At 40.3% G+C, this 961,217-nt stretch overlaps 4 protein-coding genes, 4 long non-coding RNA genes, 1 other non-coding gene and 5 pseudogenes across 26 annotated transcripts; 6 read left to right on the forward strand and 8 right to left on the reverse strand.

Moving 5' to 3' along the window:
• Positions 1-30,706: 30,706 nt before the first annotated feature.
• Positions 30,707-36,680, reverse strand: CDKN2C (cyclin dependent kinase inhibitor 2C). The gene is made up of 3 exons (XM_055255134.2): positions 35,451-36,680; positions 34,853-34,992; positions 30,707-31,451 (listed from the first exon to the last, which is right to left on the reverse strand). Exons 2-3 carry the CDS (start codon positions 34,979-34,981, stop codon positions 31,074-31,076), a joined length of 507 nt encoding a protein of 168 aa, XP_055111109.1. The 5' UTR covers positions 34,982-34,992; positions 35,451-36,680; the 3' UTR covers positions 30,707-31,073.
• An 8,405-nt stretch (positions 36,681-45,085) lies between these two features.
• On the forward strand, positions 45,086-547,881 carry FAF1 (Fas associated factor 1). Of its 2 annotated transcripts, none has more exons than XM_055255394.2 (19): positions 45,086-45,584; positions 123,801-123,869; positions 189,839-189,885; positions 201,221-201,426; positions 243,914-244,005; positions 249,624-249,715; positions 283,546-283,651; positions 332,378-332,464; positions 392,309-392,404; positions 403,758-403,884; positions 404,854-404,917; positions 405,870-405,951; positions 421,401-421,555; positions 447,335-447,471; positions 451,599-451,687; positions 496,824-496,904; positions 497,963-498,040; positions 513,261-513,476; positions 547,623-547,881. In XM_055255394.2, the coding sequence occupies exons 1-19, from the start codon at positions 45,540-45,542 to the stop codon at positions 547,704-547,706; spliced, it is 1,953 nt and encodes a 650-aa protein (XP_055111369.1). In that variant the 5' UTR covers positions 45,086-45,539; the 3' UTR covers positions 547,707-547,881. The 2 variants fall into 2 exon arrangements, with proteins under 2 accessions (XP_055111369.1, XP_063483553.1); XM_063627483.1 differs by having other exon boundaries at positions 45,092-45,584; positions 404,779-404,917.
• On the reverse strand, positions 208,345-217,438 carry LOC129468795 (prohibitin 1-like; annotated as a pseudogene).
• On the reverse strand, positions 238,362-238,419 carry LOC129469292 (uncharacterized; annotated as a pseudogene).
• On the reverse strand, positions 406,058-406,164 carry LOC129469281 (U6 spliceosomal RNA). Its single transcript, XR_008652975.1, has one exon. It is a non-coding gene; the product is annotated as a U6 spliceosomal RNA (small nuclear RNA).
• On the reverse strand, positions 517,811-565,444 carry LOC129469133 (uncharacterized). 3 transcript variants are annotated; one of them, XR_008652918.2, is made up of 6 exons: positions 565,280-565,444; positions 564,433-564,596; positions 525,186-525,494; positions 519,676-519,782; positions 518,331-518,486; positions 517,811-518,159 (listed from the first exon to the last, which is right to left on the reverse strand). It is a non-coding gene; the product is annotated as an uncharacterized lncRNA (long non-coding RNA). The 3 variants fall into 3 exon arrangements; XR_010117665.1 differs by lacking the exon at positions 525,186-525,494 and adding an exon at positions 548,017-548,138; XR_010117666.1 differs by lacking the exon at positions 525,186-525,494.
• Positions 565,445-565,585: 141 nt separating this feature from the next.
• Positions 565,586-571,487, forward strand: DMRTA2 (DMRT like family A2). The gene is made up of 3 exons (XM_055254757.2): positions 565,586-565,924; positions 567,491-568,057; positions 569,307-571,487. Exons 2-3 carry the CDS (start codon positions 567,499-567,501, stop codon positions 570,368-570,370), a joined length of 1,623 nt encoding a protein of 540 aa, XP_055110732.1. The 5' UTR covers positions 565,586-565,924; positions 567,491-567,498; the 3' UTR covers positions 570,371-571,487.
• A 1,617-nt stretch (positions 571,488-573,104) lies between these two features.
• LOC134734570 (uncharacterized) lies at positions 573,105-821,014 on the forward strand. Its single transcript, XR_010117671.1, has 6 exons — positions 573,105-573,305; positions 709,436-709,585; positions 731,465-731,555; positions 757,612-757,675; positions 816,920-819,775; positions 820,484-821,014. It is a non-coding gene; the product is annotated as an uncharacterized lncRNA (long non-coding RNA).
• Positions 583,062-583,619, forward strand: LOC129469102 (rRNA-processing protein FCF1 homolog; annotated as a pseudogene).
• LOC129469012 (high mobility group protein B1-like) lies at positions 589,284-590,198 on the forward strand (annotated as a pseudogene).
• Positions 651,293-652,175, reverse strand: LOC129468879 (small ribosomal subunit protein uS5-like; annotated as a pseudogene).
• On the forward strand, positions 663,377-672,056 carry LOC129468880 (uncharacterized). The gene is made up of 4 exons (XR_008652855.1): positions 663,377-663,472; positions 664,041-664,198; positions 670,982-671,111; positions 671,732-672,056. It is a non-coding gene; the product is annotated as an uncharacterized lncRNA (long non-coding RNA).
• On the reverse strand, positions 790,845-948,010 carry ELAVL4 (ELAV like RNA binding protein 4). 15 transcript variants are annotated; one of them, XM_055254792.2, is made up of 8 exons: positions 947,882-947,922; positions 853,530-853,616; positions 850,208-850,448; positions 818,029-818,132; positions 800,668-800,821; positions 798,810-799,035; positions 797,129-797,167; positions 790,845-793,826 (listed from the first exon to the last, which is right to left on the reverse strand). In XM_055254792.2, exons 2-8 carry the CDS (start codon positions 853,533-853,535, stop codon positions 793,457-793,459), a joined length of 1,140 nt encoding a protein of 379 aa, XP_055110767.1. In that variant the 5' UTR covers positions 853,536-853,616; positions 947,882-947,922; the 3' UTR covers positions 790,845-793,456. The 15 variants fall into 15 exon arrangements, with proteins under 15 accessions (XP_055110767.1, XP_055110765.1, XP_055110766.1 ...); XM_055254790.2 differs by lacking the exon at positions 947,882-947,922 and adding an exon at positions 886,487-886,729; XM_055254791.2 differs by lacking the exon at positions 947,882-947,922 and adding an exon at positions 885,721-885,857.
• LOC134734572 (uncharacterized) lies at positions 826,180-833,190 on the reverse strand. Its single transcript, XR_010117673.1, has 2 exons — positions 833,092-833,190; positions 826,180-826,968 (listed from the first exon to the last, which is right to left on the reverse strand). It is a non-coding gene; the product is annotated as an uncharacterized lncRNA (long non-coding RNA).
• Positions 948,011-961,217: the final 13,207 nt, after the last annotated feature.

Below are 961,217 nucleotides of genomic sequence, written 5' to 3' on the forward strand. Positions count from 1 at the left end.
GGCGACGCCCCACCCTGCTTTGGCTTGCCCTCTGTGGGCTGCACCCACTGTCTAACCAGTCCCAATGAAATAAGCCAGGTACCTCAGTTGGAAATGCAGAAATCACCCTCCTTCTGTGTTGATCTCGCTGGGAGCTGCAGACTGGAGCTGTTCCTATTTGGCCATCTTACCAGCCACCTCCACATGGTGTTTCTTTATAACCTGCCCAAAGATGTCCTGCATGGGTGTTTCTGGTTATGTAACTTTGAGAAGTAATGGCCAGTTTAGTAATGAGCCACATTAAATTTATTCCCAATTTTTTCCTGTCTCAATTCCCTTTTTCCCTCACTCTTACATAAACAATTCAGCTTTGCCTCAGGATTTGTTTTCTAGGAAACCCAAACCTACAAATCTTGTAAGTTAGTAGTCTTTCCTTCTCTCCTTTAAATTCTATCCACTCTCCCAATCCATTTCTCTCCTCTGAAGTAAACAATGTTATTTTCAGGTCCTGCTCAAATAGTGCTTTTTCCAGTTTACTTCTTAGATTCTTTTTTTCATTCAACCCTGCTAGAACTTTTCCTCTTCTTTTCCTATGACACTTACCATTTTTCTCCTTATAATTGTAGCCTTTTCATTGAACAAGCTGGACCTGGTACAGTACTAGCACAAAGTAATTTTGTTATTTCTCACTGATTTCTTCAAGCCTACTCTCTCAACTTTTGTATCTCCATCCCTGGATGACATCTCAGGCAAGCTCCACAGCTTTGTTGGTCACTTTTAGTAATTAAAAAACAAAAAAAACAAAAACAAAAAACCTACCAGTTAATCAAATGAAGTCTCTTTTTTAAAATAAGAAAAGTCCAGTCCAAACTCTGCTACTTCAAACTCTCATACAATTTAAACTTATCCTGTACACAGTTTGGCCTGCTTTCGATGTAACAGCCTTAGTTGGGGAGAGTGACATAATTGACTTCTTTTTTACTTCACCACTTTGTGCTTCCACTCCTACTCCCCCATTCACAAGACTATATTTTGGATTAGAACAAGGGAGAGGGAGGAGGTAAGGGGCAGACAAATCTCACTTGACTGATGCAGTTATAATCTGCCTCCAGGGTGCTCTTTGTGGCAGTTGCACAATCAGTGGCTCTAACTTTAATAGAGCACTTTTGTGGGCTTTTTTGTAGACCCCCTCTTTTAAGTCCCCCCGGTATTTCTCTGTTCTCAATGCCTATTCCAGCATATTAATTACAACTCCACCCAACATTATTTAAAAAAAAATCTTCCTTAGTTAAAAAATAAAAAATAAAAATCCAGCCTTAGTTTCTGGCAGTCCACCCATCTGCCTTGTCCCTCTCAAGACCCAATCTGGCTCTCTGGCACCTTTCTAGGACAGGGATAGAAATTGAAGCCAGACCTCAATAAGTTGACACAAGATTTTCTTATACTTATTCTGAGTATAGCACCTTAGCATTCAATAAATGCTAAGTTTTGTTATACCTCAGTGCCTCCATTAGAAGTCAAGGGGTGGCCCAAAACTCTCAGCTTAGCAAGACTGTCTCTTGCACTAATTACTACTTTACTATCAAAATCTTCTTTGGGACCTTCAGAAGTAATCTTGTCATGCCATTTATCTCTGTTATATCAATCACTACAAAAAGTCAGTTCACAGGTCACCCCTCTTACCCCAGATATAACCTCCATTAGGCTATGCATATTTCATTACCTGACCCCTTTTCCCACCTACCTCTGCTACTCACTACCATATTAACACCCTAGATCTTGTCTTACCTATAAACTATAACCTTTCTCTAATTTCCCTAATCAATTTCATGCATGTCAGTCTCTAACCATCATCTCCTGTCTTTCCACTCACTCCCTTTAAGCTCCTGACTTTAATAATTCTCAAAGTCACCTGAGACTTAGACCCTATTGCTCCTATGACCTTTTACTTGTCCATCCTACTTATGACCTCACACCATTCTTACCTACTTTAAACTCTATGGTTAATGATTATAATTGTGTGGAGGGCCACACAACCTGCCTTGCTTTCCTCTCACTTTGGCAAGACTAGTTAAATTACACTCTCTACCATTATTCTCATATAGCTAAATGTGACTGGAGAGGAACATAACAATACGGCCACTCTCACTTTAAATTTATCACCACTAGTCTCAAGTGGGCCATTAATGCTTTTCAGAAATTGTACTATATTACTCTACCACTCTCACAGAGAACTATTCATACCGTCTGTCACCTCAGATCTCTAACTTTTCTCCCTCCCCTCTCTTCCCCTCACTCTGGACTGTGCTTGCCAAATGGGCTGAGCATGCTTCCATGATGTCTGGAGAGGGCCCTAAGGCAGAATGCAGGCTCACTGGAGGAGGAAATGGCAATGTGAGGTGAACTGGAATGGACTAACACAGATGTGGCTGAAATCAAGAGATGGCCTGTGAATATATAACGTGAGTGACAGAGACATCTGCTACAGAGGGAGACATGTCATTGTTATAATAATTATTCTCAATTAAGAATGAAGTTGCCTAGGCCATGAGTGGTGGCTCATGCCTGTAATCTCAGCACCCTGGGAGGCCGAGGCGGGAGAATCACTTGAGGCCGGAGTTCAAGACGATGGTGAAACCCCGTCACTACCAAAAATACAAAAATTAGCCAGGCGTGGTTGTGCACGCCTGTAGTCCTGGCTATTTGTGAGGCTGAGGGAGGAGAATCGCTTGAGCCAGGGAGGTGGAGCTTGCAGTGAGCCGAGATCATGCCACCGCACTCCAGCCTGGGAGACAGGGCAAAACACTGTCTCAAAAAAAAAAAAAAAAAAAAAAAAAGAATGAAGTTGCCTTGGTACAAGAGCAGCTAAATTTGAAATCAATATATTTCAGCGGTTAGCCTTTTTCTTTCTCAAAATCAACTTTAGTTTTTGGTTAAGATGCAGTGGGAATATTTATTACATTTTTATTTATTTATTTTCTATTACATGAACTGACCTTGAGGAATTTACAATGTATTTGGGACAGAAAAGATAATTCTTATTTGTAAGATACAAAAATTGGTGAATGATTCAGATGAAATATAAAAAATAAGTTCCATGAATTCAGATATAGATTGTTCAGGAAATAAGAACACCTTAAATGTCTTTGTAAAAATATTAAATTGTTATTACTATAACTAGTGATATACATAGTATGTTTGACACCAGGATTGGATAATTTTGTTAACACATTTCTCCTCTACGTGACAAGATTATCTATAATAAAAATCAGAAAATGAAATGAATAATCATAATGGCCAGAAAATAAACAGAAACAGTGAAAATCTTCTTTTGTTCAAAAGAGAAAAATAAGTATTAAAGTATGAAATAATGAAAAAATAACAAATTAATACTTTTTAATTAATTTAGTTTTTAAATGGGAAAGAAAGGCTGGGTGCGGTGGCTCATGCCTGTAATCTGAGCACTTTGGAAGGCTGAGGCAGGCGGATCCCTTGAGCCCAGAAGTTGGAGACCATCCTTGGCAACATGGAGGAACCCTGCCTCTACAAAAAATACAAAAATTAGCCAGGCATAATGGCACACACCTGTAGTCCCAGTTACTCCGGAGGGTGAAGTGGGAGAATTCCTTAAGCCTGGGACGTCAAGGTTGCAGTTAGCCAAAATCATGCCACTTGCACTCCAGCAACTGCAACAGAGTGAGACCTTGTGTCAAAAAAAAAAAAAAAAAGTAAGTGGGGAAGAAACTTATACTTACGTAACTTACATATTGGTGTGTTGCAGTAACAAATGACATTTTGTTTTTGAGCCTTAATTTCTATATATTTGTCAAGGACTTCATCAAAGTTAATCTTCACATACTCATATTCAATAGACAGTATAGCCAGATTTGTCCATCTGTTTTCACTTACTGTTGATTGAAGAACTTTTTATTAATTTTAATTTTGAAAAGTTTTCTTCAAATGAAGCATCCTATCTACAAATAGGACGTCTTAAACAAAAAGAACGTTTGTGGCAGAGATTCATAGCAATCCCCTTTCACAATAAGGTTTAAAAATTATATGTCTGTTTCTTCAGGATTGATTTGAGTGGCTTTCAAATGTTTCTGTGTTTTAAATTTTAGCTGTTAAACACAGATAACTCCATGTAGTCATGTAAAATGACAGAAATAAAGTAACTCATGTTGTTTCTTCATCTTCACAATCTAGTATCATTATTTATACCAAGTTTACTGTTTAAATGCAGGGGTTAGAGACAAGAACAGCATCTGCAGTGAGCTCAAGCAATTCTGAACCATTATGAACTTACTCAAAACAAATGTGCAGCTGAGTCTGATTGTGTCATAGGCTGACTCTGAATAAACTTCCATGTAGAATACGTTGTTTAAGTAATTTAAAATGTGCTAATTGGAAACATGTATATATTGTTAAAACTCATAGTGTAACTGCACAATTGTCTAGAACTTAGACCAACAAAACATTTTGAGGAGAGGGTATTTTATCACTGACATAGTTTAAAATTGCTGGTGCATGGTGATGGTAAAAAGTAGATCTATCTTTAGTCAGTTTTATTATTACTTTCAAATTCTCTACACTTAACTTACCTCCTTAATGCATTCATTCAGAGCAGACTACTCCCACCACCCAATCCTTGGCACACCACTGACTCTAGGTAGGTTTCTAGTTTTAGTCTAAGCTATATCCCTATTTCTGGTATTTAGACTTAAAAGACCAGTGTATTAGGCCAACTAGGAATTTGCATGAATTGATTTGCATGAAGTTTGGAGAGGAGGAAGAGGTCATAAATATAGCAGGGTGACACCAGGTGCTGTGGTTGCATGCCTATAACCCCAGCTACTTGGGAGGCTGAGGCAGGATGATCACTTGAGCCAGGAGTTTGAGTCTAGCATGGGCAACATAGCAAGACCCTGTTTTAAAAAATTGTTTTTAAGTGAATGTAACAATTGGGAAGGTAGCATGGGAGTCCTAAAGAATGGGCCCCCCTAATAAACTTAAGTTTGAGCCCGTTAGGGACCAGTACTCCAATCTAGAAACCGAATAGGCTATTTTTATTTTTTAACTTTTAATTTTTAATTTTTATGGGTACACAGTAGGTGTGTATATTTGCAAAGTACATGAGATGTTTTGATACAGGCATGCAATGCATAATAACCACATCATGGAAGATGGGTTATCCATCTCCTCAAGCATTTATCCTTTGTGTTACAAGCAATCCAATCATATTATTTTGGTTATTTTTAAATGTACAATAAAATTATTATTGACTATAGTCACCCTGTCGTGCTATCAAATACTAGGTCTTATTTATTCTTTCTATTTTTTTGTACCCATTAACCATCCCCACTTCCCTCCAACCCACACTATCCTTCCCGGCCTCTGGTAACCATGCTTCTACTCTCTGTCTCCATGAGTTCAATTGTTTTGATTTTTAGATCTTACCTGTAAATGAGAACACGTGATGTTTATCTTTCTGTGCCTGGCTTATTTCACTTAACATAATGACTTTCGGTTCCATCCATGTTGTTGTTGCAAATGACAGGATCTCATTCTTTTTTATGGCTGAATAGTACTCCATTATGTATAAGTACCACATTTTCTTTATCCATTCATCTGTCGATGGACACTTAGGTTGCTTCCAAATCTGGATCATGTCATAGTTCTATTTTTAGCTTTTTGAAGAACCTCCAAACTGTTCTCTATTTTCGTTTCACTAATATACATTCTCACCAACAATGTACAAGGATTCCCTTTTCTCCACATCATCACCAGCATTTGTTATTGCCTGTCTTTTAGATATAAGCCATTTTAACTGAGGTGAGATGATATCTCGTTACAGTTTTGCTTTGCATTTCTCTGATGATCAGGGATGTTGAGCATCTATGCCTGTTTGTATGTCTTTATTTTTTTTTTTAAGACGGAGTCTCGCTCTCTCGCCCAGGCTGGAGTGCAATGGCATGATCTCAGCTCACTGCAACCTCCGCCTCCCATATTCAAGGGATTCTCCTGCCTCAGCCTCCAGAGTAGCTGGGATTACAGGTGCGCACCACCACGCCTGGCTAATTTTTTTTTTTTGGTAGAGATGGGGTTTCTCCATTTTGGCCAGGCTGGTCTCGAACTCCTGACATGAGGCGATCCACTCGCCTCAGCCTCCCAAAGTGCTGGGATTACAGGCATGAGCCACCATGCCTGGCCTGTATGTCTTCTCTTGAGAAATGTCTATTCAACTTTTTTTTTTTTTTTTTTGAGATGGAGTTTCACTCTGTCACCAAGGCTGGAGTGCAGTGGCGGAATCTTGGCTCACTGCATCCTCCCTTCCTGGGTTTAAGCAATTCTCTGCCTCAGCCTCCTGAGTAGCTGGGATTACAGGCACCCACCACTATGCCTGGCTAAATTTTTTTGTATTTTTAGTAGAGACAGGGTTTCACTATCTTGGCCAGGCTGATCTTGAACTCCTGACCTCGTGATCCACCCGCCTCAGGCCTCCCAACTGCTGGGATTACAGTTGTGAGCCACCTCGCGCCTGGCTATTCAACTATTTTGTCCATTTTTAATTGGATCATTAAATTTTTTTCCTATAGAGTTGTTTGAGCTCCTTATATATTCCAGTTATTAATCCCCTTGTCAGATGGATAGTTTGCAAATATTTTCTCCTATTCTTTGGGTTGTCTCTTCACTTTGTTGATTGTTCCCTTTGGTGTGCAGAAGCTTTTTCATGTGATGTGGTCCCATTTGTCCATTTTTGCTTTGGTTGCCTGTGCTTTTTGGGTATTACTCAAGAAATACTTTGCTTAGACCAATGTCTTGTAGAGTTTCCCCAAGTTTTCTTTTAGTAGTTTCATAGTTTGAGGTCTTAGATTTAAGTATTTAATTCATTTTCATTTGAGTTTTGTATATCGTGAGAGATAGGGGTCTAGTTTTATTCTTCTGCAGATAGAAGTCCAATTTTCCCAGCACCATTTATTTAAGAGATTGTCCTTTCACCTATGTATGTTCTTGGCACCTTTGTCAAAAATGAGTTCACTATAGGTGTGTGAATTTATTTCTGGGTTCTCTATTCTGTTCCATTGGTCTATTGTGTCTGTTTTTCTGCCAGTACTGTGTTGTTTTGATTACTATAGCTCTGTGGTATAATTTTAAGTCAGGTAATGTGATTCCTCCAGTTTTGTTCTTTTTGCTTTATCCTAAGATTTGCTATTCTGGGTCTTTGTTGTTCTATATAAATTTTAGGATTTTTTTTCCATTTCTGTGAAGAATGTTATTGGTATTTAGACAGGGATTGCATTGAATCTGTAGCTTGCTTTGGGTAGTATAGACATTTTAACATTGATTCTTCCACTCCATTAACATTTTTTGATGTCCTCTTCAATTTCTCTCATCAGTGATTTATAGTTTTCTTCATAGAGATCTTTTCCTTGTTTAAGTTAATTTCTAGGTATTTAATTTTATTTGTGGCTATTGTAAATGGGATAACTTTTTTTTTTTTTTTGAGACAGAGTCTTGCACTGTCACCCAGGCTGGAATGCAGTGGCACGATCTTGGCTCACTGCAACCTCCACCTTCCAGTTTCAAGCGATTCTCCTGCCTCAGCCTCCCAAGTAGCTGGGATTACAGGCACCCACCACCACGCCCGGCTAATTTTTTGTATTTTTAGTAGAGACAAGGTTTCACTGTGTTGGCCAGGCTGGTCTTGAATGCCTGACCTCATGATCCACCCGCCTCGGCCTCCCAAAGTGCTGGGATTACAGGTGTGAGCCACCACGTCTGGCCTGTAAATGGGATTACTTTTTAATTTCTTTTTTAGATTGTTCACTGTTAGCATATAAAAATGCTACCGATTTTTGTATGTTGATTTTGTATCCTACAACTTTTCTGAATTTGTTTATCAGTTCTAATCATTTCTTGTGGAGTCTTCGGATTTTTCCAAATATCAGATAATATCATCTACAAACAATGATAATTTGACTTCTTCTTTTCCAATTTGGATGCCCTTTAATTTGTTCTCTTGTCTGATTGCCCCAAACAGCTATTTTTAGAAATTACTCTGGGAGACCATAAGTCACAATTGGCTTTGCTTGGTTCCCAGGTACATAAAGTGAAGGAGAAGGGCATTCTCACCTCTTCTGCCCCAAATATTGCCCACTGAGAAATTGAAGAAGTTTACACTATTTTGGCACCTAAAGGATTTCTATCAGCTTTGGGAGCATCAGGGGATAATGCCTTTAGAATGAACATCAGAATACTCAAGATGATAGGCATCAGGGCCAGTGGCAGTGCAGAGGCATCATTAAATAACACTACAGGCGGTGGGAAGTCAGGAGATTTCACTGAAGGGAGTCTAGCAGAAGAGTACTACATGACAGATGGTAGAAGAGGGACTATTCATGATTTCACATGAAATATGCTCAGACTTTCAGACATAGCTGGGTGAGATTTTGGAGGTGGGAGATTGGAGATCCAATAATAATAATAATAGTAATAATAATACCTAAAAAAAAGTCTTTAAGTACCCAGCTGTACACTAGATTTTTTACTTTTCACAGGATCATTCTACTCCTACAAACACACTCCAGTATCTTATATTTAGAAACCTACCCTTGACACTAAATTCACCTTCAACTATCACCTCATTTCTTTGCTCCTTTTCACAGCAAAATTCTCATGCTCTTCTGCACTCACTGTCCATTCTTCCTCATCTCCCATTTACTCTTCAACCCACTTCATTTTGGCTTCTGCTCTTATTACTTCATATGTAACTGAGACTACTCTTGCCAGTGTCACCAACAACCTTAGTATTACCAAATCCAATCTTTCCTCATTCTACTTGACCTCTTTGCAGTCTTCAACACTTTTCTTCTTGAACTTTTCTTTCTTATGTCTATGACATCATTGTCTCCTGATTTTTCTCCTCACCTCTCTGGTTCCTTTTCTTCAGCCATTTATTTATTTTTTCCTGATTCTTCTGAGCTCTAATTGTTGGCATGCTCCCCAGGTTAACTTACCCAGTTCCAAAACTGTAAAGCTAAATTTCATCTCCAGGTTTAACCTCTTCTCAGTGTTCAAGACACTTATATATAACCATTTATTTGACTTTATCACTTGGAGATCTAATAAGCATCTCAAATTCAACAGGTCTAAAACTGAACTCCTACTATTTTCTGTCTTCCCTCCATCAAAAAAAAAAAAGCCCTTTTCTTTCTTGGTTCTCTTCACAGTCGGCACTCAATAAAAATGAATAGAATGAATGAAAGAATGTTTACCTTACTACATGTCATTCTATCAATAACCTTATACAGTCATTGTAGGTGCTATTTTTATCCCCATCCTTAAAATGAAGGAATTAGAGAGGTAAAGTACAACTTGCCTAAGGTCACAAAGCTTGTAAAGATTCAGGGCCAGGCTTTTAATCTGTGTGCTTTTTTTTTTTTTTTTTTTTTTGAGACGGAGTCTCGCTCTGTCGCCCAGGCTGGAGTGCAGTGGCACAATCTCGGCTCACTGCAAGCTCCGCCTCCCGGGTTCACGCCATTCTCCTGCCTCAGCCTCTCCGAGTAGCTGGGACTACAGGCGCCCGCCACCACGCCCGGCTAATTTTTTGTATTTTTAGTAGAGACGGGGTTTCACCGTGGTCTCGATCTCCTGACCTCGTGATCCGCCCGCCTCGGCCTCCCAAAGTGCTAGGATTACAAGCGTGAGCCACCGCGCCCGGCCATCTGTGTGCTTTTCTCTAAAGCTCACATGCTTCTTCTCTATGCCACAGTGGCTTCCATTGAAACAAGGATGATTATTATAAGTTAAGATTATATTTATGACCATAAACTAGTACAAATTAGAAAAACATAGATTATATTATTAATAATGATAATGATGATAACAATGATTATCAGCTTTCACATACAAGGCATCATGAGAGGCTTTTAAAAAATCAAGTTTATTATTTGGGACAGTTTTAGATTTACAGAAAAATTGAGCAGATAGTACAGAGAGTTCCCTTATACCCCCGACCCGATCCATACAGCTTCCCCTATTATTAACATCTTCCATTATAGTATGGTACATTATTATAATTAATAAACCAAAAGATGCATTATTATTAACTGAAGTCCACAGTTTATTCATGTTTTCTTAAGCTTTACCGAATGTCCTTTTTCTGTTCCATAATCCCATCCAGGATCCCACATTACATCTAGTTCTGTTGTCTCCGTAGGCCCCTGTTGGCCGTGACATTTTCTCAGACTTTGTTTTTGATGACCTTGGCAGTTTTGAGGAATACTATTATATACTACTATATATTGTATAGTAGGTTATATCGTAGGATGTCTCTCTATTAGAATTTGTCTAATGTTTTTCTCATGATTAGACTGGGGTTATAAATTTTTTAAAGGAAGATCACAAATGTAAAGTGCCATTTTTATCACATAGCAGGATTATACACCACCAACACGGTTTAGGACAGTTGATGTTGACCTTCATCATCCAACTAAAGTAGTGTTTGTCAGGCTTTTCCACTGTAAAATGTCTCTTTTTTTCTGCCTTTCCATACTGTACTCTTTGGTAGAAAAGTCACTATATGCAGCCCACACTTCAGGAGTGGAGAGGCTCCCCTTCTTTAGGGTGGAGTATCTGCATAATATATTTGGAATTCTTTGGTATGAGAGATTTATCTATTTGCTTCAACTTATCAATTTATTCAATCATTTATTTATATTAGTATGGACTCCTAGATATTTATTTTATGCTTTGGGTATAATCCAATGCTACTTTATTTTGTTGCTCAAATTGTTTCACTTTTGGTCGTTATGGGTTCTTTCAATGGGCTTTTGTGCCCCCTTGACATATCCCATCGGTGTGGGTGTGTGTGTGTGTGTGTGTGTGTGTGTGGGTGGGTGGGTGAGGGTGTGTTTTGAAAAATTCCTTACTTACAAGATGATCCAGGTTCATCTTGTGTATTTGCTGCCCCAGTCCCTAGAATCAGCTATTTCTCCAAGAAGCCCTGGATCCTTTTCATAGAGAATAGTAATAGAAACCAAGATCTGGGCACTAAGTCTGCTCATTGCTAATGGGGTATCATTTCTTCTAGGCCTTCTCAGCTGATAGATCAAAGAAATATATGTGCATATACTAATCCATGTGCATAGACATATCTGTAAATATTTATAAATGTAACCATTTGTATCTATATTAAGTTAAACATGAGTTCTTACTGATGTCTCCAACTCTAGTCCACTACCACATGGATTATTCTAGGCTGTTCCCCTGGCTTGTCTGTAATCTCCCACTCATGAGAGAAATTTTATGTATACGAACTTACCTAATCCTGTGAGGTAGCTATTATTACCTCATTTTATAGTTGAAGAAACTGAGGCTATTGAAGTTGAAGAAACTGATGATAAATTTTTTCAAATACATAGCGATAAGGAGGTGTAACTAAACTGGACATGGTGGCTGATGCCTATAATCCCAGAACTTTGGAAGGCCGAGACAAGGGGATCACTTGAGCCCATGAGTTTGAGACCAGCCTGGGCAACACAGTGAGACCACCATCTAAAAAAAAAATTTAAAAAGAAAAAGAGGTGTAACTAGGACCTCTTCTGGGGGAAAAAGAACACACAAGTTGTGGAATTGAGAAGGTGTATGGTTTGTGCAGTAGTACATACTGATGAGTCACTAAAATAGATTAAAGTTATGCTGGTATGATCCTGAATTGAACACTGATGATTTTGAAATTATACCAACTGTTTAAATGTCATGCACATCTCTTGAGGAGCAAATTATTATACTAAAGATCTATTATTAATTATACATCACCCTATGAGTCAACTGCAAAACTGTTTAAATTTCTTTTGTATCTTTTTTTTTTTTTTGAGACAGATCTTGCTCTGTCGCCCAGGCTGGAGTGCAGTTGCGTGATTTCTGCTCACTGCAACCTGTGCCTCCCAGGTTCAAGCAATTCTCCTGACTCAGCCTCCCGAGTAGCTGGGATTACAGGTGCCCACCACCATGCCCAGCTAATTTTTGTATTTTTAATAGAGATGAGGTTTCATCACGTTGGCCAGGCTGGTCTCGAACTCTTGACCTCAAGTGATCCACCCACCTCGGCCTCCCTCTTTTGTATCTTTTAAAAGAGTCATCACTGGTTCCTAAATTCATAAAGATTATAGGGTATTGTATAATTTTAATCAATTAAAGGATAACAAATGAGAATGGACTTGACAGGCAATTTGTACCTCTAGTCAAATTTTTCCTGACCCAAAAAATCCAAAACAACAACCATTCTCCTACCTTCCATAAAAAAAAGTTATGACCTACCTTGATTTTTTTGTTTTTTTGAGTCAGAGTCTCACCATGTAACACAATCATAGCTCACTGTAACCTTGAACTCCTGGACTGAAGCAATCCTCCCACTTTGGCCTCCCAAAATGCTGGGATTACATGCATGAGCCACAACGCCAGGCTTGAAGTCTTAATCTTTGCTCATTGAAAAGAGGGCTTTGTGATTTAAAAGTTTGGAAAACACTGCATATATATCAACCCTTCTTGGAAATTCTACTGTGCCTATTAAGTAACAGACAAAAATCAACAAAAAATTAACTTTCAAGTAAATATTTCCCAAATATATTTGTTCACAGAATGCCTTGTTTTAATGTAAGGGCAATTAATATCACACAGACCTATATTTGGAATGCAATGTTTTATTCATTTCATAAGAGAAGGAACTTGGGCCATGTTTTCCTGTTTCCAGAACCTAAAACGGCCTGGCACATAGTAGGTGCTCAATTAATAATTGTTTGTTAAATAAGTGGACAAGCAAATATGTATTATCTACTATATGGCAGTCACAAGGAATAAAATGGTGAAAAAATAAACATGGTCCCTGTCCTCATGTAACTTACAGTCTACTGGAGAAGATTATAAAAAAGCAAGTAAAAAGTTAAATCTTAGATAACAGTTATTAATACAAAACTCTTTAGATAAAAGTTATGGAAACAAACAATGTTGAGATGAAGAATAAAGGAGGTGGAGGGAGCGTTACTTTCAAAAATAAGCAGCTAGCTTTTCAATGCATTTACTCAGACAAATCTATAGCTAACCAGAATCTGAGTATTTCAAACATCAACCTTCATTCAGATCACATATTCACAAAGATTGTATTAATCAAGGTCCTTGCATAAAACGGATGGCATACTCAAAAGGATTTAAATTAAGAGAGTTTTATAGAACTATTTATGGGCTGGGCGCAGTGGCTCACGCCTGTAATCCCAGCACTTTGGGAGGCCCACGTGGGCGGATCGCTTGAGGTCAGGAGTTTGAGACCAGCCTGGCCAACATGGTGAAACACCGTCTCTACTAAAAATACAAAAATTAGCCGGGTCTGGTGGCACACGCCTATAATCCCAGCTACTTGGGAGGCTGAGGCAGGAGAATCGCTTGAACCCGGGAGGCAGACATTGCAGTGAGCTGAGATTGTGCCACTGCACTCCAGCCTGGGCAACACAGCAAGACTCCGTCTCAAAAAAAAAGAAAAAAAAAGAAAAAACTATTTACAGAGGTGTGGGCAATATCAAGGGAAAAAAACAAGGGAAGAGGCTAGGTGCGGTGGCTCACGCCTGTAATCCCAGCACTTTGGAAGGCTGAGGCAGGCAGATCACGAGGTCAGGAGTTTGAGACCAGCCTGACCAACATGGTGAAACCCCGTCTTTACTAAAAATACAAAAAAATTAGCTGCGTGCGGTGGCGCACACCTGTAATCACAGCTACTCAAGAGGCTGAGGCAGAATAGCCTGAAACCAGGAGGCAGAGATTGCAGTGAGCTGAGATTGTGCCACTGCACTCCAGCCTGGGCGACAGAGCAAGATTTTGTCTCAAAACAAACAAACAAACAAAAAACAGGAAGAAAAACATCTTAAGAACCAAAGATAGCCAGAAGCCATTAGCAACACCCTTGGACCTGAAGGACAAGGGAGTCAACGGGAACAAGGCATTAGGTGTCAGCTGAAAATAAATTATATTTATATCAATATAAATATAATAAATATAATAAATTATGTTTAAGCATAGGTCATATGGAGGCACAACAAACCACTTCTATATAAATAGTCCTAAATTATAATTCCATGTAGGCAAAAATTAAGTTTTTGTACCCCAGCACCTATTACAGTCCTCACATATAGTGGTACTGTTGGATGTAATTTATACATGTGTATTGAATGTACAAATTGCATCCGACAGACATAACTTTCTTGAATAGCAATAATCATATGAGATTAAATGTAAAGAACTTATTTCTTTTAAAGAGTTATAATTCTTCTAAAATTTTGCAGTTAAAGCAGTTACTACAGTTACATAGGGTAACTTTTATAAGACTGTGTTTCAAGTTTAGAACTATGCCCTAATTGGCAATTATATATTTCAAATGAAGAAAACTGTTCTCTTGGGGGTCTAATGAAGAAACCAGATAAATCAGCAATAGACTGAGCAGAGGTTTTAAAGGATACTTGAACAAAAATGTAAAGCAGGTCTACTTTTATGTTTAAGTGTGTGAGCACTGAATTAAAGAGCCCCTTAGAAAAAACTATTTTTGGCCGGGCATGGTGGCTCATGCCTTTAATCCCAGCACTTTGAGAGGCTGAGGTGGGTGGATCACGAGGTCAGGAGATTGAGACCATCCTGGCTAACACAGTAAAACCCCGTCTCTACTAAAAATAAAAAAAAAATTAGCTGGCGTGGTGGCACATGCCTGTAGTCCCAGCTACTCGGGAGGCTAAGGCAGGAGAATCACTTGAACCCAGGAGGCAGAGGTTGCAGTGAGCCGAGACCGCGCCACTGCACTCCAGCCTGGGCGACAGAGCGAGACTCCATCTAAAGAAAAAATAAATTAATAAAAAGAAAGAAAGAAAACAAACAAAGAAAACAGTATTTTTAGGCTGGGTGTGGTGGCTCACTCCTGTAATCCCAGCACTCTGGGGGGTTGAGGCAGGTGGCTTGCTTGAGGTCAGGAGTTCCAAAACAGCCTGGCCAACATGGTGAAACTCGGTCTCTACTAAAAATACAAAAATTAGTCGGGCGTGGTGGCGGGCACCTGTAATCCCAGCTACTCAGGAGGCTGAGGCAGGAGAATCGCATGAACCGGGAGGTGGAGGTTGTAGTGAGCTGAGATCGCACCACTGCACTCCAGCCTGGGTGACATAGCAAGACTCTGTCTCACAAAACAGAAAGCATTTTTGTCATGTAAAGGAATTTATCATGATTGTATTAACATCAAATTGTTCCATTCTATGTCAAAAAGGATTTATTATTAATATGGCTTTTTAAAAGAATAAACTGGCTCTAGATAATTTAAAATATGCTAAAAAAAGATTTATTTAGGTTGCATAAATTAATTCACATTTGAAAACAAGCATGTTTTCTTATGTTTACACATAAGAATATTTTATAGCACACCATAAACACTAAATGCTGTTTTTCTTTCCATTTTTCCTAGTCTACCACATATGTATAGAATTGTAATGTTTATAACACAGAACATAAGCAATTAAACAGTCATCTCGCAGCATTTTAGCCAAAATTTATCTTTTTGCCAGTATCCATTCATCCAGGTGCTTTGGGGAGAAATCACTCAATGCCCCAGAGATGGGCATGACTCAAGGTTGGCCAAAGCCATAGTGATTACATCAGAGATTGGTATACCAGCTAATTAGAGCCAGTAAGGCACGATGATGAAGAAGGTAAAAAGTCATCAGATTCATAATACATATACATATAAGTATATATAAAACATAAATATATTTTGGTGATGCAGTTGACAGAATTTGCTAATAATTTAGATAACAGACAGGAAGAATCAAGATTGATTGTCCTTAGCATTTGGGTGATTGTAGGCCATTCACTGAGAGGAAACATGGTTTCCTGGAATGAAAGTTAAAAGTTTTATGGAATAAAGTTAAAAGAATAAAAGTTAAAAGTTTAGTTTGGGACATCATAAATTTGAGATGCCTACTAGACACACAATAAGAGATGTCAAGTAAACAGTTGTACAAATGAGTTTAAGGGAAATTTATAATTCCTTAGGGTAGATTCCTAGTAGTAGAGTTGCTGGATCAAAGGTTATGTGCATTTTTAGTGTTGTGCTGGAGCCAACATAGTTGGTTTAGTGTTGGCTAAGATAGCGTTGACTAAGATGGCCAGTGCAACATTGAATAAAAGTAGAGTGTGCATCCTCACCTTGTTTCTATCTGAAAGAGAAACCTCAATTACATACGAGGTTAGCTGGCTGGGCACAGTGGCTCACACTTGTGATCCCAGCACTTTGGGAGGCCGAGGCGGGCGGATCACGAAGTCAAGAGTTCGAGACTAGACTGGCAAACATGGTGAAAACCCATCTCTGCTAAGAATACAAAAACTAGCCGGGTGTGGTGGCATGTGCCTGTAATCCCAGCTACTCAGGAGGTTGAGGCAGGAGAATCGCTTGAACCTGGGAGGTGGAGGTTGCAGTGAGCCGAGATAGCGCCACTGCACTCCAGCCTGGGTGACAGAGCGAGACTCTATCTCGGGGGAAAAAAAATGAGGTTAGCTGTAAGTTTTGCCTAAATGCCCTTTAGAGAATAAAGAAGTTCTATTTTCTTACTATTTTTGAGAGTTTATTTTTCAATCATGAATTGGTGTTGAGTTTTGCAAATGCTTTTTCTACATCAGTTGAGATGACCATATGGTTTTTCTCCTATATTTTGTGAATGTAGTGAATTAAATTGATTGACCTTTGAATGTTAAAACAACCTTGGACTTCGGCACTAAACTTCACTTGCTCAAACTATATTATATATTACTGAATTCTATTTGCTAATATTTTGTTAAGAATTTTTGTATCTGTTGCCAGATGCAGTGGTTCATGCCACTAAAAAAAAATAAAAAAAATTAGCTGGGCATGGTGGCGCATGCCTGTACTCCCAGCTGCTCAAGAGGCTGAGGCAGGAGAATCACTTGAATCTTGGAGGCGGAGGTTGCAGTGAGCTGAGACCGTGCCACTGCATCCCAGCCTGGGTGACAGAGTGAGACTCTGTCTCAAAAATAAATAAATAAATAAAATGAAAAAAGGAATTTTGTATCTATGTTCATGAGGGATAATCTTTTATTTTCTTGTAATGCCTGTTTCAATATCAGGTTATGCTGACATCATAAAATGAATCAAAAATTATTTCTCCCTTCTCTATTTTCTGAGTCTGTGTAGTATTGTTTCTTAAAAGTTTGGTAAAATTAACCAGTAAAGTCATTTGTGCCTGGAGTTTCTTTTACAGGAGTGTTTTAAATTAAGAATTCAATTTCTTTCTTTCTTCTTCTCTCTTTTTGGCATAAATTTGTTCACAGTATTTTCCTTTATCCTTTAAATATCTGTAGTAATAAATTTTGTTTTCTGTATTTCTTGATCAATCTAGCTAAAGGTGTATCAGTATTATTAACCTTTTCAAAATATCAACTCTTGGTATTTTCTAAGAACAAGGATATTCTCCTACATAATCATAATGGCATTATCTCACCCAAGAAATTTAAAACTGATATGATAATCTTGTCCAATCTTCAGTCCATATTCACATTTCCCTAATTGTCCACAAATGTCCTTTGAAGTTGTCTTTATTCAGTTGAGAATCCAAGCAAAGACCATGCATTGTTGCTGCATGTATTATCTTTTTAGTCACTTTTAATCTATAAAAGTTCCCCTTCCTTTTTTTCCCTTAGATAATATTGACTCATAAAAATATGGCCAGGCGGGCTGGCGCGGTGGCTCATGCCTGTAATCCCAACACTTTGGGAGGCCGAGGCGGGCAGATCACCTGAGGTCAGGAGTTCGAGACCAGCCTGACCAACATGCAGAAACCCCATCTCTACTAAAAATTCAAAATTAGCCAGGCATGGTGGCAAACACCTGTAGTCCCAGCTACTCAGGAGGCTGAGGCAGGAGAATCGCTTGAACCTGGGAGGTGGAGGTTGCGGTGAGCCGAGATCGCGCCATTGCACTCCAGCCTGGGGAACAAGAGTGAAACTCCATCTCAAAAAAAAAAAAAAAAAAGGCCAGGCGTGGTGGTGGTTCACGCCTGTAATCCCAGCACTTTGGGAGGCCGAGGTGGGTGGATCACCTGAGGTCAAGAGTTTGGGACCAGCCTGGCCAACTAACATGGTGAAAACCCATCTCTACTAAAAATACAAAAATTAGCTGGGCGTGGTGGCACGTGCCTGTAATCTAAGGTACTCGGGAGGCTGAGGCAGGAGAATCACTCGGACCCGGGAGGTGGAGGTTGCAGTGAGCCGAGATGGTGCCACCATATTCCAGCCTGGACGAGAGAGTGAGACTCCTTCTCAAAAATAAAAAAATAAAAAAAAATAGTCTAGCCAATTGTGTCACAGAATGTCTCACAATCTGTTTTTAAGTATTGCTTTTCAAAAATTAGGTTAAACATTCTTGGCAAGAATACTTCATAGCTCATATTGTGTACTTCCCACTGTATCACATCAGGAGGCAACTGTGAGTTCATTCTGTTATGGTCATGCTAAGTTTGATCACTTGATTAAAGTGGTGTCCAAAAGATCTCTCCATTGGATACTTTGAGATTATGTAAATATCCTGTTCCCCAGCAAAGTTTCATACAATAATTTCTAATTGAATATTACATTGGTGGGAATAAAATAGGATTTCTTAATTCTATCACTCATTGTACTTTTTAAATTCAACATATATTTACTGGGTGCCTACCATGTTCTAGTTACCATGCTAGTGAATTAGATAGTGAAGTGAGCAAAATAAACGCTTTTCTTCATTGTCTATAGTGGGAAAGAAATAAGGAAACAAACTCTTTTCAGTACTCCAAGAAGCTACATAAATTAAAAATCTAAAGAACAAGTTATATTTGTAGTCATCATTATCTTTGTATTAAGTAAACGGCAGTAGATATACATCTTTAAAAAAATTTTTCTGTTTCTTCTTTTTAAAAAACTGATACATAATTACATCTCATAAAATTCAGCCTTTTAATAAAGTTTACAATTTAGTGGTTTTTAGTATATTCATAAAGTTGTTCAGCAATCACCACAATCCAGTTCACCAACATTTTCATCACCCTGAAAGGAACTTTGTACCCATTAGCAGTCATTCCTAGTCTCCCCCTTTCACAGCCCCTGACAACCATTAATCTACTCCTGTCTGTATAAATGTGCCTATTCTGGATATTTAATATAAGTCGAATTATACAATATGTGGTCTTTTTGTTGGCTTTTTGCACTTAGCATAATGTTTTCAAGGTTAATCCACGTTGTAGCATTTATCAACACTTCTTATGACTAAAAATATTTCTTCGTATAGATATAATATTTTGTTCATCTATTCATCACTCCATATCAGTTTATACAGCGCTTCCTAACTTCATTAAATTATAAACTTCTTTTCGAAAGACACAAGCTGGGCATGGTGGCACACATCTGTAATCCCTGCTACTTGGGAGGCTGAGGTGGGAGGCTCACTTGAGCCCAGGAGTTGAGCCCAGCTGGGCAACACAGTGGGACCTTGTCTTGGGGGAAAAAAAAAAAAGACACAAGAAAAATGACAAAACAAGCCACAGACTAGGAGACAATATCTACAAAACACACAGTTGATAAAAGACTTATATCTAGAATGTACAAAGGACTCTCAAAACTCAGTAATAAGATAATAAAACAGAAACATAAAGATGAGCAAAAATTTCGAATAAACACTTAATTTAACTTTTCCCTAGGTGTACTACCCTTTGGGATACTAGCTTTATAAAGGGACCTTCTATCAGTCTTCTCACTTTGCAGTTTCCCTAAGCTTTGGCTTTTATCCCTCTCTGAGTCCCTTTAAAATGAAATTTGTAGTTTACCAGGTGTTAGGAGTTGAACTGTGTCACTCCAGAAGATGCTGAAGTCCTAACCTCCAGTACCTGTGAATGTGACCTTATTTGGAAATAGGATCTTTGCAGATGATCGAATTAAGATGAAGTCATTAGGGTGGGCCCTAATTCAATATGACTGATGTCTTTATGAAAAGTGAAGACACTGAAGGAAAGCCATCTACAAGCCTGGAATGCCTGAGGCTATCAGAACCCAGGAGAAAGGAATGAAACAATTCCCCTCACTGCCCTCAGAAAGAACCAATTCTATAAACACCTTGATTTCAGACTTCCAGGCACCAGAACTGTGAGACAATAAATTTTGGTTGTTTAAGACACTGAGTTTGTGGTACATTTTTACAGCAGCCCCACGAAACTAATACACCAGGGATCAGTAGCTGCCCCCAGAGCAGCTGGCATCAGGACTTGGCTTTCTCTCATTTTTGGTCTCTGTAGATTTTTCTTACTTTTTTACTAATGCAACTCTGCATTCCAAAATATGTTTTCAAAAATTTATTTGTTGTGTGCTGGGAAGATTTTTTAGGATATTTAATTTTCATTTTGTTGGAAATGGAAGTCTACTTGATTCTTCTGAAAATGGGGTTTGGTTTCTCTCAGGTACTTATTACTTTACAAGTGAAATTTGTTATTTATTTTACATCTCAATTATGCCTAATATTCTACTGTATTCTGTACATGGCATTTTGTTTCTCACAAAATTGCTAGTTTCTTGAGAGTTGAGATGGTGTCTTACTTACCATTGAATACAAGCATATAGAACAATACCTCACATATAATAGGTATTTCCTAAATTACCTATTGGTTATTAAACTGAATGTACTTGTATATTGAGCAGATGCATAGGTATGTAAAGTTGCTTGGAGTGATAACTTTAAGTCTTAATTTGAAGTTTTTATTAATTCACAAATGTCTGTGTTACTCAGGGTCATGGTCACCTAGGATGGGTTTTCTTTTCTTTCTGATTAATATAATTAAATCTAGGTCTCAGGAAACCTATAGGTTTACGGCCTTTCAAGTTTCCTATATTAGAGTTTGAAGTGACTTTATTAATAAATATTATTTGTAAATATTACAACTCTGTAAACATTATTATACCCATTTTTCAAATACAGAAAGTAAAGGTCAGAAAGATTAAATGCCTGTTCCAAGGTGTGATACATAATAAGTACCAGAGTTAGAAATAAGTTTATTTTGCCCTAAAGCCATTCACTATTCTATACTACTTATTATGGATCCCATTTTGTAATGATTATGAAACTCCTTGCTGTTTTTCTATTCCTATTTGTATCAGAGTATCATCATATTTACTTATTCCAAAATAATGAAAGGTATCTTTCAAAATACCTGCTTATGTATGATTTTTATATTTTCTGTCCATGTAGTCACTTTCCACTGTTCACCTGATATATTTGTTAGACATAAACACCCTCAGAGGTTACATGCTAGAAAAACAAACATTTTGAGGTTGCTTTTCCTTTTTCTTCTCAGTAAGGAAAGGTTCCCACTGTAGGACATTCAAATCCATATCATTAGCCTCCTATAAGATTTTCCATAATAAGGCTGCTTTTGGGTGCAATCTGCACCATACACTGCTATGCACTTGCTTATACCCTGCTTACTTTCCAGTTGCTTTAGTATGCCATATGTAAACTTCATTTACCCAAATCGTTTTTAAGTTCCTTGAGGTCAAGCATGGATTTTCTATTACTGTGTATTCCTGTAATAGCTGTCATCTATTAAAGGCTTACTGAGTACCAGGAACTTTGCACACATTTCATTTATTATTTACAATAACATGGCAAATTAGGTATTATTACCCCCATTTCACAGATGTGGAAAGCCTCAGATATAATTAGTCCCAAGACTGTAAACCTATTAAGTGACCATAATGATGGGTCCTTAATATGTGATTGTTGAGTTGATGGATTTGTGGTAATTTTCCTGAAAGATCTTTCCATCTGGCCATAGTGCAGTAGAAAAAGACACCAGTTTGTATCGTTATGCTATAAATTACTAGCCTGTGACTGTGGACGAGTTACTTAGCGTCATCAAATCTGAGTTCCTGATTTGTAAAATGGGATAATAAAACCCAATCCATGAAGAAGTCTTAAATATTAAACTAGGTCATACACATGCAAAATAAATATTGATTTATTAACTTGCTTGCTTATGTGTTTCTTTTCTCTCACTGAAATATACACTGAATGAATAAGTGAATAAATTAAGAAGTACCAAGAAAAGACATTTATCAAAGTATCTTTTTTGTATAAATATGATTTAATAGCCTACAAATTATGACAAAATTCAACATAATTCAATATTTTTTAGCATTCTTCTATGCTAACATATTCACAACTACATTAAAACATCTTCAGATCATCCTCTCAGATCAATTACCATCACACTTGTAAATGGAGACCTTGTTTTTAGCATGTTCAGATCCTTTTCCTAAATATCTAGGATTTTATTTCCTCCTACAATATTGGATAGGAGACAGTAATCTTTTAATCTAATGGAAAGATATTTAAATGCTTTTTTCACCACTCCTTTTCCCCAAATTAGTAGATGATTTTTGTGTGAGGTGATTTTTCTATCAGGTAATTTAGTATCATTGTTGTTCCATAGCTTGAATTTTATGTGTTTCTTTTCTATCCGCTTTCTCTTCAGCATGTTCTGTTGCTGAGTAGAGAAACCTCACAATGGCTATAGACTGTTCTATTGTTTAAATTCTATGTATTTAAACTCAAAACAATGATATAAAACATGACTTTACTGTAGAAATGATAAATTAATTGTACACTGATTTTAAAGATAATATCTTTGTTTGTGGAAAACAAAAAAGTGCTACTAAAAATTCCCAGATCTCCATCCTGGTGATTCAAAACAGAATATTTTCCTTAGAAGGCACTAATCTTTAAAATTCTTTTATGTTGGTAAGCCAAAACCTCTACTTGCTGATCTTAGGGCATGGTGCAAGATCTTTCAATAAGGTTTGATGAACCAACAAGTATTCTGGAATACTTCTTGAGGAAATTTTAAAAATTAGAATATTAATGAGTTAATATGTATTGTTTATAGATAGTAGTCATATATTTGAAGAACTGTGCATTTTGAACCTTTAAAATATGATAAATAAGCCTTTTTAAAAGAAAATGAAAGCAATCACTGATCTTCAGCTGATGTTGTTATGTACAATTCTCTATTATATTGCCAAATTAATATTTTCTCTATGACATCTGTGATGTCCCTCTGGACTAAAAAGACATATATATATTCTTTCTGTTAACTGTCTTTATACAGTTATTTGCTTTTCCATTAGGTGCATGGTATATTTAAACAACTGCAGGCAATTTATACTAGCTCAGAGTCATTTTGATCAGTCTTGAGCAAATTAACCAGCCTTCAGTCAGTTCAGTGCTCTCTCCTATGTGGCTCTACTCCGGCTTCACATTGAATAGTCCCTCAGTCTAGTCCAGATGTCCAACTGTATCCACTCACCCTTTCAGAATGATGTTGTGCTTGCTATTTTTAGATGGAATATGTGTCTGCTGTATGTTAGTAAAACATGTAAATGATGTATGTAATTTATACATGATACATATCAAGTAATGTGTTTTTCTACTATGTGTTTCAAAAGCATTATCCAAATGAAATGATAAAAAACTTCCCACAAAACTGGAAAATGTTTCATACCAAGAAAGTTAATTTGTTTATATTTACCATTGTGATATAATGAAGGAAATTTTTTGGTCTTGTTTGCCCTGCTTTTGGATTCTTGGACAAATGTCTTTTACTGGTCTTTTTTTGTCCTTGCTTTTGGATTCTTTAGCAAGTTGTCCACCATGTAATTAATATTAAATTAACTTATAGGCATTGCTATATAAAACATTTAAAATATTCATTATTCCTCTTGTCACTATCATACTTTCTTTTCTAATGCTTGAAATTTCTAAATTGCAGATAAGTGGCTTTTTAATATATCTGCCTCATGACAAGCTTTTGAAACATTAACTTAGGTAGAATGAGGACCTGCATTGGTGTTTTCAGTTCTAAGATTTTAATTTCTATCTTTCCCAGGATCATTAATTAAAATGATTTAACCTATATCTAAAAAATTATCAGCTTATATTTCTTTAGTAGATCATAATTTGTCATCTTAAAATAGTAATGTGAAGTGAATTGATAGTATTTGTGCCACATCCATTTGCTCAGTACTGAACTTTAGTAAGAAATATCTCAGCATATCCACATATACATAAGGATACTCATATAGGACAGGACCAACAACATTATTTTGATTAACTGGTTAGTACCAACTATATACTTATGGATAAACATAGCAAGCTTTGGTCCACATACGAAGTGCAAAATGTAACTATAAAATAACAACAATACAATTAAAATACGTAATTTACCAGTAGGAGTAATTTATTTTTAAAAAATTGCTTTGGATTTCATACCATAGTCTTTTCCTCATATTTTTCTGTAAGTATTAACAATCTAACATGTTCTTAAAATGATTAGTCTTATCAATATGACAAATTAAAATATGTTATTTTCTGAAGATCACAAATTAAGATTTTCTAGATCTTAATTCTATGCTGAAAATCTTAGCATGTGTTGAAATGTTAAATATTATAAAACATTTCAACTAATTTATATGCCAAACATAAATACACAATTGCTGTAACCTAATGTACACTTTTTTTCACTTAACTTTATTTTAAATACAATATAGGCTGAATGCTTTTTCACTCATAGGCCTATGATAAATTTGAATTAATGGGGATAATAACTACTTTTAGCATCATTAAATATGACTTTAAAAGTTGAAGTAATGTTTGTGAACAGGCAAATAGGTGGCTGAAGAATCAGGAATAAAGAAGTATTGGAAACCTCTATCTACATGCTATTTTTGTTCATCACCTAAAATGTGGAGACAAAAAAAATATACAGAGAAATTTTTTTAAAAAGTGGGGTGGACAGCCAAAACTATAGGTGGTAGTATAGTGAAATATTTTGTAAACCATTGTTTTTAATTATGTTTTGAAAAAGAGACTCTGGAGTGATCAATTACTTTTATATCTCACGATGATTATTAAATGTTATCTTTCATAGTTAAAAAGCACACCACAGTATACAGTATTGTTTATGTGAATACTGAAACAGGAATATTATCCTGTTAATCATCACGTGCTGATTAATTTAACAATTTCATCCTATTTATTCTTCTAATATATGAGTTTTTATTTCATCTTGAATCATCACCACACTATAACATTATTGCTGATTTGCAAATTAATTACTCTAGGCCTTTCAATTGTTAGTGTTTATTCACAGCTGTCCCAAAGTTTGACAAAAATAAGAATACATGTTCATTTTTAAATGGCCTGTATAGGTTTGGTGTGAAGTGCCTAAATTAGCAGAATCGGTATCAGAATGCTGATATATCACTGAGGACAGTTACTTTTTAATAAAATTATCAGAAGGAGAAAACTATGGAACAAGAATTCCCAAAAAAGTTCCAAAATGTAAGACAGGATATACTGTTACATTAGTTGTGCACGGAATAGCCAAATTATAGAATAATTATTCCTAAAAATCAGTAAGTTGTTTTTTTATTTTAGAAAATAATGTTTCCAAAGCATAAATTTTAAGCTCAGGACAAACTTCTTTACCAGCCAGTTGTGCAGACTGTCCACTGAGAAGGAACAGGGAGTGGATTGTATTTTAATAGAGTTGTGATAATTTAGTTGCATTTCTAAATTAAAAATTCAACATTAAAAGATGTTGGCAGTTTCCTTTTTATGTGATCTTTCACTATTCATACAACTAATCTGAAAATCTAAGACATATAATGAAAATAAAATTCGCATGATACTGCTTTATATGGTCAAGATAAAGTATCAGCTTTTTCTAAGTAACTACTCTTAGTTACTTAGAAAATTTAAAGAGCAGAAGCTTCTGTCTCCAAAAATGTCCAGGAAGATTTTTGAGTTTTTCATGCATCAGTTTCAGAAACTGTCCCATTATTTTCATGTTAAAAGACAATATCACTTTAATTATACCAAATTAAATGCGTATGAAGTCCTGATAAATTATTTCTTTCATAGCATTGGTTTTATGTAGCATTTCTTCTTAGTGCTCGAAAGAAATGACGTGTAGTTGGATAAGGATTGGTGGTTTTTTACTTCCTCCCCCAAAGAGCTGATGCTTTTGGCTGGTTGTTTTTTGTTTTTGTTTTTATTTGGTGGTGGGGGGAGACATGAAAGAAAAGAAAAAGGCTGTATTTAGAATTATTGAACAGGCCTACACTAAAATTCTTCCTTGTCCGATGAGGATGAGGGCTGGGGGAGAAAGGTGAGGTGGAACAACTGAAGTGTAATAGTATCTGTGTAGTTTTTTTAAATGTACAATCTCTCCCCCGGTCTCCGGTCCCCCTGCTCCTATGTGCTGGTACCTCTGGACGGTTCAGAAGCCATTTTAGAACTCAGGAAGCAAAATATGTGAGTTCCACTATGCTTCTGCAGGTGCTGTGGTGGCAAGGATGACCTTTGTTCGCTTGCCGGGGGGTGTAACCATGCTGTTATTTAATGTCTTTGAGGATTAAAGACACCACAGAAAATTCCAAACCCACATCCTAACACCTGAAGCTCGCACAATGTTTCTGGAGCAAATGACAAAACATTTCACTGCAACCTTAATTTAGCAAGTCTGTGTCCAGATCTGGGGATTTTTTTAAAATTGTTTTGAGGCGTCGCTGATGATCCCTACAGTACTCGATTTTCAAAACTATTCCGGGTTGAAAAAAGACCCCTTTCTAGGTGTTTTGCGCACCCGAGCCCTGCAGTTCACGGGGTTTCGGGAGGAGGGTCTTTCGGAATTGAACGTGCATTTTCAGTCCTGGGCGTCTAGTAATTTGTGGGGTTGGGGGGGGACCGACAAAACCACAGGGCAACTTCCCGAATAGTCTGAGGGGCTAAGAAGCCAGAGAGGCATTTGCCTCCTCGCAACTGGACGCGAGGCTCAGAACCCGGCTGTCCTCAGCTGTCATGGGGGGAGGGGAAGGGAGTGCTGGCATCGAGGTCGGGCGCCGTTTGCTCAGCCTCCCCGCTGCGTCCCGCCGCCAGCTCACCTCCGCGAAGAGCTAGGCACTCACCGGCCCGCTGGCCCTTGCTCCCTGGCCGCCCTCCGGCCCCGGTCCTCAGGCACAGGTCGCCAGAACCGTCCAGTGGGATGGCTGCCACCTCCTCGGGGACCGCTGCCTGAGGGCCAGGACCGGGGTCGCCTGGCCGCCCGGGGAACCCGCAGCTCCCGGGGCGCTGCGCCGGCAGCCGGGAGGCGCCGGCGCCCGCTCCCCCTCCCCGCCCCCCGCTCCCGCCTCCTGCCCGCGGCGCGGTGCTGCTGCTCGCCCCGGCCGGCCGCGCGGTCGCGCACACACTCACTCCGAGGGCGCCTCCAAGGTTACCCGCGGGTGGGGGCTGGGGCAGACTCCGGCCACCGGCCTCCTTCGCTGCTTTCCTATCGCCGCGGCCCTTCTGCCGCTCCAGGGCCACCGGGATCCAAATCCTAACGCAGAAGACACTCCAAAGTCCGGGGAGGGAAGTCAAGCTGAGAGGCAGGCCGGCATCTGGGCAGGGGGCGGCCTTAGTTGGCTCCGGGTGCCCGGACGGCCGGGTCAGGCGAGGTCGCGGCAGGAGGGGGCTGTGACTCCGGCGGGCGCGCTCCGTACAGCGCAAGCTGGGCTGGGGGCAGCGCGCGGGGGCTGCAGGCAGCACCGAGGCGCCCGAGGCGCCCCGGGCCCGTAGGGGGGCAGAGACAAGCGGGCGGCCAAACCTGCCGAGGAAACTAACTAAATAAAAGGAGACTGTTATTTAAGGCGCGGAAATTTGAAATATTTGGACAGGAAGAGAAAAGAAAAGAAACCTTAGCGAGGGAGGGGGAAAAAACGCGAGCTAACGGTTTTGAAGCTCCCCCACCCCCACCCCGGGCTTTTCTGCGCGCCCTGAGGGAGCTCTGGGCTCCAGCTTCCTATCACTAGGGCCCCGGGAGTTGGAGCTGGAGTCTGGAGAAGGAGTTTCAGAGGGACAGAAAAGATGTCTTCGCAGCCCCTCCGTGGAAGGCTTGGGTTGGCTATGGGCAGAGCTTTACCCGGGGTCTCAGGTGGGAAGTTTGTTTCCTGCCTCTCACTAGGTTCCTGCGTGGATCTGTTTTCATGGGACTGCCATATAAAAGCAGAACAGTCTCCAGAGACCAAGACAGGGACTTTCCCCCGTAGCCTTTTGATGAAGGTTGCTTAGGGCAGCCAGGAAGGCTGTGAGCACGACCTTTTCTTGCTCCAGCACTGTGATTGCCCGGCGCCTATGGACTATTTACTTCTACCCCCGGCAAAAGCCGAAAGCACCTTTTTGGGAACTGAGATTTCGAAACCAGTCCTGGGCCACGGACTCCATCCACGACGTTCTTTTGATCAATACGATAAGGGAAATACATCATATTGCTTTCTCGGGACAGAATACTTAATCTACTTATTGATCAGTCACCCATTGTGGTGTGTGTGTACATGAACTCATCACACCGTTGCAAGATGCATAATGTTTATCAGAAAACTTAATTCACTACCAAAATGTGATAAAAGACACTTTGTTTAGCAGTTCGGGGACCAGAACTTGAACCGAGGTCATGTTAGTGCCCTCCACCCCAGGTGTAAGCCTGGCTTCAGCTTAGTGGGCAAAGGCTGAGCCCAAGTTTCCCGATGTGGATGCGGACGCAGCGGTGAAGAACTGAATTTGAGAGCGCATCCTCTGCTTTGTATCCTCCATCCTTACAACAGCGTCGTCCCCTGGAGCTCTGGACACTCCATTAGTTAGCACTTGCATCCCCACTCTCTGCATCTGAATAAGTTCAGACCCCTCCCTCCCCACCTCAGGTCGCTGAAAAATAGGTCCCCAGCAGCAACGTTTTATCCATCCTATACATTTCGGCATGTTCAAGAGGCTTACAGAATATTGTTGAGGTTTTTGAGATTGAATAATGGCTTTTCATATTTCCTAGAGGGGACCACATAACTCATTTCTAAAATACTTAGATTAGCAAAGCTACTTCCCGCACAGAGCTAGAGTAATATGGCGATGTTTTAATGCCTAACAACATTTAGACTGATGAAAAGATAGAGCGTCCTCTCCCTCTATTGTGCTCTGACCACCCGAGAACAAAGCAACTGCAGAAGTAACTCCTCTTTTGCTTTATGAACGTCCTATGCTTTTATATTTGAAATCTCTAAAGGGAAATTTTATTCTATTAAATAAAGTAAATGCCGAGACATGTTGGATGCTGTGAAGTCCATTAAACTGGATTTTAAAATCATGACCGTCCATCTTTACAGTTGTAACTTGTAAGAGGGTTTTTTTTTTAAATTACTTTCAGTTAGTGTTTTGTTCAAAACTAGTCGTCTTATTAAAGTAGTATATTTTGTATATTGACTCCATTTTAAAATCCAAAATATGACACTTTTACTTCAAAACCACCTCAATCTCTGTTTTTCTTAAGTAAGTGTTTTAAGTTTAATTTTGTTGCCATCAAAAATAAATTTATTTAGTAATTTGTGGTTAAAGTTGTCAGAGGATGAGGTCTTTTTGCACTTAGGGAATGTAAATTTTACTGCAAAATTAAAAGGATTAATCTTTTCTTTCTATATTCTTTTATACTATCATGGAAAATAAATTATTGAAAACCACTTGCCTGCCACCCAGCCATTCCAATCCTTGTTAGGTCAGGCATCAGAACCATGTCCTTCAATAAACCTTGAGGCATTTTGTTCTTTTTGGAGTGAGGGCAGAGAGCTTATGAAGTAGGAGGGAACATTCACATAAAACATCTTTGATCATGTGGGAGATGATGAATAAAGTATGTTTGAATTTGTAAATGATAACTGTATTGAAATCTGTTGTTAAAAAGTGTAAATTAAAATGACCAAGTAGTAGATGCTGGAAAATTGTCTTGGAAATTTAATATTTCTACTTCCTTAAAAAAATATTTTAAAAAAATTTTTATGTAAATGTGCTCCTAAAAAGATTGTATACTCTTTTACTAAAAAGTTTTGTGGAAATTAAGTACCATTTGTGAGAGTGGCTCATTTATTATTTTAAAAGTTTCTACATTTATTATTCTGCAGATCCTAAAATAGTTATGACCTTTATATGTAATTTATACATTTGTCTCGCTGTTTTTCATTCCCTAAAAACTGATATTTGCACTTTAATACTTAAACATTTTATAATTTTACATTTCTTACACTCAGGGAGAAAAAGTCCACATTACACTTAGTGTATTTATGATATAATTTTGGGAAATGTATTATTTAACCATTTGCTTCATTTTGTGATTAAAAATCCATTAGTGGTAAGCATTTTTAAGGTGGCATTTTCTTTTAAAACTTTAGAGCTAAAATATGTTTTCAGATTGCTACTTCTGAACTTTGTCCTTCAACTATTTGACTTAATGTCGAGAAAAAGGGAAGATTGGACATTAAGGGAAATTCACACTGAAATTTCAGGCTTAATCTTCAAAAAAAAATTGTCCTTATTTTGTTTTAAAGCGGAAATACTAGGCACCAAGGTGGACAGGACATGGGTAAAGGATGAAAACAACTGAATCATCAAGAGAGTATGTCTAGTTTTCCAGTCGGTCTACCTCTTCTAGTGTAAAGACTGAAGACATCAATAACTTTTAGTACAGTTCTCCTTAGCAAGTGATAAGTTGTGTATGGGTTCTAAAGGAAGGAAAATCACAGAAAAATGTTGTCCTATTTTGAAAGTATTTTAATTAGACAAAAGAAGCATCAGGACAAACCATTTTAAAAACAAAGTCTTCAAGTTGGGTGTTGAGATTGGCAAAAGGGGAAGCAAGGGAAAAGCCAAGGAAAGATAAAATATTCAGAAGAAAGTCAAAGCTATTTGCAATTACATGTTAGAACAGATTTTGCAGGTGAAAAAGATGTTGCTTAAATATATTCATAAACCTGTTGTAAGATTTTCACTTATGCAGTTTCAGAAAATTTCGCTGCTTAACATGTGACAGAACTGTATTTTAACAAATGACATTAAGGGTCAGGAGAGCTACCCAGTTAATTGATAAAGTAGAGGCAACGTGGGGGAGCCCTCCCCACATTTATTGAAGATTTGTGGCTCCCCCAGCCCCGTTTGCCTGCATTAGGCTAACAACCTCGTTCTTCCCATAGAGCCTGGCCAAATCACAGGCGGTGTCCCCCTTATGGTTCCGATGCCCCACATTGCTGGCCGTGTGCTTCACCAGGAACTCCACCACCCGGAGGTGGCCTTCTTTGGCAGCCAAGTGCAAGGGCAGGTTCCCTTCATTATCCTCGATGTTAACATCAGCTTGAAACTCCAGCAAAGTCTGTAAAGTGTCCAGGAAACCTGCTCTGGCCGCATCATGAATGACAGCGAAACCAGTTCGGTCTTTCAAATTGGGATTAGCACCTCTAAGTAGCAGTCTCCTGGCAATCTCGGGATTTCCAAGTTTCATAACCTGGAAAAGAAGTAGAAATGGTAGAATACTTCAAGTGCTCATGCTACAGAAATATTTTAAAATATCTGCCTGTCCTTCCATTTATGTAACTATTTATTTTTGATGGAGCTCTTGCGGAAGACCCATAGGATGAGGCTTGAAGGAGTCAAATGCCGAAAAGTGCTAGTAGGTGAAAGTAGAAGACAACTTCTAAAAATTGAGCTTCTGTGATGGAACGTCTTAAATGGGCCCAAAAGTCTAACGTCTTAAATTGATCAATAAGATAGAATTTGTGCAACATGTATAGCATTTGCTAACAACTCAGTTCTCTATGTTCCATGAAGAGTTGTGTAATTTCACGAATTTATTAAAATAACAGAAATGGAATTTGGGATTTAAATAAGAGTCTCCTTCTGTTTGATTGTTCATGATCATAAAAATGTGCCTGTGGTATTAATTCTAGAAAATCATATGTGGTTAAACTTTATTTTCTAAATAGCTACTGCAAACAAATAAGGATGTTGAGTTTCTCTAAACCAACTCCATCAGCGAGTGTAAAAATGACGTCTTAAAAATCCAGGCCTGATATTTTCTTAAATGATCAATTTTTACAAGTTCCCTCCAAATAGATATGGCTCCAAATTTCCAAGCATTTCTTAAAAATATTTTTTATTTGCAAGTTATTTAATATTGGCTACTAGGTGTATTCAATGTTTAGAATCCTTCATTTTAAGTTACAAAACATTACTGATTATTAAGGTGTTAAATAAGCCACAGTGTTCTAAATTGCTTATGATATTAATTTATATAAAACTAAATTCCTGATATGCCTTGTATCACAGTAGGAAATTATTGTATGACAACTATTCTTGAAAATAATGAAATAGTCACTCTATTACATTATATACTGTTTCTCAAAGTTCTGACAAGCCTCCTGATTTTCAAATGAGCAAAAGAAGAAAAAATAAGATATTTAATGGGTGTTTTGGGACACGGACAGCCTTGTCTTGTGGTTTGAGCTCATTTAATAATCAACTGGTGATCCTGTGTTAGTTCCTTTTTCAGTTATTATCAAGCATTTAAGGAATAGCTATTTGTAAACTGCCAACATTTTAAAAGTCAGAATGTGGTATTAACACTTGCTATCAACATACAAATAATTCACATAACAAAGATTATCTACTATTGTTTGAATATATTTCACTCTATCAGTGGTCTCTTATAAAATATCTTGTAGAACAGCATGCAAATATAAAATGCATAAAATTTAGTTGTGAAAAAATATTACTTTCATTAACATGCCACACATTTTCAGCATTTACACTGGTTTATTTATATTTAGGTATATCCATAATAATCTAAATTTATAATAAATATCTTGTGTAATAGACACTCAATGTTTATGAAATTAAATGCTAATGGAAAATACAAAGTCATTCTATCTTTTTTAAATGTTTGTTAAAAAAATCTAATCACACATTAAATAACATAATAAAATATATTTAGAATGAGTAATATTTTGTAAATGCAAACTACATAGATGGACAAGATATTAAGCTCCCCTGTTGATAAAACTGTTGATTTTTAGCTCTTCCTTTGGAGCAGTGGTAAACAGTGATACATAATTTATATTTCAAGAACTTCAATGAAACATACTTTTTGGTTATTAAAAATTGATACGACCACAACTGTCTCTAAAGATTTAATAATATTTAAGGACCTGGAATAAGAAAAATAAGAGACAGATACCTTGGATCTTTGTAAAGCAAACATACGATTAAGGCCTTTGATATTAACCTGATAGAAAAATGTACACTAGGAAGGTGGAAAAGGCTTTTGAAATTGAGTAAATAAACATAATTGTAGAAGAAAATTCACCTTTTTTCACAGAAGATAATAGCAATATTGGAAATGGTTTTGAAGAAAGTTATTTCTTGACTTATGACACAACTTCAGAGTCAGGATTATACATATTGAAAATAAGCCTTGAAACTCCAGTTTCTGTGTGTGTGTTTCGTTATATGTACAAGGACTAAGCCACAATAAGTGGGTGTTAGTATCTTGATAAGTATGTTTAATATAAACAAGATTGTAAAGTTGTATTAAAAATGTTTGTCAAAACTTTTTAAAAGAATATTATTAATTTCCCAGTCTTCCTGTTCATCAAAAATCCTGTAAAATCTTATTATGAACATGGGCTAAGTAGCTCATTCTTTGTGAAGTTTATATAATCTTTTGAGTTTTCAAAAGGAAACTTTTCAACATATTAAATTTGTTACTTTGCTATCATCACTAAACCTGTTCAAAACTACTAGGTAGAAAAAGAAAAAAAATCATTACTTAATGTAGCAGCAATACGAGATAAATAATTTAGTATCTGTGCATAAACTTCCTTAATACTGAAATTTTTGCAAGGCCATTGTATTCTGATTGAAAATGTACAGACTGTATGGACTTTGTTTGTTAGTAGTATATCTCTTGGCACTTAAATTTTTAATTCTTGTAACCGAAACAAAGCCCTCTAAAAACCCTCTCCCCACTGGGTTTTCAAAAACAGCTTCAAGTGTTGCATTTCCAAATAAGAATAGCTCATAAGAATATCATCAGACTCTGATAAAGCAACTATTTTAAACTATTTTGTCATTTTTCTGTTTCTAAGCCTTTCACCTAAGTTACATGATAACATTCCGAAGAGGAAAAAAATTATCAGGTACAATACTTGGCAGCCGGACATGTGTCAATTGTTGCCTGTAAATCTAATTACTGAAAATTAGAGCACACCACGGCATGACCGTAGAGACAAAGACACTGCGGCTGAGCTCTGATTAGAAAATTCAACTTTTTATTCCTCCCGACTCCTGAATGAGGGGATGGTAGTACATTAACTGTAAAATGTACATCCTGTCCCGGTGCCCAGGCCACCCATTCCAAACGAGGAAAGGTCGTTTGTCAAAACTTGAAGCATTTGAAGGAAAAACACCCTCACCAGTAGTCAAGAAAATTAACGTTAAAGTCTATTATTGGGGGCAAAGTACGTAAAACCACTAATAGCAGTGTATTTACTTCAAATAATAATCATAATAATGTGTTTACAGAGCTGTCTTTAAAAACAAAACAAAACAAACAAACCTCGGCCCTACAATGACTACTTTAAAATCCCCACCGTCACAAAAACATTCCAAAAACTAAGACCAAATCTGGACCCCACTTGATATCAAGGATGTTATTGGATTTGAGGAGTTTGTTCAAAGTACGTCATTTTGAGAAGTTGCATCCACTTAAAGATATAAAATATGGCAACCAACTAGGTTTAAAAACAGTGAAATTTTATGTCCCTGAAAGCTTAAAAGCTGTAAATCTAGAAACCCGGGTCACGTAGGCAACATTATTGACTTGTTTTCCCCACCTCTCTGAATACCAACCTGCAGCGCAGTCCTTCCAAATCCATTTTGTGCATTGACGTTTACATTATTTTGCAACAAACTAGTAAGTTGCTCTAGGTCCCCCCTGGCAGCTGCGGACGCCAACTCGTTCCCCCAAGGCTCGGCCATTCTCTAGGGTCCTGACGATCAGGAAAAGATGAATTAGTCGTTTTTCTTTTTCCCCTTTCCTTTGCTCCTAACCAGGCTGCATGATGGCATCGGAGACTGACAGAAGGACTGGGATGGTTAATCTGGAGTAGAGCTTGGTAGTAAATACTAGTAAGATCTGCCTGCCAAAAGCCCGCCCCTCGATTCACACGTGATTATTCAGCAAAACTGAGCCATTGGAGAGGGGCACCTCGCCTCGCTTTTTTAGCTTAACCCCTATGAAGAATTCTGACGACTCCACAGAGAGACACACAGACACACATACATTCCTGGTTAATGACTCCGGACGTCAGATGTAGGCAGAGCTGTCACGTACCTACGCTACAGATCTCTGTGAGGAGTGTGTGTGGAGACTCAAGGGACTATAGATCGGGGCAGAAAATGCCGCGGAAGGAAAGACATTCAGGGGGAAGAAAAGGCATTCACCCACCCTTGTTCACGGTGGTGACTTGAGCCGTGTGAGGCAGAACTGCAGGGGCAGGTCCTCCAGGGGGCTCGGTTTCCATCCGTCTCGCCGAAGGGATAGTCCTGGGTCCTCCGCTGCTGGGAGAGCGCCGCGGTGGCTGGATGCTGACGTGCTCCGCGGGGTTAAAAGATGATCGCCAAAGGCGAACGGGAGTAGCAGTTCCGTGGCCCTCAAGTTACAGGTCGTAACGACTGCCCAGTGCTCTGGGCTTCTCCAGAAGAGCCTTTAGTCGCGTTCGGGCCAAGCCGTGGGCTAATGCCGCTCAGGAAAGCTCCGGAGCCCGCCCGCCAGGCAGCCGCAGCCCCGCCGAGCCTCAGAGGCCGTGGGAGCCGGGCTCGGCGCGCGTCTCCGGAGGCTGCCGGGCGTGCAGCGGGCCCCCGAGAAGCCCGTCATGCCGGCCCCGCCAGGTCCCGGGACTCCCGGCAGCCTGAAGAAGGAGAGCGATGCGGGAAGCGTCTACGGGGCCCGGAGTGCTGGGGCAGCTCGCGGCAGCATTGCGGCTGCACTGGGCAGCCCCCCGGGAACTTCCCGCCTACGACCGCGCTCGTTCAGGCTTTCTGCCGTAGGCACTCATTGAGCTGCTGCCGCCGCTGTCCTTTCCTTCCTTTCCCCGTTTTGTGGGGGTCTCCGGAGATGGGGAGAGTCCTGGGAAACGTAGGCCAAGTTCAGAGTAGGGAGAGTCGCCGCAGTTCCAGGGCGCAGCCAGTCCCGTCGCCGTCTCGGCGAGCGCTCAGCAGCTTCGGCGCCCGGTGCCACTTCGCCACCTCTCGCGGACCCCGGCCTGTGCCCCTTTGCTGCGGACAGGGCAGCCGCCAGCCAGCTGTGCCCTGGAGCCGAGCCTGGCAGCACTGCTTCCTCCCTGGCCGCACCGCTCCCAGTGACAGTTTCTTTTGTAGCTGATCCCCCCCTAGATCGCCGGTCCCTGCTCCTTTCACCCCTACAGGCACTTGCGTGTCGCCCCCTTTTTTGCTTTTTTCCTTCACTCCCTCCGTTGCTGCTTTTTTCGCTGAAACAATTGCTGCTTCTGTTGCCTCTCAAAGAGGGTGCCGGTTTCTTCTCCCTTTTTTCCGATCTCATCAGCTTTTTTTGAAAAGAAAAAAATTGAGCGCTTTTTGAGTTGAAAAACCCGCCCCCATTTTAACGGCAGAGTTTTAAGGAGGCTCGGCAGAGTTGCAGCGCCGCGGGAGCGGGAAGGCCGGGCACCGCCCACGCCCCGCCCTCCGCCCTGCTGGCGCTCGCGCTCGCAGTCTCGCTCGCTCCGCCCGCCCGGTCCCGCGCCCTCATTCCCGCCTCCCGCTCTCCACCTCCTCCCGTCAAGTCTCTCGCGCCGGCTCCCTCCCGCCGGCTAGGCGGCCCGTCCCCAGCTGGAGCGGGGTTCGGCCCCGCGAAGCCCGGCCTGCCCTTCTCCTGCTGGCGGGCTTGAGTCTGTGACGCGAACCCCCAGCTGCCCCAATTCCTACGGGGGCGAGGACAGGGGTTTGTTATTTAAGACGGTTGTGGAGGGCCGCAGGGTCTTTGAGGCTCCGCAGCGTAGGCTGCGGGAAGGCGGACAGCGAGCTGGCATAAAGGGAGTCGTTCTTTCAGCGCTAGCGGGGCAGGTCGGCCCGCCTCTGTGCTCCCCCGCCAGGCTCGCAAAGTTCGGGCGGCCAGGCCTGCGGCTGCTGCTGCCTCCTCTAGGGCGCGCGCGCTCTGTAAACTCGGCCTCCTTCGCTGAGCCCTGGGCCTCGGCCTCGCACCTGCCAGATCCACGCCCGACGGTGCGGTGGGCAGGGGTGGCCGCGGGGGTGGAGGGGAAAATCTGGACTGCCACTAAGCACAGTGCTCACAAAAAGCAAGTCTTGTATAGACTGAATTTTATGAAAACTTAAGACATGGCATATGTAAGAACGAACTCTGAAGCCTTAATTAATCAAGGACTAGAAACTGCGAAATAGTCCTATTATTAGAGAAAAAGGCGAAAAGCAATTAAATTTAAAGCAAAGTTTAAAATAAGTCGTGTGAAGTGTTTTCTAACAAAGCCATTTCTTGGTTGCCGAAGTTCTCTCACTGCTTAGAAGCGGCTTGGTTTTTTGGCGATGTAGGGTTGGGGAGGGTGTCTAGATGTAAAGGAATGGTCTCTCTCCTAATCCTTTAATCATCCGACACCAATTTCCAGTACTTTTAACTTCCTCTTTTAGCTATGTGAGATTAATTAACTATTGCTTTCTGTATTTTTATACTCTTAAAAATATCCAACACAGTTGCATGATGCACCCAGTGGTCAAAATGAAACCAAGCAAAAAATGACATGTCTAATGAGAACCGGCCTTTGGCAAGCGGATCCTCAAGCAATACCTGTACCCTTCTTGAAGTACATTGGGAGTATTAACAAAACACACCAGAAACCTCTGGATACTCATCCAGCAAGAGATTGGCTGGTAGGTAGAGGGAAAGTTGAAACTGGGAAGAATCCGGCAGTGTTTTCTTTAACGTAATTGTTGAGAGAAAAACTAGAGTTCTTTTCTTAGGTAACTAAACTTGAATTGTGAATCAAATGAGAACTACAAAACAAGAAATTAACTCTCTTTTTCTTAACATATATGTAGACGTTTCAAATAGAAACATTTAAGATTCCATTTATACCAGTAAGAAATAAATAATAATTTACTTTTGATTATTCTGGGAACTCTGTAATCTTTTCATACAGCAAGAGGGTGTGAGGACATATTAGCACTGTTGGCTGATAAGAGAGAACTGGTATTAGTCCAATTTATGAGGATTGCCTTCTAGCATTTATTATGGTTTCCTGCTTAGAGATAAATTGTAAAGAGGAAGAATCTTAAAGTGTATGATTACATAAAGTACGGGTAAACGTACTATAATTTTCATGAAATAAAATGCTTATTGCTGAATAACTAAGTAAAACTTATGATAATTTAAGATGTACACAGAGTTGTATTAAGATTTTTGGAGGCCCTAAGCACCAAAAAGATTTTGATGTTCTACCACATCTTCCTCATATAGAAATAAAAAGAAAAATAACAGAACCCCAAAATAAGAGTAAAAAAGTCCAACAAAGTTCTGATTTTTTTCCCATGATGGCTACTTCAGTGGTTTTGCTGAGATATTAAATTATTTGGCAAAGTTTTTTTTTTTTTTTTTAACATTCTGATTTTGCTGGTGCCCTGAAGCATGTGCTTCATATGCCTGTTGGGTAAACCAGAATTGGCAGTGCAGAGGTTAGGGTCTTAGTTCAGAAGGCATACGTAAGTATTACACAGTAACTCCAGTGAAAATCTAGTATTTATTGAGGGTTGGTTCACTAAAGCAGATTCAAGGGTATCTCTACCCTCAATAAGCTTATATTCTAACATGGCTTAAAAGAAAAATTCATAGTTAAGTTTCTACTATATTGAGAGTGGTGCTTTCCCTTTTAACATCAAAATGATAAGTACATCAAATACTGAAATATAGCCTTTATAGTTAGATATTAAATATTAACAGTCATGGAAACCTTTTGCTCCAGCAGTTCATAATCATTTAAGGAGACATAGAAATGGCCGGACGCGGTGGCTCACGCCTATAATCCCAGCGTTTTGGGAGGCCAAGGTGGGCAGATCACCTGAGGTCAGGAGTTTGAGACCAGCCTGGCCAACATGGTTAAACCCCAACTCCACTAAAAATACAAAAAAAGATTAGCTGGGTGTGGTGGCTGGCGCCTGTAATCCCAGCTGTTCAGGAGGCTGAGGCAGGAGAATTGCTTGAACCTGGGAGGCAGTGGTGGCAGTGAGCCGAGATAGCGTCACTGTACTCCAGCAGTCTCCAAAAAAAAAAAAAAAAAAAAAAAGAGAGAGACATAGAATAGAAATGTGATTTAGTCAAATTATTCTGTGCTTTTCCCTCATTGACTCAAATAGGTACAGTTTCTGAATGATTAACTTTTGGAAATGTGTATGTGGTATTTACTATTTCTTTAACTGGTCTCAAAGTCTTCCTTTTTGTTGTTATTTATAGATCAACACAGGTGGAAAACAGACTGGGCACCCCCAGGCAGCCTTTTTTTGTCACTTTATAATTGTGGCTTCAGCATTTTATTTCTGAGATTCAGTGATTTTTTTTCATATAGGTACTTATGAAAATTTTTTATTATTTTTATTTTATTTTTGAGACAGGTTCTCACTCTGTTGCCCAGGCTAGAGTGCGGTGGCTTGGTCATGGTCATGGCTCACTGAAGCCTTGACTTTCCAGGCCCAAGTGACCCTCCTACCTCAGCCTCCGGAGTAGCTGGGACCACAGGCATGCTCCACCATGCCTGGATAATTTTTCTAATTTTGTGGAGATGGGGTCTTCCTATATTGGCCAGGCTGAAAGTTTTTTTTTTTTTTGAGATGGAGTCTCGCTCTGTCATCAGGCTGGAGTGCAGTGGCGCGATCCCGGCTCACTGCAATCTCCACCTCTGGGTTCAAGCCATTCTCCTGCCTCAGCCTCCTGAGTAGCTGGGATTACAGGCGCCCACCACCACACCCAGCTAATTTTTGTATTTTTAGTAGAGATGGGGTTTCACCACGTTGGCCAGGATGGTCTCCATCTCCTGACCTCATGATCTGACCGACTCAGCCTCCCACAGTGCTGGGATTACAGGTGTGAGCTACCGCATCAGGCCTGAAAGTTCTTTTTTAAAGTAAGAAGAAAAAAAAGCCCAGTAAGCAACCCAAAAGCTGAAAAATAATAGCAACAATTAATATTTGTATAGTGTTTCATGGTTATAAAATATGATGCATATCTCTCTCTCTCTCTCTCTCTCTCTATATATATATATATATATATTTTTTTTTTTTTTTTGAGACTGAATCTTGCTCTGTCACCCAGGCAGAGTGCAGTGGCACAATCTCAGCTCACTCCAACCTCTGCTTCCTAGGTTCAAGCGATTCTTCTGCCTCAGCCTCCTGAGTAGCTGGGATTACAGGGGCACACCACCATGCCCGCTAATTTTTGTATCTTTAGTAGAGACAGGGTTTCACCATGTTGGTCAGGCTGGTCTTGAACTCCTGACCTCATGATCCGCCCACCTTGGCCTCCCAAAGTGCTGGGATTACAGGCGTGGGCCACCACACACAGCCAATGCATATATTAATCTTTACAACAATTCTGTGAAGTGACTATGATAATAATCCCCATATTTCAGGTGAGGGAATTGAGGCTGGCAGAAATTGTGATTTAAAGTCAGTAAATAGTAGACATAGGATTTGAATTCAGTTCTCGGGGCTCCAAACCTTATACTTTTTCCATTAGTCCAGGGTCAGCCACTAGTATCCTAAACAACATTAAATCACTAGATGAAATACCTATGTGTAGTAGCATTAGTCTTCTCATGAATTACATTATGAGCAAGAAGTATTATTTAAGAAACTGGTTATCTCAACCAAAGAATCAAGGTTATCACCACCAGTAATAACTCAAGTTGATAACACATGGCCTTGATATGATGTAACAAGGACATATCACCTCTGCGGTATTTTCCCCCAAATGCGTAAACTCAGTGTAATTCTGGGAATACATTAGGCAATCCCAGATTGAGGGAGATTTTATAAAGTTCCTGACTCTTCAGAAGTGTCCACTGAGAAACTGTCATAGATTGGAAGAGGCTACTGAGACATGACAACTAAATGTAATGTGGTATTATTGGACCATGGAACAAGAAAAGGACATTAGTGTAAAAATCCAAATAGAGCCTCTAGAATTTAACTAGTAGTATTTAGCAGTGTTAATTTCCTAGTTTTGATAGATGTACCATGTTAAATAAGATGGTAACATTAGAGAAAAATGGGCTAAAAGCATACAGGAACATTCTGTACTGTCTTTGGAACTATTCTAAAATAATTTCAAATAAAAATTTAGTAAAATATAAATAATATTTATTATTTATATTGGAAATAAAGATGATATAAAAGTTTCTTTTAAAAGAACATGGAGATTCTAGAAAAAGATCTGTATTTAACTTAGGCTGAGCTCCATGAACTCCTACTATGGGCCAACTATGAGAACAGATAAATTAAAATTACTTTTCTTTGCTCATGCATACACCAAATTTCTTTACATTTCCTTCTTTTGGTTTATGACACTTAACTGAAATTGTTTCTCTTAAGTATGGAATTCTGGAGAAATGAAAAATGATTTTTTTTCTCCTAATTCAGTATTTATTTTTCTTCCCTTCTCTTATCTGTAGTAGATAATTACTCTGGATGCTAGGTATCCAACCATGAAGAGTTAGGCCATAGGGAAGAAACAGTGTCTTTGGGAACGGTGTAAACTAAGCAGCATGGAAGGGAAATTGTACAGCGGCAACATGGTAAGTGGAAAGAGCACTAATTTGACCTAGCCTTGAGTCCTAGGTTTGTCACTTTGTAGCATGACTTTGAGCAAATTCTTAACTTGTCAGAGCAGCTTTATATTCTGTAAAGTAGTAGTTGTAAACATTAAATGAGATAAAGTTTGTAATGTATCTGTACATAGTAGACTCCCAATAAAAATTAATAAATTCAAAAGCATTTACTATCTGTTATGTTCACAAGACTTTGCTATGTTTGCACTATGGTGAATATAAAAACACATGGCATAAAGCGGTTTATAATCTCAAGAAACTTTCAACCTTTGGGAGGAGATTAAACACACATATATGAAAACAATTAGAGAAAAAAATTGCAGAATTTACTGGAGCACTAAGTTGTGTTGTAAAGATAGTAAAAGCAGTGATTAGAAAGGAGAAAGATCCTTACTGGCTTAAACTTTATGAAAGGGGTGGTCCTGAGAAAAGCATTTAGGAATTGGTATACAGAGTAATAACTAATATGTTTGGAGCATTTTAAGGTTTATGAGGAATTTTCACAAGAATTTTATCATTCAACATTCAAAATCACAAGTTTTATTAGCCCAATTTTAGAGATAAAGAAATAGAACCAGAGAGCCTTTGTTAAAGAGCAGAGTTAGAACTCAAACCACAATTATTGACTATTAAATTTATGTTAGTGTGATACCAATATTTTATATTTTCCATGCATTTGCATATTGTTTTTTCATTTATCAGAGGAAATAGTCCTGTGAGAAGCTGAAGTCAGAGAGATTAAGTGACTCATCCAAGTTCCCTCAGCTAATTATTTGGAAAAGCAGTACTAATATATGCCTGAATGTCTAGTGTGTTCATTCCATTGTTCTACATACCACATTGTTTTAATTTCCAGATGGAGAGAAAGGAAAGAAAAAGGGAGCAACATGGGATTTGAATGGGTTCTGAGGTACACATGCATCATCACAGAGAAAAACCCTCAACTTTTTAGGACTGCATTAATCCTTGGCCATATAACTAGAAACAATTATTCACCTGCCTTATACTGAGGGTGGCCTATATGAATGGGGCAACTGAATTGCCACATTTATATTAACGGTGCTGTGTTTTGCCTCATGATTCACATTTGTGCTGACTTTTGAAATTACTTTCTTTTTTAAAAAATATTTATTTTGAAACAGAGTTTCACTCTGTCACCCAGGCTGGGGTGCAGTGGTGTGATCTTGGTTCACACTGCGACCTCCACCTCCCGGGTTTAGGTGATTCTCCTCCCTCAGCCTCCCGAGTAGCTGGGACCACAGGCACATGCCACCATGCCCAGCTAATTTTTGTATTATTTTTAGCAGAGATGGGATTTCACTATGTTGGCCAGGCTGGTCTTGAACTCCTGACCTCAAGTGATCTGCCTGCCTCGGCCTCCCAAAGTGTTGGGATTACAGGCATGAGCCACTGCCCTGGCCATGGAATTATTTTCTTACAGATAAAAATTAAGACATTTTGATTCATGTGACTGTGGAGGGTTCTATTATCTAGCTAATTCTGGTCTAAACACAGATCATTACTTAAGAGTTGTAGGCCAGCCTATTTTCATTTAAGAAAACACACAGAATAAACTCAGATCATAATATAGTGCACTTCTTTATATTCAGTGAAACTGAACAATTAAGTCATATTTCTGATTTCTCATGAATATATTCCCAGTTTATGGAGCCTAGGCCTTGCTGGGTGTGGTGGTATGGCTCACACCTGTAATCCCCACTCTCAGGAGGCTGAGGTGGGAGGATGGCTTGAGCACAGGAGTTGGAAGCCAGCCTGGGCAACACAGTGAGGCCCTGTCTCTAAAAAAGTAAATAAATAATACAAGTTTAAAAAGTTCTTAAGGGAAGCCTAGGCCTTCATGCTACATGATGATTTCACTAGTTTTTATTTTAGCTCTACAGGATAAAATCAGCAATCTTACTTCACATTTTCAAGCTTTTACATATTATCCAAAGCAAGTAAATGCCCCATGTTAATCCAGAAGCTGATATTTTCCCAAATCAAGGATGAACAACTTCCACTGTCACACTTTCTCTAACCTGGACGACAATTACAAACTGTCACACTTCACTGTACATAGTCTTTGGCTGTTTTAGTTACAGAGGCTGTCAATTTCTGACCATGGGTTGAAACTTTCAATAATTGGTGAATATTCCAAAATAGTTTCTTATGAAAATGAATAGGCCGGGTGCGGTGGCTCATGTCTGTAATCCCAGCACTTTGGGAGGCCGAGGAGGGCGGATCACGAGGACAGGAGTTCGAGATCAGCCTGGGCAACATAGTGAAACCCCGTCTCTACTAAAAATAAAACAAAAACTTAGCCAGGCATGGTGGCGGGCGCCTGTAATCCCAGCTACTCTGGAGGCTGAGGCAGGACAATCGCTTGAACCCAGAAAGAGGAGGTTGCAGTGAGCCGAGATCGCGCCACTGCACTCCAGCCCGGGCCACAGTGCGAGACTCCGTCTCAAAATAAAGAAAGAAATAAAGAAATAAATAAAAATAGACTGACTATATTCAAAGCTGGATTCAAGTTTTACCCCATTTGTAAGATGTCTCAGCTTAAAAAAAACAAATATAACTGCAGCAGTAGAAAGGTTTTCCCTTTTTTCCCCCTTTGGAGCAACCCTATTAACTGGAGGTTATTTCTCCTAACTACCTTATCAATTAAAAAAAATGCTCCTCCTCTTCTCTGGGACGAGATTTTTACTTTTCTCAGGTTCCTCGTCTCTCCCATGTCTACCATGGCAGTCTGGTTACTTCTGTGTTACGGAGTCTAAGGATGCAGACGTCAGGGAGCTTGGGACTGGGTGTGACAGTGAGGATTCGGTTTTGACAGGTTGAGCGTGAGAGACTATATGAAGTTGTATTTTGGTGAAACACTGTAGAGAAAACGTATATTTCTGAAATGCTGTTAGACGAGTTGTAACAGTGTGTTCAGTTGGTTTGTGAGGCTGGTGTGTATTTGTGTGACTAACCACGTGAGGTGCACAATCTGGTCCCCACCTCAGCTAGGGGGAGGCGCTATCCCGAGGCCTTTGCTTAAATCCAAACTGGAATAACCTGTTGCGAGACTTGAAGCTTCCGCAGCTGCAGGTTGCCGTCTCTGCCGCCAGCGAACAGCTCCTGGCCGGGTAGTCGCGCGCCCTGCGCTTGACAGGAGGGTGGTCACGTGGAAGCCGCAAAGCGGCGCTTTGCGACCTCGATGACAGGCAAAATGTGCGACAGCCGTGGCGCTGGCCAACCAGGGGCGGAGGCGGCGGCCAGGGAGGAAGCGGAGGAGGCGGAGGCGGCCGCGGCGTTCGCCCGCCCGCTCGCTCGCTCGGTTTCCCCGCCCCCGCCGGGCTTAACGCCGCTGAAGGTAGCCGGGTGCGCGCTGTCGCAACCTGCCCTCATCCTGGCCCGCGACTGTGAGACCGGACCCACATCCAGACCAATCTCCCTGTCCGGGCTGCTGCGACGCGGGCTCCGCAGGTTGCAGGCGGGCGGCCGGGGCGCCTGAAGGTTACCGAGTGCATGAGCGCCTAGCGCCTCCCGCGCTGCCCCGCCCGCTGGCCCGCCGGCCCGCCCGCCGGCTCGCCCGCCAGCCCCTCGGCGCCCGGCGGCGGCGGCGGCGGCGGCGACGGTCGCAGGAGGTGCCGTCTGCTTCCCAGGTGCGCGCTTCGCTCCCGGAGCCGCGGAACTCGGCGGCCGCCATGGCGTCCAACATGGACCGGGAGATGATCCTGGCGGATTTTCAGGTGAAGTATCTGGCCCTCTTCCCCTCCCACTTCCAACCTCGTGGGTTTCCGGTGCCACAAGGGAGTCTTCTTCCCAGCGTTTGAACGCTGCAGTGGTGTGTCGTTTAGGCTTTTATACGGTGCGTGGCGTGTGTGTGTGTGTGTAGCGAGTTATGGAGAAGAGTATAATTTATATGCTATCATGAGTGTGTAGAATGTGTTAAGTACGGGTTGAATTGGGTTGGAGGTATTAATGACTTTTGGGTTATTATGTGTGTGGAATGTGTAGTGTTTCATGTATTATATGGGGGGACGTGTAGAGTTTTTGTTTTAGTTGGTGTTGGACCATTAAGTATGGGATGTTTTGGGTTGTTCTATGGGGAGAGATGTATGGAGTGTCAGCGTGGAGCGTGTGGTGTTATGGGCGTGGTGTATTTATATTGTATTAAGGGAAGAGTAAAAAAGCAGAATGATGAGATGGCGAGGGCAATGGCAATGGGGTACTGAGGTCCTTTTCAAAGAGGAGTAAACATCTGAGACTTTGCCTAATTGGAATCTTTGGAGGGTAAGAAGATAACGAAGAGACAGATAAGACTATATATTCCAGAGTATCTCTGCAATGAATTCACAAGCTTAATAAATTACCTATTCATATTTGCGGATTCCCCTCCCCTACAGAGTTGAATTGCTTGGTTGGTGTCCTTTCTCCAGGAATACTTTAAAGGATAAGTAAAGGCTGTTCTCTTAATAAACCCAGCTGTAGTGCCACTGACATGTAAGTATCTTAGGGAGGCCCTTTGAAAGTAGAACTGTATGCATTGTGAAAGACTTGGAGCTTGCACTAATATCCTGTGAGCGCTACCTTTGCCTTTTGATGTTTGGTGAAGGAATTATTTTAGTGAGATATTTTTAGCCATTTTGACATCAACTTAGAAGCTACTGTGAAGTATAGGCAGACTTTTCCCTCTTTTTTAACACTCATCATTGCACAGGTTCTAACACTAGCTTAGTAGGCAGTATTTTTCCTTACTGAAATTTTGTTGGGCTTTTCTCTCTCTGTTCTATTAAGTTCCTTATTTTTTTTAAAATTAATTAATTAATTTTTTTTGAGACAGAGTCTTGCTCTGTTGCCCAGGCTGGAGTGCTGGAGTGCAGTGGCGCGATCTCGGCTCACTGCAAGCTCCGCCTCCCGGGTTTACGCCATTCTCCTGCCTCAGCCTCCCGAGTAGCTGGGACTACAGGCGCCGGCCACCACACCTGGCTAATTTTTTTGTATTTTTAGTAAAGACAGGCTTTCACCATGTTAGACAGGATGGTCTCGATCTCCTGACCTTGTGATCCGCCCTCCTCGGCCTCCCAAAGTGCTGGGATTACAGGCATGAGCCACTGCTCCTGGCCCTTATTTTTACAAATTAACGTTCAAATAACCATTTTCAGAGTTTGCTGTTTTGGTTACCTAGTAGAATCTGATATACAGGTATTAGGAATATGCGTATATCTACACTTTGATTAAACCATAACCTCCAAACTAATAAAGGAGTGTCGTTATAATAAAAGTTGACCATAAGATTTTGATGTTTTGTAGGTTTAGGATTGGCCTGAGGCTTTTTGCCTGCCTACATTTTAAAACATTTTTCAATTAATTAATTAATTAATTAAATTTTTTAGAGATGGGCCTCGCCATGTTGCCCAGGCTGGTCTTGAACTCTGGGGCTCAAGTGATCTACCCGCCTCAGGCTCCGAAAGTGTTGGGAATACAGGTGTAAGCTCCCACACCCAGCCTGCCTAAGTTTTTCATCATTGTCTTTTTGTTTTGTTTTTGTTCTCCAGTTCAATTTTTTATCTAACGTGGAATGCACTGTTTGAAAAAGGACTCTATATTTCTAGGTGTAGTTTTGCCATGTTACAAAATTGTCTTCTGATTTCCCTCATTAAAAACTTTATAAGGTAATTATAACTTTGTTTTGATTTTACCTTTTTATCTCTAATAACTTGCATCTGCTTTCTATTTTTTGTGTGTGACAATTATTATGCTTAACTGTTAACCTTATATTGGCTAAAGGACAGGAAATTTAGGCTTCTCGTACTCAGGCAAAGCAAGATTATCCAGGGATTTTGGTTTGGAAATGAAAATGAAAATTTCGATCACATTAAGAAGATGGGAATAAGTTTTTCTCTTCAGACCAATGGTAATGCTATACACAATTGTTTAAAAATGGGAAAAATAGAATGGCATCTGCAGTGAACAGTTGTTTGCCTAATAATGTTAATTTTATATTGTCAAATAGATAAAATAATGTTATTGATAGAAGAAAAAATTATTTGGAAAACTACATACCTTAAACACGTTAGCCATTTGTGTGTTTAGGAACCTGGAGTTTTCTTACAAATGATGGTCTTAGTAAAAAGTGATTATTCTTCCTGTTTTTTATATTATCTCAATTTTTATAGGATTAACTTAAAAGTAAGCATTTATTCAGTTATAAGAAAACCAGGTAATTTATTTATTTACTTATTTATTTTTTCTGAGATGGAGTTTCACTCTTGTTGCCCAGGCTGGAGTGCAATGGCACGATCTTGCCTCACCGCAACCTCCGCCTCTCGGGTTCAAGTGATTCTCCTGCCTCAGCCTCCTGAGTAGCTGGGATTACAGGCATGCACCACCATGTCCAGCTAATTTTGTATTTTTAGTAGGGACGGGGTTTCTCCATGTTGGTTAGGCTGGTCTCGAACTCCCGACCTCAGGTGATCCACCCGCCTCGGCCTCTGAAAGTGCTGGGATTACAGGCATGAGCCACCGCACCCGGCCTCAAGTCATTTAATTTAAGGATTGCAGCTTAAGACTTGGCATATGGTTACTTGGATGACACTGGTTTCTTCTGTAACTGGGCAAATTAGTTTCCTCACCAAAAGTGAATATGGTAAAATTACATGTTTATATCATATGATTGTGAGACTCAATATTAGTTTGAGAGCTTAGTATTGTCTTTGTAGAAAAGACATAATTTCTAAATTTGATCAGAATTTGAAAATAAATCACATTTTGATCATTGCTAGATACTGTGTCTAAATGTGGAAAAACCTTTGAGAAGGATTTTTGTATTTTTTTTTGACTATTTCAAGTCAATAGAGAAAAGAATTCTGTTGAAATCAGTGAAGTGGTGATAAATAGTGGGTGGAAGATTACAGCTGAGACTTAATGGGATAGATCTGGAATATTATAGATGGGTGAATTTATTACAAAGCAAATATTACCCCAAATTGTCCTCTAAGAAAATCCTCCCCCAATCTGTTAATGAAAAAAAAAATTGTGGTACAATCCTTATAAAATTTACCATTTTAGCCATTTTAAAGTCTTAATGCCAGTTCAGCGGCATTAAGTACATTCATTTTGCTTTGCTACTATCATCGCCATCCATCTCCAGAAAGCTTTTCATCTTGCAAATCTGTTACCGTCCTTATTTAACAATAAGTCCTTGTATCCCTCTCTCCTCAGCCCCTGGCAACCACCATCCTACTTTCTATCTCTGAATTCGACTCTTCTATTAATAGGTACCTCATATAAGTGGAACATACAGTATTTGCCCTTTTTTGTGACTGGCTTATTTCACTTAGTGTCATGTGCCCAAGATTCATACATGTTAGCATGTGTCAGGATTTTATATCTTTTAAAGTCTAAATAATGTTCCATTGTATGTATATACCATATTTTGTTTATTCTTTCACCTTCCATGGACATTTAGGTTGTTTCTACCTTGTAGCTATTGTGAACCATGCTGCTATAAACATTGGTGTTCAAATATATGTTCCAGCTTCTGCTTTCAATTCTTTTGCATACATACCCAGAAGTTAAATTGCTGGATCACATAGTCATTCTATTTTTAATTTTTTTGAGGAACTGTCATATTGTTTTCTATAGTGGCTACACCACCAAAATTTTGAATGGAGAGAATGTCAGCATCCTGACATTTTTAAATAATTTTAAAATAAATTATTTTAAAAATCAGATCTGAGCAAATGAATTTACAATTTGGAATATTTGACCAAAAATCAGTTTTACATGTACATAGTGTTAACATAGTATGTTACCGATAAAGGAATGACTAGAGTAGTACACCTACAGTTCTTGCTGGCTAGAGCCAGGAGGGGGTGTAAAGGAATTTCCTGGGTTTAAAAAAGCAGGCAGCATTGATGAATCATGAAGTTCCCCCTACCTCCCTTAGTGGTTTTGTAACAAAGAGATGCATTCAGGTGAAAGTTTCAAGTCTTTTTGTAACTATAGAATAACTGTTCTTTTTGTAATTGTAGAATTCTTTAACTTTTTTTTAGGTTGAAGTAGAGAACATGAATCATTTGGTCTCAAACTTTTGAGGCCCTATTTGGTTTGCTTACATATGTGAAAATAGTTATCCAAATAATTGTGATTGCTATCAAATAATTTCAATAATATCAGTTACTTCTTTTGGTCTAGAGTCTTCTCCTCCTTAACCTCTTTCTTTTTGGCGAGACAGGGTCTCACTCTGTTACCCAGGCTGGAGTGCAATGGAGTGATCACTGCCCCTTTGAACTTCTGGGCTCAAGTGATCCTCTCACCTCAGCTTCCTGAGTAGGTGGGACTACAGATGTGTGCCACCAAGCCTGGCTAATTAAAAACAAATGTTTAAGCCAGGCATGGTGGCTCACACCTGTAATTTCATCACCTTGGAAGGCCGAGGCAGGCGGATCACTTGAGGTCAGGAGTTCAAGACCAGCCTGGCCAAGATGGTGGAACCCCATCTCTACTAAAAACACACACACAAATTAGCCGGGCATGGTGGCTGGTGTCTGTAAACCCAGCTATGGGAGGCTGAGGCAGGATAATCACTTGAACCTGGGAGGTGGAGGTTTCAGTGAGCCAAGATCATTTCACCTCACTCCAGCCTGGGTGACAGAGTTAAGACTCTCTCACTCTCTTTTTTTTTTTTTTTTTTTTTTTTTTTTTTTTTTTAAGAAACAGGGTCTTGTTATGTTTTCCAGGCTGGTGTTGAACTCCTGGCCTTAAGTGATCCTTCTACCTCGGCCTCCAGAGTGCTGAGATTATAGGCATGAGCCACCACACCTGGCCTAGTGTTACCTGTTTTTCTATTTATGTTTCTCTGGTGCTGTTAATACAGAGGCAGACATCATAGCTGTACTCAAGTGAAGAAAGAAAAAGAACAACTATCACTAGTAGTAATACTTTGTTTTAGACTTTCTGAGAAGCCCTTATCTGCCTTGCTAAAAAAGTATTCTTGGCCTGGCGCGGTGGCCTTTGGGAGGCTGAGGCAGGTGGGTCATGAGGTCAGGAGATCGAGACCCTCCTGGCTAACATGGTGAAGCCCTATCTCTACTAAAAAACAAAAAATTAGCTGGGCATGGTGGTGGGCACCTGGAGTCCCAGCTACTTGGGAGGCTGAGGCAGGAGAATGGCGTAAACCCGAGAGGCGGAGCTTGCAGTGAGCCGAGATCGTGCCACTGCACTCCAGCCTGGGCGACAGAGCGAGACTCCGTTTCAAAAAAAAAAAAAAAAGTATTCTTTCTGAATTTAGTTCCATTGGTCATAGATTAAGAGTCCCTTATTTCTTCTCTAATTTGGCATTGATTTGATGTTATTTTCAGTTATGTTTTCTGTAACACACAAATGTGCTTTTGTTTTTCACCCCTAGTCTTTCCAGCTAGTAATACTTTTTGCTGCCTAAATTGCTTGATGAATTTTCTTTCTTTTTTTTTTTTTTTTGAGACAGAGTTTCGCTTTTGTTGCCCAGGCTGGAGTGCAGTGGCGTGATCTGCAACCTCCGCCTCCTGGGTTCAAGCGATTCTCCTCCCTCAGCCTCCCAAGTAGATGGGATTACAGATGAGAACCAACTACGCCCGGCTAATTTTTGTACTTTTAATAGAGATGGGGTTTCGCCATCTTGGCCAGGCTGGTCCCAAACTCCTGACCTCAGGTGATCCATCCACCGTGGCTTCCCAAAGTGCTGGGATTACAGGCACTGTGAGCCACCGCGTCCGGCCAAATTTTCTTATATTGGGTTATCACCATGGGTCTTTGAAACTTTCCTTTGCATATGAGCTCCTCTTTGAAGTATGGACTTTTCTGTTGCATACTGATAAGTCACTTATGTTGAGTGACACATACGTAGTTTCTGTACGTTTATAACATTTTCTCTTTCTAAATGGAGTTGTGAATCCCACTTCTTTCTTTTTTAGTTTGACACAAAGAAATATCGTCTACAAAAGACAATGCCAGACTGTGTGAGCAGAAATGGTATTGATCCAAACAGATATCTTTTGTGATGTTGCGGATTAGGGACCAAACTAAGTATCCATGGAACATCATATTTCATTCCTGGGAGCAAGTAATCTTGTTACCTGTCCTTTCTTTCCTTTCTCCTCTGTCCTCTTTATTTATTAGAGAGACAAATCATGTTGTTTTAGTATTTGGGTTGTAGGTCATTGGGAAAATAAGGTTTTTGCATGTAGGATAAAGTTTAATGGTTGGTGGTTAAGGACGTGGACTTTGGATTCAGACCACTTGTGTTTAAATCACAGCCCTACCACTGACTCTTCTGGTGATCTTTGACCAATCACTTCACACCCCTCGGCCTCAGTTTCCCCATATGAAAAATATGTTAGCACATGTAAAGTGATTAGAAAAGGTGTCTGACATAGAAAGTGTTCAATAAATTTTAGCTGTTATTTTTGACAGTTTTAAGGTAAGTACTTGTTCTCTGTTGGGAACTTCAGAGATCATCTGTTTGAAGCTTACCAGTTTTCCCTTTGTGGAAATTGAGACCCAGAAAAGAGAAGTGGCTTGTATAAAGTCATAGGTTGGTTTGAAACAATTTTTGTTTGTTTGTGTGAGACGGGGTCTCATTCGGCCACCCAGGCTGGAGTGCAGTGGCGTAATCTTGGCTCAGTGCAACCTCCATCTCCCAGGTTCAAGCAGTTTTCCTGCCTTAGCCTCCTGAGTAGCTGGGATTACAGGCGTGTGCCACCACACCCAGCTAACTTTTTAAATATTTTTAGTAGAGATGGGGTTTCACCATGTTGGCCAGGCTGGTCTCGAACTCCTGACCTCAAGTGATCCGCCCGCCTCGGCCTCCCAAAGTGCTGGGATTTCAGGCATGAGCCACTTTGCCTGGCTGAAACAAATATTTTATCCAGGTGCATATAAGAGTGTTCATTTTCTAGCTGATTTGTCAGCTTGGAGTTCTTGAAGAAAACAAAACCTGCTCTTTAGAAATTTCTCCAAATGAGGAAACTTACATATAAAATAAATTAACAGTGCCTGGCTATCATGTAGTGGACCTTCAGGAAGGAAGGAAGGAAGGAAGGAAGAGAAAGGTGGCACTTTGTCTATTCCTTGTTTACCATTTAGTGCCATGCTTCTGTATTCACAGGTGTTCAAAAGCCTTGGAATGCACATAGTGTCTCTAGATTAGCTGAGCATGATAGAATTGATGCCTGTTGTTTGCCTGACTGGTTTTATGGACCTTGTAGATCAGGGGTCAGCAAACTATATCTTGCAGGCCAGCTGCCTGTTTTTATAAATAAGGATTTATTGCAACACAGCAATACCTGTTCATTTACCTTTATCTGTGGTGGTTTTCTTGCTAGAGTGACAGAGATGAGTAGTTGAGACAGAGATTTTAATGGCCTTACAAGCCTAAAATATTTACTGTCTGGGCATTTAAGGTAAAGTTATTTCTCCCCTCCCCCCACGAAATCAGTACTTTTCTAGGTTTTAGTAAATTCAGAGGACTGGAGTGTTTGAATGCCTGCTAGGTGGCAATATGTGTTTACACCTCCATATGGGGCAGTTGTTAGAGCATTGTACTTAGGTAGACTGGCTGTAGCTGTTGTTTTTTTGTTTTGTTTTAGGTTTTCTTAGCTGTGGTTCTTTGAGAAAGTCATTTGCCCTTTATGGGCTTCATTTATTCGGTCTATAAAATGGTGATCTGGGACAGGTGTGGTGGCTCCCACCTGTATTCCCAGCACTTTGAGAAGAAGAGGCAGGGGGATCACTTGAGGCCAGGAGTTTGAGATCAGCTTGGGCAACATAACAAGATATTGTCTCTACCAAAAAAAAAAAATTTTTTTTTAAATTAGCTGGGTGTGGTAGCATGTGCCTGTAGTCCTAGCTACTCAGGAGGCTGAGGTAGGAGGATATGATTGCACCACTGCACACCAGCCTGGGTGGGTGACAGAGAGACCCTGTCTCTAAAAAAAAAAGGAATGGTGATCTGTGTAGAGCCATATGTACTTGTAAGCAGAAGACTGGATTAGGTCAGGCCAAATAGAATCCAGAGAATCACTTGGCAGCCATGGGACTGAGGACAATCAATTGTAATTCAGATAACTGACCTAGATTAGGGGTCAGAAGATTACAGCCTGAGGGCCAAACCACCACCTTTTTTTGTAGATAAAGTCTTACTGGAATATAGTCGTGCACGTATGTTTACATGTTGTCTCTGGTTATTTTTGTCCTTAATAGCAGAGTTGAGTTGTTGACTGCATGTCCTGCAAAGCCTAAAATATTTACCCTGCTCCTTTTAGGAGAGTTTGCTGATCCTTGATCTAGATCAGTGGTTTTCAACCAAGGGTGATTTCTGTCCCCCAGGGGACATTGGGCAATGTCTGGAAACACTTTGGTTGTCACAGCTTTGGGCTGCTACTGGCATTTAGTGCACAGAAGCAAAGGATGCTGCTACACATTCTGTAATGCACAGGCATCCCCCGATAGTAAAGAATTTTCTGGCTCAAAATATTGACAGTATTGGAGAATCCTGATTTAAACCAATGGTTCTGAAACTTTAGTTTGCATCAGAATAATTTGGAGGGCTTGTTAAATCACAGGTTGCTGGACCCCCACCTCAGAGTTTCTGACTCAGTGGGTCTGGTGTAGGGTCTGCAAATTTGCATTTTTTACCAGGTTTCCTGGTTATGCCGATGCTTCTGATCCAAGGACTACACTTGAGAATTGCTGAGCTAGGTGACTTTTGAAATTCCATCCATTCCTGTGATTCTTTGATTTTGTGATCTTAAGTACTGTTCCATTTCTGTGACTTAGCAAAACGGTTTTATGATATGGTTTGGATGTTTGTCCCTTCCAAATCTTATATTGAAATGTGACCTCCAAAGTTGGAGGTGGGTCCTAGAGGTAGGTATTGGATCATGGGGGTGGATCCCTCATAAATGGCTTAGCACCATCCCCTTGGTGATGAGTGAATTCTTGCTCAGTTAGTTCACGTGAGATCTGATTGTTGAAGAGTCTGGAGCCGAGTGTGGTGTCTCACACCTGTAATCTCAGCACTTCGGGAGGCCAAGGCTGGTGGATCACTTGAGGTCAGGAGTTTGAGACCAGCCTGGCAAACATGGCGAAACCCCATCTCTACTAAAAATACAGCTGGGCATGGTGGTGTGCACCTGTAGTCCCAGCTACTTGGGAGGCTGAGGCATGAGAATCGCTTGAACGTGGGAGGCAGAGGTTGCAGTGAGCTGAAATTGCGCCACTGCACTCCAGCCTGGGCGACAGAGCAAGATTCTGCCTCAAAAAAAAAAAAAAAAAAAAGAAAAAGAAATAAGAGTCTGAGATCTTTACCATTTTCTCTCTGTCTGGCTCCCTCTCTCGCCATATGATAGTCCGGGTTGACTGTGAGAGGCCGTCTCCCACTTTGCCTTACACCATGATTGTAAGCTCCTTGAGGCCCTCACGAGAAGCTAGTGGATGCTGGCACCATGCTTTATGTATAGCTTGAGAACCATGAGCCAACAAACCTCTTTTCTGTATAAATTACCCAGCCTCCAATTTTTTTTATAGCAACACAAGAATGGACTAAGAGTATATTTCAGTATACTGATGCTTGATGCTTAGGCTGTTTCATGACTCCACGTTTTTGGATCCTTACTTTTCATATTCCCTTGGAAAGTTTCTATTTCTCCTTCAAAAACCACCTCCTACCTTTTGCTTGTAACATTCATACCTTGTACCCAGTTAGGGTTAATAGTTTCTTTTGTATTTTGTACATCTCTCTTCCTTTGAGTCTTATGTTAGATTGTCAGTGATCAATTTACATGTTTCTTTCTCCTACTATCAGCTCTGTGGGGGAACAACTGTCTGGATCTTAACCATCTGTTCCTGCAGTATCTAGTAAAAGGTGCTCAGTGACTATTTACTGAAGGAATATTCTTAGTTTAGGCTGTTATGGTACAAATGGAATAGAATTGTAATTTTTTATGTATTTTTGATATCATTGACATGATTTTGAATAATAAAATCTGTCATTGGGAAAATAAAGATTTGACTAAATTGAGGGTTATAACTTTAAAGTGACACATATATAGAGAAGTACAAAACACTTCTGCTCTTGTTTAGCTTTTATTGAGGGGCTCAATGAGATGTGATAAAATATACATCTTGAGGCCAAGAACTTTGTAAAATTTGAATGCTGCTGCTGAATTTACTGTTTTATTCACTCTTCCTGATTATAATTTCACTCTCAATTGGTTTTTAAGGCATACATTTTATTTTCAAGTCAAAATTGTTCACCATGTTAAATCACTAGTCATTGACTTTAAGGTGAGTTTGAGATAATTTCAAAAAGCAGTCTGGTAAAATTAACAGAATAATTACACCTGGCTTTATATTTACTTGTGGTTATGGGGGAATAATAGAGATAGGAAGAATGAGATGTCAGGTTGTGGTAAAAGAAGAAGGAAGAGTTTTCAGGTTATGTGCACCTTAATGGCCTTCAGGTGGGGTTTGAGTCACCTAGTTTTTCTCTTTGCAGTTCATCCTGGCTCCCTGGATTCTTTAATGATTGAGCTATAATAGAAGAGTGTTAGTGAGAGGAAAGCTTCTTCTCTTTTGCCCTCCCCATCCTCTTTTTCCCTAAGGAAAAGTAGTGGTTGAATTTGTTTTTTAAAATCAATTTTAGATGTATCTTTTCTTTAATAGGGAAAGAGTAATAACGGTAACTTCTAGCTTTTGGTTACTTTGTATATGTCAGGTACTATGCTAGGCTCTTAACATCTAATCTTTACAGTGATCTTTTATTGGGATATAGTGATATGGTTCTCCATGCATGGTTTCTGTATATCTTCTCAACAGAGGCACTGAATGCCTTTGTTTCTATCTTTCCAAAGATTTTTGTATTCTGAACAGCCTTGAAAGATAGAGATAATGTCTCCCTCTTGGGTGAAGGGAGGTAGGCATACTTTCCACTCTAAAAGATTTGAGTTCTTTAGGCTGTGAGTTCCTCTTCTGTATTGCATTCCACTGCATGTGCAGGTATCACTTGGTCTATTTTGTGTTGCCCTATAGGAAATGGGACTGGAGAACCAGCACAGGAACATGCTGATACTTTGACTACTAATATTGCTGTGAATCATAAAGTTCACTGTCTCTGACCTGGGAGTCAATGTCTTCTGCCAGCATCCACGAAACTGGCAGGCTAAGTTGTTAGCTTGCTAGCAGGATAAAACTCAGATCCTTTAGTTTTTAAGTTTTGGCAGCGAGGATGGATGTTGACAGACACATGACATTCTGGAAGAAGAAAGATGAGAGTGTCTTCATAGGTTGATTAACAGAATTTGAGGGAAGTCCTTGGTAGAAACATGTTGCCCAAATTAAGTGGTTCTCTACTTTATTGCCTGTTAATGATGAGATATTGGGGAAGTAGTTACAGACTGAGTTCCAGGACGTAGGTTCGAAGACAGCTGCCTGAACATTCCTGTGGTTGTTGCCAACTCTCCTTTGGGTGGGGAGGATATTTTTCACCAATCTGGAGGTCACCCTCAAATCCTCCCCAGTGTAACAACTAGGGAGATTTGTCCTGATTGGGCAAAAGCTTCTGTTCCCTTTCAGACAAGAGTTACCGATGTATGTGTACCTACACTGAGTGTGAAGGGAGGCAAATTTGTAAGTTACGTGGGCAGAAAAGAAAGTTGTTAGAATTTTGCTTTGCCTAAGAGATGGAGTGCATAATGTCTTGTGGCTCAGCCCCTCTTCGGGAGGAAACTTTAGTTCCCACTTTACTGTCTGAAGCAAAGCCGTCGGCTCAGTAGGGTCATTAATTCATAGAGGTTTCACCCTAAACCTGGTCCTGGTTTGCTGATGGTTTAGTCAAGCTGCAAGCTTACTGTGTCTGCTTGACTTCCAGGGCTGTTCAACCTCTGTACTAGCTATGCAGACTGATAATGGATGTGATTGCTCTGTTCTCTGGACAGAACTCAAGGCTTTTCTTATAGCTCTGATTGGTACTCTTCTCGATGAAACTTGTTATATTTCTACTGACCTTTGCTTGTTGCTAATGGCCTAGCTCTTTGGTCTGCCACTTGGAAAGCTATAGACTGGCAAGTTAAAGATAGCGCTTGTTAAAGCTGTGAACTATGAAAACAAATTATACTTGCTGATCAAACCATCTGGATCACTCATCTAGATGCCCTTAGTAAGGGCCTCTCTTCTGATGAAGCCCACTGGAATCAAGCTTCTGATTGAGTGTACACTGCCCAGAGCCATATTCATTATATTGGATATGATGAATATCAACTATCATAAACTGGACACAAAGGACTGTGACACAGAGGGTACCATTACATGCCAGACTTGCGCCTCCTGCTAAAAGTTTAACCGTTTGTCACATGATGAGAGAAGCCAGTGGCATGGGATGTGGCTCCTGCTTGCCCCTGGCAGATTGAATACATTGGACCTTTGACCTCCCTATTACAGCCAACTTCCTATCAGTGGTGCCTCACTCCTGTTGCCATTTTTTTTATGGTTTTGATGTTGCTGTTCTAGTCCAATCAGCTGGCTCTGGCCACACCATTGTGACCCTAGAAACCAATCTGTGTTATGCTTTTGGCTTTCTGGACTGTTTGCAGTCTAACAGTAGTGTACCTTTTATCGTACAAGCCACTCAGCAATGAACTGATTGTCAAGGTATTTGATGCTTCCATGCTCCCTGCCGTTCATAGGCATCTGGTATGTGGATAAACATTGAATATTGGAACAGCTTCTTTAAAAATTGACTCAACGATTTCTGATTCTACATCCTTCACCTCCTCTTGATCCACACACCTTACTTAGAAAGCCAGTTTTGCCACTGATGGTAGCTGTCCCCAGAAAAGGATTATCTCATCTTGATCACTCCTGAGTAATGATCAGAATGGAAGGGGTGGGAGGCTATATAGCCCTATTTTGAGAATTCAGGATTCCACCCTGACCAATTTTAGGCATGAAGTTTCTTTTTACCCGCTAGTAACAACCCAAGGCCAGCCTGGTTGGTATCTATCTTCTATGTGGCAGCTAGGCCAAAAGATGGCTTGAGGAATTCAGACTTAATTCTTGTTCAGTTACCTGGATTCTCTTGTTGAATTGATATTATTCTAGGTCATCAGGTTAGTGACTATTTGGTTGAGTATACTGCTTGCTGAGTTTCTGTATGGTAGACAGTGGGGACCATAATGGGTTTCTGTAGGTTTTATGCAAATTCCCTTGACCCTCTTGCACCTGACATTTCCAGATGAAAGGTCTGGGTGTTGTGAGTAAAAGATGATTGGGAAAAAGGTGAAGTTATAGCTGCTGGAATGGGACATACTGATTTTGTAGCAATGGACAGAGAGCGGCAATCCTGACACTTGGTGGAGGGACCACCTTAGACCCCAGGAGGTTTAGAGAAGGGAAAGACATTAATGTTCATTTTCTTTCAGAATCACCCTTGAAGCCTTCCTCATAAAGAAAACACTCTGGTGTAGCTCCTTCAAATTGTTGTTATCACATTAAGTTTAGCTGACTGCTGGGTCTGCCATCCCCCATGACTCTGATCATGATTTGTCATTCCCTGTAAACTTACTGGGAGGTCTGCTGGAAACAGCAGTGGTTGGCTCCAGGTCATGTACCTTCCATGCAAAACACCTGTGAACACTTCTTTACTCCCATCTCATCAACTTCACTCAGATTCTGTGGGGTAGATTTTGGCCACCTGGCTTATGGCCTGGACAAATGGGATAGATTGGACTGATTGCCGTCATTCAGTCCTTTCAAAAACAAGGACTAGACTCACTGTTTTGAACTGAACTGGGTGGGAACCTTGTGCTGGAACACAATTTGACAATGCCTCCTTGACTGATGTAGGTCCTCCTTGGAAAGACCTAGTGATTCTAAACAACTCACTCTTTTCCGATGTACCATGTGTGTCCTTGGGACTGTACTTCTTTTGTGTAACCCAGGTATTAGCACATCTCCCTTCTAGAAACATGGACCTTCCTCCACCTTTGAATGTTTAAGGAAACACCATTAAATCTTGTTGCCTTTAGATAACTGTGTAGATCTCTCTAAAATGAGGCCATCCTTGCTTGCTTGGGGAAACTTCCTGGAATGATAACTGATTTGTTATTTAGGCACACCCAATGAACAATTATCTTTATAAGGGGAGTCATTCAATTAGACTAGGCAGTGCAAAATTCATTCCTGACTTTTTAACTGAAGTAACCAATGACAACACCTTGGCCCTGGAAGGCATTAAGGTCAGCCTCAATTCACTGACCAGAGTTATTATGGATGATAAAATTGCCCTGGACTTTTTTCTTGTGAGCCAAGGCAGAGTCTGTACAATCACTAATATATCTTATTGTTCCTAGATTAATGCCTTAGGCCAAAAGGAAAGGTCAATACAGAAAGCTACTTGGCTTTCTGAGGTAGGCCCTGATGGCTTATGGGATTTCATTATCTTATTTGGGTGTGGGATTCTAAGAAACATGGTTGAAATCAGTTCTGAAAATTGACCTCATCCTGCTGCTTGGAGTCTTGTTGATAGTAGCTTTAATTAAATGATGTATGATACGCATTGATCAGATTTAGTTCAAGCCTCTGTCAGTTGGATTAATCAGAGTACCTGATAGTGGCATACTTGTGAGAAAATTTATCAGCTGCCAAGATGGTTAGAAATGAGGAGTGGATGTTGTTGGGGCACAATTCTCTATGTCTCATATGTTTCTGCACATCTTATGAATAGGGTACTGATTGTTCTAGATTTTCTTCTCAAGGGTGTTGTATTGCTACCAGACTAGATAGTGTTTCCCCAAAGGGTTGGTTGCTTACACCTTGAAGGTAAAGATACTTTCTCCCTCCACAGCAAAGGTCAGGTATGCTTACAGTCCATTATAAAAGAGTCACATTCCCTAAGCTCAGGGTTCCTCTCCTGTAATGCAATCCACGGTGTATGGCCCACTCTCTGTCACCCTATGGGAAATTGGCCTTGGGAATTGGTGTAAAAATTGCCGATACTCTGTAAAAAAAAAAAAAAGCTAAAACTCTGGCTGCTGTTATTGTTGTGAGGAGTAAATTGCTTTGTCCTTGTCTTAGGAGTCCTGTATCTTCCTCCAATATCCATGAAATTGTAACAGGCCAGGTTGTTAGCTTGCCAGTAAGTAGGGTGGATTCTTAGCTTTTTTGTAGTTGTTACCACCCTGCAAGGTAGGTAATCCCTCATTTTGCATATTGATCTTAGAGACAGTAATTATAATAACTACAACTAACATTTACTGAACATTTAATTCCCTTCCCTTTCGTCTCCTCTCCCTTTCCCTCCCCTCCCCTTCCTTAAAATACAGTGTGGTTTACAACAAAGTTCACATGTGATGTGGTGCAGTGGCACCATCATGGCTTACTACACCTGGCTAATTTGTGTGTACATATATATACACTTTTTATAGAGATGGGGTTTCACTATGTTGCCCGGGCTGGTCTCAAACTCCCGGGCTCAAGTGATCTGCCCACTTCGGCCTCCCAAAGTATTGGCATTACAGGCATGAGCCACTGCATCTGGCCTGAACGTTTTCTTTCTGTTGGGCTCTGTGATAACTGTTTCATTTGCATTATCTCATCTAATTGTTATATGCCATCTAATTTGTAATAGCCATTGTTATTATTTCCATATAAAGATGGAGAATATGGAGGGGTAAAGAGGTTAAGTAATTATCTAATGACAGTAACAAGGGTGGGATTGAGATTTACTTTGTTCGACTACAAAGTAAAACGTATGTATGATCTTATATATCCACATTTTCTCAAATGGGTATGCTAGGTAGTACTCAGCAGCAATTTACTGGCATAATAAAAAAAAAAACATGGTTTTAAAAAATATTAAAAATCATTTTCACAAAGTATATATAAAATTTACATGAATTTTAAATAGAAAATTAGATTTCAAAGACATTGTAAGGAGGTAGCTTGCTTCTCTTTGGGCCCAGTGGGGGAACATGTTTCCGTCCAATGAGGGAACATATTTCCCTTCTATTGTTATGCTCACAGTTGTGGAAAAATTTAATAAGTACTGCACTTTACCACTTTGTCTTTTATAAAGCAAATTCAAATGCATCCAAACTGGGCTCAGTGGGTCATGCCTATAATCCCAGCACTTTGGAGGCCAAGGTGGGAGGATCGATTGAGCCCAGGAATTCAGTATTGCCTGGGCAATATGGTGGGGTCTTGTCTCTACAAAAAACTTGAAAAATTAGCTGAGGCCTGGCACGGTGGCTCATGCCTGTAAACTCAACAGTTTGAGAGGCTGAGGTGGGTGGATCACTTGAGATCAGGAGTCCCAGACCAGCCTGGCCAACATGGTAAAACCCCATCTCTACCAAAAAAAGAAAATACAAAAATTAGCTGGGCGTGGTGGCTGGCACCTGTAGTCTCAGCTACTCGGGAGGCTGAGACACAAGAATCACTTGAACCCAGGAGGTGGAGGTTGCAGTCAGCTGAGATCACACCACTGCACTCCAGCCTGGGCGACAGAGTGAGCCCCTGTCTCCAAAAAAAAAAAAAAGTTGAGCGTGGCAGCGCGCACCTGTAAGTCCCAGCTACTGAGGAAGCTGAGGTGGGAGGATTGCTTGAGGCTGGGAGGTGGAGGTTGCAGTGAGTCAAGATTGTGCCACTGCACTCTAGCCTGAGTGACAGAGTGAGACTCTGTCTTAAAAACAAGAAACAAACAAAAAACCCCAAACTGCATCCAAGTATTTTTTGATTCCTTCTTTATCTTTATTCTTTAAAGATAATTTTTAAAATTTATTGTAGCTTTATGGTATGCAAAAAGAGAGGACAGTGTAGTTTTTCTGGTGTCCCTGGATTGACCAAGGCTAATAGAGATGGAGAAAAAAAATCTTCCCAAAAAACGAGAGCTTATTGACTGCTTATCTTGAAGTTGTGTGTGACAATGGTTGCTACTGAGATTACATAGTTACTAGTATTTTTACGTCACTTTTACGTGCATCAGTGCCTGTACATTACTTTCATTTTTAAAATTCTTTCTTGAAAGTACTGAAAGTGCCTGTAAATAATTATGTTAGTATAAATCTATGTCAATGCAAAGTAATTTGCTTAATTTTTCTGGGAGTACTGTCAGTTTTGGGTATATTCCCAATGTCCTAGTAGTAGAACTTGAAACAAAAATAATGGTGTAGACCGGGCATGTTGGCTCATGCCTATAATCCTAGCACTTTGGGAGGCAGAGGCAGAATTGCTTGAGACCAGGTGTTTGATAACAGCTTAGACGACATACTGAGACCCCATCTCTACAAAACAAATGAACAACAGAAACATAATGGTATAGTGGCAAAAGTTGATACATGGGAACTTTGTTGTAAACTACATTGTATTTTAGAAGAGTAAAATAATGCTTACTGATTACTTTGGAATAATGTAGTAAAAATACTCTGCCAATGCTGGACTGGATAGATATTTGATGATATGAAATATATATATTTTTTAAATCTGGTAATGTACTTACTGGGTTTTAAGAAAAGGAGTCCTGTGGCTGGGCATGGTGGCTCCACGCCTGTAATCCCAGCATTTTGGGATGCCGAAGTGGGCGGATTGCTTGAGCTCAGGAGTTTGAGACCAGCCTAGGCAACATGGTGAAACTCCATCTCTACAAAAAAATACAAAAATTAACCAGGTGTGGTGGTGCGTGCCTGTAGTCCCAGCTACTCGGGAGGCCGAGGCACGAGAATCACTTGAACCCATGAGGCAGTGGTTGCAGTGAGCTGAGATCATGCCACTGCACTCCAGCCTGGGTGACAGAGTGAGACCTTGTCTTAAAGAAAAAAACAAGAAAATAAAAAAGTACTTTTATTGACATACTGTAATACTTATGGGTGAAATGCTATATCTAGAATTTACTTCAAAATGACCTTCAATAAATGTGATTCACCACATAAACAGAATTAAAAGCAAAAACCATATGATCATCTCAATAGATGCAGAAAAAGCTTTCAATAAAACCTAACATCGTTTCATGATAAAAACCCTCCACAGACTAGGCATGGAAGGAACATACCTTGAAGTAATAAGAGCCGTCTATGACGAACCCACAGCTAACATCATACTTAATGGGCAAAAGCTGGGACCATTCCCCTTGAGAACTGGGACAAGATGAAGATGCCTACTCTCACCACTCCTATTCATCATAGTACTGGTCATAGTACATAGTCCTAGTCAGAGCAGGCATTCAAATGAAATGTCAATGAAATTTGTCAAATTTCACTGAATGAAAAAGTCAAACTATACCTAGAAAACCCTAAGGACTCTGCCAAAAGCTACTAGAACTGCTAAACAGTTTTAGCAAGGTTTCAGGATATAAAATCAATGTACAAAAATCCAGTAGCATTCCTATACACAAGTAATGCCCAGGCTTAGAGTCAAATCAAGAGCACAATCTCATTTGCAATAGCCACAAAGAATATGAAATACCTAGGAATACAGTTAACCAAGGACGTGAAAATCTCTACAAGGAGAACTACAAAACGCTGTTGAAAGAAATCAGAGTTGAAACAAACGAATGAAAAAACATTTTATGCTTATGCATTGGAAGAATGAATAGCATTAAAATGGCCACACTCTCCAGAGCAATTTATACATTCATTGCTATTCCTATCAAGCTACCAAGATTATTTTTAACAAAACTACAAAAAATTATTCTAAAATTCACATGGAAGCAAAAAGAGCCCAAATAGCCAAAGCATTCCTAAGCAAAAAGAACAAAGTGGGAGGCATTATACCACCCAACTTCAAAGTATACTATAAGGCTGTAGAGACCAAAACAGCATGGTACTGGTACAAAAACAGACACACAGACCAATGGAACAGAATAGAAAACTCAGAAATAAAGTTGCACTTCAACTGATATTTGACAAGGCTGACAAAAACAATGAGGAGAGGACCCCTTATTCAATAAATGGTGCTAGGATAACTAGCTGTATGCAGAAGGATGAAACTAGACCCTTACCTTTCACCATATATGAGAATTAACTCAAGATGGATTAAAGATTTAAATGAAAGACCTCAAACTAGGAAAATCCTAGTAGAAGAAAACCTAGGAAATATCCTTGATATTGGCCTTGGCAAAGAATTTTTGGTTAAGTCTCCAAAAGTAATTGCAGCCAAAACAAAAATTGACAAGTGGGACATCATTAAACTAAAGGGCTTCTGCACAGCAAAAGAAACTATCAACAGTGTAAACAGACAACCTACAGAATGGGAGAAAATATTTGCAAATCTATGCAGATTGTGTATGTTTATAGCAGAGCCATAGCATTTCCAGGGGATGGATCCTGGGGGTACCCTGAGTTAATAATGGATACAGAGCCATCTTTTGATAAAAGGGTACTGGTGACATACATAGCTGGTCCTAGGACTCAGTTTCATATACATTCCTACTGAGTTTTTAGGAGACCTTTATGAAGGTAGTGGCAAGGAGCTCCCTCCTGGCCAGGGAACATCTGTCTTACAGTTGCTATTTGTTACCCATGGGAAATGCGTGAAACTGTAGAGTCCTGGCTCTTAGTTATTTTCCACAATTGCTATAGTAATGTCAGATAGGATGTTCTGAGCTTGCCTAACCAGGCATTTACTTAAAATATTCTTAGTGGTATGGTTGGCATTGCGGTCAGAGAAGAGAGATGGGTATATCATGGAGTTTTGTCAGTATAAGCGATTGTGCCTAATAAAAAAACAGTGTCTTTAATTCTTACTGCTTTAAATCAGTATGTACTGAGGGTATACCAGACATTAATTTATTCAACAGATATTTAAATGACCTCACATGTCTTGTGATGCAAGGATGTGAGAAATACATATTACCCGACCTGGTTTTTATTCGTATTTTCACTCACTTGACAAAGATTTATCGATTATCTGCTCTATGGCAGGCATTATACTAGGTACAGGTGAATAGGGATTAGGAAGAGGAGGAAGAGATACATAAATTAAGATAGGGGCATTTTTCTTAAAATCCTTGTAAATAATTATAGTGCAGAATAACAATAAAGGAATATAGAACTTGGCTCCAGTGGTTAAAATGGGTATACTCATGTAGTACTTTAAACCAATAATATTAGATATGTCATAGGGCAAAATATAACTATCTATCAGATGGTTGGTAAAACCATGAGAATCATATGGTACAAAGTCCCAGGGCTGAAATCCCTTCTGTATCTTTCCTCATGTCCATCTTTTGCTTGAAAATTTTGGTAATTAGGGGATCACTACTTTGTAAGGCAGCTAATAAAATTTTACCTCTTTGTAACTTACTGATTTACTCTGGACCTATACAGAATCTGCGCCCCACCCCACCCCCCCATATGAAGGCAACTATGTTAGCATTAACTCTTACCTGAGTCCTAATTTTTCAGTTCTTTCCACCACTCTTACTTAGCTGCCCTCTGGATGTGCTTGTCTGTCAATGAAACACTTCAAAAGAAGAGATCAAGAGTCAATACAATATTCCAAAAGAGATCTGGAATACAGTAGAATGGACTTTCCCCTAGTTGTGCACATTGTATTACTATTAATGCACAATTAATAGTAATACCTTACAATTTTGACACATATTGAGTGGGTGGTAACATAAAGATCCCACCTGAGTAAGGCATACCTCTCTCATCCTAAGTTCAATCATTTGAATTTCTCCAGCTCAATGAAGAACTTTGTCAGCTTGAATCTTTCTACCTGCTCTTAAATCATCTCTGTAGGAATTTGCTCCATTGGTTTTCTCCTACATTTCCTTTGGCTTCTGCATCTCTGCTTCGTCTGACTCCCTCTTCTCAACCTATTTCAGGTTTAAAAATTTGCCAAGTTTCTCCCAGTGTAAAAATACCTTTCATTGATCCTGTTTTATTCTAGATGATTCCATATTTCTCTCTCCTTCCCCTCATATTTCTCTTCAGCGTTAATGTACATTAAGAGTCTGTCCTGTCCCCTTTTCCTTTCCACTCTACTGCATCTCATATGGTTTCCAAATAGTCATCCTTTCTTTGGTTTTTACTATCCATTAAATATATGCTGCTAAGTCCAAAAGCAGCAGCCTCATTTCTGTCCTCCTTTGAATTCCATATTAAATTGCTTACATAGAATGAAGGTCGAGTTCACTGGCAGGCTAACAAAGCTCCTTGTAATTTGGCCTTATATGCCCTATGTCTTGTGCTGGTAGTAATACTTTGATGCTTGTAATTTTCTTGAACTTACGTCATTTTGTGTCTCTGCTTTTGTCAGTTCTCCTGACTCTTAGTTTTGCCTGACTCTGTCTTCATAGACTTGTGTGTAGGCATTATTATCTCCTGTGAAGTCTTCTCTGACAGTTAACTTACTCCCTCCTCTGTGTTTCTCATTCTTCTTCTTTTTTAAAAAAATAGATCTGCAATACCTATATGTAGTTCTCATTCCTATGTATCCATCTGTCATTGTAGCTGTCACATTACTTTGTAAATATCTGTTTGTCTTTCTTACTAATTTGTGAGTTCTTTACAGCCAGGAAGTATATCTTTTTGTTTTGCTATTTCTGGTACCTAGCATGCTTCCTGGCACATAGTACATTCTCACTGAATATTAAATTGAACTGAACTAGTTAATTTTGAGCTTGTGGAAATAAGAAGGAAAAGATATGTTTGGGTCTTTGGATATTTATTTTGTCATCAGAATGTAGCTGTTTTAGCTTTCTGTCATTTGCATATGTAAATGAACATTAGTTTGTTAGTTAACACCGTCTGAGTGCCTTGAGATTTGGGACTGTGTCAAGTTCATCTCTGTATTACTAGTACCTAATACATTGCCTAGCAAATGTCAAGATGTGAGTACTTATTAAAATGGGGCAAATGAAGTTGAAATCAGATGAAAACATTGATGCTGCAAATATACCATATCACTAGTAGCGTTCATAATTACTTCTGTATGTTAGCTTTAAGAATAAATCAGGCTGGACGTAGTAACTCATGCCTGTAATCCCAGCACTTTGGGAGGCCGAGGCGGGTGGATCACGAGGTCAGGAGATCGAGACCACAGTGAAACCCCGTCTCTACTAAAAATACAAAAAATTAGCCGGGCGTGGTGGCGGGCGCCTGTAGTCCCAGCTACTCGGAGAGGCTGAGGCAGGAGAATGGCGTGAACCCGGGAGGCGGAGCTTGCAGTGAGCCGAGACTGCGCCACTGCACTCCAGCCTGGGTGACAGAGCGAGACTCCGTCCCAAAAAAAAAAAAAAAAAAAGAAGAGTAAATCAGGCCAGGAGTGGTGACTCATGCCTGTAATCCCAGCACTTTGGGAGGCTGAGGCAGGAGTTTGAGACCAGCCTGGGGAAATATATGTTATATTCTTGACATGCTAGTCAAGTTATCTATCAAAAAAATATTTTGGCATGAATTATTCATAATGAATTCATGGTGATTTGTAATGATCATCCTTCCTAGAAAAATATGTATAGGCCAGCATCTTTATTAATTATAAAATTTTGGCATTAATTGATGGCAGCATACAAAGTTTGTAGTTATCTTAATTTTTGTTTTTCTCTCCTTTTGAAATTCTACCATTTCTCCTATTTAAAACAATTCTCAAAGATTTCTTGTTGGTTATATGGATCTTATTGCCACATTTTTCAATACCTTTGCAGTTAGTTGATATGAGACATAAATGTACAGATCGAAGAAGCTTAGTGAATACCAAGTAGGTTTAATACAAGGAAAATCACATGTAGGCACATCATAATCAAATTGCTAAAAACCAAAGATAAAGAGAAAAATCTTTAAAACATCCAGAGGAGGGGGAAAAACATTCATGAATAGAACAATGACAAGAGTGATAGCTAACGTCTAATCAGAAACAGTGGAATCCAGAGGATAATGGAATAATATCTTTAAAGTGTTGAAAGAAAAAAATATCAACTAGAATTTTATATTCAGCAAAATTATCCTTCAAAACCAAAAGTGAAGACTTTAAAATTTTTTTCCGTTACTTATTTATTATTATTTTTGAAACTCACTGTGTCACCCAGGCTGGAGTGCAGTGGTGTGAACATGGCTTATTGCAGCCTTGATTTCCTGGGCTCATGTGATCCTTCTGTCTCAGCCTCTTGTGTAGCTGAGACCACAGGTGTGCACCACCATGCTTGACTAATTTTTTAATTTTTTTGTAGAGACAGGGTCTCACTTTGTTGCCCAGGCTGGTCTCGAACTTCTGGGCTCAAGTGATCCTCCTGCCTTGGCCTCCCAAAGTGCTGGAATTATAGGCATGAGCCACCATACCTGTCCACGACAGTGTTATATGATCAAATATGAGAAGATCTGTTGCCCACAGACCTGCATGTTATAAGAAATTATAAAGAAATTTCTTTAGGTTGTAGAGGAATGGTATCAGATGGAAATATGGATCTATGGAAGACATGAAGAACACTGAAAATTTCATATATATGGGTAAGTATTTAAAAAATTACATTATGTAGAAGTAAAATATGTGACAACAGTAGCAGAAAGGAAAGAAGTATTGTAGGGGTCTTACATTATATGGGGTGCGGTAATATTAACTCAAGGTAAACTGATAAGTTCTGGAGGGATATTGTAATTCTGAGAACAACCACTAATAAATAGGAGAAATATAGTTAAAAAGCTAATAGAAGAGATAAAATAGATTACTAAAAATATGCTGATATGGTTTGGCTGTGTCCCTACCCAACTCTCAACTTGAATTGTATCTCCCAGAATTCCCACGTGTTGTGGGAGGGACCCAGGGGGAGATAAATGAATCATGGGGCCTGGTCTTTCCCTTGCTATTCTCGTGATGGTGAATAAGTCTCACGAGATCTGATGGGTTTATCAGGGGTTTCTGCTTTTGCTTCCTTCTCATTTTTCTCTTGCCGCTGCCATGTAAGACTTCTGTCATGATTCTCAATGATTCTGAGGTCTCCCCAGCCATGTGGAACTGTAAATCGAATTAAACCTCTTTTTGTTCCCAGTGTTGGGTGTGTCTGTATCAGCAGCATGAAAACAAACTAATACAGTAAATTGGTATCAGTACAGTGGGGCATTACCGAAAAGATACTGGAAAATTTGGATGCGACGTTGGAACTGGGTAACAGGCAGAGGTTGAAACAGTTTGATGGGCTCAGAAGAAGACAGGAAAATATGGGAGAGTTTGGAACCTCCTAGAGACTTGTCAAATGGCTTTGACAAAAATACTATTAGTGATATGAACAATAAGGTCCAGGCTGAGGTGGTCTCAGATGGAGATGAGGAACTTGTTGGGAACTGGAGCAAAGGTGACTCTTGTTATGTTTTAAGCAAAGAGACTGGCGGCATTTTGCCCCTGCCCTAAAGATTTGTGGAACTTTGCACTTGAGGGAGATGATTTAGGGTATCTGGCGGAAAACATTTCTAAGCAGCAGGGCATTCAAAAGGTGACTTGGGTACTGTTAAAAGCACTCCATTTTAAAAGGAAAAAAGAGCATAAAAGTTCAGAAAATTTGCAGCCTGACGCAGTAGAAAAGACCCATTTTTTGAGGAGAAATTCAAGTTGGCTGCAGAAATTTGCATAAGTAGCAAGGAGCCTAATGTTACCTAGGGAAAATGTCTCCAGGTCATGTCAGAGACTTTCACGGCAGCCCCTCTCATCACAGACCTGGAGGCCCAGGAGGAAAAGTGGTTTCGTGGGCTGGACCCAGGAGTACTGTGTGCAGCCTAGGAACTTGGTGCCCTGTGTCCCAGCCACTCCAGCCGTGGCTGAAATGGGCCAACATAGAGCTTGGGCTGTGGCTTGAGAGGGTAGAAACCTCAAGCCTTGGCAGCTTCCACATGGTGTTGAGCCTCCGGGTGCACAGAAGTCAAGAATTGAGGTTTGAGAGCCTCTGCCTAGATTTCAGAAGATATATGGAAATGCCTGGATGCCCTGGCAAAAGTTTGCTGCAGGGGTGGGACTCTCGTGGAGAACCTTTGCTAGGGCAATGGGGAAGGGAAATGTGGGGTCAGAGCCTCCACACACAGTCCCTGCTAGGGCATTGCCTAGTGGAGCTGTGAGAAGAGGGCCACCATCCTCCAGATCCCAGAATGCCAGATCCACCAACAGCTTCACCCTGTGCCTGGAAAAGCTGCAGACACTCAGTGCCAGCCTGTGAAAGCACCTAGAAGGGAGGCTGTACCCTGCAAAGCCACAGGCTTGGGAAGACCATGGGAACCCACCTTTTGCATCAGTGTGACCTGAACGTGAGACCTGGAGTCAAAGGAGATTTTGGCGCTTTAAAATTTAACTGCCCCGCTGGATTTCAGACTTGAATGGGCCCTGTAACCCCTTTGTTTTGGCCAATTTCTCCCATGTGGAATGTCTGTATTTACCCAATACCTGTACTCTCATTTTATCTAGGAAGTAACTAGCTTGCTTTTGATTTTAGAGGCTCATAGGTGGAAGGGACTTGCCTTGTCTCAGATGAGACTTTGGACTTTTGGGTTAATGCTGAAATGAGTTACGGCTTTGGGGGACTGTTGGGAAGGCATGATTGGTTTTGAAATGAGGACATGAGATTTGGAGGGGCCATGGGCGGAATGATATGATTGGCTGTGTCCCCATCCAAATCTCAACTTGAATTTTCATCTCCCAGAATTGCCACGTGTTGTGGGAGGGACCCGGGGGGAGGTAATTGAATCATGGGGGTCAGTCTTTCACGTGCCATTATTATTATTATTATTTTATTTTTATTTATTTATTTATTTTTGAGACAGAGTCTTGCTCTGTCACCCAGGCTGGAGTGCAGTGGCGCGATCTCGGCTTACTGCAAGCTCTGCCTCCCTGGTTCACACCATTCTGCTTCAGCCTCCCGAGTAGCTGGGACTACAGGCGCCTGCCTCTATGCCTGGCTAATTTTTTTAAATTTTTTTAATTTTTAGTAGAGATGGGGTTTCACCGTGTTAGCCAGGATGGTCTCAACCTCCTGATCTCGTGATCCACCTGCCTCAGCCTCCTAAAGTGCTGGGATTACAGGCGTGAGCCACCGCGCCCAGCCACATGCTATTCTTGTGATAGTGAATAAGTCTCATGAGATCTGATAGGTTTATCAGGGGTTTCCGCTTTTGCTTCTTCCTCATTTTTCTCTCACTGCCACCATGTAAGAAGTGCCTTTTGCCTCCTGTCATGATTCTGAGGCTTCCCCAGCTATGTGGAACTGTAAGTCCAATTAAACCTCTTTTTGTTTCCAGTTTTGGGTGTGTCTTTATCAGCAGCGTGAAAACAAACTAATACATGTGCTCAACCCTAAAGAATGCAGATAAGAAAGTATAACTGAAGAAAAACAATTGGGACAGATTGAAAACAAAATAAAAGAACCAAGATAGTAAACTAAGAACCAAGATAGTAAACTTACAGTAAACTACTGCCATATCAGTAATTACATTAAATGTTAATAGGGTAAATAGTAATCAAAAGGTAGAGACCGTCAGGTTGGATGAAAATTAAATATTGATCTATATTGTGTATAAGAGAAGCATCTGGAATATAAAGATGCTTCTCTAGGTTGTAAATAAAAGGATGGACAAACAATATATCATGTAGACACTAATCATAACAAAGCTGCTGTAATTAATTAATAATGTTAAACTAAGACTTCAAGTTAAGGAGTATTACTAAAAATAAAGAAGTTCTGGCCCACAGTTTTTCTGCTTTCTAACCCTGGTTAAGTTATGTTGCCTTCTTTAGTTTTCTTATTGTAAAATTGGGCTATTTGGTGCTTTACCTACATTTTTTTTTTTTTTTTTTTTTAAGACGGAGTCTCGCTGTCTCCCAGGCTGGAGTGCAGTGGCGCGATCTCGGCTCATTGCAAGCTCTGCCTCCCGAGTAGCTGGGACTGCAGGTGCCCGCCACCATGTCCGGCTAATTTTTTGTATTTTTAGTAGAGATGGGGTTTCACCGTGTTAGCCAGGATGGTCTCGATCTCCTGACCTCGTGATCCACTCGCCTTGGCCTCCCAAAGTGCTGGGATTACAGGTTTGAACCACTGTGCCCGGCCACCTGCATTATTATTAATCCTTACAGCAGCTTTGCAAGACTGTTGTTATTACCATTGTATGAGTGAGAACACTGAGACTCAGATAGGTTAATAACTAAAGTCACAGGGCTAGTTAAGTGGTAAAACTGCATTTGAAGCTAGTTGTGCTTTGAGTCAGAGTTTTTTTTCCACTACACATTGTTTCCTGCCAATATACCTTCCTGAATAGTACTGTACCCTAAGCTTTGCTTCTGTATAAACACACCTACTTGGAAGAACTCTCCTGAGGTTACCTGCTTAGCTCATTATGCCCTTTTGGAATCCAGTCTTCTTTAAAACAAAAGAACCAAGATGTATTAAAATGTCATTAATAGGCTATAATTGAGAATTTCCCGTTTTAGCATTATGATTTTACTACTTATCAGTACATTTCAAAGATATCCCTCTCTTGAAATGCTTTGTTAACTACACCCCCAGATTACCCTAAATAAATGTTAATTTGCTAACATTTTGGTTAAGCTAAATGAAAAAAATGAGTGGCATAGATCACTGGAGTCTACTTGGAAAAAAGAAGGTATTTGCATCTTGGTACTTTATGCGATAAATTGCCTAATATATGTTACTTGCTTTTTAAGAGTTGTAGACTGTAAATTACTGATAATTTGTATAGCGTTACATTATATTTATAGCTTCTGGTAAGACAGAATACTTACAAGTTATAGTTTATAATAATTATAAAAAAGCTAAGTATGGTTTGTGTTCATTTAAAGAATCTTATAAATCTTTAGATGTACTTTGTTACCTGAATAATTGTGAATCGTGAGGGCAGAAGCCAAATCTTCTACTCACTATATTTCCAGACCCTAGCTGTATGCCTGGCACATGATAGATATTCAATGAATATTTTTGGCAGTTTTATTATTTCCTGAAAGTTTTGTGTGAAAACTAGCGTGTAATGAAATTCCCAAGATGTGTTAAATGTTTGCTCCCTCTTGTGGATAGAAAAGATAATGTAGGCTCTTAGAATGAATCTGTTCTCTAGTTTTTTGTTACCAAAAGATATAGTATAAACAGTGTGTAAAATTTACTGAAATTTTTATCTTTTTGAAGGGATCTGAATACAATTTTATCAACCAAAGATCTTTTAATTCACATATATTCATAAAACATGCATAATTCTTGCTCAAGTATCATTTTTTAAAACTATCCAGGGTAAAATTTATATACTAGTACTCAATTTAGAACTTAAATAGCACTGTTTTTGGAGCCCACTCCTTCTGCTTTCCAACGTATAAATTGTATGAATAATGAAAGAACTTTCTGTTTTAATTCTGTTAATAAAACTCTATTAAATATTGTGGGATATCCTTTGAGAGTATTATTAAACACATCATTTCCTAATAATTCAAAACATTTTTTATTTTGATTAAAAAAAGAATCATTTTGCTAGCCTTCCCAGTTTTTTTTTTTTTTTTTTTTTTGGGACAGGGTCTCTCTGTGTCACCCAAGCTGGGGTACAGTGGTGCAATCTCTGCTCACTGCAACTTGTGCCTCCTGTGCTCAAGCAATCCTCCCACCTCTGCCTCCCATGCAGCTGGGACCACAGATGCATGCCACCATGCCTGGGTATTTCTTTGTATGTTTAATAGAGATGGGGTTTCACTATGCTGGCCAGGCTGGTCTCGATCCCCTGAGCTCGGCTTGGCCTTCCAAAGTGCTGGGATTACAGGCATGCGCCACTGTGCCTGGCCAGCCTTCCCTAGTTTTTTTTTTTTTTTTTTTTTTTTGAGATGGAGTCTCGCACTGTTGCCTGGGCTGGAGTCCAATGGCGCGATTTCGGTTCACTGCAAAGAAGTGAAAACTTTTCTTTTCTGCGCCTCCCGGGTTCAAGCGATTCTCCTGCCTCAGCCTCCTGAGTGGTTGGGATTACAGGCGCCCGCCATCATGCTCAGCTAATTTTTTGTATTTTTAGTAGGGATGGGGTTTCACTATGTTGGCCAGGCTGGTCTCGAACTCTTGACCTTGTGATCCGCCTGCCTTGATCTCCCAAAGTGCTGGGATTACAGGCGTGAGCCATCGCGCCTGGTCGCCTTCCTCAGTTTTAGATACAGAACACCTATTTTCTTTTAAGTGTGATACTTTTATTCTAAAGAATTAACGCCACTGAAACTAAAAGCAGCTGGGCTTTGGAAATGCTTTGACATGTATAATAAATCTTTTAAACAAAGGTATAGATTCTTGGCATTCTTTTCTCCATATACTCAAGAGACTTTCATATTACTTTCTTAGACTTTCCTTTTCTATTCTATTATTTATAGTAGAAGTTGACTTTCATTTTGGGCCACTTTTGAAATAGAACCAATATTTTTGCCATTTCAGAAAAATTGTCATCTGTGTGCCAAAGACAGAGAGCATGCAGTGAAAGTGCACTATAGCATGGATGTTGGACTCTTAAGCAGGGCTCACTTGCTAGGCAGGTGACTTGTTCCTGAAAACCAGTCTGGCTATGAACATCATCCAGATCCTCACCTCAGCAAAATCACAGTCTGTCATTAACTAAAGCAAATGAAAACTCTAAACTTTATGAGGGCATAATACTCAGCAAAGAACACAAATCGTAAGAGTATAGTTTGAATTTGCACAACATGAACACATCCATATAAACAACTCTTTGGTTAAAAGAACTGAATATGTAACAAGAGTATAAAAAAGAAAAAGAGGAGATTAGGGCACATAGAGACACAGGGAAGAACAATGTGAAGACAAAGGGAGGAGACAGCCATCAACAAGCCAAGAAGAGAGGCCTCAGAAGACACCCAAACTGCTGACACCTTGATATTGGATTTATAGTCTCAGAATTGTGAGAAAAAAAGTTTATGTTTAAACAAACAAAAAGAAAAAAAAGAAGCAGAATATAATCAGAATTCCAGAAGCCTCCTTCTTCCGTTCAATTACCCCTCACCCTTTAGGATAACTTAGTACATTGACTTCTGACATTACATATATGTTAGTTTTGCCAGTTTTAAAACTTTATGAAACCACACAGTAAGTTATTTTGTTTTATTTTTTTGGAGACAGGGTCTCACTCTGCCACCCAGGCAGAGTGCCATCTTGGCTCACTGCAACCTCAGCCTCCCAAGTAGCTGGGACTACAGGCACGTGCCACCATGCCCGGCTCATTTTTTGTCATTTTAGTAGAAACGGGGTTTCAACATGTTGGCTAGGCTGGTCTCGAACTCCTGACCTCAAGTGATCCACCCGCCTCGGCCTCCCAAAGTGCTGGGATTACAGGTGTGAGCCACCGTGCTTGGTCCCCATGCAGTAAGCTTTAAGAAAAAAAATCTGGTAAAACATACATAACATAAAATTTACCCTTTTTGCCATTTTAAACATACAGTTCAGTGGTATTAAGTATCCTCACATTGTTATGTAGCATCACCACCACTCATCTCTAGAACGTTTTCATCTTCCCAAACTCTATTGATTAAACATTAACTCCCCATTCCCTTTTCTGCTTCTAAACATTAATTCCCCATTCCCCCTTCTGCTTCTGTGAGTTTGAGTACTTACAGACGTGGAATTATTTAGTGTTTGTTCTTTTATGTCTGGCTTGTTTCACTTAACATAGTATTTTTAAGGTACATCTATTTTAGAGCGTATGTCAGAATTTCTTGCCTTTTTAAGGAGCAACAATACTCTGTTGCATGAACATATTACATTTTCTTCATTTATGGATGGACATTTGAGTTATTTATACATTTTGGATATTGTCAACAATGGTACTGTGAACATGGGTGGATAAATATGTTTTGAGTCCTTGCTTCCTTAAAAGTCTTTTGGGTACATAACCACAAGTGCAGTTACTGGATCATACGGTAATTTTTTCCCTCGTATTTTTAGTTTACATGTAATAATTGTATATACTTATGGGATACAAGTGATCTTTTCATAAGAATATGCAATGTGTAGTGATCAAATCAGGGTAATTAGCATATCCTTCACCTTAAACTTTTTTTTTCTTTTTGCTGGGAACATTTAAAGTCTGCTTTTTTATCTTTTTGAAAATATACAATAAATTATAGTTAACCATGTCACCCCACAGCACTGTAGAACACCAGAACTCATTCCTCCTATCTAGCTGTAATTTTATATCTGTTAACCAGGTTCTCCCCATTCTCCCCTTCTCACTGCCCTTCCCAGTCTCTAATATCTACAGTTCTGTACTCTAATCCCATGAGCTTGGAATTCTTTTTAGCTCCTACATATGACTGAGAGCATGTATTTATCTTTCTGTGCCTTATTTAGTTTAACATAGTATCCTCCAGGCTTATCCATGTTGCTGCAAGTGATAGGATTTCATTCTTTTTCTTTGTAGTTTTTTTGTTTGTTTGTTTTTTATGTTTAGAGACAGGATCTTTCTGTTGCCCAGGCTGGAGTGCAGTAGTATGATCATATGTCTCAGTAATGTTAAACTCTGGGGCTTAAGCGATCCTCCCCCCTCAGTCTCCCGAGTAACTGGGATTACAAGCATGTGTCACCACATCTGGCTAACTTGTTTTACTTTTTGTAGAGGTAGGGTATTGCTATGTTACCCAGCCTGGTCTTCAACTTCTGGCCTTAAGCGACCCTCCTGCCTCAGCCTCCCAAATCACTGGGATTACATGCATGAGGCACACTACATCTGGCCCAATTCCATTCTTTTTCATGGAGGAATAGTATTCCGTTGTGTATATAAACCACATTTTTCATTATCCATTTGCCTGTTGGTGGACATTTAGGCTGACTCCATATCTGGGCTATTATGAATAGTGCTTCAATAAACATGGGGGTGTAGATATCCTTTTGATGTTGATTTCCTTTCATTTGAATAAATATCCAGTAATGTGATTGCTGCATCATATAGTAGTTCTATTTTTAGTTTTTTGAGAAAGCACGACACTGTTTTTTATAGTGACTATACGAATTTATATTCACTATACCAATTTATATATATAGATATACCAACAGTGTATGAGTTCCCGTTTCTCTGCATCCTTGCCAGCATTTGTTATTTTTTGTCTTTGATAATAGCCATTCTAACTGGGGTGAGATAATATTTGTTGGCCATTTCTATGTCTTCATTTGAGAAATGTCTGTTCAGATCCTTCACCCACTTTGTAGTAGTGGGATTTTTTTTTTTTTTGGTGCTAAGTTGTTTGAATTCTTTGTATGTTCTGGTTGTTAGTTCTCTGTTAGTCAAACGATTTGTTAAGTATTTTCCTATCTACAGGCTCTTAACTGTGTTGATTGTTTCTTTTGCCATGGAGAAGCCTTTTAGTTTAGTACAGTCCCATTTGTCTGTTCTTGTTGTCTGTGTTTTTGTCCTGACATATTTTCACCCAGCAGTTTTATAGTTTTGAGTCTTACGTTTAAGTCTTTAATCCATTTTGAGTTAATTTTTGTATGTAGTGATAGATAGGGGTCTAGTTTCATTCCTCTGCATATGACTATCCATTTTTCTCAGCACCACTTATTGAAGAGACTGTTGTTTTCCCAATGTGTATTCTTAGCACTTTTGCTGAATATTGTTGGCTAAAAATATGTGGATTTATTAATATTTTTAATTTCAGGGTTCTCTATTCTGTTGGTCTATGTATCTGTTTTGTTTGTTTTGTTTTGTTTTGTTTTTTGAGATGGAGTTTCATTCTTGTCACCCACGCTGGAGTGCAATGGCATGATCTCAGCTCACTGCAACCTCCGCCTCCTGGTTTCAAGTAATTCACCTGCCTCAGCCTCCCGAGTAGCTGAGATTACAGGCGCCCACCACCACACCCAGCTAATTTTTGTATTTTTTGGAGAGACAGGGTTTCATCATGTTGGCCAGGCTGGTCTTGAATTCTTGAACTCAGGTGATCCACCCACCTCAGCCTCCCAAAGTGCTGGGATTACAGGTGTGAGTCACTGTGCCTGGCCTATGTATCTTTTATTATACCAATACTATGCTGTTTTGGTTACTATAGCTCTGCTGTATATTTTGAAGTCAGCTTTGTTCTTTTTTTCTGATTATTGCTTTGGCTATTCAGGGTCTATTGTGCTTCTATATGAACTTTAGGATTGCTTTTTCTATTTCTGTAAAGAATGTCCTTGGTATTTTATAGAGATTATGCTGTATCTGTAGATTGCTTTGGGTAGTATGGTCATTTTAACAATATTAATTCTTCTAATCAGAGTATGGGATGCCTTTGTTTGTGTTCTCTTCCATCTCTTTCATTAGAGTTTTGTAATTTTCATTGTAGAGGTCTTTTACCTTCTTGGTTAAATTGATTCCTAAGTTGTTGTTGTTGTTAATAGCTATTGTAAATGGGATTGGTTTCTTTTTTTTTTTTTTTTTCAAATTGTTCATTTTTGGTGTGTAGAAGTACTGACGATTTTTGTTTATTTTGTGTCTTGCAACTTCACTGAGTTTATCAGTTCTAAGAGTTTTTTGGTGAAGTCTTGTTTGCAGATCATGTCGTCTGCAAACAAGAATGATTTGACTTCTTCCTTTGCAATTTGGATGCCTTTTACTTCTTCCTCTTGTCTGGTTGCTATAGCTAAGACTTCTAGTACTATGTTGAATAACAGTGGTGAAAGTGGGCATCTTCGTCATGTTCCAGATATTAAAGTGTTTCAGTTTCTCCCCATTCAGTATGATGCTAGCTGTGGGTATGTCGTATATGGCTTTTGTTACATTGAGATATGTTTCTTCTATACTCAGTTGGGAGTTTTTATCAGAAATGGATGTTGAATTTTATTGAATGCTGTTTCAATGTCTATTTAAACGAAAATATGATTCTGGTTCTTGATTCTGTTATTGTGATGTACTGTATTTATTGATTTGTGCATGTTGAGTCATCTTTGCATTCCTGGCATAAATCCCGCTTATGGTGAGTGATCTTTTTAATGTGCCATTGATTTCAGTTTGCTGGTATTTTGTTGAGGATTTTCAAATCTATGTTCATCAGGGATATTGACCTGTAGTTTTCTTTTTTGTTGTGTTCTTGCCTGGTTTTGATATCAGGGTAATGCTGTCTCATAGAAGGAATGAGGAAGAATTCCCTTCTTTTTAATTTTTTGAATATTTGAGAAGTGTTGGTGCTAGTTTTTCTTAAGAGTTTTGTAGAATTCAGCAGTGAAGCCGTCTGGTCCTGGGCTTCTCTTTCTTGGAAGTTTTTTTTTTTTAAAGACACAGGGTCTTACCCTGTCACCCAGGCTGGAATACAGTGGTATGATCATAGCTCACTGCAGCCTCAAACTCCTAGAGTCAAGGGATCCTCCTGCCTCAGGCTCCCAAGTCGATAGGACTACAGGTATTGCACCCCTTTGCCTGGCTAAATTTTTTTTGGAATATTTTTTGTAGTGATGGGTTTTTCTATGTTGCCCAGGCTGGTCACGAACTCCTGGGCTCAAGCAATCCTTCCACCTCAGCCTCTCAAAGCATTGAGATTATAGGTGTGAGTTATTGCACTTAGCCTTAGGAGACTTTATTGCTGATTCGATCTTGTTGCTCATTGTGGCTCTGTTCAGGTTTTCTATTTCTTCATTGTTCAATCTTGGTAGTTATCTGTATCTAGAAATTTATCCATTTACTCTAGGTTTTCCAATTTGTTGGTATACAGCTGTTCATAATAACCTGCAATGATCTTTTGTGTTTCTTTGGTATCAGTTAGGATGACTTCATTTTCATTTCTGAATTTCTTTTGTTAGTCTCATGAGCAGTTTATTGATCTTTTTTATCTTTTCAAAAAACCGACTTTTGTTGATCTTTTGTCTTTTTTTTTTTTTTTTTTTTTTTTTTGTGGCGGATTCTCGCACTGTTACCTGGGCTGGAGTGCAGTGGCATGATCTCAGCTCACTGCAACCTCCATCTCCTGGGTTCAAATGATTCTCCTGCCTCAGCCCCCACAAGTAGCTGGGATTATAGGTATGCACCAACACACCCGGATAATTTTGTATTTTTAGTAGAGATGGGGTTTCACCATGTTGGTCAGGCTAGTCTCAAACTCCTGACCTCAGGTGATCCACCCACCTTGGCCTCCCAAAGTGCTGGGATTACAGGTGTGAGCCATCATGTCTGGCCATTTGGTAGTTTTCTGTAGTGGTTACGTTTGAGTCCTTTTCTCTTTCTCATTTGTGTGTTTGCTCTCTACCAATGAATTTTATACTTTAATTTTTTTTTTTTTTGAAACAAGATCTTCGCTCTGTTTCCCAGGCTGGAGTGCAGTGGTGTGATCTGGGCTCACTGCATCCCTCTGCCTCCTGGCTCAGGTGATCCTCCCACCTCAGCCTCCCTAGTAGCTAGGACTACTCTGTGTACTCAGCCTCCCTAGTAGCTAGGCACCACCATGCCTGACTAACTGTTGTATTTTTAGTAGAGACAGGATTTCACCATGTTACCCAGGCTGGTCTCGAACTCCTGGGCTCAAATGATCTGCCTTCGTTGACTTCACAAAGTGCTGGGATTACAGGTGTGAGCCACCATGTGCCTGGCCGCTTTAATGTGTTTTCATGATGATAGATATTATTCTTTCACTTCCAGGTGTAGGACCTCCTTAAACGTTTCTTGTAGAGCTGGTCTTGTTGTTATGAATTCCCTCAGTGGTGACAGGTGGGTGGTGTCAAGCTGATTCTCAGGCTCTTGGATGTTGCATGCAGCCACTGACAGTGGGTTGCAGAGTTGGGCAGGCCAGTCCACAGGCTCTAGGATGGCATCTGGGGGTGTTGGCTACTGCAGGTGGGGTAGGTCGGTCCCTAGGCCTTGTGATGGCTCACCCATGCTCTGGCGGTTGTGGGCAGGGTGGGCCAACCTAATGCGCATGGACAGTGTGTACCTCATATGGTAATTGTATGTTTGATTTTTTGGGGGACACAGTGGGCTTTTGTCATAGATGTATTTTGTTACTGTTTACATTTACTTATTTCTTCTAGAGGTTTTTAATGTAAAGAATGCAGAGTTTTCTACATATAATCATTTGTCCGTGATAAAAGATAGCCGTAATTCTTTCCAATTTTTATGACTTTTTCTTTCTTTTTCTTTATTGCATGTGATAAGATCTCTAGTACAATAGAGGTTGAATAAAAGTGGTGACAGCAAACATTCTTAACATTCTTGCCTTTTTCCTAATCTTAGGGATAAATATTCAGTCTTTCACTATTAAGTATGGTGTTAGCTATAGGTTTTTCATAGATGTCCTTCTGCTGATTAAGGAAATTGCCTTCTATTCTTAGTTTGCTAAGAGTTTTTATTATGAATGTTTATTAATTTTTTTTGAATATTCTAGTGAGATGGTGATATAGATTTTCTCGTTTGTTCTGTTAATATGGTAAATTATACTGATTTCTGAATGTTAAACCAACCTTGCATTGCTGGGAGCAACCTTAGTTGGTCATGATTTGTTATCCTTTTACATAATCCTGGATTTGATTTGCTAATATTTTGTTAAGGATTTTTGCATCTATGTTCATAGGAAAATTGGCCTGGATTTAGAGGAATCTTGGGCGCATCTGCCATGTATAAGTGACATGAACCAGTCAATCAGGGACAATGTCTGTCATCTGCAGTAGTACTTGGGGCTGTACCTATACTTTTTGGGGGCAGTAATGCCTGCTGTTTTTCTTCCACCTTCCAAAGCGTATTTTCTTTCTTTACTTTTTTTTTTTTTTTTTGAGACGGAGTCTTGCTCTTTCACCCAGGCGGGAGTGTGGTGGCGCGATCTTGGCTCACTGCAACCCTCTGCTCCCCAGGCTCAAGCGATTCTCCTGCCTCAGCCTCCCGAGTAGCTGGGACTACAGGCGAGTGCCACCACACCCAGCTAACTTTTTGTATTTTTAGTAGAGACAGGGTTTCACCATGTTGGCCAGGCTGGTCCTGAACTCCTGACCTCAGGTGGTCCACCTGATTTGGCCTCCCAAAGTGTTGGGATTACAGGTGTGAGCCACTGCCTGGCCTGCACATGTTTTCTTGTGGCCATTCCTGACCTCAGACCACTCCGGGAAGGAATTTTCAGGAATTTAGTTTCAGTTTAGGTGAGTTGATACAGTATGAAACCAGCAGATCTCATCTTTGCTATACTTCTTACATTTCTTTTTTCCCACCCTTGTTCTAGAGATTACAACATACATGGTTTACTTACCACAGTCTCTCTTAATTGCTTTATACTACTTCACGTATAAGAACTTTATAAGAATATTCTTCGGCTGGGTGCGGTGGCTCACGCCTGTAATCCCAGCACTTTGGGAGGCTGAGGCTGGTGGATCACGAGGTCAGGAGTTTGAGACCATCCTGGCCAACATGGTGAAACCCTGTCTCTACTAAAAATAAAAAAAGTTAGCCAGGTATGGTGTCAGGTGCCTGTAATCCCAGCTACTCGGGAGGCTGAGGCAGGAGAATCGGTTGAACCGGGGAGGCAGAGGTTGCAGTGAGCCGAGACTGTGCCACTGCACTTCAGTCTGGACAACAGAGCGAGACTCTGTCTCAAAAAAAAAAAAAAAAAATTCTTCTATTTACCCCCTTACAGCCTTTATTTTATTCTTTTCATATATTTTACTTATACATGTTATATAGCTCAAAATTCATTCTGTGATTTTTGCTTAGAGTTGTCTTTTAAAGAGTATAAGAAATAATAAAAAAAAGTCTTATATTTACTATTTCTGATGCTCTTTGTGTAGATTAGCGGTTCCATCTAGTATCGTTTCCCTCCAGCATGAAAACCTTTACTGTTTTTTATATGCAGATCTGTTGGTGAGAAATTCTCTCAGCTTTTGTCTGGAGATTTCTTTGTTTTGATTTTTCATTATTTGCATGTTTTTCATTTAGGAGTTAGAGTTAGTGGTAAACCTATCTGTTGGGTATTTAAAAACATTTTGGTAAAGAGTATAAAACAAAATTATTAAGGAAATAACATTCCTGACACTTCGTAATTTTATTATTCTGTCTTTATTGATAAGTAAAAGTTCATTTATTTTGTTCCTTATAATTAAAAAGTTTTGGTTTATGTGAAATTTACATTCAATGAAATGTACTCTTTGTAAGTGGACAATTTGATGAGTTTTAATAATTATATAGGCAGGGTGTGGTGGCCCACTTCTGTAATCCTAGCACTTTGGGAGGACGAGGTGGGCAGATCACTTGAGGCCAGAAAGGTTTCTTCATGGTCTCAATCCTTCTCCATGTCCTATGTGAAACCATAGGTCTGATTTCTATTATTGTAGATTACTTTTGCCTGTTATTGGACTTCATGTAAATGAAGTCATACAGCATGCAGTGTTTTGAGTATGGCTTTTTTCTCTCAGCTTAATGCCTTTGAGGTTCATCAGATAAATGTATCGCGAACATTTTCTCCCAGTGTGTGACTTATCTTTTTATTTCACCTTAGATTCTGGTGTTTAGTCTGAGGTCTTAACCCTGGCTGGTCCTGATGTGTAATTTTGTTTTGTAAAACTGCCAAAAACTATGTTGGTTTTCTTTCTTTTCTTTTCCTTTCCTTTCCTTTCGTTTCCTTTCCTTTTCTTTCCTTTCCTCCTTCCTTTTTTCCTTTCCCCTTTCCTTTCCTTTTTCCTTTCCTCCTTCCTTTTTTCCTTTCCCTTTTCCTTTCCTTTTTCCTTTCCTTGGCTTCTAACTAAACTAAGCTTTTTAGTTCTCTGACTCAGTGAATACATTAATACATTGAATTTAGCAAATATTGCTTGGCAAAAAATCTGGCATTATGTTTGAGGCCCTCTGATTGCTGCAAAAATCTCTGCTGGTTTCTGTTTTTATTTGTTGGTTCTGTTGATGCAAAGCCTGTATTTTCAACTTCTTGCTCGGAATTAAAAAGTCCCTAGCAGAAGTCAGCTTACCTCTTTTAAATTCTCTCGATTTCAGGATCTTATGCCATCTTGTTCTTGTTGCCTCTGTGAAGAAGCTTTTCTGAGCCTGCAAATAGATTATTGCAGTATGTCTTTCAGCTTTTCAATTTGTTCTCAGCAAGAGTTAGTCTTCTAGCCCATCTGGAAGCAAAACCTTTTGAATGCATTGATGAGAATACTTTTTAAAAACAGTTTGGATTTTAAGTTTTGCTGTTTACCCAAGCATAAGCCATCATCTTTCACTGTTCTTTCTTCCTCCTTTCCTTGTCTTTTTTGATAGCTGATTCTCTTAGGATGATAGATTTGGGACATTGTAGTTATCACATGATTCATCTGGCAGAAACTTTCTCTCATTGCCAGTTACCTAGGACTTGGCTAATTAAAAATTAAAACTAGGGCTTCGTTCATTTCTCCATATCTTTAATTTCCTTTGGTCTATCTGCTTTTTATTTCTGTCTTTTGCTTCTAATCCATGAATGGATAGGATAGATACTGTCTTTACTTACTTATTGACATTAATTCTGTCCTTTGCTAATAATTGCCATTCTTAGCAGCATTTGATTATTAAAACTTCATTTCTATGTTTCCCTAAGTCTTCTAGGAGAAGTAATATGAAGGCTTCCAATCTATGATTTGTTAGTGCTCCTCTCCTTTCATTTGTCAAGACCTTTGCAACCTGTCAGGGAGTATGTCATATGGGAAATTATTATGCTCTGAACAGTTTGAAGATCTTTGTTTCTACGTTTAGAGAGGTTCATTTTACATTGAGGCTCCTGAGGAAGTGGGGCTCTAGAACTCTGAGAAAGCACCTTTCAACTTGTCCATTAGGAGGAGGGTAGTGCTACAAGAAAGAGGCATCATTATTATGAAATTGAGGTGTTTGTATGTGAAGATAAGTCCTAAAGGGAATGGTAATGCTTATGGTTAAAAGCCCAGGTATTGGGGTCAGGTAGCCTTGGATTCCTTTCCTGTCTTTACCACAAAATTAGCTGTGTGACTGAATAATTTACTTAACCCTGTGTCATTTCCTCATATAGAAGATGGTGGGAATAATAAGTTACAGAATGTTATCAAGACTGAATAATGTCAACAGTAAATAGTAAGTATAAGAATTAGCATGGTGCCTGTCCTGCATTCTACCCTTCCTCCTCCCACCCCCTTTTGTTTGTTTTTGTCTGTCTTTCATGTGCTAGGCTTTCCTCAAATGTCTGGTGCTTTTGTTATCTATTCACATTTAAGAGTATGTACTGAAAAATTACTTAGAAGCTCAGAGGATATGGGCTGGAATTATCAAACAGAGGGCTGTATTATCTCTTAAGGTTATTGTTTGATTTGCTTTTTGGGAACATCCAAGCGTCAGTGTATGAAGTTATTTTCAGCTTTAGGGAAAAAAAAAAAAGGATTTTTAAAGGTTCCTGCTTATCCACTAGTGTTCTAGAGTTGGATGGGAATAGGGACTGTGGATCTCACCTTTCAGAATGCTGACTTAGCCTTATTTTCAGTCTAACAGTTCACTCTTATCCTCCTATGGGACTGATTTCCATGAGCCTGAAATATTTATTTCAACATCTCTATAATACATACCTCTTTTCTCGTAAGAAGGTCAAGAGGAAGGTTAGTTGCTTCACTGTGTGAAGATGGAGTTTGGGAACTAGGAGGTTCCTTGTGGATTAAAAAAAAAATCTCCTATTTTCAGCCCCCTGCCTTACCTCTGCCTCCTGAGGTACCTGATACATACCATTCCTGAGCCTTTCTTCAGGGCAAATCAGCTTATTTACCAGACATCATCTCTGTAAACAGTTAGGTTTTATCTTCTACTCTTCTAAGTAGTTGACTATTTTTAACTGCATCCTAACATAGTTCAGGCATATTGATATCTTCTATTGAATGAAAGATGGAGTTTGTTTTTCAGTGACTTGTTCTTTTTTTTTTTTTTTTTTTTTTGAGATGTAGTTTCGCTCTTGTTGCCAGGGCTGGAGTGCAATGGCGTGATCTTGGCTCACTGCGACCTCCGCCTCCTGGGTTCAAGCAATTCTCCTGCCTCAGCCTCCCAAGTAGCTGGGATTACAGGCATGTACCACCATGGCCAGCTGATTTTGTATTTTTAATAGAGACAGGATTTCTCCATGTTGATCAAGCTGGTCTCAAACTCCTGACTTCAGGTGATCTGCCCACCTCAGCCTTCCAAAGTGCTAGGATTACAGGTGTGAGCCACCACGCCCGGCTGTTCTTGTTTTTAAGTGATGAAAAAGAAGAGTAGAAGAGGACAGAAGCATCTTCCTCTGTGAGTCTAAAACCAGAAGTTCAGATATGTTTTAAAAACTTTGCAATGTGGAGAGCTGATTTGGGAGTTCATAATTTAGGAAGACCAGTTAGGAAACTATTGCAGAAATCCAAGGATAGAGAGAAACATGTTTGGTCTAGGCTGGTGAAAACAAGGATATGAAAAAGGTGGATGCATATATTGATAGTGATTTGTTTGGATCTAGGGAATGAGATGAAAGGGGAGGTCTAGGATGACCATTTGGACATTACTTTGATAGCGAGATAGAAGGGATGTGTTAAGTATAGCACATTGTCCCTTCTATTGCTTTTTCAGTTATGTGGGAGGGATCAGAAATTGACAAGAAAGAAGTTAAATAACATTATAAGGCAAATAGTAGAGACACAGTATAATTAAATGTGCAGTGATTGATACATTTACTCAGAAGATAACAGAATAGGCATAACTGTTTTTCAGTAGCCTAAGCATAAAGGCATAAAGTCTGTCATCTTTTGCCTGTTTTATCTGTCACATTCTCAAAATGAAATGTGCTAAGTAAATCAGCGTTTTTGTTTTGATGCACTAACTAGAATAGTTTTGGAAAAGCAGTTTGCCAGTGGGTAAGCTTGAAGAAGAATTAAGAATTGATGGTAGACAATTAGAGAGTAGCATCGATTTTATTCTAGCTTATATTAAAAATGCTTCTTACTGGCCTATATAGTTTTGTATACTTATTTCCATGCCTTTGGTATCATAAACCAAATTTCCTCTTTGGTGTATTTGATGAACGGAGAAGAAGATCTAACTTTAAAACACTGCTAAAATTAAATCATAGCTGTTAATACCAGGTTTTGATATTTCTGTGAAATGTGGCTGAAAAAATAAGAGTTTGGCTGAGTCATCAGGAATCCATGGTCTCGTCCTTTGCTTTGCAGACTTAAATATTTGATTTTTTTCTGTTATTCATCACTGTTAATGTTCTGGTAAATAGATTCAGAGTAACAGATATACAGGAGATTGATCTGTTATGTGGAATATTAATTTACAAAGAGATAGACATTTTTACATTGACCACGACACTTGTAATCATTATTCAGAGCATCTTCTTCCTGGTAGGATACCTGAAAAACCAATTTGGTCATCAAAACATGGATCGGTGAGCATGGAAACAGAACAAATTACCTGCATTGGTTTGGGGGATGGTTTACTCAGGCCATAGTAAGTCTGGGAAGTTCTTTCTGCTCTATTTCTACTGTTTGGATATTCATCCATCAGTTCCATCAGTACTATTTTTTAGTATCTTTACAGTATCTTTAGTCTTTTGGAAAGTAATAGACAAATTCTTTCTTTCTCATTTTTTCCCCCAATATAATGTGTACAGACTACTTCCATTAGAAACTCATTAAGACATGTATTATTGTCGTTATTTTGATTGATAATTATCTGCTGTTGCTGACAGTTTACTCTTGATGAAATTTGAGAACCATTCAAGTCTTTGTAAGACTGTGATACAGATTTCTCTTCCTTTTTTGATGTTAACATCTTGAAGAAATCTGCAAGGTCTCTAATGGATAGATTCAGCCCTTTGGTGCTGTGGCTGTAGATTCAGATTCTGGTTCTGCCACCAAGTAGCTGAGTAAGTTGCACATGCCACTTGATCTCATTAAGCTTGTATTTTGTTATTGGTGTACCTTCTCTTGTATGGATGATGAGGCAATTATGAATTAATGTGTTTAAAATATCTGAGCAGTGCAAAAGAAATGTATTTGTATAAAATCGATCCATCCATTCATCCTTTTAACAAGTATTAATTGAACAATCTACTGTGTCCCAGGCAGTTTGCTATGTATTGGGTTATAACACTGACCATGATAGTCATAATCCCTACACTCATGCCATGTATAGTACAGTGGGGAAGAGAGGCACATAAACAGGCAATTATAAAACTGTGTGGTAAGCGCTATAATAAGTGACAGAGCATTTTTATAAGTGTTTTTAGAGGTGCTGTAAAAAATGCAGCACGAAAATGTTTAAGGCTTTTTAAGGCTTGAATGCCCCAGTTCACTAACTGGCTGGTTCATTTCTGTTAATTGAGTTGAATGTATGCGTAACTTGTTATATGAAGGAAATGTTGTATGAAACATAGTTTATCAGAATTCAGTTTTGGTGTGGCTTCTACAGTTCACTTTTTTTTTTAATTTAAGTTTTAACAAAAACTTTTAAAGAAAAGTTATTTAAGAAACTGAAATGGGTAAGCGATTAATATTTTCAAATACTAAACCGCTGTTTGACAAAATTTGCATGCACCTACACTGTGGCACTGGCATTTATAAGCATTTACAAACATGTGAGTAGATTGCATAGTGTAGAGTCATGTGGCAACTTCTTTTGGGAAACAGTAGAGAGACATGATTTTTCTGAGTACACACTGCCGATTCAAGCATCTGTGTAGGTTGTGATAACCAGAGTAATGATGTTAAAAAGAACAACACACTAAGCTTAGTAAGATTTAGTATAATTCAATCGTCTTTTTAACAACACCAAAACTTTTGCACTGAGTTAAAGTGGTTTTCTAAGAATACCACCTAGATGGGGCAGGTGGTGGGCAAGGCTCTTTTTCCATTATACTCGTGCTTCTCAAACTTTAATCAATGTAAGAATCACCCAAGATACTCTGTAAAATGTAGATTCTAGAATCCTACTTCTAGAAAGTCTGATTCAGTAGTCTGAGACAGAGTCTAAAAACCTGTATTTTAAACAAGCATCTCAGGTAAATCTGATGTAGGAAGGATGAGGACAACACTGTAAACACTTTAATACACCATTCCTGTCTCCTATGCTTTCTGTAATAGTGACTTGTCTAGCGGCAGCTCAAGCCTTTCTCTCTCCATAATTTTGAAGTTGGTGGTATTTTTGAAATAATGATGTCACCATTGAAGCACTGACAATAATAGTGTACTCTGTTGTGCCTCAGGTCCTCCAAATACTCTGCCTTTTTTTTTTTTTTGAGATAGTGTCTTACCCTGCCACCTAGGCTAGAGTGCAGTGGTGAGATCTTGGCTCACTGTAACCTTGACCTCCCAGGCCCAAGCGTTTCTCCCACCTCAGACTCCTGAGTAGCTGGGACTACAGGGGCATGCCACCATGCCTGACTGATTTTTCTGTATGTTTTTGGTAGACGTGGGGTTTTGTCATGCCACCCAGGCTGGTCTTGAACTCTTAGCTCAAGTGATCCACCCACCTTGGCCTCCCAAAGTGCTGGGATTACAGGCGTGAGGCACCATGCCTGACCCAAGTATAAATTTTATGGCTGTTTTACCCATTCATGGGAGAAGTGTTTTTTTTGGAGACAGAGTCTCAATCTGTTGCCCAGGCTGGAGTGCAGTGGCAACATCTTGGCTCACTGCAACCTCTGCCTCCTGGGGTCAAGCCATTCTCATGACTCACCCTCCCGAGTAGCTGAGACTATAGGCAGGTGTCACCATGATTGGTTAATTTTTGTGTTTTTTGGTAGAGATGGGGTTTCACCATGTTGGCCAGACTGGTCTCAAACTCCTGACCTCAAGTGATCCGCCTGCCTTGGCCTCCCAGAGTGCTGGGATTACAAGTGTGAGCCACTGTACCCAGCCAGGAAGAAGTTTTTCTCAAGAAAACAAGATAATAATAAAGGCAGCCGGGTATGGTGGCTCACACCTGTAATTCCAGTACTTTGGGAGGCCGAGGCAGGCAGATCACTTGAGGTCAGGAGTTCCAGAACAGCCTGGCCAACATGGTGAAACCCTATCTCTACTAAAAATACAAAAATTAGCTGGGCATGGTGGCGTGGCCTGTAATCCCAGCTACTTGGGAGGCTGAGGCGGCAGAATTGCTTGAAATGGGGAGGCGGAGGTTGCAGTGAGCCGAGATCACACCACTGCACTCCAGCCTGAGTGACAGTGAGACTCTGTCTCCAAAAATAAATAAATAAAGCAAAATTCAGGATAGTGGTTACCTTAGGAGAAAAAGGAAGGTGAAAGGAGGTTCCAAGATGGCCAAATAGGAACAGCTCCAGTCTATAGCTCTGAGTGTGAGTGACCCAGAAGACGGGTGATTTCTGCATTTCCAACAGAGATACCAGGTTCATCTCACTGGGGCTTGTCGGACAGTGGGTGCAGCCCACGGAGTGTGAGCCAAAGCATGGCAGGACATTGCCTCACCCAGGAAGCACAAGGGGTTGGGGAATTTCCTTTCCTAGCCAAGGGAAGCCGTGACAGACGTACCTGGTAAATCGGGACACTCCCACCCTAATACTGTGCTTTTCCAGTGGTCTTAGCAAACAGCACACCAGGAGATTAATCCCGAGCCTGGCTTGGAGGGTCCCACGCCCACGGAGTCTTGCTGACTGCTAGCACAGCAGTCTGAGATCTAACTGCAAGGCTGCAGCATGGCTGGGGGAGGGGCATCTGCCATTGCTGAGGCTTGAGTAGGTAAACAAAGCAGCGGGGAAGCTCGAACTGGGTGGAGCCCATTGCAGCTCAAGGAGGCCTGCCTGCTTCTGTAGACTCCACCTGTGGGGGCAGGGCATAGTTGAACAAAAGGCAGCAGAAACTTCTGCAGACTTAAACTTCCCTGTCTAACAGCTTTGAAGAGAGTAGTGGTTCTCCCAGCATGGAGTTTGAGATCTGAGAATGGATGACAGACTGCCTCTTCAAGTGGGTCCCTGACCCCTGAGTAGGGTGTGAGCCTAACTGGGAGACACTTCCTAGTAGGGGCTGATTGACACCTCATTCAGCCAGGTGCCCCTCTGAGACGAAGCTTCCAGAGGAAGGATCAGGCAGCAAAATTTGCCGTTCTGCAATATTTGCTTTTCTACTGCCTCCACTATTGATACCCAGGCAAACAGGGTCTGGAGTGGGCCACCAGCAAACTCCAACAGACCTGCAACTGAGGGTCCTGACTGTTAGAAGGAAAACTAACAAACAGGACATCCACACCAAAACCCCATCTGTACATCACCATCATCAAAGACCAAAGGTAGATAAAAACACAAAGATGGGGAGAAACCAGAGCAGAAAAGCTGAAAATTCTAAAGATCAGAGCGCCTCTTCTCCTTCAGAGGAATGCAGCTCCTTGCCAGCAATGGAACAAAGCTGGACGGAGAATAACTTTGACGAGTTGAGACAAGAAAGCTTCAGACAATCGGTAATAACAAACTTCTCCGAGCTAAAGGAGGATGTTCGAACCCATCGCAAAGAAGCTAAAAACCTTGAAAAAAGATTAGACGAATGGCTAACCAGAATAAACAGCATAGAGAAGACCTTAAATGACCTGATGAAGCTGAAAACCGTGGCATTAGAACTACGTGACGCATGCACAAGCTTCAATAGCTGATTCGATCAAGTGGAAGAAAGGGTATCAGTGACTGAAGCTCAAATGAATGAAATGAAGCAAGAAGAGAAGTTTAGAGAAAAAAGAGTAAAAAGAAACGAACAAAGCCTCCAAGAAATATGGGACTATGTGAAAAGATCAAATCTGCATCTGATTGGTGTACCTGAAAGTGACAGGAAGACTGGAACCAAGTTGGAAAACACTCTGCAGGATATTATCCAGGAGAACTTCCCCAACCTAGCAAGGCAGGCCAACATTCAAATTCAGGAAATACAGAGAACACCACGAAGATACACCTCGAGAAGAGCAACTCCAAGAACATAATTGTCAGATTCACCAAAGTTGAAATGAAGGAAAAAATGTTAAAGGTAGCCAGAGAGAAAGGTCGAGTTACCCACAAACGGAAGTCCATCAGACCAACAGTGGATCTCTGGGCAGAAACTCTACCAGCCAGAAGAGAGTGGGGTCCAATATTCAACATTCTTAAAGAAAAGAATTTTCAACCCAGAATTTCATATCCAGCCAAACTAAGCTTTGGGAGTGAAGGAGAAATAAAATCCTTTACAGACAAGCAAATGCTGAGAGATTTTGTCACCACCAGGCCTGCCTTATAAGAGCTCCTGAGGGAAGCACTAAACATGGAAAGGAACAACTGGTACCAGCCACTGCAAAAACATGGCAAATTGTAAAGACCATCGATGCTAGGAAGAAACTGCATCAACTAATGAGGAAAGTAACCAGCTAACATCATCATGACAGGATCAAATTCACACATAACAATATTAACCTTAAATGTAAATGGGCTAAATGCTGCAATTAAAAGACACAGACTGGCAAATTGGATAAAGAGTCAAGACCCATCAGTGTGCTGTATTCAGGAGACCCGTCTCACATGCAGAGACACACATAGGCTCAAAATAAAGGGATGGAGGGATATTTAGAAAGCAAATGGAAAGCAAAAAAAAGCAGGGGTTGCAAGCCTAGTCTCTGATAAAACAGACTTTAAACCAACAAAGATCAAAAGAGACAAAGAAGGCCATTACATAATGGTAAAGGGATCAATTCAGTAAGAAGAGCTAACTATCCTAAATATATATGCACCCAATACGGGAGCACCCAGATTCATAAAGCAGATCCTTAGAGACCTACAAAGAGACTTAGACTCCCAAACAATAATAATGGGAGACTTTAATACCCCACTGTCAACATTAGACAGATCAACGAGATAGAAAGCTAACAAGAATATCCAGGAATTGAACTCAGCTCTGCACCAAGCAGATCTAATAGACATCTACAGAACTCTCCACCCCAGGTCAGCAGAATATACATTCTTCTCAGCACCACATTGCACTTATTCCAAAATTGGAATTCCAACTTCCATAGTTGGAAGTAAAGCACTCCTCAGCAAATGTAAAAGAACAGAAAATATAACAAACTGTCTCTCAGACCACAGTGCAATCAAACTAGAACTCAGGATTAAGAAACTCACTCAAAGCCACTCAACTATATGGAAACTGAACAACCTGCTCCTGAATGACTACTGGGTGCATAACGAAATGAAGGTGGAAATAAAGATGTTCTTTGAAACCAATGAGAACAAAGACACAACATACCAGAACCTCTAGGACACTTTTAAAGCTGTGCATAGAGGGAAATTTATAGCACTAAATGCCCACAAGAGAAAACAGGAAAGATCTAAAATTGATAACATCACAATTAAAAGAACTAGAGAAGCAAGAGCAAACACATTCAAAAGCTAGCAGAAGGCAAGAAATAACTAAGATCAGAGCAGAAATGAAGGAGATAGAGACAGAAAAAACCATTCAAAAAATCAATGAATTCAGGAGCTGGTTTTTTGGAAAGATCAGCAAAATTGATAGACCACTAGGAAGACTAATAAAGACGAAAAGAGAGAAGAATCAAATATATGCAATAAGAAATGATAAAGGGGATATCACCACCAATCCCACAGAAATACAAACTACCATCAGAGAATACTATAAACACCTCTACACAAATAAACTAGAAAATCTAGAAGAAATGGATAAATTGCTGGACACATACACCCTCCCAAGACTAAAGCAGGAAGAAGTTGAATCTCTGAATAGACCAATAACAGGCTCTGAAATTGAGGCAATAATTAATAGCTTACCAAGCAAAAAAAGTCCAGGACCAGATGGATTCACAGCTGAATTCTACCAGAGGTACAAGGAGGAGCTGGTACCATTCCTTCTGAAACCATTCCAATTAATAGAAAAAGAGGGAATCCTCCCTAACTCAATTGATGAGACCAACATCATCCTGATACCAAAGCCTGGCAGAGACACAACAAAAAAAGAGAATTTTAGACCAATATCCCTGATGAACATCAATGCAAAAATCCTTAGTAAAATACTGGCAGACCAAATCCAGCAGCATATCAAAAAGCTTATCCACCATGATCAAGTGGGCTTCATCCCTGGGATGCAAGGCTGGTTCAACATACGCAAATCAGTAAACGTAATCCAGCATCTAAACAGAACCAAAGGCAAAAACCACATGATTATCTCAATAGATGCAGAAAAGGCCTTTGACAAAATTCTACAGCCCTTCATGCTAAAAAGTCTCAATAAATTAGGTATTGATGGGACGTATCTCAAAATAATAAGAGCTGTTTATGACAAACCCACAGCCAATATCATACTGAATGGGCAGTAACTGGAAGCATTCCCTTTGAAAACTGGCACAAGACAGGGATGCCCTCTCTCACCACTCCTTTTCAGCATAGTGTTGGAAGTTCTGGCCAGGGCAATCAGGCAGGAGAAAGAAAGAAAGGGGATTCAATTAAGAACAGAGGAAGTCAAGTTGTCCCTGTTTGCAGATGACATGATTGTATATTTAGAAAACCCCATTGTCTCAGCCCAAAATCTCTTTAAGCTGATAAGCAACTTCAGCAAAGTCTCAGGATACAAAATCAGTGTGCAAAAATCACAAGCATTCTTATACACCAATAACAGACAAACAGAGAGCCAAATCATGAGTGAACTCCCATTCACAATTGCTTCAAAGAGAATAAAATACCTAGGAATCCAACTTACAAGGGACGTGAAGGACCTCTTCAAGGAGAACTACAAACCACTGCTCAATGAAATAAAAGAGGATACAAAGAAATGGAAGAACATTCCATGCTCATGGATAGGAAGAATCAATATAGTGAAAATGGCCATACTGCCCAAGGTAATTTATAGATTCAATGCCATCCCCATCAAGCTACCAATGACTTTCTTCACAGAATTGGAAAAAAGTACTTTAAAGTTCATATGGAACCAAAAAAGAGCCTGCGTTGCCAAGACAATCCTAAGCCAAAAGAACAAAGCTGGAGGCATCATGCTACCTGACTTCAAACTATACTGCAAAGCTACAGTAACCAAAACAGCATGGTACTGGTACCAAAACAGAGATATAGACCAATGGAACAGAACAGAGCCCTCAGAAGTAATGCCACACATCTACAACAATCTGATCTTTGACAAACCTGACAAAAACAAGCAATGGGGAAAGGATTCCCTGTCTAATAAATGGTGCTGGGAAAACTGGCTAGCCATATGTAGAAAGCTGAAACTGGATCCCTTCCTTATACCTGATACAAAAATTAATTCAAGATGGATTAAAGACTTAAATGTTAGACCTAAAACCATAAAAACCCTAGAAGAAAATGTAGGCAATACCATTCAGGACATAGGCATGGGCAAGGACTTCATGTCTAAACACCAAAAGCAATGGCAACAAAAGCCAAAATTGACAAATGGGATCTAATTAAACTAAAGAGCTTCTGCACAGCAAAAGAAACTACCATCAGAGTGAACAGGCAACCTATAGAATGGGAGAAAATTTTTGCAATCTACTCATCTGACAAAGGGCTAATATCCAGAATCTACGAAGAACTCAAACAAATTTACGAGAAAAAAACAACCCCATCAACAAGTGGGCAAAGGATATGAACAGAAACTTTTCAAATGAAGACATTTATGCAGCCAACAGACACATGAAAAAAATGTTCAAACCACAATCAGATACCATCTCACACCAGTTAGAATGGTGATCATTAAAACGTCAGGAAACTGCAGTTGCTGGAGAGGATGTGGAGAAATAGGAACACTTTTACACTGTTGTTGGGACTGTAAAGTAGTTCAACCATTGTGGAAGACAGTGTGGCGATTCCTCAAGGATCTAGAACTAGAAATACCATTTGACCCAGCCATCCCATTACTGGGTATATACCCAAAGCATTATAAGTCATGCTGCTATAAGGACACATGCAGACGTATGTTTATTGAAGCACTATTCACAATAGCAAAGACTTGGAACCAACCCAAATGTCCATCAATGATAGACTGGATTAAGAAAGTGTGGCACATATGCACCATGGAATACTATGCAGCCGTAAAAAATGATGAGTTCATGTCCCTTGTAGGAACATGGATGAAGCTGGAAACCATCATTCTCAGCGAACTGTTGCAAAGAGAACAAACGAAACACAGCATGTTCTCACTCGTAGGTGGGAATTGATCAGTGAGAACACGTGGACACAGGAAGGGGAACATCACACTCCAGGGACTGTTGGGTGGGGGGATGGGGGAGGGATAGCATTAGGAGATATATCTAACGTTAAATGACGAGTTAATGGGTGCAGCACACCAACATGGCACATGGATACATATGTAACAAACCTGCACATTGTGCACATGCACCCTAATACTTAAAGTGTAATAATAAAATTAAAAAAAAAAGATAAAAAAAAAGAAAGAAAAAACCGAACACCGCATGTTCTCACTCATAGGTGGGAATTGATCAATGAGAACACATGGACACAGGAAGGGGAAAATCACACATTGGGGCCTGTTGTGGGGTGAGGGGATGGGGGAGGGATAGCATTAGGAGATATAGCTAATGTAAATGACGAGTTAATGGGTGCAGCACACCAACATGGCACGTGTATACATATGTAAGAAACCTGCACGTTGTGCACGTGTACCCTAGAACTTAAAGTATAATAATTAAAAAAAAATAGCTGAAGGAAAAAAACTTTGACCCTAGAATAATATAAAATATTCAGTGAAAATATCCTTCAAACTTGAGGAGAAATAGTTTGCCAAGGAAAAGCTGACGGATTTCATCAACACCAGACCTATCCTACAAGAAGTGTTAAAGGGAGTACTTCAATCCGAAAGGAAAGGATGATAATGAGCAATAAGATGTCACCTGAGGGTAAAAAAAACCTCACTGGCAACAGTAAATACACAGAAAAACACAGAATAATATAATACTATAACTTTGCTGTGTAAACCATTCTCAAATAGAAGGACTAAAATATGAACTGATCAAAAATAACTACAACAACTTTTCAAAACAGTACAGGAAGATATAAATAGAAACAAAAAGTTAAAAAGAGGGGGGCTGATGTTAGGATGTAGAGTGTTTCTTTTTGCTTCTTTTTTTTGTTTATGTAAACAGTTTCAAGTTGTTATCCGCTTAAGATAATGGGTTATAAGATAGTATTTGGAAGCCTCGTGGTAACCTCAAATATGAAAACATACAGAACATACACAAAAAAGAAAGAGCAAGAAATTAACTCATACTACCAGAGAAAGTCACCTTCTGTAAAAGGAAGAAAGGAAGGCAACAAGGAAGGAAAAGAAGACCACAAAACAACTGGAAAACCAGTAAGAAAATGGCAGGAGTAAATCTTTACTTATTCATGGTAACAGTGAATGTAAATGGACTAAACTCTTCAGTGGAAAGACAGTGGCTGAATGGATACAAAAACAAGACCCAAATGATCTGTTGCCTACAAGAAACACACTTCACCTAATAAAGACACACATAGACTGAAAATAAAGGAATGGAAAGAGATATTCCATGTATTGGTAACCAAAAAAGTGTATGCATAACTATCGTTATATCAGACAAAATAAAGTTCAAGACAACTATAAGAAAAGACAAAGGTTACTGTATAATGATAAAGGGCTCAGTTCAGCAAGGCCATAACAATTGTGAATATATATGCATCTAACACTGGGGCACCTAGATATGTAAAGCAAATATTAGAGAGAGAGAGAGAGAGAGAGTGTGTGCATGTGTGTGTGTGTGTGAGAGAGAGAGAGAGAGAGAGAGACACGGAGAGAATGGGAAACCTTAATACAATAATAGCTAGAGGCTTCAACATACAAAAGATCAATGAAAGGCAAAGCTGGTTTTTTTGAAAAGGTAAACAATATTGACAAATCTTTAGCCAGACTAAGAAAAGACAGAAGAACCAAATAAATAAAATCAGAGATGAAAAACGACACATTACGTCTGATACTGTAGAAATTCAAAGGTTCATTAGTGACTACTCAGAGCAACTATATGCCAATAAATTGACAAATCTAAAGGAAGTAATTTTCTAGACAAATAAAACCTACCAAGATTCAACCATAAAGAAATCTAAAACCCAAAGAGACCAATAATGAGCAGCAACATGATCGGAGGTGTAACGAAAATTCTGCCAGCAAAGAAAAGCCTGGGACTCAATGGTCTCAACTGCTAAATTCTACTATATACATAAAGAAGAACGAATACCAATTTTACTCAACCTAATCTGAAAAATAGAGGAAGGAATACTTACAAACTCATTCTACAAGGCCAGTATTACCCTGATGCCAAAATCAGAAAAAAGCACATCAAAACAAAAAACAAACAAACAAAAACTACAGTTCAGTATCCCCAACTAATACCGACACAGAAATCCTCAACAAAATACTAGCAAACAAAATTCAACAGCACATTAAAAAAGTTATTAATCATGACCAAGGGGGATGTATCTGAGAGATCCAAGGATGGTTCAACATACGCAAGTAAATCTGCTTGTATTTAAGAAAAAAAGTTTGTTTTTTTCTTGAGACAGTCTCGCTCTGTGGCCCAGACTGGAGTGCATGATCTCAGTTTATTGCAACCTCCACCTACCAGGTTCAAGCGATTCTCCTGCCTCAGCATCCTGAGTAGCTGGGACTACAGGTGCATATCACCATGCCTGGCTAATTTTGTGTTTTTTTTTTTTTTTTTTTTTTAGTAGAGGCAGGGTTTCGCCTGTTGGCCAGGCTAGTCTTGAACCTCTGGCCTCAAGTGATCCGTCCGCCTCCGCCTCCCAAAGTGCTGGGATTACAGGCATGAGTCACCGTGCCTAGCCTATATTTAAGAATTTTTAACATGTCATGTGTTTTATTTCTATGTATACATACATGTTGCTTTGTTGTTTGAAAGTAACTTGTAGACATCATTATACTTCATTGTTAATTACTTCTTCGCTCCGTTGCCCAGGCTGGAGTGCAGTGGTGCAGTCTTGGCTCACTGCAACTTCCGCCTCCTGGATTCAAGTGATTCTCCTGCCTCAGCCTCCCGAGTAGCTGGGATTAGAGGTGTGCGCCACCATGCCTGGCTAATTTTTGTATTTTTAGTAGAGACAGGGTTTCTCCATGTTGGTCAGGCTGGTCTGGAATTCCTCACCTCAGGTGATCCGCCTGCCTCAGCCTCCCAAACTGCTGGGATTATAGGTATGAGCCACTGTGCCTGGCCTCATTTCCCATATACTCAATACTGTACGTCTCAGTAAATTAATAATTCCATAATATCTTCTGAAATCCAAGCAACACTGAAAATTTCCCAGTTATGCCGAAAAAAATTTTTTTACAGCTTTTCCTGTCAGTATCTAATTTACAGTTGTATATTACATTTGATGGTTGTATCTTTAGTCTCTTTTAGTGTGGAAGAGGTCTCCTAACTCTTTGTGGAAGGAGGGGAGGGAATAACATTAACTTGTGAGGGGGTCCAGGATAGTCTTGTGAAATGTGCATTTTAGAGTTGTTCAGTTGTTCCTTCATGGTGACATTTGACTTGTCTTCTTCTTCCTTTAAGTCTAGAGGCTCGATAAGACATTGGTGAAAGACTTTGCTTCATGAGTGATACTGTCAACTTTATTATCTTATAACAGAAGGCTTATAACCTGACGTTGTCTTAGTATTTGTGATGCTTAGTTTGGTCATTTAGTTTAGGTGGTAACTGGCAAATTAGCAAGTAATCTGGGGGTGATACTTTAGCATTTTGCAAATAAAAATCCATTTTTAAAAGAATCAACATGGATTTTTATTTATTCAGTGTATTATAATTCAGTATAGGCATTTTTATTTATTTTTCTTTTTATTTCAGACATTTTTATTTTTGATGTTCAGATTGTCCCATACATCTGTTAGTTGCCCAGTGTTGTTTTGGACACTTAGGCATTTGAATTGCATCCTAGATGGGTAAATAGGGGTTTCCAGGTGGGGCAAACAGTGACCTCCTAGTTATCAAATCTGTTGGGCATTTATGAGTCCTGATTTTAGATCTCTAAGCTGCATTTCAAAATCAATGCATTAACCTAGTTCTTTTTTTTGGAGACAAGAGTCTCACTCTGTTGCCCAGGCTAGAGTGCAGTGGCATAATCTTGGCTCACTACAACCCGCCTCCCATGTTCAAGTGATTCTCCTGCTTCAGCCTTCCGAGTGTCTAGGATGACAGGTTCCCGCCACCACGCCCAGCTAATTTTTGTATTTTTAGCAGAGACAGGGTTTCACCTTGTTGGCCACACTGGTCTTGAACTCCTGACCTCAGGTGATCTGCCCACGTTGGCCTCCCAAAGTGCTGGGATTACAGGTGTGAGCCACCGCACCCAGCCATTGACCTAGTATTTTTAGTTTGTGTGTGTTTACACATACATACATATACATATACATATATTTATTTATTTATTTATTTGAGACAGAGTCTTGCTCTGTTGTCCAGGCTGGACTGCAGTGATGTGATCTTGGCTGACTGCAACCTCTGCCTCCTGGGCTCAAGCCATTCTTCTGCCTCAGCCCCCTGAGTAGCTGGGATTACAGGCACGTGTCACCATGCCTGGCTAATTTTTTAATTTTTGTATTTTTGGTGGAGACAGGGTTTTACCATGTTGGCCAGGCTGATCTCAAACTCCTGACCTCAAGTGATCCACCCGCCTTGGCCTCCCAAAGTGCTGGGATTACAGGTGTGAGCCACTGTGCCCGGCCTACATATGTATATTTAATGCAGCAACTCATCTTTCATTTTAGATCTTACAATGTACATTTACCATTCTTGTTTTGTTAGCCAGAGTTTTTTCTTCCAAGGTGTTTTCTTTTGGGGCTTAATTTAGGGCTTAGGCTTAAGTAATATGGAACTTGGTTTCTTTTCAACTATGTGTTTTTATATGTATTATATATTTTATGTATTTGTATTTTGGTGCAATAATCTTTGTTCAGAGTAATGACTTGACATTTTAGATGCTTACTGTTTTTTAAAGCATTGTTATTCTTCATGGGTATTGAAACAATGCCTTTTGTGTGAAGTCACCATTAAAATACATAGATAATCTCCAAATACATCAACTGAAGAGCAAAAATCTTACAATTTTCAGGGTTTCCAGCTTAGAAATTTATGCTTTACCTGTATATGTTTTCAATGCACATATTAATATTGCCTTCTCATAAATGCGCTTTTTCTGCAGCTATTAAGGAATTTCTTAGTTCAACATTAAAATTATATATAGGCATTTAATACAGTCCTCTGTGGTAGATGAAATAAGATTCAAATGTTTTAGAAACCACTCATGTAATGGGAGAGATAACAGTGATAAGCTTGTTTTTTTTGCTATATGGAAAACAACGTCAGCTCTGCAAAAGTACCTGCAGGTGTTGCCAAGGGTTTTGCCGTTTGATACTTTCGACTTACTGACATGTATGGAAGTATTTACTCAAATCCCCAGTGCTCTGTATCATAATATGTGGAAGATTTAATTGTAGCCTGGATGTTCCTTCTTTTGGTAGTGTGAGGGAGTGTGATAGGTAGATTTTTGGAATAATTAACTCAGTCATATAAATAATCAGTTACCATGAAACTCAAGTTGAGACAGTATTTAAGTTTTCAGTCTTTCAGGATGAGTTCACCAGGAGGACAACTTTGAAAGTAGCCTTCCAGACCAAGGAAGCAGCATGTGCACAAGAACAATACCAAAAATATTTTTGTGCCGGAGAAGTTCAGTAGATTGTATAAGGGGGGCCACCTACATCACAACCACCTAGTGAATTTTCTAAAATACAGATTCTTGGGCCTCATCAAAAACTAATCAAAAAAGAGTCTCTGGGAATGGGGCCTAGGAATTTTTATTTTTCTTTCACTTTTAAGTTTTAGCAAAATAATTCTTGTATGTTGTCTGGATCAATTATTCTCATACTAGCTACACTCATTAGAATCACCTGGGGAGCTTTTTAAACAGTACTAATGTTTGAACCCCACTCATACTAATTACGATCAGAATCTCTGAGTTTGTAAGCTAGTGATGTTGACATTTAAAAAATATATATCCAGGCAATTCTTTTATATAGCAAGCATTGAGAACCACTGGTCCAGAAGGTGATTCCAAAGCTGAAAACCAATAAATATCATTGAAATTGCAGAGCCAAATGGTGTGCTAGAGTTTAGTTTTTTTCCTTTCTATGATGGTGACTCTACGACTGAACTACTCATGAAATTTATAATATTGTTAGTCAAACTTATTCTCTTTTTGTTCCGCCCTACATTAATTGCTCTTGTTATGCCACATTTTACTCAGGTGGCCATAACAATACCGTATACTGTGTGCTTTAAACAACAGAAACAAATTTTCTCACAGTTCTGGAGGCTACACGTCCACGATCAATGTTTCACGTGATTTCATTTCTAGCGAAGGCTCCTCCTGGCTTGCAGATGGCTGCCTTCTCACTATGTCCTCATATGACTTTTCTTTGGTGTGTACATGTGGAGATAGTGCACGAGTTCTCTAGTATCTCTATCTATAAGGATGGTAATCCTGTTGGATCAGTGCCCCGTCCTTGTGACCTCATTTAACCTTAATTATTTCCTTACTCCGAGTACAGCACATTGGGAGTTAGGGCTCTAACATGAATTGAGGAGGGGCATAAACATGCAGTTCCTAATACTTTATATTTTGGAGCATGATATTCTTACAAAATCCTTTCCTCTCACTCTACCCCCACTTTTTTTCTGATAGCCCTTTTTCCCTCTTTTTAATTAACAGAAATCTTATTTCTTAATCATGACATGAATATCAGCTCCTTGGCTGGTCTGTTTATTGCTTGACATCAGTTTAATTCTTCATGAAAGCATGCTCCTTAGACACTACTGGATAGAAACCAGTAACATTCCTTAATATTAGCAGGCTAGAAAGGAGTCAGTGGATTGGAATTGTGTCCTGGCCAAAATAGAAGTTTTAACCGAGGCTATCTTGTGTTTGCTTTAGCATGAATAATAGAGAAGATTAAATGGTGTGTGTTTTTCTCTACTTTGTCAAGACTTATGCTTTTTGTTGTTGTTGGTTCAGTGTTTCTAGAAATTTGAATTGGAGTTCTCTTAGGCAGATTCCCATAGTCCCTTCCACATCTTATCATCCTACTTCTTCTGACTACCTTAGCCAATTAAGGCAGTGGTTCTTTAGCTTGCATCAGAATCATCTGGAGGAATTGTTAAAACACAGATTACTGGGCTCCAACCCGAGATTGTGATTTAGGAGTATGGGGTCAGGCCTGAGAATTTACATTTCTAACATGTTCTCAGGTGATGCTGATGCTGCTGGTCTAGGAACAACACTTTGAGAACCACAAATTTAAGGTACCTACCTAGCCTCAAAAGACATTTACATTTGTAAATTTGATGTATTTTCCCATTTTCAGTTGTTGAAATCCTAGTTCTCTTTCATGATCTAGCTTAAATGTTTTCTGCCCCTGAATCTTTCCCATCTACCTAATTGGAATTAATTTTTTATTTTCTCTTTCATCAGATACAGTTTTTAACATCTATTATAGCAATTATTTTCATTCTGGTTCATAAAGCTAATTGTTTGTACATATACTGGTTGTGAATTTCTGAGTATAGGGAATATATGGTCATCTTTGTATTCGCCCTCCCACCAGAGAACAGTTACCAAATTCCATTTGGTTTCTAATGAATTGAGGTAACCAGTCATAGATGAATCACATTAATCTGATTCATTCATTCATTCATTCATTTATTTGTTTATTTTTTGAAACAGGGTCTCGCTCTGTGGCCCAGACTGGAGTGCAGTGGCGTGATCTTGTCTCACTGTAGCCTCCGCCTCCTGGGTTCAAGTGATTATCATACCTCAGCCTCCCCAGCAGCTGGGATTACAGGTGCCCACCATGACACCCGGCTAATTTTTGTATTTTTAGTAGAGACGGGGTTTCACCATATTGGTCAGGCTTGTTTTGAACTCCTGACCTCAAGTGATCTGCCCGCCTTGGCCTCCCAAAATGGTGGGATTATAGGCGTGAGCCACCGTGCCTGCCCTAATCTGATTCATTTATGCTTTCATTTAGTAATACTTAACAAGAGAGACAGTGCTATGGGGGAAAGTGTTCTGGGATTGTAATTCTAATATTTGCTAACACTGTGATTCTGGGCTCATTGCTTAACCTCATTGTTAAAATGGACATAATGGTATCTACGTCATAGGGTTAGTGAGATGATTAAATGAGATACACTAAGTTGCCTGGTCCACAATAACTTGTTGCTAGTTAGCTTTTAATGTGTGAGGGTTTTAATGGGCATAATAATATCTATCTTGTGGTATCATTGAGAGGATTAAAAGGTACTGTAAATTGCTTGGCTCATCATAAATAACTTCTTAGTTTGCTGCTAATGTGTAAGAGTTTTATATCTTAGCTCTAGGTCTTAGGGTGAAATGAGAAGAAACCACCCACAGCAGATGTTTCTGTGTCTGTTTCAAAAGGTTGTGAGTTACCTGACTAGAATCCTAGCCTCTTATTGGTTTCTTTGGCTTTTGAGTAATAGCTGAATTTAGTTCTCTGAGGACTGCTTAGGAAAATAGATAGCTTTGACTACCAGTGGACAACACTGTAACTCATCAAAAACAACTTTCATGCTTACTAAGTTCATTTTGTTTCAAAGCTCACAGTGTTGAAGTCAGTAAAATATGGAGACAAATTTCTAAATTTAGCCTTACATTTTGGGAAGCAAGAATTGCAGTTTCGGGCATACACACAGACTGGGTGGTCTTTGGTATGTCTGAAGAACAAAGAAAAGGTTAGTTTTATTAAAAAGAGAAATGTTATATATTGTTTTGAAGGAAAGCTAACTGGTACTACAGAAGCTTTTGGGAGCTGGCAAGCTCAGATTGGCGAGAGATAGTGGTAGGTAAAACCAGTCTTAGAGCCACAACAGGTTGTTTCAGCAGCTGCTAGGTGAAGCTGTTCTTAGGGTTATAGAAGGCCATTTCAGCAACTGGGCTTGTGGAAAGTAATTCTTGGAGCAAGTGCTATGTGCTCTGAGAGCTTTTTCCCTCTGGCCCCTTGTCTCCGATTTAGTTGGGTATCACAAGAATTTATATAATTAACTTTCACAACAGCCATTTCTGTTAGTCAGCAGTAAACTGAAGGGAGAAAACACTAATTAGAATGAGGAAGCATTTCTTCCTGGCCAGGAGGGTACTTAGAAAACAAAGAACTGTTACATGTTGGTATAAAAAAGGAATAATGTAACTAGTGGAACATACATATATTACATATGTAATATAAATATTTATTGTAAACATCACGTATTTATACCTATATTAGGGTTAGGTGTAGGTAGCTCTAACCCTAATATATATTTACATGTATTTTTAATACATAATATATGATATTTTTACCTAATGTTCTTTTATTCCAGGATGCCATCTAAGATACCACATTAGATTTAGTTACTATACTTCCTTAGGCTCCTCCTTCTGTGTTAGTTTCACAGCCATTCCTTGTTTTTGATGGCTGACAGTTTTCAAGAGTACTGTTCAAGTATTTTGTAAAATGTACCTCAGTAGGGATTTGTCTAATCTTTTTCTCATGATTAAACTGGAACTATGGGACTTGGGAAGGAAGACCACAGAGGTAAAGTACCATTTTCATCACATTATATTTTAACATGACTTAGCATTGTTGATATTGATCTTGATCACCTGGCTGAGTGTTATTAGGTTTCTCCACTGTAAAGGTACTCTTTCTCCCCACTACCTGTGCTGTCGCCCTTGGGAAGGAAATTACTATGTGCATCCCATACTTTAGGAATAGGAAATTATACTCAACCTCCTTGAGGGTGGGGTAGCTACATAAATGATTTGAAATTCTTTTACATAAGGAATTTGTCTCTTCCCTATTTATTTATTTATTAAATCATTTATTTATATCTATCTGGACTCATGGATACTTATTTTATAATTTAGGTTGTAATTCAATACTACTTCATTTTGTTGAAATGTTTTAGCTTTTGGCTGGGTGCGGTGGCTCATGCCTGTAATCCCAGCACTTTGGGAGGCCGAGGTGGGCGGCCCACCTGAGGTCAGGAGTTCAAGACCAGCCTGGCCAACATGGCAAAACCCCATCTCTACCAAAAATACAAACATTAGCCAGGTGTGGTGGTGCTCCTGTAATCCCAGCTACTCAGGAGGCCGAGGCAGGAGAATCACTTGAACCTGGGAGGCGGAGGTTGCTGTGAGCTGAGATTGCGCCACTGCACTCCAGCCTGAGTGACAGAGTGAGACTCCATCTCCAAAAAAAAAAAAAGAAAAAAAAAAGGAAAAGAAATGTTTTAGCTTTGGCCATTGGGAGTTCAGTTAGCTTTATATCCCATTGACGTATTCCTTTGTCATATCCCCATCATTAGTGTACATGTGTATGTATGTGTGGTGTGTTTACGTTTGAACACTTAACTTGCATTCTGGCACTACAAGGTGTTCCAGGTTCATCTTGTATATTGCCTTCCTAATATCAGTCCTAGAATTAGCCATTTCTACAAGGAACACTGGTTCCTTTTATTGAACAGTGATATTAGAAAATAAGATCTGGGTACTAGGTATTCTTGATTTGACCTACTTTTACTTTCCAGAACGTACCTTAATTTTATGCATCTATGTCTTTGGCCATGATGTTTTCTCTGTGTGGAATGTTCTCCACCTTTTATTTGCCTGACGTACTCCATTTCATCTTGAGAAGCACAAAGCCTGCTCAAGTACTGTGTCCTCTGGAATGCGTACCTTTATTTTCTGTAGGTCATTTACTGTCTCTTTTTAGTCCTTTTGCACATTTTACATACTATTATAGCACATATCCTACTATAGTATTGTTTACATGTTTCTGTCTTAGACAGTGAGCTGCTTCAGGGCAATAGTTGGGGCATTCTTATTTGTTAAAACACAAAAACACACATACGAAATTAAACCAGTTGTCTTTTTAAGGAAAAGGATGGTAGTGATAATTAAAGGAGGATTTGAATGACTGGTTTTATCAAAACTAGAGTCTGGGGAGTTGGGGAGGTGTTGGTCAAAGGATACAAAATTTCAGTTAGGGGGGTAAGTTCATGAGCTGTATTGTATAACATGATGACAGTACTTAATAAGAATGTATGTATTAGAGGCTGGGTGCAGTGGCCCACACCTGTAATCCCAGCACTTTGGAAGGCCGAGGGGGGCGGATCACAAGATCAGGAGTTCGAGAACAGCCTGACCAACATGGTGAAACCCCGTCTCTACTAAAAATACAAAAATTAGTTGGGCGTGGTGGCGAGTGCCTGTAATCTCAGCTGCTTGGGAGGCTGAGGCAGGAGAATTGCCTGAACCTGGGAGAGGGAGGTCGCAGTGACCTGAGATTGTGCCATTGCACTCCAGCCTGGGCAACAGAGTGAGACCCTGTCTCAAAAAAAAAAAAAGATAAAGAGAATATTGTATTTTTGAAAGTTGGGTAGAGAGTTGATTGTAGGTGTTCTCACCAAAAAAATGCTAAAATATGTAAGGTAATACATATGTTAGCCCCATTTAGCCATTCCACAACGTATACATATTTCAAAACATTATATTGTACATGATAAATATATTCAATTTTTGTTAATTAAAATATAGAAATCAACAAACCCCCAAAATCTACAGTCTGAAAGACTATAGATACATAAATAAAATAAATAAGAAATAAATGAGTATAGTGACAGCTGGAAACCATTACTTATGTAACAAAACAATAGTTTCAGATTGGTATGATTCATAGAATACTTTGAAAAACAAAAAAAATTCAGTATTCTTTAATACGAATTCATATATAATGTAAAAATATAAAAACATGTTGGTATAACTTTCTCACACTTTTGGGAAGGGAAGAAGGAAAAGAAATGAGATACCAACTTGGGCAACATGGCAAAACCCTGTCTCTACAAAAACAAAAAACGAAGAACAAAAATTAGCTGGGCATGGTGGTCCATGCCTGTAGTCTCAGCTACATTACAGGTTGAGACAGGAGAACTGCTTGAGCCCAGGAGGTTGAGGCTGCAGTGACCTGTGACTGCACCACTGCACTCCAGCCCAGATGACAGAGCGAGACCCTGTCTCCAAAAAAAAAAAAAAAAAAAGAAAATAAGATGGAGAAGGGTTGGAGACTTTAATAATCTATAAACATTTCTGACTTTTTTAGAAAGTGGGTTTGAAATATATAGGGCAGTTGGCTGTGCATGGTGGCTAATGCCAGTAATCCTTGTGCATTGGGAGACTGAGGCAGGTGGATTGTGTGAGGCCAGTAGCTCAAGACCAGCCTAGGTAATAGTGAGACTCCATTTCTACGAAAAGTAAAAAAATTAGCTGGTTTGGTGGTGCTCACCTGTAGTCCTAGCTACTTGGGAGCTGAGATGGCAGGATCACTTGAGTTCAGGAGTTCAGTATTATAGTGAGCTGTGATCACACTACTATACTCTAGGCTAGGTGACAGGGTGAGACTCTGTCTCAAAACAAACAACAAATTAAAAACATATAGCAAATATTAAAATTATGAAGTGTTGGTGGAGGGTATACCAGGATATGGGATGGTTTTATTTTTATGTTTAAGAAATTAGTTTTAAGACAGAATGAAGAAAATAATAAACAATAGACTTTCAAATGGTCTGGTAGACTGAAGACCCTCTTTAATACTAAATAAAATCAGCCAGTAGAATAAAGTAGTAACAACAACAAAAATACTAAATATGGTCAAACTAGAAAGCAAAAATAGACAGTTGTCATGTACTAGAACCAAAAAGGGAAATCAGTGTCATTGCAATGGTTTTATCAGAACCGCCCAGACTAAGCCCCAAATTTTGGGTCTCACATACCCTGCATCATTTCTACAGTTGCTTTCAGCAACTGGCCCTCTCAACTGGATATAGATACTAGGGGCTGAAGACTGGTCTTACAACTGGAGATGAGATATAAGACCTCTGTTCTCTAGGAATGATGCAGGGTATGCAAGACCCAAAATTTGGGGCTTAGCCTGGGAGGTTTCTTGGCTTTGCACAGAAAAGAATTCAAGAATGAGTCAGCAGTGAAACACAGCAACTTTATTAAACTCGCACTACCCCTTGTGGAGCAGGGCTAACCTATAGGCAGTGTGCCGAGAGCCCTTGTGGGCTGTTGGCTAATAATTTACACCCACTTTTAATTACATGGAAATTAAGGCACAGGTTTTTCAGAAATCCCTAGAAAAGGAGTGGTAACTAATGAGTTGTGCTATTTGTAAAGTATCATGGCGTTGGTGGGAGTATCTTATGCTAATGAACAATGAGTGTCACTAGAGGTTGCTTTTGGCGCCATCTGCAGGTTCTGGCCATTTTCTTCAGTTTGTCTTGCCCAGATGGGGAAGTAAGTCCCGCTAGTCTCTTGTCATACAAGGAAGGAGCTATAAAATCCTGGCGTGTACATTTCAAATAATGTCTAGTAAAATTTTACCTGAAGATTCAGGGAAGCAATAAAAAAGGTGACCATTTACCCAGGGCCATAGGGGAAAAAGGCATCGTTAGCCTCAAAAAGTGAGAACTACAGGCATACCTCAGCGATGTTTTAGGCGCAGTTCCTGACCAATGCAATAAAGTAGATATCTGAATAAAGTGAGTCACTAATTTTTTGGTTTCCCAGTGCATATAAGTTATGTTTACACTATTATGTAGCCGATTAAGTGTGCAGTAGCATTATGTCTTTAAAAAAAAGCATGTACCTTAATTTTAAAATACTTTATTGTTAAAAAAAATGCTAATTATCACCTGAGCCTTCAGCAAGTATTAATCTTTTTGCTGGTGAAGGGTCTTGCCTCAACGTTGATAGCTGCTGACTGATCAGAATAGTGGTTGCTGAAAGTTGGGGTGGCTCTGGCAATTTCTTAAAATAAGACAACAATTACATTTGCTGCATTGGTTGGCCCTTCTTTCACGAGAGGTTTCTCTGTAGCATGCAGTGCTGTTTGATAGCAATATTTTTTTTTTTTTTTTTTTTTTTTTGAGACGGAGTTTCGCTCTTGTCGCCCAGGCTGGAGTGCAGTGGTGCAATCTCGGCTCACTGCAACTCCGCCTCCTGGGTTCAAGCAATTCTCCTGCCTCAGCCTCCTGAGTAGCTGGGATTACAGGCGCCCACGACCGCGCCCGGCTACTTTTTTTTGTATTTTTAGTAGAAATAGGGTTTCACCATGTTGGGCAGGCAGGTCTCGAACTCCTGACCTCAGGTGATCTGCCTGCCTTGGCCTCCCAAAGTACTGGGATTATAGACATGAGCCACCACGCCTAGCCTGTTTGATAGCATTTTACACAAACTAGAGCTTCTTTCAAAACTGGAGTCAATCCTCTCAAACCCTACTGCTGCTTTATCAGTTAAGGTTATGTCATAGTCTAAATCCTTTGTTTACATTTCAACAGTGTTCACAGCATCTACATCAGGAATAGATTTTCATCTCAAGAAACCACTTTTTTTGCTCATCCATAAGAAGCAACTTTCGTATGTATTCAGGTTTTATCATAAGATTGCAGCAATTCATGCATATCTTCACGCTCCACTTCTAATTGTAGTTATCTTGCTGTCTTCACCATATCTGCAGTTCCTCTGCTGAAGTCTTGAATCCCTCAAAATTATCCATAAGGGTTAGAATCAACTTCTCCCAAACTCTTATTGATGTTGATATTTTGACCTCTTCCCATAAATTATGAATGGCATCTAGAATGGTGAATCCTTTCCAGAGGGTTTTCAGTGTACTTTGCCCAGATCCATAAGAGGAGTCACTATCTACAGCAGCTATTATAGCTTTATGAAATGTATTTTCTAAATAATAAAACTTGAAATTCAGAAATAATCCTTGACCCATGAGCTACAGAATGGATGTTGTGTTAGCAGCCAGAAAAACAACTTTGATCTCTTTGTACATCTCCATCTGAGCTCTTGAGTAACCAAGTGTATTGTCAATGAATAGTAATAGTTTGAAAGGAATCTGTTTTTCTAAGCAGTAGGTCCCAGAAGCTGGGTTAAAATATTCAGTAACCCATATTGTAAAGAGATGTGCTGTCACTCAGGCTTTGTTGTTCCATTTAGAGAGCACAGGCAGAATAGATTTAGCACAATTCTGAAGAGACCTAGGATTTTCAGAATGGTCAATAAGCATTGGCTTCAGTTGAAAGTCACCAACTGCATTAGCCCCTAATGAGAGAGTCAGCCTGCCCTTTGAAGCTTTGAAGCCAGGCATTGACTTCTCTTTTGCTGTGATGATGTCTTCTTCCAATAGAAGGCTGTTTTATCCACATAGACTGTTACTACTGCTGTTTAGTGTAAGCATCTTCATCAATTAGGTCCTGAATAAAACTTACTACAGCTTCTACATCAGCACTTGCTGCTTCACCTTGTATTTTCATGTTGTGGAGATGACTTCCTTCCTTGAACTTCGTGAGCCAACCTCTGCAAGCTTCAAACTTTTCTTCTGCGTGTCCTCACCTGTGTCACAGAATGTAAGCAAGTTAGGTCCTTGCTCTGCATTAGGTTTTGGCTTAAGCAAAAGTTTCGACTGGTTTAATCTTCTATTCAGACCACTAAAACATTCTCTATATTAGTAGTAAGGCTGTTTTGCTTTCTTATTATTTGTATATTCACTAGAGTAACACTTAATTTTCCTCAAGGACTTTTCCTTTGCATTCACAATTTGGCTATTTGGTGCAAAAAAACCTTGCTTTAAGCTTATCTCAACTTTCAACATTTCTTTCTCATTAAGCTTAATCATTTTAAGCTTTTGATTTAAAATGAGAAACATGACTTGAACACTTAGAGGCTATTGTTGGGTTATTAATTGGCCTCATTTCAATATTGTGTCTAAGAGAATAGGGATTCCCAAGGAGGAGAGAGATGGGGAAACTGGCAGGTCAGCAGAGCAGTCAGGACACATACAACATTTATTGATGAAGTTCATTGTCTTGTGGGCATGGTTTATGGCGCCTCAGAACGATTACAATAGTAACATCAAAGATTGTAGATTACCATAATATATATTATAATAGTGAAAAAGTGTGAAACATTGCAAGAATTACCAAAATGTGACACAGAAACATGCAATTAGCATGTACTATTGGAAAAATGGTTCTGATAGACTTGCTCGATGCAGGGATGCCATAAACCTCTAATTTTTTCTTTCTTTTTTATTTTTGAGATGGAGTCTTGCCCTATTGCTGAGGCTGGAGTGCAGTGGCGCAATCTTGGCTCTCTGCAACTTGCGCCTCCTGGGTTCAAGTGATTCTCCTGCCTCAGCCTTCCGAGTAGCTGGGACTACAGGCACATGCTACCACGCTCAGCTAACTTTTTGTATTTTAGTAGAGACGGGGTTTCACTGTGTTGCCCAGGCTGGTCTCGAACTCCTGAGCTCAGGCAGTCAGTCCTCCTTGGCCTCCCAAAGTGCTAGGATTATAGGCGTGAGCCAATGTGCCCGGCCCCCTTCAATTTTTTAAAAATGCAATATCTTCACAGTGCTGTAGAGTGTAATAAAATGAGTTTGCTTATACAAAATTCTGTCAAATGATTAAGATTGAATTCATGCAAATTAAAACTGGTCTAGAACTAATGAAGTCCATAAAGTTCCAGCCAATGCATATACAGGAAACACTTTATAAGGATACCATCATAATGCATGGTATGAAAATAAATCTTTCTGAAGATGAACCTAGTTGTTAGATGTTATATACCACAGGAGAAGCCACAATCACATTCAGCAGATGCCAAAATCATAGAACTAACAACTTGAGAACTGGTAACAAAGAGACTTTAAGGTAGATATGTTCAAAATATATAAAACTGTAGAGAATAGAACTTATAAGCCAGAAATAGTGAAAAAATAGAATAGATTGGATTTTATAAAGAATCTAAAAGTACATCTTCAAAGAAAAAACTCTATAATAGGTAGGTAAATTGGAAAACTATAGGTTTAAAAAATGGTATTGAAGATAAAGTGAATCATCACTATACAAATTTGTATAGAAAATTTAAAAGATGACATGGAGGCTAGAATGTGATGCACCTCCATGGCAAGTAGGAGCTCTGAAAGAGCAGAATTGATTATGTAGGAGGTATAATATTCAAATGAATAAAAGTTGAGAATGTCTTAGATTTATTAAAATATGCAACAAACACCATGTCATATACTTAACTCATAATAGCAAAATAAAAAATAAGCACAAAAAGCCACCAGAGAATGGGATGATTAGAAAACAAGTAGGAGCGTGGCAGACTCAAGCTCAACCATAATAATTACACGAAATATAAGTACTTTAAATACTTTAATACAGAGACAGATGTTGTTGTAGTGGATAAAAAGCAAGACCTGACTATAGTCTGTCTAAAAGAAATGTACTATATGAGTAAAGCCACAGTTAAAAAATATGGAAAATTATATACTATGAAACTATTATTGAAAAGCTAGATGACAATATTAATACCAGACTAAGTAGACTTGAGTACAAGGCATATTACCAAAGATAAAAGAAACATAATCGCAAGAGAATCAATTTTTCAAGAAGGTAACACTTCAAATTTGTATACACTCATTATCAAGCAAAAATTGGCAAAACTGAAGGCAGATATAGACAAATCCACAAGTACAAATGGAGATTTTCACAGTTTTCTCTCAGTAATTAATAGAACAAGTAGAATCAGTAAAGATACAGATAATTTGAACAGTACTATCAATAACTAGACTTAATTGACATTTATACAGTTAAATGGCAATTTCACACACTAACAGATAGAATACACATTTATGTGCATATGAAACAATTAGCAATACAGATTATTGGGCTATTAAGTCTTCATAAATTTCCAAGGACGGAAATCATACAGATAAAGTTCTCCATCCACAATGGAATTAAATTAGAAATCAACATCAAAAAGATGTTTGGAAAACTGTATATGTTTAGGAATTAAGTAACATTCTTCCAAATACAACACATGGGCCAAAAAACAGATCATGAGGAAAACTTTAGAAAAAACTTTGAACTGAATGATAATGAAAATACATATAAAAATTTGTGAGATGTAGCTACAGCAGTGCCTAGAGGTAAATTTACAGCTGTAAATGCTTACATTAGAAGGGAAGAAGGGATTAAAATCATTGCTCTATACTTCCACCATAAGAAGCTGGAAGAGCAACTTAAGCCAAATAAGTGGAAAGAAGGAAATAATAAAGATGAATCCAGAAATGAGTGAAATAAAAAATAGAGAAAATAATGAAAGCAAATACTAGTACTTTTCTTTTTTTACATTTTTTATCTTTTTTTAAAATTTCAGGCCGGGCGCGGTGGCTCATGCCTGTAATCCCAGCACTTTGGGAGGCCGAGGCAGGCGGATCACGAGGTCAGGAGATCGAGACCATCCTGGCTAACACGGTGAAACCCCGTCTCCACTAAAAATACAAAAAATTAGCCGGGCGAGGTGGCGGGCGCCTGTAGTCCCAGCTACGCGGGAGGTTGAGGCAGGAGAATGGCGTGAACCCGGGGGGCGGAGCCTGCAGTGAGCCGAGATCGCGCCACTGCACTCTAGCCTGGGTGAAAGAGCGAGAATCCGTCTCAAAAAAAAAAAAAAAATTTTCGATAGTTTTTGGGGAACAGGTGGTGTTTGATTACAATGATAAGTTCTTTAGTGGTGATTTCTGAGATTTTGGTGCTCCCATCACCCAGGCACTGTACACTGTACCCAATGTGTAGTCTTTTATCCCTCACCCGACTCCCACCCTTCCCCTCAAGTCCCCAAAGTCCCTTGTATCATTCTTATGCCTTTGCATCCTCATAGCTTAGCTCCCACTTACAAGTGAGAACATACAATGTTCGGTTTTCCCTTCGTGAGTTACTTCACTTAGAATGATGGTCTTCAACTCCTTCTAGGTTGCTGTGAATGCCATTATTTTGTTTCTTTTTATGGCTGAGTAGTATTCCATGGAATATATATACCACACTTTCTTTATTCACTCATTGATGGGAAGTTAGGCTGTTTCCATATTTTTGTAATTGCGAACTGTGCTGCTATAAACGTGTGTACAAGAGTCTTTTTCATATAATGACTTCTTTTCCTCTGGGTAGGTACCCAGGAATGGGATTGCTGGATAAAATGATGGATCTACTTTTAGTTCTTTAAGGAATCTCCATACTGTTTTTCATAGTGGTGTACTAGTTTACATTCCCACCAGCAGTGTAAAAGTGTTCTATTTTCACCACACCCACACCAACATCTATAATTTTTTGAGATTTTGATTAAGGCCATTCTTGCAAGAGTAAGGTGGTATCGCATTGTGGTTTTGATTTGCATTTGCCTGATCATTAGTGATGTCGAGCATTTTTTCATTTTTTTTTGCCGTTTGTATATCTTCATTTGAGAATTGTCTATTCATGTCCCTAGCCCAGTTTTTAATAGGATTGTTTGTTTTTTTCTTGCTGATTTGAGTTCCTTATAGATTCAAGATGTTAGTTCTTTGTTGGATGCATAATTTGCCAAGATTTTCTCCCACTCTGTGGGTTGTCTGTTTACGCTGCTGACTGTTTCTTTTCCTTTGCAGAAGCTTTTGAGTTTAGTTAAGTTTCATCTATTTATCTTGGATTTTGTTGCATTTGCTTTTGTGTTCTTGGTCATGAAGTCTTTGCCTAAGCCAATGTCAAGAATAGTTTTTCCAATGTTATCTTCTTGAATTGTACGGTTTCAGGTTTTAGATTTAAGTCTTTGATCCATGTTGTGTTGAGTTTTTATAAGGTGAGAGATGAGGATCCAGTTTCATTCTTCTGCATGTGGCTAGCCAGTTATCCCAGGATCATTTGTTGAATAGGGTGTTCTTTCCCCACTTTATGTTTTTGTTTGTTTTGTTGAAGATCGGTTGGCTATAAGTATTTGGCTTTATTTCTCTTCTGTATTCTGTTGCATTGGTCTATATGCCTATTTTTATACCAGTACCATGATGTTTTGGTGACCATAGCCTTGTAGTATAATTTGAAGTTGGGTAATGTGATGCCTCCAGATTTGTTCTTTTTGTTTAGTCTTATTTTGGCTATATGGTCACTTTTTCGGTTTCATATGAATTTTAGGATTGTTTTCTCTAGTTCTGTGAAGAATGATGATGATATTTTGATGGCAATTGCATTGAAGTTGCAGATTGCTTTTGGCAGTATGGTCATCTTCCCAGTATTGATTCTACCCATCCATGATCATGGGATGTGTCCATTTGTGTCATCTATGATTTCTTTCAGCAGTGTTTTGTAGTTTCTCTTCTGGAGATCTTTCATCTCCTTGGTTAAGTATATTCCTAAGGTTTTTTGTTTTTTGTTTTGCAGCTATTTTAAAAGGGGTTGAGTTCTCGGTTTGATTCTCAGCTTGATCGCTGTTGGTGTATAGCAGTGCTACTGATTTGTATATTTGATTTTGTATCCTGAAACTAACACTGAATTCATTTATCATATCTAGGAGCCTTTTGGATGAGTCTTTAGTGTTTCCTAGGTATACGATTATATCATCAGCAAACATCAACAGTTTGACTTCCTCTTTACTGATTTGGATGTGCTTTATTTCTTTCTCTTGTCTGATTGCTCTGGCTAGGACTTCCAGTACTATGTTGAATAGAAGTGTTGAAAGTGGGCATCCTTATCTTGTTCCAGTTCTCAGGGGGAATACTTTCAGCTTTTCCTGGAACTTCAGTATAGTGTCGGCTGTGGGTTTGTCGTAAGTGGCTTTTATTACCTTAAGGTATGTCCTTTCTATGCTGATTTTGCTGAGGATTTTAATCACAGAGGGATGCTGGATTTTGTCAACTGCTTTTCCTGCATCTATTGAGATTATCGTGTGATTTTTGTTTTTAATTTTGTTTATGTGGTGTATCCCATTTATTGACTTGTGTATATTAAACCATCCTGCATCCCTGGTATGAAACTCACTTGATCATGGTGGATTCTCATTTTGATATGCAGTTGGATTTGGTTAGTATCAGTTGTAATATCTCCCCTTTCATTTGTAATTGAGCTTAGTTGGATCTTTTCTTTTGGTTAATCTCGGTAATGGTCTGTCAATTTTGTTCATCTTTCCAAAGAACCAGCTTTTTGTTTCATTTATCTTTTGTATTTTTGTTTCAATTTCATTTAATTCTGCTCTGATCTTGGTTGTTTCTTTTTTTCTGCTGGGTTTGGGTTTGTTTTCTTCTTTCTCTAGTTTCTTGAGGTATGACCTTAGATTGTCTATTTGTGCTCTTTGAGACTTTTTGATCTAGGCATTTAATGGTATGAACTTTCCTCTTAGTACCACTTTTGCTGTATTCCAGAGGTTTTGGTAGGTTGTGTCATTATTATTGTTAAGTTCAAAGAATTTTTTAGTTTCCATTTTGATTTCATTGTTGACCCAAAGATCATTCAGGAGCGGATTATTTAATTTCCGTGTATTTGCATGGTTTCGAGGATTTCTTTTGGAGTCGATTTCCAATTTTATTCCACTGTGGTCTGACAGAATACTTGATATAATTTTGATTTTCTTAAATTGATTGGAACTCATTTTGTGACCTACCATATGGTCTATCTTGGACAATGTTCCATGTACTGATGAATAGAATGTATATTGTGCAGTTGTTGGGTAGAATGTTCTGTAAATGTCTGTTAAGTCCATTTGTTCTAGAGTATAGTTTAAGTCCATTGTTTCTTTGTTGACTTTCTGTCTAGTGCTGTCAGTGGAATATTGAAGTCTCCCACTGTTACTGTGTTGCCATCCATCTCATTTCCTAGAGCTTTTATAAATGGGAGCTCCAGTGTTTAGTGTATACATATTTAGCATTGTAATATTTTCCTGTTGTACTAGTCCCTTTATCATTATATAATGTTCCTTTTTGTCTTTTTTAACTGTTGTTGCTTTAAAGTTTGTTTTTTTTCCTCATATAAGAATAGCTACTCTTGCTTGCTTTTGGTGTCCATTTGCCTGGAATATCTTTCCCCTTTACCTTAAGTTTATGTGAGTCTTTATGTGTTAGGTGAGTCTCTTGAAGACAGCAGGTATTTGGTTGGTGAATTCTTATCCATTCTGCCATTCTGTATCTTTTAAGTGGAGCATTTAGGCCATTTACATTCGATGTCAGTATTGAGATGTGAGGTGCAGTTACTCTATTGTGCTAACAAATACTAGATCTTATTCCTCTATCTGACTGTGTTTTTGTACCCATTAACTATCCCATCTTTATTCTCCTCTGCCCACTGCCCTTGCCAGTGCTCATTACCATCATTCTACTCTCTATCCAGCATTCTCTATTTTTGACACTTTATTCCTCTGATTTCTTTTAGCTTTTTGTTCATGATATTTTAGCTCTATAAGTATGTTTAAGATGATGATTGATAGACTTTGTCTGCTGAGTCGGATGTCTGTTTTTCCTCTGTACAGCTTCTGTTAATTTCTCTCTTGAATGGGCCACATACTTTGTTGCTTCTCTGCATACTTTACATATATTTAAATGGACATTTAAAACATACAGTATGATATCTCTGGAAGTTAGATTGGTCCTCATTCTCATGTTTTTTTTTTTCGTTGCTTTCTGTGGGTTGCAGTTGTTTGTTTAATGACTTCTAAACTATTTTTGTAACTTTGTTTTCTTTGTCACAAGTGGTTCCACTCTATTTGTCCATCATAACAAAATACAATAGTCTAGTTGGCTTCAACAAAAGACATTTATAGGCCGGGCGCGGTGGCTCATGCTTGTAATCCCAGCACTTTGGGAGGCCGAGGCGGGCGGATCACGAGGTCAGGAGATCGAGACCATGGTGAAACCCTGTCTCTACTAAATGTATAAAAAAAAAATAAGCCGGGCGCGGTGGCGGGCGCCTGTAGTCCCAGCTACTTGGAGAGGCTGAGGCAGGAGAATGGCGTGAACCCGGGAGGCGGAGCTTGCAGTGAGCCGAGACTGCGCCACTGCACTCCAGCCTGGGCGACAGAGCAAGACTCCGTCTCAAAAAAAAAAAAAAAAAAAAAAAAAACAAAAGACATTTATCTTCTTGTAGTTCCGAAAGCTGATTGTGTGTCATCAGGGTACCAGAGTGGTCAGTTTCTGGTGTGGGCTGTCTTTCTGACTTGCAGATGGCTGCTGTCTTCCTGTGTTCTCACCTGATGGGGTGATGAGGGAGACAGAATTTTTTTTTTTAATTATTTAGTTTTCCTTTCTAGTCTTTCAAGCTTGAAACAAGTTCTTTGGTATCTCTTCTTACAAGGGCATTAATATTTTTTATTAAATAACTTTTTATGGACTTAGGAGTACAAGTGCAGTTATGTTACATGGATGTATTGTGTAGTGGTAAAGTTTGGGCTTTTAGTGTACCTATCACCTGAATAGTGTGCATTGTACCCAATAAGTAGCATTTTTGCCCCTTACTGCCTCCTACCCTGCCACATTTTGGAGTCTCCAGTGTCTGTCATTCTACTCTGTATGTTTCTGTGTATCCATTGTTTAACTCTCTCACAAGTAAGAACATACGGTTTTTGACTTTCTGTTTTGGGGTCATTTCATTAAGGATAATGGCCTCCAGATTCATCCATTTAAGGGCACTAATCCTATCATGAAGGTTCTACCTTCATAACCTCATCTAATCCTAGTTACCTCTCAAAGACCTCATCTCCAAATACCATCATAGTGGATTTTAGGATGTCACCATAGGAGGATACAGATATTCAATCCATAGCAGTCTCTTGTTTTTAATCTGTGGTCTACTAGTGTTTTGTTTTTCAACTTTTGTTTTAGATTCAGGGAGTACAGATACAAGTTTATTACCTAGATATATTGTGTGATGCTTGACGTATGAAATGATCTTGTCACTCAGGTACTCAACGTAGTACCGAATAGTCAACCCTTGCCTCTCTCCGCATTCTTGTAGTGCAGTTTTATTGTTGTCATCTTTCTGTCCATGAGTACCCAATGTTTAGCTCTCACTTATAAGTGAGAAAATGTGATGTGTTGTTTTTTCTTTCTGCATTAATTCGCTTAGGATTATGGCTTCCAGCTTAATCCATGTTGCTGCAAAGGACATGATGTAGTTCTCTTGATGGCTGCATAGTATTCCACAGTGTATACATGCCACATTTTGTTTATCCAGTGCACTGTTGATGGGCACATGGGTTGATTCCATGTCTCTGCTATTGTGAACAGTGCTGCGATTAACGTGTGAGTGCATTTGTCTTTTTGGTACAATGATTTTTTTTTTTAATATATACACAGAGATTGCTGAGTTAAATGCTGTTTTAAGTTGAGAAATCTACAAACTGCTTTTGTAGTAGCTGAACTAAGTTGTATTCCCACCAACAGTGTATACATATTCCCGTTATATCTGCGGCCTCACTAGCATCTTTTTTTTTTTTAATATATTTTAATAATAGTCACTTTGGTGTGAGATGGTATGTTATTGTAGTTTTGATTTGCATTTCTCTGTGATTGGTGATGTGGAACATTTTTTCATGTTTGTTGGCCATGTGTACGTCTTCTTTTGAGAAGTGTGTGTTCATGTCCTTTGCCCATTTTTTAATGGGGTTACTTGTCTTTTGCTTGTTGATTTAAGTTGCTTATAGATTCTGGATATTAGATCTTGTCAGATGTGTAGTTTGTGAATATTTTCTCCCATTCTGTAGATTGTCTGTTTACCCTGTTGATAGTTTCTTTTGCTGTGCAGAAGCTCTTTAGTTTAATTAGGTCTAACTTGTCAATTTTGGTTTTGGTTGCAGTTGATTTTGAGAACTTAGTAGTAAATTCTTTGTGAAGATTGATGTCCAGAATGGCAGTTCTTAGGTTTTCTTCTAGATTCTTATAGTTTGAGGTCTTATATTTAAATCTTTAATCCATCCTGAGTTAATTTTTGTATATGGTGAAAAGTAGGGGTTTAGTGTCATTCTTCTGTACATGGGTAGCCAGCTATCCCAGCACTGTTTGTTTATTCAATAGGCAGTCCTTTCCCCATTGCTTATTTTTGTAGGCTTTGTTGAAGATCAAATGGCTGTAGGTGTGCAAGCAGCTTTATTTCTGGGTTCTCTATTCTGTTCCATGAGTGTTTATTTCTGTTTTTGTATCGATTCCATGCTGTTTTGATTATTGTATCCTTACAGTATAGTTTAAAGTTGGATAATGTGATGCCTCCAGCTTTGTTCTTTTTGCTTAGGATTACTTTGGCTATTTGGGCTCTTTTTTGATTCCATATGAATTTTAGAATAGTCTTTTCTAGTTTTGTGACAAATAACATTGGTAGTTTGATAGGAATAGCATTGAATCTCTGGATTGTATCAGGCAGTGTGGCCATTTTAATGATACTGATTCTTCCAACCTGTGAGCATGGGATGTTTTTTATTTGTGTTGTCTCTGATTTCTTTCAGCAGTGTTTTGTAGTTCTCCTTGTAGAGATCTTTCATCTCCTTGGTTAACCATATTCCTAGGTATTTCGTTTTCTTTGTGGCTATTGTAAATGGGATTATATTCGTGATTTGGCTTTCAGCTGGAGTGTTATTGGTGTGTAGAAATGCTACTGATTTTTGTACATCGATTTTTGTGTCTTGAAACTTTACTGAAGTTGTTTATCGGTTCCAGGATCCTTTTTGCAGTCTTTATGGTTTTCTAGAGACAGAATCTTATTATTTGTGAAGTGAGATAGTTTGACTTCTTCTTTTCCTATTTAGATGCCTTTTATTTCTTTCTCTTGGTTGATTGCTCTGGCCAACACTTCCAGTACTACGTTGAATATAAGTGGTGAGAGTGGACATCCTTGCCTTGTTTCAGTTCTCAAGAGGAATGCTTCCAGTTTTTGTCCATTCAGTATGTTAGGTGTGAGTTAGGCTCTTATTATTTTGTGATATGTTCCTTTGATGCCTACTTTCTTGAGGGCTTTCATTGTAAAGGGATGTTGGGTTTTATTGAAAGCTTTTTCTGCGTCTATTGAGATGATTGTATGGTTTTTGCTTTTAATTCTGTTTATGTGGTGAATCATATGTCAAACCAACCTTATATCCCAAGAATGAAATATACTTAATTGTGGTTAATTAACTTTTTGATGTGCTGTTGGATTTGGTTTGGTGGCCTGAGAATAAAATGCCTACACTGCTACGAGCTGGGTCACCAGAGAATGGCTGACTTTATTAATGTGCCCAGCTTAAAAATGGCATCCTGCTAGTTAATATTTGCTTAGTCTGGTCACAAGTATGTCCTCATATATTTTTTTCAAGAACAGCACCAGAAATATAATTTCATATATGTAGTTAATTTTTTCTTAGCATTTATGTTAAAAGGGTAAAAAGAAACGTGCGAAATTAATTTTAACATTATGTTTTATTTAAGCCAGTATGTAAAAAATTTCCATTTCAACATGTATTCAGAGGAAAAATTACTAATGAGATAGTTTACATTTTTAATTTTGGTGCTAAGTCTTACCTGGTGTGTATTTCGTACTTAAAGCACATCTTAACTCAGTTGAGCCACATTTCAAGGACTCACTAGCCACATGTGTCTAGCAGCTACCAGAGAGCGGCTGGTAGTGGCTATCAGACAACACAGATCTAGAAGTTTTATAGTTTTAGATTTTAGTTTAGGTCTAGGTCTGTTATATATTTTGAGTTAGTTTTTATATAAAGTGCAAGGTATGGATTGAAGTTCATTTGTTTTACATGTGGTTGTCCATCAGAATCTTTGACTAAAAGTTGTTCTTGGTAATTAGAGATCATCCTGGGTATCAAAGCTCAAAATTTAAATACACTTTCTTTTGCTGCTTTATTGTCTTTTTTTCAGAGCAATGTAAATTTACTTTGTAATTAACAATGTTCACACCATATTTGTAAAATGCTTAGAACTGTTAAACTTTTAGTGTTTTGGCTTTATTCATATGCCTATTTGAATTTAAATTACATATTATGCTATTTACATTTTTAAGTCTGATTTACCTCCCTATTTCTAAAATTTTCAGTAGCATCATGGAACTTTATGTGATGTCCTCTATATGTAAAATGCTTATTTACTTTCTTTCCAGGCATGTACTGGCATTGAAAACATTGATGAAGCTATTACATTGCTTGAACAAAATAATTGGGACTTAGTGGTAAGTACTTTTTTCTTTCTCTGACGAGTAATCAAATTTTATGAATTCTTGAATGTCTTTAATTATTTTTTATAGATGGGTTCAGCATACCGTAGCTCATCTATAACTAAGCTGAGTTAATAAAGTCTAAATGCCATATCTTTAATATGAAGTTTATATTTAGCTCAGTATTAAGTTATTATGAATACTTAGATAATTTAAATGACTTTTAAAGTTGTTCTCTTATTTTACTGTGTGTTGTGGTTCACCTTCCATGTAGTATTTTGGTGGAGATGCTTGGAAGGAGAGAAGAGTCAGAGTTGTCTGTCTGAATAACATATTTGATGTTTCCCCCTCACTTCTGGGACCTTCACTGATAATTAATCTTTTCTAAAGCTGTTAAAATAGTTGCATTCTGCTATGGTTTTCCTTAGAAACTTCGGGCAGTATATTATAGAGGTGGCTTAGTTTTTTCTTTTTTGGCAATAATCAAAAGGCAAGGCACAGCATAGCACTAAACATTCACCTATTACAAAGCAAACCAAAAATGGATTGTATAATGGCATTGGAGCAGTATTGGTTGTGTCAGGATGACACAGATGTTTCTTAATGCCTTAGAAATGCTAAAAAAAGTTTAAATTGTAATTTTGAAGAAGCGCTAATTTTCAAAAGTCAAAACTTAACATGTGTACTTATAGAAATGAGTTTAGATATGTAGGTATATGCACACATATGTGGACTTACATAATTAACTCTTGGTGTCTGTGTGCTTTGTGTGGACTTACTACTTTTTTAAACTCAAAATATGAAAAGCTTTTCTTTTCAGATTAAAAGTAGTGATGCTTAATGTAATGAAATGAGATGAAAAATTTACAAAGAAAATATTAATTACCTTTAATCCCATCACTCAGATAATAATTGTTTCACATTTTTAAGGTATATTATTCCAGATTATCTTCTATAATTATGTGATTAAATTTAAAAAATATACAAGTGAGATTGTTTTATACCTTCTGTTCTGCAATCTGCATTTTTCACTTAATTGTGGCTGTTCAGCATTCTTTTTAATGTTTGCGTAGTATTTCATAGTGTCACTGTAACATAATTAACCAACTAGTCCTATGCTGTTGGTTATTTAAGATTTTTGCGGCATTTTGCTATTATGAACATTACTGTAGAGAACATTCCTGCATATGCATGTTACATATTTAACCTATTTTTTCAGAAGAAATTGGATAAATTCAATTCATAATTGAATTTCTGAGTCAAATTACATGCATATTTTTGGTGTTTTGAATACTTTAACCAAATGGACTTCCAGATTGGTTTTGCTAATTTAAAATTCTACCAACTATGTATATTTTTGATATTTCCATTTCATTAAACCAATGCTTCCTTATCTTTTTTGTGTTTTGGTACTTGTCAAAATTTAGAAATATTTGTATAGTTGACTCTAAATTCATGCTTTTAACCGTTGTTGCTATACTCCAACAAAGCATGATATAGGTGACAGCTCCATGATTGCCATGTAGAGGTAGGGAGAAAGGGCAGTGGCTTAATTGAAATGATGCTCCCAAGTTTCTTGTCTTGAGTCTTCTTTTGCAATAACAAGTGCTTTGCTTTATTTAGTTGTATATTTTGGGAGTGTCTATTAGAGAGGCTGATAGAAATTATTGGGGTGGTTAAAAATTCCTCCAACCCCTCTTGCATGGTATTTGTAAGAGGGATATGGAATAGAGGAAAGGGTGATGGTGGGCTGGGAGTACAAGTCGTTAGTGGAGGAATTACTAGTTTTGGGGATGGATGTATATTCTTTCCTTATCTGCTTCTTATTGGTTCGTGTCCATTAATTTTGAAGGTTAAAACACTTACTGGTAGTGAATATTTTATTAGTACAGCCTATGCAGAATATTGTAAAAGGAGAATTTTCCCAGATAATGTTGAATAATTGAATGGTAAGGTACTCTTCCACTATTTCTGAGTTATTTTATTTTGGAAAATATTCTAACAACACTTGGGTTTAAAACACTGGTGTTATATTTGTGCAGAAACGCAATCATACACTGTATCAGGCCCAAGCAAAAACATCAGGCTATCTTTCAGAACGTTAAATTTTGGCTTTCTTTTGAGATACAGCTATCTCCTAGCTGGCTTTTCTTCACAAATAATTCACTTTTATTCACAGTAAAGATTTATTGTGCTTTGTAACTATCTTGCTGCTTACATTTTATCATTTATCCTGTTTTCATGCAGCATTCACTTTGTTGTTTTTTAAAAATGAAACAACTATTTTGAATAATCCATCACTAGTTTAAACTTTTCAGTAGCATCATGGAACTTTATGTGATGTCCTCTATATTTTGCCTATGCGTTATATTTTGTGTTTCTAAATTATGACTATCACTGATCTGCATTTTCTAGGGTTTATAGAACAGTTTGCATTAATTGAGTTTTAACCTCGGACATGTCTGTATTTTATATTTCCTGCACATATCACTTGGACCTCTCCTCCAATGTTTTTGTGCACATTTTTGCTAGGGAAATGTAAAGAAATCTGAGTTAGGCACTACAATCTGGAATTGTGGTGAACTTAAAAAAAATCTAATAAAAAAACACATTCAGTGAGCATTGAGTGTTTACAGTGCATCCAGATTTTTGCTAGATACAGTGGGGGCTTAAAAAAATATAACCAGGTGTAGTCTCTAACTTTGAGAATTGTGCTGAAAAATCAATAAGACACATGGTCTCTGATCCATGTGTATTACACACGTTGAGTATTCCTTATCCGAAATGCTTGGGACCAAAAGAATGTCCAGATTTTGGATTTTTTCAGATTTTGGTGTATTTACATTATACTGTTGAATATTAGTATCGCTATTCCAAAAATCTAAAATCCAAAATGTTCCATCGAGCATTTCCTTTCAAACGTCATCGAAAATGTTCCATCGAGCATTTCCTTTTGAACATCATGTTGGCACTCAAAAGATTTAGGATTTTGGAGCACTTTGGATTTTGGATTTTTGGATTAGGGATGCTCAAAGTAACTTCCTAAAAAAATGGTGATTGCAAATATTTTAGCTATTTTGTAGATCTAAACACACTGATAACAGCTATTCTATATGAAAATAGAGCCCAGTCCTAGGAGTTCTGATTATTAGTCACTTTCCCAGACCTGGCACATTATTTTTGTTATGTGGGCTGCTGTCTGCAAAAGAGGTATTCCAAACTCTATGTTTTAAGTACTCTACAGTTGGCTCTACTTATTTTGGGGTAACTGCAGGTTAGATTATATATATCAAAATTCTGAAAACAAAGTAACATGTACTAATACTTTTAGGAAATGTCTCAGCCTACTGTTTTACTTGACAGGAACCCTGTAGGTCTCTCCTAAAGTTATCTCCCTCTGACTTTTACGATTTTTCACATTGTCCTGTGCTTAGAGTTAAGAGAAGATGAATGTCATTACAGCTGAGATTCCTCCCTTGAGATGAGTATTTTCCATTTATATCCAGAAAAGTAAGTACATAAGGAGGAACTAGTGACAATGAGTTAGAATCTTCTACCAAAGGGCTGTCTTTTTCCGTGGAAGTGTGCTACATCAACATTATCAATCTAATCTGGGCCCCAGAATTGACCCATGTCTCACTTTCTGTTTTCATTATGGAAGAATTTGGGCCAGGGGAGAATAAAAATCTATATGGCTTATGTAATTTTGACTAATCAAAATGTTAGCTATAGTGGTAAACATACTGCATTAATTGAATGAAGAGCCCTGGCTTTTCAGACCTCTTAGTAATTTATTGAGTATGGCCTTGGCTAAGTTACTTCTGTCTAACTTCTGAATTCCTCATATAAAATAAAGGGTTTGTACCCTAGATTATACTCAAGCTTCCATGATATATGAAGTATTTCTGAAGGATCTATTATGTCCTAATTTTTTGTTAAAATTTAGTGAATAGCAGTCAATTATAAATAGTAGTACAGATTTTTAATAGATCTTCATAAATTTGAAACATTTGTATACCTCCTATTAAAAATTATTTTGACAACTTTATAATGTAGATGATGGCAGGAGAAGATGCTCTGCCAGTTATTTTACACATGGTCTCTAGATATGAAACTCCTTCAATAAATTAAAATTTCCAATAATCTCTAGCAGATCCAGGGAAAGATATCTGACATATAATTGATAACCCAATGTTAAGTGAAATAAAGTGAAAGTAAACATTAACCTAGCCATACTACATTTTAAGTACTTGATACTCTTAGGAAATGATTTTTGAACTTTGCACTCAATTTCTGCTGTAGTTTGCAGCCTGTGCTGACATTGCTGTTTTGCTGAAGAAAGACTCTATTCAGAGTGCTTATATTTGTCTTTAACTGCATGTTTCAACCTACAAGAGTGAAACAAATCCGCATATGTATTTCTATATTGTCATTGAATTTTTAGTCTTCGAAGATAATTTTGTACTAATAGAAGCTTATAGTACAGTCATATACACTGAAGAGTCAAAACTAAGGAGAATTGTACTGCACATAATCTGCCTCATTTTAAGATCCATTGAGGTACTTTGAGAAATTTCCTCCAATTTTCACTTTTGAAGAAGCATATCTTAATGATTGCCCTAAAATTTCACGTAACAGTTTCTTCCACTACTCTGCTCAGGATGTGGCTGTAGAGGTCCTCAAATGTGCACTGCTTTTCTACTTTATACAGTGTTATGGTGTTATGAACACCTGCAGTTTTATGAATGAATAGACTAACCGTTGATAATAGAGTCTCTGTCCTCATCTGAAAGCAGCCAAGCATTGAGCACTACCCTTCATCAGTGGCCATCAGACACTGGTTTATATTTGCACAGATGCTTGCTATAACAAAAGATAAGTTACTGTGAAAGAATAGCTCATCATATCAATTTCTGCTGCTTTGCTACAGCCCATTATTTACAAAATTTTTCAATTTCTGTGTTTTTAACCTGACAACCATTCCATCTTCTATTGTCTCTTCTTTAATTGAGGGTTTATTTTGTGTTAGGCATCATGTCCAGTGATACACTTACATTATTTCACTTAATCCTCACAGCAGTCCCCAAAAATAAATAGGTAAATGTTAGTTTTATTGTATAGATGAGAAACTGAGGGCTAACGAAGTTAAGTAAACTGTCCAAGCCCACATAGCTGTTAAGGGGTAAAGTTTTGAACCCAGGCCTGTCAGTTCATGAGGAACTGTCATAGCAGTAAACCACATTTTAAGATTGCTTATCACATTTTCCCTACCTAGTATGCTTTTCTTCTCTGTACTAGCTTTTTTCTTCCTATCACTTATAAATAATGTCATATTGAGCTTTGGCTGTAATCACATAGTGGTGCTTTACTCTAAATACGTTTCTGCTTTGTTTTCAAATAGATTCTCAGTTCTAGAGGAAGGGAATTGTGTTTCTTATTAATTTTGTCTGTGACATATAGCAATTGCCTAATGAATACTTGACTGATTGAGTTATTAGCAAGCTTATTTTTAGGTCTGTTCTTTCTCTATTGTTTGGATATTTGAACGTCTTTGCTGTTAAGACTTCTGACTCTTGCTGATATTACTTTTCCTTGTCTGGCAAACATAAGGTTTGAGGAAAGAGCGGGATAACCCAGACAGCCAAGGAATAAGAAAGGGCTAATTTTGATATCTAACTAGTAAAATTACATGATTTCTACCTATTGTGGCTTTTTTGAGAAATACTTTTCATGAATCTTTTCTTTGCATTTTTTTTCTAAGCAGGTCATACAAATCTTTTTTTCTTTCCTGTTTATATTTGGTTGTGCCATTCTACTATAAGGAAAGCTCATTATATAGCCTAACCTATTTGAAAGTTTTTATCAGTTCTGATTCTCAGGAGAAAACTGGGGGTGATAAAACACTGCTAAACTATAATTAAATAGGTATGAAAGAATTTTTTTACCTTTCCGAGGAAAATCTCAGTTTTTAGAAACATGAAATTTTCAGTTCACTAAACTCACATTGGTTTACCTGATCAAATTGAAACCTTTTGAGGTTCACAATTTTTCTTGATGGCAATTTTACCTTCTGCTTATTTTTACATTGGATCTTGCTCTGCCTGTTGTATCACTTTTCCTATAAATCTAGTTCTAGAATTACTTTATTCCATGAAAGAAACATCTGTTTTATAAAATCTATGGTAGACAACAGTTCAGAGGCTTTAGGACCCACTAAAAATGTGTTGTGTTAATCATCTAGCAGAACATGCTGGTGCCCATGGTTGAATGCAATTTGGAAATGTGGCTGATATGTACTGTTTTTTGATATCTGGTACTACTTATGTAAATTGACAGTATAAATATATGTTTTAGAAAATAAACTAAATGAAATAGAGATTCAGCTCACAGCAGGAAAACCAATTTAGAGGCTTTATGCTAATTCTGAAAGAAGTAGCATATGCTACTTACGACTTGGATATTTAAAAGAAAATAAAAATTTAGACTCGGTCCAGTGGCTCACGCCTGTAGGCCCAGCACTTTGGGAAGCCAATGCGAGTGGGTCACTTAGTTTGAGACCAGCCTGGTCAACGTGGCAAAACCTCGTCTCTACCAAAAAATACAAAAATTAGCCCAGCTTGGTGGCGCATGCCTGTGGTCCCAGCTACTCAGGAGGCTGAGATAGGAGGATCACTTGAACCTGGAAAGCAGAAGTTGTAGTGAGCTGAGATCGCACCATTGCATGACAGACTGGGTGACAGAGTGAGACTGTCTCAAAAAAAAAAAAAAAAAAAAGAAAAATGTAAATTGCTCCATTTTTAGGATTGCTCATATCAATCAGATGCACTGTGTACTTGATATTTTTTAAAGCTTACTAACCTACAAGTTAGCTTGATTTAATTTATTTCTGTTACTGTAAGTTTAAACAAAATATCATTGTAGCAAAGTCAGTGGTTTAGCACACCTGTAAATATGATGCCTTGGCAGTTCTTCCTGCTAGTTTCAAAAATCAGCTGACATAAATCAGTGTGTACTTGGAAAAGAAAAAATAATATGACAGTTAAAATTCCTGTTCATACTGTCAGTTTTTTAAAAAATTGCTATTTAATGGTAATATAATTTCTTAAAATTTCTAGTTACAGTTCTATATCTTTAAGTAAAATATTAATTAAAGTGTTCATGTACAGAATTTCTATTTCCTACTTATACCTGCCAGGTACTCATTTTTTATCTGTTAATAAGATATTTTTGGATTTGATTTAATTTGATGCTTTAGTTATGTTTTAATATTTTATATTTTTATATTATGCTCACCTAAATACTTCTTTATCTCTTGTGCATGTACTCAGTTTCTCTCAAACACATACTTGCTCTATAACTTAAAAAGCCAAGTTTAAAATTTATCTATATGATAAATATAATTCTTCAGATTCCAAGGTATTCTAAGATTAATCTTTGTGTACATACATCTGCTTTAGTTACAGGAAACTGAATAATGGAATTGTTCTTTAAAGGCCTCTGTTACTGAATTTGGGCTTTCCTCTTTAGCTTGATGTTGAAAGTTGTAGCATTTAACCCCTCCTCTTCATCATGAATGAGTTTCCATAACTCCTGGAGTATGTATAGCTTCGTAATCCAGCTAGTTAGCCTATATTCTCAGACATACCATATGTATTTCTACCTCTAAGTTTTTTGCTATTATAGATCTCCCTTGGATGTTTTCCTCTGTTTCTTGTTGACCATTCAATTTTTTTTTTCATAGCTCCTAACCCTTCAGGAACTATCCAAATTTCATCTTTCCTTTAAAGCTGACCTGAAGTTTCATCCCTTTTATTCCTTAACAGACTATTCTTTCAGTGGGGACACCTGACGCTATTTTGTTGCTTCTTTCCCTCACACACACAATTCTGCATTTAAAGAGAATGTGTATCATTGAAAGGATTTAAATGATTTCCAGCTAGGGTGTGTAAGGAAGAGCTGTATTGATAAATGTACACTTTGATTCATAGATATAGCAGGGGAAATGCATTATGTGATACCTTTAATAAAGCCATGACTAGCGGCTGTGTAGATGTCTTTGAAGATATTTAAGTAGCTCTAATGTAATGCTATGTTGTTACCAACATGTTGGCATTTTGACTCTTTTTTTTTTTTTTACAAGGATATTTATTATGTTTTACTTATGCCAAAACTGACGTATAGTTCTAGAGGTTAGTAGTCTATATAGTCTAGAGGTTAGTAGTCTATATAGTCAGTCATTCTATATAGTAGACTATCGTCTATATAGTCTGTATAGACTAAAATATAGTCTATATTTTAGGAGTATGGCAAGTCCAACAGCACTCTCACAAATTCTATCCTTGAGTTTTTGGACTTAGTTTTTTCTTAGTAATTGATTTACTGTACAGAGGATTAATATTTTAAAATGTATAATGAGTGATAGCGGTGTGTTTAGAATGCAAGGATATCTAAAAATGTAAAGGAACTACAGAAAAATTGCAAAATAGTGTAGAGCTTTCAATACCCTTTTTCAAACTTCTGCTAATGTTAACATCTTATGAATACAGTACACAACAATTGGCATAGTGCTATTGGTAATTTTTCTTTTCTTTTTTTTTTTTTTTTTTTTTTGAGATGGAGTCTCACTCTGTTGCCCAGGCTGTAGTGCAGTGGTGTGATCTTGGCTCACTGCAACCTCCACTTCCTGGGTTCAAGTGATTCTCCTGCCTCAGCCTCCTGAGTAGCTGGGATTACAGGCGTGTGCCACCACTCCTGGCTAATTTTTTTTTTTTTGTATTTTTAGTAGAGGCGGGGTTTCACCATATTGGCCAGGCTTGTCTCGAACTCCTGACCTCGTGATCCACCCACCCTGGCCTCCCAAAGTTCTGGGATTACAGGCATGAGCCACCGTGCCTGGCCTAGTACAATATTATTAACTAAACTACTGACTTTATTTGACTATTACTAGATTTTCTACTAATGTGCTTTTTCTGGTTCAAAATCACATTTAATGCCCACAATGCATTTAGTTTTCACATCTCTGTAGCCTCTTCCAACCTGTGCTAATTCTTCAGCCATTCCTTGTTCCATGACCTTGACACTTTGAGAGATTACTGATCAGGTATTTTGGAGCATGTTCCTCAGTTTGGGTTTGTCTGATGTTTTTTCATGAGAGAGTGAGTTTATGCATTCTTGGAAAGAATATCACAGGTGTGATTTTGTATTTTTCTCAGTGTAACCGGAGGTACATGATGTCAATATGTGTTATTACTGGTGCTGTTAACTTTGACATGTGGTTAAGATAGCGTCTCCCAGTTTTCTGCAATGGAGAGTTACCATGCTTCCCTTTGTAATTAGTAAGTATCTTGTGGGAAATATTTTGAGACTATGCAAATATCCTGTTTCTTATTAAACTTTTGCCAATGAATTTTTTATTCTCCATCGACATAATTATACCTCTTAAAATTATTTTTAGTAGTTATCCTAGGTTTTACAATATAATCAGACAGAATCTACAGTTAGGTAATAATACAGCTTCATTTAACAGCCCTATATGGCATTGTATTTCCAATTCTTCTCGCACTTGTTTTGTATTATTTTTGTCATGCAATTTACTTTTGCATATGCCAGGAACATAATATTTTGCTACTGTTTTTACTTCTGGTAGTCGGTTATCTGTTCGAGCAATTAAATGTGGGGAGAAAGTTAATTTAATTTAATTTTATTATCATTTGTTTTATTTCCAATGTTTTTTTAAAATTATTTTTTGGTAAAAGTTTAAGTTTTTGTCTGGCATAATATTCTTTCTGGGTGAACTACTTTAGCATTTCTTGTAGAGTACATTTGTTGGCAATAAATTCTCAGTTTTTTGTTTGGGGAAGTTGTTATTCATTTTTGAAAGATGCTTTCACTGGATATGGAATTCTATGTTGACAGCCTTTTTTAAGATGTTTCTTTGTGTTTGTTTTTCATAGTTTGAATATGATATGCCTAGAAGGGTGTGTGTGTGTGTGTGTGTGTGTGTGTTTGTGTGTGTGTTTAAAGCCTTACAGCCTTGGGTACTATTGGTGCTCTTGGATCTGTGATTTTGAAATATTTTTCTTTTTTATTGAGGAGAAATTTATATTATACACAGTTAACCATTTTAAAACATACAATTCAGCGATATTTAGTGTATTCACAATGTTGTGAGCCCACCAGCTCCCTCTGGTTGGTTTTGAAAATTCTTGATTATTTTTTTCTTTTCTTTCTCTCTCCTCTTTCTAAGATTCTGACTATGCATATATTAAATAGTTTGTTTTTTGTTCTGCACCTTTTGTTTGTTCTTTTCAGTGTGTTTCAGTTTGAGTAATTTCTGTAGCTCTAGTAATTTCTATAGATCTATCTTCAGTTTCACTTGTTCTTTCCTTGACTGTGTTAGTTCTACTGATGAGCCTGTTGTGGACATTTATCATCTCTGTTACTGTATTTTTTTTTTTAATTTCAGGCATAGTTTATCTTTCTTTGCTGTAATTACCCATCTGGTCTTAGGTATTGTCTGTTTTTTCTATTTGAGCCTTTAGCATATTAATCATTGTCATCTAAAATTTCCTGTTCTAACATCTGTGTCCTATCTCAGTCTGTTTTTTTAATTTCTAAAATCATGTTTTAGAACAAGTGCTCCATCATGCTTTCAACAGTTGTGGTTGGTGCATAAAAATCCACCAGGAAATACCCGCCTCTGTTGTGCCACTGATTGTGGGTGGAGATCTTACAAGGAAGCGCTCGCTCACCCAGGTTTTCCAAGTTCCTCACTATTGCTCTTTTTCCATCAGAACCTCTATCGTATGTTTCAAAGCAGCAGCAGTCTGTGGCCGCGGCATGCCTTTCAGGATTAAAGCCAGCTCATAGCGGGGCATGCCTGGAGAGTCTCAATGTTTGTGGCTCGGAAGCGAGCTGTTTCCCAGGACGCGAAGGGGCAGGATGGCAGGGATAGCGGGGACCTGGAGGTGGCCGGGCCTGACGTCTCCTGGGCGGCAAAAGCACGCTCCGGCTGCACGAGCCTGGGCCTCCTCAGTCTGTTTCTGATGACAGCTTGTCACTTGCAAATGTACTTTTTCTGTTTTTTTTTTTTTTGTATGCATTGTAATTTTTATTGAAAGCTGTACATCGTATGTAGCATAGTATAGACAAAGGCAAATAGATTTTATGCCTGGAAACGAGTCTCCCTTTCTTTCCTTTTTCCTTTCTTTTCCTTTCTCACTTTTGTTCTTGTTGCCCAGGCTGGAATGCAGTAGTGGCACAATCTTGGCTCACTGCAACCTCCGTCTCCTGGGTTCAAGTGATTCTCCCACCTCAGCCTCCTGAGTAGCTGGGATTACAGGTGTGCCCCACCACGCACAGCTAATTTTTTGTATTTTTAGTAGAGACGGGGTTTCACCATGTTGGCCAGGTTGTTCTTGAACTCCTGACCTCAGGTGATCCACCTGCCTTGACCTCCCGAAGTGCAGGGATTACAGGCGTGAGCCACCGCACCTGGCCTCGAGTCTCCCTTTATTTATGCTAAGAGTTTGAGTATAATTTTGAGTTAGGTTTCGTTTGAGATTTATTTCTCCCAGGAAATTTCTCTCAAGAAATTGTCCCAAGGAAGGGCAAGCTTAGAAGGGATTCACATGTTGTTGAAGATGTAGTTCAGCCTACTGAACAGAAAAGATGTTCACTGGTTTGGCTACACCAGGCTAGGGCTGGTTCGTAGTCACTGGACAAGCAGTTAGCATCTTCTGTGCAGGTGGGGGAGCAAATCAGCAAGCAGAAGAGTGGGTACACAGTGGGCTTGCAAAGAGTGTGGGGTCCCTCTGTGCATGGACAGACTGCACATGGTGGTGGGCAATTTTCAGGAGCAGCAGCCTGGTGCTAACCCTCTAACCACAGGCAGGCTGTGTACAGGGTTTTACAGAGGAAGTCAGAGTCCTAGTGGGTGGACAGGAGCCCTTTGAACACTCGTTTGCATGTTGAGAAGGCCATGGAAAGGTTATTGGTAGGCTAAGACTGCAAGTTTGCAGAAAGAGAGTGTTCTGGAACCATGGCTGAGAATACTGGGTATCCTCACGCTCATACTGCCGGCTCCCAAATTGCAGCCAGAAACTGCAGGCGAACATCTTCCTTCTGCAGTGTCCTTCCAGTGTCTTTTTCAGAGGAAGGTTAATATCATGCTTACTTTAAAGGAGAGAGATACCTAAAGAGATTTCTCTTTTCTTTTTTTTCTTAAATCACAGAACATAATTGAAGGATGCTTTTGGATCTGAGAGTCAATAAATTGATAACTGAGACAGATGGAGATATTGGATGACAGATAGTAAGCAGTCACTGTTGACTTAAGTTAGCTGGAAGTCCCACTACATTTTACGTTTCTGTACCTTTTATTTTATTAAACCTTTATTTTTCTTTTATTAAACCTTTATTTGGAATCGCTGTTCCTTGGTACTTAAAACCTTTTCTTCCACACAGCCTTTCAAACATTTATCTTGCTCAGGGCACCCTCTGTTATAATCTTGACCATAACTTTATCATTACCAATCATTGCCACCCCCTTTATAATCTTATTTTCAGGTACCCCTCTTTTCTCACACCATCTCATACCCATAAAGTGACTTGGAAAATACTTGAAGCACAGTAGCATCTCTAATTTATTGATACTGCTACCTTCACATTATCTTCCAGATTCTTTGTATTCATTTTTCCTGAATCAGTTTCTTGGCTCCATCATTATGTTAACACTGCTGTGGGACGAAAACTCGAAGCCCAGGTCTTCAGACTCTAGATTCAGATTCCAGTATACTAGAGATGACAAACAGTTTTAACACTTAAGCCAATTCTGTTCAGTTATATTTTGCTGTGTGCAAAGGCCATTGATAGTGTCTGCCTCAAGCAATATATTAAGGTTTATGGAATTATGTACAGGTTTAACAGGAAAAAGTGAATATCTAAGTATCTGCCACATACACATATTTCTCCCTGTAGCCATGTTTGTTTCAAAGCATCTTAAAAATCAGTTGTGATTGACAGCCTGTAGAATGGGAGAAAATATCTGCAAACTATTCACCTGACAGGGGATTAAAAACCAGACTATATAAGGAATTCAACTCAACTGCAGAAAAACAAATACTATGATTAAAAAAATGGGCAAATGATCTGAATAGACATTTCTCAAAAGATGACATACAGATGGTCAACAGGTATGTGAAAAAATGCTAAGCACCACTAATCATCAGGGAAATGCTAACCAAAACCATAATGAGATATCATCTCACTCTGGTTCAAATGGATACTATAAAAAAGACAGAAAATGACAAATGCTGGTGGATGCAGAGAAAGGGGAACCCTTATACCCTGTTGGTGGGAACGTAAATTAGTACAGCCATTATGGAAAACAGTATGGAGGTTCCTCAAAAAACAAAAAGAGCTGCCATATACCCAGCAATTCTCACAGCTGGGTATATATTCAAAATATGGGAAATCAGTATTTTGAAGTGATATCTGCACCCCTATGCTTATTGCAGTACTGTTCACAGTAGCCAAGGTATGGAATCAACCTAAGTGTTCATCAAAGGATGAATGAATTAAAGAAAATGCAATACACACACACACACACACAATGGAATATCATTCAGCCATAAAAAGAATGAAATCCTGTTATTTACAGCAACATGGATAGAACTGGAGGACATTATGTTAAATAAAACGTCAGGCACAGAAAGACAAATATTGCATGTTCTTATATGTGAGAGCTTAAAAAGGTTGATCTCATTGAGGTAGTGAACAGAATGGTGGTAACCCGAGGCTGGAAGGGTGGTAGGGAGCGGGGGATGAAGAGAGGTTGGTTTATGTGTACAAAAATAGATAGAAGGAATAAATTCTGATGTTCTGTAGCACAATAGACTAACTATAATTAACAATAATTTATTGTATATTTTTAAATAGCTAGATTTGGAGTGTCACCAACACAAATAAATGATAAATGTTTGAGGTGATGGTCATCCCAATTACCCAGATTTTATCACTGTACATTGTATGCTTGTATCAAAATATCACATGTACTCCATAAATATATACAGCTATTGTATATCCATAAAATGAAGACAAAGAATTAGGTCAGAAACCATAGGCAAACCCTCTTATCGCATATGTGACACACAGCCCTCAATATTAAAAAAAAATCAGTTGTGATCACTAGTAGAATGTTGAAGTAGCAAATTTAGGTTTTGGTTTTAGACAAAGGTAGTTGGCATTAGATAACATCTCTATTTCCATCACCTACCATGATATTTTATAAAGCTAGTAAATAATTCCAAAATGAATTTATCTCATTCTCTTATTATGAATGAATTCAAATATTATGTTGAGTCCCTTACTATGTGCAAGCACTGTTTTAGGCACAGGGGTTGTAGCAGTGAACAAGACAAAGAAAGTCCACTGTCTTATTGGATTTTATATTCTTGAGTAGATGGGAGTCAGATAATCTGCAAAAGTAAATTTATAAATATACAGTGTAATTTTACAATATGATAAATACCACGAAGAAAATCAAATAGAATAATAGAATAGCATGACTAAAGGTATAGAGGGGGTTATTTTATATTGTAGAGTCAGGTAGGGTTATTTATGGGGTAGCATTTTAGCTGAAATGTGAGAACGAGGAGCCAGCCAGGTGAAAACAGAAGGAAAAGCAAACACAAAGGCCCTGAGGTGAGAGCAAATGTCTTGGAAAAAGAGATAGAAATCTAATGTGGCTAGAATACGGTGAGCAAAGGAGTGTGCTTAGAGGAGAAGACCAAGCAGAGGTAGGGGTCTGGTTTTATAGGACTTTGTAGACAAGAATTTTGTGTGTGGCAAGAATATTTTAGTTTGATAATTCATAATCCAAAAATGATTTTTTCAGTAATGCATGTAATATTAAAATACATGCTTAAGAATGATCTAAAATTATACTGATTTGGATTACAAAATGGTTTTCTCTTAATGCAGACCTCAAATGGAAAGCTAAAAGCTAATTATTGTTTCAAGGAAATAATTACCCAGACCCTTGACTCTTTTTCTTGTTATCTACCTACCTCCCTTCCAGCATTTGGGCTGCATCAACCTAGGAACTCAAAATCTAGAGTTTTTACATGAGAATGAAAGTATTGGTTTTAGTTAGTCAATGTGAAAGGGTTAGTACTCCTAGTTAGTGAGGATCCAACACTCCTGCTTAGGGTAATGACTCTTTTTTTTTTTTTGAGACAGAATCTTGCTGTGTCGCCCAGGCTGGAGTGCAGTGGCGCAATTTCGGTTCACTGCAAGCTCCGCCTCCCGGGTTCACGCCATTCTCCTGCCTCAGCCTCTCCGAGTAGCTGGGACTGCAGGCGTCAGCCACCACGCCCGGCTAATTTTTTGTGTTTTTAGTAGAGACGGGGTTTCACCGTGGTCTCGATCTCCCGACCTCGTGATCCACCCGCCTCGGCCTCCCAAAGTGCTGGGATTACAAGCGTGAGCCACCGCGCACGGCCGGGTAATGACTCTTAATATACTTACAATGAAACAGAGCCTTAAGTTTTTGGTCAGTAAGGAGAAATAAAGTTCAGAATTCTAAGTAAGTTAGAAAGTATAATGAGGCCCTTGCATTCCTGGTCAGTCAGGAAGTGTAACAGAGTCCAAAACTCTTAGTTTGGAAATGTAATGATCCAGCATTCTTAGTCAGGAAGTATAACAGTCCAGCACTTAGGCAGCTATTGCTTAGCAACTGGTATGAATGTTGATGGAAAGGAAACAAATTGATGGTTAAGGTGAAGTTTTGGAATCATTAATTTATTCAGGCCATACTTTTAATTGATCTCCTTAAAGTTTTATGCCTCATATGTGGGTTTTTCTTTTTACCTTAATAACTTTAAAAAAATTTTACTATCTGGCTTTTTATTTTTTACAATTATCTTCATTTCTTGCCATGTTAACAGATTGGCTACTTCAAAATGTTGTTTTTCAGATAACTTCATATCTTTCTTTTCTTTGCTAGTCAAAGGCCTAGGCCTTTATCTTCCTTTTTACTACAACCCTAAAGGCAAAGAAAGAAAGGGGGAAAAAAAAGCTTGGTTTATCCTATATTTCTTCTGAGTTTACTGATATTAATTATTTTTTAAATATATTTTGTTTTAATGCATGAATATACATGGATATTATTGAAAAATTTAAAACTATATGGAAACACAAAGGAGAAAGTCATTATCTTACACTACAACTTTTGGCACTTTGGTATGTTTCCTTCTAGTTTTTTTTTCTTCCTGTGATCTATATATAAGCATGTGTACATACATAACAATTTTTCTTAAACTTTTTTGGGTCACAAATATCTTAAAAATTTTGAAGCCTATAGATGAGAGAAAATACGTAAATGTTGAAGACAAAATTTTATATATATATGTCAAGGGGATTTAGGAATGAGTCATCAGCAAGGATCTTTTTCATTCACTATCATGTGCTGTTGTTGAAACTTCTTTTAAATCTTTTTCTTACTGCTGTAGTGGAGCCATTGTTGTGCCAGATCTTTGGCTATAGTAGTGCTATAGTTGGGATGTAAGGTTACTGTTACCACTCTTACAGTTTGTGTTCACTATTAACTCTTTTTATCAAATAATAGCATTCATGTGTGAAGTGGCTGGGTCCTGATGGACTTCCAGACTCAGTAGTATGTGGCATCAGTACCAGTCTTAACTTCAGTAACCCATATGATCATTTTTTTCTTGACTGAGTGGTATTTCATTATAGGATACAATTTATTTAATTAATCATCTATTAATATAAGTTTAGGCTCTGTAATTTTTCTCTACCATAAGTAAAACAATGATGTAATAAATACCCTTATATTTACTTGTCTGACAATTTTCTTGGGATAAATTCCTAAAAGTGAAATTGCTTAGTCAAATTTGATGTCAATTGCCTGATTGGGCCTGAGAAGTATACCAATTTATAGATAACATTGTGGTCTTTGCTAACACTAGTCATTATGGAATACTTTTATTAGTTATAGTGTTTATAAAGTGAAATACATAAATCTAAAATATATAGTTAGATGTATTTTGACAGTTCTATATGTCTGTGTATTTAATACCTTTAGCAGTATATAGAACATTTCCATTGTCACAGAAAGATTCCTTATAAATCTTCCTGTGTTCTTACTGGCCATCTATTTTTTTTTCTTTTGGTGAAGTATCTATTGAAGTCTTTTTTGCATTATATTTGGATTTTCTTCTTATTATTGAGTTATAGAAGTTCTTTATATATTGTGGGTACTAGTCTTTTGTCATGTATTTATAGAATAAACACATTTTTGGTATGTGGCTGGCCATTTGATTTTCTTAGTGGGGTCTTTTGACAGTCAAAGGTTTTAATTTGAATAAAATTCAATTTATGAATTATTTTATTGTTTATGCTTTCATGTCCTCTGTGGGAAATTGTTTCCTTAACCAAGGCCATAAAGATTTTTTCCTATGTTTTCTTCTAGAAATTTTACAGTTTTTAGCTTTTATGTTAAGGTATATGATACATTTTGAGGTCATTTTTGTGTATGGTGTGAGTGTAGGTTTGAAGTTTTTTTATTTTATTTTTTTTTGCCAAATGGATACTCACTTGTTTTAGCACCAGTTTTGAAAAGATTATTCCTTCCTTATTAAATTGCCTTGTCCCTTATTGAACATCAGTTAGGTTTACAGAGATACTATGCTATGGCTTTGAGGAATGGGTTTGTTCATAGTATTGAAGTATAAGGAGTCAGGATCTAGGCTTTGTATGTTTGGAAGTTGATTAAATTTGAAAAGCCTTAGCTTTTTGAAATTCTTTGTCTTTTATTCTTGTTCAAGTATCTTGGGATGGCTGTAGTAGAATGTGATTTGTAATGTATTCGTTTTCAGCGTGGCATGTCCAGATATTTTTCTTTCTTCTTTTTCAATTACTAGTTTTTGTCAAACCATTTTCTGGTATTGAAGATTAAACAGGTTCGTAGCCATCTTGAAATAGGTATTATAAGGACCTGACAGGTCATAAGTCTCCTTGTGTAGAACACCTCACTCTTGCTTCCTGTGAAAGCATAAAATGTTGGAATTAGCAAAATCTGATCAACAGTATTTAGGCCCTTTGTTCATTACTTTTACTTACTGACATCTTTTTCTCTTGTCAGGCTATTATTAGCGATCATGGCCTTATGAAATTCTGGTTGAATAAAGTACCTGGAGAAATAGTAATTTATAAATATGAAATGCGACTAAAGTCTATTAATACCAGACTTCTTTGCATATCAAACAAATGTTGTGAATTTTTAGCGGGAGTATGTGAACTTGGAGTGCACGACCATTTTATAGTAGTCATTTGCTTGGTGTTGGTGTCATCATTATAAACTAATGCAAGCAAATGCATCTTATAAGTAGGCAGTAGCTTGATTTTTTTCTTGTTTTTAAAAATAATAGTCGAAATGAAATGAACTCCTATTTTTTCTGCTTTTCTTGCACAGTTGCCAACAAAATATGCAGTCATTAAGCAGCAGGGTAATAAATATAATAAATACTTATTTCTTTTTATGAAGAAAACTTCTCTGCTGCTTGCAGTAGAATTCTTTGTGCTCTGATCACATCAAAAAAAGCAGTACCTGAGGTCATAGGTGTGCCTGGTAACACAGTTAAGTTGGATATTTTCCCCCTTGTGTTTTTGTCACAAACATTGATCTTAGGGGTTTATAATTTGGTAGTGAATACTGGAAACATATATTCAGCTTCCAGTGTTAGTGTATGAAGAACACCATCTGATGGATTGGTCAGAGTTGAATTTGAGTCTGATTTGGATACTTTTATTGTTACAATTTTGAAAGAGTTATTACTAAATCTAATAGTAATAGTGATGTATTCTTTATAGTTATCACATTTAAGGAGTTTTCAAAATAAAATCCTCTGCATGTTATTTCTCTGAGAGAAAATTACATTATTTAGAATGTTTATATTTGCAAAACCCAGTAACATCTGTGGGAGCAGCTGGTTGTCACAGATATTTTCTAGAGAAATTGCAGAATAATGTGTATTTATAATTTAATTTTTATAATTATATAAAATATGTATATTGTTAATTTATAATTCTACATGTAAAATTATGTTAATGTAAAATTATGTATAACAAAACATAGCTTATATTTATATATAATTATATATTTGTAATTTACAATTTTACATTAACATGTAAAATTATATTTACATTAACATGTAAAATTAAAAGTAATGTAAATTTTTACATTAACGTACAATTATAAGTTAATGTAATATGTGTTAATCCTATAGTTTACATGAGTTTCATAGGATAAAATTTTTTGTTAAACAATTCAGAGCTTTGAAAATATCAGTTGTTGAATATCCTCAAGTATAGATTCTTCATTTTATTTTATTTTTTAAAGAAACATCCACCATCTGATGGTATCTGCAGGCTTCACCCCAGATGGTTCAGCCCATAAAACCATCCTGTTGTGATTTACCGAAATATGTTTAAAAAGCTGTGCATGCCTTTATGATTTGATTTTTTTTTTTAAGGGATGATAGAGGTGCTTTATGTTTTTAAGGGACACATTGTATAAAGGAGCATCTGGCCGGGTGTGGTGGCTCACGCCTGTAATCCCAGCACTTTGGGAGGCCGAGATAGGTGGATCACAAGGTCAGGAGATGGAGACCATCCTGGTTAACATGGTGAAACCCTGTCTCTACTAAAAATACAAAAAATTAGCTGGGCGTGGTGGCAAACGCCTGTAGTCCCAGCTACTCGGGAGGCTGAGGCAGGAGAATCACTTGAACTCGGGAGGCAGAGGTTGCAGTGAGCTGAGGTCGCGCCACTGCACTCCAGCCTGGGTGACAGAGTGAGACTATGTCTCAAAAAAAAAAAAAAAAAAAAAAGCTTCCCGTTTCCCAACCCTATTTTTTACTGTTTTCATAAAGTTGAGGTCTGAATTTAGTTTCCAGATTGGGCATGTGTTTGGTACAAACTTTATAGGTCAATGTGGTCAATGTTAGATCCAGTAATTATCCTTCAATTGTTGTCTTTGAGTTTATACAATAGAAGTTACTTGCCTAGCGTTTTACTCTTTTTGTAGAAAACATATAATCCATATTCAAATCAACATGTTAAAATATTTGTAAAGAAATCCCTTATGTAGTATTCTTGCCAGAAATGTTTAACTGAATCTAATCATGAGGAAGCAACCAGGCACATCGAAATTGGAGGTTATTCTATAGTTAGTTTAAAATAGTTAATGGCATGTAAAGCAAACAAAAAGGTGGAGAAGTTGTTACAGATTCAAGAAGACCAAGAGAAAAGACAACTAAATACAACAATGCGTGATCCCTAAGTGGATCTAGATCCAGAACAAGAACAAGAAACATAACATACGGCCGGGCGTGGTGGCTCACGCCTGTAATCCCAGCACTTTGGGAGGCTGAGATGGGCGGATCACGAGGTCAGGAGATCAAGACCATCCTGGCTAACACGGTGAAACCCATCTTTACTAAAAATGCAAAAAATTAGCTGGCTATGGTGGCAGGTGCCTGTAGTCCCAGCTACTCAGGAGGCTGAGGTAGGAGAATGGCGTGAACCTGTGAGGCAGAGCTTGCAGTGAGCCGAGATCACGCCACTGCTCTCCAGCCTGGGCAACAGAGCAAGACTCCATCTCAAAAAAAAAAGAAACATAACATACACTTATAAGAGACAATTGGAAGAGTTGGAAGAATTCAAATATGTACTATTTTGTAGTTGCAATATAGAGTCAATATTAATTTTTTGACTTTGATAATGATACTGTGTTTATAAAGACAGTATCCTTATTCTTAAGATTAAATGCTGGGACAGTATCATAATACTTGCAATTTACCTTCTTTTAAAATTGTTTTATTTTTAATTGACACATAATAATTGTGTATGTTTATAAGTTTGCAATTTACCTTCAAATGTGAAAGAAATGGTATATGTATTTGGCCAGAAAGAATGAAAGTAAACTTGTCAGAGTATTAACAATTATTGAATCCATGTGAAAGGTACATTGATGTTCATTGTACTTTTCTTTCAAGTTTTCTCTAGAAGGGAATTTTTTTAAAAAGCTGGGGACAAAATCTCCACAAAGAATAAACTGTAACATTAGGACAGTGCAACTTACTATTTTGGTCCAATTTTTGTCTCTAACATTATCCTTTGTAAGAGATTATTGAATATATGTTCAATACTTATTTATTATTTTGTTTCCTACAGTTTAATAATGCTACTCCATGATTTTAGAATGTCTTACAGTTTACAAAACATGGCTGGGTGTGGTGACTTATGCTATAACCCCAGCACTTTGGGAGGCTGAGGTGGGAGGATCGCCTGAACCCAGGAGTTCAAAGTTAAAGTGAGCTATGATCACAACACTGCACTCCAGCCTGGACAACAGAATGAGACCCTGTCTCAAAAAAAAAAAAAAACCAGAAACAAAAAACAAAAACACACACACAAAAATCCCCCCAAAAACTACATACAGAGAGAGTATTTATGTACATCCTATTTCTGTTTTGTGAAATAGACGAGATAGGTGATATTTTCCTCACTTTACAAAGGAACAGTGTGTTTTAGAGAAATATTCCCAAGATCATAGCCAGCTACTTTTGTGCCCAGACTTTCCTCCTAAGCCTTACAGTCTTCCCTGTCAACCTTGATGTCCCACAGATTATTTTAAATGCAGTGTACCACAAACTTGTTCCTTTTTTCCTCTTTAGATTATTCCTTGGTATTGGTGCCTTGATATACCGAAATAGACCAGTCGCATATCTGGAAGGCATCCTACAATTACTATACCCTTACCTAATTGGCTCTAGGGGGAGAAGAAATGGGGAAGAGAGCTAATATTTTTCAAGTACATATTTAATATCTGGTTCTATGTGTTCGATGATTTTCATGAATCTTATTAAATTCTTTCAGCAGCTACTGTGTTTAGACGATGTCTCCAATTTTACAGTTTCATAATAGAGATTTGGAAATAGGCTTAACAAGGTTAAGTGATTTTTTTTTTTTTTTTTTTTTTTTTGAGGTAGAGTCTCGCTTTGTCACCCAGGCTGGAGTGCAGTGGCGCAATGTCGGCTCACTGCAACCCCCATCTCCTGGGTTCAAGCAATTCTCCTGCCTCAGCCTCCTGTTAAATGATTTGTTCTGAGTTGCAAAGCTCATAGACAGTGACTGTGGGATTTGAATTTAGGTCTTAAACTTTCTAAAGTCTGCATTCTTTCCAATGTACATAAGCAAATTTCTCTTAAATCTTTCTCTTCACTTTTTGTAACACCACCATTGCTTAAGTCTCAGTTTGGATTACTGGAAGAGCCTACCTACTCAATTTTTCAGTATTCAACCTTATTTCCTTTAGTTAAGCTTCTGTGCTGTTGACAGAGTGATCTTTCTAAAATCCCACTCTGGTCATAGTGCTTCTTTTCATTGATAGAATGAAAATGGCAAATAAAGCACTTCATATAATCTAGTTCTTGCCTTCTTTTCTCATCTTCACATACTTCCTCACATCTGTGCTACTCTTCAGCCACACTGAAAAGTGGAATTAAAGCTTTAGTCTGTCATAACTGCTTGCCCTTATAATTGTTACTACCCTAGTCTTTCATTCTTTGCTGTGTTATCTGTTGCATTCATTATTCAAGACTCCAAAGAGTAAGTTCCTATAGGAAGTCTTTATAATGCCTTCACTAGCTGTATTAGATATTTTTTCTTTGCTGTGTGCATACATCTGTTATAGAACTACGTTATAACTATTTGTTTTCATTCCTTTTGCTGTAATACTGTGAATTCCTTGAAAGGCACACCTCACAGATATTCAGTGTTCAGTAAATGTTTATTACTGAATGGAGATTAGTGAACCTCCTTCTAATCCCCACACTATGAATATACTTTTCTTTAGGGAGGCTAACGTATATCAGTTTTTCCACAGAGGTTGTTGTGACTTTTATATTTATTTGTTTTGTTCATCCTGAGTATTGGAATAGTAATTAGGGGACCTGATTTCTAGTTTCGGCTCTGCCACTTATTCGCCATACTTTCTTAGGCAATTTACTGTCATTTGGCCTTGGTCTCTTGGCCTCAATTATCTCATCCATTTAATAGCAGGTCGAATTAAGTGTTTCCTGACCTCTTACCTGTCTTTCCCAATGACTCTGATTTTCTTGGGAAGGGTTTTGAGCAGAGATATGACATGTTGGTAGTGGTCTTATGAGTTTCACTTTGACAGAATGTGTAGGATGGGTTGGAAGGGTGTATTAGTCCATTCTTGCATTGCTATAAAGAACTACCTGAGACGGGGTAATTTATAAAGAAAAGAAGTTTAATTGGCTCACAGTTCTGCAGGCCGTACAGGAAACATGGCTGGGGAAGCCTCAGGAAACTTACAGTCATGGTGGAAGGAAAGCAAAGGGGAAGCAGGCACGTCCTACATGGCTGGTGCCAGGAGGAAGATGGTGAAGGGAGGGGTGGTACACTCTTTTAAACAACGAGATCTCCTGAGAACTCACTATCATGAGAACAGCAAGGGGGAAATCCACCCCATGATCCAGTCGCCTCCCACCAGGCCCTTCCTCTAACATTGCAGATTACAATTTGACATGAGATTTGGGTGAGGACATAAATCCAAACCATATCAAAGGGGATAAACCAGATGAATGCAGAGAGACCAGTTAAGAGAGTAATGTGGTTTCATGAGCACCTGGAATGTGATCAATATTTGGAAAAGGAGAAATAATTGTGAAAGAAACTTTACAATTTGAGATGGTAAGGGCAGATGTGGTATCACAGAAAGATATCTGGTCTTTGTCCCTGATTTTTGGCACAGAGATCTTAAAACCCTTGGAATTTCCTGAGCCATAAGGGTAATAAAAGTGTCTTTTGTTCTAATGAGGCTACTCTTGGTGGTTCTCTAGATAGCTTCAGGATGGGGGCTAGTTGCCAGGAAGAAGAAGCCTTGATTAGAAGCTTGGAACTTTCAGCATGACCTCCCTAACCTCTGGGGAGAGGACAGGGGATGGAGATTAAGTTGATCACCAGTGGCTAATGATAATTGTGCCTATGTAATGAAACCTCCATAAAACCCCTAAACAACAGGATTTGGAGAGCTTTCAGATTGGTGAATGCAGTGAGGTGCTGAGATGTGTTGGCATACCTGGAGAGTGCATAGAAGCACTGTCTCCCACACACCTACCCCACACACCTTACCACCCTGTGTGTCTTTTCCATTTGTTCCTGAGTTCTTTTTTTTTTTTTTTTTTTTTTTATGATAAGCCTGTAATGGTAAGGAAAAAGCATTTTCCTGAGTTCTGTGAGTACTAGCCAAATATCAAACCTCAGGAGGGGGTTGTGGAAACTTCAGATTTGTAGCCAAGATGGACTGCATTGTGGGTAACCAGGGGACCTAATACTTGCAATTGGCATTTGAAGTGAGGGCAATCTTGTGGACTCTTAAGCCCACGGAGTCTGACACTAACTCTGGGTAGTTAGTGTCAGAATAGAACTGAATTGTTGGAGACCCAGTTGATGTTCAGAGGATTGGAGGATTGTAAAGTTGATATCAGAACTGGTTGGTGTAAGGGGAAAAAAAAGGCCATAACAGCATAGTAGAGTGATTGTCTTCTCTGCAGATCCTGTCTTCGCTGCAAAAAAGGACTCCAAGATTTGAAGCCTGTATTGGCTTAAACAGAGAACTAGGTATTCTATTTTGAGAGAAGTAAATAGCTTAATTTTTTTTTCTTATTTCTGCCTTAGCTTCAAAAGAGGATGCAAAGAAATGGAACTTCATAACTAGAGACATAGTTATTTTCAGATTTTTTTTTTGTTTTGTTTAGAGTAGATTTATTCATTATTAAAGATGAAAAAGTAAGACTTGGAAAAATTTAATAAACTAGAAATGGAGTAAAATCAACCAAAATTGATTAGTAAAAGAAAACTAATACATATTTTTAAAATGAGTAAAATGCAAAACAAAAAAAATTAATAAACAATAAATAAATGTAAGAATTAGGTTTTTGCAAGACATAAACAAAATCTTAAGTTTCATCAATTAAAAAGAAAGCTGGCAATAAAAAATAGCACAAGCTTAAGAAGAAAGTAAAATAATTTTTAGAACCATATTGTAGCACTATGACAGTAAATATGAAACCTAGGGGAACTCGATTAAACTATAACATATGAAAACTAAAAAACAAGTTGAATAAAATAAATAACCACAAAAGAGATTGCAAAGGTGATAGAGGCTGTTTAATTTAACTGCTAAAAGCAGCCTCTCCCATCAGAATACCTATGTTCAAATTTATTCTACCAAGTAAGAGGTATTTGAGCATAAGCAAGTCACATAAGCTTTATCTGCATTGATTTTCCTGTTTGTAAAAAGCAGATAACAATATTTCTTAATTCATTAGGTGATTAAAAAGATCAAATGAATTAATAAATATAAAACTTTAAGTTTTCCTGACAGAAAATTTTGTGCACCTGTTTGCTACCATTACCATTGCCATTTAGTAGCAGGCTCTTTGAAGAAAAAAAAATCAATTACTTAAATATCACAGATCATAAAAATCATAGGATTGTTTTCTATTATGATATTAGTACTCAAGCATATTAGTAAAATGGTAAAGATAATAGTTCTTTTTTTTTTTTAAGTTTTTTTTTTTTATTATACTTCAGGGTTTTAGGGTACATGTGCACAACGTGCAGGTTTGTTACATATGTATCCATGTGCCATGTTGATTTCCTGCACCCATTAACTCGTCATTTAGCATTAGGTGTATCTCCTAATGCTGTCCCTCCCCCCTCCCCCAACCCCACAACAGTCCCCGGAGTGTGATGTTCCCCTTCCTGTGTCCATGAGTTCTCATTGTTCAATTCCCACCTATGAGTGAGAACATGCGGTGTTTGGTTTTTTGTTCTTGCGATAGTTTACTGAGAATGATGTTTTCCAGTTTCATCCATGTCCCTACAAAGGACACGAACTCATCATTTTTTATGGCTGCATAGTATTCCATGGTGTATATGTGCCACATTTTCTTAATCCAGTCTATCGTTGTTGGACATTTGGGTTGGTTCCAACTCTTTGCTATTGTGAATAGTGCCGCAATAAACATACGTGTGCATGTGTCTTTATAGCAGCATGATTTATAGTCCTTTGGGTATATACCCAGTAATGGGATGGCTGGGTCAAATGGTATTTCTAGTTCGAGATCCCTGAGGAATCGCCACACTGACTTCCACAATGGTTGAACTAGTTTACAGTCCCACCAACAGTGTAAAAGTGTTCCTATTTCTCCACAGCCTCTCCAGCACCTGTTGTTTCCTGATTTTTTAATGATGGCCATTCTAACTGGTGTGAGATGGTATCTCACTGTGGTTTTGATTTGCATTTCTCTGATGGCCAGTGATGATGAGCATTTCTTCATGTGTTTTTTGGCTGCATAAATGTCTTCTTTTGAGAAGTGTCTGTTCATGTCCTTTGCCCACTTTTTGATGGGGTTGTTTGTTTTTTTCTTGTAAATTTGTTTGAGTTCATTGTAGCTTCTGGATATTAGCCCTTTGTCAGATGAGTAGGTTGCAGAAATTTTCTCCCATTCTGTAGGTTGCCTGTTCACTCTGATGGTAGTTTCTTTTGCTGTGCAGAAGCTCTTTAGTTTAATGAGATCCCATTTGTCAATTTTGGCTTTTGTTGCCATTGCTTTTGGTGTTTTAGACATGAAGTCCTGGCCCACGCCTATGTCCTGAATGGTATTGCCTAGGTTTTCTTGTAGGATTTTAATGGTTTTAGGTCTAACATATAAGTCTTTAATCCATCTTGAATTAATTTTTGTATAAGGTGTAAGGAAGGGATCCAGTTTCAGCTTTCTACATATGGCTAGCCAGTTTTCCCAGCACCGTTTATTAAATAGGGAATCCTTTCCCCATTTCTTGTTTTTGTCAGGTTCGTCAAAGATCAGATAGTTGCAGATATGTGGCATCATTTCTGAGGGCTCTGTTCTGTTCCATTGATCTATGTCTCTGTTGTGGTACCAGTACCATGCTGTTTCGGTTACTGTAGCCTTGTAGTATAGTTTAAAGTCAGGTAGTGTGATGCCTCCAGCTTTGTTCTTTTGGCTTAGGATTGACTTGGCGATGCGGGCACTTTTTTGGTTCCATATGAACTTTAAAGTAGTTTTTTCCAATTCTGTGAAGAAAGTCATTGGTAGCTTGATGGGGATGGCATTGAATCTATAAATTACCTTGGGCAGTATGGCCATTTTCACCATATTGATTCTTCCAACCCATGAGCATGGAATGTTCTTCCATTTGTTTGTATCCTCTTTTATTTCATTGAGCAGTGGTTTGTAGTTCTCCTTGAAGAGGTCCTTCACATCCCTTGTAAGTTGGATTCCTAGGTATTTTATTCTCTTTGAAGCAATTGTGAATGGGAGTTCACTCATGATTTGGCTCTCTGTTTGTCTGTTATTGGTGTACAAGAATGCTTGTGATTTTTGTACATTAATTTTGTATCCTGAGACTTTGCTGAAGTTGCTAATCAGCTTAAGGAGGTTTTGGGCTGAGACAATGGGGTTTTCTAGATATACAATCATGTCATCTGCAAAGAGGGACAATTTGACTTCCTCTTTTCCTAATTGAATACCCTTTATTTCCTTCTCCTGCCTGATTGCTCTGGCCAGAACTTCCAGCACTATGTTGAATAGGAGCGGTGAGAGAGGGCATCCCTGTCTTGTGCCAGTTTTCAGAGGGAATGCTTCCAGTTTTTGCCCATTCAGTATGATATTGGCTGTGGGTTTGTCGTAGATAGCTCTTATTATATTGAGATACGTCCCATCAATACCTAATTTATTGAGAGTTTTTAGCATGAGGGGTTGTTGAATTTTGTCAAAGGCCTTTTCTGCATCTATTGAGATAATCATGTGGTTTTTGTCTTTGGTTCTGTTTATATGCTGGATTACATTTATTGATTTGCGTATGTTGAACCAGCCTTGCATCCCAGGGATGAAGCCCGCTTGATTATGGTGGATAAGCTTTTTGATGTGCTGCTGGATTCGGTTTGCCAGTATTTTATTGAGGATTTTTGCATCAATGTTCATCAAGGATATTGGTCTAAAATTCTCTTTTTTTGTTGTGTCTCTGCCAGGCTTTGGTATCAGGATGATGCTGGCTTCGTAAAATGTGTTAGGGAGGATTCCCTCTTTTTCTATCGATTGGAATAGTTTCAGAAGGAATGGTACCAGTTCTTCCTTCTACCTCTGGTAGAATTCAGCTGTGAATCCATCAGGTCCTGGACTCTTTTTGGTTGGTAAGCTACTGATTGTTGCCACAATTTCAGAACCTGTTATTGGTCTATTCAGAGATTCAACTTCTTCCTGGTTTAGTCTTGGGAGGGTGTATTTGTTGAGGAATTTATCCATTTCTTGTAGATTTTCTAGTTTATTTGCATAGAGGTGTTTGTAGTATTCTCTGATGGTAGATTGTATTTCTGTGGGATCGGTGGTGATATCCCCTTTTTCGTTTTTTATTGCATCTATTTGATTCTTCTCTCTTTTCTTCTTTATTAGTCTTGCTAGCGGTCCATCAATTTTGTTGATCTTTTCAAAAAACCGGCTCCTGGATTCATTAATTTTTTGAAGGGTTTTTTGTGTCTCTATCTCCTTCAGTTCTGCTCTGATTTTAGTTATTTCTAGCCTTCTGCTAGCTTTTGAATGTGTTTGCTCTTGCTTTTCTAGTTCTTTTAATTGTGATGTTAGGGTGTCAATTTTGGATCTTTCCTGCTTTCTCCTGTGGGCATTTAGTGCTATAAATTTCCCTCTACACACTGCTTTGAACGTGTCCCAGAGATTCTGGTATGTTGTGTCTTTGTTCTCGTTGGTTTCAAAGAACATCTTTATTTCTGCCTTCATTTCATTATGTACCCAATAGTCATTCAGGAGCAGGTTGTTGAGTTTCCATGTAGTTGAGCGGTTTTGAGTGAGTTTCTTAATCCTGAGTTCTAGTTTGATTGCACCGTGGTCTGAGAGACAGTTTGTTATAATTTCTGTTCTTTTACATTTGCTGAGGAGAGCTTTACTTCCAACTATGTGGTCAATTTTGGAATAGGTGTGGTGTGGTGCTGAAAAAAATGTATATTCTGTTGATTTGGGGTGGAGAGTTCTGTAGATGTCTATTAGGTCCACTTTATGTAGAGCTGAGTTCAATTCCTGGATATCCTTGTTAACTTTCTGTCTCGTTGATCTGTCTAATGTTGACAGTGGGGTGTTAAAATCTCCCATTATTATTGTGTGGGAGTTTAAGTCCCTTTGTAGGTCACTGAGGACTTGCTTTATGAATCTGGGTGCTCCTGTGTTGGGTGCATATATATTTAGGATAGTTAGCTCTTCTTGTTGAATTGATCCCTTTACCATTATGTAATGGCCTTCTTTGTCTCTTTTGATCTTTGTTGGTTTAAAGTCTATTTTATCAGAGACTAGGATTGCAACCCCTGCCTTTTTTTGTTTTCCAGTTGCTTGATAGATCTTCCTCCATCCCTTTATTTTGAGTCTATGTGTGTCTCTGCACATGAGATGGGTTTCCTGAATACAGCACACTGATGGGTCCTGACTCCTTATCCAGTTTGCCAGTCTGTGTCTTTTGATTGGAGCATTTAGCCCATTTACATTTAACGTTAATATTGTTATGTGTGAATCTGATCCTGTTATTATGATGTTAGTTGGTTATTTTGCTCGTTAGTTGCTATAGTTTCTTCCTAGCCTCGATAGTCTTTACAATTTGGCGTGTTTTTGCAGTGGCTGGTACCGGTTGTTCCTTTCCATGTTTAGTGCTTCCTTCAGGAGCTCTTTTAGGGCAGGCCTGGTGGTGACAAAATCACTCAGCGTTTGCTTGTCTGTAAAGTATTTTATTTCTCCTTCACTTATGAAGCTTAGTTTGGCGGGATAGGAAATTCTGGGTTGAAAATTCTTTTCTTTAAGAATGTTGAATATCGGCCCCCACTCTCTTCTGGTTGTAGAGTTTCTGCTGAGAGATCAGCTGTTAGTCTGGTGGGCTTCCCTTTGTGGGTAACCCGACCTTTCTCTCTGGCTGCCCTTAACATTTTTTCCTTCATTTCAACTTTGGTGAATCTGACAATTATGTGTCTTGGAGTTGCTCTTCTCGAGGAGTATCTTTGTGGCGTTCTCTGTATTTCCTGAATCTGAATGCTGGCCTGCTTTGCTAGATTGGGGAAGTTCTCCTGGATAATATCTTGCAGAGTGTTTTCCAACTTGGTTCCATTCTCCCCATCATTTTCAGGTACACCAATCAGACGTAGGTTTGGTCTTTTCACATAGTCCCAAATTTCTTGGAGGCTTTGTTCATTTCTTTTTATTCTTTTTTCTCTAAACTTCCCTTCTCTCTTCATTTCATTCATTTCATCTTCCATCAGCGATACCCTTTCTTCCAGTTGATCGCATCTGCTACTGAGGCTTCTGCAATTTTCGCGTAGTTCTCGAAACTTGGCTTTCAGCTCCATCAGCTCCTTTAAGCCCTTCTCTCCATTGGTTATTCTAGTTATCCATTCTTCTAATTTTTTTTCAAGGTTTTTAACTTCTTTGCTATTGTTTTGAATTTCCTCCTGTAGCTCAGAGTAGTTTGATCGTCTGAAGCCTTCTTCTCTCAACTCGTCAAAGTCATCCTCCATCCAGCTTTGTTCCGTTGCTGGTGAGGAACTGCGTTCCTTTGGAGGAGGAGAGGTGCTCTGTTTTTTAGAGTTTCCAGTTTTTTTGCTCTGTTTTTTCCCCATCTTTGTGGTTTTATCTACTTTTTGTCTTTGATGATGGTGATGTACAGATAGGTTTTTGGTGTGGATGTCCTTTCTGCTTGTTAGTTTTCCTTCTACCAGACAGGACCCTCTGCTGCAGGTCTGTTGGAGTTTACTAGAGGTCCACTCCAGACCCTGTTTGGCTCGGTGTCAGCAGCGGTGGCTGCAGAACAGCGGATTTTCATGAGACCACAAATTCAGCTGTCTGATAGTTCCTCTGAAAGTTTTGTCTCAGAGGAGTACCCGGCTGAATGAGGTGTCAGTCTGTCCCTACTGGGGGGGTGCCTCCCAGTTAGGCTGCTCAGGGGTGAGGGACCCACTTTAGGAGGCAGTCTGTCCGTTCTCAGATCTCCAGCTGCGTGCTGGGAGAACCACTACTCTCTTGAAAGCTGTCAGTCAGACAGGGACATTTAAGTCTGTGGAGGTTCTTGCTGAGTTTTTGTTTGTCTGTGCCCTGCCCCCAGAGGTGGAGCCTACAGAGGCAGGCAGGCCTCCTTGAGCTGTGGTGGGCTCCACCCAGTTCGAGCTTCCTGGCTGCTTTGTTTACCTAAGCAAGCCTGGGCAATGGCGGGCGCCCCTCGCCCAGCCTCGCTGCCGCCTTGCAGCTTGATCTCAGACTGCTGTGCTAGCAATCAGAGAGACTCCGTGGGCATAGGACCCTCCGAGCCAGGTGTGGGACACAATCTCCTAGTGTGCCGTTTTCCAGGCCCGTTGGAAAAGCGCAGTATTAGGATGGGACTGACCCGATATTCCAGGTGCCGTCTGTTTTCCCTTTCTTTGACTAGGAAAGGGAACTCCCTGACCCCTCGCGCTTCCCGAGGGAGGCAATGCCTCGCCCTGCTTCGGCTCGCGCACAGTGCGCTTCACCGACTGTCCTGCACCCACTGTTAGGCAATCCCTAGTGAGATGAAACCGGTACCTCAAGCAGAAATGCAGAAATCACCTGTCTTCTGTGTTGCTGGGGCTGGGAGCTGGAGACCGGAGCTGTTCCTATTCGGCCATCTTGGCTCCACCCCAGTTATTTTCAGATTTACACAGAAAATGTTATTTTCCCACATGGGGAAACAGCTCCCTAAAACACACAGAAAGAGGATTATCAGTCAGAAACAGCATAAAGACAGGGATAAGAGATTGGGAACCTTCAGTAAAAACAAATAACTATCTGCACTTGCTCATCATTTTCCAAGGTTGTGAAGTTTTGGTTTTGAGGATTTTCCTTCACTTGGACTTGCACTGTGAGGAAGGTGGTCTTCTTAATATTATTGAAATTGCACGCTTTAAATTTAGTGTTTGTCAAACTCTCATATTTGTTAAACAGGGAGCTTTAGAAAACATCTTTACTGTACTCTGAGGGTGCTGTACTAGCCCAGGCAATCAAGAGAGGTAGAAATCTTTCTTTACCAAAGTTGATACTAAGTCTGGGAAGTGCTGAGTGACCAATTTGTTCCTGTTGCTACTGTTGGATTCTGTACCAGTACTGGACAGTGGTAACAACTGTTGAGGCTGCTGGTGCTAACGTCTTTTCTGCTAGTAGTCATCTAAATCAGCAGTCCCCAACCTTTTTAGCATCTGGGACTGGTTTTGTAGACATTTTTTCTGCGGACTGGAGTAGAGGATGGTTTTGGGATGATTCAAGCTCATTACATTTATTCTCCACTTTATTTCTGTTATTGCATTGTAATGTGTAATGAAATAATTATACAACTCACCATGTTATAGAATCAATGGGAACCCTGAACTTACTTTCCTGCAACTAGATGGTCCCATTTGGGGGTGATAGGAGACAGTGACAGATCATCAGGCATTAGATTCTCATAAGGAGCACACAGCCTAGATCCCTCACATGCACAGTTCATAATAGGGTTCATGCTCCTGTGAAACTCTACTGTTTCTGCACATCTGATGAGAGGCAGAGCTCAGGTGGTAATATGAGTGATGGGGAGTGGCTCACATTACCACCCTTCACAGGGCCTTCTCTGTGTCTCAGTCCCTTTTTTTTTTTTTTTGTCTCTGATAAGGATACTCTTATGGGTTCTAGGATCTACCATAATGCAACATTATGTAATCCCAATCCTTACTTTAATTCCATCTACAAAGATCCCGTTTCCAAGTAAGGCTCACATTTTTAGAAAAAGACATGAATTCTTTAGACACACTATTCAACCCACTATAGGAAGCTACTAGCAATTAGAAAAAATTCTTATTAGTAGGGGTCTTGTTTTCTCTTGGTCATATTCATTCATTTATTCAACAAACATTTAAAGAACCCCAACACTGTACAAGGGGAAGGTGTAGAGAAAGACGGCAGATATATTCTTTGCTCTTAAGGAGCTCCCAGTGTCACTGGAAGGCAGATGTAGACACCCGTATCTGCAGTACAATATGACAGGCTGGGCATGGTGCTGTAGGAACACAGAAGACAGATTCTATATTTGTTCTGGAGGGGCCTAAAGGTAGACATTTAAATCTTGAAGAAAGACAAGGAATTTGTTGAAAAAGCTAATATCAGGTGTAAAGACACTGGGTCAAAAGAGAGTAGCTTAGGAAGTCATAGGTTCTTAAGTGCTACTGGATCATGGAGTGCACTTAAAGAGTGCATTAAAGATCTATTACTGTGTAAATAGTGATTTAAATTCTCAGCTAATTATTTGTTAATTAGAAACTTTAAAAAAAAATAATCCCTGCTTTGTCTACTGACTCAAGTCACCTTTAGCATATGTTGAATTTTTCTATATACTATCGTTTCTTTGGGGCTATTCCTTTGTTGTTTTTGTGATTTTAAAAATCTACTTTTGAACTAGATTCAAATGGTTTTCCTTAATGTAGCTTTATAATGTTTACTTACAAATGATGGGTCAAGTATATTTTCATTATACTCTTTTACAAAAATGTTTTGGTTGTTTTCAACTTTTTTTCCTCCAAATGGGTTTAGGTTACAAAAAAGATTCTGTTGATATTACTTCTAGAATTTCTTTATTCTTATAAGTTAGTTCATTTGGGATCAATTGGCATCATTTCAGTAGTCTTTGCAGTCAGGAATAACTTCTCATTTTTTCAACATTCCTTTTTATGTTCTTCAGTAAAGTTTTAAATGTGTTTATTTTTTGTTTTAAAATGAGATGGGAAGCCATTGGAGTTGGTAAAAAAAAAAAAAAAATTGAGCCCTGGAGGAAGCCACAATATACACTGACTAATCTATTTGATAAACTAATAACAAATTCTATTCAGATTACAAAATATAGGTTGGTAAAACTTGGAAATGTTTATAGAAGATATATTAGTTGCTGAGATGGTCAGTCTGTATTGATCTAATGGTCAATTTGAATTAACTCTAATAACTATTATAGAAAGTTTATAAGAACAACCTTTTTCCCAGTGTCTCTGTGTCTTAAATGATACCCTGAGGTGCTGGGCGCAATGGCTCATGCCTGTAATCCCAGCACTTTGGGAGGCTGAGGCAGGCAGATCACTTGAGGTCAGGAGTTTGAGACCAGCCCGGCCAACATGGTGAAACTCCGTCTCTACTAAAAATACAAAAATTAGTTGGGCATGGTGGCACGTGCCTGTAGTCCCAGCTACTCTGGAGGCTGAGGCAGCAGAATCGCTTGAATCCAGGAGGTGGAGGTTGCAGTGAGCCAAGATCATGCCACTGCACTCCACCTTGGGCAACACAGCAATACTCCGTCTCAAAAAAACCAAAAAACCCAAAAAAACAAAAACAAAAAGAAACAAGAATGATACCCTGGGGATCATGAAGAGAGAGTTAGACATACTGTGTTAATCTAGATGTCTCTGATGTAGATGCAGTTCTTTTCCATCAGCCCACCTGAACCTAAAAGGGACATAGCAAGACACCAAGGTTTAGGTGGTACCTGCATGCCAGATTCTAATTACCAAACCATTATTTATTTTATAACCTCACAATTTCTTTCAAACTAGTAGTGCTTTTTGATTTACAATGATATTTTTCTTATTCTTCTCACTTGCAAAAGCAGTTTGGCTCATGAGGTTTAAACAACTGGAATGCTGGCTCTTGGTTTGTCAATAACTGGCAGCTCAGTAACAGGATATAATGTCAGCTGTCCAGATTTAGAAGAAACAAGTGGAATAGGAAAAAAGAGAAGAGTGTGTAGGTAGTTTCTTGGTTTCCTGATGTTTCCACTAAGTACAGAATGCTCTGAAAGAGAAATGGACTTTTGGGAAGGGGTGTTACCTTTGACTGCCTTTAATCCTGAGTTGCAGTCTCAGCTTCCTACTTTGGCACACATGCCTGTTTTCCTTTTGTGGAATGTGTTAAGGAAGGCAGCAGATGGTTGTCAACACTGTTGAGGTTAAACTCTAATGAGAGGTCGCTTTGTTGGTGGTGAATTGATTTATAGTTTACAGTACATTTTGTATTCATAGTAGGTGTTACTGTGAAAGCAAAACTGTGAGATCTCATTAAAAAAGAAATTGAAGGATAATGCCTTTTTTGTTTATTTTACCCCACCACACAACAGACCTTTCAATTTGGCCTGGTACCATCATCTGCTTTGACTTTAAAATACAGCTCCTCACAGGAATGCCTCTCCCTTACCCACCCCTCACCACACTATGATTATATCACATTACTGCTTTCATGAAAGTGGTTGTCAGTACAACCTATCTCCTACTCTCTACTGGCAGAGTTTGAGAGTTCCAGTTGCTCTACATTCTTGCCACTCACTACCTATCAGCCTTTTTAGTTTTTAATCCATTATTTGGAGCTTAGAGGCATTTCACTGTGGTTTTAAATTATACTTCCCAGATTATTAATAGCCATTTGGGGATGCTGTCTTGTGAGTGCCTATTCGAATCTTTTTCTTACTTTTCTGTTGAACTGTGTGTCTTTTTCCTGTTGATTTACAAGAGTTTTTTTTTATTTTCTGGATAGAAGCTTTTTGTTGTGTGTTGCAGAGATCGTCTTCTATTCTGTGGCTTGTGTTTTTGCCCTTTTAATGAGTCTTTAATGAGCAAGAATAACTAATTTTAGTGTAGTTCAGTTTATTCTTTCCTTTATTGATTTTGTTTTTTTTTGGATCCTGTTTTCAAAGAAATCTGTCCACCTTCAGCTCATGAAGATGTTTTCCTGCGTTTCTTTTAGAAGCATTGTTTTTACCTTTTACATTTAGTGTTGTAATTTATCGAAAGTTAATTTTTGTGTTGGTATAAGAGAGGCTGAAGTTTTGTTTTGTTTTTCTCATGGGGTATCCATTTAACCATCATTTATTGAAAAGACCCTTCTTGGCCGGGCGTGGTGGCTCACGCCTGTAATCTCAGCACTTTGGGAGGCCAAGGTGGGTGGATCATGAGGTCAGGAGATCGAAACCATCCTGGCTAACACGGTGAAACCGCGTCTCTACTAAAAAATACAAAAAATTAGCCGGACGTGGTGGCGGGCACGTGTAGTCCCAAATACTCTGGAGGCTGAAGCAGGAGAATGGCGCGAACCCGGGAGGCGGAGCTTGCAGTGAGCCGAGATTGTGCCACTGTACTCCAGCCTGGGTGACAGACTGAGACTCCGTCTCAAAAAAAGAAAGAAAAAAAAAAAAGATAAGACCCTTCTTTCCCTACTTCTCTGCAGTGCCATCTTTGTCATAAATCAAGTATTCCTACCTGTATGGGACTGTTTCTGAATTCTCTAGTCTTTTATATTTATTTGTCTATACTTGCTTCATTCAATACTACCCTGTTTTATTTATTAAAAGTCTTGATAACCTGGTAGTGTACGTCCTTGAACTTTTTCTTTACTAAGATGGTCTTGGATATTCTTGGGTCTTTGTATCTTCACATATATTTACAGTCAGGTTATCAATTTCCTCAAAAAATATTCCAGGATTGTAATTGAGATCATATCAGATTTGAAGATGAATCTGGGAAGAATTAACGTATTTATAGTATAAAGTAAATATACTTTATATATTCAAATCTATGAACATAGAATATCCCTATAGTTCAAATCTATGAACATAGAATATCCTTCCATTTATTGAACTTGTCTTTGATTATCTCTTAGTACTCTTTTAGGCTCTCTTGTCGTAATTATGTACATTTTTCTTTTGATATTGGTTTAGGTATTTTAAAGATATTTGTTAGATATTTTTTATTCAGATATTTTATTTAGGTATTTAGGTATTCTTTAAATAATCTTTAGGTATGTTTGGTGGAATTCATTAGTGAAGCTGTGTCTGGAATTTTTTGTGAGAAGGTTTTTAATTAAAGATTTGGTATCTTTAGTAGATATAAGACTAAACTGATTTTTCTATTTTTTCTTGTGTCTTCACAGGTTGTATTTTGCCGAGAATTTGTCTATCTAAATTTTCATGTTTATTGACATAAAGTTCTTAATATTCTTTTATGATCTTTTAAATATTTGTAGGATTTGTACAGACTTTCCTCTTTTATTTCTAATACCGAACATGTGGATCCACTGTCTCTTTTTCTTGACTATGGCCAAGGGTGTATTAATTTTAGTAGTCTTAATAAAGATCCATTTTTTTTTTTTGAGATGGAGTCTCACGCTCTCCCAGGTGGCTCCAGTTCAGTGGCATGATCTTGGCTCACTGCAATCTCTGCCTCCCGGGTGCAAGTGATTTTCCTGCCTCGGCCTCCTGAGTAGCTGGGATTACAGGTGTGTGCCACTGCGCCCAGCTAATTTTTGTATTTTAGTAGAGACGGGGTTTCACCATGTTGGCTAAGCTGGTCTTGAACTCCATATCTCAAGTGATCCACCTGCGTCAGCCTCCAAAAGTGCTGGGATTACAGGCATGAGCCACTGTGCCCAGCTTAAAAGATCCAGTTTTCACTGGATTCTTTTTTATGGACTTTTGAGAATATTGGTGGCTTTCTCCACACAAGAAAGAGTATTTGTTTACTCTTTTTAAAATTTTTCATATTTATCTTTACATTTAAATTCTTCTTTCTTTGGTTTTAATTTGCTTTCGTTTTTGTAATTTATTTATATGAGTGCTTAGATCATTTCTTAAAGTCTTCATACTTAATATGTATCATTAAGGCTATACATTTCCACTCAAACATGGCTTTAGATGCATATCATATGTTTTGCCATCATGTATTTTCATTATTAAACATTAATTTAAATATGTAATTTGTTTTAATTTCTTTTTTGACCCCGAGAGTTACTTCGAGGTATACTGCTTGATTTTCATAGAAGCATTCTCTATTTAACTTTTTAGTACTGTTTTCTAGCTTAACTACACTTTGTTTAGAGAATATGCTATGTGATTTCAGTCCTTTGAAATTCATTGAGATTTGCTTTATTGGTCAATACATACTGAAATTTTGGTAAATGTTTTTTGTACACATGAAAAGAATGCCTAGTCTGGATTTGTTAGATCCAGGTATCTTTGTTATTATGTCAGATTTTTTTGTGTTCAGGTCTTCTATATTCTTACTAATTTTGTTTTTTTCCCCCTTCTCTATAAATTACTGGTAGATACATGTTAAAATCTCCTCTATGATTATGGAGTTTTCTATTTATTTTTTTAATTCTGTTTTGATCATGTGCTCTTTAGGTATCTACAGATTTAGAGATGATACATATTCCGGGTAGACTGACCCTTTTATCATTATGAAAAAGACCTCCCTCTTGCCTTAAAGTCCTATGTCTTGTATTACATAGGACTTTGTAATATTTGTTACATAGTTAGTAGATACAAAACTTCTGTTAGTATTTTCATGGTATTTATTTTTCTAGTTTTACAAACTTCATTTTAACATTTTTAAGTTTTTATATTTAAGGTTTGTCTCAGAAATATTTTTGGGCTTTTCTTCCCCAATTAAAAAAATTGACACATAATTGTACATATTTATGGGTTGCATGTCATATTTTGATATATGTGTACAGTATGTAATGATACAATCAGTAATTAGGATATCCATCACCTCAAACACTTACCATTTCTTTGTGTTGGGAGCATTCCAAATCTTCACTTCTAGCTATTTTGAAATACACACTAAATTATTGTTAACTATAGTCACTCTGTTGTGTTACTGAATACTAGAAATTTCTGCTTCTAACTGTATTTTTATACTAATTAACTAAACTCTCTTATCTCCCCTTTCTCCTACCCTTCCCAACCTTCCCTATCCCTCCCATCATTCTACTCTCTACTTTCATGATATAAAATTTTTTTTGGCTCTAACATATGAATGAGAACATGTAATTTGTCTCCTTGTACCTGGCTTATTTCACTTAATATAATGTTCTTCATTTCGATCCATGTTGCTGCAAATGACATGATTTCATTCTCTTTTATGGCTGAATAATATTCCATTGTGTATATATACCATATGTTTTTAAATCTGTTCATCCATTGATGGGCATTTAGGTTGATTTCATATCTTGGCTATTGTGAATAGTGCTGCAATGAACATAGGAGTGCAACTATCTCTTCTTTGGATGTATACCCTGCAGTGGAATTGCTACATCATACAGTAAATCTATCTTTAGTTTTTTGAGGAACCTCTATATTGTTTTCCATAGTAGTTGTACTAATTTATATTCCCACCCACAATGTACAAGTGTTCCCTTTTTTTTTTCGCATTAATCAGTCAACTTTAAGTGCTATGGTTGATGCAAAGAAGAAATATAGAGGAGAAAAAGGATTAAATTATTATAAGACAGACTATAGTATGTGCTAAATGAATGATCATTATAATAAGTATCTTCAAATAGGTTTTGGCAGTAAAACTTGAGAGAGGATGAGAATGTTTGAGAACGCTCACATAATGGAGGAGAGACTTGAATTGGGCTTGGTGCCTACTGGAATGGATAAGCCTAGATGCTTTTAAAATAAATATAAGGATTTATTATATGTATCTGAATATGAGGTTTATTCAGGATTTATTATATGTATCTGAATATGTATCTGAAAATGAAAAATCTGAATATGATTCTCATTTTTCTAATAACATGATAGTGAAAATGTTTTGATTAACTTGAATGTATAAACTTTTAAGCTAGTAGAAGAAATAGTTATTGTATTTAGCTTGTTAAAATAGTCATACATGCATATTTAGAAGTATATATTACTTTAGAAAATTTTTTATACTTGTTTTATGAAATAACATTATTTACACTCTTCATATGCATTTTAAAATTAGTCTTTCTCTTTACCAGATTTAGCCTCTTTTATAATATTCCAGAACACATTATTTTAATTTTTACTTACATGGTTTTAAATAAAGCATTTTTTAAAAATCTAAGTATGATACTTTTCCTGGGAATTTTTATCTCCTGTCACAAGTAATCATTTGCTATTCATGAGCTTTACAATGAAACCCTTTCAATTGATCATTAATGGGCCTATTTATATTGGGATCTAAAAGTTTTAATTGTGAGTCTGTACCCCCCAAATAATTATGAAATCTGTTTTTAATTTCTTTGCCATTCTTTTTAACTGTTTTCGCTGGGTAACCTCTTTTCAGTGTCCCAAACCGATATTCCTTGAAGTTGTTTTTCAGGATGTATGTCTTTTCCAAACAGTTTTTTTTTAATTGTTTTCAAAAATAAAGTAAGTAGAACAACTCATTGGTAAGGTAATTTTCTCTTTTCTTTGGGACATTTTTGGGAAAAGAACTTTACCTTATGTTCACTGTTACCATCTAAATGATGATAATGAGATGAAGAGGGAGTCAAGGATAACTGAGATTTTTGACCTGGCCAGATGGAAGAATGGAATTGCCATTTAATGAGGTATAGACACTTGCTGTATTCTGCTTAATATTGTAGACATTTTATGTGCTTATGTTATTCCTTCTGTGCTTATCTTATTCCTCCTTCTAGTTCCCCAAGGTTTGGGGCTGTGTTGTCCATGTATTATTCACAATACTCAGCACAGTTCTTTGTACAGAGTAACTGCCACCTACTTTCCTGAATTAAATTGATTTTAAATGTACATCAACCTCAAAATGTAGGCAGCTATGTTCAGGGTTGCTATTAACAAGGAAGAGTGTTTTCCTTCTGCTGCTGCTTGTAATATAAAGCAGATACAGCTTGTTGGCTTTGTTCAACCATCCGATCCAAAAATCTTCCCTTGCATACTGCGGGATGTCTAACTCATAAACCCTTAAAACTGCTAGCCTTGGCCGGGCGCGGTGGCTCACGCCTGCAATCCCAGCACTTTGGGAGGCCGAGGCGGGCAGATCACCTGGGGTCGGGAGTTCGAGACCAGCCTCACCAACGTGGAGAAACCCTGTCTTTACTAAAAATACAAAATTAGCTGGGTGTCGTGGTGCATGCCTGTAACTCCAACTTCTCAGGAGGCTGAGGTAGGAGAATCGCTTGAACCCAAGAGGCAGAGGTTGCAGTGAGCTGAGATCGTGCCATTGCATTCCAGCCTGGGCAACAAGAGTGAAACTGCGTCTCAAAAAAAAAAAAAAAAAAAAAAAGAAAAGAAAAAAAACACCAAAAAAACTACTAGCCTTTAGACATTTCTGTTGCTTTTAGGTTTTAGCTTGCAAATTCAAGCTGGGGAAGGACTATTAGTTGACAATCTTCCTTTCCTCTCCACATTTCATTGAATAGACAAGGCAGTTATACAGTGAGCAGAAGGGAGAGAGGTGAGTGGGTGTTTATGTGAGGCTGACTAATCACTGTATTACCCAGAGTGGGGCAAAGACCTGTGAAGGAGAAGTAGGTGACTGTCACACAAAACACCTTTCTTATATTTTGGTTTCAGTAAATGAAATGTCGGTTGTCAAATCCTTTTGTTCGTAGCCCTGTAGTTTTTCCAGTCTGCTATTTGGTTTTCACTCATAGATGTTAATTTGACAAGAGGTGAATTGTTTAAGGTACCATTAGTTTTAGGATCTGCCTCATATTCCCTTGTGTTTAATTTCGTTTAGACCAGTCTTGATACTGCCTGTTAGGCTATTTTGATAGTGATATCTACTTGGAAGAGTTCGGTGAACATTCTTTGCATTTGACTAAAAACAGATTGTGGAATGGTTACATTTCTTACATTGTTCTGCATTCTGGTTTCTTTTTTTTCTGCTGGAAAAAAAATCAAATTAGAACTCATTAAAACAAAATATTTGGCTGTTAGGAACTGTTCTAGGATTGCCGGTTGGAATTCTTTTCTACTGCAAAAATATACAGCAGGCTCTCTGTTTGTCTCTTATTGGTGTATAAGAATGCTTGTGATTTTTGTACATTGATTTTGTATACTGAGACTTTGCTGAAGTTGCTTATCAGCTTAAAGAGATTTTGGGCTGAGACAGTGGGGTTTTCTAGATATATAATCATGTCATCTGCAAACAGGGACAATTTGACTTCCTCTTTTCCTGATTGAATACCCTTTATTTCCTTCTCCTGCCTAATTGCCCTGGCCAGAACTTCCAACACTATGTTGAATAGGAGTGGTGAGAGAGGGCATCCCTGTCTTGTGCCAGTTTTCAAAGGGAATGCTTCCAGTTTTTGCCCATTCAGTATGATATTGGCTGTGGGTTTGTCATAGATAGCTCTTATTATTTTGAGATACATCTCATCAATACCTAATTTATTTAGAGTTTTTAGCATGAAGTGTTGTTGAATTTTGTCAAAGGCCTTTTCTGCGTCTATTGAGATAATCATGTGGTTTTTGTCTTTGGTTCTGTTTATATGCTGGATTACATTTATTGATTTTCATATGTTGAACCAGCCTTGCATCCCAGGGATGAAGCCCACTTGATCATGGTGGATAAGCTTTTTGATGTGCTGCTGGATTCGGTTTGCCAGTATTTTATTGAGGATTTTTGCATCAATGTTCATCAAGGATATTGGTCTAAAATTCTCTTTTTTTGTTGTGTCTCTGCCAGGCTTTGGTATCAGGATGATGCTGGCCTCATAAAATGAGTTAGGGAGGATTTCCTCTTTTCCTATTGATTGGAATAGTTTCAGAAGGAATGGTACCAGCTCCTCCTTGCTTCAAAGAGAATAAAATACCTAGGAATCCAACTTACAAGGAACGTGAAGGGCCTCTTCAAGGAGAACTACAAACCACTGCTCAAGGAAATAAAAGAGGATAAAAACAAATGGAAGAACATTCCATGCTCGTGGGTTGGAAGAATCAATATTGTGAAAATGGCCATACTGCCCAAGGTAATTTATAGATTCAATGCCATCCCCATCAAGCTACCAATGACTTTCTTCACAGAATTGGAAAAAACTACTTTAAAGTTCATATGGAACCGAAAAAGAGCCCGCATCGCCAAGTCAATCCTAAGCCAAAAGAAGAAAGCTGGAGGCATCATACTACCTGACTTCAAACTATACTACAAGGTTACAGTAACCAAAACACATGGTGCTGGTACCAAAACAGAGATATAGATCAATGGAACAGAACATAGCCCTCAGAAATAATGCCGCATATCTACAACTATCTGATCTTTGACAAACCTGACAAAAACAAACAATGGGGAAAGGATTCCCTATTTAATAAATGGTGCTGGGAAAACTGGCTAGCCATATGTAGAAAGCTGAAACTGGATCCCTTCCTTAGACCTTATACAAAAATTAATTCAAGATAGATTAAAGACTTAAATGTTAGACCTAAAACCATAAAAACCCTAGAAGAAAACCTAGGCATTACCATTCAGGACATAGGCGTGGGCAAGGACTTCATGTCTAAAACACCAAAAGCAATGGCAACAAAAGCCAAAATTGACAAATGGGATCTAATTAAACTAAAGAGCTTCTGCACAGCAAAAGAAACTACCATCAGAGTGAACAGGCCACCTACAAAATGAGAGAAAATTTTCAAACCTACTCATCTGACAAAGGGCTAATATCCAGAATCTACAATGAACTCAAACAAATTTACAAGAAAAAAACAAACAACCCCATCAAAAAGTGGGCAAAGGACACGAACAGACACTTCTCAAAAGAAGACATTTATGCAGCCAAAATACATGCAAAAATACTCATCATCACTGGCCATCAGAGAAATGCAAATCAAAACCACAATGAGATACCATCTCACACCAATTAGAATGGTAATCATTAAAAAGTCAGGAAACAACAGGTGCTGGAGAGGTTGTGGAGAAATAGGAACACTTTTACATTGTTGGTGGGACTGTAAACTAGTTCAACCATTGTGGAAGTCAGTGTGGCGATTCCTCAGGGATCTAGAACTAGAAATACCATTTGACCTAGCCATCCCATTACTGGGTATGTACCCAAAGGACTATAAATCATGCTGCTATAAAGACACATGCATGCGTATGTTTATTGTGGCACTATTCACAATAGCAAAGACTTGGAACCAACCCAAATGTCCAACAACGATAGACTGGATTAAGAAAATGTGGCACATATACACCATGGAATACTATGCAGCCACAAAAAAGGATGAGTTCATGTCATTTGTAGGGCCATGGATGAAACTGGAAATCATCATTCTCAGTAAACTATTGCAAGGACAAAAAACCAAACACCGCATGTTCTCACTCATAGGTGGGAATTGAACAATGAGAACACATGGACACAGGAAGGGGAACATCATACACCGGGAACTGTTGTGGGGTGGGGGGATGGGGGAGAGATAGCATTAGGAGATATACCTTATGCTAAATGACGAGTTAATGGGTGCAGCACACCAACATGGCACATGGATACATATGTAACAAACCTGCACATTGTGCACATGTACCCTAAAACTTAAAGTATAATAATAATAAAATAAAATAAAAATATACAGCAGGGTTAATAAAAAGAAATTTAAATTTTAAGTTGTAGGGCTGTTAACCTACCCAGTTTTTTTCTGCTTTGGTCTCCTCATCTTATCTGTAATCAATAGAGCATTTCGATGATCGTAGGCCGTTTAACAAGTGAAGAGGAAACATCTGAGAAATAAGTTGTCTGCAATCTACTTCTTTATAGTGCTCATTCTTTGCCTTCAAAAATTTTGGTTAAAAACCATTTGTGATTTTAAAAAAGGGTATCAATATGACAATAATTACTGTAAAAGCAGTTCATCTTTATTGAGTACTTTTCTGTGTATCAAGCATTACTTAAGCACTTTTGATGTATTAGCAAGTTTCATAAAAACCTGATAAATAGGTATTGTTATCCTCTTCTGTTTTACCAGGAGAAAAATGAAGCAGAGAGAAACTAAGTAACTTTCTCAAAATTATGCTCCTAGTAAGTACTGGAGCTGGTATACAATAGCGTTCTGGCTCCAGAGCCTGAGTACTTTGAGCATATTTAATAATATATGAGTTCTATGAAAGCTCTATGCCTTTAGACATTAACTTCTGAAATAATAAAGGGCCCATGGGAAATAAGAATGGTATGGCATAGTAAAAGTTTTTTTATGTGCCTTTAATATGTATGCTAAAACCTATCTGAATTTTTCTCAAACTTGGCTGTGCCTCAGAATCATTTGAGGAGCTTGTAAAAAAATATGATTTCTGGCACTCATTCCATACTACCTCACTGGAAGCAGGAGTTTGATATATCTGAATTTCTAGCCCAGTGTGAGGCAGTTATTTATGCACCACTGGCATATAACACACAACAAAATAGATTTTTTTTAAAGTTACATATTGATGTTAGCTAATTATGGCAGCTAACACAGAGTACTTTATCTGTATTATTTCATTTAATTCTTAGAACAACCTTGTGGTGTCAGGCAGCATTATTTCCTCCATTTTATAGATGAAGAAACTATTAGGTTGGTGCAGAAATAATTGCGGTTCTTGCCATTGAAAGTAATGGCAAAAACCGCAATTACTTTTGCACCAACCACAAATCTTAGAGTAGTAACATGACCAAGCCCTGTGCTCACTGCAACATTATTCACATTAGCTAACATATGGAAACAACCTAAATGTTCATCAATGAATGAATGCATAAAGAAAATCTGGTATGTGTAAACACACACACACACACACACACACACACACAATTATTCAGCCATTAAAAGAGGGAAATCCTGCCAAATACAAAATGGAAGAAGCTGGAAGACATTATGCTAAGTGAAATAAACCAGACACAAAAAGACCAACATCTTTGTGACCTCACTTACATGTAGAACCTAAAAGTGTCAAACTCATAGCAACAGAGAGGTTAGAATGGTGGTTACCAGGGGCTGGGAAATGGGGAGATGTTGGCCAAAGGGTACAAACTTTCAGTTGTAACATGAATAAATTCTGAGGATCTAATGTACAGCATAGTGACCACAGCTAATAATACTACATTGTTTACTTCTTGAAATTTGCTAAGAGAGCAGATCTTAAGTGTCCTTGTCACACATGCACACCCACACATATGCACACAAAAGGTAACTAAGTGTAGTTATGGATGTGTTGCTTAATTTGATTATGGTAATCATTACACAGTATATACATATATCAAATCATCACATTGTACACCTTGAATATACACAACTTTTATTTGTCAGTTATACCCCATTAAGCCTGGGGAGAAAAACATCACGAACATCACATGGGTAATAAATACATGCTAGAACCAGGATCTGAAAACAGGTCTATCAGAATACGAATACTTAACATTAACTATATTCACATTGTTGTGAAAAAAATCCCCAGAACTTTTTCATCTTGCAAAACTAAAACTCTATATTCATGAAGCAACAATTCCCCCTTTCCTACCCTCTCCACCCCATCCCTAGTAACCATCGTTGTGCTTTCTGTATCTGTGAATTCAACTACTTTAAGTACCTCGTATAAAAAGGCGTGGGGAGGAGAAAGGATACTGGGCACGTACAAATGACATGTGGATTGCTATACTAGCTAATGGGGCAACACATGCATCTGAGATTGCATTTTTCTAGCATTCCATGAAATTGTCAATTAAAGTGGAAAAATTATTTAAATTTAATAAATATATATAAATATGTAAATATATTTACATATATAAATAAATAAATTTCCTAGTAAGTGCTGGAGCTAGTATACAATAGCTGGTATACAATACTATATACATATATATATATATATATAGAGAGAGAGAGTGTGTGTGTGTGTGTGTGTGTGTGTGTGTGTCAGTCAGTCTTGCTCTGTTGACCAGGCTGGAGTATGGTGGTGTGATTATAGCTACTGCAGCCTCGAACTCCTGGGCTCAAGTGATCCTTCTGCCTCAGCCTTTCAAGTAGTTGGGATTACAGGTGTGTACCACCATGCCTAGCTAATTTTTTTTTTAATTTTAAAATTTTCTATAGACAGAGTCTCGCTGTATTGCATAGGCTGGTCTCAAACCCCTAGGCTTACTCAATCTCCCTTCCTCAGTCTCCGAAAGTGCTGGGATTACAGGCATGCACCACTGCAATTTACGTATAGTAAAACATACGGATTTTAAATGTAGATAGCCCTATGAATTTTGGCACACATATATATCATGTGTCCAATCTCCCCTCCCTCAGTCAAGATTTCTATCATGTCAGAAAATTTTTTTTGGTTAGTAACCCCCAACTCTACTCTAGGCAAGCACGGATCTAATTTTTATTACCACATATTGGTAGTCTTGTCTATTCTAGAACTCTATACAGGTTGAGCATCCCCAGTCTGGATATCTGAAATCCAAAATGCTCCACAATCTGAAACTTTTTGAATGCCAACATGATGCCACAAGTAGAAAATTTTACCCTTGACCTTATGTGATGGGTCACAGTCTAAATGAAGCCAAAAATTTGTTTCATGCAAAAAATTATTTAAAATATTGTATGAAATCAACTTTAGACTATGTGTATAAGAGATATATGAAGCATAAATGAATTTGTGTTTACACTGGGGTCCCATCTCCAAGATTTCTTTTTTTTTTTTGGGGGGGTGGGGTACGGAGTCCCACTCTGTCGCCCAGGCTGGAGTGCAGTGGCGCGATCTCGGCTCACTGCAAGCTCCACCTCCCGGCCCGCGCCTGGCCTCCAAGATTACTTATTGTGGGTCTGCGCATATTCCAAAATCTGAAAAAATCCAAAATGATTCTGGTCCCAAGCATTTTAGATAAGGGATACTCAAGTTGTATGAAGGAAATCATACAGTGTGCACTCTTATACCTGGCATTATTCACTCAACATAATGTCTGAGAGATTCATCCATATTGTTGCATGTATAAGAAATTCATTTTGATTATTGAATGGCATTCTTTTGTGTGAATATTCTTCAATCTGCTTATTCATTGGTTGATAGACATTTTGGTTGTATCTGGTATGTATATTTGTATACTGGCCTTTGGTAGACATTTTTTCTTTTGGGTAAATTCTTAAGAGTGGAATTGTGGGAATATAGCTTAACTTTGTACAAAAGTTTTATTTAGCTTTATATGAAACTGCCAAGCTGTTTCCAAAGTAGCTGCACCATTTTACAGTCCCACCAGCAATGTATGAGAGTTCCACTTGCTCCAAATCCTTGCCATTATTTGGTGTTGATAGTCTTTTTAATTTCACCCACTTTAGTGTGTTTGAGATGGAATTTTTTGTGGTTCTTCTTTAAAAATTAACTTTCTTGAGGTATGGTTTATGTATAAACTCATTTCCACTGTAAAATTTGATAAGTTTTGACAGATACGTGCACCTGTGTAACTAACACCATAGTTATCCTTAAATTTTCTTGTTATCCATTCTCTGCCCACCTCAAGCAATTTTTGATCTGTTTTCTTTAACTATAGATTAGATTTTTGTTTTCTAGAGTTTTCATATATGTGGAATCATATAGTATTTACCTTTTTTGAGCCCTTCATTATTGCAGAATATGTACTGTTGAAAATATTTTGTGAATTAAAGATAAAATATCATTATTCTTTGTTTACAGCTTTATTGAGATATAATTCACACATCATAGAATTCACCTATTTAAAGAGTACAATTCATTGTTTTTAAATATATTCACAGGGTTATGCAACCAACACTGTAATCTAATTTTAGGACATTTCATCGCCAGCAAAAGAAACCCTGTGCCTGTTGGTAGTGAATCTCTATTTCTGTTTAAATTTTTTTAAATCATTTTTTATTGTGATAAAATACACATAACATGAAACTTACCATCTTAACCAATTTTAAGTTTGCAGTTCGGTGTCATTAAATATATTCATAATTTTATGCAATCATCACTACTACCCATCTCTCTAACTCTTTTCATCTTTTAAAACTGAAACCCTGTACCCATTAAACAGTAACTCCCCATTAACTTGTATAGCCAGCCTCTGGCAACCAACATTTTGCTGTCTGTCTCTATAATTTTGACCACTCATTACCTCATGTAAATGGAATCATAGACTATTTGTCTTTTTGTGACAGGCTTATTTCACTTAGTATAATATCTTCAGGGGTCATCCATATTGTAGCATGTCAGAATTTCCTTCCTTTTTAAGGCTGAATAATATTCCATTGTATATGGATATATTTTGCTTATCCGTCTGTTGATGGACACTTGGGTGGCTTCCATGTTTTATCTATCGTAAATAATGCTCCTATGAACATACAAACATGGGTGTACAATTATCTCTTTTATGAATAGCCAAAGCCATCCTGAGCAAAAAGAACAAAGTTGGAGGCATCACATTACCCGACTTCAAAATATACTGTAAGACTAAAGTAACCATAACACCATGATGCTAGTACAAAAACAGACACATAGACCTATGGAGCAGAGTGAAGAACCCAGAAATAATGCTGCACACCTACAGTCATCTAATCTTCAACAAGTTAACAAAAATAAGCAACGAAGAAAGGACTGCTTATTCAATAAATGGTGCTAGGATAGCTGGTTTGCCATATTCAGAAAAAATGAAAGACCCCTACCATTCACCATACACAAAAACTAAATTAGGATGGATGAAAGATTTAAATGTAAGACCCCAAACTATAAGAATCTAGAAGAAAACCTAGGAAATGCCATTCTAAACGTCGGTCTTGGCAAAGAATTATGACTAAGTCCTCAAAAGCATTTGCAACCGAAACAAAAATTGACAGGTGAAACCTAATTAAACTAAAGAGCTTCTGCAGAACAAAAGAAGCTATCAATATAGTAAACAAACAACCTACAGAATGGGAGAAAATATTTGCAACATATGCACCTGACAAAGACCTAATATCCAGAATTCACAAAAGGACTTAAAAATTTGAACAAGCTAAAAAACAAATAGCCCCATTAAAAAAAGTGAGCAAAAGCCAGGTGTGGTGGCTCACGCCTGTAATCACAGCACTTTGGGAGGCTGAGGTGGGCGGATCACGAGGTCAGGAGATCGAAACCATCCTCGCTAACACAGTGAAACCCCATCTCTACTAAAAATACGAAAAATTAGCCGGGCGTTGTGGCGGGCGCCTGTAGTCCCAGCTACTCGAGAGGCTGAGGCAGGAGAATGGCGTGAACACGGGAGGTGGAGCTTGCAGTGAGCCGAGATTGCGCCCCTGCACTCCAGCCTGGGCGACAGAGCAAGACTCCGTCTCAAAAAAAGTGGGCAAAAGACGTGAATGACCGCCTCTCAAAATAAGACATATAGTGGCCAACAACATGAAAAAAAATCACTAATCACAGAAATGCAAATCAAAACTAGGAGATTCCATCTCACACCAGTAAGAATGGCTTTTTTTTTTTCATTTTTTCATTTTTTTATTTTTATTTTTATTTTTAAGACGGAGTCTCACTCTGTCGCCCAGGCTGGAGTGCTGTAGCTTGATCTCAGCTCACTGCAACCTCCGCCTCCCAGGTTCAAGCGATTCTCCTGCCTCAGCCCCAAGAGTAGCTGGGTCTACAGGCATGCACCACCATGCCTGGCTAACTTTTTTTGTATTTTTAGTAGAGACAGGGTTTCAGCATGTTGACCAGGCTGGTCTCGAACTCCTAACCTCAAGTGCTCCGCCCGTCTTGGCCTCCCAAAGTGCTGGGATTACAGGCATGAGCCACCATGCCCAGCCAGAATGGCTATTACTAAAAGTAAAAAAATAACAGATGCTGATGAAGCTATAGGGAAAAGGAAACACTTATACCCTGTTGGTAGAAATGTAAAATAGTTTATCCACTGTGGAAAGCAGTTTAGAAATTTCTCAAAGAACTTAAAAAGAACTGCCATTCTACCCAGCAATGCCATTACTAGGTATATATCCTGAGGAAAATACATCTTTCTACCAAAATGTGTTCATCACAGCAGTATTCACCATAGCAAAGACATGGAATCAATCTAGGTGCCCATCAACAGAGTGGATAATGAAAATATGGTACATATACACCATGGGATATTATGCAGCCATAAAAAAGAATGAAATTATGTCCTTTACAGTAACATGGATGCAGCTGGAGGCCATAATCCTAAGAGAATTAACTGAAGACCAAAGCACATTCTCACATAAGCAGGAGCTAAACACTGGGTACTCAGGGACATAAAGATGGCAACAGTAGACACAGGAGATTACTAGAGGGGAGAGAGGGGAGGTGGACAGGGGTTGAAAAAGTACCTATTAGGTACTCTGCTCACGACCTGGGATCAGTCATACACCAAACCTCAGCATCATGCAATATAGCCATGTAACAAATCGGCAGATGTACCCCCGGAATCTAAAATAATTATTGAAATTATTAAAAATAATTTTAAAATATCTTTTTAAGAGACTGCTTTTAATTCTTTTCGTTGTGTACCCAGAAGTGGAATTGCTGCACCATATGATAATTCTCTTTTTAACTTTTTGAGGAAATGTCATATTGTTTTCGACAGCAGCGATACCATTTTACATTCCCATCAGCAGTACAAAAGGGTTTTAATTTCTCCACATCTTGCGAACACTTATTTTCTGTGTGTGTGTGTGTGTGTGTGTGTGTGTGTGTGTGTGTGTGATAGTAGCCATCCTAATGGGTGTGAGGTGGTATCTCATTGTAGTTTTGATTTGCATTTCTCTAATGATTTGTGGAGCTCGGCATCTTTAATGATTGGTGATGTTGGGCATCTTTTCATGTACTTATTGGCCATTTGTATGTCTTTGGAGAAATGTCTATTCAAGTCCTTTGCCCATTTTTTAAATAAGGTTGTTGGTTTTTGTTTGTTTGGAGTTAGTATTTACTCTTACGTATCTAACTATTCGCTTAGCATAATGCTTTTGAGACACATACATGTAGTTGAATATATCTATAATTGGCTTGTTTTTTGAATATCTATAATGTTTTTGAGATATATCCACGTAGATGAATGTATCTGTAGTCGGTTTTTTTGAATTTATCTACAGTCGGTTTGTTTTTTATTTTATTGTACCCATACAATATGGTATATCCAAAACAACATTTGTCTGTAGTTGGGCATCTGGTTTGCTTCTAATATTGGGTATAAGTAATATGATGCCTAATGTTATTTTGCAATATAGCATACACTAATATGCATAGTTACTATGTATACTGTACACATAATATGCAGCTATGAGGCTAATATTATGCCTAGTATTACTTTCCTTAGGCATATTATGCCTAATATGCAGCTATGCATGTTAGTATAGAGTTGTCTTCTCTTATTAGTGGTTTCAATTACCTGCAGTATATATAGTACAGTGAGATATTTAGGGAGGGAAAGACCACATTCACATAACTTTTATTACAATATATTGTTACAGTTGTTCTATATTATTATTGCTGTTAATATCTTACTGTACCTAATTTATAAATTAAACTTTATCATAACTGTATGTATAGGTAAAAAACATAGTATATATATATATATGGTGTGGTAATATCTGTAGTTTCAGATATCCTCTGGGTGTCTTGTAATGTATTCCCTGAAGACAAGGAGGAACTATAGTATGAATATTTGGAGCGTATGTTTTCATTTTCTCAGGATAAATACTTAAGAGTGGAATTGCTAGGTCATTTTTTTTTAAATGAAGCTGTGGATTTATTCTGAGTGGTATAGAGAGATGCCGACAATACAGTGTTAAATGAAAAGCATAAAGCATCCAGCAATTTGGGAGGCCAAGGTGAGAGAATCACTTGAGCCTAGGAACTTGAGACAAGCCTCAGCAACATGGTGAAACTCTGTCTCTACAAAAAAATTTTTAAAATTAGTTGGGCATGGTGGTGCTTGCCTGTAGTCTGAGCTACTCAGGAGGCTGAGGTGGGAGGATTGCTTCAGCCATGGAGGTTGAGGCTGTAGTGAGCTATGATTGTGTCACTGCACTGCAACATGGGCAACAGAGGGAGACCTTGTCTCAAAAAAAAAATTTTTTTTTAAAGGAAAGCATAAAATAGCACATATAGTAAGATCTCATTTTTGGAAAAATGTGTATGCAGGAGGAAAAAAGACTGGAAGGATATACACTAAAATATTAGCAATGGTTTTCCTCTCAGTGAAATTTTCTTCTTTATACTTTTCTCTATTTTCTGATTTCTTTTGCAATAAGTATGTATAAGTTTAATAATTTAAAAAAAAGTTTTTTTTTCAATTTTTCCCCTGTGCTTTTCTTTTTTTAAAATTTTATTTTACATTCAGGAGTACATGTGCAAGTTTCTTATATAGGAAAATTTTGTGTCACAGAGGTGTGGAGTACAGATTAATTCATCACTAATAAGCATAGTACCTGATAGGTAGTTTTCTGTCCTCACTTTCCTCCCACCCTCCACTCTCAAGGAGGCCCCAGTGTCTGTTGTTCCCTTCTTTGTGTCTATGTATACTGAGTATTTACCTCCTACTTATAAGTGAGAACACACTATGTTTGGTTTTCTGTACCTGCGTTAGTTTGGGATAGTGGCCTCCAGCACCATCCGTGTTGCTGCAAAGGACATATTGTTGCTCATTTTTATGGCTGGGTAGTTATTCTGTGGTCTAAATGTACCATATTTTCTTTTCCAGTCCACCCTTGATGAGCATTTAGGTTGATTCCATGTCTTTGTTATGGTGAATAGTGCTGTGATGAACAGATACATGCATGTATCTTTAAGGTAGAACAATTTATATTCCTTTGGGTATATACCCAGTAATGATTGTGGGGTCGAATGGTAATTCTTTCTTAAGTTCTTTGAGAAATCGCCGAACTGGTTTCCAGAATGGCTGAACTAATTTACATTCCCACCAACAGCATGTAAGCACTCCCTTTTCTCTGCTACCTCACCAGCACCTTTTATTTTTAGAGATTTAAATAATAGCCATTCTGACTGATATGAGATGGTTTCTCATTGTGGTTTTGATTTGCATTTCTCTAATGATTATTGATATTGAGCATTTTTTCGTGTGCTTTCTGGCTGCATGTATGTCTTCTTTTGAAAAGTGTTTGATCATGTCCTTTGCCCACTTTTTAATGAGGTTGTTTGTTTTTTGCTCATTAAGTTGTTTAAGTTTCTTATAGATTCTGGATATTAGACCTTTTTCGGATTCATATATCTTCTCCCATTCTGTAGGTTGCAAATATTTTCTCCCATTCCATTAGTTGTGCGATTACTCTGTTGATGGTTTCTTTTGCTGGGCAGAAGCTCTTTAGTTTAATTATGTCTCATTTGTCATTTTTTGTTTTTGTTGCAGTTGCTTTTGGCGTGTTTGTCATGAAATCTTTGCCAGGACTTAGGTCCAGAATGGTATCTCCTAGGTTATCTTCGAGGTTTTAGGTTTACATTTGAGTCTTTAATTCATCTTGAGTTGATTTTTGTATATGCTGTATGGAAGGGGTCCAGTTTCAGTCTTCTGCGTATGACTAACCAGCTACCCCAACACCATTTATTGAATAGGGAGTCCTTTCCCCATTGCTTGTTTTTGTTACCTTTGTCAAAGATCTGGTGGTTGTTCGAGTGTGGCATTGTTTCTGGGCTCTCTATTCTGTTCCATGAGTCTACGTGTTTTTGTACCAGTACCATGCTGTAATGGTTACTGCAGCTTTATAGTATAGTTTGAAGTCAGTTAATGTGGTGCCTCCAGTTTTTTGCTTAGGCTCTTTTTGCTTAGGATTGTCTTGGCTATTCAGGCTCCTTTTTGGTTCCATATGAATTTTAAAGTAGTCTTTTGTAATTGTGTGAAGAATGTCCTCGGTAGTTTGATACGAATAGCATTGAATCTGTAAATTGCTTTACTCAGTGTGGCCATTTTCACAATATTGATTCTTCCTATTGATGAGCATGAAATGTTTTTTCCTTTCTTTGTGTCATGTGTGATACCTTTGAGCAATCTTTTGTAATTCTCATTACAGAGATCTTTCACCTCCCCTAGTTAGCTGTATTCCTAGGGTATTTCATTTTCTTTGTGGCTATTGTAAGTGGAATTGCATTCTTGTATTGACTCTCAGCTTGGACATTGTAGGTGTATAGAAATGCTACTAATTTTTGTATATTGGTTTTGTTGTTGTTGTTGTTGCTGTTGTTATTGTTGTTGTTGTTTGACCCCTCTGTTACTCAAGCTGGAGTGCAGTAATTCGATCTTGGCTCACTGCAACCTCTGCCTCCTGGGCCCAAGTGATCTTCCCACCTGAATCTCCTGAGTAGTTGGGACTACAGATGCACGCTCCCTTGCCTGGCTAATTATTTTTGTATTTTTTATAGAGACGGGGTTATGCCATGTTGCTCACACTGGGCTTGAACTCCTGAGCTCAAGCGATTCTCTTGCCTCAGCCTCCCAAAGTACTGGAATTACAGCCATGAGCCACCATGCCTGGTCTGTTTTTTTTTGAGACAGAGTCTCACTCTGTCACCCAGGCTGGAACAGTGGCACAATCTCACCTCTCTGCAACCTCTGCCATCCAGGCTCAAGCGATTCTCCTGCCTCAGCCTCATGAATAGCTGGGACCACAGGTGCCACCATGCCCGGCTAATTTTTGTGTTTTCAGTAGAGACGGGGTCTCACCATGTTGGCCACGCTGGCCTCAAACTCCTGGACTCAAGTGATACACCCACCTCGGCCTCCCAGAGTGCTGGGATTACAGGTGTGAGTCACCGTGCCTGGCCTGACCATTTTTGTACCTTAATTTTATATTCTGAAATAATCCTGGAGTTGTTTATCAGAGTTAGTAGCTTTTGGACAGAAACTATGAGGTGTTCTAGGTTTGCAATCATATCATCTGCAAACAGAGATAGTTTGACTTCCTCTCTTTCTATTTGGATGCCTTTTATTTCTTTCTCTTGCCTGATTGCTCTGGCTAGGACTTCCAGTGCCATGTTGAATAGAGTGGTGAGAGAGGGCATCCTTTTCTTGTTCAGGTTTTCAAGGGGAATGCTTCCATCTTTTGCCCATTCAGTGTGATGTTGGCTATGGATTTGTCATAGATGGGTTCTTATTATTTTGAATTGTGCTCCTTCAGTGCCTCATTTGTTGAGGGTTTTTTAACATGAAGGATGGTGAATTTTATTGAAAGCCTTTTCTGTATCTGTTGAGATGATCATGTTGTTTTGTTTTTAGTTCTGATTATGTGGTAAATCACATTAATTGATTTGTGTATTTTTTTTTTATTTTTTTATTTGCGAGACAGAGTCTAGCTCTTGTTGCCCAGGCTGGAGTGCAATGGTGCAATCTTGGCTCACTGCAACCTCTGTCTCCCAGGTTCAAGCAGTTCTCCTGCATCAGCCTCCCAAGTAGTTGGGATTACAGGCGTGCACCACCACTTCTGGCTAATTATGTATTTTCAGTAGAGATGTGGTTTCACCATGCTGGTCAGGCTGGTCTCGAACTGCTGACCTCATGTGATCCATGGGCCACAGCCTCCCAAAGTGCTGGGATTACAGGCATGAGTCGCTGTGCCAAGCCAATTGATTTGTATATATTAAACCAACCTTGTATTCCAGGCTCACTTGATCATAAAGCAATAGCTTTTGGATGTGCTGCTGACTTTGGTTTGCTAGTATTTTGTCAAGGATTTTTGCATCTGTGTTCATCAATGATATTGGCCTGAAGCTTTCATTTTTTGCTGTCTCTCCCAGGTTTTGGTGTCAGGATGATGCTGGCCTCAAACAGTGAGTTAGGGAGGAGTCTCTCTTAAATATTTGGAATAGTTTCACTAAGAATGGTATCAGATCTTCTATATACATCTGGTAGAATTTGGCTGTGAATGACTGTGTCTGGTCCTGGCCTTTTTTTCATTGGTAGGCTTATTATTACTCATTCAATTTTATAATTTATTATTGGTCTGTTCAGAGATTCAGTTTCTTCGTGACCCAATCTTGGGAGGTTGTATGTTTCCAGAGATTTATTCATTTTTTCTACTTTTTCTAGCCTTTGTGCATAGAGAGATGTTCATAGTAGTCTCTGAGTATTCTTTGTATTTCTCTGGATTTGGTGGTAATGTCCCCTTTGTTATTTTTTATTGTGTTCATTTGGAGCATGTATCTTTTTTTTCTTCATTAGTCTAGCTAGTTATTATGTCAGTTTTATTTATTCTTTCAAGGAACTAACTATTGACCTTATTGATCTTTTATATGCTGTTTTCCTGCCTCAGTTTCCTTCAGTTCAGCTTTGATTTTGGTTATTTCTTCTGCTAGCTTTTTGGTTGGTTTTCTCTTGTTTCTTTAATTCAAGTTGTGATGCTAGGTTGTTAATTTGAGGTCTTTCTTTTTGCTGTGGGTGTTCAGCGCTGTAAACTTTTCTCCTAACACTGCTTTAGCTATGTCCCAGAGTTTCTGATATATTGTATCTTTGATGATCTGTCTAATAATGTCAGTAGAGTGTTGAAGTCTCCTATTATTATTGTGTGGTTACTAAGTCTCTTCATTGATCTCTAAGTATTTGCTGTTTGAATCTGGGTACTTCTGTGTTTGGTGCATATATATTTAGGATATTTAGGTCTTCTTGTTGAATTAAACCCTTCAGCATTATGTAATGCCCTTACTGGATGTGCTGCTGGATTTGTTTTGCTAGTATTTTGAATGATCCAAAAATCACTCAAAAACATACAATTTAATGGAAGTTAACCTGCTCCTGAATGACTTTGGGTAAACAATAAAATAGAGGCAGAATTCAAGAAATTCTTTGAAACTAATGAGATCAAAGATACAATATACCAGAAACTCAGGGACATAGCTAAAGCAGTGTTAGGGAGAAAAGTTTTTTTTTTTTTTTTTAATCTTTATTGATTTAAAGTGTGTTTTATCTGAAATTAGAATAGCAACCCCTGCTTTGTTGAGTTTTTGTTTGCTTGGTAGATTTTTCTCTGTTTACTTTGAGCCTGTGGGTGTGATGGGTCTCTTGCATTTATGTGTGATGGGTCTCTTGATGACAGCATACAGTTAGGTCTTAACTTCCTTATCCAACTTGCCAGTCTGTGCCTTTTAATTGGGGCATTAACCCATTTACATACAAGGTTAATATTGATAGGTGAGGATTTATCCTGTCATCTTGTTGTTACCTGGTTGTTACACATCTTAATTGTGCGGTTGCTTTATATTATCAGTGATCTATGTACTTAAGTGTGTTTTTGTGATGGCCTGTTTTGGTGTTTCTTTTCCATATTTAGCACTTCCTTAAGGAGTTCTGGTAAGTCAGGTCTAGTGGTAACAAATTCCCTTAGCATTTGCTTGTCTGAAAAGGATCTTATTTATCCTTTTCTTATGAAGCTTATCTTAGTTTGGCTGTATATGGAATTCTTGGTTGGAATTCTTTTTCTTTAAGAATACTGAATATAATCTCTCAATCTCTTCTGGCTTGTGGGGTTTCTGTTGAAAGTTCCACTGTTAACCTGAAGAAGTTTCTTTTGTTGGTGACCTCCTTCTTCCTAGCTGCCTTTAACATTTTATCTTTCACTTTGATCTTAGAGAATCTGATTACTCTGTCTTGGGCAAGGTCGTCTTTTATAGTACCTTGCAGGGGTTCTCTGCATTTCCTGAATTTGATGTTGGCATATTTAGCAAGGTTGGAAAAAATTTTATCAATGACACTCTAAAACATGTTTTCCATGTTTCTTGCTTTCTCTTTTAGGGATGCCAATGAGATGTAGATTTGGTCTCTTTAGATAATCCCATATTTCTTGGAGGCTTTGTTTATTCTTGAATCTCTTTTCTTTATTTTTGTCTGAATGAATTATTTTGGAGAACTGGCCTTCAGACTCTGAGATTCTTTCTTCTCCTTGGTTGATTTCCTGCTGTTAATATTTGTTAATATTGTTTGCCTCTGTGTCCCCACCCAAATCCCATGTTGAATTGTAATTCCCAATGTTGGGGGAGGGACCTGGTGGGAGGTGATTGGACCATGGGGGTGGATTTACCCCCAGTGTTCTCATGATAGTGAGTTCTCATGAGATCTGATAGTTTAAAAGTGTGTGGCACTTCCCCCTTGAGTCTCTCTGTCTCTCTTGCTGCCATGTGAAGATGTGCTTGCTTCCCCTTCGCCCTACTGGCATTATTGTAAGTTTCCTGAGGACTTCCCAGCCATGCCTTCTGTACAGCCTGTGGAACTGAGTCAATTAAACCTCTTTTCTTTATAAATTACACAGTCTGAAGTAATGCTTTATATCAGTGTGAGAATGAACTAATACACCTGTGACTGTGTTTTAAAATTGTTGGAGTCTTTCAGCTCTATCAGATTCTTTCTTATAATTGCCATTTGTCTTTTATCTCCTGTATTATTTTATTGTATTCCTTAGAATCCTTTTATTGGGTTTCAACTTTCTCTTGAATCCAGATGATTTTTGTTTCTATTTATACTTTCAATTCTGTTTCTTTCGTTTCAGCCATTCAGTCTGGTTAAGACCCAGTACTGGGGAATTAGTGTGGTTGTTTTTAGGTGAGAAGACACTGTGCCTTTTTGAGTTGCCAGAGTTCTTGCTGCACTGTTTCCTTCTCATCAGTGTGGGTGATATTCCTTCAATCTTTGAAAATGCTAATCCTTTGAATGTGTTTGTTTGTTTGTTTGTTTTGCTTTTGTCTTCTTTGATGCATTTGGAGGTTTAATTGTAGTATAAGGTGAGTTCAGTGAAGTCACTTCCTTTGTGAAAGATTTTAGGGAGCTAAGGCTAAGCTCATCCCTCCTAGGCTTCATGCTCTCACTTTAGGGGCCTGACACCAGGCCCCCAGCATTCTTGTCTGGACTCTTGAGGTAGGAACATGCTGTACTGGAGCTTCTGAGATGTTCCCAATCCTCTGGCCATGACACTTCCATGGGTGGTGCTAGCCAATGCCCTTTGTCTTGGCGGCGTTAGCGGGCTCTGTGTTCATTTGTGTATTTCAGCAGCTGTGGTAGTGTGGCAGGGTGCACATACGTAAAATGGAGTGGGGTACTGGTGGAAGCAGGTTTGTGGTATGTGCTTCCACTGGTGGTGGCTGCCTCCGTCACATATTTACCTACATATCAAACTACCACACAATTTTGAAAGTTGTTTGTACAGTGTATGAGATGTTCTGTTGCTTGATATTATTGCTAATACTTGTATTATCTGATTTAATTTAACCATTGGGTGTGTAGTGGTATCTTATTGTGGTTTTAGCTTGTGTTTGTTTGATGACTAATTTGAACATCTTTTTATGTGCTTTTCATCATTCACATATCTTTTGAGAAGTATCTGTTCAGATCTTTCCCCCATTTTCTTATTGACTTGTCTTAAGTCTCCAGAATGCTTTATAAATTTTTAATATAAATCTGTCTCAGATACATGTATTATAAATACTTTTTCCTAGTCTGCAGCTTGTCTTTTTATTTTCTTAATGGTATCTTTCAAAGGGCAAACACTTTGAATTTTGATGTCCAATTTAGCAATTCTTTATTTTTCATCATTTGCCTACCCATTGTTGTGACAGTTTTCTTCTTTGTTTTCTTGGTGTCCTTCTCTGTAAAATTGAGGTAATGTGAGAGTTAAATGAATTGATATATGTAATGTACTTTGAAAATGCCTCACATTTAATAAAAATAGTATAGTGTTAGCTGCCATTATTGTTACCACAACTCCTTTACTCATAAGTTATTTTTGAGGCTTTTGGATGCTGTCTCTACATCCCTGTCTCATCTCCATTCCTCTTAAAAATTTGTCATTGCCTTCCTTACACCTTATACAAAAATTAATTCAAGATGGATTAAAGACTTAAATGTTAGACCTAAAACCATTAAAATCCTACAAGAAAACCTAGGCAATACCATTCAGGCCATAGGCGTGGGCAAGGACTTCATGTCTAAAACACCAAAAGCAATGGCAACAAAAGCCAAAATTGACAAATGGGATCTCATTAAACTAAAGAGCTTCTGCACAGCAAAAGAAACTACCATCAGAGTGAACAGGCAACCTACAGAATGGAAGAAAATTTTTGCAACCTACTCATCTGACAAAGGGCTAATATCCAGAAGCTACAATGAACTCAAACAAATTTACAAGAAAAAAACAACCCCATCAAAAAGTGGGCAAAGGACATGAACAGACACTTCTCAAAAGAAGACATTTATGCAGCCAAAAAACACATGAAGAAATGCTCATCATCACTGGCCATCAGAGAAATGCAAATCAAAACCACAGTGAGATACCATCTCACACCAGTTAGAATGGCCATCATTAAAAAAGCAGGAAACAACAGGTGCTGGAGAGGATGTGGAGAAATAGGAACACTTTTACACTGTTGGTGGGACTGTAAACTAGTTCCACCATTGTGGAAGTCAGTGTGGCGATTCCTCAGGGATCTAGAACTAGAAATACCATTTGACCCAGCCATCCCATTACTGGGTGTATACCCAAAGGACTATAAATCATGCTGCTATAAAGACACATGCACACGTATGTTTATTGCGGCACTATTCACAATAGCAAAGAGTTGGAACCAACCCAAATGTCCAACAACGATAGACTGGATTAAGAAAATGTGGCACATATACACCATGGAACACTATGCAGCCATAAAAAATGATGAGTTCATGTCCTTTGTAGGGACATGGATGAAACTGGAAAACATCATTCTCAGTAAACTATTGCAAGGACAAAAAACCAAACACCGCATGTTCTCACTCATAGGTGGGAATTGAACAGTGAGAACTCATGGACACAGGAAGGGGAACATCACATTCCGGGGACTGTTGTGGGGTGGGGGGAGGGGGGAGGGACAGCATTAGGAGATATACCTAATGCTAAATGACGAGTTAATGGGTGCAGGAAATCAACATGGCACATGGATACATATGTAACAAACCTGCACATTGTGCACATGTACCCTAAAACCTAAAGTATAAAAAAAAAAAAAAAAAAATTTGTCATTGCCATTTTCTTTAAGGGTCTTTTGTTTACAAAAAGGGACTAAAGTTAAGATTTTCTATATATTAGGGAAAGGATATCCTAGCATTCCATGTAGGGTATGATTTATATTACATGCCACTGTTTTGTAATCTACCAATTTACCAGTGACTTGGTTTCCTTTCATATGTAATGTTACAATGAGATTTATGGAAATTTTTTCCATTTCCTTTCCCCAAAAGGTCTAAAGCCCACCATGAATGTCATGATTTTCCCCTTTTGTTAAGGCTCCTTTGGCCATCTCTGACATTGGCTTCCACTGTATTTTATGCATACCTTACATGCCTTTTAGTGTACTATGGAAAATGGCATTTTAGAGGGTGTTGTTTTCGTTGTCAGTTTTGCTAAACAGAATTTAGGGGCTGGATTTTGATTGAGGTACATTAATTGGATTAAAAATATCATGAACATAATTAGCATGAAGGCAGTAATAGTTATACCAAAATGGAGTTTCAAATGAGTATAAACTAGGTCAAGGCAAGACGTTCTTCTTAAAATACATTACAGTATGATAATGATCCACCATAGTTGTTTGAGTCAGTCTCAGAAATGGAGATATTGTCCTGATTCTGTTCTCTATTATTTTGACCAAATATTTAATCAGTCTATCATTTTCCTATTATAGAGTGAGAGATATAATATCTTGCTAGCAAAATTAATATTAAGCAATGAGATAGTTAGTATTTCGCAAGTGATATAGTTCTTGTAATAAACTCAGTATAATTTTTAGTCTACAGTTCAGATCTTATTGATCTCTTTTCTGAAAGTATCCCCTCCATCTGAGCCCCTCTCCTGAGCCCTAGATCAGGTACTGGGCCATCCGCAAAGTCTTACATAGTGCTTGGCAATGAATAGGCAATTGGTAAGAGTGTTGTATTTAACCAAACTTTCAATTTTATCCCTGTTTCTTGTGCCTTTTTTTGTCCCTTTTTCCTGTGGATTCTATAAACTCAAGGAATCAATATTCGTATGGAGGAAAAAAAAGCAGACAAAAACTTACCGCAGCTGTTCTTCTTACAGTTTCTGTCTTCATGCTTTTCACACAAATGTTTTAAGAGAGTCAATTATTCTTAGTTTCCCATTTATCTTTTTAGCTTTTATAATTTAGTTATTGTTAAACTGTTTTAAAATATGTCTAATAACTTTAGGCTTCATAATTTTAGTGTATTTTCACATTTTCTAGCTTTTGTATAATATCTCCTTATAGTTTCTTCTTTGCCTCATCTGTAACACTTTCCCAGTCTTTTTCCTCCTATCTGTCCTTTACGTTTTTATTTTTATTTGTTTTGTTTTTAATGAATTACTCCAGATTTTATCTTCGTCTCCTTTTTCTTCAACAAAGAAGATAGCTGAGTGAGGGAGTGAATTAAAATATTTCTAGGGCTTCATTTATTTCCCTTTAAACAGATGTTGCTTTTCTGAATGTAGCTGTGATTTTTCAGTTACTTTTTGGACATCTCCATTTTGGTATTAGCTGAATTTTTCATAGTAAAACTAATTGTTGAATATACTTGGTCCCTTGTAGAAGGCAAGCTGTGTTATGTTCATCACTATATCTTAATTGTCTAGCATCGTGCTTGGTACATAGTTGGCAATTAATACACGTTTATTATATGAACAATTGATATTCTCCTGTCACCTGAAAGTTAACATGTTCAAAATTGAACATGTTGGAATCTGGAATTTTCCTTTGCTTCTGTACCTTCCCATTGTTTGAAGCATAGATCAAATGTCCCCTCTTCCCTAAAGTTTTCCTTAATCATCACAGTCAAAAATCTGTTTCCCTATTCTCTATTCCTTTACCAAATTATACTTTTATTGTACCTTTATTCTGGATTACATTTTATTTATTTATGTACAGAGTTTGCTGTACATAAGATTGAGGTCAGGGGCTAACTTCTCCAAGATAAATTAACTATTTAAAATAATCTAAGGTTTTGGGAAAGGAAAGGGTTGAAAAGTGGATTTGTATCACTGTTCCTTCTGTATAGAATCCCCTCCCCATCTTGCTACTTTTCACTCATTCTTCAGCCTCAGGTGAGGCGTTATTTTATCCAGGTTTTTCTGAGCCTGCTTTAAAGTCTTGAATAGGTGACTTTTCTTTGTATTCCTCTATTATTAATTCATTTAATAATTATTGAGTGCCTTTATTGTGCAGACACTGTGACAGACAGGCCTTTGAGAAACAAAAAGGTAGGACTTTTGTGGCTGAGTATGTAATATTTAGCTCATTATACAATTACGTATTACACAGATAAGGAAACTGAGGCTCAGATAAGTTCAGTGAATATACTAAGGTTACCAAATTAATAAATGGGAGAGCCTGGTTTCAGACTTTGGACTTTGTGAGTCCTTAGTGTTCTTTCCATTATACTTTGGCATTCCTCAGTGAAAATGTTTTTTGAAAGATTTGAACCAAATCTTTCTAAGCTCTGGTATTTTGTTTCTTTTCCAGCACCACAGAGCATTCTCTTAACCATTTACTGTTACTTAGCAAAGGAGATACGTGTACATGGAACCAATGCTATTGACCCAAAGAGGATAGTTAACCTGGTACTGGGCAGAAATACTTCCACTGAACTTGTGTCTTTGAAAACTGATTTTAGCATTTGCTTTACTCAAAGGATTTACAAACCTCCAGGGTCATCAGGGTTCTGTGGTATCTATTGTCTGTATTAATCTATGGATTTCTTTGTTTTATTTTTCCACTGGAACATTACAGCTCTCAAAATTCATAGCAAACACCCTACACTCTATTTATTTCCATTCAACAGTACGATGGTGTGAATTTGGCAAACCTCTGGCAAATACTTAAGTTAATATTTCACAAAATACCCAAACTCCTTTTGGCAGTTGATTTCCAGGCAGCTGATAAAACATTGAATTGGTAGGTGTTTTTTGTTTTTGTGGGTTATTCATTTTGATGTGGATACGGAAGGGTAGGGAAGGAGAAGTTGTTATGGTATAAAGACAGAGTTGGAAAAATTGGGCTTATGTTGTTATTTGTTTGTTTTTGTTTGGTTTTCCTGAGAATATTCTCTGTTACCCTGCAGTAAGCTGTCTACATTCCAGGATTTGACAGCCTGCTTGCTTAATAGCCTTCAAAAACATCCATGTCCTGTCATACCTGTGCTATGTTCTGACTACTCGGTAACTTGTTAGCTTAGAGATTAATTTTAGGGATGTTTTAATGTAAGGAAACCTCTCCTCTAATGCTACCTACCTCCTTTTGTTACCTGTTAATAGTCATGGTTTTAGGTTTATTGAAGGACTTTTGCCCTATATTCTTTTCTTCTCAATGTTCTTTTCGTTAGGAATATAATGGCCGGGCGCGGTGGCTCATGCCTGTAATCCCAGCACTTTGGGAGGCCGAGGCGGGCGGATCATCTGAGGTCAGGAGTTTGAGACCAGCCTGACCAACATGGAGAAACCCCGTCTCTACTAAAAATACAAAATTAGCTGGGCGTAGTGGTGCATGCCTGTAATCCTAGCTATTCAGGAGGCTGAGGCAGGAGAATTGCTTGAACCTGGGAGGCAGAGGTTGCGGTGAGTTGAGATTGCGCCATTGCACTCCAGCCTGGGCAACAAGAGTGAAACTCCGTCTCAAAAAAAAAAAAGAATAATAATCATAACATGAAATAATACATTCATTTGTGATTTTATATCTTGCTCTTCTCAGTTTGACAAAGGAAATAATGTTTATAAGATTAAGTTACTGATTTTTCCTGTTTTGGCATTCTTAAACTTTGGGTTCTGTGAGTGTTTTGCCTGAATTAGAACCACAGAAGTAGACTTTATGACTCAAGGTTTGGGGATATTACATGTCAAACGCATGTTTTTAAATTTTCTAAAATACAATTTTATAACAGAAATATAGAAACATTTATTTAATAGACAACATTTTGCATCACTAAAAAAATTAGTATTATGTTTAAATAAATTTTTAAAAATATACTTATTTCCTTTTAAAGTGTTCTCCACACTTGGGCATTTATCTGTTTCTTTAAATGGCCTTCTCTGTTTCTTGTTTGCAGGCAGCTATCAATGGTGTAATACCCCAGGAAAATGGCATTCTACAAAGGTATGTTATAAAGTGCTTACCAGTTAAGATGACTTAGCAGAACAAAAAACAGAGCTAGCTGTAATTTTTTTTATTTTTTAATAGAGCATTGATTTGTGGTATATAAGTTCATTAACATTGTTCTTTCAGATATTTCTATGTATTATATTAATTCCCCAAAGTCTCCAACTTTTAACTGTATAAAATTATTGCATATTTGGTAACACCATCTTTTAAGGTGGTTTTAATTTTTAAGAAAGCTTTTCAAGCTTATCCTTTGATTTATAAGATGAAAGGAAGTGAATTTTTTAAACTATTAGCGCTGGCTATTGGTTTAATAACCCCAGAATATGGTTATCGAACTTAACTATACAAGCTTTATCTCCAGGCCTACTACAGACTTTTTCTCCTTCCCTTTTGGGTTCTAAATCAAGTATATGATAAGTTGCAACAATTTGAGGCAGTTCTTAATAATGCAACTCTTCAGAGTGCTGAACTATTTTACTTGAAGCGTCCAGTGTTAAGTGGAATGGTTTTAGAGGTTTTGTGTTATGGCCAGAAGGTAAAACTGGAAGATGTGGCCAAGAGAATTATAATAGTTACAATGTAATTCCTTAAGTTAAAAATAAATTCATAACTTCTGTCTCCTTAAAATTGGAGACTCTGGTTCTGGATTAAAGAACACTCTATAAAGTCTTAGGAGGTAAAACCATTCTCCGTTCCAAGTGTAGTTTAATTACTTGATTTTCCCCCCTTTCCTCTCAATTCAAACATTGGCTTGAATTTTGGTGGCTGGGATTTCTAAGTCACTGAAGCATGATCAGCTAAGTGCAGATGAGGCAAACAGAAACAGCAGATTAGGAATGAGGTCGTTTTGGAGAGCAAGAAAAGTACTCTTGCAGAAACATCAGGAAGTTCACCATGAACTGCAAGACGTGCTGTTCTTGATAAGAAACCATATATTTAAGATGGAAGCAAAATTTATTTGATACCTGTACCACCTTTAATGATTAATGGTTTCTAGATGAAAGCAATGATAAAACAGACCTATACCCCCGTTCCTCTCTTCTAAACTGTCAGAAAGATTTTCATCCAGAGTAAATGTGGCAGATTTCCAGAGTTTCTACCAACTTCTATTTGTTTAATCTTTAGTTTGTTGTTGTTTGTTCCAGAGCATTCAATTCTATCGAAGCCCTTGTCTAGAAAGCAAACCAGATGAACTTCCTTTATGGTCATTTTTTTCTTAGTTTAGAAAGTTTTACACTGCTAAATATCACTCCAGTTTTATTTTTGAGTAAATGTTATTGCCACTTTCTGTGCCAAAATTTTTGCTATGCAAAATCTTTTTGGGTTCAGCTACTGGATTCTGAGTACATATTGGATATATCATCCAATTAATAGCATTTGCCATAGGTGAACTATAGAAACTTCTCCTCCCCTGGAAACATTCCATCTTTCCTGTCACAGATTATACTTTTTATTTAATATATTTTATGACTAGAAATTCAGTATTAAACTGATTTCTCATAAAGTTACTATAATATTTGGGGTTGAACTGTGATCAGAGTAGGATTTTGTTGGCTTTGTTTGCTTTTTTTGAAGGAATGAATCATATGTCTACATGAGAAAATCAGTTGTATCTAGTAATGTTCTTCAACTATTTCCTTCCTAACCTTGTTCTTTAGCTTTGAAATCATTGCGGATTTAACATAACTGAAAATTCCTCTTGTATGTCTGCTGACCAGAGGAAAACAAAAGAGGGCTCTTTGTGTACTTTCTTATAAGCTTAACACTGAAGGTAGAAGGCACGATGCTAGAAATGGTATATGCAGGCAGTTAAAAGGATCTTTGTTTTGTATGTTTGGTTTTTATAATAAAGTCGAATATATACAGTCTGTGTATACAACTGACTGTTAAATTGTTAGTCCATCCCTTAACAAAGAAAGGAGGTATCAAATACTATAAAGAAATTACTATATAAAGCAATATTCTCATGAGATAATGAACTTTTGGTAGGAGATAAATACCCACCTCATTGATACATGTGTTGATACTAAATTCCTTTGACCGGAGATTATTCAAAACAAAAAATTGCACTAATTATCTGCAATCTAAAAAAGTTTTTTTTTTTTTTTTTTTAAAGAGAAAGAAGAGCCAGTGTGTGCCGTATAGCTTTTCTTGAAATCAGGTTTTTGTGTGAATCCAAGAGGGTATATGATTTGTAATGTAACCATAAACTCCAAGGGAAAGAAACTTTTTTTTGAATGCTTAAGGCAGTGTGCTAGGCAATTGACATATTTTTCTTCATTTAATACTCACTACAACCTGTAAGAGATAAATGTTTACATTTTACATATGAGGAAATTCAAAGTTAGAGAGTTTACATAGACTTGCCCAAGTTCACAAGCATAGAAGTAGGTAGTGAAGTCTGGATTGTCTTATTTTAAAAGCCATGCTCTGTCGTCTCTATTACTGTCTTCTTCAAGATCAGTCAATGAGATATTTCCAGACTTGTAAGATTTTTCCTTTGAGAGCTGGGCATGGTAGCTCAGGCCTATAATTCCAGCACTTTGGGAGGCCGAGGCTGGCAGATCACTCGCGGTCAGGAGTTCAAGACCAGCCTGGCCAACATGGTAAAACCCTGTCTCTACTAAAAATAGAACTTGAACCCGGGAGGCCAAGGTTGCAGTGAGCCAAGATTGCACCACTGCACTCCAGCCTAGGTGACAGAGTGAGACTCCATCTTAAAAAAAAAAAACACAAACAGAAAAAGATTTTTATTTTGGGTAAAGAAGTTGAAATCCAATACATGTACATAATGTCTTTCTTCCACAGCTTGGTTTTTTATAGTTATTATTTTAGTTGTAAGCTATTAAAGGCAGATACTATTATTCCTCATTTTACAGGTAGATAGGATAAGTCATAAAGTGACTTGGCCCAGATGATACAGCCTGATGTTGGTGGAGTCAGGAATATAAGCAAGTCTTCTGACTCTTTCTCCAAGGTTTATTTCACGAGACAGTATATTGCTAACACAGCATACTGTGTGTAACTTATGCAGTCATAAATGTAAACTATTCAGTCATAAACAAGACATTGAGTATGTGTATTTACATGGTTCAGTATATTATTTATTTAACATGTTGTCCAAAGCCTCTTTAAAAATTATTTTTGGAGATATTTTTAGGAAGAAATGTTAGTGAATTACTTGTATAATTGGAGAGCTGATGCTATGTTTTCTAAAAGTAAACTTTATAAATAGCATAATTTTAGCCACTCACTAAGTGGATGGTATTTATTAACTCATATTTGTTTTATTACCCAGACAGGTGTACAATATGTTCATTTGTCCATTGTTTAATTCATTGAGAACACCTAGATAAGACGTTTATTTTCAAACCTTGACCATTAGGCTTTCAGAATGCCCAGGTTTCGTAACTTAGAAAACAGCCATTATAGCCAGTTAGTTTCTATGTATTGCTTTGTCTAATTTCCATTTAAAAAATCTGATTTGATTCACAAGTTTATCTCTAAAATAAATGTGGAGTTTTTTTTTTTTTTTTTTTTAAGGAGGTACCTAAAGATTTTGCCATGGCATGGACTTTAAAAAATTGAAATAATAAACAAGTACAGAGTTCCTGTTTACTTTTCTTTCTGTTCATTGCCTTCCAAGAGCCTGAGTTGTTTGTAGAGGAAAGTTGAGTAAGGATAAAAACACTTATTTGGTTGAAGTTTTAGAACTAAAATAGATTTCTACATAGAGCTTCCAAATCGGTGTCATTTTTATATCTATTTATTTTTAAGGTACAGGGGTCTTGCTATGCTGCTTAGGCTGGACTTGAACTCCTCCTGAGCTCAAGCAATCTTTCTGCCTCAGCCTCCTGAGTAACTGGGTCTACAGGCAGGTGACACCTTGCCCAGTTTCCCATTAGTATCTTTTTTTGTTGTTGTTGATGGTTTTTTTTTTTTTTTTTTTTTTTTTTTTTGGAGACAGGGTCTTGCTCTGTAGCCCAGGCACAATCACAGCCTCCTGCAGCCTCGACTTCCTGGGCTGAAGTGATCCTCCCACCTCAGCCCCCTGAGCAGCTGGGACTGTAGGCGCTCGCCACCACACCTCGCTAATTTTTGTATTCTTTGTAGAGATAGGGTCTCATGATGTTGCCCAGGAGTTCTAGACTCCTGAGTTCAAGCCATCCTCCCACCATGGCCTCACAAAATGCTAGGATTACAGGCATGAGCCGCTATACCTGGCCTTCAATCAATATCTTTTTTTAAAAAAGGTATTTATAGATTAGTAAATCTATAATGATTACGTGGTTAGATGATTAAATAGAAAAGAATAGCAAGGTCAGATTATAAGATGGTGGTTTTCACATCTGGGAGATTTAAAAAATACATTTACTCTTTTTTGATTCAATAATTTTGGATGCTTTCGTAGTCTTTGGATCTCATTAAATGTTAGTGAAAACTGATGGGATCATTCATTGACTGGTAATATCTCTCTCTTCTCTCATTTGTTGGATTGCCTTTTTTTTTTGAGATGAGGTCTTACTCTGTCACCCAGGCTGGAGTGCAGTGGCATGATCTCAGCTCACTGCAACCTCTACCTCCCAGACTCAATTGATCCTCCCACATCAGCCTCCTGAGTAGCTGGGACTACAGGCATGTGCCACCAAGCCCGGCTAATTTTTGTATTTTTTGTAGAGATGGGGTTACGCCCCACCCATGTTGCTCAGGTTAGTCTTGAACTCCTGAGCACAAGTGATCCTCCTGCCTCAGCCTCCCAAAGTGTTGGGATTACAGGTGTGAGCCACCGCACCTGGTCTACCCAAGAAATTTTACCAGAGGGAATTTTATATAGGGAGTCAGTTACACAGATGTGGAGAAGGTTGAAAGATCAGAAAAGGGATACTGAGACAACCTAGATAGAGTGACTGCAGGAGGCAGCTGGACCACCAAGCCCAGATATGGGTGGTTCCTTCTGCTTGGCGAGAAAAGGAGCCCAGGGCAAGAGCAGACTCATAGCTTCAGTGAGAAGGGTAGGGATGTGGAGGTCATGATTCCCATTCCAGGCCAAGAAGCAGCAGCTAGAACACATCTACCAGGGAGAGCCCCCTGCCGACCACCAGTGGGCACAAAGGAAAGTGATAGAGGAACAAAGGAAAGAGGCTGATGGAGATTGAGGTTAACAGAACTTTATTTGTGGCTCAGCGGAAGAGCCCTAGGAACTTGGCGCCAGACATATGAGAAGGAAGTCCTGTTCAGCTGATACTGGTAGCTTTGGCAGGATGGGGAGAGACTTACGGAAAAGGTGCCGAAAAAAAAAAAAAGCTAGAAGCTAACATCAGTGGTTGATGCTAAAACAAAATGAGTGCCACCGTTGGGGTGATACGTCACTGCTAGAGTGATGTTGATAGGATCAGTGTGCAAACTGCAAGAAGATAGGGGTGTGTGTGTGTGTGTGTTTGTGTGTTTGCTGCCAAAGTTTTTGTCTCTGTTACTGGTCATAAGGCCATAGTCGATGCTGTGAGTTTCTTCTTTCACCATTTATTCTGTATTCCCTGTTTTCAGCCAGCACCTCAAATGGTCAGGGCTTTTTTGTTGTTGTTGTTGTTGTTGTTGTTGTTTTTTACCTGGCGAAGCATCTTACACCTTCATTTTTGAAGAGTCAGAATCCCTCAGGTTACCTGCTTTTTTGTTAGTTGTAATTTTCCATTCTTACTAGATATGCCCCAGAAAATCTCCTGGGCTCCAGTCATAGTCCATTGTGTAGCAGCAGCCCAATTTTTTTCTTGGTAATCAGGACCAGTCACTCTATCCTGTACTCCTTCCCTAGGTGGTAATTCAGTGCCATGAGGAGTACAAAATGGCCAAGCAACATTCTCAAGTTCCAATTCAATGGAAGTGTTGTAGAAATGTTACATCTTTGGGAACCATGATTTCTGAACCATCAGTACCCAAAGTTGTAGGAGGCAAAAGTTTAGTAAGCTGTTAGACATGTAAGAGGAATCACTGTGAACACTTAATTCCCATACGTGTGTTTTCTGGCAGTATGAAAAATAGTGTGGTGTTTTGGACACTGATATAAAGCATTTATACCACATACTTTAAGGAGGAGCCCCAAGCTCTGAGGTTATCTCCTAACCAGTGTCATAACTGAATCTTTAGTAAGTCATTTTATTGTTCTGTCAAGCTAGCTGCTGCTAGATAATGGCATACACGATGATCCCAGTGCTGCACTTCTTTTGCTGTGAAACAAGTTCCTTAGTTAGAACCAATGTTGTGTGGGAAGCCATCAATATGGTATTTCCGAAGTCCTTGAATGGTGGTCCTGACAGATGCATTGCTGTCAGGTAAGTCAAGTTCCTATTTAGAAAAGTGTCTTTTTCAGAGAAGATAGATCACTGCCCCCTCCATGATGGAAATATTTTATTCCGGGTCCCTGGGAAATGGCACCTTATTGGGGACTCAATATTAGTCTGTGTCTTTTGCAGTTTAGGCACTCCATAGTTTCTCTAGCTAGATGCAGCCTTGGTGAGGGGCAGTCCATGTTGTGGTGTCCATGCCTAACCTCCATCTCTGTTGACGTGGCCACATTGTACGTTAATGCATCAAGCAGCCTCAGCAGCAAGGGAAAAAAAGCTGACTGAACAATGTCTTCTTATTCATGTTATTAAGATCCTTTTTTAAATTGCTTAGCCTTTAGAGAATATTCACTTAAGAAACAAATATATTTAGCCAGGTGCGGTGGCTCACGCCTGTAATCCTAGCACTTTGGGAGGCCAAGGCGGGTGGATTGCCTGAGGTCAGGAGTTTGCGACCAGCCTGGCCAACATAGTGAAACCCTGTCTCTACTCAAAATACAAAAAAAAAAAAAAAAAAAAAAAATTGGCTGGGTGAGGTGGCGGGCACCTGTAATCCCAGCTACTTGGGTGGCTGAGGCAAGAGAATCGCTTGAACCCAGGGGGCAGAGGTTGCAGTGAGGCAAGATTGCGCCATTTCACTCCAGCCTGGGCAACAAGAGTGAAACTCTGTCTCCAAACAAACAAACAAAAGCAAATATATTTATATTCTATGTACATTCTAAAGGATCTGTTTTCATATCTCTTCTCCAGACTTTCTTGTCACCCAGTTTTCCAATTTTACTCTTTTCAGGACCTGAACAGCTGGCCAACCCACCATCTATTGCCTATGATTCAACGTAGATTTATACCTCAGGCTATCTCTCCTTACAGATGAAGTGGTGAACGTAGTACAACATGAAGTTCTCCCCAGTGAGGGGCTTTTCGTTCACTGCTGTCTTTCAGGGTTATCATTGATTGCGGTCGTAGTACTATAGCAGTGTAATTTTGGCTGGTCCCAGCATATTGTACATAATCATTTTTTCTCTTCCCAGGCCAAATTTTTTTTCCCTCATTTAACTTAGTTATTTCTTATTTATTGTTGGGAAATACAAAGTACAGCTTTCACCCTCATGTGCTTTCAACCACTGCATTCTAGAAACTTTACCAAGGTGGCAGCCCTTGTATTTTTGTGGTGTGTGTCTGCTAATCCCTAACATGCATGCGTCCTACCAAAGTATCAAAGTATGGGTTTAGTTTTCCTTATTTGAAGTGCATAGGACCAGAAGTATTTCACATTTCAGTTTTTTTCAGATTTGAGAATATTTGCATTATACGTACTGGTTGGTTGAGCATCCCTAATCCAAAAATCTGAAATCTGAAATGTTCCAGTAAACATTTCCTTTGAGTGTTATCTCAGCGCTCAAAAAGTTTCAGATTTTGGAACATTTCAGATTTCAGACTTATGGATTAGGGAGACTTAACCTATACTTGCTGCTTATGCACTTCAGGACCAATCTATGTTGTCATCAGTGTAGTATCGTTCTTTGGAATGTCAAGTTAATCAAGATCTCTATAGACTATTATTATGACAAAGAGCAGGAGAGTTGATGTAATCTTTAGGAAAAGACAATGAAGATATTAGTGTACCCTGCTGCGTGAAAGCAAAATGCACGTCCCAGTGCTTACAAATTAGTATAGAAAATAAAACACATATGCAAGATCATTTGTTTCCAGTGGTCCCTTCTTACGTTACAGTCCTAACTCCATGGATCAGAAAACCAATATGGAATATCTACCAGTTACTGAGTGTGTTTTTTTCTATTATACCTCCAGGGCCTAGGGAAATAACTGCAGGGTAGATTGACTGTCTGATCAAATTTACTGTGAGTTGATTTGGGCCAAAACTTCACTTCCAATTCTAATTTTTCACTTTTGTAAATTCCCCAGTAATTAGCATCATTTTAGAGTTAGCATCTAGTAATCTCCTAAAAATCTGGGTATTTTCTTTTTATTGGCACACAGATACTCTAGTAAACAGCTGCAAGTGTCTTAATGGAAATCTTAGAGGAAAATTTACAATAAATACTTGTGGCACTGTTGTGTTTTAGGGGACCATGCCTCATTTAATCCAGGGGCTTTATGTCTGTGAACCAACTTGTGTTCACAGTTGGAGTATGATTTTACAATGAGAAATACTTGGAGTCCCAAACACACATATATAACTATGTAACAGAATAAAAAGTTTTATGGAACAATAGTTGGTCTTACTAAGTGACGCAATACTGATAATTTCTATTCTAATCTTTAAAAGACTGATCACAACTCACCAAGTCGACTATGTAATTTATAGTTTGATGAACACTGTTCAAAGCAATAGTATGAAGAAAGGAAATTAAATATAAATATAAATATTTTTCTGCTTAATTATATGAACAATTGAACATTGTTTTTTCTTAAATTCAGGTTGAGAAGAAAGATGTTTTAGAGCTAGTCTTGAGTTCTAGTGGTCGTGGAAGATACATACAATACTGATATTGCAACTGAAACACTCCTATGGTTCCCTCTCTCCCCACCACCTTCTCAGAGAATAAAAAAAAGAAGTGGCAATACATAAGATAAATTAAGTCAGAGAAAAGTCAAATTTTAAAATAATTATTCCTCTACTTGTTAGTTTGGCAAGTATTTGAGTACCTCCTGTGTGTAAAATCTTAAGCTCAGGGCAGAGGATACAGCCATTAAAAACACAAATAAAGCCGGGTGCGGTGGCTCATGCCTGTAATCCCTGCACTTTGGGAGGCCGAGGCAGGAGGATCATGAGGTCAGGAGTTCGAGACCAGCCTGGCCAATATAGTGAAAGCCCATTTCTACTAAAAATACAAGAATTAGCCAGGCGTGGTGGTGCACGCCTGTAGTCCCAGCTACTCAGGAGGCTGAGGCAGGAGAATTGCTTGAACCCAGGAGGTGGAGGCTGCAGTGAGCCAAGATCACCCCACTGCACTCCAGCCCAGGCGACAGTGTCTCAAAAAAAACAAACAAAAAACAAAACATACAAATAAGAGCTTTATTCTTGTGGTACTTATATTCCAGTGGAGACATAGATGTCAAATCATTAATTATGCTACTAACTTTATAATTATGGTTAGTAGTGTGGAATTAGACCTAGTGCCCTGAGTTGAAAAACATTCAATCTGAGATACAAAAGGTTGAGTATAATTTGTTAAAAGAAAGATAGAAGTGGATGAGTAATGGAGGAAAGGATATTCTTAGAGGGAATAGCCTGTGTTCCTCTGTGAAATGGGAATGATTAAGGTGAGAGAAGAAATGAAAGACCATGTGCCTGTTAGCATAGAGGGCTGGAGATAGTGTAGCACAAGAAGATGGAAAGCTAGGTAGGATTCAGACCATACAGGGCCTCATACGCCACTTTAAGTATCTGAAGAGTAAAGGAGAGTAATTGTAGGGTTGAGAAAGCGAATGATATGAAGACATTTGTGTCTTTAATTTCACTCTAGGGGCATGATGGAATGGAATTCAGTGTTGCAGGAGTACATATAAAGGGATTAGTTAGGTGGCAATTGCATTAGTTCATACAAGAGGTAATTGTGGCTTGGACTAGAGTGGCGGCATCAGAGGGTAAAGGTGGATGACTTATACAAAACATACTTAGGAGATATAATTTAAAGGACTGATTAGATATGTGGGATGAAAGAGAAGAAGGGATCAAGGATAACACCACAGGTTTCTGGATTGAGTTGATACTAGGAGTAATGGAAGAGGGTCAGACTTGAGGAAATACTAATGAACTAAGCTGTGGACATACTGAGTTGGGGGTCTGGGATCTTACTAAGTACCAGATGTTGTGCAAATATAATTATTGTTCCCATTTTACAAACGGGACAGCTATTAAGTGGGTAGAGCCAGGATTTCATTTTTACTTTTTAAGAAGGGAGAGATTTGAACGTTTTTAAATGTTACTCAAAAGAATCCAGAAAAAAAAAGAGATGTCAAAGATACTGGATATAAAAGGGATAATACCTAGTGTAGAGCTAATGAGGAGATTGTTTTAGCCTGGGTACAGTGGCTCATGCCTGTAATCCCAGCAGTTTGGGAGTCAGAGGTGAGAGGATCACTTGAGTTGAAGACTAGCCTGGGCAACATAAACAAGACTCCATTTCTACAAAAAAATACAAAAATGAGCTGGGGCTTGGTGGCATGCATGTGTAGTCCCAGCTACTTGGGAGGCTGGGGTGGATTGATTGCTGGAGTCCAGGAGTTTGAGGCTGCAATGAGCCAAGATTGTGCCACTGCTGTCCAGCTTGGATAACAGAGAGAGACCCCATCTCAAACAAACAAACAAACAAAAATTGTTTTAGATTTTGAACAGATTAAAAAAATGATATCCCCTCTATTTTATAGGAAGTGAGAAAGAGAGAGTGCATATGTGGGCTTGTTTGTGGATTTGATGTTAAGAAGATAAGGGAAATTTCTCTTGATGGCTTTTGTTTTCTTGACAAAATGGAAAAAGGTACCTTTTAACACTGAGATGTGAGATAGGGAGAATTGGGGAGAATTGAGGTTTAAGGACTGTAAAAATTGAGGTTTAAGGACTGTAAAAGTTTCAAAATAATCTGTGGAAAGCAGAGCTAATGAGTCAAATAATGATCCAGTGAGTAAATAAGAGTGAGTGAAGAAGACACTGTTCTTAATTTACCGAGTTAAAAATGATGTTTTACCAATATTATAACAACACAAGGTAAAAATCTGATTAAATGCTAAATGATGTGATACTACTAATAAACATAGAAAGGCAAGGATGGGAAGGAGAGTAATGTGGCCTTCAGTCAATGGGAAAGATTTTATGGAGGAAGTAGAACTCAAGTTTGGCCTTGACACACATGTAGGCAAACTTACTTGATAGGAAGAACAACACAAGCCAAGTATGGAGAGGGTCCCTAGTAGTATTCTGTAATGATTTAATTGACAATAATCCTTCTTTTATGTCAACATTTTAGTGAATATGGAGGTGAGACCATACCAGGACCTGCATTTAATCCAGCAAGTCATCCAGCTTCAGCTCCTACTTCCTCTTCTTCTTCAGCGTTTCGACCTGTAATGCCATCCAGGCAGATTGTAGAAAGGCAACCTCGGATGCTGGACTTCAGGGTTGAATACAGAGACAGAAATGTTGATGTGGTACTTGAAGACAGCTGTACTGTTGGTAAGGTTTTTCCTGCCATAAAGCCTTCACAAATAAATAATTAGGTAAACATTCAGTTTATATTTTTTTATTTCAAGTTGACTACCAGTGCAAGAAGGGAAAAAAAGCAAGTTGAAACTGGTAACTTTCCAATACTGATTATTGTGCTTTATTTTTAAATACTGTGTTGAGGTTGAGGTAAGTTTGAGAATAATTTTTTTGTTCCATGCAAGTAGAATGGTATATGATGCTATTTTAGGGCTGATGCAAATCAAACATCTAAGAGCTTCAAAAAAATACCCTAATCAAGTACATTGCATATCACACTTTACAACTGAGACTTATTTTTCATAGGATATATCTTGATCCTTTTTGTGCTGCTATAACAATACCTGAGACTGGGTAATTTATAAGGAACAGAAATTTATTTTCTCACATTTCTGGAGGCTAAGAAGTCTAAGATCAAGGCTTAGAAGGTTTGGTGTCTGGAGAGGGCTGCTCACTGTTTACAATATGGCACCTTGATGCTGCATCCGCCTAAGTGGGGAATATTGTGTCCTCAAATGGCAGAAACCAGAAGGGCAAAAGGGACAGACTCCCTTCATCAAACTCTTTTTATAAGGGCACCTAATCCCATTAACGAAGCTCTCATTGCCTAATCACCTTTTAAAGGACCTGCGTCTTAATACTACCACATAGACAATACCTGAATTTTGGTGGGGATACATTCAAACCATCACACTATGTTTAATAAGAAACCAGACATGAGACGTGTTTCCATCACTTTTCTCTCTGCCAGTTGAAAAAATGCTGTTTTTCAAAAGGAGGTGAAAGTATATGCCGGCCACAGACTTTACCAAGTTACTATAGTTTAACTATGTTGAACTTATATTTGATTCAGATTATCTGATTCATTTTCATTGTAGAACCACATATTAATTTTCTCTTAATATGGTTTACCTTAAATCTGAATTCTAAATGTTTCTGGAAATTTCCCTTTATTCCTTTTAGGGGAGATCCTTTTCTAATTTTATTTCATTAATTGAGTCTTGGAAAGCAAGGCTGTTAAACTTTTTTTTTTTTTTTTTTTTTTGAGAAGGAGTCTCGCTCTTTCGCCCAGGCCAGAGTGCAGCGGCGCTATCTTGGCTCACTGCAAGCTCCGCCTCCTGGATTCATGCCATTCTCCTGCCTCAGCCTCCTGAGTAGCTGGGACTACAGGTGCCTGCAACCACGCCCGGCTAATTTTTTGTATTTTTAGTAGAGACGGGGTTTCACCGTGTTAGCCAGGATGGTCTCGATCTCTTGACCTCGTGATCTGCCCGCCTCGGCCTCCCAAAGTGCTGGGATTACAGGCGTGAGCCACCGTGCCCAGCCAAGGCTGTTAAACTCTTAACAGTTCATTCCCAAACACTACTCAGATTGTGTCATTCCTTTTCTTAAAGCCATTCAAACGCTTTCCATTGATTTTAGGATATAATTCAAATCTTTAACATGGCCTGTAAGTCCCTGTTTGATCAAGCCCCTACCTGCATTTCTAGTTTCATCTATTACCACTCTCCTAGTTCACTATGCCTATGCCGTAATGGACTTATTTCAGTTTACCAAATAGGTCTGTGCCTTTGTACTTGTTTCTTCTTCTATGTAGATGATTATTCTAGATAAACCCCTTCACCCTGTACCCATTTCCATGCCCCCAAATATTCTCTTGTACATTGTTTTTTATTTTAAAAAAATTTTGGTAAAAAACACGTAATATGAAATTTAGCCTGTCAATATATTTCTAAGTGTACAGCACAAGATTGTTTATGCACTTTTTCATCTTACATAACTGAAACTCTGTACCCATTGGATATCAACTTTCCATTTTCCGCTCCCTCAAGCTCCTGGCAACTGCCATTCTATCTTCTGTTTCTATAAATACCTCATAGAAGTGGAATAATGCAGTATTTGCCCGCTGTGATGGCTTATTTCACTTAGCATAATGTCCTCAATGCTTATATACATTGTAGCGTATATCAGGATTTTCTTCTTTTTAAAAACTGAATAATATTCCATTGTGTGTATATATCACATTTTTTTTATTCATTAACATCATAAATGGACATTTAGGTTGTTTCTACCTTTTGGCTGTTGTGAATAACGCTGCAGTGAACATGAGAATGTGATTTTTTTTTTTTTTTTTTTGAGGGTCTCACGCTGTCACCCAGGCTGGAGTGCAATGGTGTGATCATGGCTCACTGTAGCCTCAAACTCTGGGCTCAAGCAGTCCCCCTGCCTTGGCCTCCTGAGTAGCAGGACTATAGGCACGTGCCGTCATGACTGGCTAATTTTTTTTTTTTTTCTTTGTAGAGAAGGGATCTCACTTTCTTGCCCAGGCTGGTCTTGAACTCTTGGGCTCAAGTGATCCTCCTGCCTCAGACTCCCAAAGTGCTGGGATTACAGGCGTGAGTCACTATGCCCAGCCATGGGAGTGTCGATATTTCATAGAAATCCTGTTTTCAATTCTGTTGGCAGTATGTTCAAAAGTGGGATTGCTGGATTAGATGGTAGTTTAATTTATAATTTTTTGAGGAACTTCCATACTGTTTTCTATAGCAGCTACACCATTTTACATTCCAACCCCAACTTTGTTAACGGCTTATTATTTTCTCTTTCTTTTCTCTTTTCTTTCCCTTTTCTTTTTTTTTTTTATAGTAGCCATCTTAAAAGATGTGAAGTGATAGCTCATTGTGGGTTTGATTTATATTTGTCTGATTAGTGATGTTGAGTATCTTTTCATATACCTGTTGGCCATTTGTATGTCTTTTTTGGAAAAATGTCTATTCAAGTCCTTTGTCCATTTTTTAAAATGGGTTATTTGATATTTTATCGTTGAGTTATAGAAGTTTTTCTATATTTTGTATTTTAACCCCTTATTAGATACATGGTTCGCACATACTTCCTCTCATTCTGTAGGTTGCCTTTTTACTCTGTTGTTTACTTTTCTGTGCAGAAGCTTTTTAATTTGATAAAGTCTCACTTGTCTATTTTTTCTTTCATTGCCTCTGCTTTTGGAGTCATTTCCAAAAAACCACTGCCAAGATCAGTGTTATAAAGCATTTCCTCTCTGCTTTCTTCTACTAGTTTTATAGTTCAAGTCTTTTTTTTTTTTTTTTTTTGAGACAGGGTCTTGCTCTGTCACCCAGGCTGGAGGACAGTGGCAAGGTCTTTGCTTGTATAGTTTCAAGTCTTATGTTTATGTCTTTAATTCACACAATACCGTGAGATGATGTTTGTATATGTTTTGAGGTTCCAAGTTCTTTTGCATGTGGATATCCAGTTTTTCCAGTACCATTTGTTGAAGAAACTATCCTTTCCACATTGTGGGGTCTTGGCACTCTAGTCAAAGATCATTTGACTGTATACGTGTGGGTTTATTTTTGGGATTTCTGTTTTGTTCCATTAGTTGGTGTGTCTGTCTTTATGCCACTACCAAACTGATCTAATTACTCTAGCTTTATAATATGTTTTGGAGTTAGGAAGTAGGAGGCCTCCAGCTTTGTTCTTCTTTCTCACAATTGTGTTTGGAGTTCCTTGTGGTTACTTATGATATTTAGGATTATTTCCTTATTTCTGCAAAAAATACCGTTGGCCTTTTGATAGGGATTGCATTGAGTCTGCAGATCACTTTGGATAGTATGGACATTTTAACAATGTTAAGTTTTTCAGTCCATGACCATGGGAAGCTTTTCCAGTGTCTTCTTTAATTTCTTTCAGCAGTGTTTTGTAGTTTTTAGTGGACAAGTCTTTTGTCTCTGGATAAATTTATTCATAAACATTTTATTCTTTTTGAAGCTACTGTAAATGGGACTGTTTTCTTAATTTCCTTTTCCGATTGTTCAGTGTTAGTATATAGAAATGCAGCTAGTTTTTATGTGTTGATTTTGCATCTTATAAAAGATTGATGAATTTTGTGCTATTTATTAGTTCTAACAGTTTTTTTTTCTTTGGTAGAATCCTTAGTGTTTTCTACATATAATATCATGTTGTCTGTAAACAAAGATAGTTGTATTTCTTCCTTTCCAATTTGGATGCCTTTTGTTTTTCTTGCTTAATTGTTCTAGCTAGGCTTTCCAGTACTACGTTGAATAGAAGTGGTGAGAAGGTATCCTAGCTTGTTCCTGATGTTAGAAGAAAACCTTTTAGTTCTTAACCTTTGAATATGATGTTAGCTGTAGGACTTTCATATATGGCTTTTATTATGTAGAGGTTATTTCCTTTTATTTCTAGTTCAGTATTATGAAAATATGTTGACTTTTGTCAAAAGCTTTTTGTTTACTGAGATGATTGTGTGACATTTATCCTTCTTGCTTTTAATGTGGTATATCACATTGATTGATTTTCATATATTGTTGTTGTTGTTTTTGAGATGGAGTCTCGCTCTGTCACCCAGGCTGGAGTGCAGTGGTGTGATGTTGACTCACTGCAACCTCCGCCTCCCAGGTTCAAGTGATTCTCATGCCTCACCCTCCTCAGTAGCTGTGGTTACAGGCACGCAGCCACCATGCCTGGCTAATTTTTGTATTTTTAGTAGAGGTGGGGTTTCGTCATGTTGGCCAGGCTGTTCTCAAACTCCTGATCTCAAGTGATCCACCCACCTCAGCCTCCCAGAGTGCTGGGATTACAGGCGTGAACCACCGCGCCTGGCCGATTTTTATATGTTAAAGAATTCTTTCATCCCAGGGATAAATCTCACTTTGCCATGGTGTGTAATCCTTTTAATGTGCTGTTGAATTTAGTTTCGCTAATATTTTGTTGAGGATCTTTGCATCTGTATTTATCAGGGATATTGGACTGTAGTTTTCTTTTCATCTGATAGCTTCTTTGGCTTTGGTATTGATGTAATGCTGGCCTCATAAAGAAGTTAGGAAGTATTCCCTCCTTTGGTTTTTCGAAAGAGTGTGAGAAGGCTTGGCAGTAATTCTTTAAATGTTCGATAACATACCCTAATGTTACCATCTGCATGTTTCTTTGTTGGGAGGTTTTTGATTACTGATTCACTCTCTATAACAGACTAGTTGTATATCTGTTCAGATTTTCTGTTTCTTCACGATTCAGTCTTGGTAGGTTGTATGTTTCTAGGAATTTATCCATTTCTTCTATGTTATCTAATTTGTTGGCATATGATTTTTCATAGTAGTCTCTTATAATTATTTTTTATTTAATTTTTCTGTTTTTTTCTTACTCTAGATAAAGGTTGATGAACTTGGTTGATCTTTAAAAAAATTCTTAATATTGATTTTTTTCCTATTATTTCTGTATATTAAAATATGGTATAAAAAGTAACACTTTAATAGGATGCTTACTATGAATGGAGTGTGCAGTACTGGAAGTTGCTCTCAATGAGTGAGCAGTGAGTGAATGTGAAGACTTAGGACATTACTGTACACTGATGCAGACTTTATAAGCACTGTACTCCTAGGCTACACTAAATTTATTAAAAAATATATTTCTTTAATAACGAATTAACCTTAGCTTACTGTAACTTTTTTACTTTATAAATTTTAAAACTTTTAAAACTTTTTGAGGATGGGCACAGTAGCTCATGCCAGTAATCCCAGCACTTTGGGAGGCCTAGGTGGGAGGATTGCTGGAGCCCAGGAATTTGAGACCAGCCTGGGTAACATAACGAGACCTTGTCTCTACTTTAAAAATAAAAATAAAAAACTTTTTGACATTTTTATAACACCTTGCTGAAAACACACATTGTACAGTTGTACAAATGTTTTTTTCTTTATATCCTTTTTCTGTAAGCTTTTTTGTTTTGAAAATTTTTAATTATTATTTTTTAACTTTTAAAACTTTTTTGTTAAAAACTAAGACACAAACACACACATTACCTAGGCCTACACAGGGTCAGGATCATCAGTATCACTGTTTTCCACTTCCACATCTTGTCTCACTGGAAGGTTTTCAGAGGCAGTAACAGACATAGAGGTGTCATCTGCTATGGGTAATAATACCTTTAGAATACTTCCTGAAGGACTAGCCTGAGCCTGTTTTACCGTTAACTTAAAAAAAAAAAAAAAGAAAGTGTATACTTTAAAATAACAATAAAAAGTATAGTATAGTGAATACATAAACCAGTAACATAGTTGTTTATTATCATTATCAAGTATTATGTACTATATACGATTCTATGTGCTATACTTTTATATTACTGGCAGTGCAGTAGGTTTGTTTATACCAGCATCACCAAAAATTTGTGAATAATGTGCTACAACGTTACAGTGGCTAAGATGTCACTAGATGATAGGAGTTATTCAGCTCAGGACCACCTTGGTGTAATATATGTGGTCATTGTTGATGGAAACATTGTTATGAGGAACATGACTGTATCTGTGACTTTTCCAGTTTTCCTTCTGTTATTGTTTAGTTTTTGCTTTATTTTGGTTGGGAAGGATACTTAATATGATTTCAGTCATCTTAAGTTTAAGACTTTTTTATGGCGTAATATGTGCTATATCATAGAATATTCTCTGCACTTGAGAAGAATGTGTATTCTGCTGTGGTAGAATGGATGTTCAGTATATGTCTGTTAGATCTATTTGGTTGATAGCATTGTTCAAGTCTTCAGTCTCCATATTGATCATCTGGTCTGGATATTTCTATTCGTTATTGAAAATGGGGTGTTGAAATCTCCCACTATAATTATGTTGGTATCTGTTTTTCCCTTTAGTTTTGTCAATGTTTTCTTCATATATTTGGGTACTTTAGTATTGGATGCATATATATTTGTGGATATCTTCCTGGTGAATTGACCATTTTATCATTATATAATGTCTTTATCTCCTGTGACAGTTTTTTACTTAAACTCTATTTCGTTTGATATAAATATGGCACCCCCTACTTTCTTTTTATTACCATTCCCATGGAGTATCTTTTTTTTTCTTTTTCTTTTTGAAGTGATTTTACTTTTATTTCCTTCACTTTAAGCCAATCATGAAATTTCACAGTGATTTCTGGGGTGGAGGCAGAAAGAAGGTGGTGGTAAGAATCACTGAGGCTCTGGCCTAGTTGGCCAAAGAGGTACAGGCAGGGTAGACCCTCACCGGGGCACCTGGAGGAGTATTGACTACCCTGGCAGCAGGTAAATGATGTTCTGAGAGTGTGAGAGCTGGTACTCAATGTCCTCTGTGACTCCCAGCTTGCACAGTTCAATCAGGCTGTCAACCACAGTGGCCAATGAGTTGGCAATCAGCTAAGCTGCCTTGGAGTCACCCTCGGCAGAGATGATGACCTCCTGTTCCTGCTGCTCAGCCTTTTCCACCACAATTCTGGCCCTCTCTGCTTCCTGCTGAGCCATGTGTTTGGCTTCCACCACTTCTGTGACTCCTCCTGAAGGTAAGATGCATCAAGGACACGTTATCCAGGATAAACCCAAAGGTGGCTGCTCACTCTGTAAGTCCATCACTCACCTGTGTGGAGACCAGCTCTCTCGGGGTGATTTGTTCTCCAGCATCACAGCAAGTCACCACTGACTTGAGGATTTCTGTGATGATAGGTGGCAGCATATGCTCATCATAATGCTCTCTGATGCTGATGAAGATGTGAGGAAGCTGGCTAGAGACAGGCTGAAAGAGGATGTGCAGTATGACACTGACATTCTGTAAATTTTTGCCACCAGTGATGATTGGCATGTTGTGTGGTCAAGAGTGACAGTCAAAGATCATTGGTTTCCATACCCAGGGGATGAGAAGGTGAGTCCCTGTCTCTACCAGTGTTGTGTGCTCCATGGGATCGGTCAAAGATGATAGCTCTGTACCCAGCATCCACATTATATGAGGCAGAGTTCACCATACTTTCTGCTATGGCTAAGGCCAGGTCAAACTTGCTGATGGGCTAAAACCCTTTGGCAGCTATGTTTCCTTCTGCTGGACCCTCTCACACCTGCGTCCACTCTGACCTCCACATGAATTCCCCAGCTATACATTGGGGTATCTTTTTCTATCTTTTCATTTTCAGACTTTGCATGTCCATAAATCTAAAGTGAGTCTATTGTAATCAGCATATAATTAGATCTTGTTTTTTTTAATTAATTTTTTTTGCACACAAAACAATAAACATTTTCTAAAAATACATACAAACAAAAAGATGCGTATCAAACATATTAGGAAGGTTGCACATGGGAAGACGGGGAATAGAAATGGGGAATGGGAATTAAAGAAAATGAATGAGAGAGGGACTTTGTGTGGATCAATGATAATAACTCAATCCTCTATTTGACAAAGAAGAAGGAGAAGGAAGAGGAAGAAAAAGAAAGTGGGATAAAGGATCAGAAAGGGAGGAAAATATTAGAGTATGACTCCAGGGTAGACCTGTTTTGTTGTCGCTAGGTTGGTTGGTTGGTTTGTCTGTTGTATTTTTCGTATGTTTCGCCATGTTGGCCAGGCTGATCTCGAACTCCTAGCCTGAAATGATCAACCCGCCTCGGCCTCCCAGAGCGCCAGGACTACAGGCGTGAGCCACCACGTCCAGCCCCCACATTGCTTCTGGCCTCCGTGGTAGACCTCCCAGACGGGGCAGTCAGGCAGAGGCGCTCCCCACATCCCAGACGGGGCAGCCGGGCAGAGGCGCTCCTCACTTCCCAGACGGGGCAGCCGGGCAGAGGCGCTCCTCACTTCCCAGACGGGGCGGCCGGGCAGAGGCGCTCCTCACTTCTTCCCAGACGGGGCGGCCGGGCAGAGGCGCTCCTCACTTCTTCCCAGACGGGGCGGCCAGGCAGAGGCGCTCCTCACTTCCCAGACGGGGCGGCCGGGCAGAGACGCTCCTCACTTCCTAGACGGGGTGGCGGCCGGTCAGAGGCGCACCTCACTTCCCAGACGATGGGTGGCCGGGCAGAGGCGCTCCTCACTTCCCAGACGGGGCGCCCGGGCAGAGGCGCTCCTCACTTCCCAGACGGGGCGGCCGGGCAGAGGCGCTCCTCACTTCCCAGACGGGGCGGCCAGGCAGAGGCGCTCCTCACTTCTTCCCAGACGGGGCGGCCGGGCAGAGGCGCTCCTCACTTCCCAGACGGGGCGGCCGGGCAGAGGCGCTCCTCACTTCTTCCCAGACGGGGCGGCCGGGCAGAGGCGCTCCTCACTTCCCAGACGGGGCGGCCGGGCAGAGGCGCTCCTCACTTCCCAGACGATGGGTGGCCGGGCAGAGGCGCTCCTCACTTCCCAGACGATAGGTGGCTGGGCAGGGGCTGCAATCCCAGCACCCTGGGAGGCCAAGGCAGGCTGCTGGGAGACGGAGGCTGCAGCAAGCCAAGACCACGCCACCGCACTCCAGCCCGGGCAACACCGAGCACCGAGTGAGCGAGACTCCGTCTGCAGTCCCAGCACCTCGGGAGGCCGAGGAGAGCACTCGGGGTCAGGAGCTGCAGACCAGCCTGGCCAACATGGCGAAACCGCGCCTCCAGCCAAAGGAGAAAAAGCAGGCAGCGGTGGTGGCGCTCGCCGGCAATCCCAGGTAGCCCGCAGGCCGAGGCAGGACAATCACGGGAGCCAGAGGCAGGGGGTATGCAGTGAGCCGACTAGATTCCAGCCTGGGCCACAGAGGGAAAAGAAAGAAAGAGAGAGAGAGAGAGAGAGGGAGGGAGGGAGGACGGAAGGAAGGAAGGAAGGAAGGAATTAGATCTTGTTTTTATATCCATTCATCTACTTTGTCTTTTGGTTGGGAAGTTTAATCCATTTAAATTTAAAGCAATTACTGATAGGAAAGGACTTACTGTGAACATTTTCTTATGTGTTTTCTTTCTTGTAGATCCCGCTACACTTCCTCTTTTATGTCCTCTGTGTATGTGTGTGTGTGTGTGTGTGTCTGTGCATGCATGCTTGTAGTGATATGCTTTGATTCCTTTTTTTTCTTTTTCTTTTTTTAAGAGACAGGCTCTCACTAAGTGGCCCAGGCTGGTCTTGAATTCCCTGGTTCAAGTGATCCTTCTGCCTCAGCCTCCTGAATAGCTGGGATGACAGGTGTGCACCACTGCACCCAGCTCTTTTCTAATTTTTAAAAAATGTATCATCTGCGATTTCCGTGAGACATCTTATAGTTATATGAATCTGTTTTAAGCTGATAACAATCTAACTTCAATCACATACAAATACTCTTTTACTTCCCTCCACCTCCAAGCTTTTTTTTATTATTGGTGTCACAAATTATATTTTTTAAAATTTTGTATTCATTTACATATTTTATAGAGTATTTTGTATATAATTTTATATATTTATCTCATATCTAAATATATATTTAGATATCAATATATACAGGGAGCTTGATATTGTCTTCCTGCCTGCTAACACAGTATCAGTTCTGCAGCCCATAGATCATGGAATAATTTCAAATTTCAAGTCTTGTTATTCAAGAAATACATTTCATAAGGCTATAGCTGCCATATGTAGTGATTCTTCTGATGGATTTTGGCAAAGTACATTGAAAACCATCTAGAAGGGACTCACCATTCTAAGATGCCATGAAGAACACTCATGATTCATGGGAGGAGGTCAACATTAATAGGAGTTTGGAAGAAGCTGATTTCAACCTTCATGGATGACTTTGAGGAGTTCAGGACTTTAGTGGAGGAAGTAACTGCGGATGTGGTAGAAATAGCAAAAGAATTAGAAGAGGAGCCTGAAGTCGTGACTGAATTGCTGCAGTCTCATAAAACTTGGATGGAAGAGCAAACAAAGTGGTTTCTTGAGATGTAATCTATTGCTGATGAAGATGCTATGCATAAACATGGTTGAAATGACAAAAAAAGGATTTAGAATGTGACATAAACTTAATTGATAAAACAGTGGCAGGGTTTGAGAGAATTGACTCCAACTGTAAAAGAAGTTCTAGTGTGGGTAATACTATCAGACAGCATCATATGTTACAGCAAAACTTTTCATGAAAGGAAGTTAATCGATGTGGCAAGCTGTATTGTGTGTGTGTGTGTGTGTGTGTTGTTTTGCTTTTTTAAGGGATGGTCTTGCTCTGTCACTCAGGCTGAAGTGCAGTGGCACACTCTTAGTTTACTGTGGCCTTGAACTCCTGGGCACAAGTAAATTTTCTACTGTCTCTGCGAGCCCTGAGATAGCAAGACCAACCCCTCCCCTTCCTCCTTCTCTTCAGTCTGTTCAACATGAAGACAGTGAGAAAGATGATCCACTTTCACTTAATGAATAGTAAATATATTTTGGATTTCTTAATAACATTTTCTTTTCTCTAGTTTATTGTGGGTAATGTATATATAATGCACATAATGTACAAAAGATTTGTTAATCAATGGTTTATGTTATCAGTAAGATTTCTGGTCAACAGTAGGCCATTAGTAAGTTTTTGGAGAGTCAAAAGCTACACCTAGATTTTTGACTGTGTGGAAGGGTTGGTACCCTAACCTCCCCACCCCCATTATTCAAGGGTCAATTATATGTAAATATTAAGTTTGTACCCTTGGAACCACCACCACCCAGATCCAGATAGAAAATATTTCTTGCACCTCAGAAGCCTCTCTCATTCCCCCTATAGCTATTTAATCTCCCCTCTGAAACCACTGTTTTGACGTTTGTCACCTTGGATTGCATTTGTGTATTTTGACCTTCGTATAATTGAAATCATACATTGTATACTGTGTTTAGCTTCTTTCACTCAATATTATGTCTTTGAGATTCAGTAATTCATTCATTCTAATTGCTGTGTAGAATTCTATTATATGAAAATACCGTAAATTACCCATTCTACTGGTGATAGATATTTGGATTCTTTCTAGTGTTATCAAGCTGCTGTGAACATTCTTGTACATGTTTTTGGCGTACATAAACATTCTTCTGCTGACCTTCAAGTGGAGCTACTGAATCATAGCATAAGGATATATGTTTGTTTAGAGTTAGCAGGTGTAGCAAAACATTTTTATAAAATCGTTGAACCAATTCACTTTCCACCAGTAGAACAGGGTTCCAGTTACTCCCTTTCCTTGCCATCACTTAATCTGGTTAATCTTTAAAATTTTAGCCATATTCTTGATCCTTTCTGAATTTCCTTTTTTTTTTTTTTTTCTTAAAATGAATTCAGGTTCCAAAGTTCATTTCGAATTTAGGCCTCATAACAGGCTGGAAATCTTTTTTCTAATTTGGTAGCCATCTGCATTCTTATTTCAGGTTGATTGTCCAAACTTATGAAATTTTCTTAGCTGCATTGAGGATACCTCTGGTATAGTTTACCATATCTGTGTTTTTTCATTTTTTTCCAATTTAAGGTCTCTTTGAAAAAATATTTTTATAGTGTTGACTTAGGAAATATATAATAATGAAATGCAGTTACAAATTCACTATGGCATTTTTTAATTCATGTGACTTAAAATGATTTTTTTCTCTTAAATGACAGAGTCTTGCTGTGTCACCCAGGTTGGAATGTAGTGATACAACCATAGTTCACTGTTAAGCTTGAACTCCTAGGCTCAAGTGATCCTCCCACCCACCTCAGCTTCCTGAGTGCTGAGACTACAGGTGCACACCACCACGTTTGGCTAATTTTTTTTTTTTTCACTTTTTGAAGAAATGGGGTCTCATTTTGTTGCCCAGGCTGTTCTTGAACTCCTGGCCTCATGTGATTCTCCTTCCTTGGCCTCCTAAAGCACTGGGATTACAGGTGTGAGCCAACTTGACAGCCTATATTATTTAATTTTTTATTATTGTCATTTTTATAGATGGGGTCTCACTATGTTGCCCAGGCTGGTCTTAAACTCTTGGGCTCAAGCAGTCCTCCCGCCTCAGTCTCCCAAAGTGCTGGGATTACAGGTATGAGCTACTTACACTGGCTGATTCTGTATTTTTTTTTTTAAATCACCAAACCTCCTCTGTTGACATTTTAAAAGTAATGTTATTTATCTTTACAATATTAATTGGTCAGAATTGATGATGCTTCTTGTTCTATGGATTTTTAGTAGTATTGCTAAGGCATCTCGGGTTTATTAGTCGGGAACCACTGAAAGGGATATGATTTAGCCTTTACTTTCTTAGTTTAATGACAAATATTTTTATTATCCAAGGGGGGCAAATTTAGTTTCACATCACACTTTTTCTTTTAAATCTTAAAATTACCTCAGATTTTTTTTTTGTTTTAAGAAAACTGGAATGCAATTATATATTAAATAAATTTTAACTGCCATCTTGTTTCATGTGTCTGATTCATGTGAGTGAATAGTGTATCACCTCAAAAAACCCTGGTTCTTTTTTTTGATGGACTATTTTGTGTATGGTGGAACTTCATGGATATTTTGATCACATTAAGTATTTTTTCAACTAAGAAAAAAATCCTCTGCTTATTTCAAGTGTGGTGATCAGAAATGGCTGGCTTCTCTGGATTATATATGTTAATGTTACACTTTAAGTATATCAGAGAGAAAGTATATAACATGATTCTCTGCCTGCCATATGATTCATAATAAGGTAAAACTATAATCCAGAACAAATAAAACTGGAAGAGCTAGAAGCAGGAGTAGATACATATTGGCTTAAAATTCATTTTGAGTCCAGTTGTATTTATAATGTGTCTGTAGCTGTCTTAATTGTATTTGTTTTCAAACCGAATGACAGCTTGACTGTTCCTACTCTATCATACTTGAGCATAAGTTAGCTTTTACAGTGGATGATAAAGCCAAAAGTTTACGAAAAGTGATTCCTGGAAGTTCTTTCATATACTTCTATGATAAAGCTTTAAAATATTTCCAGTCATATTCTTCATAGTTATGGACATACTATAAAGACAGTTTGACTCAAAATGAATTTTAAATCAGATATTGTTATTATATGATATGTACTTGCTCCTGCTTCTTCTAGCTGTTCCAGTTTTATTTGTTCTGGATTATAGTTATTGCCTTATTATGAGTATTATGGCAGGCAGAGAATCATGTTATATACTTTCTCTGTTTTCCCTGTTGGCATGTTTGTATGTGTAACTATGGAAGGCATACTTAAGGATAATACTTAGACTTGATAGAATTTTTTTCTGACTTCACTGCATTTAGTCAATAAAGTTTTGTGAATTCTATCACATTATGACTGAATCTGTCCTTTATTTTTCATCCCCCTTTGTTACAGTTCAAGAATTTCTTTCATGAATTAAAATAATTCCCCTGATTTCCATATGTTCGTTTCTTTCTTCCTTTAGTCCATCTTTTCTATATAGTTGCCCTGTAGTGATTTTTCTAAAACACACATCTCCACATGTGCCTTTCAGTGGCTCTGTATTTCCCCTATTCTGTTTGATAGACCTTTTCTTGCTTTAGCTTTCTAGAAAACTCCTACACAGCTTCCAAGATCCCATGTAAATATTTCCTCTTCTATGAAGCCTTTCCTAACCTTTCTGGACATACAGTTAAGTTGAATCATCCCCTATGATCCCATAAAATTTTGTATATGCTTTAAACATGGATTTAACACATCTTACCCTTTGTGGTTCAGATTTTCCTTGTGAATGTTAACTCCTCACACTTAGAGAGCAGGTCTTATTCCTCTCTAGATTCTTTATTCTAGCACAGTGTTTGGCACAGGGTAGTGCTTGTTGAGGAAACAAATGGCCCAATAAATGAGTATATGAATATATGTGTATATATTCATCCATCATAGGAAATTTTAAAAATGTACACTCATTGAAGTTTATGTGACCAGCAATAGAATTATTATAGATATAACTCATTTCAGTGTTACTGGAATTATATAAATAATATTTTTTCTGTAGCTGTATACATATAAATAATACAATGCAAAGAGATGCTCAATCAGATTACGCACCTTTTCCACGTTATTACCAGGAAGATGCAACAAGGTTTGAAAGCGAGCCCAAAGGCAGCTAAGAACTTTGGATCACAGTGACATCTAGTGGTAATTTCACTGGGTTGTTAATGTTTTTAGGGTCCTTATTGCAGTTTCATTTCAATACCCAAAACCTGAATTCTGTTTTCTTATCTTGAATAAATTTAAAGAATTATTTTCAAGCATTTGTCCTCCTATAAAATGATGTCTGATGTGAAGTATTGTAATCTCTTTGAGGGTAGGGATTATTGTATATTGTTAGGTCTCTAAGATCTAGCAATAGATTGAATCTAACATGCAGCTGTTTGTTTAATAAAGTTTGTTAAGTCAGTGCTGTTAACAAACCTAATTTACTGGAGCCTAGTAGGCATAGCTTTAATTTTATTTTTGAGATATAGGAGAAAAATAGGTCTGTTATTATTTGAACCATTTATCTTATTTTTTCTCTTTTTGACCTTTCTTAAAGCTACTTTTGTTATATTGGATACTATTTTAGTTTTTAAGAAATCAGGTTGAATATGGAAAGATTTAAAACATTTAGCAAGTGCATTTTCAGTCTGAAAAAGTAGTTCAGGTTATTTCAAACCAGGTTTTGTCCTGAATCTATAAATTTAGATTCTGATCTTGACTCTGTGACTCTTACTAGCTGTAGTGTTTGGCAAATGCCTTATCCCTCCCCCACATGCCTCAGCCATGCTTTATGAATAATAAATACCAGTTAAATGTTCTTCTGTTATTAGTACATGTGAAAAGAAGGAAAGAGTGACAATTTTGTGTGTCTTGAAAGATGCTATGAGCATGAAATGACAATGCAATTGATTATAGCTTGTATTTTGGGGGAAGAAAGACAGCAAATGTTGTGTGTTAGTAGTATTGCTTAGTCCACCTGCAAAGTGATGTCTGTTGCCTCCGTGCCATCAATTGTGTACTCCCCAAATAATTTATTATTGGGTCATTTTAAAACCTGAATCTCAAACTGTGGTCTCAATGTGCATAGTTTATTTTTATTTGTGCATTAGAAATATTCTTTAATTCAGCTTTAGATTTTTAAATTGATGTTTAATAAGTGTATATGTTTATGAGGTACAATGTGATGTTTCAATACATGCGTACATTGTAGAATGAGCAAATTCATATCTATCATCTCATATACTTACCATTTCTTTGTGGTGAGACTTAAAATCCACCCTTTTAGCAATTTTGAGTGATAACATTATTTCTTAACTGTATTCACCTTACTGTGCGTTAGATCACCAGAATATTTTCCTTCTATCTAACTGATCAAAGAGACCCTCTGATTGATATTTCCCCTTTATCCACGGAGCTCACCCTATATCCGTTCATCTATTGACGGGCACATAGATTGTTCTTATCTCTTGGCTATCGTGAATAATCCTGCAACGAACACGGAAGTGCAGACATCTCTTCAACACATTTTAATTACTTTGGCTATAGACTCAGAAGTGGGATGGCTGAATCTGATGTCACATTTTTAAATGTTGTACTTAAAGTAAAAACAGAGTCTCACTCTGTCGCCTAGGCTAGAATGCAGTGATGCATTCTACCTCTACCATTCTAACCTCTACTTCATATGTGGATTCAGATGTTTAGATTCCGTATGTAAGTGAGAGCATGCGATATTTGTCTTTCTGTGCTTGGCTTATTTCACGTAGCAGAATGTTCTCTAGACTCATTCATGTTGTTGCAAATGACAGAATTTTGTTCTTTTTTTAAGGCTGAATAGTATTCCATTGTGTATATATCACATTTTTGTATCCGTTCATCTATTGACAGGCACATAGATTGTTCTTATCTCTTGGCTATCGTGAATAATCCTGCAACGAGCACGGAAGTGCAGACATCTCTTCAACACATTTTAATTACTTTGGCTATAGACTCAGAAGTGGGATGGCTGGATCTGATGTCACATTTTTAAATGTTGTACTTAAAGTAAAAACAGAGTCTCACTCTGTCGCCTAGGCTAGAATGCAGTGATGCAGTCATGCCCCACTGAAGCCTCAAACTCCTAGGCTCAAACAATTTTCCCCAGCTGAGCTTCCTGGAATCCTTTGTCCAGAACCTCAAAATACTCACATATTTATAATTCTTTTTTAATTGTAGGTGTTATGTTAAAGCATTTTAAATGTAAACTTATGTCTATAAGTAGCAAGATATACAGGAGTTACATCTTTCAGTTAGTGATGTCAGAATAGTACATAGGGAAAGCCAGTGGGCATTGTCTTGTAGTCTTTGCTATTAAATCATTTCTTGTTCTTGAGTAGCCTTATCCCAGAGTGCTTTTGTTTTTTATTTTAAAAATTTTATTAATTAGATGTTAATGAGTGTTTGCCCTAATGATTATTTATTTTATTTATTTTAAAGTTTATTTTAGGTTCAGGGGTACATGAGCAGGTTTGTTATATAGGTAAGTTGTGTGTCACTGGGGTATGGTGTGCAGATTATTTCATCACCCAGGTAATAAGCATAGTACCTGATAGATAGTTTTTTTGATCTTCACCCTCCTCCCACTCTCCACTCTCAAGTAGTCCCCAGTGTCTGTTGTCCTTTTCTTTGTGTCCATGTGTGCTCAGTGTTTAGCTCCCACTTGTAAGTGAAAACATGCAATATTTGGTTTTCTGTTCCTGTGTTAGTTCATTTAGAATAATGCCCTCCAGCTCCATCCATGTTGCTGCAGAGGACATGATCTCATTCTTTTTTTATGGCTGTGGTGTATTCCATGGTGTAAATGTATGACATTTTCTTCATCCAGTCTACCATTGATGAGTATTTAGGTTAATTCCATGTCTTAGCTATTGTGAATAGTGTTGCAATGAACATATGAGTACATGTGTCTTTTATAGTGTGATGATTAATATTCCTTTGTGTATATACCCAGTAATAGGATTGTGTGGTAGGATGGTAATTCTTTCTTAAGTTCTTTGAGAGATTGCCAAACTGCTTTCCACAAAGGCTGAACTAATTTACATTCCCACCAACAGTGTATAAGCATTCCCTTTTCTTAGCAACCTTGCCAGCATCTATTATTTATTTATTTATTTATTTATTTGTTTATTTTTCAGAATATTGGTTTTACTAAGGACTTTTATGGTATTATACATTAAAAGACAGTGATCAACTTGAGAAAAAATGTTACTTGCAGTTGAGCAACATCCACAGTTTTTCACTATTATACTTACCTACATGTAATCTTTTTCTGTATTTCCCTACAACTTGTCCATAATCTGCTTTTTCCCAAGAGCTCTACTTCTGTCAATTTTTTTTTGCGTTTAGAAGAGAAATTTCAAAATTAAACATAATTGGCATTTTGTTTGTTTGTTTGTTTTTTGGAGATGGAGTTTCACTCTTATCACCCAGGCTAGAGTGCAATGGCATGATCTCGGCTCACTGCAACCTCCGCCTCCCAGGTTCAAGTGATTCCCCTGCCTCAGCCTCTTGAGTAGCTGGGATTACATGCGCCCACCACCACTCCCAGCTAATTTTTGTATTTTTAGTAGAGATGGGGTTTCACCATGTTGGCCAGGCTGGTCCTGAACTCCTGACCTCAGGTGTTCCGCCTGCCTCAGCCTCCCAAAGTGCTGGGATTACAGGCATGAGCCACTGTGCTGGGCCCATTATTTTTCGTTTTTAATAACAGCCATTCTGACTGGTATAATATGGTATCTCATTGTGGTTTTGACTTGCATTTCTCTGATAATTAGTGATACTGAGCATTTTGTGTATGCTTTTTTGGCCATATATATGGCTTCTTTCAAAAAGTATCTGATTGTGTCCTTTGCCCACTTTTTAATGGGGTTGTTTGTTTTTTGCTCATTAATTTAAGTTTCTTATAGATTCTGGATATTAGACCTTTATTGGATGCAAGTATCTCCTCCCATTCTGTAGGTTGCAGATATTTTCTCCCATTCTGTAGGTTGTGTGATTACTCTGTTGATGGTTTCTTTTGCTGTGCAGAAGCTCTTTAGTTTAATTAGGTCTCATTTGTCAATTTTTGTTTTTGTTGGAATTGCTTTTGACGTCTTTGTTATGAAATCTTTGTCAGGGCCTATGTCCAGAATGGTATCTTCTAGGTTGTCTTCTAGGGTTTTTATAGTTTTATGTTTTACATTTGAGTCTTTAATCCATCTTAAGTTGATTTTTGTATATGCTGTAAGGAAGGGGTCCAGTTTCAGTCTTCTGCATATGACTAACTAGCTACCCCAACACCATTTATAGAATAGGGAGCCTTTCCTCATTTGTTTTTGTCAACTTTGTCGAAGATCAGATGGTTGTAGATGTGCAGCATTATTTCGGGGCTCTCCATTCCATGAGTCTGTGTGTCTGTTTTTATACCAGTAACGTGCTGTTACGGTTACTGCAGCCTTGTAGTATAGTTTGAAGTTGGGTAACGTGGTGCCTCCAGCTTTCTGCTTAGGTTTTTTTGCTTAGGATTATCTTAGCTATTCAGGCTCCTTTTTAGTTCCATATGAATTTTAAAATAGTCTTTTCTAATTGTGTGAAGAATGTCCTTGGTAGTTTGGTAGAAATAGCATTGAATCTGTAAATTGCTCTGCGCAGTATGGCCATTTTCATAATATTCATGCTTCCTATTGAGCATGAAATGTTTTTTAATTTCTTTGTGTCATATCTGATATCTTCATGCAGTCTTTTGTAATTCTCATTGTAGAGATCTTTCACCTCCCTAGTTAGCTGTATTACTAGGTATTGCATTTCCTTGTGGCTACTGTAAATAAGATTGTGTTCTTGGATTGACTCTCAGCTTGGACATTGTAGGTATATAGAAATGGTACTGATTTTCGTACATTGATTTTGTATCCTGAAACATTGCTGGAGTTGTTTATCAGAGTTAGTAGCTTTTGGACAGATACTGTGGGGTTTCCTAGGTATACTATCATATCATCTGCAAACAGAGATAGTTTGACTTCCTCTCTTCCTATTTGGATGCCTTTTATTTCTTTCTCTTGCCTGATTGCTCTGGCTAGGACTTCCAGTGCTGTGTATGTTGAATAGAGTGGTGAGAGAGGGCATCCTTTTCTTGTTCTGGTTTCAAGGGGAATGCTTCTAACTTTTGCTCATTCAGTATGATGTTGGCTGTGGGTTTTTCATAGATGGTTCTTAATATTTTGAAGTATGTTTCTTCAGTGCCTAGTTTGTTGAAGGTTTTTTGTTTTTTTTTTTTTTTTAATACAGAGTCTCACTGTGTTACTCAGGCTGGAGTGCAGTGGCGTGATCTCGGCTCACTGCAACCTCCGCCTCCCGGGTTCAAGTGATTCTCTTGCCTTAGCCTCCCAAGTAGCTGGGACTATAGGCATGGGCCACCACGCCCAGCTAATTTTTGTATTTTTAGTAGAGATGGAGTTTCACTATATTGGCCAGGCTGGTCTCAAACTCCTGACCTCAAGTGATCCACCTGCTTTGGCTTCCCAAAGTGCTGGGATCATAGGCGTGAGCCACCACACCCGGCCTGTTGAGGGTTTTTAACGTGAAGCATGTTGAATTTTATTGAAAGCCTTTTCTGTATCTGTTGAAATGATCATGTGGTTTTTGCTTATAGTTCTGTTTATGTGGTAAATCAATTAATTGATTTGCATATATTAAACCAACCTTGCACCCCAGGGATAAAGTCCACTTGATCATGAAGGATTAGCTTCTGGATATGTTGCTGGATTTGGTTTGCTAGTATTTTGTTAAGGATTTTTGTATCCATGTTCATCAGTGATACTGGCCTGAAGCTTTCATTTTTTGTTGTGTCTCTGCCAGGTTTTGGTGTCAGGATGATGCTGACCTCATAAAATGAGTTTGGGAGGAGCTTCCTCAAGTATTTGGAATAGTTTTAGTAGGAACAATACCAGTTCCACTCTATGCATCTGGTAGAATTCAGCTGTGAGCTCATCTGGTCCTGGGCATTGTCTGGTTGGTAGGCTTTTTATTATTCATTCAATTTCACTTTACTGTTGGTCTATCCAGATTGGACCTTCCTGGTCTAATCTTGGGAGGTTGTATGTTTCCAGGAATTTATTCATTTCTTCTATGTTTTCTAGTTTGTGCATAGAGGTGTTCATAGTAGTCTCTGAGGGTTTTTTGTATTTCTGTGGGTTTGGTGGTAATGTCCTCTTTGTCATTTTTGACTGTGTTTATTTGGAGCTCTCTCTCTCTCTCTCTCTCTCCTGTTTTTTTTTTTTTTTTAAGTCTACTTAGCAGTCTGTCAGTCATATTCTTTCAAGGAACTAATTCCTGGACTCAATCTTTTGTATATTTTTTTATGTCTCAGTTTCCTTCAGCTTTGATTTTGGTTATTTCTTGTCTTCTCCTAGCTTTGTAATTGGTTTCCTCTTGTTTCTCTAGTTCCTCTAGGTGGGATGTGTGATGTTAGATTGTTAATTTGAGGTCTTTCCAACTTTTTTGCTGTGGACATTTAGTGTTATAAACTTTTCTCTTAACACTGCTTAAGCTGTGTCCCAGAGTTTCTGTTACATTGCATCTTTGATCTCATTAGTTTCAAAGAATTGCCTTAATTCTGCCTTTATTTGATTATTTACCCCATAGTCATTCAGGATAGTTGTTTAATTTCCATTAAATTATATGCTTTTGAGTGATTTTCTTACTATCAATTTCTATTTTTATTGCACTGGTTCAGTAATGTAATTGCTATTGTTTTGATTTTTTTTTTAATTTGCTAAGGATTGTTTTATGGCCAATTATGTGATGGAATTTAGAGTATGTGCCATGTACAGATGAGAAGAATATATATTTTGTTGTTTTTGGGTGTAGAGTTCTGTAGATATCTATCAGGTTCATTTGGTCTAATATCGAGTTCCGATCTTATCTTTGTTAGTCTTCTGCCTCAGTGATCTAATTCTATCAGTGGGGTGTTGAAGTCTTCTACTGTTATTGTGTGGTTATCTTAAGTCTCTTTGTAGATCTCTAAGAACTTGCTATATAAATCTGGGTGCTTTTACGTTTGGTGCATATATTTAGGATAGTTAGGTCTTCTTGTCAAATTGAACCCTTTAGCATTATGTAATGCCCTTCTTTATCTTTTTTTAATCTTTTTGGTTTAAAGTGTGTTTTGTCTGAAGTTAGAATAGCAACCCCTGCTTTGTTACGTTTTCTGTTGACTTGGTAGATTTTTCTCTGTCCCTTTACTTTTAGCCAGTGGGTGTCATTGCACATGTGATGGTTCTCTTTTTGGCAGCATACAGTTGGTTCTTGCTTCTGTATCCACCTTGCCACTCTGCGCCTTTTAATTGGGGCTTTTAGCCCATTTACATTCAAAGTTTATATTGATAGGTGTGGATTTGATCCAGTCATTGGGTTGTTACCTGGTTATTATGCAGACTTGATTGTGTAATTGTTTGTAGGGCTAATGGTCTATGTATTTAAGTGAGTTTTTGTGGTGTCTAGTAATGGTCTTTCCTTTCCATATTTAGCACACCCTTAAGGAGTGTCTATAAGACAGGTCTCATGGTGACAAATTCCTAGCATTTGCTCATCTGAAAAGGATCTTATGTCTCCTTCATTTATGAAGCTTAATCTGGCAGGATATGAAGCTCTTGATTGGAATTTCTTTTCCTTAAGAATGCTGAATATAAACCCCCAATCTCTTCTGGCTTGTAGGTTTTCTGCCAAAAGGTACACTGTTAGTCTGTGGGTTTCCCTTTGTAGGTTACCTGTCCCTTTTCTCCAGCTGTCTTTTATTTTGTCTTTTATTTCGACCTTTAAGAATCTGATGACTATGTGTCTTGGGCATAGTTGTCTTGTATGGTATCTCAGAGGCATTCTCTGCATTTCTTAAATTTGAATGTTGGCATGTCTAGTGAGGTTGGGGAAATTTTCGCGAATTATATCCTAAAATATTCCACGTTGCTTGCTTTCTCTCCCTCTTTTTCAGGGACACCAATGAGATGTAGATGTGGTCTCTTAATGTAATGCCAAATTTTTTAGAGGTTTTTTTTGTTCTTTTTTGAGTCTTTTTAATTTTAGTCTGAGTTATTTTGGGGAACCAGTGTTTGAGCTTTGGGTTTCTTTTTTCCAGTTGGCTAATTCTAATGTTAATACTTGGATTGTGTTCTGAAATTCTTAAAGTGAGTTTCTCAGTCTGTCAGATCACTTTGGTTCTTTCTTACAATGGCTATTTCATTTTTCATCTCCCAAATCATCTTATTATATTCCTTAGAATCCTTTATTGGGTTTCAACTTTCTCCTGAACCTTGATGATCTTCATTCTTATCCATATTCTGAATTCTGTTTCTGTCATTTTAGTCATTTCAGCCTGGTTAAGACCTATTGCTCTGGAACTAGTGTGATTGTTTGGAGGTGAGAAGACACTGTGGCTTTTTAAATTGTCAGAGTTCTTACACTGGTTCTTTCTCATCTGTATGAGCTGAGCATTCAGTCTTTGAAGTTGCTGTCTTTTGGATGTGTGGTTTTTTTTTTTTTGCTTGCTTGCTTGCTTGTTTGTTTGTTTTTATCTTCTTTGATGCCCTTGGGGGTTTGATTGTGGTATAAGGTGAGTTTAGTCAACTGACTTCGTTTCCCTTCCTTTGGAGTTGTTGGGGGCCAAGAATGAATCCCTGTGCATGGTAGCCCTGTGCCGGATCCCCAGCTTCCTACCCCTTTGGTCCAGCATCTTCGTCTTCCCTTCATCCACTCTGAATGCCTTCCCTCCAAAGATCTGCTTAGAATGCCCCAGTCTTCCTAATGTCCCAGTCTCTTGGTGGCAGCAGATGTTCATCCTGGCTGCAGCTAGTTGGCCATCTTCAGCACTTCCCCAGAGTGGTTTTAAACATCTTCTTGGATGGGTCCTTTCCAGCCATAAGAGTCTGAATTGTCTCTTCCCATATAGAATCTTAATTTGATTTTGCTCAAAGCAATAACTTTCATAGTTTATAAACAATAAGTATTCTAGGGGGTAATGGCTTATAATGTTTAAAAGAAAGAAATGAATGGAGGCAGTAAATGATTTCTCACATTATAAAACGTTAATAGAACAAAGAGAGAAGAAATTCGCTTTTGATAACTGTGCTTGAGAAAAATCCAAATGATGTAATATTATTGCGTGTTTTGTTGCTTCTGGGTAACAGGTCTGAGTTTTTTATTGTTTCTACTCTGAGATGGGCTAGGTCTCATTTTACTTTTTTTTTTGAGACAGAGTTTCGTTCTTGTCACCCAGGCTGGAGTGCAATGGTGCGATCTCGGCTCACTGCACCCTGCGCCTCCCGGGTTCAAGCGATTCTCCTGCCTCAGCCTCCCGAGTAGCTGGGATTACAGGCACCCGCTACCACGCCCAGCTAATTTTTTGTATTTTTAGTAGAGACGGGGTTTCACCATGTTGGCTAGGCTGGTCTTGAACTCCTGACCTCAGGTCATCCACCCGCCTCAGCCTTCCAAAGTGCTGGGATTACAGGTGTGAGTCACCATGCCCGGCCCTATTTTACTCTTTTTAATGTTGATATTTTAAATTTTACGAAGTGGTAACGGGCAGTATTAATATGAAATGTGTTTAGTAGTTTTTTCTTTTTTAAATAATGTGGAATTTGAGGTCCAGAGGCCCATAGAGGGCCTGTAATTTGGCTCAGTAATAGTCATTTAGTCATATAGTAGGGATTATGCTTTTCATCTTAGTTATTGTAAGATTGCAATAATGTGCTACATTCTGATTAGAAATGGTTAGTAGAGCTACAGTATCCAACTTTCACTACATTTTTTTTCTCTGAATGGAAATAACTGGACTATATTAATAGCCACTTGTTTTATAGGAGCAGAGTCCTCTATCCTCAATGTTTAGTTGCCTTCTAGAAATTATGAAGGTTTAATACTATAAATTTAAGGAATAAATTCCTTCCAAATGACCTTGAAAAAAGGTAGTAAATTCTGTAGATAATGTATTGGTTAAAATTTGAGACTCTGAAGAAAAATAAAAGCACTATTCCAAATGATCTATTTTTCAGGCAGATAGAGTGCGTGTAAAGTGTTTTCAGTTTATTGGAGTGTAGCCAACTAAACTGAATGACCTTTTGCTAATTATCTCTCTCCTGGGCAGGCAAATATCCACTTGGAATTATTGCTTACTTAGGTTTGAGGTAGACCTTTTTTCTTTTTGTAGCCTTCTTGTCACTATGCCCTGGAAAATTCTAGAGAAAGATTGCTGTTAAAAACATAAAGCAAAGAATTGTACTCAGAGCAACATTTGCAATATCCATATTAATCTATAAGATAAATTGTTAGGTGAAATGATTCATAGTAATAACTTGGTTTGTGTTAACATAGAGCCACATGAATGTGAACCACCCTAGTTTCCAATGTAAAGATAGACATTTTCATGTAAAATTGAATTAATGTGTCCAAAATATGGAGGAATAAGCTCTTGTAAATTACATCTCTGACAGATTAGTGTATCTGAAACTCTAAATCTGAGAAAACATTGAAATTTTTCTTGGCAGTAATGAACCGTAGAAAATTAACAGAATTTCTACTTTTGACCTTGAAGGAATAACTGATATAGTACTTGTCTTCCTGCTGTACGCACCTGGAAAGCTGGACAAAATATATGAAACAACTGCTTGCAGGCATTGGGCATTAGGCAGCATAGGCCTATGATTCATGAGAAATGGGAAACAAGCAAGGTCAGCCCTGTAGATGCCCCTGATTTCTGCATGGAGAAAATTTCTATACAACAGTCCATGAAAAAGGGAATGTAAGCAGAGCCCAACAGTCCTGCAGAGTTAAAGAGCTAGGAGATTCCCTGAGACTGAGATTGGAATGTATAGGGCCCAGTACTAGGAGAAAGATTGCTGCATACAGAAACATGCAGGTATCTGAATGATGCTTTCTGCAAATCTTTGGCTGAATAGTAATCTGTACACGATTGAGTACACTGAACAATTCCTTCACCTTATACATAGGACTAGAATACTATTGAATTCCTTCCCACCAGAGGAAAAAGACTTTGTTGCACACAGGGTACAGTTAGTACTGAGACCCCAGAATAAATATTTTCCATATTAGTAATTAAAACTGAGTAAGTTAAAAATATTTCTTAATTAATAATAGTAATGAACTCATTACATATTAACATAAATAAGACTCAATGAAAAATAATTTTTCAGAACAAAAAAAGTAATGAGAAAGTGGTATTCTCTTAGGTGCATTGCAAGCTCTTCAATATCTGTCCATATAAAAGCCGGATTCTTATATCTCCTTCTCTATTTATTCTGTTGCAGTATGTTACTTCTGTTGAAGTATATAAAGAAAATGCCACCAAACAGCTATATAGTTGGTGAAGGGAGGGATATTTTAATAGCCAGATAATTATGGACATTCTTAATTGATAGTACACTGAAACTTGGCAAATGGTGGTTTCTTAAAAGTTTATTGCAATGTAAAACCTGAAACCACTTCAAGGAAATTTTAATGTTCTGTTATATTAAAATCCATTGGTCATTTGGAAAATATTGGTTCACTTTGCTATGATATTAACAAAATGTCGATACATTACATGATATCGATAATTTACTCTGATGGATTTAACAGTTTAACTGTTGAAAAGGTCAGTGAATATGAAGACATAGCAATAAAAACAATGCAAACTGAAGCACACACAGCAAAAACACTGGGAGCTAGGGGCTGGAGAGGGAAGGATGTTGTCTGAATGACTTCTAGGCAAATATAAAATGGTACAATGTATGTCTGATTAGAGCCCCTAAAATAGAGGAGAGAGTGGAAAGGGGGAAATTTTAACGAAAGAATAACTCAATGCTAGCCAAATTTGGTGAGAACTATAAACTCACAAATGTGAGAAGTTTCATAACAACAAGAAGGAGTAACTCGAAACAGCATCAAGGCACATAATCAAATTGTTAAAAATCAGTACTAGAAAAGTCTTGAAAGCAGCCAGAGCCCGAGAAACAAAGATACATTTTATATTTTATTTTATTTTATATTTTATGTATTTATTTTTTTGAGATGGAGCCTAAATCTGTCACCCAGGTTGGAGTACAGTGGCGTGATCTCGGCTCACAGCAACCACTACCTCCTGAGTTGAAGCGATTCTCCTGCCTCAGCCACTGGAGTAGCTGGGAGTACAGATGCATGCCACCATGCCCCAGCTAATTTTTTTGTATTTTTAGTAGAGACAGGGTTTCAGTATGTTGGCTAGGCTGGTCTTGAACTCCTGACCTCAGGTGATCACCCGGCTCGGCCTCCCAAATTGCTGGGATTATAGGTATGAGCCAACACACCTGGCCTACATTCTATATTTTAAAAGAGAGATTTAAAAATAATAAATACACAGCACTTTGGGAGGCTGAGGCGGGCGGATCACGAGGTCAGGAGATCGAGACCATCCTGGATAACACAGTGAAACCCTGTCTCTACTAAAAACACAAAAAAATAGCTGGACATGCTGGCGGGTGCCTGTAGTCCCAGCTACTCGGGAGGCTGAGGCAGGAGAATGGTGTGAACCCAGGAGGCGGAGCTTGCAGCGAGCTGAGATTGCACCACTGCACTCTAGCCTGGGCAACAGAGCAAGACTCCATCTCAAAATAATAATAATAATAATAATAATAATAATAATAATGATAATAAATACAGACTTCTTATCAGAAGCAACGCACACCAGGAAGCAATGCAGTAAGTGTTGAAGAAATAAAATGTTCACCTAGAATGCTATATTGAACAAAATAATCTTTCAGAAATGAAGACTACAGATATTTTCCAGATAAACAAAAGCTATAAGAGATGTTAAAGTAAGTACCCAGGCAGGCTGAAAGAAAACGATAACAGATGGAAGATTAAGTTAATACAGAGAAATGAAGAGCACTAGAAATTGTAAATATTTGGATACACATTTTTTAAAAGCCTTTTCTGTATTTTTAAATTATTTAAATGAGAATTGAAATTTAAAAGTAGAAATTATAGCAATGTATTATAGCATTTGTAAAATGTGTACAAGTACAGGTATGACAACAATAACATGAAGAATAGGAAAGGAAACTAGAAGTATACTGTTGTAAAACAGATTCCTGTCTAATTTGAAGGTAGTCTTTGTTGAGTTAAAAATGTATGTTTTGCTGGGCACGGTGGCTTATGCCTTTAATCCCAGCATTTTGGGAGGCTGAGGCAGGTGGATCACTTGAGGTCAGGAGTTTGAGACCATCCTTGCCAACATGGTGAAACCCTGTCTCTACTAAAAATACAAAAATTAGGCCAGGCATGGTAGCTCACTCCTCTAATCCCAGCAGTTTGGGAGGCCAAGGTGGGTAGATCACTTGAGGTCAGGAGTTTGAGACCAGCCTGGCCAACATAGCAAAACCCCGTCTCTACTAAAAATACAAAAATTAGCTGGATGTGGTAGCATGTGCCTGTAATTTCAGCTACTCGGGAGGCTGAGGCACGAGAATCAGTTGAATGTCAGAGGCAGAGGTTGCAGTGAACTGAGCTCATGCCACTGCACTCCAGCCTGGGTGTCAGAGTGAGACTACATTAAAAAAAATTATGTTATAAACTTTAGAGCAATCACTGAAACCATGAATACAGATAATGGTCATTAAGCTCAGTGTTGAGATGAAATAGAGTACTTAAAAAATACTCAAAAATCCCCAATGAAGACAAAAAGATGATAAATGAAATAGATAAGACCAACAGAAAAGAAATAAGACCACATAATTATAATACATATAAATGATCTCATGTTATAATTAAAAGGTAGAGATTGTTACACTGAATAAAAAAGGGAAACCCATTTGTATGATACATACAGGAAACCTTTATAAAGTATAGAAATTGAATAAAAACTAAAAATGAAAAGAACTGGAAAATATATATGAAAATTGTAATCATAACCTGAAGCATCTATGTTAATATGGGATGAGCTAGACTCTGGACAAATAATATTATGAAGGACAGATGGGGACATTTCATAATAATGAAACTGTAAATTCATCAAGAAGACATAAGTATCCTAACTGTACATATCTAATAACAGAGTTTGAAATATTTAAAAGCAAAAACTGGTAGAACTGAAGTAAGAAATAGACAAATCCAAACTGACAGAACTGAAGTAAGGAATGGACAAATTCAGAATTGGAGATTATAACACTCCTGTCTCATAATAATGTTCAGAACAACAGACAAAAAATCTGAACAGCATAGAAACCAATTTGACTTACTTAAAACGTATATAATACTCCTCATTATAACAGCAAAACACATGTTCTTTTCTTGGGCAATTGATCATTCATTAAGGTAGAACATATGCTCAGTCACAAAACAAATTTAAAATTTTTTAAATTATGTGACAAGTGTTCTGACAACAATGGAATTAAGTTAGAAATCACAAGAATTTGGAGTATCCCTGTATATTTGGAAATTAAACACATATTCCTAAATAAACCATAGGTCAAAGAAGAAATCACAAGGGAAAGTAAAAAATATTTTGAACTGAATTGTGATGAAAACATGATGATATGGTCTGGCTGTGTCCCTTCCAAATCTCATCTTGAATTCCCACAGGGATGGACCTGATGGGAGGTAATTGAGTTATGGGGGCAGGTCTTTCCCATGCTGTTCTCGTGATAGTGAATAAGTCTCATGAGATCTGATGATTTTATAAGGAGGAGTTTCCCTGCACAAGCTCTCTCTTTGCCTGCTGCCATCCATGTAAGATGTGACTTGCTCCACTTTGCCTTCCAGCATGATTGTGAGGCCTCCCCAACCATGTGGAACTATAAGTCCATTAAACCCTTTCTTCTGTATAAATTACCCAGTCTCAGGTATGTCTTTATCAGCAGCGTGTAAATGGACTAATACAGTAAATTGGTACTGAGAGTGGGGCACTGCTGAAAAGATAGCTGAAAATGTTGAAGCGACTTTGGAACTGGGTAACAGGCAGAGGTTGGAACAGTTTGGAGGGCTCAGAAGAAGACAGAAAAATGTAGGAAAGTTTGGAACCTCCTGGAGACTTGTTGAATGGCTTTGTCCAAAATGCTGATAGCGATATGGACAATAAAGTTCAGGCTTAGGTGGTCTTAGACAGAGATGAAGAACTTGTTGGGAAATGGAGCAGAGGTGACTCTTGTTGTGTTTTATCAAAGATACTGGCAGCATTTTGCCTCTGCCCTAGAGATTTGTAGAACTTTGAACTTGAGGAGATGATTTAGGGTATTTGGCAGAAGAAATTTCTAAGCAGCAAAGTGTTCAAGAGGTGCCTTGGGTGCCGTTAAAGGCATTCAGTTTTATGAGGGAAGCAGAGCATAAAAGTTCAGAAAATTTGCAGCCTGACAATGTGATAGAAAAGAAAATCCCATTTTCTGAGGCGAATTTAAGCCAGCTGCAGAAATTTGCATAAGTAATGAGGAGCCAAATGTTAATCCCCAAGACAATGGGGAAAATGTCTCCAGGGCATGTCAGAGGTCTCCACAGCAGGCCCTCCCATGACAGACCCAGAGGCCTAGAAAGAAAATGTGGTTTCATGGGCTGGACCCAGGGTCCTGGTGCTATGTGCAGCCTAGGGACTTGGTGCCTTGCATCCCAGCTGCTCCAGCTGTGGCTGAGAGGAGTCAATGCAGAGCTCGGTCCGTGGCTTCAGAGGGTACAAGCTCCAATCCTTGGCAGCTTCCATGTGGTGTTGAGCCTGCAAGTGCACAGAAGTCAAGAATTGAGGTTTGGGAACCTCTGCCTGTATTTCAGAAGATGTGTGGAAGTGACTGGATGCCCAGGCAGAAGCTTGCTGTCAGAGTGGGGCACTTCTGGAGGGCCTCTGCTAGGGCAGCGCGAAAGGGAAATGTGGGGTCAGAGCCCCCACACAGAGTGCCTACTGGGCACCACCTAGTGGAGATGTGAGAAGACAGCCACTGTTCTCCAGACCCCAGAATGGTAGATCCACGGACAGCTTGCACCGTGAACCTGGAAAAGCCACAGACACTCAGTGCCAGCCCTTGAAAGCAGCCAGGAGGTAGGCCATACCCTGCAAAGCCACAAGGGCGGAGCGGCCCAAAGCCATGGGAGGCCGCCTCTTGCATCAGTGTGACCTAGATATGAGACATGGAGTCAAAGGAGATCATTTTGGAGCTTTAAGATTTGACTGCCCTGCTGGATTTTGGACTTTCATGGAGGCTTTAGCCCTTCATTTTGGCCAGTTTCTTCCATTTGGAATGGATGTATTTATCCAATGCCTGTATCCCCATTGTATCTAGGAAGTAACTAACTTGCTTTTGATTTTACAGGCTCGTAGGTCAAAGGGACTTGCCTTGTCTCAGATGAAGCTTTGGACTGTGGACTTTTGAGTTAATGGTGAAATGAGTTAAGACTTTGGGGGACTGTTGGGAAGGCATGATTGGTTTGGAAATGTGAGGACATGAGATTTTGGAGGGGCCAGGGGCAGAATGATATGGTTTGGCTGTGTCCCCACCCAAATCTCATCTTGAATTCCCATGTGTTGTGGGAGGGACCTTGTGGGGGGTAATTGAGTCGTGGGGGTGGGTCTTTCCTGTGCTGTTCTCATGATAGTGAGTAAGTCTTATCAGATCTGATGATTTTGTGAGGAGGAGTTTCCCTACACAACCTCTCTGCTTGCTGCCATTCATGTAAGATGTGACTTGCTGCCCCTTGCCTTCCACCATGATTATAGGGCCTCCCCAACCATTTGGAACTGTAAGTCCATTAAACCTCTTTCTTTTGTAAATTGCCCAATCTCAGGTATATCTTTACCAGCAGTGTGAAAATGGACTAATACACATGGCATGTCAGCATTTGTTTGATACTGAGAAATTGGTATTGAAAGGGAAACTTACGGTTCAAATGCTTAATTACAAATAAGGAAAGTTGTAAAAGCAAGGACTAAAGCTTCCATCTAAGAAGTAAGAAAAGTCCTCACTTTGATTTCCAGCCAGTATAGAATAACAGGAATCAGATTTACTGTCATTCCTATTACAACTAAAAACCACCCAAAAGGCTTAGTGGGAACAAGATTGGGAATAGTGTCTGTTCCTACCAGCTAGTTTGGAAAACCTCATAATTCATGTGGCTTTGGTTGCACTACTCAGAAGGATCTTTCCTCAGTGGTGGAGAGTACTAGTACAAGATTAAATACTGCTTGGGCGATGCTGACTAACAAATCTTAAAAGCAAAACACAAAAGGATTAAATTGTGTCTAAGTAACATAACTGCATCCCAAAATTAAGCTCGGGAATATTTATAGGAATACAGAAATATCCAGCACTTAACAAGATAAAATTTACGATGTCAGGCATCCAATAAAAAATTACCAGGCATGCAAAGATATAGGAAAACCTGGCCCATAATGAGGAGAGAAATTGATCAATCATAACCAACCCAGGTCTAACCTAGATGTTAGAATGAGCAGATAGGCTGGACACGGTGGTTCACGTCTGTAATCCCAGCAGTTTGGGAGGCCAAGATGGGCATATCACGAGGTCAGGAGATCGAGACCAGCCTGGCCAACATGTTGAAACCCCGTCTCTACCAAAAATACAAAAATTAGCTGAGCATGGTGGTGTACCCCTGTAATCCCAGCTACTCAGGAGACTGAGGCAGGAGAATTGCTTGAATCCCGGAGGCAGAGGTTGCAGTGAGCCGAGATCATGCCACTACACTCCAGCCTGGGCTACTAAGTGAGACTATGTCTCAAAAAAAAAAAAAAGAGCAGATAATGATATTAGAACAGTTATTATAACTGTATTACCTGTGTTCAAAAAGAGAGAGGGAAGATTTAAAATAAGGCATTGGAAATGTGAAAATGACCCAATTGAACAACTAGAGATGAAGACTATGATGTCTGAAGTGAAAAGCTACCAGATGAGATTAACAGCAGATCTGCCATTGAAGAAAATATTGGTGAACTTAAAGACATTGCAATGGAAGCCACTTTGTAAAACACTTTGGTAGTTTCTACATAGGTTCTCAAGAGAAATGGAGGCATATGTCCACCAAAGACATGTACATTATTGTTTATAGCAACTTTCTTTGTAATAGCACCAAACAGGAAACAACCCCAAATGTGCATAAACCAAATTGCTGTATATGCATACAGTGGTATGCTTATTAATAAAAGGAGTGGGCTATTGTTACCTGCAATAATATGGAAAAATCTCAGACAGTTTATTTTGAGTGAAAGAAGCCAGAATACATTCTGCAATTCCATTATGTAAAATTCTAGAAAATTCAAACTAAGTCACAGTCATAGAAATCAAATTAGTGGTTCTCTAGGGAAGAGGTTGGGGATGGTATGGTGGAATTACCAAGGGGCACATGGAAACCATTGAGGGTTCTGGATAAATTCATAACATTGATTATGGTGGTGATTTCATTGTTGGATTCAATTGTTTAAACTTATTAAATTTAGATTTTAAATATGTGCAGTTTATTTTACGTTAAATATATCTTAATGAAGCTGTTAAGACCTTTTGAAGAGGATGATGGCTGGGTGCAGCCGCTCACACCTGTAATCCCTGCACTTTGGGAGGCTGAGGCAGGTGGAACACTTCAGGTCAGGAGTTCGAGATCAGCCTGGCCAACATGGTGAAACCCCATCTCTACTGAAAAATACAAAAATTAGCCAGGTGTGGCGGTGTGCACCTGTAGTCCCAGCTACACTGGAGGCTGAGGCAGGAGAATCACTTGAACCCGGGAGGTGGAGGCTGCAGTGAGTTGAGATCAACCCACTGCACTCCAGCCTGGGTGACAAAATGAGACTGTGTCTCAAAAAAACAAAACAAAACAAAACCAAACAAGAAAAGATGAGCAAATCAATCCCAAAGTAAGTACAGAAGCATAATAATATGTATAAGAGCAGAAAACAGTAAGTGGAAAATGGATAAGTAGTAGAGAAAATGAACAAAACCTAAAGCTGTTTTTTAAAAAGATTAATAAAACTGATAATTATTTTGCTAGTGTGAAAAACAAGAACAGAAGAGAAAACACAAGTTATTCATATTGGGAATGAAAGAAGTGCCTACGTACATTACATGGACTATAAGGTGATATTAAGAACAAACTGACACTGGTAAATTTACACGAAACTCTAAAAGGTTAGAAAAATTATTTTAAAGGTACAAGTTACCACATTCACAGAAGCAAAAAATTTGAATAGCTGTACATCAAATATGTAAATTGAATTGTCAATCAAAACCTTCCCACAAAAAGAGCCTGGCATGGTGGCTCACGCCTGTAATCCTAGCACTTTGGGAGGCCAAGGTGGGCAGATCACCTGAGGTCAGGAGTTCGAGACCAGCCTGGCCAACAGGACGAGACCCCATCTCTACTAAAAATGCAAAAGTTAGCCTGGCGTGGTGGCACGCGCCTGTAGTCCCAACTACTCAAGAGGCTGAGGCAAGAGAATCGCTTGAACCTGGGAGGCGGGGGTTGCAGTGAGCCAAGATAGTGCCACTGCACTCCAACCTAGGCAATAGAGGGAGACTCTGTCTCAAAAAACAAAAACAAAAACAAAACCTTCCCACAAAGAAAACCTGAAACGCTAGATGGCTTTACTGGTGAATTCTATCTAATATTTAAGGAAGAACTGTTACCAGTCCTTCGCAAAAAAGAGAGAGATGAAACATTGCCTCATTTATTTTATGAGGCTATCATTACCCTAATACCAAAATTAGATAGAGATTTTTACAGGAAAATATTTCGTATAACTATGGAGGGAAAAATCCTTTACAAAATAGTTGCAAACTGAATTCAATAGAATGTAATAAAATATATAAATATATTTATAATATACATCATAGCCAAGTAGGCCATGTGGGCCTGTTTAACAGCCTATAATCCATCACTCTACGTCCCCATATTAGTATAGTAAATGAGAAAAAGCATTTGAAAATATTCACCCATTTCATGTTAAAAAAAAAAAAAAAGTAAACTTGGAGCAAAGTAGGAATATAAGGGAGCTTTGTAAACTTGATAGAGGACATTGCTGAAGAACCTACAATAGTTGATAATGAAATACTAAATACTAAGTATTTCCCTCCTACAATCAAGAGCAGTGCTAGGGCCACTCAACACTATTCGGCATTTCTATTTCTTTCTTTTTCTTTTTTTTTTTTTTTGAGATGGAGTCTCACTCTGTGGCCCAGGCTGGAGTGCAGTGGCATGATCACGGCTTACTGCAACCTCCGCCTCCCGGGTTCAAGCAATTCTCCTGCCTCAGCCTCCCGTGTAGCTAGGACTACAGGTACATGCCACCACGCCTGGCAAATTTTTGTATTTTTAGTAGAAACAGGGTTTCACCACGTTGGCCAGGCTGGGCTCGAACTCCTGACCTCATGATCCACCCACCTTGGCCTCCCAAAGTGCTGGGATTACAGGTGTGAGCCACTGCACCCAGCCTACTATTCACATTTCATAGAAGATATGCAAATAGTCAAAAAGCACATGAAAAGATGCTCAACGACATTGGTTACTATTAATCATTAGGGAATTTAAATTGAAACCACAGTGAGAAACCACTATCTGTTAGAATGGCTGAAATTAAAAAGACTTAAAATTTCAATTGTCATCAGGGATACACTGGAATATTGGTGGGATGCAAGTTGGAACAATCATCTTGGAAAACACTTTGGCAGTTTTTACAGTTATTTACTTGAGAAATAAACATGTTCACAAAAAGTTCACACAATAAAGTTCATAGCAGCTTTATTTATAATAGGGAAAAACAGAAATATCCCATGTGTTCATCAACTGGTGAATGGATAAACAAATTTTGCTGTATTCATATGTATTGGTTATTTGTTGCTGTGCAATAAATTGCCCAAAATTTAGTGTCTTAAAAAAAAACAACCAGCTGGCACGGTGGCTTACACCTGTAATCCCAGCACTTTGGGAGGCTGCAGCGGGCAGATCATGAGGCCAGGAGTTCGAGACTATCCTGGCCAACATGATGAAACCCCATCTCTACTAAAAATACCAAAAATTAGCCAGGCGTGGTGGTGGGCCCCTGTAATCCCAACTACTGGGGAGGCTGAGGCAGGAGAATCGCTTGAACCTGGGAGGCAGAGATTGCAGTGAGCCAAGATTGCACCACCGCACTCCAGCCCCGGGCGACAGTGCGAGAATCCATCTCAAAAACAAAAAAAAAAACAAAAACAAAAAAAAACACAAACCGTTGTTATCTCACAGTTCATATAGGTCAGGAAAGGGGCACAAATGGTATTTTATAGATTGAAATCATTATGTCATCTCAAGGCTTGACTAATGAAGGATCTACCTTTGAGATCACTGGTGGTTGCTGGCAGGATTTCTTTCATGTGAGCTGTTGAATTGGGGGCCTCAGAGCAAGATGGAAGTCTCAGTCTTATGTAACCTAACTCATAAGTGACATCCCATAACCTTTACTGTATTTTATTCTTTAAAGGCAAATATCTAGGTACAGATATTTGGGAGGGGATTATGAAGGGCATTAATACCAGGACGTAGGGATCATTAGAAGCCATTTCAGAAGCATCCTATCACACCATATAATAGAATAGTACTCAGCAACAAAACAGAGCTATTTGTTTGTACACATATAAACATGGATAAATCTGGCCAGGTGCAGTGGCTCATGCCTGTAATCCCAGCATTTTGAGAGGCCAAGGCGGGCAGATCACTTGAGGTCAGGAGTTCGAGACCAGCCTGGCCTGCATGGTTAACCCCCGTCTCTATTAAAAATACAAAAATTAGCTGGGTGTGGTGGGATGCGCCTGTAGTCCAGCTACTCGGGAGGCAGAGGCAGGAGAATCACTTGAACCCAGGAGGCGGAGGTTGCAATGGGCCAAGATTGCGCTACTGCAGTCCAGCCTGGGCAACAGAGAGATACTGTTTCAAATGAAAAAAAAAAAAAAAAAAAAAAAAAAGAAAGGAAAGAAAAAGGATAAATCTCTAAAACATTACTCCAAACAAAGGAACCCAGACAAAACTAATCTTTAGGGTGAGAAGGAGGATCAGTGGGGTAGGGGCAGGCTTTTAAGAATGTATGAGGAAAGTTTTTGTGCTATGGGAACTGTTCTTATCTGGATTGTATGGTGGTTATAACACTATATATTTGTCAAAACTCATGAGTGAATTTTATTACATATAAATCATAATCCAATTAAGTTAATGTTTTAAATTCTTATTTTTCATGCTAATCTTCTCTGTATTGTTCCAATTTTAGTATATATGCTGCCAAAGCAAGCACTTAAGTTAATTTTTTAAATACAAAAGTATGCTGTTGGATTCAGTGATTTGTTCTTGATGACATCTGCATGTCCTCACAGTTTTTCAAGGAACGTGGCCTGGGGTGGGATACTGCAGTGGCAGTGCCATCTTGTGGTAAGATCTTTGGAGTTAGGCAGACACAAATATGAATTCTGGCTCTGAAACTTGCTACATTCCAGTACTTTGTTCCCCTGAATTATTTTGGATATCCTAAAAACAATAACTACTGTGTTTTGAGAACCTATACTGCCCAGGTACTATGCTAGGCACTTATGTGTATGTTATCTCATTAATTGTAATAATAATAATACAACTCAAAATAACATTTTTTTGAGTTCCTTAGTATGTATTAGGCACTCTGCAAAACATTTTTCATGAATTATATCACTTAATACAGCAACCCAATGAAGTGTTGGTTCTACAGGTATCATTTCCACTTTACAGAAGAAGAGATTGAGGCCGAGAATCGTTTTTTTTTTTTTCTCTCTGAGACAGGTTCTCACTCTGTCATCCAGGATAGAGTGCAGTGGCAACGATCATGGCTCACTGCAGCCTCCATCTCCTGGTCTCAAGCAGTACTCCTGCCTCGGTCTCCTGAATAGCTGGGACTACATGCATGTACCACCATGCCTAGCTAATTATTAAAAATTTTTTGTAGTGGTGGTGTCTTGCTATGTTGCTCAAGTTGGTCTCAAACTTCTGAGCTCAAGCTGTCCTTCTACCTTGGCCTCCGAAAGTGCTGGGATTATAGGCGTGAGCCACCTTGCAATAGAGAATAATTTTTAAAATATGAGGAACTCAAGTTGCTGTCATGATTCCAGCTTTGTTTTCTATTCGTCCTCTCTTTCTGTGGAACAAAAGGCTATTTGTCTTATGTGTTACCTAGGCTTTCTGCAAGAGTAACTGGGACTTTAAGTTAAAATCCCTTCTTGTTTTTCCTTTAAGAAACTTCTTTTAAGTCATGAGGGCTCAGAGTGTTTTCAAGAGTGTAAGAAGGTGGTGTCAGATCTTGGAGATTGGTTTCTGAGCACTGGACAGACTTGCAAATGCATAAGCTCAGTTCCAGACAGGTACAGCTCTAGAAATATCAACCTCAGCCACAAGCAAAAAGGCAATGTTTATATGTGTTTGGTATAAAAACTGTGACTTATTTTTCTACTCTTTGCATAAACAGAATGATCCTTTGTCAGCAGTGACATTTTTGAAGGCCCAGATTAAAGTTTTTGCTTCCACAACTATAGTGTTGAACCAGAATTATTTTTATGATAGTTAATCACTATGCAAAGTGCGCAGATAGGGATCTTTTTAAGGAAAGTTAAAAAGTGTCATTGAGACCATGAATAATTGCATTGTAGCATCGCTTACTTAGGTAGTTGTGTTCCCATAGAACTTGTGTATCGTAAGTTCTCCCCCCACTCTTCTTTTTATTCGTCATCATGGAATTATTTTTCTTCTTTTAATATGTAATATAATCAGTCTTTTTGGTATTCACGTACTTACTATAAATGGAATTGAATTATATTTTAATCTGAAACTGTAGACTAGCAGCAACCTCACATAAGCAGATATATGAAAGATAAGTACATTCTGATTCACTGATCTTTAAAATAGCGTAGTACCAGAAATCAGCTGATTAATGTATAAGTAGATTTGATTCTTGAAAAATAATTGTGGGGCACAGAGAAAATTGTGATTTCTCACTGTTTCTCATTAGCATCATGTCTATTTTTGCTTTTTTAGCTTTCAGTCATTTTTCTTTTTTTCTTTTTTTTTGAAACAGAGTTTCACTCTTGTCATCTAGGTGCAATGGTGCAATCTTGGCTCACTGCAGCCTCTGCCTCCCATGTTCAAGTGATTCTCCTGCCTCAGCCTCCTGAGTAGCTGGGATTACAGACATGTGCCACCACGCCTGGCTAATTTTTTGTATTTTTAGTAGAAACAGGGTTTCACCATGTTGGGCAGGCTGGTCTCGAACTCCTGACCTCAGGTGATCCACCTGCCTTGGCCTCCCAAAGTGCTGGGATTACAGGCATGAGCCACCACGCCTGGTGTTTTTCTTTACTGTATAGAGTATCCTTCCTTATTTTGGTTTGTCTGTCCTTCACAGACCAACTATACTTCAAGTTTGATTTAAGTCTCATTTCTCTCACAAAGCTTTCTCTGACTATCTGATACAACCCATTTGTATTAGTCTGTTCTGGCAGTGCTATAAAAAAATACCTGAGACTGGGTAATTTATAAAGAAAAAAGGTTTAATTGGTTCACAGTTCTGCAGGCTGTACAGGAAGCATGGCAGCATCTACTTCTGGTGAGGCTTCAGGGAGCTTTTACTCATGGCGGAAGGCAAAGCCAGAGCAGACATTGTCACATTGCCAGAGCAGGAGGAAGAGAGAGAGGGGAGGTGGCACACACTTTTAAACATCCAGATCTCATGAGAACTGTATCACAAGAACAGCACCAGAGGGGGAAATCTGTCACACATGATTCAGTCACCTCCTACCAGACCCCACTGCCAACACTTGGGATTATAATTTAACATGAGTGGGGATGCAAATCCAAACCATATTATTTCACCCGTGTCCCCTCCCAAATCTCATGTCCTTCTCACATTGCAAAATACAATCATCCCTTCTCAGCAGTCCTCCAAACTCTTAACTCATTCTGGCATTAAAAGTCCAAAATGTCATCTGAGACAAGGCTGGTCCCTTTTACCTGTGAGCCTGTAAAATCAAAAGCAGGTTACTTACTGCCAAGATACAATGGGGGTATAGGCATTAAGTAAATACTCCCATTCCAAAAGAGAGAAAATGGCCAAAAGAATGGTGCTGTAGGCCTTGTGTAAGTTCAAAACCCAGCAGGATAGTCATTAAATCTTAATGTTCCAAATAATCTCCTTTGACTCCATGTCTCATATCCAGGGTACAATGATGCAAGGGGTGGGCTCCCAAGGCCTTGGGCAGCTACACCTCTGTGGCTTAGAAGGGTTCAGCATCCATGGCTGCTCTCAAGGGCTGGTGTTGAGTGCCTCCAGCTTGTCCAGGTGCAGGGTATTTAGTGGATCGATCATTCCAGGGTCTGGATGATGGTGGCCGCCTTCTGACAGCTCCACCAAACAGTGCCCCAATGGAGACTCTGTGTGTGTGTGGGTCCAACCTCACATTTCTTCTCTGCACCGTCCTAGTAGAGATTCTCCATGAGGGCTCTGCCCCTGCAGCAGGCTTCTGCCTGGACATCCAGGCTTTTCCATATAGCATCTGAAATCTATGTGGGGGCCTCCATGCCTCAACTCTTGCATTCTGTGCACCTGCAGGCTTAACACCACATGGAAGCAGTGGCCCAAACAGTACCCAGGTTCCTTTGAGCCATGGCTGGATATAGAGCACCAGGATGCAGGGAGCAGTGTCCTGAGTCTATGCAGGGTGGTGAGGCCCTGGGTCTCCCCCATCTCCTAGGCCTCTGGGCCTGTGATGGCAGGGGCTGCTGTGAAGGTCTCTGAAATGCCTTTGAGGCCTTTTCTTCATTGTTTTAGCTATCAGCACTTGGCTCCTCTTTACTTATGTAAACTTCTGCAGCCTGCTTGAATTTCTCCCCTAAAAATGGGCTTTTCTTTTCTGCCACATAACTGGGCTACAAATTTTTCAAACTTTTACACTCTGCTTCCCTTTAAAATATAAATTCATTGGCTGGGCTCAGTGGCTCATGCCTGTAATCCCAGCACTTTGGGAGGCCAAGGCAGATGGATCACCTGAGGTTGGGAGTTTGAGACCAGCCTGACCAACATGAGAAACCCCATCTCTACTAAAAATACAAAATTAGCCGGGTGTGGTGGTGCATGCCTGTAATCCCAGCTACTCAGGAGGCTGAGGCAGGAGAATTGCTTGAACCCAGGAGGCGGAGGTTGTGGTGAGCCGAGATGACGCCATTGCACTCCAGCCTGGGCAACAAGAGCGAAACTCCATCTCAAAAAAAAAAAAAAATTAAAAGAATATATATGTATATGTTTGTTTCAGGTCATTTCTTTGCTCACACATATGAGCATAGGATACTAGAAGCAGCCAGGCAACATCTTGAATGCTTTGTTCCTTAGAAATTTCTTCCTCCAGATATCCTAAGTCATCATTCTCAACTTCAAAGTTCCACAGATCTCTAGGCAGGGGCACAATGCCACCAGGTTGTTTGCTAACACATAACAAAAGTGACCTTTGCTCCAGTTCCCAATAAGTTCCTTATTTCCATCTGAGATCTCCTCAGCCTGGACTTCATTGTCCATATCACTGTCAGCATTTTGTTAACAACAATTTGATAAGTCTCTAGGAAGTTCCTAATTTTCCCCTATCTTGTCTTCTGAGCTCTCCACACTCTTCCAGCCTCTGCCTATTACCCAGTTCCAGAGACGCTTCCACATTTTCAGGTGTCTTTATAGCAATGTCCCACTTTTCAGTAGCAATTCTGTTAGTTTGTTTTCACACTGCTATAAAAAATACCTGAGACTGGATAATTTGTAAAGAAAAAGGGTTTGTCTCACTGTTTTGTGGGCTTTATAGGAAGCATGGCAGCATCTGCTTCTAAGGAGACCCAGGGAGCTTTTACTCATGGCAGAAGGCAAAGTGGGAGCAGGCCAGAGCAGGAGGAAGAGAGAGAGAGGAAAGGTAGCACACACTTTTAAACAACCAGATCTCCTGAGAACCCTACCACAAGAACAGCATCAAAGAGGGAAATCAGCCCCCTGTGATCCAATCACCTCCCATCAGGCCTCACCTCCAACACTGGGAATTACAATTTGACATGAGATTTGAGCAGGGCCACAAATTCAAACCATATCAACATTTTTTTCTTTTCTGAAATTCTTGTTGCTCTTCTCTTTAACACAATTTAAATTGTCTCCTATATATTATTATCTATATATTATCTATATATTAGCTTTATTATTTTTTGTTTTTAATTTTTTGAGATGGGGTTTTTCTCTTGTCACCCAGGCTAGAGTGCAGTGGCACGATCTCGGCTCACTGCAACCTCTGCCTCCTGGGTTCAAGTGATTCTCCTGCCTCAGCCTCTTGAGTAGCTGGGATTACAGGTGTGCGCCACCACGCTTGGCTAATTTTTTTGTATTTTTAGTAGAGACAGGGTTTCAACAGAGTTTCACCATGTTGGTCAGACTGGTCTTGAACTCCTGACCACAGGTGATCTGCCCACCTTGGCCTCTCAAAGTGCTGGGATTACAGGCATGAGCAACCACACCCAGCCTAGCTTTATTTTTTAGTTTCATTAATGTATGCTATCTTTTGTCATCCTCAGATCCTAGGGCAAGATAAGATAAATAATATTATTTCCCATTTTATAGATACAGAAATATTCATCAGACAAATGTCATTGACTGTACACTGTATGCCACATATTAGTGTTAGCTCTGGATATGGACAAATGTTAACTGTGTTATTTTGTTAGTAATATTTGATCTCTTCTTATTTATACAGGAGAGATTAAACAGATTCTAGAAAATGAACTTCAGATACCTGTGTCCAAAATGCTGTTAAAAGGCTGGAAGACGGGAGATGTGGAAGACAGTGTGAGTTTCTTAATTGCATAGAAATAAAAGAAAATTAAGTTATGCCATTGATTAAATGATACGTAAAAATTGGTTTTAACTAATGTTGTTACATATGGCAGAAGTAGATTTGGCAATAGTAATTTAGTTTAAGGAATCAGCAAGTAGTGTTTTCTAAGCTAAAATATTTCATGATAAACCAATAACAATTGTAAATGAGTAGATTTGTAAATGAAAACAGTATATGGCATGTTTTTCCTATTTCTAACTTTTAAAGGAGTTTGGCCCTTTTTCTGAGAGGCTTTACCTTTTTCTCAAACCTCCTAGAGTATCAGTGAATGCCCTGGAATAATAATTTTCTGAGCAATTACATATTGGTCCGAAAGAAGTCACATGCAGTGTATACATTTATGTGAAGTATTGATTATGGAACAAAGATAATAGGAAATTTTTTAAACTTGGAGAATTTAAATAAGAATGTTGTTTTCCTTGTTGACTTGGATAGTGGCAGGTGCATGGAATGAATTATATTTTAAGAATTTGCAGAGAGTATTGCAATTTTAAGGAAATAGTTGCTATTCTTAGGGATCCAGTAGCAACCTCAGATACAACATTTTTTTACCCATTTTTTTTTTTTTTTTTTGAGACAGTCTCGCTCTGTTGCCCATGCTGGAGTGTAGTGGCATGATCTTGCCTCACTGCAAACTCTGCCTCCTGGATTCAAGCAGTTTTCCTGCTTCAGCCTCCCAAGTAGCTGGGACTACAGGCGTGTGCCACCACGCGCAGCTAATTTTTGCATTTTTAGTAGAGATGAGGTTTCACCATGTTAGCCAGGCTGGTCTCAAACTCCTGACCTTGTGATCCGCCTGCCACGGCCTTCCAAAGTGCTGGGATTATAGGTGTGAGCCGCCGCGCCCGGCCTTACACACTTTTTTTCTTCCAGAGAGAGTGGAGAAAGAGGGAAAAAAAAGTGAGTTAGTTCTAGAGTTTTAGATGTTTGAGATGGAAATAATTATTGAATGTTTTCACATTAGTTACTGGGTCATTTTAATGGCCAGGCATAAACTTAGAATTTTCAACTTTTGGCTGGGCGCGGTGGCTCACGCCTATAATCCTATCACTTTGGGAGGCCAAGGCAAGTGAATCACCTGAGGTCAAGGGTTCGAGACCAGCCTGGCCAACATGGTAAAACCCCATCTCCACTAAAAATGCAAAGATTAGCTGGGCGTGGTGGTGCGCCCCTGTAATCCAAGCTACTTGGGAGGCTGAGGTGGGAGAACTGCTTGAACCCACGAGGTGGAGGCTGCCATGAGCCGAGATCGTGCCACTGCACTCTAGCCTGGGTGACAGAGTGAGACCCTGTCTCAAAAAAAAGATAAATAAAAATAAAAAAACTTCAATCTTTGGTTCAGTTCTTCTTCGTGAATGGCTTCTTGCAGTCATTGTGCTTATAAGTACTTACATGTGAGTTCATTTGAAATTTGGAGATGTTCTGAGTATTTCAGTGAGATATTTACAAGAAGTTTGGGTTGGCAAGATACAGGTAAGTTTAGATGTGCTGTATTAGGTGTCAGCAAACTTTTTCTGTACAGAGTCAGATAGTAAATATTTTAGGCTTTGTGTGCCATACAGCTACTTAATCCCTGCTCTCTTAGTGGGAAAGCAGCCATAGACAATATGTGAAGCATCGAGCATAATTATGTTTCAGTATGTTTATGGACGCAGACATTTGAATTTTATGTAATTTCACATGCCATAAAATATTCTTTTGATTTATTTTCCAACCCTTAAAAAAAGTGAAAACCATTCTTAACTCACAGGCCATGCAAAAACAGGCAGCAGGCTGGATTTGACCCACAGGCCATAGTTTGCTGTCCCCCGCTGCTGTTGATGCATGGATTAAAACTTTTTAAAAGTGCTGACTGAGTAAATCAACAACCTTGACAGAAAGAAAACAACAAAATGAGTTCGTTTTTGTAGTTATTTATTCATTCATTCATTGAGAAACCTGTGGGTATGAATCAGTCAGCTGGGTGGAGTGGCTCACACTTGTAATCCCAACACTTTGGGAGGCTGAGTCAGGCAGATCACTTGAGGCCAGGAGTCTGAGATCAGCCTGGACAACATGACAAAACCCTGTCTCTACTAAAAATATAAAAATTAGCTGGGCGTGGTGGTGCACACCTGTAGTCCCAGCTGCTTGGGAGGCTGAGGCACAAGAATCACTTGAACCTGGGAGGTGGAGGTTGCAGTGAGCTGAGATTGTGCCACTACACTCCATCCTGGGAGACAGAGCAAGTCTTTCTCCCTTGCTGCCCCCGCCCCCCCCAAAATTTGAACACAGCCTTGGTTACAAATACTTTAATTTACTTCTTTCTTCTTCTTTTTTCTTTTTATGAGATGGGTTCTCACCCTGTTGCTTAGGCTGGAGTGCAGTGGCACAATCATGGCTCATTGCTGCCTTGACCTCCTAGACTCAAGTGATCCTTCTACCTCAGCCTTCTAAGTAGCCAGGACTATAGACGTGCACCATGCCTGGCTAATTTTTTTTTTTTTTTTTTAATTTTTGTAGAGGGTCTTGCTATGTTTCCCAGACTGATCTTGAATTCCTGGGCTCATGCAGTCCTCCTGCCTTGGCCTCCCAAAGTGCTGAGATTACAGGCATGAGCCATGGCACCCAGCCTCAGTTACTTATTTCTGTGTACTCTTCACTAGGTGATTTCTGCTATTCCCATGCCATTAATTTTCTGATTGCCTCCAAATTTATATTTTCAGCTCATACTTTTTTGAATTCACATATCCAAACTGGTAATTGACTTTTGTACTTGTATATCTTATTGTTGTCTCAAACTTAACGTGTTTAAAATGGAACTCTTGATTTTCCCTCCTATGCCATATCTCTACCAATCTTCCCCCAAGAAGTAGCAGAATGATTATAGCCACTGCTGAATCCAAAACTGTGGCCATCAGTCTTTTCTCATTTCTTACAGCACCTAATCCTTTGGTAAATTCTATAGATTCGATCTTTAAAATGTATCCCAACCATGGCCACTTTTTAGTATTTCAGTTGCAACTGCTTAATTCAGGCCATGAGCATCTCTTGTCTGGTGCAATATGATAACTTCATTATTGTTGTCTCAGCGTCCTTTCAGTGTTTCTTCCAGTGCATTCTCCACACAGCAGTCAAAGTGATCTTTTAAAAACATAAATTGAATTATATCACTCCCATTAAAACACAGCTTTTTTATTACATTTCAAATAAAATTCAGACTACTCACAGTAGTTTAAAAGGTATTGTATTACCCCATTCTCACCTCTACAACATCATCTTGAGCCTTTCTTACTCTCATTTTCCATGCTCCAGCCACAGAAACCTTTTTTGAAATCTTTTAATAGGCTCAAGCTCTTTACATCTTTGTTTGACAGATGCTATTCAACTGCCTGGAATGCTTTACCTCCTCTTCTTCACATGGGTGTCTCTTTTTCATCCTTCAAGTCTCAGCTTAAGGTTACCTTCTCCAACAGGCTTCTGTATCTGATTTGGTCCCACCCCAGCATTCTCCATCACACCAGTATTAATAGAGGGACCATATCTGTTTCTTTCATCATCGTATATTTAAAGCCTGGTGTAACAGACCTGAAATAAATGTTTATGGGATGAATGCATGAGTAACTGACTTAAGGAAAGTATCCATTTTATTTAATCTTTCCATATGTGGTTTGATGGGAAAATTTAATAGAAAATCTTTGGATAGTGGCATGGAAAAAGAACAATAATGACTTGATCAAATGGCAAGCATTTACCAATAATTCATAAAGTAAAACAATGAAAGATAAAAAGAGAAAAATAATTTGTGTGTATGTGTGTGTTGTTTGTTTGCATGTTAACTCTATAGAGATAACTCATCAATTTCAAAAGGATATCACATATTTGACATAAAGTTTCAGGATGTCCATGTCTCCTGGTAAATTGTAAAGTTATAGGTAATTGCCAAATGCAGTGTTTTTTTCAAACCATGGACCATAAACCATTAGTGGATTCAGAAGTTAATTGAGTGGGTTATAGTCAGCAGCATTAAACAAAAACAAAAAAAAAAACATAAGAAGAAAGAAATGAAAAAAGAGAAATAGAATACAATAGGAAACACCAGACTGTATTTCAAATAATAAGGGTAATTATGTATTTCTCTTCATTTAACACATAACTAATATGAGTCAAGAGTAAGTCTCAATACCCTTGGATTAAGACTACACACTTAATAAGCTGAGTCCTCTCATGGAGGGGTTAAGAATAAGTTCCTTATGTTCCATGCTTGTGTAAGATTGCCCCTCCCCAGGAAGGAATATATTCTTTCTCTATATATTCTCATAGTTTGCCTCCTTCACCTTTTAAGTTTTTGCTCAAATGTCACATTCTCCAAGTGAGACCCACCTTGATCACCCTGTTTAAAATTGCCAAGCTCCCCAACCCCACATTCTTTATCCCCCCTTCCCTGCTTTATTTTTAGTCAAAAAATTGTCACCTTCAACATTCAGCTATATAGGGTTACTTATTTTAATTATTCCTACTCAAATGTAAGCTCCCTAAGATCAGAGAATTTTATTTTAGGCTATTCTGTTCAATGCTGTATTCTCAGTGGCTAGAGTAGTCCTAGTACAGAGTAGGCGGCTCAATAAATATCTGTCGAGTAAGTGCATTTCCTGGCTTATGATGTAAAGGTGTACAATGTATGTCTTAATGTGTATTGGTGTCAAGAAACGTTTGAAGTACTTCAGCAAGTTTTTACCTTCAGGTTAGGAGTTTGAAATGTATGTGAGTTTTCTGGCAAAGAAATTTAGTGAATGAAATTTTCTATGCTTACCAAGATAGTAGGTCATATGTAGTCCAATAGTAATTTATTCATTCCAAAGAGTGAGAACTTTAACAAAAAAGATATCTGGAGTAAAAGATATATAGGTAACATTGGAGACCTCATCCAAGTTACTTAACCTCTCAGGCTATATAGCTTCCTATCTATAAAATCATTGGCTTGAGGTGCTGTCAGTAATCTTTTCAAGGTCGAATGATCTCTGAAAACCTATATTGCCAATTTTTGCCATGATGACCCTGAAACAAAGTATATATTAGTTGCAAGGATGTACTTCTTCGGTGAAAAAGTAATTGAGTCCCAACTGTGTTCTTATCTGTTCGTATTGCTTCATGAGCTAAAGAGTTTATATATTAACATTCAGGTTTATGCTAGTTTATTTTGTATGTGTGTGTCTGTGTATATATACACATACACATATATAAACACACATATACATATGTATCTGTGTGTATATAAACACATATGTAGACACACATATGTGTATACATATACATATATAAAATAAACTAGCATAAACCTGAATGTTGTATACATATAATATATATAGGTATATAACCATATTTTCCATATATATGTATATATTATATATATGGACAGTAAGGTTACTTGGATTCAGTAGTTCTTTTGCATTACCCTATTTAGGAAATTATCAAAAGATGAAAAAATCAAACTACAAAATTAACAATTTTTCAAGAATTACAGGAAAAATCAATAATGAATAATCAACATAATCAACATTCATTTTTTGCTGTATTTTTTCTTTTTCAGACGGTCCTAAAATCGCTACACTTGCCAAAAAACAACAGTCTTTATGTCCTTACACCAGATTTGCCACCGCCTTCATCATCTAGTCATGCTGGGTAAGTTGTTTATATTTCCTGGGAACCTGAAATGAAAAGCTCAGTTGTTAAAATTGCTGTAAGTTGTATATAAACATCAAAATTAAATCAAATACAAGTCTTGTTGAAACTTGACCTTACCAGCTACTATGAAGTATATCAAGTTTGAAACAATTTGGTCTGGATAGTTTGTTTTAATGGTATAATCCTCTTATACCACTTTAAAATCTTTAGCAGAACTCCAGTATAATTTTTAAAAATTGTCAGAATGGTACTTCTCTGACTGAAGGGAAAGGATTCAAGTTGGAAGGAAGAGAAAGTATAAATGGAGTTCCAATCTCTCTCATTGCTAAAGAAGACATACCTTTGAGGAAAATTCATTGAACTCTGCAGAGTAAAGCTTGAAAAACACTGATACAATTTTTTTTTTTATTTTTTTTTTTAGACGGAGTTTCACTCTTGTTGCCCAGACTGAGGTGCAATGGTGCGATCTTGGCTCACCGCAACCTCTGCCTCCCGGATTCAAGCAATTCCCCTCCCTCAGCCTCCTGAATAGCTGGGATTATTGGCATATGCCACCACGCCTAGCTAATTTTGCATTTTTAGTAGAGATGGGGTTTCTCCATGTTGGTCGGGCTGGTCTTGACGTCCCGACCTCAGGTGATCCGCCCACCTTGGCCTCCCAAAGTGCTGGGATTACAGGCATGAGCCACTGTGCCTGGCGATATAAATTTTTTATTAAGATTTTCTCTCTGGAATAGAGGGTCTCATTGTTTTTTCAGTTTTCACAGTGGAACTCAATACATTTATACAATGATCACATGATTTTAATTTTTAATTATACATTACGTTTTTTATTGTTTAATGAAGCAAACTGACCTATAGTGGATGATTATGCTAGTGATAAGATAATAATTTTTATGAGGAATCTTTTCATACAGTATTATTCCAGAACTATGTTTAAGTTATTTTTAGATTTTCTGTTGTTGATACAAATTTTTCTCTTTTAAATACAACAACTTGGCCGGGCACGGTGGCTCACGCTTGTAATCCCAGCACTTTGGGACGCCGAGGCAGGCGGATCACGAGGTCAGGAGATCGAGACCACAGTGAAACCCCGTCTCTACTAAAAATACAAAAAAATTAGCCGGACATGGTAGCGGGCGCCTGTAGTCCCAGCTACTCGGAGAGGCTGAGGCAGGAGAATGGCGTGAACCCGGGAGGCGGAGCTTGCAGTGAGCTGAGATTGCGCCACCGCACTCCAGCCTGGGCAACAGAGCAAGACTCTGTCTCAAAAAAAAAAAAAAAAAAAATACAACAACTTGGTGATTTTTTTGTGGTAGGGAGACTTGTGTCCCTAAATTTTGAATATTGTCAAGCTTTCCCCCCACCACTTACCAAATATCTTGATTTTTAGGTAGATAGTAGCAAAAATAAAATTAAATTTGGCTTCACTGAAGTAGAAATCACTGAACTGAAAAGTTAAATCTTGTGTAGTTGTATTTGATGGTCTGTTAATAGTTTGTTTTGGGTTAAGAATTTAAAGAGTTCTTGGATTGCTCTTTATTTTCTATGATTAGACCGTATGTTAATGGGAAGTGGAATTTGCACACAGTTACAAAATTACAATCTAGAAACTTATGGTCCATGTGTTTATAATAATGTTGATGTAAACCTCAGATGAGATTAATAAAGAGTTATAGGTATGGTTCTGTATCTAGTCGGGTAGAACATTATTTTGTAGGTTAGTTAACAAAGTGTAATCACTGTCATAAAATATTTAATCCACATAATTAAAAGCAGACAGGAGATATCATTGTTTATAATCTGTTGCTTTCCAGTAGCATGATTAAATGGATTTATCAAAATGTCTTCCTGGGCTGATGGAAATGTTCTTCATTGCCATGTAGCTGACCTTAGTTTGATTGCCAGTCACTCACTCCCTAGGCAAGCAGGAGTCTACAGTGCTGCTGAAATGCAGTGTTTATTGGAGAATGAGTACTTTATCTAGCATTAAAATATACTTCTCTAGTTGGCTTTGTGGATTTTTACCAAGTTATAATGATTCTTTTTTTGTATTGGAAGAATAAGAGAGAAAAATTCAAAGGTGAACAAAAAACATAGTGGGAAGAGGGACAAATGGAGACTCCTGCTAATGTAAAAGTCATGTTAATGTACTTTTTATTAACACATAACTTAAAAGCCAGGGTTTACTTCTTGTAGTATGTTTATTCAATATATCTTTCTATAAAACCAGAGATTTTTAAAATAGCATATATATTGAAAGCTGATTTTGTGGGAGACAATTTAAAAAACAAAACAAAATCCATGCAGAACCTTAAAAGCTGATGGTAATAATTATTTTTAAGTTGTGAGTTTTATTTTGTGACTCATCAAATAAAAATATTTTGACATCTTTTTTTTCTTTCTTTCTTTTTTTGGAGACGGAGTTTCGCTCTTGTTGCCCAGGCTGGAGTACAATGGCATGATCTCAGCTCACTGCAACCTTCGCCTCCTGGGTTCAAGCGATTCTCCTGTCTCAGCCTCCTGAGTAGCTGGGATTACAGGCGCCCACCACTACGCCTGGCTAATTTTTGGTATTTTTAGTAGAGATGGGGTTTCACCATGTTGGACAGGCTGGTCTCAAACCCCTAAACTCGGGTGATCCTCCCACCTCGGCCTCCCAGAGTGCTGGGATTACAGGCATGAGCCACTGTGCCCGGTCACTTGACATCTTAACTATATAATAGAATCAAACAAACAATATCCTAGTAAGTTGTATAGCATATCATATTATCAAAAATGGTAGACAGATAAACTTGCTTTGTACCAGACTTCATAATGAATCAAACTGATTTGCTTTTGCAGAATTTTGTTATAATTGATAGATTCTTAGAAATCTTATTTGTAATTTGTAACTTAATTTATAATCTAAAAAGGAGAAAAAAGATAATTATGATTCTAAGTGTTATATTTGGGAATTGGCAAATGAATATAACAACTCTGTAAATGGTAGAGTAAAATGGGAAGGTTTATGTATATATTCTTGCATTTGCATATATTACCTCACTTACAATTCTTAAGAATTTGCATGAAATTTCAGTGTGTGAATTCACTGTTAGTTACAGTATATTATTAATCACTTAATATAATGTAGATATAAAATAACATGTTGGCTGGGCACATTAGCTCATGCCTGTTATATAGCCTCCCAGCACTTTGGGAGGCTGAGGTGGGAGGATCACTTGACAGTAGGAGTTTGAGACCAGCCTGGAGAACATAGCGAGACTGTATCTCTACAAACAATTTTTATGAAATAGCCGAGTGTTGTGGCACGCACCTGTAGTCCTAGTTGCTCAGGAGGCTGAGGCAGGAGAATTGCTCGAGCCCAAGAGTTCGAGGTTACAGTGAGCTGTGATCATGCCACTGTACTTTAGCCTGAGCAGCAGAGCAAGACCCTGTCTCTAAATACAATAAATAAAATAAAATAGTTATTAAATTGTTCACTGACAAACCATCCCACTCTTAAGTTTTGTTAAAGAAGTATACATACAGAAAACTGTATCTCAAACCATGCCCTATTAAAAAACAAAAAACAAAAAAACTTCTTAACTTGATTTTACTGCCACTAGGGGGTGCCTGGTAATTGAGTCTTTGTATTAATGTATAATTTCTTTCTAGGGGAAGAAATGGTATAAACCAAGAGCAGCAAAATTACCATATAAGTGCCTATAATTGTAAACTGAATGTTTTTAAAGTAAATTATGTGTTTCAGAAAACAGAATTTCAAGCTTTTGGAGAATTGAAGAGCAAACTCTTAATCATAATCTTTATAACAGTTGAAAAGCATTTTAAGCCCTTTTAAAAAAGAAATCAGATTTCACTAATTAATTGAAAGGGTGAAGCAGTACTCCAGTGGCCTCTATGATACAACTATAAATTCTATTATAAATCACAGTAAAATTAGGAAGGAGAAAACAAACTGTTAATTATACTGTTTCATATTATTATAGGAAAGATTTAGTTCATCAATGACTTATTGATTACTTAATAAAAACAAGCTGTGTCCTCAGGTAGCCTGTAACCTATTTATTAAGATGATTAGGCCTTTTCTTAAGTTATTCCTGTATAGAAAATATTCTTAGATACCAAGTCATTCCTGGTGTTCTTTCTGATTGCTTCACCCAGATTCCTTCCTAAACTCTTCGTTTCTTCACCTGCTCTAAATGTTGGTATTCTGGAGAGTTCTCTTCTTAACAGTCTTTCTTATTGTACCTTCTCCCTGATATCTACTCTCAACTCTTCAATTTCTAAATATGTATAGATAACTTACAGATCTCTATTTAGCAACTCACATGTCCCAGTTGCCTGTGGAGTTTTTCATTTGTGTGTGTCCTATCTGTAATTCAAAGTCATATGTCTCTGTACTACTACATGTGTTTTTTGTTTCAAATGTCCAACAGTATAAACTACTGAAGTGTATTCTAACCAAAATGTTGATTATTAAAAAAGCCATTGGGTTGGGAATATAAGTAATTAATGACTTTGTTAAAATCATTTTTGGTAGAATGGTGAGAATGTGAACCCGATTATAGTAGATTTTCATGGATAAACAAGAAATGAAGAAATGATTACTGTTGTTTTCAGAAAACTTGATGGTGAAGGGAAGGAGAAGTTGAGGGAGAAGTTAAGGTAAGATACTAGAGAAGTATTGGAAGCACAAGGAGTAAGAGACAGCAAGTAGGAAAAATGTAAACAAGTGAAACCAAAATAGAAAATGTGGCCAAAGACTGAGTGCGGTGGCTCATGCCTGTATTCCCAACACATTGAGAGGCCGAGGTGAGTGGATTGCTTGAGGTCAAGAGTTTGAGACCAGGCTGGCCAATGTGGTGAAACCACATCTCTACTAAAAATACAGAAATTAGCTGGGTGTGGTGGTGCGCGCCTGTAACCCCAGCTACTCGGGAGGCTGAGGCAGGAGAATTGCTTGAACCCTGGAGGTGGAAGTTGCAGTGAGTTGAGATTGCAACACTGCACTCCAGCCTGGGCTGCAGAGCGGGTATGGAACTGTTTTAGTTTGCTAGGGCGGCTATAATGAAGTACCATAGACTGGGTAGCTTAAACAACAGGCATTTATTTCTCCTTGTTCTTCAGTTTGAAAATCTCCAAGATGAAGGTTCCAGTAGAGTCATTTCCTGTTGAAAGCCCCCTTCCTGGTTTACAAACCCAACATCCTGCCGTGTCCTCATATGGCAGAGAGAGAGAGGAGAGAGAGAGAACTCTGGTTTCCTTCCATCTTTTTATAAGGACATCAATCCCATCAGATTAGGACCCAGCCCTTATGACCTCCTTTAACTTGAATTATATCCTGAAGACGCCATCTCCAAATACAGTCACAGTGGGTGTTAGAGAGTCAACATATAAATTCTAGGGGGACACACTTCAGTTCACAGCAGAGAGATATGGGTGGAGCCCAGGGATTAAGTGTTGAAATGACATTAGGTAACAGGTTTAGAGACAGTAGGAAAGGTGTAATAATAGAAGATTGGAGACAGATGGAGAACATTTCTGGGATCTAGATTTCAGTACTGTTACAGTAATGGTTGATGACAAATTCCAAATTATAGATAACATCAAAATAGAACATAGGTAATAGTTATGAGAATAAGGATGTTAAGGAAGTATGAAGCTAAACTGTTTGATAAGTGACAGTGACACAGTAATTAACATTTATGAAGCCAGTTTTTTTGGCAAGCCTGTTATATACATTATCTTACTAAGTCATCATAGTAAATCACAAGTAGATACGATTACCTGTTTTGCAGATAGAGAAATTGAATTAGGGGTAGAGGTGAGGTGATGACACAGAGATAGTGGTTATTGGGAACTACAGTTGAAGAAGGCAAGAAATACTGATTAACTTTAGTCTGTATTTTAAAAACAGAAATCTAAATATAAGTGTTATAAATAAAGGGAATAAACACTAAAAAAAAAAAAAGAAGTAAATAACCTGCATATGTCTAGAAGAAAAAAAGGAATGAGGAACTCAGTCAATACATCAGCAAACAGGAATTTGAAACTGAAACAGAAACACAGGAAAACAAGGATAATAGAAAACAGAAAATATGATGGCAAAAAGAAAAATCAAATTTATCAGAATTCTCCATAAACAAGAAAGTACTAAACTCTCCTATTAAAGACAGAAACTCTCAAATAGAATTTGCAAAAATAGCCATACGTTGTTTACCAAAGAGACATCTTTTAAAGAAATGACAGAGAAAATAAAGGAAAAGAAAGTGACCCCAGGCAAATATTAACTGTAAGAATATACTATAGTAATAATATTTATATCACATAAAATTGAATTTAAGGCAAATAGCATTGAAAGACAGTTTGCCAAGAAGATATGACAATTGCGGGCTTGTATGCACAAGTCTACAAAATTGGACAGAATTACAAGGAAATATAGACCAACCCCACATTGAACACAAAATCTTTCAGAAAATAATGTATTTAAGGCCAGGTGTGGTGGCTCATGCCTAGAATCCCAGCACTTTGGGGGGCCTAGGTGGGCGGATCACGAGGTCAGGAGATTGAGACCATCCTGGCTAACACGGTGAAACCCCGTCTCTACTAAAAAATATAAAAAATTAGCCGGGCGTGGTGGCGGGCGCCTGTAGTCCCAGCTACTCGGGAGGCTGAGGCGGGAGAATGGCGTGAACCCAGGAGGCGGAGGTTGCAGTGAGCTGAGATCGGGCCACTGTACTCCAGCCTGGGTGACAGAGCCAGACTCTGTTTCCAAAAAAAAAAAAAAAAAAAAAAATAATGTATTTAGCAATACATCTTTGTCAGCTATAGAAGATTTTAATAACCCCATAAAGCACTCATGGAATACTTAGAAAACTGACCATGTAGTAGAACACAAAGCCAGTATCAAAGAATCACTATCATATTTACTGCATTGTCTGGTCATTATGCAATAAAATTAGAAGTAAAGTAATAATAAAAAGATATATCCTAAATCCCCCATGCATTTGGATCCTACAGATAATTTACTTCAAAACAATTTATGGGTAAAAATGAAGTCATAATAGCAAACACCAGATACTTAGAAGTGAACATAAATGAGATTGCTAGGTACTAAAACTGTGGATACAGCCAAAATGATACTTAGAAATTTGTAGTCTTAAGTCCACCAGTTAGAAGACAAGTGTTTCGAGGCCGGGCGTGGTGGCTCATGCCTGTAATCCCAGCACTTTGGGAGGCCAAGGCGGGCGGATCACAAGGTCAGATCGAGACCATCCTGGGTAACACAGTGAAACCCCGTCTCTACTAAAAATACAAAAATTAGCTGGATGTGGTGGCGGGCGCCTGTAGTCCCAGCTACTTGGGAGCTTGAGGCAGGAGAATGGCGTGAACCCAGGAGGCGGAGCTTGCAGTGAGCCAAGATTGCACCACTGCACTCCAGCCTGGGGGACAGAGCGAAACTCCATCTCAAATAAAAAAAAAAAAAAAAAAGGAAGACAAGTGTTTTGACAGCCCCCAGCTAAATTGGAGTTCTAGTACCTCAGCAGTTAGCTTACCTTACCTTACCTTACCAGGAAATCAAGGGGAACTGGACAGGAGTGTTTATAGTGTGCCTTTCATGGGATGCTTCTTTCACATGGTGGACAGCCTAAAGCCTAGTTGTCCAACCTGTGACTAGAGGGTCCCTCACACAGGAAACTTGTTTCTACTGGTAGATGCCTTTGTGGCTCTTGTCTAGCTCGTGTCCAGTTTTTGCCTGCGTGACCATCACTCTGGCTCTAGGAGCCTGACCTTTTGTTCTCTCCAGTATCTCTGGGAAAGCCCAGCTTGGGGCAGTTCCTAGCTCTTCAGATGGAAGGTGCAAATTCAATATAACACAATAGGAAACAAGTTCAGAGATATTTTTACTTTCAGTTCCTAGGCAAGAAGGACATGAGTTGGGAGGGTAGCCTCTGTCCCTGTGTCATGTGAAGCAGGAATGAAGAGTTGGGCAGAGAGAGAGAGAAAAGCATGTAGCAACTAGCAATATATATAAGGGAAGTTCAAGAGCAAATACCTGAATGGTCCTGATAAAGGAAGCTGCAAGAAAATGTGGAGCCTAGTCTGTTAGGCAGGAGACATGCGTCTAAGTTCTTATTTCTGACCACTGGCCTGAGCCATTTGAGTATAGTATAGAACTGGAAACTGTCAAGAGTAGTGGAGCCCTGCTTCTGGCATGAGAAAATTAAATGTTCAAAATGAATGTGGAAGCAACATAAAATTAAAGAATTCACTACAATAAGAAAGATAGAAAATAATTGAATTGTGTGTTTAACTTAAGAAAATAGAAGAATAACTGCAGAGTAAGTGCACTGAAAATAGAAAGAAAGATTAAAGAGCAGAAGTTAATGACAGAGGCAAGCAACAAGAATAACAACTATTTACTTGAAAAGTCAAGCCAGGAAAAAATGAGAGTAAGTATAAATAAAAATACTAGGTGTGAAAAAAGGGACTTAAAACTACAGATTAAGAAGAGATTTTTAAAGTAATAAGATAATTAGTAAATAATACTAAGCAAATAATAAATTAATAAATTATTTCAAAATAAACAATGAAATATCCGTGTCTTTATGTTAATAAAATCCAAAATTTAGATGAAATGGAAAATTTTATATAAAATATGAAGTACTAAAATGAGTACAAAAAGAGATGACCTGAAAAAATGATAATTATTAAATAAACTGAATTAGTTGTCAAAAATTCCACATGCTGCTCCAACCCCCTTCACCCTCCAGAGGATTTTTCATAAATTTTCATGGAACAGATTATCACAATCTGTTTTTTTTATTTTGGAGAAGCTGTCTCTCTCTATTACCAGGCTGGAGTACAGTGGCTCAATCTGGGCTCACTGCAACCTCTGCCTCCTGTGTTCAAGCAACTCTCCTGCGTCAGCCTCCTGAGTAGCTGAGACTACAGGTACGTGCCACCACGCCTAGCTAATTTTTGTATTTTTAGTAGAGATGGGGTTTCACCATGTTGGCCAGGATGGTCTCAATCTCTTGACTTCGTGATCCACCTGCCTCAGCCTCCCAAAGTGCTGGGATTACAGGTGTGAGCCACCACACCTGGCCTATCCCAATCTTACATAAACAATTCTGTGAGACAGCCTCAGTGCAGTGGCTCACACCTGTAATCCTAGCACTTTGGGAGGCCAAGGCAGGTGGATCCCCTGAGGTTGGGAGTTTGAGACCAGCCTGGCCAACATGGTGAAACCCTGTCTCTACCAAAAATACAGTAATTAGCCGGGCATGGTGGCACATGCCTGTAATCCCAGCTACTCAGGAGGCTGAGGCATGAGACTTGCTTGAACCTGGGAGGTGGAGGTTGCACTGAGCTGGGATTGCTGCTTATTTTATGATGTTCATATAATCTTGATACCAAAATCAGAGAAAGAAAATACAAGAAAAAATACGGGTGTATTTCACTTGTGACCATAGATAATAAAAATGAGTAGATAGGCCAGGCGTGGTGGCTCACACCTGTAATCGCAACACTTTGGGAGGCCGAGGTGGGTGGATCACCTGAGGTCGGGAGTTTGAGACCAACCTGGCCAAAATGGAGAAACCCCATCTCTACTAAAAATACAAAATAAGCCGGGTATGGTGGCGCATGCCTGTTATCCCAGCTATTTGGGAGGCTGAGGCAGGAGAATCACTTGAACCTGGGAGGCGCAGGGTGCAGTGAGCTGAGATTGTGCCATTGCACTTCAGCCTGGGCAACAAGAGCGAAACTCTGCCTCAAAAAAAAAAAAAAAAAAAAAAAGTAAGTAAACTTTTCTTTGGCTTCTCTCAGTCTTACTATTTAATGACGACTTTTTTTCCATTGTATCTATTCTACTATTTTCAAACAGCATCTTCCCCCAAGTTCAGATTGTCTCACTAAGATGTAAATGAACTAGTCATCTCCATAAAACTACAACTTGATTGTAGCTACCCTGCTCAAAACTCTCCACTAGCTTTCTCTCTTTTTTTTTTTTTTTTTTTTTTTTTTTGAGACAGAGTCTGGCTCTGTCGCCCAGGCTGGAGTGCAGTGGCGCAATCTCGGCTCACTCCAACCTCCGCTTCCTGGGTTCAAGTGATTTTCCTGCCTCAGCCTCCCGAGTAGCTGGGATTACAGGTATGTGCCACCATGCCAGGCTATTTTTTGTATTTTTAGTAGAGACAGGGTTTCACTACGTTGGCTAGACTGGTCTCAAACTTCTGACCTCAGGTGATCCACCTGCCTCAGCCTCCCAAAGTGCTGGAATTGCAGGCATGAGCCACTGTGCCTGGCCTTCTCCACTAGCTTTCTATTACACTTCTAATAAAAATCCAAGTTCCTTACTGTGACCTATAAAAGACTTACGTAATCTTATCCCTGACTTTCTCTCTAACTTCATCTTTTATCACTGTCCCTCTGGCTCATAGCTCACCAGCCATACTGGCTTCCTTGTTCCTCTTTAAACCTTCTAAGTGTGCTTAAACCTTAGAGCATTTATACTTTGCTATTCTCCTGCCAGTAATGATACTACCAGGTAACAACTTGGCTCATTTCTTCACTTTATTTAGGCCTCTACTCAAATATCACACCCTCAGAGAGGCTTTTCTTGATGCCCCTATCTAAAACAGGCCCTCTGTTATACCGTCTCTCTATCTTGCTTTATCCCTACCGTGCATTGTATTAGTGATATTAGTAATTGTATTAGTCAGGGTTCTGTAGGGGAACAGAACTAATAGGATATATGTATATATGCAAGGGAGTTTATTAAGGAGAATTAACTCACACAATCACAAGGTAAAGTCCCATGATAGGCCGTCTGCAAGTTGAGAAGCAAGGAAGCAGTGGGGGGGATCAGTCCGAGTCCCAAAACCTTAAAAGTAGGGAAACTGACAGTGCAGCCTTCAGTCTGTGGCCAAAGGTCTGAGAGCCCCTGGCAAACCACTAGTGTAAGTCCAGGAGTCCAAAAGCTGAAGAACTTGGAGTCTGAACTTGGAGCTGAAGAACTTGGAGTTGGCCTGCTTTATTCTAGCTGCACTGGCAGGTGATTAGACAATACCCACCCAGATTCAGGGTGGGTCTGCCTCTCCCAGTCCACTGACTCAAATGTTAATCTCCTTTGGCAACACCCTCACAGACACTTTCAGTCAAGGAAGCAATACTTTCAATCAAGTTGACCCAATATTAACCATCACAGTAATTTATTTGTATTCATATTTGTTGTCTGTTTCTCTCACCACAATGTAAACCTACAGAAAATCAGGGATTTTTTTGTTGTTCACTGTTGTATCCCTACCACCCAAAAAAGTGTTGGAAACATAGTAGATACTTGGAAGTGTTTGTGGAACGAATATTGTAAAGTGACACATTTCTAAAGACATTTGCCTTAGCTTTGATTTCTTTTGATTGACCAGATATATATTGAGTATCGTCTTACAATGTGTTAAGTCTTTGTTCTAGGTGCTAGGGATATAATGAGCAAGACAGATAAGGTCCTGCTTTCATAGAGTTTACAATATAATATGTATAGAGGTGTATCTGGTTTATAATAAAACAATGGACAAGATAAGAAGAAAAAATATCAGATGATAGTGAGTACTTTCCAGAAAGCTAAAATATGGTGACATGACAGTGAATAATTGAATGACTAGTGTGGGTTGTAAGGTCAATAAAGGCCTCACTGAAGATGGACCATTTAAGCTGAGACATTAAAAATGGAGGGGCCATCTAAGTGAAGGGCAGAGTGAAGAATATGGGGATATGGCTAGTGCTAAAGCCCTAAGGCCATGTATAAATATAATTGGAGAAGGTTTGACATTTCCGGGCTTTGTATTGCTGATGATCACCTTGCTAGAAAAGCACTGAAGAAATGTCTTAATAATAAAAGACAGTCTTTGCAACTTGCTTTAGTCACCGTCTAGTAAGTGATGAAAATGTCTAGTTCCATTTTAATTATGTATATTTTCTTTTCTTTCTTTCTTTTTTTTTTTTTTGAGACGGAGTTTCGCTCTGTCACCCAGGTTGGAGTGCAGTGGTGTGATCTCAGCTCACTACAAGTTCCACCTCCTGGATTCACGCCATTCTCCTGCCTCAGCCTCCAGAGTAGCTGGGACTACAGGTGCCCGCCACCACGCCCAGCTAATTTTTTGTATTTTTAGTAGAGACTGGGTTTCACCGTATTAGCCAGGATGGTCTCAATCTCCTGAGCTTGTGATCCGCCCACCTCGGCCTCCCAAAGTGCTGGGATTACAGGCATAAGCCACTGTGCCCAGCCATTTTTTATATTTTTAATAGAGACGAGGTTTCACCTTGTTAGCCAGGATGGTCTTGATCTCCTGACCTCGTGATCTGCCCGCCTCGGCCACCCAAAGTGCTGGGATTACAGGCGTGAGCCACCGCGCCCAGCCTATTTTCTTCATTTTTATATAATAGCAAGGTGTGACAGAAAATATGGTATCCATTGTTTGTAGTTGTCCCTTTTACAAGTAGTATTGAGTCTTGCTATTGGACTTTGATCTTTTTGTGCTGGACTTACGGTTCCAGTTATATATATATATTTTTTTTTGAGATGGAGTCTTGCTCTGTCGCCCAGGCTAGAGTACAGTGGCGCAATCTCGGCTCTCTGCAACCTCTGCCTCCTGAGTTCAAGTGATTCTCCTGCCTCAGCCTCCCAAGTAGCTGGGATTACAGGCGCCCGCCACTGCGCCTGGCTAACTTTTTTTGTATTTTTAGTAGAGACAGGGTTTCACCATCTTGGCCAGGCTGGTCTCAAACTCTTGACCTCATGATGCACCCTCCTTGGCCTCCCAAAGTGCTGGGATTACAGGCATGAGGCACTGTGCCTGGCCCCAGTTAATATTTTAATGGCTTCATATGAGGGTATTATTGAGCTCTGGTCCTGCAGTCAAGCATATCACTCTTCTGTGGCCTCTGGGTTGTGAAGTTGCATTTAACTATGGCTTTGAATTAGTGCTGTTTGTTCAAGCAGGAGTAAATTCAGGGTACTAAATGGGACTCCTGTGATAGTTGAGTAAACCAGTGGTGTTAAAATATATGGCTTTTTAGCCAGGTGTGGTGGCTAACGCCTATAATCCCAGCACTTCAGGAGGCCAAGGAGGGTGGATCACTTGAGGTCAGGAGTTCAAGACCAGCCTGGACAACATGGTGAAACCCCTTCTTTACTAAAAATACAAAAATTAGCTGGGCATGGTGGCATGCACCTGCAATCCCAGCTACTCGCATAGCTGAGGCACGAGAATTGCTTGAACCTGGGAGGCGGAGGTTGCAGTGAGCCGAGATCGCGCCACTGTACTCCCTTCTGGGCAGCAGAGCGAGACTGTCTCAAAAAAAAAAAATTTTTTTTTTTAATGTCTTTTTGTTTTTGTCCTTGGAAAACCATTGATGGGAAAGCAGATTACGTAGCCATGAATTAAGCGAGAATAGAGTTCTTATATTTCCCAGTGGGTGCTATGGAAGGAATTGAGGAGTAAGTCAAGATAACTGAGTTTTAGGTCCAGCTTGGCTTCAGAATCACTGTATGACTTAGGGAAGTCTGCACTGGGCCTCAGATCCTACCAGAAAATAGAGGCTCTTCTAGAGTTTTAGGTGTTCGTAATGCCACTCATCCTTCCTTTCTTCTAAGGTTCTTAGCAGTAGATTAGACACATAGAAATCAGTAGCCAAATTGGAAAACAAAACTGCTTTAATGGCCAGGCAAGCACCTGATGGAGAGGATGTGGCCTAGACCTGACTCCTAAATGGTGTCTTTTACCTCTTGCTCTAGATCTAAATCTAAATTTAAATCTTGCTCTAGATCTAAATCTTAGAACCTTTATGCTCATGTGGTCTGTAGGAGTTAAGATTGAGTCTTCAGAGCCTGATGGACTGATGCAGTAGACCTGCCTTACTAACCTAGTCACACTTGGAAAGACAGCTTAGAGATCTCATGGTAAGCTTTGTCCAGAGTGCACCTACCACAATGGTTAAAAAAAAAATGGTAGAGAACTTAGTGAACTAGGGCACAGGAAGTGAAAGAGGAAACTGCTGGTCTTGTCCCTGCCTTCTGTGAAATCTAACGTGGTATGTATGACCTTGTAAGTAATTCTAATTGGCTCTATTTTTCCACTAAGAGAAACAAATCTAGAATGGAGGAAGGGGGAGTGGGAAAGCTACGTATTTTCTCATTTAAACTCTACCCTTGTGGGGAGAATCATCATGGGCAGAAATTTTATCTTCCCTGTGAACAGAGGCAGAAGCCTGAGAAAAAACAAAAGAAACTTACACCTTCTCCCTGAAGTCTTTTCAGACTCTCTCTGTTTATTATGCACTCCACTATGCCCATTAAGTTTGGTATAATCAAAAAATTCTGAAATACTACTTTATCTCTGCTTTTTATAACCATCCAGCAGCAGTAGTAATAGGTATCTACCTGTGCTCCTAGCCCTCGTCCTAGCAAAGGGGTGCATGCATCCACTGAGCAGGGTGTGTGTGTGTGTGTGTGTGTGTGTGTGTGTGTGTGTATGTGTATGTGTGTATATGTGTATATATATATGGTTTTTGTTTTTTTTTTTTAAAGATGGTCTTGCTCTGTCACACAGGCTGCAGCACGGTGGCATTGTCATAGCTCACTGTAACCTTGAACCGCCCTGGGCTCAAGCAGTCGTCCTCCTGCTTTAGCCTCCCAAGTGGCTGGGACTAACTACAGGCGTGTGCCATCATGCTTGGCTAATTTTTAAATTTTCTGTAGAGATGGGGTTTTGTGCCAGGTGTGGCTCACGCCTGTAATCCCAGCACTTTGGGAGGCCAAGGCGGGTGGATCACCTGAGGTCAGGAGTTCGAGACCAGTCTGCCCAACACGGTAAAACCCCATCTCTACTAAAAATACAAAAATTACCCAGGCGTGGTGGCAGGCGCCTGTAATCCCAGCTACTCAGGAGGCTGAGGCAGGAGAATAGCTTGAACCTGGGAGGTGGCGGTTACACTGAGCCGAGATCACAACATTACACTCCAGCTTGGGCAACCTGAGTGAAACTCTGTCTTAGAAAAAAGAGGAAAGGCCGGGCACGGTGGCTCAAGCCTGTAATCCCAGCACTTTGGGAGGCCGAGGCGGGCGGATCACGAGGTCAGGAGATCGAGACCACGGTGAAACCCTGTCTCTACTAAAAATACAAAAAATTAGCCGGGCGTGTTGGCGGGCACCTGTAGTCCCAGCTACTCAGGAGGCTGAGGCAGGAGAATGGCGTGAATCCGGGAGGCGGAGCTTGCAGTGAGCCGAGATCGCGCCACTGCACTCCAGCCTGGGGGACAGAGCGAGACTCCGTCTCAAAAAAAAAAAAAAAAAAAAAAAAAAAAAGAGGAAAAAAAGAGATGGGGTTTTGCTGTGTTGCCCAGGCTGGTCTTGAACTTCTGGCCTCAAGTGATCCTCCCATGTCAACCTCCCAAAGCACTGGGATTATAAGTGTGAGCCACTGCATCTGGTCGGAATGTGTATTGATATTCATACAATGTGGCTTTTTCTTTTGGTAATTTCTGTCTGTCATCCTGTATCGAGGCCATTCTAGCCACTCTACTCTCCTCTCTCCCCATTATCCCAACCATGAAAGATAACTGAGAAGCGTCATAGAACTGTTGTGAGACTTAGTTATTAGAAGGACATGCTGAGGCTGCTTTCAAATAGTTCTCATCCTACTTCTTTTTTTTTTTGAGACAGTCTCGCTCTGTTGCACAGGCTGGAGTGCAGTGGCACAGTCTCCGCTCACTGCAACCTCTGCCTCCGTGTTCAAGCAATTCTCCTGCATCAGCCTCCTGAGTAACTGGGACTGCAGGAGCATGTCACCACACCTGGCTCATTTTTGTATTTGTAGTAGAGATGGGATTTTGCCGTGTTGGCCAGGCTGGTCTCAAACTTCTGAAGTCAGGTGGTCCACCCATCTTGGCCTCCCAAAGTGCTAGGATTACAAGCGTGAGCCACCACACCCAGCCCTCATCCTATTTCTGTTTCTCCACCACCTCATAATCTCTGCACGAATATTAATCCTTACATTTTTCTCTCGTCTATTTCTTACTATTTCAGTCTTTGGTGTCCTTCCTTAATACGAGATAAGTCACATCCATGAGAGCTCTGACTTAGAATTGAGAGGAAAGCTCTAGGATACCATCTTTGGAAGGAGCTAAATCAATCAGCCAATTCAGTCCTATTTTTGACTAGGAGAGGTACTGAAAGAGGAAGTAAAATGGTCGATTTAGGCCTTAGCTTCTTCACTCAGAATGATCAGGATGATTTCTGCCTTATAGGATTTTAGAGAGGTCTGTATGTGATAAAATAAGATAGCATATATGAGCAGCGGGCCTTGCACAGTGCATGTGCTCAGTAACTTCTCTTTGCCAAGTCACAGAGCTAGTTAATGGATGAGCCAGGACTTAGATTTTATAGGGCTTTTTTTTTTTTTTTTTTTTTTTCTGTTGCCCAGGCTGGAGTGCAGTGGCGTGATCTCAGCTCACTGCAAGCTGTGCCTCCCAGGTTCATGCCATTCTCCTGCCTCAGCCTCCCGAGTAGCTGGGACTACAGGCGCCCGCCACCACACCTGGCTAATTTTTTTGTATTTTTAGTAGAGACCGGGTTTCACCGTGTTAGCCAGGATGGTCTCTATCTCCTGACCTCATGATCCACCCACCTCGACCTCCCAAAGTGCTGGGATTACAGGCGTAAGCCACCGCACCCGGCCTTATAGGGCTCTTAATTCCAAGTTATTCATGTCTTTGAGCATTCTAGAGGTGAGTTTTTAACCAACTCGCAGGTTGCTCAAAAGGTCAGAATCAATGTGGTCCTCAACATAAAGTCTCATTTCAACCTAGTTCATTTATGAAGTAAACTAGAAACAGTGCTTTTTGGCCCTTGTAGATGCTCAGTAAGTTGTTTAAGTGAACGGATGAAGCGATGATGCTCTTTCAGGCACAGATGAGCAATTGCCAGTGGGGGACTCCTGTGGCTAAGTATTTTTGTTTTCAAAGTAGAAAAAACAGTAGGTTTTTAACTTTTTAATATCTCCAAATAATTTACTACAATTTCTTTTGAAATGATTTTTCCATGAGTGTGACTTCTTCATGCCGGCTTTTTAGTGATCAGTATTTGTGAGGTTTTAGCAGTGCAGCAGAAAAGGAGACCTGGCCAGGCACAGTGGCTTCCTCCTGTAATCTCAACACTTTGGGAGGCTGAGGTGGAAGGATTGCTTGAACCGAGGTGTTTGAGACCAGGCTGGGCAACATAGTGGAACCTCATCTCTACAAAAAAGTAAAAAATCAGTCAGGCATAGTGGCACATGCCTGTAGTCCTAGCTACTTGGGAGGCTGAGATGGAAGGATTGCTTAAGGCCAGAAAGTTGATGTTATAATGAGCTGAGATTGTACCACACTCCAGCGTGGATGACAGAGTGAGACCCTGTCTCAAAAACAAACAAACAAAAAATGATTTAATAAAAAGAAAACAAGACCTTAAAGTGGCCTATAAATAAGTTTTTTGAAAACTTTATATGTGTAAGTAAATGTCTGAATGATTCAGTTGTAATTTTTTTTTCCGGCTGGGCACGGTGGCTCACACCTGTAATCCCAGCACTTTGGGAGGCCGAGGCAGGCGGATCCTGAGGTCAAGAAATGGAGACCATCCTGGCCAATATGGTGAAACCCCGTCTCTACTAAAAATACAAAAATTAGCTGGGCGTAGTGGTGCGTGCCTGTAGTCCCAGCTACTCTGGAGGCTGAGGCAGGAGAATTGCTTGAACCTGGGAGGCGGAGGTTGCAGTGAGCGGAGATCGCACCGCTGCTCTCCAGCCTGGTGATAAGAGTGAGACTCGTCTCAAAAAAAAAAAAAAAAAAAAAATTCCCAAAGTGCTTTACGAAACAACTTTTTGTTGTTTTCATGAAGGATATTGTAGGGAAGCAATAAATGTTTTCCCTCCACCCTCTGGGATCTTGGCTGGGGTACAAATTGTATTTACATAAAACAGATTAACAAGAGAAAAACATAATTATATATGTACACATAGAAGCCCCAGAAAATATGAGACTTGAAGAATGATCAAATGATTGAAACTTACATAGCATCCTGAGCTACAGAAAGGAATAGGAGCATGGGGCTTCTGGTGGACAGTGGTGATACAAGTTATGAGAGGGTAAGGAGAGGAAATGTATGGTGAATAAAGGTTGTCTTATACAAGTAAAAGTCTCTCAGGTAATAAAAATGGTCTCAGAGCAGCCCTCAGAAGAAGAGGTGATCATCTGTCTGGGTATGGTTTCAGCCTTCAGTCTCCTTTTCTGTGACATGAGTTAATTTTCCCTGGTTGATAAGATTCCTAGGGTGGGGGTTCAAGACAGTTGAGTTCCTTTTGGAGGATCTGTCTTTAGGCAGATAAGGAGAGCTCATAGAAAGCCTGTGTTTGTGTCAGCTGTTCCCCAAGTGCCCTCAGTTCAAAGTAAGCGGCATACCAAAGTATCATATTGTGGGGTTGGCATTTCCTGAACTCTGTCAATATTTATCTGTAAAAGTATTTTAAGTTACCAGTATTGTAATTAGAACAATGCATGATTTGATATATTATTCTTACAGTAATTTCATTTCTCAAGAATAAATTGATATAATCAATATTTCAAGTACATTGTGATTACTGTTCCACTTAAATTTAATTGTAGTGAGCATCATTGTTAGATTTTGTAAAAGTGAAATTTGAAAGTACTGGGCTGGTAAATGTTTTTTAATAAGGGGCCACTTAAAAGTGGCTCATTTTTTGGGAGGCCGAGGCAGGCGGATCACCTGTCAGGAGTTCGAGACTAGCCTGGCCAACATGGCAAACCCCCATCTCTACTAAAAATACAAAAATTAGCCGGGTGTAGTGGTGCATGCCTGTAATCCCAGCTACTCGGGAGGCTGAGATAAGACAATCACTTCAATTCAGGAAGTGGAGATTGCAGTGAGCCAAGATTGCACCATTGCACTCCAGCCTGGGTGGCAGAACAAGACTCCTTCTCAAAAAAAAAGGTGTTTAATTTTAAGAAGAGGACATTTCCCAAAAGTTAAGCACTCTGGATGAAAGAAGAAACTTGTCCTCAATTAAAGCACTGATGGAAATCACAACACATCTAATTGGAGTAAGGTACCAAACCCATTTATACAGTTTACTGCCTATTGATAGTTCAGTGACTACTGAGATTAGCTTGTTAGCATCACACTTTGAAAAAGAACTGCAGGTATTCTCTATGGTTAATGGACAGTCAGAAACTTGGTCACTACTCTAGGAAACAAAAATTGATGTATCTATAAATATTTCTTTGCTTTTTTTGTATTTTGTCTAGATGGTTAGAATTGTGTTTTGACAGTTTTGCCATGTACTACTTGATGCATCACAATATATCACTATCATCAGTAATTACCACATTTTGATTAATTTTACATACTTTGGTTAATACATTTTGCTGTATCCAATATATCACTATATTGATTAAACAGTAATTATAGACATAAGGCCACCTGAACTTTGAAATCATCATGAAAAATGTTATTAGAAATTATGTGAAACCAAATGTTTATTTATCTAGACATGTTTAATTGCCAGCAAAGAAAGCAATTAAAAGTAGCTGTAGAGTAAGAGGCCAACCTTCGTTAAACATGGTTTTAAGATTGTTACAGAACTTGTGGTGATGATAACATGGTGTCTTGGAGGATGTTAACAACTGTAGCAGAGTGTTAATTAAGAACGATGTAATCTGCAGCTCAGAATTATATGTTAGTTTAGCTGGACAGGAGCAAAACCTAGTTTCAGTTGTGATGAGAGCTCAAATCATATTTATAGTGGAAAGATTAACATTTTATTTTTATGCTGTTCCTGAGACAATTTAAAAATCCTGAATGAAATACAATCTAATGTAAACATCAAGGCCCTAGCTCATTTACATATGTGCCAGATTTTCAAACTGATTGCTATTTGAACCTAATCTGTCATTGCTAGCTGCATTAGCTACAACAAACATTACATTTACATATTGATTTCTTATTTTGTTTTAGTGTAAATAATCCATAATTATGGCAAATTTGGTCTTTTGTTGACAAGAGCTCATATGACTCTGTAAGTTTAGAATGGAAATTTAAATTGCCATGTGTCACGCTTTTTAATTTAAAATCTTGATGTATCTAAAGAGATAAAAATAATACTGTAGATCACAAAATATTCCTAAAGAGACAAAAGAGAGAAAAAATGTTAGGGTGTTTGGAAAGATATAAATGATAAAGTATTAATGAAAAATTCAATACCACATTTTACAATTATTACATTTTTATAATTAAAAAATCACGGTAATCTCAAATAAAGTCTTTGTTTTTGCTTCACTATCAGGCCATATTTAAAAAATAAAATCTAGTGAAGATGAACCTTACAAGCCAATTTTAAATCATTATTTTTGTTTAAAATATACAGTGCAAGAAAAGAAATAACATATGCACATAACAGGAATGAAGTGAGATTTCAGTCACTGTATTGATGTTAGTACTTTATTCGTCTTAACTGCACACACAGCACTGATTTGAGAAGTATGATTTCACTGCTGACAGCTCGTATGTGTCAGTGGACATAAAATGTTATTTGCTATACTTGATGCAGCAAGTCCATGGTTCCCATTTACCCTGATTAAAAGTGGATTGTGGCCGGGCACGGTGCCTCATGCCTGTAATCCCAACACTTTGGGAGGCTGAGGCAGGTGGATCACGAGGTCAGGAGTTCGAGTCCAGCCTGGTCAACATGTTGAAACTCTGTCTCTACTAAAAATACAAAAATTAGCTGAGCGTGGTAATCCCAGCTACTCGGGCACCTGTAATCCTAGCTACTCAGGAGGTTGAGGCAGGAGAATCGCTTGAACTCAGGAGGCAGAGGTTGCAGTGAGCCGAGACGACGCCATTGCACTCCAGCCTGGGCAACAGCGAGACTCCGTCTCAAAAATAAAAATAAATAATAAATAAATAAATAAATAGATAAAGGATTGTACTTTTGAAGTCAAAAATATAGGGCCCATGTAACTGCAAAAGTAGTCACTATTCGATTATTCAGGCATTTTTTTATGGTTAATGTTTTTATGGAGTTATAATTCATATACAATAAACATACAATTGTTTTAAAAATTGTTTTATAGAGATGAGGTCTTGCTATGTTGCGCAGGCTGGTTTTGAACTCCTGGCCTCAAGTCATCCTCCCACCTCAGCCTCAAAAAGTGCTGGGATTACAGGCATGAGCCACCACTCCCAGCCAGGTCTTGAGTGTCTCTGAGTTATACGAGTTTTGACAAAAGTATATTGCTTTCTGTGATACCCTATGAAAAGGGATTTTAGTGAGTGAGATTTCAATTTGGATTTGTACATTAGAAGCCTGTGCTGAACTCATGGCAGCTGTTTACTTGAGTACTATGAATACAGAGGCCCTAAAAGCCTTTATATTAGTCCCCTTGGGCTGCCATAACAAAATACCATTTATTGGGTAGCTTAAACAATAGCCCTTTATTTGTGAATGTCAAAAGTCCAAGACCATGTTGCTGACAAAATCAGTCCCTCATCCTGGCTTTGTCACCTTCTCATTGTGTCCTCCCAAGGCAGAAAGAGAGAGAAAGCTCTTATCTGTCTTTCTCTTCTTATAAGAACACTAATTCCATCATCAAGACCCCACTCTCATGACCTCACCTAAACCTGATTACCTCCCAAAGACCCCATATCCAAATATCATCACATTGGGAGTTAGGGCTTCAGTGTATGAATTTTGGAAAGTATACAAACATTCAGTTCATAGCAGCCCTGAAGTCCAGGTATTGTGTCCAGAATTGGTTCCTTCCAGTGGGTTCTTGGTCTTGATGACTTGAAGAATGAAGCCGTGGACCTTCATGGTGAGTGTTACGGCTCTTAAAGATGGTGTGTCCGGAGTTTGTTCCTTCAGATGTGTCCGGAGTTTCTTCCTTCTGGTGGGTTTGTGGTCTCGCTGACTTCAAGAATGAAGCTGCGGACCTTTGCAGCGAGTGTTACAGCTCTTAAAGGTGGTGCAGACCCAAAGAGTGAGCAGCAACAAGATTTATTGTGAAGAGCAAAAGAACAAAGCTTCCACGGCGTGGAAGGGGACCCGAGTGGGTTGCCAGTGCTGGCTGGGATGGCCAGCTTTTAGTCCCTTATTTGTCTCTGCCCACATCCTGCTGATTGGTCCATTTTACAGAGTGCCGATTGGTGCATTTACAATCCTTTAGCTAGACCCAGAGCGCTGATTGGTGTGTTTTTACAGAGTGCTGATTGTTGCATTTACAATCCTTTAGCTAGACACGGAGCACTGATTGGTGCGTTTTTACAGAGTACTGATTGGTGCATTTACAGTCCTTTAGCTAGACACAGAGCTCTGATTGGTGTGGTTTTACAGAGAGCTGATTGGTGTATTTACAATCGTCTAGCTAGACACAGTGCTGATTGGTGCATTTTACAATCCTCTAGCTAGACAGAAAAGTTCTCCAAGTCCCCACTCGACCCAGGAAGTCCAGCTGGCTTCACCTCTCAGTATGAATTTATCTTTCCTAGTCTAGTTGTTTAATTTTGATGTATACTTTATAATAGTGAGTGCTTCCGCTAGTACTGCTAATGTATTAATAGGTGGGCTATGGGTTAGTTTAGCCAATTCTTCTGTCTACTGAAGACTTTAAGAGGGAGTTCTGGATTCAAGGAATTCCTAGAGAGGAAATCCTTAAATTACTGTGATTATTATTGGTTCAAGACAGTTTGCCTACTACTGTTTTACCTTGTGAAATGGGCCTGCTGCTAGTTGGCAGGAGGGAAGTCATTCCTCTTCTTCATCAGGAATTAATAAAGTGGATTGTTTTACTAACATAATGCAACCTTAAGTTCACCTTGAAAAATTATTATGTGTATTAAAATAACTCTGTGCTTTCTCGTAAGTGGGTTGCAGAAGTACTCTCTGAATGAGATATAAACTCAGTCAAGACAATAGTGTTATATTTATTTTCTTTGTGTTGTTGATGATTTTATCAATACTTGACATATGTAAGCTAATAATATATGGCTTTGTATGTTCATATATATAAAAATACCTGTGCTAGAGCTTCAAATTTATTAGGGCCTATGTTTTAAAATTTGCTATACCTAATTTCCCCCTTTTTAAAAAATGTGGAGGGGTATGTAAAATGTATAAAATAAGCCGGTGACTTAAAATTACATTGGTACTCATTAGAAGGCTGGTATTTTACAGGTAACCTCTCTGTTCCTGATAAATATTCATCGTTAAGTTGGAATGGGATCTCCCCAGGCATAGCTAGATGGACATTCTGCTAATGAAAGAGCACTGGAAGCCTAAGACTTGTGGACAAAGAAGAGAGTAGAGAAAAGAAGCTTTACTAAAAAGATTTCTAGAACTATTAATGGCATAGATATTAATGCTTAGTAATAGTACTGAGAATTTTAAAGTGGTTATCTGTATTTTTATAGTATCTTCTGTTACATGCCAGATTTATTTATTTATTTATTTATTTATTTATTTATCTGTTTGTTTATTTTGAGACAGGGCCTTTCTATGTTGCCCAGGCTGGTCTTAAACTCCTGAGCTCAAGCAGTTCTCCTGTCTCAGCCTCCTATGTAGCTGGGATTATAGGCACACAGCACTGTGCCTGGCTCCCACCCTGCCACCTTCAATTTTAAAATTAAGAAACAGTACAGAAAAATTATAATGTGATATATGTGAAAATGTCTAGCATTTTGCATACTAGGTGCTTAATAATGTTAACTTTCATTTTATTTTGTTGCAAATAGCACTGGAGCCCCAGGGACAAAGTCTATGATTCTGATTATATTTTGAACATTAACTTCAGTCTATATCTGAGGGTAGATGAAGAACTGTTAGTTTTAATAGTCTTTTTCTGTTTATAGAAACCAAATTGTGTCCTTGTTGATAATGCAAATATATATATATATATATATTTTTTTTTTTTAGAACTTTGCAACAGGTTTTTTTTTTTTTTGCTTTATATCTGTTACAGTGTTTGAAACCTAAAGAAACATATTTTCTCTTCAAATTTGGATGTGTATATAAATATCATTTGTCTGGACTCAGGACACTCAATGCTATGGTTTCTTGGCCTACGTCTGCTCTGAAATCAAGCTGTGTCTGTCTGCCCAGGGGCTCTGAGAACTTGGAAAACAGACAGAGCTTAGAGTTATTAGAAAAATAAAATGAATTTGCAAATGAATTTGCAAAGAAAAACCAGTGAGGAGAAGGATTTGATTCATCTTCCAAGGGTCCATAGCTGTTAACCCAAGCCATTCTTGGGGGATATCCAGTCTCTTGAGTGGCTGGGGCTCCATACCCCCTTTCCTTCTTTAATAGGTCAGTCAAAGGCAGTTCCCACAAAAGCTGGCTAAAAAACTGATACCCAGCTCCAGCGTCTGAGGGTTCATGAAGATGTGGAGGTTTTTTTGTTTGTTTGTTTTGTTTCTTTGTTTGTTTTTGAGACAAAGTCTCACCTTGCCGTCCACGCTGGAGTGCAGTGGCACAATCTTGGCGTACTGCAATCTCTGCCTTCCAGGTTCAAGAGATTCTCCTGCCTCAGCCTCCTGCGTAGCTGGGATTACAGGCGGCCGCCACCGCACCTAGCTAATTTTTTTTTTTTTTTTTTTTTAATTTTTAGTAGAGACGGGGTTTCACTATGTTGGCCAGGCTGGTTTTGAACTTCTGACCTCAAGTAATCCACCCGCCTCAGCCTCCCAAAGTGCTAGGATTACAGGCGTGAGCCACGACACCCAGGCGAAGATAATGCAAATATTTCAATTGAAAAAAAAAAATCATAATGGAGAAAAAATTATTTAAACCAGTGAGGAGAGAATGAATATATGGTCTGTCAAAACCATTTCTTGAATTGAGTTAAAATTCAAACTGCCTTTAAAAAGTTTCTATATCGGGCCGGGTGTGGTGGCTCATGCCTGTAATCCCAGCATTTTGGGAGGCAGAGGCGGATGGATCACGAGGTTAGGAGCTCCAGACCAGCCTGGCCAAGATGGTGAAACCCCGTCTCTACTAAAAATACAAGAAAATTAGCTGGGCACAGTGGTGGGTGCCTGTAAACCCAGCTACGTGGGAGACTGAGGCAGGAGAATTGCTTGAACCCAGAAGGCAGAGGTTGCAGTGAGCCGAGATCATGCCACTGCATTCTAGCCTGGGCGACAGAGCAAGACTCCATCTCAAAAAAAAAAAATTTTCTACATTTGCCAGGCGCAGTGGCTTACGGTTGTAATCTCAACTACTCAGGAGGCTGCAGCAGGAGGATTGCTTGAAGCCAGGAGAAGACTAGCCTGGTCAATATAGCAAAACCTTGTTTTGTTTTTTTTAAAAGGTTCTATGTTTGCTTATATCTTTTCTTCTCTCTCTAATTGAAAAGAAAACATCGTTTTTTTGGCCAGACGCGATGGCTCATGCCTATAATCCCAGCACTGTGGGAGGCCAAGGCAGGCAGATCACCTGAGATCAGGAGTTCGAGACCAGCCTGGCCAACATAGTGAAACCCCGTCTCTCCTAAAAATACAAAAATTAGCCAGGTGTGGTGGCACATGCCTGTGGTCCCAGCTACTAGGGAGGCTGAGGCAGGAGAATCGCTTGAACCTGGGAGGCAGAGGTTGCAGTGAGTCAAGATCGCGCCACTGCACTCCAGCCTGGGCGACAGAGTGAGACTGTGTCTCAAAACAAAAGAAAAAGAAAACGTGCCTTTTTTTTAAACTGTTTCCTTATTTCTTACTGTTTCATTATTTCTTTGGTTAACACTCATCCTTTTGACCCTGAAGATCAAAAGTTGAAGCAGCACGAACTTTTTTTTTTTTTTTTTGAGAAAGGGTCTGGCTCTGTCACTCAGGCTGGTGTGTAGTGGTGTGATCTCAGCTCACTACAACCTCCCCCTTCCATCCTCAAGAGGTCCTCCCACCTCAGCGTCCTGTAGCTGGGACTACAGGTGCGTGCCACCATGCTGGGCTAATTTTTGTATTTTTTGTAGAGTCTGGGTTTTACCTTGTTGCCCAGGCTAGTCTAGAACTCCTGGGTTCAAGCGACCCACCCACCTCGGCCTCCCAAAGTGTTCAGATTACAGGTGTGAGCCACAGCGCCCCCCCAACTTGAAGGTAAAAGACTGCTCCAAGGTGGCTTAACCATGGCTATCATAACCAACCTAAATTAGGGGGTACTGTGTGAGAGAAAATTGCTCCTGGATGCTGCAGCTGAGGACTCAACTCATAGCTTTAGAAGCTAGGATCAGTTTGCCTAGATAACATTTTAGCAAAAATGTCTTTGCAAATTACACAGACTACCATGGCATTTTTAAATTTTTCTTTTACAACAGATTCTCTCTCTGTTGCCCAGGCTGGAGTGCAGTGGTGCAATTTCGGCTCACTGCAACCTCTGCTTCCCAGATTCAAGCAATTCTCATGCCTCAGCCTCCTGAGTAGCTGGGATTAGAAGTGTGTGCCACCACGCCTGGCTCATTTTTGTATTTTTAGTAGCGACAGAGTTTCGCCATGTTGGCCAGGCTGGTCTCAAATTCCTGGCCTCAAGGGATCCACCCACCTCTGCCTCCCAAAGTGCTAGGAATACAGGCGTGAGCTACCAAGCCCAGCAAACACGGTGTATTTCTTACAGCCTTGCCCACTAACCCCTCTCCTCAGAGTCATCACAAAACAAACCTTAAGCAGTTCACACGCCAGTTTCTATGGAAAGCATCACTGGTCTAATTTAGTTGTTATTCTGTGTTTCCATAGCACCTTAGGAAAATCGGTATTACAGAAGCACAGGGGTACTATATGTGAATTGCAAGTTTGCTTCTTTGCCCATCCCTCAGTAGACTCAACAAAGGCAGAAATGTGATCTTACTGTGTTCACTTCCTTGGTACCTGGAGGTCCAATCGTAAGAGTGTTATCTCTGAAGTTAGACCTAGGTCATTGCTACCTTTTTTGTATGACAGTAATTAAGCAAGTAACTTAACATCAGTTTCCTCATCTGTAAAATGGAAATTATGATAATAACTTCATAATGATATGAATCTCTTAATGCCTGGTATGTGGTAGCACTTGTTAAGTGTTAGTCATTATTATTAATGGCTAAGTGAATGGAGCAGGCTAGAGTCTAAGTTTAAAGATAATACACTTACCTGACTTCTCCAAACAAACTCTACTCATAAGGAGGATGAATGTGGTAGAATCAGCCTCAAACAAGACCTCTGTGAAAAAGAACAGGCCGGGTGTGATGGCTTATGCCTATAATCCCAGCACTTTGGGAGGCTGAGGCAGGCAGATCACGAGGTCAGGAGTTCAAGACCAGCCTGACCAATAATAGTGAAACCTTGTCTCTACTAAAAATACAAAAATTAACCAGGCATGGTGGTATGCGCCTGTAGCAGCTACTCGGGAGGCTGAGGCAGGAGAATCGCTTGAACCTGGGAGGTGGAGGTTGCAGTGAGCCAAGATCGTGCCATTGCACTCCAGCCTGGGCGACAGAGTGAGATTCCATCTCAAAAAAAAAAAAAAAAAAGTCAGTCTGGATAATATTAGGCACAATATACAGTTATGTTTGGTGATCAAAACAAGGTTTTATTCTGTATGAACTGCCAGGGGATAGAATTAAAACATGAAAAGTAACTGCTACAAAAGCACTGTAGATCCTTTTGCTGATGTTTCACTATCACTGTAAGATTTTAAAGTATGAGTACCCTTCAAAAGTGTTGTTTTCAGTAAGTTGTAATAGGTCACCTTATAACTTAGGTGCAATAAAAATTCCCACTTGGCCGGGTGCGATGGCTCACGGCTGTAATCCCAGCACTTTGGGAGGCTGAGGCGGGCTGATCACGAGGTCAGGAGTTCGAGACCAGCCTGACTACCATGGTGAAACCCCGTCTCTACTAAAAATACCAAAATTAACTGGATGTGGTGGTGCGTGCCTGTAATCCCAGCTACTCAGGAGGCTCATGCAGGAGAACTGCTTGAACCTGGGAGGTGGAGATTGCAGTGAGCTGAGATTGCGCCACTGCACTCCAGCCTGGATGACAGTGCAAGACTCCATCTCAAAAAAAAAAAAAAAAGTCACTTGGCCAGGCTCGGTGGCTCATGCCTATAATCCCAGCACTTTGGGAGGCTGAGATGGGCGGATCACGAGGTCAGGAAATCGAGACCATCCTGGCTAACATGGTGAAACCCCGTCTGTACTAAAAATACAAAAAATTAGCCGGGCATGGTGGCACACACCTGTAGTCCCAGTTACTCAGGAGGCTGGGGCAGGAGAATTACTTGAACCCGGGAGGCAGAGATTTCAGTGAGCCGAGGTTGTGCCACTGCACTCCAGCCTGGGTGACAAAGCGAGACTCCATCTCGAAAAAAAAAAGGGTTTTTAAATGTAATACTCATAGTTCTATGAGTGAAGGATTATCTTCCTCTTCTAAGAATCTGCAGTGTAGTTAAGTGCCTGAAATAGGATCTTTTACATATTAGACCCTCAATAAATATGGTTGAAAGAATGAAAGGGGAAAAAAAATGAATGACTTGTCGAGATCAAAGAACTAGCAAGTAGTGAAACAGGGATTCAGATCTGGCTTTATGACTCCAAAGCAGTTTAAAGCCATAAATATTATGCTTGCCAACTTACCCTCTTCCACAGCTATCCAGGAATTGTAGAACTAGACAAAATTGGTGTTCTAAAGTAGTCTGACAGTCAAACTGGTCCTGGCAAACCTGTTTGCAAAGTTATTATACAAGTCTGCCAGTCAAGATCAAGAAACATATCTAAGGAACTGCATAAAGGCAAGCACTAAAAATATTAAATATATGCGTAGATTCATATGTAAAGGTAAAGGCAGATCTATATAATAATCAAGACTTCTGGAACTCTGAGCTCCTTAGCCTAGCATTTGAAGCCCTCCATAATGGAGGTCTTTAACATTGTTAAGGTTTTCTCTATCACAAACCTTTCTTCACATCACTTATTACACTTACACTTCTTCCTCATTGCTTTCTAACATGTTTCTTAATATTCCCCCATCTTCATTTCTGAACTGTTCTATGTCTGAAATCATCCTCCATATCTACTTATCAAATTATTGTCCATTTTTCTTCATAGTACTTTAAAGTATTCTCCCTTCTCCACAATCTTAACATCTTTTTGAACCTCTCTGAGGTCAGTTATTTCTATCTTTTATTCCTGCATTATTACAGATAATAGGAATCAAATAATTATAGAGTGAATGAATGAGCAGTAAACTTCCAGCAGGCAGGAGTCTTGTTCACCTTGTATCACCCAAGCAGCTTAGCCTTTTAGGAGATAGGATATTCAGGTTTGAAGAACATAGAATCAAATACAGGTTAGGGGCTGGGTTCTACCTCTTTGTAGCTTGATGACCAGGGACAATTAGTCCCACCTCTTTGTAGCTTGATGACCAGGGGCAATTAACCTTTCAGAAGTATAATTTTGTGAGTAAAATGAAACCTCAGGCTAAGAAAAAGATAATCAGTAGTTCTTTTTTTTTTTTCTTTTTTTTTGAGATGGAGTCTCGCTCTGTCGCCCAGGCTGGAGTGCAGTGGCGTGATCTAGGCTCACTGCAAACTCCGCCTCCCGGGTTCACGCCATTCTCCTGCCTCAGCCTCCCAAGTAGCTGTGACTACAGGCACCTGCTACTGCACTTGGCTAATTTTTTGTAATTTTAGTAGAGACAGGGTTTCACCATGTTAGCCAGGATGGTCTCCATCTCCTGACCTCGTGATCCGCCCGCCTCGGCCTCCCAAAGTGCTGAGATTACAGGCGTGAGCCACCGCGCCCGGCCTAATCAGTAGTTCTTTGTATGCAGTTCAGAACATGCGGAAGTATTTCTTGAATCTTTATACAGTTGAATTGAATCACCTTCTAGTGTGCTGCTTTCCAAGGGATATACTGATAAGTAATCAGTTATTATAAAAACATATAGTCTAGAATTCAGGGTATCCACACATGAAACAAAGCAAACTGTACAAGACAATAAAGTATGTGATACAGGAATTCAGAGGAGAAGAGAAGGTCATTAGTAAACCCAAGTAGAGGCCTGAAAGGTGATCTGAAAGCTGTGCAGTATTTGGAAGGGAGCAGAGGAAAGGAGGATGAGAACAATATGAACAAAGATTGTAGTGAGCATGTTTTTGACAAGGGGATGTCAGACAAGCTCTAGAGAAAAAGCCACATTTTGGAGAATAGTTGTACAATAGATCTACCTTTGAAAGGCCTTCAAACCTCAAGATGTCTTTCCATTACTCGCCACTTCCGTCCTCATATTCATTCAACATATATATATTGATCATTGACCCCATCTATTGTTTGAGCCTCATTTCCCAGTAGACTTCTCCCACACAGCCTTCACCGCAGTCATATTGAGCTTTTTGCTGCTTCCTGAATGTGGTCATCTTTCTTCCCTTCCCACCTTTAATGCCTCAGTAGCATTTGGCGTAACTGATCCCACCCTCCTATTTGAAACAGTTATTTCTTTTGGCTCCCTTATACTAGACTTTCTTGATTTTTCTCTTCTCTCACTGATGATTTATCAATCCCCTTTAAACTGACTCATTCTCCTCTGCTTGATTTCAAATGACTGAAATGCCCTAGGGTTCCATCTTGGCCTCTCTTTTGTCTGTGTCACTTATTTTTCTAGGTGATTTGTTTTGGCCACAAAGCCTAAAAACTGACTATATGCTACTGACTCTCCTGCTCTGGGCTCTCTTACTTGACCTTTGAGCCTTATATTGAGCTCTACATGACATTTTTTTTTTTTTTTTAACTGTCTAATAGACATCTCAAAACATCTCAATGGACATCTCAAACTTTGAACGAAAACTTCACTCTCAATTTCTCCACCTCACCTGCCACTACTCCACTTTTTCTTGTTAAATGTAATTCCATTCTCCTATTTACTTAGGCCAGAGACCTTGGGGTTATGTTTTTCTCTCACACTCCATCAGTAAGTGGTCTGACTTCCACCTCTAAAATATATTCTGAACTTGACAGCTTTTCATCTGTGCCTCTACCACCTTAGTCCAAGCTACTATCACTTCTTTCCTGAACCAGCCTCCTGTCTGCTCTCCCTACCCCCAGTCTTTGCTCACTGTGGCCAGAGCAGCCAGAAGAATCTTTATAAATGTAAATGTAAGTCATATCTTTTTTTTTTTGAGACGGAGTCTCGCTCTGTGGCCCAGGCTGGAGTGCAGTGGCGTGATCTCGGCTCACTGCAACTTCTGCCTCCCAGGTTCAAGTGATTCTCCTGCCTCAGCCTCCCGAGTAGCTGGGACTACAGGCGCCCGCCACCACGCCTGGCTAATTTTTTGTATTTTTAGTAGAGACGGGGTTTCACCGTGGTCTCGATCTCCTGACCTCGTGATCCACCTGCCTCGGCCTCCCAAAGTGCTGGGATTACAATCATGAGCCACCGTGCCCGGCTGTAAGTCATATCTTACTAGTTCCCTTTATAAAATGTTCCAGGGGTGGGCCGGGTGCTGTGGCTCACACCTGTAATCCCAGCACTTTGTGAGGCTGAGGTGGGCGGATCACAGGGTCAGGAGTTCAAGACCAGTCTGACCAACATAGTGAAACCTCATGTCTACTAAAAATACAAAAATTAGCTGGGCGTAGTGGCGCACGCAGCTCCTTAGCACCTGGAACAATGCAAGTCATCAAGTTAATGTTGATAAATAAATGAATAAAATCAAAGTTTTAACTCCCATGGTAGTTTTCCAGAAGGCAACATTTCTGTGTGAGATACAAAGATGAATAAGACTCTTGCCTTCTAGAAATTCACAATTCATTCATTATTCAATAAATATCTGTAGTGTGCCACACATTATGCTTAATTTCTTTTCTTTCTTTTCCTTTTTTTCTTTTTTCTTTTCTTTTTTCTTTCTTTTTTTTGAGACAGCGTCTCCCTCTGTCGCCCAGGCTGGAGTGCAATGGTGCCATCTCAGCTCACTGCAACCTCCACCTTCTGGGTTCAAGTGATTCTCCTGCCTCAGCCTCCCGAGTAGTTGGGACTGCAGGAGCCCGGCACGACGCCCAGCTAATTTTTTTTGTATTTCAGTAGAGACGAGGTTTCACCGTGTTACGCAGGGTGGTCTCGAACTCCTGAGTCCAGGCAATCCACCCGCCTCGGCCTCCCAAAGTGCTGGGATTACAGGCATGCACCAGTTTACCCAGCCCATTATGCTTAATTTCTAAGGATATAATGACAAAGGTCCTTGCTTCAAGAAATTCTATTTTAGTTGGGTGTGATTTCCTTTTATTTTGATTAGTAATATTTCATGATACATATATTGGTGCTTGCTAGGTATAGTCTATAATTAACCTGTGAACGCTATGGAAGACAATAGGGCAGACAGATTATCTGCGTAATTCTTTTTTTTTTTTTTTTTTTTTGACACAGAGTCTCGCTCTGTCGCCCAGGCTGGAGTGCAGTGGCATAATCTTGGCTCACTGCAACCTCCGCCTCCCGGGTTCATGCCATTCCTCTGCCTCAGCCTCTCAAGTAGCTGGGACTACAGGTGCCCGCCACCACACCTGGCTAATGTTTTGCATTTTTAGTAGAGACGGGGTTTCACCATGTTAGCCAGGATGGTCTTGATCTCCTGACCTCGTGATCCACCGGCCTCGGCCTCCCAAAGTGCTAGGATTACAGGCGTGAGCCACCGCGCCCGGCCTGTCTGTCTAATTCTAATCTTTATGTTGTGTGTGTATTTGTCACATAGTTACAGATGGGCAAAGGAGGAAAGTTGAAGGCTAAAACCACGGAGCACACCCGAAATATTTTCCTGGTACCATAGGCATGGCAAAATTACACTTGAGACAGGCAGTAGAAATTATTCAGGCATACTAGTGATAAGTCTTTATTTTCAATACTGATGAAAATAATATTTCTAATATTAGTTTAATACTCATTTAATATTAGTTTAATACTTCTGTTATTCCATAACAGCTATTTCACTTGTAATTGAACCAGAGTCTCTGAGTATACATTTTAGTAGCATATTTGGAATTTGATATAATTGACAGTTCCAGGAGGAGATAAAAATAGAACCATGACTTATGTTTCTTAATTTTTTGTCACTAATTTCACATACTCTTCATGGTTCTGATAAATTTCTAAATTTTGGAACTTTGTTATAGGCTTTACAAAATGTTGCTATGATTTCTCCAGTTTCTAAATTCTGTGTGTTACTGAGTCCTAAGTGAAAGCACAATTATTTTGAATGAATTTTTACATAGCAATTAAAGTTCTGTAGATTTCAATATCTTCTGAATTTTGACTGAAATCAGATTCTATTATACCACATTCATGAATATAAATAATAGTTTCATACTTCTGTTATTCTAGAACAACTATTTCACTTGGAATTGAACCAGAGTCTTTGAATATACACTTTAGTAGCATATTTGGAGTTGATATAATTGACAGTTTTGTTGGAGGACATACATATGCAGATATTATGTATTAGCATATGACTTGTAGAAAATTCTTAAGTATACAAAGCATTTAGACTTGAAATTTAAAAACACCTTGGTCGAGAAAGAGTTAACAGGTTAGCTCCCCTTGGTTTTTCTCAGTGTGTTCTCTTGCCTTTAGGAGCTGAAAATATGATAACATTGGGCCCGGACATGCCTGTGTGGAGGTTAGGGTACTCCTGGGGTTTTTGCAGCTAGCTGTAAAGCAAGCTAGAACTTGTTCATCTCTAAGTTCCCTGTTTTTCTTTCAACCCTTTCAGTGCCCTGCAGGAGTCATTAAATCAAAACTTCATGCTGATCATCACCCACCGAGAAGTCCAGCGGGAGTACAACCTGAACTTCTCAGGAAGCAGTACTATTCAAGAGGTGAGTTATGTCTCACAGCTAAGAAATAAAGGTAGCTCATTATAGCTAATGTTGACCCTGTTAAAGAGGGCTTATCTGTTCTGGTTGGAAATTCTCTTTATGTTTCATTATTGGGTTCTTAAATTTTAATTAACTGGAGCATCAATGATTACTGTAGATATAGTAAATGACTTGACCTAGAAAGATGTAAATGGGAACTCTTGATAGTTTTTAAACTAGTCAACTTGAAATGCTGCTTAAAAATAACTGATTATTATGTAATATATTTCACGGTTTTATAGTCCTTATTCAAAATACTACTTTGGAAATTGTTGACAACATTCATTTTGGAGGATGCTTTTATTTGAAAGGTTGCTCTCAAATAATTATTTATATTGTGTACTCTGCCTGTTTCTGAAAGGAATTTGAGGGGACTTTTCTTAAGCAGCTCCATCCTGCTCTTGGGCAGTATGCCTAAGATGCTGTTGGAGACTATCTTTTAGCTTAGAATATGTGAAGAGTCTATTTATAGTGTCAGTATTTTCTTCAACACGACCAACCAGGGCCACTGTTTCAAAAGAGAACCTCCCCCAAGAGAGAAGAGGTACCTTCTTCGTGTGCCTTGGGCCCCACCCACCTAAAAGCTAGTAATTCTATCTCCATGGAGGGTGGGGGAAACATTTAAGGCTATGACAGGACTTGTGTTTAGAAACATTGAAATGATGACTATGTTGCATTACATGTTATAAGTTAGGAAAGCAACAGTCATTTGTCTACTAATTTTTCTAAAGAGAATTAATCATGCTTAATCTTGGATTATTTTATAATTTTTTTCTTAGACTACATTGCTTAAAATAATCACTTAATGTCATTTTGAAAGAACCAGTTTTCACCCTAGTGTTTTCTTTCAGAAATATATGAACTGTTTCTGTAGACTATTAATGGTTTCCTTTTTTATATTGTGTTAATGAATTTCAGCTTCTGAATTTGACATGAATAACTCATTGCTTTAAGTTTATTTTCTTCATTGATTACTTGAATAGTTTGTTGACTCTAGAAACTAAACTGTTTAAAATTTTTTTCTGATCTGATTCCTAAACTGAATCGTAGGTTTGCGTTATTTAATTTTTTTTCAGGATTTTAAATATGTATAAATTGTAATTTCATTTTCAGCCTCCATAGTGAGTATTTTATTCTCTAAATTAAAAAACTTAATTCCTTGAAGAATCATTTATGTTTTTCTGGTAGAAATAATGTTTTGCTGTGGCTCCATCTCCGAGTTATTATAGCATCTGAAATTTTACAGGACAGTAAAATCTAAATTGTGTTTGTGAATATAATGAAACAAGGAAATTTAGATTTAAAATAACTTGTTTAACCAACATAACAAAGATAAGAGGTAAATTCATTTTATTGCTGACTTGAAAATTGAAGAATAATATAATGCTTGATGAATAAATATAGTTTGCCTTTTTTTCCTTTGGGGTAGAATTTTCTAGCCATAATTTTGCTGCCACCCTCTCAACCCCCACCCCTAGTTTCTGTTATTTGAGTGTGTTTTCAGCTTTCTCCCACAAGAGGGCAGAAAGGACTATTCAGCAGATAGCCTAAAAATGCCATTCAGTGTTTTCAAATTAGCTTCTCTTATATTAACAAAAAGGAGCATAATGGCCAAGTTATTGTTTGATTTACAGATAATTGGCATATTGCAGGGAGGAGACTTAATTTCACCCTTTTAAATTAAACAGGGAGATTTAAAAAGACATAAAATATTCATTAATGTTCGGTGATTATAAAGTAGTGGCATATATTTATTTTGCCTTTATTACTGTTTCGATGGGAAAATACTGCAAATATTTCCGAAATCGAGTTGGCCATACTGACAAGTTGAAATGTTTAAGCAGCGTTAATGCAATCTGCTCACACCTGATATCCTATGCAGAATGATTCAAAATGACTACATCAATTATTAAAAGAAATATTTAAAATTCTGTAAATGTGCCATTGTGTGCCACGGTTGGCTGAAACTGTTCTCCGTGGCCTGCTATTTAGATTATCAAATATATCTTAAGCTTCAAGGACTTAAAAACAGTAAATCTTTTTTATACCATTTTCTAAATGTCATTTTAAAAATGTTCCAGAAATACTTTTGCAAAGACAGATATTCTTATGTATTTCTTGTCAAGAATTTGGTTTCTTTTCCTTTTTCCTTTTTTTCCCTTTAAGTTAATTTAAAATAATATTTTTAAATGCTAGTTTGCCAGGAACAAATAAATCCAGTTGCTACTTATGTCACTTGCTTTTCTGTGAGTAGACAGGTACACATAGGCTGTTTTATTCTGTACAACTTAGATAAAGGATGTGGGACCTCTCTGGGCCTAGTTCTGTGACTTTTCTGCTTCAACTTGTGGAACACCTGTGATGGAGGGGGTAGTTTCAGGTGAAGGACAAGGTGCTCTTATCTACAGGTATTCAATCCACAATGACACTTAAGTATGTACATTTTTTCCTGTTGCATGATTGGAAAGTTAGTTTGATTGCATCAGGATAAAAATATAATTGTGAAACTATTTTGTAGTTTTATTTTATAGTGCTAGTATTTGTTTTTTATTAATGTGAAAGCTTAATGATACCATATGTGCTAAATTGTAAATTAATCTGTCTCACCAGTTTCAGGAATTTCTTTTCAGTATTAATAGGTCCAAGAATAAATCCTGACTAATATAATTGAGGGAAAGGAAAAAATGTTCAAAACACAAAAGTTCCTGGTCATTTTTTTAGTGTATTTTATATATATATATATATATATTTTTTTTTAATTTTTGAAAGCCTTGCATTTTTAAAAGAAAACTTTGCACTATCTTTCACCCAGAGGGAGATTTCTATTAAATGAAATAGGATTGAAAAAGGCACTATGATTTCAAGTTTTAATTAGAACAAAGTACATTTTTAAAAAATACTGAGTTAGAAAATAGAACTAAAATGCAGTTTGAATTTCAAATAAACTATTCAATGACCATATGGTCATTGCAAGTTAATGGTGATAAACCAAGAGTTGTACAAGTGTTTGTTCAATTCTGGCTTTGTGGTCTGCTGCCTCACAATGCGTGACTTGTGTCCTTTAGGTGCTCTAGATTTTAATTTAAGCCAGTTAGTTATTGAGGGTTTTCATTTTGATTTTGTTTTTTTAAAACTCTGTACAAATCCTTTCACTTACATTATCCTCCTAGTTGAGGAGAAAGCAGTGACAGTATAAAAAGGTCAGAATGGAGAGAGTTGCAAGTAGTCTGAAAGACGAAAAATCTTTTCTCTTTTCCATTATGACCAAACAGCTTGTAAAAAATATCAAAGAATGTGACAGTAACTCTGTGATAGTCTGTCTTTTCAACCTTTTTGGGTCCTAAATTAACTATTTGTCACACTTTAAAATTGTGAGTTTCCTTAAGTTTAAACAGGCTTACCTTATTTTAATGATTTTTTTTATGCTGAGAATTCAGATTTGTCAACAGTTTATTGTGCAGATTCTAGTAATTCTCACTAATACTATTAAAGATCTGTGGTTACAAATGCACTTGGGGTGGGTTAAATTAAGGGGAAAAAATGATTGATTTGCTTTCAGCAAATCCAAAACCCAGGTGTGGAAAAGGATATGAAGTCTCTGAAATCAAGCCAACTTTTCTTGGAAACTGATTCTTTGTTATCAGCCTTACTACTGCAGAAGCTTCTGTTAGGCAAAATATTGTTTTCTTTGTAGATGTCATATAAATTTAAGGAATATACAGATGACCCAGAATAACAATAAGAAACCTAAGTATTTTTAGTGCAGAATCATGGAGTATTACTTATCTGTTACAGCAAGAAGCATGATGAATAGCTATTGGAATTATTTAAATCCTCTTCCAAGTTTCACTTTACCCCAGAATTCTCACTGTTCTTATTAATGTTGATTTAGTTCTTAATGGCATGAAAGGGGAAAATTGGCAACCTATAAAGATATATCTTGCAGGGAGTAGTAAAACATTTCAATACTATTACGGCGTTGTACAAACTAGTGATTAAGTGGGAAGCCAATAGAGTTGAATTAGTCTCAGGAACTGAACTAAATACATAGATAATACCAATCCTTAAAAATAATCTTGGCTAAATAATCATAAGGCTAACTCTGATTCTGAACATTTGGACCTAACGTCGGATTTTGTGTGTTGTGTCTATTTTTCTACTTGCTACTTTCTTAACTTGCTTGACTAGCGTATATTTTGGACTATTCTCCTTTAATGCTGGTGGCCAGTAACAGTAATTAAAATATGTAGTCTTTCACAGATTGTGCTAATTATTGATGTTCTAGTAGTGGGTTGACTATAACTCCTTAGCTAACATGGCCTTTCTGTAAATGTTTTAAAGTATTGGGTGTTTTTTTGGTTTGTTTGTTTTGTTTTCCAGTATAGGGAGGGTTGGGGTTGCTGGCACAGAACTGAAGTAAGAGTAGGGTAACTGAGAATGTGCATATGCAAGAGGGTAAATTAAGTTGTGTGCTTATTTAATTAAAAGTGTAAGTGGTTTGTTTTTACTGCAAGATAAATGGCATATATTGGATCAATTAGAATGAACCAATTTAATTAACATATTATAGTTTGATTTTTTAAAATTTGAAATCACGAATGACATTTTAGCAAGAAAGAAAGAGATAATTTCTTCTGCAACTGGGCAGTGAATTCAAGCCTTTATTCAGCTTTCGGAAAAGACGATTATGCATCTTTTAAATATGCATATATATTATTAGTTTCAAGTTGCATTTGAAAACAGATCTGTTGAAATCATACCACTTCAAATGTATAAATCAGTAGGGATCATTTTATAAATATTGAGGTTTCCTGTGATTCTTAATAAATTATCCCCTGAAGTAATAAATTTAATATTTATAATGCAGCTCTTTGGAACTGACAAGTCTTTTCCCCTTTCTGGAAGTATTTTAGAATAATCTGGATTGGATATCTTTTTTGGCCCATATAAGTATTTGTCTACCTGCATTTCAAGAAGATAGAAGCAATGACATTTTAAGAATTAAGAACAATCTTTAGCCTTTTGTTACTTAAGATATGTTTATCAAACATGATAGCTGACCACATTTCATAATCTGTGATTTATGTGTTGGTAGTTTTGAAATGCCTGGGTTAAGAGAAATTACGTTCAGTTATCAGAAACTAATAAACGTAAGATTTTTTTATATGCAAGAAAAGGCAGAGAGTAAATAATTGCACTGGTGACCAATACTGTAATAATCCTGTTTTACAATATGCACTTGACAGGTTGTAATAGTGCTAATTGAAGAGACTAATTCACACTTGCTTCATTCTATTCAAAGGCAAAATCAGCAGCTTGTTTTGCTTTTGACCAGATGGTCCTCATGAACACCTACTGTGCACTTTAAGTGCTTTACTAGAATTACAAAGGCCGGGGGCTGCGTTCGACTCCAAATGATTTGAGAAGAGAGGGAGAGAGGGGGGAAAAGAACCTCTGTGCTCAATGGATTTGGTGCAAGTAAATTAATTCTAGTGGACCCATTACACACTGAGCCCCCTTTTCAAAGCTCTGAGCCTCCTCGCTTGCTCTGTAGCAATGAGAAAGAGAAAGGCAGATTACTGCAAACAGAAATAAAAAAAAAAAGGGGGGGTATGAAAGGGAGAAAAGAGGCCTTGAAGCCTTTCATATCATTTGAGTTTTTCAAGTGCGTTATTTTTGGGGAGGGTGGATGTATGAAAAGCCAATTGGAGTTTTTTTTGTTTTAAAGTGCGCTATTTAAGCACCATGAATATAGGCGCAAGAGCAACAGTTGACTGAGTTTACTGTGGTGAAGCTTTGTGTCCGAGGATGAATCAAATTCATTATATTCAACTCTTTGTGTTTTAACATGAATGTAGGGTTAGTTTCACAAGACTGTGTCTGTTTAGGATAATTATAATTTAATATTTTCCTTTCATAAAGTTATCACTGTAGATGTCTAAAATTTTAATCAAAGCAGATTTTGTACATTGACTTTGAAGCACCCTGACAGTTTAAAATTCAAAGGAAAGCTTTTTTAGTTTTCAAAAGAAAAGAAAGGCTCATTCTAATGGCATTGAAGCAGAGATTATTATAACTAATTAGAAGTCACACATCTGTTAGCTTTTGGTTTGTGACTTACTTATGTATTTTTTGAGTAAAATATATACTTTAAAAATATATTGCTGTTATTGTGTGAACCTAAAGGGATAAAATGCAGTTAAAAGAGAACCATTTATTTGAGCCAACCATTTTTTGCAAATCTCTAGATGGTCCTATAAAAATATGTAATGTAATAAAGTACATTAAGTGTGAATTGCAGTTGTATAATTAATAATCTTAATTTGGAATATGCTTTCAAACAATATTTTCACATAGTTCTGTTATCATACTTCTGATTATTAACCAAAGTTATGAGATAAAAAAACCTGTCCAGTTTGTACAAATTTATAGTTATTCCTTATCCTTAAAGCTGTTCATGTATAGTACTGTAATTTGGAATACTAACACTGTGAAGTAATTAGTTCTTACTGTAAACTATGTGGGTTAGGATACAAGGAATCAAATTTAGGAATATACATCACCTGCTTTTTATGTTTTTGTAGTTCTAAATTTAATTCTTGTGGTATATTTTAGTGGCATTGTTTACTTTTGTTTGATGGCATATATTACCGCCACCATGTTCCAGTTCATTTTAATTATAGCTATTATCAAAGAATACAACAAAATCATACCAATAGTGCATCGTGATGATTGTAAATGTTTCATAGTCTTGTTAAAGTTTGGATCATCTCTTCAAATTAATGTCTAGAATTTATGTTTTAAAAGGCATATTGCATCAGTAAGCTTTTTATGTCAATAAGTTTTAATTACATTTTTAGAAAATAAAACACAGAAATGCACAAGCAACCACAAAAATCTTTTTCTCAAAGACTTCATTTAAGAGGGTAGCATGCCTTTTATATATTTAAAATAAAATTTGATTCATATTAATGTACTCATACTTTGGGAGTGCTCATTCAAATGTAAGTTATTGGGTGAGGAGGGATATAAGGAGAATTCCCAAACCTTCCACCAGCAAAATATACAATGAAATTTGTAAGTAATGAGGCATTAATTAATTGATATCCTTGGGGAGAAAAACATTTCAAGAAAAAATATGAAAGATTAAGAAAAACTCACTGCAAAACATTTTTTGCAGCAGACCATTTAAAATAAAGGTAAAGGTACTAGATTTCTTTCTTGTAGGTACAATAGAAAACTATCTTTAAAGCCAGAACCTCAGTTAGCAGAAGTGGATTGATCATGACCATGTAGTCACTTACTTAGATGGGGCTGATTCTTTGGTTTCACAGAGACAGTGCTCCTCATGCATGAAGAAGAGGTTTTTCTTTTTCAGTATTAAAATATTAACTCCTAGATTCCTGAATGCCAGAGACAAGGTTATTTTCCTAGAGTATGTGTTGGGAAAGGCTATAATTTCTTCATAGATGTGGTAAGTACCACATTACTTAAGCTGAGAAGTATTTTAATGTTTAACTATCTTCTAGTCCTAAGATAAGAAATAGTAACCAACCTCTTCGTTCCTCCCCAACCCTCTGTAAAACACACACACACACACACACACACACACACGCACACACACACACAAGAAATTAAACCAAAGGATGGGTAAGTGAATATAAAGTGCTCATAAATATAAGCTGGACCAAGACTTGGCATATTAAGATAAGGCCTGCATGTAGAAAATTATTTACATGTTTATCTTTATACGCCAAAGGTTATTTGGTTACAACCTCTTAAAACATCTGTTTATGGTAATTTTTCTTTTGTCTGATGTGTCTTGTGTATGACTCAGTGTTATACAGTTAAGGAGTTTTTCTCTTTCAAACATACTTTTTGTGATAAATGTTCTTTTAAAAAATCTTACTGCTCAATATAGGGCCATAGTATAGTACCTTATTACCCTCAATGTATTCTTCTTATTATTTTGAAAAACTTTTTTTTTTTTTTTTTTTTGAGAAAAAAGATTTTAAAAGCTTGTAGTAAACATTTTATATAAATGACAAAATGTATTCCTTGCTTTGTGGTCATTGCGTGACCAGACAGTAGAGTACTGGATTGTTCTAGGGTTTTACAGCTGCAAGGCAAAAAGCATCTGCTCATTGCAAAGCCGGCATTGTTTAATTTTGACACTGACTTTTCCATGAGTCTTGTACCAAGCACTGGATTAGATGCCACTAAGATGAAATTTGTTTTAAGTTGCTCCCAAAGTGCAGCTGTTCCTATATACGGCCTTGTAGCTTAACCAAAACAGACAGACATAGGATCAATCAGAATCTTTGTACAGGGTCACCTCAGTAGGCTAGGGGGGCCCAGAGAGAGAATGTTAATGATATTATTTATCATGAATAACTGCAAAATTAGTTTCGGGGCTTATTTAATGTCTGTAGTACAGCCCCCCCCCCTTTTAAAAGCAATAGAACTGTTATTAAATATTTAGCTTTTTAAACTGGGTTATCATGGCTAAGTATTACAGTGCCCCTGTATGCATTAGGCACTATTCTTCCACAATCAATTGCAAGAAAAATGATTAGTTTATTGGTCACTAAAGTAGTGATTGGCTGAAAATAAGACCTATTCTAAAATTGTTTGCTAAAATCTTGAAAAGTGGACATTTTTATAGAATGATAATTTTTCTTTAATGTTTCAAGTGAATGAAAAATGAAAGAGCACCTCACTTCCCAGGTTTCCTGGGATTGTGTGAATTTCTACCCAGCTGGTCCAAATTGATTGATACAGGGCCAAATATTTGTCTGCCTACATTTCAAAGTCTATAATTTGCTAATGAATTGTGGTAATAATCTTTCATCCTACATGAAAGATTTAGCCAAACAATTTGCTAAGTATATATTTTGATCATAAAATTTTTGGACTTACACCAAGCTTTACATCTACTTTACAGCTAATGCATGGGGGTGGAGGGAGGGCAGTAGGAAAAATAATACTGAACATGGACACTTGATGGAAAAGAATGAAGGAAGCATGAGGAAAGAAGGTACTTTGGAAAAGAATAATATTGGGAAAGTCCCATGAGTGACAGAGGGAAACCAATTCTGTTTGTACTTAAAGTTCAAAATAGAATTTAAAAAAAATGCCAGTACAGTTTTAGTCCGCAGTATCCAGAGATATATGGTATCCATTTAGATGAAGGCTAGGAAGGAATCTTTTTCTGTTTTGGCTACAGCTATTCCACACATTAATTATGATTAAATTTCCTAAAAACTTGATGCTGCAAAGTCAAATGCCCACAAAGTTTAAGTAATTGAGGCATAACAATCAAAGGCAAATGTTTGTTGGGGTTGATTAAAAAGAATCTAATGAAGAAATAAATGTGATTTGACTAATTCCAGAAGAAGCTGAGACAGTAACCTAGTAAAGCTTTTGACATGACTGTAGGCACCCAAGAGAACATTTTCTTCCTCCAAAACAAGAAAAGACCGTATAAAGGAAAATTAGGCTTGTTTCTGGGAGGATATGTAGCATTAAGTTACCTTTGCTTGGGAAAGTGTAAACCTCATTTTTTATGTGTTTTGGGAGAGGAGTGTAAGATATACTCCAGAGGAAATCCAGGATTACACTATGGAATGAGAGAGCTAGGCAATGTTCAAAATAAGATTCTATCTTACACATGTAATACCTCTTCCATTGTTAGAAATCAAGGTGCCATGATTTCCTATTTGACTTATATAATTTGAATTGTTTTCTTTTTTTTCTTCTTGAGACGGAGTCTTGCCCTGTCGCCCAGGCTGGAGTGCAGTGGCGTGATCTCGGCTCACTGCAATCTCCGCCTCCTGGGTTCATGCCACTCTCCTGCCTCAGCCTCCCGAGTAGCTGGGACTACAGGCGCCTGCCACCAAGCCTGGCTAATTTTTTGTATTTTTAGTAGAGACAGGGTTTCACCGTGTTAGCCAGGATGGTCTCGATCTCCTGACCTTGTGGTCTGCCTGCCTCAGCCTCCCAAAGTGTTGGGATTACAGGCGTGAGCCACTGCGCCCGGCCTGAATTGTTTTCAAGTTGTCCATGTGGAGAATCTTAAATAATATTGATAGAATTTCTCTTGCCTAGCCATTTAATACCAAGTAGTTAAAAAAAAAAAAAAAAAAAATAGGCCGAGCACGGTGACTCATGCCTGTAATCCCAGTACTTTGGGAGGACTAGGTGAATGGATCACCTGAGGTCAGGAGTTCGAGACCAGCCTGGCCAACATGGCAAAACCCTGTCTCTACTAAAAGTACAAAAATTAGCCAGGCATGGTGGCAGGTTCCTGTAATCCCAGCTACTCAGGAGGCTGAGACAGGAGAATCACTTGAACCCAAGAGGCAGAGGTTGCAAGTGAGCCAAGATCGCACCACTGCACTCCAGCCTGGGTGACAAGAGCGAGACTCTGTCTCAGGGAAAAAAAAAACAAAAGCAAAAAAACTTTGTTTTATAGAGAGAAATCATATATATTATAAAAGAGATGGACCCTCCATTTTATAGATTTTAAAGATAAGCAACTCTAGAATTTTTATATACCTGTGGGACCTCTTAAATGTATAGTTAAATGGCACATTTCCAGAGGATTAATTTGTATTCATTTATATAATTCCCTTTTTGTTCTCTGCTGGAAATAAGCCTCCTTTAGATGTTAGTACAGTGGATGTCTATCCAAGGTGGCACCACTGGACGGTTTTTGTGTGTGTGTGTGTGTGCAGTGGTGCAATCTCTGCTCGCTACAACCTCTACCTCCCAGGTTCAAGCGATACTCCTGCCTCAGCCTCCTGAGTAGCTGGGATTACAGGTGCATGCAACCATGCCTGGCTAATTTTTGTATTTTTGGTAGAGGGGGGGTTTCACCATGTTGGTCAGGTTGGTCTCGAACTCCTGACCTCTGGTGATCCACCTGCCTTGGCCTCCCAAAGTGCTGGGATTACAGGCTTGAGCCACTGCGCCCAACCAACAATCTTCAAAGTATTTAGGAAAGTTAAGAATCTATGTGTAACTAGAGCTTCATTCAGATGAATAGAAAATTTTGTTTTACACATTGACTTTTTCAGCCTCTTTCCTTCTATTTTGCTGACAGTTAAAATCTATCAATTTAATACATGCCATAATTTTTTTGTGAGACCGTCTCACTCTGTCACTGAAGCTAGAGTCCAGTGGCACTGTCTCGGCTCCCTGCAACCTCCACCTCTTGGGTTCAAGCAGTTCTCCACCTCAGCCTCCCAAGTAGCTGGGATACAGGTGCCCACCACTACACCTGGCCAATTTATTTTTTTTTTTTTGTATTTTTTAGTAGAGATGGGGTTTCACCATGTTGGCCAGGCTGGTCTCGAACTCCTGACCTCAGGTGATCCGCCCGCCTCGGCCTCCCGAAGTGCTGAGATTGCAGGCGTGAGCCACCAAGCCTGGCCTACATGCCATAACTTTTTGTAGGTATATTGTTATCACGTTATGGTAGTTACCATAGTAAATACTTAATAAAGTTTTGGTTTGGAGACCTTTGTGGGTTTTTTTTTTCCTGCCTATAGTGTTATAGAAGAGATCCATAATCATTACTATGAAGGAAAACTTATAAAGAAAATCACATTTAAATAAAATTAATTATAAGTGAGATAATTAGTAAGATTCCTGATTTTTTTAATGAAAACTCAATTTCAAAAGCAAATATTACAGTTATAGGTTATGTAGTTGAAATTCAAAATATGCTGTTAGCATTTGCTTCTAGTCCTTTTGGTGTTCTGTTATCAAAGGCACATTATATTTACATGCCTGCCTTTGCCTAATGAAAATGTGAAATAATTCCTCCTAAGAGGTATGTTTATAATGTCCTGTAATTGTCATCATCATCATAAGAAAAGCATATTATTTAAATATCAGTTCATTGCTGTTGAATTGGAGATGTTTCCCTTATTCTTCATATCCTAAACAAGGAAATCTTAATAAGGCATTTTTAAAGGCTGCTATTTTTTTGCTGGTCAGTTTTTTTTATAATGACATATATACATATAGATCACTTTGCTTGAAATTTGAAATATCAGAAATATAGTAAATATCTTAAGAGTCTTGATTTCTGTTGATAATTCTTATTTCAAATATTGATTCTAAAATTTGGTCATGATGTGGGAATTTAGAAATCTCATGTGCTTCAATTGAACCACTTATGTGGGTGTGTGAGAGAGAGAGAGGGTGTGTGCTGGTCTATAGGCAGTGACTGTATAAGTAAATGTGTAAATATGTTGCTATGAAATGTAAGTAATCTTTTAATCTTTAAGGTATTACTTAAAGGGCTCAGGGTTGAAATAGCGTTTTCTGTTGCCATGGTGTTGGAATTTCTATAAATCAGTTTTTTTAATGAATAATAAGGAATTTTATTTTTTATCTTAAAGTAGACTTTTACTTTATATGCATATGCTACAATAAGATTGTAAAAGTAAATTATATATATATAACAAGGCTTTCTAATACATAAGATTTTATAATATTGAGAGATAATAAATGTAAATGGTACTAATTTGATATCATTAGCTTTACTTGTGGTAAGTGAATTAAAATTCCATGTGGGTATTAAGACTGTGGAACCAGCATAAGGACAGACAGATCAGTGCACTAGAATTCAGAACCTAGAAAGAAACCCTTACATTTATGGTCAATTAATTTTCAGCAAGATTACCAAGAAAATTCAACATATGGTGCTGGGACAACTGGATATCTACATGCACAAGAATGAAATTGGACTGTTCCCTCACACCAGACAGAAAGAAAAATTAACTTAAGTCACAGATCCAAATCTAAGACTTAAAACTATAAACCTCATAGAAGAAAACAGGAAAAATTTTTCATGGTTTTTGGGTTAGGCCATGGTTTCTCAGATAGGACACTAAAACTACAAACAAGGAAAAATAGGTTATTTGAACTTCATCAAAATTAAAAACTTTAGTGCCTCAGAGGGCATCATCAGTAAAATGACATGACAATTTAAAGAATGGAAAAAAATATTTCCAAATTGTATATTGATAAGAGACTTGTATCTAGGATATATAAAGAACTCTTACAACTCAATAATAAAAAGACAAATAATCTAATTGAAAATTGGCAAAGATCTGAATAGACATTTCTCAGGAGAAGATACGCAAACAGCCAATAAGCAAATGAAAAGTTGCCCAACATCTTTAGTCATTAGGGAAATGCAAATAAAAAATCCAAAGAAATTGAAATCAGTGTGTTAAAGAGATACCTGCATTCCAGTGTTCATCGAAGCATTGTTCACAATAAGCAAGATATGGAAGCAATGTAAGTGTTCATCAATGAATACATGGATAGAGATCATGTGGTATATATTAATATACAGAATACTATTCAGCCTTTAAAAAGAAGAAAATTCTGTCATTTGGAACAACATGGGAAGACCTGGAGGACAGTATGCTAAGTGAATAAACATGATCTCACTTAAATATGGATTCTAGAAAAGTCGACCTCATAGAAGTAGAGAGGAGAACGGTGATTACCAGAGGCTGGTGGTGGGGTGTGGACAAGTAGGAATGAGGAAAGGGGAGATGTTGGTCGAAGGGTACAGAGTTTCAGTTTGACGGGAGGAATAAATTTTAATGGTCTTTCGTACAGCAGGGTGACTATATTTAGTAATGTGTTATATATTTCAAAATTGCTAAAAGATTAGAATTTAAATGTTCCCACCACACACACACACACACACACACACACACACACACACACACACACACACTAAATACTTCAAGTGCTGGATATGTGGGGGTTGTTGTTGTTGTTTTCTTACCCAGGCTGCAGTGCAGTGGCACAATCAAGGCTCACTGCAGGCTCGAACTCCCGGGTTCCATTGATCCTCCCATCTCAGCCACCTGAGTAGATGGGACTACAGGTACGTGCCACAATGCCCAGCTAATTTTTGTATTTTTTGTAGAGATGAGGTTTCACCATGTTGCCCAGGCTGGTTTGATACACCTGGGCTCAAGTGATCTGCCCGCCTGGGCCTCCCAAAGGATTACAGGTGTCAGCCACACCACACCCGGCCTGCTGGATATGTTAATTAGCTTGATTTAATCATTTCACAATGTATACATATATCAAAACACCACTTTGTACCCCATAAATATACACAATTATTATTTGTCAATTAAAAGAAAAATGGCCAGACATGATGGCTCACGCCTATAATCCCAGCACTTTGGGAGGCCGAGGCGGGCGGATCACCTGAGGTCGGTAGTTTGAGACCAGCCTGACTAACATGGAGAAACCCCGTCTCTACTAAAAATACAAAATTAGCTGGGCGTGATGGTGCATGCCTGTAATCCCAGCTACTCGGGAGGCTGAGGCAGGAGAATCACTTGAACCCGGGAGGTGTAGGTTGCGGTAAGCCGAGATCGCGCCATTGCACTCCAGCCTGGGCAACAAGAGAGAAATTCTGTCTCAAAAAAAGAAAAAAGCAAAATGAACTACCTCTTCACACCACTAGGATGGCTAGAATTTTAAAAGGTGGGCTGTATGCAGTGGTTCATGCCGGTAATCCCAGCACTTTGGGAGGCCAAGGCCAGCGGATCACCTGAGGTCAGGAGTTTGAGACCAGCCTGGGCAACATGGTGAAACCCATCTCTACTAATAACACAAAAGTGAAGTGGACATTGTGGTGCATGCCTGCAATCTCAGGTACTGGGGAGGCTGAGGTATGAAAATCACTTGAACCCGGGAGATGGAGGCTGCAGTGAGCTGAGATTGCTCCACTGCACTCCAGCCTGGGTGACAGAGTGAAACTGTCTGGAAAAAAAAAAAAAGGTGACAGTGACAAGTGTTGTACTGGCAAGGATGTTGAGAAATGAGAACTATTACACATTGCTGGTGGAATTATGACATAATGTAGTAGCTGTGGAAAAAGTTTGATAGTTCCTCAACACGTTAAACATGGTTACCGTCTATCTGACCCAGCAATTCTACTCTTCGATACGTAACAAGAGAATTGAAAACATACATCCACACACAAATGTGTATGTGAACGTTTATAGTAGATGGTTCATAATAGCCAAAATGTAGAAGTCCATTAATGAATGAATGGATAAACAAAATGTGGTATATCCATACAATGGAATATTTTCAGTCATAAAAAAATGGAATGAAATACAGATACGTATGACAGTGTTAATGAACCTTAAAAACATGCTAAATGAAAGAAACTAGACACAAAAAGCCACATATTATATAATTACGTTTATATCAAATGCCCAGAGTAGGCAAGTCTCTGGGGCATCTGGCTGGAGGGAAGGGAAAATAGGTAATGGTTGCTATTGGGTTTGAATTTTTGTTGTTTTTGTTTTTACATTTCATTAATAATCAAGTTATGTAGCACAATGCATTTTAAATATTAAACTTCAAATAATTATTTTCTTTGTATGCAACAGTTTTTTTGTTGTTGTTTGTTTGTTTGTTTGTTTTTGAGACAGAGTCTTACTCTGTCACCCAGGCTGGAGTGCAGCAGCACGATCTCAGCTTACTGCAACCTCTGCTTCCCAGGTTCAAGCGATTCTCCTACCTCAGCCTCCCGAGTAGCTGGGATTACAGACGTGCGCCACCACACCTAGCTAATTGTTTTATTTTTAGTAGAGAGGGTTTCACCATGTTGGCCAGGCTGGTCTTGAACTCCTGACCTTGTGATTGCCCACCTTGGCCTCCCAAAGTACTGGAATTACAGGCGTGAGCCAGCACGCCTGGCCAGTGTGCAACAATTTTATATAAGAAATACAATGTAATTTGCTGGGCGCGGTGGCTCACGCCATTAATCCCAACACTTTGGGAGGCTGAGGCAGGTGGATCATCTGAGGTCAGGAGTTCGAGACCCGCCTGGCTAACGTTGAAACCCAGTTTCTACTTGAAATTAGCCGGGCATGGTGACACGTGCCTGTAATCCCAGCTACTCAGGAGGCTGAGGCAGGAGAATTGCTTGAACCCAGGAGGCAGAGGTTGCAGTGAGCCAAGATCGCACCACTGCACTCCAGCCTGGGTGACAGAGCAAGACTCCATCTCAAAAAAAAACAAAAAAAAAAGAAATATAATGAAATTTAAACACAGCACAATGATCTTTCTATGTATACTGTAGAGTGTTTAATAAACGTGGAGAGTCTGTTTAAATCTTAATGTTTAATGGGTACAAATTTGTTTTTTTGTATTACCTCTCCCTACATAGGCTAATTTCAGAATTCTAAAATAAAGTAACAGAAAATAGAATGGCGTGTTTTTAAGGTTCATCCGTGTTGCCACATGTAATCCGTATTTTATTCCTTTTTTAAGACTGAATGATATTCCATTGTGTGGACATACCACATTTTTGTTCATTCATTAATGGATACTTGGGTTACTTCCACCTTTTGGCTATTATGAATAATGCTACTGTGAACATTCATGTGCATGTTTTTGTTTGGACATATTTTTTTGTTGTTATTTTGAGATGGAGTCTTGCTCTGTCACTCAGGCTGGAGTGCAGTGGCGCAATCTCGGCTCACTGCAAGCTCTGCCTCCTGGGTCTACAGCATTCTCTTGCTTCAGCCTCCTGAGCAGCCCGGACCACAGGTGCCGCCACCATGCCTGGCCAATTTTTTGTATGTTTAGTAGAGACGGGGTTTCACTGTGTTAGCCAGGATGGTCTCTATCTCCTGACCTTGTGATCCACCCGCCTTGGCCTCCCAAAGTGCTGGGATTACAGGCGTGAGCCACCGCGCCTGGCCTGGACGTATGTTTTCAGTTCTCTTGTTACATATCTAGGAGTAGAATTGCTGTGTCAGATGGTAACTTTATCATATATATGATTTTTTCTGTGTTTTTCTAATTGTAGTAAAATATACATAACAAAATTTAGCATTTTAACCATTTTTACATGTTTAGTTCAGTTATATCAAGTAACATTCACATTCTCTTGCAACCATCACTTTAACCCATTTTCAAAACCTTTTTTGTCTTTACAAACTAAAACTCTGTACCCATTAAACAGTAACTCCCTATTCCCCTTTGCCTCTAGCTCCTAGCCAACCACGACTCTACTTTCTGTCAAATTCTTAATCTGACCACCCTAGGTACTTAATAAAGTGGAATCATACAGTGTGTGGCCTTTTGTATTTGGCTTATTTCACTTAGCTTACTGTTTTCAAGGTTCATTCATGTTGTAGCACATGATAGAGTTTTATTTTATTTTATTTTTTATTTTTATTTTATTTTATTTTATTTTATTTTATTTTATTTTATTTTATTTTATTTTATTTTATTTTATGAGATAGAGTTTCGCTGTTGTTGCCCAGGCTGGAGTGCAATGGTGCGATCTCAGCTCACCGCAACCTCTGCCTCCCAGGTTCAAGTGATTCTCCTGCCTCAGCCTCCTGAGTAGCTGGGATTACAGGCATGCGCCACCACGCCCGGCTAATTTTGTATTTTTAGTAGAGACAGGGTTTCTCCATGTTGGTCAGGCTGGTCTCGAACTTCCGACCTCAGGTGATCCTCCGACCTCAGGTGATCCACCCGCCTTGGCCTCCCAAAGTGCTATGATTACAGGTGTGAGCCACCGTGCCTGGCTGGGATTTTATTATTTTTTTAAGGCTGAATAATATTCCATCATACGTCCAAGTACCACATTTTGTTTATCCATTCATTGGATATCCATCACTGATAGACCGTTGGGTTGTTTCCACCTTTTTTTTTTTTTTTTGAGATGGAGTCTCGCTCTGTCATCCAGGCTGGAGTGCAGTGGCGCAATCTCGGCTCACTGCAAGCTCCGCCTCCCGGGTTCACGCCATTCTCCTGCCTCAGCCTCTCCGAGTAGCTGGGACTACAGGCACCCGCCACCACGCCCGGCTAATTTTTTTTTGTATTTTTAGTAGAGATGGGGTTTCACCGTGGTCTCGATCTCCTGACCTTGTGATCCGCGCGCCTCGGCCTCCCAAAGTGCTGGGATTACAAGCGTGAGCTACCACGCCCGGCCTCCACCTTTTGAGTATGGTGAATAATGCTGCTATAAACATAGGTGTACAAATACATCTTTGAGGTCCTGCTTTCATTTGTATTACGTATATACCCAAGAAATGGGATTGCTGAATCATATGGTAATTCTGTGTTTAAGTTTTTGAGGAACAGATTTCCGCAGTGAATATACCATTTTACATTTCCTCCAGCAATGCAGAACAGTTTCCATTTCTCCATGTACTAACCAATACTTGTTATTTTCTGTTTTGTTTTATTTTATTTTTATTTATTTATTTATTTTTTTGAGATAGAGTCTCACTCTGTTGCCCAGGCTGGAGTGCAGTGGGTGCAATCTTGGCTCACTGCAAGCTCCAGCTGCCCAGTTCACGCTGTTCTCCTGCCTCAGCCTCCCGAGTAGCTGGGACTACAGGTACCTGCCACCATGCCCAGCTAACTTTTTGTAGTTTTAGTAGAGACAATATTTCACTGTGTTAGCCAAGATGGTCTCGAACTCCTGACCTTGTGATCCGCCCGCCTCGGCCTCACAAAGTGCTGGGATTACAGGCGTGAGCCACCGCACATTTTATTTTTTAGAATAGCCATTCTAATGGAGGTAAAGTGGTATCTCATCGTGGTTCTGGTTTGCATTTTCGTAATGGCTAGTGATTTTGAGCATCATTTCCTTTTTTTTTTTTTTTTCTTTGAGTGAGTGCTCTGTCCCCCAGGCTGGAGTGCGACCTTGGCTCACTGCAACCTCTGCCTCCCAGGTTCAAGCAGTTCTCCTGCCTCAGCCTCCCAAGTAGCTGGGATTACAGGTGCGTGCCCCATGCCTGGCTAATTTTTGTATTTTTAGTAGAGACGAGGTTTCACCTTGTTGGCCAGGCTGGTCTCGAACTCCTGACCTCAGGTGATCTACCTGCCTCAGCCTCCCAAAGTGCTGGAATTAACAGGCATGAGCCACCGCGCCCCGCCAATTTTGAGCATCATTTAATGTGTTTATTGACCATTTATAGATCTTCTTTGGAGGAATGTCTAGGCAAATCCTTTGCCCATTTTTCAGGTTGGGTTTTTTTTTTTGTATTGATAAAACGTTCTGGAATTGGTTAAGATGGTTGTATGACTTTGTGAATATATTGAAAACCACTGAGTTGTACATTGAAATATAAAAAGGAAACTAAATATGAAATGGAGAACTGAAAGCTTAAAAGACAGCTACACATACAAAATAAAAAATTGTTCTGAAAAGGAAAACTAGAGAATCGGGAATTATGCCACTTGGATAAAATATAAAAATACCAAGTTTCAGGTCGGGCACGATGGCTTATGCCTGTAATCCCAGCACTTTGGGAGGCCGAGGTGGACGGATCACCTGAGGTCAGGAGTTCGAGTACAGCCTGGGCAACATGGCAAAACCCCGTCTCTGCTAAAAATGCAAAAATTAGCTGGGCGTGGTGGCACGCGCCTGTAATCCTGGCTACTCAGGAAGCTGAGGCATGAGAATCGCTTGAACCCGGGAGGCAGAGGTTGCAGTGAGCCAAGATCGCGCCACTGCACTCCAGCGTGGGCGACAGAATGTGGTGCTGTGTAAAAAAAAACCCAAAAACACACAAACAAGTTTCAATATACCAATGTTTTCCAAGAGTTTAAAGAACTCTTTCTGTCATATTGCGTAGGTGTTTTTCCTCTCTATTGAAGTTAAACCAAGAAAAAATAGACTTTGTAATGTTGGATACAGTTTTCTTGAGTTTGATATTAAGCACTGGATAGTTTTATGGAACCATAGTTCATACATGTTCCTCCCCTCCCCTCCCCTCCCCTCCCCTCCTCTTTTTTGAGACAGAATTTTGCTCTTGTTGCCCAGCCTGGAGTGCAATGGTGCGATCTTGGCTCACTGCAACTTCCGCCTCCCAGGTTCAAGTGATTCTCCTGCCTCAGCCTCCCGAGTAGCTGGGATTACAGGCATTCGCCACCACGCCCAGCTAATTCTGTATTTTTGGTAGGGATGGGGTTTCTCTATGTTGGTCAGGCTGGTCTCGATCTCCTGGCCTCAGGTGATCTACCTGCCTCGGCCTCCCGAAGTGCTGGGATTACAGGTATGAGCCACCGGGCCCAGCCTCTGTTACAGTTTTTAAAGGGGACATATTTCTACTCTGTTTCTGACTATTAGATGGCAGTTATGTTGCGCTACTAGAATAACATTTCAAGTGGATTAATACCAACTTTTCTAGGCTATAACATAGACAGTGGTACTATTGTTGGGTACTGTTTACATTATCATACAGAGTTTCTGTGACTAACCTTGCATAGTGCTTCCATCGGTATTTTTCTGTTACTATAATGTAGTGAAAGTGTATTTGAGCAGGGGTTGAATACTTCAGGGAATAAAGATATTAATTAGCCTGTTAGGAAAACATATTCTCAGTGGGGAAATTATCATATATCATTTATATTTCTAGTTGAGATCCATTAGAAAGGAGAATGGTTTTTACTTCATAGTAATTTGAGTGTATTTCTGGGGAAAATCTGCTAGTCTGTGATATTCTAGTTGCTGACCTTGAAAGTTCATGCCAACTTCATTGAGGGGAAAGAGGAGGAAGCTTCATGTTGAGTTAATGTTTTATGCTTTTCAAGTCATTTCCCCAGCCTTAGTTCATTTGATTCTTAAAGCATCTACTAGTGTCAGTAGCTGTACACTTGTACACATATAGCTGAACAAGATGAAAATGGCATCTCCTGGCTGTGCAACACAGTGGTCCTGGTGAGGGTGTGAATATAGGACTTGATAGTCAACTCTTCTTGCTATATAAACAGAGGTCCTGATGCAGAAGATAGGTAAGTAGTACTTAAGAGTTCACAAGAAGGTCATTGCTTTTCCCCATTTTATGATTTGTAGTGCTTTCTCTGATTCCATTTCCTAAATCTTTCATCCATTAACTATACTATACTATATACCATAGCAGTAGTTTACCTCACCCTCCTTCTATCTCGCTACATGGACTCTTTCTTTATCAGTAAAGTTAGCATAACAGTAGGATCACTTCCCTGACACATGTTGTTTGTGAAGATGAAAGTGAGACAATGTAGGTGAATACAACTTTATTAACTCTAGAATACTTTTTATAGAAGTTATTTGTCTTTCCATGTACCTCAGATTTTACCAACTGATATTTACTTACCTGCCTCTGAACACATAAATTTTTTAAAAGGATGTGATTTCTTGCTCATGTAGTTCCCTCAGCTCTTCTCCCTCAGCCTTACCCCTTCTCCTCATGCCATTCAAAGATCCGTATGTGTTTCAAGAAGACTACACTCAGCTGACACATCCTTCAGGAAATCTTCTATAATTCTGTGTCCTATATGAAGATAACCTCTCCTTATCTCCTGAGTTAGCCTTGAAATACCACACAGTGATATTGTGCCTCATACAACATTCATTTGTATAATTGGCTTAGTCCATCTTATAGCCTATATACTCTTCGAGGAGGGGTACTATATCTTACTGATGTTTATATTCTCTATAGGATAGAATTTTTAAAGAAGAGTCAAAGAACAAATAGAATGTTGAAATTAATTCAATTTCATTAAACTAAACTATAGCACTTTCTATTATATCTATATTGTAGCACTTATTGGTGTTAACTTGCAAACATTCCATTGAAGTTATTAGTTGAATGCTCAAGCTTAGTGCAAGAAAGCTGATTATTAAATATTCGGGAATTTTGTGAATCTGACAAAGTGTTGGTACCTTGAAATTGGCTTCAGTGGGATTGTTTATCTCATGGAGATTGGCAAACTCTTAAAAGCACTGCTTTTTGTTTTTGGAGAGCCATTTACCAGTATATCATTGGTTGTATGTCTGTAACCCCCACTAGAGTATGAGCTTCTTCAAGTTCATCTCTGCCTGAATGCCTCGACTGTGATAGGAACATTCTGTGCTGAATTAATGAATAAATAAGTGACTGAGTATATCAGCTGCTTTATTCCTCTGCTGCCTGACCCCTGCTGGCAGAGACCGAATTTCAGAATCTAGTTAATTTTTTGAGACTGAGTTTTAAAATGGCCCATTGTCATAGGCTGTAGTTTCTTTCTGCTTCAGAGTTTGAACCAAAAAAAAAAAAAAAAAAGTTTGTTGGAAATCAAGGCTATTAAACACACACGTTTCAATAGCACAGTAAGGATGGCATTTCTGTCTATTATCACCTTGTTAAGCTACTCCTGCTATGACTTTGCTACCTACTAAGTTTTTGGCATCTATTGCTTAACTAACTCACCTTTCAGTTTCCAAGTTGTAAACCAATAGTGTGAACGATCTCAAATTAGCTGAAAGATTTCCTTTCACATTATAAGAGGTAACCGATTAACTTTTCCTAGTCATAGATGCTATAATACCAACAAATAAAAAATATAATGTCTTGAGGCCTTAAAATATTACTTTTTTTTTTTTTTGATGGAGTGTTGCTCTTGTCACCCAGGCTGAAGTACAATGGTGCAATCTTGGCTCACCACAACCTCCGCCTCCTAGGTTCAAGCAATTTTCCTGCCTCAGCCTCCCGAGTAGCTGGAATTACAGGCATGTGCCCGGCTAATTTTGTATTTTTAGTAGAGACGGGGTTTCTCCATGTTGGTCAGGCTGGTCTCGAACTCCCTACCTCAGGTGATCCGCCCGCCTTGGCCTCCCAAAGCTCTGGGATTATGGGTATGAGCCACTGCACCCGGCCAAAAACATTTACAAAATTACTATATTAAAACAACGTGTATTTTCTATTAAGGTTCCTATCAGTTTTATCAAAAGTAACATTTATATAAAATCGAAATTGGGATACAATTTTTTTTTTTTTATATGAGACAGGGTCTCACTCTGTCACCCAGGCTGGAGTGCAGTGGCGCGATCTCGGCTCACTGCAACCTCTGCCTCCCGGGTTCAAGGGATTCTCCCACCTCAACCTCCCGAGTAGCTGGAAGTACAGGTGCATGCCACTACGCCCAACTAATTTTTGTATTTTTAGTAGAAACAAGGCTTCACCATGTTGGCCAGTCTGGTCTCAAACTCCAGGCCTCAAGTGATCCACCTGCCTCGACCTCCCAAAGTGCTGGGATTACAGGCGTGAGCCACCACACCTGGCCGAGGTATAGTGTTAAGAGTGATTAGGATTTTGTATTTTCTCTAAAATATCCTCCATAACCATGATGTATGTATGTTTTTTTTAAAATACTGTTTTTCTAACCATCCTATGTAACATCTATTGTCATCTAAACCTGAAACTATTTTTCTTGATAAATTTTGGATAAGAGAAGTGCACTATATTCAGATTTTTTTTTTCTTTTTTTTGAGACGGAGTCTTGGTCTGTCACCAGGCTGGAGTGCAGTGGTGTGATCTCGGCTCACTGCAGCCTGCACCTCCCAGGTTCAAGCAGCTAATTTTTTGTATTTTAGTGGAGACAGGGTTTCACCATTTGGCCAGTATGGTCTCGATCAACTGACCTCATGATCCGCCCTCCTCAGCCTCCCAAAGTGCTGGCATTACAGGCTTGAGCCACCACACCCGGCCATATTCAGATCTTAACACTAAATATTAAAAGACTAAAAATACAGCTTCTCCCTGAAGTTCTCAGTTTTATGTTTGGTATACCATATTTACTGTTGGTTATAGTACCTGAAGTTACTTTCAAAATGGCTGAGATATACCAGTATATATAATACTAAATATATAACAGATTTACTTTTGTAAACAAGGAGGTAAGTAGGCTAATCAGTTACCAACATAATTTTTGTTTTGGAGTTCTGCTTTCATTTTAAATAATAGGTTTAATATTTTGTTGGTAAAATCAAAACAGAAAGTGACATAAGACGACATGCATATTTGTTGGTTTTATTGAAAGATGCAAAAACCTTCACAGTTCCACAGCTCTCTGCAACCTCAATCTCCCCGCTCAATCAATCGATTCTCCCACCTCAGCCTCCCAAGTAGCTGTGACTGCAGGTGTGTGCCACCACAACCAGCTGATATTTTATTTTTTTAAATAGAGACAGGGTCTCCCTATGTTGCCCAGGCTTGTCTGGAACTCCTGGGCTCAAGCGATGGGCCCACCTTGGCCTCCCAAAGTGCAGAGATTACTGATGTGAGGACCGTGCCCAGCCTCACAGTTTTAATTAGGTACAAGTACCCTCTATCTCTAGAGGTACATCCTTTGGCATCAGTTACTCAGTTACACATTGAAATACTGCCAAGTGTGGTGACTCATACCTGTAATCCCTTCACTTTGGGAGGCCAAAGTGGGTGGGTTGCTTGAACCCAGGAGTTCATGACCAGCCTTAGCAACATAGTGAGACCCTGACTCTACAAAAAAATAACAAAAATTAGCCAGGCATGGTGGTGTGTGCTTGTGGTCCCAGCTACCCAGGAGGCTGAGGTGGGAGGATTGCTTGGGCCTGGGAGGTAGAAGTTGCAATGAGCCCAGATTGCACTACTGCACTCCAGCCTGGGGACAGAGCAAGACCCTGTCTCAAAAAGAGGAAAAAAAAAAAAAAAAAAAAAAGAGGCCAGGCACAGTGGCTCATGCTTATAATGCCAGCACTTTGGGAGGCCAGGGCAGGTGGATCACCTGGGGTCAGGAGTTGGAGACCAGCCTGTCCAACATGGTGAAACCCCTGTCTCTACTAAAAATACAAAAAAAAAAAAAAAATAGCTGGGCATACTGGCACATGCCTGTAATCCCAGCTACTTGGGAGGCTGAGGCAGGAGAATCGCTTGAACTCGGGAGGCAGAGGTTTCAGTGAGACGAGATTGCGCCTTTGCACTCGAGCATGGGCAACAAGAGTGAAACTCTGTCTCAAAAAAAAAAAGAAAGAAAGATTGTGCTGTATGGAATTTGTATACCACAGCTATTGAAGATATTTAAAAATAACTACTCCAATATGTATTCTAGATGTAAAAAATAAAGAATAATGGAGTGATGAAATTTTAATAAAACCATGCCTGTTCTCTGGAAAAGTTAAGTGATAGGAGTTAATTAGGCCAGGCACAGTGACTCATGCCTGTAATCCCAGCACTTTGGGAGGTTGAGGGAGGCGTATCACTTGAGGTCAGGAGTTCAAGACCAGCTTGGCCAACATGGTGAAACCCTGTCTCTACTAAAAATACAAAAATTAGCTGGGCGTGGTGGCAGGCACCTGTAATACTAGCTACTTGGGAGGCTGAGACAGGAGAATCGCTTGAACCTGGGAGGCGGAGGTTGCAGTGAGCTGAGATCATGCCACTGCACTCCAGCCTGAGTGACAGAGCGAGACTCCGTCTCAAATCATCATCATCATCATCATCATCATTATTATTATAATTCTGAATGTAGTGTTTGTAATCTATAATATATGGCTAGTTTGTATATGTAAACGCCTCTGTTAAGGTAACCATATAGATTTCTGTTGACTCTACTTTTAATTGGTTTGCTTAAATTCTATGCTTCAGTGTTCTAACTCCACAAACAAGAAAATCAGAGGTGTTTAAGTTGATCTGAGCATTGTGGAAACAGATGAAAACTCACAATTCTGACCATTTGTCAGAAGTTGATGTTATGGGGGCTACCACATTGAGTGTTTTGACTAGACGATCCCTTAGGTCACTTTTGACTCAGAAGTTCTTAGAATCTGTGATGGATTTTCTTTCTTTCTTTCTTTCTTTTTTTTTTTCTTTTTGAGACAGAGTTTTCACTCATTGCCCAGACTGGAGTGCAATGGCACAATCTCAGCTCACTGCAACCTCTGCCTTTCGGGTTCAAGTGATTCTCCTGCCTCAGCCTCCTGAGTAGCTGGGATTACAGGCACCCACCACCACACCCACCTAATTTTTGTATTTTTTAGTAGAGACGAGGTTTCCCCAATTTGGCCAGGCTGGTCTCAAACTCCTGACCTCAGGTGATCTGCCTGCCTCGGCCTCCCAAAGTGCTGGGATTACAGACGTGAACCACCGGCCCTGTGATGGAGTTTTAAGTGTTTTCTTAATAATATGGGAGAATATTATATTTCTAAGTGTTTTCTTAATAATATGAGAGAATATTATAACTTCTGTGTGAAGGCATTCTTTCTATAAAATGTACCTTATTTAAATAAAGTATAGCAGGGAACAAATTGAAAAACAAGTTGTAATATTTAGTGATAAAACTAAGTGTCAATAACACTCAAACCCTAGTTTCACGAAACATTAATTCAATATGTCTATTATCAATTTGTTATACACTATCAGAGATTAATGTTTCTTCAACTTGGAAAACATCATTTTAATATTTTAAGATTCCCTAATTCTGAATTATAATTAATTCAACATGAAACAAAAGTAATTTCTTAAGCATTTACTGTATTACTAGATCTATCACAGTGAAAGTGATTTTTCTATTTTAGCTAGATTTTAACTTAAGACAAACTATTACCAGGCTCTAGAACTTATTCCTGTTTAAGTCATTTACCAGAAATTGAATATATTGTGAATTTATGTAGTATTGTTATTAGATGTCTTAGTTGCCGAGATGTGCGGTTCAGACTGTACTAAAGTAAATGCATGTACAGAAGTGATTTATGTTTTAGTATTTGCATTTAGAATGTCTGTGACATGCAAATACCTGTGGAAATAAATAGCAGTTACCAATATTTTCATTTTACATTTACTACTATGTGCTTTACATTTTAACTACATAATGTTATACTTTTATTCATCAGTAAAAATGTGGCTAGTGAGATTCAGGGGAATGAAAGATGATTTCTAAATATTTGACTTGAGTAACTGAGTTCATGGTAGTGCCATTTATTGGTTGGAGAGGACCAGGTAGGAGGATAGTTTAGTTTTGGCTATATTACCTTTTTATTGTCTGTTAAATGTCTGAGTAGAGAGGCAGGATCATCTGTTGGGCAAATCCTTAGGTGTCTTTTTTTTTTTTTTTTCATCTGTGAAGTGGAAATAATGCCATCTATTTAATAGGGTTACTAAGGAGTGTGTTAATGTGTAAAGCACATGGCTTGTAATGCTTGAATGAATGAATGAAATTGCTATTCTTTTTTTTTTGTACTTTTTCTTTTTTTTTTTTTTTAAGAAAGTAAAGGAATAAAGAATGGTTACTCCATAGGCAGAGCAGCTGAAATTGATATTCAAAGCCTGTAACTACAGCTTTAAAAAATTGGAACTGGCTTGCTTTCCATCAGTAATTTTGTTGCCACATGTAGCAGTTACAAAACAATGTACTGTGTGTTAATTGTCATGTTTGGTAGATAAAAGATCTGGCGTAGAAAAATGTTTTTTTTTTTTTTTTTTTTTTTTTTTGAGACGGAGTCTCCGAGTCTCGCTCTGTCGCCCAGGCTGGAGTGCAGTGGCGCAATCTCGGCTCACTGCAACCTCCGCCTCCTGGGTTCACGCCATTCTCCTGCCTCAGCCTCCTGAGTAGCTGGGATTACAGGCACGTGCTGCCATGCCCAGCTAATTTTTGTATTTTTAGTAGAGACGGGGTTTCACCATGTTGGCCAGGATGGTCTCTATCTCCTGACCTTGTGATCCACTACCTTGGCCTCCCAAAGTGCTGGGATTATAGGTGTGAGCCACCACACCTGACCGAAAAATGTATTTTTTAAAAAGCAACTAGTGGCCAGGCACAGAAGAAGGATCTGGAGAAGAAAATCTGGCCAAATGTGTAAATTACAAAGGGAAAGTACTAATTTGTATGTTTTCGATAACTTAAGACAATCTGATATAACCACTTTTCATTCAAAACTAACTCTAGACTTTAGGCCCTTACCTGCTCCACCCAACTTTAACTACTCCCACCCTCCTTGAACTATCCCATAATATAGAATCTAAAAACTGCATAGGAATTTCTCCAATCTTTCATAAGTTCAAACATCATCAGCCTCATAGGCAAGTGTATAGAGACTGGGTAACCAGGCAACTGTACTCTATTGAAACCACAATGTCAGTTATTAACTCATGGGTCAGGCAATGTCAAACATATATTAATGGGGCAAGTTCATTAGTGTCAATGCCAAGCATATATGGAAGGGTAAGTTCATTGACTAGGGTACTGTAGAGAATCTGTTTTGCCTCTAGCCTACATATCTCACAAAACTCACCGTTTTTATACATAGAATACAAGGAAGACGGCAAGAACTGCACAATTCGATAAAAACTAGATGCTCTTTTTTTTTTTTTCTTTTTGAGGCAGAGTTTTGTTCTTGTTACGCAGACTGGAGTGCAACGGCGTAATCTCGGCTCACCACAACCTCTGCCTCCGGGGTTCAAGCGATTCTCCTGCCTCAGCCTCCTGAGTAGCTGGGATTACAGGCATGTGCCCACCATGCCCAGCTAATTTTGTATTTTTAGTAGAGACAGGGTTTCTCCATATTGGTCAGGCTGGTCTCAAACTCCTGACATCAGGCGACCCACCCACCTTGGCCTCCCAAAGTGCTGGGATTACAGGCATCAGCCACCATGTCCAGCCCCAATTCATATTTTTAAAACTTAGTAATGTAATAAGAACTAAAATGAAATTATCTCATTTATTCAGATTGACATTCAGAAGTATAACAATTTTCCATCACAGTGTTTACTTTTTAATTACTAAAGAAATACATGAGTCATTTTTATTATAAATGACTCAGGAATTCAGAAATGTAAAACATAAGAGCTCATCTTTATGAATTGCATGAATTTCTCCAAGATCAGTTCTTAGAAATGAAATGGCAGGGTTGAAGGGTACATTAATTTTATTTTGATATTGCCAAATTGCTCCTCAGAAAAGCGTTACCTACTTCTTCACCTAGCTGGAGTATGTGAGCAGGCATGTTAGAATGTACACAAGTATATTCTTACCAACAACAGATATAACAGTATTTTTAGTTTTTGCCCAATTGAAAGGTAAGAATGATATCTTGTTTTAATTTGCATTTCCTTAATTACTAAGTGAAGTTACCCATTTTTCTTTGTGTATGGGTTTATCTTAATAATGTTATTCTTTCTGAACCAAGTTACTTTAGTATTTATTCAATTATAAAGTGACTAATGTGCATATAGCAATGGTTTATAACAATACTGAAGCACCCAATTCACATTGTTAAGTTTACTACTAAGTGTTTGTTGCTGTGTGTATTTTATTGCCCTTTTTCATGTATATCACAGTTGGAATAGAATGGAGAGAGGCAGCGTAGCATATTGGTTAAAAGTATGTACTCCTATATCTCAAGTGTTAATGTTTTAAAATTACATCTTGAAAAAAATACATACATACATATATATATATATATATATATTTATATATTTATATTTAGATGGAGTCTCTCTCTTTTGCCCAGGCTAGAGTGCAGTGGCATGATCTTGGCTCACTGCAACCTCCTCCTCCTGGTTTCAAGTGATTCTCCTGCCTCAGCCTCCCGAATAGCTAAGGTCACAGGCATCTGCCACCATGCCCAGCTAATTTTTGTATTTTTAGTAGAGACAGGGTTTCACCACGTTGGCCAGGGCTGGTCTTGAACTGCTGACCTTAGGTGATCTGCTGACCTCGGTCTCCCAAAGTGCTGGGATTACAGGCATGAGCCATTGTGTCCAGCCTTGAATATATTTTTATATTATATTCCAGGGTGATTGTTACATTGAAAATAATATCTAAACTTTTCTTTTTTTGCTGAAATAAGTGACAAATAAATTAGTTTCATTTTCTTTCTTTTTTTTTTTTTTCAGACAGAGTTTCACTCTTGTTGCCCAGGCTGGAGTGCAGTGGCGTGGTCTTGGCTCACTGCAACCTCCACCTCCTGGGTTCAAGCGATTCTCCTGCCTCAGCCTCCTGAGTAGCTGGGATTACAGCTGCCTGCCACCACACCTGGCTAATTTTTTCTATCTTTAGCAGAGACAAGGTTTCACCAGGTTGGCCAAGCTGGACTTGAACTCCTGACCTGAGGTGATCTGCTGGCCCTGGCCTCCTGAAGTGCTGGGATTACAGGCATGAGCCACTGTGCCTGGCCCTAGTTTCATTTTCAAATGTTCATATGATTGATTTTCAAACACTAAGACTTGGTTGGAGGAATGGCTGGCAGTGTGAAATGTTAGGAAAAAGACCCACTGATTTTTGAAGTCACAAAGAATAGCGGTTCAAATTCACATTCAGCTCTACCACATAATAAAGCAATTTCTATACCCATAGAATTGATGTGAGCATGAAATAGAGTAACATGCACAGTACCTGGACCAGTGCCTCTGGTACTCAGTAAATGGTAGTTTCAGCTACTATAATGGCCTCTTATACCTTATTGATATCTTTATCATTATAACTATCACATTGTATCATAAACATTTGTTTCTGGATATGACCTTTGGAGGACTGTGTTCCTTTCAGGCAAGACTATTGTGTCTTTATCTATCTTTTTATTTCTCCTGCAGAGGTTGCAAACTGGCAACCGCAAGATTATTTTATTTGCAACCAGTTTGGGTCCCAGCATGTTTTAAATGTGCACTGGTTGCCAACATTTAAAAGTTAGGAGGTTTCACATTTAAAATAAAATGAAACAGGATTCCTGACTTCTGGCTTCTTGCAAAGAATCAGAAAATCCTGGTAATGCTGAACCCTACATTTTCTATAACAGCAATCAGCTAGTCTGGAGCAGCATCTGCCTCTTTGGATAGGACATGCTCTCTAATTTGCCATCGTCCCTAACATTCCAATATTGTATCCTCGAAACAAAGGCTGAATGCCATTTGCCCATCACATTTCATTCATTTGTGTTACTTACTGGGCTGCTCTAGAAATTTGCATTTTCAACTGCTGCTCTAGTGACTGCCAGAGAGTCTGGAACTCAAGGAAGCACTCAATAAATGTTTGTTGAATGGAAGAAAGAAGAACCATTAATATATACACACAGAAAATTTACCAGATTTACTTGAAAATGTGCAAGGTCTGGCTGGGCGCTGTGGCTCATGCCTGTAATCCCAGCGCTTTGGGAGGCCAAGCAGGCAGATCACCTGAGGTCAGGAGTTTGAGACCAGCCTGGCCAACATGGCGAAACCGTGTCTCTACTAAAAATACAAAAATTAGCCAGGTATGGTGGTGGGCACTTGTAATCCCAGCTACTTGGGAGGCTGAGACAGGAGAATCAGTTGAACCCAGGAGGCAGAGGTTGCAGTGAGCCAAGATCGCGCCACTGCACTCCAGCCTGGGCAACAAAGAGTGAAACTGCATCTAAAATAAAATAAAATAAAATAAATGAAATAAAATAAAAAATAGTACAAGGTGACAGGGAGTTTAGCATTGCTCTAGCAATAGCTATTCTCATCTTTTCTTTTTCAATATAGAGTATGAAGCATGAGTGATAATGTTGGGGAATTGAGAGAATGATGCTCTGAAATAAGTGACTTTCATTGGCTGTGATTGCCAGGCTGTGACAATTTTCAAGGATAGACAATCTCAAATTTACTTATTACTGGCATAATGCAGCAAAACATGCCAAAAAATAAAATATGATCAAATGCAGTTGCCATTTATTTTGGACTGCATGACAATATCTATTCACTTGCACAAAACCATATAAACAACACCCACCTGTGTTTGAAGGCAAGGTATCTTTGATCAGAATCTCTGAAATATCCCTTTGAGTTAGCTATCACTATAGCAAACTTTATTAATTTGTACCTGACAGTAATTTAGGATTTATGATTATTTAGTTGAACTAAAGCATCTCCCAAATATATGAAGGAAGAGTTAGCCAAGTAAGTGAATAGTGTGAGTAACAATTTCTTTGGCAAGGAGTGAGGGGAGAGGGGATGATCTACAGAAAAAGAACAGAGTTTTCCAGTTTTAGTTTTTGGGGACGTGTCATGGTACAATAAAAAAAAAAAAATTGCCTTGGGGCCTGGAGCAGTGGCTCACGCCTGTAATCCCAGCACTTTGGGAGGCCAAGGCAGGTGGATCAGGAGGTCAGGAGTTCGAGACCAACCTGACCAACATGGTGAAACCCTGTCTCTACTAAAAATACAAAAAATTTAGCTGGCTGTGGTGGTGGACGCCTGTAACCCCAGCTACTTGGGAGGCTGAGGCAGGAGAATCACTTGCACCTGACTGGCAGAGGTTGCAGTGAGCCGAGATCATGCCACTGCACTCCAGCCTGGGCGACAGAGCAAGACTCCATGTCAAAAAAAAAAAAAAAAAAGCCTCAGAGTCACATAGATTTCCTTTTGAATCCTGCTTCTGCTACTTACTTTGGAGAGTTTTGGACCCTCAGTTTATTTTTTAAAGAGAATAAAAGCTGCACTGAACTTGATGATGGTATTAGAGAATATATATGTAATGTATATATGTTACTTGACATTAAGTTTTAGAGAATATATATGTAGTGTATGTGTGTAATGGATATATGAATATACCTAACAGAGCCTTTGCATTTTATGTTTTCTCTATCTGGAACACCCTTGGAACTTGTACCTTCTTCTTCAGATTTCAACCCATCTAAAATAAAGAATGACTGGCAAGAGTCTGTTATCACCCATCACAGCACGTATCTAACTCTGAAATTTATGAATTTATACATTCACTTAGTTCTTTTTGTTTCCTTCTGCCCTCACTCTCCCTTACCACCATGAGCATACTATAGAGTGAATATAAGTTCCATGAACACAGAGGCTTTGTCTATTTTAGTCACTACTACAAAATAATACCTTCCTCCTATTAGGTACTCGGTATGTATTTATTGCCTGCTGCACAACGGAATGAATGCTCATGAATTATTAGCACTCAGTGTACTTGTTAAACTTAGAATAGGTGTATCAGTTGCTTATACATCCATTGGGAAATTATTCTAGTCCTTTATTGGCAATACATTATGCATTTTCTTTTTTCTTTTTCTTTTCTTTTTTTTTTTTTTTTTTTGAGACAGAGTCTCGCTCTGTCCCCAGGCTGGAGTGCAGTGGCACGATCTTGGCCCACTGCAACCTCTGCCTCCCAGGTTCAAGCAATTCTCCTGCCTCAGCCTCCTGAGTAGCTGGGATTACAGGTGTGAACCACAACACCTGACTAATTTTTGTATTTTTAGTAGATACGGTGTTTCACCATGTTGGTCAGGCTGGTGTCGAACTCTGGACCTCAGGTAATCCACCTGCCTCAGCCTCCCAAAGTGCTGGGATTATAGGCACGAGCCACTGTGCACGGTCATTCTAAAATTTTTGTATTTTGCAGAGACAGGGTTTTGCCATGTTGCCCAGGCTGGTCTGGAACTCCTAAACTCAAGTGATCCACCCACCTCAGCCCCCAGAGTGCTGAGATTACAGACATGAACCACTGCACCCTGCCTCAGACTACTTTAAAATAACATTATTAAAAACAATAAAAGTCTAATTTTGAAGAATTAATTTAACTGCAGTATTTCTACCTTTATAGTTCAAGGACTATAATGAAATAAGAATGAAGTGAAGCATGTATAAGTATCTAGTTTTTCAATAGTCTGTTTTTATGTTGCTCTATATTTTCTACTTTCTTAAGTAATATCAATATATTGTCCAATAGGGTCACTACTAGCTGTGAGTGGCAATTTAAACTTAAATTGCTGGCCAGGCGCTGTGGCTCATGCCTATAATCCCAGGCCTTTGGGAGGTCGAGGTAGGCAGATTGTTTGAATCCAGGAGTTCGAGACCAGCCTGCACAACATGGCGAAATCCCATCACTACAAAAAAACAAACAAAATACAAAAATCAGCCGAGTGATACCCTGTCCCTCCCCTATCTCACCCCCGGCTGCTCCAAATATAAATAAAACATTTTTTTAAAGTTTAATTTTTTTTTTTTTTTGGAGACGTAGTTTTGCTCTTGTTGCCCAGGCTGGAGTGCAATGGCGCAATCTCAGCTCACTGCAACCTCCACCTCCCCTGTTCAAGTGATTCTCTTCCCTCAGCCTCCCAAGTAGCTGGAATTACAGGCATGCGCCACCACGCCTGGCTTATTTCGTGTTTTTAGTAGAGACGAGGTTTCTGCATGTTGGTCTTGCTGGTCTCGAACTCCCAACCTCAAGTGATCCGCCCGCCTCGGCCTCCCAAAGTGCTGGGATTACAGGCGTGAGCCACTGCGCCCGGCCTAAAGTTTAAAATTTTATCCCTCAGTCAGACTAGCTACATTTCAAGTGCTCAGTAGCCATATGTGGTTAGTGGCCACTATATTGGACAGCACAAAGAACATTTTTATCTTCATAGAAAATTCTGTTTGCTCTTATAGATTATTACATACACAATTACTTATCCTTTATTTTGCTACATTATCATTAGAGTTTTTGTTTGTAACTTGATAATGCAGTTTCATATGTCCTAGAAATACTAACTTTTGCTTTCTTGAAATCTTATTTTCCCCCAATTTTTTTTATCAACTATATGCTTAAATCAACATTTTTTTCATTTGTTGTTCCATTAAGATAGTCAACATCTGACAATTTTTACCTCAAAACTTTTAAGTTCTGTGATCAATACAGTCAAAGTAATGCCTCTAGGTATTATTCACTTTTAAGACAACACAGTCTATGACAGTGTCTGTCCATGTGCCTTTTTAACCATGTACAGTGAAAAACTACTTATTAAATGGTGATTTTCCCCCTTTTATCTTATTAAGTAAATTATATGGTCTTTTTTTTATGGAAGCCTCCATAGTTAGAGATGTAAAACAGCAATTTCTTGGTTCTATAGCATGACATAGTTCAGAGCTGAGATTAGAGAAACCCCGTAGAGTTGTTAATACTTGAGGGCATCCCCAACTAGAAAAGTATGTGAATTTAGGCATGGGAGGAAGGAAGGATCTGCTTTAAATTTAGTGTAGGGTCACTGAGTCTTAATGATAGATTAAACAAGGGAGGTAGAATAATGAATAGGGGTATACTGTGTGTAGCACTAATACCAGAAGTCCATGGTTTGTGGCGGTTTTTTAATGTCCTTTCCCATATGGTTTTGAATAGAGCAGGTTATGGCAGGGATGAGCTAAGGAATAGCTTTGTTAATGGATAAATAGGAGTAATTTTTTAACAGGAGGCTTCAGGCAGTTTATTCAGAATGCCTCCTTATTTAATGAATCATGTGGTTAAATTTTCTTCCTGATCTTAATAATACATTAAGTGGGATTGCTAAGGTATTTGTGGTATTTTCTTTCTAAAATAGCTATATCTACATTTCAGAGCCAGCCGTAACAGTGAATCCTTGGGTTGGGTTTTACTTTCTTAATTAAAGGCCAGTTGTATAGAGCTTTTGAGCATTGGCAGCATCAGTCCTTAGGGTTTGGTGTGCAGTATTAGACTTTCTTTCGTAGTGTCAATTCATTTGATACGATTTAATTAAATTGTCATTTGGAGCCAGTTTCCAACTCTACTGTATTCACCTAAACTTAACTAGGTGTGCAATTTTGGTGACTTTACTCTTACAACTTTGCTCATGGCCAAGGCAGCTACTTTTCTTAAGATAGGCTTTCTGCCCTCCCACCTACAAATCTCTGAGAGTAATGCTGAAAGCTGATCTTGCAAAGTAGCAAGTTAGACTCAGATAACCTGATCAGACACACTTTTAAGTATCTCTCAGGGCTGTTCTTTGGAGGAGCTTACTTAATATTTCCTAAAGGAGCGGTTAAGTAGGTTGTCTGGTGCGTTAGTTATGCAGAGAGAAGGGAAATGTAACTCTCCTGACTCCAGGGCCCCAAATGCAAACACTGGCCTAGTTGTTCCCAAACTTTCTTCTTGATGTGGATGACTTGAATGGTTTATTTTCACTTGATGAGCCACACCCCCAGGCCACTTTAGTATTCATGGCAGACCCCAACACTAAGTCCCTTTGTTGTCTTTGTTTTTTGCATTTTTTTGTTAACTAGAAAAGATAAAATTATGAGAGACGTGATTATAGACTGAGGTTCTGTTGCTGATGGTTCCCACCACTTTTTTCACATCTCAGAGAAAGGCAAAGGCCTGGATGGGCAACAGAAAACAGCAAAGCAAACATAAACATCACATCACGTCTGAGCATCAATGTGGTGCTACCAGAGTGGGAAGGGGTATAGTCATTATCAAAATATAAAGATGGTTCTTTGCCAAAAGCATTAACATTGTCAGCATTTAAAAAAGTTTGAAGCTTGCTGTAGAAGCAATGGTCTTTTCTTTAAGGAAAAAAAATGTTTTCTTGAAGAAAAGGAAAATGGATTAAGAATTTTAAAAATCCACATTATTGTTCTGACCTAGACATTAACTAAGTGAATGACATTTAGGCAAGTAGCTTAATTTGTCTGTGTTTGCGCATTTGTGCACTTGTGTTTTTTAAATCACATGAAATAAAAAGGAAGTGCAATTCTATAAAAAACAAGTGGGCAGAGTAGATTAATGGCACTGTTCTACATTGTCTTCCTTCTAGATGCAGTTTTAGTTTAGAACTTACAGAGGTTACAAATAAGACACAGCTGTTTCTGATAAGAGTTTCACTTGTCCAGATCAAAAGCATAGAAGAGAAGTTGGCAAGAGTGCCCAACTGTGGAGAGAAAGAAAACTAGAATAACAGGATAGGGCATGATTGATTTACTGTCCATTGGCCAAGTAGAAGTAGCAGGCCCGTAGTGTGAATATCTTCATATTCTTTTATTCCAGCCAAAATCCTTACTAATGTAAGGGGTGAAGGAGACTCAGAAGGCATTGGCCAAAAGTGTATAAGAGGAAGAGCCTTGGTAACTCTCATGATAAAGTTTAACTATTTTAATATGCTCTTCTCCTTTATCCTTGATTTATTTTCCTTGGAAATTTTTTATCTTGCCATCTTTCCCAGATGTGTGTGACACCAGGAACTCTGCCCCCTTTCTGTGAAGCATTCAGTTGTTGAAACAATAACAAGTTGCTATTCGTTCTGGCAGTTGTTCTTCCTCTACAGCACTTAAAAGTACAAAGTGGACAGACTGTAACTGCATTATCCATTGCAGCACAGCAGCTGTGAAAAGGCTCATTTGCTCTCATAACAGGGGCTTTGCCCATAGTTGGTCACATGTTACTAGTTTTTGTTGTTGTTGTTGTTTTGAGATGGAGTCTCGCTCTGTCACCCAGACTGGAGTGCAGTGGTGTGGCCTCGGCTCACTACAACCTCTGCCTCCTGGGTTCAAGCGATTCTCCTGCCTCAGCCTCCCAAGTAGCTGGGATTACAGATGTGTGCCACCATGCCTGGCTAATTTTAGTATTTTTAGTAGAGATGGAGTTTCACCATGTTGGCCAGGCTGGTCTCAAACTTCTTACCTCAGGTGATCCGCCCGCCTCGGCCTCCCAAAGTGTTGGGATTACAGGTGTGAGCCACTGCATCCCACCCACTTGTTACTACTTAATGACCACTGTTTAGAATTAAGTACAAATGGTTTCATAGAAGATTCATACACATTACAATTATAAAAGTGTCCGGTGGCCAGGCACAGTGGCTTACAACCTGTAATCCCAGCACTTTGACAGGGCTGAGGTGGGAGGATTGCTTGAGTCCAGGGGTTTGAGACCAGCCTGGGCAAAATAATGATACTTCCTCTCTACAAAAAGTTGAAAAATTACCCAGGTGTGGTGGTATGCATCTGTAGTCACTCAGAAGGCTGAGTTGGGAAGATCTTATCAGCCCAGGAGATCCAGGCTGCAGTGAGCTGTGATGGCCCCACTCCACTCCAACTGGGTGACAGAGTAAGACACTGTCTCAACACAAAAAAGTGTCCAGTGGACAGCCAGGCGCGGTTGCTCATGCCTGTAATCCCAGCAGTTTGGGAGGCCAAGGCGGGCAGATCACCTGGTCTTTTATTTTTTTTTGAGATGGAGACTCGCTGTGTTACCCAGGCTGGAATGCAGTGGTGCGATCTGGGCTCACTGCAACCTCTGCCTCCCAGGTTCAAGCAATTCTTGTGTCTCACCTCCTGAGTAGCTGGGATTACAGGATGCACAACCACGCCTAGCTAATTTTTGTATTTTTAGTAGAGACAGGGTTTCACCATGTTAGCCAGCCTGGTGTCGAACTCCTGACCTCAAGTGATCCGCCCACCTTGACCTCCCAAAATGCTGGGATTAAGGGCGTGAGCCTCTGCACCTGGCCTGGTCTTTTTTCTATGCATACATATGGTATGCATACATATGTACCTATGTTTATACACACATAACTTAAACAGAGATGCATTTTATTTTGTAACCTGGTTTTTAAAAAGATCATGTAACAACTTTTTATATAACCAAGTATTCTTCCACATTAGGGGTCAGCAAATTTTTTTCTGGGAAGAGACAGATAATTCTTATTCTGGGCTTTTTAGGCCATGCAGTCTCTGTTGCATCTACTCAACTCTGCTATCTTGGTAGTGTAAAAACAGCCAGAGAAAATATGTAAACAAATGGATGTGGCTGTGTTCCAGTGAAACTTTATGGACAGAAACCGACAGTAGACTGAATTTGACCTCTGGGCTGTGCTTTGCTGATGCTGGTTCATCACTTTAATAACTGCACAGTATTTTATTTATTTAACTGTTCCATTATTGGATATTATGCCAATTTTGTGTTTTGATATGATTTTGTGTGATGATAAACAAGGCTGCAGTGAATATCCTTGTAGAAATATTTGGTTACAGGTATGATTATGTCTTTAAGATTAACTAGTATATTGCTTCTGACGTTGTATCAGATTGTCTACTAAAATTCAGATTTAAAAATCAAAACATTTCAGGTCCACAGTATTTCTTGATTTATGTGTCTAATCTTTAAAGTATTATATAAAATTGAATTTCACAAAATGGTGTTAGGTTAAAGTAAAATTCCTAAAAATGTTTCTATAATTGTTCCAGTTATTTCTAAAATTGACTTTGGGCTTTTAATTGGTGTTTTCCTTCCTGGAAAGAATTATAAATTGATTAATTTACTTGATTTTTAAATGAGATGTTAAGAGCTTTTATTGAGTGATTGTTATTTTATTTATTGCAGGCTGTAAGAAACATTTTTTTCATATTATTTACTAAGCCATTAAATAATTGGAAAAGTATTGTTCCCTCACTGTTTCCATAAAGTGTACAGAGGAAATATTGCCCTTCGTGACAAGGTCTTGTCTGACTGTTAGGAAACTAACCTATTTCTTTTGGGCCTTGTTTCAGCTAGCCTATGAAAGGAAAACATAACCTGTTTGTTTGTTTATTTGAGACAGAGTCTCACTCTGTCGCCCAGTCTGGAGCGCAGTAGCGCGATCTCGACTCACTGCAAGCTCCGCCTCCTGGGTTCACGCTATTCTCCTGCCTCAGCCTCCTGAGTAGCTGGGACTACAGGCACCTGCCACCACTCCTGGCTAATTTTGTTTTCGTATTTTTAGTAGAGACAGGGTTTCACCATGTTAGCCAGGATGGTCTCGATCTCCTGACCTCGTGATCTGCCTGCCTTGGCCTCCCAAAGTGCAGGGATTACAGGCATGAGCCACGACACCCAGCCTACTGTTTAGTTGTTTTATATGGCTCAAACATAGTTCTCTAGTGGTTAGGGACATTTCTTCAGTTTATCTGACATATATAGATATCTTCCAAGTTTATTTAGGTCATTTATTGTGAGTTTGCAGGTTTACTGCAAGTTCCAAATATGTATTATGACCAGGAAGCAGTCACACTTAAGCTTGAGACAGAAAAACTAAAGATTGGCCGGGCGCAGTGGCTCACGCCTGTAATCCCAGCACTTTGGGAAGCTGAGGCAGGCAGATCACGAGGTCAAGAGATCGAGAGCATCCTGGCCAACATGGTGAAACCTCGTCTCTACTAAAAACACAAAAATTAGGCCGGGCGCGGTGGCTCACGCTTGTAATCCCAGCATTTTGGGAGGCCGAGGCGGGCGGATCACGAGGTCAGGGGATCGAGACCACAGTGAAACCCCTCCTCTACTAAAAATACAAAAAAATTAGCCGGGCGTGGTGGCGGGCGCCTGTAGTCCCAGCTACTCGGAGAGGCTGAGGCAGGAGAATGGCGTGAACCCGGGGGGTGGAGCTTGCAGTGAGCCGAGATTGTGCCACTGCACTCCAGCCTGGGCGACAGAGCCAGGCTCCGACTCAAAAAAAAAAAAAAACACACACACAAAAATTAGCTGGGCATGGTGGCACATGCCTGTAATCCCAGCTACTCGGGAGTCTGAGGCAGGAGAATTGCTTGAACCCCAGAGGCAGTAGTTGCAGTGAGCCAAGATCGCGTCACTGCACTCCAGCCTGGTGACAGAGCAAGACTCTGTCTAAAAAAAGAAAAAAAAAAGATTAACAGATTTTCAATTAGCAGAAATTTAGATTAAACTAAGAATGCAATGAAGTCTGTAGTAAAGAGGTAGTATCTTCTCTCATTAATTTCTTAGGCTAATAAAATCACATCATCCAAATGAAATTGCAACATTTTTAGAATTTCTGTAAAAAATCATTATTAATTATATTTATTCTCAAAAGTGACTGGCCACCTTAGGCAGAGTTCAAAGAATTTTAGTATCAGTAAACTCGAGAGTCATAGCTGTCTAGAAGAGTCTATATATTATTTGCACATTCTAAAGCGGTGCTTCTGGCCAGGCGTGGTGGCTCACACCAGTAATCCTAGCACTTTAGGAGGCCAGGGTGGGTGGATCACAAGGTCAGGAGTTCGAGACCAGCCTGGCCAATACGGCGAAACCCTGTCTCTATTAAAAAAATAGAAAAATTAGCCGGGTGTGGTGGCATGCGCCTGTAGTCCCAGGTACTCGGGAGGCTGAGGCAGAAGAATCGCTTGAACCTGGGAGGCGGAGGTTGCAGTGAGCTGAGATTGTGCCACTGCACTCCAGCCTGGGCGACAGAGAGAGACTCTGTCTCAAAAAAAAAAAAAAATTGAAATTAAAATTTTTTTAAAAAGCAGTGCTTCTTAAAATTTATCTTGGTAAGAGTTATCTAAAGAGCTTGTTAAAACACAGATTGCTGGGCACCCAGAGTGTTCTATACACTAGGTCTGTGGTGGGGCCCATGAATTTGCATTTCTGATAGTTTCCAGGTGATACTAATACCTGGTCCAGCCACCCTCTTTAAGAACCACTGTTGTAGAAAAATAACCTTTTTTTTTTTTTTCAGTTATAATTTTAATCCCTGCAACTTCACAGTTTCTATAAACTTTTGTTTTTCAGAAAGCTTCTAAAATTTAGCTTCTTTTTAATTTGTGAAATATGTTTATCTTTTCTCATCTATAAACATTTTCTTAGCACTTTAGGAATTGTCTTTTATCTTAAAATCCAGGTTTGACCTTTTTACTAAAGATACAAATTCATGGCTGGGCAGTGGCTCACACCTGTAATCCCAGCACTTTGGGAGGCCAAGGCAGGCGGATCACGAGGTCAGGAGATGGAGACCATCCTGTGAATGGTGAAACCCCATCTCTACTAAAAATACAAAAAATTAGCCGGGCGTGGTGGTGGGTGCCTGTAGTCCCAGCTACTCGGGAGGCTGAGGCAGGAGAATGACGTGAACCTGGGAGGCGGCGCTTGCAGCAGTGAGCCAAGATCGCGCCGCTGCACTCCAGCCTGGCGACAGAGCGAGACTCCGTCTCAAAAAAAAAAAAAAAGATACAAATTCATTTTAATAAATGTGTGATTATTAGTTGTTACTTTAAATAATATCTAACTGCAATTGTCAAGTTGCTTTCACTCACATCCCTTTTAGTATGGGAAATTACAAACATAACCATGTTACCTATGGAAGTGTTAAATCTTATGCTGGGTAGTGTTTCAGGATGGCCAAAATCCATCTCCAACTTAATATATTTAAATTAGTTTCCATATTTGATTAACTTTACTATCATCATCCTAGTAATCTCTTAGAAAGGCAATTGTCAAATTTCTTTATAGCCAAGTAAGAGTTGAAATAAGTTTTTAAAGTATGGTACAAAGCAAAACTAAGTTACAGTTATTAGAATGAAGAATTCATTTAGAGGCAAAAGATTTTTTAAAACTGCAGAATACAGTCAGTTCAAAGCCTGATTGAAAGCAACTTCAATTTTATAGATTTCTTGAAACAGATCTTCACTGTTTTCTGGAAAGATAGTATTTGAGAAAAAGAAATGTCTCCAGTTACTGTTTTTATGAGAAGAGAATAGCTTGGTCTTTTTAATGGTTAATGAGAAGAAGTAATAGTTAAACACTTAGAGCATTGATTTCTGATTTGAATTCTCCAACACAGGCCAGCCCTGGGGGAAGGGGGAAGAAAAAAAAGCTTGCTAATTAACATTTGATTACTGATGCCACCTTCTCATTCCCCTTGCACCATCCGGTTTCAAGCGTTTTTTGTTCAGAAAGGATTTTAAGGAGGGTTTTAACTTGCATCTTAGTAAAACAAATCCATGTACAACTGCAACGTGTATACAATACTTTTAAAAACAAGAGAAAAAGAAGGCCTTAGGTATGAAGTATGTGTTCAGAACGCACTCTGAATCACTTCTGATTCAGAAGTGATTGCTTTCTTAACTATAAGCCTTTCAGAGTGCCAGTGATTGCTAGGATACTGGAATTAAGCCTAGTTTGTATGCCTTATTTTGATTTAAACACACACACATACAAATACTTATTTGCTCAATGCAGTTATTTAACAAACTCTTAACCAGAACATCTGATAATGTGATGCACTGGGAGCTTAAGTTTGATATATTTAAAATTCGGTCTAAGCTCAGGTTTTCATATGACCAGAGTCCTTTTTCTTCTAAGAATGATAAAAGAATGAGATGGATGGCTGTAGTTTCAGGGTACTTTTTTGTAAGGGCTGTACTATAATGTGCGATAGTATCTTAATTCAGAAAATCTAGAAACTAAAGCACTGATTACTGAACATTTTGTTTTCATATTTTGCCATAACAAAATGTTTGATATGTGAAGAACCGTGGGCCAGATTTCAAAAAATTTTAAATGTTGAGATAAATTAATAAAACTTGAAAACTATATCACTTAGTAGCATTCTGGCAAAATCATATAACCACTCTGATGACATTAGATTGATAAAATAGTTTTCTGGGAAACCAGTGTGACAGACTTTATTTTTAAATGAGATCTCATAAGGGGAAAATATTAATTAGTGTTTTTTTAAAAAGTGTAATAAAAGTAAATACTAAGATTCATGCAAAAGAAATACTAAAATGCTTATTATCTTTATTTCTCATGTGAAATTATTTGCCATTTTTCTTTTTGATGTCTGTTATATTTTTTCTATTGTTTCTCCATTTTGTAGCATTAATAGTTTTAAATTTTCTCTCATTACTTCCTTGTCTTGTATATATTTAGCACCTCTTTTCCTGTACCTAGGATTAACTCCAGTATTTTCATGAAATAGTAACATTTTGGAGCTTTGAAAATCGGAAATGATCATGTTTTATTCTCTTCTAAGGTGGAGTACATGAGGTCTCAGAATGGCTCCACCAATTTTCCCACAGTAACAGTTGAGCAGAACTAGGATTAGAAATCTAGTTCTCTGGCTGGGTAAGGTAGCTCGCCTGTAATTCCAGCACTTTGGGAGGTTAAGGTGGGCAGATCACAAGGTCAGGAGCTCGAGACTAGCCTGGCCAACATGGTGAAACCCCGTCTCTACTAAAAATACAAAAATTAGCCGGGTGTGGTGGCACATGCCTGTAATCCTAACTACTCAGGAGGCTGAGGCAGGAGAATCGCTTGAACCCAGGAGGTGGAGGTTGCAGTGAGCCAAGAACCTACTGCACTCTGGCCTGGGCGACAGAGCAAGACTGTCTTGGAAAAAAAAAAAAAGAAATCTAGTTCTCTGCCTCGAGGTATGCCGCAACACCTTAAACTTTGTGACTTTTTTATTAGTTTGCTTTCACGAGAATAATACCTGAATGACATTTAAAATTCCCTAAAAGTTTTTCAATAGTTTGATCGATATTTAGCTCACAAGGAATGGTTTTATTATAACTGAGAATGTTATCTACTGAATTTTGTATTTTTCAATTTAAAAATAGTTTAGAACAACTCATTTGAGGCTAATCTGAGCTTCATGGTTTAGCCTTTAGCAGAGCAACTTTTCCTAAGAATTACTTTCCTAAGAAATTCTGATGACATTTAACTAAAAAATAAAACTGTTTGAAAATTTAAATGAATCAAAAGAAAAGTTTGTGGGAGATGAATATGTTATGAAGGTACTTTATAATTTTATATTGAGTAGGTTATAATGAAATGATCTTTTCCCCAGTGCTGTGTTTAGGGTTGAAATTCCCACAGACATTGAGGAGGTATGAAGTTTGAAGTAGAGATTATTACTTAGTTTTTCACATTAATTATAGTATATAAACAGGTGTTTATTAACAATGACAAATTATAAGGAAACAAATCAGTACCATGTTAATTCTATACTATTAAAAGTTAATCTGATTTATATATTTTCTCAGTTGCAAACGATTGTCTTATCTGAAACAATATGGAAGAAATTAAACTATACCTTTAGAAAATCTTGAATGCAAATTAGAAAATCTGTTGTCAATCTAGAACTCTAGATCCAAATGCAGTATAGTTTGTAATGTAAGTTTAATGTTCAGCTGGTAATCAAAGCATTTATTAAATTCCTTCTGAAATAATTGAAACATTTGCACGTAAAGCAAGAATTAAAAAGATTATGAAGGTTCAGCATGATCTTGAGCCAATGCTGATCAAAAAAAAAATGTGTAAGACAAAAAGGCCCTTAGGAAATGTTACCCTGTGAAGTGCCACTTGTCTTTAACTGGAGTTTAACACACTGTAAAGATGAAACTCCGTCAGAAGCAGCACAATATTGGCAGCTGAGCATGCCAGCCACTGCAACCCAGCCTGTGCGTGTGTTCTTTTTACTTCTCTAAAGTGCTCTCAAATCCCAAGTCAATCAGTGTCCTTCCCTCTCTTTCTCACTTCTCTCTCCTCTTTCTTTCCCTATCTATTTCTCCCTGTCTCTTTACCCTCCATTTTCCTCTCTTCTCTTTCTTCCTTTTCCCTTTTCCCCTTCTTCTCCCTCTCTCTTCCCCCTCCCTCTTTCTTCCTCTTATTTCTTCATCTTCCCTCCTTCTCTGAAAGAACTGTGTCCTTCATCTGATCCATGATGACTTTAAATTCATCTGTATCATTTTATACAAAGCTGTATTTTATCGTTTAGGTTTCCTAGAATACTAACTTTTTTCAGAATCGTTTTCATGTTTTTTTGTGTGTGTACATTTTGGATTTTTTTTCTTCCCTGCAGGATTATGATTTCAATTTTTTATTAAATATAACCATCAATAAAGAAAATGGAATTGTAATATATTAGTAAAATCCCCACTCTTTTGATGCTTTTGCTATCTTATCACTTGTGCTTCGTCCATATACTGGTAACATCTACATATGGTAACAGCATTGGTATGCATGGAATTATTTTTGAAAAACACTAAATTGTTTAGTGATTGTGGTTCAACATAAGATTCTTTTAGTTTAAACTCAGAATACTCTGTGAATTTAGCCTTTGCATTGGAACAATCAAACATTAGCCTAATATGTTTTACATGGGACTCTCTCAGCCAAGTTCTGTCTGCATTAGCCAGTTTATTCTATGACAAGTTGCTTAACAGATGTCATTCTGGGGAGAACAATGAAGCCAAATACTTGTGCAATGGCTAACATTACTCTAACTTTGATCACTTTTGTTCAGCACATCAGTCTGGCGTTGTGCTTTATACCAACATAACACTATAGCCAGGACATGCTTTTCAGGCTTAGAATAGCAAAGGAATGTTATTCAATTCAGTGCAGTTACAGATGAGTTAATGAAAGAAGAAAATACTGTTTATTTCATAATACCCTATTGTTGTATTTTGGAATTAAGGTGGAATTTAAAGAATCCCACTCCAGAGTTATTTGTTTGTATACTTATAGTATTTGTGTATACTTTACAATGCTAGGGTAGCTTTGCCGCCTTTCCAAAAGGATGTAAATATTTGTCCTGCTTTTTTCAAAAATAGCTGATAAGGTTGGTTATATCTAGATAACATAATCAAAAATAATTTCAAGAAATTATTTTAAAGTAATAATTTCTTAATTATTTTAAGAAATAGTCTTAAGAAATTATTTTGTCTTGAAGCCTAAAGACTCCTCATACTCCCTCTTCTATCCTTCATCTTTCATTAGTGTAACACTCTAGGTTTGTGGAACACCTTTCTCGTTAAGAATACTAATGTTTAAAAATGACAAAATAATAACAGCTAGTGAAAGTGGTTAGAGGTTAACCCAATTGCATTTGGTTAAATTTTTGGGTTGATAATGACTGATAAAAATTTCAAAATGATGTGACTGACTATAAACAAAATGTTGCATGGTAGACTAGCCATTTGCTAAGAACCTCTAAAGAAAACCTGTTTGAATTGAGTACAGATCAAGCCATTCCTCAAGCTCCTCAGATCTCATTTACTAAGTCATTTTTCCACAGGTGTGAATTAGAGATAAAAATAGAGTGAGTTCTGTGTTTTTGTTTTATTTTTTGTTTCTCCTTTCCGTAGTGAACTTGTATCTCTATTTCACTGGAATGGTAACTTAGATAAGATTTTGTATAAGAAAGGGTAATGTGAAAACAAAATGCTATAATTGGACAACATGATACTTTAGGCTTCTGCATTTTTAAAACATAAATGCATGATGCTTGTTGAAGTATGAAGAAGCCTATTGAAGTCTTTGGGTTTTGTTATGTTTTTTGAGACAGGGTCTCACTGTGTCACCCCGAGTTCAGTGGCACAGTCATGGCTCATTGCTGCCTCTGTCTGCTGGGCTCAACTGATCTTCCCAGCTTGGCCTCCCAAAGGGTTGGGATTACAGGCATGAGACACCATGCCTGGCCTCAAGTCTTAACACAGAACATATGATGGGGAGCATTTCAATCCTAACTTCATTTGATACAGTAGGATAATAATGCCATAATTAACTTGAAGAATTAGTTAAAATGGATAATCTCTCCATTATTATGATTCATTAATTTATTTGTGAATAAAAACTAAAATAGAAAAAAAACCTGAAGAGAGACATACTACTTTTTTTTTTTTTTTGAGACAGGGTCTCACTCTGTCTGCCAGGTGGGAGTGCAGTGGCGTGATCATGGCTCACTGTATCCTCAACTTCCTGGACTCAAGGAATCCTCCCTCCTCAGCTTCCTGTGTAGTGGGGACTATAGGCATGAGCCACCACGCCTAGCTAATTTTGTTACTTTTTAGTAGAAATGGGGTCTCACTATGTTGCCCAGGCTCATCTTGAACTCCTGAGCTCAAGTGATCCTCATACCTTGACCTCCTAAAATGCTGGGATTACAGGTGTGAACCACCACGCCTAGTAACACTTCTTTTATTTTATTTTTATTTTTATTATTTTATTTTGAGACAGAGTCTCACACTGTTGCCCAGGCTGGAGTGCAGTGGTATGATCTCAGCTCACTGCAACCTCCGCCTCCTGGGTTCAAGCCATTCTCCTGCCTCAGCTTCCTGAGTAGCTGGGATTACAAGCACGTGCCACCACACCTGGCTATTTTTTGTATTTTTCATAGAGACAAGGTTTCGCCATGTTGTCCAGGCTGGTCTTGAAATCCTGACCTCAAGTGATCTGCCCACCTGGGCTTCCCAAAGTGCTAGGATTACAGGCTTGAGCCACCATGCCTAGCCAACACTTCTTAATTACTGGCCGACGTAGGGTTTAACCTTCCAACACTTTATTCTGATAAGTTTACCTCCTTTCCTTTCAAAGTAAAAGATATAATGTTACACGTTGGGAAAAATAGTTTCTCATCTTTAACGCATTTTTTGTATTTAATTTTCAGGAAGGGCCTATAGCTCTGATGTTAGTAAATATTACACGAAATGTTTTTAATTTGGATTGATTTCAAAAAAATAACGCGTGCTACTTTTTTTTTTTTTTTTTGGTCGGTGGTAGGGAGATGGAGTCTCACTCTGTTGCCCAGGCTGGAGTGCAGTGGCGTGATCTCAGCTCGCCGCCACCTCCGCCTCCCGGATGCAAACGATTCTCCTGCCTCAGCCTCCCAAGTAGCTGGGATTATAGGCACTGCCACCATGCCTGGCTAATTTTTTGTATTTTTAGTAAAGATGGGGTTTCACCATGTTGGCCAGACTGGTCTCGAACTCCTGACCTCAGGTGATTCACCTGCCTTGGCCTCCCAAAGTCCTGGGATTACAGGTGTGAGCCACCATCCCCGGCCCTGTGCTACTTTAATAATAAGTTTCTGTATCTTTGAAACTTACATAAAAAATATAAAGACAATTTTAGGTTTTTCCTCCCCTGTCCCCCTTGCCCTGCAATAAAACCCCACTACCCTTCACTATTCCACATAGAAACTTGAAATGTATGTTTTTGGTTTTGAATCATTGTGCATTTTAATGATTAAATAAATTATAAAAATGTATAATTGTACTTTGCCCTTAGTGAACTGGGTGCCTGAAGTTTCTTGACTGAAAAGAAATGAAGTCAGCCAGGAGTTGAAAACAAGAGAGGAAGGATGTTTCTTAACTCCTATTTCATCTAGTCTTCATTGAGAATCTGCTTTTAAATTTGGTTTTGTTCTTTTTTACAAAATTTTTTGACTTGGGTTTTCATAGTTTCAAATTCTTGTTTTGAATCTAGAAGAAAACAGGAAATACACTGTCTGTCTCATAAATTGATTGGAAACTATAAGTCATGTGAAAATTCTGTTTTAATTGTCCTGTTTCTTTCTTTTCATAGGTAAAGAGAAATGTGTATGACCTTACAAGTATCCCCGTTCGCCACCAATTATGGGAGGGCTGGCCAACTTCTGCTACAGACGACTCAGTAAGTGACAGTCAAATTTTCAGTTTTATATCCTCCTTTCTCTTTTGCCACTTTCAGTCTAATTGGCTTTGATAATAAGCACAATCAAATGCTTTGAGTCTTCCATTGAAAGAATTATCTAGCCAGGCACAGTGGCTCACTCCTGTAATCCCAGCACTTTGGGAGGCTGAGGCGAGTGGATCACCTGAGGTCAGGAGTTTGAGACCAACCTGGCCAACATGGTGAAACCCTATCTCTATTGAAAACACAAAAATTAGCTGGGCATCATGGTGGGTGCCTCTAATCCCACTACTCAGGAGGTTGAGGTAAGAGAATCACTTGAACCTGGGAGGTGAAGGTTGCAGTGAGCTGAGATTGCGCCATTGCACTCCAGCCTGGGCGACAAAAGCGAAACTCCATCCCCCCCCCAAAAAAGAAATAATTATCTAGACCAAGCAATGTGAAAGTAAGAGAAGTTGTAATAATCTGAGTTCACTTTTAGAACAGATATCACAAGCCAAGCAGGTCAGCATTCTGTTGGTAATGTTGCAGTATCAATGCAAGAATTTGATGCTGCTGGATTGACTTTGACTTAGTTTTTTTTCTTGATGGGAAGAATATATTACTGCTAATGAAATATTCAAGGCAAAAACATTTTCTTTCCTAAATTACAGGTAATTCAAAATCAAGCTAATCATTATATTTAATTTTAAAAGTACCTTTTTCATAGTAGACTGATATTTAAAAAGTTAATTTTTATAGTTAACATTAATAGCTCTTTAATCTCAAACATACCCATAAATTTTGCTACCATAAGAAGCTGTAAGAAAATAGTCTGTCATTTTTACCCTTATTATATATTTTATAATGATTTCCCTATTGTAAATGTGTGAAGCCTTTCCTATCTCTGTCATTTCCACTCATTGTTGTTTTCTGTGAGAGTATATTTCATTATATAAGGAGGCCATCTGAAATTCAGTTTTGGCCACTTTTCCCCATAAACTTGCTTGTTCTAACCAGATACCTAAGTTTTTTTAAAAAGTAAAAGTAAAAATGAGAATGTTTCTGGAAATCTCAAGTTACATCTAATTTTTAAAATAAACCGGGCTAAAAAGAAATTGGGACTTTGTAAACATGTTGTAATGATCAATACTGAAATAATGATTATGCCTAGGAATTGAATTATCTTTTAATATTTTCTAGTAAATATTATGTTTCTGCCTGGATAATAACTACAGTTCACTCCTCTTCCAGCATCACCACTATATGTTTTAATATAAAAGAATTCTTTGTGGAAGACAGAAAAGTTGTAAGACAATTTAGGTAGATGCTACTTGAATCTAATTACAATGTAAACACTATGCCTTTGGAACATGCTTTGTGGATTATGAAATTTTAAAAATCAGGGGCCGGGCGCGGTGGCTCACGCCTGTAATCCCAGCACTTTGGGAGGCCGAGGCGGGCGGATCACAAGGTCAGGAGATCGAGACTATCCTGGCTAACACGGTGAAACCCCGTCTCTACTAAAAATACAAAAAATTAGCCGGGCGAGGTGGCAGGCGCCTGTAGTCCCAGCTACAAGGGAGGCTGAGGCAGGAGAATGGCGTGAACCCCGGGGGGCGGAGCTTGCAGTGAGCCGAGATCGCGCCACTGCACTCCAGCCTGGGTGAAAGAGCGAGACTCCGTCTCAAAAAAAAAAAAAAAAAAAAAAAAAAAAAAAGAAATTTTAAAAATCAGAAACTTTAATAATCAGAAAATAGCAAAACCTGCCGGGCGCGGTGGCTCACGCTTGTAATCCCAGCACTTTGGGAGGCCGAGGCGGGCGGATCACGAGGTCAGGAGATCGAGACCACGGTGAAACCCCGTCTCTACTAAAAATACAAAAAATTAGCCGGGCGCGGTGGCGGGCGCCTGTAGTCCCAGCTACTCGGAGAGGCTGAGGCAGGAGAATGGCGTGAACCCGGGAGGCGGAGCTTGCAGTGAGCCGAGATTGCGCCACTGCACTCCAGCCTGGGCGACAGAGCGAGACTCCGTCTCAAAAAAAAAAAATAGCAAAACCTTTATTTTTGGTCAGGCACGGTGGCTCACATCTGTAATCCCAGCACTTTGGGAGGCTGACACCGGTGGATCGCCTGAGGTCAGGAGTTTCTTTGTTTATTTATTTATTTTTGAGATGGAATCTTGCTCTATTGCCCAGTCTGGAGTACAATGACACAATCTTGGCTCATTGCAACCTCCACCTCCTGGGTTCAAGCGATTCTTCAGCCTCAGCCTCCCAAGTAGCTGGGATTATAGGTGCCTGCCGCCACACCCGCGTAATTTTTGTATGTTTAATAAGGACAAAGTTTCACCAAGTAGGCCAGGCTGGTCTTGAACTCCTGACCTCAGGTGACCTGCCTGCCTCAGCCTCCCGAAGTGCTGAGATTACAGGCATGAGCCACCATGCCTGGCCGAGGTCAGGAGTTTGAAACCAGCCTGGCCAACAAGATGAAACCCTGTCTCTACTAAAAATACAAAATTAGCTGGGCGTGGTGGCTTATGACTTTAATCCCAGCTACTTGGGGGGCTAAATAAAGCAGGAGGATCACTTGAACCTGGGAAGGGGAGGTTGCAGTGAGCCAAGATTGCGCCATTGCACTCCACTGGGCAATAAGAGCAAAACTCCATCTGAAAAACAAAAACAAAAGCCCCTTTATTTTTAATAAACACTTCCAGAAAAAAAAAAATCTTTAGGTGCTTAAATTTGTTTCTGAAAAACTGATTTTAGCATTGATGTTATGGTATATAATTAGAATTATTGGCTGGTCATCTATGGCTAAGGATAAGGATGTGTTTGTGGTTTTCTTGTGTTTTTTTTTTTTTGTTGTTGTTTTTCTTGCTTGAGTGAGAAATTTGATAGAAAATGTGCTACCTTTTTTTTTACAAAAATAAAAGAATAATGTTCATACATGATGGTCTACTGTTTACCTGAGGAGGCATGAAGAAAACAGAAATGTTCTTAATATTGTCTAAGAACTTGTTACAAGAAATAGTAATATTAATAGAAGAAAATAATTAAGACCTGAGCATATCATTAAATTCTCTGAGCTTTAATTTTCTCACTAATTTGCAGAACTATTATGAGGATAAGTGATAATATAAATACAGTACCTGGCGCATAGTAGACACTCAGTAAATGAGTCGACATTATAATTAAGATAACTGCAAAAAAAGTTATTATAATTACAGATTACAATTACAGGCAAGAATTGGCTGGTTTAAAGAAATGATGTCTGAGACTTGCTTCAGAATAACCTACGCGTGGCAGAGTGAGTGAGGATAGAGCTGATTTAGATTAGGCATCTATCAATCATTGTTGAATCTGGGTGATACGTATATTGGGTTTATTATACTGTTCTCTCAACTTTTGTATATGTTTGAACATTTTCATAATAAGTTTAAAGCAAAAATAATTGTTTAAGAGCAGGGACATAAGATAATAGAGAAACTCTGGAAACGTGGGGCTTCACAGTGTTGGAAAAGCCAACTGCTTTTGCACCCCACCCTTGTAGAAACCAGACTGAAATTGGCTTATCAGGTACAAGTTCCAAGAATGATAGGCAAAGTCGATGAAATATGATCAGTTCTTCTGCCTGCAAAATAGTGCCGTATACATTTTAGGTGCTAATTCATTGAATTGAGTTGGCATAGTCTTTTATGAGACCCATGTTTTAATGGTTTTTATAACATTTAATTTTTTGCCAAAGAGTTGTCATGCAGTCTAATTACTATAGGAAAATATGGAAAGCAGCTAAAACTGTTTCCAAGACTGTAATACTACTTGGTGCTCTTAAGTCACAGCAAATACAAGAGGAAATCCCTATTAAGAGGCTTGATTCTTTTAGCCTCATTATTCCCATTTGCACCTTGTCCCAGAACCTGTGAAGTGGTGCCTGCCCACACCTCCCCAGAGCAAATGTTGCCGCATTGGCAGGATGTTGCCTTGAGCTTGCATGATTTGATACAACAAAGATGTTCAGGGCCAGGCTGCTTTTAACTGATGCCACAGCAGATTCACTAGCTCCAGTGCTTGAATTTAGCCCAAAATGGCTTATAACCAGTATTCTGAGGAGATCCTAGCCAAATAATGTCATAAAACCTTTTTCATTAGGAGTATAAAAACTCATAAAACTGGTACTTGTAGTTTATATTTGTTGCAGGCAGTGGTGTTTTTATACTTACTTAAATCATTCAAGTGGAGGCATCTGCTACAAAACAAAATAGTCCTCACAGCTTAGGGCATGAATTGGGTACAGCTGAGAAATGTCAGCTGTGTAAACAGCCTGAAATGTGTTACCAACAAAAATATAATTAATTTCTTTCCAAGACAGTGTGCCATAACTTAATACTTAGAATGGTTTAACTTTCAGAGAAAGCACCTGAACATTTGCTTCCTCGTGCCAGAGTAGAGGATTGGTTATAAAGGTCATTAAAAGTGAGGTCATTTTGTACTTTTATTGCTCAGTTGAAGAAATTTGTGTCGCTTTAAATATACAGTAGCCTTACATATCATTGGATTCTATGAATTTATGAAAATACCATAGATCAAGAAATTAATGGATTTGGAGTGATGAAAGTGTTCTAAAAATTAGATTGTGGAAAAGGTTGCACATCTCTAAAGTTTTAAAAAATAATTGAACTTTTTTTTTTTTTTGAGACGGAGTCTCGCTGTCGCCCAGGCTGGAGTGCAGTGGCGCGATCTCGGCTCCCTGCAAGCTCCGCCTCCCGGGTTCACGCCATTCTCCTGCCTCAGCCTCCCGAGTAGCTGGGACTACAGGCGCCCGCCACCGCGCCCAGCTAGTTTTTTCTATTTTTAGTAGAGACGGGGTTTCACCGTGGTCTGGATCTCCTGACCTCGTGATCCACCCGCCTCGGCCTCCCAAAGTGCTGGGATTACAGGCGTGAGCCACTGCGCCCGGCAATTGAACATTTAAAATGAGTGAATTTTATGGCATATAAATTATGCCTCAGTGAAGCTATTTTTTTAAAAAAGAAGTTAATTAACTAGATTAAAATACTTTTTCGCTTACATTTTTATCCTGCATGAGAAATACTTTGCAGTAACACAAGAGATGTTTTGTTCAGTATACTTCTCATTAACCTTTGACTCACCCAACAGGACAAAGAAATAGACCTCTTGTAATCAATTCTTTTATAATCACGAGTCTCTTATGAACCTAATAGACTTCAGTCTTGGGCATTTTCAGGCCACTCAGTGAAGTCAATAATCATTTACAACATTGTTGCCCATCTCCCTTCAGAGTTAATGTATTTTCTTTGCTTGTGGTCGTACTGGAATAGGGTGTGGGATACTGTATGAATTGTCAGTAACTCCGTTCCTTTTATACTCTTTGATCAGGGAAATAGGTATCTAAAGCTTCACCAGTAGGAAAATGTTTTCATGCTGTGACAGTTCAGCTTTGAGAACAAGGAGTTACAAGCAGGCAAAATCTCATTTTATACTTTAACAAGGAAGCTCTTGGTTTCTAGATAGGAGAAATAATTTTAACACTGTGAATTATGTTTAGACACCTTATTACAATGCAGACAATATGAATACATGTAGTTCTTTTTAAATTCCTGGATTTAATAATGCTTATACAAAGAAAACCCTTTCAGTTTTTTGTTTGTTTTTACTTTTATTTATATATTTTTTTGAGACAGAGTCTTGCTCTGTCACCAAGGGTGGAGTGCGGTGGCGAGATCTCAGCTGACTGCAACCTCTGCCTCCCAGGTTCAAGTGATTCTTATGCCTCAGCATCCCGAGTAGTTGGGATTACAGGCATGTACCACCATGCCCAGCTAATTTTTGTGTTTTTAATAGAGACAGGGTTTCGCCGTGTTGGCCAGGCTGGTCTTGAACTCTTGGCCTCAAGTGATCCACTCGCCTCGGCCTCCCAAAGCACTGGGATTACAAGCATAAGCCACTGTGCCCTGCCAACTCTTTCAGTTTTATTACTTTTTTTTTTTTTTTTTTTTTTTTTTTTGAGACAGAGTTTCGCTCTTGTTGCACAGGCTGGAGTGCAATGGTGTGATCTCGGCTCACTGCAACCTCTGCCTTCCGGATTCAAACGATTCTCCTGCCTCAGCCTCCCGAGTAGCTGGGATTGTAGGCATGCACCACCGTGCTTGGCTAATTTTGTATTTTTAGTAGAGACGGGGTTTCTCCATGTTGGTCAGGCTGGTCTCGAACTCCCGACCTCAGGTGATCCGTCCACCTCAGCCTCCTAAAGTGCTGGGATTACAGGCATGAGCCACCGTGCCCAGCTTAATACTTTATTATTGTGCTTTTCTCTCTCTCTCTCTCTTTCTTTCTTTCTTTTTTTTTTTTTTTGATGGAGTCTCACTCTGTCACCCCCAGGCTAGAATGCAATGGCATGGTCTTGGCTCACTGCAACACCTCCACCTCCTGGATTCAAGCGATTGTCCCTCCTCAGCCTCCCAAGTAGCTAGGACTACAGGCGCATGTCATCATACCCAGCTATTTTTTTTTTTTTTTTTTTTTTGTAGTTTTAGTAGAGACGCGGTTTCATAAGTTGGCCAGGCTGGTCTTGAACTCCTGACCTTGTGATCCACCTGCCTCGGCCTGCCAAAGTGCTGGGATTACAGGCATGAGGCACCATGCCCAGACTTTTCTTTTGTGATTACTGATGGTCTTCTATATTTCTGTCATTGGCCACAAAATATTCACTCAGAATTGAGAAACTAGGCATTTTAGAATCAAAGCTCTTTGGGCATGTGTTAGGATTCAGAAAGCTAGTTATTAAATATTTTCACATTGAGAATGTGAGATAACTTACAAGTAAAACCATTACACAGTGGCTTTTATATAAAATAAAAAGAGCCGGGCACAATGGCTCACACCTGTAATCCAGCACTTTGGGAGGCCAAGATGGGTGGATCACCGGAGGTCAGGAGTTCAAGACCATCCTGACCAACATGGAGAAACCCTGTCTCTACTGAAAATACAAAATTAGCCAGGTGTGTGGCGCATGCCTGTAATCCCAGCTACTTGTGAGGCTGAGGCAAGAGAATTGCTTGAACCCGGGAGGCGGAGATTGCAGTGAGAGATTGTGCTATTGCACTCCAGCCTGGGCAACGAGCAAAACTCTGTCTAAAAAAAAGAAAAATTAAAATGAATAAATACATAAAATAAAAACTGCACACTGCCCTCTCCCCACCCCACTCTTAAATAGAAATGAATCTGAAGGCTGGGCACAGTGGCTCACACCTGTAATCCCAGCACTTTGGGAGGCCAAGGCAGACAGATCACGAGGTCAGGAGTTCGAGACCAGCCTGGCTAACATGTTGAAACCCTGTCTCTACTAAAGATACAAACAATTAGGGCCAGGCCCCCTAACTTTTGAGATGGAGTTTCACTCTTGTTACCCAGGCTGGAGTGCAATGGCACGATCTCGGCTCACCGCAACCTCCGCCTCCCGGGTTCAAGCTATTCTCCAGCCTCAGCTTCCCGAGTAGCTGGGATTACAGGCATGCACTACCACACCCAGCTGATTTTATATTTTTAGTAGAGCCGGGTCTTCTCCATGTTGGTCAGGCTGGTCTTGAACTCCCGACCTCAGGTGATCTGCCTGCCTCGGCTTCCCAAAGTGCCGGGATTACAGGCATGAGCCACCGCGCCCAGCCGAAGTTAATATTTCTAAATAGAAGTACAACATGAATCACATTCAGCCTTGCTTACTTATTTTCAATGGCTCGTTTATGTACAGATTTTTATGCTGGCATTCAAAACCCTTCATTCTTTAGTCTGAAACTTCCCTTCCAGGTTTATTTTCCCATACAGGCTCTGAGTAAATACTTGATAAATATTTGTTGAATGAATGATTGAATATTACACCATATGTGTCTCAGCTTTAGCTAAATACTTACTATTTTTCGAATATACTTGGTACACTCCCACCCTGTCATTTAATCATACTCTTCCTTCCACCTAGAATACCTACAACAATTATCTCCTTCCTTGAAGACCTTTTTGTTTTGTTTTGTTTTGTTTTGAGATGGAGTTTCACTCTTGTCACTCAGGCTGGAGTGCAATGGCGCGATCTCAGCTCACTGCAACGTCTGTCTCCTGGGTTCGAGCAATTCTTCTGCCTCAGCCTCCCGATAGCTGGGATTACAGGCGTGTGCCACCATGCCCAGCTAATTTTTGTATTATTAGTAGAGACAGGGTTTCACTATGTCGGCCAGGCTGGTCTCTAACTCCTGACCTCAGGTTATCCACCTGCCTCGGCCTCCCAAAGTGCCAGGATTAGAGGCGTGAGCCACCGTGCCCAGCCAAGACCTTTCTTTAAGAAACCCTGCCTATGCCCTTCTTCCCGTGCTGCCTTCTCCAAGCCTTTTAGAAATTCACTTATAGTTCTCTTCTTCTACTTAAGTTTTTTTCACTTTTTTCTTATTTTGTTATTTGTTTCCTTCATTTCTCCCTTCCTTCCTCCTCTCTGGCTTCATCTGGTCACCACAAGCAACTACTATGGATCTCAGTCTCTGTAACTGTCGAACAATAACTCATAGAGTTATTGTGAAGAGTAAAGAGTCAGTAGTTACAAGAACAGTTACTGCTAGGTTTATTTTGAAGATTGAAGTAGTATGTACTAGAAAGAATGCCTTAACATGGTTGACTTTGGGCTATTATTGTGTTTTATTTTTGTTTTAATCTATCTATTCATTCACTTGACATTTGTGGAACAACTCTGTTAAAAGAAAACTTCAGACAAATTAAATTTAATGGAGTTTAATTGAACAAGAAAAAAAAATGATTCGCAAATTGGCAGCCGCCAGAATCATAGCAGATTCAGAGAGACTCCAGGAATGCCTCGTGGTTAGAACAAATTTATAGACAAAAAAAGGAAAGTGATGTACAGAAAGAAGCAAGGTACAGAAACAGCTGTATTGGTTACAGGTTGGCATTTGCCTTATTTGGAAACAGAACATTCAGCAGTATATCAGTGGTTGAAGAATGGCTGCTGAGATTGGCCAAGACTCAACTATTATTATAGGCATATACTCATAAGTTTGGTTTTCAGTCTTGTCTACCTATTAAGTTAGGTTAAGCTTCCTCCATCAGGACCCAAACGTGGAAGTACGCAGCCCTAGGCTGGGCATGGTGGCTCATGCCTGTACTCTGAGCGGTTTGGGAGGCCAAGGCAGGTGGATTGCTTGAGACCAGGAGTTTGGGACCAGCCTGGCCAACATGGCGAAACCCTGTCTCTACTAAAAATACAAAAAAATTAGCCGGGCGTGGTGGCTTACACATGTGATCCCAGATACTCAGGAGGCTGAGACACAGGAATTGCTTGAACCTGGGAGGCGGAGGTTGCAGTGAGCTAAGAGTGTGCCACTGCACTCCAGCCTGGGTGGCAGAGCGAGACAATGTCTCAAAAGAAAGAAGAAATACAGAGTCCTTCTCAGATCATATTTAGTTCGCTTTAACAACTCTTACAGGCCAGTAACTGTGCTGGCCCTTAACGTTGCAGTGATAAGATCTTGCTTCTCAGAGATTGATGAGTTTAGTGGGAGACATATATAAACAGTGACAACTGAAGTATATAAATGCAATGGGATCATAGAAGAGGGAACAACCAATTTTGCTAACAGTGAGTGGTAGTGAAAAAATGACTTCTCAAAGAAAGGGACATTTGATTACGTTTTAATTTGTATACTTATATTCCTCCTTTTGTAAATTATAAGCATTGGAAGTAAGAAATGTCTTCACATTTATATCAAACAGAATGTTTTATGCATTTATTTAAATTGCATTCATTTATTTAAATTGTTCAGTGCTCCACAAAGTTGACATCTATGGCAATAAACAACTAAAGGATCGATTTGTGTGAGTATAGTAACTGGATAAACATTTTGAGAATCATTTATTTCTAATAAAAATTAAATTATCAAAACTAAGCATTTTATAGCAGCAAGTAGAATAACAGATTTAGGAGTGTGCAGAGCTACATTGTGAGCCGATTTTTACCAATGTATGGGTGCATATATATGTATGGGTGGGAGGCAGAGGAAATGGAGGTGGGGGAGAATGCAAGTGAGCAGAACAGTCCAAGTTTGTTGAATCCTAACATTACTATTATTTAGATGTTACTTAATGTTTGAGCTTCAGTTTCTTTATCTACAAAATGGAGATGATATTAACACACTTGAAAACCTATTGTGAAGCTTACACGAGTTAACATATTATTAGGTGGGACCATATGAAGTTGCCATTTTTTAGGGACAAAAATGGTTGCAGATTAGAAGTTTCATATGATTATATCTAATATGTAAAGCACATAATATAATGCAGGGGTTGACAGTTATGACTGTGAGCCCAAATCTCACTCAGCATCTGTTTTTGTCAATAATATTTTCTTGGGACACATTCACACCGATTTCGTTTTTTTTTTTCCTTTTTTTAGATGGAGTCTCACTCTGTCCCCCAGGCTGGAGTGCAGTGGTGCGATCTCAGCTCACCGCAACCTCCGCCTCCTGGGTTCAAGAGATTCTCCTGCCTCAGCCTCCTGAGTAGAGTAGCTGGGACTACAAGCAGGTGCCACCACGCCCGGCTAATTTTTGTATTTTTAGTAGAGACGGGGTTTCGCCATGTTGGCCTGGCTGGTCTCAAATTTCCTGACCTCAGGTTCTCCCCGCCTTCAGCCTCCCAAAATGCTGGGATTTTAGGCATGAGCTATAGCACCTGGCCACACTGATTTCTTAATGTACTGTGCCACAGCTGCTGTCACACTATAAGCAGGGATGTATAGTTGCAGACAAAGACCATATGGCCCACAAAACCTGAAATATCTACTGTCTGGCCCTTTGCGGAGAAAGTTTGCCAACCCCTGGTGTAATGTCTGGCATTTAGTAGGCATTCAACAAACATTAACTCTCTTTCCCTTGAGTAAGCACCTTCTTTATATTGCATACACATGCAGAATCAGAAGCATTCTTTGAATAGCTTCAGGGTCATCTTATGCTATTTAAATTACTTTGTTAGCCTGTCCTAGGGCAGACAGATTCAGGCAATCTTTGGACATTTTCACTGACTTTTTCTTTATTTGGGAAGGTCATGGATAATGTTGCTTCTGATAGTGGTGAGACTCAGTAGCTTCAGAGGGTTCATTGCCCTTGTCAACATATAGAGTCTTTAGCAAATAACACAGGCAAAGACTAAACAGATGAAAAGAACAGCTTTGAAAGCAGTAGAAGAAAGTTTGGGTTTAAAAGAAAAGAAAAGTTGTGAAATGAATTCTATTCTGAACAAGAGTGAGAAGTTTGGGAGTGTGGATGAAGCACTCAAGGGAAATGTTTGCTCAGTAAATATGAGGAAGAACACATGGAAGCAAGACAGCCCCCAATTGGAAACTTACAAGCACTAAGACCTGATGCTGTGGGTCTTGATTTCAGTTTATTAAAATCCCAAACCTGTAGACTGCTGCTTCTGCCCATGAAGGGATAACTGCTTTGGGTTTTTCCCCCTCTGTGTAAACAACTACAAGACAGGATAAAATACATGAAACAACTGTTTTCAGATATTAGCCAACAGGACTCTGAAGAAGGAAACAAGAGTCCTGTGAGAGTCTTAAATTCTGCCTGGAGGCAACTTCTGGATCCCATAGCAGGAAAGGGAAAGTAAAACAGAACTTGGTAATTTTGCTGAGTTGAAGGGACAGAGATTGGAGTTTTGGGAGGCTCCAGCAGCTAGATTTTGCAAAGCAGACTTCCAGCAGAGAAAAATCTCCAGAAATCTGCATAGGATTCCCCAAGTCTTTAGCTGAATACCAGTCTTTGTGCATGCATAGGCTGAAAATCCAGGAGGCTAAGCAAAGAGAAATTGTTAGGAAAAAGAACAGTTAACTGGAGCTGTAAGGTAAACAATCCCCAGAGTTTACACAAAACTAAAACTGCTTCAAGTTTCTTCCAACTACACATTGTAGAGACACCTCAGTGAATACACAGGGCATTCAGTAGCTATCTTCAGAAGAGTTAACACCTTAGTGGAGTGGATAAATTGGCCGTAGAATGAAGGCTACTCTAGGACTTTTTAAAAGCTTAAAAACAAGCCTCAATAAGGAATAAGCTGATTAATAGGTAACTGCCTCTAAAAACAAAGTCCAGCATCCAATTAAAAGTTACTGCACATACGAACAAGCAGGAAAATCTGACCCATAACCAGAAAAGAAGTCAGTCAAAAGAAACAGACATGGAAGTTACTTAGATAATGAAATTGGCAGACATGGACTTTAAAGTAGCTTTCATAAATGCTATGAAAGTGCTCAAGGACTTAAGTGAAAACATAACAGGAAATAATAAAATGTATAAAAGAGAACAAAGTATCATGGCAGGGTGGGAGTGGGGACAGTGATGGCTCTTGCCTGTAATCCCAGCACTTTGGGAAGCTGAGGCGGGAGGATCACTTGAGCTCTGGAGTTTGAGACCAGCCTGGCCAACATGGCAAAACCCCAGCTCTACTAAAACTACAAAAATTAGCCAGGCATAGTGGTGCATGCTTGTAATCCCAACTACTCAGGACACTGAGGCAGGAGAATCGCTTGAATCTGGGAGGCGGAGGTTGCTGTGAGCTGAGATCGTGTCACTGCACTCTAGCCTGGGCGACAGAGTGAGACTGTGCCTCAAATAAAAGAAAAAAATTTTTTAAAAGAACAAAGTAACACTTCTAGAGATAAGTAATATAGTATCTATCTGAAGTACAAATTTTACTGGATGGGATAAATAACAGCTTAGACAATGCCCAAGAAAAGATCAGTGAACTTAAAGATACAGCAATAGAAACTGTTCCCATTAAAAGATAAATTTTAGGAAAAAAATTAATAAGCAATATGGAATTTTTAACATAATGTAGGATTAAAATGTTTAACAACAGTAGCATAAAAAAAACAATTGAAGTGTACCATTAGTGATCCTACATTATAAATGAAGTTGTGTACTGTTAATCAAAGGTAATCTGTTAGGTTAATAATGCATGTTATAAACCTTAGAGCAGCCACTAAAGAAAGAAAGAAAAAGAAATATAGTTAAAAATCCATTAAAAGAAATAAAACGCAATACTGAAAAAAGTACAAATAAAACAGAAAAAAGGCCAGGCGTGGTGGCTCATGCTTGTAATCCCAGTACTTTGGGAGGCCGAGGCGGGTGGATCACCTGAGGTCAGGAGTTCAAGACCAGCCTGGCCAACATGGCGAAACCCCGTCTCTACAAAAATTAGCCAGGCATGATGGCAGGTGCCTGTAATCTCAGCTACTTGGGAGGCTGAGGCAGGAAAATCACTTGAACCTGGGAGGCAGAGGTTGCAGGGAGTCAAGATCGTGCCGTTGAACTCTAACCTGGGCGACAGAATGAGACTCTGTCTCAAACAACAACAACAAAAAAGAAAACAGAAAAAAAGGGAACAGAGAACAGATGGGATAAATACAAACAGCAATATGGTTTAAATCCAACCATATTGATAATTACAGTACGTACAAATTACTTACGTTAAAAGGAAAAGATTATTAAAAATGAACTTAAAAAACAAGATTCAACTGACTACAAGAATTTTATTTTATTTTATTTTATTATTTTTTTAGATGGAGTCTCACTCTGTCGCCCAGGCTGGAGTGCAGTGGCGTGATCTCGGCTCACTGCAACCTCTGCTTCCCGGGTTCAAGTGACTCTTCTGCCTCAGCCTCCCGAGTAGCTGGGATTACAGGCATATGCCCCTATGCCTGGCTAATTTTTGTATTTTTAGTAGAGACGGGGTTTCACCATATTGGCCAAGCTGGTCTCAAACTCCTGACTTTGTGATCCCCCCACCTCGACCTCCCAAAGTGCTGGGATTACAGGTGTGAGCCACCGTACCTGGCCCAAGAATTTATTTTAAATGAGAACGATAGGTTGATCTACTTTTAACATTCTTCCACTAAACAAGCATAAAAATATTTGCCATCCAAACACTAAACATAAGAAATTTGGGATGACTATGTGACATCAGAAAAGATACAGAACAAGGAATTTTTTTCTTTTTTTTTTTTTTTGAGACAAAGTGTCACTTCGTTGCCCAGGCTGGAGTGCAGTGGCACAATCTTGGCTCACTGCAACCTCCACCTCCAGGGTTCAAGCAATTCTCGTGCCTCAGCCTCGTGAGTAGCTGGGATTACAGGCACCCGCCACCACGCCTGGTTGATTTTTTGTATTTCAGTAGAGATGGGGTTTCACCATGTTGCCCAGGCTGGTGTTGAACTCCTGATCTCAGGCTATCCACCTGTCTTGGCCTCCCAAAATGCTAGGATTACAAGCATGAGCCCCAGCGCCTGGCCAGAACAAGGAATATTATCAAGACTAAAGAGAGATTTTGTAATAATTAAAAGGTCATTTCATCAAGAAGACAGAATGATCCTGAATGTGTATGTGCCTGGTAACAGTTTCAAAATACGCAAAGCCAAAGCTGACACACAGATAGAGATTTCATTTTCCTTTCTCAGTGGTTTACAGAAAAATGATAGGTAAGAATGTAGATTTGGCCAACATGATTAATCAACTTTGCCTAATTTAAATTTGTAGACACTTCACCCAATAATAGCAGGATACGTATTCCTTTCAAGTATGCATGATGCATTTACAAAAATAGACTATAACCTGGGCCATAAATATTTATTTATTGTCTCGATACATATTAGATGATTGTAATTAATATTATCACTAACCAAACATAATTAAATTACGTATTAATAACACAGTGGTATCTGAAGCTCTTCAAATATTTGAAATAAAAAACATACTTTTTTTTAAATTCATGAGTCGAAGAAATCAGAAAAGATTGGTAACATTTTAAACTAAATGAAAATGAAAACATAGCATATTAACTTTGTGGGATTCAGTTAAACATTGCTTAGAGGATAATTCATAGTTTAAATGCTTATATTAAAAAGGAGGTCCAATATCAATGAAATAATCATCTACCTGAAGAAGATAGAAAAAGAAGAGCAAATTAAATCCAAGTAGATTAAATGATATAGTAAAGATAAGAAAAAAAATCAATGAAATAAAAGACAAATTAGGAAAAATTATTGAAACCAAATGCTGACTCCTTGAAAAGATCAATTAGGCCAGGTGCGATGGCTCACACCTGTAATCCCAGCACTTTAGGAGGCTGAAGTGGGTGGATCAAGAGATCGAGACCATCCTGGCCAACATTGTGAAACTCCGTCTCTACTAAAAATACAAAAATTAGCTGGGCATGGTGGTGCGCACCTGTAGTCCCAGCTACTCAGGAGGCTGAGGCAGGAGAATTGCTTGAACCCCAGAGGCAGAGGTTGCAGTGAGCCGAGATGGTGCCACTGTACTCCAGCCTGGCGACAGAGTGAGACCCAGTCTCAAAAAAAAAAAAAAATCAGCTGATAAACTCCTAGCTAGACTGATCAAGAGAAAAAGAGACTAGATACGAATTAACAATGCCAGTAATTGATGAGAGGACATCACTACAAATCATACAGACAGTTAAAAGATGAAAATGAAATGTGAATGACTTTGGGCCAATAAATTCTGCAACACTAGGCTGAAATGGACAAGTTGCTTGAAAGGTTAAAATTACCAAATTGATCCAAGAGAAACAGAAAACTAGAATAGCCCAAATATAATTTTAAAAATTGAACTTGCAATTAAAAATCTTGCCACAACAGGGGTGGATCACAAGGTCAGGAGATCGAGACTATCCTGGCTAACATGGTAAACCTTGTCTCTACTAAAAATATAAAAAAAATTAGCCAGGCATGGTGGCGGGCGCCTGTAGTCCCAGCTACTTGGGAGGCTGGGGCAGGAGAATGGCGTGAACCCAGGAGGTGGAGCTTGCAGTGAGCCGAGATCGCACGACTGCATTCCAGCCTGGGTGACAGATCGAGACTCTGTCTCAAAAAAAAAAAAAAAAAAAAAAAAAAAAAGCTTGCCACAACAAAAACTTCAGGACCAGCTTATTACATTGCCAAACACTACCAGATATTTAAGGTAAACTAATTCTAATCCTCTTCATATTCTTTTCCAACTCATTTTACTAGGCTGCTGTTACATTTATACCAAAATTGATCTGAGACATAGGGGAAAAAAACCCCAAAAAGCTACTACAGACCAATATCCTTTATGAAATACATGTTAAAAATTTTAACACATTTTACCAAATTGAATTTCACAATAAGTAAAAAGAATAGTACATGAATAATACATTTTAAAAGGGTGAATTTTATGTTATATGGTATGGTACCATATAACAACAAAGCTGTTACTTTTTTGTTTGTTTGTTTTTTGAGCCCGAGTCTTGCTCTGTCACCCAGGCTGGAGTGCAGTGGCATCATCTCGGCTCACTGCAACCTCCTCCTCCCGGGTTCCAGTGATTCTTCTGACTCAGCCTCCCAAGTAGCTAATTTTTGTATTTTTAGTAGAGACAGGGTTTCACCATGTTGGTCAGGCTGGTCTTGAACTCCTGACCTTGTGACCCACCCGCCTCGGCCTCCCAAAGTTCTGGGATTACAGGCGTTAGCCACCGTGCCCAGCCAAAGCTGTTACTTAAAAAAGAAAGAAGAGGGAAGGATGGGAAAAAGAAGACAAAAAAAGAACAAAAAGGGTTATGCATCATCACTGGGATTTATCTCAGGAGTACATGGATGGTGCAACATTGGAACATCAACCAGTGTAACTAATTTCATTAACAAAACTAAGAAAACATACACAATCAGGTGAATAGGTCCTGGAAAAGCATTTAATAAAATTTAGCATACATTCATGATAAAAATCTATCAGCAAGGTAGGAAGGCAAAGTAGTGTAGCCACTCTGGAAAACAGTGGCAGCTGCTTAGAAAATTAAGTAGACCCTTAACATACAATCTCAACTCTTACATATTTGCCAAAGGGGAATGAAAACATGTTCTCACAAAGATTTGTACTTGAATTTTTATTGGAGCTTTATTTATAGTAGACAAAACCCAGATGCAACCCAAATGTCCATCATCTAGTGAATGATAAGCAAATTGTGATATATCTATACAATGGAATGCTACTCCAAATGAAAAGCAGCAAACTACTCATAGATACAACACTTAAGTTAATGATGACAGGCATAAAGACTACATCACTGTGTGATTCCACATTTATGAAATGTGGAAAAACCAGAGCTATAACTTACAGAAATCCAGTCAGTGGGTTGCTGAGTAATGGAGAAGACTGACTCCAATAGGGACACAAATAAACTTTTGGGAGTCATAGAAATGTGTGTATTAGAATTGTGTTTGTGCTTATTGGAATATTGTGCAACTGGAATATTGGTGAATTTTATATATGTAAATGAGTCATAAAAATAAATTTTTTTCAAAGCAAAAGCAAACTAACTTAGCAAACTGGGAATAGAGAAGAATTTCTCCAGCCTGATAGAAGGACTCTATGAAAAAGCAATAGCGGCCGGGCGCGGTGGCTCACGCTTGTAATCCCAGCACTGTGGGAGGCCGAGGCGGGCGGATCACGAGGTCAGGACATCGAGACCACAGTGAAACCCCGTCTCTACTAAAAATACAAAAAAAAATTAGCCAGGCGTGGTGGCGGGCACCTGTAGTCCCAGCTACTCGGAGAGGCTGAGGCAGGAGAATGGCGTGAACCCAGGAGGCGGAGCTTGCAGTGAGCCGAGATTGCGCCACTGCACTCAGCCTGGGCGACAGAGCGAGACTCCGTCTCAAAAAAAAAAAAAAAAAAAAAGAAAAGAAAAAGCAATAGCTAGGCTGGGCGGGTGGATCACAAGGTCAGGAGTTCAAGACCAACCTGGCCAAGATGGTGAAACCCTGTCTCTACTAAAAATACAAAAAAATTAGCCGGACATGGTGGCGGGCGTCTGTAATCTCAGCTACTCAGGAGGCTGAGGCAGAGAATTGCTTTGAGGTTGCAGTGAGCAGAGATTGCGCCACTGCACTCCAGCCTGAGCAACAGAGTGTGACTCCATCTCAAAAAAAAAAAAAAGAAAAAGAAAAAGCAATACTTAACGTATTTAATGGGGGAATACTTTCACTCTAAGATTGGAAATGATGTAAGGATGTTCACTTTCGCAAGTTCTATTCAGTGTTATACTGTAGCTAGTCTTAGTACAGTAAAGTTAGGAGGAAAGAAAACACATGCAGATTAGAAAGCAGGAAATAAAACTTTTTTTGTTTTACAAAATATTTAGTAGTTTGTTTCTTGGTAGATCCAACATAATCCACCAAAAAGCTAATAGAAGTGACAAGTGAAATTAGCAAGGCCATGGGCCATGAAATCAATATACAAAAATCAATTGTGTTACAATGTAATAGCAAAGAACATTTTGAAATGGGTTTTAAAAATTTTATATGACTCACAATTCTATCCAAAAACATAAAATATTTTAGGATACATTAATAAAATATTTATAAGATCTGTACATTGAAAATGGCAAATAGTTGGAGAGAAATTAACAAAATTAAGACATGGAATGAGCTACCATGATCATGTGTTGGTGTATATATATATATATATATATGTATACACACACACAAATTTATCTTAGAACAGAGATGACTTAAATGTAAAAGCTACAACTATTAAACTTGTTGGAGAAAATATAGGAGAAAATCTTGGGATAGGAAAAAATTTCTGAGAGAGACACTAAAAGCTCCTAAGAGGAAAAAAAATGGATAAATTGGACTTCATTACAATTTGCAACTTTTGCTTTTCAAAAGACAGGATTAGAAATAAAAACAAGGCCAGGCGTGGTGGCTCACGCCTGTAATCCCAGCACTTTGGGAGGCCAAGGCAGGCGGATCACCTGAGGTCAGTAGTTCAAGACTAGCCTGGCCAACATGGTGAAATCCCCTCTCTACTAAAAATATAGTAGTTCTAGCTACTCAGGAGGCTGAGGCAGGAGAATCGCTTGAGCCCGGGAGGTGTAGATTGCAGTGAGCTGAGATCGCACCACTACACTCAAGCCTGGATGACAGACAGAGGAGACTCTGTCTCAAAAAAAAAAAAAAAAAAAGGACAAGCTCCAAACTAAGAGAAAATACAAATTTCATGGTGTTTGCCTTGGATCAGGTATAGTAGTTGACTAGAAAGCATAAGGAAATTTTGAGAAGTGATGGAAATTTTCTATAATTTGAAAATTATACTAGTGGTTACAAGATTGTATAGATCTATAAAAACTGTTCTAAATATGCTTTAAAATGGGTGCATTTTACTGTAGATAACTAGACCTCAATCAGTTTTATTTTTAGTTAGTGGATTTAGGATGAATATGTTGATCTGAGACCTTAACTGAGAAGATAAAGTACAGAACCAGGATTCAACATCAAATCTGTCTCTCCTCCCTTTTGCTTTCTCTTGTACCATGCCATTTCTTATATGTCTTTGCTTCTCAGAACAGTTCCAGTTTTAAGATATCCAGTCCAATTTATCCTATAATTGCACTCACACTGGCCAAACCATATGCCTTTATTGAGGTTTGGGAATTATAATACCAAGAGGCATGGATGGATTTCCAAAGTATTTAGCTATTCCCCTAATAGCCGACCTAAATTTCTGTTTATCAGTTGAGCAATTATCTTTACCGCTGCACTAGTCTAAGAAACCAATGGCAAAGGCCAGGCATGACATCAAGGAGTCAGTAAGGCCAGATGAGTGAGCTAAATGGCATCTATACAATTGAATTTTCAGTCAGGGTGGGTGGTTTGCTTGAGCTTAGCAGTTTGAGACCAGCCTGAGCTCAGCAGTTCGAGACAAGCCTGGGCAACATGGTGAAACTCCATCTCTATAAAAAATACAAAAATTATTTGGGTATAGTGGCATGCACCCGTGGTCCCAGCTACTCAGGAGGCTGAGGTGGGAGGATTGCTGGAGCCTGGGAAGTCAAGGCTTCAGTGAGCCGTGGTCACGACACCGCACTCCAGCCTGGGTGACAGAGTGAGACATGGTCTCAAAAAACAAAACAACAACCAGATTACTCTGGAGTAGGACAGTGTGCTGAAAATAATTTAGATTCTTTGCATTTCAAGTTGTACAGGGAAAGTAGAGAAATTAGGCTGAGCTTTTCTTTGTCTTCATGTGATTAAACTGAATGTGGAGGTTTACAATTATTCAGTGAAAGGTAGAAACAAGCAAAAATGTGCCTTTATTTTCCTTTATTAGGTAGGCACTATGTCTTTGAATATAAGTGAACTTCAAATTTTCATCATGGTACTTTGGTTTGTATGTCTGTGTGTTCTTGAATGGTAGCCATATTATTAATGTGTCAGGAAATAGCAGTAGTACTCTATTTTGGTACTCACAGTTACTTAAAGTGTAGGTGAGTATATTAAGAGACATGTATATAGTGATTTGTAGTTTACAAAGCGTATTTCTTGTACATGATCTTATTTGAGCCAAGTAGTAGATTATAAGTGACTAATTTTTGATGGAAATTATATACAGTAGAATATAGTTACTATCTGTTATCCTAAATTTTCCTTAGGGTTGCTTGAAACCACCCTTTTCCGCCTAGTGCTTGTAATCATTTTCCTTCTATGAGACTATGAACTCCTTGAGGGCAGGAAACAGATCTTAGTCATCTTTGTGTCTAAAGTGCCCGAATGCCTCTGGCGTAAAATGAATAGTAAAAGTTTCTTGCATTATATTAAGCATGGCACTGAAAAGTCAGGGATTGGCTCTAAATTGCATTTAATAACTGCTAGCCCAGTATTCTAATACATATTACTGCTTTCTCCAGAGACACCCCTGCTCTTTAAAACAAACAAAAACCACAAACACGTTCTTTTTTGTTACAGAGAAAGGTCTTGTTGGCAGCCTTGTGCCCAACCCTATTTTATAACTGAAAAATGGAAAGTTGTTTATAATACATATGTGCACTACTTAATCTCTGGCATTTGTGTTTGCAAGCTAACATGCTGTCTATTGCATTTGAACAGCTGTAACATATGTGATACGATTTCTTAATAAGTCATTTTCTTGAGCAATGGAAATATTGCTGAAGTAGTAGTCCAGCTTATTAAGATGTACTTTTAGACCCTTGGGTTTTAAACATAATCAATTACCTATAATTCTGTATTTGAGAAAGATTGTGAAGCTAGCATTATAACCTGTTTTGGAGGTAACACAAATTCTTTTTTTTTTTTTTTTTGATGTGCAAAAATAGAGGGGTGCTTACAACTGTGTCTAATTGGCTATAAAGTCTTACAAATTTTCTCACCCAAAAGGAAGGCTGAAAATGAACATTTATGCATGGTAAGTAGCCTTTTGAACCCAAGGTGACTTAATCAACAGTCAAATCAATTGTTGTTTCGCATCATGACATTGTTTAATATTCTACATGTAGAACATATATAGTTTTTAAAAAATAAATATCCACAGGAGATTGCTGGTACTGATTGTTCCCAGAGCCAATGAAAGTCTTTTTGTTCTTTTATTGTATGTTTGTTGACAGTTGTGATCAACATGGAATGAACTGCTTTACAGTTTATTACTTTCAAAGTACAAATTTGAATGCTGTGGATTCAGATGTATAAAAGAGATAAAATTACAGACAGCTTTGAGTGGCAGTTACATATCAAACCTCACGGGGGTTTGACAGGCAACGAATATCGTTATTAGATGCTTTTTCCATAATTGCTGACATTTATCCAGTGTTTCACAGTATTTGCTAATGTATTAATGCAGTCAATCTCTGAGAGGCTGCACATGCCTTTTTAGCCCTGGCTTTTATGGGATTCTGAAATTCATAGACCCACAGATACTTATTCCCTGCTGGTTGCCGTAGTGACAGAGCTCAGAGATAAGCCAAGACAGAGCCCTTTTGTGATTGCTTTTCAGGTGACATTCAGCGGCAGCTTGAGTAGAGTGTCCTTTTATAGTTCCTGTAATTCAGAAAATGATAACAGCTTTTTGCTGCTTAGAAGAGAAGTCTGTGGACTGCTCCCCGTGGGATTTTGTTTTGCTGTGCCACTTCATACCAACACCAGCCTGATAAAGTTCTTATTATTGTGGAGATTTCAAAGTGCAAGGAGACAGAATTAATTATGACAGGTTAGAAGATACAGGACTGATTTTACGAATAAAACTTTAAAGAATCAATACATGTTCGCCAACCATGTGTAACAAGTTAATTTGGACATTTTAAGCTATTAGTGGCAATATAGTTAGCCACTTGTTCCATAAGTAAATGCACCCAACTTCTGAATTGCTTGTGAACCCTGCTGGCTGTTCCACCTAAAGTGCAGAAATTATCTTTCAATTCTGTTACCATTTTCTCATTTGAAACTATTGCTTCAACATTTTGTTGTTTAGAGGTAAGTAGCTTTATTTTAACATTTTCTTGGCTGGGGTATTTATAATTTCACTATTCTCAGCATTGCAATAGTTAAAAATAGATAATTTAAAAATAGCACCTTATCTGAATTGCTCAAATTCAGAAGAAAACACCTGTGATGATGGAGAAGAATGCTGAGAAGGAAAGCAGTTCAAGAAATAACTAGAGAAAATAGAATTCTACCTGGAAAGATCATAGAGGAGGTCGTAAGAAGCCAATACTTTCGCCTAGACTGTTAAAGCTAGGAGAGTTAATAATCTTAATTCTGGAAGAAGAAGAATACCACAAACAATGCACAAGTGTGGGACACCTTGAGAGCTGGAAACCACTGTCTAGGTAGTTGATGTTATTGAGAAAGAGGCAAAAGACCAAAAACAAAATAAAACAAAAAATGTCAAGAAGAATCGGAGACACTACCCCAAATTGAACTATGCGAATCTGCTGGGAGATAGGAAGCATTTAGATATCTTACCCCTAAAATGTAAATGTAATTCACAGTTAAACTGGAAGCAAGTAGAATGAACTAAATAGAGAAGTAACTTGAGAATCTGAAGAGATTAAAAAGAATAGATGTGTTCCCAATTTCTAATAGATGTGTTCCTGATTTATTGATGAACAAGCATATGGATTGCACATGAATGAGGGTTCAGAAGAGCAATTTGGCTTAACAAAAGCCAATCAGTTATCCTGAATTAGATGTTCAGTTGAAAACTGGAGATCTGATTTGTGTTACTCGTTTCTAACCTTTCAGTCTTATTTAGAATAGATGTAAGCTAAACTCTCATAAAATTCAAATATTTGTAATTCAGACTATAAAAGGTAACCTTCAGACTAGTGACAAATACGACATTTTCAAATGATATTTAGTAGACCTTTATTAACACTCTGTTACCCTGTAGTGTTCATCATATCCCTTACTTCTTATTGTTAACTTAATTATCAGTCATTTGCTTTGATATACAGTAGTCCGCCTTATCCTCAGGTGATAGATTTAAAGAGTGTAGTGAATGCCTGAAACTACTGATAATACCAACCTCTGTATATACTATGTTTTTTCATATACATGTACATCTGTAGTAAAGTTTAATTTGTAAATTAGGCACAATAAGAAATTTACAATAATAGTAAAACAGGACAATCATTTTAATAATAAAATCAAACACTTATTTCAGAAGATCCCTTGCTGAAATCTTCATATAGGTACAATGTTTTCTGGTGCCACACATGACCGTTCATTGGAAAATATTTTCTGTTTATGTTTTTCACCCACAAATTTAATGCCTTGTTCATCTTAACTAAGCACTTATCACAGACATCGTGGTTGTAACTTTTGCACTTTGGGGTGCAGCAGCAAAACTAGCAGATGTTTCTTTTTCCTTCAAATGCAATTTTACTGATAGAAAATAAGTTCTTTTTGGAGATCTTAGCAACCTTAGCATGATTTTTTTTTTTTCTTATTAAGTCAAGAACTTTCTCCTTTTCACTTAAAGGAAGCACTTTATGGCTTCTCTTTGTCATATCTGAATTGCCAACATCACTACTCTTGAGCTTTGGGGCCATTGTTAAGTAAAATGAGGGTAATTTAAACACAAGCACTGTGATACCTTGACAGTCAATCTGATAAATCTGATAAGATCTACTAAATGACTAATAGGCAGGTTGAGTATACAGCATGGATACATTGGACAAAGGGATGATTTATGTGCTGATGGGGACAGATCTGGCTGGTGCAAGATTTCATCATGCTACTTAGGATGGCATGCAATTTAAAACATGAATAAATATTAAATTGGAAATAATGAAAATAAACATTTTTGGACCACAGTTGATTGCAGGTAACTAAAACTGTGTATAAGGAGGGACTACTGGAGTTCCATTTCATAACAATGGAACAGGATAGCTAGGAAAAAAATGCGTTTAGGCAGTAGAGATAACTGCAGTGTGGCAGAGGAATGGTAGGAGAATGAAAATAGAGGACGGGCACGGTGGCTCACGCCTATAATCCCAGCACTTTGGGAGGCCAAGGTGGGTAGATTACGAGGTCAGGAGCCTGGCCAAGATGGTAAAACCCCATCTCTACTAAAAATACAAAAATTAGCCGGGCATGGTGGCGGGTGTCCGTAATCCCAGCTACTCAGGATGCTGGGGCAGAGAATTGCTTGAACTGGGGTCGCGCCACTGCACTCCAGCCTGGGTGACAGAGACTCTTGTCTCAAAAAAAAAAAAAAAACAGATATGATACACTAGATAGTGAAACCACAGATAAGGGGAGACTACGATATTAAACAAAAGAGAGAAAAGAGATTTGTAAGACTTGTATTATTATATGATATACTTTTCAATACTGTGGTTATCCATTTAAAGAGTCTTTCTCAGTATTTTGTCATCCACTGAGAAGGTCTTTCTCACTGGATGTCATTCCCTCGGTGTTTTAGAATACTTAAGTATCAGTTTATAATTGCTACTAAAAACAAAATAAGAAAGCAAACAAAATTATGCAACCTATAGAATAGGGGGAAAGAGCATATAGTCTCAAAAAATGTGGAGAGACTGCATGTTAAAAAACGGTTATTATATTCAGGGAATTGGCTCTTTTTACTAACATGGCAACTTATCCCTGAATCCAGAAGTTCAAAAATGCTATCATAGTTCTTACCTATGATATTTATCTATTTTCAGATGTTTGTAAAGTCAAAAATAATGAAAATTAGCCTTTTACAGTATGACATCACAAGTTTTGAAGTGAGCACTAAAATCGCTTTTTGAATTTTAGTTTAATGCAAAATATGTCTTACAACTAAACATGGAGTATTTTTGTGACTTGACTCCAGGGAACCAAAATAAATTTTTACATGAACTGTAACCATTCTCTTGACCTGTGTATTATTTTTGCTTTGTTAATAAATGATTAGTAACAGGAACAGTATTTATGTATCTTACTTTGTTCTAGGCATTTTGCTGAACGTCGATATGTTTTTTTGTTGTTTTTTTTGTTTGTTTGTTTTTTTGAGACAGAGGCACACTCTGTCACCAGGCTGGAGTGCAGTGGCGCGATCTCGGCTCACTGCAACCTCCGCCTCCCAGGTTCAAGCGATTCTCCTGCCTCAGCCTCCTGAGTAGCTAGGATTACAGGCATGTGCCACTATGCCTGGCTAATTTTGCATTTTTAGTAGAGACGGGGTTTCTCCATGTTGGTCAGGCTGGTCTTGAACTCTTGACCTCAGGTGATCTGCCTGTCTCGGTCTCCCAAAGTTCTGGGATTACAGGCGTGAGCCACTGCACCTGGCCTTATATGTTATATCTTTAATCTTCACATTAATCAATCCCGAAGGGTAGATGTTATTATCCCCACATTTACACATTAAGGAACTGAGGCTTAGGGTGGTTTAATAACTTGTCGAATAACACAGAAAGAAGGGGTATTGAAAAGGGATCTTGACCCATGTTTGACTAAAGGCTATTTCCCTATGAATCTTAAATCCCAAGTTCTTATCCTTTCTTCCCTAGCATAGTTCCCCAGTTTTACCTATTATGCACAGTCAGAGATTTTCCTTAAACAGTCTTATCTGGAGGCCGGGCACGGTGGCTCACACCTGTAATCCCAGCACTTCAGGAGGCTGAGGCAGGCGGATCACCTGAGGTCAGGAGACTGAGGCAGGCGGATCACCTGAGGTCAGGAGTTCGAGACCAGCCTGACCAATATGATGAAACTCTGAAACTCTGTCTCTATTAAAATACAAAACTTAGCTGGGCGTGGTGCCATGCGCCTATAATTTCAGCTACTTGGGAGGCTGAGACAGGAGAATCACTTGAATGTGGGAGGTGGAGGTTGCAGTGAGCCGAGATCACACCATTGCACTCCAGCCTGGGAAACAAGAAAGAGTGAAACTCCGTCTCAAAAAAAAAAAAAAAAATCTATCTGGATCTATAAGATTAAACTTTTTGCCTTAGCTCATGCCTCTCTGGGAATAACAATAATAGATATCACTTAAAAATATTTATTAGCCGGGCGCGGTGGCTCACGCTTGTAATCCCAGCACTTTGGGAGGCCGAGGTGGGCGGATCACGAGGTTAGGAGATCGAGACCACAGTGAAACCCCGTCTCTACTAAAAATACAAAAAACAAAATTAGCCGGGCGCGGTGGCGGGCGCCTGTAGTCCCAGCTACTCGGAGAGGCTGAGGCAGGAGAATGGCGTGAACCTGGGAGGCGGAGCTTGCAGTGAGCCGAGACTGCGCCACTGCACTCCAGCCTGGGCGACAGAGCAAGACTCCGTCTCAAAAAAAAAAAAAAAAAAAAAAAATTTATTATATACAAGGTGTTAGTCTAATGCACATATAATAACTCATTTAACTTTCCCAGCAACCCTATGAGCTGAAGGCTATTATTCACCCCATTTTACGGTTGAGCAAACTGAATTATATTGATATGACCACATAAATAATAAGTAGCAGTGAGATTTGAACCCCCAAAGAATGGCCTTACCACACTATTTGCCTCTCTTAGTAGTAGAGGAAGATCAGTGCCAGGATGTCTGTGAAAACCTGTCATCTGTGTTCTTTAGGTGAATAATGTTCACTGTGTAGCAACTCATGATGAGCATGCTACACATTGTGGCCATAGTTCCATTTTTATGGAATGTGAGATGAAAACGGTAACTAGGTCTTTCTGTAATTTACTGTGAGGTGTGACTACTGTGTGCACCTGTTTGACAATTCTTTTAGTTGCATTGGTCTAGAGACAGTTGACAAGTTTAATCACTTTTAAACTTTTGACATCCAAGAAGGAGAAGGTATTGTCCTTCTAGCCTTTTTCATCTCTAAAACTGTTAGCCAAGGGTTTACTAATTGATCCATAAAACTTCAGAAATGATATTAAATATCCCTATTTAAACATGAAGATAAAAGGCTAGGTACTTTAAAATTTGTCCAAGGCCACAGAGACAAGATTAAAACTTGGGACCTCCTTATACTGAACATTAGAGTATTGCCACTGACCAAAATCCCACAGTTTCAAATCAGATAGCTGTGTGTAGAAAAAGAGCAATGAATATGGGGACAGAAAATGTTGTTTCTAGTTGAAGCTGAGTAAAATAAGTTTCTTCACCTGTGTTCTGTACCCCATCACCTTCTATTTTCTCAGGAACTATATGTTATCAATAGTATCTAATATATTTTTCTTTGATCTCATTGTACTAGATATTCTGTTCACATTTAAACATGGCAAGTCTCTCATCTTAACAGAAACACACACGCATACACACACACAGAAACATAAACATACCATTAAAGCAAAACCAAGAAATCCTCCCTGACTTTAGCTACTACTTCCTCTTCTCTTTACAGCCAAAATTCAGAGTTACCTGCAGTTACTATCTCAATTTTTTTCCTTCTACTTATTCCTCAACTCATGCTATTCTGGCTTTCAATTTGTTTCTCCACCAGAATAGCTTTTCTTTAGGTATGAATGACTGCCATGTTACTAAATCAGGTAGACTTTCAGTCTTCATTGTTCTTGACTTCTTAGCAGCGTTTTAAAAAAAAGTTTTGTTGAAAACAATTGTTCAGGAAAATATACAAATCATGAATGTACAATTTGATGAATTTTTGAAAGTAAATACTGCCATGTAGCCAGCATCCAGATTAAGAAAGAAAACATTTTAAAGTATCCCAGAAGCCCCCCTCACATTCCCTTTATCCAAAAGATAAGACCATAAATTAGTTTTGCCTGGTTTTGAACATTATATATTATGAATCATGCAGTATGTACTATTTGTCTCTTTCACTCCTTCCTTTCCTCCTTTCCTTCCTTCTTTGTCCAACCTTACGTTTATGAGATGGATCCATATTTTTCTATGTAGTTATAGCTCATTCATTCTCAGTGCTTTATTATATTCCATTGTGTGGATATTTCACCCCTTTATCTGTTCTACTATTGATGAGGCAGGCATTTAGATAGTTTTCACTTCTGGGCTATTTAAAATACTTTCTAGGAGCATTTGAACCTGTTGAAAACTCCTTCCTGAGACACTTTGTCGTTTGGCTCCTGGTTTCTCCTTTTCTATCTCCTTTGCAAGCTCATCCTTCTTTACCCTGTCACTAAATATAGGAGTTCTTTAAGACTCAGTTCCATGTACTCATGTCTTCTCACTTAGTATCTTCTTCCTAGGTATTCTTTATCATATCTACAATTTAAATTATTACTCATGTGAGATTGTTAACAAATTTATATTTCTAGCCTCATCTTCTCATGTTAGCTCGAGAAGAGCCTTCTTATCATCTTCACTTAGAGGTCCCAAAGGAACTTAAATTCACCATATCCAAAATTGAATTCATATTATTCCCTGCCCATGCCTGATCTTCTTAAGTATTCTAATTCCATGAATGGCATCACAATCCATCCAGTTCCACAAGCCAGATAAGAGTTATTCTTAATTTCTGTCTGTCTTGCTGACTTTATGTAAATCATCATTAATTCTTGTCCATTTTAGCTCCTACATATCTCCCATTCATTCACTTCTATTTCCACTGCCACTACCCCAATATAAGATACCAACTTTTCATTGTGGACTGTTTATTGCAGAAGTTTCCAAATTGGGCTTCTATATTTACTCTCACTTCCCCTCAATCAGCTCTCTGTACTATATCAGAATAGCACTTTTTAAAAGAGATACAAATCTACTCAAGTAATTTCCCTGCTTAAATCTTCCCATATAAAGACCAGACCCCTTAATATGACTAACCAGGCACTGCATAGTCTGATTCTTGCTTACTTCTGCAAAGTAGTCTTACTTCTTGCTTGCTTCTTTAGTGTTATCTTATATTTTACTGCCTCTTGTTCTCTGTTCACTAGCTAAACTGGTCTGAGAGTTCTTCTGAGGTACCATCATTGGGGCTTTTTATCCTATTCCCTGATATATCCTGTATAATTCCTATTCTTTCAACTCAAACATTTCTTCATGGAAGCTGTCCTTTTATTGCATTTACAGTTGTGATTTTATATTTTACTTAGAGATTATTTCCTATTTTATACCGTATGTTCCACAAGGGCATATATCTGTTTTTGTTCATTATTGCATACCTGATCCCTTTGGATAGTAGGTGCTCAATAAAGATTGTTTGAATGAATAAACCTCTCTAAAACTCAGTTTCCAATTCTTAACAACTGTGACATTGTTGTCAGTTCAAATAAGATGACATATTTGGAAACACATGTGAAAATATAACACAATAACAAAATATAAGGAATTGGGATCATTATACCCACGCAGATAGATTCTTGCTACTGAAGATTATAATTACTTAATTTCACTTTGATCTTGGAATATGCGAAAACATGACAAGTATGGTTTCAGCTCTTTTGATCTATTGATCTGTCTCTCTTGTAGTTCTACCATTCTTACCATAGTTTAGACTCTCATAACTTTCTCCTGATTTCCCTGTTTCAGATCTTTCTGTCTTGCTTTCCTCACTCCATTCTCCAGAACTTGAGGAGTGTGAGTTATCTTATTAAATGCATTTGCATCTTATTACTTGCTTGCTTCAAATCCCTCAGTGGTTTCCCATTGCCTACAAGATAATGTTTAAACTCCTTAATGGAACATATTTGACTCTTCATAATCTGACCAATGCCTCCCTTCCTACCTGTGTTCCTCACCATTTTGTGCCTTACCTGGCCTCCAACCCCTCTAAACTACTTGTTTCTTAGATGTCTTACCTTTTTTCTTGCCATTGTGTATATCATTTCCTTCTCTTCTAAGGTGCTTACACTCCACCTGCCCTACTCTTTAATTAAATCATCCTTTAAGACTCAGCTGACACTCCTTTGTGACATTTCCCTTGAAGTCTTCAGGTGAAGTTAGACATTATCTCTTCTTGTACTACCAAAGCATTGATTGTGGGACTTAACCACATTGGTAAAATTAGTTACACTTCTTGTGTGTAAGTTTATTCACTACTGTTTGTGAACCCCTCAAAGGCAAGAATACCATTCTTTTTCTCTCTCTATCCTTAGGTACATAGTAGATACTTAATATTTGTTGACAGGATGATTAGAGAAGAATGCCCAGAAGAAATGAGGAATGGCCGGATTTTAAGGTGTGAGAAGTTGTATCAGAACAAATTTATGCTGCAGTAGTGGATTCCCTGTATTGTTGTTAAGAGTGTAGGATTCTCTGCCGGGCGCGGTGGCTCACGCCTGTAATCCCAGCACTTTGGGAAGCTGAGGTGGGCGGATGATCTAAGGTCAGGAGTTCCAGACCAGCCTGACCAACATGGTGAAACCCCGTCTTTATTAAAATACAAAATTAGCTGGGCCTGGTGGCGCATGCCTGTAATCCCAGCTCCTTGGGAGGCTGAGGCAGGAGAATCACTTGAACCTGGGAGGCGGAGGGTTCAGTGAGCCGAGATCACACCATTGCACTCCAGCCTGGGCAACAAGAGCAAAACTGCTTCTCAAAAAAAAAAAAAAAAAAAAGTGTGGGATTCTGGTGCTGTATAAAAGGGAGAGTTAAACCTGATTTCACTTTGGGTGGAGAAGGTTAGCAGTCACATGTTTTTATTGCACATCTACTTATGACACTTGGATTTTACTTTGGGGTCTTGTAAGTCACACAAAGTGAATATATGTGAAAATTTAGAGATATGGTAATGCTGTTCTTATTTAGAGCATAGGATAAGCCTAGTTAGAAAATGTTGGAGAAATAGGCCGGGCGCAGTGGCTCAAGCCTGTAATCCTAGCACTTTGGGAGGCCAAGGTGGGCGGATCACGAGGTGAGGAGTTCGAGACCATCCTGGCCAACATGGTGAAACCCTGTCTCTACTAAAAATACAAAAAATTTAGCAGGGCGTGGTGGTGGGCACCTGTAGTCCCAGCTACTTGGGAGGCAGAGGCAGGAGAATGGTGTGAACTGGGAGGCGGAGCTTGCAGTGAGCCGAGATGTTGCCACTACACTCCAGCCTGGGGGACAGAGCCAGACTCTGTCTCAAAAAAAAAAAAAAAAAAAAAAAAATGTTGGAGAAATAAAATCAATTATCTATTTTTCCTTTTTTGTTTTCCTTTTCATATGTTGAAGCCCTCTCTGTTTTTCAGTTTTAAAATCCTTTGATATAGATTAACTCATTTTTTTCATATCTGCTTAATCAGGCAAAGGAGTTACTGTTTTTGTTTGTTTTGTTTACAAATAAGGAAACTGAGATTCAGAGAGATAAATTACTTTTGCAAGAACACTAGAAAGTTTGGAAGTTGGCTGGGCACGGTGGCTCATGCATGTAATCCCAGCACTTTGGGAGGCCGAGGCGGGCAGATCACAAGGTGAGGAGTTCGAAACCAGCCTGGCCAACACAGTGAAAGCCTGTCTCTACTAAAAAATACAAAAAATTAGCTGGGCATGGTGGTGGGCACCCATAATCCCAGCTACTTGGGAGGCTAAGGCAGGAGAATCACTTGAACCCAGGAGGTGAAGGTTGCAGTGAGCTGAGATCACGCCACTCCACCCCAGCCTGGGCGACAGAGCTAGACTCCGTCTCAAAAAAAAAGTTCGAAAGTTGTGTCTGGACTAGGACTAGTCATTTCTACTTGACTGCCTGCCACAGAACTACGTGGTCTTTCTAGTAGCAACACTAGCAAACAGTGCCATTTGTATTTGTGGTTCTTCTTCTTCTTCTTTCTTCTTCCTTCTTCCTTCTTCTTCTTTCTTCTTCTTTCTCTTCTTCCTCTTCTTCTTTCTTCTTCGTTATTTTTTGAGACAGGGTCTCACTCTGTCACCCAAGCTGGAGTGCAGTGGTGCAATCACAACTCACTGCAGCCTTGCCCTCCTGGTTCCTGGGCTCTCACTTCAGCTTCTTGGGTAGCTGGGACTACAGGCTCATACCACCATGCCTCCCTAATTTTTTGTATTTTTTGTAGAGACAGGGTTTTGCCAAGTTGCCCAGCCTGGTCTTGAACACCTGGGCTCAAGTGATCCTCCCACCTTGGCCTCTCAAAGTGCTGGGATTACAGGCATGAGCTACCACACCTGGCATCATTTGTGCTCTGGTTGATGAGGAATTTCTTTGTATTTTAGTAGAGACGGGGTTTCGCCGTGTTGCCCAGGCTGGTTTCGAACTCCTGAGCTCAGGCAGTCCACCCGCCTTGACCTCCCAAAGTGCTAGGATTACAGGTGTGAGCCACCGCGCCCATCCTAACCTGAGCCAAAATTTCTAAAAATTCCCAAACTACACTCAAAATGGAAGATCATCTCCCAAATGCCACAGTTTTAATGAATGAATATAATCTAGCAGTGTCCTCAAATGCTCTTTACTTCATATGGGCTGATTTGAACTCGATGCACTTATTGAGCTTATTGATACTTGAGCATCTGAGGAAATGAAGCAATACAGGTAAAGTTCAGTAAAGTTGGGAACCAGTGAGAACAGGGTCATGGTGTAGGAGAAGATGATATTAATGAGCCCTAGGGAGCAGAAACTAGGGTACAGTATGGGATTACCACCAAGCCCAAGATAATGAGGGATAGAATCAGGTCCTAGAGGAGGATTTGAGGAATAAGGGTAGAATCTAAAAGAAACTTCAAGCTACCTCTCATTTATGACCAATTGTGTCTACCACTGCTCCCTGATGTGCACAGGTATACCATCAGACGTTCTCCAGAGAAGCCAGATTCCCCTACACTTCACCGTATTTTCAGGGATATCCCACTTTAGTAAAGAGGAGGTCATAGTAGGTGTCCAATAAATACTGGAATCCTCTCTGTTCCTCTTTACCATCCTCCCCACCCCCAAGTCCAAGATTTCCTTTAACTCTGAAATTTTATGATTCTGTAAAATTCTAATACATGTCCTTCAGCAAATGAAATGGATCAATTAAAAATAGGTAAATTTCAAGTAATATTAAACTCCTGGTTGACAATTGTACTAATATCCTTTAAAAATAATGCTCAAGAGACTGGACGAGATAGCTAACTAAATGCAGGCTGGAAGTGCCACTTCTACCGAGAGAGACCAAATCATCAAGTCAGCATAATTTGGGCAACTCTTAGGAGAGAAAATGCCAAGAGTGGTTGGTGAGGAGATGCTGAAGCCAAGGCTGAAGAGGGAGGAAACCTCGCGTGGAGTATCTGAATGCTGGTGCTAGTTCTTGGCCCTGAATAGCTTTTGGGAAAGGGGTATATGAAAGAAATGAGGGATAGCTCACTCTTGCCACAGACCAACCTAGCTATGGGGGACCCTTTATCCTCCATGGACATGTGAGCTGGCAGGGTAATCTTTTTTTTTTTTTTTTTTAAACGGAGTCTCACTTTGTTGCCCAGGCTGGAGTGCAGTGGTGCAATCTCGGCTCACTGCAACCTCCACCTCCCGAATTCAAGTGATTTCCTGCCTCAGCTTCCTGAGTGGCTGGGATTACAGGCACCTGCCACCATGCCCAGCTAATTTTTGTTTTTTTAGTAGAGACTGGGTTTCACCATACTGGCCAGGCTGGTCTCGAACTTCTGACCTCAGGCCATCCGCCTGCCTTGGCCTCCCATAGTGCTGGGATTACAGGCGTGAGCCACTGCACCTGGCCAGCAGGGGAATCTTTCTAGGGAGCAAGACAGACAGGAGTGTGGTTGGCACGGAGCCCAGGAGCTTTTGTGTGCTGGTCAGCTCTGGCAGAGATTAGCCATAGACACCCACCCTCCAGGGCTCCTCATCTTCCTCTAGGAGGTGCTGGCCCCAGGTAACCTCCAACCTAAGAAAGATCGGGGCTGGGCCAGGTGCAGTGCCTCACTTCTGTAATCTCAGCACTTTGAGAGGCCGAGGCAGGTGGATCACCTGAGCTCAGGAGTTCGAGACCACCCAGGGCAACATGGTGAAACCCCATCTCTATTAAAAATACAAAAAAATTAACTGTGTGGTGGTGCGCCCCTGTAGTCCCAGGTATTTGGGAGGCTGAGGCAGGAAAACCACTTGAGCCCCAGAGGTGAAGGTTGCAGTGAGCTGAGATTGCACCACTACACTCCAGCTTGGGCTACAGAGTGAGACTCCATCTCAAAAAAAGAAGAGAAAAAAAGAAAGTATGGGGCTAACTTCCCCGTCAGACTGGGGCATATCTTTTCTGAAAGCCCTCCTGCTCACTGGCTCCTGCGAAAGGCCCCTTCCTAGCTGCCTTGCAGGAGCGTGTACACAGCACCCCCTCTGCAGCCCAGCCAGAGTGCATTGTTCCACCTGAGTACTTTCCCAGTGACCCAGGAGCACATCAGAAACCCCAGCACAGCCATAACCCCACCCTGAGCTGTGGGACTTCCTGGTACTTCCAGGGCTGTGGCATGTAGCTTAGGAGTATGGAGCCAAGATCTAAGGCCAACACTTGAGCGGGGAGGAGCCCCCACCCTCAGAGGACTGAGAACAGTGAGAAGTGCAGGTTCCTGGGCTAGGGTAGGAGCAGGGTGTGCCTCCCTCCACAGGGCTGGTCTGGAAAGTGTGCGGCATATCTCCCTGCTCCAGCCTCTGCCTGAGGGGGCCCCATGGCCCGGAACACCTAAAGAAAGAAAATGCGGGCACAGTGCCAGTGATTGGAGGGGGCACCCCCAAGGCTCAGAAGCAGACCTGGTGAGGGAGCCATCTCCTCCCCTCCCACACCACAGAGCACACCTGAGAATGCAAGAAAGTACAAAAGATCTAGATGGCTGGATAGTTGCCTAGCTACTGGCCATTACTCTTAAGCACCATCTACTGGATCGCAGCTCAAACTACAACAACAACAATTATCCTGCTAATATATACACCTGTGAAACCAAGTGCAAGAATTCACCTACACATAAAGAATCAACATGAGAACTCTGGCAGTTGAAAAAGCCAGTGTCCCCTTACCTCCAGACAAGTCCACTAGTTTCCCAACAATGGTTCTTAACCATTCCAAAATGACTTCAATGACAGACACAGAATTGAGAATCTGGATGTCAAGGAAGTGCATTGAGATTCAGGAGAAAATTGAAACCCAATCCAAGGAATCTAGCAAAATGATCCAAGAGCTGAAAGATGAAATAGCCATTTTAAGAAAGAACCAAACTGAATTTCTAGAGCTGCAAAGTTTACTACAAGAATTTCGTAATACAATCCAAGTATGAACAACAGAATAGACCAAGAGGAGGAAAGGCTCTCAGAGCTCAAAGACTGGTTCTTCAAATCAACTCATTCAGACAAAAATAAAGAAAAAAATTAAAACAATGAACAAAACCTCCAAGAAATGTGGGATTATGTTAAGAGACCAAATCTAGGCTGGACATGGTGGCTCATGCCTGTAATCCCAGCACTTTGGGAGGTTGAGGTGGGCAGATCACGAGGTCAGGAGTTCGAGGCCAACCTGGCCAACATAGTGAAACCCTGTCTTTACTAAAAATACAAAAATTAGCCCGGCGTGGTGGTGGGCACCTGTTCTCCCAGCTATTTGGGAAGTTGAGGCAAGAGAATCACTTGAACCTGGAAGGCAGAGGTTGCAGTGAGCCGAGATTGTGCCATTGCACTCCAGCCTGGGCGACAGAGCAAGACTCTATCTCAAAAAAAAAAAAAAAAAAGAGCGAGACCAAATCTATTCATTGGCATTTTTAGGAGAGAAGGAGAGAGAATAAGCAACTTGGAAAATATATTTGAGGATATAGTCCATGAAAATTTCCCTAATCTCACTACAAAAATTGATATGCAAATCCAGGAAATACAGAGAATCCTGGTTAGGTATTATATGAGACGACCATCTCCAAGGTATGTACTCATCAGATTCACCAAGGTCAATGTAAAAGAAAAAATCTTAAAGGCAGCTAGAGAGAATGGTCAAGTCATATACAGAGGGAACCCAGGCTAGACAACCCCATTAGCAGCAGGCCTGTGAGCACAAACCCTACAAGCTAAAAGAGATTTGGGGCCTATTTTCAGCATCCTTAAATAAATTTCAACCAAGAATTTCATATCCCAGCCAACTAAGCTTTATAAGTGAAGGAGAAACAAAATCCTTCTCAGACAAGCAAATGCTGAGGGAATGTGTTTCAAATAGACCAGCCTTATAAGAGGTCCTTCTGGGAGTACTAAACTTGGAATCAAAAGAATAATACCACTACAACAAACACACACTTGAGCACATAGCCCACAGACACTGAAAAGCAATTATACAATCAGGTCTACATAGCAACCAGCTAACACCACAATGACAGGATCAAAATCACATATATCAGTACTAACTTTGAATATAAATGGGCTAAACGCCTTCCTTAAAAGACACAGAATGACAAGCTGAATAAAAAGATAAGACCCAACCATCTGTTGTGTTCAAGAGACACATCTCACACATAATGACACCCACAGTCTCAAAGTAAAGGGATGGAGAAAGATCTACCACGCAGAAAGAAAACGTAATAGAGCAAGGGGCCAGGTGTGTTGGCTAACACCTGTAATTCTAGCACTTTGGGAGTCCAAGGCTGGTGAATCATATGAGGTCAGGAGTTCAAGACCAGCCTGGCTAACATGGTGAAACCATGTCTCTACTAAAAATACAAAAATCAGCTGGGCATGGTGGTATGGTGGTGTATGCCTGTAATCCCACCTCCCCAGGAGGCTGAGGCAGGAGAATCGCTGGAACCCAGGAGGCAGATGCTGCAGTGAGCTGAGAGTGTGCCACTGCACTCCAGTCTGGGCGGCAGAGTGAGACTCTGTCTCAAAAAAAAAAAAAAAAAAAAAAAAAAAAAAAAAAAAAAGCAAGCTTTGCTATTCTTACATTCGATAAAACAAACGTTAGTAAAAATTAAGGACAATAAAGGGCCTTATGTAATGATAAAGGGTACAACACAACAGGAAGACTTAACTATCCTAAATATATGCACACCCAGCATTGGAGCACCCAGATTCATAAAACAAGTTTTTGGCATTAAAAAAGATTTAGGTGGCTGGGCGCAGTGGCTCACGCCTGTAATCCCAGCACTTTGGGAGGCCGAGGCAGCCAGATCACCTGAGGGCAGGAGTTCGAGACCAGCCTGGCCAACATGGTAAAACCCCATCTCTACTGAAAATACAAAAAAAAAAAAAAAAAAAAAAAACCTCTAAAAACTACACCAACCAGATGGAAATTAAAAAACTTGCTCCAGAATAACTCCTGAGTGAACACCAGTATTAGAGAAAATTACCATAATCTCTGGGATGCAGCTAAAGCAGTGTTAAGAGGAAAGTTTATTTTTGTTTTTGTTTTTTTTTTGAGACAGAGTCTCACTCTGTCACCCAGGCTGGAGTGCAGTGACACGATCTCGGCTCACTGCAAGCTCCGCCTCCCGGGTTCACACCATTCTCCTGCCTCAGCCTCTCCGAGTAGCTGGGACTACAGGTGCCCGCCACCACGCCTGGCTAATTTTTTGTATTTTTAGTAGAGACGGGGTTTCACCATGGTCTCGATCTCCTGACCTCGTGATCCGCCTGCCTCGGCCTCCCAAAGTGCTGGGATTACAAGCATGAGCCACCGCGCCCGGCCAAGAGGAAAGTTTATAGCTCTAAACACCCTCATGAATTAGTTAGAAAGCTCTAAAATTAACAATTTAACATTAAACCTAAAAAAACTAAAAGAACAAATAAACCCCAAAGCTAGCAGAAGAAAAGAACCAAAATTGGAGAAACGCATAATGAAATTGAGATGCAAACATCCGTACAAAAGATGAAAACAAGAGTTGGCTCTTTGAAAAAATAAGTAAGATTGATAGACCACTAGCTAGATTAACAAAAGAAAAAAGAGAAGATCCAAATAAATACAATCAGAAATGACAAAGATGACATTACAACTGATTCCACAGAAATACAAAAGATATTCATAGTACTGTGAACAACTCTATGCACACAAATTAGAAAATCTGGAGGAAATAGAGAAATTCCTGGAAACACACAATCTCCCAAGGTTGAATCAGGAAGAAGTTGAATCCCTGAATAGACCAGTATCAAGCTTTGAAATTGAATCGATAATAAAAAACTTGCCAACCAAAAAAAGCCCCGGACCAGATGGATTCACAGCTGAATTCTGCCGGACACCTAAAGAAGAACTGGTATCAGTGCTACTGAAATTATTAAAACAAAACAAAACAAAACAAAAAAACCGAAGAGGAGGGACTCCTTCCCTAGCTCATGCTGTGAGGCCAGCGTCACCCTAATGCTAAAATCTGGCAGAGACCATAAAGAAAGAGAAGTAAGGCCAATATCTCTGATGAACAAAGAAGCAAAACTCCTCAATAAAATACTAGCAAACTGAATCCGGAAGCACCTGAAAAACTTAATTCACCATAGTTAAGTAGGCTTTATCCCTGGGATGCAAAGTTGGTTTACAACTTTGTGTTGTATTGATTTGTGTATAAAAATCAATAAATGTGATTCACCATATAAAAAGAATTAAAAGCAAAAACCATATGATCATCTCAATAGATGCAGTAAAAGCTTTTGATAAAATCTGAACATCACTTCTTGATAAAAACCCTCAACAGACGAGGCATGGAAGGAACATACCTCAAAATAATAAGAGCCATCTATCATTAACCACAAACCCACAGCTGACATTATATTGAATGGACAAAAGCTGGGACTATTTCCCTTGAGAACTGGAACAATACAAGGATGCCTACTCTCACCACTCCTGTTTAACATAGTACTGAAAGTCCCAGCCACAGCAATCAGGCAAGAAAAAGAAATGAAAGGCATCCAAATGGAAAAAGAAGTCAAACTGTATCTCTTTGCTGATGATATGATTCTATACCTAGAAAACCCGAAGGACTCTGCCAGAAGCTCCTAGAACTGATAGACAATTTAGCAAGGTTTCTGGATATAAAATCAGTGTACAGCATGAGTGCGGTAGTTCATGCCTGTAATCCTAGCACTTTGGGAGGCAGAGGTGGGCAGATCACTTGAGGTCAGGAGTTTGAGACCAGCGTGGCCAACATGGCGAAACCCTGACTCTACTAAAAATACAAAAATTAGCTAGGCATGGTGGTGCATGCTTGTAATCCCAGCTACTCAGGAGACTGAGGCACAAGAATCACTTGAACCCAGGAGGTGGAGGTTACAGTGAGCCAAGATCGTGCCACTATACTTTAGCCTGGGGAACAGTGTGAGACTCTGTCTCAAAAAACAAAAAATCAGTATACAAAAATCAGTAGCATTTCTATACACCAATAACACCCAGGCTGAGAGTCAAACTAAGAACATAGTCCCATTTACGTTAGCCACAAAGAAAATGAAATACCTAGGAATACAACTAACCAAGGAGGTGGAAGATCTCTAAAGTGAGAACTATAAAACACTGCTGCAAGAAATCAGAGATGACAAATAAATGGAAAAGCATTTCATGCTCATGCATTGGAAGAATCAGTATCATTAAAATGGCCACAGTGACAAAGGCAACGTACAGCTTCTGTGTTATTCCGATCAAACTACCAATGTTACTTTTCACTAAACTGGAAAAAAAAATTCTAAAAGTAATGTGGAACCAAAAAAGAGCCTGAATACCTAAAGCAATACTAAGCTAAAAGAACAAAATGGGAGGCATCATACTGTCTGACTTCAAACTAAAGTGTAAGGCTACAGTAACCAAAATAGCATGGTATTGATACAAAAACAGACACATAGACCAATGGAACAGAATAGAAGACTCAGAAATAAAGTCACATACCTACAACCATCTGATTTTTGACAAGGCCAACAAAACAAGCAATGTGGAAAAGACTCCCTTTTCAATAAATGTGCTGGGATAACTGGCTAGCCATATGCAAAAGAATGGAACTAGGCACCTTAAATTTTATAATATACAAAAATTATCTCAAGATGGATTAAAGATTTAAATGTAAAACCTCAAACTATAAAAATCCCAAAAGAAAACGTGGGAAATACCCTTCTCAATAAGGGCCTTGGCAAAGATTTTTTTGGCCAAAAACAGTTGCAACAAAAACAAAAATTGACAAGTAGGACCTAATTAAACTAAAGAGCATCTGCACAGAAAAATAAACTATTGACGGAGTAAATGACATACAGAATGGGAGAAAATACTTTCAAACTGTACATCCAGCAAAAATTCTATATCCAGAAATCTATAAGGAACTGAAACAAGCAGAAAACAAGCCCATTAAAAAATGGACGAAGGATATAAACAGACATTTCTCAAAAAAAGACATATAAGCAGCCAACAAACATGAAAAAATGCTAATCATCAGAGAAATGCAAATTAAAACCACAATGAGACACCATCTCACACCAGACAAAATGACTATTAAAAAGTCAAAAAACAGTAGATGCTGGCAAGATTGCATAGGAAAGGGAGCACTTATATATTGTTAGTGGGAATGTAAATTAGTTCAGTCACTATGGAAAGCAGTTTGGAGATTTCTCAAAGAACTTAAATCAGAGCTACCATTCAACCCAACAGTTCCATTACAGGTATATACAGCCCCTCCCCCGCAAATAGATTATCGTACCAAAATGACACTTGCAGTGCTATTCACGACAGCAAAGACATGGAATCAACCTAGGTGGACATCAATGGTGGATTGGATAAAGAAAATGTGGTACATATACACCATGGAATACTATGCTGCCTGGAAAAAGAATGAAAGCATATCTTTTGCAGCAACCTGGATGGAGCTGGAGGCCATAACCCTAAGCTAAGTAATGCACGAACAGACAACCAAACACTGTGTGTTCTCACTTACAAGTGGGAGCTAAACACTGAGCACACATGGGCATAAACATGGGAACAGTAGACACTGTGGACTACTAGAGCAGGGAGGGAGGGTGTGGGTTGTAAAACTACCTATTGGGTAGTATGCTCACTACCTGGGTGCAATATACCCATGTAACAATCCTGCACATGTACTCCGTGTGTCTAAAATAAAAGTTGAAATTTAAAAAATAAAAATAAAAAAATCATGCTCACATTCTCACATCATTTTTTTCTCATTTTGCTGGGAAATGTCTTTTTTTTTTTTTGAGACGGAGTTTCGCTGTTGCGGTCCAGGCTGGAGTGCGATGACACAATCTCGGCTCATTGCAACCTCTGCCTCCCAGGTTTAAGTGATTCTCCTGCCTCAGCCTCCCAAGTAGCTTGGATTACAGGCATACACCATGACGCCCAGCTAATTTTGTATTTTTAGATGGGGTTTCTCCATGTTGGTCAGACTGGTCTCGAACCCTTGACCTTAGGTAATCCGCCCGCCTTGGCCTCCCAAAGTGCTGAGATTACAGGTCTGAGCCACCGCGCCTGGCCCATTTTGTTTTGTTTTTAAAGGAAGATTTCTAATATTATTACTATGTGTTGATCAAAATAATTTATAAAATGATTTATTCCCAGTCTCTAGAAAATATTTTTCAGTTTTTAGTTTTTTTACACTCACATAAACATTCTTTTTTTCCCCCTTAACTCTAATATTTCAATACATTTATTCAGCTTGAAGTTACAGGTAAACTAGTTTTTTGAATAATCGGATTAGTAGTACACAACAATAGTTTCTTCCTGGTTTGAAGAGTTAACACTTCACAGCTTTCGGATTTGTGGCATTGATGTAAATAAGTGCTGCAGGTATGAGTCTGCCCAAAGAATACATGGCTTGTCTTGGGAATGGATCATTCTTTTACCATGTGCCAAAATATTTTTGAAAAGAGTTTTGGATCTGAGGGTTTTCTCATTTTTGTCTCTTGGTTTTTGTTTTTTTTTGTTTTGTTTTGTTTTTTTAGATAGAGTCTCGCTCTATCGCCAGGCTGGAATCCCGACTCACTGCAACCTCCGCCTCCTGGGTTCAAGCAGTTCTCCTGCCTCAGCCTCCCAAGTAGCTGAGATTACAGGCACGTGCCACCACGCCCAAATAATTTTTGTATTTTTAGTATAGAAGGGGTTTCACCATGTTGGCCAGGATGGTCTTGATCTCTTGAGCTTGTGGTCCGCCCGCCTCGGCCTCCCAAAGTGCTGGGATTACAAGCGTGAGCCACCATGCCCTGCCTGGTTTTTTTTTTTTTTTTTTAATATAAAAGATTTTTCTTGCAATGCATGTGTATATATAAGAACCAGTAAATAAACACATGTATGTTGAGTGATTACTTACTGTTTCTTGTATTTATTTGAGTGGGAGTCCTAAAAAGTATAATTCCTTGTGTATTATTCTTATGTGAGACATTTAAAGTCTGTTGGATTTTTTTTAATGTTTAATATACATTATAAATTTGAAAATGTTTTTATTAGCTACATTATTCATCCCCATAAATTTAAGAACAATCACATCTTACAAAGTAGAGCTGAATGACATTTGGATTACTGAATGACATTTGGACCCATGAAGTCCACAGAGATGAAATACATTAGAATGCAAAGCTAATTATACAGAAGCATTAAGTATGAAATAAAAACAGTATGTCTTTGTCAAAAAATGAAGATGCATAAGTTCAAATTATGTTGAAGGTAAATTTGGTCTTTATTTTGCATATTTTGATGAGTAGTTTTAAGTCTTTGTGACTACTAAATTAAATTTAATATGCCATATCATGTCAGAATGCTTTTGAACCTTATACTTTTCACTGAGGCCCAGATGTCAATCAGATAGTTATTTAAACTCTAATGATAGTTTTTAGTGTTTATCTCACTTTGGAGTGGTTTCCAGGCCTTGGATTATAGGACCAGGTAGGTATATATTTCTTTAGAAAATTACAAGTCTTTCATATTTTATCTTGGCAAGGGAAGTAGGAAAAGTACCCATATAAATTAGAGCATTAGACATTTATTGCGTGGCATATACAAAGCAACCTACTAAGAGCCCTGTGACAACTAAAAATGAGAATATAAGATCCAGGCTGTGTCTTCAAGGACCTTAGAGTCACCTAAACACAGATACAATGAAAGTTGTAGTTCTTTTAAATCACAAAACACAAATTCTAGAGCTTCACAATAAGGGTTGTAAGAGTTGAGCAGAAGGAAAAAAATTACTTGGCTAGGCTGAGCCAGCAAGGATTAACTGGCAAGGTGAAATTACTTTTTCTTGTTTCTAGATAGTACCCATTTATGCTGGTGTGCCTAACATGGTATAGTTAATTCAGACTCTTTTTTCCTAGGAGGAAAAGCCAGCACAAGATGCCCAGCAGCAGCATGTCCATGTCCCGAGACCAAAGTTGTTAGCATAACTGCCTGGGCTTTGCCAAGGAATTAGATGCTGCTGGAAAAATATCCAGAGCTCTTATATTTGCTATCCAAAGAGTTCCACAGTGTTGAGGGGTAAATGGCATCTCACTATTGACTAGACATGTGCCAAGTGGCTGGTTGGTACCCTTCATGCATACAAAGCAGGCTTGAGATGTATCCTTGCATATTTGAAGGTTCTGTGGTTATGATGAGCTGAAATGACCACTGATTAATACAGTAGCTCTCTAAAATAATGAGGTTTCTCCACTAACAGAACCTCTTTATTTATCAAACTTATAATAAAATGAGGAATCTGCTTGAGGTAAAATAACCTTTTCATTATAACTGAAGATTTCGTCTTGATTCTCCGTGAATTTGTTGTGATTGTAGAATAAGGCAAAGGGCTTGTTTTGATAAGATCCTAGACTGTTATAATCAATATTTCACGTGTTGACTTTATATGCTTTTATTAATGTGACTTTCTAAATGTTAGGAAAATGAAGAAAAATATCTTCAGAAAATGTTACATTTCTAATAATGCACTTTTCCTGTGTATGATAGTTTTTAAATTTTTCAAACTATTAAGATACTGAAATTATGTGGCCATACCAAGATTACCATCGAACTGTTTTCGTTCACCAATATGTGTGATTTTCTGCAAACAAGCAATTTCTTCTGGTGAATTTCCTGCTCAGCGTCATTATTTTGCCCTTTGCTTTTCATGAGTGTTTAACACTTTCTCTTTCAAAGCCAGTCTCCATGAGCTCTGCTTTGTGTCCTCCAGCCTGTGCGTGTGTATATACGTGTGTCGGTATGTGGGGAGGTTGGTGGGGGGTGAGAAATGACAGTTAATTCCTGTTAACTCTGACCAAGTAATGTACACTGGGTATTTGTCAATCAAATTGTGTGCATTGTGAAAAATATGTATCTGTCCACTCTTGTTTTCCTAGTGAACATTAGCATTGATTATGATGTGGACATATTTCTCAGACTTTCTGGGTCTTCATCTAAATAGCAGCAGCAAATAATGAAGTATTCAGAGCTTAACCATCATCATCTCGTGTTTCCTTGAGTTTAAATTGAAGTAAAAATGGAGTAAAAGACCATCTTATTTATTTTTAAAATCTGCTATCAGCAGAAAGTAATTAACTCAAGATCCACAATTAGCCTCACAGCAGTCCATATTAACTACCTCCAACTATCTAGGTCTTTCAGAGGTAGCATAATTTTGAGATTATTTTGCACTTGAAACAGAGAGGCTTATAATAACTAGCTTAAAGCACAAGGGTGTGAGGTTTTTCCTTTTTCTTTTTGTGTTAATATCTACCTTATCTAATGGTAATTTTCTGGTTTGTAAGTGGAAAAAAGCAAATATTAGAAGAAAATTCTTTCTCCCTAGTATAAAGCTAAGTCTTTCATAAGTCTAAAAGTAGCTGCTTTGCTTTAACTGGAAATTTCATTATTGAATTAGTAACTTGACACAAAAGAATTAACAAAGTGAATCAAATACTCCAGCACAATGAAGTAAATTTAAAGAGGCCAACTCATCACCATTGCTGGCTGGTAAAGTGTAATTGCTGGCGCTGCCTTGTTTACCTTTTTGGTTTGATTTTGTTTTAAAGGAAATCTTCACTTGTGTAGCATTCCTGCATAATTCAGATGCTGTACAAAGCTCGACCCTGGGAACCTATTTTGTAGCTCTCTGAATGTTTTTTATGCAACCTGCTTTTACAGGTTTAAATTACATTTTGTGACACTGTTTTTGTGGTTGAATTAGAAACTTTTTTTTTCTTTAGTTAAACCTGTGATAAGTAATTGTCACAGTTAGTGCCTTGGTACAATGCTAATTTGAAGTGACATGTCCATACTGGCCCTCTGTAACATGAAGAAGCCTAACAGGTGTGAGGGGTGTGGCTTCCCATGGGCTCTCTTGAACTTCTAACCAAGAAAAACAGCAGAAAAAGTGAAATGAACCTTGAATAAAGCTGTCAGCAGTAATTATCTCAGCAACACTTTGTGGGGAGATAAAGTAAGCACTGATGCTTTTATAACCTGAGCACACTGCATCCAAGATAGATTTTTCACCCATTTAGTATAAACTTCTAAATACCTTTCAAGAGATATTTTCATACAGCCTAATTAAACAATAACAACAATAACAATTAACATGAAATATAAATTGTTGAAAAACATGCATTTGTTTTTATTTTAACATGGTTTCTTTTTGATATTTAAGTAGTTTTAATAACAGAAAACTTTTTCCCTGTTTCTTTTTTTGGTAAGCCATTATGGTGTGAAATCTCAAGTAATGTGTAGAAAATTGTGTTCTCTTTTGGGAAAGGATACTTCCACAATTAGAAAAATGCTTGAAAGTTTGGTTTTCAGTTTCTTTGAGAGGTATTCAGTGTATTGAACATATCATCATATGGATCGTTTATGAAACAGATAATACATATATGTGAATGAGCTGAATGACCTGCAAGTCATCATAAGAACACCACTGTATTGGAGTACAGTAAGAACACGGAAGATTTGATCAATGTCTTTCAATCTGTTCTCCAAACACAATCCATTGTCTTTTTCTTTGACAGCTGTCTTTTAAAAGTATACTTTAATTTATTTAGCAAAATAATTCAAATCACTAATGACTATGTTTGCCTGACCCGAGTAGAGTATAGAAAAGTCAAAGTGAGATTTTTGTTTCTAAATTTCCTGGCTATAGAAGCTAACTGTGGGGGAGGAAACAGGTGAAACATGTGGTTTTGCAACATAAGTTGTTCTCTTTATTCTTTTCATGGTCTTAAAATATAGTTCTATTTTGGGCAATCTAATGACTTAACTTTTTTTTCCCCATAATTCAGCTTTACCATGTTCCTGCATCCCCAAAATTAAAAGCTTGACAAGTCAGCCTGGTTGGTTTACGTTTCAGGTGGAGATGATGTCATTTTTAAAAGCTGGGAACCTTCAGGCGCAGTAGCTCACACCTGTAATCCCAGCACTTTGGGAAGCTAAGGTAGGAGGATTGCTTGAGCCCAGGAGTTCGAGACCAGTGTGGGCAACATAGCAAGACTCTACTAAAAATTAAAAAAAAGTTGGCCAGTTGTGGTGGCATGTGCCTGTAGTCTCAGCTGCTCAGGAGGCTGATGTGGAAAAATTGTTGGAGCCTGGGAGGTCAAGGCTGTAATGAGCTGTGATCAAGCCACTGCACTCCACCCTGGGTGACAGAGTGAGACCTTGCCTCAAATAAATACTAGAGATTAAGTTAGTTCTGACTCTGTTTTGCTGTCTGTTAGCTCTGTGATCGACCCTGGGTGAAAATATGAGCCTCATTTTTCTTGTCTGTGAAATGGCAATGTGGCAAGCTATGCCAGGTTCATTCTCACTAAGAGGGAATAACAAGGATTAGGCAGAATAGCATAAAATAGAACTAGCATGATCTATACTTTATTCACAAACCTAAAGCCTGAAAAATTATTGGCTTTATCAAAGCAGAAACTGTTCACCATTGTCTGTATCTCTAGCACTCAGCTTAGGTCTTGACACACTGTGGTTCTTCAGTAACTATTAGTTAAGTGAGTGGATAATGGTATTTTGCACTCTACTTATAGTACTGTCTGTCTGTTCCCCTAGAGTGATTTAGCAAAATTCATACAATCAAGCATAGATAGATACATTGGTTGATAGACAGACTTAGATACACATACTCTTGAATCTTCACAACAGTCTTGTAACTTATAAGACTTTACAGAGGTGGAAATTAAGGCACTGAGAAGGTGAGAGAGTTGTCCAGAGTCATACAAGCTCTTAACCAGCAGAGCCAGGCTTTCAAACCCTAGAAGAATGGCTTTGGAGTCCAAGTTCGTAATTTCTCTGCTTTTATAGCTCTCCAACGAAGTATAGTGACATCTACCTACCAAAGAAATTACCTTACAATGACACATTTTTCCAGACACTTCGTTGTCAATAATACAAATGATTTCAGAGATATGGGGAGACATTTTGGGGTAAGATTTCTCCTTCTTCAGTAAGATACTACTTCTTCCCCTCCCCTCCTAGGACAGCAGGTCCCCTCATCCGTTGCACTCATTGAAGCAATGTTGCAGCCTCTCTTAGGACTACCATTTCCCTAGTGAACAGAAATGTCATACATGGTTATGGCCTGGGCAGACTTCCACAGATGTAGGATGACAGAGTTTTGATCTCTAGGAATTTGGCTTTCCCCTCCTTTGGGTCCAGTTCCTGACCCACTCTTGTAAAACCTTTGCCTATTGAGGTGCAAGGCGGGACTGAACTCCAGAGGCAGGGCTCAGGCACCTGACCAAATTGATGACTAGCTAAAATAGGGACAGGGCAAAAGCAGCTTTCCATAAGACATGTCCACCATTGTGCCATGTCTGTTTACCATTACCATGGCAACACCCAGAAGTTACTGCCCCTTTCCATGTCAACAACTAAACAACCCAGAAGTTACCCCCCTTTTCCTTGAAGTTTCTGCATAATCACCCCTTAATTTGCATGTAATTAAAAGCAAGTATAAATATGACTGCAGAACAGCCTTTGAGCTGCTACTCTGAGCACACTGCCTATGGGGGAGCCCTGCTCCGCAAGGAGTGGTAGCTTTGCTACTGTTGTACACTGCCACTTCAATAAAAGTTGCTGTCTTAACACCTCCAGCCCATCCTTGAATTCTTTTCTGGGCAAAGCCAAGAACCCTCCTGTGCTAAGCCCCAGTTTTGAGACTCGCCTGCGCTGCATCACTGTGACATCCACATTGCCTCTGTCTACTCAGTTCCCACCTGGGATTCTGGGTCTCCCCTTAGGAACTAGCTGAATAAATGAGGTTTATCTGGAAGGTTTGTCCAAGTGTCACTGGATACGATTGACTACCAAAAGATACCAAGTGTTTTGGCGACAGAGAAAAATGTGAAATTGGGGAGGTCATATAGAAGGCTTTCAGAAAGTGATTGAGCTGAGTTTTGAAGAAGTTTTGTCACTTAAATTTTTCTCATATTATCTTCACATACCTAAGAAATAGACAGATGGAAAAGAATGGTGAGGGAAACCCAGGCAAGAGTAATGGAATGAGCAGAAGCCTAAGAGTAGGCACATGCAAGGCACATTTTTGGATCATTGAGCAAACAAACCTGTATACAAAAATAGTGGGAGGTAATGGCTGGAAAGGTGGGCAGGGTTATGACCTTGAACATCAGACTGAGAAAGTTTTCAGGGTGAGAGAAAACATGAGAATCATCTAGTCCAATTTTTTCATCATACAGGTGATAAAACTTAGAGAAGAGAGTTGATCAAGGTCACAGAATGAATAAGAGGCAGATTTAGAGTTTTAACCCAGGTCCTTTGCTTTATGTATAGTGTTCTTCCCAAGTATTTACACACATGGAATCATACCACAGGCTGACTTATGGCAGAAAGGAGTCATACAAGGGCACCATGAAGCCTAAAGACATAAAAGAACAATTCTTGCTTTGCTTTAATGGTGGCAACAGGAAAAAAAAAAAAAGTGGCTTACAGGCTAGTTAAATGTTTTTAAGCTAAATGTTCTCAGGAGGCTTAACTGGTCCCCCAAAGTCATTGCAGCAGACAGAGATACCCTTTTTAGTTTTTCGTTTGTTTGTTTTTGTTCTTGTTATTTTTGCCTCCAATAGCCTGTTGTTCTTTCTCTCAATTTTGGTTTAGTTCCTCTCGCAGGAATTGAATGGGAAACCTGAAGCAAGTTCCACTTTTGGACATGGCTATGTAATGTATCCTTTCGAAATTCTCAGTCGTAAGCAGGTAATGAGTGATGTAAGATATGGGCCCTTAGAAACTCTCACAGCTACAATATATCTAAACAAAAATGCTCTCCACAGGTTGGCACTCACAAGAATGTTATGTGGGAAATGATAAGAAACCCTTCTCTCTTAATAATTTAAATTCGTTCACTTAGGAAGAAATTTTTCTTTAATATTGGTCAGCATCATTTGGATATCTTTGGTATGGAAAAGACTGAATAGTATATTTGGTTGTATGTTTTAGAACATATACTAATACAGTTAAATTTAATTGACATAAGTTGATATAAAATACTTAAATGATACCAATTCTGTCATCTAGGCTTAGATTCTTAAAAATAATTGGGCATTGCAACTGAAAACACCTATATGATAATCCTTCTGGCAAGGAGACAAAGATGAGGTGGTGTGTGATTTTTATTTTTTTTAAAGTTGAAAATCTAGTCCACTATGCTACATATTTTTTCACTTATCTCTTTATTGCTGTCAACAAAGATATTATTCCCACTTCTCAGACAAGGAAACTGAGAGGTTTTGAGATAAGCAGCTTTCCTGAGAAATGACATTAGATATCAAAGCCAGGATCCAAGACCAGGTTATTTGGATCCAAGTGCCTGACATATAATAACTTAACATTTATTGAATAAGTTATCAACTCTGAGTAACTATATGGTTAGTATAACATTCAACAAATAGTTCTAAATTATCAAATAATATGAGGAAGAAAAGCAGAGTCAAGAGAAATCTGCACATATTCCAGATCTCTCTTTCCCCCGCACCCTTCTTACTGGTTATAGGCAGTATGTTTCATATGTTCTTTTCCCTCTTCTGCCCTCCACCAGAGGGTGCTCATAAGCAACTACATGGCATAAAGCTGTAGTGATAGGAACTGAGAAAGAAGGGCTATTTTAATTCACAGTGTGCATTATTGGCCTCTGTGAAAAAAAAAAGTTGACTTTGAAACAGAGTTCTTGATTGAGCTGAAATAACTTTGGTTTAAAGTTGCCTTACAAATAACATCTTCAGCACTTACTTACCTGAGGATAGTACTTTTTTATATAGGTAAAGTTGACCATTCTCTCTAAATAGGTATGAGGGACTATGCCATTAGACAGTGTTAGGCTGGTCTGGGCTGTATTTCTTATTGTGTAACTTAATGCTCTTCAGAAGTTTTTTTTTTTTTTTGAGACAGAGTCTTGCTCTGTCGCCCAGGCTGGAGTGCAGTGGTGTGATCTTGGCTCACTGCAAGCTCCAACTCTTGGGTTCACGCCATTCTCCTGCCTCAGCCTCCCATGTAGCTGGGACTACAGGTGCCCACCAGCACGCCTGGCTAATTTTTTCCGTTTTTAGTAGAGATGGGGTTTCACCGTGTTAGCCAGGATGGTCTCAATCTCCTGACCTTGTGATCTGCCCTCCTCGGCCTCCTAAATTGCTGGGATTACAGGTGTGAGCCACTGCGCCCGGACTTCAGAAGTACTTTAATGATGTAAAATACTTCAGAACCTCTTCTAGTGTACTCACTAAAATCAATAAGTAATGAAGTACAAGAATATTGATGTCTGTGTTTAGTTATAAAAGCATATCCATTTAGAAATTGTGCTAATTCTGTTACAGTGAGCAGCTCTTTATCTCCCTATGACATAATCTGGTTTTAGGGGATGAAATGCCCTAGAAGATTAAAAAAAAACAACCTTTTATATTGAGCAACCTCTCTTTGATAGCCAAAATCTCAAGATAATGTTGGGACAGTATAAGGAAGCATAAAAGTAGGTAATTATAATGTGGAAAAATAGCATCAGGTGATTCTCCTTGATTTTGAGAGTCCCACCAGATTAAATGAAAGAAACCAAAAAAGTAAGTCAGGAGCATTTAAAATTACTATATATATTTCCAAAGGCTTTTAAAAAGAAACTATAAGATAATTAAATCAAGATATTTGTTAGTATTTTACAATTAACTGTAACATCTTTAAAAAACACATAGTTGGCTGGGTGTGGTGGCTCACACCTATAATCCCAGCACTTTGAGAGAGGCCAAAATGGGGAGCCCAGGAGTTCAAGACCAGCCTGGGCAACATGATGAGACTCCATCTCTACAAAAAATAAGGAGACCCTCATTTCTACAAAAAATTTAAGAATTAGCTGGGCATGGTGGCATGCACCTGCAGACTCAGCCACACAGGAGGCTGAGGTGGGAGGATTGCTTGATGCTGAGAGATCGAGGTGGCAGTCGGCCGTGATTGTACCACTGCACTCCAGTCTGGGTAACAAAGCAAGACTGCCTCAAAAAACAAAAAAAGAAGAAAAAAACCGAGATTAGGAGTCAAGAAGAGAACATGCTTGTGCTATCATTAAGCAGATGTGAGACTTGGGACAAACACTTTACCTCTCTATACCTCAGTTTCTTTTCCTGTTAAGTGAGAGGATTAGACCCTTATCTTGTGAGGAGAAACTGCCTTTCATTTGGAATCTGTTGGGGATGGTGGGATCACTGATAGAAGTTTAAGAGAAGGCTGCTGATACCTTCTCTCTGGAAATTCTCATTACTAGCTTGGAATGGGACAAGGGAGATGCTGGGTGGGGGAAGGTATGGCAGCAGCACTTGACTCGGCTAAGGCTTCGAGATCTCCTGGTTGGGATACAAGCAACTGATGAATTCTGAGGACTCTTCCAAATCTAGTATCTTGTGTGTAAAATGAAGCCATGTATGGCAGCCATCCTTGTTTCTTCCAACTCTGGTTGCTTACATGGTAGCATTTGTGTTTATGTACATAGCAAAAAGCCTGAGAACTTGTAACTGTTGGTGTTTATTTCATTAAACTTACCAACTTGCCAAATCAATTGAGGACAATAACACAGCAAGGCCAGGCAGAGAACAGTTTTTTGAGCTATTTACACAAGAGTTTTGTTGATAATTGATCTTGACCTGCACATGTCTTTTAATATTCTGTTGGTTCCAGAATATTATTAGTCACTTCCTTTTTAACAGTGTGCCTTTTTATGAGGTGACTAAACTGCTGTTTAACCCTGCTACAAGAATGTGGCAGTGGGCTAGTCCAGACAAGTGCACGTATACTTGGTAACTAGCATTCTTGATAAGCTTGCTTCAACCTGCCACAAATTAAAGCTCTGTGTGACTTTTCTAGCACGTAAGTGACAAAAAAATGGCTGGGGGAAGGGCAGAAGAAACCTCGGATTGCGAATAAAAATAAATAAGTTTTTTGATTTGCGCTTTGGTTGGCAGTAAATGAAATTTTAGCCTCATGACTCAGTTTGGTTTAAAACTACCTCAGTAATCTATTTAGCTGAACAGTAAGCATCTGAAAATTTAAAAGGGGTATTCCAGAAGTCATCTTCAGGACTCCGTACTATAAAAAGCCTTATTTACATTGGAAATGTGATGTAATAGAAAACTCCATGGCTTTGGGAGTTAAATCTGGTTTGCCATCTGGTACCCGATTTATCTCGGACAAGTTACTCCACCACTCTAAGGTTATTTTATGATTTGTACAATCATGATAGTCTTCAATTTACAGAGTTGTCATGTATGGTAGACATATGTTAAGCACTTACTATGTAGTTTCTGACTAATTGATGGTCTCTAGGAGTAGCTGTTTTAATTAAGCCAAAGAAAGTAATTATTGGTTATCAGATAGTAAGACAAGATATCTTAGAGCCTTAATAGTTGTTTGATTGGATACTTTTTAAATGGTTGTGAGATAAAGTGCCTGAGTTTTAATTTTGGTTCACCAGTCAGTATCTGTTTGATTCTGGGCAACCTTCTTATTCTGTGTGAGATTTAGTAACCTCGTCTCTAAAATGGGGATTATAATCCTTACCTGGCAGAGTTATTGTGAGAATTAAGTGAGGTAGTGCGTATAAAGCACTTTGTGTAATAACAATACATATTGAGCTCTTAATAATAGCAGTTATTATACAACTGTTTTTAAAATACTGAATGGTTTCCTGGGTGTATGTATATATATATATATATATATATGTCAAAAAGCAATACTTTAGGCTGGGTGAGGTGGCTCCTATCTATAATCCCAGCATTTTGGGAAGCTGAGGCGGGCAGATCACTTGAGATCAGGAGTTCAAGATCAGCCTGGGCAACATGATGAAATCCCATCTCTACAAAAATACAAAAATTAGCTGGACTTGGTGGCATGCACCTGTAGTCCCAGCTACTCAGGAGGCTGAGGCAGGAGAATCGTTTGAACCTGAGAGATGGAGGTTGCAGTGAGCTGAGATCACACCACTGCACTCCAGCCTGGGTGGCAGGGTGAGACTCTGTCTAAAAAAGAAAAAAAAAAGCAATACTTTATACGAGGATATAAATGCATGTATTAATAGCACTGAATACTGCCTTATTGAAGTATAATTGACCTGTAATAAACCCTACATTTTTTAAGTGTACAGTTGGATACATCTTGACATACAAATACACAGATTAAAAAGATCATCAGTGCAGTGTAGTCAATGCTAATATCCAGTAGCATTCCCAAATCTGGATGAAATTACGTCAGTGCCTTGTTAGGATGATGACAAGCTTGAGATATGGTTTTAAAAAAATGTCTCATATTAATTGTTCTTCTTAAAACACAAGAGAATTGTATTTTACAAACTGAGTGAATAAAAGATACAAATAGTAAAGCTGTAGTTTGAATCTCGTTCAGTTGTGTTACTGGGTGTGTCACATGCAGAGCAAGGAGTCTGCAGGTGACATAACCAAATCTCCTTAGTGATGTATGAAGATCATAGCCCATTAGGGCTAGAAGGGATCTGAGAGGCCATTTAGTTGGTCGTACCTATATTTTACAAAAGGAGATGTTAAGACTCTTGGTTACTGACCCAAGGTCCCATAACAGGTTTTATAGCTTCCAATACTCTTAAAATGTCTTAGTCTTTGTCATTTATAATTAGAAAAAAAAGACAGACTGCAAACATGTATTTGGGAGAGGGTTAAAATTTGGCTATAAAATAAAAAATACTTTGAAGATCTAATTCATATGTATATGAATATATGTATATATATGAATATATATGTGTATATATGAATGTATATGTGTATATGAATATATAGTATGTATATATATACATATGAATATATATAGTATATATATATACACACATATGTGCATATATATATACACATATGAATGTATATATATTTTTTGAGACTGAGTCTCACCCATGCTGGAGTGCAGTGGCTCAATCTCAGCTCACTGCAACCTTTGCCTCCCAGGTTCAAACAGTTCTCCTGCCTCAGCCTTCCGAGTGCCTGGGAGTACAGGCGCCCACCACCATGCCCAGCTAATTTTTGTATTTTTAGTAGAGACGGGGTTTCACCACGTTGGTCAGGCTGGTCTTGAACTCCTGACCTCAAGTGATCTGCCCGCCTTGGCCTCCCAAAATGCTGGAGTTACAGGTGTGAGCCACCACGCCCAGCCTACTAATTCATATTTTTAAAGAAAGAAGTATTAAGAATGGCCTTAAATGCTCTGAGGACAAGCTTAACATGATAATACTGTGTTTTACTAACAACTTGTTAGACATAGCCAGTAATCAGTCATGATGGTTTACAGGAGTTTCCCTTTGCATATTGTCCTAGTATTTTATTTTCATATGAAGAATAACATAAAGAATAATACAAAGAAAATACTATATGCTTTGTTTATTGTGTAAAGAAGAAACATCGAAAAGATTCTAAGATTTCACGAAAGAGCTTTTTTGTCTTCTCAGTTGTTTCAAATAATAGTTGTCATTATTCATGAAAATTAGTTGCACATGTACACATTGCATAGTTCAGCAGTTCACAGCTTTTTGGTCTCAGGATCCTTTTGCGCTTGCAAAGAAATCATCAAAGACCCCAGAGAGCTTTTGTTTATGTGGATTATATTCATTGACATTTACCATTCTAAAAATTAATATTGAAGAAAATAATATTTAAGATAACAAGTGAATACATGTTAATATAAATAGCATTTTTATACAAAGTAATTATATTTTCTAAAAATTCAGTAAGTAAAGTGACACTGTTTTTATATTTTTACAAACCTCTTTAATGTCTGTCTTAATAGAAGACAACTGGATTTTCTTGTCTTCCTTCTTCTGCATTTAACCTGTTGTAATGAATTTTTTTGATTGAAAATATGAAGAAAATCTGACCTCCTACAGATCTATAGTTGGAAAAAGGAGGAGTATTTTAATAGTCTTTTCAAATAATTATAGATATTATTATTTGATACTACACTAGAACTCAAGAAGTGGTAGTTTCCTAAAGGTTAGTTTTATTTTTTTATTTTAATTTTTTTTTGTGTGTATATGTGGCAAGGAGCTTTCTCGGGTAAAGCTAAATGTTACTTTCAATATCGAATCTGAAGCCCTATCAGTATACATTTTGTATTAATACTTTGTCGTAGTAAGATACACTGGTCTGCCTCACAGTTTGAATTAAACTTTTATCCATACATAATTTTATAACATCATGCAATCACTGTTCATTTGGAGAATATTGGTCTTGTGAATTATGCAGATTTTCTAAATGTTGACACATTTCATTACATGATATAAAAAGTCACATCTATTATATTAATATAACCACTGAACTCATCACAAAGGCTTTAAGCATTGAGAAGCTGTCAAGCTCATGATGGCTGATAGTTTTTAAAACTCTTAATTTTTACGTGAAAACTCAAATTTTGTCATTGGCAATTAATACTGTCAGATCTGTTCCTTGAAGTAGTAGTCTCACTTCATTCATTTTGGAGAAAATGTTCAGCAATTAGGGATACTCAATCACAGGTTGAGTATCCGTAATCTGAAAATCTGAAACTTTTTAAGCAGCAACATGATGTTGAAAGAAAATGCTCGTTGGAGCATTTCAGATTTTGGATTTTTAGATGCGGAATGCTCAACTATTAGGTATATATGATGCAAATATTCCAAAATCCAAAACAGTTCTAAGTCTGAAACACCTCTGGTCCCAAGCATTTTGAGTAAGGGATACTTGTCTGAATACCAAATCCAAATAACCACAGTTTGTCTGCCCATCATTTGTTTAAGTAGTAATGGTGTTTCATGAAAAAAAGTGGCTGATTCAGCATATAACTCAAACACAAATGCTTTTTCTTCAACCCATCCATTATACTTTGGTATGCTGTAGAAGTCCTTTATACGTACTTCACATTTGTCACATAGAATATTAAAAGACATGTATTAAGAGTCAAAATTTAATTAAAAATAATAATTGTTACTGATTTAACAGGGACGTTCTTAAATGAAACTGCCATTTTTACAGTGAGTACATGGAACTGGAGATTTTTAACAGTTTGGTGTTACTACCTTAATTTGTGCTGAAGTACCAGCAGATTTGCCCACTATTGCTTTTTTTTAACATCAGTATAAAAACACTGTGGCCAGGCGTGGTGGCTCAGGCCTGTAATCCCAGCACTTTGGGAGGCTGAGGTGGGCAGATCACCTGATGTCAGGAGTTCAAGACCAGCCTGGCCAACATGTTAAAACCCCATCTCTACAAAGATACAAAAATTAGCCAGGCATGGTGGCACACACCTGTAATCCCAGCTGCTTCGGAGGCTGAAGTAGGAGAATCACTTGAACCTGGGATGTGGAGGTTGCAGTGAGCTAAGATCGTACCACCGCACTCCAGCCTGGGTGACAGAGCGAGATTCCCTCTCAAGAAAATAAATAAATAAATAAAACACAGTGAAAAAGTCTAATGCCACTTCAGTATTATTATGAAATAATTTTGACCTTATGGAACTCCTAAAAGAATCTCAAGAACCCTGTGCCTATAGTACATACTTTGAAAATCACATGGTATGTTCTTTTTTTTTGAGACGGAGTTTCACTCGTCCAGATTGGAGTGCAATGGCGCAATCTCGGCTCACTGCAACCTCCACCTCCCAGGTTCAAGCAATTCTCCTGCCTCAGCCTCCCAAGTAGCTGGGATTACAGACATGAACCACCATGCTCGGCTAATTTTTTGTATTTAGTAGAAATGGGATTTCACCATGTTGGTCAGTCTGGTCTCGAATTCTTGACCTCAGGTGATCCACCCGCCTCAGCCTCCCAAAGGGCTGAGATTACAGGCGTGAGCCACCGTGCCCAGCACGGTATGTTCTTAACACTAAATACTGTTTGTAAGAAGAAAAGAAAAAACTTGAAATGGACTTTGAGTACTCACTCACAGATGGAATATCTACTAGGTAGCAAGTGTATTCTCATTTAAGCCATCCTCACAGAAAGCCTGTTAGGAAAGGTCATGTTAATTTTATAGAACAGAAAACTTAGCCTTTTTTTTTTTTTTTTAAGACAGGTTCTTGCTCTATCACCCAGGCTAGAATGCAGTGGCATGATCCCAGCTCTCTGCAGCCTTGACTTCCTGGGCTCAAGCAATCCTCCCATCTCAGCCTCCCTAGTAGCTGAACTATGGGTGTGTTCCACCATGCCCAGCGAATTGGTTTTTCTTTTTTTGGAGACAGGGTCTCACTTTATCACCCAAGCTGGAGTACAGTGGCATGATCACAGCTCACTGCAGCCTTAACCACCTGGGCTCAAGTGGTCCTCCCGCCTCAGCAACCCAAGTAGCAGGGACTACAGGCGTGTACCCCCATACTCAGCTAATCTTTTGTTTATGTTTTTAGAGACAAGATCTCACTATGTTGCCCAAGCTGGTCTTGAACTCCTGAGCTCAGGCTATCCTCCTGACTCAGCCTTGCAAAGTGCTGGAATTACAGGCATGAGCCACCACGCCCAGCCAGGAAACTTAGTTTCGAGATGGAAAATATTGATTCGAGTGAATAGTAGAAGACACTCTGAGTTTAAAGTCCATTCTACACTTAGCCATCTCCTGTTATTAAATAGGAAAAGTTCCTTTAGGGATCAAAAAGAATTTGTTAAGTGCCTGCCTTTTCCATGGATTACTTTTTAACAGAACAAATTTACTTAATTTTGTTCATTTTTCTTCATGTCTTGTCAGAAAATGATTTACCATCCTTATATTTTAATCATTGACAGCTGACAAGAACAATTAAATTCTTTCCAACTGTAGCTACTTTTTCCTTAAGATGTGGCCTTAAAAATATAAATGCTGTAAAATAATTATTATTTTTGTGAAAAAGGGTTTTCTTTGGATAATTTAAATGCATAAACCTTTTGTGTTGATGTAGTATAATTGTCAAATTATTTAATTGGACACATATACCTAAAATAATGTTAATATTATGTAATGTTAATTTACAAATACTGCTTTTGTGGCTACCCTCATATTTCATGATATTTATTCAAATTCTATAGGCATTTTTTATATATAAGCATCATCATCACCACTAGGGTCACTTTTTTTTTTCTTTTTGGTTGACATCATAAAAACTAAATAATTGAATTGAATAAGATGACTACTGTTGTGTTAATTAAGGAACAGGCTAACTTAGAAAGACCCCAGAATATAAGGTGACAGTGGGCTTAACAGTCTAGGTGAGGAAGGTGTTTCTGCTAAAGTCATGTTTTCTAGAGTCCATCCTTCTCGCTGGACATTTTATCTCAAGCCACAGGTATTCTTCACAGACTAGTAAAAAGTAATGTTTGTTGAGCCACTGCTGTGTGCTAGGCATTTTCTCATTGCTTTACCCATAAACTCAACCTTATTATCCCTACACTGTGGAGAAAGTAATAATCAAATACTATATCTAGGTGTCATTAAGGACAGTTGTAATTTTTTCATTTGCTTATTTTTTGTTTTGTTTTGGTTTCATTTGTCCTATGTGTGTATATTCATCATCTTCCCAAGACATTTTTCAAAGTGTCTTTTAAAGACAGGTTTATAAGGACTTTTAATACTTGCAATTGTGAGATTATACAGAGCTCTAGGAATAATCATGTCTTATCATTGTCTTCTTTATTAGCCAGTTTTGACAAGTAAACTCTGGGAGAACCTGAAGCATCATTGACTCAGGTTATTTGAGGCTAATCTGTCCAAACAGCGTATTGAAAATGAAGTATTTGAGGAAGCACCCTGTAATAGGAGAACTTTTGTAACTACTCAAATACAAGGCAGCTTCCTTTAGGGTAAAACCTAAACTTAGGTTTTTGTATATTTTTGATATATGTATCTTATGGAAATTTTAAATTTTGTATCTCACCTACAATTTTATATTTCTATCCCTATTGCCCTCGGAGTTAGGAAAATGAGGTATTATTCTGCTAATCAGAAAAGTAGCAGATGCACATTGAGGCAGTGGGGGATTGGGGGCAAATATGTCTGATTTGCCTTATTTTGGGCTCATTACAGTTTCCTAGAACCTCAGTCTATCATCTAATGAAAATTAGCCTTGGCTACCATAACATCCCATGTGTGGAAAAATTTCAAATTTTCAAAGCCTTCCTGGTAATGTAATACCCAGGATACTAGAGTTAGCTTTCTAATCTAGCTTCAGCAATAATAGAAAATACCTGAAAAGTAAAATCCTTTTGTGAAACATGGCCATATTTTGTTTACAAATGATGGATTCTACTTTTTGCAGATGTGTCTTGCTGAATCAGGGCTCTCCTATCCCTGCCATCGACTTTCAGTGGGAAGAAGATCTTCACCTGCACAGACCCGGGAACAGTCGGAAGAAGTAAGCCTGTTTTCCAGCTTTTCATTGAACAGAAGGCTCATCCCCCACCTACCTGCCCACTTCCCTTTCTTTTTTATCTGCCAGAGCAATGAACAGATAGAGTTAATGTAGCATTAATTAAATCTCGGTAAATTCTTGAAGGCAGAAACTGTCCATGCAAGGTTACTACTAATGTGCTCCTTCCCACTCTGTTAGTTGCATGTTTCAACAGACAGAATTCAGATGGATTGGTTGAAATGATTTTTACTTAGAACCATCGGGCTAACAAAGAACTTTCTAGGCTGGGCACAGTCACTCACGCCTGTCATCCCAGCACTTTGGATGGCCGAGGCAGGCAGAGCACATGAGGCCAGGAGTTCAAGACCAGCCTGGCCAACACAGTAAAACCCCGTCTCTACTAAAAATACAAAAATTAGCCAGGTATGGTGGCAGACACCTGTAATTCCAGCTACTTGGGAGGCTGAGGCATGAGAATTGCTTGAACCCAGGGGGCAGAGGTTGCAGTGAGCGGAGATCACACCACTGCACTCCAGCCTAAGCAACAGCATGAGAATGCATCTCAAAAAAAGAGAAAAGAAACTTTCTTTGCTATTGACTCTGTAGTTGAGTAGATTCATTAGGATTGACCCTGGAAGTCCTTTAACTCATTGGGTTGGAGCACTTACCATGAGGCAGACACTGTGCTTGATATCTTTAGATAACAAAGATGAATAACACTGTACCTATACCAAAATGCTCAGAGTCAAAGGTGATAGATAAAATAACAGTGGCCGGGCGCAGTGACTCACACCTGTAATCCCAGCACTTTGAGAGGCCAAGGTGGGTGGATCACCTGAGGTCAAGAGTTCGAGACCAGCCTGACCAACATGGAGAAACACCGTCTCTACTAAAAATACAAAATTAGCTGGGCGTGGTGGCGCATGCCTTTAATCCCAGCTACGCAGGAGGCTGAGGCAGGAGAATCACTTGAACCCAAGAGGTGGAGGTTGTCGTGAGCCGAGATTGTGCCATTGCACTCCAGCCTGGGCAACAAGAGTGAAATTCCATCTCAAAAATAAAAATAAAAAGATAATAATAATAATGATGGCATAATATAAAAAATACAGTGATAGTGTTGCACACAAGGGTCCTAAAGAAACAAAGAGAAGGGGCAGGTAAGATTGAACACATTTGTGTGTGTGTTGTGCCTATTTGGGTCTATGTGAGCCTGAAGAATATATATATATAAAATTTTTTGTTTTTGAGATGGGATTTCACTCTTGTTGCCCAGGTTGGAGTGCAATGGAGCGATCTCGGCTCGCTGCAACCTCCACCTCCCAGGTTCAAGCGATTCTCCTGCCTCAGCCTCCCAAGTAGCTGGGACTACAGGTGCCCACCACCATGCTTGGCTAATTTTTGTATTTTTAATAGAGACGGGGTTTCACTATATTGGCCAGGCTGGTCTCGAGCTCCTGACCTCGTGATCCACCCACCTCGGCCTCCCAAAGTGCTGGGATTACAGGCATGAGCCACCATGCCCAGCCCAAGCCTAAAGAATATTATAAGGAAATATCTAAATTCTATTCCATGGCTACAAACAGCACTTTCATGCTCAACTCTGACCGTGGTTATAAGGAAATGGGAAAGAGAGCATGGATGTTTTAACTTATTTAAGAAATATTTATTGAGCTCTTACTATGTGCTGGGAAAAGTCATCACCAAGACTTTAAAAGTGTATACAATGGAGGTCATAACTAAATAGCACAGATGAACTTTATTTAAACTATAATTTTGTTGTTTTTTTTTTTTTTTTTTTGGAGACAGGGTCTCACTCTGTCACCCAGGCTGGAGTGCAATGATGCAATCTCAGCTCACTACAACCTCTGCATCCTGGATTCAAGTGATTCTCGTGCCTCAGGCTCCCAAGTAGCTGGGATTACGGGCACGCACCACCACACCCAGCTCATTTTTTTCTATTTTTAATAGAGACGGGGTTTCACCATGTTGGCCAGGCTGGTCTTGAACTCCTGATCTCAAATGATCCACCCTCCTCAGCCCTCCAAAGTTCTGGGATTACAGGTGTGAGCCACTGCGCCTGGCCTTAAACTAGAATTTTTTAAGACAGAGCACGATTCAAGTATTTAAAAGCTTAGGCTAGTATGATAAAAAAATTTTTCCGTTTACATTCTATACAAAATTTGGTTGCTCATTTTTATTTAAACTGCCTATATATTTTGGACACCTGTTATGGAAGCTACGACAGGACTTCTCCAGCCATCCTTTGAATACGTATTTATATCACTTAAACATGTGAAAGAGAAATGGAGCTACTACGTAATTGAAGTTGTAGTCTCTAATCATCCTGTGAAAATTATAATTTGCCACTCTGGTTTTTAACATTTTTTAGAAAACCACAGAGAAGGAAGCGTTTTCCCCTGCTAATAATACGACCGTGCTGTATTATACTGTACTGTACTTGGTCTCCAAAAATGTTTATTCCTTTTCAAGAGACCAAACCATTTTTTTTTTAAAAGCACTTTATCTCACTAGCCCTTGTGAAAGAAAGATAATATTGAGTTTCACTGCTTGGCAGAAATTGCCGGACATAATTTAATGAGATATTTCTTTAAAGTGCTTGAGTCTGTTTTTAACGGCTAGAGTAGGTCATACTTCCACTCTTTAATGGATAAATCCACTAACATTAAAAGGTGGCCAACTAGCCCCAACCAAAATTTTTAATTATTCTGTGTCCTATCTGAGAGGTGACAGGTAACTGTTTCACTTCATTTATTTTCTTCTCTCACCCTCACCATTATATGTGTTATTTGGGTGGTCCCATCAGCAGAGAGAAGTCAGTTCCATATAGTGAAGAGCAGTGTTTGTGAGGCTAGCACACTATTTAGGTTATTTTGAGAAAATGGTAGTGTGGCATTGGGAGGCTTTGCCAAACTAAAACAGTCACAGCCTCGGTAATATCTTATTACTGAATAATAATATCCTATTATTAGGAGTTCTGCCCTCCTATAATAACCAGTTTCATTTTTGAGAAGCTTTTTCTGTTGTCTTCCTTATATTAAGTTGAAATATGTGTAATTGTACCTTCTACCCAGTGATTCTACTGCTGTCTTCCAGTTCTACTCCTACATGACTTTGTGTGTTTTAAGACAATCATCTTTCTTTTTTTTTTTTTTTTTTTTTTGAAACAGAGTCTTGCTCTGTTGCCCAGGCTGAAGTGCAGTGGCATGATCTTATCTCACTGCAGCCTTCTCCCCACGGGTTCAAGCAATTCTCGTGCCTCAGCCTCCCAAGTAGCTGGGACTACAGGCATGTGCCACCATGCCCAGCTAATTTTTGCATTTTGAGTAGAGACGGGGTTTTGCCATGTTGGCCAAACTGGTTTTAAGCTCTTTACCTCAAGTGATCTGCCCTTCTTGGCCTCCCAAAGTGCTAGGGTTACAGGTGTGAGTCACCGCGCCCAGCCAACAATAATCATTTTGCTATTGACTTTCTTAAACTTTGAGTTAGGAAGGAAATATTTGAGACCAGCAGTGAAATTCAAGTTTTAGATTTTATGGATTGTAGTTATATGTCCTTTAGCTGGGAGAATTTTGATTCTTACATCATCTCTCGGGCCCTACAGACACAGTTTCTTTATGATCATTTAATAATTTTTTTCTCATCCTCCCCTTGTTCCTGAGCCCCCGTGTAATGATTTTCCCATATTTCTGGATACCTAGCTAGGTAACAATTTATCCTCAGTTGCTTGGGTGAGACAGTGTAGGGGCCTTGTTGACCCTGGCTCCTTGGGAATTGTTCAGTTCTCAGTTGACAGTGAAGAAGGAGAAGCAATCCAAAAACTTAACAACAAAAAAAAGTTTTAATGTAATGTTAAAAGCATTAGTTTATAACTATGGTTAAAGAAACATTTATTGAATGCTCACTATGTACTAGTCAGATGAATATAAATTGATAATTTTATATTATATGATTAATGAGAAAATTGAGGCAAGCATGAGATGCTAGGGGAGCATAGATATGGGAGTGGGTTGTAACTTTCAAGAAGGTTTGCAGGCAAGAACTTTGTTTGCCTTTCTCCCCTCTGTAGCCCTAACACCTAGCATAGTGCCTGGCATGTAACAGACACAGAATAGTTATTTGTAAATGAATATTTTTTAAATAAAGAAAATAAAAGAAAAAAAGACTAGAGGAGGTGACATCCAAATTGGATTATAAAGAATGAGTCACAGCCAAATAAAGAATCAAAGGAATCATATTCCATTCATTCCATTGAGAGAAAAAAGCATGATTTGATGTAGCAAATGAGAAGAGATAAGTATAGGTTGCTGTTAGTACAGAAGAAAGTCGGGGGAAAAGGAAGATAAGAGATGAGGTGAAAGTGAGTAAGTCTTGTATGACACATTGAGAATTTGGAACTGTAGAAAGCAGTAAAAGCCCTTTTTTTTTTTTTTCTGAGATGGAGTCTCGCTCTGTTGCCCAGGCTGGAGTGCAGTGGTGCGATCTCGGCTCACTGCAACCTCCACCTCTCGGGTGCAAGCTATTCTCGTGCCTCAGCCTCCTGAGTAACTGGGATTATAGGCACCTACCAACATGCCCGGTGAAATTTTTGTATTTTTAGTTGGACAGGGTTTCGCCATGTTGGCCAGGCTGGTAACTCCTGACCTCAAGTGATCCACCTGCCACGGCCTTCCAAAGTGCCGGGATTGCAGGCATGAGCCCCTGCACTTGGCCAGCGGTAAAAGACTGTTAAGTGGGGAGTGATATCTCCCCACAAATACACAGTTTAGTGAAGAGCACTCTGCTGTACACAGGCTAGATTTAAGGGAAACAAGACAGAAGACAGAGAAATCAGGTATGAATCTGTTGTACTAGTGCAAGCAAGAGATAATGGAATCCTCAATGTAATACAGCACATTTACAGAATGAAGGAAAAAACACGTCATCGTCTGCATTTGACAACATTCAACACCCTTTCATGGTAAAACTAGAAATAGAAGAAAACGACTTCAGCATAATGAAAGACATATATGAAAAACTCACAGCAAGCATCATACTGAAGGGTGAAAGACTGAAAACTTTTTCTCTAAAATCAGGAACAAGATAAGAGTGACCCCTTTCCTTTTTTTTTTTTTTTTTTTTTTTTGGGAGACAGAATCTCGCTCTGTTGCCCAGGCTGGAGTGCAGTGGCACAATCTTGGCTCACTGCAACCTCCCCCTTCTGGGTTCAAGTGATTCTCCTGCCTCAGCCTCCCGAGTAGCTGGGACTACAGGAGTACAACACCACACCCAGCTGATTTTTGTAATTTTAGTAGAGACAGGGTTTCACCATATTGGTCAGGCTGGTCTCAAACTTCTGACCTCAGGTGATCCATCCACCTCAGCCTCCCAAAGTGCTGGGATTACAGGTGTGAACCACCGCACCTGGCCAAGAATGACCCCTTTCACCATTTCTATTTGACATAGTACTGGAAGTTCTGGCCAGGACAATTAGGCAAGAAAAAGAAAAAGAAATAAAAGGAAGAATTAAAATAATCTCTGTTCACTGATGATGATTTTATATGTAGACAGCTCCAAAGATTACATTTTTAAAAAACTATTGGAACTAAAAAATGAATTCAGCAAAATACCAAGATACAAAGTCAACACACAAAAATCACTTGCATTTCTATAAACCAACAGTCAACAAGCTGAACAGAAAATTAGAAAAACAATTCCAATGACAAAGCATCAAACAGAATAATACTTAGGAATTAACTAATAAAAGAAGCAGAAGACTTGTACTATGAAAGCTACCAAACATTGCTGAAAAATTAAAGAAGATATAAATGAAACACATTTCATGTACATGGGTTGGAAGGTTAATATTGTTCCAATGTCCATAGTGCCGAAAGCAGTCTACAGAAATCCCTATCAAAATTCCAATGGTGGTTTTTTGCAGAAATAGAAAAACTTACCCAAAATTCATATGGAATTTCAAGGGACCTTGAATAGCCAAAAACAATCCTGAAAAAGAACAAAGCTGGAGGACTCACTCTTCCTGATTTCAATGTTTAGTAAAAAGATACAGTAATCTAAGCAGTGCAGTGCTAGTATAAAGACTAACATATAGACCAATGGAATATAACAGAGAGCCCCAGCATGCCAGCATATTATGATAAAATGGTTTTTGACAAGGGCACTAATCCCATTCAATGGAGAAAGGGGAGTTTTTTCATCAAATGGTACTGGGAAAACTGGGTATCTACATGCGAAAGAATGAAGTTGGACCCTTACCTAATATCATATGCAAAAATAAACTCAAAATATATGAAAGACCTAACTGTAAGATCTAAAACAATACAACTGTTAAAAGAAAACATAGGGCAAAAGTTTTATGACATTGGATTTGGCAATGATGTCTTGGTGTGACACTAATGGTACAGGTAACAAAAGAAAAAATAGAAAAATTGGACTTTGTGAAAATTAAAAAGTTTTGTGCATCAAAAAACACTAGCAATGGAGGTAAAAAGGCAACCCACAGAATGGGAGAAAATATTTGCAAATCATACATCTGATATGGGATCAATGTCTATAAAATATAGAGAACTCCTAAAACTAAGTAATATAACAACCCAGTTAAAAAATGGGCAAAGACCGAGCTGCAAGACTGCTACTGCTGTAGTTGTTCTGGCCTGGGACCACAGCCCAGCAGCCTTGACAGTCTCTGGGTGTGTGACCTACCACTCCTCTCCCTCCCCCCTACCTGGAGTCACCTGAGCTGCTCCTGCTTGGGTCTAGAATCCCTCCTCAGCAGACTTCGTATTTTTCAGGTGCATAAGCACCTGAAATTCCTCCTCCCCAGAGCCACTCCAGCTGCTGCCTCCATGGGTTCTTTGGCCCAGGGACACAAACACAGCTACTGCATGTGTGCCTGAAAACAGCTCTGTGACCATTCATCACAGGCTTCAAACCCACCACTACATGTACCTGAGGCTTACCCCAGCAGCTAGGCTACTGCATGCTGCCCGCCCTGGCTGCCACAGTTTTATGTGTATAAGTAGGTGATCTTGCCCCTTGGCTCCTGCCCCTACCACTGTCCTTGCAATCACAGATGGCCCTGCAGCTGTCCACATATACACAGATAGCCCACATATACACAGATAGTCTAATTCCTGTCACCTAACCCTAGCTGGTGCCTGCAATTGAGCATAAGCAAGCTTCCAGCCCTGACCATCCCACATGTGCTCTTACAGTCTTGCCCATCTCCTGTTTCTGTCTCCAGCACTTAGCCCAGTGCATGAGGCTACATCTGGATCTGCTGCCAAAGGCATGTCTGCAGCCAGCCTTTACACCAGAGGATGTGCATTTCACTGGCTCTGGCCTTCATTGTTGCTAGCCATGGCCCTTTGTTGCTGGACACAGGCACAGCAGAGGACTCCAGTAGCCCTTGCAGCCTCTACAGACCTCCCACAACTTTTGCCATCAAGGATCACACAGGTGCCAATGTCACAGACTCTTAACTGTCTAAGCAGACAAGAGTCAGTGTCCCCCCAGACCTCAAGTCACCACACACACGCACCACTTGGCATCTTGTGCCCTTAGACCCAGTGCCACAGCATGCCCCAGAGTGCCTCTCTCCTTCCCTACCCTCTCTCCACACCCACAGGTGAAGGTCTCTCCTTACTAATGGCAGCCCATAAAGTCTGGAAGAGGTAACTTTTTCATCAAATGCACAGACACCTTTGCAAGAATACAAGGATCATAAGGAATTTGGGAAAGATGATACCACCAAAGGAACACAATAAACTCTAGTAACTGACCCTAAAGAATTAGAGATACACGAATTGCCTGACAAATAGTTTAAAATAAGTTCACGTTCAGCCTGGGCAAATAGTGAGACCCTGTCTATACAAAATGTATAAAAATTAGCTGGATGTAGTGGCACGTACTGCAACTTCCATCTCCCACGTTCAAGCGATTCTCCTGCCTCAGCCTTCCAAGTAGCTGGGATTACAGGAGTCTGCCACCGCACCAGGCTAATTTTTGTGTTTTTAGTAGAGATGGGGTTTCATCATGTTGGCCAGGCTGGTCTCGAACTCCTGAGCTTAAGTGATCCGCCTGCCTCGGCCTCTGAAAGTGCTGGGATTACACGCATGAGCCACCATGCCTGGCTGACATACCTAGTTTTTAACATAGTGCCTTGATATAATAGGTAGTTGGTGAATGTTGCTGAAAGGAACATCTATGTCAATTACAAGCTTGCTTTAATGCCAGTTATGAGTTCTAAATGTTTGCCTTAAATGGTTTAGTTATCATCTCCTCCAGGAAGTTTTTCCTGATTCCTACCCTCTATGATTTAGGTCCTCTCTTCTGAATTTACATGTCATAGCACTAATCGCTCTGTGTATAATATATGGTGCTCCTTAAGAGAGGATATATTGTATCTTTCACACAGGTCCAAACAGCGTAGCGCTTAACAGTGATTTGTAAATGTTTGTTAAATGTTAAAGGTAAATGAATGCAATAAACAGCCCAAAATATAATCACTAATTTTTTAGCTGTTTTTAAAATTATGAATAAATACCTTTTCTGGATTTAAAGAATTTTAGGGCAGCCATGACAGATACCAAGAGATTATCTATTCTCATCAGCAAACGTTAATGGAAAAAAAGTTTGTTTATCTTATTTTTTAGAAAGCTTTTTCTAACCTGTTAGATGGCTGATAAGAAAATATGAAGAGACTGGGAGTTCCTTATACATAATTAAGTAGTTCATTCTTGCAGATATTTCAATAATTCATATTTGAAATATACTTTTTTCAACAAAATTGGCTTTTTAGATACCTCCCTTTGAAGATGTTGTGGTTATAGGATTTTGTTTTCTGGGATTTTAAGAGGTTTGGGGATTCTCTACTTTGTGAAGGGAAAATGAATAATGGAGACATATGGAGAATATTAAAATCACTATCTTATTATGAAGTAAGGTCCTGTTGTTATAAAAGGAGCTAATTTATTGAACGGGATTTGGAGAAAGAGGATAGATGTGGGACAGTAAAGTAAAAGGGGTAAGTATAGAAAGAAGTATATATAGAACATTCCCTTTTTTCTCCCCTGTGTCTCCCACCCCTTGTTCTTAACCTGATGCCTCAACGGAGGGGGTGAGTACTAGGCAAGATTAAGCAAAGACTGAGATGATAGCTTACCTGATAGAGGATGTGAGAAGATTTGTCATACTCGTCCTTTGTTTCTTTTCATTTGCCTGTGAACCTGGCTAGGCACTGTAAAAGAACATGTGGTATATCTTGTAAATCCTGAGCCTTTACCTGTTTAAGACTAAGCCTCAAATTTAAAGGGAACTTCATGCTCCAGATATTTGACTACCTGAAACGCAGCGGGAACTCAAGCACTGTTGTCCTAGTAAATGTGTTGTTTTGTGGAGGAGGCTCTTTCACTGCTCTAAAATGAGAAGGCATTGTGGATTTTTAAGCTGTTGACTAGCTTAAACCTGGAGGAGATCTTAGATCTACGAACAGACTATTAAGGGAGGAGAACCAGTGTTTCTGTGAGAAATAGTTAAGATAGGAGGTAAATGCTTAAGGGAAGGACCATTTATTTATTCATCCAACAAATGTGTCTTCATTGTCTTGTCTATTCAAAGCATTAGAAAGATTGTCTTAAAGTTGAGAGGGAAAATATTATGATTATGATTCTCTGCATTAATGCTTGGGTATGCCTGAGGAGGAAATGCTGACATTTGACACTAAGTCAAATGAGAAATATCTTGACTTCCTCATTTGGAACTCTTAGAATCATTAGATCAGCAGTTTTAAAAAGTGTTTCACAGCGTCCTGAGATCCTCTGGCTATACGCCAGGTGTCAACAGATGGAAGGAAGAAAAGGCCAACTCCAAGAGCATTAAGCTCCCCATTGACCTCTCCCTGTATCAACCAGAGTAGTCCTACTTTTCTATATTGGAAGATTTTGTTTGGGCGTAGGAGAGGGAGGTAACCCTATGAAAATAAGTTAGAAAACCGCCGATGACAGCTTTTTAAGATCCTTCCAGCTTTAAAATCTATGATTCAACAACTGTCTGACCTCTGACATTCCCTCTAGCTAAATTTTTATGAGTCTTTTTTTTTTGGAGCCAGGGTCTCACTCTGTCACTCAGGCTAGAGTGCAGTGGTGCAAACAAGGCTCACTGCAGCCTTGACCTCGTGGGCTCAAGTGATCCTCCTGCCTCAGCCTCCCAAGTAGCTAGGACCAGCGGCACACCATCATGCCAGACTTTCTTCTTTTTTTTTTTTTTATGTAGAGATGACATCTGGCCATGTTGCCCAGGCTAATTATGAGTCTTATATTTTGTTTCTATTAATGCTTTTCTGGCAAAATATTTATGTTAGGTTATTCTACATAGACTGAGGAATCAATTAGTTTCCCCATTTTATAACTTAAGTACATAGTGCCACATTTTAAAAGATAGAAATTTTATTTACTAAGTAATATTTATAGACTTTATTTATTGAACATAGGACAGACAAGCATGTAGCCAGATATCTTGCTTGGACCGTCTTCTTACCTAAGGCATGAATATTCAGCAGTACTTACAGCCCAGTCCAAAAGTTTTACATCTCAGTATTTCAGAATCACATTCTAACCTAGAGAATAACAGCCTAGTTCTTTGAAGCAGATGTTTTTAATACCTTTTCAATTGATGTTGCTGAAAACAAAATAAACAGAGCATATTCCTCAGTGCTCAGCAGGTAGTAAATTCTCAGTAATTTTTACTGAATTAAAACATTATTATTACAGCTCATATGTAAAAACATTATTATTACATCTCATCTTCAGTTTACAAAGAGCTTTCATATATAGTGTATTTCATGTTATTCATAACAATGTGAGGATAGTGTACCATATTTCACGAGGAGAAACCTAAGAACCACTGCAGTAAGGAGGTGGAAAGTTTGAAAATGCTGCCATTGCTTCTACCTGCCAAATAGAAATTAGTGTGAGCTTTTTGAGAGTCTCATAGCTTACTTTGTCTCTGACTTCTCCAGTTGTACCCATTTTCTCATTTGTTTTGCACTTACTTGTATACTATATGCTGGGGAAAAAACAGACAAAAATCCCTGTCTTTATTTAGTTTGTAAGCATTCTTCATTTCCCAAAGGTTGGAGACCTTTGGTCTACAGGTATCACAGAAAGTTTAGAAAGTATGTAAGCCTTAAAAGGAAAAAATAGTAAGCTTTACTCTAGCAAATGAGTTTATTTGATAAAAATTTTATAACGCTTATGTCCTGTTGTTATTATTGTAACTTATTCTTAGAATTTGATAGGCCAAAATCAATATGAAACTAATCAGGACTTTCCTTAAATAGCAAAGCACCGATGTTCATATGGTTAGTGATAGCGATGGAGATGACTTTGAAGATGCTACAGAATTTGGGGTGGATGATGGAGAAGTATTTGGCATGGCGTCATCTGCCTTGAGAAAATCTCCAATGAGTGAGTATTAATAGCTCTTTGGGTCCAGCAATAGAATTCTTTCTTCTAGTACACAAACTTATGAAGAACATTAAACTTAAACATCTCTTACTGACCTCCAGGTTTGAGGAGATAAGATAATAGAGAGTAGGCATTCTTCATTAGAACCAGAGCCTTTTGAATTTAGATTTTATTAAACTCAAAAATTCTCAGTGCATTAGGAAAATTCATTAAAAATGCAAGGTAGTGTAACTTTTGTTTTACATGTATAATTAATTATGACTGTCTCTCTTTAAACCTAGAGGCTGATTAACAAGCAGGTGTACTTTCTGTGACTGATACTTGTTTCCCCACATCTTATTAGAGATATCAGTTTTAAGAGTAATAATGTTACTTTTCTATTCAACGGTACCCATCTTTGGAAGGAAAAAAGTAAACTAAATGTACCATCTCTTTCACTTCCACTTACAAGACGCGTACTATAGAATAACAAGACATGCTACGTGCAAAATGACCACTAAAATAATAATGGCCTATTTACTTTGTGAAATTAGAGAACTCCTGTGGGCAGAAATAGATGTGATGTTTACATAAAATTGGTTATTTTCCCAATTAATGAAGTCCTTAAAATAATATCAGACCCATTTAATATAATTTAGTCACAAGATGTCTATTTCAAGAAAACATTGAAATCCTAAATGACAACTGGGCACATATTTTAAATGCTTAGCAGATTGTGTCCGTTGGTTTTTCAAAATTTATGAGCTTGGACTATTTTAAGATTCTTTTTGATTCTGGTTTGATGAGATCTAATATATGTTGAGTTAAACTATCCCCTCAGATATATCACAGAAGCTAAAATTTAATTTTATTTCCTCTTTATTGATTAAATATATTTCTTATATGTGGGATTAGATGTTATGTGGTTTGTTTTTTGTGTCTATTTGTTTTGTTTTTTTGTTTTTGTTTTTTCTTTTGTTTGTTTTTTAGTGCCAGAAAACGCAGAAAATGAAGGAGATGCCTTATTACAATTTACAGCAGAGTTTTCTTCAAGGTAGGGTTAGGATATTAACTATATAAAATTGATGCTGTTTTATGCTACTGTGATTTTTCTTGGGCAATTTTAATTATAGATTATTTAAAATTTCTCCTTAAAGTATTCAAAGGATATACTTGTTAATTTATGTAGTCCTAATAGTGAAACACATAAATAACTAGTAAACCATTTATGCCACTTCAGAGATAGATTCAACTTATTTCTGTATCTTTATGGACGTTCAATAAATGGATCCTAATTTAATATTTTTATTATATTCCCAAAGGACTAGGACATAGGATAATAATTTTTAGTGTATCTTAGGACAGTCAAATGGAAAATCCTTTAAAATAATATTAAATTTAAAAATACTTTAAACATTTTAAATCCAAGTGAATTTTTTCCTTTAATTTTTTCTTTTGGAATTGTTTTACATTTCTTCCTTAAGTGTCAAATATAAAATGTTTTATATGCATTTGAGAGTCTGCTGAGGTGTTCAAATATTAAGAGAATTAATGTTTAATCCCCAATTTGGTGTAAATGATATTGTTTTAGTGATATTTTCTGTTGAAATATAATATGGAAACTTTTAAAAGAAACAGTTTTTTCCCTCTATTGGAATTCTGGAATAAATGAACTAAAGTGGGAAAATAACGCTAATGTAACTAGGAAAATCATATGAAAGTGAGTAACCAGGAATTTCTTCTTATAAATGGCATGGTTTTATAGCACTTATTAAATTCATTTGCTAAGTGTACTTAAAATTCCAGTATTTTAGTATATCAGTATAGGCCAAGAAGAATTCTAAAAACCAATAAAGCTCATTGCCAAGCTTTTAAAGAAATGTTTTTATGTTTAGTATGCGCTAGACGTTAGCCCCAACATTTACTTAAAAGTCATTGATTAGACTTGTGAAATTTGAAGTGAATTTGAAATGTATTCTAATTAATAGAGTCAATTTTTCCTATAGATATGGTGATTGCCATCCTGTATTTTTTATTGGCTCATTAGAAGCTGCTTTTCAAGAGGCCTTCTATGTGAAAGCCCGAGATGTAAGTACAGTTTGACCTTTTCTGATTAAAAAGTGCATCCCACAGGTTTACCACTAGGGCTGAGGCAATGCTTAAATGTTTTCTGTTTTTGTTTTTGTTTTTTTCCAAAAACATGGAACTCTTTACGAATTTGTATGTCATCATTGTGCATGGGCCATGCTAATCATCTCTGTATAAGTCCAATTTTAGTATACATGCTGCTGAAGCAAGCACCGTTTTCTGTTTTCATTTTGAGATTGGAGACTTCATTTGTTTCTGGTTCATCTGCTAACCTAGTCTTCACCAAGATACCCATTTCACAAGGGACATTAATGTGATAGGGGTACTGCTGGCTCTTGCAGAAGGCCTTGTGAAGCACTGAAATAGGGTTTTTTTTTTTAATGGGAAAAAAGGTGGATGTGCTTAGAAGGGACCAGGCTACGTATTTGTATTCTTTTCAGTTATGCAAATGACTAGTTCTTGATAGATTTGTTCTTTAGTCTTTTCCCAAAATGATTATTCTATGTAGTGATATATATCTAACAACTGCAGTATTTTTCCCCAAAAGTCACTTTGGGCCCCTGCCCACCCCCCCAAAAAAAAGGTTTTAAACATAGAAATGGACTTTGTGATCTTGAAGTCTATAATAAGAAGCCCATAACAAGAATTTAGAAGATAAATTTTGAATCACTATTTGTATGTTGTCGTAGCAGTCAAGACATCAGTAATCTGGCTCCTGCCTATCTATGTAGCTTCAGCTCTTCCCATTCCCTGCCTCACACTTAATAAATCTGGCAATAGTGTACCATTTGTATTTCCCCATAATCTTACTCTTTCTTCATGCTTCCCCACTGCTAGAAATGCCTTTCATTCTGCTCTTTACCTGGATGACTCCTCCTCCTCCTCTGAAACTTACCTTTTCCAGCTCCTCCCCTTCTCTCACATTGGCAGCACCTACCCCTTTAGCACTTCCCAGTGAAAAACCCTCTGCTTATCTCTTATTGTTACACTTAACACAGTCTTTATAATTATCCATTCTACATATGTCTTCCTAGGAGTTTTGATTTTCTTTTGGCAGGGACTATCCTTTATGTCCCTGTACTTAGTAAAAATTCAGTAAATGTTTAATAAATCAAGGAATAAAGAAAGGGAAGAAGGAAGGAATAGTGTGTACATGGAGTAGAGGGGAAAGCTATTGGAATTAAAGAGGGCAAGGAGTTTGAGAACAGAGTGCAAGGATGCCTCTGAGATTTCTATTTTCCAGATTATGTTAAATTCTGATACAAAGAAAAATTCATTTAAAAATAAATTTTAAAAATCAAATTCCAAGATGATTAATCAAATTAGAGCTATAATTGACAGTCTAATGAATTTAGAGTAAGAAACTTCTTTACCCTAAGAACAGCAGAATAGCCCTTTTAAAAGCTGTTTTAAGCAAATATCTTTCAACTGTTAAATCTATATAAAAATGGCTATTTTTAAAGAAATGCATGTTTATGGCAATATATGTTTATGGTGTTCATAAATATAGGTTTGTGGAAAATACTGGGCTGGACATGATGGCTCATGCCTGTAATCCAGCACTTTGGGAAGCCACAGCAAGTGGACCACTTGAGCTCAGGAGTTCAAGATCAGCCTGAGCAACCTGGTGAAACTCCATTAGCCAGGCATGGTGACGCATGCCTCTAGTCCCAGCTACTTGGGGGGCTGAAGCAGGAGGATTGCTTGAGCCCAGGAGGTGGAGGTTGCAGTGAGCCAAGATCATGCCACTGCACTCCAGCCTGGATAATAGGTGATATTCTTTCTCAGAAGGAAAAAAGAAAATACTGAAAAGCAAAGAGAAAGTATTCTAACACAGATTAACTGTTAACTTTGTTATGCTCTTTGCATATTATTGTATGTTTAGGTGAGCATATATATGGATTTTTAGTATAAAATTTAGTCATGTTATAATCCTGTAATAACAGCTTTTTTTACCTTTTAATATTATATGATCATTTTCTTAATTATAACTTTTATAGTATTTTAACTTTTTATTATAAAAAATTATTTAAATTTTAATACAGAAAAAGTACTATAGTACAATAAATAGCCAAATCCCCTATACCTACATTTAATAATTAGGAAAATTTTGCCATATTTGTATCTTCCATATATAGGCATCTCAAAATCTTAATGGAGTTTTAAGGCTTAATGACTTAAAAGGATTAATGCTACAGATTGACAAAAGAGCAGCATTTGAAATTTACTTATATTTTTATACTTATTTGGATTTGTGATTTTGATGAATAAATTTTTATGATAAATTTTTCAGTTCCTCTCTGATTAAAAATGACAAATGTTGACTGGAACAGAAAATAAATTAAAAATTTATTCAAAATTCACAAAAACAAACAAGTATAAAATAAATATAAATAATTAAAACTTCAAATAATTTTTTAATAGCTTATAGCAGTTAAGCTTTTGGAGTTATTGAAACTTAAACTGCACAGAAACATTTAGGGTATCCTGTATATTTATTATTTTTTGCTAAGCCATTTCAAAATAAATTATAGATGTCATACTTTACCCCTAAAAGCTTCAGCATGCATTTTCCAAAAATAATGATATTCTCCTACGTAATCACAATACCATTTTCACATATAACAAAATTAACAATAATTCCCTAATATTATCTACTATCTAGTGCATATGCAAACTTCACCAGTCATCCCCAGAATTTCTTTTTAGCTGTTTTTTTGGAACCACAATCCACTCAAGGATCACAAGTTATATTTGAGTATTAGATATCTTAAATACCTTTTAAGCAAGCACCATCTCTCCCCATTTTTTCCCCCTGGCATTTGCTTTGTGAAGAAATCAGACTGGATGACTTGTAGATGGTTCCAAATTCTGGATTTGTGTGATTGTTTCCTTGTTATATTATTTTTCTGATTTCCTGAAAAATGGGTATTAGGTCTAAAAGCTTTGTTAGATTTAGGTGAAATGCTTTGTAAAAGAATGCTGAATATTTTATTTTAAAAGGATTTTTAATGGTTATGGAGTCTTTCATTGTATGGCCATGTTAGACATAAATATGTTTGAAAGAATATCTAATTATAGTTTTAAAATAATGTATTTTTCAACTTATTCTTTGACAATAGTGCATTTAAGATATATCTTTCTCTGCTTACCAGTAGTCGAAGTAACCAGAAAATGTCACAGCCTTTTGTAACTTAAATTGTAGCTCCCAAAATAGGTATAGATATTTTTAAAAACCCATTTCCAAAGCTTCTGTAAGATATACTATGTATACCTCACACATTTTAGCTTTAAATGCAGATAACTTACACTTAAAAATACAGTATATCATAGACAAAAGAACTTTTACTAAGTGTCTTGTACAGTAAATTGGCATTTGGATTTATTCAGACTGATAATCCTCTGAGGAATATAAGCTCTTGTTTATTAACTCCTGGATATTTCTAATGAAACAATTGATTGTTTGCTTTTCTTAGTGTCTAGGTGTTTTAGCAGATGAAAAATTATTGGTTCATGTAATTAAATATTTTGCTTCATATTAGATTTGTAACCAAAATCCACTGACCTCTCTGGACTGATAAAAATGTCTTTATCTTTATTCCTTTGTCCAGGGCTTTTTTTTTTTCCTCATTTCTCTTTTCCAAGTTACGGATCAACAGTTTATGTACAGTTTATTACATTTCTATAAACTTAAGTAAAGTTTAACTCCATGAGAGATGAATTATTCAAAATTAAATCTAAACAGGTTCATTTATTGAAGTCATCAAGCAGATTGTATACATCTTCTTTTAATTGTGTAAGTATAGTAATTGTAATGTTACTTCAGAATTCTATGATGCTCTGTGGTTTATAAAACATGTTCCTCTACATATCTCATTTGAACTCCACAACCAAACAGTGAAATAGGGATATATAATCCTCATATTCCCATTTTAGAGATGAGAAAGTCCAGAAAAGCTACATGACTTGCCTACAACACACTGATAGTAAGTAGTAGGGACCAAGTAAGAGCTCACATGTTTCATGACAGGTAAATATGGTTTACACTACCCCATCACACTTGAGTTTTCATTGCTAACTGCTGTACTGCAGGATTTAATGATCAAACTTCATCTCTCCTTTTCATATTTCACACTTGAGAGTTAAAACAGATTTTGCTCAAGATTATTTTTTAAAACTTTTGAATGAATCATTTTTCAGAAAACAGTTTGTCATGTTCAAACATTTTAAGGCAAATGTGACGGATACTGTGGCACTCTTACTAAATTTTCTTCATCTTAAATATCACATGTTTAATTTAAACTGTGGGAGGCACATTAATTTTACCAGGGCAACAGATGAGCCTCAAACACCAGCATTCTTCACTTGAAGTGAGAAATTGAGTTCCAAGAGTAAATAAAAACAAGATTGAAGGTTTAAATCCTCTGCTAGGCTTTTTGAACTTATATACTCATTAAATGTTTATTGGAGTGGTGGGATTACAAAGGATTTGGGGAGCTTCATCAACTGGTATATAGTTAATCACTAAGTAAAACACTACATTTGATAAAGTGTTTCTCACGATGCCATGTTCAATCCATCTTAATGAAAACTGCTTCAAACTGATTTCATTTGAGAGCACTTGGTGGTGAGAGTACTCATAGTTCTCTTTGCCTTTTTTCTTGAGGAATTTACAGTACTGTACGAAGCAGAGCTTCCAACTTTCATAAAGTAGTTATTCTAAGTTTTCATGTTTCTTTTAAGTATATCGTGACAAAGTATTGACTTCTGATAATGTGCTGATCAGTTTTATGACTTCCTTCCTTGCCCTTAACTATGAAGGACACTCATCCAGTTGAGGGCTATAAATGTTTATCACATGCTCTCTAAGGATCTGAGAAATACAGGTTTCCTGCTTTTGCTCAGTCTAATGAGGTAAATAAAACAATATAAACAGATCCATATAGTATAGTATACCATAGAAGCAAAGAGAAGAGGTACCTTCAACTACCTTAGAAGTTCAGGGGGAAGATTTCTTTTCTTTTCTCTTTTCTTTTTCTTTTCCTTTTCTTTTCTTTTCTTTTCTTTTCTTTTCTTTTCTTTTCTTTTCTTTTCTTTTCTTTCCTTTCCTTTCCTTTCCTTTCCTTTCCTTTCCTTTCTTTTTTCTTTTCTTTTCCAGATGGAGTCTCACTCTGTCACCCAGTTTGGAGTGCAGTGGCGCCATCTCGGCTCACTGCAAACTGCACCTCCTGAGTTCAAGCGATTCTCCTGCCTCAGCCTCCTGAGTAGCTGGGACTACAGGTGTGTGCCACCACACCCTGCTAATTTTTGTGTTTTTAGTAGAGATGGGGTTTCACCATGTTGGCCAGGCTGGTCTTGGAACTCCTGACCTCAGGTGATCCACCCACCTCAGCCTCCCAGAGTGCTGGGATTACAGGCATGAGCTACTGCGCCCGGCCTAGGGGGAAGATTTCTGACCTGAATCTTAAATGATGAGAAAAACTTAGGCAAATAACAGAATTCTAAACAGAAGGAAGAACAAAAGTAAAGGCAATGGAAGATTAAAGTGAGGAAACGACAACCAGTTTGGTATTACTGGAGCAAAAAAATGCAGGACAGAGTTGCATTGCTAGGCATGATGCTGATAAAATCAGTGGGGGCCAAGGCATGAAGGGGCCTGTGATGCCCTGGCATTAGCTGACATTTAAAATCTGTTTTTAGGCTGGGCATGGTGACTTACACCTGTAATCCCAACACTTTGAGGGGCCAAGGTGAGAGGATCGTTTAATCCCAGGAGTTCTAGAACAGACTGGGCAACATGGTGAGATCACCATCTCTACAAAAAAAAAAAAGAAAAACGAACAAACAAAAACAATTAACCAGGTGCGGTGGCATGTGCCTGTGGTCCCAGTTACTCAAGAGGCTGAATCAGGAGCATCACTTGAGCCCAGAAGTTCCAGCCTGTAGTGAGCCATGTTCGTGCCACTGCACTCTAGCCTGGGCAACAGAACAAGACCCTATCTTGGTGCAGGGGCTGGGGGGAGGGGGGCGGTGCAGAGATGAGTCTTTTTTTTCCTTGGAGCCTCCCCACCTCTCATGCCTACTGTCCCTGAATTCTCTTCTTCTACACCACCAAAAGTACCCTAGAGAATCATTAGACATTTATAGTAACTAAAAATCAACAGTAATAAAAATCTCAATGGCAGGGCTTATCTCCCATGTGAAGGATTGCTCCTTTCCCAAGCATCCCTTTGGGAGTCTGAGCTTTGATATTAGTAATTTCATTACAGCTCCAAAGATCTGACTTCACACTAGTGCTTTTTCCAAATATTATACATAAATTAAGGGAATCACTACTCAATTGCTGATTTCCCACTTAGTAGCTCTGTGGCCCTAAATGAGTAATGAGCCTGTGTCTAATATGGAAGAAACATGATGATGATGATAGTATTTACTTTATACAGATTGTTTTGAGACTTAAGTGGGATGCTACCCATAAGTGCACCCAGCACTGTGGATAAGATAGATAGTGCCATTAAGCAGTTTTGGACAAATTTGAGAAATGTTTGTAAAATAAGAAAACTGATTTTCTCATTCAATTATGAACTAGTTCTAGGAACAGTTTCAGAAAGGAATTTTGAGAACCCCATGAGCATTTCTACCACTAAAATTAGTAGTTCACGTTTAACAGTGCTCTTAGTTATCAAATTTTATTATATTTATTTTTTTAAATCAGCCCATTTTAAAGTCATGCTGTTTCTACTGCTTCATGTTGAAAGAAATCTAAATGCCATCATTGATCATTGTCTTTTAAGAAAAATAAGTTCTATACAAATTTGAGGCCACAGCTGTAGTTGGTAAGTTTCTAGCTCACCACACAATATCCAGAAAGCCAGGCAAACAAACTTCTTTGTGCTCTGGAAAACATGCCCAGTCTGCTTATCTTGTCTGTGTTGTTTTTTCCATTTAAATTCCTCAAAGTCAGAACAATGTCTTTTATAGTAATTTTGTATGACAGCTGGGACAGCATCCTGCACATGTGTGAAATAAGACTTAGAAAGCTAATATTTTTTTTAGAAAAATATATTTGAATTATACAAATACTGTATTTGCTGTAAGAGAATGAAAATACAGATGCATTTTAAGTAGAAAATGACACCACATAATTCCAAACCTGAAAATAACCACTATTTGTTAAATGCTTTTACTGTCTAAATGTGATTTTTAAAAAAATCTATAAACATGTGTATCAGTCAAAAAGCTGATATAGTTTATATAAATACAACCATACCAAACCTGCTGTTCTGTAATTGGATGTTTCTACTAAATAGTATATTTGTTAGTACCATTTAGAATTTGCCTTTAATTCCCCAATTATCAGATCTGCCTAATTAAAATTGCAATAATCTTTAGTGCCCATATTAAAATTATTTCTTAAATTAGTTCAAAACTTACTAGTTTAGAAATACACTGCCATTTGGCCGGGCGCAGTGGCTCACGCCTGTAATCCCAGCACTTTGGGAGGCCGAGGCGGGTGGATCACCAGGTCAAGAGATCAAGATCATCCTGGCTAACATGGTGAAAACCTGTCTCTATTGAAAATATAAAAAATTAGCCGGGCGTGGTGGCGAGTGCCTATAGTCCCAGCTACTCAGGAGGCTGAGACAGGAGAATGGTGTGAACCCGGGAGGCGGAGCTTGCAGTGAGCCGAGATCATGCCACTGCACTCCAGCCTGGGTGACAGAGCGAGACCCATCTCAAAAAAAAAAAAAGAAAAAGAAAAAGAAAAAAGAGTTAATACAACTCTATATGCTCAAACACAGCTTGTTTTTATAATATGTAATATTCTACTTAGAAATCTGTTTGTTAGACAATATTTGATGGTATTAAAAAGGTACTGAACATGTATACCCATAAATCATTGTAATTCTTATGATTTTCAGTAAGAATGCATTATTAATATATTTTTAATGAAAAATTATTAATTTATCTTCAAGTCTTTACTGCTACAGTCTGTCACCTTTTGGAATGTGGAAGTAGATATAAGTAGGCTATGGGTTCTTGTTGTCTTCTTCAGTGTCCTAAAAGTGGGGGAGAGGAGTACACTTGACATTCGCACTCCTGTTGTCATGCTTGTTTAACAGGCCTATTGCTGACTAGGAGTAGTGTTATCCGTCCCCATAGAGAATAGTAAAGGGTTAGAAAAATCCTTCCTGCACTTTTAAGAGACTACTATACCAAAGTCCTTAGTACTGTGTCTAAATGTTTACCTGGAAAACCAATGAGAGTTGGCCTGACACTGTGTACTTCCTTGCCTACCCCGTCCCTCTTCCAGCCTCCCCAAAGAGTATGCCTGCTTCTCTATAATTTGCTGTAAGGGCCAATCATTTCAGCTTCTCGTGTCCTTAGTCATAAAAACTTTAGCCACATGGTGGCCTTCCTCAAATATATTATATTACCTGAGTATTACAGTCTAAGCAATGAAAACTGGTAATTTCTATACCCAGTGAACATCTGTCAGCTTATTTGGAGAGTTTGATTTTACTTTAGGCTTTTCCTTTTTTAGACAGTCTCGCCCCGTCGCCCAGGATGGAGTGTAATGGCACAATTTCAGCTCACTGCAACCTCTGCCTCCCAGTTTCAAGCAATTCTACCTCAGCCTCCCAAGTAGCTGGGATTACAGGCGCACCCCACCACACCCAGCTAATTTTTTGTATTCTTAGTAGAGATGGGGTTTCGCCACGTTGGCCAGGCTGGTCTTGAACTCCTGACCTCAGGTGATCCAGCTGCCTCGGCCTCCCAAAGTGCTGAGATTACAGGCGTGAGCCACTGCACCTAGGGAAGGCTTTGTTTTTTTGTTTTGTTTTGTTTTTTGTTTTTTTTTTAACCCTCTGACTTCCATGTGACAGTGCTCCCTATACAAGATTCAGATATCTGTGTCATCAAGATTTCGGAATGCTATCCCAACATCTGCTTCAAAAAGTGAGGGGACAAAGACACCATCCTGGCATCTCCTCATCTTCAGTAGCTGACTGTTCCTTTTTGGAACCTCTCCAATTTGGTTGATGCCTGTTGGTCTCTGAAATCATATTCAGGAGCTAAACAGGGCTAAGTTTTGTGATTCTTTTCACAATACAACCTGCACTCTGGTGTTTTACTCTTTAAAGATAACTAGCTTGGAGTTCTTTGAACAGATGGGGCCATTGACATTGCTGGGCCTTTCCCAAACTTTTCCTTTGTTTTTTATCCTTTTTACTCTTCTTTTTCTCACTGTCACATATATTTAAAATTCTGCTTCAGGCCAGGCACAGTGGCTCACGCCTGTAATCTCAGCACTTTGGGAGGCCAAAGCGGGCAGATCACCTGAGGTCAGGGGTTCAAGACCAGCCTGGCCAACATGGTGAAACCCCATCTCTACTAAAAACACAAAAGTAGCCGGGCATGGTGGCAGGTGCCTGCAATCTCAGCTACTCAGGAGGCTGAGGCAGGAGAATAGCTTGAACCGGGGAGGCAGAGTTTGCAGTGAGCTGAGATGACACCAACAGCCTGGGCAACACAGCAAGACTCTGTCTCAAAAAAAAAAAAAAAAAGAAAAGAAAAATTCAGCTTCAGTCACAGAGAAGTCACTCTCTCCTGCTTTTACTGTGGTTTGTTTCTACTTATAGCATTGATGTCCTACTTTTAAAATTCAGCTCAAGTATCACCTTCGCAGGCCGGGTGTGTAATCCCAGCACTTTGGGAGGCCAGGTCAGGAGGATCACTTGAGCCCAGGAGTTTGAGACCAGCTTGGGCAACATAGTGAGACCCCATCTCTATTAAAAACAATTTTTTTAAAGTATCATCTTCATAAAAAAGCAGCCAATCTGATGTTCATGCCTAGACCCCAGGACTTCCTCTATTACTACTCATTACTACTAATTTGCCAGCCTTACTTCCTCACTACTCCCATCTAGAAAAGAGTTTTAACAGACTTCTAACCTTTAGAACTGTATGCCACCCAAGCACAAAAAAATGTAGTGACTTTCCCAAGGTCACATAGCTGGGCAATGGCAAAGCAGGAATTTGAACCCAGATAGTGTGGCTTCCTACTCTCCTGCTTCTGTTCTCACATTGCACTTATCTTGAGTCGTGATTGTATGCTGTGCGGTACCTGTGAACATCCATATACAAGAATAGCATTGTAGAAGTTGGCAAGTACTGGAATGATCCAAATTAGATGCTGGATTTAAAACAATAAATAAAACGGCTACAAAGGACATGTGGGAGTACTTGGGGGAAATTTGAATATGGACTGTATATTAGATGATATTGTAACAATATTAAATGTCTTAGGTGTGATATAAATATGATGATTATGTAAGGGAATGTATTATTCTCAAGACAGATTTCTTTAGGGTAGAAGTGTCATGGTGTCTGCAAACATTCAGATGTTTCAGGGAAGTATTAAAAGAATGATAAAGCAAATACGGCAAAATGCTAATGATTGGTAAATCTAGGTGAAGAATAAATAGGTGTTTATTGTATCATTGTATCCATTGTTTATATCAATGAGCCATCTCCAAACTTAAAAACAAAAAGTGATAGTGATAATGATGCTGATTACTATGGTGGTGATAATGATGAGGGAAAAGGAGAACAGAAATGGGAAGGAGAGGAAGCAAGTCAGGTCCAATTTACACAAAGGAAATTATTTTATACTATAATTTTAAACACTGAAAAAAACTATGAACTACATTGTACCATTCCCAGAAATTGTCATATCAACTTTAAAAGCGTTGAACATGCAGATTATGGATATTCTGGTACTCAAAATGCAACCCTTTCTTTTTAGTTCATCAGCAAATATTTCCTTAGTATCTGCTCTCTGCCTGGCTTATTTTGAGACACAGCGCATTTCTTCCAGCTCTAATATTCTATGGTTCTGTGACACTAAGAGTCTAAATACAATAGCTACTGTAGCTCAAGGCCAAGTCACATTGGTTGCTGTCAGCTGGGCATTTCTTAAGCATCAACTTAGTACCTTAGCTCCTGGATTTGAATGTGAAGATTAGTGAGGCACCGAACTCAGAGACACAATAAGCATCCCAGACACTATTGCCAGTAGGAAAAATGAAGGAGCTGCTTAATCTTTAATACATTTTCATGGCCATTATTTCTCTTGAAATTGCTTTCAAACCCCTTTATTTTGCATGGATAGTTCAGGAATCTTCGTCCTAACAGCTACCTTTCATTGAGCACCTACTATGGGCCAGGCCTTGTAAATAGGTATTTAACCTACATTATCTGCGGTGCTTACAACAACCCATTTGCCCCATGGTCACACAGCTGCTAAATGGCAGAACTGGATTTAGAACAGAGCTCTCTGTTACTTTAAAGCTTGGAGACTTCCTTTTGCACTGTGTTACTAAAACTTAGATTACAGAGAGGGAATCAGAAGAATGTAGCTTGGTTGTTTGCCTTTGTGGTCCGCCAGACTTAGACCCTCTCTGCCAAATTAGAAAGGACAAATAAAATATATTCTTTTTAATTCCCCAATATTATCATTTGTTACATGGTACTACAATTAAACGTTTGCCTCTGCACATTCTTGCCCACAACTTTTTGAGGGTAAGGAAACTGTTTCATTCATCTTTATTATAGTCTCAATCCCTAATACATAGGTACTCTTTAAATGTTATTGAACTAAATTATTAATGGGCCAAAGGAAAAACTGGTTATAGTAATAGAAATCAAAACATTTTCTTACTCGTTTTCTGTGGTACTGCTTTTCTTCACGAAAGCAGTTTTCTGATTAGTTTGCCATTTCAACTCTTCCAGATTGGTTGATATGCTTAACCCAGTTCTCACTTTTTTGGCCTGTGCTTAATTGAGCTCAGTAAGATAATCAGAAATCTGAGTCTGGAGTCCATTTATCTGTGACTGTAATTTAATCAGATTTATATAGCCTAAATTTACTAGCACTTCCATACTATTGAGTCTTTATATTTTGCTTATTTATTGTTACAAAGCAGCAGAAAATTTTTTGTCGGAGAAAAGATTATTTTAAAATTATTAGTTTTCCTTTTGAAAGCTACTTTGGGGTACCCACAGCCTGAAGATCCTCTTGTTATACTCTTTTTATCATCTCCTTTCTCACATTCAGTCTAGAGCTTAAAGTGGGAATTTTTTTTTTTTAAGTGTGTTTTCCTGGCATCTCATGTTTAACAGTGTCAGGGGTTTGTGTCCCTGGAACGAAAACTGTTTCTCCAGAGTCTTTTTTCTCTCAGCTTCCAGTGAAAAGAGGGGCGAGGCGAGCCAGTCGCTTACCACAAAGCAGTGCCACCACAAAGGAAAGATTAAGGGTTTAGAGAGAGGTCAATGTGGGTTTTTCTCTAACTAAACACTTTCCTAAAGTTTCCTTGTGGAAAAATAATGAAGTCATCTCAGAGTTTTTAAAGAATTTTTATTTCTTTTTCACCGTCTGCATTCGCTTGTCTTCTCAGCATGGATGTTTAATCTTCCTAGGCTTTGTGAATTGGCCCAAATGAATAAGTGGTGAGCTGTCTCTCTAGGAGCTAGAGGCTTATTCTAAGGGCCTAATCACTGAGTAAACACATCTTTGCCCTCCCTCTCACAACTGCGATATAATAGTCGAGATTCTAGCACAGTAACCTGGATATTGCAGGGACCAATGCTTTGAAATGCAGAATGGTTGATCCTCCAAAACAGACAGTGCCTGATCTTCGCCTGCCTCTTTCTTCTATTTTAAATTAAATATTGCCAAAGAGATGCTGTTTTATTGCTTGATATTGTGCATTAGTGCCCTGGATTTCCAAGTTTAGTTTCAGTCAACACTGTCGGCTGCACTTATAGGGAACTCTGCATGTTGGGTTTCTTAGTAGCCTCTTCGGCACATGTGTGTTTGGTTTGGAAGAGCATTTAAATTAAATCAGTGAGATAGCAATGTAAATCACTAATCTCTTTCCCAAAGTCTAAATGTTCCATTGCAGTGTTCTTGAGAGAAATAGGCATTTTAAAGATTTAGCCATTGCCATTGTTTGGTTAGAAATATGCTGATTTAAAAGTGGACAGCTCTCTTGTTCCCAGTGTCTCATTAAATGTAGTTGCTGAGATACAATCAAGCTGAATTAGAGGTTGACATCCCTCTGTCTATTCAGTTAGAGAGCTCCTAAGAAGAAGAGCTCTGAATTTGTTAATGGTACCAGGTTCACGTTACTTTCCCTAAAGCATCAGAATTCTTGATTCATTTACTAAAACTGATTTTGCATTGCCACTGCTATTGGGTATCTTTTTTGCCAAGGGGCTGTGGCTTGTATCAGTGTTCTTGTTTCTTTCATCAAACAGGCTGGGACCCATGCTAGTTTAAAGATGCAAAGAAGACTGAAAGAGACCTCATTCTGTCTCTTGAGAAATTTAGTCTAGAGGGGAAACTGGTAAACAGTTACAATACTAATGGAAAGAGATAGAGGCCCAGGAAAGCAAGCTCTTAACTCTGCCTGAGGGAATCACGAAAGGTTTCATAGAGGCATTTGTTTTGAGCCTTATAGAATGAGTAGGAATTTACTAGATAAGTATCTCTCTAACAATGTATCTGATTACAAACTTCCTAGAAGCCTGATACTGTTCTCTGCAGACATCAACATAGATGAAGAAACCTTGAGTCTTTCTTGTTCACCATTTTATTGCCACTGCTTCCTGCTGAGCCTGACACAAAGAGTATTTCAACAAATGCTTGTTGAATGAATGAATAAATGAATTAACACATAGAAGCAGGGTGGGATCAGCTGAGCTACTTATACCCAGGAGTCCTGCCCTTATTCCCATTACAAGCTGTCTCTGAGTCTCAGTCCAAAGCAGTCTGGCATCTTCATGTTATATGAGTGCTTCCATAAGCCTTGACTACAGTGTGGTTGATTTCCCTGCTACCACTGTAGTATCGAGAAAAAAACACTTACTTGGACTTGGAGTTAGACAATCTGGGAGCCAATCCTCATTGTATTACTTACTAACTAGCTGGGACATTTGGGACAAGTCTGCTTTCTAAACCTCAGTTTCCTCATATGCTAATGGGGTTAAGGATGCTATTTTAAAGATTTATTCTGGAAATTAAAGTAGATAATGGTTGTGAAAGTAACAGTGTCTCCTATTCATAGTAGATGCTTTTAGAATCTTAATCTACCTAACTGTGGCTACCCTCATCTATTACGAAATTTACCTTTGAAGAAAATAATTTTAATGATGATTACTATTACTATTATTTGGATTCTTTATCTAGATAATTCCTAACATCAGATTTCATTAGCCTTTCATCAGCATGAGCCTTATATTTTTCTGTAAGTTTCCTTCTTTTGTTCGGAATCCCACACAGCAAATTTTTATTTGCTGTCATCACATTCTTACTTAACATGAAGGGAAAGATACTAAGCTTCCTTGAAATTTTCCTTTGACAGAATTTCAAAGATTGGTTTGTATGTTGTCTTTACCATAAAATTTTATCTTTCCTTTCCCTGGTAATTGTGAGTATTGTTAAACTCAGCTCTTCTTTGAGGTAGTACCAAGAAGTTAGTCAACAATTTAAGCTCTTTAATCATTATATAGTCATAGTTGGTGAAGCTAACATGTTGCAAACCATCAGTGGCTACTTATACCCATTGTTTTTATTATATTTATTACCTTGTTCAATTTCAGTTTTTAGTTTTAATTATTGCACTGAGTAACTATGACAGAAGACACATTTAAGAGACCAAATGTCATTTATTGAAAGCAACTTTTATTATGGCAAAAGGAAAAGAATTAATTTTCTATATGAAAAGCCACAGTGGACATTTTCTGAAATATAAACTAGAAAGAATGCATGTGAACTGAATATTTTTCTGTCTCTTCAAATGGCGATTATATGTTACATGCTGATAAATAAGGGCTTAATATGAGAATATATTAAGGACTTTAAAATTATCTATAGAACAAAAAGAAAACTTCATTTCAGACCTTTTCCTTTCAAATGGAGGAGACTATCCATTGTTCCGATTAAAACCATAAAAAATATGTAAGAGGAATTTTATCATTCTGTTTTAAAGAATATTTTTTCTCTGTATTGTTGAACAGTTCAAAGTTAATATTTCTCTTTACATATATCTATTAAATGAAAAGAATAGTAAATCCATTTCCTTTAAGCAAAATACAATTCTTTTGCAACTTCATTTGAGATAGGCTTGCACATGTCGACAGAAATCTGCAATAGCAGTCTGCAAAATTAGATATAATCATCCCAGCCTTTTTAAAGTGTAAGGAAGTAAAATTTTTTGATATTTTAGATGCTTTAGGAACTCCAAAATGTACAGTACTCTTTTAGGGAGTAGCATTTAATTTTTGTCTTTGCTGTTCATATAGACTAATTATGCCTCTCTAAAATTTAAGAAATCTTACATTAGTGGATATTTTAATTGATCAGATTTTTCTCCCCTTTTCAGAGAAAGCTTCTTGCTATCTACCTCCACCATGATGAAAGTGTGTTAACCAACGTGTTCTGCTCACAAATGCTTTGTGCTGAATCCATTGTTTCTTATCTGAGTCAAAATTTTATAACCTGGGCTTGGGATCTAACAAAGGACTCCAACAGAGCAAGGTAATACTGTTGTTCACAAGCTGTAAGTTGGGCTTCTATTAAAAAAAAAATCATTGTGTTTGTCATCATCATAAACATTTCTCGTCCTCAGCATTAAACTCTCTACCATTGCATTTCATTAGACAAAAGCTGCTCGTTGCAGCTAATGCATGCAGTTATTTGCAATTGTGAAAATATGCCTTAACTTATAAAAACTTTTTAAATTCAAGAATAACCTGAAAACAAAAATGCATTTCTCATCTTATTTTTGCAGTGCAACAGACATTTCTAATGTTTTTGAACTTTTAGAGAAACCTGATGTTTTTAATGATGTTCAGAAAAGGCAAAACAAGTCTAATATATAATCCTAGTAGTAAGTTTATTTTTTAATAACTTCAGTGAAGAAGGCAGGACTTTCTGCACAAGTCCAGTGGAGTTGGTAATAGCTTAACTCTAGCATATGCTAATTGATGTAATCGCTTTATTGCACACATTCTTTTGCACACAGCCAACAATACATTCATATTCTCAATAGGGAAAAAAAATTCCTTTCCTAGTTGTCAGGATGAGTTTACTTAGTTTGTTAATCATAGTATCTGCAAGTGATTAACAATTCTTCATATTTTGCCTATTTCAGTTTCCCACCTGAAATATATTTCATCATGTTTAGTTACACATGTGGCCGTAACATCCCATGATGCTACTTTGGGTGTGTTAACACAATCATAATCGCAGGCTGCTGGTTTATGAACAGGGAGATTAAATTAATTCATTTCAAGGCAAGCATATTTTAGTTACCTAATTTAAACGATTATAGAACAATTAGAAACCATCTGATTTGTCTTTTTGTTATTTTATGGCTCACTGAATTTTTGATCATCATTCAAACTTTGTTTTATTTAATCTGAATCAGAAAAGAACATGATTCTTTCCTTAAATGTGAGGCAAAATAATGTTGAAGCTATTTCATAATCTAATACTTCATTTCTTTAAGCAAATGGTTAGGAAATTTCATGAGATGACTTCGTTTTGCCTTGGAAATGTTCCCTGTTATACATAAATAAAGAATCTTTAGCACCTGTATTTGTTTAAATTAAATCAGGTTATTATTCACACTCAGTTAAAGGTGATGAAAAGCAGTGCCAAAAACAGATAAAAATGCCACATCGAAGGTCTTTCATGAGGCAAAATACAGAGACTGGAGACCTGGCTAAATCTTTTGCCATTCACTGGCAGTGAGGAATCTCCTCCTTTCCTTTTATCCACAACTTGATGGAGAAGGAAACACTATTTCTAAACCATCTGTAGTGGCTAAGTTCAGTGGGCTACCTGCTGTTATTTTGTTCTATCCTCCATTTAATTCCTTAGTTCCTTTTATTTTACAATGACAAAAAATTGCAGTGTAGTTTCTTTTGAAAAACAGTGTTTGAGGGTTTTTTTTTTATGACTGGCAATCAACAGCCATGTAATTGCTTTGTTATGTTTTACTAAAGAAGTCTGTTAAGTAGCACAACTTTGATACACTAGTAATAAGAGTTTGCAGGTTACAGAGACACCTGTGGTGACCAAAGCGACAGAAGCTGCTTATTAGAAAGAGCCAGTACAGCTGTGTCCTATTAACTCCTTATGACACTTTTTTAAAAACACTAAATAAAGGTGTTGTTTAAGGCTTTAGAGCTATTTCTCAGTGAACTGCAGGACTGACTGTTAAGTATGATAGGATATTTCAGTCTACATTTTGAATTAAGTAACTGTCATGAAAATTTGTAAAAGGTAATATTAAAGACTGAAAATAGGAACATCTAGGAATTCAATTTAATAAACATTTATAGGAACCACAAATGGGGCAGTAGGGGAATGGAATGATTTCTATAATTTAAGATACTTGGCATCCTTATTCAAAATCTATTAATAGTTCTTCTATATTACAAATTTAAAAGATATTATATTTCTCTATATTAAAGTAACAAAAGATAATTACTGGGTACTGAGTTTAATACCTGGTTGATGAAATAATCTGTAAAACAAACACCCATGACACCAATTTACCTGTGTAACAAACCTTCACATGTACCCTCCAAACGTAAAAGTTTTTTTTAAATGTCAAAAAATTAAAAAGCAAGTAATAAAAAAAAGTAACAAAATTACATAGCTACTTTTGATCCATCGTTATTACTGTTAAGGCAAATGGGAAAATACACATTTTATAAACACAAGGTGAAAATTCATTAGAATGACATATTCCCAAAAAAGGGATTGACTTTGACATATGAAACTGTAAGATAATTAATTAGGCTGGTTTATTGCTCAAAAAAAGGGTTTAACTTAACCACAATTTTCTTGCCACCTATCATATCACAGATTCATCTAAATAAAATTGTCTAATTGGGTTTCCTACTGTATTATCTTTCTTGGATTTTTACACCACATTTATCCAGAGGTGTTTATCATGAAAACTGATTGCATCACTCATTAGATGCTTTTAACTTTGAGTAACAAAACCTGAAGCTTTCACTCTCAATTCAGTAGATGACTGCTTGCACTAATATTTATTGATCCATGGGGTACATGTCAAAAGGTGTTATGACATCATTTGCATATTGTTAGCAAGCTGAAATGGAGATATATTAATATATGGAAATACAGAAGAGATTTCTAGGCATCACAAGTAAGATTGTTGTTGTGGGCTTCCTTTTAACTGTTACTTCTTTATGATAGATGTACGTTTGGAAACAAAGTCCAGGTTAATAGCTTTCCTGGTCTCATATCTGGTTAACCTAGTTCAGACAGGCCATAAAAATTTAGAAAGTCCTGGACCTGTAAGCTATTTGGATGTTTTCTTAGTGGTTTCCTAGGACTACCATCTGATATTATAGCTGAGGATGTTGATATCCAAGATGGGAAGAGACTTGCCAAGCAGATATACTTTTGCTTAAGGATTACTCTGATTAAGCCTATAGAGGCATTAGTTCTTCAATCACAGTTTACTATGGATCTCTCATGTATATAGGAGGTAAGTGAAGGATATTAAACTAAGTGAATGCTTTGATGAAGTCACCAGAATATGAGTATCACTTGCTATTATAAATTAAATTTCCTAATTTCTCTAACAAATTGGAATAAAAAAAGAAACATTTTTGTAGAATGTCATAACCCCTGTGATGTTGATGATTTGGGTTTTTACACCTCTTAAATAATTCTAATAACCTTCTTTCTTAGTTGAATACTTAGATTTTCCAGCCCACTGTGTATAAAATATGTTGGAATAATTCTTAGGTTGATCTTAGAACATTCCAAATATGAACTGAGACATGAAACTTTAGCTGTAATGATTAATGTCTGTCATCTCCCCTACTCAATTGTGATCTCCTGGAAGGGCTTATTCATTTTGTTGGTTTCAGTAAACAAGGCACTTTTTTAAATTCTAGGAAAAAGAAACCCAGAAAGCATTTAGCAAATAAATGTATGCATTTATTTCCATCTAAGAATGTTGCTTATAATTTCAATATTGCATATCTAAATAGAAGGTTTTTTCCTTGGAAAATATTGTACAATCTTTTGGGCCACCATGTCTAGTTGGATTTCAGAGCCATTCTTAAAACAGTGACAGGAAGCCCTTGGTAGTCTTGAGAAGTGCTAAAGGTATAATTTCTTTTTTTTTTTTTTAAGAGACAAGGTCTCGTTATGTTGCCCTGGCTGGAGTGTATAATCATAGTGCACTGCAGCCTGAAACTCCTGGCCTCAAGCAATCCTCCTGTCTCAGCCTTCCGAGTAGCTAGGACTACAGGTGTGGGACACCATGCCCTGTTCTAATTTCTTAAATATTGGTTTGACCAGTGATTCTGATGGAAATAGTCGGATGTACCTGTAAAAGAAAAAGCTAAAAACAGATAGGTAATAGTAAACAAGAAGATCCTGCAAATCACTTTGTAGTTATGCAGGATCGGTTCCAGGACCTCCTGCAGATACCAAAATCCACAGATACTCAAGTCCCTGATAGAAAATGGCATAGTATTTACGTATAACCCATGCACATCCTCCCATCTACTTTAAGTCGTCTCTAGATTACTTATAATACCTAATACAGTGTAAGTGCTGTGTAAATAGTTGTTATACTGTATTGTTTAGGTAAAATGACAAGAAAAAAGTGTACATGTTCAGTATAGACACAATTTTTTTCTGAATATTTTTGATACTTGGCTAGTTGAATCAACAGATGCAGAGCCAACAGATGCACAAGACCAACTGTGTTTCTTATGTTTGTTCATTGAGTAAACACTGAATATTTAATATGAACCAGGAATGGTGCTGTCATCTGAGAATGAAAGGTGGAACAAGACACAATCCTAACCCTCAAAACACTCATAGTCTAGTAGGCAAAACAGACATAGAGCTAATATATAATATGAGGTATGCACAAAGTACTTTAGGAGTATAGATGAACTTTATACTGAGTTGCTGTACCCAAGGGGGTCAAAGAGGGACTTGAAAGAGATGATACACAGAAAGATGAAGTTAGAACTTTACTCTTTCTATTTAGAGATTTTTATATTACCGTAGTAGCATTCCTAGTCTTTTGGGTGGCAGATTTTGCTGTTCTTTACTAAAGGGCATTGGTGTTTAAAACCTCATAATTACATATGGGGAACAAAGGGTCAGTGGTTGAAATAATTGAGGACAGAAGGAATAGAGGGAGCCGGCCAGCTAATATAATCCTCTATAATCTGAACCAGATTGAGAATTAAAGTCAACCAGCCAACATGGACAAATCCAAAGAAGATGTTTTGTTAATGATTCATCCAGCATTGACATATGTCTACAGGCAGACAGTGAAGCAGGGATAAGATTTTTTTTTGATATGTAACATGTAGAAAACCATCATAGATTTAACTAATACAATAAAAATATTGCTAGTACAATGTGTTCTTAATGAATGAGTGCTTAGCTATGAAAGAATAATTTCTTAAAATTCAGGACAAGTATCACTTCCGGGAAGTCTTGCCTCGCCCCATCCTTCTCTTGCCTCAGTCAGGGTTAAAATGCATATTCTGTATGCTCCCATAGTATATCTATACTAACTTGTACTAATAGCACTCATTACATTGTATGGTCATTTTCTATCTCCCTGCTAGGTTGTCAGCTCCCTGAGGGAGCTATGTCTGTAATCCCATTGCTTTACACAACTTCCTTCCTTCCTTCCTTCCGTCCGTCTGTCTGTCCGTCCTAGATTTCATCTTGCTCTGTTACCCAGGCTGGAGTGCGGTGGCGTGATCTCGGCTCACTGCAACCTCCACTTCCCAGGTTCAAGCTATTCTTCTGCCTCACCCTCCCGAGTAGCTGGAACTACAGGTGCGTGCCACCACGCCCAGCTAATTTTTGTATTTTTAGTAGAGATGGGGTTTCACCATACTGGCCAGGCTGGTCTAAAACTCCTGACCTCATGATCCACCCGCCTCGGCCTCCCAAAGTTCTGGGATTACAGGCATGAGCCCCTGCGCCCGGCCACAACTACCTTTTAAAGAGTAAGTACTATATTGATAATAAACAAATAATCTCTAATAGGCTTATTGAAAAATAACAAGAGAGTACCAGTTTGGGTAATGGCAAGAATATTGGAAATACAGCTACATTCCTCTAATTGTGTGATCTTCCCCTGTAGCCACTAATGGTACTAATATATGGTACTAAAGCCTTCATTCTCCTTACAGAATGAACTAAAAATGTTCAGATTGGATACTTGGTCTTCTGCTGGCATTGTAGGGTCCCAGAATGTCATGGTGTATGCTCATGTGCCTCAGGTGCTCCCAGGCCACCTGGAAAGTGGCTTGAATTCCAACCCAGATGAGTTCATCCTGGTTCTAGAGTTTCTTCCCCAGACTTCACCAAACCTGTGTGATACCCCAGAAGTAATTGGCCTCCCGAATTGGGCCATTCTGGGATGGTACTGAACCTTCTACAATGGTGGGAGAACTGATTCAACATGTCCCTAGGCCTGGAGTGCTAGAGTGGCTACATGGTGGAAGAGACCAAGCATTCAGGCATGTTCTATTAGAACACCATCAGAATTAACCATAAATAGTACTATGTAAAGCACCAGCATAGTAAGTATTAATCTGTTTCCCTCTATAAAGGCTGTGCCCTCCAGGCTGAGCTGTGGATTCTTGGCTGAAGTTGCTTCATCAAGGAAAGCCACATCACGTATGTGACACAATGAACCACCAGTATTAACCAGTAATAAGTGGGTTAGTGGGTGTCTCTTATTCTGAATAGGAGGGTCCACAAAGCAAATATAGGTGCTGGTTTAGATTATCTAATTCTAGAACACTTAGAATCAAACATTGAATTTGACTGGAATAGTGCCAACTGGGTAATCAGCTGGCTATGAGTGCTGGAAAATGAATTGCTTATGTAAGTACCTGAGATTAAAATGTTTTGCACATCAGTGTACATGCTACTAAGTGTTAAATCAGGTATTGCACACTATTTCTAAGCAGTGTTCAGAGTAGCTGTAAACAGTTCCCCAGGAGTTGCCAGTACTGCTTGGGTTACACAGGTTGCTTGTGACATACACATAGCATTGTATTAAATTTTGTACACACATTTAATACCAATATTCACAGACAGAATTCTGTGCCTGTCAGTATTAGCTTTTGAACTTAATGCCCTTGGGTGTGGTATTTCGGGTCACTGCAAACTTCCGGTGCTGTGCTGACAGGTACTTGTTAGGCTTAATATTCAAGTGATAGTTTTCCACATTACTTAATCTTTGGCAAGAGTTAATTGACTTAAAGCACTTATTATCAGTAAGCTGTCTTCACATGTACTTTCCATCTCAGTAATTAGCCATATTCACAGTGGCTTACCCTTAATTCCAGACTACTCAGTGGTTCATGCCTGGCTGAAGCCTTGCTGACCATGTTACTCTAACCCTACACTTCCATTTGATCCGGCAAATATAGCCCAGGTGTGGAGTCTGCATGGGAGACACAGGAGTATTAATTTCCAGCTGCTACCCTAGGTACAAATATGGATTCTGCAGAGGTAGCTGATAAAACAGATGAACATGTTGTGGTCAGGGTACTAAGACTTCAGGAGAGCCTTCATGCCAGATTTCCATATAATTTTCCCCGAACTTCTTTATTCCCATTGTGCAACATTTTCCTTCCAGTACTTTTAAAGGAAGTGTATTGCCATCCTAAACATCCCAGGTCAAGGGCTTAATTAATGCTTTAAAATGAAGGTTCCAAAACACCAGGAGAGTTTGTCACTTTCTCCCTGGTTTGTTTTGTGAAGAGGGAGGAGAGAAGGTGAGGAGGAACCCCTCCTGTTCCATGATTACATCCTACCCACTCATTTTCTCCTTTTCTCTTCTGCTTTTGATTTTTAGTGGCGGTCTTAACAGAATGTCAAGATCAATTTGCAGCATGGTTTAACTCAAGGTTTGCGTTCTGCCAGCAGCAATTGTCCCTGCAAACAATGCCATGTGTTCTTGTAACTTCAGAAGCTTTTAGAGGGATCATGGCAAGGGCAGCATCTAATGACTTTATTAGTGTAGGGTTTCAAAATGGGCTCAGTAATTGTTCATATCTCTTTGTCAGCAAGTCATAATTACTGCTCAGCATTGTCCAAGGGTACACTTGTGAATAGTTTCCTAATAGTACTGAAAGGAAAGGAAAGGGGGAATGGATAAAAGTGATGGCCACTTACAATTGAGAATAAGCCAGTCTCTGTATAGTTGATGGCTAAACTGTTTATAGTACATTCAACATTCTTAAAACAGATTATCCTTTTTTTTTTTTTTTTTGAGCCGGAGTCTCGCTCTGTTGCCTAGGCTGGAGTGCACTGGCGTGATCTTGGCTCACTACAAACCCCACCTCCTGGGTTCAAGCAATTCTCCTGTCTCAGCCTCCCAAGTAGCTGGGGCTACAGGCACTTGCCACCATGCCTGGCTAATTTTTGTATTTTTAGTAGAGATGGGGTTTCACCTTGTTGGTCAGGCTGATCTCGAACCCCTGACCTCAGGTGATCCACCTGCATTGGCCTCTCAAAGTGCTGGGATTACAGGCATGAGCCACCTTGTCCGGCCAAAATAGATTATCCTTTTAAAAATGTTCTTTGAGATAATTTAAAATTACCAATTTACGAGCCTTTTTTACTCTGATTTGGATACTTCCCACACTCCTACCTAGTACTACAGTTATAACTGCCTGGTTGCACATGCATTGTATTTGAATCAAAGCATTTGTTTTTAAAAACGAGACCATTTTCCTCTGCACTAATCTAATTAATGCTATTCAGGAAATATGCATTTAACTCAGATACAGTTGTCAATAAACAGCCTATGAAAACTGTTGTTAGAAGCTGAGATACAAAGGTGATATTATTGGCAAGTCATTCCAAAAGAATAACATTTTAAGTTTCTATCAAATTCTATTTTTATCACGCACTAGATCTTTCTTCAAGTCTGTTGGTGTTCTCCTTGGTCATCTCCCAATTACTCTGTGTTTTGAATATTTTTTGAATATTCTAGGTATCTTGATTATGAGAGTCACAGAATTAAAAGAATCATCACTGTCTCAAGATGAAGTTGAGGTTAATTCCAAACCTTTCCCTGTTTGTGATGTGTTGCTGAATCCTTCCCCATTCTGTAACCCGTCCCCCCACCCCACCAGTGTACTCATGTATAGTTATATGCAAATAGTTACTCTCAGTAGCTGGTTATGCTTGTATTATAGAACATACAGTTTTTATATTGATATAAAACATGAGTAATCTAATGAAACAAATTCCAAAAATAAGATAAATGTCTTCTTCTAAAAATAAGATAAATATCTTCTTCTAAAAATAAGATAAATATCTTCTTCTAAAAATAAGATATTTGGGCTGGGTGTGGCAGCTCACACCTGTAATCCCAGTGCTTTGGGAGGCTGAGGCAGGTGGATCATTTAAGGCAAGGAGTTCAAGACCAGCCTGGCCAACATAGTGAAACCCTGTCTGTACTAAAAATACAAAAACTAGCCTGGCATGGTGGCACATGCCTATAGTCCCAGATACTTGGGAGGCTGCTTGAGCCCAGGAGGCAGAGGTTGCAGTGAGCCGAGATTGCACCACTGCACTCCAGCCTGGGCAACAGAGCAAGACCCTGTATCTAAATAAATAAATAAATAAATAAATAAGATATTTATAAAGTGAAATATCTTAAATATGTATATGCCATCATGTATTTTGCTTTTCTTCTTGCCTGAAATTAAAAAGGTCTGAAAAGATTTGTTTCCTTAACTGCTCTCATTAATAATTTTTATATTGATGATATTTCAGCAGACTTTTTACTAAATCATATCACCTATGCCATTGAAATTGGTAGCACATTTCTCCTCTTCTATAAATACTGATAGTAAAATAGTCAGAGAAATTATAAAAGAAACATGTTAGTTCAGTGATATGAAACCACATAAGTAATTTGGTTCCTCTGACATATTTTACAGTGTTTGTCAGTCTACATAGATGCTAAAAGATATTTTAAAGCCCAACAATCTTAGTGTTCTAATCTGTAAATATACCACCAAAAAAAGGAAAGTTTCTGTTAGTCTGGAATTGGAGAGTAAGGTGGAATCCTGTTTCTGATGTGTTCAGGTAATTATTAAAGAATAGATTGGGTGTCCTTTCCTCAAGCATATGTTTGTGTCTCTCTACTTAATAGCATTAGGGTAATAGAGGAGTGACAGATAGTTTTATATTATTCAAAACAGAGTTAACTATAAAGACTTTTTAAAAGCCGTTTGACAGTTTATCTACTGTTGGCTGACTCAGTCTGTAGCTACAGCAACAATTTAAGAATCCTAAATAGATTGCTTTCATGTGCTTTTTTCCCCCTCGATACATGATCAGCACCAAGAAAGTCCTTTTCAGCAAATACTTTTCTACACACCTCAGCTAAGGAAAGAATGAGGCAAGGTTATGTGAAAAATTAAAAAGCCTTGATTGCCGTACCTCAAATCTGAGAAGTTACATAGCCCAGTCCCAGTAATAAATGAACTACTGGATTCTCTGAGCAGCTCTCAAATAATTTACTGTCTCAGCAACAAATTTTATTATGTGGCTATTAGGAAAGCTATGTATTAACTTGTTAATTCTTGAAGCAGACTTGTATACATTAAAATGTGTCAGTTGCTGTTCTTTGTTTTTCTTTTTTTTTGAAATTTTATTATTATTATACTTTAAGTTTTAGGGTACATGTGCACAATGTGTGGGTTTGTTACATATGTATACATGTGCCATGTTGGTGTGCTGCACCCATTAACTCGTCATTTAGCATTAGGTATATCTCCTAATGCTCTCCCTCCCCCCTCCCCCCACCCCACAACAGTCCCCGGAGTGTGATGTTCCCCTTCCTGTATCCATGAGTTCTCATTGTTCAATTCCCACCTATGAGTGAGAACATGCGGTGTTTGGTTTTTTGTCCTTGCAATAGTTTACTGAGAATGATGGTTTCCAGTTTCATCCATGTCCCTACAAAGGATGTGAACTCATCATTTTTTATGGCTGCATGGTATTCCATGGTGTATATGTGCCACATTTTCTTAATCCAGTCTATCGTTGTTGGACATTTGGGTTGTTTCCAAGTCTTTGCTATTGTGAATAGTGCCGCAATAAACATACGTGTGCATGTGTCTTTATAGCAGCATGATTTATAGTCCTTCTGGACTATATCCCAGTTATGGGATAGCTGGGTCAAATGGTATTTCTAGTTCGAGATCCCTGAGGAATCGCCACACTGACTTCCACAATTATTGAACTAGTTTACAGTCCCACCAACAGTGTAAAAGTGTTCCTATTTCTCCACATCCTCTCCAGCACCTGTTGTTTCCTGACTTTTTAATGATGGCCATTCTAACTGGTGTGAAATGGTATCTCATTGTGGTTTTGATTTGCATTTCTCTGATGGCCAGTGATGATGAGCATTTTTTCATGTGTTTTTTGGCTGCATAAATGTCTTCTTTTGAGAAGTGTCTGTTCATGTCCTTTGCCCACTTTTTGGTGGGGTTGTTTGTTTTTTTCTTGTAAATGTGTTTGAGTTCATTGTAGATTCTGGATATTAGCCCTTTGTCAGATGAGTAGGTTGTGAAAATTTTCTCCCATTTTGTAGGTTGCCTGTTCACTCTGATGGTAGTTTCTTTTGCTATGCAGAAGCTCTTTAGTTTAATTAGATCCCATTTGTCAATTTTGGCTTTTGTTGCCATTGCTTTTGGTGTTTTAGACATGAAGCCCTTGCCCATGCCTATGTCCTGAATGGTATTGTCTAGGTTTTCTTCCAGTTGCTGTTCTTAAAGAAAACTGATTTTCTATGTTATGTTATGTTATGTTATGTTATGTTATGTTATGTTATGTTATGTTATATCATGTCATGTTTGAGACAGGGGTCTTGCTCTGGTGCCCAGGCTGAAATGCAGTGGCACAGTCTCAACTTACTGCAGCCTCAACCTGCTAGGCTCAAGCAGTCCTCCCACCTCAGCCTCCCAAGTAGCTGGGACTACAGGTGTGCACCACCACATCCAGCTAATTTTTGTATCTTTTTGTAGAGATGGGGTCTCACCATGTCGCCAAGGCTGGTCTCAAATTCCTGAGCTCATGCAATCTGTCCACCTCAGCCTCCCAAAGTGCTGGGATTACAGGCATAAGCCACTCTGCCTGGCCAATTTTCTTTTTAAATTTCAATAGATTTAGGGGTACAAGTGGTTTTTAGTTACATGGATGAATTGTATAGTGGTGAAATCTGGGTTTTTAGTATACCCGTCTTTCAAATAGTGTACATTGTACCCAATAGGTAATTTTTCATTCCTTACCTCCTTCCTACTTTCCCCCTTCTGAGTCTTCAGTGTCCCTTATACCTCTCTATAGGCCCCTGCATAACCATAGTTAGCTTCCACTTGTGAGAACATGATGACCTCCAGTTTCATCCAAGTTGTTGCAGAAGACCTTATTCTTTTTTTTTTGAGACAGAGTCTTGCTCTTTCACCCAGGCTGGAGTGCAGTGGTGCGATCTTGGCTCACTGCAAGCTCCACCTCCTGGGTTCACGCCAGTCTCCTGCCTCAGCCTCCCTAGTAGCTGGGACTACAGGCGCCCGCCACCAAGCCCGGCTAATTTTTTGTGTATTTTTAGTAGGACAGGGTTTCACTGAAGACCTTACTCTTTTTTGTAGCTGAGTTGTATTCCATTACATATACACACTATATATATATATATATATATATATATATACCATATATATAATATATACACATACCATATATACACATACCATATATATACACCATGTATATATACACACACCTAATTTATATATGTATATATGTATACATACTACATTTTCTTTATCCACTCATTGGTTAATGGGTACTTAGGTTGATTCCCTATCTTTGCCATTGTGAATTGTGCTGCAATAAACATATGCATGCAGGTATCTTTTTGATATAATGACTTTTTTCCTTTGGGTACTCAGTAGTGGGATTGCTGAATCAAATGGTAGATCTACTTTTAGTTCTTAGAGGAATCTGAATACTGTTTTTCATAGAGGTTGTACTAATTTACATTCCCACCAACAGTGTGTAAGAGTTCCTTTTTACTGCATCTGTGTCAACATCTATTATTTTTTGACTTCTTAATAATGGCTGTTCTGATTGGTGTAAGGTGGTATCTCGTGGTTTTAATTTGCATTTCCCTGATGGTTAGTGATATTGAGCATTATTTCATGTTTGTTGGCCATTTGTATATCTTCTTTTGAAAAATGTCTGTTCATGTTGTTTCCCTAGTGTTTAATGTGATTATTTGTTTTTTTCTGGCTGATTTGTTTGAGTTCCTTGTAGATTCTTGATAGTAATCCTTTGTCGGATGTATTTTCTCCCATTCTTTTGCTATGCAGAAGCTTTTTAGAAGGGTTTTATTTTGTGTGTGTGTGTGTGTGTGTGTCAGGGTCCCTGTGTGTGTGTATGTGTGTGTGTGTCTCGCTCTGTCACCTGGGCTGGAATGCAGTGGCACGATCTCAACTCACTGCAGCCTCGACCACCTGGGCTCGAGTGATCCTCTCACTTCAGCCTCCTGACTGAAGTAGCTGGGACTACAGGCTTATGCCACCATGCCCAGCTATTATTTTTTTTTTTTTGTAGAGACAGGTGTTTCACCATGTTGCTCAGGCTGGTCTTCTGGGCTCATAGAAACTATGATTTTTCAGTACAACTGTTTTCTCATTGTTTATGCAGACGGACAGATGTCAGTCATCATAGAATGTAGAGCAATTGAGAAGTAAGACTCAGTCAGGCTGGAAATACGAAAAACAAGATGATATTAGACAAGTAGTATAACATTTCTAGATCTTTCTTTTTCATCTATGAAAGAGAGTGACTCACCTATTTGACCTGAGACCTTTGTAATATTCTGACTTGGATACAATTGTTTTCAGTAGAAAAATGTGAGATAAGCAAGGGTTCATTTTTAAAATAAATTTTGGTGAAGTTTGATATATCAGATTATAACATAAGCATGCTACCCTTAACAATTTGTGATAATCTGATCAGAGTGATTTTAGTGGGGTGTAGTGAAGAAGACGACAGTAATTTTCTTCTTCTTTCATTTTGTAACAAGGAATATCTGTTAAAAGTATATTAGTAGCTAAGAGCAAGACTATAGTACTGCTTTTTAAAAAGCCAAACTACGTAATGACAACTGCAACCATTAATTAAGTACCTACTTAATTAATTATAGTGCCAGACACTATATAAATGTGCTAATTTAATTCTCTCTCTGTATGTATATATAGATATATATGTATATATATATTTTTTTACCTCATTTAATCTTTTCCACAATTCTGCAGGGTAAATAGCAAGATCCCATTTCACATGTGAGGAAATTATTCGTGGCTCAGAGAGGTTCTGTGAGGTCATTGCAATGGCTATACCAGCTATAAATCCCAAATGCTACCTGTGCTTTTCTACCACATAATGCTTTTTTTCCCCATGATCTTGCCATGCTGAATGATTCAGCAACAGAAATGTACTAGATAATTATCTAGTGTGCAAAGTCCTGCAGGAGGTATAAGGGAAGTCCATGGACCTTTTGTTCAAGGAACAAATAAACATGAAATTCACCCAATCTTAGAGTTAGGGATTAGACGTGTCCTTAGCAGTACAACTTGCAGCCACTCAGGCCTTTTTTTCTATAGCATGCTTAGCTGATGTTGCGCCAGCCTGTGCTTGAATATTGCCAAGACAGGGAAATGAAAGCTTCAAAAGATAGCTTTTTTTTTTAGCTGCTCTGAAAACTGGAAATGTCTTTACTACAATGCTTCTTCTATAGAGAGGTTCCGCGACTTTATCCTTTTTGGTTCTGGTTTTGCAGTTACCTGATATAAGCCTAACTTCTCTATAGCATTATAGCCTTTTATCAGTGTAACTCTAGCTCTCATTTGTCCTATTTTCCCTGCCTCTTCCTACCAAATATAATTAGTTCTTTTCACTGTTCTTCATATGATAGTGTGTCTAGACCCAGCCCCTTCTAAAGGTGCTGGGATCGAGCATAGTGCTCTAGAGGAGGTTTGTCTGGTGCTATGCACAGTTCTATCTGAAATTTTATTGTGGGCTTCTGTTGAACTCAGGGAATCATCTAAAACCCCATTGTTGCTTTCCAACTTGAGTTGATGCTAAACCAGATTTCTGCCATTCTTTACTAATGCAGTTGATTGGCAAGATTATTTGGGGTTCAGATTCTGTCTATTGACCTTCACAAGTTTTATCACCCACAAATGAGTCTTAAGTCCTTATCATCTCTACTCCTGTCATCATTCTTGATAATCCTCTCGGTTCTTAGACATGTTCTCCAGAAAATTTTTCTTCTTCCCTGTATTTACCACATTTAGATGGTCACTAACAGAAACTATATCACCACGTATATTTTGATTTCAAACATCTGGCTCTGATCACCACTTCCTGCCACTCCTATTTATTTGTTCAAGTATCACTGGTCCTAAAGATTTTTTTATCTCCTCATGCCTTCCAATCTATTGACCTTTCTCCTGTGGGTGAGATTGCAACTGAAGCACTCCCACGTTTTGTTTTGTTTTTTTTTTGTTTTTTTTTTTTTAAGACGGAGTCTCACTCTGTCACCCCAGGCTGGAGTGCAGGGGCACGATCTTGATTCACTGCAAGCTCCACCTCCTGGGTTCATGCTGTTCTCCTGCCTCAGCCTCCCGAGTAGCTGGGACTACGGGTGCCTGCCACCACGCCCGGCTAATTTTTTTGTATTTTTAGTAGAGACGGGGTTTCACCGTGTTAGCCAGGATGGTCTTGATCTCCTGACCTCGTGATCCGCCCGCCTTGGCCTCCCAAAGTGCTGGGATTACAGGCGTGAGCCACTGCGCCCAGCCATGCACGCCCACATTTTTATATCCATTAGGGTGATAGTTGTTTTCAAATACATAAGGACATTATATGTAAATGTCAAGGTTCCAAGAGAAACCAACCAACCCTGAAATAAATGATGCTGAAACATTTTATATAATGACAAAAATCACAAAGTGTCCAAATTTGGCTCTGCACAGTGGCTCATGCCTGTAATCCCAGTTACTTAGAAGGATCGATTGAGCCCAGGAGTTTGTGATCAGCCTGGGCAATATAGCAAGTCTGTGTCTCTTAATTTTTTTGTTGTTGTTTTTGTTTTTGTTTTTGTTTTTTGAGATGGGGTCTCTCTCTGTCACCTAGGCTGAAGTGCAGTGGTGGGATCTCAGCTCACTGCAACCCCCACCTCCCTCCCTGGTTCAAGCAGTTCTCCTGTCTCAGCCTCCCGCGTAGCTGGGATTACAGGTGCCCACCACCACGCCCCGGCTACTTTTTGTATTTTTAGTAGAGATGGGGTTTCACCTTGTTGGCCAGGCTGGTCTTGAACTGACGTCGTGATCTGCCCACCTCAGCCTCCCAAAGTGCTGGGATTACAGTTGTGAGCTACCATGCCCAGCCTTAAATTTTGTTTTTTTAAAACTTAGCTGGGCATGGTGGTGCATGCCTGTAGTCCCAGCTACTTGGGAGGCTGAGGCAGAAGGATCGCTTGAGCCCAGGAGTTCAAGCCTTCCATGAGCTATGATCATGCGACTGCACTCCAGCCTGGGCAACAGAGTGAGACCCCATCCCTTTAAAAAAAATCCAAAACAAAAAACAAAGTCTCTAAATTTGGCAGCTAGAAAAAATTAGGGAACATGACAATGTTAAATATATAGCTAGATTTAAAGTAGAGATACATATACTTTAAATCTCTGCTCTGAGTGGGACGTTATCTTACAATGATGTTGGTGCATATTCTAGAAGTTATGCAGCAATATAATACAGTGGCAAGCATGGTGTAAAGAATAACTTCCTATTTAGTGATCTGAGTCTGAGATTGGTGCTATAACTTATTTTAGGAAACATTTCACCATACCTTTAATTTGGAGAGATGGGGGTGGAAAAACCAATTTTGACTCTGAAGCACACAAAAAGAAAGAAAAAGAAGTAGTATTTATTAATCCACAGACCAATTCCAAAAGTAGGTATCATTATCTTCATTTTATAGATTAGAAAGCTGAGGCCCTTAAGTTATCCAAAGAAACAGCTAATTTACAAAATCAGGTTTGTTTGACTCCATAGTCTTTGTTCTTCCCACAATACTATGCTGCTTGTAGCAATTCCTGATTTCTCTAATATGTTAATATTTGGATATTTTACACCTTTTCTAAGTCACATTTTCAGTCAGTGGGTGGTGACAGGATGAAATTATATAAAAAGTGCAGTTTGCTAAAAATCAGACAGTAAGTTTAGAATCATAAACTTGTGGACCAACACCTGCTTATTTTGAGGGTTCAAGTGGCCTGTGGAGGTGGAAACACAGTGAAAAGGGCCCTGAAGACTGTAATTATTCACACTGACTGTCTTTGAATTAAACTGATTTCAAAAGTAGTTGGAAGAGAAAAAGGAAGATTGTATGGTCAACATTGTCATAGTGAAGATAAAGGTTATTGAAGCATGAGTTGGCCCATTCATGCAACAAATATAGTAGGTGCTAGGAATACAGAGGTGAGTAAGCGATGGTTCTTCTTCTACTAGCTGTTATAGGAGTTGCACCTTACAACATCAAGTTCTGCCTGACTTCTAAGCACCCGTTCCTTTCTCTGATTTTCCCCAGCACTTCATCTGAACCACTAAATCTAGGCCCCAGTAATATACTAGATTACATTTGCTGTTTGGGGGCCTTGATTTATCAAAGGCAAAATATTCTTACTATGCTAAAGACAAAAGCCATGTCTTATCTCATCATATATTTGGTGGGCCCTCATAAATATTTATTGATTGGTAAAAGGCAAAAACACAGAAGAAATGTTATATGACATTAAACATAAATTGGCTCTCTTATTCAGGCCCTGGAAAGTGAATCTTTTCTTTACATTGCTAGAGAAGGAATTTCTGCATTTGATAAGAGATTGAATTAGATGTTCTCTATTATCCCTCCTAAGAGTCTATGATCAACACTTGAGAAAAAGTAAACACCCTTTTTATGAAGAAATTTTCAAGTACTTAAATGTTTATGTTCTTACTTAGTGGTAAGAAAAACCAATTATTATGATTATTGTTCCTCAAAAAAAGTAGGATAAATTGTCTCCTATAGTTTAGCTATACCTTTGTTATTAAACTTTCAGTGCCTCAAAGCCTTTTGCATTTGAGTTATTTCTAGATGGCAACAAGGAGAAAGATTAAGAAATTACATGGCTTTTGCCGGGCGTGGTGGCTCATGCCTGTAATCCCAGCACTTTGGGAGGCCAAGGCAGGTGGATCACCTGAGGTCAGGAGTTCAAGACCAGCCTGACCAACATGGAGAAGCCCTGTCTCTACTAAAAATACAAAATTAGCCGGGCGTGGTGGCACATGCCTGTAATCCCAGCTACTGGGGAGGTTGAGGTAGGAGAATCACTTAAACCTGGAAGGTGGAGGTTGAGGTGAGCCGAGATAACGCCGTTGCACTATAGCCTGGGCAACAAGAACAAAACTCCATCTCAAAAAAAAAAAAAAAATTATGGCTTTTTAAATCTCTGACTACTAATCTATTGAGATAATTTAACAGTTCACTGTTACTGGAAGCCTCAGGCAGATGAGATATGCTTTTTTAGGTTAAATTCTCCCAAAATCTCATCCTGTGTTTTCTTAAAATTACCTTTGGTTTGGGTTCTCCAACATGCATACAATATGTGCATTTGCATGGTGAGGCATTATACTGTCCATTTAGAAAAAAATCTGAGGTCTGGGTATGGTGGCACATGCCTGTAATCCCAGCAGTTTGGGAGGCTGAGGCCAGTGGATTGCTTGAGCCCATGAGTTCAAGACCAGCCTGGGCAATGCAGTGAAACCCATCTCTACAAAAAAAATATGAAAATTATCCAGGCCTGGTGGCGCTTACCTGTAGTCCCTGCTACTCCAAAGGCTGAGGTAGGAGGATCACTGGAGCCCGTGAGGCGGAGGTTGCAGTGAGCCAATATCACACCACTGCAAAAAAGATGGATTTGAACAGAAGACTCATGTAAAATAGAAAAATGTGATTAACACTGTTAAAGGTTTGGGATTATATGCAGTTTTTCTTCATGTAAGGGACTTGCTCTTTTACCAGTTTTATGGTTGGCTAACACATTCACATTAATCAAAATTCAAAGGCATAAAAAGGTATGTAATAAAAAGTCTCCTTCTTAAACTCATATCTGTGTGACCCTCCCCAGAGGCAACATTCTTATTTATCCATCCAGAGGTTATTTTGTATATAAACAAATTAATCGCTGGGTGCGGTGTCTCACGCCTGTGATCTCAGCACTTTGGGAGGCTGAGGCAGGCGGATCACAAGGTCAGGAGTTCGAGACCAACCTGACCAACATGGTGAAACCCCATCTCTACTAAAAATACAAAAATTAGCCAGGCGTGGTGGCGCGTGCCTGTAATCCCAGCTACTCAGCTGAGGCAGGAGAATCGCTTGAACCCCGGAGGCAAAGGTTGCAGTGAGCTGAGATAGCACCACTGCATTCCAGCCTGGGCGACAGAGCGAGACTCTGTCTCACAAAAAAAAAAAAAAAAAAAAGAAACCAAATTAATATGTATTTATTTTTCCCCAGTTTTACACAAATGGTAAATATAATTTAATACCTTCCTTTTATCACTAACATTACTTCATAAAGATATTCCATATCAGTTAATAAAGAAATCTATTTAATGGCTACATAGTATCTCTAAATTCCATAATATACTGTAATTTTATTTAACCAAGATTGATTGATTTAGACACAGGGTCTCACTCTGTTGCCCAGGCTGGAGTGCAGTGGCATGATCATGGCTCACTGTAACCTCAAACACCTGGCCTCAAGCAATCCTTCTGGCCCAGCTTCCCAAGTAGCTGGGACTATAGGCATATGCCACCATGCCAGCTAATTTTTTTATTTTTTGTAGAGGCAGGTCTCGCTTTGTTATCCAGGTTGGTCTTCAACTCCTGGGCTTAAGCAATTTCCTCCCCCTACCTTGTCCTCCCAAAGTGCTGGGATTACTGGTGTGAGCTACTGCATCCAGTAATTGATGGGTTACACCCAGTATTCTGCTGTTACAAACATCCAGTAATTCACTGTTTGTACATAGGTGATTTCCACATGAAAATATATCTATAGACTAAATGCTTGGTTAAGAGTATGTATGCATTTATAATTTTTATTGGCAAATTGCCCATGAAGGAATCGTATCCGTTTCACTTATAGTAACAGTGTATAGTAGTGACTTTTTCCTGGTTTTCCTGTAACCTTGCCAAAGCCAGTTTTCTTTTTCTTTACTAATCTGACAGGTGAAAAATGTTTTTTTTTTCTTTTTTCTTTTTTCTTTTTTTAATATAGCTTTAGGCAGGCATGGTGGCTCACACCTGTATAATCCCAGCACTTTGGGAGGCCAAGGCAGGTGGATCACTTGAGATCAGGAGTTCAAGACCAGCCTGGCCAACATAGTGAAACCCCGTCTCTACTAAAAATACAAAAATTAGCCAGGCATGGTGGCACATACCTATAATCTCAGCTACTTGGGAGGCTGAGGCAGGAGAATCACTCGGGAGGCAGAGGTTGCAGTAAGCCAAGATGGCGTCACTGCACTCCAGCCTGGGTGACAGAATAAGACTCCATCTCGAATATATATATGTAGCTTTAATTAGGAGCAAATTCAGTATGTGTAATTTTACATATCTTTTTAACATGCTTATGTGCTATTACTATTTCCATTTCTAGAAACTTTATTTTTTGTTGATCTTTTACTTACTAGTTTGTAAGAATTCTATATATAATGAGTAAATTGGCCTCTTTTTTGTGGTTCGGAATTCAGAAAATTTCCCCGTTTATTATTTATCTTTTGGCCTAGTTATGGTGTTTTTGTTTTTGTTTTTTTCTGTGGGGTGTGTGTGTGTGTGTGTGTGTGTGTGTGTGTGTATGTGTGTGTTTTACCATGTAAGTGTAATAAAACTCATCAATTTTTGTCTTTTATGCTTCACTCTGCTCCAACTATAGTAACCTCCTTGTTACCTTTCAAATATGCCAGATAGTTTCCAACTTCAATGTCTTTTATTTGCCGTTCTCTACACCTGAAATTCTCTTCCCTGAGATAAATATTTCATTTCCTCGTTCACCTCTTTTGAGTCTTTGATCAAATGTCAGCATTTCATTGAGACTTTCCCTGACCACTCTATTTTATATTACAACTTCCCCTTCCCTGCTTTGTTTTCCCTCCATCACATGGAGCTCACAGACTTTTGAGGTATTTATTAGTATTTTTTCAGATCAGATTGGAGTCTATCCATACAAATGAAGCAAGTGGGAATTAATATTTTTAAAGTGGTTGCCTCAGGAGACTAGACACTTGGTCCAGTGAAGCTGTCATTGCCCAAAACATTTTTATGATGACTTCTTTTAAGAACTGCCTTCAGAGACAGATTAAAGTCTTACAAAGAGAGTCCTGTGTCCAGAAAGCAATGTGTCTCAAAGTGTGGCCATTAATCACTTGCATCAAAATTATCTGGGGTGGGGTTGGAGACATATTAAAAAGGCTGTTTCCTGAACCTCACCCCAAATCTTTTGAATCACCTTCTCTGGGGGAATGGGGCTGAGGAACTTGCCTTTTAAATAAGTTCCCTAGGTGATTTATAGGCCACTAAAGGTTTAGGATCACTGCCTTTACCTTTAGTTTCCCCTAGCTTAGTCATACGCTCTGTTTTCCTAACTTAGTTTAGTTTAAACCAAAGATTTAGGATTATGCTATGGTTTGAGCATCCCCACCGAAACTCATATGGGAACCTTAATTCCTAGTGTGGAAATGTTGGGAGGTGCAACCTTTAAGAGGTGGAGCCTAATGGGAGATGTCTGGGTCATGGACCCACCATGTCCTTGACTATTCTCATGGTAGGGGGGTCTCCCTCTTGTTCTCATTAAGCTAGTTTAGTAATCCCAGGAATGGATGTCTTCCCAGGAGAGCAAGTTGTTATAAAGAGAGGATGCCCTTTCCACATGGATCCACTTCCCCCTTGACCTTTCGCCATGTTATGATTAAATATAAATGTATTTAAAAGAAAATAGTGATTTTAGTTTTGTATCCAGTTGTAAATGTTTAAAATTTTGTGGTATTGTACAAATGCAGCATCTATAATGTCTTGCCTTATTTTCTAAATATTGATACCTGCCCATTCATTTTCTGAATGAAAAAAAAAAACAGTGACAGTGTTGGTTTAGTCAACAAATCTTTGCTAATGTATCTTCCTGTGCAAAATAAAGTCTCTTAGAGCTGGCCTGTAGCTATAAACTATCATTTTTAATCCTAAAAGAAATGATGATAAAAGTGTTAAATGTTATTATGCATTTAATAATAGTAAAATAGCGACCAATTTTAAGAGCCTACCATATTTGAGGCACAAGTCCAAGTGTTTTCTGTATCTTAACTTATTTCATCCTTACAAGAAGACAAGTGTTTTAAAGGTAAGTGTTATTCCCACTCTATACCTGAGGCTCTTTTAAACTCATGGGAATCACGCTGAAATATGTAGTAATCAGGAACCCTTAAATAGAGTAGTTGACAGTTTTGTGCCCTCTATTTTTTATCAAATATTCTTCCTTTTACAGTACCTGGTATACGGTAGGTAGGCAGTGAGCATTTGTGGAATTTCATCTCCCTTCCCCTAAATTGCTAGGTTCCATTTAATATATATTTTATGTGAGAGTACAGCTTGGTGAAAAACAGTGACTTAGGTAATTATGACTTAAGTTGAAAGAAATTAAACAATATCCTGTTTTGAATTTAAACAAGATTACTTTTTGCCATATCTGATTTATTAGTAATCCTGGTTTCCATTAACAAGATAGAAATGTCTATGCTTCAGCAATGAAAAATTTTATGTGATTAATATATGCTAACCATCAGATATTCTGTTTATATTTCTCTCCAAACTTTAGATTAAAACCATTTCATCTTATCTTACCAGTTTTCTAATAGCAAGAACTGGAAAATATAAAAGTATATCTGACTTATGATTAACTATTTCGTTGCACTCATTGCCTCAACCCTTCCTTCATCCTTCTCTCCCTTCTTCCCTTGTATCATTCCTTTAGTGAGGGCATTTATTCTTTGTCTTTTCAAATTTGTAATTTTAACATTTGGCCTTGGGTTGATTTGGCAACTTGTTAGTCCCCTCCTCAAATGTTCTATGATGGGTAGGCTGTTTGATTTATTCAGAAATTGTATTATTTAAAAACAGAGCCATTTCCCTTTGTTATAGTGGTTTGCCCTTGCTTCCCCACTTTGGGTTTGAGATTGCAAGAATTTACTTATGGAAACCATTTATCCCTTCACGACACCTAACTCTGATGAATGCCATGTGCAGTTGGGTTGACAACTCTGGCCCTGCCACTGGGTGTACTGGTACACTTTTATCTCTTCAAAAGGAAGAAAATACCACAATTATGAGAACCATGCATTTTATCTTAAAATGACTGGTTTTTCCCCATCTATTTTCCTTCTAATGTTTTTAACTGAATTTTTTGCTGCTGGTAGTGTTATGAATGGTAGCCCTGTGCATGAATGATCTTGGCAGCAAGAAGCAGAGTCTCCTAGCCATGAGAAAGATTTGACATCTGTACCATGAAGTACCACCTTCTTATTAATTATAATGGAATGAACTGACAAGTAGGAATTTTTACAATTTCATACTGTCCATCGGCCCTACAGGCTCTTGATGATTGCAATTTGAAAATCTCAAACATAATTCATATTTTAGGAAGATTGATCAGATTAATTAAAATTTTAAGTCTCTCTTTGATTAGAACAAATTGTTGGTTAAGGCTACCATAAAGTGTCAGCTGGTTGTGTGATCCCTGTGTATCTCCCAACTACTTCCAAAAAATTAGAGTGATCTTCCAATAACTAGCAGAAAATTGATCACTTTGTTGTTGTTTTTTTATAATTTATTGAATGGCTGTGTGCTTTGCGATCTGCACCTCAAATGTGCTTTGTATAGTGGTGAAAGTTTTGTTATATAATATTTTATGCCCAATAAGATACTTACATTTTCATAATTATTTTATCTTCTTGCCCATTTTCACAAAAAGAATATGGGAAGTACACAATTTCCAGGCAAAATTATCTTGAGATGGAATTCTTAAAACCACTAAACTTCCCTGCTTTTCCTTTTTTTTTTATTTCTCTTCTCTCTCTTTCTTTCCTTTATTTCTTTGTTCTTTCTTTTTTTGGTAGGTATCCTGTTTAGCTAGTACTTAATAGCACTTATGGGCAGGTAATTTGTTATATCTGCTTAATTAATCCATTGGTGCGAAAGCAACAAGGACTTACTCCCTTTTGTAGGAAATGACATTCCAACTATTTTTTTGACATCTTTTTATTTTAGAGGTTACCAATGATCAGGCCAGAGTCAAGACTGACTCAAAATATTTTAGAAAAAAGCACAAAAAGATCCTAATTTTCTAGTCTCACAATCTATACATCCCCATCGATGAGTTAAGCTGTATAGGTGTGAAATTTGGCATAGAAGGTTAGGCTGCTCGAGCACCTTTTATCCCATCATAGTTGTGGAATGTGAGAATTTGAATTTTCATGGTGGCACGGATATGAAATTGCCATGAGGTCTGGTTATTGCTCTTCAATCTACCTTCCAATGAACTTATTGCAATGGTGCTAACTTAACACTCTTGCCAACGGTTCTAGTGGCCCTTAACAGCACCTACTTTCTGTAGTCATAGCACAGATTTTATGGAGGATTCAGTCTAAATTTCTGAGATGAATTTCTATAGGCAAAATGTATTGGCTTTAAAAATTAAGAGGTTTGATTCTGTTTTGAATTTGGATATCAAATGAATCTGAATACATGACATTTTAATGCCGTTTGTCTTTTCAAATAGATTTACCTTCTAATGCATGTGATGACAGGACTTTGCTCATCAGCTAGAACATACATTTCAGAGGGGTTGTTACCTAAAATATTATCATAAGGCATAAGAAAACACACGATTTAAGTTGCCTTTCATGAACATAATTAAGAATTAATAAGCCAGTACCAGTGGCTAGTCCCCAGAATTTCCACTGTTTTGCCTTTTGTGACCTGTGTTATTAAAAGTCCATTATTTTTACAGACTTTATTAAATTGGATCTTATTAAAGCATTCTATATTTGCATTTGGTCTTTCATAATTCATTATTATTATGACATTTACTTTTTACCATCAGATCTGAAAACATATCATAAGCTACCCTTTTCTCTTGAAAGAAATGCTAATTTCAAACAGTCCTCTAATAGAAGAGAAAAGCTTTATCAGTTTTTTCATTTATTCCAGATCGTGTTAAGAATACTAATGCTAGACTTCAGTATGCTAGTATCTCAGAGCTTTTTTTGGTTAAAAGCTTAGAATTATTATTTTTATCTCATGCTAAGTATGAAACTAAAAGACCTACTACTACTGGAGAAAACATAATTGTAAAGTACAGTTCTTGATTCTGAAGACTTGTGAAAATATTGCTAAATTCTGTTTTTTAGGATGATGCTAGTCAATTTATCTTTGTATAACACTATATTATTCTATTTAAGAAATTTTATCCTCTTGAAATTAATTTAGTTTGTTTTTCTCATAGTTTAAAGGTAGTGTTGTAGTGTTTAAGGCTAAGAATCCTGCCGGGCGCAGTGGTTCATGCCTCTAATCCCAGCACTTTGGGAGGCCGAGGCAGGTGGATCACAAGGTCAGGAGTTCAAGACCATACTGGCCAAGATGGTGAAACCCCGTCTCTACTAAAAATACAAAAAAAAATTAGCCAGCTGTGGTGGCGGGAGCTTGTAATCACAGCTACTCAGGAGGCTGAGGCAGAAAATTGCTTGAACCCGGGAGGCGGGGGTTTCAGTGAGCCGAGATCACAACACTGTACTCCAGCCTGGGTGACAGAGAGAGACTCTGCTCAAAAAATAAACAAATAAATAAAAAAGACTAAGAATCCTATGCTGTCAGCCCCAGACAGCGTTTAGGGTATGCTTCCTGCTTTTCTATATGATAATCACTTCTGTATTATGTCAGATATGTTTGAAAACTCAATATAGCAAGATTTTACACATTGATATCAGGCAGGCTGTCTAATTTAACATAACTAATAACACAATGAGTTCTTTGTTGAAGTACTAGTAAATCTATTAAACTACAAAGCAAAACTTACTTTGTATTTTGTCTCCTTTTAGATTTCTCACTATGTGCAATAGACACTTTGGCAGTGTTGTGGCACAAACCATTCGGACTCAAAAAACAGATCAGTTTCCACTTTTCCTGATTATTATGGGAAAGCGATCATCTAATGAAGTGTTGAATGTGATACAAGGTAAAGTACATGTCACAAGGAGAGTAAAGCCTTGGTATGTGATAACTTTATAGTTTTTCTGCCGAAGCTGACAATATTTCTATTAGTAAATATGTTTGCATTTGAAAATATAGAACATCCTGAAAAATGTCTTCAAAAAGTATAGGTGCTGTAAAAAATAATATGCTGCATGAAAATCTAAAAGAAATGTCTTAATAAAATTGCACAACCCTTGGGGCACAGGATGTTCAAGTTAAATGTTCAGAATTGCTAAATTATATAATTAGCAATTAGGACATAATCAGTTGTCAAGTGTGACATTTCTGTTTATATTGATTTGTTGTTGTAATGTTGATTAATTGGAAGAAGTACTTATCTTTAGTTATATAGAAAATCCAGTCACTGTATATTGAAGATTGAATTTTTCACAATGACAGTTGTTTCTTCTTATTTGTATGATTCCATGTTTAGGGTGCAACCCTGAAGCATGAAGCTGTCGGATGCCTGTGAATTTAACCACAGTGCACATTCTTTACCAAAAAAGAAGTGAATGATTTTGTTTTGTTTACTGTTCCTAATGCACTCCAAGGGTTGGTGTAAAATATTACCTTGTTCATTACAAAGCTTAGGTTGAACAGTGTATCTTCTCTATGCCACTGGGGAAAAGGTTTTTCAAGTGCCTCAAGCTAAAACTGTATCTGTGATGCTAATTTCTGCCTCCATTTAAGTCTGATTGGGAGGAGGGGATATGTGTAAATTGCAGTGCCTTTAAAACCCAAATAAAACCAGACCTCTAGCATTTTATGTTTTCTCTATAGCTAGAGCATTTGATTTCATAAACAGTGTTTAAAAAGACCTCCAGGGGAACTGATTTGCATAGGGTAAATGGATAATGAAGATAACACTTCATTCCTGCTTTCCCTGTCAGAGGCAATGTTGCAAGAACTAATGGTTCTCAAGGTGTGGTTTGTAGACATCAGACTAGACCCTTTTAGGATATCTGTAAGGTCAAAATTATTTTCCTAACTGTAATAAGACTTTCTCTTTTTTTTTTTTTTTGCCTTCTTTACTGTGTTGACATTTGCACTAGTAGCTCAAAAGGAATAGTTTATAAAAAACTCCTGGCACCTTAGCACGAATCAAAGCCATAACACAAAATTGCAATAGTAGTCCTATTCTTCATTGCCGTGTATTTAGTTAGAAAAGAAAAAGCCTTAAGAATGTCTTTGATGAAGCAGTAAAAATTATTACTTTTATTAAATTTTAACCCTTTTAATAGTTTGTGTGGCACAATGGGAGGTATGGGTAAAGCACTTCTGCTGCATACTAAAGTATACTGGTGGTCTCAAAGAAAAGCACTGGTGTGGTTGCTTACACTGAAATACTTGCTTTTTATTTCTTACAGAAATTATTTTTACTTGAAAATATTACTGACAGGCAAGCTATGCTTATGTAGTCTGGGTAGTTGCCAAGATGTTTTCTGTGATTTTTTTTTTTAATATCCTATAATGAAGTGTGTCAGCATTCAGCAGAGAAATGCATAACTCAGTGAACCAATATTTTACAAATGACCAATGTATATTATAAAATCATGTATAGATAAAAGATCCTTTCAAAAGGCAATAGATTTTAATGTAACAGAGTACCCAGATTTCATTGATATGGTTTCAAATTCCATGTGCATCTAATTTGAAGAAAACTTACACTTGTCAGTTTAAGTGTATTATCAAAGAATATCCACGTTTATGAAAATACTTCTCCCTTTTCCAACTACATATCTTTGTGTGACCAGATTTTCTTCGTAAATTTCAACCAGTACAATATATTGTAACTGGTTAGTGTAGATGTAGGTACGAGAATACAGAATACGGTTGTTTTCTATTAAGCACACACATTACAGAGATTTGCAAAAATGTTTCAATGCTGCTCTCCTCACTAAACTTTTTCTTTTGGAAAATAGTCATGTTTCATAAAAATGTAATATTTATATTAGCATGTAATGGGTTTATTATTGTTACTTTTAAATGGATTGATAAATTTATTTTAAATATTTCTATTTTAATTTCTAACACAGTAAATGTTAATAGCCATAATCCACATAAACAAAAGTTCTTTGGGGATCTCAGTAATTTTTAACAGTGTAAAGGGGTCCTGAGACCAAAAAGTTTGAGAACTGCTGCAATCAACTATAAAGAGTAAGTTTGCCCTGAACTGCATTAACTGGTATACTTTTTCTCTGTCTTTGATCAATAAGGGCTTAAGTATGAAGTACCTACAAGTCCAGTTTGGCAATGGATCCTTCCAGTTAGGGCTAAAACATAGCTGATAAGCAGTGACTTAAGCCTAAAAATTAATGGCCAGTGTGTAGTCAACCTATATACAACTGTAGTATTTTCCCACTGATGATTCCAGTATACTCCATATAGTACCCATTTCCCATGCTCTGAGTCTTAGCCACTACAGTTTTTAAATAAAACATAGAAACCCAGAGACTTATCCAATAATAAAATCTACATTGGCTAGGTGTGGTGGCACATACCTATAATCCCAGCTACTTGGGAGGCTGAGGTGGGAGGATCACTTGAGACCTGGGCAACAAAGCGAGACCCTGTCTCAAAAGAATAAAAAATCTACATCGAAGGTGCTCCTAAATTTCTTTTGTCATCTGTCGTATCTATTAATATTAACTACCAACGATTTGTGTATACTTTACATTATCTCCACTCCTTCTAAGAATATTACATAGTGTTATCTCTGTTTTGAGAAAAGGAAATTGATCCTTAGAGAGCTACAGTCCATTTATTCACTTATTCATTTATTTGTTTATTGAATAAATATTCATTAAAGCCTTTGTCATGTGCCAATTTCCAGGTACTAGATTATATAGCTTATAAGTAATGGAATTAGAGTTAGAACTCTGACTATAAAACCAGTTCTGTTTTCTTAGTGCCAAGATAACATTTGTCCTGTAGCTCATTTACTGAGTAGTACTGATGTGAACAAATTCGATCATTTCTTTTGCCAAGGACCATAGATGTTCCCTAAACCCATGCTGCCAGTGGTCATAAGGATAATTAGGGAAAGGACCACTGAAAGATCATGTTAGTCAAGCCTTCTGGGAAAATGCCAGCAAGAATGCTTGGTCTTTATTGTCCTGTTGGTGGCCATTGCATTAATGAGGAAGAAGATCCCTTCTCAAGCCTTGGAGAAAACCTAACTCTTTCTGCCTGTAGGTTTGAGAGAAGAGAATTGTCATATCTTTATATATCCTCATGAATTTTTCTCTTGTAGGTACATCCCAAGCAAATAACAATGACTTAAATGTGTTCAGGAAATGGCACATATGTGCTATATGTTTGTTGTGGACTTGGTTGGAATAAAATGACATTAAGGAAAATCAAACATTAAAAATACCTTCTCTATAAAGATCATAAGAGTCATTTAAAAGCAGCTGAAAGGGAGAAATATCAATTGGGCAAAAAAAAAAGAAATCACTTTTTTCAGAAATTGAATTACTATTTCTTTCACTGGAGGATTTTTGGTGACAGAAGATAATTCTAAGTAAAGGTAATAGACTGAGGTGGACGGCAAAGAGGACAGGCTTTGAGTCAGCTTCTTCTGGTTTCAGATTCTGGCCTCACCACTTAACCAGCTTGGCCTTAGTCAGACAGGTTTTTTTGAGCTAAGACTCACTTTTCTTCTCTTTAAAACCAAATCATAATGAATCCTTCATAGATTTGTTGTACAGATTAAATGAGATGGTATAAAAGTGCTTAGCCTAATCAGTGATATGTAAACAATTGGTAGTTGTTGCTAGTGTTATTAACTAGATATGTTTTCATAATTTGACAGAACTTTTGAACTTCATGATTTGGACATTCTTCTATGTGGTGCTAAAAGTCCTTCTCATTAAGAAACTGCTCCCTCAAATATAACTGTTCCGAAATTTCAACTGCCAGTATACTACTCTTTCTTACTGAACATATGAAACATTTCAATAAAACCACAAAAGTATTTTAACTGTAATATTTTTAGACTGATTATTCCTTTCTGGTTAATTCTAGAATGACTTTCCAGTTTCTAATACTTTAATAATTTGAAGTTATATATAAAAAGCTTAAAGTTTGGCAATCTCTATATGTTTTTAGGGAACACAACAGTAGATGAGTTAATGATGAGACTCATGGCTGCAATGGAGATCTTCACAGCCCAACAACAGGAAGATATAAAGGACGAGGTAAGGTTATGCAGATTTTTTGTTTTGTTTTGTTTATTATTATACTTTAGGTTTTAGGGTACATGTGCACAATGTGCAGGTTTGTTACATATGTATCCATGTGCCATGTTGTTTTGCTGCACCCATTAACTCGTCATTTAGCATTAGGTATATCTCCTAATGCTGTCCCTCCCACCTCCCCCCACCCCACAACAGTCCCCGGAGTGTGATGTTCCCCTTCCTGTGTCCATGTGTTCTCATTGTTCAGTTCCCACCTATGAGTGAGAACATGCGGTGTTTGGTTTTTTGTCCTTGCGATAGTTAGTGAGAATGATGATTTCCAGTTTCATCCATGTCCCTACAAAGGACATGAACTCATCATTTTTTATGGCTGTGTTATGCAGATCTTTAACAGGATTTTGATGAGGTAATTTGTCAAATGATGGTACATGCCTATGATATGATCGATAAATAAGGATGATGAAGATGCATTTACAAATTTACCAAGGGTTTTCATGCTATGGAGTTTACCTTTCAGTCCATTCTTTTTATGACCCCAAGACCCAATAATTTGTTTTAATTTATGGACTGTTTACACTTTGCTAGATTTGGGGTGGTTATAGGAAGTCGATTTGCAAGAAATTAGTTCAGAAGCATGTTTATAGAAGAAACTGTAGTCCAGGAAATTATGTCTACTATATGGATTTTATCAAACTCACTTTTACGGTCCTCTTACTCTTTTTAAATATTGAGCTTAATTAGCAATAAACCCATTTTACATTTGAATATATTTTTGAAGTACTGTGAGAATTAGCAAAAGATCTCCAGCATTCTGAATTTCTCAACTTCCTAAACATATTCAGGTGTTTTCTCAACCTCCTAAACATATTCAGGTGTTATAGATAACATGAACATAGAACCTCAAATAAAATAATAATAAAAGCATTATTGATGACAATAGTGTTCAATACTTACCTAGTATTTATTATGTGCTAGGCACTGTGCTAAGCACTAATCATCATCTCATATGATCCTCAAAATAACCCATGAAGTTGTATATCAGTCAGTGTTCTGGCAGTAAATAGACACTTTTAAACTAGGTTATTTAAGAAGAGTTTAATAAGGTGACCATTTTTAAAAATGTGGGCAGGGTTTTCAAAAATCAACAGAAGAGGCTGGGCGCAGGGGCTCACACCTGTAGTCCCAGCACTTTGGGAGGCTGAGGTAGGTCGATCACTGAGTTCAAGACTAGCTTGGCCAACATGGTGAAACCCCGTCTCTACTAAAAATACAAAAATTAGCTGGGCATGGTGGCATGTGCCTGTAATCCCAGCTACTCGGGAGGCTGAGGCAGGATAATCGCTTGAACCTGGGAGGTGGAGGTTGCAGTGAGCCAAGATCATGCCACTGCACTCCAGCCTGAGTGACAGAATGAGAATCTGTCTCAAAAAAATAATCAACAGAAGATCATATAGACCCCAAGGCTAAAGGGAACCATTATCATCTCTAGGCCTGAAAGCCTAGGAGAGGGTGCTATATGGAGAGGACTGCATCTGACAGAGGGATATAGCCAACCTTGGTGGCCTAACAGAGAGGAAACTAGGGAATAGCTTCACCTTCCTTCTCTAATCTTCTGCTAGTATCCCTATTAATTTAGCCTAATTAGAAGCTGGAAGGTAGGAGAGCCTCCATGGGCAAAAAGCTGTGTAGAGAACATGGATCCTGAGTGGGTAAATGGCAGATAATCTAGCACGGATTGGTAAGATTATCTATCCTTTTCAGATGAAAATACTGAGAGTCAAAGTTAAGTAAATTTGCCCATGTCCATATAGCTGGTAGGAGCTATAAATAATTATCTCAAGAAGTCATTATTACTTGGATCATTCAAGAAATTTCTGGATTTAGAAAATAGCCTTAAAATATGAAACAAATATTAGCATTTGTTAATGTGAGATGTTATGTTCACAGATATTGGTAAGATTATCATTTTTAATTTATCTTTTTTAAATTTCTTTTTAAAAGATTTCCCTAGAACAAGTAAGGGAGAGTTTTATTTCTGAAGAATGATGAAAAGTTTCTAAGGATAGTTTTAATAGACTATCCTTTAGGTATTGCAAATGTGAAACACAGAGACAATTTTAATATAACCCTGAACTGTTGTATTTTACTTTATTTATCCCTGTATTACATTAAACTGTGAGTTCGTTAAGGGCAAGAGTCATACCATATTCATGTTTGTAAGTCTGTCCCCTAACAGTGTACCTAGGACAAAGTCAGCACTTAGTAAATGTTTGTTAAGCGATTGAATAAATGAACATTTGAATTTACATAAAATAAAGTAACTTGAAAAAAATATATTTGATTACAATGATATAAAACCTGGCCAGGGCCAGGGGGTGGCTCACACCTGTAATCCCAACACTTTGGGAGGCCAAGGTGGGTGGATCACTTGAGCTGAGGATTTAAGAGACCAGTCTGGGCAGCATGGTGAAACCCCATCTCTACAAAAAATACAAAAATTAGCCAGGGGTGGTGTTGCGTGCCTGTAGTCCCAGCTACTTGAAGAGCTGAGGCTACAGGGAGCCATGTTCATGCCATTATATTCCAGCCTGGGCAACAACGTGGGACCCTGTAACAAGTGTAGCCTGGCACAGTGGCTCACACCTATAATCTCAGCAGTTTGGGAGGCCAAGACAGGAAGATGGCTTAAGGCCAGGAGTTTGAGATCAGCCTGGGCAACATAGCAAGGCCCCATCTCTACAAAAAAATTTTAAAAACAATAGCTGGGCATGGTGGTGCATGCCTGTAGTCCTAGCTACTCAGAAGGCTCAGGTGGGAGAATCACTTGAGCCCACAAGTTGAAGGCTGCAGTGAGCTATGCTTGCACCACTATACTCCAGTCTGGGTGACAGAGTGAGACCCTGTCTCTTAAAAACAAACCAAACAGATAAATTTTAAAATATTTTTAAAAAATGAAACCCAATATATCCACATTAACAAATATGAAAATTTGGAGCACTGTAATTAGTTTATAGAGTTTTAATGCTCACTAGGTATCTTCTATTGCTATAAAAATATTGTTTATTCTTTTTCTTAATAGTCAGTGTTTCATTTACTCTGAAGGAAAGGCATTCAGATATATAGTGGAAAGATGTTTATCTGTTACTCTATAAATTGACAGTGACATTTTGAAATAATGAAGTACTGTACTTAGTTAGGAATTTGTAATAATAGGTGTTTTGCCTTTCAAGATTACATTTATCCTGGAACAGAGGCATTGATTGACAATAATTCACTAAAAACATTCTTCAGCCATTTAAATCTTGAGTCTCATTAGTACCAGATTTACAGATTATGCTGTATAAGAATATGAATACACAATATTTGCATGCTTATTCCCAGCTCATTTTTCCATCTTAATTTGTGTTCCCCATAATGCACTGGTAAAGAAATTGACTTTAATTCCTTTAATACTGAGCACAAAATTTAATATGAGGGTTACAGGAAAAATCCAGTGCTCCGTATAATTGAAATTCTTATTGAAATTTAATTGCAAGAGGTAAGGATTTCTCTTTGTTTTTAGAGTGTCTTCATGAAAGTTATAGCTCAAGTTATAATAGAGTTCCTAAGAAAAGCATTTCTAACTTTAAAGACTTCTTTTGGACTATACATAGACCATAATGATTTGGTAGCTGCTGAATATGTGACAAGAAACACTGTCCCTTGTAATTGTGAATTTGCCTTTATTTTTAAAAAATTAGGAATAAGACTTTATTTAAGTTTGAAATTAAAATTAAATCAGTGAACAGGTTTGGAGGCTGGCTTCCTAGGCCTGAATTTATTTAAATTTAACTTTAAATGACATTCATCACTTTGATGATTCCATAGCACAACCGGAGATACCTATGTTTAAAATTTTGTTAAATAAACCCAAGCCTGAACCATATTTATACACTGAATCACTCTTCAGTGGCCCAGAAAGGACTAACCTTTATATCACTGATTGCTCTATTTTTAACCAGGGTATATACATTACATGGATCTCTGTTTTTGACAGAACTGCCTGTAGCTTTTTCTCTTAGACATTTTCATTAGTAGTATTAGTTTGGTTTTGTAAAGGTTTACAAAGTACCTACCAAGTACATATCACTGGACTAGGTCCTTGGGACAAAGAAATCTTTTGCTTTAATGAGGGGCTATTGGCAAAGAGTGGGTGAGGAGGAAAACAAGTATTACTGCATTACAGTAGGGATATTTTAGAATCTATTTTTGCCTAAAGCCTAATTTCAAATAATAGATGCTTTCTAACATGTAAATGGATTGATTTTTTTATATGCACTATTTTTTAAGCTACCTAGAAACCTCTGATAATCAAGAGTTTGTGATACTTAGTTCGTGATCTATTTATTGTTTCATTTGTTGATTCATTCAACACAAGTTTGTTTATAATCCTCTATCCTGCTTGCAAGGATTACTCACTTCCATGCTTACCTCTGTGATTAACTTGTATCTGAACAATAGCTCGGTAATGATCACAATCCAGATGCTGGAGATCAGGGCAGATTTCAAGGGCAGTTACATCATTCTCATCTCTAGGAATTCTAAGCATACATTAGTGGAACATGGGCAAAATATACCAGAGGGGCATTCTAGGCTTATTTTAAAGGCTTCTAATTTAGGATTTAAAAACTGCATTGCCACACTGTGGGGAAGATATGTTTATTACCTCACAGCAGCCTTTTTGTTGCCAAAGGAAATTGTTGGCTTTGTTGTTTGCTACAAGTGTGTAACTTATTTCCCCTAAGCTTCGTCATAGTCTGTTTTCAGCAGTGCCTTCCTTTTCCTTTCCTCTGTTTAAAATCTCACCACCATCATACCCATTCTGTTTGCAAAGCTAACAATGACAAACAGAATACTGAGTCTGGCTTCTGTTGCAGTTTGTTTTTTGTTGTTGTTGTTGTTTGTTTGTTTCATTTTTTGGGTACACAGTAGGTGTATATATATGGAGTACATGAAATGTTTTGATACAGGCATGCAATGCGAAATAAGCACATCATGGAGAATGGGGTATCCATCTCCTCAAGCATTTATTCTTTGAGTTACAAACAATCCAATTACATTCTTTAAGTTATTTTAAAATATACAATTAAGTTATCATTGACCGTAGTCATCCTGTTGTGCTATCAAATAGTAGGCTTTATTCATTCTTTCTATTTTTTTGGTACCCATTAAACATCTCCACCTCCCCCCACCACCCTTCCCAACCTCTGGTAACATCCTTCTACTCTCTATGACCACGAGTTATTGCTGTTTTCTTTAAAGCAGGAATAAATCATCTCAAGACACAGAGAACAAAAACAATCTCTTGGTACAAAAATTAAAGCAAAACTTACTAAACAGACCTTTAAAAGGAGATTTCACTCTTATTCTTTGAAAAATACACACATACACACAGTCATACATATATACATATATACACACACACACACACACACACACACACCACTTCTTAAAGCTAGCAGAACTACTCACTGCTCAGTAGTTCTGTTAAGAGAGTTTTCCCTGAGATAGCTTTATATAAATTTATATGTGAGATTAAAAATCCAAAAAATATGGTATTTTTAAGCATTAGAATTCCACTGAAAATGCTAAAGTTATAAAAGTTCTAATATTTAAAAGTAACTTCAAGGAGAAAGGGCTGTGTTAACTGTTGATGATTAGGTTACTAAATGGTTAGCCAACCACACCATAGGTGCCTTTCTGAAGGTAGCTACATTCTGCTTAGAAAAATAGTTATTTATCCAGTGATTTTTCTCCTTTCTTAGGCCCATATCACAGAAAATTAATTTCTCTCACTTTGATTTATATATTCATTTCAGAAATATTTATTGAGCTTTTACTGTATAGCAGACACTGTGTAGGGCCTAAGAACGCAGCTGTGAGCAAGATAAACAAGGTCCTTAGGCTTACAACCCAGAAATTCCAATAAAGTCTATCAACTAATCAGGTGGATGAAGCCCAGGGAGCATCTAGCCAGGGTGAGCCAGACATGTTTTCAAGCTACAAGGCAGGTAGAACAGGTAAGAATGTAGATAATAACAGCTATTCTTCGACTTCCTGCTACATGCTAGGTTTCTGGTTTCTGGGGCAATGTTTCTCAGTGTGATTCCTGAACTACTGGAGTACCTATCTACTAAGATTCCCAAGCAGTTAGGTATGAATAAGCAACAGGTTGATTTTTGTTCACATTTATTTCACATTTTGAATGTAAGATAAATTATATTCTTCCAAATCCCATTTAATTTGTCATATCTGTTACAACGTATTAGACTGTTAATAGATAATAAGGATTGATTGCATTGATTGTTTTGTCTTGGCAAGCATTCATTTAACAGAGGTGTTTGACTCTGACATCTGAACTTCATTTCATTCATATGTTATTGTTAGATTTACATTCATTCTTCCTTGCTTAATTATATTCTTAGCTTCCCAAAATGGATCATGGCTCAACAATGGTTCATTGAAGCATAAAAGTAATGATGAATATAGTATAATAAATACTGCAAACCAGTACAAACTAGTGTAGTTCAAACTACAGTTAACTCTTAAACAACGTGGAGGTTAGGGTGTCAACTCTTGACACAGTCAAATGCAGGTATAACTTTTGACTCCCCTAAAACTTAACTACTAACAGCCTACTGATAACCAGAAGTCTTACCAATAACATAATCGATTAACACATATTTTGTATGTTATATGTATTATATAGCACATTAATAAAGTGAACTAGAGAAATAAAATGTTATTAAGAAAATCCTAAGGAAGAAGAAATATATTGCCTCTTCATTAAGTGGAAGTGGATTATCATAAAGGTCTTTGTTCTTGTCACCTTCACGTAGAGCAGGCTGAGGAGAGAGGCGGAGGAGAGGTTGGTCTTGCTGTCTTAGAGGAAGCAGAGCCAAAAGAGGTGGAGGAGATGAAAGAGGAGGCAGAAGAGGCAGGCACACTCAGTGTAACTTCTATTGAAAAAACTCTCCACATAAGTGGACTTAGACAGTTCAGGCCCATGTTGTTTAAGGGTCAACTGTAGTTCAACATTAGTATAGAAATAATTCAAAGAACTCCAGTACCAGTATAGAAGATGCCAAGGCAGCTGAATCTGAGTGTGATTATTTTCATACTAGTTTCCATAAAAGAAAATTTGATTAGGAGGTGAACATATAAAAATTGATCATATAAGAGAAGGAATCCATTTACCCCTAGTGTCAGTGTTTCTCTCTTAGAACATTTTTTGATAAAAGCATGAGCCCTTCAAAGTTTTTGCTTCGTTATTAAGTAAAGCCTAATGATCTACTTCTCTGTTAAATCAATAGAATTTTTTTCAGAACAGAAGAAAAATAATATCACTAAAGTAAAAAATCTATTGCTAAAAGCAGAGAAGATGCAAAATCCCAGAGGAGAAATTGTTTACAAGTACACTCGAGATAAAAATGGATGCAAACCCTACTATTGCCAAGAAACTTGTAAAGCCAGCTGCAAAATTGGCCATAAGATGCTAATGCTCAAAAGAGACAGCAGGCTGGGTGCAGTGGCTCACGCCTATAATCCCAGCACTTTGGGATTCTGAGGTAGGAGGATCACTTGAGCCCAGGAGTTTGAGACCAGCCTGGGCAACATGTGGAAACCCCATCTCTACAAAAAATAGGGAAAAAAAATTAGCCAAATATGGTGGTGCATGTCTGTAGTCCCAGCTACTTGGGAGGCTGAGGTGGGAGAATTGCTTAAGCTCAAGAGGTCAAGGCTGCAGTGAACTGTGATTGCATCACTGCACTCCAGCCTGGGCAAGAGTAAGACCCTCTCTCAGAGAGAGAGAGACAGCAGAATGAGTTCTTGGGTTAAATACTTCATCAAATGGCACTGTTGGATGGCATATGCAATGGTAATGGGGTGGTCGATGGAAGATTGATAACTATATTGTGGACACTACTTGAGAGATACTTTACAGTTGGATGAAACTACTAATGTGTGCAAAGTAAGAATCAGTTCTTGTCATATGTGCTGTATGTATGTTGAAGAGCTGGAAGTAGTCATCACTCTTTATTATCAATGAGAAATATATATTACAAGAGAAGTTTTTCACTTAGTGATTATTTTGCAAGCTGAGTTAAATTTTAAAAGATGAGGCAGAATCAGTGCTGTTGACTAACTACTTCAAAGGACACCACCAAGAAAGTGAAAGTACAACCCACAGATTGGGAGACAATTACTGTAAATCATTAATCTAATAATAAGGGACTTATATCTGGAATATATAAAGAACTCTTACAACTCAATAACAAAAAGACAAATTATCCCAGCAACAACTGGCAAAGGGTTTGAAAAGACATTTCTCCAAGGACGATATACAAGTGGCCAATAGCACATGAAAAGAAGCTCAACATTATTACTCACCAGGTGAATGGAAATCAAAGCCCTCATGAGGTACCACTTCATACCTGCTACAATTTGTAGAATCAAAAAAGTCATCAGGGGCCCGGCACAGTGGCTCACTCCTGTAATCCCAGCACTTTGGTAGGCGGAGGTGGGCAGATACTTGAGGCTGGGAGTTTGAGACCAGCTTGGCCAACATAGCAAAACCCTATCTCTACTTAAAATATAAAAATCTTTGCTGGGCATGGTGGCACGCACATGTAGTCCCAACTACTTAGGAGGCTGAAGCAGGAGAATCATTTGAACCTGAGAGGCAGATGTTGCAGTGAGCCGAGATCACGCCACTACACTCCAGCTGGGCAACAGAGCAAGACCCTGTCTCAAAAAAAAAAAGTCATCAGGTAACAACAAATGTTAGCAAGGATGTGGAGAAATCTGAACCCTCATTGGCTGGTAGTGGGAATGTAAAATGGTGCAACAGCTTTGGAAAACAGTCTGGCAGCTCTTCAATTGATTAAATGTAGTTACCATGTAATCCAGCAGTTCCACTCCTAGTTATATACTCAAGAGAAATGAAAACCAGTGTCCATGTAAACATTTGTACATGACTGTTTATAGTAGCATTATTCATAATAGCCAAAAGGTAGAGGCTGGGCACAGTGGCTCATGCCTGTAATCCCAGCCCTTTGGGAGGCAGAGGCACGAGGATTGCATGCAGTCAGGAGTTTAAGACCAGCATGGGCAACACAGAAAAACTCCCATCTCTATGAAAAAATTTTTAAATTATTTAAAAATAATAAACTTATTACTATTTTTTTTAATAGAGATGGGGTCTCGCTATTTTGTGCAGGCTGGTCTTGAACTCCTGGGCCCAGGAGATCCTCCCACCTCAGCCTTCCAAAGTGCTGAGATTACAGGTGTGAGCCACCACGCCCAGCCTAGAAATAATAAATAATTTTAAAATTGTTTTGGCCAGGCACGGTGGCTCATGCCACCATGAGCAGGCCAAGGTGGGCAAATTGCTTGAGCCCAGGATATCAAGACCAGCCTAGGCAACATGGCAAAACCCTATCTCTACAAAAAATGGGATATGAAAGCTAACCTACAGGTCAAAACAGGAGTCATTAAACTGGATATAAATAACCTTTGTGAACTATCACAAACAATATCAATTACTTCTACTGTTTAGAAACTATCATTAGTATTATTTAAATATTATGTTTCATTTTTATTATCTAAAAGTTATGATCTTAAAAATTTTCCTAAAATTTGTGGTTTGCATCTGGGTGAGTATCATGTACTCAGTATTAAAGGAATTAATGTCAGCTTCTTTACCAATGAATTATAGGGAACACAAATTAAGATGAAAGAGTGGACTGGAAATATGCATGCAGGTATTTTGCATTCACATTATTATGCAACATAATCTGTAACTCTGATACTAACAAGACTCAACTGATGCAGAAAAAAACATTGGCCAAAATCCACACCCTTTCATGATAAAAACACACAATTAACTAGGAAAAAAAGGCAACTTCCTCAGCGTAATAAAGCCCGCATATGAAAAACCCACAGCCAACATCGTACTCAATAGTGAACTACTCAAAGCTTTTCTTCCAAGATCAGGAAAAAAGCAAGGATTCCAACTTCCCTGCTGCCTTTTGACGTAGTACTGTAACTTCTAGCTAGGGTAGGAAAAAGAAATGCATACAGATTGGAAAGGAAGAAGTAAAATGATCTCTATTTGCAGATGGCATGATCTTATATGAGAAAACCCTAGAGATTCCACACCAAAAAAAAAACTGAGCTTAAAACAAAGTCAGCAAACTTGCAGGATATGAAATTAACCCATACAAATCTATTGTATCTCTGTATACTAGCTGTAAAGAATCTGAAAGATACAAACAAATGGAAAAACATTTCATGCTCAAAGGTAAGAAGAATCAATATTGTTAAAATGGCGATACTGCCCAAAGCAATTTATAGATTCAGTGTTATTCCTATTAAACTACCTTTGAGATTCTTCAAAGAACTAGAAAAAAACTTTTAAAATACATATGGGGGCCAGGCACAGTGGCTCACGCCTGTAATCCCAGCACTTTGGGAGGCCGAGGCGGGTGGATCACCTGAGGCCAGGAGTTTGAGACCAGCCTGACCAACATGGTGAAACCCTGCTTCTATTAAAAATACAAAAATTAGCCAGGCATGGTAGCAGGTGCCTGTAATCCCAGCTACTTGGGAGGCTGAGGTAGAAGAATCACTTGAACCTGAGAAGCAGAGGTTACAGTGAGCCAAGATCTCACCACTGCACTATACCCTGGGCAACAGAGCAAAACTCTGTCTCAAAAAAAAAAAAAAATTCATATGGGACCAAAAAAAAGAGCCTGAATAGCCAAAGCAATCCTAAGCAAAAATAGCAAAGATGGAGGGATTATGCTACTTGACTTCAAACTATACTACAGGGCTGCAGTACCCAAAGTAACATGGTACTGGTACAAAAACAGACACATAGATCAATGGAACAGAATAGAAAACTCAGAAATAAGACCGCACACCTACAACCATCTGATGTTTGACAAAGCTGACAAAAACAAGCAATGGGTTAAGGACTCCCTATTCAATAAATGGTGCTGGGATAACTGGCTCGCCATATGCAGAAGATTGAAACTGGACTCTTTCCTTACACCATATACAAAAATTAACTCAAGACAGATTGAAGACTTCAATGGAAAACCCAAAACTATAAAAACCCTACAAGACAACCTAGGCAATACCATTCAGGACATAGGCATGGGCAAAGACTTCATGACAAAAATACCAAAAGCAATAGCAACAAAAGCAAAAACTGACAAATGGGATCTAATTAAACTAAATACCTTCTGCAGAGCAAAACACACATCAGCAGAGTAAACAGACAACCTACAGAATGGGAGAAAATTTTTGCAAACTGTGCATCTGACAGAGGTCTAATATCTAGCATTTATAAGGAACTTAAATTTACAAATAACAAACAACCCCATTAAAAAGTGGGCAAAGGGCATGAACAGACACTTTTCAAAAGAAGACATACATGCGGCCAACAATTATATGAATAAAAATCTCAGCATCACAGGTCATTAGAGACATACTTATCAAAACCACAATGAGATACCTTCTCACACCAGTCAGAATGGCTATTATTAAAAAGTCAAAAAAAAAAAAAAAGATGCTGGCGAGGTTGCAGAGAGAAAAATGAGTGCTTACACACTGTTAGTGGGAGTGTAATTTAGTTCAACCATTGTGGAAGACAGTGTGGCAATTCCTCAGAGACCTACAGGCAGAAATGCCATTCGACTCAGCAATCCCATTACTGGGTATTTACCCAAAGGAATATAAATTGTACTGTTATAAAGACACTTGCATGCCTATGTTCATTGCAACACTGTTCACAATAGCAAAGACATGGAATCAACCTAAATGCCCATCAGTGGGAGACTAGATAAAGAAAATGTGGTACATATACACCATGGAATACTATACATCCATAAAAAAGAATGAGATAACCCACAGAATGGAAGAAAATATTTGCAAATCATACATCTGATAAGGGTTTAATATCCAGAATATATTAAATATATTAATTCCTACAACTCAACAACAGAAAATTAAACAATTCAATTTAAAAATCGGCAAAAGACTTGAATAGACATTTCTTCAAAGATATACAAATGACCAACAAGCTCATGGAAAGATGCTCAATGTCAGTAGTCATTGGGGAAATAAAAATCTAAGCCACAAATAAGATGCCACTTCATACCTGGAAGGATGGCTATAATTTTAAAAATGGAACATAAGAATTTATGAGGATGTAGACACAAATTTAGAACCCTTGTACATTACTGATTGGGATGTAAAATGGCAGCTGCTATGGAAAACAGTTTGTTGATTACTCAAAAAGTTAAATATAGAGTAACCATTTGAACCAGGTATTCCACTCCTGGCCATATACCCAAAAGAACTGAAAACAGGGACTCAAATAGATATTTGTGCCTGAAAGTTCATTGCATCATTATTCATAATAGCCAAAAAGTGGAAATAATCCAAATATCTATCAACAGATTAATGGATAAAAATATGGTATATCCATACAATGGAATATTATTTAGCCTTAATAAAGGATTGAAGTACTGATAAATGCTGCAACATAAATGAATCTTGAAAATATGCTAAGTAAAATAAGCCAGACACAGAAGGACAAATGTATGATTCATCAATAGGCAAATTTTTGAAAACAATCAAATAGGCAAATTTATGGGGACAGAAAGTAGACTTGAGTTTGCCAGGAACTAAAGATGTAGGGTAAATTGGGAAGTTATTGCTTAATGGGTACAGAGTTTCTTTTTGAGTAATGAAAATGTTAGGAAATAGATGGTGGTGACAGTTTCACAACATTATGATTGTACTTAATGCCACTAAATTGTATACTTAAAATACTATATTGTATGTTATGTATATTTTACAGTAATAATAAAGAGCTCAAATAATACACATAGTTTTCAATTCTTGAGTGCAGAGAAGTGACAGGTTACTATGGGCTGGAAATTGGAAAAGTTATTGATTCTTGGGCTCAGTACTTACGGGGTACTACTGGGAACTGACATAGAGTGTAAAGGATTCAAGCTCTGCCTTCATGAACTTTAATCCTGAGCAGTCTGTTACTCTATTAAATTCCAAACTGTTATTTCATAGGGAAGTAAGGAGTCAGGTGAAGTATCTTAAAGAAGGGACTAAGCTTGTGCTGTGAATTGCTAGGGCCAAGCACTTTGTTAGATACTTCCTTTAAATCATCTCTTCTAGTTTTTATGATAATCTTAAGAGATAGTAATTGCCCCCATTTACTGAGGAGAGAGGAAACTGAGGCTTATAGAGGTTAAGCAATTTGCCCAAGGTAATACAACTGTGTAAAGGCCAGAATACACACTTACGTGCTTTTGATACATCATGATCCCTTGTAAAACTGAGGTACAATTATATTAAAGATTTATGGGATAAACTGAATCAGTGCTCTTACCAAGATTAGGTAGGATCTGAGTGGGATGATCTGAAGAGCAGATCAGACATTCCCCTATTCACAAATATTATATTCACTAGATTAGAATAAGAAAGTTTCTCTTAACTGCGTACTTCTACTTTTGTGCATGGAATAATGCTCAAAAGATGTATCCATACCCTCCTTGTTTACATTTGTTGTTCTTAAAGTGCCTGCTGATAGATCAGTTTATCCATGTCTGACACCTCACAGTAGAAGTTAATAATTGTCATATATGAAACTGATGTAAAGAGATTTGTGACTCAACATTGGCATTACAATTCAGCACACCTGTTCAGAGCCAGCCCTCCACATTTTTCCCTTTTGCCTGAGGTGAAGATTTCTTCATGGATTACAGTAACACTTTTTGACAAGCTTAGACTGGGTGGAGTTGCCATGTAATGACAGAACACAATTGATGATATCTCAGTAATGCATTCTTTTTTGATTTGGGCTGTCACCATTTATTACTGTAAAAGCATTCATTGTTAAATAGCTGGCCCAACCTGTCCACTTTTTGTTTTCAGTAATGGCAAGGCCTAAGAAAGTATGTTTAATTTTCTAGTTATGAAATATTAGCTGACTTTGGGGTTAATATATCCAGTTATATTTTCTTTTATGTAACATTTAAAAAGTAGCCATCTCAGTATTTTCCAAATAAAAATTAAAACCTTCTAAAGCCTTCTCCAGAGGCTACTGACACCTTCCCAATGTCATAAACCTGACAGGCACCTAGAAACATTTTTTTCTTCTTATACAGATTCTTTTAAAAAGAATCGGAAGAAACTGTTCTTGTCTTAAATATAACACTAACTTAAATTCCTATGTTTGGAGACAGTCATATTCCTCATGAATTTTTATTTCCCACAGGGCCTTATATGGCCATGTTTCTGAGAATTTGGGAGCTGAAAGTACACTTTCATGTATACTGTACCTTTACCTTGTTTGCTACCAAACTGAGGGACTACCACTTGTTGTTTCTGGGGACATTAAAAAAACAGTGTGAGTTCTCACCATAAAAAGCAATAAGTATGTGAGGTTATGCATATGTTATTTAGCTCAATATAGCCATTCTACAATGTATATATAGTTCAGAACATCAGATTATACATGATATATACAATTTTTGTCAATTAAAAATAAATGAATTAATATATAAAAAACAGTATGAGTGCCAGTCCTGTTCTTTAAGGAATTTGTCATCTAATGTTGGAGAGCCAAAGCATATCCTTACAAAAAGTATCCCTAGCAAAGATTTGTTATATGATCTAGAAGAATTCAGAAGGAACAATCTTTATACTCAGAAAGGACTTTTCTAAAGAGGTAAAGTTTTTTGGTTTTTTGAGACAGGGTGTCACTCTGTTGCCCATGCTGGAGTACAGTGGCACAGTCAGGGCTCACTGCAGCCTCGACCTCCCAGGCTCAAGCAATCCTCCTGCCTCCCTCCCAGTTGCTGGGACTGCAGGCATGCACCACCACACCCGGCTAATTTTTGTATTTTTAGTAGAGATGGGGTTTCATCATGTTGCCCAGTCTGGTCTTGAACTCCTGGACTCAAGTGATCCACCTGTGTCAGCCTCCCAAAGTGCTGGGATTACAGGAGTGAGCCACTGTGCACGGCCTAAGAGGTAAGATTTGATCTGGTTCTGGAAAGCACAGTACAGTTTGCATGTGCAGAGGTAAAAGGAGAGATCATTGCAAGGTTGGGAAAACATGAGCAAAGGAATAGTGTAAAGAAGTTGAATTCATGTTGGTCCAGTTTGAAGAAAGTAGACAATTTGTATAGAAAAAATAGCAGAGAGAAAGGTATTCAGTTGCCTTCCATTAGTATTTTTGACAAGTCACTTTTACCTCTCCAAATTACTTTATCCTGATTTTCATGCCTCTCATGGGGGATACTGAGAATTATCTGGCATTTTTCTTCCAGTTACAGATTTGCCTTGACCCTGGTTATTCTTTCCAATTACCTATCATCCCAGGAAACAGGTACTTGCAATATGGTGTGAAAAACAGCAGTGGCAATAAGTATGATACAGAAATGACACAAACAAGACTTCTTAAGGAGTAAACATTTGAGTCTTAAAGGATGATATGTAGACATTTAGTAGGTAAACTACCATTAATTTGTTTTGACCATTAAATCTACACATTTTTTAGGGACTTGCTATATATCCGCATTGTGCTCAACGCCAGGAGATATATGGATGATGCATTCCTTTGGATGATGCATTCCTTTATATGATCGGTGACATGCAAACAAAGGATTGCATGTATTATGACATAAATTCCATAATGGAGATACATGTAGGGTGTTAGAGCTGTCTAGGAGAGTTAGGCCACACCAGGGAGAATTTTTTAAAGCTGACACAAAAAATTAGCAGCATTGTGACAGGTAGACTTGTGGAGAAGTATCTTCTAGAAGAAAGAAGGGTACTTTCTAATTGATGGTTAGATTGGAGGAATACACTATCAGCCAATAACACACATCATGATTAAGTTAGGGGTACTTGGTTAGGCAGAAAGATTCTAATTTCAGATTAGATATTTCACTTTAACAATAGCCATACATACTTCTCATTTCCTATTATACTCATCTTTGCAGAGTATTTTTAGCATAAACCACACCAAAATGTGTTAGAGGTTTTTGGTTTTACACCTGGACATACATAGGCAAAACGCCCCTATCAAAAATTGTAGCGGACTAGTGAAAACTATTTTCTTTCTTTCCTTCCTTCCGTCCTTCCTTCCTTCCTACCCTCCCTCCCTCCCTCCCTCCCTCCTTCACTCCCTCCCTCCTTCCTTCATACCCTCCCTCCCTCCTTCACTCCCTCCCTCCTTCCTTCCTACCCTCCCTCCTTCCTTCCTTCCTTCCTTCCTTCCTTCCTTCCTTCCTTCCTTCCTTCCTTCCTTCCTTCCTTCCTTCCTTCCTTTCGAGACGGAGTCTCACTCTGTCACCCAGGCTGGAGTGCAATGGCGTGGTCTCGACTCACTGCAACCTCCGCCTCCTGGTTCAAGCGATTCTCCTGCCTCAGCCCCCCGAGTAGCTGGGATTTCAGGTGCCCACCACTACGCCTGGCTAATTTTTGTATTTTTAGTAGAGACAGGGTTTCACCATGCTGGCCAGGCTGGTGTTAAACACCTGACCTCGTGATTCTCCCACCTCGGCCTCCCAAAGTGCTAGAATTGCAGGCGTGAGCCACCGCGCCTGGCTGTGAAAACTATTTTAATAGATTTGCTTTTGGAATTTTCAACTGCCCACTGTTGTTTCATTGAAGAAATTCACTGCTTGTATGCTAAAATACACATCATGGCTTTGCACAGCTTTGGGAATTTCAGTGGATGGAGAACAACCAAAACTATTATTCATTGCTGTCAAGAATACAAAGTGGTTCAGCCACTCTGATGAACAGTTTCATGACAGTTTCTTAGAAAGTTAAACATACATTTAACTTATGATACAGCAACCTACTGCTCGGTATTACTCTAGAAAAATGAAAACTTAGGTTCACACAAAAACTTGTGGCCGGGCGCAGTGGCTCATGCCTGTAATCCCAGCACTTTGGGAGGCCAAGGCAGGCGGATCACAAGGTCAGGAGATCGAGACTATCCTGGCTAACACGGTGAAACCCCATCTGTACTAAAAATACAGAAAATTAGCTGGGCATGGTAGCAGGCGCCTGTAGTCCCAGCTACTCTGGAGGCTGAGGCAGGAGAATGGCGTGAACCCGGGAGGCGGAGCTTGCAGTGAGCCGAGATGGCACCACTGCACTCCAGCCTGGGCGACAGAGTGAGACTCCGTCTAAAAAAAAAAAAAAAAAAAAAACTTGTGCATGAGTGTTTATAGAAGCTGAAGCTGTGTTCATAATTGCCAAAACTAAAAACAACCCAAATGTCCTTTAGTATCCTTTATTGACCTTCGGTGCGTAAACGAATAAGCATACTGCTCAGAAATAAATAGGAGCGAACTTTTGATGCATACAGCAGCTTGAATGTATCACAAAGGCATTATTCTTTGTAAAATATATCAGTCTCTAAAAGTTATGTACTGTACAGTTCTATTATATGATGTTTTTGAAAAGGCAAAACTGTAGGGACAGAGAACTGGTCAGCAGTTGCTAGAGAGTATTCAGGAAAGTGTGTGACTGCAAGGGATACCACAAAGGATATTTTTTGTGTGATGAAACTGTTTCGTATCCTGATTGTGGTGGTGGTTACATGAATCTATACATATGTTAGAATTCATAGAATGGTCATTAAAAACAATCCATTTTACTGTATGTTCATTTGAAAATAAAATTAAGGAAAAGTAACAGTTTATGGAATGGACTTTAAAATGGGTTGTAACAAAATTTTATTGTTCTTTCATTTGTGTTAATAACTTTTTGGATGCCTTTGATAATGGTGACCATTATAGGCATAAGACTAGGCCATTTGCAAAATCTGTAAGACAGGTTTTATTATACCCGTTTTATAGAAAAGGAAACTGTAACACAGAGTATTTAATGACTTTCCCAAGTCATATGCTAATTGGATAAATGTCTTATTTGACAGACAACAGTTGAGATTGCACAATCTTTCCCAATATAGACTGCAGCCATTGGTGTGGGAGTTCCCAAAATATAGTACAGTGACTACTAGCATCACAATCACCTGGGGAGCTTGTTTAAAATACATTCCTGGGCCTCTGATCTATTGCCAGTTTCCAATTTCCTCTTAAATAAAATAGGGATAATGATAGTACCTACCTGCTAGTAACATGCACTGGTACCTAGTATGTAATAAGTACTATGTAAATTAAAGTATCTATTATTGCTGTTATTTTTAATCTAGGCTCATCTGAAAGGAACTTTAGAATTTACTTAATCTTACTTCATTATTCTACAGTTTAGGAAACTGAGACCTATATGAGTTATTTGCCCAAGATCACTTACAGAGTCAGGCCTTTTGTGTTGTTATTTTTTCTCCTTTTAGTGTTATTTTATCTTAATTCAAATTAAATAGTTATCTTATAATGGAGGCATCCAGTAGGTAAGGGCAGGAGCTGGGGAAAAAGATTTGCAAATGATTTTGAATTCTAGCATTTTGTTTTTAAATAGCATTTTTCTTTTAAAAAATTTGTACATGCACTTTTATTAGAAAAATACTGCCTTAAATTCTCTTTTTCATAACGCTCTTACATGCACATGAATGTATTTGATTATGCCATTTTTTGCGGTTGTAAAATATTTACCCTAAGGAAAAGATATACTAGAATAATGATATGTAAATACAAAGAATACAACCTATGGAATCTGTTCACTGCAAATATTCCAGGTGTAACTGAGACAAAGAACATACACTTTGTAATCCTGAACTAGTTTATTCATGCTGCAAAGCAGTAGATAGATTCAACTTTGCAACCAATCCAAAGTGTTTGTGAAAATCTCTTATCTGGAAAGGGAGTGAAACCTTCTATGCAGCTTTTTAATCCAAAGATAAATTTGAATGTATAGCTGTAGATATCTAATTACTGTTTACTGGAAGATTGAACTACAGGATTTCACTTTGAAAGTCAGGACCAGCCAACCATGGAGAACAAACCTACATATGCTTGAGAGCCTTTTTGCATTTGCTTCTCAGTCTTTTGTCAAGAAAGGAGCTGTCTAACATATACCTGCCTACTCACTCCCTCTTCACTTTGGAGGGACTCTACCTATTCATGTGCTATCTCTTTAACTACTGAATATAGTTTAGTTGGTAAAATGCATGCTCGGTATTTCGGTCCAAGAAAAATTCATTCAGTGTCTGCCATGTGACAAGTCCAAGCCAAGATACACAGCGTAATATGGTTTCTACCTTTAGGGTACTTGCCACTTATCTCTAAAAATGAAACCTCAGTACCTGAAGCAGTTAGAGACCAGATTGGTTCAAAACGGAGGGATATAGTCCACAAACAAGTGGAATGGAAGGAAGTTCAGAAGAATAAGAGATGAGGATAGGCTAGGTGAATCTAAGAGAGAGGGTTTGAATTAGGCCCTGGGTAAATGGAAGAGTCCATGACTCATGAGAGATAGCTGTAAGTTAGTGGTTAAGAGTTTGCAGTGCTGTATTGCCTGAATTCAAATCCTAGCTCTTCCACCTAGCAGCTGTATAATCTTGAGAAAAATCACTTAATCTTTCTGTGCCTCACGTACTTCAGTTAGTAGCCACTTGATAAGATTGTTGTGAAGATTAAATCAGTTGATACATGTAAAGTGCTTAGACGGGTGCCTAACATCTAGTAAATAATCAGGAAATATTATCTGCAGTAATACTAATAATATAAACTAAGTTTGGAAGAATGAGTAGGAAGAATCATTTGGATTAAGAAAGAAGAACATAAAAATTTGGGTGTGTGATACAGCTTGGAAGTGTCGAATGGCTTGGGATATGTGGGAAAGAAGTAATTCAGTAAGGCAAGAAGGAGTTGTTCATAGACAGAAGTGAGCAGGGAGAAGGCTGAAAATGTGCATTAGGGCACATTTTTTGTGAAGGTATGTCTGTGTTCTGCTATAAAGCTTGAACTTTAAACTGTGGACGGTAAGTATTCATTGCTTCTCTTAAGCAGGAAATTAGCAAGATTAGATTTGCAATTTAGGAAACTAATTTAATAGGTATGACATTTGCTTACTCACTTTGTTCCTATCTTTATGATAATACCATTTTGTTACAATTTCTGTTATTTTGTTTGCTTTCTGAACTACAGTGCTTTTCAAACTGTGGTCTTTGAGCATACCTTTGGCTTCCAAGCTAGACCTACTGAATCAGAATCTCTGCAGGTGGGCCAGAGAGTCTGTGTTTTCACAAATTTCCTGTATAACAAGTGATTTCTATGTATCTTAAAATTTAAGAACCACTGGTTTAGTGGAAAGAACATAGGCTTTAGAAACAGACCTACATACAAAATCTGATTCAGTTCCTTATGAGATATACACCATGGGCAAGTTACATAGCCAATTCAAGTCTTAGTTTCCCCGTCTGTCAAGTAGAAGTAATACCCCATTGTGGTATTGTGGGAATGAAAAGAAATAGCATATGTAAAATGACTAACCCATAATAGGCCCTCCTATATATTGACTTCCTTTCTAAGCTTTTATATGTATCTCATACAACTAATGAGAGAAGGAAACTGTCTTACTCATCTTATCTCCAGTTTCTAACACAGGGCCTACATCTTGTAGGTGTGCAGTAAATATTTATAAATGTGTAAGTGGATGAACAAATTTTATGGGGAAAAACGGGAAGTTAGGAGACTTATTAACAGGCTAATGCCATAATCTGTGAGTTAGTGATGACAGGATCTCAACTGAGGCATCATTCTTGGAAAATGTGCAGGTTCCATCCTAGGTTACCAGGCAGATGTGTACATCGTCTCTGGATTGGTTTAGCCTTAACATAAACTCTCACTAGTTAGCCAGTTTCATCTAAAGCAGACACTAAGATGGCAATCCATAGTTTGAAATTCTGCCACTAAAGAAATTAGTAAGCCAGTCCTAAATCTGGCTTTTTAGCTGACTCCCACATACCACTTCTATCCAGATGAAAAAGAATCTTTTCTAAACATCTCCATCAGAAATTCCAGAGACTTACATTCTAGCAAAGCAGGACAATCTCAGTTAGGACTCGGAAGTTACTTGCTACTTGTGAATTCATCCCTGTTTTTATAGTCCTACACGGACTATTTTGAAATTTCTCTGTTTAAACTGTGGATTACTGGAGTTTAAAAAAATAATCAGTTAGTCTAACATTATATGAAAGGCTCAATCTTTGATATAATAAGTAGTAACCTGAAAGAATGTCATGTCAGATTTGCCATAATCCTTATTTCACTGTTTTTGAGCACCAGCAGATAATGATTTTACAGACAAATCCATTTAGCAGATATGAACTTATAATGCAGATGTATGTGGAATGAAATGCTCATTTGGTGTTCATTTTTTAAAAATCTGCCAAGCACCAAGCACTGCTTGGGGGTCAGAATAAAGAGATAAATATGACAAAGTCTCTTCAATTTGCTTAAGGTCTGAAAAGAGAAATAGACATATAAATAAATGGTGACAACTCTGCAGAATAATATAAGGCTGGAGGTAAATATCATTCCTTAGCATCTTGCTCTTTTCTAAGGAGAATCCATTGAGAATTAAATGAACTAAACCCATATTTGTTTTTCCTATACAATTCATTCAGCAAGTTGAAACAGATTATTCCTTACACACCCAGGAAAGTCATTCTGTAACAGTCTGCTACCCTAATTGAAGGATTGTATTTGCACTGTTTGGAAGGAAGAAAATGTAGAGGTGGAGAAATACAATAAGCATGTAGGTTGAAGATAAATTAAATAACAGAAAGAGCTGTATATTAGGTATCGGGAGGTCTGCATTCTAACAAGCTGTGTGACTCTGGGAAAATCACTTACGCTTTCTGAGTCTCAGTTTCCTCATCTCTGAATAGGGATAAAAGTCCCTTCCTGGCCAGCCTAATTGTTGTGAGTATCACATGTAAAAGTGCTTTGTAAACTTTGAAATATAAGACTTCAAAGGATTTAAAGTCTTAGATAAAAATATAGGTAGGAGGATATTCATTAGTACTTAGTACATTTTCCTTTGCAAATACTTAGTTAATGGTAGATTTGGTGAGATTAAACAAGGAAACGAGAACTTTTTGCAGAATGGAAACCAAATGAGAACTTTTTGCAGAATGGAAACCACAGTGATAAGTTAGGCCTAGGGCCAGGGAATTCTTTTTTTTTGAGACAGAGTCTCACTCTGGTCACCCAGACTGTAGTGCAATGGCGCGATCTCGTCTCACTGCAACCTCCGCCTCCCAGGCTCAAACAATTCTCCTGCCTTAGCCTCTCAAGTATTAATTGCTGGGACTGCAGGCATGCACCACCATGCCTGGTTAATTTTTGTATTTTTTTTTGGTAGAGACAGGGTTTCTCCATGTTGTCCAGGCTGGTCTTGAACTCCTGGGCTGAAGCAATCCGCCCACCTTGGCCTCCCAAAGTGCTGGGATTACAGGCATGAACCACCACACCTAGCCAGTGAGAATTCATTTTTATCACATAGATAAGGCCTTCTAAGTCATTGCTGATTTTTCCTTCCAGCCCGGAGTTGCTTAGTACATTTCAGAGCAGAGTCCCACCATCTGTTTTTCCCTCTGATCCTCACAGTCTGGACTACCCTAATGTAGAGCAAACCTAGAGGCTTGCTGTGGGCCCTCATACAAAAAAAGTACCTTCCTCCTCTATCTGTCCCCACTTTCTGCACTTAGAGTGTGATTACCTAAAGGCAGACTAAGCACTTATGGACACCAACAGAGCAGATTTACCAAATCAATAGATAGACAGTGAAAATAAAAAGAGAAACCTTGCTCATGAATACAAAGAATCAATATCATGAAAATGGCCATACTGCCTAAAGTAATTTATAGATTCAATGCTATCCCCATCTAGCTACCATTGACTCTCTTCACAGAATTAGAAAAAACTACTTTAAATATCATATGGAACCAAAAAAGAGCTCTTATAGCCAAGACAATCCTAAGCAAAAAGAACAAAGCTGGAGGCATTATACTACCTGACTTCAAACTATACTACAAGGCTACAGTAACCAAAACAGCATGATACTGGTACCAAAACAGGTATATAGACCAATGGAACAGAACAGTGGCCTCAGAAATAGCACCACACATCTACAACCATCTAATCTTTGAAAACCTGACAAAAACAAGCAATGGGGAAAGGATTCTTAATAAATAGTGTTGGGAAAACTGGCTAGCCATATGCAGAAAACTGAAACTGGACCCCTTCCTTCCACCTTATGCAAAAATTAGCTCAAGGTGGATTAAAGACTTAAATGTAAAACTTAAAACCATAAAAACCCTAGAAGAAAACCTAGGCGATACCATTCAGGACATAGGCATGGGCAAAGACTTCATGACTAAAACACCAAAAGCTATGGCAATAAAAGCCAAAATTGACAAATGGGATCTAATTAAACTGAAGAGTTTCTTGCACAGCAAAAGAACCTATCATCAGAATGAACAGGCAACCTACAGAATGGGAGAAAATTTTTGCAATCTGTCCATCTGACAAAGGGTTAATATCCAGAATCTACAAAGAACTTAAACAAATTAACAAGAAAAAAAAAACAACCCCATCAAAAAGTGGGTGAGGGATATGAACAGACACTTCTCAAAAGAAGACTTTTATGTGGCCAACAAACATGAAAAAAAGCTCATCATCACTGGTCATTAGAGAAATGCAAATCAACACCACAATGAGATACCATCTCACGTCAGTTAGAATGGCGATCATTAAAAAGTCAGGAAACAATAGATGCTACAGAGGATGTGGAGAAATGGGAATGCTTTTACACTGTTGGTGGGAGTGTAAATTAGTTCAACCGTTGTGGAAGACAGTGTGGTGATTCCTCAAGGATCTAGAACCAGAAATACCATTTGACCCAGCAATCCCATTACTGGGTATATACCCAAAGGATTATAAATCATTCTATAAAGACACATGCACACATATGTTTATTGCAGCACTGTCCACAGTAGCAAAGACTTGGAACCAACCCAGATGCCCATCGGTGATAGACTGGATAAAGAAAATATGGCACATATACACCATGGGATATTATGCAGCCATAAAAAAGGATGAGTTCATGTCCTTTTCAGGGGCATGGATGAAGCTGGAAACCATCATTCTCAGCAAACTAACACAGGAACAGAAAATCAAACACCACATGTTCTCACTCATAAGTGGGAGTTGAACAATGAGAACACATGGACACAGGGAGGGGAATATCTCACACTGGGGCCTGTTGGGGTGGGTGGGGGGTTAGGGGAGGGATAGCATTAGGAGAAATACCTAATGTAGATGATGGGTTGATGGGTGCAGCAACCCACAATGGCATGTGTATACCTGTGTTACAAACCTGCACATTCTACACAGATCTTAAAGTATAATAATGAAATCCCAGAACTTAAAGTATAAAAATAATTAAAAGTAATTAAAAAAAAAAGAAAGATGACACTTGGGTCACCAGTCTCCTGGCTCACTTTACTAATCTGCCTCAACTGCCATCACTAATTAGGGTGAAGAGATTACTACTACCATGGCTGTTACTGCTTTTGCTGTATTTAAATGCATTTGGAGAGCCTTACATAATTTTTCCCATTTGATGAGCTTATTACTCAATGTATAATCTAGGAAGACAAGAAATTAACTTTCTAGAATTTGGGGACTTTTTAATAGCTAAAATACGTCTTCCATATAAAAGAATGTATATAATATGTAGGCAGAGTTCAAAATAAAATAAACACCTATGTACTCAACACTGAGTTAAAAAATGGACTAATAACAATATTTTGGAAACTGCTTTAGTAACCCTCTCAAATATCTTTTGCCTCTACATGTAATCTCTATTCTGACTAGTGTATTAAAATTACTCGTTTATGTATGTCCTTAAAAAAAGAGAAAACTTTTTGAAATTTGGTATTTCAGAAGTCAAAGTAATCATTGTGAGAAAAATAAGAATGTTGTCAGACTTCCGAAATGTATTTACAGTTTAAGTATTTTCTTCTGAATTCCATCTGGTGCATAATCCATGGTTAAGACCTCTAATGTTCTTATTTTTGGCCCTGGGACACTTATCAGAGCCCTGGCACATAGGGACTGACTTGGGTGGTGGGATGTAACAGTCGGTTAGGGACTAATGGAAGGACGCTTCAGAGACCTGAGGCTCATGTTCATGTAATTATTCTTGCATCATCCCTTGCTTCCCCCCCTCTACTATTTCCATTTTTCCTATAGAAAAATGATGCTATTAGTGACAGCTGATTTGCCCCAGGTCCTCCCTAAACAGTCCTTAGGGAAAATTCAACTATTTTCCCTAAAGTCACACATCTAGTTATTAGAAGGATGAAGATTAATATTATTGGAATTATTATTAGGTTAATATTCATCAATTACATACCATAGTCCCAGATGCTATGTGATATATTGATTTCATTTCATCCTTCTGTTAATCTAGTTACTGGAGTTTTAAATTTAAAAAAAAAAAAATTTTTTTTTTTTTTTGAGACGGAGTCTCGTTCTGTCTCCCAGGCTAGACTGCAGTGGTGCCATCTCAGCTCACTGCCACCCCCGCCTCCCAGGTTCAAGCAATTCTCCTGCCTCAGCCTCCAGAGCAGCTGGGACTACAGGTGCACGCCGCCACACCCGGCTAATTTTTTTGTATTTTAGTAGAGACAGGGTTTCACCATGTTGCCCAGGCTGGTTGCGAACTCCTGAGCTCAGGCAATCCACCCACCTCGGCCTCCCAAAGTGCTGGGATTACAGGCATGAGCCACTGCGCCCGGCCATTTTTTTTTTTTTTTTTTTTTTTTTTTTTTTTTTTTTTTGAGAGGAGTCTCGCTCTGTCGCCCAGGCTGGAGTGCAGTGGCGCGATCTCGGCTCACTGCAAGCTCCGCCTCCCGGGTTCAGCCATTCTCCTGCCTCAGCCTCTCCGAGTAGCTGGGACCACAGGCGCCCGCTACCATGCCCAGCTAATTTTTTATATTTTTAGTAAAGACGGGGTTTCACCGTGGTCTCGATCTCCTGACCTCGTGATCCGCCTCCCTCGGCTTCCCAAAGTGCTGGGATTACAAGCTTGAGCCACCGCGCCCAGCCCCGACCATTTTTTTTTAAATTTAGAGGTAAAATTGATCAGTGTTGGAAGCGGTCAAGGAATTTGCCCAAGGGCACAGAAATTAAGTGGCAGACCTGGAATTCAAACCAAGGCTATCTGTATTTGAAGCCCGTGACCTTTTCCCTGTACTGTTCGGCCACCAAGGTGAAAGGAGGACTGGAATCCAAGTCGTTTGGCTGGAAGATGAATGTCCTGGTCCTAGTACTCCAGGAAGCCCATACTACCAGGCACTTCTTTTGCTTTTTTGATACTTATTTTATTTATTGACATTCTCACTCCATTGCCCAATCTGGAATGCAGTGGTACAGTCACAGCTCACTGCAGCCTCAACTTCACAGACTCAAACAATCCTCCCACCTCAGCCACCCAAGTAGCTGGGACCACAGGTTTGTGCCACCACACCCAGCTAATTTTTAAATTTTTTGTAGAGATAGGGTCTCACTCTGTTGCCTAGGCTGTTCTGGAAGTCCTGGGCTCCAACAATCCTCCTGCCTCAACCTCCCAAAGGGCTGGGATTCTAGACATGAGACACTGTGCCTGGCCTGCACTTCTTTTGAGTGCCAATTTAACATTTTTTTTAAGTATTGCCCTCATCATTTATACTTTAAATGTGGAAAGATTAAAATATTTCTCTCTTTTTCACTACAGACAGCTTTGTTGTTTAGCCATAAAGTATCAGCACTTCATTCTTTTTATGGTTGAATAATATTCCATTGTATGGATAATACCACATTTTGTTGTTTAGCCATTGGCTTGGTAGCCATCAAGACAGCAGCTCGTATGGCCTCCCTCTGTAATTTTGAGAATTTTTTTAGGTGAAATTCACGTAACAGAAAATTAACTATTTTAAAGTATACAATTCAGGCCAGGCATGGTGGCTCACGCCTGTAATCCCAGCACTTTGGGAGGCTGAGGTGGGTGGATAACCTGAGGTCGGGAGTTCGAGACCAGCTTGGCCAACATGGTGAAACCCCGTCAATACTAAAAATGCAAAAAAAAAAAAATTAGCAGGGTGTGGTGGCTCATGCCTATAATCCCAGCTACTCAGGAGCTGAGGCAGGAGAATCACTTGAACCTGAGAGGTGGAGGTTGCAGTGAGCTGAGATTGCACCATTGCACTCCAGCCTGGGTGACAGAATGAGACTCCATCTCAAATAAATAAAATAGAATCAAAAAGTATACAATTCAGGGGTATTTTGTACATTCACAATGTTGTACAGCCATCACATCTGTCTAGTTCCAAAACATTTTTGTCACCCCATACCCATCAGGCAGTCACTCTCCATCCCCACACACTTACACATAGCCCCTGACAACATTCATTTTCTTTCTGTCTTGAGGGATTTGCATGTTCTAGATATTTCTTATAAATGGAATCATACAATATATGACTTTTTTCTCTGGCTTCTTGCACTTAATGTCTTCAAGGTTCATCCATGTTGTAGCATGTGTCAGTAATTCATTCTTTTTGTTGTTAAATAATATTTTGTTTATTCATCTGTAGGTGGACATTCGGGTTGTTTCCACATTTTGGCTATTGTGAATAATGATGCAGTGAACATTCATGTGTTAACAATCTCTTTGAGTTTTTGTTTTCAGATCTTTGGGGCATATTCCTAGAAGTACAGTTGTTGGGTCATATGGTAATTCTATGTTTAACTTTTTAAGGAACCAAAAAGGAAGCTTCTAGAGAGGCTGCACCATTTTACATTCCAACCAGCAATGTACAAGGGTTCCAATTTCTGTATATCTTCACCAGTGCTTATTTTCCTTTTAAAAAACAAAAGTCATCCTGGTATAAAGGTGGTATCTTGTTTGTGGTTTTGATTTGCATTTCCTTAATGACTAATGTAGAACATACTTTTGTGTCCTTAGCCATTAATATATCTTCTTTGTAGAAATATCTAATTCTGACACTTTGAAAATATCTGGTAGTATGTAGATATCTTGTTTCATAAGCAAGATTATCAGAATGTCTTATGACCTGAGAAATTTTCAAAAATAAGATCTGAAATATCTGAATTTTAATTCTATCCTGATTAGACCATAACCTGGGGAAAATTTTTTAAAAACCTTTCACCGCTCAAACACTAAAGAAGAAATTGAGACAAATTCTTACCTTTTTCCTTTTTTAAGACAGGGTTTCATGCTATTGCCCAGGCTAGAAGGCAGTGACGTGATGGTAGCTCACTGTAACCTCGAACTCCTGGGCTCAAACAGCCTCCCACCTCAGCTTCCTGAGTAGCTAGGACTACAAGCTAATTTTTTTATTATTTTTTGCAGAGACAGGGTCTTGCCATGTTATCCAGGCTGATCTGGAACTCCTGGTCTCAAGGAATCCTCCAGCTTTGGCCCCCAAAAAACGCTGGGATTACAGGCATGAGCCACTGTACCCGGCAGATTCTTAACATCTTCCTAGTGCCTACCTAGTCCCCGTAAAAATGCTTTCATTACTGAAATCTCTGCTTCCTCTGTTCTCACACCAGCCAGGTACTAACTTAGAAAATGTAATTATCAATTTAGCTTTGGGGGCAGATTTTGAAAACTTGACTTCAAATTATCAAATATTTGAGTTACTTTACTTTTATTCTTTTTGACATCACTGTGTCTACAAATTTGGCAGGGGCTTGCTTGTCTGTTTTAGTGACTCAGGAGGTCAGTTAGTTTTCCTTGCAGTTTAATTCAGTGCACATCTGTTGAATACCTACTAAGTGCCCTGCCCTGTGTCCAGTATGAAAAGAAATATGTCATGCATGTAGATTATGTTACAAAGGGTAGTAGTCCTGGAATAACCTGGCACTCCACACAAAAGGATAATTTTCCTCAGTAGAGCTATTTTCCCATTCCCATTCCTCCCTATTATCATTTCCTCCAGCCATCTTTTAAATCTCAGAACTTAAGATAGAGGTAATGGCAGTAAAGGCAGGAAGAAGAAGGTAAAGCAAGAACATTTAGCTTGCAAACGCTATTGACACTTTTGAGATCCATGAGTTTCTACAGCAGGTACCTTAGCTTTTTTTCCTTTTTTCTCTTGTTGTGTATATGGTCACTTCTTTTCTTTCCTCTTTTCTGTCATCTGTCCCTCAACATATGTGAGGATTAAATAAGATAATAATGTGTAAAATAATTAGAAGGGTATGTATAGTAAGCATTCACTACCAAACATCAACCATATGTTAACTTATGCTGAAAATTCAGAAGTTAATAAAAGTGTCCCGGCTAAGTACTCACAGTCTAGTGAGAGACAAATATGTAAATATATAATTATAATAATACAGTGTGAATAGAGCACAGAAGTGAAGCCACTCAATCCAGGATTTGGGGAGGAGGGAGTACCTGTGATTGCTTAGAGCTGACACTTAGGTTGGGCCTGAAAGATGAATGTGATTTTGCCTGAAGGAGAAGGGGTGGAGAGTATTCCAGGCCAAGGATAAAGGATGGACAAAGGCAGAGAGTCACCAAAAGTCTAGTCTGTTCAGAGAATTGTGAGAGGGCTTGTTTGGGTCAAGCGTAGAGTATATGGAAGAGAAAAGCAGACAGTGACGCTGATAAAAGTGTCTAAGGCCAGCTCTGTTAAGATTAGGTGTTCATCACTTCTACACTGTTGGCGGGACTGTAAACTAGTTCAACCATTGTGGAAGTCAGTGTGGCAATTCCTCGGGGATCTAGAACTAGAAATACCATTTGACCCAGCCATCCCATTACTGGGTATATACCCAAAGGACCATAAATCATGCTGCTATAAAGACACATGCACACGTATGTTTATTGTGGCACTATTCACAATAGCAAAGACTTGGAAACAACCCAAATGTCCAACAACGATAGACTGGATTAAGAAAATGTGGCACATATACACCATGGAATACTATGCGGCCATAAAAAATGATGAGTTCATGTCCTTTGTAGGGACATGGATGAAGCTGGAAACCATCATTCTCAGTAAACTATCGCAAGGACAAAAAAACCAAACACCACATGTTCTCACTCATAGGTGGGAATTGAACAATGAGAACACATGGACACAGGAAGGGGAACATCACACTCCGGGGACTGTTGTGGGGTGGGGGGGAGGGGGGAGGGATAGCATTAGGAGATATACCTAATGCTAAATGACGAGTTAATAGGTGCAGCACACCAACATGGCACATGTATACATATGTAACAAACCTGCACATTGTGCATATGTACCCTAAAACTTAAAGTACAATTAAAAAAAAAAAAAAAACTATGGGAAGAAAAAAAAAGATTAGGTGTTCATTAGAGTCATTACCTGAAACAAAGCTGAAATACCAAGTGGTTCAGAATAAAAAGTTCTATATATAAGCCTCTGAGACAGGTGGGTTTTTTGTGTCTATAGTTAGAAATTATTCCTCCACTTTTCCTAGATACCTAGAAACCTGTCCATTCTTCCCTTGCCCTCATATGCTTAATCAAATCATTTTTATCTGTGGTTCAAAATCCCTTTCAAGACTTTCTACTATTGGCACATGTAAAGGCTGCTGTGAGACCTTTGTCTTTAAATCTTTCACGCTAGTGTCAGAACTAAATTATAGCTTCTGATTTTTTTGTAATGAACAGATTAGTTACTCTTTCCATCTGACCTTTCCTTTTCCTGAAGCTCTCCCTAGATTTTCTAAACTTTAAATCCCATTAGGATTTTATTCCCTACTTATTGAAAGTTGAAAGTTTAAAAGGCTGAAACCAACATTTATATTGATTTTAAAGGTCAGCAAAGTTTTTCTATAAAGGGCTAGATAGTAAATATTTTTGGCTTTGGGGACCACATACTTTCTGTCACAGCTACTCAACTCTGTCATAGTAGCACAAAAGCAGCCATAAACAATATGCAAATGAATGAATATAACCATGTTTCAATAAAGTTTTATTGATAAAAACAGGCCACAAGTCAGCTTTGGCCCAATGACCATACATAGTTTACTAACCTGTGATTGAAAGTAAGCATTTTTCTATTGTCTTATCTGTCTCCTTTCAGGAAGGAATCCTGACTGGAGAAGTATCCACAGAACATAGTATTCAGCTTTTATCAGTGACCATTATATCATCTCTTTGTTACACTCACATACACACACCCCCAAAATTCTCTAGACCATTTAGCTGGATATAGCACATAAGGCTGCCATTTTGGAGAGGAATAGGTGTTTGGCTGTCTCTTTCTATTGCCTTTCTCAGAATGTATGCTCTCAGTGAACATGTTCCTAGGTAAGGAATTTCCATATCCATTTGGGAACCTATTGTGAGGTGTCTGTTCAAAAGCACAGGTCTTGTCTTCCAAACTCCTGACTGGCTGCTAAAGGATTAGGTCCCAGTTCCGGTATTTAACCATTCTTCTCCTCCAGTGTGGATTAACTTCCCCCATTTATGTCTTTCCTGAAAGCAAAAATAACATCCCAACCACTCTTCACTTAAGCAGTGTTAGATATATTACTTTAATCAAAATATTCTTGCTTTCTATAAGATCAGTAAGATCTCCCACTCAGAAGACTTCTACAGTCTTATAAGCAGTGCTTTTCAAAATTTAATCTGCGTATGATAGGAGTCACCTGGAGGTCTTATTAAAGTTCATATTTCTGATGCAGTTATTCTGAAGTATGCGGCCCAAGATTCTCCTTTTGTGACAAGCTCCAAATTGATTTCAATACTGCTTGTCCTTGGACCATACTTTGGTTAACAAGCTTCTAAGTACTATTTCTATTACTACAACCTAGTCATCCAGGGTCTTATCATTGGATCAGCAGCATTAAGAATCAGGGCTGGTATTCTATAGGTGAGGTGGCTTCAGTGATCTAGTCCTTGACTATGATGAGAACAACCAATTTATTTGTTTATTCAGTTTAGGAGTTTCATTAAAACTGGGGGTTACCATTTGAAATTGATGTTGGGTACTTGTCTTTCATCTATACTAGAAAATTCAAAAACATGATCTCTTTAGGTATGGTTCATCCACTGTATTCTCTTCTAGACTTCCTGGTAGATGCATATTAGATACTCTTGACTGTGTCTTCCATGTCTCTTAACTTCTCTTTCATATTTTATTTCTCTGTATCTCTGTGTTGCAATTTAGATAATTTCTTGAGATTACTCACATTTCATTAATTTTCCCTTTACCTATGTCCAAGCTACTGTTTCATCGAAATTGATGTTGGGTACTTGTCTTTCATCTATACTAGAAAATTCAAAAACATGATCTCTTTAGGTATTGCTTAATCCACTGTATTCTCTTCTTTTAGGCTTCCTAGTGGATGCATATTAGATACTCTTGACTGTATCTTCCATGTCTCTTAACTTCTCTGTCATATTTTATTTCTCTGTATCTTTCTGTGTTGCAATTTAGATAACTTCTTGAGATTACTCACATTTCATTAATTCTCCCTTTACCTATGTCCAAGCTACTGTTTCATCTATGTATTAATTTTTTGCAGTATTCATTATTTTCTAAATCTGTATTGAGGTACAATTGATATACAATAAACCACACCTATATAAAGTATATAATTTGACAAGTTTTGACATATGTATACACCCATGAAATCCTTACCACAATCAAAATAGTGAACTGTCACTCTCAAGGGCTTCCTCTTGTACCTTTGTCATCCCTCTCTGCTGTCTCTGTCTGTCAGGCCAAGTCCCACATATCCACTGACCTTTCTGTCAGCATAGATTTGCTTGCATTTTCTAGAATTTTATTAAAAATTAAACCATATGGTATATACTCATTAGTCTGGCTACTTTCATTCAATGTAATTATTTTGAGATTCTCCACATTGTTGCATATTATCAATAATTCATTCCTTTTACTTGCTGAATAGTATTCTACCACGTGGATATGCCATTATGTTACTTTTTTTTGTTTTGGTTTTAGCATTTTTTTTTTAAAAGAGACAGGGAATCACTCTGTTGCCCAGGCTGGAATGCAGTGGTGCAGTCATACCTCACTGCAGCCTCAAACTCCTGGGCCCAAGTGAGTCTTCTCAGGTTCCTATAGCTGGGACTACAGAAACACACTACTACACCCAGCTAATTGTTTTAAATTTTTTGTGGAGTCAGGGGTCTTGCTGTGTTGCCTAGGCTGATCTCAAACTCTTAGCCTCAAGCAATTCTTCTACCTTTGCCTCCCGAAGTGCTGGGATTACAGATGTGAGCCGCTGCACCTGGCCCATTAACAATATATATACATTTTTTTATGGAAGTGGAATTTACATAAGATACAGTTAACCACTGTAGTGTATACAATTCAGTGGCATTTACTGTATTCGCAATATTGTACAACTACCATTTAGCAATTATTAACAGTGTTAATAGGATAATTTAACATTTGTATTTTAAAATTTTGAATAAATGCCTTTTTAAAAATAAGAGCAAGGTGCAGTGGCTCGTACCTGTAATCCCAGCTACTCAGGAGGCTAAAGCAGGAGGACTGCTTGAGGCCGGGAGTTTGAGACCAGCCTGAACAACACAGTGAGACCCCATCTCTAAAAACATTTTTAATATAATAATTAGAATAATTAGCCTGACATGGTGGTGCTCACCTGTAATCTGAGCTCCTCAGAGGTTCCGGCAGGAAAAAAAAAACCACTTGAGCCCAGGAGTTTAAAACTGCAGTGAGCTATGGTCATGCCACTGCACTGCAGCCTGGGTGACAGAGTGAGACCCTGTTTCTTTAAAAAAAAAAAAAAAAAAAAAAAGTTTAAAAACACAGCAAAATAGCTCAAATACAATATATTGTATTTTTCTTTCGGAGTAGCCCATCATGCACACATACACCCAAGAAAGCTTGAATATTCATCTATACTAAAATATAGTATTCCAACAGACCCTAATATTTTATTATTAGCTAACCTGGATCTTAAAACAGGCTGCTGACATATAGGGCAAGTCCAGCCTCCAGCAGCCACTGAGCATTATGATACGGTTATACAATTTATACTTGTGAGTCAACTGCCTGACCTTAGTTCCTGTCAAACAGTCAATGAAACCAATACTATACTTTTACCTAATTCACTCAGAATACTGATGTGCCCCGTCTCCAGTGAAAAGATTGTCAGTCTTTGATACAACCCTGTATGTGACCATCATTATTTTTGCTAATAAAATCAAGTGGGCTAAGCTATGAATGGGTAGTTTCAGTTCTCACTAAATTGTTTCTTCTCTCCATATCCTGTTTTAGGAATGAGGCTGAGCAGTCTCATCTTGCATTTCTGTGCTGTCTTCTTGGGTTTTAAGAGTCTGCCTTGTGTTGCTGACCCTAAGTCACTCAGTTCTAAGCACACTCTTCCTTTGAGTCTCTAACAGAGAGTTGGTCTTTATTAGAGAACTCAGTTCTCCAAACCCAGTTACGATTGGCTTAAAGTTGATGTGAAAGCCACTGATAAAGGGCTTATTATGCCTATTTTTTGAAATCTTATGATGATAAACAGTTACATTACAACAGAGGTTACCATACCTGTCTGCTCTGTCCAATAAAAGCCACTACTGCTGCTTTCAATAGTGTTTATATTTTTCACAGTTTTTTGAATGTTCACCTGTTGATGGATATTTGGATTATTTCCTAGTTTTTGGCTATTACAAATAAAGCTGCTATGAACATTTGTGTACACATTTTGTATAGGCATATGGTAATATGGTCATTTGTCTTGGGTAACTACTTAAGACTGGAATGACTGGATCATACAGTAGTTAGATGCATAACTTTCTAACAAACTGCTGAAGTGTTTTCCAAAGTAGTTTTACCATTTTACATTCCCAACAGCAGTGTATAAGAGAGTTCCAGTGCCTCCACATCCTTATCAACACTTTGTATGGTTAGCCTTTTCTTCTTTTTTTTTTTTTTTTTTTGAGACGGAGTCTCGCTCTGTCGCCCAGGCTGGAGTGCAGTGGTACGATCTCGGCTCACTGCAATCTCCACCTCCTGGATTCACACCATTCTTCTGCCTCAGCGTCCCAAGTAGCTGGGACTACGGGTGCCTGCCACCACACCTGGCTAATTTTTTGTATTTTTAGTAGAAACAGGGTTTCATCATGTTAGCCAGGATGGTCTCGACCTGACCTCATAATCCGCCTGCCTTGGCCTCCCAAAGTGCTGAGATTACAGGTGTGAGCCACCACGCCTGGCCTGGTTAGTCTTTTAAACTGAGACATTCTAATAGGTGTGTAGTGGTGTCTCACTGTGGTTTTAGTTTGCATTTTCTTGACGATTAATGAGACAGCATTTATTTTTTGGCATGCTTATTTGCTGTCCATGTGTCTCTTGATGAAGTGTCTGCAAATCTTTTGTCCATTTTAAAATTGGGGTCCTTTTATTTTTGTATTTTGAGAGTTCTTTATGTGTTTTAGATACAAGTCTTTTACTTGAAATGTGATTTGCAAAGATTTTTCTCTCAGTCTATGGTTTTGTCACTATTACTTTCTTTTTCATAAATACCAATTTATTTCAATGTATTCTGCAGTGAATATTTTGCATTTAGTAGTAGAATTATAGTTTTATTGAGGGAACATAATATACAGAGATTTATTTTATTGTTGCTTACCATCCAAAAATATTCCTTACTATGTCATGATAATTCACTAGAATAAATATTAGCATTTCCCTGGTCAAGAAATGTTTTATAACTCTTAATTCTACTGTTAGATGAACAGCTTATAATTGTAGTAATATTTGTCTTCTACATACCTCACATTTAATTTTTAACTTTGATTTTTAATTTTTTTATTTTTACTTTTATGGATACATAATAGTTGTACATATTTATAGAGTACACGTGATATTTTAACATAGGCACACTCAATATCATTTTCAATTGTCTTTAGGAGAAAATAAATTTAAAATTTTGATGAAGTCCAATTTAAATATTTTTTCTTTTATGTATCATGCTTTTGGGTCATATTTGCCTAACCTAAGGTCACTATTTTCTCCTATGTTTCTTTTATAAGTATTATAGCTTTAGACTTCACATTTGGTCTATGATCCACTTTAGTTAAATTTTGTATATAGTGTGATGTATGTATTGAAGTTATTTTTTTCAGAGTCAGGAAGAGATGCATATCCAGTAGTTCTAGTGCTATTTGTTTAAAAGGTTTTCCTTTTTCCACTGCATTGCCTTTGCACCTTTGTCAAACGTATGTGTTGATCATATATGCATAGGTCTATATCTGGACTTTATTTTTTTTCCATTTGTTTTTTTCTATCTTTACAACAGTACCATACAGAATTACTGTTACTTCAGCTTTGTAATAAATCTTGAAATCAAGTAGTGTAAGTCCTCTAATTTAGTTTTTTTTTTCCATAATTCTTTTGGCTATTCTAGGTCCTGTGCATTTCCACATGAATTTTACAATCAGCTTACCAAAAAAGTTTTTGGTGGTATTTTGATGGGAATTACGTTGAATCGATAGATAATTTGGAGAGAATTGACATAAAAATATTGATTCATCTATTCCACGAGAATGACTTATTTATCTCTCCATTTATTTATGTCTTTAATTTCTCTCAGCAGTGTTTTGTGATGTTCAACATACAGATTGTTTGCATCTTTTGTCAAATCTATCCCCAAGTATTTCATATATTTTATGCTATTATAAATAATAGTTTTAAACTGTAAGTTCTGAGTATTTGTTGCCAGTATGTAGAAATATAGGCTGGTCCAAATGCAGTGGTGTTTACAGCTAATTGGCCACAACCAGTAACAAATTTCTTTGTTCTTTCTCCACTCCCACTGCGTCACTTGACTAGCAAAAAGAGAGAAAGAAAGAAGGGAGGAAGGGGAGGGAAGGGGAGGGGGTTGCTTGTTATTTATTTTATATTCTGCAACCTTACTAAACTCACTAATTATAATAGGTTTTTGGTAGAATCCATAGAATTTTCCACATTTCTAATCATTTTATCTCTGGATAAAGAGAGTTCTACTTCCTTTTCATTGTAGATGCCTTTTATTAATTTTTCTTGCCTTATCAGATTTGAAAATCAATCAGTGTAATTTATGATATAATCATCTCAGTGCATGCAGAGACAGCATCAGACAAAAGCTAATCTATTCCTGATAAGAATTTTCAGTAAAATAGGAATCGAGTAAAATGTCCTTAACCTGATAAAGAGGGCATCTATTTAAAAAAAAAACAAAAAAAAAAAAACACCCCACAGCTAACATCTTACCTACTGGGGAAAGATCAAATGTTTTCCTGCTAAGATCAGGAAAAAGGGAGGGATATCTGTTCATATCACTTCTATTCACCATTGAATTGGCAGTTCTAGCCAGTCTAATAAGCAGTAACTCCCCATTCTCCTTCCCCTCAGACTCTGGCAACCTCTAATCTACTTTCCGTCTCTATGACTTTGCCTGTTCTAGGTACCTCATGTAAGTGGAAACACAATGTTGATCCTTTCACATTTGAAGCACAATGTCCTTAAGGTCCATCTATGTTATAGTATACATAAGAATTAAAATTCTTTTTATAGCTAAATAATATTCCACTGTAGGTATATACCATATTTTGTGTATCCATTCATCTGTTGAACAGTTGGATTATTTCCACCTTTTGGCTATTGTAAATAATGCCACTATGAACATGTGTGTACTGGCCATTTATACATCTTCTTTGGAAAATGTCTATTCAAGTCCTTTGACTTTTTTTTTTTTTTTTTTTTTTTGAGACAGAGGCTCGCTCTGTCACCCAGGCTGGAGTGTAGTGGCATGATCTCGGTTCACTGCAACCTCCACCTCCCAAGTTCAAGCAATTCTTCTGCCTCAGCCTCCTAAATAGCTGGGATTATAGGCATGCGCCCCCATACCCAGCTAATTTTTGTATTTTTAGTAGAGATGGGGTTTCACCATATTGGTCAGGCTGGTCTCAAACTCCTGACCTCAGGTGATCCACCCACCTCGGCCTCCCAAAGTGCTGGGATCACAGTTGTCCCAGCCCTTGACCATTTTTTAATTAGCTTGTTTAGTTTCTTTGTTGTTTAGTTGTTGGAGTTTATTATATATTCTGGATAGTAATCCTTTATCAGACATCATGTGCAAATATTTTCTTCCATTCTGTGGATTATCTTTCCACTCTCTTGAGTGAAAAAGGTTTAATTTTGATGAAGTGTAATTTTTCTGTTTTTTTCTTTTTATGCTTTCAATGACGTACTAAAGAAATAATTGCCTAATCCATAGTCATGAAGATTTTCACCTATGTTTTTATCTAAGAATGATATGGTTTTAGCTCTTAAATTTGGGTCTTTGATTCATTTTAAGCTTTTTTTTTTAATATGAGGTATGATGAGGGTCCAGCTTTATTCTTTTGCATGTGGCTATCCAGCTTTCCTAACATTTGTTGAGGAGACTGTTCTTTCCTCATTGAATGGTCTTGCCACCCTTGTTGAAGATCAATCCAACATGTATGTGAGGATTTCTTTCTGGGCTTTCTATTCTATTTCGTTGTTCTATATGTCTATCATTATGCCAGTACCACAGTTTCAATTACTGTAGCTTTATAGTAAGTTTTGAAATCAGGAAAGGTGAGTCTTTCAACTTTGTTACTTTTCAAGACTGTTTTGATTATTAGTGGTCCCTTGAGATTCTGTATGAAATTTTTTTTTTTTTTTTTTTGAGACGGAGTCTTGCTCTGTCGCCCAGGCTGGAGTGCAGTGGCGCAATCTCAGCTCACTGCAAGCTCCGCTTCCCGGGTTCACACCATTCTCCTGCCTCAGCCTCTCCGAGTAGCTGGGACTACAGGCACCCGCCACCACGCCTAGCTAATTTTTTATATTTTTAGTAGAGACGGGGTTTCACCGTGGTCTCTATCTCCTGACCTCGTGATCCGCCCGCCTCGGCCTCCCAAAGTGCTGGGATTATAAGCGTGAGCCACTGCGCCCGGCCCTGTATGAATTTTATGATGAATTTTATGATGGATTTTTCTGTTTCTGTAAAAAATGGCATTGAGATACAGTAATTGTTTCTTAAAGAGTTTTGAGGCTGGACGCGGTGGCACACGCCCGTAATCCCAGCACTTTGGGAGGCTGAGGCAGGTGGATCACGAGGCCAGGAGTTCAAGACCTGCCTGGCCAAGATGGTGAAACCCCATCTCTACTAAAAATACAAAAAATTAGCCAAGCATGCTGGCACGCACCTGTAATCCCAGCTACTCCAGAGGCTGAGGCAGAGAATTGCCTAAACCTGGAGGGGCGGAGGTTGCAATGAGCCGAGATCATGCCACTGCACTCCAGCTTGGGCGACCGAGCGAGACTCCGTCTCAAAAAAAAAAAAAAAAGAGTTTTGAATAATAAAGTCTATTAATTTACCTATGAAGCTCTCATTTCTAGTTTTGTTTATTCCCTTGTCTAGACACAAAGCCATTCCTTTATGGTATCCTTTTCCTTTTACCTGAAAGACTTCCTTTAACTTTTACTGTAATACATATACTATTGATGAATTTTTTCAGGTTTTATATGTTTGAAAAGTCTTTATTTTACCTTCAGTTTTGAAAAATATTTTCACTGGGTATAGAATTCTGAGGTTGATGGTTGTTTTTGTTTTTTGTTTTTTTTCTTTCAATACTTTAGAGATGTTGCCCAACCGTCTTCTCAGTTGCACTGTTTCTGATGAAAAGTCAGCTGTCATTGTTTCCTGTACATATTATGTCTTTTCTTTTTTCCTGCTGCTTCTCAGATTTTTTTTATTATTAACTTTAAGTAATTTGGCTATGATGTACCTTGATGTAGTTTCTTCATGTTTCTTTTGCTTAATGTTTGTTAAGATTCTTGAATCAGTGGCTTTCTCATTTTCATCAAATTTGAAAAAATTTCAACCATTATTGCTTAAAGTAACTTTTCCCAGACTCCAACTTCACTTACATTAGGCTGCAAAAGTTATTATTATTATGTTTTTGAGATGGAGTTTGACTCTTGTTGCCCAGGCTGGAGTACAATGGTGCAATCTCGGCTCATTGCAACCTCTGCCTCCCAGGTTCAAGCAATTATCCTGCCTCAGCCTCCCAAGGAGCTGGGATTACAGGCATGTGCCACCATGCCCGGCTAATTTTTTGTATTTAATAGACATGTTTCACCATGTTGGTCAGGCTGGTCTCAAACTCCTGACTTCAGGTGATCTGCCCGCCTTGGCCTCCCAGGTGCTGGGATTACAGGTGTGAGCCACTGCGCCTGGTCCCCAGAGATAACTTTTACACCTCCTCACCTTGCTTAAGTCCAAAATGAGATCTCTGATCACAGTGGGGCTTCTAGGTTATCAAGATGGATAACCTACCTTGTCAGGTTCTGAATTACTTCATCATTTACATCTCTCACTTTCAGTTTCCTGTTTATTTCTGGTACCTAGAAACTTCTCTTTCTTTGTTTCTTTCTTTCTGACATGCTTAGTAATGCTTTTGAACATATTTGTTATGTTTTACCTACTATCTCTAAGTATTTATATTGAGAGAACTTCAGGTTATCTTGATCTGTATCTCTAGAGATAGATAGCAGGGCCATGTCTCTGATGACAAGGACCTATTGGTAGAGCAAGGAGCAGCGCATGCATTCTAACCTGGGGATTCAGAAAAACCAATAAGTGTTCTATGTGTGTATGCATTTGGTAAGTATTTGAAAAAAGTCTATAGCCACTTCAGTTTAATAATTTGGAACTTTGAATTAGTCTTTTAGGAGTTAACTGTTGATTACTAATCTTTAACACTACTGAGGGTGTCATAAATTACATCTAAATTTCTTTTTTTGTTGTTAAATTCTTACTGTAGGAACCATTTGGCAACTCATAAAATATTTTATTTTTAATAGACATCATTTTCAGTGAATTGTAATAAAATTCAATGGCTATTGTCTCGGAGATAGAGGACTATGCTGAACTACCTAGTGTGCCACAGTGGGGAAAAAACAGGCTTTGTGGTGAGAATGACTATGTTTAAATTCTAATTCTGATACAGATCAGAACTATAGTAAGATATCATCTCACCTCAGTTAAAACGGCTTTTATCCCAAAGACAGGGAATAACAAATGCTGGAGAGGATGTGGAGAAAAGGGAACCCTTGTACACTGTTAGTGGGAATGTAAATTAGTACAACCACCATGGAGAACAGTATAGAGGTTCCTTTAAAAACTAAAAATAGAGCTACCGTATGATCCAGCAATCCCACTGCTGGGTATATACCCAAAAGGAGGGAAATCAGTATATCAAAGAGATATCTGTACTAACATTTTTGTTGCAGCATTGTTCACAGTAGCCAGATTTGGAAGCAACCTAAATGTCCATCAATAAGCAAATGGATAAAGAAAACATGGTACATGTACACAAGAGTACTATTCAGCTACAAAAAAAAAATTAGATCCTGTGATTTGCAACAACATGGATGGAACTGGAGGCCATTATGTTAAGTGAAATAAGTCAGGCACAGAACTACAAACGTCACATGTTCTCACTTATTTGTAGAATGTAAAAATCAAAACAATTAAACACATGGAGATAGAGAGTAGAAGGATGATTACCAGAGGCTAGGAAGGGCAGTGGGGTGTGGGGGAAGGTGGAGTGGTTAATGGGTACAAAAAATATGGAAAGAGTGAATAATACTGGCCTTTGATAGCACAACAGGGTGACTATAGTCAAAATCATTGTACATTTAAAAATAACACAAAGATTATAACTGGATTGTTTGTAACACAAAGGATAAATGCTTGAGGGGACGGACACCCCATTTTCCATGATGTGATTAATACCCATTACATGCCTGTATCAAAATATCTCCCATATCCCATAAATACGTAGACCTACTATGTACTCAAAAATTTTTTTTAAATAAAAATAAGTAAATTATAATTCTGACACTTCTTAACAACTCATTATAATACTCAGGATAGAAAATATATTTACATAAAAGTTACTTGACTGAAGAATACCTAGAGGCTCCTGAATTTCTGGTATGTAACTGTTGAGCACTGATAATTCCATTTATTCATCCAACAAATATATACTTTAGATGCTTGTCATATGTAAGATAGTACGCTAGATGCTATAGGAAATACGAAGACATATGAAATAGAGTCTTTTACCCCTGGGAGTGTACAGCTCAGGTAGGGACCAGTTAGACAAATACACAAATGAGTGTAGCACAGCGCAGTATGAGAGCAGTGACAAGTATGTTACAAAGAAAGTTACCTACTGGGGCTATTACTTACTTCTGAGCAATCCAGCTTCTCACTTTGGTGTGACAAGGAGTGTTTGAATAACAAGTAGCCCAAGCCATAGCCTAGGCAACACGTAAGATCTGTTTCTGAATCTCATAATCTGGCCGTTCTACCTCCACCCAATCAATGTGTAAAAATTTCTAGTTACTTTGATGTGTCCCCTCTTAGATTTAGCAAAGGGAACCTCTACAAGGACAGTATTTGTAGGACACAAGAGAAGTTCCAGAGGCACATCTACAGGTTATGGCAACAAATTTATACATGAAGTATTAACCACAATACCTGGGATTTTCTAAAAAATCTGATAATATAGAATAATTTGGGGGAAACACATAAGCAGTTTTCTCTTTCTCAAGATTGGAGATGACTCTGAAGAGGACAGTTGGAGAGGCAAGTATAAAATCTGAGGAGCAGATAAGAAGAAATGATAACCATTCACCAACAACTACCAAACATACAAGAAGCTATGACCATGATAAATTTAGGAAAATTAATCCTGAGCCACATGCCCAAGCCAGCCCATCTGTCAGGATGGTCAGGGAGAGCTATGAGCAAGGGAAAGAACACACAACAGGTGCCACATTTTGTGGCAGAGATCCCTGTATTTGATGACCTTTCGTATCTGCTACAGTCTGTTTTACAACAGAGCTGTTTACCCTCTTTTATTATAAACTGTATTTGTGATCAAAGGACTTCCAGCTGTGATTGCTTTTAGAAGGTCCGTTTTTTATATGTACATAGTGGCATAACAAGTCATTCCTGTCCAGCCAGTCAATTTCAGGCTCAGATTGGGCCAGCCATTTTGTGGATGAGCTATATCTTTTTCTTTAATTTTTGCTGTAGACAATAAGTATTTCATGCCTGGAAAGATAATTTATTTATTTAACATATGCTTATTAAACACCTCCCAAAGACTAGGCAGTATGTGGAATACAGAGACATATAATATAGACAAGTTCCCTGTCTTTGTGGAGCTTACAGTGTCATGGGGTAGTTTCGCATTAAATAAATAATTATGTCATAATTAATTACAATTATGGTAACTGCTCTAAAGGGAAAGTACAGAATGTTGTGAGAAACTTTAATTTGGAAGGGTGAAGTCAGGAAAGTAAGGTCAAATTAAAATTTTAAACATCTTGTACGTTTCCCCCATTTAAAATATAGAAAGGTAAGATTACTCTCATAGTTGGTTGATTACATTCAAGAGATATCTAAATTTGAAAAGATAGACTTGTCTGCAGAGGCATAGGATCCTTAGGAGTTTAATCCTTGGCTAGGCGTGGTGGCTCATGCCTGTAATCCTAGCACTCTGGAAGGCCAAGGCAGGCAGATCACTTGAGTTCAGGAGTTCGAGACCAGCCTGGCTAATATGGTGAAACCCCATCTCTACTAAAAATACAAAAATTAGCTGGGCGTGGTATCGGGTGCGTGTAATCCCAGCTACTCGGGAGGCTGAGGCAGGAGAATCACTTGAACCCAGGAGGCTGAAGTTGCAGTGAGTGGAGATCATACCACTGCCCTCCAGCCTAGGTGACAGAGCAAGACTCCCCCTCAAAAAAAATTTAAAAAAGTTTAATCCTTTAATCGATGACTGAAAGAGTAGACATTATCAGGTTTCACATGGTTTTTCATGTTTTGTTATTTGAAAGATTAGGAAGCAATGAAATGTTCCTATTCATACCAGAGCTTTTAGGAATTAGTTGAATTATTGGAACTAGAAGATGTATTAGGCTTCAGGAATAAGGCCAGTCTCAATTAGGTATCTCAACTAAGAGAATGCTGAGCATATATTCAGCCTTGAGTACGCATATGTTGGGGAGACAAAAAGTGAGAAATTAACTATATGAAATTTCCAGTTTTATAGGTCACAAATATTGGTAGCTTTATATGGTTCTGCTTAATAAATAAATAACCAAAAAGGGAACCTACACTCTAGTGTAGACAGGTATGGGTATTTATTATTAAAGTTAAGTATATGTATATTGGCTATACTTCTGAATATAACAAATGGGAAATTCTGTTCATGAATTAACTTTTAATTTTAAATGAATTTGTGATTTAAATATGGGCATATGGTATAATCATTTCAGAAGCTAAAAATATTCTAAGAGATTTTCAACTTAGATAACTTTTGTTATTCACGCTTCATGAGTGTGAATGTAATGGGGAAATACTTAATTGGTAACCAGAGCTTTAGTGGTGTGGTGTGGTGTGGTATGGAATGAGGTTAACCAGAGTATTTTGCTTTTGGCCTCTTTCTACACTGACCCAGGGATTACTTCCTAGTCTTTGTTCTCCCTCCCAGTCCTTAGTTCCAATACTGACAGTCTCCAAGTTTATCTCAGAAAAATCAGGAGAAAGGGAGAAGAGAACTAATAATGAAAATGAACTAAGTGTCAGGTCCTTTGCTAGATAGTTTGCATATTATTGTACTTAATTCTCACAGTGACCCTATAAGACAAATATTATTTCTGTTTTGCAATTGAGGAAACTGAGACCTGGAGAAGTTAAATAACTTATACAAGGTCACACAGTTTGTAGAGTTAGGATTCAAACATTCTTATTTCCACTGTGTACCATGCTGCTCATCTTATTGTTTGTTTGCTTATTTATGTCCTATACACTTTAAAAGTCTCTTATTTAATTATAAGTTCATATAGGAATTTAAAAAAGGGGATTACCATTAGTTTTTTTTCTCTTTTCTTCAAAAAAAAAAGTAATATGTCAACAAATATTTGAATCTTTTTAAGGATGAACGTGAAGCCAGAGAAAATGTGAAGAGAGAGCAAGATGAAGCCTATCGCCTTTCACTTGAGGCTGACAGAGCAAAGGTAGGCTTGGTCAAGTACTTCTGGGATAAAGAACTCAATTGTTCATTATTTAAATGCCAGCCCTTTATCACTTTGATCCCTAAAAATATTGGGTTTGCAATAGAGAAAGCTAGATTTAGTTAACAGAAAGAATATAATCCTATCCATGGTTATTAAAGCATGATTCATTTTGACAAAGTTTGTTTCATGAAAAATGAGAACAAAGATGAACCTAGTATCTATCTCATTTGTTTCTTAGTTGGTCTATGATAGAAACCAGCAATTTTTAGAAAGCTCTTTAGGTGATTCTCATGTGCAGTCAGCGTTGGGAACTATTGATTTATTGAATACTTCTTAAGCACCTGCTTCTCTGTTGAGCTTTGAAGGAGAGAGAGATGAATAGGCCACAATTTCTGCTCTCAAAGGAAGTTTCACAATGTGGTAGAGTTGATTAAGTAAAGAATACAAGTAGCTGTAACATAAGCCAAGAATCCTAAATGTCCTAAGGGAAGCACTGAGTTCTGTGAGAGTTCAGTGAGTAGGAGTTTCAGTGGAAATTTTTTTCCAGGTTTTTTTTTGGAGAGCCAGGGAGTGGGACTGTACTGGGAATGTTTCAAAGAAGAGATAATATATGTGAACTGGACAGAGAAAGAGCAGTAGGAGGGAAGAGGAAGCAGTATAAGCTAGCATCAAGGGTCCAGAATGCATGGAGAATGGATAGAGGCTGATTAAATAGCTTTAGATTTCAGTGCAGGGTAGATAGAAAAGGTCAGAAAGGAAGACCAAAGGATGTCCTAAAGGATCTTGAATGGCACTTTACCCAGAGCTATCAAAGGTATTTGAATAGGAACCTAACATTATCAGAGACCTATGCTTTGTTTTTGCTTTCATTTCCATTCTTGTTCTAGAAAGAAACATTTCCATTACCACAATATACCTCTGAGTCATGTTGACAATGAGCCTTTGAATGTCACGTACTCTTTCTTTCTTTCCTCTTTTCTTTTTTCTCTTTACTTATTTCTCTTTCTTTGTAAACAAGTATGTGTTAAGTGCTTGTTCTTTTTCTGTTTTATCAACAGAGGGAAGCTCACGAGAGAGAGATGGCAGAACAGTTTCGTTTGGAGCAGATTCGCAAAGAACAAGAAGAGGAACGTGAGGTGGGGCATAATTTTAAGAAAAGTTATTCAAAAGCTGGGTTGTATTTCCACTGTATTTGATACTGAAGCTGTTAATATTTCTTTCTTTTTTTTTTTTGAAATGGAGTCTTCGCTCTGTCACCCAGGCTGGAGTGCAGTGGCACCATCTGGGCTCACTGTAGCACCATCTCGGCTCATTGTAGCCTCCACCTCCCAGGTTCAAGTGATTCTCCTGCCTCAGCCTCCCAAGTAGCTGGGTTGACAGGCGCACACCACCATGCCTGGCTAATTTTTGTATTTTTAGTAGAGACAGGGTTTCACCATGTTGGCCAGGCTGGTCTCGAACTCCTGACCTGAAGTGATCCACCAGCCTTGGCCTTCCAAAGTGCTGGCATTACAGGCGTGAGCCACCACACCCAGCTGCAAAACTGTTAATATTTCTTACAACTTATTTCTCTCTACTTTTCCTAGACTCATTTTAGTATGGAAGACCTAATGTTTTCTTAATTATTCCTGATCTCTTGTATGGAACTCTTAGAACTAAAACTTGATCTTGTACTAGATTCATGGTTTTCTATAATCTTTCCGTTTTGTTGCCAACAAATATTTGTTGGTGAATATTTCTCATCGTTCCTGGATATTGTTTCACCTTAAGAATAGAAAGATTGTATCTCTTCTCCCTTCCACAGGCTTCATTTTACCCACCAAAAGATACTGTGAGTTACTTTTGTAACAGCTTGCATTGAGCCCCCAAATATGGGAAATTCATGTAGCTTCATAGATTTTTTTCCCTGAGTTCATGTCATGTCCATAGCAATATAGAGGATTTTTCATTCACTCATTTTACAAACATTTTTGGGATATGTACTATGTGCCCCAAATCTGTTAGGGAACAGTGATGCAGACATGATCCTGCCCTCCAGGAGTTCCTACTCTTACAAAAATAGAATTATAATACTATATGTAAACGTTATTTTTTTTTCTTTTTTTCTTTTCTTTTTATTATTATACTTTAAGTTTTAGGGTACATGTGCACAATGTGCAGGTTTGTTACATATGTATCCATGTGCCATGTTGTTGTGCTGCACCCATTAACTCGTCATTTAGCATTAGGTATATCTCCTAATGCTGTCCCTCCCCCGTACCCCCACCAAACGTTATTATAGAGGTATGCCTAAGGTGCAGTAGGCACAAACAGAATGGGGGTCAAATGACTTCCTAGGCTGGCTTCATAGAAAAGAACATTCAGAACTTTTTTTCAGATGTAGGATTAATGGCAAGATTCACTTATAAAAAGAGGAAACCATCAACAAGCAATGGAAAGGCCTGAAGGGCCCTAACTGGGGTTGAGGAAAACTCTGTTAGTTATTACTCTCAGTCAAAGTATGCCACCACTTTCACTTGTTTAACAAATGTTTTTTGAAGAAGACCTGTGCTGAGCACTGCAAGGGAAACAAAGGATAATAAAATGTTTTCTGCCTATAAGAAGATGTTATATCTTAGAGGGAAGATACAGCCTGTCTAGGAGTAACAGCAAATCAAGAAAAAATGTGCTAAATGACATAGAAATAAAAGCAAATACTTAAGAGAGTTCAAGGCCAAAGGAAAAATCTTTTACAGCTGAGATAATCAGACAATGTACAGATGAAGTAATATTTGAGTCAGGTCTTAAAAGATATGTGAAACTTAACTGTTTGGAAATCAGTTTATTCATGTCAAAACTCTTATGAGTATCTATCACATATATACAAGATAGTATGCATAACAAACCCTAGTCTCTGCACTCTGAGGACTGTCAATAATGGAAGGTAGAAAATATCTTGTTGAATGTCTTCTGTGTATTAAACAGTCTGCTAGCTGCTTTACATATCCTTATCAATTAACCATTAAAACAAGCTACAAGGTTAGAGATTTATCTTTATAAGTGAAAAAACTGAAGTTCACTGAGGAGTTACACATACAAAAATGAGAACAGCTGAGATTCTCATCCAGGACTTTATGACTATAAAGCTCTTTCTTATACTCCATTCCAGTACAAAGCCCTATATCATTGTGTCCACAGGACTCATATATGCCAAGTTTCACAAAAGTTTAGATAAGGGAGAAATTAGTCACTATCCTTTTAGGCTATTTCAAGAAATATAGTTTAGGATTCTTGCTGCTTTATGCTGTCATTCACACATGCACACACTCTCTCGCTCTGTGTGTGTTTGTGTGTGTATTAGTGTATCGTCAACCATACTGGCTTGCTAAAATGTCAAGGGTACATAATTAACTCAGTGTTCTGGATCTAGAGCTTGGCAGCGTATGTAATTTCATCTGATGATTTATCTAATTTACCATGAGCTGAAACTTTCTCTCTTTCTAAATGTAGATAAAGCCCATCATCTTACAGAAGACCCTATAAACAAAATTCACTATATGTGTTCCAGCTGTTAACATGTGAGAGGTTGGGGTACAGCGGGGGAGAGGACAGGTCATATTTTGCACCTAGTCATTACTTAAACTTTTCTATTGATATGCTCTCATAAAATGCAAGTTTGGATAATACTATGCACTCTATTCTCCCTCAACCAAGTGTCACAAAGGCTCTTATAAATCCCACCATTAAGAAACGGTTTATTTTCATTTAGTCCAATCTTATCCAAACTTATTTGCCCCTTTTTTTAATGGAACAACAATTAACATATCATGGTACCCCAGTGTATCACAAACCACTGTTTGGGAAAAGCTGGTATTGTGCAACCTCTGAAAAAACTGAGACCCAGAAAGATTATATGGTTTACCTGTGGTCACCAAACTGGTTGAACACATAATCTGGATCAGAAGCCGGGTCACCTGACTTTTCACAGGAACACTACCTGTCTTCTAACTGGAAATCTTAACCCATATAATTACATTGAGAAACAAGAGTGGTTTTATTGTTTTGATTATCTTCAATATTCTAAGATCCTTTAGAAAAAAGAAGTATTGAACAGTCAAATCACCTTGGTTGCAGGGAAATTCCTTAATAGTTAGCCTCATTTTGCTGTGTGATAACTGTTGGAGTGAAATCAAACATCTAGAAAAGTATATTGATCTGGTCATTGGCCCTAATAAGGAGAAAGGCTATAAGACTATTCTGAAGGAAAAACAATAGCAAAGATCTCCCGTGTTTTATTAATTTATATATGTACTCATTCTTTCCAAAATCAGTTTCAAGAAACTTACATGAATACATTCAATTCAAAGGGATTAAGAAAGAATAGATATAGAAATAAAGGAAAAGAACAAAGGAAGATAATGCCAAAGATAAGACTAACATGTTGGCAACAGATAATCTAGCACAAGCACCAAATCCATGTGATAGGGTGCTGTACATTTGTTCCACATGTACCATAAAATCTGTTCTGTACTTATCTTGGGCCAAAACAAAGGAAAATATGACAGTTTACAAGTTTTACTTTGTGCGTAACATCAGATCTAAAGGCTAGTTTCTCAGAATTTTTCCACATTTTCTAGCACTGAGATTTTAGAGCAACGTTTCCTGTATTCCTGTTCGAGAGGAAGCTGTGCAATGTGGTGAATACTAACCCCAACTATATCTAATAGCTACTGTGACAATGGCAAGTTATGTATGACAGCTCCTTAAAACTTTTTAAATGTAATTCTAAATCGTAAGGCTGAAGTATAATACGGTAAAATCATCCCTGCAAAGGCCCAAGTAATACATTTTTTCTGATTAAGGGATGGACTTTATAGTAACTAGAGAAATGCGTGAACTATGTATACTCCAAGAAAGCCTTCCTGAGTACTGCTTTTTTCTACTGAGTTTTCGGTAAGCAGAGAAATTTTCAGCTAAGGTTTTTGAGTCTCAGATCTTTTATTCACTCAGTATTTGGCAAATATTTAGTTAATTTCCTTCTGTGTGCAAATTATCAAATCAGGTGCTGTGGACATTATGCTGTAGGTGCAAGGCATAGTCCAGCCCTCAAGGAGCTTACTAATGCAAGAGGGTAGACAAATGCAAAATCACTACAGGAAAAGATACCATATATTATAAAAACCACTAAAATAGCACAGGATGTTTATTTGGAGGAAGCTGATATCTAACTAGGAAAGCAACAAGAAAGACTTCACGGTGCACCCGTAGAGATGTGAATTTAAAAAAAAAAAAAGAAGACTTCACAGACTTTGATGGTTAAAGATGAAGTAGAAGAACATTTTGTCTGGACTAATGAATAGATGGATGGATGGTTGGATGGACACCAAAGCGAAGTGCAAGAGTTAAGTAGTCATGAACAAAAGGAGAAAGGCACAGGCCTTGCTCAGGGAACAGTAAATGAAGAAACTTAGAACATAGTCAAATTACTAGAGCTATGGCTAAAAGGCCTGAATTTTGGCGAATCATGGGTGAAGTAGAATAGTTACTAAGCTATTCCCTTTTGCTGATGGTTCTCTAGAAAGAAAAGTTAATTTTTGCCTGTCCTACCCAAACTTGTTTCCTTTTATGCCTTCGTGCCACCTCAAGTAGAAAATATTAAGTAATATTAATGACTACTAAGTGGGAAAACAGAAGAACATGGAATTAGAAACCTTGGCACTTTCTCTTCAGTTTTCTGTTTCACCTTCACAACCACTCTACAAAATTGGTAATATGGTTTGACTCTGTGTCCCCACCCAAATCTAATATCAAATTGTAATCCCCACATGTTGAAGGAAGGGCTTGGTGGAAAGTGATTGGATCATGGGAGCGCCGTTTCCCCTTGCTGTTCTCATGAGGAACTTCTCACAAGATCTGATGGACTAAAAATGTGGCACTTCCTCCATTGTTCTCTCTCTTTCTCCCCTGCCACCATGTGAAGAAGGGCTTTGCTTCCCCTTCGCCTTCCACCATGATTGTAAGTTTCTTGAGGCCTCCCAGTCATCCTTCCTGTTAAGCCTGTGAGTCAATTAAACCTCTTTTCTTAATAAATTACCCAGTCTCAGGTCGTTTTTTTGGTTTTTTGGTGTTTTTTTTTTTTTTTTTTTTTGAGACAGAGTCTCGCTCTGTTGCCCAGGCTGGGGTGCAGTGGTGCAGTAGCACAATCTCGGCTCACTGCAACCTCTGCCTCCTGGGTTCAAGTGATTCCCCTGCCTCAGCCTCCTGAGTAGCTGGGACTACAGGCACCTGCCACCACGCCTGGCTAATTTTCTATATTTTTAGTAGAGACGGGGTTTCACCGTGTTAGCCAGGATGGTCTTAGACCTCCTGACCTCCTGATCTGCCTGCCTTGGCCTCCCAAAGTGCTGGGATTACAGGCATGAGCCATCGTGCCCAGCCTCAGGTAGTTCTTTATAGCAGTGTGCAAACAGACTAATACAATTGGTAAGGATGATATTATTATTACTGTTTTACAGAGGATGAAAGTAAGATCATAGCAGGATTTAAAAGCCTATTTTTGGCCAAACACAGTGGCACACACCTGTAATCTCAGCTACTTGGGAAGCCGAGGTGGGAGGATCAGTTGAGCCTGGGAGTTCAAGGCCAGCCAGAACAACATGACAAGACCCTATCTCTATTTAAAATAATAATAATAATAATTTCTTTTTTTAAATTATACTTTAAGTTCTAAGGTACCTGTGCACAACATGCAGGTTTGTTACACATGTATACACGTGCCATGTTGGTGTGCTGTACCCATTAACTTGTCATTTACATTAGGTATATCTCCTAATGCTATCCCTCCTCCCTCCCCCCATCCCACGACAGGCCCCGGTGTGTGATGTTCCCCTTCCTGTGTCCAAGTGTTCTCATTGTTCAATTCCCACCTATGAATGAGAACATGTGGTGTTTGGTTAAAAAAGAAATAGTTTTAAAAAGATATTTTTAAGCCTACTTTTAAATTTTTAGCTAACATAAGCCTGATAAGAGCAGAACCAGAGCTTCTATCCAGTATTCATTCTACTTATTAATCCAAATTCAAAGAATGAAGGTGGGACCATAAATTGGTTATTGAGGTAAAACTGCTCTTTATAATTTGTATTTTTATCTTATGTAAGTTGCTTTTGTCCACACTGGGCCATAATAATAATCATCCCTGTCATCATCATCATTGGCATTATCACCACTATCGTGCAGTTAATATGTGCTAAACTCAGTGGTGATCACTTTATAGGCATTACTTATCTTATTGAATTTTTACAATTCAATAAGGAAGGTGCCAATACATAAATATACCTTATTAGAATTATGGAGACTATATCTATCTCCACTATTTCTTCAGTAGTTCCAGTGTGAAGTGTTCCATTGTTCTCATGAACCATTAAAACAGACCAGAAATTCTAGCTTCATGGTGTCCAAATCACAGCCTACCGACTGTTCTTTATATCCAGAAGCAACCAAAAATCATCTATTTGAATTTTGCTTTAGGAAATACAATCATTTGCCTTATTTACTTTATCCAGAAATGAGGTCATAGTAGTAGAGCAGTAAGCTATCCATACTCTCCAGGTTTCCAGGAGCAGAGATTGACTGCAGAATCGGGTCAAATCAACTGTCTGTATATGGGATCCATTCTACTCCTTTGGTGATCTCATCCAGTATTATGACTATTATATTGACTATATTATATTGTCTATACGTTTGACTCCCAGATTTATATTTCCACCTCCTCCCTTTCCCTGAACTCCAGACTTGAATATCTAACTGCTGGCCCATCATGTCTACTTAGATGTCTCATATACATCAGAACTTAATATGTTTTAAATTGCACAACTGATCCTACCCTCCCCACCCAAACCTGCTCTTTCTGCAGTCTTCCCTATCTCAGTAAATGGAAAATCTTTCCAGTTGTTAGAGCCAGAACCTTGGAATTATCCTTGACTTCTCTCGTTTACATCTATATTTAATGAGTAAATCCTGTGGGCTCTGCAAATATATGCAAAACTTAAATGTTTAACTCCACCACTATCACCCACATTTAAGCCACTATTGTCTGTTATCCGGATTACTTTAGTAACCTCCCAACTTGATTCCACATCTCCATTTTTGCCTTTCCTATAGTCTTAATAAATCCTTTAAAAATCATTTGTCACATCATGTCACTTCAAAAACTTGCAGTGGCTTACATCTCAAAATAAAACCTGAATTATTACAGTAATTCTAATCAAATATCTATAAGATTTTCTGTAGAGATAAACTGATTCTTAAATTTATATGAAAAAGCAATAGAACTGGAATAGTCTAAACAATTTTGAAAAAGAAAACAAAGTTGGACATTACTAGAGTGCAGGACTTACTATAATCAAGACACAGTGGTATTTACAAAAAAAATGGACCCATGAATCAATGGAGTCCAGAAATAGACCCATACATATATGGTCAATTGATTTTCAACAGAGATACAAAGGCAATTCAATGGAGAAAGGATAGTCTTTTCAACACATGATGCTGCAACAATTGAATATTTATATCGAAAAAAATACCATAGAAAACCAGTTTTAAAACGCTTCAATTCATATATTGCATCACAAGCAAAAATTAACTCAAAATGGGTAATAGACCTCAATGTAAAATCTAAAACTATTCAAGTCCCAGAAGAAAACATAGGAGAAAATCTTCATGACCTTGAGTCAGGCAAAGATTTCTTAGATCTGACACCAAAGACACAACCTATAAAATAACAAATATCTGAATTAGACTTTATCAAAATTAGAAACTTCTACTGTTTGTAAAATACTGCTAGGAAATTGAAAAAACAAGCCACAGACAAGGGGAAAATCATATATCTGATGTCCAGAATACATAAAGAACTCTCAAAACTCAATAATAAGAAAGCAACCCAAGTATTAAAATGAGCAAAATATTTGAAAGACACTTCATCAAAGAAAATATACAGAAGGCAAATAAGTGCATCAAAATATGCTCAAAATTTTTAGCCATTAGGGAGATACAAATTAAAACCACAATATATGTACACCTTTTAGAAGACTTTTTAAAAGAAAAAGGGACAATACCAAGTATTGGCAAAGATAAGGAAGAACTGAACTCTTTTTTTTTTTTGAGATGGAGTCTCGCTATCTCACCCAGGCTGGAGTGCAGTGGCGCGATCTTGGCTCACTGCAAGCTCCGCCTCCTGGGTTCACGCCATTCTCCTGCCTCAGCCTCTCCGAGTAGCTGGGACTACAGGCGCCCGCCACCACGCCCAGCTAATTTTTTGTATTTTTAGTAGAGACGGGGTTTCACCGTGGTGTCGATCTCCTGACCTCGTGATCCACCCGCCTCGGCCTCCCAAAGTGCTGGGATTACAAGCGTGAGCCACTGCGCCCGGCCTGAACTCTTACACATTAATGATGGGAATGCTAAATAGTACATCCACTTTGGAAATTAGCTTGAAACTTTCTTGTAAAGTTAAACATACATATATGATATGACCCAGCAGTCACACTCCTAGGTATGTATTTACACAAGTGAAATGAAAGTAACAGTAAACTGCTTTCACATAAAGCAGTTTACATTCATACAAAAATATGTATGAAAATGTTTTTGGCAGCTTTATTTGTAGTCATCTAAACCTGGAAACAGCTCAGGTGTCCCTCAACTGGAGAAGGGGGTCATCAAACTGTATGTGTATCTATACAGTGGAATACTACTCAGCAATAAATAGGAACAAACTACTGATATATTCAACAACATGGATGAATCTCAAATATATTATGCTAAGTGAAGGAAGTCATTTATGTAACATTTATGGTTACATTTATATAACATTCTGGAAAAGACAAAACTAGGATCAGAATAAAGATTAGAGGTTAGGAGCTAGGGATGAAGAAATTTGAATGGGGAGAGAGGTAATAGAACTCTTCTTTATTGGTGATGGTACTTATGCAAATTATATGTATTTGTCAAAACTCACAGAACTGTACATTTAAAAGGATAGAGTTTACTGTATATAAATTATACCTTAATTTTAAAATAGGAAAGTAATTATTAATTGTCCCTCCCAAAGCCAAGTATGATCTAATCACCCATCTCCTTTGTTTCCACTGTAACTTTAACTCCTACCCCTCTCCCCTTGCTCATTCCGTTCCAGCCACATTGGCTGCCTTGCTATTCTTCAATCAAGCCAGGCACCTGGTCCTTGTTACTTACTGTTACTGCTGCCTATAATATACTTCTTTTAGATTTAAATATCCATGTGGAACCCTCTTTCCTTTAGACCTTTGCTTACTGAGGTTTACAGTATTTAAAATTTTACCCCTCCCCCCACCTTCTACCAGCATTCCCTGCACTCCCTGCATAGCACTCACCACTTTGTGAAAAATGATATAGTCTTGTATCACCTAAGGATGGGGAAATGTGTCATTGGCAATTCCGTTGATGTGCGAACATCCTAGACTTTACTTACACAAACATAGATAGTATAGCCTGCTACACACCTAGGCTATATGGTATAACCTGTTGCTCCTAGGCTACAAACCTGTACAGCATGTTACTGTATTGAATACTGCAGGCAACTGTAATACAGTGGTAAGTGTTTGTATATCTAAACATAGAAAAGGTACAATAAAAAGGATAAAAAGGTACAGTACAAAGGATAAAAAATGTTGCACCTGTATAGGGTACTTACCATGAATGGAGCTTGCAAGACTGAAGTTGCTCTGGGTGACTCAGTGAGCAAGTGGTGAGTGAATATGAAGGCCTAGGACGTTACACTACGGCGGACTTTATAATCACTGTACACTTAGGCTATACTAGGTTTACTTTTTTTCTTTTTTCAGCAATGAATAAACCTTAGCTTACTATAACTTTTTTACTTTATGTAAACTTAATTTTTTTAACTTTCTGATTATTTTGTAATAGCTTAAAACACACATTGTACAGCTGCCCAAAACTTTTCTTTCTTTATATCCTTATGCTATAAGTTTTTATCTATTAAAAATTTTTCCTTCTTTTTAAACTTTTTATTAAAAACTAAGATACATGCACATTAGGGTAGGCCTGCACAGGGTCTAGATGATCAATATCATTGTCTTCCATATTCACATCTTGTCTGCTGGAAAGTCTTTGGGACAGTAACACACATGGAGCTGTCGTCTCTTATTATAACAATGCTTTCTTCTGGAATACCTTCTGAAGGACCTGCCTGGGGCTGTTTTATGGTTAACTTTTCTAAAAAATATGTAGAAGGAGTGTACTTTAAAATAACAAATAAAAGTATAGTGCACTAAATACTAGGCAATAGGAATTTTTCAGCTCCGTTATAATCTTGTGAGACCTCCATGGTATATACAGTCCATCGTTGACTGAACAGTCATTATGTGGCACATACTGTCTTTTCCTATGTGTGTCTTTGTTGTCTTTATCCCTACCCTACTAGAATGTAGGCTCCATTTAGGCAGAATTTTTTATCTATTTTGTTCACTGCTATTTTGCCATCATTTAGAATAATGCCTGACTCAGAAGATGCTCAGTAAGAATGCATGGAATTAATGAATGTTAGCTTTAGCCTATTTAACACTGTGCCTCAGCCAGCTATAAACTGTTATTTGTACATACTCATAGAAGCCTAGAGGTTGTTGTGTGTGTGTATGTATTTATGTATACATCTGTGTGTATAAGTAAATTAAGGCAGTCTTTGATTCTTATTGTAAGAGACTGTTGTGTGTATTATTCTTTCTGTTTAAAAAATGTAACCGTGTAGCGACAGTCTTTTGTGGGTATCTATTTTCACTGCCTAATTTCACTTCAAAAAATAGCCCCATTTCTCATCCCTCGATATGCTTTAAATACTCACGTATTTTTAGTAGAAAAAAAAAGTCCCAGATCAGTTCATATTTTAACTTATACCAGGTTTCCTTGTTTTATTACAAACCAAAAATAATGCAAATAAACTATATTTGTTGAGCAAATCAAACTAAAGTTTAACACTGGTGTTTACTATGACTTGTTTGAGTGTCGGTGTCCTTTATGTTGTTGTTTTACAACAGTGTTTGCTTACAGGAGGCCCTTGCTCTTAGCCAGTATGTTTGAAACTGAACTACTGATGTATTTTTGTTATCTTTTTGGCAGTAGAACTGTTGGGTATTCAAATCTCAAGGTTGCTGATTTACCTCGTATCTCTTCATTGTTTTCCACGTTGGTCCATTGGTGTGGAATGTATGAGGTCTGTTTTCTTTCTGGGGAAAAGCCCTGGAGACTGTATACATTGAGGAGCAGACATTGTCTGTACAATGAATGGAGTAACGAGCTACTGTTGTTTATTCTTCTGTAATATAATTGGTTGAATTCAGACAATAATGTAGCATCTGTTATACTATGCAGGGAAATGTCAAAACAGAAAGCAAGCAGACAGGTGGATTAAAGGGAGAAAAGGAGGGAAAACCAAGAAATATCACATTAAGTTCTGATTTAAAGTAGGTGAAAAGGAATAATCATAACAAAAATGATAACACTAACAACTGTCATATGTTGATCACAGTATTACGTATCGCATGAGGATCAATGCTCAGCACTTGTCACTGAGTGCTGACCAAGTGTCAGCATTTGCTAAGTGGCGTCAGGGACAGGGCCAAGATGGCCGATTAGAAGCAGAGTCTCCCATCAAAAAGAACCATAATTAGCATGTGAATCCTGCACCAGCAACCAAGTATTCAGGTTCTCTCGTCAGAACTGACTAGGCAGCTGGCGTGATCCACAGAGAGGAAGGAAGAGCAGTGTGGTGTGGCGGCCCACCGAGAAACATTCTGCATCTTATGGAAGGATGCTGTGAGGAAGATGTTATTGGCTTTGTTCCTATGAGGAAACTGAAATTCATAAAGACTGTCATTTGCCTAATTCCCAGGATTTGAGTGCATGTCTGTCATACCCCAAAACCCATGTTTCTAACCATAACATTGCATTTAATTAAAACTTTTTAAACTGCACTGTCAGAATACTGACTTTAAGGGGAAGTAGTTCCCAGGAAAGGGTATGCTTCTGAGATACTTGATCAGGGTTCTAGTTTTACAGATATGTTGACTTTGAAACTTTATCAAGTTGTACACTTAAGATTTGTGCACTTTTTCATATGTATGTTATATTTTAATAAAAACTTTAAAACAATTACAAAATACATGATTTTGAACAGAAAGGATAAAGCTTTATACAATACAACACTGACTCAAATTTTGAAAAAAGTTTCAAATATATAAAATATGCCTGAAAAATTAAGGAAGAGTACCTGGGTGATGAAAAAGTTTTGGAAATAAATAGTAATGATGGTTGTACAACATTGTGAATTTACTTAATGCCACTGAATTGTACACTTAACAATGGTTAAAATATTTTAAAAATTAGTGGATATAAACAATGATGGTGATGGCTATCTTGATGGTGAATCTACAGATTAGTTTTAATGTTTTACTTTTAATCTATTTTTGCAATGAATTTATATTACTTTTGTAATCAAGAAAAATGTTTTATAATCTCAAAGATATGGTTGTAAAGAACCACCATTGTGGCCAGGCGCGGTGGTTCACACCTGTAATCCCAGCACTTTGGGAGGCCTAGATGGATGGATCACTTGAGGTCAGGAGACCAGCCTGGCCAACATGGCGAAGCCCCATCTCTACTAAAAATACAAAAATTAGCCAGATGTGGTAGCAGCTACTCGGGAGGCTGAGGTGGGAGAATCGCTTGAACCTGGGAGACGGAGGTTGCAGAGAGCTGAGATTGCGCCATTACACTCCAGCCTGGGCGACAGAGTGAGACTCCATCTCAAAAAAAAAAAAAAAAAAAAAAAAGAACCACCACTGTAACTGAGAAATAGATGATCCCATTAACAGTTTAGAAAATGTGTATAACTCTAATCCACAGAAGTTTATACTTACAAGCAACTCATGGTTTCCCTTTAAGGGACACATGTGGAAAATTATTCTGAACAGTTAATGCAAGGAGGAGTCATACCTCAGAGAAAGGAGATGTTTAATTCTTAATTACTAAAAGTAGAGGCTATGAGATTCACATTCTTCTAGCATTTATTGAACACCTAGTATGTGCCTACAATTATACTAAGCACTTTTACATACATTATTTCAGTTAGCATGTTAGTTTATTCCTTCCCTTCCAAGAGCATATTAAGCATCTACTTTGTGCTATGCACTATATTTGGAATAAGAAGTAATACATGCTCCCATGCCATTATGGAGCTTGCAGGCTAGTAAGAAGGCCAGGCATTAAATAAATAACTATGGTACTAAATAGTGAATGCTGTAATTGACATATCAACTAGCATTTAATTTTGATATACACAGATGTTCATTCATTGGGTTACTAATATATGATAATGTTACTAAAATAGTTTAATATTTGGAAATACTCAGCCGAAACTCATTGCTGTCGCAGAACACCAATATCAGGTAAACTGCCACTCATGCTATCAGAAAAAAGGGCAAGAGTGACTGAAAAAAAAGCAAAAATATATTTTTAACTATATTTCTTATGTCTCCATTTCTGGGCATCCATTTCCCCATATAAAAAATGAGAGTATTGGGCTGTTTGACAAATGCAGCCCCTTCCAGATCTGATATTCTGTGTAGATCTCTTCATTATAAGAAAAGCAACTATCACTGAAGCCTATTATGTGTCAGATGCCATACTGAAAATTTTATATATATATGATCTATATAATTCCCATCTCTGTAATCCCCTATAAGGTAGGTGGTTATTCAGTGCCTCCAGAAGGAAAGTAACCTCAGTCATAGGCTAGACTAGCTTTGTCTATACATTGCAGAAATTTTGAATGATTTTAAAAAAATACTTCAGTATTAGAACCAACCAAATTCACCTGCATGACACAAATTACCTAATTTCTTATCCATACTTGTATCTGAGCAAACTTTTTCTGTTGGTTATTTTAAACATTTTTTAACAGGTAATTTGCATAGGTCAAAATAGGAAGGCATATGCAGAAAACACCAGCTGTCACCTCTTCCACCTTGTTTCCCCTACCCTCGGGGGTTACCATTTTTGCTTCTTTTTATTTGTGTAAGTTTATTACCTCCAAAGAACCAGCTTATTTATTAGCTGACTAGTTATATGTTTCTTTTTTTCCTAAATTATTTCTTTATACTTTTATTCTCAGCTTTCCTTCCACTTATTTTATTGTTTTTTTTCACTAGCTTTTAAATTTTTTTATTACCAGACACTGATAATTCACTAGCTTTTAAAATCTAATTCTTAATTCATTTATTTTTATTCTTTAATTTATAATGGCATACGAATGTTAAGGCTGTGAATTTCCTCAGAGCACTGCTTTAGATGAATTTCATGGATTCTAACATGAAGTCTTTCTCAGGGTTCTAGTCAAAAAAGGTTTTAGTGATTTTTATAGATTCCAATGTTGTTAGGGACCTCAGAGACAATCTCCTTCTAATGGAATGTCACAAATGTGAAACAATGTAATACTAAAACCTGGATTCAAGCCCATGCTAGCCATGAGACCTTCCAACAGTTTGCTTCACGTGCTTAAGTCAAATGAAGGGTTTGGTCTGTCTGTAGGTCCAGAAATCAACCACTAAGATTTGGCCAAATCCCATAGCGAGTTAGTGGCAAAGCCAGAACTAGGACTGTGGTCTCCTTCTGCCAATAAACCTGATATTTGAAGTTCTTTCCATTTTTTAAAACTTTTATTGTGGCAAAATATATATACAGTAACTTGCCATTCTTAAGTATACAATTCAGTGGCACTGATTGTATTCACAGTGTTGTCCAACCACCACCACTATTTCCAAAATGTTTCATCACCCTGAACAGAATTTCCCCATTCCATTTTGACATAAACATAACAATCCAATATTCTACAAACTCTGCAGTTACTTCTACTTGTATTTCTCAAATATAAATATATCTCTGTGTTTGTGTGTGTCTTTTCTGAATGCATCTAATAGCTTTAATTCATACCCTAGAAAGGTATCAATTGGGTGATTGATATGAATGTCTTTGACCACAAATATCTGAGCCCTTCAGTTAAAAAATGCCTTTGCTGTGTAGTTTCCTATATATTTAATAATATGTGTCATCAAGGTGGAATTTATTTTAATTACTTGCCTATTGGGCTAGTACTAAGAAAATGAAAAATACATTATTCTATTGTTCAAGCATTTGGCTTGGCTAATAAATGGGGCAGTGACTTTTCAATGAATTTCTAGAAAGCAGCAGCTTTTTTTCTGGTCTCTTCCTCCCCACGCTCCATAGTCCAGTCCTTCCCACATTTTAACACCTGGTTTTTGCTCTCCCTAGGCCATCCGGCTGTCCTTAGAGCAAGCCCTGCCTCCTGAGCCAAAGGAAGAAAATGCTGAGCCTGTGAGCAAACTGCGGATCCGGACCCCCAGTGGCGAGTTCTTGGAGCGGCGTTTCCTGGCCAGCAACAAGCTCCAGATTGTCTTTGATTTTGTAGCTTCCAAAGGATTTCCATGGGATGAGTACAAGTTACTGAGCACCTTTCCTAGGAGAGATGTAAGTTCCCATACCTATCTCAGTAACTATATCCAGGTGGGAGGTGTGCCATCATTAAAGCTGAACAAAGTAGTTCAAGAAAAGTCCCATGGTGCAGGCAACTACAAGACAAACAGGAGTCCTTCTTTGTTCTGCACACCATTCTCTCCTTAGCTTTTGGAGAAAGTATGGCTTCCCAGGCCAGCAGATATGTACCCAGTAGCCTATGTAAGAAATTAGGTACTAGATCTTCCTTCCTAGCTGTTTTCCCTACTCCAGCATTCCAGTCTTTGCTGAGGTCTCATCTGTATTCCTCAAATGAGATATATTCTGTAGACCTCAGAATATACCTGAGAATTGTATGTTTAACAGCTTAACAGTTAGATATCAGGGTCAACAAATACAGGTTCACTAAGAATGAGTCATGCAAAACAAAGAGTGTTTTGTGATTTGATAGTCTTACTACCCTGGGAAGTTACAGAGGGTGGCCTGTATTCGCTGTGTGCTTGCATTACAGCACAATATTTGATAGTCTCTCATAGTATTCTGGGTCAAAGTAGAGAGATATAGATGTGTTAGATTCATTGCTGATTAAATGGTTGCATCCAAAAACTGTTAACCACTATTTCCTTCTAGGGAACCAAGAGGCTCTGTATTTAATCATTTATTGCTTACCATATTTATTGGCAACCTAAATGAAGACTTTATCAGATTTATAGATTATGAAAAATAAGATTCAAGAAAATCTTAAAATACTGAAACTTACACAAAATGAAGCTGCAGAAATTTCACAGAAATGTGTAGAAATAGATTCCTTTAGTAGAGGTTATGGTTGAATTAAGCTGAATACACGTTAATAACGCATTGTGGCTGCCAACAAAAAAGCTAGCTCCTGTTTTAGAGGTGTAATCCCAACCAGAGGTTTAACTTAATGGTCCTGTTTAACTCTGCACTAAGATAAACTACCCCCTGGGTGATGGGTACACCAAAATCTCACAAATCACCACTAAAGAACTTACTCGTGTAACCAAATACCTGTTCCCCAAAAACCCATGGAAATAAAAAATTTAAAAAAAAACTACCCCTGAAATAGTCTTTAGGCTTCATGCTGAAAAACGAAGCCCGAAGAAATAGGAGCATGTCTGGAGCAGGGCTGGTAGGAAGGTGAGGGAGCTGGAAATCATGTCATTTAAGGAATGTTACCTCTAAAGAAGGAAGGACTATGAGAGATGTGATTGTTGTCTTCAGCTACTTGAAGGAATGCCTTGTAAAAGAGGGATCTGATTTTTTGAGGCTCCAGGGGCAGAACTGGGACCAATGAGTTGAAAGTTACACGGGACAAATTTGGCATAGTGTAACAAAGCATTTTCTAAGAAAGGAATATCTTATGTCATGAAGTGTTAATTTTCCTATCATTGGAGATTACCAAGTACTACTCTTTTCAGCAATAACAGATACATATGGAGAGGGATTCATCCCTGGTATTCCTGCTTTATATGGGATGGGACTTGGACTTGCTTAGCTCTAAAATATACAGTAAATCTTCTGTGATTCCATTATGATCTAGGTATAGTAACCTAGCATACCAAAACCAAGAGTTTCATTAAGGCACATCTAAGTTCCTCACATTGGCTGTCAGGTTTGCAGGATAGAGACAGGAACTAGTAATATCCCCTCTGGGTGGAATGAGGATCTTGCCACTTATTTCTAAGCCCAGGAGACTGTAGTGGATCCCAGGTGCTGACTATTGTTCCTTTTCTCACTGGCCCTGCCTACTGCTCCAAGGTCATCCCCTTTATTTGTATATAAGGCACACAAACATGCACTAGGGAACACATGCCTGCATATGTTCTTACCACACAGCCAAGTATGAAAACTACCTTAACTTCTGTCACTGAAGTTGAACTCTCAGTGTGTGAACATTTAACAAAGAACCATTATCGAAGGGTTCAAGATCAGCCTGATTCTCATACTTTATGTTCTGTGATGAAAATCTCACCTCAGAGAACTTAAAAAACTTAGGAGCGGCCGGGCGCGGTGGCTCACGCTTGTAATCCCAGCACTTTGGGAGGCCGAGGCAGGTGGATCACAAGGTCAGGAGATCGAGACCACGGTGAAACCCCGTCTCTACTAAAAATACAAAAAATTAGCCGGGCGCGGTGGCGGGCGCCTGTAGTCCCAGCTACTCGGAGAGGCTGAGGCAGGAGAATGGCGTGAACCCGGGAGGCGGAGCTTGCAGTGAGCCGAGATTGCGCCACTGCACTCCGGCCTGGGCGACAGAGTGAGACTCCGTCTCAAAAAAAAAAAAAAAACAAACAAAAAAACAAAAAACTTAGGAGCTAAGTTTGCCCTTCCCAACCCTTAGTTTTAAGTCACTCCCTTTCTGAATGGGTCTCATCTTTAAAAGTGGAAGTACTGAAAGAAATAGAGTCTAAGGACTTTGCATGTTAAAATTAAGCTTTACTTTCTTTCGAATTAATTTTTAAAGTTTATTACTGACAGGGATGGAGTGAAAATATCTTAAAAGGAGCTAGGCTTTTTGGTCATTATTAAGAACCTCTTTCCATAGGGTAAAACTCTGGACTGTGGAAAGTTGCTGTTGAAAGGAAACTGGGGAAATGTGATGTGAAATGTAGAGTGTTCTTGGGCCTGCTACTATCTCCCTGTGGTTGCCAGCATAGTGCTTCATATATAAGCATCAGTAACTGTTGTTGAATGTTAATAACCTCAGGCTCCCCTAATCTCTGGTTCCAGAATGAACAGAGAGGCTGGTCCAAATGAGAACAGATGCTCTAGGCCCACCCAGATTCGAGACCTAAACTAAGAAAGCCCACCCAGGACTCTTTAGGCCTCCTAGAGCCAGGGGTGGGGTGAGAGTTAAAGGCCCTTCATTCTTCTCTGAATTCTCTTTCAAGTCAAATGACTAGTGTTTTTGCAAGGCTATTCTGTAACAGCCATCTGTGTCTGTAAGGATTAGGATCTAATTTGTAAAAGTCATCTTAAATTACAGCCAAACTAAAGACTGTTAAAAAGCACATCTTAAGGCCTTGCCTCTTTAATAACAAATAATATAAGCCTTAACTCTAGGAGTCTTAATTGTGTCTTCAGCCTTTTCTCCACAAAGCAGAGACTGGTTTCTCAGCAGAGGACCTGATAAGTGTTCTTCTGTACCTCCCATGCCTGCTACCCGCCCCCAACCAAAACAATACTTCATGTTAATATTTCCCAGCTGTCTAACCATTTACTAAATGTCTGCTGAGCATACTTCCTTGAACTGAGCACTGTAGGACAACCAAAATAGCCGCAGACATAGACCTTCCCCAGAAAAGCTGATTCAAGTTGTGGAAGCATTGAGTTACTTGGTTTTGGGCGGTGTGTGTGTGTGTGTGTGTGTGTGTGTGTGTGTGTGTGTGTGTGTATGTTTTCCCCAATTTTGCTAATAACAGTTTCCGGAGCTCTACCTCCTGGATATGTTAGAGCCATGTGAACAGCAGTAGCCCATTTGCCTTACTTGGGCATTGCCTTGGAAATGAGGTAGTTGAGTCCTAAAAGCTGAGTAATGACGCTCACCCCACTACTCCTCCTGTAGGCCAACTCCTATCTCTGAGTTAGAGTAAGGGATTGCTGCCAGCTCCCCCAGCTCCCCTCCAGACCTACGGTAGCCCAAACATAGGCCCTTCCCAGAAAAGCTGATTATCACTCATGCCACTTGGTAAGAGGTTGTCAGTATCCCCCAGCCTTCCTCTTCTGTGCCACTTCCTTATCTTCCCTTTTCTCTCCTCCTTCCTTTTCTACCCCTTCCCTTTTTTCCAATCCTATTTTACCTGTTTTATCTTCTCCCCCATCTTTCCATTCTTCCCTTCTCCTTATTTCTTTATCCCACAACTCTTCTTTCTGCCTACTCTTTTTCCATTTTTTGCCTACCCATATCCACATCCCTCAGAGGAGCTCTATCTACAATTGGAAAGTGAGACCTTTCAATTTATAAAATGAGTGGAAATCCTAGGAAAGGAGGATGAGGAATGGCAGATGAACTCTAAGAGTCCACTGATAGCCCATATGTATTGCCAATGATATAATGACACAGCCCCTGTTCTAGCCTAGGGAACATGCCTTTTTCTAGATCTATAGATGTGAATCCCCAAACAGACAGACATGCATTCAGGAATAAACTGTTTTCTTATATTTTATGTCTAAAACAAAGTAATGAGGGAATTTATATTTTGCCCCAGCTTTCTAGGTTTTTATCTCTGTAACTATAACTCTTAATTTTTGTTTCTCCCTCTAAGACTTAAAGGAATAGGAGAATGAGTATAATCAAGCTCCAGCATGGTTTTCCTAGAGTAGACCTTCAGTAAAAGTTTGTTTAAATGTACTGGGGGAAAAGCCTTTCAAATTTGGGGTATACAAATTCTTTCCTCTGTCACCCATCCACTTTTATTATGCTAAGCACCAAGCTAAACACTGCAAACACAGTGAAGAAAAACAATGGCATCGATCTCACCCTTGTAGAATTTACAGTCTGAATCCAGAAGCTACAGCTGGGTGAAGTTTGACTTGACTTCATTGATAACACATGGATACTATTTGCCACCATAAGGAGATAGAAGCAGTTTAATTCGCATTTAATTCATGTATTTGTTCTCTCATTATAGCAAAACATTTGCTGGGCAACCGCTCTTGTTTCAGCCTTCATACCAGGTGCTGGTGATACAGAAATTTTAAAAAAATTGTTACTGACCTTGAAGAGTTCACATTATAGTAAAAACACACATCCAAAACAAATTGCATTGCAAATTATACTCACAGTTAGAAGGATAAGTAATTTCAGCCGGCAGTGATAACGGAAAGTATTATAAAGGAAGTTAATTTTACCTGAGCCTTGCACAGAGAGATGTTCAGTGAGTGGAAGCAGAATAGCAAAGTCAGAAGTAAATGGTTCAGTGGTAGTTAGTCTTGCATGTGAATCCCACTCCATCATACTGAACATTGGACAACTTACTTGACCCTGCTGAACTTTTATTTCTGCATCTTTGAAAGAGAAATGATAATGTCTGACAGGGTTGTGGTAAGAATTATATTAAGTGAATATAAATTACTATATTCGTAGCACATAAAACAGTATCTGCTGTAATAATCCTAAATAGAGAGAGGCAGAAGAGGTGGGAAGGGCTTACAGTTAAAGAAAATGTGGCAGCAGTGAATTCTTTCTCTAGAACAGTGATGGATATCAAATTTGAGTTACAAATATCTAGCTGTAACCCAGGCTTAAGAATATATCATTGAAATCTTAATATCTGATATTTGCAAAGGATCTCAGAGATATGAAGGCCAATGCTGCCACTTTACTGGTGGGAGAATGAAAGCAGGTAAAATTAAGCACTTAAGTCACTTGAACAAGTATAAAAGCAGAGCTGATACTGACATCCAAGTTTTCTTACGACCATTGCTTTTTGAGATTATTGAGTCCATTTAAAAAACTGTTAATAAATTATAGAGTTCCATTTTAAAATTAGAGTCATAGAACTAGAAAAATCAACATTAGAGACCACCTAGTAAATGCAATAAATTGCAGCTGCAAGCACCAGTATTTAAAAATATTTTGTACTTCAAAAACCTTCCTATGGTAATACCTCTAATATTGCAGTGGGATTGATTTTCAATTTATATTAGACTAAGTTTTATTTTTTAAAAAAACAAGAGCCAGAAGGAAAAACTTTAATGCCATTGAATGACTGTATCTTAAAAGCTTTGTTCTCAAAATAAACCAAGATGAAGCATCTAATTGGTGAAATATATGTTAAAGGTACTACTGCTGAGCTTGTTCCATTCCCCTCAGGTATTTTATATCACTATATCTGGTTATTTGACATTTTTCAGTATCCCTAAATAATCAAGATTCAGATAAAAAGAACTATGATTGTGTAATAGAACACAACTAGTATCTAGATGGTCGCAACGTTAATTTTGCCTCTAAACTTCTCTCAAATCTGTTCTTTTCTTCGCTTTCCCTCTATACCACTGCCCAAGTCGTCATAGCCCAAATTAAACCTATGGCTTCCTAATTCATCTCCCTGCCTCCAGTTTTGCCTCCCCACATCTGTGCTCCCCACTGTCTCTTGAGTGATTTTTTTAAACGGTTTTGATGATGTCTGTCTGTCTCCTGCTTAAAAGCCTCCAGTGGTTCTAATGGCCTGTGGAAAAAGTCCAAACACCTTACCATGGCATACAAAATGCTCAAAATTTCACACCATCTCCTTTTCTCACTTATTCTGATTACCTCCTCAGCACATGCATCTCATCATTAAACCACAATAAACTGCTTGACTGAAAGAAACAAGAGACCTCACTAAGGTACAAAATACATTTACAGAATTATCCCACTCCTCTTCTGTCAGCTTTGGGAGATACCAAGACAGGTGTGGTGTTAATATCATTCAGCAGATGGGGAACATGAGGTCTTGAGGTGAAATTACTTTCTTGAGAGTGTACATTCAATTAATTAATGACCACTGAGGACTGCAGTCCAGGCCTCTTGATTGGCTTATTTTCAAAAGTTATGTTGTAAAGAAAAATGGTCCTGGATTATTTGACAGGACACCTTAATTTTTAAGTAGAAGTCATTTGGTAAAAACTGTTTACATAATATTTACAACATTCAAAAAATAGTAAATGGCAAAAGATTTAAAAGAATAATACAGCTGCTGCTTAAATAGGCCTATATATGAAACTCTAATCTGACACAACAGCAACCCAATTAGAGGGAAAAATACTAGCAAGGGCAGTTTATATTTCTTCAGGTTATTCATTTTGTTTAAGAAATTTATTTTCTAAATTCTAAGTTTTAAATTTTTTAAATTTTAATTGTTGGCCAGGCGCAGTGGCTCACGCCTGTAATCCCAACACTTTGGAAGGTTGAGGCAGGCAGATCACTTGAGGTCAGGAGTTCAAGACCAGCCTGGCCAACATGATGAAACCCTGCCTCTACTAAAAAAATACAAAAATTAGGCCAGGTGCAGTGGCTCACACCTGTAATCCCAGCACTTTGGGAGGCCAAGGTGGGTGGATCATGAGGTCAGGAGTTCAACACCAGCCTGGCCAAGATGGTGAAATCCCGTCTCTACTAAAAATACAAAAAATTAGCCAGGTGCGGTGGCAGGCGCCTGTAATCCCAGCTACTTGGGAGGCTGAGGCAGGAGAATCACTTGAACTCGGAGGGCAGAGGTTGCAGTGAGCTGAGATCGCACCACTGTACTCCAGCCTGGGTGACAGACTGAGACTCCATCTCAAAAAAAAAAAAAAAAAATACAAAAATTAGCCAGATGTAATGGTGTGCACCTGTAATCCCATCTACTTGGGAGGCTGAGGCACGAGAATTGCTTGAACCTGGGAGGCGGAGGTTGCAGTGAGCCAAGATCATACCACTGGACTCCAGCCTGGGAGACAGAGCAAGACTCTGTCTCAAAAAAATAAATAAATACAAATAAAATTTTAATTGTCATATAATAATTTTATATTGTTATGGGGTACAATGTGATGCAGTTTTGTTGTTGTTGTTGTTGTTTGAGACAGAGTCTCACTCTGTCATACAGGCTGGAGTGCAGTGACGCAATTACAGCTCACTGCAGCCCCAGCCTCCTGTGCTCAAGTGATCCTCCCACCTCACCCTCCTGAGTAGCTGGGACCACAGGTGCATGACACCACACCCAACTAATTTTTGTATTTTTTATAGAAATGGGATTTTGCCATGTTGCCCAGACTAGTCTCGAGCTCCTGGGCTCAGATGATCTGCCTACTTTGGCTATCCAAAGTGCTAGGATTACAGGCATGAGCCACTGTGCCTGGTGCAATGTGATATTTTGATATAGGTGTTCATTGTAGAAAGAGTAAATCAAGCTAATTAGCATATCTGTCACCTCACCTGCTTTTTTTTAAAGGTGAGAACGTTTAAAATACTCAATCCCTGCTTTGGAATAGGGAAACTGAGGCACAAAAGAGGTTAGGTAACTTGCCCAGTGTCATAGTAAATATCAGAACTAGATATAAACCTTAGGTATATGACTGCAGAGCCTGTGTTCTTAATCCTTATGCCATCATGCTTCCTGAGCCAAATAAGAAATAAATCAGTCAGGTGGATTATCATCTAGAAAAATACTTTCAAGGCTGGGCATGGTGGCTCATGTCTGTAATCCCAGCACTTTGGGATGCTGAGGAGGGCAGATCATCAGGTCAGGAGATCGAGACCATCCTGGCTAACATGGTGAAACCCATCTCTACTAAAAATACAAAAAATTAGCCAGGCATGGTGGCACGCACCTGTGGTCCCAGGTACTTGGGAGGCTGAGGCAGGAGAATCACTTGAACCCAGGAGGCAGAGGTTGCAGTGAGCCGAGATTGCGCCACTGCACTCCAGCCTGGTGACAGAGTGAGACCCTGTCTCAAAAAGAAAAAAAAGAAAAATACTTTCAATGTGTAAATGAAGCTCAGTGTTACATATTTGGAAAGATTTCATCATCTCTGATTTATTCATCTCACCTTATAATTCCTATTTCTGGGTCACTGCCAGATGCTGGTAAAATATACACTTAGTTGTATTTCACACCCTGTTTATCCAATACAGTTTTATTTTGCCAGCCACTCTGCTTAGTGCCAAGGAATAAGTCATGGTCCCACATTTAGGAATATTTCAGCCTCTCATACAAACAGTCCTCATACTGCAGTTCATGCAGTGGGTCCAAAGAATAGTCAAGCAAAAGGGGCAATAGATCCCTGCTTGCGTGGGTAACCAAGAGAGATTGTGTAAAAGAGATAGCAGTTGAACAAAACTGAGATGGATAGGATTTTTTGGTAGGTTGCTAAGAGGAGAACATTCTCCAGCAGCTAGGACAGCTTGAGGAAAAAGGTCTAATGTTGAAAAGCACAAAGCCATGGCTAGATGGTAGAGTGTAGACCAGACTGGCTGAAACAAGAGGGCTTTGTCTAATAAAATCCTGAGAAAAGGCTGAAGGAGGTTTGGGGACAGGATATATAAAACTGGAATACTAGGCAAAGGAGCTTGGCTTTATTCCACATAAAATTTGTTGAGTAACAGAATGATGTAGTCATCCATTATTCTCATCACAGTAAGAATAACTACCCATACATTATTCCGTAATTTACAGATTTACATTACCTGGCATTACATTACATAGCAGGTGCTCAATAATGTCAGTCCTTTGATCTCTTTCTATTGGCATTATCTAAGCGCTCTCATCCAGTCTTGTGGCAATAAATGTGATATACAGAGTTACAACTCACAAATATATATATCCAGTCTAAATTCTCTCCTCAACTCCAAACATGTCTACATACAACTATCTACTTAGTATCTCCACTTTGCATCCAGTAGGCGTCTCACATGAAACATAGTCAAAACTGAATTCCTGATTCCTACTCTCCCCCAAAACCTGCTTCTCCCATAGTCTTCCTTATCTGATTAAATGGCAGCTTCATTCTTTTTGTTCAGGCAAGAAACCTTAGAGTCATCCTCCTCTTTCTGTCCTTTCTCCAACTCATAAGCAAAATCTGTTGGTTTTACTTTCGAAGTATACCGAGAATCTACTTCTCACTACCTCTACAACTGAACCGTAGCCAAAGGCACTTCAATCTCTTATTCAGATTATTATAATGATATCCTACTGGCCTCTGCCTCCATCTGTGATCCCCTTCAATCTTGTTTTCAAAAAAGACAGTGATTTTTTTTTAATAAGGCAAATCATGTCACTTCTCTTTTCAAACCCTATAATAGCTCCCCATCAGTTCAGAATGAAAGGCCTTTCTCGATCTAACTTCCTGGCATTTCTCTGACCCCTCTCCCACTCAGTCATTTCCATTTACCTTGGCATCTTTGCTATTTGTACAACACCATGAAACATGTTCCTACTTCAGGGCCTTGCATTTGCACTTTCTTCTGCTGAAATAGTCTTCCTCTAGATAGTGCTCATGCCCTCACTTCCTTCAGATAGCTGCTCAAATACTGCCTTTGTATTGAGGCCTTTGCTGACCAACCCATATAAAATAATAGTCTTCCTTCCCTGCCCTCTCTGCCCTACCTTCCCCACCCTGCCAGACTGACAACCCCTATTCCTCTTATCCTGCTCTCTTTTTCTCCACTGAACTGTTCTCTATCTGACATAATAAGTATATAGTTGTTTATTGTCTCCCTGCTACTAGAATAAAAGTTCTTAGAGGGCAAGAACTTTATTTGTTAACTAATACATTCCTGGCACCTAGGACAGTACCTGAAACCTAACTGATGTGCAGTAAATACCTGTTGAATGAATGAATGAATGATGCAAATGAACAAACAGCCTGTGAAAAAATAATAATGCTGTCTTCTATTTACTGAGTTCCCCTTATATGTTCCCATTATATGTTAAAGTGCTAGGCACTTTACAGGTATTATGTAATTGAATTCTTACAACAACCCTATGAGATCGGAGTATCCTTACTTTACAGTTAAGAAATCAAAAGCTCAAAGAAGCAGATTTCAAACTCATGTCCAAAACCTTTTATACCAGGCAGATATTATCTCCATTTTATAGCTTCAAAACTGAAACTGTAAATTAAGTGTTTTAACCAAGATCACATAGCCAAGCAGTGGCAGACCTGGCACTTAAATGTGACGGTAGTGATTCTTTCTGTTATATCTCACTGTTAACCTGGAAAGATGAATTAACATGGAATAAAGACTGAAGCCAGAAGAATAATTAAGGGTGTTGTAGTCTTTAAAATGAGACGATAGAAATACCACCAGGCAGGGGAAGATTGGAGAGATGGTTGGATGTAAAGGTTACCAATGCCCAGACTAAGTATTTGGTAAATGGCCCATAGATTCTCCTGTCCTCTGTATACTTGGAGTCAGACAGATCTTTGTTCTAATGCTGGCACTTCCACCTGTTAGCTGAGGTACTCTGAGTACATCATTTCTCTTTTCTGTATTTCAGCTACTTCATCTTTCAAGTGAGGATAATGTCATGTGTCCTCACAGATAAATTGTGATGATAAGATCAAAAGTGATAATGAAAATACTTGGTAACTGGCAGAGGGCCATGCCATTTGAGTTGGTAATGGCTAAACCTCTTTAATCCATGTCCCAAAATTCACTACTTTTGACCTGTCTCTGGCCTTTTAAAAAATAAGTTTTTAGACACATTCTTCATTCTTAATATGACAGTGACTTGCACTTTGCCAGTTGCATTATAACAGACTCTTCCTTGGAAGAAAGTCCACTGTTTATTGCAGTCCCCTTAGTAAAATGCAGTAAAAATGTGTTCTGAGTCTTGGCAATGACAGGGAGACAGCATGATGATATAACACAAAGAACCAACAATTAGGGGGGCCTTGGGCAAGTCACATAACCACACTAAACTGGTTCTTTCACCTGTAAAAGGCAGATAATAATAACCTCCTTTGCACTGGATATAAGAATTAAGTGAAGGCCAGGTGCAGCCTCTCAACTCTTTGAGAAGCCAGGGCTGGAGGATCACTTGGGCCCAGGAGTTCAAGACCAGCCTGGGCAACATAGAGAGACACCCACATCTCTATAAAAAATAAAAATTTAAAAATAAAGAATTAAGTGAGGTAATGTGAGGACACAGACATGGCACATGGTGCATTCAAGATGTGAGGCTTTAAGATGTGTAGACCTTGTGCTGGGAAAGAATAGCACAGCTCACCAACTAGACCTACCTCTGGGTGTATAGGATGACACCACACCATCTCACTTTCACTCCTACTTTCCTCTAAGGAAGCATATTCTGTCTTTTCTCCACATTACTTTTTTCCACAAAGCAAAATCCTCTCAGCAAGGGTTACATGGAAATGTGACCAAACTTCCGAGAAGTTTTGATTGACTTTTGTTGGTAGAATTTTCTGCCTAGTTCTAAGAAAAGTTGGGCCTGAGCCTTCCAAGAGGTGGTGGATCTCCGATGTGAAGGTTTTCTTTGAAATTTTTATGGCTGATTTCAGGACCTCTTCAGTTTTTACAGCCTTTTCCAGCTTTCAGTCAGACAGAGGAATTAACAATTATTAATTTCTGTTCCATGCCAGACCTTGTGCAGACATTTCAGAAAGTATTCTCTCATTTAATTTTCATTCAACCCTAAAGCATAGATAGTCCTATTTTACAGGTTAGACAACTGGGGCTAAGGGACGTTAAGTGCTGTTTCCAGCACCACACACATAGTAACTGAGATAATTGGGATTCTAACCTCAAAGTCTATGCTCTTTACCCTAAACAGAAAACATTTTCATATAATGTGTTGGGGGTCCCCAAGACTATCTCTAAGTTCAGTGATTTCCTAGGAAGACTCATAGGACTCAGCATATAATCACACTTGTGGTTATGAGTTGTTACAGCAAAAGGATACAAAGCAAAATTATCGAAGAAAAAGGGTACATGGGCAAAGTCCAGGGGAAACCAGGCACAACCTTCCAAGGGTCCTCTCTCAATGGAATCATACAGGACGTGCTTAATTACCTCCAGGAGTGATTTGAGACAACACATGTGAAATGTTGCCAACCAAGGAAGCTTATAGGGACTGTGCCCAGGGCTTTTATTGGGGGCTGACCACATAGGTACACTCTGTCAGACATATACCAAAATGCCAGACTCCCAGAAGGAAAGCAAGTGTTCATCATAAACTATATTGTTTGCACAAACAGTTTAGGCATAATGAGCTACTCTTACCAGTTCTGGGAATAATGGTAACCCTTCTCAAACCCAAGTTTCTAGTTGCCAACCTTGTAAGCAGGCCTTTCAAACACTAGCAGTCCTGCTGTGTTAACTTTTCTCTGAACATGTAACTTTGTTTTTTAAGATATTCTTGTCTCAAATTCACTTCTGGAGTTGACTGCTAGGTATGTAAGGGGCCCTCTGTAGACAGAGAAACTTCCCACCTTCTATTCAAACATAACTTGGTCCCGTAGCAAAGGGTATAAAAGTAGTATCAGAAGAATCCTAACAAGCACCAATCAACCTGTATCTTCAAAGGAGATTTTCAAGACATCATGAGGGAAGCACAATCCCTAGAGATAGCCATCGCCTGGTGTGTAGAGTATCAGTGTGTTCAATGCAGATTTGCCCCACATTCTATAACGGTCTGCACCGAACCCCTACGGTTGCCCTTGAGCCTGCAGCCACTTTCCCTCACTGCCTGGGGAGAATACTTTCTTCAAATTGGCTACTTTAAAAAGGGGAGGAGTTGTTGATATTTATTTTTCTTGCTTGTTACTATAAACAAATACAGATCAACACTGTAAGGATCAACACTACCTCTCCCCAGTCACATTTCATAGGCATTGTAGACTGAATCAAGAAAACACACAGGTTGTGGAGTCAAATGGATCAACTCTTCACTGAGTGATCTTAGGTTACTTAATTTCTTGGTAAAATGGAAGTAGCAATACCTGCTTCAGAAGCATGTAGTGAGCATTTAAAACTCGATATAAAATGTTTCATTCATATATATGTGATTTCCTAGGAAGATTCATAGGACTCAGCATATAATTATGCTCAGGGCTATGAGTTCCTAGAGCAAAAGGATACAAAGCAAAATCAGCAAAGAGAAAAGGTACATGGGCAAAGTCCAGGAGAAACCAGGCACAACCTCCCAAGGTTTTATATATATATGTGTGTGTGTGTGTATATATATATATAATATTGATATATATTGATATAACATATATAATATATAATATATATAAAATTAACACAGGGTAAGAATCTAATAGTGTAGCTGGTGTGATGGTAATGGTGATTATTTTTCTTCCCAACCCCATTCCCTCCTTCCTATCTCTTTTTTTTTTCTTTTTTTTTTCTGTGTTTTGGTTTCAAGAAGACAAAGAATCTTTGTCCAGTATTAACTGTTTGGAAACTACCAGTTTTCAAGTAAAGATATCAAACAATGTGCCTTACATGCCTAATAACAAAAGATTGAGAGTGATGTTCAATTAGAAATATCTAGAGTTTAACATTTGTCTTCTGTTTTACCAAACCAGCAGATTTCTTTCATAATTGGAAATATTCCTGAGTTACTTTATGGTGTTTTTCCTAGTGTGAGAGACAGGTGTATTTCCTCATAGAGATTTTTTACCTCATTTATGTCAGGGCCCTCTGGGAGTTGCTCTTTATAAGTTCATTTAGGGCAGCAGCTATACTGTCTTATTTGCCTTTGTACCCCCAGTTTCTGGCACAGGACTTACACAGGTCTAGCACAGAGTAGGGGCTCGCTGAGTTGTGGGTAGGTAGGTGGATAGATAGATGAAGAATGACAGGTATACACTTTGAAGGGTGTGATGATAATTACAACACAGTCTTGTCTATAAGGGCCAACCAAGTCTGGCAGGGCAGATAACGACAGGAGAAGATCATCCTGACAGACTTGTGGCACATACTGTCAAGCTAGATACAACATGAAAAATACACAGATTTGGCTGAATAAAAAGTCCTCTATCAGTGGTGCAGACTGTAATAATACACCTGAGGTTAAGAAATTAGAATATTATTCTATAGGCTGTGGGGAGCTATTGGTTTTAGAACTGGGAAATACAATTGATTCCCATTATTCACAGTAGTTATATTGTATAATGTTGCCACAAACACTGAATTAGTGGATACTCAACCACTGTTCCTAGGGGAAATACAGGGTTAAGTTCTTGTGAGCCTCTTGTCACATTTTCATCAACCACTCAATGCATAACTTTGTTATGTATGTTATGTGTGTTTCTGTTTAGAGGCACTTTACTTAGGCCAGGTGCTGTGGCTCACGCTAGTGAGCAGTTTGGGAGGCCAAGACAGAAGGATGGCTTGAGCCCAGGAATTTGAGACCAGCCTGAGCAACATAGTGAGACCCTTTACACACACACACACACACACACACACACACACACACACACACACACACAAATACTTAGCTGGGCATAGTGGTGCATCCTGTAGTTCCAGATACTTGAGAGTGAGGTGGGAGGATCACTTGAGTCTGGGAGGTTGAGGCTACAGTAAGCTATGATCGCACCGCTACACTCCAGCTTGGGCTAGAGAGCCAGGCCCTGCCTCAAAAAAAAAAAAAAAAAAAACGTGTGTATATATACACACACACATATACACATACACACACACATACACACATATATGTATAGACACATTAATATATACTGTTGGTTCATTAACATTGAATTCATAGCTAATAGTCCTAAAACTCGTGCCTGAGTGAAACTTATCTAACACACATATTTTCTCCACAAGGCACATCACAGCCCTCCTTCACTTAGGAACACTAGACAGCACTTCAGCACTATGATTGGGAACCATTTTAAACAGGAAAATCACTAACAAAAAGCACACAAATGTGAAAAACATGACACTAAATATACTGCAAAAAAAGACATTTTGAAAACAGAAAGAAAGGAATGGGCATTTGCCAAGCAGGAGAAATGTGAACAAAATCATAGAATTATAAATCAGTATGATATGTTTGGGGAATTGCATACAGTTTTCTGTGATTGGAATTTAGGCTATGAAGTCAGGTACAAAGGGAAATAAAATAAGAGATGAAAAAATATGGAAGAGTTTTCTACGTATTAATCCAACCGATATTTTTGAGCACCTGCTATGCACAAGACGTTTGGGATATGGTAGTGAATAATTCTATGAAGAACTATACATGGAAAAATGAGTATATTCTATGCATAGTACTCCACAGAATTCTTTACTACTATACGTCCACTAATTGAGGACAGAATTCTTGCCCTCATAAAACCATTTATAATGCTAGTTTGTTGGTAGGTATTAGGCCCTATGTTAAAAATGAAAGATTGAACTTAGAGCTGCCAAGTGGCTTATACAAACTGACCTAGCTAAGTTGCAGAGCAGTGGCTTCACCTAGGTCTTTTGATTCTACATTTCTGCCTTTTCCCCACTTCTCAACACTGTTGATTATTCTGATTAGGAAGGATTAAAGTAGTGAAAGCCTGGGAAAGGGAGACCAGATATGACTATTGCACTAGAAAATTAAACAGGCTGTGGGAGACAGTACTAAGATGGCAACAATTTGGGATGAAGAGAAGGCAGCAGAATCAGGAAGAAGGAAGGATCAGTGGGATTTAATAATTGGCTATGTCAAGGTTGAGGGAGGATAGGAAGAAGGAGTTTTCAGAGGTGACTTAGAGGTCCCGAGCCTGAACAACTAAAAAGATGGTATAGTACCATAGGCAAAAATCAAGGAAGATAAATGGAGAGGCAGGTTCACTTTGGGATTTGTTGAGTCTGAGGGGCCAGGAGAAAGTCTAGGTGGTACTTTCTAGCAGAGAATAGAGATTTAAACTGTGAGGATGGCTCAACACCAGAAAATGCCCCTGGCAGTGACTGGAGCAGATTTGAAGATAAGCCATAGAGAGACTTTATTGGGTAGTAGTTAAAAAACTGAGTTCTGGGCCGGGTGTGGTGGCTCATACCTGTAATCCCAGCACTTTAGAAGGCCAAAGTGGGAGGATTACTTGAGCTCAAGAGTTTGAGACCAGCCTCAGCAATGTAGCAATACATCGTCTCTACTAAAAATAAAAAAAAAATTAGCCAGGTGTGGTGGCACTTGCCTGTAGTCCCACCTACTCAGGAGGCCGAAGCAGGAGGAACACTTGAGCCTGGAAGGTGGAGGCTGTAGTCAGCCATGATAGTGCCATTGCACTCCAGCCTGGGTGACAGAACAAGACTCTGTCTCAAAAAAAAAAAAACGGCGGGGCAGGGGACACTGAGTTCTGGAGTCCCAGACTAAATCTCATCTTTACCATTTCCTAGGTGTTTGATCTTGTGTAAATTACTTAGCCTCTAGGTAGCTCAGTTTCCTCGCTGTAGGATAAGGATAATGATAGTACGAAATTCATAGAGCTGTTGTAAAAGTGAAATGAAGTGATATGCGTAAAGCACTAGCATAGTAAATGCTCAGCATTTCTAAGCCATTATGATGAAATTGATGGCAAAAAGAGGAAAGAGTTGCTAAACCACAGACATATTGAGGGAACCAGTGGCATTTTATGAGAAAACCCATCATTGTATGCTTCTGACCAGATCAAAGAAGTGCACAAAGGAATTTTTTAAATGTGTTTGAGGTTATTACAGCCATTTCAGATGAGCTGAGTAGAATTCAGAGCCTTAAAAAATTTGCCCTTACCGCTTTCTAACTTATTTACAAAGGACTTGGAATGGTGGGAAGCGATGACAATGAATATAGCTATTTCTTTTTGTGCCTATTGTATGCCAGGTATTAGTTCCCTGAAAGATAGATATTGTCTCCATTTTACAAATAAGAACACTGAAGCTCAAAGAGTTTAAATTTCTCAGTATTGTCCAGTAAGTGTCAATATCAGTATTTGATTCACAAAACCCAGGTCCTTTCCCCATACTATGCCGAACATAAAATGGAGTGACTATTACTGTTTATGTATATTGATATACTTAAACCTTTTCAAAATTATTATTATTATTTTGAGACAGAGTTTCACCCTTGTTGCCCAGGCTGGGGTGCAATGGCTCAGTCTCAGCTCACTGCAACCTCTGCCTCCCAGGTTCAAGCAATTCTCCTGCCTCAGTCTCCCAAGTAGCTGGGATTACAGGCATGCACCACCATGCCTGGCTAATTTTGTATTTTTAGTAGGGAAGGGGTTTCTCCATGTTGGTCAAGCTGGCCTTGAACTCCCGACCTCAGGTGATCCACCCGCCTCAGCTTCCCAAAGTGCTGGGATTAAAGGTGTGAACCACCGCGCCCGATCGATAACCTTTTCAAAATTATTTACCCTTCCCCAAATAAACTTTTACTTTTTTTTTTTGAGACAGGGTCTCACCCTGTCACCCAGGCTGGAGTACAGTGGTGTGATCACAGCAGGCTCAACCTCCCCAGTAGCTGGGACTACAAGTGCACACCACCATGCCTGGATAATTTTTGTATTTTTTTTTTTTGTGCAGAGATGGGGTTTCACCGAATTGCCCAGGCTGGTCTCAAACTCTTGACCTCAAGCAATCTGCCTGCCTCAGACTCCCAAAGTGCTGGGATTACAGGCATGAGCCACCACACCTGACCAAGAAATCAAATAAGCTTTTGAAGGCTGTACATACAATCTAATCTGATTCTATCCAGCCATAAATTAAAAATTGTTAGTTCTGTGCTCTGTATTCTAGTTGCTTTCGCAGACATGCTTTGCTCACTTAAAGTCTGTATAACAACCCCATTGTAAACACAAACAACTGCAAATGTGTATGTGCGCAGATTAACCTTTTGTAGACACTCCTTATAATTTTCAAAGCCAGTACTGAAGTTCTAGAGTGCGTCATTAGCGCATGCATCAAATGGCAGATTCCCCAGGACCTCACCACAGTGCCAACTGGATCCCCAGCCTACTTCACCAAAACCACACCCTGTTCTTCGTCCAGAACCAGGACCTCAAGCCTTCAGATTTAATGTCTAAATCTGAATCTTCATGTTTGGCTGAATCCCAAACCTGAAGATTCTTTTGCTATTTCCATTTTTTTTTTCACTTTCCCTCCTCTAATTGGCTTTATGTAAGACCTTGTGTGAACAAGCCTTCCTCATGCATGCATTCTTTACTGTGAAAACTAGGGGCAAATAACCTATTTTCTAGATGAAAAAACTGAGATGCAGAAATGGGAAGTAACTTGCCCAAGGGTTAGGAAAACCAAAAGCAGAAATGGCTGGTTCAAGTTTACATAGTCACAAAGTGAAGGTAAGATATACATTTTTTAAACAAAAAATTGTACACATGAAGTTTGAGACAAGGAGGAAAGAAAAATGTGGAACTAATTGACACCCTAGGGCTGAGCCAGGCATTTGCCTTCCTTTGTAGTTTCCTGGTACCCTTTTCCCTCTTGTGGCCCTTTACTGTTCTGAATTTCAGTGTTCTAAATTCTTTTCTTGTCAGCATTCTGCCCTAGACTGTATACTCCTGAGAGCAGAAATAGTGTCTTGTTTACTCTTATAATCCAGGACCTAGCATGGTTTCTTACATGTAGTAAACACTCCGGAAATACTTGTTTAGTAAATAAATTAGAAGAAATAAAATGTTCCCAGCTATTCATCCACTGTTTTTGGTTGGTTGGTTGGTTTTATATTTTCCATCTTACCAGTCAGAAACTCATGATATCTTCATAGCTTGAGGACAGGCAAGTGAGGGGCCACATTATAGTGACATTCCTGGTTTCTTTCTCTCTCACCCTCCCCTTACCTCCTCCTTACATGGTCTTGGAAGTAAAACTCCCAAGTTTGGGGGAGGAGGCATGGCAGGAGCATGGACTTTCTAGAACTCAAGCACCAGAAGTGACCCATCTGATTAAAATTTTCAGATGTGTTTTTATAGCCAGTTGTCAGCCTCTCATTTTGACATCTCCAGCAAGACGTTCTTAGAAGAATGTGAGTGGCACAAGCCTGCAGCGTAGTCCCTGCTACTCAGGAGGCTGAGGCAGGAGGATAACTTGAGCCCAGGAGTTCCAAGCTGTAGTGCACTATAATTGAACCTGAATAGGCCACTGCACTCTAGCCTAGGCAACATAGTGAAATCTCATCTTTAAAAAAAAAAAATTTTTTTTTGTTTGAAACAGAGTCTCACTCTGTCACCCAAACTGGACTGCAGTGGTGCCATCTCAGCTCACTGCCACCTCCGCCTCCCAGGCTCAAGCGATTCTCCTGCCTCAGCCTCCTGAGTAGCTGGGATTACAGGTGCATGCCATCTACTGCCCGGCTAATTTATGTATTTTTAGTGGAGATGGGGTTTCACCATGTTGGCCTGGCTGGCCTGGAACTCCTGACCTCAAGTGATGCGCCTGGCCCCCAGAATTTTTTTAATCAAAAAAACAAAAGTGAGAAGAATGTAGTGCAGTAGGAAGGGGGTTAAGCTGGGAGCCACATCTCCTGGGGCAAAATTTTAATTCTTCTAGCCACTTGTTATGTGATCTCAAGCAAGGTACATATGTCTCTGGGTCTTTTTGTCTTTATCTAAAATATGAAGAGATTAAGTGTTTTCTTAATTTTCTTTCAGCTCTGATATTATGTGATTCTGTGATTAAATGACCTGGATGTTGATAATACATGCCCCATTGACAACTCTCTTCCGAAAACTAGAACAAAACCATTGGCTTCCTGGTCCTACTGGCTTTATTTAAGATCATCTTCTTTCTTTTTATATGACGGTATCTCTGTCCCAGGCAGTTTGTGAGGACTTAAGCTTTTATTTACTGTAGCTGGAGGCTCCTATAAGCTAAGGCTTTGACAATATTTCACATTTATTTATCTGAGCTAGAGCTTAGGATCAGGTGGCAGCTAAGTCACTTAAGGTTATTCAAATGCATTGAAAGTGTTGCTTAATAATTCAGAACCAGTTTTCTCTGTTTAGAGTATTAAGATTTTTTAAATCCTTCTAATTAGCCAATTCCAACAGCAGTTTAAATAGGGAAAATTCTGTCCCCTCTGAAAGGGCAACTGATGCAGACTTACTGTCAGCCCCTGTGTCTGTGCAGCAGAATTGACAGAAGCTAGAGCCAGAGAGCTTCCAGAGCCAAGGGAGCTGCTGGAATGACCTGCTGATGGTATCACCAGCGGAGTCTGCCTGCTGTAGGAATGAGGCTGGGGGAAGAGGTCTGAGGATGCAGCTCCTGTAGACTCTATTTCTTTGGATTCGTGGAGGCTCTAGGGAGGAGTGGGGAGTTTCCATTTAGTCATTCAGTAGATCAGTCTTTCAGCAAACATGTAGTGAACTTACACTGTTTCCAGCAGTATGCTAGGACCTGGGGATAGGTAGCCAGTAAAATCTCTATGTGCCCTCAGAATTCAACCTGGCTGGAGAGACAGACTCATAAACAAATAATCAAAAGGCACAGCAGATAACTCAGTGTGAGACTGTGGCTGATCCCTTGAGCTAGATCCTCTAGGATCTCTTGCCTGGTCAAAGTATAAGAATGCTGTTTTAGCAAAAGACAGGGTTGGCATTGCCAGTACCTGCTTTCCACTTTAAACACTGACCTTGTGTCAGCCAGCAGACCTTGGCAACTGCCTTGTCTGAGGATCCTAAGGTAAAATAAAGGTATTAGTTCGGTAAACATGGATTGACCACATGCAGGATAATGGGATAGGCATATAAGGGAGAGACCACAATGAACATATATGGTCACTGTGTTCCATGAGCCTATGGCCTAGGGAATGATTCCAGCTATGATTAACTCTGTTATAGGAATAGGAGAAAGATTAATTTAGGCTCTGTCACTCAGGCCTGATTTTATGGAGAAAGTAGCATCTGAGCTGAGCCTTGAAGGACATATAGGTTGGGACAGGTAGAACTGGAGAGAGAGGACAGTCTAGGTGGAGGAAACAACACAGCAAAGGTTCAGGGAGGAAAAGCACAAGACATATTTGAGGAATAGCAAACTGCTCTAATTGTCTGGCACATAGGGTCTATGAGAGGATAATATTTAGAGATCAGCATAGTAAGCAATGTTGGGGCCAAGCCCCTACCACCTGTTCAAAAATTTAGACCCAGATTTCCCTTATTTGATGTATCTTTTGAGAGAAAATATTTTGCCACTTCTAAAATGTCGTTACTGTGATAAGCTGTGATGATGCTCATAGCAGGTCCATAAGGTGATACACCAGACCGATATCAACATCCTTGTTTAACAGACAAGGAATCTCAGAGGACAAAAAGTCACTTGTCCTAGAGCACACAGGTAATCAGAGCAGTATGCTAGGGTCAGGAGACAGGTTTGCAGTTCCCCAAATGGTGCTTGTTCTCTGACTCCCCTCCCCAGTTCTGAGCCCTGACCCTTTGTGGATATGGCAACTAAACTGATAGGGAATAAGCATGAAGAAAAGGCTGGACAGGTAAAATGCATATCTCCAGCCACCTTCAAGTACCACTTTCCTAGCATCCTCTCTTCCTAAATACTTTTCTTTCTCATCATGGTACTTTTGCTTAAGCCCAGGAGTTTGGGAATTTGGGGTATAGGTTTGGTATTGTACAGGCCGCTGCTGGACCAGCCTTCAAAGAAAACACCTGCTCTGTTCATGATTCTTGCCTTCCAGTTTTATAAGCTTTTGGGTAGATGAAATGTACTATCAAAATAGCTCAGAGAGAGCCTTGGTAACATTTAAGATATTGAACGTGCTGCATCTGGTAACTAGAAAATTTAATGATCTCCTGCTGTTTTGGTAATTGGATAAGTAAATACATCAGAATAAATCACACCGGCAAGTCTTTTGTATGTCGTTAGGGACTAAACTCTTTTAACTCCTGTTCAAAGCCCCAGCTCTTGAGTGGTGTTTGCGTGCAGAGCAATACACACACCAGCTCGCATGGCCCTGCTTGGATATTAAAATTCATTCAAAATGCTCACTTTCTCCCTAGCCCACTCGACCTGAGAAGCACATGTAGCCCACCACTCCAGATCTCTCTGAAGCCAAGGAGAAAAGATTTTTTCAGAAGTTTAAATGATACCTAATAAGGTATTTGAGCTCTTAATGATCTATGTCCAGACTGTCTTTCCAGCCACGTCTTTCATTGAAGGTCTGCTGGGAGCCTTCTCAGAAACACTACCATGTACAAACTGGGAAAGTGAGGCCAAAGCAAAAGGGGACTGTCCTGTTTTGGCAAGGAGTCATTTAAGAACTTTGAGAAGGAGCAGGACGGGATCAGACATTTTGTTCGACTCTCACGAGTGGAAGTGTGAAGGAGATAGACCCAGAAGGATGTGGTCTATTAAGAGACCATGTGGTGTTGGGTGATGTTGTCACCAACTTACAGATGAGAAATTTGGATCTTATCTCATGGTAAGAGGTTAAATGACTTACTCAAGAGCACACATGCAGTGCTAGGATTTAAAAGCCACCAGTGCTTTTTTTTACTGCCTCCCTAATTAGCACTTAATCCATGCCTACTAGTGAAACTCTGAGGCTAACAATAATCAGGATCTCTCAGAAGGCGTTTAAGCTGAATTAACAGTTCTAAATCTAACCAGAAAACAGGTGTCTCCCCTTTCATTTGTCTCTTAATGTCTTGTTCCAAACACAGTGGTTAGCATTATGGACCAACCTTTTATACACAGTCCTGGCTTCTTCCATGGTATTGGCCTCAGAAAGTGAGGCATGTCCCCTAACTCAGTGATTCCCAGCCTTTTTCAAGTCACCAGACACATTGAAAATGGTGTTTGTGTGTCTTACTGGAGAACCATACTAGGCTGCTCAGAGTCAGAAGCAACCCAGCTCTGAGGTTCCTGGCTGCCCCAAGAGTTGAGAAGAATCAGTATCTTAGCATACCTGCAAGCTGGGCGCACTGCTGGGGCTCATCTGCATTAGGTTTGTCTTGCCACACTACAGAATCTTCACTCATGAATTTGCCTGTGTCCAGTTTATGCTTTCAGGGGCAATGAGCTTGCAAATTGTTCTGTAAAGCGGGACTTTCTTTTATTTACTTGAAATTATGTCTTCCAGATTCCAGGACTTTCCAGGATGGGGAAACATGCCTGTTCTTGTTCTTTTTATATTCATTTTATGTTCTTTATTCTCATTCTGAAGACTTGGATCATCTCCTGTTTTTAGACTAAGAAGGTGTTTTCCTCCCCATTCCATTCTTAATAGAATCCTCTCTGGGCCTTCCCCACTTATATTGTCATTTAATAGTATAGTGACCAAAGCCACCATCAAGGATGCCACTGCAAGGAGAAGGTTACAGCTCTTGTTTGGTGCCCAGGGTGTCCCTGACAGTGTGCCAAGTTTGAGACCATTTTAACATTATAATACCTTAGAGTTGGTGTCTTCAACAGTCCATCTAAAGGCACAGGCTAGGAATGAAGAATCCAGATTTGCCATGAATGCTGAATAAACTTGGGTAAGTTCTTTCCACTCACTGGGCTTTTCTGTCCCCATATGCTACAGAGATGACCTCTAAAGACCCATCTAGCTCTAACAATTACTAGCTCTGTCATAATTGAATGACTAAATTTCACCCAAATGCCTAAGGTAATACACTCTGTTATGGGGGAAATATGCATTTCAGTTACACGAAGGGTAGAGTCCTCCCAAGCAAGGGACTTAGAATAAATAGTCTAGTACATGACTACAATACTAAAATAATCTAGTGTGGTGGTTAAGAACACAGACTTTGAAGTCAGACCTAGGTTTAAATCCTTGCTCTGCCACTTCCTGCCTGTGCATTCTTAGGCAGATTATATAATCTCGCTGAGCCTCTTGTCCTCATTTTTAAAGTGGAGGTAATATACCTCCCTCATAGAGTTGCAGTAGTGCTTATACAGCACTTAGCACAGTTAGCACCTAGTAAGCTCCCAATAAATGTTAGCTCTTGTTACCATTATTATAATTTAATAAAACAGAACAAACAGGGCAGCCTGCAAGACACAATTTCTATTCCTCTCTTACTTTAGTCTTTTCTCCCTTTGTTCTTCCTTTAATTTTTCTTTCATTCTCTTTCCCACCTTAAAAAAGTCATCAAAGAAAGAAAATGTCCTTGACACCTATGCTTTGCAGCCACAGATGCCCACCCAGTCTCACTCTCTAGCACCCTAGTTGATCTGTCACAGTTCAGTAATGAAAAGAAGAGCATCTGTCACTGTTTCCTGGAAGCCCTCACCCCAGTGCCACTTCTTTCCTGTGGTCCAGTGAGACAGACTGGCCTAGCAACTGCATAGGAAGCTGAGATAAACCACAGAGTAGTCTCATAGTGGGACCCTTCCAGATTGGAATTTTCATTTTGGGGTGTGTAGCAAAGGTAGAGAAGAAATTGCTAAGAGCTACAATTGGCATTGTTGTCATAGTTGTTTATAATAATTATTATTAATAATCGTAATCCCTTATGTTGCAAAGGACTTTATTATTACCAAAGATTTTTTTATACCCTGACTCAGCATATGCCCAGCAATTCCCCTAAGTTCCCCCTCTGATACTTTGTGGGTATAACTGCTTTCTTTAGGGATTCCTAGCTCATCAAAAGGTGTTTAAAGAAAATAGACGATTAGTTGTTAGGACTAAGTTGACAGTAACAAAAGACAGCTTGAGTTCCTGTGTGGAACAACAAAGCCCATTAGAGACATGAGCCATGACATAGCAGCAGAGTGCAGCATTTTTTATGCCCAACAGAAAGCCAGTTAGTCATGTTAACTGTCCTCCGTTTAGAAGTAGGTCAGAAGTTGAGAGGCAGTGAACGGTAATGATTGGATATGGGCTGGAAGCTCACAAACCAGGGTACAATTCTGGCCTTCTCTTTCCTAGCTATGTAATCTTGAGCAAGTCTCTGAACCGTTTTTGACCTCAGAGAATTCATCTGTAAAATTGAAATAATAGGAGTACTTATCTCATAGAATTGTTGTGACCATTTAATTAGATAATATATAGAACAACTAGCCTAGTGCCTAGCACCTAACACCAAATGAATGGTAGCTTTTTTTTTTTTTTTTTTGAGATGGAGTCTTGCTCTGTCACCCAGGCTGGAGTACAGTGGCACAACTGTGGTTCACTGCAATCTCTGCCTCCCAGGTTCAAGCAATTCTCTTGTCTCAGCCTCCTGAGTAGCTGGGATTACAGTGTGCACCACCACGCCCAGCTAATTTTTGTATTTTTAGTAGAGACAGTATTTGACCATGGTGGCCAGGCTGGTCTCGAACTCCTGACCTCAAGTGATCTGCCTGCCTCAGCCTCCCAAAGTGCTGGGATTACAGGCATGAGCCACCACACCCAGCCATGGTAACTTTTTATAGGGATGGTGTTAATAATTACTTATTAAGCTTCTGATATTTAATAGCATGTTTTCCTAATAGAGTAACTAATAGAATAGGTTACTCATAGCATACTAAAAAGATTAGTTAGGCCAGGCACGGTGGCTCATGCCTATAATCCCACCACTTTGGGAGGCCGAGGCAGGCAGATCACGAGGTCAAGGGATCGAGACCATCCTGGCCAACATGGTGAAAACTTGTCTCTACTAAAAATACAAAAATTAGCTGGGCATGGTGGCGCATGCCTATAGTCCCAACTACTTGGGAGGCTGAGGTAGGAGAATCACTTGAACCCAGGAGGCGGAGGTAGCAGTGAGCTGAGATCGTGCTACTGCACTCCAGCCTGGCGACAGAGTGAGACTCTGTCTCAAAAAAAAAAAAAGAAAAAAAAGAAAAAGTTGTTCCCCCCAAGTTCAAAGTAAATGCTAATTTTGAACAAAATCAAAAGCAAATATAGTCAGCTTCACTATAATCTGGGAACTTACATATGCCGCCCATAAATATGCCTCAGAGTACAAAGAGCTTAGTATTTGAAAGGAGAGGACCTGCGTTCAAGTCTGAGCCCCGACAATTTCAGGTTGTACGACTGTGCATAAGAAATGTCCCTATTTGAGCTTTAGTGTTCTCATCTGTAAAAGTGAAGATAAATGAATCCAATCTTAGGATAGCTTTAAGGTTTAGATAATATATGTGAAAGTGTTTTGAGAACTGTAAAATAATATTATTATGTATGCATTCTTCAGAACGAAATTTAGTAGCACATTCATTTTGTGTTCAAATAGCTTGGCTTTAAAGAAGCATCTCTTTAAGAATAATCTTTGTTGTGGCTTTATGTTACAGATGGGAAATGTATTTTAAAATTTATTTATGCCCTGACTAGTTGATTTTCCCATCTTTTAATCAAGACCAAACAGACTTTGGAAAAAAAAAAAAAAGGCTGTGACCCTTGTATCATGTTACATCAAAACCTAATTGTTAAGTACTTGCTTAGTGCTCTGAGGTTTTTGGGATTTTAGGAGTCATTAAATAATACCCTTTCACTTAACTAGTTCAAGACTAATTGAAAGATATAAGACCAGTTGAAAGATAGACATAGCACTCAGGTGGGGATAAAAATATCACCTCCTTTGTTACCAAAAAAGTTGATCAGAGATTGTGATTTGAGATTAGGCAGCCAAGAGCCTTGCTGATGTATTATTTGCCTGTAAATTAAACAGACTTGTCCACTCAGTCCATGGTATAGCTGGACACTGCAGGCCCTCGTACCTTGTAACATGAGAGCAGGTTCGTTCCAGAAAAGGAAAAGGAAGGGGCTGAGCTCAGATCCTTCTCCCAAATTCACCAGGCAAGTAAGTTTGTTCTCACCCCTGTGTGGGAGATGGGGAATACATCCAGAAGTCACTCCATGTGGATACATAAATGTGAAATAAATACTTCCCCAACAAGGGTTGTAAGTTTTATATTATTGACTCCTCACAACAACTCTGGGAGGCAAAAAAATGTCTCAATTTTATAAATAAACATTGAATTTGCCCAGGGTCATCAGACAGCTAGGAGGTTATAGCAATGGGAATCCAACCCAGGTATCCCTCCCTGGGATCACACTTCAACAGTTCCAGCCACTGGGGAACTCAGACCACACAGACAACATCTATTTACACGTAAAGAAGGCACTGAATCATAATAGCTTCCATGTGTCAGGCCCTTGATGGCTATTTCAACCCCTATAATAACCTTTCACCCAGTGGAGAAGGGAACTAGAGCACAAGTTAGCATCTTACTGGCTCGGCTAAGAGATTTGAATTTAGGTGTTTGTATTGTATTTCCAGAGCTTCACTGCAATCCAGTTTATTCCATTGACTCGCCCTCAGACTTCCAAAAATGCAGAAATTAAAGCCTAGACAAGAAAAGTGACTCGTCCAAAGTCACACTGCTAGAGTCAGGACTGGAACCCATATAGTCTGTCCTTTATATCCTGATAACATCAGATAATGTACAGCCTTGGCAGTCAGCACAGAGGAATTCAGAGAGGAGAGGGTTTTCTGGAGTACGTAGTCCATAACTGAAGGGGTGGATTTCCTAAAGCTTGGAGAAACTTATTTTGCTCTGTCTGTGTCTAATGTAGAGGACGAGACCTGCTTGTCCTTGACATTGGCGTAAGAGGTAAGACGAGAATGGATGAGGTTCTGGAGTTTGATCTCTGTGTGGACTCAAAGAGACTTACAGATTTTCTGCCAGCGTGGCAAAGGGTTGCTCCTGAGAGTCAGGCTATGCAGAGTCCCCTCAGCTCACAGTGCTATCAGCACACAGTCTAGAGAATGAAGGTTATTGGTCACCAGAGGCAAGCAAACAAACACTAGACAAAATTTGGTAATGAGAGCTTTTCTGCCTTTAAGATGCTGGAACTTTCTCAAATGCAAATTTTACTTTAAAAGCAGGAATAGGCCGGGCGCGGTGGCTCACACCTGTAATCCCAGCACTTTGGGAGGCCGAGGCGGGCGGATCACTAGGTCAGGAGATTGAGACCATCCTGGCTAACACGGCGAAACCCCATCTCTACTAAAAATACAAAAAAATCAGCCGGGCGTGGTGGTGGGCGCCTGTAGTCCTAGCTACTCTGGAGGCTGAGGCAGGAGAATGGCATGAACCCGGGAGGCGGAGCTTGCAGTGAGCCGAGATCATGCCCCTGCACTCCAGCCTGGGTGACAGAGCGAGACTCCATCTCAAAAAAAAAAAAAAAAAAAAAAACAGGAATATGTTTTGAGAAGCTTCTGTTGGTTTATTGTTTTCCAGTTCCACATATTGAACCTGAAGCCTGTAACTCATGGAATGAGAGAGAACCCTTTTAGGCTACTTGTAAGAGGTGGGGAGTTACTATGAAAATTATTAGGGAACCAGCGGAAGGCCTGGGTTCTGGTTCTGCCTCTACCACTTACCTATGTGCTCGTAGACAAATCCAGTCTCTGGGTCTTGTTTCCTCACCTACAGAGTGAGGCTGATTTCCAAGTACTACTGCAATGCATTTCCCCCATAAACTGTTAAATGCATTAGGAACATTAAAAAGAAAAAGAAGAAAAAAATCCAACCTAACATTTTTTCTAAAAGTAAAATATTAGATCCAGACTTTCTTTTATTCAATTTCAAAATAAAAGCATTACCTCAGAAATATTAAATGTAAAAGATCTAACTTCCTCACATGATTGTGAGTTAATGTTTGTGTAAATATGTTACAAACTATGAAGAGCTATGCAAGTATTGCTGCTGCTATTCTTTTTAGTATTACTCAGCTCCTGCCCTCAGGTCGCTCCCAACCTAATAGTACAGGTTGAGTATCCCTTATCTGAAGTGCATGGGACCAGAAATGTTTTGGATTTTGGATTTTTTCAGAGTTTGGAACATTTACCTACTGGTTGAGCATCCCAGATCAGAACATCCAAAATCTGAAATGCTCCAAAGAGCATTTGTTTTGAGCATCATGTCAGCACTCAAAAAGTTTTGGATTTTGAAATATTTTGGATTTTTACATTAGTGATACTCATCCTGTAGTTTATGCTCAGGTACTAAAAAGTGAGAGGCAGAATGATGTGACTAGAAAGAGCCCCAAAACAGAAGTCAGAAACTGTGGGTATTGCATATGCAGTGCTGCATCTGCTCCTATTCAACCGTGTGACCTCGGCTAAGTCACTTGACCTCTCTAAGCCTCAGATCGCCCTTCTATGAAATGAAGGGGTTAGATAATTTGGCATTTAAGGAGCTTCCCCCCAACCCCAAACATTCCAGGATTCGCAGTGTGGCCTAGGATGAGAATCTGTCACATGGATTCACATTTTTCTCAACAGCAGTGATAGGCTTTTTAGAAAAGGAACCGAAGCCCAGGGAAGTAATAGAAACAGTATATGAAATTTCAGTCTGCTAAGAAAATTGATCTAGAAAGGAATAGCTCTGTTTGGCAAAGAACACCTGTCCCATTTTTGTTACATAAACATGCTTCACAAAGCCAATTTGCTAAATTAGTAAGCTAATGAGAAAATATATCCATTCAGGTTTTCTAAGTACAGTGAAGAAAATGTCAAGATGGTTGACTTTCCTTTTCTAACCATAGACAAAGTCAAGCCATACCTCTTATCTGAGAATGACCCTTCTCCCCCAAGGAGTCCCAAAAGGTGGGCTTCTTTGTTGATTTAGAGAGTCAATAATTCAGTAAAGTCCCAAGTAAATGGCACAACACAAGCTCAGATTGGGTTTTTGTATTCATATTTTATAAACATTTCAGGACTTTTTTCCTGACCCTTGACCTATTGCCATTCTTAAAGTGAAGATCTTATATCCTGGAAGCTTAGTTAGAAACAACTTCAGGATCATCTCATCCAACTTCTTTCTCTATGTGGAAACTACTCTCAGCAATTCCTCTGACAATATAATGTAGCGGGTTCCAAATCTAGACTGCCTTGATTCACAGCCTGGCTCTGCCCTTAATAGCTCTGAGACCTTGGGCAAGTTACTTAATCTGCTCCAGGGCTCAATTTCTCCATTGCCTTTATGGCTTAATGGGGATAATAATTGTCCTTACTTCAATGCAAAGGCATAAAAATGATATAATGGACTTTGGGAACTCAGCGGGAAGGTTGCAGGGGATGAGGGATAAAACACTATACATTGGGTACAATATACAGTGTCTGGGTGACGGGTGCACCAAAGTCTTAGAAATTACCGTTAAAGAATGAACCCATGTAACCAAAAACCACCTGTTCCCCAAAAACTATTGAAATAAAATTAATATAATTGTCCCTACCTCAGATAACCTACCTTTTATATTGAAGTGCTTGGAATATACCTGGCACAAAGTAAATGCTCAATAAACATTAGCTATTATAGTCATCATCTGCAAGTAAGCCCCTATTTGAGTGCTTCTGGGAACAGCAGAGAGTTGCCCCATCCCACCCTCCCTACCCCTCCATTTCCCCAAGGCAGCCTGTTGACATGTTAGTCAGAATCATTCATATTATCAGCTTTAGAGTCACACCTGAGTATGAAACCTTATTCTGTCTGCAGCCTTGGGCAAGATAACCTATGGTATCTTCATCCATAAAATGGAAAGAATCATACCTATTTCACTGAGCTGTTGTGAGGACTAGTTAAGGTACTATATGAAAAGTATATAAAGTACTTCGCATGGTTCCCAGCTACATAGTAGGCACTCAATAAATGATAGTTGCTGCTATGATGATGACTGAAGAACAAGAAAATAAAGAACAGAGAGAGGAGGGAGAAAGATAAGAGAAGCAGTAGTAGCCACATCGGCAGCTGCTGTCTGTCTGTAAAAAGTTGTTTCTGACTATCTGGGTTCTGCTTCCCTGTCATTTTATTTCACCAGCCCTAGATGTATCCACCAGAGCTGCACAGAACACATCTTCTCTGTCTTCTACTTATCAGCCCTTCAGATATTCAAAGAGGGCTGACACAGCCCCCTCCCTACCCGTATAGCAACATCAACGCCACCACTTCTCAGTGCCCCCTCTCCAGGGAGGTATCTCCCATTCTTTAGCTGTCTCTCAGAGAACATAGTTTTTAGGCTCTTCCCTAAGCAGGAGGTCCCTCCTGGCATGCTCCATATCCTTCTTGAATGGGGCCCAGAGCACTGCAGGACAGTTTCACAGCATGGCCACCATCTTGCTGGGGAGAAACATGATGTCCTACATCCCCCTAGGTTTCTCTCAATTGGTTTGTCCAAGCCAGGCAAATGAGAATGGAAATAGAGATTGTCCTTGCTTACTTTGAAATTCTTACCTAAAATGACCTTCAAAGAAAAAAAAAATTGCTTGATTTTATTTTTAGGGCACCAGAGGGAGCAGTCAGCACAGCTGTGTTTGCTTCGAAGCAATCCAGTGGTGACACAGCCTCACCGAGGCTGTAGACTAGACGGGGGTCTCCAGAGATGGAGGCATTACCTGATCAGGAAAAGGGGGGCACTCTTGCTGGGCAGTGGGGAAGAAACCAGAAAGATAGCCTAGTATAGATCAGGGTTCCAGGAGGTTTTGGTGAAAGAGCTGCAGCTTTGAAGTTAGAAAGATCAGGGCCCCTACCCAGTCAGTAATGGCTACAACCCTACTGAGTACTCATTGGCTGAGACACTGTACCAGAGGCTGCACCAACATTATTCCATTTAACTATCATCACAACAACCTATGAAGGAGAAACTGTGCTTCCCATTTTACAGGTGAGAAAACTAGCTCTCAGGTTATATAATTTCTTCAAGGTCTTGTTGGTAGAAAGTGACAGACCTAGGATTTGACTCTAGGTTTGCTTCACTCTTTTTAACCTCTGTGCTGTATAGACACTTATTAACCATATGGCTGTAAACAAGTGGTAACCACTTTGAGCTTCAATTTAATCATCTCCACTGTCTTGCATAGTTGTTGTATGGATATGTTGTCTGGCATATAGTAGGCATTCAAGAAATTTTAGTTTCCTCTTTCTCAAATTCCAGCTCTCCCACTCAAAGTGACCAAAGAAAGCCACTTTTCTTGGACGCAACTTTCTCATATGAAAACTGGGTGTGGTTTATGAACCTCTAATCTTGCATATGACAACCCCAGCATGGTGCAACTCAGGCCCGATACTTCAGCTTCCCACCCTCTTTTGCTTCCTAGCACACTATTACAATGATGGTTTCTCCCAGCAAACATCATATTTACAAGCCACAAATAACAAAGTAGAAGATGCTGGAAGAGCTCTGGCATATTAATTAAGAACAATATCAGAAACAGCTGGGCAGAAAATGCCAACGAATGAGAAGCAGAAGCAGTGTAGCTCTGTTTGTTGACAGAAGCCAATGAGTATTGTACGTTAATTGGGGAAGTGGGTAAACATTTGCCAGCAGCTTGCCCCTCAGTGCATTGGAAGACAGACAGCAGGCTAGGCCCTTCCCACTCCTTGCCTGTCCATCTGCCCACAACCCAAGAGATACAAATACAGTGTGCTTTGCTCTGAGTTCCTTATAAGCAGAGAGGATTCCAGGGGCGGATGTGTCTTTTTAATGACCCTCCTGAGCATACCAGGTTTCCATCTAGATACAGCTGAAGATAGTTTCCCCTTCCCCTTGCCAGCATGCCTTTGATACTTGGCCTTGGCCCCCAGGGCCTCCGCTTCCCCATATCCCCCACCCCTCCGTGGAAGAAGACACCAGAACCATCTTATTAGGAGCAGCTTGAGTTAAGCAGAAGATAAGATTGCCTGCCTCAGGTGCTGCAGTCAGGCCTAGAGCAGCAGAGCAGCAGCCTCAGCCTGACTAGAGATTGCTTGCCCTCTCATCACACACTTGGAGTTGCCCATTTATCTGTGTGTCCACCATCTTTACAGTTGCTCTCACACACAGCAGCCATTATGGAACACCTGTTCTGGGCAAGACACTTTGCTAATTATATATTTTTTCTCATTTAATTCTCACAATGAGTCCTGCAAGGTTGATACTAACTCCAAAGCCACAAAGCTGATAGCCGACACAGCTGTAATTTAAACTAGAGTCTTTCTAATTCCAAAGCCTGTGTCCTTTCCACTAAACCAGTATTACTCAACTTTTAAACATTATGACCTCTTTTGATAAACAGGAAAGTTTTGTTTCTTCTCTCACTCGCAGATTCAGAAGACCTTCATGTCCCATCCCTGCGCCTTACCTAGGAGGGCATAAACCTAATTTAAGATCCCTGTATGATTAATGTATCCCACTGAGCCAAGATTTTGTCTAGCTTGACTTTCAATAGTTCATATTACAAAATTATGATTTTTTTAATTTTTAAGATCCAAAGTTTTATTATGACATAGACTCTTTTTTTCCAAGCTAAATATACCATCAACAAGGATATGATATGCCTCCCCTCACCAGGGGAGATAGTCATCATTGGGCATGGTGGAATGGCCATTCTACAGTTTATAATGTAGTTCTAAGAGGAAGATCAGCCCCAAAGGCTTAGCTGTAGTCCCACCAAGCAGAAAAGTCCCTCCCCTCTATTAGGGGCTAACCAAGCAGAGGTCCCTAGGAATGTCAGTCAGTTGTTAACCAGCACCTTTCCCAAGGGCCCCCTGTTCTGCCAGCTAGGCGGAGCTGTGCAGGAAAGGTACCTCCCCCGAACTCAACTACGAGATTTGATTTTCCTGAGCCCTGGTTTCCTCACTTATAAAATGAGAATAACACCTGCCTTGCAGGTTATTTTGAAGATCAACTAAGATACTGTGAGACTCTTCATGCCAGTGCATAGTTTCAGAATCAGTGTGCATAGATCAAATGAAGGCCATGTAGAGAATATAGTGCTTGTTTCACTCTTTTGAATATGTGTTCTTCATCTTTTTAGGTAACTCAACTGGACCCAAATAAATCATTATTGGAAGTAAAGTTGTTCCCTCAAGAAACCCTTTTCCTTGAAGCAAAAGAGTAAACACGGCCCAGCGGTGGAACCAGCCATTCCTTGACAAGCCAGCAGCCTGCGTCAGGAGAAGGGCTCCTCGCCAACCCACCCACACGCTCGTCTCACTCAATTCAGTGTCACACTTCTGCCTCTTGCAAAATTGCTGGAAAAAGTAATAATAAATATAGCTACTTAAGATTTCCCATCCATGAGTATATATTCCCAACCCTTATTACAGAGAATTACAACTCTGCCACCCTCCCCTACCCCCTGTACTTCACCCTCCTTCAATGACGAATGCATTGTTCAAGTGTGAGTGATCACTAAATAGAATTTTTACCTCTCCAGTGCCCATCTTTTCCCCACAGTGTCTAGGACAGTTCTGTCTGTTCTGTGACACCAGGATGCTGTATATTTGATATATGTCTCTTTATTTTCATGACTGAATTTCTACTTCATCACCTAATTTTAAGGGGCAGAGGGAAAAAAAGTCAAATGAGACATTGTCGGCATGGAGATTAAACATTGTAGGAAAAAAGTATACCATTTTTGTTAGTACTTTCTGATGGCTTTACTAAGATGGAAGGTTTTGTTTGAGGACTGAATTTGACATATATGCAAGATACTTATTTACTACTGCTGCCTTGGGTCTCCAGGTCCTACCTAGGAGGTATTTGCTGTTCCACTGCAGCATAGGGAAACTGTTCAAGCACACAGTGTGAATGTTGAGATCACGTGCAGAGAGGCCAGTACCAAAACTTCAGTATCTGGCCCAGTGGCAAGAGGCTACTGTTAGGTTTGCATTTGGGCAGTTAGAACCTCACAGATACCAGCCCCCAAGTTGCTAGTCCATCAGTGTAAAATGAACACAATTCTCTCTTGCTTTCTGTCTCTCTACTCCCTCACACATTTGGACCTTGTCACTTGGTGTTTAAGCACCTTGTCTATCAACAAAATCTGATCAGCAGCCCCATGGACTCTCCTGTAATAAGGAACTTACTCTACTATTTTATTCTTTTAATGTTGTAGTATTTGATATTGGACTCACATGAAAGGGATCTCATTCTGTGGCTGAAAAATCAGACTTCATATGTTGAAGAGAGCAAACTTGGGGACTCAACTCAGAAGACATGTGTTGCCTGAAACCTGCATATAATAATTTTTGATTTGATTTAGTAAGTGCGGATTTTTCTTAATCTACAGATTTGGGTTTTGGGGTTTAGATCATGGGAACACCGTTTATACCTTCACAGCCAGTGATTTATTTTTAGTCTTGAAATATTTCTCCATATCTGTTTTTGTGTCACCTGTGGGTTTTATCCTAGGAGTTGGGATGCTGATTTTAACATTTTGTACTTGTCCAAAAAAGAGTTCAAGTGCTGGGTTTGTTCCCCAGCCTCGGCCAGGGGGTTCTCAGAAGACTCTAACCAAAGCTGGAGATAGGCCTGCTCATTTTCCTTCTGCCCAGAAGGAAAATTACACCTTGTGTCTTCTCTGATGCTCCAACCAGGGACCTCTCCAGATTACTATCTAGCATAGACTAGTGCTACATCTGCCTAGGTATGGGCTTTCTCTGGCACCAGGGGTCTCTCTAGGGAGGCCAAGAGACCCATGGGTCTCCCTTCGGGGGGGTGTTCAGGGGAGTTCAAACTGAACACTTCTCTCCAGCTCTATTCCTGTCTTCCTAATCTAATGGCTCTACAAGATAGTCATTTCCAGTGTTACAGATGCACCAGGGCACCACCTCTTTTTTTTCTACGTAGACCTTGCTCTGTAGCTGCTGTGAAGAAGCTGCAGCCCTGAACTCAGGTCATACTCAGGAACAGCAGCAGGGATGTGGGTGGGGCTTGAGGGAAGGTACTCTGAATTCACCTTCATGTTTAACCTGTTCCATCTGACTTGGGTTTCTTCATTATATTGTTCCCTCCCACTCACCTTCACTTCTGTATTACAACAATATAGACTGTACTCTAAAGCCAATTTCATGGAAGTTATTAAATGCTACTTGAATGTGTGTGAAGTTGACACAACCTTTTTCAACCTGCCTTGGAAAGTTCTTCTGGCCTACTCAGCCCCATGATTTCCTATGCTCTAGGCCTCATAACTGGGAAAGGCCTCAGCTAATTGTCACTGTTCGCTCAGGACATGATGGTCTACTAAGCTTCAGACAAAAGGCCAAAGCAATTTTATACCTTTTCATACAAGCAGAGCATTAAAATGACTTCCTATCACCGCAGAAATAGCAGTGTCCTCTGCAGTTCTTCCTCCTACCATTAGGCTTCCTTGGGCTTTATATCCTAGCCTCCAGGCCCAGTAAGTGAATCAATCTGAATATTTGCTCGGCATTCTTATGCCCAACTGTTGACAGTGAAGCTCCAGGACTCTGTCCTTCCCCATTCCAGTTTACTCCCTTGTGTTCTTGGACTGCTGGATGTGCAGTTGCAGCATTAGTTTGAAAGTTAAAGGAAGTGTTGCCAATTTCCCATTGCCTTTAAGAAGGTGCAGGGATTTTTTTGGAGGTTTCTGGTTTGGGATGTTGCCATTCTCTGGCACTACTAGTTTTATAGCACACACAGATGTTCATCTCTGGATTGTAAGCATCCAGAATCAAAGTTGAACGAGAGCATCTTTTATGGAATCTATCTTTTTAACATAAGAGAGTAAGATTTAGGCTTTTATAGATTTTACTGGCTGCTGACATTAGAAACATATTAGTCACATAATGACATCTAAGTGTGTGGTCAGTGGAATACGTTTTTAAGAGGTGGAGAGTTCTGGCGAATTTCCCCCAAAGTATAGACTTTTCATTTGGATGTGGGAGAGGGTCTTAATTCTCTCCACAACAGCATCACTGATTGACACATTTCTACCCATCCTTCTCTATCCCTTAGCCATCCAATCCTGGGTCCCCACAGGTGGATGGGACTTGGAGTCTTTAGTCCTTCAGTCCAGGAGTAACTCATATAGGCATTGCACATTATAGTCTGTGTAACCCTTTCACCTGTATTTTCTCTTTTGATCCTTTTTAAAATTCTTAGAGGAAGAGAGATCTTCACATACATATAACCACAGCCACATACACACACATTCCAGAGACTTCAGTGTCTTCCAAGTTGAACCTCTCTTCTGCCACTTAGTAGCTGTGTAACCTTAAGGTAAGTAACCTCTCTGAACCTCAGTGTCCTTACAACATTCTGATAGCACTTTGCAATTGACCACACCTTTCACACTCATCATAGTAGTCTACCACTATGAGGGAAGCAGGGCAGAGATGATGATTCGTTTCTGCACAAGGGGCTTAGAGGATAGTGGCTTGCCTAAAATCACACAGCATGTCAGCAGAAGAGTCAGGACTTAAAGTGCTAACTCTAATTTTCCACTGCTTGTCTATAAAGAATCTCTAAATTTTTTTTTTTTTTTTTTTTTTGAGACAGAGTCTTGCTCTGTCGCTCAGGCTGGAGTGCAGTGGCACGATCTCGGCTCACTGCAACCTCCATCTCCTGGGCTCAAGCAATTCTCCTGCCTCAGCCTCTCGAGTAGCTGGGATTACAGGCATGTGCCACCATGCCCAGCTAATTTTTGTATTTTTAGTAGAGACAGGGTTTCACCATGTTGACCAGGCTGGTCTAGAACTCCTGACCTCAGGTAATCCACCCACCTCGGCCTCCCAAAGTGCCAGGATTACAGGCGTGAGCCACCGTGCCCGGCCAAGAATCTCTAAATTTTATATTCAAGAACGGATCTTGGAATCCTCTACAGTTGTACATAAAAAGTTAAACGTCACTTTGGGAGGCAAAGGCAGGAGGATTGCTTGAGGCCAGGAGTTCAAGACCAGCCCTGACCACATACCAAGACCCTGTCTCTAAAAAAAAAATAAATAATAAAACTTTTTAATTAGCCAGGCATACTGGTCCTTGCCTGTAGTCCCAGCTACTGTAGAGGCTGAGGCAGAGTGGTCACTTGAGCCCAGGAGTTCAAGGCTACAGTGAGCCATAATAGTGCAACTGCTACTCTGGCCTAGGCATCAGAGTAAGACCTCATCTCTAAAAAAAAAAAAAAAGTTAAACATGTATTTTCCTGGAAAGGGAATCTGTATTCTTGAGATTCTCAGTGGGACCTATTGATCAAAAAATTTTAAGAATCACCATTTACATCATTCTATTTGGGGAGAAGAATCTGCCCATTCTTTTTATCAAGCCATATTTTTATCTAAAAGAAACCTCCAGAGGATGAAATACAATCAAGAGACTTTCTTGCCTTGAATATCTCTGCATTTAGTATTTTGTCCTTGTCTCAAATAATCTGCTTTGGAAGGTGACACTTAACCCCAACTGGCCATACAGCTCCTCACTGCTGCATTTTGAAAGAAAATGTTAATAAAAGAGACATGATCTCCAGTCTTCAGTCTATAAACTCTTTGTACACTGTCTGTTAGTTGGGGTTCTTGGCTCTCAGAGGTGGTATGATGTGTGGTTAAGAACACAGCCTCTGGAACCATGTCGCCTGAGTCTGAGCCACTCCTCCACTTACTAGCAACGTGTCCTTAAGAAGTCATTTCGCATTCACATTCCTGTGCCTCAGCTTTTTAACTATAAAATGAAAATAACAGCACCTGGTTGATAAGGTTTTATGAAGATTAAGTGAATTAATGTGGAGCAGTTAGGAAGCTATTACCAGTTCTGTAAACTGATGGGATTATCATAGGAAGGGAGAGTGGGTGATGGCAGCAGTGAGAAGTGTCTGTTTATGGGCGAGGACACAGAAAATGTGAAAAGTAGACACAGGAAGTCCAGGAACACTGCTCTAGGACCCATCAGAGAAGGGTCAGAGAGCCCTGCACAATGTCACTGTGTTCCGGGTGTCTACAGAAAAGCCTAGAACATGATGTGGAGAGAGGAGGAGGAGAACGAACTTGCTGAGCACTTACAGTGTGCCCGATACTGTGCTCGGAGCATTGCAGACCTCTTTCCTCGTGTAACCTCACAATAACTCTGTGAGATGGTGGTCTTGGCCCTATTTTGAAGAGGGAACAGGCTCAAAGAGGTGAGATGATTTGCCTGAGTTCAACAGCTTGTAAAGAACAGAGCAGAGTTTTGGACCAAGATCTGACTCAAAAACGCCTGCTGTGTTTATGACAATACGGTGTCTTCAAGGAAAGTATCATATCTGACCAAGGCATTTCTTTTTTTTTTTTTTTTTTTTCTGCAAAGACAAGGTCTTGCTCTGTTGCTCAGGCTGGTCTTGAACTTCTAGGCTCAAGCAGTCCTCCCGCCTCAGCCTACCAGTGTTAGGATTACAGGAGTGAGCCACCATACCCAGCCTAAGGCGTTGCAATTAATAATGGCAATAATAATAACATTTTTAAAGTATTGGTGGATGCTAAGAGGGGTAAAGTCATATTTTTATAGTAAACTCAGCTCTCCAAAATACTCATTCTTCAAATGGTTCTTAGTGCTACTGTTATATAGAAATGTGTCAGGAGCTAGAATTTAAGCAACACCTTTTAAGTGCATGCAGTGATTTAAGAAGGATCCTATATATTCTACTTATTTGACATCTTCAAAATCCATTCTCTGCTCCTTCAACATTCATCCCACTACCTTTTCTTCCCTTCAGACCTTATTGTCTGTCACTTGAGTTATAAAACTACACCCTAGGCTGGGCGCGGTGGCTCATGCCTGTAATCCCAGCACTTTGGGAGGCCAAGGCAAGTGGATCGTCTGAGATCGGGAGTTCAAGACCAGCCTGACCAACATGGAGAAACCCCGTCTCTACTGAAAATACAAAATTAGCTGGGCATGATGGTGCATGCCTCAAATCCCAGCTACTCAGGAGGCTGAAGCAGAAGAGTCGCTTGAACCCGGGAGGCGGATGTTGCAGTGAGCTGAGATCATGCCATTGCACTCCAGCCTGGGTAACAAGAGTGAAACTCCATCTTAAAAAAAAAAAAAAAAAAAAAAAAAAGAACTGCACCCTAATTGATCTCCCTTTCTCCAGTCCCTTCTATTATAGACTGGTCACCAAACAACTGCCAAAATGAGCTTTCTAAAACACCTGCTTCACTTTGTCACACCCTGCTTTGATCCTCTCAAAGGCTTGCTGTTGCCTTCCAAATAAAATCCAAACTCTTGGCTTGGATTTAAAACTCTGTCATCTGGCCCCTACCTCCCTCCCCATCTGTATCTCCAGCCATGCCCTCAACACACACCCTGAGCTACCTGCAGTTTCCTGAAAGTGCCAGTTCTCTGTCATCTCTGCCCTTGCACACTGTGTCCTCTGCCCTAATAGACTCCTACCATCCATCCATCCTTCACTTTCAGTTTATACTTCACTTCCTTCAAGATGCTTTCTTGACCATTGCCACACCCTCCTCACACTCCTCGGGTTAGACACAGGAGTGCTGTGAGTCTTCAGACTTCTTGCTGCCCTTTTCATAGCACTGGATCACTCTGAACTGTAACTCTCAGCTTGCAGACTCTTTCTCCCCTAACCCCCAGACTGGGACCCCCGCAAAGGGCCTGAGTCACTTCATATTCTTGAAGCCTAGTAAAATGGCTAGTATATAATAAGCACGCAGTAAGTTTGGATTTATTAACTGAATTTATAAAAATAAATAATGGCATCCATGTACTAATTAGATGTCCACTTCCATATCTAGCATCCAACTCGTGGGAACATTGAGAGGGCAGAGACCAGATCTTAATCATCTGTTTATTTCCAGAGCCAGCCCAGGGTCTGGCACATAACAGTCACACACCCAATGGTTACTGAACTGTTAATTAATTGGAGCTGAAGCAAAACCAATTGGAGCTGCTGAGGAAAGAAAAAGAGTAAAGGAATTGGTTTGGAGTACCTAGGTAAGCCCAGCACCAATGCTAGGGCCTTAATATACTCTGTCCTCCCATGCCATTCTCAGAATTATTCTGTGATGTTGGTACTGTTATTATCCTTACTTTACAGCTAAGAAAACATTCAGAGAGATTGTGTCACTTGTCTCAGAGACACAGGTAGTAGGGAGAGGAGCTGGGCTTCTACTCTGGATCTGTGCCCAAAGCTCATGCTTGCTCTTTTCCCTCATTGATGAGGTCCCCGTTCCTGAGATGCTTCAGTGGTGGAACTTCTAACCCACAGAGAGTAGAGTATAAAAATCCTCACACACTCCCACCCCCCTTGCTTTCTAGGATACTGTACTGCCCTCATTTTCTTCTCACCTCTCTGAAAGATCCTTCTCTGTCCCTTATGTAGGGTTTTCTGCCTGCCTATTAAACGTCAGCAGCCCCTGAGTTCCTTCCTCAGTTCGCTGCTCTTCTCTCAAACTCTCCTTAGATAAGAGGCAATTTGTACTTTGATTTTGCGTAAGGTCTAAACTCCATGAGAGTAGGGTCAATCTGACTTGTCTTATCCTCATCACAGGTCTGACCCTGCATAGGTGCTTGATAAGTACCTGTTGATAATATAGTGAACACTTACATCATGCTTATTGTATGCCGGTCACTATGAGATTTATTTGTTTTAACTCGTTTACTCCTCACAACAACCGTATAAAGTAGGAGCTATTATCCTCACCTTATTTGTGAGCAAGCTGAGGCACAAGAGGTAATTTGCCTACATTCACAAAGCTAGTAAACCAAGGATCCAGAATTCAAGCACAGGCAGTTTGGCTCCAGAGTTCAGGCTAGTACTATACTTCACTATTTCTCCAGGAAGGCTCCCCAACCCCCAGGACAAGTCAAAGTCCTCTTCTAGTCCCTGTCTTTGCCCCTAGCAGAGCAGTTATCACATTATTGTGATTACTTGTACACAAGTCTCCCTCTCTGGACCCTGACAGGTCCATCTTCACAGGACCTGACACAGGGCACAGACAATAAGTGTTACATGAATGAATGAACTCCAAAACTACCCTATGAGGTGGATCATACCATACCTGTTTCATACATTGATAAACTGAGGCTTAGAGCAGTTAAGTCATTTGCCCAAAGTCTCATAACTACTATATGACATATCCATGACCCATGATTGAGCCTGTCTATCTCCAAAGCAAATATTTTTCCCACCATGCATTTCTGGCAGACCAGCATTTAATTTAAGTACTACTTAAGTACCTTTGCCTTATGGAGAGCAGGTTAGCTTTGACTCATCCATTCATTGTTGTCTTTAAACACCAGATCCTCAGCCTCTACCTTTGACCCAAAACTTCCAAGCTGGAGTGGGTTGGAGCCACCAATTTCAGGGTGGTGCTAGAAGAGTTCCAGGAGCTGTGGGAACCCAGAGGAGGCCCCCAGTCTGGGCTGTCAGAAAGGCTTCTGGGAATAGGTAAACCCCATCTGGGAGCCTGGTAATCTGAGATCCCAGAATTAGAAAAAGGAGGCATCCTACAGGATCAGAATGGAGCTTGCCCTTCTGGGATCAGATCTCCAGGCTCCTGGAAATGTTACCTGCCTTACACACTGGTAACATTTGTATAGGACTTCTGAGGAGACAACAAGGAGAGTCTTACTGAAACTTTTCTCTGATTTGGGGGTCAGGTGGAAGCACATGTAAGGGGAACCAGGTGGGCAGTCAGGAACTTTGGTATATTCCCAGAGATGGGCACCAAGGGCTCAGCTGAGCATCTCACACGAGAATCATAATCTTCCTAACTGTGTTTACATAGTCCTTGTCTCATTTCAGATCATTTCCAAATGCAGTAGGTCTACCTTTCCTCATTCTATAGATGGAGAAACAGGCTCAGAGCAGTGAAGTGACTTGCCACAGCCTCCATTCTGGCATGCCTTTAACCATAGCAAGCATCAGTGAGGAACTAGTTTGTGTAGCTATCACTTGCATGCCTTGGTTTCTTCCAGCTGTGCATTTTATGCATCTTTTACATGTTGCAGGAGGTCACGGGCTCAGAGAGAAGAACACATTCTCTGCAATAAAAGTGTCACTGTGTCATGGGGGCATGGAGCCCAGCCCCTGCCTTTGGGGAGCCCCACTAGAAGCCAGCAGTGCTAGGGTGTGCCCCAAAGAGTGGAGGCCCTGAGAAGAGATGGGGTGAAGGGGGCAGGTACACTTCCCATGGAGGCTTGGGGCAGGCCCCGGGCTGTGCTGCTCCCTGTTTGCTGGGGCAGCACCACTTTGTGCCTTGTGGCAAACAGGTTCTGGTTAATGGAGCTTCTGGAGAGGGTGGTAAGTGGAGTGGATGAAGTGACCTAGGGAAGGAGATGGCCCAGAATCTCTCTGGGATCTTGAGCATCCCAGGCCAGTAAAGGGTCTGGGCCATGCAAATCTGCCAGAATTCTGGTTCTGAAGGGAGTTTTAAGATTATGGTTCAAAATCAGAGGCACCTGAGAAGGCACCTCCTATTGCCGGCTCCCAGCTCCCCAGTCTTCCTTCTCATGAAGGCAGAAGGGTGCTGAGAAGGGAACTGTTCCTCTCTGGACTGAAGGCAGGGAGGGATTCACTCATTCGGTAACTGCCTAATAAATAATAGCCAGCACTTCTTGAGTGTTTACTTTATGTCAGGCACTGAGAAGGACTTTACATGAATTGCATTATTGAATCCTCACAATGACCCAATGAAAGTTTTGCTTCTACCCCATGTTACATGTAATAAATGCAGGACTCCAGCCCAGCTCAGTTTCCACACTAGTAGCCCTGCTCAGCCCAGGCCCTGTGACCAGAGGTGCTGAGGACACTTGAAGGGGCTGTCAAACATTTGACTGGCAGTGAGAACACAGGGTAGTCCATCCTGGGGGGTAAAGGAGGCTGTAGGTGCACAGAAGGGAGTGAAGAAGCCCCTAAAGAAAGAGGCTTCTTTCAAACAGCGAAAGAAATGCTCCCTTCCTTGTGCCCCAACCCCCGGGGCCAGTTCAGGGGACTGGGGAGGGAAAGGGGCCTCAATCCCACCACTTCCAAGTCTCCAACCAGCTCTCTCCTGAAGACCCAAAGAACAGTTCTCACCCCTCCCCCCACTGGCTGTATGCCCCTGGGAAAGTCACCTGCTCTCTATACCTCAGTTTCCTCTGGTATAAATCAGAGGTAAAGATGGGTAACTGTGTGGCTTCGGAGAGGGTAGAATGCAGAGGTACTTGGAGAGTTTGCGGAGTCAGTGTGTGCCTATTGTGCCTTTGACAAGATCTCTGAGGCTGGGTCGTAAAGGGTGAGTAGAAGTTCTCCAGGTAACTGACTGGCTTGGGACTGGGAATCTGTAGGAGGCAGGCATACGTGCATCAGTGCCACAGCAAGCCTGGAGTCCCTACCGCCCAGCGCAGCAGGCTGTCTGCTTGTGAGCCAGCTCCTCCACCCGACCCTGCCAGGAAAGAGTTATGTTGGGCTGTGCACCAACTAGTATCGAGCTTCAAGTTGAAGAAGGATGGGCCAGGCAGGCCCTGAGCCAGGTAGCTAGAAACTCCCTAGTCCACACACAGCCTAGGAGACTGCATCTCAGCAGGAAATGTGAGGGGTGGGGGAAGAAGTCCGGCTTTCCCTCTTTATTTGAGGGAAAGCCGCCAACAGGGGGGTGTGTGTGTGTGTATTAGGCTTCCCCCTCCCAGACCTGTTCCCCTTATCTCCAGTTTGGTGGGTGACCCAAAGGTTACAGGCTGGGAATAGGCTGGGAGTACCGGTGACCCGAAGGTCACAGGCTGGGAATAGGCTGGGAGTACCTGGCTGCCGAAGGTCACTCGCCACACTACGGAGGGAGGGAGTCTGGACTCAAACCCAGGCTGACCCGGCCCAGGAACCAGCTCGAATGCCCCTCCTCTCTACAGTCTCCTTTCTCCACATGTAGTGGCCTGGCTGCGCTGTCCTCCAGGCAGTCTGACTCCGGCGTGGCCGGGAGGCGAGCCCAGAAAGGGCTGGCGACTCGCTCACGGTCACACAGAGCGGCGGAAGCTCCGTATCTGGATAGCTCATCAGCCCCGGAGCCGATTCTCGGAATCGCTATTTCAAGGGGTCCTCTTGGGAGATGGAAACCAGGAGAAGGATGGCCCAAAGAAGACCACGTAGCCGGTGCACACCATCCGCAATGACCCAGGAAGACCTGCAAATCACACTCTACATCCTCATCCCTCCCTCTTCCTGGTCATTTCCGGGTCCTTCCAAACTCAGCTGGGTGGGAAAACTGTAAAAACTAACTTAAAAATTGTTAATGGGAGAGAGGTCACAAAGGCGGCGGGTTCCAAGAGAAATATACTATTATCAGTAACTTTCTTATGCTCCTGTCATAACCTGTTAGACGCTGTAGTGGGTGAAAAGATTCCATTCACAATAGCTACATAAAATATGGAAGGGAGGATATATGTTTAAGGAACAGAATTGTTGAGAAAAAATGACAGCAGTTACCAAGATACATGAAAGTCATGATAACGTCACACCAAGTCCTAGATGGAAATGTCTCACATTGTGAAGATGCATAATCTCCCTCAAATTAATTTCTAAAGGTACTTAAATTCCCCACCCCCAATATTTTTTACTTTTTTGGAAGTAGCTTTAAAATTCCTAAAATATTTATTCAGAAGCCTGTATTTTGAAAATAGCCATGAGAATGTGGAAAAAAGAAAAATCAGAAGGATGACTTGCCCTCCCAGTTACTACAGAACTACAATAATTAAAATAGTGAGGCTGGTGCAAGAAGAGTAAACAGCTCCCTTGAAGAGAATATGCTGAGATCAACCTACAGCCATCTGAGAATTTGGTATATAGTATATGGTCAGTAGGGGAAAGGGTTCATTGAAGAGTGCTGTGATAAATGGCTAATTATTGGGGAAAATGAAGCTACAAACCACACCTTCCATCAAAATTAATTTCCAATAAACTAAAGATGTAAATAATGAAAAAAGAGCTAATACAAATATAGGCCAATGCTTGTAGACGGTTGGATTTGAGAAATACTTACATATACAACTGTAAATAGAACCTACAAAAAATATATAAACTTTGGTCTACATAAACGTTTTAAAACTCCAGCGTTACAATAGCAAGACAGCCACAAAAAAGTGAGGGAATGCAGCACATGTTACAGACAGAAGATACTATTGTCCTTGATATATAAACTACTATTACAAATTAAGGAAAGTAGAAGCTCTATGATTGAAAAATAAGCAAATGATGTATATAAATAATTTTTAAAACAACTTAACTGACCGATCCATGTAGGAAAAAGTAAGGAATAACTAAGGAAATGCAAATTATAACAATGATATAGTATTTTTCTTGTTTAAAGTGACAAAGATTTAAAAGATCAGCACGGTGTGCTTGCATTGAGTGTGTTCATTGATACCTTTCCTGTGGGCTATTTGATAGCTATCAAAAGCCTTTAAAAAATGTAAAAAGCCTCTGGCCGATCAATCTTATTTTTGGGAATTTATCCTAGGTAAATAATTAGGCAAATTCACAAAGGATGTTTGTGGTAGCAATATTTATTAGAGCAAAAACGGGAAACAAAATACCTATTAACAGGGAAATGGCCAAAGAAAGATGGATCCATGCAATGGAACATTAAACAGTCATTTAAAAGGTTATATAGATAGATTAACATTAAAATCCTTATATTTGTAAACAAAAACCAAGTACTGTAAAGTATATTTTTGTCAGTGTGGGTACACAGGAAAAAAATTAGCAAAATTCACCAAATATATTTTGCTGAATTTTCTAAAATGTTTTGTAAGACTTTTATTCTATCAGAACAAACAATAACAGTGTTTCCTTTTGGGAAACCTAACCTCTCACGTCAGAGGTCTCTTTCTTGGGGAAGCTTCCCCTCATCCTCCTTCCACGTTTCCCAAGATTAGCTTCTCACTGTGAGGTCATTGATAGGTGACTGTGTCCCCAGTTGGCTAACAAGTTCTGTAAGGGCCCATTATGGTCGATTTGTCTCGGATCCGTAGAGCTTGGCACATACTAGATGCTCAACAAATGCTCTTACGTAAACGAATTAATAAGTGAATGAATGAATGACTCCTACTTTCATGTTTCTGTGAATGATCAGTGAACTGAATGGAATCGAACCAAACGGAAGCCCCTAGGTCTGATCCTACCTACCCGGAACGGAAGGTGAGGAGAAAAAAACCTGAGAGTGGGAGTCGGATCTGGATTTCTGCCTTTTTCGAAGTTCGGCAGCACTCTGGCCCCAGGCAAGTTATGTCGCCTTGCTGAACTTTGGCTACCTCGTGTCTGAAACGTGGAACATCGCATCTTCCCCCAAGGACTGCGTGCCAAGCAAGACAGCACACACCAAGTGTTTAGCAGAGTGGCTGTACTCAGTAGGCGCTCACAAATAGAAACGAATAGTGGGGCGGTGAACACCACTCTCCACGCGTTTGTCTCAGGCTTAGATGCTCCCAACCAGAAAATCGTGAGAAGCCTGGCGACCCTGGGCAGAGGCCTCCCTTTCGCCTGCCCCACAGACGCGAGGGCTTGATCCAAAGGAGGGCTGCAGCCGCTGGGACTCCGCCTCGGGGGCTCCTGCCGCTCACTCAGCATCAGTGCCCTCGCTCCTCCACCTTCAGTTGGCTGTTTGGCCGGCCTTTAGGTCCAGGGCCCCGGAAGAAGCTGAGCCCCAGCGAGTTCCCGGCCAACGGATGTGGAGGGGTGCACTGGGCCAGGAGCCGGTTCGCAGCGCCCGCTGCGCCTGCACTGTGCAGACAGACCTGGCTTTGGCTGAGGGTACTCCCGGGTTTTATTTTTGCACTGTTACGCACTAATTGTGATATGTGGAACAAGTCATCTCACCTCTCCAAGTCTGTTTTCTCACCTGATAAGTGGAATAATCGGACCTGCCTCGCAGAGAGTGGTGTGACTTCAGTAAGCAACTGTAGGGAAATCGCTGGGCGCCTGGCCCTTAGCTGGACGAGCGCCTGAGAAACCCGGCGCCACCATAGTTCTTTCTGTCTCCGAAATTATGCCCGGTTCCCAGTCCTGGCATAGATCCGTGGCTATGACCACGGAAAATGACCATTTTAGCGGTGTCAGAGGACGGGGACAGGAAACCAAGCTGCGCGTCTCCCTGTCCACAGAGGGTGTGAGCGGCTGAGGGTCTTAATCAGCATGACTCATGAGTTGATCTGGAGGAAAATGTCGCTACGTGTCTGTGTGTACACGTGCGTGTGTCCACATAGGAACAGAAGAGTCTGTGGTTGTGTGGGAAAACGCGTGTCGGGCAACCCGTGGAGACTCCTTCTCCCAAAGGCACGTTCCCCCTTTCCTCTGCGCCCCATTCCCGGGCGAGAGTGATCAGCCAAACTAACGGAATCCGGCATCGCCAGGGAAGGGATGGGTGCGGGAGGGGCCATTCCGTCCCGGAGCCACCGGTTTGGGGATAATTACTTTTAATGTCAGAAAGATTTAGTTTAATATCATCTCTATTAGGCTGCCGGGAGGGTAATTAAACGGGACGCGTCGCAGCCGGCAAACAGATGGCGTCTGCTTGCTCCGAGGCCGCGGGCAAACAGCGCAAAAGTCAATGCCTCCCGGGTCCTCCATAGGCGCCCCTGGCTCTTTTACTCAGCGCTACACTACTCACCCTCGGCCCCCTTCCCCACGCCGCGCCTCGAGCCGGCTCTGCGCCCTAGGCCCTCAACCCTGGCCTCACCCCAGCGCAGTCCCTTTGGACGCCACCAGTTCCTGGGCGTGGGCGTGGGGGATGGGGCCGGGGGCCAATAGGGATGGGGTGGATTTTCTTGGCTGGGCCCTCTCACCCGGGCCCCCAGCCCCTGGCACAGCAGAGGCGTCAGAAAATGATTCTGAGCTAAGAGTACGCGTGTGAATCTGTGAGGAAGACCCTCTGCTCTCAGCCGCCTCATTTGTCCCGGAAGGCTGTGGCTTTTTCTGACCAGGGCCCAACCGTAGAAGTAAGACCGGAGCTCCGAGCATAAACCAGGGCATGCGTGCGTGAGGATGTGCTCCTGTCGGCGTGTGCTATCACCGAGGTGGAAATCTGTGGGAGTCTGGGAATGTCACACACCAAGTGGATGTCCCAGGATGCGGCATGCTTATGAGAACACTGTGAGGTCAAACTCACTGAAGGGGTCCCCTTGAACCGGAGGGTAGCATCAGAGTTGAGCCTGGGCCCGGTGGTGCTCTCTGAATGCTGGCATGAGAGTGTGTCCCAAACTTTGCAGAGAGTGGTCACACGCACGTGGGAGGGGGTGTGTCCAAGTGTGAAGCTACACTCAGGTTGGGGAGGGGTAGACCCTGCTGCCTCAACCTGGGCGTGCTCTTCTAGTGCTGGTGGCTCAGTTGGGCCATGACCTTGCTTTCCCCTCCGACCAACCCGATCCAAATCAGGAGGAACTGGCCCTGGAGCGGCCTGGGAAGCTGGGCAGAGGATTCCTGCCCTGTCGAAGTGTGGGTGAGATGACCTTGGGTTTATTTTGCCTCCCTCCGTAACGGGTTTATTTTGCGTCTCTCCATAACACATTCACTCACATGAACACCCTAACCTCCGGGGAGTGGGAGAAAAGGCTGTGGGTCCCAGACCTGTGGGGATGTGAATGCCAGAAAAGAGGGGCGAGAGAATAGAGAGGTGCCTCCACTAGGGGTGGGCGGATTCTCTCTGGTTGGGCTGTGTTAGATGCCAGGATGCTCCTCCTCCCACTCCTGAGAAAATGAAGTTCCTCACGCATCTGCGGGGCCGCCTCGGGTTCCCGAGTCCTCGTGGCTACACCCTTGGCTTCTGCGGGATCCCCGGTCCGGAGTGGGGAAATCTCACGCTGACCTGGCCTCAAGCGCGAAGAAGCATACCTGGGCCACCGCCCCCCCCAAAAGCTAGACAGATTTGTATAGTTTATTTCGTTTTCGGTTTAATATAATTTCCCGAAAACTTTGTCCAAAGCAGCTCTGGGAGCAGGCACCTGGCGGCCCCTGCGCGGAATCCGGCGGTCGTGGGCGCTCTTCCCCCCACCCCATGGCTCTCCTCCCCAGCTGCGGCCGGGGCTAGACGTACTTGGCCTCGGAACCTCCAGGTGTTGGAAGGTGGGGTCTGGGTCCTGCGCTCCTAGAGGACATATTCTCCCTGAAGCACTCCCCTATCCTCACTTCACGCGGGAGACTCTCGCGGGGGTTGACACCCTTCTCTCTCCTAAACCCATTCACAGACTCCAGCAAGAGGCATTTTCTGGGAGCGAGTGACCAGGTTTTTATCGCTATCATAGACCTTGTCCGTGTCGGAGCGCCCTCGCGCCGGGGCCTGGTGAACTTTCTGGAAGCTCTCCGCCCGGTCCTCCAGCGCATCACCCCCACCCACTCCTCCCTCCAGCCTCAGCCTCCGGGTGGGCTTCTTCCAGGGCTCTCCCCGGGCGCCAGGTTCTGTGGTCTTCGGGTGGGCGCCTGTTGGTCGCACCGTCCTTCCCCCACCCCCACTCCTGGGCTCAGAAGAGGATAGACTGACAAGGTGCGGCCCAGTAGTCGTGCCAGGCGGGAGGGGCTGCGTCCTGAGGCCGCGACGCCCCGGGCCGAGTCTACGTGCCTAGATTCCCGCCGGCCTGGAGGTTCGAAAGAGCGACGCAGAGACGCACAGTCAAGAGTAGAGGGAGAACGACAGGAACGCTCATTTTCCTCATTATTTAAACGAATTTTCTTTGCTCTGAAGGAGAGAGAGAAAAGTAGAGAACAAAAACGAGAGTGACAGAACATTAGAAATTAGAGGGAAAAACAGAATGAAAAGACACAGAGATAGAATCAGAGCTACAGAAACCGAGGGCGACTCGCCCGAGGGCCGCGGCATTAATTCCAGATGTTGCCTTTCAAAAAGGAAACAAAATCTGAAACCTGTTACCTCTTCTGCAGAACGAGCTGTTCCTCAGGGCCGTGACATCAGGACAGGATGAGAATAAGGCGAAAGTTAAAACTGAAAACTGTCCGAGGGGGCCTCCCAGCAGTGACTTTGTCTCTTGCCGGGAAGGTCGGACAGACCGATGCGCGTCCTGAGTTTAAGAGAATCTGCGAAGACACAGAGGCCACTTTTTACTTTCGTTTAGAAAAGAAAATAAAAGGGGGGGTCTATTTGTTCATTTACAATAACGACAAAAAGAATCCCTCCACCACGGAAAAGAAATCGAGATGCTGAAAAATGAGGAAAAGAGAGCAAAAAGGGGCTGAGGGACGCGAAAGATGGGCGGGGAGAGGAAAGGCTCAGGGCGCGAGGGACGCGGCAGGCACCGACAGGAAGCGCAATCTCATTTCTCTTCGCTGAGCTTCTCTTTAAACACGAAAATCTTCATAAACCACACTTACCCTCCAGGATGACTATCGTATCAGGACTTTTAAAAATAAAGTAACTGAGCTTTAAAGGAGACAGGAGGACAAAACCAAAGCAGCCCCCAACTACCCCAAACTCGTCGGATTTGGGAGCGCGCCCAAACATAGCAGGAAGAAGGCAGGAAAAATCGTCCTGGCATTTATGCCTTGAACGATTTTATGCCCTTCCCCACCCCCGCACCCCTGTCCCTCCCCCACCCCGACCGCAGTAATTGAATTGTCACCTGCCCCCCATTCCGCCCCAGGGCTCCAGGGCCACTTGGGAAGCTCGGCTTTGCCAAGCTCTCCCGGCCAGTGAGAGCGGAGCAGCCGAGCCGGCGCCCCAGAAGCGGAGAGGTTACACAAGTCTACCCAGAGAGGCGCACCGGACACGGTAATTAGGAGCAATTCACACGCTCTCGGGCTCACGGAAACTACTTGTCACGAAATTTTCAACGCTCCTCCTCGCCCACTTTTTTCCACTCCTTTCCTGGCGCGCCCCCTCCCCTCCCGGAGGCACACAGTGGAACTTTTGGAGTTTCGAATCTTTCGGACACTGTAGAATGCGGGGCTCCCCGGGCGCGGGCCCGGCCAATCAGAGCGCCGTGTGCCTCCCCTGGCCAATGGCAGGCGCCACATTGTTGTCCAATTCTGTCTAATGGAGCCCTAAGGAGCAACAATAGAGCGGGCGAGCGGCTCATTGAGAGTCTGGCAGCGCCGGGCAACTGGGCCCCGGCTGCGCGCAGCGTCCGGCGCGCACCGCGAGGGGACCCAGCACGGCGAGAGTCAGGTCGCGGGTTCCAATCAAGCGGCCCGCAGACGAGCCTCCGACCCGGATTTCTGAAGGGAAGGTTGTACTGCGCTGCGTTCTGAGGGGTCCAGAAGTTCGGACATGGTGACTGAAGGAGGGTGACGTGGTCAGATAAGGGGCCGGGGGCAAAGGGAAGAGGCCAAGAGCGCCAGCGTCGCCAGTGGAGCCGGGAGGCGCGTGCCGCGCCAGCGGAGGAGGAGGATCCCGGAGCCCAAGGCAGGTAGTTGAGGGCCGCAGGGAGAGCAGTGGGTGGCGACCTGGTCTGCGGCCCCTGTTGAGGAGGCCTGGGCCCCGTGGGCCTTAGGAACGGCGCCGCCCGAGGGGTCTGGGAGAGGAGGCAACGCTCATAGAGAGGAGGTCTGGGACTCTCGGACGGAGACACAAGGACTCTGTCCCGGGCTCTGGCAGGGACGGGGAACGCGGGAAGCAGAGGAGACTGCGGCAGAAGCGGGGAGCTGGGCCTGCTTGGGCCTTGTGGGGCTGCGGCGTGGGCGGGACTCTGGTGTCCGTTTATGGCCAGTTGCGAAGGCGACTCCCCTGGCCTGGTGCAGCCTGCTGGGCCATCCGTGTCCTAGGACCCCAACTCTGAGATCAGAACGCAGGAGCCTGCGCTCGAGCGGGGTCCCCTGGGACCCCAAGACGGGGAGGGCGTGTCTGACGACTCTGTCCCTAAACCCGGAGGGGAGGGGAGGGCAGTGCGAGGTGGTCTTCGAGAAAGATCCCCCTCCTGAAATGCCTAACTTTTCGCAGGATACGTCTTCCGCCCCGACTACTACTCCAGACTGCGAAGCTAAAAAATTGCACCACAGGTTTTACCCAATCCCCTCCCCCGGCATTTGCCTGTGGGTTTTCTTCTTACACATCCTCCTCTCCCAGTCGCGGCCCCTGGATCCCGGACACCCAGATCAGCTGCTTTTCACTGTTTTCCTTGCCCATGAAGCTTATCTTTGGGCTGGGTTTGCCTATACAGAAAGTTTCTTTGGCCGAGTTTTTCTCTTTAATACTACCAGACCTAAACTAAACTCCACACACATTTTCTCTCTCACTCTCTGGAGGCCCGCACCGTGGAACTTTTAGGGCTCACATTTTTATGGGTCCCAGAGCCACTGGGCCTAACTTTGCCTGAGTTGTTTCCTCGCCCCCACTCTGCTTCCTAAAGCTATTCTTTCTGTTGCTGATTTTTCTCTCCAAAGCTTCTGCCCCAAACTGCATTAAAAATAAACAAAAAGAAACAAAACTCCGGCCCAACCAGCTCAACTCTGCGCCTTCACATCTCTCTCCTCTTCACCCTTCCACCAAACTGACCGTTTTGCTCCGGGTTTTCCTGTTTTGCCCTTGGCATCAGCCTAACTTCTGGGCCAAAACTGTCGCTCTAATCCCAGTCCCGTCAAACGAACATTTCTCTCACCCGTCTCACCCCGATTAGGCTAAGCTTTGGGGTATCATCTTAACTTTTCCAAATCCTCATTACAGCCATCTGAATCAGTGACTTTCACACTTTACATGTCTCTTTATTTTTTCCAGCGGAATCACTGATTCAGACAAAATCTTACCCCCAGCGTGTAAATCAAGTCTAAGAGCAGCCGTGGCCGGACTGGGGTGAAGGCGCTAGGGCTCACAAGGAGGTTCCGACTGCACCTCCTCCCAGCAATTCTGGCCCCGCTAGCCCAGCCTCCGCGGCCCAAATTTCCCTCTCCAGCTTGGGTTCCTCAAGGCTGCGCTTTGGCCTAGCGCGCGGTGTGCTCCTCACCAGATCTCTCCCCTCTCCCACCTTCTTTCCCGTCAGGTCCTGTCATGGAGCTGCGCTCGGAGCTGCCCAGCGTGCCCGGCGCGGCGACGGCGGCGGCGGCAACAGCCACGGGGCCGCCTGTGGCGTCGGTGGCGTCGGTGGCGGCAGCCGCGGCGGCCGCCGCATCGCTACCGGTGAGCGTGGCAGGCGGCCTGCTGCGGGGGCCGCCACTGTTGCTGCGGGCAGCTGAGAAGTACCCGCGGACCCCCAAGTGCGCGCGCTGTCGCAACCATGGCGTGGTGTCGGCACTCAAGGGCCACAAACGCTACTGTCGCTGGAAGGATTGCCTGTGCGCCAAGTGCACGCTCATCGCCGAGCGCCAGCGTGTCATGGCGGCGCAGGTGGCGCTGCGCAGGCAGCAAGCGCAGGAGGAGAATGAGGCGCGCGAGCTGCAGCTGCTCTACGGCACTGCCGAGGGGCTGGCGCTGGCCGCCGCCAACGGCATCATCCCCCCGAGGCCCGCCTACGAGGTCTTCGGTTCAGTGTGCGCCGCCGACGGCGGGGGACCTGGAGCGGGAGCGCCCGCGGGGACCGGAGGCGGAGCAGCTGGCGCAGGGGGCTCAGGTGAGAGCGCGGCCAGGCCGCAGGTAGGGGCAGCAGGATCGTAGCTCTGGGGCGCGCGGTCCAGGGGCTTGTCTCGGTTCAGAAAGAGTAGAACCCCCGTGTCCAGTCGCCGCGACTGCTAGGGTTCGCCGCTCGCCCAGCCTCGGGTATGGAGGGTGGGTACGGAAACTCTCCTTTCTCTCGCTTCTGGAGCATTTGCACTTTACCCCTTTCTCCTGCATCGGGCCCAAATGTACACGCTTTAATTTTTTTACTCGCCTCTACCCAAACGCAGGCAGGTCCCTGCTTCTTTGCTTCGTCTTCTCCCCAGGTGGAAACCTGCGCATCTTCCTTCGCTCTGCGCTTCTTCACAGACCCTTTCCCTCTGCTCCTTCCCAACTCTCTTAAGGAATTCCCCCACCCCGTTTAACTGACACCCACCCCATTGCTTTCCCTAGGTTCTGAGACGCCCTAGTTTCTTTTCCCCTTCTCGCGTTCCTAATGCCCTCTGGACAACCGCTTACTGCGCCCTCCCTCCTTCTAGCTTCTTCCGCACCCTCCCTGGTTTCTCAGGTCTGCTTTCCTATGTCTTTTCCTCTTGGCGTCGCTTCCTACTCCCTGCCTAGCCCCACCCTCTTTTTCCGGACCCCCGTGGCTTTTTGTGGGGAGGGAAGAAATTAGGCCAGGGCCGTTGAGGGAAAGGAGGGATCAGCTCTAAACTTGGGAGGGAAGAACTTCTCAGGTCTCAATTTTGGAAAGGGTGGATTAGAAATAGGGGCTCTACTTCTGCCTGTAGAGAAGCTTGGGACCTCCTAGATAACCAAGGGCGCCTTTCCTTACAGGCTGCACTGCCAGGGCAGGCATCTTCTATACAGTGGGCTCCTGTACAGCGTGGTTAGGCAGAAGTTATGTTGTCTCTTGTTTGAACCCTGGACCTGGCCACTTCTCCAGGGCAGGGCAGGACTGGAAAGGAAGTTAAGGGTGGAGGTGTTGGGGCACAGATGTGGGGAAAGCAGCACTGAACATCGAGTTTACAGGGCGCAGGTAGTTGGGGTTCTGAGGAGTACAGAAAGAGAGGGAGCCCTGTGGTCAGGGCTGTAGGGGCTCAGAGCGGAAGGAATGCTAGAGCAAAAAGAAAGAGGGGCACTGGGGCCTAGTGAATAAGGGCTGTGGGGTTGAGGGAGAGGAAACTGAGATCCAAAGGGCCGAGGTGCTGTGACCGCAGTCTTCTAGCTAACTGCTCCTCACGACACGTTTTCTCCCCTCCCAGAGGCCAAGTTGCAGAAGTTTGACCTGTTTCCTAAGACGCTGCTTCAGGCAGGCCGCCCGGGCAGCCCGCCGCCGCCGCCGGTGAAGCCCTTATCACCTGACGGCGCAGACTCGGGGCCCGGGACGTCGTCCCCGGAGGTGCGGCCCGGCTCAGGCTCGGAGAACGGTGATGGCGAGTCCTTTTCGGGTTCGCCCCTAGCTCGGGCCTCCAAAGAGGCAGGTGGCAGCTGCCCAGGCAGCGCTGGCCCTGGCGGCGGCGGCGGCGGCGACGAGGACAGCCCGGGCTCCGCTAGTCCTCTGGGCTCTGAATCCGGTTCAGAGGCTGACAAAGAAGAGGGTGAGGCCGCGCCGGCGCCAGGGCTGGGCGGAGGCTCGGGTCCACGGCAGCGGACGCCGCTGGACATCTTGACACGCGTGTTCCCAGGCCACCGGCGAGGCGTTCTGGAGCTGGTGTTGCAGGGCTGCGGCGGCGACGTGGTGCAGGCCATCGAGCAGGTGCTGAACCACCACCGTGGAGGCCTGGCGGCCGGCCTGGGCCCTGCGGCGCCCCCGGATAAGGCCGCCGTGGGTGCTGCAGCAGCTGCAGACGACGCGTGGCCCAGCCGCGTCGACGCCGCCGCCGCTACCGCGGGGCCTGGGCTGCCTGCGCCGCTGCAGGCCGGGCCCGCCGCACCCCCGCACCACAGACCCTTGCTGGCCGGCGCCATGGCGCCTGGGGCGCTGGGCTCGCTTAGCAGCCGCTCGGCCTTCTCGCCGCTGCAGCCCAACGCCAGTCACTTCGGTGCGGACGCGGGCGCCTACCCGCTGGGCGCGCCGCTCGGCCTCAGCCCCCTGCGCCTGGCCTACTCCGCGGCAGCGGCGCACAGCCGCGGTCTGGCCTTCATGGCGCCCTACTCCACCGCCGGCCTGGTGCCCACGCTGGGCTTCCGCCCGCCCATGGACTACGCCTTCAGCGATCTCATGCGTGACCGCTCGGCCGCCGCTGCTGCGGCGGTGCACAAGGAGCCGACCTACGGCGGCGGCCTGTACGGGCCTATGGTCAACGGCGCTCCGGAGAAGCAGTAGGGCGAGGGGCCTGGCAGCCGGCCGGTCCCCAAACAGGAACCCCAGCCCTGTCCCCGCGGGCCGTCGACCCCTCTTCGCCCAGCGCTCTCTCTGAGCCCTGGCTGGGGTCTTCTCACTCCAAGGTGGTTTTTGGGTTTTCTTTAAGAGGGTGGGTGGGGAAGGCTGAGCAAAGGGGGAGCAGCTACAGACAGGTGCAGGTTTTCTCGGAGGGGGTACGCGGCCTGGGTCCTCATCTCCTACCTCCGGATCCCTCTTCCAGCCTCGCCCGGCCCCCTTTCCAAAAGGCTGGGAATTCATGAGAATTCAGAGGCTGCGACAGCATCGCAGGCTCCTGCGGCTCCTTAGCTGTGCTCATCCGGCTCTCAGTGGATGGCAGGATAATCCGAGAGTCTTTTCTGTGTCTCCCCAGCCCCCACTTTTAAAAAATTTAAATATTCGCTCTAACAAATATAAATTTAGGATGTATAAATCTCTTGGCACTGAGTCGAGTCTTTGGGACACACATATATATCGATACAATTGTAAAAAAAAAAGGAAACAAGTTCTAAGGTGCACTTTCCTCGTTGCGGTATTTGTCGCTCTCTTTGTTGCTTATGCCGATAAGCATGGGTTTCCTTGGTGCAGTGTGTTTTTATATATGTATAAATCTATATATAATCTATACATATATATATACAAGCCAGTGTATAATGTTATAAAATGGAATTCTAAGTTATTAATTGTAATCTGTAGGTGACCTCGGTATTAACGTGAAAAACATTCAAAAACAAGCAAAAAAAGGGACAAAATGGAAAAAAATTAGACTATGCGCGCATTGTACTTATCAGGTTTATAGATTAAATATATTGGAAACTCGGGATGAATCCTGCCCACCTGCCCCTCTTGCCTGCGGCTGGTCTGTCCCTAAGGAGCCGTCAAGGTGCGCACTGAAGCAGGAACAGAGCGACGTGTGACTGAGCCAGAACCGCCCGCTCGCGGGCCCATCCTCGCCTCCCGGGACTCGCCAAACGCCCTGACTGAAGGGCCCGCAGCGGAAAACGCTGCTGCAGAGCAGCACTTTGTGCTTTCCTTTGCATAGATATGAGCTAGAAATAAATGTTATTTTCTAAGAAAACAATGCCGAATCCCGTCCCGCTCCTCGAGAAATAGGGGGTGTGGGGAGGGGGGGGGCGCTGGGGAAGGTCGTGATTTCCCGCTCAGGCCGCGGCGCTAAGGAGACGCTTGTCCGAGGTCCCATGGGACCTCCGACCCTCGGGCTACTGGGAGAGGAGACTTCCTGTGGTACCCGGAGGACCTATCCCACCAGAGTGGCGCGGGGCTCACAACTCCCGAACGACCCGCGACCGTTGAGCAGCGGGAACCCAGTGTGTACCCCAGCTCGGGCACCCTTGCGCAGGGGTCGCCTTGCCCCGGCTCTTAGTTTTTGGATCGCCGGCCCGAGTCCTCACAGGGATCTTGCAAGGCTGGGGGCCCAGTCCCCGCTCTTTCCCAGGTGTAGATTTGGATGTAGCTCGGGCCGCACACTGCGCGCTCCCCATCCCAGGTTTGGAACCACAGGCAGCGAAGGTGACGGCTGGGCAGGGTGGCTGCTACCATTCTCCTGACAAGGGCTACAGCCTGGGAGTTATGGAGTTCTGGGGAGTTGGGGTGGCATGCTGCCTTCCTTGAAAAAGTGTAATCTGGGAGAATGGCCGTGAGCACGCGACTTCGAGCCAGACCTCGTCTCTCACCCTTTTCACCTTCCCTCCTCAAGCCCAGCAGAGCAAATTAGCCGCTCCGGGGCCGACCCTCTCCCTCAACCTCCAGTCCCTCCCGCTCCCCGCGGGGTGACTCCCCCGCTCCAGGAAAAGAGTGACTCCTCTCCTCGGCTGGGTCCGGCGACATCCCAAAGTAAACTTCTGGGGCCGGCTCGAGTTCCGCCAGGCAGTGAAACTTAATAGCAGGACAAGAAAACGGTTTAATAAAGAAGGGCTTTAATGGGGAACTAATTTGATTGAGTTGCCTAATTCCACTTTAATTGGAAAGGGGGTTTGGCTGTCTGGTGATGAAGTGCGAGCGCGATGAGATGAAAGTGGGGGAGAAGGACCCAGAGAAGAAAGATGCCGGCAAGAGCGATGGACGAAAAGGGGATAAAAAAGGAGAAAAAAGAAGGCGAGAGGAGAGAGGAGAGGGAAGAGTTAGAAAGAAAAGAGGAAGGCGGGAGAAAGCGTGCGGAAGCTTCTGGGAGTGTAAACTTTCTTGCCCTTGGCCGCTGCGCCCTCTAAAGCCCCCGCGCGCTCCCCCTACCCCAGGTTTTCGGAGCCTCCCAGCCTCTCCGCAGGGCGGTTCTGGCCGCCTCATCCCCGTCCTCTGCCCCACCGCACCCAAGGTGTTGGTTTCGGGAAGGACCTGGGTGCCCCGAGGCTCCTCGGTTCCTCTCGGTGCTCTGGCCGGACCCGAGGGGCGGCCTGTGGACCCCCGTTACTCATTCCCAAGAACATCTGGAGCGTCACAGACTTCAAGACTATTATATTGGTTCACCCTCACAGCAAACCAGGGTGAATCCAGAGAGTTGCTTACTACCGGCCCCATTTTACAGAGGAGGAAACTGAGGGCCATCTGGTCCAGGGAATTGTCCAACTTTCCCGGACCCCGGATCACTTCGCCTCTCCACCGCCCCTAGTGGGTCTCCTTCTCCTCGCATGAGGCGGGGTCTGCTGGCCGAGAGTGGGAGGTTTGCGGAAACTCTACTTCCGTGAACACAGGAGGCCCAGAGAGAAGCAGCGTGACCCCAAGCGCCCAGGCCTCAGCTCCAGGCTGTCAGCACCTTCCGGTAGAGCTCAGGAAGGCTTCGTGAGCGGTGGGCGTTCTAGGAGTGAGGTAGTGGGGCACCCGAGGTCCCCCGTTACAGGGCCCGGAGCGTCTCCATGGCCCAGGCCCCGCGGTGGAAGACCAGGTAAGTCAGTCACAGCCCTTGGCGCCTGGGAACGTACTGCGCCCACGGTGCGCCCCTGACCCGCTGCCCATTGCACAGTCAGGAACAGGGAGGCCCAGAGACCTGCAATGACCGGCCTGGGGTCGCACACCCAGGCCCCAGGGAGCCAGTATCTGAGCTCCAGACTCTCTGGCCTGGTGGCAGGGGCAGGGGGGCGAGTGAGTCTCCGCTTCTGGGAGCTTCCGCAGCCGGCAGGAGGGGACTGCGGCCTGAGCCCCGCTGGGATCAGCGCTAGGGAGGAGTGTGGGGTACCCCAGTCTCGGGCGGCGTTCGCACCCTGGAAAGAGAGGGCAGTGGCAGCAGCGTTACCTCTTTTGCTTCTGGGAGAAGGGGAAACGGGAATCCCCTTCCTGACCGCTACTGTCCACGTTTATTCCTGAATGCTTCCCAAAGCAAGCTGGAGCCGACTGGGTCTGGGCACTGGGAGGATGCGAACCCGGGCCGCCGCGGGTAGCTCCAGCTGGTGGGGAGCTTCCCTGCCCCACCCCTCCTGCACAACAGCAGCAGCAGCGACATACTGGCACCTACTGTATGCCAAGTCCTGTATCAACCATGTTCCCCAGCAGAATCCTGCTCAGTGGGCCAGGAAGAGCCTAGAGCCAGGGTCCAGGCTCAGTCGCTGGCTGGGGTTATTCTTTCTTGAATTTCTTCAGTCAGCAAATATTTGCTAAATACTTAATGTATGTCAGGCCCAGTTCTAGGACCCTGGGATACACAAGTGCACACAAGGGAGGTCTGGCCGGGGAAGGCCACTTCCTCAAGGCACTCTGCCTCAATTAAATGGTGGAATAGTGGGGTCTGTTTCTCTGGGTGCTGTGAGAAGTAAATGAAATAATACCCAAAAGCTCTCAGCTCAGTGCTTTCTCACTAGGTGTTCACTATTACCATTCTCATATCCTTTGGTGTGGATGGTGTGGCCCCATTCAACAAAGGAGTCAACGGCTCAGAGGGATCCAGTGACTGGAGCAAATGGGGCTTCTGAGCCCTCTAAAGTGTCACAGATTATGGGAGACACCCCGCCTAGGGCATGGGGCCACACAGACAGATGGGAGAGTGTGGTTCTGTAAATGCCTCAGAGGAAGTGAGCTGAGTCCTGAGGGGTTTGGTGAGGGGCAGCATTGTGATCTGTGGTAGGACATTGGGGAGGCAGTCAGGGGTCCCGCTGGACTAGCAGATGGAAAGGGAGGAGGGGGAGACAGGCTGTTGAGGTTGCACAGAGTCAGAGGTTAGATCATGGAGAAACTTGAGTGCCAGAAACTGGGCCTGGACTTCAGTACTGGGAGCTATTGACAACAGGACCTGGTAAGATTTGCATCTGGATTTGGTAGATTATTTGGAGACAGGCCCAACCTCTCCCTCAGGGGCCGTGACAAATGGTTGTGCCAAAAAGGGATCAGTGGAAGTAGTGTGAGGGAGAGAAGAGGGCCCATTCAAGAACTGCTAGGAGCCAAACTACCCACTGTTGATCCAGTGTTGGGAGTAAGTAAGGAAGAGGGCTGATTCCCACCTGGGGCAGAGACAAGATTTGAGGGCAGGGAGAAGAAGCTTCATGTTCAACTTCAGAGTTTGAGGGACATGTAGGTCTTCTCAGCATGGATACCAAATGGTAGAAAGAGTCAGCTGTTATCTTGGAGGAATGAGGTGGCACAGCTCCCTGTCCCCCGAGGACACAGGACTCCCTTAGTGGAGGCCATGGGCCTGGGAGAGGTGTTGAGACCCTCTCACCATGTCTCTTGGTGCCAAGAGGACTGGCCTCTTAACATAACAGACCATGCCTCGTCCATGAAGGTCACCTCTGCCTGGAAAGCTCTTCTCGTTTTCCTCTCTTTAAGGATTCTCCCCACCTTCCTTAGGGTCCAGTTTCACAGGTGGACTCACTGTGAACCAGTGAAGCTTAAACTTCAAGTCTCCACACCTGACATGTTCCTCTCAAGGTCTTGCACTTTGTGCATACAGTCAAGCGACTTCTATCTTAAAACTTCAGGCCCCATTACAAACTGCAACTGCCCGCTGGGCACGGTGGCTCACGCCTGTAATCCCAGCACTTTGGAAGGCCGAAGTGGGTGGATCACGAGGTCAGGAGATCAAGACCATCCTGGCTAACATGGTGAAACCTCATCTCTACTAAAAATACAAAAAATTAGCTGGGCGTGGTGGCGGGCACCTGTAGTCCAAGCTACTTGGGAGGCTGAGGCAGGAGAATGGTGTGAACCCAGGAGGTGGGGCTTGCTGTGAGCAGAGATCATGCCACTGCACTCCAGCCTGACAACAGAGGGATACTCCATCTCAAAAACAAAAAACAAACAAACGAACAAAAAACAAAAAAACTGCATCTGCCACTGCCCAGTTTAGCTGCACCCTCATGGCTGCCTGTTCCTGTTAACTATTGTTGCATAACAAATGACCCTGAAATGTAGTGGTTTAAACAACAACCATTTTATTGTATCATTTATGGGTCAGAAATTTGGGCAGAGCTTTTTTTATTGTTGATGAAGATCTCTTGGTGGTATTCAGCTGGTAGATGTGTTGGTCTGGAGACCCCAAGACAGGTTCAGTCACATGTCTGATTCCTTGGTGTGGATGGCTGGAAGGCTGGGCTCAGCTGGACGGTTAATTGGAGCACTTCCATCATGGTATCCTCAGGATATCAGACTTTTTACATGTTGACTCAGGGTTCCAAGGCAGATGTCCCAGAGAGCAAAGTGGAAGCTACAGGGCCTTTTGTGACCTAACCTCATAGGTCAGAGAATGTGACAAGAGTGTATTTGCAAGTTATTGACACTCAAGTCACACTGACTTAAAAAGAAGGAATTTTCTCCTTTTTATCTTCTTCATAGTAATGACAATAATAATTACAGACATTTACAACTAAAATTTCCAGAGTTTATCTTAGGAAAAGTCGGAACCAGGTGCTCAAACACCATCACCTGAGCTGCTTTTCTCCATCTCTTAGATCAGCTGTACTCTAAGTTGTCTTCATGTCAGGCAGACTTTCTCCAAATGAAGTGCAAATGGCCATCGGTGACCTCAGCTTGCATTCTACTTTCTCTTTTGTAGTTAAACAAAACATCTTGGAAATGACTCATTGACTAGACTTTTGTCATCTTTCCATCCCAGAACCAATAGGGAATGGGACCTACTGGAAAATTAAGCTTTCAGGATAGCTGAATGTTTGCCCATTTCAGCCCTAAATTGTCTTTGTCTTAGCATTTTAGGGTAGGAGCTTTAGAAGGATGTTACTTGCTTTTCCATTTTCTTTTCCGAAGCCTACTGAGATGCTCCAGGTGTTCTTTGATTCAGCATCTTGTGATGTGCCGTAACAGGGTCGTGGGATCTTATTAGAGTGAGGGTTCACTGGCTTTGGCACTAAGAAATGCTTTTCCAGTGTGTTTTTTATTTTAAAAACTTTTTACTATGAAAAATTTCAAGTGTATAAGAAAGTAGAGAATAGTATAATAAATCTGAATATTTGTATACTAATCTCATAACTTTAATAACTATTTAACATTTTGTCATATTTATTTCACCTTAGTTTTTCTTTGATGTATTTAAAAGCAAATTACAGACATTGTGAAATGTCACTCTGAAATACCTCAATATGAATACCTCATCCCTAAAACATGAGGACATTTTCTTACAAAGCCACGGTACATTAGTATACTATCAATATTAAAAATAATCCCTTTATATAACCTAATACTCAATGTATATTAACATTTATCTAATTGCCCCAGTTGGAAATACTTTTTAAATTTAACAATTGATTTGTTCAAACCAGGATTTGGTTGCCTGTAGCAGTCACTGTCAGAGCCCCACCCATAGCCCTTGACCTTTCAGTCTACTGATTTCCAACTTCCAAGATCAGTTTCTCTGTGCCTGAAGGCTTCCATTCTAGAACCACAAAAGGGAGAGACATACCAGGGTTGTAATGATGGGACCCATCCTTCCTAGAGAAGGCAATAAGAAGGCTCATTGTTTGTAGAATATTTAAAACAATAATAATACTAAAAGTTGGTCTGCTTTTTAAGTTATTACCATTTCCCAGCAATTCTGAACAATGTCAGAGATAAAATATTTCTCACCTCAGAGAACTTTTGTTGGTGGTCTAAATTCTAAACAATCCCTGCAGTGATTGTTGAGTTTAAATTATGTGTGTGTGTATACACACAAACACACACACTGTACATATTTCTTTATTTATATATATCACAAATTGTCACAACTATTATTTTTTTGTTTACATACAGTAAAATTGACTTTTTCATAGTACATTTCTAAAAGGTTGATGAATGTATATATTTGTCTAACCACCATCACAATCAGGATTCAGAACAGCTCTGTCACCCCAGAAAGCTTCCCTGTGCTGCCCCTTTATAATCAAACCCTCTCCCCTACCCCTAATCTCTGGAAACCACTGATCTGTTCTCTGTCTTTACAGTTTCTTCTTTTCCAGAATGTTACACAAATGAAACCAGACAGTATGTGGCCTTTGAGACTGGCTTCTTTCACTTAGCATAATCCCTTTGAGATCCATCCAAATTGTTGCACATGTCAATAGTCCATTCCTTTTTATTGCTGAATAATATTCAGTTGTATTGATCTATCACTATTTGTGTATTCATTCACAGTTACAGGACATTTGGGTTGTTTCTGTTTTTGGAAATTACCAATGAGGTTGCTATAAACATTCACAAACAGGCTTTTGTGTGATCACAAGTTTTCACTTCTCCAGGTAAATATCTCCCCAATCCTAGAGGAGTTTCTGCATCTAATCTACTTTCTGTCTCTATAAATTTGTTTAGTCTGGACAATTCATATAAATAGAATCATACAATATATGGCCTTTTGTGACTGGCTTCTTTCACTTAGCATAAATGTTTTCAAGGTTCATCCCTGTTGTATCATGCATCAGTTTATCATTCCTTTTCATAGCCAAACAATATTCATATATATATTCATATATATATATATATATATAAAACTTATCCATTCATCAGTTGATGGACATTTGGGTTGTTTCCACGTTTTGGCTATTATGAATACTTCTGCTGTATGTGTTCATTCTCTTGGTATATACTTAGGAGTGGAATTGCTGGGTAATTTTTCTCTATGTTAACCTTTGGAGGAACTACCAAATTTTTTTTTACACAGCAGCTGCATCATTTTACATTCCCACAAGCAGTGCAATAGGGTATCAGTTTCTTCACATCCTCACCAACACCTGTTTTTGTCTGTTTTTTTTTTTTTTTTTTTTTTTTTTCGAGACAGAATCTCACTCTGTCGCCCAGGCTGGAGTGCAGTGGTGCAATCATAGCTCACTGCAGCCTTGACCTCTGGGCTCAAGTGATCCTCTCACATCAGCCTCCTGAGTAGCTGGGACTGCAAATGCATGCCACCATGCCCAGCTAATTTTTAAATTTTTTGTAGACATGTGGTCTCCTTATGTTTATTTGCCCAAGCTCATCTTGAACTGCTGGACTCAAGCAATCCTTCTGCCCCTGCCTCCCAAAGTGATGGCCTTACAAGTGTGAGCTACTTTGCCTGGAAATTTTTATCTATCTTTTTAATTCTAGCCATCCTAGTGGGTGTGAAGTGGCATCTCGTTGTGGTTCTGATTTATATTTCCTGACAATTAATAATGTTGAACATCTTTTCATGTGCTTTCTGGCCATTTGTGTATCTTCTTTGGAAAAATGTCTATTCAAGTCATTTGACTACTTTGAAATTGTATTTGTTTTTTTACTACTGAATTGTAAAATTTATTTATATCTTCTAGATACAAGCCCCTTATCAGTTAGATGACTTACAAGTATTTTCTGCCATTCTGTGGTTTGTCTTTTCACTTTCTTGGTGGTGTCTTTTGTAACACAAAAGTTTTGAGTTTTGATGAAGTCCAGTTCATCTGTTTTTTTTTTTTCTTTTGTAGTTTGTATTTTTTGTATCACATCTAAGAAGCCACTACCTAGACCAAGGTCATGAAGATTTACATCTAGATTTTCTTCTTCAAAGAGTTTTATAGTTTTAGCTCTTATATTTAAGTTTTTAATTCATTTTGAGTTAATTTTTGCATATGTATGAGATACTATCTTAATTCATTCTTTTACATGTGAATATCCAACTGTCCCAGCATTATTTGTTGAAAAGACTATACCTCAAAGGATAAATGCTTGAAGAGATAGGTACTCCATTTCCCATGATGTGATTATTACACATTGCATGTCTATATCAAAATATCTCACATACCAAATAAATATATACCTGATATGTACCCACAAAAATTAAAAGTACAAAGATTTTAAAAAGAAAGATTATTCTTTCCCCATTGAATTTTCTTGGGACCCTTGTCAAAACTCAGTTAACCCTGAGAAGAACTTTGACAATGAAAGACAACAAAAAACCTAAATGAAAATAATCCCTCAATTAACCATAAATGTGAGGGCTTATTTCTGAACTCCCAGTTTATTCTATTGATTTATATACCTATCTTTATACCAGTACCACACTGTATCAATTACTGTATCTTTGTAGTAAGTTTGAAATTGGGAAGTATGAGTCTTCCAACTTCTTTTCCAAGATTATTTTGACTACATGGTGTCCCTTGAATTTCCATATACATTTTAGAATCAGCCTGTCAATTTCTACAAAGTAGTTAGCTGGAAACTGATGTGAATAGCATTAAATTTGTAGATAAACTTGAGAAGTATTACCGTCTTAACAATATTAAGTCTTTCATCCATGAACATGGGATGTCTTTCTATTTATTAGGGTCTTCTTTAATTTCTTTCAACAATACTTTGTAGTTTTCAGAGTATAAGTTTTGCATTTCTTTTGCTAAATATATTCCTAAGTATTTTACTGTTTTTGATATTGCTGTAAATTGAATTGTTTCCTTAATTTCATATTTGGATTGTTCTTTGCAAATGTGTAGAAATATGATTGATTTATGAATATTGACCTAGTATCCTGCATCCTTACCAAACTAATTTGTTAGTTCTAATTGTTTTAAGTGGGTTCCTTAGGATATTCCTTTTACAAGATTATGTCTTTTGAAAACAGACAGTTTCACTTATTCATTTCAAATCTGGATGCCTTTTATTTCATTTTCTTGCCTAATTTTCCTGGCTAGAACCTTCAGTAAAATGTTAAATATAAGCAGCAAGACTGGATATCCTTGTTTTGTTCCTGTTCTTCAGGTGAAAGCATTTCATCTTTCCCCATTAAATATCACGTTAGTTATTTTTTGTAGATGTCCTTTATCAGGTTGAAGAAGTTTCCTTCTATTCTAGTTTACTGAATGTTTTTATTATAATGAGGTGTTAAATGTTATAAAATGTTTTTTTCCTGCATCAGTTGAGAAAATCATATGGCTTTTATCATTTACTCTATATATATATATATATTTTTTTTTTTTTTTTTGAGATGGAGTCTTGCTCTGTTGTCCAGGCTGGAGTGAAGTGATGTGATCTCGGCTCACTGCAACCTCCATCTCCTGGGTTCGAGTGATGATTCTGCCTCAGCCTCCCAAGTAGTTGGGACTACAAGCACATGCCAGCATGCCTGCCTAATTTTTGTACTTTTATTAGAGATGGGGTTTCACCATGTTGGCCAGGTGGTCTCAGACTCCTGACCTCAGGTGATCTGCCTGCCTCAGCCTCCTAAAGTACTGAGATTACAGGCATGAGCCACTGCACCCTGCCATGATATGGTATATTCTATTAATTGGTTTTCAAATTTTAAAGCAACTTCATAATCTTGGGTTAAATCCCACTTGCTCATGGTGTATAATACTTTCTGTATGTTGCTGAATTTAGCCTGTTAGTATTTTGCTGAGAATTTTTAAATCTATATTCATAAAAGATACCAGTCTATAGTTTTCTTTTCTTGTGATGTCTTTGGTTTTAGTACCAAAATAATCTGGTCTCATAGAATTAGTTAGGAAATGGTCCCTCCTCTTTGATTTTTTGGAAAAGTTTGTGAAGAATTAGTATTAATTCTTTAAGTGTTTGGTAGAATTCGCCAATAAAACCATCTGGGTCTGGGTTTTTCTTTATGGGTAGGTTTTAATTACTAATTCAATCTCTTGTTATAGATCTGTTCAGATCTATAACATATATCTATAATAAGGAATTTGTTCATTATTATTTCTGTAAGGTCAGTAGTAATGTCCCTTCTTTCACTCCTGCTTTTAGCTTTTTTAATTCTATTTTTATTTATTTATTTTTTTGAGACAGAGTCTTGCCCTGTCACCCAGGCTGGAGTGCAGTGGCACAATCTCGGCTTACTGCAACTTCCACCTCCTAGGGTCAAGTGATTCTCCTGCCTCAGCCTCCCAAGAAGCTGGGATTAGAGACATGTGCCACCACACCTGGCTAATTTTTGTATTTTTAGTAGAGGTGGGTTTTCACCATATTGGCCAGGCTGGTCTTCAACTACTGACCTCAATTTGATCTGCCCACCTCGGCCTCCCTCCCAAAGTGCTGGGATTACAGCCATAAGCCACCATGCCTGGCCCCCCTATTTCTTTTTTTTTTTTTTTAAAGATTTATACCGATTTGGTCTCCAATTGTTCATTACTATTATATAGATGAACATTTCATATTTGAATGCGGACATTGTATCAAGCAACTTTGCTGCATTCACTTATTATTTATAGGAGCTTTGCTTGTATATTCCTTGGAATTTCCTACATGGATAATCATGTCATCTGTAAGTACGGATAGTTTTACTACAATATTGAATAGGAGTGATGAGAATAGAGATTCTTGCTTTGTCCCATTTTGGAGTGCAAACATTCAGTCTTTCCCCATTAAATATGGTATTAGTACTGGGTGTGGTGTTCTGGGATTCAGGCTGTCTCTAAGTCCAGGCTGGGAGATATTGGAGGAATAAAAACCAAGAAAACTCACCACTATAGTAATGATTCTTCAAGTTTTGGTTTCCTTTCCCAATCCTCTTGTTACTATTTACCTTTCAGAGTCCTCAGATCGCTGCTTCATGCATTCTTTCCAGGATTTTTTGTTGCATTCAATGTGAGACAGGGTGGAATGTGCTTACTTCATCTTAACTGGAACCAGAACCAAATGATCACTTTTAAATTACATATTCTTCACTATGCACTGTATTCTACATGGAAGTTAATTCAGAGGAATCCCAGTTAAACAGTCCGTCCCAACATATGTAGACTCAGCATATGAGCCACATTTATTTCAAGAGTAAGTTTGTAAAGGTTTGGAACTGTGGGCACTTGCTTAGGGTGCCATTTGTTTCTCCAAACTCTGTTGTACTACATATTCCTATTTAAATGGTAGATACGAAATAAATGATAGTTTAGTGAGTTGAAGGTGAAGAATCAGAACCTGAGTTATTTAAATCTGTTACTTTATGTGCCTTCTTAGAGATTTTATTTGTGTTAAAAATTTAAAACAGTAAAACAAAGTGTGAATTCTGAGGCACAATATTTTTGTTTGGTATGCATGGTGCAGTTCACATAAAAATGGGAGATATTAATCCCAAATCTTTACTTGTCTCTTTTATAATCATTCTCTGAATCTTTATGGTGTTCACACTTTCAGAAGTGTTTTTAATGTGTGACATTTGTTCAAACTTTGTTTAAAAAATTATCCATTCGGTTGGTGATTATGGAAGAAACAGAAGAGTGGTGTGACCATAGGGAAGCAAAATAAAACAAGGAAATGTTTTTTTTTTTGTTTTCATGCAACCATGAAGCGAATGCTTAGTCTCAGAGATCAGAGGCTTAAAGAAAAGGATAGATTAAAACCTAAAAAGAAAGAAAAGAAGGATCCCAGCACATTAAAGGAAAGAGAAGTTCCCCAACACCCTTCCCGCTTATTTTTCCAATATAATACGCAGCTCGGCCCACCTTACCACATCCTCGTTGATACCAACTTTATCAACTTTTCCATAAAAGCCAAACTGGACTTAGTGCAGTCAATGATGGACTGTCTGTATGCCAAGTGTATCCCTTGTATAACTTATTGTGTAATGGCTGAAATTGAGAAATTGGGGCAGAAGTATCAAGTGGCTCTAAGGATCACCAAGGATCCAAGATTTGAACTATTACCATATACACACCAAGGAACCTATGCAGATGACTGCTTAGTACAGAAATAACTCAGCGTAAGTGTTACATTATGGCCACAGTTGACTGGGACCTTAAAAGAAAAATCTGTAAGATTCCTGGAGTCCCTATCATGTACATTTCTAACCATAGATAACAACACTGAATGGATGTCAGATGATTATGGGGCCCCTTGATTCTAATTCTTACAAGACACAGTTCCTCTGCCTTTCCTTCCACCAACTTTCTCTTGTTGCCAGTTCATTATTCATGCAACAGCATGAATTATTATTCTGTTGACCTATTTGCTCTATTATGAAATGAGTGGTTAAATACGCTCACTCTTTTTTTTTTTGAGATGAAGTTTCGCTCTTGTTGCCCAGGCTGGGGTGCAGTGTCGTGATCTTGGCTCGCTGCAGCCTCTGCCTCCTGGGTTCAGGCGGTTCTCCTGCCTCAGCCTCCCGAGTGGCTGGGATTGCAGGCATGCACCACCATGCCCTGTGGGTTTTTTTTTCTTTTTTTGGTATTTTTTAGTAGAGACAAATATTTTTGTATTTTTAGTACAGAAAAATATGCCTTGCCCTCCTAGGGTGCTGGGATTGCAGGCATGGCCACCGTGCCTGGCCTCCTCACTTTTTGATGCTGTTTTGAAATTGATATTTTGCCTCATAAAAATTTTAGGCCAGGCACAGTGGCTTGCACCTGTGGTCCCAGCACTTTGGGAGGCCGAGGTGGGAGGACCACCTGAGGTCAGGAGTTCAAGACCAGCCTAGACAACATGGCGAAACTCCATCTCTACTAAAAATACAGAAAAAGTTGGCCAGGTGTGGTGTCGCGTGCCTGTGGTCCTGGCTGCTGGGGAGGCTGAGGCAGAAGAGTCACTTGAACCCAGGAGGTAGAGGTTGTGGTGGGCCGGGATTATGCCATTGCATTCCAGCCTGGGTGACAGAGTGAGAATGTCTGCAAAAAAAAAAAAAAAAAAATACTTAATGATGGTCAAAGGGTGCAAAATCTCAGACAGGAAAAATATGTTTTATACTCTTTTTGAGTTCTATTGTACACTTCTGTTATACTTTTTTTGAGTGGTGCATATACTTAATCGTGGAGTATTATACATTTCAAAATTAATGTTCTCATCACAGAAATGTGTTTGAACTGTGGTGGCTCATGCCTGTAATCCTGGCACTTTGGGAGGCCGAGGCAGGAGATCACCTGAGGTCAGGAGTTCGAGACCAGCCTGACCAACATGAAGAAACCATGTCTCTACTAAAAACACAGAATTAGCTGGACATGATGGCACATGCCTGTAATCCCAGCTACTTGGGAGGCTGAGGCAGGAAAATTGCTTGAACCCGGGAGGCAGAGGTTGTGGTGAGCTGAGAGCTTACGATTACACTCCAGCCTGGGCAACAAGAGCAAAACTCCATCTCAAAAAAAAAAAAAAAAGAAATGTATTTGAAGTATTGGGTATGTTAACTAGCTTGATTTAATTATTCTACATTTTATCCAGAATTTATGACATCACTTTGTAACCCATAAATTTATACGAATATAAATTGTCAATTTACAATAAAAAATTTTTGTTGCATCTTTTTAGAAAAAAACATTATCCATTCTTTTCAATCTCTCCTCATCTATAAAAAATGCTGCCAAATGTAGTTATAACAGTGAAACAGATTATACCAGGCAAATTAAGCTGTGTGCACAGTAAGGACAATTTATTTTTATTTTTTTATTTAACTTTTAAGTTCAGGGATACAGGTGTGCAGGTTTTTATATAGGTAAACTCGTGGCACAAGGGTTTGATGTACAGATTATTTCATCACCCAGGTACTCAGCCTACTACCCAATAGTTATTTTTTCTGCTCCTCTCCCTCCTCCCAACCTCCACCCTCTGGTAAGCCCCAGTGTCTGTTGTTTCCCTCTTTGTGTCCATGTGGCCGCATCATTTAGCTCCTACTTATAAGTGAGAACATGCAGTATTTGGTTTTCTGTTCCTGAGTTAGTTTGCTAAGGATAATGGCCTCCAGCTCCATCTATGTTCCTGCAAAGGACATGATTTCACTCTTTTTATGACTGCATAGTATTCCATGGCATATATGTACCACATTTTCTTTGCCCAGTCTTCTGTTGATGGGCATTTAGGTTGATTCCATGTATTTGCTATTGTGAATAGTGTTGCAATGAACCTATGCATGCATGCATGTCTTTATGATAGAATGACTTATATTCTTTTGGGTTGATACCCAGTAATGGGATTGCTGGGTTGAATGGTATTTCTGTCTTTAGGTCTTTGAGAAATTGCTACACTGTCTTCCACAATGAACTAATTTACACTCCCACCACTATGTAGATGTGTTCCCTTTTCTCCACAACCATGCCAGCATCTGTTGTTTTTTGACTTTTTAATACTAGCCATTCTGACTGGTGTGAGATAGTATCTCACTGTGGTTTTGATTTGCATTTCTCTAATTATCAGTGATGTTGAGCTTTTTTTCATATGATTGTTGGCCTCATGTATGTCTTCTTTTGTAAAGTGTTCATGTCATTTGCCCACTTTAATGGGGTTGTTTGTTGTTATTTGTAAATTTATTTAAGTTCCTGATAGACGCTATTGTGGATAGCATTATTGTGGATTGCATTATTGTGGATATTAGACCTTTGTCAGATGCATAGCTTGCAAAAATTTTCTCCCATTTTATAGGTTGTCTGTTCACTCTGTTGATAGTTTCCTTTGCTGTCCAGAAGCTTGTTAGTATAAATAGATCCCATTTGCCAATTTTTGCTTTTGTTGCCATTGCTTTTGGTGTTTTCATCATGAAATCTAAGTCCAGAATGGTATTACCTAGGTTTTCTTCCAGGGATTTTATAGTTTTAGGTTTTCCATTTAAGTATTTAATTCATCGTGAGTTAATTTTTGCATATGGTATAAGGAAGGGGTCCAATCTCAATCTTCCGCATATGGGCAGACAGTTATCCCAGCACCATTCATTGAACAGGGAATCCTTTCCCCATTGCTTATTTTTGTCAGCTTTGTTGAAGATCAGATACTTTTAGCTGTGTGGCCTTATTTCTGGGCTTTCTGTTCTGTTCCATTACTCTATGTGTCTGTTTTTGTACCAGTGCCATGCTGTTTTGATTACTGTAGCCCTGTAGTATACTTTGAGTGGAGTTGGATTGCCTTAGCTCTTCAGGCTTTTTTTTTTTTTTTGGTTCCATATGAATTTTAAAATAGTTTTTTTCTAGTTCTGTGAAAAATATCAATGATAGTTTAATACCAATAGCATTGAATCTATGGGTTGCTTTGGGCAGTATGACCATTTTAATGATATTTATTCTTTCTATTTGTGAGCATGGAATGTTTTTCCATTTGTTTGTGTCATCTCTAATTTTTTGAGCAGTGTTTTATAGTTCTCATTGTAAAGATTGTTCACCTCCCTGGTTAGCTGTATTCCTAGGTATTTTATAATTTTTTGTGGCAATTGTGAATGGGATTGTGTTCCTGATTTGGCTCTTGGTTTGGCTGTTGTTGGTGTATAGGAATGTTAGTGATTTTTGCACATTGATTTTGGATTGTGAGACTTTGCTGAAGTCGTTTATCAGCTTAAGGAGCTTTTGGACTGAGACTATGGGGTTTTCTAGATATAGGATTATGTCATCTGCAAACAGGGATAGTTTGACTTCTTCTCTTCTTATTTGGGTGCCCTTTATTTCTTTCTCTTGTCTGATTGCCCTGCCCAGGACTTCCAATACTATGTTGAATAGGAGTGGTGAGAGAGGACATCCTTGTCTTGTGCTGATTTTCAAGGAGAATGCTTCCAGCTTTTGCCCATTCAGTATGATGTTGGCTGTGGGTTTGTCATAGATGGCTCTCATTATTTTGAGATATATTCCTTCAATATCTAGTTTATTGAGAGTTTTTAACATGAAGCAGTGTTGAATTTTATTGAAAACATTGTCTGCATCTATTGAGATAATCATGTGGTTTTTGTCTTTAGTTGTATTTATGTGATGAATCACATTTATTAATTTGCATATGTTGAACCAAACTTGCATCCCAGAGATGAAGCCTACTTGATTGTGGCAGATAAGCTTTTTGATGTGCTGTTGGATTCAGTTTGCCAGTACTTTGTTGAGGATTTTTGCATCAATGTTCACCAAGGATATTACTGGCCTAAAGTGGGTTTTTTGTTTTGTTTTGTTTTGTTTCTTGTTTTTATGTCTCTACCAGATTTTAGTATCAGGATGATGCTGAACTCATAGCATGAGTTAGGGAGGATTCTCTCCCCAATTTTTTTTGATAGTTTTAGCAGGAATGGTACCAGCTCTTCTTTGTACATGAGGTAGCATTCGGCTGTGAATCCATCTGGTCTTGGGCTTTTTTTGGTTGGTAAGCTATTACTGACAATTTCAGAGCTCATTAATTGGTCTGTGCAGGGATTCATTTTCTTCCTGCTTCAGTCTTGGGAGAGTATATGTGTCCAGGAATTTATCAATTTCTTCTAGATTTTCTAGTTTATGTGCACAGAGATGTTTGTACTATCCTGACAGTTGTTTGTATTTCTATGGGGTCAGTGTTAATATCCCCTTTGTTGTTTCTGATTGTGTTTATTTGAATCTTCTCTCTTTCTTCTTTATTAGTCTAGCTAGTGTTCTATTTTATTAATTTTTTCAAAAGACCAGCTCCGGGGTTTGTTGATCTTTTGAATGATTTCTTGTGTCTCGATTTCTTTCATTTCAGCCCTGATTTTGGTTATTTCCTGTCTTCTGCCAGCTTTGGGATTTGTTTGCTCTTGGCTCTCTAGTTCTTTTAGTTGTGATGTTAGGTTAATGTTGACTTTCAAAATACAGTCATATCTTAAAGATATTATGGATCTAGTTTCAGATGACTGCAATAAAGTGAATATCATAATAAAGCAAGTCACACAGATTTTGGTTTCTTGGTGTGTATAAAAGTTATGTTTATACTATACCATAGTCTATTAAATGTGCACTAGCATTATATCTAAAGAAACAATGTACATGCCTTAATTGAAAATACTTTATTGCTAAAACACGCTGGTGATCAGCTAAGGCTTCAGCAAGTCATAATTTTTTTTGCTAGTGGAGGTCTTTCTTCAGTGTTGATGGCTGCTGACTTATCAGCTTGGTGATTGCTGAAAGTTGAGGTGGTTGTGGCCATTTATTAAAATAAAAATTTTTGTGAAGAGCCAGAATCAGCCTTGAGTAATGTACAGTAAATCTCAGTCTTGAACACTGGCACATAAAAAATGTGGAGAAGACTTTTGGCTATGCCACACAAAAAGAATGGATATTTACAAGGAAAAAAAAGAATCAAACTTTGAAGAAGAATCCCAGGAGAAGTGACAAAAGATGCCAGAATAAATAAAAAGACTGTGCTTGAATGACTTGATCATTTCTACCAAGAGCTATATACTCATTTTAAAGCAATGACTCAAATAATGCCAATATTTGCTATCACTCAGCCATATTATCGGATTTTCAAAATAAAATGGGGGGGTTTGTTTGTTTGTTTGTTTGTTTTTGTGTTGAATTGTGAAAATCCTCTAGTGGAAATTTTCAATTCTGGAGACCATTGAAATCCACTAGAATTCATCCCCCTAAAACAAAGTAATGTACAGTATTATCATTTTTGGAACTTGTGAAATTGGTTTTTAGGAATCTTTGACAAACCATTTATATATGGGTTGCTTCATGTAAAAGAAATTTTCACAGAGTGGAGTGAGGAGGCCTGCTCTGACAGCTGTTACAGTACATTGAGCTCCACAGAGACAGCGCCAGGGCAAGCCAGATGAGCACTGGGTGACTCTGTGGCTCACTGAAGAAAAAAATAACTAAACATGGGCGAAGGAGATCCTAAGAAGCCGAGAGGCAAAATGTTATCATATGCATTTCTTGTGAAAACTTGTCAGAAGGAGCATAAGAAGCTTCAGTCAACTTCTCAGAGTTTTCTAAGAAGTGCTCAGAGAGAGGCCAGGTGCGGTGGCTCATGCCTGTAATCCCAGCACTTTGGGAGGCCGAGGCAGGCGGATCACTTGATGTCAGGAGTTCAAGACTAGCCTGGTCAACATAGTGAAACCTCATCTCTTCTAAAAATCCAAATATTAGCCAGATGTGGTGGCGGGTGCCTGTAATCCCAGCTCCTCGGGAGGGTGAGGCAAGAGAATCGCTTGAACCCGGGAGGCGGAGGCTGCAGTGAGCTAAGACCTCACCACTGGACTCCACCCTGGGCGACAGAGAGACTCTGTTTCAGGAAAAAAAAAAAAAAAAGTGCTCAGCGAGGTGGTAGACCATATCTGCTAAAGAGAAAGGAAAATTTGAAGATATGGCAAAGGCAAACAAGGCCCGTTATGAAAGAGAAATGAAAATCTATATCCCCCCACAAAGGGGAGACAAAAAAGTTCAAGTCCAATGCACCCAAGCGGCCTCCTGCAGCCTGTTTTGTGTTCTGTTCTGAGTGTTGCCCCAAAATCAAAGAACATCTTGGCCTGTCCATTGGTGACGTTGCAAAGAAAATGGGAGACATGTGGAATAGCACTGCTGCAGATGACAAGCAGCCTTATGAAAAGACAGCTGTGAAGCTGAAGGAAAAATACAAAAAGGATCTTGTTGCATATTGAACTAAAGGAAAGCCTGATGCAGCAAAAAAGGGAGTCATCAAGGCTGAAAAAAGCAAGAGGAAGAAGGAAGGGGAGGAAGATGAAGAGGATCAGGAGGAGGAGGAAGATAAAGGTGAAGAAGATGATGATGAATAAGTTGATTCTAGTGCAGTTTTTTTTCTTGTCTAAAAAGCATTTAACCCCCCTGTACACAACTCACTCATTTTAAAGAAAAAAAATTGAAATATAAGGCTTTAACGTAATGTAAGGTTTTAACTATCTTTAAAGTGTTTAAGTTTTCCTTTTTGATCTTGTAATTTTTATTTAATATTATTTTATAATGTCATACTTACACATACAGAGTTCAACAAAAGAACTGTCACTGTCTGCATTTCTTTTCTATCTATGTGATTTTTCCCACTACTTTCATTTCATAATAATTTATGAACCTAATTTTTCATATAGAGAAAGGGACTTCAATTGCAATGGCCCACAGGTGTGAAATATTTGGGGCACACCACTGGTAAAAGACAGCTTTCCCTGCTTTCCACAGGTCCAAGGTGCCAAATTAACACACCCAAGGACCAGTTCTCTACAAATTACTTTTGTGAGTCAGTGTATAAATACTTCAGCTGCCTTGCCCTTTGTGAATCTGGTGTTTTGTGTCACTGTGAGTTTCTCCTGGGACTGAGGTCTGGCTGCTCACTGTGGTGGCCGGTTCAACAACAAACCCATCATGGACTCTCTTCTTTTGCTGTTTTACTGCCTCACTTCTCTACTGGTATCTCTAGTACCTCCCAAATAAACTTGGATCCATGTATCAGGGTCTGCTCCTGGAGGAACCAGTATCATTTAATCCAGAGCAGTCCCCACCTTTTTTTTGTTTTGTTTTGTTTTTGAGATGGAGTCTTGCTCTGTCACCAGGCTGGAGTGCAGTGGCGCGATCTTGGTTCACTGCAACCTCCACCTCCCGGGTTCACGCCATTCTCCTGCCTCAGCCTCCCCAGTAGCTGGGACTACAGGGGCCCACCACCATGTCTGGCTAATTTTTTGTATTTTTAACAGAGACGGGGTTTCACCGTGTTAGCCAGGATGGTCTCAATCTCCTGACCTCGTGATTCGCCCGCCTTGGCCTCCCAAAGTGCTGGGATTACAGGTGTGAGCCACCACACCCGACCCCCAACTGTTTTTTTTTAATACCAGTGATTTACTAAGGAAATAGAGGCAGCTTTCCACTAGAATGACCCATCTTCAGGATTTGTCTGATTGTTTTTTTCATGGTATCATTTAACTTTTTCTACTATTCCCTGTATTTCTGGTAAACTGAAAGACCCAAAAGGTTGCTTAAAGTAAAATAAAGCTTTCTTGGTAAGAATATTTCATAGGTAATGTTATTTATATTACATAACATTAGAATGCATGCCATGTTTGATGGTTCCACCTCTAGAAGTGTTAAGATCTACCAGTGGGTTCAGGTGGGGATAGTCTGACTCCTTCATTGTTAAGGTGTGTTTTCCACCTTATAACCAACCTCTAATCTGTGAGTTGATAACTTGATGCCTCATAAGTCTCCAGTTCCCCATTGTGGCAGGCAAAATAATGCCCTCTCCTAGACATGTTTATGCCCTGATCTCCAGAACCTGTGAATATGTTGTTACATGGCAAGAGAAAATAAAGGTTGCAGATGGAATTAAAGTTGCTAATCAGCTGACCTTAAAAAGATTATCATGGGAGTATCATGGATAACGCAGGTGAACCCAATTAATCACACGGTCCTTTAAAGTGGAAAAGGGAGGCTTAGAGGGGGTCAGAGTCAGAGAGAGGTTTGAAGCTGTTCCACTGCTGGCATTGAAGAAAGAGGAAGGGGCAACTAGCCAAGGAATGCAGGCAGCTTCTAGAACCTGGAAAAGGCAAATAATTTGATTCTTTCCTAGGGCCTGGCTATGGTTTGAATCTTTATCTTTCCCAAGACTCATGTTGAAATTTAATTGCCATTGTAATTAAATCACCTTTAAGGGGTGATTAGGCCATGAGGACTCTGCCCTAATGGGTGAGATTAATGCCATTATAAAAGGGCAAGTTTGGCCCTCTCCTGCCTCTCTTTGCCCTTCCACCATGTGATGCCTTCTGCCATGCCATGATGCAGCAAGAAGGCCCTTACCAGGTGCTGGCACCTTGATATTGGACTTCCCAGCTTCCAGAACTGTGAGGCAATAAATTTTTATTCATTATAAATTAGCCAATCTGTGGTATTCTGTTATAACAGCATAAAACAGACTAGGACAGGCCTGCATTAGGAACACAGCCTGTGTGAACCTTGATTTCAGCTCATTGAAATGCATTTTAGACTTCTAACCTTCAGAACTATAAGATAATACGCTTACTTTATTATTGTTTCAAGCCACTTACTTTCTGGTAATTTGTTACAATAGCAATAGGAAACATATCCACTGAACTTTCATCAAATGTATTTTGTATCCATTGTTCATTATTATCTAGAATATTATTCCATGAGGGGTTACAAAAAAGTGTTTTTCTAATTTCATCAATACTTTCTAGCTGGAATTCTTTTGTAAGAAAGAAATATTTCTTCATCAGCCAAGGCTTTATGGTTATATATAATTTGACATGCAGTTTAAATAGGAAAGTCAGGATCAATGCTTAATAATTTCCATTAATTGCCAAATTCAGAGTTAAGAATGGACACAATAGCTATCTCCAATAGTGATAAATGCATTTTTAAAAATTATCATTATGACCCAGGCATAGTGGCTCATGCCTGTAATCCCAGCACATTGGGAAGGTGAGGTGAGAGGATCACTGGAGGCCAGAAGTTTGAAACCAACCTGGGCAACATAGCAAGACCTAATCTCTTAAAAAAAAATTATTATCATAAGTGTTGACCTCAGGTAAGGTACTCCTTTTCTCTGTATATTATTTTCCTCATATACAAAATGGGGATAAAAATGGTCTTACTTTGGCCGGGCACAGTGGCTCATGCTTATAATCCCAGCGCTTTGGGAGGTCGAGGCGGGCAGATCACAAGGTCAGGAGTTTGAGACCATCCTGGCCAATACGGTGACACCACGTCTCTACTAAAAATACAAAAATTAACTGGGTATAGTGGCCCGTGCCCGTAGTCCCAGCTACTTGGGAGGCCGAGGCAGAAGAATCACTTGAACCCAGGAAGAGGAAGTTGCAGTGAGCTGAGATCCTGCCACTGCACTCCAGCCTGGGTCCAGAGTGAGACTCTGTCTCAAAAAAAATTATTAATCATCAAGATTAATAACAATGATGATAATGATTACTACATTTATACACCTAATAACAGACCCTCAAAATATATGAAGGAAAAGTTGACAAAATTGAAGATAGTAGAATGTTCTACAATAATAGTCATAGTATTCAGTAACCCTCTTTCAATAATGGTTAGAACAACCAGGCAGAAAATAAGCAAGGCAGCCTTAAAAAGGGATGAGGTTCTGATACATACTACAACATAGATGAACCTTGAAGATACTATGCTAAGTGAAATAAGCCAGACAAAAAGGACAAATAATGTATTATTACACTTATATGAGGTATTTAGAATAGTCAAATTTATAGATAAATAAAGTAGAACAGTGGCTGTCAGGGGCTGGAGGGAGGGGAAAAGAGGAATTAGTGTTTCATGGGTACAGGGTTTTAGTTTGGATGATTAAAGTTCAGGAGATGAATGGTGGTAATGGTTGCACAACAAGGTGAGGGTAATTAATGCTACTGAATTGTACACTTAAAAATGGTCAAAATGGTAGATTTTATGTTGTGACTATTTTACCACAATAAAAATAAATTTTAAAAATATAATACAAATACAGTGCTCACTCTGTTCTATGCACTGTTCTAAGTACTTTACATAACATAACCATACTTAGTATGTAAGTAATGCACTTAGCATAAAGCCTAGAATTTAGAAGGTGTTTAATGAACAGTAGTTAATAATAGCAATTATTATTGATGATAACAATCTCCATTTAAAAAATAAGAAACAGAGGCTTGGACATCTTAAGGGACTTGTACAAGATCACTCAGCCTGAAGGTGTTGGTACAGGGTCAATACAGACCCCAAAAGCCTCACTGTCTCACTTTGCTGCTTCCCGTGAATTATTGAATCTTACAGCCAGCAACTAATAGCAGTGGAAAAGATATAGGGAAATAAATCCATTAATGCAAACAAACAGCTGTTAGCAACCATAATTTTCAGTGCAAAAGAAAATTATAATTTTAGTGCAAGAGAAAATTATAAAATTGAGTTGCATAAGAAAAGATGTTCAATATCACCAATCAGCAGGGAAATGCAAATGAAAACTATAATGGGATACCATTACCCAATCACTAGAATCATTAACGTGAAAAAGTCTGATAATACAAGTGATGACAAGCTTGTGGCATAATTAGAACTTTCATACATGCTGATGAGAATGCAAAATTGTTCGACTACTTTGAAAAGCAGCTTGGCATATCTAATAAAATTAAACATGCACTGATATTTTCCAACAATTCTATTCTTAGGTGTTTTTTTCAAGAGAAAAAGAAAACACATGTCCACACAAAGACTTGTAGTGGAATGTTTACAGCAGCTTTATTAATAATAGTCAAAAGCTGGGGACAACGCAAATGTCCATCATGGATAAAGAAACTGTTGTATACTCATACAATGGAATTATATTTTCAGCAATAAAAACTGACATAATATTAATATATGCAGAAATGTACGAATCTCAAAAGCATTAAGAGGTCAGACACAAAAAACTACATATCATATTATCAAAAAAAGTTGCAACAAATTTAGTTTAAAGGTCTCAGTTGGCTTTATCAAGATTCTAGAATTGGGCAACACTTATTCCATAAACTAGAATAATTGTTCCCATGGCTCAAACAGAGGATGTTGGCTTTATAGACAGTAAAAGGGCTGAAGAAAGCAAAACAAATAACAAAAAGTGGATTGGTCATTTCAAAGTTACTTTCTTTGTAAGTCAGGGACAGGAAGACAGAACAATGGGAAGATAACTGATGGGTTAACAACAGGTTACTCCAGGTTACTTTGTTGTAAGGATTAAAACAGAGAAAACTTCATTCTCATGCTGACAGAAGGTTGAAATTAGCCTTTTTGGGAAATTAGGCTCTTTCTCACTTCTGTTTTCTCAAAAGGCCGGATAACAGCTCAGTTTTGGTTTGGTGAGCCTGGGTAACTCCATTTTGAGTTTTAGTCTCGTCCGTTGTGGCCCAGTGTAGGAGTTTAGTCCAAAACAATGGCATCCTGGCTGGGCATGGGCTCACACCTGTAATTCCAGCACTTTAGGAGGTCAAGGTGGGAAGACTGCTTGAGCCCAAGAATTCAAGACCAGCCTGGGCAACACAGCAAGACCACGTCTGTACAAAAAATAAAAATAAGAAAATTAGCCCAATGTGGTGGTGCACACCTGTAGTCCTAGCTACTGGGGAGGTTGAAGCAGATGGATCACTTGTATCCAGGAGGTCAAGGCTATAGTGACCTGTGACATGCCACTGCACTCCAGCCTGGGTGACAGAGTGAGACCCCATTTCCCCCCCAAAAAAGGCCCCCTATAATTTTTGTTTAACAGTGTGATATCATTTATGTAAAATTCTAGAAAAGGTAAACTAAAGTGACAGAGGTAGATCAGTAGTTGCCAGAGATTGAGGGTCAGGAGAGGGAATCAACTGCAAAGGGGCATGAGAAAATATTTTAGGGTGTTGATGTTACACAATTGTATACCTAAAAATGAGTGAATTTCGGCTGGGCGCAGTGGCTCATGCCTGTAATCCCAGCACTTTGGGAGGCCGAGGCGGGTGAGTCACGAGGTTAGGAGATCAAGACCATCCTGGCCAACATGGTGAAACCCCATCTCTACTAAAAATACAAAAAAATTAGCCAGACTTGGCGGCGCATGCCTGTAGTCCCAGCTACTTGGGAGGCTGAGGCAGGAGAATTGTTTGATCGTGGGAGGCAGAGACTGCAGTGAGCCAAGATCGTGCCACTGCACTCTTGCTCTGGTGACAGAGCAAGACTCTGTTAAAAAAAAAAAAAAAAAAAAAGAGCGAATTTCATTGTGTCTAAATTATGCATCCATAAAGCTAGTAAGAAATCAAAGGAATTAACTAAGACTCCTATAATGTTAATTTTGAATTAGAAAAATTAAATTAAATTCACTATTTAAAATATTAACATATTTCTATTTCTTCACTGTGTTCAGTGAAAAAGCTTAGAAGCATCCCAGGAGAAATGAGTACTCCTATCACCCAGAACTTGGTCCTGAATATTCCCTCATCATGGTACTGTGGGGAACCAGGGCTCTTTGGAAAAATGACTGATTCCAGGTCACAAGCTGGTAATGTACAAGATGAGTCTGGGACACCTTCTCTTACTGGAAAGTAATGATGCTGTCAAAAAAGTAAGTGGAGCTGGGTCAAAAGCACATAGAAGCCAGCATTGGTTCTCCTTGGCCAAAGATGAAATAATTGGAGTATAAAAGTTAATAACGACCTCACTTGATTAAGCACAGATGTGTTTCTGCCCTCATAAGCATATAATCTAGTAGGGAGACATACAATAACAGTGCAAATAAGCATACTGAATTAGGCAGGCTAAGCCAGGCTGTACCTTAGTAACAACCCTGAATCTGCTTAACATAATGAAAGCACAAGACACTATGAAATAGAAAAAAGAAGTCTTGGAAAATAATCAGATAGAATTCCTAGAATGAAAAATATAATCATTAAAATTAAAAACTCCATGAATGACTAAATATGAGATTAAACACAGCTTAGGAGAGAATTAGTGACCTGGTAGATAGAACTGAGAAAATTACCCAGGATGTATGCATAGATACAGAGATGGAAAATGTAAAAGATGGGTTCAGAAACACAGGGGATGAAAGAGAAAGTTTAGCATTCATCTAATAAAGTTTCCAGAAGATAAGAATAAAGAGAATGGAGGGAGAGACAATATTCAAAGCAATTTCAAATAAGGATTATCCAGACTTCACGAAAGACATAAATCTTCAGATGTAGAAAGGCTAAAATATCTTAAGCAAGATAAAAAAAATCTATACATATACACACTGAAGTGAAAATGAAAAACCCCTAAATCAAATAGAATATCTTGAAATAACTGGAGAGAATGAAGATATTAGCCACAGATAATAAAAATTAGAGTAATTTTAGACTTATCAATAGCAACAGTAGAAGCTGGTATTCAGTTGTTCAGCAGTATTATATTGTCAAGGTAGCTAGAGAAAATAAGTATCTACCTAGAAGTTTATCCCCAAATAAAGAAACATTCGAGTAAGGGGGGAAATTTTTTAGATAAAGACTTAAATATTTACCAGTAATTGACCTATGGTTAAAGAACAACTAAAGGATATACTTATAAAAGAAGGAAATCTAACTCAGGAATAAATGTACAATACAATGATAATTTAAAAATTATATATAGATTTAATTATACATAAATTTGGGCTTACTAAATAAGCATTTATTATATAAAGTGATAATAAAGGTTAATTTTTAGTGGTATAAATAGAAGGTTGGAACAAAAATATTATAAAATGATAACATGTATATGAGGAAGTGATTGGAGTGAAAGATTTAAGTCACTGTATAATATAAATGAGGGTAGAGTTCTTTAACTTTAGATCTTAAGTCAAGTACGTGTATTAAAAATTGTAGATGCAGAAAAGGCTTTTGATAAAATTCAACATCCCGTCATGTTAACAACTCTCAATAAACTAAGTATTGACGGAATATACCTCAAAATAATAAGAGCCATCTATGACAGACACACAACCAACATCATACTGAATGGGCAAAAGTTAGAAGCATTCCCCTTGAAAACTGGCAAAAGACAAAAATGTCCTCTCTCACCACTTATATTCAGCATAGTATTGGAAGTCCTGGCCAGGGCAGTCAGGCAAGAGAAAGAAAGTGCATCCAAATAGAAAGTTGGGGGGATTGTAAATTAGTATAGCCATTATGGAACACAGTGTGGAGGTCTCTCAAAAAATTAAAACTAGAACTACTCTATGATCCAGCAACCCCATTATTGGGCATATATCCGAAGGAAATGAAATCAGCACATCAAAGAGATATTTGTACTCCCATATTTATTGCAGCACTATTTACAATAGCCAAGATATGGGATCAACCTAAGTGTCTAACGATGGATGAATGGGTAAAGAAAATATGTTATATATACACAATGGAATATTATTCAGCTATAAAAAGAATGAAATACCGTCAATTGCGAGAACATGCAAGACTCTGAAGGACATCATGTTAAGGTAAATAAGCCAGGCACAGAAAGACAAATAGTGCTTAATCTCACTCATATGTAGAATCTTAAAACTAAATCATGGAAGTAGAGGGTAGAACAGTTGTTGCCGGAGACTGGGGAGGAGGGAAGGCGGAGAGGTTGGGAGACAAGTACAAAGTTATAGTAAGATAGGAGTGTTCTACTACGCAGTAGGGTTACAATGGTTAATAGTAAGGTATTGTATATTACAAAATAGCCAGAAGGCCAGTCTTTTGAATGTTCTCACCTCAAAGAAATGATAAATACATGGGTGATGGATATGCTCACTACCCTGACTCGATCATTATATAATGTATATATGTATTGGAATATCAAATTGTATCCCATAAATATGCACAATTACATGTGTCAATTAAAAAATAAAAAATAAGCCAGGTGGGTGGCACGTATACCTGTAGTCCCAGCTACTTGGGAAGCTGAGACAGGAGGATCACTTGAGCCCAGGAGTTCAAGTTCAGCACAGGCAACATAGCGAGAACCCACCTGTAAAAAATCAATCAATCAATCAATCAATAATTAAAAAGAGGTTAGTGATTAAAAAAAGAAATAGGCCTTCAAATCAGAAAAGAAGCACAATTATCTGTTTGCAGATGACATGATCATATATGTAGAAAACCCTAAAGACTCAACAAACAACTGTTAGACTTAAATGAATTTAGCAAAATGGCAGGATAAAAAAATCAACATACAAAAATCTGTTGTGATTGAGTACACATGGACACAAAGATGGGAACAATAGGGACCTACTTCACTGGGGAGGATGAGAGGAGGTAAGGGTTGAAAAACTACCTATTGGGTACTATGCTTGCTTCCTGGGTGATGAAATCATTTGGATACCCAACCCAGCAACACACAATTTACCCATGTAACAAACCTGTACATGTAACCCCTGAACCTAAAACAGAAGTTGAGAAAAGAAAAAAAAAAAACCTGTTGTGTTTCTATGCACAATGAACTATTCAAAATTAAGAAAGAAATCCCAGGCCAGGCACAGTGGCTCACACCTGTAATCCCAGCACTTTGGGATGCTGAGGCAGGTGGATTACCTGAGGTCAAGAGTTCAAGACCAACCTGGCCAACATGGTGAAACCCTGTCTCTACTAAAAATACAAAAAAATTGGCCAGGTGTAATGTAATCCCAGCTACTTGGGAGGCTGAGGGAGGAGAATCGCCTGAACCCGGAAGGTGGAGGTTGCAGTGAGCCGAGATGGCACCACTGCACTCCAGCCTGGGTGACAGAGTGAGACTCCGTCTCAAAAAAAAAAAAAAAAAGAAAGAAAGAAAGTAATCCCATTCTCAATAACAACAAAAGGAATAAAATACTTTGGAATAGGCTTAACCAAAGAGGTGAAAGACGTGTACACTAAAAATTATAAAACATTGATGAAGGAAATTAAAGAAGATAAAGATGAAAAGACATCTCATGTCCATGAATTGAAAGAATTAATATTGGTAAAATGTCCATACTACCCAAAGTGATCTACAGATTCAGTTCAATCCCTATCAAAATCCCAATGGCATTCTTTACAGAAATAGGAAAACAATGTCTTAAAATTCTTACCAAACCCCAAATAGCCAAAGCAATCTTGAGCCTAAAGAACAAAGCTGGAGGGCATTACATTTCTGATTTCAAAATATATTACAAAGCTACAGTAATCACAATAGTATGGTACTGGCATAAAAACAGACATATAACCAATGGAATAAAATGGAGAGTCCAGAAATAAACCCATGTATCTATAGTCAACTGATCTTTGACAAAGGTGTCAAGAACACACAATGGGTCAAGAATGGTCTCTATACTTTTAAATTTGGTTTTATTTTATCCTTTGCTTACTCACATCAGCAGCAATAGAAAGATAGTCTCTTCAATACATGATTTTGGGGAAATTGGGTATCCACATGCAGAAGAATGAAACTGGACCCTTAACTCACACCTCACAGAAAAATCAGTGCAAATGGATTAAATATTTAAATGTAAGCCTGAAATCATAAAATACTAGAAGAAAACGTAGAAATAAAGCACCCTTACATTGGTCTGGGCAATGTTTTCTTGGCTATGACACCAAAAGCAAAGGTAACAAATGCAAAAGGATTTGCATAGGATTGTATCAAACTAAAAAGCTCTGCACAGCAAAGGAAATAATCAACAGAGTCAAAAGGCAACCTACAGAATGGTGAAAATATATTTGCAAGCCATACATCTGATAAGGAGTTAATATCCAAAATATGTGAGAAATCCGAACAACTCAATAGCAAAAAAAAAAAAAAGACCCCCTCTCAAAATGGGTTAAGGGATTGAATAGACATTTCTTAAAAGACATACAAATGGCCAAAAGATACATGAAAAGGTGTGCAACATCACTAATGGATGTGCAAATCAAAAGCACAGGATGTAACCTCACACTTGTTAAAATGGCATTGTCAAAAGAAAACAAGTGTTGGTGAGGATGTGGAGAAACAGAAACCCATATACACAGTTGAAGGGATTGTAAATTGGTATAGTCATTATGGAAAATAGTATAGAGGTTCCTCAAAAAATTAAAATAGAGCTAGCATATGTTCCAGCAATCCCACTTCTGGGCACATATATGCTCAAAAGAAATGAAAGTAGTATCTTGAAGATATATCGGCACCCCTATGTTCATTGCAACATTATTTACAATAGCCAAGATATGAAAAAAATCTAAGTTGATGAATGAATGGATAAAGAAAATGTGAGAGATATATACAATGGAATATTATTCAGCCTTTAAAAAGGAGATCCTGCCCTTTGGGACAGCATGGATGAGCTTGGAGGACATCCTCCTAAGTGAAATCAGCCAGAAACAGATTCACAGCATGATCTCACTCATATGTGGAATCTAAAAAACGTTGAACTCATAAAAGCAGAGTAGAATGGTGGTTGCCAGGGGCTGAGGAATGGGGGAAATGAGACGGTATTGGTCAAAGGGTACTAAGGTTCGGTTATTCGGGATGAATACACTCTGGAGATCTAATGTACAACACTATAGTTAATAATACTGTTTTGTATACTTGAAGTTTACTAACAGAGTTGACCTTAAGTGTTTCACCAAATACATATACACACAAATCATAACTATGTAAGGTAATGGATATGTTAATTAGCTTGAATGTGGTAATTGTTTCACAATATATACATATACCAAAACATCACATACTTTAAATATATACAGGCCAGGTGTGGTGGCTCATATCTGTAATCCCAGCACTTTGGGAGCTGGAGGATCACTTGAACCCAGGAGTTTGGGACCAGCCTTGGCAACATGGTGAGACCTTGTCTCAAAAAAAAAAAAAAGAGCCGGGCATAGTGGTGCACACCTGTGGTCCCAGCTACTTGGGAGGTAGCTGGGACCACAAAACTAAATTCCAGTTTTTTTTTTTTTTTCTTTTCTTTTTTTTTTTTAAATTAATTAATTAATTAATTTATTTATTTATTATACTTTAGGTTTTAGGGTACATGTGCACAATGTGCAGGTTTGTTACATATGTATCCATGTGCCATGTTGATTTCCTGCACCCATTAACTCGTCATTTAGCATTAGGTATATCTCCTAATGCTGTCCCTCCCCCCTCCCCCGACCCCACAACAGTCCCCAGAGTGTGATGTTCCCCTTCCTGTGTCCATGAGTTCTCATTGTTCAGTTCCCACCTATGAGTGAGAACATGCGGTGTTTGGTTTTTTGTCCTTGCGATAGTTTACTGAGAATGATGTTTTCCAGTTTCATCCATGTCCCTACAAAGGACACGAACTCATCATTTTTTATGGCTGCATAGTATTCCATGGTGTATATGTGCCACATTTTCTTAATCCAGTCTATCGTTGTTGGACATTTGGGTTGGTTCCAAGTCTTTGCTATTGTGAATAGTGCCGCAATAAACATACGTGTGCATGTGTCTTTATAGCAGCATGATTTATAGACCTTTGGGTATATACCCAGTAATGGGATGGCTGGGTCAAATGGTATTTCTAGTTCTAGATCCCTGAGGAATCGCCACACTGACTTCCACAGTGGTTGAACTAGTTTACAGTCCCACCAACAGTGTAAAAGTGTTCCTATTTCTCCACATCCTCTCCAGCAGCTAAATTCCAGTTTTGCTGCCTATAACACACACCTTGCCTCTGATGTTTAAGTGTCACTTCCTGGACCCTGACAGTAAGAATCTATCTTCCTATTTACACTAGATAGCTCAATTCCACAGTTACATCTTTACCATCAACTTGGCTTACAGAGGAAAGCCACCACTGAGTTTCTCATAGTGCATTCTTTATTCCATAGTGCACACTCATTTAGCTAGCTGAGTGTTCTCTAGCCCTCTTACACAACTTAGTGGCTGTTTGGTCTTATGCCATAAATCCATTCTAGCATGCCCACTTCTCTGAGCCTTCTGATCTCTTCCGTAATACTCTGCCAACATAGTTATGGCATTTCTACCTAATTTACTGTAGGCCTGTACAGTACTCCAAGCTTTAAAGTACTTCAAGCTTTAGGGAACTATTCTAGCTATGTGTTAAGACTGGCTTTGCGCATTCTTGTTAGGATGTGAAATCTTGAGTTACAGCAGCAACTTACAGGAGCACCCACTTCAATAAACTATCTCCTACCTAGCCTTTATAGTCTCCCTTCACCATGATGGAGTGCAGTGGTGCAATCTCAGCTCACTGCAACGTCCACCTCCAGGGTTCAGATTCTCCTGCCTCAGCCTCCCAAGTAGCTGGGACTACAGGCATGTGCCGCCATGCCCAGCTAATTTTTGTATTTTTAGTAGAGACGGGGTTTCACTATGTTGGCCTGGCATGAAGTGGAGCTAGACACATATAGCTGAATAAATGGATGAATAATGAGTACTCTTTATGATGTGTTCATTAATTGTGCTGTGTTCTGTGGATGGGGAGATGAATATGGCAAACAGGCCATGTTTCTGTCCTCCAATTTGGTTTTCTCCAGAAGCCCACCTTGAGAGAAGGGCTCATGTGCAAATAGCTTATTAGAGAGGGGATCCCAGGAAGCACTTCTCCAGGAGAGAGGGAAATGAGAGAGGGCAGGTAGTGAGCCAACAGAGGGTATGGTACAGAAACAAGTTGCCACTGTGAGTAGGTGGAGCTTCACCCTGCGGGGGGACTCTGAGCACTCCAGTGTAGAACTCATGCCTTAGAATGATTCCACCTGAGGGGTGAGGGAGCTGGTGTATTGATACACCAACTTTTGTCAATTCGTGCTTAAGGGATGGCCCATGGGTAGGAAGAAGGGCCTCTGGTAGCCAGAGGAAGCCCTTAGGTAAAGTAACATAGATGATCGAAGTTGGAAGGTGAGTAGACAGGCTGAGGAATGGTAAATAAGGACAAGGGGATATGGGTGGCGTATGGACAGAGTCATCCAGTGAGTGAGAGTCTCATGAACATGCCATTGTTGTACAGCCATGCTCCAGATGAAAATTCCTACAGGGGCAAGGCAGATAACGTAAATGAGACAAGTGCTTGGGGTGACAGCAGGTTCTTCTTGAAAAGTTGCGCACAACTCTCCCCTTTGCCACTTTCTCTTACTCTGAGAGAAAGTTACTACTAGTTTCCAGGGGGATAAGTTTGGGATATTTCTTTAATACTTTCCTGCCATTGCAGTTGTTGGACCCCTTGTGGAAGGGACTGTGATAAGTGGAGAATATATGCCCGGTGCAAATGGGACTGAGGAGGCTGCTTCTCAGCTCTAGCAACTATGCAAGAATCTGAGATGCAGGATGTGGAGCCAAATCCAATTTTTTAAAAGAGAAGTGGTAATCTGGATATTTATTTGAAATTTCCTTATTTTAAATGTATTGAGTTGAAGGTGGGTATCATGGCTCATGCCTGTAACTCCAGCACTTTGGAAAGCTGAAATGGGAGGATGTCTTGAGGCCAAGAGTTTGAGACCAGCCTGGGCAACATAGGGAGACACCTCATCACTTAAAGAAAAAAAGTGTTGAGTTGAATAGTTTCCCTCCAAAATTTATGTCTCCCTGGAACCTCAGAATATGACTTTATTTGAAAATAGTTTTTTTGCAGATGTGAGATGGAGTCATAGGGATTAGGGTGGGTCCTAATCCAATGTGTCTTTATCTAAGAAGAGAAAGCAGGAACAGAGACACAGAGGGAAGATGACCATGTGAAGACAGAGACAGAGATTGGAGTGATGCTGCCACCGCTGAGGAATGCCAAGTATTGCTAGCATCTACCAGAAGCTAGAAGAAGCAAGAAAGCATTTTCCCCTAGAGCCGTTGGAGGGAGCATGCTTAACTGACACCTTGATTTCAGGCTCCTAGCCTCTAGAACTGTGACAGGATAAATTTCTGTTGCTTTAAGTCAGCCAGTTATGTTACGCAGCTCTAGGCAACAGTTGGCAGTGACTTGTTTTTAAAAGCTGTGCTGGCCTTCATAGTGAAGGAAAACACTACACATCTGAAGGCTGGCTGTGGTCCTTGAGTGGCCAGTTCACAACCTGTGGTGTACAGAGGGCAGGGGGCTCCAAGGAGGGAGTCCCTAATGGTGCCTGGGGCAAGCGTGGAAGACTTCCCAGAGCAGGTGGACTGGAGGAATGTAGTCTTGAGTGTTCCCTGGGCTGACTGGAGGAAGGTGGACCCAAGGGAGTTTTGGAGAGCAGAGTTGACAGGACATGAAGGTTGGTTGGCCATGGGGATAAGAACAAGAGAAGCACTGGGTCTGGCGGAGTTTTGGGGCTTGGTTGGCTGAGGGCATGGAGATGGCAAAGTCTGAGGAGGGGAGAAGGAAGTCAGCTCAGTTGTTGACACTTTGGATCAAAGGTTTCTGTGGGACATGCAAGTGGAGATGGAGAGGAGTCAGCTGGGCATGTGAGTCTGTGCTCAGGTGAAAGATCTGGGCTGAAGACAGAGATTTAGGGAATTGTCAGCAGGGAAAAAGAGGAGTCTACTGAGGAATCAAAGGAGATGTGGTCAGAGAGGTAGGAGGAAAACCTGGAGCGCTGGCATCAAAGGAGCATGGGAGGTTTTTAAGGAGGGAGGGTTGACACTGCTTCAGGCTGCTAAAGGGCTGCTTTGGTAAATAGAGAGGTTTCCTTTCATCGCTTGTTTGGAAAATTCACTAAGCCTCTTCAGAGAGGATGAGAAACTTTCAAGAGGCGACAAGGGGCCTTTGTTTCAGAGGAGTGGGGTGGAGGTGGAAGCCAGGGGAGAGGAGAGGAGCATTTGGGCAGAAGAGGAGAAAGCGAAGACTGTGGCGGTGATCTGCTGGTGTGTGGAGCCAGCTTCACTGCTGGTGGGAAGCTGCCAGGAGAGAGGAACTGGTGGATGAAGAGGTGCATGGGCAGAGGGCAGCTTTGGGCCAGAGAAAGGACTCTGCTTTTCTGAGGGGCAGAAGGACAGGGGCAAGGATTGTGGAGGTTGCTGGCCACTGTTGAAGAGAAAGCTGGTAGGGGTTGTTTTGGGGCCACAGTTGGCTCTGAATCAGTCTGGGGTCACCCGCTAAGAGTGAGGGCCAAGGAATGAGGGGATGCATCAGGAGAGAGGACCATACGGTCACCAGTGGACAGAGCAGGGGCTGACCCAGGGCTCCTTGAAGGAGGTCCTGAAGCTCACTCTCCTTTGAAGTGTTCACCGTCCCATGCACACATTCTTCTTGAGGTACGTGGTTGAGAGGTGCAAAGGCATTGTTCCCAAGTTATTGTTGTTGGCTGGAAAGGCCAACCTGTACTGGGACGTTGCATCCCTGTGAGGGCCTCAAATGCTATGAAGCATGGCAGCAGATCTGATTTAAGGCAGCAGAGCTGATTGAATTCTGCTGTGTCTCAGGCACTGGAACATCAATAATTTCTCTCACTCTATGAAATAACCCAGTGAGAATATTATCATTCTGCTTTTCCAGATAACAGAACTCCCTGCTTGGAGAATCCTGTGTTCCAGGCTGACCCTTTGCATTAATCGCATCATTTCATCTTCTCACCCTGCCTTGTGAGGAAGAAAGGATCACTATTATTCTCATTTTGCAGATGAAGAGGTTGCGGCAGAGGAGGATGTTTAAGTACTTGACCTAGGGGCACCCAGCTGCAATTGGAGGTCAGGATTTGCAGACCAGGTGCAGCCTTCCTCTCATAGCAACATGTTCCCTCTCCTGGTGCCATCTATTTGGCATGCTCACTATCCAGATATTTGTCCCTGACAGGTCAGAAATTGGGCATGTGGGACACGAGCAGGACCAGATCCTCTTCTCTTTGTCCACGACAGGGATGGTGAGCACATCCAACAGACTTCCCACCTGCTCTTCAGCTCTGACCTTTCATTCCCAAGAGTAAGCTGCTTGAGAGCAAAACATGGTGTCAGCCCTGGGCCTGGCATCGGGCTGCACTCAGCAGATAAGTGTGGCACATATTTTAGCAATTGGGATGAACAGGCACTTTCTGTCCTGTGCTCAGGTAGAGGGTGAGGTGGAAAGGGTCAAATGACCGGATTTTGAATCCTGGCCCTTGTATTGCATGGCTCTAGGTCCCTGTGCTGTCATGCAATCTTACTGGGCTTCAGTTTCCCCATCTGTAATATGGGAGAAGTTTTTTTTTTTTTTTTTTTTTTTTTTTTTCGAGAAGGAGTCTCGTGCTGTCGCCCAGGCTGGAGTTCAGTGGCACAATCTCGGCTCACTGCAAGCTCCGCCTCCCGGGCTCACGCCATTCTCCTGCCTCAGCCTCCCGAGTAGCTGGGACTACAGGCGCCAGCCACCATGCCTGGCTAATTTTTTTTTTTTTGTATTTTTAGTAGAGACGGGGTTTCACCGTGGTCTCGATCTCCTGACCTCGTGATCCGCCCGCCTCGGCCTCCCAAAGTGCTGGGATTACAGGCGTGAGCCACCGCGCCCGGTCTGGAAGATTTTTTTTAACAGCACTCCACAAACCTGGAAACCAAGGGTCCTCCTCCATGTAGGGATTCAACAATATCATTATCACCATCATCATCACCATCATCATCATCATCATCACCATCGTCATCATCATCATAATCACCATCATCATCGCCACCACCATTATCACCATCACCATCACAACTGTCATCACGATCACCACCATCATCATCACCACCACCATCTTCATCATCACCACCATCATCATCACCACTACTATCACCATCATCATCACCACCATCATCACTATCATCATCACCATCATCATCATCACTACCATCATGATCATTACCACCACCATTATCACCACTATCATCATCACCATCACCATTATCACCATCATCATCACCACCAGCATCTTCATCTCACCATCATCATCACCACCACCATCATCATTATCGTCATCATTATCACAATCATCATCACCACCACCACCATCATCACCATTATCATCATCACCATCACCATCATCAGCACCATCATCATCACCATTATCATTACACCACCACCATCATCGCCATCATCGTCATTATCACTACCATCATCATCATCACCACCACCATCACCATCATCACCATTATCGTCATGATCACCATTACCATCATCACCACCATCATCATCATCACCACCATCATCACTGTCATCATTACTACCATCATCATCATAACCATCATCATCACCAACATCATTATACCATCACCATCATCGCCATCATTATCATCATCACTACCATCATCATTACTACCATCATCATCATCACCACCATCACCACCACCATCATCACCCCCACCATTACCATCATCATCATCATCATCATATCATCATTATACCACCATCATCATCATCATCATCACCACCACCACCACCATCATCATCATCGTTGGCGTTTGTTGAATGTTAACCATGTGCCAGGTGCTGTTCTGGAGCTTTACACGTGTTATTTCATCCTCACAACCTTGTGAGGTAGATAAGAAAAGCAAGGCACAGAGAAGTTAAATAACCCTGCTAGTAAGTGCTGGTGCCCATGCTGTGACTGAAGACTGGCCACGCCACCTCCCATCCTGTTTCTTCAACTATGAAATGAGCTCCTGTATTCCATGACACAGTGAGTGCCCAGCACCTTGCAGATAGTAACTGTCCATACGTATGGGATCACTACCTTAGTAGTGCTTCCTCTCTTTATCGCCCCGAGTCTGTCTCCCGCGCCCTTCTTTTTTCTGCCATCTCTTTTTAGTGTATTTTCTGTCCCTTTATAGTCTCTCCCAGTCTCCTACCTTCTCCCACCCCATTCCCAAGACCCTCTCGGTTTTCTCCGCCTGTCCTCTGCTGCCCCCGTGTGGTTTAATATGGAAAGTCAGTTCCTCGCGTGCCCCACTTTTACCCGGGCCGCCGCGCACCTGGGTTTGCCAAGCTGGAGGTGAGCGCTGGTAGATATAGGTGTGGACCGCCCTATGCATCCATCGGGCCGGGGGTGTGGGTTTGGCGCCGAGCCCCTGACTTGACCCACTCTCTGGATTTATTTTTACCTTGTTCTTGGTGCGGGGGACAGAGGCCTGGCTGCAGCCTCAGTTCCGAGTTAACTGCGGGTACTGACGTGCTCTTTCCTGAGCCTCAGCGCCAAAGGAGGGCTTTGGCCTGGGTGCAAGAGCTCCTTTTTTGCCTCTAGAATTCAGCGAGATTTGAACTCTCAAGCCTTGTGCAGTTCACCTTACAGACGCTTCCCCTCATATGGTAATCGAGGGTTAAAATGCATTCACAGAGGATTGTATTCTCCTTCATGTCACAATGCCAATGAGAGGCAGCACTGGGATGTGAGCCCAAGGCATCTTCAAGTTCTTTCACATCACCCAGCTGCTTTTCAGAGCTTAATTATCCTCCCGTCAGAAGCCCGATGAACATCCTATTTCTAAACTGTTTTATATGGTTTCACAACATTTAGTTCTTTTATGGGCTTAAATATGTTTTAAAATTGCACAAGCAATGCATGTCATTGTAGAAGATTAGAAAACATGGCAAAGGACTTCCAATTGATGATGACAGGTTGGACATGTGGTTTTTCCTGAAACTCCACTAAAATGACAGCAAAGAGATTTTATTAAAATATTAAAACCCACAAGGACAAAGAGAACAACAGCAAAGACAGTAGCATTAAAATCTTCTTCTAGCTGTATTAAGGTATAATTGACAAAAATTGTATATATTTAAGGTGTACAACATGATGTTTTGATATAGGCATACATTGTGAAATGATTCCACAACTAAGCTAATTAACATATCTGTCACCTCACATAGTTACCTTTTTTTTTCTTTTTTGGTGTAGTGAGAATACTTAAGGCTTACTCTCCTAGCAAATTTCAAGCAGCATTTTGGAAGCTGGAGCAGAGAGCAACATTTGACTCAACAGACCTCAGAAAGCTGCATCTTACACCCTAACAGGTCTACATGAGCAACTGGATTTACACTGGGAACCCCCAAAATACTCAGGCACTTCTAGAAGTAGGTTAGGCTGAAAACAGAAAGTAGTTAGAGCCCTTGATTCTTCTTCCTGCAGTCAGATGACACTCTCCTCCTCTAGTCCGGAAGACTAGAGGTTTATTTAGAGAGGATAAAACAGAGGGTCTGTGGCCTGGGAGGGGAGGTGCTTGGGGGTGGGAACCCCGTACTGAAGACAGATTAGGTGAATGTTTATGTCTTGCATGTTCAGCACAGCACCCTTTTGCTGCCTCACTGGGCTCCTAGCACCTCCTTCCAGGCAGGAGACTGGAAGATGGTACTGAGTTGGTGTGGGGAGACACCCAATGAAATGGCCCAGTCAGAACACCCCCACTCCAGGGATGCCTACTGTCAACAAACCAGACCCATGTGCACACAGTTCCTGACCAGCTTTTAAATTTTCTCTTTTAAAAAACTTTTCTCCCTTAATTTCAGACAGGGAAAAAATTATAAGAATTCCTATCTACTCTTCACACCAGATTGCCCTAATATGTGCATTTTAAAAAATATAAGGATGCCCCTTTATCCCTTTACATGCTTTTAAACTTTGAAATGGGCTGTAGGCTGGGCGCTGTGGCTTATGCTGTAATCCCAGTAGTTTGGGAGGTCAAGATAGTAGGATGGTTTGAGCTGAGAGTTCAAGACCAGCCTGGGCAACATGGTCAAACCTCATCTCTACAAAAAAAAAAAAAAAAAAAAAAAAAAATTAGCCAGGTGTGGAGACGGGCACCTGGAGTCCCAGCTACTTAGGAGGCTGAGGTGGGAGGATTGCTTGATTCCAGGAGGCAGAGATTGCTGTGAGGCAAGATCATGCCACTTGCACTACAGTCTGGGTGACAGAGTCAGAATCTGTTAAAGAAAGAGAAAGGAAGAAAGAAAGAAAGAAAGAAAGAGAGAAAGAAAGGCGGAGGGAAGGGAAGGGAAGGAGGGAGGGAGGGAGGAAGGAAGGAAGGAGAAGGGAAGGGAAGGGAAAGAAGGAAGGAAGGAAGGAAGGAAGGAAGGAAGGAAGGAAGGAAGGAAGGAAGGAAGGGACTTTGATTCAGGGCTATTATTTTATCTACCGAACTTATTTAAGTTTTGCCAACTGTGCCTATAATGTCCTTTAGAGCAGAAAAATTCCAGATTTTTTACTGCATTTAGTTGTCATGTCTCTTTATTCTCTTTTAATCTGCAGCAGTTCCTTAGTTTTTCTTTGCCTTCAAGACATTAACATTTTTTTCAAGAGTACAGGACACGTATTTTGCAGGATGTCCCTCAGTTTGAGTTTGTTTAATATTTCCTACAAGCTACATTTATGTTGTGCACTGTTGGCAGGAGCATCACAGAAGTGATGCTGTGTTTTTCTCGGTGCATCATATCAGGAGGCACATGGTATCTATTACCGTTGCTGGTGAAGTTAACTTTAATCACATGTTTAAGGAGGTGTCTGCCAGGTTTCTCCAGTGTAGTTATTGTTTTTCATTTTGTAATTAATAAGCACCTATCTCTTACTAGTTTTAGCATCTTTGATGATTCTTGCTTGAATCAACTGTTATAATGATGCTATCTGGTGGTAATTTTCTAATTCCACTATTTTTTCTATATTTATCAGTTTGTTTTCAACTATCAGGAAGAGCTTTCCCTTGTGTAGTGAATTCTTAGAGATTATGTTGCCTCTGCATTTTTTTTTTTTTTTTGAGACGGAGTCTCTGTTACCCAGCCTGGAGTGCAGTGATGTGATCTTGGCTCACTGCAACCTCCACCTTTTGGGTTCAAGCAATTCTCCTGCCTCAGCCTCCCAAGTAGCTGGAATTACAGGCATGTGCCTGTAATTTTTGTTGGTTTATTTGCTTTTTAGAATGTGAGGTTTTCATTTATTCACTTATTTATTTATTTACTTTTTAAAATTTTATTTTAAGTTCCGGAATACATGTGCAGAACGTGCAGGTTTGTTACATAGGTAAACGTGTGACATGGTGGTTTGCTGCACCTACCAACCCATCCCCTAGGTATTAAGCCCCACGTGCATTAGCTATTTGTCCTGATGCTCTCCCTCCCCTCGCCTCGCTGAGAGTCCCCAGTGTGTGTTGTTTCCTTCCCTGTGTCTATGTTTCTCATTGTTCAACTCTCACTCATGCGTGAGAACACGTGGTGTTTGGTTTTCTGCTCCTGTGTTAGTTTGCTGAGGATGATGGAGTCTAGCTTCATCCGTGTCCCTGCAAAGGACATGATCTCATCCCTTTTTGGCTGCATAGTATTCCATGGTGTATATGTACCTTATCCAGTCTATCATTGATGGGCATTTTGTTCCATGTCTTTGCTATTGTGAATAGTGCTGCAATAAACATACGTGTGCATGTATCTTTATAATAGAATGATTTATATTCCTTTGGGTGTATATCCAGTAATGGTGTTGCTGGGTTCAAATGGTATTTCTGGTTCTAGATAGTTGAGGAATCACCACACTGTCTTCCACAATGGTTGAACTAATTTACATTCCCACCAACAGTGTAAAAGTGTTCCTATTTCTCCACAGACTTGCCAGCATATGTTGTTTCTTGACTTTCTAATAATTACCATTCTGACTAGCATGAGATGATATTTCATTGTGGTTTTGATTTGAATTTCTCTAATGATCAGTGATGTTGAGCTTTTTAAAATACATTTGTTGGCTGCATGAATGTCTTCTTTTGAGAAGTGTCTTTTCATGTCCTTTGCCCACTTTTTGAAGGGCTTGTTTTTCTTTTTTCTTCTAAATTTGTTTAAGTTCACTGTAAATTCTGGATATTAGACCTTTGTCAGATGGGTAGATTGCAAAAATTTTCTCCCATTTTGTAGGTTGCCTGTTTGCTCTGAAGATAGTTTCTTTTGCTGTGCAGAAGCTCTTTAGTTTAATTAGATCCCATTTGTTAATTTTAGCTTTTGTTGCAATTGCTTTTGGTGATTTCATCATAAAGTCTTTGCCCATGCCTACGTACTGAATAGTATTGTCTAGATTTTCTTCTAGGATTTTTATGGTTTGGGGTTTTACATTTAAGTCTTTAATCCATCTTGAGTTAATTTTTGTATAAGGTGTAAGGAAGGGATCCAATTTGTTTTCTGCATATGGCTAGCCAGTTTTCCCAGCACCATTTATTAAATAGGGAATCCTTTCTCATTGCTTATTTTTGTCAGGTTTGTCGAAGATCAGGTAGTTGTAGATGTGTGGTCTTATTTCTGAGGTCTCTATTCTGTTTCATTGGTCTATGTGTCTGTTTTGGTACCAGTACCATGTTGTTTTGGTTACTGTAGCCTTATAGTATAGTTTGAAGTCAGGTACTGTGATGCCTCCAGTTTTGTTCTTTTTGCTTAGGATTGTCTTGGCTATAGGGGCCCTTTTTTGTTTCCATATGAATCTTAAAGTAGTTTTTTCTAATTCTGTGAAGAGTGTCAGTGGTAGTTTGATGGGAATAGCATTGAATCTGTAAATTACTTTGGGCAGTATGTTCATTTCCATGACACTGATTCTTCCCATCCATGAGGATGAAATGTTTTTTCATTTGTTTGTGTCCTCTATTATTTCCTTGAGTAGTGGTTTGTAGTTCTTCTTGAAGAGGTCCTTCACATCCCCTGTTAGCTGTATTCCTAGGTGGCATTTTATTCTCGTTGTAGCAATTGTGAATGGGAGTTCATTCATGATTTGGCTCTCTGCTTGTCTATTGTTGGTGTATAGGAATGCTTGTGATTTTTGCACATTGATTTTGTATCCTGAGACTTTGCTGAAGTTGCTTATCAGCTTAAGGAGCTTTTGAGCTGAGACTATGGGGTTTTCTAGATATAGAATCATGTCATCTGCAAACAGGGACAGTTTGACTTCCTGTCTTCCTATTTGAATACCCTTTATTTCTTTCTCTTGCCTGATTGCCCTGGCCAGAACTTGCAATACTATGTTGAATAGGACTTGTGAGAGACAGCCTCCTTATCTTGTGCTGGTTTTCAAAGGGAATGCTTCCAGCTTTTGCCCATTCAGTATGATATTTGATGTGGGCTTGTCAAAAATAGCTCTTATTACTTTGAGACATGTTCCATCAATACCTAGTTTATTGAGAGTTTTTAACATGAAGGGATGTTGAATTTTATCAAAGGCCTTTTCTGTATCTATTGAGATAATCATGTGGTTTTTGTCATTGGTTCTGTTTATGTAATGGATTGCATTTATGGATGTGCATATGTTGAACCAGACTTGCATCCCAGGGATGAAGCTGACTTGATCATTGTGGATAAGCTTTTTGATGTGCTGCTGGATTCAGTTTTCCAGTTTTTATTGAGGATTTTCGTATCAACGTTCATCAGGGATATTGGCCTGAAGTCTTCTTTTTTTGTTGTGTCTCTACCGGGTTTTGGTATCAGGATGATGCTGGCTCCTCCCTAAAATGAGTTAGGGAGGAGTCCCTCCTTTTCAATTGTTTGGAATAGTTTCAGAAGAAATGGTATGAACTCCTCTTTTAACTCTGATAGAATTTGGCTGTGAAACCGTCTGGTCCTGGGCTTTTTTTTTTTTTGGCTGATAGGCCATTTGTTACTGCCTCAACTTCAGAACTTGTTATTGTGTTATTGGTCTATTCAAGGATTTGACTTCTTCCTGGTTTAGTCTTGGGAGGGTATATGTGTCCAGGAATTTATCAATTTCTTCTAGATTTTCTAGTTTATTTGCATAGAGGTGTTTATAGTATTCTCTGATGGTAGTTTATATTTCTGTGGGGTCGGTGGTGATATCCCTTTTATCATTTTTTTATTGTGTCTATTTGATTCTTCTCTCTTTTCTTCTTTATTAGTCTACCTATTTTACTTTTTTTTTTTTCAAAAAACCAACTCCTGGATTCATTGATTTTTTTGAAGGATTTTTCGTGTCTCTGTCTCCTTCAGCTCCACTCTGATCTTAGTTATTTCTTGTCTTCTGCTAGGTTTTGGATTTGTTTGCTCTTGCTTCTCTTGTTCTTTCAGTTGTGATGTTATGGTGTCGATTTGAGATCTTTCTAGCTTGTGGTATTTAGTGCTATAAATTTCCCTCTTAACACTGCTTTAGCTGCGTCCCAGAGATTCTGGTACATTTTCTCTTTGTTCTCATTGGTTTCAAAGAACTTCTTGATGTCTGCCTTAATTTCATTATTCCTCCAGGAGTCATTCAGGAGCAGGTTGTTCAGTTTCCATGTAGTTGTGAGGTTTTGAGTGAGTTTCTTAATCTTGAGTTCTACTTTGATTGCACCGTGGTCTGAGAGATTGTTTGCTACGATTTCAATTCTTTTGCATTTGCTGAGGAGTGTTTTACTTCCAATTATGTGATTGATTTTAGAATAAGTGTCATGTGGCACTGAGAAGAATGTATATTCTGTTGTTTTGGAATGGAGAATTCTGTAGATATCTATTAGGTCCACTTGATCCAGAGCTGAATTCAAGTTCCAAATATCTTTGTTAGTTTTCTATCTCATTGATCTGTTTAATATTGACAGTGGGGTGTTAAAGTCTCCCACTATTATTGTATGGGAGTCTAAGTCTCTTTGTAGGTCTCTAATGAGTTGTTTTATGAATCTAGGTGCTCCTATATTGAGTACATATGTATTTAGGATAGTCAGCTCTTCTTGTTGAATTGATCCCTTTACCATTATGTAATGCCTTTCTTTTGTCTTTTTTGATCTTTGTTGGTTTAAAGTCTGTTTTGTTAGAAACTAGGATTGCAACACCTGCTTTTTTCTGCTTTCCATTTTCTTGGTAAATTTTCCTCCATCCTTTTATTTTGAGCCTCTGTGTGTCTTTGCACGTGAGATGGGTCTCTTGAATACAGCACACTGACGGGTTTTGACTCTTCATCTAATTTGCCAGTCTGTGTCTTTTAATTTGGGCATTTAGCCTATTTACATTTAAGGTTAATATTGTTATGTTTGAATTTGATCCTGTCATCATGATACTAGCTGGTGACTTTGCACACTAGTTGATGAAGATTCTTCAGAGTGTCATTGGTCTTTGTATTTCAGTGTGTTTTGCAGTGGCTGGTACTGGTTTTTCCTTTCCATATTTAGTACTTCCTTCAGGATCTCTTGCAAGGCAGGCCTGGTGGTAATGAATTCCCTCAGTATTTGCTTGTCTGGAAAGGATTTTATTTCTCCTTCACTTATGAAGCTTAATTTGGTCAGATATGAAATTCTGGGTTGAAAATTCTTTTCTTTAAGAATGTTGTATATTGCCACTCCCACCCCACTCTTTTCTGGCTTGTAGGGTTTCTGCTGAGAGATTCACTGTTAGTCTAATGGGCTTCCCTTTGTAGGTGACCTGGCTTTTCTCTCCGGCTGCCCTTAACATTTTTCCCTTCATTTTGACCTTGGGGAATCTGATGATTATGTGTCTTAGGGTTGATCTTCTCATGGAGTATCTTACTGGGGTTCTCTGTTTTTCCTGAATTTGAATGTTGGCCTGTCGTGCTAGGTTGGGGAAGTTCTCCTGGATGATATTCTGAAGTGTATTTTCCAACTTGGTTCCATTGTCCCCATCTCTTTCAGGTACTTCAATCAGTTGTAGGTTCAGTCTTTTTACACAGTCCCATAGTTCTTCAAGGTTTTGTTCGTTTTTTTTTGTTTGTTTGTTTTTCATTCTTTTTTCTCTAACCTTGTCTGCCTGCCTTATTTCAGCAAGCTGGTCTTGAAGCTCTGATCTTCTTTCTTCTGCTTGATTGATTTGGCTACTGATACTTGTGTATGCTTCATGAAGTTCTCATGCTGTGTTTTTCAGCTCCATCAGGTCATTTATTGTCCTCTTTAAACTGATTATTCTAGTTAGCAGCTCCTGTAACCTTTTTTTTTTTTTTTTTGAGATGGAATCTCGCTCTGTTGCCCAGGCTGGAGTGCAGTGGCGCCATCTCGGCTCACTGCAAGCTTCACCTCCCGGGTTCACATCATTCTCCTGCCTCAGCCTCCCAAGTAGCTGGGATTACAGGTACCCGCCACCACGCCTGGCTAATTTTTTGTATTTTTTCTAGTAGAGATGGGGTTTCACCATGTTAGCCAGGATAGTGTCGATCTCCTGACCTCGTGATCCGCCTACCTCAGCCTCCCAAAGTGCTCGGATTACAGGCATGAGCCACCACGCCTGGCCTCCTGTAACCTTTTATCATGGTTCTTAGCTTCTTTGCATTGGGTTAGAACATGCTCCTTTACTTCAGTGAAATTGTTATTAAGCCCCTTCAGAAGCCTACTTCTGTCAATTCATCCATCTCATCCTCCATTCGGTTCTGTGCCCTTGCTTGAGAGAGGTGTTGCAATCAGTTGGAGGAGAAGAGGCACTTTGACCTTTTGGGTTTTCAGCATTTTTTCACTGATTCTTTCTCACCTTCATGAGTTTGTTTGGTTTCTATCTTTGAGGCTGCTGACCCTTGGATGAGGTTTTCGTGGGGATTTTTTTTGTTGATGCTGTTGTTGCTTTCTGTTTGTTTGTTTTTCTTTCAATAGTCAAGTCCCTCTACTGTCTTTACTGTAGGGCTGCTGCAATTTGCTGGGGGTTCATTTCAGGCTCTATTCATCTGGGTCACTTCCGCACCTGGAGGTGTCACCCAAGGAGGATGGAGAACAGCAAAAATGGGTGCCTGCTCCTTCCTCTGGGATCTCTGACCTCGAGGGGCACCAACATGATGCCAGTGGGAACATTCCTGTATGGGGTGTCTGGTGACCCCTGTTGGGGAGTCTCACTCAGTTGCAGGGTACAGGAACCAGGACCCATTTAACAAAGCACTTTGGCTGTCCCTTGGTAGAGGGGGTGTGCTGTGCTGGGGGAAATGCACTTGTCTAGGTTGCCTGGATTCCTCAGAGCTTGCAGGAGGAAAGACTAAGACTGCTGGTCCTTGGAGACCATGGCCATCCCTCCCACTAGGGGCTCAGGCCCAGAGAGATCAGAGTTCTGTCCCTGAGCCCTTGGCCGGAGTTGTTGGAGTTCCTGCCGGGAGGTCCTGCCCAGTGAGGAGGGATGAGACAGGGTCCGGCCTAAAGAGGCAATGTGGCCACGGCCTGCCGCAGCCAGTGTGCTGTGCTGTGGAGAATACCTCTTGGACCAAGCTGTCCAGTCTCCCCGGCTCCAGAAGGGGAAAAACGCAGCCTGGAACTACAGGGATGGCTGCCGCTCTTTCCCCTGGGAGTTTAGTGTCTTACGTAGCTAGCAGCAGCAGTGATGGCTGCTGTCCCTCCCTCAGAGAGCTGAGATGGCTTAGACAGCAGGCAGCAGCAGTGGTGACGGCCGCCCCTCCCTTAGGGAGCTCCGCGTTACAGCCGCAGTGATGGCTGACGCCCCTCCCCCAAGGAGCTCAGATGGCATCGGCAGCAGGCAGCAGCACTGATAATGGCCGCCCCTCCCACTGGGAACTGGGTGGTCTTAGGCAGATTCCAGCCGAGTGGCTATTGACAATCTGCGTGGCTCCATGGTTGGGACCCAAGGCCCGGTGGTGTGGGCTCACAATTCCAAGTAAAAAGCATTGTTTCCCTGGCTGGGTAGCATGCTCACTCACCGCCTCCCTCGGCTGCGGGTAGGGGCTCCCCTGCCCCGTGTGGCTCTCAGGTGGGCTGACGCACAACCCTGCTCTTCCCTCCTCTCCATGGGTCACGCCAATCGCCTAGTCAGACCTGATGACAGAACCTGGATACTTCGGTTGCTGGTGCAGGATTTGCATGATGTTTTGGTTCTTCTAGTCGGCCATTTGGCCCCGCCCCAATTTTTGTATTTTAGTAGAGTCGGGGTTTCACCATGTTGGCCAGGCTGGTCTTGAATTCCTGACCTCAAGTGATCTGCTTGCCTTGGCCTCCCAAAGTGCTGGGATTACAGGCGTGAGCCACTGCGCCCGGCCTTCTGCATTCATTTTGAATATGTTGAAATTTCCCATAATAGGAGCAGGGCTCAGTCACCCTTGACACAGTTCCCAGGTCTGCACCACACCCAAATGGCCTGAGCCAGTGTTCAGAGAGTCCTTTGAGATACTTCTCCCACCCAGCAGAGTGGGCCCCTTACTTTCCTGCCACTTCCTTTAAATGGACTTTCAGACATCTGCTCGTAAACTTAGTGACTCACCCTACTCCCTAATATATGCCACTAACTGCCCCACACTTTCCTCTCAATTGCCTCACGCTTTTCTGTCTCTGCCTGACTTTTCCTTCCTGCCCCGTATGATTTCGGGCTGAAGAGCTGCTGCCCTCCCAACTCATGCTTCCCTCCCTGTCCAGGATCTGCAAGTAAAGATGCTTTGAACTTGTTTCCTATTGTGGTGGTGTATTGAATTTGTGCCTTGTATCTGAAGAACCAGGGGCTGTCCTAGGCTGGGTTTTCCCCAGTATGCCAGGGAGAACGCAAGGTTGAATTCCTGGTGCCAGAGCGACAGTCAGGCAGATATAAACTAGACAGGTCAGGCAGGAGCCGCCAGGACATCTGCCAGCATAAACAAGTTTCCCGCGTGAGGCGCCCCCTGGTGATGGGCATTAGGCCATCCTACAGGTAAAACCATTATTCTGTGAAAGGCACACTATAAACAGCCTCATCCAGTTCCATTCATTTCCTGTTAGAACAGCATTGCTAGCCGCTCTGGTACTGGAATCCCAATTTAGCTGGGGGCTCTCAAATCAACTGGCCATGAAGGACGGGATGTGTTAGTGCAGGGTATATACCTCACAATGTCTGTTAGCTGTGAATGGCATACTAATGGCCTCTTCCAGATGGCCCAGTCCCTTTGGGAAGGAACCACTGCTTGCTAGTAACTATAGCTGCTTTGCACTGCTGTGTCATGCTGTTGTCAGGCATTGCCTTGGGGATTCTCTTGAAATTGTGGTGGCTGTGGATAGCACTTGGAGCCATAGGACTCCCCTGCAGCTCTCTGCAGGCAGGTCCCAGTATAAGAAGGATGTGTTTTCCTGCATGGCGTCAGCTGTCCTTCCTAGGATTGGGTCCTTAAACAATGGGCTACTACTTTAGGTTATGTAGCCCTTTGTGCCAGGTGCACAGTTCCAGTGACCTAAGATCTTGTTAGTGATAAGGACTGTGCTGCTTTAGGTTGTGAAATCCTGGTGTTGAGCCAGAGCGAGCTGGTCAGGATGGTGGAGCTCTACCTCCATCTCGGTGGTGTCAGAGATACAGGCTCCCAGGCTCCTGCAGAGCAAGGACTCCCCCGTAGGAAAGTCAGAGAGGGTGATACAATGCTGGGCTTTCTGTGTTGCTGACGTGGAGCTGGGGTGAAAGGATCAAACTGCCTAACCCTAACCTCGGAGGGGGGTGACTTCACTTGAGTCCTCATGAAGCTTTGCAAGAGTAGGTGCCACTGGGGCATGTGCCTCTTCTGTTGCCGCATTCCTTGCTGTTGTCTCCTTTTGTCCCCAACTCCAGGGGGTATCATGGGTCTAATCACTGGCACTGTAGTGGGCAAATACAAATGCCATGAACACCTGATCCCTGCCCCACTAAAGACACCAGTGGATGTAAAGAAGCTCTTAGATAAGTGCAAATCTCCCATGGAAGCTGCGTGAGTTTTGCTCAGTGCTGCTGCCTGTAAACATGCAAAGCTCTAGTGCCGCACTCCTGGGGTTTGGGAGCCAACCCTAGCAGTAATTTTAAAAATGATTGTACTGGTAGATACTGACCCTGATCCTTCAGAGGAGTGATGGGCACACTCTGGAACAGGAGAAAGCGGCATATGAGTCTACAATGAGGCACCTCTTCCCCAGGTGTTCCTCATCATTATGCACTGAACCAAAACGACCCAAGATAATCAGCTGGACCAAGAAGCGGGAAGCACAAATGGAGACTGCCACTCACCACAGAGGTTACTTGATGCCACCAGGAACTTATCAGGAAAAAATTCAGAAAGAGTGAGAAAAGAAAAAATATATATACAGACATACCTGGGAGACAGTGCATATTTAGTTCCAGACCACAACAATAAAGTGAATATCTTAACAAAGAAAGTCACACAAATCTTTTGGTTTCCTAATGCATATAAAGTTATGGTTACATGATACTGCAGCCTATTAAGTGTGCAATAGCACCATATCTAAAAAACAATTTACATACCTTAAATAAAAATACTTTATTGCTAAAAAACCCTAATAATCATCAGAGCCTTCAGTGAGTGGTAATCTTTTTGCTGGTGCAATGTTGATGGCTGCTGACTGATCAGGGTGGTGGTTGCTGAAGACTGGGGTGGTTGTGGCCATTTCTTAAAATAAGATGAAAAGTAAGTTTGCCGTCAATTGACTCTTCCTTTCACAAAATATTTTTCTGTAGTGTGTGATGCTGTTTCATGGCATTTTAACGGCAGTTAAACTTCTTTCAAAATTGGAATCAGTCCTCTCAAACTCTGCCACTGCTTTATAAACTAAGTTTAAGTAAAATAATAAATTCTTTCTTGTCATTTCAACAATGTTTACAGCATCTTCACCAGAGTAGACTCATCTCAATAAACCACTTTCTTTGCTTATCTGTAAGAAGCAACTTTTCATTTGTTCAAACCTGATCATGAGACTACAGCAATTCAGTCACATATTCAGGCTCCACTTCTACTTCTAGTTCTCTTGCTGTAACTACCACATCTGTAGTTACTTCCTCCACCAAAGTCTTGGGCCACTAAAAGTAGTTAGTGTAGTTACTACAGATGTAACTACCACATCTGTAGTTACTTCCTCCACTGAAGTCTTGAGCCACTAAAAGTCATCCACGAGGGTTGGAATCAACTTCTTCCAAACTCCTGTTAATGTTGATATTTTGATCTCCTCTCATGAATCATGAATGTTCTTAATGGCATCCAGAATGGTGAATCCTTTCCAGAAGGTTTTCTATTTACTTTGCTGAAATCCGTCAGAGGAATTGCTATCTATAGCAGCTATAGCCTTACAAAAGGTATTTCTTAAATAATAATACTTGAAAGTCAAAATTGCTCCTTGCTCCATGGGCTGCAGAATGGACTTGGTGTTAGCAGGCATGAACACAGCATTCATCTCCTTGTACATCTCCATCAGAGGTCTTGGGGGAACAGGTGCATTGTCAGTGGGCAGTAATATTTTGAATTGAATCTTTTCTTCTGAGCAGTAGGTCTCAACAGTGGGGTTAAAATATTCAGTAAACCATGCCGTAAACAGATGTGCTGTCATCCTGGCTTTGTTGTTCCATTTCTAGAGCACGGGCAGAGTAGATTTAACATAGTGCTTAGGGGCCCTAGGATTTTTAGAATAGTAAATGAGCATTGGCTTCAACTGACAGTCACCATCTGCATTAGCCTGTAACGAGAGACTCTTCCTTCCTGCCTCACATGATCTGGGGATGGAGGACAACTCTCCCAACTCATGGCTCCCTCCCTGCCCAGGATCTGCAAGTAAAGAATCTTTGAACTTGTTTCCTTTTATGGTGGCGCATTGAATTTGTGCCTTGCATCCAAAGAACCAGGGATGACCTCAGGCTGGGTTTTCCCCAGGTTACCAGGGAGAACACAAGGTCAGGTTCCCAGAGCCAGAGTGATGGTCAGGCAGGCACAAACAGACGTGGGTCAGACAGGAGTCACAGCGGTCTATACATCTGGCAGTCTAAACAAGTTTCCTGTGTGAGGGACTCTCAGTCATAATTTAGGCAAGTAGGCATTAGGCCATCTGCCAGCTAAAAGAAGCATCCTGTGAAAGACACACTGTAAACACCCACATCCAGGCTCCCTTTGTCTCCCATTAGGGCTGGGTGGCTAGCCACTCTGGCACTGGACTTCAGTTTAGCTGGGGGCTCTCAAAACATCTTTGTCCCATATATTTATTTATTAAGTTATATCAATGCAGACTGTTGGATTTTATTTTAACCAAAAGCCATAGTCTGTTATTACATATATATGTGTGTGTGTGTGTGTGTGTGCCCAGTTTGCTCTATGTTTCCCCATTGGAGGCCCCTTCAAGCTGGCTCTTATGTCATTTTCGTATATGTCCTGAATTCTTTGAATACTTTCTGTCACAGAGAGATGTTCTGGGCTCATCTACTACTTTTCCCGCCCCAGGCCAGGAATTAGCCAGTTTTTCAAGGAAACTTTTCATTGTTGTTGTTTGTTTTTTTAAATAATGCCTCACATAAAGACAGCCAAAGATAATGAGAGAGCCAAGGAGAGCTTCCAGGAGGAAAGATAGACACAAAACAGAAGAAACAGATACAAGTTACTTGGCAGAAGCAAAGACTAACCAGGGAGATAAGGACTTAAAAAGCAGTCAACTTGCTATCATTAATATTTTCAGAGCCAAGAGAAACTGTTGCATCCATTAAAGAAGAACAAGATGCCATGACAAGGAATGATCAGGGAAGAAAAAAACTCTTGGATGTTAAACGTTTGAGAGCATAAATAAAAAACTCAATTATGAGGGGTTATGAGATAAAGCTGAGGGAGTGTCTAGAAAGGTGAAGCAGGAAGACAGAGATGGAAAATGTATAAGCAAAAATACAACAAATCAGAGGTCCAGATTCTGAAAGGTAGGGGTTCTGGAGAAAGGGAGCAGGGAAAACGGAGGTGAGGTCCCGAGTACCAGGGGGCTGGGTGCAGGCAGACGTGAGTAAATTAAGCCTTTTATGGAAGGAGGGATAGAGCTTCCTGCTTTGGGGTGTTGAAAGGGCTGCTGGCCAGTAGTGTGCTAGCAAAATTTTAGTAACCAACTCTCCAAAAATGTATGTATATTTATACATACATAACTTCATTATAAATTTTACCCATATGAGTAACACCAAATTTATAATAACAAAATATACAATTATAATTTATAATAACAATTTACAATTAATGTAAATTCTAAATAGCCAGTTGATTTTCTCAGGATTCTTTCACTGTTTTTTGCCAAACTCATATCTGTGGCTAACTGATGGTTGTGATTCAACCGTAACTTGACAGATGGAATTGCATCTCAATCTGCTCTTTTTCAAAAAAATTATTGTCATTAAATCTTTTTTTTTTTTTTTTTGAGACAGAGTCTCGATCGGTTGTCCAGGCTGGATTGCAGTGGCATGATCTTGGCTCACTGCAAGCTCTGCCTCCCGGGTTCATGCCGTTCTCCTGCCTCAGCCTCCCGAGTAGCTGGGACTACAGGCATCCGCCACCATGCCAGGCTAATTTTTTGTATTTTTAGTAGAGACGGGGTTTCACCGTGTTAGCCAGGATGGTCTCGATCTCCTGACCTTGTGATCCACCCGCCTCAGCCTCTCAAAGTGCTGGGATTACAGGCTATATAATTTAATTTTTAATAATAGTGATGTTTACCAACTGGTTTGCAAGATACTTCCAAATTTAATGATTGGCTCTTGTAATCTGGTATGAGTCAGCTCCAGCACAGCACTGCTGTTGGGTGAAAAAGGGCACAACTTTGCTCTAAGTAGCTCCTAACAGAATCTATACCAATAATGGAGATGACTGGGAGGGAGCTATAAGGAAAGACTTCTATGGTAAAGACTGCTGGTCCCCAATACCCATAAAGCTCTCATTTCTTTGTTGAACATAAGGTTGACTAGAATACAGACTGCACTCTCCAGTCTTCCTTGCAGCTAGATGCAGCCATGTTACTATATTCTGGTCAATGAGATGTAAGTGATGCTCAAAACTTATGTGAGATGTCCTTAAGAGACTGGATGTGCCCTTCTTCTCTTTATTCTCTTCCCTTTTAGATGGAATGTGGGTATAGATGTTTCTACCAGTAGCTGCCTTAAATCCTGAGGTATCCTTGGAAATGGAGACTAAGCATAGCCGAGAAATGGGACAGAAGCCTGGGTCCCCCTCATGTGGAGGGTTTTACTAATCATTCACTGACTACTTCTGGACTTCTTGGAGATAAAGAGAGAACAAAACTCTTCTTGCATTTAAGCCATTGATAACGGATGAACCTTCCTGCCAAGTTTTTAAGGCCATGTGTAGCAGTTCACATCCTGGAAGACTGATTCATTTATTGGCCTGAAGAATGTAGGGGGTTGGATCTGCTTATCTCGAAGCTCCTCTCCAAACTGTGGACATCTGTTGTCCTAACTGGAGATGACTGATAATGGATTTGACCTCTGCATGCAGTAATAAGTTCCCCATTACTGGAAGTGTTCATGCAGAAACTAGATGTGTTGTTAAAATGATCTATCAATATCTGCTCCTAATAGTCTCTGATGTTTGTGAGGAAAGAGGCCTTGTTTGTATTGTTTACAGCTGAAACTTCAGAACCTTGTCCTCAGTTGACACCCAATAAATAATTGATGAATGAATAAATTAACAAATAAACAGATATAATCTCTGAGAAATATCATGGTGAAAAGAGCACTGGCATCAAATTTAGGTAGATTCCCCCCAGCCTTGTTTTGACGAGGTGTCGCTGTGGTGCCCGGGCTGGAGTGCAGTAGCATGATCTTGGCTCACTGCAGCCTCGACCTTCCAGACTCAAGCGATTCTCCTACCTCAGCCTCCCAAGTAGCTGGGACTGCAGGTGCTTGCCACCACACCCAGCTGATTTTTGTATTTTTTGTAGAAGTGGGCTTTCACCTCATCGTCCAGGCAGGTCTCGAATCCCTAGGCTCAAGTGATCCTCCCACTTTGGCCTTACAAATTACTGGAATTATAGGCTTGGGCCACTGCGCCCAGCACAGACCTGTTTTTTATCCCAGCTTTCTGGCTCACTACCTGTGATACCAGTGCTCTCTCTGCCCAGCCCCTCTGCGTTTTTGGAATTGGGACTCACTCTGACCCGTTCTCATGGTTGCTGTAGAAATGTCATATTCTTCAGAAACCTCAGCTCTGGCCACAGTTGTTTGCTGGGGATTGGGGAGGGTGCTTGACACTGGGTCAATCAGCATCCTTTCCTGGAAATTTGAAATTGGGACTCAGAGATTCTTATGAGATATAAATTTGGGAGCTATTTGTTTCAGGAATATTTTGTCCAGTGGTTTTGGAAATAGAGAAAAATGAGGCAGATGTTAAGAGAAAAAAGAGACACCAAGAGAAAGAAATGCTTGGCTGGGCGCGGTGGCTCACTCCTGTAATTCCAGCACTTTGGGAGGCCGAGGTGGGTGGATCACGAGGTCAGGAGATCGAGACCATCCTGGCTAACACAGTGAAACACCATCTCTACTAAAAATACAAAAAACTAGCCGGGCATGGTGGCAGGCTCCTGTAGTCCTAGCTACTTAGGTGGCTGAGGTAGGAGAATGGCATGAACTCAGGAGGCAGAGCTTGCAGTGAGCTGAGATCACACCACTGCACTCCAGCCTGGGCAAGAGTGAGACTCCATCTCAGAAAAAAAAAAAAAAAAAAGAAATTTCTGCGCTCCCTACAGTGCTCCAGGCCCTGGTTTGGTCTGATCCTGATGAAACGGGAGGAGTTCCCTTATCCCCCTCACAGGGTGTGAAGCAGGGGTGTGGCTTGCTTCTTTGGTGCACCACTGCTCAAACCCCTTGAGGGAGCATGCAGAGGGTAGGTCATGGGGCTCTGACTCCATAGCAGTGTCTAGGGTTGAGTGTTTACAGCTCCTGAAGCCCCAGTGGGTGTGCGTTACAGTGCGCTCTTTCAGTTTTGCCGTCTGCAGGTGGCTTGTGTTAATCAGCTCAATTAGACCCTCAGTTAGCCTTATTGCAAGGACAGAGGGCTTTCTGTATCCCAGGACCTTGCCCTAGTGTACTAGAAAAATCAGATTACACGTGGGCTTGGAGGATGAGCACAAGGTTTTATTGTGTGGTGGAGGTAGCTCTCAGTGAGGTGGATGGGGAGTCAGAAGGGGGATGGAGTGGGAAGGTGGTCTTCCAGTGGAGTTGGACTCCTGACCGAATTCTGCACCATCCTGCCTCAATGGCCTGTAGTGTCTGCTGGTATCTGTTGGTGTGCTCTTCTGCTCCTCTTCATGTCCAGCTGCTTGTGCGTGTGCCTGCTGTGGTCCCAGGTTTTTAATGGGCACAGGATGGGGGGTGTGATGGGCCAGACTGGTCTTGGAAAATGCAGCATTTGGGTACAAAAACAGGAGTGCTTGTCCTCACTTAGGTCTGTGGGCACAGGCCTGAGGGTAGAGCCCTCACCAGGGACCCTGCCCCTCTCTACGCAGCACTTCCCTGCCTCCTTTCCGTATCACAGACCATCTGTCCTTGGGGTTTTGAGATTTCCTGTAGCCTTATAAACCCTTTTGGTTTCAGCTGACTTCAGGGGGCTTCTGTTCCTTACCAGCAAGAGTCCCAACTAACATGCAAATAACCAAGATCTCCCAAGGAAAGTAGGTGGAGGGAGAAGAGCAGGTGGCCTAGGATGGAAGACTGGGGACCACCAGCATGTTACTCCCACGTAGGGAGGGAAAGAGGGCCCTGCAAAAAAGACTGAGGAGCAGGAGGAAAATCAGGAAAGGTGATTGCAAATGCAACCAGGACAAGGAATGATGGAAAAGAGTCCACTGCAACATGAGGATGCATGGGGACCTTGAGAACAGTGCTGGGTGAATGCAGATGAAGTCAGGCTGCAGGTGATGCAGAGAAAGTGCGCAAATGAGGAAGTTCATCTATGAGGGTAGATACCTCTGTAGGAAGCTTGACTGTGAAATGGGATAAGGATGACACTGGTAAAGCTCAAGGGAAAAGAGTTGAGGGAGGCTCTCTCTCTCTCTCTCGCTTGCTTGCTCGCTCTCACTCTTTCTCTTTAGGGCAGAAGAGACTTGAAGGTGTTTATAGATTGAGAGGAGATGTTAATAATGCCCAGTTGAGAGGGGCTGATGTGTGCTCCCTGAGGGTCCAGGCACTGGGGACAGGCTGGACTTGGACAGAGGAGGGATGCTTATCTTCTAAGATGGAAGGGGAAGCAGCAGGAGTGGTTTATAGTGTGTGAGGGGAGTGTGGGGTGCTTCCAGCCTGATGCCTCAATCTTCCCATTGTAGTGAGAGGTGAGCATAGCAGGTGGGGCTGAATGAGCTGGAGGACAGTGGTGCAGGCATCTTGAAAGGGGAATGGGAGGAAGTGCTTCTAGAGAGTGAGCCAAGAGTGGGGCAGTGTGGGGGCCCTGCTGTGGTGGACCAGGTGTGGTGGAGCCTTCTGCACAGCAGGGAAGCCTACTTCAGCCAGCACAGCAGCTGAGCAGATAGATGGTGGAGTGGGGGTGTGGGTCACTGGGCCACGGACTAGGAGGGCAGGAGTGCAGGGTATTGTGAGTGCTGGTTCAGATGATCCACCTGGGGTCACCCAGGCAACAGGGGAAGGAGCAGTGGGGTCAGCTGAAAGAAAAGAGCAGGGGAGAGGCCCAGAGGCCCTCAGGAGGTCCAGGGCTGCAGAATGCTGCCAAAGGGCTCCCGGGAGGCAGGCGAGGGTAACAGCGTATGTTTGGTGGATTCTGAAGGTGGGGTTAGTCTCTAGACAAAGTTAGAACTCAGTCTATGGCCAAGGTCAGGATCAGGCTATGACCACGGTCATGGCTCAGTCTTAGCAGGGCTCTGTCTGGGGTTATTTTTGTGCTCACTGTATGATCTGGGAGAAGTTGAGCATCTCTCCTGGTGAAGCAGACTGACCCCTGCACAACTGCAAGCTCAAACTCAGGTCTGTCTATTCACAAACTTGGGAACCAGCTCGCAAACCCTAGGCTGAGCAGAGTGGAGTTATCAGGGATTTCTTTCTTTCTTGGGGAAGCCTCTTCCCTGTCATCTCTGCATCTACCACTAGAGGGCAGCAGAGACTTGACTAATGGAAAACGCCAGCACTTTAACCCAGCAGCAGGCTGAAACCCGTGCCAAGCTTGACTCACAGGATCAGGGGGCTGGGGAAGGATTTCTCAACTCTACCTGCACCACCACTTGGTCGAGGCCCAACCTTCTTGCTGAGATCAGCTCCGAGGGTCAGAGGTCCAGACTCTGGAACCCTGACACTGACACCAACCCCTGACAAGGGACCCTTAACCGTGCCTCAGCCCTGACCCTCTCTCTCTGGCCAGATCATCAGTCCTGGAGACTGGGAGTGGGGTTTGATTGCATCTGTACCCCTAGTGCCTAACACAGAGCCCAGCACCGAGTGGGTGCTTAGCAAATGTTTATCCAAGCAGCACTTGGAGGGTGAAGCAGTGCAATATGTTGGAAAGTGCCTGGCTTTGGGATCAAAGAGATCTGATTTAAAGTCTGGGTCTAGCTGTGTGATCTTAAGCAAGCCACTCAGCCTCTCTGAGCCTCTAATTCACTATCTGTTAGAGGAAATACTGGCACCCAAGTTGAAGGGCCGTTGTGAGGATTAAATAAAATGACCCAGGGATGTACCCAGTACCAGAGACCAGTTGCTTAATGAAGGCAGCAATTATTATGATGCAGTTTTGAGGGATGGTGAGTAACCGGGTGTGGTAGAGGAATAGGTGGGAGATGAAAGATGTGATTGTCAGAGGAGGCTGGAGGTCACAAAGGAGCCTGAATGCCACATTAAGGACATGGGATTTTCTTCTGTCTGCAACGGGGAGCCCCTGAGGAACTCTTGATCTACTTGGTGAGATGGAACTATGATACAAGACATGGGAAAACTTTTCTCTCAGCTCTTTGTCAGCCTCACTTATTGAGAATTCAGCACACACATGCAACTAAGAAATTATTTCAAATTTGCAAGAGTTGCAAGTATAAGAGGAAGAATAGCCACATCCTTTTTCTCAGAATCACCTGTTGCAAATGGTCACATTTGCTGTATCACTTCTTCTCTCTCTCTCTTATTTATTATTCCTGAACTGCTTGAGAGTAAGTTGACCTTTCACCTCTAAATACATCAGTGTAGGTTTTTAAAGAATAAGAACATTCTCTTACGTAGGCACAGGACACTTACCAACTTCAGTAAATTTAACATTGATATAATACTTTTGTCAATGACTGTTGTATGCAGAATATTGGCCCCCCCAAAGATGTTCACATCCTAAATAAATCTGTGTTGTTTTAAGGCACTAAATTTGTCATAATTTGTTATAGCAGCAATGGAAAACTAACACGAATACTTGCATCAATTCTGATTTTGTCGATTGCCCCAGTAATGTTCTTTATAGCATTTTCTCTCTCCAATGCGCAATTCAGTCCGTAATCACATATCTTACTTAGTTGTCACATTTCTTTAGTCTCCTACAACTTAGAACAGTTCCTCAGCATTTCTTCATTTTTTGACAATGACATTTTTGAAGATACAGTCCGTCCACCCTCCTCCTCGCCTCCTGTACCCCCAGCTCCTTTTTCAATGGACTGTTTTGGGTTTGTCTGATGTTTCCCTGTGATTAGATTCAGGTGATGCATTGCTGGCTGGAGCACTGAATAACAATGACACTAAGGTGTCCTCAGGGTAACATCTAGAGGCAAGCAATGTCCATGTGCCTCTCTCATTGATGATGTTATTTTGATCCCCTGGTCTATGTGTTAAAATTTTTTTTTTTTTTTTTTGGAGACGGAGTCTCGCTCTGTCACCCAGGCTGGAGTGCAGTGGCACTATCTCGGCTCACTGCAAGCTCCGCCTCCCGGGTTCATGCCATTCTCCTGCTTCAGCCTCCCGAGTAGCTGGGACTACAGGTTCCCGCCACCATGCCTGGCTAATTATTTTTTGTATTTTTAGTAGAGACAGGGTTTCACTGTGTTAGCCAGGATGGTCTCGATCTCCTGACCTCATGATCCACCCGCCTTGGCCTCCCAAAGTGCTGGGATTACAGGTGTGAGCCACCATGCCTGGCCGTGTTTTAAATTTTTTAAAATGCTGGGAACACAGGGCAGTATCTCACCTGCTCCCCTCACCTGTGTCCCACATGGTGGGAATTGGTACGATTTGCATCATGATTGTCATTGCTCTCCTGGGAACTGGGCACCAGGAGATAAGAAGCACCTAATCCTTGCCCTTGAGGATTACACAGCCTTCCAAGAAGCTCCCTGGCTAGTGGGAAGACAGGCAAGTAGACTCATTCATTTATCCATGCATTCATTCCACAGATCCACAGATATATACTGAGCACCTATGTGGGCCAAGCTAGGATACAGAGGTGAACATGAGAGAACAGCTGGTACTTACCTTCATGATGCCTCCAGTCTAGTGGAGAAGATGATTAAAGGAGTGATATATCCCCAGCACCTAGAACTGTACCTGCCACATAATAGCTGCTCAGTAAATAGGGGTTGACTGAATGAATAAATTACTGCACATCACAGCAGCACCAGTTCTTCCCTAGAAGTCATGTTTTGCCTCTGTTCCTTTCACAGGTGAAGAAACTGAGGCTCAGAGAGGGGAAATAGCCCTCTGTCCCTAACCAGTGGCCTTGGGGGTTGCAAGCCCTGATCTTCCCAAGCAGAACTGGGCCAGCAAGTTGGTTTCCTCTTTGTGGGCATCTGGGGGTTGGGCACATTGGGGAAGGAGCTGGCTCCCCTGCCTTCCGGCTGTGCTGCCTCCTCTCCCCATCCTGCTCTGGGGCCTGGGGGCCCTTGATTGGGCCTGTGGTTATTTAGTCAGTGATAATATTGGATTTACTTTCATCTCTGAATTGCATCAAATGTCACCAGTGACATTTAGCTGACACACAAGGAGGAGGCTGGCATTTTTAGACTGTCAGCGTGTTACAGATGTAGAAGTGGATTGTGTCGGGGCATCTGGCTTATTGTTAATTAGATGGAGCCAGCGAGGCCTCCTCCATGAGCGGCTGGATAAGCCCCACCATAGCTCTGCTTCAAACTGACTTCGGACCCCCTCCCAGAAATTAATAAGGCTCTGACAGCTTTCCCATTGTGATAGGGAATTCATTTCAGAAGTTTGGGGAGCAAATGACAAAGTGAATTGTTCTCCATCTGTGGGTTTATTTTATATTTCAATTATGTCCTGACGACTTACTGTCCTTGTCTTTTGCAACTGGAGAGATAAAGTGAAGGGAAAACAGCCAGATTTGGACAGCAATTCACATTAGTTCAACAGTTACACATTCAACAGATAATTTATTGAATGCTTACTAGCTGCCTGAACCCTGGTTCATCCCTTAACCTCTCTGCCTCGGTTTTCTTATTTGTCAATTGGGATAATCATAGTCCTACCCCATAGGGTTGTTGTGAGGATTAAATGAATTAAAATATTCAAAGGGCTTGGAAGAGAGCCTGGTACATAGTAGACACCATGTACTTTCTACAACCATGACTGCCACTATGATCATGATAATTAGTGTGGTGGGTCCTGAGAAGTTTCAGAACATACCCTCCCTTCCCTCAAGTAACTTACAATCTGATGGAGGAGATGGACACATCCACAACCAACTCTTTGAAGGCTAGGATTGTATTATTTTGGGATTCTATGATTACGAGACATGAAAGTTCAACAATTCCCTATTTTTAAGATTCTCTCATAGTCCTTATATTCTCTGGGTCTATGATTCTAGGGTTCTGTGACTCAAAGTGCCAAGAAGTGATCTGAAGTGACAAACGCTGGCTTGATGTTTGTCAAACCCATTTTCCTTTCTTCCTGGGCACACAGACTGTTTCTGCAGCCTCCCTTACAGTTAGATGTGTTTGTGTGGCTGAGTTCTGGCAAAGGAAGGTGGGCAGATGTGACATTAGCCACTGCCAGGCCTGGCCCCTGAAACCTCCGATGGAATCCCCCATGCCCTCTCTTTCTCCATTTCCTGGCTGGATGGAGGGCACACCAAAGACCTATTGGGGGCAGAATCACAATATAGAAGGAGCCTGGGTTCCTGAAGGAGCACATGGAAGGTTGTCCAGCCAGGAATGTGAGCAGGAAATACACTTTCATTGTGTTAAGCCATTGAGATTTCAGAATTTATCTAACTTGGCAACTGGAGAAATTTTAATACATTCAGGCACTCTTTAGAAGTTATAATGAGTCAGAGGTCACAGAAGTTTGGGACAGGTGAGAAGGCAGGTCCGAACTTTTCCTGATAGAACCTCTTTCACATCCTTTCCCCATTATCTGCACCAGCTCTCTGTGCAGTTGGTGCATGACATCCCAAATGTCCAGGTCCAGGCCTGCCCCATTCAGAGCCCTCTCAGCTCTCAGCAGGTGGGGCATGAGGCCGTCTGACATGATCACACCGTGTGGCCAAGGTCTCTGCCTCTCCTCACTCTGCAACAAATACAGAAACCCTGACTAGAGTTGAGGTTGTCGTTACTCTGACCATGTGGCCAGGGACCCCACCCTGTGGGCAGGTCCAGGTCATGCCCACCTCCACTTTCCCTTGCTCTTTTGGAGTGAGCTGGGCCCAGCTCACCCTGTCCCTCTCCCACCTTCTCTCTCTTGTCACTGGGCACTGGCACAACTCCTACTCCCCAGGTCGCTCCTCCTTGAGTATGCTTGCCAGAATAGAGTCTGTTCCTTGTCAAAGGAAACTTTTGTAATTTGTGCTTAAACTGCACTGGGAAAGATTGTGTTTTCAGCTTGCATTAGTTTGATAAGTAAATGGGCACAAAAATTAAGAACTTTGCTTCTGCCAGAGCCTGGCTGGGATCTGAAGAACTTGGGATCTGAACTTTAAAGAATTTCAGCCACTAGGCTACAAAGGCAGTGGTGAAGAGGGGCACGTGGAAGACCCTCCCCCTTCTCCATCCAGCAAGTGAGCTCCTAAGTCACCTCCTCCAGGGTGTCTTCCATGATTCTCTCAGAGTTAGCTACTTCTTTCTCTGTGCCTCAGCTTCCGCATCTGTAAAAGGCAGGTGCTTATTCACAGGGATCTGCTAGGGGTTAAATGAGATAATACAGCTCACATGGCTCAGAACAGGGCCTAGCCCTAGTAAGTACCCAGTTCTGTTAGCTGAGGTTGTTGCTAGTGTTGGTGTTAGGATGGCTCACCGGGACTCCAGTTTGCAGGGAGATGCACTGGTTTTCTGGGAGAAAGATGGGTAAAGAAAACTCTGACCTAAGGACACCAATATTAAGCCTTGAATTGAAGAAAAGGGAACAAAACCCGTCCCTGGAATCTGGGAAAGGAGTCCAGGCAGGAACTGAACTCAGTGATCTGTCTTCAGAGGAGAGGAACTTCTGAGCAGGGACTCTAACATGTATTTCAGGCCAGACTTCCAGCAAATACTTGTCCCAGGTTCTTGAAGAGAATGGGACACATGTTCTGTGGAAGCCCATTAATGAGAACTGGAACAATCTGGAGGTCAGACACTTTATACCTTAAGAAGCTGAAGTTCAGAGAGGTTAAGTCACCTCCCCAAGGTCACACAGCCACTAACTGGCAGAGCTAGAATTAGCACTGCAGTCTGAGGGACTCAATTGTTCCAGATCTTTTCCTTGATCTTGGCCAGGGCCACACGAGAGAGGGCAACAGCTGCAGAGGTGGAGAACTCAACAGAGGCCTCTAGGCAGGCAGTGCTGTGAGGGCAGTTGGAAAGCTCTGAATGTCACCAAACAGAAATCACGAGCCTGCCCAGGGACCAGGAGAAGGAGGTTGGAGTCTCATGGACTCATTATTCCCTGTCCCGGGGATGGCCTTCCCCTCCAGCTGGCATGGCAGGGAAGCCAGCAATATTGCACAGGATGGTTGCTCTCTGCAGATTAGTGCTTGTTTGCAAGGGCCATGTACACTACGCATTTGCTCTATGTAAATAACAAAATAAAAGGCAGGCACTGGCACCGTGCAGTTCCGCAGTCCCTGTGTAATTCTGCTGTCCTTTGGAGCAGGAGGCTTCCAACAGAAAGATGTTTAGCTACTAATGGATTCTACCTGAGTTGCCATCTAAACAGCAAACACCTTTGCAGCTGCATAAAATCTTTCCCATTTCAGGTGGGTGGCGGGGGAGAAAGAAAAGGCGAGCCGGGTGGAGTGGGCTTTACATGCTGTTATTTTTAGGACATGAGGGAGGGCCTTAGAGATTTGAGCTGGTGTGGGTGTTACAGAGGGAGGTCTTTCAGGTTGGACATGCTCTCTAAAAATGGAAAGAGGCCAAAAAAACATGATGATTCTTTAATGGCAGAGCCTGAGATAAAGGGCTAAAATATTTATGTCACCTTTTTAACCTGAGTTTTATAGGGATGAAATTTAGCATCTATCTTCCATTATGTGTTGTCAACCTTACGGCTGCACCCAGTTATGGAGCTGTTATAATGTGCAGCAGACAGTTTTATTTCTCTTGTTTACACAAGTCCTGTCTGCCATCTGACTGAGTCCCTGACACACATGTCTATGGTAATTCGCTCGAACACCTGTATATTAGAGGTGGCCTTGGTGACACAGAGCTTTGAATAGATTGGAGGTCTTTTTTTCCCTCATGGCTGCTGCAAAGTCAGAATATATGTGGACAACTGATCTCTGATTAATGGTGAACTCATAAATAACCTCAGGATGGAATGAAGCTCAGGAGGCAGCCGAGTCAAATGGAGGGAGGGGAGATTATTTGATGGCGTCTGGCACGTGTTTGGGGCAGCCTCATAAAGCAGAAAAGGCACACATTTCCCAGTGAGACAGAACTGGGCTGCAGTCTCAGATCTGCCGCATTTGACTGTGAGCCTAGGGAAGTCACTTTACCTCTCTGAGCTTCAGCTTTCTTATCTAGGGAATGATAATAGTCCCTGCCTCACGGGGATGAGATGACACAGGGAATGTAAAGTTCCAGCAACAAATGGTTGATCCACAATGCTGGTTTTTAATCCCCTCTGGGGACAGCTGGTTTTAATCTATCTTAGGTTTGCTGTATTTCTGTATTTTCTTTCTCTCTGTGTATGTCTACTGACTTACAAGCTGGGCTGGGTAGAACAAAGACTCTGAGTGTGAGGATATCGTGTGTCCTGTTTTCTACCAAACACCTGACATGGTTGAGGTTTAGAATGTTGTGGTACGGACTGTTTCTTGACATAGGTAATTCTTCAGCTATAGATTAAAACTCCAAGGACCTGGTCTTTGGTTCACAGCAGGTCCTCACTAACTGTGGTGGAATGCTGGCTAATGGATCAACAACTAATCTCCATCATCCAGGGGATCCATTTTTGAGCTCCACACAGGGAACATGTATTCACCGCCTGCTGCGCAGAAGCGGCTGAGCAGATACTAACCACATCTTGGACACAGAGAGCCCTTCTGCTTCCTTAGGTAAAGGTTCTGCACAACGTGACACAGGTACACTGAGCAAAGAGGGACTAAGGGTCTGGGAAGTCAGGAAGGCTTCCTAGAACAGGTGACATTTGAGCTGGGTCTTGAAGATGCACAGCTCTTCAAAGAGGAAGAAGGAGAAGGAGGAAAAGAGTGCCCCGGGTCAAAAGCACATGCAAACCCCAGAGGCATGAGAGTTGAGCTTTAGTCTGTATCCTGAGTGAAATCTAAGAGTATTCAGACAGCAGTTCTGTGCCCCCAGGAGCAGCCCGTGCTTCAGGCAGGCAGAGTTTGGCCACAGAGCTGCAGCTGAGGATGCTGCCCATCACAGTAATAACTTAGGTAGCATTTATGGAGCACTTAATCCTATGTACTTGGCACTGTAGGTGCTTTACACATATTAACTCCTTCAATCTCCATCAATTTATGAGACAGCCACTATATATATCCCCACTTTAGAGATGAGAAAACTGATGCCCAGAGGCCAAATAACTTGCTGAAGGTCATGGAGCTAAAGATGACAAGCGCCCCTAATCTCCCTTTCTTTCAGAAGATGGGGGCCCATTTTAGTGCACTCACTTACTTGATGTCTTCCGTGAGAGAAGTGTGCTGCCCACAGATTTATTGTATGGTAAAGCCAGAATGAGCCACTAATTTGGAAATCATTGTTCAGCTGGGAATGGGGAGGAGAGGGAAGAAGAAATTGTATGAGATGACAAGATGAAAAATTAGAGGTGGCTAAAACTAAGTGACATTACTCACACGTCTCAGCCCTCCCCCACACACCTGTTTTTCTTCCTGTTTTCTTCCTTTGTTCTCCCTCCTGGTTTTTAGTAGGGCTGGGCACAGGTTGCTTGTGATAAGAAGCCCAGAGAATGACAGGGTCCAGGGTGATCTCCCTGCTGGCACTGACCTAAAAGGCAGTGACAACTCCTTGTTGCAGGAGCCACTCTCATTTCTGCTTTCCTCCTTTGTCTTTTTCTCCTGAGGCTCAAGTTTAAATTACGTTTTCTCCCCTCACTTGTTGAAGACACTTGGTGAAGGGGATCAGGGGGTTTGTCAGTAGGGATGGTGGGTGCAGGTGGCTGTGGGACAGAGGAGGAGACTGGGAGGAGGAGGGAGGAGGAGATGGGGGTGAAGGAGGGGAATGGGACGAAACTGGAGAGAATGGGAAGGGGAGGCCAAGAGGAAGGGAGGAGAAGGGGGGAAATGAGAGAGAAGGGGAAGGTGTCGGATAGATAGCTGATTTCCTCTTAGTGCTCTGGAGACCCTCTTCTCCCTGCCTCTCTGTCTGCCTCTGAGGTTCAGAAGGTGGAGGTTTTCCTTCTGGTACACAAACCCCAGTACCTGGGAAAGGCCTAGTACTGGACCCTGGGTATCCACCTAGGTAGTCCTGAGCAGCACTGTTGGCTCAGTGACTGTGGAAATAAACTGAATAGACATGTTCACTGGAAGGGGCTGGGTGGCCATCAGCAAGCCTGATTCTAGAAGAGGGATGGCCTGGGATAGGGTGGGTGGGTGCGCTGAGCTTTAGACTCCAAGTAGACCTTTGTTTGGATCCCAGCTTCTGCCAAGTAGCTGAGAATACAGACATGTGCCACCACACCTGGCTGACTTAATTTTTAATGATATTAATAAATTATTAAAATTTTAAGGTAGGGTAGGGTATTTGTTTGAAACAGAGAAAAAAATCCTTGCTTTTTAGAGATACATGTTGAAATATTTAGGAATAAAATGAATGGAATTTGATTTTTATTTTTTTGAAATGGAGTTTCGCTCTTGTCACCTAGGCTGGAGTACAATGGTGCAATGTCGGCTCACTGCAACCTCCGCCTCCTGGGTTCAAGTGATTCTCCTGCCTCAGCCTCCCAAGTAGCTGGGATTACAGGCGCGTGCCACCATGCCTGGCTAATTTTTGTATTTTTAATAGAGACGAGGCTTCACCATGTTGGCCAGGCTGGTCTCGAACTCCTGACCTCAGGTGATCCACCCACCTCGGCCTCCCAAAGTGCTGAGATTACAGGCGTGAGCCACCACACCCGGCTGGAATTTGATTCTTAAAAAACCCAACAACCCAAGTGTTTGGAAGGGGTGACTGAGTAGAAATGTAGAGGAATCAAGACTGGCCAGGGATTGGTACCTGATGAAGTTGGGAGATGGGTACATGCAGGTTCACCATTCTCCCTACTTTTGTATATTTTTCAACATATCCATAATGAAAAGTTTAAAAAAGTATTGAGACGCTTGTTTACACCATGACCAAGTGGAATTTATGGCAGGTATGAAAGGCTGGTTCAACACTTGAAAATCAATTATTGTGATTCATATTAACAGGCTAAAGACGAAAAATCACACAATTGTATCAAGAGATGCCGAAAAGGCATTTGACATACTCCAACATTCACTAATGATAAAAAAAATTCTTGGCAAGCTAGGAATAGAGGGGACTCTCCTCAACTTGATAAAGAAAACCTACAAACAAACAAACAGACAAAAAACTACTGCTAACATTATACTTGATGAGAAACTAGAAGCTTTCCTACTAAGGTAGGAATAAAGCAAGCATGTCCCATCTCTTCACTTCTTTTCAACGTTGCATTAGAATTTCTAGTCGATCTGATAAGACAAGAAATGGCACATGTATACATATGTAACAAACCTGCACGTTGTGCACATGTACCCTAGAACTTAAAGTATAATAATAATAAAAAAAAAAAGCTTAAGATAGGGAAGGAAGAAATAAAACTATCTTTGTTCACAGATGACATGATCATCTGTGTAGTAAATCTGAAAGAATTGACAAAAAACCAAAACAAAGCAAATTTCTGGAACTAATAAGAAATTTTAGCAAGGTTGCAGGATACATGATTAACATATAAAAGTTAATGATTTTTCCATATGCCAGCAACTAACACATGGAATTTGAAATGAAAAGCACATTACCATTTACATTAACACCATGAAAAATGATATACTGAGGTATAAATCTAACAAAATATGTAAAACATCTGTGTGAGAAAAACTATAAAGCTCTGATGAAAGAATTCAAAGAACTACATAAATGGAGATATATTCCATGTTCATGGATAGACAGACTCAATATTATCTATTTGACAGTTCTTCCTAACTTGATCTATAGATTCAATACAATCTCAATGAAAATCCCAGCAAGTTATTTTGTAGATATCGACAAACTGATTCTAAAGTTTATATGGAGAGGCAAATCACCTAGGATAGCCAACGCAACATTGAAGGAGATGAACAAAGTTAAAGGATTGGCGTTACGTGACTTCGAAACTTACTAAAAAGCCACAGTAATCAAGATGGTGTGATATTGGCAAAATAGACAAATAGATCATTGGAACAGAACAGAGAGCCCCAAAATAGAATCACATAAATACGGTCAACTGAACTTTGACAAAGGAGCAAAGGCAAAGTTCGATGGAGGAAAGATAGTCTTTTCAACAAAAGATGCTAGAACAACTGAACCTCCACATGCAAAAAACAGATCTAGATATAGACCTTAAACCTTTCAAAAATTAGATCATTTTTGTTAATTTTGTGAAAGGATCATAAATTCAAATGTAAAATGAAAATGACAAAACTCCTAGAAGATAGCATAGGAGAAAATCTAGATGCTCTTGGGTATGGTAATGATGTTTTAGATAAAACACCAAAGACACGATCCATGAAAGAAATAGTTGATAGGCTGGACTTCATCAAAATTTAAAACTTCTAGCCGGGCGCGGTGGCTCACGCTTGTAATCCCAGCACTTTGGGAGGCCGAGGCGGGCGGATCATGAGGTCAGGAGATCGAGACCATGGTGAAACCCCGTCTCTACTAAAAAATAGAAAAAATTAGCCGGGCGTGGTGGCGGGCGCCTGTAGTCCCAGCTACTCGGAGAGGCTGAGGCAGGAGAATGGCGTGAACCCGGGAGGGGGAGCTTGCAGTGAGCCGAGATTGCGCCACTGCACTCCAGCCTGGGCGACAGAGCGAGACTCCGTCTCAAAAAAAAAAAAAAAAAAAAAAATTTAAAACTTCTGCTCTGTGAAAGACACCATCAAGAGAATAAGACAAACCACAAACTGAGAGAAAATATTTGCAAAAGATACATCAAATAAGGGACTGTTATCCGAAATACACAAATAACTCTTAAAACTCAACAGTAAGAAAACGAACAACCTGATTTTAAAAATGGGCAAAAGACCTGAACACACACTTCACTAAAAAAGATGCCAAGTGGAGAATGAAGGATGAATAGGTGGAGCACAAAGGATTTCTAGAGCAGTGGAAATATTCTGTATGATACTGTAATGGTGGATATGTGTTATTACAAATTTGTCCAAACCCAGAGACAACACCAAGAGTGAACCCTAATGTGAATTATGGACTTTGAGTGATAATGACATGTCATTGTAGGTTCACCGATGGTAAAAAATGTAGCCCTCTAATGCAGGATGTTGATAGTGGGACAGGCTGTATACAGGAACTCTCTGTACCTTCTGCTCAATTTTGCTGTGAACCAAAACTTCTTAAAAAATAAAGTTTGTTAAAAAAAATACTGATAAGTTTGGAGTCAAGTCCACCTTCGTTTGAGGCTAGGTTTGCCACTGACTTGTCGGTGACTTTGAGCAAGATTCATAAACTTTCTGAGCCTCAGTTTCTGCCAACTGTAAAAGAAAAGATAATGGAGAATAGTGATCACTTAAAAATAAAAAAATATGGCCGGGCATGGTGGCTCATGCCTGTAATCCCAGCACTTTGGGAGGCCGAGGGGAGTGGATCACGAGGTCAGGAGATCGAGACCATCTTGGCTGACACGATGAAACCCCATCTCTACTAAAAATACAAAAAAAATTAGCCGGGCGTGGTGGCGGGCGCCTGTAGTCCCAGCTACTCTGGAGGCTGAGGCAGGAGAATGGCGTGAACCCAGGAGGCGGAGCTTGCAGTGAGCTGAGATCGTGCCACTGCACTCCAGCCTGGACGACAGAGCGAGACTCTGTCTCAAAAAATTAAAATAAAATAAAATAAAATAAAATAAATAAATAAATAAAAAATACGTGAAGTATTTAGAGCTGTTTTGGGCTCCTAATAGCGTTAGTTAGGAGAGGCATATGGTATAGTGCTTGAAAGCATAAACTCTGTAGCTGGACTTGCTGCTACAGTGTCAGTTCCAGCTTTGTCATTTATGAGCTGTGTAACCTTGGGCAAGATACTGACCCTCTCTAGATGCCTCAGTTTAACCTGAGACAGTACAGGCTGAAGATGTCAAGTCTTAGAGACCTGTAAGGCAGGCCATATGGTCCGGGCTTCTCTGCTTCACTCCAGTGGAATCCTGGCTAAAGGAGAAAAGTAAAAATGACAGGATGAGGCAGTATAAGGAGCAAAGCTAACATTTATTGACACCTACTGTGTTCCATATTTATTCATTTACTTCACAGGAATTTAACTGAACACCTATCATGTGCCAGGGGGCGCTCTAGTTGCAAACAAGACAGAGGGCCCTCACGGAGCTTATATTCTCGTGGGGCAGACAGACAGCAGGCAGCTGAATGGATGAACAGGTTGTCTTTTGTTTGTGATATTATCCTGGAGGTGAAGAGGATGTTGAGATGGAAGGAACTGGAACACCTCCTCCAGGCTGGGTGGTCAGAGAAGCCTTCCCTGAGAAACCTTTGACTCATCTAAGGTTTGAAAGGTGACAAGGAGAAGCCAGCCATGTGAAGGTCTGGGAGAGGATCATTCCAGGCCCTGGCCTAGGAATTGGTTATATTATTTCATGTAATTCTCACAATAGCCTCAGATAAAATTATACCTCTTTCGGAGGCTGAAAGGCTAAGTTACTTGCTTGAGGAAGTGGTAGAGATAAATTGAGCCCAGGTCATCAGATACAAACTGCCCTTTCAGGTAGTGTTTTTGAAAGAAAACAAAGGTAAAAACTCAGCATTTTATCTCAGAGAAATAAAAGAATAAATGGCAGCTGTCGTGAATGATGCTGTCTCAAAAACAATTCTCCTCATAAGTGGGTCCTCAAGGCAGATTTCCCTCTTCCATACCTTTTCCTGGGCCAGCTTCTTAGTCCAGACGGCCTTTCTTGCTTCTGCATGCCCATCCACATCCTTCCATCTCTTGGGGCCCAACTCCAGCTCCACTTCTCAGGAAACCTTCCAGGAGGGCTCCAGGTCCTGGCAATTAAAGGAAATGTCTTCCAGAGAGGGAACGAGTTCTGTCCAAGGTCACAGGAAAGGGGTGTCAGAGCCAGGAGGTCAGACTCATATCTAGGCCTCCTCCTGACCCCCAGGGAAGGGCCCTTCCTCCCTCCCCCCAGGAGCACTATCCCAGCTGCTGGGCCTCCTCGCCTCATGCCCAGTAGGCAGCTGTGCATTGCCTTCTGCAGGCTTCAGTTCCCGCCCCCTCCCTCTCCACACTCAGATTTCCTTCTGGGAGGAAAGAGCATTTTTTTTTTTTTTTTTTTCGCAGAGATGACTCTGTTCTTGTGGCCATAGATTACTCTTGACACCTAATTACTGTATATCATCATGCCATAAAATAATGATTGGAGGTGTCGCTGTCCCAAATTTGCGCTCATAAAATACGTGTTCTTTTTGTTTTCCTCCTCTGCATTTGTCTGGGAGAAAAGACAGGCAAATTTATTCCAACTTTTTAGAGGAACTTTAAGCACAGGAACAGAAGAAATTTAGAGGTGGGTGGTTTTAAAAATACCCTGCAGAGGGAGGAGGCCTCGGCCCAGCTGATTTTATGTGGCCTAGGGAGAAAATGAAGACCTTGGCTGAGACATTGTCTCCTTCTAACCTGCATTTCTTTGTCTTTGCCTGCCTGGCAAAAACCCCTCCTCCATCTTTTTCTCCCCAACCCTCTGCTCCCCCATCGCCTCTACCTCGCATCAGGCCCCTCTAAGGAAACACTGGAATATGGTGGAAAAGATTCCCATTCTAATGTTACCCAGGCTTGGTTTCAAATCTTGTCTCTGCTGCTCGCCAGCCCTGTGATCTTGGGTAAGCTCTGCCGCTTCCGGAGTCTTGGTTCAATCACATAGACGATGGGAAATAATAAATACTACTTCTGCCTCACACAGCTGCTCTGGGGATTAAGAATAAAACCGTAGATGTAAAGCATCTAGTAAGGGATCTGCCACAAAAGAAGGGCTCAACAAACGTCTGCCGCTTGTCCAGCCCACCGAAGTTCTCCTGTTTGTTCTCCTAGAATCCATCCTTACCTGATTAACATCTCCCTTCTCTGGCAAGCTCAGGCTGCAGTCAGGAGTCCGGAGGAAAGCCATCTGATTAAACTGGCTGGCACGGGGGAAGAGCGGCTGAGATCCATTCAGCCCTCCGAGGGGCATCAACAAGGACATTTTGAAAGGGCAATCTGATTTGTCACAGGGAGGAACCAGTGAAGTTAGCTTGTTCCACTGCTCTGGCTACACAGGGAGGCCCCCACAGGACCCCTGCAGGTGGCTTTCCAGCCTCTTGTCCACCTTGATGGAGATGAGTTCTTTGCCTCCTGAGGTGGCCCATTTAGAGTTAATCTCCCTGGGGCCTCATGCTCCCCTCATCACACCTCTCCCCCACCTGGAAAAATATTCTCTCTGGGCTTTGGGAGTGGTTCTTTAAACCAAGATAATTTGTCTTGTGGATCCAAACCAACTTGCCAGCGATTCCTGCCTTAGAAGGGGGGACTTGAGGACTTCCAGGTGGGGGCAGAGTGAATGGCTGCAAGATGGGGGGCCTTATCCCATCTCACCTCTGCCTGGCAAACACCTCAGCTCTCAAGGCTCAAGTCAGAAGCCACCTCCTCTAAGTGCCTTTCTCAGCTTGGGGTATTTCTCTCCTACTCTGAGATTTCTGTGCTGGATTCTTCCCTGGGGTTGGCCCTCTTGTCAGTGGCTGGGTATGGGTCTGGGCCGCCCTCTGGCCTGGGATCCTCACTCTCAGGGCACCCTAAATGTTTGTCAGGCTTGTTCAATGTCTGCCTCTCTAGGTTGGCAGCTTCACTAGGGTGTGGCTGGATCAGCCTGCTCACTGCTGTATCCCAGGTGCCTAGTACAGTGCTGCCACACAGTAGGTGCTCAGTGAACACTTACCTCCCGCTTACTGTGTGCCAGTCACCATTCTAAACACTTTACATCTGTCAGCTCATAGAACCCTCAGGACAACCCTAAAACGTGGGTTCTATTACCATCCGGGTCTAGCATGGTGTATAAAAGCAGGGATCCTGGAGCCAGATTACTTGGATTTTTATTCTAACTCCACCACTTATTTCCTGTGTAAACTTGGTTGTTACTTGACCTGTCTGTGGCTCATCATTCAATGGGAATAACTATACCAAGTCATAGGGTTGCTATGCACTTAAATTAAGCGTTCACATACATACAATGTCTATGTATTAGGTACTATTTTCATTTTATGGTAGCAAAAATTGAGACACAGAGAGTTTTGGTAACTTGCCTAAGGTAACACAGCTGAGGAGAGGCAGAGCCAGGACTCATACTGTCGGGCTCTGCAGTCCATGCTCTTAACCACGACCCTGTGCTGCCCTTACTGAAGGCGGATTTGAGGACCTGGCTTCACGCACACTGAGAAGAGCGTTTAGGCCCCTAGTGCTGGTCCGGGCCCGTGACTGAGCCTCTCTTCCCCGAGTGAGCACAGAGCGCGGGGACTCCCCAGAGGGTGGGAGGGTGGCAGCCAGGCCAAGGAGGCGCGAAGAGCCGCGGCCAAGGGCCTCGGAGCGGCGACTCTTCCTTCCGCCAGTAGGGGGCAGCCGCGGCTGCCGCCGGTGTCTCGGGTGAGCGGCCGCCAAGCGCCGCACGCAGCGCCGGAGGAGCGCCAGAAGGACCCTTGGAGGTCACGCGAGCGCAGGCGGCCCCGAGGCCTCGAGACGGAGCACTTCCCGCCCAGGTCACCCAAGGGTCCGTGCTAATGTGGTGTGGCCCCTCCCCATTCCCTCGTCCCCAGCTCTTCCCTAAAGCCCAAGAGGCCGGTTCAAGGAGCTCCAGAACCCAGGTGGTTTGGGCCCCTGCAAGGTCCCGCGGGAGGTATGAGTGCCAGTCCTGGCTGTGCCACTGCGGTGCTGTGTGACCTTGGGCAGGTCGTTACCCTCTCCAGCCCCAGCTCCCGTCCACTGTCCTTGGGAGGACGCGCGGGCAGCCGACACGTTCTGTGACTGTGGTAAGGGTACCGCTTTCATTGGAGCGTGCGCCGGGCCTAGGCGGGCCAGAGTCGACCCAGCCCGAGCGAGAGCCTGTCCTGGCGCCCAGTGCGTGTGGGGTCCGGACCCCTTTCCCGGAGCACTTGCCGAGCTGGCTGGGAGCGGAGCGTCCGGAGCCCGGCAGGGGGCGCTGCCGCATCGTGCGCCTCTTCCCCGCGCGTCCTCCCAAGGACGGTGTGGACGCGGCGGGCGGCGAGGGGCAGTGCAGGCTGAGTGAGGTCCGGCCGCGCCCACACCAGCGCTGCGGGGCGGAGGTCGGCAACACCGTCTGGGGCGTCGACGGGGCAGGGCGAGTCGTCTGGCGCCCCAGCTGGCCTTTAGCTGGTTTCTGGTTCTGGGTGTGGGGTGACGGGGTGGCGGGGTGGGGATGGGGTCTACCAAACCAGCGCTGGGGTCCCAGGCTTTGCTGCGTGACCTTGAGCGGTCACTGTTCTGTCCGGGCCTCGGTTTCCTGTCTCTGTAATGAGGGGTTCTTGAGGAAACCAATTCGTATTGTATGTGAAAGTGCTTCAGGAAATCTGAGGCCCGGGCTGGATGCAAATAGAAAGGCTTTTATCGAAAAACAGCCATCTCCTGTCTCACCCAATCCATCCTCCCAGTTCTGCACTCTAATGGCAACCACTTTAGCCACTTTTACCTGTATTTTCTGGCATTTACCCTCATGCTTCAAAATAATATGCTCATGCTGCGATTTCTTAATTTACCAATGCTAGACTTTATTTGTTGTCTCCCTGTTAGAATAAATAAGGAATTAGCTGTCTTCCAGCCCCATGCGCATGCCCGGTATTATTTGAAGCACTATTTTTAGGTAATTCAGTGATCAGCATTCCTTTTAAGAAAATGGAGCTGTTAGTTTTCCCAAAACCTGTATCAGAACTGCCACGGCTTCTCATCCTATAGCTTCCCGACAAAACCTCCTCTGTCATGTTCGGTATTCTGCCTTGAGGAATGCTCCCTCCCAAACTGCACTACCCAGCTGTCTGCAGGAACCCTCTGGTCCAAGGGTGTCTCTCCAGGATCATTTCATGGTCCTCTGTCTCTGTTGGTTTGCTCCCTTCTTTTGAAAACTTTAATTGCTTCCTAAGAAATTGGGCAGGGGTGGGGGAATTTTCATCCATGTGGACTTTTCTGTATTCTGCCCTTGCACTTGATCAATAATTCAGCTAAGCATAGAATTCTGGGTTGGAAATCATTCTCCTTTAGACATGGGTGCCCTGCACTGTCTCGAACACCTAGACTGACCCTTGAGAAGCTTCATGCCTTCTGATTCATGTTCCTTATGTGCAACTTTTCTTTCTCTCTGGCTGTTTTTGAGGATTTTTTTTTTTAATCTTTGGAATTCTGGAATTTCACAAAACATGTCACATGGTGGCTTTTATCATTCATTGTGCTAGGCTCTGGGTGGCCCTTTTCAATGTGGAAACTTGTGTCCTTCAGTCCTGTGAAACTTTATTTTTCCTTAGTAATCTTCTGTCTGCTTGCTCTCCACAACTCCTGCGAGTTGGAGCTTGGGCCTCCAGCACTGCTTTTCCTGTGTCTTTTCACTTTTCTGTATTTCCCTTCTCCTTGTCTTTCTCTTCTACTCTCTAGGCTATTCCGTTATATATATGTCCCAACCATTCTACTGAATTTTTAATTTCAGCTATCATACTTGTTCATTCTCTGTTCTTCCTTCCCCCCACCCCACAACATAGATACAGCCTCTGTATTTATCTCTCTGAGGATATCAATAGTGATTTTTTTTTCCTCCTGTTTGCTGACTTATCTCTGTCTCCTCCAGCTTCCCTCTTTTGTTTGGTTGCTTTATTGTGGTCTCTCTGTGGTTCTGCATCTCTCCTCCTGTTGGATGGAGGCTTCTTTAATCTTTACTGGTCCTTGGCTTTTGTCCATAGTTAAGGATAAGTGTCCAAGAAGTTGACTGGCATTGGATGTCTGTGAAGGCAGATGGGGCCGATTTCCCTCTGGGTGGACCAGACAGGACTTGGCCTTTTGTTTTGTGGGGGGGACACATAAATATCAAAAAAGGGGAGTTCTTTTTTTTGGGACTGCCCTGTTTCTTCAGTAAGGTAGGATGGATATGGTGAAGAGGATGGATTTTGGTGTCAGACCACTTGGGTTTGAATCTCAACTCTGCCACTTTCTAGCTATATGACCACGGACAAGTCACTTAATCTTTCTCTGCGTTTCCTATCTGTAAATTAGGCCTAATAAGAATAGTACTGCATGGGTTGTTGAGTTTATTTATGTAAAGTTTTTAACCTGGCATATAGTGATAGGTCTGGAGTCACTGCTATGTTCTTTATAGAGTGGGAAGACGGCTTGGGCAGGGGGATCTGGCTGTTCCCTAAGCAGATTCTGTTAATCATTGCTGTTTTCAGCCCTTTCTGGCCTTCAAATCTCATGCCCTTTTCCCCCTCTACAGGCAGTTGCCTTTCTTCTCATTGGTACGCCTTCTGCAGGTCTTATCTAACTGAATAGAAACCAGTTGGCTAATAAAAAAAATTGTTTCAAGCAATAAATCATTAAAAATGATTTTATTTTATTTTGACTGAAAACATACACTGATGCCTATTCCATTTTCTTTGAGTTTGGACCTGTTAGTTGGAATTCTGTGAGGTCTTTCTTGCACAAATCCCAATGCATAAAACATTGTCCACCGTTTCCAGGTTCACCTTTATTGTGCAACTAAAACTTAAAAGGCACTTATGGAACAATTTGAGTACAGATTCCTTCTAGATTTATGTGATTTCCTCCAAGTCTGTTACAACTGCTTGTCTGTAACTCAGATGAACATTTTTTCTTAAATGGCAATCTGCTTTCATTGAGTCTTTCAAAGCGTCCAACATGGTTTTCATAAAACAACTCCCTTTTTACAACCATATTTTATTGGTTTATTAATATTAAATGGAATCACATAATTACAAATGCAAGTGCCACTGGCATAAACAAGTTTGGGAATAAGCAATTGTTTCTGGGAAAGCAGACAGATGAACTGGAAGAGATGTATTTGGGCATTCGAAGGAACAGCCTACCTGACGAGGTTTTCAGCCCATAATGTTTGTAGAGAGACTGGCGAGTGTGGCTCTCCTGAGAATGCTCACCCAGTGTTGGTGGATCATGAAAGCTTAGGTTGTGTTGTGGCTTCTGCCACTCATACCTCCATCTCCCTTTAATCTTATAGAAATTTGTTGAACTCTCTCATCCATAAATGACTTGTCTTCCTTTCTTCCTGTCCTTACGGGTTTATATCTTCTCTTTTCCTGTTATTTTAAGGGAGAGAGTATAGAGAAGGCAAGCAGATAAGACTTAAAGTTCAATTTTTATCCAATTCGTTTTTATCCAGACAATTTTATCCAGTCTTTTTTATTTAAGACTCCCAATATCCAGTAAGCAGCAGATCTGCACAAAGGTGACAAAGCTGTAAGTGACAGAAGTTTGAAACTCAGGTCTCTCTGAGGCTGTAGTGGATACTGTGTTGTTTCTGTCTAGATCCCCTCTCCAGGGTCGACACAGCACCCCCCACCTGCTGGGGATTTTGGTTGCTGGCTAGTCCTGTGCCAGCTCACTGGAAATTGCTATTGGCTATGGGAACTGCCTCACTCTAGCATACTCTTCCCTTCAGGGGTTGCTGTGACCACGATTGGCTGAGGCAGGGATATAAAAGCCCAGCCCTCTTTCCCCAACTTGAGACAATTCTGAGGGGCCACCCTAGCTCCAAAGTTCCATAGAGGATAGACTGAGATGTTGCAATTCATTATGGGTCAGCTTGGCCCCATGCCCAGCTGCAGGTGCGACTCCAAAGAGCACTCTCCAATGAGCCTTCTGCACACAACTCTTAGTTCCAGAATCTGTCTCTAGGAAGCCCAATATAAGGCAGAGGCCATGGTCTGTGCTCATCCTGGCACCTCTTCAGGTAGTGGAGACTCAGTTCCCAGGCTATTTTGGGGCAGGATTCATTAGCAAGGAGAAAACTATGATAGTGTCTCACACAAGACCAGGAAAGAAAGGAGAGAAGACTCATGCTTGGTATTGAGTAGATGCTCAGGTCATGTCTATTGCTGGTGATGGCACAGTAGAATGGCCCTTGGTAGGAGGCACCAGGCTTGAATTGTCTAAATAATAAATAACCACCATCCAGGAATTGAAACGTGCTCAGCAGTTTACATGCCATGTGTGCTTGCATGTTGCTGTGTGATGCATGTGTGACTGCAGGCCCCACCTTACAAATGAGGAATCAAAGGCTTTCTAGGGTCACTTGCCCAGGGAGTGCAGGGCTGGGCTCAGCTCCAGGGTCCTCTGACTGACTCTCCATTCCCTGCTTTCTCAGGTGGTTCTACTGGGCACTAGTGAGTGACCTCAGCTCTATAGGCTTGTTTCTCTCTGGCAGGAGAAGTGAAGTCGTTTAATCTGAGAAGCATTCTGGGACCCCCAACAGGGTCTCTTCCCTTTTCCAATGGTTTCCAAGGTATCGACTGCTGCATCACATTTGAGTCACCATGGGACTGGGGAAACTGTCACAGAAGCAGATCTGGCTTATGGACAGGAAACACAAGGGAGAGATAAGCAACCACTTTCCAGGATAAAAAGCATTTAAGGACGGGATCTCTATGGCAGTGTTGGAACTTGTTTGTTTGTTTAGTTTTGATGTTTTTCTTTAGTGACCCAGAGATGATCTTTCCAAGACACACTGATTTCTGGTTGGATATTTAAACAACGGTGTGTGGCATTTCAGAGTCAGCATTTCCAGGCTGCTTCTGCTCTGTCTTCATGGCATCACTGGCCTCCATCTGAACAATTGCGACTTCTTCATTATCTCTCTTTTGTTGTTGTTTGGAAATATTTTTATTTTGTCTCTGCTCTCTAAAAAATGTTTTATTATGGAAAATTCAAACTTATACAACAATAGAGAGAATAACATGATGAACCCAATGTACCTGTCAGCGAGTTTCAGCAGTTACCAGCCCGTGGCCAATCTTGTTTCACCTGCTGCTGCTCACTAGTCTCATCCTATCCTGCCTCCAGGTTGTTTGGAAACAAACCCAAACAGCATATCATCACATCTATCAATGTAATGATGCATTAAAATGTATAATTATAATATCATTACCATACCTAAAAATAACAAAAAATTCCCTAATATTATAAAATATATAGCATTTAAACTTCCTAGGTTAACTTATAATTATATTTTATTGTTTTACAATTTGTTTGATGCAGGATCCCAATAATTTCATATGTTGCAATTGGCTCATAGTGTCTTTATTCGTTTTTAATGTATACGCTCATCCCTCTTCTTATTTTTCCTCAGCTGTGTATTTGTTGAAGAAACTGGGTTGTTTATCTGTTTTCCACATTTGGATTTTGCTGAATGAGTCCCATGGTGGTGTTTAATGTGTTCATCTGTTCCCTGAGTTTCCTGTATATCACTAGTTGCATCTAGAGGTCTCATCAGATTCGGATTTGATTTTTGGCAAGAACGCCTCGGAGGTGGTGCTGTAAACTTTTACCAAGGAGCACAAACTGCCTAATTGTCCTCTCTCTTTTTGTTATTAGCAGCCGTTGATGATTACTGACTAGATCCATTATTTCTTCAGAATTTGCATATTAGTAATATTTATTTATTTATTTATATATTTATTTATTTATTTATTTTGAGACAAAGGCTTGTGCCAATGCAGTGGCATGATCGCGGCTCACTGCAGCCTCGACTTCCCAGCTCACGTGATCCTCCTACCTCAATCTCCCGAGTAGCTGAGACTACAGGCATGCACCACTAAGGCAAGCTAATTTTTTGTATTGTTTGTAGAGATGAGGTTTCCCCATGTTGCTCAGGCTGGTCTCAAACTCCTGGACTCAAGCGATCTGCCCACCTTGGCCTCCTGAAGTGCTGGGATTACAGGTGTGAGCCCCTGCACTTAGCCGTAATAGTTTATCATTTTTTTGTTTGTTAGCTGGATTTTTATAAAGGGTAACATCCTTTCATAAACTACTTGGTTACCCTGAGGTACTGTTCATTCAGGAAAGGCAGGGTAAATGCTTGATTCTCCCCATTTGTTTTCGGTTTTAAAAATAATGAATTTGTTCTCTAGCATTATCCAAAGGTAAACAATGAGATTACTTCGTATCATTATTAACTCATAATGAGTTCATATGGGTTTAAATACTTGAGATATGTTTCAATCCATTTCAGTTTTTATCCTTTTTTTTCAAGCTTAATTCACTTTATTTTTCTTGTATAAAAACGCTATGTTGTAGCCACAGCTGGAGCCTGGGTCTGCTGCACGGAGTCTCTGGCATGGGTCTTGACTAGGTGGTCAGTGAATTCCTGATAGGGAGACTTGGTGAATACAGTCTCCTTCCAGAGGTTGGGGGTCAGTTACCTGTAGGTCTTAGAGATGGCATCAAAGGTGGCCTTGGTGAAGTTGCCCAGGGTGGCAGTGCAGCCCCGGGCTGAGGTGTAGCAGTCATTGATAGCAGCCATCATGAGCAGCTTCTTGGGCACAGGCACTGAGATGATGCCAGTGCCCCTGGGTGCAGGGATGAGGCGCGCCAGCACAGAGCCGCATCGGCCTGTCACCTTGCAAGGGACGGTGTGGGGCTTGCCGATCTTGTTCCCCCAGTAGCCTCTGCGCACAAGGACAATGGAGAGCTTGGCCAGGATGATGGCCCCACGGATGGCAGTGGCCACCTTCTTGGAGCACTTAACACCCAGACCGACGTGGCCATTGTAGTCCCCAATAGCAACAAATGCCTTGAACCTGATGTGCTGGCCAGCACGGGTCTGCTTCTGCACCGACATAATCTTTAAAACCTCCTCCTTGAGAGAGGCCCCCAGGAGAAAGTCAATGATCTCGGATTCCTTAATGGGCAGAGAGAAGAGATAGATCTCCTCCAGGGACTTGATCTTCATGTCCTTGACCAAGCGGCCCAGCTTGGTGACGGGCATCCACTCCTTATCCTCGGCCTTGCCTCTGTGAGCTCCGCAGCCTCAGCCCCAGCCATGTCCGTGGCGGCGACCCCGGCCCCCGGATGCCGCTGCCGAAACCTCCGCGGAAGCCACTGCGGTTCCCCATCCCAGGGTCCCCAGGGCCTCCCCCTCGCCCTGCTGCTCCGGCGTCATCTGCCATTTGGTGTTTCCTCGGAGAAGCTCAGTTTTTATCCTTATTAACACTCAAATTATCCTGTTTTTGGCTAATGGAAACCTCTTCAACTTGGCTTCCAAGCCCTTTTGATTATTATCCCAGTAGTCTCTGCTAGCTTCCCTGCTTTCTAGAATGACAAGATATACCATTTTGTACATTTCCTGCCCCAGAACTGCAATCTGCCTCTCCGAGGAACCTTTATGTTTGTTTAGTGGGAAATGATATTTAGAGGCCACAGTCTGGGTGCTAGGGGTTATCTTTTTAAGATCATATTTGGTACATACAAAAGAGTATATGTATTATTTATGTAATTATGAAGCATAATAGTAACATGGCTGCCTATCAGCCACAACCCAACTTAAGAATTGGAACATTATCAACAAGAGGTATGTGCTCCTCCTTTAACTTAATCCTCAGACTCCATCCAAAAGGGTGAATTGTGTATTTATTATTTTCTTGCTTAAAAAAGCTTTATCACATATGTATGTATTCTTAAGTATACATGTTTAGCTTAGTTTTTGAGCTTTCTAAAAATCATACAATATTTGTTGTCTTCTGGACCTGTCTTATTTTTACCAATGTATTTTTCTAAGATTTATCTATTTTTTTAAAGCTGTAGTTCATTTATTTTCAATGCTATATAATATACCATTATAATATACAATGCTGTATAATATACCAAAATAAATATACAATTTATTTTATCCATTCTCCTGGCTGTGGACATTTGAGTTGTGTTCAGTTTTTGCTACTACAAATATTTAGCTAAGAGAGTGCTGTTACAGGCGTCCTTGTTCACAGCCTCAGAAGAATGTGCAGGAGTTTGTGTGGGGCAGTGGTTATCAAACATTTTACTCTCAGGATCCCAAAGAGCTTTTGTTTATGTGAGTTATATCTAAAGATATTCACTATATTAGAAATTAAAGCTGAGAAAAATGTACTTATTAATTCATTTTAAAATGATGGTAAGAAACTCATTATATGTTAACATAAATCACACACTTTACATGAAAAATAACTATTTTCTGAGACAAAATAAATGGAAAAGGTGACGTTGTTGACATGTTTGCAAATTTCTCTTTTTTTTTTTGTTCTTTTTTTTTTTTATTATACTTTAGGTTTTAGGGTACATGTGCACAATGTGCAGGTTTGTTACATATGTATCCATGTGCCATGTTGATTTCCTGCACCCATTAACTCGTCATTTAGCATTAGGTATATCTCCTAATGCTGTCCCACCCCCCTCCCCGCACCCCACAACAGTCCCCGGAGTGTGATGTTCCCCTTCCTGTGTCCATGAGTTCTCATTGTTCAATTCCCACCTATGAGTGAGAACATGCGGTGCTTGGTTTTTTGTCCTTGCGATAGTTTGCTGAGAATGATGTTTTCCAGTTTCATCCATGTCCCTACAAAGAACACGAATTCATCATTTTTTATGGCTGCATAGTATTCCATGGTGTATATGTGCCACATTTTCTTAATCCAGTCTATTGTTGTTGGACATTTGGGTTGGTTCCAACTCTTTGCTATTGTGAATAGTGCTGCAATAAACTTACGTGTACATGTGTCTTTATAGCAGCATGATTTATAGTCCTTTGGGTATATACCCAGTAATGGGATGGCTGGGTCAAATGGTATTTCTAGTTCTAGATCCCTGAGGAATCGCCACACTGACTTCCACAATGGTTGAACTAGTTTACAGTCCCACCAACAGTGTAGAAGTGTTCCTATTTCTCCACATCCTCTCCAGCACCTGTTGTTTCCTGATCTTTTAATGATGGCCATTCTAACTGGTGTGAGATGGTATCTCACTGTGGTTTTGATTTGCATTTCTCTGATGGCCAGTGATGATGAGCATTTCTTCATGTGTTTTTTGGCTGCATAAATGTCTTCTTTTGAGAAGTGTCTGTTCATGTCCTGCGCCCACTTTTTGATGGGGTTGTTTGTTTTTTTTTTTGTAAATTTGTTTGAGTTCATTGTAGATTCTGGATATTAGCCCTTTGTCAGATGAGTAGGTTGCAAAAATTTTCTCCCATTCTGTAGGTTGCCTGTTCACTCTGATGGTAGTTTCTTTTGCTGTGCAGAAGCTCTTTAGTTTAATTAGATCTCATTTGTCAATTTTGGCTTTTGTTGCCATTGCTTTTGGTGTTTTAGACATGAAGTCCTTGCCCATGCCTATGTACTGAATGGTATTGCCTAGGTTTTCTTGTAGGATTTTAATGGTTTTAGGTCTAACATTTAAGTCTTTAATCCATCTTGAATTAATTTTTGTATAAGGTGTAAGGAAGGGATCCAGTTTCAGCTTTCTACATATGGCTAGTCAGTTTTCCCAGCACCATTTATTAAATAGGGAATCCTTTCCCCATTGCTTGTTTTTGTCAGGTTTGTCAAAGATCAGATAGTTGTAGATATGCGGCATCATTTCTGAGGGCTCTGTTCTGTTCCATTGATCTATGTCTCTGTTGTGGTACCAGTACCATGCTGTTTTGGTTACTGTAGCCTTGTAGTATAGTTTAAAGTCAGGTAGCGTGATGCCTCCAGCTTTGTTCTTTTGGCTTAGGATTGACTTGGCGATGCGGGCTCTTTTTTGGTTCCATATGAACTTTAAAGTAGTTTTTTCCAATTCTGTGAAGAAAGTCATTGGTAGCTTGATGGGGATGGCATTGAATCTATAAACTACCTTGGGCAGTAGGGCCATTTTCACGATATTGATTCTTCCAACCCATGAGCATGGAATGTTCTTCCATTTGTTTGTATCCTCTTTTATTTCATTGAGCAGTGGTTTGTAGTTCTCCTTGAAGAGGTCCTTCACATCCCTTGTAAGTTGGATTCCTAGGTATTTTATTCTCTTTGAAGCAATTGTGAATGGGAGTTCACTCATGATTTGGCTCTCTGTTTGTCTGTTATTGGTGTACAAGAATGCTTGTGATTTTTGTACATTGATTTTGTATCCTGAGACTTTGCTGAAGTTACTAATCAGCTTAAGGAGATTTTGGGCTGAGACAATGGGGTTTTCTAGATATACAATCATGTCATCTGCAAAGAGGGACAATTTGACTTCCTCTTTTCCTAATTGAATACCCTTTATTTCCTTCTCCTGCCTGATTGCTCTGGCCAGAACTTCCAGCACTATGTTGAATAGGAGCGGTGAGAGAGGGCATCCCTCTCTTGTGCCAGTTTTCAGAGGGAATGCTTCCAGTTTTTGCCCATTCAGTATGATATTGGCTGTGGGTTTGTCGTAGATAGCTCTTATTATTTTGAGATATGTCCCATCAATACCTAGTTTATTGAGAGTTTTTAGCATGAAGGGTTGTTGAATTTTGTCAAAGGCCTTTTCTGCATCTATTGAGATAATCATGTGGTTTTTGTCTTTGGTTCTGTTTATATGCTGGATTACATTTATTGATTTGCGTATGTTGAACCAGCCTTGCATCCCAGGGATGAAGCCCACTTGATGATGGTGGATAAGCTTTTTGATGTGCTGCTGGATTCGGTTTGCCAGTATTTTATTGAGGATTTTTGCATCAATGTTCATCAAGGATATTGGTCTGAAATTCTCTTTTTTGGTTATGTCTCTGCCAGGCTTTGGTATCAGGACGATGCTGGCTTCATAAAATGTGTTAGGGAGGATTCCCTCTTTTTCTATCGATTGGAATAGTTTCAGAAGGAATGGTGCCAGTTCCTCCTTGTACCTCTGGTAGAATTCAGCTGTGAATCCATCAGGTCCTGGACTCTTTTTGGTTGGTAAGCTATTGATTATTGCCACAATTTCAGAACCTGTTATTGGTCTATTCAGAGATTCAACTTCTTCCTGATTTAGTCTTGGGAGGGTGTATTTGTCGAGGAATTTATCCATTTCTTCTAGATTTTCTAGTTTATTTGCATAGAGGTGTTTGTAGTATTCTCTGATGGTAGATTGTATTTCTGTGGGATCGGTGGTGATATCCCCATTTTCATTTTTTATTGCATCTATTTGATTCTTCTCTCTTTTCTTCTTTATTACTCTTGCTAGCGGTCTATCAATTTTGTTGATCTTTTCAAAAAACCAGCTCCTGGATTCATTAATTTTTTGAAGGGTTTTTTGTGTCTCTATTTCCTTCAGTTCTGCTCTGATTTTAGTTATTTCTAGCCTTCTGCTAGCTTTTGAATGTGTTTGCTCTTGCTTCTCTAGTTCTTTTAATTGTGATGTTAGGGTGTCAATTCTGGATCTTTCCTGCTTTCTCTTGTGGGCATTTAGTGCTATAAATTTCCCTCTACACACTGCTTTGAACGTGTCCCAGAGATTCTGGTATGTTGTGTCTTTGTTCTCGTTGGCTTCAAAGAACATCTTTATTTCTGCCTTCATTTCATTATGTACCCAATAGTCATTCAGGAGCAGGTTGTTCAGTTTCCATGTAGTTGAGCGGTTTTGAGTGAGTTTCTTAATCCTGAGTTCTAGTTTGATTGCACTGTGGTCTGAGAGACAGTTTGTTATAATTTCTGTTCTTTTACATTTGCTGAGGAGAGCTTTACTTCCAACTATGTGGTCAATTTTGGAATAGGTGTGGTGTGGTGCGGAAAAAAATGTATATTCTGTTGATTTGGGGTGGAGAGTTCTGTAGATGTCTATTAGGTCCACTTTATGTAGAGCTGAGTTCAATTCCTGGATATCCTTGTTAACTTTCTGTCTCGTTGATCTGTCTAATGTTGACAGTGGGGAGTTAAAATCTCCCATTATTATTGTGTGGGAGTTTAAGTCCCTTTGTAGGTCACTCAGGACTTGCTTTATGAATCTGGGTGCTCCTGTGTTAGGTGCATATATATTTAGGACAGTTAGCTCTTCTTGTTGAATTGATCCCTTTACCATTATGTAATGGCCTTCTTTGTCTCTTTTGATCTTTGTTGGTTTAAAGTCTATTTTATCAGAGACTAGGATTGCAACGCCTGCCTTTTTTTGTTTTCCAGTTGCTTGATAGATCTTCCTCCATCCCTTTATTTTGAGTCTATGTGTGTCTCTGCACGTGAGATGGGTTTCCTGAATACAGCACACTGATGGGTCCTGACTCCTTATCCAGTTTGCCAGTCTGTGTCTTTTGATTGGAGCATTTAGCCCATTTACATTTAACGTTAATATTGTTATGTGTGAATCTGATCCTGTCATTATGATGTTAGTTGGTTATTTTGCTCGTTAGTTGATGCAGTTTCTTCCTAGCCTCGATGGTCTTTACAATTTGGTGTGTTTTTGCAGTGGCTGGTACCGGTTGTTCCTTTCCATGTTTAGTGCTTCCTTCAGGAGCTCTTTTAGGGCAGGCCTGGTGGTGACAAAATCACTCAGCATTTGCTTGTCTGTAAAGTATTTTATTTCTCCTTCACTTATGAAGCTTAGTTTGGCTGGATATGAAATTCTGGGTTGAAAATTCTTTTCTTTAAGAATGTTGAATATTGGCCCCCACTCTCTTCTGGCTTGTAGAGTTTCTGCCGAGAGATCAGCTGTTAGTCTGATGGGCTTCCCTTTGTGGGTAACCCGACCTTTCTCTCTGGCTGCCCTTAACATTTTTTCCTTCATTTCAACTTTGGTGAATCTGACAATTATGTGTCTTGGAGTTGCTCTTCTTGAGGAGTATCTTTGTGGCGTTCTCTGTATTTCCTGAATCTGAATGTTGGCCTGCCTTGCTAATTGGGGAAGTTCTCCTGGATAATATCTTGCAGAGTGTTTTCCAACTTGGTTCCATTCTCCCCATCATTTTCAGGTACACCAATCAGACGTAGGTTTGGTCTTTTCACATAGTCCCAAATTTCTTGAAGGCTTTGTTCATTTCTTTTTATTCTTTTTTCTCTAAACTTCCCTTCTCTCTTCATTTCATTCATTTCATCTTCCATCAGCGATACCCTTTCTTCCAGTTGATCGCGTCTGCTACTGAGGCTTCTGCAATCTTCGCGTAGTTCTCGAAACTTGGCTTTCAGCTCCATCAGCTCCTTTAAGCCCTTCTCTCCATTGGTTATTCTAGTTATCCATTCTGCTAATTTTTTTTCAAAGTTTTTAACTTCTTTGCTATTGTTTTGAATTTCCTCTCGTAGCTCAGAGTAGTTTGATCGTCTGAAGGCTTCTTCTCTCAACTCGTCACAGTCATCCTCCATCCAGCTTTGTTCCGTTGCTGGTGAGGAACTGCATTCCTTTGGAGGAGGAGAGGTGCTCTGCTTTTTAGAGTTTCCAGCTTTTCTGCTCTGTTTTTTTCCCCATCTTTGTGGTTTTATCTACTTTTTGTCTTTGATGATGGTGATGTACAGATGGGTTTTTGGTGTGGATGTCCTTTCTGTTTGTTAGTTTTCCTTCTACCAGACAGGACGCTCAGCTGCAGGTCTGTTGAAGTTTGCTAGAGGTCCACTCCAGACCCTGTTTGGCTGGGTGTCAGCAGCGGTGGCTGCAGAACAGCGGATTTTCGTGAGACCATAAATTCAGCTGTCTGATAGTTCCTCTGGAAGTTTTGTCTCAGAGGAGTACCCGGCCGAATGAGGTGTCAGTCTGTCCCTACTGGGGGGGTGCCTCCCAGTTAGGCTGGTCAGGGGTGAGGGACCCACTTTAGGAGGCAGTCTGTCCGATCTCGGATCTCCAGCTGCGTGCTGGGAGAACCACTACTCTCTTGAAAGCTGTCAGTCAGACAGGGACATTTAAGTCTGTGGAGGTTCCTGCTGAGTTTTTGTTTGTCTGTGCCCTGCCCCCAGAGGTGGAGCCTACAGAGGCAGGCAGGCCTCCTTGAGCTGTGGTGGGCTCCACCCAGTTCGAGCTTCCTGGCTGCTTTGTTTACCTAAGCAAGCCTGGGCAATGGCGGGCGCCCCTCCCCCAGCCTCGCTGCCGCCTTGCAGCTTGATTTCAGACTGCTGTGCTAGCAATCAGAGAGACTCCGTGGGCATAGGACCCTCTGAGCCAGGTGCGGGACACAATCTCTGGGTGTGCCGTTTTCCAGGCCCGTTGGAAAAGCGCAGTATTAGGATGGGACTGACCCGATATTCCAGGTGCCATCTGTTACCTCTTTCTTTGACTAGGAAAGGGAACTCCCTGACCCCTTGCACTTCCCGAGTGAGGCAATGCCTCGCCCTGCTTCGGCTCGCGCACAGTGCGCTTCACCGACTGTCCTGCACCCACTGTTTGGCACTCCCTAGTGAGATAAAACCAGTACCTCAAGCAGAAATGCAGAAATCACCCGTCTTCTGTGTCACTCGGGCTGGGAGCTGGAGACTGGAGCTGTTCCTATTCGGCCATCTTGGCTCCACCCTCTGCAAATTTCCTTAATGTCTGGCTTAACAGAAGACAGATGAATTCATGTATCTGCATCCATGGTCAATCTGTTGCAATATCATCCACCATGCATCCTCTGAAAAATACTGTACACCTGTGAGACAAGAGTAAAAAAGTCAAATAATACTTTTCAAATATATTATGAAAATAGTTTTGACCTCATGGATCCCCCGAAAAAGTTTCAAGTCCCTGGACCACAATTTGAGAATTGCTGCTCTGGAGAATACTGGTCTAGGGGTGAAATTGCTGGGTTATAGGGTCGCAGAGAACATATGCAAATGTTTGGCTATGTAAGATAATGCCAAATTGTTTTCCAAAATGGCCGTAGTAATTAATACTCCCACCACCAGTGTCTGAGAATTTCCACTGCTCCATATCTTCCCTAAACTTGGTGTTATTAGACATCCTAATTTTGATCCATCTAGTGAATGTGAAATGGCACTTCATTGTGACCTATTTGTGCCCCATTTTCTTCTCATTTTAATCCATTCTTCTCGCCCTGCCAGATTAATCTTTCTATGAAGATATTTTGGTCATGTTATCCTTGGTTTTCTTCAAACACTCCCTCAACAGAATAGGAGCAAGTTTATCATTCTTCCATTCAAGGTGCTTTACTCCAAAGGCTGAAATCACTTGGCAGTATTTCCTCTACAGCCTACTGGTACCATAGATTCCAGGCAAATGGAAATATCTACTTTACCAAACAGGCCCTGAAATTTCCCTCCTCCATGTTCTTGCTCATGTTATCTTTCTACCTTGAATCCGCTCTCTATCCCACATCTGCCTGTTGGAGACCAATCATCTCTCATGACCACTCAAATGCTACCTCTTTCAAGAAGACTGCCCACGTCTTTCCCTCCCCTGAACCCTCACCACACAAAGCTTGTCTCTGCTTTGTCCCTCTACTGCACACCACCTTGGGTTCTTGTTATGAGTGTCCAGTGGCTCCTTGAGATCAGAGACTGTGCATTTTCCTTCTTGTATTCCCCACATCCCCTAATATTGGGCCTGGAATAGAGTGGGTGCTAAAAATCTAGTTGTCAATGTCTCTGTTTTACATATGAGGAAACTGAAGCTTGGCCAGATTAAGAGCTCAAGGGGCTTTCTCTAGAGCTGGGGAATCAGCATCCTAAGTAAAGACAGAGCAATGCAAGGTGTTCTCTGATAAAAGATTTTACAGCTGATTTATCAAATGAGGGACCAGAGAGGAAGAATGGTGAGGGCTCAGAAGAGGGAGGGGACTGCGGCAGGCAGGGTGGGCTTCCTGGAGGCAATAGAGCTTGGAATGAGCATGGGAAGATGGGGATGTGGATGAGTGGAATGGAGTCGCACTGTGTCTGGTGCTGTAGGGAGGAGAGACCTGGGCCTGAAACACCAGACTAAAGGATTTGGGTTGGATCCCAAGGCACAGTGTCTGTGTGAATCCTTAGAGCCAGGTCTCACTGCCTGCCATAGCCAGCAAGGGTCTGGCCTGGCTGGAGCAGAGAGACACAGGGACAGCAAGAAATGAAGTGGGAGGGCTCAGGGCCTGCAGCATGTACTGCAGCTCCCATGCCAGCTGCAGAGGATGGGGCCCACCCAGAGGCCCTGGGGGAATCTGGGGGCCCCTCTATTGTCCTTCAGAGGAGAGCTGTTCTGAGGGATCTTTTCTGGGTCAGGGGCTTCTAGAGACTTCAGAGGTGACCAAGGTTCGGCCCATGGCTGTGGCCTTTCTTTCTCCCCTGCTGCAGTCTGGGCTTCATCCCTGCTCTTCTTGACACTGGTCAGCCTCTCTCCTTCATCCTTGGTCTCCTTCTCTGTTTATCCAGGTGCAGAGGGGCTGTGTTGCCAATGTTTGGGACTTCCATTTGGTCATGGGCTGAACTAATCAGTTGGGGGCCTGCTTAGTTTCTGACCAGAGGGGTTCACCTCATCCGGGTAAGGAGCCTTCCCCATAGGCCAGCTCAATTTTCAGCACTGAGTTTGGGGCCAAAGCTTCTGTTAAAAATCAGTGTCACTTAACTTTCTATTTTCTAATTATTGTCCTGGTTACTTTCTTCACTCAAGGACTTGAAGAAGGTGAAGGCAGGGCAGATTTGGGCATAATAACCTTCAGTAGCACCTGGGTTCACCCTGGTTTCTAATAGTGTCCCCTGACCCATCAGGATAAACATGCTCAGTGCTTATTCAGGTGGGCCCCAAATCTCACTGAGGCCTTGGTCTCACTTTGCTGAGAAGAGATTTTCATCATCATCATCATCATCATCATCATCATCGTCATCATCACCACCATCATCATAATCTTCAAATAGTTTCCATTTACTGAGCACACCTGTGTGGACCAGGTCTTGTATTAGGTACTTTATGCCCAATAGGTCATGGGATCCTTGAATAACTGTGCAAGGCAGTTGTTAGCATCCCTGGAGAAGGACAGGTGAGGAAATGGAGGGTCAGAGAGGGGAAGTCAAAGTCACACAGCCGCCGACTGTGTGAATAGAAGGTAATGCCCAGTGCTTCCAGCTCTTGGTGCGGGACTGTCAGTGGTGTCACCAGAGCAGAAGTGTCACCATCCCATGGCTAATGTGGTCTTGGGCTTTTAGAGAGAAATTGAGGCAAACAGCAGGTCTAGTTCACAGTGTCTAAGTTTGTAGACTTGGCTGGCCTATTCAAACCCTTGGCCACCATCAGAGCCACCTGCCCTCCCCTCAGGGTACTGTTTCCTGCCTTGAGGGAGCCTCTGGGGTCTGCTAAATTAATTGTGTATGAAAGCAGAAGGAGCTGTTAGGGTCTGTGGGAACTGTGTGATCCAGGGCTTGCCACCTAGCCTCCTTGGTGGCAAGGAGAGGTGGGATTTGAACTCAGTTCTCTATGGGCTGCTAAGAGTTTTGTAATGGTAGTGGTGGCAGCATAAGATGGTGTGTGTTGATTTCACATGAATAAGGGCTCTGGGCAATGCTGGTATGCAATGAGTCAGGCTGTTTGCAGGAGACAGATCAGGGGAGGTTAAACCAGCTGGAGATGTTACATTTACCAAAGGACATGACAGAGAAGAGAAATAAAGGGTGGGTTCTCAGGAGGGATGGCAGGTGGTGGCAGAGGCAGCACCTAGCAAACAGCCGTTGGGCACCTGCTCCATGCCAGGCTCTGGACTGGTCTCTGTGCTGGTTTCTAAGGCCCCAGCTATGGAGCTGACCTATGTTCACCCTTGGGGAGCTCAATCAGGGGGAGACAGACATCGTGAAGGATACCAGTTGCATGCTATGCTCTCTTAGGATGTGGAGTTTGCATTCTTAAGAAATCTTGTATTATAAAAAATTGAATTACAGAGACAATTGCTTCAATGGGGAAAATGAGGTTAGGGGTTTGAGAGTGTCAGACTCGCCATAAAAATGTTATTTTTCCTTCAGGAATGTCAATAATAAAGGTGCTTTTACAGCTATAAGTGTATGGTTGTAAAAGATGAACATCACAGAGCAAATCCAGTGTTAGACTTCCTCATGATTTTGTTCAAGAGGAACAGCCTTTTTTCTCCTGTCACCCAGCACTATCACTAGTTCAGACCTCCAATCACCTTGACCATCCTCTGCTGGAGTAACAAAGCATCGAGTCCCTCTAAGGAGGCATCCTAAAGACATCAGGACATGCCTTCTTCAGCGCCTACCACCTCCTTCTCTAGTTCACCTGTAGCAGATTCCTCCCCTCCACTGTGTTATAACTAACTGTGATCTGCTCAGTATAAATTGCACTCTTTAATTAAAGGATCATACTGTATTTAATTTGCACTGAAAAAATTCCACCATAGGAGAAATTCTTGGAGGTTATGAGAACATTAGTGGTGGTATGTAGAGGCAGTGTCATGTCACAGTGAAGGGTGGGGCCTCTGGAGCCAGTCTTCCCGAGGTGAAATCCTAACTTTGCCACTTACTAGCTATGTGAACTTGGGCAAGTGACTTAATCCTCTGCGTTTCGTCTCTAAATTGGGGAGAATAGAAGCATCTACTTCATGTAGTAGCCAGGATTAGAAGAGGTAATGGTTGTGGTGGCTCACTACAGAGCCTAGCACATGATCAGCACTCAGTAAATGCCAACTATATCACAGGGCAGAGAGAGGAGGGGTCTATTTTAGCCTGTAGTGTGGGGTGTCTGTGAAGGAGGAGAGATTGGAGCTGGACTTAAAGGGTAGTTGACATTGGAGAGGAGGATGAAGCAGAGGGAACAGAGAGACATAGCAAAGCTCTTTTGAAGTCCCCGAAGGAGTCGGGAATAACCAAGACCTTGGTTTCTACTTAACACCAGCTGCTGTAACAGCTAAAACTCTAAAAGGTCAATAGCTTAGTGTAATAGATGTTAATTTCTCGCTCACATAAAGTTCAATCAGTGGCAATGGAGGAGGAAGGGTACTCTGCACCTTACCACTATTCAGTAACACGGGCTAACGGAGGCTCTGCCATTGTCCATGTGGCTTCCAAGGTCACACTGGGCACTGACATCCAGCCCGCAAATGGGGAAAGAAAGCATACAGGATGATGCAAGAAGTTTTTATGGGCCAAAATTAGAGTGGCACTCATCACTTCCCCTTACATTTCACTGGCTAGAACTTAACACATGGACATCTGCAAGGCAGTCTGCAGACTATAGTTTAGATGTGTTCCCAGAAGGAAAGTGAAGTGGATTTGATGACTAGCTAGCCAGTCTCCTGCCCCAGGTTCTGGGACTAAGAGATGCACCAGCCCAGAGAAGCAGCAGTCCAAAGGTGAGGACTCTGATTCTGAGCAATGAGCTTGATCTTGACTCTAAGGGCAGTGGTGGGGAGGGGGCGCCACTGAAGGGTGTTCATCAGGAAAGTGATGTGGTCAGGAAGTGCCAGAGGATTAACTGGCTTATTCCAGCTACAAGGTAGATGTGGGAGGGTGAGGAAGAGAGGTTGGATAACCAGTTAAGGGCTGTTACAAGGATCTAGGCAAGAGTTGATGAGGCCAGCACTCAGCCGTGGCCATAGGGATGGAAAGGAGGGTGGCTCTCAGAGAGTTCACTGGGCAAATTACTTAGAAGACAACTGTTATTCCATGAATCTAGTGCTCAGGGCTGTGGAGCATATAAAAGGAAAAAAATCCCAGCCCTATCTATTGAGAGCTTATACTCTATTCATGGACATAAAACTGACAAAGATGACTTTGTATCAAAACTTTGGAGTAAGCTGGCCAGGGTCATCCTAGAGTGGCTTTCGATGGCCTCGAACTCTCATCTCACTCCTTCTCTCTCTCTCTGTATATATATTTAATCTTTGCTTCTCTTTGCATATGACTTCATTCTCCTAGGTGGACTGTCCCCACCAAGCTAGAACAATAGCCAAAGCTAGGCCCAGGCTTACATTTACACAACCCAGCAACAAAGAGGTAGAAATGTCTGATAATGGGTTAGAGTGGTGGTTCTCTCTAGTGTGCATCAGAATGACCCAGAGGGTTTGTTTCAACACAAACTGCTAGGCCCCAGAATTTCTAATTTAGTTAAGTGTATTAGTTCCCTAGAGCTTCCATAACAAAGTGCCACAGACTGGGTGGCTTAAACCACAGAAATGTATTTCCTTACATTTCTGGAGACTAGAAGTCTGAGATTGAGCTTTCAAAAGGATTGATTTCTCCTGAGGCCTCTCTCCTTGGCTTGTAGATGGCTGTCTTCTCCCTGTGTCTTCACATGGTCTTCCCTCTGTGTGTGTCTATGTCCCAATCTCCTCTTCTCATAGGGACACCAGTCATATTGGATTAGGGCCCACCTTAATGACCTCATTTTACTTTATTTTTTTAAAGACCCTATCTCTAAATAGAGTTACATTCTGAGGTACTTGGGGTTAGAACTTGAACATGTGAATTTGGGGGGGAGGACATAATTCAGCTTACAACAGTAGGCCTTGGGTGGAGCCCTAGAACGTGCATTTGTTTTTTTCTCTTTCCCTTTTATTTTAATTTCAAGATGTACATGTACAGATTTGTTACATGGGTAAATTGCATGTTGCCGGGGTTTGGTGTACAGATAATTTTGTCACCCAGGTAATCAGCATAATACCCAATAGATAATTTTTCAATCCTTACCCTCCTCCTACCCTTCACTCTCAAGTAGGTCCCAGTGCCTATTGTTCCCTTCTTTGTGTCCATGTGTACTCAATGTTTAGCTCCCACTTATAAGTGAGAACATGTAATACTTGGTTTTCTGTTCTTGCATTAATTCACTTAGGATAATGGCCTCCAGCTCCATCCATGTTGCTGCAAAGGCCATGATCTCATTTTTTAAAAAATAGCTGCTTAGTATTCCATGATATATATGTACCACATTTTCTTTATCCTGTTGATGGGCATTTAGGTTGATTCCATGTCTTTGCTATTGTGAATAGTGGTGCAATGAACATATGCATGCATGTGTCTTTATGGTGGAATGATTCTATTCCTTTGGGTATATACCCAATAATGAAATTGCTGGGTTGAAGGGTAGTTCTATTTTAAGTTCTTTGAGAAGTATCTAGACTATTTTCCACAATGGCTGAACTAATTTACATTCCCACCAGCGGTGTATAAGTGTTTCTTTACTCTGCAACCTTGCCAGCATCAGTTATTTTCTGACTTTTGCATCGTAGCCACAGAATGTGATAGAATGTGCATTTCTTTTTTTTTTCCTTTCTTTTGAGACAGAGTCTTACTCTGTCACCCAGGCTGGAGTGCAGTGGTGCAATCTTGGCTCACTGCAACCTCCGCCTCCAAGTTCAAGTTGTTCTTGTGCCTCAGCCTCCCAAGTAGCTGGGATTATAGGTGCGTGCCATCATGCCTGCCTAATTTTTGTATTTTTAGTAGCGATGGGGTTTCATCATGTTGACCAGGCTGGTCTCGAACTTCTGACCTCAAGTGATCTGCCCACCTCAGCCTCCCAAAGTGCTGAGATGTGAGCCACCATGCCCGGCCAGAATGTGCATTTCTAACAAGTTCCCAGCTGCTGTGCTGTTGCTGTTGTTCCAGGGACCACACCTGGAGAACCACTGACTTAGAGTGGTTAGCCCTTGCCCTGGTATACATATGCATTTGAATAAGAGCAGATTTGGGCTCAGGAAATTAGGAATGCCATACATTTTTAGCTGGCCAATGGGAGAGAAGATTTTGAGCTGAGAGACCTTCTGGCATTCCCCAAACCATATGACGCTGGTATTATAGCCTTTCAGCAGAATGTAGCAAAAGAAAGGGCTCAGATTTTCACATGAGAGACATCATACCTCCAATCCTAGCTTTGCCCCTTCTGAGTTAAATGTGAATAAGCCACAGAACAACTCTGAGTTTCAAATTCCTCACCCATAAACTATACCTATAGGGTAGTTGTAGGAGTTAAGTGTAATAATTTATGTAAAGGGCCCGGCACTGAATGGTAACTGTTACCATTGTTATTCATTTATTCGTTTGCTCATCAAATACATGAGTAGGAGTCAGAAGACCTGGGTCTAGTCCCAGCTCTGGAACTTAGCTGTGTGCCCTTATGCCCCATGTAACCTTCTTGAGCCTCAGTGTTTTCGCCTGTCAAACAAGGAAGACTATCTCTTTCCTACTGCCCCAATCATGGTTGTTTTGAGGACCAAAAATAAGAATATGAAAATGCAAGATTGACTTTGCCATGCTATACAATAGAAATACTAATTTTTTTTTTTTTTTTTTGGGAGTAGTCACCAATAGCAGTAACTGCCTCACTCATAACAATTCCTTCTTCTTTACGAACAGTGTCTGCACTAACTAATCCCATCCACTTGGCTAGAGGTGCACTCCTAACTCAGCTGGGTTGATCAAGGGGCTTCCTTGGGATTTTAAAAACTGGAATGAAGGGAAGAAAGTCCTAGGTCTTTCTGATGGTGGGAGTTGTTGGGTATGAGGCGTGGGAGGTATACGTGGTTTCATTTTGTGCCGTATGGGGGAATGTCACTTCTGCCATGGATGAAATAATTCTGATATGCAGAAAGAGGTCAAGATGAGTGAAGAGAGGCCTGGGGCATTTGAGGCCCTGGCTTCTAACATTTCTGAGGCCCAGCTGCACCTCAGTCATAGGAGATACTTCAGTATTCTTCTCCTTTTAAATTTATTTTAAATTTACTTTTTTTTTTTTTGGTAGAGATAGGATCTCACTGCGTTGCTCAGGCTGGTCTTGAACTCCTGGGCTCAAGTGATCCTCCTGCCTCAGCCTCCCAAAGTGCTGGGATTACAGGTGTGAGCCACTGTGCCTGGCCTCCTTCCTCTTGAAATCTAGCCAAGTTTCAGCTGGTTTTCCAAAACTTGTAACTCTGATAAATACATTATTCACTTAAGAAGTATTCATTGACCACTTACACTCTGCTAGCTTCTGTGCTATAGGCTGGCCAAATGATACATAGTGGGCAAAGCCTTTTTTCAATGCCCCCAGGCTTGTTCTGCCTGTCTCCTCTTTATTCTTTAGCAGGAACCTGCAGAGTCCACACCATCCCCTGCTTAGCCAGACCAATAAACAAAATTGCAGAATCATAGAACTTAGTCTCTTAGAATTAGTAAGCCAGAGAATAAATGAATCTTAATTCTTATAGACTGTAGAGAAAATCCGTGCATGGAAGATATGAAGTGTCACTCTCAACTCACACTATGCGAAATGACCTTTTTTTTTATTATTATACTTTAAGTTCTAGGGTACATGTGCACAACGTGCAGGTTTGTTACATATGTATACATGTGCCATGTTGGTGTGCTGCACCCATTAACTCGTCATTTACATTAGGTATATCTCCTAATGCTATCCCTCCCCCCTCCCCCCACCCCATGACAGGCCCGGGGTGTGATGTTCCCCTTCCTGTGTCCAAATGTTCTCATGGCTCAATTCCCACATATGAGTGAGAACTTGTGGTGTTTGGTTTTTTATCATTGTGATAGTTTGCTGAGAATGATGGTTTCCAGCTTCATCCATGTCCCTACAAAGGACGTGAACTCATCCCTTTTTATGGCTGCATAGTATTCCATGGTGTATATGTGCCACATTTTCTTAATCCAGTCTATCATTGATGGATATTTGGGTTGTTCCAAGTCTTTGCTATTGTGAATAGTGCCGCAATAAACATATGTGTGCATGTGTCTTTATTGCAGCATGATTTATAATCCTTTGGGTATATACCCAGTAATGGGATGGCTGGGTCAAATGGTATTTCTAGTTCTAGATCCTTGAGGAATTGCCACACTGTCTTCCACAATGGTTGAACTAGTTTACAGTCCCACCAACAGTGTAAAAGTGTTCCTATTTCTCCACATCCTCTCCAGCACCTGTTGTTTCCTGACTTTTTAATGATCGCCATTCTAACTCGTGTGAGATGGTGTCTCATTGTGGTTTTGCTTTGCATTTCTCTGATGGCCAGTGATGATGAGCATTTTTTCATGTGTCTGTTGGCTGCATAAATGCCTTCTTTTGAGAAGTGTCTGTTCATATCCTTTGTCCATTTTTTGATGGGGTTGTTTGATTTTTTCTTGTTAATTTGTTTGAGTTCTTTGTAGATTCTGGATAGTTGTCAGAGGAGTAGATTGCAAAAATTTTCTCCCATTCCGTAGGTTGCCTGTTCACTCTGGTGGTAGCTTCTTTTGCTGTGCAGAAGCTGCTTTTCATGCTACTCACTGGGCCTTGGGCTAGAGGTAGGAAATGAGGAATATTTCAAGGGAGTCTTCTTGCTTTTAGCCCCCACTGAAAGTTGGAATTAATTTCAGCACCTATTTAAAAGAACAGATTTATAGGATCTGTCCAGACCATCTGAATCAGAATCTGCATGGGCAGGATCTGGGATCAGTATGTTTAAAAATCTTTAGAAGTGCATCTCATGCAGCCAGCCCATAGGAACACCATGGTGAAGGTCCATATGTTCCTTCCTCTCCTCTTATAAGAACAAGAGAAACTGGACAAGGAGGGGATGAGTGATGTGGCTCAGAGGGGCAAAAACTAGAGGCGCTTAGCTTCATTATCTGTGTGACTTGGAGCAAATTGCTTCCCCTCTCAGAGCCTTGTTTCCTCATCTGAAAATTGGGATTTGTGATAACTTTTGCAGCATGGTGTTGTTATGAAGAATAATTTATTCCCTTCTCCTATGTTTAGGGCCCCTCCCACAGAGGGGAGTGAAGGCTTCAGGAGGGTGGGGGTTCAGGCATTTTCCTTGTATCCCCCAAAGTGTTGAAGTGGATAGTCCTATGGATGCTTGTTGACAGGGCATCCCTTCCTCTGCATCTTCATAGTCACGGTGAGGCCTAATTCTCTGCCACCAGGGTATGGCCCCAGCCTCTTTGTCGGTCTTGCCGGACCCTCCCGGAGGCTCTGTAGCGGGGAAGCTTGGCCCTTCCCAGTGGCTCCTTCTAAAAACTCCATGAAGTGGGCACTCTCTGGCTTGGCTACCCACTTGCCTCGGAGGCCTCTACAGTTCTGGGCCAGCCCCTAGCTGGCTGGCTGGGACTTCCTCCTGGCTTGATTTCTTCTAATGTCCCAATCTAGGCCTCCAAAAGAGCTAATGAGGAATAATACAGACTTTGGCCTGGATGCCAACTCCAGAGATTCTTGATTTCTACTTTGTAACAGAGTGGGCTGAGAGGAGGTATTAATATTTGGAATCCTAGTTGAGTGACCCGAAGCAAGTTTTTAGGGGCCTGAGCTTCCTCAGTGCCAAATGGAAGATGCTAGGACTTGTAGGATTCTGTGAAGGTTAGAAATACCACAGATTGAGTGCCTGAAAAGAGGAGCTGTTCATCTAATGGTAGCAAACATTGTTACTTGGGTACACACCCTCCTCACTAAGATGGGAGCTCTTTGAGGGCAGGGACTGTGCTTTTGTGTAATATAATAGTTCTAGTTTACTGAGCACTTCCTACGAGTTGGGCTGAACTTTTATGGGGTTAACAATTACACTTACCTCACAGGTTGTGTGTGGATTAAATGAAGAAGACTGTGCCCATTTTACAGATAAGGCAACTGAGGCTCAACTAAGTTAATGCTCTTTGTTTGCAGTTTTGTCTTTCTCTGTCCCTGCATAGGGCCTCACACATACTTGAATGACTGTGAGATTGTAGTACCTAGTATGGACAGGATGGGCATTTTGGAAGGGACTCAGGCTTCCCTGCTCCTTTCCTTTCCCTGTCCTGGCCTCCCTGGCAGGAAGCGAGGTTGTGAGCCTGTTGCTGGGCTGGCACTGAGGGAAGTCCTCAAAAGTCTGGGAGCCAAGTGCAGGGAAGAGGAAACCCATCAGAGGCCCTACCCTTGGTGGGAGGACATTCCAAAGAGCCAAGGAGCAACCTGGGAGAGGTTGAGTCATATTAAAGTGGACACCTGGGGGGTAGGGTGGGGATGGCAGTGGATACGCACACAAACCCACCTCTGCTCTGATCAGCAGAGTTTGCTGTTAATGGCTTTGGTTGGCAGAGAGGCTCGGTTCTCCCTTTGTCTCTTTCTAATAGTGTCTCTTACTGTTCTATTTTTTCTTGGTTTTCTCCAGTGATGAAGCTGTACTTGTTTCATTTTCCAGATGGGGCCACTTGAGGGAAAAGACCTACCCAAGGGCACATAATCTGTACATGAGAGAGAGCCAGGTGTAACAGACTGAGTACTGGACTTGGGGTTAAACAGACTGTGAATCCTTCCACCCCATTGGCAAGGTACCTTGGACAAGTTACTTTAATCTCCCTGAGCCTCAATCTGCTCATCTTTAAGATGGGAGTCTTAATAATCTCCTCATAGGGGATTAAATAAGAACATGAATGCACCTTTTCTAACACAGTGTCTGAGATGAGTAGATGTTCAAAATAGGGGTTCATTTGCTTCTTTGCTCTTTAGCTCCCACCTTTTTTTCAACTGTCCCAAATCTCTTTCTGCTCACCTTTTCTTGTTCCATGGGGTCTTTACACCACCGTGTTAGCATGTGTTTCTGCTACATAGTTATTTCTCTTTTAGAAGCAAGTGAGTGAAGGGAGGGCCCAGTGGGCAGCTCAGAACTCAGTAATAAAACCACACAGAATCCATCTCAAACAAAACGGCAGATTGGCAAGAGTGACCTGCATGTAGTTTTTGATTTCATTTACAGTACGCAAGGACTGTGGGAGGACAGTTGGAGGGGGAGTCAGGAGATGGGGGTTCAAGTTCATGGAGTGGCTATGTGACGCTGGGCTGGCCCCTTTTCCTCTCTGGGCCTCAGTTTCCCCATGTGACAATAAGGGGTCAGGCCAGGGAATATTCTGACACTCTGAATTTTTAATTTTATTCTAATTATATGTTTCAGGGAGGAATAACTGGGCCCTGGATAGAATGTGATGAATGAATATTCTTAATGAGAAGTGGAAATAATTTGTGGTTGAGAGCTGTGCCTCAGATCAGAGTGACAGGATACATGGGTAGGCTATATTTTCCAGCAGATTAAGAGCTGTAGCCCAAGACTCTGAAATATGAAGAAAAAAGGAGAAGATGACAGCATGTCTTTTTAAAGAAATATTTTCCAGCCAAATGGTGCAGCAGAGGACTTCCAGGAATTTGTTCTTGTTCTCTATCAAAGGTGAAGAGTTCATAGCCTTCAAGGAAACAAGAAACCATGGGATGGAGTGAAGGAAGGTGGCCTGGAACCAGCCGCTGAGCCTCTCTGAGCCCGTTTCCTCATCTCTAAAATGGGGCTGATCTCCTCTCCCTCAGACTGTTGTTGCAGGAATTAAATGAGGTATTGAGTGGGAAAGCATCAGTCCCGTAGCAAATGGCCCCTGAGTAGGAGGATCTGAGTTCTGGTTCTGGTCCTGCTGGGGTATGGCTGGTTGAGAGGTCAAAGAGGTAATTAAAGGGATTGCCAGCTTCATTATTGGGAGCTGAGATTCCATTTTAGACCAAGAGTGTGACTAAGGTGGTAACCTTAACATTTCATTTCTTCATATTTATTTATTGAGCCAATATTTTTCAAGCATTTGTCATGTACCTAGTATTTTGTTGCTGCTAGGGTAGACAACAGCACCCCCCGCTGGCCCCTGCGCACCACAATGTAGAAAGTACCTCCACATCCATAGGCCCCTCTCTACCCTGGTCCAGCCCACCCAGCCACTGCCTGAGAATGGGGCACAGCATCCCTAACCTCCCTGTCCCCCATCCAGACAAGCACATCCCATCCATTCTGTCTTCTGATGTCATTCACACTGTCCCTCCTCCTGCAGCACCCCATGTTTGGCTTTCCATGTCACCTTTCTCACTGCCTTTCCAATCCAGGTCCCACATAGCAGCCAGAGTGGCCCTTCTAAAGCACAAACCATATCACTCCCTTCTTCAAAACTCTCCAATGGCTCCTTTCTGCCCTCCTCAGAAAGGAGACAGCCCTTTGCGTGGCTTAGCAGGACCCCCACAACTGGCCCTGCCCCTTAGCCTCATCATACATAGCTTCTTCAGAGCACACCTTCCCTGGCAGTGCAGTTCATCTGTTTCAAGCTTCTGTGACTTCGCTGGTGGAAAACCACCTAGCCATGCTAACTCCTTTTCTCAGCTACAGAAAGAGTCTTGGAGGAAGGAAGTGACCATCCAAGATCACATGTGAAATGTGACACAGGCCCTTTTAATCAGTCTGCTCAGGCTGCCATAACAGAATACCACAGGCTTAAACCACAGAACTTAATTTTCTCACAGTTCAGGAGATGCCATCAGGGTTGGTTTCTGGTAGGGCCTCTCTTCCTGGTTTGTAGATGGCACCTTCTGGTTTTGTCCCCACGGGGCATTTTTCTCTGTGGGTGCACACTCCTGGCATCTCTACCTCTTCTTAGAAGGATACTAGTCCTATTGGATTAGGACCCTACACTTATGACCTCATTTAACCTTAATTAGCCCCTTAAAGGTCCTATTTCCAAATAAAGAAAGTCACACTGGGGATTAGAGCTTCAACATATGAATTCTAGGGGTACACAATTAAGTCCATAATACCCTTCTTGCTGGAGATCTGAGGCCAGCACACAGAAAATGGTTCTGGGGCGAGAGCAGCTCATGTGTGTCCTGTGGAGCTAATGGGGCAGGAATGCAAGGAGGAGCTTGGTAGTTAGAGAAGGAAAAGTAGAAGACTGGGACAGCCAGAGATGAGAAGGGGAGGGTCCTGTGGCCTGGAGAGAAGGTAAGAGCAGCCTGTGCAGGGGTGTGGGGCCTAGACTAGGAGTGAACACACAGGTTGGGCTATGGAGTGGGGGTAAAGGAGAGGCTGGTGAGTGCAGGTGGAGAGCATGTCTCCTTGTCTGCAGAGCAGGTCACTAAAGGCTGCCATTACTGTATGAGCTCAGCACCTCTCACCTGGTCCTCACATCACTCTTGAATGTAGGGATGCACACCTCTGTTTTTGGGAAGAAGTAAATCCAGTTCCCTAATTGTCTGGCAAGTAGCAGAACCAGGACCTCAATACAGGGGTCCTGATGGGGCCTATTTTCATCTCAGGGTCAGGGCTAGGATAAGGCAAGTGAAGCACCAAGGAGGCACTTGCACAATCTGGAGGGTGAGGGCCTCCTTAAGTTTTGTGCCCTAGGCACCTTGCTCATCTCACCCTACTCCCGACCCTGACTGGCCTCCTCCTCTGTGGCAACTGCTCTCTTCTCTCTAATCTTCTGTACAGCAGAGGCAATAGGCTGCAAGTAGCTGCAGTCAGGCTTGGCTTTGCTCCTAACCAACTGGGAGGCATTAAGTTAATGGCCCTACAGGTCAAATCAATTCAGGTAAAGTTATCACCCTTTGCTTTTCCTGCCCACCTTCGTAGCTAGCCATGCAGTGTTATCTGTTCTCACTCATCTTCTTGGTTCACGTGGCTCCTAGGTCCAACTTTCTGCCACTAGCACTTTTTACCCTCTAGCACCTCGGTTTCTGTATCTTCCAAATGTGGATGATAATGATGATTACGCTAGGGATGTTGGTGGTGATAATTCATATGTCACAGGGTTGTATGAGAATAGGTGTATACAGTAAGTATTACAAAAGTGTTAGCAATTATTAATTCCAATTTTGCCTCACTCCTGCTCAGTGTTCAAAGAATTTTCACACCAAGTTCTCACTGTGGCCTGGAAGGTGGAAGGACAAAAATTATTATACCCCCTTTAAAGAGGAGGCGAGGAGACTCAGAGAGGCCTTGGGACTTGCTCAAGGCACACAATCAAGAGATGGCAGAGCTAGGTCTGGCACAGAACTGAGGCAGTGTTGGTGGAAAGTGGGGGGGACCCCTCTCTCCCCCATGGCCTAGGCAGCTGTTGTCAGAGGCCAGGAGGAGCTCAGGACTCATAGCTGGAAACTTGAGTTCAAGACCTGGTGGGAATGAGGCAAAATTGGAATTAATAACTGCTAGCACTTTTATAATACTTACTGTATGCATCTATTCTCATACAACCCTATGACATATGAATTATCACCACCATCATCACTATCATAATCATTGTTATCCACATTTGGAAGATGAGGAAACTGAGGCGCTAGAGGGTAAGTAGCTTGCCTAAGGCCACATAGATAATAAATGATAAACTGGGTTCACACCCCTACAATCCAGCTCTAAATCTGTGCCCTTAACCACGGTGCTATTTTTTTCCTCTGGATCTTTTTCTACCTATTTTTAAATGTTAATTAAGAATGATAAGTTGCTTACTAAGGGCCCAACAATTTACATATTTTTTTATTTGATCATCCTGAGATGATGGAAATTATTCACCCATTTTGCAGATAAAAAAGTTGACACTTAAAAAGGGGCATATAACTAGTAAGTGGAGGCTCAGGATTCAAGCCTAGCTCTGTCTGCTTCTAAAATAATAACAATAGTAATGACAATAATGATAATATTTATATTAGTAACAGTTACTGGCCAGACATTACACTCAGAGTCAAGAGTGCATTGTCTCTGGTCTCTAATTTGTGTGTGACCTTTTACCTGCTCCTCTTTTTTTTTTTTTTTGAGACGGAGTCTCGCTCTGTCACCCAGGCTGGAGTGCAGTGGCACAATCCCGGCTCACTGCAAGCTCCACCTCCTGGGTTCATGCCATTCTCTTGCCTCAGCCTCCCGAGTAGCTGGGACTACAGGCACCTGCCACCATGCCCGACTAATTGTTTGTATTTTTTTTTTTTTTTTAGTGGAGGTGGGGTTTCACCATGTTAGCCAGGATGGTCTCGATCTCCTGACCTCATGGTCTGCCCGCCTCAACCTCCCAAAGTGCTGGGATTACAGGCGTGAGCCACCGCGCCCGGCCTACCCTCTCCTCTTAGGATCTCACATTGTGGTCTCTGGTTCTGAGGCTTCTCCATCCCTGGCAGGTGGTGATTCACCAGGGTTGGCAGTTTGAGGGCAGCTGATTCCCTCAGATGGAGGCATTTGTTATCTGTACATTGGAAATTATTTTTGTGTCCCAACCTAATTAGGGAACCAACATAATTTTAAAAAAAGCCATCCTGGAAAATGAATTGCTGTTAGAAACAATTGTTTAGACAAAACACCATTTGTTCCCAGCTTTTGCTCCCTGCTGGAATGGCGGGCCACTTGTTTTGGTGACAGATGCCTTTTGCCTGGGATTTTGGAGCATGAGAAGCTGAGTGGGGTGAGGGTGGGGACTGGAGCTGGCCCACTCTCAGCTGGCCTCTGAGGGGAAACCCTGAGGTCCCCTGGAGGTGGGATACTTTAATCACTCTGCAACAAAGAGGGCCCCAGGCCTCCCGGGAAAGTCTGACCTGTCAGTCCTGATGTTGTGCTATAGACTTTGATTCAGAACTGAAGTCCAGAGAGGCACAGTGACTTGCCCAAGGCTGCTCAGCAAGATAATGGCAGAACTACAACTAGAATCCACATCCTCTCATTCTTTCCATGGTGGCATGTGGTCTTCTGAATCGATGATGTTACCTCACCTGACTTTAGTATCTGATATCCAGCCTATCTGCTTGTACTTGAGGCTTGCTGGGAATTACTAACTTCTTGTGTCTTGCCACTGACCCTAAGAAATTTGGGTTTCTACCTGGCACTGTTGCTCTGTGGACTGGAAAGATCCCAGCGGGGCTAGAGCTGGTAATGTGACCCAGCAAACAGCTGTTCAGATTCAGGCAGAATAAGAGGGGCCTTCAGTCAAGTATAATGGTTTTTGTCTTGGTCATGTGACTTCCTTTCTTGTGTGTAACTAGTGAGCACCTCTATTCACTTGTGTGTTTTGATCTCAGATTCCTCATTTATAAAATGGGGCAGTATTCTCTGTTCTCCATATTCATTTACAAGGGCACTGTGAGAATCAATTGTGTGAAGAAATGAAAAGTACTTGTGAACTAAAGAGTGATATAAAAATATGATTAACAATAATGGCCAACATTTACCAAGTACTTTATATGTGTGTATTAGTTGAAGTAAAGTGCTTGCTGCTGGAGCACACAACCTTCAAATCCCAGCGGATTAAACAACAAAAGTTTATATCTCAACCACCATAGTCAGTGGTAGACCAAGTGACTCAGGAACAGATCTTTTCTAACCTTACCTTCCTGGATTCTTTCACTTTCAGCCTCATTGATAAGGGCAAGAGAAAAGTACGGCAGATTGTATGGGAGGTTTAGGGGCCAAGGCTGGAAGTGGCATGCCTCACTTCTGCCCACATTCTACTGACCAGAATTCAGACTCTTGGTTCCTTAAGGCAACTGTGTGCCTAGGAGGAAAATAAACCTATTTGGTGGACACATGGCATTTTATCAGCTACAATGTGCTATGCACCTTGTTAGTGCTCATAGCAATTCTCTAAATGATTTTATTATCCTTTTTTTAAAAGTCTGGGGAAAGAAAGGCTCAGAGAGATCAAAAGACTTAGAGAACATGCCAAATAAATGGGAGGGTGGTGGTCTGAATTAATTCTGTCCAGCTACACAGTCCCTGCTTTTTTTTGTTGTTGTTTTGTTTAAGAAAGAACTTCCAGTTGTAGGTAGAGCAGTTTAATTCATTTTATTTGTTGAATGCCTACTATACACTGAACACTGTGCTATCTCCTGAACAATGTCATGATGATTCCTTTTCCTCTTCCCCGTGCTGAGATCACATTTTTTTCTTCAGCAATTCTATTCTTTCTAATCTTTAAGGTTCAACTTCAGACTGTTGCTTTAAGGAAGTTTCCCCTGTTTACCCACAAAGAAGCACTCTTTTTAAAACCTCACTTGTGCTAGTCTCAATTCCAGGAAATAGTGTGAAGGACAGAGTGAAGTGCAGAGTAGATCATTCCCCCTGCCCCCAACTAGGAACTGACACCTAAAGTTTACTGCTTGGAAGAAAAAGGCACAAAGTCTTTACATTTTAAAGAAACTAAGAGTCATGGTGCCCACCTTCTCACAGGACTGGTTGAGGGGCTCCTGGTTTTAAAAACCAGCCCTACTCTGACCTCTTCTCCCTAGAAGGGGAGAAAAAGCTATTACCTCCTCTCCCATTTCCCTGGGAGAAACAAAGGATTGAACTTTTTTCCCAAGGAAAAGTAGACTGACATCGTGTTTCTTCATTTAACTACCTGGCCTCATTATGCCATAGCAAAGGAAGAGCATAGAGAGAAAAGGGTGGTGGTTTAGCCAGACAAAAGGGGCAAAGACTTTCTTCCCTACAGAGTTTGGGTGAGATTAGAGACCTCATACAGTGAGGGGCATCAGGGCACTGGGTTTCAGAGACTATGACAGTGGGTGTCAGTCAATGATGAGGCAAATCTCAGTTGGGATTGGTACTGCATAGTAAGCTGGTCAGGGAGGGCCCCTATCAGTAGAGTTTATGGGGGTCTCCCCTGCACCTGTAAGGAGCCCACAGACAAAAAATCAGGTCAGCAGCTAAGGTACAATTAGGAGAGGACTGTCTCACTGTGAGCTGTTACACCCGAAGTCTGCTACCTCCTGTCTCTCTCCTCACACCTCAATGCCAGAGCAGTGGAAGAGGGAGGAGGTGAGTGGGAGCAGATGCTGGAACTGGATTAGGGATGGTGAGGGGAGGAGGCAGGGAATAAGAGGGGCTGGGTAGGAAGAGCTTTGAATCAAACATAAAAATACAAAATATAACTAAATAGGATTGAATCCTAAAGAACCCAGTGAAACTGTTCTAGTAACTGAAAGTGACTGAAAAGTTATGGCCTCAGATTGAGTTTGTTAAGGCAGTCTGCTACCCAGCAGGAAAAGGGAGGGTTCAACAGAGCACAATTGGTAGCAATTATTGGAAAAATAAAACTATTCTGGGCTTATAACCCAGTGAGCTGAAACTCCACATTAAATCCATTTCATACTCATCCACTTAGCTACTATTTGCTGAACTTCTAGTCTTTGCCAGAAAATGCTCTTGGCACTGGTGATTCTAAGGAGCTTACCTGGGTGGGGAGACAGACAAGTGAAAAAAGTAACTGTTCAGTATGATAAATGCTATGAGAAAGGATGGTAGAGGAGAGTGGGGCATGCAGGAGAGAAAGACTTAGTCATGGTTTTGTGTGTCAGGGGAGAGGTTGGAAAAGTTTTCCAGGGTCTTGAAGAATGAGTTGAGGTTGACAAAGCAGCTGCATTGGGGAATGGTGTCCATGTGCAAAGGCACAGATGCAGGAGAGATCAGGGCACACTAGAGAAACTGTGAGTAGTTTGAGCAATGCATAAGGGGTGTTCCTTTTTATAATTTATTTTTATTTTATTTTTTGAGACAGGGTCTCACTCTGTTGCCCAGGCTGGAGTGCAGTGGTATGATCTCGGCTCACTGCAATCTCTGTCTACTAGGTTCAAGTGATTCTCATGTTTCAGCCTCCTGAATAGCTGGGATTACAGGTGTGCACTAGCACACCCAGCTAATTTTAGTATTTTTAGTAGAGATGTGGTTTTACCATGTTTGCCAAGCTGGTCTCCAATTCCTGGCCTCAAGTGATCCACCCACAATGGCCTCCCGAAATGTTGGGATTACAGACGTGAGCCACTGAGCTCAGCCCATTATTATCATTTATGTCTCTTATTTTCATTTTATCTCCTTTCCCCAACTAGACTGTAAACTCCTTCAGGGAAAAGTAATGTCAAATCTCAATTTCATCCCCTAATGACCAGCATTAGGTGCACAAATGTAATACTGAAATGTTTTTCACTGAGGGTAATCCAGCAGAGGTTGCATGATTCTCGGGGCATGGGAATCCTGCAGAAGAAGGGAGGTAGATGGGTTTGTATGTGGCTTAGGACAAGTTAGCTTCTTCTGTGTATAAGAAAGTTGACCAGATGATCTCTAGAGTTAGCTTTAAAATAGTTTAACTTTAGAATTTGTGAGACAAAAGCAGTGGATTGGAAATCAGGAGATTTGGTCCCTATGTCCAGCTCTGCCATTGACTAAGTGTGTTACCTACCCTTTCTCCTTTCCCTTCTAAGCCCAAGTTCCCTATCTATAAGATGCAGGAGCAGCACACTATAGCTGTAAAGTCCCTTTTAGCTCCAACCTTCTATGCCTTCCACACTGAATTCAGTTGACCTTGTCCAGGACTGGTGTCCTTGCTCAGGAAGGCCTCACTTTCCTCAATATTCTTCAGACACATTTTCAAACTTATGGGGTAAGGGAGGGAGATTAGGGTCAGGAGAGGGTATTTGAGTGAGGCAATGAATATTTATAACAGACGCTCCTACCAGAGGACACATTTAAGTCTTGCAGCATAACAAAACTGAATTACCATGAAATAAACTTTCTTAATTAAACCAATTAAATTTCTTCCCAGTATGTAATTTAGAAACTCTGATAAACCCTGGTTGAAAAGGTTTGTTTTAGCCTTAAGCTGGCTGAGGAAACAGGAACATCTGGTTGGTGGTGGAAAGGCCTGTTTAGGCTGCAGGCCATGGGGGCAGCACCATGGAGCTATCCATGGTGCTGAAACAGCGTCTGCCTCACGGCCTCGATAAAGGACACAGGCAGGCCAGGACCCGGTGGTGCTTATGAGATGTGTTATTTGAGGACAGTGCCTTCCACTTAAGGCATGGTGCACTTTTCTGTTTCCTATGCGTGACAGCAGCCACTCAGAAGTTAATCATGTATCCTTCTCCACTACCCCAGATCTATTAGAGTTTGAAAAATGACATGAATTTTCTTATGCTCATAAAATCCTAGACTCTTAGAGCTAGAAGGGATGTCCTGGTTCACCCCTCTCATAAATGTAAGGAACCTGGGTTTCAGAGAGGTAAAATGACTTGACCCAAGGTCACAGAACTTGTAAGTGACAGAACTGAGATTCAAGCCCAAGTCTCTGACTAAATTCAGATCTGTTTTCACTAGGAGGTTCCTGTAGTCAGTGAAGACTTTCAGGGTAGAGGCCATGTCTTGTTCACCTTTATTTTCATCTGGAATCTATTTTAGTGCTTGGAATGCTTTTTTGAACAAATGAATACATGCGTGCTGTTTTTATTCTTCCATAGTCCTCAGTGCCATAGTGCAACTGGTACTCAATAACAGCCATACCAGAGTACCAATTACACTGCACAATCCTTTGTAAGATTATTATAATTAACAAAGTGCTTTTACTTGTTATTCAAATTGATTCTCACAATAATCTTGGAAACAGGTTGTGTTAGTCCCATTTTACACCAAAGGAAACTGAGGGTCGGGGTCTAGTGGCTTGTCCAAGGTCACATAGAGAGTCAATGAAGAAGCTAGGGGTAGGACCCAGCTCTCCTGATTCCCATCCATGAACCCAAGGCTGAAATTAGCACATAGGGAGGGAAAATAGAAGGATAATGCATGGCTTCTGCTCTGAAGCTACAATACAGTTGTGGCAATAAGCTACACAATCCAATGTGTGGAAACAAGGTACAAGTACTCAGGAAAAAGGTAATAGAATGAGGTGGTATGGGTTAAAGTCTGATGAATGGCTCAGATAGTCACTGCTTTCACTCCAAAGACCTGTCAGGGTTTAGAGAAGTTCTCTGAGAGCAGGTAGGAGCTGACCTGTCACTGGAAGGTGAGTGAGATTTTGATAGGTAGAGGAAACATAATTCTCAAGAAATCCAACAACTTTAATGCTGGAAGAACCTTAGAGAGTGATTGCTCCTCCTCCTACTCCTTCATTTTATAGACAGGGAAACAGAAATCTAAATAAATGAGTGACTTGTATAATACTATAAAGTCATTTATGGCAGGCATTTGTGTGTAGACACTGGGGCCACAGGACAGGTAAGATAGAGTCTTTGCTCTCAGAGGGTTCTCAGGCTAGTAGAAGGTGGGGCATGGAAATAATCGGGTACATTCAAGTGTCACAGGCAATGTTGGAGTCTATGTGGGGCTCAGAGTAGTTGCAAAGGAGGGGCACCCATTTATAGAGTAGCACATTTGAAGTTCAAAAGACTTCATTTCAGCTAATCAAAGTCAGTCAAGGTCAGGAACAAAAAGCTAAAATCCATTTCCCAACTTCTGAAACCACTGACCAGAAGGAATTTCTGCCTAGGAGTGGCTTGAGCTGGAACACTGGAGAGAAGCAATTGGAAGGGCTGAGTTTCAGTTCTGGCTTCGTCTCTTTCTGGTTGTGTAGCGTTGCACTTGCTGCTCCTGCTTCTAGGACTATCAGTTGTCCCATAAGATGAAGGATTACTTTTCCTTTTTCCAGGGTTGCAGGGATAATCAAGAAATATCTGAGGAAAAGAGTTTTGTCAATTATAAACTAATAAAGCAATATATATGTTAATTGTTTTTATTCCTCCTATATATAGAGCTTGATACAGAAGAAAATGTCCTGAGTTATATTTGAGTCACATCTCTGGGCTCCTGATTTCTTGTCCATGGGATGGGAGATACCTGTCCTATCTACCTTACAGAAATTGTATAGAATTAAAAAAATACCCATGATGATAAAATGATAGGTGTAAACAAACAAAAGTGTAGTTGTATTCCTGAATGAGGATAAGTGATTGAGCATAAAGAAAACTGGACTTTATTATTGTAAACCCACATCTGTACCCTGAATCCATTTACAAAGAGAATTCACAGCCATTATCCTATCCAATTCCCTCAACAGTTCTGTGAGCTAGGAATGAGTTTATCACAGATAATTAGCCTCAACTCGCAGATGAGAAAACTGAGACTCTGAGAAAGTGATAAGCCCAGAAGCTGAATCTTGGTCACTTTCCCCCATTTCTTTCCAGCCAACCCTCAGTTTCCTAGTGCCCAGAACTCTGTCTTCATGCAAGTCTGTTTGGAAGACAGGCCAGAGCCATGTTCTCTTGGACTTCCCCCTTGCTATGGGGGCAGTTCTGGTCTTCTCCTCCATTCAGTACTTAGCCTTGGAAGTGCTTGATAAAATCCCAGAGATGGGTTAGGATGCCCATCTCTGCACGGGGTGCCCCTGCAAACAAACACCAAGCCACAGGTGCTTTGTTATGTGTTCAAAGGACTCCAGATGGAAGACTAATACAGCTGGCATACTCCCTAGGCATGTTTTCAGCTGCTCAGGCTGCCTTAGCCAAGACATGCTATCCTTTGTTCATAATCTCAGTTAAGGACTGTCCTCCCCATAATTCGGGCAGGAACCTAGGGGGCTATTGTCCACTTCCCTGTTATGCCTCTCCTTTGCTGAAACCTTCCAGTAGCTGGATTAAGCCAGTGTCCCATGTGTGCTCCTTTCTCCATAAAGATTCTAAAAAAGAGAGGGGAAGAGAATCATTCTATTTTGGGATCTGGGGACATAATTGAATTGTGTTTAGTTGGAAGGTTTACTGCAATGTTCTTCCACAGTGTAGTCATGGATATTTGGGAGACTGTTAAGCTGGAGCCTCCAATGGGACCTGAATATTCGGAATCCAGGAAGCAGGGCTTTGCTGAGTTTTCTCTCACTAGGAGCAGGATCCGGTTGTGAATAACAGATCTAATTAGGAAGGGAAGGGATTATCAGGACCAGAGCTGGCCCAGGCACAGGAAACACTAATGCCTGCCTCCTGAGGAGCAATTATTGGCAGCTGATTATCCTTCACGGGCAACCCAGGTACCTCCCCTTTCAGGATGCCTTCTAATCCCTGGGTTGGGTTTGGGAAAATCTTTTCTGGGCTTCCAGAGCCCTAGGCTTCTCTCTGTCCAGCACTGATTACACTGTTGTTATTGTCTGTGTTGGTGACTACTATGTCCTTCCTTTAGACTGTGAGCTCCCTCAATGCTGGGTCTGGTTCAGCTTTTTATTCAGCTTCCATCACAGGGTTTGGCACATAGTAGGTTTTGCATTGTGGTTAGGAGCATGGGCTCTGGACCCAGACTGCCTGTGTTTGAATGTCAACTCTACTACTCACTAGCCTGAAGACCCAAGGCCAGTCACTTAATGTCTCTGGGTCTTAATTTCCTCATTTGTAAACTGAGAGTAATAATAGTAATTACCTCATAGGTTTGTTACAAGGGCTAAAAATGTAAAGCACTTAGAACAGTGTCTAGCACAGAGTGCTACATAAGGGCTGCATGTTATTATTTGACTCCTGATTTTGTATTTTGGATCTTCACTTAAAGCAGGAGCACCTGTACCAGGAGGTATGATTCCGTGCCCCCTTTCCTTCTAGCCCAGCTGTCAGAATGAGATCCAAGGGTCTCAGTCTGGAGGGCAGGACACATCAAGGAAGATTGCATGGGATAAGGCATAACTGTTTTGCATAATTTGACCCTCGATGAAATCTCAGTGTTCTGTGACATGAAATGCAATTAGACTGACTTCTCCCTTCTCAACTCCTAATCTGCTCATGTGACACCCATCACCTGGGTCCGGCAGATGCTGAGAGGCATTAGTGTTCTATATACATTAATAGGAAGATCCTCAGAAGACTGATGTGGACCAGCCTTGTCTGGTCTGTATTGAGTGGCATGGATGGGAGTTAAGGTTGGAAGGCAGCTAGTGGAGATGGGTGTGCAGAAAGTACTAGAATGTTTCCTGCTGGAAAAGCTATGAGTAGGATAGTCCTATTGGATATGTCTAAAGGGCACAATGTCTGGATAATGTAAGTGTTTTCTTTTTTTTTTTTTTAAATAAAACACAACGCACTTTCAATCAATCTGGTGAAGGAAGAGCTCTGGGATGGTATCTAGAATCAGGCAGTTTTGGCTCTGCCACTTACCAGCTGTATGGCCTTTGGGAAATTCATTTGTCATTTTAAGCCTCAGTTTCCCCTTATAAAAAACAAGGGCCTTAAAATCAGTGTTATTAAACTAAGGCATATTCCCAAACTTTCATTTATTTAGCCCAGAATGGGCCCTGGGAATCTATGCTTCTAACAAGCAATAAGGTGATTGTGTCTGTGGACTACACTCCATGTGCACAAATTGCTTCTGCCTGTATCTAATACATTATGGGCTTATAATTTCCTCAAGAGAAAGTTATAAATCTGACCACATCAAGCCCCTGTATAAACTCTTCAATGATCCCTGTTGTTTTTAAGATAAAGTCCTGCCTTCTTAGCCTGGTGTGGGCTATATAGGGGCTACATATTTGACTACTGATTTTGTATTTATATAAATATATATTTATTTACGTAAATAAATATGTTCCTAATTCCATCTCTAGATTGATCTCTCTCACACCATTGTCATCTTCCACTCCTCACTCTAGCCATACAAGGACTGTTTGCAGCATGTAGATTTCCCACCTCCACACCTCTGCTCAAGCTGTTCTTCCTTTATGGTGCATTCTCTCATTTTCTTTTTCTTTTTTTTTAAAGGCCTTTCTCAGTCCAGTCACAGATATTCTGCTCTCTGAGCTACACAAATACTGACACTTGGTACCACTTTCTGGTCACGGATAGGCTGCTGTGTATGGTTATTTATCTGTGTCTCAGCTTTATCTTGTTCCCTCCTTCATTAGCCTATAAACTCTCAGAGAGCAGGTACTTATCCAAGTCTTCCTATCCCCTGCTTTCAGTTGGCAGAACATCGTAGACATCCAGTAAGTGTCTAAAGATCAGTGACACCTTAAAGAGATACCCTCTCTCTTAGGTGATGAGTTGGCTGGTTGGCCCATCTTGGGGTGAATCACATTTGTTTCCTAGCCAAGAAACATACTGTAAGAGCCAATTACAGAATAAAAGAAAATTTCATGACAGCAATATTATTTTCACTTATAAACCCATCATCCTGAAATTATCACCAATTACATGTTGAGTATCCTTTATCTGAAATGCTTGGGACCAGAAGTGTTTTGGATTTCAAATCTTTTCAGGTTTTGGAATGTTAGCAGTTATAATTGAGCATCCCAAATCCAGAAAGCTCCAATGAGCATTTCCTTGGAGTGTCCATCATATTAGCACTCAAAAAGTTTCGGATTTTGGAGGATTTTGTATTTTTGGATTTGGATGCTTGACCTGTAATAAGAACAACAAACTATTTTATAATTTGTTAAAACTGGAAACAGTTCATAGCTATTATTTAAGCTTTAAGGGAAAGTGTGCTTATGCTTTTGTGTATCTGTTTAATAAACATAACAGGGTTAAGGGGTGTCCATGAAGATGAGTTTATGGAGCACTTCTGGGCTCTGAAAGCCCCACCCAGATATCTTTTGCCCTCCATTTCTGCCTGCCTCAACCTAGACCACATGGCTGTCATTAATTCTGCATGCTAACAGCAGTGTCATCTAAATAAATAATTGTGATTTTTCAATTAAGGATCCCAGGACCTCTGGGGCCTAAGCTGACCCAGACATTGTGAGGCCCTATGTCCCCAAGAGGCCATAGAGGCAGCAGACCCTTCGCTAAACCAGCAGACCCTCTTAGATTAGAAGAGCTCTTCAGGACCTGAGGCTGTTGGCCCTAATTGCCCAGTACTCACTGCCAATCATTGTGATTCAAAGACAGCAGCTCTGGGCCAGGAGTCAGGTGACTTATTATTTAATCCCAAATTCATTTATTGTCTGCTAGACTAGTGATTCTCAAACTCGAATGTGCCTATTCAACACCTGGGGATCTTGCTAAAATGCAGATTCTGATTCACTAAGTCCAGGGTGGGGCCTTGAATTTTGCATTTCTAATGAGCTCCCAAGTGATGCTGATGCTGCTGATTCATGGGCTACACTTTCAGTGGCAAGGAGTTAAACCATGAGCTTTCCCCTGTGAGGTCATTTTCTTTATCTTCAATATGAAGGTGCTAGACTTGGTGATCTCTGAGGAACTGTCCAGCTCTGATTTTCTGTGATTCCAAATAACTAATAACCACAGCTTTAGTACTCAATATTTATAGCAGTGATATTCATAATAGGCCAAATATAGAAACAACCCAAATGTCCATCAAACTGTTAAAAGGATAAGCAAATTATGGTATACCCATACACTGAAAAACTACTCATCAATAAAAAGGAATGAATAACTGATACATTTAACCACATGGATGAATCTCAGGTGTATTATGCTAAGTGAAAGAAGAAAGATAAAAAAGACTCCAGAATGTGTTATTCCATTTATATGAAATTCTAGAAGAGGAAAACTATAAAGACAGAAATCAGATTGGTGGCTGCTAGGGGCCATGAGTCAGGGGGTGGGTATTGCTTGAGAAGGGGCACAAGGAAAGCTTTTAGGATGATGGAATTGTTAATATCATGATTTTGATGGTGACTACATGACTATATACATTTGTTAAAAGTCATCGAATTATACACTTAAAATTGGTGAATTTTATGGCATATGGATTATCCTCAAGAAAGCTGATCAACTCCCCCCCGAAACAGCAAAACAATAGCTACTATTTATTGAGTACCCACTATATGCCAGGCATTTTACAGAGATTGTTGCTATTCTTTGCAACAATGCTTTGAGGTAGGATTATCCCCAGATTATGAAACCCAAGCTCAGAGGAAAACTGACCACTTTCAAAGAAGAGGTAGGATTTGAACCACCTAATATTTGATGATTCCAAGACCTGGTCTACTTCTACATGGCTGTCTTGGCTCCCACAATTCTCAGTCCCTTCTTGCAAGAGCAGTAAGTTCTAAAATTATCCTGGGGTCATGCCTGGCTCCTGGCCTATCTGCCAGGGAATTTCACTTTAAGAGGTATTGTTATTATGTATTTCTTTGTTGAGCATGGAACCCGTTCTGTTTAGAACATGCCCCTTAAGTGATATCAGCAGCCTGGTGAGTGCAATAAATCATCAATACATACATTGTTTTATATCATTTTTAATTAAACAAGTAAAAGTCCTATGGAGAGCGCAGAATGTTTGTGGGGAGTGGGGATAGCAGGCCCAGTGAGAGGTGGAACTTCCTGATAAGGAGGTGGGGGCAGCACAGCCCCACTGGCCCTGTCAACGTGTCTGGGGAGGCTGTAATTATTATCTTCTCCATTTTGCAGATTAAGAAGCTGAGGCTCATAGGGGTTGGGTGACTTCTCTGAGGTCACACACCTTGTTAGTGGCAGAGATCAGGCTTGAAACCTGTTCCTGTATACTCCCAGTTCTGTGCCTTTTCCCTTTTCCTACAAGCAAGGAGAAGACAGAGCCCTGTCCTTAAAAAGTTTATAAGAATACAGCAGCTGCTCACAGCCATAAAAGAACACTGCAAAACAGGCAATAATTCTGTGGAGTCCGTGGAGTGGCTCAGCATAAAAACAATTTAACAAAGATATGAGCCAGGGAGGGTAGAATCAGTCAAGGACTTCTTGGAGGAGGCGAGTCTTGTGTTAGGTTAGCCATGGAGGTTAGGTGCAGCTAGGGCAAGCAGAAGTGGGAGAATTGTATTTGTATGCCCAGGCGTAGGTCCCTCAGAGTCATGGAGAGCAAACTTGCGTGGTGCTGGGCTTGGACCTAGTTGAGATGGCTGGAAAAGGTCTCTGTTATTCTTCTCCCTCTGGTTCTATGCAGGGGGCCTGTTTGAGAAGGGGAGGCCTCAGTCACCTATGGCAGAAGGGCCAGGGAAGAGTGTCCTCAGGGCCTTCCAAATGGCCTTGTCCCTCAGCATCACCAAGGATGGCCAGCAGGTCTCTCTACTCAGGGCAGGGCACCAGATCCTGTTGTCCCATGGCTCCAGATGAGCTGCTGCATCTTATTCAGCCACCATCTCCATTCTGACATCACCCCTATCCAGTACCAGGCAACCCTTCTGGGCACCCAGGAGACCCGTTGGCTCCAGCAGCTGGTGCAGGATTAGTAATTGAGGCTCTCTCCTGAGCCCTGGGTCCATCAGGGACTAGTCCTCCTGATGCCTGCTATTACTGTATTCTGATCAATTAGTGGGGAAGAAATGAGGTCAGAGATAGCAGGTGTGGGCTTGGCTTTGTTTCTGGAGAAGGGCTGAGCTGGGTTGGGGCTGGGCTAGGGTGATGAGGAGGAGACAGTTCTTAGGGCTTTAGGCCATGAGCAGTAGAGAGGAGAGTGAAGCACAACAAGTACCAGGTTTGTAGCTCAGAAGGCTTGGCCTCACTGTTGCCAGGAGATAAAAATGGCATTTGGAAAACATTTGTGCTCCAGGCTGCACAGGGTACTGGGGTGGGCCCATTAGCCACTTAATGTCCTGGATAATGACCCTTAGCTTCCGAGAATGTCAGCTGGAAACCCAGACTCTACCAGAGGCATGGAAACTGGCCAGTATCCTTGGCCTCATGTTCAAAGCTCTTTCCATCTACAAACCAACCTCGCCTATTTTCTCTACAGCCTTCCTCTCATGTGGCGCTGTCCTTCAGCTCTCTGAACATGTCCCGGGCTCTCTTATTTCCCTTCCTTTGCTTAAGGTGTTGCCCACCCCTGTACTACCCTGTTCCATCTCTGCCTGGTGAAATCTTCCTCATCCTTCATGCACCGTGTCATATGCCAGCTTCCCCAAGAAGCTTTCTGTTACAGCCCCTGTTAGAAGTTGTCTCTTGCCTCTGACCTCCAGCATGCCAATAAAGTTTGTCTTATCCTAAGGGAATCTGAGCTTATTCTCATCTTCTTTCCTTTCCTAGGAACCCTGGAATCACAGACCGTCATGACTTGTCTAATGTGCTTTCTGGCACATGGTAGGTTCTGGTGACTATTTGTTAAATCAAATACCTACTTGCACATATGCAAAAGCTGTTTCTCTGTATCACTCCGAACATCTCCTGACTGTGCAGCTTCTTTCGTCTATCTATGCCTTTGCATTTGCTCTTCCCTTTGGCTTAAGTGCTCTTCCCTGCTTTTCTATCTGGCAAGATCCAGTTCCAAATCAGGCTAACCTGTGCTCTGTTTGTATCTTTTACACCTTTCTTTGATGGCATGACTTACACTGTGCTGTGAATAAGATAGGCTTTTTGCCCTCAAAGGATTCACAGTCTGGCAGGCTGACAAATAGCTATGTTGCAGTCTTCAAATCTAGGGCTCACTCTTAGGCTCCACACTTTGGTATGGTAAAAATTCCAATAGTATTATCAAAGCAGGTAATGAAAAGTTTCCCTTCTCTAAAATCAGAGCTTCTGCTATGTTGCACAGTTCCAGGGCACACTGTTGCCATTATGGTCTAGATGTGTGGCTCGAAGTGGGCTTGCACAGTGCACAAGTTTTACCACAATACCTGGCAGCCCTGACTCAACCATTCAATTGCAGTTCCATTCCTCAGCAGTAAGACCACTGTCACATTTCTCGTGTATCATTTCAGATGTCCTATACATATCAAACATTTACGTGTATGTGTGTATCCTTTTTTTTTACTCAAATGGAATGTCACATACAATCTTTTGCATCCTGCTTTCTTAATAATCTTGGAAATCATTTCTGATCAGAACATCTGGATCTACTCTATTTTTTACTACATTATTTTAAATAGCCGTATAATATTCATGACGTGTGTGCCACAGTGTAATCACTCCCCAACTGATCAACATTTAAGTTGTTTCAATTTTCTTTAGCACTCCAAACAGTACTGCAACAAACATTCTCACAGGTACAACTTTAAGCACTTGTTTGAATTTGTCTGTGGGACAAATTCCTAGAAGTTGAATTGTTGAGGAAACACAGGGCATATGTGTTCCAAATTTTGATGGACATTACCAAATTTCCCTTCGAAGACTGAGCTGAGTCTCAGTAGAGACAAAGCCATGGGCAAAAGGAACAGCATGGAAAGAGGTTTGGGTTGGGCCCAGCGGCTCACACCTGCAATCCTAGCACTTTGGGAGCCCTAGGCTGGTGGATTGCCTGAGCTCAGGAGTTGGAGATCAGCCTGGGCAACATGGCGAAACCCCATCTCTACAAAAATTAGCTGGGCGTGGTGGTGCACACCTGTAGGCCCAGCTACTTGTGGGGCTGGGGCAGGAGGATCGCTTGAGCCCAGGAGGTTGAGTCTGCAGTGAGTCACATTTGCACCACTGCACTCCAGCCTAGGTGGCAGAGCAAGACACCGTCTCAAAAAAAAAAAAAAAAAAAAAAGAAAAGAAAAAGAGAGAGAGAGAGGGAAAAGAAAGAGTTTTGATGGGGGTTTGACAAAACACAGCCTGTTTGGAGGAACTGAGTCATACTTTGTGATTGTAAAGAAAAAATTAAGCATGGTGATTGGTGAGGATAGCCTCTGTGAGGCAGTGGCTAAGTCACCCAGGGCATCATGGGTTGGTTTAAGTCACAGAGGTTGGCAAACCATGGCTTGCTGGCTGAATCAGGCTCGCTGCATGTTTTTGTAAGTTGAATTTTTATTGAAACACAGCTATGTCCATTTATTTATTTACTGTTTATAGCCACTTTTGCTACAATGGCACAGTTGAGTAGTTACAATAGAGTCCATTTGCCTGCAAAGCCTAAAATAATTACTTTGTAGCCCTTCACAGAAGTTTTCTGGCCTAAGAAGTTAGATTAGCCTGAGAACAGTGGCAGGCCTTTGACGGTTCCACAGAGAAGAGAGACACAGTCAATTTGGTATTTTTGAAAGATCACTTTGTTGCTGTGCAGAGAGAGGAAAGGGGTGTGGCAAGGGCTGAAGGATCAGGGAGGAGGCTAGTGCAGTGACTCAGGTGAGAGGTCATGGGGCCTGGAATAAGACAGAGGAAATGGGATGGAGAGAAGAGGATGGACTTGCTAGGTATTTGAGAGGGCTTGGAGAATGGTTGAGTGTCTGAGTGGGGAAGGCGGGGAAGTCAAGGTGTTTGAGAAGATGTTCTGATGTTGTGTTCTGATGTTGACATGGCGGCAGGCAATTCAGGCACCCCAAGGCCTCCAGCTCTATTCTGGCTGTTGGTGCCAGTACTCAGAGTGGGGCTGTCTCTGATCCAGGGTCTCTGGTCTCCTTTGACATGAAGGAACAACCTTGTCTAACCCTCAAGCTGGCACTAGCAAAAGGAGACATAGAGATGTCTTCTAAGATTGTGCTCAATTTTTGTCTTCATTTAAAGCACTAATTTGGCTTTTATTTTTATTTTATTTTACTATTTTATTTTGTGTTATTTTATTTTATTTATTTTTTTTTTTGAGACAGAGTCTAGCTCTATTGTTCTGGCTGGAGTGCAATGGTGTGATCTCAGCTCACTGCAACCTCTGTCTCCTGGGTTCAAGTGATTCTCCTGCCTCAGCCTCCCGAGTAGCTGGGATTACAGGCATGAGCCACCGTGCCCGGCTAATTTTGTATTTTTAGTAGAGATGGTATTTCGCCAGTTTTGGCCAGGCTGATATCGAACTCCTGACCTCAAGCGATCCGCCTGCTTCGACATCCCAAAGTGTTGGGATTACAGGCTTGAGCACCTGGCCAGCTTTGATTTTTCAATCTAACTCATCTCCTTGCTTTTCTTTCCATTTAAATGTTTATTAACAAGATGACTCAAATGATTCATGAAGTGGTGGGGAGCTTGGACTCCTGGGCCAGATCAAGCTACTATTTTTTTTTTTTTTTTTTTTTTTTTGAGATGGAGTCTCGCCTCGCTCTGTCGCCCAGGCTGGAGTGCAGTGGTGTGATCTCGGCTCACTGCAAGCTCCACCTCCCGGGTTGACGCCATTCTCCTGCCTCAGCCTCCTGAGTAGCTGGAACTACAGGCACCTGCCACCACGTCCAGCTAATTTTTCGTATTTTTAGTAGAGATGGAGTTTCACCGTGTTAGCCAGGATGGTCTCGATCTTCTGACCTCATGATCTGCCCGCCTCGGCCTCCCAAAGTGCTGGGATTACAGGCATGAGCCACCACGCCCAGCCTATTTTTTTTTCTTTTGCTCAGTTTCATAAAGATAATCCCCTGATCACTTCCCACAGAGAATGCTTTCCTCTGTCTTTGAGCTGGTGGGGGTACCTCAATAAAATAAGAAATATAGAAAGCAGGCAAAGAACTGAGAACAATGGTTTACTAGAATTTGGAAGGGTGGTGACAAGAGATTTAAGGGTTGGAATCAGCCTTTCCAGAAGTCAGAAACACAGTTTCAGAACCACTCTCCAAGTCATAAGGATTATGTTCTAATGATAACACAAGATAGACCATAGTTGTTCATACAAAGGCAGAGCATAAAGAAGAAGTTTAGTTCAAGGGGCTTGTGGTAGTAATTGCTCTTATTTTTAGGACAGAGCAGTCTGGGACATTCTCTGGAAGTTTTAAAGTTGATATGACCTACAGAGGAGCAGAGATGAGAGAAGAGGAAGAGGGAAGAAGAGCAGAGGACAGAGAAAATGAGAAATTGAATAAGAATAGAGATGGAGAAGAGGAAACTGAATAGGTTCCTATGTGTAGTAGTTGCAGGTATGCTCTTTGCTGTGCCAGGAACACCACACTCATGACTCATTTATGCCTTTTAATAATTCTGGAGTGTGGGTAGCTTCACCAACACAGTATGCACGAAGAAACTGAGGCTCAGAGAAAGTTGCACAGAGAGCAACTTGTGCAAAATCCCCCAGACAGTAAGTGGTAGATGTGGGGCTCGAACCCAGGACTAATTGGCTCCAAAGCCTGGGCTCTTTTTTCCACACTCTATGAGGCTGAGAGTGGGTAATGGATAGGACAGAAGGAAGAGCAGTTCAGGAAGGCAACAGGGCTGGAGGAGACTCACAAAATCCACAGCACTCGCCAAGCCCAGCTACTCGTGCCTGAGCAGCTGGCAGATTTTTTCATAAAATAAAAGAAGTCCCTGAATTGAGAAATATGTGTGTCTCCTAGATTGGATTGTGCAGTGAACAGTAGCCAGAGCGAGCAGTAATCCATCATGGACTGGCGTTGGCGGGTGCTGCCAGCTGAAGCCCTGGTGGAACTGTCATGAAGGTGACCTTGGCGGGGAAAGCCAGGGCCCACTGTCTAACTGCTTCCTGGTAGTCAGTGTGGGGTGGAAGGGAGTGGGATGACAAGTTTCCTCATCCCTACTGGTAACCTATTTTCCCCCATTTTTTTTTTTTCCAGCTTTTTACATGCTGCACCAATACTGGGTCTAGCTGCAGCTTGGCTGGGTCGCAGAGGCTGAGGAGGGAGCTAAGCCTGGAGAGCTGGGTTAAGTCAGACAGACCCAAAATCTCTTACACTGAGTCTCAACTTATTGTCCCTTGTGACTCCAAGGTCAACTTCCCTTTCCTGTTGGCTGAGGATCCAGGTGTGGAGCCAGTCAGCCAAGATGGGCCCTGGAGGGCCTCTCCTCACCCAGGGAAGGGGAGTGGTTTAAGGAGTTTGGCTGTATAATCAATCAAACCTGAGTTCAAGTCCTCGCTTGGCTGCCTACTTACTATTTATGTGACTTGGGCATTAACCTCTGACCCTCAGTTTCATTACCTGTAAAATGGGAATTATTAGTGTACTTAGGAGGAATAAGTAAGGTAATACAGATGAAGTCAATGGTTAAATGCCTAATGCACATCCATATTTTGGTTAAATGATAGTTATTATAATTATTTTCTTTATACCTCGGGGTCGCTCTTTTGGATGGATTCAAGAAGTCTTTTTCACAGAGACCCAAAGAGGCTCCTCTATGCTTTTGTGGGTTTAGAAGAGAGGGTGCAAAAGGCTTGTTTTCTGAAACCAATGCAAGTTTTGATATCTTATAATCTGCAGCATTGTTGGGCTTTCTGATCTCCTCAATTCTTGGCTACTATAAATTAAGTGCTCACTATGTTCCAGACACAGCATTAAACTTTTTGCAAGCAGTAGCATTAGTTAGGCTGTCATTAGCTGCTATAACAAACAAGTCCATGAAAGCATATGGTTCAACCACTATAGAAGTTTATTTCTTTCTCTGATAAAGCCCAGAATGGGTGTTTTGACTGATGGGAAGCTCTCCTTCAAGAGGTGAGTCAGACCAGGCTTCTTATATACTGTGGCTCTTCAAGTTCAACATGCGGCTCTAGAGGCATGCTCTAAATCTACACCCAGTGGCAGAAGGGGAAAGAGCATGAAAGTTTTTTTTTATGTGCCAGGTCAGGAAGTAGCATACATCACTTACGCTCAGATTCCATTGTTCAGAATGCAGATGTATGGCTAATCCTAATGACAGGAAGACTGGAAAGTGTAGTCTAGACATGTGCCCAGGAGAAGAGGACATGGGTTTGGTAAAGAGCTAGCCAGTCTCTGTCATGCATTATCATCCCATTTTATTTTTACAACAATTGAAAGAAAGGTGGGAGGGAGCGTGGGAGGGAGGTGGGGAGAGGAAGAGAAAGAGAGAGAGGCAACTCCTTCTGTCTTAGCCAGCACTTTGCACTGAGTTCCATTTCAACATTCCAGTATATACCTGGTTCTTTAACCCTGCTGATCCCAGTTGATACCCCTTTTATCCCCTTTCCCCAATTTAAGTTCTCTTGTTCTAGTTATTCTCTGTAGGTTGCCAGATATTTGTATCAGAGTCAAAGTGTCTATAAATGGTTTTCTATAGTATATCTTATAGTAGATGGTGAAGATGATGTAAAATAGGCAACACTTATTGAGTGCTGATGAGATGCCCCAAAATTCCCAAGCATTTTACATGTATTAACTTGTTTAATCTTCACAACCACTTATGAGATAGGTTCTATAAGATCCCATTTTACAGATGAGAAAACTGAGACAAAGGGAGGTTACATAACTTCCCCAAGGTTACCCAATGGTGGAGCCAGAATTGGAATCCAGCCAGTCTAAGTCTAGAATCTGTGCTGTGGATACTGTTGTTACTGTGGGCCAGGCTTGGAGCAAAATGATCCCTATGAATTAACTACAAATCCATGAGGAGGAGATTATTGTTGTCATTGTCCTCACTTTATGTATGATGGGATCAAAGCTCAGAGGAGTTAATCAACTTGTCCAAGGTCACACGACTAGAAAATAACAGGTTTGAATGATAACAAAGTCAAAACTCTTCATCACTGAACTATAAGAACAGTAAGGAGGTGGAGCCATAATCATATTTTCATTTTCCACTTGGAAGTAGAAAGACTTTTTTTAAAGGATGAGAGGGCAGATGGTTAGTGTGCCATTTCAGGTGGTTTGTGTATATTTCAGAGAGAAGGGCAAGCCCTGAGGGAGTGGAAGGGCCCTCCAGTTTGCTGAATGTGACAAGGAGCCCTGAATCCATCTGAATCCTATTCACATTCTCATACCTGCCTAGTCTGCCTAGTCTTGCAGAAACTTGTACATATTAGCATCCAACAAATCTATGTTTAAATCCCAGGTTTGCCCTTTATTCCCTGTGTGGTCTTTAACAAGACTGAACCTCTCTGAGTCTCATTTTCTTCCTTCTTTCCTTCGTTCCTTCCTTCGTTCCTTCCTTCCTCCCTCCCTCCCTCCCTCCCTTCCTCCCCTCCTCCCTTCCTTCCTTCCTTCCTCCCTCCCTCCCTTCCTTCCTCCCTCCCTCCCTCCCTTCCTTCCTTCCTCCCTCCCTCCCTCCCTCCTTCCCTCCCCTCCCCTCCCCCTTCCCCTCCCTTCCCCTTCACTCCCATCCCATCCCTTCCCCCTTCCCCTCCCCTCCCCTCCCCCCTCCCCTCCCCTCCCCCCTCCCCTCCCCCTCCCCTCCCCTCCCCCTCCCCCCTCCCCTCCCCCTTCCCCTCCCCTCACCCTCCCCTCCCCTCACCCTCCCCTCCCCTCCCCCTCCCCTCCCCCCTCCCCTCCCCCTTCCCCTCCCCTCACCCTCCCCTCCCCTCACCCTCCCCTCCCCTCCCCCCTCCCCTCCCCCCTCCCCTCCCCCTTCCCCTCCCCTCACCCTCCCCTCCCCTCACCCTCCCCTCCCCTCACCCTCCCCTCCCCTCACCCTCCCCTCCCCTCACCCTCCCCTCCCCTCACCCCTCCCCTCACCCTCCTCTCCTCTCCTTTCCTTTCTGATATAGTCTTGCTTTGTTGCCCAGGCTGGAGGGCAGTGGCACAATCTCAACTCACTGCAACCTCCGCCTCCCAGATTCATTTTGGTCATCAGACCCACCCCCCCAAGTAACTGGGATTACAGGCATGTGCCACCTCATCCACCTATTTTTTTTTTTTTGTATTTTTAGTAGAGATGGGGTCTCACCATGTTGAACAGGCTGGTCTGGAACTCCTGGCCTCAAGTGATCCACCCGCCTCAGCCTCCCAAAGTGCTGGGATTACAGGTGTGAGCCACTGGGCCCAGCCTTATTTTCATATTTCTGAAATGGTAATAATAGTGTCTGTCTGCATTGGAGGGGTTTGGGGTGTGTGTCTGTCTGTCTGTCTGTCTGTGTGTGTGTATGTGTGCATGTATGTGTTTATAGTGTCCTTTGCAGAGTCTGGCACATACTAGGTGCTTAATGAATAGTTGCTTTTGTCATTGTGCCAGCTGAGAAGCTAGGTAGCTGGCCCGTTACCTCAAAGCAGAAGATGGACAGCAAGCAAAGGTGCCATCCTCAGGTGAGGTGCACAACAGTCCCCCTCTCAAGATGAGGAAACTGAGGCTGAGGTGCAGGGAATTGACTTTGTCCCCTTTGACACAGCCAGTGAGTGGCAGCAGCAGGACCCCTGGCCCAGAACCCATTCCGTGGCTCAGCCTCAAACCACGGCCTTCTGAGTCCATGCTTTGCAGCTGTTCTCTGATGGGTCGAATGACAAATGCTGACCCACAGAGCTGCTCGTTGAAAGATAAATGGCGACTGAACCTTGTGCAGTGAGTTGGAGCTACTTCTTCCTGTCTTTTTCAAGGTCTGGGGGTTATAACGGGTGACTCAGATAGATAGTCATGGCGTGGGAGCATACCACGGGGACCCAGCCGATAACCCGCCCCTGTTTGTTGTTCCCAGGTCTGGCTAAATGCATGAGGATTAAATTCCTTATCTATCAGGATCCCATTGGCTCTCAGATGCTTTGTGGTTCCCTCCATCCGGAAGATGAACTACTCTTTTTGACCGAGACTGGCCTAATGTGGCTGATTTTTTTTCTGAGAAGATGCTGCCCACTTATGCCCCCTGTCTTTCATCTGTCTCACTGGCCACTCCACATTCTCCCTGATGGGGGCCCTGCAGCAGCCTCTGCTTGGCCCCCCTTCCTCCCATCTGGCCCCCTCCAACCCACTCTCCACATTGAAGCCAGATTTAGTTTTCTTGCCAAATCCAGCCATGTCACTTGCCTATCTGAAATACACTTTTGGCTTTTCTCTGCCAATTGAATAAAACTCCAAATTTCTTTTTTTTTAAATTATACTTTAAGTTCTCGGGTACATGTGCACAACATACAGGTCTGTTACATATGTATACATGTGCCATGTTGGTGTGCTGCAACTGCCAACTTGTCATTTACGTTAGATGTATTTCTCAATGCTATCCCTCCTCCATCCCCCCACACCACAACAGGCCCTGGTGTGTGATGTTCCCCACCCTGTGTCCAAGTGTTCTCATCGTTCAATTCCCACCTACGAGTGAGAACATGTGGTGTTTGTTTTTCTGTCCTTACTATAGTTTGCTCAGAATGGTGGTTTCCAGCTTCATCTATGTCCCTACAAAGGACATGAACTCATCCTTTTTTATGGCTGCATAGTATTCCATGGTGTATATGTGTCACATTTTCTTAATCCAGTCTATCATTGATGGACATTTGGGTTGGTTCTAAGTCTTTGCTATTGTGAATAGTGCCTCAATAAACATACGTGTGCATGTGTCTTTATAGCAGCATGATTTATAATCCTTTGGGTATATGCCCAGTAATGGGATGACTGGGTCAAATGTATTTCTAGTTCTAGATCCTTGAGGAATCACCACACTGTCTTCCACAATGGTTGGACATCTTGGGGGAAGGTTTCTCTTTCTTTCCAGAGAGCAATGCCTCCAAAGCCACTGAGACTGCTCACGAGCTGGAATTCAAGACCTGGGAAAAGCCTAGGGTGTGTGTCTGGTAGAGAAAGATGGGGGCAGGGCCCATTCCCTGTGAGAGTCTTCCCTGGATAAAATTGGAAATTTAACAACAGATGAATGATGGTTGAAGACACAATGGTTGAAGACAGTGTGGCGATTCCTCAAGGATCTAGAACTAGAAATACCATTTGACCCAGTCCTCCCATTACTGGGCATATACCCAAAGGATTATATCATGCTGCTATAAAGACACATGCACACGTATGTTTATTTTGGCACTTGTGGAAAACTCCAAACTTCTTGACGGGGCATATGAGTCTCACTCTTCACAGTCTGACCCCTGCCTGCTCCTCCTCCACTGTCTCCTACATTCCTTACCGGCCTTGTTCCCTCAACATGCCCCATACCTGCCCAGTTCCAGGCCTTTGTCCTTGCTGTTCTCACTGCCTGCAGTGACTGTTCCTCTTAATCTAGCTGGCTAGAACTCCAAGGCCTCCAAAATACCTCCTCCTTCTTCAGTAGCCCCAGATTCATCCAAGCCTGGGTACTCCTCCTTCACTGGACTCTCATAGCATTTTGCATGCGGTTCTTTTATAGCATTTGTCTCATTGTGGGATGACTGCTTGCTTGTCTCTCAGCCTCGGCTCCCCAGCAACCCACTGGGCAGTAAATTCCTGGAGGACAAGAGCTTGAGTCTCCTTCGTTGCTGTATTCAGGTCTAATAGCTGGGCTGTACAAATAGAGTCCTGCTGGTTGTCAAAATACTGAAATATTTTTATGTTGGCTGGCAAATAGCTGTCTTGTCATCTCCCCTAGGATCCTCAGCCCTCCCGTGGTCAAGCAAGTGCAGGGTTAATGGTGAGCATAGCAGGGGTCTCCAGATTGGTCAGTGCCTTGGGTCGAGCCTGTTGTTAAATTTCCAGTTTTACCCAGGGAAGATTCTCAGTCTACCAGACACACACCCTAGGTTTTTCCCAGGTCTTGAAGTCCAGCTTGTGAGGAGTCTCAGTGGCTTTGGAGGCGTTACTCTCTGGAAAGAAACAAAACTTCCCCCAAGATGTCCAGGTCTGAGGGTGTGACCCCTCCTGTGGCACCCAGCTCTGAGGCAGGCATTAAGGGCTTTAGATTTCAGGCCACAGGCTCTGAGCTGGGGAGGACTTGGCAGCTAGGCTCAGTTGTAGAGCATATGTTGCGGGCCTGGCACCAAGAAAGGCACTGGGGCTCCAAGAGCTTCACTGGGGTGGACCATGCCAGTTTGGAGCTCACAGCCTGGGTGTGGGGACAGACACGTAAGCAGATAATGACAACACAGGGTGATACAGAGGTGGGGGGCTGCAGGGGACCTCAGGAGGGCCAGGATCAGGGAGGGCTACTTGGATAATGGAGAGCGTGGGCTGGAGCTGAGTCCTGAAGAATGACACAGAGGAGCCCCACCTGGCCCCATGGTCACTCCCTTCAAGCCACTACCCTCCTGGAAGGCAATGCCCAGTCATTGCTCTGTCTCATTTCTGGGCTTCGCCTGCCAAACCACAAACCACAGTGTGAATAATCACATCAATAATAACCATACCTAAATAATGCTTACTATATTTTACATGTTTGATTTGTGGTAAGTCATTTAGTTTTCATGATGACCCTATAAGGTAGGTGCAATGAATACTCCTCTTTTTTAGATAGGGAAACTCAGGCACAGAATATTTTTGTAATTTATCCAAGGCGTCAGCAGTAGAATGTGGCAGAGCCAGGATTCAAATCCAGACAGCCTAGCTCTAGGATCTCTATGGGCATAACCACCACAGCATACTGCCTCACACTAGCTCCCAGGATCACTGTTGGGGCCCTGGCCTCCCGTGATTAGCAGCAGGAGAGGATACCTCAGATATCTGGAAGGTCTTTTCCCCAGAGCGTATCATGTGGTTGGTAGTCCCCATGGTCTCAGGCACCAGACACCTCTAACATGAGCTCTTGAGGGTCCAGGTGCCTTGTGTGTCTGTCAGGTCTGTGACCCCCACTGAGAGCCCCAGCCACGGGCAAGTACAACGCCCACCTTGAAGCCAGTGGTAAGTTCACCACCCACAGGAGATTCCAGGAGCCCAGCCCTGATGGAGGGTCCCTGAAGCTGCAAGGTCCATTGCCCAAACTTGTCTCATTCTTTCCTGTGTACATGTCCTCACAATGCCCCTCCTCTCCTCTCAGAGAAGGATGCATGCAGGAGGTGACATTTAAGTTGGATCATGAAAGGTGAAGAGGAGTGTTACACACAGAGGAGAGGGGCACAAACATTTCAAGTGGAGGGAGTGAGCCAAGCACAGATGTGGGTGCGCGATGTGTTTGGGGAAGGGGGAATGCCAAGGCTGGGATGATGAGGCTGGGAAGGTGGGTTGGGGCTATGGCCTTGGCCTTAATCAGTAGGCAATGGGGAGCCACTAAAGAGCCTGGAGCAGGGGAGTTAAATGGGCATGCTGGTGTTTTAGGAACACCATTGGGAATGGTTTCACAGGGAGGGACTGGTGGCAGTCCTGGAGGAAGGCTGGAGCTATAGTCCCCTTTCGATAATGGCCTGAATTGAGGTGATGACAGAGAAGGAGAAGACCAGAGATGCTTTTTAGAACCTGGGACTGTTGATAGTGGGATGAAGGAGGGGAGGAGTTGAAGCTTGACCCCCAGGTTCCTGGCTTGGGTGACTGGGACTTGGTTCCCCAGGAGGAGGGGTGCATGTGGGTAGAAGGTGGTGAGAAGGCTTTGGACTCTGACTTAGGTGGAGCCCTGGTGGAGAAGTCTCCTGGATGCTTACGTAAGCAGGTCAACACAAGAGCAAGATCTGGTCTACAGACAAAGATCTTAGAGTCCTCAGAGGAGGCTGGAACCTGAATCCCTGGAAGGTGTGAAATCCTCCAAGGAGAGTGTGTTGATGACACCAGAAAGGAGAAACAGTGTCTGGATCCTGAGAAATGCCAGCAGTTCAGGGGAGGGCTGCAGAGATTAAACCGTAAGGAATAATTTATTCACTCAACAAACTGAATGCCTCCTATGTGCCAGGCTCTTGTCTGTGAATACTGTGAATGCATCAGGGAACAAGGCAGAAAAAACCCTGCCCTACGGCAGTACACTTGAGTGGGAAGAGGCAAACAAAAGTAGGACATGTTATAGTGGTAAGTGCTATGGAAGCTGATTAAGCAAAGGAGGTTGGAGGGTCAGATGGGGCAGCAATGACAAACGGAGGAGGTGCCACTGAAAAGGTGACTTTGAATAAAGATTTGAAGGAGGTGAGCAAGGTGGATTTTGGGGGAAGACTTCTAGAAAGAGGAAACAGCAAACACAAAGACTCTGAGGCAGGAGTGTGTCTGATATGTGGGAAAAATAGCCAGGAAGCCTTGCGGCTATCATAAAAAATGTAAGTATTATTATTGCATAATTATTATGTAGTTTTGGTATCTACCCCTGCTGTGTACTGTAATGAGTTTTGTAGGGGTAAGCTTGAGTAAGCCCCTTGACTTTCTATGCCTTAGTTACCTCATCAATACAATGGGGATAATAATAGTATCTACTTATAAGTAGAATTAAATGAGTCAATGTGTGTAAAGTACCTAGCACAGTGCCTGGCACAGAGTGTTTACTGTTATTATTATTATTATTATTAATTATTATTATTATTTTTTTTTGAGATGGAGTCTCACTCTGTTGCCCAGGCTGGAGTGCAGTGGCGCCATCTCGGCTCACTGCAAGCTCCGCCTCCCAGGTTCACGCCATTATCCTGCCTCAGCCTCACGAGTAGCTGGGACTACAGGCATCTGCCACCACACCTGGCTAATTTTTTGTATTTGTAGTAGAGGTGGGTTTCACCCTGTTAGCCAGGATGGTCTTGATCTCCTGACCTCGTGATCCACCTGCCTTGGCCTCCCAAAGTGCTGGGATTACGGGCGTGAGCCACTGCACCCGGCCATTATTAATTATTATTATTATTAGCCTTATTATTTTTATCACCATCATCTCCCTCTTTCTAGACTTTGAACCCTTTAAGGACAGTGGCTGTGTGTGGTTCTTCCTTGCAGCCCAGGGCCAGCCCATGGCAATCCTCACAGTATGGGCTCGATAGGGGGACGGGTTCGGGTAGAACAAATGAAAGAATAAATGGCAGGACATGGAAGGCAGCCAGGTCCCTTCTTGCCCCACTCCCGCAGCTCCCCAGACCCCCAGGGCTGGACAGAGCCTGGGCTGGCTGGGGCTCAAAGCGGCCCATCCTCAAGTCAGTGTGTGCGAAGCCTCCAGGCCTGACAATATATTTGTTATTAAGGTAATAAATAAACAAGTTGCTTGTCAGCATGGGGACTGGCACGAGTGCCTTAGAAGATAAATACTGCCTCTGAAATAAACAAATATTTACCATCCTCCAGACAAAGTTGTCAGCCCTGCTAAAGGCCTCCAGGGCTTAGAATAAAGTGAACATTAAGATATTTTTGTTTTACCCTAATGGAAATATATTCGTGTACTTCTTCAGAGCAAAGAATGTGAAATTGCCTGTCCTTGAGCACTCACTATATGCCTGGAGCTTCCCACAAGCTCACCACAACCCTTTAGGGCAGGGATTGTGATCATCATTTTACAGATGAGGAGACTGAAACATGAATGAGTTAAGTGACTTGCTAAAGGCCACACTGCTGGAGATGGTAGAGCTAGGATGAATCTGACTCCCAGCCCCGGCTCTGGGTTGGAGCTTCCTGTAGCCAATGTGTTGAGATCCTTAGCTCAGTGGGTAGAGTGGAAGAACCCTCAGGATGCTGGGGCTGCTTTTGCTTCATGGAATAGACAAATGGAGCCCATGAGGGTCTGTGCATCAGAGTGAGGTGGTCCTAGGAGGTTGGAGGAAGTTGTTTGAATTATAAGACTGGGAGTGTCAGAGATGGCAGAGGCCTTTGAGGTGGAGCATCTCCTGAGTGTGCAGGTAGAGTGATTGCAGCACCTCCATGCCAGATTGCCAACGTTCGATCCTAGCTCTGTCAATCATTAGCTGCGTGACCTTGGGCAAGTTACTCAGCTCTCTGTGTTTCTGTTTGTTTCTCTGTAAAAGGAACATAATAATAGCTTACCTTGAAGGATTATTAAAAGGATGCAGAAAGTGAGTAGGTACAAAGTACTTAAACTGTGCTTGACACATACCAAACAATAAATATTAGTTATGATTATTATCACTATTGAGTTGTTTGTGTGTCAATCATTCATTCAGCAAAATTTATGTGCCTGAAGCAGATGCCATCAGTGCCCATTCACATGCACCTGGCATTGACCAATTCTGAGCACAAGGGGCAGGCTAGAAGTACTGGGGCATTAACGCCACGCCTCCCTCTGGCCCCCGCTGCCCAGAGCAGGTCTCAGCCAATGTGTATAGGAGCTGGTGGATAGAAACCCCACTTCTTCCTTTGGGTGGGATAACTCTGAGACAGGAGTCCTACAGTGGCTCCCAGAGTTAGGTTCTAGTTACTCATGGAGGTAACTTGCTTGAAAAATGCATCTTTGTTGGTGCTTTCCCTACTCTGTCTCACCTCTCAATGTCCCTTCAGTGTCAGCTGGGGTCATTTCCCAAATTCACTACCTGCACTTGAGTCCTTGCTTTAGAATCTGCTTCTGGGGAAACCCAAACTGAGGCAGTTCCTAAAATGCATCAGACCCTATGTTTGGGACAGCTGAGCCAGATGAAGTGGGGATGGGGAGATGGGGAGGGAATTTCTAGCAGAGGGAACGGCATCTGCAAAGACACAGAAGTAAGCAAGCTATGCTTGGCAAAGGGTGGGGAGAGCAATATGGCTGAGGCAGAGGGCTAACTGCCTTAAAATTCAAATTTAAGTTTGGCCATGATGTGAACAGGCTTAGGGAAGATCCCTCTGATGGCTGTGAAGAAGAGTCTGCTCAATCACCCCAATTTAAATATTCGAGGACTTGTTTGGCAAAGGATGAGGTGTCCATCTGCATTTTTTTCCTGGAAGTCCCCAACAATGTTCATTAGCTTGAGGATGGTTTTAACTAGTTGAACTTCATTAGAAAACACCAGTAATTGTTGATGAACCCCGTTACAGCACCTAAAAGCTGTGAAGGCAGCTGAACAACTTCTGGAATTGGTACAGACAAGAGGCTCAGCTTAGTCCTAGGGAGCTCAGAAATGAGCTCTGCTCCCCACAGGGGTCAGGGGCAGAGCCTGGCCTCTTCCTCTCCCTAGACAGAGCTTTCCTTTTCTCATGTCCCTCCTCCCAAAGCATCCCTTCTACACAGACACACACACACACACACACACACAAACGCACACACACACCTGTTCTTCTCATGCCTCTGCAGTCATTTTTGGATGCTCACTTTCTTTGTCTTCCACTTCAGCAAAAAGTCCCTGAGCTTGTACTCATGCAGGATTCTGTGCGAGGCCCCAGAGACCCAGAGATGCCTCAGATGTAGGTCTGTACCCCAGAGAATCTCCTACTCTGGACAAGGAGATAGATATGTACATTGACAAGGACAATGTGGTCAAGAAGATGTTTCAACAGAAATTCAGAGGGAGAGATTAATTAAATCTAGGGAAGAGCTCATGGAAATCATTTTAACACCAGTGAAGTCAAAGTAGGGTTTTGAAGGATGCAGAAGAGTTGGGTACTGCTCTTCCTTGATCAGGCGTGTGCCTTCCTAAGAGGATGAGCATCAGACTCTGCCCAACTTTCAGCTTCTTCCTCTATCTCAGACCCCTCCACAGCCAGGTACATTTAGGTCCTCCCTGTCCTCAGCCACACCTTGAGTCTCACTCATCCTGGTGGGAAGCAGGAAGTGCCTGAGAGCCTTGGCCTGGGACCAGCACAACCTCTCCTCACCACTTTGCTTTTGAACTCCTGAGCTGGAGCTCCCCTCCCAACCTTGGGGCTTCTTTAGTTTCCCCAGGGAGACTGCTCTTTTACCTCATATGGAGCCTCTGCCTTAGTCCTCCATCCTGGGTGGATACGGTCTGAATTTCCCCTTCTAATTTGTGACTCTTACATGAGCCTCAGTCACAAAGTTCCCTTTGCCATTACTCCCAAGGTTCTTGGAGCCCCACTGTAGAAAGACTGCTGATATCCCAGAATTCCAAGGTGGATGTGCAGATGAGATTTCCAATGACACCCAGCAGACTTCACGCAGAAGGTGGCATAGTGTAGAGATGGGGCATTCAGGCTTTACCCTTAGAGACGTGTTGCTTTGAATCTGCATCTGCCCCTTCTTTTGCCTTTGGTAAGTAACTAATCTCTCTGAGCGTCATTCACCTCTTGTGTAAAATGGAGACATAATAACCTGCCTTACAATAGTAAGACATAACTTACATAAAAGTCTAAGTTTAGTACCTCTCAGGGTGTCAGGAGGAAAAGATGGCCTCATGCCTCCCATCAACACCCAAATAGCTGTCTACTTCTGGCCTGGAATCCTCCCTGCAGAGCTGGGGCATCCTATTTCACCTGCTTTGTTCCTTTGTTGTCTCCCCCTCTAGATTATGAGATCCCTGATGGACTCCAAATCCATTATCTGATTTATTTTATATTTAGGATATGAGGTGGGTCCAGAGAGGTGGTGTGAGGGTCTCAGGGTCATACAGACAGGTAGAGTCTGAGTGGGTCCTTGGACCTGGGTCTAGCTGAGTCCCTGCTCAAATATGTTAGAGCTTGGGAGATTCTGAAATGTTCTGATAGACTATTCTGAAGATGCTGAATATTTCAGTCAATCAACATGGTTCCAATCTCAGTTTCTCTCTACTAACATTCAAAATTTGCAAAAATTCAGAATTTGTGAGTGGGCCTGAAATTTACCTTTGCATTTTCCATGAAAAGTCTTAGCAAAGGTAATTATTTCTGAAGAAAAAATGTGTGTGGGGATGTTTAATTTATATTAACTATATTAACATGATGTACCCATAGCAAAGATTGATACTCATTCTAAGCATGGCTTTGATGGGCAATAGAATATGGCACTTGTAGAGATGTGGGACAGAACATACTTACTTGCTTTCATCCTGAAATTCCCTTTTTAATTTGTCAAATGGCTCTGAGCTCCTCCCCTACAGCCACACTAATTCTGACTTTCTTTTTCATGTGGTTTTATAATGGGAGAGCCCCCGGCCCCTGCCAGCCACTGTGCCTTACTAATGTTGAAGATGAGGGCAGAGGGGTGAAAGGAAAGAGTCCTGAAGCCCAGTCCTAGATCCTCCACTGATTCTTTGTGTCCTTGGACAAGTTATTTAACCTTTCTGAGCACTTGAGTGGCATTCAAATCTCTCTTTCTCCCAACTCCTTTTTCATGGCCTCAGATCTCATTTATATTCCACACATCCCTAAGCCTTCCAGCCAAACAGACTTACTTCCCATTCCAGGAACATGCCCCATGCTCTCTTCTGTCTTCACCAGGAATGTTTTCCTTTCTTTGCCATTAAAATCCCGTGCATTTTTAAAGACTCAAATGAGAAACTTTTCCATTAAGTTTTTCTCCCAGTAGGCTGTGAGCCTCCTGCTAGAATCACATTCTGCCTGGCACTAGAATTCTTGTAGACATATTTTTTCCATCACTAGATTGTAAGCTCCTTGAAGGTAGAGTCAATATCTTCTATATCCACTCAAATCCACATTGTAGACTCAGGATGTATGGCTGTGAGTAGAGGAGCTGGAATTCACAGTTGTGGGTTTTGACTGCAAAGCCCCTATGTGATGGTTCATTTTATGTGTCAACTTGGCTGGCTGAGGGATACCCAGATGACTGGCAACACATTACTTCTTGTTGTGTTTGCGAGGGTGTTTCCAGAAGATGTAAGCATTTGAATCGGTAGAGGAATAAAGAATATCTCCCTTATCAGTGTGGGCAGGCATCATCCAATCCACTGAGGGCCTGGATGAAAAAAAAAAGGTGGAGGAAGGGCAAATTCACTCTCTCTACTTGAACTGGGACATCCTTTTTTTTTTCTGCATTTGAACTTAAGAGCTCCTGGTTCTGAGACCTTCAGACTCTGACTGAATCATACCACTGACATTGCTGGTTCTCTACCTTGCAGACAGCATATTGTGGGGCTTCCTGGCCTTTATAATCGTATGAGCTAATTCTCATAATAAATCCCCTGTTATCTATCTTCTATCTATCTATCTATCTATCTATCTATCTATCTATCTATCTATCAATTGGTTCTGTTTCTCTGGAAAATCCTGAATAATATACCTTGCTTCTATATCCTTATGGAATGGATGAAAGGACCTCAGTTTCCCTGGCTTCCAAATGCAAATAATGTTCTGTGCTTTGTGTTACCTGTAAGGGCAAATCATAAACTCTAAAGCTCTCTTCTTCCCAGGGGGTTGCAGGATGGCACTGGCTTTCTTGGATGAACAGCCTGGAAATTCAGCAGGAATTCAGTGGCAGATCTATTTTAGGGACTTCACCATGGAGCCCATTACTGGATCTTGGGGATGTTCAGGCTTGAGACTAACTATTCCTTATTTCTGGGCTTTGGGGGTGGGTGGGTCTCAGGCTAAGAGGGATTCTGAGCTGGCTCCCAGTCAGCCTTCTTACCATTTGGCATCCACTCTCCTAATCTCTTTGCGATCCAGTGTCTAGTCAAGAAACATTGATTTAGTTCTACTATGTGTCATGCATTGGGCTATCCCTGGGAATACAAAGATTAAGCAGACACTCTCCTTGTCCTCCAGGAGAAGGTGGACATGTGAACAGACAATGGCAACCCAGGCAGACATGTGTTATAGTAGAGGGCAGCCTAAGGCTCATGGTGTCCCAGAGCAGGGATCATAGGAGATCTGAGAGATCACATTTCCTGCCTCTAGCTCTTTCTGGGCTGTGAATGACATCAACTCACTGTGAGATCTTAGATTACATTTCTTCTCTGGTCTTAGTTTTCTTTCTCTACACAGCAGGGCAGCTGGGCTCAGTGGTGCTCCAGATCTTACCCCACATACTCACCTCTTGTGCTTATGCTGCTGGGCACCATGCAGTCCTCCTTGTACTCTCTGTATTTCTCAAGAGGCAGAGGCCTCATCGCAGCTCCAAGTCACATCAGGCAGAAGCCTTGGCAGTGGAGCACAGGGAGGTTGACTCTGGGACTTCCATAGAGGTTCCAGGATTTCTTTTGGTATCTGCCAGTGTTGGACATGGCCAGGCCTGCTCTGGGCACATTGCCTACCTTCCAAGTCATGGGGGAGGCTGCTTCTTGTGATCATTGTACCAGGACCTGGGAGTGCAATGGCAAGCAAAAATAGACACGATTTGTAGCCTCATGGAGTTCACTCATGGAACTCTGGGTCCTCATGGAGTCTAGTTAAAGAGAAAGTATTAATAAAACAGGCACATAAATGAATGTATACTTATATCCTGGGGTAAGTGCTGGAGTGTGAAAAACATAGTCCTAGGAGAGCAAGTATAATGAGGATTGAAGAATAGGTTTAGCAGCATGAGGTCATTATTGAGAGTTGTTTTGTCAGGATAAGTCCAGAAGCCACATGGGAGTGAACCGAGGAGCAAGCTGGAGGTGAAGAATTGGAGGTGGTCAGTGTAGATAACTCTCAACCAGTGAGCACTGAAAGGGCTGGGAGGAACCTTTGAGGTCTTCCATGGCAAGCACTTTAAAAAAGATTACAAAGAGATTCACAGACATCATCTTTTGTAATCTTTAGAACAATCTTGTGACATGGGAGGGTCAGGTTTTCTTTCCACTTGACATATGAAAAAATGGAAATCCAAAAAGGTTTTGTGTCTTGAGTAGAGCGTTCATAGCAGAGCCAGGACTGGAACTGAAGTCTCCAGAATCCCTGCCCTCCTTCCACTTTCCAAACAAAATGCCATCTGTCTGGAGGTTATTTGAATGAATGAGGACTGTATTCACCACACTCAAGTTTTCTTGATTACATTTTCTCTCCTCAGGCCCTACAGATTCAGGACCACGGCCAGCACCCACACTGCCTTCCATAAACACTGAGCTAAATAAACCTAGAGCCTTGGTGATGAGATCAGCACTGCCTTTGTAAGTTGGTTTTCTCAACGAACATCAACTGAACATCTACTAAACATAAGGTGAGATGACAGGTTCTGGGGACATGGAACTAGAAAACTGCCCATAAGGAGCCCACAGTCTAGGATGGACAAGACATGGACACAGAGTGTGAGAATGTGCACAGGGGTTGTGGGATCCTAAAGGAGAGTGAGAGTCAAAGAAGCCTTCCTGGAGGAGACACAGCCTGAGGTGAATCTTGAAGACAGAAGATGGCAGTGAGGAGCTACTGAGGGGTTTTAAGCAGGGGTGTGACAAGGTCACATGTGTTTTAGAGAGATTTCTGGTGCAATGTGAGAATAGAGGAGGGGTGAGAGAAGAGATAGGGAATGACTCAGGAGACTGAATAAGAAGAAGTCTCCCAAAGCACATTTAAAAAGGCATAGCCAGGTTTTAATCTTGCTTGCAAAAGCAGATGGAAATATTCTGTGTTTTATACGTTTTCTTTTGGCATTGGAAAGTTTCAATTTCTTGACCAGCAGAAGCTGATACTGGGGGAATTATACTGCTGGCGGGCAGCAGGAAAATGACATGCAGAGAAACAGGGAAGGAGGAGAATCTGATTTGTTGAGCTGTTGTTATGCATCAGCACTATGCTAGGTGCTTTTTACATAGTCTCATTTAATTCTCCCAACAACCTGTGAAGTAATGAGGTCTTCATATTTTATAACAAGAAACTGAGGATTAGAGAGGTTAATTACCTGTGGCCCATGGCCAAACACACAAATAAAAGGAAGAGGCAGGATTTGAACCCAGGTCTGCATGGTTCCAAATGCTTCACATTCCCTTCTCATGCATATGTGATCTCAGTGGACAATGTGGTGGAGACCTAGCTGACAGAAGAGCAGAGTAAGGCCCCTGGGCACCCACCCCTGCAGTCTTCTTGTTCACACACAAAGGAATAATCACAATAAGCATTCTTTCCTCAGCTTCTAAGTGCAGGAGATTTAGAAGGTTACAAATGGACTCAGTATGTGTGACATAGTCACTCCTAGGCCAGGTGGGTTTTACTTGCTTCTTACCACCCCATGATATCACATCTTGCAGAAAAGAGTGCTTCTGTATTCAGGGACAAGAAGATAAGAGGTTTCACATCGGTGCCAATTACCTTCTTTGACACCCCTGAGGTGCCCTTGGCCCCCAAATTTTGAAGACTGAATCATTCTCTCTGGGCCTTTTGTGGCGGCTATGGCAGCGTCTGCCGCAGAGCCTGAGGAAGCTTTATGGAGATGGTCACACTCCAGTGCCCAGCCTACTTGTTGGAACTTTCCAGAAATATTGCACTGCAGACATTTTCCACGCTGTTATGCTAATGGAATCAGGAAAAATCAATTGTCCTTAAGGAACAGGGGAATGAGACGTGCTGTAAATGCCACGGGATGAGTGATTGGTTGATTGCTTGCCCGCGATCGGAGCTCGTCTCATCCCTACATTATTCTGATGAATTTTTATGGCATGCCTCCTTTCTTGCTTGCTCCCTCTCCCCACCCCCATCCCCCCTTAGCTGGGGAAGAAGGTTTATGGCTTGCAGCTTCTCAGTTGATTGAATGCAGCTGGCATTGTTGCAGCAGAGGACAAATAGGTACATTTGCTTTACAGGCTGAGAAAAGTGGGTTTGGAGAAATTGCACAGCCACGTCCCTCTGCAACAAAGGCGCCCTTAAAAATGCAGATATTTTAAATGAAATGATTTTACTCTCCTTCCAGGCTGTCCCTAATCTTTCTGTCAGAGGAAAGGGCAAAAAAAAAAAAAAAAAAAAAGGTTGGGGAAAAGAAATGTATAGCTTGTGATTCTGCGGAAATCCGATTTTTCATTCTTATCACAAAGGACGCTAACGAAGGCATTTCATTAGTATTCATTTTAGGCCAATGTGATTTTCTCCTCTTTGCTAACACAAAAATAAATAAATAAACAGTCGAGCTATGTCTGGGAAACTGCCGACAAGGCGGCTTGGAGCAGAGGTCAGCATTTTCTGGAATGAGTGTGTGCCGCATTCAGTAAGGTGGCCAAGAAAATGGATCCAGCTCAAATAAGGGCCATCTGGGGCAGGGAAGAGACAAGGTTTGGGATGGAGACAGGTCCCTTGGGTTTCCAAGCTGGTGTTCAGCTTGGCCATGGCAGTTTGTGGACTGGAGAAGGCAAACAGGCTGTGACTGCTGTTTTCCATGGGGCGTTAGCTGCAGCTGATACTCTCTGTGCCTGGCTGCTGGTTCTGAGGGTGGGGATACTTCAGTCCTGGCCAGGGCACTAGGCAACTCCTATCGTTCTTCTTTCCTGTTTCTTCCTCAAGGGCAACTAAGCCCTGTTGAGGGTTGGGAAATCCTACTGGGTGAAAATCTGGGAGTGTTTGGCTGGAAAGAGGAGATTTGGGGACACAGCTGTTGTCTTCATCCATCCAAGGGAGTATTGTGGATGGAGAAGCAGGCTTATTGTATTAGACTTCAGAGGGCTAAACTAGACTCAGTAGGTGGAAGTGACAGCATGGCAGAGAAATCCATCAGATTTGAGATCAAATTTCAGATCAAGCATTTTCTGAAGATGTCCGCAGGCAAGTCTCTGAGCCTCAGTGACCACATTTTTAAAAGGAAGTAAATGAAAATAAACCCCAATGTATTCTTTCCAGGCTACTGGAAAGTACAGTAACTTGGAAGTTACTGTGCTAGGAAGTGGCTCTCAGTGACCCCTTTGTAGAGAAGGGGAAACCCAGATTCAGAGGGGGTAAGTAGCACAACCTCTGGGAAACAGGCCCCTAGACTCCGAGGCCAGAGCCCTTTGCCTGCCCCAGCCAAGGGCATCCTTGTTCAGCTACTTCTCAGGGCTGCTGTATGGAAGAGGTGAGTGAGATACACAAGCAGAACACTGTTTGTTCTTGGATAAAAATTCTTACCCAGTTCACCTCAAAAACCAAGTCATCTGACATATTTCCATCTCTCTGGGGCTGTACACTCCTGGAGGCCAGTGTACCTTTGTACTCTCTGTGCTTAATTCAGACGTTTCAGCAATTCCTGACTTGCCTTAACATGCTGTGTCTTTTGATACTTCCTAGCCCTGGCCTATGCTACTGTCCCTGTGTGGAACATTCTCCCCTGCCTTTTTAATTTGGCCGAGTCTCACCCATCCTTCAACTCAGATTCTACAGCTTCTGAGGAAACTTCCTTGACATCCCACACAGGCCTGTTATTCTCTCTGCTCTTGTTGGGTCACTGTGTAGTTGTTTATAGAACCATAATGATACTATTAATAGTAACACAATGAGCAATGGGAATCTTGGTGCCAGGCTGACCTGAGTTCAAATCTTGACACTGCTGTGTAATCATGAATGAGTTACCTAAACTCTCTGAGCCTCCCTTTCCTCATTGGTCAATGGTGATAGTTATAGTAATGGTACCTATTCCAAAAGGCTATTTGGAGAATTCAATGAGAAATATTTGTAAAGTACTTTCTCAGTGCTTGGCACATACAAGACCTCAGGCAATTCAAAATGAATGACTGAATAGAGTTTCTTTTAGGTTGGCTAGAAATATTGATAGAGGTGACCAAGGACACATTTGTTTTTCTGTTCCCTCACTCCTCTTGTCCATTTTCTCCTGGCCTTATTCCTTCCTGCCTGTGCCATCAATGATAATTAATACCTACAGTGTGCCAGGCAGTTAGTGGCAGACCCAGGATAGAACTAGGGTTTCTGAGGCTCTAGTCTAGGACTCTTTTTCATCGTCCCTCTCCCAATCAGGTAGCTTCTCAAGGCAGGTGTCGCATCTTTTTCACCTGTCTCCCCTGCTATGCCTACCACAGTTTAGGCCCCACTGTGGGTGGTCTGTGAAGTCTGTGAAGGGCCGGGGTCGTGGGCTCACTGGCAGGGGGATCTGGAGCCCAGTTCAATTTCTGCCTGCCTGTGTGACCCCGAGGCCATCAGTTTTCTCATCTATCAGGGAGTGGCACTACTTCCTGCCAGACCTGCTGCACTGGGCTATTGTTAATAAGAGAGGAAGAGGAGGGTGCTTTGTCAGCTCTTATGCGTGGTAGGGGTTGAAGCTATTGCTGCTGTTTCTGTGTCCTTGTTGTTATTGCCTCTCAAAATAAAAAAGTCCTCATAGCCAGGGTCCTGGAACCAGTCTGTTAAAGGAGATGGCTCTGCCCTTGAAAGCCACTCTCCTGGTCTGGCGTTTCCTGTGAGTAATTTGAAACTGGGGCTCAGGGAACTGAACTCCAGTTAATGGTTTTCAATAAAGAATTAAGTGCTGCTTGTCAGGCTGGCGCTGGGGCCTGGCTTCCCGGAAAGGGAGAGAGTGCTGGGGGATGGGGAGCAGTTGCATGCGTTTAGGGATGCGTTTGCATTTTCCGGTCAGTTAGGCAGCCTGATGAAAAAGGGATAAGATCTGGCCACAGCAGCCAGAGGGCGGAGGTGGTGGTGGGTGGGTGGGTGGGGGGCGTGTCAAGAGAGACTGAGACCCTGCACTGTGGAGGCTGCAGGGAGGGAGTAATGGTCATTACCATTAGAGCTAGATCAGCTGTTTCTACAAAAAGCCTGTTAGGCACCTGGCTCTTGCCCCCTTCCCTCGGGGCAGCCCCTGTGGGAAGGAATGCTGAAGCTTTTTTTGCTAGTGCTGCCTTCCACATCAGACATCACCTTTATAATAACCACAGCTCTCCTTACATGATTTCTGCATAAAATAGTTCTTTAAAGCCTCATCCACAACCCTAAAAAGTTGCTATTACTTTCATCACTCTTGTTTTTCAGATAAGGATATTGAGGTACAGAGAAGTTAAGTAACCTGCCCAAGGTTACACAGCTTCTGGAGTAGGAGATCAGGGCTGCAAACCTAGGTAGTCTGGTACCAACATTATGCTGTTTAACCATTCTGTGGTATTGCCTGTCATAGGGTCTTGACTCACTTTTTCTCCAGCCTATGAGGTTGGCAGAGGACGGTCATTCACTCCATCTCATAGATGAGGAGACAGGGTCCGGGGGGTGTTGTGCCTCTGCCAGGGGGACCAGAGAGAGGGAGAGGTAAATCAGGCATCCAGACATGGGGGAGAAGGAGAAAGGCCCCACAAGAAAGGTATTTGGTAGCAAGTATCAAAAAACTTAAAAATGTTCATACCCTTTGTCCTAGTATTTCTGTTTCTGGGCGTCTCCTTTAAGGAAACAATCTTTCCAAAATAAGACAATTCTAAATAAAAGAAAAGATTGATTATTTATGATATCAAATGATTGGAAGCAGTTTAAGTACCTAGCCATTGGAAATGGTTGAATAAAATCCGGTGTTTACACTCAATTTGACAGTCTGTAGCCATGAAAAATAATGGTTCTGAAGGCAACATAGTAATCTGAAAGAATGCTTATGATATAATGTTAAATAAGGAGAAAAGTAAATTGTATGAATAATAAAATTCATACCAAATTGTATGAATAATAAAATCTCAAGTATGTACCAAACATGCAGGAGATAAGCAAAATAATAGTTGCTGTGTTGGGATGATGAAATTGTAAGTTCTTTTACTTTGTTTCCAACTTTCTGTAATGTGTTGCTTCAAGTATAGATAAATTGATGGACTTGGTCCAGAATATTGTTGTATGACCTAGGAAAAGCTACATCTCTCTATGCTTCAGTTTCCTAATCAGTAACTATGGATAAATCCTCCTTTTTCCAGGATTGCTATATTTAATGAGATAATAGACATAATGTACCTAGCAGGAGGCCTCTGCATAGTAGGTGACTAGATGGTGTCAATTACTACCCTGAGCTTTATTCTGTTTCTCACATGTTGTCTTCTGTCTTATTGATATTTGCACAGTGAGGCTGGTATAGCCAGGCCCAAACCTGTATCCCAGATATGAGGGCTTCCCAGAGTCAGGCACAGACATATCACTCCTCCACTGCCTTACATCTACCAAAAGAATGAAGGCCAGATCCTCCAAGGAGAGTCAGCTGGACCTCAAGCCCCTAGGCAGCTGCTGAGATTGACTTTCCCTGAGGGTGTCTCTGAGAAACACACACCACTAAGCTGGCCTTCTTTTCAGAGAACTTCTGGTGGGGCATAGAGACTTGTGTGGTTCTGATACTGCCTGCTGGGGGACCCACAGGCCATCAATTTTCTCATTCATTTGTTCGTTCATTACTCATTCACTGCATCATGTAGAGAGTCAGCTATAGCAGAGCCTTATTGAATGTTGACTCTGTACCTAATGGGCGTAGGGGTGGGGGTCTGTACAATGGGCTTTCACTTACCTTAGCTTATTGAATCCTCACATTTGCGTTGCAGAAGAGGTTCACTTAGCTAAGCATGGCAATTTTAAAAAGCAAGATACAAATGAATGTCTGTCCTCACATAGTCAGTCAGTTAGTCCCCTGGCCCTGTCAACTCTGTCTTAGTGCTTCTGAGACCTAATCCTTCTGCTTCAGCCCCCAGCTTCAGTCACTCTTTTTGCCAGTCATCTTTATAAAACCCAAACCTGACCTTAGGAGAACATCCCTGCTCAGCCTGTAAAAACCAGTTTCTTTTGGTCTGATCTCCCCCAATCTACCCCAACACACAGCCACTTCTCCTGTGCCTCAGTGCCCCTTTATGGCTTATGCTTCATACACTCTTCCTACTTTCTAGAATGCCCTTTCCTACACGACAGACTCTAACCCATTCTCTAAAACTCAGCTCAACACCCGCTCCTTTTTGGCTCCCATAAAGGATTTTCTGCTCCCCTTCTGTGCCCATCTCTCACTGTACTGCAATAACTTCCAAGTCTGTTCTTCTTCCACTCCAGGACCGTGCATTCCTCAAGGGCAGAGACCATGCCTTTTTATTTTCGTGTCCCCAGAGCTTAGCTCAGAGCCTGGCACAAGCAGAGGCCCAATGAGTGTTTGTTGAGTGAATTATGAATGACAGTGTGATCTCAGGGCTTCCACTAGGGAGGAGCAACAGGGCTCTTTGACCTGTTGGGAATGGGAGGTGTTCTCAGCTGAATTCTCTTGGCAGACACTTTCCAGCATCAACAGCTGCTCACTCCCCAGAGGCCCTGTCTCTGCTCAGCCCCCTGGCTGATATGAGAACATTTGGCCATAAACCTGGCTAGCTGTGGGATTGCAGCCAGCACCTTGCAGAGAGCTCATCCTGGCAAAGCCTTGACCTGAACAGCTGGGCAGGCATGAATGCTTATGGTCTGGCCCTGCCACATCTCAGCCCCATGCCATGCCTCTATGCCCCCTCATCCTCCAGGCTACAGCACTACTGAAAAGTTTCCTGAAGGCATCTTGTGATTTCACTTTTCTTTATAGTTCCTTCTGCCTGGGATATTCTCCATCTGCCCATGCTTCTGTCTTTGCTTAGTGAATTCCTACTTGTTCTTCTTGGCTCAGGTGTCACTCTCTTCTGGGCCAGGAGCCTGCCCTGAGCACCTCCCAGTCTCTGGGGGCACCTCCATCATTATACTGTTCACACTGTGTTGTCATTATCTGTTTATTTTCCCCACAAGTCTGTGGGCTCCCTGAAGGCAGACACTTGGTTTAATTCACTTTGGTGTCCCTAGTACCTTGATCGCGGTAGCTGCTCACAAGTATGTGCTGCATGGGTGAATGGTTGGATGGATATGTGGGTAAATTGTGCTAAGACCCTTCCCTATTGCTCTGAGTCAAATAGTGGTACACTGTCCATGAAGGGGACCTGAGAACACTCCCCAGTGCAACAGTGGGTTGGAGAGAGGCCTGAGCTTCAGGACCAGCTCTGCTTCAAACTGGTTCTGAGTTCTCTCTTCACCTGTCTAAATTCATTTCCTGACCTCTTAAATGGGAATTACAAGCCTTGCTCATCATACCTAGTAGAGTAATTGTGAGGATCAAGTGAAACAATGTCTCTGAAATTATTTTGTAAACTGTGAAGTGCTGTGTTTTTACTCTCTGTGGGGGAAAGTTCAGTGCTGTCAGGTGTCAATGCCCACTAGGGGGAGTGGCAGAGCAGGCCAGGCCCTTATATTGGAGACATGGGGACAGTGGATGCCAGCTCTGCGCTAGAACTCAGGCTGGCCCAGAAAGAGGGGATGCAGGGTCCAGGACGCTTCACGTTGAGGTCCCTGGCTCCCCTTTCCTCAGCACTTCTCTCCAGGTTTAAAGAGCAAGCTGGGCTATCTTTGAATTGCTAGAGGAGAAGGAAATTAGAAAAAGAAAACCCGGCCTGACGGCAAGGGGTCAGCCCTAACACTGCCTTATTGTGGGGGTGGGAGGTGGGAGCAGGAGATAGCTATGGGCAGGCTGAAAGTGTAGGACTTCAGCTTCTTTCCTTTAGGCACTGCTTTCTGTGACTAGCTCAAGAGCCTGGATTTCAGGGCTCTGAGGCCATTGTCTGACTGGTATAGGGCATATCTACTGGCTTATGGAATGCCACCTTATTGGGACAGGGTCTGGGTCTGCACGTACCTCTCTCCATGGTGCTTGAAATCTGCAGGCTTGGCCTACAGTTGATTAGCATCCTCTTTGCTGGGGTGGAGGGGACCAGACAAGGAGACCAGCTGGAGGAGAGCTCTGTAACCCAATTTGCTATGCAGAGAAGCCAGTCTGTCTGGCAAGAGCTAATTGGAAAGCTGCTTCCTCTAAGCCTGGACCCAGGAGGGCCTTAGGCCTGGCTGGGCGGGGCCCCTTAGCTAGTCCAACATCACTTAGTGCTTTGTGGGAGCCACTCCCAGCGGGAGAGCACTTAGCTCTGGTAATTGGCCAAGCAGGCTTATCATTAATTCATGCCAAATTGTATTTTTTCTTTTGAGACGGGCAGGGGGCGGGAGGCGGTGTGGTGGTGTGGGGGGGGGCAGGGGGTGGTGGGAGATAGAGAGAGAGAGAGGAAGAGTAGAAGTAGGTGGGAATAAATGAGTTTCTGAAGGGAAGAGTCTGTTTCAGGGCTTGGTTGAAGCAGCTTCTTCTTAGGATTGGGAAGACTGAGGATTCATTTGCTAATTTACTGTTGACCTGAGCAAGTCACTTTCCCTCAGGTGGTTTTAGTTTCCTAATCTGTGGTAGGAGACAATAACTTGTGATCTATCTATCTCAGAGGATGGCTTTGAGGGCTGAATCCAGATAATGAGGGATGAGTACTTTTCAGATGTTCATTTCAACAGGCTAAGGGAGACGGAAGCCATTTACATTTAATGTAATTATTGATGTGGTTGGGTTTCAGTCTATCATTTTTTGGGCAGTATCTTTCAGATAGTTTTTTAAGTGACTCTATTTTATTTCCTTTGTTGTCTTATCAGCTCCTTGATATGTAATTTCAATGGCTACCTTAGGGTTTATAATATACATCTTTAACATTGCAGTCTGCTTTCAAGTGTTGTTGCAGCACTTCACATGTAGTATAAAACCTTAAAATAATATACCTCCCTTTTTTCCTCCTTGCCTTTATGCTAATTTAGTCATACATTTTACTTGTAAACTTCATAATACATTGTTATTATTTTCATTTAAACAATCAACTATCCTTTAAAGAGATTTAAATCATATTTTTAAAATCTTATAAATCTGGTATTCTTCATTCCATTGTGAGGATTTATATTTCCATTTGGTTTCATTTTTCTTCTGACTGAAGGACTTCCTTCAATATTTTTTCTAGCGCTAGTCTGCTGGTGGTGAATTATTTTGGCTTTTATATGTCAGAAAAAGAGTTATTTTGTCTTCACCTTTGAAAGGTATTTTCACTGGGTATAAGATTCTAGGTTGACAGATTTCTTTTTATACTTTGAAGATGCTGCTCCATTGTCTCCTGGCTTCATTATTTCTCTTTAGAACTCCTTTTTCACCTTATCTTTGTTTCTCTTTTTATAACATTTCTTTTCTCTATGATTGCTTTTAAGATTTTTCTTTTATTACAGGTTTTGAGAAATTGGATTATGATGTGCCTTGGTGTAATTTTCTTAATTTTTCTTATGTTTGGGGTTCATTGAGCTTCTTGGATCTATGAGTTTATAGTTCTCATCAAAGTTGGAAAAATTTGCAGCCATTATTTCTTCAAATAATTTTTCTGCATGTCTACTCCTTCAGGGACTGCCATTATATATATATTAAGTTTCTTGAGGTTGTCTTGTAGATCGCTGATGTTCTTTTCATTTTAAAATTTCTTCTTTTTTTCCTGTGTCTCATTTTGAATAGTTTCGATTTTTTTCAACTTTACTTTTTTTTTGCAAGGTCTAATCTGTCTTTAATTTACTCCATTGAATTTTTCATCTCAGACATTGCAGTTTTCACTTCTGGAAGTTTAATTTCAATCCTTTTTTATGTCTTCCGTGACTCTACTTAATTTTTTCAACAGAGAGAATACAGTCATAATAACTATTTATTGTCTATATTTCCTAATTCTAATATCTGTGTCAGTTCCAATTGACTGTGCGTCTTCTCAATGTGGGTCCTATTCTTCTGCATGTTTACATGCTTTGTAGTTTTTGACTGAATTCCAGACATTGTGAATTTTACCTTGTTTGGGGCTGGCTATTTTTATATTTCCTTAAGTATTCTTGAGATTTGTTCTGGGATGCAGTGAAGTTACTTGAAAACATTTTGATCCTTTTGTGTCTTTATTTTAAGATTTGTTAGGCAGGATCAGAGCAGCTTGTGATCTAGAGCAAATTATTCCCCGTAACTAAGAGAAGACTCTTCTGAGTGCTCTACCCAATGCCCTGTGAATTATGATTTTTTTTTCAAGTTGGCTGGTAGGAACAGATACTGTTTCTGATCCTGTGTGAGTACTGGACTCTAACGGGTCTTTCCCTGGCCTCGTGTAGTTTCTTCACACATATGCACTCATTGTTCAGTGGGAAACCTTCAGAGATTTCTAGAATTCTCTCTTTGTGCAGTGCTGTCTTTCTCTCCAGTACTCTTTCCTGTGAACTCTAGTAATTTTGCTCTCCTGGGACTCTCAGCTCTGAAGCTACTATTCAGGGAGTCCACCAGATCCTCCCTCCATGTGCTGAGGCATGGAAATTCTCAAGCAGTAAGTTGGGGGCAATGGTAGGGCCCACCTTGCTTGTTTCTCAGAGATGACTATTGTTCTTTGAGAAACAATACAAACTATTTTTGCTTCATATCCACTGTTTTAAAAACCATTGTTTTATATATTTTGTCTGTTTTTTTTCCAGGGGTAGTGGGGTTGTTTTACATGAGAAGGCAAACCCTACCCTTGTTACCACCTTGCCTACAAGTGGAAGTTCAAAAAGAGGCAGGAAATGAGGATCTTTTAAATAAAGTATGCTCATATACCTAAGTCTTGATGGTGTGGGTTTCCCAGGGCCGGTTACAGTAAGGTTTGATAGAGTGGAGGACAGCAATAAAGAGGCCAAGATCCTAAGTCCTGGAATTTGTCCCTGATTATCCTGCTACTTATAATTTTTAAAACAGAGTCCAAAATTTCTATCATATTGTTTAGGATTCTTCCTAATGCAGGCACTTCCAGAAGGGCTCCCCAGAGACAATAAATAATGAACATCATAAATAATAAATTATATAGTATGTTGGTATGTAATAAGTGGTATTGCCTGTGGAAGTCATCACCACTGTGCCTGACACATGGTAGGTAGCTAAGAACTCTTTCTGAGAAAGCCAAAGAAGATTTCTTCATATTGGGAAGCCAATGGGAGCCAAGTCTTGAAGTATGATGAGAAATTCACCAGGTACAAGAAGGAGCAGTATCTGGCATAGGAATAAACAAGATTAAAGTTTGGAGATGGGGGATATGTTTGGGAAATGGCCATGGTCCTGTCCCTGACAAACCCACGCAGTTGCTATGGAGCGAATGCATCAAGCTTTCAGGGCTGGCAGATGGAAGTTGTGTCAGTACCACGGAGAGCTCCAAGGGAGGCCAACCTCAAAGGAGAGCCCTGGCTGCTCACCAGCTGATTTACCTGGTCAACTCAATCCCAAGCCAGAGTGACTCTGTCCAAAATTCAGGCAAGGCTGATATCTATTTTTTTTTTTTTTTGAAATAGAGTCTCGCTCTGTCGCCCAGGCTGGAGTGCTGTGGCACAATCTCAGCTCACTGCAACCTCTGCCTCCTGGGTTCAACGATTCTGCCTCAGCCTTCCGAGGAACTGGGATTACAGGCATGCGCTGCCATGCCTGGCTAATTTTTGTGTTTTTAGTAGAGAGAGGGTTTCACCACGTTGTCCAGGCTGGTCTTGAACTCCTGACCTCAGGTGATCCACCTGCCTCAGCCTCCCAAAGTGCTAGAATTAAAGGTGTGAGCCACTGCGCCCAGCCCAGATAAGGCTGATATCTGAATTTGACTTCAGAATTGGAAGCTAGTCCTTTTCCATCATACATCTCTTGCTGTTGGAGTAATTGGCAGAATCTTGTTGCACTGAAATCTTTGGACTAACTGTTATCTGAAGATCTGGGTTTGAATCCTAGTTCTGCCACTAACTAGCTGTGTAGCTTTAGATGGATGAGTTAGTTTCTCATCTGTAAAGTGAGAAAAATGATACTTATCTGATAGTGGTGTTGTGAGGACTAAGTAGGAAAGAGCTAGTAAAGCAAACATAGAAACATAGAAGATACCTTGCAATACTTTGCTGTGGGGTGAGTGAAAACTTTAGCAATGTTAGATCCTCTCTGGAGGTGATGCATAGGATTTCAGAGTTGATAAGGGAGAAAGGACATTCTAGGCAGAAAGAACAGTGGAGCAAAGGCAGGAAGGCATGAAAGTGAATGGCTTGGCCAGGAAATAGAGAGTAGTTTAATGAGACTGAAGCTATTCAGCTGCCACTTTTATTCTGAGGCTTCCTGAACGACTATTTTCAGCACAGAGCACTCTCTTGAACTCCTGACTTTATTTCCAGCTAGTCTATTGTGCATCCCTGTTGAAAGTTCTACATGCAGCTCTAAGTCACCTTTCCAAAACAGAATTCATCTCTTTCCTTCAACATGCTGTCTTCAGATAGCATGTCAGAAGGAAGTGTGACTTATGAATGGCCTTAAATTGGGTGAAAGTTGTCTTAAAGAATATGGTGACCTTATTCTCCTTTCCAACTATGAGCAGAAAATGAGACTGGCTTAACCTAAAGCATGAGATAATTGGGTTAGAGAAAGGAAGGACTTCCAATATTGTAAATTGTGGGGAACTCAGAAGGGCTGAGCAAAAGAGGTTGTGCAATTCTCTCCCCTGAAGAAGAGGAGACATTATCATCTAGCTAAGATATTTTTCCTCATCATCACTATTTAGTAACTATTACAATAATTGAATGATTAATATTCTTTTAACAACAGTTTATATTTTTATAGAACTTTACAGCTTATAAAAGGTCTAATTCGATCTGAATTGCCACCCTATGAGGTTACCAAGATAAGGATGATTAACTCATTGCCCCTCTGCCCTCATTTTATACATGGAGAAACTGAAACTGCAAGCCACAGAAGTGATGTAATTGGCAAGAAATCAAGTGGTGCAGCCAGGAACAAAACTATGTCTCACAGCTCGCACCCAGACCTATACTTTTTTTTTTTTTTCCAAAAGAGCACTCTGGCTGTCAACTGAAAACAGCAGCAGCAGCAGCAGCAGCAACACCACCACCAACAACAATGACAACTGTTGCATTTATAACTGAAGATCCACAGAGTCCCTCTTTCCAGTGTTAGTTGCTACAAGGAGTGGGAGAATGAAGATCTGACCTCAAGGAATACAAGAGTTTTTGTTCAAAGTTCCAAAGCTAAGCTATTAGAAGGGAGGGAGGGCCTGATGCCATGTCATCTCTGACCAAGAGAATTGGTAGAATAGAAATAATCTATTTCTCACGTGGTCTAGGACTTGACAATTTACATAGCAGTTTTATATCCTCTACTTCATTTGACATGCTCCCATCACCCTGTGAAGCATGTGTCATTGTTACCACCCACTTTCCAGATAAGGAGAGATGGGGAGGCTCAGGGAGGTGAATGGATTTGCCTGAGGCCACTGGTCAGTGACTGAGCTGGGATAGGAATTACTTTCTCTGGTCTCTTGATCTCAACTCTTTCTCTCACTCTTTCTGCTGCATCTCAGTTGCTTCTGCGTCTGGCCAGTCCCAAAAACAAATCCTGTCATTGAGTTGGAATGTGGGTGCTGGGGCCCGGGAGACAATGTTTTCTGCTTTTCAATCTGTTCTTAATTTATTAAAGTGATGAAATAAGGAAGAGGCCCAGAAGGGTGGAAGTTTTCCATCAGTGAGTCAGGGGAACATGCAGAGGCAGAAGGTCAGGAGGAAACTGCTGTTGCTCCAGCAGCTTCACCCACTCTGGCCAAGTCCCCACAGATGTGCTGGTGGGGGAGACCTTCTTAGAGCTGCCCCAAGAGTAACATAAACCAGAAAAGAGAAGCCCTACTGGAGACTCTCTCCCTCCCCATAATGTTATCTTTGACTACCCGAGCACCTTCCCTCTTATCTGACAAATGCCCATTGTCTAAGGGAGAGACTCAGTGAAGGCAGAAGGGGGCCTAACTCAGCCTGAGGAGGGTCAGGAAAGGCTTTCTAGAGAAGGTGACACTGGCACCTGAGACTTGAAAGCTGAAAAGAAGTGATCTGGGAAAGGAGAGTGAGGAGGAGAAAGTATTTTCCAGGTGGAGGAAATAGCAGGTGGGAGGTTTGGAGATGAGAGAGGGAATGGCTGGAGCCATCAGGGTGGAGAGATGAGGCTGGACCGGCAGAGGGGTTGGCAGTGCTGGTATCTGGAGGGCCTTCCAGGTCAGGTTGTTATATCTCCTCTGAGGAAGAGCTGATTGTTAGCTCAATTTCTTTGGTTAGGCATAAAGAATGGATTGCAGGAGAGAGTGGCAACCCAAGGCAAGTAATAAAAAGGCTAGAGAGTTGGTGGGGACTGAGTAGGGGGCAGTGGGAATAGGGATCAAGAGACAGAGAGATGGAGGGACGGATGGAATGGAATCTTTTTTTTTCTTTTTTTTGAGGCAATGTCTCACTCTGTCGCCCAGGCTAGAGTACTGTGATGCAGTCACGGCACTGCAGCCTCGATCTCCTGGGCTAAACCAATCCTCCCACTTCAGCCTCCTGAACAGCTGGGACTTCAGGCACGTGCCACCATGCCCATATGATAATTTTAATTTTTTTTTTTTTCATTAGAGATGCAGTCTTGCTATGTTGCCCTGGCTGGTTTCAAACTCCTGAGCTCAAGTGATCCTCCCACCTCAGCCTCCCACAGTGTTGGGATTACAGGCATGAGCCACCACATCCAGACTGGAATAGAATCTTATTAGACTAATGGACCTTCTGGTGCATGATGACTGGATGGTGGGTGGAGGAAGGAAGAGGAAAAAGCTGGCTTGGCCCAGGCCTTTGTGACTTGGCCCAGGTGGCCACTACAGACAGCTGTCTGTGTACAGTGTACAGAGGGCGATGTTCTTGAATTGCTGTTCAAACCCAGACTGTTTGCTTGTCTTCTGTACTAGTCAGGGTCTCCAGTGAATCCAGAACCAGTGGAATACACAGGCACACATATACACACACAAAATAAGGAATCATCATGCAGTTATGGAAACTGAGAAGCCCCATGATCTGTCTCTGCAAACTGAAGACTCAAGAATGCCAGTGGTGTGATTCTGGTCCAAGTCCAAAGGCCTGAGAACCAGGGGAGCCATTATGTAAATCTCAGTCCAAAGGCAGGAGATGACTGATGTCCTAGCACAGACATGCAGGCAGGAAGGGGATGAATCTTCCCTTTTCTGCTTTTCATTCTATTTAGGCTCTCAGTGGATTGGATGAGGCCCACCCACATTGATGAGAGCAGTCTACTTTGCTGAGTCTAATGATTCAAATGCTAATCTCATCCAAAAACATTCTCACACAAATGCCTAGAAATAATATTTAATCTGGGCACCTTTGGCCCAGTCAAGCTGATATACAAAATTAACCATCATACCATCTATAAGACAAAAACTTTTCTGTGTCAGGCTCTGTGCTGGGCATTGGCCTGCAGTGATGATTCAGAACCAGACCTTGTCTTCCAAGTTGGGAGACAGGCATATAGCAGTGATGACAACATGGTGTGCTGCGGCTGAGACAGAGAAGTTTCAGGATCCCAGAAAGGGAACCTAAAGGAGGGCAGGGAGGCTTCATGGAACACGTGACTCCTGAACCAGTTCTTGAAGCCCAATAGGAGTTAGCTGGGTGATTGAGGGAGAATATAATATTCTGAGGACAGAAAAGAAGTTGTGAAAGAGAGTGGTATGATCAGCAGGAGGTAAATAGGTGGAACCAGGTGTGGGGAGAGGGAGACAGGTGGGGTTGGGCTTTCCTGGCCTGGTTCTTTGTGTACTCTGTTCTTTCAACTTAAGAAATTTTTCTCTTTGGCTCACATTACACTACCCTTTAAGGTCTACTTTAAATTCAAACTTCTCGAAGCCTGCCTTAATCCTCTCCCTTGCCGAAAGTAATTTGTTGAGCACCTACTAAGTGCTCTTTATATCTTTCATTTTATTAATTCATTAAGGCATCCCTGTGAGGTCAGCTGTTCAGTTCAGTTCAGCATACCTCTGGTCCCTGCTATGTGCCATACCTTAAAAATATGGAGATAAATCAGATATTATAGCTCACATTCTAGTGGAGAAGACACGCCTATTAACAGATATTTTTAATACAAATAACATTGGGTGCTATTATCTCAATTTTGCAAAGAAGAAACTCAGACATTTACTTATTAACTGATTTTGCCCAGGGTCATATGAGTAGTAAGTGGAACCCTGCTCTAGGTAGAGTTGAGGTCGGTGCTCTGACCTCTGTTCCAGTCAACTCCCATGGCACTTATCATGGTCTGTCTGGGAAGGATGTATAAATAAGGAGCTGCTGATATTTGACTTACCCTGGGACTTGGTTTTGAGCTCAGTGAAAGCAGGATCCAGTGTTGTGAAGTGGTTCTGCAGAGAGAGAGAGAGCTTGAGAAGAGGGTGGGACTAACATTTAGAATGTGTCTTTCACATGCCAGCGTGTTGTTCTGATGCCATCCCACTTCCCACCTTTGTGCCCCTTCCTCTAAATAGCTTCCCACATCCTCCCACTATCATCTGCCCTGGCTCTTTTCTCTTCTCTTGGTCATTGCCTGTTCACTTGTTTGTCTTCCCCACTTGATCAGGTTGGAATCTTCAGAAACCATCATAGTGTGTGGACTGTAGTCAGAGTTCAGTAATCCTGAATTGGATTGACAGAATTCTTACTGGCCATGCTCTGACAGAGAGTCGGCTTGTGTCTCTGTCAGTACTTGTGGGTGTTGAGTCTGTGGGTTATCTGTGTGGGCTCACCATAGTTTGCATGGTGTGTGTAGCTCCTGTTTGGGCCTTGCATTGACTTCCTACATGTTCCCTATAAGGGTATTCCCACCCCCTTCTGAGCCCTATGCCTCCTCCCCTCATTAGTATCTTACCCTGACCAGCCCTAAATGTCCCTCTCTGTCAGAAATATATTTCAGGGTAACTCGTGTCTCCTAGACATGATTAAAATACTTCTGAACACCCTTGGGTGTGGAGCCTAGTCTCTTAGTGCATATCAAGTGCCTGCATTTGCCAGCTGAGCTCCCCAGCTCTGTATCTGCTGACAATGAGATCAGGCCCAGCTTGGTTTTAAAGGTGAGTGGGCAGTAAATGATAAAACTACACTCAACCTCTTGCATAGTCCGCAGCTCTGAAAGCACTCCAGCAGGTTTACAACTTCTCTAAGGGGCTGAACTTTTGCGGGGAGGGTTAGAAATTGTTGTCTTCAGACAGTTTGTGTTTCTGGGTGTTTAAGAAAGTCTCCCCCTTCACCCCAAGCAGATCATTGTGTTTTAATGACGCAAAATCATGAATATTAAACCAACGGAAAGTTGACAGTATTTAAATGAGCATCATTAAGAGACACATAAATTAACAGGGTTTTTAGCTCTTGTGGAACTGCCGTTTCAATGTTAATTAAACAACCGGAGTGCTCGGGCGCTTTTGCAGCAAACTGTCCCCAAAGTGTGCTGCAGAATATCATTATGGGTGGCTGCCTTGCTGTTTAATTATTTCCAAGTTATTTTTTTTTCCATTGCTGAAGTAGTTTTATGCTTGTCTTGCATTTGGAAAAGGTGATGGAGCTGAACCTCTAAGGAAGCTGTCAGTGTGATCTCTGTTGGCCCAATGGTGAAGACCTAGGCTGAGCAATGCTTGTCCCTTCATGCTAGCCTTCTTTGAAGGAAGCCCAGGTGCCCCTTTGGATCTCCTGATGGGCTGGTCCCTGACTGTTAACCCGGGGTGTCTAGGAGGTACCTGGCTCCTTAGTTGCTGACCATCTTACTCTTAGAAAGTTGGAGGTCTGAATTTGGATGGAGCCCTTAGATGCAGAAGGAAAGGCAGAGAGTGTTAGATTAGGGGAAGGGGTAGCAAGGCTTCCATGATTATGCTTGAGGCAGTGTGGAGTGGAGGAGTCAGTAGCCCTGGGATCTGCTCTTGATTCTATTTGGTCTGAGTTAAGTGACCTTGAGGCATTCCCTTCACCTCTCTGGCATCAGTCTCTTCAACTATAAAATGACAGGGCTAGATTAGATCATGCATTCTCAAAGCGGGTGATGTTGCCCTCAAGAGGATAAAAACTGGTTCTTGGGAGGGTGGAAAGAGTGTACTCTTATTTTAATGTGTAAAACAATAAATGTGTATTACATAAACAGGTACATAGTATATTTGTGGTGTTAAGAAAAGACTGAGAAATACTGGACTGGATGAACTCTAGGAGCTTCATCTTTAAAGAAAAGAAAGTCTCCTGTGAGGTGGATCCCCAGATGGTCACATTCTCTGGAATATGGAAATGGTCTTTATCATTACCTGTGTGACCTTGACTGGGCTCTTATCTCCTGGGCCTCAGGGGCCTAGTGTGTCAAAGGAGGCCATTCTTCTCTTACTAGTCCAAAGGTGGGGGGCTGGACTAAAGGAACTTTAGAAGTCAGTGAAGCAGCCTGGTGGAGAAGGATGCAGTCCTGGGTCCCAGTGTGTGGCTTTTGAAACCAGCCTACTGGCACCAAAGCTTGGCTCTAGCACTTAAAAGCTGTGTAAACTTGGGTGAGTTCTCAACTTCTTTAGCAAAACGGGATTGCGCACAGTACTTCGTGGGGTTGTTGTGAGAATTAAGGCAGTCAACATAAAGAAAGGATTTCATGGGGTCTGACATACAATAAGGGCTCACCAAGTGTTGATTGTACACATCATTGTTAATATTAGTTTGTTTTATTGTTATTACTGAGTGGCCTTGACTGAGTTGCTGAGCCCCTCTGGGTCTGGGTTTCATGGTTCACAGCTGAGACATGTTTCATGGCTTCACTGTATTTTTGCACACACATTTTTTCTCTGCTAGAATGCCCTTCTGCCTGTGTCTGCTGGCCAAATTTCCACTCATCCCTGAAGTCCCCTCTCAGCAATCATCTCCCTGGGAAGCTTCCTTAAATAGGCTTAGGTGTTCTTCTCTGGGCTCACATGTGGTATACCTCTGCTCCCTTCTTCATTTCTGCTGTTTATTTTTGTGTTGCTTTCCTGCACTCTTCCCTCCTTCACTTTCTCCAAGTTTTTGCTCAGATGTCACTTTCTCCATGAGGCCTTCTTTGACCACCCAATCTAAAGCTACTACCCAAGACATTGCTTATTGCTTCCCTTGTTTTTCTTCTTACACACTTTATGTTCAGCCCCCCACCAGAATGCAAACTCTCGGAGGGCATAGATTTAGGTCTGTTTTAGTTACTGTTGCAACCGCAGAATCTAGAAGAGCTCCACACATAACAGACAATATTTATTGAACAAATAAATGAATGAAGTGGGCTTCCCTCCTACAGCATTCCATGCTGAATGTTGGAAATATTTGTAAGACCAGTTTGCTACTACATGGTGCTATGATTGAGGGACCCAAGACCAGCTGAATCTCATTATGGTGAAGCCTCCCTTTCCTCCCTTTCTCCTCTCAATGTTTCTAAGGATATTACTGCACAGGGTGGGGACTAGCAAATCAACTGGAGCAACCAGACACGCTTTACTCTAAACTGAGGTTTTCATTCCAATGCCTAGCACCAAGAACCCCAGGGAGCTGAGCTGGGCTGCTGGGCATGTGCCTTTCCCCTAGCTCATTAGGATTGCACTTCCCCACACTACAGCAGGCCACCAATGCCCAAATCTATGTCTCATATCTTACCACTGTGATTCAAGGAAATATTAACCCAATGCCCAGAAAAGTGGAGGGAGTGAGTAAGAGAGAGTGGGGCTTACCCCTATGCCCAGTGCTGAGCTGACCCAGTTGCAATGGGTGGATGGGGTAGAGAGGCCCTCCAAGGAGAGATGCTTGGACAAACAGCTTCTCTTTTAGGATATTTTAATATACATTTATCCATGATATATCCCCCAGGATGGGTTTGTTTAACATCATAGGGCAGGATTCCATATACAATGTTAAATGGAAAAAAGAAAAAAGAAAACTATTATCTATCTATCTATCTATCTATCTATCATCTATCTATCTATCTATCTGTCTATCACTATGTATGTATGTATGTATGTATATACTGGAATGAAGTCCAGTCAAATTCTTCTGAGAGCTCTAAATATCCATCAGGTTGTACATTAAAGCACCTGTGGTAGGGGCCAAACAGGAACTTGGGCAACAGAAAACAGCCTGGAATTGGGGTGTCAATATCAGGCCTAAGCTGATGGAGTAGGGCCTTTAACCTCTGTAGAAGGGTGATCACCTGGAGTGAGGACACAATGTGAAAAGAGCACAGTATTGGTTTTTTCCAGAAAGGGTGAAAACTTGGGTCTGGAGATGAATTGGGGTTTCTCTCCTTTGGTCTTAAATTTCTGGCTGGGCCCAGGTTTGCTCACTGGGCATCCCAAGGTAAAAGAGCTTCCTGCTAGGGGTGCAACTTTCAAAAGCCCTTTTATAGAAATTAATATTTATTTAATCCAGAGAAGTCTTTAAAACTCAGGACTCCAAAGACAAAAACATAAAGGAAACATTCATAAAGCTATAAAATTTTTAGACATAATACTTATCAAGTTATTGGAATTACTTGTTTAATATATTTTCTCTATTAGACTGTAAGCCCCATGGGAACAAGTACTGTGTATATCTTTTTCATTGTTATTTGACTGGTCTCTGGCACATAGGAGGTGCTCAATAAATAATAATGATAATGTGTAAACAATAGGAAATTCACCATGCTTCCAGTATTTGTTATGGTTATAGAAAATAACAACAATAACAAAAACTTTCTTTGGAATGTTTTCCATTCTTTCCTCCTTGAGTATGCCAGGATTAATGGAAGAAAGTTTACACCTTGAAGTATATTGGGAAAATTGCCACAGCACTTTGCAAATTCTCCCATCATGAGGTGGAGTGCATTTCAGGCTGGTTTTGTGACTTGCTTTGGCCAATAAAATAAATGACACTGGGTGAGTTATAAGCCTAGTTCAAGAGGCCTCGCAGGTGCCTCTCTTGCTCTTCTTGGAATACCGAGACTACCATCATGTGATCAAGCTGAGGCTACCCTCCTAGATGATAAAAAACACATGGCTCGGTTGATACCCATAACCACAGAGTTGATAGCCAGCCTATCTCCAAAGCAGAGCTTCCCAACGGACCCAAAACTATACACAGGCAAGTGAATGAGCCCAGTCAAGATCAGCAGTGGAACTGCCCGCCTGAGGATAGCCCAAATACAAACCTACAGAATCATGAGCTCTGTAAATGGATGTGTTAAGCCACTAAGTTTTGGATGGTTTGTTACGCAGCCATAGATAACCAGTAAAGATATTCAGAGGTAATTAGAAGGTGTTTCATCCTATGCCCTGTCAATAGAAACACAAGTAAAATAACCAAACAAAGCTCATTGGGAAATGTGTAATGAAAGTCATAACGTAGGAAAAACATTTTCAAGAGGAACCATACTGAGCAAGTATTTTCACAGCAGGTAGCTGTCCAAGGGAGAGATTGCTGAAGCTTGGTGGCGGTGATCGTTGTGCATTGGCAGTGAAGGTCCAGAAGTTTCTCCAGTTCTTAAGGTACTGTTACCACAACTCTTCTTCCTAGACCTCAAACAGGGTTTGCTCACTTATTCCTGTCATCTCAGTGCCACTGCAACTCTCATGCCCAAAAGGGTCCCCAATACCTATAGAAAAATATTCAAATTTCCTCTCTATGATTTGACCTCAAAAAACTTTCTCATATCTTTTCACATCCTACCACCATCCCACATACACTATGCCATCCAGACCAATCCCCGTGGTCTAAATACACCATTTTTTTTACCCCCTGTGTCTTCATATGTTGTCTCTCTACTTGGACCCCTCCTTCACTTGACACACCCACCCTCAGCCATCAGGGCACACTTATACAAATTTTACCTTCTTGGTGAAACATTCACTGAGCTCTCTCAGCTCCCAGATTGTGATTATGGCAACATATCTCATTATGAGCTAAACTTCTCTCCTCTCCTTGTCTCCTTGCCTCCTCTCCTAAACGTTTCTCCTCTCTACTTGGAAACAGAGTCCCCATCTAGTTCCCATTTCCAGGACAAATTCCCAGCGCATGACCTGGAATACAGTAGGAACTCAAAACTATTCTTTGAATAAATAAATGAATGAAAGCTAACATTTGAACAGGGTTTTGCAGCTTACGGAATATTTTTGCATCCATTGTTTCATATCAGATATTTTCATTAGCCCCATTTTCCAAATGAGAAAACTGAGGTTCAGAGTGGTTAAATAAGTTGTTTGAGGTTTCTCAGTGAGTAATTAGGAGGAGACAGGAATCAAGGCTTTTAAATTCCAAAGCCCATAATGTGTAAAACTTGTGTGGTTATTCACCCATGTATTCATTGCACAAATATTTATTTTGTGACCACTCTCTTCCATGCCTGCTCACAATTCCCCGCCTCTCCCCAGTGCTGTAAATCCTGCCAGGATCACTCTTTCTACACTTATCTTCCTGCTTTGCCTTATGTTCCCCACGGGAAGTCTTCATTGAACCCAGGCTAAGTTAGGTACCTTATCTCTATTCCCATAAAGTTGTATATTTGCCTGTCACATTTCTGTCTTCTCCAGTGGTCTGTGAGCAGTTTTAAGGCTTTGTGGGACCCCTCTACAATTCCTATACAACAGCAAGGTCTTGTCTGGTTGCAGTAGAGCGAGGGGCCATGTGAAAGATGAGGCTTGGGGGTAGTCAGCAGAGGGCAAAGGATGAAGGGACTTCTTTTTTTTTTTTATTATACTTTAGGGTTTTAGGGTACATGTGCACAATGTGCAGGTTTGTTACATATGTATCCATGTGCCATGTTGATTTCCTGCACCCATTAACTCGTCATTTAGCATTAGGTGTATCTCCTAATGCTGTCCCTCCCCCCTCCCCCCACCCCACAACAGTCCCTGGAGTGTGATGTTCCCCTTCCTGTGTCCATGAGTTCTCATTGTTCAATTCCCACCTATGAGTGAGAACATGCGGTGTTTGGTTTTTTGTCCTTGTGATAGTTTACTGAGAATGAGGTTTTCCAGTTTCATCCATGTCCCTACAAAGGACACGAACTCATCATTTTTTATGGCTGCATAGTATTCCATGGTGTATATGTGCCACATTTTCTTAATCCAGTCTATCGTTGTTGGACATTTGGGTTGGTTCCAACTCTTTGCTATTGTGAATAGTGCCGCAATAAACATATGTGTGCATGTGTCTTTATAGCAGCATGATTTATAGTCCTTTGGGTATATACCCAGTAATGGGATGGCTGGGTCAAATGGTATTTCTAGTTCGAGATCCCTGAGGAATCGCCACACTGACTTCCACAATGGTTGAACTAGTTTACAGTCCCACCAACAGTGTAAAAGTGTTCCTATTTCTCCACATCCTCTCTAGCACCTGTTGTTTCCTGATTTTTTAATGATGGCCATTCTAACTGGTGTGAGATGGTATCTCACTGTGGTTTTGATTTGCATTTCTCTGATGGCCAGTGATGAGGAGCATTTCTTCATGTGTTTTTTGGCTGCATAAATGTCTTCTTTTGAGAAGTGTCTGTTCATGTCCTTTGCCCACTTTTTGATGGGGTTGTTTTTTTCTTGTAAATGTGTTTGAGTTCATTGTAGATTCTGGATATTTGCTCTTTGTCAGATGAGTAGGTTGCAAAAATTTTCTCCCATTCTGTAGGTTGCCTGTTCACTCTGATGGTAGTTTCTTTTGCTGTGCAGAAGCTCTTTAGTTTAATGGGACCCCATTTGTCAATTTTGGCTTTTGTTGCCATTGCTTTTGGTGTTTTAGACATGAAGTCCTTGCCCACGCCTATGTCCTGAATGGTATTGCCTAGGTTTTCTTGTAGGATTTTAATGGTTTTAGGTCTAACATATAAGTCTTTAATCCATCTTGAATTAATTTTTGTATAAGGTGTAAGGAAGGGATCCAGTTTCAGCTTTCTACATATGGCTAGCCAGTTTTCCCAGCACCATTTATTAAATAGGGAATCCTTTCCCCATTTCTTGTTTTTGTCAGGTTTGTCAAAGATCAGATAGTTGTAGATATGCGGCATCATTTCTGAGGGCTATGTTCTGTTCCATTGATCTATGTCTCTGTTGTGGTACCAGTACCATGCTGTTTTGGTTACTGTAGCCTTGTAGTATAGTTTAAAGTCAGGTAGCGTGATGCCTCCAGCTTTGTTCTTTTGGCTTAGGATTGACTTGGCGATGCGGGCTCTATTTTGGTTCCATATGAACTTTAAAGTAGTTTTTTCCAATTCTGTGAAGAAAGTCATTGGTAGCTTGATGGGGATGGCATTGAATCTATAAATTACCTTGGGCAGTATGGCCATTTTCACGATATTGATTCTTCCAACCCATGAGCTTGAAATGTTATTCCATTTGTTTGTATCCTCTTTTATTTCATTGAGCAGTGGTTTGTAGTTCTACTTGAAGAGGTCCTTCACATCCCTTGCAAGTTGGATTCCTAGGTATTTTATTCTCTTTGAAGCAATTGTGAATGGGAGTTCACTCATGATTTGGCTCTCTGTTTGTCTGTTATTGGTGTACAAGAATGCTTGTGATTTTTGTACATTGATTTTGTATCCTGAGACTTTGCTGAAGTTGCTAATCAGCTTAAGGAGGTTTTGGGCTGAGACAATGGGGTTTTCTAGATATACAATCATGTCATCTGCAAAGAGGGACAATTTGACTTCCTCTTTTCCTAATTGAATCCCCTTTATTTCCTTCTCCTGCCTGATTGCTCTGGCCAGAACTTCCAGCACTATGTTGAATAGGAGCGGTGAGAGAGGGCATCCCTGTCTTGTGCCAGTTTTCAGAGGGAATGCTTCCAGTTTTTGCCCATTCAGTATGATATTGGCTGTGGGTTTGTCATAGATAGCTCTTATTATTTTGAGATACGTCCCATCAATACCTAATTTATTGAGAGTTTTTAGCATGAAGGGTTGTTGAATTTTGTCAAAGGCCTTTTCTGCATCTATTGAGATAATCATGTGGTTTTTGTCTTTGGTCCTGTTTATATGCTGGATTACATTTATTGATTTGTGTATGTTGAACCAGCCTTGCATCCCAGGGATGAAGCCCACTTGATTATGGTGGAAAAGCTTTTGGATGTGCTGCTGGATTCGGTTTGCCAGTATTTTATTGAGGATTTTTGCATCAATGTTCATCAAGGATATTGGTCTGAAATTCTCTTTTTTGGTTATGTCTCTGCCAGGCTTTGGTATCAGGACGATGCTGGCTTCGTAAAATGTGTTAGGGAGGATTCCCTCTTTTTCTATCGATTGGAATAGTTTCAGAAGGAATGGTACCAGTTCCTCCTTGTACCTCTGGTAGAATTCAGCTGTGAATCCATCAGGTCCTGGACTCTTTTTGGTTGGTAAGCTATTGATTGTTGCCACAATTTCAGAACCTGTTATTGGTCTATTCAGAGATTCAACTTCTTCCTGGTTTAGTCTTGGGAGGGTGTATTTGTCGAGGAATTTATCCATTTCTTCTAGATTTTCTAGTTTATTTGCATAGAGGTGTTTGTAGTATTCTCTGATGGTAGATTGTATTTCTGTGGGATCAGTGGTGATATCCCCTTTTTCGTTTTTTATTGGATCTATTTGATTCTTCTCTCTTTTCTTCTTTATTAGTCTTGCTAGCGGTCCATCAATTTTGTTGATCTTTTCAAAATACCAGCTCCTGGATTCATTAATTTTTTGAAGGGTTTTTTGTGTCTCTATCTCCTTCAGTTCTGCTCTGATTTTAGTTATTTCTAGCCTTCTGCTAGCTTTTGAATGTGTTTGCTCTTGCTTTTCTAGTTCTTTTAATTGTGATGTTAGGGTGTCAATTTTGGATCTTTCCTGCTTTCTCCTGTGGGCATTTAGTGCTATAAATTTCCCTCTACACACTGCTTTGAACGTGTCCCAGAGATTCTGGTATGTTGTGTCTTTGTTCTCGTTGGTTTCAAAGAACATCTTTATTTCTGCCTTCATTTCATTATGTACCCAATACTCATTCAGGAGCAGGTTGTTGAGTTTCCATGTAGTTGAGCGGTTTTGAGTGAGTTTCTTAATCCTGAGTTCTAGTTTGATTGCACTGTGGTCTGAGAGACAGTTTGTTATAATTTCTGTTCTTTGACATTTGCTGAGGAGAGCTTTACTTCCAACTATGTGGTCAATTTTGGAATAGGTGTGGTGTGGTGCTGAAAAAAATGTATATTCTGTTGACTTGGGGTGGAGAGTTCTGTAGATGTCTATTAGGTCCACTTTATGTAGAGCTGAGTTCAATTCCTGGATATCCTTGTTAACTTTCTGTCTCGTTGATCTGTCTAATGTTGACAGTGGGGTGTTAAAATCTCCCATTATTATTGTGTGGGAGTTTAAGTCCCTTTGTAGGTCACTGAGGACTTGCTTTATGAATCTGGGTGCTCCTGTGTTGGGTGCATATATATTTAGGATAGTTAGCTCTTCTTGTTGAATGGATCCCTTTACCATTATGTAATGGCCTTCTTTGTCTCTTTTGATCTTTGTTGGTTTAAAGTCTATTTTATCAGAGACTAGGATTGCAACCCCTGCCTTTTTTTGTTTTCCAGTTGCTTGATAGATCTTCCTCCATCCCTTTATTTTGAGTCTATGTGTGTCTCTGCACATGAGATGGGTTTCCTGAATACAGCACACTGATGGGTCCTGACTCCTTATCCAGTTTGCCAGTCTGTGTCTTTTGATTGGAGCATTTAGCCCATTTACATTAAACGTTAATATTGTTATGTGTGAATCTGATCCTGTCATTATGATGTTAGTTGGTTATTTTGCTCGTTAGTTGCTATAGTTTCTTCCTAGCCTCGATGGTCTTTACAATTTGGCGTGTTTTTGCAGTGGCTGGTACCGGTTGTTCCTTTCCATGTTTAGTGCTTCCTTCAGGAGCTCTTTTAGGGCAGGCCTGGTGGTGACAAAATCACTCAGCGTTTGCTTGTCTGTAAAGTATTTTATTTCTCCTTCACTTATGAAGCTTAGTTTGGCGGGATAGGAAATTCTGGGTTGAAAATTCTTTTCTTTAAGAATGTTGAATATCGGCCCCCACTCTCTTCTGGCTTGTAGAGTTTCTGCCGAGAGATCAGCTGTTAGTCTGATGGGCTTCCCTTTGTGGGTAACCCGACCTTTCTCTCTGGCTGCCCTTAACATTTTTTCCTTCATTTCAACTTTGGTGAATCTGATAATTATGTGTCTTGGAGTTGCTCTTCTCGAGGAGTATCTTTGTGGCGTTCTCTGTATTTCCTGAATCTGAATGCTGGCCTGCTTTGCTAGATTGGGGAAGTTCTCCTGGATAATATCTTGCAGAGTGTTTTCCAACTTGGTTCCATTCTCCCCATCCTTTTCAGGTACACCAATCAGACGTAGGTTTGGTCTTTTCACATAGTCCCAAATTTCTTGGAGGTTTTGTTCATTTCTTTTTATTCTTTTTTCTCTAAACTTCCCTTCTCTCTTCATTTCATTCATTTCATCTTCCATCAGCGATACCCTTTCTTCCAGTTGATCGCATCTGCTACTGAGGCTTCTGCAATCTTCGCATAGTTCTCGAAACTTGGCTTTCAGCTCCATCAGCTCCTTTAAGCCCTTCTCTCCATTGGTTATTCTAGTTATCCATTCTTCTAATTTTTTTTCGAAGTTTTTAACTTCTTTGCTATTGTTTTGAATTTCCTCCCGTAGCTCAGAGTAGTTTGATCGTCTGAAGCCTTCTTCTCTCAACTCGTCAAAGTCATCCTCCATCCAGCTTTGTCCCGTTGCTGGTGAGGAACTGCATTCCTTTGGAGGAGGAGAAGTGCTCTGTTTTTTAGAGTTTCCAGTTTTTTTGCTCTGTTTTTTTCCCCATCTTTGTGGTTTTATCTACTTTTTGTCTTTGATGATGGTGATGTACAGATGGGTTTTTGGTGTGGATGTCCTTTCTGTTTGTTAGTTTTCCTTCTACCAGACAGGACCCTCAGCTGCAGGTCTGTCGGAGTTTGCTAGAGGTCCACTCCAGACCCTGTTTGGCTGGGTGTCAGCAGCGGTGGCTGCAGAACAGCGGATTTTCGTGAGACCACAAATTCAGCTGTCTGATAGTTCCTCTGAAAGTTTTGTCTCAGAGGAGTACCCGGCTGAAGGGGTGTCAGTCTGTCCCTACTGGGGGGGTGCCTCCCAGTTAGGCTGGTCAGGGGTGAGGGACCCACTTTAGGAGGCAGTCTGTCCGTTCTCGGATCTCCAGCTGCGTGCTGGGCTACTCTCTTCAATGCTGTCAGTCAGACAGGGACATTTAAGTCTGTGGAGGTTCTTGCTGAGTTTTTGTTTGTCTATGCCCTGCCCCCAGAGGTGGAGCCTACAGAGGCAGGCAGGCCTCCTTGAGCTGTGGTGGGCTCCACCCAGTTCGAGCTTCCTGGCTGCTTTGTTTACCTAAGCAAGCCTGGGCAATGGCGGGCGCCCCTCCCCCAGCCTCGTTGCCGCCTTGCAGCTTGATCTCAGACTGCTGTGCTAGCAATCAGCGAGACTCTGTGGGCATAGGACCCTCCGAGCCAGGTGTGGGACACAATCTCCTAGTGTGCCGTTTTCCAGGCCCGTTGGAAAAGCGCAGTATTAGGATGGGACTGACCCGATATTCCAGGTCAAGGGAACTCCCTGACCCCTTGCGCTTCCCGAGTGAGGCAATGCCTCGCCCTGCTTTGGCTCGCGCACAGTGCGCTTCACCGACTGTCCTGCACCCACTGTTAGGCACTCCCTAGTGAGATGAAACTGGTACCTCAAGCAGAAATGCAGAAATCATCCGTCTTCTGTGTCGCTGGGGCTGGGACCTGGAGACCGGAGCTGTTCCTATTCAGCCATCTTGGCTCCACCCTCCGAAGGGACTTCTTAATCATGTGAAGGGACTTGGACTTTATCCTCAAGGCAGTCAGGAACCAGGGAAGAGTTTTAAGCAGGTGAAATGCCATCATTTAAGGCATAGAGGAAGTGGAACTCTTAAAGAAAACTGAGAAGAGATAGCCAGTGAGGCTGGGGAGACCAGCACACCTAGGAACATTCTAGCAGAAAATGTTGGTGGTCTGCAGAAGTCCCCACACCTCACTTAATATGCTTTCAAAAGCACTCCTGGCTCTTCTTTGGTGAATGGCTCTTAGGCTACTGGGAATTAGCATTAGCTCATTAGTACAGACAGCTAGAGGTGTCTGGGAGTTTACAATGATTGTTGGATGTTGGAAGGGGGAGAGTGAAAGCCCAGCTCCCTTGCCTTGAGTTGGGATGATGTATACTTCAGACTTCCCCTTCAGGATCAGGCTCAAATCTACCTTCTGCAGGACTTTTGCCTGAGAATACAGCCTTATTTGGCTCCTTCTCCTTCTTGTCCTGCTTTCTTTACTCCCTCACTTGTTTCTCCTAGAAACATTTCCTTAATAAATCACTTGCATATGAATCTCCATGTCAAGGTCTGCTCTGAAGAAGCCAACCTATGACCCATACATGAGTATAGACATTGACATATAAACGTGAATACAAACTGTATATATGGGTACAGACATTGACATATAAGCAGGAAGGCAAAATGTGTTCATGCCCCAGTGTAGGAGCTCAGAAACATGTTCTGTCCCTACTTCCTGTTCTTGGGCTGTGAACAGATACAGAAGACCATGAATCCTACCTCCTAGGACCACAGTAAGAACTGGCCAGTCCCATGAAGCTGAGCTGAACTTGTTCTGCCTCCATCCATGAGTGATTTGTTGTAATTCTCTTCATCTTTAGAGCCCTTTTACATCAGTTCTCTCAGTGGGCCTCCAAAACATCCTACAATAAAGGCAGGGAAGCTATCAACTTCATTTACTAGATGAAGAAACTGAAGCTCTGAATGGCTGTGTGACTTACCTGAGGCCACACACCTACCCTGGTTTTCTTGATGTCATCGTCTGATTTTCTCTACCATGCTGCTCCTCTGTGAGCTACTGGATCTATAAATAAACATGGGGAAAATGTTCATAGCTTTGTGCTACAAGATGAAGATGAGTAGCACAAGGGAGTAAATGGATCCCTGTATAGAAATTCAGTGCATCCAACAAGAGACAAAGGCAGCTGGGAGTTAGTGTCACGGCTACACAGAGTGCGTATATGGTAGACAGAAAATAATAGGAGATACTGAGGTTGAAGAAAATGATGTGTTCCCCAGGATCTTGTCCAGAGGAAGTACAAGAGTGTCCCTCAAAGCACACATTGCATCCAGTGCAGAGTGTTGGGGGAAATTGGAAAATTGCAAAGGGAATGAAGCCACGTGCTCAAGGTGATGATACAAAAAAAGGAAATTGAAATGAAGCTACTCATGCCCTTCTGGACACAGTTTTAGCATCACCTTCTCTGGAAGGTGTTCCCTGGCACATCCACCACCCCTAGCCCCAGACTGGAACGGAGGCATTCTCTTGTATTCTTCTTTCTTGTTTCCCTCTGTCATAACTCTTAATAGTTGATAGAATAATTTCAATTTAATGTTTCCCAGAGAAGACTATGGAATACTTGAGCAGAGACTAGATCTAAGTCATTCATGAATCCCACTACCATGATCACAAACTGAGCCATGATCCTGACTACAGTTTAGCCTGGTCTTGGCCAATGACTGGTCCTGGACCTCAGGTCTTAAGTGCCCTGATCTTGGCCATGGACTGAGTGATCCTGGCCTTAGCCTGAGCTCTGATTCTGGCCACAGACTGAACCCTAAATCTGATCATTCTCTGAACCTCAATCTTGGTCACAGCCTGAGCCCTGATCTTGGTCCATGCTGAGGACTGATCCTGGCTATAGATTGAGTCATAAACCTGGCCCTGACCTAGTCATAGACTAAATGTGGACCCATCTAATATGCTCATCATCTCACAAGGGGCCCAGTGCGCCACTCTCTTGATATTTAAGCAACCTGTTGCTCACATGTTTCTTGTCTCAGCCTCACATGTATTAGACCTTAAGCACTCCCAGGACACATCTTCCTCCACAGGCTGGCATAGTGTGGGGCCTCTACAGGCTGCTGACAAGGGCTGGCTTGCTGAGTGACCACACTCTGATGAGGATGTGTTCACAGTGGCTGCAGTAGGGTAGAAACAGGAACCACTAAGGTCCGATCACAGAAGATCTTCTTGACTGCCTCTACCCTGACCATCTCTGTGATCAAAGCACATTTGAGAAAAAATTTGCCTTTTTACCTGCAACACAACAGAATTCCAGGTAACAGAATCTGCTTTTCCTTAATTAAGAGTCTGCCAGAAGTGGGAGAACAGTCGGGAACTTGAGGACAAAGAACATGAGAAGGAGAACTTTTGCCTTCCCAGGCAGAAAATTAATTATAAAATCAGATTGTGTTACCAGAATTGTTTATATCTGTGTTTTAAGGAATTTGCCATCTTCTGAATCTAATGGATGGAGCAGTCAGAGCTTGACTGCTACAACAGTTTTTCATTTGTTTGGAAATTAGTCCAAATAATGAAGAAATGCTTTTCAATACAACATGAAGGCAATACAATTGGCACATCTCCTTTTAAACAACAACAACACAGTTCTCAACATTGAATAATTAAAGAAAAGCATCTGTCAGAAACAGGTTGTGAACCTCTGGTTTGGAGGAATGCTACTTCTAAGGGTATACTAATACCTGTCAAAACTCCATACTTGAGCACTTTCTTTGTCTGTATCATTTTTGCCCTTCAAAATAGACCTGAGAGTGTGGTAGGTAACCTTGTCTTGCATTTCAGAGAGAGGAACCCCTGGCTCAAGAGAATGGAGTCACTTGCCCAGGGTCATCCAACTGAGCTGGTGCCCTTTGCACTCCCCATGCTGCTTCTCTCTGGGTTTGGTAAAGGTTTTTTGTCTTTTCAGGAAATAGGTAAATGGTTTTTTGTTTCAACTTGTGAGTTTTTTTACATGGGTAAACCAGTCTGAAGTGTTAATGATGACTGATGATGTAGACAAAGTCCACACATTACAGCCGCATAGCCCATTTTCACGTACAACTGCACACCTGCCCCAGTTTGACCAGCACCCACCCACTGTGTGATCTTGTACATGTTGCCTTTCCTCTCTGAGCCTCCATTCTTCCTCAGTAAGTGGGGGTAATGTCTACCTCACTGATTTGTATGAAAAGTAAAGATTATGTTGGTATGTTAATGAGTAATTGTGAATTAGTGGTTGTGAGTGTTAAACCCTGGACAAAACCACAGTGGTATTATGGCACCTAGAATAATGCTGGGTGTCTGGTAAGTCCCTGAGCTGTGTTTTGTGAGGTTGCTCCATGCCCATCCTCAGGGTGAGATGTAGCCCTCAGGATACAGGAGCCCCAGAACGACATTCCTCAATGGGCGACTGCGCTTTGATAGATAGCTTCTCAAACTCACCACCCAAGAAAAGAGAGTCTTTTCTTGATCCCCCGCTCCAAGAATTTTCCCACTGGAAAGTGGATTGGGGGATGGCCTGGTGGGCAGGATTCCTTGCTGAAGTTAATTTTAATTTGTTTTATAGTCCTTAGAGGTGGACTAGATTTTAGAAAACGAAAAGCAGGAGGAAGGGCTTCTAGGGAGAAGCTGCACCAGAGGAAAAATGCGGAGGTGCAGAGGTGCAGGGAGTCAGGAGGGCAAGGCTGGGGAGGTGGGTGGGAACAATGTCAGTCTAAGGAAGCGGATTTGTTCTTCTGACAATTGGGAGCCATTGAAGTTTGGGGGAGGGAAGTAGCATTTACTGATTTTCTGTTAGGTGCTTTACATATGGCAGCCATTTAACCCTGTGAAGGTAGGTATCATCATGCCCATTATACAGACTGAGAAGCTGAAATTTAAAAAAAGAAGTAAATGGCTGTAGTCACACAGCTAGGAAGGGTGAGCACCAGAATTTGAGGTCAATTCTAATGAATTCCAAAGCCTTGTTCTTTCCGGCACAACTTGCTACCTCCCAGGGCAAAATGGTGTATGCATGCTCAAGTGGGAAACTGTAGGTCACATACCTGGGAGTGGGGGCCATGGCGGGTTGTGCAGAAGGAGAGACCAGAACTACCAGCTTCTAATTTCCTCTGTTCTTCCCAACAGGAGGCTCAGAGGCCTCCAATACTAGGAGTGCAAGGCAGTATCCTCCCTTCCTTCTTTTCTCTCATCTTCTCACTCCTGCTGCTGTACTGGCTTCCTTCCCCCTCCCCATTATCCAGCCTTTTATCGCTTTCCAAGATGTCTAGGGACAGCCTTCAGTGGCTGGCTCTGTCCTGATAAATAATTTGCATGCATAACACACAGCTGAGTAATGGTGGAGCTGGGCTGGGATCCAGGAAGTTAGAGCTTTTTGCATTGTACTGTTCTTGTGCCAAACATTGTGCCCAGCACATAGTAAGTGCTCAATGAATAGTAACTCTTTTGCTTCAGGAGCTAATGTCCATCATACTGGAGGTTTAGATTTTTAGAGCCTGAAGATGCATTTGCCCACACTTCCCTTTGGAAGCAGCTCTTGTCACTTGTCAGATTTCAGCCTTTTCCAGAAGTAGGAGGACTAAGGCTTCCCAGTGTCTGCAGCTTAGGCTGGGGAGGCTGTGGCCAAAGGGTCTGGCCCCCATAGAAAGAGGTGGCCTAGCCTTAGCTCTGGCAGCCTCTCCAAAGAGTGAGGCCCTGGCTGCTTTGCATGCAGGATGAAGACTCCTCTGGTCAATTTGCTTTCACTAATGTCAGGCCCCTGCGGCGCTGTCGTTGGTTGCATAGCAACTGGCCGAGCAGCGCGGCAGAGGTGGCCATGCATAAAAGATGACACATGATGGTGGGGCACCGGGTGACGATTTGCAAATTTAGATACAGTCGCAGCAGGAATATGAACTGGGCACTCGACAGGCATGGGGGTGGGTGGCTCTCTTTGTCTCCTCCCATCTCATTCAGAAAGCCAGGTTCCCACTGTATTTACAGAGGTCTGGGGAAAGGGAGCAGAAGTGGGTAAGTGTGGCTTGACTTCAATCCCCAGAAAGCCAGGGGCTGGGCTGAAGGGGAAAAGGGGAAGTGAACAGTATGGGCAGCACGGACAAACAGAGGCCTCAGGGTGCCCTGAGGACCTCTCCCACAGATTCCTCCAACCTTGTGGAAGGCTGATGAAAGCAGCTGGTCTGAACACCCCTCCTCTGCCAGTGGGTCTTCTCTTTGCCTCTCCTGACAGCTGCAGGGAGAAGATATGTGCTGGACTTGGAGTCTTCAGGCCTGGGTTCAAGTCCTAGTTCTGCCATTTCCTGATATTGGGTACTGCAGCAGGTGACTTTAAATCACATTCAATTCAATCTAACTAATACCAATTAAGCACCTACTATGAGCCAGGCACTGACCTAGGGGCTGGGGACATGACCTTATAAAATACAGTCCCTGTCCTTGAGGAGCCCTCAGTGTTGTGGGAAAAACAGATATTCAGATGATGCAATTATACTTTAATGCACTGAATGCAAAAGTAGCAGACTAGGGAGGGGGCAACTTCTGCTCTGAGTTTTAAAGGTAATATAGGGACTGGCTAGGAAGGCCAGGAATGGAGGAAAGTGTCCCAGACAAAGGAAACAACATAGACAAAGGCACATAGGTGAGAACCAGAATGTATTCTCAGCAGGAGGTGAAGGGAATTTAAAGGTGTTGATGTGGCCAGAGAGTAAAATTTAGTGCCTCAGGCTCAATGAGGACATGTCTGGGAATCTCCTAAGGTCCTCACAGATGCTTGGTTTATGCTTCTACCCACCTGCCACCCTCACCATCTGAAGAAGTAGTAAACCATTCAGTAATCATGGCCACCTTGAAGGATCTGGAAATCCGTCCAACCCAAACTCCTTATTTTAGAGAGGAGGGAGAATACCCAGAGAAGAGGGTGAGCTGTCAGAGGCCTCTCATTTACCTAGGTGGGGACAGAGGAGGGAGAAGAGGAGATAGCAGTGAGTAGGGCAGTAGGGTACCTGTCAATGTGGATTCTGAGATTCTCTTACGATGGGAACACAGTGATTTCATGAATAGAGACAGTTTCCTTCAAGGAAGAACTGATCTGGGGAACAACTGTAGTGCAAATACCATCTTCAAATGTAAACTCTCTGAGGGCAGGGACATTTTTCCCTCTTTGACAGCAACAGCCCTAGGTCCTTGCTGAATAGCTACTGAATGAATTAATTGCTCAGGGCCTTGACGCCATATGTGTATATATATATGCACACACACACATATATATCTATACACACACACATACATGTTTGAGACAGGATCTCACTTTGTCACTGGCAGGAGTTAAGAGGTGTGGTCATGGCTCACTGCAGACCCAAACTCCTGGGCTCAAGCAATTTTCCTGTCTCAGCTTCCTGAGTAGCTAGGACTGCAGATGCACACCACTACACCCAGCGAATTTTAAACTTTTTTGTAGAGATGGAGCCTCACTGTTGTCAAGGCTCGTCTCAAACTCCCGGCCTCAAGCGATCCTCCCACCTTGACTTCCCAAGACACCCATTCTTTTATTTCATCCTCCCCAAATGTCTGAGGTAGGTATTGTATCTCTATTTTTTTCAGATGAGAGAACAGCTCAGAGAGGAGCTGTAACTTGCCCAAATCACACTCAGCCTCAGATCTTACCCCATTTTCTGATTCATGATGCCATGTCCTCGTCCTTCCACAGCTTGGACTTCTATTCTGGGGTGAATTTGGGGTAATCATGACAATGACAACAGACAAAATTACTGATGCTGGGAGCAGCAAGTTGGGCTTGGAGGCCATTGCTAAGCTGTAAAAGAAGTGATTTGACTATAAACTTTGCCTGGGCCTCCCTGAACAGGATCACATACCACAGTGGAAGCTCTGACAGGCAAGGTGGCTTCCCTCATGCCCCATCGTACTTTTTCATCATTCTTTAGAACCATGGAGGAGTTCAAATACCAGCTCAGACACTTACTTGCTAGATGACCTCAGGTAATTCATTTTGCCTCTATTTCTCAGTTTCCTTTTTAGTAAAATAAGGACACTACTAGCATCCACCTTATGGACTTGTTGTGAAAAGTAAATAAATTCATATATGTGAAGTCTTAGAACAGTACCTGACATACAGTAAGTGCTTAATAAAAGTTTGACATTATACCGAAAACATAATAATAATTATTGGAGCAGAGAGGAGAAATGCAATTAAGCTTAGGATAGGAGTTGGAAGATGGAGGATGGAAAAAGGCCTCCTAAACAATCTGATGAGTTGAGTCTAGAAAGACCTAGAAGTTAGCCAGTCTAAGAAGTAGAGAGGAAGGGTGTTCCAGACTGGGGGAACAGTGGTTGCTAAACCTCAGAGGCTCCAACCCTTTATTTGGAAACTGAGATGCAGAGATGGTATTTGGAAACTGAGACGCAGAGAGGGTAACTCACCTGTTGAAGATCATGCGGCAAACATTAGCAGAGCCAGGTTGGCCTTCAGGCCTCGGGCTTAAGGGGAGAGATCTGGATACCCCAGGGGGCAAGGTCTGCAGATGAACATGGCCTCATGCTTTCTCTGCTGGGCTTATGTCTAAAGGGTACAAGGCTGGGAAGGTAGACAGGTGAGGCAGACCTTCTCCAATGTCCAGGGGACCAGTGGGGAAGCCAGATCCTGCCTGACTTTTGAGCTTCCAACTGGAGAAAGGGGACCAGGGACCCTCAGTGGGGCTAGTGGGCTGGTGGGCTGGTGCCTTGAGCCTCTGGAAGCTGAGGGGCTCACTGGGCTGCTGAGAAAACTAGTAAAGCCCCAGATCCTGGTGAGGATGTGTGATCTGCATTATTGATATATCTGGAATCTGTGTGGTAGCACATGCCTAGCCTGTGTAAGGAGCCCAGAAGAGGCAAATGCCTCCACAGTTCACATCCTCTAGTGTGGGGCCCATGCATTTCCAATGGCCTTTCCATCCTTTCTGTGCTGTGGCATCTGTGAGGGGCTGCTGAGGATCATCACTCCTTTCCTGAGAACGCCCATGGAGGGTCCCTGGGTGAGGCCTTGACTGACATGAGCCCAAGAATTTTGGTTCTGACATCTGAAGACAAGACAGATTCTCTCTTAAGATGTGCTCTGGTTGCTCTTGGGAGGTATGAATCATGGTGGCCATGGGGCCTAGTAGCCTCTTGGGGACAATTGCTACAGTCTAGAGAAATGCCTGAAGATTCAAATCCCTGATCTACTGCCTCCTGGGTGTCTGACCTTGGCCAAGTTACTTAACCTCCTCCCTTTCCTCAGTCATACAATGGGGATAGTAACAGCACCAACCTCAGGATTATTCAGAAGATTAAAAGAGGCTGTACATATAAAACATTTGGCAAATAAATGAACTGACACAAAGGAAATGCCCAATGTGAGCTATTTAGTAGGGTTTCAAATTTAACTCACATTCCAACTCAAATCTGCAGAAAGAATGTATTTTTTTTTTTTTTTCTGTTGATGATCTGGCCTTCCTTCTGAGCCTCCTCTCTTGCTTTTAGTTCTGGTCAGGATAAAATTCTGGCCTTTTTTTAAATGTCAGAGGCTGAATATTACTTTATCTTGCTCTTGGAATCCCTTTTGAAAGATTCTCAACTTCATGCTAGTTAGATGGGGCAAGACTCATGTACTTGGGGATGCAAAAGAGAATAATGCTTTATTAATTTCCAAAATATTCCCTCTGCTACTTTTTTATTATCCTAATAATGATGCAGGGCCCCGTCACCCAATTCAGGTTGTAGTTTGGATTGCAGTATGCTGTTACTATCCTCATTGTATGACTGAGGAAAGAGAGGAGGTTAAGTAACTTGGCCAAGGCCAGAAAAAGGCATGGGCTGTCCAGGGAGGGACTGCCGCAGTAAGCCCCTCAAGGGCACCTCCCCGCACTTGCAGAGGCAGCTAGTCACAGAAGCCCTCCCTCCAAAGAGGGCCCCTCATCTCTACACCGTTCCATCTCCACCCACCACTGCCATTGTGCCAAGGGAACCTGCTATCTCCTCAGATTCTAGCCACCCGACTACAAGTGGCAGCCCCTGTCTGATCCTTAGAGCACTTTTCAGAGACTTCTGCCAAGAACAGTTAGCAGAGAAAAGCAGCATCTCTAGGGGCTTGTGTTATATCTCTTTATATATTTAAAAAACTTCACAAAACAAAAAGCGAGAAAATCACTCTCTTCTCTCCTGGAGACTATTGTTTGGATCAGCATCCAACTGTCTCTTGACCACCACCCACAGAACCCAGACTTACAGTCAGGTGGAGAGCCTCAGAGGGCTTAGGAGGAGTGACCCCCAGGGTCCACCCAGCGATGCCACCACTGGCCTGGCCTGGCCTTGGCCCTGAGGAATCAGTCTGCAGCTATCTAGAACTCCTGTCTGCATACTGCTCCTTCCCATATGTCTGTAGCTCTGGTCCAGACAGTGGCTGGAGGGGCTCTGGGCCACCCTGGCCCACTGAAGTGTAGAATGACCAGTACAGGATTTTAGATGGCTTAAGGTGACTTCTAGCAAGATACCAAACTTCTCCATGCATGAGTCTCCTCTCCCTAAAATGGAAATAATGCTATACTATCTAGGGTTAGTATAAGAATTAAATGAGTTGATTTTTAAAAAGTTTTTAGAACAGCCTCTGACACATAGTATGTGCTATGTAAATGTTTGCTAAATAAATAAAATGCGAAGATCATAGTATTACACAGCACTGACTCACAAGTGCAAAAGTAGTTTCCATTTAACTCTTCTTTCAATCTGTCTGATTACATCAAGAGGTGCTCACACCTCAGTTCTGCACTAATATGTCTTGAGCACCTCTCTAACATGCTTTTCCCCAAATAGGGGCAGGTTTCAGACTCAGAGCCTCTGGCAGGCAAGGACTGCTCTAGAATTTAGTAATTTTGTTTTATTTTCAGTGCAATTAATTTTACATTTACTTTTTCTTCTTAGTATGAAATATTGGCTTTCCATTTATGATAGAAGTGATATAAAACTCGTTTAAGATATAAATTGAGGAAATTTAAAGAAAAACAAAGTAAATAATGATATCGGTGACTTATGGTCATGGCAAAAGCTGACTTTGGGAAATGAATCCCAGAAGCTAGGGAAACACGCACACACACACACACACACACACACACACACAATCTCTAAAGAGAGGACTCCCTGCACTGGCACAATCCCAAATGGGCCTGAGATACTGATTTTTGATCTACTTTGTGGAGTGTCTCTCCTTGCTTCCATCCCTCTGTCCCACATGGGCCCAGCCTAGCTGACACCACCTTCATGGTGCCCAGTGCATGTGGTCCAGCCCTCCAGACATGCACTAAGCTGGTGCCTCTTAAGGTTCTGCCATTGCAGAGGCCTCTCTCCCCTCACTCTCTCTCCCCTCACTCTCTCTCTCTCTTTTAATCTTCCTGCCTGGCAGAGTGGCTGTAAATTACCACATTAATTTCCAAATCAAGCCAAGTTCCATAGTAACGGACCAGCTCCCATCAAGACCTGAAAAGATTCATTAGGAAGTTGATTCGCTAAGTGCCTTCAACTTACTCCTTCAAAACAACAGCTGCATTTACCCAATTCTGATAGCTCTACAGGGGTGGGGGCTCCAAGTGGCTGTGATCCTGACACGGAGTGAGTCCTTGAGCAGGAAGGGTGGGAAAGTCAGGGGATTTCAGGAGCAGTGGAATGTAGGCCCCAGGTGGCCGTCAGAAATCTGGGTACTTCAGTGAGAGGGATGCTGATCTGCCTGTGCCCCTGGAGAACTCCTGGATGCCTATTCCGTTTGTTCTACTTGTGGGCAGACTTGTTAAACCTGCTGGAGAGGTAGCTGGGGAATGTCTCGGGGACTGGCAGGCCCTGGGACACTGGAACTTTGTGGAGTGTCTCTCCTTGCCTCAATCCCTCTGTCCCACATAGGCCAAGCCCATGTTGGAACTGTGGCTATGGGGCAATAAGTAGGGGTTGCAGGCCACCCCAATCTCTTTATGCTAAGGGGAAGGACTGAGAAGCCAGGGAACATATTTCATGGTTAAAAGAGTTCAGTAAAAATATTTCTCTATAAGGTTCAGGTAATTTTCTATGTAAACTGTCCCCAACAGGGTATTCTTTGGAAACCTCCATCTTCTCATATATAAAATGGGGACAATAATACTTTCTCACAGGGTTGCCATGAGGTCTGAATGGGACAATGTATGAAGAGTACTTAGTACAGTGCCTGGCATGAAGTTAGCTCTCTTTATCTGTGATGCTGATGATAGAGTGATGATTCAAAGTTCACATTTCTGTCAACAGCAACACTATCTACCTATTGATCCATCTGTCTCCCTTGGCATTCCCTCATTCAGCAAGTGGACAGATCCTGAAGGTGCCTCTTCCTAAGCATCTCTCTGTTCTACCACCAGCTCATCTTCCCCCTGCCCTAGTGAGGCTGTTGTCAGCTTTTGTTTGTTTGTTTCTGAGATGGAGTCTCACTCTGTCGCCCAGGCTGGAGTGCAGTGGCGTGATCTCAGCTCACTGCAAGCTCCGCCTCCTGAGTTCACGCCATTCCCCTTCCTCAGCCTCCCAAGTAGCTGGGACTACAGGCTCCCACCACCATGACTGGCTAATTTTTTTTTTTTTTGTATTTTTAATAGAGACGGGGTTTCACCCATTTGGATGCTAACTGATGCCCCTGCCCCAGTCAGAGCTGAGAGGGACAAGTGAGGCAATTTCTCCTCCTTTCCCCCTCCTTTCTTTCCCCTAAGGAGCAGTGGTTAAGGTTGAGGCTCTTGAGTGGCTAAAGCTCTAAGGAAGACAGACATGGAGTCTCATCAGGATTCACCACTCACTCACTGTGATTCTGAGTAGGGGACTTGACTTCTCTGAGCCTACATTTTCTCATCTGTAAAACTGTATGATGTTTCTTCTCACCTTATGAAATACTGTGAGGTTAAATGAGATTGTGTTTGTGAATTGGTTAGCCCAGGGCCTGGTCCAGAATAAATGTTAGCTACTGTGTCCATTTTCCAGGGCCAGGCCTTGTGTTGAGCCCTGGGGCTCAGAGCTGGGTGCAACTTACACCCTGCCTTCCAGGTGCTCACTTGCAGATGGGAGAGATGGACATCTGAAGGCGTAATCATAACTTGAGGCACCAGAGGCGGTAGGGGGCTCTCCAGGAAGACTTCCTGAAGGAGGCCACACAGACTGGAAGGATTGGCCATGTGGCATAGCAGGATAGGAATTGCTCATGAGCAGAGATACTCAAACTTGTTCCAAACACACTCTGAGGCCAAGGCCCTGGGCCCAAGTTTCCTGCAGAAATCTGAAGAGTGTGTAGTCAGAGGTCAGCTAGCCAGGCCAATATGCCTGTAAAAACCAAGGCTCAGGACCAAGGTGATCATTTTGAAATGGGGTTGTGGGTCAGTGGCACAGGACTCAGGACTGCCCCTGGGGAAAACTGAGGCAGAGACAAGTGGGAAGGATCACCCTACCAGGAAGAGAACCAAGGTGCAGCCATGCCTGGAAGAGCTCCCCTTTTGATAGCGCCTAGTTTGGGGATAGCAATTTCCTAGCAGTTTCTTGTCTGTGCTGAAACAGCTTCAAGCCAGTGTGCAGGCTCCCCGGCAGCTGCCCAAAGGCGAGGTCTTCCTGATGGCATTTGTATTTGCACTACACATTCCTACAGCCTGTCAGGCGGGGGTGGGGAGGGCTTGTTTTAATTTGGCAGAAATTAATAAGTCTGAGTGGAGAGACATCACACATAGGGCTGAACATGGCATTGTCACCTCTTCTAATTTGTTAGACAATACAGCCCTGCTGCAGCTTCCAGTGTAGATGAGGAAAAATAAGCACATGTATATTAATGACTTTAAAAGATTTCTATTTATCCAAGCATGTCTCTTTCTTTTTATTCAGCATATTATCAGATCAATAATTAGTCCCCATACATTTTAATAACTAGAGTTTTCACTTATGATTGTTTTTCATAATTTTGCATTTATGTTTGACAAGTTCAGGAACTTGTTCAGTTTGAAAAGGGAAGAAGAAAGTCAGGGATGGTTTCTTCTTGTGTCATGGTGTCTCAAATGTAAAAGAGCAGAGAAGATGTGAACTGACAGGGGCTCACCAAAATCTGGTGAGTCTCCTGGACTGCTTGTGTTCTGGGTGGTCCTAACCTCAGGGATGTGTGTGTCGGGGCGGGAGCAGGGGATTGGATTCTTCATTATTCGCTGTTTTTAAAATGTTGTAATTAGCAGTAAGCCCTGCTCAGAAAGGAAATCTAGTGGGGGAAGGTGGGAGCTGTTTCACATGCTGCAGCCAGCTAAGCATCTTCAACAGGCATTTTACCAATTATAACAAATGTACCACACTCATACATGAGGCTAATAATAGGGGAAGACAGAAGAAACAATTAGATGCAATAAAAATGATAAAGGGGATATCACCACCGATTCCACAGAAATACAAACTACCATCAGAGAATTCTATAAACACCTCTACGCAAATAAACTAGAAAATCTAGAAGAAATGGATAAATTGCTGGACACATATATCCTCCCAAGACTAAACCAGGAAGAAGTTGAATCCCTGAATAGATGAATAACAGGCTCGGAAATTGAGGCAATAATTAATAGCCTACCAATCAAAAAAAGTCCAGGACCAGACGGATTCACAGCCGAATTCTACCAGAGGTACAAGGAGGAGCTGGTACCATTCCTTCTGAAACTATTCCAATCAATACAAAAAGAGGGAATCCTCCCTAACTCATTTTATGAGGCCAGCATCATCCTGATACCAAAGCCTGGCAGAAACACAACAAAAAAAGAATTTTAGACCAATATCCCTGATGAACATCGATGCAAAAATCCTCAATAAAATACTGGCAAACTGAATCCAGAAGCACATCAAAAAGCTTATCCACCATGATCAAGTTGGCTTCATCCCTGGGATGCAAGACTGGTTCAACATATGCAAATCAATAAACATAATCCAGCATATAAACAGAACCAAAGACAAAAACCACATGATTATCTCAATAGATGCAGAAAAGACCTTTGACAAAATTCAACAGCCCTTCATGCTAAAAACTCTCAAAAAACTAGGTATTGATGGGCATATCTCAAAATAATAAGAGCTATCTACGACAAACCCACAGCCAATATCATACTGAATGGCCAAAAACTGGAAGCATTCCCTTTGAAAGCTGGCACAAGACAGGGATGCCCTCTTTCACCACTCCTATTCAACACGGTGTTGGAAGTTCTGTCCAGGGCAATCAGGCAGGAGAAAGAAATAAAGGGGATTCAATTAGGAAAAGAGGAAGTCAAATTGTCCCTGTTTGCAGATGACATGATTGTATATTTAGAAAATCCCATCGTCTCAGCCCAAAATCTCCTCAAACTGATAAGCAACTTCAGCAAAGTCTCAGGATACAAAATCAATGTGCAAAAATCACAAGCATTCATATACACCAATAACAGACAAACAGCCAAATCATGAATGAACTCCCATTCACAATTGCTTCAAAGAGAATAAAATACCTAGGAATCCAACTTACAAGGGATGTGAAGGACCTCTTCAAGGAGAACTACAAACCACTGCTCAATAAAATAAAAGAGGACACAAACAAATGGAAGAACATTCCATGCTCATGGATAGGAAGAATCAATATCGTGAAAATGGCCATACTGCCCAAGGTAATTTATAGATTCAATGCCATTTCCACCAAGCTACCAATGACTTTCTTCACAGAATTGGAAAAAACTACTTTAAAGTTCATATGGAACCAAAATAGAGCCCTCATCGCCAAGTCAATCCTAAGCCAAAAGAACAAAGCTGGAGGCATCACGCTACCTGACTTTAAACTATACTACAAGGCTACAGTAACCAAAACAGCATGGTACTGGTACCACAACAGAGACATAGATCAATGGAACAGAACAGAGCCCTCAGAAATGGTGCCGCATATCTACAACTATCTGATCTTTGACAAACCTGACAAAAACAAGCAATGGGGAAAGGATTCCCTATTTAATAAATGGTGCTGGGAAAACTGGCTAGCCATATGTAGAAAGCTGAAACTGGATCCCTTCCTTACACCTTATACCAAAATTAATTCAAGATGGATTAAAGACTTATATGTTAGACCTAAAACCATTAAAATCCTACAAGAAAACCTAGGCAATACCATTCAGGACATAGGCGTGGGCAAGGACTTCATGTCTAAAACACCAAAAGCAATGGCAACAAAAGCCAAAATTGACAAATGGGATCTAATTAAACTAAAGAGTTTCTGCACAACACAAGAAACTACCATCAGAGTGAACAAGCAACCTACAGAATGGGAAGAAATTTTTACAATCTACCCATCTGACAAAGGGCTAATATCCAGAATCTACAAAGAACTTAAATTTACAGGAAAAAAATCAAACAACCCCTTCAAAAAGTGGGCAAAGGATATGAACAGACACTTCTCAAAAGAAGACATTTATGCAGCCAACAGACACATGAAAAAATGCTCATCATCACTGGCCATCGGAGAAATGCAAATCAAAACCACAATGAGATACCATCTCACACCAGTTAGAATGGCCATCATTAAAAGATCAGGAAACAACAGGTGCTGGAGAGGATGTGGAGAAATAGGAACACTTTTACACTGTTGGTGGGACTGTAAACTAGTTCAACCATTGTGGAAGACAGTGTGGTGATTCCTCAAGGATGTAGAACTAGAAATACCATTTGACCCAGCCATCCCATTACTGGGTATATACCCAAAGGATTATAAATCATGCTGCTGTAAAGACACATTCACACAAATGTTTATTGTGGCACTATTTACAATAGCAAAGACTTGGAACCAACCCAAATGTCCAACAATGATAGACTGGATTAAGAAAATATGGCACATTCAACAACACTTCACGCTAAAAACTCTCAATAAATTAGGTATTGATGGGATGTATCTCAAAATAATAAGAGCTATCTATGACAAACCCACAGCCAATATCATACTGAATGGGCAAAAATTGGAAGCATTCCCTTTGAAAACTGGCACAAGACAGGGATGCCCTCTCTCACCACTCCTATTCAACATAGTGTTGGAAGTTCTGGCCAGGGCAATCAGGCAGAAGGAAATAAAGAGTATTCAATTAGGAAAAGAGGAAGTCAAATTGTCCCTGTTTGCAGATGACATGATTGTATATCTAGAAAACCCCATTGTCTCAGCCCAAAATCTCCTCAACTGATAAGCAACTTCAGCAAAGTCTCAGGATACAAAATCAATGTGCAGAAATCACAAGCATTCATATACACCAATAACAGACAAACAGAGACCCGAATCATGAGTGAACTCCCATTCATAATTGCTTGAAAGAGAATAAAATACCTAGGAATCCAACTTACAAGGGACGTGAAGGACCTCTTCAAGGAGAACTACAAACCACTGCTCAATGAAATAAAAGAGGATACAAACAAATGGAAGAACATTCTATGCTCATGGGTAGGAAGAATCAATACCGTGAAAATGGCCATACTGCCCAAGGTAATTTATAGATTCAGTGCCATCTCCATCAAGCTACTAATGACTTTCTTCACAGAATTGGAAAAAACTACTTTAAAGTTCACATGGAACCAAAAAAGAGCCTGCATTGCCAAGTCAATCCTAAGCCAAAAGAACAAAGCTGGAGGCATCATGCTACCTGACTTCAAACTATACTACAAGGCTACAGTAACCAAAATAGCATGGTACTGGTACCAAAACAGAGATATAGACCAATGGAAGAGAACAGAGCCCTCAGAAATAATGCCACATATCTACAACTATCTGATCTTTGACAAATCTGACAAAAACAAGCAATGGGGAAAGGATTCCCTATTTAATAAATGGTGCTGAGAAAATGGGCTAGCCATATGTAGAAAGCTGAAACTGGATCCCTTCTTTACACCTTATACAAAAATTAATTCAAGATGGATTAAAGACTTAAATGTTAGACCTAAAACCATAAAAACCCTAGAAGAAAACCTAGGCAATCCCATTCAGGACATAGGCATGGGCAAGGACTTCATGTCTAAAACACCAAAAGCAATGGCAACAAAAGCCAAAATTGACAAATGGGATCTAATTAAACTAAAGAGCTTCTGCACAGCAAAAGAAACTACCATCAGAGGGAACAGGCAACCTACAGAATGGGAGAAAATTTTTGCAACCTACTCATCTGACAAAGGGCTAATATCCAGAACCTACAATGAACTCAAACAAATTTACAAGAAAAAACAAACAACCCCATCAAAAAGTGGGCAAAGGATATGAACAGACACTTCTCAAAAGAAGACATTTATGCAGCCAAGAAACACATGAAAAAATGCTCATCATCACTGGCTATCAGAGAAATGCAAATCAAAACCACAATGAGATACCATCTCACACCAGTTAGAATGGCGATCATTAAAAAGTCAGGAAACAACAGGCGCTGGAGAGGATGTGGAGAAATAGGAACACTTTTACACTGTTGGTGGGACTGTAAATTAGTTCAAGCATTGTGGAAGTCAGTGTGGCGATTCCTGAAGGATCTAGAACTAGAAATACCATTTGACCCAGCCATCCCATTACTGGGTGTATACCTAAAGGATTATAAATCATGCTGCTATAAAGATACATGCACACATATGTTTATAGCGGCACTATTCACAATAGCAAAGACTTGGAACCAATGTAAATGTCCAACAATGATAGACTGGTTTAAGAAAATGTGGCACATATACACCATGGAATACTATGCAGCCATAAAAAATGATGAGTTCATGTCCTTTTTAGGGACATGGATTAAACTGGAAACCATCACTCTCAGCAAACTATCACAAGGACAAAAAACCAAACACTGCATGTTCTCACTCATAGGTGGGAATTGAACAATGAGAACACATGGACACAGGAAGGGGAACATCACACACCGGGGACTGTTGTGGGGTGGGGGGAGGGGAGAGGGATAGCATTAGGAGATATACCTAATGCTAAATGATGAGTTAATGGGTGCAGCACACCAACATGGCACATGTATACATATGTAACAAACCTGCACGTTGTGCACATGTACCCTAAAACTTAAAGTATAATAATAATAAAATTAAAAAAAAGATCTTTATTTTTAAGAATAATAAAAAAAAATGTGGCACATGTACACCATGGAATACTATGCAGCCATAAAAAAGGATGAGTTCATGTCCTTTGCAGGGACATGGATGAAGCTGGAAACCATCATTCTGAGCAAACTATCGCAAGGACGGAAAACCAAACACCACATGTCCTCACTCATAGGTGGGAATTGAACAATGAGAACACTTGGACACAGGGTGGGGAACATCACACACTGAAGCCTGTTATGGGGTGGGGGGAGGGATAGTATTAGGAGATATACCTAATGTAAATGACGAGTTAGCGGATGCAGCACACCAACATGGCTCATGTATACATATGTAACAAACCTGCATGTTGCACACATGTACGCTAGAACTTAAAGTATAAAAAAAAATAATAGGGGAAATCGTGTGGAGATGGGGTAAGGATATATGCGAAATATGTGCTTTCTGCTCATTTTTTTCTGTAAACCTAAGTAAACTCTTCTGAAAAAGAAGAGAGAGAGATTTTAGTCTCCCACACTTCTAACTTTGAGTTCCTTTGTCTTTCAGGAAAGGCCGTTGTCACAGTGGTGGTGGGAGGCACCTGATTTCCTTGACACCTACTTTACACCAGGTACTTTTTGTATTGCCATTGAACCTGTGACCACCTTGTTCAGCAGGTATTATTATTCTGCCTTACAGAAGTGGGGGACATGAGTCACACCGGGTCACACAGCTGGGAGGGCTCTGAACTTGGCTTGCCTGATTCTGTGTCCGTGCTCCTTTACTGCATCCCACTCCCCCGCCTTCATGCCACTTCTTTCCACTCTTCTATTATGACGCAGCACATGAGTAATTTCTCCCAGGAAGCCTCCCTGGCTCCTCAGGTTTCCTCTGTGGCCTCCACACCACTGTGCTTCCCTCTGTCATGGCACCGATCTGTGCTACGGGAGTGTAGATCCATAATGTTCTGTGTCTGTACCAGTGGGTTGTCATCCTCTGTTGACATGATGTCTCTCCCATTAGAATCTGAGCTCCTCGGGGTGAGGACTCTACTTGTTTGTCTTTGCATTTTCAGGCCTTGAAAATAAATATCTGTGGTAGAAAGAAAGGGAGGGAAGAAAGGAGACTGATAAGGAAAGAAGAATGAATTTATACTAAAATAAATTGAGCAGATTGCAAAGTTTTAGACTTTCTTGATGCAAAATATTCAGGATGAATAGAGAAGCTTCATTTCTCTTTCTCCATCTCCCTCTTTTTAGTTTTTATGAGTGTGAAGGTTTTAATTTATTATTAAAGGCATATTATTATTTTTTAAAGAACTAGATGCTCTAAGCAAGGCAAAGAAGGCTAAGACATATCTTTATTTTCTCAGACCTTATCATGAAGCTTGAGAGACACGTATATAGGATATTGTAAATAACTAAATAAGGAAGCTTATTTTTAAGAAGGAGGGGGAATGGGAGATTTATTTATTAAGCACCTGCAACCAGCCAGGAGCTGAAGTATTTTGCATACATTATCTCACTCAATCCTCACACTTGTGCAGTGGGCATGACAGCCCCCATTTTATAAATAAGGAGACTGAGACTCAGGTTTGGGGAACCAAATTACTCACAGAACTAGCTGGTAAGGAATATGGGTCAGAGGGCTCCCAGATTTGTCAATTTCCCAAAGCTTATTCTCAGTCAAGTTCCCAAATGAAGAGACCAGTCAACACATATGGGCTCCCAGGGGCAGTAGCGGTGGGGAGAAGATACTCTGCTGGTCCTCACCTCCTAGCCTGCTCAGCTGCCAGCCCCAAGGCTCTCTTGCATTGCCCAGGCCCTGAGCCATCCTGAAGCTGGCAGGATGGCTTTGGGCTTAGCCTCAATAGTGGGTGGGTTCTGGAATTGGGCTCACAGCCTGAGCCTGGCATGTTGGATGCCTGCTGGGAGCTCTCTGATCCATATCCTCCTTTCTTGGTGGTGGCCCAGTAGATGCTTGCTGCAGTTTCCCTGATAGACCTCCAGTGTCCTAAAGAGGCCTCAGCTTTGCCCTCAGCCTACTTGGCTGACACCTTGATCCTATAACTGGGTATTCCTTCTAGCTGAAGGAGCAGAAAGAGTAACATCATGTCAACCAGCGTCCACTTTGCAGTGAAGCAAATCCCTTTGGGCATTTCAAGCAGAAGACTTGGTTACAAAGCTATCAATGGACTGGAGAGCAAAAGGGGAAAGGGGGTGCTCCTTAGAGATTAGTTATTATAGGGAAGCCATTACTGATCCCAGGTCTGAAGAAGTAAAAGGGAGACAGTGGAGGCTGCACCCCTGAAGAGACATTCCTAGAGCCGATGTCAGTGCAGCTCCTGGAATCCAAGATCCCACACTCCCACAGATGACAGAAGCCAACAATGGCTTCAATTTTCTTCCTGCCTTCTGATGGCCCATGTGTGTCCCTCAGCTGCAGAGCAGACTGGAACCAAGCTGGAATGGGAGTCTGAAAAATGTAGTTCTCGGGTCTCCAGCCATGATGGTACATGAAAGACGAACTGACCACATCTAGCATAGGATGGAAAGAGCAGGGGCTTGAGAATCAGGTGCCACTGGGTTCAAATTCTGGTCCTTGGGGAAATTACTTAACTCCCTCTGACTTAGTTTTCTCATCTGTAAAATGGAAATAATAATAATACCTTACTCATAGGGCTATCGTGAGGCTTAATTGAGATTATACATATAAAGCACTTAACACAGTCCCTGTCCATAATAAGTACTCTCTATAAATGTTAGATACCATTGGCAGTGGTGTATTTCCGTTCACTTTTTTTCCATATGCAATCTTTTGTTTCCTGAATGGCTCATCTCTGCCTCCGTACCACTACAAATCTGTGCCCAGGTTCCCCACCTGTGAAGGCTTTTAAAAATGAATCGGATTCTCAGAAGATATTGTACATTTGCAGAGCACCTTTCACCTATGCTGCATTGAAGTGGGATCCTACCCAAAATTGTACTTTTCCTCACTCTCTTCACCTCAGTTTCCCTGGTGATTATGAGAAAGTTAACAGGGTTCAAGCAGAAGGGTTAACAGGGTTCAACCAATCATGCCTTCCCAACAGTCCCCCAAAATCTTAACTCATTTCAGCATTAAAAGTCCACAGTGCAAAGTCTCATCTGAGACAAGGCAAGTCCCTTCTGCCTATGAGCCTGTAAAATCAAAAGCAAGTTAGTTACTTCATAGATATGATGGGGGTACAGGTATTGGGTAAATACGTACCTTCAAAATGGGAGAAATTGGCTAAAACAAAGGGAGTATAGGCCCCATGCAAGTCTGGGACCACTATGTGACCACATCTGTGATCTCTTTAACTCCCTATTGCAACCATTAAGGCAGGATTATTGAATCCATCTAGCAGAGAGAAGACTGAGGCCTAGAAATATTGTAGGTTCAGGTGACTCCCCTTCTGCGCTCCACCTACTCCTGTCTCCAATGTCCTATGGTAGGAGTCAGAGGGCAGGACTGCTTGGGTGGTGCTCAGCTCCTTTCAGCATGTTTCTTGGGCGCCCACGGGTGGTGGGCACACAGCCAGGCAGTCGCTGCCAAGCCCATCCGTTCTGGAGTTGGCTCACGAGACTCACGCGGCTAGGAGGGGGTTGGCAGCAGGAAGAGGATGGTGTGAGAAAAGAACATCTCATGCTCCCCTTGCCCACGCATGAGCCGCTCCTGGAGTAGTTGGATTCAGCCACTTTATTCTGCTTTCTGGCTCTTAAAATGCAATATTGGGCAGGTTCCCATTTAATCCCATTTCACATGAGTTTATTGAGTATCTACACAGATGGGTCAGGCCCAGGGTCTGCCCTGGAGGGACTCACAGTCTCGGGAGGCAGATATGTGACAGCAAAGATGGCATTCTTGTGTCAGTGCTATGTCAAGGAGGCACAAGAGCTATGAGAACAGAAATTTGGGGCTTCTAATTCTGCCTGGAGAGTCAAGCAAGACACCTTAGAAGATATAACTACCCAGCTAAGACTTGAAGGAAGCAGTAGAACTGGTTTGATGATGGGGATGGTGGCCCAAGCAGAGGGAGCAGAATATGTAAAAGCCATTGGGGGAAACTGAGAAAGGCTCATGCCACTGACACATGGAGGGCAAAAAAAATTTTCAGCAAACGCTGAGGCTGTGAGGGGCAAAGGGCTGAATCATGCCAGGCCTGGGTACCATGGATAACGAGCCACAGAGAAGTTTTAAGCAGGAAAGTGGCATGCTAGATTTATGATTCAGAAAGAGCATTTTGGGGCCAGAGTGGAATAGGAGAGGACCCAACAGAAGACAGGGAGGCCACTGAGGTGAAGGCTGTTGCTGTATATGGGGAGGAATGGTGGTTGCCTGGACTGGGGCAGCAGTACAAGGAATGGAGTTCATTCACAAGATACTTAGAAGTAGAAGCAACCACTACAGTAATAGTAATCAATGCATAACACATAGAATTCTTGCTATATGCCAAGCATTGTTCTAAGTGCTTGATATATAACTAAATTAGTTCTCACAATAACCCAAAGACACATGCCCAGAGGGCTGTAGAAACATATTCAAGGTTATATACCTAGTAAGTGGTGGAGTCAGTCAGGATTTGAACTCAGGAAGACTATCTCCAGAGTCCATGTCCTCAACCCCACATTATACTGCTTCTTGAGGTCACAGTGCTTGGTAGCTGCTTAAGTGTGAGGGATGAAGGTCAGTGTATTAGTCTGTTCTTATGCTGCTAATAAAGACTTACCTGAGACTGGCTAATTTAGAAAGAAAAAGAGGTTTAATGGACTCACAGTTCCACATGGCTGGGGAGGTCTCACAATCATGGCAGAAGGCAAAGGAGGAGCAAAGGCATGTCTTACATGGTAGCAAGCAAGAGAGCATGTGTAGAAGGACTGCCCTTTATAAAACCATCAGATCATGGGAGACTTAGTCACTATCATGAGAACAGCACTGGAAAAACTCACCTCCATGATTCAATTACCTCCCACTGGCTCCCTCCCACAACGCGTGGGGATTATGGGAGCTACAATTCAAGATGAGATTTGGGTGGGGATACAGCCAAACCATATCATTCTACCCCAGGGCCTCCTAAGTCTCATGTCCTCACATTTGAAAACCAATCATGCCTTCCCAACTGTCCTCAAAAGTCTTAACTCATTTCAGCATTAACTTAAAAGTCCATAGTCCAAAGTCTTATCTGAGACAAGGCAAGTCCTTTCAGCCTATGAGCATGTAAAATCAAAAGCTAGTTGGTTACTTCTTAGATATAATGGGGATACAGGCATTAGGTAAATACCCATGTTCCAAAAGGGAGAAATTGGCCAAAACAAGGGGGTACAGACTTCATTCAAGTCTGAAATCCAGCAGGATAGTCAAATTTTAAAGCTCAAAAATGATCTCCTTTAACTCCATGTCTCACATCCAGGTCATGCTGATGCACAAGGTGGGCTCCCATGGCCTTGGGCAGCTCCACCCCTGTGGCTTTGTAGGGTACAGCCCCCTTCCTGGCTGCTTTCATAGGCTGGTGATGAGTGCCTGTGGCTTTCCCAGGCACATGGTGCAAGCTGTTGATGGATCCTTCTGGGGTCTGGAAGACAGTGGCCCTCTTCTCACAGCTCCAGTAGTGTCCCAGTGCAGACTATGTGGGGGCTCTGACCCCACATTTCCCTTCCACATTACCCTAGCAGAGGTTCTCTGTGAGGGTTCTGGCCCTAGAGCACACCTCTGCCTGGATATCCAGGTATTTCTATATATCCTCTGAAATCTAGGTGGAGGTTCCCAAACCTCAGTTCTTGACTTCTGTGTGCCTGCAGGCCAAACACTACATGTAAGCTGCCAAGTCTTAGGGTTCGCATCTTCTGAAGCCCTGGTCTGAGCTGTACGTTGGTTCCTTTTAGCCATGGGTGGAGTGGCTAGGACGCAAGGCACCAAGTCCCGAGGCCGCACAAAGCAGGGAGGTCCTGGACCCACCCCAGGAAACCATTTTTGCCTCCTAGGCCTCTGGGCCTGTGATGGGAGGGGGCTGCCAGAAAGGTCTCTGACATGCCCTGGAGACATTTTCCCCTTCGTCTTGGTGATTAGCATTTGGTTCCTTGTTACTTATGCAAATTTCTGCACCCAGCTTGAATTTCTCCCCAGAAAATGGGGTTTCCTTTTCTTCTGCATCATTAGGCTGTGAATTTTCAAAACTTTTATGCTCTGCTTCCTCTTGAACACTTTGCCACTTAGAAATTTCTTCCACCCGATACCCTAAATCAGCTCTCTCAAGTTTAAAGTTCCACAGATCTCTAGGGCAGGGGCAAAATACTGCCAGTATCTTTGCATAGCAAGAGCTACCTTTACTCCAGTTCCCAACAAGTTCCTCATCTCTATCTGGGACCACCTCAGCCTGGACTTTATTGTCCATATCACTAACAGCATTTTGGTCAAAGCCGTTCAGCAAGTCTCTAGGAAGTTCCAAACTTTCCTGCATCTTCCTGTCTTCTGAGCTTTCCAAGTCTCCAGGAAGTTCCAAACTTTCCCACATTTTCCTGTCTTCTTCTGAGCCCTCCAAACTGTTCCAACCTTTGCCTGTTACCCATTTCCAAAGTCGCTTCCACATTTCGGGGTATCTTTATAGCAGCACCCTACTCATGGTACCAATTTACTGTATTAGTCTGTGCTTACATTGCTAATAAAGACATACCCAAGACTGGGCAATTTATAAAGAAACAGAGTTTTAATGGACTCACAGTTCCACATGGCTGGGGAGGCCTCACAATCATGGTGGAAGGCAAAGGAGGAGCAAAGTCACATCTTACATGGCAGCAAGCAAGCGGGCATGTGCAGGGGAACCCCGCTTTATAAAACCATCAGATCTTGTGAGACTTATTCACTATCATGAGAACATCACAGGAAAACCTGCCCACATGATTCAATGGCCTCCCACTGAGTCCCTCCCACAACACATGGGGATTATGGGAGCTAAAATTCAAGGTGAGATTTGGGTGGGGACACAGCCAAACCATATTAGTCAGGGAGGAGTTCAGCATGACTCCCAGTTTCCACCAAAGCTCATACTATCTTATGCCTTTTAGCAGGGGAAGGGAAAAGTTGGAGGAAGATGAAGAAGGAAGCATAGCTGTACTTCTCGGTGGCTGATGACCACCTAGGCCCAGATACATTTTCTCTCTGAACCCAGCTTTTTGTCCTCATCTTTTCTGGTATCCTGTGAAATCCCTGACATTGTTCAAAACCATCAGCTTTTGATGAACCCTGGAAGTTTAGTTAGCAAACATTTCCTCCCCAAGGAAGGAAATAGAAATGCTTCTGACATGCCTCTGTCATTGATAGTCTTGCCGGGGTCATCCCTGCTTCCTCTCTCTCCCACCTGCCAATGTACTCCATTTATTAGCATGTCCCCTAAACTATCTGTGGTAAAGTACCTTTTATTTTTCCATTTTCAATATGCTGTGGACTGATACTTTGGTAAAATACAATAAAAATGTCTCAGAAATGTCAAATTACTATAAAGTCCTTGTTCTCTTGCTTTTTGTACTTGTCTTGCTGTGGACTATAGTTCACAGATCAGCCCCAGTTCAGAGACTACTTTGTTGAGCACTGCTCAAGTTTTCTTTCTCTAATTCTATGCCATCACCCTGAACTAAGCCATCATCACTTGCCTGGACTCTGCAGTAGTCTCCTAAATGGTCCATCCTCATCCACTCTCGTCCTCTCTAATCCATTCTTCACTTAATAGCTAAGGAATCCTTAGCTATTAAGGGTTAGCCCACAAATCTGACTATGTCATGTCCTTGCTTAAACCATTGACGCATTTCCCTTTGCCATCAGGAAGGTTTATGATAGGCCAATTCCTACTTCTTATTTCCTATCTTAACTCTCACTTTCCTCCTCATTCACATATGCCAGGCTTCAAGTCATATCAAACTGTTATAATTTTTTTAATAACGAATGTGCTCTCTCATGCCTTAGGGCTTTTGCACAGGCTGTTCTCTCTATGTGGAATGACTTTTCCCCCAAAATTCATTCATTCATTCATTTAACCAACACCTGTGGGACACCCAGTGTAAGCTAAATATCATGCTAAGTACTGGGACTGCATAGATGAAGAAGATGCAGTCCCTTTCCTTCAGGAACTCATGATCTAATGGAGAGAGACAAGTAAATTGACAGTGATCTCACAAGGGGGCAAGATGATGACAAAAGAAAGCACAAGGGCAGTGGGAGTCCAGAGGAGAGTCTTATAACCTAGCCTGGGGTCAGGAAAGTCTTCCTGGAATAGATGACACTTGGACAGATCACCAAGTAATCATTCAGAGCTAGCCAGGAAACAGCAGAGGTCGGGGTAAGGAAGGAAAGATGATCTGGGCCAAGGAGTACCTGGCAGGAAAGTGGGGAAAGGAATGGCAAGAGTTTTCCTCATTGCCCAGCTGTTCTTTTTCAGGCCCTGTGCCCTAGGGATGCTGCTGTGGTGCCAAGTATTCCACGCATGAACACACACCTACAGACTTAAATACACACAGATGTAAAAGCATATATGGAGAACTTTGAAAACATTATGGTAGGCAAAACAATCTAGACACAAAAAGTCACATATTGTATTATTCCATTTACATAAAGTATCCAGAATAGGTAAATCCATAGAGGCAGAAAGGAGGTTGCCAGGGGCTGGGGGAGGGAGGAATATGGAATGACTGCTTAATGGGTACAGAGTTTCTCTGGGGGAAGATGAAAATGTTTCGGAACTAGATGGAGGTGATGGTTGTACAACATTATGAATGTACAAAGTGCCACTGAACTGTACTCTTAAAATTGGTTAATTTTGTGTTATGTAAACTTTACCTAATTTAAAAAATATGGAAACATATATATATATATATACTCAAACAATATCCGCTAAGTGCCTGACATGTGTCAAGTACTACATAAACACTAGAGATTCAGAGTTCCTGTCCCTGAAAGTCCCACTCCTGGGATTAGAAGCACATATATCTGAACCCATACAGACTAAAACACATGCTTCATGAAAACATACAGAAACATTCACTTATTCATTTAGCAAATACTTATTGAGGGCCTACTATGTGTCAGGCAATAGGCCAGGTGCTGGGCCTCCAGTGGTTAACAAATAGACATAATTACTGTCCTCCTGGCTCGTGGACACAAACATATAATCACCCATAGTGGCACACCAGATTGAAGTACACAAGCACACACTACCTAAACAAGGACACAGCCAAAGCCCACCAGCCAAATATGTGTTGGGTGAAAGAAATGGGCAGTAACACACAGACAGGCAAGAATAGTTCCTTATGCACCCTGACATGCACACTTCCCTCATGCAATCAATGGGAGTTCCATTAAAAGTCAGATTAAAATGAACTCGGGATTTCAGTGCCTTCTCAGGAGACAGGAATAAACAGGCCTCAGCAGAAAGGCCTGGAGCATTGAGAAAAAAAAATCCCCAAGCCTCACTTAAGTGATTTTTGGCAGAAATCAAATTAACGGCGAGACTATGGACTGCTGACAAGGTGCTCCATCATGCTCTGCTGTGTGAATGTGTTTTTTCTACATGTTGTTTTCATTAGCACTTCATTTGATAATGATAAATGACATTTTCATTTGAAAGGAAAATATTAAAAAGTTCTGATTTGCAAGAGCAAGTTGGAATAAATGATATTATTATGTCCTGTCACTTGTTCAGCTCAGAGAAAAATAACAATAATGATAATAAAAAAACCCAACAGCTTTCCCTGCTGAAGAAACACAGGCATTTTATTTCTCCAGTGGGCCATTTTCTTGCTATCAGATCTGTCCTTGGCACAGGGGCTCCTCAGGGGCTGGATTTTCTTCCCCTTTCCTGCTAAAACTGGCACTCTCCCAGGAAATCAAACAGACAAAAACCTTCCTCTGTATTATTGGTGAGGTCCTGTCAATGATGACTGGCCCTTCTCAGTGTCATCTCTGACCTCCAAAGGCCTTCAAAGAGTTGGAGTCTTGTACAAAACTATTAGAGAATACGTAAACATCTCTCTGTGTTTTTGAAGTTTCTGAGGTTCTCAATGCCATTTATTTAAAATGGAGTGGAGAGCAGAGGAGCAGGCACCATGAGTCTGTCCCATCACAAATTCTGTGTGATGTTGGGCAGGTGTCTTCAATTAAAGAAACATTTTTGGAGACACAACTGTTTTTCTATTCATTCAGTCTTCAAGGCAACTCATGAATCTCTACTCAGACCCTCCAGTGGCTGCCCATTTTACTTAGAGTAAAAGCCCAAGTCTTACAGAGGCCTATGAAGTCTTTATCAGTCAGAGTCCAACTGGGAAACACAATCTATACCAGGTAATTTAGTAGAGATTATTTAATGTAGGGAATTAGTTATAAACATGCTAGAAGAGCTGAAAGAGTAACCAAGAGAAAGTGGGGTAACCACAAGTTTAACAAATATAGGGCCCACCAATTCTCCCAAGACATGTGGGAATAAAGAGAGGAGTCCATGTTACTGGAGTCTGAGAGCTGGAGCTGCCCCACTGGAGCTAGAAACATGGCAGGTCTGTCTGTTGGAAGCTAGAGCCAGAGATGTGGCCCCTGCTAGAGACAACATTTGAAAAAGAGAGACCTGGTTTTTCTTCCTTCCTACTCTCTAATCTCCTGACAGTGCATTCCATTGGCCAAATCTAGCCAGAAGCCTGAGGGCAAGGAAGCAGTACAGAGAAGGGGAGGAGGAGTATGAGAGGAAACTAACCATTGATGGTACAAGGACTTTCAGGATATGGTGCCCCCTCCCCAGCCCCTATTATTTCTCTGGGCTGATGTCCAACAAACATTTCACGTCTTGCTCACTCCAGCCACATTGGCCTCCTCACTGCTCTTTGGACCCACCAGGCCTTTACATTTTCTATTCCCTCTGTCTGGATTTTATTCACTAGATAGCCACATGGCTCCATTCCCTGCTTCCATCACTTTCTAAGTGAGAGGCCTTCTCCGACCATCGTATTAAAGTTGTACCTACTTCCCCTTCACTGGTTGTATGAGTCAATTCTCACACGGCCATAAAGAACTATCTGGGACTGGGTAATTTATGAAGAAAAGAGGGTTAATGTACTCACATTTCTGCATGCTGTACAGGAAGCATGGCTTGGAGGCCTCAGGAAACTTACAACCATGATGGAAGGGCAAAGGGGAAGCAAGTACATCTTCACATGGTGACAGGAGAGAGAAAGAGCAAAGAGGGGAAAGTGTTATGTGTTTTAAAACAACCAGATCTCATGAGAACTTACGATCATGAGGACAGCAAGGGGAAAATCCAACCCCATGATCCAATCACCTCCCACCAGGCCCCTCCCCCAACATTGGGGATTACAATTCAACATGAGATTTGGGTGGGGACACAGAGCCAAACCATATCTTTCTGCCCTTCTAAATCTCATGTCCTTCTTACATTTCAAAATACGATCATGCCTTCCCAACAGTTCCCCAAAGTCTTAACTCATTCCGGTGTTAACTCAAAAGTCCAAGAGACTTTGATAGTTTCATCTGAGACAAGGCAACTCCCTTCCACCTATGAGCCTGTAAAATCAAAAACAAGTCAGTTACTTCCAAGATACAATGGGGGTGCAGGCATTGGGTAAATTCTTCCATTCCAAAAGGAAGAAATTGGCCAAAACAAAGGGGCTATAGGCCCATGCAAGTCCAAAACCCAGCAGGGTAGTCATTAAATCTTAAAGTTCTGAAATAATCTCCTTTGACTCCATGTCTCACATCCAGGGCATGCAGATGCAAAGGGTTGGCTCCGAAGGCCTTGGGCAGCTCCACTTCTGTGGCTCTGCAGGGTACATCCCCTGTGTCTGCTTTCAGGGCCTGGCATTGAGTGCCTGTGGCTTTTCCAGATGTATGGTGCAAGCTGTCAGTGGATCTACCATTTGGGGGTCTGGAGAATGGTGGCCCTCTTCTCACAGCTCCTCTAGGCAATGTTCCAGTGGGGACTCTGTGTGGGGGATCCAACCCCATATTTCCCCTCTGCACTGACCTAGTAGAGTTCTCTTCGTGAGGGCTCTGACCCTGCAGCAGACTTCTGCCTGGATATCCAGACGTTTCCATACATCCTCTGAAATCTAGGCAGAGGACTCCAAACCTCAACTCTTGCCTTTTGCACACCCACAGGCCTAACACCATGTGGAAGCCACTAAGGCTTGAGGCTTGCACCCTCTGAAGCAATGGCCTGAGCTTTATCTTGGCCCCTTTTAGCCATGGCTGAGCTGAAGCATTTGGGATGCAGGGTGCCATGCATGTCCTGAGGCTGCACAGAGCAGCAGGGCCCTGGGCCTGGCCCACAAAACCATTTTTCCCTTCTAGGCCTCTAGGCCTGTGATGGGAGGGGCTGCTGTGAAGGTCTGTAAAATGCTCTGGAGGCATTTTCCCCATTGTCTTGGCTATTAACATTCTGCTCTTCTTCACTTATGCAAATTTCTGCAGCCTTGAATTCCTCCCCAGAAAATTAGTTTTTCTTTTCTACCACATGGTTGAGCTGCAAAATTTCTAAACTTTTATGATCTGCTTCCCTTTTAAATATAAGTTCTAGTTTCAGTTTATTTTTTTGTTTATGTAAGTGACCATATGCTTTTAGAAGCAGCCAGGTCACATCTTGAATGCTTTGCTGCTTAGAAATTTCTTCCCCCAGATACCCTAAATCATCTCTCTCAAGTTTAAAGTTCCACAGATGTCTAGAGCAGGGGCACGGTGCCACCAGTCTCTTTGCTAAAGCTTAGCAAAAGTGACCTTTACTTCCCAGTAAGTTCCCAGTTCCCAGTAAGTTCCTCATCTCCACCTGAAACCACCTCAGCCTGGACTTCATTGTTCATGTCATCATCAGCATTTTGGTCACAACCATTCATTGAGTCTCTAGGAAGTTCCAAACTTTCCCATATATTCTTGTCTTTTTCTGAGCCCTTCAGACTGTTCCAATCTCTGCCCATTACCCAGTACCAAAGCTGCTTCCACATTTTCAGGTATGTTTATAGCAATATCCCACTCCTGGTACCAATTTTCTGTATTAGTCCATTCTCACACTGCTATAAAGAACGACCTGAGGCCAGGCGCAGTGGCTCACACCTGTAATCCCAGCACTTTGGGAGGCCAAGGCAGGCAGATCACGAGGTCAGGAGTTCCAGACCAGCCTGACCAACATGGTGAAACCCCATCTCTACTAAAAATACAAAAATTAACCAGGCATAGTGGCATGTGCTTGTAATCCCAGCACTTTGGGAGGCTGAGGCAGGAGAATTGCTTGAACCCAGGAGGCGGAGGTTGCAGTGAGCCAAGATCATGCCACTGCACTCCAGCCTGGGTGGCAGAGTGAGACTCTGTCTCAAAAACAAAAAACAAACAAACAAACAAAACCCTCAAAAAACAAAAAAACTACCTGACACTGGGTAATTTATTTTTATTTTTATTTTTGAGATAGTATCTTGCTCTGTCATCCAGGCTGGAGTGCAGTGGTGTGATCTTGGCTCACTGCAACCTCTGCCTCCTGGGTTCAAGTGATTTTCCTGCCTCAGCCTCCCAAGTAGCTGGGATTACTGGCACCTACCACCATACTCGGCTAATTTTTGTATTTTTAGTAGAGACAGGATTTCACCATGTTGTCCAGGCTGGTCTTGAACTCCTGACCTCAAGTGATCTGCCTGCCTCAGCCTCCCAAAGTGCTGGGATTACAGGTGTGAGCCACTGCACCCAACCAAAACTGGGTAATTTTTGGAGAAAAGAGGTTTAATGGACTCACGGTTTGGCAGGATGTACAGGAAACATGGCTGAGAGGCCTCAGGAAATTTACAATAATGGTTCAAGGTAAGGGGGAAGCAAGGGCATTTTCACATGTTGGAGCAGGAGGAGGAGAGAGTGAAAGTGGAAGTGCTATGCACTTTCAAACAACCAGATCTCATGATAACTCACTCACTATCATGAGAACAGCAAGGAAGAAATATGCCCTCATGATTCAATCATCTCCCACCAGGTCTCTCTTCCAACATCGGAAATTACAATTCAACATGAGATTTGGGTGGGACACAGAGCCAAACCATATATCTGGCCCTCCTTTTTGCTTTATTCTTCTTTCTAGCATTTATAACCATTCATCAATCTATGCAGTCTACTGCCTCTCTCTAGAATGTGAGCTCCATGAAGGCAGGGATTTTTGTCTGGTTTGTTTACTGCTTTGTTCCCTGTGCCTAGAACAGTGCCTGGCAAATAGTGGATATTCAATAAATACTTTCTGAACAAACGAATGGGTGAATCAAGACCAAATGCCTCTTTCATTTTTATTCCTTTAATCATTCAATAAATTCTAGTTGGAGGATGGATTGGAGGGGGGAGTGGAAGGAGGGCTGAATAATTAGAATGCAATTCTGATCTCTGGGCCTCTGTTTCCCCATCCATAAGACAAAGGAGCTGAGGAGGAGACCTCGAAGGACTCTTTCAGCCCCACTATTCTATGAATCTAAGAGTATTTCCCGGTAGAAATACTTGGAAGATAAAATTAATCCTCTCCTTAATCAACGGTTCCTATCTCTGCACGTGACTTGTCAGGGGAACTTTTCTCTGATGCTCACACGATGCGGGAACTTGTCACATCTTCAATCTCTGGGAACGTCCTCACCTGAAATTGAAAGGTAAATATTTCAGTTGTGAGTCTCTCTGTCATGACTCAAATAATTTTAAAATTGCTTGGATGTCTTTGCCTAACAATGTTCAGATTGTTCTAATGCAGGGGAAAACGGTAGTTTTAGACACAGTAATATTGATAGCAGCTAGTAATTTCCATGTACTTCTCACAGTTATTGGCACTGTGAGGATTACCAAGGAGAACTTTTTACTTACTAAAAAGACATTCTATGTTGAGGGCCCAGCATGGTGCCTGGCAATAGAAGATTCTCACTAGATGGTGAGTTTTGCAATAATTATTTCCATGGAATTGGGTTGAGAAATAGCCATGCTTCTCTCCAAGATGCTATAAAGTCATCAGGCATCTCAGCTCTTAGGGATTTTATCCCTAGAAGACCTTTTTAGACAGACAGCTCAGAGTTGGCACAATCTCCCCTTCATTCATTCAGCAGATAGTCTCCAGTGGCTTAATGAGAATCAAACTCCATCCCTGCCCCCAAGTAGCTCCCTATCAAGTCAGAAGGACAATATAATGTGCAAGAAATATCAGTTAATGGGTGACAATACAATAGTAAGGGAAGGTTCTGGGTGTTGCCCTGAGTTTTTAGAAGATCAAAGAAAGATGTTGCAAAAACTGTACCTTGAATCAAGCACGAATTTTGTTTCGTTACCTTCACTTACCAGTCCTAAAAGAAAAAGAAAAAATATCTACGTTAGTAAGAAATTGTCAACATCTAAAAGGCTATAGTTTTTTTTTTATGTGGTTATTCTTATTGTCTGTTTCAAGGCCAGGGAATTTTATTTTATTGTGTTAACTGCTTTGTCCCCAGCATCTAGAACCCTGCTGGGTGCATAAGAAGTCCCAAATAAGTATTTGTTGGCAGATGGACTAGGCCTGCCCAGTCTAGGCCACTGTGAAGAAGAAATAAAAGTGGGCCCAGTCAAGAAAGAAGCTGGAAGAGACCCCAAGGCCCATAGGTCAGTGGGATTCATAGTGATGGGGGGAAGTTGGGAAAGGGAGGAGAAAGGGTTACAGAGATTGGAGGGGTGGCAAGATCCCAGGGAGCTTGAACTCCAGGCTAGGCATCTTGCCCTGAGGCCCTGGAGGTACAGTGAAGGTTTTTTTTTTTTTTTAGTGAAGGATTTTAAGCTTCAGCGAGGCCTGCTTAAACTCCTGTTCCATGACCTTGTCTTTCTTTTCAAGGTTTCCAAGTTTCTTTTGTGTTTCTTGCTTTATTTGACATGTCTAGTCTTATTTGGGAGTTGTCTTGGCCAGCTGAAGTCTTTCAGTGAGTGGGAGGGATCCAGTTATCTGCTCTTCCCTTCCCCGAATCCAGTGTAACCTAACTCAAGCCCACATTTCTTCCTGTAATTAAACTCAAACTCCAGCTAAATTGGGCAAATATTTTAAAATGACAACTCAAAAGAATGTTTTAGTAATTGTGTGATGAAGATGTCAGATCTTTGTCATTTCATTGCAGCAGAAGGCCAGCTGGGAGGGAAGTCACTTTTTGAGATTTTAATAATGTGTGCAATTCTTGATATATATAAAAATGATAGCAACTGGATGCCAGTTTCAGAGAGGATAGATCCAGCTTTGGTTTGGTGTGTCTGTGCTATCTGCCTTGTCTCAGGATCTTCTTTAGTTGATATTAACAAAACTCTTTATATTCATTGACAAAATTTATTAAGCACCTATCAGGTTTCAGACACTGCCCTAGTTGCTGAGGCCGGGGAGTCAGTGTTGGCAAGAATCTAGGTCTTTGCCATCAAGGACTTTGTAGTCTAGTAGGGAAGATTTGACACATGGCCATAAGATCACCACAGCAAAAACAGCTGTCTTAATTTACTATGTGTGATTTACATATATTTTCTCATTTAACTCTCACAGTAATCCATGTGGTTGTCATTTTTGCCCCTATTTTACAAGACAAGAAAACCAACTGTCATATGGTCAGTAAGTGGTACAGTCAGGATTTGAGCTTAGGTCTGACCCCAACCCCATGTTCTTTCCGTAATGCTTGTGTCTTTTTTTAGAGCAGAGCTAGAGTACGTATGTGGGATGGGGATAGGAGAAGGCCAGCAATACAGTATATCAGGAGTCCTTAGAAAAGAAGAAAGAGCAAATGAAAAGTGGAAACTGGCTAACATAAGGAATGGGGAAATTGAAAGAAATAGAATTGTTGGTCTGCCTTGCAGGTGCTCAAATCACCAAGTTCCAGGAGTCTAGGGGCTTTATTTTAATGAAAGCAAGGCCCAATGTTTTAGGGTTTCTGTCAAAAGACAGTGGTGTTGAGGTGCAGTGGAGCCCCAGACTGTCTATCCTCAGTAGAGAGAGTACTCCAAAAATGGCATTGACACAGGGAAAGGCCTTTGGGTAACAAGACCAGATTCCACCAAGGGTTAGGCAAGAGGGGGAGAGAATATGAACAACTGACTAACATACTCTTGTAAGCATTTACTGATTTCCCCTGGAGTTGCATGCAGATTCATTCCACTATCATTGACACTAGTTGCATATCACACACATGCCTTTCCATGGATATGACCCACTCACTCTGTGGTAATCATAAGGTTGTCCACAGAGATCTCACTTATCTTCCCCTTTCAGGCATGTTTCTGCTCCCTTGTATTTAGGCATGCCCATATGACTTAGTTAGTTACATGACTGGAAGTAATACCTGCAAAAGGTAGCTTTAAGAACCAGTGCAAGATTGTTCTCTTTCCCCTGCTGTGGTGAAAGCCACTGTCAGTCAAGATAAAGCCTCCATAATCCTGGGTGCCTGAGTGACTGCAATGAGCAAGGCCTCCCTGGTGATCCACAATGGATATCTAATGAGAAATACACCTTTGTTGTTTTAAGTCATCAAGACTCTGGAGTTATTTGTTATTGTAGCATGACCTAGCTAATTCTGACTGATATACACTCAAGTTACAGTCTCTCTGGTTCATTCAGTCAACCATCCATCAATCTACCCATTTATATTCACTTATTTAGTAAAAATTTATTGATCCTCAACTATGCACCAGCCATTTTCCCCCACTGGCTGATGGAAATAAAGCAGTGAACAAGATCAAGGTCCCATTCCAATGCAGCTTAGTTTCTACTGTGGCAAACAGACTCTCTCTCTCTCTCTCTCTCTGCCTCTCTTTCTCTCTGTCTGTCTCTATATATACATCTATATATATATATACACACCTCTACATATGTATAAGACTATATATATATGTATAAAACAACAGTAGTGGTGGGACAGGCAGTGAGAAGTGGTCAGATTTGGGGTTTGTTTTGAAGGTAGTTTGCTGATGGGCTGATGAATTAGATGTAGGAGATGAAGAAAGAGAGAAGGTGTTACTGTGAAGTCACTCGTTCACTTTGGTGCCCCACCTCCATCTCATCTGCAGGATAACCAACCCTAGTCAGGAGATGCTGTGGGACTTCCATCTTAGAACTTGCACACTTGGGGTCTTCCTCAGGGAGCCACTTCATCCCTAGTCCTTTTCTTTCTGTTCATCTTGATTTTCTGGTTTCTGGGTGGCTCATATCTACCTTTGCCTCCTCCAAAGTATTTGTGAACTCCCTCATGCTTTTCCCAAGACATCATCTCCATGGGTTTCTGACCGGAACTTATGCTGGTGGAGGTGAAGAGGGATGGTAGAGGTGCCACTGTTATAAAACAAAAGGGGCTTGCTGCCCGATGTGCTGGAAACCAATACTATGACATCGGCTTTTTTTGAGAAAAGAAAAGCTTTGTATTGAGAGTTGACTCCCAAGGAGATAGGAGTCAAGCCCAACCCTGTCTCCTCGTGCTGGCTTTAAGGCAGTATTTTTACTAGAAAAGGCTCAAGGGGTGGATTCTGAGATTAGCAAGTAGGTGATCGGTGGAAGGAAATGGGAGGTTGGGAAATTCCTTGGGCATGCACAATTATGTCTTCATGCTAACTCATGGGTTGCATGTGCAAATTAGGGAGGAGTTGGTATGAAACATGGTGGCTGTGATGTCAGCAAGCTCGCTCTGTGCAAGCTCCAGTTGGGCATCTTGTTTCCAACTGATTTCAGTCTGTTCTTTTATCTCATAAGAGGAGGGAGTTCCAGTATTTTTTGACAGGTTGTTTCTTTTCTTATCTGCCATCCTGAAAACTAAGAATTTCTGTTAGTCTTTGGTTGATTTAACTCTTTGGGACATGTCTCACCACCATGAGTCACTGCCATAGAGAGAATTTCTGAGAAGGCTCACAGTAAGGACCAAGCGCTGCTGGGCCACTGGACTCTCCTTCCCTTCAGGCTCCCAGGAGTTTCTGGCTGATCTCTATCCTTCACACAGTTTGGGGCCACCCTTGGTGACAACGCCCCCTACAGAAGGAATTCAAGGGGAACTGATATTTCAGAGACAAGATTTAGAATCTAGAAATTCTTACTATTTGGTGGGATGTGTATAAGGGAGAATGGGGAGTCAAGGGCAAAACTCAGATAAAATGGGGATGATTGAAGGTGACAGCCCCTGACATGTGAACACCTCAGGAGGCACAGATTTCAAGGGGAAGATACTAAGTTCTGTTTTGGACATGTCGAGTTGACATATCCAAAAGTACCTGTTGACATCCAGTTGAAGAGGTCTAATGGATACCAGAAACATAGGTTCAAAGGTTGAGGCTGAAGACACAGATTTGTGCATCAGAATACAAATTGTACTTATATGATTGGGTAAAATCTCCCACAAAAGGTAAGTATAGACACCCAAGAAATTGTCTATAAAGGAATTTGAGAGAGAAGGTTTCCAGGAGAAGTCTAGAAGGAAGAGCTGTAGATCCAGCAAGGTGGTCTTTTGTTTGTTTTTAAGATGGAAGAGGTTTGAACCTTCTATAAGAAGACAGGCAAGTGAGAGCGGCTAAAGGATTTCATTCATTCACTCATTGTTACCCATGCAGCTCTCACTGATGTTGAATTTATTCCTTCCTATTATTCAATTGAACAGACATTTTTGAGTACCCACTGAGTGCTCTGTGCTAGATTTTAGTCCCTGTCCTAAAGTCAGAGGATGGGGATAGAGTGCCCATTGCTATGAGTTCCATATTATTACTCAAGGTTTGCAGTGCATGAGGGACTGCTTTTAAATGCCATCTTATAGGGACTTGTTTGGCAGTAGAGATTCTTACCAGACCTGAGCTTAGGAGGGCCTGGAATTATGGTTTGTAGAGAGAGACATATTTCAACCACAGATAGTGTCTGTCCTCTGGGGCACCCATAGAGACAGTTAAACTATGTGACATGAGGTAAATAAAAGCAGTTACTAGATTTATAGCTAAGTTAGAATAACCAATCCACTCCTGCTTTTAGCTGGAGTTTTAGTTGGTTAGTTTTTTCAAACCCACAATAAAACCCTGGGTCGGACCAAGAGAGTGAGCCACTCTAGTCCTTGGCTTTCTATATATCAGGAGGTGCAGACCTCGGAATCTGGAGGAGTCTCTGGTGGCCCTCCCTTGGCCTTTAACTTTCACCCCATCCTCTCCCTCTCCTGAGGCTTTCTGGGCCTCATCTGTGTGCTGAATGCAAAAATGACCACACTTGGCATTCAAGGCTCTTCATGACTTCGCTCCTGCTTACTTCTCCAGCTCCCCGATGTCTCCCAGTACCTTTCTCCCTTCTCTCTTGGTTCTTTTGCCACGCTGGCCATCTGTTGTTTCCTAGAACCCATTAAGCTCATACCTACCTCTGGGCCTTTACATCAGTGTTCTTTTCCTGGCTCTTTCCACTATGTCTCATTCCGTCTCATTTCAAAGTCATTTCCTCAGGAAAAAGAACCCCTCTGTTGTTTTCTAAGTAGAACCTCTCAGTTATCTTATTCCATAGCATGTTTTTCTTATCCCTTATCACAATCTGTAATAATTATTTTATTTATTGAATGAACAGCTGATTAATTTAGTTATATCTTTATTTGGCAAGTATTTATTGTGTACCTACTAAGGGCCAGGCACTCTTTTAGGAGCTGAAGTTATAATAGTAAGCAAAATAGATACAAATCTGTACACAATGGGAAGACTTTTCAGAGAATAATAGGAAAAAATGGAAATAAGTGTAACTCTAAGGGATTTGGCCTGAGTGACTGAGAGGATAGTGCTTCCATGTGTTGAGATGGAGAGAGAGCAGGTTGGGTGGAAAGAGCAAAAAGAAATTGGGTGGGTTTTTTTTCTTGCGGGGGGAGGGGCAAGTTTGAGATGTCCTTTAGGTAGCTAGGTGGAAATGTATACTAGACAGTAGAACATATGTCTCCAGAGTTCAGGAGAGAAGTTTGTGCTAGAAATATATTTAGACGTCATTAGAACATTAATTATATTGAAAGCCACGACATTAGATGAGTGACCATGGGGAGTGACAGTAGTTAGAGAATTCCTAGAACTCAGTCTCCAACAGTTAGAGGTCAAACAGAGGAGGTGACTGTGGGATGGCCAGAAAGGTAGGAAGAAAATATGCCAAATGGGGAGTCCCAGAAGGCAAGTAAAGAAGGCATTTCAGGGAGGAGAAGGTGATTGGCTGAGACAAATACTGTTGCAAGATTGAGTACCACGGGGACTGAGACTTGCCATTTGGATTTAGCAATGGAGAGATCACTGGTGACTTTGACAAGAGCAGTTTGGGAAGAGTAGTGGGGAAGCAGATCTTACTAAAGTTCAATGGAGAATGGGAAAAGAGAAATTGGACAGTGAATATCACTATACTTTAAGAGTTTTCTTGCTGAGGGAAAATGAGAAATGGGGTAATAATAGGAGTTAGGGTAAAGAGCGAGTTTTTTTTTTTTTTTTTAAGATGGGAGAAGTAAAAGTATGTTTGTATGCTTATGGGAATGACTCAGTAGAGAGGGAATAATCTAATGATGCAGGATAAGAGAGGAGAACTGCTAGATCTATGTTCTTGAGTTGGTGAGGGGTGGGATTTAACACACAGGTAGAAGAGCAATGGACAGCTCATCCATGGTAACAGAAGAGAAGGTGGAGCAGGGAGCTAGTGGGAGTTCTCTTCTCATTACTTCAATTTCCAGTGAAATAAGAAGCTGGGTCTTCAGTTGAGAATGAAGATGAGGGAGATGAGGGAGGTGTTAGAGGTTTGAAGAAAGAGGAGAAAGTAGGAAAATACTATCTAGGAGAGAGGGAGAGTGATTGAACTAGAGAAATACAGTGTGAGCTTCAGACAGTTTTAGGGCCCACACAAGGCTGGTGGTCACTAATGTAAAGGGAGTCTGGTCAGCATGAATATGTGTTTTTCTCTTGCAGTGCATGTTCAGCTGTGAGGGTGCAGGTACACAATAGATGGAGAGCTTTGGTTGAAACAAAAGAATACAATGAACTGAGGGAGGGGTGAGGAAAATGAAAGTGTACACAAGGGAAGGACGATATGTTTTATATGGAATTTAAACTAGGTAGAAAGGGAAGTGAGGACATGGTGGTGGTGAGGGACAGTAAAAGTGAGTTGAAGGTCCCAGGAGGGTTGAAGGGTTATTTTGAGTCAGGATAGTAAAGGGAGTGAGATAGGAAGTAGGTATTGACAAGAGGATGCTTGCCATTGAAATTAAGCTATTAAGCCCTAAGGGAGGAGCAGGGAGGGAGTAACTGAGGTGGAAGGAGGAGTGTAGGTTGAGGAGCTGAGGTATTGGAAAGATTGTCTTTGTGCATATTGAAATCATCAAGAATTATGACAGATGTAGTTTTGAAAACTTTGTGTGGTTTGGGATAGTATTTATGGGATATAATGTATGTGTCTGGCACACAGTGGGTTCTCAATCAATGCAGTTTAGTCAGTTATTTGTCTAATATTTGTTCAGGGCCCTGGGACTTCTCCCTCAGCGGCTTCCAACTTGTGGAGTGTTGTGGCATTGCATGGGGAATGGGGGTGGGGTTGGGAGACAGAGCTGGGGCAAGAGCCTGGGCTCAAGGGTCCCTGCTGCTGAGGTTGCCCCATACACAAGGGTCTGGGCCCCTCTTCTGGCTCCCGGCTGGGCTCCCACCAGAGCTGCATACGTTTGGCTCAGCGGCAGCAGCAGCAGATGGCAAAAAGTGGGTGGGCTGGGGGGTATCTGCAACTGATCCCACAGCCGCCGGATTAATGAGGCCTCATGCCCGCCTTCTTTTCTGCAGCATGCCAGCCAACAGTAGCTTCCTTTGCTGGGGTGGGTTTGTTTGTGGGAAATTTTTTGGCAGTGAAAGCCCAGCACCTGATTGAAAACTTCCTCTCCCCCTCATTTCTCCTTCTCTCCTGGCTCCTATACTGGTTCTAAAGTACTCTGGGGCCTCAAGCTTGTCCCTGGGGTTCCTCCTGGTGTCAGCCTGATGAAACCGAGACCAGGTAGTCCTGCTATTACATTTACTGATGGGGAAACTGAGACTTGGAGAATTTAATTATTCATTCAGTAGCAGGAAGCTCAGGACTCTATGTACATTTCATGTCCTCTCATGTCTAGCTACATCCCTGGGTTGGCATAGACCCCGTGAGTAAGAACTTGGATGGTTCATATTGGAGGATGAGGCATATATAAGCCTATTTGCTGGGCATTGAGGTCATGGGGATGGGGGCATTGCATGGGAATCCAGATTATAATAAGGATAATGGGGACTCCTGGGAAAAAAAATTAGGTGAGGAGAAAGTCTAGCACTGAGCACCACAGTAGCAAATGGGTTCAGGGCTGAAGAGCACTATTTGTAGGCATAGTGTAAAGCTCTTCTTAGCCTTCTCTGACTGGGCCCTGCCAGCAAATATATATTGTACTGAGTCATTAGGGATCCAAGCAACTCTGTGGTAGAACTGTTCCTTCCTTATCAAAATGGGATGAAAGAAAGGAAAGGTGCATCTTTGATGACAAGCAAGAGTGAGAGAGCAAGAAGGTGGGTTGGAGAGCTGGGGAGAGAGACGGGAGCTCTAGAGATGTGGAGGTGGGCAAAGATGTTGAGACATTCTAGTCAGTATGATGGCAGGAACTGAGGCCCCAAGGAGCACTGGGGGTCAAAGATAGATCAGTGCTACTGGACCGGTGGCCCAAGAGGAGTCTTGGATGCGTGGCAGACTAATGCAGGCAGCAATAAGTTGATGAAAATCTGGAGGCAGGTGGTGATGGAGCTTCTGGCAGTGGAGACACGTGGAGGAATATTGGAAATCTCAGTGCATAGGCAATGGTCAAGTGGGATAGAGCAATAATCAGACTTAAACCAGAGAGACAGAGTTGTGTAACATTTTGTTACACAGCAGTACACATACGAAAATGTTTGTATGGCCCAGCAGGGTAGAGGAATGGGCTGTTTGGGGCCAGAGATGAATGGCTTGGGGACTCTAACAGCACAGGGCCCCACCTGTCTGATCAGAGGGTTGAAGAAATAAATTAAGCAGATTAATAAAGAATGTGTTCATTTGTTGGGAAGCTCTTCAGTAAGGAGTGTATTTTTCTCAAATAATAAGCTGTTCAGAGGAGATAATCCAGGGGCTGTTGCCGCCTAGGGATACCATTGAGGACACAGGCTTTCCAGGTGTTCCTAGTCTGCCATTCATGGTTTTTGTCTGTTCCTTCATAGTTGCAATATGGCACATGCAGCTTTAGATATCACACCAGCATTCCAGATGGGAAGAAGGGAGAGGGAAAAGAGGGCAATGGCAAAGGGAAAACAGTGTGCCAGTTGAGTTTGCTCCCATTTAAGGAACTTTCCTAGAAGACTCACAAGGGACTTCTTTCTTCTCATTGGCCAGAGCTGTGTGATGTGAACGTCTAGCCAAATTGTAGCTAGACATTTTGTTGCCCTAAAAAAATCAGGATTCTGTTAGTAAGGAAGAAGAGAATTAATAGGAGTAGGCCTGTGACAAGCACTGTGTTGTATTCGGGGAGCAGGTAGTAATTTTGCAGAGTTGGACCACAAACTGTGAGGCAGGAAGAGAAAAAGGATGAGGCTGCTTAAGCCACCAGAGCCTAGATGATTCAGGGTCTTGTAAGTCATGCTCAGGAGTCTGGACTGTATCACCTGGGTAATGGGAATTCACTGATGGGATTTAGGTGGGGCAATGATTTGGCCAGATGAGTGTTTTAGATAGATTGTCCTAATGGAGGGGATGTGTGGAGTTGCAGAAGGTGAGGAGGGAAGGTCTCGTATAAGGATAGTGTCTGAATCCTTGTACATAGAAGGAATTCAGTTAATAGCCTGTGAATGAGGTAATAAGACTTAAATCAGGATAGTGACAATAAAGAGGGTAGGAGGCGATGAATTTGAGAAATTTTCAGGAGAATAAAATTGATAGGGTTTGGTAATTGATTAGATGGTTGAGGGGAGAGGAGGGAGTTTAGGAATACTCCTGGGTTTCCCAAAATTAATTGAGATGTGGAACATAAGAGAAGGAGCAAGTATGGAGTATATAATTTGTTCAGAATCACATGCAAAACTGAACCCAGGAACTGGGTCAGGAACTAGATCTTCCAGGCCATTGTTCTATTACCCTAATTTACACTCCAAATTGTCTCTTCTGGAGCCCAGCATGACAGTTCACTGATATCTTTGGACCCACTGATTTTTCTCCCCCTCCACCATCCACCAAGTCCATGAGATCCAGGAATGATGATGTTAATATGGTGGTGGTATCTTGCTTCCTGAGGGCCCAGAGTGATCAGCGTGTGCTAAGAGGGTAGATACAGTGGCTACCACTAACTCTGTTCCTATTCTCACCGATGCCAGGAGCCAGGGAGGGTCTGGACTGAACATTGGCTTCTCCACACAACTATCCTTTTTCTAACTCCTGCTTTATGCTGGCTGATGTATTAGTTTTCTATTACTCCTATAAAAACTTACCACAAATGTAGTGGCTTAAACAATGTAAACTTATTTTCTTATAGTTCTGAAGGTCAGAGGTTTAAAGTCAAGGTGTTAGATGGGCTGTGTTCCTTCTGGAGGTTTCAGGAAAAAAAAAATCAATTTTCTTACCTTTTTCAGCTTCTAGAGGCCGAATGCATTCCTTTGCTTATGGGTCCTTCTTTGCATTACTACAATCTTCTGGTTCCATTGTTGCTTCTCCTACTACTGACTCTGAATCCTCCCACCTCCGTTTTAAAAGGATTCTTGTGATTACGTTGGGGAATCCTGGAAATAGTACCTAACTTGGTCTGAGAGGTAGAGGAAGGAGCTCCAGGGGGGAGGATATTCATGTTGAATTTTGAGGTATGTGTAATAATTAGCCAGATGAATAATAAGAATGATAGCAATAGTAATAGCAAACATTTATATATATATATATCCACCTGGATAATCCACGATAATCTCCCCTTAAGATCCTTAACTGAATTACATTTGTAAAGTCCCTTTAACCATTTAAGGTAATGCAATGGTCTGAATGTTTATGTTCCTTCAAAGTTAGTAAATTTAAACCTAATCCCTAATGTTGTATTATTAAGACGTGGGAACTTTGGGAGGTGAGTAGATCATGAGGGATCCACCCTTCTGACTGGTATTAGTGCCTTTATAAGAGAGGCCTGAGGGAGCTTGGTCATCCCTTCTACCATGTGAGGACACAGTAAGAAGGTGACAACTATGAGACAGACAGCAAATCCTCACCAAACATCAAATCTACTAGTGCTTTGACCTTGGACTTCCCAGCCTCCAGAAATGTGAGCCATACATTTCTGTTGTTTGTGAATTATCCATTGTAAGATGTTTTGTTATAGCAGCCCAAATGAGACAGTCAGGTGAGAGGAGGTCCGTGAAGAAACTCTATCCAGCTTTCCCATTTGAGGAGGAGCCTGGAGAAGTTCCCGACATTTGCAGCAGGGAGGAGCCTGGCCCCTCCTCTTCCTGTGTGGGACCCAGGATTCGAATGGCCAGGTGGGAAGTGCTCTAGCAGGGACTCTGGCCTTGTGAGAGTCCCTGTGCCCCCTTTACTTCCACTTCACCCAATAAAACCCTGTCTTACCATCCAAATTGTCTGTGAGCCTGAATTTTCATGGCTGTGGGACAAAGAACCCTGTCTTTAGCTGAGCTAAGGAAAAGTCCTGCAACACAAATAGACTAAGACAGATAACATATTCACATGCCCTGGGATTAGAATGTGGACATCTTTAGGGGGCCATTATTCAGCCTACCACAGCTGCACACCTCCACTGGCATTCTTTTTGTGAACAATCTTGTACTGATGAATAGGGCACAGTTCTTGCCATTGATGAGCTTATGGTTTAGGGGAGAAGGCATAGAGGTAGACAATAAACTATTCTACAGGGTAAGAGAGGACTTTGCGAACACAGAGAAATGGTTCATAACGGTCTGAGAGGTTGAGGAATGAGCTCCAGGGGAAAGGATATTCATGTTGAATTTTGAGGCATGTGTAAGAATTAGCAAGATGAATAATAAGAATGATAGCTATAGTAATAGCAAACATTTATATAGTTATTACTATCTGCCAGGTAGTGTTTTAAGCACTTAACACACATTAATGCATTTGACCCTCTCAACACTGAATAAGGCCCTTATAAGAGGCCTTATAAGTACTGTTATCAGTCATTTCTATTTTACAGGTAAGTGTAATAGTCAAGGTTCTCCAGAGAAAAAGAACCGACAGGAGATGATAGATTGAAAGATATAAATATATAGGTTAGATATAGATATATGAGAGGGGGTTTATTATTTACTATTACTAATCACTATGAGTAAACTGAGGTTGAGAGAAGAGAATCCATTGGCTGAAATGTAGGCACTCCCCATTACTCTTAAGGATCAAAGTCCTTTCTGTGGCTTGCAAGACCCTTGATAATCTGGTCCCTGCTGCCACCAGCCCCATTCCCCTCTCCACTGCTGAGTCACTGGGTTCCTCTCAGTCCCTCAGCTGAACATTGCTCCCCTCTACTCTGGCCCTTTGCCCATGCTGTTCTCCTGGCCTGGGATGGGACACACTGTCCTCATCCTTCAGATCTTGGCTCAAATGCCACAGTCTGAGAAAGGGTGTTCCTCCTCCTCAGCCAGGCAGGTGCTGTTGCTCACTGTCAGAACAGCCTGTATTTGACCTTGACAGCACTCACCTCAGCTGTATATAGCTGTCTTTTTCGTCCTTTCATTGTTTCCTCAGTGACACATAATAGGTGGCCAATAAATATTTGCTGACCCTATGAAAAATGTAGGGGCAGATGACTGTCTAGGAGTCAGCAGGAGCAAAACCATCAGAGACCATCTCGTCCCACGCCTTCCTTTAACTTCTGGGAAATTGAGAGGGGCAGTGACTTGCCCAACACTACACAGCAAGTCAGGGGCAGAGTTGAGGATTCTGACTCCTGGTCCTGGATCACTTCCATTGTTCCCAGTGGGATGCTCCTTGCCTCACTCCAATGCCTACCTGTCCAAGTCTGTTCTATCCTTCATGAGACAGTTGATTCCTAAACATGTCTAGGATTCCTTTCTTGTTACAGTTCAACCTTACCTCACCCCGCAAAGTTAGAATTGACTGCTCTTTTCTCTATGCTCCCCAAACACCCTGCAGCTTTGCTCTTGCCCTTCTATACTCTGCTTACACCTGAGCTTTTCCAGCGCAGGCACCATGCCTGATTCCTCTGTCCCCCTGGAGGTTGCATGCAGCAGTACAAATATGGTATGTGAGTATGCTGTGATGCAGGAAAGCAGAGGGATGTGGGATTATCAAGGAATCCTTAACCCAGCCAGGGTCAAGAAAGGTTTTCAAGAGGCAGTGAATCCCGAGCTGAACAAGCAGGATTAGCCAGGTGGGTGGTGCATGCATGCTTTGAGAAAAATGTGGGTTTGGGGTGGAGGAAAGGGCATTTTAAGGAGAAGAACCCTAATATTTGTGGAATAAGATGAAAACTAGTTACATAGGGTGAAGTGGAGGCTGGACAACTCAAAACCCTGTTTCTCCCAAGGATTCAAATGAGGAAGTTGAACTGACTTTCAAGGGCTTTCCAGAGCTAAGTAACCAGGCAATGACAAGCCTGATTGTGTGACAAGCAGGGGAGGACTACCCTTTACAAACGGTTTAATTGGATTCATTTCCCATCTTGGCTGAGACAGAACTTTTGACTCTTTCTTATTCCTACAGCCAAGAGGAGTAGGGCTTGGAGATATTTGCCCTTTACCAGATATTTATGAACGAAGGGCCCTCACTTCCTTGCTCAAAAGCCTTCTGGTACTCTGCTTTCCTAAAGATGTTTCCTGCCTCAGCCTGCATGACCAACCCTTTTCCTCTTATTCCTGTGCTCTCCCTTTCTACTGCTGCCCACCTAAGCTCCTTAGTGTGGCCACCACTCCTTTACCCTGAGGGGAAGTCTCTGTGACTCTTCCATGATGCTCCCAGCAGTCTAATTCTCAGGGGTGAATGAGAAGGAGTGGCTGAGTCACTGTAATGGCCAGACACCAGAGGAGGGACCAATAGGGCCTCTGGTTGCTGAGGGCAATCAGAGCTTTTGCTGCTAAATGGCTGGAGTTACTGTATTTCAAAAGCAGCTTAAGTTCCATGAGGCCAAGTGAGATTCCCAGCAACTTATTCCCACGTGTATTCCTACTATTTCTTCCCTCCCTCACTTGAAGTGACCAAACAGGATTTCTTGGTTCTTTACATTCAGGGGCATCCACCAAACCCATCTCTCCCTGCCAAAGGGTCTGGCCCAAGTTTTCTTCTTCTGGGAACTCTTTCTGGCTATTGTTTAATTCCTGCTACTCTTCATTCAGTGCCAGGAACTTGGCATATTTTACTTCTAATCCTCCCTTCTCTGATGAGGAATTTCAGACTTAAATTTTTGTCCCAGGGACCCAAACCCAGAACTTTTTCACTAAAGCTAGTCCTCTTTCCATCAGGGCAAACTCTCCTTCCTTCCTGGGTCCCAGAATGCTCCTTTCACTCCCCACAGATTTTCAAAATCTGAAATTCTCCCTCCAACACAAAAGTTACCTGTGCTACATCTTTGTGGCTAGATCATTGCTCCACAGGTCTTGTCTTTGTAATAGAACTCTAAATTTCCCTTCCTGCTTTTTTGGTTTTCTGTCATAACCCACTGCACAATTTCATGCACAAAACAGGTATACCAAAAAAAAAAAAAAAAAAGAAGAAGCTAGACATGTTTATTTGCTGTCATGCCCCTAGCTCAGTATCTGGCATATGGCAGGTGTTCAGAGTAAGGATTCTAGTGTAGACAAGGCTTAGGCTGATTCCCCTCAACCCCCACCCTGCCATACCTCACAGCTAGGCAGATGATCAACAAATGATATCACATTGAAAGCCAGCAATATGGTTTAGTAGAAAGACATTGGATTGGAACCGGATGACTTTTGTGCAAATTCCCACTCTGCAACATGCTGTGTAACCTTGGGCGAGGTATTTAACTTCTCTGTTTTTGTTAGATGTAAAATGGGGATTATGTTATGTGCTTCCCAGGATTGTTCTGAGGATTCAGAGGCAATACAGATAGTGAAAGGAGTGGCCACTATGGTGCTCTTGGTCCACACAATGGACCTATCTGTGTATCACAGTGGGAACTATCACTTGGGGAGACCCATGGGGCCAGCTCTGAGGGTCCTTAAATTGGCTTGTTAACATTCTTACCTGTCTGTCCTATCCTCAACTCCTTTCTACCTCAATGATTTGTGGTGGTTAAAATAGACCTATTAACAAACTAATTTCATTTTTAAATACTGCTGAGCAACAGTGCTTAAAAACTATCACTTTTAGTTTTTCTTTGTTAATTTGCTTGTAAACCATTGTTATTTGGTCTGTTTTTCCATTTAAGATTTGGGGAGAGGGTTAGACTCAGGCACAGTACATGAATGTAATTTCCTTTATTTCCTACATAATAGGACTCATTTCACCTTTAGTTGAAGTGTGGACCACTTGGTAATTGTTTTGGCTCTAATTCTAGCATAATGGACTTGGAGCCACGGTGTATAACTGGGGATCTTGGGGGTCAGACGGACCTGGGTTTGAATTCTGGCTTTGCCACCTACTTACTCACCTTCACAAAATACCTAATCTCTCTGAGTTTCTTTCTTTTCAAGGTAAAAGAGGGATGATACCCCTCACTAACACTATATACATATAGAGTGCCTGCCATAGGAAAAACTTAATAAATGCCAGTGGTCTTTCTAGAAACAATTTCTTAAACCTTAGGGACTTTGCTGAAAATTGTTTGAAATAATTACATGGCATACTGGCATGTCATGTGAGTCCACTTTGCATTTGAACCACTAGTAGATGAAGCTGAACTCGCATAGAAAAGCCTTCTGGGAATTAACCCGGGGTTGGGTGATTTTAAACCAGTTTTCATTCTGCTGCAGAAACAAAAAGGATGAGACAGGAGAAACACTATTCCTTTAATTGAAGGAACACTTTTATGTTCTCAGGTCTATTTTAATCTTAAGTGCCGATTATGTATCATTCTCTCCTGTTAACAGACACTTCTGTAAGTGATCTGCACAGAGAGAAATATGATTCTTACATAAATACTGTACCATGAGAAATTATCTTATTACCTAATATGCCAAAAAGCTAATAAGATAAGGGAATGGTACGAGTCATTTTTGGACAATATTAAAACTTGATTTCAGCTCATGGAAATAAAATGTAATTTCCTTTTATTATTCTCTTCTTCGGGTAGAACAAAGGCAGTCAAGGGTGCAAGGATATTAGAAGCTGTGTTCTGTGAGCTTTCATGAAGGCTGTGGAAGGATCCAGGCAGGATGGCCTCAAATTAAGATTTTAATGACTCTGTGGTTTAGAAAACACACTCTTGTAGTTAACGCTATCTTATCAGGTATCATTTTTGAATTCACAGATGAAAGTTAAAAAATTCATAATTATACAAGTACTTGCCTTGTGTGTTTGCCTGTGTGTGTCTGTTAAGGAACAAATGCATAGTGCCTACAGGAAGTAAGGGCAAAATAATTTCAAGGACTGGGAGTTTCCGGAATTACCTATGGCAAAGGCAATTGTGTACTGCATTTTGACAAGGTTAAAAGTATCTACACCCAAATACTGACTCAAGGAGAGTATGGGTGCCACAAGACCTTGTGAGTTTCAAATGTACATTTAAATGTTATTCTTTGGGGGTTAAAATGTTTTATTTACAAATGAACAAAGGTTGATCGATCTTGATGAAAGACATTTAAACAGGACTCCAGCTGATAAAAATTTCTGGCGGTAACCATCATTTGGTCAGTGTTTGATCTTCAGTAATAGAAGTAAGTAAAGTTTTGATGTTGATGGTGATGATGTGAGGTGGTTTTAGACATAAACACATTTTTTTTCACTCCTCCTATCACGTTGACAAAAATAACACTAAGTAAATGCCGTCAGCTTTCTATGACATGCAATTTTTCAACCAAGCAAAATACAATGTACCTAGGACCTTAAAGAAATGTAATAATCTCAGCATTCTTGTGATTTGTTAGACCTTTTCCACAAACACCTACAGAAACTATATATGTTTGCCTGGAGATTTAAGGTAACACGCTTGTATTCACAACAAGATGAATTTTTTATTAGATGTTAGGCAGACACATTGTGCTGATGCTAGAAAGTGTTTCTGACAGAGTATATGTAGAATGTCTTCTATGGACATTTTCAAGACCTATTTAAATACCTACATCTATTTGTTAAACTTTCAGCATAGATCTGTAGGAGGAGGCTAGTGAATGAACTATATGAACTGGGAAGATTCTACCAACTTCGGATATTCCAAAATAATGCAGCCGTCCATTTAAAGTACACTAAAATGACACTTTTAAGGAGCAGGGGTGGTGATGACTGGCAACTATCATAGGTTTGGCAGCAACATTTTTAGACCTACAAACACAGTTGTAAAGCTGTGTTATCCCTGTGGGAAACTGTTCTTTTGAATGCCCATTTTTTTTTCTCCAGAAAAGAAACGTAGGGGCTTGTCTTTAAGATAAAACTATAATAAGAACCTTTAAGTTCAACTATATGAGGTTTAGGCTGACTTAGAGGTTTAATATTTAGCTTGGTTAATTAAATCTCATTCTTTGCCCTGAATTTAATTATTCCAACCAATGTGGTAACTTAATATAATAATAATAAAGAGGTTAATTAGAAATAGAAGAGAATCTGACTATTTGTTCATCTGGCTCAGTGGGGGCATTTCATGAAGTGTCAGTTTATGGATGGCAATGTTTTATAGAGTATGAATTTTCAGTTAGTGAGGAAATGAAAATGAAAGACAGTAGATCATCAGGGAGTGATTGTATCAGGAAATCACTAAAAAGCTAATCTGTAAAGTTCAGGGCATATTTTAATGTGACTTCATGATAATGTGGGCAGTATTTTTCTCCCTAGGTTGAGCTTAAATCACGTTCTTTAGACACATTATGAGTAATTCCTTGTTTTGAGTTTCTATTCAAAGGTAAGAAAGCCAAATATTTCCTACTTTTAAAAAGAAATGAGTGCTAAAATAAAAAGGTGACCTTTCTTGCTTAGCTGTCACTTTCAATACAAATGGTCTGCTTTCTTAATATTTCTTAATGCTCAAGTTCCGCAACCTTAATGCTGAGGTGCTGTGCGGTGGAATCAGACTTGGATTCAAATCTCAGCTGGAAACTTGCTTGTGGTGTCAAGTTACTATTCTTATTGAGTCTCAGTCTTGTCATCTGTGAAATGAGGATAATGTTGTCTACACTCCTCGGGTTGCTGAGGATACAGTGAGAGAATGCAGAGGATACCATACAGCCTGCCCGTTACATAATACGTGCTCTGCAAATGGTGGCTCCCTGTCCTCTGAACAAGTCACAAGCCTTCTTATAAATGAATAACAGGTGCTAATGTATCATAACACCAAAGGTAAAGCCAAGTGTTCTGGCTTATCAACCAGGGCAGTGCTCCTTAAACTTGAAAGTACCAGTGATTCATTCACCTGGGGATCTGGTTAAATGCAGATTCTAACAAGCTCCCAGATGATGCTGATACTGCTGGTTGGGGACCACCAGACTTTTAATAGCACGGAACCAGAACACTGACTTCTGAATATTGAGCTGACTTTAAGAGACTGGGCTAAGCTGTAAAACAGAATTTTACCCTGCCTTTTCTTTTCCCTGGTTTAATGATAAAAATATTGGGGAAATCTGAAGATGGTACAGAAAAAAAGTTTAAATAAACACATTTAAAAATTTGGGAAGTCAAATCCATTCTACACACTTTCATTTATTGTCTGGACAGATAAAGTACAAATAATTCAAACACAACAAGATTATGAAAAAAAAACATTTACAATACTTTCCCTTGGAAATCATCTAAACTAGCAAGATTAACATGAAGTCATTCATTAATAACTAAAGTATACAACTGCCTGGTCCTAAGATTTTTTTTCCTTTTTTTTTCCCCCAAGATTGAACACATTATAGAGAAGATTTTGGCATGCCTTTCCCACTAATGCTTAGCAAATGCATCAAAACTTTGCCAGCAAACTGCGTTCATTCATAGCAGGTGACGTAAAAAGTTTTCCCTGAATGTTGAACGAGTGTTCTCTGAACTGAAATCTGGTGTTATATCCAAAACTGAAAAGAGGAAAAAAAAACAGAAAAAAAATTTAAAGGAGGAGTCTATGATGCAGCCTTGGTATTCGTTATCTGTCTACCACTACAACGACTACTACAAAGTTTGCCTCTTCAGTGTGAAAACAACAGTCCTGTCTACATGCACTTAGTGGGTTCAGCATGGGAAAAAATGCACAAAATAAGCACAAGTTATAAATAACCATAACGTTTTATTACCATTAAGACTAAACTTGTATTGAAAAGATTTTATATAACAAGACAAGAAAAGCAATAGCAAATTTAACTATCAACTAGATTATGCATAGCGAGTAACTGTTTCTATTACCCAGGGAAGAGCATGAACCCTTGTATTTTTTTGTTTTGTTTTTGTTTTAAATATATAACCGTACAAAGCACAAACATACTAAAATGATCAGTGCACTGGACGTGGGAGGGTGCTCCCTCAGTCATTTTGTTCCCTTAGCTCTGTTTTGTTTTCCCCAATCTGAGTTACATTAAAATAAAGACTCAGTTGTTTTTATTTTTCTACTTTGCAGTAAGAAAAAATATTCACAACAAACATGACAATATATCAAACAATAGTTCTACACAAGTTACCTTGATACCTCTTTAACTGTCACTTAAATATCATAAGAAAACATTTTAAGACATATACAAACAAAACTAGCCAAGTGTTACAACTTATAATAAATTAACCCAAAGAAAAAATAACTTTATATATATATATTTATATTGTATATACACATACACACACAACAGAATGACACAATAATATGCTTCTTCCCATAGTTTAAGTAAACAAATAAGTAGTCTAGCCAATCTAGCTATATTTGATCTCGGCCATAGGCATCATCACATCGGCGATTAAATAAATAAGTGTTTCAAGCAACATAAACAGTGTTTCAAATGTACCAACACAGCCCAATTCTATCAGCATGGGCTACAAAGTGAATTTGAAAATTTCTTAATGAATTTAAAGCAAATGTATCTTTTGTTTTCCTCTCCTAAACACATTACATTTAACTATGATACTAAGATATGTAAATAATTTTGTAGCACCTACTGCTCAAACTAAGGAAGTTTTAGATCAAAAGGAAAATTAATCTTTTTAATTTTTGTTCTGCTGACATCCCATACTGATGACTTAAAGAAAAACTGTCTTTCAACTCATCTCCTTGCTTTTGGGTTTTGACTGTGGGGAACTGTGGTACCCTGGGTAGAACGAACACTCCTTTCCCCTAGTAATTAATAATTGTTTTTTAATTATTATTACATGCTATGAAAAGATATGAAGATCATCTGTTTATAGCCCATCCTTCAAAAAACAGTCTACGAATCCAGTTTAAAACACACATCTTGATCTCTAAAAAGTTACCAGTGCAGTATGAACGCGACAAAGTTGTCAATTTCCCCTAAATTAGCCAGTCAAAATATTTTTTTCTCAAATCCAGATTCTCTTGTAAAAATTCTTTATATTTTATAAAAATAGATTTTTCTTGAAACCCATTTTCAGCAAAGAGACCACCTCTTTGGCAACAATGTTAATGTTATTAAATTGTTAATGTCATCAGGTATCCCCCTTGCCCCCATCCCCTAACAGAAGACTGTTTTAGTTCACATGATATAAAAGAAAAAAGGAAAAATAAAAAAATTTGCAAAAGTTTTTTTTTATTTTTGCAATTTTTATTATTCCTCTTTAATTTGTGTGGGGTTTTTTTTTTTTTTTTTTTTTTTTACCAATCTGATTGGATCGACATTTTGACAAAAAAGAAAAATCTTTTTTTCCTTTCTTTGAATCCCATTACTTTGTAAAAATTGTTGTATTTTTATTATTTTTTTTGTTTTTTGTTTTTCTTCTTCAAATGAGCGAATGGTCATCTTAAAAAGATCCACCTTCAAGGAAGGTAGTAAAGTTAGCTGGCTGGGTAAAAATCCCTGCACATCGCTATCTATGTATATTATATTCAACAACGACAGCTATGAAAGAACATTCAATGCATCAAAGGTATTTTTTTGTTTTTTTTTTTCTTTTTTTCTAAGCATTATAAAATCCTTTCCTGGTACACCTCAGGATAATCCAATGTTTTAATACTTAGGCAACACTGGCTTATAAAGTCCATGGTTGAATATAAGCCTTGAAAAGTTTGTTTCTCTCTCTTTCGTGTATGTGTGTGTGTGCGCGCGTGTGTTTTGTTCGTATATATTTCTATATATATTTTAGTAAGTAAGAATGGGAAATTCAGGACTTGTGGGCTTTGTTGGTTTTAAAGGAAACTTGCAACACTCTGTCTCCCAGGCGGTACCCGTTGAGGCTGGCGATGGCCATGGCCGCCTCATCATAGTTGGTCATGGTGACAAAACCGAATCCCTTGCACTTGTTGGTGTTGAAGTCACGGATCACCTTGACGTTGTTCACTGCTCCAAAGGGGCCAAAGAGCTGCCAGAGGACACTCTCATCAGAATCGGGGGACAGGTTGTAGACAAAGATGCACCACCCAGTTCCTGTGTGACCAGGGATGTTCATTCCCACAAGGCTTGTCATTCCATCAATGGTAATTGGGGAGAACCTGGGGGGACAAGCAGAAGGGGGGACTGGTCCAGACATCAGTCTGACCAAGGATAACACACAGATGCACAGACACAGACACGGGGCAGAGGGCTGAGTGAGTGTTTACAGGAGAGTCTTCAGGGTTCAAAAACCAAAATGTAAAAACTAATGTCTATGTCATTTCCTCTGATGGGAATGGCTTGACTGGCTAGGGCATGTTCATGCTGAGAGAAAGACCTAGGTCAATTTCTAAAAACCATGAGGGACTCCCAGGGCTCCCAGAGAAAGGCTCTGTAACACTTCTATGACAGTATATGCTCATAGCGTACCCCACCCTGACTCCACCCCACCCCAACAATAGACAATGTGCTCTTGGGGGAAAGGTCTATTTCATTCATTCTGTGGCTCTACTTGTTTATTCAGTGGAGCACATATGGGAATCTCACAGATATAGTGACACATAGAAAATGCTCAATAAATATTTATTGGTTGAATTAGTGACTAACTTTGGCCAGTGCTTGGGAAATTTCATTGTTTTTTTTTTTAAAGGCAGATTATGAGATGGCCCTAAAGTGCTTAAGTCTACCATTTTTGCACTCCCTTGACCTATGGTTGTCAAATGTTTCTTAGTGAGGATGGAGATACGTGACAATGAACAGGCATGTCTTGCTATTAAACAGATGTTTCATTTAGTATTTATTCAAAAGGGTTTCCCCCACAAACTCAAGCAATAATTATAAAGATGTATTACTCCTTTATGCTATGTTATCTGGAATTTATTCCTAAGTATCACTGGAGCAAGACTTCAAGTGGTTTGTGCATTTATATATCTTGAATCGCTGTACATTAGAAAAGCATAAAATTGTTATTTGCCCTATTACAACTGCTTTTGTATTAGGCTTAGAAATCTTCTCAGTTTTTGTGTAATCCTGAAAAGAAAAAATGACTCTTTAAATTCTATTCACTGTCTGATGAAATAAATCCTTGTGTGATTTGTGATGGATGTACCAGATGAAACAATTAGGTTACCAGTGCCTACAGCAGAACAATATTTGTTAATGTTTTGTTTCATATCAAGCTTACATAGGGATTTTTTTAATTTTAATTTTTTTTTTTGAGATGGAGTCTCACTCTGTTACCCAGGCTGGAGTGCAGTTGCGTTATCTTGGCTCATTGTAACCTCTGCCTCCTGGCTTCAAGTGATTCTCCTGCCTCAGCCTCCTGAATAGCTGGGACTACAGGCACACACCACCATGCCTGGCTAATTTTTTTATATTTTTAGTAGAGACAGGGTTTTGCCATGTTGGCCAGGCTGGTCTTGAACTTCTGACCTCAGGTGATCCACCCACCTTGGCCTCCCAAAGTGCTGGGATTATAGGCATGAGCTTATATAGGGAGTTTTGATGCTATACACTGAATAGTTTCTTACTTTTCATTTGGCTGGGGTTTTACTGGGGGAGATAGGAAAAGGAGAGAAAGCAAAAACTAGGGAAGAGCATGGTGTAAAATGTGAGCTACAACTGTTTTTAAAAATAAGCAAATATTCTTGGAGATTTGAAAGTTCTATTAAAGAATAGTTCTGTATCTAACTAGAATTTGGATAATCAAATGGCTACTGAATATATGCTAAGTATAACAACTCAATAGACAATATCTTTGCTATTATTCACTAAGTCAATCTTCTTCTCTCTTGTTTAAAAACTATTAACAAGAAAAAGCCAAAAAATATCATGGTGTAGATTCTTAGACATGCAGATCCGTGTCTATTTGTAACTTGTATCATTTCTGAAGATTGTCTTTTTAATCTTCCCTCCTCCAACCAGGTGAGTTGACCCTGGTGAACTGACCTCTTTCTGTTTATAGGTAGAAAACAGCTAAGTATTTATTATAAGTCAAAGGTCAGGGCCTGCAAAGAGATTGCAAGTACAGCCTCTATCCTAGTTGGTGACAGTTAATTGTAGCATTTTGGTAGGAAGCATTCTAAATCCAAATCTGGGTTCAATAGGAAAAGAGAATGCTATTATCAGCTAGTGATGTTTACTCTGGGTGGGGCAGTGGAGGAGGTGGTGGCAGGCCTACCACAGCTGTGTCTTCCCCTATCTTATCTATGTTATAAGCATTTCTCTTTTCACAACATTTAGCACTACCTCACTAACGTCAAAGAGGAGCAAAGGAATGAGATAGAGCTAGGAAAGATGTAAAATCCCTGGGAACAGGCAAACAGTGTGCTGGAAATGTGGAGATAATTCATAGTTATCCTCACTGATGCCGGGATTGAGATTTGAGAGGCTGGTCCTCTGATAGTGAAGTCTGCAGTCAGGTTACTTCCTCTACTGTGCACCAGTTCCCAGAGTCAGGGTACTTACCATGCATGGCCAGTGAAAGAACTGGGAGTGTGATGTGGACTATTAAAGACTACATCTCTTTCCCTTGACTGTAGGAAGGGGAATTAAAGTGTGCAGCTCTACTGAGCAAGATGATGAAAACACTATGTCCCTAGCAGTGCAGTGGAGCTTATCAGAAGCACATATGGGAATCTCATGGACACAGTGACATCACACACCCAACTTTCCAAGATTCAGATTTCATACTGGGTCTGGAAAACTTTGAATCTGCATTCAGAGAGCCCCAAAAGCCTTGACTCTGGGCCCCCAACCCCACAAAAAGCCTTTCAGTGAAAGGAACAGCAAGTTTAAAACACACATAACATATAACCAAGGGAGGATTTATAAGAACTGTTAAAACCTGTAACAAAAGAAACCCCTGGTTGAGGTGCACACAGATACACTTCATTCTCAGGATGTGCTCTGAAATGCACACTGAAGTGGGGGCAGGAGTTAGTTAGAAAGTCATCCACGTGTTTGTTTATCCTTTGGCCAGAGCTGGTAGTCCAAAATCTAATTTTTCTACCGAAAAATCATAAGATTGTCAACCACAATTAGCAAAATGTTCTAATTCTGATTTGCTGGAATCTGCCCTCTTAACTGAATCTTGGCATTGCTAATGCAAAACAGTTTGCTCTGCAAGTTTGCAAAACCAGCCAGCAAAGAGTCGGAGCCTTTCCCCTTAGGGGAGCCATTCAAAGGATCAGATTATTAAGGGCTTGGTAGCTGTGGCACCTGAACCATAGGAGAAGCCCACCTGCAAATAAAAGAAAAAGTGAAACACACAAATTCATTTTGTGTGCCCTAAAAGAAACAAAATCAACTGAGGTCTGAAATTAAAATTAAGAATTTGACATGCTGGTGGAAGAAAAAGGAAGAATTTTTTTTTTAAAGTAAAGTTAGTGAATTAAAAAAAAAAAAATTCTAGCCCCAGTCTGTGCCAACATGGACATCTGGCAATCTGTGGAGTTTTAATTACCTCTTTACGCCATAGGCCATATTAAGCAAATTGTCCAGCCTGCAAAGAGAAGGAGGGTCTCTGGGTTAATGCCTCACAGATGGCAAGATCGCTCAATGGAACTATTAATAAGAATGCTCCATTTTCAAAGAAGAAAAGCTCAACAACTTTCCCCACTGCTTAGGAGTCTATCCACCGGTAGTTTCCCCCTTTTCTGTCTCTAACTGCAAGTAATTCATGTTCAGGTCAATGCTAGAGTTTAAAGCAAGTGTCTAATGAGTCTCCCTTTCTTTCAAGGTCTGAATTAATACCATTCCCCCCACCTCTCAGAACATTTGTGTGGATTTTGTTTTATATTATATGTGAAATTGTTCAAAGCAGGGGCTTCTTAAATTGTTCACCTTTTTACTATAATTAAACTTGTAAATAAAGGTCTCTGTTCCAGATTAACAATACACAGGCACACAATATGTATCAGAACAGATCTTTTCTGTTAGCCTTGCTACATTAACTAAATCATCTTACTACACACATTTTTGGGAGGCAGGGGGAGTTTGCAGGTTAAGATTTTTAAAAAGTGGCTTACTGTTTACTGCCTGATAGCACCTCCCAGCAAACTGCCATTATGCTATAATCTTCCTCACATTCACTACCTTACTTGGGGACAAGCTATTCACACCATAGGGCAGTAGTAACCATAGTTTCCACCATTAGAAGTCTGCTGGAGAGGCTTTTTACATAAATACTGCATGTGCTCTCAAGCAAAATAAAAATTAGATGACTTGGACTCTTCATGAAATCATTAACCATTTCAAATTCACAGGGCATAGGAGGACACGAAAGAGGATGATTTTTCTCCTCACGTAGCCAGATGAAGCATACTATCCTAGATAGAAGGACCTACTATTTCCCATGTGAAGTTTCTCAAATAGAAAAACATTTTCATCAAAGGGAAGCTGGGATGTGGTGTGGAATAAAGTAATTGTTTAGAATTTATCATGGGTAAGTCAAAAATATTTTTATCTCTTGTATAATAGAGACCAGTCAAGGTCATACTGCCTTCATGGAGAGAAACCTGTCTTAGAAAAGTTCCAGGAGAAGGGCAATGCCCCCCTGCCCCAGGAGCTTCCTGGGGGTTGGGTACTCGAAGGAAACACTAATCAGGCTTGGACAGGATCTTCTTCCCTATCTTCCCAGAATCTACTAACTTAACATAATAAGGTTAACACCAAAGACAGTCGCCCCCTCCCCTGAACTCAACAGAGTTACCTGCCGAGGGAAAAGAAGACAGGAAAAACCACTCCCTCTGGCAAGGATCTGCCTTATGATCTATTTTTTGAATTTATTAAAAGCCGCTGTCCAGCCTTAAGTCTAATCTGCTGAATGTGGTCGCTGATCTGTGATTAACTCTTGTTGAAACTGAACCTTCATGTTTGGTTAAACACAGAAATTTTGTTTCTACCAAAGAATCTGAAGTTTATACAGTCACAGTAGTAAATTGGAAGAGGGCTTAGAAGGGCATCTGCTCCAACTGTCTCATTTTACAGGAATGGAAACTGAGGCTCAGGGGGAGTTTTGCACAGTGATTCCTGGGGGTGGAAGCTTTTACCCTTGCCCCATTTGTCAGGACCATGGGCTTCCCTGGCTCTTGCCCAGCTATGAACCCCTGTAGCAGGCCTTCTTCCTCTTTGGGCATGCCTACCTGAACCTCTGAGCCTGGTGGTGAAGTGGACCTGGGTAGCGCCGGTTGGGGGACTGGTAGAGCTGGGAGAGCAGGGCCTGGCTGGACTTCTGGCTGGGGTTGTTGGCAAACTTCACAGTAATCGGTTCCGTAGCACCGCTGGGCTTCTGGCCATTCAGCCCTTTGATGGCTTCTTCTGCCTCAATCCTCTTATCAAAACGGATGAATCCCACCCCTCTGGACACTCCTGGGGAAAGAGAAAGAGCCTTTGTAAAGAGTGAACACACCAAACTGGTAAACATCTTTGGGAAGAGATGGGTCCTATGGATATTGTGTGAGGAGTAAGCCCACCTGTGGGGCCAGGGCTGAGCCCAGCTCCCTGATCTCTCTCACCCATCAAAACACGTTTACCTGCATTCCTGCTATCATGGCTCTGGACTGATGCCTCCCAGCCACAGAACATAGGGTTCTCTTGCATCTGGCCCCTCTAGTCCTCTATCACTGCTCTGCTCCATCGTCACCTCCCAAAAGTTACTATAACTGATCACTCACTGTCCAGTTTCTAGTCTTCTCATGTGTCCTCCACATGTAGCGAGTGTGCAATCTATTTGAAAAGTGAACTCTGACCACATCATATGCTTTAAAAACATCTTCTATATCTCTTTTGTACTTTTTGAATTTTGTACCTTGTGCATAGTACCTATTCTTCACTGACTCCCATTCTAAAATGAATAACAAACAAACAAAACCTACAAAATACCCTCCATTCTGCACCCAGAGAAAGTCCAGACTTCTTGGCACAGCATTCAATGCCTCTGGCAATCTGGCCCCAAATTCCCTATTGAGGCTCACACCAGCCACCCTGAACTGCCTGATCCTCCTTGAATAGACTGTTCTTCCTTGATTCCATGCCTTGGGATATGCTCTCCTCTCCACCTAGAATGCTCTGTCCCTCCTTTTTGCTGGATACCTTTGAAACATCCTCCAAACCCCTATTCAAACATTGCCTCCTCAATGGGGTCTTCCCAGCAATTCCCACCAGGCATGGCACACCTTCTCCTGAGCTCTCAGGGGCACTTGACAGCTTCTAGCAAGTATTTGGACTCCACACTGGAGTCCTGTAAGGGTGGGGCAGTGCCTGCTTCTTTCTTGGTCTCCAGTGTCCCTCTGCACAATGTCTAGGGCAGAGTTGACTTCTATGAAGGTTTGTCTCATGAATCACATGATAAACGTGCTAAACTATTCTCAGGGGGTGAGTTCTAAATTGGAATCAAATTGGAGGTAGGTGAAAACACCTTGGCATTAAAAATGCAACCCAGAGTACCTGACATTTCTTACTGAGAGGTGGTGGCTGCCTTTCTTTATTATGGACAAAGAACCCCAGTACCAGATCCTGGGTTCAGATCCTTGTACTACTACTATCTAGCTTTGGGGAGTCAGATCCCCCACTTTCAACCTGTTTCCTCAAGTGTGAAATGGGACAATTCCTTCTAACTCTATAATGCTATGAATTGGAGTTACAGCTATGCATACAGGTTCTTTTCACATACAAAAGTAATGTTATTTGGTTGAGGGCTGAAAGAGACTTTGAAGGTCATACAGTTCCACTCTCAACCTGATGCCTGAATCCTTTTTACAACCCTGCCAAGTAGTTTAGCTGCTGCTAAACAAGTAGCATGATGGAGAACTCCTACCTCCCAAGATGGCCCATTTTAAATTTGGGCAGTTGACCGACAAGAAGTCTTTCTTCCAAGTCAAAAATCTGTCTATTCATGATCCATATCATCTGCCTTAAGCAGCCATCAGCCTTCTGCTCTTATGAGTAACAGGGCTGATGACATTGATATACATGGAAAGAAATTACAAAGAAACACTTAACCTGTGACTTGATCAACCAGGATTCGTGAGGTGATGATACGGCCGTATTGCGAGAAAAGTTGCTCCAGTTCCTTCTGGGTCATGGTTTTGGGAAGGCCGCTAACATAGAGGTTAGCATCCCTGATTGAGGCAGAGCTCGGACGGGCATATGAGACCTAGGAAAAGGCAAGAGGAGCTAATTCCATTATAGGCAATCACCCTCAGAGTAGACGCTGAGTCCACAACCAAGATGACAGCCCCTCATCTACCGTTACAACTCATGGTGTCAGTTTAAATCACTCAGTAGTTCACATTTTTAGCTACCCCTGTAATAGTAATGAGAACCAGGAGAACAACAATAGAGGAACAAGAGGAGAGTTGACGATAACTTAAAACAAATGCACAGATAAGGGTCTCTAAGTGCAGAACAAAATAGCTACTGTATGGCAGCTGTTAAATGCAGAGCTACCCACGCATGGAGTTCTGAAGATTTACCTCCTGGAAGTGGGTGTATAGATGATTTACTGTATCCAACACATAATAATCTTTGAATAAACCAAAAAAAAAAAACCTCATGAAATTCTGCTCTGCACATTTCTCTCCTTGCCACCCTCCCTACCCCCATCCCCTTCTTCCTGAATACATAAAAGCAATCAGGTTCTCTGCAAGATTTTTTTATGTTCCATCCTTTGTGTTGCTCCAGTCTGTTCCCATGAGGTCTGCTCTCACCAAATGACAAAGTGCTGGTGAAATAGGGCTGAATGAACATCTGCTTGCGAAACTGGATATGTGACCTTGTCGTCACATCTGCAAGGACCAGTTGCCTCTAACTTTGAAGCAGGGTAGATAAAAACCACAACAAACAAAATGGGGGCACGATGGAAAGGAGGGAAGGAAAGGGCAGTAGAGAGAGAGAAGAGAGCCTCACCAATGGTTATAATAAGTTCGACTTTGTAAATTTGTCCTCCCAGATCTCTCAACTGCTTTTTTTCCCCCAAAAAGCTAACACAGAAGTGTAAACAGATCTGAAATTCCATCTGCAAGAAGCCAAATCTGTAGCAGTACACATAAGCAAAGCAAACCCCAGCAGTCATTAATTTTAGACTTTCATTTACTTATTTATTTATTTTTTAAGAAAACAACATCAGACATTTGAAATACAATTTACAGCTAGTCTAACAAAAGCACTTTCCTGCTAAAGCTATTTCTGGGGTGGTTATGGCTCAGAATAGATGATGAAAACAGTCATTTCAGAGCACATCTGACAACGTTGGACAGGAAGAGACCTATATGCCTTAGCATTTTTCAGTTGGAAGTTTTATTTAATCCATACAACTGACTCATAAGACCTATTAAGGCTGTAGGGGTGAGAGTGTGTGTGTGTGTGCGTGCACACAAAAGCATGTGTGCAAAAGGAATTGAACACATTAAACCAGACCTTTGACATTAAGACCTAAACCTCCAGCAGTAATACGGGCCTTGCTTCTGTGACCTTCAGGGGAGAGAATGGGTTTAGGAAAGAAGATGAAGGATGAGCAGAACCCTCATCCATGGCACTCTCCCCCTTTCCATGACAGACATGCCAGGTCCCTTTATGGGTTCCATGCCTAAAAATAGATGTTGACTCAACAGATAAAATGATGTGAGTGACTAATCTGCCTCGCTGGCCTCCTCCTGCTGATGGAGTGAGGCAGCTGCCTTCAGTATCTCCATCTTCTAGAAACTCATGGGTGGGCTGGGAGGCCTCTCTGGGCTCCTTCCCAGCACATGGCTGAGATGTAGAGGGGCCTTTATATAGGGGGTCCCAGTGTGTGCATTTGGGGTGTGGGCTGAAGGACTAAGAATCCCATGTGACTGTCTGGACAGGGCTTCACTCCACAGAAGGTTCTTCCACCCCTGTTCTTTAAGGGACAAAGTGTGTCAATAGCAGAACTATTTTTTGGGTAGGAGGAAGAAGTGGTAGGAGAAGGAAATAAAAACATCATAGTGATATGCCCATGGCAATGAGGGTCACCCTTGTTTCACCCTGCCAATTACTGACAAATTAATTATCTGAATGACATTTGTGCTCCCTCAAAACACAACCTACCACCTTTATGCCTTTGCTCATACAGACATTTTTTTTCTACCTACTTCCTCAAGTCCAAATCCTACTCCTCTTCAAGGCTCAGATCAAATGACGTCTTCTCTAGGCAGCTTTCTCTAATCTCACCTTCTCCTAAAAATCTCCCCAGCAGTGTTCTCAATGAACCAGGTACTTAACCCATTTCAACCTTAACTGACCACCTCTCCATCTAGGCTGATGATCTCTTTAGGTTGTAGGTCTTGCGTGTGTGTGTGTGTGTCCTATTCAACTCTGTGACTCTAGCTCCCAGCACATAGCCTGATACCTATAGAGTGTTCAACACCTACTGAAAAAATGAATAAACACCCACAGCTCATGAGAAATGATGCTGATATTACTGGCTCTTTGGAGTTAACTGTAACTCCACTAAGGTGGACCACGGAGAGTCAGGCACCCAGAATCCCAGCTGTGTTTCTCCACCAAGCTAAGAGCTAAGGGACAAATTTCCCATTTTCCAATGCCTGGGGCTGGAAGGATTGAAAGAAGATTGTTCTAGGACTAGACATCACATAGAGGCCTTCTCTTAGCAAATATTTCCTGAGGATCTACTATGAGCCAGGTACAGTGGTATGTGTTGGGAACACAGCAAGAACAAGGCATAGTCTCTTGCTGTAAAGGAACTCCAAGTCCAAAGAGGGCAACAGACAACACATAGGAGGCACTCAATAAAATGTGTTGAACAGAAGACTGGATGAGTAAACATATAGACCAATTATCACAGTGCCACAAGATGTGTGTGTTATGCCAGGGATACATATGAGTGTGACTGAAACACAGAGGAGGGAGAGATTAATCAAAGGTTAAAAGGGCCAGGAAGGAGAGAGAGCTGAGCTGAGACTGGTGGTGAGAAAGGTGGTGGTGGAGTCAGGGAATGGTGGCCTGATAATAGCCTTCCTCTGTCGTGAGGACAAATGAGGTGATGAAGATCGAGGGCTTAGCACAGTACCTGGGACCCAATAAATGCATAATAGATGGTCATGGCCTTAACTCCCATTAGTTCTGCACAGCCAGAGCTAGGGTACAGAGGGAACAGGGTGAACCCTGCCAGGGAAGAGGAGCTGGCACTTGAAAGTTGGTGACACAACAAAAACCATTTCCCCAAAAGTTGATTCCAACATAAGTAGAATCTCAGCCAGGGAGAATTACTGCAACACGTCTCCAGAGACAGACCCTAAATCCCCAAAGGCAGCAACAAATCCCAAAGGTGAACAGACATCAATCATTCTCTAACAAGTCTAATTCCTGTTTAGTATTTCTCACCTATATGGAACCTTAAGTCTATTGTTCTCTCAGTCTCCTGTCCATGAAACCTGTGGGGTATGGATAGACAAAAATGACAGAAAAAAGATCTTCCCACATTGAATATCCAAATGTTCATCCTAGTATCTAAAATTTTCAACTTTCCATATACATGTATTAAATTCTAACTGAATGACTACAGTGGTCAGGCCCTTGGTTAGGCTGAAAGATTTCCAAAAAATTGCCAATTTTCAGGGTCAGCATTGATGGCATATTAATGCCCCTGGGCCAGTGGCCTGGAGTCACAGGGCTTCCAACACTGGAGCCAGCGCCCTGGAGAACTCCCCTTGCCTCAGTCAGGATCCTGTTTGCTTCATTCATCCAGAATCTCTGAAGACAAGACTGGCATCTCTAGGCCAGCACTGACCTCCTTCTGGAACTCAGAAAGAGCTGGGAGTGAAGAAGCCACTTCTCTCTCTGGGTAGGGGTGGCTCAAAGCCAGGTGACTGTGAGCAGCTGACTTTACAGATGATCTCTATGGAAGATTTGCAGTCCCTCCAAGCTCCTCAGCTATCCCCGTCCCTGGTGCTCACAGTCTTCCCATCCTCCACCAGAAGGATGCTATAGCATCGTGCTTATGATCCCTGACTGTGGGTCAGCTCCAGTACTCACTAGCTGCATGACCTTGGGCAACTAATTTGATCTTGGTAAGTCTCAACATCTTTGCTCTTAAAAAGGGGGTCAATTATCCTTCGAATGGTTATTGTAAGAACTGAGATAATATATTTAATATGTCTAGCACATACCTAGAACTTAGTAGATACTTACACATATTATTATGTGATGAGTCATACAGGCTTTTGTGGGCCAGCCTGGGAATCTAGCTCCCATTGGGACACACCCTCCAATTTCACCGAAAAAAAAAAAAAAACCCAAAAAACAAAGAAAAACGTGTAACACTACCAGGGAATGCCTATAGAGGCACTGCCCTCCTCTGCCACCCTGGTGGGGTCTGGACCATCTTTTACCACTTTACTGACATGAATGTCCTCTAACACATTTCCACAGATCCCACTGCTTTATGCCGACAAAGTACTTTCCGCTTTCCAAAATGACTTCCCAATTCTGCTCTCAGCAAGTCTCACCAAGGTGGGTAAGGCAGGCATTGTCATTCATCACAGATGGGGCATCAGGACCAGGGCTGGGGGCTGCCTCTTCCCATGCAGTACCCACAACTCCCTTTACCTGTTCATACACAGGGCTTGGCCTGGGCAGGGTGGGAAGAACAGCATGACCTGAGGAAGAATGTTCCCTGAATCATCCAGCAATACCTCACTCCTTGTCTGTCCTCCATAATACAGAAAAGGGAGAGGACATGGAAAACATGATAAAGGCATGTTGGGTGCAATGAGGAGGATAAAATGAGAGGGAAAAGGCATCCTTTTCAGCCCCAGAAAATTGCTCCTTTAGAAAAACACTGGCATTAGAAGATGGGAGTTCATTCATTCCTCCCCTTCCTAAACAGCTACTGTGTGCCAGGCCCTGGGATGGGTGTTGGGAGTGTCTCTGCTTCAAGAATCCCAGTCTGCAAAGGAAAGGAAACAAATGAAGCATGCAATACAGAGGGCTGCTTCCAACAGGGAGATACTCATTTCCCACTCCCAGTGTTTCCTTCCATGTGGAGAGAACCCCCTGCAGTAACAGACCAGGCCTATTATAGCAATAATCTTCACCCACTCTTCTCCAGGGAAAAGAAGTGACTCCTCTGAATGGAGGCTTCAATAAAAGAAATGGGCATGTGAGGCTCAGATGCTGCCTGCTTCTTCTCTTCTGGGAGCCAGACGCCAGCTGGAAGCACACATTCTGTTCCAGGCTCTCAGTCTTATGGGGGCAGGCTCTGCTCTCGGCCTGTGAGGTCTAGAGCACTTGTGACAGGGTATGTCAGTCTGTCAAAGTGTAAAGTTCAGTGTTATGGAGCCCACTGTGTCCATGCAACCCATCCAGGCCTTAATTGGCAATAAGAATGACCTTAGGATTCCATACACTTTTCTCTTTTGTCTTACTTCTCAATTGGTTTAGAACTTGGATGTGGAAAACAGCAATGCCATTTGTTGGGCCCCTCTGGATTAGAGTAATGACGTGGCCTCTATCATCGACTGGATTTTTTTCATGAGCTAGGCATTCTGTTCACAAAACTGCAAATTTCTATAACTGTGGTTCATAGTAAGTGGAGACAGAGTAAGTGTCACATAAAGGTGACATACAGTGGCAATGGTGAACTCAGCAGAAAGTTATATTCCTGAAATCTGCTTCAAAGAAATTTGATGCTGGAAGTGGCCCCAAAAGCTCACGGCATGATCCAAGACAGCCGACCATTCAATGTATACATTTCCAAGGACAGGAAGCTCACCACTTCATGAGGCATCCTACACTATTGCTGGCCATCATTAATTTTTTTTTTTTGAGACCAAGTCTTACTCTGTCGCCCAGGCTGGAGTGCAGTGGCACCATCTTGGCTCACTGCAACCTCTGCCTCCTGAGTTCAAGCAATTCTCTTGCCTCAGTCTCCCAAGTAGCTGAGATTACAGGCATGCGCCACCATGCCCGGCTAATTTGATATTTTTAGTAGAGAAAGGATTTCACCATGTTGGCCAGGTTGGTCTCGAACTCCTGACCTCAGATGATCTGCTTGTCTCAGCCTCTCAAACTGCTGGGATTACAGACATGAGCCACCATGCCCAGCCTCATTAATGGTTGAAAAGTTGTTCCTTCTACTGAGTTCACATCTGTCTCCCCTGTAGCTTCCATTCTTCTCCTATTATTATTCTAGCTTCACACTCCAGGGCCATCTTTTCTGTCCTTACCACCCCTTATCCTATGAGTCTCATTGACAGGTGCTAGTTAGAGTATTGGGTAACTATATTTTGAGACAAATCACTCCAAAGAAGTTCTTGTTTATGTTACTTTAACTGAAAGTGAGTACCTGCTCTAGAATGAAAAGGAGACAGCAATTAAGAGCAAGTGCTTTGGGGTTGGAAAGATGTGGACTTGAAACCTGACCCTTATTAGCTGTGTGACTATGGGGTGAGTCACTTAACCTTTCTGAGATGCATCACTTGAATACATAGTTTAGAAGCTCTGTTATAGAGCTGTTTGAGGGTTAAACAAGAAAATGCATTTAAGACTCCTAGGCACAATGCCTGGCACACAGTAAATGCTCAATAAACAATGGCTTTGATACACTTGCTATGTAATCAGGCCTTATGCTAGACACCAAGGGTGTGGAGATGAATACAACAGTCCCTGACATGTAGGACTATTAGTCTAGCAGAGGAGACACACACACACACACAAACCAATCATTTCAGAAGATCAGGCTGCAGATTTTCCCCAGTCTGTTGTAACACCCTTTTCTCTGAGTGCATACAAACTCCCCAGAGCAGACAATCCCTGGGGAGATGAGGAGAATGGAAATCAGAGAACAGATTCTGATGCTGCCAGGGCCTTCTAGGAACAAATCCTCTCAAGGACCTACAATCCCACTTCTAGGAGCAGGGACAGAAGAAAGAAGCCAACTGGTTCCTGGAAACAGCAGCTTTGATTGTGAGGATCAGTTTACCTCTGTGCCTGTGGCTGTAGGCCTGTTCACAGGCAGGACAGGCATCTGCTTATGTAGCACCACTCTTTACACTTCCCCTACCTGCCACCTGATACGTGCTATTCTTTTATCAGAGGTAAAACTTCATGGTAATGGTTCTAATGAGTTCCAATTGTGCCATTTTGTGATGGGAGTCTAAACCCCTTACCTGGGCATTCAAAGCCCTCTGGAATCTGGCCCAACATCTCATCTCCTGCCAACCCCTTCATGCACCCTATGCTCCAGTTCAGACAAAAACATGGTCACAGTTTTCTGAATATGTCCAGAAAATTTCTACTTCCATGTCTTTGTTTTGCTGTTTGTTCACCATCATGGCAGAATAAACTCCTGCCCATCTTTCTAGGCCCATACTGAATGCCACCTCCTCCACAAGTCCCAGGCACAAATTACTCTCCTCTCCTTTGACTCCACAGAAGATACACGGCAGTATATTTCAGTGGCAATAGTTACACTTACCCTACCTCCCACTACAGGCATCCTGATCCCAGATCCCAGGCTGATCCCAGGCACTACAAGTGTGATAACACCTTACCTGCCCTATGAGTCTGAGCATTCTGGTGATCTCCATAGACCCCCGTGGCATCTAGTCTCAAAGCTTTATCAGGGCAAGAGCTAAAAAAAAAATGCTCTCTCAAGTGAAATGAAATGTGTCATATACTGTATGTCGCGGATTTTAGCTTCTTTTATAAGAGCTGACTCTGACGTGATGAAGAAGCCAGAAAGAATCAAGCAGTTAAAGGGTATCTACGAATATCATAAGGGTGTCTGGCACCTAGTAGGCCAGACAAGTATTTCTTTTAAAGAATAGAAAAGATGTGACGATAGATTCATGTGTGTTGCAACTTCTTTTAAAATATCTATCAAATTATCAAAGAGGCATACTTATTACGTACTAAGTTCTCTCTGTCTATCTAGTGGCCTCCAGAAGGGAGAGCTGTGTAAAGGTCTCATGGACTGGTTAGTGGAATATCTCGTCTTGGGCTCAGGGCCCCAGATTCAGTCTCTTCACTAGACTGCAACTCTTGGCTCCTGCTTTATAAAAGACTGATACAATTACTGTGGCCAGCTGGAAGCTTCATAATACTTTCCCCTATACAAAGCTTTTTATATATGTTGCCCGAGTCTTAGTAAAATTCAGACTCATTCTTTACTCCCTTACTCATCTCTGAAACATGTAGATGGAAAAAAGTCCTCCCCTCTCCTCATGTAATGTTCACCTTAGGGATAGCACCATTCACCATCATCTTCATCCTGGGGAGCATTTCTTGAGCATCCACTGTAAGCTACGATTCCCTACAAGTAACATATCATTAGTTCCATTTTCCAGATGACAAACTCTGGCTCAGTGAGATCAGTACTTATCCAAGGTCACACAGCTGAACTAAGAGACAAACTGGGATATAATTCCGCGTTCTGGGATGTTTCCACTATGGCACACTAATCCAGACAGTGAAATAAAAGTCGTGTGCTTGGCACAAACTGTTACTTTCCCTGAAAGGTTACCAAGCCAGAAAGATCACACTATAATTCATTAGTTATACTGTTGGAACTGGAAAAAATCATTTTGCAGATGAGGAAACCAGTCCAGAGAAGTAAAGTAAGTTGCCCCAGGTCATCCTTAGCAGTTTTTGACAGAGTTGGAACTTGACTTTCCATCTGAACTCAGAGCTCTTTTGAATGGACAAAAGGGGAGAAGGAAGAGGAGTGTGGTGCTCTATGATCACTGACAGACCAGTCATCCTGCCCAGAGGCTGCAGGAGCACCATGGAGAAGTGAGTCTTTAATCCTCAGGGCCACTGATGTTTTAGGCCAGCACTGTCCCACAGAATTTTCTGGGATCAGGAAAATGTTCTCTATCTGTGCTGTCTAATATGGGTAGCCATTAGCTACAAGTGGCTACTGAGCACTTCAAACATGCCTAGTGTGACTAAGAAACTGAACTTTGAATTTTATTAAATTTTAGTTAATTTAAATTCAAATATAAATAGCCATGTATCGCTAGTGGCTACTATGCTGGACAGAGCAGCTCTACAACCAGAAACAACACAAAATTATAGCATCTTAGAGCTAGAACGAACCTTTAGGATCATTTAGTCAGACTCCATTGTGGGGCTGAAATCCCATCTACATCATCCCTTATGAGTTCATCTGAATGCTTCCGATGATTGGAGCCTCACTACCACCCAAGGCAAACATTCTACTCTGATAGCTACACAGGTTCTCTTCCCAGATTCTTGAAATGTAGGATCAAACTAATGCCTCAGGGCCACTGCAGAATTTTCTTTCCTAGAGAATAGAAAAGCAACCATTGTGAGGTGAATTTGTGGGTGCAGAGACTTCTCTCCCATCTTTGTCATTCACCTTTAGACAATCTTTTAAAATATGAAGCTGAGAATGGGACATAAGACACTAGGATGGGCTGACCAGAGTGGACAAGAAAGGACCACTATTTTCTGTGATATGGAGTCCATAATTCTCCCAACACAGCTAAAGTTGTGCTGATTTTTTTTTGTTTTTGAAGCAGCTCACATCACATTGTTGGCTTCTTTTACACTTGCAGACAGCTAAAGCCCCCAGACCCCATTCCATGTACTTCTGAAAACCTGTGCCTTCCCAACCCATACCGGTCTAATCTCCTTTTTAGATGTGGACACAGGACACTATGAATGACCTTCAAGATACTGGAATCGTATCACCTTCACTGAGCAGAGAGAAGAGGGGAATTGTATTTCCATTTCTCCAACTCCTATCCTTGTATTTGAAATTATTCACTCAAAGGAAGTGAGCAGGGCACTGGGAAGCAGAGCAGTCAAATAAAATCTCCCACAAGAAAGAGAGGGCTGCTAGTACAACTGGGGTAAACAAGTCTCTGGTTTCCGCTGGCATTGCCACGTGCTCTCTCTTGGCTCCCTGGGGATTCAGTGATCCAGCTGCCCCTGCTGACCTTGGCAGAGAAGCATTCTCGCCCAGGTTGTGACTCTAGCGGAAATGAAGGAGGAGAGAAAATGCCTTTTTATTATTAACAAGACTGAGGGAGGCAGTCCATCATTTCTGGGTGGGGTGATATCCGTCAGCAAAAAATGATCTGCTAACTCTCCAGGAAGCATTAAAAGCAGTGATAGGAGAAATAATTGCTTATGCCGAGTGCAAAGAAAAGATGCCTCAGCAGAATGGAGACCCTTAGCAAGGCAGGTGGATGCAGGGAGGAGAGGGGGAGGCGCAGCTCCCTGACGACCCCTGGCAAGAGAAAGAAGTGGGAGGGGCAAACTGGAACCTGCAAAGCTCAAGTGTGGAAAGACCCCCGGAGGCACCGTTAGTGTATTAGAAGAATAAAGCGAAAATGGAGAAGTGGTTAAGCAGCATCACAACAGGAAGAGGTGGAAATGAAGGAGCTCACTCTCCTTCCCAGAGAAGGAAGGTGTTTCCTTCTGAAAAGCCTTCCCTCACACACCTTCCCCTTCTCTGCTCCTGCTCCCTCCAGAATTGGGCCGCTGCCTCATGGCTAAGTGTCTTTCTTATTCTCTCACCCGCTGCCTGCCTGAGTGCTAACTCTCATAGATTTGCTCAGAGTGGCAGGAACAGCTCTTTTACCCCTTCATCCCAGATCCAGTCCTGCAATCACCCACAATACCTGTCCTCTGGAAATATTTTATTTAAAGTCATATTTTAATTATTTGGGTAATAGCTTAATATAATTATTAAAAAAAGGTAAGTCACTAAGTCATTTGTGTACATATAATACAATAAGAAAAGGATGGAAATCGGCTGGGCGCAGTGGCTCACACCCGTAATCCCAGCACTTTGGGAGGCCAAGGTGGGCAGATCACTTGAGGTCAGGAGTTTGAGACCAGCCTGGCCAACATGGTGAAACCCTGTCTCTACTAAAAATACAAAAATTAGCCAGGCGTGGTGGCAGGTGCCTGTAATCCCAGCTACTCGGGAGGCTGAGGCACAAGAATTGCTTGAACCCGGGAGGTGGAGGTTATGGTGAGCTGGAATTGCACCACTGCACTCCCAAGTGATACCCTGTCTCAATTTAAAAAAAAAGGATGGAAATATATAAATATATAAAAATGTTAACACTGTTGGCTTAGGAATGGCTGATATTGCCTTCATGATACGATTCTGTACATACCAAATTATTTACAAAGAAGCATGTTTTGCTTTAAAAATGAGTGGATAAGGCTCCTAATAGAGCTGATATAAACCAATGTCTAAGGCTGACAAAAACCTACCACAGCAGCCTGCAAGCTCTGGTTTCATCTGTCAAACATTCTATGTGGTGCATTGTTGACAGATGAACTTTCTTGGAACTTTACTTTGATCAGATCTTTCACTCACTCAAACCTTGCACAGCTCCCTATCTCCCCAACCCCAATATCAAATAGAAACCTCTGGCCGGGCGCGGTGGCTCACGCTTGTAATCCCAGCACTTTGGGAGGCCGAGGCGGGCGGATCACGAGGTCAGGAGATCGAGACCACGGTGAAACTCCGTCTCTACTAAAAATACAAAAAATTAGCCGGGCGTGGTGGCGGGCGCCTGTAGTCCCAGCTACTGGGAGAGGCTGAGGCAGGAGAATGGCGTGAACCTGGGAGGCGGAGCTTGCAGTGAGCCGAGATCGCGCCACTGCACTCCAGCCTGGGTGACAGAGCGAGACTCCGTCTCAAAAAAAAAAAAAAAAAAAAAAAAAGAAACCTCTGCAGCCCCATGACTGCCCCGTCCCACTGCTTTAGAGTTGATCCTTTGCATGTCTGTGTCCCCCATGAGACAGGAGCTTCTGGAGGCAGAGCCAGCAGTGAACGCTTGTTTAGTCCTACTCCTCACATTTAGGTCAAAACCCAAATAGGTGTCCCAACACTCCAAAAGGTTTAGGGGGTGTGATACCAAACCCTCACATTCCATTTTGGATCACTTTTTACTGAAGGTTCTCAATGTAACTTGAACACCAATCCAAAACTTTGGTAAACGTATTTCTCTTTTGAAGGTACTAATTTTCTTTGTTCCTGGTTAATGTGACAGAGCTGGACCAAATGCAACTTCACTGAAGCAGTTCTTAGTAAAAGGATAAAATTACAATGTAAATTCAGAAGCTGTTCTTTTGGAGCCCAACAGAAGGTCAGGCCTGGGACAGGCATCAGGTGTGGGGTCAAGGAGTACCAGGAATAATTTTTCAGAATCCACAGCCATTTCCAGAGTCTAAAATGATCCCTATTGGAGACAACTTTAAAAAACAAAGCCAGCCAGGCATGGTGGCTCACGCCTGTAATCCCAGCACTTTGGGAGGCTGAGGCAGGTGGATCACCTGAGGTCAGGAGTTCACAACCAGCCTGACCAACACGGAGAAACCCTGTCTCTACTAAAAATACAAAATTAGCCGGGCGTGGTAGTGCATGCCTGTAATCCCAGCTACTCGGGAGGCTGAGGCAGGAGAATTGCTTGAACTCGGGAGGCAGAGGTTGCGGTGAGCCCAGATCGCACCATTGCATTCCAGCCTGGGCAACAAGAGTGAAACTCTGTCTAAAAAAAAAAAAAACACACGCACGCACACACACAAACCAAAAACAAAGCTAAACAAATCGCATCCCAAACTCCTAAATGAGGCAAGTCATCTCCACTGGGCTGAGGGCTGAAACACTGAACAATGACCCAGTTTCCCAAGTGGGGTTCCAGGCTCCTCTGGCAGGCTAGTGAATGTAAGCCCATGGTCCATACTCCATAGCTCTCTGACTCACATGGATGGAAGAATCTCTAGGGCACTGCCATTTCTGATTCACCTAAATCTGAGGACCTAGCACAGAGCCTGGAAAGCAGGGACCCATGAAGAAATGAAGTCAGGTCTGTCCCTAGGTTGATGGCAGAAGCCCTGAGCCATATCTGTTTACTAAAGAACCTGGAGGAGACACACAATTCATTTGTTTGCTTTTTATTCTCCTTCCCATGCCAGAGAGTATAACCCATGTGTGCACAGAGCCAAATACACACCCACACACCCTCACAGAATGCGCGTGTTGCTGAGCAAGCAGGCAGTGTGACATTCCAACACTTACGACCTACTGCCAGAGAGTTATTTTTAAAATATTTTTTCTTACTCCAAGTCTCGCTTATCAATTGTGTCATCCTGGGTGTGTCTCTAAACCTCCTTGGGCCTCAGTTTCCTCACCTGTATAAAGGAGGTAATAGTACCTCCTGACAGGGCTATTTTAAGAATTAGAATTGATGTGTGTAAAGCACCTAGCTCCAGGGATATTTCAAAGATGAAATGATATCAAGCATGTAAAAGGGTTATAATAGTATTGGATACAGAGTGAATACTCACTATAAATTAGCATTACTATTAATCTTTATTATTATTATTTCAAGCTCATGCTAACATATTAAGCAGCTCCTCTTCTGGCAGAATCCTTCAGAGGCCCTTTTGAAGCTAACTTGAGCTCCACTGTTGGCCTGTTGTATGGCTTTGGACAAGTCACTTCATGTCTCTGAGCCTGATCTCCAAGATGTGTGGTGGGAACTTTCTCCCACCAAAGAAGTTATAACCCAAAGAACAATTCCCCTGGAGTCACCATCCACACTATGCATTGGGAGCTTAATTACACATCATGCTCTTTCTCTGCTTTGGTGCTGTGCCAATGCCTAGACTGCATGCTCCTGGAGAACAGAGGTCAGATTGCTCTCTGAATGCTGTCAGTATTCACACACAGTCACATAACACTGCCCCTAATAAAAGGGAAATGGATATTTGTTGACTGGGAACCATCATTTGTGTGTACCTCCTAGTACAGGTTGAGTATCCCTTATCAGAAATGGGACCACAGATTTTAGATTTTGGAATATTTGCATTATACTGATTCAATGTCCTTAATCCAAAAACTTGAAATCTAAAATGCACCAATAGCATGTCCTTTGAGTGTCATGTAGGTGCTCAAAAATTTCAAATTTTGGAGCATTTTGGGTTTCAGATTTTCCGATTTGGGATGCTCAGCCTGTAGTGGACCTGTAATGAGCCATTCACTACCAACTGGCAAAACGATGTTTGCATATTTAAATCTGAGTTCATTTTTTTTTTTTTTTTTGGTGGGGGTGGGTTGGGGGGTGGTTTGCAAACTACCTGTCAAAAGGTCAACTATTAAGTTCTGTTTGGCCCACCAACATAATTTTTAAAATTCTTTGAGTTATTTTCTAGCTTTTAAAAATTGGAAGATTGGCATGAAAAAAATCTAGATTTTCTTTATTTTTATTTTTATTTTTGAGATGGAGGCTCGCTCTGTCGCTGAGGCTGGAGTGCAGTGGCGCAATCTCCACTCTCTGCAAGCTCCGCCTCCCAGGTTCAGGCCATTCTCCTGCCTCAGCCTCCCGAGTAGCTGGGACTATGGGACTACAGGCGCCTGCAACCACGCCCGGCTAATTTTTTGTATTTTTAGTAGAGACGGGGCTTTCACCGTGTTAGCCAGGATGATCTCGACCTCCTGATCTCGTGATCCGCCCGCCTGGGCCTCCCAAAGTGCTGGGATTACTAGGTGTGAGCCACCGCACCCAGCCAAAAAATCTAGATTTTCATGTGTATTGAACAACCGGTAGATCTGGCAACAATCTGGGTTTAAACAGTTAGCAGCAGCAGCAGAATAGCTGTCCTCTTTATGGCTCACTACAGTCTACACCACTCCCTTAGAGCTTTCCAGAACCTTCCCTGAATCCAGCTGTTAATCACTAACCTTCACAGCTTTGGAATTAACTATTGATTTGCCTGAACCTATTTTGTGCATAACATTTAAAGTAGAATGTTTTGCACTCCAGAAATTTGAAAAGGAGGGGGAAATTTGACCAAAGTTCACAAACATGTACTAGATGGTCCTGAGACCTCTGTAATGTACACTTCCAAAGAAGATACTTGGTTTTTTTCCAGATAGGCAAGTTAACTATTCCTTCATGGGAGTCAGAGCAAAGAGATAAATCTCATGTTACTTATCAAAGCAAACTGAAGCAGAGGTAAACAGTGGCCTGAAAGACAAAAAAGCAATTTAAAAAAATTAATAAATGATGAGACTATTAAACGGCACACAAAAGGGATTTGCTTTTTTCTTCCCTTTAATATGATTTTTACCTTAAACATTGTGTCCCTTTAGAAAAGGGAAGAAAAGTTAATAAAGGAACCTATCACTCAAACTTAATTTTTAGTACAGCAAATACACTGCTTTAATGAAAGGGCTGAAATCCCCAGGTTTGCACATTAAATTTTCATTCATAGTGGAGAATGGAAATTATTGATTCAGCCGTGGCATCGTGCATTTTGAATCCTACAGTGCCTCAGAAGCCCACATTACCGCTGGGTGCAAATGTGTTGGCAGCGTTTTGATGCAGGTTGAGCACAGGGTGGGTGAGGGGGTGGGGAAAGGAATATAGATAACGGAAGGAGGCAGACTGACTCTTTATAGAAAGAAAATAATCAATGTTCCTTGTCTCTAAGATCCACTTAGATAAAGCATCTGAGGGCCTGATGGGCTAGGGGGTACATCTGAGACCAGAAAAGCCAGGTCTACTCAGTCTTTGGGGAAACCAAATTGGCCTTATGGAATACTTAAAAAAAAAAGCAAAATGGAAGGTTGATTATTTGATCCTAAGCCCCTGGAGAAGAGTTGGGGTTTCAAGAAAACTGTAAAGAAAAGTACCTTTTTCAGTTCAAGGTCAGGCTGTCTGTCAAGGGAAGAGTAAACGTCTGACATTCTAATGCTGAACTGGATAGCACACAAAATCAATCAAACCTACAAATACAGCTCTCAGTCTAGTGTGGCCTCATCAAAGAGTCAGGTGACATGAGCATCTGGTCTTTACTTAAAGCATGAAAATAGGTATGTTTTTACTTTGAAAGAAATTAATCCTCCTGCCTCTCAGAAGACTACCCCATAATTAAACAACTCTTGATTATTTCCTCATTAGAGAACTCATAGGAAATGATTCTAAGCCTAGACTGAGGAGCCTGAATCAGGTCCATTTTGGGATCTTTGTGTACCAGGCTGTATGAGATCAGGGAAAGCAATCATCTTTAGAAATAAGCTAAACTCAATTGCAAAAGTAAAGGTGCTTAAAAAAGAAAGAAAGATAATCACATATTCTAAAAAGAGAAAGGTTTTGCTTTGTTTTTGTTTTGATTACCTTCCAGCTAAGATTATCTTATACCAGTAGTCTCCTCTATCAGGCTGGATGTTGGAAAAGTAGCTTTGTTGGACTAAAAAGTTCTGGTTTTGTGTTTTCAGATGCTGAGAGCTGGTGCCATCTATAGATTTCCATTCTGGGAGAGGTTTCTCTTTTGTCCTACTTTGCATCAGACCTGCTGTCGTGAGGATAAGAGCGCCCAGGAGACACTTCCCTGCAGTTTAATAGGCTATGAAAGATGGGGACTCATTAACTGGCTGGCAGCTGCCCCTAAGCAGGACGCTGCCTGGAGGTGGGGGAAGAAAGGGAAGGAAGGCCGAGGAGGAGGCAGGCTCCATCCACTAGACCACCACCGGCTGCCCAAGGGAATCCCCAAGGCAAACAGCACTACCTCCTGGAGGATCCCACAAGTGAAGTCTGAACGAGAGTATGACTATCCAGTGACAGAAACTTAAACCTCCTTCTGGAGGAGCAGGCTCTGGGTTACTGTTTTTCTTTTTTGACTTAAAACAACCCTTCCTGAGATATTATCTACCCACCTAATTATTTTCAGATTGCCGAAATGTTACTTTTTCTGTCATTCCCATACTATGTTCTCATCGATTTTATTACAGTACCCATCCCTGTTACACTGGTGCGTTTATTTATAACTGATGCTCCCTTTTCGAGTCTCGATTAGGATGGTCCTAGCCACCCTTAGGTAAAGCCAAGCTGCAGCCTGGCATGCAAAGCCTCCTGATTTGGCCCTGCCACCTCCCATCCTCATCTTTTCACCTTCCCATCCAAACTTAGGCCACACTATTTATACGCTGTCCCTGCTCACAACGTCTTAACATTTTCACAGCTTTGCATGCACTGTTTCCTCTGCCTGGAACAGCTTCCTTGCCTCAGCCTTTTCCCTTGGCTCAGCTCTGGCCATCTTTGCAGACTCAGGCTCACAGGTCCTCTTTGTGGGGTCTTGAATCCCAAATATCCCATCTGCCCTCTTAATTGGAGGTCTCACAGCTTGTGGTCCCTTCCCTCTACTCAACCCTCAGCTCACTCTTCTGTTAACACTCTGTGTCTCCCATTTAGTATAGTGGATGGTAAATGTTCTTTGAATAAATCAAGAACACTGCTTCCAGCCCCCACATAGCCTGGATTTACCAGATCAACAGAATGAAATTCAACCAGTGCCTCCTGAATCAGGAGCCAGCACATCACCTCTTACCTTTATGGTTTTGGTCTGGAGTCTGAGTCCATTTAAAGTGTTGATGGCTTTCTCTGCATCCTTTGGATCAATATAGTTAACAAATCCATACCCTAAACTCTGTCCTGTGGAAATATTAAAAAGAGAGAGAGAAAGGGAGAGAGAGACAGACAGAGAGAAAGAGAGAGAGAGAGCATGCTCAGTATCTTTATAGAGGCAACACTTCCCACTGCAGTGAGTCAAAACTCTCCTTTGGTATATAGTTCCTCTTACACCAGGGTTTACCCCCAGATTGAGAGGTTTCCAATTCCTCCAACTCTCACTCTCATTGGCTATTAAACTTTAGGAGCTGTGCAAGCTAAAACTGGGTAAGTGCCCCTGCACAGCCACACAAGAGATACACAAGTGTCCACATAATCAGGAAGAGGCAGGACATGGTAGTGGAAAGAGAACAGATGTGGTTTGTCAGAAGAGACTTAAACTGGAGTCCTAGAGCTTTCCCTATCAGCTCCGTGACTTTGTAAGGAAGTCATTTAATCTCTCTCCCCCTCCCACCTCCAATCTCTGTTCTGGAGATAATAGCACTTACCTCAGGTAGGTTTGAGAGAGTGAGAGATTGTGCATAAAATGCCTACCAAGTACATTGCCTAGATTGGAGTAGATGCTCAACAAAAGACAGCTATGCTCTGCTCAGGCCTGTAAAATTGAGGCAAGTGCTGGACACAGTAGCAGTGTCTATTGCCTCGGTCATGCCAGCCACACCCACATTCAGAGGGATGTAGCAAGATTTGAGTAGCAAAGACTAGAGATGTGTATAGTGAAGGATGCAGGCATGGCTAGAATTTAAAGCAGTTGCTACAAATCATTCGTTACCCTCATCATCCCCTGAGCCAAAGAACAATAAAGAAAAAGGAGAGGGGGTTTCTACTGGAAAGAGCTGGGGAGCTCCTAACACGAAGCTAAGAGTGCAAATACACCCTGAAAAGAGGATTTAGCTACTTTAGGTGGAGATGGCATCAACTTGTCTGCAAAGAGAGGTAGCAAGTGACAGGGCTCCCCCCAAGTGAAATAAAAATAATGTGCTTGCAATCGTGCCACTGATTATAAATAGTCCATCAGCTCTGCCATGTGTCATCAGCCAGAAATATCATTAGGAAACTACATTTTCTGACATACCCTTTAAGAAACACAGAGCTTGGGGTGGCTGCAAAACCAACTTGAACTTCCCAAGCAATGTTATTGATTTGTGGGCGGCAGCAGAGCCGAAGGGGAGGAAAATGACAGGACGTCACATGTCAGCAAAGACTGATTACATAAAGCTCTCTTTGGAGTACTGGGGCCAGGGCTGGGCGATAATACAGCAAAAAGCCTGCCATGTCCTGGTGACAGGAGCCCATTTCAGCGGCCAAAAATTCTTTCCAACAGCTTCTGTTTTGCTGGTAAATGTCTGTGTTTGTGTTGGTTGTAGGAGGAAACCTGGGAAAACAAGTTGGGTTCTGGATGAGAAAATGGGTGACTTTGTTATAGGATGGAGCAAAGAGAATTACAAGAAAGCTCAATGGCATTTGACCCCAAATGGAAAACCCAAAATGACAACACCTTCCATTAGGATATTCCTTTGTTTTGGAAGAACAGGGTGAGAAGAAGAAAGACAGGGGCAAACTTTACCAGACATGCCCTTCACCAGCCAGGATTAGTAACTGAAGAGGAAGGAGAGAATGCTGGGTGCACTCCAGCTGCTGGGACCCTTCTCTTTCCAACTCACTGTGTAAGTATGGTGTGTGAGTGGTGTGTGTGTGTGTGTGTGTGTGTGTGTATGTGTGTGTGTGTGTGGAGGGGGCAGGGAGAGGTGAATTACAAGACCCTGCCATATGTTCCAAAAAATTTCATTTTGCAAATACAAAAATACAGAGACCAATTTCATTGGTTTAAAAATATCATTTATCCGAAATTTGGCGCCACCTCATCAAACCTAGCTAAATAATTCACCTAATTAAATACATTTTCATCATGCAAATTTCTCAGTCATATTTACCTTGCATATATGAGAAGCTTTAAAAATTGCTGTACAAAAAAGTATTCTTATAATCACTTTTTAAAAAGTCATTCATCAAGTTGAGCTGCTTTTAAAGGATTTTTTAAAACAATTATCTCAATGATAAACCTTATGCATACGTTCTAGGAAACTGGTCAGATGGTCAATCTATCCAGCCCAATTTAATTTGTGTAAAATTAAAATAAATTACGAAAAATATAAACAAAATACCACTTAACAGCAAACATTAGACCTAACTCACATTGGAGTAGTACTTGATTTATTTATACTGATGGAATATATGTGAAGGAATCATGCTTACCAGTGGCACAGGCTCCTGACACACTATCCATCTTTCTAAAATTACTCATATATTGATGAAAATCTAAAATAAATATAATGGGCATAATTTTTACATTCTATATTTTATTTTTGTTTTAGACCTTTGCTTCTGGAGGAAGGAAAATACATTCAAGTCCTAGGAAGATTCTGAAGGTCAAATGAGGGAAAGGAGCCCTGCCCAGCAAGATGTATCATGTCAAGCCACCCGCTTGTATCAGTCCCAAATCCACCATCACCTTAGTTCCTGACTGCAATTAGCACAACTGTGTTATCACCTGCTCTAGCTTTAGAGCGAGATTGCATTTAACATCAAGAATGAAGGTGCTTTTGGGAAAACGAAAAAAAAAAAAAACAACAGATGAACATCATTTCAGAAAGGAAAAGGAAAAAAAGATGATGATTCTCCTTGATATAAAATAATGAACTGCAAGCTCTAAAACAGAACATTGCATTGAACAAGAGGAGGACAGAGGCAGAAAAACTTGCCTGTGAATTGAAAGATATGAGATAGTCTGGCACCACAGTGAAACTACCTGTGGTTAGCCTAGTTCATGAACAGATTTTCTTAACATGCTTCTCACCATCATAGGAGTTCAGCTAAGTCTAATAAAAAATACTCTATGGATCTAAGCATTCTCTTTTAACATGTCCTATAGAGGATTAAATCTCTAAGTAGAAAATATAAAAACCCAAGCTTTACTTCTTTTAGAAACTATTTCAGTAGTAAGGAGAGTAAAATGAGGAAAAATTTTATGTTTTAATTTTGGTGGCCATATATTGGTGATGGGTTTTAGATCCCATCTAAAAGGTAAGTGTACCTACAAAAAAATAGATGAAACACATTCACAAAAAATAGCAACACTTTTTCTATGGGGACCAAGAGAAATGCTATGCTGGGAGGGCCTGAGGCATCCAGTCTGGAGCCTAGAGCTAGTGTATCTGTATCTGCATTCCAGAAATAATATCTTTTTATTATTCTTTTTTTTTTCTAAATGGCTACATTTTCTCCCTTTATCAGCAGTAGCAAGATTTGAGAACATAGGGTTGGCAACAGTATTTTCAGAACAGAAAATTAAAACAAGCTGTATTTTTGTTCCCAATTTATGAGTTTATTTTGATGGGAAGTTGAACAAATAAAAAGGAAATCATCAGTTATGTTTATTGAATCCTCTTTATTAAAAAATAAGATATGAAATTAAGACTGCCCCCAAAATTTAGAAACTATAGTGAGCATTTGGCCCCTTGGTGCCCAGGTGACCTACAACCCTTACTGTGACCAGTCCCTAATAATCCTGTCCAGCAGGCATGGGTGAATGGTCACCAGTTATCATGCATGGGCAGGAAATGCATTCTTGGCAGTTTGAGATGGAAACTTATAATTCAGAATGTACTTTCCAAGAGAAAATTGCTATACATAATGGCTACACTTTAAAGCACTTCAGAGTATTTTGAATTAAACAGGTTTTTGTTTTTAACAAGCTGTTCTTAAATCTGAACTTCAATATTTCTGTTTTTATAAAGCATAGGCACATAGGCACACACACAAATACACAATGTCTCCTCCTACTATGACATGGCAACATCTTTATTCTGTTATAATAATTTGTATATCCAACTTTTCCCCTTAGAAACCAAACACATCTTCCCATAATAACTAGCTCATAGAAGTTTGTATCCTTGCACATAGTAAGTAATCAAAAAATGCTTCATAAATGAAAGAATGGATGTGTGCATTTGTACTAGTCCTCCATTACTGAAAGCATATGACCAGAATGTTTGGTAAGTTTGGGAGAAGGGGGGAAAAGAGGGGGTACCCGGGAATTAATTTTGCATTTGTGAGAAAGAGAGAACACAACAACAAACTGACTCCGGGGATTGGAAAACAAAACACAAACAAGAAATGTCCTGGGTAGGTTCTCCTCCGGCACAGATCAGATGGACAACAAAAATCACCCTTATCCACCTTTCCACAGGGATTCTGAGTTTACGAAATGCTTTCCCATCCTTCTATGCATTCGATTCTCTCAACAATCCTGTTTGAGAGATAATTATCATTTTATAGATGTGGATATTGAAGCTCAGAGAAAATGGTGATTTGCCTAAGATCACAGAGGCTAGATCATAGTCTGGATCAGGGGTTAGAAAACTTTTTTATGTACAGGGCAAGACAGTAAGTAGCTTAGGCTTGGTAGGTCTTATGGTCCCTGACAACTCTGCCATTGTGTAGCAGCCGTAGACAGTATGTAAACAAATGAGTGTGGCTGTGTTCCAATAAAACTTTTTCTAGAAAAACAGGCAGTAGTGGCCCAATATGGCCCATGAGCTGTAGTTTGTTATCTTCTGGTCTAGATCATTTGACTTCAAATCCTGTACTCTCTGCCACAACTAGTTACTCCATTTGAACTAAAATGTTTTTATAATAACAATGATTCTGAGACCCTGAAATGTATCAGAGGATTTTTGAATCTGTTATGAAAAAGTAAATTATCTCCAGTAGTTTGTGTTAAGCATTTTTGTTATATTTAATCTCTAGAAAGTGTTGAGAGTATAGCTGGTTATAACCCCTTATTTTCCCAGCCATTCTGGATAGACGTAGTTTTTCCTTGCCTTTTGGGTCCTGGGGATTATTCTGATCCTGACATCCTCATGGTTGATGGCTGCAGTAGAGAAGCTGGCCAGAAAGAACCTCAGCATTTCTGCACTGCCAATGTGCACACCTTGCTCTTTCGCTCTTTAAAAATCATCATTCTCCAGAAACCGAACAGTTACTCCCCTCTTCTACAAAGCCCCTGAGGAGGCAGCCAGATGGGTAGCTGCTGTTGAAAACTTCTGAGTTGAGTAAGGAATTTTTATGGAAGTTAGAACCTCTAGTTTGGGCTGAAATCCTGTTCTCAAAGCACGTGATACAATCCCCAGTCACCTCAAGATCACATGCATGGCAATAATCCACATACTAGGTTAATTGCAGCCAACTCCATATCCTGGGACTCCTTCACTGCCCATTCTGAGAGGTCTTTCGTGCTTTCAGCAGGCTTAAATCTACCCAAACACACCCAAGAAAGGATCAGATGAATGGTTGTTACTGCATGTATCAATGTGTGTGTAGCTCAAAACCACTTACTGTATAACCTTGGTTAAGTCATTTAAGCTTTATCAGTATGCTCTCTTATCTGGAAAAAATAGAGATAATCCCTTAATTCTCACAATCAAAGTATCACTGTGAAGATTATATTAACATGGGGACTAACAGCAGCTACAATTTATTCAGTGCCTACTTTGTGCCAGGCACTGTGCTAACTGGCTTATTAATGTTACCTCATTTAATTCTGTGTGAAATGGGTATCATCAGGCCTACTGTGCAGATAAGGAAAGTGAGGCTTGAGAAATGTTAAATAATCTGTCCAAAGTCAACCAGCAAGTAGGCTCCAAGGCTAGGATTTGAATGAACTCCAGTCTGTTGCTTTCTCTCTACAGGGACTGGCCCAAGTTTAAGTGTCCCGCAGAGTGTCTGGCATCAGGCAGTTACTCAAGGGGATACATTCACTTGCACTGGGGGTCTCTTCCCCTTCTTAACACACTGACTGGGGATCCCTTGGGGTTCTGGAGCACCTATGATTGTTCCCTCCCATCCCACCTCTGAGAGGCTTACAATGAGTCTTGGCTTATTTCCTGCAAGCCCAGTGTTACTACAGCCAACTAGTCAGAGGATTTATTTTCTTTTGGTCATTCACACAATTTCCTCAAACTAAGTATGTGGGGGTTTGTTGTTTGTTTGTTTGTTTTGTCTCATTCTTTTGCCCAAGCTGGAGTATGGTGGCATGATCACAGCTTGCTGCAGCCTCAAACCCCTGGGCTCAAGCGATCCTCCCACCTCAGCAACCAGGGTAGCTGAGATTACAGGCGCATGCCATCACACCTGGCTAAATTTATTTATTAACAAATCAGGTCTTGTTTTGTTGCTCAGTCTGGTCTCCAACTTTTGGGCTCAAGCGTTCCTCCTGCCTTGGCCTCTCAAAGTGTCGAGATTACAGGCCACCATGCCCAGTTTAAGCATGGTTTAAAACCTTGCTACTCAAGGTGTGGTTCCTGTATCAGCATCACTGGCATCACCCAGGGACTTGTGAGAAATGCAGATCTTCAGGTCCCATCCCAGACCTACTGAATCAAAATCTGTACTTCCACAAAATCCTCAGGTAAGTCAAATGCACATGGAGGATTAAGATGCATTGGTTTAAAGTATGATGAGAAACACTGGAAAGAAAGGGAATTGGAGTTGATCAGACGTGTGTCTGAATCCCAGTTCTTCAATTTACTGCTGTGTGATTCTGGCTAAGTTAAATTAACCTCCCTGTGCCTTGGTTTCTGGGGATACTACACACCCAACTCATGGTAACAGAGAAGGGAAGCTCTGATGGGAAAGCTCTCAGAATTTCTTGGTACATGCTAATTCTTTTTGTCCCCAAAATTTACACTCTTACTTTGCGTCTTTCTGCTTCAATAATCTCATTTATAAGATGGGGCTAATATTACTTTTTTCAAGGGGTTAATAGGAGGATTAAAAGTGATAATGCATGTTAAGTCACTGCCATAAAACAGATGCTCAATAGATGTTGGTTCCTTTTCCTTCTTCTCTCATGCCCCATGAGATACTATCTGACACTGTGGTCTATGTGAATGTTATTCCTCAATGAAACCACAAGCTTCTTGAAGGTACAGGCTGCTTCTGATGCCTTTCTTTTACATTGGAGCATATAATATTCAACACGCACACAAATCCCACATATAATTAGCACCTACCACATGCTAGACACTATGGGTAGACCCCAAAATGACCAAAATATTGTCCCCGCATTCAGGGAGCTTATAATGTAGAAGGAAAACACAGGTATAAAAACTAATTACAGCCCAGCAAAAATAATACATATAACAGGTATTTTTCTTTTAAAGCTATATATAAGAACAGACAGGGAGCTGAAATTGATTCTGACTGAGCAGAGTAGGGAAGGCTTCATGGAGGTGGAGACATTTGAGCTGGGCTTTGAAGATAAAGCAGAGTTTTGATAGAGTTTCCCTATCACGATGATGACATTCCAACTTGAGGGCTGAATCTAAGTACTACATTTATCCCACAGATATTTAGTGAGCATGTGTTATGTGCCAGGCATATTCCATTCACTAGGAATATAGAAGAGAACAAAACCCACTTGTTTTCTGCCATCACTGAATTTACATTCTGACTGGGGTTGAGGGAAATGGACAAGAAATACATAAATAAAATATAACGTTTTTCAGACGATAGTGAGTTGTAGGGAGAAAATAAAGCAGAGAAGAAGGAAAGGCAGTGTAGGGGGTGGAGTTGTGGTTTTTAAATAGGTATGATGGTTTTTAAATAGGTATGATAGTTAATACTGAGCTTCAACTTGATTAGATTGAAGGATACAAAGTATTGCTCCTGGCTGTGTCTGGGAAAGTGTTGCCAAAAGAGATTAACATTTGAGTCAGTGGGCTGGGGAAGGCAGATCCACCCTTAATCTGGTGGGCACCACCTAAACAGCTGCCAGCGAATATAAAGCAGGCAGAAAAATGTGAAAAGGAAAGACAGGCCTAGCCTCCCAGAGATCCAGCATCTTTCTCCCATGCTGGATGCTTCCTGCCCTTGAACATCAGACTCCAAGTTCTTGAGTTCTGTGACTCGGACTGGCTTTCCTTGCTCCTCAGCTTTCAGACAACCTATTGTGGGACCCTGTGATCATGTAACTTAATACTTAATAAACTCCCCTTTATATATATATATATGTATCTCCTATCAGTTCTATCCCTCTAAAGAACCCTGACTAATACAGATTTTGGTACCAGGAGTGGTTCTAGAGGACCAGATTTTTTTTTTTTTTTTTTTTTTTTTTGAGAAGGAGTCTTGCTCTTTCGCCCAGGCTGGAGTGCAGTGGCGCTATCTCGGCTCACTGCAAGCTCCACCTCCCGGGTTCACGCCATTCTCCTGCCTCAGCCTCCTGAGTAGCTGGGATTACAGGCACCCGCCACCGCGCCTGGCTAATTTTTTGTATTTTTAATAGAGACGGGGTCTCACCGTGTTAGCCAAGATGGTCTCGATCTCCTGACCTCGTGATCCGCCCGCCTCAGCCTCCCAAAGTGCTGGGATTACAGGTGAGGAACAGAATATTAAGGATGGAGTTCTTTAATTAGTTTTGGGGTTTTTGGAGTTGGCTGCTTAATATGATTAGACCCCAAAATGCTAAGGACTCTACTTCTAATAGTACAGAGAACACTGATAGTCTTTGGCATGAACTGTTTAGAACGTTATGCAAAATAAATGCATTTGATACTCCTGATTTCACCGCTCGTGAGTGGCAAGGAGTTTAGTGACTCTATACATAATACCTTTGACTGTATGTGGAGAACCAAGGAACATAATGAAGCTGGTTGGTTGCTCCTAAGTTCAGTGGACAAAGTGATGAAAGAAAATGATGAACTCAGGGATTCTGTCTCCCAGCTTCAGAAGCAGATACTGAGCTTCAAATCTGCTAAGATTGCCTTGAGTAAGAATCTTATCTCTTGCAGAGAAAGCGCTGAAATTGTGGAAAAACAGACATGAGCTCTTATCATGTGAGTGGCTGACCCGCAACTAAAGATGCATGCACAGCCTCGCCAGGTGTCTACTGTTAGAGTGAGGGCATTGATTGGAAAAAAATGGGACCCTGAAACTTGGAATGGGGATGTGTGAGAGGATCCTAATGAAGCTGGGGACACTCCTGCCACCCTGCCTTCTCTTCCTCAGTTTGCACCAATGGCCTCATCGGGAGTTCCCTATGATCAGTTGACAGAGGAAGAGAAAACTAGGGCCTGGTTTACAGATGGTTCTGCACGCTATGCAGGCACCACCCAAAAGTGGACAGCTGTTGCACTACAGCCCCTTTCTAGGACATCCCTGAAGGACAGCGGTGAAGGGTAATCTTCCCAGTGGGCAGAACTTTGAGCAGTGCACCTGGGTGTGCACTTTGCATAGAAGGAGAAATGGCCACATGTTCAATTATATATTGATTCATGGGCTATAGACAATGGTTTGGCTGGATGGTCAGGGACTTGGAAGAAGCATGATTGGAAAATTGGTGACAAAGAAATTTGGAGAGATGTATGTGGATGGACCTCTGTGAGTGGTCAAAAACTGTGAAGATATTTGTATCCCATGTGAGTGCTCACCAATGGGTAACTTCAGCAGAGGCAGATTTTAATAATTAAGTGGATAGAATGGCCCGTTATGTGGACACCACTCAGCCTCTTTCCCCAGCCACCCCTGTTGTGAACAAAGTGGCCATGGTGGCAGGGATGGAGGTTATGCATAGGCTTAGCAACATGGACTTCCACTCACCAAGGGTGACCTGGCTACAGCCACTGCTGAGTGCCTAATTGGCCAGCAGCAGAGACCAATATCGAGCTCTTGATATGACACAATTTCTCGGGGTGATTAGCCAGCTATCTGGTGGCAGGTTGATTATATTAGACCTCTTCCATCACGGAAAGGGCAGAGGTTTGTCCTCACTGGAATACACACTTACTCCCGAAATGGGTTTGCCTATCCTGCACACAATGCTTCTGCTGAGACTACCATCCATGGATTCACGGAATGCCTTATCCACCATCATGGTATTCCACGCAACATTGCCTCTGACCAAAGCACTAATTTTATTGCTAAAGAAGTGCAGCAGTGGACTCTTGCTCATGGAATTCCACTGATATTACCATGTTCCCCATTATCCTGAAGCAGCTGGATTGACAGAATGATGGAATGGCCTTTGAAGTCACAATTACAAAACCAACTAGGTGACAATATTTTGCAGGGCTGGGGCAAAGTTCTCCAGAAGGCTGTGTATGCTCTGAATCAGTGTCCAATATATGGTACTGTTTCTCCCACAGCCAGGATTCACGGGTCCAGGAATCAAGGGGTGGAAGTGGAAGTGGCACCTCTCACCATCACCCGTAGTGATCCACTAGCAAAATTTTTGTTTCCGGTTCCTGCAACACCACGTTCTGCTGGCCTAGAGGTCTTAGTTCCAGAGGGAGGAACGCTGCCAACAGGAGACACAATAATGATTCCATTAAACTGGAAGTTAAGATTGCTGCCTGGACACTTTGGGCTCCTCCTACCTTTAAGTCAACAGGCTAAGAAGGGAGTTGCAGTGTTGGCTGGGGTGATTGACCCAGACTATCAAGATGAAATTAGTCTACTACTCCACAATGGAGGTAAGGAAGAATATACATGGAATATAGGGGATTCATTAGGGTGTCTCTTAGTATTACCACGCCCTGTGATCAAGGTCAATGGGAAACTACAACAGCCCAATCCAGGCAGGACTGCAAATGGCCCAGACACCTCAGGAATGAAGGTTTGGGTCATTTCACCAGGAAAAAAACCATGACCTGCTGAGGTGCTCGCTGAAGGCAAAGGGAATACAAATGGGTACAGAAACAGGGACTGTAATTGTCATGGGTATTTCCTCCTTCTTTTGCTAAAAACATGTTTGTGCATGTATACACTTGTACTAAGAAAATATCTTTATTTTATTTCCTTTTCCTTTATCATGTGACATAAGATTTATTGACTTCATATCAGCATTTAAGTATTGTTAACTTAATATAATGGTATTTGGGTTGGGGATTGGTGCGTTTCTGGTTGTTTGAAGGATAGTTGCATTATGTTAGGTGTAATCATGAGCTTATTACTGCCTTTATTTGAAGATTAAGTATAACCTCAAGAGATGTGTATGGGTTCAAGTCGACAAGGGGTGGACCTGTGATGGTTAATACTGAGTGTCAACTTGATTGGATTGAAGGGTACAAAGTATTGATCCTGGGCGTGTCTGTGAGGGTGTTGCCAAAAGAGATTAACATTTGAGTCAGTGGGCTAGGGAAGGCAGATCCACCCTTAATCTAGTGGGCATGGTCTAATCAGCTGCCTTAGAATATAAAGCAGGCAGAAAAACGTGAAAAGGAGAGACTGGCCTAGCCTCCCGGCCTTCATCTTTCTCCCGTGCTGGATGATTCCTGCCCTCGAACATTGGACTCCAAGTTCTTCTGTTTGGGGACTCGAACTGGCTCTCCTTGCTCCTCAGCTTGCAGACAACCGATTGTGGGACCTTGTGATTGTGTATGTTAGTACTTAATAAACTCCCCCTTATATATATACACACACATATATATACACACACACATATACACATATACACATATATACACACATATATACATATATACACACGTATATACACATATGTATGTATACATACACACATATATACATATACGTATACGTATACGTATATAAGTATATATGTATATACATATATGTATATATACATACATGCGTATGTATACGTGTATATATATACATGCATACGTATATATACATGTATATACGTATATATACATATATACACGTATACATATATATGTATACACACATATACATATATACACACGTATATATACATATATATATATAAGAATGCATATATATGTATACATATACATACGTATATATGTATATATGTATACATACACATATATGTGTATGTGTGTGTATATGTATATGTATGTATATACATATACCTATATGTATACATAGTATATATGTATATACATATACCTATATGTATACATAGTATATATGTATATACATATACCTATATGTATACATAGTATATATGTATATACATATACCTATATGTATATGTGAGTGTGTGTGTGTGTGTGTGTATATATATATATATATATATATATATATATCCTGTTAGTTCTTGTCCTTCTAGAGAACCCTCACTAATACAGATGGTCAAGTAAGACCTGACTGCTAACGTGATGTTAGAGCAGAGATCTGAGGGAAAGGGCTGGGGTGATTGAAGGGTGGTAGACAGTCACTTCTATCAGAGAAAAGGGCATTCCAGGAAGAAGGAATCTCATGTGCAAACGCCCTGAAGCAGGAATGTGCTTGGCATGTTGGAGCAGTGGCACAAGTGAATGTGAGGGCAATCCATCATCATGCTTGTCAAATGACTGAAAAGAGGAAAGGGGCACCCTTAGTTTCTTCAATCTGAATTACCATGCTGCTGAATAAGACATGTATGAAAAAACTACAGCGGCCCCCTCCCCTCAGTCTTGCAGATCAGGTGAACATTCTCACTGACACATCCTTTGAAAACTGTCTTGTAATGTGTCTCTGTTCCCCACTAGACAGGGAACAACATGGGAACAAGATGCTGCTTTATTCATTTCAGTTCCCCCAGGAACTAACAAAGGGCCCATGACATTATTGGAGATCCAGTAAATGTTTGTTGGGTAAACTAATGAATATTATCTATTCACATGGATATTTACATTCTCTTAACTACCTACCTTCAGTCTCCCAAATACCAAACATAAAAGGACCGGTAAAAGCAGCAAAATCTTTTTTTCACCAGAGCATTACCCATGTCCATTGGAAGTTGGTAAGCAGAACCCGATCCCATAAGACACATGTGAAAGACCTGTGGGCATTTAGTTTGAAGGAGAGAAGACTCTAGAGGTATCCAAAGCCCTTTCTTTTATTTTTTATATTGTATTGCTGTGTTGCCCAGGCTGGTCTTGAACTCCTGGCCTCAAGCAATCCTTCCACCTAGGCTTCCCAAAGCACTGGCACGCACCACTGTGCCTGACCTCAAAGCCCCTTCTAATATTTTGAAAGGTCATGATGGGAAAATAAGGGTAGACTTGCTATGTGGGGCCCCGAAGGAGAGAATGAGAGTCAGGCAGTGGAAGAAAATTAGGGAACAGATTTTTGCCTTTATAAAAGGATAACTTTCTAATATTGCTTTTTTAAGGGATGGGCTGCCTTGTGAGGTGGTGAGAGCCCCATGCCTAGACATGTGCAAACAGAAGCCTACTATTTGTCCGAGGATGCTAGAGCAGTCAGTAAGACTGACCCATAAGATCCCTTCAAAGGTTCTAAATTATATTTATTTTAGACTCAATGCTCATAGTGGGTTTCAGTTTATACTTATTTCTAACTGAGAAAATAAAAATAATAGCGAATATTTTTTGAGCACCCATTATGGGCCAAGCACTTCACTTACATCATTACTTACATAATGTTTACAACCCTCTGAAGCAGGTATTTTGATATCTGTTTTACTGAAGGGGAAATTAAGGCCCATTACGGCCCAGAGGGAGAAGCAGCTTTCTTGTCTAGAAAATAGTGGCTAGGTCCATCTGACTCTAGAGCCAGTGCACTTTCTGCTGTGCCCTGGTTTCTTGAATATGTGCTCATTTTTATGCTAAATACCTGACATTAGCATAGTATGCCTGAGACTTTGAGACAGCATGCGGTTGTTTGTTTGGGTTGTTTGTTTGTTTGCTTTTTGAGACTGAATCTCACTCTGTCACCTAGGCTAGGGAGCAGTGGCATGATATCGGCTGACCGCAACCTCTGCTTCCTGTATTCAAGCAATTCTCATGCCTTAGCCTCCCGAGTAGCTGGGGTTACAGGCATGCACCACCACTCCCGGCTAATTTTTGTATTTTTAGTAGAGACGAGATTTTGCCATGTTGGCCAGGCTGGTCTCGAACTTCTGGCCTCAAGTGATCTGCCCGCCTCAACCTCCCAAAGTGCTGGTATTACAGGCGTGAGCCACTGCACCTGGCGAGAGAGCATGGGTTTTCTAGTACCAACTCCAAGTCTTTGTTCTCCCATTTAATTCCAATATATATCCCAAAGTATCCCATTCCCATCCCCTAACTTGGCTGTGCCTTTCAAACTGGATCTGGTGAATCATAGAATGACAATCTTGGAAAAGACTTTAGTATCAGCCATCTTCAAATCCCTACTACAGATGTGGAAACTGAGGACCAAGAAAGAAGCAAGGAGCTCATGATCTAGTAGAAAAGTCAGACTCATGAATTATCAGTGATAGTAGAGTATTGTTAAGTGTTACAATAGTGAGATGAGAGAGGGCTTTCTGGAGGATGTGATACCTGAATTGAGACTAATTTGAAAAAATTGACAGGAGACAGCTAGGCAATAGGCAGTCAAGGGCAACAGGTATAGTAGGGCATTCCAGAAGGAGAGGACACAATGAGCACCCATTCCTTGAGAAGAAAGAACTGTCACGAAATTTATAGTCATCACTTCCACTTGTTGATGTCAACCTGTACTGTCAATACCATTTCTAAGTTGAATCCATCCTCATATGTGTATATGAGATCTCCTTATCTCTCTGGCAGAGATTCAGGAAGCATTTAAGCATCTGTAATTTTGAGTGTGTCTGCCCTCTGCCAACAATATTGTTTAAAAAAACAGGACTGGCTGGGCACAGTGGCTCACGCCAGTAATCCCAGCACTTTGGGGGGCCAAGGCAGGTGGATCACTTGAGGTCAAGGGTTTGAGACCAGCCTGACCAACATAGCAAAACCCTGTCTCTACAAAAAGTACAAAAATTAGCTGGGCGTGGTGGCATGTGTCTGTGGTCCCAGCTACTTGGGTGGCTGAGGCAGGAGATTCACTTGAACCCGGGAGGCAGAGGTTGCAGTGAGCCGAGATCACACCACTGCACTCCAGCCTGGGCATCACAGCAAGACTCTGTCTCAAAATAACATCAACACAACAACAACAAACCCAGGACCTAGTCTCCCTTATTTTGAATTCCCAAAGTATTTAAAATTACCTTGGGCCAGTCCTTGGTTATTTCCAGAGGGTATATTCTGGCTTCCTAAGTAGATGTTTGTACTCATCATGTGGCATCAAGATGGCAACAAGCAAAGTGCCTCGCCTACTGTAGGTATTTAATATAAGCTTGTTGAACTGAATGTATTTCTCAATAGACCCTAAGTTCCTTAAGGGTGGGGGGGCGGGGTGTGAGTCTTATTATGACCCACATGGATCTTGTTATGACCAATGTCTGTTACATAGTAGATTTTCAAGAAATCTATGTTGAATGGATGGATGAATGAATGAATTCAATAAGTGAACGAATGGTAAAAAAAAAGTTATCATTTTTTGAGTGCCAGTCAGTATACTAAACATTTTATTTCTATCATTTCATCTATTGTCTAAAGCAATCCAACAAGGTAAGCATTATCATTGCAATTTATAATCAAGGAGGCCTCAGATTCCAAGATCTGAATATCCATCCAGCTCCAAAGCCCACACAGGCCTTTAATAGAGTTTCTGATTTCAGAGAAGATAGCCAAATTGTTCACACAGATGTAAAATGATGTCTCTGAACATGAAAATGCACAGACTATATACATTCATTTCTAGCAGTCCCAAAAGCGGAAAGACCAATTACAAAGCTACACTATTCATTAAGAAAGGCCAACTGCTGGGCGCAGTGGCTCACACGTATAATCCCAGCACTTTGGGAGGCTGAGGCAGGAGGATTGCTTGGGCCTGGGAGGAGGAGGTGCAGGGAGCCACGATGCTGCCCTTGCACTCCAGGCTGCGTGGCAGAGGAAGACCCTGTCTCAAAAAAACAAACAAAAGAAAGGCCAACCAACTATTTCTCAAAGGAGGTATTTTCTTGTCTTCCACTTCCCCACCCTTTTGGATTGTTATATAAAATAAATTGCTCCAAATGACAGATCTTTAAATACACATTTCAAAAATACACCTCAATAAACGAAAAACTGAACTAATCTGAACCTGATTTTTCTTCTGTTTGTTCAGAAAAGAAAGGAAATTTGTAAGATAAAAAGCTGGTATCAAGTACTTAGTTAAAAAAAAACTGAAAAGGAAAAGATATTCTAAGTAGTCCACTAGGACAATAGAAGCCTCAGTGACAACTATCTCACCTTCAGCATTTATCATACAAAAAGAAGGAATATTCAGACTGATGACCCTGGGGCAATGAAAGATTCTTAATCGAAGCAACATTAAATTAAATTATGTTCAGACTATTCTTACAAGACAGAAAAGAATAGTCACACATTTAAAAATATTTTTAACAAGGGTTGAAAAAAAAAGAGGATGATTTTGGCAAACTCCCAGCTAGCCAGAAAAATGAACCAGAATTCTTAATTCTTGGTTGGCTTACTCTCACATGAAACAAAGGTCTGGGTGTCAGATAGACAAGACATTCCACCCAGAGTGGATGCAAACCAACAGGTGATTCCGGCAATGCAGCTGATGTTAACCACGAGGGTTTAGCAACAAAAGAGGAAGAGGTAGAAAAAATTATCAGGTTAATACTAATTACATACACTGTAATTAGCCTTTGGGCAAAATGAGACTTTCTGTGGGTGAAATGTCTGTGCATGAAAGGAACTGCTATATTTAACACTAAGACAATGGCTTCTAAAACTCCCACCAGACACCATTCTTACAAAGGGCATGTAGAAGCTCCTGATATCATGTTGGGATTTAGATCAAAAGGGATAAGTTATGTGAGAGGGCTTGGCACAGAGTAATACTTCATAAACATTAACTGAATATAAATCCATTAAAACTGCCTTATTCAAAGTAAAAGACATTTATGGCTCTCACTCAAGGAGATGAGATAAATAACTTGTCCATACAGAGATAAGTCAGGATGCCAAATGTTAGCTGAAGGACTTTGAAAACCTCTGTCAGCGTGTCCTTTCTGAAATAATGCTAAGGTGTTCTCTGGCCTTGGATCTACCACTAATATCTGTGTGAAATGCAGAAATGGACACCTCTGTCCTTATCATCAAGGAGTTTGCTGATACTAAAGTGCCAGGCATGAAGCTCACCACCATGTTCTAACATCTTAGTTTGATTTCAACAAATGTTTAAAAAGAAAGAAATTCCCAAATCCATGAAGAGGAAAAAAAACAAGAAACAAAAGTGTGTTTTCCCTTTTCATTGCTATTTAACTTGCAGGTAGGAAATAAGGCAAAATAAAGACATAAAAACCCGAGAACAACTCATGCAGAAATAGGTCTTTAGGGTAGAAATTGAGGGGGAACGTCATCTTCTTTGATTTTCTAAAAAGCTGGGGATTCTTGGGGGAATGGCTACACCAAGCAAGAATGACCAGCTTCATTACATGGAGTCAAGTACCTGGCAGATGTGAAAATGAAGGAGTGCCCAGGAATACGAGTGAGAGTGCAAAATATGAAGACCTTCTAATGGCTGAGCTCTTCCAGGCAATGGAAAATGAAATGTCATCCTGACAGTCAGGACACCAAATGAACCCACGGTTTGAATCATACCCAGAATGTGCTCAGTACTCAGTAATTTTCAAAAAAATGCCTAGTGTGAGATGGGACTGTGCTGATGCTAGAGTTTGGATCCATATGGCATCATTTTCTGTTCCTCCTGGGAGTAGGTGAGACTTTCCCAGGACACCAACGCTTTTACTTGCCCACCCCGGGGCAGCAGCAGATCTCCCCTCTTTCTTAATGAAATAAATGAAGTCATCATGTAGGAACTGTTGCAAACTGCCTCCTTGTCTCCCACCCTCAAATTTATCCTCCAAGGACCTCCATTCTTCTCTCCTGGCTTGGAAAGGAGAGTATACAAAATGCCAGGGGGAAAAAGGTTCCTTGGGTAATGCTCCATATTATGCCATTCCTTTTTACGTCATGTTAGCACAGGTTCAGAGAAGTAATGATAAAAAGAGCCCCCCATTTTTTTTTGAGACGGAATCTCGCTCCATCACCCATGCTGGAGTGCAGTGGTGCGATCTCAGCTCACTGCAACCTCTGCCTCTCAGGTTCAAGTGATTCTCGTGCCTCAGTCTCCCGAGTAGCTGATATTACAGGTGCCCACCACCAAGCCCAGCTAATTTTTTGTGTTTTTAGTAGAGATGGGGTTTCACCATGTTGGCCAGGCTGGCCTCGAACTCTTGACCTCAAGTGATCCGCCTGCCTCAGCCTCCCACAGTGCCAAGATTACAGGCATGAGGCACCATGCCCCGCCAAGAAATCCCTTTTAAACTTGGTTCACTTCAGTTTTTCAAACTCATTTGGTCACAGAACCCCTTTTAAAAAACATTATCAATTAAGCACCTTTGGGAAAGATTTTTAGATGGAATTCTCAAATGAATATTACCATTTGAAACAGGACTGAATACTGTCTCAAGATTTTTACTTAAGGTAGGGGATCTGGTCCCCAAACCTGAACTATAGTTCCTGAGATAACAATCGGGCCAGTTGAAAATAAGACCAAGCCACAGAGTATTTCTTTTTCTTTTTTTTTTTTTTTTGTTTTTTGAGAAGGAGTCTTGCTCTGTCATCCAGGCTGGAGTGCAGTGGCACAATCTCGGCTCACTGCTGCAACCTCTGCCTCCTGGGTTCAAGCAATTCTCTGCCTCAGCCTCCCGAATAGCTGGGATTACAGGCGCCCGCCACCACACCCGGCTTTTTTTGTATTTTTAGTAGAGATGGAGTTTGACCATTTTGGCCAGGCTAGTCTTAAACTCCTGACCTCGTGATCCACCCGCCTTGGACTCCCAAAGTGCTGGGATTACAGGGGTGAGCCACTGGGCCCGGCTGCCATGGAGTACTTTCAAGGTCTCTTTTCACTGTGACAGTCTATGATTTGGCTTCTCAGATGACATCACACAGTCTTGCTTCTGGGATAATCTAGACACAGGACAGAATTGCATAGTGGGGAGGGGAGTCAGACATCTGAAGACACATTTTCACGTTGGTACAAGTTGTACAAGTCTGGTTCTAGCTCACTGTGTGAGTAGTCAGCAGTGAGCTCCCAAAGTTTCACTAGGAGAACCAAAGATCCAAGGAAAAATATGCAAAACAATTGTGTGTGTGGCTGTATGGATAGTCAAGCAGGAGCAAACTCTCATAGGTACACACATACACACATGCAGACACACACACACACAGAGTATCTACACTTAATGATCTAGGCATATGACCCTGGAAGCTAGTACAGTATAGTAAATACAAACAGAGGCTTTGGAGTCAAATGAACATTGGTTCAACTTTGCCACTTAGAAGCTGTGTGATCTTAGATAAGCTACTTTCTTATCCAAGATCACACAGCTGTTTCCTCATCCATAAAATGGGGCTAATAATACCTACATCTCACAGAACTCCTGTAAGAATTATATTACTACATGCCAGGTGTTGTTCTGGGTAGTTTACATAAATTAATGTTCACAAGAATCCTATCAATATCCTATTTTATAAATGATAAACCTGAGGCCCAGATAAGTTAAGAATTTGCCTGTTACACAGCTAGTAAATGATAAGGCAGAGATGTAGATACAGGCAGTCTAGCTCTTAATCACTAGACTATCCTGTCTAGCACAGTGCTGGATTAGCTTAGGCCTAAAATATTCCCTTAGCAGACACAGATACACATATCTATATATACGAACACCCTATACCTCCTCTTCCTCTCTGGTTTTTAAAATCTGATGTTTTGGTCATTAGTTTATTACATGGTGCCATTCAAATGGGCAACATGTGGACACCAGCTTCCCAAACACAAGGATCCTATGTGGCTGCTCAAGGAACAGAAGAACAAATTCAAGCCTGAGAAATGTTAGTTCATTCTGAATGATGACTCACAGCCGCTATTTTCACAAACAGCCTGCTAATTAAACTTTCTTATGAACTCTGCTAACCAATTTTCCCAATGCATGGAGGAAAAATCATTCATTATAGACCGGAATCCAAAATCTAATATTAACAGCACAAGTAGGATCTGTGGCATTGTAATTTGATCAGCTTGAGCATTAATAACAGTTAGACACTGATGTCTAAGAGAGTTAATCAGCTTTTGTTGAGATGTACGTAGATAACTGAACAAAACATCTGGAAGGCAGACTAGGAAGGAAAGATAGCTTATCACAGGGGGTTTAAGTGTTTGTTTTACCCTCATAAATCCCCTGCTTACAATGTCCTTATAGGTGACCACAGTAATATCCTGAATTTACCAGCACATTAGCAAATCATCTGATCTCACAACATACAGAAAAGTGCGAAAAGTCAGTATTATCTCCATTTTATGCACAACAAACCGAGGCACAGAATGGCTTGATCCACCAAAAGTCCCATAGCTAGCCCGAGAACAAGAACTTAGTGGATCCTTCCACTTTATCATGTTACCACTCATAGAAGTGGCCTAATTAAAAAAAAAAATCTCAGAAATTATCCTGACATATTCAACTATAGACCGTCCCCGACTTACAATGGTTGGATTTATGATGACTTCTTGACTTTACAATGGGTTTATCAGAGTATTAAATGCATTTTCAACTTACGATATTTTCAATTTATGATGTTGTATCAGGATATAATCCCATTGTAAATGGAGGAGCATCTTATTGAACTAAAGGCTTTCATTTACAATCTTCCAGAACCACTGAAATTGGTGTTCATTATTTCTGCAGCTATTCCTGAGGCTTACTGGAATACAACCTACAGCCGCATTCATGACTCAGGATGAAACAGCAAGAATGTGGGAAACCCTCTCTTGTGAAGGTCTCTCGTCCCAGCTGGCAGACGGACATGGGTATGCAGCCGGCTTGGCCACTTGCTTGCTGTGTGACCTTAGGCTAGTCACGTTAAACTTCAAGAACCTTGGTTTCCTTGTCTAAATAAGGGAGTCACTAATGTCCACCTACTGTAGATGTGGTCAAGATTAAATGAGATAAATATAAGGTGACATCTAACATCTGGCATCTAGCAGGTGCTTAGTAAATGTAAGTTTCCATTCTATTCTCCTGCCTTCTCAGATGCCATCTCTTACTTCCTACTTGGAATTACATAACCTAGGATTGAACCAGGAACAGACATCCACCTTCCCTCTCCTCCTCCTTTATCCATCTGTTGGCCCAGGGCTAACACCCTTGATGAGAAGTGGTTAGGAGTCATGAGATAGGAGCAACCCATTTATAGATTGCTTTCGTTTACAAAGTGCCTTCACATGTATCACCTGGTTTGAATTCACAAGTACCATCCAAAGAAGGTAGAGTTAAAATTTATCTTCTCTACTGTATATTGAGGAAATGGAGATCCAAAGGGATAACACGACTTACATAAGGTTTCAAATACATCTATCAAGTATGGGGGTGGGGAAGGCAAGGCAGGACTTTCAGTGAAGTCTGTCTCAATTCTGGTTAGTCTGATGCACTGGGTTTGGTATTTCTGACCAGAAAGTGTTTAGGGGATGTGTGTGTGTGCGTGCCTGCGTGCGCACATGCGTGCCAGAAAAGTGTTTGGGGGATGTGTGTGTGTGTGTGCCTGTGTGTGCACACACATGCCAGAAAAGTGTTTGGGGGATGTGTGTGTGTGCTGGGGTGTGTGGAGCTCTTGGGTAGTGCTGTCTCTCTCTCGTACTTAGAGGGTGATCTGTGTCCATTGACTGGTGAGGGGCACTGGTAAGAGCAAAGGTAGCTGAGGACTAGTTCCAGTTTCCATAGTTAGGACCAGGATATGAGAGTGACATTTGAGTTTCCTGTTTGTTGTCCAGCTCAGGGCTCTGCGTAATGAGAAACCAGACAGAACTCACTGCAGAAACCCTCACCAGAAAGACGGAAGCTGAAAACTGAACTTCCTGCATGTCCAGCCTTGGGGCCTGAAGGGAGAGGAAAGACTGAAGTGACTCAGAAAGCAGTAATACCTCAGTAATACCTCAGTTCAGGGCAGCAGGCAAGGAAGGCCTGCTTCAGAACACATCCTCCATAGGGCACATTGTTTATACCTTATGTTAATAAAAACAAAAACTCCACTCAGGCAGCTTCTCTGTGTTACTGCCTGCCCTAGCCATAAAAAGCAAGTCAATCAATCCAAAATGGACCCAGGCAAGAAAGATGAGGAAAATTCCATGTATGTGATTTCAGGCTTTCTATCCAATCCCGCATTATAGTGGGCAAGTGTCTCTGCAATCAGAGGCCTGTCTCCAGAGAAAGGGCTACAGGGCCAGTGATGGGAGAGGGTGTGGGGTTGGGATTCTGGTAACCACTTGAGAAAGGAACCAAAGTTGTCACCATTCATTTCATTGATGTAAAGAAAACTCAAACTAGGTGGTCCATTTGAGTCACTTAACCACAATTAATTTACTAATTTTCCTCTGGTCTCCTTTTACCATTCTATATCCATTTCCTTCTATTTTGTTTTTTTAAAAAATTGATGGCTATTTCAATTTTAGTTTTTTCCATACTATTGAATAAGTCAATGAAAATCCTTTTTGGATCAAAGTGACATGTCAAAAAACAAGAAGGCAGAAAGAGGAAGCAGGACAAACACACACACACACACAAAATATAACAACAACAACAAACCAGGCAAAGAAAAGAGAGGAAGAAAGAGCAAGACAAATAAGAAGCCAAGTGCTCTTGACTCGTCAAAGGCAGTACTGAGTATAAAAGCCTCTGAAAACAAACACAAAGGGCAACTATCAGGGATTGCTAAGTGTACATTTTATGCTTATACCACCAATAAAATTATTTAATCTGATTCCAGATGTTTGTGATGAGAAATTCCATTAGCGGCCATAGGAATTAGAGTTATTACCTTAGTTAGCTGTATCCACTTTGTGTTTATGAGGCCATGTATCTCACCAGACATTCAACTACAAAATGAGGGACATGCAGAAAACTCAACTTAGAAATCCGCAAGAACTTTAAGTAGGTGGAAAGCAAGTCACTGAGTAAACGGGTACATCACCTCAGAGAGATAAATAATGATTCTCAGATCACAGACGCCATGGGAAGTCTGAAAGCTGTCGACTTCCTTCTGTGTTAGGTAGAGTTAGTTACTAGCAAAGTAGAAGGAATGCAGACCTCAGAATCAGACTTGGGTTCAAATATCAGCTCCACCACTTATTAACTGTGACCTTGGATAAATTATTTAACATCTCTGAGCTTCAGATATTTCACTGACACAAAAGTGGTATCCCCACTTACCCAACAGAGTAGTCCTGCCTGTTCTATTCATTATCTCTTGAAGATGTCTGTATTAGGCAGCTTGGGCTACCATAAGAAAATATCACAGACTGGGTGGCTTAAACAACAGAAATTTATTTTCTCACAGTTCTGGAGTCTGGAAATCCAAGATCAGGGTGCTAGCATGGTTGGGTTCCAGTGAAGGCTCTTTTTCTGGCTTGCAGATAGCTGCCTTCTTGCTTGTTTCATGCGTATGGAGAAAATTCCAGTCTCTCTTCTTCTTCTTATAAGATCACTAATCCTATCAGATCAGGGATCTACCATTACGGCCTCATTTAACCTTAATTACTTCCGCAGAGGCCCTATCTCCAAAAACTATTACATTGGGGGTTAGAACTTCAACATAAGAATTTTGGGGGGACATAAACATTCATTCCATAACAACGTCTCTGAAGCTTGGCTCAGCTGCCTCCTCTGCATGGACTGGTCTCCTACAATCTAATCTCTACCAAATTCAGGGCCAAGTCGAAGGTTCGCTTTTCTTTGACACTTGCTTTGAGAATCAATCTATTGTCATCTTTTTCTCCTTTGAACACCCATAACTGATGTTGTCTTCATTCAGCACAGACAGAGTGGTAAGGTAACAGAAAGACCATAGACTTTGCAGTCAGATGCCCTAACCCCACTCACCAGCTGACTAATTCTAGGTCTTGGGTTCTGCATCTGCGAAATGGGACTAAAATCACTGATCAGGCAAAACTGATACAAAGCTTTAATGAGATAACATCTATAATATGCCTAGCACTGTAGCTGACACACAGTAGGCATTCCATCAAACCTCCAACTTCATTGTATCATTATGAATCCTTTTTCACTATCCTTCCAATGACATTAATAGCCAGGACCAAGGAAAGGTAAGATTGGGCCTTGGCGAAGAACAAAACAAAACAACCGCCACTTCCCTCTTGCCCCCACCCACAAAACGGCAAAGGTAGATGTGTAGTTAATATGCATAATAAGCAGCCAGCTCCCCGTCACTTCCAGACTTTCATGAAGGGCTGTCATTTGTTCTGGTTTCCCTGGCTTATTGGTCCTGTAGCAACACATGGGCACAAACTATGTCTTATCCATTTTGACCTCCTCACAGACTGTGATACAGAATTTCAGAGAAGGGAAGGAAAAGGAATAATATCTATTTGGTCTGAGAGAGTAGACACTAAATAAATACTGTTGGTTGATTGAAAATGTTTTACAAATGTAAAAACCTTATACAAATATATGATCTCTATCTGAATTTTATCTTCTCTCCAAACTAGAAATATCTTCTCTTATCAAAGCTCAATTTTGGGACTGTAGAAAAAATGAAAAAGCAACTTAAAGATCTTTAGTTATTACGAGGAATAAACACAGATACAGAGTTTATCAGTTAAGAGCAGTCAGAGAGATGTGGAATGGGGGCGAGGGGGCAGATTGAAAAAAGAAATCACCACTACTACACCTCACAGAAGACAAGAAGAAAATGAATTTCCCATTAACACATTTCAGAAAGCACTTTCCTCCTACCCTGAAGCTGATGAATTACATTTTTAGATAATGTGTGGAAATTTCAGTTTGACATTACCTTCCTCCTTAGTTCCTAGTCTCAATCAACCAGGCCATTCTACAGAGAAGGGAGGAGTGAGTGAGTGAATGTGTGGGGGTGTGTGTGTGTGTTGGGGGAAGAAGAGAACGCTGCGTGAACGGGGAATTGGTCTTACGAACCAAACAGTCAGCTAAAGTACAGAAATAGAAAATTCTTAAAATACCCAGCCTGATTCACATCCTAGGTAAAAATCCTTTGAGACATCTCTCCTGGGATGTGAGAATACTTTCCTACGGTTATCTGAGTTCGGAAGCAGGGCAGAACTGTCTGATTTGGAAGGTAAGATGAAGGGGAACACAGCCAGGAGGCAAAAGGAAACCATACTTGGTCTGTAATCCTGACTACTGCCATCCTGGGAAAAAATTGTGTTGGAAGATGCATAATGTACCTGCACAAACCCTAAACCTCACAGCTCCACTCAACTGCCAACCTGCCCTAATTAGAAAGGATGGAAAGTCTCTGATTCCCCTTGATGAGTGTGTAAGAAGCACAATGATTACATGGTTTACTGTTTGCACTTCATGTTCTGACGTTCTTCAAGTTCCCCTTAATAAGGCAGACTCCAATTCTCCTGTTTTGTAACCCCATTAGGCTGCCAAATCTTCTCCATACCTAAAAATTTTCCACTCACCTCCAACAATAACCAACCCCCTTCCAGAGTCAACAAATCAAAACTCTTTTATTCTTCTTTGTAGAATATGTATGACTGCAGGGAGGTGATAAATAAAATGACAGATGCAAGTCTGCCTGATTTTCCTCTGAAATCAGGAGATACATCACGTCGTACTAAGCACATTTTCCAAATCAGCAGCAAAATATGCTGATAAATGCTACCATTTGCTGTACTCTTCCCAACACTAATCACTCTCCGTCTTATGTGCATGTAGAAAAGTTCATTTAGCTAATCAATATCTTGGGATTTTCTTGGATATGCCTAAATGAGGCTGGGTTTTTATTATGCTTAAATTGTAGGCAGCATCCATTTCAATACAGTGTTTGCACAATAAAGAAAAGGTGAATATATTGAAGAGTATTTTATGAAAAGAGAATATCAGAAGTGAAAAAACCACTCCAAGTCTAGTCTTCTTTGTTTAGCTAAGCAGTGACCTGTTTAATACCAAAAATTTATCTTTTTAATGCACGGTGTGCTATTTTCCAAAACAAAAGATTCTGAGCTCTAATTATGTTTTCCCTGTATTCAAAAATTTCATTCCCTAGGTATACAAGCTGAGTTGGTTTGTAAAGGGGAGGAGTCAGTTTAGTATTTTGGGGGAAACTGCCAGAGATAAAGTATAAATTTGACAATTCACAATTAGACAGTGCTGGGTTCAAGTACCAGCTCCCTTAACTTGGAAGCTAAGTCACGTTGGCAAGTAATTCAACTGCTCCTAATTTCAAATTTCTGCATCTGTAAAATGGCCATCTTGAGGATTATGTGAGACTCCGTCTACTGATCTCAGCACAATGCTTGGCACATAGTAAGTACTTAAAAGCATTGGCCATTACGATTCTCCAAGATAGCTTGATTTATTATTTAAATAAGCTACTATATTTAAAGCATTATTATAGTGCCCACTAAACACATTAAGGCACACACAAAAAATAAACGCTGCTGCAGTTATTCTTATATGTCTGCTGGGTGTTGTAAGAAATTATGCCAATAAACTCACCTTGGGGCTGAATTCACATTTTGGGAGTGAGTTCAAGGAATTTTTATATCTTACGCTTTTTCAGAGCCTTTTATTGTTCATACAGTTATCTCAGAAGTAAAATTCAACCAAATTCCCATAGTGTTCCTATAAGTCCAGTACATGAAAGTATTTAAGGTACATTAAAACAATCCAGAACCCTCACTCCCCTCTCCTCTTCAACCCAATAGACTGTACTCTGTCATGACTCAAAGCCTAGATACTGTAATAGATACTGTGGCCACTGCTGTGGTCCATTTCCCACATCTCACCTACTGAGAGAGACACACACAGGATTGTTAGCACTTTCAGAAATTCAAGAAAGAACACAAGTTACCCAGTGTTACTGCATCAAAACTGAGCTGGTTCCTTTAATTAGAGTTGTAAATTCAGATACAAAGGCAGCAGCAATATATTCACCCTCTTGCCTACAGTAGTGAAGGTTATTTATTTGGCCTTATTCTTTTTCCACTAAATGATATTAATTAAACCAAAGCGATGTATTATAAAGGAAGAAATGAAGACATGGATTGGAAGTGGTGTTTAGGAAATGTTGTCTTTGTCCATTGGGGTACAACTCTAACTGACTTAATTTTTTGGTATGCTTAACTTCATTTGACCAAGCTGCTTCATATTAGACCACTGCCTCCAAAGAGACACGTTCCAGCCCTACTTCTTTTGTCCAAAGCACAGAGGAATAAAAAATGCTTTTGTTCTTTGACTAAAATTTTAGCTCCATTCCTTTGCCTATCTTTCCTCTACCTAAATCCTTACCCTATCTTTTAAACTTTCCCCAACAGCTCTAGCTAACACCAACCTCACCTCTTCCAACCACCTATAGCACTTACGTATTAATAGCATGTTCCATATACTTGTCTCTTAATAGATTCAGTTTTGTTATTGATAATGTTCAGTTTGGTCTGTCCTGTCCTCAAAAACTCCCCTTCAGAGCTCACACTCACCTGAAATGAATAGAAAACTACTCTTAAAAAGTACACTGTGGCCAGGCACAGTGGCTCATGCCTGTAATCCCAGCACGTTGGGAGGCTGAGGCAGGCAGATCACAAGGTCAGGAGTTTGAGACCAGCCTGGCCAATATGGTGAAACCCTGTCTCTACTAAAAATACAAAAATTAGCCGGGCGTGGTGGCGGGTGCCTGTAGTCCCAGTTACTCAGGAGGCTGAGGCAGGAGAATCACTTGAACCCAGGAGGTGGAGGTTGCAGTGAGCTGAGATCGCACCACTGCACTCCAGCCTGGGCAACAGAGTGAGACTTCATCTCACAAAAAAAAAGGACACTGCATGGATACACAGAGAGTGACACGAAGTAAAAATATAATTCTTTTTTTATCACTGTGATGCAAATAATCACACAATGTAAATAGGCAGGTCAAAATTGTTTGTTGTCTTACACTGATTCCTTTTTTTTGTTTTGTTTTTTGAGACAGAGTTTCATACTTGTCACCCAGGCTGGAGCGCAATCTCAGCTCAATGCAACCTCCGCCTCCCAGGTTCAAGCAATTCTCCTGCCTCAGCCTCCCAAGTAGCTGGGATTACAGGCGCCCACAACCACGCCTAGCTAATTTTTGTATTTTTAGTAGAGACGGGGTTTCACCGTGTTGGCCAGGCTGGTCTTAAACTCCTGACCTCAAGTGACCCACCTGCCTTGGCCTCCCAAACTGCTGGGATTCCAGGTGTGAGTCACTGCGCCCGGCCTAATTTCTTTCTAGAGATTTTTCCTTTTTTTTCCTTTCCTTATTTGTTTTGGGGTGGTAACAAGATAAACACTTATAAAAATGCAAAAAAGGCAAAGAAATAATAATAATAATTCAGCTCTGCTGGTTTCAAGACACATCCTGAGCCACCTAACCTTGCCTTGGTCAAGCCACATGTTTTCTCCCCTAAAATACTGATCACATAGGAACTTGGATTCAGTAAGGCAATCTCAATGTTTACAAAACAAAACCAAAACCAAAATGGTAACAAAACAAAAAAATAAGAAACTAAATCAACTCCTTGGAGTCCATGGGAATAATATAATTTCTACCAGGTATTTGGTGTTCTTTGCCTGAGTTTCTAGGTTGCATGAACTCTGTGGGTCACATGCCACTTCCTTTTTTTTCCCCAGCAGCAGAGTCTGCAGGTAGATGAAGAAGAAAAGCTAAAGACTTAGCTTCCAATGCCATCATGTGTCACGGCTGTACACAAAAGCAACTCAGGGTATGCCTTTCTTCTCCCTGGTACCTGGATTATTCTGGTAAGTGTCCTTTCCCAATTGGAAAAAGAAAAATGTAATGTCTCTGAGAAAATAAGTAACAGAGATGTCCAAAAGCAAGGTATCTTAAAACTGGCATTTTCAGTAAATTTGGTTCTACTCTGAAGGAAGACAAAGGCTGAGTTATATCCCCAGAGGATGATAAATATTGTTATCTTTGCCTCCCTTTATACACATGAGTCTTGTTTAAAGCCATGGTGCATTAGATAGACTCTCCAGAGGGTGCCCAGCAACCTCTGCTCAGCAGAACACAATGTTGCATTGGGTTATGAAGTGGGGTTAGGCAGGGTCTTTACCCTGTACATGCCTCCAAATAAAATCATGCTTTTGGAAACTAGGGGTGACTCCCAGCTCCACCACCTGCTAATAACTGTGCTGCCTGGGGAAATCACTAAGCTTCAGTTTCCTCATCTAAGAAAATGGAGGCTGTTCTCTGTGTTAAATGAAATAGGGTATGTCCAGCGCTTAGCAAGTATCCAGCACAGAGGATGTGCTTGATAAATGGTGATGTTTATGTCCTCAGCACATAACACTTAAGTCCACGCCCAAATTTCTTCTATCTGTTCTCAAATGGAGAATTCATTGACAATTCACAGCCAGGGATGAATCTAGCCTGCTGGTAAGGCTATCAACAGAGTCACTTCCTCTCTCTGTAAAGAGATTTTAACATTACAGAAGCCAGAACCTTCTAAGGGAATCCATTACATTCTCTTAGGGAGTGGTTGGGGCTGGAAAATCTTAATCTTGAATTCTTATCTCTTTGCCACCTCCCACCCCCCAATCCTCCCACTGGATATTTAGAACTCCTTGTAAACTTCACAGGATCGAGATGCATTGAGATCTGTAGGAGGTGTTGGAGGAAAAGGGGGGACTAGGATGTTAAAAATCAGGGCAACAAAAATACCCATGATGTCATTTACCCTGACTTCTGAACCACCAGCTGCAGCCTCTCCACTTGCCTGGTGTGATATACCTCACCTCTTCCAGCCTGCATTGTGACCTAACCCCAAATGCTGGCCTCGGGGAGGTCCTCCGCTAGAGCAATTCCCACTCCTTCCCCATTTCCCCACAGCCCTATCTCTCCCTCCTTCTCTGACTTTTAGCATAGCCAATTAAACCTGAACAACGGGTGGATGGAGGAAATATGCTGCATCTATGGAATGGTACAGCAGGGACTAGTTTCACTGTTAATTTAAAATGCTAGAATTAATTAGGTAGTGTAAATGAAGAATTTAATAAGCACTCTTTACAACCACAAGTTGTACTTTTATTAAACACTGCTACCAAATGAGGGCAAATATCTCTGGTCTCTCTATATATTTCCCTGCCTCATTCCCATAAGCTCTCTACAAATAAAAATTTTTTGGGCCTGAATTTAAGAAGAATGCATAATTATAAATTTATGCCTGAATTGTATTTCTGCTTTCAACCCCATAAGCTTCTTCTTTAAGCTCAGATGCTACTGTATGTCTCTGCTTGTGCTGGAGAGGGTGCTAAACAAACCAAAGTTGACAATTTTGGTTTTGTATACCAAATTAAAGGCTGTCTTCGAAGCTGTCACTCCTATTCAAATCCACTCGGTGAACTACCAAATTAGCATTCTTTCAGTAAAGGAATCTGCTTGTTTAAACATGTGTCTTTAGAAAACAAGGAACAACACCATGAATCAGTACTTCTCAAAAATCTCACTACAGTTCTGAAGGGATTTTGAAAAGGTGATTAATAATATTCACTAATATAGCTGGCAGAGTCTGTATTTTGAAGGTAAGGCTATACTAAAAATACATTTTCTATATAGGAGTAGGAGGAAGAATCATATGGTTAACTGGTTTTAATTTGGTTTGAATTATCATCCTATTATATAAAGATTATTCAGGAATCTAAATATTGGCTTTCTGAACGTATGGGAAATTCTGTTTAAGGATAGATGTTCCAGTGCTCTGGTACAAGATCATCAAAGCCTGGCCCTATTTGGAGAACTTGATAGATATTTTTTTTTCTGTTCTGGTCACTTTCCTTGAAGCATACTATCTGTACTTATAATAATAGATTTATTTACTGAGGGACCACTATGCAGTAGCCATTGTGCTAGATGCAATATATCTAGTTTCTCATTTAATCCTCACAATAAGCCCTTTGAGACAAGCATTATCTTCCAGTTTTTCAAATAAGAAAATTACGTCTGGAGTGTTATGTGACTTGTATTTTGGAAAGTAGGAGTGGTATTTAAGTTGTATGATTTTGCAAACTACTTAATTTATAAGGGGAACAGATTTACATGTGAATTATGAGAACAGACGAATGTATATATTTACATGCACACATATAGAATGTATTCTTTGATTTAAAATAAAGATGATGTATATCCTTATTTTAATGATGCAGCTTCCTTTTAAAAAAAAACTCTAGGACAGTTGCTGATTAATTAAACTGTCTAGAGAAAGGGAAACAAAAGTCAATACTCAAAACTGACAAGTATTCAAAGTTGGATATGAATGATTTCAGGAGTGGAGTATCAGAGAGTAGCAGCTTCACTGCCATCATTATGTAGCCTAATATATTTCTAAGAAAATATTCTCACTGCCTGTAAGATTATAGGGAAACTTTCCCCCAAAGAATTATAGTGTCAGTGTCTGGCAAACATTTGGTTCTCAATGAACAGTTGTCAATGAGGAGAAAATCAGAACCTAAAAATCTCATGTATTGAAGTTGTATAGGGTGTTGATTCACTTTCAAGTAAAAATTTCCTCACTTCTCAAAGAGTATCATCAAAACGAACAGACAGATGAAATAAAACAAAATACCTCAAATGCAGATCTTCATTAAGCATCTCCCTCCTACTGCAGAGTAGTTGTATTCCAGAATAATCTGCTATCCTTAGGGCCTGTTTCTCCCCAGGGACGAGGGCAGTTGTGTCAACCGTCCACACATCCACAGTGGCCCCCTTTAAAACACTTGTTTCAGGCACATGGAAGAACATTGGGCACACACGAAGCAAATATTGAGAGGAGAAGAATACATGAACAAAAACTAGTGTATAGTATAGGGAGGGCAGAGTTGTGGGACTGGAAACTATAGAACAAAGGGAAGGAATGGCTGATTAAGAATAAAAGGAGACAAAATCAAAGGATCATTTTACATGAAGATGAAGATGTACCAAAATCTTCATCTGTTCCCCAGTAGTACCAACCTACAATAAGGTCTTATGTGGTGTATGTAGTGTGAGTTTATGACTGTGTATCCATGCCATCTTGCATGCAGGGTACATGATATAGACATTCAGGTGCACCATCACACATGTGCATTTCTGCTAAGATCTGCACATCTAATGGAAGAACATAGCTTCAAATCCTGTGCATACCTGTAATTTTGTCTCTCACAAGTTTGCAGGATTCTATTTCACCAATACTCCCAAAGAGACTCCTGAATTCTTCTTGGGTCATATTCTGGGGTAGATAGTTGACGATGAGGTTGGTTTTGCTGTCATCTGTGGTTGCCCCTGTTTGCATGGGAGAAGGACAGTTTCTGTTGTTGCTGGAGGGTCCATTGCTTGTATTGGATGTCGGACCATTTGACACCTGAGGCTCCATGGTGCTAATTATCTAAATAAAAATAAAAACAATTGAAAAAGCCTTTTGAAATGTCAGACACAATTACCTTAAAGTCTCTTTTAAAAGTTTATTTATTTTTTTGAAAAGAAAGAAGATAAAGCAAGATGGAGCAAGAGACTGGGTTGTGAACACAGCCAATTTAGAAGCATGTTTTTAACCAAAATGTTAAACTCCCCTTTCTATTTTTAGGCCAGCCCATAGATTTTGAACACAGACTAGAATGCAGTAGGAACTCTCCCATTATTTTGTTAATGAAAAGCTAATTCCTGTTTTCATTACACAATCACTCTCAGAAATGTATACTTAAGCCACACCAAATTATAATTAAAATGTAAAGTAATAATCATGATTAAAATTATAGTTCCATTAAAGCTGAAAAAGCTAAATATAGAGGACTACACTCACAAGATCAAATACAGTACCTGTTTATTAACTATCTCATAAAATAAAATGACATTAAATTAAGTGGGGTTGTTCAACATGGGAAGGGTTTAAATTTTCACTGATGCTTAATCACTGATCAAATTTTAGATTTTACAGGTACATGCTAGGGAGCTGCAAAGTCATCTAATGTCTTTTTTTTTTTAATCTAGCCATTCTGTTATTGTTTCTCCCAGACTTCTAATAAAACAAAAAACATGGAGGCAAACTTTTCTCTAGGTCTCCACGTTAGGTCCAACACCACCTGAGGCTGTCCACTCACATATTACTCAAAAAGGACTTTCTCTTGATTAAAATATTTAATTAAACAAAGATTTCTGGCTGGTGTGAATGTTCCAGGTAGCATGCATGAGAATAAAGAAATGAATGAATCCCTATCCTCAGGGAGCTTATAGTCTATAGAGGACACAGACAGGAAAACAGCTGGTGTAGGGCAATGATCATGCAATACAGAAGCAATTACTTCTGCTTACAGGATAGGGAGATTCAGGGACAGTTCTGAGAAAATGCTAGAATAGGGTCATGAAGTCAGGTCATGAAGATGCCCTGTATGGGATGACAAACATGGAGAATTGCAAAATTGCAGAGCCAGAAGGCACTTAAGGGAACAAAATCTAGCTCAACACTCACATTCGAGATGAAGCCCAGAGATGTCCAGTTACTTCTCTGTTATCATGGAAAAATGGGGGCAAAGTCCAGGCCTGCACCCGGATTTCCTGGCCCCAAACGCAGCCCATAATTCGCAACTTTCCATTTTGTCTTACACCATCCTCTATTTGTCCATCATAAAATGGCTTCCATCTCCTCAGAAACTGATCATCAACTCCTTGGAAATGAAATCATGCTCTGCCACTTACTAGCTGTGTGACCTTGGCAAGGGACTTAAACCCTAAGAGTCTTCATTTTCCTCATTTGAAAAATGGGAACAATGCCACCTGTATGGCAGAGCGGTAAGAACCGATCCAGTGATATGACTTATGTAAAGCACCAGAACAGTGGTGGCCACATAACCACAATCACTGATGCTTATTAGTTCCTCTGCCAATCATCCAATGTGACTTCTCTCACTGTCTCCTCACAAGAAGGCAATGAGGCATATTCTAATATTCTCTACATCTTATAGATGAGGAAACCAAGGCATAGCAGACATCTGATAACTAGTAGCTTCCATTATTATTACCATTTGCCTGCTCAGAGGATTTGGGGGGGAAGCATTTTCATTTACTATAACATACATGTAATAAAGTGTATAAATCTTAAGGGTACAACACAAAGAATGTTTACAAAGTGAACACAATTCACAACTGGGTAACTACCTTTCAGATCACAATACAGAACATGACTGGCACCCCAAATGCCTTTTTCAGGTTCTCACCCCTGTCATTTACCTCACCCCTCAAAGGTAACCACTATTCTGAATTCTAGTCCACAGATTTGTTTCACCTATTTTTTTTACCTTTATGTACATGGACTCATACAACACATACTCTTTTGTGCCTTTTCACACATGTATGGAGTGTCATCTGCTCTGTTACATGTAACAATGCATTGTTCTTCCCACTGCTATAGCAATTTCCATTGTGTGGAAATATTACATTTTATTTATCTGTTGATGAACATTTGGATTGTTTCTAATTTTGAACTACTATAGATAATGCTGCTATGAGCACTATGTACAAAATTTTGGTACAAAAATGTACAAATTTCTATTGGGGATAGTCCTAGGATTCTATTTTTGGGATCATAGGGTGTATGTATATTTAGCTTCAGTAGATACTGCCAACAGTATTTCAAAGTGGCTGTATCCATTTATATTCCCACCAGCAGAGTATGAAAGTTCCAGTTGCTCCACATCCTCATCAATGTTCAGAGATTATTTTTTGTTTTTGTTTTTGTTTATTTTCTCATCTGAAGCAGAGTGGTATAGTAAAAATGGAATGAGTGTTTGAGTCAAGACAACAGGTGATTTAAAATCTGAGTTCTAGGCAAGGTGCAGTGGCTCACACCTGTAATCCCAACACTTTGGGAGGCCGAGGTGGGCAGATCACCTGAGGTCAGGAGTTCAAGACCAGCCTGACCAACATGGAGAAACCCAGTCTCTACTGAAAATACAAAATTAGCTGTGTATGTGTGGTGGTACATGCCTGTAATCCCAGCTACTCGGGTGGCTGAGGCAGGAGAATCACTTGAACCTGAGAGGTAGAGGGTGCAGTGAGCCAAGATTGTGCTGCTGCACTCTAGCCTGGGCAACAGGAGTGAAACTCCGTCTCAAAAAACAAACAAACAAACAAAAACTTAGTTTTACCACTTATTAGCTGTGTGATCTGAGGCAGGTTACTTCAATACTCTGAGCCTCAGCATCCTCTTCAGCAAAATTGGAATAAAAAGCTTGCTATGCAGGGTTATCTTCAGGATGAGAGATAATGTACATTAAATGTCTAAAATACAAAGGGCCCAGAGGCATCATAACGATTATTCCTCATCATGCCCCACGTAGGTGAGTGTTACTCTAATTCTTTCATCTTCTGACGGTTACAAATGATAAATGAAACAAAAAGGAAAACATGGCTCAAGAGGAGCCAAGGAAATAAAGCAGACTGAGAAAGATGGGGAGCATCTAAGATTCTTTACCATCATGTAAGTAATTTAAGTGGCTCCACTTCTCCCATCACCAGAATTTTCTTCTTGGCTTCAGGTCAACTTTAGGATTCTAGAAGGCTGGTCCAGACAGCAAGGAGAAAGCAAAAAGCTTCTGAGAAGATTCTTAAATCAAGCTCCCCTCAGGACTGATAGAAGTTGTACCCAGCAAAGCTTATTCAGCCACTTTGCCTTCGAGGCAAGGGTCCAGGAAAAGAATCAGGGAGATGGTCCCCAGGGAAGGAGGCATGCTAAAGGGATGGCATTACAGAGCATCAGCACAACTCCTGGCTAGGAGGCAGGTTTCAGCTCTGCCAAGCTGTGGGGCCTTCTGGGTCTTTGCAGTGCTTCCATTTGCTGTGTTGTCTCACTGCTTCACTGAGTCAGGTGTCCAGGCAACAAACATAAGAAGCACTGCCAACTCGATAATGAACATGAAAATCAGAATTTATCCATTCAGGAGGCCCGACTACTACATTTGATTTAATGGCAAAAACCCCCCAGCCCCACAATCTTTAGAAACCCTTCTCTATTCTCTACCTTTTTCAGGTTACTCTTCTTTCAGCTCCCCGACAAACACCTAGAAAATATCCCACACTAAGGCAGCTTATTTGGTGCTAGTGATGGAGTATGTGGAAGAATTTCATGCTGAGATTCTGTGGGACCAAAACTCATAAACGTCACCTGACAGTCAGGTTCATCTTTCGTTTTCAGACACGTGGTGAAAGCCAGAACTTGTCCACGTGAACATCTCACAGATCCACCTCCTCCAGGAAGGCCTATGAAGTAACAAGCTTGCAGCAAAGTAATTTCAGTCCCCCCATCAGCTTTGTGGCCTTCCTTGCATTCTATGTGGATTTCCTAAGTTATGTTGACTCCAGGAGGTGAGTCCTATCTGTAGATTAGACAGCCCAACTGGTCCCAACTAGCTTCTAAAAGGAGCCATGAGATACAATGTTCACTACTGAGCTGCTTCAGCTGACCACATCTATAAATTAGGTCAAGTCATTCTCATCCAATGTAGATGGAGCTCTCTTTGCTCTGCATCTACTACACAGTTATCCTTTTGTGTATCCAGAAGGAACTGATGAAAACACACAAATGGACACATACAAAGAGAGTCTTCTCAATAAAAATGTACTGTCTGAAAGCTGAGAAACATTTGCAAATGTGTTAATATACATCCTATAATAAAACCCCTCACAGGTCTTAATGATGCATCTTAGGATGCAACACAGCCTGAAAAAAAAATTAGAAATGTAAAACATCAGAATCAAATCTAACACGTTTATGAACCAAGAGGATTTTAAAACATTACCTGGAAAATAAGAGAAGTTGCCAAGATGTAAAGATATTAAATGCACGAATATGAAACTACAGCATTTTAAGGTTACGTGATAGATCTCAAAGACAGGACACCTGTTCTCTCTACTTGGGAAACAGAGGGACAGAACAGGAGTAGAAAAGATGTGTGTTGGTAGAAAGCACATCCTCCAGTAAGTACAGAGGCTGGCTGGGCAAAATCAGAACACTTGCTTCCTCAGGCTAACGCCTTTGATATTCTAACAGCACAATTTTCATTGCAAATAAATATATCAGTTACTCAAGAGTGCATATGTACTTTAATGAAACATTCTGTGTGGGTCTCACAGCCAACTTTGCAGCTGACCAGGTTCCAAACCCCTGACTTGCCCTCCTTTCCTCATTTGAATAGCAATTAAGAACAGAATTACAGTCAGCATCCAGGATAGATCATTGAGGAGGTTCAGTTGACTTCAAACTCTAATGGTTGCACAAAGCACTACATTAAATCTTTTATGTTTCTGTGATATATTTTAAGAAACATTATACAGGCAGAAAATTTCAGGGATAAACTATTAGAGCGGTGCACAATAACGTAGGCACTCAAATCCTGTCATTGTAAATGTCGATGGTTTGAATGACTAATTACTCACACTCAACGCATTAACCTCACCCCTCCCACCACTCTTTTCTGCAAAATATACAACAAAAGCAAGAGGGAAAGCTTCAGATGTGCAGCTGCTGGATCATCACCAGGGTCATTTATATCTGCAGAGAGGAGGTAAGGAGCAGAGGCTCAGCCAGCCTTCTGCTCCGGGAAAATAAAAAGCCACCCCTCTGTTCCCTTCTGGCACCTCTCTCAACACAATCCAGGCTCCTTTTGTCTACCCAAGTTACCTGTAACACTACTTCCTGGATATGTCAGTTCATACGCACATTTAAAAAGGGTTTACTTCCACTACGGCTAGATCTCGGTATGTTAGATAAACAGAGATGGAGCTGAGATCTGTGCTGAACTCTGGGGATACAGAGATAACAAAGACAAAGAGCAGACCCTTCTTGAGTTCACAGTGTGGATGTGCAACAGATACCAGAGAACATTAGGGTCCATGAAGCCCAACCCTGTAATTTTAAAGTGGAGGACCAGAATGTACTTCAACAGACGTGTGGAGACATGTCTACCTCCATAGTTTTCTGAGTATAGAACTTTACAGTTCATTAAAATTCATGACCTGAACTGTGAGGTCCGCAGCACAGAGATCACATCTGTTTTGTTTATTACAGCATTCCTGAATGTAGAATAAAGCCTAACAATTGGTAGGTCCCAGATAAAGGACTGTAGAATGAATGAAAGTCCTTACATGTCCATTAGCTTACTGGATCTCTCAAACAACCCTGTGAAGTACAAGCCAATAAAGTACTAATATCATCCCCATTTTACAGATAACAAAAGAACAGGACAGGTAAGCAAGCAGTCACCTACTAAGCACCTATTATATGCCAGGCATACACTTAAATATTATTTCAAATGGAGATTTTTTTTCAATTTTTAAAATTGTGGTAAAATACACATAACAAAATTTGCCAACTAAATCATTTTAAAGTGTACAGTTCAGTGGTATTAAGTACATTCATATTGCTTTGCAGCCATCACCAGAATTCTTGTCATCTTGTAAGTCTGAAACTCTATACCCATTAAACAATACTTCCCCATTCCCCTACTTTCCCCAGCTCCTGGCAACTACCATTCTACTTTCCATCTCTATGTCAAATGCAGATTTTAAGAAGCACTCGTTAGCGGGGCGTGGTGGCTCATGCCTGTAATCCCAGCACTTTGGGAGGCCGAGGTAGGAGGATCACCTGAGATCAGGAGTTTCAGACCAACCTGGCCAACATGGAGAAACCCTATCTCTACTAAAAATACAAAAATTAGCCAGGCATGATGGTAGGTGCCTGTGCCTGTAATCCCAGCAACTTGGGAGGCTAAGGCGGGAGAATCACTTGAACCTGGAAGGCAGTGGTTGCAGTGAGCCGAGATCACGCCACTGCACTCCAGCCTGGGTGACGGAGTGAGACTCCGCCTCAAAAAAAAAAAAAAAAAAAAAAGCACTCATTCAAGCAGGAGGGTTAAACCTTTGGCTGGCATGGGTCTACTATTGAATGCTTTGGCCCTATATCCTCAGAAAATCTATTGAATGCCTTGGCCCTATATCCTCAGAAAAATGTACACTCAAACAGCATTTTATGTTCACTAAAGCCAATCTATTATCTCCAGATTGAAAGTTCCCAAATTGTTCCTGCCCATTCGAACCTGCAGCATTTTTGGAGCACCTCTGTGTAGACTAGCACTCTTTCACTTCTTGATAGGAAAGTTTAGAATACGGCCTTACACCAGCCCTTCCACTGACCTACCCTCTGCCCACTACCTACCTCACACCAAGGTGGCTGAGAACTGTTAATTAAGCATGTTGGCAGCATATAGTGTCTATCATCTTCACTCGGCCCCTCCACACTTTTATCTCAGCCCTATTTAATGAGTCAAAAGGAAAAGAATAGAACCTGGTGGTTCAGGGCAGCCTTTGCTCTTACTGGTATAAAAAGGACTCAATGAGATAATGTACATGGAGCACTCAGCACTATTCCTGGCATGGTAATCCCTCCACAGATGCTAGTGGTGACTGATGCTAATATTATTAGAAGAGAACAAGGAGAAAGATAAAAACCAATACCTAAGAAACTAGGTTAAGAGTTAGACAAGAAAAGCTGATTAGCAATATAATCAAAAGTAAAACCTTTCCTTCCTTCCCAAACCACTCTTTTCATGTGATTTCTTGCTCTCAGAATTCATTAATTTACTAATCAAATAAATATTTATTGATGAAGGGTCCACATGTCAGAGGAGAGACAGCAGCATGTCTTGCGACCAGGAAAATCTTTGAAGTATATTAAGCAAGACTATTCTAAAATCTAAAAGTGTATGGATGTACTAAAAATGTATTTAAAGCTCCCTTAAAACTTTTTTCCTTCCTTCCTTCCCTCCTTCCTTCCTTCCTTCCTTCCTTCCTTCCTTCCTTCCTTCCTTCCTTCCTTCCTTCCTTCCCTGTTTTTTGACTGGATCTCTCTATGTTGCCCCGGCTGGACTTGAACTCCTGGGCTCAAGTGATCCTCCCACTTCGACCTCCTGAGTAGTTGATATTTATTCCATTAGCTCATGACTTTCTTATACCTCCTTCCATCCTCCACTCTTCACAAAGCTTTAATTTTCTCAAGTTTGGGGCAATCAGGCTAGAGTTACAGGATTGATCCCCCTCCTCACAATGGAGGAGAATCATTGTTGCTACCATAGTCTTCTTACCATCCTGCCAACCACACAATCTTGTGTACTTGTCCTAATATTTTCCCTAAAAATGGTAGTATAAAAATAAAGATGGAAAGTCCCCAAACTGTTCCTTCCCATTCAAGCCTGTGACATTTTTGGAATACTTCAGTGTAGACTAATACTCTTTTACTTCTTTTTTTTTTTTTTTTTTGAGACGGAGTCTTGCTCTGTCGCCCAGGCTGGAGTGCAGTGGCGCGATCTCGGCTCACTGCAAGCTCCACCTCCCGGGTTCACGCCATTCTCCTGCCTCAGCCTCCCGAGGAGCTGGGACTACAGGCGCCTGCCACCACGCCTGGCTAATTTTTTTGTATTTTTAGTAGAGACGGGGTTTCACTGTGTTAGCCAGGATGGTCTCGATCTCCTGACCTCGTGATCCACCCGCCTCGGCCTCCCAAAGTGCTGGGATTACAGGCGTGAGCCACCATGCCCGGCCTCTTTTACTTCTTAATAGCAAGGTTTAGAACCCTGTCTTACCCTATCCCCTCCACTTTACCTACCTACGACCTCACTTTATTGTTTTGCATTTAGATATTTTAATCTAGTTAACCTATACCTACTTTTAGGATTTACTTCATGAGGCAAATCAAAGGTTACAACTTTACATTACAGGAACCTGACCTGATATAGAACTCACTACTGACATTCATCATCTCAGAGCCCAGTGCAGGGTTCTTGTACACCTGTCACCATACTTTTGGAAGTCCTTAACTCCTGGTTTTCTGGCGGAGATAGAGCCTCACTGCACAATTCATGCAAAAGGATCAAGAGGAAAGAACCAAAGAAGGTCACAGGAACATGATGTTTCTTTTACAAATACCCTTATCCTCTACTTTCAGCTACCTTTCAATGTCAGTATTCCCAGAAATAAGAAAGATGTTAAAGGAATGTACCGATTGCAAACATGTCTCAGGTGTGTACACCTGAGACTCACGCATGTATTTTATTAAACATTTTAATGCGTATGTAAAGGTGTTTTCTTTTACCATGTTGGAAGGATTTTTGAAAATATATGTATAAAGCTAACCCTTATGTAATAGAACAAGCTCTCTCAGGTGCATGAAGAATAATGCTTACCAAGGGCAGTCACTGAATTGAACCATTAAAGAAATAGATTTAAATTATTAATGAGAACAAAAATAAAAGTCCTAATTGTCTTTGTAGGCATTTCCCACTTAACCCTTGTAAAATTCTGACATGCAGTAGGTTAGACTCTGGTGGATGCAATAGGCCAGACTACTGCATCTCACCCGCCTTTCCAAGCCTGAAAAACAAATTCCCAAAGTTAGAAAATTACACAGCAGGCTCTGTGTTCCTGAAGACAGACATTTTTTTTTTTTTGTAAAATTCCTCACTTCTCTTCTTGCTCCTTAAAAGATACTAAAAATGTCCTTACAATTCCCCAATTTCATATTTCTTTAAAGTGTCTTAGATCAGCTCATAAAATCTATTCTCTCCCGTCCTTCTTTTCAAGAGGCTTTAATTTGCTCAAGTCCCTTCAGGTTAATATTTTTTTTTGAAATGCAACACTTTCCTGGTTATGATTCAACTGTGAAGGAGACATATGTTATTAATGGCACCCAAGAGGAGGGGCTGAGACTGATGATCTGATAACTCTAGGAAAAGGGAACTTGGAAATACCACCCTTCCAACCAAATTACAGGTAATGACTCACAAAGACCACTGGACTAGGGGACTGTGGCTAAAGACTGCACTCATCTTCCCCCAAACCATTCATACCATGTTTCTGTAGCTTCTGCCAGAAGGTAACTAGAAAACTCTAGAAAAAAATATTTAATTCCATCCAAGAAACACATGCTGACAGCTTAATAATACCTTTGGGCAGATGCACAAATAACCTGAAAGACCTATTTACTCTGGGAAGTTACGTGGTAATAAATTCTCAGCATATCCTTAAAACAAGTGTATTCAGTTCAACACAAGTTTATTGAATGCAATTATAAGCCAAGGCATTCTTCTAGAAGGTGGGAAAACAAAAATAATTTGGTCCCTACCTGCAGAGGGTTGAAGCTGGGAGGATGGCAGAGAAGGGCAGGCAAACAAATAATTCATTAAAATCAATTGTATATCCCTTTCTTTTAAGCAGTCCCCTTCAGAGTTTCTCAAATGACACCCCCTCCTCAGCAAAAGCATATAAATCGTATACATTCAGACTAATCCTACCTGTTTTGATACTGAACTGACAATCCTTTTCCTGGTATAAATGCCTACATCCTAAACAAATGACTTGTTTATTTCTCAACTCTTTGTTTTGTTTCTACAATGAGAATATAACGCTTTATAATCTAAAAGGAACTTATATTTGTAACAATGAGGTAAGCGTGAGGCATCCCTTCTTTCAAACAGCATCTTCTGCTCTGGAGATGAACACCAGGCATGCCAAAAGTATTCTCAGTGGTGGTAGTCAGGGCTTTTAAAAAATCATCAGCCACTGGAGAGAACAAGAGGCATTAATACTTAAAATAGCAGGGCCCGCACGGATATGAAAAGCATAATCAAAATTTAATTTCTCATAGGCATCATTCTCAAATTCACAGAAATCCAAGTTTTAATCATCTTCCCCAGACACATCACACCCATTTCCCCTCCTAAATAAATACTGGCCTCCTTTACATTTTACAGTGTTTCTTTAGAGCTTCATTTTGGGCCTAAGATGATTTCCTGGTGTGTCCATCCTGATGCAGTTCTGGTAAGACCTCTGGGTATTTGGTTTTAACTGACTTTTACAGCAAACTCTCCAGAGGTGAGGGACAGCTTGATCATTCAGCACATTATAAAGAGGAGGGAACCTTTCCTTCATCCCCCACAATTCAGTTCTCTTTTCCAAAATGGCCAGTAAATAAATAAATACAGTATCATACTTTCAATAAGCTTTCTTTGTTTAAGTCAGATTTGAAAAAGACAAATGTTCGCATTTTAATAAAAATACAATTTTGTGGGCAAGCTCAGCTTTCCTGCAAAAGTATCAGCTCTAATAAAAAAAAAAATCGATTGGAAAACAATTCCTTCCCATTCTGCTCCCTAAGTCCCTCTGAACTCTGAAAGTTTAATGTGGATAAAATAACTAAAATGCCTAATAATAATCTCTGGATACTTGTTGGGATGGGAACCAGTTGTGATGGGAAATACATTATCTTCATCTTCCATACAAAGAACAGTCTTTCTCATAATTAATGAATCATTTGAAAAACTGCCCACAAACTGATTAAGCCAGACTTATCTTTCCAATTAAATGCATAAACAATAGCCAATGGCACAATTCATGTAAACATTAGTATTGTATATTTATAAAATGCCTGGCTAGTAGCTCAGTTGCAGCAAACTCTTGAGGTTTACTTGTAAACAGCAAGGCGCTATTCTACATATGTATCATGATCTAAAGCATTAGGTCACATCTCTGAAATTAAGTTTTATGCACACTCAGATTAAATTCTTCAGAAATCTACATAGAAATATATTTTATTTTGAAAATTAACACTTGTTTTCTTAATATAACCAGGGTGAGGAAGAGAGGAGGAGTAAAAGGGAGTAGAGGGAGTTTGTCTCTAGAAAAATCTTTGTGAAAGTCTTGTTCTTTTTAAGAGAAATTGTGTAAGGTCAACGGCTCTTCTAATCGTGCAATTCAAAAAATTAAGTCATTCTGAAGGTAAAGATAATAAGTGAAATAAAATGGTTCTTAGCACCTCAATGCATATATAACTGGCCATGATAAATTATACTCATGGACAATTCATATAGACTCATATAGCTACATGTTCATTCATGAAAAGATCCTGAATGTCATTCTGATAGAGTAGTTTTAAATCTGAAAATTAATTTATCACACTTGAAAGTTTATTGTTAATTTCTCCCTTCACTGCTTTTCTTTCTCTTTCTTTCTCTCTCTTTCTCTTTCTTTCTTTTCTTTCTTTCTTTCTTTCTTTCTTTCTTTCTTTCTCTCTCTCTCTCTTTCTTTCTTTTTCTCTTTCTTTCTTTTTATAAGAGATAAATGTTAGAAAAAAAGAACACTTTGACTTGATAGGAGAACTTTATCCCTTAAACTTCCTCTGAGGGCCAGTTGGATACCATTGCCCCTAGACATTCCCTGGGAAGATAGTGGATGCAGGAGTAAAACTGGACTCCACCAAATCAATGTTGGTGAGAATTCAGGCCTGAGTGAGGAGAAGTGTGCCTTTGAATTATTTGTGGGCAATATGTTTACATGGAAACTAGAAATTTAAGGTTTGCAACTGTCAAGTTCTAAAATGCAGTGAAATAGTCTTTCTCATAATTATGGGTATAAGGATAAATTGGCACATCTCTTCTTATGTTCATATTCTTGGACCCACTGGTCCATTCTGAATCTCAGAAAAGAATCCAAAATTCTGCAGACCAAAAGTACACACAATGAGTTATATTAAGAGGAGTGAGAAAAATGGAAACAGCCCAAGGGTCCAACAAGGGGGATGGCTAAATAACTCATTGTGCAGTTTTTTGATACAGTATTCTGCAATTGTTAAAGTTATGTTTATAACGGGTTTTTATAATGTGAGAAAATGTACACGATCAATGTAGAAAAAGAAGTGAAATAAAAGACTGATTATCTCAATTATATAAACAAGTACAGAGTAGGAGGGAAAAATAAAAAACACTACAATAAATGGCAGAATTACAGGTGATTGTTACACTTTTCTCCATCTTTATTTGTCAACTCTGTTTTGTTTTTACAGTGAGAATACAGGAGTTTTATAATCTGAAAGGAAGTTGTTTTTTAAAAAAGAAAGAAAATGTCAAGTCCTTCAAACCAGTTTGGAGCCACAGTATTAAAAATGATTCTGTCTCCTCCCCAGAGCTATCCTGTAGGATCTCTCCTTGGACACACTCTGTTTGTTCCTACATTAGAGTACACATGGGAGCCCAGATGAATAAAAATCACATTTCTAGAAACAGTCTCTGGTTTAGTCTCCCCTTTACCTAAATCACTGTGAATTAGCAAGGTTACAATCTTAAGTCTGCCTATCGCCTGGCAGCAACCTTCATGAGGACAGCAAGGAGAGAAGATGATTTATAAGGAAACCATTCCCTGGATCAGGCAGTGAAAAGTACTGATCCGTTCTAAAAGCTCCTGCTGACAAACTCTGATATTATGAACATTTTGCACTTGGACAAAAGCTCCCACTTTTGTTAATTACATGGTTTGAGCAGGAGTCTGCTTTCAGGATCTGCCCAATCACACAACAGCCATTTATTTTCCCAACTGCAGCTGCCAAAATTTCCCTGATCTCTGTTCTGTGCTCCATCTTCAAGGACATCTTGTGAATGTATGACACTGTCAAGCGGCATTCCATACCACGCGTTTTAAGCTTCTCTCTCTCTCTCTCTTTCTTGCATTTGAACATCCTTCTAATACGTATCCATTAAACATATCATGAACAAGAAGCAAGGAAAGTAGAAATGGAAAAAAACAAACAAACAAAATCCAGAAATCACAAGTATCAGAATACTTACGTCTGCTCTGAGGCAAGCACTTTTTATGACATTAAACCACTAATATTCGCTGTCCTCTGCGTGATGGGTTTGCTTTTGTTTTCAATATTAGGAAAATGGGTGCCAAATTTATAGTTTTCTGTGTGTAAAGAGCATAGGACCTCACTGCAAACTTCTGTTTTTTTTAAACATAAATTTTACTTCTGAATTTATCTTTTTAAAATCCTCTTAGTTTCCCTTAACTTCACTTTCTTCATTGTTCTATTTTTTTTGTTTGTTTGTTTGTTTTGAGACAGAGTCTTGCTCTGTCCCCAGGCTGGAGTGCAGTGGCGTGATCTCTGCTCACTGAAACCTCCGTCTCCTAGGTTCAAGTGATTCTCCTGCCTCAGCCTCCCGAGTAACTGGGACTACAGGCATGTGCCACCATGCCCAGCTAATTTTTTGTATTTTTAGTAGAGACAGGGTTTCACCATGTTGGCTAGGATGGTCTCAATGTCTTGACCTTGTGATCCGCCTGCCTCGGCTTCCCAAAGTGCTGGGATTACAGGCGTGAGTCACCGCGCCCGGCCAATTGTTCTATTTTTTTAAAAAACTCCTACTATATGTATTTTTATGATTTGCCACATAAAAATAGAATTTTAGATTATAAGAGAATAAATAAGTTAGTATTTCTGTCTTCACAATCTTTTACCTTTTCAAAATATGCTTTTGAAAGGTCACACTCACTAATTGGGCAAAAGTCAAGTTGGCATTTTTAAAAATCAAAAATAAAACTTTAAATTATAAAAAAGACATGATAAAATTTCAAAAATTACATCTGTATTATAATTCAAGCTGCATAATCTACAATTCTCAGATAAGACCCTTTTAGAATTAATTTACTATGTCCCTAAGAATATTTAGTACATGATACATGTATATTATCATGTATATTTATCAAATGGATATAATACATGTATTTTGAAACTAAAACATTACTTCTTTGAGTAGGGTAAGCTTGTCCTTTGAATCACAGATACAAAGAAAATTTGTTTGGTAAACTCTTGCAACTCAATATATTCTTTTTATCCCAGAAATTTACCTTTTTTAAAAAGTAAAATGTTAACACATATTCCGAATCATCCATTGTCAATTAGAGCAATCTAAAATTTCTTTAGTTACAGGTATATATTTGAGGGCAAGTTATGAGCCACAATTTAATGATGTTAATTTAGTACTTCATTGGAACAGCCCCTTCCCCAAACTGAAGTTAGCTCTCAAAAGAAGGAACAAAAGCCAAGCTAAGTTCCCTAACATTAATGAGTTCCTTCGATGGGCCAGAAACCACTATGTTGAATGCCAGGGATATGAAGGAAAGAGAAAGAGTTCCTGCCTGCAAGGAAGTAAATAAATAAGTAAATACGAAATTACTGTCCAATGTCACAGGTGTAGTAATGGAAAAGTACATACAAAGTGCCTGGAATATGACAAACACTCAACAAAGGGAAATCCTGTTATAATGCTGATTAAAAAGTGCTTTGGGTTACACAGGAAAATATTTAGGCAAGTAGTTATCATTAACTCCTTCAAATACTACTAATAAGAAATGGTGAGAGGTGTCTTTACATACATCACTTCACTTAATTCTCACACAACTTTGAGAAGTGGGTATTGTCATTCCTCTCATTTACAGATGTAGAAGTGCTGTCACTCTGCACATGATGGAGAAATGAGGCTTCAGGCAGTGTCCACTGTCACTTAACTAGGATTGTAATTTGAACCCAAGGCTGAAACCAAATTTGTGCCCTTTCTTCAATCTGTAAGTCTGAGGACTTTTCCTATCACTATGAAATGCAACCCAGTAATCTCAGAGAATGTAAATTATCTAATCCTATTAAAATCAACTAGCCTGTGTATCTGCTGTTTATTAGTCAGTAAATACTGCCCAATAAATGGGTATTATAGGAAAGATCATAATTCAAAATTCTACATGGTATAATGGAAAAAGCATGAGATTTGGAGGTGATCCGACTTGGGTTGGAAATCCACCACCAGCCTTGACCTTAGTTTAGCCGGTTCAGACTCTCTGCAGTGCAATTTAAGTTTACTCATTTGAAAAATGTGAACAATTCTATCTGCCTTGCAGGGTTGCTGTGAGGAAAAACAACAAATCTGAGGGCACCTGGTTCAGAGCTCAGTACACAGTAAGCACTCAGTACATGTTCATTTTCCTTGTCCAAAAGGTAACATTCTGAAATATGTGCCCATTAAAATGTGCTGCAGGTGGCAAAGTTGACTAATCTAAGAACTGGTAAGATTTATCCTTGGAATTTAATTTCTGAAATAGAAAAATATACTTAAAAACATTACTATTCATCACCTATGCCAATAGCTATTCCTTTCATCTTCACAATGCTCCACAAACATCCACTAATAAGCTCTCACAATAATGCCAAACCAGAAAACACATAGCAAAGCGGAGGGGCTACGTGGATTCTAAAAAAGAAATAATGAAAGTACCATGTTTGACACTTACAAACACAATTTCTGGTATCTTTTGCCCTTTCAAAAAGCCATCCACTGTGAATGGCTCAAGTCAGGTACTTCAAATGTAAATAAGAGTCATTAGGGTTTCTGATTTCCCACAAGGAAAACTATCATGTTTTCCCGGGAAATTTCAGATCACTGCCACAGTGCACTCTGCATACTGACAGCAGAGGGCTTTTCCGGCTCTCCACAAGGAAACTCAGGGTGGAAGAGCAGGCTTGTTCTTGGTCCATCCTCCACTTGGACTGCTCCTTTCTTAATGTATACCCCAAGAAGCAGCTAAACTGACAGAATGCACTTCAAGAGGATTTTTCCAGGGCACAGTCAGAAAGGTGTGGTGGGAAGTGTAGAGATAACAGAGCAAGTGTTATTCCCCCTGAAGAAATGAGACTCTTACAAAACCCTCACTTACAAAATAATAAAATAATTTTTTATAATAATTTATAATAATTAAATTACACGCTGGACTCAGAGGATTTTGTAAGTACGTTCACACTCACCACCCCACTTAATTTTCCTGAAGATCCTGAGAGGTGGTATCTTCCCTTGCCATCACTTGCAGTTTACCAGTGAGCAAACTAAGGGTTAAGGAGCAAATGGAAGGTAAAGCTAACTAGCCTCTATTCACATGGTGCAGAGCCTGGATCTGAACTGCCATCTTCTGGTCACTGACTCCCATCTTCCTTCTTTACCCACTACAAGTTCCATAAGCCCTGGAATGCACATTCCAGGCCACAGCCTTCTGTAGCCTTCTGCAGCCAGCAATGACAAACCAGAACACACTGTGTTCTCTCCTGTGCCACACTCCGCACATAAGCACTCCCTTGGCCTGGAAAGCCCTCCTCTCTGCCATCAGACCTAACATGCCCCTTCTCCAATCCCCCATCATGGCTCTTACCTTTGTCCCTCATACACATTTCCATTACGGACATGTGCCACACAGCATTGAAACTCTCCAGGCTCCTATCTTTCTCTATCACTGGACTGTGAGCTTCTTGAGGACTGGGACTGTGTTTGATTCATTTGTAATCCCAGGGACCAGCACAGAGCTCCTGATTTTGCTGGTAGAATAAACGAATAAATGGATGACTCTCTAGGTCCTCACCTGCCTTCTACAGCCAAATCTGCTTTCCTTGCCTGTTCATCACCACTTCGCTCTCACCATAAACCTCTCTTATCTCTCCTCTTCAGAATCAATGCAAAAGTAGGAGTGAATTCATTCTTTTAAAGCTATATTGCCCTTATCATTGTTGTCTCCCTCAACTTCCTTCAGACTATCCCAAGAGGCTATTTTCAAAACTAAGGCCTTCCATTTTCCAAGTAAGGCCATCTTTACAGCCTTTGTTTCTTCATCTCCACATAGGAAATTAGATCTCCTCTGTTTCAGGCCTAAACTCATATTTTATTTTCACGTTGAGTCTGAATTTGGCTGAAATCTGCAGTACCATCTTGAGGTTCACAGCCCTGCAGAACATTTCTACCTGTAAGAGTTTCTGTAAGTCACAAAGCCAAAGCCAAAGCCAATGGGGGCTCTTGACATTTTCCTGCAACAACTATTAGATCTGGGCATGCCTGGCATGTTATTTCTTTTAAATAAGTGAATAAATAAATTATCATGTAATCACTTCTACATCCATTCAATTAACATCAATTCAAACATTTATTAAATATTAATTGCAGAGCATAATAGTTAAGAAAACAGTCACTAGAGCTTGACTGCCCAGGTTTAAATTCCTGTTTAGCTGTGTGACCTTGGACAAGTCACTTAACCATTCTGTGTCTCAGTTTTCCAAGTGTAACTTGGGGCATATCAATAGGATAATGTTATAGGCTTCACAGAAATGTGGTTCACAGGAACGTGGCAAAGATTAAATCTATTATTGTTGGATAACTGAGTTCCATGGCACTTGATCACTGCCCTCTAGGAATTCAGTCTTGGAAGGTTAGTAGACATTTGAAAACAAAGTTCCAGATGCAGTGAGGCAAGTACCATAATCTGAATGCCTTTGGCAGTATGTCCCTTCCATGTCTTTGCGTACGTGTCCACTGAAATGCTTTCGCCATCACCATCTAAATTACCCTGCCATTTTGCAAGACTCCCTGGAGTCCACCTCCCTGACCTACATAGCTTCAGACAACTCCTCTCTCTCCTCTGTCCTGGTACTCACCACCCTATATTGAGTCGCTTTTTACCTGCCTATCTCCCTACTGACAGGGAATGCCTTGAAAATAGGGCCTGAATTTTGGTTGACTTCTTACTCCCAGCATGCAGTACCTGGGGAATTCAGCCAATGCCCACTGAATGGATCAGCAATCAGAGGCAGGTGCAGGGTGCTAGGAGAGTTTAGACGCAGAGCACATGGGGACATAGGAGGAGACATCCTTATCTCCAACACATCAGGCTTCTTTCTCAGCATGCTGAGATAATCATAAGAGGAACGGGTGACTCTTTATTTTAGAATGCTTTTTTAAAAGCGTTCTCTTACTCTTCCTGCTCTGTTTATTTCAGACGAGTGCAGCCATCAAGATTAAAACAAATGTGAACTAGTGATCAAGGGGGTCAAATAAATTCTGGGTGAATCACAATACTAACATGTCACTAACCACAAGAGGAAAAAAATATTTAGAGTTTCATTCAGTGCCCTGTACAAAAAGTGCACTGACAAATATTTGGAAAATCATTCTTTTATTCTTAAATGTGTTTCATGGGGGAGTTTTGTTTTGTTTTTAAGGTAATTTCAAGTCTACACATTGCTAAGGAAAACAAAGGAGGTTTGGGATGAGAATAAACTGTGCTTTTTTCTCTCTCGTCAATCTTAATTTTAATCAGGTAAATTGATTTTAATCAGTGAAATTTAAAAGTTTAATTTTAATCTTTAATTTTAAATAACAGTATACACAATGGAGAGAGGAGATACAATACATAAAGGTTTATGTCTACATTCTAAAACTAGTGCTTTCCACTTGCTCTCACCAGAGCATCAATAAGGTTTATGTATAATTCCAGTTATCACAGGAGTCCTTCCTTGAAATTTTTGACCTATGAAAATAATCAAATCATCCATCCCCTTCATCCCCCACTAAAAAGTAAATATTCTAACTTATTACTAGAAAGAATTGGACTCAAGATTTAAGACTCCAGAGCCCTTTTAACCAACTTGTAACAAGTGCTTTTCTTCACAGAGCCCCAGGCCTCTAAGAGCCTGTGACACCAAGAGGATGGGTCTCTGTTTTTGACAGAGACCAGTCTCAATCATACTGATTTACAGCAAATCTAATCTTATTTTCTTCACAGTCCTTTCTGAGATGACATATCTCTGGTTTTGAGATTTATCTGCTCACTTTTTTGAAAGTTATAGAATGGGAAGTAGCTCTCATTTTTCAGTCTAAATCTTCTCTCCCTGTGGGCCCCCAAATAAATTACCAATACCTAAAATGCACACCCTAGGGGGACTGAACTTATTTTAAAGATCTTCCTTTATTAGATGCCTACTATGTGCCGGGCCCTGAATCAGGTTCTTTAAACATGTTAATTAGTTCATCTTCTAAACAAGCTTTGGAGGAAGGTATTATTAGCCCAATTTTACAGATAAGGAAACTGAGGCTCAGACAAGCTAATGACTTTACCTAGACCCCACTACAAGTAAGTGAAGGAAAAAAACACCCCATTTTGCAGACTCCTAAGATGCCCTTAACCAGCAGAATACTCATGGAAAGGTAGAATCCTATGATAATGCCAAGACTAACTCACCTTCTGGGTTCAGGCTCCTGCAAGGAGCTATCAGGAGATCTTAACAGCCTTACTTGAGAAGACATTCTGGCTGACCCTGTGTCCTTAGCTGAATGATTGGCCAAATCCTCTTCCTGACCCTCCTGGAACATTCATCCCATTTCACAGTCTAATATAGGGAAACAGAATAGGACCTCTCTTCAAAGGCTTGGAACCCTGGCCTCTTTATGACTTCTCTGTGTTAAGTTTTCTTGAGGCTCAGACACCTCAGTACAACTGTCCAATCATTCCACAGATGACCACCTTACACCAAATGCAGGTCAGGCAAGCCTGTCTCCAAGAGTTAGTAGTTGGACATATGAAGCTCAGCCTTTCAGAGTAGGGCATTGACTGTTCCAGCTCATCAAGTAGAAGCAAGGCACTGGCTGAACTATTGTGGCCTCACTGTGTGCCACAAACAAGGACTCATTAGTGTAACTCTCTAATCTAGCATCTCTTATTTTTTAAACAGCATTTCACTATGTGAAATTATAAAACACCACATAATATATAATATCTACTTTTATTATTATTTTTTTTAATACAGATACAGAGTCTGTGCCACCTAGGCTGGAGTGCAGTGGTGTGATCACAGCTTACTGTAGCCTCAAACTCCCGGGCTCAAGTGACCCTCCCACCTCAGCCTCCTGGGTAGCTGGGACTATAGGCACACACTACTATGCCATGATCTACTTATTACTTATTTACTCTATTCTCTGTCTTCTTCCTCTAAAATGAAAGCTCCATAAAGGCAAGGACTTGTCTTAGTCACTGCTATCACCATTACCTAGAACAGTGTCTGGCAGGCACTCAACAAAAATTTGAAGAATGGGACACAAATTAATATTGTATGATAACAATAATGATAATGATCATTATCACTTTATATGCCAAGCAACTGTTTTAAATCCTTAATATTCATTGGTCCATCACATCCTCACAACAACGCTAGTTTACAGATGAAAACTTTGAGGCATAGGGAGTGGAAATGATTTGCCCAAGGTCACAACTGATAAAGCCAGGATTTGAATCCAGGCAGTCTTGATCAAAAGTCTCTATTTCCTTGGGAAGTTGAAGCTGCAGTGAGCTGTGATTGCACCACTGCACTCCAGTCTGGGTGACAGAGTGAGACCCTATCTCAAAAAAAAAATCCTTATTAATAACCACTAGGCTAAATGTTTCTCATTAATTCCTACCTTTTAAGGGATGAGTAATATAAAATAGGAGACAGAACATGGGCTTTGGAATGAAACAAACCAGATTTTAAATTCCCAGTCTGATATTTTCCTAGCCATGTAACGTTGTACAAGTTACTTAAACTACGTTGTCCTCTTTCTTCAAAATGGGAATAAAAATATCTGTTTCTTAGAATCGCTGTGAGATTTAATGAGATAACCTAAGTAAAGTTCTTTCTGCAAAGCCTGACACACACATTACATAAAGGGTCACTATTATTGTGATGTGTCATTGTTAACTGCGTGGTACAGACAGCAAGTGACATAAAGGAATCTAGAGGAAAGAAGAATTACTGAGGAATTACAGGTGAGTCATGGTGATCAGGGAAAAAGTTTCATGTAAATAGATATACTCAAGATCTTCAGCTCAAAGTTACAGAACTGGGGTTGGTGAGCAATAGCTGTGTCAAAACCAGTCTTCATAACGAGGGGGATTTGGGTCCAATATCCCACTCATAAGCTAGGGGGCACCTGATGAGAACACATTATGAAACACCTAATTAATATCTGACTACATCAGTTAACAATTAACTACTGAGCACCTACTTGGTGCCAAGCATAAAGATAAACTCAGTGCTGATTGTTGAGGCAGTGGTGAAACCTAGAAAAATAAACATTTGATTATGGAGTGTGGAAGACCAATGATGGAATGATGCTGGCAGTGTTAACACAGATGGCTACAACCCAGAGTGAGTTAAGGCAAGCCTTTCTGGGTGACACAGGCCTCCTATTTGTCTCACGAAGCCAGGTGAAGAAAGCAGAAAGATGTTGGAGACCGAGGGATCTGTGTGAGCATCGGTAGGGAACACCGTGGTGCAGTTTTACAGTGGAGCATGAACAGAAGGCAAAGAGACCCAAGATGGGAGGCTGGAAAGGAGAGAAGGAGTCTGGCCACAGAGGAGCTCCTGGGTTTTGTGAAGCTACCTAGACTTGGTCCTGAGCCACAGATGAATTAAGTAGCCATCTCTGAAATCTCATCTTAATTGTGTGCTTATAGCAAATACACTATTTCTCCATGAAATACAAACAAAACAGAACTGGGAGAGTGAAAAAATACATTATTTTTTAGGCTTACTGCCGAATTTTCTTTAGGGCCCTATTTTCTTCCTGAGTAGATCACAGGTATTTTTAGCACTAGTGTAGTATATCACCACTTCATGACACTGTTCCCCTTTTATGCTCTAAAGTTGTTTTAAATTCAACTCTGTTTAGCAAATGTTACCCTCCCTTTCTCAGCACTATACCCTGAGCCACTTGGTAAATATTTGCTGAATTGGGCTGGATTCATCTAGCAACTACTGTATGAGGTAACATTGTGTCAACAGGCAAGGATGAAACTTAGGGGTAGGCGGAGATAAACAGATGAATATCTGAGCTCACTCACCCTCAATAAACTTGAAATTCTGATGATGCAATTGAGACATGTATATGACAATATATACATACCCCAAGGAGGACTGTAGAGTGCTGCATCCTATCAGTAGTGACCTGTGCAGGTGGTGGGAGTCTGAATCCCACCTCTCACAGCACATTCACCAGATATTCAGCTCTTTGAGGGCAGGGGCCATGTCTCCTTTACTACTAAATATTTACAGACTACCAAATAGTAAGTCTCAGTAAGTTTTTATCAAATGGGTCTGTTTAATCCTAACAATCCTGAGTGGTATTAATCCTTTTAAAAATGTGGAAACTGAGGCTTAGAGAGGTAATATAACTTGCTTGAATTTATAAAGCTAGTAAATGGCATTGTAAAAAATAACAATAACAATGATAGTAACAATTTTCCATTCTAAGGAAGCCCACCTTCCATTTATCATTCTCCAAATGTCTCTGCCATGGGATTTGCTTTTCACACTAAGATGGAAAATGTTCTCTCTGGCTGAATGAAACTTGAAGTTTACAATTTGAGTTCTTGAGCTCTTGTTGGCTTTTCTGTGCTGCCAGTTTTAGGAGCTCCAAAAGGCACTGAATGGATTTGGGACAGATGGATCTGCCTACATTGCAGGTAAGAATACCCGTGCCACTAGGCATATACAGCTAAACATATAAAAATGTACAGTGTTTCTTTAGTACAAAGGTTGCCTAATCCCTAGAGGAGAATTAATCCAACTTCAATTCAATGGAATAAATCTTTAGTGAATGCCTACTATGTGCCAGGCACTTTTCTTAACACTTCTGAAGTAAAATATACAGTACTCTATGTCCCTGTCCTATCTGCCATTGTGATAAAATAAATCCTTATTCACCTTCTCACATAGTAAAACACAAAGGGCAGCTAGTAAACCCTCAAGGACAGAGACTGACTTATCTTTGTAGAGGAGTACAGAGCTAACACATAGTAGGCACTTTAATACATTTTCATGGAACTGAATAAATTTTTGAAATTTTATTCTGGAATCAGACAAATCTGGGTTCAAATCAAATCCTGGCCCAACCAATTACCGGCAGTGTAACCTTAATTTACTCCTCAAAACCTCAGTTAGCTTGTCCATAAAATAGAGAAATCAACATTTACCTTTCAAGTTTGTTCTAAGGATTAAAAGGGATGGTGTTTGTAAGGCACAGTGCCTGACTCATATCAAGAGCTCAAGAAATGAAAGCTAATCTTATGATTTCTAGTCCCACCTCTAGGTCACCTTCACTACTGATTATTGTCACTTTTATTATTACATTGCAGGTTTTGCTACGTAGCACAACCAAGGCATAAGGTTTCCTAGTTAATAAATACTTTGGTTAATAGAGAGCCCCAACATATAACATGCAGACATCAGTAGTTATCAAAGATGTAGGATATGATGCTTCATATTAAATCTAAAACAACTAGAAGTCATCCTTTCTTTAATAATTCGGAAGATACTAGAAATCTTGCATTGCATAGTTCTAAAAAAGCTGACTGTTATTTTTCCTTTGGATAGTACAGCACTCACTATTATCTAGACCAGTATTTCTCAAACTTTTCTGACCATGACCCAACAAAGTAAAACAAAAAAGTAAGGAACATATTGAACACCATACTGAACACCACAGCTTTATATCACAACTCAGAACATAGGTAACTGAAACAAAGATTCATGAAATAATACTTACCCTTAATAAGTACCACCCAATGATACTTTCTTTTCTATTTCATTCAATTCTATAATTCCATTGTTTTAATTTTTAATGCCGGTTAAGACCCAATAAACTATCCACAGGTAAAACTAGAATCTAGTAACTTACTAATATTGTTATCCTGTCCAATAGAGTGTATCAAGGATACAACTCAACGGATCCTCCCATTAAGCCATGAAGTTGTATTCATTCTGTTTTACATATTAAGAGATTGAAGGTCAGAAAGGTTAGGTTAGTTGGGCTAAATAGGCTCCCAGAAGTTGATGACAGATCCAAGATCCACAAGTCTAACTCTGTAGTTCAGGCTCTTTAAAAATCAAAAATAAAAACAAAACCCCCAACAAAAGCCATATTATGACAACCTAATTCAATAAACATTTTTTTGAGTACTTACTATGTACTAGACATTGAAATAAGAGAGGATTTGACATGATCTATGCCCTCCAGGGCTAACAGATGACCAGTCAAGACAAGCATGCCTTGGTACATGTACTTGCAAGTTTGAAGTGGGTACATTTTTATACTGGAGAAAATAAGCATATTCCCCACTCACCACCATCTTCTCTCTGGCCACACATTATCCCACAAAATGAGCACTGGGTACCTGTTGGTGAGAGAATGCAGTGTACTCCTCTAATGACACATTTCTTTACAATCTGAAGTAAAGTTGATGTTTTTCCTCCTACTGCTTTCTGCCACTGTAACCCTAAAAGCAGTCCTTAATGTGACTTCACCAATGAGCATCATCATCATAACATCACATTATGACCAGAAGAGTGCTCTAATGCCAATTCCCCTAACCAATATCTAATTTAGAAGTATCTTTAGGGTGACTTCAACTTCTGAGAAATAATGGCTTAATAAAGACAGGTCTTGACCCTGAAAAAGAATTAAGAAAGGACAGTCCTCTGACCTAAGACATTCCATAGCTACCACTTCAAAGTAAAAACCAAGTCAAAACAACTGAACCTTCCTAAATCATAGCTTTTACCTATCTCTTTGTAGCTTTATCTTTACACAACGTATGCTGCATTCACACCAGATTACTTACAGTTTCTTAAGTAGGCCTTGTAAGTTCCCATCTCTATGTCTTTATTCATATGATTCTCTCCATGTGGAATTCCCCTTTCTTCTAATTTTTCCATCTATCCAATTTCCCTGGCTCTACTCAAATGGCATTTCCTCCATGAAGCTTGTCTCCTTCCCCCAACAAGAACTAATGTCTCCCTCTTCTGTATATTGTACCTCCTCTGCTGAGACACTGTCCACATCATTCTGCTTGTCATTGTCCTTGCTTACTATATTTTAAATATTATGATGTTCCAGGATGCATCTAGAATATGGTTTATATGCAACAGACATGCAACATATATATATATATATATATTTGTTGATTCTCCAATGAAAAATTTGATATAGAAAAGAAATTACCTTATTTTTCCCCCAAGAAAAGTAAACTTTGGCTGAGCTGGACATATTCCCAAACGCTCTGGAGCAAAGACTTCTGATATTACTAAACATGCAAGCTTAGTCAAGTGGCTAAGCTTTATTTTCTATAAAAAAGAGTTAAGAGTACCTGCCCTAATTACATTAAAGAGATCAAACTGACACCATAGGGCAAAAATTATACAAGGCTGAGTGAATATGAAAGATGATCTCTATGGTCACAGATCTGTTATGAGCAGAACTATGCTGAGAACAGCTGAAGTTCTAGAAGGCGAACTTGTTCTTCTGTTCTTGGGAAATGGACATGGGATAGTTCAGGAAGAATACTGTTAAGATTATACCAACTGCAAGCCCATGCCTCCAAAATTCAATGACTGGAGACCTGTTTAAGAGTTCTTACTAAAGCAGTTCTAAGCTCCAAGTCTTTTTTCTTCTCATGAAAAACTTCAGCCAGAAATCTAAAAAAAAGAAGGAACTGAGATTCAAGTATTGACCTAAATATGGATGAATTTTTAACTTTTAAATAAACAAACACCTACCTAGCAAGAAGGTCCTAAGAATATCCAACCTTCTCACTTTGCCTGCGCAAATCACTAAATCATTTCTTTTTTGTCCTTCATTAATAGGCATGAGATTTTCCAAGGCTAAAATATGGAGAAACATCTTCTATACTATCCCTTCTCCAAAATCAAGTCCCTCCCGCTTTTTACAGATATATTTCTGCCCATACAAACACAGTCTAAAAACTAACCAAATTCTTCCAGAGAGCTTGCACATCACATACAATATGTATAGACACACACCTGCAAAATCCTCCAAAGATCTTGGTGAAGATTAAAATAGATTCATATGGAAAGAGAAAAGTTTTATTGTCTGCCTGTTTCATAGCAAAGGATCTCTTTCTTTCTTTCTTTCTTTCTTTCTTTCTTTCTTTCTTTCTTTCTTTCTTTCTTTCTTTCTTTCTTTCTTTCTTTCTTTGGCATAAGACCTGCAAAAATGGCATTTGGGATATCAGATCAACTAATAACCCCTTTCCCTAGTTTTAAGGATTAAATTGAAGAAAAACTTTGACTTCCCTTTACACCCTTCCTGAAAGCATATGAAGTAGAATTCAAAATCAGTGTTTCAAGATTGTGTTTTCAATTTGAATCTTGAATCCCTTCAGGACAATTTGTATTATTTCTTCATAATGGGAACAGGTCACAGCAACAGGTCCCCATTTAGAACAATTTGTGAATTTATTTATGGTGCCTATTTATTTATTTCCCCTTTCAGACCCTTGGGAAAAAGGTACAAAATTAAGTTTAACCTAACACCAGTCCTGACGCCACCCATTACCCCTTCCCAAGTGTGTGTAATCAACAACTACGCCAAGGCTTTTGTGGTTGTTTTCCTCTTTTCTCTCTCTCTCTTTTTTTTTTTTCTTCAAATGGGAGGGTAATGAATTGAGGGTCAGCATTCTGCTCACATCCTGCACATCTCTTCAGTCAATCTGATCACTTCTAGAGGTGTTCACACTGCCAAAGCCATCCATCATCCTGCCTTGCCAAGCAGAAGGAAAACTGACGGCAAGTTACAAAAATCTCATTAAGCCACTTTTTGCCTCAACCTCTTCACCATTCCGTGAGAAACAGAACTTCAAAGTTCGGCCTATTGGGAAAACAAGGGGAAAGGAGGAAAAAAGCTGATATAGTGAAGAGGAAAAAAATAGATCTGAAGTAAGTTGGTTTCTGGGAAAAAGTAAAATAATTTGCAAGTTACAATACACAGACAGCAAAGACGGGACCATATCAATTAAGCTCAGCCTATTTTTATTTTCTTTCTGGCTGACTTCTAACTTTCCTAACAGGCTCTTTCATGAAATTAAAAAAACAGCACTGGTTAAAATGAATTTTATCTTCATCATTTTTCTCTTTTGACAACTAAATCCCAAGTGAATTCTAATTCCAAAGGAGATCATGGATATAGCCTGTAAAATCCTAGGAGGATACAGAAAACTTAATAAAGCCATACAATTCCGAGAAAGAACTGAGGGCTTGTCTATATAGAAAAAAACAACAACACTGTGTGCCACCCTTCTTGCATGCTGGGGACAGTATGGAGACTGTGAGGGTAGCATGCAATGTCACTGCCCAGGACATCTGGCATGGGCAGATGGGCCTCTTCCTGGGGAAGGGCTTTTGCCAAGGGACAGAAAGACTGACAGACTGGAAGAGACTTAACACCCTCAAAGCACCTTCAATTTTCAAGTCCTATGTATGACTGGTGCCTTCAAATACTGTTTCTCATCTGATTCTTGCAGAAACCCTGTGAGTTAGATATTCTCATCACCATTTAAAGATGAGGAATTGTGGCTCATGTTGAAGTAACTCATCTGTGATTGCCCAGTTAGTAACTGGAAGAGTTAGGATTCCAACTTAAGTTCAACTAACTCTGAAGTCCTTTGCACTTGCCAGTTTCTTAAGACAAAGAACAATCTTTTTAGAGGCTTGCCTGTACAGGCACGCCATGATGTTCCTCAGAGGCCAGAGGCAGACTCACGGTTCTCTGGTCTCTCAGATAGCCTTGCCAACAAAAGCATGGTAATAGTAGTATCTAGTAGAAACAAATCTAATTTTTCTACATGTGTACAGGTCAATATAATACGTTTTTAGCCCCATCTGAACACAGGCCCTCTGGGTCCTAATCACAATAACCAGGTTGCTTTTAAGATTAACTTTTCCACTACAGAGGTGATTAAAATATAATCAAGCTAGAAAGTTATCCTCCCCCAAAGTCACCTAAAACAGAGAAACTCCAAAATAAAACCAATTTACATATTTTAGCCCAAATTAAAAAGTAAAAGCTAAGGATTCCCTTTTAATATCCTGAATAGTAAGTGCACATTTATGTAAAGCTTCCTTTGGGAAATGGTTACTGTGAGGACAACTTTCCCAATATTATTCACAAATATCACTTTTGTTTTGGTGTTACAGTAAGAATCTGGACTTGTGGGAATTGTACTATCTGTACCCAGTGCGTCAACAGAGATAATTAATGTTGAAGACATGTATAATACCAAGAATTTTGGATGTGTGGTTGGCTGCATTACAAAAAGTAACATAAGAAAAGATAAGTCAAATCTGGTCAAAATCACAAATTTCAGGGACTTGGTCGTTTACTCCCTTTTCAGTGAGCATTTTCCTAATGGAAGTTTCATTAGTAAAGATGGCAAGTTCTCAGCCTTTCTGCTACAGACTTTTAAGTAGCACTTAGAACTAAAGTTTATCATTAGAGCAGTATTTACTACTGCTGCATCTTCAAAGGGGGCACTTGAAAACAAAAAGTTCAACTCAGCCTGTTATTTTTCATGTACAAATTAGAAAGCAAACCTTTAAAGGGTTTAGACTGGCAGCTTAGGAAAACACAGAGTACTTGAGAAGCCATCACTGGCACATCCCATGGCACACCGGGGCTCACAGCTGTCTACAACACACGCCACACACACACACACACACACACACACACGCACCCCACAGCATTTAGATGTATATGACAAAGTAACTATGATTTCTGCTCCACTAGCAAACTTCCAATTTGGCATGCCAAAAGGGTCACTATCTGTTCAGAAGCTCCTGGGAGGTAACAGAGGAAAAGGAGTTCAAAAAGCCACTTATGTCAGAAGCAAGGAGGCAAGACATTCGTGTTTCTGTAAAATTAACCAGTTCCAACCAAGCTTCATGGGCCACTGACTGAAAGACAAGTTCCTTTCAACAGTCCAAACTTCAATATTTCTTCCTGAGGCTGAAGATGTGGACACATGAAACCTTATAGACTAAAATGTCCAAAAGATCTCTTATTTCCATCTTTTGGAGTCACACCTAGATGCTTATAAATACAGAAGGAAAGACATATATGTACTTGAATGTTCCAGAAGACCTTTTCTCATTATTTGACACAAACCTCATTGTGCAATGTGCCACCTTAAAAATCCCTCACCCTAACTTTATCTCCAATCACAGAGACTTATCCTCTAATTAATTATGTCTTTTGACCACTGTCAAAAGAAAAAGAAATGGTGACCTTGGATTCCATGTTCCAAAGAAATACACATAGTAAGTCCTCAACAAATACATCTTCACCCAACAAGGAATGACAGCCAGTCTCTACTATGAACACTGTTGGCAAAACAACTTCAAGGGCTAAAGGATAACTCATAGAAGCAGGAGAAGATTCAATGCCACGAAGTGCAGACAGAGGAAACCTCCATGCTGTGTTTTTTTCAGAATTCACCATCTTTGCTGGGTCATTTCTCTGCTTCCCCATAGCCTGAAAAAAGAACTAAACTTTCTTTAGAAAAAATATTTATGAACTGTATTTTATAGTTTAAAATGAGTAATTCAAAAATTAAGCTAAAGTTTACATGTTATTTTTCAAATGAAGAGTCCAAGGGAAGTTATTTTCAGGAGAGACCTATGACATATATATTTTTTTCATTAAAAAATCACATATGCTAGTTTTGCATTTTACTTTTGGGGTTAAAAATAAGACTTTCCAAAAACAACAAAAAACAAAAACGCAAGCACAAAAATTACACTGACCTTATTTCCTCAACACTTCTACTGCTTTCTCAACCAAAATGTATTTAAGGATTCCTTTAGGGCTCTCAGCATTTCTTGATCCTTGTAGAGGGGGATCTTCATTGAGGGGAGAAATACCTTTGGTATTAGATACAGCAAGGATCTGAATATGAGCTCCCCTAAAGCAAAACTGGTTGGTCCTAAAATGGTCTGAGCAAAGACAGTCTCAGGGGTGGGGTGGAGAGAAAGAGATAGCTGGAGCTGGAGTGAGAGACAGAGAGAGAGAGAGAGACAGAGAGAGAGAGAGAGAAAGTCACCAGCCTATTAAGAGCCCTGACACTGCGTAAGTTATTTCTTAATTAACGTACAAGGGAAAGCATAAATATTACCATTAAGCAGAGTGGATGTGAACATCCAAAGCAAGCTAGCTGGCTGATTGCTGTCTTATTTTTTTGTTCTTTTTTAACAATTCCATTTCCAAACTGCTCAATTCCTAACACTGATGCTCCAAAGCTACTGTGAATACACTGCCTGAATACTTAATGAAGTAAACAACAAACAAAATGGCTTATCTTTGGTGCCCCCAGCTAGCATCCCAAACTGGATATAATTAAAGGTGTGAACAAGCAAGCAAGGAAGTAATGGGCCTGCAAAGTCAAGGTTCTGAGAAATTATCGGGCATCCTGCACTGCACCAGTTCAAATTTATCACTCATTATCTCCTATACCGGAAAGATGCAGACCCACATGTTGGTACTCTTCTACACTCTTGTCCTCCAGCCTTTTTTTCCTTTTCACTGCTAAATAGCTAATTTAAGACAATTACTGCTTGTGACTCCCACCCACCCACAGATCACTTTTTCTTTTTTTTTTTTTTACCCTTAGAAAGCCAGTGACCTATAAAAGCCCTTTACCCCTAAAATACGTTGAGATTTCAAAAATATAAGGATGTTCCTAATACACACACACTTGCACACCAACTTACAAAGCAAAGCACAGATGTTAACACTTCCATCTTACCTCCTCCTTATTTTTACCAATGGTAAAGACTAGGTTCAAATGCCCTCAAAGAAAAACATCCTGCCCACCCACCCCATACACACGCACATATCCACATACACACATTTTAATTCATACCCAGGCCCTTGATTGAAGGGATGGCTTTTAGCTCACACACATTGTTATGGATTTGCACACTTATAATTTCTTAAGTGGCAGCTAAAGAAAGGTGTTTGGTTACTAACAGACTGCAGGGTCTGAATATATCTTTTTTAATGAATATTTGAAATTTCATATTTTTTTAATAAGAGAACTCTTGGAGTCATGAAGAGAAACCAGTTCTTATGGGAAGCAGCCCAGTTTGGTTTTCTTTCCATTTATAGATGCACATATACTTGCAAGTAAGTGTGTATACATGTTTAGTAATACCAAATAAGGAAAGCCTAAGACAGGTGCAGGAATCCGCAACACACTTATACTGATACGCACAGAGTCTCTCTGCCTCTCTTTCTCGCACACACACACTTTCCACATATACATTAAATGGACGGGGGAATGGATAGTGGTAAATGAAAGGTTGATTTTACTTTCAAAAGGAGAATTGACCAAATCTGTACAACATGGCCCGTCGACTGGACAATAGTAAGATAAAAGCTTGAAAATGTTCATGTCCCTTCCTAGCCCCAAAATTCCCAATGACATTGGGAAAAAAATACTGCATTGCAGCATTTGCCAGCGCATACTCGTGTGTTTAGCATCCGCTGGCCAGCTCACCAACAAATGTACATATTAAATGTCTAGGCATACAAATTAACTGCCTGGTGGCCACAGATCACTGGAGCTAATGAAGAAATTTGTCAAGGCCAAAGTACTTTTGTCTATGTGTGATGACCTCTGTGAAGACAACCATTTCTTACTTGAGGTACATACAGACAATTTGTTTCTTTTTTTAAAAAAATTAAAATAAGGCATTAAGATGCTCAGGGCTAAATGAAGCAGCATATCTCCTCATGGAAGAAATAGTATTTGGCCTACATATAGGAAAAGAACCCATCTATAATAAGGAAATAAGTGTAAAGGGAAGAAATCAAACCAAAGAAAAGGACTTACTCTGAGGAAATCCTATTGTTGTTCATAGTAACTCTAACTTGAGAAAAACACCTCAATTCATCCACAAGTCCTTTTAGAGATATTGAACACACACACACAAAGCACCATTCATGCAATAATTTCTAGATATGAAATTTCAAATAGCCTATCCCTAATAGAAATCCTAAGTTTAAAATATCTGAAGTCTAAAGTGTCCCAAACCCAATTTCAAGACTAAGTTTAGAACTAAAAGGCAAATGCGCAGTTCATTGTCTTTCTCTCTCTTTTTAAATACTCTATTGTTATTATCTCACAACAATCTGGCCTTCCTCTCATAACAACACCCTCATTTTCAAAGGACCAAGGAAGGGGTATTGGGAGAGAAAAAGTTTTAAGGTTTTGTGCAAACCAACAAACAGAAGCAAGGCCATCTGTATCTGGCCAGGAGAATGACTTGAATGAATAGCAGGTAGAAATGAATGGGACTGAGATCACAAATTAATGGTTAAGTTGTTTGTTAGCTTTTAAAAAAATGAGATATTAAATTGTCTTGTAAATCAACGATTCTCAAAGTAATTTTTCAGCTACTTCCCCATCTATATTAATTTTACCCTTTCAAAAATTTAAATATTAAATGATTTAGCTGTTATGTTACTATGAGATATATGGACATTCTCATCATTAAAACTGCGACTTAGTCAGATGTTTTTTGCAGAAATATTTCCAATTGGATTTTTGTTTCTTAATAAATGCACATTCAGCCTTGTGCTTCCATAAAGGCACACCTCCACATGAAGGTAGTAGGCATTAATATTTTTAAGACAAAGGATCGAGAAAGGTCAGCATTAGAACCACGTGTCTTTTTTACAACCTAAGCCAAGATGACACTTCTTACAGAAATTATTTTCCCCTAACTAAAAATTGCCAGAAAATTCTCAGAAAATAAAAAAGGAAACTATATTAGAGACTTAAAAAATTCTATTTTTTTAAAGGTGACACACAGGCTTATGCACTCAACATATGGCCGCAAGGTTCAAGTGTATGACCAAAATCATAAGTTTATTTATTTTTACCTCAAGAGTAAAAACAAAATTTTTAAATCCCCTAATAAAAAGAGAAAACAAAAAGACGCATCTGCAAGGAAAAAAGAATTGGGGGGGGGGGATTTGCAATGAAGAGAGTAAAAATTAAGGGTACTTTCAATAAAGCCAATTATATTTCCTAATCTTTTAATGTATTTCAGCATTTTTAAATCTCTCATTTTTGGGCTTACAATTAGCTCTCTGATCATGTATCTATTTTGTCCTTTAGTAAAAAACCCTAACGGATCACCATTTCAGTTGTTTTTACGCTATCTCCTGTTCACCCAAGTACTACACCTTTCAATCCTTATGGTACCCACCATCATGAGAAAAAGAGACTGTTAGTAAAACGCATTTAGAGAAAAAAAGAGAGATGCTTGTCACCCAGTGCACACATGGGTCCCAGACATTCAAAGACACTAATATAAAAATCAGCTTTTCTCTCAGTTTGTGCCAAGACCAGAACCAGGACCAAATGCCAAATGGAAGGCAGTGGTTATGACAGTGCAAGCCTGATGGATCCTGTGACTGTGGGCATGGGGAAAGAAGGAAAGCAAAAAGATCTTAATTTATTATTTTGTAAAGTAATTTCTACTGAGGAAAAAAAATGAGAGGTACAATGAATTCCCCTGAAACTATAGTATCAACATCCGATTTAGTAAAAATACCAATATCACCTAACCCCAAATCATTGCTTAGGGTAGATCTATTCTACCTATATTTTTCCTATGAATATTTGCTGGACATTTCTAAGAAATCATTTGCAGAACCTATCAGCTGTGGGAGTTCACTATTATGCTTCCGTCAACTTCATTCAATATAATTTACATTTTTTTCAAATGGTCTCACAGGATTCCTTGAGATTTTTCGCATGTACAATTTCATAGCAGGGAAAAGGGGGAAAAAGGAAAAAAAAAAAAAGCAAGATTCCCTACCCTCCCTTCCCCCTCTCCTCCTCTCTGGGTTTTTTAAACAACAACTACAACAACAACAACAAAAACCACACACACACACACACACGCACACACACACAAAAACAGGGGAGACAGAATAGATGCTTAAAAATAGATTTCTAAAAATCACTGTAAACCAGAGTTAGAAATGTAATTAACACCTATTAATAACGAATAATTAAAGTTGGGCTGGCCACAAAGAACAGCAAAGATAATCGAGGTCCTGTCCCCCTCCCCTTTTTTTTACACTGTTTGCAGTGTGTTCTCATGATAGCCACCTGCTCCCTACTCGGCTTCTCCTCTGTTCGTTTCCCCGGCAACCTTTCATTGGGTTTTCCTCCCAGCTATCGCTTTCAGTTGGGCTGCTCGGTCTAATCTTATTTGTTTTACACCCATCAAAACAAGCAGCCAGACAAAGGCAATCCTCTAAGAATGGGAAAAAGACCACAGCTTTGTTATAACATCTATGCAGAGCAAAAAGTCCTCCCCAGGCTTTTCTAGGGAAAAATAAGTAAGATGGTTATTAATTTACAGCCTGCCCCCATACCCAGCTCTGAAACCCCGTGAAACCTATTGCTGGTGAAAATTCAAAGTCAAAGTGGGCACTCGTGGCATCTAATCATGCCATTTCGTGCCATATCTTCAGGGTCAACATCAGGCGACAGAAGCGGCACTCAAGGAGTTTCCCTGCTTCTTTTTTCAGAAAAAGATGATGCTAAAAATAGATTTACTACTTCGGCAGAAAGGTTTTCCAGTTCCCCTTCCACATCCGAAAGTCCTGTTTCACAATTGCATCTGCTGGTACTGAATCTCACCTCCTCCACCCCTCATTCCCATCCTTCCCCATCACTCCTAGCATGAGACTGAAAAAGAAATGTGCCTTTAACTTTAGCAGTCGTGTAATTCCGTTGAAGGCTCACAGAGGCTGTGGACACGCCAGCCAACAGTGACGGTGACATTGATTGTCAAAAAAGACACCAACCTTCCTTGGCTAAAATGTGTGTTTGCTGGAAGAGGCAGTGTGTGTGCCTTGTGTGCATGCAGTGCCATTACACTTGGAGATGGATTCTGGTTTTCAGAAAAGAGAAATACTAATAAACACACACATACATACACACACAAACGATCAGCACAGTGATTTACGACGCACAGTCCAGCATCCTTACACATACACACATACAAGCACACACACACACACACACACACACACACAGGGCTGGGACCTCCAGGCTGCCTTCCTCTTTTCACTTACCATCTTCAAGCCATTCCACTCCATCTGTGATCAGAAGAAGATGGACCCTCACACAGTGTGTCAAAAGCGGAAAGGAACGTTATGTAAAAGCTGACATTCCTTCTTACAGAGCTGCTGCCCAGAGAAGGAAGCAACAACTCAACACGCCAGGCACTGCTACACATACAAGCCGCCTCCTCTTTTTTATGAGGTCATGACAGGAAACTCTTTGAAATACAAGATGCAGCATTTACTGAAGCCCAAATAAATCACTCTCTTTGCCGTTTTGACTGCGCAGTCCCCCGAAACACAACTGCCCATCTCAATGTTCAGTATCCAGGAGCTGCCTCTCGAGGTTTAAATTTCCAGCACGGACATTGAGAGATTCCTAACCCCGCTGCATCCACCCCCAGCCCCACAAAACCCAGGCACGTAGACAAACCCCCTCTCCCTTACAAAAAAGAAAACCCTTCTTTTGCCATTATGTCTCAAGTAATATAACCTCTTTCAATAAGCCAGCAATTATTTCAGCCCTCCCCCTCCACCCCTTGCCTTTATGTTGAAGGGAAAACTGACAACGACTTGTTAAAAATGACAATCTTATATCCCCATTGCTTTTCAATAAAAGGACCTACCCGCACTCTCTACACAAAAGAGATAGTAAATGTAGGAACCGAACAGCAGCACAGAACTAAACTCTTGTGCAGACATAAGACTGGTCAAGGTGTAGATGCTTTTCTTCCCTCCAGCAACACAAACAACAGATTATAAATCTAGTCATACCTACCATAACCATTCTTATTGGCAAATATTGGGTCTCGCAGAGCTTCGACTCTTCTGTTAAAATTTGCAAAGATTTCAGAATATATATTTAAAATGACTACTATTGTTATATATAATTAAAGATCCACAAAACACAGTGTGGATGATTGTAAAGCAAATCAATTATTTTGGGGGGGGGTGGGCGGGGGAGAGAAAGAAAAAAAAGAAAAGGAGCAGTGAGCTGAAACCCCCGATTCTAGGATGTAGATAAGAACAACTGAACAGAGCCTTGCTGAAATTGGCTCGAAGCTTCCCCTTTTTACATCCATTTATGGGACCATCTGTCAGCCGAAGCCTGGATCTGATTGGCTGGGGAAACGAAGGGAGGCGTTGCAACATCAGGTGCTATTTAAATTAGCTACTGCCAGATTGACGATGTTAATGATTTGGTGACCTCTACAACAACAGAGACCAGATTTCTGAACTGCTTCTTGTGTCTGGTAATTAAGGCCCGGCTGAAGCAACAACAGCCATACTTGTATTTTTACCTTTTCCCTCCTCCCAGCTCAAAAGTACTGTAACAACTGCAGGTCACTGGAGGCTTGCAAACCTTAACTAACAGTGGGAGGGTCCTTCTTTTCTCGTCCTGAGGGCCAAACCATCCCACTCCTCTGATGGAGGGCTTTTCCACTGTAGAATATTTTCAACCACCTTATCTTTCTAGACAGTTGCTTTCTAGAGAAATGCATATTTAATGATCTGCCTGTAGGCTTAAAGATACAACAAAAGCACTTTAATGTGCTAATTCATCTACAATTTAACTTTATTATTTCCAGATATTGCTGATTTTTAGTAAGTAATGCTCCTTCTCCAGCTAACATGGCCAACATTTCAAAAGCAAGCAAGTTGGGGATTAAGCTTGCTCCGTGAACTAGGTTCATACAAGTTTGTCTCAGAAAACTATTTCCTAATAAACAAAAGGAAAAAAAATGGTGGAGGTAAGGAAGGGGCAGCTGTCAGCCTCTACCTTTCTGTCTTCTGTCTGAGCTTTTCAAAACTGAGGATGATGAATGATTTATTTAAATGAATTTATTTTTCAAGTTGGATAGGAGCATGATCTGAATTTTTAAAAATCCACTAAAACACATTCTCCTACCGCTTTAGAGAAAGGCAAAACATGCTTTTGACAACAGCCTCATTTCAAAACCTGTGCAGAGTGCTCATTTTGCTTAACTAAATAAGTGATTTTGCTTCTCTCCTTCAAAGGGATGTCTTTTTTTCTTTGGCCTCTTAAGAAATTTGCAAAGAGACATTTAGCCAGTGTGTGGTAAGGTATACAGTTTGTCTGCCTATTTACACATTTAATAACCTCTACACTACCAAGCCTTCAGTAGTGTATTTTTTGTTCTGGTTTGGGTTTTTTAAGTGGCTTACCTGAGAAGTTCATGCTTCACACCTATGCAAAAGACTAATGTGTTACTATTTATTTAACTCATAATTTAATCAATTTGTTCTTCAATAAATACACAGTGGTAACACATATTACCAAAGACAAAATTCAACGTAATCTTTAATCTTTGACTAGAGTTGGCAGTGAGATGGAACTAGGCAGAGTAGAAATACAGATCAAAAAATATGCTATATTTCTGGGTTTCAAAGTCCAAGAACAAATGGGTTTGTGAAAAATTATTAGAAAAGAAAATAACCTTACATTTTTCAAGATCAAAACTATTCTGTCCAAGATGCTGTTTCATGAACACACACATATAAACATACGTATATATTCACACTTCAGAAAATACAGATACATCATAAAACAATATGTGTTGGGTACACTGCATAATCCATTAGACTTGAGTATGAATACGTTCAGCTATTATAAATGAAAATACATGAAATAGAAAAGTAAAAATGTTAAAACTATAATTCCTTAAGGTGGAACAATACTCAATTAAGTAAACTTTTAAAGTAATTTATTTAGCAAATGTATAAAATGTCCTGTGAGTCATAATAGTACTACAGTAGCTGTTGAACTGTGTACTGAGGGTGAATTCACAGGTTAAAGTGTTCTAAATGGTTCGGCATATATACACAGAGTAGGTATGTGTGCCCCAAATCAACAACATAAACTCTGAGTGCAATTTCACCAATATTAAAATATTGTGAAAAGTAAACATTAAGACAATGCTGACAAACACAAATAAAAACAGCTCACTTGGAACAAAATATTTACTTAGATTTCTCTGGAGGTTATAAAAGATAAAAATTTTAAAAACCCTTTTCTCCCATCGTTACTAACCTCAGTACACTTAATGAACCACAAATCAACATTAGGTATATTAAAAGGTATTCTGGATACTTTTCCAAAATAGTAGCTGTATATACAGTATAAATAACTAGCTGGTTTTGCTAGGCTAAAAATTCATGCATTTTGTATATTGATCACTTTTCCACAAACCTCCACTCTAAAGTCTTCCAACAGAATCCTCAAACAAATGCACAAATGTCCTCAGAGGCCTTTTCTCTAAAGACAAAGGCAGAATCCTATTGTTGGGAAAAGTCAACCTTATTATCGCATTTCCAATAGTACCATTCATCTTTCAGAGTGAGGGGCTGACCGCTACATCAGTGATGTGACATTTGTAAAGCAACAGATTCTCAATATATTATCTCAAGAATCAGGCAGGCGAGTCTCCTAGTCATGCATGATTTTTTTTTTTTTCTGCCACAATCCACCACCACAGAAAGAAACTTGTCTCACTCAAGCAGCTAAGGCAACCTAAAAATGATATCCCAGCACTGTGGGGCTGCCAGCGCCGCTGTATTCCTCTTACCATAAATGAGCAGTTTCTTGACTCATTAATAACAATTTCCCTTAAAAGAAGTAATCTCATATCAGTCAGCCCCTTGCCACCATGCACACATCCCAAAGGTTGCAGATATCTCAGCATCAGTCGCCGGCAGCCAGCTTTCCCACACAGAGTCCAGATGGACTGTACCAGAAGCCAATTCAGCGTTAATAACTACCTACTCCGCGCAGTGGAGAAGCCTTACGTGGCACAATGGGCTAGGAAACAGCAGCCGGCTGAAACTGCAAATAAAAAAAGACAACCAAATTCTCCAAAAGCTCCAAAAGCACCAAAAGGAAGGAACAGAAATGGAAGCGTGAATTGTATTTCCTTGACTTCCATGAGGCGGAAAAAAAAGAATCCTTCATAAATATAGGGAAAAAAAAGAAGAGGGGGGAAAAACAGATGCTGCCCAGAAAAAAGTGACAAAATATTACCTCATTATTTAACAAAGCAGCATTAAGCGTCCTGCTGATTTCAAACATCTTGCCACAGATTTTGTTTTAAGAGAAACAGATAGAATCCTTTGCAAAGCACTCCGTCTGCAAAGGGTTCTTCAATTTTCTTGCGCACCACGGAACAGTCAATATATTATTTCCCTAGAGTTCGTACATTAAAACCTCTAGTCAGTGAGCTGAATTTTCCCCTTATCTCACACACAGTAGACTCCTGTTATATGTACTGCTCTCTTTGCAAGAGCAGCCTGCCCCAAACATGGCTGGTGTTTAAACTACTCTTTAAAGTAACAGTTCACTATATAACCACCAGGTGGGTAGAGTGCACAGATTCAAATGAACCATCTTAAAAGATTTCTTTTTTTTTTTCCCTTGGAATAGCTTTTGGGTGTAAAATGTGACATGAGAAACACTAGCATCCTAACAGGCAAGATTGTCTCTCACTGTATCTTGTCAAAATAAATAAATAAACTTCCTTCTCTTGACTTAAAGCAAGGAAACGAAACAAAACAAAACAAAACAAAACACTGCCACCAATTCTAATAAGAACTGTGAAGAATGAAACACAAGCAAGCTTTGTTTCATTCAGCGAAGGATGAACAAGGAAAATACAATCAACACAGAGCAATGGGGAAGGCCAAAAACCTCATGGAAATATTTCTCTTTAGCAAAAACAGAAAAATATTCACATACAGTGATGAAAACTCAAAAGTGTGCATGTGGATGAAGCACATACAAGATGGAGGCAAGAGTTTAAGGGTGCAACTTTTCTTCTGAGTAGAAATTAGGTTTATTTAATATGGGTCTTTCCTGATAAGAAATAACTGAAAGCTTAAAAGTAAAGACACTGAAAAAAAACAAATACAAAATCTTAAGCCTCTCTTTTAAAAATACAATTATATGAATAGTGATAAACAACCACAAGTGCAAGCCAATCACATATCTCTACCCATTGCTGTTCTTTTTCCCGAAGATCTGCCTCGAAGTGGAACATTTCTGTCGTATACTATTTTGGATGTATAGCTAACTTGGCATCTCCTTTGTACCACTCTATTCCAATTAATCTGCTCCTCTGCCAAGAATAAATAGAATGTCCCAAGTTGAAAGCTCCAAGTGATTTGGGGTATGTTAAAAGGATATAGAACCACCTGAACAAAAATAAATTACATCACTTATATTGTTATATGGCCTGATTTTAAGGAGGATCTTATTATTTATAAAGCATGCAACACCATTCTATGTTCCACATGTGTCTAAAACAGAAACCAACACACACAGATACCTGGGATTTTCTTTTCTTGGCTGGACAAAATTAGAGGTCTGGAACCTCCACATTTTCTTGCAAACACAGGTGTTGACACTAATATTTTCCCAGCCCATACAGGCTGTATTTAGCCATACACAGTAGTGACTATGTCCTTCACCTTTAAGTCAAGACGGCATCACTTAATACCATTGAACCTCCTTGAATATATTAAGTTTCAAGTGACAATTTTTAACTGGGGAGTGAGAAGGAGGAGTTGCTCTCATCAAATTCTGGTTGTATGAAATAAGCTAATTTGTACACTCACCATATGTCTTAAACACTAATTAAAAAATGTCACTTTCTTCAAACATTAAAATGTAATCAGCCTAGTAAATAAAATATTCTCAAGTTTTCTTGCCTTGGTGCTAATTTAAAGAGTGTTTATCTCAAGGTAACCTCTCTATTTTGATTACCAAGGAAGACTTTTAATTTGAAAAGGGAAAAAGGGGATACTGGGGACTGGGGGGAGTGAGAAGAGAAAACCACTACTGTATGAAGCTGCACAAAGGAAAATAAGATGAAGCGGGTTTCTAAGGACCCATAGTCTTGTTACCCTAAGGCAAATCCAGCCAATCAATACCACCCATTGACGGTCTACCATCTGCCAGGCTACCCAGCGATGTGGCTAAACAGACCTGTTCCATATGACTGTAGCCGGCTCATTTTCAGTCGATTAGGGCAGTTCCAGAGCATTCACGTGCAACAGCACAAAACTCCAAGTCAGACTGAGCCTCTCTCTTCACACCAGTCCCTCCGAACACAGCTGCAGACCTTTTCCTCCTGTTCCGGCTGTCTGGATTACCTCTTCTTGCCCCTCAATTGAATTAGCAAAATGGGGTGGGAAGGTAGAGTGAACAGACACTCACATATCCACACACACACATATAGATAATTGCTAGCTCTTCTTCACTGTCATGCAGAAATCAGGAATTCCATGTGCTCTTCCCTAATGTGATTATAGCACACCATTTAAATAGCGTCATCAGTGACTATGACCTGACATTTTCCTGTGGTTCAATTTCGTTTTATCCTTTACCTCTTCCCTTGAAAAATAAACCTAGGCTGCTGGCATTTCTTTCTTTAGGAAAAATACAATCAGTCCGCCCAGAAAATGGTATACTATATGTAAAAGCTTTTGAGAAAATTTAAAGCTTAATTTTCCTTTGTTGAATTGTGGTGTTGGTTTCTGTCTTTTTTTTTCTTTATCATGTAGAAACATTAAATCAATTTTTATAGGAAAACGCAAACACACTACAGAGGCAAGAAAGATGCACCAGATTGATGTGAAGGAGTCTATCAGAAATTCACTGTCGAATGTTCTCTGTGAGATATATGACCTGATAGTCAATAATGCCTTTCTCCTTCCTAAGTAGTTTTGTCTACTACAGATTGTGGGAAAGCTAGAAGAATGATACTGTGGGGGGAAATGTGACAAATGGATGTCTAACCTGTCTAAATCGCCAAGAGTTCACCTGTGCAGGTAAATGGACCTAAGAGTTAGATTCATATTCATCTTCCCGCTTTCTCTTCATATTCCTAAGCCTTATGCAAGAGCAGCAGCTGAAAGTAAAAGGTTCCTTTCCAGAGTCAGTTTATGCTTACTTTTTCAAATGTGCCTTTGACCATACTCTTAAAGCACTAGGATGTCTTTCTGGGAAAGAAAATTTGAAGTACAGGAAAACTACCTTACTTACAAAATTCTGGAAGAAAAGGTAAATACACATTCATCCAAGCATCTGATTTAGGTGGAATGGCTGTCTGGACTTTTCCCTGATATATTCTTCATCATAACCCCCCAAAAAACTCAGCAGGGTCAATGTGAAAACACATAGAGATTTCTGAAGATCCCTGCATTAAGGGATTTGGGGCCTTTTCGTATCAATTCAGGTGAGCTTTACTAAAAATAAAAAACCAAAACAAAGAAACAAACAAAAAACCCTGCTATATATATAAATTTTTATAAATCTAAGTGCACGAGCAGGTAAAGTATGGAGTAGCTATTCATACCATTAAAGGATATAGTGTTTGGTCAGTTTAATAAATTTTTGAAAATGACTTGATATGGAATTTAAAAAAATTCTGGACTCATTTATAATTCTGTAACTAATAATAAAGGAAGAGATGTAAAAGGCAAAGAAGGTACATCCATGGAAAAAGAAGGGAGGAGGAGGAGGAGAAAGAAGGAAGAAAAGGTCAAAGGGAGAGGAGGGGAGGGGAGAAGGGGAGGAGAAGAAGAAATAACGAAATTAACAGGAATTTTTTGACTTGCCAGTTAGGGCAGAGTTTTTATTTTATTTTATTTTATTTTATTTATTTATTTTTTTGAGATGGAATCTCGCTTTGTTGCCCAGGCTAGAGTGCAGTGGCGCCATCTCAGCTCACTGCAAGCTCCGCCTCCCAGGTTCACGCGGCTCTCCTGCCTCAGCCTCCTGAGTAGCTGGGACTACAGGTGCCCACCACCATACCCGGCTAATTTTTTGTGTTTTTAGTAGAGATGGGGTTTCACCATGTTAGCCAGGATGGTCTCGATTTCCTGACCTCGTGATCTGCCCGCCTCGGCCTCCCAAAGTGCTGGGATTACAGGCGTGAGCCACCGCACCCGGACGAAATTAACAGGAATTCTAAAGCACAAATGAAAACGCTATATTTCACCAGGAGTCTACTGTATACCAAACACTGTATTAGGCACCAGACATACACAATTTTACTCAACCCCACAGTAGTGACAATTATAGTATCTAAGCATACTTCTAGGAAGGTGTCTTCCTTATCTAAAAGTAAGATATCTCTTCCTTTATGTCACAAAAGAATATGCTTAGTAAATATTTGTGTTTTTTAATTAAGAATTTTTTTTTTTTGGTAGAGATAGGGGTCTTGGTATTTTGCCCAGCCTTGTCTTGAACTCCTGGCCTCAAGAGATCCTCCTGCCTCAGCCTCTCAAAGTGCTAATATTATAGGCATAAGCCTCTGTGCCCAGCCTTAGTAAATATTTGTTGAATCAGTGAGAAAGATGGGCACAGACTAGAAGAGAAAGGAAAGGGAAGGTGAAAGTCATGCTCAATTTTTTCTCAACTAAAAAATAGCAAGATTAAAAAATTTAAAAAATATTCTTTAAAAATATTTTCTTAAAAAGATTTCTTTGTGACATGCTTTTAGCTAGGTATGTCCTCAAGATATCTCATTTAATCTATTATTATGATCAGGCTGTAAATTTGGAGTGGGAGAAATACAAAAGATTTTTTTTTTTTTTTTTGAGACGGAGTCTCACTCTGTCACCCAGGCTGGAGTGCAGTGGCGCGATCTCGGCTCACTGCAAGCTCTGTCTCCCGGGTTCACGCCATTCTCCTGCCTCAGCCTCTCCGAGTAGCTGGGACTACAGGCGCCCGCCACCGCGCCTGGTTAATTTTTTATATTTTTAGTAGAGATGGGGTTTCACTGTGGTCTCGATCTCCTGACCTCGTGATCCGCCTGCCTCGGCCTCCCAAAGTGCTGGGATTACAGGCGTGAGCCACCACGCCCGGCCAGTACAAAAGATTAAAGCTGGAAAGCAAAGCATTTTAGAAAGCAGGATGAGTATCTAAGTCCCCAACCTTACCCGTTTTTCCTCTTTTAATCCTGAAAAAAACCCTTACATACAGTAGTTGCTCAACAAGCAGTAGTTGAATTAAGTTATATGTACTTATTTCCAAGTAGTGCTGAGTTATGGGGAATGAATGAAGATCAATAGTTCCACTGGTTAACACTTCAAGTACTGTCCCAAGGCCCATTTTGTTTGATTCAACCAGGGGTCGCTGAACATCTCCTTAGGGGAAAATGATATGTTAGGCTCCATAAGCCTCAATTTCCTCACCTGTAAAATGGGCACAATAATACTTCACTTATGGTTTGTTGCCAGAAAAAAAAAAAACAAGACATACATAGGCTTGGTGGAGGCATCACTCTAAATGGCAGCAATTATTACTAATATGTAGAATGGGGAGGAAATGCATAAATTAGTATTAGTTTCAGGATAATTCAATCTTGTTGAGGAAGATATGACATAAAGACTCTCAAAACAACTAGAGAATAACAAGAAAATCATAACTAACAAAGGCTGAATGGTCTGTTCCAGTTCTAATTAAAAAGTGCCTGCTGCAGATCAACATTTACTTAATCTTGTGGGCAAAGTTCAGTGCTAAATTATTGGTGTGAACAATAAAAAGAAATAGAAGTCATAGTCCCCACCTTCAAGGAGCTTAAAATCTGGTTGGGAAGGAGCTTTCCTTTTTACACATGAATCCTAATAGCCTAAGGAAGGATGTAAAAAGAATACCAAAATTAAGTGTTAGAGATAGTTGATAATGAGGATGAGATCTGGAGCGATGGGGAAGGCTTCATGGGAGAAGCCTGAACTGAGGCGAGGTCCAAAGAATGATAAGAATTGGCTAGGAAAATGCAGAATATTTTTCATATAAGAATAGAGGTGGGGTAGGGGGAAAGGAAAGAGATACTGACAGCCATCGCATCCTAGCCAGAACCCCTATGAAGGCTCCTCTGAATCTATTCCAACCTCCTCCATTTTTAAAAGCTATAAATAGAGGGATATTATGATATGACGACTGTGGACAGGCAGACCTCTTATTCAGTACGTTCTTTATAAAAGGAACAAGAATTAATAATGACGGAACATTCACTGTGTGTTGAACATTATGGTAGGTGCTGTGCCTATAAATCTCATTTAATCTCACAACTCCGAGATTTCCAATAAGAAAACTAGAGATTACATAATTTAACTGATTTTCTCAAGATCATGTAACTAGTAAGAGGTCAATTTAGGTTTCATGCTTACGTATGCCCAACCTCAGTCCACAGTCTTTTCTCTATAACATACCAACTTACATAGGAAAGTGTGAATCTAAAGATATTTAAGTCTTATTTTCTGTGTTACTCTATACTCAAAAACTAACATTCAAAATAATGTCTTTGACTTCTATTGACATTTAAAACAGTAACAATCAAAATAATCTATGCCTGTAAATTCAGTATTCTGCCACGAGGTGATAACAGAACCCTGGTCCTATGAGGATTACAATGGAAACATTTTGTCTACATTATTTTGTGCATGTGCTATTCCATTCCCCAGGCTTGGAAGTGGTGTAGAGAGTGACTGATCTTCAGATGAAATTGTCTGCTAAAGTCCCAAAACATTAATCTTTACAAATATTTCCAAATTTTATTTATTAAAAATCCACTGTGAACGTAATTCCAGACTTCAGTAATTTTCAAGCAATTCAATTACAGATTGCATTCAATGGATTATAGTTCATTGTTACTTTCTTTTTCTTTTCTTTTTTTTTTTTTTGAGGCGGAGTTCGCTCTGTCACCCAGGCTGGATCACACCAGTGGTGTGATCTTGGCTCACTGCAACCTCTGCCTTCCTGGTTCAAGCAATTCTCTTGCCTTAGCCTCCCAAGTAGCTGAGATTACAGGCATGCGCCACCATGCCCAGCTAATTTTGTATTTTTAATAGAGACGGGATTTCTCCATGTTGGTTAGGCTGGTCTTGAACTCCCGACCTCAGGTGATCCACCGCCTCGGCCTCCCAAAGTGCTGGGATTACAGGTGTGAGCCACTGCACCCAGCCAGTTCATTGTTACTTTCACACTGTACTGTGAGCTTGCATGGCAGAAATTGTACGTTATTTGCCTTATAACCCCAGCACATAGAATAACAGTACCTGGAATATAGTGGGCACTCAAGAAAAGATATAAATTATTGATTTCAAATAATTCAGAAAAACTTCGGAACCAATTGCTTAGGGTATAATTATTTGGTGGTCAATGCTCTATTCACTAATATGTAACTTTCTTTATCAAGTCATCCTTAATGCTGACTTATTATAAAAAGCCCTTTCCTGAGGTTGGTCACCAGCAGAAGCCTTAGATCAACAGCCCATGGCTGCTTTTCTTTCAGTGGTCAGGCACTTCCCTTCTGCCTTAGCCAGGGACATTCTACATTTATTATAAGCCCTGCCCTACTTGGTAGTCTAGTTTTCAACTCTCTTATGCCCAGAAAGGTTTATTCCTTTCTCTATGAGAGGTGAATAAAAAAATGTGAAAACCAAGAGAGGCACGCTATATAACTGTCAGAAAGAGGCAACTCTCCACTTGACCCTTTTTAGTTCTTCCATTCTCTGACTCTAAAGCTGGGGAAATGATTTAACTACTTTTAAGCAGAAGAGTAAAGTTACACATTAATGCTGAGTAGCTCATTTCCCTTAGCAACCCCTTAGCAACAGCAGCTTGAAGTTCAAAATACCTCTGTGAAAAGGATCACATCTTTAATGAAGATGAGTACTTTTTTTTAATGTAAGGTTTTTGAACAGAAGTTTTAACATTACAACACCCAAAGCCTTATTTGCTACAAGTGCTTATTTCATGTTAACCTTCCTTTATGATATTTTGAGGTAACCACAATGATGCTAGGCTTCTACAAAATTTGAGTGTCTAGAAAAGCCTTGGTCCTTCCCTAAAATTACTCACAAACATAACTTTTCCTTTTTTTAATCAAGTCATCGTTAATCCTAGGTCATTATAGAAATTACACTTAAGTTATTTTAAAAGGGTTATTGATATTGAACTCACTATTCAGTCTAACCACTTGCTATTCCTCCCTTACTAAGAAGAGTGAATAAAGAGTATTTACTAATTTTATTATTTGATACCTACTTTGCCCACTTCATTATCCATAAAATGGACCATGGGATAATCAAATAATCATCACATTGATGATTTTTCCATTGTCAGTGAAATAAGAATGCTTGCAAAAAATTTCGCTAGCCTTCAAAAATCCTATGAATGTAAATGTGTGTCATATATGTTATGCATATCATTAAAACTTACATCTTGTTCAAGGATTTTGAAATGCTTACATCATCTTCAAGGTTTCACAACTCAAATAATGTAAAAACTCCTGCTTGAAATTTTTTCTTTATTATTTGTTAGCACATGGGTACCTTGGGGCAAAAGGAAACAAAACACACAAGGACTCAGAACAGTAATCTTAATGGATATCTTCACTATTAAAAATTTATTATCAATGTATGTTTGCCAATTCCATGATATGGATAGCTAAAAGACAGATTTCCCCCTATATCTTTGACGTGGTATCAGTAGTTAGCCAAACTGAACCATCTACCTAACATGAATTTGTACACATTTGCATGTGTAAGAGAACTGAAGAATATACCTAGAACAATGGGCCTTATACACAGTAAGTGCTTAGTGCATGTTTGTGAAAGTAAGATCCATTTTAATTCACTAGGGAACATAAAGGAAGAGCCAGGAGACATCAAGGCCAGTTTCATCTCTGCTACTAGTAATTCTATGACCTCAGGTAAACCACTTCTCCTCTCTGGACTAGAATCTTCTTGAGTAAATAAGAAATGAAACTAGATGATTCCTGAAGTCTCTGCCAGCTCTAATATGTCAGAGTTTATAAATAAGTAGTTTTTAATTAGCAAACAAAATTCTCAGTAGGGTTTACTCAGATTTTCAACTGACTTTACACTGTAGTAATGCTGGTTAAAGGGAAATTAAGCTTTTGAAGAAGATTTTTAAATCTGCCTCAAAGAAAGAGCCAGGGTGGTAGCATGTTCCTCTAATGCCCAGTCTGGTCACCAGAGGTTTTGTTTTTTCTTTCTTTTTGAGAGAGGGTCTTGCTCTGTCACCCAGGCTGGAGTGCAGTGGCATGATCATGGCTCACTGCAGCCTTGACCTCTCAGGCTTAAGTCATCCTCCCACCTCAGCCTCCTGAGTAGCTGGGACTACAGGCCTTTTCTCCAACACCCAGCTAATTTTTTATTTTTATTTTTAGTAGAGACAAGATCTCACTATGTTGCCCAGGTTGGTCTCAAACTCCTGGGCTCAAGCGATCCTCCTGCCTTGGCCTCTGAAAGTGCTGGGATTACAGGCATGCACCACTGTGCCTAACCAAGTTATTTTAATAAAATGCAGAACTGGAGACGTTTGGTTAAAATCATTAAAACCATGGGCTTTTAAAAGTCAGGGACCAGGACCTTGATTAAGTCCAAAGATACTCTCTGAATTTTAGTGTCATATTTAAACTGGGGACAACAATAATGCCTAAACTTGTGAGGATTAGATGAGATAATCCATGTAAGGCATGTATTGTGGGGTGTAACATGCTGCTAATTACTCAAAAATGTTCACTATTTTTTATTAGGTTGAAACATGAAATTGTTTTTATAGGTTAAAAGCAGTCAAACGTGGTCAATTTCTTATGGTTTGCCCTATGTTCTGTTACTCCCCTGACTAAAAATCTTTCTAAGATCCTTATTGCTTTTTTCAAGTCCAATTATTCAGTATGGCATTCAAGGCTCTTTACAATTTTGTCTTTATTTAAGTTTCCTGATACCTCCAAGACATTCCTTTCCATATACACAGCTCTAGATATGACCATCTATTCTCTCACAACACTTGTCTTTGTGCCTGTAATTTCTTCCATCTAGAATGCCTTTTCTCTCTGGAAAATCATACTCATCCTTCAAGCCCTCAGCCTTACTAAGCAAAATGATCTTTGTTATCTGAGCTTTCATACTAGCTTGTTCTTCCTGACTCCACAGAACTCATGTCAGAGCATTACCACAGTTGTTTACGGGTCTGTCTCTCCCACCTGCTTTCAAGGTACTCAAGAGCAAAGACTGTTCTTATTTGTCTTTGTTTCCCTCCAGCTGAGCACAGTTGCTGTCATAGTTTGTGCTCAATAAATATTTGCTAAAGTAAAATAAATATATTCATATGGCAGGCTGAGATATGGCCTCTCTTAGAAACACATGAAAAGTAGACAAATCCCAAGGATGACTCAAAAACTTTTGGAATCCACCTTTCCACAAAATCATTTTTTTCTGATGTGAGAAAGCTCTGCGAAAGGAAGGTATTATTCCTCTTAGAAATGTTCAAGTGACTAAAACCAGAAATTTGAAAGTGGAAGTTGCTCTTCAAACTCAACAAATCCATTGAGCTCATGCTATGAGCTTTCAACACAGGCACTGTTTTATTGATAGAGATGGGGATGCTCCGGCTGCAACCTTATTTGGTGAATAATGTGAGGGTTTGCCCCCTGAATTTGTGCTTCCATAGCTGGGAAGTCTTCAGTCACAGAGCACTCCAATAGGTCTGGATGGTGTGAAAGCTATGGAAAAGAGGAAGGCACTGCTGATATTGTAGCCCATATTCTCAGATCTATACAACCAGGTCTCTGGGAAAACCCTAGGAAGTGCAAGTACTTAACAGAGTATCTATATAGGCAGTGACATTAGTTAATATGTATGGATGTATGTGTGTGTGTGTGTGTGTGTGTGTAAAAATTATATATTATATAAATATAAAATTAGTTTAAAAGGAGAGTATATAGTTTTACACTACAGGAGTATCAGGCTATTTAGCTAATTTGTAGCTTCAGATGATTTATTTTCAACCTTTTTTTTCTTTTTTACAGCAAGTGCTTTTTTCTAAGCAAAATATTATGAAAACCCTCAATATATAAACAAATAGAACAATGCTGTTCTCCTGGTTGGGGGAAGGGTGGGTCTCACTAAATGTCTACCCCACACCCACGCAGTTCCTAAGGAACTCAGTAATCAGTGAAGGGACTAATCTGGTCTAGTCTAAATAATACTATAATGAAAGAAAAGTGAACTGGGAGTCAAAAGACGGGTTTGAGCACCAATGCTGCCATAAACTAGCTATGTGACCTTAGGCAAGTCCCTGAGCACTTCCACTGAACTCAAGCCTCATTGTCTGTTACTTTCATTTTGAACCATTCAGTCATTGCTATCTGAAATCCCAAATGGAATGTCTCCATTGCTGAGGCCTCCCAAGCATACAGGATAACAGTGCTTACTCCTCTCACACTTTTCACCTACCTGAATGCTTCACAATTAATCTTCCTCCGAATCATTCTTTTTTTATTATTATTTTTTATTTTTGAGATGGAGTCTCACTCTGACGCCCAGGATAGAGTGCAATGGTGCAATGTAGGCTCACTGCAACCTCTGCCTCCCGGGTTCAGGAGATTATGTCACCTCAGCCTCCCCAGTAGCTGGGATTACAGGCACCTGCCATCAAGCCCAGCTAATTTATTTATTTATTTATTTATTTATTTATTTATTTATTGTAGAGACAGGGTTTCACCAAGTTGGCCAGGCTGGTCTCGAACTCCTGACCTCAGGTGATCTGCCCACCTTGGACTCCCAAAGTGCTGGGATTACAGGCGTGAGCCACTGCACCCAGCTAATTATTCTTTACTTATAGAAACATGAAGTACAACAATTAACAATGGAAACACTCAAGTTTGACAACACAGGTTTCACAAGTACCGAGAGAGGGCTGGGAAAATAAAGCTGGTATCTTGATCCTGTCTTGAATTATTATCATCAACGTATCTTTACCTTCAGTTTTAAATGAATGCCATCTACCAGCCACAGTAACCTTTCTTAAATTCCAATCTAACCACATTGCTTCCTTGATTAATAGCAATCAACATCCACCCCTTCTGCCAAAACTGTCAATGAATGGTCTGTAAAGTGGTACCCAGCAGACCTCTAACAAAACCCACAAATTTATAGGACATGGTTTTATGACGTAAATGTATGTAGATTCATAGTCTTCTTTTGCATGTCTGTCCCACTTGCAAGTGGGAGCAAGGAGCTCCCACTTGAGCTCCTTGAGGGTGGGGCTTATATCTGATTCATAATAAATGATAGTTAAATAAATTAGCAAATGCAACCTTTCCTAGACAAAGCTTCCAAATAGCTGCTTTTCTCATTTCTAAGCTGCAGAAAGCTATAGGTAGCTCTGTTGTGTTTGCAAAGTGCTTTCACACAATACTGCTATCTATTGAGCATTTACTATGTCAGATACTACTCTTAGCTCTTTATATGTATTTACTCACTTAGTTTCACAACAATCCTATAAGGTAGGTACTGTTATTATTATCTCTGCATTGACAGATGAGGAAAACTAAGAAAGAGGTTAAATAACATACATCATTTACTCATTATAATCATTCAACAAATATTCAGAGTATTTACTGTGTTATTCTTATAACCATGAGAAAGATAGGATATGTACAATCATCAATTTGAATTAAGGGCAAAGGAGAGACCATGTTTTGTTCATACTTATGGGTCCCTGAAGTGTCCAGAATAGAATCACATTCAATAAATATCTGCTCAGTAAGTGTTGAATTAGTGCTCCCAATATCTGGTAATGGGGCTTTCTACATCAACCACTTTTCCTGACTGATGCTTCTCTTGGGCAAACCCAGATATTTTTGAGAGTGCAAGGAGTCTCTATTAATAATTACAACAAGACAACAGGCATAAACCAGTACTGGCAAACCAGGTCACATGGTCACATTACCTATGACCGATTTTACCTGATAGCCACTATGGTTTCCAACAGAGGGATGAGGGTAGAGGATGCAACAATGTCCACCCTAATGCAGGTGGTTCAAAAGGACATCAGTTGACAGAGGCCCTGGTTAAAATGTGCCGGTATGGTCAATCTTCTCAAGACACTTAGCACAGTAATGTGTGGGGAGAATTCAATCAAAAGTTTAAAAACAAACAATAATAAAAGAAAAGAAAGAAAGGCCACTATCAAGAAATCTCAATGATATCCAAACTTTATAAGAACGCTCTCTGGCAGTACATTCAGGGAAACAACATTTGGGCAAATTAAAACTTGCACCTATGTATGTTTCTTTGCCGAAGCTATTCTCTCTCTGTCTGGAACACTTGTCCCCACTTCTGCTTGATGATCATAAATCAAGTTCAAGTATTAATTTCAATAAATTCATTCAGCAAATATTTATTGAACACCTACTATGTGCCAGACACTGGGGATTCAACAATAAACAAGGCACACAAAATCCCCTGCCCTGGGAATTTATATTGGAGTGAGAATAGGCAGAATTAATGGTTCCCTATTTGAGCTCTCACAGAACTTGTTCCACAGGTTACTCTTGTCTTATCGAATTGTGATTACTAGCTTCCCTGTCTGCCTTCCACTCAAGACTGTAAGCTCTTTGACGTCAACAACATCTGTGCCCTCCATGCCTGGCATGGTGCTGGTTTACCTAACTGAACTAAAGTCCATATATTTTTCCTCTCATGGTGCTACATCCTGCTAATATTCTCTTGAGCTCACTGCTTGATTTCTGAATATTTAAAAATCACCAAGCAGTCCCTTGGCACTCACAATGTACTGTTATTAGTGTTTACAGTCGGACTAGACAGCCCAGGCCTAATGATGAAAACATGGGCAGAATAAGGCAAGAGTACATAATCAAAGACTAAACTGTGTGGGTCAGACCCAAACCACTGCCTAAAGTCAGAGAATTGAGATGTCACATGAGTCCAGGAACAAGGGTGCACACAAGTATTATAGAATATCTTCCTTTACTTTTAGCTCAGCAATGCTGCCAGGGTGCCCCCGTTGGGTTCATTACTCTCTAAAACCATCCCGAAACATGCCAGAACATCCCTGCATAGGCCACGTTTTATGCTGCACAAGTTGGTGCCTCGCCTGGGATGCCCCCTGACCCCTTGTGTGTCTAATGGTCATACACCTATAAGACTCAGCTCAAATGTCACCTTTGTGACATCATCCCTGACCTTCTAAGGAAGAACTTACCATGCTCTTTTTGTGTTTCCAATCCTGGCCCTTCCCCACACATATATCATATCCATCATAACTTGTCTATATATGTACTTGTATCCGTCATTTATTTATCTCTATTTCCATCTTTCCTACTAAGCTGTGAAGGCAAAGACCCTTATTTATCTCTGTATCTGAAGCACAATGCCTGGTACAGAGTTTGTGGATGGGCAGATGGATTAATGGATCAACAGATGGACAGAGTCAGTTACAATGAACTAGAATGGCCAAAAAACATATCAGCTGATACAATCTTGTGTGGTCTGGGCAAAAGAGTTTGGAAGTATAGAGATCTGGGTATTCATCTTGCATACATGTGTCACAGACCTTAAGCGAGCCACTTAATCTCTCTACACCTCAAGAAGTCTCATCTATTAAATGGGGATAAAACATGACATCCCTACCTCACACTACAATGGCTGGGGATTTTAACATGAGATGATAGAAGTGAAATTGCTTAGAAGAAAATGTTGTTTCAATACAACATGATTTCAGGAAAAGAAAAGCATTAGCAACTTTAATTTACTTGGAGATTTTTTAATGGAGGTCAGTGCTTCTTTTCCTTCCAAACTGACACATGGCTGTGCCTTTTTTAAGTCTGTTACAGAACAATAGGTGACAAATTTCTGTGTTGGGAGTCTTTGGGGGTGAGTTTCTTTTTCTCTTGCTAGACATGAGGAAGAGGATTTGTCCTCTTTATGGGTCTGGGGTTTCAACTCTTGAGGTCTAAACACTTCTGATGGCCTTGAACTAATTTCGGCCACCATCGACAGAATGGGAGTGGAAAAATCCCTACCACATCTGCCTTGTCAGGGGGTGGAGGAGAGAACTTTCTAAATAGCCTCATTATTGGTCCCAGCTGAATTCTGCTCCTGTTCCATGATGCCAGCAAAAGCATTTTAGTAAGACGCTGCCAGCATCAAAAGCAGATCCACTTACGGTTTCCTGTAAGCGTATCTGCAATGGCAGAAGGTGGCGAGCAGCCAGGTGTGAGCGTGCGTGCTAAAAATCTCCAATACGTCAAGCTGGAAGAACAATTCATGAAATGAAATTCAACATTCTATTTCTACTCCAAGAACTCAGTTTAAGTCACCGGAAATTCAGATGGGTAATTCAGCTCCAATTGCCTTCTGCTTTACTGAATCAGAGAACCTCAGAGATAGAAAGGTCCTCTGCATTCTTCCAGCTTAAATTTCCCCCACCTTACCCCAGTAGGACTTGGAAATAAGGGGTCACTGGACTCTGCTTACATACCTTCAGTGAAAGGGAGCTCATTCACTACTTTTCCAATAATTTGCCTCATTTTGGGCTACCTCTGACTGCGGCGCAGGGACTGCCAAGTGTCCACCCAGTCCTATTTCCTTTTCTGCCTAGCCATACAGCTAGAATACAGTGGGGCTGAGTGATTGAGCTCTGGCCATTGGAATGTGGGTGGAAGTGATGCACATCACTTTTAAGCCTAGTCTCTAACAATTTCTGTCTGATGTGCCATCTTCACTCTCTCTCTTCCTTTGCCTACCAAGTAGATGCAAAAGGTACAAAGGAGAACTCTGAGGCCCTAAAGGAGAACAGAGCCACTAGATGAGAGGCACCCGGATCCCTGAATGACTGAGTGGAGCACAGCATCCTATGGACCTATGTTGAACTTTGAAATGAGCAAGAGCTAACCCTGACTGTGTCAAACCATTGAGATTTCAGGGTTGTTTGTTACAGTAATTGGCCTATTCTGACTAATATATACTGTTCAATTTTTTTTCAATCGCAATACTAGACTAAGTGTCTTGAAAGTTACTACATCACCATCTCCCTTAGAAGCCTAGTGGCACACATTGTATAGAATATTTTAGAATAGCTCTTTCTCTACACTACTGGCTTCTGAAAAGTGAAAAAGAGTAGTGTGAGAATGCAGAGGAAGGGGGTATGAGAAAGGAGAGGTGGGGATTTTTTCAAGGACTAGTCTTTTTATATGTGAGAGTTTCATTTATAGCTTATGACAAACTTGAGATAGATAAAATCACTAACTTTTTAACAGGAGGAAAAAAGAGACTCAGTTGTTGTACATAACCTCTGCCTGAGCCTGTTTAGCCTCTGTCATTCCCCACTGATTTCAGCACCAGAACCTTCCAACTGTCCTCTGTGGCAGACCTTTTCACAACCTCCAACCAACTCTCTGATGCCCAAATACCAGCCTGAGAATTCCTATACTTTACATGTTGGGACCTCAAATGCTTTTGAGGCTTTTACATGACTCTTAAACATCTGAATCTCTTAGGCATTGAGTTTCCCCATCTGGCTATTCTTCTGCAGGTGACCCTAGCAACCAGCTGTATTCTCACTGCACTTGGCCTTATCCTTCCCATCCCTGATGGTATCACTGAGAAAATACACCTCATTCCCCAAGCCCATTCTAAAAACAGAAAGGGTTAGAAAGATGGTTTTTGTTTGTTTGTTTGTTTATTTTAGAGATAGAGTCTCACTCTGTCGCCCAGGCTGGAGTGCAGTGGTGCAATCATGGCTCACTGCAGCCTCAACCTCCTGGACTCAGGTGATCCTCCCACCTTAGCCTCCTGAGTAGCCAGGACCAGAGGCACATGCCACCATGCCTGGCTAATTTTTAAAACTTTTTTGTAGAGATGGTGTTTTGCCATGTTGCCTAGGCTGGTCTCAAACTCCTGAGCTCAATTGATCTGCCCACCTTGGCCTCCCAAAATGCTGGGATTACAGGAATGAGCCACCACATCTAGCCAGAAAGAGGATTTTTAAAAGCCAACATGAGAGAATGTTGAAATTAAACCAAAGTTTTTAAAAATCAAGTTCGTTTTTTCAAAAAAACTGTATTAGAAGGTACAGAGATCATCCTGGAATCCAAAAAGGAAAACCTTTAAAGTTAACAATGCCTTATATCTTTAATTTAATTTAGCCAGTTTTTAAGAATCTGCATTAGGTCACCCTCCTCTCTGCTCCTATGCCTCCTTGCTTCCTTTCCAACATTACAGCACTTTTGCACTGTAATGATAAGTTCTTATGAGTCTTTCTTTTCTGCTACATTGAGAATTCTACAAAGCCATCGACCATTTCTGGTTCTCTTTATCCTAGTGCCTGGCAGTGTGGCAGAATGGCAGATAATATTTGAGGAGCTCATTCACTTTCAGGTGGCTTGTAGTCAGAGCTGCTCAATTCCTTTGCTGTGGAGACTTCAAGCCTTGCTATGGGTTAGCACCATCAGCTGTGAAATGGGGCTATTGCTAGACTCAGCCTTCTGCAAACAACAATTGCCAAGCCTGAGTAAAACCAATACAGTCATTTGAATGGATCTGAAACATCCTGGCACTCACTAAGGCTTAACTGATTATTCTGCTGTCTAGTATTTGGAGAACAGGGTCTGTGGGAGGATATGAGAGGTGCTGGCTGGCTGTGTGGGTGGGTGCCCTTTCTTGTTTCCTGGCTTCTAGTGCCCTGAGTGATCGAAAGAGCCTGTCTGTCCTTGGAGATGAAGGGCTTTTGGTGGTTAATGTTATAGAAGTAGCATTACCATTCTGCCAAGACCTTCAGGCAAGCAGTTGGCTTTCTTTGATTTCAAGAAGTTTAAGAGGCTTGAGACCACACATTTTTAGATCTCTTATTTTGTCCAAGATTGCATTAAATATTTGTTAATATTTGTTTCCAATTTTGACATCAGCTGAATCCATCAGTTCAAGGGCACCAACTCTTCAGTGGGGAAGATGAGAGCCTCTGAGTTTTGTTCGAGATGCTCGAGGAAGAGTTGGTCTACAGAGAGAAGAGATGAGCTGGAGGACCTCCCAAAAGGATTCTATAGTTCAGATGGTTTACACAAATGTTAATGAATAAGTCAGCATGGAAGGGAAGACAAAAATAGTGCAGTGATGCTGTTCAGGTATTATGTGCGTTCGCCTATAATTAAGTGATTTCAGGAACTCAGAAGTGAGTTCCCAGTCCAGGAAAGGCCTCTGGCCACAGTGACATCACAATGCTAATACATCCTTCACTCCTGGTTCAGTGAAGGACAGGCCAGCTTTCATCAATTTCATTTGTGAGCCAGGATGTTTCCAGTCAACAATAAGCTATTCCTTACAGTTAAAGCAAGTGCTCTGAAGCACTCACAACTCAATCACACAAAAGGCACACAGTGCCTCAAAGGAACTATCAGAATGATTTTTCTAAAACACAGATCAGCCTCAATGATCTTGTAATTTGTATGTCTACTGGGTCTAGAAACCAGAATTTAGTGAGACAATAAGGCTTTTATATTAGTCAACTTGGGCTGCCATAGCAAAATGCCATAGACTGGGTGGTTTAAACAAAAGAAATGTGTTTTCTTGTAGTTGTGGAGGCTGGAAGTCTGAGATAAGGGTGCCAGCATGGTTGGGTTCTAGAGGAGACTCTCTTCTTAGCTTGCAGGTGACTGCCTCCTCACTGTGTCCTTGCATGGTGGAAAGAAAGATCTCTCTCTTCCTCTTCTTATAAGGCCAACAATCCTATCAGACTAGGAGCCTACCCTTATAACCTCATTTAACCTTAATTACCCTGTAAAAGCCTTATGTCCAAATACAGTCACATCAAGAGCTAGAGCTTCAATATGCAAATTTTGAAGACACAATTTAGTCCACAGCAACTTTTCTTGTAGAAAATTCAGTATCTACTTGAGGTGGTTACATTTTAAGTCACATCGCTAAGGTGAAATTTATAAAAATTAAAATACATTTATCTTCAATAGGTTATCTAAGTTTAAAAAATTCCAATCTAGAAGATGTAGTCTGTTGTTCATATCCACAGTTGTAAACTATACGCCTCTGAAGATTGTGAGAAAAGGGACAGTAGGAAGTACTAGAGTGGAAGACATGAACAGCAAGCATCTTTGCTCTGTCACTAATTAGCTCTGTCACCTTGGCTAAGTCCCTAGCCCTTTCTATGCCTCTCTGCTTCCTCATTATATTGGTTTAAGAAAGAAAATAAATTAATTTAAAATAAGCCATATTTTGAAATTCCATTTCTGGTTGGCTGTTTTGGGGATCCATTCAGTACAGTGATTAGAAAAAGATTATCCTGCTCCAAGGGGGTTTTCATATGGAAAATAACAAATGATGAAGTAAATATCCTTGAACTATGGGTTCATTTTCTTTAGTTTTAAGCCCAAAAGATAATTGATTGACTCTCTAAGCCCACCCTCTTCCTCAGTACTGGCATTCTCCCTTTGGAAAAATAGATGGGAACAATGGGAATCTCTTCCTTTAGCTAAAGAACAGCAGAGGCCAAGGAGTGACTTGAGGGGCTCAGAATGAAGAACTGGCCTTGGATCTGCAGAGTCCCCGAGAGAATGCACTCACACTACAGCAGTCCCTATTCCTTCCAGAATATAATACACAACCGCCCCTCTCTGAAAAGCAAACAACAAAGAACAGTAGCTCCAATCCAATTATCTGGGGGTGGAGGTTGCAGGGTGTGGAGGGTGCACCACTTCCAGGGTGGTAGGAGGCAGGGGTTGGAGAGCTCATAGCAAGAAGAGCTCTGAAAATATATCTCTTATATAGAATGCATGCTTCTGGCTTTAAAACATTAATTCCATTGCAGAGAGTCACTGAACAATTTCCCAAGGATTCCCAAGATCTCTTAAGCCATAAAAAGCATCCTTATTATATTAGTATGCTAAAGGGTTCCTCCGCATACTATTCCAGGAGGCAGAGCAGAGAGAGTGTATATATATATATATATATATATATATAAAGCTGAATGGTTCCAAGGAACTAAACAAAGAAATACCTTTAAATCTTATCTAGTTATACCTTATTTTGAAACCTATTTTTTTCAAAGCCAAACTAGAAAAATTTCCCAATTTCAAGGAAAATGCTATGGAACCAGGTATTTACAATTCATACAATTTCAACGTTCCTTTATACAAGTAGGAAGGACCTTCTAAGCAAGACATGCTTATCAAACCATAAAATAACTAGGAAAAAAAAAGCAACCCATTAGCCAATCTTGGACTCTTATAAGCTTGAAAGCAATTAACAAGGAAAAATATTGACAGAATGGCCTACATGTACATTTAAACTTCAGGAAGTCTAAAACAGAAAAAGTTTCAGGGAAGACAAGAATTTTTGGAAAAATATTTACCAAAGATACAAAAAAAAAAAAGATCACTGCTTTTACTACTTAAAGCACTCACATAAGTGTATTACAAAAGACAATACAGACTCAGACAAAACACATGAACAGTTACCCCAAACAGGACTTACAACTGGTGAACAAACATGTGGGAAAACATCTACCCTCACAACTAGTTTTAAAACTCATATATGAAAATAATGCTAAGGGGATATCTCTGTATCTATCTGCCCCTTCGCTGCCTCCCTAAGAAGGAGGCTTGCAGCTGTAAATACAGTCAGGTTCAAGAGCTTTATATTGGGTTAAAGTCTCAGAGGATAAAGTATTTACCATGCTATGCATTAAATATGATGAATTTTTAAAGCGTTTGCTAATTAGATATCTGAATAAAAATGGTACCTCATCTATCAAGAAGATAATATTGAAATGGCATTTGGACAGCTCTATGCCAGCAATGACAACGCAAATATGCTTTCTTTGCTCTGAATAGGTCCTTCCTTAACTATTTGGATATAGATTTAGAGGAAAAGGAACAAGGGGCAACTGTATTTTTAGGCAATGGCTACCTCTAGGCTTAGCAAAATAAAATTTTCAGAAGATCCTGCCCAGATTATGAAGGCTGAAAATAGAGCCAATCTGGGCACCTCTACTTGCCGCTCTTCTCTAGAACCCTTGGCCACAAGCCATCCTCCTACCTTGGCCTCCCAAAGTGCTGTGACTATAGGTGTATGCCATGGCACTGGCTACTCCTGTTCTCTGTACTTATATTCTCTGTGTGACCTCAAAGGAAAAGGAGTTCAGGAAAGGATGTGTGTGTTCTTGGAACTCTGGCCAAATGTCAACTTTATATATCATCTCTTTAGCAAATGAAATTTACTGAGCACCTACAGTGTGCAGGCATGGTTTAAGTCACCTATCAAAATAGCTAAGACTTTAAAAACTGATGATGCTGGCAAGGGTGCAGTGAAACTGGCACCCCCACACAGTACTTACAGTTGTATACACTTTGGGATGCTGGGATGAAATTTTTGCAGTAATGTGAAGCAAGAGCCCTCAAAATGTTCCTACACTTTGATCTAGTTTGAACTTCTATGAAACCACCATAATGATAGAGAAAGTGTTTTATATAGAAAAATGTTCAATGCAGCATCATGTATAAGCCCATGTTGGGCCCAGACCCATAAAGGTGAAGGTGATACAAGAACACAATAAAAAGACAAATAAAATGAACTAATGGTAAGTTACAAGAAGTGCTATGAAGGAAATCCACCAAGTGCTAAGAAAGAAAACAGGACCTATGTGAGATAAGACTTTCAGGGAAAACCTATACATTTAAGCTGACACCCACCTAAAGGATGAGAAAAAAACTAACCATTGAGTCATTATGATCTGAGACAAGAGTGTTTGAGGCAGAGGAAATGGCCAGTGCAAAGGTCCCAAGGCAAGAACATTCTTGACTTGTTCTAGGAACAGAAAAAAGGCCAATGTGACTGGAGTGTGGCATACAAGACAGAAGGGGGCAGGTATGAGACGAAGGCAGGGAGGGAGGCAGAGCCATATTATATAAGGAAAATGCTTATACCATTATGTGAAGGGTAAATGGGAGGGTCAAAACTGTGTTCACAGTATGATCTCAGCCATGAAAAAATACGCATAAAAAAAGACTTGCAGGAAACAATCTAGAGTGTTAACAGTGGTTATGTGGGAGAGTACAGGCTTTGGAACTAGGGGAAAACAGAATGTTGTAAACTAAGCAGGGCAATTATTTAACCTTTCTAAGCTTAGCTACCAAATCTATAAAATTAGAATTATGTCACCTACCCTACAACAGAGTTGACACATGGTAAACATGCCTTATTTAAAGAACTTTAAAAAAATTACTACTATAATTACTCTTGGGTAAGAAGATCATGGATGATTTATCATCTTTATACTGTTTTATATGTTCCTAACATATAAAATTCAGTTAACACTGAACCTGTGCTTCTTTCATAATCAGGAAAACACAAACTTGATTTTAAAAAATGTTCTGATGGCTAAAGAAAAATAAACTACGCTGTGTTAAGTCAAATGCCTTTCCACTGCAACAAATGTATTTCCATTGGCATACTAGGCATTCAAGGCAGATCTCAACAATGAGGGGAATGCAGCATTTATAAGGGATCTTTTAACAATAAAGGCTCAGCTATGCAAAAATGCAGAAACTCACAATTAACTTGAAATATCAAACAAGTTGTTATTGACCTTCAGGAGTGTCAACAATGCCACAGGTTCTTTACAAAATGCAAAATTAAGATACGTGGCTGCCCCGTGTGGTCCTAAAACAATCTTCAGAAACTTCTAAAAATTCACAGTAAGCATTCTTTTCCTTTCTATTTCAATACTGATTTTCAGATTTCTCAGAAAGTGGGAAAATAGCAGCTGTGCCCTGCAGAAATGATTGATTTGCTAACTTACTTTTTTGAATATGGAGTTTTCTCCCCAAATTTTATGTTTAATGACAACAAAACTAATTAGTAGACCCAGAGAAGGCTGATGAGCATTGGTGTCCACCTGCAGGTAGTTAGATATATATGCTCATCCAGTGAGAGAGGAAGGAGCTTTGAAGTCAGACATACCTGATTCAAGTTATAGTTCAACCTTAAAGACTCTAGATGACTTACATAGTACATAACCTCTTTCAGCTTCCGATTCCCTCACCTGTGAACTACTTTGATGAATTAGTAATAATGTACCTAACAAGTGTTATAGAATGCCTGGTATCTTGCAGGTGTTCAAGAAATGGCAGCTGGGGGAGGCTGAGGCGGGAGGATCACTTGACACTGGGGGTTTGAGACCAGCCAGGACAACAAACCAATACCCAGTGTCTCAAAAAATAAAAAAATAAAAAATATTAGCCAGGTACAGTGGTGTGTGCTTGTATTCCCAGCTACTCAGGAGGATTAGGTGGGAAGATCAGTTGAGCCCAGGAGTTTGAGGCTACAGGGTGTTATGATCATGCCAATGCACTCCAGCCTGAGTGAGAGTGAGACTCCTCATCTTAAAAAAATGGCTGTTGGTATTATTCTCTAGGAGAGCTAAACTTCCTGGCCAACGCTTTTTCATCCTTCCCTATCAAAAAGGTCAAAATCCCAGAGTAATCTCCATTCTGAAAGGCTGGCTTTTCTGAAGTTCACATTGGTTCACTGGGTACAAGGCACAATGAAGGTTGATTTGTAAATACAGGTGGGTAGGTACACAGGTACATAGGCAGACAGGTAGGTAGCTACAAAGAAAAGGAGGGAAGGAGGAAAGGAGACAGGAAAGAAAGTCTGTTCCATAGTTATAGATCAAATGACTAATTCTTACTAGCAATCTCATGTATGGAAATGAAGACCATGTTTTTCAAGTCAAAAATCAAGGCATAAGGTTTAAAAAGAGTGCTCTAATAGAGACAACAGATGAGAATAGGTAAAATCATGACTTCTATAGAAAGTTGCCCTAGTCCAACTTACAGAATAGGAGAAAATTTTTGCAATCTATCCATCTGACAAAGGGCTAGTACCCAGAATCTACAAAGAACTTAAACAAATTTACAGGAAAAAAAATGAACAACCCCATTAAAAAGTGGGCAAAGGATATAAACAGACACTTCTCAAAAGAAAACATTTATGTGGCCAACAAACATATGAAAAAAAGCATCACGGATCATTAGAGAAACACAAATCAAAACCACAATGAGATACCATTTCACACCAGTTAGAATGGCAATCATTAAAAAGTCAGGAAATAACAGATGTTGGAGAGGATGTGGAGAAATAGGAATGCTTTTACACTATTGGTGGGAGTGTAAATTAGTTCAACCATTGTGGAAGACAGTGTGGCGATTCCTCAAAGATCTAGAACCAGAAATACCATTTGACCCAGCAACCCCATTACTGGGTTTATATCCAAAGGATTATAAATCATTCTACTATAAAGACACATGCACATGTATGTTTATGGTGGCACTGTTCACAATAGTAAAGACTTGGAACCAACCCAAATGCCCATCAATGATAGACTGGATAAAGAAAATGTGGCACATATACCCCATGGAATACTATGCAGCCATAAAAATGGATGAGTTCATGTCCTTTGCAGGGACATGAATGAAGCTGGAAGCCATCATTCTCAGCAAACTAACACAGGAACAGAAATACCAAACATCGCATGTTCTCACTCATAAGTGGGAGTTGAACAGTGAGAACACATGGACACAGGGAGGGGAACATCACACACCAGGGCCTGTCAGGGGGTGGGGGTACTAGGGGAGGGGTAGCTTTAGGAGAAATACCTAATGTAGATGACGGGTTGATGGGTGCAGCAAACCACCATAGCACGTGTATACCTATATAACAAATCTGCACATTCTGCACATGTATCCCAGAACTTAAAGTATAACAATAAAAAAATTTCAAAATAAAATAAGAAAGTTGCCCCAGTTGTAGAAAAGTATGTAAATGACCCTATAAAACCCATCCTCACTGCAAGATTCAAAAGGGCTACATCCATTAGCATCACCCTGGTGTGCTTATTAAAGGCAGATTCCTGGGCTCTAGCCCAGACACACTGAGTCAGAATCTGGATGAATGGCTCAGAAATCAGCATTTTAACATAGCTCAGCAGATGATTTTTAGGCATAGCATGAGCCAGTGGTCTAGGGGAAATGGAACTTAAAGTGCTAGTGAAAGCTAGTGTGCGTCTAGCACTTCATCCACCAGAGACCGCTCTTAATCACATGTGGCCTGTCTCCATGTGCTGTTCATAACCTTCACTCTGGGTATTCTATATTCTTGAAGAACCATCTGATTTATCAGAGACAAACTGAATTCAGTTTGGGGCATGCCTTGCCACATTCAAACTCTTTAAAAATATGTAATTATATGCATATGGCAGCTTGACTAACCAGTACAATGGACAGTACAGAAAACTGCTCTCTCAATCAAGGTTTATGATGATTTTATAGACTTGCCATCTTTGGGCTATTTTGGCACCTCCACAAGAGGGCAGTCAGGGGAAAGTTTTCCTTTTGTCAGAAAGCCTACCTTTAGAAGCTCTTCTAATCCTTGAATCAAAAGATTCTGGTTCTTCTTAAAGCCAAGAACAAAATCAAATATCAGATATATTAAGTCACACTTTTAGAGATACATATAACTGAGTATTGACTCTGCAAGATGAAAGTTTTAAGTACAAAGGCTTTGCATATAACTTCTCCCATTCTCTCTCTACCCTGATCTTCTCACCCCTCCTACTAGTCCACGAATTCATTTCCTTCCATCCTGCAGCTCACTGTCTTGGACGAAAGGCAGCACAGAGCAGCAAGTGTCATTGTGGGGAAGCCAGGGAAGGCTGTCCAGTGGAGGTAACATCTGAACTGAGACCGGAAGGATGCATAAGCAATGCGAAAGCTTTCTGCAGAAAGGAAATGACATGCACAAAGACACAGCAGCATAAAAATTCTGGCATATTTAGGGAACATAAGAACTTTGCTAAGACTTTAGATTTTGTGATGGAGATGTCAGGGAGCTACAGAAGATATTTCATCAGGGAAGTGACACAATGAGATTTGTGAGTTAGAAATATATACACATATATATTTGAGAGAAATCAAATGATGATGGAATTCAGTGAATAATTGGCTGACCACATCAGTGTGTGTGTGTGTGTGTGTGTGTGTGTGTGTGAAATCAACAACATATTACACCTTTGAACTCCCATACACAGTTCTTTTCTATAAGCAGCTAGTCCCTGGAATTGACTCAGAGTTGCTCAATATTCTTGATCTTTAGAACTTTCATTTTTTCCTGTTGTCAGCTTTTGCTAAGATATTCTGACGTCTGAGCCCTACAAGCCTATCCAGGATCAGTACAAAGTTGGGAATGCTAGTGCCAGTACTGATTTACATTTAATTAACTTCATTTATGGGAATTGTTAATGTTAGCAATGTTTAAAGACCGCACTTAGACTTTCTCTGAGCCTGTATGGAATATAAAGTCTGAAGATAGATAGTCAAGAAAGTGCTTCCAGCTGTTCTAACCATCCCAGATTAAGGTCAGAGTTCAGAACAGTCATTTCAGTGGAAAGGAAATCAAATCAAACCAACCCTAGAGGTTTTAAAATAGGATGGCATAAGCACTTTTAAGATGAGCTTAATAACAAAAGAGAGGGAGAAGGGTGTCTTTGGGAAGTGAGAAGAATAAAACAACGGTATATACTAACTGCATGAGTTTTATTGAGAGGCTGCTCTAAAAACACAGAATCAACTCAGTTGAAGAAGTATTTACCCAGCCCCAGTAATATTACTCTTAATATTAACAACAACTAAAACCTTAAGTTTAACACCTTACAGTATGCTTTCACATGCATCAACTTTCCTGTGAAGTTGTTACTTGAGTAATCGGGTTAACCAACTTGGATACTTGGGTTACTGAGAGGCTGTGATGCCTTCCAGGTCCTCCTCTGAAACAGAATAACTTTAGTTTAGACAACCCTCAACTGTCAACTCTCTTTGAAACTGCCTTGACTGAGAGAATTGTCTTTCCCAAGGTCATGTCCCCTTCTTGAGGTGTCCACATCCAGTGAGTGATCAACATAGGGTATAAAGACCTGACACCCTCATCCTGACTCAGGACTATTTTCAAAGGCTATCTTAGCTTCAGAGCTTCTCATGGAAAGGGCTGAGACCTTCATTAAAAATGTACTGTAGCCTCTCTTCTCCCTTTGCCTGGTCCTGCTTCCTTCCCTTCTCTTCCCCTGTGATGATCCCAAGAATGCTCCCTAATAAATCTCCTACATGCTAGTCTACATCAGAATCTACTTCCTGGGGAATACAACTTGTGACAGTTATTATCCCAGTTTTAAATATGGAGAGCTAGGTGTTGTGGCACACATCTGTAGCCGTGGCTACTTGGGAGGCTGAGGCAGGAGGATCTCTTGGGCCCAGGAGTTCAAGACCAGTCTGGGCAACAAAGCAAGACCCCATCTAAAAAATAATAATAAATAATTACAAATTAAAAGATGCAGAAACTGAACATCTTAGATGGCAAATTAATCACCCAGACTTCATCACTTGATGAGAGATGGATAATAACTAGAACTCAGACCCAGCAGATGGTATTTAATGGATGGTACTCAATGGAAACTCAAACAGGTAGGAGATGGAAAAATGAATATGGGTCTAATCCTTCTGAGCTCACAATGGAAGGAGCATCACAAACACAAACAGCCATAACCTGCATGGCCACCAACAGATGCACACGTGATAGGCACAGGAATGGAGAAGAGGGGGTGGTGTTAGCAGGATGTGGGATTTGCACAGGGAGAGCACAGAAGACATTCCAGGGAGACTGCAAGCACCACAGGCACCTTTCCTCTTTCACTTGCTCTACCTCTGCCACAGATCAGTGAGAGATCATATCCTCAAAGGGGTCAGAGATGACAGACAGTAGGATGGACTGAATGTTCCAGTTCCACTCACCTAGGAACCTTGAGACCATCCACACAGCCCTACTGGCTTTGGAGTCAGGCCTCTGTTCCCTTTGTTCAGTCCCAGTTTCCCCTGGTACTGACTACCTTGTAAGTGAGCTTCAAATTTGACATCTGTAAAATGGGCCACTCTGCTAGCACAATTATTAAGGGAAGCACTTGTGAAACACTCATTACACAGTTTGACAGATGGCAACCTGAGGGTAAAAAAAATGAGTTTTAGGTGGCCCAAGTAGTGTTTTGGAAATTCCTGGATTTTAATGCTTTCAATTTAAGAGGACACTCCCTAGTTCTCCACTCACCTCCCCCACTCCATACTGACCTATTATTGATTGCTTCACACACTGATATTACCTGACTGGTGCCTGAAGGCATGAGAGTTTGCTCTCTATGTAGTCACTGTCGTCATCACCACCACTACTACTGCAACATATTCACATAGATATATAAACACACACAAATACTATATATATATATACACACACACACACATACACACACACACACACATACATGGTATATATATTTGTATACTAAATGCCAGGCTCTGTCCTAAGCACTTTGCAACTATCCCATTTCAGAGAAGAGGAAACAGGCAGAGAAGTTAGTAACTTGCTCCCAAGGTCATGTAGCTAGTGACAGAGCTGGGATTGAAACCATGGAAGGCTGGCTCCAGACACTATGTTACCCTTCACCATGTCTTAATGCAGGGAAACTGTGTGCAGTAACAATTACAGACATGGACCTCTCTAAGGGGTAAACAGAGGGAATTAAATTGAGAGAATTAAATGAGATAATGCTAGTAAGACCGAATAATAATTGGGATATGGGAAGCACTGGATAAAATTAGGCTATTAGCATTAAAGTGACATTTTCTCTTTAAATCAATAGTGATACTTCCTTTCATGTGTACAGTATTTTAAAACTTAACAGCATTTCACAGCAAGCAGGGTAAGTGTGATAGTTAATTTATGTATCAACTTGACTGGGTCACAGGGTGCCCAGATATTTGGTCAAACATTATTTAGATACGTCTGTGAGGTGTTTTAAATGAGATTAACATTTGTCTCAGTAGACTGAATAAAGTCATTTGCCCTCCCTAGACTGAATAAAGTCATTTGCCCTCCCTAATTTGGGTGGGCCTCATCCAATCAGTTGAAGGCCTGAATAGAACAAAATGGCCAACCCTCCCTCAAGTAACAGGGAACTCCTCCTGCCTGACTGTCTTAAGGTGAGACTTCAATTCTTTCCTGCTACTGAACCCAGACTGAAACATTGGCTCTTTCCAGGCTTTAAGCCTGCCAGCATCTGTACTAAAACTATACCATCAATTGTCTTGAGTCTCCATCTTGCTGACCACAGATTTTGGGATTTGTCACCCTCTGCAATCATGTGAGCCAATTCCCTATATGTCTCCCCTATACCTAATAAATATATACATGTATCTACTTATATACATGTATCTAACATGGGATAGAACTGGGTCTGGGAGGTGAATCTGGAGACTTTAGTCTTCTTTAGGAAAGAGGATAAGCTGTGCAGTATAGGGTCATGTATCTAACATATATGTATTAGAGAGAGAGAGAGAGAGAGAAACATCCCATTTACTTTGTTTCTCTGGAGATTTTTGACTAATATAATAGGAAGTACCCTTAGCTTTCCTCTCTCACAGATGAAGAGCTGAGGCTTAGAGAAGTTGGGTGACTTGCACAGGTTACAACTCATCTCCTTCTCTTTCATCACCAGGACTCTCTAAGTCCTGCTGATTGTACTTTAATTCACTCAATAAATGCTTATCAATCAACTGTTATGGGTCAGGCATTATACCCCTAAATAATTGTCAAATATTTCCCCTCCCCGTCTCTCTTTCTTCCCATTCTCCCTGGCCTTACACAACACAGCTTATCCTCTTTCTTGCATAGAACTAAAGGCTCCAGACTCACTTCCCAGGCCCAGCTCTATCTCATGTCAGACATTTCTTTACACATTTTTGCCTCCAGGATCCTTGGAATATGCAAGCCTGCTCACACTACAGTAGTTCCCCCTTCTCCACTGGGTATACATTCCAACACCTTCAGGGGATGCCTGAAACTGAGACAGTATCTAACACAATATATACTATGGTGTTTTTGTATACATACATACGTACCTATGATAACATTTAATTTATAAAGTAGGCACAGTAAGAGATCAACAATGATAACTAATAATAAAATAGAACAACTATAACAGTATATTGTAATAAAAGTTATGTAAGTGTGATCTCTTTCTCTCTCTCAAAATATCTTACTGTATGTAACATTTTTGGACCAAGGTTGGGATCAAGGTCAAGTACCAAGGGTCACTGAAACTGTGGAAAGTAAAACCACTGATAAAAGGTTACCTTACTCTCAACTGAAAAACTTTACAACCTCCCCATGGCCTACATATACAGCTGCTCCTCGATTTACTATCGGGGTATGTCTCAATTGAAAATACCATAAGTTGGCTGGGTAGAGTGGCTCACACCTGTAATCCCAGCACTTTGGGAGGCAGAGGTGGGACGATCGATTGAGGCCAAGAGTTCAAGGCCAGCCTGGCCAACATGGCGAAACCCCATCTCTACTAAAATACAAAAAAAATAGCTGTGTGTGGTGGCACATGCCTGTAATCCCAGCTACTCAGGAGGCTGAGGCATGAGAATCGCTTGAACCTGGGATGCGGAGGTTGCAGTGAGCCGAGATCATGCCACTTCTCTCCAGCCAGGGCGAGAGTGAGACTCTCTCTCTCTCTCTCTGTCTCTCTGTCTCTCTGTCCCTATCTGTCTGTCTATCTATCTATCTATCTATCTATCTATCTATCTATCTATCTATCATCTATCTATCATCATCTATCTATCTATATATATAAGTCAAAAAGCTATTTCAGCTGACAACATGTATTTTCAGCTTACGATGGGTTCATCAAGATGTTGCCCCACCGTTAAGTCGAGGAGCTCCTGAATGTGTACTGCTTTCACACCATTGTAAAGTCAAAAATAGTAAGTTGAACCATTGTAAGTATAGGACCATCTGTACTCTGGCATGATACAAAAAACCCACTGCGGTCTGGCCTCTGCCACACACTGTGCAGTGCAGCCTTCCAGGCCTCCATGCCGGAGCTCTTCTTTACCTACGATGACACTAAATGATGAGACTAGGGCTAGAGCTCCCACTTTCCCTTCTCCTTCCTCTTCAGTACTCTTCTACAAAGATGACAGAGCATTTAAAAATACATCACCTTTGTATCCAATAAAATGAAAATGGTATTATGTGATGGGTATACAGGAGCTCACTTTAAAATTCCTTTAACTTTGATGTATGCTTCAAATTTTTCATTTAAAAATGAAGGAAAAAACCCATGCTGCTCCCCTGCTTAAAACCTTTCAATACCTTTTCCTTACACCTCGGATAAAATGCAAATTCCCTAAAATGTCTCCTAAAGGAATTTATGTGATCTCTTTCTAGCTGTCTCCCTGGTGGCCTTACACCGTCTTAAACATGGCTGCCCTAGGGCCTTTACACACACATGGAATTCCCCATCTGACACACACTTCATCCTACTCACTTCCTCGTTATTCCATTATGTCTCTGCTTAAATGTACCTTTCTCACAAAGACCAAATCCAAATTATGTTCTATTCTCTTAGAATCTAATTCGTTTCCTTCATAGAACTTACTATAATTTGTAGATAAATGTTTGTCTTTTTACTATTATTTATGCTATCCCCTAGATAACATAAATACTAGATTATAAGCTCTATGAGGATTTGCTCATAATTACATCCCCAGTGCCTAGCACACAGCCAGTGTTCCATATATTTTCTTAATTAATGTTCCATAAACCCATCACATAGCTGAGCATCCTCCTACCTCTGCTTTTACTGTTCTGTCTACCCAGACTGATCCACTGTCCCCTGCCTGCCTCTAGTGTCTTCATCTGGCAAATTCCTAATTTCACCTTTAAGATTTAGCTCCACCATGCCCCTCTTTTCCCAAGGTTGTTAGGTCACCGTGCATAAAATCCCATAGCTGTTGAAGCACTGAGCTCACCATACAGTAATTGCACTTTATCTTTAATGTGAATTCTTCAAGGTAATAGACTGGGTCCCTTTCTTCCCTGAAAACTCCGGAGCCAATACAAAACCGGACATATAATCAGCCTCAGTGAATATTTGACAAAAGGTTGCTGACTTGAAAGACAGGAATCAGAAATGTGAACAATGCACCTGGCATATAGAAGGTGCTCAGTAAATGGTAGCAATTATTGTCATTATTATTGTAGTACCATTTTTGTACCTGATCTTCCTGTGAATACTCTTTAAATCATCCGTTAATTCACTCGAGAGATTTCTAGAGTGCCTACTCTGAAGTAAATACAGCAAGAACAGTTAAAATAATGAACTAGTCAGAGACTGGCTCCTCAAGGAACTCACAGAGAGATAAGACAAAAATATAAGTAACTATAAAACAAATCCTAAGTGCTATAAGGGAATTTGGCTGGGCTTCAGCCATAAACTAGACAAGCACAGCCCAGCCGGCCAGCCAGGCCAGCATGTCTATGGCCCCAAGACCCTTGATCTTGAAGCTTTACCAGTAAAACCTTTCAAAATAATGTTTTCTGGACTGCTGGCCACCACTCACCTCTCCTTACCTACCATGCTGATGACTCAGCATGCTTTGCAGCCATGCCTAGCCAAATACCAGTTCACAGTCTCATTCACAGGATCCAATAAAGATGTCCAGAGGGCAACTAAAGGTATAGGATTCTTATCTGAAAGTCTAGAGTTTCTGGGATTTCTGGGATCCTGTGTTAGACTTCTACTTTCTTATGCACTTAGAGTCTTTGTGCATTTAGTTTACCTATCTAGTTTAGTTACGGCAATCATTATATTCATACAAAGCTCTTGGTGTTTTTCTCATTTACAAAGCCATTATTCCTCAAACTCCAGTGGATGACCAAAAGTTAACATTTCATGTTAATGTTTCATGTGTATGTGTGTGTACATGTGTGTTTGTGCACATGTATGTATCTACTAAAAGGTAAGGTGTTGTTTTGTTCTTAATTCATTTTTCATAAATTTTAATGCATATTATTGATTTTGCATTGAAATGGTTTTGCAAAGCATTTTACTTGAATCCTTATTTAGCATCTTGTAGACCTCAACACCTAGTGATAATGTTTATTCAAAAAAAAAGGACATGGATTTTTATTACTTTACTTTAAAAAAAAATCAATAGAGCATTTTTGCCTGTATTAGAGATTAAAATAACTTTTGCCTCACAATTAGGATTTTTTAAAATAATAAAAAAAAATTTGTCAAATATCATTGTCCCCATCCACAAAATCTCCACATTTCTTTAAAGTTTAAAGATACAGAAGAGGGAAAATGGTCAAATATGAAGTTAAGGGCCCTCAGCTTATATCCCAACTCCACCACTTACTATGAAGGACTGGCAGAATGTTTCTTCCTCTGTAGAGATGTAGCAATACCCTCCACTCCCTGGTGCCGTGAGGCTAGAGGGAGACTGCGTGTCTGCGCAAAGGCTGAGTAGAATGCACAGGTGAAGACACCTTCTACCTTGCAACTCAAGATACACTCATGATACATTAGGGCATAATCCACATGAAAAGATTTTAAAATTTCATCTTAACAACTTCTAACTGAGGTGAAACTGGGTATAGATGGGGACTAAAGGTGAATGAGAGGGTTGTCTCTCCTCCCAAAGAGTTTACAGTCTGGCAGACAACAGACAAGCTCTGGTGTTAGATGACTTTGATTGACAGCCTAACTCTTCTACTTTTTAACTGGGGTACCTTGAGAAAGTTATTTCATCTCTTGAAACCTCAGTTTCCTCATCTGTAAAAATGAGGACAATAATAGTACCTACAACTCCTAGTGCTGTAGAAGGATTCAGATAAAGGATTAAGCACAATATCTGGCATTTAGCAAGAATTCAATCAATCTTTATATCAGGATTATGATTTATGTCATTCCCAGCAGTTGCAAGGACCACAGATGTGAAGGACCTTCAAGGTACATCAGTTTCTAACCACTGAGACAAGGAGGATCTGTGTCCCCACTTGATGAGCTTGAGGGAGAGAGTGATTTGTCCATAGCTCTTTCTTTTCCAAACTTTTGTCATTCATCAGTGATGATGGCAGTGAGGGGCTGCCACTCTGATGGGTCTTGGCATCTGTCTCACAAAACAGCGAGAAGGCCCCGCGGGGCTGTGTGGACAAAGCATGCTCATGTCTCTGCTGGAGAAGGAATACAGGGTGTTCACGTTCATAGAGAGGTACAAAAGGCATCCATGAATTACCCAGCCCACAGTTTATTTCTCTTGCTCCTAGTTTTTGGCCACAGTGTCTCCTTCAGATGATGGACAGGAATTTGATAGAGAAAGAAAATAAAAGCTTGCTTGGGGTAAGATTAGGTTTGAACTTTAATCAATTTGCTTATTTATTTATTCATTTACTTCAGGACTTGAACTCATTTCTGTCTTGACTCTAGAGTCACTCACTGCACTCATGGGCCCTCCCATGCTTATAAATGCAAACAGGAACAGAAGACAATTTGAAATTTTGTTTAAATTCAAAGAAAATAATCATTAACACTAGTAAGAGATCCAAATCTTTACAAGTGTTTCAAATCATTTCCAAGTGATTTAATAATGTTAATATAAATAGTAATAGGTACTATTTGTTGACTACTTACTGGATGCCAAGCACTTTATATGCATTTATGTCAATTTATGTGAGTGCTACTCAATATAAACTGCTATCACATATGTTCTCACAACAGTTTTTCAACACCCTTATGTGGTAGGCAGCCTCTCCTCCTCCCATTTCTCCATCTATGGGCCTCATTTTACACCCAAGGAAACTGAAATGCAGAGGAAGTAAAAGGACTTGATCAAAGTCACCCCATAAGTATAAAGCTTCTGGTACCCCTTGCCCATCCAGTTTGGTTACAGTTTCCATCATGTTCAGATACAGCTCTTGGTGTTCTCTTGATCTACTCAAATTCAATTCTTTCCATCTTACCTTAGCTGCTTCTCTCAAAATCACCTGCTAGTGATAAGCCTGCCCCTAATGTTTCCTACACAAAAGGCAGCCATGTGGTCCAGTAGGAAGTTGCATTCATGATGAACTTCAATTTGACTCTAAGGCTAGTCAAATTGTCAAATCAAGTTTTATTGGCTACATTCGCAAAAATAAAAGATGCACAACTCAAGAAAAAAGTTGTTACAAAGCTGAAATTAGGAAGTCTATCCATTCCTTGTGGAATGAATAGTGCCAGGCACATTTACGTCCATGGTGTAATGAGGAGACAAGGAAACTAGATAGACAAAATCCTTGCCCTCATAGAGTTTACATTCAAATGAAGGTAGTGCAAACAAGTAATACAAAATTAAAATAGTTTTAGATAGCAATGAGTAGTATAAGGAAAACAAGGCAGGATAAGGTGGATAGGCAGAACGATGGAGGGAGGGAGAGCTCTTCTGGACTGCAGATGAGATAAGGACTGTTCTGAGGAGGGGTCCTTAAGAGCAGAGGCCTGAGCCAAGTGAAGGAGGAAGCCGTGTGAGGGTCTGGAGGTGCAGGTATAGCAGGATGGCGCTAAGGAGCCAGTTGGACATCCTGGAACAAGAGCAAGAGGGCCAGTGAGACTGAAATGGGGTGAGCAAGCGTCAACAAGATCTGAGTGTCTGAGAGGCAGGTTGGGATCAGATAATACTGGATGTTGCAAGCCACAGTTAGGAATTTGGATCTTATTTATTCCACCAACAGTCCTATGGAGTATGTGGTATTTCCAAAGCCAAAAGTTGAAGCCTAAAAATATTATGTAACTTTATCTGCCCTTCTGAAACCATTTAGTAGTGGCTTTTTTTTTTTTTTTTTTTTTTTGAGATGGAGTCTCACTCTGTCACCCAGGCTGGAGTGCAGTGGCAAGATCCTGCTCACTGCAACCTCCGCCTCCTGGGTTCAAGCGATTCTCCTGGCTCATCCTCCAAGTAGGCGGGATTACAGGTGCCTGTCACCACGCCCAGATAATTTTTTGTATTTTTAGTAGAGACGGCATTTCACCATGTTGGTCAGGCTGGTCTCGAACTCCGGACCTCGTGGTCTGCCCGCCTCGGCCTCCCAAAGTGCTGGGATTACAGGCACGAGCCACCGCGCCCAGCCATGGTGGCATTTTCATATTCTTTAGTCTTGCTATCAAATGAAAGCACGGGGTAGTTAAAAGGAAAATGAAAATGATGAGGCAGGGAGTCCCATAGAGGACCCCATTCTCCCTATACCCAATAAGTCACTCTCAAATAGTAATAAATGAGTGGGAATCCAAATGAGAATTCAGGAAAATAAATGCAGTCTTCAGCCTTCTCTGGCCTTTGAAGTTTTATTCTATTTCCTAAAAACTAGAAACACTGTCCCAAGAACTGCTACCCACTCCATTCCAGTGTCCATTATTTACATCCCACATTATCCTTCTATGTCCAACACCATTAACAGTGTCAAGAAAGCTCAGGAAAACAAGGAATCCTGTTGCCTGGCAAATACAGGAGTGGCAAATATATCAATTCTAGGCTAGTCTAGCTATTCTCTGCAACACTTCTGTACTTAGTAAATCTATCTAAGAGGAAAAAGAAACCACAGAATTTTATAGAAGATATTAAAAACAGCCTTGACACTAAAATAGAAAGGACTTAGAAATGTTTACAATACTTAGGTAATACCTTCAACACACCTTCACCAGAAATTCATAAGGGCTGAACCGTTGTGAGTTGGTGAGCACAAGAAGGGTCTACAAAGGAAATATAGTACCCAGGTGAGGAGTGAGGCTTCTGGGGTCAGGCTCTCTAGGTTCAGAGAGTGATGATAAGGGCTTACTAACAGAATTTGTATAAAGTACTTAGTATGATGCTTTACATGCAGTAATAATGCTAAAAAATAAGCTGCTATTATTATTACAGAGATAAACCCCAGACCTTGATTCAAGGATGGTGAGGTTAACAACATCACTAAGAGGAACACTGGAAAACAGTGATGCCAAGAATAAATTGCAAGGTTGTAGGGGAACCAAGACTATGCATCCAAAAAATATTTATTGAACAACTTCTCTGGGCCAGAGTTCAACTTTCCTTTCAGCCATGAATGATTCTAAATCAAACAAATAGATCACAGGCACCCATGTCTAGTGTTGGACAATGGAGCTCCTGGTTTAAAAAACAGCCTTTGGATTTTCTACATTTAGGGAGACAAGACTCAACCAGAATTAACAAGAAAATAAGCTAAGTGTGAGGTGTGGAGCAGTATACAAATGCTATAGGTAATCAGAGACAGGAGACAATAATAGAGGCCAGAGAGGTCCGAAGGGCTTCATTAAGCAGAAGACCTCACAGAGAATGAGGTGTCCTTGTCACCACAGTGGCTAGGTCTCCATCCAAAGCAGGCAGTCCTCTTAGCTGGTAAATGATGCTGCTGTTACAGAAATTAAAATATGACATAGAGATACATAAACAGAAATGCATAAAATGAAATAAAATCTGTTTCAGGTAAGACAGCAGGATGTAGTAGAAAGAGCACTGACTTAGAGCCACAAGGCCTCAGTGATTACTACCTGTGAAATCCTGGGTAAAATACTTATTCTCTCTAAAATAAATAAATGTTTTGTGAATAAATGGAATAAATAGAAATTCAGTTACCATACCCTGTTTAAATCATGTACAGCTCTATGGTCAATAAAACCACTCTGTGATCCTAGAAAGAGAAAATGTCTATTAAGTAAAGCATTGTTATTAATTCTTTTCATCCAGGGATGCTGAAACCAGAATAGATCTTTTTTTTTGGAAAATGTTATCTGCAGACTTCCATTTAAATCCATAGCCATCTCAACTTATCCATATATTTCACTCAACCAGTCACGATGCTCAGAAATGCAATTCAAAACACAGTTCTTAATCACCTACTATGTCCTAGAATATCCATAGATTTCACACAACCAGACATGTGATGGTCAGAAATGCAATTCAAAAATCAACCCTTGATCACCTACTACACGCCAGACACTGAGGCAGACGACAAGGATTTGACAATGACAAAGGCACCACTCCTGTGCCCCTATGGAGTTCATAAGCAGTTGACCAGGCTTTAACAACAGCATGCCAGAAGCCCTTCTACACTCTACTATTAGACAGCATAGATTTTCACTCTTGAAACCTCCAGCCATTGGTCCCAGTTTGGTCCTGTCTTCTACCCCTTGAAAATCCTTCAAAATACTAGAATATGGAGGTTCACTAACATTTCTGAGCTTTGTTACCCCCTCTCACCCAACACCATACCAAAGTGGACTGCTCTTGCTTGAACACATCCTTATTCTCCCATGTCTAGTTATGCATGGTCTTGGATTTCAGGAAGATCTTCAATTTGCCACCCCTATCTCTACATATCCCTGACCACCTACTGAAAACAAGTTCCCCTAACCTAACCCCCTTAACCTGCCTTATTTTCCTTACAGCACTTAATGATGGTCTGAAACTGCATTATTTTGTTTGTTTAATGGTTTATAAGTGATATGGTTTGGCTGTGTCCCCACCAAAATCTCATCTTGAATTATAGTTCCCATAATCCCCACGTGTTGTGGGAGATACCTGGTGGGAGGTAACTGAATCATGGGGGCGGTTACCCCCATGCTGCTGTTCTTGTGATAGCGAGTGAGTTCTCAGGAGATCTGATGGTTTTATAAGGGGCTTTTCCACCTTTTGCTTGGCACTTCTTACTGCCATCATGTGAAGAAGGACTTGTGTGCTTCGCCTTCTGACACGAATGTAAGTTTCCTGAGGCTTCCACAGCCATGCGGAACTGTGAGTCAATTAAACCTCTTTTCTTTATAAATTACCCAGTCTCAGGCACTCCTTTATAGCAGCATGAGAATGGACTAATACAATAAGCTTGTTATTTACATGCATTGCTAGAATGTAAACTTTGTCCCCAGCACCTATCACAGTGCCTGGATACAATAGGTACTCAATCAATTTTTGTCAGAATAAATAAACGACAGAATATACAAACGCTGTATCAGTTTAGCTATATCTTTCTGACTACATCTGTCCCTTTCAACTGGGTAGTATTTATATGCATATTTATATGCACACATATATCTTCCCTACATGGCTGGAAACTCCTTGAGGATCCATGTCTATTTCACCTTTGTATCTTCTGGACACTTGAGGTAGAGTGTTTCCTGGTTAATGTCTGTTAAATGGAATAAATACATGATATGGTTCCCTACTTGTTCCTCTGCAGGCTTCTTAATCTTAACTTTGTCAAATCACTACCTCAATCCTCAAGAATACGAACATATTTGATTGGTGACAAGGAAAAGTCAAGGACCATTTTAACCACATTTCTGTTGCTTCCTTTTAAGAATTACTTGGCCACTAAGCTTAAAGATTCTTTCCTCCCACCTCCTACAATCCATAAACCTCTTACTTGATAGGGCTTTTGCAAACATCTGTCAATTTCTTGGGGAGGGGAAAGTGAATAAAACCTTTAAAAAACATGCACTCTCCCAGAGTGCACCAATCTCTGCTTGCTGTGGGTACAAGCTATTTTTACCAGGTGATACTGTGATATTCCTTTTCAACACATGATATTCACTCTTTCAAGCTGTTCAGCACTGTTCTATTTGGTTTCATGTTACATCAATGAGACAGTTTGAGGGAAAAGGAAAAATGGGACATGCTATATTTAGAAGCACCACTGAAACCCTAAATAAAAACTCTGAAAATTTCCTAAGCTCTTTGGCATCTGCATTCAGGACCCTACCTACTGACCTAAGATTAAGGCTGAGTAAAAAATGCTTTTGTGTAGAGAGTATTTTCCTAAGAATATTAATTATAGAAAGCCATTTTCAGTGTATCCAAAACTTTAGAGGGTTAAAAATCATACAGACAGGCCATAGAAGAGTCAAAAAATTACTACATGTATTTTGTATCTTCATAGTATTTTTTACTCTGCAAATTATGAGTCTAATTATATTTTAAAATAATAACATGTCTGGTTATACATCTGGACATGCTGAGTTTGAGGCAGCCATGTGACAAGTACGAAGAGTTGGCCAACAGCAGTTAGACATGGAAAAACAAAGCTCTGGGGGATTTAGGCTGGAGTATCAATTTCTTGCATATGGGTAGAACATGAAACGATGAAAGAAAATAACATGAGTCTTGAAGGAGGAAAACTTACTATTCAAATTTTAGCAATCAATGTGTGCTGGAAGGACAAGAAAAAGGTTTCAAAAGAAGTATGTGCCTACGATAGTATCTAGCATGTTATGAAGGCTAAAACATCCTTAACTCACAGTCTCATTGCAAGACTCAGTGGTTACAGGCAAAAGGTCTTTGTAATCTGTAAAACATGATACAATGATTTGTTTCTCTTATTTCTAGAAGGAATGTAAGGGTGGTAGGGTAGATCAACTGCAAAACTAGCACAATCTTTACCTATAACTATGCCCTTTGCAATGTGACTTTGCAGATCTTCCTAGAAAGAGATGTAATCTCTTTCCCACTCCTGTATCTGGGCTGGTCTTGTCATCTGCTTTGGCCAATAGGATGCAGTAGAAATTCCACCATGTCACTTTTTCCTTACTTTCACTCTCTCTCGGTACCCTGCCCAGCTGTCATATGAACAAGCCCTGGTTCTCCTTCTAGAGGAAAAGAGATCACATGGAGGATAGTCCAGTGAGCCCAGCCAAGGCCATCCTTAGAGAGCCTATAGCCCTCAACCCCCACACATGTGAAAGAACCCAGTCATGATCAGCAGAGCTACCTTCTTGCCCAAGAGCTGACTAAAACACAAGAATAAGACCAACTGAGATAAAAAGAACTGACTTGTAGACTCATGAGCAATAATAAACATTCACTGTTTCAAACCATTGCATTTGAGGTGGTTAATTATACAGCAATAGGTAACTGATACAAGTAGCAATAAATAAACCAGTCCACCCCGAGCCATACTATGTGTCTGGCATTCTGCTAAAAAGCACTTTGCAGGGATTATTTGGTTATTTCACTTGTTTCTCACAATAAATTTATGCAGTAAATATCATTATTCCTATTTTATAGATTATAATAAAATCAAGGTACACATTGGTTAAGTTAACTTGCTCCAGTGTTGCACAGCTGGCAAACAATGGGACCAAAATTCAAATCTGGCAGTCCAACCTCAGGGCAGCACTTAATCTAAGAAAGAGCATCTTTTCCTTAATCAAACAAATAGGAACTTTCCCCAGTCTTCTCCAGGATAATTTGTTCTAACCTTTTCCTTCACTTCTGATTGTTCTAACTCAAAAGGCCATTTCTATAAATAACAGTAAAAACTGACTTCATTTGCTGATATGTTATTTCATTTGATCCTTACAATAAGCATTTAAGTTGCCACCATCACCTTTGTTTTATAGAGGTGAGAGGAAAAGGTGGGGGGTGAGCAGACTTGTTGGGCTGTAACTCCAGGTCTAGTAACTCCACAGCCAACACCCATGTTGCCTGGCCACTCTTCTGAACCGTCTCCAAATTCTCCATGCCTTCCTTAGGCTTAGTTGCCAGCCAACTGTTCCACTTACTGAACATATACCAAATATCCCCTATGTCTCTAGGCACAAGACTGGCCCTTGAGGAGGCTTCAAATCAGTTAAACCTATATTCCCTGCCCTCATGGAACTCAACACCACTTGGGGATGCAAGACAGAAATATACAAAAGGCTAAATGAACAGTAAGAGATGAAAAGTAAGAGGGTATTACTAATTGTCAAATGAATAGAATGAACAGATTCCAGAGTTCAAAGGAGAGTGAGAGAAAAGTATGTTAGATCTATCTAGCAAGACTTCCCATGGGAGGGATAATAGGATGGGAAATTCCCTGTGGGAACAGCCTGTCACTGCCATAGGTGTATGATTCTTGTTTTGGGTTGTCATGGTGACTGTATCTTCAAGATATTCATGTGGTGACTATTTAAATCTGGTGACTTTGGACAAGGCCAATTCCTAGTATGTAGACAAAAAAGATTCATCTAAGAGTTCCAACATATCCAGAAGTTGGCAGGACTGATAGCTGGATCCTGGAAACTTGAAACAACTACCAGGTCATGCCAATCAACAGATCTAGAAAATGAATAGTAAGATTAGTCTAGTCCCAGGGAGTAGAAAAAAAGATTGAGAAAAGGACCAAGAAGCAATGCAAGCCATGCATCATACATACAGAATGTCAGCAGGTGGTGTTCTAGCCCTTAGGGGCCAGGGAAAAAATAGGTAAGAATAAAACACCTGCACTTGAGAAAATTCAACCAGTTTCACTTCCAGATTATTTTCTTTCTGTTTTCAATACCCAGGAAAGACCCACCTTGATCTAATACAACCTAACTTCCCAGGGGTACCTCTTGCCACCTACGCCCTTGCACTCTGCGACACACCAGACACATTGTAACGACTGCAGTTTCTCAGCACACCTTCCTCTATTACACACCCATGCTGCTCCTGGCCTCTGGGACTTGGCACAAGCTTTTCCTTCTCTGGGATTTCTCATTTGTTCTACGTACCATACTCAATCCTGCCTTCCCCCTTCCCCTAGATAATTCCTACTTTTCCTTTATTTCTTAGTTTAAATGTCAATTCCAGTTGAAAATAGGGAAAACAGGAATCCCTGGGTGGGAAAAGACCATACATGAGGAAAGAGGCTGGTACGGTGGGCCTAAAGCTAGATGAGATTGGTGGTTCCAGGTTCGGTGAGAGGTTCTAACTGAAAGCCACATTTAACAGTCTGAGAAAAGGAAGGCAGTGTGATAAAGAATGAAATAATTCTGTTACTAGGGTCCATGTCACAATGCTATGGGACTACCATGAAGGCAGGCCAGACAAGAAGAAAATGCTTCACCAAAAACTGGGAAGAGAGGAGCATCTGAGATCTGGAAACAGGAAAAATGGCAAAAGTCCCCAAGTGATGGTGGAAACGCTAGAAGAGGTCTTACAGAAAGAGGGTGGTTAGCCAGAGAGATAAGCATATCAAAATAGATGAGTGCAAATGCTGATATAGGAACAGAGATCTGGAGACAGTGGCCATAGAGGAAGCTAAAAAACCATCAGGTAATATAACATGTATATGTTTCCTACAGTGGCAGTAGCATAGGAGAAAGGTACAGGCAGCTTTAAAGCAACAAACAAAACAACAGTAGACAATGACCAGGAAATATGGTGAGAAGAGTCATCAGAAGAAAAGAAAGGCAAAACTGTAAGTAGCAGAACACATTATATAAATAACATTAATAATAAAAATAATATTCACCATGTATGAAGCGCTTACTCAATTACCAAGAATCTATTAATAATATGCATTATTTCATATGGGAAAAATGGCCTTGAGGATGTCCAGAGAGATACAAAAAAGGAGCAAGGCTGACAGTGTGCCATTTTGTAGGTGGAAGACTATACATCCACTGGAAATATTTAAAGTGACCTCTTCTAGGATCCAACTGGAGGGGTCTAGAGGACATTCAGGTTACATTTGTTTAGAATCCAATTATCCTACCAGAATGAAACCTTCTTGAGGACAGAGATTGTGCTTTTTGTTCACCACTGTGTGAACAGAACCTGGCACTGGGCCTGACACATGAGGGTACTAGATAAATATGGGTTGGTAGACTTAACAAACAAGTATAGATGTGTGAATGGATGGATGGATTAATGGATAAAAACTCAGCTTAACATATTTGTATCATTGGGAAGCAAGATAGAAAGCATGTGTCCATGTTTGAACCAAAAATTTAAAGGGGAATGGAAACATCCCAAATCCACACCTGCTGATGACAGTGAGAAATAAGGTGAGATACTCTCAAGAGAACGGTAGAATTCATCTGCCCCCACCTTTTCCCTCCTGCGTATTCTCTTCCAAATCTCTTTTCTATTCACACCCTACAGGCCAAGCAAACAAATGATTCTCCTCATTCACTGATTCAACAAACACTTCCTAAGCTCCTCAAGGGGCCAGGGCCCAAGGCAGGCATGAAGTAGCACTGAGCACACAGACAAGCAAGACACAGGCTGGGAAATATCAACTAAGGTGGGTGTGGTATGGTAAGTGCAGAGGGTTCCTGTAAGAATACAGAATAGTCATGCCCAACTCAATTTGGGGTGGTCCAAAGACATAAAAGGCATCCCAGATAAATATGATGGCATGGCTACAGGGACAAGAAGAGGAAGAGTAGTCCATTCAGAGGTAGAAAAAGTGAGAAATGACACAAATTAGGTCCCTCCTCTGGGCTCTCAGGGCACCCTGCACATATCTCACATTGCATTTAGAGCAAAGACCAATGCTATCTGCTTATTTTCCTTGTTTTCTCCACAAGATTGTGGACTCCTTGAGATCAAAGGCTATGTTATTCATCTATATACTTCTAGCATCCAGCCAAGTTTCTGCGATACAGAGGATACTTAACTGGATGAACATGAATTTCAGAAAGGGAAGGCAACTTACCATAATGGTTAAAAACATGATAAAGAACACTGAAACTCACTTGGCTGTGATACCTTGAGCCATTTCTCTGTGCCTCAGTTTCTGCATCTGTGACATGAGGATAATAATAATAATACTTATCTGTATTAGTTGGGTCTGCCCAGAAACAGACAATGAGACAGACAGAAGTGCAAGAGATTTATTAGTTTATTGTGAAAATTTTGGGGTGGGGAGGGTGAAGAAAGTAGAATTGGAGACAGAGCCTCAGACTATGAGGCAGATCAGACAAAGGCTTGCCAACCTAATGGAGAGCTCTGAAATAAAGACTACCCATTAGGGGAGTTCCCACACTGGGCAGAAATGGCCAGGCCTTAGTACTCCCAGAGTGTTCAGTCATTGGCTAGGACCGCCCAGCAAAAGCATGGCCTACAGGCACTGCAACGGGAGACTGTCATCTAACTGCACTCCTTGCAAACAAACATAAGCTTCCTCTTAAAGGCAGATCTGAATGGTGCACCTCCATGAGGGCCACACTACCTGGTGGGGTTGTGAGGTTTCCTTTAGTTACTATGGATTAAACACTTTAAACAGTGCCCAGAATTTAGTATGCATTATTTAAGGATTTGGTCTTACTGTAAGTTATCTATACAACTACATATAATTTTAAAACTTGGGTCTATGTTAGTAATTATAAACTCGAATGACTACAGGGGATAGGTAGGAAACATAAATGTGTAAATTGACCTAAAAAAGAGAAAAGGAGGCCCACGGTCTCTATAGCCTAACTGGAGAGTACATGCCTTGCCTTAAGGGATTCAGGTTAAAAACAATACCAAAGAAAATAGTCACTATTCAAGCCCAGCAAAGAGTCAAACCTTGAAAACTAAATTGGCATATAATTTTATGAACAAACAAAAGCTATTATGTAAATATCTTCTCCATCACTTTTGGTCATTGACAGTTAAGTGCAGAGCATCATAAGGACCTTACTTTTCAAAATCCATGCTGGTGAACTTGACCTCTTTGATACTTTAGGATTGATATTATAATCTCAAGAGGTATCAAGGAATATTGAGGCTTGTTCTGCATTTGGTTATTCAAAGCTTTGATTTTTTTAAATGTATAGAGATACTCTGTGCTGGATATTAAACACACGTCTATTTCTTTTTCCTCTCCAACAAGGGAAATAGAAGAAAAATTATCTTGAATGAGGGATATAAATCATGCTTGAGTGCTACAAGGCAGTCAGGGTACCTGGCCGGGGGAAGTAGGCAGACAACTTTGTCCAGCCACAATGGACGAAGAAGAGAGGGAGTGGTGTGGGGAAATCAGGTTCTGGGCCTGTAAGGTGTGGAGACATAGGCTCACTGTGCCACTGAGTTCTGAAACTTGTTTGAGACTTGGCAGGTGACAGTGGGAAAGTATCCCTACAAGTAGGATCATACTGGTGGCAGTGCAGTAGTTAGAACAGAGGACCCAGTGTAGCACCTTCTCAGCTAGAGGCCGACCCAGGCCCTCCTCCATAGTAAGAGCGGGAGATTCTGCTTCATGAAGTCCTTAGTCACTGCTCTGGATCTTGATCCTGAGCCAAGTTGTGACTCTGCCACCAGTTCTCTATGACTTAGCTGCAAAGCATGACATCACTTATGATTCCTGATTGCGGCATATTGATGTAGTTTGAGCTGCTGAGGGGAAAAGGAATGTGGACACCCCTGTTATACCTAATTATGTATCATGAAAAGTCAAACAGCTTCTGTTGGAAGTCGAGCTTTTGACAAATAGATGGCAGGTGCCTAAATGACGTTCCTTGACGACACTTGAAAAGATCATAACAATCTCTCTGAACTCTGAAATTCTAGGTTTTATATAAAGAGATTTGACAATTTATTCTGTTTTTACTTGTAATGAACAGTATATGACAGGCAAACTTTAGGGCATACAATAACTTTTCATTTCAATTCTGTAGCACAGTGGAATATTTGAAAAATACTTTATTGAGATAAAATTTATATAACAAAACTAACCATTTTAAAGTGAACAATCAGTGGCATTTAGTAGGTTCACATTTTTGTGCAACTATGACCTCTATCAAGTTCCAAAATGTTTCTATTATTCCCCCTTATTCATTAAGCAGTTTTTCCCCATTTACCCCTGCTCCCTAACCCCTGGCAACCACCAATTTGCCTTGACACTATAGATTTATCTATTATGGATATCTCATAAATGAAATAATATAATATGTGACCTTTTGTGTCTGGCTTCTTTCACTTATGTTTTGGAGGTTCATCCATGTTGTAGCATGTATCAGAATTTCATTTCTTTTCATGGCTGAATAATATTCCACTGCATTATATAAAACAATTTGTTTATGCACTCATCCATTCATGGACATCTGGGCTGTTTCTAACTTTTGGCCATTTATGAATAATGCCTCTATGAACATGTGTGTACTTGTACTTGAATACTTGTTTTCTATTCTTTTGGGTATATATGCCAAGGACTGAAAGCAAAATAGGAGGCTTCCATTTTCTCCATATCCCCACCAATACTTTTTTTTTAAATCATAGCCATGCTAGTAGGTGTAAAGTGGTATCTCATTATGGTTTTAATGACGCTGAACATCTTTTTATGTGTTTGCTGGCTATGTCTTAACATTTTAAATAACAATCAGGGATCCAAATTTCAGTTAAAATTTCATTTTATATGAGGCTTCCAAATGCAAATAAATGAAGTGACAGTTTAACAGGTACTTTCTGTGAGCTTCACTAAGCCCGTGCATGTATAGGCAATGACAACTGCAACACAACTTGCTAAGTTTTAGGGTAGTATTTTTTAAACTTTATTGTAAAATGCATTTCCATCTCAGAAATCTTATCTTAGAATCAGAGAAATATGATTGATATTTAAGAAAATGCAAGCTCTACAAGGGTGGCAATTTTTATTTATACCACCCTACTAGGCACTCAATAAATGTTGGCTAATTAAAGGTATCAGTTTGACTACCTGGACCCAGTATCAGTTTGACTACCTGGACCCAGAGACTGAAAAATTTAATGCAGGCAGTAAGAAAGAAAAATGAATCTAGGATAATTTCTAGATTCAATATTTTTCTGCCTAGGGCCACTGGGTAAAATGGTGGTGCCATTAACCAGAATAGTGAATATAGGAACAAGAACACTTACAATAAAAGAATTATCCTGGGCCAGGTGCGGTAGCTTATGCCTGTAATCCCAGCACTTTGGGAAGCTGAGGGGGATGGATTGCTTGAGCCCAGGAGTTTGAGACCAGTCTGGGCAACATGGAGAAACCTCATCTCTACAAAAAAATACAAGCATGATGGTGCATGCCTATAGTCCTAGCTACTAAGGAAGCTGAGGTGGAAGGATTACCTGAGCCTGGGGGGTGGAGGCTGCAGTAAGTCCTGATCGTGCCACTGTACTCTAGCCTGGGTGACAGAGTAAGACACTGTCAGGAAAAAAAAAAAAAAAAGGAATTATCTTAGAATTCTTACCATTAATGCGGAGGTCCATTTTTACTACTTTTTTTTCTTTAGGCTAGTCAAGTGAAGCCATTTTTACTTTTTAATCTTCAATTTTTATGATCCCTTTATAACAACCTTTCTACGTGGATAAGTGTAAAAGAAAAGTGAAAGGGTGCTATAGAAACATAAGGTAAGAACGCTGCCCCTTTCAAAATTTCCCATTTAATTTTTTTGTGGTTTGGTTTCTCCTCCTATATATCCTATCCTGTCCTTACCCCTGCTGAATGTCAATCCATCTCACATCAATCTAGTACTCCATGGTTATAATGACAGTGTTTACAGTACTGGTTATCCCAACTTGGTTTTGTAAATTTAAGTCTGTTCTCTAGCTTATGAATTAGAGAACATCTCCCACAGAACATCATTTATCTATAAAAGTGGATCATGGTCCACTGTGACCCCTATATGACACCACTTTGTGATTAGAGGACACAGCACTAAATTTTAGTTTACTCTGATCACTTCCCCCTGTAGACTGGTTCTTCCATTTCAAAAATCAGAAAAAAATAACTCAAGCTTACTTTAATTTGGAAAAATGTTTTGGTGCTGTCTTTTAAAATTATTTTATTGTAAGAATACTCTAGCTTTGCTTGCATAATTTATACCTAAAAAGAATAAATCACACCCTTGAAGGTGAGAGAAATATTATTTCAACTCACAAGATTGTCCCATGTATACAAAAGTTTCTTGAGCTCTGTTCTTGTGTCATATGTCCCAAACAACATGGTAACTTGACATCATATTATAGTACAGTCACGTGTTGCTTAACAATGGGGATACATTCTGAGAAATACGTCAGGCAATTTTGTCATCATGCAAACATCACAGAATGCACTTACACAAAGCCTAGGTGGTATAGACTACCGCACACCTAGGTTACATGGGATAGCCTACTGTTCACACGCTACAAACTTGGACAGCATGTGACTGTAGTTAATACTGTAGGCCTCTGTAACACAATGCTGGTATTTGTGTATCTAAACATAGAAAAAGTACAGTAAAATAGAGAATAAAAGATTAAAAACAGTACATGTTTATAGGCAGTTGCCATAAATGGAGCTTGCAGGACTGGAAATTACTCTGAGTGAGTCAATGAATGAGTGCTGAGTGAATACAAAGGCCTAGGACATTGCTACACACTACTGTAGACTTTATAAACACTGTACAATTAGGCTACACTGAATTTATAAAAATGTTTTTTCTTTTAATAGTAAATTAACTTTAGCTTCTGTAACTTTTTTACTTTATAAATTTTTAAACTTTTAGACTCTTATAATAACACTTAGCTAAAACACAAACACATGTACAGCTGTACACAAATATTTTCTTTCTTTATATCCTTTTCTATAAGCTTTTTTCTATTATTTTTTTTTACTTTTAAAAGCTTTGTTGTTAAAAATTAAGATAAGAATGCACACAGTAGCCTAGGCCCATACAGGGTCAGAATCACCAATATCCTCCACATCTTGTCCCACTAGAAGGTCTTTAAGGGCAATAACAAACATGGACTTGTCACCTCCTGTGATAATAATGCCTTATTTTGAAATAATTCCTGAAGGACCTGCCTGAGGCTGTTTTACAATAAACTATTTTTTAAAATTAGTAGGTGTACTTTTTTTTTTTTTTTTGAGACTGTCTCGCTCTGTCACCCAGGCTGGAGTGCAGTGGCGCGATCTTGGCTCACTGCAAGCTCTGCCTCCCGGGTTCACACCATTCTCCTGCCTCAGCCTCCTGAGTAGCTGGGACTACAGGCGCCCGCCACCATGCCCAGCTAATTTTTGTATTTTTAGTAGAGATGGGGTTTCACCGTGTTAGCCAGGATGGTCTCGATCTGACCTCGTGATCTGCCTGACTTGGCCTCCCAATGTGCTGGGATTACAGGCGTGAGCCACCTCACCCGGCCGGTGTACATTCTTAAATAATGATAAAAAATATAGTATAGTAAATGCATAAACCAGCTACCTAGTAATGTATTAACATTATCAAGTGTTATATACTGTACATAATTGTATGTGCTATACTTTTATATGATTGGCAGCACAGTAGGTTTGTTTACACCACTATTACCACAAACATATGAGTAACGTATTATGCTATGATGTTACGATGGCTATGAAGTCACTAAGCAATGGGAGTTTTTCAGCTCCAGTATAATCTTAGGGGATCACCATCACATATGAACTTTGTTGTTGACCTAAACGTACTTACATGGTGCATGACCACACAGTATTACACTCAGTGTCATTTCCCCCTCAACAAGAACAGACAGGGAAAGTTTGTAGTACAAAACTCTTATTAGTAATACAAACCTGGGGTGTGACTTCTATTATTACCATCATGCACCAGGCACTTCTAGAACACTAGTTCCACTGACCTGAGTAAGATCCTCAAAACTTTTGCTTCCCAGATGACCCTTTTGTCCAGAAACACATGCTGTGAGAATAAAAAGACCTTTACTTTCAGAAGTGTAGGGAAAAAGATGGGCACCCAATCTTCAGGGAAAGAAAAGGAAATCCCTTTGTAATAGCAGCAGAGCAAACTAACCCAGATCAATCACAAGTTGCATAACAGAGCAAAGTTGTACAGAGTCCTACTCAAACCTCCAGCAGCAAAAACATGACTTCCTGGCATAGACTTCCTATTTAGGCAGTCTGCAGTTGATGACTACTCAGAACTTTTGCTTTTTATTTTCTCCTTACTCCCATCTCCACCCTACCTCTCTGAAATTTTAACTCAAGTCAGCACAACTTCAAAACTTTTCCTGTAAAGGTTTTGGTTGAAGGAGCCTCATACTAAGTCATTTGCTCAATAAATAACTTGCTGATAGTCTCAAAGGGCTGGGATTACAGGCATGAGGCACCGTGCCTGACCTATATAGAATTTTGAAGGTCAAAGTAGAAAGATTTTTTTCAACACTATCCACCAGTTGGGATAAGTTCCTTTGTGGTATATTTGAAATTGATTGTCGGGCACGGTGGCTCACGCCTGTAATCCCAGCACTTTGGGAGGCCGAGGCGGGTGGATCATGAGGTCAGGAGATCAAGACCATCCTGGCTAACATGGTGAAACCCCGTCTCTACTAAAAATACAAAAAGTAGCTGGATGTGGTGGTGGACGCCTGTAGTCCCAGCTACTCGGGAGGCTGAGGAACGAGAATGGTGTGAGCCTGGAAGGCGGAGCTTGCAGTGAGCCAAGATCGTGGCACTGCACTCCAGCCTGGGCGAAAGAGCGAGACTCTGTCTCAAACAAAAACAAAAACAAAAACAGAAACGAAACAAAAAAAACAAAACAAAAAAAATTGATCGTGCTTTGAAGTCACAAAACCAGGATTTAAGTCCCTATTCTTGTCATTTACTGGATATCTATTATTGGGCAAGTCATCCAACTTCTCCAAGGCTGTCATTTTTAAAGTGGTGTCTTGGTCAGGGTCTCAACAGGAAACAGAAGGCATATTCAAAAAGGGAAATTGAGCAGGATTTAATGAAGATAAGTCATTGAAGATAGAAACAGTGGAGACCCAGCCCTAGATCTTGAGAGAACTCATAGAGAAAGCTGTAGCTGTAGACTGGATAGGTGCTGTGGCCTCCATGCAGCCACTGCTAGCCACTGCTAGCCAGTAACCTGGAAGGGAGGGGGCTGGAGAAGTAAATATTCCAAACTCACTTTTCATCTGTCGGAGATATCCTGTAAGTGCTCCGTATTGGCTGAATCCTTCCAGAAGCAAGAGTGCAAGGGAGCTTGTTGATGAAGCTATGAAGGTCAGCCCTAAGGCCACAGAAAGGATTGGGAAAAGGGTAGAGAGTAACATCTCAAGGGCAAATGAAAGATACTTGGCCCAAAACTTAATAATGGCTGTCCACCTCTCACATAGATTTGCTGTGAGGATCAAATTAATAATATTAATATATGTAAAAATACTTTGTAAGCTGTAAACAAAATACACAAATATAATAATTATAAGGTCTATCCTATAAGAAATAAAAAAGAATAATACCAATCTATGGTATGAGTCTTCTAAGGTTGACAGACCTCTCACACTTTCAAATCTAGTATATTCTTTACACTGGAATTTATTCTTTCTGGTTAAAAGTTCCAACCGTGAGGACAAAAATCAAACAGAAAAGGGAATTTTCTGTACCAAATGATTTTTCAGTACTAGATAAGTGAAAAATTAATTCCTCTGGCAAGATGGGTGTGACAATGGTCAGGCAGGACTCAGACACCTACACATCAGCATCTACCAGGTTGTTTTCCCGCCTTCCTCCCTTTGCCAGATCTTAATCTAACTTCTGCCAGCAGCAGAACTCCATTTTCTATTGCACTTCAGAACCAGTTCTTATAAGCACAAATTCATTTGCCAAAGAAACATTCAACAAGCATTTAGAGAGAACCACTATGCTAAGCATCTACTTACTGGTAGACAATATTTATGTCAACATTTACTCAGCATATAAAACTTATAACTCAATTTACAATAGTTTTACTCCTTGCTCACTCCTCTCAAGCCACACTGACCTCCTTGCTGTAACTTGAATCCCTCTAGGTATACTCCCGCCATACGTCCTTTGCCCTGGCTGTTCCCTCTGCTTATAACCCCCAGATACCCACACAACTAAAACTTCCTCATCTTCATCAAGTTTTGTTCAAATATCACTTCCCAGTGAGGGCTACTGTATTCAAGATTGCAATCCTCCACTGGAATCCTTATCCCTCTTTATCTTACTCTATTTTTTTTTCCCACATAGCATTTATAACTGTCTAACATGCTCTATTATGCATTTCTTGATTATGGTTATTTTTAATGTCTACTTTCTCTTGTTCCTTTGCTGACAGGGATAGCTGAGTTTTGTTCACTGATACACCCTAAACAGCTACAGCTGGGCCAGGTCCATACCAGACACTCAATAAACATTCACTGAATCTACCAATCAATCACGCCTATAATCCCAGCACTTTGAGAGGCTGAGGTGGGAGGATCACTTGAGGCCAGGAGTTTGAGAATAGCCTGGGCAACATAGAAAGACCCTGTCTCTACAAAAAAATGAAAAAATTAGCTAGGCTTGGTGGCGTGAACCTGCAGTTCCAGCTACTCAGGAGGCTGAGGTGGAAGGATTGCTTGAGCCCAGAAGGTCAAGGCTACAGTGAACTGTGACCATGCCACTACACTCCAGTTTGGGTGACAGAGCAAGATCGTCTCAAAAACACAAAACATAAAAAACAAAAACCAATCATCCATCAGTCATCTGAAATGGTTGTAGGAGGCTCAGAGACATGAGCAACTTTTTGTCAATGGAACTATTAAAAGTACAAAAAGAAGCTATTTTGATGTTATATTTTAAATATAATAGACTCACCCCAACTATAACTTGTTGCAAAATTGTTGCTCATAGGTGAAAATTCATAGTGATGATTAACCTTCATTATAATGAAATGTAAAAGCTGCAGTATTTCTATTAAAAGAAACATAAGATCACGTATCAAGCTGGTACTATAGATAATAAGCATTTGCAATTAACATACTGTGAATAACTGTAAACTCTGTTATTATAATAATAAAATTTAAAAATTCCTACAGCAACTGGGAACTCCATGGCAGTTGCAATGTCAACACTAGCCACTTTGCCAGTTGTTCAGAGGCTGTGCAAATTAGCACAAACTGGTAGTAACAGTAACATACATAGTACTTTTGGGAGTCATTTTTGCACAACATAAGTTTAGAGGTTTTTTTTTTCTTTTCTTTGGATAAAATATCATACTCTGATGCATGAACATGTGGAACAGAGATGAACTTCAAACTAGTGAGGAGAATAAACCATGTAGTAGGCAGTTTAGGTTCTTCTGAGTAAACTATTGCCAGACTCTGATTTGAGTGAACAAAGGTGCTTGTGTGGCAAATTTTGGTCCATAAATTCATGGTTTGAATATGTGGAAAAGATGCATCAAGGGATTAGTGTAATTATTTTGTTTCAGAGATACCTAGAAGATCAAAGAGCTCAAATGACAAGGAGGTATGAAAGTATCAAAGTGGTAAATGATTTCTTCTGAGAAAGTCAAACCTTCTGCTTCCATCACCTAAGATACTATAAAACCAGAAAGATTAGGAAGCTACTGCACAGCTGTCTTTTTTGGTCAATGAAAGACATTGCTAGTGGACCTTATCACAGATTAAACTCAGCTTGGACAATGACCCTAACTCAGCTTCAGTTATAATCAGCTTTACACACAAAAAGTGTGTGGGGTGTGTGTGTATGTGTATGTGTACGTGTGTGTGTTGGTACATGATGAGTATTTTGGGGTTTCTCACATGTAAATCCAAATTGAACTGTTCCAAAACAAGAATTAAAATCTCACCTGTTTCATATTCTGCATGCTGAATTATTTTGAAAGAATCAATACAGCTTTTTACTAAATACCATGTGTTACTGGCTACATTAAGTCCCTTCAAATTCATATGTTGAAGTGCTAACCCCCAGTATCTCAGGATGTGACTGTATTTTCATATAAGGCCTGTAAAAAAGTAATTAAGGTAAAAGGAGGTCATGCGAGTGGGCCCTAATCCAACAGGACTGGTATTCTTAAAGAAGAGATTAGGCCGCAAACAGAGCAAAGAACATATGAAGAGATAGACAAGGCAGCCATCTTAGAAGCCAAGGAGACAGGTCTCAGAATAACAACCCTGCTAACACCTTCATCTTCAACTTCTAGCCTCCAGAACAGTGAGGAAATAAATTTTTGTTGTTTAAGCCTCCCAGTCTGTGATCTTTGTCATGGCAGCCCTAGCAAACTAATACTCTATGTATGATTCATCTCATCATATTGTTCTATCAAAAGATGAAATAGATTTTAAAAATCCAGTTCCCAATAAAAAAATCGTAAGTTGATAGATGCCTCATTTATGCAGTACCATGAGTGAATAAGTCATTTCACATTAAGATATCCAGATAACTGAAGCTTGCCCTTAACAAACCAAAGTTTGTAATCTAATCCTATCAGATGGAAATGTTTCTAAAATACATCATTATATACTGCCCCACTTTTTAGAGAGAATATACAATTTAACTCTTTTAAAGAATAAAAATTAAAATTTCCAATAAATCAGCAATAATATTCAGTACTCTAATTCAAGTTTTACTTTGACCCAAGAATAAGACTGATTTCTCATGTCTTATCGTTATAATTCATTCGCCCCTCACATCCAGCTAATATTTCTTGAAACTTGTATCTAGCAAGGCTTCTAAACTACTTTAGGCTGAGAAACTAAGGAACTAAACATGTTAGAGCTATGTCTGAAGTAAAAATAAAAAGACTTGAGGGAATATGAGAGGAGCTTGCCTCTGAGTAAATGAGTTAGCATAGTCTTTGTGGATATATGTTTGCTTTTGAGAAAATTTTTGCTTCCATCATAGTTTTTGCCTGTATTCCCAAGACATAATGTTGTAAAAAGTTCATGACCACTAAGTTTGGATAAGTGACATTTCAGTTTTACAACATTTTATTAATATTTTTTGGCTTGTTTCTACCTCAAAAACTTTTCACGGCATATTTATGATAGATTGATATTATAATCTATATAGTGTTGATTCAGCCCTATAAAAAAGATGAATTTGAATATATCAACTTAAAAACTAACAGCTAGCATGTATCAGTATTTACCATGTGCCTGGTACTGTGCTAAACACACTTTACATATTTCACTTAACTAAAACAATGCATAGAATTTATTGAAAGCAGGAAAAAGGATGCAAAATCACTATGATTTTTCAGGAACTGTGAATAATGGATGGATATTATCATACCCATTATCATATTATGCAAATGAGCAGTACTGCTCAAATAAAACATTTCAGTTTTTTTTAAGCTACTAATGAAAACTAGTACCAAATTAAATATAATCTTGGCACAAGACAATCACTATTTTCCATGGACCATCACTCCTGACATCAACCTGAAAAATTAAAGCACCTTCTCTAACTTTCCTGCGGCTCAGGATAAACTTACAAAGAAGGTATGCTATTATGCAGAATTAGGCCTCCCAAAGGCATGTACTTTACACATCTGGAGGTTAATTTTAAACATGAACTTTATTGATATATAATGCACATAAAATCAAATGCACAAATCATAAAGGTTCAGTTTGATGAGTTTTGACAAATGGATACACCTTTGTAACCAACACCCCAATCAAGATAAAGCATATTTCAGTCACCCCAGTGAGCTTCCTCCTGTCCCTTTGTAGCCAAATCTCCCTCCCCAGCTACAGGGAGCCATTTTTAAGCAGATGTAGTAGCAATGGTGGTAATAGCTACTGTTTATGTTTGGTTGATAACAGCAGTATTTACTGAGTGCCCACATGGCAGGCACTGTACATATATAATATTCTATTAATTCTCATGTCAACTTTACGAGGTTGGTATTAACCCCATGTGTCTATGGCGAAAAAAGTGGGGGGAAGGACCAAAAAATTAATCATGCAAAGTCACATAACTACTGAGTGGTGAGGTCAGACCGGAACCAAGAATATCTAATTTAAAATCCCTCATGCTAATCTATATTGCGCTTACACAAAAGCTAAGGAGTTTTCTGTCGACCCAAAACACACAGTAAGTAGAGGAATTAGTAAGGCCACCAGCTCTAACTCACAACTCCACCTCTATTACAACCCACACCCAAGTACCTTACCTTAGCAAGCAAGTAAAGGTTTCAGAGGCTAATACTAATGATAACTAAAGAGGATTACTTTAGTTCTTCAACTAAAAACCTGCATGTAAATCCCTCATGTATTTCTAGAGTAGTTAGTAGAGGGGGAAAATCCTCTGTATAAGTGGGTAGGTCACAACCCCATCGGCCCCAAGGATTTTGTTAGTGCTTTAAAAAATGAATGGAAGGAATCCAACCATCCACTTGCTCATGGTTGACCCCATAAGCCACAGTGCCACAGTCTACCCTACCTAAAAACTGAAAGGAGAGCTGCTGCGCAGCATTGTACTGTCACTTTATTAAGGAAGCAAGTGGTGTCATGCAGCATTGTACTGTCACTTTATTGAAGAAGCAAGGAAGCAAACATCTGGAGTGAACCTTTTGATTCCTTGTTACGTTAATTTTATTCAGTGTTTTAAACTCAACCCACTCACATTTACAAAACACTTCACACAGACTACTTCCCTCATGAATGGAGTTCCATTCACATCTCACTTAAAACATCAAACTTATTCTGAAATGACGGAGGTTAAAGCTTGTTCAGTGTCAATTTGCAAGTATTATAAAATATTAAAAGCTAGGCGCACAAATGCAGGAGGATAACGTGAGGCAGCTTCTTCAAGGAGCTCTACTAAATTAAAGCATTTAGGTAAGGGGCATGGATAGGCTTAAAAGCACCACAGAGCTCTCAACAAACTGTGTTGTGGATCCCGGTATTTAAGTCCCCAGTGGGAAGATTTTATGAGAATTATCACCCTAGAGTGGTATTGGCTAACAGCTTGGGAATCAATATGACTCATTTTCCCCCAAACCTGGAATTGTTTTCTAGAAGTCCCTCCCTTCGGTTTCCCTGTGGTCTCCTTAAATCCCTTAACATATGTTGGGGGAGGGGAGGTTCTCTCCTTATAGAAACAAATAAGTCTCCTGCAGGTTCAAGACTTCAAGACCTGTGTTTACTAAATCCTACAGGTATGACAGCCCCCAGCCCAAAGAGACAACAATAACAACATACACAGGTACACCCTACGAACACCTGAGCCTCCTTCTTCCTCAGCTAAACATGAGCACTGCTTAGTGTAACACAAGCGCCTTCCCAATCTCGTCTAGAAATACCCAAGTCCCAGGTCCACAGCGGGATGCAATAGAGGTAAAACAGGGGAGCGTGCTGCCCTCCCTGTGTAACAATTAGCGAAAGTCACACAGAGGGGCCCCCTGAGGATCCAAGCCCGCGCGCCCAGCGCCTCGGGGCCCTGATCGCCCGAAGCTGCCTGGACTTTTTGGCGCCACCAGGACGTTCAACAAAGCCACCTCGAGGACAACTACGGAAAGGCGCAGAGAGGAGTGGCGCGGGGCTGCTGCGGGGTCGCCTGTCGCCGGGGAGGGGGCGCGCGTCAACCCAAGTTTCGGCTGTCTACCCTGGGGCCGGGAAGTCTCAGGAGGCCGGGACGGGTGTGAACCGGACATGCGGGGCCAGAGCCGCCAGATAGGCTGCGGATGGGGTCGCCAGGAGCCCTCGGGTCTGGGCAGCGCGGGGGCAGGATCCTCTTGCAAGGGCCCTCTCCCCCTCCCTGGGAGTCGGGTGGCCAGGCTGGCCGCTGGGAGAAGCCAGTCGCGACCACGTGGCCCAGCGGGCGTCCGTAACAGAGGGCGGGCGGAGTCGGGGGTGCGGGGCCTGCGCCGAGGCGCTTCTACCTGGTTCTTGAGGCGCATCTTCCCCGCCTGGCGATCCGGCCCGAGGCGGCGGAGGCTGGGTGGGGCGGGGCGCGGCAGGCGGGAAGACGTCCGCAGAGTCTCACCGCGCTCGCTCTCTAGCTCGCTCTGCGGCTCCGCCAGCGTCGCCGCCGCTACCCCCTGGCCGCCTCGAGGGGGCGCTTCGCGTAGAGACGGAGGACGACTCCTGAGAGTCAGGTTCCTGTGGTGGCCCTGGCGCCTACCTAGGGGGTTGGCATTCCAGTATGCTCAAAATGTTGAAGGAGAAAGTCTCCTCTCTTTCCTCCAATGCTGCTCCCTGTGGTCCGCTTAAATTTTAAATGAGGTAGCTTCTTTGCAGCTAAAGTTCACTGATACCGTTTGGACCAATGTTAATTGCTGTGCCGGGCCCAGGGGGTTTATAAATGCGACGAATTCAGAACCCTTAGAATAAATCTTACCCTTTGGGGAGAGGAGCGTGGAGAAGGTGGCTTGTCTTTGGCAGGGAATGTAGACACCTTAAGTAGATCCTTCAAGTCATGTTTGGCTGTTTGGTGTCTAAGGTATGTCCAAAGTAAAGTGAGAAATGGAAACAATTGACCCAAACAAAATGTCGAAGTCCTTTGTGAGCTATGATTTCAGGTAAAAATAGTTACTGGCCCTTCCATTACTCTGTGGCCTTTTAAACCACGCTATATGTTTGAATAACACAACATTAGTTCAGTGGTAGGTAATGGGATGATCATTAAAAATGGGAAAGTGGCTTCTTTGGCCCTCCTTGACCTTCATAAAATTCTACTCCTAGGGCTCAGAAACTCACAGTTGAATTGTTGAGAATGGCCACTATTGCCTAAAGAAAATCTACCTTGATTCAAAATACAGGAAATACAGGTATCAGTAAAAATTACTGGGCTAAGGTAAGCTTAGTATCAAGAGTTAGAATGGAAATATTAGGCCGGGCGCAGTGGCTCACGCTTGTAATCCCAGCACTTTGGGAGGCCGAGGCGGGTGGATCACGAGGTCAGGAGATCGAGACCACGGTAAAACCCCGTCTCTACTAAAAATACAAAAAATTAGCCGGGCGTGGTGGCGGGCGCCTGTAGTCCCAGCTACTCGGAGAGGCTGAGGCAGGAGAATGGCGTGAACCCGGGAGGCGGAGCTTGCAGTGAGCCGAGATCGCGCCACTGCACTTCAGCCCGGGTGAGAGAGCGAGACTCCGTCTCAAAAAAAAAAAAAAAAAAAAAAGGAAATATTAAAGAGATCATCTTATCCAGTGTCTCTTTATAGGTGAAGGCTCTGAGGTCCAGAGAAGACCTGCCCCAGATTACAAAAGAATAAGGAGGAAAAATTATAAAAGTTCTCCTGACCCCTAGCCTATTGCTTTACCTCACAATTGTCAGCATTCTCAAGTTTTCCCCGTTTTTAAGACTTGAGCAAGATTCAGAACTTCAAATAGGCCCAAATAAACTAAAGAAGATCCTAGGTAGTAAAAAGATTTGGGATGACAAATGGAACAAATTTGATGATGGTTTCATTATAATAATAGCTATGTTATTGACACTATGCCAACCGCTATGTACTTTCCATTTCTCAGAAGAAATCATTTACCACGTGCTACACAATAAACTGATTGTCATGCAATTCAAGTTTCTTAGTGCAGCCTTAAAATTGAACAATCACTGATGGCTATAAGAGCTTTTTTCCTACAATCTTCTTTGGTTATATAATACAAAGGAATTTTGCTCCTGAGCAGTTGGGGATATACCAACTCAAAATTCTGCTAACTCAAATCCATTGATCCAGTAGTTCCACTTTTATAAATTTATTTTAAGGAAATAATCATTAACATGTTCAAAGATTTGGGTCTTTGATTATTTGCTGGGGCATTCTTCGAAATATGGAAAAATTGTAAATATTATTTATAACTTTTCCATCAGTCAACATGATATTGTGAACATCTTTGTTGACTGATTTTTCAGATCAGTCAATAAAGGAGACTGATCATACAATGGAATATTCTGGAGACATTAGGAATGATACAGTTGATGAATATCAACATGAAAAGATGTTCACCATATATTTCAAAGTGAGAAAAGCAGTTCATAAAATTGTATCTTCAGAGTGATCATGTTTTTTGAAAGGGTAACTGGTTATTTTGGAAGGTGGGATTATGCATGATTTATATTTCCCTTTTGCCTGTGTTTTTTAAAAAAATCAGTAGTAAATATTTATTATTTTAGAATTAAAATAAAATAGATTAGTTTTAATGTATCACTATCTCTAATTATTATCAAAATACCTACAATGAGCAAAGCATTGTGGCAAAGGCCAGCAGGCAAAAATTCAGTGCAGTTTAGCATAGTAAAGAATATAGTCTTAACCACTGTAGTTAGGGTATTGATGAAACTTAAGTTCAAATCTTAGCTCTTTCCTCTTTAAGATATGTCATCTTGAACAAGTTGCTTGATCTTTCTAAAGCCTAAAAACAGTAATGATATTAATAGCTGACATTTATTAAGACTTCACTTTGTACTAGACACTGTGCTAATCACTGTAGAATATTCTCCCCACGTCAGCTGATGAGGAAACTGAGGCTTCAGTAGGGAAGTTAAATAAGTTGCCCAAATTTACACAGCTAGATAAACATATCTTAGTGTGATTGTGAGGATTAAATGCAAGGGATCATTTAAAGCACGTAGCCTAACACTGGTAGGCATTATGTACAAAAACTTGATGCACATTATTGTTTTTGATGATTTAGACACAACCCTGTAGCAAATTTTGCTCTTTATAACCATCTTATTACTCAAATCACCTCTCCAGGGAATCTAATTTGGCTGTTTAGTGTGGTGGGTAACGGCATGGGCTCTACAGCCTGTCTTGGTTTGATTCACAACTCTACCACTTAGTAACTCTGTGATGCTGGGTAACGTACTTAACCTCTTTGTGCCTCAGTTTTCTCATCTGTAAGATAGGCATAATATTAGAACTGTCTTCATGGGGTTTGTTCTAAAGATTAAATAAGTTAACATACAGAAAGCATTAAGAACAGTCCCTGGTAAAAATGATTACAAATTTAAAAAATTTTAAGTTCTTTGTCACACTCTAATATAAAGATTTTAGTACGTGTTCCTTATATTGATATATAAACATATTGTTATTTAACACTAAAAGGTTGTGTAAATGTGTGACCTGTCATAATTCATAGTGGAAAGCTGTCCCCATTTAAAAGAAACCCATGTAGCATTTACATATGCTCATATTACTAAAAAAGAAGTTAAATCCAGACACAAGACATACAAAGATTATTAATTCTTTCAGTTTTAACTTTTCCAAAGTCAGCTCAGCTATGAATTATTCAAAATAAAAAATCTGCCATACATAGGACTTTATTGTACATTTTATTTTTTATATTTAATGATTTAATCTATTCTCTGGATTTATTAGCTCTTTCAAAAACAATTGAAAAATTCCACATAGAGACTTTAAAAATAAAACTCCAATTTTATAATTTCTGTTTATCTTATTGATATTTCAGAAGTAATCTAAGAAAGGTCTAGGAATCAAATATATTAAGGTAATACCACTTACATGAAAAATTTTATCAAAAGAGTACATCATCATAGAATTAAGAACCATGTAATAGGAAAAAAAGTTTCTCATCAGTTGAAAACTTTTTTAGGCTTGCTCATGTATATATATGACTGTATACATATATGTACATAATTAAAATATTAATTTTATCAGCATAGTATTAACTATTTTAAAGTAAGTGTTTGAGAATTATGTTAAAAATCTCCAAAGCAAATTATTAATTTATATTCCTTCCCAATACAAACCATAAATAGTATCTGTGATCATTTTGCCCAAATTTGTAAAAGTGTAAAATCTACAATTTTACAATTACTGGTCATATTGTGGCTCTAGAATAGTCAACTTCATATAACAAAGCAATCAGTAAGAGCATGTAAACTTACTTTCTTCCTTGGAAAGGCAATTCCTGTATTAAGGACAATGTTATTTTTCTTTAAAAGTCCCAAATCTTCACACAAATGCATTACAAGCTCATTGTGCACCTCAGTTATAAGAGCACCTGTGTTTCTTTGTTCATCTGCTTGATCTGACCTGAGGATTTGATTTGCCACACTCCTCCCCTGTCCCGCCCTATTTCTCTCTTAATGAGAACAACTTAACAATAGCATCCATGTAAACTCCATGGCTCAAATAATGAATGGTGAGGAATAGAGGTATTAGTTATGGTGGGGAGCACTTGTTGCTGAACCTACATGTAAAGAGCTAAAATTCAGGGTTAGTAAGCATAGATGTAGGGGATAGGTCGATTTTAAAACAGAGGTTTCAGAGCATGAGAATGAGTCTCCACCCATACCCCTAGCCCAGCTCCTCCCTGTGGAGTGCTGTGTAGTATTAGAGTCAGATGAATTCCACCTCTGTTATTCAGAAGCTGCGTGATCCCTGGCAAGTTCCTTTTTCTCTCTGAGCCTCAGTTTGTATTTAATAGAAATAATAGTACTTACCTTATAGGTTGTTATGAAGATGATGATTTTTAATGTTATTGGAAAAAATATGTAAAGTGGCCCCTTAATACTAGTTGCTTCTCTTTCCCCTTTCACCTCTGCATTGGGCACATTCAAAACAAACTCCAACTATGCACACCAACATAAGAATTGGCTTATGTGAAATTATGGATATTTGAAGAATTTGGGAATTTGACATAAGATAGAACATGGCTTGTATTCATTTCAACATCTCCTAAGGGGAACAAAGGAACCGTAGTCATTTAACAAGAATTCATTGAGCACCTACTATGTCCACACTTCACTCTAACTCCTGGCAGTAGAGTTGTCTTCTGTTCTCGAGATGATCACAGCTTGAGGAGACTGTAGGTGAGGAAATGACAGACAATGAGAATACAGCGTAACAAGTACCAACACAGAAGGAAGCAAGAGGGACTTCTGGAGTGCAGAGCAGGAGCATCCAAAGCAGCTTGGCTGTGTGTATGTGTATATGTGGGGGTAGGTGGAGAGTGGTTATTGGGATAGTTCTGAGCGGGTCAGGGGTGGAGTGGGAACCAAAACGATTCCAGTATTGAATTTTAAGGAAGCAGGAGTTAGAAAAGCTGAACATCAAACCTTGATGAGGTACTTTTTAAAAAGATCTACTTTACATAGCTGTGAATTAAATGTATTCCACTGTCAGGTAAAGCTACATTGTATAATACTTTTATTGACTATTATGGATATAACAAAATTTGTGCAATCTCTAATATTTCATCACATGAGATTTTAATGCGAACAATGAATAAGTGCTTTTCTCAAGTAAGCCCATGAGCATATGTTCAGAAACATTTGATTAGAGCCTTTGCTCTCACAGTTTTAACTATTCTTAGTTGCTCCTTAACAGTTGTCTTTTGCACTTAATAGACTAGATAATTAATTGCTTAGTAGTTGACAATAACTCGGCCAATCATGATAGCAGGAAATAAGAGAAAGAGTACTCAGTCTTCATGTAGGTTTTAGTGCTGGAAAGGACCTTAGAAATTATTGATATTATCCTTCTCATTTTACTAGTGAGGAAAGTCAGGTGTAAAGAAGCTCAGTGATCTGCTCAAATTCACACAGCTTGTGAGAAGCAGATCCACAAATAGAACCCAGTTGGCTATGGCTACCGTTCACTGGGCATTTCCAACATGCTGACAACCAAAATCTCTGGGTACTATTTCATTTTACTGGCATTTCTAATCTAACACGTATCCCTTAAATCCTTTTAGAATGGAGAAGGAAATATGTACTTTTAAAAAGTATTTGTTCTGTGGATACCAGTAGATGAAAAAACGGCATTCACAGAGAACTTGCTTTATTAGCTGGTTAATGTATATTCCTACCCACCTGCTCTTCAGCATTGTGACCTTGTCACTCCCTTACCAGGAGGGGAATCTAATCCTCCTACCCTTGAATGTTGGTCACTCTTAGTGATTCTGGGCCATGCTATCTACTGCCCTTTCCAACTATCAGGAATGCAGATGTCATGGAGCTGTAATGGTGGGAGCTGAGATAGAAATTGGCAGGACAACAAAACAGAAAGCCTCTGAAACCTTGATGATTATGTGTTGTCATAGCAGCCATGGACCACTACCCAGACTTTTACATGACAGAGGAATAAGCTTCTACCTTATTTTGGTCATGGTTATTTTGGACCTTCCTTTCACAGCAACCTAACCAATATCCTAACCAACACAACTGGAGATACCATAATGAATCTAAAGTGCCTGGCATAAAACTGGTGCTCAGCAGTAAGTAGCTAGCACATTTCAAATACCAAAGCCATCTATTGCCCTTCAGGACACAATTCCTTCTTTTGGAGTGATTTTTAGACTTGGCTTATTGATTTTTTTCTTTTCCACAGGCTTCCTTCTATCTTTGCCTTCTGGGTCATCATCAGACAACAGTGATATTTCAAGTTGCTTACTCCCAGTAATCTTTGAGCTCTTAATCTCCAGTGTCTCCCTTCTCCTCAATTTCAGCCACCTATGTTCACAGCTGATCTCAGGCTTCATTATGGTACTAAATGGCTCCACCCTCAAGCTCTAGAATTCAGCCGTTTTTCTCTCTTATTCCTGCTTCTTCCCTGGTCACTGTTCTTACCCTTTCAGTGCTACCAACCCAGTTTTCATTCTCATCTTGTTTTTCAACTCCTAGGTCCCATCCTGTGTGCCTAGCATGATGTTATGCCTGGCACTTCTACTGAGCATGGGCCATGTGCCCAGCATTTTCTCTATCATCCTCTAGAATCTCAGCACACCCTCTTCATCTTCTGATATACCACCTGGTCAGCACTAGCCCAGCTGATCCAAATGGGCCTCCTCTGGATTCCCACAGCACCTTTGCAGTCATCTATCACAACTGCAGTCACGTGGCTTTGTCAATTTCAGTTTGTGTGTCTGTCTCCCCACTAGACTATGAGCTTTTTGAGGTTGGAGATTGACTTATGGTCTATGTAACTACAACTTAAGCAAAAAACACGTCTACTAGTTGGAGTGTCACAGATTTTCCTGCCTTTGTGCCTTTGCTTATGCCATCTGTCCCTGGGAATCTTTTTCCCCAACTACATTGCCTCCTTTTAAAATCAGACAACTCCCATAAGGTTCATCTAACATACCACCTCCAAAAAGTTTTTCCTGATATGATACCTTCCTCCATTGAAGTTCCAAAGCATTTCATTGGTATTTCTTTGCATTTATTTGATTTTGCAGTCAATTTAATTACTGAATACCTATTATTCACCCAGTGATATACTGCCCACTTCACTCATGGCTATCATTTATTCCCCATTAATATCCAATAATCCTGATTTTACAGAAAAGGAAACTGAGGCTTTGAAAGATTACACAACTTTGCAAAATCACACAGCTAGAAAGTAGAAGGACCATGATTCACTGCCAGGTCAGAGTTCTCTTGCTGAACTGCGTTGCTTCATAGATGCTTTGGAGACTTGTTCCTTGTGTAAATGTCTTGCCCCTCTGTGTGAGTTCTTGGGGGGGCGAGCGGTGTATCTTTCACCTTTACACATCCTTTAACATCTGGCCCAGCCTTTTGCATGTAGTAAAATAAACAGAAAATAAAATTGATTCAGAGACTCTCAGAAAACACCTACAAGACAGCCCAGGGACCCCCTCCCTCCACTCCCATTTCCCTCTTACTGACCCAAGGGACCTGATTGCCAATGGGCTCACAACGGACCCTTGCAGGAGCAGGTGCTAATTCAAACAGCCTCATTAACAATCTGTGGGGCTCCTGCACTAATTACAGTGGGGCTTTAATGACATCCAGTTCACCAATTCAACAGCTTCTATTTTTAACCCATAATGGCTGGATCTCCAGGAGGAGTATACAGGGATCTAGTGTTCTCTCATGACACCCTATGTCCCTTCCCAGTGTTTCCAAAGAAAAAAACTGTGAGAAAGTGAGAAAATACAATACATTCAATTAGTGAAATTGTGATTTATATCTCACAGCTTATCTGTTCCTTAGCTGTTTAAACATTATAATTTTTAAAATCAAGGTAAATCTAACAACAAAGAAAATTTATGAAACTACCATTGACCATGACAGAATAGACACTTCTTTTCCCAGCCATGTAGTTCCCATGATACCTCAATAATTCTGAGTCACTTTGTATAATTTATTATTTTGATAATTTTACATTTATTTTTGCTATTCCTTGGTTAATCTCTATTTCTTCTATTAGATTATTAACCCAGTGAAGACAGGGATAGCATCATCTCTTTCTCTAATTCAGAACCTGCTATGTATCAATTAGACTGTTTGCTATGTTTCTAACTGCCTTATCTCTAATTGTAATAAGGACACAAGGTAGGCACTAATATGTCTATTTCACAGATAAGGAATCTGAGATTCAGAGAGGTTAAATAACTAATCTAGGACCATATAGCTAGTAAGTGGAGAGGCTATAATTTAAATCCAATCTTTCTAGTTCCAAAAGTAATATTTTATCCTCTATGCTGTATTGCCTTGACTAAAGAAGCTGTTAATCTTGGTGGGTTTTTGTTTTTGTTTTGTTCTGTTTTTGTTGTTAAAAAAGAAATTGTCTCAATGGTTTGTTAGCCAAGTGCTAAATTTCTCTCCTGGATACAGAAGAGGCAAGAACTGTGTATCCACGTGACTATCGTTAGAAAAATGTTGCTTACCGCTACACAGCTTTCTTTTAAAACAAAATATTGATGACTTAGTTTAACTTATCTAAATTTCTTGTGTCAGATTTCACTGTGTGTATTTGTACGTTTACTGTGTTTTTATTCTGCCTCGGAGACTAGTATTCTGAAAATTGAAGTTTCCTTAGGAAACTTTGACATACAAAGATTTAGTGATTTTGGCTGCGCCATATTGCTGAGATTTAGGGAAATACAACGTTGTAAACAAAGTAACTTTTTTCATGACTTCCTCATGTTTTCTTTTGTCTACTTATCACAGCATATTTATTATCAGTTTGAAACAGATTTTTCCTTTTGTATCTTGTTAGTTTTATCTTCCCAGAATTTGTCATAAGGAAGTAAATTGTAGATTTCGCTTTGATTCTGATGCCTCCTTGAACTTCAAAGGTAATATTCCCTCAGAGAGAAGCTTTGGATTCTAATTTTTTTTATCTCAGAAAATTATACAGACAACATATTTGAAGTAGTATGGTGGAAATTTCTAAAAGAAGAAATGAATGTATGAGCTCTCCTTTTAGAGAAGATGCTGTTAAGAAAGTAAAAAGAAGGAAAAGACAGGAGTATACGAAGAAGACAGGCCCCCTCAAGCATTCAATGGCAAACCTAACAAATAAACTTTTTTTTCCTTCAAGATAAAAATTATCTTAAAGGAAAAGCAGGAACTTATGATCTTCAAGGCAAGGAATAGAAAACTCCTCTTACTATAGTTTTTCTTCTAAAAAAAGAGTGAGTTTATACCAACTCTTTAGGAATATCATTTAGCCCCAATATTCTCTCTACTGCAAGTGGGCAAGTTCTGCCCCATGGAAATGCTACTTTTGTTTGATAAAAACAAAACCAGATACAGGGAGCATAACTTCTCATTCCTTAATTTTGAGCTGCAAATGGTGACTTTCTCCAAAGAATGTAATATGGAAAGAGGTAACTTTACACTGGAGAAACCTGAAAAATACTACCTCAACCAGGTAATCAAGGTCCATAGCAACAGTCATAAATCATGTTGATAGTATGTGCCCTTCATTTGACATGATGAAAATGACACTTTACCTCTGTAATCTTCCTTCCCCAAACCCATATCTCCAGTGTAATCTTGAGAGAAACATCAAAGTCCATTAGAGGGGCATCTTACAAAATACTTGAGCAGTACTCCCCCAATCTGTCAATGTCATCAAAAACAAGGGAAGTCAGAGAAAATATCACAAGCAAAAGTAGCCTACGGAGACATGTCAGCTAAATGTAATGTGGTGTGAAATAGAATAATTCAAACTTAAAACTGTTGAAACTTTAAATTATTCTGACCCTTGAGAGGGATGTGGCTCTGCAGCCTGAGTCACATGGCATGAAGTAGCAACTTCTGCTTTTTTTCCCCCGTAAATAGTTAAGACCAGGCTGGGCATGGTAGCTCACGCCTGTAATCCCAGCACTTTGGGAGGCCAAAGTGGGCAGATCATGAGGTCAGGATTTTGAGACCAGCCTGGCCAACATGGTGAAACCCCATCTCTACTAAAAATATAAAAATTAGCCAAGTGTGTTGGCATGTGCCTGTAGTACCAGCTACTCAGGAGGCTGAGGCAAGAGAATCCGCTTGAACCGGGGAGGTGGAGGTTGCAGTGAGCCATGATCACACCATTGCACTCCAGCCTGGGTGGCAGAGTGGGACTCTGTCTCAAAAAAAAAAAAAAAAGTTAAGACCAAACAGCACCAGAGATAAGAATCCCTCAGATCATTGCCCCTCCTTCTGAAGTAAAAAGCTTCCTCAGAATGTAGCAATCTATAACCAATCAAACTGCTGTAATATATGCACTGATCTACGGGGAAAATGTAATCCTGCTAAAATTTCTCTGCCTTTGCCTATTAAGTGAAACCTTAACTTCTCCACTTGGGAACCTGACCCCATTCATTTGGAGTCAATGTTTCCACATGGCCACCTTTAATATTTGTGTTCAAGTAAACTCTATCCTTAATCATATTTTCTGAATCTAGTTATTTAAGGTTGACTGTGGTATCTTGCATGAGATCTTGGAAAAGAAAAAGGATGCTAGATAAAACTAAGAAAATCTGATAAAATTGAGACTTAAATTAATAATAATCCATCAATATTAGTTGGTTAATTGTAACAAATTGATACCATACTAATATAAGATGTTAATAATAGGTGAAACTGTGTGTGAGGTGTATGGATACTCTATACTATCTTCTTAATTTTTCTGTAAATCTAAAACTATTCTAAAAATGGAAATTCATATTTAAAAAAACTCAACAAATAAAAATGCTTGTAGGGTCATTTAAGAGCTTCCTCAGAAATTTAGAAGAACACAGAAACAACGGATATTACATAGTAAGTTCTAACATTTGGAATATCCTATACTATCTTAATTTTTAAAATAGTCTAGTGAAGTAGATACAACTATTTATTCCCACTTTATAGCAAAGAAAAGTGGAGCTTAGAAAGATGAGGTGGCTCCATAAGAATTTTACAGCTTATCTCCCTAGTTCCAATGATCCTTCCACCATATCCCATTTACCTTTCTACTGCTCCTAAACATTAGCAACAAAATAGGCAATAACAGTACCAGGCTTTAATGATTGGTCAATATAAGGCAGGAGAGTAATTACTACATGCTTTTCCATTATTTGCCCACCCAAAACATTGATCTAAAATATCCATTTAAGCACTGGTTAGTGGCATCGCATCACAGAAAGTCAGTAAATTTGGCTTGCCTCTGACAACAAGGGTACAGAATGTGTTACCATTGAGGGTGGATGGTAATGTGAATGGGCAATAGTTTACTTTTTGTCAGAAAGCGTTCTTTTTTAGGTCTGCACACTTAGGGATATGACCTTTACTGAAGAATACTTTAAACATCTCATTCGGCTTTTAGGAGTTTGTTGATAATAGATGGTGTTCTATACTTTGAACTGGGGAAGTGTTCAAAGACTAGCAATGGTTTGGGGATCATTTACAAAATGTTCCAGCTGTGGTGGCCATATGCCACTCCATCTGCCTGTATTGTGTGGGTATTGTTCTGCTATGTTCTGAAGCTTGCCTACTCTTGCTTTTGGATTACAGACTACTTGGGCAGGGATATAGTTTTTTGTTTGGACCATTTTACCTGCTGCAAAGCAACATATACTCTTCCCCCACCCGTAGCCCGCAAGTTCAGAAGACATGTGGCTGTTAAGTTGGCAATTGTAGCAGCATTAAAAATATACATATGAGAAATCGTATCCCTGACAATCAGTTTATTGTGTAGCACCTGAGAGGGGTGAGGGATGGGAGGAGGTTACCACTTAAAACATCTGCCAAGACACAGGTAGTAGTAACAGTAGCAGTTACTGGATATTGTTAAATACAGCTACTGTGAGATGAACTCACCATACAGAATCTGTCTCTAATCCCATCAGAGAAGCTGGCTTATAATTATGGACCTTGTTGGATGTCCTAAAGGGTAACTGGCCTGAGTTTCTGCCAGATCTTAGTTGGAGAGTGTGCATGGGAGGGAGGTGAACAGGGCACATGCAGAGGATTTTGAAGATGAGGAGTTCCCCAATAAATGTTATTTTAAACTTCCTGTTTTGCTGTAAACTGTGTTAGAAAGAAAGTCCACATGATTTTGGTCATCTTTGGGGGCTTTAGAAATACAATGTTTTTACCACTTTTGGTATTCAAATTATTTATAGAGCTTCTAGGACTATACTCAACTTCTCCACCCACAGAGAAGCCATTTTCTCCTGTTCAACTTATTGTCAAGTCATTTCAGACCACCTGCAGTTAGTATTTAAGCTGTGTTTTCTTCCCTCTGTCCTTACATCTCTGTTTCTTTGACCTAGGATCCTCTTTTTCTTCCAATGATCCTTTAAAATTCAGCTCACATTTTACCTTCCTCTGGGAAATCTCCTTTGGTTACACTCTGTTTCAACTGAAAGTTTAAATGAGGTAATATTTTTTTTGTACTCTCCAATTATCTGTACATGGACCTATCATACTTTTTTTTTTTTTTTTTTTTTGAGACAGATTCTCCCTCTGTCGCCCAGGCTGGAGTGCAGTGGCGCCATCTCGGCTCACTGTAAACTTCACCTCTTCAGTTCGAGCGATTCTCCTGCCTCAGCCTCCCGAGTAGCTGAGATTACAGGAGCCTGACACCACGCCTTGCTAATTTTTGAATTTTTAGTAGAGATGGGGTTTCACCATGTTGGCCAGGATGTCTCAAACTCCTGATCTCAAATGATCCACCCACTTCGGCCTCCCTAAGTGCTGGGATTACAGGCATGAGCCACTGCACCCAACCCATATCATTTTTTGTTCATTCATTTATTCAACCATTCATTAAAAATATTTATTAAGTATTCACTCACTATGTATCAGAAGTTGTTTTAGCTATGGAAGAGGTAACAGGGCACAAAATAGGTAAGGTTCCTGTTCTCACAGAGCTTACTATTGGAAAGAAAGCCAATGAATACATGGACAAATGATTAAATAGAATTTATGATTTTAGACAGTAAAGAAAAACAGAGTAGTGAGATTGTGAGTAACCGAAGGTGGGAGCTATTTTGATTGAATGGACAGAGAAGGGTTCTCTGAGGAGACGA

Source organism: Symphalangus syndactylus, chromosome 12 (genome assembly GCF_028878055.3).
Source record: "Symphalangus syndactylus isolate Jambi chromosome 12, NHGRI_mSymSyn1-v2.1_pri, whole genome shotgun sequence".
In the NCBI taxonomy this organism is placed as follows: Eukaryota; Metazoa; Chordata; class Mammalia; order Primates; family Hylobatidae; genus Symphalangus; species Symphalangus syndactylus.

Excerpts from the sequence above, each read along its gene's own strand:
- CDKN2C (XM_055255134.2), bottom strand. The coding sequence starts at position 34,981 with ATGGCCGAGCCTTGGGGGAACGAGTTGGCGTCCGCAGCTGCCAGGGGG. Across the intron at positions 31,452-34,852 it reads TTGGAAGGACTGCGCTGCAG|GTTATGAAACTTGGAAATCC; the intron begins GTTGGTATTCAG and ends CTTCTTTTCCAG.
- ELAVL4 (XM_055254784.1), bottom strand. The coding sequence starts at position 889,412 with ATGCTGAGATATCTGCAACCTTTGGGATGTGTGCATGGTGGCAAGGGG. Across the intron at positions 799,036-800,667 it reads CCTGGTTGATCAAGTCACAG|GAGTGTCCAGAGGGGTGGGA; the intron begins GTTAAGTGTTTC and ends CTCTTTCCCCAG. Across the intron at positions 793,785-797,128 it reads ATGGCCTATGGCGTAAAGAG|GTTCTCCCCAATTACCATTG; the intron begins GTAATTAAAACT and ends TTGTCCCCCCAG.
- DMRTA2 (XM_055254757.2), top strand. The coding sequence starts at position 567,499 with ATGGAGCTGCGCTCGGAGCTGCCCAGCGTGCCCGGCGCGGCGACGGCG. Across the intron at positions 568,058-569,306 it reads AGCTGGCGCAGGGGGCTCAG|AGGCCAAGTTGCAGAAGTTT; the intron begins GTGAGAGCGCGG and ends CTCCCCTCCCAG.
- FAF1 (XM_063627483.1), top strand. The coding sequence starts at position 45,540 with ATGGCGTCCAACATGGACCGGGAGATGATCCTGGCGGATTTTCAG. Across the intron at positions 249,716-283,545 it reads TCATCATCTAGTCATGCTGG|TGCCCTGCAGGAGTCATTAA; the intron begins GTAAGTTGTTTA and ends CAACCCTTTCAG. Across the intron at positions 496,905-497,962 it reads TTGAGGCTGACAGAGCAAAG|AGGGAAGCTCACGAGAGAGA; the intron begins GTAGGCTTGGTC and ends TTTTATCAACAG.